We start from the raw sequence: 1,153,433 nt of genomic DNA, 5'->3' as shown, positions 1-1,153,433 counted from the left end.
ATGGTACTGCATGAAGAGGTGGGCATGCGTACAAGCGCATATGAAGCCTCCCAAGCCATTCTGATTTTATTTTTACGTGTTGCATCGGTATGTTTAACATCTTTGCTGGTAAGCTTTGCCATTTCCTGGCCTTTCTTTGTGTCCCTGTGATTTGGGCTCCATTTTCCCTTGGTGCACCCAGCACCTATCCCAGACCCTCCTCTCCCCATTCCCCCACACCCCCTTCCCACCCATAGTGCTCCCCATTGGCCCGTGCCCAGCATACATGACCATGACAAGCCAGGAGGATCGGAGACCTGCGCTCCGTGCACTTTGCCATCCATTTTACACTTTGCATCAGACAATGTAACATATTTGCTAGTTAGCTTTGCCATTTCCTGGCCTTTCTTTGCGTCCCCATGATTTGGCCTCCATTTTCCCTCGGTGCACCCAGCATCTATCGCAGACCTACCTACCTCTCCCCACTTCCCCACACCTGCTGCCCACCCATAGTGCTCCCTATTGGCCCTTGCTCGGCACACAAGACCGGAATAGCTACACTTCAGAGGCCACCCAAGGCAGCCTTGCTGGGGCAACTGGCTAAGGTCTAAAGGCAAAGTGCACCTACCTAGGGCACCTCCATCGCCTGTTTGCCTGTTCAACCTGAGTGCCTCAGCCTCGTTGCAGTAGATTTCGCTGAATACAATTTCACCTGAGAAGTGACCACATTTATTTGACTGAAAATGGCAGGCAGCGTGGCATATGTATAGTGCTTAGTAGGTGAGGTGTGGAGTAAGGGTATAAGTTAGGGTAGGGAGGGAAAGTAAAACGTGATTTTCATTTTTAGGTTAAATACATTCGGTCACTTCTCTATTAGGTGAAATATTTTTACAAAAATCACGCATAACCCCCCAGCCTGGCCAAAGCTGTCTGCAGCAACTTCCAAGTAAGAGACGGCTATTTGGTTGCACAGCCAGTGCTGTATTTTGCTTTCTCCTGACACTGTCTTGCATCTACCTGAACTATGGTCTTTTCAGTGTATCCACTGTGTTAAATTTAACTGACTTTTGAGCATATCCATTATACTGCATTTATCTGCATTTTGAATATATCCACTGTCAATTTTCAGCGAAATATTTTAGTACAGCCACTGTGTAGAATTAAGCCTTGCTTAGAACTCGCCACCTTTAACTCTTGCTGCCTTTTGAGTATAACCACTGTGTCACTTTTAGTAGTGTTTGAAGTTTGCCACTGCGTTAAATTCTGCTGCCTTATGAGTATAGCCATGGTGTAGAATTTAACTGCATTTTTTAGTATAGGCACTGTGTAGAATCTAGCATCACTTAGTACTCACTCGCATTTAAACCTAGCTGCATTTTTAAGCCTCTGTGCTGAACTCACCTGCATTTTGAATATGGATAAAGTGTTATATTTAGCTGCATTTTTAGTATAGCCACTGTGTTATATTGGCAGCATTTTAAGTATAGCCTCTTAGTCAAATTCAGCAGCATTTTTGAGTATAGCCACTGCATTATATTTAGCAGCATTCTGAATATAGCCACTGTTATATTTAGTTGCATTTTTTAGTATAGCCACTGTTATATCTAGCAGCATTTTTGAGTATAGACACTGTGTTATATTTAGCTGTGTGTTTGAGCATACCCACTGAATTTAACTGTGGTTTGAATTTTGCCACATCTAAATCTAACTGCATTAAGATTATATCCACTGTTTTAAACATAGCAGTTAATTTTTTTATATAGCCGCTGAGCAGAATATAGCCGCACTTGAAATGTGCCCCATCTAAATTCAGCTGCATTTTGAGTATAGAGACTACGTTATATTGAGCTGCATTTTGAGTGTAGCTACTGAGTTAAATTCAGCTGGATTTTGAGTATAGCCACTGAGTTAAATTCAGCCACATCCTGAAAATAGCCACTGTGTAGAATCTAACGGCGCTTTGAATTTGCATCCCTTCAAAACGTAGCTGCATCTATGAAACTAAGAAACTAGTAAGGACACACGGGTACGTATCACACTCCATGTTCAAGGAAGCTAGCCAAAGGCACGGCCACCGACCTGCATGCTTCTTCAATCATACACTACTTTTAAGACACATCGCAGAACACCTTTGCCAAAAGAATGCAGCTATACCCCCCAACAAACATTCTGTCTAGCAGCAGACATAATGAGGGTTTGCATCGGGATGCTAATGACAATAATGCTTTTGGTGGTGAGCTTTAGAGCCCTTTTGGCAACACGCATGCAATGAATGGGTTGCAGAATAACTCTGACACCAAATAATCAAACCAACTCAGGAAGATGGCAGCTTTCTATTTTAATATCAATTATCTAAAACAGGGAGTTACAATGACGTTCGCTCGAGCTCTCATACATTTAATTTAGAACCAGTTATATAGTAAAAATGTGTCATATGTGATGTCGTACTACATGACAAAATGCAAGAAACCTACGAGGGATTGTGATACGCTCAAGGGGAACATCTATGTATACTTTCTATAAGGGGTTGGGTTGTGTTTGCGTCTCTACTATCAGGTGGACATCTTGTGCCTACCTCTAGTGCAAGTCATCCCCAACTTTATTAAGTACACAGTTTATCATTGGCTCTCAAACTATAAGGCCCTTCGTTATATGGCCTTCTACAATTGGTTGGTACACTCGTGCCATGTCAGGGACATTTGGTTCCACTTAGCAGCATGTAAGCTCATAGCCAGGTGCCAGGAGGTGGACTGGAATTTACCTCCCCACCCAATTAGCCAACGTCTCGCATCACCCATTCCTTCTGTCAGCGTCTCGTATCACCCATTCCTTCTGTCATGACGATTGTCTTTGAACTTGGCCTTGCAGCGTATTCTTTTCTCTGGGAATATAAAGGAGTGCGGGCACGCACTATTGCTTGTTCTAGAACTTCAAGCCCAACTCTATTTGCATCCTTGGCTCACGTGAGAGGAGACCACAGTTTGGACCATTGTGCTGCATTTAATTGTCTTGAATGAATAAAACTTGGCACACCAGATGTTCTTTCTTTGCACCTTAACAAGGAACGATTCAGATTTGCACGCTTGCCGTCTTCAAGTGTTGATAACCAGTCTTGGCTACCTTGAGCCTTTACACCAGGCCAGACAGCTTTGCCATTCATTTTTGTGATGTCAGCTAATTCTTACTGTGACACAGCCCTCAGTCCTTCTTGCCCATGGTCCGAACTTACTAAATTCATGAAACCGATGTCCAGCTTCTATACAACGGCTGCTCCGCCTGCAGTCTATTTACAACGTATAGCCAGCTTCTATGATCACTTAGTCTACTTGCGTTGCTGCATCTCTACAGTTATTAAACAGCTTGCATTTTCTGCAGGGCTCTTCACACGTGCAATCTTCTTTTCACATATGAAAGTTTACTTGATTCTTTATTTCATCATCACTTTCTATAAGGGTCATGCATCTTCTTCAACCACTCTTCTCTGTGCGTCACGCTTGCTTCTTGTGGCGTCACCAGCTCCTTTTCATATTCCTTCTGGGATTTCCTCCATTAGATTGTCATCTCTTCGGGAGTACATCTGATAGGGTTTTCTCAGAGGGTATCTTCTTTCGAATATTCTCTGTGGAATGGTCACAACTGCTGGTGGTGCATGGCACAATTTCAGGTGAGAGTGGGGCGGGACTTCTGGCAGAGGCATTCGGCTGCTCCTCTACACTCCCCCCCTCTGGTCGAGTCATCAACCACACCCTCACTGGTCTCCTCATCTTGATACCTTCCCTTGAAAAAGCGTTTCATCGGAATCCAGATCTTGATCACCCCCTTCAAGGTGCTGGCTAATTTTACATGTTCATCCACACTCCAGGTCATGTAGCTTCACTGTGCATTTGTATTGCAATAGACCCATCGTCCCAAGTACTTCTTATGATTCTTTGGATACAGGAAGTTGGTTCTCTCAGGTGCTAAGATGCTGGCCTGTATGTATTTCCTGACATCATCATCAGTCAATTCTTTGGATCCAAACCCTGTTTCGACATCGATCATGATCTTCATTCTAACTGTCTTCTTTGCTGTCTTCTTACACTGTTTAATTATTATCCTGGGCACACAGAATCATCCAAAAATCACCATCACTAATACTGCTCCAAGAAACTTGAAGATGTTCGCCATCCACTGTGGAATCCATGAGAACATGGACGCAAACCAACTGTCATCTGCAATGTCCTCTGTCTCATCTTCCATTTTGTTATGCAGATTTGTTAGCAACGGTATGGCCTCAGCCAAGGTCCCATTCTCATCATCGTGAGAAGGTATGAATGTTCAACATGATGGCCCAATTTTGGCGCAAACTCCTCCTTCCGTTGGAGTGATCATGTCAAGGACATATCTGTTCTGCACGGACATTATTTATATGCCTCTTACCTTCCTTGATAGCATATAATCCCTTTATGGTGATGTTGATTGTTTGCAAAAGCTCCCATCTGGTAATCTGCAGCTATTTGGCATTGGCCATTTTCTGGATCCCATGCATGAAGATAGTCGTGATGATCGAAGCAGTCTTGCTGAACAACCTGTATTCATACGGAATAGAGTTGTATGCCTCTATTGAGTTATCTGAGAAGTAGTTCTCTCTCTTTGTTTCATTGAGAAAATCAAGTGATCTTCTCCTTCTCAAACGGGCATCCATCTTTGGAAATTCTTCGATGTTCAAGTCACTCTGAGAAATCACTAACGCTGGAAAATGGAGGAGCACCACGGAACAAGTTCCTCCCCATTCCTTGGGCAGCTTCATGTAGGCCCTAGGCCCACAAGCCCAATATCGATCCATCAGAACAGCTGTCTCTGTTTCCATTCTGGAAATGTCAACTGTAGTTTGTGCAGCCTTTATATCTCCCACATGATTTTTTACCTGTCTCCGGAAGCACAATGTCGCATTCACCAATGGAATCACAACCATAGGACCTGATTCATTTTCTACCCATGTCAGTAATTTGGCATGTTTGGCCCATGACTTCAAACACCCATTGTTCACTCTCTGCACCTCCTCTTACAGATATTTTGCCTTCAGTAGATGAGCTGTGCAGGACATCAGTCCTTCTTCCCATCCCTTCTTGGATTTCACTTGTCCATAGATTAAGGGCTTCATTACAACCCTGGCAGTAGCCGTGCTGGTAAAAACGGCACAGCTGCCGCCAGTGTAATTTCTTTCTGGCGTCTGGCAATGGGGAATTACCAGGGCATTCCCGGTAATTCCCCATAGCCAGGTGCCAGGAAAAATTACTCCCTATTCCCATTCGAGTCCCACAGGACTCAATGGGAATGGGGAGGACAGATGCACCACCACTGTGTGCAATAGTGCTGTTGTATCCGTGAAAGTCTGCGAGCGGGTGCCTTTTCACCCACCAGGTCAGACCTGGTGGGCGGAAAGGCACCCACCCGCAGAACTCAGAGTGTTACCGGACCGGCATACTCATAATGAGGCCCTAAGACTTGAGTTTTTTCCCAACATCCAGGCCATCCAGCTACTTCCACTTTATCAGGGCCGTTCAGTCTCTTCATCTCTGCAACGACTACCTATTCCTGTCCTGACGTAGGATATGTACGCAACTTGCTCTTCCATGCAGGTTCCACTTCCATCTGTGTAGTCTTGATATAACCGTCCTCTGGTCATACATGCTGCAAGATGAACAAGGCATCTGGCATTGTGTTCTGGAACCTCTCTGGAGATGAAAGTTTGTACTGTATTCATGGCATAGGGTATGAGAGTGCAGGCATAGCAACTCTCTTTAGATGTTCTCTCTCCCACATTTTTCATGTGCTGATACCACATGCTATTACCCAAATGTGCTGCATTGTCTAGATAGGTATTTATCCCCTCATTATCTTCCTCTGCATTTCTCGTATATCTCACCACAAGGTCAGAGTTTGTATAGTACTCATGAAGTAAATCAAAACGTGTTCTCACAATGGAGAGAGCCATAGGAGTCTCTACCTTAGTGGAAGTAAGCAGGATCAAAAGCAGTTACTGTAGTGGCGGGAACCATAGTGGCCTCTACCTTGGTGGGAGCACTAGTATGATAGAGACTGTGAATGAAGAGTGATAGAAAGAGAAAGAGTGTAATTGGGCAGGCATATATCATGCACCAAAATGTTGCCATCCACCTCTTTGACATCCTGGTACTTGTTCTTTCTCTAGAACTGTGGCAGTTTCAAAATTTCTCATTTTTAATACGCTTTACCAATTTATTTTGCACTTGCGGTTGCAGTATCTATTCAATGATCGCAATTAGCAGCCTTCTACACACGGCCATTTTTAGCATCCTGTAAAAAAGTGTGAATATCAACGTCTCTTCTGATAAGAGAACGATAAGCGTGAAGGATAAACACATAAATAGCAAGCACAAGCCTATGCACATCACTGTCTGTGAGGACAATAGAGGTTAGCTATTTAGAACAAGTATGCACCAAGAAATTAATCTGGATATTGAGCTTGTTTCCAATTTCTGATCAAGAACTGACATTTGGGCCTAACTTTGATACGTCATTGTAATTCTAAAGTTCATTTTTCCAAATTCCTGAGACTCTCAGCAAGGGGTTGCACTCCTGCTACAATATCTATAAGGAGTGCCCGTTTCAGTCTTAGTCCAAAATGCAAAATCTGCATTTATCAACTGGTCGCCTTATCGTCCTTCTTCTTTGCCATCGATCGAGTCTGCACATGCGAAATTCTTCTTCTTGCCTTGCTTCTGGCAATGGTGGGAGGGAAGGTCTCACCTTTATATGCTTTCACATCACCTAAGTGAAGCCAAGCTGGTGAAGGGGCTATATTTTCAAAGCACAAAGGGCCATGAAAACGTGGCTCATGGCACTTTCTGATGAATTTTTTCACTAAGACAGAATCGCCAACAAACAACTTGGGTGTTGATAAAAGTTCACATGATCCGGTTGCTGAATTGTCTTCATCTGTGTTCTGAGACCGACCCCTCCTGGAGCTTGAGTTGATCTGAAATGAGATAGATGCTAGAGGTCATACAGGTCAAGTAATCATGCAGTTGATCACCTAAAGGCTTAGCTACACTCTGCAAAACAAAAGAGGTGATGGCTGGAAGTCCAGCCCGAACTGCTAGGTCACATCCCTTCTGCACGAGACCACAAGCATCCCCAGACATGTTTCAGCCTTGTTGGGCGTCATCAGTGAGGAGTAGCTTGGGTCTCTAGGCCCAGCAGGCACGGGACCCACGTCTGGGCATACCCGTCCCACTCGGGGTGACAATAGCAAACAAAAGAGGTTTTGGCTGGAAGGTTTAGAATGAATCTTAACCTCTGGCATCACTCTGGGCTTGGCAGGCGAAGAACGATGGTCTGGAGGGTTGTATCACCATACTCTTAAGATCAATAGTGCCTAGATCCATCTGTAAGACTCTGTTAAATATTGTTGGGGACTCTCAGTACCCCTGGGGCAAATGAATATGTTTCAGTCGAGTTTGACAGAACATAAAGGAAGTCAAGTCTTGTGAGGCTTTCTGCAATGGTATCAAGAAAATGCATTTTTCAAAACGATCACTGTGAAATATCGAGCTTCCACTGGGGTACTGCATAGTATCGTTACCGGGGTTGGAACTAAAGGAAACTCTGCTTCTACAATCTGGTTAATCTGTCTCATATCCTATATAAATATCTACGACCCTCCCTTTGATTTGATACGCTGCAGTATTACACAAAGATTCTGATGGCACCAAAATACCTTTTTTTATCAGTGCTGAAATAGTATGAAATATACACTCCTCAGCCTCTCGAGACATGGGGTACTGTCTTGCTTGCGGTAAAATTACCCCTGGCTTCACTTTCATTTTGTCTTCCCCTATTCCCTTCAATAGGCCTACGTCATAAGGACCTGTAGTCCAAAGGACACCTGGCACCTTCTCCAAGTCGTCCTGAAAAAATGCTGGACGCTGCAGCATTATCGCTTATCGCTGTGGGACTTCCCTTTTCTCTATTCTTATGCAGTATGTCATGCTCATAAAGAACACTACCTCATCTGTTTTATCTTCCCTAAACATATCATCATCAGTGATGTCAGTCAATCTGTACCCTTCTGCGAGAGCTATTACTGTTGTCCATGGTCTACCTTCATCGTCCATTCCTTCGAGCATTGTCATTTCTCTTCGTACTATGGCTGCTTCTAATTCTCTAGGATTCTCTGGGGATACTCTGTCCCCCCTCTTCGTCCATAGTTATCTGTGGCCTAAACAAGAACCCATCAGGTATACTCACAGTTTTCCCTACTAAGCCAGGCAGCCATGTCAGTAGAATGCTCACTCCATACAGAAAAACTTCTGGATCCAATAGAATGCCTCACAGAGCCACTTGCCCTGTGAATTCCAGAATAAATTCACCCACGTTTAAATTGTTTATTCCTGCAGTGGAGCACACTAGCCCTTGATCAGTAAATGACATTTTCATGTTAAGTTTTGTCATTAAATGTCTTCCCAAAATGTTAACTGGTGTCTGTCGTGAATATAACAAAGGAACAGACATGTCACACTCTCCTATAGAGACTGGTAATTCATTAGTAAAAGGAACTCAACTTGTAGCTCCAGAGAACTTTTGAGCATTCATGGCAATTTCCGACATTGGATATTTTCCCTCTCGCATACATGAACGAATAGCGCCAGTGTCTACTAGAAAAAAAAAAGATTCGCCTCCTATCGTCACATCGACCCTTGGTTCCTCTTGGAGGTCTGGTGTCACAGTACTGAACACATCAAGTCACCTTGTGAGCTGTCCTATTGTGGGTGCAGGCATACTCCCGTCCCTGTGAACGGATTTCCTCCTACCACAGTGGCACCTCCTAGTCTGGGTGTCAGCACTTGTCCTGTGTTTGCGTACTGCTGTGTCTGCAAAGGGGCTTGTTGTGACTGTCCTTGTGGTGCATTAATTTGCACTCACTCTGGTTGCTGTACCTACTGTACTCGTAGCACTGGTGTCTGATACAATGCCTGATCTTGGGCATACCCTTCCCTAAGTTGTGTGCTATATGGTGGAGGATAAGCTGTCCCACCTCTTGAGAATTGATCATTCTCTACATTCCCTTGGCTCCCACATATGCGTGCAATGTGCCCCGTCATCCCACAAGTCCAACATATTGGGGGTGCTTGTCTAACAAGTCCCCGTGATTAAACCCTCCCTGGGTGCTCTGGTTCTCATTCTGTGCATTCTGAAACCCACCTTGATTATTTTGGAATCCCTCTCTTCCTCTATAGCCCATACCTCTGCCTCCAGGCACAAACCCATACCTACCTTGGTCCATCAGGAGCAGATTATTGGCCTGTGATACACCCATTGCTTCCTGCATTCCCATTCCTCCTCTGCTTGTCAATACTGCCGCTTCTATGGCATATTTTGACCAGTTCTTCTTGACTAACTTGGCTTCCTTGATTTTCCTAGTCTCATTTTTCTTTCTATTTTTCCCTTGCAATAGCCGACAGTGATGCACTATCGTTAATTGTATCTCAGCCCATGGTTTTGCTTCCATCCCCACTTGTTTTTTCACCTGCCTCTCTACTGGCTCAGGTAACCCCTGATATAAAATGTGGTAAAATAATGCCACCGTTTTTTCCCAAGACTCGCACGTTTCAAGCTGCCATTTCTCTTGAATATCCTGAATGTAAGCAATAGGGTCTTCATCTTCCTTCATGTTACGTGTCATAATTGCACCCATGTCTGATGTATTGGAATAATGTACCCTGAGATCCCTCCACACATCTGCTCTACAATTATAAAAAGACTCTCTGTCGTGCTCTGTGTTTGGTGCTGTCACACTTGAGTAGCCTGCTCTCCTCCATATGTCATCAGCCCTTTCTCCAAGGATAGCTGCCAGGAGACCTTTAAAGTCCCTTTTCACCAATTAATTTCCTCCTGTCATTTTTTATAACTCGTATATCCATTTCCCAGCGCCCGAAGTCAACCTCGGGAGCTTGCACCTTACGTTATCCTTGTCCATCTGCAGCCATGCAATATACTGTGGTCTTGCTCCCTCTTTTTTCCAATAAGGGAAACTGTGCAAACCCTCCCCCGCAGTCGGCTCCCATCGCCAGCGTATCCATGGCTGGGACAATAGTCCCTGTTCATCTCCTTGATGGTAGTGATCTTAGTCTGCTCACATATGGCGGTGATTCTCCCTTCTCACTATACGATCGTCCTCTGGGACACTCTGGATCTGGTGCCTTATCCTTGGGTTGTTCTAAGTGTGACCAATTTCACTTCTTTATCTAGCTGCAGGCTTCCTTCAGGGGCGCAAGCGCTTCCCCTTCCTGCCTCGAGGATGGAGTTTCTGTCCTCGTCTGACATATCTTGTCCCCAAGAAGTGTGACTATCCTCCCCTTCACCCTGGTCTAAGTTCAGTCTGCTTGAGGACAATGCTCTATGCTCGTGACTGAATGGAATTTCTTCTTCGCTTGGTGATTAAAATTCTAGGGATTGATCCCTCCTCCCTCGATTTTCATAGTTGTTACCTTCCTTTAATTCCTGATAGGCCTTATCGATCCTATCTCTGATGCTTCCTATATCAAAGTTTTCTTTTTCCAATACTATTCTAAAGGCCCTGACATTGCTTCCTTTATCGGAAGGAACTCTTTGCTCTATCCCATTGTATTGCTGAGCTTGGCCCTACTGGCTCCTTACGAATAAGGCTAGTATCAAGATTCCGCTGTCTCCTTCTTCATTGTAGCTATTCATCTTATTCTCTTCGTTTTCTTGCCTCCCTTCTAATTCTGTCTTCCTCTTGCCTTTGTTCTTCTCTTCTTACTCCTGCCCTCCTTTCCTCTTCCTCTCTTAGCATCTGTATTCTTTTTTCCCTTATTTTCTGTGCTTCCTCCTCTTCTCTCTTCCTTTCTTTTCTAACCAGTCTTCCATCGCTCTTTGTCTATTGTCATACTTCCTTTGCTCTTCTGCCCGTTCTTCTTTCTTTTCTTGCTCCTCCTGATACATCTGTTCTCGCCGCTCCCTGTTCTTCCTTTTCTGCTCATCCTCTTTCAATCTCTTGTCCCATTGTCTGTCCTTTTTATCTTGTTCTTCCTTTTCTTCTCTTTGCCTAACTTCCTCAATGGTTTTCCCCATCTAGCTTGAGTAATATCTGTCCACCCATCCATTCGTTCTGCACAACCGTTACCTCATCAGCTTTAATCTTCTCTCCTTTCCATCTCTCAATTTCCCTTTCTATTTCTGTCGATATGTTCTCTTCTCTTCTTTGTCTTGCAGGATCTTACAGATCTCTTCTTTTTTCTTATTTTCCTCTGGAGTATCCTCACTGCTATAAGCGGCCGGTTCGAATATTGGATTACTGTACCCTGTCAATGCTTTCAATTCCTATAAAGGATACAACCCTGCTTCTTCTTTGCTATCGCCTTTTACTTCAGGTGAGGTAAGGGCATCTGAAGGCTCAACATCTTCCTATTTTCGCTGACTAAGCATCCACTCCTCAGGTGGTGGATGCTGTGAGGACGGGAGCATTTCTGAAACCGCTGGGCGCCATCCTGGGGGTGTACAGGGATACCACAGCGATACGTTTCCATCGCTGCCAAAGAGACCATCGGTGTCCTTGTCCCATGACAGCATGCCCCCTCTGAAGGGGAGAATCCACTGGCTTGCCAGGATGAAACATGTGGAAATGCCTGACCAGACGAGGGGCATGTACAGCAGAGGCTGGCTCCCAAGACTTCTCTGCTGGAGAGTACCCCTTCCAATCAATCAAATACTGGAGGGTACCCCTGCAATACCGGTAATCACAAATCGCTCAAACCTCAAACTCCGGGCCAGAGGCAGTAGATACCAGGGGGGCGCCCCTTGCCACACTGGCGGAAATGATCCAGAACATCCCGCTTGAGTTGTGATACATGAAAAACGGGGTGAATCCTTGACCAAGAGGGGGGAAGCCGCAACTGAAATGCCGCCGACCCCGGTGTTTGCAGGCGATCAAAGCGTCGACATCCGGGAAGGGAGTGATGGGATTGAAGCCAAAAGTGCAGTAGAAGGGACTTGTCTTCACTATTCATTTTACCCTCAACTTCTAGCTATATGGCAGATTTTTGATCAAGCTTGGTTGATGAAAGCTAAGTCGATGAAGTAAGTTGTTACAGTCTGTCTCTTTCCTAAATATACTGGTTTGGTATCTTTCTTCATGCACATGAATGGAAACATCCAGAAAATGTATATCTGAGGTCGAATGTTCAATCGGTGTATTAGATTTGTTGATCAATAGTGTTAAGATATATAAAGAAATCTTCCAGGGATTCTGATGTACCAGTCCAAATACCAAAGATATCGTCTATATATCTGGTCCACAGTGAGATATAGTTTCTCCAAACTGCATGCTCCAAAATGTGTTCTTTTTCAAATTGGTACATAAAGCAGTTTGCGTAAGTTTGGGCCATGGTGGTCCCGATTGACGTGCCTGAGGTCTGCAGGAAGAATTGGTCCGCGTATTAAAAGTATGAATTCTCCGAGATAAAATGGAGGAGTGTCAGAATGAATTATTTTATTGCTTTCATATCTCCTTCATTCAGTAGAAACCATTCTATCACATCCAATCCCATGTTCTGAGGGCTCCTCACATGGATGGTAAATAGGATAGAATCTTTAATGTACCTCGTTGCGTGTAAACGTTCTAGGAAATTGGTGGTGTCCTTTATGTATGTTTCTGTTTTCTGTATCAGAGGCAGCAGAAATTGGTTGTTTTATTGTCCCAAGGGTTGTAATAGGCTGTCTACTCCAGACACAATAGGCCTGCCAGGTGGTTGTGTGGAGTGTTTGTGCACCTTCGGTAAGGTGTAAAGGTTAGGGATACAAGGATGTTTATTCGTGAGGAATGCTTTGGTCTTCTCACTATTCCACCCCAAATCTTCCGCTCTGTCCAGCATTGTTCCAATGTTTCGCAGAATCTCCACAGTGGGGTCTCCATCTAATCGGGCATATCTATTCATGTCATTCAGCTGTCTCTCACATTCATCATGGTAGGCTGTGCTATTCATAATCACCAAAGAGCCTCCCTTATCCGCTGGTCGTATTGTGATGCTATCGTCTCCAAATAAATCTGCCTTGGATGTTTGAATGAAATCTTCTTAAGATCATTGGTGGTTTGCCTATGGAAAATATCGATGGATGGAACACTTATATGTGGCATGAAATTGCTTCTTCTTTTAAATTCCTGTAGATCTTCTACTTCTCGATCCTTGTCTATCGCGACATCTAATTCTTTAAAAAACACCTTCAGTTTTAACTTCGTGATAAGCTTGAAAAGATCAACTTTTGTTTCAAAAAGAGGTGTGCTGTGTGTTTGGTACGAAACTCAAACCCTTCTGAAAGAGATCTGTCTCTCCTCGATTGAGTATTCTTGATGACAAATTGATAACTAGATTTTCTTTTTTTGGAGTCTCGTTACCCTGGGTTCCACCCTTGTGTTCCCTATTCCCCGTCTCGTCCTCTCTCTTCTCCGGGACATCCTAAAAAAGGTGCCGGCATCATGGGTCCTCTGCCGGAGGTCGATGGTGCCTTTTTCCGTTGGTTGTCTTGGTGGTGTTCTCTATCTGGCTGGTCTCTGTTTATCTCTGGAGCTGTCTGAGTCTGTGCTTGAGGTAGTGTCAGTGGTATCTTGATTAGGTCTTTTCTGAAAAGGAACTTTATATTTGTCCATCCAGGTATAAACCTCTCCATTGAGATAATCATAAGTATCTCTTCGGAACTTTCTCACTTTTTTAGCTTCAATCTCCATTCTGTATGTTTCAATTTTTTGGTTGATATCAGTGAGAATCACGTCCAACTCTTCTTTACCTAGTGAGGTGCATAATTCCTTCTCTATTTTTTCTATCTCTATGTTGGGAGTTGCTAAATTTTTAGTCAGTTCCTGTATTGTTAGTAGTATGAGGTCCAAGGAACCTTTATTGACTATTGCTTCCCACTTTTGGACAAAATCATTGTTTTCTTTACACAAAGTTGGTCTTAAATTGATCCTCAAACCCCTTGGTATCTTCTGGTTCTTGTAGTATCGACCTAATGTAACGGCATGTAGTTTGTGGTTTATCTCCTTGCGGATATGGTTTTCTAAATGCTTCACTCTTTTGCTGGATCCAAAGTGCTGTCCTTTCTTTGTTGACCATGTGGAATCAATGATTTTAGTCGGGATTGCTTCGGCCTCAGCCATCGTGAAACCTAACGTTTCAGCTCTTACATCTGTGAGTTGTTCTATGTCTTCGAACAACATTCTTATTGCGTGCCTCCACCCTGAGTGTGTGCCACAGAGTACATTACAGAAGATTGAGGGTGGGTGCAGCTGTGTTATTTCAAATTCGAAATGGCAATAAAGCAAAATTATTGGCACACACCCATGGAACAACAAACAGATGCAAGAGCTGAAACTTTAGGTTTCACGACGGTGAAGAGAAAAAAGAGGAACTGACAGTGCGCATGCGCAGATGAACAGCGTCGCGACAAGCAACAATACGATTATACACACCGTATTTGTTTTACTTTTCATATTTTTCCGATTGCTCAGAACGGACTGCTATACATTAATCTACATGCAGCCACGGTTTGCATTCAGACGGATTGTTAATTTCATTTAACTTGCACACTGTCATGTCTACCATCACAAACGTGAATGCATTTGTTGCTTAGATACCAGTATAACAGTACTCATTTGGTCGAACGCCGGCTCCTTGGAGCAGCGCATTTAACCTGCGAGAGGAGGAATTCGGTTAAGCTGACATTATTGCTACATACGCAGGAACAAACGTAACAATCAAGATACATCCACATTGTAAATGGACATATTAGTGATTCCAGCAATTGCATATTTTGTGTTTTACAGAGTTTGAGCTCTTGCTCTTACAAGTTTCCACATGCCTCGCAGGTAGGCACCAACTTGGTATATGAACATGCATAGATGATTGGGGATATATATATATATTCAGTGAAAAAAACTTTGTTAAAGGGACGTTATGGTTAAGTTGCGCTACTAAAAACCTATGAAATTCAGTGAAAAAACTTTGTTAAAGGGACGTTATGGTTCCAAGTAAAACCGAAAAACCCTTGAAATTCGCCAGTTATGGTAAGCTAAGCAACCATAACTCGCGCCACCACCGTGCACTGCTAAGACTAACACCCAGGACATCAAAGATGACATCACAAATGTGCTTATCGCTGTGGGACTTCCCTTTTCTCTATTCTTATGCAGTATGTCATGCTCATAAAGAACACTACATCATCATCTGTTTTATCTTCCCTAAACATATCATCATCAGTGATGTCAGTCAATCTGTACCCTTCTGCGAGAGCTATTACTGTTCTCCATGGTCTACCTTCATCGTCCATTCCTTCGAGCATTGCCATTTCTCTTCGTACTATGGCTGCTTCTAATTCTCTAGGATTCTCTAGGGATAGTCTGTCCCCCCTCTTCGTCCATAGTTATCTGTGGCCTAAACAAGAACCCATCAGGTATACTCACAGTTTTCCCTACTAAGCCAGGCAGCCATGTCAGTAGAATGCTCACTCCATACAGAAAAACTTCTGGATCCAATAGAATGCCTCACAGAGCCACTTGCCCTGTGAATGCCAGAATAAATTTGCCCATGTTTAAATTGTTTATTCCTGCAGTGGAGCACACTAGCCCTTGATCAGTAAATGACATTTTCATGTTAAGTTTTTTTGTCATTAAATGTCTTCCCAAAATGTTAATTCGTGTCTGTCGTGAATATAGCAAAGGAACAGACATGGCACACGCTCCTATAGAGACTGGTAATTCATTAGTAAAAGGAACTCAACTTGTAGCTCCAGAGAACTTTTGAGCATTCATGGCAATTTCCGACATTGGATATTTTCCCTCTCGCATACATGAACGAATAGCGCCAGTGTCTACTAGAAAAGAAAAAGATTTGCCTCCTATCGTCACATCGACCCTTGGTTCCTCTTGGAGGTCTGGTGTCACAGTACTGAACACATCAAGTCACCTTGTGAGCTGTCCTATTGTGGGTGCAGGCATACTCCCGTCCCTGTGAACGGATATCCTCCTACCACAGTGGCACCTCCTATTCTGGGTGTCAGCACTTGTCCTGTGTTTGCGTACTGCTGTGTCTGCAAAAGGGCTTGTTGTGACTGTCCTTGTGGTGCATTAATTTGCACTCACTCTGGTTGCTGTACCTACTGTACTCGTAGCGCTGGTGTCTGATACAATGCCTGATCTTGGGCATACCCTTCCCTAAGTTGTGTGCTATATGGTGGAGGATAAGCTGTCCCACCTCTTGAGAATTGACCATTCTCTACATTCCCTTGGCTCCCACATACGCGTGCAATGTGCCCCGTCATCCCACAAGTCCAACATATTGGGGGTGCTTGTCTGACAAGTCCCCATGATTAAATCCTCCCTGGGTGCTCTGGTTCTCATTCTGTGCATTCTGAAACCCACCTTGATTATTTTGGAATCCCTCTCTTCCTCTATAGCCCATACCTCTGCCTCCAGGCACAAACCCATACCTACCTTGGTCCATCAGGCACAGATTATTGGCCTGTGATACACCCATTGCTTCCTGCATTCCCAGTCCTCCTCTGCTTGTCAATACCGCCCCTCTATGGCATATTTTGACCAGTTCTTCTTGACTAACTTGGCTTCCTTAATTTTCCTAGTCTCATTTTTCTTTCTATTTTTCCCTTGCAATAGCCGACATTGATGCACTATCGTTAATTGTATCTCAGCCCATGGTTTTGCTTCCATCCCCACTTGTTTTTTCACCTGCCTCTGTACTGGCTCAGGTAACCCCTGATATAAAATGTGGTAAAATAATGCCACCGTTTCTTCCCAAGACTCGCACGTTTCAAGCTGCCATTTCTCTTGAATATCCTGAATGTAAGCAATAGGGTCTTCATCTTCCTTCATCTTACGTGTCATAATTGCACCCATGTCTGATGTATTGGAATAATGTACCCTGAGATCCCTCCACACATCTGCTCTACAATTATAAAAAGACTCTCTGTCGTGCTCTGTGTTTGGTGCTGTCACACTTGAGTAGCCTGCTCTCCTCCATATGTCATCAGCCCTTTCTCCAAGGATAGCTGCCAGGAGACCTTTAAAGTCCCTTTTCACCAATTAATTTCCTCCTATCATTTTTTATAACTCATATATCCATTTCCCAGCGCCCGAAGTCAACCTCGGGAGCTTGCACCTTACGTTATCCTTGTCCATCTGCAGCCATGCAATATACTGTGGTCTTGCTCCCTCTTTTTTCCAATAAGGGAAACTGTGCAAACCCTCCCCCGCAGTCGGCTCCCATCGTCAGCCTATCCATGGCTGGGACAATAGTCCCTGTTCATCTCGTTGATGGTAGTGATCTTAGTCTGCTCAGATATGGCGGTGATTCTCCCTTCTCACTATACGATCATCCTCTGGGACACTCTGGATCTGGTGCCTTATCCTTGGGTTGTTCTAAGTGTGACCAATTTCACTTCTTTATCTAGCTGCAGGCTTCCTTCAGGGGCGCAAGCGCTTCCCCTTCCTGCCTCGAGGATGGAGTTTCTGTCCTCGTCTGACATATCTTGTCCCCAAGAGGTGTGACTATCCTCCCCTTCACCCTGGTCTAAGTTCAGTCTGCTTGAGGACAATGCTCTATGCTCGTGACTGAATGGAATTTCTTCTTCGCTTGGTGATTAAAATTCTAGGGATTGATCCCTCCTCCCTCGATTTTCATAGTTGTTACCTTCCTTTAATTCCTGATAGGCCTTATCGATCCTATTTCTGATGCTTCCTATATCAAAGTTTTCTTTTTCCAAAACTATTCTAAAGGCCCTGACATTGCTTCCTTTATCGGAAGGAACTCTTTGCTCTATCCCATTGTATTGCTGAGCTTGGCCCTACTGGCTCCTTACGAATAAGGCTAGTATCAAGATTCCGCTGTCTCCTTCTTCGTTGTAGCTATTCATCTTATTCTCTTCATTTTCTTGCCTCCCCTCTAATTCTGTCTTCCTCTTGCCTTTGTTCTTCTCTTCTTACTCCTGCCCTCCTTTCCTCTTCCTCTCTTAGCATCTGTATTCTTTTTTCCCTTATTTTCTGTGCTTCCTCCTCTTCTCTCTTCCTTTCTTTTCTAACCAGTCTTCCATCGCTCTTTGTCTATTGTCATACTTCCTTTGCTCTTCTGCCCGTTCTTCTTTCTTTTCTTGCTCCTCCTGATACATCTGTTCTCGCCGCTCCCTGTTCTTTCTTTTCTGCTCATCCTCTTTCAATCTCTTGTCCCATTCTCTGTCCTTTTTATCTTGTTCTTCCTTTTCTTCTCTTTGCCTAACTTCCTCAATGGTTTTCCCCATCTAGCTTGAGTAATATCTGTCCACCCATCCATTCGTTCTGCACGACCGTTACCTCATCAGCTTTATCCTTCTCTCCTTTCCATCTCTCAATTTCCCTTTCTATTTCTGTCGATATGTTCTCTTCTCTTCTTTGTCTTGCAGGATCTTACAGATGTCTTCTTTTTTCTTATTTTCCTCTGGAGTATCCTCACTGCTATAAGCGGCCGGTTCGTATATTGGATTACTGTACCCTGTCAATGCTTTCAATTCCTATAAAGGATACAACCCTGCTTCTTCTTTGCTATCGCCTTTTACTTCAGGTGAGGTAAGGGCATCTGAAGGCTCAACATCTTCCTATTTTCGCTGACTAAGCATCCACTCCTCAGGTGGTGGATCCTGTGAGGACCGGAGCATTACTGAAACCGCTGGGCGCCATCCTGGGGGTGTACAGGGATACCACAGCGATACGTTTCCATCGCTGCCAAAGAGACCATCGGTGTCCTTGTCCCATGACAGCATGCCCCCTCTGAAGGGGAGAATCCACCGGCTTGCCAGGATGAAACATGTGGAAATGCCTGACCAGACGAGGGGCATGTAAAGCAGAGGCTGGCTCCCAAGACTTCTCCGCTGGAGAGTACCCCTTCCAATCAACCAACTACTGGAGGGTACCCCTGCGATACCGGGAATCACAAATCGCTCAAACCTCAAACTCTGGGCCAGAGGCAGTAGATACCAGGGGGGCGCCCCATGCCACACCGGCGGAAATGATCCAGAACATCCCGCTTGAGTTGTGATACATGAAAAACGGGGTGAATCCTAGACCAAGAGGGGGGAAGCCGCAACTGAAAAGCCGCCGTCCCTCGCTGATCCAACACCAGAAACGGACCAAAATACCAGGGGGAAAGCTTTGAAGGAACCAGGTGGCGAGGGAGGAACTGGGAAGCCAGCCAGACGCTGTCACCGATGTTGATCTCGGACATGTGGGTCCGGTGTCGATCAGCAAAGAACCTGACACAGTCTTGAGAGACCTGCAGCGCTGCCTTAGCTGCTTTGTGACCCCGGTGTTTGCAGGCGATCAAAGCGTCGACATCCGGGAAGGGAGTGATGGGATGGAAGCCAAAAGTGCAGTAGAAGGGACTAGTCTTCACTATTCATTTTACCCTCAACATCTAGCTATATGGCAGATTTTTGATCAAGCTTGGTTGATGAAAGCTAAGTCGATGAAGTAAGTTGTTACAGTCTGTCTCTTTCCTAAATATACTGGTTTGGTATCTTTCTTCATGCACATGAATGGAAACATCCAGAAAATGTATATCTGAGGTCGAATGTTCATGGGTGAATTAGATTTGTTGATCAATAGTGTTAAGATATATAAAGAAATCTTCCAGGGATTCTGATGTACCAGTCCAAATACCAAAGATATCGTCTATATATCTGGTCCACAGTGAGATATAGTTTCTCCAAACTGCATGCTCCAAAATGTGTTCTTTTTCAAATTGGTACATAAAGCAGTTTGCGTAAGTTTGGGCCATGGTGGCCCCGATTGACGTGCCTGAGGTCTGCAGGAAGAATTGGTCCGCGTATTAAAAGTATGTATTCTCCGAGATGAAATGGAGGAGTGTCAGAATGAATTATTTTATTGCTTTCATATCTCCTTCATTCAGTAGAAACCATTCTATCACATCCAATCCCATGTTCTGAGGGCTCCTCACATGGATGATAAATAGGATAGAATCTTTAATGTACCTCGTTGCGTGTAAACTGTCTAGGAAATTGGTGGTGTCCTTTATGTATGTTTCTGTTTTCTGTATCAGAGGCAGCAGACATTGGTTGTTGTATTGTCCCAAGGGTTGTAATAGGCTGTCTACTCCAGACACAATAGGCCTGCCAGGTGGTTGTGTGGAGTGTTTGTGCACCTTCGGTAAGGTGTAAAGGTTAGGGATACAAGGATGTTTATTCGTGAGGAATGCTTTGGTCTTCTCACTATTCCACCCCAAATCTTCCGCTCTGTCCAGCATTGTTCCAATGTTTCGCAGAATCTCCACGGTGGGGTCTCCATCTAATCGGGCATATCTATCCGTGTCATTCAGCTGTCTCTCACATTCATCATGGTAGGCTGTGCTATTCATAATCACCAAAGAGCCTCCCTTATCCGCTGGTCGTATTGTGATGCTATCGTCTCCAAATAAATCTGCCTTGGATGTTTGAATGAAATCTTCTTAAGATCATTGGTGGTTTGCCTATGGAAAATATCGATGGATGGAACACTTATATGTGGCATGAAATTGCTTCTTCTTTTAAATTCCTGTAGATCTTCTACTTCTCGATCCTTGTCTATCGCGACATCTAATTCTTTAAAAAACACCTTCAGTTTTAACTTCCTGATAAGCTTGAAAAGATTTTTTGTTTCAAAAAGAGGTGTGCTGTGTGTTGGTACGAAACTCAAACCCTTCTGAAAGAGATCTGTCTCTCCTCGATTGAGTATTCTTGATGATAAATTGATAACTAGATTTTCTTTTTTTGGAGTCTCGTTACCCTGGGTTCCACCCTTGTGTTTCCTATTCCCCGTCTCGTCCTCTTTCTTCTCCGGGACATCCTAAAAAAGGTGCCGGCATCATGGGTCCTCTGCCGGAGGTCGATGGTGCCTTTTTCCGTTGGTTGTCTTGGTGGTGTTTTCTATCTGGCTGGTCTCTGTTTATCTCTGGAGCTGTCTGAGTCTGTGCTTGAGGTAGTGTCAGTGGTATCTTGATTAGGTCTTTTCTGAAAAGGAACTGTATATTTGTCCATCCAGGTATAAACCTCTCCATTGAGATAATCATAAGTATCTCTTCGGAACTTTCTCACTTTTTTAGCTTCAATCTCCATTCTGTATGTTTCCACTTTTTGGTTGATATCAGTGAGAATCACGTCCAACTCTTCTTTACCTAGTGAGGTGCATAATTCCTTCTCTATTTTTTCTATCTCTATGTTGGGAGTTGCTAAATTTTTAGTCAGTTCCTGTATTGTTAGTAGTATGAGGTCCAAGGAACCTTTATTGACTATTGCTTCCCACTTTTGGACAAAATCATTGTTTTCTTTACACAAAGTTGGTCCTCAAACCCCTTGGTATCTTCTGGTTCTTGTAGTATCGACCTAATGTAACGGCATGTAGTTTGTGGTTTATCTCCTTGCGGATATGGTTTTCTAAATGCTTCACTCTTTTGCTGGATCCAAAGTGCTGTCCTTTCTTTGTTGACCATGTGGAATCAATGATTTTAGTCAGGATTGCTTCGGCCTCAGCCATCGTGAAACCTAACGTTTCAGCTCTTACATCTGTGAGTTATTCTATGTCTTCGAACAACATTCTTATTGCGTGCCTCCACCCTGAGTGTGTGCCACAGAGTACAATACAGAAGATTGAGGGTGGGTGCAGCTGTGTTATTCCAAATTCGAAATGGCAATAAAGCAAAATTATTGGCACACACCCATGGAACAACAAACAGATGCAAGAGCTGAAACTTTAGGTTTCACGACGGTGAAGAGAAAAAAGAGGAACTGACAGTGCGCATGCGCAGATGAACAGCGTCGCGACAAGCAACAATGCGATTATACACACCGTATTTGTTTTACTTTTCATATTTTTCCGATTGCTCAGAACGGACTGCTATACATTAATCTACATGCAGTCACGGTTTGCATTCAGACGGATTGTTATATTCATTTAACTTGCACACTGTCATGTCTACCATCACAAACGTGAATGCATTTGTTGCTTGGATACCAGTATAACAGTACTCATTTGGTCGAACGCCGGATCCTTGGAGCAGCGCATTTAACCTGCGAGAGGAGGAATTCGGTTAAGCTGACATTATTGCTACATACGCAGGAACAAACGTAACAATCAAGATACATCCACATTGTAAATGGACATATTAGTGATTCCAGCAATTGCATATTTTGTGTTTTACAGAGTTTGAGCTCTTGCTCTTACAAGTTTCCACATGCCTCGCAGGTAGGCACCAACTTGGTATATGAACATGCATAGATGATTGGGGATATATATATATATTCAGTGAAAAAAACTTTGTTAAAGGGACGTTATGGTTAAGTTGCGCTACTAAAAACCTATGAAATTCAGTGAAAAAACTTTGTTAAAGGGACGTTATGGTTCCAAGTAAAACCGAAAAACCCTTGAAATTCGCCAGTTATGGTAAGCTAAGCAACCATAACTCGCGCCACCACCGTGCACTGCTAAGACTAACACCCAGGACATCAAAGATGACATCACAAATGTGCTTATCGCTGTGGGACTTCCCTTTTCTCTATTCTTATGCAGTATGTCATGCTCATAAAGAACACTACCTCATCATCTGTTTTATCTTCCCTAAACATATCATCATCAGTGATGTCAGTCAATCTGTACCCTTCTGCGAGAGCTATTACTGTTCTCCATGGTCTACCTTCATCGTCCATTCCTTCGAGCATTGCCATTTCTCTTCGTACTATGGCTGCTTCTAATTCTCTAGGATTCTCTAGGGATAGTCTGTCCCCCCTCTTCGTCCATAGTTATCTGTGGCCTAAACAAGAACCCATCAGGTATACTCACAGTTTTCCCTACTAAGCCAGGCAGCCATGTCAGTAGAATGCTCACTCCATACAGAAAAACTTCTGGATCCAATAGAATGCCTCACAGAGCCACTTGCCCTGTGAATGCCAGAATAAATTTGCCCATGTTTAAATTGTTTATTCCTGCAGTGGAGCACACTAGCCCTTGATCAGTAAATGACATTTTCATGTTAAGTTTTTTTGTCATTAAATGTCTTCCCAAAATGTTAATTCGTGTCTGTCGTGAATATAGCAAAGGAACAGACATGGCACACGCTCCTATAGAGACTGGTAATTCATTAGTAAAAGGAACTCAACTTGTAGCTCCAGAGAACTTTTGAGCATTCATGGCAATTTCCGACATTGGATATTTTCCCTCTCGCATACATGAACGAATAGCGCCAGTGTCTACTAGAAAAGAAAAAGATTTGCCTCCTATCGTCACATCGACCCTTGGTTCCTCTTGGAGGTCTGGTGTCACAGTACTGAACACATCAAGTCACCTTGTGAGCTGTCCTATTGTGGGTGCAGGCATACTCCCGTCCCTGTGAACGGATTTCCTCCTACCACAGTGGCACCTCCTATTCTGGGTGTCAGCACTTGTCCTGTGTTTGCGTACTGCTGTGTCTGCAAAAGGGCTTGTTGTGACTGTCCTTGTGGTGCATTAATTTGCACTCACTCTGGTTGCTGTACCTACTGTACTCGTAGCGCTGGTGTCTGATACAATGCCTGATCTTGGGCATACCCTTCCCTAAGTTGTGTGCTATATGGTGGAGGATAAGCTGTCCCACCTCTTGAGAATTGACCATTCTCTACATTCCCTTGGCTCCCACATACGCGTGCAATGTGCCCCGTCATCCCACAAGTCCAACATATTGGGGGTGCTTGTCTGACAAGTCCCCATGATTAAATCCTCCCTGGGTGCTCTGGTTCTCATTCTGTGCATTCTGAAACCCACCTTGATTATTTTGGAATCCCTCTCTTCCTCTATAGCCCATACCTCTGCCTCCAGGCACAAACCCATACCTACCTTGGTCCATCAGGCACAGATTATTGGCCTGTGATACACCCATTGCTTCCTGCATTCCCAGTCCTCCTCTGCTTGTCAATACCGCCCCTCTATGGCATATTTTGACCAGTTCTTCTTGACTAACTTGGCTTCCTTAATTTTCCTAGTCTCATTTTTCTTTCTATTTTTCCCTTGCAATAGCCGACATTGATGCACTATCGTTAATTGTATCTCAGCCCATAGTTTTGCTTCCATCCCCACTTGTTTTTTCACCTGCCTCTGTACTGGCTCAGGTAACCCCTGATATAAAATGTGGTAAAATAATGCCACCGTTTCTTCCCAAGACTCGCACGTTTCAAGCTGCCATTTCTCTTGAATATCCTGAATGTAAGCAATAGGGTCTTCATCTTCCTTCATCTTACGTGTCATAATTGCACCCATGTCTGATGTATTGGAATAATGTACCCTGAGATCCCTCCACACATCTGCTCTACAATTATAAAAAGACTCTCTGTCGTGCTCTGTGTTTGGTGCTGTCACACTTGAGTAGCCTGCTCTCCTCCATATGTCATCAGCCCTTTCTCCAAGGATAGCTGCCAGGAGACCTTTAAAGTCCCTTTTCACCAATTAATTTCCTCCTATCATTTTTTATAACTCATATATCCATTTCCCAGCGCCCGAAGTCAACCTCGGGAGCTTGCACCTTACGTTATCCTTGTCCATCTGCAGCCATGCAATATACTGTGGTCTTGCTCCCTCTTTTTTCCAATAAGGGAAACTGTGCAAACCCTCCCCCGCAGTCGGCTCCCATCGTCAGCCTATCCATGGCTGGGACAATAGTCCCTGTTCATCTCGTTGATGGTAGTGATCTTAGTCTGCTCAGATATGGCGGTGATTCTCCCTTCTCACTATACGATCATCCTCTGGGACACTCTGGATCTGGTGCCTTATCCTTGGGTTGTTCTAAGTGTGACCAATTTCACTTCTTTATCTAGCTGCAGGCTTCCTTCAGGGGCGCAAGCGCTTCCCCTTCCTGCCTCGAGGATGGAGTTTCTGTCCTCGTCTGACATATCTTGTCCCCAAGAGGTGTGACTATCCTCCCCTTCACTCTGGTCTAAGTTCAGTCTGCTTGAGGACAATGCTCTATGCTCGTGACTGAATGGAATTTCTTCTTCGCTTGGTGATTAAAATTCTAGGGATTGATCCCTCCTCCCTCGATTTTCATAGTTGTTACCTTCCTTTAATTCCTGATAGGCCTTATCGATCCTATTTCTGATGCTTCCTATATCAAAGTTTTCTTTTTCCAAAACTATTCTAAAGGCCCTGACATTGCTTCCTTTATCGGAAGGAACTCTTTGCTCTATCCCATTGTATTGCTGAGCTTGGCCCTACTGGCTCCTTACGAATAAGGCTAGTATCAAGATTCCGCTGTCTCCTTCTTCGTTGTAGCTATTCATCTTATTCTCTTCATTTTCTTGCCTCCCCTCTAATTCTGTCTTCCTCTTGCCTTTGTTCTTCTCTTCTTACTCCTGCCCTCCTTTCCTCTTCCTCTCTTAGCATCTGTATTCTTTTTTCCCTTATTTTCTGTGCTTCCTCCTCTTCTCTCTTCCTTTCTTTTCTAACCAGTCTTCCATCGCTCTTTGTCTATTGTCATACTTCCTTTGCTCTTCTGCCCGTTCTTCTTTCTTTTCTTGCTCCTCCTGATACATCTGTTCTCGCCGCTCCCTGTTCTTCCTTTTCTGCTCATCCTCTTTCAATCTCTTGTCCCATTCTCTGTCCTTTTTATCTTGTTCTTCCTTTTCTTCTCTTTGCCTAACTTCCTCAATGGTTTTCCCCATCTAGCTTGAGTAATATCTGTCCACCCATCCATTCGTTCTGCACGACCGTTACCTCATCAGCTTTATCCTTCTCTCCTTTCCATCTCTCAATTTCCCTTTCTATTTCTGTCGATATGTTCTCTTCTCTTCTTTGTCTTGCAGGATCTTACAGATGTCTTCTTTTTTCTTATTTTCCTCTGGAGTATCCTCACTGCTATAAGCGGCCGGTTCGTATATTGGATTACTGTACCCTGTCAATGCTTTCAATTCCTATAAAGGATACAACCCTGCTTCTTCTTTGCTATCGCCTTTTACTTCAGGTGAGGTAAGGGCATCTGAAGGCTCAACATCTTCCTATTTTCGCTGACTAAGCATCCACTCCTCAGGTGGTGGATCCTGTGAGGACCGGAGCATTACTGAAACCGCTGGGCGCCATCCTGGGGGTGTACAGGGATACCACAGCGATACGTTTCCATCGCTGCCAAAGAGACCATCGGTGTCCTTGTCCCATGACAGCATGCCCCCTCTGAAGGGGAGAATCCACCGGCTTGCCAGGATGAAACATGTGGAAATGCCTGACCAGACGAGGGGCATGTAAAGCAGAGGCTGGCTCCCAAGACTTCTCCGCTGGAGAGTACCCCTTCCAATCAACCAAATACTGGAGGGTACCCCTGCGATACCGGGAATCACAAATCGCTCAAACCTCAAACTCTGGGCCAGAGGCAGTAGATACCAGGGGGGCGCCCCATGCCACACCGGCGGAAATGATCCAGAACATCCCGCTTGAGTTGTGATACATGAAAAACGGGGTGAATCCTAGACCAAGAGGGGGGAAGCCGCAACTGAAAAGCCGCCGTCCCTCGCTGATCCAACACCAGAAACGGACCAAAATACCAGGGGGAAAGCTTTGAAGGAACCAGGTGGCGAGGGAGGAACTGGGAAGCCAGCCAGATGCTGTCACCGATGTTGATCTCGGACATGTGGGTCCGGTGTCGATCAGCAAAGAACCTGACACAGTCTTGAGAGACCTGCAGCGCTGCCTTAGCTGCTTTGTGACCCCGGTGTTTGCAGGCGATCAAAGCGTCGACATCCGGGAAGGGAGTGATGGGATGGAAGCCAAAAGTGCAGTAGAAGGGACTAGTCTTCACTATTCATTTTACCCTCAACATCTAGCTATATGGCAGATTTTTGATCAAGCTTGGTTGATGAAAGCTAAGTCGATGAAGTAAGTTGTTACAGTCTGTCTCTTTCCTAAATATACTGGTTTGGTATCTTTCTTCATGCACATGAATGGAAACATCCAGAAAATGTATATCTGAGGTCGAATGTTCATGGGTGAATTAGATTTGTTGATCAATAGTGTTAAGATATATAAAGAAATCTTCCAGGGATTCTGATGTACCAGTCCAAATACCAAAGATATCGTCTATATATCTGGTCCACAGTGAGATATAGTTTCTCCAAACTGCATGCTCCAAAATGTGTTCTTTTTCAAATTGGTACATAAAGCAGTTTGCGTAAGTTTGGGCCATGGTGGCCCCGATTGACGTGCCTGAGGTCTGCAGGAAGAATTGGTCCGCGTATTAAAAGTATGTATTCTCCGAGATGAAATGGAGGAGTGTCAGAATGAATTATTTTATTGCTTTCATATCTCCTTCATTCAGTAGAAACCATTCTATCACATCCAATCCCATGTTCTGAGGGCTCCTCACATGGATGATAAATAGGATAGAATCTTTAATGTACCTCGTTGCGTGTAAACTGTCTAGGAAATTGGTGGTGTCCTTTATGTATGTTTCTGTTTTCTGTATCAGAGGCAGCAGACATTGGTTGTTGTATTGTCCCAAGGGTTGTAATAGGCTGTCTACTCCAGACACAATAGGCCTGCCAGGTGGTTGTGTGGAGTGTTTGTGCACCTTCGGTAAGGTGTAAAGGTTAGGGATACAAGGATGTTTATTCGTGAGGAATGCTTTGGTCTTCTCACTATTCCACCCCAAATCTTCCGCTCTGTCCAGCATTGTTCCAATGTTTCGCAGAATCTCCACGGTGGGGTCTCCATCTAATCGGGCATATCTATCCGTGTCATTCAGCTGTCTCTCACATTCATCATGGTAGGCTGTGCTATTCATAATCACCAAAGAGCCTCCCTTATCCGCTGGTCGTATTGTGATGCTATCGTCTCCAAATAAATCTGCCTTGGATGTTTGAATGAAATCTTCTTAAGATCATTGGTGGTTTGCCTATGGAAAATATCGATGAATGGAACACTTATATGTGGCATGAAATTGCTTCTTCTTTTAAATTCCTGTAGATCTTCTACTTCTCGATCCTTGTCTATCGCGACATCTAATTCTTTAAAAAACACCTTCAGTTTTAACTTCCTGATAAGCTTGAAAAGATCAACTTTTGTTTCAAAAAGAGGTGTGCTGTGTGTTGGTACGAAACTCAAACCCTTCTGAAAGAGATCTGTCTCTCCTCGATTGAGTATTCTTGATGATAAATTGATAACTAGATTTTATTTTTTTGGAGTCTCGTTACCCTGGGTTCCACCCTTGTGTTTCCTATTCCCCGTCTCGTCCTCTTTCTTCTCCGGGACATCCTAAAAAAGGTGCCGGCATCATGGGTCCTCTGCCGGAGGTCGATGGTGCCTTTTTCCGTTGGTTGTCTTGGTGGTGTTTTCTATCTGGCTGGTCTCTGTTTATCTCTGGAGCTGTCTGAGTCTGTGCTTGAGGTAGTGTCAGTGGTATCTTGATTAGGTCTTTTCTGAAAAGGAACTGTATATTTGTCCATCCAGGTATAAACCTCTCCATTGAGATAATCATAAGTATCTCTTCGGAACTTTCTCACTTTTTTAGCTTCAATCTCCATTCTGTATGTTTCCACTTTTTGGTTGATATCAGTGAGAATCACGTCCAACTCTTCTTTACCTAGTGAGGTGCATAATTCCTTCTCTATTTTTTCTATCTCTATGTTGGGAGTTGCTAAATTTTTAGTCAGTTCCTGTATTGTTAGTAGTATGAGGTCCAAGGAACCTTTATTGACTATTGCTTCCCACTTTTGGACAAAATCATTGTTTTCTTTACACAAAGTTGGTCCTCAAACCCCTTGGTATCTTCTGGTTCTTGTAGTATCGACCTAATGTAACGGCATGTAGTTTGTGGTTTATCTCCTTGCGGATATGGTTTTCTAAATGCTTCACTCTTTTGCTGGATCCAAAGTGCTGTCCTTTCTTTGTTGACCATGTGGAATCAATGATTTTAGTCAGGATTGCTTCGGCCTCAGCCATCGTGAAACCTAACGTTTCAGCTCTTACATCTGTGAGTTATTCTATGTCTTCGAACAACATTCTTATTGCGTGCCTCCACCCTGAGTGTGTGCCACAGAGTACAATACAGAAGATTGAGGGTGGGTGCAGCTGTGTTATTCCAAATTCGAAATGGCAATAAAGCAAAATTATTGGCACACACCCATGGAACAACAAACAGATGCAAGAGCTGAAACTTTAGGTTTCACGACGGTGAAGAGAAAAAAGAGGAACTGACAGTGCGCATGCGCAGATGAACAGCGTCGCGACAAGCAACAATGCGATTATACACACCGTATTTGTTTTACTTTTCATATTTTTCCGATTGCTCAGAACGGACTGCTATACATTAATCTACATGCAGTCACGGTTTGCATTCAGACGGATTGTTATATTCATTTAACTTGCACACTGTCATGTCTACCATCACAAACGTGAATGCATTTGTTGCTTGGATACCAGTATAACAGTACTCATTTGGTCGAACGCCGGATCCTTGGAGCAGCGCATTTAACCTGCGAGAGGAGGAATTCGGTTAAGCTGACATTATTGCTACATACGCAGGAACAAACGTAACAATCAAGATACATTCCACATTGTAAATGGACATATTAGTGATTCCAGCAATTGCATATTTTGTGTTTTACAGAGTTTGAGCTCTTGGCTCTTACAAGTTTCCACATGCCTCGCAGGTAGGCACCAACTTGGTATATGAACTTGCAAAGATGATTGGGGATATATATATATATATTCAGTGAAAAAAACTTTGTTAAAGGGACGTTATGGTTAAGTTGCGCTACTAAAAACCCATGAAATTCAGTGAAAAAACTTTGTTAAAGGGACGTTATGGTTCCAAGTAAAACCGAAAAACCCTTGAAATTCGCCATTTATGGTAAGCTAAGCAACCATAACTCGCGCCACCACCGTGCACTGCTAAGACTAACACCCAGGACATCAAAGATGACATCACAAATGTGCTTATCGCTGTGGGACTTCCCTTTTCTCTATTCTTATGCAGTATGTCATGCTCATAAAGAACACTACCTCATCATCTGTTTTATCTTCCCTAAACATATCATCATCAGTGATGTCAGTCAATCTGTACCCTTCTGCGAGAGCTATTACTGTTCTCCATGGTCTACCTTCATCATCCATTCCTTCGAGCATTGCCATTTCTCTTCGTACTATGGCTGCTTCTAATTCTCTAGGATTCTCTAGGGATAGTCTGTCCCCCCTCTTCGTCCATAGTTATCTGTGGCCTAAACAAGAACCCATCAGGTATACTCAGTTTTCCCTACTAAGCCAGGCAGCCATGTCAGTAGAATGCTCACTCCATACAGAAAAACTTCTGGATCCAATAGAATGCCTCACAGAGCCACTTGCCATGTGAATGCCAGAATAAATTTGCCCACGTTTAAATTGTTTATTCCTGCAGTGGAGCACACTAGCCCTTGATCAGTAAATGACATTTTCATGTTAAGTTTTGTCATTAAATGTCTTCCCAAAATGTTAACTGGTGTCTGTCGTGAATATAGCAAAGGAACAGACATGGCACACGCTCCTATAGAGACTGGTAATTCATTAGTAAAAGGAACTCAATTTGTAGCTCCAGAGAACTTTTGAGCATTCATGGCAATTTCCGACATTGGATATTTTCCCTCTCGCATACATGAACGAATAGCGCCAGTGTCTACTAGAAAAGAAAAAGATTTGCCTCCTATCGTCACATCGACCCTTGGTTCCTCTTGGAGGTCTGGTGTCACAGTACTGAACACATCAAGTCACCTTGTGAGCTGTCCTATTGTGGGTGCAGGCATACTCCCGTCCCTGTGAATGGATTTCCTCCTACCACAGTGGCACCTCCTATTCTGGGTGTCAGCACTTGTCCTGTGTTTGCGTACTGCTGTTTCTGCAAAAGGGCTTGTTGTGACTGTCCTTGTGGTGCATTAATTTGCACTCACTCTGGTTGCTGTACCTACTGTACTCGTAGCGCTGGTGTCTGATACAATGCCTGATCTTGGGCATACCCTTCCCTAAGTTGTGTGCTATATGGTGGAGGATAAGCTGTCCCACCTCTTGAGAATTGACCATTCTCTACATTCCCTTGGCTCCCACATACGCGTGCAATGTGCCCCGTCATCCCACAAGTCCAACATATTGGGGGTGCTCGTCTGACAAGTCCCCGTGATTAAATCCTCCCTGGGTGCTCTGGTTCTCATTCTGTGCATTCTGAAACCCACCTTGATTATTTTGGAATCCCTCTCTTCCTCTATAGCCCATACCTCTGCCTCCAGGCACAAACCCATACCTACCTTGGTCCATCAGGCGCAGATTATTGGCCTGTGATACACCCATTGCTTCCTGCATTCCCAGTCCTCCTCTGCTTGTCAATACCGCCCCTTCTATGGCATATTTTGACCAGTTCTTCTTGACTAACTTGGCTTCCTTGATTTTCCTAGTCTCATTTTTCTTTCTATTTTTCCCTTGCAATAGCCGACAATGATGCACTATCGTTAATTGTATCTCAGCCCATGGCTTTGCTTCCATCCCCACTTGTTTTTTCACCTGCCTCTGTACTGGCTCAGGTAACCCCTGATATAAAATGTGGTAAAATAATGCCACCGTTTTTTCCCAAGACTCGCACGTTTCAAGCTGCCATTTCTCTTGAATATCCTGAATGTAAGCAATAGGGTCTTCATCTTCCTTCATCTTACGTGTCATAATTGCACCCATGTCTGATGTATTGGAATAATGTACCCTGAGATCCCTCCACACATCTGCTCTACAATTATAAAAAGACTCTCTGTCGTGCTCTGTGTTTGGTGCTGTCACACTTGAGTAGCCTGCTCTCCTCCATATGTCATGAGCCCTTTCTCCAAGGATAGCTGCCAGGAGACCTTTAAAGTCCCTTTTCACCAATTAATTTCCTCCTGTCATTTTTTATAACTCGTATATCCATTTCCCAGCGCCCGAAGTCAACCTCGGGAGCTTGCACCTTACGTTATCCTTGTCCATCTGCAGCCATGCAATATACTGTGGTCTTGCTCCCTCTTTTTTCCAATAAGGGAAACTGTGCAAACCCTCCCCCGCAGTCGGCTCCCATCGTCAGCGTATCCATGGCTGGGACAATAGTCCCTGTTCATCTCCTTGATGGTAGTGATCTTAGTCTGCTCACATATGGCGGTGATTCTCCCTTCTCACTATACGATCGTCCTCTGGGACACACTGGATCTGGTGCCTTATCCTTGGGTTGTTCTAAGTGTGACCAATTTCACTTCTTTATCTAGCTGCAGGCTTCCTTCAGGGGCGCAAGCGCTTCCCCTTCCTGCCTCGAGGATGGAGTTTCTGTCCTCGTCTGACATATCTTGTCCCCAAGAAGTGTGACTATCCTCCCCTTCACCCTGGTCTAAGTTCAGTCTGCTTGAGGACAATGCTCTATGCTCGTGACTGAATGGAATTTCTTCTTCGCTTGGTGATTAAAATTCTAGGGATTGATCCCTCCTCCCTCGATTTTCATAGTTGTTACCTTCCTTTAATTCCTGATAGGCCTTATCGATCCTATCTCTGATGCTTCCTATATCAAAGTTTTCTTTTTCCAAAACTATTCTAAAGGCCCTGACATTGCTTCCTTTATCGGAAGGAACTCTTTGCTCTATCCCATTGTATTGCTGAGCTTGGCCCTACTGGCTCCTTACGAATAAGGCTAGTATCAAGATTCCGCTGTCTCCTTCTTCGTTGTAGCTATTCATCTTATTCTCTTCATTTTCTTGCCTCCCCTCTAATTCTGTCTTCCTCTTGCCTTTGTTCTTCTCTTCTTACTCCTGCCCTCCTTTCCTCTTCCTCTCTTAGCATCTGTATTCTTTTTTCCCTTATTTTCTGTGCTTCCTCCTCTTCTCTCTTCCTTTCTTTTCTAACCAGTCTTCCATCGCTCTTTGTCTATTGTCATACTTCCTTTGCTCTTCTGCCCGTTCTTCTTTCTTTTCTTGCTCCTCCTGATACATCTGTTCTCGCCGCTCCCTGTTCTTCCTTTTTTGCTCATCCTCTTTCAATCTCTTGTCCCATTCTCTGTCCTTTTTATCTTGTTCTTCCTTTTCTTCTCTTTGCCTAACTTCCTCAATGGTTTTCCCCATCTAGCTTGAGTAATATCTGTCCACCCATCCATTCGTTCTGCACGACCGTTACCTCATCAGCTTTATCCTTCTCTCCTTTCCATCTCTCAATTTCCCTTTCTATTTCTGTCGATATGTTCTCTTCTCTTCTTTGTCTTGCAGGATCTTACAGATGTCTTCTTTTTTCTTATTTTCCTCTGGAGTATCCTCACTGCTATAAGCGGCCGGTTCGTATATTGGATTACTGTACCCTGTCAATGCTTTCAATTCCTATAAAGGATACAACCCTGCTTCTTCTTTGCTATCGCCTTTTACTTCAGGTGAGGTAAGGGCATCTGAAGGCTCAACATCTTCCTATTTTCGCTGACTAAGCATCCACTCCTCAGGTGGTGGATCCTGTGAGGACCGGAGCATTACTGAAACCGCTGGGCGCCATCCTGGGGGTGTACAGGGATACCACAGCGATACGTTTCCATCGCTGCCAAAGAGACCATCGGTGTCCTTGTCCCATGACAGCATGCCCCCTCTGAAGGGGAGAATCCACCGGCTTGCCAGGATGAAACATGTGGAAATGCCTGACCAGACGAGGGGCATGTAAAGCAGAGGCTGGCTCCCAAGACTTCTCCGCTGGAGAGTACCCCTTCCAATCAACCAAATACTGGAGGGTACCCCTGCGATACCGGGAATCACAAATCGCTCAAACCTCAAACTCTGGGCCAGAGGCAGTAGATACCAGGGGGGCGCCCCTTGCCACACCGGCGGAAATGATCCAGAACATCCCGCTTGAGTTGTGATACATGAAAAACGGGGTGAATCCTAGACCAAGAGGGGGGAAGCCGCAACTGAAAAGCCGCCGTCCCTCGCTGATCCAACACCAGAAACGGACCAAAATACCAGGGGGAAAGCTTTGAAGGAACCAGGTGGCGAGGGAGGAACTGGGAAGCCAGCCAGACGCTGTCACCGATGTTGATCTCGGACATGTGGGTCCGGTGTCGATCAGCAAAGAACCTGACACAGTCTTGAGAGACCTGCAGCGCTGCCTTAGCTGCTTTGTGACCCCGGTGTTTGCAGGCGATCAAAGCGTCGACATCCGGGAAGGGAGTGATGGGATGGAAGCCAAAAGTGCAGTAGAACGGACTAGTCTTCACTATTCATTTTACCCTCAACATCTAGCTATATGGCAGATTTTTGATCAAGCTTGGTTGATGAAAGCTAAGTCGATGAAGTAAGTTGTTACAGTCTGTCTCTTTCCTAAATATACTGGTTTGGTATCTTTCTTCATGCACATGAATGGAAACATCCAGAAAATGTATATCTGAGGTCGAATGTTCATGGGTGAATTAGATTTGTTGATCAATAGTGTTAAGATATATAAAGAAATCTTCCAGGGATTCTGATGTACCAGTCCAAATACCAAAGATATCGTCTATATATCTGGTCCACAGTGAGATATAGTTTCTCCAAACTGCATGCTCCAAAATGTGTTCTTTTTCAAATTGGTACATAAAGCAGTTTGCGTAAGTTTGGGCCATGGTGGCCCCGATTGACGTGCCTGAGGTCTGCAGGAAGAATTGGTCCGCGTATTAAAAGTATGTATTCTCCGAGATGAAATGGAGGAGTGTCAGAATGAATTATTTTATTGCTTTCATATCTCCTTCATTCAGTAGAAACCATTCTATCACATCCAATCCCATGTTCTGAGGGCTCCTCACATGGATGATAAATAGGATAGAATCTTTAATGTACCTCGTTGCGTGTAAACTGTCTAGGAAATTGGTGGTGTCCTTTATGTATGTTTCTGTTTTCTGTATCAGAGGCAGCAGACATTGGTTGTTGTATTGTCCCAAGGGTTGTAATAGGCTGTCTACTCCAGACACAATAGGCCTGCCAGGTGGTTGTGTGGAGTGTTTGTGCACCTTCGGTAAGGTGTAAAGGTTAGGGATACAAGGATGTTTATTCGTGAGGAATGCTTTGGTCTTCTCACTATTCCACCCCAAATCTTCCGCTCTGTCCAGCATTGTTCCAATGTTTCGCAGAATCTCCACGGTGGGGTCTCCATCTAATCGGGCATATCTATCCGTGTCATTCAGCTGTCTCTCACATTCATCATGGTAGGCTGTGCTATTCATAATCACCAAAGAGCCTCCCTTATCCGCTGGTCGTATTGTGATGCTATCGTCTCCAAATAAATCTGCCTTGGATGTTTGAATGAAATCTTCTTAAGATCATTGGTGGTTTGCCTATGGAAAATATCGATGGATGGAACACTTATATGTGGCATGAAATTGCTTCTTCTTTTAAATTCCTGTAGATCTTCTACTTCTCGATCCTTGTCTATCGCGACATCTAATTCTTTAAAAAACACCTTCAGTTTTAACTTCCTGATAAGCTTGAAAAGATTTTTTGTTTCAAAAAGAGGTGTGCTGTGTGTTGGTACGAAACTCAAACCCTTCTGAAAGAGATCTGTCTCTCCTCGATTGAGTATTCTTGATGATAAATTGATAACTAGATTTTCTTTTTTTGGAGTCTCGTTACCCTGGGTTCCACCCTTGTGTTTCCTATTCCCCGTCTCGTCCTCTTTCTTCTCCGGGACATCCTAAAAAAGGTGCCGGCATCATGGGTCCTCTGCCGGAGGTCGATGGTGCCTTTTTCCGTTGGTTGTCTTGGTGGTGTTTTCTATCTGGCTGGTCTCTGTTTATCTCTGGAGCTGTCTGAGTCTGTGCTTGAGGTAGTGTCAGTGGTATCTTGATTAGGTCTTTTCTGAAAAGGAACTGTATATTTGTCCATCCAGGTATAAACCTCTCCATTGAGATAATCATAAGTATCTCTTCGGAACTTTCTCACTTTTTTAGCTTCAATCTCCATTCTGTATGTTTCCACTTTTTGGTTGATATCAGTGAGAATCACGTCCAACTCTTCTTTACCTAGTGAGGTGCATAATTCCTTCTCTATTTTTTCTATCTCTATGTTGGGAGTTGCTAAATTTTTAGTCAGTTCCTGTATTGTTAGTAGTATGAGGTCCAAGGAACCTTTATTGACTATTGCTTCCCACTTTTGGACAAAATCATTGTTTTCTTTACACAAAGTTGGTCTTAAATTGATCCTCAAACCCCTTGGTATCTTCTGGTTCTTGTAGTATCGACCTAATGTAACGGCATGTAGTTTGTGGTTTATCTCCTTGCGGATATGGTTTTCTAAATGCTTCACTCTTTTGCTGGATCCAAAGTGCTGTCCTTTCTTTGTTGACCATGTGGAATCAATGATTTTAGTCAGGATTGCTTCGGCCTCAGCCATCGTGAAACCTAACGTTTCAGCTCTTACATCTGTGAGTTATTCTATGTCTTCGAACAACATTCTTATTGCGTGCCTCCACCCTGAGTGTGTGCCACAGAGTACAATACAGAAGATTGAGGGTGGGTGCAGCTGTGTTATTCCAAATTCGAAATGGCAATAAAGCAAAATTATTGGCACACACCCATGGAACAACAAACAGATGCAAGAGCTGAAACTTTAGGTTTCACGACGGTGAAGAGAAAAAAGAGGAACTGACAGTGCGCATGCGCAGATCAACAGCGTCGCGACAAGCAACAATGCGATTATACACACCGTATTTGTTTTACTTTTCATATTTTTCCGATTGCTCAGAACGGACTGCTATACATTAATCTACATGCAGTCACGGTTTGCATTCAGACGGATTGTTATATTCATTTAACTTGCACACTGTCATGTCTACCATCACAAACGTGAATGCATTTGTTGCTTGGATACCAGTATAACAGTACTCATTTGGTCGAACGCCGGATCCTTGGAGCAGCGCATTTAACCTGCGAGAGGAGGAATTCGGTTAAGCTGACATTATTGCTACATACGCAGGAACAAACGTAACAATCAAGATACATTCCACATTGTAAATGGACATATTAGTGATTCCAGCAATTGCATATTTTGTGTTTTACAGAGTTTGAGCTCTTGGCTCTTACAAGTTTCCACATGCCTCGCAGGTAGGCACCAACTTGGTATATGAACTTGCAAAGATGATTGGGGATATATATATATATTCAGTGAAAAAAACTTTGTTAAAGGGACGTTATGGTTAAGTTGCGCTACTAAAAACCCATGAAATTCAGTGAAAAAACTTTGTTAAAGGGACGTTATGGTTCCAAGTAAAACCGAAAAACCCTTGAAATTCGCCATTTATGGTAAGCTAAGCAACCATAACTCGCGCCACCACCGTGCACTGCTAAGACTAACACCCAGGACATCAAAGATGACATCACAAATGTGCTTATCGCTGTGGGACTTCCCTTTTCTCTATTCTTATGCAGTATGTCATGCTCATAAAGAACACTACCTCATCATCTGTTTTATCTTCCCTAAACATATCATCATCAGTGATGTCAGTCAATCTGTACCCTTCTGCGAGAGCTATTACTGTTCTCCATGGTCTACCTTCATCATCCATTCCTTCGAGCATTGCCATTTCTCTTCGTACTATGGCTGCTTCTAATTCTCTAGGATTCTCTAGGGATAGTCTGTCCCCCCTCTTCGTCCATAGTTATCTGTGGCCTAAACAAGAACCCATCAGGTATACTCAGTTTTCCCTACTAAGCCAGGCAGCCATGTCAGTAGAATGCTCACTCCATACAGAAAAACTTCTGGATCCAATAGAATGCCTCACAGAGCCACTTGCCATGTGAATGCCAGAATAAATTTGCCCACGTTTAAATTGTTTATTCCTGCAGTGGAGCACACTAGCCCTTGATCAGTAAATGACATTTTCATGTTAAGTTTTGTCATTAAATGTCTTCCCAAAATGTTAACTGGTGTCTGTCGTGAATATAGCAAAGGAACAGACATGGCACACGCTCCTATAGAGACTGGTAATTCATTAGTAAAAGGAACTCAATTTGTAGCTCCAGAGAACTTTTGAGCATTCATGGCAATTTCCGACATTGGATATTTTCCCTCTCGCATACATGAACGAATAGCGCCAGTGTCTACTAGAAAAGAAAAAGATTTGCCTCCTATCGTCACATCGACCCTTGGTTCCTCTTGGAGGTCTGGTGTCACAGTACTGAACACATCAAGTCACCTTGTGAGCTGTCCTATTGTGGGTGCAGGCATACTCCCGTCCCTGTGAATGGATTTCCTCCTACCACAGTGGCACCTCCTATTCTGGGTGTCAGCACTTGTCCTGTGTTTGCGTACTGCTGTTTCTGCAAAAGGGCTTGTTGTGACTGTCCTTGTGGTGCATTAATTTGCACTCACTCTGGTTGCTGTACCTACTGTACTCGTAGCGCTGGTGTCTGATACAATGCCTGATCTTGGGCATACCCTTCCCTAAGTTGTGTGCTATATGGTGGAGGATAAGCTGTCCCACCTCTTGAGAATTGACCATTCTCTACATTCCCTTGGCTCCCACATACGCGTGCAATGTGCCCCGTCATCCCACAAGTCCAACATATTGGGGGTGCTCGTCTGACAAGTCCCCGTGATTAAATCCTCCCTGGGTGCTCTGGTTCTCATTCTGTGCATTCTGAAACCCACCTTGATTATTTTGGAATCCCTCTCTTCCTCTATAGCCCATACCTCTGCCTCCAGGCACAAACCCATACCTACCTTGGTCCATCAGGCGCAGATTATTGGCCTGTGATACACCCATTGCTTCCTGCATTCCCAGTCCTCCTCTGCTTGTCAATACCGCCCTTTCTATGGCATATTTTGACCAGTTCTTCTTGACTAACTTGGCTTCCTTGATTTTCCTAGTCTCATTTTTCTTTCTATTTTTCCCTTGCAATAGCCGACAATGATGCACTATCGTTAATTGTATCTCAGCCCATGGCTTTGCTTCCATCCCCACTTGTTTTTTCACCTGCCTCTGTACTGGCTCAGGTAACCCCTGATATAAAATGTGGTAAAATAATGCCACCGTTTTTTCCCAAGACTCGCACGTTTCAAGCTGCCATTTCTCTTGAATATCCTGAATGTAAGCAATAGGGTCTTCATCTTCCTTCATCTTACGTGTCATAATTGCACCCATGTCTGATGTATTGGAATAATGTACCCTGAGATCCCTCCACACATCTGCTCTACAATTATAAAAAGACTCTCTGTCGTGCTCTGTGTTTGGTGCTGTCACACTTGAGTAGCCTGCTCTCCTCCATATGTCATCAGCCCTTTCTCCAAGGATAGCTGCCAGGAGACCTTTAAAGTCCCTTTTCACCAATTAATTTCCTCCTGTCATTTTTTATAACTCGTATATCCATTTCCCAGCGCCCGAAGTCAACCTCGGGAGCTTGCACCTTACGTTATCCTTGTCCATCTGCAGCCATGCAATATACTGTGGTCTTGGTCCCTCTTTTTTCCAATAAGGGAAACTGTGCAAACCCTCCCCCGCAGTCGGCTCCCATCGTCAGCGTATCCATGGCTGGGACAATAGTCCCTGTTCATCTCCTTGATGGTAGTGATCTTAGTCTGCTCACATATGGCGGTGATTCTCCCTTCTCACTATACGATCGTCCTCTGGGACACTCTGGATCTGGTGCCTTATCCTTGGGTTGTTCTAAGTGTGACCAATTTCACTTCTTTATCTAGCTGCAGGCTTCCTTCAGGGGCGCAAGCGCTTCCCCTTCCTGCCTCGAGGATGGAGTTTCTGTCCTCGTCTGACATATCTTGTCCCCAAGAAGTGTGACTATCCTCCCCTTCACCCTGGTCTAAGTTCAGTCTGCTTGAGGACAATGCTCTATGCTCGTGACTGAATGGAATTTCTTCTTCGCTTGGTGATTAAAATTCTAGGGATTGATCCCTCCTCCCTCGATTTTCATAGTTGTTACCTTCCTTTAATTCCTGATAGGCCTTATCGATCCTATCTCTGATGCTTCCTATATCAAAGTTTTCTTTTTCCAAAACTATTCTAAAGGCCCTGACATTGCTTCCTTTATCGGAAGGAACTCTTTGCTCTATCCCATTGTATTGCTGAGCTTGGCCCTACTGGCTCCTTACGAATAAGGCTAGTATCAAGATTCCGCTGTCTCCTTCTTCGTTGTAGCTATTCATCTTATTCTCTTCATTTTCTTGCCTCCCCTCTAATTCTGTCTTCCTCTTGCCTTTGTTCTTCTCTTCTTACTCCTGCCCTCCTTTCCTCTTCCTCTCTTAGCATCTGTATTCTTTTTTCCCTTATTTTCTGTGCTTCCTCCTCTTCTCTCTTCCTTTCTTTTCTAACCAGTCTTCCATCGCTCTTTGTCTATTGTCATACTTCCTTTGCTCTTCTGCCCGTTCTTCTTTCTTTTCTTGCTCCTCCTGATACATCTGTTCTCGCCGCTCCCTGTTCTTCCTTTTTTGCTCATCCTCTTTCAATCTCTTGTCCCATTCTCTGTCCTTTTTATCTTGTTCTTCCTTTTCTTCTCTTTGCCTAACTTCCTCAATGGTTTTCCCCATCTAGCTTGAGTAATATCTGTCCACCCATCCATTCGTTCTGCACGACCGTTACCTCATCAGCTTTATCCTTCTCTCCTTTCCATCTCTCAATTTCCCTTTCTATTTCTGTCGATATGTTCTCTTCTCTTCTTTGTCTTGCAGGATCTTACAGATGTCTTCTTTTTTCTTATTTTCCTCTGGAGTATCCTCACTGCTATAAGCGGCCGGTTCGTATATTGGATTACTGTACCCTGTCAATGCTTTCAATTCCTATAAAGGATACAACCCTGCTTCTTCTTTGCTATCGCCTTTTACTTCAGGTGAGGTAAGGGCATCTGAAGGCTCAACATCTTCGTATTTTCGCTGACTAAGCATCCACTCCTCAGGTGGTGGATCCTGTGAGGACCGGAGCATTACTGAAACCGCTGGGCGCCATCCTGGGGGTGTACAGGGATACCACAGCGATACGTTTCCATCGCTGCCAAAGAGACCATCGGTGTCCTTGTCCCATGACAGCATGCCCCCTCTGAAGGGGAGAATCCACCGGCTTGCCAGGATGAAACATGTGGAAATGCCTGACCAGACGAGGGGCATGTAAAGCAGAGGCTGGCTCCCAAGACTTCTCCGCTGGAGAGTACCCCTTCCAATCAACCAAATACTGGAGGGTACCCCTGCGATACCGGGAATCACAAATCGCTCAAACCTCAAACTCTGGGCCAGAGGCAGTAGATACCAGGGGGGCGCCCCTTGCCACACCGGCGGAAATGATCCAGAACATCCCGCTTGAGTTGTGATACATGAAAAACGGGGTGAATCCTAGACCAAGAGGGGGGAAGCCGCAACTGAAAAGCCGCCGTCCCTCGCTGATCCAACACCAGAAACGGACCAAAATACCAGGGGGAAAGCTTTGAAGGAACCAGGTGGCGAGGGAGGAACTGGGAAGCCAGCCAGACGCTGTCACCGATGTTGATCTCGGACATGTGGGTCCGGTGTCGATCAGCAAAGAACCTGACACAGTCTTGAGAGACCTGCAGCGCTGCCTTAGCTGCTTTGTGACCCCGGTGTTTGCAGGCGATCAAAGCGTCGACATCCGGGAAGGGAGTGATGGGATGGAAGCCAAAAGTGCAGTAGAAGGGACTAGTCTTCACTATTCATTTTACCCTCAACATCTAGCTATATGGCAGATTTTTGATCAAGCTTGGTTGATGAAAGCTAAGTCGATGAAGTAAGTTGTTACAGTCTGTCTCTTTCCTAAATATACTGGTTTGGTATCTTTCTTCATGCACATGAATGGAAACATCCAGAAAATGTATATCTGAGGTCGAATGTTCATGGGTGAATTAGATTTGTTGATCAATAGTGTTAAGATATATAAAGAAATCTTCCAGGGATTCTGATGTACCAGTCCAAATACCAAAGATATCGTCTATATATCTGGTCCACAGTGAGATATAGTTTCTCCAAACTGCATGCTCCAAAATGTGTTCTTTTTCAAATTGGTACATAAAGCAGTTTGCGTAAGTTTGGGCCATGGTGGCCCCGATTGACGTGCCTGAGGTCTGCAGGAAGAATTGGTCCGCGTATTAAAAGTATGTATTCTCCGAGATGAAATGGAGGAGTGTCAGAATGAATTATTTTATTGCTTTCATATCTCCTTCATTCAGTAGAAACCATTCTATCACATCCAATCCCATGTTCTGAGGGCTCCTCACATGGATGATAAATAGGATAGAATCTTTAATGTACCTCGTTGCGTGTAAACTGTCTAGGAAATTGGTGGTGTCCTTTATGTATGTTTCTGTTTTCTGTATCAGAGGCAGCAGACATTGGTTGTTGTATTGTCCCAAGGGTTGTAATAGGCTGTCTACTCCAGACACAATAGGCCTGCCAGGTGGTTGTGTGGAGTGTTTGTGCACCTTCGGTAAGGTGTAAAGGTTAGGGATACAAGGATGTTTATTCGTGAGGAATGCTTTGGTCTTCTCACTATTCCACCCCAAATCTTCCGCTCTGTCCAGCATTGTTCCAATGTTTCGCAGAATCTCCACGGTGGGGTCTCCATCTAATCGGGCATATCTATCCGTGTCATTCAGCTGTCTCTCACATTCATCATGGTAGGCTGTGCTATTCATAATCACCAAAGAGCCTCCCTTATCCGCTGGTCGTATTGTGATGCTATCGTCTCCAAATAAATCTGCCTTGGATGTTTGAATGAAATCTTCTTAAGATCATTGGTGGTTTGCCTATGGAAAATATCGATGGATGGAACACTTATATGTGGCATGAAATTGCTTCTTCTTTTAAATTCATGTAGATCTTCTACTTCTCGATCCTTGTCTATCGCGACATCTAATTCTTTAAAAAACACCTTCAGTTTTAACTTCCTGATAAGCTTGAAAAGATTTTTTGTTTCAAAAAGAGGTGTGCTGTGTGTTGGTACGAAACTCAAACCCTTCTGAAAGAGATCTGTCTCTCCTCGATTGAGTATTCTTGATGATAAATTGATAACTAGATTTTCTTTTTTTGGAGTCTCGTTACCCTGGGTTCCACCCTTGTGTTTCCTATTCCCCGTCTCGTCCTCTTTCTTCTCCGGGACATCCTAAAAAAGGTGCCGGCATCATGGGTCCTCTGCCGGAGGTCGATGGTGCCTTTTTCCGTTGGTTGTCTTGGTGGTGTTTTCTATCTGGCTGGTCTCTGTTTATCTCTGGAGCTGTCTGAGTCTGTGCTTGAGGTAGTGTCAGTGGTATCTTGATTAGGTCTTTTCTGAAAAGGAACTGTATATTTGTCCATCCAGGTATAAACCTCTCCATTGAGATAATCATAAGTATCTCTTCGGAACTTTCTCACTTTTTTAGCTTCAATCTCCATTCTGTATGTTTCCACTTTTTGGTTGATATCAGTGAGAATCACGTCCAACTCTTCTTTACCTAGTGAGGTGCATAATTCCTTCTCTATTTTTTCTATCTCTATGTTGGGAGTTGCTAAATTTTTAGTCAGTTCCTGTATTGTTAGTAGTATGAGGTCCAAGGAACCTTTATTGACTATTGCTTCCCACTTTTGGACAAAATCATTGTTTTCTTTACACAAAGTTGGTCTTAAATTGATCCTCAAACCCCTTGGTATCTTCTGGTTCTTGTAGTATCGACCTAATGTAACGGCATGTAGTTTGTGGTTTATCTCCTTGCGGATATGGTTTTCTAAATGCTTCACTCTTTTGCTGGATCCAAAGTGCTGTCCTTTCTTTGTTGACCATGTGGAATCAATGATTTTAGTCAGGATTGCTTCGGCCTCAGCCATCGTGAAACCTAACGTTTCAGCTCTTACATCTGTGAGTTATTCTATGTCTTCGAACAACATTCTTATTGCGTGCCTCCACCCTGAGTGTGTGCCACAGAGTACAATACAGAAGATTGAGGGTGGGTGCAGCTGTGTTATTCCAAATTCGAAATGGCAATAAAGCAAAATTATTGGCACACACCCATGGAACAACAAACAGATGCAAGAGCTGAAACTTTAGGTTTCACGACGGTGAAGAGAAAAAAGAGGAACTGACAGTGCGCATGCGCAGATCAACAGCGTCGCGACAAGCAACAATGCGATTATACACACCGTATTTGTTTTACTTTTCATATTTTTCCGATTGCTCAGAACGGACTGCTATACATTAATCTACATGCAGTCACGGTTTGCATTCAGACGGATTGTTATATTCATTTAACTTGCACACTGTCATGTCTACCATCACAAACGTGAATGCATTTGTTGCTTGGATACCAGTATAACAGTACTCATTTGGTCGAACGCCGGATCCTTGGAGCAGCGCATTTAACCTGCGAGAGGAGGAATTCGGTTAAGCTGACATTATTGCTACATACGCAGGAACAAACGTAACAATCAAGATACATTCCACATTGTAAATGGACATATTAGTGATTCCTGCAATTGCATATTTTGTGTTTTACAGAGTTTGAGCTCTTGGCTCTTACAAGTTTCCACATGCCTCGCAGGTAGGCACCAACTTGGTATATGAACTTGCAAAGATGATTGGGGATATATATATATATTCAGTGAAAAAAACTTTGTTAAAGGGACGTTATGGTTAAGTTGCGCTACTAAAAACCCATGAAATTCAGTGAAAAAACTTTGTTAAAGGGACGTTATGGTTCCAAGTAAAACCGAAAAACCCTTGAAATTCGCCATTTATGGTAAGCTAAGCAACCATAACTCGCGCCACCACCGTGCACTGCTAAGACTAACACCCAGGACATCAAAGATGACATCACAAATGTGCTTATCGCTGTGGGACTTCCCTTTTCTCTATTCTTATGCAGTATGTCATGCTCATAAAGAACACTACCTCATCATCTGTTTTATCTTCCCTAAACATATCATCATCAGTGATGTCAGTCAATCTGTACCCTTCTGCGAGAGCTATTACTGTTCTCCATGGTCTACCTTCATCATCCATTCCTTCGAGCATTGCCATTTCTCTTCGTACTATGGCTGCTTCTAATTCTCTAGGATTCTCTAGGGATAGTCTGTCCCCCCTCTTCGTCCATAGTTATCTGTGGCCTAAACAAGAACCCATCAGGTATACTCAGTTTTCCCTACTAAGCCAGGCAGCCATGTCAGTAGAATGCTCACTCCATACAGAAAAACTTCTGGATCCAATAGAATGCCTCACAGAGCCACTTGCCATGTGAATGCCAGAATAAATTTGCCCACGTTTAAATTGTTTATTCCTGCAGTGGAGCACACTAGCCCTTGATCAGTAAATGACATTTTCATGTTAAGTTTTGTCATTAAATGTCTTCCCAAAATGTTAACTGGTGTCTGTCGTGAATATAGCAAAGGAACAGACATGGCACACGCTCCTATAGAGACTGGTAATTCATTAGTAAAAGGAACTCAATTTGTAGCTCCAGAGAACTTTTGAGCATTCATGGCAATTTCCGACATTGGATATTTTCCCTCTCGCATACATGAACGAATAGCGCCAGTGTCTACTAGAAAAGAAAAAGATTTGCCTCCTATCGTCACATCGACCCTTGGTTCCTCTTGGAGGTCTGGTGTCACAGTACTGAACACATCAAGTCACCTTGTGAGCTGTCCTATTGTGGGTGCAGGCATACTCCCGTCCCTGTGAATGGATTTCCTCCTACCACAGTGGCACCTCCTATTCTGGGTGTCAGCACTTGTCCTGTGTTTGCGTACTGCTGTTTCTGCAAAAGGGCTTGTTGTGACTGTCCTTGTGGTGCATTAATTTGCACTCACTCTGGTTGCTGTACCTACTGTACTCGTAGCGCTGGTGTCTGATACAATGCCTGATCTTGGGCATACCCTTCCCTAAGTTGTGTGCTATATGGTGGAGGATAAGCTGTCCCACCTCTTGAGAATTGACCATTCTCTACATTCCCTTGGCTCCCACATACGCGTGCAATGTGCCCCGTCATCCCACAAGTCCAACATATTGGGGGTGCTCGTCTGACAAGTCCCCGTGATTAAATCCTCCCTGGGTGCTCTGGTTCTCATTCTGTGCATTCTGAAACCCACCTTGATTATTTTGGAATCCCTCTCTTCCTCTATAGCCCATACCTCTGCCTCCAGGCACAAACCCATACCTACCTTGGTCCATCAGGCGCAGATTATTGGCCTGTGATACACCCATTGCTTCCTGCATTCCCAGTCCTCCTCTGCTTGTCAATACCGCCCTTTCTATGGCATATTTTGACCAGTTCTTCTTGACTAACTTGGCTTCCTTGATTTTCCTAGTCTCATTTTTCTTTCTATTTTTCCCTTGCAATAGCCGACAATGATGCACTATCGTTAATTGTATCTCAGCCCATGGCTTTGCTTCCATCCCCACTTGTTTTTTCACCTGCCTCTGTACTGGCTCAGGTAACCCCTGATATAAAATGTGGTAAAATAATGCCACCGTTTTTTCCCAAGACTCGCACGTTTCAAGCTGCCATTTCTCTTGAATATCCTGAATGTAAGCAATAGGGTCTTCATCTTCCTTCATCTTACGTGTCATAATTGCACCCATGTCTGATGTATTGGAATAATGTACCCTGAGATCCCTCCACACATCTGCTCTACAATTATAAAAAGACTCTCTGTCGTGCTCTGTGTTTGGTGCTGTCACACTTGAGTAGCCTGCTCTCCTCCATATGTCATCAGCCCTTTCTCCAAGGATAGCTGCCAGGAGACCTTTAAAGTCCCTTTTCACCAATTAATTTCCTCCTGTCATTTTTTATAACTCGTATATCCATTTCCCAGCGCCCGAAGTCAACCTCGGGAGCTTGCACCTTACGTTATCCTTGTCCATCTGCAGCCATGCAATATACTGTGGTCTTGGTCCCTCTTTTTTCCAATAAGGGAAACTGTGCAAACCCTCCCCCGCAGTCGGCTCCCATCGTCAGCGTATCCATGGCTGGGACAATAGTCCCTGTTCATCTCCTTGATGGTAGTGATCTTAGTCTGCTCACATATGGCGGTGATTCTCCCTTCTCACTATACGATCGTCCTCTGGGACACTCTGGATCTGGTGCCTTATCCTTGGGTTGTTCTAAGTGTGACCAATTTCACTTCTTTATCTAGCTGCAGGCTTCCTTCAGGGGCGCAAGCGCTTCCCCTTCCTGCCTCGAGGATGGAGTTTCTGTCCTCGTCTGACATATCTTGTCCCCAAGAAGTGTGACTATCCTCCCCTTCACCCTGGTCTAAGTACAGTCTGCTTGAGGACAATGCTCTATGCTCGTGACTGAATGGAATTTCTTCTTCGCTTGGTGATTAAAATTCTAGGGATTGATCCCTCCTCCCTCGATTTTCATAGTTGTTACCTTCCTTTAATTCCTGATAGGCCTTATCGATCCTATCTCTGATGCTTCCTATATCAAAGTTTTCTTTTTCCAAAACTATTCTAAAGGCCCTGACATTGCTTCCTTTATCGGAAGGAACTCTTTGCTCTATCCCATTGTATTGCTGAGCTTGGCCCTACTGGCTCCTTACGAATAAGGCTAGTATCAAGATTCCGCTGTCTCCTTCTTCGTTGTAGCTATTCATCTTATTCTCTTCATTTTCTTGCCTCCCCTCTAATTCTGTCTTCCTCTTGCCTTTGTTCTTCTCTTCTTACTCCTGCCCTCCTTTCCTCTTCCTCTCTTAGCATCTGTATTCTTTTTTCCCTTATTTTCTGTGCTTCCTCCTCTTCTCTCTTCCTTTCTTTTCTAACCAGTCTTCCATCGCTCTTTGTCTATTGTCATACTTCCTTTGCTCTTCTGCCCGTTCTTCTTTCTTTTCTTGCTCCTCCTGATACATCTGTTCTCGCCGCTCCCTGTTCTTCCTTTTTTGCTCATCCTCTTTCAATCTCTTGTCCCATTCTCTGTCCTTTTTATCTTGTTCTTCCTTTTCTTCTCTTTGCCTAACTTCCTCAATGGTTTTCCCCATCTAGCTTGAGTAATATCTGTCCACCCATCCATTCGATCTGCACGACCGTTACCTCATCAGCTTTATCCTTCTCTCCTTTCCATCTCTCAATTTCCCTTTCTATTTCTGTCGATATGTTCTCTTCTCTTCTTTGTCTTGCAGGATCTTACAGATGTCTTCTTTTTTCTTATTTTCCTCTGGAGTATCCTCACTGCTATAAGCGGCCGGTTCGTATATTGGATTACTGTACCCTGTCAATGCTTTCAATTCCTATAAAGGATACAACCCTGCTTCTTCTTTGCTATCGCCTTTTACTTCAGGTGAGGTAAGGGCATCTGAAGGCTCAACATCTTCCTATTTTCGCTGACTAAGCATCCACTCCTCAGGTGGTGGATCCTGTGAGGACCGGAGCATTACTGAAACCGCTGGGCGCCATCCTGGGGGTGTACAGGGATACCACAGCGATACGTTTCCATCGCTGCCAAAGAGACCATCGGTGTCCTTGTCCCATGACAGCATGCCCCCTCTGAAGGGGAGAATCCACCGGCTTGCCAGGATGAAACATGTGGAAATGCCTGACCAGACGAGGGGCATGTAAAGCAGAGGCTGGCTCCCAAGACTTCTCCGCTGGAGAGTACCCCTTCCAATCAACCAAATACTGGAGGGTACCCCTGCGATACCGGGAATCACAAATCGCTCAAACCTCAAACTCTGGGCCAGAGGCAGTAGATACCAGGGGGGCGCCCCTTGCCACACCGGCGGAAATGATCCAGAACATCCCGCTTGAGTTGTGATACATGAAAAACGGGGTGAATCCTAGACCAAGAGGGGGGAAGCCGCAACTGAAAAGCTGCCGTCCCTCGCTGATCCAACACCAGAAACGGACCAAAATACCAGGGAGAAAGCTTTGAAGGAACCAGGTGGCGAGGGAGGAACTGGGAAGCCAGCCAGACGCTGTCACCGATGTTGATCTCGGACATGTGGGTCCGGTGTCGATCAGCAAAGAACCTGACACAGTCTTGAGAGACCTGCAGCGCTGCCTTAGCTGCTTTGTGACCCCGGTGTTTGCAGGCGATCAAAGCGTCGACATCCGGGAAGGGAGTGATGGGATGGAAGCCAAAAGTGCAGTAGAAGGGACTAGTCTTCACTATTCATTTTACCCTCAACATCTAGCTATATGGCAGATTTTTGATCAAGCTTGGTTGATGAAAGCTAAGTCGATGAAGTAAGTTGTTACAGTCTGTCTCTTTCCTAAATATACTGGTTTGGTATCTTTCTTCATGCACATGAATGGAAACATCCAGAAAATGTATATCTGAGGTCGAATGTTCATGGGTGAATTAGATTTGTTGATCAATAGTGTTAAGATATATAAAGAAATCTTCCAGGGATTCTGATGTACCAGTCCAAATACCAAAGATATCGTCTATATATCTGGTCCACAGTGAGATATAGTTTCTCCAAACTGCATGCTCCAAAATGTGTTCTTTTTCAAATTGGTACATAAAGCAGTTTGCGTAAGTTTGGGCCATGGTGGCCCCGATTGACGTGCCTGAGGTCTGCAGGAAGAATTGGTCCGCGTATTAAAAGTATGTATTCTCCGAGATGAAATGGAGGAGTGTCAGAATGAATTATTTTATTGCTTTCATATCTCCTTCATTCAGTAGAAACCATTCTATCACATCCAATCCCATGTTCTGAGGGCTCCTCACATGGATGATAAATAGGATAGAATCTTTAATGTACCTCGTTGCGTGTAAACTGTCTAGGAAATTGGTGGTGTCCTTTATGTATGTTTCTGTTTTCTGTATCAGAGGCAGCAGACATTGGTTGTTGTATTGTCCCAAGGGTTGTAATAGGCTGTCTACTCCAGACACAATAGGCCTGCCAGGTGGTTGTGTGGAGTGTTTGTGCACCTTCGGTAAGGTGTAAAGGTTAGGGATACAAGGATGTTTATTCGTGAGGAATGCTTTGGTCTTCTCACTATTCCACCCCAAATCTTCCGCTCTGTCCAGCATTGTTCCAATGTTTCGCAGAATCTCCACGGTGGGGTCTCCATCTAATCGGGCATATCTATCCGTGTCATTCAGCTGTCTCTCACATTCATCATGGTAGGCTGTGCTATTCATAATCACCAAAGAGCCTCCCTTATCCGCTGGTCGTATTGTGATGCTATCGTCTCCAAATAAATCTGCCTTGGATGTTTGAATGAAATCTTCTTAAGATCATTGGTGGTTTGCCTATGGAAAATATCGATGGATGGAACACTTATATGTGGCATGAAATTGCTTCTTCTTTTAAATTCCTGTAGATCTTCTACTTCTCGATCCTTGTCTATCGCGACATCTAATTCTTTAAAAAACACCTTCAGTTTTAACTTCCTGATAAGCTTGAAAAGATTTTTTGTTTCAAAAAGAGGTGTGCTGTGTGTTGGTACGAAACTCAAACCCTTCTGAAAGAGATCTGTCTCTCCTCGATTGAGTATTCTTGATGATAAATTGATAACTAGATTTTCTTTTTTTGGAGTCTCGTTACCCTGGGTTCCACCCTTGTGTTTCCTATTCCCCGTCTCGTCCTCTTTCTTCTCCGGGACATCCTAAAAAAGGTGCCGGCATCATGGGTCCTCTGCCGGAGGTCGATGGTGCCTTTTTCCGTTGGTTGTCTTGGTGGTGTTTTCTATCTGGCTGGTCTCTGTTTATCTCTGGAGCTGTCTGAGTCTGTGCTTGAGGTAGTGTCAGTGGTATCTTGATTAGGTCTTTTCTGAAAAGGAACTGTATATTTGTCCATCCAGGTATAAACCTCTCCATTGAGATAATCATAAGTATCTCTTCGGAACTTTCTCACTTTTTTAGCTTCAATCTCCATTCTGTATGTTTCCACTTTTTGGTTGATATCAGTGAGAATCATGTCCAACTCTTCTTTACCTAGTGAGGTGCATAATTCCTTCTCTATTTTTTCTATCTCTATGTTGGGAGTTGCTAAATTTTTAGTCAGTTCCTGTATTGTTAGTAGTATGAGGTCCAAGGAACCTTTATTGACTATTGCTTCCCACTTTTGGACAAAATCATTGTTTTCTTTACACAAAGTTGGTCTTAAATTGATCCTCAAACCCCTTGGTATCTTCTGGTTCTTGTAGTATCGACCTAATGTAACGGCATGTAGTTTGTGGTTTATCTCCTTGCGGATATGGTTTTCTAAATGCTTCACTCTTTTGCTGGATCCAAAGTGCTGTCCTTTCTTTGTTGACCATGTGGAATCAATGATTTTAGTCAGGATTGCTTCGGCCTCAGCCATCGTGAAACCTAACGTTTCAGCTCTTACATCTGTGAGTTATTCTATGTCTTCGAACAACATTCTTATTGCGTGCCTCCACCCTGAGTGTGTGCCACAGAGTACAATACAGAAGATTGAGGGTGGGTGCAGCTGTGTTATTCCAAATTCGAAATGGCAATAAAGCAAAATTATTGGCACACACCCATGGAACAACAAACAGATGCAAGAGCTGAAACTTTAGGTTTCACGACGGTGAAGAGAAAAAAGAGGAACTGACAGTGCGCATGCGCAGATGAACAGCATCGCGACAAGCAACAATGCGATTATACACACCGTATTTGTTTTACTTTTCATATTTTTCCGATTGCTCAGAACGGACTGCTATACATTAATCTACATGCAGTCACGGTTTGCATTCAGACGGATTGTTATATTCATTTAACTTGCACACTGTCATGTCTACCATCACAAACGTGAATGCATTTGTTGCTTGGATACCAGTATAACAGTACTCATTTGGTCGAACGCCGGATCCTTGGAGCAGCGCATTTAACCTGCGAGAGGAGGAATTCGGTTAAGCTGACATTATTGCTACATACGCAGGAACAAACGTAACAATCAAGATACATTCCACATTGTAAATGGACATATTAGTGATTCCAGCAATTGCATATTTTGTGTTTTACAGAGTTTGAGCTCTTGGCTCTTACAAGTTTCCACATGCCTCGCAGGTAGGCACCAACTTGGTATATGAACTTGCAAAGATGATTGGGGATATATATATATATTCAGTGAAAAAAACTTTGTTAAAGGGACGTTATGGTTAAGTTGCGCTACTAAAAACCCATGAAATTCAGTGAAAAAACTTTGTTAAAGGGACGTTATGGTTCCAAGTAAAACCGAAAAACCCTTGAAATTCGCCATTTATGGTAAGCTAAGCAACCATAACTCGCGCCACCACCGTGCACTGCTAAGACTAACACCCAGGACATCAAAGATGACATCACAAATGTGCTTATCGCTGTGGGACTTCCCTTTTCTCTATTCTTATGCAGTATGTCATGCTCATAAAGAACACTACCTCATCATCTGTTTTATCTTCCCTAAACATATCATCATCAGTGATGTCAGTCAATCTGTACCCTTCTGCGAGAGCTATTACTGTTCTCCATGGTCTACCTTCATCATCCATTCCTTCGAGCATTGCCATTTCTCTTCGTACTATGGCTGCTTCTAATTCTCTAGGATTCTCTAGGGATAGTCTGTCCCCCCTCTTCGTCCATAGTTATCTGTGGCCTAAACAAGAACCCATCAGGTATACTCAGTTTTCCCTACTAAGCCAGGCAGCCATGTCATTAGAATGCTCACTCCATACAGAAAAACTTCTGGATCCAATAGAATGCCTCACAGAGCCACTTGCCATGTGAATGCCAGAATAAATTTGCCCACGTTTAAATTGTTTATTCCTGCAGTGGAGCACACTAGCCCTTGATCAGTAAATGACATTTTCATGGTAAGTTTTGTCATTAAATGTCTTCCCAAAATGTTAACTGGTGTCTGTCGTGAATATAGCAAAGGAACAGACATGGCACACGCTCCTATAGAGACTGGTAATTCATTAGTAAAAGAACTCAATTTGTAGCTCCAGAGAACTTTTGAGCATTCATGGCAATTTCCGACATTGGATATTTTCCCTCTCGCATACATGAACGAATAGCGCCAGTGTCTACTAGAAAAGAAAAAGATTTGCCTCCTATCGTCACATCGACCCTTGGTTCCTCTTGGAGGTCTGGTGTCACAGTACTGAACACATCAAGTCACCTTGTGAGCTGTCCTATTGTGGGTGCAGGCATACTCCCGTCCCTGTGAATGGATTTCCTCCTACCACAGTGGCACCTCCTATTCTGGGTGTCAGCACTTGTCCTGTGTTTGCGTACTGCTGTGTCTGCAAAAGGGCTTGTTGTGACTGTCCTTGTGGTGCATTAATTTGCACTCACTCTGGTTGCTGTACCTACTGTACTCGTAGCGCTGGTGTCTGATACAATGCCTGATCTTGGGCATACCCTTCCCTAAGTTGTGTGCTATATGGTGGAGGATAAGCTGTCCCACCTCTTGAGAATTGACCATTCTCTACATTCCCTTGGCTCCCACATACGCGTGCAATGTGCCCCGTCATCCCACAAGTCCAACATATTGGGGGTGCTCGTCTGACAAGTCCCCGTGATTAAATCCTCCCTGGGTGCTCTGGTTCTCATTCTGTGCATTCTGAAACCCACCTTGATTATTTTGGAATCCCTCTCTTCCTCTATAGCCCATACCTCTGCCTCCAGGCACAAACCCATACCTACCTTGGTCCATCAGGCACAGATTATTGGCCTGTGATACACCCATTGCTTCCTGCATTCCCAGTCCTCCTCTGCTTGTCAATACCGCCCCTTCTATGGCATATTTTGACCAGTTCTTCTTGACTAACTTGGCTTCCTTGATTTTCCTAGTCTCATTTTTCTTTCTATTTTTCCCTTGCAATAGCCGACAATGATGCACTATCGTTAATTGTATCTCAGCCCATGGCTTTGCTTCCATCCCCACTTGTTTTTTCACCTGCCTCTGTACTGGCTCAGGTAACCCCTGATATAAAATGTGGTAAAATAATGCCACCGTTTTTTCCCAAGACTCGCACGTTTCAAGCTGCCATTTCTCTTGAATATCCTGAATGTAAGCAATAGGGTCTTCATCTTCCTTCATCTTACGTGTCATAATTGCACCCATGTCTGATGTATTGGAATAATGTACCCTGAGATCCCTCCACACATCTGCTCTACAATTATAAAAAGACTCTCTGTCGTGCTCTGTGTTTGGTGCTGTCACACTTGAGTAGCCTGCTCTCCTCCATATGTCATCAGCCCTTTCTCCAAGGATAGCTGCCAGGAGACCTTTAAAGTCCCTTTTCACCAATTAATTTCCTCCTGTCATTTTTTATAACTCGTATATCCATTTCCCAGCGCCCGAAGTCAACCTCGGGAGCTTGCACCTTACGTTATCCTTGTCCATCTGCAGCCATGCAATATACTGTGGTCTTGCTCCCTCTTTTTTCCAATAAGGGAAACTGTGCAAACCCTCCCCCGCAGTCGGCTCCCATCGTCAGCGTATCCATGGCTGGGACAATAGTCCCTGTTCATCTCCTTGATGGTAGTGATCTTAGTCTGCTCACATATGGCGGTGATTCTCCCTTCTCACTATACGATCGTCCTCTGGGACACTCTGGATCTGGTGCCTTATCCTTGGGTTGTTCTAAGTGTGACCAATTTCACTTCTTTATCTATCTGCAGGCTTCCTTCACGGGCGCAAGCGCTTCCCCTTCCTGCCTCGAGGATGGAGTTTCTGTCCTCGTCTGACATATCTTGTCCCCAAGAAGTGTGACTATCCTCCCCTTCACCCTGGTCTAAGTTCAGTCTGCTTGAGGACAATGCTCTATGCTCGTGACTGAATGGAATTTCTTCTTCGCTTGGTGATTAAAATTCTAGGGATTGATCCCTCCTCCCTCGATTTTCATAGTTGTTACCTTCCTTTAATTCCTGATAGGCCTTATCGATCCTATCTCTGATGCTTCCTATATCAAAGTTTTCTTTTTCCAATACTATTCTAAAGGCCCTGACGTTGCTTCCTTTATCGGAAGGAACTCTTTGCTCTATCCCATTGTATTGCTGAGCTTGGCCCTACTGGCTCCTTACGAATAAGGCTAGTATCAAGATTCCGCTGTCTCCTTCTTCGTTGCAGCTATTCATCTTATTCTCTTCGTTTTCTTGCCTCCCTTCTAATTCTGTCTTCCTCTTGCCTTTGTTCTTCTCTTCTTACTCCTGCCCTCCTTTCCTCTTCCCCTCTTAGTATCTGTATTCTTTTTTCCCTTATTTTCTGTGCTTCCTCCTCTTCTCTCTTCCTTTCTTTTCTATCCAGTCTTCCATCGCTCTTTGTCTATTGTCATACTTCCTTTGCTCTTCTGCCCGTTCTTCTTTCTTTTCTTGCTCCTCCTGATACATCTGTTCTCGCCGCTCCCTGTTCTTCCTTTTCTGCTCATCCTCTTTCAATCTCTTGTCCCATTCTCTGTCCTTTTTATCTTGTTCTTCCTTTTCTTCTCTTTGCCTAACTTCCTCAATGGTTTTCCCCATCTAGCTTGAGTAATATCTGTCCACCCATCCATTCGTTCTGCACGACCGTTACCTCATCAGCTTTATCCTTCTCTCCTTTCCATCTCTCAATTTCCCTTTCTATTTCTGTCGATATGTTCTCTTCTCTTCTTTGTCTTGCAGGATCTTACAGATGTCTTCTTTTTTTTATTTTCCTCTGGAGTATCCTCACTGCTATAGGCGGCCGGTTCGTATATTGGATTACTGTACCCTGTCAATGCTTTCAATTCCTATAAAGGATACAACCCTGCTTCTTCTTTGCTATCGCCTTTTACTTCAGGTGAGGTAAGGGCATCTGAAGGCTCAACATCTTACTATTTTCGCTGACTAAGCATCCACTCCTCAGGTGGTGGATCCTGTGAGGACCGGAGCATTACTGAAACCGCTGGGTGCCATCCTGGGGGTGTACAGGGATACCACAGCGATACGTTTCCATCGCTGCCAAAGAGACCATCGGTGTCCTTGTCCCATGACAGCATGCCCCCTCTGAAGGGGAGAATCCACTGGCTTGCCAGGATGAAACATGTGGAAATGCATGACCAGACGAGGGGCATGTAAAGCAGAGGCTGGCTCCCAAGACTTCTCCGCTGGAGAGTACCCCTTCCAATCAACCAAATACTGGAGGGTACCCCTGCGATACCGGGAATCACAAATCGCTCAAACCTCAAACTCCGGGCCAGAGGCAGTAGATACCAGGGGGGCGCCCCTTGCCACACCGGCAGAAATGATCCAGAACATCCCGCTTGAGTTGTGATACATGAAAAACGGGGAGAATCCTAGACCAAGAGGGGGGGAAGCCGCAACTGAAAAGCCGCCGTCCCTCACTGATCCAACACCAGAAACGGACCAAAATACCAGGGGGAAAGCTTTGAAGGAACCAGGTGGCGAGGTGAGGAACTGGGAAGCCAGCCAGACGCTGTCACCGATGTTGATCTCGGACATGTGGGTCCGGTGTCGATCAGCAAAGAACTTGACACAGTCTTGAGAGACCTGCAGCGCTGCCTTAGCTGCTTTGTGACCCCGGTGTTTGCAGGCGATCAAAGTGTTGACATCCGGGAAGGGAGTGATGGGATGGAAGCCAAAAGTGCAGTAGAAGGGACTTGTCTTCACTATTCATTTTAACCTCAACATCTAGCTATATGGCAGATTTTTGATCAAGCTTGGTTGATGAAAGCTAAGTCGATGAAGTAAGTTGTTACAGTCTGTCTCTTTCCTAAATATACTGGTTTGGTATCTTTCTTCATGCACATGAATGGAAACATCCAGAAAATGTATATCTGAGGTCGAATGTTCATGGGTGAATTAGATTTGTTGATCAATAGTGTTAAGATATATAAAGAAATCTTCCAGGGATTCTGATGTACCAGTCCAAATACCAAAGATATCGTCTATATATCTGGTCCACAGTGAGATATAGTTTCTCCAAACTGCATGCTCCAAAATGTGATCTTTTTCAAATTGGTACATAAAGCAGTTTGCGTAAGTTTGGGCCATGGTGGCCCCGATTGACGTGCCTGAGGTCTGCAGGAAGAATTGGTCCGCGTATTAAAAGTATGAATTCTCCGAGATAAAATGGAGGAGTGTCAGAATGACTTATTTTATTGCTTTCATATCTTCTTCATTCAGTAGAAACCATTCTATCACATCCAATCCCATGTTCTGAGGGCTCCTCACATGGATGATAAATAGGATAGAATCTTTAATGTACCTCGTTGCGTGTAAACGTTCTAGGAAATTGGTGGTGTCCTTTATGTATGTTTCTGTTTTCTGTATCAGAGGCAGCAGAAATTGGTTGTTGTATTGTCCCAAGGGTTGTAATAGGCTGTCTACTCCAGACACAATAGGCCTGCCAGGTGGTTGTGTGGAGTGTTTGTGCACCTTCGGTAATGTGTAAAGGTTAGGGATACAAGGATGTTTATTCGTGAGGAATGCTTTGGTCTTCTCACTATTCCACCCCAAATCTTCCGCTCTGTCCAGCATTGTTCCAATGTTTCGCAGAATCTCCACAGTGGGGTCTCCATCTAATCGGGCATATCTATTCGTGTCATTCAGCTGTCTCTCACATTCATCATGGTAGGCTGTGCTATTCATAATCACCAAAGAGCCTCCCTTATCCACTGGTCGTATTGTGATGCTATCGTCTCCAAATAAATCTGCCTTGGATGTTTGAATGAAATCTTCTTAAGATCATTGGTGGTTTGTCTATGGAAAATATCGATGGATGGAACACTTATATGTGGCATGAAATTGCTTCTTCTTTTAAATTCCTGTAGATCTTCTACTTCTCGATCCTTGTCTATCGCGACATCTAATTCTTTAAAAAACACCTTCAGTTTTAACTTCCTGATAAGCATGAAAAGATCAACTTTTGTTTCAAAAAGAGGTGTGCTGTGTGTTGGTACGAAACTCAAACCCTTCTGAAAGAGATCTGTCTCTCCTCGATTGAGTATTCTTGATGACAAATTGATAACTAGATTTTCTTTTTTTGGAGTCTCGTTACCCTGGGTTCCACCCTTGTGTTTCCTATTCCCCGTCTCGTCCTCTTTCTTCTCCGGGACATCCTAAAAAAGGTGCCGGCATCATGGGTCCTCTGCCGGAGGTCGATGGTGCCTTTTTCCGTTGGTTGTCTTGGTGGTGTTCTCTATCTGGCTGGTCTCTGTTTATCTCTGGAGCTGTCTGAGTCTGTGCTTGAGGTAGTGTCAGTGATATCTTGATTAGGTCTTTTCTGAAAAGGAACTGTATATTTGTCCATCCAGGTATAAACCTCTCCATTGAGATAATCATAAGTATCTCTTCGGAACTTTCTCACTTTTTTAGCTTCAATCTCCATTCTGTATGTTTCAATTTTTTGGTTGATATCAGTGAGAATCACGTCCAACTCTTCTTTACCTAGTGAGGTGCATAATTCCTTCTCTATTTTTTCTATCTCTATGTTGGGAGTTGCTAAATTTTTAGTCAGTTCCTGTATTGTTAGTAGTATGAGGTCCAAGGAACCTTTATTGACTATTGCTTCCCACTTTTGGACAAAATCATTGTTTTCTTTACACAAAGTTGGTCTTAAATTGATCCTCAAACCCCTTGGTATCTTCTGGTTCTTGTAGTATCGACCTAATGTAACGGCATGTAGTTTGTGGTTTATCTCCTTGCGGATATGGTTTTCTAAATGCTTCACTCTTTTGCTGGATCCAAAGTGCTGTCCTTTCTTAGTTGACCATGTGCAATCAATGATTTTAGTCAGGATTTCTTCGGCCTCAGCCATCCTGAAACCTAACGTTTCAGCTCTTACATCTGTGAGTTGTTCTATGTCGTCGAACAACATTCTTATTGCGTGCCTCCACCCTGAGTGTGTGCCACAGAGTACAATACAGAAGACTGAGGGTGGGTGCAGCTGTGTTATTCCAAATTCGAAATGGCAATAAAGCAAAATTATTGGCACACACCCATGGAACAACAAACAGATGCAAGAGCTGAAACTTTAGGTTTCACGACGGTGAAGAGAAAAAAGAGGAACTGACAGTGCGCATGCACAGATGAACAGCGTCGCGACAAGCAACAATGCGATTATACACACCGTATTTGTTTTACTTTTCATATTTTTCCGATTGCTCAGAACCGACTGCTATACATTAATCTACATGCATTCACGGTTTGCATTCAGATGGATTGTTATATTCATTTAACTTGCACACTGTCATGTCTACCATCACAAACGTGAATGCATTTGTTGCTTAGATACCAGTATAACAGTACTCATTTGGTCGAACGCCGGCTCCTTAGAGCAGCGCATTTAACCTGCGAGAGGAGGAATTCGGTTAAGCTGACATTATTGCTACATACGCAGGAACAAACGTAACAATCAAGATACATTCCACATTGTAAATGGACATATTAGTGATTGCAGCAATTGCATATTTTGTGTTTTACAGAGTTTGAGCTCTTGCTCTTACAAGTTTCCACATGCCTCGCAGGTAGGCACCAACTTGGTATATGAACTTGCAAAGATGATTGGGGATATATATATATATTCAGTGAAAAAAACTTTGTTAAAAGGACGTTATGGTTAAGTTGCGCTACTAAAAACCTATGAAATTCAGTGAAAAAACTTTGTTAAAGGGACGTTATGGTTCAAAGTAAAACCGAAAAACCCTTGAAATTCGCCAGTTATGGTAAGCTAAGCAACCATAACTCGCGCCACCACCGTGCACTGCTAAGACTAACACCCAGGACATCAAAGATGACATCACAAATGTGCTTATCGCTGTGGGACTTCCCTTTTCTCTATTCTTATGCAGTATGTCATGCTCATAACGAACACTACCTCATCATCTGTTTTATCTTCCCTAAACATATCATCATCAGTGATGTCAGTCAATCTGTACCCTTCTGCGAGAGCTATTACTGTTCTCCATGGTCTACCTTCATCGTCCATTCCTTCGAGCATTGCCATTTCTCTTCGTACTATGGCTGCTTCTAATTCTCTAGGATTCTCTAGGGATAGTCTGTCCCCCCTCTTCGTCCATAGTTATCTGTGGCCTAAACAAGAACCCATCAGGTATACTCACAGTTTTCCCTACTAAGCCAGGCAGCCATGTCAGTAGAATGCTCACTCCATACAGAAAAACTTCTGGATCCAATAGAATGCCTCACAGAGCCACTTGCCCTGTGAATGCCAGAATAAATTTGCCCATGTTTAAATTGTTTATTCCTGCAGTGGAGCACACTAGCCCTTGATCAGTAAATGACATTTTCATGTTAAGTTTTGTCATTAAATGTCTTCCCAAAATGTTAATTGGTGTCTGTCGTGAATATAGCAAAGGAACAGACATGGCACACGCTCCTATAGAGACTGGTAATTCATTAGTAAAAGGAACTCAACTTGTAGCTCCAGAGAACTTTTGAGCATTCATGGCAATTTCCGACATTGGATATTTTCCCTCTCGCATACATGAACGAATAGCGCCAGTGTCTACTAGAAAAGAAAAAGATTTGCCTCCTATCGTCACATCGACCCTTGGTTCCTCTTGGAGGTCTGGTGTCACAGTACTGAACACATCAAGTCACCTTGTGAGCTGTCCTATTGTGGGTGCAGGCATACCCCCGTCCCTGTGAACGGATTTCCTCCTACCACAGTGGCACCTCCTATTCTGGGTGTCAGCACTTGTCCTGTGTTTGCGTACTGCTGTGTCTGCAAAAGGGCTTGTTGTGACTGTCCTTGTGGGGCATTAATTTGCACTCACTCTGGTTGCTGTACCTACTGTACTCGTAGCGCTGGTGTCTGATACAATGCGTGATCTTGGGCATACCCTTCCCTAAGTTGTGTGCTATATGGTGGAGGATAAGCTGTCCCACCTCTTGAGAATTGACCATTCTCTACATTCCCTTGGCTCCCACATACGCGTGCAATGTGCCCCGTCATCCCACAAGTCCAACATATTGGAGGTGCTCGTCTGACAAGTCCCCATGATTAAATCCTCCCTGGGTGCTCTGGTTCTCATTCTGTGCATTCTGAAACCCACCTTGATTATTTTGGAATCCCTCTCTTCCTCTATAGCCCATACCTCTGCCTCCAGGCACAAACCCATACCTACCTTGGTCCATCAGGCGCAGATTATTGGCCTGTGATACACCCATTGCTTCCTGCATTCCCAGTCCTCCTCTGCTTGTCAATACCGCCCCTTCTATGGCATATTTTGACCAGTTCTTCTTGACTAACTTGGCTTCCTTGATTTTCCTAGTCTCATTTTTCTATCTATTTTTCCCTTGCAATAGCCGACAGTGATGCACTATCGTTAATTGTATCTCAGCCCATGGTTTTGCTTCCATCCCCACTTGTTTTTTCACCTGCCTCTGTACTGGCTCAGGTAACCCCTGATATAAAATGTGGTAAAATAATGCCACCGTTTTTTCCCAAGACTGGCACGTTTCAAGCTGCCATTTCTCTTGACTATCCTGAATGTAAGCAATAGGGTCTTCATCTTACGTGTCATAATTGCACCCATGTCTGATGTATTGGAATAATGTACCCTGAGATCCCTCCACACAACTGCTCTACAATTATAAAAAGACTCTCTGTCGTGCTCTGTGTTTGGTGCTGTCACACTTGAGTAGCCTGCTCTCCTCCATATGTCATCAGCCCTTTCTCCAAGGATAGCTGCCAGGAGACCTTTAAAGTCCCTTTTCACCAATTAATTTCCTCCTGTCATTTTTTATAACTCGTATATCCATTTCCCAGCGCCCGAAGTCAACCTCGGGAGCTTGCACCTTACGTTATCCTTGTCCATCTGCAGCCATGCAATATACTGTGGTCTTGCTCCCTCTTTTTTCCAATAAGGGAAACTGTGCAAACCCTCCCCCGCAGTCGGCTCGCATCGTCAGCATATCCATGGCTGGGACAATAGTCCCTGTTCATCTCCTTGATGGTAGTGATCTTAGTCTGCTCACATATGGCGGTGATTCTCCCTTCTCACTATACGATCGTCCTCTGGGACACTCTGGATCTGGTGCCTTATCCTTGGGTTGTTCTAAGTGTGACCAATTTCACTTCTTTATCTAGCTTCAGGCTTCCTTCAGGGGCGCAAGCGCTTCCCCTTCCTACCTCGAGGATGGAGTTTCTGTCCTCGTCTGACATATCTTGTCCCCAAGAAGTGTGACTATCCTCCCCTTCACCCTGGTCTAAGTTCAGTCTGCTTGAGGACAATGCTCTATGCTCGTGACTTAATGGAATTTCTTCTTCGCTTGGTGATTAAAATTCTAGGGATTGATCCCTCCTCCCTCGATTTTCATAGTTGTTACCTTCCTTTAATTCCTGATAGGCCTTATCGATCCTATCTCTGATGCTTCCTATATCAAAGTTTTCTTTTTCCAATACTATTCTAAAGGCCCTGACGTTGCTTCCTTTATCGGAAGGAACTCTTTGCTCTATCCCATTGTATTGCTGAGCTTGGCCCTACTGGCTCCTTACGAATAAGGCTAGTATCAAGATTCCGCTGTCTCCTTCTTCGTTGTAGCTATTCATCTTATTCTCTTCGTTTTCTTGCCTCCCTTCTAATTCTGTCTTCCTCTTGCCTTTGTTCTTCTCTTCTTACTCCTGCCCTCCTTTCTTCCTTTTATTTTCTGTGCTTCCTCCTCTTCTCTCTTCCTTTCTTTTCTATCCAGTCTTCCATCGCTCTTTGTCTAGTGTCATACTTCCTTTGCTCTTCTGCCCGTTCTTCTTTCTTTTCTTGCTCCTCCTGATACATCTGTTCTCGCCGCTCCCTGTTCTTCCTTTTCTGCTCATCCTCTTTCAATCTCTTGTCCCATTCTCTGTCCTTTTTATCTTGTTCTTCCTTTTCTTCTCTTTGCCTAACTTCCTCAATGGTTTTCCCCATCTAGCTTGAGTAATATCTGTCCACCCATCCATTCGTTCTACACGACCGTTACCTCATCAGCTTTATCCTTCTCTCCTTTCCATCTCTCAATTTCCCTTTCTATTTCTGTCGATATGTTCTCTTCTCTTCTTTGTCTTGCAGGATCTTACAGATCTCTTCTTTTTTCTTATTTTCCTCTGGAGTATCCTCACTGCTATAAGCGGCCGGTTCGTATATTGGATTACTGTACCCTGTCAATGCTTTCAATTCCTATAAAGGATGCAACCCTGCTTCTTCTTTGCTATCGCCTTTTACTTCAGGTGAGGTAAGGGCATCTGAAGGCTCAACATCTTACTATTTTCGCTGACTAAGCATCCACTCCTCAGGTGGTGGATCCTGTGAGGACCGGAGCATTACTGAAACCGCTGGGTGCCATCCTGGGGGTGTACAGGGATACCACAGCGATACGTTTCCATCGCTGCCAAAGAGACCATCGGTGTCCTTGTCCCATGACAGCATGCCCCCTCTGAAGGGGAGAATCCACTGGCTTGCCAGGATGAAACATGTGGAAATGCCTGACCAGACGAGGGGCATGTACAGCAAAGGCTGGCTCCCAAGACTTCTCTGCTGGAGAGTACCCCTTCCAATCAACCAAATACTGGAGGGTACCCCTGCGATACCGGGAATCACAAATCGCTCAAACCTCAAACTCCGGGCCAGAGGCAGTAGATACCAGGGGGGCACCCCTTGCCACACCAGCAGAAATGATCCAGAACATCCCGCTTGAGTTGTGATACATGAAAAACGGGGTGAATCCTAGACCAAGAGGGGGGAAGCCGCAACTGAAAAGCCGCCGTCCCTTGCTGATCCAACACCAGAAACGGACCAAAATACCAGGGGGAAAGCTTTGAAGGAACCAGGTGGCGAGGGAGGAACTGGGAAGCCAGACAGACGCTGTCACCGATGTTGATCTCGGACATGTGGGTCCGGTGTCGATCAGCAAAGAACTTGACACAGTCTTGAGAGACCTGCAGCGCTGCCTTAGCCGCTTTGTGACCCCGGTGTTTGCAGGTGATCAAAGCGTCAACATCCGGGAAGGGAGTGATGGGATTGAAGCCAAAAGTGCAGTAGAAGGGACTTGTCTTCACTATTCATTTTACCCTCAACATCTAGCTATATGGCAGATTTTTGATCAAGCTTGGTTGATGAAAGCTAAGTCGATGAAGTACGTTGTTACAGTCTGTCTCTTTCCTAAATATACTGGTTTGGTATCTTTCTTCATGCACATGAATGGAAACATCTAGAAAATGTATATCTGAGGTCGAATGTTCATGGGTGAATTAGATTTGTTGATCAATAGTGTTAAGATATATAAAGAAATCTTCCAGGGATTCTGATGTACCAGTCCAAATACCAAAGATATTGTCTATACATCTGGTCCACAGTGAGATATAGTTTCTCCAAACTGCATGCTCCAAAATGTGTTCTTTTTCAAATTGGTACATAAAGCAGTTTGCATAAGTTTGGGCCATGGTGGCCCCGATTGACGTGCCTGAGGTCTGCAGGAAGAATTGGTCCGTGTATTAAAAGTATGAATTCTCTGAGATAAAATGGAGGAGTGTCAGAATGAATTATTTTATTGCTTTCATATCTCCTTCATTCAGTAGAAACCATTCTATCACATCCAATCCCATGTTCTGAGGGCTCCTCACATGGATGGTAAATAGGATAGAATCTTTAATGTACCTCGTTGCGTGTAAACGTTCTAGGAAATTGGTGGTGTCCTTTATGTATGTTTCTGTTTTCTGTATCAGAGGCAGCAGAAATTGGTTGTTTTATTGTCCCAAGGGTTGTAATAGGCTGTCTACTCCAGACACAATAGGCCTGCCAGGTGGTTGTGTGGAGTGTTTGTGCACCTTCCGTAAGGTGTAAAGGTTAGGGATACAAGGATGTTTATTTGTGAGGAATGCTTTGGTCTTCTCACTATTCCACCCCAAATCTTCTGCTCTGTCCAGCATTGTTCCAATGTTTCGCAGAATCTCCACAGTGGGGTCTCCATCTAATCGGGCATTTCTATTCGTGTCATTCAGCTGTCTCTCACATTCATCATGGTAGGCTGTGCTATTCATAATCACCAAAGAGCCTCCCTTATCCGCTGGTCGTATTGTGATGCTATCGTCTCCAAATAAATCTGCCTTGGATGTTTGAATGAAATCTTCTTAAGATCATTGGTGGTTTGCCTATGGAAAATATCGATGGATGGAACACTTATATGTAGCATGAAATTGCTTCTTCTTTTAAATTCCTGTAGATCTTCTACTTCTCGATCCTTGTCTATCGCGACATCTAATTCTTTAAAAAACACCTTCAGTTTTAACTGCCTGATAAGCTTAAAAAGATCAACTTTTGTTTCAAAAAGAGGTGTGCTGTGTGTTGGTACGAAACTCAAACCCTTCTGAAAGAGATCTGTCTCTCCTCGATTGAGTATTCTTGATGACAAATTGATAACTAGATTTTCTTTTTTTGGAGTCTGGTTACCCTGGGTTCCACCCTTGTGTTTCCTATTCCCCGTCTCGTCCTCTTTCTTCTCCGGGACATCCTAAAAAAGGTGCCGGCATCATGGGTCCTCTGCCGGAGGTCGATGGTGCCTTTTTCCGTTGGTTGTCTTGGTGGTGTTCTCTATCTGGCTGGTCTCTGTTTATCTCTGGAGCTGTCTGAGTCTGTGCTTGAGGTAGTGTCAGTGGTATCTTGATTAGGTCTTTTCTGAAAAGGAACTGTATATTTGTCCATCCAGGTATAAACCTCTCCATTGAGATAATCATAAGTATCTCTTCGGAACTTTCTCACTTTTTTAGCTTCAATCTCCATTCTGTATGTTTCAAGTTTTTGGTTGATATCAGTGAGAATCACGTCCAACTCTTCTTTACCTAGTGAGGTGCATAATTCCTTCTCTATTTTTTCTATCTCTATGTTGGGAGTTGCTAAATTTTTAGTCAGTTCCTGTATTGTTAGTAGTATGAGGTCCAAGGAACCTTTATTGACTATTGCTTCCCACTTTTGGACAAAATCATTGTTTTCTTTACACAAAGTTGGTCTTAAATTGATCCTCAAACCCCTTGGTATCTTCTGGTTCTTGTAGTATCGACCTAATGTAACGGCATGTAGTTTGTGGTTTATCTCCTTGCGGATATGGTTTTCTAAATGCTTCACTCTTTTGCTGGATCCAAAGTGCTGTCCTTTCTTTGTTGACCATGTGGAATCAATGATTTTAGTCAGGATTGCTTCGGCCTCAGCCATCGTGAAACCTAACGTTTCAGCTCTTACATCTGTGAGTTGTTCTATGTCTTCGAACAACATTCTTATTGCGTGCCTCCACCCTGAGTGTGTGCCACAGAGTACAATACAGAAGATTGAGGGTGGGTGCAGCTGTGTTATTCCAAATTCGAAATGGCAATAAAGCAAAATTATTGGCACACACCCATGGAACAACAAACAGATGCAAGAGCTGAAACTTTAGGTTTCACGACGGTGAAGAGAAAAAAGAGGAACTGACAGTGCGCATGCGCCGATGAACAGCGTCGCGACAAGCAACAATGCGATTATACACACCGTATTTGTTTTACTTTTCATATTTTTCCGATTGCTCAGAACGGACTGCTATACATTAATCTACATGCAGTCACGGTTTGCATTCAGACGGATTGTTATATTCATTTAACTTGCACACTGTCATGTCTACCATCACAAACGTGAATGCATTTGTTGCTTGGATACCAGTATAACAGTACTCATTTGGTCGAACGCCGGATCCTTGGAGCAGCGCATTTAACCTGCGAGAGGAGGAATTCGGTTAAGCTGACATTATTGCTACATACGCAGGAACAAACGTAACAATCAAGATACATTCCACATTGTAAATGGACATATTGGTGATTCCAGCAATTGCATATTTTGTGTTTTACAGAGTTTGAGCTCTTGGCTCTTACAAGTTTCCACATGCCTCGCAGGTAGGCACCAACTTGGTATATGAACTTGCAAAGATGATTGGGGATATATATATATATTCAGTGAAAAAAACTTTGTTAAAGGGACGTTATGGTTAAGTTGCGCTACTAAAAACCCATGAAATTCAGTGAAAAAACTTTGTTAAAGGGACGTTATGGTTCCAAGTAAAACCGAAAAACCCTTGAAATTCGCCATTTATGGTAAGCTAAGCAACCATAACTCGCGCCACCACCGTGCACTGCTAAGACTAACACCCAGGACATCAAAGATGACATCACAAATGTGCTTATCGCTGTGGGACTTCCCTTTTCTCTATTCTTATGCAGTATGTCGTGCTCATAAAGAACACTACCTCATCATCTGTTTTATCTTCCCTAAACATATCATCATCAGTGATGTCAGTCAATCTGTACCCTTCTGCGAGAGCTATTACTGTTCTCCATGGTCTACCTTCATCATCCATTCCTTCGAGCATTGCCATTTCTCTTCGTACTATGGCTGCTTCTAATTCTCTAGGATTCTCTAGGGATAGTCTGTCCCCCCTCTTCGTCCATAGTTATCTGTGGCCTAAACAAGAACCCATCAGGTATACTCAGTTTTCCCTACTAAGCCAGGCAGCCATGTCAGTAGAATGCTCACTCCATACAGAAAAACTTCTGGATCCAATAGAATGCCTCACAGAGCCACTTGCCATGTGAATGCCAGAATAAATTTGCCCACGTTTAAATTGTTTATTCCTGCAGTGGAGCACACTAGCCCTTGATCAGTAAATGACATTTTCATGTTAAGTTTTGTCATTAAATGTCTTCCCAAAATGTTAACTGGTGTCTGTCGTGAATATAGCAAAGGAACAGACATGGCACACGCTCCTATAGAGACTGGTAATTCATTAGTAAAAGGAACTCAATTTGTAGCTCCAGAGAACTTTTGAGCATTCATGGCAATTTCCGACATTGGATATTTTCCCTCTCGCATACATGAACGAATAGCGCCAGTGTCTACTAGAAAAGAAAAAGATTTGCCTCCTATCGTCACATCGACCCTTGGTTCCTCTTGGAGGTCTGGTGTCACAGTACTGAACACATCAAGTCACCTTGTGAGCTGTCCTATTGTGGGTGCAGGCATACTCCCGTCCCTGTGAATGGATTTCCTCCTACCACAGTGGCACCTCCTATTCTGGGTGTCAGCACTTGTCCTGTGTTTGCGTACTGCTGTGTCTGCAAAAGGGCTTGTTGTGACTGTCCTTGTGGTGCATTAATTTGCACTCATTCTGGTTGCTGTACCTACTGTACTCGTAGCGCTGGTGTCTGATACAATGCCTGATCTTGGGCATACCCTTCCCTAAGTTCTGTGCTATATGGTGGAGGATAAGCTGTCCCACCTCTTGAGAATTGACCATTCTCTACATTCCCTTGGCTCCCACATAAGCGTGCAATGTGCCCCGTCATCCCACAAGTCCAACATATTGGGGGTGCTCGTCTGACAAGTCCCCGTGATTAAATCCTCCCTGGGTGCTCTGGTTCTCATTCTGTGCATTCTGAAACCCACCTTGATTATTTTGGAATCCCTCTCTTCCTCTATAGCCCATACCTCTGCCTCCAGGCACAAACCCATACCTACCTTGGTCCATCAGGCGCAGATTATTGGCCTGTGATACACCCATTGCTTCCTGCATTCCCAGTCCTCCTCTGCTTGTCAATACCGCCCCTTCTATGGCATATTTTGACCAGTTCTTCTTGACTAACTTGGCTTCCTTGATTTTCCTAGTCTCATTTTTCTTTCTATTTTTCCCTTGCAATAGCCGACAGTGATGCACTATCGTTAATTGTATCTCAGCCCATGGCTTTGCTTCCATCCCCACTTGTTTTTTCACCTGCCTCTGTACTGGCTCAGGTAACCCCTGATATAAAATGTGGTAAAATAATGCCACCGTTTTTTCCCAAGACTCGCACGTTTCAAGCTGCCATTTCTCTTGAATATCCTGAATGTAAGCAATAGGGTCTTCATCTTCCTTCATCTTACATGTCATAATTGCACCCATGTCTGATGTATTGGAATAATGTACCCTGAGATCCCTCCACACATCTGCTCTACAATTATAAAAAGACTCTCTGTCGTGCACTGTGTTTGGTGCTGTCACACTTGAGTAGCCTGCTCTCCTCAATATGTCATCAGCCCTTTCTCCAAGGATAGCTGCCAGGAGACCTTTAAAGTCCCTTTTCACCAATTAATTTCCTCCTGTCATTTTTTATAACTCGTATATCCATTTCCCAGCGCCTGAAGTCAACCTCGGGAGCTTGCACCTTACGTTATCCTTGTCCATCTGCAGCCATGCAATATACTGTGGTCTTGCTCCCTCTTTTTTCCAATAAGGGAAACTGTGCAAACCCTCCCCCGCAGTCGGCTCCCATCGTCAGCGTATCCATGGCTGGGACAATAGTCCCTGTTCATCTCCTTGATGGTAGTGATCTTAGTCTGCTCACATATGGCGGTGATTCTCCCTTCTCACTATACGATCGTCCTCTGGGACACTCTGGATCTGGTGCCTTATCCTTGGGTTGTTCTAAGTGTGACCAATTTCACTTCTTTATCTAGCTGCAGGCTTCCTTCAGGGGCGCAAGCGCTTCCCCTTCCTGCCTCGAGGATGGAGTTTCTGTCCTCGTCTGACATATCTTGTCCCCAAGAAGTGTGACTATCCTCCCCTTCACCCTGGTCTAAGTTCAGTCTGCTTGAGGACAATGCTCTATGCTCGTGACTGAATGGAATTTCTTCTTCGCTTGGTGATTAAAATTCTAGGGATTGATCCCTCCTCCCTCGATGTTCATAGTTGTTACCTTCCTTTAATTCCTGATAGGCCTTATCGATCCTATCTCTGATGCTTCCTATATCAAAGTTTTCTTTTTCCAATACTATTCTAAAGGCCCTGACGTTGCTTCCTTTATCGGAAGGAACTCTTTGCTCTATCCCATTGTATTGCTGAGCTTGGCCCTACTGGCTCCTTACGAATAAGGCTAGTATCAAGATTCCGCTGTCTCCTTCTTCGTTGTAGCTATTCATCTTATTCTCTTCGTTTTCTTGCCTCCCTTCTAATTCTGTCTTCCTCTTGCCTTTGTTCTTCTCTTCTTACTCCTGCCCTCCTTTCCTCTTCCCCTCTTAGCATCTGTATTCTTTTTTCCCTTATTTTCTGTGCTTCCTCCTCTTCTCTCTTCCTTTCTTTTCTATCCAGTCTTCCATCGCTCTTTGTCTATTGTCATACTTCCTTTGCTCTTCTGCCCGTTCTTCTTTCTTTTCTTGCTCCTCCTGATACATCTGTTCTCGCCGCTCCCTGTTCTTCCTTTTCTGCTCATCCTCTTTCAATCTCTTGTCCCATTCTCTGTCCTTTTTATCTTGTTCTTCCTTTTCTTCTCTTTGCCTAACTTCCTCAATGGTTTTCCCCATCTAGCTTGAGTAATATCTGTCCATCCATCCATTCGTTCTGCACGACCGTTACCTCATCAGCTTTATCCTTCTCTCCTTTCCATCTCTCAATTTCCCTTTCTATTTCTGTCGATATGTTCTCTTCTCTTCTTTGTCTTGCAGGATCTTACAGATGTCTTCTTTTTTCTTATTTTCCTCTGGAGTATCCTCACTGCTATAAGCGGCCGGTTCGTATATTGGATTACTGTACCCTGTCAATGCTTTCAATTCCTATAAAGGATACAACCCTGCTTCTTCTTTGCTATCGCCTTTTACTTCAGGTGAGGTAAGGGCATCTGAAGGCTCAACATCTTACTATTTTCGCTGACTAAGCATCCACTCCTCAGGTGGTGGATCCTGTGAGGACCGGAGCATTACTGAAACCTTTGGGTGCCATCCTGGGGGTGTACAGGGATACCACAGCGATACGTTTCCATCGCTGCCAAAGAGACCATCGGTGTCCTTGTCCCATGACAGCATGCCCCCTCTGAAGGGGAGAATCCACTGGCTTGCCAGGATGAAACATGTGGAAATGCATGACCAGACGAGGGGCATGTAAAGCAGAGGCTGGCTCCCAAGACTTCTCCGCTGGAGAGTACCCCTTCCAATCAACCAAATACTGGAGGGTACCCCTGCGATACCAGGAATCACAAATCGCTCAAACCTCAAACTCCGGGCCAGAGGCAGTAGATACCAGGGGGGCGCCCCTTGCCACACCGGCGGAAATGATCCAGAACATCCCGCTTGAGTTGTGATACATGAAAAACGGGGTGAATCCTAGACCAAGAGGGGGGGAAGCCGCAACTGAAAAGCCGCCGTCCCTCGCTGATCCAACACCAGAAACGGACCAAAATACCAGGGGGAAAGCTTTGAAGGAACCAGGTGGCGAGGGAGGAACTGGGAAGCCAGCCAGACGCTGTCACCGATGTTGATCTCGGACATGTGGGTCCGGTGTCGATCAGCAAAGAACTTGACACAGTCTTGAGAGACCTGCAGCGCTGCCTTAGCTGCTTTGTGACCCCGGTGTTTGCAGGCGATCAAAGCGTTGACATCCGGGAAGGGAGTGATGGGATGGAAGCCAAAAGTGCAGTAGAAGGGACTTGTCTTCACTATTCATTTTACCCTCAACATCTAGCTATATGACAGATTTTTGATCAAGCTTGGTTGATGAAAGCTAAGTCGATGAAGTAAGTTGTTACAGTCTGTCTCTTTCCTAAATATACTGGTTTGGTATCTTTCTTCATGCACATGAATGGAAACATCCAGAAAATGTATATCTGAGGTCGAATGTTCATGGGTGAATTAGATTTGTTGATCAATAGTGTTAAGATATATAAAGAAATCTTCCAGGGATTCTGATGTACCAGTCCAAATACCAAAGATATCGTCTATATATCTGGTCCACAGTGAGATATAGTTTCTCCAAACTGCATGCTCCAAAATGTGTTCTTTTTCAAATTGGTACATAAAGCAGTTTGCGTAAGTTTGGGCCATGGTGGCCCCGATTGACGTGCCTGAGGTCTGCAGGAAGAATTGGTCCGCGTATTAAAAGTATGAATTCTCCGAGATAAAATGGAGGAGTGTCAGAATGAATTATTTTATTGCTTTCATATCTCCTTCATTCAGTAGAAACCATTCTATCACATCCAATCCCATGTTCTGAGGGCTCCTCACATGGATGATAAATAGGATAGAATCTTTAATGTACCTCGTTGCGTGTAAACGTTCTAGGAAATTGGTGGTGTCCTTTATGTATGTTTCTGTTTTCTGTATCAGAGGCAGCAGAAATTGGTTGTTGGATTGTCCCAAGGGTTGTAATAGGCTGTCTACTCCAGACACAATAGGCCTGACAGGTGGTTGTGTGGAGTGTTTGTGCACCTTCGGTAATGTGTAAAGGTTAGGGATACAAGGATGTTTATTCGTGAGGAATGCTTTGGTCTTCTCACTATTCCACCCCAAATCTTCCGCTCTGTCCAGCACTGTTCCAATGTTTCGCAGAATCTCCACAGTGGGGTCTCCATCTAATCGGGCATATCTATTCGTGTCATTCAGCTGTCTCTCACATTCATCATGGTAGGCTGTGCTATTCATAATCACCAAAGAGCCTCCCTTATCCGCTGGTCTTATTGTGATGCTATCGTCTCCAAATAAATCTGCCTTGGATGTTTGAATGAAATCTTCTTAAGATCATTGGTGGTTTGCCTATGGAAAATATCGATGGATGGAACACTTATATGTGGCATGAAATTGCTTCTTCTTTTAAATTCCTGTAGATCTTCTACTTCTCGATCCTTGTCTATCGCGACATCTAATTCTTTAAAAAACACCTTCAGTTTTAACTTCCTGATAAGCATGAAAAGATCAACTTTTGTTTCAAAAAGAGGTGTGCTGTGTGTTAGTACGAAACTCAAACCCTTCTGAAAGAGATCTGTCTCTCCTCGATTGAGTATTCTTGATGACAAATTGATAACTAGATTTTCTTTTTTTGGAGTCTCGTTACCCTGGGTTCCACCCTTGTGTTTCCTATTCCCCGTCTCGTCCTCTTTCTTCTCCGGGACATCCTAAAAAAGGTGCCGGCATCATGGGTCCTCTGCCGGAGGTCGATGGTGCCTTTTTCCGTTGGTTGTCTTGGTGGTGTTCTCTATCTGGCTGGTCTCTGTTTATCTCTGGAGCTGTCTGAGTCTGTGCTTGAGGTAGTGTCAGTGATATCTTGATTAGGTCTTTTCTGAAAAGGAACTGTATATTTGTCCATCCAGGTATAAACCTCTCCATTGAGATAATCATAAGTATCTCTTCGGAACTTTCTCACTTTTTTAGCTTCAATCTCCATTCTGTATGTTTCAATTTTTTGGTTGATATCAGTGAGAATCACGTCCAACTCTTCTTTACCTAGTGAGGTGCATAATTCCTTCTCTATTTTTTCTATCTCTATGTTGGGAGTTGCTAAATTTTTAGTCAGTTCCTGTATTGTTAGTAGTATGAGGTCCAAGGAACCTTTATTGACTATTGCTTCCCACTTTTGGACAAAATCATTGTTTTCTTTACACAAAGTTGGTCTTAAATTGATCCTCAAACCCCTTGGTATCTTCTGGTTCTTGTAGTATCGACCTAATGTAACGGCATGTAGTTTGTGGTTTATCTCCTTGCGGATATGGTTTTCTAAATGCTTCACTCTTTTGCTGGATCCAAAGTGCTGTCCTTTCTTAGTTGACCATGTGGAATCAATGATTTTAGTCAGGATTTCTTCGGCCTCAGCCATCCTGAAACCTAACGTTTCAGCTCTTACATCTGTGAGTTGTTCTATGTCTTCGAACAACATTCTTATTGCGTGCCTCCACCCTGAGTGTGTGCCACAGAGTACAATACAGAAGACTGAGGGTGGGTGCAGCTGTGTTATTCCAAATTCGAAATGGCAATAAAGCAAAATTATTGGCACACACCCATGGAACAGCAAACAGATGCAAGAGCTGAAACTTTAGGTTTCACGACGGTGAAGAGAAAAAAGAGGAACTGACAGTGCGCATGCACAGATGAACAGCGTCGCGACAAGCAACAATGCGATTATACACACCGTATTTGTTTTACTTTTCATATTTTTCCGATTGCTCAGAACCGACTGCTATACATTAATCTACATGCAGTCACGGTTTGCATTCAGATGGATTGTTATATTCATTTAACTTGCACACTGTCATGTCTACCATCACAAACGTGAATGTATTTGTTGCTTAGATACCAGTATAACAGTACTCATTTGGTCGAACGCCGGCTCCTTGGAGCAGCGCATTTAACCTGCGAGAGGAGGAATTCGGTTAAGCTGACATTATTGCTACATACGCAGGAACAAACGTAACAATCAAGATACATTCCACATTGTAAATGGACATATTAGTGATTGCAGCAATTGCATATTTTGTGTTTTACAGAGTTTGAGCTCTTGCTCTTACAAGTTTCCACATGCCTCGCAGGTAGGCACCAACTTGGTATATGAACTTGCAAAGATGATTGGGGATATATATATATATATTCAGTGAAAAAAACTTTGTTAAAGGGACGTTATGGTTAAGTTGCGCTACTAAAAACCTATGAAATTCAGTGAAAAAACTTTGTTAAAGGGACGTTATGGTTCCAAGTAAAACCGAAAAACCCTTGAAATTCGCCAGTTATGGTAAGCTAAGCAACCATAACTCGCGCCACCACCGTGCACTGCTAAGACTAACACCCAGGACATCAAAGATGACATCACAAATGTGCTTATCGCTGTGGGACTTCCCTTTTCTCTATTCTTATGCAGTATGTCATGCTCATAAAGAACACTACCTCATCATGTTTTATCTTCCCTAAACATATCATCATCAGTGATGTCAGTCAATCTGTACCATTCTGCTAGAGCTATTACTGTTCTCCATGGTCTACCTTCATCGTCCATTCCTTCGAGCATTGCCATTTCTCTTCGTACTATGGCTGCTTCTAATTCTCTAGGATTCTCTAGGGATAGTCTGTCCCCCCTCTTCGTCCATAGTTATCTGTGGCCTAAACAAGAACCCATCAGGTATACTCACAGTTTTCCCTACTAAGCCAGGCAGCCATGTCAGTAGAATGCTCACTCCATACAGAAAAACTTCTGGATCCAATAGAATGCCTCACAGAGCCACTTGCCCTGTGAATGCCAGAATAAATTTGCCCATGTTTAAATTGTTTATTCCTGCAGTGGAGCACACTAGCCCTTGATCAGTAAATGACATTTTCATGTTAAGTTTTGTCATTAAATGTCTTCCCAAAATGTTAATTGGTGTCTGTCGTGAATATAGCAAAGGAACAGACATGGCACACGCTCCTATAGAGACTGGTAATTCATTAGTAAAAGGAACTCAACTTGTAGCTCCAGAGAACTTTTGAGCATTCATGGCAATTTCCGACATTGGATATTTTCCCTCTCGCATACATGAACGAATAGCGCCAGTGTCTACTAGAAAAGAAAAAGATTTGCCTCCTATCGTCACATCGACCCTTGGTTCCTCTTGGAGGTCTGGTGTCACAGTACTGAACACATCAAGTCACCTTGTGAGCTGTCCTATTGTGGGTGCAGGCATACTCCCGTCCCTGTGAACAGATTTCCTCCTACCACAGTGGCACCTCCTATTCTGGGTGTCAGCACTTGTCCTGTGTTTGCGTACTGCTGTGTCTGCAAAAGGGCTTGTTGTGACTGTCCTTGTGGGGCATTAATTTGCACTCACTCTGGTTGCTGTACCTACTGTACTCGTAGCGCTGGTGTCTGATACAATGCGTGATCTTGGGCATACCCTTCCCTAAGTTGTGTGCTATATGGTGGAGGATAAGCTGTCCCACCTCTTGAGAATTGACCATTCTCTACATTCCCTTGGCTCCCACATACGCGTGCAATGTGCCCTGTCATCCCACAAGTCCAACATATTGGGGGTGCTCGTCTGACAAGTCCCCATGATTAAATCCTCCCTGGGTGCTCTGGTTCTCATTCTGTGCATTCTGAAACCCACCTTGATTATTTTGGAATCCCTCTCTTCCTCTATTGCCCATACCTCTGCCTCCAGGCACAAACCCATACCTACCTTGGTCCATCAGGCGCAGATTATTGGCCTGTGATACACCCATTGCTTACTGCATTCCCAGTCCTCCTCTGCTTGTCAATACCGCCCCTTCTATGGCATATTTTGACCAGTTCTTCTTGACTAACTTGGCTTCCTTGATTTTCCTAGTCTCATTTTTCTTTCTATTTTTCCCTTGCAATAGCCGACAGTGATGCACTATCGTCAATTGTATCTCAGCCCATGGTTTTGCTTCCATCCCCACTTGTTTTTTCACCTGCCTCTGTACTGGCTCAGGTAACCCCTGATATAAAATGTGGTAAAATAATGCCACCGTTTTTTCCCAAGACTCGCACGTTTCAAGCTGCCATTTCTCTTGACTATCCTGAATGTAAGCAATAGGGTCTTCATCTTACGTGTCATAATTGCACCCATGTCTGATGTATTGGAATAATGTACCCTGAGATCCCTCCACACATCTGCTCTACAATTATAAAAAGACTCTCTGTCGTGCTCTGTGTTTGGTGCTGTCACACTTGAGTAGCCTGCTCTCCTCCATATGTCATCAGCCCTTTCTCCAAGGATAGCTGCCAGGAGACCTTTAAAGTCCCTTTTCACCAATTAATTTCCTCCTGTCATTTTTTATAACTCGTATATCCATTTCCCAGCGCCCGAAGTCAACCTCGGGAGCTTGCACCTTACGTTATCCTTGTCCATCTGCAGCCATGCAATATACTGTGGTCTTGCTCCCTCTTTTTTCCAATAAGGGAAACTGTGCAAACCCTCCCCCGCAGTTGGCTCGCATCGTCAGCATATCCATGGCTGGGACAATAGTACCTGTTCATCTCCTTGATGGTAGTGATCTTAGTCTGCTCACATATGGCGGTGATTCTCCCTTCTCACTATACGATCGTCCTCTGGGACACTCTGGATCTGGTGCCTTATCCTTGGGTTGTTCTAAGTGTGACCAATTTCACTTCTTTATCTAGCTGCAGGCTTCCTTCAGGGGCGCAAGCGCTTCCCCTTCCTGCCTCGAGGATGGAGTTTCTGTCCTCGTCTGACATATCTTGTCCCCAAGAAGTGTGACTATCCTCCCCTTCACCCTGGTCTAAGTTCAGTCTGCTTGAGGACAATGCTCTATGCTCGTGACTGAATGGAATTTCTTCTTCGCTTGGTGATTAAAATTCTAGGGATTGATCCCTCCTCCCTCGATTTTCATAGTTGTTACCTTCCTTTAATTCCTGATAGGCCTTATCGATCCTATCTCTGATGCTTCCTATATCAAAGTTTTCTTTTTCCAATACTATTCTAAAGGCCCTGACGTTGCTTCCTTTATCGGAAGGAACTCTTTGCTCTATCCCATTGTATTGCTGAGCTTGGCCCTACTGGCTCCTTACGAATAAGGCTAGTATCAAGATTCCGCTGTCTCCTTCTTCGTTGTAGCTATTCATCTTATTCTCTTCGTTTTCTTGCCTCCCTTCTAATTCTGTCTTCCTCTTGCCTTTGTTCTTCTCTTCTTACTCCTGCCCTCCTTTCTTCCTTTTATTTTCTGTGCTTCCTCCTCTTCTCTCTTCCTTTCTTTTCTATCCAGTCTTCCATCGCTCTTTGTCTATTGTCATACTTCCTTTGCTCTTCTGCCCGTTCTTCTTTCTTTTCTTGCTCCTCCTGATACATCTGTTCTCGCCGCTCCCTGTTCTTCCTTTTCTGCTCATCCTCTTTCAATCTCTTGTCCCATTCTCTGTCCTTTTTATATTGATCTTCCTTTTCTTCTCTTTGCCTAACTTCCTCAATGGTTTTCCCCATCTAGCTTGAGTAATATCTGTCCACCCATCCATTCGTTCTGCACGACCGTTACCTCATCAGCTTTATCCTTCTCTCCTTTCCATCTCTCAATTTCCCTTTCTATTTCTGTCGATATGTTCTCTTCTCTTCTTTGTCTTGCAGGATCTTACAGATCTCTTCTTTTTTCTTATTTTCGTCTGGAGTATCCTCACTGCTATAAGCGGCCGGTTCGTATATTGGATTACTGTACCCTGTCAATGCTTTCAATTCCTATAAAGGATACAACCCTGCTTCTTTTTTGCTATCGCCTTTTACTTCAGGTGAGGTAAGGGCATCTGAAGGCTCAACAACTTCCTATTTTCGCTGACTAAGCATCCACTCCTCAGGTGGTGGATCCTGTGAGGACCGGAGCATTACTGAAACCGCTGGGCGCCATCCTGGGGGTGTACAGGGATACCACAGCGATACGTTTCCATCGCTGCCAAAGAGACCATCAGTGTCCTTGTCCCATGACAGCATGCCCCCTCTGAAGGGGAGAATCCACCGGCTTGCCAGGATGAAAAATGTGGAAAGGCCTGACCAGACGAGGGGCATGTAAAGCAGAGGCTGGCTCCCAAGACTTCTCCGCTGGAGAGTACCCCTTCCAATCAACCAAATACTGGAGGGTACCCCTGCGATACCGGGAATCACAAATCGCTCAAACCTCAAACTCCGGGCCAGAGGCAGTAGATACCAGGTGGCGCCCCTTGCCACACCGGCGGAAATGATCCAGAACATCCCGCTTGAGTTGTGATACATGAAAAACGGGGTGAATCCTAGACCAAGGGGGGGGGAGCCGCAACTGAAAAGCCGCCGTCCCTCGCTGATCCAACACCAGAAACGGACCAGAATACCAGGGGGAAAGCTTTGAAGGAACCAGGTGGCGAGGGAGGAACTGGGAAGCCAGCCAGACGCTGTTACTGATGTTGATCTCAGACATGTGGGTCCGGTGTCGATCAGCAAAGAACTTGACACAGTCTTGAGAGACCTGCAGCGCTGCCTTAGCTGCTTTGTGACCCCAGTGTTTGCAGGCGATCAAAGCGTCGACATCCGGGAAGGGAGTGATGGGATGGAAGCCAAAAGTGCAGTAGAAGGGACTAGTCTTCACTATTCATTTTACCCTCAACATCTAGCTATATGGCAGATTTTTGATCAAGCTTGGTTGATGAAAGCTAAGTCGATGAAGTAAGTTGTTACAGTCTGTCTCTTTCCTAAATATACTGGTTTGGTATCTTTCTTCATGCACATGAATGGAAACATCCAGAAAATGTATATCTGAGGTCGAATGTTCATGGGTGAATTAGATTTGTTGATCAATAGTGTTAAGATATATAAAGAAATCTTCCAGGGATTCTGATGTACCAGTCCAAATACCAAAAAAATCGTCTATATATCTGGTCCACAGTGAGATATAGTTTCTCCAAACTGCATGCTCCAAAATGTGTTCTTTTTCAAATTGGTACATAAAGCAGTTTGCGTAAGTTTGGGCCATGGTGGCCCCGATTGACGTGCCTGAGGTCTGCAGGAAGAATTGGTCCGCGTATTAAAAGTATGAATTCTCCGAGATAAAATGGAGGAGTGTCAGAATGAATTATTTTATTGCTTTCATATCTCCTTCATTCAGTAGAAACCATTCTATCACATCCAATCCCATGTTCTGAGGGCTCCTCACATGGATGATAAATAGGATAGAATCTTTAATGTACCTCGTTGCGTGTAAACGTTCTAGGAAATTGGTGGTGTCCTTTATGTATGTTTCTGTTTTCTGTATCAGAGGCAGCAGAAATTGGTTGTTGTATTGTCCCAAGGGATGCAATAGGCTGTCTATTCCAGACACAATAGGCCTGCCAGGTGGTTGTGTGGAGTGTTTGTGCACCTTCGGTAAGGTGTAAAGGTTAGGGATACAAGCATTTTTATTCATGAGGAATGCTTTGGTCTTCTCACTATTCCACCCCAAATCTTCCGCTCTGTCCAGCATTGTTCCAATGTTTCGCAGAATCTCCACAGTGGGGTCTCCATCTAATCGGGCATATCTATTCGTGTCATTCAGCTGTCTCTCACATTCATCATGGTAGGCTGTGCTATTCATAATCACCAAAGAGCCTCCCTTATCCGCTGGTCATATTGTGATGCTATCGTCTCCAAATAAATCTGCCTTGGATGTTTGAATGAAATCTTCTTAAGATCATTGGTGGTTTGCCTATGGAAAATGTTGATGGATGGAACACTTATATGTGGCATGAAATTGCTTCTTCTTTTAAATTCCTGTAGATCTTCTACTTCTCGATCCTTGTCTATCGCGACATCTAATTCTTTAAAAAACACCTTCAGTTTTAACTTCCTGATAAGCTTGAAAAGATCAACTTTTGTTTCAAAAAGAGGTGTGCCGTGTGTTGGTACGAAACTCAAACCCTTCTGAAAGAGATCTGTCTCTCCTCGATTGAGTATTCTTGATGACAAATTGATAACTAGATTTTCTTTTTTTGGAGTCTCGTTACCCTGGGTTCCACCCTTGTGTTTCCTATTCCCCGTCTCGTCCTCTTTCTTCTCCGGGACATCCTAAAAAAGGTGCCGGCATCATGGGTCCTCTGCCAGAGGTCGATGGTGCCTTTTTCCGTAGGTTGTCTTGGCGGTGTTCTCTATCTGGCTGGTCTCTATTTATCTCTGGAGCTGTCTGAGTCTGTGCTTGAGGTAGTGTCAGTGGTATCATGATTAGGTCTTTTCTGAAAAGGAACTGTTTATTTGTCCATCCAGGTATAAACCTCTCCATTGTGATAATCATAAGTATCTCTTTGGAACTTTCTCACTTTTTTAGCTTCAATCTCCATTCTGTATGTTTCAATTTCTTGGTTGATATCAGTGAGAATCACGTCCAACTCTTCTTTACCTAGTGAGGTGCATAATTCCTTCTCTATTTTTTCTATCTCTATATTGGGAGTTGCTAAACATTTAGTCAGTTCCTGTATTGTTAGTAGTATGAGGTCCAAGGAACCTTTATTGACTATTGCTTCCCACTTTTGGACAAAATCATTGTTTTCTTTACACAAAGTTGGTCTTAAATTGATCCTCAAACCCCTTGGTATCTTCTGGTTCTTGTAGTATCGACCTAATGTAACGGCATGTAGTTTGTGGTTTATCTCCTTGCGGATATGGTTTTCTAAATGCTTCACTCTTTTGCTGGATCCAAAGTGCTGTCCTTTCTTTGTTGACCATGTGGAATCAATGATTTTAGTCGGGATTGCTTCGGCCTCAGCCATCGTGAAACCTAACGTTTCAGCTCTTACATCTGTGAGTTGTTCTATGTCTTCGAACAACATTCTTATTGCGTGCCTCCACCCTGAGTTTGTGCCACAGAGTACAATACAGAAGATTGAGGGTGGGTGCAGCTGTGTTATTCCAAATTCGAAATGGCAATAAAGCAAAATTATTGGCACACACCCATGGAACAACAAACAGATGCAAGAGCTGAAACTTTAGGTTTCACGACGGTGAAGAGAAAAAAGAGGAACTGACAGTGCGCATGCGCAGATGAACAGCGTCGCGACAAGCAACAATGCGATTATACACACCATATTTGTTTTACTTTTCATATTTTTCCGATTGCTCAGAACGGACTGCTATACATTAATCTACATGCAGTCACGGTCTGCATTCAGACGGATTGTTATATGCATTTAACTTGCACACTGTCATGTCTACCATCACAAACGTGAATGCATTCGTTGCTTAGATACCAGTATAACAGTACTCATTTGGTCGAACGCCGGCTCCTTGGAGCAGCGCATTTAACCTGCGAGGGGAGGAATTTGGTTAAGCTGACATTGCTACATACGCAGGAACAAACGTAACAATCAAGATACATTCCACATTGTAAATGGACATATTAGTGATTACAGCAATTGCATATTTTGTGTTTTACAGAGTTTGAGCTCTTGCTCTTACAAGTTTCCACATGCCTCGCAGGTAGGCACCAACTTGGTATAGGAACTTGCAAAGATGATTGGGGATATATATATATATTCAGTGAAAAAAACTTTGTTAAAGGGACGTTATGGTTAAGTTGCGCTACTAAAAACCTATGAAATTCAGTGAAAAAACTTTGTTAAAGGGACGTTATGGTTCCAAGTAAAACCGAAAAACCCTTGAAATTCGCCAGTTATGGTAAGCTAAGCAACCATAACTCGCCCCACCACCGTGCACTGCTAAGACTAACACCCAGGACATCAAAGATGACATCACAAATGTGCTTATTGCTGTGGGACTTCCCTTTTCTCTATTCTTATGCAGTATGTCATGCTCATAAAGAACACTACCTCATCATCTGTTTTATCTTCCCTAAACATATCATCATCAGTGATGTCAGTCAATCTGTACCCTTCTGCGAGAGCTATTACTGTTCTCCATGGTCTACCTTCATCGTCCATTCCTTCGAGCATTGCCATTTCTCTTCGTACTATGGCTGCTTCTAATTCTCTAGGATTCTCTAGGGATAGTCTGTCCCCCCTCTTCGTCCATAGTTATCTGTGGCCTAAACAAGAACCCATCAGGTATACTCACAGTTTTCCCTACTAAGCCAGGCAGCCATGTCAGTAGAATGCTCACTCCATACAGAAAAACTTCTGGATCCAATAGAATGCCTCACAGAGCCACTTGCCCTGTGAATGCCAGAATAAATTTGCCCACGTTTAAATTGTTTATTCCTGCAGTGGAGCACACTAGCCCTTGATCAGTAAATGACATTTTCATGTTAAGTTTTGTCATTAAATGTCTTCGTAAAATGTTAACTGGTGTCTGTCGTGAATATAGCAAAGGAACAGACATGGCACACGCTCCTATAGAGACTGGTAATTCATTAGTAAAAGGAACTCAACTTGTAGCTCCAGAGAACTTTTGAGCATTCATGGCAATTTCCGACATTGGATATTTTCCCTCTCGCATACATGAACGAATACCGCCAGTCTACTAGAAAAGAAAAAGATTTGCCTCCTATCGTCACATCGAACCTTGGTTCCTCTTGGAGGTCTGGTGTCACAGTACTGAACACATCAAGTCACCTTGTGAGCTGTCCTATTGTGGGTGCAGGCATACTCCCGTCCCTGTGAACGGATTTCCTCCTACCACAGTGGCACCTCCTATTCTCGGTGTCAGCACTTGTCCTGTGTTTGCGTACTGCTGTGTCTGCAAAAGGGCTTGTTGTGACTGTCTTTGTGGTGCATTAATTTGCACTCACTCTGGTTGCTGTACCTACTGTACTCGTAGCGCTGGTGTCTGATACAATGCCTGATCTTGGGCATACCCTTCCCTAAGTTGTGTGCTATATGGTGGAGGATAAGCTGTCCCACCTCTTGAGAATTGACCATTCTCTACATTCCCTTGGCTCCCACATACGCGTGCAATGTGCCCCGTCATCCCACAAGTCCAACATATTGGGGGTGCTCATCTGACAAGTCCCCGTGATTAAATCCTCCCTGGGTGCTCTGGTTCTCATTCTGTGCATTCTGAAACCCACCTTGATTATTTTGGAATCCCTCTCTTCCTCTATAGCCCATACCTCTGCCTCCAGGCACAAACCCATACCTACCTTGGTCCATCAGGCGCAGATTATTGGCCTGTGATACACCCATTGCTTCCTGCATTCCCAGTCCTCCTCTGCTTGTCAATACCGCCCCTTCTATGGCATATTTTGACCAGTTCTTCTTGACTAACTTGGCTTCCTTGATTTTCCTAGTCTCATTTTTCTTTCTATTTTTCCCTTGCAATAGCCGACAGTGATGCACTATCGTTAATTGTATCTCAGCCCATGGCTTTGCTTCCATCCCCACTTGTTTTTTCACCTGCCTCTGTACTGGCTCAGGTAACCCCTGATATAAAATGTGGTAAAATAATGCCACCGTTTTTTCCCAAGACTCGCACGTTTCAAGCTGCCATTTCTCTTGAATATCCTGAATGTAAGCAATAGGGTCTTCATCTTCCTTCATCTTACGTGTCATAATTGCACCCATGTCTGATGTATTGGAATAATGTACCCTGAGATCCCTCCACACATCTGCTCTACAATTATAAAAAGACTCTCTGTCGTGCACTGTGTTTGGTGCTGTCACACTTGAGTCGTCTGCTCTCCTCAATATGTCATCAGCCCTTTCTCCAAGGATAGCTGCCAGGAGACCTTTAAAGTCCCTTTTCACCAATTAATTTCCTCCTGTCATTTTTTATAACTCGTATATCCATTTCCCAGCGCCTGAAGTCAACCTTGGGAGCTTGCACCTTACGTTATCCTTGTCCATCTGCAGCCATGCAATATACTGTGGTCTTGCTCCCTTTTTTTTCCAATAAGGGAAACTGTGCAAACCCTCCCCCGCAGTCGGCTCCCATCGTCAGCGTATCCATGGCTGGGACAATAGTCCCTGTTCATCTCCTTGATGGTAGTGATCTTAGTCTGCTCACATATGGCGGTGATTCTCCCTTCTCACTATACGATCGTCCTCTGGGACACTCTGGATCTGGTGCCTTATCCTTGGGTTGTTCTAAGTGTGACCAATTTCACTTCTTTATCTAGCTGCAGGCTTCCTTCAGGGGCGCAAGCGCTTCCCCTTCCTGCCTCGAGGATGGAGTTTCTGTCCTCGTCTGACATATCTTGTCCCCAAGAAGTGTGACTATCCTCCCCTTCACCCTGGTCTAAGTTCAGTCTGCTTGAGGACAATGCTCTATGCTCGTGACTGAATGGAATTTCTTCTTCGCTTGGTGATTAAAATTCTAGGGATTGATCCCTCCTCCCTCGATTTTCATAGTTGTTACCTTCCTTTAATTCCTGATAGGCCTTATCGATCCTATCTCTGAAGCTTCCTATATCAAAGTTTTCTTTTTCCAATACTATTCTAAAGGCCCTGACGTTGCTTCCTTTATCGGGAGGAACTCTTTGCTCTATCCCATTGTATTGCTGAGCTTGGCCCTACTGGCTCCTTACGAATAAGGCTAGTATCAAGATTCCGCTGTCTCCTTCTTCGTTGTAGCTATTCATCTTATTCTCTTCGTTTTCTTGCCTCCCTTCTAATTCTGTCTTCCTCTTGCCTTTGTTCTTCTCTTCTTACTCCTGCCCTCCTTTCCTCTTCCCCTCTTAGCATCTGTATTCTTTTTTCCCTTATTTTCTGTGCTTCCTCCTCTTCTCTCTTCCTTTCTTTTCTATCCAGTCTTCCATCGCTCTTTGTCTATTGTCAAACTTCCTTTGCTCTTCTGCCCGTTCTTCTTTCTTTTCTTGCTCCTCCTGATACATCTGTTCTCGCCGCTCCCTGTTCTTCCTTTTCTGCTCATCCTCTTTCAATCTCTTGTCCCATTCTCTGTCCTTTTTATCTTGTTCTTCCTTTTCTTCTCTTTGCCTAACTTCCTCAATGGTTTTCCCCATCTAGCTTGAGTAATATCTGTCCATCCATCCATTCGTTCTGCACGACCGTTACCTCATCAGCTTTATCCTTCTCTCCTTTCCATCTCTCAATTTCCCTTTCTATTTCTGTCGATATGTTCTCTTCTCTTCTTTGTCTTGCAGGATCTTACAGATGTCTTCTTTTTTCTTATTTTCCTCTGGAGTATCCTCACTGCTATAAGCGGCCGGTTCGTATATTGGATTACTGTACCCTGTCAATGCTTTCAATTCCTATAAAGGATACAACCCTGCTTCTTCTTTGCTATCGCCTTTTACTTCAGGTGAGGTAAGGGCATCTGAAGGCTCAACATCTTACTATTTTCGCTGACTAAGCATCCACTCCTCAGGTGGTGGATCCTGTGAGGACCGGAGCATTACTGAAACCTTTGGGTGCCATCCTGGGGGTGTACAGGGATACCACAGCGATACGTTTCCATCGCTGCCAAAGAGACCATCGGTGTCCTTGTCCCATGACAGCATGCCCCCTCTGAAGGGGAGAATCCACTGGCTTGCCAGGATGAAACATGTGGAAATGCATGACCAGACGAGGGGCATGTAAAGCAGAGGCTGGCTCCCAAGACTTCTCCGCTGGAGAGTACCCCTTCCAATCAACCAAATACTGGAGGGTACCCCTGCGATACCGGGAATCACAAATCGCTCAAACCTCAAACTCCGGGCCAGAGGCAGTAGATACCAGGGGGGCGCCCCTTGCCACACCGGCGGAAATGATCCAGAACATCCCGCTTGAGTTGTGATACATGAAAAACGGGGTGAATCCTAGACCAAGAGGGGGGAAGCCGCAACTGAAAAGCCGCCGTCCCTCGCTGATCCAACACCAGAAACGGACCAAAATACCAGGGGGAAAGCTTTGAAGGAACCAGGTGGCGAGGGAGGAACTGGGAAGCCAGCCAGACGCTGTCACCGATGTTGATCTCGGACATGTGGGTCCGGTGTCGATCAGCAAAGAACTTGACACAGTCTTGAGAGACCTGCAGCGCTGCCTTAGCTGCTTTGTGACCCCGGTGTTTGCAGGCGATCAAAGCGTTGACATCCGGGAAGGGAGTGATGGGATGGAAGCCAAAAGTGAAGTAGAAGGGACTTGTCTTCACTATTCATTTTACCCTCAACATCTAGCTATATGACAGATTTTTGATCAAGCTTGGTTGATGAAAGCTAAGTCGATGAAGTAAGTTGTTACAGTCTGTCTCTTTCCTAAATATACTGGTTTGGTATCTTTCTTCATGCACATGAATGGAAACATCCAGAAAATGTATATCTGAGGTCGAATGTTCATGGGTGAATTAGATTTGTTGATCAATAGTGTTAAGATATATAAAGAAATCTTCCAGGGATTCTGATGTACCAGTCCAAATACCAAAGATATCGTCTATATATCTGGTCCACAGTGAGATATAGTTTCTCCAAACTGCATGCTCCAAAATGTGTTCTTTTTCAAATTGGTACATAAAGCAGTTTGCGTAAGTTTGGGCCATGGTGGCCCCGATTGACATGCCTGAGGTCTGCAGGAAGAATTGGTCCGCGTATTAAAAGTATGAATTCTCCGAGATAAAATGGAGGAGTGTCAGAATGAATTATTTTATTGCTTTCATATCTCCTTCATTCAGTAGAAACCATTCTATCACATCCAATCCCATGTTCTGAGGGCTCCTCACATGGATGATAAATAGGATAGAATCTTTAATGTACCTCGTTGCGTGTAAACGTTCTAGGAAATTGGTGGTGTCCTTTATGTATGTTTCTGTTTTCTGTATCAGAGGCAGCAGAAATTGGTTGTTGGATTGTCCCAAGGGTTGTAATAGGCTGTCTACTCCAGACACAATAGGCCTGCCAGGTGGTTGTGTGGAGTGTTTGTGCACCTTCGGTAATGTGTAAAGGTTAGGGATACAAGGATGTTTATTCGTGAGGAATGCTTTGGTCTTCTCACTATTCCACCCCAAATCTTCCGCTCTGTCCAGCATTGTTCCAATGTTTCGCAGAATCTCCACAGTGGGGTCTCCATCTAATCGGGCATATCTATTCGTGTCATTCAGCTGTCTCTCACATTCATCATGGTAGGCTGTGCTATTCATAATCACCAAAGAGCCTCCCTTATCCGCTGGTCTTATTGTGATGCTATCGTCTCCAAATAAATCTGCCTTGGATGTTTGAATGAAATCTTCTTAAGATCATTGGTGGTTTGCCTATGGAAAATATCGATGGATGGAACACTTATATGTGGCATGAAATTGCTTCTTCTTTTAAATTCCTGTAGATCTTCTACTTCTCGATCCTTGTCTATCGCGACATCTAATTCTTTAAAAAACACCTTCAGTTTTAACTTCCTGATAAGCATGAAAAGATCAACTTTTGTTTCAAAAAGAGGTGTGCTGTGTGTTAGTACGAAACTCAAACCCTTCTGAAAGAGATCTGTCTCTCCTCGATTGAGTATTCTTGATGACAAATTGATAACTAGATTTTCTTTTTTTGGAGTCTCGTTACCCTGGGTTCCACCCTTGTGTTTCCTATTCCCCGTCTCGTCCTCTTTCTTCTCCGGGACATCCTAAAAAAGGTGCCGGCATCATGGGTCCTCTGCCGGAGGTCGATGGTGCCTTTTTCCGTTGGTTGTCTTGGTGGTGTTCTCTATCTGGCTGGTCTCTGTTTATCTCTGGAGCTGTCTGAGTCTGTGCTTGAGGTAGTGTCAGTGATATCTTGATTAGGTCTTTTCTGAAAAGGAACTGTATATTTGTCCATCCAGGTATAAACCTCTCCATTGAGATAATCATAAGTATCTCTTCGGAACTTTCTCACTTTTTTAGCTTCAATCTCCATTCTGTATGTTTCAATTTTTTGGTTGATATCAGTGAGAATCACGTCCAACTCTTCTTTACCTAGTGAGGTGCATAATTCCTTCTCTATTTTTTCTATCTCTATGTTGGGAGTTGCTAAATTTTTAGTCAGTTCCTGTATTGTTAGTAGTATGAGGTCCAAGGAACCTTTATTGACTATTGCTTCCCACTTTTGGACAAAATCATTGTTTTCTTTACACAAAGTTGGTCTTAAATTGATCCTCAAACCCCTTGGTATCTTCTGGTTCTTGTAGTATCGACCTAATGTAACGGCATGTAGTTTGTGGTTTATCTCCTTGCGGATATGGTTTTCTAAATGCTTCACTCTTTTGCTGGATCCAAAGTGCTGTCCTTTCTTAGTTGACCATGTGGAATCAATGATTTTAGTCAGGATTTCTTCGGCCTCAGCCATCCTGAAACCTAACGTTTCAGCTCTTACATCTGTGAGTTGTTCTATGTCTTCGAACAACATTCTTATTGCGTGCCTCCACCCTGAGTGTGTGCCACAGAGTACAATACAGAAGACTGAGGGTGGGTGCAGCTGTGTTATTCCAAATTCGAAATGGCAATAAAGCAAAATTATTGGCACACACCCATGGAACAGCAAACAGATGCAAGAGCTGAAACTTTAGGTTTCACGACGGTGAAGAGAAAAAAGAGGAACTGACAGTGCGCATGCACAGATGAACAGCGTCGCGACAAGCAACAATGCGATTATACACACCGTATTTGTTTTACTTTTCATATTTTTCCGATTGCTCAGAACCGACTGCTATACATTAATCTACATGCAGTCACGGTTTGCATTCAGATGGATTGTTATATTCATTTAACTTGCACACTGTCATGTCTACCATCACAAACGTGAATGTATTTGTTGCTTAGATACCAGTATAACAGTACTCATTTGGTCGAACGCCGGCTCCTTGGAGCAGCGCATTTAACCTGCGAGAGGAGGAATTCGGTTAAGCTGACATTATTGCTACATACGCAGGAACAAACGTAACAATCAAGATACATTCCACATTGTAAATGGACATATTAGTGATTGCAGCAATTGCATATTTTGTGTTTTACAGAGTTTGAGCTCTTGCTCTTACAAGTTTCCACATGCCTCGCAGGTAGGCACCAACTTGGTATATGAACTTGCAAAGATGATTGGGGATATATATATATATATTCAGTGAAAAAAACTTTGTTAAAGGGACGTTATGGTTAAGTTGCGCTACTAAAAACCTATGAAATTCAGTGAAAAAACTTTGTTAAAGGGACGTTATGGTTCCAAGTAAAACCGAAAAACCCTTGAAATTCGCCAGTTATGGTAAGCTAAGCAACCATAACTCGCGCCACCACCGTGCACTGCTAAGACTAACACCCAGGACATCAAAGATGACATCACAAATGTGCTTATCGCTGTGGGACTTCCCTTTTCTCTATTCTTATGCAGTATGTCATGCTCATAAAGAACACTACCTCATCATGTTTTATCTTCCCTAAACATATCATCATCAGTGATGTCAGTCAATCTGTACCATTCTGCGAGAGCTATTACTGTTCTCCATGGTCTACCTTCATCGTCCATTCCTTCGAGCATTGCCATTTCTCTTCGTACTATGGCTGCTTCTAATTCTCTAGGATTCTCTAGGGATAGTCTGTCCCCCCTCTTCGTCCATAGTTATCTGTGGCCTAAACAAGAACCCATCAGGTATACTCACAGTTTTCCCTACTAAGCCAGGCAGCCATGTCAGTAGAATGCTCACTCCATACAGAAAAACTTCTGGATCCAATAGAATGCCTCACAGAGCCACTTGCCCTGTGAATGCCAGAATAAATTTGCCCATGTTTAAATTGTTTATTCCTGCAGTGGAGCACACTAGCCCTTGATCAGTAAATGACATTTTCATGTTAAGTTTTGTCATTAAATGTCTTCCCAAAATGTTAATTGGTGTCTGTCGTGAATATAGCAAAGGAACAGACATGGCACACGCTCCTATAGAGACTGGTAATTCATTAGTAAAAGGAACTCAACTTGTAGCTCCAGAGAACTTTTGAGCATTCATGGCAATTTCCGACATTGGATATTTTCCCTCTCGCATACATGAACGAATAGCGCCAGTGTCTACTAGAAAAGAAAAAGATTTGCCTCCTATCATCACATCGACCCTTGGTTCCTCTTGGAGGTCTGGTGTCACAGTACTGAACACATCAAGTCACCTTGTGAGCTGTCCTATTGTGGGTGCAGGCATACTCCCGTCCCTGTGAACAGATTTCCTCCTACCACAGTGGCACCTCCTATTCTGGGTGTCAGCACTTGTCCTGTGTTTGCGTACTGCTGTGTCTGCAAAAGGGCTTGTTGTGACTGTCCTTGTGGGGCATTAATTTGCACTCACTCTGGTTGCTGTACCTACTGTACTCGTAGCGCTGGTGTCTGATACAATGCGTGATCTTGGGCATACCCTTCCCTAAGTTGTGTGCTATATGGTGGAGGATAAGCTGTCCCACCTCTTGAGAATTGACCATTCTCTACATTCCCTTGGCTCCCACATACGCGTGCAATGTGCCCCGTCATCCCACAAGTCCAACATATTGGGGGTGCTCGTCTGACAAGTCCCCATGATTAAATCCTCCCTGGGTGCTCTGGTTCTCATTCTGTGCATTCTGAAACCCACCTTGATTATTTTGGAATCCCTCTCTTCCTCTATTGCCCATACCTCTGCCTCCAGGCACAAACCCATACCTACCTTGGTCCATCAGGCGCAGATTATTGGCCTGTGAGACACCCATTGCTTACTGCATTCCCAGTCCTCCTCTGCTTGTCAATACCGCCCCTTCTATGGCATATTTTGACCAGTTCTTCTTGACTAACTTGGCTTCCTTGATTTTCCTAGTCTCATTTTTCTTTCTATTTTTCCCTTGCAATAGCCGACAGTGATGCACTATCGTCAATTGTATCTCAGCCCATGGTTTTGCTTCCATCCCCACTTGTTTTTTCACCTGCCTCTGTACTGGCTCAGGTAACCCCTGATATAAAATGTGGTAAAATAATGCCACCGTTTTTTCCCAAGACTCGCACGTTTCAAGCTGCCATTTCTCTTGACTATCCTGAATGTAAGCAATAGGGTCTTCATCTTACGTGTCATAATTGCACCCATGTCTGATGTATTGGAATAATGTACCCTGAGATCCCTCCACACATCTGCTCTACAATTATAAAAAGACTCTCTGTCGTGCTCTGTGTTTGGTGCTGTCACACTTGAGTAGCCTGCTCTCCTCCATATGTCATCAGCCCTTTCTCCAAGGATAGCTGCCAGGAGACCTTTAAAGTCCCTTTTCACCAATTAATTTCCTCCTGTCATTTTTTATAACTCGTATATCCATTTCCCAGCGCCCGAAGTCAACCTCAGGAGCTTGCACCTTACGTTATCCTTGTCCATCTGCAGCCATGCAATATACTGTGGTCTTGCTCCCTCTTTTTTCCAATAAGGGAAACTGTGCAAACCCTCCCCCGCAGTTGGCTCACATCGTCAGCATATCCATGGCTGGGACAATAGTACCTGTTCATCTCCTTGATGGTAGTGATCTTAGTCTGCTCACATATGGCGGTGATTCTCCCTTCTCACTATACGATCGTCCTCTGGGACACTCTGGATCTGGTGCCTTATCCTTGGGTTGTTCTAAGTGTGACCAATTTCACTTCTTTATCTAGCTGCAGGCTTCCTTCAGGGGCGCAAGCGCTTCCCCTTCCTGCCTCGAGGATGGAGTTTCTGTCCTCGTCTGACATATCTTGTCCCCAAGAAGTGTGACTATCCTCCCCTTCACCCTGGTCTAAGTTCAGTCTGCTTGAGGACAATGCTCTATGCTCGTGACTTAATGGAATTTCTTCTTCGCTTGGTGATTAAAATTCTAGGGATTGATCCCTCCTCCCTCGATTTTCATAGTTGTTACCTTCCTTTAATTCCTGATAGGCCTTATCGATCCTATCTCTGATGCTTCCTATATCAAAGTTTTCTTTTTCCAATACTATTCTATAGGCCCTGACGTTGCTTCCTTTATCGGAAGGAACTCTTTGCTCTATCCCATTGTATTGCTGAGCTTGGCCCTACTGGCTCCTTACGAATAAGGCTAGTATCAAGATTCCGCTGTCTCCTTCTTCGTTGTAGCTATTCATCTTATTCTCTTCGTTTTCTTGCCTCCCTTCTAATTCTGTCTTCCTCTTGCCTTTGTTCTTCTCTTCTTACTCCTGCCCTCCTTTCTTCCTTTTATTTTCTGTGCTTCCTCCTCTTCTCTCTTCCTTTCTTTTCTATCCAGTCTTCCATCGCTCTTTGTCTATTGTCATACTTCCTTTGCTCTTCTGCCCGTTCTTCTTTCTTTTCTTGCTCCTCCTGATACATCTGTTCTCGCCGCTCCCTGTTCTTCCTTTTCTGCTCATCCTCTTTCAATCTCTTGTCCCATTCTCTGTCCTTTTTATATTGATCTTCCTTTTCTTCTCTTTGCCTAACTTCCTCAATGGTTTTCCCCATCTAGCTTGAGTAATATCTGTCCACCCATCCATTCGTTCTGCACGACCGTTACCTCATCAGCTTTATCCTTCTCTCCTTTCCATCTCTCAATTTCCCTTTCTATTTCTGTCGATATGTTCTCTTCTCTTCTTTGTCTTGCAGGATCTTACAGATCTCTTCTTTTTTCTTATTTTCGTCTGGAGTATCCTCACTGCTATAAGCGGCCGGTTCGTATATTGGATTATTGTACCCTGTCAATGCTTTCAATTCCTATAAAGGATACAACCCTGCTTCTTTTTTGCTATCGCCTTTTACTTCAGGTGAGGTAAGGGCATCTGAAGGCTCAACAACTTCCTATTTTCGCTGACTAAGCATCCACTCCTCAGGTAGTGGATCCTGTGAGGACCGGAGCATTACTGAAACCGCTGGGCGCCATCCTGGGGGTGTACAGGGATACCACAGCGATACGTTTCCATCGCTGCCAAAGAGACCATCAGTGTCCTTGTCCCATGACAGCATGCCCCCTCTGAAGGGGAGAATCCACCGGCTTGCCAGGATGAAACATGTGGAAAGGCCTGACCAGACGAGGGGCATGTAAAGCAGAGGCTGGCTCCCAAGACTTCTCCGCTGGAGAGTACCCCTTCCAATCAACCAAATACTGGAGGGTACCCCTGCGATACCGGGAATCACAAATCGCTCAAACCTCAAACTCCGGGCCAGAGGCAGTAGATACCAGGTGGCGCCCCTTGCCACACCGGCGGAAATGATCCAGAACATCCCGCTTGAGTTGTGATACATGAAAAACGGGGTGAATCCTAGACCAAGGGGGGGGGAGCCGCAACTGAAAAGCCGCCGTCCCTCGCTGATCCAACACCAGAAACGGACCAGAATACCAGGGGGAAAGCTTTGAAGGAACCAGGTGGCGAGGGAGGAACTGGGAAGCCAGCCAGACGCTGTTACTGATGTTGATCTCAGACATGTGGGTCCGGTGTCGATCAGCAAAGAACTTGACACAGTCTTGAGAGACCTGCAGCGCTGCCTTAGCTGCTTTGTGACCCCAGTGTTTGCAGGCGATCAAAGCGTCGACATCCGGGAAGGGAGTGATGGGATGGAAGCCAAAAGTGCAGTAGAAGGGACTAGTCTTCACTATTCATTTTACCCTCAACATCTAGCTATATGGCAGATTTTTGATCAAGCTTGGTTGATGAAAGCTAAGTCGATGAAGTAAGTTGTTACAGTCTGTCTCTTTCCTAAATATACTGGTTTGGTATCTTTCTTCATGCACATGAATGGAAACATCCAGAAAATGTATATCTGAGGTCGAATGTTCATGGGTGAATTAGATTTGTTGATCAATAGTGTTAAGATATATAAAGAAATCTTCCAGGGATTCTGATGTACCAGTCCAAATACCAAAAAAATCGTCTATATATCTGGTCCACAGTGAGATATAGTTTCTCCAAACTGCATGCTCCAAAATGTGTTCTTTTTCAAATTGGTACATAAAGCAGTTTGCGTAAGTTTGGGCCATGGTGGCCCCGATTGACGTGCCTGAGGTCTGCAGGAAGAATTGGTCCGCGTATTAAAAGTATGAATTCTCCGAGATAAAATGGAGGAGTGTCAGAATGAATTATTTTATTGCTTTCATATCTCCTTCATTCAGTAGAAACCATTCTATCACATCCAATCCCATGTTCTGAGGGCTCCTCACATGGATGATAAATAGGATAGAATCTTTAATGTACCTCGTTGCGTGTAAACGTTCTAGGAAATTGGTGGTGTCCTTTATGTATGTTTCTGTTTTCTGTATCAGAGGCAGCAGAAATTGGTTGTTGTATTGTCCCAAGGGATGCAATAGGCTGTCTACTCCAGACACAATAGGCCTGCCAGGTGGTTGTGTGGAGTGTTTGTGCACCTTCGGTAAGGTGTAAAGGTTAGGGATACAAGCATTTTTATTCATGAGGAATGCTTTGGTCTTCTCACTATTCCACCCCAAATCTTCCGCTCTGTCCAGCATTGTTCCAATGTTTCGCAGAATCTCCACAGTGGGGTCTCCATCTAATCGGGCATATCTATTCGTGTCATTCAGCTGTCTCTCACATTCATCATGGTAGGCTGTGCTATTCATAATCACCAAAGAGCCTCCCTTATCCGCTGGTCATATTGTGATGATATCGTCTCCAAATAAATCTGCCTTGGATGTTTGAATGAAATCTTCTTAAGATCATTGGTGGTTTGCCTATGGAAAATGTTGATGGATGGAACACTTATATGTGGCATGAAATTGCTTCTTCTTTTAAATTCCTGTAGATCTTCTACTTCTCGATCCTTGTCTATCGCGACATCTAATTCTTTAAAAAACACCTTCAGTTTTAACTTCCTGATAAGCTTGAAAAGATCAACTTTTGTTTCAAAAAGAGGTGTGCCGTGTGTTGGTACGAAACTCAAACCCTTCTGAAAGAGATCTGTCTCTCCTCGATTGAGTATTCTTGATGACAAATTGATAACTAGATTTTCTTTTTTTGGAGTCTCGTTACCCTGGGTTCCACCCTTGTGTTTCCTATTCCCCGTCTCGTCCTCTTTCTTCTCCGGGACATCCTAAAAAAGGTGCCGGCATCATGGGTCCTCTGCCAGAGGTCGATGGTGCCTTTTTCCGTAGGTTGTCTTGGCGGTGTTCTCTATCTGGCTGGTCTCTATTTATCTCTGGAGCTGTCTGAGTCTGTGCTTGAGGTAGTGTCAGTGGTATCATGATTAGGTCTTTTCTGAAAAGGAACTGTATATTTGTCCATCCAGGTATAAACCTCTCCATTGTGATAATCATAAGTATCTCTTTGGAACTTTCTCACTTTTTTAGCTTCAATCTCCATTCTGTATGTTTCAATTTTTTGGTTGATATCAGTGAGAATCACGTCCAACTCTTCTTTACCTAGTGAGGTGCATAATTCCTTCTCTATTTTTTCTATCTCTATATTGGGAGTTGCTAAACATTTAGTCAGTTCCTGTATTGTTAGTAGTATGAGGTCCAAGGAACCTTTATTGACTATTGCTTCCCACTTTTGGACAAAATCATTGTTTTCTTTACACAAAGTTGGTCTTAAATTGATCCTCAAACCCCTTGGTATCTTCTGGTTCTTGTAGTATCGACCTAATGTAACGGCATGTAGTTTGTGGTTTATCTCCTTGCGGATATGGTTTTCTAAATGCTTCACTCTTTTGCTGGATCCAAAGTGCTGTCCTTTCTTTGTTGACCATGTGGAATCAATGATTTTAGTCGGGATTGCTTCGGCCTCAGCCATCGTGAAACCTAACGTTTCAGCTCTTACATCTGTGAGTTGTTCTATGTCTTCGAACAACATTCTTATTGCGTGCCTCCACCCTGAGTTTGTGCCACAGAGTACAATACAGAAGATTGAGGGTGGGTGCAGCTGTGTTATTCCAAATTCGAAATGGCAATAAAGCAAAATTATTGGCACACACCCATGGAACAACAAACAGATGCAAGAGCTGAAACTTTAGGTTTCACGACGGTGAAGAGAAAAAAGAGGAACTGACAGTGCGCATGCGCAGATGAACAGCGTCGCGACAAGCAACAATGCGATTATACACACCATATTTGTTTTACTTTTCATATTTTTCCGATTGCTCAGAACGGACTGCTATACATTAATCTACATGCAGTCACGGTCTGCATTCAGACGGATTGTTATATGCATTTAACTTGCACACTGTCATGTCTACCATCACAAACGTGAATGCATTCGTTGCTTAGATACCAGTATAACAGTACTCATTTGGTCGAACGCCGGCTCCTTGGAGCAGCGCATTTAACCTGCGAGGGGAGGAATTTGGTTAAGCTGACATTGCTACATACGCAGGAACAAACGTAACAATCAAGATACATTCCACATTGTAAATGGACATATTAGTGATTGCAGCAATTGCATATTTTGTGTTTTACAGAGTTTGAGCTCTTGCTCTTACAAGTTTCCACATGCCTCGCAGGTAGGCACCAACTTGGTATAGGAACTTGCAAAGATGATTGGGGATATATATATATATTCAGTGAAAAAAACTTTGTTAAAGGGACGTTATGGTTAAGTTGCGCTACTAAAACCCTATGAAATTCAGTGAAAAAACTTTGTTAAAGGGACGTTATGGTTCCAAGTAAAACCGAAAAACCCTTGAAATTCGCCAGTTATGGTAAGCTAAGCAACCATAACTCGCCCCACCACCGTGCACTGCTAAGACTAACACCCAGGACATCAAAGATGACATCACAAATGTGCTTATTGCTGTGGGACTTCCCTTTTCTCTATTCTTATGCAGTATGTCATGCTCATAAAGAACACTACCTCATCATCTGTTTTATCTTCCCTAAACATATCATCATCAGTGATGTCAGTCAATCTGTACCATTCTGCGAGAGCTATTACTGTTCTCCATGGTCTACCTTCATCGTCCATTCCTTCGAGCATTGCCATTTCTCTTCGTACTATGGCTGCTTCTAATTCTCTAGGATTCTCTAGGGATAGTCTGTCCCCCCTCTTCGTCCATAGTTATCTGTGGCCTAAACAAGAACCCATCAGGTATACTCACAGTTTTCCCTACTAAGCCAGGCAGCCATGTCAGTAGAATGCTCACTCCATACAGAAAAACTTCTGGATCCAATAGAATGCCTCACAGAGCCACTTGCCCTGTGAATGCCAGAATAAATTTGCCCATGTTTAAATTGTTTATTCCTGCAGTGGAGCACACTAGCCCTTGATCAGTAAATGACATTTTCATGTTAAGTTTTGTCATTAAATGTCTTCCCAAAATGTTAATTGGTGTCTGTCGTGAATATAGCAAAGGAACAGACATGGCACACGCTCCTATAGAGACTGGTAATTCATTAGTAAAAGGAACTCAACTTGTAGCTCCAGAGAACTTTTGAGCATTCATGGCAATTTCCGACATTGGATATTTTCCCTCTCGCATACATGAACGAATAGCGCCAGTGTCTACTAGAAAAGAAAAAGATTTGCCTCCTATCATCACATCGACCCTTGGTTCCTCTTGGAGGTCTGGTGTCACAGTACTGAACACATCAAGTCACCTTGTGAGCTGTCCTATTGTGGGTGCAGGCATACTCCCGTCCCTGTGAACAGATTTCCTCCTACCACAGTGGCACCTCCTATTCTGGGTGTCAGCACTTGTCCTGTGTTTGCGTACTGCTGTGTCTGCAAAAGGGCTTGTTGTGACTGTCCTTGTGGGGCATTAATTTGCACTCACTCTGGTTGCTGTACCTACTGTACTCGTAGCGCTGGTGTCTGATACAATGCGTGATCTTGGGCATACCCTTCCCTAAGTTGTGTGCTATATGGTGGAGGATAAGCTGTCCCACCTCTTGAGAATTGACCATTCTCTACATTCCCTTGGCTCCCACATACGCGTGCAATGTGCCCCGTCATCCCACAAGTCCAACATATTGGGGGTGCTCGTCTGACAAGTCCCCATGATTAAATCCTCCCTGGGTGCTCTGGTTCTCATTCTGTGCATTCTGAAACCCACCTTGATTATTTTGGAATCCCTCTCTTCCTCTATTGCCCATACCTCTGCCTCCAGGCACAAACCCATACCTACCTTGGTCCATCAGGCGCAGATTATTGGCCTGTGAGACACCCATTGCTTACTGCATTCCCAGTCCTCCTCTGCTTGTCAATACCGCCCCTTCTATGGCATATTTTGACCAGTTCTTCTTGACTAACTTGGCTTCCTTGATTTTCCTAGTCTCATTTTTCTTTCTATTTTTCCCTTGCAATAGCCGACAGTGATGCACTATCGTCAATTGTATCTCAGCCCATGGTTTTGCTTCCATCCCCACTTGTTTTTTCACCTGCCTCTGTACTGGCTCAGGTAACCCCTGATATAAAATGTGGTAAAATAATGCCACCGTTTTTTCCCAAGACTCGCACGTTTCAAGCTGCCATTTCTCTTGACTATCCTGAATGTAAGCAATAGGGTCTTCATCTTACGTGTCATAATTGCACCCATGTCTGATGTATTGGAATAATGTACCCTGAGATCCCTCCACACATCTGCTCTACAATTATAAAAAGACTCTCTGTCGTGCTCTGTGTTTGGTGCTGTCACACTTGAGTAGCCTGCTCTCCTCCATATGTCATCAGCCCTTTCTCCAAGGATAGCTGCCAGGAGACCTTTAAAGTCCCTTTTCACCAATTAATTTCCTCCTGTCATTTTTTATAACTCGTATATCCATTTCCCAGCGCCCGAAGTCAACCTCGGGAGCTTGCACCTTACGTTATCCTTGTCCATCTGCAGCCATGCAATATACTGTGGTCTTGCTCCCTCTTTTTTCCAATAAGGGAAACTGTGCAAACCCTCCCCCGCAGTTGGCTCACATCGTCAGCATATCCATGGCTGGGACAATAGTACCTGTTCATCTCCTTGATGGTAGTGATCTTAGTCTGCTCACATATGGCGGTGATTCTCCCTTCTCACTATACGATCGTCCTCTGGGACACTCTGGATCTGGTGCCTTATCCTTGGGTTGTTCTAAGTGTGACCAATTTCACTTCTTTATCTAGCTGCAGGCTTCCTTCAGGGGCGCAAGCGCTTCCCCTTCCTGCCTCGAGGATGGAGTTTCTGTCCTCGTCTGACATATCTTGTCCCCAAGAAGTGTGACTATCCTCCCCTTCACCCTGGTCTAAGTTCAGTCTGCTTGAGGACAATGCTCTATGCTCGTGACTTAATGGAATTTCTTCTTCGCTTGGTGATTAAAATTCTAGGGATTGATCCCTCCTCCCTCGATTTTCATAGTTGTTACCTTCCTTTAATTCCTGATAGGCCTTATCGATCCTATCTCTGATGCTTCCTATATCAAAGTTTTCTTTTTCCAATACTATTCTATAGGCCCTGACGTTGCTTCCTTTATCGGAAGGAACTCTTTGCTCTATCCCATTGTATTGCTGAGCTTGGCCCTACTGGCTCCTTACGAATAAGGCTAGTATCAAGATTCCGCTGTCTCCTTCTTCGTTGTAGCTATTCATCTTATTCTCTTCGTTTTCTTGCCTCCCTTCTAATTCTGTCTTCCTCTTGCCTTTGTTCTTCTCTTCTTACTCCTGCCCTCCTTTCTTCCTTTTATTTTCTGTGCTTCCTCCTCTTCTCTCTTCCTTTCTTTTCTATCCAGTCTTCCATCGCTCTTTGTCTATTGTCATACTTCCTTTGCTCTTCTGCCCGTTCTTCTTTCTTTTCTTGCTCCTCCTGATACATCTGTTCTCGCCGCTCCCTGTTCTTCCTTTTCTGCTCATCCTCTTTCAATCTCTTGTCCCATTCTCTGTCCTTTTTATATTGATCTTCCTTTTCTTCTCTTTGCCTAACTTCCTCAATGGTTTTCCCCATCTAGCTTGAGTAATATCTGTCCACCCATCCATTCGTTCTGCACGACCGTTACCTCATCAGCTTTATCCTTCTCTCCTTTCCATCTCTCAATTTCCCTTTCTATTTCTGTCGATATGTTCTCTTCTCTTCTTTGTCTTGCAGGATCTTACAGATCTCTTCTTTTTTCTTATTTTCGTCTGGAGTATCCTCACTGCTATAAGCGGCCGGTTCGTATATTGGATTATTGTACCCTGTCAATGCTTTCAATTCCTATAAAGGATACAACCCTGCTTCTTTTTTGCTATCGCCTTTTACTTCAGGTGAGGTAAGGGCATCTGAAGGCTCAACAACTTCCTATTTTCGCTGACTAAGCATCCACTCCTCAGGTAGTGGATCCTGTGAGGACCGGAGCATTACTGAAACCGCTGGGCGCCATCCTGGGGGTGTACAGGGATACCACAGCGATACGTTTCCATCGCTGCCAAAGAGACCATCAGTGTCCTTGTCCCATGACAGCATGCCCCCTCTGAAGGGGAGAATCCACCGGCTTGCCAGGATGAAACATGTGGAAAGGCCTGACCAGACGAGGGGCATGTAAAGCAGAGGCTGGCTCCCAAGACTTCTCCGCTGGAGAGTACCCCTTCCAATCAACCAAATACTGGAGGGTACCCCTGCGATACCGGGAATCACAAATCGCTCAAACCTCAAACTCCGGGCCAGAGGCAGTAGATACCAGGTGGCGCCCCTTGCCACACCGGCGGAAATGATCCAGAACATCCCGCTTGAGTTGTGATACATGAAAAACGGGGTGAATCCTAGACCAAGGGGGGGGGAGCCGCAACTGAAAAGCCGCCGTCCCTCGCTGATCCAACACCAGAAACGGACCAGAATACCAGGGGGAAAGCTTTGAAGGAACCAGGTGGCGAGGGAGGAACTGGGAAGCCAGCCAGACGCTGTTACTGATGTTGATCTCAGACATGTGGGTCCGGTGTCGATCAGCAAAGAACTTGACACAGTCTTGAGAGACCTGCAGCGCTGCCTTAGCTGCTTTGTGACCCCAGTGTTTGCAGGCGATCAAAGCGTCGACATCCGGGAAGGGAGTGATGGGATGGAAGCCAAAAGTGCAGTAGAAGGGACTAGTCTTCACTATTCATTTTACCCTCAACATCTAGCTATATGGCAGATTTTTGATCAAGCTTGGTTGATGAAAGCTAAGTCGATGAAGTAAGTTGTTACAGTCTGTCTCTTTCCTAAATATACTGGTTTGGTATCTTTCTTCATGCACATGAATGGAAACATCCAGAAAATGTATATCTGAGGTCGAATGTTCATGGGTGAATTAGATTTGTTGATCAATAGTGTTAAGATATATAAAGAAATCTTCCAGGGATTCTGATGTACCAGTCCAAATACCAAAAAAATCGTCTATATATCTGGTCCACAGTGAGATATAGTTTCTCCAAACTGCATGCTCCAAAATGTGTTCTTTTTCAAATTGGTACATAAAGCAGTTTGCGTAAGTTTGGGCCATGGTGGCCCCGATTGACGTGCCTGAGGTCTGCAGGAAGAATTGGTCCGCGTATTAAAAGTATGAATTCTCCGAGATAAAATGGAGGAGTGTCAGAATGAATTATTTTATTGCTTTCATATCTCCTTCATTCAGTAGAAACCATTCTATCACATCCAATCCCATGTTCTGAGGGCTCCTCACATGGATGATAAATAGGATAGAATCTTTAATGTACCTCGTTGCGTGTAAACGTTCTAGGAAATTGGTGGTGTCCTTTATGTATGTTTCTGTTTTCTGTATCAGAGGCAGCAGAAATTGGTTGTTGTATTGTCCCAAGGGATGCAATAGGCTGTCTACTCCAGACACAATAGGCCTGCCAGGTGGTTGTGTGGAGTGTTTGTGCACCTTCGGTAAGGTGTAAAGGTTAGGGATACAAGCATTTTTATTCATGAGGAATGCTTTGGTCTTCTCACTATTCCACCCCAAATCTTCCGCTCTGTCCAGCATTGTTCCAATGTTTCGCAGAATCTCCACAGTGGGGTCTCCATCTAATCGGGCATATCTATTCGTGTCATTCAGCTGTCTCTCACATTCATCATGGTAGGCTGTGCTATTCATAATCACCAAAGAGCCTCCCTTATCCGCTGGTCATATTGTGATGATATCGTCTCCAAATAAATCTGCCTTGGATGTTTGAATGAAATCTTCTTAAGATCATTGGTGGTTTGCCTATGGAAAATGTTGATGGATGGAACACTTATATGTGGCATGAAATTGCTTCTTCTTTTAAATTCCTGTAGATCTTCTACTTCTCGATCCTTGTCTATCGCGACATCTAATTCTTTAAAAAACACCTTCAGTTTTAACTTCCTGATAAGCTTGAAAAGATCAACTTTTGTTTCAAAAAGAGGTGTGCCGTGTGTTGGTACGAAACTCAAACCCTTCTGAAAGAGATCTGTCTCTCCTCGATTGAGTATTCTTGATGACAAATTGATAACTAGATTTTCTTTTTTTGGAGTCTCGTTACCCTGGGTTCCACCCTTGTGTTTCCTATTCCCCGTCTCGTCCTCTTTCTTCTCCGGGACATCCTAAAAAAGGTGCCGGCATCATGGGTCCTCTGCCAGAGGTCGATGGTGCCTTTTTCCGTAGGTTGTCTTGGCGGTGTTCTCTATCTGGCTGGTCTCTATTTATCTCTGGAGCTGTCTGAGTCTGTGCTTGAGGTAGTGTCAGTGGTATCATGATTAGGTCTTTTCTGAAAAGGAACTGTATATTTGTCCATCCAGGTATAAACCTCTCCATTGTGATAATCATAAGTATCTCTTTGGAACTTTCTCACTTTTTTAGCTTCAATCTCCATTCTGTATGTTTCAATTTTTTGGTTGATATCAGTGAGAATCACGTCCAACTCTTCTTTACCTAGTGAGGTGCATAATTCCTTCTCTATTTTTTCTATCTCTATATTGGGAGTTGCTAAACATTTAGTCAGTTCCTGTATTGTTAGTAGTATGAGGTCCAAGGAACCTTTATTGACTATTGCTTCCCACTTTTGGACAAAATCATTGTTTTCTTTACACAAAGTTGGTCTTAAATTGATCCTCAAACCCCTTGGTATCTTCTGGTTCTTGTAGTATCGACCTAATGTAACGGCATGTAGTTTGTGGTTTATCTCCTTGCGGATATGGTTTTCTAAATGCTTCACTCTTTTGCTGGATCCAAAGTGCTGTCCTTTCTTTGTTGACCATGTGGAATCAATGATTTTAGTCGGGATTGCTTCGGCCTCAGCCATCGTGAAACCTAACGTTTCAGCTCTTACATCTGTGAGTTGTTCTATGTCTTCGAACAACATTCTTATTGCGTGCCTCCACCCTGAGTTTGTGCCACAGAGTACAATACAGAAGATTGAGGGTGGGTGCAGCTGTGTTATTCCAAATTCGAAATGGCAATAAAGCAAAATTATTGGCACACACCCATGGAACAACAAACAGATGCAAGAGCTGAAACTTTAGGTTTCACGACGGTGAAGAGAAAAAAGAGGAACTGACAGTGCGCATGCGCAGATGAACAGCGTCGCGACAAGCAACAATGCGATTATACACACCATATTTGTTTTACTTTTCATATTTTTCCGATTGCTCAGAACGGACTGCTATACATTAATCTACATGCAGTCACGGTCTGCATTCAGACGGATTGTTATATGCATTTAACTTGCACACTGTCATGTCTACCATCACAAACGTGAATGCATTCGTTGCTTAGATACCAGTATAACAGTACTCATTTGGTCGAACGCCGGCTCCTTGGAGCAGCGCATTTAACCTGCGAGGGGAGGAATTTGGTTAAGCTGACATTGCTACATACGCAGGAACAAACGTAACAATCAAGATACATTCCACATTGTAAATGGACATATTAGTGATTGCAGCAATTGCATATTTTGTGTTTTACAGAGTTTGAGCTCTTGCTCTTACAAGTTTCCACATGCCTCGCAGGTAGGCACCAACTTGGTATAGGAACTTGCAAAGATGATTGGGGATATATATATATATTCAGTGAAAAAAACTTTGTTAAAGGGACGTTATGGTTAAGTTGCGCTACTAAAACCCTATGAAATTCAGTGAAAAAACTTTGTTAAAGGGACGTTATGGTTCCAAGTAAAACCGAAAAACCCTTGAAATTCGCCAGTTATGGTAAGCTAAGCAACCATAACTCGCCCCACCACCGTGCACTGCTAAGACTAACACCCAGGACATCAAAGATGACATCACAAATGTGCTTATTGCTGTGGGACTTCCCTTTTCTCTATTCTTATGCAGTATGTCATGCTCATAAAGAACACTACCTCATCATCTGTTTTATCTTCCCTAAACATATCATCATCAGTGATGTCAGTCAATCTGTACCCTTCTGCGAGAGCTATTACTGTTCTCCATGGTCTACCTTCATCGTCCATTCCTTCGAGCATTGCCATTTCTCTTCGTACTATGGCTGCTTCTAATTCTCTAGGATTCTCTAGGGATAGTCTGTCCCCCCTCTTCGTCCATAGTTATCTGTGGCCTAAACAAGAACCCATCAGGTATACTCACAGTTTTCCCTACTAAGCCAGGCAGCCATGTCAGTAGAATGCTCACTCCATACAGAAAAACTTCTGGATCCAATAGAATGCCTCACAGAGCCACTTGCCCTGTGAATGCCAGAATAAATTTGCCCACGTTTAAATTGTTTATTCCTGCAGTGGAGCACACTAGCCCTTGATCAGTAAATGACATTTTCATGTTAAGTTTTGTCATTAAATGTCTTCCCAAAATGTTTACTGGTGTCTGTCGTGAATATAGCAAAGGAACAGACATGGCACACGCTCCTATAGAGACTGGTAATTCATTAGTAAAAAGGAACTCAACTTGTAGCTCCAGAGAACTTTTGAGCATTCATGGCAATTTCCGACATTGGATATTTTCCCTCTCGCATACATGAACGAATAGCGCCAGTGTCTACTAGAAAAGAAAAAGATTTGCCTCCTATCGTCACATCGACCCTTGGTTCCTCTTGGAGGTCTGGTGTCACAGTACTGAACACATCAAGTCACCTTGTGAGCTGTCCTATTGTGGGTGCAGGCATACTCCCGTCCCTGTGAACGGATTTCCTCCTACCACAGTGGCACCTCCTATTCTGGGTGTCAGCACTTGTCCTGTGTTTGCGTACTGCTGTGTCTGCAAAAGGGCTTGTTGTGACTGTCTTTGTGGTGCATTAATTTGCACTCACTCTGGTTGCTGTACCTACTGTACTCGTAGCGCTGGTGTCTGATACAATGCCTGATCTTGGGCATACCCTTCCCTAAGTTGTGTGCTATATGGTGGAGGATAAGCTGTCCCACCTCTTGAGAATTGACCATTCTCTACATTCCCTTGGCTCCCACATACGCGTGCAATGTGCCCCCTCATCCCACAAGTCCAACATATTGGGGGTGCTCATCTGACAAGTCCCCGTGATTAAATCCTCCCTGGGTGCTCTGGTTCTCATTCTGTGCATTCTGAAACCCACCTTGATTATTTTGGAATCCCTCTCTTCCTCTATAGCCCATACCTCTGCCTCCAGGCACAAACCCATACGTACCTTGGTCCATCAGGCGCAGATTATTGGCCTGTGATACACCCATTGCTTCCTGCATTCCCAGTCCTCCTCTGCTTGTCAATACCGCCCCTTCTATGGCATATTTTGACCAGTTCTTCTTGACTAACTTGGCTTCCTTGATTTTCCTAGTCTCATTTTTCTTTCTATTTTTCCCTTGCAATAGCAACAGTGATGCACTATCGTTAATTGTATCTCAGCCCATGGTTTTGCTTCCATCCCCACTTGTTTTTTCACCTGCCTCTGTACTGGCTCAGGTAACCCCTGATATAAAATGTGGTAAAATAATGCCACCGTTTCTTCCCAAGACTCGCACGTTTCAAGCTGCCATTTCTCTTGAATATCCTGAATGTAAGCAATAGGGTCTTCATCTTCCTTCATCTTACGTGTCATAATTGCACCCATGTCTGATGTATTGGAATAATGTACCCTGAGATCCCTCCACACATCTGCTCTACAATTATAAAAAGACTCTCTGTCGTGCTCTGTGTTTGGTGCTGTCACACTTGAGTAGCCTGCTCTCCTCCATATGTCATCAGCCCTTTCTCCAAGGATAGCTGCCAGGAGACCTTTAAAGTCCCTTTTCACCAATTAATTTCCTCCTGTCATTTTTTATAACTCGTATATCCATTTCCCAGCGCCCGAAGTCAACCTCAGGAGCTTGCACCTTACGTTATCCTTGTTCATCTGCAGCCATGCAATATACTGTGGTCTTGCTCCCTCTTTTTTCCAATAAGGGAAACTGTGCAAACCCTCCCCCGCAGTCAGCTCCCATCGTCAGCGTATCCATGGCTGGGACAATAGTCCCTGTTCATCTCCTTGATGGTAGTGATCTTAGTCTGCTCACATATGGCGGTGATTCTCCCTTCTCACTATACAATCGTCCTCTGGGACACTCTGGATCTGGTGCCTTATCCTTGGGTTGTTCTAAGTGTGACCAATTTCACTTCTTTATCTAGCTGCAGGCTTCCTTCAGGGGCACAAGCGCTTCCCCTTCCTGCCTCGAGGATGGAGTTTCTGTCCTCGTCTTACATATCTTGTCCCCAAGAAGTGTGACTATCCTCCCCTTCACCCTGGTCTAAGTTCAGTCTGCTTGAGGACAATGCTGTATGCTCGTGACTGAATGGAATTTCTTCTTCGCTTGGTGATTAAAATTCTAGGGATTGATCCCTCCTCCCTCGATTTTCATAGTTGTTAACTTCCTTTAATTCCTGATAGGCCTTATCGATCCTATCTCTGATGCTTCCTATATCAAAGTTTTCTTTTTCCAATACTATTCTAAAGGCCCTGACGTTGCTTCCTTGATCGGAAGGAACTCTTTGCTCTATCCCATTGTATTGCTGAGATTGGCCCTACTGGCTCCTTACGAATAAGGCTAGTATCAAGGTTCCGCTGTCTCCTTCTTCGTTGTAGCTATTCATCTTATTCTCTTCGTTTTCTTGCCTCCCTTCTAATTCTGTCTTCCTCTTGCCTTTGTTCTTCTCTTCTTACTCCTGCCCTCCTTTCCTCTTCCTCTCTTAGCATCTGTAGTCTTTTATCCCTTATTTTCTGTGCTTCCTCCTCTTCTCTCTTCCTTTCTTTTCTATCCAGTCTTCCATCGCTCTTTGTCTATTGTCATACTTCCTTTGCTCTTCTGCCCGTTCTTCTTTCTTTTCTTGCTCCTCCTGATACATCTGTTCTCGCCGCTCCCTGTTCTTCCTTTTCTGCTCATCCTCTTTCAATCTCTTGTCCCATTCTCTGTCCTTTTTATCTTGTTCTTCCTTTTCTTCTCTTTGCCTAACTTCCTCAATGGTTTTCCCCATCTAGCTTGAGTAATATCTGTCCACCCATCCATTCGTTCTGCACGACCGTTACCTCATCAGCTTTATCCTTCTCTCCTTTCCATCTCTCAATTTCCCTTTCTATTTCTGTCGATATGTTCTCTTCTCTTCTTTGTCTTGCAGGATCTTACAGATCTCTTCTTTTTTCTTATTTTCCTCTGGAGTATCCTCACTGCTATAAGCGGCCGGTTCGTAAATTGGATTACTGTACCCTGTCAATGCTTTCAATTCCTATAAAGGATACAACCCTGCTTCTTCTTTGCTATCGCCTTTTACTTCAGGTGAGGTAAGGGCATCTGAAGGCTCAACATCTTCCTATTTTCGCTGACTAAGCATCCACTCCTCAGGTGGTGGATCCTGTGAGGACCGGAGCATTACTGAAACCGCTGGGTGCCATCCTGGGGGTGTACAGGGATACCACAGCGATACGTTTCCATCGCTGCCAAAGAGACCATCGGTGTCCTTGTCCCATGACAGCATGCCCCCTCTGAAGGGGAGAATCCACCGGCTTGCCAGGATGAAACATGTGGAAATGCCTGACCAGACGAGGGGCATGTAAAGCAGAGGCTGGCTCCCAAGACTTCTCGGCTGGAGAGTACCCCTTCCAATCAACCAAATACTGGAGGGTACCCCTGCGATACCGGGAATCACAAATCGCTCAAACCTCAAACTCCGGGCCAGAGGCAGTAGATACCAGGTGGCGCCCCTTGCCACACCGGCGGAAATGATCCAGAACATCCCGCTTGAGTTGTGATACATGAAAAACGGGGTGAATCCTAGACCAAGAGGGGGGAAGCCGCAACTGAAAAGCCGCCGTCCCTCGCTGATCCAACACCAGAAACGGACCAAAATACCAGGGGGAAAGCTTTGAAGGAACCAGGTGGCGAGGGAGGAACTGGGAAGCCAGCCAGACGCTGTCACCGATGTTGATCTCGGACATGTGGGTCCGGTGTCGATCAGCAAAGAACTTGACACAGTCTTGAGAGACCTGCAGCGCTGCCTTAGCTGCTTTGTGACCCCGGTGTTTGCAGGCGATCAAAGCGTTGACATCCGGGAAGGGAGTGATGGGATGGAAGCCAAAAGTGAAGTAGAAGGGACTTGTCTTCACTATTCATTTTACCCTCAACATCTAGCTATATGACAGATTTTTGATCAAGCTTGGTTGATGAAAGCTAAGTCGATGAAGTAAGTTGTTACAGTCTGTCTCTTTCCTAAATATACTGGTTTGGTATCTTTCTTCATGCACATGAATGGAAACATCCAGAAAATGTATATCTGAGGTCGAATGTTCATGGGTGAATTAGATTTGTTGATCAATAGTGTTAAGATATATAAAGAAATCTTCCAGGGATTCTGATGTACCAGTCCAAATACCAAAGATATCGTCTATATATCTGGTCCACAGTGAGATATAGTTTCTCCAAACTGCATGCTCCAAAATGTGTTCTTTTTCAAATTGGTACATAAAGCAGTTTGCGTAAGTTTGGGCCATGGTGGCCCCGTTTGACGTGCCTGAGGTCTGCAGGAAGAATTGGTCCGCGTATTAAAAGTATGAATTCTCTGAGATAAAATGGAGGAGTGTCAGAATGAATTATTTTATTGCTTTCATATCTCCTTCATTCAGTAGAAACCATTCTATCACATCCAATCCCATGTTCTGAGGGCTCCTCACATGGATGATAAATAGGATAGAATCTTTAATGTACCTCGTTGCGTGTAAACGTTCTAGGAAATTGGTGGTGTCCTTTATGTATGTTTCTGTTTTCTGTATCAGAGGCAGCAGAAATTGGTTGTTGTATTGTCCCAAGGGTTGTAATAGGCTGTCTACTCCAGACACAATAGGCCTGCCAGGTGGTTGTGTGGAGTGTTTGTGCACCTTCGGTAAGGTGTAAAGGTTAGGGATACAAGGATGTTTATTCGTGAGGAATGCTTTGGTCTTCTCACTATTCCACCCCAAATCTTCCACTCTGTCCAGCATTGTTCCAATGTGTCGCAGAATCTCCACAGTGGGGTCTCCATCTAATCGGGCATATCTATTCGTGTCATTCAGCTGTCTCTCACATTCATCATGGTAGGCTGTGCTATTCATAATCACCAAAGAGCCTCCCTTATCCGCTGGTCGTATTGTGATGCTATCGTCTCCAAATAAATCTGCCTTGGATGTTTGAATGAAATCTTCTTAAGATCATTGGTGGTTTGCCTATGGAAAATATCGATGGATGGAACACTTATATGTGGCATGAAATTGCTTCTTCTTTTAAATTCCTGTAGATCTTCTACTTCTCGATCCTTGTCTATCGCGACATCTAATTCTTTAAAAAACACCTTCAGTTTTAACTTCCTGATAAGCTGGAAAAGATCAACTTTTGTTTCAAAAAGAGGTGTGATGTGTGTTGGTACGAAACTCAAACCCTTCTGAAAGAGATCTGTCTCTCCTCGATTGAGTATTCTTGATGACAAATTGATAACTAGATTTTCTTTTTTTGGAGTCTCGTTACCCTGGGTTCCACCCTTGTGTTTCCTATTCCCCGTCTCGTCCTCTTTCTTCTCCGGGACATCCTAAAAAAGGTGCCGGCATCATGGGTCCTCTGCCGGAGGTCGATGGTGCCTTTTTCCGTTGGTTGTCTTGGTGGTGTTCTCTCTCTGGCTGGTCTCTGTTTATCTCTCGAGCTGTCTGAGTCTGTGTTTGAGGTAGTGTCAGTGGTATCTTGATTAGGTCTTTTCTGAAAAGGAACTGTATATTTGTCCATCCAGGTATAAACCTCTCCATTGAGATAATCATAAGTATCTCTTCGGAACTTTCTCACTTTTTTAGCTTCAATCTCCATTCTGTATGTTTCAATTTTTTGGTTGATATCAGTGAGAATCACGTCCAACTCTTCTTTACCTAGTGAGGTGCATAAATCCTTCTCTATTTTTTCTATCTCTATGTTGGGAGTTGCTACATTTTTAGTCAGTTCCTGTATTGTTAGTAGTATGAGGTCCAAGGAACCTTTATTGACTATTGCTTCACACTTTTGGACAAAATCATTGTTTTCTTTACACAAAGTTGGTCTTAAATTGATCCTCAAACCCCTTGGTATCTTCTGGTTCTTGTAGTTTCGACCTAATGTAACAGCATGTAGTTTGTGGTTTATCTCCTTGCGGATATGGTTTTCTAAATGCTTCACTCTTTTGCTGGATCAAAAGTGCTGTCCTTTCTTTGTTGACCATGTGGAATCAATGATTTTAGTCAGGATTGCCTCAGCCATCGTGAAACCTAACGTTTCAGCTCTTACATCTGTGAGTTGTTCTATGTCTTCGAACAACATTCTTATTGCGTGCCTCCACCCTGAGTGTGTGCCACAGAGTACAATACAGAAGATTGAGGGTGGGTGCAGCTGTGTTATTCCAAATTCGAAATGGCAATAAAGCAAAATTATTGGCACACACCCATGGAACAACAAACAGATGCAAGAGCTGAAACTTTAGGTTTCACGACGGTGAAGAGAAAAAAGAGGAACTGACAGTGCGCATGCGCAGATGAACAGCGTTGCGACAAGCAACAATGCGATTATACACACCGTATTTGTTTTACTTTTCATATTTTTCCGATTGCTCAGAATGGACTGCTATACATTAATCTACATGCAGTCACGGTGTGCACTCAGACGGATTGTTATATTCATTTAACTTGCACACTGTCATGTCTACCATCACAAACGTGAATGCATTCGTTGCTTAGATACCAGTATAGCAGTACTCATTTGGTCGAACGCCGGCTCCTTGGAGCAGCGCATTTAACCTGCGAGAGGAGGAATTCGGTTAAGCTGACATTATTGCTACATACGCAGGGACAAACGTTACAATCAAGATACATTCCACATTGTAAATGGACATATTAGTGATTCCAGCAATTGCATATTTTGTGTTTTACAGAGTTTGAGCTCTTGCTCTTACAAGTTTCCACATGCCTCGCAGGTAGGCACCAACCTGGTATATGAACTTGCAAAGATGATTGGGGATATATATATATATTCAGTGATAAAAACTTTGTTAAAGGGACGTTATGATTCCAAGTAAAACCGAAAAACCCTTGAAATTCGCCAGTTATGGTAAGCTAGGCAACCATAACTCGCGCCACCACCGTGCACTGCTAAGACTAACACCCAGGACATCAAAGATGACATCACAAATGTCATTGAGGACATCACTGATGACATCACATGTCTGGCGCCCACTTTTTTCCTTTACTGACATATCTAGGCCACATGGTTTTCTTCAGTAACAGTCAGGAATTAAAAGTGGAAAAGGTAAAATTTTTGTAGACTTATCCTTCAAGTATGTTCTTACAATAATTCCCTTAGGGTCCAGTCATATCATATGAAAGATATACATAGGGGAAGACACAAGCTTGAAAGACAGCAATCCTTTCTGTGCATTAAAATAATCAGTAGAGTTGTCAGCACTTTCTGATAGTTCTGTTGTTTTTATTACTGTACTTTCCCTGTATATGTTCCTATTTTGATATCTTGTATTCACACTACTTTCCTTAGAGTCCAGGCACATCATGTGATATATATATATATACATAGGGTAAGTAGCAGGTTTGAAACAGAGCAATAATGTCTCTGCATAAAGGTAATCAGTTAGGTTATGAACCTTTTTTGCTACTACTGCTGTTTTTTTTCTTACTTCAATTTCCTTGTATATACTCATATTTGTATGTGGTGTTGTCTCTTTGTGTTTTGTCTATAATAATGCATTTATGTAGTAAGTGGGTTTTATTATCTACTTATCACATGTTTCACAGTATGCAAAAGTCTAATAAGAAAACAGTTATCATTTCACTATTCAACATGGCAAGTTTATGAATATTGCACCTCCATCATGTATGCTGCACACAATGCCTATGTTTCTACATGAACACCTTAGTATACTGGATGGACGAATTAGCACTTGATATTTATTCCAATGATCCTTGACACTTTTTTTATTAACATTACAATAAGAAACCCTTGTACAGACTTTCCATGAAAGATAAATGCACATGTGATGTCATCAATGACATTTGTGATGTCATCTTTGATGTCCTGGGTGTTAGTCTTAGCAGTGCATGGTGGTGGCGTGAGTTATGGTTGCTTAGCTTACCATAACTGGCGAATTTCAAGGGTTTTTCGGTTTTACTTGGAACCATAACGTCCCTTTAACAATGTTTTTTCACTGAATTTCATAGGTTTTTAGTAGCGCAACTTAACCATAACATCCCTTTAAAAAGTTTTTTTCACTGAATTTCATAGGTTTTTAGTAGCACAACTTAACCATAACGTCCCTTTAACAAAGTGTTTTCACTGAATTTCATAGGTTTTTAGTAGCAAAGCTTAACAATAGTAACTTTGACTGTATGTACATGTAATATGGAACATACTGAACCACTTCTACTGAATGTGATGTCCGCAAACTTTTTTGATGTCCGCGGACATGTTCGGACAACAGTACCACTACCTAAAAAGTCTGGTGGGGTATGTTTAATTGTTATATTACAACATGATAACATTTAAAAAATTCACAAAGTAGTACACATACATATTATATGTAGCAATACGTAAGAAATGTAACCCATATATGTACCACACTAACCATTCATTTAAATACAATATGTTCTAAAATGGAATATACCAAGAGAAGATAAATTGGCTTCCAACATAATTACCTCACAGACACTCCACAACTAAGACCAAGACCAGACCTACAGAGTACTCAGAACATATCTTACCTGAAATATTAAGTGTACATCATTTTACTCATATCTTTATAAAGTTTCTGTATTAGATTAAAAAAAATTATTATCTATTTTTTTTTCTCACAAAGTGTCTAGTACTCTGGAATGGCTAGAGGAGCACTTCCCACATGACGAAATGTCAGAAAATAGTGAAGCTAATGGTACACACTTTACAATATAAACCATTTAATTGTTATTATTGTATATATATTTAACATATATATTTCTTTTTGTACAGAGCATACCAAAATAGAAAATATCTCTGAAGAAACTGTTATGGAAAACACGCTTGACAGCTTAAAAGAAAAAATTGATTTATTATTGAGCAATTTTAATAATTTGAAAACTTTTGTTGAGGATCATTTTAAAACAAAAACCTCATACCATTGTCCCACATGTACTTGTCCCCCCTGACCATATCCCAGTCAATTATCCCCAAACCCTCTCCATAATCCAAAATGTTTTGATGAGACTTCATCCCTTCTTCACCTGATACCAATCATGTTGAAACCCCTAATTCTCCTGTTTTTATTTCTGTTTCTGCCTCACCTTCTCTGTCATAAGTTATTAATATATGTGAAATAAAGTTACATTTTTATATTGTGTTGTAATTAGTTCCCATTTTTTATTCTTTTTAAAACAATGTATATGTCTGCGGACAGCGCGGGTGTTCTAAAATGTTCGTAAATAAACGAAAATGGAGGTGTCCTGAAGAACATTATACCTGTCCGTACTGTTCGCTAGCAAGTTGAAACTGTTCTAAGAACACAAGCAGTGTCCTGAAATGTTCGTAATTAAACGAAAATGGAGGTGTCCTAAAGAACACTATACCTGTCCGTACTGTTCGCCAGCAAGTTGAAACTGTTCTAAGAACCCAATTGGTGTCCTGAAATGTTCGTAATTAAACGAAAATGGAGGTGTCCTAAAGAACACTATACCTATCCGTACTGTTCGCTAGCAAGTTAAAACTGTTCTAAGAACACAATTGATGTCCTGAAAAGTTTGTAATCAAACGAAAATGGAAGTGTCCTAAAGAACACTATATCTGTCCGTAGTGTTCGCTAGCAAGTTTAAACTGTTCTAGAACACACGCGATGTCCAGAAATGTTCGTTTGATGTGTAACACACTTTTAATTAATTCAGGACCCGAACACTGTCCGTAGAACATCAACGCGCATGCGCAAACCAATGTCCGTGCAGTTGGTGTCCTGCGGACAGGAGCTTCCTTCGCAGACATGTTCGCGAAGGGATCATGTGACCGCACCAACGCTCATCGCGTGTTCTGAATGCGGACACTGTTTGTGTCCCCTGTAAGAGGATTCAATTCAACACTACAGCTAAATCAATGCCTAGTCTGGGATACTGAATGGAAACCCTTATTGATATATCTTTATGTCCAGTCATGCGTTCTGGATGACTACCCCTATATAACACCCCTCTCTTGGAATCCCCCTGACCCCACTGAGCCAAGAAGTAGTTCTGTTATGCAAGTTAAAAGGTTTATTTGAAAATTTAAACAATATATATATATATATATATCACACTTTATGATAAATTAATAATTGGATATCACACTTAATCTGAGCAGTAATCAATAATGGATAGTCTGGCACTAGCACACTTCTTTATAATCAATGATGAGTGGTTATAGGATGGATACGATAGCAACAATACTTTTATGGTTTCAAATGGATGCAATGTGGAATGAAAATGCAATACAGAAAATACTCAATATGATTTCAACAAAACAATGTAATCACTTTTCTCTGGCAATCCACTCCCCCCCTTTATGCAATGCAAGGAAATGGAAGGGAAGCACACAGTTCTCAGGAATGCAATCAATACAATACGAAATTCCGTTCCCCCCCAGCAAGCTTAGAGGAAAACAGGTCGGAGTTTTAAACACAGGCCCAAAATACTTTGAATATGGTGACAATGCAGTGAGAAATATGCTGAAAATGCTTTTAATTCCCTTCAGGAGGTTCAGGGTGAGTGAAATATACTTGGGATGAGTTCAGGCTCACTTTAGCAGGGATCTAGGAGTAACTAGCAGGTTAAACGAATTGTTGGCAAAGGAAAGCAATGAAGCTGCTGTTTTCACACGTGGCTGGATTTTTAACCAAATTGCAAATCGCGGTAAAATTCGCGAGTGCGAGAATCGGGATTACGGCAGAAGTATGAGGAGTAGGAAGTAGGCTTGTTGAAAACCTGAGATTCTAAGCTTTCAGAGGAAAGTTAAACCAAGTTCCTAGCCCAAACGGTTCCAGAGATACGGACGATTAAATAAAGGTAGTTTTTCGGATTTGAAATTTTAAAAGTTCAAAGCGACAGGTTACAGCTTGCAGCTAGAAAATGACAAGTGACAGCTTTGCAAATGACAGGTGACAGTTAGGAGGCAGTTCTGGTTAGATTAAAATAGATTGAATTATATTATTTTAACTAAGAGATTGGTTCTGCACAGTTCTGCTAGGTACTCACAATATAATTTTAAAAGGAATGGGCCTCGACACGGATCTGGTCAACAGGTTTTCTCCACTCGCCACGGACGGTTTCTGCGCACAACGTCTGGGTCAGCTCTACTCTGCTGGTCTGGTCTGGGTCTCTGGTTCTGATCAGGTCTGTGGGTCCGGATACAGCGGTCTCCGGTTCAGCTGGTCTCTCTCTGGATACAACACTGCTCTCTGGCAAATGGCAAGAGTTCTTGCAAAGAATTCAAACAGCTCGCCTGGCTGTGAATAGTGGCAATGATTTGAGGCCTGCTAAAGAGGGATTTAGCTTGTAGTTGACCTCTCTGCTACAAATTCTGAAGTAAAGTCTTGGTCTCTGAAGGTGGATAGATTGAAGTCTCTATGTTGGCTCTCTGGAGGTTGATGGAGGTAAAGTATGGATTTTCCCGGCAGAGCGTCCCGCAGCAGATGGAATAGAATCTCCCTATCTGTCCTGACTGTCTGCTTTTATGTGTTTTGAAAGTGGGTGGAGAGGCTAGCTTTCTAGGCCCTACCCCTCTCCACTTGTCATTGGCCACTTCCTCCTCTTCCCCTTGATTGGGGGAATGAAATGAAGTGTCATCATGATGAGGTCTGTTTATGATACAGAGAACCCACCCCTGTCAACTTTACACACAATCTATATTTGACCTAAAGACATATTTCATAGATACACAGTGGTTTGAAATTACATGCACCCATCACATTTACTGATGGTAGCCCCTGTTCCAATTCTGTCGTTTCTGGGAGCTTGGGTTCAAAAATGGCAACATATTTCACTTTTTGGTCGGGTTACCAATATTGGATGTGTCCCCGCATTTACACAAATGTTCGCAAAGCATGTGGGCATTAGGTGGTGGAGTGTCAGATTTTTAACATACATACATTTAGAGTAATATCCTCTTTTCCGCTAAAAACCCCCCTGAACATACCACCGGGTCCTAACACGTCTTCAAATGTGCACAGAAAAATCACCAGAATAATGATATCACTTATAAAATTTTCACAAGTCCGCTCTATGAATGATCCATCTTTTTAGATTTATGTTCTGGCCCCAAAGGGGTGTGGTTTCCCAGGTCACATGGTGTAGAAACCAGTTTATTCAGTTTCTGCCAAGCTCAGAGACCCTGCCCCTCCCAGCTTCTGCCAAGAGGAAGCTATTTTACGGTCCCCCTAAAAAACCATCTGCCTGGGCCCTGGAAGGCCCATTGTTCAAGAGGAAGCCATTTATGGTCTCCCCCCAATAAACCCTCTGCCTGGGCCCAGGACAGGCCTTTGTTCAACTCCCTGTAGCTGCTCCACCCCTAATCTAATCAGAGAGGTGACAACTCCTTTTGGCAAGGGGAAGAGTGGCTGAGCAGGTTTTAACTCCTGTGGGGGTAGATGTCAGGCAGAATTCATTTCCTTAAGCCAGGCCCCAGCTAATGTCACTTCTAGTTACCCAGTTTTCTGCATTCAAATAAACTAACAATTTTTACACATGCAGCTAGAATGCTGATTCTAAGTTCAAAACTATGACATTTTAACAGTTACAAACTATGTGACACTCAAAAGTAGGTCACTCAGTTAATTTAAACATTTCGATTTTGGTGGTTTTAATCCAGTTTCAGTTAGGCTGCTGACATGCATAGCTCAGCCAGTTTTGTTATGAACATTGTTTTGGGCTCTTCATCTTCCCAGATTTAGTATGCACACATACTTCATTCTGCCAGATGTCCGCTGGTGTTCAGTGAGATTTTTGGATGTGTTGCAATGTTTGAAAATAGGCATTTTGAGCTGGCATTCAGAGAAACAAAAGGTGATTTTTAAAGTGCTTTCTAGCGAACAGGCACTGCTGTTTTTCTCTTTGGCACCCCATTTCACTCATGGCTCTTCTGACCCAGCACACCCGCACCGGGGGGTGGAAAGTCAGGCGACCATTTTGGTGTGCGCACAAACTGCGCGGTTTTCATAGATTCTGGCGCACATGTGGGCTTTTTCGGCCATCTTGGATTTCCAAAGCCCACAGCAGCAAATGTTGTAGCATAATAGCTCAAACGTGGGTCAGAACACCCAACAAACCCCCCCGCCCGACTGCACTTGGATTGAGTCGAGTGGATGTCGGGTGCTAAGGATGTTGACCCACGTGCTGGGAGGTCCGCATCAGCTTCTTCCCATTCCGCAGATGACAAAGTTCAGCATCCTTTCCTCCATCAGGGGTGGATCAGTCGGTTCTCCTCGCCGGTCCTGATGGGAGTATTGGGCGGTACACTGGGCCCCTTGCGTCTCTGCTCCCGGTCTCCGGATCGTCCTCCTTGGCCAGTCTCCAGGTTTTCTTTCTCCTAGGACGACAAAGGAAGAGCGGCAATACCTATTCATGGACATTTCTCCCCCACCATTGATATAGTGGGGTGGCATATATATTTTAGAACTCAACAGATATGAACATGCACATTTTTTTTAAATTAAGCGACAGGAGCACACAAACTTGAGAAACACAGAATTTGATAGGCTATAGGTAGGATCTTTTAGGGTTGGAATTGAATTACTCTGGAGCGGTACCCTCTGGGATTACCGAGGACTCCTACAGTTGCTGCAAAGTGTGCCTGGGATGGCAACACTTCAACTGGTTTATGTGGACCCACTTGTCTTCCCCCTCTGCCAAACTGCCTTTGGGGATGCGGATCTTGTAGGCCACAGGGGAGATCTTGTCTATAATCTCAAAGGGTCCTTTCCATGTAGGCAAAAATGTCCTCTGTTTGGCCTGGTTCCTTTGGAAATTGTATAAATAGACCCGGTCCCCCACCTGATATTCCTTCCTGGAAGTTTTCAGGTCATAGTGGGTCTTCATACTCTCGGCTGATCTTTCTAGATTCCGGTGAGCATAGGCAAAAGCATGCTGAAAGTGTTTCCTTAAATTCTCCACATACTCATGAGTTGTGGAGGCATTTATTAGTGTCTGCTCTTGGGTCCTGTAGAGCAAATGCTGCGGAAGCACCATCTTGCGTCCAGTCATCAACTCAAATGGTGACATTTTGGTTGCAGATGAAGGGGTAGATCTGATAGCCATTAGGACCAGAGGTAATCTGATATCCCAACTTGGCCCAGAATCTGCCACAAACTTTTTTAGGATGCTCACAATGGTCCGGTTGTAGCGTTCCACTGCTCCAGAAGAAGCTGGCCTGTAAGAAATGTGTAGCTTTCTCTTGACCCCCAGTATCTCCCACATCTTTGTCATTACTTCACTGGTGAAGTGGCTACCTCTGTCTGACTCAATCCTTTGAGGTAGACCAAAACGGGAAAAGATGTGGTTAATCATCAGGGCAGCTGCTGTTTCTGCCTTGCAATTTGGGGCTGGGAGACATTCCACCCACTTGGTAAACAAGCATGTAACGGTCAACATGTACTTGTTTCCTCTAGTCGAGCGAATCACAGGGCCTACAAAGTCGATTTGCAAATCTGACCATGGCAGTGTCATCCCCCTCTTTTGGAGGGGTGCACGGTGCGTGAGGGATGATGGCTGAAATTGTGCACACACAAGACACCCCTTCAAGTATTGGTCAAGGTCCTGCCCCATGTGTGGCCAGTATGCAACGTCTCTTAAGATTTCCAGTGTTGTGTGAAACCCCCTATGACCGGCGGTGGCCGCATCATGGGCGTGACTTAACATCAGGCTTCGGAATGAGGTAGGAACCACCCACTGATCATGGCCAGCTTGGGATTTCCTGACCAGCAAACCGTCTTGGATCCGGAACATTTTTGGACATTTCATCAGCACTCTTAGGTCCTCTTTCCCAATGTAATCGGTATCCGTCAGGGGAAAGTTCTCAGTGTCCTCAATGTGCTGGTAAAACTTACCAATTATTGGATCCCCCTTCTGAGCTGTAATTAAATCAGCATCAGGGGTCTCCTTACTCCATTGTGCAGTGGAAAGATCATTGTGAGCATTTGTCTGGGACCTAGTGATAACAGTGACCTGGAGTTCCCCCAACAGGGACTCTGTTTCTATTAGATCCCCTTGGATGGCCCCGGTGTTGGCCAGCTGATCAGCTAAGTCATTCCCAGTTTTGTCTGGTCCCTCTACTTTGGAATGACCCTTGATCTTTTTCCAATAGATGGTCATCCCATTCAAGGTGACCAGCTCATCAATGTTTTGGATTAACTTCCCATGTTTCAAGGGTTTGTTATTAGCACATAACATGCCTCTGGTTTTCCAATTAACCAGGTGCTCCACGAACCCGTTCCGGACATAATCCGAATCTGTGATTATGACCAGTTCGTGGAGTTGATGTTGGACAGCGGTGAGGATGGCCTGATGCACAGCCATCAATTCTGCCACCTGACTACTTCGGGGACCAATTTTGTATCCAGCGGAGGGTTCTGGGGACTCATTCACCCATGCATTCCCTACGCCGGCCACAAGTTCTTTCTCCCCGTTGTTGTCAACATGGTAAGAGCATCCATCCACATAGACAGTGGGCATTCCCTCACACTTGTCTTCTTCAAAGACTTTGTGTGGGGAATTAAGGTATGCCTCCGTGTTGTCCTTGATTTTTAGACTTTCGTCCTTGAGACAGTTTTCTCTGGCACAATCATGCAAGTCAGCCAGACCTTGCGCGAGGGAACTCTTCTTGTTTTGGCCATATCTGACCTCCACAGGAAAGCCTTGCATTGACAGAATCCAGGAAGTAATTCGGGAATTACTCACATTTCCGGCCCGGATTCTGTCACTTTGGAGATATTGCAGAGGCTGGTGTGGGGTCTCCACTATGATGTGTTCCCCCTGGATAAACGGGCAGTAATTCTTCAATGCCCACACCGTTGCCAGGAGTGCCTTCTCACAATCGTTGAATTTTTCCTCCACAGAGGATAAAGTTTTGCTCGTATAGGAGATTACTTTATTGACCTCGTCATGCTTCTGGTATAATACTGCCGTTAAGCACGTATTAGAGAACCCCGTCTCCAGGAAGAACTCCTTGTTTCTGACAGGGTAAGCTAGGCAAGGCGCTTGTGAGAGGCTTCTTTTGAGTTGTTTTACCGCCTCGGCTTGTTCTGGACCCCATTCCCACTTGACCCCCCCCTTCAGGAGATGAATCAGGGGTCTGGTGATCTCTGCGTAGCCCTCAATGAACTTTCTGCTGTAATTAGTCAGTCCAAGGAGGCTCCTTAGTTCCCGCAGAGTTGCGGGGTCTTTCAGTTTCTGAAGTGCTTCCACTTTCTTTTCCTGGGGACAGAGACCCTGAGGAGTAATCTCATGCCCCAAGAAATTAACACGGGTTCTACACCACTGGGCTTTCTGAAAGGAAAGTTTTGCTCCGGCGGCCCTCAACTGGGTCAGAACATAACGGATCTCTGCTATGTGTTCCTCCACAGATGAACTTTTGATGAGGACATCATCTACATAAGCCAGGTTACCCCTTGCACCCAGGTCGGGCATGGCCTTGTGTAGGAAAATGTTGAATTCATTGCCGGAGTTGAGGTATCCAAAGGGAGTCCGGGTCCATGTGTACTGCTGGCCCCCAAAGGTAAAAGCCAGTTTGTGTTGGTCCTCCCTACTGGCAGGCACGGTCCAGTATCCATTGGTCAGGTCTATTGCAGTGAATACCTGTGACCCCTGGATCTGGGCCAGCCCTTGGTCAATGTAGGGCAGAGGCCATCAGGAAGTATGGACCCGTTTGTTGAGCTCCCTAAGGTCGGCGCAGAGTCTACACTGGCCGTTTGCCTTCAATATTCCCAGCACCGGATTATTGAAGGTGCTGTGTATTGGACGGATTAGTCCCCGGGACTCAAGGTTCTTAATTATTTCAGTAAGGGACTCCATTGATGCGAGAGGCAAGCGATATTGCTTCACAAACACTGGAGTCATGCCAGGGTCCGTGGGGATTGTTGTCGTGTGGATGTCGGTGCGACCACAGTCATATGAGTCTACCGCAAAGAGATCTTGGAAATCAAGAAAACTTGTTTCAACTTTTGCTTTTGTTCCAGAGTCACACAGGCATCAGCTAGGTTGACTCTCTCTTCCACCATCTGCCTGAAGCCTGGAAAGACTTCTGGTTTGGCTATCTCAGCGGCCTCCTCCAGCTGGGTGGAGAAGTCCCTGGTCAGAGTGCTGATTTGGACTGGAGGCCTCAGGTGGGAAAGGCAACCCTCATGGACCTGGAAAACCACCTCATCCCTCCTGAAGTCACAAGTCACATCTTCCTTACCATAGGGGCAGGAAGTGTACACCAGGAAGTTCCCCCCATGCCGGGTAAAAATCCTGTCTGGTGTTGTATTGTCCTCACTGTCACTGTCAAAACAGTCCTTGGGGATTGGTCCTAACAGTTCATTTCCTAGATCAATGGAAAAATGTCGGTCATCAACCGCCATTCCAATAATGGTGCCTGCGGCTAGAGTAATACTCTTTAAGTCGCTGTTATCCACCTCTATTAGAATGGTGTCATGTTCTATGTTGACTAGTGGAGTTGGGTTTACCCCCAACCCTTGCTGTTGGAGAGAAGCATTTAGATGTATATTAGCATCAGGGTTTTTCAAATGTTGTCCTCTTTTAACTTTCACTTCCAGGGAGAATTGTCGGGTCCTTTCTTGGATGGTGACTTCCTCTTTGATCTGAATTTCAACTGCATAAAGTAGCAATTGAGCTGACCTAAATGCTTTTTCTGGATCATCAAAGCCCATGGGATTATCCGCTAATCGGGACCAAGCTTTGAAGTTTATTAGGTCCAAACTAATGGCAAAGCGATTGAGAATGTCACTGCCTAAGTAAAAGGCGGCAGAGACGTCTCGCACGACCCAACAATTATGGACTATGCTCTTGTTGCCAATGGAGATTTTGAGCATACACCTGCTTGGCAGGAGCTGTTTGCAATTGGGTGCTTCCAGGTCCATTTCCCATTTGTCTATCAGTTTGATTGTGGGAATGGCTGGATCTTTTGGGAGTTGGCGGAACATGGCTTCGCTGATGAAGCTTTTACCGTTGTTCACACACACTCGAGCGAGAACAGAGTCCTTCCCATCATTTAACTGAACAGGGATGAACAACTGCTCTCCAATTTGCTGAATATCAGCCAGGCTCTGAGCTGATTTCACATCTTTCTGGACTATAGGAGTGGGAGTTTCTGATTGTGGATTAGTAAAGAATTTCAGGGTGTTTCCTTCCAGTGTGGAATACCACCTTAAACTGGAAGGGAGGTTGATTTTCAGAAATAGAGAGGACCCCCCATCACCAGTCTGTTGTCCTACTGCTATTACTGTCACGTCTGGAGTTTGGTTATTCTGGAAGTGAAATTCTACTTGGTCAGATTTTTGTTCAACCATGTGGCAGGTGCCGTTTAAACTAACATGGTTGACACTCTGTTTTAATTTTATTGGTCGGCTAGTCTGGGTCCAGAGGACCTTGTTTACACAATCTATTGGGGGTGACAACCTTCTCAGGAGGTCATTCCCTAGTAAACAAGGGGTGCCCTCTGGAGTCACTACTATGACCGGGTGTTTCACCTTGTGTCGCCCAATTTTAATGTCCAAGTCTGCAGTCCCCTCAACGGGAATTTCCTTCCCATCAAAGTTCTGCAGTTGTCCAGGAAGAGAGGTGAGAGGAATACGGTAATTCTCCCCCTTCCGGCATTTAGTTCCTCAAAGGCCCTTTTGGACAGGAGGGTAGCTTGGGATCCAGTGTCCACCAGTGCCAAAATTGTACCCTGCCCCTGTACTTGTACCGGGGCATAGTATCTTCCCTCCTTCTCCTCAAGGGGGCACAGATAATGCACATTTTTGGACAACTGGTGGGCTAACTTTCTGGTTTTGGACATTGCTAGAGAAGAGATTTGGGCAGAATTCTGTGGAGAGCCTTGGGAATCTGAAAGAAAAAGTTGGCAACTGGAGATCAGAGCCATTGTGGGTTCCCCTGGTTCCGGTTCTGGGCCGCCCCCCCCTTTTTGGAGGCAGTCACCAGGATGGGTTTGAACCAGGGGATTTCGGTATTGTGGGTTCTGGGATGAGATGATAGGCGGCGGTAGCTCAGTCTCCATATCTCCCCAGTCTGAATTGACATCCCTTGGGACCCATTTTTCCTTGGGAGGAGTTCCCCCATCTCTGAAGGAGAAGATCCTTTTCCCAGGATCTTCTGAGGATCCCTCTCCCTCAAATTGGAAGACCTGTACCTCCTCCACAAAGTGGGTCTGTTTGGGTCCTTTGTTTCTCCTACCCCCCTTCTGCTCCTTGGGAGGCAGGCTTTCAGGGGCAGGAGATTTTGTTTCCGGTTCCTGGTTTTCCAGGGGCTGTTTACAAGTTGGGAAGGAAGCTTACTCCAAGGCTTCACACCCCCCTTCCCCTTGTGCCTCCTCCCTGGCAACCGGTGGGTTGTCGGGGTGCTGCCCCCGTCATTGCTCTGGAGCACCAGGCCCAGAGTTTGGTGCATTCTGTGCCGGCATGCCCATCTGAGGGTTCTGCTGAGCCCTTAGCACGCGACCCAGCTCCTGTGCCATGTTCTGAACCTGGCGCTCTAACTGGGAAACCCGCTCAGGCTGATACAGGGCCTGTTTTCTCCCCTGGGCTGATCCCGGGAAGGGTAGCTATCCCTTCTCTGGTAATATCCCGGATTGGGAAGATTTGGGTACCCCTCCACCCTTAGCCTCCCATCTCCCGGATTAGGTTGTCTGGGCTCAGGGAATTGGGGAAAGAAGGGTGGAGGATTTTGGGGCTGGAAATTGGGCGGATACCTGGGGAAAAAGTTCTGGCCAGGATTTGGAGAATTTCTGCCCTCCTGGGGGAAGTTAGGAGGGAAGTTCCCCGGGTCAGGTGCTTGGCTGGATCCCCCCCTTGGGCTGGAGGAGTCCACACATAACCCAGGATTGGTCAGTTTCCCTTATAGCGGGGACTTACATAGTCAGGGGAGCGGGGGACCCCATTTGTGGGACTACCTCCTCGACTCCCTGTCTGTGACTGGCCCAAGGGCCTTCTGAGCTGTGAATTATTAGGAGCAGGTAGGTTTTTAGGCCCCCCCATCTCCAAATCCAAAACAGGGGTGACCTTTACCTCTGCCACCTTGGCAGCAGCAGGGGTGCTGTTGGTTTTGGGGTTTTTGGGCGCATTATTTTCATTTTCTATGGGCTTCTGCACCTCATAGATCCGGGTAGCCTGTTCAATAACCCAGTCTAAAGATCTTTTCTCATGAAAATCTCTCACGAGCTGGGTCATTATATATTTGGGCAAGGCATGGAAAAATGTATTGACAAATTCTCTGCTGTCTGTGCGCACCCTTCTGGTGGTCTGCGCAAAGGCACGTTTCAGTTCTTGCACGAATTCTTGTGGGGCCTGATCCTCCCCACATTGCAAATTGTAGGCTGCCTTGCGAGCCTCTTGAGGATTTCTGTGAACAGAAAAATGTTTCAAGATGGCCGCCTTATAGGTGGACCATCTTAAATGATTTTGGTCCTCCAGCCCCGCAAAGAAACTGGAGTATTCTGGTGAGAAGGTCCACTTTACATATTGAATACAGCTTTGGCTGTCCTTCAAATGAAAAGTCTCCATCATTTGCTCATAGAGCTCCAAGTTTTCCCAAACAGAGTACTTGGCGTTCTTATGATAAGGCGTGATGACACTCCTGATTGCCTTAATCTGTTTCAATGGGTCCTTAAGCAAGGCCCTTTTTGCCTTATTGGCCTTTTTGGTTCGGGTAACCCTGGTCCATTCATCCTCTGACTCAGAGGCACTGCTCCCAGAGGTTCCTGTCTGATTTTCCAGGTTTTCCCGGATTCTGCGAGCCTGGGAATGGCTGGCAGAATGTGGGGACCTGGTCTCCTGTGTCCTGCGCCGTTCAGAGGAGTCTTCAGATTCCTCCTTGCTGCCAGGATTTGATGGGTAACCCCCCCACTGACCTAACTGGGCAGAAGTTTTCAGGATGCCCTTAATGGGCTTATTCTCCTGGGGTTCCCCACTAAATTGCACTGTGCTTGGGAGCCCATACCCGGATGCCCGCCCATCCATTCCTGGGAGGTACTGGCCTATGAGCCCCATGCTTCTGGCTGGATAGTAATCTGCCATCCCTGTGGCCCGGTGCTCATGTGCGCCAGGGGACAGGGGGGTGGCAGAGTCCAGGGACTGAGAGAGATAAAGGCCTCTGGTACTAGGGCTCCTGAGGTTATGCTCAGGAGTTTCCCTTTCCCAGCGAACCTGGTCTCTATCCGCCCCTGCTCCCGGTTGCAATGCAAGAGCCTGCTCCTTCAGTTCCTCAGTTAAGGCCTTACTAGACTCTATCAGTCTCTCCTGCATCGCTACCTGTTGTTGGAGCCTATCATTGTGCTGGCAGAGAGCCTCATTCTCTCTCTGCGTTTCCTGATTGGTCCTGGAGCACTGGGCCAGTCTTTGCTGCAGGAGGGTTACCTCCTGAGCTGTTTCCCTATTGGCCTGCTCCTTTCTTGCCAGAGCATCCTCCACCTTCCTGGTGTGCTCTAACAAGTTATGGTGTTCTTTTTGGAGGTCACCCAGTCCCTGGAGGGCCAGGTGATTTTCTTCCATTTTCCTTTTTAAGTGGCAGACTTCCTGGCCTAAGGTATCCCTTTCCTGACTAAGAGCCTGCATCTGTGCCGCCAGGTCGTCCCTTTGCCTTTGGAAGGCACCAGCTTTCTGGCGCTCCTGGTCAAACTCTGCCTGGGTATCCAGGTCTTTCAAAATCAGTTTATTGCTCTCTGCCTTCTCCCTATCTCGGTGGCTTTGCAGGGTGACTACCTGCTCAGCACATGCCCTATTGAAGTCTAACTGTTGCTCCAGCTTTTTCTGGCTCTGCAGTAGGGAGTCCAAACCTTCTTGGTACTCCTTCTGCAAGGCCAGAAATCTGGTATCCTGGTCCGCCTTTTCCTGTTGCAGCACATCCATATCCTCTTTTATTTTAGTGATGTACCGTCTGCTGTCATTTTCTGACTCCTGGCTCCTGAGCAGCCTCTGCTCAGAAGAGTCCAGATCAGATTGGGCCTTCTGTAATGCCAGCAGTTGCCTACTCGCCAGATATTGGCCTTCAGCACATTTGTCCTGCATGGCTCCCATATGTAAATATAAATATGCCGCTACCCTGGCAATCTTGTGGTGCTCATCCTTGGCCTTCGGGGCCATGTATAGTTCACTCAGGGCCACATGTAGGGGACCCTGATCTCCCCATATATCTGACCCTGTTTCAGTGACCTGTTGCACGATTGCCTGCAACCAGACCGTTTGGTCCTGATGAGTCCACTCACCTCTCACAAATAGCTTATGTAAGAAGTGTTCTCTGGCTATTTTCATATCTACCAAGGTCGTCATTCTAGAGATTGGTCTCTGTCCTGACTTACAGAAGTTTGTATTTTATTTTTGCAAAACAGACCTTTTCCTTAGAGCGTTCCTTTGAGGAGTGCTTTACAGCGTAACACAGCGTGGTGATCCGACCGGATATGTGTATCTGGTCAGCTGGCACGCTGTATTAATCTGCACAAGTGATAGATCTAACCCAAACGTCCGGCTCGAGCCCCCAATTTGTAAGAGGATTCAATTCAACACTACAGCTAAATCAATGCCTAGTCTGGGATACTGAATGGAAACCCTTATTGATATATCTTTATGTCCAGTTCATGCGTTATGGATGACTACCCCTATATAACACCCCTCTCTTGGAATCCCCCTGACCCCACTGAGCCAAGAAGTAGTTATGTTTTGCAAGTTAAAAGGTTTATTTGAGAATTTAAACACTATATATATATATATATATATATCACACTTTATGATAAATTAATAATTGGATATCACACTTAATCTGAGCAGTAATCAATAATTGATACTCTGGCACTAGCACACTTCTTTATAATCAATGATGAGTGGTTATAGGATGGATACGATAGCAACAATACTTTTATGGTTTCACATGGATGCAATGTGGAATGAAAATGCAATACAGAAAATACTCAATATGATTTCAACAAAACAATGTAATCACTTTTCTCTGGCAATCCACTTTCCCCCCTTTATGCAATGCAAGGAAATGGAAGAAAAGCACACAGTTCTCAGGAATGCAATCAATACAATACGAAATTCCGTTCCCCCCCAGCAAGCTTAGAGGAAAACAGGTCGGAGTTTTAAACACAGGCCCAAAATGCTTTGAATATGGTGACAATGCAGTGAGAAATATGCTGAAAATGCTTTTAATTCCCTTCAGGAGGTTCAGGGTGAGTGAAATATACTTGGGATGAATTCAGGCTCACTTTAGCAAGGATCTAGGAGTAACTAGCAGGTTAAACAAATTTTTGGCAAAGGAAAGCAATGAAGCTGCTGTTTTCACACGTGGCTGGATTTTTAACCAAATTGCAAATCGCGGTAAAATTCGCGAGTGCGAGAATCGTGATTACGGCAAAAGTATGAGGAGTAGGAAGTCGGTTCTAAGCTTGTTGAAAAGCTGAGATTCTAAGCTTTCAGAGGAAAGTTAAACCTTTTGGCAAGGGGAAGAGTGGCTGAGCAGGTTTTAACTCCTGTGGGGGTAGATGTCAGGCAGAATTAATTTCCTTAAGCCAGGATCCAGCTAATGTCACTTCTAGTTACCCAGTTTTCTGCATTAAAATAAACTAACAATTTTTACACATGCAGCTAGAATGCTGATTCTAAGTTCAAAATTATTACATTTTAACAGTTACAAACTATGTGACACTCAAAAGTAGGTCACTCAGTTAATTTAAACATTTCGATTTTGGTGGTTTTAATCCAGTTTCAGTTAGGCTGCTGACATGCATAGCTCAGCCAGTTTTGTTATGAACATTGTTTTGGGCTCTTCATCTTCCCAGATTTAGTATGCACACATACTTCATTCTGCCAGATGTCCGCTGGTGTTCAGTGAGATTTTTGGATGTGTTGCAATGTTTGAAAATAGGCATTTTGAGCTGGCATTCAGAGAAACAAAAGGTGATTTTTAAAGTGCTTTCTAGCGAACAGGCACTGCTGTTTTTCTCTTTGGCACCCCATTTCACTCATGGCTCTTCTGACCCAGCACACCCGCACCGGGGGGTGGAAAGTCAGGCGACCATTTTGGTGTGCGCACAAACTGCGCGGTTTTCATAGATTCTGGCGCACATGTGGGCTTTTTCGGCCATCTTGGATTTCCAAAGCCCACAGCACCAAATGTTGTAGCATAATAGCTCAAACGTGGGTCAGAACACCCAACAAACCCCCCCCGCCCGACTGCACTTGGATTGAGTCGAGGGGATTTCGGGTGCTAAGGATGTTGACCCACGTGCTGGGAGGTCCGCATCAGCTTCTTCCCATTCCGCAGATGACAAAGTTCAGCATCCTTTCCTCCATCAGGGGTGGATCAGTCGGTTCTCCTCGCCGGTCCTGATGGGAGTATTGGGCGGTACACTGGGCCCCTTGCGTCTCTGCTCCCGGTCTCCGGATCGTCCTCCTTGGCCAGTCTCCAGGTTTTCTTTCTCCTAGGACGACAAAGGAAGAGCGGCAATACCTAATCATGGACATTTCTCCCCCACCATTGATATAGTGGGGTGGCATATATATTTTAGAACTCAACAGATATGAACATGCACATTTTTTTTAAATTAAGCGACAGGAGCACACAAACTTGAGAAACACAGAATTTGATAGGCTATAGGTAGCATCTTTTAGGGTTGGAATTGAATTACTCTGGAGCGCTACCCTCTGGGATTACCGAGGACTCCTACAGTTGCTGCAAATTGTGCCTGGGATAGCAACACTTCAACTGGTTTATGTGGACCCACTTGTCTTCCCCCTCTGCCAAACTGCCTTTGGGGATGCGGATCTTGTAGGCCACAGGGGAGATCTTGTCTATAATCTCAAAGGGTCCTTTCCATGTAGGCAAAAATGTCCTCTGTTTGGCCTGGTTCCTTTGGAAATTGTATAAATAGACCCGGTCCCCCACCTGATATTCCTTCCTGGAAGTTTTCAGGTCATAGTGGGTCTTCATACTCTCGGCTGATCTTTCTAGATTCCGGTGAGCATAGGCAAAAGCATGCTGAAAGTGTTTCCTTAAATTCTCCACATACTCATGAGTTGTGGAGGCATTTATTAGTGTCTGCTCTTGGGTCCTGTAGAGCAAATGCTGCGGAAGCACCATCTTGCGTCCAGTCATCAACTCAAATGGTGACATTTTGGTTGCAGATGAAGGGGTAGATCTGATGGCCATTAGGACCAGAGGTAATCTGATACCCCAACTTGGCCCAGAATCTGCCACAAACTTTTTTAGGATGCTCACAATGGTCCGGTTGTAGCATTCCACTGCTCCAGAAGAAGCTGGCCTGTAAGCAATGTGTAGCTTTCTCTTGACCCCCAGTATCTCCCACATCTTTGTCATTACTTCACTGGTGAAGTGGCTACCTCTGTCTGACTCAATCCTTTCAGGTAGACCAAAACGGGAAAAGATGTGGTTAATCATCAGGGCAGCTGCTGTTTCTGCCTTGCAATTTGGGGCTGGGAGACATTCCACCCACTTGGTAAACAAGCATGTAACGGTCAACATGTACTTGTTTCCTCTAGTCGCGCGAATCACAGGGCCTACAAAGTCGATTTGCAAATCTGACCATGGCAGTGTCATCCCCCTCTTTTGGAGGGGTGCACGGTGCGTGAGGGATGATGGCTGAAATTGTGCACACACAAGACACCCCTTCAAGTATTGGTCAAGGTCCTGCCCCATGTGTGGCCAGTATGCAACGTCTCTTAAGATTTCCAGTGTTGTGTGAAACCCCCTATGACCGGCGGTGGCCGCATCATGGGCGTGACTTAACATCAGGCTTCGGAATGAGGTAGGAACCACCCACTGATCATGGCCAGCTTGGGATTTCCTGACCAGCAAACCGTCTTGGATCCGGAACATTTTTGGACATTTCATCAGCACTCTTAGGTCCTCTTTCCCAATGTAATCGGTATCCGTCAGGGGAAAGTTCTCAGGGTCCTCAATGTGCTGGTAAAACTTACCAATTATTGGATCCCCCTTCTGAGCTGTAATTAAATCAGCATCAGGGGTCTCCTTACTCCATTGTGCAGTGGAAAGATCATTGTGAGCATTTGTCTGGGACCTAGTGATAACAGTGACCTGGAGTTCCCCCAACAGGGACTCTGTTTCTATTAGATCCCCTTGGATGGCCCCGGTTTTGGCCAGCTGATCAGCTAAGTCATTCCCAGTTTTGTCTGGTCCCTCTACTTTGGAATGACCCTTGATCTTTTTCCAATAGATGGTCATCCCATTCAAGGTGACCAGCTCATCAATGTTTTGGATTAACTTCCCATGTTTCAAGGGTTTGTTATTAGCACATAACATGCCTCTGGTTTTCCAATTAACCAGGTGCTCCACGAACCCGTTCCGGACATAATCCGAATCTGTGATTATGACCAGTTCGTGGAGTTGATGTTGGACAGCGGTGAGGATGGCGTGATGCACAGCCATCAATTCTGCCACCTGACTACTTCGGGGACCAATTTTGTATCCAGCGGAGGGTTCTGGGGACTCATTCACCCATGCATTCCCTACGCCGGCCACAAGTTCTTTCTCCCCGTTGTTGTCAACATGGTAAGAGCATCCATCCACATAGACAGTGGGCATTCCCTCACACTTGTCTTCTTCAAAGACTTTGTGTGGGGAATTAAGGTATGCCTCCGTGTTGTCCTTGATTTTTAGACTTTCGTCCTCGAGACAGTTTTCTCTGGCACAATCATGCAAGTCAGCCAGACCTTGCGCGAGGGGACTCTTCTTGTTTTGGCCATATCTGACCTCCACAGGAAAGCCTTGCATTGACAGAATCCAGGAAGTAATTCGGGAATTACTCACATTTCCGGCCCGGATTCTGTCACTTTGGAGATATTGCAGAGGCTGGTGTGGGGTCTCCACTATGATGTGTTCCCCCTGGATAAACGGGCAGTAATTCTTCAATGCCCACACCGTTGCCAGGAGTGCCTTCTCACAATCGTTGAATTTTTCCTCCACAGAGGATAAAGTTTTGCTCGTATAGGAGATTACTTTATTGACCTTGTCATGCTTCTGGTATAATACTGCCGTTAAGCACGTATTAGAGAACCCCGTCTCCAGGAAGAACTCCTTGTTTCTGACAGGGTAAGCTAGGCAAGGCGCTTGTGAGAGGCTTCTTTTGAGTTGTTTTACCGCCTCGGCTTGTTCTGGACCCCATTCCCACTTGACCCCCCCCTTCAGGAGATGAATCAGGGGTCTGGTGATCTCTGCGTAGCCCTCAATGAACTTTCTGCTGTAATTAGTCAGTCCAAGGAGGCTCCTTAGTTCCCGCAGAGTTGCGGGGTCTTTCAGTTTCTGAAGTGCTTCCACTTTCTTTTCCTGGGGACAGAGACCCTGAGGAGTAATCTCATGCCCCAAGAAATTAACACGGGTTCTACACCACTGGGCTTTCTGAAAGGAAAGTTTTGCTCCGGCGGCCCTCAACTGGGTCAGAACATAACGGATCTCTGCTATGTGTTCCTCCACAGATGAACTTTTGATGAGGACATCATCTACATAAGCCAGGTTACCCCTTGCACCCAGGTCGGGCATGGCCTTGTGTAGGAAAATGTTGAATTAATTGCCGGAGTTGAGGTATCCAAAGGGAGTCCGGGTCCATGTGTACTGCTGGCCCCCAAAGGTAAAAGCCAGTTTGTGTTGGTCCTCCCTACTGACAGGCACGGTCCAGTATCCATTGGTCAGGTCTATTGCAGTGAATACCTGTGACCCCTGGATCTGGGCCAGCCCTTGGTCAATGTAGGGCAGAGGCCATCGGGAAGTATGGACCCGTTTGTTGAGCTCCCTAAGGTCGGCGCAGAGTCTACACTGGCCGTTTGCCTTCAATATTCCCAGCACCGGATTATTGAAGGTGCTGTGTATTGGACGGATTATTCCCCGGGACTCAAGGTTCTTAATTATTTCAGTAAGGGACTCCATTGATGCGAGAGGCAAGCGATATTGCTTCACAAACACTGGAGTCATGCCAGGGTCCGTGGGGATTGTTGTCGTGTGGATGTCGGTGCGACCACAGTCATATGAGTCTACCGCAAAGAGATCTTGGAAATCAAGAAAACTTGTTTCAACTTTTGCTTTTGTTCCAGAGTCACACAGGCATCAGCTAGGTTGACTCTCTCTTCCACCATCTGCCTGAAGCCTGGAAAGACTTCTGGTTTGGCTATCTCAGCTGCCTCCTCCAGCTGGGTGGAGAAGTCCCTGGTCAGAGTGCTGATTTGGACTGGAGGCCTCAGGTGGGAAAGGCAACCCTCATGGACCTGGAAAACCACCTCATCCCTCCTGAAGTCACAAGTCAGTCACATCTTCCTTACCATAGGGGCAGGAAGTGTACACCAGGAAGTTCCCCTCATGCCGGGTAAAAATCCTGTCTGGTGTTGTATTGTCCTCACTGTCACTGTCAAAACAGTCCTTGGGGATTGGTCCTAACAGTTCATTTCCTAGATCAATGGAAAAATGTCGGTCATCAACCGCCATTCCAATAATGGTGCCTGCGGCTAGAGTAATACTCTTTAAGTCGCTGTTATCCACCTCTATTAGAATGGTGTCATGTTCTATGTTGACTAGTGGAGTTGGGTTTACCCCCAACCCTTGCTGTTGGAGAGAAGCATTTAGATGTATATTAGCATCAGGGTTTTTCAAATGTTGTCCTCTTTTAACTTTCACTTCCAGGGAGAATTGTCGGGTCCTTTCTGGGATGGTGACTTCCTCTTTGATCTGAATTTCAACTGCATAAGGTAGCAATTGAGCTGACCTAAATGCTTTTTCTGGATCATCAAAGCCCATGGGATTATCCGCTAATCGGGACCAAGCTTTGAAGTTTATTAGGTCCAAACTAATGGCAAAGCGATTGAGAATGTCACTGCCTAAGTAAAAGGTGGCAGAGACTTCTCGCACGACCCAACAATTATGGACTATGCTCTTGTTGCCAATGGAGATTTTGAGCATACACCTGCTTGGCAGGAGCTGTTTGGAATTGGGTGCTTCCAGGTCCATTTCCCATTTGTCTATCAGTTTGATTGTGGGAATGGCTGGATCTTTTGGGAGTTGGCGGAACATGGCTTCGCTGATGAAGCTCTTACCGTTGTTCACACACACTCGAGCGAGAACAGAGTCCTTCCCATCATTTAACTGAACAGGGATGAACAACTGCTCTCCAATTTGCTGAATATCAGCCAGGCTCTGAGCTGATTTCACATCTTTCTGGACTATAGGAGTGGGAGTTTCTGATTGTGGATTAGTAAAGAATTTCAGGGTGTTTCCTTCCAGTGTGGAATACCACCTTAAACTGGAAGGGAGGTTGATTTTCAGAAATAGAGAGGACCCCCCATCACCAGTCTGTTGTCCTACTGCTATTACTGTCACGTCTGGAGTTTGGTTGTTCTGGAAGTGAAATTCTACTTGGTCAGATTTTTGTTCAACCATGTGGCAGGTGCCGTTTAAACTAACATGGTTGACACTCTGTTTTAATTTTATTGGTCGGCTAGTCTGGGTCCAGAGGACCTTGTTTACACAATCTATTAGGGGTGACAACCTTCTCAGGAGGTCATTCCCTAGTAAACAAGGGGTGCCCTCTGGAGTCACTACTATGACCGGGTGTTTCACCTTGTGTCGCCCAATTTTAATGTCCAAGTCTGCAGTCCCCTCAACGGGAATTTCCTTCCCATCAAAGTTCTGCAGTTGTCCAGGAAGAGAGGTGAGAGGAATACGGTAATTCTCCCCCCTTCCGGCATTTAGTTACTCAAAGGCCCTTTTGGACAGGAGGGTAGCTTGGGATCCAGTGTCCACCAGTGCCAAAATTGTACCCTGCCCCTGTACTTGTACCGGGGCATAGTATCTTCCCTCCTTCTCCTCAAGGGGGCACAGATAATGCACATTTTTGGACAACTGGTGGGCTAACTTTCTGGTTTTGGACATTGCTAGAGAAGAGATTTGGGCAGAATTCTGTGGAGAGCCTTGGGAATCTGAAAGAAAAAGTTGGCAACTGGAGATCAGAGCCATTGTGGGTTCCCCTGGTTCCGGTTCTGGGCCGCCCCCCCTTTTTGGAGGCAGTCACCAGGATGGGTTTGAACCAGGGGATTTCGGTATTGTGGGTTCTGGGATGAGATGATAGGCGGCGGTAGCTCAGTCTCCATATCTCCCCAGTCTGAATTGACATCCCTTGGGACCCATTTTTCCTTGGGAGGAGTTCCCCCATCTCTGAAGGAGAAGATCCTTTTCCCAGGATCTTCTGAGGATCCCTCTCCCTCAAATTGGAAGACCTGTACCTCCTCCACAAAGTGGGTCTGTTTGGGTCCTTTGTTTCTCCTACCCCCCTTCTGCTCCTTGGGAGGCAGGCTTTCAGGGGCAGGAGATTTTGTTTCCGGTTCCTGGTTTTCCAGGGGCTGTTTACAAGTTGGGAAGGAAGCTTCCTCCAAGGCTTTACACCCCCTTTCCCCTTGTGCCTCCTCCCTGGGAACCGGTGGGTTGTCGGGGTGCTGCCCCCGTCATTGCTCTGGAGCACCAGGCCCAGAGTTTGGTGCATTCTGTGCCGGCATGCCCATCTGAGGGTTCTGCTGAGCCCTTAGCACGCGACCCAGCTCCTGTGCCATGTTCTGAACCTGGCGCTCTAACTGGGAAACCCGCTCAGGCTGATACAGGGCCCTGTTTTCTCCCCTGGGCTGATCCCGGGAAGGGTAGCTATCCCTTCTCTGGTAATATCCCGGATTGGGAAGATTTGGGTACCCCTCCACCCTTGGCCTCCCATCTCCCGGATTAGGTTGTCTGGGCTCAGGGAATTGGGGAAAGAAGGGTGGAGGATTTTGGGGCTGGAAATTGGGCGGATACCTGGGGAAAAAGTTCTGGCCAGGATTTTGAGAATTTCTGCCCTCCTGGGGGAAGTTAGGAGGGAAGTTCCCCGGGTCAGGTGCTTGGTTGGATCCCCCCCCTTGGGCTGGAGGAGTCCACACATAACCCAGGATTGGTCGGTTTCCCTTATAGCGGGGACTTACATAGTCAGGGGAGCGGGGGACCCCATTTGTGGGACTACCTCCTCGACTCCCTGTCTGTGACTGGCCCAAGGGCCTTCTGAGCTGTGAATTACTAGGAGCAGGTAGGTTTTTAGGCCCCCCCCTCTCCAAATCCAAAACAGGGGTGACCTTTACCTCTGCCACCTTGGCAGCAGCAGGGGTGCTGTTGGTTTTGGGGTTTTTGGGCGCATTATTTTCATTTTCTATGGGCTTCTGCACCTCATAGATCCGGGTAGCCTGTTCAATGACCCAGTCTAAAGATCTTTTCTCATGAAAATCTCTCACGAGCTGGGTCATTATATATTTGGGCAAGGCATGGTAAAATGTATTGACAAATTCTCTGCTGTCTGTGCGCACCCTTCTGGTGGTCTGCGCAAAGGCACGTTTCAGTTCTTGCACAAATTCTTGTGGGGCCTGATCCTCCCCACATTGCAAATTGTAGGCTGCCTTGCGAGCCTCTTGAGGATTTCTGTGAACAGAAAAATGTTTCAAGATGGCCGCCTTATAGGTGGACCATCTTAAATGATTTTGGTCCTCCAGCCCCGCAAAGAAACTGGAGTATTCTGGTGAGAAGGTCCACTTTACATATTGGATACAGCTTTGGCTGTCCTTCAAATGAAAAGTCTCCATCATTTGCTCATAGAGCTCCAAGTTTTCCCAAACAGAGTACTTGGCGTTCTTATGATAAGGCGTGATGACACTCCTGATTGCCTTAATCTGTTTCAATGGGTCCTTAAGCAAGGCCCTTTTGCCTTATTGGCCTTTTTGGTTCGGGTAATCCTGGTCCATTCATCCTCTGACTCAGAGGCACTGCTCCCAGAGGTTCCTGTCTGATTTTCCAGGTTTTCCCGGATTCTGCGAGCCTGGGAATGGCTGGCAGAATGTGGGGACCTGGTCTCCTGTGTCCTGCGCCGTTCAGAGGAGTCTTCAGATTCCTCCTTGCTGCCAGGATTTGATGGGTAACCCCCCCACTGACCTAACTGGGCAGAAGTTTTCAGGATGCCCTTAATGGGCCTATTCTCCTGGGGTTCCCCACTAAATTGCACTGTGCTTGGGTGCCCATACCCGGATGCCCGCCCATCCATTCCTGGGAGGTACTGGCCTATGAGCCCCATGCTTCTGGCTGGATAGTAATCTGCCATCCCTGTGGCCCGGTGCTCATGTGCGCCAGGGGGCAGGGGGGTGGCAGAGTCCAGGGACTGAGAGAGATAAAGGCCTCTGGTACTAGGGCTCCTGAGGTTATGCTCAGGAGTTTCCCTTTCCCAGCGAACCTGGTCTCTATCCGCCCCTGCTCCCTGTTGCAATGCAAGAGCCTGCTCCTTCAGTTCCTCAGTTAAGGCCTTACTAGACTCTATCAGTCTCTCCTGCATCGCTACCTGTTGTTGGAGCCTATCATTGTGCTGGCAGAGAGCCTCATTCTCTCTCTGCGTTTCCTGATTGGTCCTGGAGCACTGGGCCAGTCTTTGCTGCAGGAGGGTTACCTCCTGAGCTGTTTCCCTATTGGCCTGCTCCTTTCTTGCCAGAGCATCCTCCACCTTCCTGGTGTGCTCTAACAAGTTATGGTGTTCTTTTTGGAGGTCACCCAGTCCCTGGAGGGCCAGGTGATTTTCTTCCATTTTCCTTTTTAAGTGGCAGACTTCCTGGCCTAAGGTATCCCTTTCCTGACTAAGAGCCTGCATCTGTGCCGCCAGGTCGTCCCTTTGCCTTTGGAAGGCACCAGCTTTCTGGCGCTCCTGGTCAAACTCTGCCTGGGTATCCAGGTCTTTCAAAATCAGTTTATTGCTCTCTGCCTTCTCCCTATCTCGGTGGCTTTGCAGGGTGACTACCTGCTCAGCACATGCCCTATTGAAGTCTAACTGTTGCTCCAGCTTTTTCTGGCTCTGCAGTAGGGAGTCCAAACCTTCTTGGTACTCCTTCTGCAAGGCCAGAAATCTGGTATCCTGGTCCGCCTTTTCCTGTTGCAGCACATCCATATCCTCTTTTATTTTAGTGATGTACCGTCTGCTGTCATTTTCTGACTCCTGGCTCCTGAGCAGCCTCTGCTCAGAAGAGTCCAGATCAGATTGGGCCTTCTGTAATGCCAGCAGTTGCCTACTCGCCAGATATTGGCCTTCAGCACATTTGTCCTGCATGGCTCCCATATGTAAATATAAATATGCCGCTACCCTGGCAATCTTGTGGTGCTCATCCTTGGCCTTCGGGGCCATGTATAGTTCACTCAGGGCCACATGTAGGGGACCCTGATCTCCCCATATATCTGACCCTGTTTCAGTGACCTGTTGCACGATTGCCTGCAACCAGACCGTTTGGTCCTGATGAGTCCACTCACCTCTCACAAATAGCTTATGTAAGAAGTGTTCTCTGGCTATTTTCATATCTACCAAGGTCGTCATTCTAGAGATTGGTCTCTGTCCTGACTTACAGAAGTTTGTATTTTATTTTTGCAAAACAGACCTTTTCCTTAGAGCGTTCCTTTGAGGAGTGCTTTACAGCGTAACACAGCGTGGTGATCCGACCGGATATGTGTATCTGGTCAGCTGGCACGCTGTATTAATCTGCACAAGTGATAGATCTAACCCAAACGTCCGGCTCGAGCCCCCAATTTGTAAGAGGATTCAATTCAACACTACAGCTAAATCAATGCCTAGTCTGGGATACTGAATGGAAACCCTTATTGATATATCTTTATGTCCAGTTCATGCATTCTGGATGACTACCCCTATATAACACCCCTCTCTTGGAATCCCCCTGACCCCACTGAGCCAAGAAGTAGTTCTGTTTTGCAAGTTAAAAGGTTTATTTGAGAATTTAAACACTATATATATATATATATATCACACTTTATGATAGATTAATAATTGGATATCACACTTAATCTGAGCAGTAATCAATAATTGATACTCTGGCACTAGCACACTTCTTTATAATCAATGATGAGTGGTTATAGGATGGATACGATAGCAACAATACTTTTATGGTTTCACATGGATGCAATGTGGAATGAAAATGAAATACAGAAAATACTCAATATGATTTCAACAAAACAATGTAATCACTTTTCTCTGGCAATCCACCCCCCCTTTATGCAATGCAAGGAAATGGAAGAAAAGCACACAGTTCTCAGGAATGCAATCAATACAATACGAAATTCCGTTCCCCCCCAGCAAGCTTAGAGGAAAACAGGTCGGAGTTTTAAACACAGGCCCAAAATGCTTTGAATATGGTGACAATGCAGTGAGAAATATACTGAAAATGCTTTTAATTCCCTTCAGGAGGTTCAGGGTGAGTGAAATATACTTGGGATGAATTCAGGCTCACTTTAGCAAGGATCTAGGAGTAACTAGCAGGTTAAACGAATTTTTGGCAAAGGAAAGCAATGAAGCTGCTGTTTTCACACGTGGCTGGATTTTTAACCAAATTGCAAATCGCGGAAAAATTCGCGAGTGCGAGAATCGTGATTACGGCAAAAGTATGAGTCGGTTCTAAGCTTGTTGGAAAGCTGAGATTCTAAGCTTTCAGAGGAAAGTTAAACCAAGTTCCTAGCCCAAACGGTTCCAGAGATACGGACCATTAAATAAAGGTAGTTTTTCGGATTTGAAATTTTAAAAGTTCAAAGCGACAGGTTACAGCTTGCAGCTAGAAAATGACAAGTAACAGCTTTGCAAATGACAGGTGACAGTTAGGAGGCAGTTCTGGTTAGATTAAAATAGATTGAATTATATTATTTTAACTAAGAGATTGGTTCTGCACAGTTCTGCTAGGTACTCACAATATAATTTTAAAAGGAATGGGCCTCGCCACGGATCTGGTCAACAGGTTTTCTTCACTCGCCATGGACGGTTTCTGCGCACAACGTCTGGGTCAGCTCTACTCTGCTGGTCTGGGTCTCTGGTTCTGATCAGGTCTGTGGGTCCGGATACAGTGGTCTCCGGTTCAGCTGGTCTCTCTCTGGATACAACACTGCTCTCTGGCAAATGGCAAGAGTTCTTGCAAAGAATTCAAACAGCTCGCCTGGCTGTGAATAGTGGCAATGATTTGAGGCCTGCTAAAGAGGGATTTAGCTTGTAGTTGACCTCTCTGCTACAAATTCTGAAGTAAAGTCTTGGTCTCTGAAGGTGGATAGATTGAAGTCTCTATGTTGGCTCTCTGGAGGTTGATGGAGGTAAAGTATGGATTTTCCCGGCAGAGCGTCCCGCAGCAGATGGAATAGAATCTCCCTATCTGTCCTGACTGTCTGCTTTTATGTGTTTTGAAAGTGGGTGGAGAGGCTAGCTTTCTAGGCCCTACCCCTCTCCACTTGTCATTGGCCACTTCCTCCTCTTCCCCTTGATTGGGGGAATGAAATGAAGTGTCATCATGATGAGGTCTGTTTATGATACAGAGAACCCACCCCTGTCAACTTTACACACAATCTATATTTGACCTAAAGACATATTTCATAGATACACAGTGGTTTGAAATTACAGGCACCCATCACATTTACTGATGGTAGCCCCTGTTCCAATTCTGTCGTTTCTAGGAGCTTGGGTTAAAAAATGGCAACATATTTCACTTTTTGGTCGGGTTACCAATATTGGATTTGTCCCCGCATTTACACAAATGTTCGCAAAGCATGTGGGCATTAGGTGGTGGAGTGTCAGATTTTTAACATACATACATTTAGAGTAATATCCTCTTTTCTGCTAAAAACCCCCCTGAACATACCACCGGGTCCTAACACGTCTTCAAATGTGCACAGAAAAATCACAAGAATAATGATATCACTTATAAAATTTTCACAAGTCCGCTCTATGAATGATCCATCTTTTTAGATTTATGTTCTGGCCCCAAAGGGGTGTGGTTTCCCAGGTCACATGGTGTAGAAACCAGTTTATCCAGTTTCTGCCAAGCTCAGAGACCCTGCCCCTCCCAGCTTCTTCCAAGAGGAAGCTATTTTACGGTCCCCCTAATAAACCATCTGCCTGGGCCCTGGAAGGCCCATTGTTCAAGAGGAAGCCATTTATGGCCTCCCCCAATAAACCCTCTGCCTGGGCCCAGGACAGGCCTTTGTTCAACTCCCTGTAGCTGCTCCACCCCTAATCTAATCAGAGAGGTGACAACTCCTTTTGGCAAGGGGAAGAGTGGCTGAGCAGGTTTTAACTCCTGTGGGGGTAGATGTCAGGCAGAATTCAGTTCCTTAAGCCAGGCCCCAGCTAATGTCACTTCTAGTTACCCAGTTTTCTGCATTCAAATAAACTAACAATTTTTACACATGCAGCTAGAATGCTGATTCTAAGTTCAAAACTATGACATTTTAACAGTTACAAACTATGTGACACTCAAAAGTAGGTAGGTCACTCAGTTAATTTAAACATTTCGATTTTGGTGGTTTTAATCCAGTTTCAGTTAGGCTGCTGACATGCATAGCTCAGCCAGTTTTGTTATGAACATTGTTTTGGGCTCTTCATCTTCCCAGATTTAGTATGCACACATACTTCATTCTGCCAGATGTCCGCTGGTGTTCAGTGAGATTTTTGGATGTGTTGCAATGTTTGAAAATAGGCATTTTGAGCTGGCATTCAGAGAAACAAAAGGTGATTTTTAAAGTGCTTTCTAGCGAACAGGCACTGCTGTTTTTCTCTTTGGCACCCCATTTCACTCATGGCTCTTCTGACCCAGCACACCCGCACCGGGGGGGTGGCAAGTCAGGCGACCATTTTGGTGTGCGCACAAACTGCGCGGTTTTCATAGATTCTGGCGCACATGTGGGCTTTTTCGGCCATCTTGGATTTCCTAAGCCCACAGCACCAAATGTTGTAGCATAATAGCTCAAACGTGGGTCAGAACACCCAACACCCCGAACAAATTAAAAGTACATTTTCGAGTAATCCACAATATTTTTCCTTAAAAACTCATCATGGCACAAGTGCCACATAGTAATCCTGAGTGTCTACACATCTTTTGAAATTTTTTGAATCCTTTTTTGCATTCGATCTGTCTGCGGACAGCGCTCATGTCTGCGAACCGCGTACAAGCACCCCTATAAAAGACCACACCCTAGAGCTTATTCTCATTGTGTTTCTGGCTATTCTTCAGAGCACAGATATTTCTCCTGCAACTTGCTGATTACACCATCGAGATGGCATCCCTGGCTGCAGAACTGCCACCTGGTGCTGCACCTGCTTCAGCACCACCCCCACCCCCTCCACCACCACCACCTTCCCAAGGGCCTGAAGAGGGGAACAGGAGTGAGGATGCAGAGGAGGAAGAAGAGGATGACGAGAATGAGGTAGAGGAAATCCCTACAACCCACACTAGACGTGACTGTTGGGTGTGGCGGTTATTTTCCATTTATGGGAATGGTCCTAAGGCTTGTTGCGAACCGTGTTATCTGCAATGAGTGCAAAATGATACTCAGTCGCGGGAAGCACGGTTCGTACAGCTTTGGGACCACGACCATGAAGCGACACCTGAGGTAATTTCACTCTGGGGCTATTCGCAAGGTTGTACCTTGCGAAGAACGTAGTAGGTTGATTTCCTCTACTTCATCCTCCGTTTCTGATCCTGTCACCACAAGGACCACCCCTGTGGGACAGCATCTTCCTCAAGCTGCCTCACAGGCCATACGGAATTCTGATGACCCTTACCTTTCGAGGGTCACAGTTGTATGTATGTACTGTGACACAGTACTCTGCAGGGGGGAGCGACTTCGGAGTGCTTTTGAGACTATCGTCTCAGAGCACGAGAAGACCTGCTCACTACCCAAATGAAACCCACTCTACATCTTCCTCTCTCAGCTCGCCCTTTCTTATCCCTGTGGTTGGTATTGCCCCCTTTACCCTCCTTTCCCCTCCTCTCCTAGTGTGTCATGTCTAAAAAAAAACAAAAATAATACAAAATTACAATAATCAAAAAAATAAGGCTCTTTTCATAGCCGCCTTTCACAGTTTAATAATATAAGTGAAAATAAATGAAGCTGGGCCCTTTGTATTTTTGAGAAGTCCGCGGACAGTTCCCAGACATCAAAAAAATTGGGTTGGTACCCTATCATAACCATTGCAATTTTCTCTGGTAGGAAGTGGTGGCTTTTAAAAGAGCCTTTGGGAGGTGTTTGTATGTCAAAAATTATAAATACTTAACACCAACTTCAAAATAGATGCTGTAAATCTAAAAAAGGTCGTAATACATTTTGTATATTTGTCAAAAAAATCTGATTGCCAGCATAAGTAAAATGGACTCCATCTCTGCGAAAAATGTATTTACCACGAAACATAATATTTTCATTATGAAAATAGGACATGCCAAAATCTCTTAGAAAGGCACAAACAGCCTTATTAACATTGCGCCTTGCTTTTTCCATTCGTGGACCAAATGAAGAAGGACGAAGCCACATTTGTCTCTGTGCAATCCGTAAAATATTACTTGAGAATTAGGAAACATGTCCATGACCTTCCCAAGTCCTTCCTTCATAGAAAATTGCAAAGAAATTCCAGACACATGTCCTAAACTGTTCCCTCCACAATGAATTACAATTATGTCTGGATGTTGCTCTGTCTCCAAAGTAGCACAAAGAGGTAGCAAGTCCAACCCCTTCATTCCACGTACTCCATGCCAGTGTACTTCCACATGTGGAAATCCAAGATCTACAGCTACTCCACAGCTTTCTGCATGCACCTTCAACCAATGTATCCATGAATCTCCCAAAATCCAAACAATCTGTTTTCTGAAGCACACAGCCATAGCTATCTGTTGTTCTCTCAACAAAAAGAGTATCTGAGAAACTCTCTCCTGGCATAACAAAAAAAGGATAGGACGCTCAACAGCTCGATTGCTTCTCTTCAAAGACATGTGACACAAGAAGAAATCCCCAATGAACGCTCGTATATATATCAATACCTAATTGTGAATCCATTCCATTTCAGCAACTTGTACAAAATGCAAACCATGGTAGATTATGTTCTACCTGCAATTCAGATAATCGCTCCACATTAGTAATACAAACACATAGTAAATACGTAATACTAATGTTTCTATGTTACAATGCAGATGGTACCAAAAACAACTGCAAGCTGACTGGATTCACACATTGTCAAATATCACTTGGCAAGAAAACCTTCACAACAATAGGTATAATCTACCACGCAGAAGCCAAAACCAATGCAGGTCACTACACTGCATATATAAAAAAGAAATGTGGATGGTTTGAATGTAATGATAGTACCATTACTCTCAAGCAGAGATTGCCAGCAAATCTTACAAACGCTTATTTAATGTTCTTCAAACCAAAATTTGATAAATAAATTGTTCTTAAACCTTAACTAAACTTGTAGTAAAAAAGTATAAACTGTTAGAATATTCCAAAAGCTATATAACTGCCCAAAGATTCTACAACAACTAATCAGATAAATGAATACCACTAAATTAGAGCAAAAAATAACAGTTAGAATACGCCAATTGGTATCTAACTGTCCCAAAATTTAAAAATATCCAAACAAGTAAATAATATGTTACTGCTCCATAAAAATGCAACAACCCAATGTATAAACCATTAGCCAGAAGCAACAAGTGAACACTAAAAACAAACAAACATATAAACTGTAGCATAACAGAAAAAAGGTTTTTTTTAATCCAACATGGATTTTTTTTTTCTCCCACAGACCCAATGATTTTAGCAACGAACACAGAAACTGAGCAAATTGCACAGTACTCTGGTTTGTAATCTACTAAATATGAGGGTCCAAAAAAAAATAAATGTTGATTATACAATGTAATAAGTCATTACAAAATACTAATACTAAAATGCTATTTTCTTTTATCACAGAAATCAACAAGTAATACATGTACTCCAGTTACTAAACCAAACAGTAAGTATATTATACACTCTATGCCATAGCCACAACCATTGCAGCATATCACACCCATAATATCTTATAACTTTGTTCCTTATAAATTTGTTTTTGACCCAAAGTTATAATCAACTATAACTGTGATATGCTGCAGTGGTTGTGGCCAGGGCATAGAGTGTTGGGTGCATGACCAAATGGTGTGCATGACCTCACCAAATGGTCATGCACCCAACACTCTATGCCCTGGCCACAATCACCGCAGCATATCACACCCATACACTCAAACATTTCAACTATGGCCTATGGAAACTTTTAATGTCCGCGGACATTACCAGTGTTCTTAGAACACTTTCAATTTACCAGCGAACAATACGGACAGAGTCTTCAGGACACCCCCTACGAACATTTCAGAACACCGCAAGAGTTCTTAGAACACTTTAAATTTGACAGCGAACAATATGGATAGTGTCCTCAGAACACCCCAATTTTGTATATTTGCGAACATTTAAGGACACTGCGAGAGTTCTTAGAACACTTTTAGCTTGCCATAGAATAATACGAACATTTCAGGACACCGCGTGAGTTCTTAGAACATACCCCCATTTTGTTTATTTGCGAACATTTCAGGACACCGCAAGAGTTCTTAGAACACATTCAGCTTGCCACAGAACAATACGGACAGTGTCTTCAGGACACCCCCTACGAACATTTGAAGACACCGCGTGAGTTCTTAGAACACACCCCCATTTTGTTTATTTGCGAACATTTCAGGACACCGCGAGAGTTCTTAGAACACATTCAGCTTGCCACAGAACAATACGGACAGCGTCTTCAGGACACCCCTTACGAACATTTGAGGACACCGCGTGAGTTCTTAGAACACACCCCCATTTTGTTAATTTGCAAACATTTCAGGACACCGCAAGAGTTCTTAGAACACTTTCAACTTGACAATGAACAATACGGACAGCGTCCTCAGAACACCCCCATTTTGTTTATTTGCAAACATTTCAGAACAACGCAAGAGTTCTTAGAACACATTTAGCTTGCCACAGAACAATACGGACAGCGTCTTCAGGACACCCCATACGAACATTTCAGGACACCGCGAGAGTTCTTGGAACACGTTCACACCGATTCAGTTTAGTTAGAACATTTCAGAACACCTTTATGCCCTGGCCACAACCACCGCAGCATATCACAATTATAGTTGCTTATAACTTTGGGTCAAAAACAAATTTATAAGGAACAAAGTTATAAGATATTATGGGTGTGATATGCTGCAATGGTTGTGGCTATGGCATAGAGTGTATAATATACTTACTGTTTGGTTTAGTAACTGGAGTACATGTATTACTTGTTGATTTCTGTGATAAAAGAAAATAGCATGTTAGTATTAGTATTTTGTAATGACTTATTACATTGTGTAATCAACATTCTTTTTTTTTTGGACCCTCATATTTAGTAGATTACAAACCAGAGTACTGTGCAATTTGCTCAGTTTCTGTGTTCGTTGCTAAAATCATTGGGTCTGTGGGAGAAAAAAAAATCCATGTTGGATTAAAAAAAAAACTTTTTCTGTTATGCTACAGTTTATTTATTTGTTTGGTTCAGTGTTCACTTGTTGCTTCTGGCTAATGGTTTATACATTGGGTTGTTGCATTTTCTTGGAGCAGTAACATATTATTTATTTGTTTGGATATTTTTAAATTTTGGGACAGTTAGATATCAATTGGCATATTCTAACTGTTATTTTTTGCTCTAATTTAGTGGTATTCATTTATCTGATTAGTTGCAGAATCTTTGGGCTTTTGGAATATTCTAACAGTTTATATTTTTTTACTACAAGTTTAGTTAAGGTTTAAGAACAATTTATTTATCAAATTTTGGTTTTAAGAACATTAAATAAGCGTTTGTAAGATTTTCTGGTAATCTCTGCTTGAGAGTAATGGTACTATCATTACATTCAAACCATCCACATTTCTTTTTTATATATGCAGTGTATTGACCTGCATTGGTTGTGGCTCCTGCGTGGTATATTATACCTATTGTTGTGAAGGTTTTCTTGCCAAGTGACATTTGACATTGTGTGAATCCAGTCAGCTTGCAGTTGTTTTTGGTACCATCTGCATTGTAACGTAGAAACATTAGTATTACGTATTTACTATGTGTTTGTATTACTAATGTGGAGCAATTATCTGAATTTCAGGTAGAACATAATCTACCATGGTTTGCATTTTGTACAAGTTGCTGAAATGGAATGGATTCACAATTAGGTATTGATATATATACGAAGCATTCATTGGGGATTTCTTCTTGTGTCACATGTCTTTGAAGAGAAGGAATCGAGCTGTTGAGCGTCCTATCCTTTTTTTGTTGTGCCAGGAGAGAGTTTCTCAGATACTCTTTTTGTTGAGAGAACAACAGATAGCTATGGCTGTGTGTTTGTTTCAGAAAACAGATGGATTTTGGGAGATTCATGGATACATTGGTTGAAGGTGCATGCAGAAAGCTGTGGAGTAGCTATAGATCTTGGATTTCCACATGTGGAAGTACACTGGCATGGAGTACGTGGAATGAAGTGGTTGGACTTGCTACCTCTTTGTGCTACTTTGGAGACAGAGCAACATCCAGACATAATTGTAATTCATTGTGGAGGGAACAGTTTAGGACATGTGTCTGGAATTTCTTTTCAATTTTCTATGAAGGAAGGACTTGGGAAGGTCATGGACATGTTTCCTAATTCTCAAGTAATATTTTACAGATTGCACAGAGACAAATGTGGCTTCGTCCTTATTCATTTGGTCCACGAATGGAAAAAGCAAAGCGCAATGTTAATAAGGCTGTTTGTGCCTTTCTAAGAGATTTTGGCATGTCCTATTTTCATAATGAAAATATTATGTTTCATAGGACACTTCCATTTTCGTTTGATTACGAACTTTTCAGGACATCAATTGTGTTCTTAGAACAATTTAACTTGCTAGCGAACATTACGGACAGGTATAGTGTTCTTTAGGACACCTCCATTTTTGTTTAATTACGAACATTTCAGGACACAAATTGGGTTCTTAGAACAGTTTCAACTTGCTAGCGAACAGTACGGACATGTATAGTGTTCTTCAGGACACCTCCATTTTTGTTTATTTCCGAACATTTCAGAACGCCCGCGCTGTCCGCGGACATCTACATTGTTTTTTAAAAAATAAAAATGGGAACTAATTACAGCACAATATAAAAATTTAACTTTATTTCACATATATTAATAATTTATGACAGAGAAGGTGAGGCAGAAACAGAAACAAAAATTGGAGAATTAGGGGTTTCAACATGATTTGTATCAGGTGAAGAAGGGATGGAAGTCTCATCAAAACGTTTTGGATTATGGATAGGGTTTGGGGATAATTGACTGGGATATGGTGAGGGGGGACAAGTACATGTGGGACAATGGTATGAGGTTTTTGTTTTAAAATGATCCTCAACAAAAGTTTTCAAATTATTAAAATTGCTCAATAATAAATACATTTTTTCTTTTAAGCTGTCAAGTGTGTTTTTCATAACAGTTTCTTCAGAGATATTTTCTTTTTTGGTATGCTCTGTACAAAAAGAAATATATATGTTAAATATATATAAAATAATAACAATTAAATAGTTTATATTGTAAAGTGTGTACCATTAGCTTCACTATTTTCTGACATTTCGTCATGTGGGAAGTGCTCCTCTAGCCATTCCAGAGTACTAGACATTTCTGTGAGAGAAATAAAAATATATAATTTTTTTTTTAATCTAATACAGAAAGTTTATAAAGATATGAGTAAAATGATGTACACTTATTATTTCAGGTAAGATATGTTCTGAGTACTCTGTAGTTCTGGTCTTGGTCTTAGTTGTGGAGTGTCTGTGAGGTAATTATGTTGGAAGCCAATTTATCTTCTCTTGGTATATTCCATTTTAGAACATATTGTATTTAAATGAATGGTTAGTGTGGTACATATATGGGTTACATTTCTTATGTATTACTACTTATAATATGTATGTGTACTACTTTGTGAATTTTTTTAATGTTATCATGTTGTAATATAACAATTTAACATACCCCCCTAGACTTTTTAGGTAGTGGTACTGTTGTCCGAACATGTCCGCGGACATCAAAAAAGTTTGCGGACATCACATTCAGTAGAAGTGGTTCAGTATGTTCCATATTACATGTACATAAAGTCAAAGTTACTATTGTTAAGCTTTGCTACTAAAAACCTATGAAGTTCAGTGAAAAAACTTTGTTAAAGGGACGTTATGGTTAAGTTGTGCTACTAAAAACCTATGAAATTCAGTGAAAAAAACTTTGTTAAAGGGACGTTATGGTTAAGTTGCGCTACTAAAAACCTATGAAATTCAGTGCAAAAACATTGTTAAAGGGACGTTATGGTTCCAAGTAAAACCGAAAAACCCTTGAAATTTGCCAGTTATGGTAAGCTAAGCAATCATAACTCGCGCCACCACCGTGCACTGCTAAGACTAACACCCAGGACATCAAAGATGACATCACAAATGTCATTGATGACATCACTGATGACATCACATGTGCATTTATCTTTCATGAAAAGTCTGTACAAGGGTTTCTTATTGTAATGTTAATTTAAAAAAGTGTCAAGGATCATTGGAATAAATGTCAAGTGCTAATTCGTCCATCCAGTGTACTAAGGTGCTCATGTAGAAACATAGGCATTGTGTGCAGCATACGTGATGGAGGTGCAATGTTCATAAACTTGCCATGTTGAATAGTGAAATGATAACTGTTTTCTTATTAGACTTCTGCATACTGTGAAACATGTGATAAGTAGATAATAAAACCCACTTACTACATAATTGCATTATTATAGACAAAACACAAAGAGACAACACCACATACAAATATGAGTATATGCAAGGAAATTGAAGTAAGAAAAAAACAGCAGTAGTAGCAAAAAGTGTTCATAACCTAACTGATTACCTTTATGCAGAGAAATGATTGCTCTGTTTCAAACCTGCTACTTACCCTATGTGTATATATATATATATATATATATATATATATCACATGATGTGCCTGAACTCTAAGGAAAGTAGTGTGAATACAAGGTATAAAAATAGGAACATATACAGGGAAAGTACAGTAATAAAAACAACAGAACTATCAGAAAGTGCTGACAACTCTTCTGATTATTTTAATGCACAGAAAATATTGCTGTCTTTCAAGCTTGTGTCTTCCCCTATGTATATGTTTCATATGATATGACTGGACCCTAAGGGAATTATTGTAAGAACATGCTTGAAGGATAAGTCTACAAATATACTACCTTTTCCATTTTTAATTCCTAACTGTTACTGAAGAAAACCATGTGGCCTAGATATGTCAGTAAAGGAAAAAAGGGGGAGCCGGACATGTGATGTCATCAGTTATGTCATCAATGACATTTGTGATGTCATCTTTGATGTCCTGGGTGTTAGTTTTAGCAATGCACAGTGGTGGCGCGAGTTATGGTTGCTTAGCTTACCAAAACTGGCGAATTTCAAGGATTTTTCGGTTTTACTTGGAACCCTAACGACCCTTTAACAAAGTTTTTTCACTGAATTTCATAGGTTTTTAGTAGCGCAACTTAACCATAACGTCCCTTTAACAAAGTTTTTTTCACTGAATATATATACATATATATATATATATATATATATATAGATAGATAGATATATTCACACATGTAACACACCCTATTTTTGATAAACTCAGGTACATGATGCTCCAAGGATGAAGCACCATAGTCACACATTGTGACAAACAATTCAGGTACTGCTTTTAAGACTATTATCTATAACGACTTAGAATGAATATTACGAGATTGGAATCACAAGATATTATTTTGCTCATTTTGTTCTGTTTCATTATTTTTATTTTCAGTTTTGGCTATCTTCATGACCAATGGACCAACGGTATATGCAATTGTTTCTAATTCATTATACGTATTGTGATCCAATTACACATGTAAATTGGCTGTGCAATGGTTGGTTGGTTAATTACTTTATATTACTGTGACAATATGTATGAACTTGTGGATGATGTTGATTTTTGATGATTGTTAAATAGTGCCTTAAAGCCCTGACAAAGGAGACAGTCCGAAATGCATTGGCATTCTAAATGTTGGCACTGAACAGTCAGACACAGTTCATGCCTCATTAATTAAAGTTAAGAAAGTGGGCTTACCACAATACAGTTTGAATTGAAGACTACTCGTTTATTTACGATCCTCTAACTATTGATCTGAACTGATAAGTAACTCCAGAAGGAGAGCAGGGAGTGAGCACACTCAGAAGCAGATTGAGTTCTGTTTCCTCCTTTGATACAGTGGTACGAGGTTAGCCATCTTAGTCAGAGTATCCATGGTCACCACGATCGTAGTATATCCTAGAAAGGGTGGCAGATCCATGATGAAATCCGTGAAGATGATCTGTCACGGTCGATCGGCCAGCAGCATTCTGACCAATGCCCCCGGAGGAGGAATGCATGGATTTTTTGTCTGAAGACAAACAACACATGACGAGACGTAATCCTTGACATCTGTAAGTAGTGAAGGACACCAAATGTTCATCTGGATCAACTTGGTCGTATTGGCAATTCCCCTGTGACCTGTCGCTAGGGAGACATGGCACAGCCTAAGTACTTCCTTTTGAAGGGACTCACTAGGGACAAAAACTTTTTGACCCCGAAAGTAACATCCTTGATACTTCACCAGACCGTATTCAGTGATAGTTCCGGGCTCTGGGTATCAAGGCGCTTGGATTCAAATTCAATGCTCCTCAGGAAGTCTTGAATGACATGTACGAACCTTGCCTTGGGGAAGATAGGTTCAGAATTGAACCGAGATAATGATGCCTGGTCCTTTCATGATGGTGCATCCGCTCTAAGGTTATTCCTGCTGGAAATTAACTGAAAGACAATATTGTAGGGCGAAAATAAATGGGCCCAGCGTGCATGGGTCTGTTACACGTCTGAGCATACTGCAAGGCCTTAAGGTTATGGTGGTCCGTCCTTACCTCTATCAGGAATTTGGCTCCCAGCAATAGATGCCTCCACTCCTCGGATGCCCTCTTTATGGCGAGTAGTTCTTTCTCTAGCACTGTGTAGTTAATATGGGAGGAAGTTAAGGTTTTAGATAGGTAGGCGATGGGGCATTCAAGACCCTGGGCATTTTCTTGCAGGAAGATAGCTCCTAAAGTATAGTGTGAAGCATCGGATTCCAGAATGAATCGTTTGTTCTGGTCTGGGGAAAGCAATATGGGCGCTGTGGTAAAGACTGACTTTTATCTGTCAAAGGCCTGTTGGGTGTCAACCGACCATTGAAACAGAATCCCTTTCCTGAGTAGGCGGGTTAGAGAGCGGATAATTGACGAGAATTTGAGGATGAAGCGTCTATAGAAATTATCGAATCCCAAAAACCCCTGTAGGTCCTTGACTGAGGTTGGGGGAGGCCAGTCTAACACGGCTGCCACCTTTGATGGATCCATAGAGATGCCGTCTTTCGACAGAATATAACCTAGGTAGAAGACCTAATCCAGTTGAATTCACACTTTTCTATTTTGCAGAATAGGTGTATAATTTTCAACGATTCAAAACTTCCAGAACGTGAAGGGCATGGCTCTCCAGATTGGGTGAAAACACCAGAATATCGTCAATATACACTATGACGTAAAGTCGTAGAATGTCAGAGAAAATGTGGTCCATGAATCTGACACTGCAGGGGCATTGGAAAGGCCGAAGGGCATCACTCTGTATTGTAAGTGCCCAAATGGTGTACGGAACGCGGTTTTCATCTCATCGCCTGCTTTTATTCTGATGAGGTGGTACGCCCCTCGCCGATCCAGTTTTGTATAGATCATGGAACCCTTGACTGCCTCCAGAATGTTGAGTATAAGCGGCATGGGGTACCTATCCGGGATCGTGATTTTGTTGAGGCCGCGAAAATCGATGCAAGGATGTAATTCTGTCCTGCTCTTCTTGGGGATAAAAAACAGGGAAGCCCCAGCCGGTGGCATGGATTCGGTTATCAATCCATTTCTGAGATTGGTTTTCTTTCAAGACTTCTTTCTCTTTGGCAGACAATATATACATCCTGCCAAAAGATAAGGGTTGGTCAGGTATGAGATCTATAGCATAGCCGTGTCTGCGGTGTGGCGGCAGCTCGGAATATTCCGAAACGGAGAATACCTCTTGATGTTGTAAGTATTGTGTGGCTATCTCTTCTACTTGATCATGTACCCTGGTATCGGACTCCCGAGGATCAAGGGTGGAAAGGATATGATACCCTACAGCTGTCACGCTATCCTCTCATTCCGTCCCTATTTCACAAGCATCTAGGACAGGCAATACTCACACTGTATCTAGGATAGGTAACACTCACAATGCATCTAGGACAGGCAACACTCACAATGCCTCAGTTATCCCAGCCAGGTTCCCATTTCCTGTCACTCACAGTGGACGGGTGTCACGTGAGTGGGTTTACCCCAAGGGCCACATACGCAAATTCGGGGGTTCCCCGTTCCTTCACTGGCGTCTGCAGGAGGCAGCTCGCAGGCGCCGGCTGCAGGACTCCGCGCTCACAAAGTCATTTCCCGCGATCATTGAGATCTAAACAACGCTCACGTGTCGCGCTTGCGGATCACGTGACGCATTTATCAGTCTCACTCGCGAATCATGTGACGTGGAAGCACCCACTACTCAAGCGCTGAACTTCTGCGCTTCACAGCTGTTCTTTGGAGGACTCTGTACGGCGTTCGGATACTTTGTGTTTCACGGCTTTTGACTCTTGGACTGTTATTCGGCTTTTTGCTTTGCTCACGTCCTTTTGCTCTGTTTGCTGGATCATTGAACTCGGAACGCCTTTTGGACTGTCTTGGATTACCCTGAATGGACCTGGCATTTTTCCTCTTCGCTGCATTACGTTACCCAAGTACTTTGGATTTTGGTCCTTTCGTTTCATCAGTTACAGGAGGGCAGGTTGGGTCTATACCCAGTCTACAGTTCTTCTCCCTATTGTCATCGGGGAAACCAGCTCACGTGCCCCTCCACGGAATTATCACCCATCATAGGATTCTGGGCTCCATCACCCATCAGCTTAGGTAAGCACTGCTCTTTATCCTGCTTGTTTGCTTGTACTGTACTCATTTGATTGCTAATAAAGGTTTTCCTTTACAGCTGCCTTGGGTTTCGACATTCCGTGGTTCCGGGCTTCAAGAACTACCCACCTGTGGCCTCAATGATCGCATACGGAGTAATCTTGTATTCTCTCTCTGTGGTACTTGGGGACGGAGGTATCATACTCTTCATGACAATCAAGCAACCTGACAACAGCTCCTTGAGAAAGGCAATGGGTTAGACAATGTTTGGAACCCAAAAAGAATGTGCCGGCAGTCGAGTTTATGAAAGGGTTGTGTACCCTCAGCCTAGAATGACCTGGTAATGAGCTGACTTTATGATATCTAATTTGATCTCTTCCTTGTGGGATAACATAGTCATGCGGAGGGGTTGTATGTGTTCGCAGATAGGACCCTAAGTCAGAGGACTCCCGTCAACACTTTCCACAAGGATCAATATGCTTTTTGAGGAACGACGGATACCATGAGTGAGTGCCACCTGTCGTCGAAAAAGTTACTGGCTGACCCACTGTCTACGGGTGCCAGTACTTCTGTAATGTTTCAGTTTCCCCATGAAGAAGTGTCGAATATCACCACCATGAGTGTTTCTGGTAGGTCAGTGCTATGAAAAGCCATCTTGATGGGTAGGGAACCGTCTAAACCAGCCCAAACCGTGGCTCCCTCTACAGTCGGGCCCTGTCATTACCCGCTTTTCTTGGGGGAGCCACGGGACAATCGCGGACCAGATGATCACTGGCCCTGCATTACATACATAGTCCTAATGTTCTTCTTCATGTGCGTTCTTTGAGAGGACCTCGTGCCACCCCTAACTGCATAGGTTCTTTGGGCGGAAGGGTTAGATGTGGGTTTCGATAAGGGTCTGCTGGATCTATACTTCCTTCTTTCTGCAAGTCTTTCATGCAACTGATAATCCAGTTGCATGACCAATGCAATCATCTCAGCGAGGTTGGAAAGTCTGGGAACCCGAGAGACTTCGACTTTCAATTCCTCATTGAGCCCTCTGCGAAAACAATGTCACTAAAGCATCATCGGCCAGGAGGTGTGGGATGCCATTTTGTTTAAATCGGGTGATGTATTTTAACACATCCTGAGACCCCTATCTGAAGTCTAGCAGGTGCTTTTGAGAAGCCACTGTTATTTCCTGCCTGCCGAACATTGTCTTGAGGCGGTTCACAGAAGCAGGGTATGAGTCTAATATTGGGTTATTTGTTGTGACTAGGGGTGTAGCCCAGGCCAAAGCTGGGCCTGTGAGGTATGTGATCATGTGCCCAACTCTATCCCTATCGGTATGAAAAAGGCGGCTTTGAAAGTGAACTGGATAGTACAGGCTTGGATAAATTCTTTTAATTTATGGGGGTTCCCATCGCACCTACCGCTTGGCAAGGGCCCAGGAGGTATCTCCGCGCTTGCAGATATTGGACCATCTGTTGCCGCAATACCGTGTTTTCCTGTTTTAGGGTTTGTACTTCTGTGGTAAGGGACTGGACGGCGGCCATTAACTGCTGCATCTGATCCATGATTCAGTCTGTACTCCTTTGTAACGGGCGTAGCTAACTGTGATGCCTGCTTAACTCTTGATCATTAATTGTAAATGGTTACATCTCTGACCTGGATAAGATGAGGAGTCAGTAGATAGGAGAATCCTCCTGGTTGCCCTGCCCCTTCCTGCCAAGTATTAGCTAAGAAAGGACAGGGTTTCCAGGGAAAACCTCTGGGGAGTAAAACCCTGCGGCTCCTCACTCTGATGTGTTTCGGTGTCTTGAGCTGATTTGGTCTGCGGTTACCAGAGGGCAATGCCACTCATTGTACCGTCTTCAGTGTTTTGCTGGAGCTGTGAAACTATAATAAAGCTACAGTAGTCAAGACAGAACCCCGCAATTTGTAAATGCTGCAGAGGTGATTTACCCTGGATTCTTTCTATCAAGAGAATAATCTGTGGTTCCAGAATCGATGGGTACTGGCGAGTGAGGGCCGGGTTCTATACGGAGCGTAGAGTCTGCTTTCTGAAAGGATGGGAAAAAGCGGAATAGCCGTGAATCCAAAGGAGGAAGCGGGGAAAGAGAAAGGCGTAATAGCTGAGAAAGGAGAAAAGCCTTCCACCTACCAGTCACCACGGACTGCGGTGTGGACTGCGAGATTGCCGAACATTGGCCATAGGGCTTGATAGGAGGAGATGAACTGTGTCAGGGCTCTAGACATTCAGAGCACAGTTTTGGAGAAACCCGGTACATAGCTGCTATAGGGGGAGAAGGGAAGGAGAGATTAGTGAATGTTGATGCCGCACGGGTTGCCTAGGTAACACTAACGCAGAACTCCTATCCGGAACGGCAGTGTCCGTGTAAGCTGGCGGGGGAGACCGGGAGATATGAGTGGAAACTGACAAGTCCTAGGTAAGGAAATACAAGTGTTAGGAAAGGACAAAACAATACTATGAGAGAGTTTAGTCAGGATTCAATGTACGAATTTACGATGCGCATGCCATGCAGAGTAGCAACGCAAAGTCCCTCTGTTCGGAAATCCATATGAACCTTTGTTGCTCTACGGGGTGGAGCACACTGCATGCATGGAATCGGGAGGACTGGATCGTTACTGAAAAACACTGGGCGCCATATTGGGGGTGTGCAGGGATACCACAGCGATACGTTTCCATCGCTGCCATCTGTGACCATCTGTGTCCTTGTCCCATGACAGATCCTCTCTCCTCTCTCTCTTCCTGGTGCATCTTCCAAAGCTCTAGAATAGCTAAGCTTTTCTCAAATATCTTCCCCGTGTACGCAGCGTGCAAGTATGTGGTCATGTGTTGCAATACCACTTTTGGCAGTAATCTCCCTTGTGGCCATGGCATGAACATCTTATTATGTGCCTTTCACCCATTCTGCACTATACTGTTTGAGCTTTGGCATGTGCTTTGGCAGTGTCTTACATAAATGCATAAGAGGAGTGCCTCCCATAATGACAAATCTCAATCAACTGTCAATACTTACCAGACTTATAAAATTAACCTTGAAATCAACTTCTTTTTAATGCCTTAAAACAACGAATATGAGCGTGCACCAACAATCGCCGCTGATGCCTCTAATTTCTCAATTAGATATTTCTACCTCTGGATTGGTACCAACCACTTCACTATGTAGTTACTTATAGCTCCTTAATTATTTCTCAATTACTTCTTAATTTCTATTGATCTTCAATAATCTTTCTCAATAAACAGACAAACTAGTCGACTTTACACATTAAATAAACACTGTGATCACACTTTTTCCTTTCTCTCTGCTTTTCTTATATGCTGTACAGGGTTTGAGACATCACCTTACACGGACCTGTCCGTGTGTTATATATTTCACGCTACTCCCACTGGAGTTTGTGATGTCTCCTTCTGAAACTTTTTGAGTTTAGGACTCTAGGCGCTATCTCTTCTTCACACAATATTTCCTGTTTACTAAAATACTAAAAAATTATCACAATCCCATCCTCTTAATTTGCCATTCCCCTTAGTCTACTCACCATTCGTTCGTTAATCGACTCAAGGCTTTCGGTATCGTCTTCTCCTCCAACCTACCACTTCGCCTTCCGTCCGCAGAGCGCCCATGGAAACCGGGCATGTATTTTGTCAAAAGGGGACCTGCCCACCACCTCGGTTCTTCTTGCAAGTTTATTTCTATTTGTCCGCTCTCCACAGGAAACCCAGCGATCATCCGGTTAGATGGCAGAGGATGTCCGATCACCCGAACTACTGGAGCAGAACAAGTTTGGATCTTTTGAAACAATCCCCAGTGCTACCACGTGAGCTTTAGAGCCCTTTTGGGAACATGAATGCAATGGATGGGATGCAGAATAACTCTGACACTAAATAATCGAACCAACTCAGGAAAATGGCAAGGTTTTCTGTTTTAATATCATTTGTCCAAAACAGGGAGTTACAACAGACATCAACAGACATTGTAATTGTAACTGTAATTGGTTATTTATAACACGCTTAATACCCAGAGATTTTTAAGCACAGACCCGGGGGTTGAACATGGGTTGCTCCACTTCGTCTTGCTTCCAAGGCGAGCACATTGCCCCTGAGCTATCCTCCCAAGTTCGCTCAAGCACTCATACATTTCATAAAAAATCACAGTTATATAGTAAAAATGTGTCACACATGACATCATTCTACGTGGCAAATCCAAGAAACGTACGAGGGATTGTGATACACTCAAGGGAAACATGTAAGTATACTTTCTATAAGAGGTTGGGTTGTGATTGGGTCTCTACTGTCAGGTGGACATCTTGTGCCTACCTCTAGTGCAAGTCATCCTCCACTTTGTTAAGTACACTCTATAGCATTGGCTCTCAAACTATAAAGCCCTTCGTTATATGGCCTTCTAGAATTGGTTGGCACGCTCGTGCCATGTCTGGAACATTCGTTTCACTTAGCATCACGTAAGCTCGTACACAGATGCCAGGAGGTGGACTCGACTTTACCTCTCCACCCAATTAGCCCAAAGTCTCATCACCCATGCCTTCTACCATGAAGATTGTCTTTGAACTTGGCATTGCAGTGTATTCTTGTCTCTGGGAATATAAGGGAGTGCAGGCATGCACTATCGCTTGTTCTAGAACTCCAATCCCAACTCGATTTCCATCCTTGTCTCACTTGACAGGAGACTACAATTTGGACCATTTTGCTGCATTTAATTGTCTTCAATTAATAAAACTTGACACACATGGTGTTCTTTCTTTGCACCTCAACAAGGAATGATTCATCTTCGCACGTTTGCCGCCTTCAAGAGTAGATAACCAGTCTTGGCTGCCTTCAGCCTTGACACCAGGCCAGACAGTATCGCCATTCATTTTCACATCTCAGCTAATTCTTACTGTGACACAGCCCTCAGTCCTTCTTGCCCATGGGTCAGAACTTACTAAATTCATGAAACGGATTTCCAGCTTCTATACAATGGCGGCTCCGCCTGCAGTCTATTTACTACGTATAGCCAGCTTCTATGATCACTTAGTCAACGTGCGTTGCTGCATCTCTACAGTTATTAAACGGCTTGCATTTTCTGCAGTGTTCTTCACATGTGCAATCTTCTCTTCGCATATGAAAGTTTACTTGATTCTTTATTTCTTCATCAGTTTCTATAAGGGTCATGCATCTTCTTCAACCAGTCTTCTCTGTGCATCACATTCGCTTCTTGTGATGTCACCAGCTCCTTTTCTTGCTCTTTTTCATATTCCTTCAGGGTTTTCCTCCATTAGATTATCATCTCTTCGGGAGTACATCTGGGTTTTCTTTGAGGGTATCTTCCTTCGAATATTCTCTGCGGAATGGTCACAACTGCTGGTGTCAAGCATGGCACAATCTCAGGCCTACAACATACAGGTGGGAGGGGGCGGGTCTTCCTGCAGAGGCATTCGGCTGCTACTCTACAGTGGCCTTCATCGGCAGGGTAACGTCACTGGTGCCTGATGTTAAGGACCTTGTTTCACTCGGGCCTATAACTTTGGCCTATGCCGTTATCGGCCGGTGAAACCCACCGAATATGTTATTATTGCCATAAGAATGTCCTCAGGTGATTCCTTCGGTAGGTACCCCTTGGATGACCGGGTATAAGCGGTTATAACCTATGTTATGCTTGGGCGCCTGCAAGTTGGAGCACTCTGTTTCTAGTGTTCTGACTTGCTCCTGTAGCTTCTCCTGGGTATCTTTGAGGACTGCCTCTGTGTTGCCTCGGAGAACCAGTCTAAATAGCTATCCCATTGTTGCTGGTGCACGTGCACCCCCCTCTTCTCTAATCCTTTCTGCACTGCTGTAATCTTACTTACCTCAAATGTGCCTCTTAAATTATGCTCCCTCAGCTTCAAAACAAATACCATTATTAACCCCCGATGATGAGAAAGCATTTCATTATGTCTCATGCGATTTCCTTAGGGGAGTCCTCATTTCGCATAATAAAGGTCCTTGCTTTAGTTCCCCTGTTGAGGTTCTTTATTTACTTCCTTTGGTTACATTAAATATTAATAGTCTTTCGGATCCATTCAATACCTTCAACTCTCTTTCCCTAAACACCTTCCCTCTGGAGCTCTTCGCTCATCTACCTCAAACTCCCTCAGTGTCAGTCGCTTCTCCAAGGAATTAGTTGGCGGTAGATGTCTTTCTTCGGCTGGCGACTCCCTCTGGAATAGCCTCCCTGAAACTTGAGAAGAATCATCTTCGCTTCCGGAAGCACCTCAAAACCTTTCTCCTTGCTTCTGCTTTTTCTCCTTCTCTCCCTTGCTGACTTCCTGGCTGACACTGAATTTGCACTGGTTACCTGGTCACCCTCTGATCTCGGGCCCAGGTCCCTTCGCCTGCCAGTCGCACTCCTGCACTGCCTTCCCGTCTACCCGAGCACTTGGGGACTGGTTCTGTATCCCTAACAGTGGTGGACTGGCCTATAGGGAACTCTGGAGATTTCCCGGTGGGCCTCTGCACCCTGGGCCTCTTTTGTGTAGTATTTCCAAATTTTCTCACAAGAAAAGCATTTGGCTTGCTGAAAAAGTGTCATATGGGACCACTTTGAAAAAAATGTCCAGGGCCTCTTTTGGTCCCCAGTAATTATTTCCACCCCTGATCCCTACAGTCCCACCACCAGCACTTGACACCTGATGTCTGCACTTATCGTTGCACTTGACACCTGTGGGCCGTACTTTACTTACTATTTATTTTTTATTTATTTATTTTTTGTTCGGTTCTTATCCCATGTACTGCACTTTCCTCTCCCCCTTCTCCCTCTCACTTCTCCTCCTTCCCCTTCCCATGCACTTGCGCGATCTGAATGACACCTGCCCTAGTAGGATCGTTGTCTGTCCTCCCTTGTTCCCTCTCCATTGCCTCGTCGCGCCTTGAAACACTTGTGTATAAGCGGGTTATAAATGCCATATCATAACATATCATTTATCGTGTGGTAGTCGTCAGGGTTGTCCTCTTCTCTAGCAATAAACTGTGTCTGTTTTACCTTTTAGGATTGTGCCACCACCAACCAGTCTTCTTTCCATGCAACGTCCGCCAGGGCCCTTGCACCTCTCCAGGCCCTTGCGCCCAGGCTTTCTTCCCAACAAGTACAGTTACTTCCAACCTAAATAGTACAGCAATTAATTGCTTACCCATAGATGCCAAAACTCTGAAGCCCCTGGGAGGGAGATTTTGACGCGGAAAACAGGAGAAATTAATTTTCCCGTAGGCTTACATTGAGGTTAGAAATATTTTAGGCAGGAGAAAGGGAAAAATAGCAAAAAATGTCATTGAAATATTGAGAGTCTCCCGCCTAAATGAGGGTTGGTATGCATGCATACCTCTCAACCTAGCGACTGTCCAAGGTGGATGGAATCGGGTGGGTGGTGTGTTTGATGCGTGTGGGCCCGGTGATCCCTTTCAAGTCAATGAGAGTTGACTGCTTTTTTTTGTTAAAGGTTTTAATCCGTTTAAGTCTGTGGCAGACAAGCGGTGTGTTCGGACGGTAAAAGTGTGTCGAGGGTGGGTGAAACCCTCCAAGTAAGGGCGAACAGATAGGTATGTCCTGTACACAAATATGCAGTTTGTCAGTGTGGTGGGGCTGGAGTGTGGAGTGTGGGGTTTGGGGAGCTCCGCGGGCAGGGAAGGCTGGCCTCAGACACAGGAGCTGTCGCAACCGGTTCCGTGGGATCCAGCCGGCCACTGAAGGGTGTGGCCTGGGCTGGGGATGGTTTGCGCTTCGGGCTCATTGCTGGCATGTTCTCGTGCCTGGAGTCTGCAAGGGGCGGGGGTACTTCTCGAGACTGCACCCTTGCCGTTTCTGCTCGTCTCGATAAATAGCAGCTAAGCCCGCGCCCCTCGCTGACTTTCCCCTGCTCCTCTCCACAGTCGACCGTCGAAGGGCTTCCTCCGTCCCAACATGTCGCACCCACCCAAGAAGCAGAAGTTCCTCATCGACGTGGACTGCGGCACGGACGACGCCCAGGCCATCATGATGGCTCTGGCGGCTCCCAGCGTGAAAGTCCTGGCCATCACCTGCGTGGGGGGCAACACCCCCCTTGACAACGTCTGCAAGAACGTGCTGCGAGTGCTCAAAATCTGCAACCGACCTGAAGTGAGTGCGCGGCGCTTCATCTCTAGCTCTCAGTAACAGGATGGAGTTTTTTGGAGCGTGCTATGCTCCTCCATTCAATTTCACTAAACCTTCCCTTCTTTTAAACGTGGGCCCGATGGCATGGTGGGTTAACGCACCTGTTACACTGTGTGTGCAATCCCACACGCTCATGTGCACGAATCGCTCGATTGCAAACTCATCCTTTCAAACTTATGAATGCGTGCCGTTAAAATAGTGAGCATTGATGTTTACAGCACTGCGAGATCACATTAGTATGAGATACAGCGCTATACAACAAAAGGCAGCGCTTTACAATAAAAGGCAGCCCTATAACTAATGTTGCTACCATGTGATCCTGAAAGGTAATACATTGAACTGAATGGCTTCTTTGCTCCTCGGGTGAAAATACAATAATGCAACACATATAAGGTGTTATGGTCCGAGTGGGAATTGAGGGGTAACACGATGAGCTTTTCTACACCCCAGAATATTTCATATCACCACCCAGAGCTCAATCATTTCCAAATATATTTTGGTTAAACGAAAAAGTAAAAGTCGCATTCACAAAATGAAAAATCATTGTGTGACTGAAGATTTTCCACACAACAAATCCCGAAAAAGCGAACTTTTCAGAACAAAAGATAAGGGAAAAGAAATCCTAACATATCAATCTCACTCTCTGTGAGACTTTTAGTATTTCGTAAATCCAGACTGTACAGAAGAACATTTACTTGGAAGCCGACTGGCTATTTAGGTTTATTACGCGTAAATATCACAGTGGAAAAGTACCTTTTTTAGGAAAGAGTTAAGGTCAGTGATTATGCAAACGCAATGTCTGCAAATGTCGGGAACTGAAATGGTAAAGTTACTACAGACAGAAATGGATTAGGAGCCTGTCTCGTGGCTGAGCGCCTCCTTTTAGGAGACAGAGCACAGCATTCCTCTTCTGCACCTCTTACATCAAGGCACCCACACGAGACTCGGCTTTTAAATGTAGCTCTATGGATATCTTAGCTAAACACTTAATAGTAATTCTTGATGGGAAATGTTTACGTTCTGTTTTGGAAATTGATTTTGTGGATGTGTACATTAACATGTTTTATGCAGCGTTAGTTAAATCATTATAAAGGTGTTTTTTTTTTAGCAAAATACAATAACAAGTAACTCCAAACAACAAAAAATTAAAGTCTTGAAATGATAGGTGTGCCAACATATGCCTAATGAAAAATTATATTTCTCAAAGATAAACCTAATTCCTCACACTACAAATTAAATCTTAACTCAGAATGCAACACTACTTCGCAAGACGCAGATGAACGGAAGTAATGATTTAATACACCTAATATTTAAATTGGGTGTTGTGAAGTACCTTTTTTTCATGTTTCCACCTCTGCCTGACTCTCACGCCACCCCCTCACATCTTAGTCTCCTTGCCTGTCTCGCACTGTACCCCGCCCTCTGCTTGACTCTCGCTCTTCTTCTCACTTCTCAGTCTTTTAAACCTGTCCCGCACTTTCAGCCTGCTCTCGGCCTGCCTCTCGCTCTACCTCCTCGCTTCCCAGTCTCCTAGCTTGTCTCGCACTTTCAGCCCATCCTCTGCCTGACTCTCGCTGGACCTTCTCGCTTCTGTCTCCTAATCGGTCTCACACCTTCACCCCCCACCCCCCCTGTGCCTGACTCGCGCTCCTCCTTCTCGCTTCTTAGTCTCCTGGCCTGTCTCGCACTTTCACCCCGCCCTCTGCCTGACTCTCGCTCCTCCTTCTCCCTTCTCAGTCTCCTGGCCTGTCTCACACGTTCACCCCCTTGCTTGACTCTCACTCCACCTTCTCGCTTCTGTCTCCTAATCTGTCTCACATTCTCACCCCGCCCTCTGCCTGACTCTCGCTACTCATTCTTCTAAACCTGTCCCGCACATTAACCCCGCTCTGTGCCTTGCTCTCGCTCTCCCTCCTCGCTTCTCAGTCTTCTAGCCTGTCTCGCACTTTCACCTCATCCTCTGCCTGACACTTGCTCTCCCTCCTCGCTTCTCAGTCTTCTAGCCTGTCTCGCACTTTCAGCCCATCCTCTGCCTGACTCTCGCTGGGCCTTCTCGCTTCTGTCTCCTAATCTGTCTCACACTTTCACCCCGCCCTCTGCCTGACTCTCGCTTCTCAGTCTTTTAAACCTGTCACGCCCTTTCACCCCGCTCTCTGCCTGCCTCTCACTCTCTCTAAGTGCACTCATTTTGCTCCTACTTCGGAGCTTGCACAACTCCCCAGTAACAGCAGCAGGCCAGCCGACGTGAGCGAGAGGGTCAAGGTCCACCTAGTGCTTCGGTCATTTCATAGTCCAGCATCAGCAAGTTGCCATGCCAACGCCATACACTGCTCCCGAACTCCCCTTTCTTTACATTTACAGTACCAATGTTTTAACAATTAGGTGGCTTATGCCACCAAAGTGCCAAAACCAAAAAGAATGATAACAGATTTACAAGAAAATATACCATAAAATCAATAAAGAATATACTGACGATTACAAATCCTTTAAAAAAAATGACCAAGAACTTTTATCAATTGTAATGTAAAGTGGTCTTGTATAGTGCACCGCCGCCCTTTTGGCAGCCTCGTGGTGAGTTGTGCTGCAAGAAAAGAGGAAGGGTAAGGTTGTTAGTGGTATAGAGGGGAAGGCATGTGCAAGATCTGAGGGTGTTGATGAGTGCAAACTGAAAGTACCCCAGCCCTTATTGCCAATATTGCTCCATGTGGTATGATGGTGGCACTTAGGTATGTTGTTTATCCAGAAGGGGTTGCCCAAGCTCTGATAAACCGCACACTGAGAGACCGGTTAGCCGCCATCTTGTGGCTAGTGGTATGCTGGAGTTTAAGATGTGAGCTTTTACATCGTTCTGTCATGGTCAATGTGACATTGGCAAGCATTTGACATTGCCATGTGCAAGGTGGCCTCTGTGTGTAGTGTCAGGGGGTAGGAGATTTGCAGGTGAGTGATTATGGAGGCAGAAGGGGTTTGGTATTAATGAGAGCTCTTGTTATGGAGTTTTAATGCAGGACTGAACCGCTGGAGTTTGAGTAAGTGGGGTTCTTTAGTTCTGTTTTTCTATATTAGGAAAGGAGAGTTGTTACCATTCCAGGTTCTTATTAACCCTAATGTTACGGAGCGTACTGCTCAGTAGTACGCATGTGCGAGCCTCGTTCTGGCTCGCGCATGCAAGTTGAATAAAGGGGAGGTACCCGAAGGCATTCGCCGCCCGGACCCTGAACTACATAGACGTATTTGTGTATTCTTATGCAGGTGCGTGTGTGATGTGAAGGGCGGCCTGGGGCAATCACCAGAATCCAACATTGGCGACGAGGATGGGATACTGATCACCCCAATGCTTTGATTGTGGATGTGTGTGCAGGTGAAGTCGTGCTATGGCGTCACTCACTCCAAAATGCCCCGTCTCGTTTGCATCAGACGTTTCCAGGATTGTTGGTCCCATCTCTGCCTAGGGTAGTTCTGGGGCTCGTCTCTGCTGCAGGATGTCCAACACAGTTCACCTTGGGTTGACGGGTTAGTCAGATGTTTCCGGGGGACATCGTGCTAAAATAAAACACATCGCATTTAATATACTCTATTCAAAAACATTTCACATATTAAAATACGGAAGAACCTCCACTGCAAATTAAACGGGCTCTTTATACATTTGTCTTTATAGCGGACAGGCATGAATGCAAAATCTCGCACAGAAGAAATGCTGCATTTTACAATTTAAGATAGTGTTAGCTTGTGATCAATTAATTATAATATATATTTATTTAAACTGTAACACTCAAACCCTCTTCTCCTCCAACCTCTACTGAAGTTTAGTGCCTTGACAGCCACTTTCAAGTGTTAGTCCTACCTTTATGTTAGTTGCCCTGTCCCGGTGTTTTACTTTTTAAAATCTGGCCATCCTATTCTCTGAGTACTTGTGCAGTTTCAACTAAAAGGAGGGCATAGCACTAGATGACACGCGCTTGGGACTCTTGTGACTTATTACATGAGAGCCCTGTGTGGTAAGGGTAGCACAGTATGCCTTGCCCGTAGTACGAATGGGTTAAATCAGGGTCATGCGTTCTGCCCCACTAAAGAAAAAAACCCATAGCATCTTCTTTAGTTTGCTGGCCCGTTCCACATAGTCTACAGACCCTGCTCGGCTAGGAACAGTAGACCATGCGCTAAAAATCTAAAAACCTTTCCACTAGGGCAAACACCAACCACTGTTTTTTGTCCTATGTTTGCTGCATAACATACAAATAATTGTTTACCAAATGTATTTTCATGTTACACAGTAGACATCCTAAATAATATTCTGTACCATTTTTGCCTTAGTAAAACAGATTTTTAGAAAAATGTTATTGAGGATAAACCGGTTTGCCCCATTCCGTATCATCTAAGCAACACAGTTGCCCGGATCTGTAGCTGACATGCACGTGTGGGTCTGCTATAGCCTTTTGTATGTTATATTGTGTCCTAACTTCCTATTTTCGCAAAAACGTCAAACTCCCGAAATCGCCTCCCCAACCCCGAGCGGTCCTCCGGGTCTGAGGCAGGCTGGTATCATACAATGGCGACGAGGAGTCCCATAAAGGACTCGCACATCAGCTGACGCGCAGTGGCGTAAGCGTAGCAAGTCACTCGTCTGCAGAAGTCCAAGTCGGAGCACTGGTGACAGTGGGGACAGGAGGGTGCCATCGGGCACCACCTACGTGTGTCGGCACGCCTCCCCTCTACAGGTGCCACCCCAAAAACATGGCGCGAGAGAGCGTCCATGAAGAACGGCGGGCGAGGGGCACGTAGCAGCTCCTGTGAGGTACCCACGAAGAGCGAAGTGCATAGGAAAGAGGACACTAACCCAGGCCCTACATAACAAGTAAAATAGCGGGGGGGCGGATACAGGGTACACAGACCCCTCTCACAGATTGGAAAATAAAGAAAGGGGAAGAGAGGGCTGTGCACGCTCGAGCCAAGAGGGAGCAGTTGTACACAGGATTCTTAGGGAGCAGCACAGGGACTACAGTGCAGCAAAAGCAACCCCCCCATGTTGCAACAGAAGAAGCTAACCAACGGGCACATCATGTCAGGAAATGAAGTTGCCTCCACATCAGGAGGAGGCGCCTCAGGACCCGTTCTCCTTTCTGGTGGCGGAACACAGATATTACAGCTACCGCATGCATTTGATATATGATATGATAAGGCATTTATAGCGCGCCTATACACAAGTGTTTCAAGGATCTGCGGGACACGAGCAATCTCGCCCCACAGTGGGCAATTTGGCTGCGGGACTTCAAATTCTACATTGGAGCCATAAGGCTCACAGACGACGAAAGATTAAAAAACACATTAGCACACTATCCATGGCTATTGGACCAGGGACATTGCGGGTGAACTACTCAACCTTGACACTGCATCATTCCAGGACCTCACAAAAAATTGTCAGAATACTTCGCACCCCACATCAGCGTTGATTATGAAAGGTACATCTTTCACACAATGCGTCAAGACAAAGAAGAGTCCCTAGACAACTTCATCACGAGACTGCGAATGAAGCTAAAACACTGTGAATTTCATCAGTACTCTAACAAGGAATATTTGAGATCCCAGGTCATCGCTGGATGTGACTCTCAAGCGTTCAGGAGGAAGCAGCTACAAAAACAGAGATTCTAGCATTGGCACGCATTGAAGCAGCGGTAGAATCACAGCTGGATAACCTGGGCAAGTTCACAATGCAGCCCAAAGCAACCGAGACTGACACAGTCAACAGATTACACACCGTCCAAAATGTACCGGCCCGACGCTCAGACGCCATGTGTTTTAGATGCGGCTATGAGTACCCTCATACTGGGGAATGTCCGGTGCTGGGACAGAAATGTGCCACAAGTGGAGGCGATAACCACTTCCGGACAGTCTGCAAAAACGCACCCATGCCCCCAACCAGCAGAAGATCACTCAGAGAGCGCCAGAGGACGACACAGGCGAGCCCACAAGAAGCCGGCCCAGACAGTGAATTCGGAAGACACAGGCGGGACGAGCGTGAATACGGCCGACCTTGCACACAAGAAGACCACAAGCAACGCAAAGGCTCCAGACAAAGGGGCCACCAACGGTATGTCTGATATATCGAGATGAGGTCACCATCAAGCAGCGAGTCACAATCATCAGGTGATGACCAATGCAAGAAAGGATATGTCTGGACACTGTACAACAACATGGCGAAACAACACAGCCCAGTTCTCATGCTCCACGCAAATGACAACCCCCTGGAATTTCTCATAGATACAGGGGCGACGCACAACATCACAAGTGAAGAGGCATACAAGTCGCTCCACCAGCCCCCTAAACTCAAACAAACCACTGTCAATGTCTACCCCTACAGTTTGACCTCGCCGCTGCCGTGCAAAGGAGTGATCACCACCAAGTGCACCCACAAATCTCACACAGCGAAGATCCCGTTACACGTTCTTAAAACCGAAGTAAACAGGGAATGCATCCTCAGTTTTAAAACAGCTGTGGAGATGGCCTTGTGCACATTTTGTACCAACTATTGGCCCACAAATCCTTTTGCAAGACCGGAAGACCTCGAGACAGCATTCCCAAACTTGTTTAGAGGTCGGGGAAAACTCAAGAACAGGAAAATTCAACTAGACATTAACCCAGAGGTCAAGCCAGTTGCCCAACATTACAGGGGCATACCCGTGAATATACAACGGCAGGTGAAAGAGGATATCAACAAGCTGCTGAAACAGCACGTCATTGAACCGGCAACCTGACCCACCCCCTGGGTATCACACATTCTGGTATCCTACAGTGAGCAACATGTCTTCTTTTTACACATGCGACAGCCTGCGTGGTTGTGCAGACTTGGCACCACTGGTAGTCATTCCCTGTGTCATTCCACAGGGTAGATGCTATGCACTGAACCTAGATGCTCCCCAATATTGAAGATGTGCCTCCCAAAGTGCTGCCGCCTCTGTATCATGAGCTGCCCCTCTTCGGCCATGGGAGGCAGATGGAAGGCAGGAGTTTGAACCACTGCAAGACTGCAGCAGTGCGCGGGATGCAGAGGTTGGTTGGTCGGTCGGACCCCATGTGTGGCTGACATTAATGTCATCCAAGCTGGAAAATGCCTTGGCAGTAGACTGTTCCTCTTTTACAAGTCACACCTCCACGCTCAGAAGGTGTACCAAAACTCTGCTACTCAGTCACCAAATGTACATCCATTGGTAATCCAAAAATCATGTTGCCATCCTCTAACTTTAAATGAACTCACGGGTCACTAACGTTGGTGTAGGCTCGATGAAACTGGTGCACTGCAGGGTTCACTGACTACGCATTCCAGGAGGGAGGAAGCACAGACTGCCCGCAGTGGTACCACCATATCTGAAGTGGATGCCAAGTGCTCTACCAGTGCGCCATGAGGTGACCGTCTTCCGTAAGGGGATCCCTGGACTTGGAGAAGGAAGGCACAGGTGGGGTAGACATGACTTAGCTGCAACAGCAGGTTATGTTTTGGAGGAGCAGGTTATGTTTTGGAGGCGGCTACTTTAACTCCCTTCTGTGACTGGGATCCTTCACTCACTGGTGCAAGGTGTCTTGGCCACTGACTGCTCCTCTCTTGCCAGGCCAAACTCCACTTGAGCAGCACAACTGGTGGCGCTCTTCGGGCGTCCAATGCGCCTTGACAATGAGCTGTCAACCATTTTGCGCTTTGCCCATTGTCCCCCACTTATCAAATGTCAACGCATATAATTAAATCCTTCCACTGTCTCTGTGACAAATCAACTTCCGGGGACCAGTAGTCCAAGGATGAATATCGATTTCTAAACCATCAATCAGCCCCACACCTCTAGTACACCAGACGGGATCTGAACAGACTGGAAACACAAGCAAATTATAAACCTCCTTGTGCAATTCTGGTAACGTGGATGGAATGGCAGGCTTATCTCTGCAAGGTCGTGAATCGTTGGTTAGTTCCAACACAGCAAAAATACAATATTATTATTATCACAACAAACAGTTCAAGCACGCTACAAAATACAACCCACCCTGTAAAGGAATGTAGAGGATAGACAGTTTCAAAGAAGAAGGGATGCACTCTGGATACTGACAGGAGGGTAGTCAGTAAAGTAATTAATCTCAATAGTTCAAAGATACTTGGTTTCAACACAAAGAGAGTAATGGGTCATAAAATGTCACTAGGGGCCTTTGGAGAAGGACTAGGGGGGACAGAACCACAATGTACCTTGTGTTTGTAACATTTCTTGGTGCTCGACAGCGTCGAGTCGGTTTTAGGGCAATTTGCAGCTTCTGTGACAGAGTTCAAGGCTGGAGACAGCTGTGGGTATCAGGCAGCAGGCAGCTCGGTGAGCGATGCTGGACTGATGGCTGCAGGCTGGCCTACACAGCGGCTCGGGCTCCGGAATATTTGTCTCAGTGCTGGTCGGCGTTTCTGATGCACTGGTCGAGGCATTTCAGACAGCTTTAGCGACTGCGGCATAACAATAGTCAGCGGCCCAGTCGGTTGAAGCTCAAGGGGCTTGACTGGCTTGAAAATGTCCTTTAATGTGGATGTCGGTAGATGCTTGTCGATGCACTCCTCCTAGCTTCTTCACTGGGTTTTTGTCATCTTTCAAGGGGGACGGCCCAAAGCTGAGGAGAGTGTTGCAGGTAGCTGCCTTGTCCTTGGTTAGATTCAGAGACTCTCTGGCACTTCCCACCTAGGAAGCTTGCAGCTGAGCCTAGCAGGGCACAGTGTGTGCTTGCTGGGTACCGGTTGTGGCGCTGTTGGTAGGTCCTCCGAATTCGGTATCTCCCTCTGTTCCTTGGGAGATGTTTTGGGGAGGGATATTGCTTCCCTCTTGGAGGTCCTGGCCTTCCTTCTCTGGTGGAAGATGTAAGGCAGACTGTGCCTTCAGCCAGGGTCCAATGCTGAGTTCTACACATTACTCCTTGCAAAGTCTTCAGATCTGCTAAAAGAGGGACTCAGCCCTCTTTTAAAGGCACATGGGCCACAGTGATGTGTGTAGGCTATGCCTACCTTAATGAACCAATTTTAGGCCCCCACCAACAATCTCCTGTATGTGTGAGATCATAACCAGAGTGCTTTGCAAAAGAAAAAGTAAAGGGGTGAATACATGTAATACTAAGTCTTACCCCTCTTCCTGTCTTTTGTGGATCAAAAGGTTTCTCTGGTTAAAGGAGTTCTCTGTGATTCCTGATTAAAGCAGCAGGTCTCCCTTGAAGATGCGGTGAGACCAGACTTTCTGGTGTCATCAATCCGCATACTCGTACTTTCTGAATGGGCTCCAGTGGCGGCTGGTGAGTTTGAAAGCTGGTGGGGCGTAAATTTCCCAGGGCGAATATAGTCGCGAGCGCGCGCAGCGCGCAAGCCCACCCCCCCCAAGGGGGGTGCAGGGGGGTTCTCCCCCCGTGAAAATTTTGGAAAAATGGCCTACAAAATGTGCAATTTACTGTCCAAAAAACCCACCGAAATATGAAAAAAGCATTCGGTTTTACATATTAATGGTGGTACACTATTCTTACGTGTGCAAGTGTGATGGTGTATTTTACAGCAGCTGGAAACAGTGAAAAGAACAAAAGGAAAGCATGGAATGGAGGTGTCTACTTGTGGTTACAGCCTACATTCCACGTTTTCTGATTGTCTAAACACAATATAAATTTGTTATTACTATAATTGCTCAACTTTTCCTAATTTCGAATATTGTATTTTTAAAATTGTATGGTGAACATTTTTCGCCTAATAAAGAGATAAACTTGGGTAAGCTGATTAACAACTGAGGCCGCCAGATCTGGATGAATGCAGCACAAAAATTATTCAACAGTACCAGTTTCCACTGTTCCGACATTAAAACATGACTTTCACAATATTGGAAAGCACTCGTTCACTCATGGGATTCGGAACACGACTAGTATTACATTACAGCGCCATTCCTCCAAAACCCATCTCAGAGGTTCTGTGCCAACACCACGCTGCTGCCACCTTTCCACATACAAGCAATAAATAGGCAGCTCCGAACCCTTCTCACAAAGGCTTGGGGTTAGATACAGTGTCTTGAGAGGAACACACGTCTACAACCCATTTGCACTACCAGGAATCGGGGGAGCATTACTAGTTTCCTGCCCTAAAAAAAACTCTCATTGGTGCACACCCACCGCCTACTGGGAAGTGACACGCTTAGGAAACCAGGGCGCAAACCTTAAAAAAAAAAAGATCACCACCCTCTCTGGCAGAGGAGAACCAGTAAGTGCGTATACCAAAACAAGTGTCCTTAATCTACTTGCTAATGAAATTAGAAGAAGCCTATAATTGCAACTGTAGTTACTGACAAGAGTCAGACACTGTGAGGTGCTGCTTTAAATTTGCTTCCCAGCATTGCGGCAATTGTGCAGTAAAGGATGCATTTAGTAGCAGCAGTAAAACAGGCACACAGACAGACTCGTACAACACACACCCCTTTACAGACTTTCGTTGCGTCGCGATAACAGGCTCAAAAATGGCAGAAGATGGGCAGGGACAGGAAGTGGGTGGGAATAGCCATATGGAATCACATGGCCATGGTCATTGAATAGGTGGGTAAAAACCAAATAACACCTACAAGCTTTGTGTCCTTCCTTGTGTGACATTTCTACTCTAGCTGTACTCCAATGCAATCGTCGAGGCTTATAGGTGACGCCAAAAACTGAACTGACCTGAAACTCATCACTGTCACACTTGTGACAGCCATTATTTCCTTCAACCCTAAACTCTGTCTCTATGTCCTTCCCACCCCGGACTCTCTGACAATCTTCCCCGCGGGACCCTCAATCGGCCACTGCCGTCGCTGTCTCATTGTGACAGGTGCAGCTGTGCAGCAGCGCAGCATATTAGCCTCACATTGTGAGGCTAATATGCTGCGCTGCTGCACAGCTGCACCTGTCCTTATTTGTCTTGCACTGCGGCTCCCCAGCCTGTGTGCTCTGCGCAGTGGGTGTCATTTCACATCACTGAGGTATGAGGAGAAGAACATTTCTTCTCCTCATACCTCAGTGATGATGGTGGAAACGAACACGCTCCTGTCGTAGTCCCAGCCGTCGGCGCAGGGCTGCTTGGCAATGGCAGTCACGTTGTCGGCGGTGGCATTCTGAGTCAGCACTCAGCAGCCACCACTGCTAGCAAGGCTCTGTCTGGTTTTCAGCCATCAATATGACCTCTGATTTGATCCATTTTGCTAATGAAGAAGCTGTTTCCTCTGTCAAATCTCTCTCATGAAGCCAGCACCCTGGGAGAGGTGAGCGCTTGGAGCAGTTCTTGACTACGTCAAATAAGGCCTTGCAGGAGCAAGGTAGCCTGTTAGAGGCTACCTCAATGCTGAAACTGTAGTAAGCTAACTTAGCCTGCGAGATCATTTTCCAAGTGTTTGTGATTAATCTACTGAGAAGCAAGCACGTTACCCTCAACTGCTACCCGCCCGCCATTGCAGGAGGGATCCCGCAGTAATGTATTTCCATTTCCAGCACGGTTAGTATAATGAGAGCTCTTTCGCCACAGTAGCTCTGTGCACATAATACCCCATGGGGGTCCCAGCAGAGTGAAGTTTTCTGTACCCTATTAGGGGTAACACACTATGATATAGGGATCATAGTATTTTCTACAGTGAGAGCCCTGCCCTGTAATTAGGGGCCGGACACATTGACACAGGTGGCATCTTTCAAGCACTGCAGTTAGACATGCTCTTACACCACTGGGTGCTCCACATCTCACTGCTCGCCACTGCATGTATTCTGCATTGAAATAATTATACTCCTGTCGCAGACCGTTCACAATTTTACAAAATGCATCTACATGATTAGAGAAACTCATCACGGAAAACCGTGACGGTGGCAGACAGCTTAGAGGCAACCCTGGGAAATGAGACAAGAAATTAATAATAATAAAAAAAAGTATTGCTTCGAGGCAGCAGACGGGAACGCTCAGATTCCATTACGTCTGTCTGCTGAAATTATTTCGCATCTGTGGCCCTGCGTGGGCTGGCTTTAAAGGATTAGATTCCGCCACTGCCAGCCATGCGAGCTGCCGAGGGACAGTGATGCAGCTAGCAGTCAGTTCCTTAATAAGGTGTAATGCCCAGCACCCCTCCCCCAGGCCTCCCTACCTCACACGCAAACACATCTTGCAAAGGTATCACGGTCCTCCTCAATACACGTGTTATAATGTGCAAAATAAATAATTAAATGCAAAGCAGAACTAGATAAGCTACTAGAAAAAATCAGCAATGGACCGTGAACTGCAGGCACTTCTCCGGCCTCTGGTTCCGGTCCAGCTGCGGCCCGCGACCACTCGCGGCGCATCTGCTAATTGTGCCGTTTTATATTTTCGGCATTTTTTCGACAAAAAAAATAATGCCGAAAATATAAAACGGCACAAGTCAGGGAGAGCCTGGCTTGCAGGGAGAGGCCGTTTTATATTTTCGGCATTCTTCTTTTTGTCGAAAAATGCAGAAAATATAAAACGGCGTCGGCACTAACAGATGCGGGAGTGGTCGCGGCGGGCCGCAGAAGCAGCACCCGCCTGCTGCCTGCCTGCCCTGGGCCTGGCCCTTGCGTACCGGTCCGGCGTGGCCCAAGGCAAGGCCCTTGGGCCACGCACGGACCGGGGGTTAAACAAAGCAAGGCTAGGCCCCGGCGGCCCCCGCTGAGCAGACTGCCGTCAACTTGGCCCGCTACGACCAAGGCTCGCCCAAGTTGACGGCAGTCAGCTCGGCAGCAACACTGAACGACGTGTAGGCCTTGGCCTACACGTTGTTCAGTGTTGACCTGGGCCCTGGGCCGTGGACAGTGGACCACATAGTTTGGGCCCGGGGAGGGGAGTCTAGTAAGTAACACTGAGCACTCCCAGTCCCCGGGCCCAGAGAGAAGAAAACACTGGGGTACTTACCACGGCGCCGCTGGTCTGTGCCACACACTCGAGTCCTGACTCCTAGGTCGGGCTGGAAAGAAAGAGAAAAACGGCAGGGTGTGAAGGCGGCGCAGGCGCACGCACACACCCTGCGCCATAGATACAGTAATGTCATTGGCTGTTTGCCAGCCAATGACATTACTGTATCCATGGCAGGGGAGGGAGGGAATAAGTGCAGTGCGCTGTTTGCGCACATTTCAATACTGGCGGGGCCACCCCTGAAGCGCCCCGCCAGGCTTATAATGAAAGGGGCTACGTAGAGTGCGTGGAGCTAGGAGCTCCACGCACTCTGCTATAGAAAAAAAATATACTAAATTGGGACGCGCCCCGGCACCAGGCCGACCTATACACTGTAGGTCGGCCTGGTGCCGGGGCGCACACTATTGTTTCCTTGCCACAGCGCCCCCGCGCTGTTGGCAAAGGAACTGCAGCAGTACTAAGCTAAAAGAGATTCAATCAGAGAAGTTCTCTGACTGAATCTCTTTTAGTTTCTCTCTTTTTTTGGGGGGGGCGGTGCCCGGCCGCCCTAGCATAGCAGCCGCCACTGATGGGCTCCCTCTGTGCGGATGACTACTGAAATGCATGCAGTCCCAGACATGGCATTTCACTGCCAAAGCGATACTAACAGTGGGTGCTAGGTTCAGGTTGACACGGTGCATCTGAAAGGTTGGTGGGGTTGCCTGTCTCCTTTGTTAGCCTCTGGAGCCACACCCCATGTGGACCTGTTTGGAGTATACTCTATAAGTATATTAATTGCTACCACCGCCCACAGAGCTAAAAAAAAAAAAAAGGACAGGGCAGATCCATGGAGCCTTTGTTAGTTAAATAGACTGGCCATAGCAGGAGGAAGGTTTTGCCCTCCCCCTAATGAGATGACATGGTGTACTCTTGGCTGTCATATCCCAACTAAATATGACGGGGGACTGCACCTGTAGGCTGTGTCCACCCAGAATAGACTGGCCTGTATGTTCTGCAGTGAGCATAGGAAAATGTGTGTGGATTAGCCTCACACATTTTCCAGAGGTTGATCTACCATCATTCAATTTCATTTAAAATTTCAAAAAAGCGCAGGCGAGCGCACACCCACCATGCAAATGGTAGAATTCCTCAGTCTTCCCCCTCTCCATTCACCTGATGCACTCTCTTTTGCTTGTGGTTCCACACATTGTGCATTGTCTATACTGCAGTGAGAAAGCCAAGAAGCAATTGACCAATCATGGAGCAATGCCAAGATGCAATGACCCAATCAGGAGCATGTACGATTGTTCTGCAATAGGACGGCGAGGGAGCTAAAGATTTGAATATGCAGAGCGAATGGGAGGAAATTATTATTTTATTTATTGTTGATTTTATAACGCAGCTTCTGCAATACAGTTACTTTGAGGCCCCAAGTGAGGGAGCGGAAATGACAGAGGGTCTGGACAGATAACACACAGCCTTGGCAGGTTCAGATTAGTAAGGGCAATATGAGAGGACAAGAAATTCGAGGCAACACAAATGACTAACCATAGGGACAATAGAGTGCAGGTAGCAGTTGAGCCCACAGAACCACTACTTTGAAGTAAGTGCTGGTTATCCAGATTTGCTAGAGGGCTAGCACATTATAAGTGTGTCTGAAAACAATCACACGTCATAATGTTCTACAGTGTGGAATATCTTGCCAGGGTCAAGGCTAGATGGCATCTCCACGTGAAGTGGTATGTTAAATTGGAAGTCTACTTGGAGATTCCCTAGTGTGGGCATCCTCTGAGCACAGGGGCAAGAGCCAGGTGTTAAAGGCATTTTTGAAGAGATGGGATTTGAGTTTTTGCCAACATTGTAGGTGAAATTCTTCTGTCTGAGGGTGATGGGGAGATTGTTTCACTGGGCAGATCCTGCTGCTGTGAATGTTCTGCATCCACACTTCTCTTTCTTGACTGTGGTCAGCTTGAAGGTAATGAAGTTGGAAGACCTGATTTGACTCTGCCGACAGGGGGGTCCAGCATCCCGGGATGCACGGTGGAAGAAGCAGAGCATTTTGAACTCTATTTTTGCCTTGACAGGTGGCCGAAAGAGAGATTTTAATGCTAGGGTAAGGTGGTCTCTAGGTTTAAGTCCTAGAATGAGCCCTGCTGCCTTGTTCTGTCTTAGGTCAATTTGATGATTCGGGTCGCTGAATATTATGTATTATGATCTCACACGTTGATTTGCAATATTTATTTAAAATATATAATTCTTAACTACAAAAGTTGTTAGTAACACAGTAGTGTAAATTGGAAGACCTGGTAATGTCAGATCAAAGATATAGCAGGCCTTTTAAGAAGTGCTGATGCTGTCACACTGAAAGGAAACCAGTCCCAGGCAATTCTGGTGGTGGCAAGTCAAAGGTGAAGGAGGGTTTCTGAAAAGTACTTGAACCACCTCATTAATATGATAGCACACCTGCTGAGAAGTGCGGGTACTGTAACATTGCATGTACAACATTTAATATCCAGCATCCCCTGCTGAAAATGAATGCAGCTGATATTTTAAATGTATAGCAGCTCCTCGGACAAGTGTTAGTACTGAAGCAATAAGCCCCGCACCAGAGTGCATTATTTATTTATTTGAGCAGGTAATCCGTTACAGGGCATAGATCAAGGCTGTTATCTTTCTTAAATCGGGTGGGAGAGTGTTCCAAACTAAGGGGGCCTGGACATTGAACGTAGTGCCTCCGAACCCTTTGAGCTTGAATTTGGGTTGTTGGAGACTCAACTGGTCAGAGGCCTGTGAGTGCGGCTCAGTTGATAGACTTTAGTGCGATCAATGAGATATCAGGGGGGCCACGTTATGAAGACATTTGTGACTGAGCATTAAGACCTTGTGAGGAACGGGATGTGTCACCGGGAGTCAATGGAACTCCCGCCTAGCGTTGGTTATGTGAACTTGTCTTGCAAAACCCTTAGTGGCACGCACTGCACCATTTGAATCACCTGTAGTGCTCTGAAATGTGCTTGCAGGCTGCCTTGGTACAGACTATTACAGTAGTATAGACGCAACTTTACCAATGCTGAAGTAAGTAGACAGATATTCTTGGGTGGCACAAAAGGGGGAATGTTGCCAAGGAGTTTATTAATATAGCCACAGGAGGCCCGAAGGAGAGCGACATGAGGTTTTATAGTGAGTTCAGCATCAAACATGACCCCAAGAGTCTTCACATTCTTTGCCACTGGGATGTTCGAACCAACAATGTCAAAACTGTGATAGTCTGCAGGTAGTTTTTTTTAGCCGAGGCCCAGAAGCAACAATTGGAAGTTCTGTGTTATCAGTTTTCAGGGCCAGGGCATTGACTGCCAGCCAGGCCTGAATGGTGCCATAGATCTCATTAATGGTTGCCGCATTCTGTGCATAAGTTCATAGCAACCAGGGTATCATCGGCCTAATTAGCAGACGGAACACCCAGGTCGCCCAGAAGCATCAAGAAAGGAAGAATGTAGATTTTGAAAAGAGTCAGTGTGATACAGGATCCCTGTGGTACCCCACAGGTGATGGCATCAGAATTGGATCCTGCATCATTGACAGCAAACCTTGCATTACAGGGCCATAGGAATGGATCAACCCACTGGGCAGCAGCTCCTGAACAGCCTGCCACATCCCGCAACCTGGTGATCAAGAGTAATTTATCCACCAGGTCAAAGGCCGCCGAGAGGTCCAGCAGCATTAGGAGGGCGGGTGACCTTTATCCATGATATAATTAAATTAGATTTTAAATCGAAGGGCAGTCTCTGTTCCATGTCTAGCTCTAAAGCCTGACTGTCAAGGACCAAGAATATTATTGCTCTCAATATAACTTTGAAGTTCGAGATAGGCCACTCGATCCAGTATTTTAAGCAAAAAGGGACGCTCGTAATGGGGTGATAGTTTGTTGCCTTTTTCAGAAGTGTGGTGATCATGCTTCTTTCAGGAACTGGGGCACATGTCCTTTGGCGAAGGAAAGGTTCACCAGTTTTGTCATCCAGGGAACCAGAATGTCCAGACAGTTTTTAAAGAAACTAGAGGGGCACATGTCACAATTATGATTTTAGACAGTTCATCCTCGGAGCACGGGGTGAAAAAGAACTCATCCTCTTTAGGAGAAGTAGAAGGTCTGGAACTAAACCCAGTGGCAGTAGTATCTCCCACTGTGGGAGGACTGGCCTTTATTTGGTCACAGATAGAGCCCTGATGTTTGATAATTTTGCGTTTGAACTCATTGTGGATTTCCTGACACCAGCTTGAGTCCTTGATAGGTACTTGCCCCATGGCAGACTTGCCTTCAAATTCCCTCAAAATCATAAAGAGCTCTTTGAACTAGCCTGAGGGATCCTGTTGTTAAAGGTAGCAGCAGTCTTAGCGGCAATGATACCTGCATTTAAGTTTTGCCCTGTTTGTCTGTAATGGGCGAGAATCATAGGAGAGGAGGAGTTTTGCCAGTTTATTTCCTCTGCCCTTTTAGTGTGCCTCAGATCAAGGATATCCTCATCAAACCACAAGTTCTTGATGGAAACTGGTTTAATTATTCTAGTTTGGAGGGGGGTGAGGGGATTAACAGCTTCAATTCAGTGTATCCACGAGAAAGATGGCCAGGTCGGTCGCATTGTAACATTTTTCAAGACCATTCAATTTAGATTTGAGGATGGGCGATAAGTTGTCAGGAACAACTTTTTTCAGATTTCTCAATTCTTTTGGGCACAACTTGGGCCGTCATTAATCCGCAGAGGGGGGGGGGGGGGGCTGGAAGCAGGAAGACACTGGATAGTGGTCTGGCCATGAGCACACAAGGACCAAGACATCAGACACGGTCAGGCAATGTGAGAGAATCCAATTGAGATTGCACCTGGCATTGGTCCAGTCACCAACTGGAGGTACCCTATGGTGTCTAGGGCTGTCAGTAATGCGGTGGTTGGTATATCAGATGGGTCATCGGGCCAGAGTTTGAAGTTACCAAGGACAATGACAAGAGTATTGGCTTTAGTCAACTTGTTTAAAAGGCTAATAACTGGGCAGTCTGTAGATGACAAGGATAGTAGATACTTTATGAGTAATATTAAGTTTTACAGCAAGACTTTCACAATCATCAGGTGACTCACAGGAGGTCAAATGGCAATTGAGACGTATTACATAAGATAGCAGGCCTCCCCCCGACAGTATTTCCCCTATCGATTACTCAGAAACTAGTGGTAGTTTTCTGGAGTGGCCAAAGTGGCCTCAGAAGGGATGGAATCATTTAGCCAGGATTCTGTAAATGCCAGAAAATCTGGTGCAGATTTGCTTAAGAGGTCCTCGATTTCAGACCAATGTTGCAGAAGGGATCTGGTGTTAAGTAGGAAAAAACGTAGGGGTACACCCCGGGGTATTCGACCCTGCTCATCAGTGATAACAGAAGGACTAGTGTCTAGGCTGATGGTAGTGGAAGGAGTTATGGATGTTATGAGAGATGAAGTGAAATAAGTTCCAGATAGCAGCGGGATGGCCATATCGTGCATGTTCAATGAGCAGGGTGCTGTTAGAGGGTCGACATTGGTCGGGAAATGGCGCTTCTTCGTGACAGAGTGAGTGCATTGCATGGTGGATTGACAATCGCAAGAAACAAAGTACATGTACACCCACGAGAGTAACCACCAGAGCTCACTGGATGCTGACTGGCGCCAACCGGCCTCTTCAATCACGCCAGAGCTAACGCGCTGCCGATGTGTTGAAGAGGACTGGTGTTGCCGGGCTAGGTAGTTTATAGGATCTACATCAGACATCTGCAGCTTGTAACTGGGAGAAGAGCTGCAGGCGGATTTGCAAGTGTGGGAAGAGCAGAATAATTCTGTTAAGGCTATGCGAGGAACAAGGTACTCGCTAGATGTGCTGGAAGCGCACAAAGTGCACTGAAAAGCACGGCTGGGAGCAAATTCAAATCTAGAAGATATGTTAAAGCAATATGTTCAGCTTTTGTGCAGTCCTTACTACTTGGCTACATAAACAGATACATGCAAATTAATCAGATCCCAAACTACGATCAAGGGTAGCATCCCAATTAAATCCAGAAAATAATGAATCGAGACACACCACACAGCACTCTCTCAAAACCTTGTAATGCCCCGGGTCAATATTTACATGTCTGAGGGAATGGGAGGGCCTTAACAAAGGTACTGGGGCATTATCTGAGGTGGTAATTCCCCCCCCCAGCGAAGGGCTTACTGCTATTAGTACCCCACCCCTTCAGACCCGGGTACTAAAAGCAACTTTTTCCAGTTGTGAGACGCTCCGGCGTTTCGCAAATGAAAAAAAGGAGAACAGAATGTGAAACTAGTTTAAAAAAAGTAAACAAACAAAATGACCGCCATGGAACGGGAGAAGGGACTGCACTTAGTCCCTTCTCCCTTTCCATGCTGGCCATTAAAAAAATAGGGAAAAAAGTTTAAAAAAAATTGGACTACACATAGTCCCTTCTTCCTTTCTATGCCGGCGTGTCGCAGATCGGGAGCAGACGCTCTGGGGACAGAAGTGTTCCCAGCGCATCAGCTCCCAACAAGATTTTAAAAAACTGTTTAGTGGGGGTTGGGGCAGGGGGGGGGATATCTGTAGATGAGGTACGGGGGGAATTTACCTCGTACCCCGGCAGGGGAAGATGGCAGCCTCCAGCCCTAAGGGGGCTCCGAGCTGCGGGATTACCATGTGGTAATGCCCCCATTCCAAGCCTTCTCATTGGCAGAGGGGCTGCCCACCCCCCACCGGGAACTCATGACTATTAACAATAAAGCAACCCTGCTGAGAAGTTCTGGTATTGCCCCAGAAGAAGTAAAGCAGACCTGTTTGGAAGTGCCATTATTAATGTGGTTGTGACAGGACTAGTTTCTGAAATACATTTCAGCCTAGCAACTGCATGACACCATGATCCCCTTAACCCCACCCATCCCTGTCCTGTCCCAATTATCTGTAATACACACTGAATAAACTTACTTCTTGGAGTAGGAGACTTAAATGTGTTGTAAGTGAATTGCAAGGGCACACTGTTTGGAACCCACAATATTATTGTGTGGGAAGAGGTAGAACCAGTCTTAACTGGTACTCCATCCTCAATATTTATAAATTGAGTCTTGACAAATAGTTCACCATTCAATCTCACCCCTCTTCTCCTTCCCTTGTTTCCACTCGTTCCCTCCTTTTCTCCCTGCTTTTCCATCTTTGTCTCTCTAAAGCCTTTCCATATGCATCTTTATCAACACCCCCCTCCCAGTGAGACCAGCGATACCATAATCTTAATCATTGCAGCTCATTACACTAGATTACAAATAAAAAAAATACCTAGGGTTAAAATTACTGTACTGGAAAAGATATCGTTTTTTTCTCTTCTGAATAAACATTTTCTGTTCTCTTTATTTTGTTGTTGTTTAGAGATAGGTGGTGCTTTAGCATCATTTATGAGCCAAATCTGATGTCATAGAGTGTGGAACGGGGAAGATGGCATTTGTAGTCGAACACACATTCCATAAACAAAATAAAAAACACCGATTGTCAAATACACTCATCGTTGACCACTGGACTTTCACCGCCAAACCCACAAATATCCAGAAGCAACTCATTCAGAAATCAACATACATTATACCTTTCATCACCACAAAACAGTGCGCTACGACCAATCCTCACTGATCCCATGATGGCCAATCAGACCCCAAAAAAGAACCTGCTTATCATGTTCAAACATGAAGACAACAAAACGCAAGTCCACTCCCCCAAGGAATGAACAACCTGAAAAATGTCAGCGTGAAGACATCTCAAAGAAAAGGGCAGAACCAGATGACTCCTAATTAATGCCTCATCCATGCCCAAACTCTTCACTGTGAGAACACACTAGACCTTCTATTCATCACTGAAACCTTTCAGTCAAAGGATTGCCCATCAGTAATACAAATTCACCAGCAGAACAGCCAAAACAGGAGGGGGAATTGCACTGGTTCATAAAGACTGTATCAACATTAAAATTCCACTTTCTGACAACATAATGAACTGCAAATCAATTCTACCAATCCTCTTCACCTCGTACACGTCCACACTAAACCTCCTTCAAATCTACAGACCAGCCTTCTAAAACCCATCTTTCACAGACATGTTGGCTGATAAAGTCACTAAACCTTGGGTAGACGTCCAACACCTCCTCCTATTTTAAGATTTCAATCTCTCTAGAAAAGAAGAGCAAGGCAGCTGCAGAGACACTCTCTGACAACCTTGGTGCCACAGACCTCAAAAAACTGTTTAAAGGACCCACCCACGTAACCCATCACACATTGATATCTTTAGCAGCGAGAATGTCACTACTGTCTCTTCCCCATTCCTCTTGCCTTTGTCAGACCACCTCTCCACTGTGTTCAGAATATTCAGTGACGAACCACCACTTCCAAAATCAACCAAAGCTCCCTCAACGTAAACCTGGCCCTGGAAAGAGATCCAGCTAGACGTCCTCCTGGGAAAACCTGAAGCTTCCAAATTCTGGCCCACAATCGAAAACCAGGAGATCATTCCAGACAATTTACTTAAAAGCATCCTTAATTGGATAACCAATACCCTTCGTGGCATGCTTGACGGCAGGGGCTTCAAAATGTCCTTACATTCTCACAAAGGAAACTGAGGCTAAAAGATTTACCCCCAAACCTAATCTCCTGAAAAAAGAAAAACAAAGGCTCTAAAATATGGAGAGGACATTACTGTCCAACAGATTACTACACACAATGTCCATAAACCTATAAGAGCAATCCCAACTAGAACCCTCCTTCCTAGTCCTCTTAAAGGCCTCCATTGAGCAAGAGTTCGCCCCTCATCTCTTCAAAACCCACGGCACCCCCAAATGACCTGTCTAACTACTAGCCAGTCTCCAATATACTGTTCTCCACCAAACTACTTGAGAAATCTAACTTCCAACAGCTACAGGAATACATTGAAATCAGCCTCCCCAGGAGTCAGAAACCACGCGAGACGCATTATAGGGCATTTGGCCTCATCACGTATTTGGCAGTAATTCGGCAGTAAATCTACCAAATTACTTCCAAAATTGGTTACTGCCACTCGGTCCCATGAAGGGGATTGAGAAGGGAAAAAGCCCCAGAACACACAGAGACTGAGCAAGCCCCCGAGTGGGGAGTGGAAGTAAAAATTTGCCCCAGTGTGGGAATATCTTAAGAACACCCCAGAGTGGGGAGTGAGAAGAAGAACACCCCAGAGTGGAGTTGTGAAGTAGTAGAAGTGGTAGTAGTGGCAAGAGTAGAGGAATAGTAGCAGGTGGAGTAGGAGGGCAGTAGAAGGAGGTAATCGTACTAGTGAGTGGAGGAGTTCAGAAAAGAGGAAAGTAAGAGGAGGAATAACATCTACGGGTGGCGGTAGGGAGGCTGCCTGTAACATCAGAGGGACAAAAGCATGGTGGGAAGAAGAATATAAGAGGAACTAGAGTAGAAGGGCAAGGCGAGACTGTGCCTCTGTGGTGAGTAACTCCATCTGGGCGAGAGAAAGGCACCATTTCCTAGCTCCCATGAGAAAACTATGGGGGGCTAGGAAAGGGACCGTTAGGACGCCCGATGGAGTCAGCTAGCCAATACCTCAGGGTAACCACCACAGTTTTAGCCTCAGCACCAGACAGTAGGGGTTACCATACCCTAGTACTAACCTCCTTTAGGGACCCCCGGGTTAGGGTGGCAGTAGTACAAGAGAGACTAGAGAGTGAGGCACAGCCCTAGTACCCAAATCCCCAAAAGCTTTTTTCTACCCCTCAGCTTTGGCAATTCCACTTTGGAAATTGACAAATAAACACCCTTGAAGTGCATTTTCCTTGTCAGAATGGTCTTTCTAACAGACGCCCTGTCACACACCCTTAGTACTTGGACCTATTTTTACACCAAATAAGATTTATCATTGTCTTTGCAGCATGTGTATTACTGCCCTAAGGCTGTCTGGAGGTGCAAGCATTGCAGTTCTGACTACACAAGGCAGATGCTGCAAAAATGTTACATTGTTTTTTGGCAAAAAAGTATATTGGTTCTCAAGGGGCATTTTTCTGAAGGTCTATGGAAGTGCCATATTAACAGATGCCACTGTCAAGTAACAGTGCACTACTTTAGTATAGTCCTGAATCCTGACAGCATTGACTGCTTCCACTTCAGGATGTTCCACTTCTTTGTTCTGCTGTGCTTAAGAACATACTCAGACTGCTCATCTACCAATTATGACCTTGACAAAGCACTAGTTGTGCGAAACAAGTGTTGATCAATGAAAATTAAATTTTAATCTCTTCCACTACTACTTTTGACACACTTTTATGCAACATTGCAGTTGGCTACTCTCTAGTTGCGATTGAGCACAGGAACACCTTTTTCATGTTCATGTTATTTTCTTAACCAGTTGTCTGTCCAGCTGGGTCCGCTGTAGAGCAGCATTTATTAAAGTGTCTCTACTGTACAGAGTGAGATCTGTGTACAGGCGCCTTATACATGGCATATCATATCATTATCATATCCCTATTTTGCTATGCTTGTTAATGAAGTCACACGTAACTGCGCTGTGATTTCCCTCAAACTTTTTTTATACGTTTTTGGTTGTGAAATATTGGGGGCCCGGGGAGTATGTAACCTTCTTGTAGAAACAGTGATGTGATGTCAAGACGTGCGTAACATTGTCCTTAGATACCTCGCTCATAAATTGGTCAGGCTGCCAGAGAGAAGGGCTCTGGGATCAAACAACTCAAATCTTCTGCTCATTCCCAAGGCAAGACCGGCCACGGTTGCACAGAATTCCTTTGTCCACACAACCCCGAGGCTATGGAATGATCTTCCGCCTGACCTGAGAGCTTGTAGCAGCTTTCTGAAATTCAAACAGGTTCTTAAAACACTCCTTTTCTGCTAGATTCTTTAGCCTACACCTGCCCTGCCTTCCCGACCTAATCTGTTTTGCCTTATCTGTGTGTCTTTGCGCTCTTATGCCTACGGGCCTTGTCGATGCACACTACAAATAAAATAAATAAATATGTAACATTTTGCTGACTGTCTTTTTTTATAGATCCCTGTGTATCGAGGAATGGACACACCAATACTTGGAGAACACGTTCACGCTTCGGATTTCCACGGAAAGGATGGTCTGGGTGACGTTCCCGATGCAAGTGCTCCGGGTATTGAAAACATACAGAAAGAGCATGCAGTAGATATGATGATCAAAATAGCCACTAAACACGCTGGACAGGTAAGGTCGAAGGAGGGTTGGCATTTGGGGAGCATAGATTCTGTACCTGAGGAAATAGCACTCAGATTCAAGCAGGTGTCCAATTCTTCTCCAATGATCATAGATCTCAGAAAGCTCATTTGTCATTTCTCATCCATTTATGGACTCATTGTTTCCTTTTTATTCAAGGTTTTGCTGAATTTATTTATTGGCATTGGACAGGGGGAGTTATATAGAAACAATATGAAACATATTTACCGTTACCGCCACTTGGTCCAGCGAAATTACTGTTGGATTATAAGTGGTGGGTGTGAGTCCCCATTTATTGAAGTCCATAGGAATCCATGGGGATTTTGGCGTAGTCACCGGAGGTGGCAGTTCTGCCGATTTGGCTGCTTGTTGGGTGTCCAGTGAAAAAGTTGCTGCCAAAAAGGCTGTTTTCACAAATAATTGCGACAAAAAGGCTGTGCATTGACCCGGTAAACGTGTCTCCATTTATACCACACAAGGGCTGCTGGGATTGTAGGGGGGTCCCCCTCTCCCTTTGAATGGTATAATGGTTGCGGGGGTGTACCCCACATCCATTACATGGATTGCAGGGGCCACACCAGTGCCTTTTTGCCGCAATTTCTTTGTGAAAACTGCCTATTTGGCCTGGAGCTTTACACAAGGAACTGTTTTTTTGGCGGTAAGGTGGAGGACTTACATCCAGCATTCTGCTGGCAGTTTTTCCTCCGCTTATCTCCCCACCCTTAGTTCCGCAGTGCGGTAATGCAGCAGTAATGCAGTGTTAACTCTGTTAACACTGCATTACTGCCGTTTCTGTCCATACTGCCGAACGCTTAATGAGGCCCTTTGTTCTGTGTTTTGTCATACTATTTTAATTCAGGGACTGCCTTGCGTACCTAGGATGCCAACTTGCTATTTTATCCTGGCAAATTGCAATGCTTGCTCACAAGCAACCTTCATTCTCGTGATGCAGTGAACAGATATTAGCCATTAAATTCCATTCAGGAGGTGTAATTGTCTACACAAAATATATGTATAAATGATCTTTTATAGGTGGCGTGCTTATTAACGAAAACAGACTGCCCTTTGTGTAATATTTCAAGGTCCCAGTGCCTCTTTAATTAATATATAGAAAATATTCATGTATCCTCTACGCCCTGATACTCTTGGGTCTGGCGCGCATTATAAATAAATAAACAAACAGACAAACAAACAAATAGACCGCCAAATAACACGCCCTTATTTAAAAAACAACTCCTGGATCTTCTAAATGAAATCACCATACCCCACTCACATATGGTTGTACTAGGTGACTTTAATCTCTGGGCAGAATAGAAGGAGGACCCTCCGGTTTCCTCTCTACTGGCTTCCCTAGAAGCAGTCAGTTATATGCAATCAGTCAAATGGCCTACTCGTGGAGACCTACTTTAGACTGGGTCCTGACACAACTCCTCCATCTCCTCCGTCACTGTGCATCCCTGCCTATGGTCCGATCGTGCAATAGCAACCTTTTTTCTGTTGCTGCTCTCTAAACCTCAGAGACCGGATAAACAGCCCAGGTCAGTTAAAAAAGTTGGAATTTAAAACGAGCTACACCCCTTGCCTTTTCCTTGTCTTTGGACCCCAAAGTCGCTAACCTTGAATCTTTAGATCATTCCACTGATCTAGTCCCCCTTCTTTTGCCGTCCATTAATCATACTATAAACCACCTGCCGCTGAAATGGAATAGAATGATCAAGCCTGAGACAATAAAGAACACATGGTTCAATGAGGATATCATATGTGCTAGGAAGCAAGAGGGCTTCCAAATCTTTGTCCTGTCACACTCTCAGCCCATAAGGAATCCGTCTCAACCTTTAAACGAGAAATCATTCAGACTAAATGTGCCAACTTCAACACAAGAATCAACAATGCAAAGTCTAGATCTAGAGAGCTTTTCAAAATTCTTAAAGAACTTGAGGGAAAATCCACTCAGAACACTTCTGTAAAGAGGAACTCATTATGGTGCCAGAAAATACAGGACACATACATTTTCCAGGAAAATGTTCGTCATCAACAAGCGATCAACTCTCGACAGTCCCACTTAAAAGCCTCAGTTGGCAGCACCTGTGCTTCTGCCAGGAGCTTTAACTCTAAGACCAATATACCCAAATTTGCCTTTAGGCAAAGTTCTGAGACTGAAGCCTCTAAGATTGTCACAAACTTAAAACCTACCTCCGGCATTGGGAATTCCTGCCCAGCCAGTAAGAATCGTTTGATCTCTTGGTCCCATGTATCACTAAGATTGCCAACGCCTTCTCCAGGGACTGTCAAGTCCCAACCTGTCTCAAGGAGGCATGGATCACCTCCTTCTAAAGATAAGCAGCCTTGACCCTACAATAGCCAACAACTATCGCCCGATCACAAATGTTCCATTCCTCCTGATGATCCTTGATCGCATTGCATACCATCAGTTTCAAGAATTTGTGGAAGCGAATGACATCCTTGGCACTCGTCAATCAATTTTTAGGTCATGGCATGGAAACCGCTCTGCTGGATTTAAAATCCAATATTTCCAGTATTGTGGAGAAGGGTCATCCAGCGCTGCTGATGCTTCTGGATTTATCAGCAGCATTCAACCTCGTGGACAATGCACTTCTGGTCAGCAGGCTGGTTCTACGAGCGCTGCTTGGTGAATTCAGTACTTTCTTGGCCCACAAAAGTAGAGCATAGCAGTGGACAGTGCTCAAGCACGCCTCATCATTACTACCCGTGGAGTGCCCCACGGCTCCTGTTTATTCCCACACTCTCCAGTATTTATATCAGACCATTGTTCGATCTTTTGGATAGCCTGAACATGCGGCACACCAACCACACCGACAACACTCAGATTCTCTTCAAGTTATCAGGCAATCACACACAAGACACTGAAGCTGTGAAAAGAGTCTTTGCCATGATTCAATGATGGATGGCCTTGAACTCCTTGTCCCTCAATGACAATAAAACAGAGCTCCTTGTGATCGCATCTGGCCCAAGACTGAAAAAACTTGGCACTCAATAGTCCATTTTCCATCATGGCCTGTATGATACCCGTGGCAAAACGGTTAACGACATTGGGAGTGATTTTCGATGCAGAGCTTTTCATGAAACCTCTCGTCGCCCCCCACCTTTCATCCTGCTCCTACGTTACAAGGCGGCTTAACCAAATGAAGCCATATCTGTCATTGGAAAGTGGGGCTTTTCTTGCTGCTGCTTTAGTTAACATAAGACTAGACTACTGTAACAGCTTCCTGATCGGAACCTCCCGGGCTAACATTCAAGCCCTACAGACCATGCAACACAGGGCAGTGAGGTCAGTCCATGGCTTAGCCAAACATGATCATGTGGCATCTTTTAAATGCACCCTGCCTTGGCTACCGGTCGAACATAGGATTTCTCACAAATTGCTTTCACTGACATATAAATGCCACTCTCCCAAAGCACCACAATACTTAATGAATCGTACGTCTGTAGCCCAACCTATAAAACGTTTGCGTTCCAATGACGGCCAAAAACCTTAGCAGCCCTACTTTAAGTTCGCAAAATTTGCCTTGGAACGCCCTTCCTCTTTCCCTACGAATGCTTCCCCGTTTGCTTTCTTTTAAGAGAGTCATTAAAACACTGCTCTTTAACATGAGTCTGGGTTAATGACATCTCCCCCATCTTCTTCACTCACTCTGGCTTTTACTGTATGTGTGTCCGTCTTCTGTTATGCGCGCGCCCTGAGGCCCATGGGCATGCGGCTCGCTAGAAGAAATAAATAATAATAATAATCGGTTCCCACGAGATAATGTCTACACATCAACTACCATTGTGTGTCTCTGCGTGCATGTTCTCTGTAGCATCACACAGAGCTATGTCTTTCGCCTGCATCCACTCATCCTCTGCTCACATCTCGGATTCATACTGCAAAATGCAGAGAATGAAATTAAATGCATACAGAGAGAGAAAGAGAGAGAGAGAGACAGAGAGAGAGAGAGAGAGATACATATATGATGTCATTTCGAACAGAAGTGGCATACAAAGTACTCAATAACAGAGAGCAGAGACAGTCCTGGGAAAAGGTTCCTTTACATAAAAGCATTGTTAGCCGGGTGATGAAGGGGTAAGAATAGGTAAATAAACTAGGGACATGTACTGGATGGCATTACAACATATTTAACATTGAGAGCCTGAGTCCAGTACTTACATATTTACAGATTCCATAGAGCAGACTGAGGGCAGAATGCAGGAGTGGTGGGTTGAGTGGTTAGTTTGGATAAGAGGTTGGAAGGGGTTGGGGTGCTCCTTCCATTGCTAGAAGGTGGGAGTTTAAGGCTTGCTTTTAGGATGTCCACGGAAGAGATGAGTTTGATGTCTGGCAGAGAGCATTCAGTGGAGAGGGCAAGTGGGGAAAAGGAGCAAAAGCAGGGAGTGGCAGGGGATGGTGGACTGATAGGTTGTGAAGAATTGAGGAGCGAAGAGTGTGAGAGAGTACAGTGAGATGCATTCAGTGAGGCACTTTGGGGCAAGATCATGAATGGATTTATAGATGAGTAGCAGAAATTAAAAAAGTGATTTTGCATGGATATCCTTCCAGTGTGGTGTGGTGATGGTGGGTATATGTGCAGGGTGTGAGGTTGAAAAGGGTGCTTTGCACAAAGTTGGTAACTTTGTTGAGGGGATCAAAAGTGTAGAGGGGAGAAGACCAAGAAGTAGGCTTGTACAGTAGTCCAGTTCTTTCTAAGCATAAACGTATGAATAAGATTTTTAGTTTGGTGGTTTATTGGTAGATTTCCAGGTCACTGTCAAAGAGAACCCCGACTTTGGCAGCAATGGATTAGGGGATGCAGAGGTTGGGGGTGGAGGGGGGGATTGAAGGGTGGGGTGGTATTCAAGGTGGGGAGAAAGATCATGAAGCAGCATGGAGCCATCCATTGGCAGATGGCAGTTAGGCAGATGGAGATGGAAATTAACCAATATAATGTTAGAAATGTTAGTTTGTTAAACAGATGTATTGTACATTAATATGTACATCCATTGTACAGAAAATATGCTACAACTAGCTACATTTCTGGTAGAATGTATTATTTGTGGGCATAATTTGATTTGTGTGATAAGAGAAGTTGTATACAATGAGGACATTAACCTAAGCACTTATTGTATACTTTAGGCAAAATAATACCAATATTTTACGCCAAATACAACCTAACAAAACATTCATGGCAAGACAGCTTCAGCTATTCGTTTTCAATGAAGCAAAATGCGAATTTGTGTTGAATGCATAAAGTTAACAATATGAATTTTATATTATAGCTATCTCTTATTGCTACTGGACCCTTAACTAACCTGGCGATGGCTGTGCGGATGGATCCAACCTTTCCAAAGAAGTTGAAAGATTTATACATTATGGGTGGAAACATGGAATGTAAGTAGCACAGGTACAGCGGGAAGTCCGAGGGTGAGTTTTTAAAAACTGATGGAACTGCAGATGCTTAAAGGCAGAAACCCTATGCAATTGAAACAGTTACCTTGAGATGTAATTGGAAAGGGCGGCCATCTTCGTTATGAGTCAAGGCATCTCCTCCGGCATGAACTGGTTGTGGACATTGGGTGCAGATGCTTCTCTCCCACACGGTCCATACAACACATTCCCCAAGCGTTCGTTGCCCTTTTGCTCCTCCATTTACGCTGCCCAGAAGTATTTGATTAAACTAAACCAGATTTTGAGGCTGTTTTTAATAAAAGAATTTTGGCAAATAGATTGTCAATACTTCTTTGGAGCAACCTGAGATGGAAGAAGGAACTGTCTTGCAACCTACGGTTGGCACTGATCTCTAAATGTTACAGCATAAAACGAAAATACTGATCCACATTAGCTGCCATTTTTCCATAGTGGTAAATTTGTTGTGATCGGTAAACATGCACAGTTGTTGTCGGGTGTTTAATCTTCAGAAACATTGTAGCGTTCCGTTTTTTTTTTAATAACCTGCCTTGGGCAAGCATATCCTTCTAAATTTCTACCACTCACCTCCTAATTCTGACCAAAGCATCGATTGGGCATCAGTTGAATAGCTTTCCACCTTCATGAAGGTATCTTAAGGTCTGGCCCGTCTTCATATTGGCTTACGACTCTCCAGATGCAGGTAATCTGTGCTTGTATCACTCTTCATTGACCATAATAGCGTGGTCAGTGGTGGTGATATTGTCAACAATCTTGGTGAGGCCTGAATTCAGGGATCTACCAAGGATCTACCAGGGAGGCCCAAATGCCTCTGGGTTTGGTGCGCTTCATAACTATCCAAATAAATACATGGATGCCCTCCTTTGTTCCAGACCACTGCCAAGCTGCTTCTATTGCCCCTTTCACCTACATTTTCCACCCACCTTTCCTTTGGTGTTTTACACATTTACTCCCAGTTGCTGCTGCCCTTTATTCTTAACACTAACCCTGGCTGTACTAAGGGCCCGATTCACTGCCAAAATACACTTTGCACTGATCCGTGAATTTGGGTTTGTGTTGGCAGTGCAAAGTTACTTTTCAGCAGTGCAAAGTCACTTTGAACCATGCAAAACATTCCATGAATCGGCCCCTTAGTCTTTCACTTGGCTTTGATTTCTATATTTATGTTGATGGCACCCAGATCCTGTGCTACATGGACAATAATGTGGGTGGCACAGTGTTCTCTAGGCTGCCTGTGGAGGATAGGTACTGTTCCCAAAATGGGCACACAGGTCTCAGAAAGCTGCCCTTTGCACGGCTATATGTAGTCATAGTTGTGCAGCCAGTTCGATTTGGAGCAGTATATGCTAATACTTTACTCTATTCAATAAATGCACAGACCAGGCAGAACGTTTGATTTATTGACTTTATGGCTCTCAAATGAAGGCAGATTTATTGTACAGGTATAAAAGCATTGTTCGTTTGGGGAAATCCCCAAGTCCGTAGGTAAAAGTATTGAAAACCACCTATCTGCTTGAGTTGGGGGGTCATCTCCCAGTGTGGGTGGTCACTGGGACATAACCAATTCCATACAAGGTTAGAGGAGTACACCTGCATCACGACATACCTTCTGTGGTCTAATCAGGATGTTGAACTAGCTTGGATTTCATGTAGTAAGCATGGATTCATCGTTTTTTGTTTTTTTTTACATTTTTAAGTAGGGCACTACATGCCCGGAGGCCTCAGAGCGCAGCAAGCGAGAGGACAGCAGGCACCAAATGTACAGTGAGATCAATCAGCAGAAAGAAGTTAGTCAACCAGATTAAAAAGAAGAGTTTTTGTTCTTTTCTTAAAGATTGTTATAGAGTCAGAGGCTTTAACAGCTTAATTATCGGGAAATGGTTCTCTTGTTGAACTTCGTAACAATGGAATCAGTGGCAATGTACTTGTTTCAGATTCTTAGGTACCATATGGATCTGAGGTTGCATGGTGCCCCGCCAACCGGTCGTTCCTCCCCTCTGGTTAGAACAGGGCCCATGCGTCAGAATTGTGCCATAAAATGTTTTGGTTAAAAACGGCACAACAATGCACCCAGGTCCTATGGGCTAGATTGGGCCCAAGTAGATCTATACCTCGCAGACAAGGTTCTTCATATGTACTGAACTGTGTGGCCACAAGAAACTCAAGCCAAAAAAAATTACAAAATGGTGATCTGCCTGGCAAGAGGATCGCCTCGCAGAACAATTCAAGACCTAGGAATCCCAATGGACAGCAAACTAACTTAGGACACTTAGGTCCATGTCATGGTCAAAACAATAGCTCCATCACCTGCACAGGGTCAGATGTGATGCCCTACCTCACCTTCCTACAGAAGGCCCACACAGTCCTACCCCAGATCCTATCAATAATCGATTGTTAGCAGCATTTACCTTGGCATTTACTTGGCATTCATGAAAATGGTTTTGAACTCGTGTTGTCTTTTCTAATGCATATGGGCTCGAAAACCAGAGTTGGAAAAGCTTAATTCAGACGAAAATGCTACTGAATGTCTGTAGTAAATACATTGCTATCCAGCATCCTTGAGGAGTCCATACTGCTGGGCCGCTACTAGAATGCCCACCTTGCGGCTCGTAGAGAGCCAGGAAACCGAAAAAGTCCAGATCACAAACAAAGCACCTTGGTGGACCTATGCTTCATTTACCGGCGAAGTAAACGCTGCTGGCCATATACACAGAGTTTACAATGGCGTGGGGGTGGCTTACAATGGCGCTAAAAGCTGGTAGACACCGTTGGGATCTGCAGCATTTGTGCCGGCATTAAAATGCATGCCCGCGCAAATGCTGGGGCATTTGTATGGCGGAAACGCAAGTTGCATGCCGCCCCTCCTGTATGCCATACAAATGGACAAAAAGGAGCGTGACGTTAATGCACAGCGTAAAAAAAAAGCCTTGTGCAAGGATTTTACGCCATCCATTTACGTTACCCTCAGAAGAAAATGGCCTCAAACCTCTTTATTTTACTGTTGGGTTTAAGAGCGCAGTTGCGAGAAAAGATTGAAAATGGTGTAAAAGTCTTGCAATATTCTACCAAACACAAGAGACTACGCCAAATACAAATGGTGCCTTCCTGGTGTATTGAACAGTTTAGAATGATGTTTGTGTGTGTTGTTTTCTTTATTTATTTTTTTAGCAAGAGGAAACACAACAGCTTGTGGAGAGTTCAACTTCGTGGCTGACCCTGAAGCGGCGTACATGGTGCTGAACGATTTCACCTGCCCCACGTACATTGCAACATGGGAGCACTCCTGCCGGAGTAAATTGTCATGGGTAAGTGCGGCCTATGACACAGTCCCCAGCAAACGTCTGAATAGCGGCGGAGTCGCTTTGATCTTGAGGAACTGAAGTACCTTGGGTAGGCCACTAAGAAGAGACTTATGGAGTAGGAATTTCCAGAAGGGACTGCGCCAAACTGAACAACCCACCCGTTTCACATAATTATGGTCAACCACTTATTTTTATCCAAAATGCCACAATCGTTCCCTAGCGTCGGATGCCATCACTCCAGCATTTGGGGTTCCACATGGCAAATGATGGTTGCATCTGGAGATCTGAGCCTGTGCATTATACCTGGCGACTGGCATTAACTGGCTCGGCACATGATGGCAGTCCTGGATGGGTGGGACTGCACATGCGCTGCCTATGCAATGCACGTGATGCCTTAACTGGTGATCGATAGCATCACTGAGGAATTTGAGACTGCTCTTAGAATAGGAGGGCAGCAACTGGAGATGTTATGTTTTGTGTTGTGTAATTTGGCATTTATATAGCGCCCTATATATCATTGGTATGACCTCAAAGAGCTGGTAGGTTGAACGCGGGACCGTAATCCAAGTCAGTTGAGAGAGTGAGGTGTCATAGGGTGCTTGGGTGCCCCAGTTATGTGTGCAGCTGATGCAATTGCCTGATGGTAGCTGCAGCCTAGAAGTAGGTGTGGTGGTATTGATATCGGTTGAATGTGTGCAGTCTGGAGGATGGACATCAAGACTGGGTTCTGGCTGCGTTAGGCCTGTGTAGGACGCTTATGTGTGCAGCTAGGCCGGTTGTCATGGGATGTAGCTGCGTTGTATTCAAATGATGAGGCGTTCATGGAGTAATGTTCATATGTGAGCAGCTAGGCTGAAATTGATTATCGAGGGGTGTAGCTGCATTCTAATTATGTGGTGGTGTCGAGAGTAAACGTAGTGTAAGCATAGTGATATGGGAGGTGATTGTTTGGGTGGAGAAATGATTTAAGGAGTTCGCTATTCCAGATTTCAAGCGTTTGTTTGCTTAATAGTGACTTATTAAGCGTATCAATGGCATCATTGCTCAGGATCTCATTGAGCTTTTGTCATCGGGTTGCAAGGACTCAGTCGCCTCAGATGGTCATAGTGGGTATTACGGAAAGAGCCACGTTTTTAGAGCATTGTGGAATTGGGTGTGTCGAATATGTGGGGGGGGGGTGCATTCCACAGTGTTGAGGGCAGGGTTGAGAAAGCAGATCCTCCGATCCTGACCGAGTTAGAGGTTGGAATCACTAGGCTGGACACTATAAATGAAGACTGACATGCCTAGGAAGAATCAACTTTATCGGAAACAGGGGGCTGCCCTCGGCATATGATATCAGCAACTGTGTATGTCAGGCTGTACCTTCGGTATTATGCCTATACCTGGCATGTGGGGCTACAACAGGAATAAGATGGCAGTGTTTATATATGGGAGGCTGCACTTGACATATTATGGCAGCAGCTGGTAATGTGAGACTGCATCTTGCGCGTGCTGAGTACGCTGGCTTCCTTTGCTATACCTGCCTTAAGACATCAGCATACATGCCAACATTCCGAAGCACCTAGGAGGGAGATTTTGTCAGAGAAATTGAGAGGAATTAATTTTCCCATAGGAATGCATTGGAGTTCGAATTATTTTTTTATTATTATTATTATTATTATTATTATTAAATGAATTTGTTTATTACAAACTTTTTCATTGATCCAATTTACATCAAAAGGGACTACAAATTAGAGTTATATGTGCTAAAGGTTAAATCAAAAATAATTATTTTAGGTGGGAGAAAGTAAAAAACATCAATATTTTCCATTGAAAAATCTGGAGCCTCCCACCTAAATCAGTAGGGTTGGCATGTATGCATCTGGAACTGCCCTTATGAATCTGTACTGTCAAATGAAGACAGTGTCCTCAGGCTATGCTGATTCTTGGTGCATTAAAATGTGGATGACAAGTAAAATAAAACTTTGTCTGCTTTAGTAACTATTAGTTAATTCATTCATATTAAATGGATTTCAAAAAATAATCTTTTCACACCCTCCATTGCACAGGTCTATTGCGCAACTCGACTTTTGAAAATGATTAATTTTCATGGGATGTCCCACATGAGGACACCCCTGGAACGGCTGGCACTCCCCTACCCCGCCCATGCCCCACCCACTTCCGGCCCCTACTCCAAATTCTGCTCACCCCCTTCCCAATCCGCTCCTCCTGATTTACCTTAACTTCTCCTCTGTGGCCAGGCCCGTCCGGTCCCCTTTTGCTCTCCATGTATTCCGGAGAGGACGATTCGCACTGGATCAAATGTGAAATGTCCTCTCTGGAATACATGGTGCAGGGCCACTTTTAGAAAGTCTTTACATTCTTTACTCACTTCCTGTTATGCCACTAGAGTAAAAGTCAAGTGACATCACTTTGTGGCATATCCTCAAGACCAAGTGTCATGTGATGCCACTTCTTGTGATGTCATTGGACGTGTGATATATGCAGCCTGCTTTACCTCAGTGATATTAATGGGAAAACCAAGTGTACAGCACGAGTCCTCTCTTATTTATTTATTGGACATTTGTATGGCGCCTCTAGACAAGTGTTTCCAGGCACTACAAGACAAGTTGGGGGAATGGAGAGGGGGACATGGGAAAGAAGTAGGTCAAGCAACGGTTATATTGACCTTGTGACAATCCTGTCGTGCAACACAAGGATGGAAGTGCAAGGGGAGGGGGTCGAGGGGGAAGTGCAGGAGTGGGGTGCCCAAGGGAGGGGGGTGGGCAAGTGCTGGGGGGTCAAGGAGGCAAGTGCCTGGGGAAAGAGAGGATGAGTGCAGTGGACAGGGAGGACCAGGTTAGGGCTACTCCGGGGAAGGGAGCCCGCTGGCCCCTTTGGACAGGGGTGTGCTGTATGCCCTATAGGGTATTCCACCTGGACGTGTGGATGTTTGAGGTGACAGCAACAGTGCCTCTACATAGAGTGAATGGGCAGACACCAGGATCCCCTTAATCATATGCAAACAATAATATATGTAAATAACAACGGAAGCAAGGAGACATGAAAAATATTAGTGTTCAGGATATTGTATTTGACTTTCATATGTTCAAGAGAGTATATGCATACACTTCCACCCCCAACTCCTTAACACGGATTCAGGATGAAAGGAAATCCGATTGTGCAGCTGCTGTGTAGTCAAAATGGCAGTGTGGCGGGAAACTGTCAAATCTGTCAGTTAATGGGCTAGGAAACTCCAGACTGCGTCAGAGCCAACAAACAATCTCAATGCACTCTAAACCGGTTTGCCTACAAATATTAAGCTTTTCCCCACCACAAATATAGAATGGCTTCACTTCAACCAGGCGCCTCCCTTTGTTTGTTGGGCCACATAGTGGACACAAACAGTGTGGGCGTAAAGACTGCTTTCTCTTTTTTTACTACTGCGCTCTCTTGGGGGTATGTGGTCTTCCGGGAGTTTGGATTTCGCCAGCGAAATGGTCACCTTTCTGTCAAGAAGCCTGTGATTGTATGCAAGTGTGTGCCTCAAGGCTTGGGCTGGGCATGCTCCACCTCTGCGAGGTGAAGACTACGACGGTTTGGCTGTTCTTGGACATCCAGAGGCTGGCACTGTTGACATGTACCTGCAGATGCAAAGAACACACGCTGCCCCAGACACGGCCTCGGGGGCAGGGAGGAGGAAGTCATTTGGATTCAGAATTGCCTGATGGAAAAGGCCTTATCTCTGGGCCTGGTAGCAATGAGAGGTTCTCTGGCCGGTCTTCCCCATTCAGCAGAAGGTCAAAAAGCAAGAGCGTTGCCTGCAAAATGTGGGTTGTGGGAGTGTCCATTTTGTAGCAATGTTACAGCGGTATCCCTACAAAATATCCCCACCAAAAATATTGCTGTACATATGGCCGTTTATCTCGCCACAGTGGATATTTTTGGGGGGGATATTTCGAGGGAGCGGGGGTTGCAGGGGTGTCCCCCGCACATTTTAAAATAATGCGAGGGTTGCGGGGGTGTCCCCTGCAGGGTCCATGGGTCAATATTGCCACAAAAATATGGCGATATTTTTGTATCGCAATATTTTTGCGGGGATATTAACACATGGAACAGTTACAGCCGAGTCCATAAATCATGTAATTTCCCCCTGAAAAGGAATAGTCAATTTCTTACATAATTGAATAAAGCCAAGTTATGATTATAACACCAAGTTCACATTATATTGAACTATGTTCATCTTCTGAATAAGATGAGCAGCCACTCAAGAATTGTGCCACACTTGTCTGGTATAAACCTCAAAAGAAAGCCCTTTATTACTTGTTTACACGTGTTTCAGCTACTCAAGAGCCTTCCTCAAAACAAAATAGGGCATTGACAGGGTACACATCATATTCCGTCTTTTTCCATAAGTCCCGGGTAAATCCCTTGAGCTTGTTATCATTCAGTCTCCTCGCGTCGGCCTCGCACAGTAATGTTCATCTTCTGTGTTGATGCAGCTCTATTCCAGTAGGAGACACAACAGTTTCCCTTGTGTTTTTACTTTCTGACTCGCACTGTGGACAGAAGGCTGCTACCTTGCTTCATTTCTCACACGTTAACTTCTTGCTTCTTGTGATCGTTTTAGTAATAAGGAGATTACCTGCACCCTCCGCTAGCGCTGGCATTTTGGTAAATGGACATCATTGGAAGGGAGAGTCCGAAAGCCCAGTAGCACAGAACAGGATGGGACCCAAAGCTCCACCAGCAGAGCGGCTCCACCTAGGAACACATGGAAGAGGGTTTTATCACTCAGGACATAGTCCTGCAGAGTTGCTCTGGTGAAGAAATCATTTCACTCTAGGAGCAGCCGGGGTGCTCCCCTCTGATCCTCTGGTGCTACTAATTGCCAGGACTGGAGGCTTTGAGCGAAGTCACACTCATTTCGATGCAGAGTACGTAACTCCATCTGGAAATGAATCTTCTATATAAGCATGTTGCATACACAAAAAACGCATCATTGTCAGTGGTTTTTCCAGTCTGGGGATGTGCACCACTGACTGCCCCAAATCATAAAGACCTATTGCAGTGCATATGATTTGCAACAGGAAACGGAGAGCAACGAGTTGCTACGCGAGGTCTTATGTCTGCCTGTGGGGTATTTTGAGCGTGCCTTTGGGAAAAAACGACCCTATTTCTTGAAATCGTTATATGAAAACTCCTAAGTTAGGACCCTGTTTCATTGTGAATACAGCCAACTCGCTAATGCAAAAATGTGTCAAATGTTTAGCCTAGTATGATCACCAGGACAAAATAAAAGCATTTTTGTTTCACTTATTTGACCTGAAAATGTAAGAATGTTGAAAGACAGGTCACAACGGTTTGGAGAAAGGGACCCAAAAAGAGCACAATGTGAGGGCAAAAACCTTCACAGAGCTACTTTTGGACTTGTGACCACTTTATTGTATGCCTGCAATGTAAGTTCAAATTGTTCTGCTGAACATGGTACCAGCAAAAAGAAACATGCTCTTGTTTCTCAAAAGTATTTCATGAAGATTAAGCAAGGCATTTCTTTTACTGTTCTACGTAATCGCAAAACGTGAACTAAAATTAATTAAATAGCAACGGTACAGAGGCTTAAAGGAAGCTTGCGGAACATATGATACCTAACTGATCATTATCATGTGGTGAAATTCTAAACTATGCGGGCATCCAATGCCAAATGATGCATCAGAACCATGCCATGCACACAAAAACACCTGCTCCCTCTTTCTTGTCTATCGTGTAAGTACTGGGACGAGGAAGAGAAGTTGAAGTAGTGAAAATGACTAGCAGATAATGCAGACATTATCTTCTCTATCTTTCCCATAGCAGCCTTACGTAAGGAGCTGAGTAATGAGATGAATCATAATGGAGAAGGGTCAAATAATGAGAGCTAGATGTCTAAGGCTGACAGGCGTGGCCTTGCCTTACTCCTCTTGGCTTGAGGAGAGCTAAGGAGACCCCTGTCTGTAGAACCGTGTTACCCAATAGTTCATGATCTATTTGGTCGAAGGGTGGCCACCAAGATGTCACCCCGATGAGGGAAAACCCCAATGTAGCAGTGAAAATCCATGCACAAGACATGTGGCTACAGGCCCCAAGAGGAGGCTGGGACAGGCAGGGGATGAGAGACATGAATAGCTCCAGAGTCAGCATCACGGATAGTGACTCTTGAGGAGAAGGATCAGGAATGCCAGTAGAAGCCCAGGGCCGGAGTAGGGCTGACTGAAGCACAGAAGGCAGCCCAGAGGGGGCCAGGAATCGAAGGGAGCAAACGGATAACAGAAAAACAAAGGAAAAAACAGGAGGCAACGGCAGAGCATGACAAAAAACACAACCGAGCTCCATCATGCCAGAGAAAGCAGGGCTCGCCCGCTGTGTTGCGACGTACAGCTTCACGGTTCACAGTCACTATGTAGAATCCAGGAATCAACCGGAAGTCAGCCAGTAGAAAGACTAGACCACAACAAAGCATTGCGTCTAGCGCCTAATGCACTGATGGCGGGTGTGAGGACGTTGCACAGCAGCATAACATCTCTAGTCGAGATGAGATGCCGCCGGCTCCACAGAGATGCATCCCTGACATTGGCATACAATACACCAACCTCGAAGATCCAGCACTGTCTGTTTATACTTTCCGTTCCTTTAGTATCTATACCTTAAATTACACAGCCATCCAATGTTGAAAGCGTGTGCTGGCAGACATATCCCATAGACATCCTTAGCCGTTTATGTATCGTGATGATAACTGAATATTGATGACATAAGAAACTAAGTATATATGTGGCAGAAGGATAAGCAAGAAAGATAACCAAGAAAAGTGTTCTAAATTTCTTTCAGATAAGTCAATGTGTGTGACGTGTTTGTCGATAACTCTAATAGTATTTTTGCTCTTACAGGAATGGTACGATCAGTGGGTTAACATGGGCACTGAAAAAGCTGAGTTCATTAAGAAGATCTACGCTCACAGTATGCAGTACTCCAGAAGTGAAAAGGAGGTTAAGGAAATGGTGTCTGGAGCTGGATTTGTGTCCTGCGATGCATACGCCATGGCGGCGGCCATTGATAAGAGCACGGTCACCTCGTCCCTGGAAACTGCGTTGACGGTGGAGCTGAATGGCAAATTTACACGAGGGATGATGGTTTTGGATCTCATCGATGAGCTTAAGAAACCAAACAAAGCTTTTGTCATGAATGGGTGTGACATGGAAAAGTTTAAGGTCCTCATGGAGAATTCTGTCAAATAAGACTATGAACAGGTTTTTGAAGATGGCTGTATCCTGATATGCAAGACTACATCAAATAAATAATGTTTATAATTTTGGTGCAGGCTGTTTTCTTAAATTTAAGATTGACTTTTGCAATGATGACTAGTTGAAAGGAATGTTTACTCTTAGCTCTTGAAATATTGAATACAGTAGGTAGAATGACTTTGCCTTGTACTATTTCACACTCACAATCTATTCAGAGTTAGGCCTCCATAGCGTTCCCTTATTTATAAACTACTAAATGTAGATGTAGTTTCTAAATGTTTGCATTTGAGTTGAATTCTGGAAAAATTATTTGAGGACATCACATTTGAACATGGTTCCCATATCTCTGCACTTGTGACTGCATTGTTAACACAGACAAAAGTTAACTGTCTGCTTCAACAAAATGGTGGTTATGTCATGTTTCTTGGGATTTGTAGAGCACATCGCTGCTGTGTAAATGACTGCTTGGTGATGGACATCTCGGTAAACGATGAAGCAGATGGTGGTAAGTGATCGCACAATGAATGCTCCTTTTTACATGAGTAAAACACGCATTTACCTCTGTAGAAGAGCCATGGTGTGAGCACAGCACAATTGGGCTGAAACTGGATAGAGAATAGTTTAATAGCTCAATAAGACAGAGAATAGTCAGGTCACAGACGCCTGGGAGAAGCCTTAAATCCTAACGCGTTCTCGGCAAATTCTTCACCTCTAAATCATGAATGGGACTTGGGGTGTGTGTGTGTGTGTCCCAGGCATCACATCTCATCCAGAGGGAAGCTCTGTTTATAACGCTGGACCGCCTGAAGGGAAAGGTAGTTGTTGTCCTTTCCAATGACTCTGGGTCTCCAGCAGAAGAGGGTGGAATGGAGAGGATCCCGTTCTCATCAGGTGCCATTGATCTACTATGAATAGCACCATGTATTGCCTTTTGGGAGAGTGGCCAAAAAAAGGAAGTCAGGGCATAGATTCAGGCATAACGTCTATAACAAGCGCCAAAAAGGAGGGTACATGGGAATTGACTCGCTCTCGAAACAGAGACTTGTAGCAGAAACATAAAAATAACAACATGGTGCAGAGACTAAAGAGACTCTTTTAAGGTCTCACTCTCAAGTGTGCTTTTTCTAAGTGGGGACTGGTGAGGAAGTTTGGCACCAAAACATTGTCATTGATGTAAGAAAAAAGCTTTGACACTCTTCTTTCATCAGTTACAGATTCTCAAAAAGTAGCGCAAATGAAAGGAGAGCAAAGAATGTGCTAATTTCATTTATGCTAATTTTAGAAAAGAGCAGGTCAGGTTTGTCAATGTCGAATTTCAGACATTTTTAGAGGATAAGAGCTGTCGCTCATGGGTTAAAAAGAGACAGGTGGCGTGGAAGAAGTTTGTTTTCAGTCTTATAGAGCTTTCAGAGCGGCTTGATCATGACCTGATAACTGTGACATACATACATACATTCTCACTGCATAAAGGAGCCAGCAGGTATGATAACATAGAGCCAGGACAGCCCGGGTCGAAACATAGAGCTTCCTGCACATATTTATTGTGACACTGGCGCCACCTAAATACTATATCATCACCACTCCCTCCCAGGCCCACCCAATTTAAATCTTTACAGTTAACCAGCTTCACCGTGCTTTTTTAACAGTGACACACTGGGCCTCATTACGAGGTTGGAGGTAAGGGATTACCGGTAAAGGTGCCGGTGCCGGTAATCCCTTACCTCCATATTCTGAGGTCCCTTAGCGGGACCCGCTATGGGCACCTGGTTTTACCAGGTGCCCTTAGCGGGAGCCGCTAACGGACCAAGGAGCTAATAACGGGCCCGCTGTTAGTGGGCCCATTATTAGCTCCATCCCCATTCCCATTGAGGCCTATGGTGGCTCGAATGGGGAATGGTTCTTCGAATGGGGACTTACCGGGTCCTCCAAGGTTGGAATGACCCGGTAAGTCCCTATTTCGAGAACCCGGACCCGGAATGCGGTAAGCGGGTAGCCATGGTGCTAATAGCACGATGGCTACCTCCAACCTCGTAATGAGGCCCACTGATTAGCATCAAGTGCCTTTACCACTGGGCAGCACTGAGTGTTTTCACCACAAAACACAATCACATTCACATGCCTTTAACACAAAGCAGCACTGACAGGAGCGTAGCACCTTCGACAGCAGTGTAAACATCTCTTTCGCTGAGTAGCATCACAGAGCAGCATTAATGTGTTATACATTAGACTGCACATTTGGTAACTCTGTCCTGACTTTGCTGCAGCAAATAACCACGTCTGAACCAGTCCCGCCTGATTCACCTAAACTGTAGTCGGACCGCCTCCATTTGTGGAGCCCTCCCACCGAGTAGCACCCGAAAGAAGTGAGGGCCTGTGCCCGGCCCTGGCTATCTTATAATGCATAGACGAGCACAGACTGTCTTGGACTTGCGATCAGAAATCCAGTGCCCACTAGCGAGCATAAGTGGGGCTGCCTCCAACAAACCAACTGAGCTGCACCATAAACGCCTTATGCACAGACAAGCAACATGGACAGCCAGGTCTGTAACACCTCCTGGGCCCACATTATGAGAAATCGGATTCCATTGAATACATTTGGGCCAGGCTTAAGAGAATATGGAGGGTGGAGACAGAAAGATAAAGGTAAAAGGTGAATGGGAATCAGAGCAGGTCGACGCTTCAATTAGTAGAATGAAAGACTGCACAATAATACTATTTCTGAAAACTTCACATCAACAAGGATACCTAGGCCCTGCATGCGCCACCAGGACAGGATCTTTCACCTTTCCCTGCACCCGGTCTGTCCAGGTAAGCTCTTCCATGTGGGCCGAGTGCACACTATTTTAAGTGTGTTGTTCTGGCATTCATTCAAATTGGCAAACCTGCACGCGCACATTTATGTACACACAAATGGGTTGTTTAAGGATTCAGTGTTCCCCTCTGCCGTGGTGCACTTTTGTAAGGACTAGGACTACTACAAAGGCTGGCCCTCCACCGCTGTCAAGCCCACACTGAGCCAGGTGTTGCAATCAAGGACCCACGCAGTCCACGACACGGCTCCCTTCCGCACCAGCTCCGGATACAGTGCCAAGAACACCATCAAGTTAAAGTCATCTCATGCTCCCATCATCATATGCCATGGATCGGAGGGAACCCATCCATGGCAGCAGCCAATAACGGGTGTTAGATAAAACCTGATCTCCACTCAAAAGACACTCATTTAGTCTGATTGGAAATGTGATTTATTTTTCATATTTGTTTTTGTCTGTGCTCAAACATCCAATTGTAGTTTGAGTTGCATGTGTTAGTCATGCTGACACGATGATTGCACGGCCGTGACACACACTGACTGAGTGGCAGTGCTCCGGCCCTTTCTTGACTAACAGAGATAGTAACAATTACAAACACTTCACTTGACTGTTCTCATCCAGAGTGACTGTCTCTTCTCCGACTCCAGACCCCCGCTGGCCCATTTAATGTTATGTTTTTATTACTTACTGTGTGTAACACATGTGCACATAATATGTCTCCAACGACTCTTCATTGCAGTTCACGGCTGGGCTAGGCAGCTCGAATAGGCCCCTCGTCATTGTCGCGTGTGCTTTGCTTGAGGCCTGTTCCCTCCTCTGTCATCAACACTTATTTTCGAATATCTGCCCATTGAGCTGGGTGTGGCACCCAGCAACACACCAATGTGCATGACGGCCTACGCATCTTAAGCATGAGTCACTGCCAGCTTGCTACATATCAACAGGCCCCCTGACCCTACCCTGAGAGAGCGAGGCTCAAGAGTAATCACCAGGTCAGCCCCGCCCTGCCCCCCACCCAAGGCAGGCAAAAGCAAACTCAATGTAGAGCCCACCCTCGTGGCAGGAATTGTTGTTGTTCTCGAAGAGAACGTGAATCTGCCTGCCTGGCGCCAAGCCAGTGGATGCGCTGGGGCACTGGCAGCCCCACGACTCATGCTATTAATGCAAAATCAAAGCCAAAGCAAAATTGACTTACTAAGTGTTAACTTCTCTTTGATGATGTTCTCAGACTGACACTGTGTGCATTCTAATCATAAATACATCAGTTTGCCGCTGTGCAGTGAGCTGGTGGCAGGCTGTTTGAGGCTTTGTGAGGCAACGTAACAAGTACAATTTCAGTTACAAAAATCCAGCCCAGCTCCATGGATATTAATGTGGCTCATAAAACCGGCCCCAGAGTGGCTTATAAAATCGGCCCTAGGGCAATCCTAAGTCCATTTTTTCGCCCCTGCTTTTGACTGACCTGCATACATTCTAAATCAGCCTGACAACCTCTGTGTAATTCACCCCACTGTTCAGCTATTGTAAAACCACCCAGTCTCACTGTGACGGGATGCCATCTGTGAGTGAGTGAACGCATTTGCTTTTTTTATTTGTATCCATACAATGATGCAGGTAATTCTATCTTTGAAAGAAAGCTCCCCTAATCAGACTTACTTTCAAAGCTCCATGTATGTCAAAAAGCATAGTGTGCAATGTACCTGGCCATGGCTGTCTACTGACATCTCCCAGTAGCTGCCCTGCAGTAGACACAGTGCAGCTTCAAAAGGTCAAAGGTACATTTGTGAATTCAGCTGCTGGAACAAAAAGTTTGAACAGGGACATGTGGGTCAATAAAGACATGCACCTCTGATCTCAAATATAATAATTGTGTACCCCAGCTGCTTAGTGGTACTTTAAACTATAAATATAAGCCATGTTTGATTATGACATGGTAGATACTGGGATCATAAAATTATAAAGCTACACGCATGTGTATGTCATATTGGTGTCATCATGGTGAAGTGACTCATTCATGACAGGGCTGGCATGTATTTGCTGCATGGCCAGGGTGTACCCACAATCCTCTCAGATCTACTTCTTCTCACCCTTCCTTGGGTTCTCATTTCTCTCACCCCGGCTTGAGGTGTCATTTCTCTCACCCTGCCTTGGGTCTCGTTTCTCTGACCCTGCCGTGGGGTCTTGTTTCTCTGACCCCGCCTTTTGGGTCTGAGGTTTTGTTCCTCTCACCCCACATTGGGGGTGTTGTTTCTCTTACCCGACCTTGGGGTCTTGTTTCTCTCACCCTCCCTTGGAGTTTCGTTTCTCTCACCTGCCTTGGGGACTCCTTTCTCTCACCCCGGCTTCGGGTCTTGTTTCTCTGACCCCCAACTTGGGGTCTTGTTGGACCTCGCTGTGCTCCTCCAGTTCCCCAGAGTCACTGTGTACCTCTAGTTTCCAGGCTGTGCTCCTTGGGAGCGTCTAATAGTGGGAATGGTGCAGCGCAGCTACTTTGGCTTTCCCATGGTGTTCCCCATCTGGTGTAGCTTGCCCTCTCCTCCCGCTGGCTTCCGGCGGGGCTTCGGTGATGGTTTCTTAGTTTGCTGGTTGTTGGCTTTCACTCTTCGCCACTCTTCTGGGCCGGGTGCTTCCGGCTCTTGGCACGGCAGGGGTTTTGAGTGTTCCATGGGCTCTGCCACGGCTAGGTCCACCCCACTTTGCATACACTCTCTCTGTCATGACACACCTCTCCCGAGGAGGTCCCCGGGCTTCTCCAGCTCCTCTGGTCTCTCTTCTCTGCCTTTCCAGATTTTATTGCTTCTTTACCTCCCACTCTGCTCGGGTGGGACTATCCCCTGTTTTTTAATCCTAGGTATGGACGGTGAATACAGAGAGTCAGAAACCATATCAGCCATTTGCAAAGGATGTTTCAAAGTATTATACAGTTTAACTCCCAAATAGCCAACAAATATATTAAGATCTTGAGTTGAGGGTGCCTAAATGACATGCCTTTCTAGCGATTTCGTTTCCTCTAAGGGGGGACCCCCCCACTGGGATCATGCTTGCCCTGTCCCCCTAGGGGGTGTTAAGCTTAATGGGCTCACCTTACTAAGTCCCAAAGGGGGTGGCTCCCTCTTTGGAAGAGGGAACAAATACCCTGAATTCATCACATCTTCCTCCAAGAGACTGGAACCCTCCCCAAGGGATCCCCTGGAACCCGATGATGGCCTCCTCACACCAGAGTGCTGATTATTGGAGGTTTCTGGAGTAGGTAGACAGAGGAAGGGGTGGAGTTAGAGCAGCACAGAGGAGAGGATTAGAGCAGAGAATGGTTCTATCACCTTGAACTTTGCAAGGGCTCTCTAACTTCCTGTCCCCTTCCACTTCCTGCAGACAATGCCCTCTGGGTATGATATCAGAATCGGGGACTCTTGTTACAGCAGCCTCAATTAAACCCTGGACCAATCAGCTGTAGCATTTTGCCTATATGGGGGGAAGGATTCATCTTTGTAATCCAAGACAAGAAGACTTCTCCATGAAGTCTGTTGAGGATACAGACTATTTCAAATTCCATTGCCATAGAGGCAAAGGCAGAAGGCTCAAAGGAGGAGGAAAGCTCATCTTCCTATGCATTCCAACAGTGCATTTGGAGTGGCACTGCAGTGTATACAATGCCTATTGCAACTGAGGCACTGACACCCAGAGCCCTACCACTGGTGGTGACATAAACCCTGCAAGTGCCCTCTACAAACCTTCCTGGTAGGGCAGGGCAGAAGAAGGGACTCTCCTTGCTTCTGAGACCCTGGGCTGGGTCTCCCAGCAACAACAGAACCAAGGAAGCAACCCCTGGCTCGCCTTGCATCTCAGAACCTCCTCAACGCCAGTTTGGGCAGCTTTAACCCCATTTCACCTGCTTCACGGGAACCTCCAGAGTCCATTTCGATCACAGCGCTCTACCCCTTGGCAATTTCCGAGTTTCACTCAAGGCCAATGCTGAAGGTCCACCATCTCTGCATCCGAGGCCCACAGAGTCTTCTAATGACAGCAACTCAAGACCACCACCTGGTCACCCACTTCTTTGTGCTACAAGCCATTGCTGCTGCAATACTTTGATGCTGTGCTTAGCCAGCCACTGGCCCGACATCGCTTGCGGTGCCCAGTGTCTTTTACCCACAAGCTGTCACAGTAGCCGAATCAGCACTGCAATGACGTAGCCTGCTGTCACAACTCCTCAACTTGACTTTGGTCTGACGTGAGAAGTCTCCAGACTTCTGGTTCAATGCTGCAAAGCCTGGCTCAATTCTATGGTGCTCCGAAGATGGGAACATAAGGTATTTGAAGTGGGCCTGTCTGCCTGGTCTGCCTTAAAGGACCGTAGTAACCTTTAAACCCCTTTCTCTAACTTTTAAGTCTTGAACTTGACATTTTGCTGCTGAAACCTTTGCTTCAGCACCCCACCCTCCAATCAAGAGTGTCCTTTACTTTAAAATCTGCTTTCTCTGTGTTTTCCGTTACAGGGATGGGCCAGTAGTATTTCTATTGGTGTTGTACATTCTTTATAGTTTTATTAACCTTAATAGAACCTCGGTTTGACCTTCGTTTATCTTGGTTACCACTGTTCTATTGTTATTTGTGTTGCATTTGAATGACACCACGTTGCTCTTCAAGAATATATATAGCATGCCCTTGCCTGCATTACCAAAAGAGACAAAGAAGGTATACCTGTCGACTTGTGCATGTTTCACCGTCATGATTTGGATCACTGCTGGTTTGGTATTAGTATTGGGTAGAGTAGGCACTTCATCCACTACTCATCCCTGAACTCCTGCAGAGCATTAGTCATTTCAACACACTCACAAAAGGATACCACAACTTTTCTACAGCCTTGAGAAAGAAAAATGGGGAAGGTGGGACTGGAAATCTCTGCTAGGTAACCCTCAGTAGGTAAAGAAAGCACCCACACAACCGCTCATCCATGTTATTCCCCGTCGCCCTGATATGGAAGCTATCTGCCTCCATAGTTCACCTTCTACCTACCCCATCTCTGATTGCCTGGATGCATGCATTTTCCTGACTGACTGAGAGACAGTGTTGTGTAATATAATTTGGATACCGGGCTCATCGCGCTTACATAATTCTTACCAGACATGACCCTTTACAGACACCATGTTCATTTACAGACCCACGTTACAGAGAATCTGAACTTGCACCTTTGTTAAAATACTGCTCCCCGTGCAGCTTCCACAAATCACCACTTATGGTCAGCCTTCTCTCAACCAACCCTCTGGAGCTTTAAGTGACTCCTGACCTTTAATTTGCAGGGGTTCGCGACACGTTAAGTCTCCAAGCTGACGGTGTCCCCTTGGAATGACGACAGGTTTGGGTCATGGCACCAGATTGTTGACAAAGACAGGGTCACGTAATATATTTTAGTAGCGTAGACAGAGACAGTTTATTGCACTGCAATGCAATAAAGATAGACAGCATAACCCATATATCTTCTAACAGCAACCTACCCCTCAGTGACCCTAACGTTTACAGAAAATCAAGCAGTGACAAATTATACCTGAAGCATTGATAAAGGAAATAGTAGTTAGCAGCCTTGCTGGCTTGAACCAGCCTTCGAACCAGTTCTTTTCTTGTATCCATTTATCCATAACCCACTAAAAAGGGCCCCATTTGGTCTGGGGGTTCCACACTAATCCCTTCCGGGAACATTCCGCCCCGTGAATGTACTGGCCAGGTGCCACAGGGCTCTTATTTGATGTGCCTATACCCTGCGGCCCCATTATCAGCAAGCACTGTCACGGAGGAAAGGAAGGGGCTCATAAAGCACTATCAATGATATTGGCACTGCCACAGAGGAAAAAGAAACAGGGCTGCCAAAGCCCATTGAAAAGAAAGGGTTCAACAGGCCCCGTTATTTTCCACAGTGCCACAGAAGAATAGAAAAGGGCTTCTAAAGCCCCATGGAAAGAAAAGGGCTCAGCAGACCCCGCTGTTATCAACAAGGGCACAGAGGATAAAACAGCAGGCAGCAGGGTCTCAGAAGACCACTCTACATACCTGTGGCAGAGCGGGGGTTTGGTTCCATTGGTGCACCACAGCAGTGAGGGGGCAACTTGCAGGTACTGTACTTTGAAGACTTTATAGAGGACTGACAAGTGGGGATTGGGACAGGAAATAAGTAAGGGCATTCTGCCAATGTTATTTAAATAAATGCAAACAGAAATGTATATTGGGGAAATGGGAGGCTGTGATGTAAAGGATGCAAAGCCCAGAGTGGGGAGATTGGAAACCTGCTCATGGTTCACATGAAGAGGGGTCTGTGCAAAGAGTATCTTGTACTCTGATAAATGTATCAGCAAATAGTGTATGGAGAATATGAAAGGGGCAAACTGGATGAAACTGATTTTAATTTCTCCATACTGGTCTATCTTAGTTTAACTGGTTTGAGCAGGTTAAAAGTTACTGAATGACTTGTGGGTTTTGGGGAGTTGACTAGGCCCAGTTTAACGATGTAGTCCCGTTTTTCATATCAGGCAGGGAGTGACAAGAGCCGAACAGCTGAGTTCAGGAAACAGATCCTTAAGCCAGAAGGAGTTTAAAGAGTCCACTAAGGCTTATTGTAATAGAACTTGTTTGTTGGTTTGTATCGTAAACTATTCACAAGAGCAGTGTCTCTTTTGAAGCTTGACTTCAGATAAGCAAAGGGAAAATCAAATAACTACTGTATTAGTAAGGAATGAGGTGCCTTCCATTTTTTACAAGCCACATGCTGCCAAGGGTTTGCATCATACATTCAGCGATTCTTTACTTATTTTCAATCCATATGGCTTTGGGACATGCACATTGTGTCGGCACTACCCATTTGCTGGAAAATGTGAGGAGGTTGAGAATTTCCAATGCACCTGGAATCTGCATCGTTAATTAATGATACCAAAACAGCTGAAATGTTACCATGTGATCTTCTTTATTTGCCATCTTTGTGCCTGATATCCTTTGAATTTTTATAAGAGATCGTTAATCAAAGCAGTAACTGAGACTTTGGGGGTTACTGGCCTATCGTTTCAGATTTTTACGGTAGCAAGAGTTCTCTCAGACTGCATGTATTGCGGTGGCTGCAACGTGAGATTTGGAATGGGAAACCAGTTATTGCGGTCAGCCATATTGAATTGCACAGATTCCATAGCATTGAGAAGTGTGGAAGACCACCTAGACAAACCGTACGTTGTATGCCATCTACATGACACATGGCACGCTTCACTTTGTGAAACCACAGCGATCTATAAGAAGAATGGTGCGAATACATGTGGCTGCGCACAATCAAAGTTTAATGGCCTTCTGGTTCCTGTAACTACAAGGACCATGATGGACATGAACCAAGCCGCTCTGGAGGGCGTCTTGGTTAGGTCTTCTTTGCCCACCCTTATGAGAACCACGAAGGACACTGTTTATGGCTGCATTACCCATATCCCCCCGTCCAGTTCATAATGATGACACTATTGCTTCAACCTTACGTCGCCGGCCAGTACGCTAGACTTAACGACCCCGATTGTATGGCATTTTTGGGGAATGCAGACATTCTGCTATTGCATGAAATTTGGTACATTGATGAGATCCATATGGGTCACTTTGAGGCATATGCCGAACGGAGTATCCTTCCTCAAAAGGGAGGAACCGTGGTGGCCTTGCTACATATGTATGCAGGTCGCAGAGGGTTAAAAAGTCTGGCCTGTTTTTATCTTCTTTGACACTGCTGATTGTAGATGTACAGCTGTGCGATGGTTCCTCATGGCGCATAGCCAATTTTTATAATGCATTAAGTGAAAGAGGCAATGGTGTGCCATTGATGAGCCTACTGGAAGAGTTATATGCTGCCAGAAATTGTATAGGTTCCGCACTGGGACGTACATTAATATTAGGTGGTGATTTTAATTTAAAATTCGGCGACTACATTGGCACTGTTGAAGGCATAGCAGAAGAAGATATAGCATTTGGTATCCGTCCACCTGTACCAACAGAACCGAAGACGGATTGCCGGGCCAAGATACTTATGGACGGCTTTATTGAGACAGGGATTAGGCAAGTGAATGGTAGATTCCCATCTGACATCGCGGGGAAGTATACTTTTACAAACGCAGGGTACCATTCAACTATTGATTTTTTATATTGGGTATAAAAAAATGGTCCTGGATCAGATAGAGAGGGCTGCCGTGTCAGGCAATTCAAGGGAATACTGGAGAGCTATTTCAGATGGACTGCACCCTAATGGCAATCCCTCACAAAATCATATAGGCCTAGTGGGGAAAGACAAGTGGATTAAAACATTTTCATCCCTAAATGATAGCTCTAGTGACTGGAACGATAAGAGTAATATCATTTTAGCTACCTGAAATAGTCATACTTGTAACACCATGCATGCAACGGCTTCTAGCCCAGCAATATTGATGAGCAAAGTTGCCAAAGCTCTTGCAGAGATGGCCAATGGGAAATCGGCCGGAACAGCATCAATTCCAATTGAGTTCTTTAAGGACGTGATTGGGGTCTGGATTCCGGTACATACCCTAATCTTTAATAGGATCCTGCACTTGAAGGCAGTGCCACATTCATGGAGTGATGCGATTATCATGCCCATATTTAAAAAGGCAATCAAAATGACCTGTCATGTTATCGTTCGATCTCCTTAATGGATACCCCACCAAATGGTTCAGGCGAGTGCTGTATGGCAAGATTCTGGACTGGGGCGAAGAAAATCAGATCCTCTTTGAGTACCAATATGGTTTTCGCGAGGGAAATGGCACGGTCGATCAGATACTGAACCTGAGTTTGATTCTGAATAAATATGTCCGAGGCCAGAAGGGAACTATGTCTTTGGTTTTATGGACCTTTCCACTGCATTTGACATTGTAGCCCATGATAAACTCTGGGAAGTTCTGTGTGATCTTGGCATGCCAGACGATATGCAACAAATCTTATTCCAGCTAAATACAAACTTGTCAGCGAGAGTGCCCGGGGGGGGGGGGGGAGTGACAGAGTTAAAACAACTCAGGCATTCTCTGTAGCTAAAGGAGTGAGGCAGGGGTGCATAATTGCCCCCCTCCTTTTTAACCATTGCATAAACTCACTTGCAAGAGAACTGTCTGGCTTGACGAGCAATGTTCCCAGGGTAAATGGACAAAAGATATACATACTGCTGTATGCGGATGACACACTCCTAATTGCAAGGACAAAATCATCACCACTGCAAACATTGGTTTCAGCAACTATATGGGCAAGAAAGATTTGAAAATCAATATAGGGAAATCCAAGGTCATGTGAGTGGGAAACAGCAGACCTCGGGACAATGCAATAGTAGCAGAAGACAGGAAGCTGGAATGGGTCGCTTCCTTAAGTTACTTAGGCGTCACTATTACACGCGACCTAAATTGGTCCACTCACGTCAGGGAAGAAGCCCTGAAAGCCTCACAAATGAATGGCTCAATCTTGAAGTTTGGCTCAAGAATGGGCGGGCTGTCAATAGAGTATACTTTCCGTATCTATTCAGCAAAAAAGGCACTGTTACTGACCTACAGCGCTGCCGTTTGGGGCCATCAACAGTAAAAGTCTGCCCAGGTCTGCAAAAATCAATTTCTGAGGTTTTCCCAGGGTACTTACTGCACGAAGAGCATGAGCAAGCTCCCATGCAGGACCTCATATCTTTGTAACCTCTTATTTATTGGTTGCGCTTATGGGGAAACCCCAATTTATTGTTAACTTGAACCTTGGTGAGAGAAGCAATGGCTTTAAATGGTGGTGGCTCCACCCCTTGGTTAACCCACATTAAGACCTCTTTTCGCAAACTTGGCCACGCATGCCTCCTACATGAAGAAGCAGCGAACAGTAAGGTCGCTGAAAGGGAGCTTGCACGCAACTTCATCTCTCTGCGAGTAAACACCAGGAGATATATCCAGTTGCAAAAACAGAGTGTGCAATTTTACCATAAAAATGTTATTCCCATAGCTCCCCGGACAAGTTACGCTTATTGTCTCTATAACCTGAGAAAAGGGGAACATATTCTCCGCCTCAGGACAAACTTGCTTTTTGCGCATGTGCCAGCATTTTTTTCGTTGAATGATAGTATCACTGGATGGAAATGTGCATGCTCTGGGTATAATGTACACGATTTACAACATTTTTTTTTTTTGCCCTACATTTCTTACCCTGAGAAAGAGATCTGTTTTCCCTTTGCTGAGGGTGCGGGGTCTCAGGCACGTTCAATCAGCCTTAAGGCATATGTTGTCTGTCCTGGATTTATCTGTGGCACACTCTATTTACTCTTATGTAGAAAACACCTTCTCATTACGTGCCCGAAACAGAAACATTTTAGATCATTACATGTTTAATTCCCAACGGCTTGCAGCAGCGATTGTATATTCATTTTTCTTACTTTTTTTAATGCATTTTTTTTTATATTTGACCTGTTGTATGTATATTGTTGATTTTAACATTGTGTGTTTGATGGGATTATAAATTCCGAATAAACTTCCATTAACTGAATTCATGCAAATTCCCTTGTGCTGACACATGCTTTGCGCTAATGAGGTACTTTTTCAAGTCTACATTGGAGTGTACATTTCAGTGCTCCAAACAAAACACTTACCAGAATGGCAACTAGAATGAGGAGCATTGTAGTGTCGCTGTGCATGTTTCAGACTCCAAAACTCCTTCGAAAGTAAACTCTTAAACTAGCAAAGCCTTGAAAAAGCACCCAGTTAATGCGAAACACGTGTCAGCATAAGGCCTTTATACATTAGGATACTGGCATAAGGAAAGCTAGCATAAACATAGCAAATAGGGAGTACATTGAAGGAAATGTTTTCTTCTGTCCCGTGTTCATGGTTTTGACACATCCACACACACATTGACAATGAGGTGTTGCAGGAGGCCTCAAAGCCTGACCACTCATCAGTCAAAGAGAAACTCAAATCATAAACAAGAGTATAGGGGATGTAGCACAGCTGGAACTCTCCCCCTGGGTTTGTCGAAAACCCATAGTCAATGTACAGCACTGGCACAAAAAGCACCCCACACCATTCTGTTGCAAACTGTATGCACATTTGGCCCTGTGTGTTTAGCCCATTTGAACTGTGGTTGATCCCCTGTGATCACCCAACCTCAAAATATCGAGATTCAAAAGACAGAAGTCTGAATCACTGAGTTTAAATGGGGTGTGTGCCAGAAGGACACACCCATGCCATACACCTACCTTCATATCACAGGAATTAATCTGTTCTCTGTTCTTGCCATACTTGCATACATTTATGAGATTGCAATAATCTGATGATAACAGTGCGAGTCAGGCCCACTCAGCCCTCTGTAATGAGGGATGGACAGAGCATGTGTCAGTTAATCCAGTCACAAGCACATTCAAGGTCAACGAATATCAGTTAATGATCCATTGTTTGACACATTTGTCAGGATCAGGAATAAAGGAAGCTCTGCCTAACTGATTCAATATTTTCTCTAAATGATCCTAACCATTACAAAATACTCCCTTCTTCACAAACTAATCATAGATATTTTCCAAAATGACAATTCGGAAAACGTGTCAGTTGCCATCTACCAATGACAGTTGATCATTACATATTGCACTGCTGTGATGTCATGGCAACTGATAATTATTTTCATAACCCTCTTACATGACATGTAGGAAGGTCGAGCATCGATACGTGTGACAGAAGAAGTTTGTGATTTAGCAAAAGTATCTTTATTTTGCAGTTTGTCAGAAAATGGGTTGGCTCAAACACATTTGGAACTAGGGAAAGCTCTAAAGTGATAAGAGAGATCACAATAAAAACAGTGTCAGGGATGGAACAACAGTAAATGGAAAGTTTCCTTTTCTCAGTACTTAGGATTCTCAGGCTTCAGCCTCTGGTCTTCCAGCTTGCTTTTTGAAATCTGTTGGATTTCTCCCAAAGTTTGGTACATCACAATAGCAGGTAGGTCTCCTCCCAACCTCTCCATCTGTGACATTCAGGAAGGCTTCCTCTGGGACCTCTGTTTTCTCAGTGTTCGTTTATTCAGGTCTCTCATACATCTCTTATTTCTACTTGTTCTTTGTGTTTAAGCCTTCACTGGTGCAGTCCTCGCACAGCCCTCTGAACACTTGCCAACTGTACAGATTTAGGCAGGAAGTTACTGCTTTTGGAGTTGCCCTACTGCATACAGATTTTAGTGACATGTCCTGAAGTGTTTACAGTATACATAATGATCCCTTAGAAGTGGTACATTTGTACTCCAACCTCTTCTTTGCACAGTCAGTGGAGTGTATGTTTGAAATAATGAGTTGTAGGAAAAGTTGATACAGGAATTATATATTACCTGATAATTTATTTACGCAATGTTCTTCTCTCCCTGTCCTGCGTGACCTGATAGCAATTATCTTGTTTTTCAAAGTACATTAATCTATTTGCCGGTTTTAATACAGACTTTGTTTCAGTTACTTGCATTAATAAAACAATGTTCTATTTCAAAGTATATTTCCTGATTCTTGTCAAATAGAATACATAGTGTTATGTTGTGTTATTTCTTCCTGGGCATTGATTTACGTCTGGTCAAAAATAGTCCTGCAGGGACAGCCAGAATTGGAAGCATCTTCTGTGATGAAAATGCTCTCATTGGGTCAGAGCGCATGTGATGTCATTCACTGTGACGCCATTACCCTGGCAATTATTATTTATCGAAGCCTGCAAAAGCCTACCTCTTTTTGGGCAAGGAAAGTTGGCAAGTATGTCTCTGATTTCTTAGCATCTACTTGTTCAGGCCTTTCATAACCGTCTGATTTGACAGCATTGTTCAGGTGTCTCATAGATCTCTGGTTTCCCAGCATTCACTTGTTTAGGTGTTCCCCAGACCTCTGGTCCCGTCCCTCAACATTCCACACTGAAGATTTTCCAAGACTTCTGGCAGGATTCACAGCCTTGTGTCATGGTCCAGCTAGCAAATAACCTCTCCAGCAAAGTGGCCACCTTGTACCAAGTGGCTGTCTACCTGTGCCTGAAGGGAACGGAAAGCAGCCTGCTCTTCTGCTCCCAGTCTGCTGCTGCTCTTCCCGGGCTCACCCAGGCTTTTTTACAGTACTTGGATTGCGTCCCTGTGAGTTGGAACTGGAAGGAGCTGCTAGAGTGTTGTCAGGTTTTGGGTTTGGGCTTTTCACCTTGTTCCCGTTCATTTATTAAAACTTGAAATGAGCAACTTCACAACATTGGTTGATGGTAGGATTGCTCTCGCGTGGCTGTATAGCTGCTAGGTGGTGTTGGTGACGTCTTAGATTCTTACTCAAGGCAATTTCTTGCTCTGTGGCATCCCATGTCCTCCCAAGGTCAGGGAGTGTACTGTGGCAGCATCTCTACACAATCGCTCGGCTTGCATTCATGCTGCGTCTTGTTTCTACTTTGCAGGAAAGTCTGGAACTCGTTCCTATTGTATTTTGGGAATGCCACGGATCGGCAAGTGTATGCCGCACCCTTGATTGTGTTCATCTCTTTCCTTCGATCAGGTGAAACTGCATGGCCTGAAGGGTTCTGTAAAACACATTTGCATTTGAGAGTTGAAGCCCAGGATATTCCTGTTTGGTTCATAATGCATTTCGGCCGGGGTAGACAAGACTGTGGGATTCTGCACCATCTGGGAGGCACATCGGGTAGCAGCCAGACCATCCCAGTCCCTTCCTGCTCACTCCCTCACACTAAAGGAATGTCACTTCCTTCAGTTCACCACAGACATCAGAGCAGGAGGATACAACATCCAGTAAGGGACATCATTGCTAATGGCTTACTATGAAAGCCATTCAAAATAACATTCCCTGGGAGTTAAACCAGTGTGGAGCGTCCTGGCTGTTCCTCTCACTGCAATGTAGATGAAGTCTACCATTGGAATAGCGTTTGTTTTACATGTGAAAGGCTCCTCCCTAAGACCGAGGTCCACACACCCTCCACTCCCCACCCTACCCACGACTGGCGGATCTGCACCCCACTCTATCCCCCACCTGGTTGCTTCTAGATCCCTGGCTACTAAATGTCTGACCCTTCTCCTCCCCTATAGTTAGCACCCGGCTCCCTTGTTTCTCTGCTTCCCTCACTGTGTTCTTCCCCCTATGATTGTAAACTGCTCTGCTGCTTCCCGAAACAAGGTCCGTGCTCAATAAATACGCTAATAATAATAATTATTCCTACCACAGGTTTTGCAGCATGCTGATACCCTTACATGAAAGGTGCCACTAATAAATGGCATGAATAATTGGAAAATAATTTAAAAAAATCAATGGGCCTCATTATAGGTTTCCCTGTATCCTGGCATAATATCCACTAGGAAACGGGCAAACATACCTACGTTTCCACCGCCTGATATCCCAGTTTTACCAAGATATTACAGGTGGAGGAAAGGGCGATAAATCCCCATCCCATGGAGTCCGAAAATACTGTCTGTTTTATGCTGATGGGGGCCTGGGTTACCTCCAGCTCTTGGCTGGAGGTAAATCTGGTTACTTGTATTCTGCCGGTCCAGTAAAGTGCTGGTATATCTCAATACCGGCACTTTATTACCAGACCGGTAGGTTTATAATGAGGCCCAATGTCTCTACATATTCATGTGCACTCATATCTATTAGTCTATGTCGCCCACTTTAAACATTTCGCACAGCGAGGCCATGAATAGTGGCACTGGCAGCAGTGTACTATAGAAGACCACTTACATTACAACTGCATCTTCCTATCGCACAAATAATGCACAAGATGTGTGACTGGCCTTAAGTCCCTCTAATATAAACAAGGGAATGAAGAGGGGAAAGCAAGTAGAAAGGAAAAAAGAAAGATAGACAATGTAATAGAAAAAATCAACTGTTCATTATTACGACACTAAAAATAACTTGAATGTGCAGATGCCTAAACATCTCATCACCTGCATAAATGCTTCACACCCTCCCAGGTTTTAATCATATGTTTGCAGCTCAGGACAATATTTGCTCTTCCCATCATCTGTTCTATGAAATGCGTCTGTTGTTCAAGCTCTCCACTTCCTAGAAAGTTCAAGCTCTCCACTTCCTAGAAAGTCGGAACACACAATCTATTTTTCCTTTAACTATCTTTGCACATGTAAAAATAACTTGAACTCAAGTTTTTTCAAGCAGTTTTAGTCTTCCTAATCTCGCATGTTACTACAAAGGTAATATGTACTCTGATGTCCTTTACAATGGCTCTGCAAATATATTTCACCAATTATGTACACAATATATGACGTGTGACGAATCCAGGGAATTTGCCCTTTCTACCTAAGGGGGAGGCTCCCCTTTTGGGTTTAGGGAGGTGATCCTGCTCCAACCTTTTAAGTGCCAAGGACGAGTATAGACTTCAATAATAGCCTGGCACTTAAGGGGTTAAAACCCCTAGGGGACTTGGCAAGCGAGATCTCACTGGGAGTGACCCCCCCTTTAGGGGACAAGGAATCCCCATGCAGAGTTGTTACCAGACCTCCCTCTAACTCAGAGTAGTCACAAGTGTTTGTTGTATATATAGGAAGTGTGACGATTCACCAGGTCCCGTCACTTCTCCACAGGGGAAAGCCCTTTCCTTTGAGGCTAGGGAAGTGAGGCCGCTACCCAAAAGTCCCCCCAGGATGGTAATATGCAGGAGGACCTCATAGGGAGATGAGGATGTCCACTTGTGGGAAAAGCCTCCCCAACACCTGTCAGATAACCCGCTACTCTCATGGTCACCCTTTTCTCTCACCATTACTGTAACGTGCCAAGTACTGTAACGAGGTGGCTCACTGGAGGCGTGAAGAGTGGCAAAGAGACTTGCCAAGATGATGTTGACGTTACACCAGGGCGGAGTCAACAGTGTAAAGTAGAAAGCAAGAATGGCCAAAGCAGATCTCACAGCAGAAGCCAGGAGTAGGCGAAGGAAGCCCGGAAAGTTCAAACTTGGAACAATCCAGCAGAAGCAGGTACGCTTCTCCAGGTGGGAGAGAAGAAGCACAGGATGCTGGTGAAGTGTCATAGGAGCCAGCAAGGCACCGACTCACATGACTGCTGGAAGGTGGACCGTCAGGTCGAGAAATTACAGAGACTACCAGCCTGCCGCAGAGCTGCGCAGGAAGCAAGAAGGAGGAGGAGAGGCCCCCACGACCCTGTGAAGAACCAGAGCCATCTTCCCAAGGTACTGCAGGTAAGGCGGAGGGCCAGGAAGAGGCCCAATGCAACCACAAAGCTTCAGGAATCCTCTCCCTCGTCGCTGTGGTCAGTCCAGTACCAGTGCCCAAGCATAGGTCATCGAGAGTCCTCTCCCTCATCGCAGTGGTCAGCCCAATACCACTGACCAAGCAGAGAGCATCGGAAGTCATCTCCCTGGTCGCAGTGGTCAGCCCAATACCACTGTCCAAACAGAGAGTGTTGGGAGCCATCTTCCTTAGCGCAGCAGCGCCACAAATATCATTGGAAAACATGAGAGCTTCGGGAAACATATTCCTCATCACGACAAAGAAACCCACAGAGAGACCGACAAGAAAGACTTAGAGAACTCTGGGAAAGATGTCCCTCATAAAAATGTTAAAAGGAAGCCAAATAAGGCTGTGAGCTTCTACACTTACTGGGAGGAGTTAAAGAGACCAATTCAAGTTATCTGCAAGAGTGTTAAAAGAATACTGTTTGGAACCTTGACAGAAGGACCAGGGGAAGGGAATCATTTGCCTGGTCCCCTGTGGTAGGACATTGAAAGAGTTGCTTCAGTTGTAAGACTGGAATGTTGAACCAGGAGAAAGGAGTCATTCTTCTGGGAAAGGAAACATGAACATTACTTTAGTTAAAAGCCTATGTTTCTAGTGTTAGGGTTAGATTAGATGGTTTCTGATGGAGGACGGGAAGAACATTTATTTTGATGGACATTCTGACACATCACAAAAGATTTCTTAGGTTGAGGCAGGGCAAGCCCCTTAGAAGTAGGGAGAGATAGGTGGCTTAATTTAACAAAGGTTTATAGCCCACAACATGATCCCTCCTTGTCAGTCTACTCCTTCTAAACCCTCACATAAGTGAGCAGCATCATAAGGTGCAGGGCCATCTAAAGGTGACTGGCTTGGTTTAATGGCACCACTGGTGTCAACTCTCATTCCAGGATGACCCAAGATGTTACGCTCACCTGGCTCCCACAGAGGCGTCGATCTGAACTGGACAGCTGTGGTCTCCACCAATGTGACGCATAGGGCCGAGATGACGGACTGGACTGGCCCACCTAGCTTCGTTTGCTTGGCCTGTAGGAATATTCTTCTGCAAATGGAGAAAGGGGATTAACCACCCGTGGAGTTGAGCGTAAATCCCCCACCCCCGCTGTCTCCCCACAGATCACCTTTGGTGTCCCCTCTTATAGTCTCACCTGATGGTTTGAAAAGATGAGCTCTTCATCCTGCATTGAGCGTCGGGGCGCGTTGATAACCAGTTGATTCACTGGCTCGAAGGAATTGGTGTGTTCCAGAACAATATTGACTCCGAAAAGTATGCAGTTCGTAAGAGTTCACATGTCTGACTTTCACTCTTGTCCGATTCCTTGCAGTTTGCAGCTTGACCCCAGCGAAGAGTTCCTTGTGGTAGCTGACGAAGTTCAGGTAAGGATTTGGCTTATCCTACACAGTTCAATAAAATAAGGCCAGAATGTAACCTGTTGCTTGCTCCCTTATTCAGTTGTGGAGAGAAAATATGAAGTTCGGGGAATAATGCCTCCGGCGGTAAAATTAGGTAAGTCTATTGTGGTGAGAAGAGTTCCCATTGTTTGTCCCTTTGTCTCACCTTGTTGTCCTTTTGTTCCCCTTAGGGGCCGGGGTACGGTGTGGATGCAATGGAGACTGCGCCGACCAGTGAAGAGGAATAGTACCCCCGGCGGTAATCAGGTAAGTCTATGGGGGTAGTTACTATTGCCTCTGTTTATTCCCTTGGCTCACCTTTGCTGTTCTTGTGTTCCCCTTAAGTGCCAGAGTGCGGCGGGAACGTGCAGAAGGATGCGGTGGATCGTGAGGATGCTGCGAAGGCCGGTGAGTTCAGCGCGGCGCTGCAGCAGACGAGGCGGCGTGTGTAAAATGCTTCTTTATTCCAGCTCGAAGGCGCGATGGATCCGGAATTCAGGTAAGGATCGAAAGTTTTGCTCTTATTCTAACCTCTTCTCCTTCTGTTCCTCCCTTTTTCTAGGAGCTGCAGACTCGAGGCGGCCGTGGCAGAAGACTGGATGCAGGCTTGCAGACACGGTGAGCGTTACGCTGCTGCAAACAGAATAACGCGAAGCGTGTGCTGCTTTTCGGGCGTGGTTTAAATAGCCTCCAAAGTAGTCCCAGGTAAGTATTCCTCCCCAGCCCCACCCGAGTAAAAAAAATAGTCCCAAGGTAAAATAGTCCCTTCCAAGCCTCATTTGGCTTGGGGTTTTGCAGCATGGTCTGCATCAGGTAAGTTGTACTCTATGAGCCTGGCGCCTATGGCACCAGGACTGACTCTCTATATGAGCCTGGCGCCATAGGCGCCAGGACCGCACCCAAACAGCCCCTAGCAGGGGCTTTTGGGCTTGCTCAAAATAACTTGATGCCTGCTTCTGGGGTTGCTGGACCTGGTCTGGTGCCCCGGGGTAGGCATCATGACAGCACTCCCCGCAAGGCCCCTCCTAAAGTCGTTCTTCCCCATGGTTTTGGTTTGTCTGGGAAATTTTGGTGGAATCTTTTCACCAATCGAGGTGCATGCACGTGGTCACTGGGTTCCCAAGACCTTTCCTGTGGTCCGTAACCTTTCCAGTCGATTAAATAAAAAAGTTTTGACTTCACCATCTTGGAGTCCAGGATGTTCTTAACTTCAAATTCGGGTTCCCCGTCTATAAGAACGGGGTCTGGTGGCTTGGTTAGTCTTGTCCCTGGTTGCACTGGCTTCAAAAGTGACACATGAAAGACTGGATGAATTTGCAAATTAGCAGGTAAATCCAACTTGACGGCCACCGTGTTGATAATGACCTTAATAGAGTAAGGTCCCAAATATCTAGGGTTAAAGGTTCACGTTCCCTTGAGAGGTATGTGTTTTGTGGCCAACCATACTTGGTCCCCTATCTGGTACTGTGGAGTATCACTTCTATGCCGATCAGCAGTGCTTAAAGTGGGCCGGGGCCTGCCGGGGCCCCCGTCCAACCGCAACATTGGCGGAATGCATTATCCCGTCGCAGCCGCGACGGGAGATGCGCCTGCCATGAAGTCAGGCGAGCCGACAGAAGTGGCAGCCAGCCACAGCGACGCTGTGACTGGCTGCCACTTCTGTCAGTCATAGTAACTGCCTTTGGTGACCCCTCGCGCGAGAGGTCACCAGAGGCAGTTACTGTCCCTTTGTTTCCCCAGGTCGCCGAGGCGTCTTTAACCCTCGACGAACCTGGGGATTCCTCGACGTTTATAAAAGATGGCTTTGAAAGTACACATTTCAAGCCATCTTTTATAAAGCTTTGTCGCCGGACAATTTTGTCCGTAGTCAAAGCTTTATAAAAGATGGCTTGAATTGTGTACTTTCAAAGCCATCTTTTATAAACCCGAAATCTTTTAAAAAAAAGAAAAATGGCCTGAAAACTGGGCAAACCGTAGGGTATGCACACAAATATATTTTAATGTTATATATTTGTGTGCGTACCTTACTATGGTTTGTGTACTTTGCAAGCCATCTTTTATAAACGCAGAAATATGTTACATATCTCTATGTTTAGAAAAGGTGGCTTACACAAACCATAGTAAGGTACGCACACAAATATATAACATTTATATATATTTGTGTGTATACCCTACTATTTTTGCCTACTTTTTAGGCCACGCCCCTCCCACAAGCCACGCCCCCAAATGAGAGCCCCCCTCGATTTCTTACCCCACTTAAAGCCCTGCCGATCAGCATCTTTCTTATATTTCTCCTTTGCCTGTTTTAAATGTGCAGTTGCCTCCTTAAAGGCTTGTGTAATCGTAGCGTGTAGATGGTCCACTGCGGGCATTTCTAAGTGTTGGGCTGAGTTAACGTCTGAGGTTCGAGGGTGGTGCCCATATAGGGTATAAAAGGGGCTTTGTCCAGTTCCAGAATGTACTGAATTATTGTATGCATATTCGGCGATCCAAAGAATGTCCTTCCAATTACTCTCAGTCTGATGTAACATACAACGCAGGTATTGTTCAAGAGTCTGGTTGGTCCTCTCCGTTTGACCATCGGTCTGGGGGTGGTGACTGGTCGATAATCTCACGTCGATTTGCGCCAATTGACAACATTTCTTCCAAAAATGTGAAATGAATTGACTGCCCCGGTCAGAGACCAACACGGACGGAAATCCATGTATGCGAACAATGTTTTTGAGGAATTCTTTGGCCAGGATTGAGGCTGAAGGTAGTCCTTTTAAAGGAATAAAGTGGGCCATCTTGGAAAAAAGATCCACAATAACTAGAATGGTGTTAAACCCATTACAAAGAGGTAGATCAGTAATAAAGTCTGGCGATAATGTGTGCCACGGTGTAGGCGGAATGTCTAAACGTTGTAAGAGTCCCGCTGGTTTTTTCTTTTGACTTTTGTTTTGGACGCAAATGCCACAAGACATCACAAATGATTTAATATCCTTTCGCCAGGTGGGCCACCAGAATTGTCTTTTAATTTTAGCTTCAGTTTTTGCAATACCTGGGTGCCCCTCCATTAGGGTATCATGATAACGGGAAATGACTAGCTCTTGTAGTTCCTTGTGTGGCAGAAATAGCCGCCCTTGGTAATAAGGCAGATCATTGGTGACAGAGTAGTCCGGGCCTTTCTTTACCCAGTCCTACAGGGCTGTAGGATCAAGGAGTTGCTGGATCTTTACCTGAATGTCCTCTAGTGTCTGTAGAGTAGTCATGCCAAGAATCCTTTGTTTAGAAATTATAGGTACTGGTTCTGGGTTCACTCCTGCCTCTCCCATCCCTATTCGGGATAAGGCGTCTGCTTTACCATTCTTACAACCTGGTCGATAGGTTATCACGAAATCGAACTCGGCAAAGAACAATGCCCATCGGAGTTGACGTGACGATTGGGCCTTGGCCGTTTTTAAATACTGTAAGTTCCGGTGATCGGTGATCACAGTAATGGTATGCCTGGCACCGAGAAGATAGTGCCGCCAAGCCTTGAAGGCGGATTTAATGGCTAATAACCCCTTGTCGGTAACCGCATAGTTTAACTCGGGTGCCGAGAACTTTCTGGACCAAAATGCTACTGGGTGAAGCTGGCCAGTTTCAGGGTCCTTTTGAGACAGGACAGCTCCCATGGCTAGACTGGATGCATCAGTTTCCACTATGTATGGAAGTTCAGGGCGCGGGTGCTTTAACACAGGTGCAGAAGGGAATTTCACTTTCAGCACTTGGAAGGCTTTTTCAGCTTCTTCAGTCCACATAAAGCATTTATTTTTTCGCAAGAGTGCTGTGATGGGATGTACGACATGTGAAAAATCTGGGATGAATCTGAGGTAGAATTTGGCAAAGCCGAGCATGCTTTGTACTCCTTTAACTGAACTTGGTGATGGCCACTTAAGGATTGTGTCCACCTTTCGTGAGTCCATTCAGACTCCTTTTGGGGTCAGGATAAACCCAAGGAATTCAACTTCTGTGGCAGGAAAAACACATTTTTCTAGTTTTGCATATAGTTTGTGCTGGCACAATTTCTCAAGGACTGCTCGGACGTGCTTCACATGGTCAGATTCTGAAGAGGAGTATACTAGAATATCATCGATAAACACGACAACACAAATGTCAATGAGTTCACGAAGGACATTGTTCATGAAGTATTGGAAGCTGCCGGTGCATTGCACAACCCGAAAGGCATCACCTGGTATTCGTATAACCCATACTTAGTGCGGAAAGCAGTCTTCCATTTGTCACCCTCTTTTACACGTACCAGATGATATGCCCCCCCGGAGATCTAATTTAGTGTATGTACAAGCGTCCTTCACTTGGTCTAGTAGTTCAGGGATCAGAGGCAATGGGTATCGGTTCTTAACAGTTATCTGGTACAATGCGTGGTAGTCTATGCGCGTTCTGAGGTCACCGTCCTTTTTGGGCACGAAGAACAAAGCTGAAGATGCAGGGGAATTGGATGGGCGAATAAAGCCATTGGCAAGGTACTGGTCTAAGTATTGTCGTAGGTGAAGGTTCTCAGGTTCTGTAAGGGCATAGATCCTGCTACAAGGGGGTTGTGCACCGGGTATGAGATCGATTTGACAATCATACGATCTGTGAGGAGGTAAGGTGTTTGCCTGTTCCTTTTGGAAGACATCCTGGAATTCTTGGTATTCTGGAGGTAGTTGCATGACTGCTGTGGTTACTGTGGCCAGGCCTGCGTTCTGATTTTTCTTTGGGTAACAGGTTTGTGCACAATCCGGGAAGGTTATTCTCTTCTCTCGCCAATCAATACAAAGATTGCGTGTTTCCAACCAAGGTATCCCCAGTATTATTTGGAACTGTGGGGCTTTGATTAGATCAAACACAATAGTCTCTGGATTCCCATCCTGACCCAATAGTGTCATCTCTGCGGTGGAATGAGTTACAGGCCCAGAGGCAATTTCAGTTCCATCGACTGTGGTGATGACATCTGAGGTGGTTTTTCGGCAGAGAGGTAGATTCATCCTGGAAGCCAATTCATAGTCCACATAGTTTCCTATGGCCTCGCTATCAATGTTCGCCCTTACTGCGTGCATACGCGATGGCTGCCCTGGATCTACGAGGACCATTGTTATGATGAAATGCGAGCTCTGAGTATCCTTCTTTAAGCTCGGCAAGCGGACCTCTATGCTTGTCGGGCGTGGTCGTTTCCCGAGTCTGACTCCATATGGCTTTTATCAGCAGCTCCTACCACCTTCTTGGGTGGTTTTACAGGGCAATCCGGTAGAAAATGCCCAGAAGTTCCACAATATAGACACAATTGCATTTGCCGTCTCCTTTCTCTTTCCTTCTGGGTTAAGGGTCCTTTAACCCCTCCGATTTGCATGGGTTCTGAAGCATCTGCTCCTTTTGGGTTAGTGTGGGTTTTGACCAACACCCGATTCTCAAACTTGGCTCGATCAGCCTTTCTGTTCTGAAGTCTGTGATCTAACTGGACCCCTAAGTCTATATATTCAGCCCAGTCTTGAGGTGGGTTCACGACTTGAGCCAAGACATCCTTGAGTTCTCCTCGAAGCCCTCGATGAAATAACGTGATTCGTTTTACCTCAGGCCATCCTGTTTCCACTATCAACCTATTAAAGGTCGCAATCTAGGATAGAAGGTCCTGGTTACCCTGTCGTAGGGACAAAAGTTCGTTATCCAGGGCCTGTCCTTGGGAGTGCCGGGCAAATAGTCTTTCCATGCTAGTTTGAAAGCCCTGAAAATCCCGAAGAATTGGGTCATCCTGAGTAACTAGTGGAATTGACCAATCAGCTGCACTGCCGCTGAGATATGACAATACAAAGGCTACCTTGGCTTGATTGTTTGGGAAGGCTCCAGGTCTGCATAAAAAGTGCAAGCGGCATTGGTTCATAAACACGGCAAACCTTTTGGGATCGCCGGCAAAGCGTTCGGGTGGAGCTAATGGAATATTTCCTGGTAGGTTTATTTGCACAGGGTTACTCGATAACACAGGAGCTGGATTTCCCCCGGAACCAGGTAGGGGTGCTTGTCCAGCCTGGCTTTGCAATAGTTGCCTAGCAAGGTCATCAGTTCGCTCCTTTGACAAAATCAGTTCTCTTCTAAGAGCATTGGTTTCTTGACGGGCGGAATGCACTTCAGCCCTCAGTTCCCCTAGTAATTGGGCCAATTGGTCAGTCTCTGAGGTATCCATAACGCCCGGGTGGGAATTTGTGGGTAGTCTTCGCGTTCTGTTACGCTCACATGGCTCCCACAGAGGCGTCGATCTGAACTGGACAGCTGCGGTCTCCACCAATGTGACGCATAGGGCCGAGATGACGGACTGGACTGGCCCACCTAGCTTTGTTTGCTTGGCCCATAGGAATATTCTTCTGCAAATGGAGAAAGGGGATTAACCACCCGTGGAGTTGAGCGTAAATCCCCCACACCCGCTGTCTCCCCACAGATCACCTTTGGTGTCCCCTCTTATAGTCTCACCTGATGGTTTGAAAAGATGAGCTCTCCATCCTGCATTGAGCGCAGGGGCGCGTTGATAACCAGTTGCTTCACTGGCTGGAAGGAATTGGTGAGTTCCAGAACAATATTGACTCCGAAAAGTATGTAGTTCGTAAGAGTTCACATGTCTGACTTTCACTCTTGTCCGATTCCTTGCAGTTTGCAGCTTGACCCCAACGAAGAGTTCCTCGTGGTAGCTGACGAAGTTCAGGTAAGGATTTGGCTTATCCTACACAGTTCAATAAAATAAGGCCAGAATGTAACCTGTTGCTTGCTCCCTTATTCAGGTGTGGAGAGAAAATATGAAGTTCGGGGAATAATGTCTCCGGCAGTAAAATTAGGTAAGTCCATTGTGGTGAGAAGAGTTCCCCTTGTTTGTCCCTTTGTCTCACCTTGTTGTCCTTTTGTTCCCCTTAGGGGCCGGGGTATGGCGTGGATGCAATGGAGACTGCGCCGACCCTTGAAGAGGAATAGTACCCCCGGCGGTAATCAGGTAAGTATATGGGGGTAGTTACTATTGCCTCTGTTTATTCCCTTGGCTCACCTTTGCTGTTCTTGTGTTCCCCTTAGGTGCCAGAGTGCGGCGGGAACGTGCAGAAGGATGCGGTGGATCGTGAGGATGCTGCGAAGGCCGGTGAGTTCAGCGCGGCGCTGCAGCAGCAGGCGAGGCGGCGCGCGTAAAATGCTTCTTTCTTCCAGCTCGAAGGCACGGTGGATCCGGAATTCAGGTAAGGATCGAAGGTTTTGCTCTTATTCTAACCTCTTCTCCTTCTGTTCCGACCTTTTTCTAGGAGCTGCAGACTCGAGGCAGGCGTGGCAGAAGACTGGATGCAGGCTTGCAGACACGGTGAGCATTACGCTGCTGGATGCAGAATAATGCAAAGCGTGTGCTGCTTTTCGGGCGTGGTTTAAATAGCCTCCAAAGTAGTCCCAGGTAAGTATTCCTCCCAGCCCCACCCAAGTAAAAAAATAGTCCCAAGGTAAAATAATCCCTTCCAAGCCTCATGGTCTGCATCAGGTAAGTTCTACTCTATGAGCCTGGCCCCTATGGCACCAGGACTGACTCTCCATATGAGCCTGGCGCCATAGCCGCCTGGACCGCACCCAAACAGCCCCTAGCAGGGGTTGCTTTGGGGTTGCTGGACCTGGTCTGGTGCCCCGGGGGTAGGCATCATGACACAAGACCCTGCAGAAGCAGAGAAAGACCGAAGCCTGTGCTGGAGTGCAGAGAAAGGGATCCTAGAGGCAGGACCACACAGAGAATGTGGTAAGCAAAGGAAACCGTGAGCATGCAGAATGCTGCCGAGTCCAGAAAGGCGGAGAGCTAGAGAAGTGCTGAGCCGCAGAACCAAGGGAGAAGCAAGTCGTAGTCGGAGTAGCACATACCCCAAAAAGGAGTCTATGCAAACAGAGAAACGGGTAGCCTGACAGGCCAGACAGCCCCCAAGGGGCTAACCCTGAGAATACCCATGAGGGGTTGAATGCAGCAGGAGAATCCAATGGCCTGAGAAGCTAGACATCCCGCAAGGGGCTGACCCTGGAAATACCCCACTAGGGGTTAAAAGCCAAACGTTAACCAGATGACCTTCAAGGTCGGATAGCCCACAAGGGTGTGCCACATAATACTTTGCAAGGAGATGAACGCCATACTGTATACAGTTGATGTGAAGGGTCAGATAGTCCACACCGGGCTAGAAGACGTAAGAAGCCTGAGAAGATTTAAAGACCCGTAGGGGTGAACAAGAGACTGAACACCAACCCCGAACAAGCAGAACTCATCCATATTGTTGTTGCAACCAACAATCAGGTTCAGAGAACCAGCTACTCCAATGTGCAGATTAACTTTTTTAACTGATAAGAATGCTTGCATGGGGGTCCCGAGCAAACTTTTCTAAGAGGAGGAGAAGACTTAAAGTGCTTATCCTTGAACTGAAACGGCAGGCTGAAGCCTGAGAGAGAACCAAAGACACAATTGGGTGGTGGGTCAGAAAACCAGCCATCACAAGCCAAATTGAGCGCGGACAAAGTTACTTATTCTAAGATTATATTGTTTTGTTTATTAGTGGTAGGGATAGAGCATAGGATAAAACAGGTTTGGACGGAGGACTTTTTTGTGAGAGCACCAGTTTGTTGTTTTCTTTGGATTTAGGGAAGCCCATCATCGTAGCTAGAGGGATAGCTAAGGCCTTCTTTTCTTTAATAAAACTAGCTGAACCGTGTCTTCTTGTCCATCTCCTATGTCTGACTTACCACACATGCCTTACTTCCAGGGCTTTAAGTGGGGTAAGAAATCGAGGGGGGGCCCTCATTTGGGGGCGTGGCTTGTGGGAGGGGCGTGGCCTAAAAGTAGGCAAATCGTAGGGTATACACACAAATATATATAAATGTTATATATTTGTGTGCGTACCTTACTATGGTTTGTGTACTATGCAAGCCATCTTTTCTAAACATAGAGATATGTAACATATTTCTACGTTTATAAAAGATGGCTTGCAAAGTACACAAACCATAGTAAGGTACGCACACAAATATATAACGTTTATATATATTTGTGTGCATACCCTACGGTTTGCCTAGTTTTCAGGCCATCTTTTTTTTTTTAAAGATTTCGGGTTTATAAAAGATGGCTTTGAAAGTACACAATTCAAGCCGTCTTTTATAAAGCTTTGACTACGGACAAAATTGTCCGTCGACAAAGCTTTATAAAAGATGGCTTGAAATGTGTACTTTCAAAGCCATCTTTTATAAACGTCGAGGAATCCCCAGGTTCGCCGAGGGTTAAAAAAGCCTCGGCGACCTGGGGAAACAAAGGGACAGTAACTGCCTCTGGTGACCTCTCGCGCGAGGGGTCACCAAAGGCAGTTACTATGACTGACAGAAGTGGCAGCCAGTCACAGCGTCGCTGTGGCTGGCTGCCACTTCTGTCGGCTCGCCTGATTTCATGGCAGGCGCATCTCCCGTTGCGGCTGCGGCCGCGACAATGCATTCCGCCAATGTTGCGGTTGGACGGGGGCCCCGGCAGGGCCCCGGCTCAGTCCCACTTTTTGGAGACTGCCGGGGCCCAGCCCCAGCAGGCCCCGGCCCACTTTAAGCACTGCTTACTCCCCTTAGGGAAAACTTTGCTGCCACCCTTTTCACTTCTGTTCTACATTTACAATATGCTCGCAAGAGTCATACACATCATGTATGCATGTGTTCATTTAACTCACACACCCGTTTGCCACCTTTGCTGAACTGGTCTTACTTGCATTGATCACTTTTGCTCTGTTACTCTCCTCAGCATGCATACAATGACCTTTAATGAGGTATAGGCAAGTGACACATTTGTGCAAATGTCTGTATATCCCGTTGTTTGCTTAGATGCTCCAGGTTTGCCCAGGCTTCATAGATAAGCATGGACGTTTCTATTGGAGTTAAACCAGTGCTTTAAATGGAGCAAAAGAAGTGCAAACACTCACTAATCTAGGCTTTAAATCGTCTGGGGTTCAGTACCGAAAGGACTAAAAATTGCTCTCATGTGGGCCCTGCTGGGGCTCCCGACGAATTTCTATTGAATTTAAACTGTCTCCCTGTCCAGTCACATACTTCTCTATGTGTCTCTCTTTTCATGTGTGTCTTGCTCTTTGTGTTTGTCTCTCTCCCCACTCACCTCTGCTCCAATCATATTTTCACCCTCTCTTTCACTGTGTGAATCCCTTTTCTTGAGCTAGGCGTTGAGACCCTGGCACATTGGAACATTGCAATCAGTGATTCCAACCAAAGCTCGGTAGAACGGTTTACCTTTAAGTCATTCAATTGAAATTTGATTCTGACAGCCTAATGCAGTCATCTCTCAAAGATGCCTGTCAATGACAGACTGATTTTGCCATGTTTTGGGAACAATATTGTGAGGTATCAAAGTTGGAAGGCTATGAAGGAAAGGAGGGCCATTAAGGTAACTAATACTATATGAATACCTATGATGTATGGAAAAAGTAGACTGCTTAAAGAAAAAAGTCACTGATAAACTCTCACAATCCCCACTGAAACCTGCAAAGAGACGCAGGGTGGTTGCATGAATGAACATGAGCAGTCGAACTTCACTTCAAACCTGATCATCTGAGTTGCTCTGCAGATTCTACTGAGGGTCTACTCTTTGGCTGCAAGGGGGTCATTGCCTTCCCTTTGCTAATTGCAGAGAGAGGCCGGCTCTCCCCAACACTGGCATGTTTGCAATTCTGGATGTAGGATTGGGGTGGGCACCACTCTTTTAAATAGATAAAGTAAAGAATTCTTAATCGGTAATTACATTTGTTAATTAAGTTTAAAGAGCACCTTAGTCAATAGTCCTCTGGCACAAGGGTATCAATAATACAAAGCAAAGGGTTCAGAGTTCCCTCTGAGCCCACCGAAGTGCTCTCTTTATCATCCCCTGACAACTGGTTTCAAATGCAACTCTGTAATTTACGAAGCTTTCAGCTTCATTTAAATGTAATTTCTCAAAGTCATTGCTATGTCTTGACTCAGTCTTTTTATTGCTCCATAAAAGGCAGTGCACAAATAGACCCAGTCTTTTTCAGCCAATGCATGTCGGATACAGATCCGTCTTCAGGGCTAAACACAGAGCCTGTTGAGCACACCTGTTGTAGGTGATTTGAAACACTCAGTTAAATGTACATCATTCAACTTATTAAGGATAGTGTTTCGCGCAGGATCAAGATTGTGGCGGATCAGAAACTCTTGACAGTACCCACTTTCCAAGTGAGCGGCAGAGTCTGATTGGCTGCTAAATACTTACCGTGCCATTTGGGCCTTCTAAGTTGGAATCAAAGTATGTGGGTGCATTTTTCATTGACAAGGTCGTCAATCCTGTGGCTTTCAAACCCTGCTTTCCCGCTACCGCTACCTGTAACTGTATCCATCCTATTTTTCATGCTTGTTTTCTTAAAGCCTATGTCCACAGCCCTCGAATGTGAGGTGCGTGACATTTGTGATTCTCTATACAGGAGAGGATGTTTGCAATTTTTGGTGTACTGGAAGGGTTACGGCCCTTGTGACAGGACCTGGGAACACGCTCGCAGATCCATGCGCCCCGTCAGGTCAGGTGATTTTTTTCCTTCTCCTTCCTGGTAAACCTGATGCTCCCGGCCTTGGCTGGGGGTATATTGTCATGACAAGGCTTCTATCGCCGCTGGTACCGCCGGTCCATGCATTCGATGTCTTTTGCCCATCCCAAGATGGCAGCCTGGCCTGGTCACTATTCCCATTACAAGATGGCAGCCGTTGTTGTTGGAGACATACTTGCGGTTCCGGTGCAATCGACCCGGGAGCCTTGCGATGCTGTTTAATGTGATGGTGGATGGGTTGATTCGGGCTTTGGCGGGTATCGGGTGTCAGGTGGATTTCTTCGCAGATGATGGTGTGGTATGGGTAAGAGGGCGGAGTTTGTTGTTGGTGCAGAGTCGGCTGCAAGCTGCGATAGTGCGTATGGAGGAGTGGTGTGGGAAATGGGGCTTTTCGGTGTCTGGATAAAAGTGTGAGTATGGTTTTCTCGAGGAGAAGAGTGCAGCGGGAGTTGGACTTGGTTTTGAAAGGTGTGAGGGTGAAGAGCATGGAAGAGTTTCGGTACTTGAGGGTGATTTTGGATAGGAAGTTGAACTGGAATTTGCAGGTGGATGGTATGGTGGATAAGTGTAAACGTAGGTTGAATTTGTTGCGGGCGGTGACTGGGAAAGAGTGGGGTGCGGGGCAGAAGTGTTTACGAATGTTGTATAAGGTGTTGATTTTGAGTGTGATGGATTTTGGATGTCAGGTGGCAGTGGGTTTCACGGCGAGTCAGAAGCTGCGGTTGGATAGGGTGCATTCGAGGGCATTGAGGGTGTGTTCGGGTGTGATGAGGTCCTCTCCAGTGAATGCGGTGCAGGGGCTTGTGGGGGAGATGCCGTTGGGGTTGAGGAGGGATGAGTTGAATATGAGGTGGTGGGTGAAGTGCAGTGCAAAGAGTGTGGCTCACCCGGTGCGTGAATGTTTGCTGTATAATTAGAGGTTTGACTATTATAGGGACCGGTGGAGGAGGAAGGGGGGCACTTTGGGGTTTCACATGTGGGAGAAGGGGGTGCAGTGGGGTGTGGGCAAGTTGTTGGCTGTGACGGGTACGGATTTGGTGAGATGGCCGATGTGGATGATGGGGTCTCCAAAGGTGTGTTTGTAGTTGGTGAGTGTGGTGTCAAAGAAGTGGGGTTTGCGGGGTGAGATCAAGGCTTTGGGTCAGGTGTATGTGGCAGGGAAGGAAGGGTGTAAGGTGTTCACGGATGGTTCGAAGGATCCTGTGTCTGGGAGAGTGGGTATGGCGTATTATCTGGAAAGCACTGGGGAGTATAAAGTGGGGCGACTGACGAATGACGTGTCGATTTGTACGGCTGAGTTGGTGGCAATTGCAATTGATAGGGTGTGTGAGTTGGGGTTTGAGAAGGTGGTGGTGTTCTCGGATTCATTGAGTGAGTTGCAGGCGATTGTGGCAGGGGATGGTGAGAGGAAGGATGTGATTTTGGACATCAGGAGTAAGATTGATCGGTGTGCGTGTGAGGATAGGGCATGTGGGGCTGAATGACAGTCTGTTTCGAGTGGGGAAGCGTGAGTCGAGGGAGTGTGTGGTGTGTGGGGTGCCTGAGACTGTGGGACATTTTCTGCTTGCGTGTGAGAGGCATGTCGAGGAGAGAGAGTTGATGAGGGTTCGGATGTCTGCACTGGGAGTGGCTGAACTGAGTGGGAATGCTTTGCTGGGAGGAGTCGGGGTGAGAGGCAGAGAGAGGAGCAGTGTGCTGCTAGATTTTGTGGGGCAGACGGGGCGGTGGGAGGAGTTATGAGAATGTGAGGGCTTTGTGTAAGATTGGTGGGGTAGGTGCACATCATCCTTTTGGATGGGGAAGCGCCTGCATGGGTCCGCCCACGCTGTCGATAATTTGAAGAAGAAGAAGAAGACCCGGGAGCCTTATCTTCATGCTGCTTGCAGACTCTGGTGCGCTTTAAGTAAGTCCATGTTTTTTTCTTCCTTGTTCTGAAGATTATTCTCTGTTCGGAAAAATCCTGCCTTGCTGCTTGTAAGTTTCCTTCTCGCTCCTGCTCTCCTTCCTGTCCCTGTTTGGTCCTTTGTTGTTTTTGAACAGTCCTTGTTGGCTGTTATCTTCCTGGACAATTTCCATTGGTATTTTCTCCTGCACAACCTTCTGCAGCAGCTTAGTGAGAACCTCCTGCTCGCCCAGACTTTTCAGCTGCTTGCTACGCATCTAGGGTTTTACCCTTCAGGATTTTCCCTACGACTTGGCCCCTGTCTTTGGGGGCCATCCTGTCTGGTCTCTACAGCAGACAGAGTGGCTTCCTCAGACGGACAGATGCAATTCTCCAAAACCAAGCGCCTCACCACCAGGGTAAGACCTGCTATTGTCAACATGAAACTGACTTTTAGTGGTTGAACAAAAATGTTTTTTTCAGTCGCTTCAAGGTTTGCAGGGCTGGGCAAACACCTATAGGTTCTAGAGGAAGTATAGTCCGAAAGTTGCATAAAAACACAAAGTGGGCTTTCTCAAAGGAGCCTTAGTTGGTTATGATTCCAAATGATAGCGTGTCTTTACCTACTCTTGAAAGTCCTTGTCTCTCTGTGTACATCCAAGGCTACAAAGTAAAGTCTCAAAACGGATGACCAATATAAAGGGCCAATATAAAGTCCCAATACCTAACCTTAACAAGTGTTTTAGCCTCCAGGTGTCAGCCTCAAGGGGTTCGTCACTCACATCAGACAAGGCTTCTTCTTCCTTACCTGTTTCACTGGAGCTGGTCTGAAACTCCTTCCATCTTCCTCTTCTCCTGGTGTTCTTTTTCAGGTGGTAGAGGAATGATCTTCCTCCGAGGGAAGCCACTATGCCTGCTTCATTGAACTGGCGGGCTAGTGGCCCCTTCCCCGAAGAAGCCACAAAGGGGAAAAAGCTTCTTGAGGCACAAAAAAAACCCTGGTTGTTAACGTGGTCTGGGGTGGTCTTGCAGGTTGCTTGATTGGTCATGGAGGTCCGTTTGACCGGTAACAACAAACCGGTGCAGGAGAGACAAGTCTGTTTCCTAGGCTGGGATAGTATCCAAGGCTTTGTTCTAATGGTCAGACCCTCAAATGAGGAAGACTGCCCAGAGATGACAACAGAAGAGTAATGCTCAGACTGATCGATGGCGAGTCCTTGAGGGAAGAGAAAGAGCAAAAGGAGAGCCCACGGTAAGAAAGGGAGAAGAGGCTGTGGTGTGCAATTGGGAACTGGAGACAGCGTTGTACCAGGAAACAGGAGGCAGCGCTGCCGAGCACACAAAGGGAGAGCCTGGAAAGACCCCAGAACGGAAAAACAGGAGAGACCGCCGCCCAAGGCACCCAGAGAAACCAGGGGGAAAGTGAGACAGTGAGAGAGAAAAGAATGCGGCCGAGACCGCAGAGACCGAGGTATAACGGCGAAGCACTTTATGAGAATGGCAGGGATGAGGAAAGTGGAGGGACAGAAAGAAAGGGAAATGCTGCTTGTGTGTCGAGAGAAAAACAAGACCACTAGCGTCTTACACAAAGTCGAGGTAGCTAAAGTGTTGCAACACGCCGACCGCCGGGTGTGGAATGACTAAATGCAACCCAGCGGCGGCCATGTTGGAATACACTAGAACGGCAAGCACGTTGGAGAAACTTTCATAATGTGCCAATTCAATGGCGGTACATCCTCCACCTATTCCTCAAGCGCCACCGGAGGGGACGTGTGACACCAGGTTACCCTTAGCTAATAGCACACAGGTTCTAAGATTTTGGCCCAAAACCAAAGGTTCACAAACCTAGTCTTCAAAAGTCTGACCCTATTCTAATAAAACAAATGTTTTCCTATGGAGAGGTTCTGGTAACAATTACGCACAGTCTGGTCCCTTCTTCAGGCCTCTCTGCTTCAACCTTGCATCTCAAGGCCTCCCCCAGGTTTCAGGCTGCACGTTTCCTGGCTTGTTCAGGTTCTCTGGCTGCAAGACATCCCCTCAGGCTGACAACATTCACTCAGAGGCTATCTCACCCAATGGACATCTTAGGGTTTTACAGCAGATCCCTCCTGGATTGTAGGTGTCTCAGGATGCACAATAGGTCCCTTCTGGAGCTTGGGTTTCTCATGATTCACAACAGGTCCTCATACACCTTCGGTTTCTCAGGTTTAACAATAGATCCCTCCTGGATCTTGTGTTTATCAGGATTCCCAACAAGTTGTTCTTCTAGACCTTGTATTTCTAGGGTTTAATCAGTATCCACCCCCTCTTTCAGAGGCCTTTTCGGACAGCTGATATTCTCTTGTGCTTCTGCCATAGGTCTGTGTCCTCTACCCTCCTCCTTCAGGGGTCGCTGGTGGAAAGCTTCAGGCTCTGGATCGCCTGTTCCCCCAAGGATTTACATCCCTTCTGGTCTGACTTTTATTCCAGGGCTTCCAGGGACCAGCATCACCCCTCTTTCCTTCCAGCATCTCATGGCTTGCATCGAGGGAGCCTCAGTAGAAATGTCTGCTTCCTCTGGGTTGAAGACACTAAATATACTTTCCCAGCCCCGTTTTACACATGAAGCTTGTGGAGTACTTTCTACGTCTGGCTCCGATTGGTTATTCCTCCCCGGAATCCCAATCGTAGTGGTCCAGGTGTTTTTACTGCAGACAATTCACAACAGAATATTTACTGAACTTTTTTAACCGATTTTTCACTTTTTTTGCCACAAAATGCACCAAACCCGTGTTTGCTTCAGCCCATATTGCCTCACCCAAACATCCCCTTAGCCTTTTTCAGCAATCATTCAGTAAAACAAGTGCAGTAATAAAAAGTCTTCTGTGGCTCTTCTGCAGTAAAAGGATTGGATAGCAATTTCCCTTGTTATACGATTATTAATCAAGTTCGAGGAGTGTTTATTGCCTAAGGGCTCCTATTAAGTTTGATTAGGAACTACAAGGTTTCATAAGTGCCTGCATAATGCTGCGCCATCTTGGAATTCCTTTAATCGTTTTTAGCACCTATGTGGCATTCCTTTGCCTCCTTTATCTGGTGCAGGTCTGCTACTGCAGGGGGTGGGGGGGTGAAACTGCATGTTTGTCCAGTGCTCTACTGCCTGCTTTTGTTTGGGTTACTGAACCCAATGGTGTTCGCAAATTCCTCAAGTCCATGAGACAAGTTCAGCTGACTGTTGCTTGCTCTGTGCTCCGGTACAGGGAAAGGTATGCTTCCTTGTGGTGCATTTTAGTAGATGTACTTGCCAGGGCTGCTCACAGGGGCAAGTTACTGTGTTTTTGTGGGGACAGCGAGTCTGCGGGATCCCTCCTCATGCATGTTCTAGGAAGTACATTGGGTAGTGGATGGACCATTACAGCCCCTGGTGGCTTGCTACTGGCATGGTAAGATGGTAAGTTTGGGCATAGCTCTCAACTCACACGCTTTTGGCGGGTGTCACCCGCCTTGTAAAAGGCTGACTCACCCGCCAAGCCTCCTGCACGCCCATTCATTGCAATGGGCGTCTCACCCGCCAAAAACAAAATCGGGTGATTTCACCCGCCTTTGCAACAGAAATGGTTGAGAGCTATGGTTTGGGTATCTCACCAGATGGACATACCTGACAATGCTATTGTTAGATTTGTGTTAGCTCTGTGATAATAGCTCTATTTAGTTTGCATGTTCCTTGTGTGTGTCAACATTCAGCTGCAGCTTCTAATGATACATTATAGTGATTGAAACATGCCTTCTGATATAGGAGAACATTTTCAATATGTGTCTTTTAACTTTGAGCTGGGACATGTAATGTAGACACGCGGTATGGTAATGCATATCTGCATTATACTGTAGGAGAACATGTTTGGTTACTGATTGTTTTTGTAAGACAATGCAATTCAGTGGTGCAGAACATACAACATATGGACCTGATGTAGCCATTCAGGGCAAGATGCATGGCTCTCCAATGCACAGGATTGACACTATGAATTGTAGTTAATTGGCTCTCCAATGCACAGGAATGACACTGTGAATTCTAGTTAGCTGGGCAGAGCAAACCAGGTAAAATGGGAATTAAAACAGGCTGACCTGTCATCATTCTCTGCATATTTATTTTCATATGTGGTAGAGGGAAACGATCACTACATGAAAAAATACAAAATATTTCCGTCAACAGGCCTCATTTTAACTATTTTTTTTTATTGGTTTATTACAAAAAGTTACAGAAAAAGAAGCAATATGACAAGAGCCGGAGAAGAAAAAGAAAGAAAAACATAGCAGTTAAAACTCAGGCCAAAATATTCCACTTCGATTATCAGGAAATAAAATAGGAAATAAGATAGGTTAAAATAAGAAAAAGAAAGGAAGCTAGAACATACGAAAAGATAAACAGATTAGCTGTTCATCAAATTTCCTTATTTGCTTCATGTAGCGTGAACAGTCTTAAAGCCTAGGTTTTGAGCTCAGCTTCTGCCTTCGACAGTTTTTCCATCATTGGGGGTCATTCCGAGCTTGGAGGTAAGCTAAAAACGATGCCGGAAAAGGATTACCGGCATCGCTTACCACTACGGGCCATTCCGACCTGTCAGACCGCTATTTACGGCACCGTAAACTACGATGCTGTAAATATTGGTCTTGGGTCGCGCGCGCGCCCCACCATGCCGTAATTAGCGACATGGCGTAAACCGGAGCTGATCACAAGCATGGAGCACACGTAAATAACGGCCTCATCAAGGCCGTAAAGTATCTTACCGGCATGGAGTACACACAGGCATCTCAGAGAAGGAGTAAAGAACCCCGAGCAGTGGTCCACAGAGCCACAGGTGCACACAATCAGCACAGGTGGAGGCAATGGAGTGTGCCACAGCAGAAAAGGATCACACCCACACACCACACCCCCTCCCACGCCAAGAAAATAGTGGTAGCAGCACATGAGGCAGGAGGCCCTGCCAGCAAGGTCAGAACCACTAGAACTACACCAGGAGACACAGGGGGAGACGGAGGGGGAGACAGGCCCAGCATGCAGCACCAGTGCAGCCTCTGCCACCACCCCAGCAGCCCCCATTCCCACGCAGCAGGTCATGTCCCTCATGGAAACCCCTGAGCAGACACCCCCCCTACCCGCTAGAATGTGACAGCCTCACCACCATAATTTGTTGGCGAAATTACCAGATAAGTGAGCAGCATACAAATACACACCGCTCTCCCAGCACAATTGAAGGTGGTGCCTGTGCCCCACACCCATGTCATAGGCACCTATCAGCACACAGTTGGGCCCATGCATGGCATGTCACAACCGTCCAGTACACGGATGCAGAACGAAGTGCTGGAGCACCTCCTTAGGAACACAAGGGGCTACAAATCCCTAACAAGGACAACCCAGGAGATATACAACACAAAAGTTGCCCCCCATGCATTGGCAGGCATGCCAAATGATATGGGTGCCCCTGACAGCACCCACGTGGATTAGGTTGACCTGCATGGCATGCATGTGGCGGATCACAACCGCAAGCAATACCATTCCCCCAACGTGCAGACGCAAAGCAAGGCAAGATAGAACATCACACAGGGGTGGTCCCGACATCCCGGAACAACTCATGACTCAATTGGCCAGCTGACCTCCACGCTACCGTGTCGCATGTGCCGACATGCAGGATGATGTTCATGGCTGCTAGGTGAGTCGTCTGACTGTGCCATGCCAGTGCATTTGTGCCATGAGGTGGGTGCCTGCATGAACAAACTTGGTTGAAACGATGAAGCCACTGCACAAAGTGCACCCCACCAAACACCATGCCACAGAACTAGTGTAACGGCACATTAGTACAGATGCCCAGATTGACGGTGTAAGCCACACCACAATCACAACATTAACAAAATCTGACAAGGCCAAATCCCACAGCACATGCACCACTCATTTGCAGAACCCACTACCATAAGGCCATATAAGAAGACGCACTGCATATGCAGAATATGCCTGCCTCCAGCATTTCACCACAACGGAGAGTCATCCCTGGGAGTGGATTGAACTGAGGGCAGCAGGGATAGCACACCACATCACCGTTTTGGCACACCCATAGGAGTGGTGGAAATCACCATAGCATAGATCAGAGCAGTATGATGAATATGAGCCACTGACTAGAGCCAACACACCCAACAACGGATTCACACAGTACACAGCACTTCATGTAGCTACCATCTAGACTGCTGCATGCATCTATGAAGTGCCTACCACGAGATGTGTGTGACTATGTTCATGGACCATCTCGTAGACGCTGCCCCCTGCAGCATTCCATTGCACTGGAGACATATTGGGGCCATGAATGAGCTAAATGCATCCATCGACATGTGCGTATGGGCATCAATGACCTGCTGCCATGTCATAGTAGTGCAGTTCTCCTACATGACAGTCCAGAGACTTACCTAAATTGGCTGCACATGCAGGTGTTGGCGGCTGTCCCTTGACACCATGGTACCGGAACCCTTTCAGAAACCCACAGACCAGGCCCAGGGAGCCCCATAAGAATGGCCATACCCGTGCATGCGTGGAGATGAAGCAGCCACCTGGCTTGTATAAGGCACATATGAGTTGCCGAAGCTGGACTGGTGGGGGACCCATCTACTGCAATGTGGTGTCCAAGATCCCCATGTCATGTGTACAGATGAACAAATTGTGCATCCCTTGGAATGTGGCTCTGTCCCCTGACATGGGACTGCTAGCACCAGATGAAGATTGAGTGGAGGAGGAGGAAGGGGCAAGACAGCATCATGGAGTCGGTGCATGGGAGGGACATGTTGTGTGGCTAACACCGTTTGGACATAACAATCAAAACACAAGACAGCAGGGCCCGGCATCATATGGGCACACAGGGCCCTGGGTGTGTGCATACTTGTAGACCATGCACTGTCCGACGTCATGAAAAACATGCTGAATGATGAATGCCCACACAGGTTAAACTTTGCAACTCCAAGGGTGTATTTGAATTTTAAATGGATGAGTGTAAACACCCCTACACCCGCCCATCCCCCTCCCCCCATCCCCCTCCACAACAAACCCTCACCAGCCTCCCCACTCCCCCCAACTCCACAACAAACCCTCACCCCCTCTCTCCTCCCCCCAACTCCACAACAGTACTCCAATGAAGTACATTAAGGGCACATGTGGCAGCAATGATGATTATTCCATGCTCCCGGGGGCCAGGGGAGGCATGTTCCTGCGCCGCATAGAACGCCGAATGCGTCGTGGAGGACTTGCCGGTGTGTCACGACTGGATGTGGCCGTGTCCTCCTGCTGATGCTGCGGATTTGAATGTGCAGCCTCAAGGGCATCAGCTATGCGTCCTAGGACGTCACACAACCTGTTAGTGCTCTCAGTGACTGTCTGACGCATTTCACGGAGTTCATTTAGCCATTCCACCCTGGCCTGGCGGTTGTCCTCCATGAACTCAGTGATTAGGTCAGTGAGCTGAGTTGCACGACGTGTGCCAAATGATGGGAATTCATCACTGAAGTGACTTGGCCCTACGTGCTCTGGCATGGACTCAACAGGTGAACTTGGCCCACGATCATCGTATCCCTGTGTGTCTGTTGGAGCACTACGGCCAGGTGTTGCACGATCCCCAGAGTCACTGCATGATGCCAGGTGGACATTGCTGGGCTCCGTGGTGTGGACTGTGGGATGGAACTCCTCGGACGCCCCACAGATGGATGAAGGGCTGTCCACAATCTCCTTGGGGCCCGTAGCTGCCACATCCCCAGCAATGCTGGACTCTGCCGACGCTGGGGTGGCCATTGTGGCAGGCGCCAATGCAGGGAGGAATTGGGGTGGTGCAGCCTCCACTGACCTTTCTGGAGCCGGGGTGGATGTTTTTTTCGGTGCTGGAATGCGCCGGACCCTGCCACTGCCCATGGATGCGATTCGACGGCTCGTCTGGGGCTCACCGCTGTCATGATCAGTGCCTGTGGGGGTAGAAGAGAGGGCCAACATGAGTGATTCTATGATGCCCTAATAGCATACAAGGCTGCATTCACATTTCAGTCATTTGGGGTTTGTGGCCTTTTGGGTGTAGCAACAGCAGTGGTACATGTGCATGAGTATGATATGTACGCAGGTTTCGGAGTGACTCATCCTGCACTGGTAATGTGCAGTCTGGCTCACACACTGCCGAACCTGCAGCACAGTTTGTATGATGGTATGTGCAAATCAGAGCACTACGATTGATGTGCATTATGTTCTTGCACTTGGGCCTTGAGGCAGTTGGCTCAGCATTATTTGGATTGGGGGGAGGCAGCATGAGAGGGTGCCTTAGACGGGCCTTGGGGGAATATACATCATGTAAATGCCTTTGGCAGTGTTGACTTTGGACACTCACCTCCATCGGCAGACGACGTAGCCCTGCACTCCATATCGCCGACGCCCTCGATTGATTCCGATCAGTGAAGCACGTCTCCTCCCATGGCTCCAGTCTCAATGGGGAACTTGGGCCCCCTCCGGTCTGCATTGCCTTACTCCGGTTGGTGGAGAGGAGGCTCTGCACCCGCACCCGCAGATCATCCCACCACTTGCGGCAGTCCCTGAGGGTGCGGGGGGTGGTGCCTACTGCACTCACCCTTTGGGCGGTTTGTGCCCAGATGTTTTTTTTTCATATGATTGACTCTCGCCGCATATTTGTGCTGAAAACAACATTGGCGTGCTCCGCAAGGTGGTCTACCATTGCCTGCAGCTCTTCCGGGCTGAATCTCCTCTTGCGGAGCCGCTCCTCGGACTTCTTTGGGGCTTTCGGCATTGGTCCAGGGTGTGTGGTCCTTTCAGGTACTTCGGATTGCTCCAAAGGGTGCTACCTGGAGAGGATGGCAATGGATTGTGTTTTTAAAGATGGCCGCCTTGCTCCTTCCCGTTCCTGTGAGATGACGTAATTTCCGGATCCGTTATTTTACGGTGACCGTAAATTACGGTCACCGTTAATTACAGACGATGCTGCATCCGTGGCGGTGTTGAAAAGTATGTCTCAGAGCATGCCGGTAGGGGGTTTTATGGATCATTTAGCACCATGCCGCTAGGTACTTTTCCGGGATGGCGAAAAGCTTGTGCCCGCGAGGTCGTAATGGGCTGCAAATAGCCTGTTACGAGGTCGGTATCGTACTTTCCTCCATGCCGGAAAGTACCTGTACTTACCTCCAACCTCGGAATGAAGGCCATTGTCTCTAAAAAGAAAGTCAATTCCATAGTTAGTTTACGGTCCTGGTCTTAGAATAACTCACACCACCAGTCTTCGACACTCAACGAAGGTCTTGCTAGAATAAATCTCCCTAGGTGATTGGTCTGTTCTTGTCTTAAATTGGGGCATTTTAGGGGCTAAATGTTTCAGAGTTTCATTATTTCTCTTTCAGAGACGGCACGTTGATAATGCAGAACCGTCTTTTGTCCAAATGTTTAAGTTTTCTCTTGTTTGCAGTTCATGGATAGAGCCCTGCGAACATTTCCTGGGAATTGTTCTAGATATGGCTGAATCTTATTCAGTTTCCTGACTTCAGCGGGGGCTAGTTTCATGACTCTGTGTTTAGCGCGTATGTCACCAGTGTCTATCCAATCCTGAGCCCATATCATGGATTTGACTTTATTTGGATTGTTTTGCAGCAGATTTCTGTTAGCACCAATGTCAGCCAAGATCTTTTCACAACGTAGGGCCCACTGTGTTAACACACTATCACAGTTGCCACTAGATGGATCTTTGAGAATTGCATATTGTGGACCTACCTTTTGTGCAGTCATTTTGCGATATTCATTAAAGGAGTTCCAAGTTATCCTTACATTGATAGATAGGAGACTAAACTCATATCTTATTCATGCATTGGGAACACCCTTCGGGAGCCACAAAACTCTTGACCAGAATGATGGTTCCATTGAGGACCAGAATTCTGCTGGACATCAAAGAGCACAGTCTGCACCATGTATCTGTTTATAAAAGTTCAATACTGGGTTCAGTGGGAATTTACCTAATTTTTTATTCAAGATGCAAGCTTGCGCTGTCAGTTATTTGCATTTGGCCTTGGTTTTTTGTATCCAGGGGGCATCATTGAGGCTCGAGCTGATGCACATACCTAGATAGATGCTTTGTTTTACCAATTCAATGGTTTTGTTGCCCATCTTCCAAACCCTTTTTTTTCCCTGATGTTTCTCTGTTTTTTTGCAAGTTTTGTAAGATTAATATTTCAGATTTTCTTGCATTCACGCGCAGGCCATTTTGTTGGATGCATTGCTCTAGGATTTTTAACTTATTCTGGAGGCCGATGGGTGTCAAGTTCAACAGGACTAGATCATCCGCGTACAGTAGTCAGTTAAATTTGGGTCCGTTCATCTTTGGTGGAAATACATTTGCTCCTGCATAAGCTTTGCCCAAGTCCGAGATAAAAAGATTGAATATTATCGAGGCCAATGGGCAGCCCTGTTTTACTCCCCGAAGAGTTTTGATAGGGAGCCGTTTTGGTCTAATCTCACCCATATCTCAGTATCAGAGTGTAGTGCTTTGCTGGCCAATAACAAACGTATCGAGCAATTCCATGCAAGCATTTTTTTCCATAGTAGCTCTCTATCGATACTATCAAATGCTTGTGATAGGTCCAAGAATACAGGTCCAAGAATACAGGATAGATTTTTTTATCCATTCTAATTGCTTCCATTTTGAGCATGTTTATGACCATCAAATTTAGTCCACACCCCACACCTTTTACAAAGCCAGTCTGCCGACAATCCAGGTGTTCAGTTGTTTTGATCCAATTCAGCAGTTGTTTCTGCAGTTGGGAGGCGAAGATTTTGCCAAGGACATCCAATAAAGCGATAGGTCTATAATTTGAGGGTTCGGCTCTATTGCCCTTTTTAAATATCGGAATTATTATCACGGTTTTCCAACTTATCAGAATTTTCCCTTCTTTTGCAATAGTTGCAAACAACTTCATTTAGAATGCGACCCAGGCTTCTGGATTTTGTTTGATGATAAAGTTTGTTAATCCATCAGGTCCCTGTGCCCGTGAGGAGGAACTCTGTTGGATACTCTGTAGTATGTCCTCTATCTCAAATTCGAGGTCCCATTTGGTCTTGTCCAGTAGATTTGTGACAGACGGTATTCCTTTCTTCGCATACACTGCTTCGAAGTGTGTGACCCACTGCTTTTCACTCACCATGTTCGCTTGAATTGCTTGTTGTTGGCAGTCGATGTTGTTTATTGATTTCCAAAAGTCAGAGGACTTTTTATTGTGAAGACTAGCTAATATTGCTTCAGCATCCTGTTGTTGTAAAATGGACCTGTGCGAGATCAGCCAGTTTTTGTATTTTTGTTTACTGGCTTTTTTTGCCGGATGTTGCAGGTCCCTTTTTAGCTTGGGATGTTGTTGAAGTTCTTTTCGTAGTTGTTGTTTTCTTTTGACAAGTTCTTCATCATATTGATGCATAGGTTTGAACGAGCATCTTTTGGAGCATTTATCTACGAATTGCTGTAGCAGGTGAGTTGATTCTGCTTTGTTCTCTATTGGACCGTTTAGGCTCTTACAGTATAATTCTGTAATTGCCTTGATGTCATCTGATTTTATTTGAGTTATATTCGGTTCCACTATCACCTGGTGGGCCCAGTTCGGATTGATTTTAATATCCAAAGAATGCATGGACATCTTGAGTTGACTGTTGTCGCTGTTTACTGAGTTGGTGATTTGCAGCGACACCACCCTACAAATTAAGTTTTCCGAGATGAAGAAATAGTCTATAGTTGAGGCTTGGTTCCTGGATCTCCAGGTTTTTTTAGCAGGAATATCTCCTGTGAAATTACCATTCACCATCGTCATATTTCTCTCTTCCAAGGCAGAGCAGCATTTTGACGCCAGATTTTGGCGGCGCTTTGAGGACTTTGAACATCTTTGATTCCTTTCAAGCAGCTTAAATTGAAATAACCACAGCATATTATATTGGCAGACTCCTGTACGCTGTTAATGTCGTCAATCAGGTCATGCACAATCTTCATGAATGTATTCGTACCTGCCATTTTATGGTGCCAATCTAAATATGATCTCATTTATATTGCTTTTTGCTTCCACCACAGTATGTTGTACAAAAGACGTGTATTTTATGGAACTTATGATTTTCCATCCCGAGTTCGCCCTGACCAAGGTAAACAGGCCTGCGGAAGGACATCCCTTCTTTCTTGTTATAGCTGGGTTTATGGCCACTTGAAAATCAACAGATGTGGGACAGCAGGCCAACCACGTTTCCTGTAAGCAAATGATGGAAAGATCATTTGTCCAGTTTATGGATTCCTTAAACAAGTGAGTAAATTCTTTTGTGTTCCAGGATAAGATGTTGAATTTTGGGCTTTCCATCCCAGAATGGCATAAGCTAGATTGGCCTCCCAATACTCCTGCTAGCCAATTCCAGTTTGTGGGATTATCTCTCTCAAAGGATTGATCCTTTGCAACATTTTGAGTTTCCCTTGGGTTTACATTCCCTTGAATCGTGATTTTAATTTGTTCTCAAGGGAAATATTGTCTTGGGACTCAGCGTTTTTGGTTACTTCTTTTCGGTCTTTGCATACCTCATGTACTTCCACCTCTCTAGCATTCTGGTCAACAATTGAGGCAGTGTTGAAGGTGATCTTAACTTTCTTCTGCCTGTCACTTTCGGTCTGACTAGGGGTTACGTTGGACACTTGGCTTACTCATAACTCTGCAAATTCTTCATGTATGTCAAACCCCAATGATAGTATAAATGATACTGCATTTAATAGAAGATCGCAGATTAGTCTGGAGTTTATGTGAAGCCGTACTTTGTCGTTGTGTTGGTCGTTAAAAATTCAACAGTTTGTATATCATTAGATTCTATGGATCTTAGTCCCGGGACATGATATAATAGCTGCCACAGGTTATTTCTGTTCAGTGTCAGGCTGTCTTTTGTGTCCAAAGTTCGTTCTAGAATTAAATGATAATTTGCCGATTTTGTGTGATTTTCAGTTCGAAGAGTTTTTTTTGGTTGGACGTCCCTCGGTTTCTGTCCTCAATGGCAGATAATGTTTTATATGATTGCTCACCTTTATTTATATGGATCATAGATTGACTGCAGGGCACATTTCTAACCCATTTTGGCGAAACAGAGTTTGATGTCCCTCTTTTTTAATCCATCATCTCTGGGATTCTGACAGTATGAGTTTCGGAAGGCCCCCTTAAGGCAATCAATCGCTTTCTCTTGTCGTCCATGGTCAAGAAATTAGACTTCTGATCTCCTAGCATTGTATATTCAAGGTCATTGGGGGTAAAATCAATTGACAGACTCTCCCAAGTCCTATATGGGCTCCAGTTGTTGTAGGTATTTGGAACTCCTCAAGTGGTACTTCAACCGGTTTGTCTATATTTACAGTATCAGTATCGTCATCACTTCCATCAGAGCCAGCCTCATCCATATATGTTGAAAGGTTCATTAATTTGCTCACTGCAATCTCTACACTTTCATCCAAGACGATTGGGCTATTAGTGTTTACCTTATTAGCAGATTTTGATGACTGAGAAACCTTCTTGATGTCTGTACTGGATTGTTCTGTATTTACAAACACATTGACTGATTTTAGATTTCTTAGGAATTTCCTGGAACCAATGTTATTCAGTTTTCTTTTGCATTTTTGATTTTTTTTTTCTTGAGGTAATATAGAGTCTATGTTCTAAGTTTTTGGGAATATCGAGTAGGTTTTGTCTTTAGCACCCAATTCTGAATGTTCTCTGATCTCAGGAGCACCAATGAGGACCTCCCCATTTGCCGATGTTGATGGAAGAGATTTCGTCACCTCGGGCTCAGAGCCATTACTTAATTCAACATCATCGTCAATGGAAGCGGTATGAATTATCTGATTCAACACTTGCGGATTTGTGAGGGCGGTGTCCAATTTTTTGTTAGGACAGAGGCATCTGAGCTTTCAGGTGGAGCATGGATAGCATTATCCCTATCCCGCTGCACTGAAGCCAAGATTGAGCATGTAGGCATCGGCTTGACCATTGGGGGCTGCATGCAGCACGCAGTCTGTATGTTATGAGGCTCAGTAGCTGAACATGAGCTCTCGTTGAACAGAGTTTTCATAGGGGCCAGTATTTTGGTACAGTCCAAGTGAGGCAGTGATGCAGAGGGATTCATTTGAACTTCTTTCCTTAGGTTTTGGTTGTGTTTTAGCAGACACAAGGCTTCTCTGGCCACTTCAACCAGTAATCTTTTGTCCTCACTGTTGTTACATATTTGGTCCACTAAATCCTTTAATGAGCTGTCAATTCTTCTTAGGCTTTCCCATATTGTGGACTTTGCGGGATCATTTTCATGTTGAACACTTACCAATTTGGAGTTCATAAGTGCGGACAAAGTCGACAAGTCTTTCATGTTTACATTGATTTGCTCATACATTTTGAGCATTGGGGCCATGGCTATTGTTAGCAAGATCATTATAAACGGTCTAGGATTGTTTAGAGCCTCCTTAATCAGAAACTGTAAAATTTGTTGCACATATCTAGAATTCTAGGAATTATAAGCACCCACTAAACATGCACCCACTGACCTATTCCGGCGACCTGGACACGTTGCATATGAGTAGCCCCCTGGGGAACCTCTTCCTCTCCCACGACAAAAAGAAGTCAGGAGGGAATGAGCTCTCAAGGGAAACCCTCTGGGGCAGAAAACTCTGACCGCTCTCTGTAGATGTCTGCCTTCTATGTTGCACAGGATGGAGTGAGGTTCCAGTGCAGTTCCAGGTGACTGAATGCAAATACAAAAAGGAATAAAGAAAAGGAAAGATTAGAAGTACGTAAGTATGAGGTCGGAAAGAATGGAATAAACAGAAATAGCTGTTAAAGAGATAATTACCCTTTAGAAGGTGAAATGAGCATTAGAATGTTCATGAGTGCAAAAGTACGGTTTCCGTCTGAAATATAGATATTACAGAATTAAAGGTCTTTTATTCTTGAGTCCCTAAAGATGGTAACTTCATTCAATCTGCTGAGAAAAGTCTTTAAGATACCTGACAGATAAAATCTGATCGAGAAATAAAGGCGTGTGAATACCGCGGTGAGATTTCTAGGTATGGAATCTGCTGTGATAAGGAATAGAAAGAGAGGATATGTGATTTGAATAATCTATCTAACCCTGAGCGCCGGAGAAGGAATGAAAGTAAAAAAAGATACCCGATAAGCAGGTTTCAATCGCGAAGCAAGTGGAAATTGCTTTTGTGATGCACAATCGGGGAACATAAACAATAGCTGAGCCGGATAAGTAAACACAGACCGTTCCGGCCAGTCTTGCTGGACGTGATCACTGGTGGAGAGCAGAGGATCACGTCTGAGCAGTCTTTGAACTCGGAGTGAACAGGCAATACGAGGCGAAACAACAATCAACGGAATACGAGTGGGAAACTCCTGTAATGCAGAAACAGTGATGTAATATTGAACAACACAAAGAAATACAGCAAAGGAGACAAAGCATGGGGCGAACTTACAAAGCGCTGGCTGATAGGAGTAGCAACGCACTCGGGCATTGTGAATGCCGATAGATATCCTGATCCTTGCAGAGTGGGCGGAGCCATGATTGCAAGTACACACTGCAAGGCTGGAATGCTACAGTTTCTCCGTGCTGCCATTTTGGTAGAAACAATAGCTGCAATTCATGACTGGGACCAACGGTGCCACAAAGACCATCTCCTTCTGTGAGATATGACAGAAACTGTACTTGGGTGTCCTTCCTATTTTGATTTATGATAGTTTTATGATTGAGGCGTCTTATTTTCGGATGATCACGTTCCATGAATGAGGAATCCTGTGAAGTTTCGTCCGTTGAAGAAGAGCCAACATCCTCATCCTCCCTCAGAGCTTGTGAAAAGTTTTTATTGGAAGTACTTGTCACGGTATGTAAAGCATTTGTGTTAGGGTTAATACATTCTTTGGACAAAAAGGATCTATTCTGAGAACAGTTTATTGAGGGAGACGGGCTAGTTTCAACCCGTCTTCTTTTCCTGGCGCCAGTTAGCCATTGGTGTTGTGAGGTGATTTCCTTTACAGGAGCCGTTGGTGTCTCCTTACTTGCCAAGTGGTCTTTTGAGAGATCCTCCTTTCCAGTTCTAAGGATAGGGCTAGCAGATTTAGAGAGTAAAGAACCATTCAAGTCAGTCAGGTCTTGCAAAAGTTTGTTTACTACAGCCATGGAGTTGCGTCTTTTGGCTGGGCTTGAATTGATTTCACTCTGCATGGGGTTCTGTAAGTTCTCATTTTGTTCCTTGTTTCCAAGTGCCACGCAGCAGACCACCTCATCTAACTCCACGGGCAGTATATTTTGAAAATGTTCATCCTTGCAGTCACTATTTGAGATCTCATTTATTGGGACTCTTTTTTGAGCAGTTGGACAGTTGGCATCGCCCCTCATTATTGCAGTATTAAGTGCAGGAGACTTTTCACATGCTGTTGCAGTTTGCATCACTTGACCAAGCAATGGACTTTAATTGGACAAACCGTATATTCAAGTCAAGCACCTGTACTTTCAGATGTAAGGCGTGGAGTTATACGATCCGGGTTATTGTGCAACGACATCATGGGTGGTTTAGTCTGTTGGATTGCTACCCAGGCCAGAATATGCAACGTTGGAAAGGCCCCGGTTGCTTTTAAAGGCTCCAAATCTCCGGTTGCTTTTAAAGGCTCCAAATCTTTCACACTGGAGACTCCCATGTCTCTCAGTGTACAGTCGCCATGCCTTGCATTAGATATAGGAAACGCATCGGCGAAGAATGAGCTCACCTCGCCACTCTAATCCGTCAGCGTAGCATGAGCAGGAGGCTCGGTCGTAGCTACGATGGTGGTTTCGAGATGCGAGCTTTCGCTAACACTCGATTCGCCTACAATTAAAATGTCATTTTGGCTGTGTAAGACACTTACTTTCTCATTGGATTTTTCACTTGCACTCAAATTGTGCATATAATCATGCAAAGCTTTTAGAGTGCTTACAACAGGGGCCAAAGAGGCAACTGAATTTCTTACTTGGCATCTTCCATTCGTGACTTCTGGCCGACTTGACGGTGCGGTTGTATTGCAGGCTCCTCCTTCCTCGCGGTGCCGTAATTGCAGCCGTGTAAGCGGTTGGTGTGGCTTCCACATTGAAAGCCTTTTGCGTTCCATGAAGTCTAATACAGTGTCAATTGAGCCTTGAGAGCCTCCAGAGACTCTGCGCCGCTCCACCAACTGAATGGAGTTTTTAAGCCCCACACTCCAAACTCCACTGTGTGTCCAAGGGCATAGAAAGAGGACTGTATGCCTCAAAAGTTCAGGAGTTCAGGAGCAGAAACAACAGCAACTTAGGGTGCCATTTTAATTATGATAGTAATACTAGAAACAGGTAGGTATTTGCAAATACTCCCTGTTTTACCATGATAATCTACTTCGGGTGACTGAGAGTTCTGCATTCAGTCAATACATATATGAACGATTGTGTATGTATAAGGAGAGAGAGCAGCATAGGTAATTATCAGTAATGGAAAGGTTCTCAGAAAGCCAAAGCAACCTGTGATAGTTTAGATTTGGGGATTTACGATGCCCTAAAAACACATTATTGATTACATTAAGGTGTTGTCACAAAGGTTCTGAGGATCTGGGATATGCAAAATAACAGTCCTTTGCCTTGACATCCACTGCATTTACATCTCTATGTATTTGCATCTACTGCATTTGTATTTGGAAATGTCCATATATATATTTTTTTAATAAACCGGGGGAAGGACCTACCCGCCCCTGAATCTCCCTACCTTTTTATTTTTATATTATGTTATTTGATTTTTTCAACACGCACCACTGCCATTTCCATGGTCTCTAGGCTCTCTCCTGCATCTGTAGAAAGAAGAGGTGGGGGTGGTTATGGGTTAGCGGGAAAAGACAACGTGTTCTGCTCCACTGTTGCTGCACGTAGAGCCAGGAGCATCTGGCTTCAGTGCTGGTGTGTTATCTAATGGGTTTGTGGTGCTTTCACTGTAGGTCTATGATTTCTTATGGAAGGCCTGAGGTGTGCGGGGGCATCTGTACGTTGTGGTTTGATTTTAGCAGTTGGTTTGAGAGGTGTAGGGTGTTGACTAAGTTGTGATTGTTTGGCTGTATTTCCGTGGCAGTGAGTTAGCGAGAGTGTGTTGAGTAGGGTGTGTGATATGGATGTGGAACGGATGAGTGCACATGGTTTACTTTGACAACCATGAACTTGCTTTCTATTTTGGGGACGCCCACAAACTTGGGCCCTTTTTTCGTTAACTTGTTAAGTGGCCTCGGGATGGTGGCAAGTTACACTCAAATTTTAAATAATCACATAGACCTATGTATGACCTAAACTGATCCTTTTAAATAGGATCAGGTGCAGCCTGCAAGCCACGCCAGATGCTCTCCTTGGGTTTAACCTCTTTGAGAGAGATGTTGTGGCCCAGATATTCCACCTTCCTCCCGAACAGGCTGCAATTCCCTTCCACATTTGCTAGTTTATGGGGAGTTGTCAAGCAAAGATAGTGTATGCCACTAGTGAGACTGCTTCACTACAACAGGAAGCTTCATGGACCAGGAAGGTGAATAAGTGATTTAAGAAAATGAAGATTGCTATTAATACTGAGCTACAAGAAATGGTTGTTTCATCTATCACTACAACTAAGAAATACCAAAACAGAAAAAACCCTTCAAATGGGAATAGGTGATCAACCTCTCCTGATGATCCATTTAGGAATTTGAATGGTGAAACACGTGTTGAGAGTGAAGCAACAGAAAATCTGACAATAAATATATTCGTTTGAATCAAGACCAGCACAGGTAGATAATTTCAGCATCAATAAACTGGCATTATCCTTTTGATGAATGTAGTTGGCGCAAAATACGATGATATCCTCTCTTTAAATATTGCAATTCTTTCAGTGAAGGGTAAATCCATTCTCCTGTTAAATAGTATTTGGCATGCATGAACAATACCACTTTTGCCACCCCTTTGAATATCTTGGGCATGATGTGCTGAAAAGTGCAGCGGTCAATACTAAGCCAAACAGCATGGGGGCAAAGCAACTTATGCCTTCTGGGGTGACGAATTTGATTAGGTTCGTACACTTGTCATAAAGCGTAACCTGGTGGAAGGCAGAGAGTAAGTCAAGCGTTAAGTACTAGGCTGCCCCACACCCCACGGCTAGTATTTCCATGATGTTGGGGAGTCCAGGTACACGAACAAGGCTCTTGTGCGTCATTGACCAGTAAAATGGGGTAGTCCCATTCTGCTGCTTCCATTTCTTCTAGGTTGTGGGCCCCTAATAATTCTCTGATGATGTGTTTCATGGTCTCTCTTTTGAGTACAGGAACAGGATGAACTCGGTTTTTAACAAGGATGGCTCCATTCTTGAGCCTTATGAGATGTTTGAAGTTGTTGAGGAAACCTAGCTTATCTGTAAATACCCAAGGAAACATGCTCGCTATATCTCCTGGGGGGATCCTGCTTGGTCATTTGAATTTGCCTGATTTTGTTCACTCCAGCGAGATCCCTTTTGGGGCTGTGTAACCTTATGCAAAATGTCATTGATTCCTGAATTGCAACTCGGCAATGAAATATCCTAAAAGCGCAATTCTGTCTCTGGTGTATCCGCCCGGTCATATGTCTGACGGCTGCAGGTGGGCCGCTCAACCTTTGAGTTCACTAGCACACAAATCTTTTTCCAAAACGGTGAACGGTGATCCTGTATGGAACTGTCTACATCAATGGTGAATGTACACCATTGATGCGGATAGTCCCTTTTGGTAATTCACACACCAGTACATCATCGCTGATGGTGAAGATCATACTGATGCTTGCTGCCATTGCTTATCATTCCTTCTTCGTCCACTAGGGCCACTTTGGGATTCCTTCCCTATGTCATGGGCCCTTCCTTGCCTGGCACACTTTGGCGAAACGTCCATTCTCCCATACGTGGCACCAAATTTGAGGGTTGCTGGGAAGAGCTTGGAATGGACTACATGGCTTGAACTGCCGCATGAGAAACATTCTTGTTTTCGATACAGTTCCCCTTTGTCGCTGTAACCTTTGCACCTGTGCAACCTAACCTAAGAACACTGCTGATCCCTTTTTCTCATGTGTTGCCCGATACAGACATTTTGATAAATGTCAGACTCTGCCAATTATTTACTACTTAATCCCTTCAACTGTATTATTTATTTGTATACACTGCTAATCCCTTCAGCATTATTCAAGTATTCCTGTACGGTGAAGAGTGCAACAGTTAGGTGTTTGTCATTTGCTTTCCATTGATGTATTTATATTGTTTATTTAAAATATCAATCTGGATTTCTTTCTAAAAACGGAATAGCAGGTCTTAGCGCCCCATGCTGCCGATCATGCCTGGTTAGCCAGTGAGTGCGGGGTCTGGCAGCATGCAGAGCATAAAAAGGTTGATGAGGTAGTTCTATGAGGTAGTTGTGTGTTATTCATGTGGCGTTGATGGTACGGCTAAGATACGCAGTCGTGAAAAGCAGCAGAAATGAACTTGGGTTGATGTGCAAGAAGCATGTTTCATTTAACCATGACATAAATAAATGAGGTAAAACAAAACATGTGAGTTATTTTTGCTCACTTTTCTGGGATTTCTTTTATACAACCCCTGGCAAATGTTGTTTTGGGTCTACGGAGTAGTAGTAACAGTAAGGAGAAGGACGTTGCCACCTGTGTTTTTTTGGGCATGTCTTCAACATGCCCCATCTCACCATGCAGTAAGTACATTCAAGACATAGCCCCTGGCACAGCGAACACTTCTTCTCCAGTTTACTCTCCTTTCGGTGCTGCAGCCCCATAGAATACAGTTGAGTTGCATGATAAATTCAGTCCAACTGTACCCATAGCTCTTTGACCTTTTCCTTCTCATGCCTTCCTGGGAATCTTATCTATCTCTCGCTCTCATCACAACTATCTACCCGACCTTGCTCCTCCCTACCACTACTGAATGCTCTATCATACTCCTTCTATGCCTCTCTGACAGGCAAAAGCACCTCAACGCCATGAACTATGGCAGTAGGCGCTGTACAAATGCAAGATAACATAACATTTGAGGTGCGAGGGAGTGTGTGAAGGTGGGGCTGTATACATGCGTGTACGAGTGTGTATGTGTGTGTGCACAATGACCATCTATTTGATCTGTGTCCTCGTCCATTTGAAATGAATACAGAAAACCTTTGAAAATGCTGTCATTTATTTATTTATTTGGATTTGTAAAGCGCACTACAGCCCACAGGCATCGAGGCGCTGTTTCGTGAAAATTTCTTAGTTACAGGTATGGGCCTTGCTCATGGTTACAGGGAGCGAAGGCCTGATCTGGTGCAGCAACAACATGAACATAGGTTATTGAGATTACAAACATCAGCTTAGTCTAGTCATGGAAGAATTTGGCATACAAGCGTGCAAGCAACAGAGCGGATGGTAACAGGTTTAGACAAACAGAAGTGTTTTGATCGCTTTCCTGAATGCCGTGTGCGATTCCATGTTTCTCAAATGGGGCGGTAAAGAGTTCCAGTTGGTAGCTGAAATGATTGGGAAACTGGATCCTCCTGCTCGAGCCCTGAGCGTTTTAGGGATGGTAATGCGGTTCAAGTAGGCGGTTCCTTGTGGGTCTGTCTGTGGCTGGCATGGTGATTCGCTGAGTGAGGTAAAGGGTGGGGTGTGGTGGAGACATTTGTGGGTGAGGACAAGTGTCTTGAAAATAATACGTTCCCTAATGGGGAGCCATTGGACCAGTTTCCTAGTTGCTGAAATGTGGTGCCTCTTGGAAATGCCTGTAGCCACCCTGAGGGCATTGTTTTGTATGGTCTGAAGTTTCCTGATGTTTTTTGCAGAGGTGCCTGCCAGGAGAGCATTGCAGTAATCAAGCCGAGAGCCGCTTATTGCTCTGGCTAAGGTCAGGCAGTCCCATGATCAATTTGGTGTGGCAGGCCGAGGCCGACGCAATGGCATTAACATGTCTAACCATTGACATATTTGTGTCCAAGTAGACCCCAGGGGTTTTTACCGCCTGAGACACAGGGATGGCAGTGTTGTCAATCAAGAATGAACTGCACTTAACATCACGTTTTTTGAGGGTTGCTGGGGAGCCAATAAGTTCTGTTTTTTCACTGTTGAGGCACAGCCAGTTTTCAGCCATCCATGTTTGTATTGTGGCGTAGATGGAATTAAGTGACTCCTTGTCGACTTCGTAGGCACCAGTTAGGGGGCTGAGGATCTGTGTATCATCAGCATAATTAGTGTATGTGATACCTAGTCCGTCCAGGAAGTTGAGAAGGTTGTAAAGGATGAAGATATGTGCATGATGCCTCAGTTGAATTGCAATTTCCATGCTGAAATGTGTCCAGTATACTGTTTTTAAATTAATAATACCCCATTTGTATCAAAGGTGCACACACCTACCGCTCCCTAACACCTAGGTACATACCCTCCACTCCCCGCCATACCTGAAATTGGATGCTCAGATCCTCACTGTTTCCTCCCCTGGTTGCTTGTATATCCTTGCTGACAAATTGCCCACCTCACCCCTTCCCTGTTGTTAGCTTCCCACTCCCACCACAAAATTGCCCGAACAATTCTAACAGGAGAGAGAGAGAGGGAATGAGGGATCTGGACTGAGAATATCTGGTTGGCATAGCAACAGGCAATGCCATGACATGAATCTACCAAATCACGAAAATCTCTTTTTCCGAACTCCTCTGCCGTACTATGCAATAAAAAGTTCCTTAACAATATTTTCTCCAATCAGCAGCTTTGTAAGAAGCCGGTCAGGCGCTGGGCTTCCCATTTCTAAGCTGCGTAGTGATTCCATATTGGGCTATTTTCATGGACAATTTGGTTCTGTTTGGGCTACTTTTGGCAGCAGATCAATTTTCTCATACTCTTGAGGCTGCCTTTCCACGACACCCATTCTCTCTACCCATAAACCCACTCTCTTTCCCCTGACCCAACCCAATCCCACTGTCTACCCCCACCCACCCCAATTACATGTGCTGGTTGGGTTTAGTTTGAGCTATTTTGGGCTACTTTTGACAAGTCCTCACAAGGCTGCTTTGTCATCCATGTTGTTTGCCCCCAGCCAACTACAGTCACCCACCCACACCTCACTCTCTCTAACATCAGCCACCCTACCCCCACACACTCACCCTACCCCCTGCCTCTCTATGCTTGCCCAACCAGTCCCCTCTCTCTAGCTTCACCCACCTACCTTACCCCACTCTCTCAACCATAACCTACGCACCCTACCCCCACTCTCTCTACCCCACCCACCATACGCCACTCTCTCTATCCCACCCACCCAACTCTCTCTACAAATAGCCAAACTCTCTACCCTCTCATCCTTCCTCTCACACTCTCACTTTATTTCTTACCCTCTCACTCTCAACTCTGGACATCCTTGCCCCTGTCACGAGAATAGCAACTCTTACTATGACTCCGTCTTCGCCACCCGGAAACACAAGTGCAGGGTGGCTGAGAGGAAGTGGAGGGCTTCAAGAACATCCCCTGACAAACTGGCCTGCCGCCTGCTCCAAAGACAATGCAGACTCGCTGTCCCATCCAAAAAGAGAATCCACATCCAAGCCCGCATCTCTGCTGCCTCTAACAACACAGCCAAACTCTTTAAAATCGGCAAGGAGCTGGCCTATCCTGCTGCAGTCTCCACCTCTCCTCTTCCCTCCCAGGCTCTCTGCATGACTCTGGCCGCTCACTTTACCACTAAAACTCAGGCCATCTTGTCCTCTTCCTCTCCTTCTACATCTCTTGGCCCCCTTCGGGCCACCTCTCCTTGTCCTCCTCCTTTCTGCTTTTTCTCCTTTTCTCCCTGACAACAACTGACATCGATTCTAGCCAAGTTCTATCTATGAAAGTGTGGTCCAAACAGGTGCTCCCCTGTTCCTCTAAAACCATCAGTGACCACATTTACCCCCTTGCTCCAGCCTTGGCTGATTTCTGCAATCACTCTTTTGCCACTCGATCTTTCCCCTCTCTCCTCAAGCACTCCTTTGTGCACCCCTTCCTCAAAAAGCCTTCAGTCGATCCTTCCTGTCTGGCAAACTATCGCCCGATCTCTATCACTCCTTTCCTGGGCAAACTCCTGGAAAAGCAGGCCATCTCCCAGCTTACTCTCCATACTGAATCTGTTGGTTGTCTTCATGACCATCAGTCTGGATTCAGAGCAGCCAGAGGCACAGAACCTCCTCTCGTGAACTCCCATGAAGACCTGCTCTCTAATCTTGACTCCAGTCTGCCTTCTGCTCTCGTCCTCCTTGACCTTTCCTCTGCCTTTGACACTGTCAACCAAGCCATCCTGATCAATCAACTCCCAGAGAACCTGGGCATCATGGATCAGGCCTTGGAGTGGTTGACCTGCTTCCTCTCGAACCGCGCCTCCACGGTCCAACTTGGGTCCTTTCTCTCCACCACCTTCCTCTCCACATATGGTGTCCCCCAGGGCTCTAACCTCTCTTCCTGGCTCCTAAATGTCCACTTGGCCCCTTTGGTCTACTTTCTCCTCCAACTTCCAGTATTACGTAGATTACAGAGCTCTCTTTCAGGCTCCCCTCAGCCTCCTCCTCTCTCTCTCGCTCATTCCGGACTGTATATCCATGATTCAGGATTGGTGCGCCTCCAATGATCTCTGCCTTAATGCCAGTAAAATGGAGATCCTTCTCATTGACATGCCTTCTCACCCTTTCCCCCTCTCACTCTGGCTGCCCTCCTTGGGCCTCCTTCCTTTGCCTTCCTGTGAAGCAAAAAAGTTAAGTTAAACTGAAATATAAAACAATCTTTAAAAATTTCACAGCTGATGTGCACAAATTAAAAATCTATTTGGTATAGCAATTAAACAAATATCATGACAGGCATTACAAAGACATGATGTCTGAGAGCTATTTCTTACTTGCAGCATCATATGTTCACAAACCTGCCATTCATGAGAAGGAAAGGGAAGCAATAAGCACTTAGCGGGGGAATTCTTTGTAATGCAGTGTAAGGGTGCATAAGGAACAGACTGGCACACAGGTAGCATGCTTGTGGGCAGAAACTTTAATCAAAATAAAGAGGAAACCTATCTCTCCCTAACTCTAAGAGGTGTTTCCCTGCCTCAACTAATGAACTAAGGTTTCAGTCAGAATGTTCAAGTAAATGAAAAGAGTCCATTGTCGTGTCTCAATATGCCTACTTCTGTCCATCACACTTTGAACTAAACTAAAGAAGTAACTAAAGAAGTAGTGGATCTTCTTGGTCCAGAAGAATGGCTCCCTTCTTGTTGACAATGGATCATAGTTCAAATTGGTAGGTGGGAACTTCGCCTGAGAGAATGACTCCATTCCCTAGGTCTCAGTTCCTTTAGTCGCAGCTTGTGGTGCTGTAAAGTTCTCAGTTCAAACGTAAAAGGTGAAGTTCCAAATCAAAAACCATTCCTTATTTTTAGTTAGTTATTTATTTATTTATTTTGATGTGCAATTTTTACAAAAATGTTAAAATCCTCCAAAAGATTATTTTTCTTTTAAAGCTAGTTCAGAATTAGATAGAGGTGGATCGGAGCAGCTTCAATCGCGAGCCTTCCCATTTTCACAGTTTCAGAGTTATTTTATATCCAGAGATTTCAGGAATAATGTCACTCCGATCACACCTCGTCTGTTGTTTCCGCTCGTCAAAACCGACCAAAAGTTGTCTGAGTCGAATGTTCCAAAGTTTTTCAATGGTTCCGCAAGGAACAGGATTCTTTCTGTTTTGAGCCCTTCGCATTCTAGCAGTAAGTGCCTGCTGGTTTCCACTTGGGGGTTTTCTTTGGAAAAGCGGCACTTATTCGATTGCACCTGGTATCGTATGGCTAAGATTTCGTTAGTTTTCACCTGGTTTAACGGGAATCTTAAAAATGTTCTACTTAGCTTTTGTCCGGGAATTGCTTTAAGTACCCTCTCAACTCATTGAGCTTCATTGGTGTTGTCGGAAAATTTGAAGTCAGAGAGCACCTGTTGGCCACTTCCGAAGTATTGATCCATTCGGCCTCAGAAGGTTTTTTTGAGACTTTGTTTGGGTTCTGCACCAGCGTTTCTACAGACAGGTTGTCATGACTTCTGCCCCTCATGTGCCCAGCCCTCCAAGATGTCAGGCTGGAGCCAGGCCACGATCACCTGCATGGCCCTCAAGGGCCTCTCCACCCCTCCAAAGACCCACTTGGAGTCAGACTTGGCGCTTGTGGCACCAGACTCACTCACTCCCATAGGATAACATTGGGGATTGGACTTGTAGTGCATTGATGGGGACAAGATGGATGCCCCCACATATTTCGGTTCCCAGAACTGCATGTGCGGTCTAGTCCTTTGGGTGTGGTTCAGCCCAGAGGAACCTGGGATACCCAGAGACTATTTAAGCCACACCCAGGCTGAGAAACATGCTTTGCGTTTTCTGCACCTGCAGCGTGACACTCACCGTGTTCGGATCGGTCTCCAGTAGGCCTACATCTTTCTTCTGAACTCAGCTCCTGCAAGAACAAGAACACCGTTAGGAACAGCCTTACCTTGCGGCGCTTCTGCCCATCAGTCATCACTCCTTCTGTTCTGCAGGCATCTTCGGCGGTGTCATTCCCATCCCGGCACGCCGCTTCCTAAGGAAAAGGGAAAAGAACAAATAAAAGGCATTAGTAAGCATTCTGCAAACCTTCGCTTATTTTTAAATACTGTACGAACTTCAAACGCTTACCTGAATCCCAGCCGCTCTGGGGGAATTGTGTCTCCGGAACTTCTCACCCATCTGCAAGAGGGAAAAGACACTCCAGGTTAGCGTGAAAACATCTAGAGGGGCTGCATAACGCGCTTACCCACCGCATTTGTTCTACATAACCGGCATGCATGCTGAAAACGTCGCGGCACCTAAAAGACACAGAAAAAGAACTCAGTTCAATGCAAATACGAAAGGGGTGCATCGCGCATCGCGCTCTCACTCACCTTTAGCGCTACTCATCTCAGCAGCACGCCGCCATCCCCGGATGCCGGCCATCATCTAAGGAAGGAAAGGAACGCAGTTAGAGAACTGTTCAAAAGACTCATTATAATTACCTGTCGGACTCTTGCCAGTGAAGTAACTAGGCAGCAACGAGCCCACATCAATCAACGCGCCCCTGCGCTGAAGGCAGGACGGAGAGCACACTATCCAAGAAAACAAGGTGAGCTGTGGATCAAAGGGAAGGGTTGGACACCGGGGAAGAAGGGGTTCAAGCACACAGAGACAATAGGGAGTTAAACTCTACCAATCCTGTGTTTCAGGCCCAGTCTCCAGTCGAATAGCCTCCAGGGAATGGTTTGAGGTCGTAAGAGGTCAGAACAGGCTGAGTGACGTCTCTGTGGATACCAGGAGAGCGTTACACAGGTCTAGTTCTTTTAATATATTCAAATTGAACTGTTCCCATTTGTCCAACATCTGGTTCGTCCCACCTTCTATCTCCTTTTTTATCAAGTCCAGCACTTTAGATTCAGGAGCATTTATTACTTTTCTATATAGCATTAGGGTTGGTCTCATTTTGATTGCCAGCAAAGATGACAGACAGTGTTCTCTTCTAATAAGCACCATAGGTGTCGATTTAGACAGCCCTAGAACACCTCTCCAGAAAAAGCTTTCCAAGTTTCAACCAGATCGAGTTCGGAGCTAACGGCATTGCGTCCATACCATACGTCAGAGCAGTAGCAACCTTCATCTTGAAGAATCTTCAAATAGGGATGAGGGAAAATCTGCCGTATTTCCTGTCGACGGCCTTCGCTTGTGCTGTTAGATTTTTTTAGTTTGCTCCACAGAAAGTCTTGCATGGTTGCTTCCTGTGTGTCATTACTGATCATTATTCTCAAGTATTTAAAGGTAATCACTTTTTCTAAGAGAAGACCTTTGTACTACCATGAGAGCTTTGATGTCTTTTTTGGAGTTCTTCCCATTATCAGAATTTTAGTTTTTTTTGTTTAGTTGTAGGTTGTTCTTTTTTAAGTAGGTCACTAGGTTGTCTAGTTGATGTTGCAGACCAATAGGGGTTAGATCCATCAATATTATGTCATCGGTATAGAGGAGTCTAGATATCTTTGATCCTCCCAACGATGGTGGAAAATGCCTGACTTCAAATGATGAATCTCCATAATCTGCTATATAAGTGTTGGATAGCGTAGGGGCAAGGGGGCAGCCCTGCTTAACTCCTCTAGCGGTCTGGATTTCTTCAGACAAACGGCCCTCTGCGCTTAGACATACCCTTACAGATGTGTCTTGATGTAAGGCTTGGATCGGGTCCAGAATAGAAGATGGACATTTCTTTGTTTCCAATTTGGTCCATAGGCGTTGCCTATTGACCTGTTTAAAGCTTGGACCAGGTCAATGAAGGCCATATATACTGGGGGACCTCCCTGTAAGACTTTAGCTTTCATAGAACTCAACAGTGAAATGTTTGTTGTGGTTCCTGAATTTTTTACAAAACTATTCTGGAAAGGGTCTGCATATTCAGTGTACAGAAGCCAAGTTTGGAAAGCGTCTACGGTCAATGAGGCAAACACCTTCCCCATAACATCCAGAAGTGTGATTGGTCTGTATTGATTTGGATCATCCGTTGCTCCTCTTTTAAAAATGGGAACAATGGTTGCTTTTCTCCAAGAATGAGGGACCGCCTGGGTGATGTTACAATTTGAGAAGATCTTACTCATTATGTTTGCCCACAGCTCTGGATGTTTTTTCAATTCCAAATTGCACCCAGCAAGTGCCCTGAAGTTCCGCTTTGCCGCGGGAGACTCTGCTGCCGTTTTTGCTGTTTGGACAATTGTTTGGACAACTTTGGAATACTTTCACTACAACCTCCAGAAGGCTTTGCTCCAAATCAGAGGCGGGCTTACTTAAGGAAGTTTGCGCGTGCACCCAGCAAGTCCCCTGAAGTCCCGCTTTGCCGCTGGAGACTCTGCTGCCATTTTTGCTGTTTGGACAATTGTTTGGACAACTTTGGAATACTTTCACTACAACCTCCAGAAGGTGAATACTACCATGGACATTGACCTTAGCACTTTTAGTGCTAACAAATTATCGACCTTTCTAACACGATTTTCCATCTTTTGTTTAGGCTTTGCTCCAAATCAGAGGCGGGCTTACTTAAGGGAGTTTGCGCGCGCACCCAGCAAGTCCCCTGAAGTCCCGCTTTGCCGCTTCGCCGCGCTCGTCGCGGTGAGTGGTGAGGGTCATATATTGTGGGCTTATTAGCCTATAAGATAAAAAAATTAACTCTTATTTCACTCTTTACTTAGTTGTCTGTCTCTGAGGTTACTGTCTCATTCCCAATTTGAAATGAGGCATTACCTCTTTAAAATCGGGGATGCCCTCTGTAACAGCTTTTCATTGCACTAATGGTGACCCTAAATCCCCATCCTCTCTAACTTAAAAACCTCGACTTAGCTCTACCCCTCGCATGAGCATCATGAAACCTAAATTAAAAAGTAAAGCTGAGCTTTTGCTGGGGATGGACATTCGCCCTTTTTGTTGTGAACCAAATCATATCGACTCTTTTGATACCAATAATGGAATCACTTCAGCAGTACTACCTGGTTGCATGGACAAAACACCTGCAGTCTCAAAAAAGGACTTATCACATGGACAATCTACCAGGATCAACACAGCGGAGGTCACATTAACCGGTGAGACATTAAAATCCGTGCCTCAGACCGTATCCACGGTCACCTTTGCAAAAGAAAATGTGTCTCTTACAGACAGTATTATGCTAAACAATGTGTTAACTGGTGCTGCAGTCCCTCCTGCTAAAACCTCTATTAACTCTGCTTTGTCTGTAAATGATAACTCTAGTTCCAAATTGTCCGCCATATCGGACACTGGAGATATGGCTGTAATTGATCTTGATACAAATTCTTCTGCTTTCTCAGCGCATACCCTCTCTGAAAATGTATCTAAATCGCCAATTCTATTTACAAACATCAGCGCTGCCAATTCTGTGGCAAATTTGTCATTCATTGCTCCAACACCATGAAAAATGGGCGATAAGGGTACTTCTGATCTTGGTTCAGTTGAAATGCAAAGCGTAAATATTGGTATTGCTCTGACTTCCATGAACACTGCTATTCTTGCCTTGGCTAAACATTTTGAAGTTTTAGCTAACAAAGCTGATGTCCATTCTAACCAGCTAAATCAGCTACTATCCGAGCAACTTACGACATCCAACAAGCTTGAAAGTCTGAGACAACCTGCAATCCTACCTATTATCAAAAGGTCAGTAGTTTCTCAGACTTCCTTCCAATCTGATGGTCCTCTACAAAGCTATTAGACCATTCCATGCATACCAAATCCTATAATTGATCTGATGAATGTTGTAAATGAAACATCAGTTGATCAGCAAAAAAAACAATGTACTCACTTTTTGGTCCTAATATAAATCCCTTTGACATAGTGAAGTCGATGCCGAAAAAGGCTGCCTTGCTAAAAAAAAATCTAAAAACATCAAATCCGTGGGCAAAAGTACAACTCAAACTAAATACTTTGTCAAGAACCTCTCAATTCCAGTTACAACTACTGCAATCGCTTCCAAGGCTATAGCAAAAAAATACTTTCAACAATTACAGGCAAATAAGGCAAAGATTCTGCCAGCTCCAGCTGCCCCTGTTATGGCCTATAGTCCTTTGAATGGTCTGTTAAGTGCTGCCACTGACTTGTCCAAAAACATCGCCAAAAAAACAAACATCTAATGGTTTCTGTTTCAAATCTCCCGTGGCCATGGGGGTTTCGAACATGGAAAAGCGTTGTAAGGAAATAAGGCAAGCAGTTGATGAATACATTTCCTCCAAATCTGTTTCTAACAACTTGTCCTTTGTGCCGTGTGAAATGGCTGGTATGCATGAGCCTTCTGCTCCAGTTGCTCAGAAGGCGCAAATAACATGTTCATTAGTCTCTGACAAGAATGAGCTAGGACAAACCGTGTCCCAGGTGCCGAATCAGAATAAGACTAATGTTTCTGCTTCTGGTCTTGTTGCCTCTGGTGACCTGGAAAGACTGATTCAATCTACACTGACAACATTTTTTGAGGCTTCTGCCACTTCTCAAACCAAAGTTTGTAGTGTAAACCAGCCTCCCACCAATGCTTCACCCCCTCCAGCTAAGCAAAAACCTGTGTCTGCGTGTCCTAAACGACCAGCAGTTCATTCATTGACACTCAGTTGCAAGCCTTTGCCAGCCAAACAATATAATCTTAATCGGGCCTCTGTGCTGTCAATATTTAGTGAAATTCCAGAGCTCGACGATATTGGCACCATCGACGTTGAGCTAGTGGAGTTCATTGATCATTCCAAACGGTCCTCTGTAAATCTCTGGATCAATTCGAGGGTCGTAGTTAATGCAATCTGGGCTGTGAAGTCTCAACTCTTTGATCTTGGATTCATCCTTTTGCCAACTTCTAATCCCCCAGATTGTGTATCAACACGACAACAGCATACACACACAAAGCAAAACATAAAAAAGTCAAGGTCTCTCCTCCCATACATGTAATTGTGATTCCAAAAGTAACAAATGTTAGCATTCTAAAACTTTAGAATTTGCTTTGTCTTTGATCAGTTGGAATTCCAGAGGGCATAGGCATTTATTGAATAATCGGATTTTGCAGTTGTTAGACCATGATGTAATTTTGTTACAAGAATCCTGGCTGACTGGCGTTCCATCATGGAATAATTATGATGTTCTTTTGATACCTGCAGTTATAGGTTGTTTAGGGCGTCCCACTTCTGGTTTGCTAACTGCTGTCAAGCAGTCCTCCACCTTAAAAGTCGAAACCTGGTTTTCCCCGAATGCTTTTTTACAAATGACTACAATTTTTGGAATTTTTTTTTCATGTGCTGCAATTAATGTTTACTGGAACCCTTTGGGCATTTCTGATGACTGTTTTCTAGAATCTGTAAACAAAGCTATTGATATTGTCACTCTCGATGGGCAAACAGATCACATCTTCTTAGCTGGCAACTTAAACATTCACTGCTTGGGCCCGATTTGTAAATCTGAAACGCATCTTATTGTTAAGTGGACACGCTTTATCGATTCCCGAAACCTGTTTATGTTAAATGGGGCATTCGCACGAGACATCCCACCCAAACCCACCTGGCATCATTCTTGAAGCCAGGGAATTATTGACTTTATCTATGTCAATGCTCGCATGCTAAATAATGTAACATCATTTCAAATAATTGACACAGACGTGAGCGATCATAATGTCCTACATACAACCTGGTTTTCAAACTCCATCATAGCACAAGCAAAATCCACTTATCTTATGGGTTCCTACAAGGTAAACCCAGCCAGGAATCGATTAACGTGGACTGAGGCATCTTTAGAAGCCTTCAGGTCACGTTATGACGCTGATTTGAAGAGTAAAGCTGTGTGCAAATTTCCCTCAGATGTAGTGTATTATGATTTTAATGCAGCTATTTCAACCGGGCTCAATCATACAGAAACAAAAACAAACACCGCATCTGCACATTTTCGATCATGAAATCAGAATTAGGAAATCTAAGGTTCGGGCTGAAAAGAGGGAAGCCCTTAAGCTCCCCGTAGATACACGATTAGCTGCTCTCACCCGCATTAAAACCAGGTATTGGAATTGGGTGTAACGCTCACCTGATTCCCGTAGAGGCGCCGGTCTTGACTGGGCGTATACCGTATCTTCAAAGGTGATGTGTAACACACGGCTGGCTCTTTGGGCTGGACCTCTGTGCACTGTATGTTTGACTCGAAGGGTAAGATGTCTTAGGTAAGTGAACGCCGTGCTCTCCATCTGCCTCGGGGCAGGGTGCTGTAACCAGTTTCTTCACTGGATAAGGGGAGCAGGCCTCTTGACTTCAGAGGACTGCTGTCCGTCGTTTACTGCACGAACGGTAAGTTTCGAGTAATTCTAATGTCTTTAAAGTCTTTAGTAATGATGTCTCTTGTTTTGCAGGGTTCCGGCGATGGTGGATGACGGGCTGAAGTGAGTTGAAGATGGAGCCCGTGTGATGAATAGAAGCGCCTAGAAGCACGTAAGTAAGCGCTTGTTGCCTGCTTCACGATGCGCTCTAACTGTCTTTTATTTTGCAGGTACAAGTTCGGAGCGGCTGCAGGGTGCCGGAATACCCACTGGGTTAGATGTGGAAAGGAGTAATGGCACGTGAGTATTAAAGTTCCCCAATGTCTTTAAACGCACCTTGTTTTGTCTTTCAGATGCGGGATGCAGCGCCGAAGGCCTCCGGAGCGTGCGAAGAGTTGGTAAGCTTTTGTCTTTCAGATGCCGGAATGCAGTGTGAAGACCTCCGGAGCGCACGAAGAGTAGGTAAGCCTTTGTCTTTCAGAATGCAGCGCGAGGCGTTGGTGACAGCCGATGGCCCAGGTAAGTGAAGAGCTGTCACTGAAGACCGTAATGCTAACCTGTTCTTTCTTGTCTTTATAGGTGTTGCTGAAGACTGGATTCAGGATGGTAAGCCTTTTTCCTTAGGCCCAGGATCAGATGCAGAAGACACGATGAGCGTTCTGCTGCAGAGGATGCAGAATAACGCAAAGCAAGATTCATCCATCGGGTGTGGTTTAAATAGCCTCCTGTAGTGCTTAGGTGTCTCCTTCCACAGCCACGCCTAGGTAAGAAAAGAGTTCCTGCTTTCCAGAAGAGTTCCAGTGTTCTGAACCTAGGGAGTGGCTCCTGCCCCACCCAACAGGAAAAGTAGTTCCAAACAGAAGAGGATCAGAGGCTCAACTGGCAGGCAAGTAAGCAGCATGGTCTGCTGCAGGTAGGTCCACCCAAGCATTATGAGCCCGGCGCTTCCAGCGCTGGGACTGGGCATATTTATGAGCCTGGTGCCACTGGCGCCAGGACTGGGTCCAAAAGGTCCCAATTGGGACTGGTTGGCACTCGGAACCTGGGTTATGAATCTGCTTCCAAGGGAGTTGGGAAAACCCTGACCTTTTGGAAGCAGAGATCATGACAGTACCCCCCCTCAAGGCCCCTTCCAAACCGGGCTTCTGCGGGGGTTTTGGCTTGTCAGGAAATGTTCGGTGAAATCTTTTGATTAGGCGAGGAGCGTGGACATATTCAGCAGGTTCCCAGGATCTCTCTTGGGGGCTGTAGCCTTTCCAGTCAATTAGGTAAAATAGTTTAGATTTGGAGATCTTGGAGTCCAGAATGCTTTTGACTTCAAACTCGAGTTCCCCATCAACTAGGATAGGTTTTGGAGATTTAGTTAGTCGGGTTTGAGGTTGCACGGGTTTTAATAGAGAGACGTGGAAGACCGGATGTATCTTCATGTGCGGGGGCAAGTCCAACTTGACCGCTACTGGGTTTACTATGGTAGTGATGGAATAGGGACCAAGGTATCTTGGGTTGAATGTGCGTGGCCCTTTTAGAGGTAGATATTTGGTGGATAACCAGACTTGATCCCCTACTCGATATTGAGGGGCTTCCTTCCGATGTTGATCTGCTCCTTTCTTGTATTGTTCTTTAGCCCTTTGAAGGTGAGAAACAGCTTCCTTAAAGGCTTGGGTGATTGTAGAATGCAGGTAGTCTACTGCTGGTGTTTCAAGATCTTGGAGGGGATCCAACTCCGAGGTTCGAGGGTGACTGCCGTACAAAAGAAAAAACGGGGTTTTCCCAGTTCCCGAATGGACAGAGTTATTGTAGGCATATTCGGCTATCCAAAGGATGTCTTTCTAAGTTTTTTCAGTTTGTTGCAGCATGCAGCGTAAATACTGTTCCAGAGTTTGATTGGTCCTCTCGGTTTGTCCGTCGGTCTGAGGGTGGTGACTGGTCGATAGTCTCACATCAATTTGAGCCGACCGACAGCAACTTCGCCAAAAATGAGAAATAAATTGACTACCTCGATCCGAAATTAGAACCGAAGGAAAACCGTGCAGTCGGACGATGTTTTCGAGAAATTCTCGGGCCAGAGTTGCTGCTGTTGGCAAGCCTTTGAGCGGAATGAAATGCGCCATCTTGGAGAACAAGTCCACGATTACTAGAATCGTATTGTATCCGGAGCATGGAGGTAGATCGGTGATGAAGTCCATAGAAAGCGTATGCCAAGGGCGAGGTGGGATGTCAATAGGGCGTAAGAGGCCTGCTGGTCTTTCCTTTTGACTCTTGTTTTGGGCGCATACTCCACAGGACATTATAAAGTCTCTGATATCTTTTTTCCAAGACGGCCACCAGAAGTAGCGCTTGATCTTTTCTGAGGTCTTGGCTATACCGGGATGTCCTTCCATTAAAGAATCGTGATAACAAGAGATTACTTCTTTCTCTAAATCTGTGCTGGGTAGGTATAATCGTTCTTGGAAATACAATAAGTTGTCCTTTACTGCAAAGTCCTTTCCTTGCAGATGCCAATTCTGTATGTCTGCTGGAGTTACAAGTTGCCTGGCTTTATCCTTAACTTCCTCTATGGATTGTGTGGCGATTACACCCAGAATTCTTTGTTCGGGAATGATTGGTACAGGTTTAGGGTTGATCAAGTGTTCTTCCACTCCCATCCGAGAAAGGGCATCAGCTTTACCGTTTTTTGTACCAGGTCGATAGGTAATTATGAAGTCAAACTCGGCAAAGAATAATGCCCAACGGAGTTGTCTAGAGGATTGGGCTTTTGCGGTTTTCAAATATTGCAGGTTTCGGTGATCCGTAATCACAGTAACGGTGTGTCGGGCCCCCAGCAGATAATGCCGCCAAGCCTTAAAGGCAGACTTGATAGCCAGAAGTTCCTTGTCAGTAATCGTGTAATTGATTTCAGGAGGCGAGAATTTGCGGGACCAAAATGCCACGGGATGCAACTGATTGGTTACCGGGTCCTTTTGTGATAGAACTGCCCCCATGGCAAGGCTTGAAGCATCAGTTTCCACGATGTAGGGGAGTTCGGGGCGAGGGTGTTTTAAGATTGGTGCAGAGATAAATTTAGTCTTCAAATCCTGGAAAGCTTGTTCCGCCTCGGTAGACCATTCAAAACGTTTGTTTTTCTTTAACAAGGCAGTGATGGGCTGGACTATTCGAGAGAATTCGGGGATAAACCTGCGGTAAAAGTTAGCGAAGCCTAACATGCTTTGCACACCTTTTACGGAGGATGGTGATGGCCATTTGAGAACTGCATCGACCTTCTTTGAATCCATACGCACTCCGCCAGGTGATAATATGAATCCCAAGAATTCAACTTCAGTCACGTTGAAAACACATTTTTCCAACTTAGCGAAAAGTTTGTGTTGACGCAATCTTTCGAGGACCATTTTCACGTGTTTCCGATGTTCAGATTCCGATGATGAATAAACGAGGATGTCGTCAATGTAAACAACAACACACACATCTATGAGCTCTCTGAGGACATCGTTCATAAAATATTGAAAGGCGGCCGGGGCATTGCAAAGTCCGAAGGGCATGACCTGATATTCAAATAGCCCATACTTGGTGCGGAAGGCCGTCTTCCATTCATCGCCCTCTTTTACTCGTACCAAGTGGTAAGCTCCTCTAAGATCCAGCTTTGTATATATGCATGCTTTTCTGACTTGGTCCAGGAGTTCAGGGATCACAGGTAACGGATATCTATTCTTAACGGTGATCTGGTTCAGGGAGCGATAATCTATACAAGTTCTAAGGTCTCCTTCCTTTTTTGGAACGAAGAACAAAGCTGAAGAAGCAGGGGACTTGGAAGGACGAATAAACCCATTTGCCAGGTATTGATCCAGGTATTGTCGAAGGTGAAGGTTCTCAGGCTCGGTGAGGGCATAAATTCTACTACAAGGAGGAGTAGATCCAGGTATCAGGTCTATCTGGCAGTCATAAGACCTATGAGGAGGTAGAGAGTTAGCCTGATCCTTCCAGAAAACATCTTGGTATTCTAGGTATTCGGGAGGTAACTGGGGAGTCTCTGAAGAAATTGCTGCCAGTGCAACACCAGGTGGAGGGTGACAAGTAGAGACACATTCTGGAAACTGGACCGTTCTTGCTCGCCAATCGATCAGAGGATTGTGTTTCTCTAACCAAGGTATTCCTAGAATAATCTGAAACTGAGGGGCCTTGATCACATCGAACACGATCTTCTCATGGTGTCCATCTTGACTTATTAGCGTCACTTCTTGAGTGGTATGCATTACTGGCCCGGAGGCTATCTCCGTACCATCCACCGTAGTAATGACGTCCTTTACAGCCTTGGGACAAAGAGTTAGATTCATCCTCAAAACCATTTCATGATCCACATAATTGCCGATGGCACCGCTGTCGACGTAAGCTTCAATTGCATGTAATCGATCCGGATTATCAGGGCTAATGAGGACCATAGGTATCACGAAATGCGAGGTCACGGAACTGGTTTTCACGCTCGGCAAGAGGACCTCTATTCTTGTCGGGCGAGGTTGTTTCCCTGCTCAGAGTTTGTAACTTTGGTAACTGCAGCTCCTACTGCCTTCTTAGCAGGTTTCACCGGACAGTCTCGAAGAAAGTGCCCTGAGTTTACGCAATAGAGGCATAATTGCAACTGTTTTCTCCTTTCCCGCTCCTTTTGTGTTAGAGGACCTTTCAGACCCCCTATTTGCATGGGTTCCCCGGAGTCTACTCCTTTGGAAGGAGTTGGCGGTTTGGAAAATACTCGAGCATCAAACTTGGAACAATCGGCCTTCCTGTTCTGCAGTCTGTGATCTATTTGAACGACTAAGTCTATATAGTCCGAACAATCTTGTGGGGGATTCACTACTTGGGCTAACACATCTTTGAGCTCTCCACGTAGACCTCTATAAAACAGCGTAATCCTTTTGTCCTCAGGCCATTGAGTTTCCACTATCAGTCTGTTGAAGGACGCAATATAAGCCAAAAGGTCTTGATTACCTTGTCGCAACGAAAGAAGCTCATTGTCCAAGGCCTGCCCCTGTGAATGTCTTGCGAGCAGTTTTTCCATACTGAGCTGAAAAGCTTGAAAATCATGGAGGACCGGATCATCTTGATTTACTAGAGGGATCGACCAGTCTGCCGCATTGCCACTAAGGTACGAAAGCACGAAAGCTACTTTAGCTTGATCAGTTGGAAAGGCTGCTGGCGGGCATAAGAAATGCAACCGGCACTGATTGATAAATACTGCAAACCTCTTTGGGTCACCAGAAAATCGTTCGGGCGGAGCCAGAGGTACATTCCCAGGTAGGTTGATCTGCACTGGATTCATAGAGGATGTAGAAGGAAGATTTCCCCCAGATGCGGGTAACGGGGTCTGTCCGGCTTGTGACTGTAGCAATTGTCTAGCGAGATCATCTGTTCGCTCCTTGGAAATAATCAGTTCCCTTCTTAGAGCGTTCGTTTCCTGACGGGCTGCATGCACTTCTGCCCTTAGTTCCCCAAGTAACTGGGCTAGTTGGTCGGTATCCGAGGTTTCCATAGCGCCTGGACGGGAGTTTTGTGGTTGGCTTTGCGTTCTGTAACGCTCACCTGATTCCCGTAGAGGCGCCGGTCTTGACTGGGCGTATACCGTATCTTCAAAGGTGATGTGTAACACACGGCTGGCTCTTTGGGCTGGACCTCTGTGCACTGTATGTTTGACTCGAAGGGTAAGATGTCTTAGGTAAGTGAACGCCGTGCTCTCCATCTGCCTCGGGGCAGGGTGCTGTAACCAGTTTCTTCACTGGATAAGGGGAGCAGGCCTCTTGACTTCAGAGGACTGCTGTCCGTCGTTTACTGCACGAACGGTAAGTTTCGAGTAATTCTAATGTCTTTAAAGTCTTTAGTAATGATGTCTCTTGTTTTGCAGGGTTCCGGCGATGGTGGATGACGGGCTGAAGTGAGTTGAAGATGGAGCCCGTGTGATGAATAGAAGCGCCTGGAAGCACGTAAGTAAGCGCTTGTTGCCTGCTTCACGATGCGCTCTAACTGTCTTTTATTTTGCAGGTACAAGTTCGGAGCGGCTGCAGGGTGCCGGAATACCCACTGGGTTAGATGTGGAAAGGAGTAATGGCACGTGAGTATTAAAGTTCCCCAATGTCTTTAAACGCACCTTGTTTTGTCTTTCAGATGCGGGATGCAGCACTGAAGGCCTCCGGAGCGTGCGAAGAGTTGGTAAGCTTTTGTCTTTCAGATGCCGGAATGCAGTGTGAAGACCTCCGGAGCGCACGAAGAGTAGGTAAGCCTTTGTCTTTCAGAATGCAGCGCAAGGCGTTGGTGACAGCCGATGGCCCAGGTAAGTGAAGAGCTGTCACTGAAGACCGTAATGCTAACCTGTTCTTTCTTGTCTTTATAGGTGTTGCTGAAGACTGGATTCAGGATGGTAAGCCTTTTTCCTTAGGCCCAGGATCAGATGCAGAAGACACGATGAGCGTTCTGCTGCAGAGGATGCAGAATAACGCAAAGCAAGATTCATCCATCGGGTGTGGTTTAAATAGCCTCCTGTAGTGCTTAGGTGTCTCCTTCCACAGCCACGCCTAGGTAAGAAAAGAGTTCCTGCTTTCCAGAAGAGTTCCAGTGTTCTGAACCTAGGGAGTGGCTCCTGCCCCACCCAACAGGAAAAGTAGTTCCAAACAGAAGAGGATCAGAGGCTCAACTGGCAGGCAAGTAAGCAGCATGGTCTGCTGCAGGTAAGTCCACCCAAGCATTATGAGCCCGGCGCTTCCAGCGCTGGGACTGGGCATATTTATGAGCCTGGTGCCACTGGCGCCAGGACTGGGTCCAAAAGGTCCCAATTGGGACTGGTTGGCACTCGGAACCTGGGTTATGAATCTGCTTCCAAGGGAGTTGGGAAAACCCTGACCTTTTGGAAGCAGAGATCATGACAGTGGGTAAGAGGCATGAAGTCTAAACTCTATCAAACCGATGGAAGCAATATGTTGAAACTTTTGGCATCTAAAAACTCTGCTCAGTCATGGAACATCATAAATCAAGTAACGGCAGGTCACCAGGTTGCTGTTCAAACTAACGATGTGACTGAGGAGATGTGGATTCATTACTATTCTGAACTATTTGCTGCCCTTCCGGCACATCCAAGCACATCTATGTCAGAGTTTCAGACTTCTTTCCACCTATCTTTTGACAAAGACGATATCCTGTACTTCATCAAACAAGCAAGTAATTCTAGAACACCTGGCCCGGATGGATTATCGAATGCACAATTGAAGCAATTCCCGGACATCTGGACAGATATATTATATCTTACATTTGAGTCTATTAACGTTTCCCAGAAAGTCCGGATGTCCTGGAAACAATCCATCATCATCCCTATCTATAAGAAGGGTGATCGGGCCAACCCGGCTAGCTATAGGCCCATTTCCTTGCTTGATGTGCCTGGGAAGATCTTTTGTCATCTAATCCCGAGAGAGTTGAACACGTGGACCAAGAACTTCTGTAAGAGAGATCCTCTTCAAACAGGTTTCGTCTGTGGCCTTGGCACGCTTCCAAATATTATCACCATTAACATGCTTAAGTCTCAATATGCGTCTAGGAAACAATCTTTATATTTTGCATTTATTGATTTCCGATCAGCTTTTGATTCCATAAATCGTGATCTCTTATTCCACAAGTTAAAATCCCTTGGCTGTCCATCCTCTCTTTTGGCTTTAATCATTCAGCTACACACGGAGACCTCCATGCGAGTAAGGCTATCTTTTGAAGGTCTTCTGTCTTCCTCCTTTCCCACATTCGTGGGTCTAAAATAGGGTTGCATTTTGGCGTCAATACTGTTTAATCTGTTTATTTTTGATATGGGCCTTTCTTTCCTGGGAATCTTGTCGGATGCTCCCGAAATGGGTGGTCAGCGTATACCGTGGTTGCTCTATGCTGACAACCTAGTTTTAATATCCCAAACTCCCAGGGGACTCCAGAATTTGCTTTCTGCCCTCTCTGATTATGTCGAGAGGAATCACCTTATAGTAAATTTGACCAAATCTCAGATTTTGGTTTGTAGACCTTAAGGGAAATCCAAAAATTATAATGGAATTTGGCGCTTGCGACAGGAACCCATGGAAATAGTTCTGGAATACAAATATTTGGGCCTTTTCATACAAAATAGTGCAGCAAATATTTGATTACCTTACAGTCAAAATTATTTACTTTGATGTCACAGGCTAAAATACTTCTCTATAAGTTTGGGAAATTCTCTTTAAAGCATCTTCTAATGTTTTACGAGCAAAAAGTCATTCCTGTTCTCCTTCATGGTGTTGAATCAAAGTTGTACTCAAATGATGATACATGGAACAAATTGGAGGCGGCGTTTTGGAAAAGGGGTTTACATTTACCGAATTGCTTTCCCATGCCCATATTACGTTTTGAACTAGGTCTGAATTCACTATATAGCAGGGTTAAGTGGAGAATGTGCTCCTTTTTTCGTAAATGTTTGCTTGTGTGGCTAACAATAATATACTGAGTACGGTTGCCCGCTACTTGTCTTCTTCTACTCTCAATTTTCCTTTAAAATGGCGAAATCTAGTATTGACCACCCTGGTAGAAGCCGATATCCCATTACAGCTCCTAATTGAGAATCCAGTTCGTGCAAAAACAAAGTATTAGCAATGGGATTGGATCTAAAACTATGACCTTTGCATAAAATACAAAGATTTCAATAATAATCACTTTCGAATTAAGCGTCTGGGTTAAATGGCTGGTTATTTGTTGAAATGCCCCTCGGCGAATGTACGGAACAAATTTCTGTGTTTGAGACTCAATTTATGGACTACTAGGTAAGTGTTGGTGAGGCGTAAGATTATTTCTGCTGATCTAAATTTCTGTCGGTTTTGTGAATCCCATTCTGTGAGGGGAACCCTACAACATGTGATAATTTCTTGCCCTAAGCTGAAGGATATGCGAGTTAAACATTTCACTAATCTGTTGAATTTACATGAGGAACTGAGTGAGGACGAGATATGGAGCATTTTAGTTAATAGTGCAAGATTTTCAGTCATAAAGGCCTTGGTGCACTTTTTGGAAGGTATTTTACCTCGTGAAATCTATTTACAAACTTAATTTGATTTATGAATACCATCTGTATATACTCAAAGTTATTGGGCCTCATTACAACTCAGGCGGTAAGGGTTTTACGGCGCCGTAAACAGCGCCGACCCTTACCGCCTGAGTACGAGGTCCCTTAGCGCCATGGCGGATTTAACACCTGCTTTTAGCAGGTGTTAAAATCCATGGCGCTAAGGGACCATGGAGTTAATTACGCCACCGTAATTTACGGTGGCGTAATTAACGCCTTCCCCACTCCCATTATGCCCTATGGGGCAAAAATGGGAATGGGGAAGGGTAAATGGGGATTGGGGACTTACCGCCCCGCCAAACTCGGAATGGGGCGGTAAGTCCGCCAACCACCATGGCGTAAACATATTAACATAGTTTACGCCATGGTGGTAAAGTCACGGCCCAGGCGGTAACTTACCGCCTGGGTCGTAATGAGGCCCATTGTGTGTACTCGTGAAATCAATTGAAATGTACTAGATTTCAAGTTTAAAATTTTTATATTAATTGCTCTCATTCTGCTTCTGCTTCATTTGTCATGTTCCGTAGTGTAACCTTTTATCACTGTCAAAAGTTTTTGTTTGTTATTAATTATGTTGAATGAAATGGGAATGTACATCTGTCTGATGATTTTGAAAAGTTGATTAATTCAGCTGTATCAAAATTAAAATAAATAAAAAAAATAAAAAAATTCCGAATTACAGATCCCGTCAGGACCGGGAGCCCGTGAGTTGTTTAATTTAGTAATTGTATTTACAATCATCTCTTTGTCGGAGGGGATGTTCCAAATTGTTTGTCCCTTACTTTGACAACGTTAAAGTTCTTTTTCTGTGTCGTGTCAGCCGGTATCGGGGCGTTAAGGGAGGCAAGGTGAGTTATCCAACGAGTCTCTCCCACGTTGTTTTGTATGTGATCATTCACTGAATTTGATGTCCCCTTGATCATGTTCTAAAATTCTTTAGCTTTATTTCTGCAAATTGCATGCAACATTAGCTCAGCGTCTTGATGGTATAATTTATGCCGATGGTGCGTGAGCCAGCTTCTGTAATCACAAAGGGCCTTTAGCCACCTAACCTTATTTTCTACTGATTGTACTTTCTTAAAGATTTTCTTAAGTCTCCGATGTAATTGCCTTTTTTCAACTAAATCCGGGCTGTAATAATGAGGGTGATTTGCTATTACTTTGGTAGTTCTTTTGGCGTTTGTAGTGTACCTTTTCAGTAATGGTGTGTAATCCAAATGGTCCTTGATAATTTCTGCTGGCTTGAAACAGTCTGCGGATATTTGCTTGTACTTGCTAGCTATTTGGTGGAGTCCTTTTTCTGACATCTTGACACGCTTGCCTCCCGTAGCCGCTGATATTGCCGGAATAATAGAGAATTGTTGGGCCCTCGGCGCTAGGCATTCTGTAATAATTAAATTGTGATCACTAAACATTGTGCTCTCTATCTTAAAGTTAGTGATCTCCGACAGCAAGTCCTTTGAGACGTATACATGGTCTATCATACCTTGCTGGGTTCCTCTCTGCCAGGATGGGATCTTTAAGTTTGTTTTGGATCGCATCCAGTGCAGGTTGTGCATGTTGCATGCTGTCATAAACTCTTCCAACAGTTGCCCTGGCTTTCTGACCGGCATGTGTTGATCTTGGTATTCAGCCTGCACTCCCACGCCCTCACAAGAAGCGTTGAAGTCACCATTAATTATTGTGTAATGGCCCAAATTTTTGGCGACCACCTCGTCCCAGATTTTCCCCATCTCATTAATGAATTCATCGTTTGATGTTGTTTCTGGGTTCCAGTACGTGTTTATTAGTAAGATTTTCTCCAGTTTCTGTTTCTGGGAACCAACCCTTGTATGCTTCCAATTTAATAAAATTGCCTGGATCCAGTGTGGCGAAATTAACGCTTTGTGCAAATCAATGCCAGAAATCGCTCTAATTGTAGTTAACAGTCCTGCTGTGAGCCGTCCGATTGCTCCTTTTCTTGCTGCATTAAATACTAGGTCAAAGCCGTCTAGTTGGGGTTTAGAAGTCAGCCATGTCTCTTGTAGACACAATATATCAAATTAGCCTAGATTTACATCTGTTATCCTTGTCAGGTGCTCAAAGCCCGGAGTGTTCCAGCAGCCAAATTTGATGTTCTTTCTTTGTTCACTCAACTCCTTTGGGACTTGATCGCTTCTTCTCTTCACCGATGGTGGCTAATTTTTGTGTTGAGATTCAGTGGGAGTCTTTGACCATGCCCACTGTCCTGGTTTTTTATCTGACACTCCTTTAGGTCTCAGTAGTGGTGTGTCTTTTTTGATTGGGGTTGGAGATCTAGCGACTTGGGCCTTGCGACCGTCTGAGCTTTCATCCTTACGTCTTTGCCCATACTCTCCCTTCAGATTTCGTTGGTTGGTTTCTTCTTCACGTCGACTCCCTCATCCTTGGTCTTTACGAGTCGTCCGGAGAAGTTCCGTCCTACTTATATAATGTATGTGCGTGTGGTCTGTAGTTCTGGCAGTTGGTTTTGGCCCATCTAGCTCTGTGTCACCTCGTCTCTTTGTTTCAACAACATCCTTTGTCGGGCAAACGACTTCTGTTAAATCATAGCCCAAAATCGATAAACTTTCTCTCTCTTTAATCAGATGGTGTTTGATGATTTTGGAATTCAGATGCAGATATCAGGAATCTCTTCTCCCTGAATGACAGGGTTCCACTATCCACAAGTCCATGTTCTGCATATGTCTAAGGCTTGGTATTTGTGTGAGTACTTTTAAGATGGTAGCTCTATTCAAAGTCAGTCCGTCTGCTCGATGGTGTATGCGTTTCATTTTGAGAATACACGGACTTTCAATTCGCTTCTGATCGTTTTTTTGCTCTCTTACTTCATTTGGCGTTGGCAAATTCCTTCATGTACTACTTTTGATCTTCAATGGCGAGCACCTTTTCCAATTTTCTGTACCTTATGCGTCAGCAGGTTTGGCTTTTTTAAGCCCACCTTTCAGGTCATGCCTCATGTCTCGACTTCTTTCGGCAGATGGATCGTACCTTCTCCTAATCTTTTTGCATGTATTTTCCACTTTGCCCTGATCTTCTTTTCCCCGCTTTCTCATCACCGCTAAAAGTCTTATTCGTTTTAGTTTGCGGTGTAGTTTTCACCGGAGAAGATGGGTCATAGATTTGAACTTTCTTCGCTGGCTCTAAACTTGAGATTCTATCATCCATTGTTTCAGCTTTCCTTTTAAGGTTCCCTTCGTGCTGATTTCTGAATCCGATTCCTCAATAGTTTGTGTGCTCCAGGCCAGTTGTTCGTCCAGAATCAACACCTGAGGATTCAGAGCTTCTTGACCTGTATTCTTTACTATGTCTTTATTTTTCTCAGACCTTTGGTTCCCCTCTAACGAGTGTTTGGTTTTTGCAGCTGTTAGTTTACCCCTATGTTTGCAGGTTGCCTTAGGAGTGTTTAGTCTCCTATTTGTAGCTGCTTGGTTGGATCCTGTTTTGATGGGGATAGAAACAAGTGGCCTCTGTTGATTAAATATGCCATAGGAAAAGACATTTGTATTTTGGTCAGTTGGGGAGATCTTAGTTCTATTGTAATCTAGAGCCTTTTTGATCAAGAACGGATTCGCTCCTGAACTGCTACTTCAGTGATTTTGCAGCTGTTCTAAGGATCCTTCTTTTTTGCCTCTTCTTTGTCAATTATAGCAATTATTTCTGCCATAGTGTCAGGACTGCACCTGGTCCATAGACGTGTTTGTCAGGTTTTGTTGGACTATCCTCATAGGTGGTTCTTTGGACTTTAGATTTGTTGCTTCATAGGTCGTTTGTGAGGCCTTCGACAGCCTCTGAATGCGATCTCCAGGATCTTCGTTGGTGGCATTTTGTCTACTCAAAGATCTTGCTTGATCCTGCCTAAATGACTGCTCAATCCTAGATGCCAGACTCCCCTCCGTCCCTACCATGAAACCTTCCAGATAGTTCAGTTTTGTGTGCATCAAAGCTATGAGAGAGGTCTGGTCACGCAAGGTGTTGTTGATGCCCTCGTATAACTTGCTAAAGGGGGAAAGCGCGATCGTAACATAGACATGATGTAAAGTAGGTCGATTTTTTTGGCAGGGAATCTTGAAGAGGAGGCTGTTGGAGTTCACTCAATCTTCTCATCGGGATTGGGGTATGCGTCATCTCTGGAACGTTATTGCGGCCCCATTTCGTTGACCCGGCCTGATTTTCTCAGGGTCTGCCCACTTATTTCAGCATTGACCGCAGCCTGCGTTCCCACTGAGTTCATTGATTTTTCTCGCTGCAAATGAGACCCCAGATCTATTGGTCTTTCTATCCTTGATCCATTGCCCGCCAATGGTGCCTTTGGCGATTTCAAAAGAGAGCTCGAACATGGTATTGGTTGCTCTTCATTGACACCCCAGGTGAGTTTTCTGCCTCGGAATTGTCCCTGGGCATAAGCGAGGGCTCCCAAAGATCTCCCTGTGGTGGCTCAGCTGGGATGTCACTTGCCGTTTTATTACCGCAATGCCATCTGAGAACTGGGGAGCTCCCGTTATTCTTCAAGGACTCTTTCTTTTCTTTTTCTTTTGTTGTCATGAAGTGCATTTATCGCTTTCAAGATTTTCAACATCTGATATTTCTTTCGCTAAACTCTCTGCAGGTTAATTTCTCTTCTTTAAAAATTAATTTAGGGACTCCGCGTCGAAAGGCTCATTGAGTCTTTTCCTTGGACCAATTTTTTTTGGTGCCTTAGATCTCAAGGTCAGTCTTCTTGTTATTTTACTTACGTTGAAGTGGTTAGCTTTGGGTTGCTGACTCGATCTTGCTCTATGATTTCCCAAGGGTTTATCTCCTGTTTTCAAGTCTTTGGGTTGATCGTCATGCTCCTAATTTCCCTCTTCTTCCAGCTCACTGGTGAAGATTGGCAGTGTGTGTTTTGAGGAATCCAGCCTTTTAAGGCATAATATTTGTTCGGAGGCCTCTGTCCCAGAAGGATTCCCAAAAGGATTCTCCTCGATAGGTGATGTCCTGGGGAATGGGATCTGCTCTTTGCGTTGTACATGGCTCTTTTCAGTATTAATTTCATTGGGAATTGGCACGACAACGGCAGCATCTAACTCTGGGTTCTTTAAGTCCTCCCGTAATGGTATCACATGTATGTCAATTGCACATACTGTTATGGTATTTACTTTTACTGTTTTCCCAGTATTTGTGCTCATTTCGCCGGCATCATCTGTGAATGGTTGCAGCTCTTACTGTTTTCTAAAAGTATCTAACTCAGAGGTGGCAATGGTATACTGCTGAATAATACTAATAGCCCCCTTGATAGGGCCATGCTTCTTGCCCGTTGAGGCGGGCATCCGCTCTGGCAGTGAAGATGGGGGCAGCGTCCATTTGTCAGCCGAAGCGGCGCCAGCCTGAGCCAAGGCTAACGCAATAGTTGTTGGTGGCATGGTCCACGAGGTACTTTCCTCGCACGCAACGTCAGATCCGCAGCTGTGGCCAGTAGATATGGGTGTGTCCAGGAAAACAATGGAAGCTGTAGAAAGACTCTGGGCTGCCAAGGATGCACACTCTGCTGCTCACTCCGCTATTCCTTATAGCCCATAGCTATTTTCACTATTGGGTTCCGGGAGAATGCCTCCCTTCTCTGGATATCTTGATCTCAGTACTTTCACAGTGCCAGGTCAATGACTCCCTTCCCCGGGTCTTCCTTGGCTTTGCTTCACCGAGCACAACACCAATGGGTATAGCTTCCTTTCCCTGATCTTTGTTGGCTTGCAGTTTCACTTTAATATGGGGAATATCTCCCTTCCCCTGACCCTTCTCAGACTTTTTACCACAGTTCACGAAGGCTGGGGAAATGATTCCCTTCCCTGGGCCCTTCTTTCTGAGGCAGTTCACAATGCCAGGGGAAATTACTCCCACTGGCTTTGGTGTACCAACATAATATCTCCCTTATCTTAGTACTGTATTGGTACCAGCGGGAAATGCTTCTCTTCCCCATGTCTTCCTTTCACCTTGTTTTACTGGCCTTTGTGGAAGTACTATTTGCCCAAGATCCCAATGCTGCACTATAAGAAATCCTTCCAACCCCAGTGGCCACTACTTTGCTGGTTAATTCCTTCCCCATGACTGAAACACAAGACCTCAGATTAGACCATTTACCAAATATAACAAGACTCATGCGTAAAAGAGGCCCTTGGTGCCAGGGGCAACCGGTTAGTGTTGTAAGTACTCACCGTCCCAGGCGCATTTGAACCCAAACTTCTCCCGTTCAATCCACTCGGGTTGCAGGTTTGAATGCAGCAAAAAGGACGTTTCTGTGGCGTTCAGTTCCTGAGATACAGCAATGATTCCCAAACGGGACAGTGACGATTTCTCTGCTCCGGGTGGATGAATCGACCCAGTTACACTGCAGCAGGCTTCAGGGGCAAGAGGGTCACAAATGCAGCATACTTGCAAAAGACTTTGCCGCGGCAGGGCAACACGGTGACTGTGATTACTCTTGTCCTGGCGCACTCATCTCACTTCAAACCTGGGAATGCCAAGTGTACGAAATGCAGTTTGAGGGTGCCGTGGACACAGAGCTAGCAGTATACCAAGTTTCGAGTTTTGAGGGCCTCCTCAAAACGGCGGCGGTGACAAAGCAAAGCAACTGGGTATGCTGGTTGGCCCACTGGATGGCCCAGGGACACTTCCGAGAAAGCTTACTTGCAGGTTTTGATGAAGGTGCCGAGAATAGTTGGTCCCACTATTCCAATGGGTCGAAGCGTCTTCGCATACCTTCTAGGATGACCAGACGCAGAGGGGTCCCACGGGACGACAGCTGGCTCAGGGGGCCAAACCTTCCAGTGGGTCACCAGCGGTTCCTCAACTCGGCTTCGTAGTTGCAGGATACTTGAATCCTATCCTTCGTTCAGTGAGAACTCAGGAGATCGACATGGTAGGCGTGTTTTTGGCCTCCTCTTATCCAAATTTCCCTTCATGCCAAAACGGACAGGACCCAATGGGAGATCTGCTCACAAACACACACTCCATACATGGAGCAATCACAGACCATGGTGGTCCCAGTCATTCATGGCACTCCAGACTCTCTGGCACCAAGGATGTGTATTGGACTCAGACATTCCATCCTACATCCTGGAAGCACACACACCAGGCATGCAGAAGCCTGCAAAAGCATTGGGTTTTGCGGGAAAGTGCATGACCAAATAAGGACTGACCCGGGTCGACTCGACCTGGGGGAGGTGAAGGGGCAAGATGGCCAAAGGACAGGACAAAGAACCTGGTGGCATGGCCATTTTGGAGCCAGGCCACCAATAATGCCAAACACGGTTAACATGGCAGTACAGGGTTAAAAAGAATGCGAAAAGATAGCTGCCACCAGTCCTGTCCATGATACATCTGCACAGTTCATAAAAAGTCCAACAAGAGTATCTATGGCTTTGGAAAATGACTAGAGACCCAAGTGTGTTGCATGGTAAGATACATTGCACCCTTGTTACATGTTGCACAAGAGTTGCAACATTGGAAAAGGACTAAGGGAAACCAAGTCTCCCAGTACTGACTGTCTTAAGGGCATTTTAACAAGGAGGGGGGGGTCTGTGAAAGATAGTGAGCTAAAGACTCTGCGTAAGTCTCTCGTAACCAGGACTAATGTCTGGCAGATGGACTCCCAGGACCCCCCTTGTTAATTTGCATATTTAAGTAATTTTGGGTCTCACCCTAAGTTACTAGGGGAATCCAGACGTGGACCCCTTGCTCACTATTCTTAGAGAGGCACAGCTCCACCCTACTGGTGAGGTCCAACCAGAACGAAACATGTGTCTGGGGTTGCTGTTGATACTCTTGTTCAGAGGAGAATTGCCTAGCATTTCGGTGCTGGACTGCCCCAGGGCAGGACAAAGACTGATATGTTTGGGATATTTCTGCTCTGTGCAAGATAGTGAGCTAAAGACTCTGGGTACGTTTCTCGTAACCAGGACTAATGTCTGGCAGAGGGACTCCCAGGACCCTCCTTGTTAATTTGCATATTTAAGTAATTTTGGGTCTCACCCTAAGTTACTAGGGCAATCCAGACGTGGACCCCTTGCTCACTGTTCTTAGAGAGGCACAGCTCCACCCTACTGATGAGGTCCAACCAGACCGAAACATGTGTCTGGGGTTGTTGTTGGTACTCTTGTTCAGAGGAGAAATGCCTAGCATTTCGGGGCTGGACTGCCCCAGGGCAGGACAAAGACTGATATGTTTGGGATATTTCTGCTCTGTGAAAGATAGTGAGCTAAAAACTCTGGGTAAGTCTCTCCTAACCAGGACTAATGTCTGGCAGAAGGACTCCCAGGACCCCCCTTGTTAATTTGCATATTTAAGTAATTTTGGGTCTCGCCCTAAGTTACTAGGGGAATCCAGATGTGGACCACTTGCTCACTATTCTTAGAGAGGCACAGCTCCACCCTACTGATGAGGTACAACCACATCGAAACACGTGTCTGGGGTTGCTGTTGGTACTCTTGTTCAGAGGAGAATTTCCTAGCATTTCGGTGCTGGATTGCCCCAGGGCAGGACAAAGACTGATATGTTTGGGATATTTCTACTCTGTGAAAGGTAGTGAGCTAAAGACTCTGGATAAGTCTCTCGTAACCAGGACTAATGTCTGGCAGAGGGATTCCCAGGACCCCCCTTGTTAATTTGCATATTTAAGTAATTTTGGGTCTCACCCTAAATTAATAAGGGAATCCAGACGTGGATGTCACAAGTCTAGGCAAAGAGTACAGGGCAGAGGCTATCTCTCACTTTATGCAAGTAGATTAAGGGAGATTCTGAAGACAATGTTAGCATATAACAGATTAAAGGTACATACCAAGCTGTTAGTTCAAACAGGTATTCAAAGGAACTGCAGGAGCAGGCTGTAAACAAAGAGACAGAGAAAAGGCAAAGACAAGCAAGTACACTGGGCAACAGGGATTGATCAGAAATAAGGGTGTACTGGAATATGATAAGGGGTCTCCAGGGATTAAGGAAAGCCCTTGGGATAGGTACCAGCAGATTACTCTTAACAAAAGTCATACAGCAACTTCATGATTTAGGCGTGCCGAGGAAACTGTTGTACTCAGTGAAAGGGTAAAACTGAAAGACTATATACTGAGGCAGGTGCGACTTCAACGGACTAGGTGAAGGCAACAGAAGTCTTCCCTTATCTGATCTGAACGGAGACCAACCCAGGGTCACACTGTAAAACGGATTCAAGTGGAGACACCACAGTGGACCAAGATGTATACAAGTAGAAAGCAACGTTGAAAGAAATAGCAAGGTACAGGACAGGATAGGATAGGATAGGATATCAGATGTTAGAACAGGCAGGTTGCAAGGCAAAGAGCCCAGAGGAACAGGGTAGAAGGCAGAGGAGTGTGGCAAGGCTGCCAGGCAGGGAAGCCAGAGGAGCAGGGCGGAAGGCAGCAGAGTGTGGCAGAGCCACCAAGTGGGAGCCCAGGGGAGCAGGGCGGAAGACAGCGGAGTGCGGCAGAGCCGTCAGGTGGGAGCCCTGAGGAGCAGGGCGGAAGACAGCGGAGTGTGGTTGAGCCGTCAGGTGGGAGCCCAGAGGAGCAGGGCGGAAGGCAGCAGAGTGTGGCAGAGCCACCAGGTCGGAGCCCAGAGGAGCTGGGTAGAAGGCTGCAGCAGACTGGAGAGGGAGCTGCAAGCCTCAACAGCAACAGGAATCAAAAGGCAAAAAGAGGATTTCCAGGAAAGGTCAAAAACTGGTAACAGGAGCACCAGCACAAACTCCCAGTGGAAGCAGTTGACTGACAACTACTTCTGTTCAAAGTGAGCTTATAAAGGCCCTCCCAGACAGCAGGCCAGCAGGGTGAAACTGATTGCATACTCTGGCAGCTGTGTTCAGTTAAGTCCAGCCCTAGCTTCAGTAGCCTGCAGCAGGCAGTAGCAGCAGTCGTTTCTAATCAAGTGCTCTCCAGCTCTCTGCAGCCTAGCCTGCAGTAGCTTGGAACAGGTGAATGCAATCAGGCCCTCTGCAGCTCTTAGTAGCTTGCTGCAAACAAATTTATTTAATATGCCTCCTCCAGCCCTCTGCCTTTTTGACAGCATACATGTCCCAGAATGCATCTGCTGGTTTAACCCAAAAGCCGGAATGGAACATGCAATTAGATTAGTCCAAACCTGCAGTGATAAAACAAGGAAATAAAGGAAAAAGCGCATGTAGCGGTGCTGGGTGGCAGGCGAGCAGGATCGTGACAATATGCCCCCCTCACAGGACCCCTCCTGGTGCCCCAAAAGAAGGCATAGTTCATTGTGTCTTTCAAGCAGTAGAAAGAGTAAGGGTTGAAGCACTAAAGTCGAAATCAATGCGCAGGTAAAGGTTTTATACTCCTTCAGTGAAGTACTTCGATCAGAAAATGCAAAGGGATGATTGTTCTTCACAACCCTACCAAACGACTCGCAAGGTACATTAGTACGTAAGGTGGGTGTGCAGGAAAACAGAATTGTAGACTGAAGCTCTTTAGAGGATAGAGCAATAGAGGCTGGCACAGACACAGGAATTGCTGGTTTCAGGTTATTTTTGGATGCAGCGGTTGTGAATGTGACTCAGAATGCAAAGAAAATGTTTTGCCTTCAGATGGCTGTGGCATAACTGAACTATCTTGGTGATTTTCAGAAAGGGTAAGTTTATTCTTTGTCACAGAGAGTTGGTTTTTTGATGGCATTACTATTCCAATAGGTAGACTTTGGCATCGAGCCGTGGATTCCACACTCATGTAATTGGTTACAGGCTCTGAGTGTTCAAGTACTTGGGAAGGAGATACTGCTGAGTGCAAGGCTAGCGGAGGCTTGATCAAAAATCCTTTCACTGACAGGGAGTGCAGGTATCTTGTTCAACTGGTTTAAATGTTCAAGCAGCATAACACTAACAATGGTACTGATCATAAGGTCTTGAAACACTAAATCCATTACTGAATCTTCTTTTTCACTGAAGGATATGCTTTTGCATTCAAGGTAATCCTCATTCATTTCTGGTGGTTTCATTTCAGTTATGGGCATTTGGATTACTTCAGGTGATCAAGTGGACACCGGGATAAGAATGGATGCACAGTCTTGATTCAGGTCGCAGGCATGAGCAAGCGTTGAAACACAGTCTTTGAAAAAGAGGGTTGTTGGACTGGCAATTATTTCGGATACTGCAGTAATTGTGGGGTTGTAAACACTAGAAAGGTCAATTGCATTGCTGTCTGTGTGCAAGGCAGTGCTGGATACTGGTGTTGGAAACAAGGAAGGAGTTTGGGCAGAGGACAACATTGGAGCTAGACTAGGGTTAGGCTCCTGAAAAAGGTCTTGTACCGAGACTGCAGAAGTGTCAGAAAAGATAGCAGAGGTAGACTCAGCAGGAGACAGAAGAGGCCTTTCAAAGGAGTCACCCAGTGAGGTACAGGAGGACAGGTCTTCACCAAATAGATCGTATTTTGGGAAAACCTGGCTGGCATCTTAAACAGAAAGAGAAAAGCACTCCAAGTTAACCTGCAACTGGTAAGCATATTCCTGCTTCAATCTTTCTATTTGCTCCAACGTTCTTTCTTTTAACTTACGCAACTCATTAGGAACCCAAATGTCATCAATAATTAGAGAGAGAATGTCGGCTTCAGGGTGACATGGGTTATCTCAAGATGAAATGTATCCCTCTCTTACGTTTAGCTCATACAGTATGGCATAGTCGTCATTTAAATCCTTAGATTGCCTATTTAGAGCAAATAGCTGTTTCTGGATATTTTCCAAATCAAAGACGTCCTCAGGGGACTTAGCTGGTCTTTCTTTAACGTAATGTTTATTGGTAGAAGGCTCAGGATCTGCTGTTATCTTAGCATAAGACTCTGAGGTTTCAGAGTAGATCTGTGGAACAGAACCAACGCTAGAGGCATGAATGGCATTGTTGCGACTACAGGCTTGTTTGTCAGGATAATGTATAGAACCAACATAAAGCGTCTTGGAATCTTGCTTCATGATGTCAGTCCTAACACACTGAATAGTGACAGGGCAATACTTTACAGGTTCACTGGAACGGTACACAGTAGGAAGACTTTTCACAGAGGTATACGTTGAAGCCTTCCATCCAGCCCTTGTCTTGGAGGGGCATGCCAAGGACTGAGTCAAACACCTATTTTCTTCCTGTAACTGTTCTGTGGTCATCAAGTCGGGATTAGCAGAAAACACAGAGTCCCATCCCGGAGTACTTGGTTAGGCAGAAATATGTGAAAAAAAATTGCCACAGAGATACCCATTCTCTCTGAGGACAGTAGCTTCATTATGGGTAAAAGTCTCAAGTAACTGGGTGCTGGCAGTTTGCTTGGAGGATGTAGGGGTACACCAAGGGTTTTTCAGAGGCATCTTGGATCGAGCAAACATTGGCCCAAGAATCAAAATGTTCTTTTTGGTCAGTGAATCTGTCACAGGTCTAGGCGGAGAGCACAGGGCAGAGGCTATCTCTCACTGTATGCAAGTAGATCAAGGGAGATTCCGGAGACAATGTTAGCGTATAACAGATTAAAGGTACATACCAAGTTGTTAGTTGAAACAGGTATTCACAGGAACTGCAGGAGCAGGCTGTAAACAAAGAGACAGAGAAAAGGCAAAGGCAAGCAAGTACACCTGGCAACAGGGATTAATCAGAAATAAGGGTGTACTGGAATATGATAAGGGGTCTCCAGGGATTAAGGAAAGCCCTTGGGATAGGTACCAGCAGATTACTCTTAACAACAGTCATACAGCAACGTCATGACTTAGGCGTGCCGAGGAAACTGTTGTACTCAGTGCAAGGGTAAAGCTGAAAGACCATATACTGAGGCAGGTATGACTTCAACCGACTAGGTGAAGGCAACAGAAGTCTTCCCTTATCTGATCTGAATGGAGTCCAACCCAAGCTCACACTGTAAAATGGTTTCAAGTAGAGACACCACAGTGGACCAAGATGTATACAAGTAGAAAGCAGCGTTGAAAGAAATACCCAGGTACAGGAGAGGATATCAGAATATAGAACAGGCAGGTTGCAAGGCAAAGACCCCAGAGGAGCAGGGTAGAAGGGAGAGGAGTGTGGCAAGGCTGCCAGGCAGGGAAGCCCAGAGGAGAAGGGCAGAAGATAGCAGAGTGTGGCAGAGCCACCAAGTGGAAGCCCAGAGGAGCACAGCGGAAGGCAACGGAGTGCAGCAGCGCCGTCAGGTGAGAGCCCACAGGAGCAGGGCAGAAGGTGCAGGTGGGAGCCCAGAGGAGCAGGGCGTAAGGCAACAGAGTGTGGCAGTGCCGCCAGGTGGGAGCCCAGAGGAGCAGGGTGGAAGGCAGCGGAGTGCAGCAGAGCCGTCAGGTGGGAGACCAGAGGAGCAGGGCGGAAGGCAGCAGAGTGTGGCAGAGCTGCCAGGTGGGAGTCCAGAGGAGCAGGGTGGAAGGCAGCAGAGTGTGGCAGAGCCGCCAAGTGGGAGCCCAGGGGAGCAGGGCGGAGGACAACGGAGTGCGGCAGAGCCATCAGGTGGGAGCCCAGAGGAGCAGGGCGGAAGACAGCGGAGTGCAGCAGAGCCGTTAGGTGGGAGCTCAGAGGAGCAGGGCAGAAGGCTGCAGCAGATTGGAGAGGGAGCTGCAAGCATCAACAGCAACAGGAATCAAAAGGCAAAAAGAGGATTTCCAGGAAAGGTCAAAAACTGGTAACAGGAGCACCAGCACGAACTCCCAGTGGAAGCAATTCACTGACAACTGCTTCTGTTCAAAGTGAGCTTATAAAGGCCCTCCCAGCCAGCAGGCCAGCAGGGTGGAGCTGATTGCAGACTCTGGCAGCTGTGTTCAATTAAGTCCAGCCCTGGCTTCAGTAGCCTGCAGCAGTAGAAGCAGTGGTTTCTAATCAAGTGCTCTCCAGCTCTCTGCAGCCTAGACTGCAGTAGCTTGGAACAGGTGAATGCAATCAGGCACTCTGCAGCTCTTAGTAGCTTGCTGCAAACAAATGTATTTAGTATGCCTCCTCCAGCCCTCTGCCTTTTGGACAGCATACATGTCCCAGAATGCATCTGCTGGTTTAACCCAAAAGCCGGAATGGAACATGCAATTAGATTAGTCCAAATCTGCAGTGGTACAACAAGGAAATAAAGGAAGAGGCGCATGTAGCGGTGCTGGGTGGCAGGCGAGCAGGATCGTGACAGTGGACCCCTTGCTCACTATTCTTAGAGAGGCACATCTCCACCCTACTGATGAGGTCCAACCAGACCGAAACACATGTCTTGGGTTGCTGTTGGTACTCTTGTTCCGAGGATAAATGCCTAGTATTGTGATGAGTGGTGAAATTCAAACTCTTTCTCCCCGCAAGCACTCTCCTCACCTGAGCTGTCTGAGTTGTCGGTCTCTTGTAGACGCCATCGTGCAAGGTAGTCTCTTCCCTTCTTATGATGAATGTGCTTGTCACGGAGGGAAGCCACAGTGACCGCTGGATAAACAGCTAGCTGTCCCGTGACTCCCTTTCTGGAACCAAGCCAGAAATCAGGGAAAAACCCAAAAGGGAAAAAACCCAAAAGGGAAAAAACCCTGCGGAGTAGTGTAGACTCTTCTAATCCGGATGACGGGATAATCGCTGATGAGAGCAATGGAGCGAGGCGGATAGCAGAGTAGAAGATGTCCAACAGTCTAAACCATGGAGTAGTAGAGTCAGGGAAGATGGAGGCTCCTTGTGGCAGTTTGAAGATATGGCACTGGTTCCAGGAAAAGGAGAAAAGGTATGCAGCAAGCACAGCTCAGAGGAGTGCAGCAGAAAGAGAGTACAGGAAGGATTCCCGAAATCAGAAGAGAGAGAGAGAAACGGAATAAAGCACACCGGAGTACCACCCGGAGCAGCGGTAGGAAATTGAAGCGAGGAGTAGCGTTCCGAGGAAAGAAAAAGGAACACAGGCGAAACAGGAAAACCCTCTGGCAGATCCGAAAGGTGGACGGCAGAGGATCGGAGCGAGGAAACCCGGAAACAGGAAGTGTCCAAAGTGGGTTGCAACGCAGCGTCTACCAGGAGGCAGGGAGTTTAAATACTTCCAGCGGCGCTGCGTCACGTAACTGGAGCTGGTAGCAAGAACACAGAGAAAGGACTAAAACACCATACCTCTGTGTCTCCAGCTCCAACACGGAAACATCCGCCAATTACGGCTATGGCCGTAACGGCGGATGACAGTATGCCCCTCCTTAGACCACAAGCACCCCGGCTTCCCCGGGTGCAAGCAGTGGAATCTGGCAAGCAACCGGGGGGCATGTACCTGAGAAGCCGGTTCCCAGGAGTCCTCCGACTCCGGGTAACCCTTCCATGACAAGAGGTATTCCAACCTACCACGGTAAAACCTAGAATCTCTAACCGCAGAAACCTCATACTCATCCTGGGTGGATGTAGGTACAGGAATTTGCCAGAAGAGAGACCTGTGGTGGGGATCTGGATAGTAAGTTTTGAGGAGAGAGGAATGAAAAACAGGGTGAATGCGTTTAACAGAAGGGGTGAGTTGAAGACGATAGGTCACAGGATTGATCTTGGAGAAAATGGAAAAAGGCCCCAGGAAGCGTGGAGACAGTTTGGAAGGTACTTTGTAGACAATCACACCTTGTCTCCTGACCTCCATGAAGGGCATTCTCTACTGTGCTTGTCAGCTCCAACCTTATTCCTTCGTCTGCTATCTTCCAATCCTTGCAATGCGCTGGTCTGTGCCTCTTGGATATTTCTCAAAACCTCTTCATCGGCTGGTGAGTTGGAAAATCTGAGTACCTCTGGTATTAGAAATCTTGGGTGGACTCTGTAAGTACAAAAAAATGGATAAAGGCCTGTGGCGGAGTGTTTGGAATTATTGTAGGAGAACTCTGCCGTGGGAAGTAGAGAGACCCAATTGTCTTGATGTTGAGAAATGAAACATCTCAGATATTGTTCTAGAGTGGCGTTGAGATGCTCGGTTTGGCCATTTGATTGCGGATGGGAACCCGGAAGAAAGGGCTCTTTCTACCCCTAATCGGTTACACAAGGCTGTCCATAATTTTGAAATGTACTGACTTCCCCGATCAGAAATTATCTTGTCAGGGAGACCATGTAATTTGAAAATGTCTCGGGCAAAGGTCTCCGCCATCTTGGTTGCGGTAGGTAATCTCGGAAGGGGCGAGAAATGTGCCAATTTGGAAAAAGCATCCACCGTCACCATGATACAAGTACATGATTCGGACTCCGGAAGATCCACTATAAAGTCAGTGGAGATGAGTCCCATGGGCGAGTCGGCTTTTCCACCTGAGTGAGGAGTCCTAGAGGTTTGCCCGAGGCATACTTGGCCTTGGCACAAATTGGACAAGATTTCACGTATTCAAACACCTCCTTTCTTATGTTGGGCCAGAGAAACAACCTTGAGATGAGTTCTAAGGTGCCGGCTACACTTCTGTGTCCCACCATATGTGAGTCATGACAGCATCTCAGGATCTTCCTGCGTAGCGGTCCTTTTTGGGATATACCACTTCTTCTTATAAAACACCCATCCATCCTTTACTTGAAAGGGGGAATCGGAAACGAAGGAGATTTGAGGGAATTCTTGCTTGACAGCAGCCTTCACCTCTTGAAGAAAAGAACCCACCATAGCTAGGATCTGGTTTCGGTGAAACATGGGCTCGGTCTTGACAGACACTGTTTCAGTATGGGAGTCCTTACGAGATAAAGCGGCAGCTAATCGATTAAGCGACCCCGGAATGTATGTGATCTGGAAGTCGTACTGTGAAAACAGATAAGCCCATCTTGCCTGTCTAGAGTTTGAACATTCCATCTCCTGTAAGGCCTTCAGATTCTTGTGATCTGTGCGGATGAGGAACTGGTGGCGGGCACCCATGAGGAGGTGCCGCCATTCTTCACAAGCCAATTTCATCGCCAGTAACTCCTTTTCAAGAACAGAATAATTGAGTTGGCTGGGAGAGAGAGTCTTAGATAGGTAGGCGACCGGGTGTTCTACATCCTGAAAGGTCTGAAGTAACACGGCCCCAACAGCATTGGCAGAAGCATCCGTCTCAAGAATAAATGGTAGAGTTTGATCCGGATGTTGTAGAATCGGGGCTGAGCAGACAAGGCTTTTCAGATGACAAAAACTCTCCTGCGCCTCAGTGGACCAGGAAAACGGGTAGGCCTCCTTCTTGAGCAATCGGGTAATGGGATACACCACTTATGAAAAGTTCAGAATAAATCTCCTATAATAATTCGAAAGCCCCAAGAAGCGCTGCACCTCCCGAACAGAAGTAGGGGCAGACCAGTCGAGAATGTCGTGTACCTTGTCTGGGTCCATGGCGATCCCTTCCTCAGACAGTACATATCCCAAATATTGCACCGAAGGTACAGCGAATTTGCATTTTTCTGCCTTGACCAGTAGATTGTTCTTTTGCAGGCGATTAAGAACTTGCTTGACTTGTTCGATGTGATCCTCCATGTTAGATGAAAAAATCAAGCTATCATCCAGATAAATGATGACTGATATCGAAAGCATGTCGGAAAAAATCTCGTCCATAAATCTCTGGAATACCGCTGGTGCATTCACCAATCCAAATGGCATTACCTTATATTCAAACAAGCCCAGAGGGGTACGGAATGCTGTCTTCCATTCGTCTCCTTGGGCAATCAGTAGCAGATGGTATGCATTTTGAAGATCAAGCTTGGTAAATACTCCAGCCCCTTGTACAGCTTCAATGATGTCAGTGATAAGGGGCATCTGATACCTATCGCGAATGGTAACCTTATTTAGACCCCGGTAGTCTATACAGGGTCTAAGATCGGTGGAGTCTCTCTTCTTAATGAAAAATAAAGGGGCTCCTGCAGGGGATTTTGATGGTTGTATAAGGCCATTCTTCAAATTGGTATCTAAGTATTTCCGAAGAACCTGTTTCTCCGTCTGCGTGAGAGAACATCCGACCAAACGTAACCAGGGCATTGGGTTCCAAGTCGATGGTACAGTCCTCTGGCCGATGAGGTGGCAATTTGGCATGAAGGCACTCTTGAAACACTTCGGAAAATCCTGAGCAAAAACTGGGTAATGCATGGACTCCCACGTGATTGTTGGAAAAAATCTTGACCGGCTGTAGATCTCCCCTACACTCCAACCGAAAATAGTTGGTAGTGCAATACGGAGAATTGAAGCTCAGCTGATTCTCGAACCAGTTTATCAATGGATTATGTCTACGGAGCCATGTGATGCCCAATATAATGGGAAAATGGGCGGCCCTGATGATGTCAAAACATAAGATTTCCTTGTGTTGGTCTATCGTCAAAGAAAGTTCTTCCGTGGTATGGGTAATAGGACCAGAAGACAATGGTGTCCCATCCACTCCTTTAACCTTCTGACCTTCCTTCCGTGGTATCCGGCGGAGACCCACCTTGTCTGCCCACAGGGTGTCAACAAAGTTACCCGCCGCTCCACAGTCCAGTAGGGCTAGGGTCTTAACTTGTCTGTTCTCTAGGTCAAGATGTACAGGTATCACCATGAGTCTGGAGTCCTCTTTAGGCTCGGAAGATGCAACTGAAAGAGAGACATAGGGACGGTGAGAAATGTTGGGAGACCCCCGGTCGTTTGTCCCTATTGACGCCGAGGGTATTCGTTTCCCGATCTCTTGTTTGGTAATTCTGTGCAGTCTTTGAGAAGATGTTGGTCTGAACCACAGTAGGCACATAATCCTTTTTCTCTTCTGCGACGTCTTTCAGCAGCTGATAACGGTGCTCTGGTGGCGCCGATCTGCATTGGTTATTCGGAAGAAGCAGAAGTAGAGCGCCCAGGGAGTGAGTGTGCTGAGGGTTCTGAAGGATAACCAGGGCTTCTTTGTTTGCGACGCTCCGCCCTTCTTTCCTGTTGTTAGGCGATCCTCTGCACACCAGGCCACGACACATCAGAACACTGCTCACATTCCCCCAACATCTCCTCCCAAGCTTCGAGGCTCAAGTGATTCGGTGAACCCACAGAACCGAAGACTCCGTACCAGTGTACGGGCTCGATTGCAACCCTTTCTGCATTGGCAACTGCCTTGGAGAACGTATAGCAGAAAGGGCGGCCTTACGTCTTCACGCCGGTCACGTGATACACTATGGCGTTCCCCATGTGATCTTGGTGGACGTCACATGATCCAGAGAAGTCACATGACCCAGGGGCGATCAGTATAAAGGTCTGAGAGACAGAACGCTCATTGCTTCTCAGCTGGCTTCGGACACTGTTTGGCGTTACAACTTGCTCCTTGTTACCTTGATCACGGAACCCTATCTCGGACTCCCTCGGACACCCCTTGGTACTTTTGCTTGGAACTGTTTACCTGTTGCCGGATATTTGGACTGCACCTCGACTTGTCTTTGGATCATCCCTTGGTACCTTGCTGATCTTCTACGCCTTTTTCCCTACTGGGGATTCAAGTCAAGCCCTGACTCCCACAGGTGGCTACTCTTCATCCACGCTAACTGGCGGTTCTACCATTCCAGGGACCGCCGCATCTAATGAGCCTCGAACCTCCCTACTAGGTTACCTGGGTCTCCCTTACACCAGATAGGTAAGACACTTTAGTTACTTTCGTTTACCTCATTGTATTGTGCTTGCCTGGTACTTAACCTCATTCCCTCTTGACAGCAGCATCGGTGTTCCAAGAGGCTCCGTGGATCCGAGAAGACATCTCTCACCTGTGGCCTCAAGGGTCGTACAGCGGGTTTCTATTAGTTCCCCTGTGCGTCACTTGGGGACGGAGGTCTCATCGGTCTACACGACACTCAAGTCAGAACAGACTGAGAAGCCGTAAAGTCGTGTTAGACGATGCAGGGATCCACGGATGAACCCATAGCTGCTTTGGTTCAGGCAATTACAGTATTAAGGGCAGATATGGCCGCTGCAAACACAGTGATCCATCAAAGGTTGGATTCCATACAAAGTGTTATGTCAGATCTTGTGCGGTATGTGCTCAGGCTAAACATCAAAGGGGTCGACCGGTTGGGTTGTTGCTTCCGCTTCCGGTACCTCCCAGGCCCTGGCATACATTGACAATGGATTTCGTTACCGATCTCCCCAAGTCGAAAGGCTTCGATACCATCTGGGTAGTGGTGGACACGTTCACAAAAATGGCCCGTTTTGTTCCTTGTAAAGGTATCCCTTCGGCCCCTGTCTTGGCGGACTTGTTTTTTGTACATGTGTTTATGCTATTCGGCCTCCCTTCGGTCATTGTTTCCGATCGAGGTTCACAGTTCACCTCTCGGTTTTGGAGATCCTTGACGAAACTATTGGGCATTGATACGAGGTATTCTTCGGCCTATCATCCGGAGACCGATGGTCAGACCGAAAGGACGAATCAATCGATGGAACAGTACCTTCGTTGCCTCATATTGCAACATCAGTCCTCTTGGTTGGCCGTTTTGCGGCTTGCGGAGTTCGCGTATAACAATGCGGCTCATTCAGCTACTGGTTATTCTCCTTTTTACGCCCTCTATGGTCAACATCCCAAGGTTTTGCCGGTCCCTGATGCCTCTGGTTCTTCGAATCCTGCGGCCACGGCATGTCTTAGGGATCTTTCTGCTCTTCATGCGAGTACAGTGGTTCATCTCACTGAAGCAAAGGCCTCTATGAAGGCCCGTGCGGATGGCAAACGTCGTGCTGCTCCCCCTCTGGTGGTGGGTTCTAGGGTCTGGTTATCTTCCCGACATCTTCGCCTAGTGGGTTGCCGGAAGTTGCTGCCTCGCTTTGTCGGGCCGTATGTGATCTCACAGGTTGTTAATCCGGTGGCTTTCCGTCTAGTACTCCCCAGCTCTTGGCGTATCCATCCTGTGTTTCATGTCTCCCTCCTCAAACCCTGTCCTGACTCAGTCCGTCTTCGTACCCCTGTTGCGCCGGTGTCCTTGACCTCTCCTGATGTTTTTGAGGTGTCGGCCATTTTGGGTTCTAGATGGTCTAGGGGTAGGCTCCAGTATCTGGTGGATTGGACGGGTTACGGCCCGGAGGAGCGTTCGTGGGTTTCCGCATCTGATTTGAACGCCCCGCGGTTGGTAGCCCGCTTCCATAGGGATCATCCGTCCTGCCCACGGGGTCGTGGGCCGTTGGGGGGGGCTATGTTAGGCGATCCTCTGCACACCAGGCCACGACACATCAGAACACTGCTCACATTCCCCCAACATCTCCTCCCAAGCTTCGAGGCTCAAGTGATTCGGTGAACCCACAGAACCGAAGACTCCGTACCAGTGTACGGGCTCGATTGCAACCCTTTCTGCATTGGCAACTGCCTTGGAGAACGTATAGCAGAAAGGGCGGCCTTACGTCTTCACGCCGGTCACGTGATACACTATGGCGTTCCCCATGTGATCTTGGTGGACGTCACATGATCCAGAGAAGTCACATGACCCAGGGGCGATCAGTATAAAGGTCTGAGAGACAGAACGCTCATTGCTTCTCAGCTGGCTTCGGACACTGTTTGGCGTTACAACTTGCTCCTTGTTACCTTGATCACGGAACCCTATCTCGGACTCCCTCGGACACCCCTTGGTACTTTTGCTTGGAACTGTTTACCTGTTGCCGGATATTTGGACTGCACCTCGACTTGTCTTTGGATCATCCCTTGGTACCTTGCTGATCTTCTACGCCTTTTTCCCTACTGGGGATTCAAGTCAAGCCCTGACTCCCACAGGTGGCTACTCTTCATCCACGCTAACTGGCGGTTCTACCATTCCAGGGACCGCCACATCTAATGAGCCTCGAACCTCCCTACTAGGTTACCTGGGTCTCCCTTACACCAGATAGGTAAGACACTTTAGTTACTTTCGTTTACCTCATTGTATTGTGCTTGCCTGGTACTTAACCTCATTCCCTCTTGACAGCAGCATCGGTGTTCCAAGAGGCTCCGTGGATCCGAGAAGACATCTCTCACCTGTGGCCTCAAGGGTCGTACAGCGGGTTTCTATTAGTTCCCCTGTGCGTCACTTGGGGACGGAGGTCTCATCGGTCTACACGACACTCAAGTCAGAACACCTGTAGACGATACTCTATGTGAAGAGCAGCCGCTAACAGGTCTGAAAAAGTGGAGACCTGGCCAGTTCATCTTTGATTTCTTCCTTCAATCCTCTCCTGAATATGGCATATTGTGCTGTCTCAGGCCACCCCGCTCCAGCTGCCAAGGTTTTGAAAGAGGAGATGTAAGACAATACATCTAGAGAGCCTTGTTTGACATCCAGTAAATCTTCACAGGCGGTAAAGGACAGCTCTGGTCATTCAAAAGTCTGCTTCAGTAAATTCTGAAACCCTGGAAAATCCTGCAAAATGGGGTTTCGACTAGTCACCAATGGTGTAGCAAAGGACAGTGCGTTTCCTGTCATATTTGAAATTAGGAAACCCACCCGGGCTTGATCTGTCGCGAAGGTACGAGGCCTAAAGGCGAAATAAACCATGCATGCTTCTAGAAACTCCTTCACCTTTTTGGGAGATCCATCGAATTTCCCAGAGGACAGCGCCATGGGTGGTAATTCCGGGGGGCAGGTTCTCTAGCTGATACCATCTGTTTAAGCAGAGCATTTTCAGTCTTTACTCCTTGTAGCTCCTGAGACATTGCTTGAAAAGCCTTCCACAGTTCTTGAACCTGATCCTCAGCAGACATCTTTGAAGCTTTTGGCGTTGCAATCTGTGATGAGTGGTGCAATTCAAACTCTTTCTCCCCCGCAAGCACACTCTCCTCACCTGAGCTTTCTGAGTTGTCGGCCTCTTGTAGACGCCGTCGTGCAAGGTAGTCTCTTCCCTTCTTATGATGAATGTGCTTGTCACGGAGGGAAGCCACAGTGACTGCTGGATAAACAGCTGTCCCGTGACTCCCTTTCCAGAACCAAGCCAGAAATCAGGGAAAAACCCAAAAGGAAAAATCCCTGCGGAGTAGTGTAGACTCTTCTAATCCGGATGACAGGATAATTGCTGATGAGAGCAATGGAGCAAGGCGGATAGCAGAGTAGAAGATGTCCAACAGTCTAAACCATGGAGTAGTAGAGTCAGTGGAGACGGAGGATCCTTGTGGCAGTTTGAAGATATGGCACTGGTTCCAGGAAGAGGAGTAAAGGTATGCAGCAAGCACAGCTCAGAGTAGCCCAGCAGAAAGAGTGTACGGGAAGGATTCCCGAAATCAGAAGAGAGAGAGAGAAACGGAATAAAGCACACCGGAGTACCGCCCGGAGCAGCGGTAGGAAATTGAAGCGAGGAGTAGCGTTCCGAGGAAAGAAACAGGAACACAGGTGAAACAGGAAAACCCTCTGGCAGATCCGTAAGGTGGACGGCAGAGGATCGGAGCGAGGAAACCCGGAGACAGGAAGCCTCCAAAGTGGGTTGCAATGCAGCGTCTACCAGGAGGCGCGGAGTTTAAATACTTCCAGCGGCGCTGCGTCACGTAACTGGAGCTGGTAGCAAGAACACCGGGAAAGGACTAAAACACCCTACCTCTGTGTCTCCAGCTCCAATGCGGAAACATCCGCCAATTACGGCTATGGCCGTGACGGCGGATGACAAGTATGTCGGTGCTGGACTGCCCCAGGGCAGGACAAAGACTGATACCTTTGGGATATTTCTGCTCTGTGAAAGATAGTGAGCTAAAGACTCTGGGTAAGTCTCTCGTAACCAGAACTAATGTCTGGCAGAGGGACTCCCAGGACCCCCCTTGTTAATTTGCATATTTAAGTAATGTTGGGTCTCACCCTAAGTTACTAGGGGAATCCAGACATTGACCCGTTGCTCACTATTCTTAGAGAGGCACAGCTCCACCATACTGATGAGGTCCAACCAGACCGAAACATGTGTCTGGGGTTGCTGTTGGTACGCTTGTTCAGAGGAGAATTGCCTAGCATTTCGGGGCTGGACTGCCCCAGGGCAGGACAAAGACTGATATGTTTGGGATATTTCTGCTCTGTGAAAGATAGTGAGCTAAAGACTCTGGGTAAGTTTCTCGTAACCAGGACTAATGCCTGGCAGAGGGACTCCCGGGACCCTCCTTGTTAATTTGTCTTAAGGGCATGTCAGTTTCCCCATAAAAAGTGAGTGAAAGCCCAGAGGAGTGCAGCTGAGGGGTGTGCTTCTCTGGCAAAGTCAGTCAATGTTGTCTTAAACAGCTGCAAAAAGTTTGGGGGTGTACACATGGAGGGAAAATGACATACAATTATGAAATCTTTCCTAATAGACATCAATAAAAATGAATGTTTTGCTAAAATTATTATATTACTTCCACGCATTGCCTATAAGAGCTCCAAAGATTTTTTTTTAATTCCCTTAATAAGGTAATTTCACCATAGATTTGTAAAAAAAAAAAGACCCTTCAGAGTAGCAATGACAACACTAACAGCCCCAAAAAACAAGGGGGGGCATGGCCCTTCCACCCTTCCATTAATACTACGAGGCAGCACAGCTACAGGTCTTGTAGAGGCACTCCCCTAACGTTTTGTATTGTTAATAAGATGTGTAAGGTTATTCAATATTCTTTTGAGGTACGGGGGAGGAAACGTGAACCTGGCACAGGACCACTATTACCTATATGTAGAGAAAAGAAAGAGGATCCAAAATAGGAGCCCTCCCGTCCCCTGCACACTATTAATATTCCATCATCTGATGGTTAAGAAAAATCTTTTTAGAACATATAAATGAATACTCTTTAGTAAAGTGAGTATAAGAGCAAACAATAATTTAGGCATTCAATTGGTTAAAACCCAATAGTTTAATCAGTATAACAAATTGTTTGTCATTGGTTCATTTGATGCAGAAAACAAATCAAATGTCAAGCAGTAGATGCTGTTTTGATGAGTATCAAACATGTACATATACAGTTCAGGTAGAAAGGCTGACGCGTTTTGGGATCAACGTCCCTTCTTCTTGAGCCAAAAAGTATGAACTGAAAAACAGTAAAGTAAATGAAGAATATGTCAGACTACTGCCAATTGGATGGATATAGGTTTTATGTTCAAGAGTAATGAATTCAAGAGTAAGCATTAGCACCGGACCATGGTGAATCAACTTAGTCACAATGGATAAACTTGGTCCTTATGTGAAAACATTCTGAGGAGAGTCTCTAGTTTTTTCAAAGAAGCTCATTTTAGCTCAAAACCCCAATGAGCTGCCCGAAGTGACCAATATGTAATTTAGCATTATGTATGCCTATGATGTAGGAATGCATGTCTGGTAACAATGTTCTCCATATTTAGACAGTGCTTATATATATGCATTAAATTAGGTGAGGACGGAAGTAAGCATACCTTATACGAACTGGGTTAAGAAGCCTGTGCTGGAAAAAATAGTGTATTAGAGTATTCTGAATCCTCAGACCACTCTGGAATTGAGGACTCTCCTGTTTTCAGGTTGAGGAACCTAAATGCAGACAGAGCACATATGTATAAAAGGAGGTTTCTATTTTTGACTGAAACATGATGTATTATAGGCTTTTCAAGTGATCTTTATCAGTGGCCAATGCTATGCTAATAATAGCCTGGTTCTACTCAAGTAAAAGCACATGTAACATCAAGTAGTTACCAAGGGTGCCATATAGCATTCAATAGATGTTAATAGATTAGTTATAAAAGAAAAACATTTGAATAGAATACGATTAGAATATTGGACATTGTGGGATCCTGAGACCAAGAAAATCATGCAGAATGAGAAACTTCACTTCTGGTAGGGGGATAAGGTGGGAGGGGTTGATTGTTATAATGTCATAATTATGTACCACAAAACAAAAAGCAATAAAAACATTTTTTTTGTAAAAAAGCGCAAGAGGAGAAGGTACAGAGTCAAAGGTGCAGGAGCAGAAATAGTTGCGCAATGAGTTAGAGGTGTGGGGAGGAGCAGAGATAAAGGAAGGGTTTGGCGGAGGTCAACATCAAGAAGTAGGCAGACAGAGAGATTAAGCTGGAGATGAGAAAACAGAAGGGGTTGGAGGAGGTGAAGGAGTAGAAAGTGAAAGAGTTAAACCATCAAAAGAGGGGAAGCTTGGGAAGTGGCAAGGAGGAAGGATAGAGTGCCCCTGTGCCCTATTGCATCAGGATCCTGATTTCCAGAACCTGTTCTAAAGTGTAAAAGAGCAGCTTCAGAGGTCACAGGGGCCCTGTGTGGCAGCTGTGACAGCCAAGTCACTACAGTGCAGACATTGCATTTAAGTCTACACCTATGTTCCAAAACCTTCATAAGTATGATAAACTACCCAACTGGCGGCAGGATAATATGAAATATAAGCCCTACCGTTTGGTGGTTGGTAGTTCACATAATTATTAAAGCCACATCTGATTTTTACCAGTGTCATCCCTGTAAGCTCAGACAGCCATGGGCACCTTTGTGGATTTATGGCACGTGCCTGTCTACATTCCAGTGAGTGAAACAAAAGGGCAGGATACAGGCCTTTAATGGCTGCAGGCGCTCAGGGTCTGGCTTCATAAAACCAATTCCATAACAAAGAACAACCTCACACTAGGGGCCTGCACACCAGAGAACCTTTGATGCGGCAGGCTGAAAAAGGGGCAGGGTTGGGACAGCCAGGATAGCGCAAATATGTGTGAGGAAGATGTCCACCATCTTACTTATTTGTTAGCTTTTTGTTCGCTTTTTTCTCCTTTCTGATCCCTCCACTTCCTGTGGAGAAAAAGCACACAGGGTGCAAAATCAGAAGGCAATGGTCACTTGTAACAAGGACAGGAATTGGACTCTTTAAAACATGCTTGCTTTCCTCCAATCCGATGTGGCATTTTGCCTATAAAAGAGGGGATGTCCCACCACTTCTTTGATTCACTTTTAACCTTCAAGGACTTAAGGAAGAGTTCATTTTGACCTTTCTTGGGAGACATGATCTTTCCAAAGCTCTAAGCCACGGGGTGATAAAGGAGGGCTCTAAAGCAGAGGTAGGCTCTCCTCCCTAAGCAGCACCAGGGCATATTTAGGGTGACACTTGCAGAGGACAAAGGATGATTGACACTCAGCTTGCAAACCTCTCAAATCTGGGTGAGCAGAGATTGAAAAGGACTTCCCTTGAGTTGAAGCCCCCTCACAGCACCCTAAGAGCCAGAGCAGTCATGATTCCAGTTTCCATTTCCTCAAACCGATCAAACCACATTCAAACCGTGTTCGCCACCTTAGAACCAGCTGGACCCATCAGCGCTGCCTTTGGCATTTACTCAAACTCAAATTCAAAACACTGCTGCTCTTATCATTGAACCAGCTCACAGCCGCTTCGCCCCAGCAAAGCCCCATCACCTGATCTGGCTCGAGCACCAGCGCACCGTGCAAATGCCTTTCAAACTCTGCATTGAAACACCAGAAATTTGCATCGGAGCTCGGCTCAGACCACTAGACCATTGACTCACTTGTCTATCCGACCCAGTGATAATCATCTTTTTGAACCACGCTCGATCGTCAATCTGCTTCTGGTGATCCATTCGAGCTGCATAACTTAGCACCTGCTTCTAAATGCACTGAGCACCCACTCGAATCCGGCTCAATGCCATTTCACCGCCTGAGACCAACACGACTTGACACCTCTGAACGCAATTCCATCTGCAAGCCCAACAGTCCGAAGCCTGGTTAGACACTGTTAAACCAGCTAACATTGGAGCCAGTTAATTTCAAGTAACACCGACCCGACCCCCCTGCTCCACATTTTGTGGACCTAGAGACTAAGCCTGTTTTGCTGTTTTTCTTCCCTGACAAGGCATCCAGAGTGCTCATACATTTCTGTTCTGCATCTTCGGTCTTCTTTTGCCAGGGTTGGTTTTTGATAGCGTTTTTAATAGTGAGTTGTATGATTGATTTGTTTAATGAAAGCATATATTTGTATAGAACCTTGATTGGGCATCTATTTATTTTGGAACCATTGTACTATTGCTGTTTGGGTGTCTCACATTCAAACCCTTCTGAGAGTATAGTCTTCCCTCAGCCCACTTTAACACAAAAGGTGGAGGAGGTACACCTCTTAGCTGTACCTATGTTACCTTTATGATTGGGTTAGCATCATCCTTGTACTCCTGCAGAGCAGAAGTAATTTCATCACAGCATCCAACCCATAGCTAGGGAGCATGGGAGGAGGGACAAGACTCAAGGAGGTTAGATATCAGTCAGCGCAAGGGCTGGTAGAAAGACCCACTGACATGCCCTCAGGTATGAGTGATCATCGGACTACTAAGGAGACAAGTAAAATGGGTTTGGGCAGTAGTTTCAGTTCCCAAAGAGGGAGGTGGGCCAAACCCCAGTCATGCACCTCGATCCCCTTCTAGCCTACTTCACCTCTGAAAGCAGCAGTGCACCTTACCGCAACGACACCTGGAGCATCAACACAAATAGCTACAATTCATGGGAAACCTCCTCACTTGGCAGAGCACCTTGTATATTGTATTTCAAGTGACCTGGGAAATTACCCAGCAAGGACTGTGGTATTCCCAAGATGTTACCGGGTGGAGAGGGAGAGAGAGAAATGTCCTGGAAATTGGCTTCACCTTTTTATACTTGCTCTGTAGCACTTGTCCTGACTGATGTAAATGACTAGTCCTAAGAAGGGACACGAGCGACTTTGGTCACAGAGCAAAAAGTAGCCAAGCGGCAGATAAACCTCACAGGGATGTAATGAACACACTAAGAACTAACCAGGAGCAGGACATCCTGACCAGACTCATTTGCCCACAAAGAAACATTGGGCCTGTCGTTGAGTCATCTATTGGGGAACGGGGAACAGGTAGGGAGATATATCTCATTGATTGTTTTAGTTTGTCTATCAAGCTGCCAATAGATATTACTTCATCCTATGTTGTTCCCATTCCTGGATACTGTGAACTACTAATAAAGCCCAAGTCTGTTCAAAAGCATTTCTCACGTTAGTAGTGATTTTCCCATGTCTTCATCAGACCCCTCAAACTGCTACCAGGCCCCAGACCACATAGCGGGTGAGCTGTCAGCCACCTGAGATACCCCACACACACCATAAGGTCCAATACCCAATAACACATGCTGAGGATAAGGTTATTCATTGACTTTGTCAGGATGGTTATTAGTAACCCGGGACTTGTAAGAGGGTCCCCACACTATGAACAAGTCTCCATTCATCTTGTGGCCTGTTAGTGCTGGGCTCACTATGTCTTCTCTATACTGAGCACATCTTCTCTTCCTATGACTCCTCTTAATGTCTTTCTTCCTTTTCTTCCCAGTGACTATGGTGCTGTTCACCTTCTTCTATTTCTGGGATCAAGGGGTTCTCTCCCACCTCTCCTCCTTGATACTCTCCTCCATCCTCCAGTCCATGGATGTTCTCTTTCCCTCCACTTTCCTTCACTCCCCGGGATATCTCTTCACTCACCAACCTACATGAGTAAATGTAATTCTAGTTTTCCTTTGGCATAGTAGTTACTTTGTTAACAGCAGTTTTATTGTAGGGCTGCCAACGTGTTACATAGCTATGGTTTCTTAGTGTGTAATGTCTACCTCCCAGCCATATCTGTAAGTAGGATGCGAGTGTTGGATGCTGTTGTGTGCTTTTTGATATACTGTTAACCTTTCACGATGGCAGTTTTCTTCCTGTGGGACTTTAACGTGTCTCTTTTGAAGTTGCACATGAGCTAACATGAGCAGGATATTTTGGAATGTTTTTGATACACTGTTAGTGTATTTTAAAATGGTTTGTGTGTGATGTTTTGTCGAGTTTTTTAATGCATGCAAGTGTGACGTAGGTCCTTTAAAACTGTACATTAGTCAATCAAATGTGATCACAATGTGTTGTGCATGCTTTGTGAGGGTTGTGGTGTGTGATTTATGAAAGTTTTCCTAACAGCTGTATCTGTTTATAGGTATGCTGTGTGGAATGTTGCATTGTGGTTTCCTTAAACACTGTTAACCTGTGAGGTATGGCAGTGTCTTAAAATTGCACACTTCCTGCTTAAATATGGTTAGTGTTTGTGAGGTTTGGGAGTATTTTTAGTTTTGGCTATAAGGTGGTGCTTTAGCACCACCTATCAACTGAAACAAACGCATTAGAGTACAGCTAGGGAGAGATGGCATATGAGGAGCGACACAATGCTTGTAGGCGCTGTTTGGTTATTTACCCACCAATTTCCTGCCCCTCCCTGCCCAAAACACAGCCTCCTGGGCTCTCTTTGAGCTAACGTTATCAAGCCTTAAAATCAAACTTTTCACACAAAGTGCCCATCAGGGTTTTTTCAAAGCAGTATTCTGAGAGCTAATGGTTTAATTGGTGCTGTAAGCACACTACTGGTGTAATAAAACTGTCTTAACCAGGTCTGCCTTCAGCCACTTAATTTATAAGCAATATGCGTGTCCTTCACTGAAGCCCTGTTAAAAACAAGCATTAGCAAAGCCAACAGTTTCGGCTTGTGTATAGGTATTAGATAGGCATTTGCCAGGCACTGCTATCACCAGTCCCGGTATGTGCTATGATATACACAAGTGTTTCTAGGCACGACAAGGGAGGGAAGACAGATGGAGGACAAGACAAACAATCTTACTAGGCCTTGTGTCATTCAGATGGTGCAAGTGCAAGAACGAGAAGTGCAAGGGCAAAGAGAGGGGGGAAGTGCAAGGGAGAGGAGAGGGGAAAACAGGGCAGCAATGCTCTGAGTAAGTGCAACCAGGGCAGCGCGGCTATGTGTAGTGCAAGGAGAACAGGGGACTGTACGGTTACAGTTACAGCCCCTAAGTGTGGGGTCGACCCGGAGGCAGTGCAAGGGTGACTGATCAAGAAAGAGCCTGGTATCCAGTGAGACTCTGAGGGTAGCCAAGCAACCAGTCGGTACAGCAGACAGGTAGGTCAGCAGGGTAGGGAGAGAGAGAAAGCAGAGAAGTGGAAGATTTTGAGCTGCTTCCGGAACTTCAGGTGGTCCAGCTCAAGTTTGAGAGGGGCAGGGAGGTCATTCCAGAGGTAGGCACCTGCAGAGGAGAGATATCTACCCCCCACTCTCTGCCTGAAGAAACGTCTAACCCTTAGAGAGCTGGAGGTAGCTGAGAGAAGGGTTCGAGAAGGAAGTTATTTTGGAAGCGACCATTGGATGTACATGTCCAGCCCCAGAAAGCCTTGTGGAAAATGCAAAGGGTCTTGAACCTGATCCTTGCAGCCACCAGGAGTCCGTGGAGAGATTTCAGGGCTGGAGAGATACGGTCTGTGGGCTTGAGGCCAAGGATAAGTTTTGCAGTCCTGTTCTGGATTAGTTGCATAGGGAGGAGAGAAGAGGAAGACAGATTGAGACCGGTTAGTTGATTAAACTTAAGATAATGTTATTACACCATGCATACCTCTCATTCCATCTGATACAAATATGCCCTTCAAATTCAAAAGAAAACAGTTTCCTATACGTTTATCCTTTGCAATGACAATTAATAAGTCACAGGGACCTACGCTCCCTTCCTGGAAGCGATCAGTGGTAATTCCGATATTTAAGAAGGGGGACAGAAGTGACCATATGAGTTACTGACCGCTATTGACCTTTAACATAAGCTAGAATGGCGTTCTTACGCCGGGTACAGCTAGTTTTCAAAACCTTTGTAGCATGCACTACTTTGGCTTAAGCCTGAGGTGTGTGCCAAAAGTCTTGAGAATTAAAGATGACAATTTTCAGATATCATGGGCCAATCAGGGCATTTTAAAGCCTCAATTGAAATCAGCATGCAAAAGCGATTTTTTTTCAGCAATCATTTTAGGTATAATCAAGTTTTATTTAGTTAGTTTCAATTTATTGATTGGTGATTTGTATGGTGTGAACCATAGCCGCGTGACAGCGATTCCAAAGCAAATATGGGGGAGGGAGGTGGATGTGTATCTTTCGCAAGCTTTGTAGACCTATTCAAATAAGATAAGTTCAGGAAGAAAGGCTGAGGGAGAAGGGTAGAGATTGAAATAACATTAACAATACCCCCGTTATCAATCCTTAGTAAAAGGCAAAATATGTATTTGGTTTGAAGAGAAACCAGAGTATATACTCTACCCCTGCTATCATAGCTGTACACTAAACGGCGCCGACCCTTAACGCCTGATTACAAGGTTCCCTTTGCGGGATGGCTGTTTAACGCCTGCTTTTTGCAGGCGCTAAAAGCCATGCCGCAAAGGGACCTTGGCGATAATTACGGCACCGTAATTTACGGTGCCGTAATTATCGCCTTTCCCCATTCCCATTATGCCCTATGGGGCAAAAATGGGAATGGGGAAGGGGCCATTGGTGAATGGGGAATTACCGCCCCACTCACCTTGGAATGGGGCGGTAATTCCGACATCCACCATGGCGGAAATGCAACCTTAGCGGCATGGACCATGGTGCTAATAGCACCATGGTCCTCCGCCAAGGTTGTAATAAGGGCAACTGTTTCTGAAAAAGGGCAACGTTAAAGTGACCCTTTAAATTCTCACACTATTGCTTAGCCACGGAACTCTTTACGCTCAAATGTTTGTAGATGAGAATATAACATGACAGTGCTTTGTCCATACAGGGGTTCATGGGTATTCAAATGAAAACCTGGCTGGTTTCTGTATGATGCATGATAGGTGCCTGTCAGAGAAATTAAAACACAAATAAGGATGTAGCGGAAACAGGGAGCTCAACAATATGGTAGACATTACGACGAGGGTGCATTAGAAGTTCTCTTGAACTGCAAATGTACAATAATGAGCAGTGGAAACGCCAATAGCTGGTCTGGATTTTAAAATGAAAAGGGTAAACATGTTTGCCCTCTGGGATATTCATGGAAACATCTTTCCCTCTACGTTTACAAACCAGAGTCATCGGCTTACGCCATACTGCTTTCTAGATAACAAAGGCACATCATGCAATGTCCTTATTAACTTCTGGTCTGAGGCCTATCTCTTTACACCATTGTCTTCTTGTTTTCATCCTGATTAATGCATATCTCAAGACTCACATCATGTGGAATTCCGCTCAACAGCAGGCACAAAATCTCCTCGGTCTATCACAAAATAGCCCTCATTAAGTGACCTCTCGCCCTAACACTCCGTACCATGTGATTATGGTCGTGCACAACCAACAGCCTTCGCGGGCACGTCTAGCACAATGCTAGCATATTACGAATTAAAAAAAAAACGATTACATCTATGTGTAGGACGTTATTCTGCTGTCACACAGTGAGGCCCCTTGTTGTTTTGCTGTTTGTTATCACTTTCTCACTCAATAATTGGTTGTCTATACAGCATAATGCAGGCAGTATCGCAACTGAGCATTATAAACCTTTAAGTGAGAGGTTGTTTCATAAAGACACTGGCCCTCATTACGACCCTGGCGGAAATCGAAAAACGATGGCGGAAATGCAATACCGCCATCGAATAGCGCTCGGTGCGACTATGACCCGTCACCGCAAAGTACGAAGCCATTAGCGACACCGTAGTGAACGCCAACGCTAACTGCACCAAGCACGCGCGCGCGCCATGCCAAACCGCAAACACCACCATGGCGCAAGGGTACGCCAATTCCGACCCTAGCGGACATGTACCTAACACCATCAGGCATGGCGTAATGTACCATTCCGCCATGGCGAGAAGTACGGCATCGCGAATCAACCGTAAACGGCCCCACTGAGTGCCTGTACACCGCTCCCTGCCCACAAAGTACAACTCCCCGTAGGTGCAATGAAGTCACAATGCAACCATTGAAATGTACAAGTCACCCATGCATGCCAACGAACAAAAGAAACACAAGAGGGGCCAATGGGAGCTGCAGGGCACAGATGGCACGAATACAGAAGCCATCCCAATGGACATGACCACAGTCCCCCACCAAGAAACGCACGCAAACACAGGCACCTGTGACCAGCAATATTCCGAAAATCACATCATTCCACCAGTCCACCTGGCTGACCGGCATCTGTTACACAAAACCCAATCCCCCGCCCCTGAGCATGACAACATTCAAACTGTCATATAGGCAGCCCCCATCCCTGACCTCACGGGCTTAGTAGGCAAACGCGCCCAGTACAGTACCACGCAACTAAACCCCGAAGCTGGAACCCAATGCAGATCTCCTCACAATACATCGCCCCCCAAATAGGCATATGCCACATCACTTGCAAAGAAAAACGCTACACGGGCCAAATCAGAATAGAAATTTATGCACATCAAAGTCACCAAGCCCATACAGACATCAGGCCATGAACTCCAAAACACTAATCACCATTGTGGGCTGCATCCGCAAGAAATGACCAGCCACTACTTGTGTGTCGCCCTGTTCCCCCATGGTACACAGAGCCACATTCACGTACGAAAAGGCAACATGGAAGCGCACAGAACCGCAGGGCCGTCCCAATGGGGAGGCACTAGTCCAGCTGAAAGGCCGAAATGTTGCTCCGAGCCACCAGTACTGCGTAAGGGCATGTGGGCCATTGGCGATCGTCCCATAAGATCGTAATGCTGCTCCACTGATTAACACGAAGCAGCAGGTGTCGGGAGTAAAATCCATCTGCAGGAGTGGCATACAGATGGCAGTGGCAAAAGGGGAGGAGATACCTGTCAACCAAAAGAAAAGAAAAAGAACAGAATGGCCATCAGAACTACATTCGAACAACTCACTTCAATGATCACACGAAATCCACAGCCATATGCATGCTAGCCCACTCAAAAGGATCATCACCACCCCAAAACCACTTGCGACTCATAACCATCTATATCGAGGTGCAAACACCATCACAAACGAGTGTACCTGTGCATGCGTCTGTCAAAACAGAATCCATCAGATGGGAATGTTAACGTGCATGGACACAAGTGTCTGAGGGCGCCTCGAGACAGGGAGGGCTCAACAAGGCCAGATAGACGATGGTCCCACTATGGCAGCCCTGCATCACATAGCGTAGGGGAGGCGGATAGATCCCAAGAAGCCCTGTACATGGCAAACTCTGTATCAAATCACCTGCCCATGCATCCATTCATCATTCCCTCATCCCGGGATCAAAACGCCTGAATAATTACTCACATAACATTAGAAACATCCATTGAGCCTGTGCGTTATGCAGCCTGCAAAATCCACAGTGCCCCAGCCCGTAATTCCAGTGTTGTGAAGTAACATGTATTTGGGAACGGCCGGCCTCATCGCCCACGTAGCTATTGCGCATCCCAAACTATTCATATCAATCATTGCTCCCTCGCCATGGGCCCTGTCTCAAGGACATTGAACAATAGAACGTTATATTTGCAGTCAGACCTGTGGGCATCTCCTCGCCGCTAGCTGGAAACCGAAAGCGCCGCCCTTCGAATTCCTCATTTGCAACACCACGTCGGAAAGGCATCTGTGGCCGTTTGAAATCACTAATTATTCCATCGAGTGCGGCTGTGTGTGAAAATGGCAACTGCCTTCACCCACGAATGGGACGCCCCGCCCGTCGTTGCAACTCGGTACAGTGATGCATGAGGGCCCACCGTTACTCGAGTACTACGTTCCACTGACCCTTCACAAGTCTGTTCGCGACTGCACAGATAGTATGGGAAACAATGGGACCACAGCAGAATGAACATATCAACCAATCTCACACGGCCATCGGGTACAAATACATGATAGCAATAGCAAGATACCATTCCCCGAATTGCAGCGTTGTGCGCGTGACGTGCTCGGCCAAAGGGGAGAGCAGTTTGCACAGGTGGAATGAATCACCACAGGTGGAGGCCATACAGCCTGAAAACACATAAATTGCACAGCCAGTCTCCTCCCACAACCACACCGAAATGCTACCGGCAGGACTCGCGATGTTGGCCCTGGGGGACCTGATAGCACTGCAAGTGCTCCAACTCCAAGAAGAAGACGAACACCAACTACAACCAGCCGCACGGAGGAGACGCAGGAGGAGGAGGAGGCCAAGGCAGGGCCAGCAAGGCCCACCAGCACAGCCACTACCACCACGCAGGCAGCCCGCAATACCACGCCTCCGAGCACATCCGTTCAACCTCACTGATGAGCAGATCCACACCCTCTACCGTCTGGACCGGGACACCATAGCCGCCATTGTGGACATGACACAGGCTGACCTTGTCAGCATGATAGATAGCCCAACCGCCATCCCACCCCTACTGAAGGTGGTGTCTGTACTCCACTTCCTGGCCACAGGCACCTACCAGCACACAGTCGGACAGTTGCATGGCATTTCTCAGCCACTGTTCTCACGGACACTATTGCAAGTGCTCGATGCCCTCCTGCAGCACGCAGACGACTACATCTCCCTACCACGCTCGGAGCAGGAAATTACAAACACGAAAGTGGGATTCCATGCACTTGCCGGCATACCGGGTTGCATTGGTGCCATCGACTGCACCCATGTTGAATTGGTCGTCCCACATGCCATGGAGGCCCAGTACCGCAACCGAAAACAATTTCATTCCCTGAATGTACAAATGGTGTGTGACTCCAACAGGATCATTACACATTGTTGTGCCCGATTCCCTGGATCAACCCATGATTCTATGGTCTTGAGGAACTCTACAATACCACGCTACATGGAGCGACACGCAGGGAACAGATCCTGGCTACTCGGTGAGTCTCATTACATGCATGATGATGTGGGGTATGTGAATTGGCAATGACCTGGCAGGAAGGGGGGGGGGTGTGCGTACGTATCAATGGCATTCCACATCATACGTTTCTCGTCCACATACAGGTGATGCTGGATATCCACTGAAGAGATGGCTCCTCACACCAGTCCGGAACCCACGGGACCAGCATGAGGAGGACTACAACCATGCCCACTCACGTACCCGTGTAGTCATAGAACAGGCATTCGGCCTACTGAAGGGCCGTTTCCGCTGCCTCAGCAGGTCTGGCGGGGCACTCCTGTACCGCCATGAGAAGGTTGCAAAGATGGTGATGGCATGTGTCATGCTCCACAACATGTGCGTACGTAGAAATGTGCCCATGCCCCCTGACGCAGAACTGCAAGCACCTGATGATGGTCATGATGAGGGTGGGGATGTGGCAGCACCTCATGGAGTCTGCGAGGCACCGGAGGCCCGTGACATTCGTCAGCATCTCATTGATGTATGCTTCTAGCACTCACGCCTGGTGGCTGATACATGGACACGGGACTCGTGGCACTGCGTGTGTCTGGGACATGCACAATATGGACTGTACGCCTATGATGGCCTAGTACACAAAGATCAATGTCCACACATCTCATTGGTTGATCGTGCACTTTTTATGGCATATGTGATGTCATGTTGAACACCCTATCGACCCGCCACCCAAGTGAGCCCAACACACCCCCTCCACCCTCCTACCTCCCCCCCGAACACCAGTGTCCAAAGATGCTCATTGTCAGTGGGCTGTCGCTATTGCATGCCCCCTCTGCGGGTATCAGGGGCACCCCTGCCTGTGGAGCGCAGGTTCCTTCCAGATCTACGTTGGGGGCTGCCCTGGACGGAACTTGCAACGGATGATGTGTCTGCCTGCTCACGTCCATGCATGTCCCTAAGGGTTTGCGAGAGCTCAGTGAGCACACGGCGCACTGCGGCAAGTTCGGCACATACGTCCTTGGCCGTCGCATGCAGTTCCCCCCTGAGGCTCTCGGTGCTTCTCTCCATTTGGACTCTCAGGCTCTCGGTGCTACTCTCCATTTGGACTCTCAGGCTCTCGGTGCTACTCTCGATTTGTGCCCTAAGTGTCTCAGTTGATGTTTCTATGTCTGCCTTAGTGCCCCCACATTCATCAGCATGGTCCTTGAGGAGCGTGGCCAGTTGCTGCTGTTGTTCGATCAACTGGTCGAGGGACTGTTGCCTCTGCTGGGCCATGGCCATTTGCGGGGGTGTCACAGAGGGGCTGTTGTCCTCATGTTGCCTTGCCACAGGGCTTGTGGGGGATGGCCAGTCGTCGTCTTGTGGGTGCCCCTGCGTGGTATCCTCATGTTGTACGGGATGGGACAGACAGGGGGATTGGGACAGGTCATGGATGGATCTGACTTCGGCATCCCCGTTTTCTGTGTCCGAGCATGCTGCCATCAATGGGGTGTCACCTATGGTGCTGCTGCCACCAGAGGCAGTGCCTTCTGTGGCATCCATTGGGGGGACCTGTGGTGGTGGTGTTGTGGGCATGCTGGCTGCTGGGGTGCCTGTTGATGTTCCCTCCTCTGTGCTGCCACCTGATTTGTGCTGCTGCCGTGTCTTGATGCGTGCAGCTGAGGTGGAGGGTCTCTGGCCGTTGGTCTTGGCCCTCTTTGCAGGTGTGCTGGTAGGGGTGTCCTGTAGCTCGTCGTTTGGATCGGACCCTGTGGTGGAGTAAAGGAGGGCGAGGGTTATTGATGGGTCTGTGGGAATTGGAATGGCATTGTATCACATGCATTGGGGTGGTACCTGTGGCGTTGCCCCTTTAAGGGTACGCACGCGACGGAGTGACGTCAACTCCGTCGCGTGCCAGTTTAAATAAACGGGGCGGCTCCTGGTGACGTCAGTTCACCGGGGAGCCCACACCGACAACATCTCCGTCTCTGTGTCTGATTACCACAGGGGGTGGGGGGCTCACGGAGGCGGCCCATCGGAGACCGCCAACAGTGGCGACGAGACCGGGATCGCTTCCTGGGACACGCGGGGGAGTTTCGCCGCAGCGCAGATGATCGTGTGTGAGCGCGCGACGAACTCCGACCGCAGAGAAGGGAGCGACGCACGCGGCTGGCGGCCATTTTGATGAACAGGCCTCGGAGTCTCACGGCTTCATAACGAAGCGTCGGTGAGCCATCCGGGCTTAATTTTTGGAAACTTCAGCAGCGGATGGTCGCTAAACACAGCACATGTCAATTTCATGAGGAAACTTTGACAATTTCCACCATTATCGTCGAGCAGAGGCAGGGGAACTCCATGGGGAGCCTGCTGTTGCACTAGGAGTCTGTCCCTTCCTCTACTCAATTTTTGGACACATCATTGTCTGCATGCTGGCTGGAGTGACACCTTCACGAAGATCACGGCTAGTGGTGAGTTGCGGCCCCTTTCTTGCCAATCTTGTGGGGTGCCTGTGCGCTCTCCACCATGAACCAGGATGCTGCTGCTGCTGCTCCTGCTGCTGTGGGTCCAGTACCGCCTGTGCTTCCACCTGCCCCTCCGCCGAAACCACCGGGGTCCCTACAGCCAATGCCTGAGTTTGATATCTCGGGTGCTCCATCGGGCCTGGGACAGAGGTGGAAGATGTGGATGGATAGGCTGGAGATGTATTTCAGGGCCACAATGGAAACAACGGACGACGGCAAGCTGGCCACCCTCCTGTACTCGGCTGGTCCGGCGGTGCATGAGGTATTTATGTCCCTGCAGCCGGTGGACGGATCGTTTGCTGCGGCAAAGGAGGCACTCCATAACCATTTTCTGCCAATGGCCAATGCGGACTATGAACGTTTTCTTATGGGAACGGCTCGCCAAAAAGATGATGAGACTCTGGATGTATTCGTTGGGCGGTTGCGGCGTCTGGCTGCACCGTGTGCTTGGAATGACCCCGAGGTCATGATTAGGAACCAACTCATTCAGGGGTGCAGCTCTGGGAAACTGAGACGCCAGATCCTGCGGGAGCCGGGCATCACCCTCCCTCGCATCCTAGAACTGGGGAGATGCCACGAGGTCGCTGAACTGCGCGCGACCAGGATGGAAGCGGGTGTTCGCCCAGCCAAGGTGGAGGAGATCTGTGCGGTCGGAAGAGGCCGCGGGTTAAGGCGCCCTATGAACAATCAGAGCCAGCGCGCGCAGGGGTCGAATACCTCCTGCCCGAAGTGTGGCTATGATCTCCCGCACCCCGCGGAGTGCCCGGCAACGGGTGTCAAGTGTGGCAGATGCGGAGGCCCTGACCACTTCGCCAGAATGTGTAAGTCTGCCGCCCCCAAAATTGTGCCGAGGGGACCAGTTCGAGCCGGCTTCTTCCGGCCCCAGAGGGCCTCCAACGTTGCCCAGGTGGACCAGGGTGACGAAGGAGCCCCTCAGGAGGAGGAGGAGGAGGACGAGGATGAGGAGAACGTGTTTTTCGTGTCCAGTGTGAGCGTGCTCAAGTCCCGCTCCAAAAAACAACCCAGGTGTAACGTGCTGGTTAATGGAAACTCTGTGCCGATGCTAGTGGACACTGGCGCTTCTGTAAATGTAATGGCCCGCCAGCATTACAAGACCATGCTGGCCCCGCCCGTGCTGGCTGCGCCGAGGGCACGCATATTCACCTTCGGCGGGGACCGGCCTTTGCCTCTAGACGGTGTGTTCGTGGCCGATGTGCAGTATGGGGACTCACACATACGGGCTCGATTCTACGTTACACCGGTGAGCGACAACACCCTGCTCTGCTGTGCCGCGGCGGAGGCACTGGGCATCGTCACGTTCGCATACGCAGTATACTTAGAGGACATCCAGGTCCTCCTGGCCAAACATGGATCCCTGTTTGAGGGCATTGGACAGCTGGTGGGTGAGCCAGTCCGGCTCCATATCGATGAATCCATACAACCAGTGGCGCTGAAGCACCGACGGGTCCCTTTCCATCTCAGGGATCTGGTGGATCGTGAACTTGACAACCTCGTGGGGTTGGACATAATTGAAAAGGTTGAAGGACCCACCCCCTGGGTGTCACCCATTGTCATCGCCCGCAAGCCCAAGCAACCCGATGCGGTGAGAATTTGTGTGGACATGCGGCTGCCTAATAAGGCCCTAAAGAGGGAGCGACACCTCACCCCCACCATCGATGACATTATTGCGGAGCTGCAGGGTGCAAGGTTTTTCTCTAAGCTCGATCTGAGATCGGGCTATCATCAGGTGGTCTTGCACCCCGAGTCCAGGTACATTACTACCTTTACCACACATCGGGGTCTTTATCGATATAAAAGACTAAGCTTTGGGGTGTCCTCGGCAGCGGAGGTTTTTCAAAACATAATAAGAGGTGCACTGGCGGATCTGGAGGGCGTCCTTAATATCAGCGACGATATCCTGGTGTACGCCAAATCGGAAACGGAGCATCTGTCACGCCTGTCCAAGACTTTTGAACGGCTACGTCTGCTGGGCCTCACGTTACACAAGGACAAATGCGAATTTCTGAAGACGGAGATCGAATTCTTTGGGTTCGTATTCAAGGCGGATGGGGTGTCACCAGATCCCCGCAAAGTGAGAGACATCAAGGAGGCGCGCCCGCCCGAAAATGTCGCGGAGGTGAGGAGTTTTCTGGGGATGGTCACTTACTGCGGCCGTTTCATCAGAAATCTCGCATCCCGCTCTGAGCCCCTGAGGTCGCTCACCAAGAAGGACACCACCTGGCAGTGGGGCCCTCTGGAACAGGCGGCATTTGACGATATTCGAGGGGCGTTGGCGGCGCATGATACCATGGCATTCTTTGACCCGAGCCTGCAGACGGAGATCGTGGTGGACGCCAGCCCATATGGGCTAGGGGCAGTGCTCACGCAAGTGGGAAAAGATCAGGAGGTCCGGCCAATAGCATATGCCAGCAAGGCCCTGTCTGACACTGAGCAACGTTACTCTCAAATCGAGAGGGAGGCCCTGGCGGTGCTGTGGGGCTGTCGGCACTTCCGCCTCTACATTCTGGGGCGTCCTGTGACCGTGGTCACTGACCACAAGCCGCTGTTGCCGATCATGGCGGGCTCGTCATCTCGCCCGCCAGTGAGGATTGAGCGTTGGATGCTCGCCCTGCTGGAGTATGGGGTGTCATTGACCTATCGTCCCGGTGCCAACAATGCGGCGGACTACCTATCGCGACACCCCAGGAACGACTCGCAGGTGTCGGCGTCGGCGGAGGAAGCCGACGAACACGTCTGCCAGGTCATAGAGACTGCAACACCGAACTCCATGCAGGTGGAGGAACTGGAGGCGGCTTCGAAAGGCGACGAGTGTTTCTCCATCCTGAAGGAGGCCATGCAGAAGGGTGCCTGGAAGACAGTGCTGGAGGCGGTGGAGCGAAGAACATGTGAGGCCAGGGTCACTCTCGAGCAGTTGTGGAGAGTGAGAGAGGAACTAACGTTCTCCGAGTCGGGGCTACTGCTAAGAGGGGAAAGGATCGTAGTGCCCCAGGCCAAAGTGGCACAGGTCATCGCGCTGGCGCATCAAGGGCATCAAGGGGCCCCCAAAACCAAAGCTCGCCTCCGTCAGAAGGTGTGGTTTCCTGAGTTGGAGCGGAAGGTGGAGGCGTTCGTGGCCTCTTGTGTGTGGTGTCAGGCGGCGGCCCCGGCCCAGAAAGAACCATCCATTGAAGCAATGCCCCGCGGGACTCGACCATGGGAAGTGGTGCACGCCGACTCCGGGTCCACATCCAGAGGCACGCATTTTCTAGTGGTGGTAGACGAGTGGTCGAGGTACCCGGAAGTTGAGTTTATAGACTCAGTGGCGTTTGAGAACGTGGTGGTGGCGCTAGAGAAGATCTTTGCCACTCATGGCCTCCCCTCGGTGCTGTGCTCGGACAACGGAGCCCCATTCCAGGGGGAGAGTTTCGCAGAACTCATGAAAGAGTATGGAATTCAACACCGGCGGGTCACCCCACTGTGGCCCCGCGCCAACGGGGAGGCCGAGCGAATGATGCGCACCCTCAACAAGGTGTTCCGCATTGCCCATGGAAGAGGGGAGTGTTTGCAGAGGGCTCTGTACGTATTCCTACGAGGGTACCGCACCACCCCTCACTCGTCTACGGGGGTGGCTCCGGCAGAAGCACTATTCCAGCGGTGCCCGAGAGATGTCATACCGGAGGTGGGGGACAGAGACCCCGCCGTCATCGACAATGAGCAGGTGGAAGAGGACAGACAGGTCAGGACACAGATGGAGAACATCCGGAGGGGGCTCAGACCCCCACACATCGCGCTGGGGGATGAGGTGCTGGTAAGAAATCGTCACCCTCATGGAAAACTGTCTCTCACGTATGAACCCGCCCCCCTGGACGTGGTGGCCGTAAAAGGGTCAATGGTGACTGCATCGGATGGAACTTCATCTGTAACCAGGAATGCGTCGTTCTTCAGGAAGATTGGTGACCCCAGAGTGGACAACCCGGACAACCGAGAAGGGGAAGGCGCTCTGGATGAAGGTGGGGGAGAACACGCCGTAGTGGAATCACCCGCTCGAGGCGGACCCGGTCCAGGAACACCAGCCAGGGACGGTGGCAGGAGGTACCCCCTGAGATCAGGGCGTGGGAAACCTGCCCGTCTCGGTGACTATGTTACGGACTGAGCTGGGAGGCTGACCGGGGACTAATGGTCAGGCCATGACAGGTACACACGGGGGATCCGGGGTGGCTGTCAATAAATGGGGGTTTTGTTGAAACTTATAGAGTGATATGTGTCATAGATGTGTGCTAGTTAAGTACTCCTATTTCCAATTTGTTGTTATGGAAAAGGAGGAGTGTGGCGTTGCCCCTTTAAGGGTACGCACGCGACGGAGTGACGTCAACTCCGTCGCGTGCCAGTTTAAATAAACGGGGCGGCTCCTGGTGACGTCAGTTCACCGGGGAGCCCACACCGACAACATCTCCGTCTCTGTGTCTGATTACCACAGGGGGTGGGGGGCTCACGGAGGCGGCCCATCGGAGACCGCCAACAGTACCTGAGGGTGATTTGGGTCGGGGCCTTGGAGGTGCTTTGATTTGTGTGTGGAGTGAGGGTGCAGTTGTTTGGCAGCCTGCAGTTAGGGTGTGCCTGCTGCACGTGTAGTGCGTGTATTAGGGGTTTTTAATTATTTATGTATTTATTGTGGGTTTTAACGTGCGCTATCAGGCCGATGTGTGTGGACGTTCTCCTGGACATGTGTTTCTGTTGCACTATGTGGACGCATGGTACTTCACATGGATGGACTGTGTGGATTTGGCATTGTTTTATCTGGCCCACCTACCTGAATCTTCGGATGTCTGCACTCCTTTCTCCATCCCTCCGACTCCCTCTATGCTCTCCATTCCGATGGTGGAGGCACAGATTTCTTCCCAGGGGGTCAACTTGATGGGTGATTCAGGACCTCCCCCGGTGGCTGTGGCAATGTTGCGGTTGGCAGAGAGTATGCTGCGGACGCGTATCCGCAGGTCGTCCCATCGCTTGCGGCATTGCTGTGGGGTGCGGGGTGCGGTCCCCACCGCACTTACCCGCTGTGCCACCAGAGCCCATATGGCCTTCTTGTTTGCAAGTGCCGTCCTGGTCATTTGCGTGCAGAAGACGACGGCAGCATTCTCCTGGAGGGTCTCTGTTAGCACGGTGAGTTCCTCACGGGAGAAGTGGACCTGCCGCTTGCGGTCGCACGCTTTCTTCGCTACTTTTCCCATTTTTCTTGGTTTCGCTAGGGTGGTTGACGGGTTGGGGTGTGTTTCAGGGTAGTGATTTTAGTGGTTGTGTGGTTTTAGTGTATTTATAGGTGTACGCCGGGATGTTTCCCGTTCCGGGCCCATGTTTTAACTTCCGTTTCCGTATATTTCCGGGCACCGTACTTTCCGGTAGGCGCACACTGCGGTGACCGCTAAGAGGGGTGGCGGTATTGCACCTAGGGCGCCATACGGCGGCGGTGTGGGCCGTTTTGGGGTCATTTCCGCCATCGCGGACTTTGCACTTCCGCCATGCCGTGGTGCTCGTGCCCGATGGGTCGGAATGGGCCGCACTTTGCTCCTTCGTGCAATGGCGGAAACGCTATTTACGCTGTGGCGCTCCGGTCAGTCGCTTTCCGCCAGGGTCGTAATGAGGGCCACTGAGTGTAATACAAATTTGAGGGAGGTGATTGGGTTCTCAACTCTCCTGACCCCAACTGAGGCCGAAAATATGTGCTCAGTTTCTTCCAGTTCTCGGAAATTCCTCATTCAGTGTCACACTTGCGTGACACGCTCACCCTCCCCGCCCCTGCCATAAATTGTCCTTTGCATGAGAAGGGTAGGCCTACTCCAGCCTCATGCTGACTCTTCCCCAGACATATCTGTAAAACTTTACTGGTTGAACGGTAAACAAGACATTTTTTTCACCCGCCTCCCCCACTCCCACATCATATTAAGCTGAGATGTTATGTTATTAATCAGCGGAGCCTCCTGTCTGATTACATCATCAGCTATTGCGGCAGTCCATTGTGGAAGAGGGTGGTCAGCAGATGTGTGCTTTGTGCATTCATTCGGGTTGCTTATGGCTCAAGAAGGAAACAGAAATCTCACCTACGACGCTGCGGGTGTCGAGAACCTCCTGTGGTGCTGAGGGATGAGGAAACTGCGCATGCTCTTGCAGCTTTGCATTCACAGCAATGTTCTGCCCTCCAGCAGCGAGAGGTGAGTAGAGTTACAGTCACCTTTTCTTCCTAGCTTCCACGGGAGGGTCCTGAGGTAAAACGTCAGACCCTACAATGGAGGACTGTTTACTTTTTTCTAAACTCCGTTCAACAGCAAACAGCACAACAACACTTTCTATTTTACTTCCGGGCGCAATTTCAGCCAGGCTTTAAACCACACCGGAAACTCCTTTCATCTGAAATCTGCAGGATGACAGAAGAAAAACATTTTAAACAATACATCAATTTTAATGATAATATTAAGTGTGACTCAGGACTGTTGCATAGGCTTTCCCGGAACAAAGAAGGTGTGGGGCCTAATGCGAAACATTCCGTTCTTAGAAGTTAAAGTTGGTATAACTCCCATATTGCACAAGAGGTACCAGAGAATATATGTTGCTATACCTGCGAGGTAAAGTACAGGAGGGAGCAGACTTGTATTGTAAATTATACATTTAACATCATACCACACGTTCTCAGTGGCTGTGGCAAAAGTACCGAATACATATCTATATTATTGCGGTGCAACTGCACATACAAGTGTGAAATAACAACAATGTGAAAATAATTGTTTGATTTAATTCCTATTAATTTATGTTACATGTGGGGCATGCATGATCCATGCAGGGTAGACAGAATGTTCTAGAACATGCTACCCCCGAGGGTAGCAACGTGGTGGACTGTGACCCACACACAACCTCCAGAACCAGGCCGCAACGTAGCTAGCCAGAAAAGCAGGCGCCCTCATCTAGAGCCATTGCAGAAAGCGAAGAGTGCGAAAGAGGCTACATACTGTCTGGCTTTGGCCCAGTCTAGTAGAGAAGCGAGGAGACAGTGCATTGAGGCCTCACACTGTAGGATCCATGTCAGCTGTGCAGGCAAGCCCTATTCCACGAACTGAGGTGCTTAGATGAGATAGAGGGAAAGAGCAACCAAAAGGTTCTCCCACCTCCCGGCAGCACGCACTAAGGCAGGGGCCCAGGCAGCTGGTACAGGGGCCCAATGAGCTTGCTGGTAAAGCATTGTGCAATCTGAGGCCAAGAATGAGGTATTTGTACACATAACCATTTTTGCGGTGTCCTCTTCCTTCCTGCAGAACACGGCAGCATATATATTTGATCTTGGGGATGCTCTGCCTCGTTGGCAGGACCCACCATTTTCCCACTTGTAATTCTGACGAAATTACTACTGATCTGCAGGAGTACAAGGATGAGTAGTAGTGAAAACACATAATCAGCCCCACACTACTACTAAAAAAACAGTAATCCCGATCATAAAGGTAAAACGGACACAGCCAGGTTGGTATGCCAACTTCTCCTTTTATACTAACGTGGGCCGAGGGCCGGCTATACTCTCCAGAGGGACGTGACGTGATCATGGTAGCAACAATGCAAACAGCAATGTCCAAAGATTGCAAAATAAAAGAATGTGCACTCAAGGTTCTGTAACAATATAGACTCCTAAATAAAAAATACAAATGCAAATAACTAACTATAAAAACAAAAGCAAAAAAACACCCCTGTAATGGAACACAGAAAATGCAGAACTTGCAGAATAGCCCTCCGAGTACTTGAGCAGTGGTGATCTGGTAGCAATTGCAGCAATGTCATTTTAAATACAACAAAGGGTGCAAAAGTGGATTCACAAGTCACTATGGTGCCAGAAAGCGCACTAGTGGCAATGGGCCTTTCAACAGTGGCTTGTTTATGTTTGTGCTTGGGCAGTTCGACAGCATCGTGCCAGGCTTCTCTGCATTGACCTTGTGATCAAACCAGGTTCGAGATGCAGAGATTCGCATTGATACAGGCCACACGCTACCTAGAGTTGGCTTCAAGACAGGGCTCTGTTCGGTTTGATCAGCAATCGCGCTGTGCCATTCCAAAAAACCAACAGGTTTGGATCGGCAGTGGAGTCGGTTCGATGGAGTTACTGCAGTGTGGAGTCTGTGCATTGTGCAATAGATTGCAGTGGTTCAACTCAATGTTTGAATTAGGTCCATAAAAGGTCCTGTTGGTCCAATACGGTGCTCCAAGGTGCGGCTAGTCGTAGGTGTCTACAGCAGTGAGATGGTGTTCTATCCGAGGCAGCGACGAGTGCTGCTGATAGGTGTAGAATTGAACCGATTCGAAGGATGCAGGCAGCAGTTCAAGGAATGCATGAGTGCCAGAAGCAGCACCCTGGGTCCTGTTGTCTCAAAAGGTTCTCAAACGCAGTTTGGTGATTCTAAGCTGGGCAAAGAGGATTACAGCTACTGTTGGACTTCTGGTGTTGGAGTCCCAAACCAGGGGTTCAGGACAGTGAAAAGTCCTTTGGTTATGCACACCCACTGCAAGGAGCTTAGTTGGCACCATCAATAGATCTTTCACATCCAGTGAGGAACCTGGTTCCAGTGGAGCTGTCACCCCCCCACTGTTCCATTTGGATGGTATGGTTCGTGGACTGAGATTTCCTCTTCCTTGGATACCTTCTATCTTTACCTCACTGTTGGAGGACTTTGGAATGGACTGCACACACAGTAGAGGTCTGACAGAACCTTCTTGTGTTCTTGAAAGTCTAAAATAAATCAAGGAAGGAGTAGGAGACACCTTCCTTATAAAGGCAAATTGTCACTGAGATTGGACAAAAGCATGCCTTCAGTTAAGGGGCCCAATACCTGCGTTAACAAGTGAGCTGTGTATTCTTGCATCACACCCAGAGTGTCTTGTTCCTCTGGAAATGGAGAAGCAGGAAGGAAAAAGCACCACAGAAAAGCAAGATGGTGGACTCCTTTCGCAGACCAATTTCTCACTCTCTGGCTATCCCAATCGCGCCACCTTCCCAAACCTGCACTTCAAAGGCCCTTTGGTGCTGCAGAACCCTGTTGTGAGGCTGACCTTTTTTTATGCGAGTGCCTCTTTGAAGCAGGGTTCCCAAGAGAACCCCTGGTGAGTGCTCCTGTGGGGAGGTGCTTCCTAGGGAATCATAGAGGACCAACAGTTTGGCTATTGTCTCACTTCCAGCAGTGAAGACAACTAGTCTCACCATAAATAGACATTGCCCTCACATAGCTGGGCTAGGCTCACAGGGTTGTCACTGGTATAGTATCACATTTTTTGTGGTTTTAATAATTGAGTGATCTTAAGTCACCATATCATAGCCATTTATTCCTAGGGTTACCATGCCACCAGATGTATGAGGCAACAATGTTTACATTTTGGATCAGAGGGTCAGTAGTTGAACAGCAGCCTCTGCCTGCAGATATTTGGGTCACAGCAGCTGTCAGGAATGCACATGTGATCTTTGAACCTGCCCTGTGTCACTGAAGACCAGGTGCTGCAGGTGTCAGGGGATTGGTACAACAAGGGCACATGTACGCAACATGCTTTTGACATGGAGCTTTATGAAAGGGGTTTCTGATTATCAAACCCCCTTTCAGAAACAGAATTAACTGCATCATTTTATTATTTAAATAAATATTTTTTTTAAAGCCAGGGCTTTCACACCCTCGCCAGATTGCAATCTGCAATTGTAATCACGTGCCCAGATGAGATAGGAGTCAGGTAGGGGAAAGGCAGGGGAAACTGGTGGACCCTGCAAGGAGGAAATAAGTATATATACGGTTACTGTGTTCATCTAACGTACCCATACAACTTATTCAAAGAAATGTCTCCAGACCATGTTACTATTTGATGGTGTATATGTTAATAGATTTCACCATGCATTGAGGGTTTCCTGTTGTATCCCTCAACAATGCATGTGGAGGCATGTTATATGTAGCTAACATCAACTCACCTGAGATTCTCATGTGGTATTCATTTGTAGCTAGACTAACCAGCTCATGTCCCATACAGGGTTACTAACAGCAAAAAGGAAACCAAAAATGGGCTACACTGTATTCCACTGCTGGGATTTGTTTATGTTTTGCACATAGTACAGTTTATGGTATTTGCTAAGTATATTTTAGACAGTTTGCTCTCAAAAGTTGACTTTTTACAGGTGCTCATGTTGAAAAAGAACACTCTGGTGTCTCAATAATGCAAAATAATGTGGTATATGTTTGACATTGCATTCAGAAGGTGGCTCTAGTGCCTGTATTACAAAATGCAATTAGTCATCTAATAGTAATATAAAATAACACTCTTCTGAGACCAAGTGAGACGTGGCATTGATAAGTGTATTCAAAATAATGTGATTTGACATCAAAGCATCCTATCAATCTTCACTGACAAAGTCCTCATAAAGTATTCAACAAGCGTGAAAAATAAGGACAGGCCAATGCTCATGTAAAGTGTTCATGAATTGATCCACTCCAAGCAAATAGGAAGGTGTCATAGTTCCATCCTGCTTAGTGCATATATCAAATGAAAACAGCTTCCACCAAACAGCAGAAGCCCAATGTGTTTTGGCCTTTGACCATCATCAGGGTTAATGATCTAATAACAAGCATAAATGGATATAGGTACAACCTTACACTAGATCATCAGTACCGAGTCTGATTACAGAAGGCATCTATGTAGAGTTATCTAAGTAACAGGTAAGTATTATTCAGTAACTGACAAAGAGCCTCATTACGACCCTGGCGCTAATGGTTTAACGGCGCCGTAAAGAGCGTCGGCGCCGTTAAACCATTAGCGCCTGATTACAAGGTCCCTTAGCGGGTTGGAGGCTTTAACACCTGCTTTTTGCAGGCGTTAAAATCCAACCTGCTAAGGGACCTTGGAGCTAATTACGGCAACCATAATTTACGGTGCCGTAATTAGCGCCTTCCCCATCCCCATTATGCCCTATGGGGCAAAATGGGAATGGTGAATGGGGAATTATCGCCCCCGCCAACCTTGTGATGGGGGCGGTAATTCCGCCATCCACCATGCCGGAGACCGGCATGGACCATGGTGCTAATAGCACCATGGTCCAGCGCCTGGGTCGTAATGGGGCCCAAAATCGCTGTTATGATGAAGCCTGAGTAACAAGTATAGCACAACAGAAGGTGCATCAATGAGCTCTTCATGGTTAGGAAAAGTATTGAAACCTTGTTTTTTTGTTTCCTGTACACTAGCGCCCATCACCTTCTGTTCTGTTTAAATCTGTGTACCTCTAGTTGAGCACTTGGGTGCCTTCGGGCCGCAGTGCCAAACAAACAGCAAGTAGCATTCCAGGATAGCTCAATGCTGCTTTGCTTTGCATGCCCCCATCTAAATGCTCTTTGCCCAGTCCCCCGCACACCTCTCCCTGCTTACTACCCCTACTTATCTCTCCAGCGGACCTATACTTCTGGACTAGCCCCCAAACTCTTTTCATGTCACCATGGCAGCCTCTTTGAGTCAGCATGATCTACGCTTTGATGGAAGGAAGCACCACGTACGTACCCATCCAAAGAAAACACCATCTATAACCAAGAAAAAGAAATACAGCACCCGATGAAACGAGTGGGGTGCTAATATAGCATTGGAGCCAGCCAATCAAGTGGCTAGGAAAGTGGACATGAACAGCCAGTGAAAGCCCGCGTTCCATCCCACCTGACTGCCGGCAACCCCCACCACCAACTTCCCCCCACCCTCAATCCCATTATTTCTTTATATTTTTGTCCTTTCCCACCCCCTACTTACCTTTTTTCTGCAGCGGCGGCAGCACTCGCCACCGCCACCCCTCCTTCCTCTATGCCCCTGCAGGCCGCCATGGAAAGGGAAGAGGTTCTCCATGCACAAATACCGGAATGTAAGGGATAGAAACAATCCACGGAATTATAGATCAAAACGGCAGTGCAAACAAGCTGGCCATAGAGTCTGTTGAATCCATATTGTCGCCTCTTCACACGGGATGTGAAAATGAACAGAACAGTGCACATGACATAATGTAAGACATTACAACATGCGTGGCTCTGTAAAAAAAGAGGAAAAAGAGGAAAAAGAGCTTGCGGTCTGTCTCCCAGACCAAGGGATAGCAACGTAAGACTGAAAAGGAGAATACATTATTAAAAGAAGTACAGGAACTGTTACTCACCGTAGTGACTAATGTGTTCCTTATCCATGCTCCCTTTCCCTCCATGCTCATGCGACTTGCCTTCCCACTGGGGCAGGACTGGTGTGTTTTTTTCATAGCACTAAAAAAAATCAAAAACAAGTCTTCTTTTACGTTTATGTGAAGCTGGGACCAAGCACAAGCTCGCCCCGCCTCCCTCGCACCCCCTGATTTTGCGCCTCGCTTCTTTCTCGTCTGCCATGGGGTAACCTGACTGATGGTTAAGTTTAGAGGGCAAGGAGGACAGGCATATGGAGAAAAGGGTATTATTGACTAGGAGAACATTTATCATTATGAGTACGTTTTCCTTACTCCAACCTCCTCGTGCCCCTTTACTCCATACTTAGGGGAGAGTCCATAGCACTGAACACTAATGGGAGGTTGGACTTAGTTGATTTAGCCAAAGAAACCTTTCAGAAAAGCCTAACCAAACTGCACAGCTCTCTGGAGTTTTGTATCTAGGCAGTAATGCCTGCAGGAATCAGATGGATAGGCCCAAGTGACCGTCCTGGCAGTGGCCTCCCATGAGACATGTCACTGAAATTCTATAGACAATGCTTTAGAGTGTAACAAGTGAGCATGAAGTCCCTTGGGGTGGAATCTCCTGGGCAGAATAACTTCCCAAGATGCAGGATGCCAGCCATATGGCAGTAGATGCCTTGAAGCTTTGTCCGCCTTTGTTAGGACCTCTGAATGTAGCAAACAGCCTTTCTCATGCTATGAAGTCTTAAGTTCTATCCACGTAAAACTTAAATGCCCTGCAAACCTCCAAGCAGTGAAGAGCCCTTTCTGTATCAGTAGCTGGGTAGGAATAAATGTTGGCAATGGCATTTCTTGATTTAAATGGAACTCCGATATCACTTTAGGAATGATGGATTGGTTTGCAGCACCACCATCTCCTTATGGGAGACAGTAAATGTTCTTTAGCACAAAGAGCCTGCAGTTAATTTACTTGTTGATCTGAAGTAACTGCAACCAAAAGGCAGTTTTCCAAAGTCGCAATTTTTACATTCACCGTTCCCATTGGTTCAAATGGTTTATGTCACAAGGCAGCGAGGACCACATTATGGTCCCACCGAAGATGCTGCCATTTCCTGGGAGCATGGTTGAAAATATCAAGTTACAAGCTACCAGCCAGACATAAAAATGTGCTCACCCCTTCACCTACCCACATGCACGTAGCACACCATCCCTTATTAGCCAAGAATCAGTTATCACTATCCAATGTCTAGTGACAAGTTCAAATTTGAGATAAGTTGAGATAAGCTCCAATAGCTGATAAGTATGTTCTACATGACTCTTTGGAAGCGCCGACGATTTCAGACGGGACACAAACAATAGGATGTCAACTAGAGAGCATTTTGTTGTATTCTTCCCTTTTTGAGTGCCACTTGCTCCTGTACTGGTTGCAGGATTCATCTTTCCTTGCAGCATTATTCATTCTCAATGTCATCCTGTGACAACCCAGGATGTCTTAATGTGAACTCCTTATGGACTAGGCTAAGGATAGACATCGATTGAGGGGAAGGGTAAAGAATCAAGCCCTCTATCTGGGTCAGAAGAGGCCTCCTTGCTAGAAAAAGGACTTGCCTCTACACTGTCAAGATCAGGCCAGAGAACTAGAACCTGGCCAGCCACCACAGTGTTATGAGGATGATGTTGCAGAAGTGGGTTTGGCAGAGCCTCTGAATTAAGCAAGGAATCACAGGTAGAGAACAAATGCATATGCTGAAAATCCCTCCCACAATGACAAAGCATACCTCAGAGACCCCACCCCCCCGTTACCTCTGGCGTGCAACTGGGTGGGCAGGGACCTGGGCCTGAATCAGACAGTAGCCAGGTTACCAGTGCAGTATCAGAGAGGAGATCAGCAGGGGAGAGGTAGAGAAAAGGCAGAAGCAAAGAGGAAGGTCTTGAAGTGCTTCTAGAACCGGAGATGGTTCTGCTCAAGTTTCAGAGAGGCAGGGAGGCTGTTCCAGAGGGAGGCACCAGCCAAAGAAAGAGTCTACCCCCAATTCGTTGCTTGGAGAAGCGACTGACCCTGTGGGAGTTGGAGGTTGAGGAGCGAAGAGCTCGACTAGGAAGATATTTCCGAAGAGAGAGTTGGAGGTATTGTGGTCCCAGTCCCCAGAAGGCTTTGTGGAGAATGCAGAGGGTCTTGAACTTGATCCTTGCAGCCACTGGGAGCAAATGGAGAGTTTTCAGGGCTGGAGAGATACAATCCCTGGGCTTGAGGCCAAAGACAAGTCTTGCAGTCCTGTTCTCGAAGGTGAAGAAAGGAAGAATACCTCTGAGGAGGTGCAATTAGTAGTTCACAAGAATGATGGTCCTATAAGTCCAATCCCTATGTTGAATGGGACCTTATGCCCAAAGGTCCCAAAGTTCCTGATAAGAGAGGGGACAAAGGTAAGAGGAGTTCTTGTGGTGGTGAAAAATGTTCCAGAAGACTTCTAAGGATTTTACAGGTAAGATGCTTTTTCTATCTCTTAGAACAACTTTTAAAACAAACTTTTAAAAGTGAGGCAATAGGTTGTTCACAAAGTTTATTATAGGTGTAGCTGCAACTATTCGGTTACCCTGATTTCGGTTACCCTGATTTCCCAAATAACTTGGTAGGTCGACTGGAAGGCACAGGTGGTAGGGTTTCCCTCTGTTGCATCCAGTAGATGATGCCCAGGAACTGCAGGTGAAAGGAAGATTCCGGTTGGGTCCAGGAGCAGAGTGCAACCCTTTCTGCAGCAAGCAGAGAGGCAGGCTTCTAAGGACACTCAACCAGACGGAAGGAAACCAGTTCCATTGACAGTCACCGCACATGGGCGACAGCAGGTGTCTCTCTAGTCTCGAATGAAGAGAGTGCTACAAGACAGGATCCCTTGATGCTCGGAAGCCTAAACTTGGCACGGAGGTTACTTGCAGGGCGAGCTGGCGACCACTGAAGATCCAGACGAACATGCAGAATGGCAATGATTCTGGCATGGTGGCCTAATTGAGAGCTGGTTGGTCCACATCACTGTACTGTTAAAAGCCTAAAAAAGCTAGGACTTTGCCAGCAGTGCCAGATGGCATTTTGTCACAGGGTGCTGCAAGATTCACCTTGGTTGTAATATACTTCGCCTGAGTACCTTTCAAAGACTAGTTGGATAGAGGGGGCTATAGACACCCCACAAGATGTTAGCCTGAGTCTGTTACTCGCTGTCGGGACACCGGGTGGTCCAGAGACGATTTTGAAGGCTCAAAGCTGCAGGAACGTGAGAAGATGTCAAGACTGGTTGATCCCACCAGTCCAACGGTTGAAGCATTGCAGAGGGCCTTTGCAAATCAAGTAGTCCAGCAAGGCTTCACTGGGACAGTTGCAGGAAACGTCGCCAGGCCTCTTCAGGAATCGTCCACGGGTCTTTCAGTTGGCTGCACAGCTACAAAGAATAGTTGCAACTTCACAGAGTGAAGTGATCAGTGGAGCGGATAGCTAATAAGCCCAAGTTTGCATTGAATCAGCTAATTAGCTCAATCACCTTCTAATGTGCAAGCACAGTACTGATCACCAAACACCCTTTGTGAGACACTGAAGCCATTGGTTCAATTTTACCCTTTATGACAAGAGGCTGAGGGAGATATGTCCTATCTCTTTCGGATGCGGCCAGTACTTTTCTCCTGAAGATCCTGGGATGCATTTTGATCTTTTTAAGAGCTTGGCTACCTTCACTGTGCCTCAGATTAAAGTGAATCTTCCTAACTAGAGTACAACTGGGATATTTAGGTATTTAGCTTACTAACAGATGCTTGTTGTTTTTTGTCTGTCCAATTTTATTAATGAAACCAATAAATATGTCTTATATAATTTCTGCATGATTAGAAATTAATATTGTGCATAAATAGTTGTTATATCTGTGCAGTTTTAAGGTAATTAACTATCCCCTCTATGGCTTCAGGTATGAGTTTTTTCTCAAAGATCAGCATGGCGAATTTTACACAGGATGTTACTGCCGCTTTGACTAACAATGGGCCTCATTATGGGTTTGCCAGTGCGTGAAAATTGGCAACAAAATTGCCGGTAATTCTGGCACAGCACTTTTCTCACACTGGCAAAACACAGGTTTATCGGTGGGGGTCACTGATGTACCTCCAGCCAAGTTGGTGCTGGTGATTCTAGCAATCCCCTGCATGGAATGGGGATTTACCGCCCTTTCTGCCATCTGAAATATCCTGGTAATATCGGGATATCAGGCGGCGGAAACGGTAGAGCAGTTTGCAAAGTTGTAACGAGAGACTATGACTTGAAAAATATTCTTCATAAGCTCTCTAGTAAAACATGTTCTATGTCTAACATAGATGCTAAATGTTTTATTATGTTCAGGAAGCTTAAAGAAGGTGGCATTTTCCTTGATGAATATTTGAAATATTTTCCTGGAAGGTTAGTGGATGCAGAAACTAGCATTTTCTCAGGGAAGGACAGACTTGTAGGGTAGGAACATACATGCAAGTTAGATTTGTGCTTACAGATCTGAAAGATCTAATAAAAGACCAACATTGGATTCCCAGAAAAGCATGAGGTTCAAGAGTCAGTATTTTACATGTAGATTTGTATCCCTAAGGTATTAGGCATTTCTCATGCGTCCTTGGAACCACAAAGAGCTCACCACATTCATGCAAGAGAGCATTCTACTTCTCATTCCCCTCGATCATTTATTGTGCGTTGTCTAAGACACAAATAAATTAAACACATTTTTTTTGTAAGCAAAGGATAAATACCATCATTGTGAAGGGAAAAGAATTTTCATCTTGCCCCATTTTTCCAAGGAAATGATTATCAAATAGAAAAAAATCTGTATTCAAGACCACTTCTCAAAAATTTGAATTTTATTAATGCATTAATAAATCCTGCAAAACTGCTAGTCACGCCACTGGGTGGTTCCACCAAAGGATTTCTGGACCTGGATGATCTTGCACATTTTCTTTACAACTGTGACCCTTTTCATATGCATATTACTGGTCCATCTGCATCAAAGCCATCCTCAGATCCACGTCATCAAATTTGACTCTACTTCTACACAGTCAGAAGGCTCTTAATCACCATTTCATACATTTACTTCAACATACAGATTGTGCTTGATTAGAAAAAGACCCTCAGCCTAAAGCTAAGGTTCAGGACCAGTCCAGATCCCCTATTAAATCATGTGATGACCATATATCCAATTTTAAGGAGATTAAAACATGTCTTGGAAAACAGATTAATTTTTCAGATTTGTTTACTGTCAGGCATTCTTTGTTTTCCTTTGATTTATTTTTAAACAATAGATCTCTAGTTATACTGATTCCATAATTTCACAAGAAAAGATCTCTAGACTGGGTCATCGAACAAGCCATGTGCATTTATGAGGTGTAAAAGCCAGTTGAAAACAAAAATAATCCAAAAAGCCCCAAAACAACCAACACCCCTGCTACTGCTAAGGTGGCGGAGGTGAAGGTTGCCCCCATTTTAGATTTAGGGATGGGGGGGCCTAAAAACCTGCCTGCACAGAAACAGAACAACCCCAAACCCAGAAGGCCCTCGGGCCAATCACAAACAGGGAGCCAGGGAGGTAGTCCTACAAATGGGACCCCTAACTGCCCTGACTACATCAGCCTACGCTACAAGGGCAATAGACCCATCCTGGGATATGTGTGGACTCCTCCAGCCCAAGGGGGGGATCCAACCAGACAGCGGCTAACCCAGGGAACTTCCCTCCTCACTTCCCCCAGGAGGGCAGTAATCCCCCAAATACTGGACAGAATTTCTTCCCAAGGTACCCGCAAAATGTTAACCCCCAAAACAATCCATCCTTCTTTCCCCACTTTCCTGAGCCCAGACAGCCCAATCCGGGAGAGGGGAGGCCAAGGGTGGAGGGGTACCCAAATTTTCCGAACCCAGGGTATTTTGGGAGAAGGGATTGCTACCCTTCCCGGGATCAGTCCAAGGGAGACATGAGGGCCCCGTACCAGCCTGAGCGGGTGTCACAACTAGAGCGCCGGGTCCAAAACATGGCACAGGATCTGGATCGCATGCAGAGGACTCAACAGAACCCTCAGATGAGCATGGCAGCTCAGAATGCCTCAAATCCAGGACCTGGTGCTCCAGAGCAATGATGGGGAAAGAACCTCGACAACCCACCGGTTCCCAGGGAGGAGGCACAAGGGGGAGGGGGTGTAAAGCCTTGGAGGAAGCTTCCTTCCCCACTTGTAAAAAGCCCCTGGAAACCCAGGAACCGTAACCAAATTCTCCTGCCCGTGAAAGTCTGCAACCCAAGGAGCAGAGGGGGTAGGAGAAATAAAGAGCCCAAAAAGACCCATTTTGAGGAGAAGGTACAAATCCTCCAGTTTGAAGGAGAGGGATCCTTAGATGATCCTGGGAAAAGGGTCTTCTCCTTCAGAGATGGGGGAACTCCTCCCAAAGAAAAATGGGTCCCAAAGGAATCAAATCCAGACTGGGTAGATGTGGGGACTGAGTTAGCACCGCCCATCATCCATCCCCAGAATCACCAGCATGAAAATCCCCGGGTTCAAGCCCATCCCGGTGACTGCCTCCAAAAGGGGGGGGGCAGCTCAGAACCACAACCAGGGGAACCCAAAACTTCTCCCATATCTAGCTGTCACCTTTTTTTTCAGATTCCCAAGACTCCAAACAGAATTCTGCCCAAATCACCTACCTGTCAATGTCCAAAACCAAGAAACTAACCCACCAGTTGTCCAAAAATGTACATTATCTGTGCCCCCTTGAGGAGAAGGAGGGAAGATTCTATGCCCCGGTCCAAATACAGGGGCATTGTACAATTTTGGCACTGGTAGACACTGGATCCCAAGCTACCCTTCTGTCAAAAGGGCCTTTGATCAACTGAATTCGGGAAGGGGGGAGAAATACCAAATTCCTCTCACCCCTCTTCCTGGACAACTTCAGAACTTCGACAGGAAGGAAATTCCCGTCGAGGGGACTGCGGATTTGGACATTAAAATTGGGTGACACAAGGTGAAACACCTGGTCATAGTTGTAACTCCAGAGGGCACCCCTTGTTTACTAGGGAATGACATCCTGCGTAGGTTGTCACACATAATAGATTGTGTAAACAAGGTCCTCTGGACCCAGACTAGCAGACCAATAAAATTGAAACAAAGTGTCAACCATGTTAGTTTAAACAGCACATGCCACATGGTTGAACAAAAATCTGAAAGAGTAGAATTTCACTTCCAGAACAACCAAATCCCAGAAGTGACAGTAATAGCAGTAGGACAACTGTTACTCGCTGCCTGTAGGACTGGCCGGGGCGTTGAGAGGAAGGAACACCAAATGGACCGCAACCTCTATCACTGCTGAGTATAGTCCAGAAAAGGACCCCTCAGACCGGACTGCCTCTCTTGAGGCGGCTCTTTAGATAATGAGCCCCCTTGACTGTTTAATAATAGAACAGGCAGGTTGGTGTATTACCCAAAAGAGCGGGGAGAAACCACACCGCCACACCAAGCTGCAAAAAACACAAGGTACAGGTTAGAGGCAATATATCAGAACATAAAAGGATTGATGGAAATCTGGGATGTGAGCAAGTACCTGAAAGAGGTTTGGCAGCTAGTGGTTTAGGAAGAATTCTAAAGGAAAGAAAGAAAAGAAAAGGCTCAAAGTTGGAAGTTCTATTTAGATGGGTAATATTGATAGAAAACTAAGGAGAATGTCTTACCCCTCTTATGGATGAAAGGAGGTCCAAAGAGAACACAACGGAGGTATAAAATAATAAACAGGGAAGGTTAGTAGAGGGTAGCTTCCCGAACGGCACGAGGGTCGCAACTAGGTTCGGGATCGTGCAAAAAATCAGCAGAGCATCCAGCTTGCACAATGAGGTATCCACAAAGTCTATCAAAATAATCCTTCACAGAAGACTGGAGTATGTAAAGAAGACAAGTCACAATGGCTGAAATATCTTACCAAAGTAAGTAAGAAGAGTAATCAGGAAACAGAGGAAGCAGCCGGCAATTCCAAGGGCAGACAAGGGGCGCGCGAGATTCAAGACCGATAACAAATCCGGGGTCAGGCACAGGAATCACCCAAATGAGCACACACGAGCGATGGCGATATTAGAAACGCTAATTAGAAGCACCATGTCCTGCATGACGTGTGTTTTTATGTGGCCGAAGGAGCGTCAGAGTCAGCTGATTATGAGAGTCCACTTACTCCTCCGGCGTGGTTTCCCTGACACACGCCATCGTCTCCAGAACGGGGAAGCAAGGAAGGACACCCGACCTCTTTGAAGTCGGGAACGCCGTGAACCGAGCAAAGCCGCTCGGTGCCCATGTGTAACAACAACAAACTGGTGATGGGGGGGTCCTCTCTATTTCTGAAAATCAACCTTCCTTCCAGTCTAAGGTGGCATTCCACACTGGAAGCAAACACTCTGAAATTCTTTACAAATTCACAATCAGAAAATCCCACTCCAAAGCCTGGCTCATATTCAGAAAATTGAAGAGAAGTTGTTCACCCCTATTCAGTTAAATGAAGGGAAGGACTCGTTCTCGCCCGAGTGTGTGTGAACAACGGTAAGAGCTTCATCAGCGAAGCCATGTTCCGCAAACTCCCAAAAGATCCAGCCATTCCAACATTTAAACTGGTAGACAAATGGGAAATGGACCGGGAAACACCCAATTCCAAACATCTCCTGCCTAGCAGGTGTATGCTCAATATTTCCACAGGCAACAAGAGCATAGTCCATAATTGTTGGGTCGTGCGATATGTCCCTGCTGCATTTTATTTAGGCAGTGACATTCCCAATCGCTTTGCCATTAGTTTGGACTTAATAAACTTCAAAGCATGGTCCCGATTAGCAGGTAATCCCATGGGCTTTGATGACCCAGAGAAAGCATTTAGGTCAGCTCAACTGCTGCCTTATGCAGTTGAAATTCAGATTGGAGAGGAAGTCACTATCCCAGAAAGGACCCAACAATTCTCACTGGAAGTGAAAGTTAAAAGAGGACAGAAACTGAAAAACCCTGACGCCTATGTTCATCTTAATGCTTATTTCCAACAGCAAGGGTTGGAGGTAAACCCAACACCACTAGTCAACATAGAACATGATACCATTCCAATCGAGGTGGATAACAGCGACTTAAAGAGTATCACTTTTGCCGCAGCCACCACTATTGGAATGGCGGTTGATGACCGACATATTTCCATAGATCTAGGTAATGAACTGTTAGGACCAATCCCCAAGGACTGTTTTGACAGTGATAATGACGATGACACAACACCAGACAGGATCTTCACCCGGCATGGGGGGAATTTCCTGGTGTACACTTCCTGCCCTTATGGTAAGGAAGATGTGACCTGTGACTTCAGGAGGGATGAGGTGATTTTCCAGGTCCGCGAGGACTGCCTTCCCCACCTGAAGCCACCAGTCCAAATCAGCACTTTGGCCAGTGACTTCTCCACCCAGCTGGAGGAGGCCGCTGAGATAGCAAAACCGGAAGTCTTTCCAGGCTTCAGGGAGATGGTTGAAGAGAGAGTCAACCTAGCTGATGCCTGTGAGACTCTGGAGCAAAGGCAAAAATTGAAACAAGTTTTCTTAGATTTTCAAGATCTCTTTGCGGTGGACTCATATGACTGTGGTCGCACCGACATCCACAGAACAACAATTCCCACGGACCCTGGCATGACTCCAGTGTTTGTGAAGCAATATCGCTTGCCTCTCGCATCAATGGAGTCCCTTACTGAAATAATTAAGAACCTTGAGTCCCGTGGGATAATCCGTCCAGTCCACAGCACCTTCAATAATCCGGTTCTGGGGATTTTGAAGCCAAACGGCCAGTGCCGACCTAAGGAAGCTCAACAAATGGGTCCATACTTCCTGATGGCCTCTTCCCTACATAGACCAGGGACTGGCCCAGATCCAGGGGTCACAGGTATTCACTGCAATAGACCTGACCAATGGGTATTGGACTGTACCTGTCAGTAGGGAGGACCAATACAAGCTGTCTTTTACCTTCAGGGGGCAGCAGTACACATGGACCCGGACTCCCTTCGGATACATCAACTCCGGCAATGAATTTAATTTTTTTCTACATAAGGCCATGCCCGACCTGGGTGAAAGGGGTAACCTGGCCTATGTAGATGATATTTTAGTCAAAAGCTCAACTGTGGAGGAACACATAGCGGAGATCCGTTATGTTCTGACACAGTTGAGGGCTGCTGGAGCAAAACTCTCCTTTCAAAAGGCACAGTGGTGCAGAACCCCTGTCAATTTCTTGGGGCATGAGATTACTCCTCAGGGTCTCTGTCCCCAGGAAAAGAAAGTGGAAGCATTCCAGAAATTAAAAGACCCCACAACTCTGCGGTAACTAAGGAGCCTCCTTGGACTAACTAATTATAGCAGAAAGTTCATTGAGGACTACGCAGAGATCACAAGACCCCTGATCCATCTGTTGAAGGGGGGGTCAAGTGGGAGTGGGGTCCAGAACAAGCCGAGGCAGTAAGACAACTCAAAAGAAGCCTCTCACAAGCGCCTTGCCTAGCTTACCCTGTCAAAAAAGGAGTTCTTCTTGGAGACAGGGTTCTCAAATACATGCTTGACTGCAATATTATATCAAAAGCATGACAAGGTCAATAAAGTAATCTCCTTTGCGAGTATAACTTTATCCTCTGTGGAGGAAAACTTCAACGTTTGTGAGAAGGCACTCCTGGCAACGGTGTGGGCATTGAAGAATTACTGCCCGTTTATCCAGGGGGAACACATCATAGTGGAGACTCCACACCAGCCTCTGCTATATCTCCAAAGTGACAGAATCTGGGCCGGAAATGTGAGTAATTCCCAAATTAGTTCCTGGATTCTGTCAATGCAAGGCTTTCCTGTGGAGGTTAGATATGCCCAAAACAAGAAGAGTCCCCTCGCGCAAGGTCTGGCTGACTTGCATGATTGTGCCAGAGAAAACTGTCTCGAGGATGAAAGTCTTAAAATCAAGGACAACATGGAGGCATACCTTAATTCCCCACACAAAGTCTTTGAAGAAGACAAGTGTGAGGGAATGCCCACTGTCTATGTGGATGGATGCTCCTACCATGTTGACAACAACGGGGAAAAAGAACTTGTGGCCGGCGTGGGGAATGCATGGGTGAATGATGCCCCAGAACCCTCCACTGGGTACAAAATTGGTCACCAAAGTAGTCAAGTGACAGAGTTGATGGCTGTGCATCAAGCCACCCTCACTGCTGTCCAACACCAACTCCATGAACTGGTCACAATCACTGATTCGGATTATGTACGGAACGGGTTCGTGGGGCACCTGGTTAACTGGAAAACCAGAGGCATGCTTTGTGCTAATAACAAAGCATTGAAACATGGGAAACTAATCCAAAATATTGATGATCTGGTCACCTCGAATGAGATGACCATCTACTGGAAAAAGATAAAGGGTCATTCTAAAGTAGAGGGACCAGATAAAACTGGAAATGACCTAGATTGTCAGCTGGCCAAAACCGGAGCCATCGAAGGGGATCTACTGGAGATTGAGTCCCTGTTGGGGGAAATCCAGGTCGCTGCTATCACTAGGTCCCAGACAAATGCGCACAATGAACTCTAAACTGCACAGTGGAGTAAGGAGACCCCAAATGCTGATTTGATTACGGCTCTCAAAAAGGGGATCCAATAATTGGTAAGTTTCATCAACACATTGAGGACCCTGCAGACTTTCCCCTGACGGATACCGATTACATAGGGAAAGAGGACCTCAGAGTGTTGATGAAATGTCCAAAAATCTTCCGAATCCAAGACGGTTTGTTGGTAAGGAGATCCCTAGCTGGCCATGATCAGTGGGTGGTCCCTACCTCATTCCGAAGCCTGATGTTAAGTCACGCCCATGATGCGGCCACAGCCGGTCATAGGGGGTTTCATACAACACTTGAAATCTTAAGAGAGGTTGCATACTGGCCACACATGGGGCAGGACCTCGACCAATACTTTAAGGGGTATCTTGTGTGTGCACAATTTCAGCCAACGTCCCTCACGCATTGTGCGCCTCTCCAAAAGAGGGGGATGACACTGCCTTGGTCAGATTTACAAGTCAATTTTATCAGGCCCGTGATTCGCTCCTCTAGGGGGAACAAGTACATGTTGATCGTGACATGCTTGTTCACTAAATGGGTGGAATGTCTCCCAGCACCAAATTGCAAGGCAGAAACAGCAGCTGCCCTGATGATCAACCACATATTCTCGCGATTTGGACTACCCCAAAGGATTGAGTCAGTCCGAGGAAGCCACTTCACCATCGAAGTAATGACAAAGATGTGGGTGATACTTGGGGTCAAAAGGAAACTACACATTGCCTACCGGTGAGCATATTAAAAATGTGGCAGATTCTGGGCCAAGTTGGGATATTCAATTACCTCGTGTCCTGATGGCCATCAGATCTACCCCTTCATCTGCAACTAAAATGTCACCGTTTGAGCTGATGACTGGACGCAGGATGGTGCTTCCCCAGCATTTGCTCTACAGAACCCAAGAGCAGACATTGATAAATGCCTCCACAACTCATGAGTATGTTGAAAATCTGAGAAAACACCTACAACATGCTTTTGCCTATGCTCAGCGAAATCTAGAAAGATCTGCAGACAGTATGAAGTCCCACTATGACCTCAAGACAACTAGAAAAGAATACCAAATAGGAGACCGGGTCTATTTATACAATTTCCAAAGGAACCAGGCCAAACAGCGCAAATATTTGCCTAGCTGGAGGGGTCCTCTTGAAATTGTAGACAAAATCTCACCAGTCACCTACAAAATCCGTATCCCCTAGGGCAATTTGGCAGAGGGGGAAGATAAGTGGGTCCACATCAACCAACTGAAGTGTTGCCATCCTAGGCACACTCTGCAGCATCTAGAGGATTCACCTGGAAACCCAGAGAGGGTCATTCCGGACCCCTAGAATTCCAACTAGAAAACTAGCCCGCCTGTTGAAAATGAGTAATACATTTCAAACATAAAAGATATGTCCTTATATGTCAAAATGTATGTGTCTGCCCCACTACATAAATATTGGTGGGGAAATGTCTACAAATATGCTCTGTTTTGTCATCCTAGGACTGAAACCATGGATACTAAAACCAAGGAGGACCACTCGGGGACCGGAAGGAAACACCCAAGGGGCCCGGGGTATCGCTCCATGCACTTCCACCTGGAACCAGCGAGGAGAACCTGTCGATCCACCACTGATGGGAGAAGCAGACACCTTTTTCCACTTGGACCAAAACAAAAAGAAAAAAATTGAACATCCCAATCTCGCGACTTCCCCTTGATGGCCGGTCAAGAGTCAACTCGCAAGGGGGGGGCTTGTGGGATGTATTGACCCATTAGGCTTTGCCCTGCGACATCCCTGTGTGCTGGTGGCACCAGAATCAGCAAAATGGCTGCAAAAGCCCTATGTGCGCCAAAACCTAAGGAAATTGCGCTCCACCAAGCACAAAAAGATGGCTACCAAACCTACCATGCATGTTATCAGTGGTGGAATGGGGACCGCACTCTGAAACATGCCATTGGGCTGTCCAACATGTAAAAATGGAGCACAGATGAAAAGCAGTGCTTGCTGAAAGAAATCTGAAATCTGCTTTTAAATCTTTTCTTGGTTGCGAGAAAATACAGGATGCTGGTCCCAAAAACCCACAAACATCCAATCTTCTTGCAGGGTGTCCCATGCTATGGAATACAAGGAATTATTGTGCATTTGCAATAACCAGGAAAGTTGAATTGGTCACCAAAACATCCACAGCCAGTTTGCCTGCCTGGGAAAGCTGTCAAAATCTGGTCGCAGTACCAGCGGCTGCATGTGACTGTTTCAAAAGCCTGTTTAAAACTGTAAACGTTGTACCAGTAAGATCTAATGTCTCAAATCTAAGTGACTTGTTATCAAGAGCAAACTAGGTTGTCACTATTTAAACTTCATGATTTAGAGCCTAGAATCAGGTTGTAGGTGTTTGTGTTAAAATTGTAAGTTTATTTGCAACAAGAAAAATATAACAATTTACTTTTAAAATAAGCCTGATTCAGCAAAACTACAAACAAGTTTTCCCCAACATAAGGCCCCTCCCTTCTGCTTCCCACCAAAAGGCCCGGAAATCACATTCAGGTGTTGATCAAGAGGGCATGAGATTTGGGCTGCTGCTTCTGGTAAGAGACAAAGGACCTTCCCGGGCTGAAAGGATATGCAGATTCAAGTGTCAACAGTGCTCTCTGCCAGAAGCAAGAAGGCAGGGATTGCTCTTGAGCTACAAGAAACCAAGGCGGCAGAGAGAGACAGTTTTGTTGATTCAAAAATGGACAAAAATCAGATTTCTAATAAGACTGATAATTTATTGTGGACAATTGTTAAAAATATGGAAACCTTATGAATCTAAATTTTGGGGGCACATTTTAAGAGGTGTCAGAACTCTGTTCTATGTCCTGGGACATAACTGTAGAACTTGTGGTTTTATAGCAAATGCACTGATGTCAGAAATATGAAACTTCCTACACTTATGCCCCTATGTAATGCGCACATGTGTACCAGGTTTGGACAAAATAGATATTGTATCCCGGACAAAAAAGTGTGAATATTTGTCAAATCCAGACCCAAGATCCTACAGAGACGGGGCTTGGATGAATACTTGCTCCACAAAATATGTGATCTAGATATGCTATTGCTATCAAGCTTGTAAAATTGTAAATATGTATTATATGAAAAGTAGATTTCATGTGCAAAAACAAAGGGGAGGTTTCCCCTGCCTCATAAACCATTTCATCATGATGACACTCTGTTTTCTCCTCCAATCAAGGGAGAGAGCAGATTTCAGCCAATGGTCTACCTAGGGGGTGCGCCTGGGATAATTCAGCTTACCCACCCCTTTAGTAAATACATAAATAAAGACAGCTGAGGGATCATCAGAGAGACACATTCACTGACCAACCGATTTCTGGCGGAGCACTTTGCAAAAGAAATCAATATTCCACACTCCAGACTCCAGAAACTTTGAAAGCAGAAAGACCCATTTTCAAAGCTGAACCATTCTTAGCTTGGCTGCTAAGAATTATTGACAGAATCCAAAGAGCCAACCCAAAGAGCCGTGCTGTGACCAGATAGCTGTGAACCAGAACCAGAGCCCGTGAGATCCAGTCCAGTCCACTGCGCGGTGTCCAGAGCGCCTTGCTGATTGCAGAACAGAGCACCTTGCAGTCCAGTCCGGTGTGCCCTGCAGAATTGCTGTCCAGAAATCTTGAGTGACCTGAATCCCTGACGGTTCTGTCCAAACCAATGTAGTGAGTATCCTTAGCTTAGGACTGTTTCTAGAATATGTACTGTCCATAGTCGTCCATATCCAAATCAAATCTCTCTCATATCCAGAACTGTATTGTTAGAAATCCTCTTTCTCTTACATGAACTCTCTCTTATCCTATAGTCCTTTTGTAATAGTAGTGTTAAAATCATCTTTGTGCTGATATATTATCTGAAGAAAGGCGAGCGTCTCGGCAGGCTAAACCATCCAGAGATATCCTGCACTGGTGACTGTGCTATCGTGTAGTTTGCATCTTCATAGTCTACCCCTAGTGTAAAGAAACGTTGTTTGTATTTTAAAAGCACATCCTTGTTTTGTAATTTTGCCTCTCTCTGAAAAAAAGACCTCCACGAAAACATCCATAACTTCTTCACCGTTTATGCTAGAAACAAAATGTAAGTGTCTACTTGAAGCTAACATCCTAAGTTTTTCAATGAACACAAACCCGCATCTGAACTTATAGTTTTTCCATAATCGCGCTTACCGCGCGCGGAAAAGTTTGCCACAACTCTTTCGTTTGGCTTAAATCTATAACGTGTGAAATAGCTTTTCCTTGCACCCGACCTCAAAATTAAGTTTTCAAATTGCTTCTTACTCTCTAATCATTGCTAGTGTTTGTCTGAAACCATACAAAGTGGCTCCCATTAGTATTTCAACCATTGTAGTGAATTAAACCATTTTCAGTGTTTTCACCATTTCATTCAAGCCAACTTTAAAACCATTTGGACAAGTTTGCAATCATTCCTGTTTCTCTGTGTTTGCTGGGGGAAATTGGGATTGATATCTTTGTTGAATTCTGCATTCCTGAAACCTGTTCTCTCTCCTTCTATCCCTCTATAATGCATATTGGGGGGGATTGAAGAGTGTGCAGAGGGGGAAATAATAATCACATAGCCATTGGAGTGAACACACACAAAAGTATTATTTCTGTGCTGATTATTTTTCCCATCATTGCTCCTTGTGATTAAAGAGATTGTTGAGTGTGACATAACCCCATTGGTGGTCATTGTTTAACCATTAAAAATAGTGTGATATATATTGTGCAATCCATAAATAAATATGTTAACTTTGCAAACCAGCCTGATTCCTGGTTCAGTGTGACGGGGGGGGGTTAAAAGAGAGGGGTGTGATATAAGTGGTTCATCGTTCAGAAATAAAAGAACTTATAGGCACAAATAAATAATTAAGGGTTTCAGATGTGCATCACACGCTAGGCATTGACTTAGGTGAAGTGCCGGGTTGAAATCACTTACACGATATAAAAGTACTTCCCAAATAGATGCCTAATACAAACACAGACATGGCAAACAGTCCAGAAATGTAATGCATAGTACATATTTGTGAATAAGAAAACCTTGTCATGGTACCACACAAATTACTTTTCCTATTGTAAATGGAATTTTTAGAACCAATTAAGTCAATCACTGAAATCATGTGAAAAGGAATATGTTAAAATTGAGAGAGGAAGAGAGAGACAGAGAGAGAGAGACAGGGCGAGAGAGAGAGAGAGGGAGAGAGAGAGAGAGAGAGAGAGAGAGAGAGAGAGAGAGAGAGAGAGAGAATAGAAAAAGATTATGGGAGAGTGCGCGAGTGCTAATCACCAGGGAACAAAGTGATGTTGCTGGCATGTCTGTTATTGCGCCGGATGCAATCTGTTGGGAGACAAATTGTATGGCCTTCGTTAGGGAAGACAAAAGTTTCTAAATTCCTCCCCCAAGGTGGATGCTGCCCTGTCAGCGTCTGACGCTCTTCTGACAGGAGAGAGCGGTGTATGCATGTGGGGCCCTGTTACTACCTCGTGGGGCGATAAGTGGTGGTCTTTGCAGGTGATGGTGCAAATGGTTGAATGCGACAAGTAAAAACTCATGTGGCATAACTGCTTTCCCCTTTTCACACAAAGTTCTTTTTCCTCTTGTGGTGCTCGTCCCTGTAACTCAATTAGCTGTGCAATTGGTAATGCATTGTACAGTGTTTGGAACTGTTCGGTGGTGCGTGCCAATACAGGGTACTCAGAGACCTGTGGCACTGGAAGGTATGCTGCCATTTTCGCGGCTGCATCCACGGCAGCATTACAGAGTGAGACCTCATCTGTGTTGTTAGTGTGGGTGGTGCATTTTACGACTGCCACTACAGATGGTTGGGATAGTATGTGAATGATGTGGCGTGGTGAACTGGAGATCCGTCAGCTCTCCTGAATCCTCTCCTCTTCCACTGTGCAAGGCCTGTATGCACTGTGGTGGTAACATATGCTGAGTCCGAATAAATGGTCACGTGGCACCCCTCGAGGTTTGTAGCGCTTCAATAAGTGCTATGAGTTCAGCTACTTGAGCTGATAAATGCATTGGTAACCTCTTCTGTACTAATACCTCATACTCCTCATTCACCAGGCAGACCACTACCGCTCCAGTATGCTGTAGGCCTGTGTCCTGGTCAATTATAGATGAACCATCAACGAAGAGGACCTCGCCCCTCAAGTGGGTTATCATGGGCCTTTAGAATATCATCTTCTTCTCCCTTAAAAGTCACACAGTCATGGTTGGCCAAGTCTTCGTCAGAGCACATTTCTGTCAAAAAGGTAGCAGGGTTGACAAGTTTTGCATTGCACAATGTAAATATTTGGGCTTGATAGGATAACCTTGCATGCAGATACTCACTGCGTAGAGAGGTTAGATTTTGAATGCTCTAAAATTGCAGAAACTGCATGCTCAACGTACAATGTTAAGGAGCATCCCATAATGAGCTCTTTTCAATGGCAAATGCTGCAGCATGAAGTGCCTGTTAACATTCAAATTGGCCCTGCATTACTCAGTCTAGCATACCGTGTAATAGGCCAATGGCTTATGGCCCATTTTGCTCTTTTGTGTCAGCACCGCAGATATCAGTTGCCTGTTGGAATGGGACAAAAAATAGCACTCTTGTGTGTAATCTGGGGTTGTTAGCACTGGTTCTGTGGATATGACCTCCTTGAGGTCCTCTGTCCATACTATTTTATTGTCATTTTTCTGTGCTTCCTTGAGCCTTGTAAAAGTGGTCTTGTGTACACTGCATAATCAAGGATCCATGCCCTACAGTAATTGCATAGCCCCAAGAATTTCTGCATTTCCTTCACTGTTTTGGGCTGCAGGGTGGCGCACAGAGAGACGGTACGATCAGAAATTATTCTTTTGCGGTTTACAGAGATTAATTGACCCAAGTAGAGTAACTCCTGGAGGCAGTACTGTAATTTAGCCTTATCAACATTGTATCACTTGCGGGCCAAGAGCTGTAGGAATGTTATGGAGTCCTTCCTGCACTGGTACCCACTGCCACTGCACACTGGTAAATCATCAACATACTGAATAATTGTACTAGGCACCTGAATATTGTCTAAAACAGCATGTGATATCCTGTTGAAAATGTTGGGGGAATCACAATACCCTTGAGGCAAGCTTACATGTTCGAATTGCATAACCCATGCGTAAATGCAGTGAGGCATTGTGAGTCGGGGTGCAAAGGGACAGAAAAGAAGGCATTTTTAAAGCAGGTCGCCTCTTTAGGGATATTACAAAGGATTGTTGAAGGGTTCGGGACCATTGGAATCTCTGCCTGTACAATGTCATTAAGAGGGTGCAAATCCTGAATCATTCTCCAGCTCCCTCCTTTTGCCTTTTTTTATCATATATATAGCCGTGTTGCATTGGGAGGTACAATAATCGCCTGATTTAGTAGGCTAACGATAGTGTACCGTATCCCCTCTTCTGCCTCTCTTGATAAAGGATACTGCTTCACACGGGGAAACATGGCACCTGGCTTGAAGGTTATTAGAACTGGGTTGACGCTTTGTAAAAACCCCACATCCTGGGCATTTGATGTCCAGAGCCTTTCAGGGACCTGCTCCAAATCTGTCTCAGTGAAGCAGGCGGTGCTACAAGAGCCATCACAGAACATTGCACTTTCTGATACTGCACCATAATGTCACAAGGGATATAAATCACTAGCACAATCTCACCATCATCTAGTCGATCCTCAAACAAATCTGTATCAGTCACTTCTCTAAGAAGCACTGTAGGGTCAATAAACAACACTGTGCGCCACTCGCACCCTTCCGAGTCAGTTCCAATTAACACAAACGTCTTAACTGACAACACCAGATCCTGAAAGTCCTGGGACAGTATTGTCCCTGCAACCAATTCAGAGGTTACCACAGGATGGAAAATGAAGTCTGGTGGCACTCGCCAACAAGCCTTGGCAATTTGGGCACAGCCTTGAGAAGCACTGTTATGTCATACACAAACATGTCAGAGTCCACGGGAATACTGCAACCTACTGCCGCTCCTCCCCATGCATGTATGATGATCAATGCTTTTATGGCACACATACCCGGGGTGGCACACACTAATCCTTGGCCTGGGAATGAGAGGGTCATATTCAATTTGCATACAGGTCTCACCCCAACAGATTTATTGGGGAGCTCTCAAAATATAATAGAGGTGCACATATCAACTTTCCTACTAATTTGATATCCACTTCTTTTGTGTAAGGAACCGTGGTGACAGACCAAGAGAAGTCCTGCGTGTCGAGAGTTTCACCTGATAGTGGGAAGTTTCCCTTACTGATGCATGATTTAGTGGACCTTGTGTCAACCATGAAAATGAATTGCTTGTTAACTATCTCAGCATCCACCAAGGGTTCCTCGTCAGGGTGGACGGTCATGAGCAGGAATGGGCATGCAAGAGTTCTTCGTGGGCTGTCCTAGTCAGGGTATGTGTTGGAGCCAGGGAACATAAAAGGGTTGTTCCCCACTACACTCCTGCCTCGGTAGGGTATGAAAGTGCATGGTGTTCTGTTGGGGCATTAGTGGTTCTGTCATCTGAGGTTCTGCCCTTGCACGCCTGGGTTCATGGTGGTAGTTGAGAGTAGGCCTGATATATTTCATAGGGTATGGAGGTTGACCTCTGGGTCTGTACTGGTGGTTGGGGCTGGGGCTGTGGGCAGTAGTTGATATATGGATTGGATCCCGCCGACTGCCTGCGCTTACATTCTCTTGCAAAGTGTCCCCACTTCCCACAGCTCCAGCATTGCATGTGATTCATATCTGCTGCCCGAGGTCCCATAACTCCAAATCCACCTCTTAACCCTCTGAACCCACCCCTCCAGCATTGCTGACCTCCTTGCAGCTACTCCGGTTAGGGGTACTGAGGACCACCTCCCCACTGTCCTTGTCCTGCTCCTGGCCAAAACACTGCTATCCGCACATCTGGAGGGGCAGAGGTCTGCTCTGCCACCTCCGTTTGCACATTTGATGATACTGCTCCTTCAACTGCTATTTTTGCTAGCTTTTGCTGTACTAGTTTCGCTTCCACAGCCTGCAGCCTTTGGGCCATTTCCTTTTCTCGCTCCTTTATTCTCTTACAATGGTGTATGATTATGGTTTGAGTCTCAGTCCACCCTTTCACATTAATGCCCATTATTCTGTCCAGCGCCTTCTGAACATCCTTCGGCAAACCCCTTTTGACAACGAAATAAAAAAGAGGAACTGGACGGTCCCACTTGTCCCCTGTCTCCGCACGCCACATCTCCTAAACCTTAATAATGTATTGTGCAGTGTCTTCATCACCCCCATGGAATATTGCATGGTAGACTGCAGGTCTGGGGTGTCGGGGTACGTTCACAGCAGCGCGCCCTACACCTGTGCCCTGACATTGTTAATGGGCGTGCCATCATGTGCGTCATCATCTAACTTTACTCCTGGATACCCTGCTTTAACCGGATCTGCGTGATCCGACCGCGGCTGATTTGCCCGTGGCCAGAGATTTCGCATGAGAAAGGTGCGAACCACCAAAAGTTTGCACCTTTCTCATTCGAACACACGTACATACCCACACCCCCACCCACAACACACCCATGACACCCCCCCACCCACACCCCCAACATAAACAAACCCCACTTACTTTTTTCTTCACGCTAAGTCCCTGCAGCGCCAGCTCCCTTTCACTTCCGTGATCGTGAACCGGTGCTGCAGGGTCCTTTTCTTTTTTTTTCTTTTTCTATTACGAGGGCTGCAAGGGTTTCCCCCACAACCCCTGCTAAGTATAGTGAGCGAGGTGTTGCGGGGGACACCCCTGCAGCTCCGTTTTATTTTTTATTTTTTTTCCACGGGTGTGCTGCAGGGGTGTCCCCCGCAACACCGCGCTCACTATACCAAACAGCATAGTGAGCAGGGTGTTGCAGGGGACACTCCCGCAGCCCCTGTTTTTTTGTTTTCACGGGTGGGCTGCAGGGGTGTCCCCCACAACACCCCGCTCACTATACCACACAGTATAGTGAGCAGGGTGTTGCGGGGGACAACCCTGCAGCACCCGCAGTCTTTTTTTTAATTTTTATTTTTACTTACCTGCAATGCTACTACCAAAGGTTTGAACTTTTGGTGTTCGAACCTTTGGTGGTAGCATTTTTAGACCTTTTTGTATGTGCAACCATTTAGATATGGTCAAAACATAGAACACCCTTTAACCCACACATCTCCAGCCTGATCCCCCACAATTGCAACAAATAAGATTTTCATATCCCGCACAGCTAAGGGAAACCCAGCTGTCTGTTTTTCAAAGGCATAATCTGCTTGCCAGCCCGGCAGTAAGGGGCGGGAGCAACTTAATCAAATTATTCTTATCCATTTGCGCCCATGGCACATAGAGCGCCCTGCCTAGATCTTTATGCAACAACGGCATCTGGGTACTTGTACTCCTCCCTTCTCTCCGTCCAGCACTTCCCTTTTTCCTTGACACCCGACCAAACCTATTCCTTAATCGTGGTCCCCACAAACTTTCCAACTGCGACCTAACCTCTGGCGCCTACTGCACATCGCATTCATCATCCTCAATCTCATCCACTGTGTCCTATTTGTCTTCTCTCAGCTCTTGATCTGAGTACCTATCAGACTTCACTGTCCCGTATCCCATACTTCCTGCTTGCCCGTCACTATGTGCACATGTCCCTCCTTCTCAATTTGCATATCCCTTATGGCCGTACTATCTAACCTAAACAAAATGTCTTCTGCCCTCCATTCATCCAACCCATCCCCTTTATTGCTCCCCCTCCTTTGTCACGCTCAATAGAGCCAATTTTACCAGCATAGCTTCCAATGCCTCTTCTCACTTCTTCTTTCCTTACTATCCTGGGCCAGGATAGCACTCTGTTTTGATATGGGGCAGTAGCCGGGGTAGGCACGTATATCTGGTTTGTATATCCCGTGGCTGGGCGAGTGCTGAGTAGATAAAGCCCTGTATGTGAGAGTGCAGCTTTGTTCTCCTGTGTTGTTATGGACTGTGCATCGAGGGCCACTCCTTCAGGGTTTTGTGTCCCCCGTCCATCAGGGTCCTCCACATACTCGATCATCTTCCACAGGTCGAATATCTCCTTTCTCTTCTGAAGTTGTTGACCTTTATATTTAGCAGCTAAAAACATGCTCCTGTGTTGTAATACCCCTCTGTTGTGGGTGCCCTGCTCTGGCCAGGAGCGGGACGGGCCCCATTGTATCTCTACCAACCATAGTTTTTGGTACTTCTCTATCTTGTCTTTGTACAAGGGAGGCGTATTATGCATATACTCCAATGGCGTCCCCTCTCCCATCTGCACAATTTGCAAGCTCAAAACTCCAACCTTTACAATTACGTGCTGCGCACACTTTTAGCACCAAAGTCACTACCAGTCCACCGTCTCGTCTCCCTCTCAACACCTCCGCCTCCCACCCCTATCCACACATACACACACACACACCCGCACATCACTCTACACACTCCTAAAACAAGCTACCAGCACCTGCTCTGCTCTGGCCTCTACCTGCTGCACAAAAAACATAATACACTAAAATAACAAACTAAAATAACAAGCTAAAACAACAACCATTACTTTGTATGAGCCCACTAATTATACCGAGCACCTATTTTTCCTTTATCTACTTATCCCATTTCCTTTATCTCCTTATCACAAAACAAATGGTGCCAACATCTTCCCTCACTCGGAAAGGCTCCCACACTCCTGTTTTCCTCTGTAAAATCCTCTTAAATTGCCAAAAAATAAAAATAAAAATAAATCTCACCATTTGGGTTTACCACACTCCTCCTTCCCTCATACATCCAACACCCCTCCATACACCATACCCCTCGCTGTTATCCTTTCCAAGGAGGGTACTCACGTCTGCGTGTTCACCCGAGATCCTCCGTCACGGGTCCCAATAATGGCCTGCACTTTGCCGGGAGCCGCGCTCCCCTCCAAAGAGTAGACAGGAATTCTGTGAAAATGGCTCTTGCACAACTCTGCGAGTTGCACGTTTGGGACTGGGCGCTGCAGGGGGACCGAGTGCCGGTAAAGGCAAGTACCCAATGCCAGTATGCTGGTGGCTCTACCATCAGGATACCAGCATACTCAGAATGTGGCCCATAGTTCCTACTTGGCGTTTGTGACCCTGTACTCTTCTCCAATTGGATACACACAATTATAATGATATGGAGTGCCCATGTAAAAGGTGGATCAGTGAAGGGGTACAGTATTTGCCACACCTTGCTTATGGCACAAAGGAAAAGTCTCGTTTGTGCTAATATGAAAAGGTTGAAACCAGTCTTTTTGAATGAGGATGCTCGGCCAAGACAAAAGCCATGCTGGAACATAATAACTGGTTAAAAACACTATAAGACAAAATGTGATTAAACCTTAAAGGCCAAGGAATTGCGAGGGCTATATATCAAAAGAAATCTATAGTGTTTTGGTCTGTAGGTAACAACAATGAAAGTATATAATTAAAGAATCAAGTTCATCTTTATTGATCAAGGTGTATGGTCAATGTTCTTAGAAGAAACAAAAAAGGTTATTACCAATTGGGAGAACTTTGCTATTTCAAATAAATCACAATGGCTGAGCCTCTGCAGTGAAGATAAAATGAAGGTCTGCTTGAAAAAGCGAAGTCATCTCGAGCAGCATGCCCTGATGGATTAGCAATGACCGTTCGACAGGGGGGTATATTGATCTTTGGGCTCTCACACTTGTACCATTATTCCAGGCTATCATTGAAATTGGCAGACTACCTCTGTCGTGGCACAAGAGTGTTTCATTCCCGATCTACATGAAAGGGATCATTTAAAACCAGAAAATGATCGGTTGATTGCCTCACTTGATGCTAGTAGTAAAATCTTTGCATATAACCTGTTGAGAGAACTTAAGGCATGGAGAGAACACGGAAACATTATTTCACAAAGCCAAATGGGTTTTCAAAAAGGAATGTCGACTTAACAGGAGCTCTGTGCTTGCATCAGCCCTGATTAATGTGTATCTCTATAACATTTAAGAGGTTTTTAGTAGAGTTAATTCTATTCATCCAAAAATTGGTGACTTTCATTTACAGTGGATGACCCATTAGATAGTGCACAAATTGGTCTTCAGCAAACATTGAATGTTTTCCGTGATTAAGCTAAAATTAAAGATTTAGTGATCAACATAGATAAATCGAACATAATGTTCCAGTTCTGTAAAAATAAGGGACATATTCATGGAAACTTTTTTGGATACGACAGTTTGTCTCGGTATGTAAATATACATGTAGAAACTAGGATTCATGTCAAAAAGAACATATGTGTTTTAGGTACAGTGCAGATTGACACAACGAAGCCTACTTGTGTGGCTTTAAAACATTTCCACAATAGCTATGGAGGCTTTTATCTAAAGCCGTTGAAGATAACATACAATCAGAAAATTGTGCCAATGGCCCATTACGGGATGGATACTGAGTTGGGAGATTTACCTAAGAGGGCTGATTTGATTAACTCAACATTTGGGCATTATTTCCTGAATGTCTCGACCTGCTGTCCAATTTGTTTGATACGTACTGAATTGGGCCTCTTATCACTGTGTACAATGACAAGGTAGTAGGAAATGAGGACAAGTAGCCATTTAATTAAATATGCTGAGCATGTGATGACGTTTTAATTGAAGATTTGTGTTGTCATATATCCTACAATACATTTTACAGAGACCAACAGGAGCTTGTGCATTAAAGAGGTAAAAGAGCATGCCAAATTGTGAGAATGGAATGAAAATATAAGTATTCTGGGGCATAAAAAGTAGTTTAGAGAATTTCTATTGTTTATGCCTCTGTTTTTTACTCCCGCCCCATATACTTGTTTGTATCCTAATAAGGTGTTAAGGACAATCTTTATGAGATTTTGTTTTATTTATTACCGAGCATGCAAATATTTGGTTTGAGATTGGAAATATCATTTGAATAACATATGTGTAGATTATGTCTGAAGGAGAACCAAGACGAAACTGTTAAACATTGGTTGACATCTTGTGTTTTTTTTAATGACATTACAATTTTGTATTTTAAGAGATGTGCTCATAACACATGTATACTGTGCAAGCCATCTTTTCTAAACATGGAAATATGTTACATATTGTATATGTAACATATTTCTATGTTTAGAAAAGATGGCTTGCAGAGTACACACACCATAGTAAGGTACGCACACAAATATATAACATTTATATATATTTGTGTGCATACCCTACGGTTTGCCTAGTTTTCAGGCCATCTTTCTTAAACATTTCGGGTTTATAAAAGATGGCTTTGAAAGTACACAATTCAAGCCGTCTTTTATAAAGCTTTGACTACGGACAAAATTGTCCGTCAGCAAAGCTTTATAAAAGATGGCTTGAAATGTGTACTTTCAAAGCCATCTTTTATAAACCTCGAAATATGTCGAGGAATCCCCAGGTTCGCCGAGGGTTAAAGACGCCTCGGCGACCTGGGGAAACAAAGGGACAGTAACCGCCTCTGGTGACCTCTCGCGTGAGGGGTCACCAGAGGCGGTTACTATGACTGACAGAAGTGGCAGCCAGTCACAGCGTCGCTGTGGTTGGCTGCCACTTTTGTCAGATCGCCTGACTTCATGGCAGGCGCATGCATCTCACGTCGCGGCTGCGGCCGCGACGGGATAATGCATCCTGCCAATGTTGCGGGCGGTGGGACGGGGCCCCAGCAGGGCCCCGGCTCAGCCCCACTTTTTGGAGACTGCCGGGGCCCAGCCCCGGCAGGCCCTGGCCCACTTTAAGCACTGGAGTTTCATTGGAAGCCAAGGGCCTGTTTAGGGCCACAGAACAAGCAGGGTTATCAGCTCGGGTGTTGCCGAAAACGCTGAAGGACTGCGAGGGATGGTGTCCTCTGCACTTGACTTTGGCGAGGGCCACCGGGACTAGTAGGACATGTAGAAGGGCAGACACATACGTTCCATCTGAGATGGGGGGCACCTGTGAAGGTTAGATAGCCACGTTGTCACCTCGAGTCATTGAAATCATGCACCACTCCATGAGCATAGCGGATGTTGGTGAAAATGGTAGCCAATGTATCCATCGCAAGGATACACGCCTGAGTGAGATCCATGAGTTCAGCTACCTGGGCAGTGTGAAAGGTCCTTCTCTCAGGCCTTGTCAAATGGGGGGGGGTGCACAAGACCACACTGACCGGTGAGTGAAGGCAAACCCCCTACCATCCCTCCTTACCTGAAGGATGACTGCAGTATGGCCAAGAAGGACCAGGGAGCATCCAAGCCAGTGAGAGCAGAACCAAAGAAGGAGGTGCAGCAGAACACAGCATACAGAGTGGCAGGTTGAGCCTCACTGTGGAATGCGAGCACAACCACACCGGACACCCCCACAAGCACGCGGCTCAGCTGGAACCCTGCTAAGTCACCAGTGATTTGTAATTAGAAATGAGGTCCCCAGGAGTGCCCTGCAACTCCCACTACACCACCAGGGATTTAATTAGTCAAATGCCTCCATGAAGGCCAGATTGGAAAATATCACACTAGTCCACCAGGGATTGTCATTTTGGGATTACAGTTAGGCCAGATAAGGAGGGAACAGCAGTTCCTTAAGGACCCTTGCAGTGTCCATGGTAGTGCATGAAGAAGGGGGTGGGGCTTAGAAGCCCTTATGAAGCCTGCCAAGCCTCTCCCATGTCACACCCCCTGGAGACACGTAAGCTGTTAGATAAGGTAAGTGGACCAATCCTGGGGAGGTGTGGGGTATGTATGTAGGGGCATGCAAATGGTTGAGTGTGGGTTAGTTGGATGAGGACAGAAAGTGGTGGAGGATATCCGAGAGGCAAGAGGAGGTGAGAGAGACAAGAGTGCAGAGGATATTGCAGAGAAGGGGGGTCTGTGGAGTGGTCTGAGTGTGAAAAGCATAAAGAGTAGAGGTAGAGTAGGAGTAGTAGGGTGGTAATGGTAGTAGTGGCAGATATAGTAGTAGCTGGTAGCTTGTAGGTAGTGGGAACAGTGGAATAGCGAGTAAGAGGAAAAGGTATAAAAGTGGTAAATCAGTAGTAGTGGGCAGTAGCGAGTGAAAATCAGAGTAGAATGACAACAGTAGCAGTGTGTGGAAGGAATAGCAGAGTAGGGACAGCAGTAGAGAGAGTAGGACAAGCAACAAGGAGTGGGAGAATAGGAGTGGTGGTACGAGGGGAGAGGGGTTATAACAGAAAACCTGCAAGAGGCAAGGAAGTAGATTGGGAGGAAGGAGGAAAGGATAACAACTGAGGTAGCAGGGGGTATCAACAGTGAGAAGTGAAGGAGTAGAGAATTCAGAGAAGTCAGATCAAAGGGTGGATAGGGAAAGGAAGAGTAAGAGATCAGAGGGACAGTAATATGACAGGAGAATACCTTAAAGCCAGTGACATGAAGGGACAGGTAAGAACATGTGTAAGATAAGAGATTACCACTTGGTGAAAGAAGGCACCAACCCTAACTCCCTAGAGTGTTAAACAGGCTGGGTCTAGGAACGATTAGAAGGCCCCTTGGAAGTCTATTAGCCATTGCTTTAGGGAAACCACTAATGGAACATCAAACAGATAGGTGTCCCCACAGGCGAGATACTAACATCCCTGTTAGGGACACCTAGGATCGGGAGGGTGAAATCGGTAGGAATCAAGTAGATGCGGACGGCTCCAGCACCAACTTCCTTTAAGACCTTGCTAGGCTGTAACATGTTTCCAGAGAACCCCTGGCCCAAACTATCTGTAAAGTACCAATAAACTGTTACGCTCACCTGGTTCCACGGGGACGCCACCCAGCAGTTGGGACTCAGGTATCCTTCTCTGCGGTTCCCAGGTGTGAACAGCGGGAGGGTTCTGCCTGGAATACAGGTGGGCAATGCTCAAGACTGGGCAACTGGGGTAAACAGCCCCCACCACCCCGTATACCCACGGCCTCTCTGGACCTCTCCTCACTATGTTTTTAATGCGGGTGTGCTCTCCGTCCAGCCTTCTTGGCAGGGGCGCGTTGTGCTTGGTGGGCGATTGCGATCAAGTTACTTCACTGATGCCGGCCCGCTGTGAGTCTTTCAGGTAGGTCTTATTGCTGTGGTATGTTGTTGTCCTTGCATGCCTTTTTGGTTTAACTAATGTCTTTTCTCTTCCTTAGGTGCGCAGAAGTCTAATATGTGGCATAGACTGAATTGGGGCTCGCCGGTAAGTAATGGCGTTTAAGAGCACCTTGATGCAGTGAGTAGGCACTAAGCGCAGCGCTATGATGCCTTGCCTTATGCTAACCTGTTGTCTTGTCTTCCCCACAGGTCGTGGTGCTCACCCGATGCATGGAATTCCTGAGGCGATGCTGGTCGAGGAGCGGCTTGCAAGATAAGCTTTTCGGCACCGTTCGTTAAATTGTAAAAATGTCTAATGCCTTGTTTCTTCCTTTTTTGCAGATCCGTCGATCCAGGAGGAGCGCCGGTTCCGGGATGCTGATGGACAGCTAACGATGAAATTACAGGTAAGCTGCTGCTGCTAATGATGTCCTTTCCTTCTTAACAGATGCTGTTCTTCCGAGGTTCGCGGGTGCAGCTGAACACGGTGAGCGTCACATTGCAGAATTGCAAAGTAACGCGACTCGTGTTATCCCAGTCGGGTGTGGTTTAAATAGCTTCAAGAAAGTAGTCCAGGTAAAATAGTTCCTATGGTACCACACCCAAAAATACTATACCGCATAGCTTGGTTCCAAGGAGCCAAGCTAAGTGGATGCCTCCATGATGTTGACTGGCACTGAAATAAAGTAGTTCCCAACACAAGTCCTTTATCAAGTATGAGCCTGGCGCCAAAGGCGCCAGGACTGGCCCCAAGAAGGCCTAGGCCAAGGATGCCTGGGTTTAGTGGAGACCCGAGTCAAGACCCTTCCTGGCCCATGGGCTTGCCACGGGGTCTTCTGGATGTGGGTCGTGAAAGCACTCCCCCCTAATGCCCCTCTAAGGTGTTCCTTCTGTCCGGCCCAGGTTTAGTTGGGAAGTTTTGATGATAGTTTTTGATCAGACGTGGTGCATGAACGTTTTCAAAGGGTTCCCAGGATCTATCTTGGGGTCCAAATCCTTTCCAATCAATTAGATAGTATAGCTTCCCCCTTGAGTACTTAGAATCCAGTATGCTTTTAACTTCAAATTCTGGTTCTCTGTCAACAAGTATGGGTTTCGGTTGGGTTCCAATCCGTGTACCAAGCTGCATTGGTTTTACAAGGGACACATGAAATACCAGGTTGATGTGTAGATTGGATGGTAAATCTAATTTGGCGGCCGCTGGATTAATGATCGTCTTGATGGTGTAGGGCCCTAAGTACCTTGGTTGAAAGGTCCGGGTTCCTTTGATGGGTATAGACCTGGCTGCCAGCCAAACCTTGTCCCCTACTTGATAGTCTGGGGCCTTTTTCCTGTGTTGTTCGGCAAATTGTTTTTGCTTGTCTTTGGCGCAAATTAGATGTTCTTTGGCCTTTTTGAAAGCCTGAGTGATGTTGGTGTGAAGGGTTTTTACTGCTGGCATTTCCAAGCTGGTTGGGAGATCCAGTTCTGAGGTACGTGGGTGTCTACCATATAGGGTGTAAAAGTGTGTTTGTTGAGTACTGGAATGCAAGGAATTGTTATATGCGTACTCGGCTATCCATAGTAAGTCCTTCCAGTCTCTTAGTTCATGGTGCAACATGCATCCTAGGTATTGCTCAAGGGTCTGGTTGGTCCTCTCGGTCTGACCATCCGTTTGGGGGTGATGGCTAGTGGATAGCCAGACGTCAATTTGCGCCATTGCACAACACCTTCTCCAAAAGTTAGAGACAAACTGGCTACCTCGATCGGAGATCAGGACTGATGGGAAGCCATGTAGTTTAACAATACCGTCCAGAAATACCTTGGCGAGAGTGGATGCGTCAGAGAGGCCTTTGAGTGGAATAAAGTGTGCCATCTTTGAGAATAGGTCTACAACTACAAGAATGGTGTTAAACCCTTGACTGGGAGGTAGGTCAGTGATGAAGTCGAGGGAAACAGTGTGCCATGGTGCAGGAGGAATGTCCAAAGGTTTCAGAAGGCCAGATGGCTTTTGTTTTTGCGACTTATTTTGTGCGCAGACTCCACAAGACTGAATGTATTGGATGACATCTCTACGCCAGGTAGGCCACCAGAAGTTCTGTTTTACCTTGGCTAAGGTCTTGGTAATTCCAGGGTGCCCTTCGATTAAAGAATCGTGATAACCTGAAATAATTTGTTGTTGTAAATCCTTGGTGGATATGTACAAGTGATCTTTGATGGAATATTGTTCCCCCTGCGCTTGCCATGCAAGGAGGGTATCCGGATTCATGATTTGTTGAATTTCTTTTCCCAGTTCCATTTGGGTTAAGGCCATAGTGAGGCCTAAGAGTTTGTCTTCGGGTATAATGGGGAGTGGGTCTGGGGCCGTATAAACTATGTCATCAGTGCCAGTACGAGAGAGTGCATCAGCTTTTCCATTCTTCACCCCTGGTCGAAATGTAATGACATAATCATATTCGTCGAAGAAAAGAGCCCACCGCAACTGGCATGAAGACTGGGCTTTAGCTGTTTTAAGATATTGCAGGTTTCGGTGATCCGTGATAACTGTAATGGTGTGTCTGGCCCCCAGAAGGTAGTGTCGCCAGGCTTTAAAGGCGGATTTGATTGCCAAGAGTTCTTTGTCCATGATGGCGTAATTTACTTCTGGAGGTGAGAACTTCTTCGACCAGAAAGCCACTGGATGTAGCTGGCCGGTTTCAGGATCTCTTTGTGAGAGGACAGCTCCCATCGCTATACTGGAAGCGTCCTTTTCCACGATATAAGAAAGATCTGGACGTGGATATCGCAGGATTGGCGCTGAGGTGAACCTTTTCTTAAGTTCCTGAAAAGCTTTTTCTGCTTCTTCGGTCCAGGCAAATTTTTTGTTATTTTTTCGTAGCAAAACGGTGATCGGGTGTACAACTTGGGAGAAGTCTGGTATGAACCGGCGATAGAAGTTCGCAAAGCCCAACATACTTTGCACTCCTTTTACTGACATTGGTGATGGCCCCTTCAGAACGGCGTCAACTTTGTGCAGGTCCATCCTGATGCCTCCGAGAGTAAGGATAAAGCCCAGAAACTCTACTTCGGTTACGTGAAAGAAACACTTTTCAAGCTTTGCATATAAACGGTGTTCACAGAGCTTGGCGAGGACTGCACGGACGTGCTTGATATGATCCTGTTTTGAGGTTGAGTACACTAGGATATCATCTATGTACACTAGGGCGCAGACATCAATTAACTCTCTCAAGACGTCATTCATGAAATATTGGAATGCTGCCGGAGCGTTGCATAACCCAAAGGGCATGACTTGATATTCGAATAAACCATATTTGGTACGGAAAGCAGTTTTCCATTCGTCTCCGCTTCTGACCCGGACCAGGTGGTACGCTCCCCGAAGATCCAATTTGGTGTAAATCTGAGCATCGTTGACCTGGTCCAGCATTTCCGGGATAAGTGGCAAGGTGTCATGATTCCTGCCCCTCATGTCCCAGCCCTCCAAGATGTCAGGCTGGAGCCAGGCCATGATCACCTACATGGCCCTCAAGGGCCTCTCAATCTCTTCAAAGACCCACTTGGAGTCAGACTTGGCGCTTGTGGAACCAGACTCACTCACTCCCATAGGATAACATTGGGGATTGGACTTGTAGTGCATTGATGGGGACAAGATGGATGCCCCACATATTTCAGTTTACAGAACTACATGTGCAGTCTAGTCTTTTGGGTGTGGTTCAACCCAGAGACACCTGGGATACCCAGAGACTATTTAAGCCACACCCAGGCTGAGAAACATGCTTTGCGTTTTCTGCACCTGCAGCGTGACACTCACCGTGTTCGGATCGGTCTCCAGTTGGCCTGCATCTTTCTTCTGCGCTCAGCTCCTGCAAGAACAAGAACACCTGCGCTAAGTTCCTGCAAGAACAAGAACACCGTTTGGAACAGCCTTACCTTGCGGCGCTTCTGCCCATCAGTCATCGCTCCTTCTGTTCTGCGGGCATCTTCGGCCGTGTCATTCCCATCCCGGCACGCCGCTTCCTAAGGAAAAGGAAAAAGAACAGAAAAAAGGCATCAGTAAGCATTCTGCAAATCTTCGCTTATTTTTAAATACTGTATGAGCTTGAAACGCTTACCTGAATCCCAGCCACTCTGGGGGAACTCTGTCTCTGGAACTTCTCATCCATCTGCAAGAGGGAAAAGACACTCCAGGTTAGCGTGGAAACATCTAGAGGTGCCTCATACAGCGCTTTCCCACCGCATTTGTTCTTCATAACCGGCATCCATGCTGAAAACGTCGCAGCACCTAAAAGACACAGAAAAAGAACTCAGCTCAATGAAAATAAAAAAGGGGTGTATCGCCTTCAGTGCTACTCATCTCAGCAGCACGCCGCCATCCCCGGACGCCGGCCCTCATCTAAGAAAGGAAAGGAATGAAGTTAGAGAACTGTTCAAAAGACTCATTATACTTACCTGTCGGACTCTTACCAGTGAAGTAACTAGGCAGCAACGAGCCCGCATCAATCCTGAAGGCAGGACGGAGAGCACACTATCCAAGAAAACAAGGTGAGTTGTGGATCAAAGAGAAGGGTTGGACCCCGGGGAAGAAGGGGTTCAAGCACACAGAGACAATAGGGAGTTAAACTCTACCAATCCTGTGTTTCAGGCCCAGTCTCCTGTCGAATAGCCTCCAGTGAAGGGTTTGAGGTCGTAAGAGGTCAGAACAGGCTGAGTGACGTCCCTGTGGATACCAGGAGAGCGTTACACAAGGGGTAAAGGTTCTTTACAGTGATCTGGTTTAATGCGCGGTAGTCAATACAGGTCCTTAAGTCCCCTTCTTTTTTCGGCACGAAGAACAAAGGACTGGCTGCAGGGGACTTCGATGGACGGATTAATCCGTTTGCAAGGTATTGGTCTAAATAAGACTTCAGATGAAGATTTTCAGGTTCCGTAAGAGCATAGAGTCTACCACAAGGGACTTGAGCACCAGGAACAAGGTCGATTTGTGTCAAGTTCAGAGTCCACCTCCCCTTTCTCCTCACCTGACTCCTCCGAGGTACACACACAAGGATCAGTCTCAACCTTGCCTGGCTTCTCCTTAGTCCTTGGAACCTTGCCTTTCTGTGTTCTGGTCTTCTTTTCGTGAAGATAAGGTCTGGCCCCTCCGGAGGCCACCTTGACAGAAGAGTGGACCTATCACCGGGGAAGCCCAGGGGGCCAGCCTCAGCTCTAGGGAAAAAGCCCAAAGGCAGAAAAAACCCTAGTCCATAGATGGTTCAGAAGGCAGGTTCTTTAGATGGTACAGATCTATAATTTACATTTCCAAGATGCCAGGGGTGATGACGTAGTCAGTGTAGCTGAAGGCAGGAATCCAAGAGGCAAAGCCAAGATATGGAATAAAGGGGTAGCAGACCCTGTGATAGGGGTAGGAAAGGGAAGGTATAGAAAAGAAAAGGAATACAGATGTTTGAAGCAACAGGAAAGGGACTACCGTACCAGTTCAGGGAGAAGGCAACAGAAATGCCTCAAGTAGTCTGAAGCAGCGCTAAACCACCGCGGCGAAATGGAAAGGAACAACTCGCCAGAAGGTATTGCGCTGAGAAGGTAGAAAAAGGTAGAAAGGCAACAACGGCTCAAGAAACGCCGAGGCGACCTGCACAGCGCTTCCGCGCCTGTTAAGAAAGAAATTACCAGTCAGAAAGGCTGAGAGAACAGCCGATAGCAAGTCCAGTAAGGAAGCTCCTGTTCCCGGACGCAGAACACAGTGCGAGAAGCACCCTCGCAGCCGGAGTACCAGGTAGAAGAAAGGTAGATTGAAAGTTAAGAGCAAAGGAAGAAATAGGGAAGCGGAGAGGTACCGCAGCAGATATAACAGCGGCACTCGTGAACACAGAGCAGAACTGTAGCGAGCACGAAGACAATAGCAAGGTGAAGGATAAGGGATAAAAGGAAGGACCAAGGAGAAATGAAGACTATGAGGGTAATTCACAGGATGGCGATAATCCAAAGACGGAGCGTTGAGAGAGTGAAACAACAGATACAACGCGCCGAAAAGTGGGCGGAGCCAGATTATATAAGCTCCAGCGTCATGTTGGGCGCCATGTTGGGTGAGGACTAGACCGCTCACCGTCGGAACCGCCAGCGATACCAATGTTTCCAATCTTGGGTCCTGACAGTATACCCCTTTCCTCTCGGGGTACCTCTGGCTTGCCCGGGTGAAGGCGATGAAACTTTCTCAAGAGCCTAGGGGCATGAACATGGCTTACTGGTTCCCAAGACCTCTCTTCCACGGCATAGCCTTTCCAGTGAACCAGGTATTGGAGCCGACCTCTGTGGTATCTGGAGTCCACTAGGTATGCTACCTCGTATTCTTCTGGAATGGAATGTACCTGAGCTCGACTCTTGCGGATGGGTCTAAGGAACGGGTCTACCTTGTACTCCTTGAGCAAAGAGACGTGAAACACCGGGTGAACCCTTTTGAGATAGTCAGGAAGTTTGAGTCGAAAGGCAACCGGGTTGACCTGTTGGAGAATGGAAAAAGGTCCAAGATAACGGGGGGAGAACTTTCCAGCATGAATCCATCTAGGAAGAAATCTAGTAGATAACCAGACTAGTTGTCCTGGTCCCCATGTAGGATTGGAAGCTCTGCACCTATCTGCCCATCTCTTCTGTGATTGTTGACTGAGTTGGTGTGCCATCTTGGCGAGATTATGAACCTCCTGAAGATCCTGTAACACGCCGTCCAAATCTGGAATCTTAGTGACTAGGGAGCCAAACCCTGGTAGGTGTTTGGGATGAAACCCGTTAGTGCACAAAAAAGGGCTCATTTGGATAGTGGTATGCAGGGTATTATTATAGGCGAACTCAGCTTGAGAAAGGAAACAATGCCATCTCTCTTGTTATGTGCTGCAGAAACACCATAAGTACTGCTCCAGGTTTGCGTTTAACCTCTCGGTTTGTCCGTTACTCTGGGGGTGGTATCCCGAAGAAAGGGCTCTGTTGATACCCAGGGCCTGACAAAGCGACGCCCAGAATTTGGATGTAAACTGAGGTCCCCGGTCAGATACAATGGTCTGGGGTAGACCGTGTAGACGGACTATATCTCAGAGGAAGATATCAGCTGTCTCAGAAGCAGAAGGAATTCGTTTAAAAGCTGAAAAATGGGCCAGTTTGCTGAATGAATCTATTGTGACCATAATCACCGTCATACCCTCAGAAGGGGGAAGATCAACGATGAAATCTGTAGAGATATGTTCCCATGGTCGTGACGGTAAGGTATGTTGTTGTAGGAGTCCGAGCGGTTTACCGGTTCGGTATTTGTTAGAGGCACAGATTGAGCAAGAGGTAACATACTGATGTACATCAGTCTTTAATTTTGGCCACCAAAAGCCTCTTTGCAAGAGTTCATAGGTCTTTCTGATGCCCGGGTGACCCGACAGGGGGGTATCATGGCACCACGAAAGGACGATCTTCTGGAGATCCTTGGTAGGAATGAAAAGGGCGTGATCATGATAGTACAGTCCATCCTTGCCTTGGATGACTGTGGCGGGTAGTGTTGCACCGGACTGATAACGAGGTATCAGATCTCGGAAAAAGGAGACAGTGGAGGGTAAGACTTTGAGATTTGGAAAAAGGCAGACATGTTCATTGTAGGTTCCTGAACTGTCCCCGATACTTCGTGATAAGGCGTCTACCTTCTTGTTTTCTGTGCCTGGGATATAGGTTATTATGAAGTCGAACTGTAGGAAGAAATATGCCCACCGAGCATGTCGGGCATTGGTGCACTCCATTTGTTGTAGAACTCGGAGATTACGGTGGTCAGTTCTGATCACGAAGGGATGGGTTGCGCCTTGTAAGAGATGCCGCCATTCTTGGCAGGCTAACTTGATGGCTAAGAGTTCTCTCTCTAAGACGGAGTAGTTCCGTTCACTACTGGTGAGGGTCTTCGAGAAATATGCCACCGGGTGTTCATAGCCATCAGCTGTCTTCTGTAATAGGATGGCACCTACTGCTCCTATCGAAGCATCCGACTCAAGGATGTATGGTATGGTCTGATCCCGCTGTATCAAAATGGGAGCGGAGGAGAAACATTCCTTAAGAGTCTGAATAGCTCTCCTTTGTTCATCTCCCAAGGCAAACTTGACTCCTTTCTTGAGCAGGGATGTGAGAGGAAGCACTAGGTTGGAGAAGGTAGGTATAAATCTTCTATAAAAGTTGGCTAACCCTAAGAAGCTTTGTAGCTCTTTGATAGTGCTGGGTTCTCTCCACTCCATGATAGCCTTGACCTTGGCTGGGTCCATCTCTATGCCTTCACCTGATAAAACGAATCCCAGGTAGGATACGGAAGTGGCCTCGAACTTGCATTTTTCCGGTTTCACCAAAAGCTGGTGTTCAAGAAGACGTTGGAGTACCTTTCTCACCAGTGACCTGTGTTCGGTTAACGACCGAGAGTATACCAGGATATCGTCCAGATACACCACCACCGAGACAAACAACATGTCTGCGAACACCTTATCCATGTACCTCTGAAAGACAACGGGGGCGTTGACCAGGCCGAATGGCATCACCCGGTATTCGAATAACCCGAAAGGAGTGCGAAACGCGGTCTTCCACTCGTCACCTTTTCTTATTCTTAGGAGATGGTAGGCGCCTCTTAGATCCAGTTTGGTAAAATATACGGCTCCTTGCACCGCCTCCAGGATGTCTCGGATCAATGGCATAGGATACCGGTCTCTGATCGTCACCTTATTAAGCCCTCTATAGTCAATACATGGATGCAGTTCGGCGCTGTCTTTCTTTGGTATAAAGAATAAGGAGGCTCCACAGGCTGATCTCGACTCTTGAATGAGCCCATTTTGGAGATTAGAGTCCAGATATTCTCGTAGGACCTTCCTTTCTGGGAGTGACAAAGGGTACATCCGCCCGAAAGGAATCACTGCTTCAGGTACTAGGTCAATGCCACAATCTTCTGGTCTGTGAGGGGGAAGATCACGGGGTTGGATGTCTATGAATACCTCAGAGAATTCGAGATATTGAGGTGGAACTGAGGCTATGATTTTCGAACTCTGTGTAGGAAGTGGTTCTGCTTCAGGATGAGTGGAGGAAACCATGCTGCTCATACAAGTTGACTTACAAAAGAGTGAGTTGAAGCTCACTCTATTAGCCTTCCAGTCAATGTGGGGATTGTGTTTCCTTAGCCATGGAATACCGATGACCAGAGGGAAATGGGCTGCTCTGATCTGATCGAAGACCAGATATTCCGAGTGATGGCTCATCTCCATTCTTAGTGGTATTGTTTCTGTGGTGATAGGACCGGATGACAGAGGTCGACCGTCTACGCCCTCTACCGGAATGGGAGTCATCTTAAGTTTGGTAGCTATGTGATGTTCTATAGCCCAGTTCGCATCCATGAAGTTACCTGCCGCTCAACAGTCCAGCATAGCAAGTACCTCAATGGAACTCGAAGGAGATAACCATAACCTGACTTGGAACACCATCAGGCTGTTTTCCTCAGGGTTGTTCATGGTTCTTGAGTGGTTGCAAGGGTACTTGGCACTTCCCCCGAGACTTCCCTTTCTGTAGATCGGGGGTTGAAGTTTTCCTTCCTCCGGGGTGGCACTTCCGGACAGTTTCTCAATAAGTGTTTAGCGGAACCACAATACATACATAACCCAGTCTCTCTTCTTCGTTTACGCTCTCCCGGTGTAAGGGGTCCCCGGGTAGTTCCGACTTGCATGGGTTCTTCAGAAGGGGCGTTGGTCCGGGTTGCAGGAGAAGGGTTCGGTAGACTGATAGACTGAGGATTGCTCCTGAACCGTCTTCTTTCTTGCCATCTTTCTGTTAACCGGAACTCAATCTGTAATGCCAATGTCATCAGTTCTTGACAAGATACTGGTCGGGCTACACGAGCTAACTCGTCCTTGAGCTCGTCGTGGAGTCCTCTCCGGAATATAGTTTGTTGAGCTGAATCAGGCCAGTCTGCCTTAGCCGCTAGTCTCTGGAAGCGGGCAATGTAAGTCTGGACGTCTGTGTTCCCTTGTTCGACATCCAGGATTGCTTCTAAGGAGGAGTAGAATACCTCTGGTCTGTCGAATCGTTCCTTGAAGCCCTCTATAAAACGATCATAATCAATCAAAGAAGGGTCGTTTCTGGCAACAAGAGGAGTAGCCCAAGCCAGGGCATTTCCCGTGAGATTGGCAATGATGAATCCAACCCTAGATCTTGCCGATTCATAGGCATGGGTACGGAAGGCAAAATACACACCACAGGCATCAAGGAATTCCTTCATTCCTCCCGGGTAACCGTTGTACTTGCCGAAGGAAAGGGGCATCGCAGGTAGATCTCCACGGTCGTCTCTATGTAGGACTACCTGCTGTCAGAGAGCTATGTTCTCTGTCCTCAGAGCTTGGACTTCAACTGTGAGGTTCTGCATTGCCGCCACCAGCTCTTGATATTGTTCCAAGGAAGCCATGTTAGGGTTCGGGCGTTGTATTCTGTCAAGTTCAGAGTCCACCTCCCCTTTCTCCTCACCTGACTCCTCCGAGGTACGTACACAAGGATCAGTCTCAACCTTGCCTGGCTTCTCCTTAGTCCTTGGAACCTTGCCTTTCTGTGTTCTGGTCTTCTTTTTGTGAAGATAAGGTCTGGCCCCTCCGTAGGCCACCTTGACAGAAGAGTGGACCTATCACCGGGGAAGCCCAGGGGGCCAGCCTCAGCTCTACGGAAAAAGCCCAAAGGCAGAAAAAACCCTAGTCCATAGATGGGCTCAGAAGGCAGGTTCTTTAGATGGTACAGATCTATAATTTGCAGTTCCAAGATGCCAGGGGTGATGACGTAGTCAGTGTAGCTGAAGGCAGGAATCCAAGAGGCAAAGCCAAGATACAGAATAAAGGGGTAGCAGACCCTGTGATAGGGGTAGGAAAGGGAAGGTATAGAAAAGAAAAGGAATACAGAAGTTTCAAGCAACAGGAAAGGGACTACCGTACCAGTTCAGGGAGAAGGCAACAGAAATGCCTCAAGTAGTCTGAAGCAGCGCTAAACCACCGCGGCGAAACGGAAAGGAACAACTCACCAGAAGGTATTGCGCCGAGAAGGTAGAAAAAGGTAGAAAGGCAACAAGGGCTCAAGAAACGCTGAGGCGACCTGCACAGCGCTTCCGCGCCTGTTAAGAAAGAAATTACCAGTCAGAAAGGCTGAGAGAACAGCCGATAGCAAGTCCAGTAAGGAAGCTCCTGTTCCCGGACGCGGAACACAGTGCGAGAAGCACCCTCGCGGCCGGAGTACCAGGTAGAAGAAAGGTAGATTGAAAGTTAAGAGCAAAGGAAGAAATAGGGAAGCAGAGAGGTACCGCACCAGATGTAACAGCGGCACTCGTGAACACAGAGCAGAACTGTAGCGAGCACGAAGACAATAGCAAGGTGAAGGATAAGGGATAAAAGGAAGGACCAAGGAGAAATGAAGACTATGAGGGTAATTCACAGGATGGCGATAATCCAAAGACGGAGCGTTGAGAAAGTGAAACAACAGATACAACGCGCCGAAAAGTGGGCGGAGCCGGATTATATAAGCTCCAGCGTCATGTTGGGCGCCATGTTGGGTGAGGACTAGACCGCTCACCGTCGGAACCGCCAGTGATACCAATGTTTCCAATCTTGGGTCCTGACAATTTGACAGTCATAAGGCCTGTGCGACGGCAGGGTGTTTGCTTGGTCCTTCTGGAATACATCCTGGAAATCGCGGTATTCCTCTGGCAAGTTATTAGTTACACCCAGGGTTGATGTTGTCGCTCAGGGAGTTGTAGAAATACTGAAAGCTTGTTTCTGTTCTTGATAATAACAGGCTGGCGAACAGTCACCGGGGAAGGTTAATTTCTTGGCCCGCCAGTCGATCTAAGTTTTGTGAGCGACTAACCATGGCATCCCTAGTATAAGCCGGAATTGAGGTGCCTTGATGAGATCGAACTAAATGAGTTCCCGATGCCCGTCCTGGCACAGCAAGGTTATCTCGGCTGTGCATTGGGTTACGGGTCCGGAAGCGATTTCTGTCCCATCTACCGTAGTCACCTTGTCTGAAGTCGGCTTAGAACGTAAGGGAAGCCCCATCTCTGCAGCCAGGTCTTGATCTATATAATTCCCGACTGCCCCGCTGTCGATGTATGCCTCAACGGCATGCATTCTTGACGACCGTTGGTTATTGATTAAGATCCCTGGTATTGCAAAATGTGAGGTCGGTGGCTCTTTCCTCTCACTCGACAAACTGACCTCTACGTTTGCCAAGCTGGGTAGTTTTCTGATTTAGATTCCTTCTCTTCATCTTTTTCCGTGGCCCCGACGATCTTCCTTGGGGGTTTCACCGGGCAGTCCTTCAGGAAATGCCCAGGTTTTCCGCAATACAGACATAGCTGTTGTTGCCTTCTTTTATCTCGCTCTTGTTTTGTTAATGGAGGTCGCACCCCCCACCAATTTGCATGGGCTCCACAGTTCTTTCTTGTTCTCGAGTTACATTGTCTCTAGACCGAACATACACAGCCCGAGGATCCATTTTGGAACGATCTGCTTTTCGGTCTTGCAACCGGTAGTCTAGTTGTACGACCAGATTTATGAACTCAGAACAGTCTCAAGGAGGATCAACTACTTGAGCTAGAACGTCTTTTAATTTGCCTCGTAAGCCCTGATGAAACAACGTGGTTCTTTTGTTTTCAGGCCACCTAGCTTCAGCAACCAATCTGTTGAAAGTAGCAATGTACGTTAACAAGTCCTGATTCCCCTGTCGGAGGGAAAGGAGTTCATTGTCCACTGCTTGCTCTCGGGTATGGCGAACTAAAAGTCTCTCCATTTCCCTCTGAAATCCCCCAAAGTCGTGTAATAAAGGATCATCATGGGTCACCAATGGTACAGACCAATCTGCTGCGCTACCGCTCAGATATGATAAAACAAAGGCTACCCGAGCATGGTCATTTGGGAATGCTCCTGGCCGGCAAAGAAAGTGAAGGCGACACTGATTCATGAAAGCTGCGTATTTCCATGGATCGCCTGTAAACCGCTCCGGCGGTGCCAAAGGAACTGTTCCTGGTAGCATAATTTCTACCGGAGTAGAGGAAGTGGATAGCAGGGTAGGATTCTGCATCGTTGAGTTGCTTCCAGGTAGAGGTGTCTGTCCTGCTTGTGATTGCAAGTATTGTCTGCTAATGTCTTCAGTGCGCTCCTTAGTCACTATTAAATCTCTTCGGAGAGCGTTAGTCTCCTGTCGGGCAGAATGAACTCCTATTAATTGGGCCAATTGGTCTAATTCTGAGGTCTCCATGGCGCCCAGGTGGATTGGTTTGGCAGGCTTCGCATTCTGTTAGGCTCACCTGGTTCCACGGAGACGCCACCCAGCAGTTGGGACTCAGGTATCCTTCTCTGCTGTTCCCAGGTGTGACCAGCGGGAGGGTTCTGCCTGGAATAAAGGTGGGCAATGTTCAAGACTGGGCAACTGGGGTAAACAGCCCCCACCACCCTGTATACCCGCGGCCTCTCTGGACCTCTCCTCACCTTTTTTTTAATGCGGGTGTGCGCTCCATCCTGCCTTCTTGACAGGGACGCATTGGGCTTGGTGGGCGATTGCGATCAAGTTACTTCACTGATGCCGGCCCGCTGTGAGTCTTTCAGGTAGGTCTTATTGCTGTGGTATGTTGTTGTCCTTGCATGCCTTTTTGGTTTAAAGGATAGTTCTGGGACTTTTTTTATTATTGTCCCTACGGTTCGGCCATGTATTTTTAAGCATAACTCGGTAGATCGTAGAAAACTTTCCTATGGACCTTACCCGTCTTTTCGTCCATTAACGCACTCGAAATCAGCCGCCATTTTCTGATAATCCTATCATTTCCCCCCATCGCCCTGGCTCACCTGCTTTTGCGGCACTAAATCAAATCCCCCGCCCCTGAGCCTGACATCAGCAGACGCGTACCGCCCATTTCCCAATGCCAAAGCACGTTTCGTGTCAACAATCGCTGCGCCTCAGCTAATGAAGTGTCGCCATGGAAATGGCAGGACGCCTCTTTCCTCAATAAGTATAAACACACCGTTTCACAACACACAGCAGCAGATTTTCGATTCCATTACTCTCTCTGTGTTACTTTGAGTATTTGGTGACTCGTTTCTGTGCTCTGGTCAGCTACCTTTGCCGATTCTAGGCCTTGTGAACACCTGTACCATCTCTGTAAATTATTTTACTTTCTTTACCACACAATGGCTACAATAATGCCGTATATGTACGAGCCCGAGTACACCGAGGAAGAACTACTGGAAAGGCAAGCACGCGAAAACGATGGGGATTCGGACGGCAGTTGGGAGGACCAGTCAACGGATGAAGAGCCTGGACCATGTCGCATGGACGGCGTCTCCACCTGGTGCACGTGCAATCGGTGCGAGCTAATGCCAACTGAGGAGGAGAACTGCTGCTGCCGTGAAAATTCCGGGTGCTTGGCCTACATTTCGGAAGGCGAGACAAGTCTGCAATGCATCACCGAGCTGCCAGAGTTCAGGGAAGCCTGCCTCTCACGGACCGTGTTGAGGATGATGATGGTGCTTATGCACGAACTTCGCGGCACTGTTCATCCGCGTAATCCGAGTAACGAGTAAGTATACTCTGGTTGTGATGTCAGTGATGCCACTACTATTTCATGGTCATCTCCCACATATAAAATTACATCTACATATCATTCGAATGCATGTAAATTGGTTCCATATTGTGCATTTTCTAGATAGAATTTTTTTCAAAGCAGAAAGACATTTTTTACCTGAATCGACAGTGATAAGAAAGTTTTGTCATTTTAATACAGTTTGCATCTTTCATTTTCACAGGTGGTACAGGCTGGTGGCCTATCGTTGCTTCACTTGGTGGCTTCACGGGAGGCTCGGACACCGCGTTCGGAGAGTAATACCTGCCTGTGCGGTACTTGCCATTAGACAACATTTCCCCAGCGACAGTGGACAATACAGCGGATTTTCCCTGGATCTGCTGCAACCGGAACTTTACAATGTGTAATGTTTATTATTTATGTTCAATTGAAATTAAGATCTAAAATAAAACCCAACATATATTTTAACTATGGTTGTTTTGATTTTTTAAATGAATCTAGTGTGTCTCCACTTTGTTCAAGCGTTGGCAATAAAAGGAAGGCTGTTGGATTTTATTGATACAAAACATGGTTATAGGTAAATAATCAATATGGTTGATCATAATAAATCATCCTTTTGGGCACCGGGTACAGAGATGACCCCCTCTGGCCCGTGCAGCCTTGCCACCACAGGCCAGCCTGCTGCTGACTAACTGCCTAGGCATCCAGGGTCTCCAGGGTGAACTGCACCCATATATTCTCCTGGGAGGCTGAGGTATTTATAAACTCACCCCCCTGCCTTCCATGTACTAGATCCTTCAGCCTGCCTCTTACATGCAGTTAGATGGCCTCTCCTTGGTGAGGCCCTGCGGCAAACAAGTCTTGTCTGCACGTCCAGCGCCCTAATCCACACCCCCCCCCGCCCTATCAAAGGCAGTTCGCACCAGGGTACTTGCGCTGCCAAGTGGAGCTGTCAGGGAGTGATAAAGGCCAAGAGGTGCCAAAGACCATGTACACTTCAAAGTGGTCTATAGAGCATGGGTTGTTGTTCCCATGTCTACCTCCAGACCCCGTGTCTCCTGCCAAGCATCCCCCCTCACGCTGGACGGCCCCCTGCAATCCACATAAGTGTGTCTCCATTCACGAGTCTTCCTGTGTCTTGTCTGCATGACCACCGCCCCAATCCACCCCCCGCCCTATCAAAGGCAGTTCGCACCAGGGTACTTGCGCTGCTGGCAAGTGGAGCTGTCAGGGAGCGATAAAGGCCAAGAGGTGCCAAAGACCATGTACACTTCAAAGTGGTCTATAGAGCATGGGTTGTTGTTCCCATGTCTACCTCCAGACCCCGTGTATCCTGCCAAGCATCCCCCCTCACGCTGGACGGCCCCCTGCAAACCGCATAATGCCACGACATATACACGTCATTCATTCACAAACACACCCCTGTTTCGAATTCTTTATAACCCACTTCATATTTCTAATGAGCACTTCTTTGCGCTTTGCTAGTCAAACCGTGAAGGTGCTGGTTATCTGCTCTTCGTCTCTGTGAACTTCCGTGACCACTTCGAGGAAACTCCTCAGTTTGCAACCTGTGAACTGCTCCCTGTTCTACGACAAGAAACTACTCTGATCCCTGCATCCAACTGTTTGTTCGTCAAGGTAAGGCCATGTACCATAATCATTTTGCGTCCAATTTCTTTTCGTTCAAGACAGTACATGCAAGGAACTAGTCACATGTTCCGAGTTTACATTGGTATTCATAGAGAATTGTTGATCTTTACTTTTCAGAACTTTCCACAATGCCTGCCTGTTCCATTGGCGGTTGCCCTTCGAAGACCCATAATAAATCTGAAGGTACTATAATGCATGTTTTCCCTAAGACAATAGATCAGATAAGAGAATGGGTCCGATATTGCGGATATCCACCGTCTGAGCTTGAAAGTAGAGTCCTAGAAGTCTTTGCGGACAAGAGGGGTGATCGATACCGCATCTGCAGCAGGCACTTTACCTCGGACATGTACTCCACATCATTGCTAATAAAGAAGAACACACCGCGAGCGAGGCGAAAATTGCTCTCAACCGCTATTCCCACTCTATTCGTCCACATCCCTCCACTGGTGAGTCAAGTTTACGTATTTGTCTCTCGGCCTTGCGGTAGTGTGTAGCATTAGCTAACAATAATTTCCCCATTTATGTATCCACTCAATATGAAGGCGGAAGATTCTCCATCCGTGTCGTTATTGCAGTCATCAGCCACTTCAAGCGCCTATCGGGTAATCTTACTTGGCTATTCTGCCACTGACTTGTTTTAGGCATGTAAATCAATAGTTTTAATTTATCGTGTAATTATTTTACCTAATGGTACACCCTTGTACTCGTCCTCTAGTCTTTCTTTTTAGTTATAATTATTGTTATCCAAAATAATGCAAGTACTGTCTTTCAGGGAGATGCGGAGGAGTCCAACGTATTGACGACTACCGTTGATGTCACTCAGATGCTCGAGGTACGTTTCCGGACAGTTCCATCGATGGAGATCATCAGATCTTGCATTCTTGTAGCGTGATTGTTACACACAATGTTTCTTTTGTTTTTAGCCATTGATATGTCCTTCTGTCGTCGCCCTCCTATGTGTCTTCTTTTTTCAATATTGTGTTCATTACTAATGAAAGTCCTATGTTTCAGGGAGTCGATGGAGCATTAGTCCAAGAAGAAGGGGGAGCATGCAGTTATGGGTCGGCGCAACAGCTTGCAGAAGTGTGCACCGCAGTTACATCGTCCCTTGATGTTCTTATGCATTTCGAGGTATGGATACTGACAGTTCGATCAAGCGAAATCATATGACGTGATTACATCCGCTATACTTCCTTCTTTATTAACGCAAGTACTATGTTTCAGGGAGATGACGGAGCTTCTTCTACAAGAACATCACCCCTAGTAGTTGATGCAGATCTCTGGGTGGTGACACTTCCAACGATCGAGCAAATCGAATCATATTTAGATATCCATTATTTATTTTAGACAACTGATCATTTGTGCAGGTCTATTTAGATGAGCAGTTGACGCCTGCACAAAGTTTCTGTTCTTTTTATCAAAATAGAAAACCATACTAATGCAATTACTGTGTTTCAGGGAGTTACTGAAGCATCATCTTCAATAATATCATCAATGGAAGTCTATGAGGAGCCCGAGGTATGGATCTTGACAGTTCCATCTAACTAGATCAACTATGCGTGAATAATTGTCGTTTGAATGTTCTACACAAAGCGTTCATTCGTGTTTTGCTATTGAGATGTACGTGGGTATTGGTCCCCAAGTACATTTTGTGTTTTCGATATTATTATAGATACTAATGAAAGTTCTATGTTTCAGGGAGTCGATGGAGCGTCAGTACGTGATGGATGTGCTTATCATGAAAATATAGTCGTTGCAGCGCAAGAGGAAGTGGAGACATGCACACACGAGTCGGAGCAACAGCGTCCTGATGTTGAAGTTCGAGGCAAGAAAGTTTCAAAGAAAAGAAAGCAAAAGAAGGTTAGTGTCCTGGTCACTATATTATGTTGTTTTTCACTGTTAATAGTTCAATACTGTAAGTTGTGTTTAAACTGAACATCCCTTTTCCAATCTGTCCTCTAGTTGCGAGTGGGTGTACGAACTAGATCTACACAGACAGTGAAGCGAACGAGAGATGTTGCTTGTCAAACCTTTTGGCTGGGACTTGAGACTGGAGATGCATCGTGCCAATGGGAAGAATATGAAGTGATTGACAACGGAGCTATACCACATCCAGCCATTGATAGTGAATGTCCTCCTGGTAGTTCGGATGCAGTCGGAGATCAATTCACAGAATCCACACCCGCAAAAACTAAGACCGCGAGAAAGTTGAAGAAATTGTCTTCTTCACCCATCGCCGGAGAAGGAACAGATGTTGCAATGGAAGAGAATGAAGTGGACAACAATGAAACACCATCAATATCACTGAACATAGCGGAAGACTATATCAGAGATTCTACCTTTCATGTGAGTGACATGTCCTCAACGTTACAGGCCGAACCAGCTGGGATGCAGAGTGACAGTGTAAGGAAAGAGGCCAAATTCATTGTATTCGATAGTTGTTTGATTGATATTATTATTCGGATGAAATGTGGGCATTCGGTTGGTGGGGAAGTATGTGGGGAGCCATTGATTAATGTGACTCGTGCAATTCGAGGCACTAACCTTAAAATACATGCCACCTGTACAAAATATCATCCTTTCTCATGGTCTGCACAACCCATGCTGGGGCAACTGCCAGCAGGCAATCTACTTTGTGCAGCGGCTGCACTTTTTAGTGGTTCAAGTTTTTAAAAGTTAGAGTCTTTCTTTCAGTTTGTGGGAATCCATTTCATTGCGAAAACTCAGTTCTACAAATACCAAACCGATTATCTATTTCCAGCCATTAGCGAAGCTTGGAGAATGGAAAAAATGTCTATTGATAGTACATTCGCGGGCAAATGGTTCAGGCTAGCCGGTGATGGACAGTGCGACAGCCCAGGATTTTCAGCCAAGTACTGCACCTACCACTTTCAGGACATGGAAAGTAAGAAAATTGTGAGTTCGGTGGTCGTGCAGGTGTCACAAAGTACATCCTCAGTGGCCATGGAGAAAGTTGGCTTTGTAGCATCATTGCAAGAACTACAATCGCGGGGAATGGTGATCGACCTGATAGCCACGGACAGACACGTTTCAATTGCCAAGACAATGAGAGAAGAGTACAAAAATATAAATCACCAATTTGACGTTTGGCATCTTGCAAAAACAATCAATAAAAAAATGTCAGCTGCAGGTAAAAAAAAAGATATGCAAGGTATTTCACAGTGGTCCAAGTCAATCAGCAACCATCTTTGGTGGAGATCAAAAACATGTGGAGGGTCGTTGGAAATTCTACTGGAAAAATGGCGGTCAGTAATGCTACACTGTACCAACGTTCACCGTTGGAACACAAACCAACATTTCCACAATTGTGAACATGGCCATTTGTCCACAGAGGAGGCACGGAAGAAGAAGTGGTTGATTCCTTCATCACCCACTCACAAAGCCATTGAAAAGATTGTATTTGATAAAACTATAACAAGAGATTTGAGGGGACTCACGGAATTCTGCCACACAGGAGATTTGGAGGTGTTCCACAATATGTGTCTAAAGTACAGGCCAAAACGATTGCATTTTGGCATGGAGGGCATGATAAATCGGACTCTTCTAGCGGTCTTGGCACATAACCATAATGTTGGCCGTCAACAAAGTAGGACGACCGGAACTTTAGGGACGCTTCGCTACAATAAGGCCTTCACTAAAAGAAGTAAACAATGGGTGATCAAACCAGTGTTTGAGGATATGCAATATGAGTTTATTGAGAGACTTATTGTTGACGTCCTAGATAGGCACATAAATGGAGTTGTGAACGAACCTGTGCAGGGGACAACTGCATTGCCACCCAACATTGCCTCTGTTCCATGTCCACCTAAAGAAGAGCTCATTGAGAAATACACATCACGGTTTAAATGATTGTAATTTGATTGTCTGTTCTCTCGAGTCTCCTCATGTCGCAGGCCCATTGAATATGTGTATCTATGTAATGTGTAAATAAAAGTGATTGCTCAGTGTACATGCAATGTGTCTATCCAACCTTGTTCATTTGCGCATTAAATTAAACCAAACAGTAATATAAATCATTTTTCAAAAAATATAGAATGTCTCCGTATTTATGGTTCTCTGGGGCTGCAAAGCACGCAGACAAAATGCAAAGATGGAGTGTAAATTTCAAGTCCTGTGAGATGGCCTTACACTGAATGTAGCTAACTAGGAATGTGTGCTCGTTCAAAGTGAAGGTCAGCTGCTTTGATTTTTTGCTCGGGTGCCGGAATGGCCCACGACTCAGTATAAGGTTCTATTGTTATTTGACCTTGACAGGCCGGGACCATCCCGAAAGACTTCTTTTTGGGGGTGTGGGGCAATAACGTAAGAAATGATAATGAATATAATTTCAGAAACGAAAGCCATTTAATGTTCGTTCATTAGAAGAAATAACGTCGGCATAGAAGGAGTGGTATTTCGGGGCTGCCCTACGCACAGACACAATGGAAAATGCAAATATAATGTAAGTAACTCTTTAGATGAGTTTATACCGCAATTTCATTACTATACAGTAGCTTTAAAGACGGGTTAAGTTGTACTTGTTCGTTTTATGTGGCATATTGTTTTGTACCGCGCACTATCTTGAGGAGAACCATCTCCTTTTACGGAAGCACCTCAAAACCTTCCTCTTTGCTTCTGCTTTCTCTCTCCCTCTCCCCTGCTACAACTGGTCCACTGTCTGCGACCTCGGTCCTGGGCCCTTCCACTCTCCACCTGCACTGCCTCCCTGTCAACCCCTGCACTGGGGGACTGTCTCAGTATCCTACAGCCCCCCCTTGACGTATAATACCCAGTTGCACTGCCCTAGCTATGAAATAATTTCCCGACCTAATATATAAAATGAATAATTTTAATAAAGATCTGATGGTGAGACTAATTTCATTTTTTATGTTTTTCAAACAGGTACATCATCCATTATTGCATGTGTCACGAGTACCAGACACCGGCGGATGGGTTTTTTAACCGCCAGTTGCTTCTCCGCGTGAACAACGTTACCACCCTGACCATTTTATGGGATGATCGCCAAGTACAAGTATGCCCTTACGCGGTACTAACGGCTAGATGCAACATACAGACCGTTGTGGTGGCCTAGTGCCTCGTTGTTGGAACAGCCATGCGATTATCAGTGCGACCGAAGAGCTTATTTTGACCCTGTGTACAGCAAAGGAACATTGCGTGCCTCAAAATGAACTTTTTGGAACGTGAGCAAATAAAAATGCAAATCGCTGAATATTCTCAAAACATTTGATGTCAAATAAATGTACTTTACCAAATTTACAATCTTGCGGTTTAATTTAAAAGTACAGTTTCATATTCCCAATTGTGGCACGCTGTGTTGTGTGAGCTCATCTGTGTTGATTTCCTGGTTCTGTGTGGAGTCGCGTAGAAGACGCCTGGGCGCGTTTGCCTACGCAGCTCAGTCACGTCACGGATAGAGGCGGGGAATATGAATGTTTTGATAAAGTCTGTTTCAGGGGCGGGGGATTTGATTTAGTGCCGCAAAAGCAGGTGAGCCAGGGCGATGGGGGGAAATGATAGGATTATCAGAAAATGGCGGCTGATTTCGAGTGCGTTAATGGACGAAAAGTCGGGTAAGGTCCATAGGAAAGTTTTCTACGATCTACCGAGTTATGCTTAAAAACACATGGCCGAACCGTAGGGACAATAAAAAAAAAGTCCCGGAACTATCCTTTAACTAATGTCTTTTCTCTTCCTTAGGTGCGCGGAAGTCCAGTATGTGGCATAGACTGAATTGGGTCTCGCCAGTAAGTAGTGGCGTTTTAGAGCGCCTTGATGCAGTGAGTAGGTGCTAAGCGCAGTGCTATGATGCCTTGCCTTATGCTAACCTGTTGTCTTGTCTTCCCCACAGGTCGCGGTGCTCACCCAGTGCATGGAATTCCTGAGGCGATGCTGGTCGAGGAGCGGCTTGTGAGGTAAGCTTTTCGGCATCGTTCGTTAAATTGTAAAAATGTCTAATGCCTTGTTTCTTCCTTTTTTGCAGATCCGTCGGTCCAGGAGGAGCGCTGGTTCAGGATGCTGATCGCAAGAACTGTGGACAGCTAACAATGAAATTACAGGTAAGCTGCTGCTGCTAACGATATCCTTTTCCTTCTTAACAGATGCTGTTCTTCCGAGGTTCGCGGGTTCAGCTAAACACGGTGAGCGTCACGTTGAAGAATTGCAAAGTAACGCGAAGCGTGTTATCCCAGTCGGGTGTGGTTTAAGTAGCTTCAAGAAAGTAGTCCAGGTAAAATAGTTCCTATGGTACCACACCCAAAAATACTATACCGCATAGCTTGGTTCCAAGGAGCCAAGCTATGTGGATGCCTCCATGTTGACTGGCACTGAAATAAAGTAGTTCCCAACACAAGTCCTTTATCAAGTATGAGCCTGGTGCCAAAGGTGCCAGGACTGGCCCCAAGAAGGCCTAGGCCAAGGATGCCTGGGTTTAGTGGAGACCCGAGTCTAGACCCTTCCTGACCCATGGGCTTGCCAGGGGGTCTTCTGGATGTGGGTCATGACATAAACACTGTTAGAACTACTTTGGGAGTCAGCATGGTTATTGGTGGCGGGCCACTGCATCAGAGGGGACTTGGCACATGGCAAACAAATGTCTTCAAAGACAGCATAGGGGTGCCTACAGAATACCCAGAAACAAGGTCTCCCACATCCCTCCCCCACGAGCTACGGAGACAGGAGCAGTCCACGAAGACAAAGAGTACCAATTCAGGGTTATGCAATGGGATGACCCGAAATTCTGCACAGGGCCTAATGAGGGTTTCACCAAAAGGCAACAGGAATGCAGGGTTCAGAACAGGGCAGCAACTAAGTATAACATTAGCAGAAGAAATTAGCAATTTCTCATACCTAGTTAACCTAGAATTCGATACATGCTGCATTTTAGCCTTGAGCAGAAGAGCCAACCCTGTGTGGGACAAGGAGATAGTGACAGAGTGGCATTGTACCAATGAATCTGTTTTTTTTTCTACCAGAAGTGCTGCTGCAGTGACAGCATGTAAACATGCATCTAATGCAACGCTATGATATGATATAAGGGTCGATGCTTATCGCCATGTAGTTGTGCCAACACTCCTCGAGCAAACCCAACAAGTTCCATACAAAATAGTACAAACTGTTTTTTATAGTACGGCAGTCCTAGGGCAGATGTAGTGAGCTCTTGCTTTATGGTAGCAAAAGCGTCTTCAGGTGTCATGTGCCCAGGGCATTGGTGCTTATGGCACCGGTGGAAGCTAATCCGCCATTGATTAGTTACATCACGTTGCTTTTGCGTTCCTTGGGTAACGGTCTAGTCTTTTCAGTCATGGCCGCTGCCTGGAGCTTCTTAGCATCCGAACTCCCAGCAGTCGGCACGTTGCAACCGCTTGGTTAGTGTTCCTTTGTGGTTATATGCTGATTTGTTTTCCCCTTTTGTTCCTCTCATGGACTAGCTTTCCTGTTCTCTGCTTTGCCGCCTCGATTCCGGCTTTGTTATTCAGCGGGTTCCGTACCCCGCTGCTTCCACTTGTCACTCTCCCTTTTGGGTTGCGCCTTCTCCAGGTTACTTCCTTTCTGTCTTTCATGTCTCTTTCTCTGCCTCTTCAAGCCACCTTCGTTACGGTCCTTCCCGGAGCTTTTCTCTCTCTCGCCCGTTGTCTTGGGCTCTCTCTCTCTCCCTCTCTCTCTCTCTGTCTCTCTCTCTCTCTCTCTCTCTCTCTCTCTTTCTCTGTCTCTCTCTCTCTCTCTCTCTCTCTCTCCTCTCTTTCTCTCTTTCTCTCTCTCTCTCTCTCTCCTCTCTTTCTCACTTTCTTTCTCTCTCTCTCTCTCTCTCTCTCTCTCTCTGCTGTTTTTCTCCATTCCTATCTCTTACCTGTTTTGCTACGGGCCCGGCCCCTGCGGTGCTGCTTCCATTCTTTCCTTACCTGTACCGTGGGCCGTTCCTATCCTTTCTCACCGCCTGGTACCTACCTTCTCGCTATGCATTATTCTGGACTTGCTCATCTCTTGGAAACAGGACATCTTTTGATCTGTCAGCGGATTGGTGGTTCCGGATCTCTATCCATCGGCACTACGGATAATACTAGCACTACAACAAGGCGGACGACACCTTCAAGTCCTCAGATTCTTCAGGGATTTTTGTGCCGCTCAGTCTTTTCAATCGCTTCCAGCCTTCCTCAGGAGAGGGGCCACAGTGCCGCAGGTCACAGGAGGCCACTGTAGCATCCTCTTGGGGTAGGACCGTTCTACATAAAATAGAAAAGGACTACCGCTCCAGACGACGTCTCACAAAGAGCATCTCAGATTCAAGTCCTTCAGGTGAGGAGGGAGTGGAAAGCTTCGGGTCGGGGGAGGACGAGAAGGAAATTTACATCAGGTTGCCGGCCCATGATAGGGGTTCTGGGGTTGAATCATGCATGAGGATTTGAAGGACTTAATGGTGGTGTACCCTGGTATCCAGTACTTACAGTAACTGACCATTCCAAAAAACCCTCTCATCTGTTTTCTGGTCCAGAGCTTGGGACCTTCTGATTCACCTTAATAAGATCATGGGATATGTGTTTTTGCTCACTGGAAATCTCATGGAACAAGTATCGCACATGGGTACAGTTGTACATTTTCTTTGGACACCTTGTGACCCTAATTAGCAACAGCTGTCAACAGGGCAATCGTATCTTGCTCACAGGTTTCCAAGGAGGTCAAAGCCAATAGAACATTGTCCACATACTCTACCAGAACAGACCATTCTGTGAATTCTAGTGAGTCTAGATCTATCTTTAGAATTTGGGAGAACAAGGTGGGGCTCTCTACATACCCCATAGGAAGTTGTGTAAATTTGTACTGTGCAGATTTATAAGTAAATGCAAACAAATACTGACTTTCATGATGAATAGATAAGAGAAGAACGTAGAACACAAATCAACAAAAGTAAAGTAAGTGGCTGATGCTAGGATGCAAGACAAGGTGGTACCTGGGTACGTGGGGATGATACTACCCCATTCGAGCAGAGATTGTTTAACTGTGCGGAAACCTTCCTCAGCCTGCCTAGAAATGAGGACTGAGGTACACAGGGCAGGGGTTTGGCTGGATTCCATGTAATTTTGACCAGCTCAGCATTGAGCATATAGCCTGCATCAATTGCATGGGTGATATGATATTATATGATAGGTTATTTGTATAGTGCCTATACACATGTGTTTCAAAGCGCTTCAAGGCAGGGGAGGGAGCAAGGGAAAATACAATAATATTCTTACAAGGCCTTGAGACATTAAGAATGGGTAATTAACTATCATACTAGGCCTGACGACATTTCAGATAGTGCAAGAGCTTTGACAATGATTGAGCGAAGGGGGGGAGAGGAACAGACAATAACTATCGTACTAGGCCTGACAATATTTCAGATAGTGCAAGAGAATTGACAATAAGTGAGGGAAGGGAGAGAAGAGGGAGGAAGGAGAGGAAAGGACAGCGACTATCATACTAGGCCTGACAACATTTCTGATAGTGCAAGGGCATAGACAATAGGGGAGGGAAGGGGGGAACAGACAGTGACTATCGTACTAGGCCTGACAACATTTCTGATAGTGCAAGGGCATAGACAATAGGTGAGGGAAAGGAGGGGTGGAGGAAGGAGAGGAACAGACAGCGACTATTGTACCAGTCCTGATGACATTTCTGATAGTGCAAGGGCATAGACAATAGGGCAGGGAAGGGAGGGAAGGGGGTGGGGGGGCAGCAGTGACTATTGTATAAGGCCTGACGACATTTCTGATAGTGCAAGGGCATAGACAATAGGTGAGGGAAAGGTGGGGTGGAGGAAGGAGAGGAACAGACAGCGACTATCGCACTAGGCCTGATGACATTTCTGATAGTGCAAGGGAATTGACAATAGATGGGGAACGGAGGGGGGAGAGGAGCAGAGAATGACTATCGTACTAGGGTGGACCATCATTTGGCAGGATCTCGATCCAACAATCCCTGTTGCAACGAGGGAGAGGTGGTACAGTCTCCTTGGATTTAATGGAAGTCCTCCTGTAACACAGCTAAAACCTTGAGTTCCCTATGGGCTGAGATATCAATACAAATACCATGAGGGGAACAATAGATGGAGCAACTCAGTTTACACAATAGTTCTAATCCAAACAGATTAACAGGGCAACCCAGACTCAATAAGAAGGCATGTTAGTCAGATCTAGGACCCAAAGTAACAGTAAGAGGTGGCGTCAAAGGATGAGGTATGGGGCATACCTCCAATACCTACAGCATTGATGATTTCATCAGAATACATAACATGTGGAAATTCAGAGACTTTCAAAGCTGAGCATGATGCTCCATTGTCAACCAGACATGAGACCTTTTGACCAGCAATAGTACAATCAACAAAAGGAGCAGCAGGATTAAGTGGAATGAGTGGTGCAACAAGTTCAGGGACCCCTTGGCAATACTAATGAGCATTCTGTGGTGATACAGCCAGACGGATAGGTGCGTTTGGCTGACTGCCTCATTCTTCATACTGTGGTCTATTTGGACTCTTGGCTTTTCAATGCCCAAACTCCTGGAAGTAGGTGAACTAATCATAATATGCATTCATGTTATATTTTTCATTACCATATCCCTGTACACCTTTCTTATAAAGGGCCTCTTCCCTTGTGTTAGTCCTAAAACAAATCCTAACCACGGTCTTGCCTCCCCTGGGCAACCATGCACCGGTCTTAGACAATCTTAGACAATCTCCTAGGGGGGTGTTGATCACTCTACGCCCCTTGATTTCGTATCTCAGGGCCTATGTGCACTGTGTTACTCCTATCTTACGCCTGACAACATACTCTTATCATACTCCTATGGACACAATAACATAAGACACAAAGAAAACTCCTGAATCGATTCAATTATAATAATAGAATACATTTATTCACACATAACAATGCATGATGATGATGCAAGCATTCCATTAACTATGCGAATCTCGAATTTGCACCTTTATACTCTTGGTGCAAATCTACCATGCAATAACTATAAGCCTTACAGGTTTCTAAAGCAAGCCTGTGATGCAAGCTTGTGATTCTAATGCAGACTAAGGCAAGCGTCAGCATCCAGAAATTCTCTCCTTCATGCAGGATCAATCTTCTCCAATCCACCGATACTTCACACTCTCTACCTAAAACAATCCCTATCTGATTTCCCCTTTCCCAATCCCAAAGTTCTTTGTGTGAGTGTCTGTTCTAATCAATCAGTTTAGGCCATAAATCATACTTCCCATTTGCTTCCCTTGGTCTCTAGCTCTGTCTTTGTCAAGTCTCTCCTCTCCCGCTACTCTGCAATCAGTCAGTCAGTGGTAGGCCCCTCAAGATCTGGTCACTTGAACTGCCTCTGCCAAGCTCTGCCAAGCTCTCCGATCTCTCCCAAAGCCATTGGATTCTGCTGCACCAAGACACCTCTCCCTCAATTTCAGAACTGCATCCAAACGTCTCTCGATCTATCTCTCAGAGAGCAGCTCCATCCAAAACTCCATCTATCACCATCTAGCACCATCTCCAACAGCAACTACAACTAACTCTATCAACCCCCCTCTCTCTTCACCTTTGGTTATACCATTCCATGACGCACTCATTCCCCATGGTTACTTTCATTCTCTACTAAGAATTTCTCTTTCGCTGTCAGCATATTCTAAATATGAAGGTGCCTGAAAGTCTGTGTTCTTGTCATGTTCTGTGTCAATGTGACATTTCAAAGCATATCTACTAGCTCATGGCCTTCTGTCTGCGGTGCCTGCAATACACCATCGTACCTATATTCCTTATTCATTGTTATTCACTAATCCTGCTGGCTTCACGAAATCCTCTTTCCGTGCCTGTGTGCAAAGTCTCTCCTTGCAAAATAAAAGCACCTCTCCCATCTACCCATGTGGCGCTGCCCCCCTTTCCTCTCTATGCGAAGCACAGAGCTCGAGCTGATAAGCCAGGACCCCCCTACTCGGACAAAGGCGACCACTCACCAACCAAACTGTTTACGAATTCCTTCTCACAGTGTACCATAACATTTCGCACTGCCGCGGCGCTCCACTGTCTCCATCAGAAATGGCTTTATAATGCCAGCTGAATGCTTTCTAACGTTTACACTTTCTTCTCGCAAACCCAAGCGCTATCTACCTAATGCAAACATATTCTAAGTGCACACTCTACGTGCATGGTATCTCTACAATGTATACATGTGTACATGTAACTACAAAACATACCAATGTGTCATTCTAAATGGTTCTACGTGTCATTTCATGGCATTTCGGGCCTCATTCATTCTCTATAGTGCCTAGCACGTTTCTCTCTCAATGGCAAGCGCTATCTAATGCATAATACATCATTCTAAAAGCATCTCTGTCAACATATATGGCAATAACATAACTAAGCAAACCCTTCATATAACAGGTGAGAATTGTTATAGTTTCCACTCATTCGGCGCGTGTGCTGTTTATTATGCTGGGATTTTTACATTGCTTTTTTGGTGCCTGAAAAATGTAGTTCCACAAAGCTTATGATTTCCATTTTGATCTTTTATTCTCTTCAATTCATCAATTGATGCTATAGCAGGTGGTGCTGACACGTGTTTCGACCTAACAGGACTTTTTCTAGGCTACCATTTATAGTTTTGAATACATAAGGATTGAATACATATTTGGTGACAATGTGGTCCCCAGATCGGGCATTCACCATTCGTGATTGTGTTGATATTGTGTGACATTTGTGTTTGAACACATTACGTGTGGGTGAGTCAATTCCCAGTGATAGTGATATGTATACAGTTACATAATAGTTTGCAGATTGGTTCATACATTTTGAAGCAAAACAATTTTTAATTGACAGTATTAAGTACATGTTTTACGGAGAGAAAAGAAAAGATTTCCGAATGTTTGGTTGGAAATGGTCTTAAACAGTTTTAAGTATTTGGTCATGGTTGAGTCAGTTGCAAATGGTCTCACCTCGTGGGTACTATAGCGGGATTGTCCTGGGTCCTGCTGGTGTAGGTCAGTCAGTTAGGTACTCAGTAGTTTGGCGAGGGCTGGGTCCACCCAGTTATATGGTTGACAGAGGTCAATACCTAGGAATAAGAAGATGGTGTAAACTGTTGAGGAGGTTCGTGCGAAATGGCTGCGCTAATATGCATAGTAAACAGTAAAAAGTGGGGTTCCGTGGTTCAGTGCACATTTGGTATGGAGAGTTACTCATTTGCGGTGCTCACTGGTAGTTGGGTTGCCGAGGTGATTGGCATGATAAGGGCACCAGTGCCCGGGGACCCTTCCCCCAACGGCCCTGAGCGACTGTTGTCGGAAGGGCCCGTGTGCTAGTGGTGCAGAGCGTGCATTTAGAGTAAATAGTCCAGATCCACGTGGTAATTGTTGGGATCTAAGTGCACGTTGGGTTGTGTTGGTTGTGCCCGTGTTAGTTCTGAACATGGGGGCGCTGGTGCCTAAGTGCGGTTGTTAATACGCATAAGGCGTTTTACATACTGCATGCGCCTGGTGATTGTGCGATCCTGTTTAACTGCGGGTTGGCCGTGGTTTGTAGGCGGCAGTGAAGTGGGTGTTTGTTTATAAGGGTGCTGGTGCCCGGTGACCGATGGTGCTAATCACAAATTGTGCGAGCGTCTGAAATTGGATTGTGCAAATAGCGGTGTAGGTTGTGCCCTCGTGTTTATTCTGCATCATACTGCGGTCCAATAGTTGAACAATAGGTCTGGGATCGGGGGGAGAGGTGCCGTGAGCATCTGGGCCCCTGCCCACCCACTACCCCTTGGTTGACTGAAGTATAGCCACTGTGGTGTGCCGGGCCTCCCAAGCAGTTGCCTGCGAGAGCGGAGATCCAAATAGTAGGGGACTGAGTTTAAGCAAAACCCCTGCGTATTCATTAAGGCAAAGCAAGGTTGGCAAAAGGTGCTGTGCGAGAACTCGAGGAGCGTCTTACCTCTCGTGTAGTGTGTGGTTATGCCTCCGGGTTCAGCTACAAATGAGAAGTGAAACCCCTTGGCATTATATCGTTTTGATAATCCTGTGTCTATTGGTCAAAAAACGGCTCCCTAGTGGATGTTGGACTGTGGTTTCGGATTGATTGCTGGCGGTGCTGAATACGGCTGTGGCGTCTCAGTGCGCATTGAGCAGACATGGGTTAGTGGAGCCTGACTGCTGGGAGGAGTTGCTGCAAGAATTTGTATGCATGGCTGCATTGAAGTGGCTGGCGGTAATGTGCCAGTGATCCCTGCATAGTAATCAAGGTAATGCGATATGGACATGGGTCCCTGGTTCATCCAGTGTGAATGGGGATTAGAACTGTTGTTATCTGGTGCGCATTGGCTGGGCATGTGCAAGCAGAGTTTCAGTTTTGGCAGTGGATTCTGCAGTGGACTGTGTGCTGTGCTATGGTATATGGGCTGGTGCAAGAATGTCAGTGATCCCTGTAACTAAATCAAGGTGAGGGGGTGCAAATCCCAGACATATGGTCCAGGTTCATAAAGCTGGTGTCATGGTGCCAGACTTGTGCCTGGGTGTCAGTTGGGTCACAAAGTTAATACTAGTTCGTCCATGGTAGGGTCCATTAGGTATTGTCATGTGTTGAAGGTCCTGAGAACCAGTGCCCGGTTGTGACCAAGGTCTAGGTTGATAGTTTCATTCAGGTGGCATAGTGGGGTTGGTATAAATTAGTTAACAAATACATTTTACAAGAACACATTAAGCTCATGCTCGGTATTGAGACCGAGCTCCGTATTTCTCGTTCTACAAATGAATCTTGCTTCATTTTGCCGGAGTCTCAGGTCTCGATTTCTTCCTCTGGAGTCGAGCTTGATGGTCTCCAGACCAACAAATCTGATATCATTCTGGTTGTCCATTTGGTGTTTTTCTTGCCAGTGGGTGGCCAGTGGATATCTTGCTTCTGTGGTTTTCAGGGAATTAAGGTGTTCCTTTACCCTTGTCCTTAGTTCCCGTATAGTGCTGCCTATATATTTCAAAGCACATATGCATATTATTACATATATAACAAATTTGGTGCAACAGTTGATGAATTGTTCAATCTTTTTTTCATAAACATTGTCAAAGTGCACTCTATTGGTTGTGGTGGCTTGAGGACACATTGTGCAGGTTCCGCATTTATGGAACCCAGACCCAGTGCGTTGGGTCAACCAGTTCTCACCTGGGCCTGCCAGAGGTTCTATGAATGAGGGACTGAGCATGCTCTTAAGTGTTGGTGCCCGGCAGTAGGTGATCTTGGGTTTCTCTGATACCCAATCCTTTATATCTTGATCTACTCCTAGAATGTGCCAATGTCTAGTGAGTATCCTGTGGATCTGTGAGCTATCTCTGTTGCATTTTGTTATAAAACGGATGTCATTCATTTGTTCTGTGGTGTTCCCTCTTTGTTTTGCCTGCAACATTTAATTCCTCGGGATCGTTGATACTTGATCAATAGCCTGTGAGACATTGGATAGTTTGTATCCTCTTTGAAGGAATCTGTCGCTGAGTAGTTCACACTCTTCCTTGTAGGAGTGGCTTGTGCTGCAGTTTCTTCTAGCCCTTATTATTTCTCCTTTTGGTATGTTCTCAATCACATTTCTTTTGTGGCAGCTAGTGGAGTAGAGGACTGAGTTAACCTCTGTAGACTTTCTGAAAGTTCTGGTTTCAAGTCCAATAGCTGTGGTGGTGATCCTGATACCTAGAGAGTCAATGGTGTGGTCATTTTCTGTCCCAATCAGCTCTATTCCAAAGTTGTTGCAATTCAGATAAGCCTTGTATTCTTCCAAGAGTTCTTTTCCACCAGTCCAAATTAGTAGGATATCATCAATAAATCGATGCCATTTTAGGGTGTGCTTCCTGAATCTTTCTTCCCTGAAAGCGTGAATCTGTTGGTATTTGTGCATGAACAGATTTGAAATGGCTGGTGCATAGGTTGCACCCATGGTGATGCCTTTCTTTTGTTTGTAGTATGTTCCATTGAAGAAAAAAAAGCTGTTTGCTAAGGAAAATTCCAGAAATTCCTTGACCATGGTGGGATGTTGGTAGTGAGATGCAGAGATTTGTGCAAATGCATAGTCAATTGCATCCAACGCATGTTGGTGTTCAATTTCCGTTTAGAGTGCTTTGACATCCAGGGTAACCAATAGATAATTTGGTTCCCATATGATTCCTTGTAGGACAGACAGAGTGTGCATAGTATCCCGTAAATAGGTAGAGATTTTAGGCACTTCTTTTTCAATAACTTTGTTGATGTATCTGGCTAAGGGCTCATTGATTGAACCTATCGCACTCATTATTGGTCTGCCTTCTGGTATGCTGCCAAAGGTTTATGCACTTTTGTCAGGAAATATATTGTCGGGATCCTAGCGTGATCAGTTCTTAGAAATGTTTCTTCATCATCCATTAATAATCCTCCTGTGTGCCATTTCTATCAGTTGGATGGACTGCTCCTTAATGTTGTTGATGGGATTGCTGGGTAATGTCTGATAGCACCCCGGTGTTTCCAGGTGGGTTTGGGCCATCATGATTTAATCCTTCCTATTCATAACAACAATGTTCCCCCCTTTGTCCGGATTCATGCGAAGTTTATTCATTGCATGAATTTCCTGGCTGTTCAGGTTTGCTCTCCTTCTTGGTTTGGCTTTGTGCATTCTGTCTTCCGTTTTGTGCAGATCTCTAGTCACTGCTTTGGAGAATATCTCAATTGCATTAACCCCTTGTAGGTTAGGTGTGAAGGTTGATTTCCTCTTGAGTTCTTTGGGTTTGATGTTACACTCCTCAATATCCAAATCATTCATCACTGATTCCTTCGTTAATTCTTCTTCTTCTGTACAGGTTAGATTTACTAGAAGATGTGTATCTTCCAATGTGTCCATGGTAATGTCACTAATTAGTGGTTTGGGTTTAGATTTGGTTTTCCATTCCACCTTAGTCGAATAGAATTTTTTCAGTTTGAGTTTTCTAGGGAATTTGAAAAGGTCCACATGTAGATCTGTGAAATGTAGTCGGTTTGTAGGTGCAAAGGACAGTCCCCTGTTGAGCATGGTTATCTCTGCTTTCGATAGTGTTTCATCAGACAAGTTCATTACCAAATTAATTTCCTCTGGCTTGGTTGCTGCAATTGCGTCCTGGATCTTGTTAATTTTAGGATGCCTTGTTTCTCGGCGGTGCAGCTTTTTGATCCCGCCCCTGCTTCCTCTGTATTTGGTCTTGCATTCCCATATTTGATTCTAGAGGATCCTTGAACCTCACCTGTTTGGCATTTGCGGGTTTGTTTCCTTTCCCTTTCTGTATTTCCTTATTTGGTCTAAAAAAAAACGTATCCGCGTTGAATCTTCTCCAAAGCAGTGACTAGAGATCTGCACAAAATGGAAGACAGAATGCGCAAAGCCAAACCAAGAAGGAGAGCAAACCTGAATAGCCAGGAAATTCATGCAAGGAATAAACTTCGCATGAATCCCGACCTGATCATCAAGGAAGCGGCCAAAGGGGGGAACATTGTTGTTATGAATAGGAAGGATTACATTATGTGGCCCAAACCCACCTGGAAAAACCGGGGTGCTATCTGGCCTTACCCAGCAATCCCATCAACAACATTAAGGAGCAGTCCATCCAACTGATGAAGAAATGGCACACAAGAGGATTATTAACGGATGATGAAGAAACATTTCTAAGAACTGATCACCCTAGGATCCCGACAATATATTTCCTCCCAAAAGTGCATAAACCTTTTGACAGCATACCAGAAGGCAGATCAATAATGAGTGCGATAGGTTCAATCAACGAGCCCTTAGCCAGATGCATAAACAACATTATTGAAAAAGAAGTGCCTAAAATCTCTACCTATTTACGGGATACTATGCACACTCTGTCTGTCCTACAAGGAATCATATGGGAACCAAATTATCTATTGGTTACCCTGGATGTCAAAGCACTCTACACGGCAATTGAACACCAACATGCGTTGGATGCAATTGACTATGCATTTGCACAAATCTCTGCATCTCACTACTAACATCTCACCATGGTCAAGGAATTTCTGGAATTTACCTTAGCAAACAGCTTCTTTTTGTTCAATGGAACATACTACAAACAAAATAAAGGCATCGGCATGGGTGCGACCTATGCACCAGCCATTGCAAATCTGTTCATGCACAAATACGAACAGATTCACGCTTTCAGGGAAGAAAGATTCAAGAAGCACATCCTAAAATGGCATTGATTTATTGATGATATCCTGCTAATTTGGACCGGTAGAAAAGAACTCTTGGAAGAATGCAAGGCTTATCTGAATTGCAACAACTTCGGAATAGAGCAGATTGGGACAGAAAATGACCACACCATTGACTTTCTAGATATCAGGATCACCACCACAGCTACTGGACTTGAAACCAGAACTTTCAGAAAGACTACGGAGGTTAACTCAGTCCTCTACTCCACCAGCTGCCACAAAAGAAATGTGATTGAGAACATACCAAAAGGAGAAATAATAAGGGCTAGAAGAAACTGCAGCACAAGCGACTCCTACAAGGAAGAGTGTGAACTACTCCGCGACAGTTTCCTTCAAAGAGGATACAAACTATCCAACGTCTCACAGGCTATTGATCAAGTATCAACAATCCCCAGGAATTAACTGTTGCAGGCAAAACAAAGAGGGAACAACATAGAACAAATGAATGACATCCGTTTTATAACAAAATACAACAGAGATAGCTCACAGATCCAGAGGATACTCACTAGACATTGGCACATTCTAGGAGTAGATCAAGATATAAAGGATTGGATATCAGGGAAACCCAAGATCACCTACTGCAGGGCACCAACACTTAAGAGCATGCTCAGTCCCTCATTCATGGAACCTCTGGCTGGCCCAGGTGAGAACTGGTTGACACCAACGCACTGGGTCTGGGTTCCATAAATGCGGAACCTGCACAATGTGTCCTCAAGCCACCACAAACAATAGAGTGCACTTTGACAATCTTTATGTAAAAAAGATTGAACAATTCATCAACTGTCGCACCAAATTTGTTATATATGTAATAATATGCATATGTGGTTTGAAATATATAGGCAGCACTATACGGGAACTAAGGACAAGGATAAGGGAACACCTTCATTCTCTGAAAACCACAGAAACAAGATATCCACTGGCCACCCACTGGCAAGAAAAACACCAAATGGACAACCAGAAAGATATCAGATTTGTTGGTCTGGAGACCTTCAAGCCCGACTGCAGAGGAGGAAATCGAGCCCTGAGACTCCGGCAAAATGAAGCAAGAATCATTTGTAGAACGAGAAATACAGAGCTCGGTCTCAATACCGAGCATGAGCTTAATGTGTTCTTGTAAAATGTATTTGTTACCTAATTTATACCAACCCCACTATGCCACCTGAACGAAACTATCAACCTAGACCTTGGTCACTCCCGGGCACTAGTTCTCAGGACCTTCATCACCTGACAATACCTAATGGACCCCACCATGGACGAACTAGTATTAACTTGGTGGCCCAACTGACACCCAGGCGCAAGTCTGGCACCATGACACCAGCTTTACGAACCAGGACCATATGTCTGGGATTTGCACCCCCTCACCTTAATTTAGTTACAGGGATCACTGATATTCTTGCACCAGCCCATATACCATGGCACAGCACACAGTCCACTGCAGAATCCATTGCCAACACTGAAACTCTGCTTGCACATGCCCTGCCAATGCGCACCAGATAACAACAATTCTAATCCCCATTCACACTGGATGAACCAGGGACCCATGTCCATATCGCATTACCTTGATTACTATGCAGGGATCACTGGCACATTACCACCAGCCACTTCAACGCAGCCATGCATACAAAATCTTGCAGCAACTCCTCCCAGCAGTCAGGCTCCACTAACCCATGTCTGCTCAATGCCCACTGAGGAACCACAGCCGTATTCAGCACCGCCAGCAACCAATCAGAAACCAAAGTCGAACATCCTATAGGGATGCCGTTTTTTGACCAATAGACGCGGGACTATCAAAACGATATAATGCCAAGGGGTTTCACTTCTCATTTGTAGCTGAACCCGGAGGCATAAACACAGACTATACGAGAGGTAAGACGCTCCTCGAGTTCACGCACGGCACCTTTTGCCAACCTAGCTTTGCCTTAATGACTACGTAGGGGTTTTGTTTAAACTCAGTCCCCTGCTATTTGGATCTCCACTCTCGCAGGCAACTGCTTGGGAGGTCCGGCACGCCATAGAGGCTATACTTCAGTCAACCAAGGGGCAGTGGGTGGGCAGGGGCCCAGACGCTCACGGCACCTCTCCCCCCGATCCCGGACCTATTGTTCAACTATTGGACCGCACCATGATGCAGAATAAACACTAGCGCACAACCTACGCCGCTATTTGCACAATCCAATTTCAGACGCTCGCACAATTTGTGATTAGCACCATGGACCCGTCCCACATTTGTCCCCTCCTGTGGCACATTGAGGGAAGGGTCACCGGGCACCAGTGCCCTTATAAACAAACACCCACTTCACTGCCACCTACAAACCACGGCCAACCAGCAGTTAAACAGGATCGCACAATCACCAGGAGCATGCAGTATGTAAAACGCCTTATGCGTTTTAACAACCGCACTTAGGCACCAGCGCACCCATGTTCACAACCAACACGGGCACAGCCAACACAACCCAACGTGCACTTAGATCCCAACATTTACCACATGGATCTGGACTATTTACACTAAATGCACGCTCTGCACCACTAGCACTTGGGCCCTTCCGACAACAGCCGCTCAAGGCCGTTGGGGGAAGGGTCCCCGGGCACCGGTGCCCTTATCATGCCAACCACCTCGGCAACCCAACTCCCAGTGAGCACCTTATCACTCTCGGGAACACAAATGAGTAACTCTCATACCAAATGTGCACCGAACCACGGAACCCCACTTTTTACTGTTTACCATGCTTATTAGCGCAGTCATTGGGCACTAACCTCCTCAACAGTTTACATCATCTCCTTATTCCTAGTTATTGATCTCTGTCAACCATATAACTGGGCGGACCCAGCCCTCGCCAAACTAACTACTCAGTAACTAACTGACTGGCCTACCCCAGCAGGACCCAGGACAATCCTGCTATAGTACCCACCAGGTGAGACCCTTTGCAACTGACTCAACCATGACCAAATACTTAAAACTGTTTAGGACCATTTCCAACCAAACTTACGGAAATCTTTTCTTTTTTCTCCCTAAAACATGTACTTAATACTGTAAATTAAAAATTATTTTGCTTCAAAATGTATGAACCAATCTGCAAACTATTATGTAACTGTATACATATCACTATCACTGGGAATTGACTCACCCACACGTAATGTGTTCAAACACAAATGTCACACAATATCAACACAATCAAGAATGGTGAATGCCCGATCTGGGGACCACATTGTCACCAAATATGTATTCAATCCTTATGTATTCAAAACTATAAATGGTAGCCTAGAAAAAGTCCTGTTAGGTCGAAACACGTGTCAGCACCACCTGCTATAGCATCAATTGATGAATTTAAGAGAATAAAAGATCAAAATGGAAATCATAAGCTTTGTGGAACTACATTTTTCAGGCACCAAAAAAGCAATGTAAAAATCCCAGCATAATAAACAGCACACGCGCCGAATGAGTGGAAACTATTATGTAACTGTATACATATCACTTTCACTGGGAATTGACTCACCCACACGTAATGTGTTCAAACACAAATGTCACACAATATCAACACAATCACGAATGGTGAATGCCCGATCTGGGGACCAAATTGTCACCAAATATGTATTCAAAACTATAAATGGCAGTCTAGAAAAAGACCTGTTAGGTCGAAACACGTGTCGGCACCACCTGCTATAGCATCAATTGATGAATTCAAGAGAATAAAAGATCAAACTGGAAATCATAAGCTTTGTGGAACTGCATTTTTCAGGCGCCAAAAAAGCAATGGGGTAAATCCCAGCATAATAAACAGCACACGCGCCGAATGAGTGGAAACTATAACAATTCTCACTGGATACACACAATAGGCACCACAAGCACGGGCCTTTTTACAAGTTTCCACCAACTGGCTGCTTAGGCACCGATAACAGAGATGGAGGGCGCGGCAACCCATGGTCCCTGGTGCTCTTAACACAACCTTCATATAACAGGGCCTATTTCTCTCTTCAAATGCATAGTTGTTACTAGTCAATACTAATCAGAACTAAACAGAATATATGATGGATAACTAAACATGATGCAATGATTCCTAAAGGGTTAATACTAAATAATGGTTCTGTAACAAAGAGTAATGATTCTCTAATAGTGAGTATAATGATTCTCTAATAATAACAAATCCAGATTCCTCATTTTATCAGGTTCTACACGTTCCCCCTCCTCGTCCCGACCCCGAGACATCGATCTGAAGCCTCCTCTGCCTTGGCAAGGCTGCAACTTCTGAATTCGTAATGCCCTAGGCTGAGCTTCAGTACTTTCCCTTTGTCTCTCCACATTCTCATCAAAGTAATACAAAGGTGTCAATAGGGAGAGCAGCTCTCAGCAATTGGTTTAAGTCGACACATGGGGGCTGTAGCAATCGATGATGACCTACAGCACCCTTTAACAGGATCCTCTCAAATCTAGGGGAATCTTTGGCCAATATTGAAGAGATTGGTTGCACTCCATGTAGCATGCACTGTGGCTATAGTATTCCCTCCTCCTGGGAGCTGCCTAAGAGGTAATGCACCGGAGTTGCTATGCATAGGAAAATCAAGAAAACCTTCCAAGATGCGAAAGGCATTTGAAGATGGAGATCTAAAAAGGCTAGAGATCTGGGTTTGCAGGGCATTTGAGACTGAGGGCAGCTGAGTTAGGGTGACCGGTGAATGGACTGGGATGGACTGAGCATAGGAAGGCGGCTCATGCAGGGTGGAGTCAGGGCTAGCTACCTGACCGGGACTACGCTGAAGCAGGGCAGCTGCAAGATCCAACATAGCAGGGTTATAAGTGTCAAGAATGTCCTCAGTGAATACTTTGGAGAGGTACCCCTTGGATGGACGGGGCAATTGGTTATAGCCTTTTTTATGTTTGAGTGCCTGCAAGTTGGAGTACTCAGTTTTTAGTGTTCTGACTTGCTTCTGTAGCTTCTCCTGGGTATCTTTGAATGCTCTAGTTTTCTATTCTGCCTGTCTCTCTGTTGCCTCGGGAACCAGTCTAAATAGCTATCGCATTGTTCCTGGTGCACGTGCACCCCCTTCTTCTCTAGTGCTTTCCTCAATGCTGTAATCTTATCTAGGTCAAATGTGCCTCTTAAATTAAGCTTCCTCAGTTTCAAAACAGATACTGTTATTAACCCTCAATGCTGAGAAAGCATTTGATTGTGTCTCATGGGATTTCCTTAGCAAAGTTCTCATTTGGCATAGTATAGGTCCTCGCATTAGTTCCCTTGTTGAGGTTCTCTATTTGCTTCCTTTGTCTACATTACATTGTAATAGATGTCTTTCTGATCTATTCTATCTATCATGTGGTAGTGACCAGGGTTGTCCGCCTCTCTAGCTCTTAACTGTGCCCGTTTTACTTTTATGATTGTGTTGGCTCTTGGCCGGTAGATGTGTGAGGGCTGAATTTTAGCGTCTAGTCATCCATGTACTCCTGCAGGGTCAGTGATCAATTTGTCACAATAGTGGAACACTAAACATGTCAGTAAACTGAATTGCTAATTCCTGAAGCCCATTACCCTCCTTGTTGAATTTAGGCCTGTCGAGTACAGACCAAGATAACTCAGGGGAGTCAATTGGTATTTTTATGAGCCCTTCTGCTCTGCCTCTGTCTGCAAATTCCTGGATCGTATGTTGCAGGAATTTAGCTAAATTATGTTAATTCTCTGGACACTCCCACATAGCTGTCCTCCTAGTTCGGTCCCTTTGTAGAGCTATCCGAAGTGAAATAATTTAAGTTTCTGAGAAAAATGTTTACTTTGGTGAGCATGATCCTGAACATTTCAGTGTATAACAACTTATAACTTCGTAAACCACTAGAATCCATTATGCATGGATATCATGTGCCATAGAAATTACAGGTAGGAGCAGTGCTGGTCATTGGCCCAGATTTTACCGGATCCGAAAACAGTTTCTCCATGGATCTCAGACCAGAGAAATCTATTTGCACCCTTTCATGTAATTCATCTCCTTTAATTGCCAGAGATGGGACCTGAACTCAAGTAGCTAGGACCACAGTTGATAGACTTACCCACTAGAACATCTGATTAGAACCTTGTGAATATGCCTCTTAAAAAACCTACTCTGCAGAAAATATTTAAGTACAGTCTTGTATATTTAAAGGGTGCACTTTTTACAGTTTGCTGGGCAACATTGTAGGAAATGCTCCTGCTTTCTTTGGTTGGTTTCCTGTGGTCAATAATGTATAAATGAATGTTCTGAAATGGATATGTTTATTTATGGGGAGGTGAGAAAAATCTCCTGAGTCAATTCTCCCAAACCCCGCTCCTGCCAGTGGCTAGTGAGTTCCCACAGTTCATCATTTCCATTTCCAGCACTGGGTCGGAGACAACACACCAGAGGCTACAGTTATGTCCTGAGAAAGGCTTGACTTGAACTACAGGGCATTCATAGGAACATTTAAATATGTGTCTATTTTTTGAGGCATGTCGCAGACTACAAAATATCTATTTGTCCTTTCAAAGCAGCCTGTACAGGTTTCTTGGAGAAACACTTGTAGGGCTTGTCACATGTATCAATGCTCTCTGGTTTTCACTTGGTGGTGGCACTTAAACTGCTTAGTCGTATGCATCCTTATCCATGAACACGCAGAAAATTGTGCTTTTTTGAAACGTAATACACAAAGGTCTAAATGGTGAGTGAGAATGTCCCTCCTTCTCTGTGAAGTCACAGCTTCCTGGAAAGGGGCCATTAGCATCCCAATGCTCCTTGTCCTGTTTATACTTCACAGTGAATACCTCCGCCACATAAACCTGTTTTTTTCTAATTTACCATTAATGACTAGTTTCTGATAGGTCGGATTTATTGGCATGTAAAATGTGTGTTAACAATGCATTGCTTGAACATTTTATTCACAAGATGCTTTTCTGAATAAGTGACTTCTGTGTTGTGAATACAATAAAGTAGTATACAGATATGTCTGGTTGTGCCTTGCAAGGTATGACCTTTTTAAGCATACGGGTGATATAATTGTTTTACCGGCTCCTTGATTTCAAGAATAAGTGGTGTGTACATTTAATGTTGAAAACAAGGAACAAGGGTGTTTTTTAAGAAATGGAGATACGCATGGGTACAACTTTAGAATGACAGTGCCACCATTGGGGGTTTTCACCGCCGACCTTCTTCCTTTCCGTGCAACGTCCTCGCCAGGGCCCTTGCACCTCTCCAAGACCCTTGCTTTCAGGCTTTCTTCCCAACAAGTAATTTCCAACCCAGGCCCTGAATAATAGAGCAATTAATTGCATGCTGATATATGCTAACATTCTGAAACACCTGGAAGGGAAATGTCATGGAAAGCAGGAGAAATTAATGTTCCCATAGGCTTGCATTGGGGATAGAAATATTTTAGGTGGGAGAAAGGGAAAAATAGCAATATTTTAAAATAGAAAACTCATGAGTCTCCAACCTAAATCAGGAGGCTTGCTATGCATGCATACATCTCACCCTAGTGACTGTCCAAGGTGGGTGGAATCAGGTGTTTGGTGGATTTGGGCCTGGAGATCCCTTTCAAGTCAATAGGAGTTAACTGTGTTTTTTTGACTTGAAGGTTTTAATCCGTTGAAGTCTATGGAAGACAAGTGATGTGCTTCAATGGTAAAAATGTGTCCGCGGTGGGTGAAACCCTCCAGGAGAGGGTGAATATAGAGGTATGTCATGTACACAGGTATGCAGTTTGTCGGTGTGATGGGACTGGAGTAGGGGGGTTGCGGTGCTGTGCGGGCCGGTAAGGCTGCCCTTCGACACATGAGCTTTCGCAACTGGTTCGGTGGGATCCCATCAGGGTGGGGCCTGGGGATGGTCTGCACTTCGGGCTCATTGCTGGTGAAGTATGTCATCACTATCACACAGAAAATTCTGTAATTCTTCTTCAGTTTACAGGAGGGCTAACCACAACTAGTACGGTTGACAATATAGACCACAATCCAAGCTCTACCACAACTTATGACTCTTTTCATGGTACAGGAAAATCAATATTTCAACATCCAGATGATAAGTTTACAGGGACTGATCGGACTATGACTAAAAATCCATGTGCCGAGAAAGTGACTAAACGTGTTCCTGAGTCCTACACCAGCATGCCCCCCTGTTGCTGCTATGAGAAATGATTGTCCTCTGCCAACAGAAGAAGAGAACTTAGTTGACTACCAAGTTACACTGCAAGCTATGGTGAAAGAATACACCTGGTTGAAGCATGTAACAGGCTTATTAATCAAACAAAACGTATCGCCGATCCTGTTAAGCAGAATAACCTCCAACTCTTCAGCCATCCTCCAGTTTGTGAAAAGGCAAGTAACAGTTACAACTGATATCGCTGAGGAATGACTGCTCACTATTTTCTAGACTCTACATTGCATCGCCGATGCAACGTAATGGTGATCTGGATGATTGTTTTAGACACAAAAACCAAGCCTATCCTCCAACGCTGTCGAAGTTTGGGAGTCTAAGACCCGGAACAAAGTCTGATTTATTGATTTTCCTACAAGAACTCACACTAGGAAAAAGCACTACTTCCAAAATAACAGTCCAAATGACCATCTTTGTTGGCACTTTGAATGTTTTAGCAAATGCTGATCGCAGCATGTTGACAATTAAAGATTATGCCAGTACTGTGTTCATGCCCTACATCAAATCTACGCTTCAATATGTTACAAGGATAGATATCATCTGGGATGTGTACAGGCCTGACAGCTTGAAGAGTGGCACATGCAGTAAAAGGGGGAAAAGGTGTTCGGAAACATGCTGAACCAAGAAATGCACTTGCTAATAATTGGCAGAATTTTCTCTGGGCTGATAAAAATAAAACTGAATCGTACTGTTTCTTGGCAAAAACCTTAACAGCTATCGGCATGAACAAGCAGGTAATTACCACAAACAGTACCAATGTTCTTTCTATACATCGTCAAGATATCTTGGGACTGGCTCCATGCTCACAAGACGAAGCAGACACTCGCATTCCACTCTGTTTATGTGATGCTGTGCAGCAAGGATATAACAAAGCCGAAATACACACTGTGGACAACAACATTGTAGTTCTCGGCACAACGTCTGAACATTGAGGATCTATCGTTTGCATTTGGAGTTGGGAATAACTTCTGGTTATTTGCCACTCATGAGTTAGCAAGAGCTTTGGGTGCTGATCATTGTACTGCCTTATCTATGTTTCACGCAATAACTGAGTGTGGCACTGTGTCCTGTTTTGAAGGAAGGGGCTAGAGGACTGCATGGCACACCTGGAATGCATACAGTGACGTCACCTCTGCTTTCTGGATCGGATGATAGGCCTAGTCAGCAGGTTGTAGAAGAAATGATGAAGCCATTGGAGATTTGTAATTTTGCTGTATGACCGTACTAGCAGTGACGAACATGTTAAGGAGAAAGCACCTATTTACTCAGAAATCTACCTCCCACGCAAGTTGTGCTCATTCAGCATACAAAAAGAGCTGTCCACCAGGCTGGTTACTGCTGGGCCCAAAGGATGGTCACAAGGCCACAGCTTCCATCGCCAAATCATCGGGGGTGAAAGAAGGAGGATGAAGACGGATGGGAAATATCCTCGGCAACCCTGCCAGACGCTACGCAAGCTTGCAGGGAACGCTTACGATGTGGCTGCAAGAAACGCTCCACACTACAGTGCAAGTGTAGGAAGGCTGCCCTACAGTGTACTGCTCTTTGTACTTGTGGCACTCTTTGTACTGACTGAAATAAGGTGGGGAGGGTTATTACCAATAATCTGAGGAATGGTATCAAAATGCATTCAATAATGAATAACAATATGTACTATACGACTGTGTTTGCATTACATAAATATCAATCTATAATTGTTAATGGTTTTGTTTTTCTTCCTTTGAGACTAAATTAAGGAATGTATATATTCTGCTATAAATTATGAAAACAACCATTATTTTCTAGTAGGTTCCCTTAATATTTCTAAAGTGTACAATTGTTTCACTTATCTGCAGTGCTAGGTATGTTCTCCGGCCTGAAGCCTGCAAGGGACTGGGGTGTCACCAGTGCTTAATTCCTGTGGGTGTTTGACAGGTTTCAGCCCTAATTTTTCTGCCCCTGGACTTATTGCCTCAGACTCAATTTAAATATGAAGTGGTGATAGTGCATCCATCAACCACAATGAGCAGGTGCGAGCTGTAGTATAACCCCAAATATGTCGACACTGTGGGGAGCAGCAAAGGGTGGTGACGGCAGTAGCAGGAACTGCCCACCCGCACTGTCACAGGAGTACTAGGAAATATTTGGGCACTGGCACTTATTTTTGTACAAATTAAGCACTGCTTGAAGAGAAAAGTCACTGAATAACTCTTACAATCCCCACTGAAACCTGCAAAGGGCGCACGTCGGCTGCACAAATGAAAACATGAGTAGCCAAACTTCACTTCAAATTTGATCATCCCAGAGTTGCTCTGCAGATGTTACTGAGGGTAACATGGCAGGCCTACTCTTTCACTGGAAGGAAGTCATTTGCTTCCCTCTGCTGCTTGCAGAGAAGGACCAGCTCTCCCTAACACTGGCGTGTTTCCAATTCTCCCATACAGTTTTGATTGCTTGCACCACAAATCACAAATGCATGGAATGTATGGTGAATTGGAGTTTCAGTGCATTCTTTGCACTTCATAGTGCATCGTAAATGCCTCCTGCCAAGTACATACATGGTGTGCGGCATTTACATGAATTCCTATGGAATCGGACAGCTTTTACTAGTTGCTAAACGTTGGCGGATTCCATAGTTATCAATGCATATCTGCCAGCATCAGAATCAGATGCTGGAGGATATGCATTCGATTCTAAAAGGTAGACGGGGTGGGTTGATGGCACATAAAAATCATTCTGGGGCCCCAACCGAGCCGGTCAAAACCTTGAGAATCATCTGCAGTTGCAAATGAGGTCAAAAACCATGCGTTGACGTTTTACACCTGGTTTTTACACTTTATTTATGGCTGTGGGAGATTGGAAAATGATCCCCTATATCTGGCCTATCGTCAGGGGGGATTTTTTTTCTCAGAACTCCACATTTTTGCAGATAACGATCAATTGATCTGTCCAGGATCACACACTTTGTTGGGTACGTGGTGAAATCGGGATTTGGGACCATTTCGCGATTTAAGCACTTGACGACATAGCTTTCGATCTACGCTTATTATAACGTGTTACAGATTGGGTTTGAAACAATTAAATATCAGTTTATAGCAATGCATTGAAAAGTACACACATTTCATAAGGCACTAATCTGACTTTATATAAATCGTACGAGAAACATGTCGAGCAAAGATAGAATTATAGCTTTATTTTACCAATCCTGTCCAATAATCACAGTGAAAGCCTACAAAAGTGTTTGTTTTTAGAACTAGGTTGTCGGTTAAAGATAACGCATAAACTATATTCACAGTCAACGGAAACGGAACCTCCTCGTGAAATGTCATCTGCTAGTCGCTAGTGTCTTTATTTCCCACAGCATGCAACGTTATGCTCCCCTCCCATTTATGGTCAATCCCCAGCAAAAACCTCTGAATGGCCAATAATCCTTCCCCTGGCACTCGTGTGCCTGGGCCATCAACCTCTGGTCTTCTTTACTGCAATGCTTTGTTGACACTAAGAGAAGCTTCCGGGTAGCGGCTCTGCTCCCCTACGCTTTGGAACGCAGAGCTAGGAAGGCTTTGGACAGCTCGAGCTAAGATGTAGCCTGATATTAATCGAAATTGAAACAGTATTGTCTTTTTCAATAAGCGCCTAACAAGCAAACAATACATACATAAAATAAATAAATCGAAGCAACCCCTGGGGTGGCCAGGTAGCGGTGGATATAGAGTAAGCGACAATGTGGGATATGAAAGGGTGTGATGCGAGGTCTGCTTATTCCACAAGGAGGCAGTACAGGCTCATTTTAGAGTCTTCATTCCGATTTCGTTTAATTGGATTAAAGCAATGTGAAACAGCAGCTGGGAAAACGAGTGGAATGGGTTTTGCTGTCAGCAAAGAGAGGCACAATATTATGCATTGGGAAGTGATCGAGGTGAGTGGGAGCGCTCGGCGGTGGTATTCCACTACTTTGATTTTTTTCTGTTTAGCATTCCTGTACTTTTTATGACCATATTCACCGTTCTATACAGAGGATCTGTCCATCGTCCATGTCCCTGTGCAAGTGTAAAGTTGTAATAGGAGCCTTAGTTACTAGTCCCTTAAACTATTGGAATTCCCCAGCTGCAACACCTTGTCACTTGTTGCACTATGCTTCCTCCTACCCTCTCCTGCTGAGACAATTCCACTACTTTTTTTGGTACACTTCTACCACTGGGCACAGTACAGCATAAAACTAGAATAACATGAGTGACATCTGGGTAGAGGAGAAGCATATAATCGAGAGATGTATGGCCATCAGAACATGGTGTAACTTCGCCTGTACATCGCCGGCGGTTATTGTATGTATTCTGTGGGAAATGAGCTGACTACAGGCGAAAAAAGTAAACCCCAAAAAAAGCTAGTATTTTCATCTCCACCAGATGGCAGTATGTGATTAGAAAGGAAGATCGAGAGCCATTATAATGAAAAAATGAGGGAGTGTTATGTGTATGAGAATAATGAATTCCTTATGGGATTAACTCTCACGTGTTCTCTATTAATAGCTGTTTTTAAACACTACTGTGTGTTGGTATATACATGTTTGTTCATCGCCTTTGGTAGAACATTGAATGCATTCATTTTTATTTTTGCAGTCTCTGTGCATCTGGCTTTTCTGCTGAGAGGTTTGAAATCATGCATCGAGCGTCTGGACGAGACAAGCAGGCTGCCGAGGTTAAAGTGGGCAAGAAGACCAGGGGCCTCATTAGACGTTGTGCGGTAAAAATCGACGTTTACCGGCATGGCGCTATTAACGTGTCCGCCTTGGCAAGAGGCCGCTAATAGCGTACCATTACGAGTACGCGGACACGAGCATAGCGCCATGCCGGTAATGACCCCAAAAAAGACCCTTATAGCACTTCCGACCTCGCGCAACATGCAAACAGCGATCACCGCTAATAGCGGCCATCGCAATTAGCGGTCACCGCAATTAGCGGTCACCGTTAAGCGGAACCGGAAATAGCTTCATCGCACAGGAACGGGAAAGAGCACGGCGGCCATCTTTAAAAACACAATCCATTGCCATCCTCTGCCCCCTGGACCTGTTTCGAGAACTGTGCCATTCCAAAGCCACAAGGATTCCCTCGCCATGCCTAAGGCTATAAAAAAAAACAACCGACTGCCAGCGCAAGGAGAAGTTCACCAATGAGGAGCTAACAATGCTCACTGAGACCCTTGCAGCAAATGCTGACGTGGTATTTTCAAACGACTTGCAGCGGGAGACCCTGATCCGGAAGAAGGCTATCTGGGCAGAGGTTGCCCTGAAAGTGAGTGCGGTGGGCACCACCACCCGCACTGTCCGTGAGTGCAGAAAGCGGTGGGACGATCTCCGCCTCCGGGTCAGCAGCATCCTGTCTGCGAACCGCAACATGGCCATGGCCATAGGAGGTGGAGCCGATTCGCCAATAAAATTGAAGGAGTGGGAGGAGACCTGCGCCAACACGATTGGTGTTGAATTAATCGAGGGAGTCGGGAGCATGGAGCATGGTGTGACCACTACATCAGATGGAGGTGAGTGTACACATGAAACTATGCACTGTGAATGTTGAGGTCCCCCCCAAATGTGAGCCCAGATTCACCTCATGGATGCGCCAACATCCATACATACATACAACCCTGGCCATGTCAGTGTCAAACCCAAACACACACACATGCACGCATCACCACAGACAAGTGCCACACAGAACCATGCATGGATGACCCACTCAACAGACCCATCACCTGCATCCCTACCAATGAAGTCCCAATGCACACAACAGCATGATTAACGTATACTGAATGAAGTACATTGAACCATCCCCCTCTTTGTCCCCCACAGGCTCACATACAGACAGTGAAGAACCTGGCACTGCGACTCAGGCACCCCCTGCCAAGAAAAAACCAAGGCCACAGGACACAGGGGATACCCCAACTACATCAAGGGGCAAAGGGAGAAGTGTTCCCATGCAGAGTGCCAAACATCGTCGGAGCGCCACTGCTACCATACCACAGTTCACACCAGCAACAACTGCCACACCTTCAGATGTGAACCCCCCACCACAGATTCCAGCCATGGAGGGCCCACCCTCCGCTGCCACAAGTTCCACAGGTAAGGCAGCAGCCACAGCGCCGCTCTCAGATGTGGAGGACCCGATAGAGTTCTCCATGGAAATGCACACCCCAACCCCACCAGGAACCCCAGAGGCAACTCCACAGCAAACACCAGGGTCCAGTGTCCATGGCCAGTCTGGCGAGGACAACACGGGAGGGTGCAGTAGCCCACCGGTGGCTTCAACAGATGTCCTGGTTGCAGAGGAAGGCGCAGCAGCCACACCACGAGCACGCCACAGTGCCCTTGACCTGGCCAGCATCAGGCAGCACCAAGAGGACATTACTGTGTTGGTTGGGCAGCATGTGGAAGAGGCTGCCCGTCTCAGGGGGGAGATAACAGAGAATGCCAAGCACTCAAGGGAGGCGATTGAAGCCTGTACCAACAGGCTGTGTGTGGAGATTGGCCAACTCAGGCAGGTCCTCACGCGTATAGCGGACGCGATGGACCGCCAGTTCCCACCACCACCACAGGGACAGACAGCCACATCATCATCTGCTAGTTCGAGGCAGACAAGCCCCCTCCGCCGCTCCACACGCACCACGAGGCGCATGTCAACCCGGCGCATGTCAACCCAGTCTCCTAATGCTGGTGGTGGCAATGGGGAATAGGGACTGCAGGGTCAACCTTCCACGTGTGCAGCAGGACAACAACATTGTGCCAGACACATAAGGGGTTGTTGTCAGGGGGAGGGGGTAAAGGGTGTTTTGGGACTGTTGTGGGGGGAAGGGTGTTTCCGGACTGTTGTGGGGGGAGGGGTGGAAGGGTGTTTCGGGACTGTTGTGGGGGAGGGGCAAGGGTGGTGGGATAGTTGGGGACATGCACTTTTACATCTTAATATTCCTTAAAACACTGGTGATTAATCAAAACACAGGCTTGGACTTCTTCATTGTGTATGTGTACTTTATTGGTGACAGGGTCCATTGTGCACTTCAACACAGACACCAGTGCATTACTACCCATATCCATCCTACAGAGTGAAACCATGTTACTCAAAATATTTGGTTGATCAGATGCTGTCTCACATCACGTCCCTCCTGGCCATCGCCTCTTGCACAACCTGCATCCCCGTCACCTCCATCCTCATCACCATCATCATCCTCATCAGGTGCTTGTATTTCAACATCAGGGTGCAGTGGCACATTCCGTCTGATACACATATTGTGCAGCATGACACATGCCATGGTGATCTTGGCCACCTTCTCATGGCCATACAGGAGAGCGCCACCAGACCTGCTAATGCACCTAAACCGTGTCTTCAAAAGGCCAAAAGTCTGCTCATTCACGACGCGGGTACGGGTATGTGCACGATTGTAGTCTTCTTCGTGCCTGTTCTGTGGGTTCCATACAAGGGTAAGGAGCCACCTCTTCAGGCGACTGCCGGCATCACCTGTATGGGGGGAAGAATGGGGACCTGTTACTGTTCACCTCAAGAGCGGCCTGTACATATCACATAAATCGACTTTGCATTGTGATTGAAATCCACGATTACCAGCATGCATGCAGACGATCTGTGTGACTGCAATGTGCAAAGGTGAGCTCGACCGTGCAAGTGGACATGCCCCATTCATGCTTCCGACAGTAATTGACATGTCCTGGGAGAGGCCAGGTCTTAGGTGTCCCTGAGCCCAGGCAAAATTGGTACCACAATGCTAGTGTACTGTCATTCCGACATCGATGTTGCCATGCTGTGAAGCATCACTTCAGTGTTGCTATAGGTGCGTGCCTCAATGCTATGGCTAGGGGTGATCCCTTTGCATGCATTCAAGGGCACATTGCTTCATTGATGTTGTGCTGCGCTAATTCTGTATAACTATCTTGACCCCATGTTGCAGATTTGTGTATTATTTGGTGTGGCATGATGTGCAATGTGGATGTGGATGGATGTGTGATATTTGGAAACCTGGATTGTTCTCAATGTTGTGCAGCTTCAAATTGCATGTGGGTTCTTCTCAAGTACAATGTGGACTTCCCTGATGGACATTGGCGTACATCTGTATGTCCATTTGTCCTACGGACGGCTGTCTACACCCAGTTGGAGTACAAATCTCTCCCCCCCAATCACACCCAGTTGGAGTATGTATCTCCCCGCCAATCACACCCAGTTGGAGAATATATCTCTACCCCCCCCAATCACACCCAGTTGGAGTATGTATCTCTCCCCCCCAATCACACCCAGTTGGAGTATGTATCTCTCCCCCCTCCCAAATCACACTGCCATGTGCTTGCCCTGCTACTCACCAAGTAGCCACGAACGTTGTCCGGCTTGTCACTCCATGTAGCGTGGTATGGTTGAGTTCCGTAGGACCATTGAATCATGGGTTGATCCGGGAAATCGGGCACAACAATGTGTGATTATCTTTTTTGCGTCTGTTTCGGTAGACTACTTCATTGTGATTTGGGACCACCAATTCCACATGTGTACAGTTGATGGCCCCGATGCAACTTGGGATGCCTGCCAGTGAATAGAAGCCAACTTTGGTGTTTGCGATCTCCTGGGCAGTCTGTGGCAGGAATATGTGTTCACGTGCATGCTTCAGGAGGGCATCTAGTACCTGGTTTCAGCGTGCGTGAGAATACTGGTGTGAGATGCCATGCATCTGCCACACTGTATGCTGGTAGGTGCCTGTGACCAGTAAGCGGAGCACGGTCACCACCTTCAGTAGAGGGGGGATGGCAGTTCTGATGTCTATGAGGCTCACAATGTCGTCATGTATCATGTCCACGATGCTGGTGATGGTATCCCGGTCCAGATGGTACAGGGTGTGTATCTGCTCAGGGGTTAGGTTAAATGGACTGGCTCGGATCCCGGGGTTTGGTGGCTGCCTCTGTAGTATTACTAGGTGCCCTGGTGGTGCTTGCTGCACCTGTCTTGCCCTCCTCCTCCTCCTCCTGCGTCTCCTCTGTGCTGCCTGTTGTTGTTGCTGCTGCACTGCAATCATATCCTCCAGCCCATGTAATGCTGCTAGTATTGGAACCATCTTGGTGTGGGAAGGGGTGTGTGAAGGGGTGTGGTGTGCTCCTTTTGTGCTGGCACAGTCTCCATTGTCTCCACCTGTGCTGATTGTGTCCACCTGTGGCAGGTGGGAACACTGCTCCGTTCTCTTAACGGGTGGTTCGCGATGCCGGTATTAGCACCATGCCAGTAAGGGGTTTTTGGGGCTTTACCATGCCGCTATTTGCATGCCCACATGGCTTGTGATGGTGTGCTATTGGCGACATGCCGCTATTTACAGGATTGTATACCCTGGTTTTTAACACTTCCTGAAATGTCAGATGGTCTTCTGTTGGCTGAAATTATTTCAGGATTGAGTTCCACAGTTTTGCTATAAGCATAGAGAAGGAAGTGCCTTGGTACTTGTTTTTCTCATGGTGCCCTGATTCTATAAACATGCTGATGCTTGATCTCAATGTCTTTTGTGGGTGGTAAGGAGTGATTTTTGATGGGAGGAATTGCGCTCCCCGTCCGTGCAGAGCTCAGTGTAATACAGCAGCTACAAGAGGCCCTCGTGGCCAATGTAGTGGGGGTTTATCAACATAGTGGAAGGTGGGCTTGAAGAGCATGATTTTTATTCAGCCAATTGACAACCCAGATATTCTATGTTTGAGATTTAATTTCAATGATTTAACACCTTTTTTTCTGTGCAACATATACTTGAGATTAGTTAAAGGAAGAATTGATTTAATGCCCTTAAGAATTTAATCTTCCATTCATTCTCTATTTTCTGAGCACTGATGTCAACATTGTGGTAGTCTGCGATTTTAGCTTCCAATATGAATCCGTGTCGTCATGAGAAGGCTTGTCAGAAGAAGATGACATGGTCTGCTGCATTCTGGACTTGTTTGCCGAACCAATTCCAAAACGCTGTCATCTGGATGCCTTGATTTTGGACTTGGTTTCTTTGCTTTTAGGTCTAAAATCTTAAAACGGATCGCCTCCCGGCAAATACTGACTATATCCCAATCGTTCATGCCCGTTGCTACTGGGTCAAGTACTTAAAAGTGGTACCCAGAGGCCACCAGGGGGTATGCAGATGGAGGCAGCATCGCGTACCTCTCCCCTTCCAGGGCCTGGCAAAAGTGGATTGAGCCCCCACTTTGAGCCCCCCCATCCAGCAAACTACCCCCCCCCCACCGCACCTCCAGGAGGATAAGCATCGGAGGCATGTGGGGGCGAAAAAGCAGGTGAAGACTCCATGCCAGGATGCAGATACGACGGAATACTCAGCATCCCAAAACGAAAGCGCTACTCGCCGGGAACCTGGCACAGCGGGTGGAGGCCCACGCAGCAGGGAGCAGCCGGCACATAAGGGACGGAGAAGCGGAGCATAACGGGAGGAGAGACCAGGCCATGCTCGCACTGCAGCGAACCAGCCCAGAAGTGAAGAAGGTAAGGACTCCCCCATCCCCATCCATCAGCTGGGTGGCCAGCGAGCCCAGGAGAGCTGGTCTGCCTGTTGGAGGGGATCCTCCCACTGAGAGTGGCATTGGAGCGTAGACTAGCTCCACGCTGCAGAAGGACCCAGTGGAAGGCCAAGAAGGCGGTGAAGAGTGACCCCCCTCCCTCCCATCTGACATCTGGGTGGCCGGCGTGTCCAGGAGAGCCGGTCAGCCTGGGGGAGGGGATCCTCCCACTGAGAGTGGCATTGGAGCGTAGACTAGCTCCACGCCGCGAAGGACCCAGTGGAAGGCCAAGAAGGCGGTGAAGAGTGACCCCCTCCCTCCCATCTGACATCTGGGTGGCCGGCGTGTCAAGGAGAGCCGGTCAGCCTGGGGGAGGGGTTTCTGCCATTGGATAGTAGCGCTGGAGCGAAGTTCTGCTCCATGCTGCAGGTGTCACTAACCACAGAGGCGCAGGTATACAGAGCGAGGTAGGGAGAAACAGGGCTGGAGCCACAGAACCCACGCAAGGCCCCTCCACTCCCCACGGCCCAGTTATACTGGCGGGAGGCCCTCAAAGTATCCTGGAGGCGAGGGATTTCCCCAGGGGGACCCCGGAAAAGGAGAGCGGGCCCCAGGAGAAGAACAAGGGGGCACATCCCCCCTCCCCAAGGGAAGCACAACCTGCAGCAAGCAGGCACCAACGCAGGCAAACACAAGGCATTGCAACAAGGAGGAAGGGGACAGCCAATAAGGCCAGAAAGACTGAGAGTTCCCCTCCAGAGGAGAAGTAGACACTAGCTAACAAAGAGGAAGAACCCTATAGACAGGTCACAGGGGAGGTACCAAACCCCTTATGGTGAGAAGGGACCCGCAAGAGGAGCCAGCTACACCCATCCAGCCAGCGTCCAGACTGGGCGGCCCAGGGGACACCACCACCCCACCCCACAAGGTGACACAGAAGAAGGCCTGGGAGGAGAAGGAGGAAGCCCATAGTAAGCACACAAACACTGGAAATAAAACCCAAGCCAAGATAAGAAGTGGGGAGCAACTGGAGCCCAATCCATCTAGGGGGCCTGGCAGAGATGTGGGCCCCCAGACTTGCCCCTGAGGCATGTGCCCGCCTCGAGGAAGGCCCACAGCCCGGATCAGACCCACTGAGAGAATCGCCACGCTGGAGGAGACAAAGAGGACGCCACAAGGAGAGAGGACCAGAGTGGTATATAATCCCCCCCTCCGTACGACCAGGGGGTTTTGGGGAAGGTTAAGTGGAACCGGTTGGGGGGAGAGCCCCCGGGTCCCATTCCTAGGGCATGTGCCCGCCCTGCTGAGACACCAACAACCGGGGGTCCTGGATCTAGGGGGAGAGCACAGGAATCAGCGATAACCAGCCTCATTTAAAACTGAGGAAGGGAAGAGGGGACAACAGCGCACAATCCCCCTTATGCACCACAAACACCCAGTGGACCCGGGTGGTAACCCTGAAAGACAGCAAAGGAGGATAGTGAGGGAGTTTGGGCCCCCAGAACGGGGGGAATTGGGCCCCAGCAATAACAAGTGGGATAAATCGAGAGGGAACAGACACTGTGTCCCCACCACCCCCTCACACATCACAGACTCCTGTCCTGCTCATGCACTGGAGGGCAAAGGGGGGGTACCCTACCCACGATCCCCGTTAAGTGAGGGCACTACACTCACAGTGCAAGACAGAAATAAAGGACAGTACTGAGGAGAAGAGTCGGAGTGCAACCCCCTGGCGCCACGGGGCCCTAAAAGCATCAAGTGAACCCAGCTAACATGAGGGCCCCCAGAAATCACTTCTGGGGTGTGTCCGCCTTAATAGGAGCCAAGCACTGTGGTACTTTACATTCAGAGGGGAGAGCGGAGAGGGACAAGAACTTTCCCGTCTGAGAGAGGGGTGGGAAGGAACACCCCGCCGAGCTGGCCCTTACACAAGAAAGGCACCAACAACTGGGGGGGGCAAAGTTGAATGAGTTGGAGGGAGGCTCTTCAAGAATTCGCTATCAGGCGTTCACGGGGAGCCGAGGCAGACCAGACACAGACAGAATGAGGTATCGGACAGTGGAACAGGCAGAAGACTCTATGTCTGCGAACAGAGCTATTGCAACTAAACTGCAGGAAATAAGAGACATGCAAGCGGACATTGGGCATAGGCTTGAGAAAATGGACCAGAGAGTGGATAAAGTAGAAGATCAGCTACAGGAATTGGAGGCCAACCAAACATCGGTCAACATCTTGGAAATACAGATCAGCACCAGACTGTCCGTCCTGGAAAAGAAGAATGAGGAGAGGGCCCTGCAAATGGAGGATTTTGAGAACAGGGAAAAGACAAATAACCTGCGGTTCTTCGGCCTTCTGGAAGCGGAAGGGGAAACAGAGAGGGAAATATGTCGAACAGTCAAATATGTGATCCGCCTCCTGTTCGGGAATGAGGCAACGTAGGGCGGGGGGGTGAGCTGGGCGGGGGGGTGAGCTGGAGGCCCTCCCTCCATCCTCGTCCGCTTCCACTATTACGCTGAAAAGGTGAATATCTTGGAGGAAGCCAGGAAAGACAATACCATCACATGTTACAATGCGAGAATAACTATCTTTCCATACCTTTCTGCATTTACCCTGGCCAGACGACGAATGTGCAGCCCACTGACAAAATGCCTACGGAAGAAGGGAATCCGATACCGATTGGGTTACCCCTTCTCGCTTTCATTCGACTACATGGGCCAATGATCACGACTGGTCACTGAAGATGACATCAAAGGGGCAATCCGAGAGTATGGGACACCGCAGAGGATCAGAGACAGCCCACCGGGGAAGCAGCGAAAGCGAAAAGCGGGAGAAGGAGCATGATGGACAGGAGACAGATTCCGGGATTGAGAAAGTTTAAGAAACTGAAAACTCCCTGACCTCCCCACAATGGTGGCCCAGGAAGTTCCAATGAGTGAAGAAGGACACAGGCTGGGCAAAGGAAAAAGTGCCAGCATATGAGCCAAGATCTGGTTCGCACCCCTTGCTAACAGCAAGTATGGGGGATGGGGGGTGAACTGTAGAGTGATATGTTAGCAAAGTGACAATCAACATGGGGCAACAGGGGCCGTGGGGGAAGAAGGAATTTTGGACGGGATGGGGGAAAATTGGGGGGCTCTACTCACGTGGTGTTCATAAGGAAGGGCCCAGAGGAAGTGGGCAAACTGGAGTACCAGTCAAGCACCAGGAATGGTCGAACATTTTGGCTGGGTGCTGGTGGAGGGGGTAAACGGGGGGAAGGGGATAGGGGTTTGGTAGTTGGGAATGGCCTGGGCTTCAAGATAGAGGCTTTGATTAAGGACCCGGAGGGCCAATATCTGTTCATAAGAGGGGAATTACAGGGAACACCCGTCCCCCCACACTGGGAGTGATCTATTGCCCGAACGAGGGTCAGGTGCCTTTCTGGGAGGGGGTTAGGGACAAATTGAGACTGTTTATTTATTTATTTATTTTTGCATTTGTTTTCAGCGCGCATAACCCGTAGGTATCTAGGCGCTAGTTTAATTGTGGAAGGGTAGGTTATTTATAACGCGCGTGTGTGTTTTTTTTCTTTTTCTTCCTGAGCGTGGTTCCGGGATTCGAACCTGTGTTTGCTTAGCGTGATCCTGCTTCCAAAGTCATTTGTGGAAGGTACCCTTATAGTGGCAGGGGATTTCAACATGGTAGTAGACCCTGCTAGAGACAGGAAAAGAATGTCATCACAGACAACCACAGTGGCAGACAACTCCACATCACAGAGTTTCCGCAGAATTAACCTCGACTTGGGCCTAGTAGACACACTCCCTAGCTCGGCCATGGGGGATCCCCCTTACACATATTACTCAAAAATCTATGAAACATTCGGAAGGATCGACTATATCCTGGTGGAATGTGCCCTACTCGCCCCCATACACAAAACCCAAGGGTGGATCTGGTTGTTAGGGAGAATTCTCTGTAAAGGCTAATTTCCCAAACCTAGTGAGTCCCCCAGCAGCTTTGCTGGATTTTGGGGGTTTTATTTTTTCTCCTGCTAAGAGTGAGACACTTTTTCTCCCACTCTTAGACATGATTTGAGGTGTTCCTTTGACTTTGTATGTGTTTTATGGGCAATGAGGTCCTTTACCCCATAGGGTTTCATGTGTTTTTGGTATGTCGGCTACACAGCACCCTCCGTGCAGTAACCCAGGGGTGTCGTAGCGACCCCCACACATAGACTCCATACCCTGGGACTGACTACTGTCTCCCAGGGCATGTAAAGTCACAATTGGCTTTACTAGACTTAAATTGTGAACAGAACCAGTACAAACCATCATATTGTGGACGCACTGGTCGGGGCAATTCGATTGCCCCGCGGTCCGTTGTTCGAGGGGGCACTGTCCAGTCCCCGCCGACCGAGTTTTGGCTGGTGTCAGTGGATACTACTTTTTATATTCGACCACAAATATATTCCTATGGGATTTTTCCATTGTTCGAGGCTACTACTTTTTAATATAGGCTCGAACATACCGCCAGTTTATTAAATTAATATAAATTCACTGGTTAGTATTTTTTGCCGAAACTCGTTTCCAAAATGGCGTTTGTGTTCGCTTCTGTGGCAACTCAAGTCGCACTCTGGTGTGATTGGCCCAGTGGTGAGCCGCTCGGCTCACCACTTAGCATGTTTGAGAGACAGCTAGGACTGATGAATGGGGGTTTTCTGCATAAAAGCAGGGCTTTGGGGACTGGAACTTTAGAAATTGCCACAGGACCTAAAGAATCCGAGGAGGGAGAAGCCGAGCCGACCTGCAACGACGACACCACCGGTGGAGCCCTGCTGAACCGTCTCACCACTTTTCCCGACGACAGAGGAAATCTCCAGTCCGGAGAGTCTTCTTCCTTTGACTGGTGGGGATAACCAGTTTGCCCGTCTTTTCACCTTCCTGGACCATCTTGTGGCCACCTTGCCTGTGCCAAGCACCCCGGCAACCGGAATACCACGGTTTACCACTACCGCGAAGAAAAGGGTAGTACCTTGTAACTGGAAAACTCTGCGGCTGGTTTCTTCCGTGGCAGTGCAACAACCTTCATCTTTCTTCCACGTCGAGACCTCCTCTTCCTCTGGACGATATACACCGACTTGCACCCGCTGCCAGGAACAACTGCCCCCGCTGGAGCTTCCTTCCCATTTCATGTACTGTGTCCCGCCTAGCTTCCCTTGCGACAGATCGTTCGGGGTGACAGTAAATCCTCGACTTTCTAACCTGGGTTAGCCTGGGGCCTGTTACCTAACTTTTCCTGACTTGATCTCAATCTCTTGTGAACTGTCTACAACGACTCTTTGGGCATAACCCCACTGTGTGATCCTGGACACATTTCGCTTGCTCTCTCTAAGAGTGGGCCTGGCATTTGAACTTCCTTGCTCTCCAGTAGACTTTGCCTAACCTGCCTCACTGTGGTTCTTTTAAAAGTATTGAAATTGTGTGCTTTCATAACTCTGCCTTTTCCCTCCCTTTTTTTATAACTTATTAGAGTGCCATCTTAGGTTAAGCGCTCACCTCTGTCTGAAAATAAGTGGTGTTTCTCACTAAGACTTGTCAAATAAGTAATCAGGGTTGTATATATATATAGTGACTGTGTGTTGAATTTACTTACCTCTTTTTGTGCTAGTGTAATTTGCAATTGTGTCTTTAAATAAATAATTATATACTTTTACAACAAAGCTCTGGTCAGTGTTTGCTTGTGCTATTGTATCTCTGTACCTATTGTGTATACTCTATATACTGCCTAACTCATCTTGAGAGAAGTCTGACTGCTCAGCCACAGCTACCAGGTAAATCTGGATGGTACAGACTGCTACCAATTGGGTTTACTGCCAACCACCTGTAGTCCTAAATCTTTTGCAGTGGTCCCTAAGGGAACTGCACAGGTTTCTGCCTAACATTGGTCCCTTGGTCTGATTATGACCTAGTACAGGTCACACTGAGGGGGGATTGGGGTCGCCGGCGAATGGGGAGGTGGAAATACAACAACGCCCTTTTGAAGGACAAAGTAACAGGTCAAACGGTGTTGGAAAAAATAGTAGAATACTTTGGGTTGAACGATAACGGGGAGGTCAGCCCACATGTCCTATCGGACGCATTTAAAGCAACCATCCGCGGTGTCCTAATAAAAAAAGGGGCACAAAAAAAGGGAAACGGAAAACCAGGAAAAGTCCCTACGAGAATAAATAGCGCAAATACAACCAGGACGGGTATCCGGTAGTTCCATCACCCCGCCGCAGGCTGCAGCCCTAAACCAGTACAAGACCCTATTTAGGGATTTATTGTTGAACAAGACCGAAAATAACTACTATTCCTCAAACAAAAATATTCTGAAAAAGGGGATAGGTCGTATAGGATACTGGCGTGGAACTGAGGGAGGCCCAGAAAAGTAAAATGGTTAAAGCCATGAAAACCGACGAGGGAACACTGAGTTATGACAACCTGGGTATAGGGTGGAGGGGCTTTAAGCAGTACTATTAATGACTGTACAAATCAGAATTTAATGGAGATGAGGCCCTTATAGAGGACTTTCTTACAAAGCTACCCATACCGGGTCTAATGCGGGGCAGTGCCGAAAGACTTGAGGCCCCGGTATCGGAAGAAGAAATTGTCCATGCAATAAAGGCGATCAAGGGAGGTACGACACCAGCGGTGGACGGGTTCTCGGTGAAGTTTTTCAAGCTGTATCGGCCCACCCTGGCCACACACCTAGCTAAGGTTTTCAATGAAGTTCACGAGGGGGACAACCGGCCCGAAACAATGATGGGGGCCATTATAGCGTTATTGCCAAAAGAGGGTAAAGACTCAACAGAGTGCTCCTCCTACCATCCAATATCCCTATTGAACACGATTGTCAAAATCTTAGCGAAGGTGCTCGGTAAGAGGATGAGGAGCTCATGCCTACCCTGGTCCACAGAGACCAGGTCAGCTTCATTAAAGGGCGTCAGGGTCGGATAATATCCCGAAGACCATTGACCTAATGCGCTATGCGCAGGAGTCTGAACTCATTGTCAGCTTGCTTTCCCTTGACCCAGAGAAAGCCTTCGACAGAGTGAAATGGAGGCATATGGCTGTTCTCCCACAGAAAATGGGATTCGGGGAACGCATGAGAAAGTGGGTGGGAGCACTGTATAGGGCTACTACGGCGAGAGTGCAAGTGAATGGGGAGCTTTCAGCCCCCTTCAGCCTTACAAGGGGTATGAGACAGCGGTACCCTTTACCCACTTTAATATATGCCCTCACGGTGGAACCCCTGGCAATAACCATGAGGAACCACCCAAGAATGCAGGGGATTCAAAAGGGACAGGTCGAATTCAAACCCTCTCTGTTCGCGGACAATATCTTGGGGTACCTTGTTGATGCCCCATCGACACTCCCGGTCCTGCTTTCATTAATTGACACTTTTGAAGCCTTCTCTAGCTTAAAAATGAATAAATCCAAATCTATGCTGCTGCCACTTTGAGCAGCCGATCCGGTCCTAGATCCAGTGAATGGCTTCTTAGCATTCAAGGTCAAAAAATGTGCAATCCAATACCTGGGAGTACAAGTGACCAGAAACCTGGCGGCGCTGGCAACAGCTAATTTTGACCCGTTGCTGTCCACCATTAAAGCAGATTTGATTTGGTGGGGAAACATGATCTTATCATGGTATGGTGGTATGACGGCAGTAAAGATGAATGTTCTGCCGAGACACTTATACCTGTTTACAGCCCTCCCCACAAAGGTACCAGAATCAACCTTTAAAGAGCTGCAGATAGCAGTGGGATAATGTATGTGGCAGGGCAATGCCCCAAGGACCAAGCAATCCACTCTTACCCTCCCCAGGGAGGAGAGGGGCTTTGACCTTCCAGATTTCTGACTATGCCATAAAGCAACCCAGCTCAGGGTGCTATTGGAACACATGTGGGACGAGCTGGGTATGTACTGGACCTACCTAGAGGATATGAATACGCACCCGGTCAAAGTGAGGGATCTGTTATGGGCCCCCCAAGACATTCCAAGCAGACTGCTCGATCATCCCACCCTAGGAGTCCTGTGGTCCCTGTGGAGTGGGGTACACATACAGAGAAACTATCAACATGGCCCCAATGGTCTCACTCTGTGGTCCTGTTATAGGACTGGGAGACAGGGGTTTACGTAACGCAAAAGACTGGTTGGAGAAAGGACTGGAAAGGGTGGGACAGCTGCTCTAAGATGGAGAATTCCAACTGTATGAGGCAGTAGTAGAGGTCCTGGGAGTTGATAAAGTCACAGTATTTTAGTACCTCCAGTTGAAAGGACTCCTGAATGATCAAAAGTGGGGAGTGAAAATGAGGAGACCGCTAACCCTGTTTGAGAAAGTATTAGACTCGGCAAACACACGGAAAGGGATGGTGGCCAAGCTGTACAAGGTCATGAACATCAGCGACAAGAAAGATAGGCAAGGGTTTCAACAATACTGGAACAAGCTATTGGGGAGGAATTTACAGAGTATGTGTGGGGTAAGATACACAAGATAGCATTTCATGGGAACCTCTTCAAGACCAATATGGAACATAATTTCAAAGTACTCCAGGGATGGCATAGAGGCCCTCTCAAGATATCTAAGATGTTTGCTGGGGCGTCCCCACTGTGCCAGAAGGGGTGTGGCCAGATTGGTTCGAGAGGACATATATGGTGGTGCTGTCCAAGGGTATAGGCTTATTGGGAGAACCTACAGGGGGGGTTAGCAGAGGTCATATGGGAATCACTCCCGCAAGAACCTGTGCAAATGTTACTGGGGATACCACCAAGAGACTCAGAGACGTATAGGTACCCCAGAATGTGAGAGACAATGCTACGGACGGGGAGGGCTCAGAAGTGTAAAAGTGCAACAATCCCAAACAAGAACGATTGGTTGAACAAATTGAAAAATATGTTTCTGATGGACAAGCTGACGGCACTGGTGAATGATGAGTTGGGCGCGTTCAGGACAGCCTGGGATAGGGTCAGATAGAAATGGGCATGGGATTTGCATTAGAGGTGGGGTGATCCCATCCCTTCAAGGAAGGGGGGTGTGATGGTGCAAAAGGTGGCAAGAAAGAGGAAGGAAGGGGCAGGGTTGAGCAGTCGAATAGGGGTAGGTGGCCCTGGACGGGCCCAATGCTATAACAGACCATGGCCCCGAAGGGCGATATACCAAGTATGAATCCAAGGACTGGGAATATTGCCCCTGGATGGGAAGTCTAACTCACAGTGAAAAATCACCCAACTGTTTGATTTAAGTTGTACAAGAAACCACGATTGCTTGTGTGATAAGGAGAGGGAGGGGGGACGAGGGAAGGGAAATTTATTGTTTATGAGGACTGGCAAAGCTTCAGAGTGGTATGTAAACATGGTCCTTGTTTTGAATGTTAAAATGCCAATAAAAATTAAAGTAAAAAAAATAGTGGTACCCTGTCTAGAAAGTGATCACAGCCAAGTTATTTTAAATATCAGTTTTTCTCTGGCTGGCTAGAAACTTCTGGACGTAACTACAACTGATTTAGTGGTTAGTAAAAGAAGTTGTAGGATCAAATGGACTGATCTTGATTTTAAGAAAAAACAAGCTCTTATTTGTACACATTTGACACCAGTATGTACAGATTTTGAGGCGAACTTGATTATAACAGGGTTGACGTGAATGAAACACAAAGAATCCTGCAAGGCAGTTGCCCCTTCTGTTACTTACAGATAATGCAATTTTGAATTCACATCTTATAATATGAAATATATGGTCTGGCGCAGGTTGTAAGGTAGCAAAAAAGTCTTGAAAGCTGAAATACCGGGGCCATATCAGCTATTGTCCCTCTCTCTCTCTCTCGCCATCTGGCCGGAATTCTTCATATTGTTATTGTTAGGGAGAATTCTCAGAAATGTGCTAATTCCTTCTACCTTAGAGACCCCCAGCTCTTTTTGCTGGACTTTAGGACTTGTAATTTCTATCCTGGAAGAGAGTGAGACCTTTTTCCCACTCTCTCATGTATTTTTCTGTAATTTGAATACTCTGTATCTTTTGGTTTTGGAGTCTGACAAACTCCATAGGCATCATCTTTTTACATTACCTTCAGTGAAGTGGCACAGGGAAGTCTCTCAGATTTCCCAAAAGCTTAAACACCTTCTCTTTGTTAAACTACTGTTTCCAAGAGCAGTGAAGTGAAATTGACTTTACTCACATTTGTAACTTTCTAGATCCAGCACACGCTATCTTACAATAGGGTGCTGGAGAGGTTACTTAGTATCCTTAGTATCCACTTTGTCTAGTTTCTCATGTAACATTTTTATGTTAACCTTTCTACAATTAATGGCTGGTGGCAGTGGTTTAGGTTTACCTTTTTCGTACCATTGTGTGTTTTTACCGCGGGCTGCAATTGCAGCTGCAGTAAAGCACCCATGGGTGCCCATTTTGTCAAAATTGCCCCGGTCTACTTTTTTCGCCATTTCTTGTTGAAAAGGTCCTTCTTGAGATTTACTCTGGGCGCCAAACCAGGTTTGGTCCCTTTGTTCATTTTGTCATTGGCAGGGTTCACTGCTGAAGCCCTCCCCTGGCTCCAGGGTATATGGCCGGGCAGGAAGTGACGGAGGCACCCGAAACTCCCTGTGCTTAATCCCCTTGATTACAGGAATACACCCAAAGGTGATTGGCTGGCTGGCTGTCCTTGGAGGACAGCCACCCTGCTGTGTGAGTGACAACTAGGCTGTGAATGAATGGGAGAAAACTGAGTAAAAGCTGAGGTATTTTGCTTGGAAGGCAGAGTCGACCACTGGAAAAAGGATTCCCAAGAAGAACTTCAAAGAGACACCTGCTGCATCTCCTAGACCATTGGTTTGCCCGGTGAAGCACTGCTGCAGTGCCGAAGTCCGAATTCGCCTCGACTAGAGAAGCCCTGCAAAGGATGACTTCTCCCCTTGGGTTGGTGGGACCAATGGACACCAAGACGAACTCAAGACTGTGTTCAACTAAAACCTTCACAAGACTAAGCTGCATTAGAACAACATTTGTAGCATGCCTTATATGGATAACTTCAAGCAGGATGCCCTGCTCATTCTAACAGTAGATCAACTGAAATAAATGTGTAAAGTCAGGAATCTTACTGTCAAAGGAAAGAAAAATGAATTGATGACAAGGGTGTTGAATCACCAAAGTTTGGATAGTAGGCCTGTAACTCCTACTAATCCAGAAAATGTGGAAATTGTTAATGAGGATGATAATTCAGAGTCTAACTCTAATGTTTAGAAGAATCAGAGGAGGGAGAGGAGTCTCAGGATAGGAGCCCATCTTTGCCCCAGCCTGCCCTTTTGCCGCAAACCATGTCGACAGGGACCCCACAAGGTCCATCATTGAGTCCAGAATATGTGTCTCTTGAGAAAATGAGATTTGAATTGGAATTTAAAAGGTTGCAAGCAGAAGCTGAAGCCAAACATCAAGACATCAAGCTCAGGGTATTGGAAATGCAACATGCTCTTGAAATGAAAAGATTGTCTCTTGAAAATGTATCCCTCCCAGAGTCCTCTAGGTCTTCCAGTCCCAGGAGGCCTCGCCTGCCTAAAGAAGCAGTAAGTATGTATGATGTGAAACTTAATAATTTGGATTGGTTGGATAGCTTTGAGTACAATCATGGGTTTCAAGGTCTCACAGGGAATCAGCTGATTCCTTGGCTTTTGTCTAGGCTTCTCCAGGTTGCAAATAATACTGTAATGGAGGTGGGTGAACCTGAAAGACAGTGGTATGAGAATGTGAAGCTGGCTTTGATATCAAGGATTTGGGGAAACTCCTTCCCAGTACCTTAAGAGGTTTAGGGCCCTGATGGTAACTTTGTGCTACCTGGGTGTGTGAATGTTTGTAAAACTTAAATGGTTGGGTTAAGGGTTACAGAGTGAACTCCTTTGAAGAAATTAGAAATCTGTTTTCATTGGAAACTATTTTTGATGCCTGCTCTCCTGCGCTGAGACAGCACTTGGCTGACTCAAAAGAGATTGATCCCAAGAAGTTAGCAAAGGCTGCTGACTTGTGGGTTGCCAACAGAGCCACTCGCAAGGATTCTGGGGCCACTTACAAAAAGGATAAGGGGAAGCAGCACAAGAAAGATGGAAAAGAGAATTCAAATTCCAACCACCCAAAAGAAGACCACAAACAGAAAAAGGGTAAACCCCATGGGAAAGGAAACCAGGCCAGTCTAGTGAAACCTCTGGTGCTAAACCAGAGGGAGGTCAGCAGAAGCCTCCATTCCACAAAGCATTTGTTAAATGTTTTGCTTGTGGGTCAACTGATCATGTGAAAGGGGATCCCAGATGCAAGGGTAAACCTGCAGGGGTCCACACTGCCTCCTTAGTCTTCATCCCTGAGGATGAAGTTCATATGGGAAGTGGTGACTTTCAAGTATTGGCTGAAGACCTCACTGGTGTTGCAGCCAGTGTTTCTTTAGTGGCCCTGGGTCTGTGGGAACAGAGAATGTAGATGTGCATACCTCTATTCCAGACAACACCAAAGACTACTGCAAGGACAGTGTACGTGTTAATGGATAGGAGACCCCTGCCATTAGAGACACCGGGGCCAGAATTACAGTTGTGGATGAAACTTCTTTCAAGCCAGAGGATGTTGCTAAGGCACCTAAGGCTCCCACTAAACTTGCTGGAGGCCCACTCCAGATAATTCCTTGACTACCACCTCTCATCCAGTGCTCCAATATGACTGTAAGAATACCGGTATGGGTACAAAGTGAGGTGCCTGGGAGAGTCATGTTGGGGAATGACTTAAAGACTCTTGGAGTTGTATCAAGCACCCCCAGGCCTCCCAGAAAAAGGAAGCAGGAGCAGACGAGATTCGCCAGAGAGGCAACTTTAGGTGACTCTCAAGGGGGAGTTACAAAGGATCTTATAACTTGAGTCCATAGGAAGGAAAACCTTCTACTTCTAGGACAAAGAAGGAGACAAAGGGGAAACCCAAGGTCTCAGGAAAGAAGAAAGGTGTCACACCTGCCAAAAGGACAAGGACATCCCCGAGAGGACATCCAAGGTCACACCTGTGACCCCTCCACCAGCTGAGGCTGAGTGTGAGGAACAAGCAGAGAATGGTAAATCAGCTACTGGTGAAAGCTTGAAGAAGCCCTTCCCTATGTTGGAAATCTGGATCCTAGATACCTGCCTGAGCTGCAGACTTTGCTTGCAGAAGGTGGACCTTCTAGGGGCAGACTTCAGCAGAGGTCAAAGAGAGTGTCCTACTCTTGAAAGACTTCGCCAACTGTCACGCTCACCTGATTCCCACGGAGGCGCAGGTCTGGCTTCGAGTGCTGATGCTTCTTCAATGGTGAAGTGCAGGACTCTGAAGATGGACTCTCTGGCTCGCAGGAATATTCCCCTGTGCGTGAAAAGGGAGTATTACCCACTGACGGAATAATGCTCAAGCCTCCCACTCCCTTCCAACCCTCCACGATACCCTTCCTCGATTCCCCGTGAAGTCTCACCTTAGGGTCTGGAAGGATGAGTTCTCCATCCTGCTTCTGATGCAGGGGCGCATTGAAACCCAGTTACTTCACTGGATTGAGGTTTTATGGGAGTTCAAATAAGCTTGACTATTCAGGTAAGGCGCTGTAAGAGTTCTGTAGCAAGTTCAAAAGTTCAAGCTTAATAATAATGTTCATTGTCTTATTGCAGCAAGCGCTAACGCTTATGTCTTTTTCCCCTTAGGGGCCGGGGTTCGGAATGCCGGAGATATGGCGCCGACTCGAAGTGAAACGTGCAGTTCCAGTAAATGACGGGTAAGTTCTGGATGAGCGTTCGGGTAATGTCTTTGCATTCGCTCATTCAATGTCTTTGTCTTTTTTCCCCATAGGGGCCGGGGTCCGGAATGCCAGGAAGCGGCAGGACCCGAAATGAAATGGGATTGAACCAACAGGTAAGTCTTAGAAGGAAACTGAGCTTTTCCTATGCCCTTCCTTCTCTCACCTTGTGTTCTTGTCTTTTTCTCTCTAGGCTCTGGGAAGTGGCTGCGGATCCGGATGATCGCTGCTGAAGATGGAGGTGCCCAGGAAAGTTGAGTGAAATGTAGCGCTGCAGCGATCGAAGCAAAATGCTTTTAAAATGATGTCTTCCCTTTCAGGATTATCGGTGTGATGTCTCCGTGATGCAGCTTTAGCAGGTAAGGTCTTCTTTCTCTCCAATTCTCTCTAGCAGGTGACCCAGGATGCTGACAGGCGTGGCTGAAGTCCAGATGCAGGAGCTGACACGGTGAGCGTCCAGCTGCGAGGAGCAGAACAACGCGAAGTGTGAGTTGCTGATCGGGCGTGGTTTAAATAGCTTTGGAAGAAGTTCCAGATGTATCCTTCCACCGATCAGGTATGTATCCTTCCACGACCACACCCAGGGGAAAGTAGTCCCACAGGTAAAGTAGTTCCATTTAGGCCTCAAGAGGGCCTGGATGTAGCAGCATGGTCTGCATCAGGTAAGTGCACATTAAAACACTTGAACACTTGTCTAGCTTTATGAGCCTGGCGCCTAAGGCGCCAGGACAGGGGTCCAACATGAGCCTGGCGCCTAAGGCGCCAGGACTGTGTCCAAAGGGCCCCAGCTTGGGCCCGCTGGCACTTCCCTGGGGGGAATGATGCCTGCCTCTGGGGTTGCTGGGTCGGACCTGGCTCCTTGGAGGTAGGCATCATGACAGTACCCCCCTCAAGGCCCCTCCCAAGGTTGTTCCCTCCGGGGGTTTTGGCTTGTTCGGAAATTTCCGGTAGAACCTTTGTATTAATCGAGGTGCGTGAACATGGTTACTAGGCTCCCACGATCTCTCCTGAGGTCCATATCCCTTCCAGTCAACAAGATAGAAGAGTTTGGACTTTAACACCTTTGAGTCTAAAATGTCTTTAACCTCGAATTCTAATTCCCCATCAATTTGAACTGGGTCTGGAGGCTTGGACAGTCGGGTCCCTGGTTGTACTGGCTTCAAAAGTGATGCATGAAAAACTGGATGAATACGCATGTTAGACGGTAAATCCAGTTTAAAGGCCATGGGATTGATTATAGCCTTGATAGGATAAGGTCCTATGAATCTAGGATTGAAGGTTCGCGGGCCCTTGAGGGATAAATGTTTCGTTGCTAGCCATACCTGGTCTCCTACTTGGTAAGGAGGAGTTTTACTTTGGCGCAAATCAGCGTTTTCTTTATACTTTTTCTTTGCTTGCTGTAGATGAGTTGCAGCTTCTTTGAAGGCTCGGGTTATTGTGGAATGCAGATGATTTACTGCGGGCATTTCCAGGGTCAGAGGTGGATCTAGATCAGAGGTCCGAGGATGGTGACCATACAAAGTATAAAAAGGAGTTTGTCCGGTTCCAGAATGCACTGAATTGTTGTATGCATATTCTGCGATCCAAAGGATGTCTTTCCAATTTAACTTGGATTGGTGTAACATGCACCGAAGATATTGCTCGAGAGCCTGATTGGTTCTCTCGGTTTGTCCGTCGGTCTGGGGATGGTGGCTGGTGGATAACCGCACATCTATTTGTGCTAGTTGGCAACACTTCTTCCAAAAATGGGAGATAAATTGATTTCCACAATCCGAGATTAATATGGAAGGGAAACCATGTATGCAAACTATATTCTCCAGAAATTCCTTGGCCAAGGTGGAAGCTGAAGGCAAACCTTTTAAAGGGATAAAGTGGGCCATTTTGGAGAATAGATCCACAATTACAAGGATAGTGTTGTAACCAGCACAAGGAGGCAGGTCTGTTATAAAGTCCATTGACAAGGTGTGCCATGGTTCCGGTGGAATATCCAAGGGTTGAAGTAGGCCGGCTGGCCTTTTCTTCTGACCCTTGTTTTGGGCGCAAATTCCGCAAGACAATACAAAAGACTTTATGTCTTTTTTCCAAGAAGGCCACCAGAAGTGGCGTTTGATTTTGTCCTCCGTTTTAGCGATACCAGGGTGTCCTTCCATTAATGATTCATGATGATGGGCAATAACAAGTTCTTGCAATTCTTTACTAGGCAGAAACAACTGCTCCTGGAAGTAGGGTAAATCCTCCTTAACGGTGTAATGAGGACCCTTTTGACTCCAAACCAGTAAGGCTGAAGAGTCTAGAAGTTGTTTTACTTGCGTTTGGATGTCCTCAATAGTTTGCAATGAAGTTAGGCCTAAGATTCTTTGTTCAGGTATGATTGGCACAGGTTCTAAACTCGAATTGGGTTCTTCCATGCCAATCCGGGATAAGGCGTCCGCTTTACCATTCTTGCAGCCAGGGCGATAGGTAATTACAAAATCAAATCCCGCAAAGAATAGAGCCCATCGGAGTTGTCGTGAAGATTGAGCTTTGGCCGTCTTTAAAAACTGTAAATTTCTGTGGTCCGTAATTACGGTGATGGTATGTCTTGCCCCGAGAAGGTAGTGACGCCAAGCCTTGAAAGCAGATTTAATAGCCAGTAACTCTTTGTCGGTAATTGCGTAGTTGATTTCAGGAGGAGAACATTTCCTGGACCAAAAGGCCACAGGGTGTAGTTGGTTAGTGTCTGGGTCTCTTTGCGACAGGACAGCTCCCATGGCCGAACTGGATGCGTCGGTTTCCACAATGTAAGGGAGATCTGGGTGCGGGTGCTTCAATATAGGTGCAGAGGTGAATTTGGTTTTCAGGTCCTGAAAGGCTTGTTCGGCCTCAAGAGTCCATTCAAAGCGTTTGTTTTTCTTTAGGAGAGCTGTGATGGGTTTGACTGTTCGGGAAAATTCCGGGATGAATCTTCGATAGAAATTGGCGAAGCCGAGCATGCTCTGAACTCCCTTCACCGAGCTAGGAGATGGCCATTTGAGGATGGCGTCCACCTTTCGCGAGTCCATTCGGACTCCTTGAGGTGACAGGATGAATCCGAGAAACTCCACTTCTGTGGTATGAAAAACGCATTTTTCGAGCTTTGCAAATAGTCTGTGCTGGCGCAATTTCTCAAGAACTGCCCTAACATGTTTTCTGTGATCGGATTCTGAAGAAGAGTACACCAGGATGTCGTCAATATAAACAATGACAAAGACATCGATAAGTTCCCGAAGAACATCATTCATAAAGTACTGAAAGGCGGCAGGTGCATTGCACAAACCGAAGGGCATCACCTGATATTCGAAGAGCCCACATTTGGTGCGGAATGCAGTCTTCCATTCGTCGCCTTCTTTTATACGCACCAGGTGATAAGCTCCTCGGAGATCTAACTTGGTGTACACACAAGCGTCTTTCACCTGGTCGATAAGCTCAGGGATCAAGGGCAGGGGATAACGATTCTTAATCGTCATTTGATTTAGGGCGCGATAGTCTATACATGTTCTAAGGTCGCCCTCTTTTTTCGGCACGAAGAACAGAGCTGAGGAGACAGGAGACTTGGACGGGCGAATAAAACCATTGGCTAGGTACTGATCTAAATACTGACGCAAATGTAGGTTCTCAGGTTCTGTAAGAGCATAAATCCTACTACAAGGTAGTTGAGCATTGGGTACCAGATCGATTTGGCAATCATAAGACCAATGGGGAGGTAACGTGTTAGCCTGTTCTTTCTGAAAAACATCTTGGAATTATTGGTATTCTGACGGTAGCTGTACAGGGGTGGAAGTTGCTGAGGCTAGACCCATAACTGGATTTCTTGGGTAACAAGTTGGTTCACAATCAGGAAAACTTATCTTCTTTGCTCGCCAGTCAATTCTGGGATTATGTGTTTCTAACCAAGGAATTCCAAGAATTACTTGAAATTGTGGGGCCTTGATCACATCAAACACGATTGCTTCCCAATGTCCATCCTGACCCACCAGTGTCATTTCAACAGTGGAATGTGTTACAGGCCCTGAGGCTATTTCGGTTCCATCTACTGTAGTAATGACATCTTGGGTTACTTTCGGGCGGAGAGGGAGCTTAATCCTGGAAGCCAATTCACGGTCTATGTAATTTCCAATAGCTCCACTGTCGATGTATGCTTTTATAGCATGCAACAGCTGAGGCTGTTTTGGGTCCACGAGTACCATTGGCATGACAAAATGCGAGGTCAAAGAGTTTGTTTTCAAGCTCGGCAAGCGGACTCCTACGCTTGTCGGGCTAGGTCGTTTCCCGAATCAGGTGTCAAAAAATCATTATCAGTGGCTCCAACCACCTTCTTAGGTGGTTTAACCGGACAATTTCGAAGAAAGTGACCGGAAGTCCCGCAATAAAGACAAAGTTGCATTTGCCGCCTTCTCTCTCGTTCCTTCTGCGTTAATGGTCCTTTAACACCGCCGATTTGCATAGGTTCGGATACGTCGGTACTCTTGGAGTTACCGTGGGTTTTGATCGGTACTCGGGTTTTGTACTTGAACCGATCTGCTTTTCTATTTTGAAGTCTGTGATCAAGTTGAACCACCAAGTCTATGTAGTCTGTGCAGACCTGGGGTGGATCTACTATCTGAGCTAGAATATCCTTAAGCTCTCCGCGCAGGCCTCGATGAAACAATATGATCCTTTTGTTTTCTGGCCATCCAGTTTCCACAACCAGTCTATTAAAGGTGGCAACGTAGGACAGGAGATCCTGATTGCCTTGTCGTAAGGATAGCAGTTCGTTATCAAGGGCCTGTCCTTGAGAGTGTCGTGCAAACAATCTTTCCATGCTGGCCTGGAAACCCTGAAAATTCTGGAGAATGGGATCATCCTGATTTACCAATGGAATAGACCAATCGGCAGCACTGCCACTGAGGTAAGATAGTATAAAGGCTACCTTGGTCTGGTCGTTAGGGAAGGCCCCGGGTCTGCATAGAAAGTGTAAACGACATTGGTTCATAAAGACGGTATATTTCTTGGGATCCCCCGCAAAACGTTCAGGCGGGGCCAAAGGCATGTGTCCAGGTAGATTGATTTGTACCGGGTTATTCAAACCCATTGATGTGGAAGTACCTCCGGAATTAGGTAAAGGAGTGTGCCCTGCCTGGGCCTGCAATAACCTTTTGGCCAGGTCATCTGTTCTTTCCTTGGATAGGATCAGTTCTCTTTTGAGAGCGTTAGTCTCCTGGCGGGCTGAGTGCACTTCTGCTCGTAATTCCCCCAATAGCTGGGCCAGCTGATCTGTCTCGGAAGTCTCCATAGCGCCCGGGTGGGAAATTTTGGGTAGGCTTCGCGTTCTGTCACGCTCACCTGATTCCCACGGAGGCGCAGGTCTGGCTTCGAGTGCTGATGCTTCTTCAATGGTGAAGTGCAGGACTCTGAAGATGGACTCTCTGGCTCGCAGGAATATTCCCCTGTGCGTGAAAAGGGAGTATTACCCACTGACGGAATAATGCTCAAGCCTCCCACTCCCTTCCAACCCTCCACAATACCCTTCCTCGATTCCCCGTGAAGTCTCACCTTAGGGTCTGGAAGGATGAGTTCTCCATCCTGCTTCTGATGCAGGGGCGCATTGAAACCCAGTTACTTCACTGGATTGAGGTTTTATGGGAGTTCAAATAAGCTTGACTATTCAGGTAAGGCGCTGTAAGAGTTCTGTAGCAAGTTCAAAAGTTCAAGCTTAATAATAATGTTCATTGTCTTATTGCAGCAAGCGCTAACGCTTATGTCTTTTTCCCCTTAGGGGCCGGGGTTCGGAATGCCGGAGATATGGCGCCGACCCGAAGTGAAACGTGCAGTTCCAGTAAATGACGGGTAAGTTCTGGATGAGCGTTCGGGTAATGTCTTTGCATTCGCTCATTCAATGTCTTTGTCTTTTTTCCCCATAGGGGCCGGGGTCCGGAATGCCAGGAAGCGGCAGGACCCGAAATGAAATGGGAATGAACCAACAGGTAAGTCTTAGAAGGAAACTGAGCTTTTCCTATTCCCTTCCTTCTCTCACCTTGTGCTCTTGTCTTTTTCTCTCTAGGCTCTGGGAAGTGGCTGCGGATCCGGATGATCGCTGCTGAAGATGGAGGTGCCCAGGAAAGGTGAGTGAAATGCAGCGCTGCAGCGATCGAAGCGAAATGCTTTTAAAATGATGTCTTCCCTTTCAGGATTATCGGTGTGATGTCTCCGTGATGCAGCTTTAGCAGGTAAGGTCTTCTTTCTCTCCAATTCTCTCTAGCAGGTGACCCAGGATGCTGACAGGCGTGGCTGAAGTCCAGATGCAGGAGCTGACATGGTGAGCGTCCAGCTGCGAGGAGCAGAACAACGCGAAGTGTGAGTTGCTGATCGGGCGTGGTTTAAATAGCTTTGGAAGAAGTTCCAGATGTATCCTTCCACCGATCAGGTATGTATCCTTCCACCACCACACCCAGGGGAAAGTAGTCCCACAGGTAAAGTAGTTCCATTCAGGCCTCAAGAGGGCCTGGATGTAGCAGCATGGACAGGGGTCCAACATGAGCCTGGCGCCAAAGGCGCCAGGACTGTGTCCAAAGGGCCCCAGCTTGGGCCCGCTGGCACTTCCCTGGGGGGAATGATGCCTGCCTCTGGGGTTGCTGGGTCGGACCTGGCTCCTTGGAGGTAGGCATCATGACACCAACAGGCAGCTTCCTAGCTGGATGGGCAAGAGCCAGGGAAGAACATGCTGTACTGGGAGGATGGCCTCCTTTACAGTGAGCTTATTGAGTCTACCCCAGGGGACATAAGGAGACTTGTAGTGCCTCAGGTGGTGCGACCCCAGTTTCTACAGTTAGCCCATGAGATTCCTTTAGCTGGTCACTTAAGTTTCAAGAAGACCAAGGAAAGGATTTTTCTATATTCCTATTGGGCCAAGGTGGGGTCTCTTGTAGGTATGTTCTGTAGAAGCTGTCACACCTGTCAGACTTCTGGCAATAGAGCCAAGAAGGTGGCACCCTTGGCGCCCCTCCCAGTGGTGGGAGTTCCTTTTGAGAGGGTATGAATTGGCATTGTTGGTCCCCTAGACCCTACCACATCTTCAGGCAACCGATTTATATTGCTTGTGGCAGACCATGCTTCCAGGTATCCTGAAGCCAGACCTATGAGAACTGTTAATGCTCAGGAAGTGGCTAAGCCCCTTCTTGGTATTTTTACCCGGGTTGGTTTTCCTAAGGAGGTTATCTCAGACAGGAGGACCAATGTTATGTCCCACAACATACAAGCCATGTGGAAAAACTTTGGAGTGACCTACAAGTTCTCAACAGCCTACCATCGCCAAATCAATGGGTTGGTAGAGAGGTTTAATAGAACTATGAAGAGCCTGATTTGTGCTTTAGAGGAAACCCTTAGAAGAAAGTGGGACCTTCTACTGCCATGCCTTCTCTTTGCTTATAGAGAAGTCCCTCAGGAAGGGGTTGGTTTCAGCCCCTTTGAGCTCCTCAATGGTCATCCGGTTAGAGGTCAATTAGCCCTAATGAAGGAAAGGTTGGAGAGTGCTCCATCCCCCAAGCCTGTGAGAGTCACTGACTATTTGTTAGGTCTCCGAAGGAGAATGACACAAATGATGACAGAAGCGTCTGATAACTTGAAAGCAGGGCAGGCTATCGTTAAACATTAGCATGACCAGAAGGGCAACATGGTGTTACGCTCACCTCGTCTCTGTGGAGGCATTGGGGCATGGTTGCAGCCCTCCCTGAACTTGAATCACCCCCTTCAGGCCTCTCCCTCAGTAGAAAAGCTGTGAGCGGTGGTACGTGGTGATACTGCTCCTGCGTGGAGATAAGAGTGTGTGAGTGCGCCAATCTGTGATTGTTGTACCTCTCGAACCCTTCACCCCAAAGTATGGTTTCTGTGAGCATACGCCGGCCCATAAAGCTCACCTGTGAATTATGGAAGATAAGCTCTCCGTCCTGCTTCTTCTGGCAGGGGTGCATCGAATGGGATCTAGTTCCTTACTGAACCCTGATAAGGATTAGTCCAGTCCAGCTGTGACTGTGCTTCTCCTTATGATTGGTAAGTCTTTCTTGAGCTCTTGTGATGCTGTTCGTTCTGTTTAATGTCTTTATATGTTGCTCCTATTTATGCCTGCAAAAATGTCTCTCTTCTGTTTTCTTCCTTAGATGGAAATGCGGCCTCAATGCAGCTGTGAGACGCGAGACGCGACCAAATGGAAGATGGATGCTACCGCAATGCTCAACAGCAGGTAAGTGATGGTTTAAGGAAAAGCTCAAAGTATGGCGAAGCGCACCCTTACACTGTGAAAGCGAGAGACCCCCAAAACTGCTGGCAAATCACCTAACAGAGTCAATAAAGGTACATCCCAGGAGGGAAGAAGACCAAGACCAAGTGAAAGTGTGATTAAAGGCTTTATCTAAATTATTGCAAACAGAATCTACTCTATTCACGCCGAGAGCGCTCTGCAGAAACCACGTTACAAATCATTTTTATACAGTTCTCATTATTCAAGAGGGGGAGGCCTAAGGGGCACAAAGTCAATCGGAATTGGACACTAAGAACAGGCACCTATAGGTTCTATAGGGACGGTGATAGCTGATTGGTCCGCAGGCACGTGGTAAGGTGACATGGAACTTGGGGTCGAATGTTCAGCTGTGCACATCAGCCTGGCATCTTGTGTTGATTCTTTGACATCCTTTCCTGGCAACATTTTGCCCTTGTGGCCACACATTCTCATCCATTCAAAACTTTGACCTGTTCATCCGGTGGCAAGGCCGGTATCTTAACATTTTGTGAAAACAGGATTCCAAGCAGGCTTATTTACTGCTGGTCATGAATCATTCACCTTTACAAAAGGTATTACTCTCCTGTCTGACTGCATTCGGAATATACTAGACAAGGGGTGAAGATCGAGGGGTCAATGCATGTTCGGAGGTGCCTATTCAGCGTCAATAAGGAGAATTTCAGAATATATAGCCAGGAGGACTAGGTTAAAAAACGCACATATCATGTTGTGCATGCACTTCATTATGGGGGCTCATGTTCAAATGTCCAAACAACACTAACTCTTTGTTGCCCTTGAGGTGAACTGAGGCGCTTGAGGCCCCCCTTTCGGTCTGGATCTATAATATGCAGTGACTCGAGGCTTTTCAGAATACATTTAACATAAACGGGCTGCTTGCACTGGAATCACATAAACTCAAAACATACTTTTATCTTTTCATAACTAACCAGTTTTACTACAAAAAAGAAATAAAGGATTGTCACTGAAATAGCCAACTAATAAAACATTTAATTGACTCAAGATTCACTTGTCCTTAGGCACACAGGTTATGGTTAAAGATCTATGAGAGTACCATCTAGGAGTGACTACCTTATGTATCATAATTATCCAACATTATACTTGAAACTACATTCAGCTTTGTCAAAAAATGAGTTAGCATTGTGCGAATACGTACAGATCTATATTTCGTTAACCATTGTAATTAGTGTTATGAATATCTCAGAGTTATAGGTTGACATGTTTTATGCTTTCAACATGGCGAGGTAGCATAGGAAGTTTCGATTATACACACATATGTATTTACATAGTTTTACTCATAGGCCTTCTTAGTCTATCAGCAGGTTTATAATGTTGCACAGAATGAAAAAGCATGCTTGCTTTTATCTGTATCAAAGGACAAAATAGGTTCGCTGGTTTTAAGAGTCTTTTCCAACTATTGACTTTGCCCTAGATTGCACAGGGATTATGTTTTTTATGGCCGGGGTCTGTGGGGCGCGGGGCAGGTTTACAGAGACGGATGGTTTTTTGCTCTGGCCTTTGCGATGGATTGTATCTTGATTCAGTGAAGGGAGTTGGAAGGCAAATGATACAATGTGGATTTTGTTGCGTTCTCGCAGCCAGCCTTCTCATGTGAACCAAGCAGTTACGCGGACGGCAGAGGGGAGGAGGTGGGGGGAGGATCTTGCTTGCTGTGTGCAGTTGGCGCAGATGGCTGCAAGCTGGAGTGAAGCCGTAATAGCTATTTATTAAAATGGAGTCAGTAATTTACAAAATGAGTCATATTCACCCCTGGATCTTGTCATACCTGGGTGGACATAAGGGTATCGCAGCAACTAGAGGTATTCATGTAAGAAAGGGTCCCGGTTCCTAAAGGTGTTCCCGCACGAGTGCCCCGGGACCGGGGCCCTGGACCCAAAGCAGCCATGACTGGGCCTACCCAGGAAGCATAGGAATAAGGGACGGGGGTCTCAAGTAATCCCTCCTTCCACTCATTCCTCCCTTTCGTTACTTAAGTAACGAATATTGTAACTCTCTCAATCTCTTCCGTTCTTCCTCTTCTGCCACCGCTTCATCCATGGAGGTGTCCCTTTTATTGGCATCCAAGCCCTGCATACTGCCCTGAGGCTGTGTCCTTTTCTAGCGTATTCATCCGGGGTACAGCTCATATATATACACCCTCCATCACCCTCCAGATCTACCCATGTTTCTTTATACCATTGTAACTCTCTGGGCTCTTTTATGGTTGTGTGATATAAGCTATCCACTATGTGTCCTGTGCTGTATGCGGCAGTCATCTTGTATTTGGGCTCTGTGCCTTCCCCATTCTGTACTTCACCTCATGTTTTATTTGTGCCACACCATTTGCACGTCCCATTGTTACTATCATTAGTGCACCATTTGGTGCTGCGTTTGCGCAGCATCGGTGTCCTAATTGAAACACACAAAAAATGAGAAGTAAAAAGACGATGAGCTTTACTGACATTCCAAGCCAGGAGGGCACCCATGAACATATATTGTCAAACCAGGTGCTGGGCTGTGCCCCTCCTTCATTCTTCATCCGCTCGCCAAGGTCGTGTACTGTTGCTATCACATGTGAGAGGGACCCATTCTCAGCATCTGCAGAAGGCACAAACGTGCAACATGCACTCCCGATTCTTCCGCAAACACCTCCATCGATAGCTGTTAACAAGTCCAACACGTATCGATTCTGCTTTGTCATTAGCTGTAAGGCTCTTAGTTCCACTTTTATGACGTTAAACCCTTCTTCTGTGTCGTTGGCCAATTGGATAAGCTCCCATCTAGTGATCTGGAGCCACTTGGCATTTGCTCTTGCCTGGATGCTGGGGATGAAGGATGAGAAAAATGTCTCCACCGAGCTGAATAGTGGAAACCTGTCTGGTATTTGGGCCAGGAGGTCAGAGAACTTGGCTGAGATGTAGTTGGATGATCGTTTCTTCCTACGATGTGGATATTGGGCACCTTCTTCATCTATGGCATATGCCGGTCCCGTCTCGAGCGGCGTTGGGGATGGTTTACCTTGGATTGCTGCATGCTTACTTCCTCCGTTGATGTTGCTCTCAGGAATTACTGACAATGCAGAGTGTAAGGTTGCCAAGGAGCATGTTCCTTTCCACGATTGCGGAAGGTGCAGGTATGCCATGCTGCCACAAACCCAATATGTGTCCATTAATGCTGCTGTTCCCTTCTTCATGTCCGGTATTATGAGAGTCTTGCTGCAGTTTTCGTTTCGTCCCATGTCCCTCTTCCCTTCCCCATGGAAGCATAATTCATACGAAATGTTCTTCTGCAACACAAAAGGTCTCTTGATGGCGGTGACCCACGTGATTTTGCTTATGTGTTCAGTCCATATGGGGGCGCATGTTCTCTAGACCCAGGATAGCTTTTCCTCTGACAATCCTCGCAGTGCTTCTGCTTTGCACAGTATTTCTTCCTTCTGCCATTTATTGTCCACGTGCAATGTTCCCTTAATTACCAAGAAAGGATCTTTTACGCAGATTACTCTTTGCGGCCGGGAGTAACAGGTTTGTTCATTTTGCAAAAGTTCAAGAGTAACTGTGTGTGCTTGAAAAGTATTTTTAATTCTGCACAGCGCAAGATGTAGGAGACACTGGGCCTCTGCAAATGGAATTACTTGTGGCAATAGTACCTTGGGAGTCCCTGAGCATGGGGGATGAGTGAGCAGACATAGCAGCTCTCATTAGTTGTTTGTTCTGCTGTTTGGCTCATGTCTGCATACCACTTATTTGTTTGGTGGGGGTGTTGTGGATCATCAACTGTATCCAGGTCAAATCTATAATGTTCTTCCCATTTATCCTGTACAGTTTCCCTCCTTTTTCTCCTGGGCTCCTCCCCTTCAGGCCCCTGGCCCCTCTTGTCGTCCCACTCTGTATATAAGTTGTAATAAGTGCTTGTCATGGGTTCACACCTATTATCCCCTTCACTGGTGGTTGGGCCATTAGACATTGCTCCTTCTGGTATTAGTACCGTTGTTAGATATGGATGATTTTGCACCCAGGTTAGTTCTGATGTGGTTTGGTCATTCATCGTGTACAAACTTAACTCGGAATTATTCACCTGTAAATGGGTTTGCATGGCTGTGGGGTGAGAAACACTTGTGGTGTTGTCACTAGCATCTTCTTCGGGAACCTCGTGACCCCATATTAGCTTAGCTCCATCCCAAATTAAATGGGTCCCTTTCCTGATTGTTTCAATGCCCACCCTCCCCTGGCCAGCATCAATTGAGATAAAAATGATCACCCAATAGAGGAACAGGCCAAACAATGTCGAAAAGAACACTACTGCACACACAAACAACACGCATTCATATGAGTAACTAGGATAGGTATCTCTCCGCCGTCTACTCCTATCTACGCTATTGCTTGTTGCTGCTGGGGGCTCATCCATGCCCATTGAAGCTCCTAATAAATGAAATATAAACATTTGTTAATCTGGCATATATGTTCCATGTATTGTTTACAACCAGTATTTTACACATTCTAACTCTGCCATTTCTGGGTTATCTTTTCAGCATAATTAGTTTTGTGGCCGCAGTTATAGTTACACCTTCTCTGCGCTACTGCATCCTTCTGTTTCCCTCCTCCACATCTTAACTCTGGGGGAGGAGAACCGAGGGAGACAAGGTACGGCTATACCATTTCATTGGTAGAAAAGGAAAAAAAATGTTGTTTTCAACTGGCACTTCGGACACTGAAAAATAAAACCATGGGAATGAATAGGGAGGGAACAGGACAGAAAAATGAACGAAATAATAAACAATTCACCCTCAATTTGTTTCTCTGAGCATGCATCAAAGACATACTTTACTATACAGTTATGTACACATTTTCTCATTCCTGAGGTGTTTTCATATTAGTTTGGCACTTGTTCTCAGGTACTCTTATCTACTCTGGTTGTGCACTGGCCTCATCCTCAACTTCTTGAATACCTGAATCATTTATGTTCCCATGGGCTCTGTGCACATCGGTCAGGTGTACCCAGTATCGCAGTCCCTGTACCTTAACTGCTGTGGGCGTACAAAAGATCACCTTGTAGCGGCCATGAAATCTTGGCCCATTCCATCTCCGCACAAAACCTCTTACATATACCATGTCGCCTGTCATCAGCTGGCAGTCTGTATTTTCTGTGGTAGGGGATACTGTGTCAGTGGAGGTATCTTGTGTGAAGGGAGGTGCTATTTGCTTTGCTATTGCTTGTGCTGCTTTTGTCAAATTTCTGAGACATTCATGGAATTCTTCACCTAAGACAGTGGCGTTTTGATGAGCATCTGATTGTCTGCGCACGGGTGAATGGGTTGTATGCATTCTCCGACCTGTCACTATTTCATGCAGTGACAGGTGGTAGTCCTTGCTGGGTTGGTTTCTCATTTCAAAAAGCGGCAGGGGTAAGCAATACTTCCAGTTCTTTTTGAGTGTGTGGCACAGTTTGGACAATCTACTCTTGAGCAAACGTTCATTTTTTCCACAACGCCATCCGATTGTGGATGATAAATCATGCAGAGTTTATGAGTGATACTTAGCATTGCAGTAATGTGCTTAAACATGTCATTTACAAAGTGTGTCCCGTTGTCAGAATGGATGAAATCTCAGATGCTGCAGCGGGGAAACACCTCTCTCACTAGGAACCTGGCGGCATGCCGCGTGTCTGGATGAGCACAGGGCTCTGCTTCTACCCACCGGGAGAATGGGCACACAACAATCAAGTACCTAGCCCCATTACACCACTCTCCCATGTCTGTATAATCTATATGCAGCTCTCTAAAAGGTCCTTCTGGTTTTGGCAATGTCCCCCTGAGGGTCCGTAATGTCATACCAGAATTGTACGTTTGGCAGGTGACACATTCTACTATTAACTTTGTGACATGTTCCTGGATTCCGGCGGCAAACCAATTTTCCTGTATCATTAAATAGAAAAAGAAAGTCAGGCGCGCACTCTAGTTCCCAGTCATTTAATCCTGATGTGAGTAATAACAGGGTTAAATCCCAACAAAGTTAAAAAAATAACAGGGTTGAATCGCAGATGCAAATAGTCCCAACAATGTTATAAAATTACCAGGGTTAAATCCCAACTTCTGCAGTTCAAATGTGCAATAGTTCCACTCCTCCAAGTACTTTGAAGTCTCAAACTCTCATCAGGGAGGCTGTGTTGGCTGTGTTCCTTTTCAGGTGTTGCTAATTACTTTTTCAATTTCAGTCCCAGGGGATTCTGGTTATTGTAGTGACGGCACAAGAGTTTCATTCAGGAGACCAGGAACCAACTCCCCTCCACACACACAAATCTTACCCAAAATTGGGGGAGGTGGGAAAACCATGACTATGGCTCTCCAAAGTGGGGGCATTTATTTATTTATTGTGCATCTGAACTGGCAGTTGGGATTTAACCCTGGCATATTTCTTTTTGAAGATTTTGTGGCAGTTGCGATTTAACCCTGTTATTTTTTAACATTGCTGGGATAAATCCCTGTTATTACTAGTTTGAGGATTAAAACACTGGGAACTAGAGTGCGCGCCTGACCTTTTCTTTTTTACTTAATGTTGCAGGAAGCCTAGGTCCTGGAGGCAGCAGCACCGGGGGTTATCATGCCCTCACTTTGAAGAGCCATAATCGTGGTTTTTTCCCCCTCCCCCAATTTTGGGTAAGATGTTTGTGTTTGGAGGGGAGATAGTTCCTGGTCTCCTGAACAAAACATTGTGGCATCACTACAAAGACCAGAATTCCTTGAGACTGTAATTAAACAAGCAATTGGCAACAGCTGAATATAAACACAGCCTCCCTGAAGAGAGTTGGATACTCGAAAGTACTTGGAGGAGCAGAACTATTGTGCATTTGAACAGGCAGTTGGGATTTAACCCTGGTATATTTCTTTTTAACATTTTGTGGCAGTTGGGATTTAACCTTGTTATTGTTTAACATTGCTGGGATCAAACCCTGTTATTACTAGTTTGAGGATTAAAAAGACTGGTAACTAGAGTGCGCGCCTGACCTTTTCTTTTTTACTTAATGTTCCATGAAGCCCGGGTCCTAGAGGCAGCAGCACCGGGGGTTATCATGCCCTCACTTTGAAGAGCCATAATCATGGTTTTTCCCCCTCCCCCAATTTTGGGTAGGATGTGTGTTTTTGGAGGGGAGATAGTTCCTGGTCTCCTGAAATAAACATTGTGGCATCACTACAAAGACCAGAATTCCTTGAGACTGTACTTAAATAAGCAATTGGCAATAGCTGAATATAAACACAGCCTCCCTGAAGAGAGTTGGAGACTCGAAAGTACTTGGAGGAGCAGAACTATTGTGCATTTGAACTGGCAGTTGGGATTTAACCCTGGTATATTTCATTTTGAACATTTTGTGGCAGTTGGGATTTAACCCTGTTATTTTTTAACATTGCTAGGATCAAACCCTGTTATTACTAGTTTGAGGATTAAAAAGACTGAGAACTAGAGTGCGCGCCTGACCTTTTCTTTTTTACGCAATTTTCCCGTATGCCTGCAAAAATGTGCTGTTTTGCATTGTGAGCTGGAAAATGTAACTGTTTGAATGCTACCTCTAGCAGTTTTGTTGCCATCACTACCTTGCCGGTGTTGTTTTGTCTCCATAATAAATCCGTGGGTGATTGACTACACCCCCTTTTCACCCACATCTCTTTCTCTTTGTTAGGTGCATCGTGCTGGAGATCTATTATCTGAGAAACTGGTAGGGAGTTAATGCCCTCAGGTTGTACCTCTTCTACTATTTTTTGCAGTATGTACTCGCCTGCTGGGACTTTTGGTAAATAGGATGCTTCCTTGGGGGCAGCGTCCCCTGCCGCGTTCCCTAATGAGATGACGTCATCACCTCGGGTATGGGCTTGGCACTTTACCACTGCGACAAGTATATGTTCTTTCAAGGCATCACTCAACTCCACTAGTAATGCTGCATGTTGCACCAGGGACCCATCTGCCCTTCGAAACCCTCTCATCCCCCACCGCGCTAATCCCCATGTACCGGTGATGCCATATATGCAGAGTCTGTGCAAATGGTAACAATACATCCTTTTGCTGCATGAAGCGCTTCTTTGAGTGCTACTATCTCTGCTGCTTGGGCTGAGAAATGTGGGGGTAATCTCTTCTGCACAATCACTTCAAATTCCCCATCCTCTACCCGCACTACTGCTGCTCCTAAATGCTTCTCTCCAGTTTCACAATCTATGGAGGCAGACCCATCTACGAAATAAACTGCCCCTTCTGACAATGCATTTTCTTTTGCTTTGGACGTGTCATCATCATCTCCTGTGTACGTGGCGCAGTCATGCTGTTGCATGTCTTCCACAGTGTATGCTTCTGTGATAAATGTGGCTGGGTTTACACTCTTACATCGGACGATAAGAATGTTAGCACTGGAAATGATTAGTTCATATACTGTGGCTCTTTGAGTAGTCAATGTGCTTTTTGACCTCTCGAGTATTGTAAACAAAGAGTGTTCCACGTATAACGTGACAGAGCATCCCATCACGATTGGGGAGCTCTTTTCAATCGCGAATGCGGCGGATGCGAGGGCCTGTTCACACACGAAATGTCCCTGCATCACTGCATCGAGCGTTCCCGCTGTAGAACGCCAAAGGCTTATGGCCCAAAGACGTTTGTTGTGTCAGTACAGCTGTCAAGAGTGTGCCATTGCAGTGTGAGAATAAGTAAAACTTCTGCTAATAATTGGGGTAGTGAGGACTGGGGCAGTAGATATTAGCTCTTTGAGTGTGTTAAAGGCTGTGTGCATCTCCTGTGTCCATTGCAATTTTGTGTTTTCTCCCTGTGCTTCCTTAAGTGCTTGGATTAGAGGCCTTGTGTATGCTGCATAATCCAGTATCCAAGCACGGCAGTAGTTACACATGCCGAGAAATGTTTGCATTTCTTTTACAGTATTGGGTTCCTTCACTGCTTTTATTGCCACTGCCCTGTCTGGTATGATTCACTTCCGATCTTTCAAAATTAACTGTCCGAGATACAGTACTTCTGTTGGGCAATACTGCAGCTTCTGCCTGTCTACTTTGTACCCCTTCTGTGCCAAATGTGTCAATAGGATGATCGAGTCTTCTTTGCACTCATCTTCGTTTTTTCCTTAGACCAATAGATGGTCTACGTACTGAATTATGGGACTCGTTGTTTCTATGTTCCCAATACTCTGCAATACTCTGTTAAAAATGCTGGGGCTTTCACAGTACCCCTGGGGCAACCTGCAATGTTCGTACCTTTTCCCCCCTAGCGTGAATGTTGTCAAGTACCAGGAACCTCGGTCGAGTGGGATTGAAAAGAACGCATTCTTTAGGTCCACCACTGTGAAATGTGTGGCTTCGGTGGGAATACTGCACAAAATTGAGGCAGGATTTTGGACAAGAGGGAATTCCTTCTGTACCACGTCATTAAGGGGGGCATGCCCGTGTTGCAGAGTGAGTTAGATGGTACTATTATGCCCTGTACCATTAATGCATATATTGTGTCTTTTATATCTTCCTCGGCCTCTTTCGATATGGGGTATTGCTTTACTCGTGGCAAAATGGCTCCGGGTTTGAGCTTGATCTTTACTGGAGTCACTTCATGCAATAGCCCTACGTCATGTGGGCCTGTAGTCCAGAGCTGATGCGGCACTCGGGACATATCTTCTTCAAAATATGCTGGTGGTGCTTTGATCATTGCCATGAGGGGTGACAGCACCTCCCTCCTTTGGATCATGACGTCACAAGGGATTGTAACTTCCATCACTATCTCCCCATCGTCTTCTGAATCTCAAAAAAGCTCTTCATCAGTTAAATCTTGCAGGGCCTTATTGGCATCGATGCACAGCACTGTCCTCCACTGGCTTCCCTGAATGTCCATTGCTATTACTGCTATTCTCTGGGCTGACACTTGCACCGCGTATATATCCAGGGACACAATGCATCCTGGCACTATTTCTGGGTCTGCTACTGGGCGAAAGATGAACTCTGAGGGGACTCTCCACTTTTGGTTCTTCAATTCTGGCACTACTCGCGCTAGTATTCTCAGCCCTTGTATAAACATGTTGGGATTTACGGGTATTCCTCATGTTTGTGGAAAGTCTGCCTGCGGGTGTATCACTAACATGGCATGAATTGTACATATGCCTGGCATGGAGCACACTATTCCTCTCTCTGTAAACAAGATGGTCATGTTAAGCTTGCTGAGAAGGTCCCTTCCCAGCAAGTTGACGGGCGATTCCTCATAGTATAATTAGGGGGCTCGTACAGTTTTCCCTCCCACCATTGTGTCTAGCTCTTCAGTGTCTGGAACCTCGACCACCGCCCCAGAGAACCCCTGCGTTTCCAAAGTCTGATTAGAAAGCGGGAACCTGCCTTCACTGAGGCATGATTTTTCTGCTCCCGAACCCACCATGAAAATAAATTGTTTCCTATCGCCGCCCCAATGAGTGGTTCCTCTGCTGCGTCGCAGGTTATCGATAGTACTGGACACGCAAGTGCTCTCTGTGGGCTGTCCTATGCTGAATGCCACGGGAGTTCCTCTACATCAAAAACATTTCCCGTTATCATTGCCGTCCCTCTACACGGCGCAGTTGGTGCCCCGTTTGCTGTGGTGGCATAAGCGTTATTGCGCATGGGTACAGTATTGTTATGACAATGGGGGTGTGAGGACGTATCTTGCGGAGGTAATGGGCGCTCATTCATGTATCTCTGGTCGGCCTGGCTATCCCGCCTGACTCCACCCATGGGTAGCCCGTAAGGGCTTCCCGGGCGGGGGTGTCCTGTCTGATGTTCGTTTGGGTACGAATTATTAGGTCTGCTTCGACACTCCCTCATAAAGGCCCCACTTCCCACAGTTCCAACATTGGCCTTGCATACCCCATCTGGGCCCTCCATACCCCACACCCCCTCCTCTTGATCCTCTGAATCCTCCTCTGTTACCTCGCCCCCCTCTCGTTGGCCACTGCGGTCCCTCATATTGGCTTTCCCCTCCCCACTGGTCCTGGCCATTACCTGTCCAATTTGCCACCATCTGCATCAGTATGCCCAGCTGCCCGTCTTCCTCCTCCTGACCCCTTCCTGCCGCACCAGTTGCCGCCACTGCACTGACCTTAAATAGTTTACTTTGCACTAATTTAGCTTTGTCTGCCAACTGCCGCTGGGCTATCTCCTTTTCTTTCTCTTTGATCCTCTTGCAGTGGTGTACTATGATGCTTTGAATTTCAGGCCACCCTTTGGCTTCTATCCCAGCTATTTTGTCAAGGGCCTTCTGCACTTCCTTTGGGAGCCCCCTCTTGACTATGAAATAAAACAGGGACGTTGATTGGTCCCAGGCCATACCCGTTTCCGCTCTCCACATGTCCTGCACCCGGAGAATGAAGGACATTGCATCTTCCTCATCATTCATCGTGCATAGCAACACTGACTGTAAGTCGGGAGTGTCTGGGAATGTTTCCCTCAATGCGTCCCACCCGCGCGCTTCTACTGTATTAAACGAGGCCCCATTGTGGCGGTCACAATGTAATGTTATTTCTGGGAACCCTGCCTTTGCCGAGACCCTGTTAGCTTGGTCTCCCACTGCTGATACGAGTAGGCTTTTGACATCCCCCACTGCCAAAGGCACTCCCGCCGTGTGTTTTTGAAAGGCATATATCCATTTACTGGCGATTCCGGATAGTGGGGGTAGCTGTTTGAGTAAGTTGGCCTTGTCCATTTGAGCCCATGGTATATAGTTTGGCCTTCCCGCCCCCTGTCTATTAGCGGCAACTGCAAATTCTTTCCTCCCTTCTTATTACTCACCTTCCTCCCTTTCTTCCCAATCACAGTCATACGCCCTGTTCTGTTTCTCAACCCCCCCTCCATTCTTCCATGGGAGATAACCCCTCCCCAATTGAGGCCCCACCAGTGGCTAATCCCAACCTTCTCCCTTCTTCCTCCTGCTCCTCTATATCGCTCCAATATTCTTCCTCTCGATCTGACACTACGCCTCCTTCTTCTACCTCCCGTTCACTGTCTGCTGCATGTATTTCTATAATCCGCGTGGGGGTGTCATTTATCCGAAAAAGTATCTCACCTTTTTGCCACCCATCTTCCTCTGCCCTTACGCTTGTTTGAGGTGTTTCAGTTCGTTCTGCTTGGGGGGTGGGTGACCCTCCTTGTTCTCCCATAGCTCTTACGCGAGATAACTCGGCCCGAGCTATCGTTAACCGTGAATCTAGATACTGGTGAGTTTGTTTATATCAATTGCGGGGGTACTTACTTGCCCTTGGCTCTCGTATGGAGGTGGCGCTGCTCTAGATGGCTTAAATGCAGGGGGCACTGTGGGCTGCGGTACATATTCGGGATCGCTATATCCTTCTGCAGGTATTGGCTTCGACAATAAGGGGTAAACACGTGTGACCTCTACTGCTTTCTCATCTTGTGGGGGTGGCCCTGTGCTGCCAGCTACTGTCAGGGGAGATGTACTGTGTTCACTATTCTTCCTTGGGGCACCTCCTCAAATAGGCGCCACAGGTCCAATATCTCCCTCCTATTCTGCAACTGTTTTCCCTTGTACTTAATAAACAAGCAAGTGGCAACCATGTCTAACACCTCCTTGTCAAAAGAGCCCCCTTCAGGCCATACCTGGGGTAACCCCTCCCCTTTCAACTCCACAACCCACTGGCCGTGGTATTTATTTATTCTGTCTGCATGCCCTGGTAACATTTTACAAATATGGGCAAGGAGTGTTTCTGCACCCATTATACCTTTACTCGTGATGCACCTTACCTGATGTTTTTGTTTTATACCTATTTTTGTCTTATATAACCAATTTAATACACTCTCCGCTCCCTCCCACTCAAAATTAAATGTCCACTTCTTTTTCAATATCTTAAACCATACTTGTCATGCATGCAGCTTTTTCATATGTTCAATTTGCTTCCCACTGTTATGCATACAAAATATGCTATTCACACAAAAGACAGACGTTCAACAATTTACGCTGATACCAAAAAACATAAACAACACAGATTATTTCCCACCGCCCCTAATACTCCCTCTACTTTTTCCCAGTCCCCTGTCCTTCTCTTAGTTTAATGTCTCCCTCCACTTTACTCCAGTTTGTTCGCTTGAGAGAGAGAAAGAGAGAGAGAGAGAGAGAGAGTAGATGAGATAAAGTTGGAAAAAGTGTTTCTAAAAACTACTCCGGGTCTCCCCTTGGACCTCTACATTATCTTCTTTTACCTCAATTTCTCATACCCATATATCCTGTACTAGTCGAGATAGCACTATGCGGCGCCGCCTTCCACCCCCCCAACGGAGATAGGAGTCCCGTCAACCTCTTTTCACCTTATACTTCGTCACTTGTCCTAATGGCCATATGCGATAGAATGAGAAAAGTGTGGAATATAGAAAAAGACCCAGATCCCCAGAGCCCCTTTTACCCCCTGTGGGTACAACCCTCTGCACCTGATTCCCCTTATTAACAGTAAGGCCATTTTTCTCCCAAGACCTCCCAATCTGACTCCCACCCGTGCCTTTAATATCACTCGCACTTAATATTCAGGTGTCCGTCTTGATCCGAGACCCTCTGGACCCGATCGGTCAGTGTGCCGCTCCTCGCTCTAAGACCATGCCCGGCTCCGGCGAGTGGTACATTAGGTTTTGTTAAGAGGGATCCCGTACCCGCCCGCCGTACTGCGTGCACACGTCTAAGTGTACCGGTTACCGTTGGTGGGTAGCTCTTGAGGGAGCGCGCTCTGGGTCAAAGCCGTGGGGCGTCTCGTGCCAGAAGGACGGGAAAGAACGCTATTGCGTCAGGGTCGCCAAATGAAAGCGAGAGACCCCCAAAACTGCTGGCAAATCACCTAACAGAGTCAATAAAAGGTATATCCCAGGATAGAATAAGACCAAGACCAAGTGAGAGTGTGATTAAAGGCTTTATCTAAATTAGGGCAAACAGAATCTACTCTGCTCACGCCGAGAGCGCTTTGCAGAAACCACGTTACAACTCATTTTTATACAGTTTTCATTATTCAAAAGGGGGAGGCCTAAGGGCTAAGGGGCACAAAGTCAATTGGGATTGGACACTAAGAACAGGCACCTATAGGTGCTATAGGGACGGCGATAGCTGATTGGTCCGCAGGCACGTGGTAAGGTGACATGGAACTTGGGGTCAAACGTTTAGCTGGGCTCATCAGCCTGGCATCTTGTGTTGATTCTTTGACATCCTATCCTGGCAACATTTTGCCCTTTTGGCCGCACATTCTCATCCATTCAAAACTTTGACCTGTTCGTCCGGCGGCAAGGCCGGTATTTTAACATTTTGTGAAAACAGGATTCCAAGCAGGCTTATTTACTGCTGGTCATGAATCATTCACCTTTATCAAAGGTATTACTCTCCTGTCTGACTACATTCGTAATATACCAGACAAGGGGTGAAGGTCGAAGGGTCAATGCATGGTCAGAGGTGCCTATTCAGCCTCAATAAAGAGAATTTCAGAATATATAGCCAGGAGGACCAGGTTAAAAAAGGCACATATCATGGTGTGCATGAACTTCATTGTGGGGCCTCGTGTTCAAATGTCCAAACAACACTAACTCTTTGTTGCCCTCGAGGTGAACTGAGGCACCTGAGGCCCCCCTTTCGGTCTGGATCTATAATATGCAGTGACGTTTCAGCTTTTCAGAATACATTTAACGTAATCTGGCTGCTTGCACTGGAATCACATAAACTCAAAACATACTTTTATCTTTTCATAACTAACCAGCTTTACTACAAAAAGGAAATAAAGGATTTGTCACTGAACAGCCAACAAATAAAGCATTTCATTGACTCAAGATTCACTTGTCCATAGGCACACAGGTTATGGTTAAATATCTATGAGAGTACCATCTAGGAGTGACTAACTTATGTATTATACTTATCCAACATTATACTTGCAACTACATTCAGCTTTGTCAAAAAATGAGGTAGCATTGTGCGAATACATACAGATCTATATTTCGTTAACCATTGTAATTAGTGTTATGAATATCTCAGAGTTATAGGTTGACATGTTTTATGATATGATATGATATGATATGACATTTATAACGCGCCTATACACAAGTGTTTCAACATCGGGAGGTAGCATAGAAAGTTTCGATTATACACACATATGTATTTACATTGTTTTACTCATAGACCTTCTTAGTCTATCAGCAGGTTCATAATGTTGCACAGAACGAGAAAGCATGCTTGCTTTTATCTGTATCAAAGGACAAAATAGGTTTGCTGGTTTTAAGGGTCTTTTCCAACTGTTGACTTTGCCCTAGATTGCACGGGATTATGTTTTTTATGACCGGGATCTGTGGGGCGCAGGGCATGTTTACAGAGACGGATGTTTTTTTCTCTGGCCTTTGCAATGTATTGTATCTTGAGTCAGTGAAGGGAGTCGGAAGGCAAATGATACAGTGTGGATTTTGTTGCGTTCTCACAGCCAGCCTTCTCATGGGAACCAAGCAGTTACGCAGATGGCATAGGGGAGGAGGCGGGGGGAGGATCTTGCTTGCTGTGTGCGGTTGGCGCAGATGGCTGCAAGCTGGAGTGAAGCCTTAATAGCTATTTATTAAAATGGAGTCAGTAATTTACAAAATGGAGTGGTATTCATCCCTGGATCTTGACATACCTGGGTGGACATAAGGGTATCGCAGCAACTAGAGGTATTCATGTACAAAAATGTAAACGTAATGTCTCTAGACCTTGGATGCTGCTTTAATCGCTAGTAATTCCTTATCTGTGATTGCGTAGTTCAACTCGGGGGCTGACAATTTGTGGGACCAGAATGCGACGGGGTGTAGTTGTCCTGTTTCAGGGTCTCGTTGTGACAATACTGCTCCCATGGCTATTTTTGAAGCATCTCTCTCAACTATGTAAGGTAGGTTTGGTCGTGGGTGTCGAAGGACTGGTTCTTTAGTGAATGCTAGTTTCAACTTCTGGAAGGCTTCTTCAGCTTCTGTCGACCAATGGAACTTTTGATTTTTCTTTAACAAGGAGGTAATTGGATGGACAATTTGTGAAAACCCAGGTATAAACCGACGGTAAAAGTTGGCGAATCTGAGCACGCTTTGCACTCCTTTCGTGGATGTTGGTGAGGGCCATTGGAGGATTGCATCCACCTTTCGTGTATCCATATGTACACCATGTGGTGTGAGCATGAAACCGAGAAACTAGTCCTCGGTTATGTGGAAAAAACATTTTTCAAACTTGGCATACAATTGGTGTTGTCGAAGTTTCACTAAGACTGCCCGGACATGGCCTACATGTTCTTCCATGGAATTTGAGTAGATAAAAATGTCGTCAATGTAAACAAGAGCACAAACGTCCAGTAGTTCACGGAGTACATCATTCATAAAGAATTGCAACACTGCGGGGGCATTGCATAGCCCGAAGGGCATGACCTGGTATTCAAAGAGGCCGTACTTCGTGCGGAAGGCCGTTTTCCACTCATATCCTCTTTTACTCTTACAAGAAGGTATGCTCCTCTTAAATCCAGTTTTGTGTCGATTTGAGCATGTTTCACTTGGTCCAGGAGCTCTGGTATAAGTGGTAAAGGATATCGATTTTTTTACTGTGATCTGATTGATGGCTCTATAGTCGATGTACGTTCTTAAGTCCCCCTCCTTTTAAGCCACTAACAAAAAGGGCATGGAGGCAGGTGACTTGGACGGACGAATGAAACCGTTCGCCAGGTACTGATCCTGGTAAGTTCTAAGATGCTAATTTTCCTGTTCTGTCAGAGTGTAAATTCAGCTGCAAAGGATCTGGGCTCCGGGTACAAGATCTATTTGACAATCGTAGGGTCTGTGCGGGGGCAGAACATTGGCTTGCTCTTTTTTGAAGACATCCTGCTAATCTTGGTATTCAAGCGGTAAGGAGCTGATGAAGCCCAACACAATTCCTTTCTTCGGTTTCAGATTAGTGTCATCATTTTTGTAACATGTGTTGGCACAATCATGAGGAAATGTCAGAACTCGTATTCGCCAGTCGATTCTAGTATTGTGGGTCTCCAGCCAGGGCATTCCCAATATCATCTGGAACTGAGGAGCACCGATGAGATTGAAAGTAATGTCCTCTTGATGCCCGTCCTGACACAGAAGCTTGACTTTCTCAGTGTAATGTGTCACCGGGCCGGATGATAACTGAGAACCATCCACAGCAGAGACGTTTTCCAATTTCTGCTTCTGTCAGAGAAGAAGGCCTTTTCGGAGAGCCAAATCTTGGTCAATGTAGTTACCCACAGCTCCACAATCAATATATGCCTCCAAGGCATATATTATTAATGGTTGTATCACAATCCCTGCCCCAAGCCTGGATAGCCAGGCCAGGGGGGCTACTTCTACCCCCATCAGGCCCTCAAGGGCCTTGACATTTGTGTGGCAGGCCCAGTGATACCTGGGATGCCTGCAGGCTATATAAACCACAACCGAACTCCAGTACACGCTTCGCGTAACTTTGCATTCTAGCAACGTGACGCTCATCGTGTTCTGCAGCATCTTCGAACCTCGAAAAGTCTGCACCTGCAAAACAAAGGGACATCGTTATTTTCAGCAGTTTACCTGAGATTCCACCGCAGACTGCAATCAGCACCCAAGGAACAGCAAGCTTCTTGGATCTTCGAACCTGCAAAAAGAGAGAAAAGAGACATTAGACATTTACATCAGAGCCAGCAACTTACCTCTCAAGTCGCCCATCGACCAGCACCGCTTAGGAGCCTCTTGCTACGGTGAACGCAGCGGCCAACGGGAATAAAAGACAACAGGTTAGCAGAAGCACGGCACCATAGCGCTGCGTATAGCGCCCACTTACCGCATCGAGGCGCTCCCAAAACACCATCACTCGCCGGTGAGCCCAAATCCAGCCAACGGCCCACAGCGGACTCTCGCGCACCTACTGGGAGAGAAAAGACATCATTAGTTCAAAGAAAGGCTTACAGAATAACAGTAATAAGACCTCCCTGAGAGACTCAAAAGGGCAGCATCAGTGAAGTAACTCGATTGCAATCGCCCACAGAGGACAACGCGCCCCTGCCAAGAAGGCAGGATGGAGAGCTCGCCAAAGCCCAAAACAAGGTGAGGAAAGGCCCGGGGAGGCGCTGCAGGCATACCGGGTGTTGGGTGGTTATTTCCCCAGTTGCTCTATCTTGAACATTGCCCACCTGTTTTCCAGAAAGAACTCCCTGCTGATAATACCCGGGAGCGACCAAGAAGGGCACCAGGGTTCCGGCAGCTGGGTGGCATCCCCGTGGATACCAGGTGAGCGTAACAGAACGCAAAGCCTACCAAATCTATCCACCTGGGCACCATGGAAACATCAGAATTAGACCAATTGGCCCACTTATTGGGAGAACTTCGTGCAGAGGTTCACTCTGCCTGACAGGAGACTAATGCTCTTCGGAGAGACTTGGTGACTAAAGAGCGTACCGAAGACATTAGCAGGCAAGTCTTACAATCCCATGCAGGTCAGACACCTCAACCTGGAAACAACCCACCGATGCAAAATCCTAGTATGTCATCCACAGTCTCTACTTCGGTACAAGTCGTGTTACCAGGTACAGTTCCTTTGGCACCCCCGGAGAGGTTTTCTGGAGATTCACGTAAATAGGCAGCCTTCATAAATCAGTGTTGCCTTCATTTTCTTTGCAGGCCTGGAGCATTCCCAAATGACCAAGCCCGGGTAGCCTTTGTTTTATCATACTTAAGTGGCAGTGCCACGGATTGGTCGGTACCGTTGGTGTCCCAGGATGACCCTTTATTACATCATTTTGGAGACTTTCAGAGGGAAATGGATAAACTCTTTGCTCGCCATTCCCGTGAACAAGCTGTGGACAACAAACTCCTTTCCCTCTGACAGGGAAATCGGGATTTGTTAACATACATTGCTACTTTCAACCGACTGGTTGCTGAAGCTAGGTGGCCTGAGAACAAAAGAACCACATTGTTTCATCGGGGCTTACGAGGTGAATTAAAGGACGTTCTAGCTCAAGTGGTTGACCCTCCCAGAGATTGTTCTGAATTCATAGACCTGGTTGTGCAACTGGATCACCAGTTGCAAGACCGAAAAGCAGACCGTTCAAAGATGGACCCTCGGCCAGGGTGCGCTCGGCCTAGAGACAATGTACCTCGACTACAAGAGAATACTGTGGAACCCATGCAAATTGGAGGGGTACGACCGGAAGCGGAGACAAGTGGAAGACTGCTTTCCGCACCAAGTATGGTTTGTTCGAATACCTAGTCATGCCCTTTGGGTTATGCAACGACCCTGCAGCGTTTCAGTATTTTATGAATGACGTTTTGAGAGAGTTAATAGATATCTGCGCCCTAGTATACATAGATGATATCTTAGTGTACTCAACTTCAAAACAGGATCACATCAAGCATGACCGTTCAGTTCTCTCCAAGCTCCGGGAACATCGTTTATATGCAAAAATGGAAAAGTGTTTTTTTCACGTCACCGAAGTTGAATTTCTGGGTTTCGTTCTTACTCCAGGAGGCATCAGAATGGACTTGAATAAGGTGGACGGCGTTTTGAAATGGCCATCTCCAACATCAATAAAAGGGGTACAGAGCATGTTGGGTTTTGCAAACTTCTACCGCCGGTTCATACCAGACTTCTCACAGGTTGTACACCCGATCACCACATTGTTAAGAAAAAATAATAAGAAATTCGCCTGGACCGAAGATGCGGAAAAGGCTTTTCAGGAACTAAAGAGAAGATTCACCTCAGCACCGATCCTGCGACATCCACGTCCAGACCTCCCGTATATTGTGGAAACAGACGCTTCCAGTATAGCTATGGGAGCTGTCCTCTCACAAAGGGATCCCGAAACTGGCCAGCTACATCCAGTGGCCTTCTGGTCGAAGAAATGTTCACCTCCAGAAATTAATTACGCCATCACTGACAAAGAACTCTTAGCAATCAAATCCGTCTTCAAGGCCTGGCGACACTATCTTCTGGGAGCCAGACCCACCATTACAGTTATTACTGATCACCAAAATCTGCAATATCTTAAAAGAGCAAAGGCCCAATCTTCACGCTAACTGCAATGGGCTCCCTTTTTCGCCGAATATGATTTTGTCATAACATTTCGACCAGGCGTCAAGAACGGAAAAGCTGACACACTTTCTCGTACTGACACTGATGACTTGGTCTATACGGTGCCAGATCCAGTCCCCATCATACCTGAAGACAAACTCTTAGGCCTTGCTACAGCCTTAACCCACATGGAACTGAAAAAGGAAATCCAACAAACTATGAATCCGGATACCCTCCTTGCATGGCAAGCACAGGGAGAACAATATTCCATCCAAGACCGTTTACCCTTCTTTAGGGCCGCCTATACATCCCCACCAAGAACTTACAACAACAAGTAAATTTCTGGTTACCACGATTCCCTGATCGAAGGGCACCCCGGGATTACCAAGTCCTTAGCCAAGGTGAAACAGAACTTCTGGTGGCCTACTTGGCGAAGAGATATCATCCAATACATCCAATCTTGTGGAGTCTGCGCACAAAATAAATTGCAAAAACACAAACCATCTGGGCTTCTGAAACCTTTGGACATTCTTCCAGCGCCATGGCACACCCTTTCCCTAGACTTCATCACTGATCTACCTACCAGTCAGGGATTTAACACCATCCTTGTAGTTGTAGCCCTATTCTCAAAGATGGCCCATTTTATTCCACTCAAAGGCCTTCCAGATGCCTCCACTCTAGCCAAGGTGTTTCTGGACAATATTGTTAAATTACACGGCTTCCCATCAATCCTGATCTCCGATCGAGGTAGTCAGTTTTTTTCCAACTTTTGGAGAAAGTGTTGTGCAATGGCACAAATTGATGTCCGGCTATCCACTAGCCACCACCCCCAAACGGACGGCCAGACCGAAAGGACCAACAAGACCCTTGAGCAATACCTGCGGTGTATGTTACATCACAAGTTAAGAGACTGGAAGGACTTACTTTGGATAGCCAAGTACGCTTATAACAACTCCTTACATTCCAGTACTGGACAAACACCCTTTTATACTCTATATGGCAGACACCCACGTACCTCAGAATTGGATCTTCCAACCAACTTAGAAATGCCAGCGGTAAAAACCCTTCACACCAACATCACTCACGCTTTCAAAAAGGCCAAAGAACAACTAATTCATGCCAAAGACAAGCAAAACAATTTGCCGACCAACACAGGACTATGGCCCCTGATTATCGAGTAGGAGACAAGGTTTGGCTAGCCACCAGGTTCATACCCATCAAAGGAACCCGGACCTTCCAACCCAGGTATTTGGGACCCTACACCATCAAGGCGGTTATCAATCCGACGGCCGTCAAATTAGATTTACCATCCAATCTACGCATCCATCCGGTATTTCATGTGCCCCTTCTAAAACCACTGCAGGCAGGTACACAGATTAAGGCAGCACCAAACCCCATTCTTTTCGACGGAGAAACAGAATTCGAAGTTAAAGGCATACTGGATTCTAAATACTCAAGAGGGAAGCTATACTATCTAATCGATTGGAAAGGTTTTGGACCCCAAGATAGATCCTGGGAACCCTGCGAAAATGTTCACGCACCACGTCTGATTTAAAGCTACCATCGAAACTTCCCAACTAAACCTGGGCCAGACAGAAGAAACACTTTGAGAGGGGCCTAGGAGGGAGTGCTGTCACGATCCCTGCCCTAAGCCTGGATAGCCAGGCCAGGGGGGCTACTTATACCCCATCATTCCCTCAAGTGCCTTGACATTTGCCCCCAGACTCTCTTGGAGTCAGTCCTGGCGCATTTGGCGCCAGGCTCATATGCTAGAGCAGTAATCAGGGCCCATAAGGGCATTGCGCAACAACATGGATGCCTCCACATGGCTCAGTTCCTAAACTGAACCATGCGGTCTAGCATTTTGGGTGTGGCAGGCCCAGTGATACCTGGGATGCCTGCAGGCTATATAAACCACACCAGAACTCCAGTACACGCTTCGCGTTACTTTGCATTCCAACAACGTGACGCTCATCGTGTTCTGCAGCATCTTCGAACCTCGAAAAGTCTGCACCTGCAAAACAAAGGGACATCGTTGTTTTCAGCAGCTTACCTGAGATTCCACCGCAGACTGCAATCAGCACCCAAAGAACAGCAAGCTTCTTGGATATTCGAACCTGCAAAAAGAGTGAAAAGAGACATTAGACATTTACATCAGAGTCGGCAACTTACCTCTCAAGTCGCCCATCGACCAGCACCGCTTAGGAGCCTCTTGCTTCGGTGAACGCAGCGGCCAACGGGAAGAAAAGACAACAGGTTAGCAGAAGCACGGCACCATAGCGCTACGTATAGCGCCCACTTACCGCATCGAGGCGCTCCCGAAATACAATCACTCGCCGGTGAGCCCAAATCCAGCCAACGGCCCACAGCGGACTCTCGCGCACCTACTGGGAGAGAAAAGACATCATTAGTTCAAAGAAAGGCTTACAGAATAACAGTAATAAGACCTACCTGAGAGACTCAAAAGGGCAGCATCAGTGAAGTAACTCGATTGCAATTGCCCACACAGGACAACGCGCCCCTGCCAAGAAGGCAGGACGGAGAGCTCGCCAAAGCCCAAAACAAGGTGAGGAAAGGCCCGGGGAGGCGCTGCGGGCATACCGGGTGTTGGGTGGTTATTTCCCCAGTTGCTCTATCTTGAACATTGCACAACTGTTTTCCAGAAAGAACTCCCCCCTGATAATACCCGGGAGCGACCGAGAAGGGCAGCTGGGTGGCGTCCACGTGGATACCAGGTGAGCGTAACAGGTTGCTTGTGATTCACCAAAAGCACTGGAAGGACTAGATGTGAGGTCTGTACGGATTCCTTTTTCATGCTCGACAAGCGGACCCCTACACTTGCCGGGCATTGGCGTTTCCCAAGTTCCGTTCTTCTTCTTCATCAGTTTTATCTGTTGCCCCAAACGTTTTCTTGGGTGGTTTTACCGGACAGTCACGGAGGAAGAGACCTGCTTGTACACAATATAAGCAAAGCTGTTGTTGTCTTCTTTTTTCCCTTTCTGCTTTGGTAAGGGGACTTCATAATCCACCAATTTGCATTGGCTCAGACTGTTCACGTGGTTTAGTCTGATTCTCACAACGTCGTACGTAAACTGACTGTCCATTTGATCTAGCTCGATCCATTTTCCGATTCTGCAACCTATGATCAAATTTCACCGTCAGGTCTATGTAGTGCGCACACCTCTCACGGGGATTCACCACTTGCGCCAACACATCCTTAAGTTCTCCACATAACCCTCGGTAAAAGAGTATAGTCCTCTTCTCTTCTGGCCAGTTGGTCTGGGCTATGAGATGATTGAAGGATGCAATATAGGTTAATAGATCTTGATTCCCTTGTCTGAGTGACAACAACTCGTTGCCCAGAGCTTGTCCTTGAGTATGACGGGCAAACAATTTCTCCATCTCATGTTGGAAATTCCCAAAGTTCTGGGGTAAAGGAACATCTTGATTTACCAAAGGTATAGACCCGTCCGCCGCGCAACCTCCTAAATACGAGAGTACAAATGCCACTTTGGCTTGGTTATTAGGAAAGGCTCCTGGTCTGCACAAGAAATGAAGGCGACATTGGTTCATAAATACAGCAAACCTCTTTGGGTCGCCGCCGATGAAGCATTCGGGAAGGGGTAGAGGCACTGCTCCTGGAAGAACCACCTGAACCGGCGTTGATTGTTGTGGTGTGGAAGAATGAGAAGAATGGGTCACTCCAGGCAGTGGAACCTGTCCTGCTTGTGCTTGTAGCATTTGTCTTGCCAATTTGTCAGTTCTTTCTCGAGTTACACTAAGATCCCTCTGTAATGCACTGGTTTCCTGTCTTGAAGCATATACTTCAGCCCGTAATTCCCCTAGTAAGAGGGCTAACTGATCTGTTTCTGAAGTTTCCAATACGCCCAGGCAGAGAGCATTAGAGGCTTTGCGTACTATTATGCTCACCTGGTCTCTGCGGAAGCGTTGGGGCACGGTTGCAGCCCTCCCTAAATTTGAATCACCCCCTCAGGCCTCTCCCTCAGTAGAAAAGCTGTGAGCGGTGGTACGTAGTGATACTGCTCCTGCGTGGAAATATGAGTGTGCCAATCTGTGATTGTTGTACCTCTCAAACCCTTCACCCCAAAGTACGGTTTCTGTGAGCATACGCAGGCCCATAAAGCTTACCTGTGAATTATGGAAGATAAGCTCTCCGTCGTGCTAATTCTGGCAGGAGTGTATCGAATGGGATCTAGTTCCTTCACTGATCCCTGATAAGGATTAGTCCAGTCCAGCTGCAACTATGCTTCTCCTTATGATTGGTAAGTCTTTCTTGAGCTCTTGTGATGCTGTTCGTTCTGTTTAATGTCTTTATATGTTGCTCCTATTTATGCCTGCAAAAATGTCTCTCTTCTGTTTTCTTCCCTTTGATGGAAATGGAAATGCGGCCGCAATGCAGCTGTGAGACGCGAGACCCGGCCGGATGTAAGATGGATGATACCGCAATATTCGACAGCAGGTAAGTGATGGTTTAAGTAAAAGCACGAAATATGGCGAAGCGCAACCTTAAACTGACTGTTTTTTCGATGTCTAACCTTGTCTTCTGTTTTTTCCTTGCAGGCGCTGCTGTCGACGATGGAGTGTGTTGTGCTGCGGTGCCAAGATGAAGATTTCAGCGTTCCGGAAAGTTTAAAGATGAATACTTGGTTCGCCGAAGAGATGTACAGGTAAGAACAGCTTCCCCCAGTTGGTAAGTATGCTTGCAGGAAGCAGGATGTCCAGGAAGCAGGATCTTCAAAAGTAAGTCTGACCTCAGGCGACGGTGAGCGTTACGCTGCTTGCAAGTGCAGAATAACGTGAAGCATCTGTTTTGAGTTTTGGGGCAGCTTATATAGCTGAGATCGTGGGTACGCCCATTAGGGCCGGCTTACCAGCCACACCCTGCCACTCCTCGAGAGTGAGCATGTGCAATGGCAATCCATTAGCAGCAACACCCAAGAATACACTTGGGGCTGCTTAATGGATGGAATGTTCAAGGTTAATGCATCTGAAGTGCTATGTCCATAATAAAAGCTTTTTGGTGTTAAATGGATGTTCTTGTTTACTTTTGTTCATGAGCCTGGCGCCAAAGGCGCCAGGACAGTGTCCACTCAGGTCTCCTGTGCATGCACACCTGCATGCCTGTGCCCCTGACTTCATGACCATGACACATGGTGAAGTTTACTCCAGACCAGCTAGTTCTAGTTAAGGTGCCTACAAGGCAGAGGGCTTTACAGGAGAAATGGATTGGACCCTTCAAGGTTGTGGGCAAACTTGGAGAAGTCAATTACTTAGTGGACTTGGGCAATCCCAAGAAGGCCCCTAGGGTCCTTCACATTAACCACCTAAAGACATATGTATCCAGACCAAAACTGGGAGCTTTGTTCTTAGCATCTGATCAAGAGGAGGAGAGTGAACCTCTACCTGACCTTTTCAGGGGAGAGCCTTTAGATGGAATAACAGGAGTTAATCTCTCTTCTGATCTGACTCTGCAACAACAGGAGGAGTGCAAAGTTCTGTTGAATCAGTTTGCCTCCCTGTTTTAACTGACACCAGGCTTGACCCCTTGGGGCCAGCATGATATACTCAGTGTTGACTGTCTCCCTGCCAAAAGCAGGGTTTACAGGATGTCAGACCACGTAAGAACCCACATAAAGGAAGAGGTCAAGAAGATGCTTGATCTCAGGGTAATAAAGCCATCTACAAGTCCATGGGCTAGTCCAGATGTAAAGAACAAAGTTATGGCAGAAAAAGTCACGAGTCCACAGCGCTTATACAGTGATTAAGAAAATAAACATCAAGGCTGCGGGTATCTGGGCGGTGTGGGTGTACTGCCAATACACATCCACAGGACTAGTTGAAGAAAAACAAAGAAGTTTGTTTTTCCTCTAGTCCAGCTGTACTAGTGCCAAAGGCAGAATACACAGAGTTGAGATTCTGTGTGGATTATAGAGCTCTTCATGCAGTCACCACGACTGATGCCCATCCTTTACCTAGGACAGATGAGCTGGTGGACAAACTTGGTTCAGCCAAGTTCCTCAGTATATTTGACCTAACATCAAGCTATTGGCAAATAGCTCTGACAGACCATGCCAAGGTGAAAACTGCATTTTCCACCCCAGGAGGCCCCTACCAGTTTAAGGTTATGACTTGTGGACTAAAACATACACCTGCTACATGCCAAAGGATGGCGATGGAGGACGTCTGCATGGCATACTTGGATGATATTGCAGTGTTTAGCCCCACTTGGGAAGAGCATCTTGACCACCTTTGATATGTTTTGCAGGCTCTTGAGCCGGCCCATCCGACCATAAAGGCAAGAAAATGTCAAATTGGTCAGAGTTAAGTGGTCTACCTTGGACATGAGGTGGGAGGAGGTGAAATAGGTCCATTGCCTAGCAAGGTACAAGCTGTTCAAGACTGCTCCACCCCTACTACTCAAACCCAAGTGAGAGCCTTTCTATGTCTCACTGGTTACTATAGGAACTTCATTGAGAACTATGGGACCATAGCTTCTCCCTTCTCCTCACCCAAATTCCCCAAGAAAGTCAGGTGGAATGAGAAGTGTACAAAGGCATTTGAAGGACTTAAGAAAGCCCTTTGTCGAGCTCCAGTGTTGAGAGCTCCTGACTACAACCAATCCTTTATTGTACAAACTGATTCATCAAATACAGGAATAGGTGCAGTTCTGAGTCAGCTGGATGAGAAAGGCTGGGAGCACCCTATCTGCTTATCAGTAGGAAACGGAAGGACAGTGAAACAAGGTGTGCACCAAATGAAAGAGAATGTTTTGCAATTGTGTGGTCTTTGAAGACGTTTAGACCATACTTGTATGTATCTACTTTTGTAATTCAATCAGACCACCAACCCTTGAGATGGTTAATACAGATGAAAGGGGGAATCCTAAATTGTTAAGATGGTCAATCAGCCTCCAGGGGTTTGATTTCACGATAGAATACAGGTCAGGGTGTAATCACCAAAATGCTCATGGTCTCTCTAGAAAGTGTGACTGACTGGAATAAGGAGATTCATCCAGGAGTGGATTGAATCCTCCTGTCCCTTAGTCTGGGGGGACAAGTGTTAGGGAGAGTTCTCAGAATTGTGCTAATTCCCTTCTACCTTAGACACCCCCAGCACTTTTACTAGACTTTAGGACTTTTCATTTCTATCCTGGAGAGAGTGAGACCTTTTTTCCACTCTCTCATGTATTTTTCTGTCATTTGAACACTATATTTATTTTGGTTTTGGAGTCTGACAAACTCAATAGGCATCATTTTATGACATTGTGACACACAGCACCTTCAGTGAAGTGGCACAGGGAAGTCTCTCAGATTTCCCAAAGGTTTAAATACCTTTTCTTGGATAAACTACTGTTTCCAAGAGCAGTGAAGTGAAATTGACTTTACTTACATTTGTAACTTTCTAGACCCAGCACACACTATCTTACAATAGGGTGCTGGAGGGGTTACTTAGTATCCCCTTTGTCTAGTTTCTCATGTAACATTTTTATGTTACCCTTTCCACAATTAATGGCTGGTGGCAGTGGTTTACTTTTTCCTAGCATTTTGTGTTTTTACCGCGGGCTGCAATTGCAGCTGCAGTAAAGCATCCATGAGTGCCCATTTTGTCAAAATGGCCCTAGTCTTCTTTTGTCGACATTTCTTGTTGGAAAGGTCCTTCTTGAGCTTTCCTCTGCGTGCCAAACCAAGTTTGGTCCCTTTGTTAAATTTGTCTTAGGCAGGGTTCACTGCTGAAGCCCGCCTCTGGCTCCAGCATGTCTGGCCGGGCAGGAAGTGAGACAGGTGCCCGAAACACCCTGTGTTTAATCCCCTTGCTTACAGGAATGTACCCAAAGGTGATTGGTTGGCTGGCTGTCCTTGGCGGACAGCCACCCTGCTGTGTGAGTGACAGCTAGGCTGCGAATGAATGGGAAAAACCAGCATAAAAGGTGAAGTCTTTTGCTTGGAAGGCAGAGTCGACCACTTGACGAAGGAATCCGAAGAACTTGGAAGAGACACTTGCTGCAACTCCTGGACCATTGGTTTGCCCGGTGAAGCCCTGCTGCAGTGCCAAAGCTTCGAATTCACCTCGACTAGAGAAGCCCTGCAAAGGACAACTTCTCCCCTTTGGTTAGTGCGACCAATCGACCCCAAGACAAACTCATCTGGAAATCCTCTCTGAGCTGGCAGTACTTCGATTGCTGCTGCAGGAACTGATTAAGGAACACCAGAGTTGAATCTCTCATCATTAAGTCAGACCCGAGCTACAGGAACATCCTCCGCACTCCCATGAAGCAGGACTGGCCAAGCCTAAGCCACCTCAACAGAGTGCTGGACCCCAGATGCGAGGAAAGCCATAAGGTATCTGAGAACCGTGGTGGTGCTATTCACGAGAAGCTAAAACTGTGAAGTGCTGCTGATCTGAAGTTTGCCCATTGCTGCCGCCGACCTTCAAACCGTAGTGCAGGAGCCCCCAGACATCCTCCCTCTTGTCCCCACGACTGAGGCCCAGGAACAACAGGATCTAACATACTACAACTGGAACAGAAGCCAGCTGAAACAAATTTCATCAAACCTAAGGTACTGAAAGCTAAGGGGTACTTACCTCTTGTCATGTAGCCTTGCTAGCTCTCAGTTGAGACTTGCCATGGTTGCCTGCAGAGTTGCTTGCAGCTTTGCCCCTCACAAGCCTCCCAGTGTGTGGCCCAACAATGATTTCATTTTCTACAAAATTTTGCAAGACTTTTTACTTACCTACAAGTAGTGCTTCAGCTCCTCTAGAATTTACTCAATTGACATTGGCTGTCCTGGCTTCCTGAAAGACTCTTCCAACCTTTAAGTCACCTCAGGGTGAAGGAAGTGTCTGTGTGTCATCCCAAATGGGTATCTACTGATTTATTGAAACCGAGATTCTGTATTTATTGAAGTATATTTTTGTGTTACATAATTTCTCCCTTCTAAAGAAGGCTTATTCAACTGACTGTTAAATTAATAAATAATTGTTTAATCAAGAAACCTTGAGTGTAAGAGTTTATTTGGATACTTGTCACCGTGGATTTCTGTGTTACAATGTTACAATCCTACAGGTCACATTGACCCCTCTTGAGATAAGCCTAGCTGCTCAGTCACTATAACAACTTGTGTAGTACATGCTTATACCAAAGGTTGGGTTAAATATCGCCAAGAGGACAAGTCTGGTGTAGTCTCCCACAGGGTACTGCATACAATCTTGCCTAACAGTCATGGGTGGGGCATATGCTGTGCCCTTTCGATGCTCCCCCAGGCAGGAGTTTGCACAGGTAGCGTGTCTGCGCCGCACCACATGCTCTCTCCCCCAGGCAGGACTTACTCTCCTTGATGTGTCTGCGCTGCATCCTTTCCTCATGAGAGACATTGATGTTTATGGGCAAGGGTGCCGGAGAGTCAGCGGTCTGGGCAGCACCACGTGTAGGGTTCACCATACAGAAGCCTCTCTGACGCTGTGTCGGGCGGTGCCATCTGCTCTCTCCCCAGGTGGGAAGTACTACAGTCAATGTGGCAGAAGAGGCCGCTCCTTTTCTCTCCCAGGCGGGAAGACACAAAATGGATGTAGCAGCATAGGCTGTGCCTTCTCTCCCCCATTCGGGAGCATTTCAAGTTTAGTCATCGGGGAGACCAGCTTCTGGGAGGGCTCAATGGTCCAGAGTGCTGCTCTAGCTTCGGGGATGCCGGCACCATGGCAGGGGGCAAGGCTGCGTCCCTTTTGGCCGCTGGTCACGTGACAGAGCTGCCTGAGTCCTTTCATGCTCGGGAGCAACGGGGCGCCATATCCCATCCTCATAGCCAGTTGTTATGGGGCCGGTCAGTGGCCCCCACTGTGATGAGGGTGACCTGGAAGGCAGGACAGCCTGTCTTGGTCATTGTACACGCTGCCGTGCAATGCTACGATGAAACACCCTTAGACAGGGAGTTGGCAGGCAACTGGAGGGTGGGAAGCCGTCCAATGGTATTTAGTGTACATACACACGTGACACAGCACGCACCCTTGTGGTGACATGCTGTAGTCACAACACTTGTGAGATGTGTGCTTGTTCAGCCTGCTTAATTCTTCCCAATAACCATAATGTTGTAAGCTTGTGTCTAGTATGCGGCTTGCCATTTCCGCAAGAACCTTTGCCAGAAGCTCTAGAAGAAGGGTGCATGTGCAGTAAGTAGGGTGTACCTACATTAGGAGTGCCACTCTGTGCCTTATTTAGGTGTGCAAACAAGGGGGATAGCCTAGCGGCTAATGGTCCTAACTCTTCTACTTTAACCAGCCAACAAACGAAGACAGGCCCCGCTCCAGCATCCATGTCAATCCCATATAAGTGTTACAGGAGCACCTTGTAAGCCAGGCCTAAATGGGACCTACCAGTAAACGATTTGGAAATATCTTTCATGCCTGTGAGGGAGACAGCAATGAAAATGCTGCTACTCAACTTGGCAGGTGGAAGTGCCCAAAAGATTTTCAAACCACTTAACCTTACGGATGGATCTTGAGCCACCACTACTATGGCCCTCATATAATATTTTATCCAGATGGTGAATGTAGACTCTGAACAATTTCAGCTGTGACAGGCATGCCAACTATTGCACTAATCTCTGGATGTGTATCATGCTTTGCCCATATCCCATGGCCATGTGTACGCTAATTGATGAGGAAGGTGAAGTGTGCGACCAGTTGATAGAGGACTGTCAGGATTTCTCAGGTGACACATATTGTGGGAGCCAGGAAAATATTACAGTGTATACTAGGAGCTAGGCCGCTATCATAAACTGAGGGAGTTCAGAGCCACCCAGGTGTAGGAAGCACTACATAGCCTCAAGGCAGAGGATGTTAACGCTCACAGAGAAATCTCTAAACCCTGTATGTAAAATCCTTAGTGTCTCAAAATTGAACCACCTTCATCTTCAGTGACTACTGCAGAGGACATCGCCAACACTAAGATCAATGCCTGGTAAGGGGTCAGATGCGCAGACGTTGTTGGAAGCTCAACCACTATGCCAAAGTTTGCATAGCTCAGAATCAAAGTCGTAGCTTGGCAGCATTTAAACCCTGAGTGGCTCAAGTGGAACACAAAGCATACCACACAGGCACACCCAGGTGGACAGCGATGAGGGCCAAAAAAAAACAGGTTGAAGAAGCCATTTTCATCAGGTAGAAAAGACATCAGTTGAAACCGAGACTGCACATTAGAGGGAAAGGGGTGGCATTCCCCATTGATGCTGATGTGTAAGCTTGATAGTAAATAAACAATTACTCATCATTATCGTTCATCCAGTGCCCATAAAAACTGAAGGTGCGATTCTTTTTGCTTGGTGGATCAACACTGTTGCCACAAAAAGGGGGATTTTGTGTCTACCTTATGTTATGAACACAAACAGGGAAAAGTATCTGCCAGGTTTTATGTCAAAAAGGCTGCCAGAGACGCGCTGCTGGGCTGTGGTACATTTTGTGTTCAGGGTCTACAAAGAGAAGATTGACACTCTGTTATAAAAGTATAAAGACCTATTCAGATATTCCTGGGAGTGGGCTTCTGAAGAATCAGCAGGTTCTCCATCACACTGATCGCACAGTATAGCCTGTGGTCCCACGGCATCACAGGGTGCCGTTTCATCTACATCAAAAGGGCAATAGGAGTTAAGTAAGCTGGAGCATGACATTATTGAGGAGTGACAGACCCCACCCTACGGGCTTCGACAACAGAAGTGGTGGTGAAACCCAAGCCACCGGACTCTGTGCGCATATGCATCGACATGTGCCTTCCTAACAAAGCAATAAACATCATGCAACCACATTTGTTGACATTGTGGCTGACCTCCATGGCGTGAAAATATTTTTAAAACTTGATTGCAATGCAAGACACTTTAAATAACACAAAAAAATAAATTGCTGCTACTCACAAAACACGTACGCGCATGTACCTCAACAAATTGTTCTCCCAAAAATTAAAATGACGCAACTATACCAATTGCTTGCACTACACGCAACTCTTGTCTAACAAGGTCTGTCACTTACTATGCATCCCTCTGCTCTAACACAGATGTGCCACCGTCCACCTGCTCCCTATTGGATCGGCAGCCCTAAAATCTAAGGCTACTATGGCCAATTTCCCTCCACCACACTGAGGGTTTGTCGCTATAAACCAAAAAATAGTCCCTCCCACCCCTTGCGCTTTCATGCATGAGTACATTCACGTATCCTTTTAAGAGATTATTCACTTCTCTCGACCTCAGAATCTCCCTTTAAAGGCCTGTTCTTCAGTCGGAGAGAAGGCAGCGCCGGACCAGGCGTACCTTTGGGAAATCGGCATCTGCAGACTTCCTCTGGCTTGAGCTCTTAGAACAGGCCAACGGACGCTGTCCCGCCTCCTCCGGGAGAATGGCTGAAATCCCCACGCCTCGGTCGAAAGGGTGAGATATCTCGCTGGGGCTTCCAAATATGTGTTGGGGTCACCTCGGGACTCACCAATAAAAATTACAAAAGTAGTCAAAAAAGGAGTGCATGCAGGCAAGAAGTAACACAAGTTTATTCAGGGCCCAGATGCAGCTTTGACAGCTATATTCAAACAAATTGCGGAACAGAACTTCCTGAAAAGGCTCTGTCATAGAAACACCCTGAAATCTTAAGACTTTTATAACAATTGAGCCAATTAACATTAGTAACTTGGTAACATGAAAAAATATCCCCACACCGAGCTGATTGGTGCTCGCACATCATACCCTTATAGAAAAACATACATTATGGTTTATAATTGGGTCCACAAACCTTCCTACACCACCCATAATTATGTTGTGACGTCACAATCCAACCCCCACTTCCCACATTGTAATGACAATTCATTGAAACATTTGAGATGACCACGGTAACTTTATTCATCTGTCCCGGTCATCTCATCTACTTTCTCATGAGAAACGCTCTCTACCATGGCACTGTCAGAGCCTTGAACCACCTACATACTTCTATACAAATGTTTCATATTAAGAACTCTTCGACTTTCTTCCCAGGAGAAATGTATTAAGGGGCAATTTGAAACTGCTGTAGTTCTTTTGACTCCATCTAAAAATCATGCTTTGCAAATCATTTTGAATTATTAAAGGGTTATGCTCTCCTTGCCTGTCGGTGGGACACATGGGTTCTAATCTGTGACCTCGATAAAATAATAACTATTGTTTGCTTCTTAACAGACCAGCCTGGGATCGTGGGACCTGGGATGTGTTGTCAGCTTCTACGGCTTTGTTGCAGATTAATAAAAAGTGAACACATGTTTGCTGCAAAAGCATACTGTAAGGCCTATTTACCGTGTTTTAGCCTACCCCTAAATTTGGTTATACTCACCAGTGAACCTGCATTTCTTTTATATGAATGGTACATATTTTTTTGCCTTGACTTGTATAAAGATGAAAAGGAGCCCCCTCCCCTTTCACAGTGCTACTCTCGCAATTGATAAGTGCGCACCTTTTCACTGAGCAAAACTTGCATTTGTACTATATTATTCCTCCCTTGTATTGATCTATCAATAACTAACTCTTTTTGTGCCTCCTGTTCCCTTTCTGCTACTTCATCTTTGTGAATCCCAATTGTTTCCAATCTTGTCATGTCTCCCCCAATCTCCTCCCAAGCATCCAGAGCTTCCCCCAGCGATATACACTGTGTTCCATCCTTTAGGCATGAAATCTAAAGTCGTTGATCATTTTCTAAATCTGCTGGTTGTGTAAAGACCCACCCATCAGGACCCCCTTCCTCATTTTCCTCAATTACTTCATTGCCAGCCTTCTTTTCAAAAGCCTTTTTATCAACACATAAGGGTAACATCAACTGTCCTTTTTTCTTGTTAGAATATAATCTAAAAAATGTTCTTAATGATACAGAAGGTGACGAGAATGAGCACCAATGCGGGGACAGTCACTCAAAACAGTCTGGAAAGCCAGATTGGTACCCATGCGAAAATACTGTCCAACCAACTACTTGATTGCACTCCACTAACTTCGCTGGCCATCTTTTCATGGAGTGTCAGTATCTCTGTTATGGCTGCTTTCAATGTTCAATTTGAAGCCTCTGCATTGGGTATCATTGTGCAGCAGCTTCTCCCTAGCTTTGCACATACCCCTCCCTCGACAGCGGTTAACAGCTCCAGCAGTTACTTGTTTTGGAGGACCAGCAAGTGTAGCACCCTCATCTCCTTAATTGCATTTAAACCATTTGCTGTTGAATTTTCCAACTGTAGCAGCTCATATCGATTGAGCTGCAGCCACTTTGCATTAGTAGCTGCCTGGACACCTGGGAACAGTAATGAGGCAAAAAACATTGCCGCCATGGAGAATAGTCTGAATTCATCAGGGATAGCAGCCAGGTTTTTTTTCACTTTTCTCTGAAAAGTAATTGTCTGCCCTCTTCTTCCTCCTTATTGATTTGTGTTCTTCCTCTTGCTGTGCCATTTTTTCCTACAGTGCAGTCTTAATGGTAGTGCACAGGACTATGCAGAGTGACAAGAGCACAAACGCCACTCAAGTCAGGTGGAAGCTGGGCATAAGCCTTTGATTCACAAGCCCAACATACGTCCATCACCACGACTATCCCCAGTGTCAGCGCTGCATTCCGCATCACCTTGGTGCATCCAGAGTTAGTGCCCAAGTACATAGACCCACTCGACCTGAAACAAAAAAGGAATTGTGTAAAGCTCTTGATGTCAACTGTTTGATGCTTTTCATGCAGCCAAGTTAATGCATGTACATATTTTCCCCCGATTGCCCTGCAACTATTATTCACAATGGCAGCCACGTTTTGTTCGAAACCAACCAATCCTTCAGCACGACATTGCATTATTCCCCCTCCCATTTGTCCCTGTACCACACTTCTGTCTGTATCCTCATCAATGGCCTTGTATGACACCAGGGTATGCTTTGCCTTTCCTCATTTGTGCACCATAATCTCTTGTGGTCTCCTATTTGTAATTCCATTTGTTTAGGACCTTCTGTCACATATTCCACTACCTTATACCGGGTTTCCTCATTTTCAAGCACTTTTGTTAATTTCACGAAATTGTCTTCATAGGCGTTTCCCCCTTCGTCTACCCACTGAACCGTCAACTTTTTTCTATGGAATAAACTTCTAGTTTTGCAGAGTGACAAGTGCATAAGGTGTCCTTCTTCCTCATAAAACACAACTTGGGGTAGAAAATGTTTGGGCGTTCCTATCACGTATGGGATGAGAGAGCAGACATAACAAGTGCCATTCTCTATTTCTCTCCTCCCATGTAACATCTCGTTGTACCAAACATTTCCAGTTGACGAATCTAGCTCTCCTGCAATGCCATGATGAAAACACGCCTCATTCATTGAACTCCTTTTTTCCCTATTTATTTTTTCATTCAATTGTATTCCACTGGTTTCTCTTAAAACCAAATAGATCAAAAGCAATAATCCTATAATAAAACATATTAATATTGCCACATTCCAAAACACTGAAAACGTCAATTTCTTCTTCATGAAAACATTTTCTTTAAAGCATTTTCATCATTTTCTTTTGCTGGTTTTCGATATAGTCTAAAAGCAGAGAAAAAGCTCAAAGAAATCTCCCATATACTCCCCAACATGTTGTGCTTGGGGATATGGAGCACTTGTCTTTGCGCACGTCGGTGATATGGACCCATCCTCACCATGCTTCGATCTTCACTGCTGTGGGTGTTGAATAGATCATGTTATGTGGGCCGGTGTAGCACTCCTCCTTCCATTTGCGAAATGGATTCTTGATGAATATCTTCTCCCACAGGTTCTGATTGTACCGTTTGTACTGTTGGCCTTGTCTGCAAGGATATGTATCAAAGGGATTTTGTAAGTTCTTTGAGATATGTATCAAATTCCTCCCCCAAAATGCCAGAAGAAGAATGTTCATCAGAGATTGTATGTGATGGCGCAATAGGCACATGCATTCACCGCCCTGTAACAATCTCATGTGGAGTCAAGTGATGATCTCCTCCAGGCATATTGCGCAGTGCAAACAAAGCAAGAGGCAAGCAGTGCACCCAGAATTTTCCAAGCGTTTGTGTAAGCTTTGCCAAGTGCATTTTAAGAAGTCTATTAATCTTTTCTACCAAACCATTGGCTTGTGGATGATAAACCGTGCATTGTTTATGCTTTATCCACAGGAGTGTTGTTATCTCCTTAATTAAATCATTTCGCAAAATGTTGAACATTGTCAGAACAAATTTCATCTTGAATTCCCCATTTTGGGAACACCTCCCTCACAAGAAATTTGGCTGCAGAGCGGGAGTATTGATGGGCCCATGTTCCAGCCTCAAGCCAAAGTGAAAATGGGCACACCACTACAAAAATGTACCTGTAAGAGGTACATCTCTCTTGCATATCAACATGTCAATATGCAAGTGCCAGAAAGGGCCTTCCAGTCACAGCAAGGTTCCCTGCACAACTCTCAATATGTGTCCTGGCAAATACATTTCAGGTGGGAGGAGGAGTTCAGTAACTACACTCATGCCATAGAGTCCAAGGAGCTCCCGGATTGGATGGGGGACAGGGAAGGCAATGATAAAAACAGGGGTTCGGTGATCTATGGTTGTTCTTTTTTCTCAATTTGCAGGCGGAGGAGGACACAGCGAGCTGGAGCGAAGCTGACAAGGGTTTTCACTGGGCTTATTGAGCACGGAAGACAAATTCATGTTGTGCCTGAATACATGGACTTCATTGTTTAAGGCACAACAACTCCTGCCTGATTACTTTACAGTACCCCATGTCTGAGCCATACCACTGCAAAACCCGAATTTCTTTGTCCTGTCGTCTGATCAATACTGGAGCCTCTGTTAATGAAAATCATGCCCCCCCCCCTTCAATCACCTCTTCCTTAACCAGATAGATACCTTAGCTCCTGTCTATCCATGCTATGCAGTCATGTATGTAATCTCCCCCCTCAATTTTTTCTGCAATGATCTATGCTGGTTGTATAGTCCTACATCTCACCACTTTTATTGCTGGGTTTGCCAGTATTACCTCATACCCTGAAGATCTCTGAGCTGTCAATGTTGATTTTGTTTTTTACAGTATTGCGAATAATGCATGCTCCACATATAAAATGACAGGGCACCCCATAGTTATTGTGGAAGCTTTCTCAATTGCAAATGCAGCAGCAGCAAGTGCCTGCTCACATGGGAAGTGTCCCTGCATCACTGCATCTAGGGATCCACTGTGTCCCTGTCCTTTTTTCTGTGTCAGCACAGCTGTCATTACTTTTCCATCTGAGTGGAAAAACAGGTGAAACATCTCTTTGTAATTGGTTGTAGCCAGTACTGGTGCATGTGCTAACTCATGTTTTTAGTTCATCAAAGGTCTTGCCCATTTCAGCTGTCCATTTATGTTTGTTTTATGTTTTTGAGCTTCTTTTGATGCTTGCAGCAATGGCCTGGTGTAAGTGGAGCAATCTAAAACCAATGCCCTGCAGTAGTTGCATAGGCTTAAAAACTGCTGCATCTCTTTCACTGTTTTTGGTCATGGAGTTTTATTTATGACCGCTACTCTTTCTGGAATTATTTTTCTCCCGTGTGCTGAGGCAATATGACCCAGGTACACCACTTCTATTTGACAGTACTTCAATTTCTCTTTGTCCACTTTGTATCCTTCATCAGCTAGCAACTTCAGTAGTGTCACTGAGTCCATTCTATACTCCTTTTCTGTCAGGCTGCACGCCAATAAGTCGTCAATGTACTGTATCACTGTGCTGGCATCCTGTAAATTGCTCAAATCCATTTGTATAACTCTGTTAAAGATGCTAGGTGGCTCACAGTACACTTCTGTAACGCTCACCTGGTATCCACGGGGACGTCACTCAGCCTGTTCTGACCTCTTACGACCTCGAACCCTTCCCTGGAGTCTACTCGACTGGAGACTGGGCCTGAAACACAGGATTGGTAGAGTTTAACCCCTATTGTCTCTGTGTGCTTGAACCCCTTCTTCCCCGGGGTCCAACCCTTCCCTTTGATCCACAGGTCACCTTGTTTTCTTGGAAAGTGTGTTCTCCGTCCTGCTTTCAGCGCAGGGGTGCATTGATTGATGCAGGCTCATTGCTGCATAGTTACTTCGTTGGCAAGAGTCCGACAGGTAAGTATAATGAGTCTTTAGAACATTTCTCTAACTTCGTTCCTTTCCTTCCTTCGATGATGGCCGGCGTCCGGGGATGGCGACGTGCTGCTGAGATGAGTAGCGCTGAAGGTGAGTGAGAGTGTGATGAGCAATGCGACCCTTTCATATTTGTATTGAACTGAGTTCTTTTTCTGTGTCTTTTAGGTGCTTCAAGTTTTCAGCGTGGATGCTGGTTATGAAGAAGAAATGCGGTGAGTAAGCGCGGTATGCGGCGCCTCTAGGTGTTTCCACGCTAACCTGGAGTGTCTTTTCTCTCTTGCAGATGGATGAGAAGTTCCGGAGACAGAGTTCTCCCAGAGTGGCTGGGATTCAGGTAAGCGCTTGAAGCTCGTACAGTCTTTAAAAAATAAGTGAAGATTTGCTGGATGCTTACTAATGCCTTTTTTCTGTTCTTTTCCCTTTTCCTTAGGAAGCGGCGTGCCGGGATGGGAATGACACTGCCGAAGATGCCCGCTGAACAGAAGGAGCGATGAACGATGGGCAGAAGCACTGCAAAGTAAGGCTGTTCCTACGGTGTTCTTGCAGGAGCGGAGCGCAGAAGAAATATGCAGGTCTACCGGAGACCGATACGAACACGGTGAGTGTCACGCTGCAAGTACAGAAAACGCAAAGCATGCTTCTCAGCCTGGGCATGGCTTAAATAGTCTCTGGGTATCCCAGGTGTCTCTGGGCTGAACCACACCCAAAAGACTAAACTGCACATGCAGTTCTGGGAAACGAAATATGTGGGGGCATCTATCTTTTCCCCATCAATGCACTACAAGTCCAATCCCCAATGTTATCCTATGCGAGTGAGTGAGTCTGGTGCCACAAGCGCCAAGTCTGACTCCAAGTGGGTCTTTGGAGGGATTGAGAGGCCCTTGAGGGCCATGTAGGTAATCGTGGCCTGGCTCTAGCCCGACATCTTGGAGGGCTGGGGACATGAGGGGCAGAAATCATGACAACTTCAGGCATTCTAGTGTGTTCGAACCTGGTCCTGCGATACATAAACGCAGTGAGATACCTGGAGTCCTGCTGTAGTGCAATGGAGAGAAATGCGTTCTTCAAATCTACCATGGTAAAACAATGTGCCTCCGCTGGAATGCTGCAAAAAATCGTCACAGGATTTGGGAATAATGGATACTCTGCATCAATAATATTGTTAAGAGGGTGTACATCCTGTATAAAATGCCACGCACCTCCTTTTGCTTTCTTGATTGGATAGATAGCTGTGTTGCAAGGTGATGTGCTGTCCTGTATTATGGCTTACTGCCATAGGTCATGCAGTGGCTCATAAATTCCTTCCTCTGCTTCTCAAGAAAGGGGGTCCTGTTTACTCGTGGCAATAGTGCTCCTTCTTTTAATATGATATGTACTGTCCCAGACCCTTTTAGTATCCCTACATTATTTTTTTTTGAAAAGCACACCAAACCTGTAGGCATCAGGGCACTGATTACTGGAAGTGCGGTAATGTAGAGCATAATACAAGTGCAAGTACAATTTCATGTTGTAGTATCAGCGCTGCAGGTAGGACACATACAAAGGTGATATACATCTTGTGAGAAAAGCCAGGTTTTGAGATTTTTGGGAAGGACCAGAGGGAGGTTTTGGCACTAAGCTGAGGGGGTAGGGCATTCCACCATTTTGCTGAGACTAGAGGGAAGCTGCGTCCACCAGCTTTTTGCAGTTTAAATTTAGTTGTTGCAAGCAGGTTATCTTGCGAAGCTCTCGTTGGTCTGTTAGATTTATTTTTTATGATTTTATTGACAAAGTATTTAGGGGCTGTGTTTGCTAGGCATTTCTGTGTTAGTGTGAGGGTTTTGAAGTGGATTTGCTTGCGGATGGGGACCCAGTGAACCTTTCTTCTTGCCGCGGAGATGTGTTCTTTTTTCGGGATATTCAATGCTGCTCCCAGTCCATTATTTTGAATTACTTGCAATTTTTTTAAGTTGCTTGAAGAAGTACCAGCAAAAAGGGCATTACAGTAGTCCAGTCTTGACAGAATGAGGGTTCTCGCTAGTGTGAGGTAACTGTCAGTTGTTAGGATGTACCTGCTTGCATTAATCAGTTTCGCATTCACCTGTCCAGATAGTGTGAGGGAGGCATCCAAGTAAACTCCTAATGTTTTTACTTCTTTGGCGACTGGGATAGAGTTGCCATCTATGTTGAAAGAAGCGTAGGACTTGGCTAGTTTGTTTAGGAGGATGTGGGATCCTACGCGTAATAACTCAGTTTTTTCATTGTTGAGCCCCAACCAGTGCACAGCCATCCAGGTCTGGATACTTTGGTAGATTGAGTTCAGGGAGCTTGTATCCGTATTGTAGTTGCCAGTGATAGGAATGAGGATTTGTGTATCGTCTGCATAATTGGTGTGGAGGATACCCAAGGAGTCAAGTAGATCAAAAAGAGGCTTTGTGAAAATGTTGTATAGCGTCAGTGAGCTGCAGGAGCCTTGGAGATGCCACAAGAGACTGGAGTCTCACATCATGGGGTCCTGTTGTCTAGATGTTTTTTGGCACCTTTTCCAAATATTCCTGAAAATATTGTGTATTCTTTTTTGTTATCTGAGTCATCTAGGAAACTGCCTTTTCTTTTATGTGTACTGGACATGGTATGCTCAATTCAAACACTACCTCCCCTTCCTCATTGTCTTTTATTGCAAACAACTCTGTGTCACTTACACCTTTTAATGTCAGTGTGGGCGCCATGCATACTATTGAACGCCATTCCATGTTGTCTTCACCAGTGGCAAACAATATGATCATGTCCTTATGTACCACTACTTCCTCTAGGTAGGGATGTGTGTGCCTGAACTAACAGAGGAGGAACACCGTGGCCTGAACAAAAACTTGTTGGCAGCCGAAACACCCTTCTTCCAATTCCTGGTAACCATTCCATCAACACCTGAACAGTGTACAAAAATAAATCCATGTGTGTGGGAGACCATGTATCAGTCTTAGACAACCTCCTAGGGGGGTGTGGGCCACTATGCCCCCCCTGCTCTTCTGTATCTCACGGCCTTTGTGCACTGTGTTAGTACTATGCTATGGACACACTAACATAAGCTATTATCATAGCCATAAGAATAAACATATACACAAAATAGCATGCACACCAAACACTAAGAAATGGCACAAGAAATACTCAAATGAAAACACACAAGACAGTTTCAATCATAATACAATGGAATACATTTATTTATGCACAGCAATGCATGATGCAAACACTACTATAATGCTAACTCGAATTTGAACCTTTTATGCTTTTGGTGCAAATCTACCATGCAGTGTAATTACTGTAAGCCTTCCACACTTCTAATGCACATGTCTAATAGCTGGATCTATCATGTCTAATGCAATATACATATGGCAAGTGTCAGCATTCAGCATTCCTCTCCAATCCACACCATTCCTCACTATCTCTCTCTAAGACAATCCCTGTCTTATTTCCCCTTGTCCAAACCCAAAGCTCTGTGTGAGTGCCTGCCCTAATCAATCAGTTTAGGCCATAAACCATGCTTGCCATTTGCATGTAGAATCTTCCCTTGGTCTCATCTCGAATGTGTCCCATCTCTCCCCTCTCCAGCTCCCTTTGCCAAGTCTGGTCACTCAAACTGCCTCAAGCCTCTGCCAAGCTCATCGATCTCTCCCAAGCTGGTCTGCCAAGGCTGCATCAATCCCACACCAAACACCTCTCTCTCAATGGCACCTTCCTTTCATTTGCCTCTCGATCTCATGCCAACCAGACGTCTCTCTCTACTTCAATTTCAGGCTGCCAGTTATAGTGTCAATTCACATCACACCCTTGTTTCTCTGTGTGTCAGCATTTCTAAATCCGAGCCAGTGCCTAAATGTCTGTGTTGCATGTACTTTACTTTGCAATCACAGTGTGTTCTTTGTCAATGTGACATTTCGGTATATATAAATCATGGCCTTCTTCTGCCTGTGGTACACCATCTTACCATCTATTCATATTTCTCCATTCATTCCCTTCAAATCCCTCTCTCCTCAGAGAACAGACATCTCTCCTCTCCATGCAAAATCACTCCCTGCTGCCTGCCCCCACCTTTTCTGTCTCTGCTGTCTGTGAACACAAGGTCTCCAAGATGCTGATAAGCCAGGCCGTCTTATTCGTTTCTCGGGCAAAGGTACGACCTTCCTGCTAAGAAATTGTTTACATTCCTTTCTTCACACTAACTCATAGCAACTTCCCGCACTCGGCGGTGCTTCTCTGTGTCTCATTCAGTGGAATGGCTTCATGCTTTCTCTATTCTCGAATGTAGTGCCTAACGCATTCACTCATTCCAAGCACTATACTGAAAGCTCAATGCATATTCTAAGTGCACACTCAATGCCTGTCTCTACATTGCATACATAATGCATAACAGTCTAAACATGTGTCTCTACAAATATAACATGTGTCTACGTGGCACTTCATGTCTCTAGCAAGGCACTTCAAATATAACAGGCCTCATTCTATTGCAAATACAAATGGCTGCATATATGTGGATAATGGATACTAATCAGGATGCAATGATGGATAACTAGATCCCTAAATGGGTAATGATGTGTGATGATTCCATAATGATAACAAACCAGGACTCTCCATACTATCAGGTTTCACAATCTCTCCTCTTATCATTACTAATGTGTGATAAATAGTAACGTTAGAAACGTGAATAACCACAATGAGACTGTAAGTAAGGGTCAACTTGCTTCCGAAGCAACTTTTATTAACACTCAAACTTTCTTTTCTTTCAGATCAAAGGATACGTGGTGACTCGTGAAGAAAGTTCTTGTAGCAAATGGAAACTTCCAGTGAGACTGATAATATCTCTGCAGGTAAGTTCTTATTCATCTTGTGTTCAACATTTCTTTGTAACTGGTATTTGGTTTCTTTGATAGTTTGTTACTCCTTGACAAAGTTCAATTATAAGTCTTTAAATCTATTTCTTTATATAGATATCTTAACTTCTTTCCTTCGAGACTCTTTCTTTAGTTATATTATAAGATAGCGTTCCTTGTCTCTCACCAGTATAAGTCTCATTCACACACACAGGATACGAGAACTTCTCCCGTTAAACTTCCTTCTCTTAAATAAATGTTTGTATATATATATATATATATCTTCAAATTCTCCCTCCTTCCATGCTTTATCTCCTGTCTTTCCTTTTCCCCCTTCTTTCTTTACTTTCAAGAGAACATACCTTCATTCTTTTCCGGTATTTCTCCTTTATACGGATTTCGGCTTTGCTCCGTACCTCTGAACAGCTGACGAGCCCAGCGAAGCTCCGCTGTTCTCTCCCTCCTGCTTCAGTAGATACCGTCACAGCTCTTACCTTCTGTTCAGTCCAACACGGCCCTTCCGCTTCTCCCTCTTTCTTCCGTCAGCGTCTCCGCAGCTCGGATCAGCTGTTCAATCGAGCGTAACACCTCGACTTCTCCCTCCTTCTTCCGTCAGCGTCTCCGCAGCTTGGATCAGCTGTTTAATCGATCGGGACACCTCGACTTCTCCCTCCTTCTTCCGTCAGCGTCTCCGCAGCTCGGATCAGCTGTTAGGATCAGATATAATACGCCATGCAGCCTCGGAGTGTTGTCATCTCCTACCTTCCTGCGTAGTAAGCGCCGCTGATTTCAGTCTTCTCACGAACCACGAACGAACTGTGTAGCGATTTATAACGATCGCTTATAACAACAACTTATCAATCAATGTTCATTTCAGTGCAACGGCACAACGCTATATTTTCCAACATCATGAAAGGCTTTCTTCACATTCCTCGTATATCTTCAGTAAGCCCACTCATAACTGTCAGTCTTCAAATCCTCCTCCTCTGTCTTCTGGCAACACAGTAAAAAAAACAAGACAATCATTTTTCACAAAAGCTCTTTCCTGATTGGTTCAGTGACTTGTCCATTACTCTTATTATTCTGACAGAATAATTAACCCTTCATATGTTCTTTCAGCCAGGTATTGACAGAGTCTGAGCCATCTGCTATCCGATTTGTCCACTTTACTCCATTTTTATCACATACCCCCTCTTCTAGTCCCTTACGCTCGGGAAGGGAATTGTTACGGGACAAAAAATCTGCCTGTGCCAATAATTTTCCTGGACGATGAATTGTCTTGAACGTAAACGGTTGTAGTGACAGAAACCACCTCAGCACTCGTGGATTGGTGTCTTTATTACGAGCCAACCATCTGTCATGATCTGTCACAAGTGTGAATTCTCTGCCTAATAAATAGTATCTTAATGCTTCTATCGCCCACTTCACAGCAAGACACTCCTTTTCGATTGTAGCATAGTGCATTTCATGCGGTAGTAGTTTCCTGCTTATGAAAAGCACTGGTCTCTCTGATTCACCTTGATTCTGGAATAACACGGCTCCAAGACCTGTTCCAGAGGCATCTGTGTGTAGGTAGAATGGAGCCGAGAAATCTGGACATTGTAAAACTGCTTTTTCTGAAAGAGCATTTTTCAAGTTATTAAACGCATTCTCCGTCTCAGCTGAATACCATTCTTTCTTGGTTCATGATGTTTTTTTAAGTAAATTGGTCAGGGGGTTTGCCAAAGTTGAAAAATGGGGGATGAACCTTCTATAATATCCAATAAAACCAAGAAAAGCTGTACTTGATGAATGTTTGTAGGGAATTGTAAATTTTTTATAGCTTTCAATTTATGTTCTTGTGGTTTAATCATACCCTGCCCTACAAAGTATCCCAAGTATCTAGTGTAGAAATTGGCTACAAAAGTTTTCTTAGGATTTATGTGGAGACCAGATTTCTTTAATAACTGAATTATAGTTTCCAAATGGGTTAAATGTTCTTGCCATGACTGACTGAAGACAATAATATCATCAAGGTATGCTCCTGCATAACCTTCGTGTCCTCTAAGAATTGAATTCATCAGCCTTTGAAATGTCGCTGGTGCCCCATGCAAACCAAAAGGCAATACAGTAAATTGAAATAACCCTGAGGGTGTAGCAAAAGCTGTTTTTTCTTTGTCATTTGGATGTAGAGGTATTTGCCAGTATCCTTTCGTTAAATCAATGGTTGTCAAACATTTTGCTTTACCTAGGTTGTCAAGTAGATCTTCTATCCGTGGCATGGGATAGGCATCGAATTTGGAGATCTCATTCAATTTTCTAAAATCCATGCAAAAATGAGTTGTTCCATCAGGTTTCGGCACCAATACTATGGGTGATGACCATTCACTATGTGACGGTTCTATCACCCCAATTTCCAACATTTCTTTAATCTCTTTGTTGATGGATTGTAGTCTTGCCTCTGGTATTCTATACGGTCTTATTCTTACTATTTCTCCAGGTTGTGTTACAATATGATGACATGTCCTGTCCGTTTTCCCTGGTAGTGACGAAAAGGTCTTTGAAAATCTGCTTACCAGATCTCTTAGTTCTTTCTTTTGTATTTCAGATATATCTTGATTTATGTTTAACGCTTCTGGCCCAAGTTGTTCTTTTAATTGTGGAAAGGGCTCGATAGGTATCTCCTTGGTATTGATCACTGCAACTGTAGGTATAGGCTCTATCCACTTTTTAAGTAGATTCACATGATAAGTTTGAGTTGGGAATCTTCTGTCGTTTTGCCTCACCTTGTATGTCAATGGACCTAGTACCTCTTCAACCTCATACGGACCTCTCCAAGCTGCTAGCATTTTATTTTCAGAGGTTGGTAGTAACACTAATACTTTATCTCCCTTATTGAATGTTCTCAATTGGGTATTTCGATTATAATAGTGTTCCTGTTTTCTTTGTGCTTGAAAGAGATTTTCCCTGGCAATAGCCTATAATTTTTCTACCCTTTCTCTGAGTTGACATGCATATTCAGTTAGAGATATCTCTTGACTAGGCTCTTCCTCCCAGTTTTCCTTCAAAACATCTAGTAGTGTCCTCACTGATCTTCCGAAGAGAAGTTCGAATGGTGAAAAGCCTATCGAGGATTGTGGAGTATTCCGTAGAGTGAGAAGTATCCAGGGTAACAATCTGTCCCAATTTCTTCCTGTCGGATCTTCTGTTTTGCGTAACATTTGTCTTATCGTTTGATTGTACCTCTCTACAAGGCCATCTGTTTGTGGGTGGTACACAGCGGCTTTTAAATGTTTCATTTGTAGGATCCCACAAACTTGTTCCATAACCGTTGACATAAAATTGGAACCACGATCAGTAACAATCTCCTTAGGAATTCCCACTCGGCTTATAAAGGGTATCAGGGCGTCACATATACTTTGGGCAGTGGTAGACTTCAGAGGGAGCGCTTCTGGGTATCTTGTGGCATAGTTGACAATCACCAATATGTATTTATGGCCTCTGGAGGAGGGCTCCAAGGGGCCTACAATATCTAGCCCTATTTGATTAAAAGGTTCCAATACGATTGGCATGGGTTGCAGAGGGGCTTTCTTCACCTTTGCTTTATTTTTCTTCTGACACTCGGTACATGCTTGGCAAAACCGAGCTACTTGAGAATATAGACCTGGCCAATAAAATCTGGCCAAATTTTTCTGCGTGGTCTTCGCGGTCCCCAAATGACCTTCGCCAATCTGCAGGTGTGCTACTTCCAACACCGTTTGATAATAGCGTCCCCATTCCCCACAGTCGAAGCATTGTATTCCTTTGGGCACTGTAGTAGAAGATCTGATACCTGCAGGACTCTCACTCAATGGTCTCACTCTGGATGTCTCCCACTCTGATTTTCATAACATTGAATTCGGCCATCTTGTAGTATTGGCTGGTCTGACAGAGGGGCTATTCGAGTGTGTGGTGGCATTTGGTTTGTTGTTTACCACATAGGACATGATCCTACCTTGCCCAGCCTTTTGATAGGCCGAAGCGATGTTAACAGCCTCGACCAGGCTGGGTCGGTGATGTTGACGGACCCAGCGTTGCATTGGTAATGGTAAAGCTTCAACATATTGTTCCATAACAATTTTTTCAGACATCTCATGGGCCGTACTAGAACTAGTCTGAAGCCATTTATCTCCTAGTTCTTTGACCCTATAGAACAGCTGACGTGGAGTTTCTTCAGTCTGTAATTTGATCTCTCGAAATGTTATTCTATATGCTTCTTCATCATGACCCAAGCATTCCAAAACGACTCATTTCATATCTAAATAAGGTGTCTCCCCAGTTGGATTTGCCGCCTGCAATGCACTCTGCATTTCACCTGTCATGAGAGGTGCTATGTAATGACACCAGCTTTCGTTTGCCCATTGGGCATTCCTTGCTACTCTTTCAAAGTTCACAAAAAAGTGAGCTGGGTCCTCTCCCACGGAGTATTTTTGTAAAACTGACGATGGAACTTGAGAATGTCTACGTACGTTGGTTGCTTCTATTAACTGAGCTTGTTGTAGTTGTATAGCCTGTTGAAAGGCTTGCCTATCTTCTTGGGCTTGTTGGTTCTGTAATTGTAACACTTGTTGAAGCAGTTGTTGCCCTTCACTTAACGTTTTAATTAGTTCCTCCATGGTGTTCAACTTCATCCCACTTCTGACACCAAATTGTGATAAATAGTAATGTTAGAAACGTAAATAACCACAATGAGACTGTAAGTAAGGGTCAACTTGCTTCCGAAGCAACTTTTATTAACACTCAAACTTTCTTTTCTTTCAGATCAAAGGATACGTGGTGACTCGTGAAGAAAGTTCTTGTAGCAAATGGAATCTTCCAGTGAGACTGATAATATCTCTGCAGGTAAGTTCTTATTCATCTTGTAACTGGTATTTGGTTTCTTTGATAGTTTGTTACTCCTTGACAAAGTTCAATTATAAGTCTTTAAATCTATTTCTTTATATAGATATCTTAACTTCTTTCCTTCGAGACTCTTTCTTTAGTTATATTATAAGATAGCGTTCCTTGTCTCTCACCAGTATAAGTCTCATTCACACACACAGGATACGAGAACTTCTCCCGTTAAACTTCCTTCTCTTAAATAAATGTTTGTATATATATATATATATATATATATATATCTTCAAATTCTCCCTCCTTCCGTGCTTTATCTCCTGTCTTTCCTTTTCCCCCTTCTTTCTTTACTTTCAAGAGAACATACCTTCATTCTTTTCCGGTATTTCTTCTTTATACGGATTTCGACTTTGCTCCGTACCTCTGAACAGCTGACGAGCCCAGCGCAGCTCTGCTGTTCTCTCCCTCCTGCTTCAGTAGATACCGTCACAGCTCTTACTCTCTGTTCAGTCCAACACGGCCCTTCCGCTTCTCCCTCTTTCTTCCGTCAGCGGCTCTGCAGCTCGGATCAGCTGTTCAATCGAGCGAAACACCTTGACTTTGCCCTCCTTCTTCCGTCAGCGTCTCTGCAGCTTGGATCAGCTGTTTAATCGATCGGGACACCTCGACTTCTCCCTCCTTCTTCCGTCAGCATCTCCGCAGCTCGGATCAGCTGTTCATCCGAGCGCAACACCTCGGCTTCTCCCTCCTCCTTCCGTCAGCGTCTCCGCAGCTCAGATCAGCTGTTAGGATCAGATATAATACGCCATGCGGCCTCGGAGCGTTTTCATCTCCTACCTCCCTGCGTAGTAAGCACCGCTGATTTCAGTCTTCTCACGAACCACGAACGAACTGTGTAGCGATTTATAACGATCGCTTATAACAACAACTTATCAATCAATGTTCATTTCAGTGCAACGGCACAACGCTATATTTTCCAACATCATGAAAGGCTTTCTTCACATTCCTCGTATATCTTCAGTAAGCCCACTCATAACTGTCAGTCTTCAAATCCTCCTCCTCTGTCTCCTGGCAACACAGTAAAAAAAACAAGACCATCATTTTTCACAAAAGCTCTTTCCTGATTGGTTCAGTGACTTGTCCATTACTCTTATTATTCTGACAGAATAATTAACCCTTCATATGGTCTTTCAGCCTGGTATTGACAGAGTCTAAGCCTTCTGCTATCCGATTCGTCCACTTTACTCCATTTTTATCACATAATGATTTGTCACAACATATCTCATTGTGGCATGCTAAAACCAAGCAAAATTGCAAAGAGAAAAAACATTCTATGTCATAATACAAAAAACCCTTAAAATGCAAGCATTTCACTCTATCAGTGGCAAGCTAAAATTCAAATGCATAGTTGCAAATGTGTCAAAATTCGGAATAGCATATTCTAATTTCTATTAATGACAAATCGTAGCAAAAATTCAAGTCAAAAGTCAAAAGCCAAAAGTGTGAAAGTGTGTCTACAAGCAGATTATTCAAAATGAAAATGCAATGCATAGAATCAATGCATGTGTACTGTTGATTCAGGTGTATTCAAATTTCAGTGTGTCAAGCACAAAATTACAATCTCACTTTCACAGGTGTCAAAGCTCATTTCAAATGTATGCATTTCTAGTGTATACATATCGGTGTATTGGTCGTACAGGCCAATTCATTTATATTTCCAGTCCAAGTTATTTCCAGGTTCTCTCATGTCAGTCTGTGATCTAATCAGTTGTAGCCCAACAGTAAGTATTTGTGTCCTCACATCTGTTCACAATCTCCAAGTCAGTACAAATCCAGTTCTAATTCCTTTCTCTGCCAAGGAATGTCAACAAAGCGTATGTTCAAAGTGAGTGCTCACAAATGGGTCACAAATGTGTCACAACGCGCATATGTATGTTCAGCAAACATGTGTATGGGCATCAAAGCATAACCCAAAGCAAAAAGTAGTGTTCCTGCTGCAAACGGAACTCAAGTGTGTGACCTGCAAATGGACAATTTCAGCAACAAATTCCAAAGCCTCACTGCTGCAAGCTCTTCCTTCGTTGATGCCAATCAATTCAGATTCTCAAGCATTTTCCTCTCTTTCCCTATCTCCAAAGCTTTCCCTAGTCTATCCACTTTTGATACCGATGTATCATTCACGTGGCACTCCTTCAGTGTTTCAAAACAATGCAGATGGCAACTCTCCTCTGGCAATTCCATGCACAGTAGCCCTTCACATAGGCCCAACTCCAGCAGATTCAAATTCTCTCCTTCCTTGCCAGGTCATGCTGTTGCCATGCCAGTATTTCAGTTCATGCCATGCTAGTCCCTGCTCTTCTCATGAGTGACCAGCCAATGTTGGATGCAAGTGCAGATTTCAAAGCACCATGGTGTCAGATCAATGCTCTCTCTCTTTCACTCAAGAGACAAAGCTTCACTGCTTTTCAAACGTGGTTAGCACCAGGAATTCAAATGCTTTCAGAGCTTGTCTTCCTGCTCATTCTCATTTCTCTCTGTCTCCTCAGGCCAAAACTTGTGTCTGGTTCTGGTTCACAAGGTAAGGCATTCCAAATTGATTCTCTTCTCACTGCAGATTACAAAACAGTGCACAAACAGATTCTCCTTTTGCTGAACATCTTTCACTGTCTTGGCACAGAATGCTGCAAGGTGTATTCTCTCTACAGTCAGTCACAATCTTCACTTTCCATGGCTTGTTGTCATACCAGGAAATCAGACAGCAAGCATGTCTTCTGGGTACATTCTCAGAGCACAGCCATAGACAAAGCTACACCCTAAGGCCTCAAATCGGTTGGTCGGCATTCCCCAAAAGTGCTGCTGCAAAACATCAGGTACCAATGTCTCATCACTGCTGCAAGCAAACAGCCATGATGCAAAGTCACATGGTTTCATCAAGGTCTGGTCAATAAGGTCTAGTCAATCTGCCATTCTGGTCATGCTGCTGCCAATCATGGTCTGGTCAATTCATGCGATGCAATCTGGTCTGTCATCAATGCGATCTGCAAGGTGTATCACGGTCTGCAAATCTTGGTCCAGTCAAGGTGTCTCTCCAGATGTCATGCAAAGAAAACAAAAGTGTAAGTATCAGTTTTCAAATCAGTTTCAGATGTATTTAAAGCCAAAACAGCATTTCTCTGTATGGTCTCATTTCACATAGCTAGTTCTAGACTCCCCATGTCTCTTAAAAGATATCAATGCTAGTTTCTCTCAGTGTCTGCAATTTCAGTTCTAGTGTATCAGTCTATCAGTCTAACCAGTGCCTGCATGATGCATTGCTCCATCCCTGTCTTTCTCAAAACAAAACAGAACAGCCCATTTCACGTAGCCCAAAATGCTGCACATTCAAATTCTGCACCCTCCATTCCTCTCATTCAACTGCACTCCATGTCCTGCAAAAGCATTGCTTCCTGTGTCATTTCCATCTCTTCTAGCCACACACTCTCCTTTCAACATGAAGTATTCACAATAAATCACTACATGTTGAAAAAACAAATCGATTCCATGTGCAATACAATTCAGATTCAAACAACATTCTTTCTTCTCACTGCTTACTTCTACTTCAAATAAACAGTCTGCTAATCCTGCACGATGTTTCTGCTGCATTGCTATCAAACCATAAACACCCTTTCTCTCCATGCACTCATTCAAACTCAAAAAATTCAAACAATCCTTTATTCCAGAACATACAACTTTCGCACGATTCATTCTATTCACGTTTTCCTTCAATGCTATCCAAGTTTCTATGTCAATAGACAAAATAATATTTTCACTCGATAACGTAGGCAAAATACTGCTGTTACTAATCCTGCCAAAAATGCCATCACAAATGCCATTTCTGTTAAAATCAAAGATTTTCACCATCTCGTTTCTTTCACAAACCTAGTTTGCAAACTGCCTCCATGCAAAGGTGTCTCCAATAATATAGTTTCATAATGCAAATCTTCATAGGAAAACCCTCTATGCATTCTAAACATATCTGTCAAAAATGCACTCTCCATTTCCTCTATTTAATTATTCTGAGGTAATTCTTTCTCTTCACGAACAATATTCAAATGTTCTCTATGCACTACTTCGTGCTGCACCCCTGTCAAATTTTCTCTAGGAACTCTGTTCCCACCCATCACTGCTGTTGACAAAGATTTCAATGGGTACAATTTCAAAGCTGCTCGGACATCTTCCCAATTTTCAATTACATGTCTGAGACGATATATTATTGCTCGCAAGTCACTAATATATGGTGTCATTTCTGTTCCTGCTTCTTCACTATTCACTTTCAATTCTTCTTTCATTATGGTTGGTGCCGGCGGAACTTCCCAGGCATCAAGCATATTTCTAAGCCAATTTCTTATTGCTTTCAAGTCATTAAAAAATGAGCTCATTCTGCAGTTTTCATTATTGACCCTCTGGATTTCTCTCCTTTCCCAAATCTCACAACACTTAAGTGAGTTTAAAAAAACAAGCTCCAAGAATCCTCTAAATATGCAGGTACAGTCGTCGACTTGCCAAAAATGTAAAAATGTGCACAAATTTCATCCAATAGGAATCTAAAACAAAGGTCAGATTTCCCCAAAAAAGTGTCAGCCTCCCAGTCTCTGCGGAGTTCCAAACAAACAAAATACCATAAGCGTCTTCAAGAAAAAAAACTGTTTCTCTAGATCGGCCAAATGGATGCACATTCATTCCCCCCAAAAAAATTGCCAGTCATGAAATACTGCTCTGGATCAATTCCAATTCATATTCTGGGTTCAAAGTCAGTCACACAATTCCGTTCTCCTTCCTACGGTGAACAAAATTGTGGACGAAGCATGCTCTAATTCATAACATCCCCAAGACAGACAAAACATAAAACATAAAATATCTATTCCCATGAACTAACAGAAAACACAGCTGCACACGATATTCAAACTTCTACTTCAGCAAATCGATAAGTGGATCAAAGCCAGCTGCAAAACTCTGCAGACTAAACCCTCTGTTCCATGTTATCAGTCAGCATTAATGAAGCCTAACGTTGGGCGCCATTTGTGAGACCGTACTATAAATCAGACAAACCTGCCTTTGGCCTACCGCTAGTGGGCGACCATGTATCAGTCTTAGACAACCTCCTAGGGGGTGTGGACCACTATGCCCCCCTGCTCTTTTTTATCTGAGGGCCTTTGTGCACTGTTAGTACTTTGCTATGGACACACTAACATAAGCTATTATCATAACAATAAGAATAAACACATACACAAAATAACATGCACACCAAACACTACGAAATGACACTAGAAATACTCAAATGAAAACACACAAGTCAGTTTTAATTATAATACAATGGAATACATGTATTTCTGCACAGCAATGCATGATGCAAACACTACTATAATGCTAACTCGAATTTGCACCTTTTATGCTTTTGGTGCAAATCTACCATGCAGTGTAATTACTGTAAGCCTTCCACACTTATAATACACATATCTAATAGCTGGATCTATCATGTCTAATGCAATATACATATGGCAAGTGTCAGCATTCAGCATTCCTCTGCAATCCGCACCATTCCTCACTCGCTCTCTGAGACAAACCCTGTCTTATTTCCCCTTCTCCAAACCCAAAGCTCTGTGTGAGTGCCTGCCCTAATCAATCAGTTTAGGCCATAAACCATACTTCCCATTTGCATGTGCAAGCTTCCCTTGGTCTCATCTCGAATGTGTCCCATCTCTCCCTTCTCCAGCTCCCTTTGCCAAGTCTGGTCACTCGAACTGCCTCAAGCCTCTGCCAAGCTCATCGATCTCTCCCAAGCTGGTCTGCAAAGGTTGCATCAATCCCACACCAAAGGCCTCTCTCTCAATGGCACCTTCCTTTCATTCGCCTCTCGATTTCATGCCAACCAGACGTCTCTCTCTCTACTTCAATTTCAGGCTTCCAGTTATAGTGTCCATTCACGTCACACTTTCTCCATGGTTACATTAAGCATTCCCTCTTTTCTCTGTGTATCAGCATTTCTAAATCCGAGCCAGTGCCTAAATGTCTGTGTTGCATGTACTTTACTTTGCAATCACTGCGTGTTCTTTGTCAATGTGACATTTCGGCTTATCTATATCATGGCCTTCTTCTGCCTGCATTACACCATCTTACCATCTATTCATATTTCTAAATTCATTCCCTTCAAATCCCTCTCTCCTCAGAGAACAGACCATCTCTCCTCTGCATGCAAAAGCACTCCCTGCTGCCTGCCCCCACCTTCTCTGTCTCTGCTGTCTGCGAACACAAGGCCTCCAAGATGCTGATAAACCAGGCCGTCTCATTTGTTTCTTGGGCAAAGTTATGACCTTCCTGCCAAGAATTGTTTACATTCCTTTCTTCACACTAACTCATAACAACTTCCCGCACTCCGCGGCGCTTCTCTGTGTCTCATTCAGTGGAATGGCTTCATGGTTTCTCTATTCTCGAATGTAGTGCCTAACGCATTCACTCATTCCAAGCACTATACTCAAAGCTCAATGCATATTCTAAGTGCACACTCAATGCGTGTCTCTACAATGTATACATAATACATAACAGTCTAAACATGTGTCTCTTATATATAACATGTGTCTACATGGCACTTCATATCTCTAGCAAGGCACTTCAAATATAACAGGCCTCATTCTATTGCAAATACAAATGGCTACATATATGTGTATAATGGATAACTAATCAGGATGCAATGATGGATAACTAGATCCCTAAATGGGTAATGATGGGTAATGATTCCATAATGATAACAAACTAGACCTCTCCATAGTATCAGGTTTCACAGCACTCTCGGGAGGGGGTTCTTTGCCCGTCCTTTCTAATCAGGCGGCAGAGTGGCTTCCACCCGTGGGAGGCCGTACCTCTTCAAAAAGAAGAAACTCAAAGACCGGAGGAAGAAGAACAGACCACAGGAATCCACTTCGGAAGGCACAGGTGAGGAGGGGGATCTGGTACTAAGAGATTTCTTCGAAGAGGCATCCAAGCTTGACAGTTTGTAACGCCAACACGCTCCCACCATGGCCACTGCAGAGCAAGTCCAAGAATTGCTCAGTGCTGTACAAGGCTTATCACAGGAGCTACAAGTCCTCAAGACAGAGAATGCTACCCTACAACAGATGGTCACAAACGGAGACCAACCTAGGACTAAATTACCTCCCATCTCATTAGCTTCTGGGAAGTACTATGGTTCACCCCACAAGTTCAAAGTGTTTATGGAGGCATGTATAATACACTTCACATTTCGACCCCAGACCTATGCTTCTGACCAAGCCCGCATAGGGTTCCTAATCTCAAACCTAACAGGGAACGCCTTTGCTTGGGCCACCCCGCTGGTGACCAGTGCTAGTCCTCTTCTCCAGGATTACAGTGGTTTCACGGCTCAATTCAAGGTGGCATTTGAGAGACAGGAGTCAGTGCAATTCGCCAGTGAAGAGCTGTTGGACATCCGACAGGGCACTTCAGACCTTCTGACATACATCTCCTTATTCAAGCGCATAGCCACGGAAACCGGATGGCCAGAGAATGCCCAATATACAATATTCCACAGAGGACTACGCAAGGAGCTGAAGGACGAGTTAGCACGGGTGCCACGACCCGCAACGCTTGTAGACCTGATATCCACAGTGTTCCAAATAGACTTCCGTCTGTTTGAGAGACACTCCGAGCAAAGGAAGGGCTGTAGCCCTCTATTCCATCCGGAACCACCGATTCCACCACCCTCCTCACCCAGACAGACCAAAGAAGAGCCCATGCAGATAGGGGCCACGTAAGGGCAAGAGGCGCAAGGACAATAACCTGTGTATTTTTTGCAGCCCTGATAGACATTTACTGAGGGACTGTCCCGAGGTACCGCCGCGTCGGTCGGGAAACGCTCGCCAACAGAATTAGCAGAGACAAGCTTCTGAGGGGGGCATCCTATTCCCTACGTTTTGATGTCGGTGGCCTCCACGGCTTCCTCCGATGATAACCGCCTGATGGTGGCGACAGTTCAGTTGAACATAAACCAAAGAAGCCTTGATGTGTTGGCCTTAGTTGATTGAGAAGCAGCGGGATGTTTCATGGACATCATTTGGGCCAACAAGATGGGCATCAACCGTCTAGAGAAGGAAGAAGAATAGAAAGTCAAAGGGGTGGATGGTAAACCCCTGAGCTCCGGCCTCATAACACACACCACAACCATACTAACCATGACAGTAATGCAGCACACTGAGGCTATACAGTTCAACCTCATCAGGGCAGCACACTTCCCCGTCATCCTCGGGATCTCATGGCTATGCAAGCACAACCGTGCAATAGAGTGGAAGAACAACCAGATGGCCTTCACCTCTGAAAACTGCCTTGAAGCCTGTCTTCCAGGAACCCACTATGTAACTATCAAGACCATAGCCGATCCTGCACCTCAACCTTTAACCACAGGGGTGCACACCCTCCCTACCAACCTAGGTGAATTCAGTGAAATCTTCCAGGAAAAGGACCCACAAGAACTCCCTCCTCACTGGCCCGAAGATTGTGCCGGATGCCCTTATCCCTTTTAGGCGCATGTTCTCGCTGTCTCTCAAAGAGAAGGAGGTTCTCAAGAAGTATTTGGATACCAACCTTCGCAATGGCCTTATCCAGCCGTCACGCTCCCCCGCGGGTGCCTATTTGTTCTTCGTTCCCAAAAGGGATACCACGTAGCTAAGGCCATGCATCGACTATCCCGGTCTCAACCGCGTCACCATCTGAGACAGATACCCTATGTCCCTCATAAAAGATGTTCTCGAGGCAGTCCGAGGTGCAGTGGTATTTTCCAAGCTGGACTTACTGCAAGCTTAACATCTGTTACGTGTCAGTTTGGGGGATGAGTGGAAAAACGCTTTCCGTACCCCATTCGGACACTATGAGTACCGCATGATGCCTTTCGGCCTTTCGGCATGGTGAATGCACCATCCATTTTTCAGCGGTTCATGGCCCGGTTGTTCTCCGATATTCTTTTCCACTGTACCATCGTCTATCTCATGAGGCCTTTTGCTGGCTGAAAGATCTGTTTTGTACCGCTCCCGTTCTGCGACAGCCCGATCAAGGGCGGCCGTTCATAGTAGAGACCAATGCCTCTGCAGCAGCCTTGGGAGCAGTCCTGTTGCAGGAATATGATGGGGTCGAGTACCCGGTGGCCTAACGTTTCCAGAACACTCCCTCCCAGTCAGGCCAACTACTCAGTCATTGAGAAAGAGTTACTGGCCATGAAAACCACCTGCGAAGAATGGCGTCATCTCCTACAAGGCGCTGAACACCCCTTTCTGCTACGAACCGACCACAAGAACCTCCAATTGATACAACAGATGGTGTGCATCAATTCACGCAAGGCCCGATGGGTGCATTTTTTTTCCCAGTACGACTTTGTCTTATCCTACTTACCTGGTATCAACGATGTGTTGGTGGATGCTCCCTCCAGGGTGCCCATCCCTGGTCTTTCTCTGGATCACCGGCCAGAGCTAATGTTACCTCAGAAAAGAATCATATGTCAGGTTTCCGCCTGCCTGAAAGGGGTAAGGGATGCCACAAGCTGTCTGCAGTCACCACCTAAGGGGAGGTCAAAGGACATCATGCGCAAACACACGACGGTTTGTGGTATGTGAACCACTGCCTGTATTTGCCGGATCACAGTTCCAGACATTCTGCCCTCAAATGGTGTCATGACGATCCGGTGGCCGGTCATCGAGGAGTCTTAAACACCACTGATCTACTCAGAAGACAGTTCTGGTGGCCCGGTCTACCCAACAACATCATCGAATATGTCTGTACCTGCACCATCTGTTGTCACGCAAAATACAGCACGCAACGGCCTGTTGGCCTGCTCCAGCAAGATCCACTGCCTATTAGGCCATGGAGCATGCTCACCTACAGACTTCATTGTGGAGCTTTCTCCATCAGAAGGCTGTTCCTGTATTATGGTGACGGTCGACACCTTCACTAAAATGGCTCACTTTTTTCCCTTAGCGGGGCTACCCACTGCGGCTGAAATGGCATCTGTATTCACCAGAGACGTCATCCGCCTCCATGGCCTGCCGGAAAAGATCATATCTGACCGAGGCAGTCAGTACACCTCACGTTTCTGGAAGGAACTCTGCAAAAGACTAGGCATAGAGACAGCAATGTCCTCGGGATACCATCCTCAAACTAACGGACAGACTGAACGCCTCAACGCTTCATTGGAACAGTACTTACGCTGTTTTGTTAACCATCAGCAGGACAACTGGGTCGTCTTATTGCCTACTGCTGAGTTTTCCTACAATAACTCTAGACACAGTGCAACCAAATGAAGCCCTTTCTTTTGTTCCTATGTCTTTCATCCACACTTCTTGGCTTCGCAGAACGCTCCGGCATCCCAGGGACCCTCAGTCAACGCCATACTTCCCAAAATTGCCGAAGCACACAGGATCGCCAAAGAAGGTTTGCTGGACACTCCACGCAGGTATTGTGCCCAGGCTAATCCACAACGTTTACCGTCTCCCTTGTGGACTAGGGGCACTAAGGTCTGGCTCTCTACTAAATACCTGCTGCGCTGGGTAAGACCCTCCAAGCTTTCACCAAGATACCTGGGTCCTTTTTCCGTTCTTGACCGTATCAATCCGGTGGCATATCGTCTACAGTTGCCCAACCACATGAGACAAATCCATCCGGTTTTCCATTCCTCATTGCTCAAGGAGTACCTGGAGGACCGATATCACCGCCCCTTGCCGAGGTTTCCAGCTGTGTCTGACACATCCCCGGAGGAGTACGAGGTGGCTACTGTCATGGATTCCAGATACACGAAGGGTCGCCTTGAGTACCTGGTGCACTGGAAGGGCTATTCTCATTCAGAGGACTCTTGGGAGCCCGTTTCGCACCTAAGAGCCCCCAGGTTGGTTCGCCAATTCCATCGCTGATTCTCAGAAAAACCCGGCGGTGCACTCTTGGGGAGGGGGCATACTGTCATGCGCTACCCTTGCATGCCCCCCTCGTGACTATAGAGCACCTGCCGTTTGCGCCGCCATTAGAATGTGCCATGTTGTGCTCCCTGCTTCCTGGTTGCTCGTTCTATTCTTTCCTGTCTTCTCCCTTTGTTTCCGTATTTAGCCACGCCCTTTTCTACACTCGGTGCGTTGCAACCCCTTAGCTTTTTCGCCTCTGGGTTAACACGCTAGTTCGAGCCTTTCCGTTTCCTATTTCTGCTTTGATTTTGCTTGGTTTCCCTCACGGGTCTCGCTCCCATGCTCTCCCTCTTGCTGTCTTGGACCCCTCTCTCTTTTTCCCCTTTTCTCTCCCGGTTTCATCCATGGCTACCTGGCTCTCCCTTTCGCTCCTGTTTTGTCTCTTTTCTCTCTTCCCCTCAGGTACCTCGCCCCCTCGACTTTCTCATCTGTTGCTGTTACTTTCTCGGCCACTCTCTGTGGTTCTCTGCAGCGCTGTACGCTGCGCCTTTTGGAAACTCCCCTCCGGCCAGCTGTTTCCACTTATCCCGCAGCCGCTGCCTGTGGCGAAAGTGAGCCTATGGTGATTGATCTTCATCCCAGCTGGATACTTGCAAACCGGACGATCAGCTCTCTGCAAGGACTGCACGCTGCACTCTTCCTCGGTCCTCAAGACTGGTATTCTAACTGGGCAAAAAACATCTCTGTGAAGGCGTCATTTCTGCCGGACCTATAGAGAGGTTTTTTCAGCCTTGGGCTTTTTCCTCTCCGAAGGGGGTCCTTTGCCCGTCCTGTCTAATCAGGCGGCAGAGTGGATCCCATGGGAGGCTGCACCTCTTCAAAAAGAAGAAACCCAAAGCCTGGAGTAAGAAGAACAGACCACAGGAATCCACTTCGGAAGGCACAGGTGAGGAGGAGGGGGATCTGGTACTAAGTGATTTCTTTGAAGAGGCATCCAAACTTGACAGGAGCACACCATCCCTTTCTCTGAAAATGAGATTTTGGTATTCAAGTAAGTCCCTTCCCAGAATGTTGATGGGAGTATCTTTTGATGGGAGCATCTTTTGAATAAAATAATGATGTACAATATTCTGTGACCCTATTGTCAAGGGTAAATCATTTGTCAGAGGGACTTTCAAAATTGTCCCCGAAATGTCTTATGTGTCCAAACGTGTGTAAGATAATGGAAATCATTCTTCCTTTATGCATGATCTGGTTGCTCCAGTATCTAAAAGAAAGGAAAATACACTCTGTCCTATCTGAACTGCTACCTCCGGTTCCTCTTCAGGGTCCTCAGGTACTGCTAGATCAGGACACACTTGCACTCCCCGTGGGCGCCCCTATTGGAAAAATGTATTGGTGGATGATGTAAACCAATTACTGCCCACCACTGACACTACAGTGTATTGGGGCACAGTGTTCTGTCCCAGTAATGAAACCCCTTCTTATACTTGTATCTGTACTGGTGCCTGGAGCATGCTTACTTTACCTGGGGTTCCTGCCATCGCCCCACCCTGCACTTCCACTTATCCCTGCGTGGATAAGCCCTGTGGTTGTGTGGGCTCCATCTGTAATTGCTGCTGTGGCATTACCTGTATTTGTAGAGGCACTGGTGTATAAGGTTGCTGTTGCTGCCCTGCTTGTGCTATTAGTGGGCATGTCTGTGCAAAGTGATCAAAATGTCCACATGCGAAACACTGTCCACCAAACCGTGGCCCCATGCCCCTGTACCCCATCCCCCTTCCTTGTGTATAATATCCTCTCTCTGTCTGATACAATCCCATGTAACCGCTTACACCCCCACAACCCCTGGCTGTTGCTGCACGTTTATAAATGCAGGTTGTTGCTGCATCTGCACCGTTCCCCACTGCTGATTGGGTGGTACTTGAGTGTACCGTCCTGGTTGCATCATCGTTGCCGCTGGGAACCCCCCTCGCTGTGCCTGTGGAACAACAACTGGTCATTTGAGCACTGCTCCTCCCATGTTTATTTGAGAGTTTTTTTCTGGACTAATTTGTTCTCAGTTTTTGTTGCATTGTCCGCTGTCTCCCTATCCTTCTCCTGCTTTCTTTTGCAATAATGTACGATTGTTGACTGTATCTCTGGCTACTCTTTTGCCTCAATTCCCACTATCTTCTCTAGGAATTTGTGCACATCTGCAGGGAGTCCCCTCAGTAAGATGTGGTAAAACAAAGGTATTTTGTCATGCCAAGACTGAGGGATGACTGAGGGATACCATGGAGGGAGGACTGCATCTTGGCTCAAATATTGGTTTCGGGGGACCCGCATGGGATTACTCTGGGATTCCAAGACGGTTCAGCTTCTGGAAGGAGAAACCTGGGGGCTAGAGGCCAACTGAGCCCGACCAGAATGGGGGTGGTGGGAAGAGACAGGGCTGGGGGGAGTGGCAGCTGGGTGGAAAAGGGAACTCGAGCCCAGAATCTTAAAGGTAGAATGGCCAGCTTTAACTTGATCACTCTCAGTGTAAGGGGCCTTAACTCACTGGTAAAGAGGAAAACAGTTGTGCAATTGCTGGGCAGGGAAAGGGCCAACTGGGTAGCACTCCAGTAGACACACATTCAGAAAACCGATAGGCATAAAATTTGTTTGAAAGGATTCGACCATATGATCCTGGCTAATAATAAGGATAAACGTAGTGGGGTCCTTATGGCCCTCCGCACGAGGCCAGATTTGGAGAATTACTGGGTCACAGAGGGATCCAGAGGGCAGGTATGTCATGGTAAATGTCATATGGGAAGGTGTGGGGTACACCTTGGCGACAGTTTATGCCCCCAATGCTGGGCAAGAAGGATTCCTGAGGACCGTTTTGGGAGAGCTCAAACGGTTTGCAAAAGGAAGAATAATCCTCACAGGGACTTTAACTTGGAATGGGATCCAGACAAAGACAGGAGCGTGAGGATACACCACAGTCCGAGGGCCCCATCCAAGAAAACGAAGGAGGAGATGGGGAGGCCAGGCCTGGTTGAAAGATTGGCGAGAGGTGAAGGGGCAGTGGCTATGCATTTTACTCTCAGGCCCACAAGTCCTTCTCAAGGATTGATTATGTATGGGTGTCCCGCACTCTCTTGGATCAGGTAGGCGGGATAGAGCTGGGGGCAATAGCGGTCTTGGACCACACACCTATTGGCCTCTCACTGCATAGAAGGGGGGTCTGGGTCTATGGAAATGGAGGCTCTTCGAAACACCTCCTACATGATCCGGTGGTGTGCCGTGAGCTGCAGGGGTGGATTAAAGACTTCTTTGAGACAAATGGCTCACAGGGGACTGCAGCACATGTTGTTTTGGGATGCGTTTAAGGCCACCATGAGTGGGGAGTTTATAGCTAGAAAGGCGCAGAGGGAGAGACAAAGAGACCAGTTGAAGGAGGATCTGGAAGGCCAGCTCAAGGGGGTAATGCCCAGTATGGAAAATGACGCTAGCAATGCAATTAGGAATGAATATAGGTTGATTGAAGGCCTGCTAGATGTTCTCCAAACTAAGAAGGCAGAGCAGTCCTTTCTGTACCTTCAGCAAAAATTCTACATTAAAGCCAATAAGGCTGACAGACTTCTGGCTAGGCAGATCAGGCAGAAGCAGGCGTCTAGGACCATAACAAAGATTCAGATTGAAAGGGGAGTCTACCTCGAACAAGGACATCCTGAAAGTCTCCAGGGAGTTTTATTCAAGTCTATATGCAACAGACTCTCCGGGGGAGGGGGCCCAAAGAGATTACCTGGCGAGATCACCCTTACTCAAGATTACTTGGGAGGAAAGGGAAGAATTGGAGGGGGAAATTACCTCTGAGGAGGCGAGGGACGTGCTTTTGTCGCTCCCTGCGGGGAAGTCCCTGGGGCTTGATGGGTACTTGGGTAGCTTCTACAAAACCGTTCTGGGAGTCTTGATTCCGATTTTGGTGCCCTTGTTCAACTCCTTTGGAAAGATGGGTCGTATCGTACATCTATGGAGGAGGCTGAGGTGGTCTTGCTCCCAAAGCTCAATAAAGACACTCCGCTGTGAGGGTCGTACCGGCCCCATAGTCATAATTAACTTGGAAGCAAAACTGTATATGAAGATCCTAGCGGCCGGCTGGTGAGGTTACTCCCTAAATTGATCGGGGAGGATCAACCAGAGTTCATTAAAAACAGGCAGGCCTCTGATGATACGCGCAGGGTATGCCCCCTAATAGATAAAGCTAACTTGACAAACACACTTGCAGTGGTTTTGGCCTTAGATGCGGAAAAGGCCTTTGACTGTGTGGAGTGGATGTTCCTTTTCCACACCATGGAAGCCATGGGCATGGGTGAGGGGTTAGTACGCACTGTGAGGGTTAATTATAGGGACCCGACTCTCTGTCTGGTCACAAATCACAGATGCTTAACCTGACTTTGTGATGGGATAAGCAGAGGGCCCTGAAGGGAGTACACCCCTATGCGTGGTGTAAGGAAGGCATGGTATCAACAGTAAGAAAGACACAAGTGACCACAGTTCAAGGGTTTTTATTGAACTTCAAAAAGGGTTAGAAAAATGCCTATATAAATCTAAATCTAAAGATGGGAGCAAGCTATGACCATCAAATAATAATAACGCGGTCCACATGATGTCTTGTCAGAATAAAAGGGGCCTATACTAATAAACATATTGCCAATCCTTACCTCTCAACGCAAATTGTGTGGGAAACAATGTTATATAAACGAAAAGTGTTCGAGAAATCATATGTCAGGATGTTCAGGCCGTTGGACTCCCTTATCCACGTTTTCAGCACGGGACAAGGCAGTACACTCGAACTTAGCACAATCTCTGGCTTCTCTGGCACGAGGGTGCAGTTAAAACTTTAGCATCAGGGCCTTCTGTGCCAAAGTCTCTTTGCATTTCAAAGTCTCTTTGTTCAGAGGGCCTGATGCGACAAATTGTTATTGTTATTTTGCATTTATATAGCGCCTTATATACCACTGGTATGGTCTGAAGGCGCTGGTAGGTTGAACGCCCTTGGGAACCGAAGTTCATATCAGTAGAGAGAGTAGAGAGAGTCATAAAGGGTGCATGTGAGCACCGGGTATGTGTGCAGCTCGTGCGGTATCCGTGTAATAGCTGCTTTCTAGCGGTAGGAGTGCTGGTTGAGAGGTCAGGAGTATGTGTTCGTTCTGGCAGGATTTATCCAGATCGGATGTGGCTGCGTTAGGCCTGAGGAGAACGCCTGCTGGGGGGTGTATTACCAGCAGTGATTACTTAGAATGATGTGGAGTGAGCGGCGAGTGTTGATATGAGAACAGTTATACCGAATGGTGACATAGCATCACTGTGTTCTAGTTGAGTGGTGATGTAAGGAGAGAGTAAGCGTGGTGGTGGGACAATATGGGTTATATGCCCTTTCAGACATTCTCTGCATTCCTAAATCATACTATATACGTCGCGAGCTCTCGTCCGTTCCATGCACTCCTATGCACTCCATGCATCTCAGTCTGCTCCATATATTTTGGTCATGCATTCATGCATTTCGGCCTCTATGCACTCACCCCCCCTACGCACTTGCTCCCTCTACGCACTCGCCCCCTTTACGCACTCGCCCCTCTACGCATTCGCCCCCTCTACACACTCGCCCCCTCTACGTGCTCCCCCCTCTACGCGCTCGCCCCCTCTACGCGCTCGCTCCCTCTATGCACTCACACCCTCTATGCACTCACACCCTCTATGCACTCACCCCCTCTACGCACTCACCCTCTACGCGCTCACCCCTCTACGCATTCACCCCCTCTACGCCCTTTCCTCCTCTATGCCTTCGCTCCCTCAATGCACTCACCCCCTCTACGCACTCACCCCCTATAAGTACTCACCCCCTACATGCACTCACACCCTCTATGCACTCATCTCTACGCACTCACCCCCTCTATGCACTCACACCCTCTATGCACTCACACCCTCTATGCACTCATCCCCTCTACGCACTCGCCCCTTCTACGCACTCGTCCCCTCTACGTACTTGCCCCCCCTCTATGTGCTCACCCCCCTCTACGCACTCGCCCCCTCTACACACTTCCCCATTTCTCTACGCACTCACGCTCAATACACACTCACGCTCTATACGCACTCACGTTCTATACGCACTCACGTTCTATACGCACTCATCCCTTCTACGCATTCATCCCTTCTCCGCACTCATCCCTTCTATGCACTCATCCCTTCTACGCACTCATCCCTTCTATGCACTCATCCCTTCTACTCACTCATCCCATCTGCGCACTCCTCTCCTCTACGCAGTCATCCTCTCTACACACTTATCCCCCTACGCAATTCTACCCCCTTTACGCACTCATCCCACTACGCGTTCATCCTTTCTACGCAGTTATCTGATCCCCACACTCATTTGCTCCCCGCACACATCTGCTCCCTGTACTCATCTGCTTTTAAGCACTCGTGCCTTTCACGCATTTAACATCAATAACCTGTCCTATATATTCATCTCTACACTCATCTGTTCTATACCTTCATCCGTTCAGTGCACTCATTCACTCTGTACATTTATCCACTCATACGCTCTATCTACTCATGCGCCTTATCCATTCATCCACTCAGTACACTTATCCATTCATGCGCTCTAATACTCATCCGGTTTATCCACACATCCACTCTATTCACTCATCTGTCCTATCCAGTCATCCGCCCTATCCACTCATTCTCTCATCCGCCCTATCCATTCGTCCGCCCTATCCACTCATTCTCTCATCTGTTCTATCCACTTGTCAGTCCTATCCGCTCATCCCGTCTATCCGCTCATCCCGTCTATCCGCTCATCCCCTCTACGCACTCAGCCCGTCTACGCACTCAGCCCCTCTACACACTCAGCCCCTCTACGCACTCGCCCCCTCTGCGCACTCGCCCCCTCTACGCACTCGCCCCCTCTACGCACTGGCCCCCTCTGCGCACTCGCCCCCTCTACGCACTCGCCCCCTCTACGCACTTGCCCCTTCTACGCACTCGCCCTTTCTACGCACTCTTCCCTCTTCCCCTCTACGCACTCTTCCCCTCTATGCACTCATCCCCTCTACGCATTAATCCCCTCTTCGCACTCATCCCCTCTATGCACTCATCCCCTCTATGCACTCATCCCCTCTACGCACTCATCCCTTCTACGCACTCATCCCCTCTACGCACTCATCCTTCCTACGTACCCAACCCCTCTACGCGATTCACCCCCTTTACGCACTCATCGCCACTATGCACCACTATACACTCCTGCGCTCTATACACTCCTGCGCTCTATACACTCCTGCGCTCTGTACGCTCGACATGCATTCAATCCATTTCGGGAGTTTAAATCTCTTTCTTGTTCCGGTGTGATTTACTCTTCTTAACCATTTCACTGCTTTGATCTACATTGTTAATTTAATTCTGTCTGCCCTTGTGGTTTACATTGGGGGTCGTTAGCTGTCAGTATATCGCATCAGGTGGATTGATGGATTGGTGTCATTGAGTTGCTGTTGGTCAGTTTGGGTTAGTTTGGTATGGGTTGGTTTTAGGGGAAGAGCCAGGTTTTCAGCAGTTTGCGGAAAGCCATTAAATCCTCAGTCTGGCGGATGTGGGGTGGGAGTGAGTTCCATAGCGAGGGGGCCAAGGCTGAGAATGATGATCCGCCTAACCTGATTGAGTTTGTCTTCGGAATGACTAGGAGGCCGGCTGAGCTTGATCTTAAGGTGCGTGGGGGGTTGTAGGGTTTTAGCTTGTCTTGAAGATATTGAGGTCCGGTTTTATGCGGTGCTCGATGGGAGATGCACAAGGTTTTGAAAGTCACCCTTCGGGCTATTGGAAGCCAGTGCAGCGTCTTAAGGGCTGGGGAGATGTGGTCTCTTGGGCCAAGCGCAAGAAGCAATTTGGCTGCCGCGTTTTGTGCCCTTTGGAGTTTATTCAGTTGGTACGCGTGGATTCCGAGGTATAGGGGGTTTGTGTAGTCCAGTCTTGATATAACGATTGATTGGACCGTGGAGAGTCTATTGGGAAAGGAGAGATAAGGAAAGATGCGCCTAAGGGTTTTAAGGTGGTAGTGGCATGACTTTGAGACGTTGTTGACTTGGCGCAAGAGTGTTAGGTCAGAGTCGAGGGTGCATCCAAGATTTTTCACTGAGTCGGAGGGGGTCGGAGACTTGCCCATGGCGGCTGGCCAGGGTAGTGGTTGTGGAAGAAGTTCTAAGTTCCCACATACCATGATTTCCGTTTTGGAGGGGTTTAACAGGAGGTGGCTTTGGGTCATCCAGAGTTCTATGTCAAGGAGGCAGGAGCGCAGGTCTGGTCGGCAGTTGGGATTTGAGTTTAGGAGTTTTAGAATTAGTTGAGTGTCGTTGGCGTAGTTGTTGCAAAGGATGTTGTGCGAACGAATAATTGGTGGGAGGGTGATCAAGTAGAGGTTGAACAGGAGGGCAGATAGGAACGCACCTTGGGGGACTCCCGTGTCGACTGGTCGGGCTTGGGAGGTATAGTTGGAGAGTATCGTTATTTGGTACCGATCCTTGAGGAATGAGGCTACCCATTTAAGAGCGGTTCCACAAATTCCTAGGGAGTGGAGGCGGTCTAGGAGGATTGAGTGATTGATTGTGTCGAAGGCGGCGGATAGGTCAAGAAGGATTAGTGCTGCGCATCCCGCGGAGTCTGCAGTCATTTTAAAGTCATCCCAAATTGAGGTTAGGGTGGTTTCAGTTCCGTGACGGGCTCTGAAACCTGATTGAGCGGGGTCTAGGAGATTGTTGACTTCGACAAAGGCATTTAGTTGGGAGTAGGCAGTTTGGTCAATGAGTTTGGCAAGGAATCTGGTGTTTGAGATGGGGCGGTAGTTTTTGGGCTCGAGAGGGTCGAGCAAAGGTTTTTTAATTAGAGGTTTGACATAGGCCGTTTTGAATGCGTCGGGAAAGATACCGGAGGAGAGGGAGGTATTTATGATGGATCTTGCGTATTCACCTGCGCAGGTCGAAGTGAAGATTTCTTTGAGGGTTGTGGCTGGGCAAGGGTCAAGTGGTGAGCCAGATGGTTTGCGGGCAGATAGAAGTTTGTGAAATTGCTCTGGTGACATTGGGCTAAAGGATTCAAACGTTGGTTGCGTGATGGTTGCATCTGGTGCGGTGGTCGGTACGGGTGGAGAATTGCTTGGAGGGTGTAAGAGAGCTAGTTTGGTGGCAAGAGTATTTGTTCTTTCGAGAGTCGTGGTGAAGAAGTGGAGGGAGTGTGAGTTGCACAGTGATTGTGAGGGAGTCGGGACGGTCGTGTTGCAAACCGGATGGGTGAATTCGGAGATGATCTTGTGGAGTTCTTTGCTTGGGTTTTTGCAGTTTTGGATTCTGGAGTTGTAGTGGGCTTTTTTTGCTTTCCGGATTTCGGCCTTGTACTGATAAAGGTGTCGGGCCAAGGTGGCCCTATTCACCTGGGTTTTGTTCTTCCGCCATTTGTAGTTTATATGTAGGTATTTATATAGTTGTTTAGTGATCTTCAACTCAGGAGTGAACCATCTGGGGAAGAGGCCGCGGCGGGTTGATGGTTTGCAAGGGGGTGTGAGCCGCGTCAGAGATGCATTGAGCCATGAGTCAAAGGCGTCAGGGGTTAGTTGGTTGCTGAGTAGGCAGGTAGGTGGTGGAGATTGGAGGAGTGCGTCGGCTAGGTCCAGGACGATTACTAGTTTTTTCCAGCATTTGCGTAGATTTGGAGGTTCAGATTCGAGTACAGGAAGGCGGTTGGGTGAGTGAATGGTGAACGAGAGAATGAAATGATCGGACCAGAGGATAGGGGTGGGGGGCTTTAAATGAATCAGGGTGTTGGAGCTAAAGATGGCATCAAGAGTGTGTCCTTTATAGTGCGTCGGGCCGTTTGTGTAGGGCTGGAGGTTAATTGCGTCCAGACCGTCCACCAGAGAGTGTGTCATAGGGTTGGTGGGGATGTCGAGCCATAACATAAACATAAACAATATGTTATTTTCCTCTCGGAATTTCACACATACTTAACTTCCCAGGTGATTCACTATTCACCTCTGATCCCCCTCAGTTGGGCTCAGATTCCCTTTAATACAAACTGTAGAATTTTCATGTGTCCAATTTCTCGGGTGATTCACTATTCACCTCAGATCCCCCTCAGCCGGCCTCCGATCCAGTTTAACACAATGTTCAATCAGTCTCCCTCCGCCAGGCTCAGACCAATTTAATTCTCTTTTAACCCAAAAAATATTTTATTCCAAAATCTGTCAATTAATCTCCCTTGTTCAGGCTTGGACCAATTTAATTCACTTTGTCATTACCTTGTTCAACTGATCTCCCTCGTTTGGGCTCGGACCAACTTAATTCACTTTTGACATCAATTTGTTTGGCAGCGTCAACATCGAAGACTTTCGATTATGCACAGGATTTTGCTTAACCTGTCACAGGACCACTTCGATGCACAGTTCTTTGCCACTCTTTCACCTTTTTCCACTCTTAGTTGGATACCTTACAGAGACCTTCAAATGAGCATGCACTCACTGCTGGACCACTCTATCAAAGGTATCATATCTTAGTTTCAAAGTTCAATCACGCATCTGTTGTTCAACTTCACTTGCGTTGCTTATCTCTTGCATTTTAACACACTGTCTGCTTCAACCTTGGCTTCAGCACATACTGGTCTGGTATCAGTCTCCCCAACACAACAGCTGTGTTGATTTCACTGGTACTGCTTTGTTGTAGGAGCCAAGGACAGTACCACGGCGGCAGGCGATTCTCCCTGCCTTGATTATCGACGCGGGAGGGCCCCAGTTACATCCAAAACACAATACAGGATTCTTCAGCCTCATTTACTGGACTTACGCTTTCTCTTCTCGAGGGTTTGTGAAAGTAACGGTTCCTCATCAAAATGGTCAAGGGCACTGCCCTCCTTACGATCCCCTTCTGTTTTGCCGTCTTTCTCCTTGTGTTAAACTGCCATCTTGGAATTGCTGCTTCCTTGTGTGTTTTGCCTTGCTCAGAGTCTGCTCTCATGCTCCGCCTTTTATCTTTGTGGGGAAATGTAATTGAAGTCAGGTGTGTGTGACGGTCAGTAATTGCCCTGCCTGACTATCATATTGGGACATGTCAGCTATACGGCTCGGGTGTTAGTCTGTTTTCTCTCATAGCAAGCTGTGAGCGAGAAAGTGTTTGTGTTGTGAATGGGGGTGGTACTGAGCTCCTAAGTATCCTACCTGGTAGGATGGGGTAAAGGTGTTACAGGGAAGAGGATACCGCATCTCGCCATCCGTTGTCCCACTCCGCGAAGTTCCCTCACCCAGGTGATCCTCCCGTACTGGTCCACCACCAGGAACTGGATACAAAAGCGATGGCCGTGTCTTGGCCACCTGGATGACAGATCCCTGGGGACTTGTGGATGAGACACCTTCAGGTTTCTCACATACCCTTCCCCTATGCGATGTAGCCTCATCTGTTTCACAAGGAAACCGAGAAAGGAAATCTATGTTTCGCTGGTCTTCGCCTTTTCGGTGTTCCACAGTTGCACTTCTATCAACCATCACATGACTTAAGGGTTAGAATCCTTTTGCTGGCTAATCCATTCTAATGGAGAATGATCCGTGACAAGTGTGAACTTCCTTCCTAGGTGGCAGTATTCAAGGTGGGTGATGGCCCACTTGATGGCAAGGTCCTCTAATTCCAGCACAGAAGAATTGTGTTCACGTGGGAAGAGTTTGCGACTAGTGAATATGATAGGGTGTTCCAATCCCTCGCAAATTTGTGACGACTGCTCCTAGCCCTGTAAGGGAGGCATCTGTTTGCAGCACACATTCCTTTGAGAAATCTGCTAAATTTAGGATGTTTTAAATTGTTGTAACATACATCATCCTCATCAGTCCAATTAATTTTCTGGGGTTCAGAGTTTTTTTATTTGTCTGTCAGCTTAGCTGTCCTGTCCAAGAAGTTAGGGATAAACCTATGGTAATAACCGATTAAACCTAAGAATGCTCCAAGATCTCTCTTAGTCTTTGTTTTCGGTGTGGGGTATCTAGTACGGCTTTCACTTTTTCGCGTTGAGGTTGGACACTACCATTCCCTAAAAAGAAGCTGAGGTATTTCACGGTTGATTGAGCCAGCTGGCATTTGGATGGATTGGCAGTCAGGCCGGCTTCTCTGAGGGCTCTCATAACAGTAAAGAGATGGATAAGATGGTCTTCCCATATCTTACTATAAAGACTATATAGTCAATATAGCCCCACAGAAATCGGAGAAGGGCTGTAATACTTTGCCAATAAGTCGGTGGAAAGTGGAGGGGGCCCTGTGTAACCCAAAAGGGAGGACCTTGAACTGCAATAGTCCCAGGGTCATCGAGAAAGCTGTCTTTTCCTTATCAGGTCCATTCACTGGGACCTGCCAGTACCCCTTGGTTAAATCTGGGGTTGATAGGAACGTGGCATTTCCGAGTTTATCGATCAATTCTTCGATGGTTAGCATGGGACAGGCATTGAAGTCAGAGATGTCGTTGACTTGGCGCAAGTCTATGCAAAACCTCCAGAAGTGGTCAGGTTTTGTGACCAATACTACAGGGGAGGACCATGGGCTTGAAGAGGGTTCGGTGATAATCGCCCCTAGAATTTTGTTCACTTCCTCAACCACTATCTGTCTATGGACTTCCGGGAGTCTGTATTGTTTCAGATGGACCACTATACCCATGGGAGTTCTAATATAGTGGTAAGTGCCTTGCACTCTTCCTGGTTTCTCAGAGAATACATCAGGGAATATTGTAACTAAATCTTTTAAATCTTGTTATTGACTAGATAGCACTTGGGGAATGAATTCAAAGTTATCTATTTCTTCGGGTACCAAACAAAATAATATTGTGGCATTGGTCAGCAGAAGGATTTTCCTTCCACTCTTTTAAGAGATTTACGTGGTAGAGATGGGTCTTTTGTTTCCTGTCAGGTTGACACCTATTCGATGTTAGGAGGGCAGCGTTGTTGTATTTGGAAAGAACTAAAGGAATTCACTTATCTTTATTTAAAACTTTATTTATTTGGGTGTGTGACATTACAACACGAGTAAGAGATAGCAGCATTGGCAGGAATAAGTACAGTACATCTTGATTGTTACGTTTTTGTTCAACAGTGGTTGAGTCAGGGTTGGGCAGTAATTTGCACATCAGGGGCACAGCATTTAGGATATAAAATGGAGGAGGGGTCATTACTCAGTTGCTGAGTTCTCGCTATCACTTTCATACATTTGGGTCGACAACAGGTAGTTGCGGAAGGGGTCCATATGTCAATGGGCTTGCAGTGCATGGGCTGTAATGAGGATCAGCGTTCCTCCATATCTGATGCCCACGTGACTGCCTGCAGCCACTATTGCGCCACGGTTGGGCGTAGCCATAACAGCAGCACATGTTGGATAGCTAATAACATAATGAGGCTTGCTAATTTGTGAAAGGTGTGTTGTAGTTGCTGGAATTGTGGAATAAGCAGCCAAACGGATGCGGTTGAATCATACAACCAAATATTTCCGACATGGCGTCGCAAACCCCGTTCCAGTACTCCCCCAGTTTTGGGCAGCTCCAAAGCATGTGAAGGTAACCCACCCCATCGGTGTGACATCTGGGGCACAGGGCAGAGCAGATGTGTGAGAAAAGGTGCAGTCTAGCTGGGGTGTAGTGAAATCTGTGTAATACCTTAAATTGTATCAATCAAATTCTGGAATTGAGGGATACTGCACCGGTTTGTAAGCACATTGATTCCCAGATGTCGTTGGTGATATTTGTGTCTAGATCTCTTGCCCAGGCCTCTCAAAGTCTCACTAAGGGTTTGCTGCCGCGGTCCTGCAACAGACCATAAAGTCTGGCTACTCCACCCATATCGAGGTCCCTTTCATAATAATGCCTAACATTGGCTCATCGGTCAGTTGCACTGGAAATTCATCCAAAGCTTTTTTAGTTTCTCTGCGAAGTCCAGCGTATTGTAGCCAGCACAGTGATTTTCTGCGTGAGGGGCCTGGCATATCCTGAAACGTAATAAAGAATTCCATATTATGCATGTTGCCTATAGTCATGTATCCATCTGCGGCCCATTGTCGTGCCGCCGTTTGGCCCACTTTAGGGAATGATGGGAAGAAGTTCCACAATGGCAGGTCTCCATGGTATGGACAAGGGTTGTCCACCATCCTCCATATCTTGGTCCAGGTCAATGCCGTTGTGGCCACTGGGTCGTTAACATCAAGATCCTTCGACTGTGGTGGAAGTATCAATGAGCGGATATCGCTTGAGCCAGCCGCATGTCACTCAATTTTCATGTGTGGTTGTCTTGAGTCTTCATCAAACCAGTAGGCTGCATAATATGCCTGCGCAGCAACCCAGTATTTTCCAAAGTCTGGAGTTGCCAGACTGCCATGTGTATAGGGTTTTGTTAGAGTATCCCATTTAAGCCGAACCGCGCCAGTGTGCCACATGAAGTAATTAATCGCTACTTTTAGTGCATCAAAGAATATTGTTCCTGGCCACAATGGTATATGAAGAAAATAATATAGTAGTTTGGGCCCGCCATTGTGAGGGGTAGTTTTGCCCAGGTTCACAGTTTGGCCGTTAGTTGAGGTAGATATACTTCATAGTGACGAGTATAAAGCGGGGGATTTGTGTCGCGTCACAATAACCCCATAATATTTAATTTCCAGTGGGGACAAGGTGAAGCCCATGAGGTCAAGTGGGGCGAGGTCACGTCGGTGAGCAGGAATCATTCGGATTTGGCACAATTGACACGTAGCCCAGATAGGATCCCTAAGGGAAGGACATCTTGCATGATCAGCGTCAGGAGTCGTTCTGGGTTCTGTACAAATAACGCATCGTCTGCATCCAGTGAGATCATTTCGGTTTCGCCTGTGATAGGGGGTCCCCCCAGGCAGGCTGAGCCGTGCTGGGAGCCCGCAGTTGCGAACTCGTGGAAGGCCTAACTCCTTCCCTTAGCTCAATCAAGAACGCCAGGTTCACACAAGAGGCAAGGTACCAATGAGGTTTATTATAGCCAGTAAACCACAGAGAACACATGCGTGAAGGAAAGTTCATGCATCTCTTCAAGAACTGTGGCTCGCAGGCCAGTTCTGATGACATGTGACATTACAATAGGTGTCAGTCTCTGGAACCTTCCCAAAACCCTACCTCCACTCGGGATAGGTCGCCGACTGGTAGGTCCCATATAGGAGCCTATAGAGACATGAAGTTACTGTACAAGACTGTGTCAGGTGTTATGCTATGACCATCCCCAAAAATTGTTACTTAGAAAATGTTACAGTGAGCAGGCCCCATGATGGGCTGGTGACCCCCGTCATCCACCCCTGTGGTGCTTGGTTTTGACTGGCTGACCCGCGGGCCCCAAGCATGCGACAACCGTTGATCCCAGCCCACAGGCCACCTGGGAATGGTACATGTGTAATTATGTCTGCAAGGTCCAACTATGTGTCAGAATCAGAACTGTGTGTAAGCCATAGCTGCCATGAGAGTGTTCCGTCTCCCAATGCAGAACTGTAAAGTGGAGGCAGCCACTTTGATGCAGCTATTGTCTGGCCAGTGAGGCAGGTTGCTTTTCTCAGACCCAAATCCTGGCAGCTCCTCAGTTTGGCCAGATCACGTGCTTGGACACCACATTTGTGAGCTTGGAGCTCTTAATTATTCTGTATTTTGTCGGAGAGCGCGCCTCTCCTGCAGCCGGTGTTACTTTGGTTCAGCGTAAGGAATGTAATTTGCAATATTTGGCAGTGGCTTCGTTCCTGCCACAGTAGTTCTGCTTGCACAGCATTCTGTCAGGCTTGGGGTCTCTCTGGGTTGGTCGTGGCCTACTAAATTTCTTAAGCCATGGTCTGGCTTCTGCTGCATTCATTTTCCATAGTGTCCATAGGTTAGTGTGTCATGGCTGTCAGGTCCCTTCAGTGATCCTGTCACACCATAGGCTTATTTGCATGTAAGCAAATTTTAACATTTCACTAGCTCTTCTTGCGTTACCGTGGTGCTGTAGCAAGCCTAATGGCAAAATAATAAACGTGCAGACAGTATGTATATGTCACTGTCCTCTAACTCATAGAGAGGTATACCTGTGTTCTTCGTGTAGTTAAGTGTGTGAATGTCCAGAGTGTGCGGGCAGCACGTGCGCTTCATGTCTAACGTAACTATGTTGTTGTGATGTCTCTAACGTCTTGCGGCATGACTTCTTGGTGCTTTAGTCAATTCTGTCCATGTAACTGTCCCCAGCTCCATCTTGCCTCACTTTGTCCACTCTGGGTAAGTGTTACACTCACCTGGCTCCCACAGAGGCGTCGATCTGACCTGGACAGCTGCGGTCTCCACCAATGTGACGCGTAGGGCCGAGATGACGGACTGGACTGGCCCACCTAGCTTCATTTGCTTGGCCCATAGGAATATTATTCTGCAAATGGAGAAAGGGAATTAACGACCCGTGGAGTTGAGCGTAAATCCCCCCACCCCCGCTGTTCTCCCCACAGATCACCTTTGATGTCCCCTCTTATAGTCTCACCTGATGGTTTGAAAAGATGAGCTCTGCATCCTGCATTGAGCGCAGGGGCGCGTTGATAACCAGTTGCTTCACTGGCTCGAAGGAATTGGTGAGTTCCAGAACAATATTGACTCCGAAAAGTATGTAGTTCGTAAGAGTTCACATGTCTGACTTTCACTCTTGTCCGATTCCTTGCAGTTTGCAGCTTGACCCCAGCGAAGAGTTCCTCGTGGTAGCTGACGAAGTTCAGGTAAGGATTTGGCTTATCCTACACAGTTCAATAAAATAAGGGCAGAATGTAACCTGTTACTTGCTCCCTTATTCAGGTGTGGAGAGAAAATATGAAGTTCGGGGAATAATGCCTCTGGCGGTAAAATTAGGTAAGTCTATTGTAGTGAGAAGAGTTCCCCTTGTTTGTCCCTTTGTCTCACCTTGTTGTCCTTTTGTTCCCCTTAGGGGCCGGGGTACGGCGAGGATGCAATGGAGACTGCGCCGACCCGTGAAGAGGAATAGTACCCCCGGCGGTAATCAGGTAAGTCTATGGGGGTAGTTACTATTGCCTCTGTTTATTCCCTTGGCTCACCTTTGCTGTTCTTGTGTTCCCCTTAGGGGCCAGAGTGCGGCGGGAGCGTGCAGAAGGATGCGGTGGATCGTGAGGATGATGCAAAGGCCGGTGAGTTCAGCGCGGCGCTGCAGCAGGCGAGGCGGCGCGCATAAAATTCTTCTTTCTTCCAGCTCGAAGGCGCGGCGGATCCGGAATTCAGGTAAGGATCGAAGGTTTTGCTCTTATTCTAACCTCTTCTCCTTCTGTTCCTCCCTTTTTCTAGGAGCTGCAGACTCGAGGCGGGCGTGGCAGAAGACTGGATGCAGGCTTGCAGACACGGTGAGCGTTACGCTGCTGGATGCAGAATAACGCAAAGCGTGTGCTGCTCTTCGGGCGTGGTTTAAATAGCCTCCAAAGTTGTCCCAGGTAAGTATTCCTCCCCAGCCCCACCCGAGTAAAAAATAGTCCCTAGGTAAAATAGTCCCTTCCAAGCCTCATTTGGCTTGGAGCTCTGCAGCATGATCTGCATCAGGTAAGCTTGCAGCATGGTCTGCATCAGGTAAGTTCTACTCTATGAGCCTGGTACCTATGGCGCCAGGACTGACTCTCCATATGAGCCTGGCGCCATAGGTGCCAGGACCGCACCCAAACAGCACCTAGCAGGGGTTTTTGGACTTGCTCAAAATAACTTGATGCCTGCTTCTGGGGTTGCTGGACCTGGTCTGGTTCCCCGGGGGTAGGCATCATGACAGCAAGGTCTATACTGCTGCGGGGTTGGAGGGTCTGCTGAGAGGATACTTCTCGTGATAGCTGCTCATCGTAGGAGCACTGGGGGTTGGTCTAAGTTCATATGAAAAGCGGCCATATTGTCTCTGGTGCTTCTTCCTGTTGGAGGTTCTGCCGGGGCTCGAGACATACTCTGACTTTCCCTCTTCAGTCCCCCCTCTGGTCGATTTGTCGACCACACCACCATTGTCAGTTCCATCGTCTACCAAACTCCACTCTTTTGTTATCCCAGCAAAGTGTCCATAGTAGTTGACATGATCTTCGAATGACCAGTACATGTTTACACATCCACCTTCGGGTTTGCAGTATACCCACTTCCCCACGTACTTCTTCGGGTTGCGCGGGTCCTCTACCTTCATTCCTGGCGGGAATATATCAGGCGCTTCTATCTGTTGTCACGGCCTCTCTCTTTCCTTGATAATGTCATCCATTTGCTCTGCCTTCTCCAGCTTCATAAGTAGTTGTATCCCCACAACCTCTTCAGCTGTCTTCTGACATCTTCCAATGCACATCTTTATCCCAAACAGCGATGCTGTTCCCAGTATCAATCCGCCAGCTAGTACTTTCAGGCCATCCACCAGCTAGGAGGGCATCCATTACCAGAGGTACACAAACCAGCTCTTGTACTTTCCTGTCCCTCTTGCTTCTTCTTTCATTTTTGCATGCATGTGTGCCAACTGTCCTACTGCATCTGACAGTGTCCCGTTATCTTTGTCGTTGGCAGGTTGAACGTGCAGCAAGAACTTCCGATTTTCACACACACTCCTCCTTCCATTGCTGTGGGGAGATCTAGGACAAATCTGTTCTGGAGTGCTACTAACCTGATTGCTCTGAGTTCTTCTAGTATTGCATTGAATCCATTTACTGTCAAATTTATGGTGACCATAACTTCCCAGTGGGTAATTTGCAGCCATTTGGCATTAGCATATGCCTGTACTCCAGGAAATAGTGAGGCAAAGAACATTTGTGTCCTGCTGAACAGTCTGTACAAGGCTGGTACTGCGTCCAATGCTGCTTCTGACCTCCCTGATAAGTAATTTCTCTCTCTTTTCACCCTGCTGAGTGTCTCGTCTTGGTTGACATTCTGTGGTTGGCCAGTTACGGGAGTGTTGAGCAATCTTTTCGTCCTTCGGATTGATTGCATTTTTGGGAATTCATCGAGCTGAATGTTTTTCTTTGGTACCACTAAGGAGGGCATGCTCACGTGTGCTAGAAGGCATATTCCTCCCCAGTTTGGTGGTAGTTTGTCGTATGCCTTAGTTCCACAGGCCCAATAGTGATCCATCAGCACAGCTGTTCCCTTTCCAATTTCCAGCATTATTTCTATTCTTTTGCATCAGACGTTTTCTCCTACCTCTTCTTCGCCATTGTGTTGGTAGCAGAGAGCTGGTTGGTGAGTGGAATTATTGGAATAGGTCCCGCTTTATCTACCCATGTCACAAATTTCGTCCTTCTGCTCCACTCCTTGAGGCATTTGTCATTTTCTTCTTGTACCCTATTTACTTTTGCTTTTGCTAATGTTACTGCATTGCTTCCCACTACTCCATCTACCCAGCAATCATCTGTATATACTTATCCATTGATCAATATTTGTGGTCTTTCCCAGCATCGTGGTTCTCCTCCTACTTCTCTTGCTCTCAACTTGGATGGTAGGTATTGCAAGTTTATGGTTTTAGTTTCTCCTTTCTCAGGTCCTTCGGTTATGTACTGCAATCCCTCAGCGAGTTGCCAATAGTTATTCATCATGGGTAATGTTTTAATATCATTGTCTTTATATGGGAAGGTTGTTTTAGACATCCATATTAAGGTCGCAGATTACCCTTGGAATCTTCCGCGTGTTTGCAACATTGTTAGATACATCAGGCATTGTGCTGTTAGTGCCGGGATTTCTGTTGCTACAAAAGTCCTGGAAGCACTCATGGCATAGGGGATCAACGAGCAGACATAGCAGCTCTCCCAGGTTGTGTCCCTACCAATTTTGTACATGTGCTTATACCAGATGTTGCTTGCTATGTGTGCTGTGTCTGTAAGATATGTTTCTACCCCCTTCATGTCTGTGCCAACACTGCGCTTACGTTGACTTACCTTTTCAGCAGTGTCGTCTGTACAACCTGACACATTAGTCCGTGCAGCTTGGGTTGGGGAAATGTTAGTGTGGGATACAGTGGAGACATGCAGAGCAAGATATAGCTGCCAAATGGCAGTGGCTAAGAGCCCAGTAGATAGCAGTAAAAACACAGTAGACATAATTATTTTTATTATATTAACCATTGTTTCTTACACTGCTATTGTGCAGCTAATGAGATGATAAAGTTGCCCGCCTGAAAATCGCGGCAAAAGGTGTTATTATGTTAGTATTTGTAAGTATTATCAAGCTCTGCGTACTAAATAATCATTAAGTGCCCAGATAAATATCTGTTCCCAAATTCTCTGTATAAAGGGGTGTCATAATTTGGGCAGGACAAGATACATGCTCTGCTCAAGTTGTGGGTATACTTGGGCTATGTATTCTATGAACCAGGGTAATACATTTCTGGCGACCGAGCTCTAAAATCCCTGGGCCTTCTTATAGCATGGACAAATTGGTTGGAGAGTGCTTTAGGGTGATCAACTGAGGGCAACATCAAGGGATTTCTACCACTTGCACTTTTCCTAACAATATACATCAACAGTCGCAGGACCCTGCATGTGCGAAGAAGGAAAAAATGTTAAGACAGTGTTACTTGTATTTGGTAGTATGAGCTGTGTGTGCAGTATGGCAAATTAAATCATATTGATACAATCCAGTTTTCTAGGATAAGAGAGGAGATTTGGGGCAGGGCAGGATAGGGGCAATTGTTTTTCACTGGTCCAGTTGCACCAGCATTGCTGTCGAAATTTCAGGGAATTGAGAGCGTCTGACAATAGGATGGCCAGTAGTCACTTGTGCATTGGGGTTTGGGACATTTGTGTTGCCTTGTTGATCGCTTGTGTGATGCAACGTTAGACCTGTTGATTTCTGCAGCCGCGTGTTGGGGTGAGGCCGATGCTTTATAGGGCTTGAGGTCCTGCTGATGATTCCAAACACACTTGCCTTGCAGCTCCACTGTTCAGTCAGTTACGGCATCTACAAGGTGAGGACCAGTGAAACGGGGCGCGTTCCAGCGTGAGTAAATTTGTTTAGTAACACATAGTCCCCTATTTGAATCAGGGTTTCCTTGTGTACATCCTGGTTGCTGGTGTCGTCTTGTGTGTTGTCTTCCAGCCTCTCCCTTGTTTGTTGTATCTGGCAAGAGATAAAAGAAGCACTAGAAACAAGTGAAGTTACGTAGTTATACATTTCCTGTCCTAACACATCTACTGCATTCTCGCAATTCCCCAGAGACCTTGTGGGTGGAGCCAATGCAAGGTGCATTCTTTGTCCTGTCACCACCTTGTGGGGTGTAAATTGGTGGTCAGACTAAGGTTTGTTGCGCAGTTCAAACAAGGCTAAGGGAGGCAGTGGAGCCAGTTCTTTTTTGTGTTTTGCTGAGTTTTGGCAATACAGTCTTTCAGGAGACCATTGAGGCGTTCACATACCCAGTTTGCTTGCGGGTGGTACGGCCAGGCAAATTTGTGTTTTCATTCCTAGCAGGGCAGTGATGTGCTCGAACATTTCATTGGCGAAGTGAGGTCCATTGTCAGACCACAGGACCTCACAAACACCCCATCTTGGGAATACTTCTCAGACCAGGAAATGTGCAGCTCAGTGGGCATCAGCATGGGAACATGGTCCAGCCTCTATCCATCTGGAGAAGGGGGATACTACTACAATCACGTATTGATAGCCTTGACATACTTGGATCAAGGCCACGTAGTCGATCTCGTAGTGTAGAAACGGGCCTTGAGGTCTTGGTATTGTCGCTGTCACTACTCTCAATGTGTGGCCAGCAGTAAACTGCTGGCACGTTAAGCAGCTGCTAATAAAGTAAGCTACATGGGCGTTCAGGTCGGGACAGAACCATGATTCTCCAATGCGTGCTGCAATGACCTCTTTCCCTGTGTGTGTGGGCTAATGCAATTCTTCTAGGGCTGTTTTCAGTAATGCAAGTGGCATGACCACTTTTCCTGTGTTGTTTTGCCGCCATAGGGCATCAGTAGGGGACATTAAACATCCTCTCTTTACCCAGAGTACCTTTTCATCTTTCGGTGAAGCTGCCTGCAGCTCCATTATCTGTGTTTCTGGTAGATGAGTGTAGGCATCCTTTAATAACATCTGTCTCACCCCTCCCTTTTGCTTTTTCTTCTCCTTCAAGTCCCACAATTTGATAATTTGCGGCTTCATTGCCCCTTGAGATTGGATCTTCTCTGTTTGTATGTGCTTGGTACTTCACCATTGCCAAGTCTTCTGGGTATGCCATTACTTCGATTAGTTCTCCTAGCAGCAGAGCATGCTGTACTGGGGTCCCGTCTGCCCTCTTAAATCCCCTTCTGAGCCATCTTGCCAACCCCGAATGTACTGTGGAGGTGACATAAGCACTAAGTAAATTGTCACCATCTTCCCTACACTATTTTGTAGTGCCAATATTAGTGCTACTAGCTCTGCAGCTTGTGCTGAACAATGAGTAGGTAAACAAGCACTCTGTACTACCTCACTTGTCCAATCTTCCTTCAACCTTACCACAGCTGCTCCATTTCTCCAAATCCCATCAGATTGATTGATAGTTGACGACCCGTCAATGTACAGTACCTCTCCCCCTCAAGTTCATCTTCCTCTACCTTGCGGGTTTCAGTGAAGAACTCCATGTTTTCTGTACAGTTGTGAGACCATTCTCTTGGTTGGTGAACATCTGCTATGAATTGTGCTTGGTTAACATGTTTACATCTTACTATCTTCAATTCTGGTCTGGATAATATAATCTAATACCCTGATGCTCTTTGTGTTGTCAGGGTGCTCTTTGGCTTATGCAGTATTGCAAAGAGGGCATGTTCCACATAAAGGGTGGTTGTGCACCCCATTGTTATAGATAAAGCCTTTTCTACTGCGAAGGCTGCAGCAGCCAAGTGTTGTTTGCATGGAAAGTGTCCTTTCATTACTGGGTCAAGTTGTCCACTATAGTAAGCTCTTGGTTTATGGTCCATGCCTGTCTTCTGGGTCAGTACTGCTTTCATAAACATGCCGTCCGCCTGTGAAGACAGGAATAATTCCTTTTTGTAGTCTGGGGTTTTTAACACTGAGGCTGTGCTTATTGCTTCCTTCAGCTCATTGAATGTCTCAGTCATTTCTCTCATCCAACCCAGTGGCTTTTCTCCCCTTGCTGCTTCTATGCAGTAATTACATAATCCAAGGAATTGATGCAGCTCCCTTACTGTTTTAGGCTATGGAGTTTTCTGTATTGTCTGTGTTCTCTTAGGGGCTATGTGTCTCCCTTCTTTTGATATTAACTGTCCAATATATAGCACTTCCTTTTGACAATACGGGAGTTTAGCTTTGTCTACCTAGTACCCCTTTTCTGCTAGCACTGTGAGCATGTGTACTGAATCTTTTCTGAAGTCTTTCTCTGTTTCACTACAGATGAGGATGTCATCTACATACTGCAAAATGGTGCTCTTTGTCTGGACATTCTGTTAAAAATGGATGGTGACTCGCAGTACCCTCGTGGTAATCTAGTGTGTTTCCATATCTGGTTACCGTACATAAAGCTGGTCAAATCCTGTGAGACTGGGTATAATGGGAGAAAAAGCCATTTTTGAGGATGATAACAGTGAAACAGGTGGCTTCTGGTGGGATACCACATAGGATTGTTGCAGGGTTTGCTGCTATCGAATATTCTGCTTCTACAATGTGATTAAGAGGGCGCAAATCTTGGATAAAACACTATGGGCCGCATTACGAGCTTGGAAGTAAAAATCTGTCATTACCGGCATGCCGGTATGAACATGTCCGAGTAGCCTTGATGCCGCAAACAGTGGCTGATTATGAGTCCTCGTGCACGTGCGTACCGGCATGCCGGTAACGTCCCACAAACCCCCTGATAGTGGCATCATGAAATTCGCTGATATCTCATCCTCCATCGACATCCCCTAAATAACGGTACCGCTAATACCATTAGCGTTATTACCGGGTCCGTCATTACCTGAACCGGAAGTAACATCATCGCGCAGGAACGGGAAATGCACTGGTGGCCATCTTCAAAAACACAATCCATTGCAATTCTCTACAGACAGCACCTGTGCAGGCAACATCCCAAACACTCCTGGAAGAAGATGACCAAAGCTACCCAGAAAGCCGCAGCTCGCTTGCGTAAACCGAGGTTTAGCGATGAGTAGCTAAATATGTTAGCCGACACACTAGCGGAGCAGGCCGACGTTGTATTTTGTGCTGACCTGAGGCGTCCAGCACAGCTAAGAAAAAAACTGATATGGGAGGATGTAGCGAGAAAACTGAGTGTGGTTGGCACCACCACACACACCGTCAAGGACTGCAAGAAGCAGTGGGATGACCTGCACCTGCGAGTACGCAACATTTTGTCGGCCAATCACAGCCAGGGGCTGGCAACAGGCGGCGGTGCACACTCCCCCAAAAAGTTAACAAGGTGGGAAGAGACCTGCAGCTCGACAATTGATATGGAGGTCATCGAAGGAGTAGGCGGACGGAATATGGAGTCCCATCATCGGCTGATGAAGGCGAGTGACCCTTTGCGCACAACACAAATCCCCACAAACACCTGACATCCAAAGTACAATGTTGTCCAACAAATGTGAATCTGATGAGCGCCACTGCATGGCCCATCATACACACATTCACATATCCCTGTCTAGATGCTAGCCCCACCACTGTCACATCAAAATGCAATCTGCATGCTGCTCCTATACCTAATACACACCCAATACACAGAATAACAGCACATGTCACACAGCACGCAAGCCACAACACACCTGTAGGCCACACAGCAGACACCATGCTAAACATGTCAACACCTGAGGGATGCCAATACTACCCCCCATTCTTGCATGCACCCTGTCCGTCACAATAACAAGTATGCAACGATCGACATGGCACAAACTGCACAAAAACCAATGCAATCATGATGCAAGTACTCCCATCACTGATGCCCTGCCTCTCTCTGTCCCCCACAGGCACGGATATGCAGACAGCGACGGGCATGATGCTGGTGCACAGCCTAGGACACCAGCCAAAACGTCCATGGGTCGGGACGATGGCACCAGGCCATCCACATCCAGGGGCTCAAGGTTGATCAAGTGCCACACAAGGCACACACCAGTGCCCAACCAGCTGCACAGCCCCCAACACATGACCAGCAAACACCTGCCCCTGCACCCCTGGAGACACATGTCTCAGGATGAGCCTACATCTATGGAGACGGAGCATGACAGCTAACACTCAGCAGCCACTTGTTCTGTTGGGGAGGCAGCTGCATCCGCACCACATAGTGCCGATGAGGACGATGGACATGTAGAGTACACCCATGAAGGAGGCATCTTGTTGGGGGATGTTGTATGAATGCCCAGCTCGCAGGACATCCCACAGGTCACCCCACAGGGCACCCCTCAGCACGAGCCTGAAGGCGAGGGCAGACATGAAGAGTGGGCTCCATCAGAGGACAGCCCCATTTTGGCAACAACAACACCAGCCAATGAACCATCCACCTCCACCGCAATACGGGACCTCGAGGGACAATTGTCAAGGATGGCGGGCCGCCAACAGGAAATGCACATACTCTTAAAACAATATGTTGTATATGGGGATGCAACACACCGTGCCATGAGGGACAACACTGTGGCCATCATCAAGGCCGTTAACAGAAACTCCAAGCGGGTCCATGAGGGCTTTGCTACTGTGGCCCAGATCCTTGCAAGAATGGCCAACACCATGGAGCAGCGGCGTCCAGCGGCATACAAGCCACAGCCATCAACCTTGTTCACTGCCATGCCTGCCAGCTCCAGGCAGACCAGCCCTGTGCGCAGGTCCCTGCGCAGCATGCAGCGCACTGATACACAACCCACTCCTCTGAAGAGGGGGCGGCAGTAGCAGGGGTACCCTGCACGTGTTCACTGGCAGTGCATCTGGACACTTGTTGTGCACTTAATGTGTGGGGGATTTAGGGGAGGGGGAGACTGTAGGTGGTTTGGGGGGTTTTGGAGGGAGGGTGGAGGTTGGAGGGGGTGTTGGGGGGGGTCGAGCGTTCATTCATGTTGTAAATACCATCTGCACAATACACCTGTTGTGTTAAAAAAAAATCACATGACTGGACATTGCTTCTTCAGCGTGTGTCAATTTATTGAATTGACAAGGGGGGTCCTGGGAGTCTCTCTGCCAGACATTAGTCCTGGTTACGAGAGACTTACCCAGAGTCTTTAGCTCACTATCTTTCACAGAGAAGAAATGTCCCAAACATATCAGTCTTTGTCCTGCCCTGGGGCAGTCCAGCACCGAAATGCTAGGCAATTCTCCTCTGAACAAGAGTACCAACAGCATCCCCGGACACGTGTTTCGGTCTGGTTGGACCTCATCAGTATGGAGGAGCTGTGCCTGTCTAAGAATAGTGAGCAAGGGGTCCACGTCTGGATTCCCCTAGTAATTTAGGGTGAGACCCAAAGTTACTTAAATATGCAAATTGACAAGGGGGGTCCTGGGAGTCTCTCTGCCAGACATTAGTCCTGGTTACGAGAGACTTACCCAGAGTCTTTAGCTCACTATCTTTCACAGAGAAGAAATATCCCAAACATATCAGTCTTTGTCCTGCCCTGGGGCAGTCCAGCACCAAAATGCTAGGCAATTCTCCTCTGAATAAGAGTAACAACAGCATCCCCAGACACGTGTTTCGGTCTGGTTGGACCTCATCAGTAGGGAGGAGCTGTGCCTCTCTAAGAATAGTGAGCAAGGGGTCCACGTCTGGATTCCCCTAGTAACTTAGGGTGAGACCCAAAGTTACTTAAATATGCAAATTGACAAGGGGAGTCCTGGGAGTCTCTCTGTCAGACATTAGTCCTGGTTACGAGAGAGTTACCCAGAGTGTTTAGCTCACTATCTTTCACAGAGAAGAAATATCCCAAACATATCAGTCTTTGTCCTGCCCTGGGGCAGTCCAGCACTGAAATGCTAGGCAATTCTCCTCTGAACAAGAGTACCAACAGCATCCCCAGACACGTGTTTCGGTCTGGTTGGACCTCAACAGTAGGGAGGAGCTGTGCCTTCCCTGGCAACCATGCAAAGGCCATGTCTGTCCCATACTGGAATAACTCAGGGTTAGTTGGCTTACAGTGAGCATGTATATTCCTGGTGTGGAGCATATTATACCCTTGTCTGTGAATGAGATGGTCAATGTCAGTCTGCTCATGTCGTGTCCCAATATGTTTACAGGTGCTTGTTTAGAGTAAAGTAGAGGTAAAGATGAGTTGTGATCAAGGAGATGTTATCAGTAAAGGGAACCACTTCTCGATCCCCAGAGAATCCTTGAGTGTTCATGGCATTGCCTGACAATGCAAACGTCCCTTCCCGGATGCAAGACCTAGTCGCTCCAGTGTCAACAAGAAAGGAAAGAGTTTTGTCACCTATTGCCACCCCTACGCAAGGTTCCTCCATAGGATTAGGAGTGACAGACAGTACCGGACACAGCAAGTTCGTTTGTGGGCTGTCCTATTGGGAAAACAGGGATAACCCATTCCCCATGTAAAGGTTGTTCCGCACTATGGTAACTCGTCCCATTGTTTGTACTGGTACCATTGCCGTCGTGTCCATTGGTTCTGAGGATTGAGCGTATATTTGTGTTAGCTGTTGTGCTGTTGGTGCATATTGGGGCAGTGATGCTGCCATCTGAGGCACTGTCATTGGGGGTAGTGCTGTCGTGGGCTGTGTTTGCTGGGGATTTGCCTGTGGGGGCAGTTGAATCTGTTGCTGGGTGTTTTGCACCTGTCAGTGTTGTTGCATGTTTGGAGAGTAGCAGTCGTTCTGCCCTCCCTGGTACGCCTGTTCCCCTCACCCATGTTGCGCCCCTGTAATGATTTTGCACTAACCTGTCTCGTGCAGCAATTTACGAGGCAATTCGGTGGTCCCCTGAGGACCCTAACACCTCCCTCCTCCCTAATTAGGGAACCGAAGGGGTGTGCAAGGGATCCCAGGGAAACCCTCCTGGGGGAAAAAACCCTGCTGGAACGGATGAGAAGCTGGATCGGTCGTGTCTCCGCTGGCTGCAGCTCCTCACGAATTGCGGGATTAACCGGGTCTGGTCACTGTACCTCGGTGAAGTCCTGATTGAAAATAAGTGAACGAGAGTTGAGAGAAGGAACTAGGTTCAAGAGGAATCAATATCTTGATTTGGGTAAGTACCTATGTTGTCTGGAAGATGGGGACTATCTGTGGGCGGCGGAACGGGAAGGCTAGGCAGAATGGTAAGGCTGTAGGAAAGAGTAGAAAAGAAAGGTAAGTATAGGTATGAGGTATAGAATAGTAACTCCCTAGTTGCGAACTCACGTAGCGTCTGTAGAGAGTAGCGACGCTCTGGGCTTCGGCTCTGCTGGACCATATCCGGAATCCATGAGAAAACGCGATGACGTCAGAGGACATCTGACTCGCGAACGTGAAAACGCTGCACCGTAACCCAGAGGAGGAGAGGCCATCTTGGAAGAGGGAAAAGCGGCGAGTGCCCGCAATCTCCAGCGCTGCCACAGGGAACGCCGGTGCCAGCTAGCCGTGACAGTATGCCCCCTTCCGAGGGCAACACCACCTGGTTTGCCCGGATGATACCTGTGAAAACGGCGAACCAGTAAGGGGGCGTGAACTGATGAAGCCGGTTCCCACGTACGGTCGGCCACCGAGTAACCCTTCCAGTGGATCAAATATTGAAGTCGACCGCGATGATAACGGGAATCGCAAATGCCCGAGACTTCGAACTCCGGACCTTCCGTAGTAGCCACTGGAGGCGGGTCGGACCTTGTAGATCGGCCAAAACGATCCGATATGTGAAGTTTGAGTTGCGAAACATGAAAAACTGGGTAAATCCGGGACCAAGAAGGTGGGAGCCGCAACTCGAAAGCCAAAGGGCCTTTAGCTCTTAATACTGTAAAAGGTCCAAAATATTTCAGAGACAATTTAGAGGGAACCAGATGTCTGGGCAGAAACTTTGCTGAGAGCCAGACCAAATTCCCCGGAACAATCACAGGAGCCGATGAACGATGCAAGTCAGCAAAACGTTTAGAATGCTCTTGAGCTTCTAGTAATGCAGTTCTGGCCAAAAGATGACCCTGTTGAATATCGCCCATTAGGGCGTCCACATCTGGAAAGGCCGAAGCCCTGAGAAGAGACGATGAATAGCAAGAAGGATCGTACCCATAGGTACAATGAAAGGGACTGGTCTTGATAGACGCATGAGGAGCATTATTGTAGGCAAACTCTGCCAAGGGTAACAAATCCTTCCAATTGTCCTGTGCCGCTGATACAAAACAGCGCAGATACGTCTCCAGAGTCTGATTTAAACGTTCTGTCTGCCCATTAGTTTGAGGATGGTATCCCGAACTCAAGGCTCTCTTTATGCCTAAAGCAGAGCAGACTTGTTGCCAATATCGTGAAATATATTGGGAACCTCGATCTGACACTATGCTGTCAGGAAGACCATGCCGGGAAAAGATGGAGTCTATGAACTGTCTTGCCATCTGTGGTGCTGTTGGTACTGAGGGTAGGGATTGGAAATGAGCCAATTTGGTGAAATAATCCACTGTCACCATAATGGTTGTATGACCTTTAGACACAGGTAAGTCAACTATAAAATCTGTGGAAATCAATTGCCAAGGACGAGTAGGTATTTGGACTAGAGCCAGCTTTCCCAATGGTTTACTGCGAGGAACCTTGACTTGCAAACAGACAACACAGGAAGAGACGTAATCAGACACGTCCCTTCTTAAGGTTTCCCACCAAAAATGTCTCAGTATGAGTTCTTGGGTACTGGCTATTCCACGATGTCCAGCCACCATAGAATCGTGGGACATGTGCATGACCTCCGTTCGGAGCTGGAGTGAGGGAATGTACACCAGATGACCCCGGTAGAAACATCCGTCTTCGAGACTTAGTCCCCATTTGTCTGCCTGACCTTTAATGGAGTCCATTAAGACTAGAGTTTGGGCTGCTACAGAGTGAAGGAAGTCCTGAACCATAGATATGAACGTAGCATGAGGAAACAATCTCTCGGTCTGAAAACCAGTTTTGCAATCAGGATCTCTACGTGATAGAGCATCAGCTTGAAGATTGATTTTACCAGGAATAATAGTGAAAGTGATATTGTAGGGAGAGAAAAAGTGGGCCCATCTTGCTTGCCGGCTGTTACGAGTCTCCGCGTACTGTAAACTCTTGAGATTCTGATGGTCGGTGCGGACCTCAATGGGATGTTGGGAACCCAACAGGAGATGTCTCCATTCCTGGAAGGCCCGTTTTATAGCCAGCAACTCTTTCTCTAACACCGTGTAATTGATCTCAGAGGGAGAAAAAGTCTTGGACAGAAAAGCCACAGGGTGTTCTGGTCCTTGAGTAAAAGCTTGTTTAAGCACCGCACCCAATGCAAAATGGGAGGCATCAGTTTCTACTATAAACGGTAAGTTTTGATCCGGGATTCGTAAGAGAGGAGCAGAAGTAAAGAGTGTCTTTAAAGTATCAAAGGCTGACTGGGCGTCCTCTGTCCAACAAAAGGGCTTTCCTTTCTTGAGTAGTCTTGTAAGGGGCAGAACGATTGATGAGAATCCAGCTATAAATTTCCTATAGAAATTCGAAAACCCCAGAAATCTCTGTAGTTCCTTGACAGAACTAGGGGAGGACCATTCCAGAATAGCGGTCACCTTACGAGGATCCATGGATATTCCAGTAGGGGACAAAATGAACCCCAGGTAAGTGACTGTAGTCTGATGGAAAATACACTTTTCAGGCTTGCAATAGAGGTGGTTACTCCGTAATCGGTGTAATACCTGACATACGTGTCGGTGATGTTCTTTTGGATTCCTGGAAAATACCAATATGTCGTCAAGGTACACCACTACCGTATGAAGAAGGAGGTCTGAGAATATATGATCAATGAACCTTTGAAACACTGCCGGGGCATTCGCGAGTCCGAAGGGCATTACTCGGTATTCGAAATGTCCAAAAGGGGTACGAAATGCGGTCTTCCACTCATCCCCTTCCTTAATTCTAATGAGGTGATATGCCCCTCTGAGGTCCAACTTTGTGTAAATAGTTGCCCCTTTTACTGCTTCTAGGATGTCCGGTATCAAAGGCATTGGGTATCGATCGGGAATCGTGATCTTGTTAAGTCCCCTATAATCAATGCACGGACGTAATTCATCTGTGTCCTTCTTAGCTATGAAGAATAACGACGCGCCTGCAGGGGAAGTCGATTCCGTAATCAAACCGTTTCTGAGGTGGGTATCCAAATACTGCCCTAGGACTAACTTTTCCTTCTCGGAAAGGATGTACATCTTTCCAAAGGGGAGTGGTTGAGAGGAGTCTAGCCGGATGCAACAATCATCACTCCGATGAGGCGGAAGTTCAGAAAATTGGGAAGAGGAGAAAATGTCCTGAAACTCTTCGTATTCAGGAGGAACAAGAGTAAGTAAGTCTACAATCCTTTGAGAGGCCACAGGGTTCGATGAAGGAGCACAAAATCCCACTGTCCCTTCAGTAAGACAGTGTCGGGTACAATATTCTGATCCCAAAAAAATTGAACCGGCTGCCCAATTTATGTATGGGTTATGTAGTTTTAACCAGGGCAAGCCCAGAATGACAGGGTAGTGAGCTGCTTTTATTATATCAAATACGGCTTCCTCCCTATGTGAACCAAGGAGCATCGTCAAAGTGTGAGTCTGTTCTCGGATAGGTCCCGATATTAGTGGGGTTCCGTCTACGCCCTCAACTGGTATCGCGATAGCTTTGGGAGTACGGGGAATATTCAGTTTCCTTGCCCAAAAATCGTCCATGAACAAACCAGCTGCTCCACAGTCGACCAAGGCGGGGACAGAAACAATGTTTTCATCTGGCAAAGAAAAAGATACGCGCAAGACTACCACGTCCAGCGAAGGAGACAACTTTGTAGGAGATTGGGAACCGGTATCAGTTACCCCGACCGTAGGTCCCCTTACGGTTGAGGTCTGGCGTTTCCCGAACGAAATGGTTTTCTGAGAGGAGCGACTGGGCACTCGTGCACAATATGGTCAGAAGAACCACAATACATACAGAGTCCTCGGGATCTTCTACGGGCGCGTTCCTCTTGAGTCAGAGGACCCCGGGTGGTGCCTAACTGTATAGGTTCGTCTGCAGTAACTGTTTTGGAGAAGGATACTAGTTCAGGCGCAGGGCGATGGCTTCTCCCTTTCCTCTTCTCTGCGTGCCTTTCTTGCAGTCTATAGTCCAGCTGCATAGTCAATGAGACAAGTTCAGCTAAGGTGTTTGGTCTCGGAACTCGAGCCAATTCATCCTTCAACTCCTCGTTAACCCCTCTCCTAAATAATGTAATAAGTGCATCATCAGCCCAGGATGTGCCTAGGGCCATCTGTTTAAAGCGGGTAACATATTCTAAGACTCCTAAAGATCCTTGCTTGAAATCTAGGAGTTTCTCTTGAGAGGAGACATTGTATTCTCTCCGTGAAAACATAGCTTTTAGACTTGCCGTAAAAGCAGGCACCGAATCCAATATGGCATTATTGGAAGTGACAATAGGGGTGGCCCATGCCAGCGCGGGGCCCGTGAGATGAGTAATCATGTATCCCACTCTATCTCTGTCTGAGGGAAAGAATGACGTCTTAAAGGCAAATTGCACCGTACAGGCATCCAAGAATTCCCTTAAAGAATGCGGGTTTCCGTCATATTTCCCGCCTGGCAGAGGACCAGGAGGAATTTCTGAACTAGTGGGAGCTTTATTTAGCATTTGCTGTTTAAGGATTGCATTTTCATGCTTTAAGGCTTGTACCTCGTGGGACAATCCTTGTACTGCGGTCGTCAACTGCTGCACTTGATCTAAGGCTGCTTGCAAAGTTGTCATGATGTACATATAGGTATTCCTCTTCAATTATTGTTTCTTTTTCTCTTTGGGCGTCGCTAGCTGTAATGATTTTGCACTAACCTGTCTCGTGCAGCAATTTACAAGGCAATTGGGTGGTCCCCTGAGGACCCTAACACCTCCCTCCTCCCTAATTAGGGAACCAAAGGGGTGTGCAAGGGATCCCAGGGAAACCCTCCTGGGGGAAAAAACCCTGCTGGAACGGATGAGAAGCTGGATCGGTCGTGTCTCCGCTGGCTGCAGCTCCTCACGAATTGCGGGATTAACCGGGTCTGGTCACTGTACCTCGGTGAAGTCCTGATTGAAAATAAGTGAACGAGAGTTGAGAGAAGGAACTAGGTTCAAGAGGAATCAATATCTTGATTTGGGTAAGTACCTATGTTGTCTGGAAGATGGGGACTATCTGTGGGCGGCGGAACGGGAAGGCTAGGCAGAATGGTAAGGCTGTAGGAAAGAGTAGAAAAGAAAGGTAAGTATAGGTATGAGGTATAGAATAGTAACTCCCTAGTTGCGAACTCACGTAGCGTCTGTAGAGAGTAGCGACGCTCTGGGCTTCGGCTCTGCTGGACCATATCCGGAATCCATGAGAAAACGCGATGACGTCAGAGGACATCTGACTCGCGAACGTGAAAACGCTGCACCGTAACCCAGAGGAGGAGAGGCCATCTTGGAAGAGGGAAAAGCGGCGAGTGCCCGCAATCTCCAGCGCTGCCACAGAGAACGCCGGTGCCAGCTAGCCGTGACAGCCCCCCTGTTCCTACAAGCACAGGAAATGTTTCCTAGTGCCCGCAGGTCCAGCACTGTGGTGGTTCCCTTGCTTGCCACCGGTATCCTCCTCCTCCCTCACCTGGTCCCTGTTGTATTGGCTGTGTGAATCCCCGAAATCCCCCTGTGTGTTGGTGCGATAGTGGCCCAAACCCCCATTCCCTTTGGAAGCCTACTGTTCCCCGGAATTTCTGCTGATAGCTGCCCCTCCCCATGTATCCTCCTCCCATGGGTGGCGCGTATGATGGCATGGTATTATATTGCTGTTGTGGCTGGACCTGAGGTTGTGTCACTGAGAAGTCACTGTCTGTGAGCCAGGGCTTTTTATTAGCGCTCCTTCTAGTGCGTACTTTGACAGTTTCTTTTGAACTAACTTTGCTTCGTCTGCCTTCCTCTCTTCTGCCTTTTGTTTCATCTTCTCTTGCCATAGCCTGCAATGAAGCACTATAGTGAGTTGTATTTCCCAGCCAGGCCTTTGCCTCCATCCCTACTAGTTTTTTCAAATGTTTCTGTACTGGCTCTGGTAGCCCATGTACCAGTATGTGATAGAATATTGCTATAGTTTTATCCCAAGGCTCTCGAGTTTCGAGGCACCAAAGCTGTTGAATGTCTTGGATGTAATTAACGGGATCCTCATCGTCACGCATCTTGCGTGATGTAATAGCTCTGATGTTTGATGTTGATGTGTCAGGATATTGTATTCGCAGTGTCTGCCATACAGCGGTTCTGCAATTTGTGAATGGTGAGCTATTGTGGGCTGAGTTTTGGGTAGTCACCCCTGGGAACCCCGCCCTCTTCCAGATGTCATCAGCTGCATTACCCAGAATGGAAGCCAGCAACCCTTTGACATCGCCCACTACCAGCCTGTGCCATGCAGTTAATTTTTCCATTTCATGAATCCATTTCCCCGCTCCTCCACTTAGTGAGGGTAATCTGCACTTAATGTTTTCCTTATCTGTGTGTTTCCAGGGAATGTACTGTGGTCTCGTCCCTCTCCTCCAGGGTCCTTCTGTACTGCATATCTGGATGGGCCCACTCTCGTCTTTGATGTCTGCACCTATGTCTATTGGCTCTATTGCATGTGTCTGTTGTGGTGTATTCTGTGCCCCCGACAGTCATTCCCTGGAACAGGAATGCTCCCTGGATTGTACAATCGTTGCCCCGTCCCTCCTGCGTCCTGAGAGGGCCCTAAGTCGGCTGTTGTATGGTGTCCGGGAGGCAACCCCATCTGCAGAGCTTTGTGTCAGGTTGTCTACATCGTACCCTCCCACCCTCTGTTCATGTGTCCTGTACTCCCAGGAGGTCCCTTCACCAGTCCTTGTTAGGTAGAGTTTGTTGGGCCCCTCCCTCTCCTCATCACTATTGTCATTGTCACGTTCAGAATCGTCACCCATATGGCTACAGAATCCATTTGAAAAGTTTAATTTCTGTGTGGTTAAGTTGGGATTGTGTGGTACATTAAGATAGATGTCCATTAAGTTGCATGCATTCTCTTCCTCCCGTACGCTCAGGCGTGCCGCGCCTTCTCCTCCCCTTCCGTGTACCTGTGCTTCCCTTTTCTCCTTTGCTCTCCTCATCTTGCCTTTTCATCTCCAATTCTACTTTAATTGCATCACTTACCCGTTCCAATGCCCTCGTGTCTTCACCCTCCGGACAGTGTTCCCTTCTCCATATTTCCAACCTCAACTTCTTCAGCAGCTTTTCTTCGTACTTACGTGATGCCTCCAATAATATTTTCTTTCTCCATAATGCCATTTCCATCACTCTTTCCTCTTCTCTCATCTTCTCTATTTCCTCCTTCCTCTTCTCCATCTACACCCGTTAGCTCTCCTCCTTCGTCTCTCTCTCTCTAAATGTTTGTTTGCTCTCTTTCTGATGTTGCCAAATGCTCTCTCCGTCCCTGCTCCCGCAACTCCAGTTCCCTCGCCAATTGTCGCTTCTGTTCCAGGTCCTCCCATTCTAGTCTTGCTCCCTAGTCCCCTTGAGGGTGCTCCTTCTCCTCCTCCCCTGCCTGCGCTGCCCTTCCACGACACCCGTGCCCTAGCTCCAAACTTTCAATGGCTTTCTTTGCACCTTCAGCTTCCCCCGTTGTGGCCCCTTTTAGTTTTTAATAATATCTCTGCAGCTAGCCATTCTTCTGGTCCTATTCCAGCAAATTCATTTTTCGCGCGCTGCAGCCCCGACTCATTGTCATGATGCCTACCCCCGGAGCACCAGGCCAGGCCCAGCACCCCCGGGAGCAGGCCTCATGCCCCCGGGTAAAAGCCCAGCGGCCCCTTAAAGCCCAGGCTCATGTTGGACATCAGTCCTGGCGCCATAGGCGCCAGGCTCATAAAGGAAAGTGTTTTGTGCACTTACCTGATGCAGACCATGCTGCAAGATTCAGGCCTCCCTGAGACCTAAAAGGGACTATTTTTTCATAGGGACTATTTTGCCACTCGGGCGTGGCCAGGGAAGGATACTTACCTGGAACTACTTTGGGGGCTATTTAAGCCACGCCCAGACAGTAGCTCACGCTTCGCGTTGTTCTGCATCCAAGCAGCTGAACGCTCACCGTGTCTGCTCCTGCATCTGGTCTCCAGCCACGCCCGCCTCGATCCTGGAACACCTGTAAGGAAAGAAGAGAAGAGAAAGGTGAAAACCAAGAATTTTATCAAACTTCTTACCTGCATCCGGAACCTTCACGCCAGCGTTCCTGAGAAAAGACTTTCATTTAATAGCACCGCGTTGCTCGCTGCAGCGCCGCGCTTCACTCACCTGTCCTCGGGAGTTCTTCTGGCTCCACCGCGACTGTCTGCACCGGTCGCCACATCTCTGCGCCTAGGGGAGAGAAGAAGAGACAAAAGGTGAGCAGAAGGAACATATGAGGAAAGCCTTATTTTCCGCCATAACACTTACCGGTCTTCTGTTGGTGGACCATTCCTCATTTCGGGTCGGCGCCGCTTCGTTGGCAGGTACCGCACCCCAGCCCCTATGGGGAAAGGACAAAAGACATTACTGGAGTAATATAAAGACATTAAGAGGGATCGCCCCCATCGCTAACTCACCTGAGTTTACCATCGGCAATTCAATCCCTCAACGCATCGCCTTCATTCTGCACCTGAAATAAAGGACAGATCACAGTTAGGAAGGCAACAGAAAAGGAGGCTCAACACTTGAACTTTTGTAATCTTCATACTTACGGCCTTCCGCTCGGAAAAGTCAAGTGGATTTTGCCAGCGCCATTCTGAAAACCAGTGAAGTAACTGGACTAACACGCGCCCCTGCACCAGAAGCAGGATGGAGAGTTCATCCTTTCAAACCATAAGGTGAGCTTCAACCGGGGATTTCGGAGGAAGTTAGAGAAGAACAAAGGGGGGGAGCAAGCACACTATTCTGCAGACTGTTAATCCCCTTTCTCATCTGCAGAAGGATATTCCTACGGGCCAGACAAGCAAGATTTGAGGGTCCTGTTCAGTCGGTGTTCCGAGTTCTGCGCATCACGCTCGAAGAGGGCACAGCAACCCAGACTAGACCAGCGCCTCCGTGGGAGTCAGGTGAGCGTTACACTCATCGAGCTTGGAGCTGCCGGCCGGCTGCCCTATTACTCGCTGTTGTTCACTTTGTGCGTATGGGGGTGGTTTGTATGTAGGGTTTGAGTACCCTTCAGGTGCCTTTAGTTCCCTTAATGGATATATGCCCTGTTCCTCATCCATGTCATCGGATATTACGGTAGGCAGTGCAGACGGTGGAGCAGAAGGAACCCAGCCCTCTTTCTTCACCTCCCGCATGCTCAGCATCCATGGCCACTCCTCCTGGAACATACGCCATAGTTAAAATATTTCCATGCTGTTTGCTCATTTCTTCCCCTTGTATGTGCTCTGTAAATGAGTCAATAGTGATTGCAGCACGTCTTTGGAGAAACTGCCATTAGGTGGCTATGGCCTTGCTACCTTCCCTTCCATACCTTTAGACCACTGTACACTATATATTTCACTATCTTGTCGTTATACGGGGGGCAGGGTTTTGCAAAGATGTTGTATGGGTGTTACTGCCCCGCTATACATGATCCCCGTCCCGCCGTATGAAAACATAACAACGTTTATCTGTGACCTGATTTCTATTCGAGGCTTTTGATATTCCGCTGTCAAGGAAGGAAAAAGGGGTTATGATACAATCTTTTGTCACTGTACTTTCGCTATGAGCCTATGCTGCTCTGCACCTTACACGGCGAGCTTGACACACAGTCCCGCCTTCACCAGCACTGCCGTTGTCTGGCACACCACCTCAACCATGCACAGGCGCCTTCCACGCACTGCCGCTTATTCACCTTGTCTCCAATTCCACCTCCACACTGCTAACTCCTCACCAATGCAACACACCGTCCTATGCACTAACCTATGGGTGATGTCACGATACTGAAGTTTGAATGAATGAATAGACAATTTTCAATCACAGAAAAATGACCTGTTGCTTCAATACCACACCAAACCCCATAAACCCAAAACCCCACAGCTGTCTTCCCACCTCTACAGGGTGGAGTAAACTCCTTATTCGTTGTGACTGCTCCCGCCGCGTTGCCTGGCGTGAGAAATGCCTCTCTCCAGGAGGCTTAACCAGCTAAACACCTTCGGTAATCTAGGATAGCTCCAGCTAGCTCTCTCAGGAATCTGTCATCTATACCGTGAACTAGAACGTTAAACTCATAGGAATACCATATATACGCATATTCTCACAGTCCGAGTCTATCGAGCATACGGTACCTGTTTATCACTGGAGCCCTTTGCCTTGCAACTCGAACACTTTCTAAACATACTACATCTGCTCCGGTCCCTGCCATAACCGCATGCGAACACCACTTTAATACCAACATCAATCCTAAATTACACATCCATACTCCCGCATACATGAAACCCTCCCACAAAACACATTGCCTGTTATGTGGACCGCAACTTACGTTCTTCTACGTTCTTCTACGTCCGTCAACGATGCTCGGCCGCTGGCTCCCCGTTAACCACTCATCTCGCCCCTCTGGACTGAATGGACACCTCGCCGACTATGGGCGGGATAGATTTCTCAAGACGGCTCCCGATGGCCTATCTCCGGTTGCGCTGTCCAGTTATCTCGCAATTCCCGCAAGGGTCCTGCAGCCTTCCGGGTCCGACGGCTAAGGAGGCAGCTTCTGGCCAGGCTGACGTCACAAACAACCTCAGCAGTGCCTCCAAATTGTTAGGGGGCCCCGCAGGGATGCCGAGCCCTGCTGGGAGCCCGCAGGTGCGAACTCGTGGAAAGCCTAACTCCTTCCCTTAACCCAATCAAGAACGCCAGGTCCACACAAGGCAAGGTACAACTGAGGTTTATTACAGCCAGTAAACCACAGAGAACACATGCGTGAAGGAAAGTTCATGCATCTCTTCGAGAACTGTGGCTCTCAGGCCAGTTTTGATGACATGTGACATCACATTTGGCGTCGGTCTCTGGAACCTTCCAAAAATCCTACCTCCACTTGGGATAGGTCGCTGAGTGGTAGGTCCCATATAGGAGCCTATAGAGACATGATGTTACTGGACAAGACTGTCAGGTGTTATGCTTGGACCATCTCCTAAAACTGGTACTTGGAAAATGTTACAGTGAGCAGGCCCCATGATTAGCTGGTGACCCACGCCATCCACCACTGGGATCCTTGGTTTCGATTGGCTGACCCACGGGCTCCCACGCCTGGGACAACCATTGTTCCTAGCCCGCAGGCCACCTGGGAACAGTACATGTGTAATTATGTTTCTGCAAGGTGCACCTATGTGTCAGCATCATAACCGTGTGTAAGCCATAGCTGCCATGAGAGCCTTCCGTTTCCCAACGCAGAACTGTAATGTGGAGGTAGCGACTTTGTTGCAGCCATTGTCTGGCTGGTGAGACAGGTTGCTTTTCTCAACCCCAAATCTTGGCAACTCCTCTGTTTGGCCAGATCATGTGCTTTGAGACCACATTTGTGAATTCAGAGCACTGAATTATTCTGTATTTTGTCGGAGAGCATGCCTCTGCTGCAGCTGGTGTTACCTTGGTTCAGCGTAAGGAATGTTGTTTGCAACATTGTGACCTTGGCAGTGGCTTAGTTCCTGCCACAGTGGTTCTGCTTGTACAGCATTCCATCAAGGTTGGGGTCTCTCTGGGTTGGTCGTGGCCTACTAAATTTCCTAAGCCATGGTCTGGCTTCTGCTGCATGCATTTTCCATAGTGTCCATAGGTTAGTGCGCCATGGCTCTCAGGTCCCTTCAGTGCTCCTGTCATACCATAGGGTTATTTGCATGTAAGCATCTGCAAACATTTACACTAGATCTTCTTGCTTGTTGCGTTACCGCGGTGCTGTAGCAAGCCTAATGGCAAAATAATAAACGTGCAGAGAGTATGTATATGTCACTGTCCTCTAACTCATAGAGCTGTATACCTGTGTTCTTCATGTAGTTAAGTGTGTGAATGTCCAGAGTGTGCAGGCAGCACGTGTGCTTCATGTCTAACATAACTATGTCGTTGTGATGTCTCTAAACATGCGGCATGACTTCTTGGTGCTTTAGTCAATTCTGTCCATGCACTTGTCTCGAGCTCCGTCTTGCCTCTCTTTGTCCACTCTGGGTAAGGTCCGTACTGCTGCAGGGTTGTAGGGCCTGCTGGGAGGATACTTCTCGTAATAGCTGTTCATCGTAGGAGCAGTGGGGGTTGGTCTAAGTTTATATGAAAAGCGGCCATATTGTCTCTGGTGCTTCTTCTTGTTGGAGGGTCTTCTGGGACTCGAGGCATATTCTGATTTTCCCATTTCAGTCTCTCATCTGGTCGACTTCTCGACCACACCTCTATTGTCAGTTCCATCATCTACCAAGTGCCACACTTTTGTTATCCCAGCCAGGTGTCCATAGTAGTTGACATGATCTTCGAATGACCAGTACATGTATACACATCCGCCTTCGGGTTTGCAGTACACCCACTTCCCTATGTACTTTTTTTGGGTTGCACGGGTCATCTACCTTCATTCCTGGCGGGAATATATAAGACACTGCTATCTGTTGTCTCAGCCTCTCTCTTTCCTTGATAATGTCATCCATTTGCTCTCCCTTCTCCAGCTCCATAAGTAGTTGTATCCCCACGACCTCTTCTGCTGTCTTCTGACATCTTCCGATGCACACCTTTATCCCAAACAGCAATATTGTTCCCAGTATCAATCCACCAGCCAGTACTTTCAAGCCATCTGCCAGCCAGTAGGGCATCCATGACCAGAGGTACACGAACCAGCTTTTGTCCTTTCCCGTCCCTCTTGCTTCTTCTTCCATTTTTGTGTGCATGTGTGCCAACAGTGCTACTGCATCTGACAGTGTCCCGTTATCTTCGTTGTTGGCAGGTTGAACGTGCAGCAAGAACTTCCAGTTTTCACACACACTCCTCCTTCCATTGCTGTGAGGGGATCTAGGACATATCTGTTCTGGAGTGCAACTAACCCGATGGCTCGGAGTTCTTCTATTATTGCATTGAATCCATTTACCGTCAAATTTATGGTGACCATCCCTTCCCAGCGGGTAATTTGCAGCCATTTGGCATTAGCATATGCCTGTACTCCAGAAAATAGTGAGGAAAAGAACATTTGTGTCCTGCTGAATAGTCTGTGCGAGGCTGGTACTTCGTCCAATGCTGCTTCTGACCTCCCCGATATAAAAACATAATTTGTCGTATGCCTTAGTTCCACAGGCCCAATAGTGATCCGTCAGCACAGCTGTTCCTGTTCCCATTTCCGGCATTATTTCTATTCTTTTGCATCTGACGTTTTCTCCTACTTCTTCTTCGCCATTGTGTTGGTAGCAGAGAGCTGGTGTGGTAAGTGGAATTATTGGCATAAATCCTGCTTCGTTATCTAACCATGTCACAAGTTTTGCACTTCTGTCCCACTCCTTGAGGCATCTGTCATTTTCTTCTTGCACCCTATTTACTGCTGCTTTTGCTAATGTTACTCCTTTGCTTCCCACTACTCCATCTACCCAGCAATCATCTGTATATACGTGTCCATAGATCAATATTTGTTGTCTGCATCCTGGTTCTCCTCCTACTTCTCGCGCTTTGCACTTGCATGGTAGGTATTGCAAGGTTATTGTTTTAGTTTCTCCTTTCTCAGGTTCTTCGGTTTCGTACTGCAATCCCTCAGCGAGTTGCCAATAGTTATTCATCATGGGTAATGTTTTTATATAATTGTCTTCATTCGGGAAGGTTGTTTTAGGCATCCATCTTAAGGTCGCAGATTTACCTTGGAATCTTCCCCGTGTTTGGAACATTGCTAGATACATCAGGCATTGTGCTGTTGCTGCAGGAATTTCTGTTGCTACGAAGGTCCTGGAAGCACTCATGGCATAGGGGATCAATGAGCAGACATAGCAGCTCTCCCCAGTTGTGTTCCTACCAATTTTGCACATGTGCTTATACCAGATGTTGCTTGTTATGTGTGCTGTGTCTGTAAAATATGTTTCTACCCCCTTCATGTCTGTGCCAACACTGCGCTTACGTCGTCTTACCTTTTCAGCAGTATCATCTGTACCACCTGACACATTAATCCGTACAGTTTGGGTCAGGGAAATGTTAGTGTGGGATTCAGCGGAGACATGCAGAGCAAGATATAGCTGCCAGAAGGCAGTGGATAAGAGCCCAGTAGATAGCAGTAACAACACAGTAGACATAATTATTTTTACTATATTAACCATTGTTTCTTACACTGCTATTGAGCAGTTAGTGAGATGATAATGTTGGCAGCCTGAAAATCACGACAAAAGGCGTTATTATGTTAGTATTATCAAGCTCTGTGTACTAAATAATCCTTAAGTGCCCAGATACATGTCTGTTCCCAAATTCGCTGTACAGAGGGATGTCGAAATGTGGCCAGGACAGGAGACGCGCTCTGCTCAAGTTGTGGGTATACTTGGGCTATGTATTCTATGAACCAGAGGTAATACATTTCTGGTGACCGAACTCTAAAATGCCTGGGTCTTCTTATAGGATGGACACATTGATTGGAGAGTGCTTCAGGGTGATCAACTGAGGGCAACATCAAGGGATTTCTACCACTTGCACTTTTCCTAACAATTTACATCAACAGCCACAGGACCCTGGATGTGTGAAGAAGGAAAACATTTTAAGACAGTGTTACTTGTATTCGATAGTACGAGCTGTGTGTGCGGTATGGCAAGTTAAATCATATTGCTACAATCCAGTTTTCTAGGACAAGAGAGGAGATTTGGGGCAGGGCAGGATAGGGGCAATTGTTTTTCACTGGTCCAGTTGCACCAGCGTGGTTTTTGGGAATTTCAGGGACTCGAGAGCGTCTGACAATAGGATGGCCAGTAGTCACTTGTGCATTGGGGTTTGGGACATTTGTGTTGTCTTGTTGATCGCTTGTTGATGCAACGTTGGCCCTGTAAATTTCTGCAGCCGCGTGTTGGGGTGAGGCCGATGCTTTATAGGGCTCGACGTCCTGCTGGTGATTCCAAACACACTTGCCTTGCAGCTTCATTGTTCGGTCAGTTACAGCCTCTACAAGGCGAGGGCCAGTAACACATAGTCCCCTATTTGAATCAGTGTTTCCTTGTGTGCCTCCTGGTTGCTGGTATCTTCTTGTGTGTTGTCTCCCGGCCACCCCTTTGTTTGTTGTATCTGGCGAGAGATAAAAGAAGCGCTAGAAACAAGTGAAGTTGCGTAGTCATACATCTCATGTCCTAACACATCTGCTGCGTTCTCGCAATCCCCCAGAGCCCTTATGGGTGGAGCCAATGGAAGGTGCATTCTTCGTCCTGTCACCACCTCCAGGGGTGTTAAATGGTGGTGGGACCCAGGTTTGTTGCGCAGCTGAAACAAGGCTAAGGGCAGGCAGTGGAGCCAGTTATTTTTGGTGCTCTGCTGAGTTTTGGCGATACACTCTTTCAGGAGACCATTGAGGCATTCACACACCCAGTTTGCTTGCGGGTGGTACGGCCAGGCAAATTTGTGTTTTATCCCCAACAGGGCAGTGCTGTGCTGGAACATTTCATTGGTGAAGTGAGGCCCATTGCCAGACCGCAGGACCTCACAAACGTCCCACCTTGGGAATACTTCTCGGACCAGGAATTTTGGCGCTCAGAGGGCATCAGCATGGGAACATGGTCCAGCCTCAATCCATTTGGAGAAGGAGCATTCCACTACAATCATGTAAACGTAGCCTTGACATACTTGGATCATGTCCAAGTAGTCGACATTGAGGTGTAGAAACGAGCCTTGAGGTCTTGGTACTGTTCCTGTCACTACTCTCAATGTGTGGCCAGCAGTAAACTGCTGGCACGTTAAGCAGCTGCTAATAAAGTAAGCAACATGGGCGTTCAGGTCGGGACAAAACCATGATTCTCCAATGCATGCTGCAATGACCTCTTTCCCTGTGTGTGTGGGGTAACGCAATTGTTGCACATCCTCTCTTTACCCAGAGTTCCTTTTCATCTTTTGGTGCAGCTGCATGCAGCTGCATTATCTGTATTTCTGGTAGATGAGTGTAGCCATCCTTTAATAACATCTGTCTCACCCCCTCCCTTTTGCTTCTCTTTCAAGTCCCACAATTTGCCAAAATATGATGCATATTTTGCCTGATAATTTTCAGCTTCATTGCCCCTTGAGATTGGATCTTCTCCATTTGTATGTGCTTGACACTTCACCAATGCTACGTCTTCTGGGTATGTTATTACTTCGATTAGTTCTACTAGCAGCAGAGCATGCTGTACTGGGGTCCCATCTGCGCTCCTAAATCCCCTTCTGAGCCATCTTGCCAACCCTGAATCTACTGTGGAGGTGACATAAGCACTATCTGAGTAACTTGTCACCCTCTTCCCTACACTGTTTTGTAGTGCCAATATTAGTGCTTCTAGCTCTGCAGCTTGTGCTGAATAATGTGGAGGTACACAAGCACTCTGTACTACCTCACTTGTCCAATTTTCCTTCAATCTTACCACAGCTGCTCCAGTTCTCCTAATCCCATCAGTTTGATCGATAATTGACGACCCGTCAATGTACAGTACCTCTCCCCCCTCAAGTGCATCTTCCTCTACCTTGCGGTTTTCAGTGAAGAACTCAGTGTTTTCTATACAGTTGTCAGCCCATTCTCCTGGTTGGTTAACATCTGCTATGAATTGTGCTGGGTTAACATTTGTACATCTTACTATCTTTAATTCTGGTCTGGATAATATCTCATACCCTGATGCTCATTGTGTTGTCAGTATGCTCTTTGGTTTATGCAGTATCACAAAGAGGGCATGTTCCACATAAAGGGTTGTTATGCACCCCATTGTTTTGGATGAAGCCCTTTCTACTGCAAAGGCTGCAGCAGACAAGTGTTGTTCGCATTGAAAGGTGTCCTTTCATTACTGGGTCAAGTTGTCCACTGTAGTAAGCTATTGGCTTATGGCCCATGCTGGCCTTCTGGGTCAGTAATGCTTTCATAACCACGCCGTTGGCATGTGAAGACAGGAAGAGATCATTTTTGTAGTCTGGGGTTGCTAACACTGGGGCTGTGCTAATTGCTTTCTTCAGCTCATTGAATGTCTCAGTCATTTCTCTCGTCCAACCCAGTGGCTTTACTCTCCTTTCGGCTTCTTTGAGAGCGGTTAGAAGTGGACATGTGTAAGAGCTGTAGTCAAAAACCCATGCTCTGCAGTAATTACATAATCTGAGGAATCGCTGCAGCTCCCTTACTGTTTTAGGCTGTGGAGTGTTCTGTATTGTCTGTGTTCTCTTTGGGGCTATGTGTCTCCCATCTTTTGATATTAACTGTCCAATATATAGAACTTCCTTTTGACAATACTGGAGTTTAGCTTTGTCTACCTTGTACCCCTTTTCTGCTAGCACTGTGGGCATGTGTACTGAATCTTTTCTGCAGTCTTCCTCTGTTTCACTACAGATGAGGATGCCATCTACATACTGCAAAATGGTGCTCTCTGTCCAGACATTCCCTAAGTCAATATGTATTACTCTGTTAAAAATGGCTGGTGACTCGCAGTACCCTTGTAGTAACCTAGTGTGTATCCATTTCTGGTTACGGTACATAAAGCTGGTCAAATCCTGAGAGACTGGGTGTAATGGCAATGGGAAAAAGGCATTTTTGAGGTTAATAACAGTGAAACAGGCGGCTTCTGCTGGGATACCACATATGATCCTTGCAGGGTTTGCTACAATGTGATTAAGAGGGTGCAAATCCTGGATAAAACGGCATGACCCCTCGTCCGCCTTGCGTACGGTGTACACTGCCTCTTTCAATGAGGGCGTGGATAGTCTTATAAATGCCCTCATCTGCCTCTTTCATCAGGGGATATTGTTTCACACGGGGTAGCATTGCTCCAGGTTGCAGTTTTATCTTTACTCCCCCTATTGTTTGTATGCACCCCACATCATAGGGGCTTGTAGTCCATAGGTTGTCAGGTACTTTGACCAGATCCTCCTCTCAGAATCACAGCGGCGCTTCTAGTGCCATTGCCATTTTCTGGACAACCTCCCTCTATGTGATGTGTAGCCAGAAGCGCACACTCATCTCCAACATCATTTCTGCCTCGCCTCTATCTTCTGAAAACAGTTTTCCTCATCTGTCACATGTGTTAACCTGCACCCTTCTGCTACTGCAATTACTGCTCTCCATGCTTTCCCTTGGTCATCTTTTGCATCTACTGCAATCCAATCCTGTCTTGCCACAACCACTTCGATATCTATGGATACAAATGTTACTTCTTCCTTGTCTGATGGTGTCTCTGGTCTGAATAAGTACTCACCTGGTCTCCTCCATACTTTCCATGCAATCCCTGGTAACCATGCAAGGGCCATGTCTGTCCCGTACTGGAAGAACTTGGGATTAGTTGGCTCCCCCCTCTGTACCATTTTCCCGCTATATGCCTGAACAATTTCTCTTACAGTGAGCATGTATATTCCTGGTGTGGAGCATATTATACCCTTGTCTGTGAATAAGATGGTCATGTTCAGTCTGCTCATGATGTCGTGTCCCAATATGTTTAGTTTACAGGTGTTTGTTTAGAGTAAAGTAGAGTTAAAGATAAGTCATAATCTTCTATAGATAAAGAGATGTTATCAGTAAAGGGAACCACTTCTCGAGCCCTAGAGAATACTAGTGTTCATGGCATTGCCTGACAACGCAAACGTCCCTTCCCGGATGCAAAACCTAGTCGCCCCAGTATCAACAAGAAAGGAAAGAGTTCTGTCACCTATCGCCACTCCTACGTGAGATTCATCCGCAGGATTAGGTGTGACCGACAGGATAGGACACAGCAAGTTCGTCTGTGCGCTGTCCTATTGTGGAAACAGGGATAACCCGTTCCCTGTGTAAAGGTTGTTCCCCACTATGGTAACTCGTCCCATTGTTTGTACTGGTACAGTTGCCATTGTGTCCATTTTTCCTGAGGACTGAGCATATATTTCTGTTACCTGTTGTGCTGTTGGTGCATATTGGGGCAATGATGCTGCCATCTGAGGGACTGTTGTTTGGGGGTGGTGCTGTCGTGGGCTGTGTTTGCTGGGGCTTTGCCTGTGGGAGCAGTTCAATCTATCTGTGTTGTTGTGTGTTTGGAGTGTAGCAGTCCATGGTACCCCTGTTCCCCCCACCCTTGTTGTGACCCCATGTTCATACAAGCACGGGAAATGTGTCCTCACTGCCCGTAGGTCCAGCACTGTGGTTGCTCCCTTGTTTGCCAGAGGTATCCTCCTCCTCCCTCACCTGGTCCCTGTGACATTTGCTGTGTGTATCCCCGAAATCCCCTGTGTGTTGGTGTGATAGTGGCCCAAATCCTCATCCCCTTTGGAAGCTTCCCCTTGCCCGGAATTTCTGCTGATAGCGCCCCTCCCCGTGTATCCTCCTCCCATGGGTGGCACGTATGATGGCATGGTATTGTATTGCTGTTGTGGTTGGACCTGAGGTTGTGGCTGAGAAGTCGCTGTCTGTGAGCCAGGGCTTGTTATAAGTGCTCCTTCTGGTGCGTACTTTGACAGTTTCTTTTGAACTAACTTTGCTTCATCTGACTTCCTCTCTTCTGCCTTTTGTTTCATCTCTCTTGCCATAGCCTGCAATGATGCACTATGGTGAGCTGTATTTCCGGCCAGGCCTTTGCCTCTATCCTTACTAGTTTTTTCAAATGTTTCTGTACTGGCTCTATGTAGTAGAATATTGCTATAGTTTTATCCCACGGCTCTCGAGTTTCGAGGCGCCAAAGCTGTTGAATGCCTTGGATGTAATTAACAGGATCCTCATCGTCACGCATCTTGCGTGATGTAATAGCTCTGATGTCTGATGTGTAAGGATATTGTGTCTGCAGTGCCTGCCATAAAGTGGCTCTGCAATTTGCGAATGGTGAGACATCGGGGGCTGAGTTTTGGATAGTCACCCCTGGGAACCCTACCCTCTTCCAGATGTCATCAGCTGCATCACCCAGAATGGAAACCAGCAACCCTTTCACGTCGCCCACTGCCAGTCTGTGCCCTGCAGTTAATTTTTCCATTTCATAAATCCATTTCCCTGCTCCTCCACTTAGTGATGGTAATCTGCACTTAATGTTTTCCTTATCTGTGAGTTTCCAGTGAATGTACTGTGGTCTCGTCCCTCCCCTTTCCAATAACGGCATCTGAGAATATGTAGCCCTTTTCTCCGGGGTCCATCTGTACAGCCTTATCTGGATGGGCCCGCTCTTGTCTTCGATGTCTGCACCTATGTCTATTGGCTCTATTGCGTGTGTCTGTTGTAGTGTATTCTGCTCCCCTGACAGTCATTCCCTGGAACAGGAATGCTCCCTGGATTGTGCAATCGTTGCCCCGTCCCTCCTGCGCCCTGGGAGGTCCCTAAGTCAGCTGTTGTATTGTGTCTGGGGGGCTACCCCCTCTGTTGAGCTTTGTGTTGGGTTGTCCCCGTTGTGCCTTCCCGCCCTCTGTTCATGCGGCCTGCACTCCCAGGAGGTCCCTTCACCAGTCCTTGTTAGGTAGAGTTTGTTGGGCCCCTCCCTCTCCTCATCACTATTGTCATCGTCATGTTCAGAATCGTCGCCCATATGGCTACAGAATCCATTTGAAAAGTTTAATTTATGTGTGGTACATTAAGATCGATGTCTGTTAATTTGCATGCATTCTCCTCCTCCGGCACCCTCAGGCGTGCCGCGCCTTGTCCTTCTCCCCTTCCCTTTTGTGTACCTCTGCTTCCCTTTTCTCCTTTGCTCTCCTTATCTTGCCTTTTCATCTCCAATTCTACTTTAATTTCATCACTTACCCGTTCCAATGCCCTCATGTCTTCACCCTCCCGATATTGTTCCCTTCTCCATTTTTCCAACCTCAACTGCTTCAGCCGCTTTTCTTAGTACTTAAGTGATGCCTCCAATAATATTTTCTTTCTCCATAATGCCATTTCCATCTCTCTTTCCTCTTCTTTCAACTTCTCTATTTCCTCCTTCCTCTTCTCCATCTCCACCCGTTGTCTCTCCTTCTTCGGCTCTCCATCTAAAAGTCAGTTTGCTCTCTTTCTAATGTTGCCAAATGCTCTCTCAGTCCCTGCTCCTGCAACTCCAGTTCCCTTGTTAATTCTCGCTTCTGTTCCTGGTCCTCCCGTTCTGGTCTTGCTCCCTCGTCCCCTTGAGGGTGCTCCTTCTCCTCCTCCCTGCCTGCGCTGCCCTTCCACGATACTCGTGCCCTAGCTCCAAACTTTCGATGGCTTTTGTTGCACCTTCAGCTTCCCCCGTTGTGGCCCCTTTTAGTTTTAATAGTATCTGTGCAGCTGGCCATTGTTTTGGTCCTATTCCAGCAAATTCATTTTTCATGTGCTGCACCCCCTCCTCATCGAGGTTGGAGCTGCTGGCCGGCTGCCCTATTACTCGCCGTTGTTCACTTTGTGCATATTGGGGTGGTTTGCATGTAGGGTTTGAGTACTCTTCGGCTGCCTTTAGTTCCCTTAATGGATATATGCCCTGTTCCTCATCCACGTCATCAGATATTATGCTAGGCGGTGCGGGGGTTGGAGCAGAAGGATCCGAGCCATCTTCCTTCAACTCCCGCATGCTCAGCATCCATAGCCTATCCTCCTGGAACATACGCCATAGTTCAAATATTGCAGCACGTCTTTGGAAAAACTGCCATTAGGTGGCCATGGCCGTGCTATCTTCCTTTCCGTACCTTTAGACCAATGTACGCTATATATTTCACTATCTTGTCCTTATACCGGGGGCAGGGTTTTGCAAAGATGTTGCATGGGTGTTACTGCTCCGCTATACATGATCCCCGCCCCGCCGTATGAATACATAACAACGTTTATCTGTTACCTGACCTCTAGTCGAGGCTTTTGATATTCCACTATCAAGGAAGAAAAAAGGGGTTATGATACAATCTTTTGTTACTGTACTTTCGCTATGAGCCTCCGTTGCTATGCACCTTACACAGTGGGCTTGGCACACAGCCCTGCCTTCACCAGTGCTGCTGTTGTCTGGCACACCACATCAACCTTAAGCAGGCGCCTTCCACGCACTGCCGCTTATTCACCTTGTCTCCAATTTCACCTCCACACTGCTAACTCCTCTCCAATGCAACACACCGTCCTATGCACCAACCTATGGGTGATGTCACCAAGCTAAAGTTCGAATGAATGGACAATTTGCATGCACAGAACAATGACCTGTTGCTTCAATACCACACCAAACCCCATAAACCCAAAACCTCACAGTTGTCTTCCCACCTCTAAAGGGTGGAGTAAACTCCTTATTATTTGTGATTGACTGCTCCCGCTACGTCGCCTGACGTGAGAAACACCTCTCTCCAGGAGGCTTAACCAGCTAAACACCTTCCGCAATCTAGGATAGCTGCAGCTAGCCCTCACAGGAATCCGTCACCTATGCCCCAAAATAGAACGTCCAACTCATAGGAATACCACATAAACACACATTCTCACAGTCCGAGTCTATCTATCCTACGGTACCTGTTTATCACTGGAGCCCTTTGCCTCGCAACTTGAACACTTTCTAAACATAGAAAAGGGACTTCTACCTCTGCTCTGGTCCCTGCCCCTACCGCGTGCTAACACTACTTCAATACCAATATCAATCCTAAATTACACCTCCCTCCCCCTGCATACATGAAACCCTCCCACAAAACACATTGGGGGTCATTCCGAGTTTGGAGGTAGCCATGGTGCGCTGCCTCCAAAGTTGGGTCCGGGTAGTCGGAATGGGGATTTACCGGGTCATTCCGACCTTGGAGGACCCGGTAAGTCCCCATTCTGAATACCATTCCCCATTCCCATTTGAGCCTTCATAGGGCTCAATGGGAATGGGGAAGGAGCTAATAACGGGCCCGCAAATAGTGGGCCCGTTATTAGCTGCATGGTCCCTTAACTTCTCCCGCTAAGGACAGCTGGTAAAACCAGCCGGCCTTAGTGGAACCCGCTAAGGGACCTCGGAATACGGAGGTAAGGGGTTACCGGCACCGGCATCCTTACCGGTGCCGGTAACCCCCTACCTCCAACCTCGTAATGAACCCCATTGCCTGTTATGTGGACTGCAACTTACATTCTTCTATGTCCGTCAATGATGCTCGGCCACTGGCTCTACGTTAACCGCTCGTCTCGCCCCTCTGGACTGCGTGGACACCTCGCCGACTGTGGGCGGGATAGATTTCTCAAGTTAGCTCCCGATGGCCTATCTCTGGTTGCGCTATCCGGTTATCTCGCAATTCCGGCAAGGGTCCTGCAGCCTTCCGGGTCCGACGGCTAAGGAGGCAGCTTCTGGCTGGGCTGACATCACAAACGATCTCAGCAGTGCCTCCAACTTGTTAGGGGGCCCCCCCAGGCAGCCCGAGCCATGCTGGGAGCCCGCAGGTGCGAAATCGTGGAAGGCCTAACTCCTTCCCTCAGCCCAATCAAGAACACCAGGTACACACAAGAGGCAAGGTACTACTGAGGTTTATTATAGCGAGTAAACCACAGAGAACACATGCATGAAGGAAAGTTCATGCATCTCTTCGAGAAGTGTGGCTCACGGGCCAGTTTTGATGAAATGTGATGTCACAGTTGGCGTCAGTCTCTAGAACCTTCCCAAAATCCTACCTCCACTTGGGATAGGTCACAGAGTGGTAGGTCCTATATAGGAGCCTATAGAGACATGATGTTACTGGACAAGACTGTGTCAGGTGTTATGCTTGGACCATCCCCGAAAATTGTTACTGGGAAAATGTTACAGTGAGCAGGCCCCATGATTGGCTGGTGACCCTGCGCCATCCACCCCTCGGGTCCTTGGTTTTGATTGGCTGACCCGCGGGGCACCAAGCCTGGGATAACCTGTTACGCTCACCTGGTATCCACAGGGGCGCCACATGATACTGGATGGAGGTGTAACCTTGGGGTTATTACTCACCCTAGGTTTTTGTGCGTTTAACTCTCCGTCCTGCGTCTCTGTGCAGGGGCGCGTGGTTGGTGCGGGCGTTCCGTGGACCTAGTTGCTTCACTGGTCCATGTGCCCTTATGTCGGGTCCAGAGCGGCTGTGACTCCGACTCTGCTTGCTGTCTTCCAGGTTAGTTATAATGTCTTTTCTGTCTTTATTCGGTCTCTTTCTTTCCCTCTGTTTTCTCTGTCTTCTCAGCATCTTGCTCCACTATGCTGTTCCCTAACAATGTCCCTTTTTGTTTTCATTGGGATGGTTGCGATCTTGGAGGGGCCAAGTCGATGGTCGAAGACCACAGTGAGTTATTGATGCGCGGAGCGCTGTGCTGTTTATTGGTGTTAATTGCTAACCTGTCTTCTCTTCTCTTCTTTGTACAGGTTGCAGAGATGTTCTGGAGTGATGAGCGATCGAAACGCTGCTTGCCCAGCTAAGTGCTTTGTTAATGCTGACCTTGTTCCTTCTCCATTGAAGGTTATTGTGAAACCCGGAGATGGGTGAGGTAAGAGAAGCGCAGGGTGCTGCCAGAACTCGCTGCTTGCCCAGGTAAGAATTGTTATTAATGCTGTCCTTGTTTCTTTACCTTTGCAGGTTGCGGTGAACTCCGGAGATAGGCAAGGTAAGTGAAGCGCAGGATGGATTCAAGGCCGGTTACTTCACAGTTAAGTGTTCTTGCTTGCTAATGCTGTTCTTGTTCTTCCAGGTTATTAATGGAATCCGGATCTAGGGCTTCAGGATCGGGCTGCCGGAGAAGCAGATGAGCAGGAGCTCGACACGGTCAGCGTTACGCTGCAGAAGCGTGTTCTGCTCTTTGGGTGTGGTTTAAATAGCCTAGGTAAAGTAGTTCCAGGCCAAGTAGTTCCAGGCCCAGCCACACCCAAAAGACTAGACTGCATCGCTTAGTTCTAAAGAACTGAGCTGTGTAATGGGCCTCCATGTTGGATTGAGGTCCAAAACTGGTATTGCTTTATTCCTGATAATGAGCCTGGCGCCAAAGGCGCCAGGACTGACTCTATGTAAAGGGCTTTAGCCCCATTGCTGCCAGGGGGCTGTTATACCTGAGGGGGTTAGGGCATGGATCATGACAGCACTCCCCCCTAAGACCCCTCTCAAGCTATTTCCTCCGTCTGGCCCTGGTTTGGTCAGATGGTTCCGATGAAATCATCTTACCAGGCATGGCGCATGGACGTGCTCGCTAGGCTCCCATGTCCTGTCCTGAGGGCCATATCCCTTCCAGTCTACTAAGTAATATATCTTGGACCTGGTGAGTTTAGAATCTAGGATGTCCTTGACTTCAAATTCGGGTTCTCCGTTAACCAGTACCGGATTTGGTGGTGTTTTGACCCGAGTTCCAAGCTGAACATGTTTTAAGAGTGACACGTGGAATATGGGATGGATCTGCATATTTGGTGGTAAGGCTAGTTTTACTGCCACAGGATTTATAATAGCCTTTATGGTATAGGGCCCTAGATATCTGGGATGAAATGTTAGAGTTCGTCTTATGGGCACGTGCCGAGACGCCAACCAGACTTCATCTCCGACTTGGTAGACGTGGGCCTTTTCTTCAGTGTTGATTAGAGAATCTTTTCTGTCTTTCTTTGGCTTGGATCAAGTGTTTTGCTGCCGTTTTGAAGGCTTGAGTGATGGTCGTATGTAAAGTCTTCACTGCGGGCATTTCCATGGCCATGAGGGTATCTAATTTTGAAGTACGTGGGTGCCTTCCATATATGGTATAAAATTGACTCTGTCCGGTACTGGTGTGTAGCGAGTTGTTGTAGGTATATTCGGCTATCCACAGCACATCCTTCCAGCTTTCTTCCGTTTGATGTAACATGCACCGTAGGTATTGCTCTAGTGTCTGATTCGTCCACTCCGTTTGGCCATCAGTTTGGGGATGGTGACTAGTGGACAAACGAATATCAATTTGGGCAATTGCACAACTCTTCCTCCAAAAGTTAGACACAAACTGACTCCTTCGGTCAGAAATCAGGATGGAGGGGAAACCATGTAATCGCACGATTTGCTCTAAAAACACCTTTGCCAGACTGGATGCGTTTGGTAGACCTTTAAGTGGAATGAAATGGGCCATTTTAGAGAATAGGTTAACAACCACTACGATAGTGTTGAACCCTTGACAGGGAGGCAGATCTGTGATGAAATCGAGGCAAAGTGTGTGCCAAGGTGCAGGGGGAATTTCCAGGGGTTGAAGAAGGCCCGCAGGTCTTTGTTTCTGGGATTTATTCTGTGCACAAATGCCACATGACAGAATAAACTGCGTAATGTCCTTCCGCCAGGTTGGCCACCAATAATTTCTTTTCACCTTGGCTAGGGTCTTGGCAATTCCTAGATGTCCTTCTATCAGGAGGTCATGATAACCAGAAATTACTTGTTCTTGTAGTGCCTTATTCAGTAGATATAAACACCCTCTGAAATACGGGAGTTGGTTCTTTGTTGTGTAATGTTCACCTTGAGTGGTCCAGTCTTGTAGAGCCTCAGTGTTCATTAGGAGCAGAATTTCCTTTTGGAGTTCGTCCAGTGATAATGTTGTTGTAAGCCCTAGTAGTTTGTCAACTGGAATAATGGCCACTTGGTCTGGGGTTGAATATGCGTTCTTATCAATACCCATGCAGGATAAGGCGTCGGCTTTTCCGTTCTGGACTCCAGGTCGGTATGTGATTATGTAATCATATTCTGCGAAGAATAAAGCCCATCGGAGTTGACGGGATGATTGAGCCTTTGCGGTCCTGAGGTATTGTAGGTTGCAATGGTCGGTGATTACTGTGATGGTATGTCTGGTGCCTAGGAGGTAATGCCACCAAGCCTTAAAGGCTGCCTTGATCGCTAGGAGTTCCTTGTCTGTTATTGCATAGTTAGGTCCAGGTGTAGTACATTTTCACAACCAAAAGGCCACGGGATGTAACTGGCCTGTTTCGGGATCCCATTGGGAAAGAACAGCCCCCATTGCCATGCTGGAGGTATCTGTTTCCACTACATATGGGAGATCTGGGCGGGGGTGCCGTAGCACCGGGGCTGAGGTAAATCTTTTCTTGAGTTCCTGGAAGGCCTTCTCCGCCTCTTCTGTCCAATAGGAACAGTTTGTTGTTTTTTCGTAATAAAGAAGTGATCGGGTGCACAATCTGGGAGAAACCCGGGATAAATCGGCAATAAAGGTTCGCAAAGCCAAGCATACTTTGGACACCTCTGACTGAAGACGGTGATGGCCAGCTAAGGGAGGATGGCGTCTACTTTGTGCATATCCATCCGGACGCCTCTGGGAGTGAGGACAAAACCAAGGAACTCGACTCGGTGACATGGAAGGAGCATTTTTCAAGTTTGGCGTATAGCTGGTGCTGTCAGAGTTTTGCAAGGACGGAGCGAACGTGCCTGACATGGTCCAGTTTAGACGAGGAGTACACCAAGATGTTGTCGATGTAAACTAGGGCACATACGTCGATCAATTCCCATAGTACATCGTTCATGAAGTACTGGAATGCGGCGGGAGCGTTGCAAAGCCCAAAGGGCATCACCTGATATTCGTACAGCCCATACTTAGTACGAAAGGCGGTCTTCCATTCATCTCCTTTCTTTACACGCACGAGATGGTATGCCCCCCTGAGGTCCAATTTGGTGTAAATTTGGGCGTCCTTGACTTGGTCCAGCTGTTCTGGGATAAGGGGTAGGGGATAACGGTTTTTAACTGTTACCTTGTTTAGTGTGCGGTAGTCGATACACGTTCTCAAGTCACCCTCCTTCTTGGGTATGAAGAATAGGGGCGAGGCTGCCAGGGATTTGGACGGGCAGATAAAACCGTTTGCCAGGTATTTGTCCAGATATGATTTCAAGTGGAGATTTTCAGGTTCAGTGAGTGCATAAATTCGACTACACAGGATTTGTGCACCAGGTACGAGGTCGATCTGACAGTCATATGGCCTGTGAGGGGGTAAGGTATTAGCCTGTTCTTTTTGGAAAACATCTTGGAAATCGTGGTATTCACTTAGTAGTGTACTTGTTACACCTAGTACCAACGCCTCTTTATCTTGGACAGGTACCTCTGGGTCAGACGATGGCATTTCCACTTGGTAGCACGCATGAGAACACTCATTAGAGAAGGCTAATTTCTTGGCTCGCCAGTCGATGTTAGGATTGTGAGCCACCAACCACGGCATCCCTAGAATCACCCGGAACTGAGGGGCCTTGATAAGGTCGAGGGCAATGGCTTCCCGGTGTCCTTCTTGGCACAGAAGGGTCAATTCTGCTGTGCGTTGAGTTACAAGACCAGAAGCTATCTCCGTGCCATCGACAGTGGTGACCTTCTCAGTTGTCGTTTTCTGACAGAGGGGAAGCCCCATCCTTGTTGCCAGGCCTTGGTCTATGTAGATACCAACGGCTCCGCTGTCTATGTATGCCTCCACAGCATGCATCCGAGTTGGTTGTTGGTGGCTGATCAAAATCACAGGCAGGCCAAGGTGTGAGGTCTGTGGCTCTTTTCCTTCGCTCGACAAATGGACCTCTACACTTGCCGGGCCTGGAAGTTTTCCGACTCTTGTTCTCCTCCTCCTTTCTCTGTAGCGCCAACTGTTCTCCTAGGGGGTTCTATGCGACATTATCTGAGGAAGTGACCTGATTTCCCGCAGTACAGGCATAATTGCTGTTGTCTCCTTTTGTCTCTTTCGGCCTTGGTTAATGGGTTCCGTACCCCCCCAATTTGCATGGGTTACAAAGTGTTTTCTGATGAACGTGGACTATTCTCCTTTGAGGGTACATACACAGTCTGATTCTCCGTTCCAGCTCGATCTGTCCTTCAATCTTGCAGCCTGTGGTCTAGCTGCACCACTAGGTTGATGAACTCTGCACAGTCTTTTGGTGGGTTTACCACCTGAGCTAGGACGTCTTTCAATTCCACCCGTAATCCCTGATGAAATAACGTTGTTCGTTTCTCCTCAGGCCACCCAGTTTCAATGACAAGTCTGTTAAAAGTGGCGATATACATTAACAAATCTTGGCTGCCTTGGCGGATGGACAGAAGTTTGTTATCCAGAGCTTGGCCCTGGGTATGTTGGGCGAACAGCTTCTCCATCTCCTGTTGAAACCCCCTGAAATCCTGCAGGAGTGAGCCATCCTGGCTTACTAACGGTATGGACCAATCTGCAGCACTGCCACTCAGATATGACAGAATAAAGGCAACCCGTGACTGATTGTTAGGAAAGGCTCCAGCTCTACAAAGAAAATGGAGGCGGCACTGGTTCATGAATACTGCATATTTTCTTGGGTCCCCCATAAAACGTTCTGGTGGGGCCAAAGGAACTGCCCCAGGGAGGACCACCTGCACTGGATTGACTGATGTGGCTGGAACCGACTGAATACTTCCTGGCAACAGAGCCTGCCCAGCCTGTGTTTGGAGCAATTGTCTGGCTAATTCATCAGTGCAGTCCTTGGTGACAATCAACTCCCTCCTAAGGGCCTTGGTTTCTTGCCAGGCAGAGTGCACCTCTGCCCGTAATTCTCCCAGCAACTGGGCTAGTTGGTCAGTCTCTGATGTTTCCATGACGTCCAGGTGGATGTTTTAATTAAGGCTTCGAGTTCTGTTAGGCTCACCTGGTATCCACGGGGGCGCCACACAATACTGGATGGAGGTCTAAGCGCTATCCCTGACCCCTCTCTGCTTGGTTATGTGCTGGGTGGACTCCCACCTCCCTCTGGTCCAAATCCCCTCCCCTGGGGTTATTGCTCACCGTAGGTTTTTGTGCATTGAACTCTCCGTCCTGCGTCTCTGTGCAGGGGTGCGTGGTTGGTGCGGGTGTTCGGTGGACCTAGTTGCTTCACTGGTCCGTGTGCCCTTATGTCGGGTCCAGGCCGGCTGTGACTCCGGCTCTGCTGTCTCCCAGGTGAGTTATAATGTCTTTTCTGTCTTTATTCTGTCTCTTTCTTTCCCTCTGTTTTCTCTGTCTTCTCAGCGTCTTGCTCCACTACGCTGTTCCCTAACAATGCCCCTTTTTGTTTTCACTGGGATGGTTGCGATCTTGGAGTGGCCTCGCCGATGGCGAAGACCGCAGTGAGTGATTAATGCGCTGCACGCTGTGCTGTTTATTGGTGTTAATTGCTAACCTGTGTTCTCTTCTCTTCTTTGTACAGGTTGCAGTGATGTTCTGGAGTGATGAGCGATCGAAGCGCTGCTTGCCCAGGTAAGTGCTTTGTTAATGCTGACCTTGTTCCTTCTCCCTTGCAGGTTGTGGTGTGACCCAGAGATGGGCGAGGTAAGAGAAGCGCAAGGTGCTGCCAGGACTCGCTACTTGCCCAGGTAAGAATTGTTATTAATGCTGTCCTTGTTTCTTTATCTTTGCAGGTTGCGGCGAACTCCAGAGATGGGCAAGGTAAGCGAAGCGCAGGATGGATTCAAGGCCGGTTACTTCACAGGTAAGTGTTCTTGCTTGCTAATGCTGTTCTTGTTCTTCCAGGTTATTGATGGAATCTGGATGTAGGGCTTCAGGATCGGGCCGCCGGAGAAGCAGATGAGCAGGAGCTGGACACAGTGAGCGTTACGCTGCAGGAGTGCAGAATAACTCGAAGCGTGTTCTGCTGTTTGGGTGTGGTTTGAATAGCCCAGGTAAAGTAGTTCCAGTGCCAGCCACACCCAAATCACTACACTGCATCGCTTGGCTCTAAAGAACTGAGCTGTGTAATGGGCCTCCATGTTGGATTAAGGTCCAAAACTGGTATTGCTTTATTCCTGATAATGAGCCTGGTGCCTTTTGACACCATGTACGTTTCTGATGGCGTTTTAAGGCCCTTGGGGCCAGTGTGAAGGGCTTTAGCCCCATTGCAGCCAGGGGGCTGTTATACCTGAGGGGGTCATGGGCATGGATCGTGACATAACCGTTGTTCCCAGCCCGCAGTCCCCCTGGGAATGGTACATGTGTAATTATGTGTCTGCAAGGTGCAACTATGGGTCAGCATCATAACCGTGTGTAAGCCATAGCTACCATGAGAGCGTTCCATTTCCCAATGCATAATTGTAACGTGGAGGTAAGGACTTTGTTGCAGCCATTCTCTGGCCAGTGAGACAGGTTGATTTTCTCAGCCCCAAATCTTGGCAGCTCCTCAGTTCGGCCAGGTCACGTGCTTGAAGGCCACGTTTGTGAGCTCGGAGCTATGAATTATTCTGTATTTTTTCGGAGAGCGTGCCTCTCCTGCAGCAGGTGTTACACTGGTTCAGTGTAAGGAATGTCGTTTGCAACATTGTGACCTTGGCAGTGGCTTCATTCCTGCCACAGTAGTTCTGCTTGCACAGCATTCTCTAAGGCTTGGGGTCTGTCTGGGTTGGTCGTTGCCTACTAAATTTCCTAAGCCATGGTCTGGCTTCTGCTGCATGCATTTTCCATAGTGCTCCTGTCATATCAAAGGGTTATTTGCATGTAAGCATCTGCAAGCATTTACACTAGCTCTTCTTGCTTCTTGTGTTACCCCGGTGCTGTAGCAAGCCAAATGGCAAAATAATAAACGTGCAGACAGTATGTATATGTCACTGTCCTCTAACTCATAGAGCGGTATACCTGTGTTCTTCGTGTAGTTAAGTGTGTGAATGTCCAGAGTGTGCGGGCAGCACGCGTGCTTCATGTCTAACGTAACTATGTTGCTGTGATGTCTCGAACGACTCGCGGCATGGCTCTTGGTTCTTTAGTCAATTCTGTCCATGTAACTGTCTTCAGCTCCGTTTTGCCTCTCTTCGTCAACTCTGGGTAAGGTCTGTACTGCTGCAGGGGTTTAGGGCATGCTGGGACGATACTTCTCGTGATAGCTGTCCATCATAGGAGCAGTGGGGGTTGGTCTAAGTTCATATGAACGACGCCCTTATTGTTTCTGGTGCTTCATCCTGTTGGAGGGTCTTCCGGGACTGGAGGCATATTCTGACTTTCCCTCTTCACCTGTTAATAGGATCCCTTTTTGTGCATGTTTACAGCGGATTGCGTCTGCTAGAGGTTCCATAGCTATGGCGAAGAGCAGGGGCTAGAGCCCTGCCGAGTTCTGCTGTGTATTTCGATAGGGTCAGAGAGAACTCCATTTAAATTCACTATAGCTGTGGGCAGTGTGGGCAGTGTGTATAGTAGTTGTACCCACAATATAAATCTGGGCCCAAAGTTGCATTTCCTTAGTGCTGCCCACGTGAATTGCCAGGACACTGAGTCAAAGGCCTTTTGTACGTCCAGGGCTGCAGCTACAGCCTGCGATTTTGGGTCGATCTGTGCCAAGATACGAAAGAGGCGTCTCAGATTGTGCGCCGTGGATTGGCCAGGGACGAATCCAGATTGGTCTGGGTGAATGATATGCTTCATGTAGGGGGCTAATCATAGTGCCAGTACTTTAGCAAATATTTTTGCATCAGAATTTATGAGTGAAAGGGGGCAGTAGGAGCTGCATTGTTCGGGAGGCTTATCGGGTTTAAGTAGTACAGTGATCACTGCTTCTCGTAGTGTGGGGTCTGGGGAGTGTACCCGAGATGCAGGCTTCTCTCCCAGAGAATGGTTAGTTTAAGCATAAGGCATGTCTCAAAGTGCTTAAAGAACTCCATTGTGAGGCCATCAGGGACGGGGGCTTTGCTGGATGGGAGGGTTTCAATAGCTTGGGATATTTCTTTAGGGGTAATAGGCCGGTCAATTTTTTCTTTCGCTGTGTCGGACAGTACCGATAATGGGAGGTTGTCTAGGAATGTCCCTATGTCTTGGACGGCTGCTGCTTTCGAGTTAGCGTATAACACAGAGTAGAATTAATGAAATACCTGGCTCAACTCTGTTGTGTTATCTTGTACTAACGGCATATGGTGTTTGCCCTTTGCCTGCTGCACCACCCTAGCTAGAAACCTGCCAGGGCGCTCGCCCTCGCCATATTTCCTCACCAGGCCTGGGTTATCTAGGAATTTCAATTCCCGGTCTGCGTGTGCCCGAAACTTGTTAAGTTCGACTTTGATGTCGGCCAGAATGGTCTTCCCGGGTGCAGTCGCATATGTCTGTTCTAGATAGTGTAGCTTGGTTTCACTAGTGTGTCTATCCCTTTGTATTGTTTTGAGTATCCCTGATTACGTGGCATTGCCCTAGCAACATATATACGCTTTAAAGGCCTCCCAAATGGTTGCATGCCCATCAATGGAGCCAGTGTTTATCTCAGAGTATTTGTCAATTTGGTCCCCATTTCAGTGGGAAATACTGTATCCAACAGTGATTGCGGCTTAAATCTCCACTGACTTCTTGCTTTCTGTGTTTCGCCAAGGGATAGTGTCAGTGTGATCGGGAGTGGTCTCAGAATGTTCTGGGCAGTATGTCGGTGTAAGGCAATAATTGATGTAGTAACCCTGTGGGAGACTACACAACCCTTGTCCTCTTGGTATTAGGTAACCCACCTATTGGTATAGGTCTGTACTACACAAGTTGGTAGTGTGACTGAGCAGCCAGACTTATCTCAAGAGGGGTAAATGTGAACTGTAGAGCTGCAGCAATGAAATCCACCAATTCAAGTACCCAAATAATACGTACACTCAAGGTTTCTAGTTAAAACAATTATTTATTTAACGTTCATTTTTAAATAAGCATTCTTTAAAAAAGGCAATATAGGTTGCAATCACACTTTAAAATACTTTCTCAGAATCAACACAAAGCAAGTAGATACTCTTTAGAGATGCTTCATACACACTTCCTACACCCTGAGGTGACTTCCCTAACTAGGATAGTAATGGCACTTATATGCACTTTGTAAATTCTGAGGGTTGTAGAAACGAAAGGTTAAAGGAAGGAAAAAGGTTAAACAGGTTCTCAGAGCATGTGAACACTTTAAATCTTCCAATGAATTCTAGATTAAAAAAAACGTTCCCAGCAATATTATTTTAAAACCAATGCATCACCTATGAGGGACAGTAAGAATCAAAGTCAAATGGAATAGAAGAGTCTGCAGGGAGCCAGGGCAGCCAAAGTCAGTTGGAGCAAAGTCTATGGAGCTGAGGTACTTCTTAGATAAAAAAGGTCTTGCACAAAGTGAGAGAGTTTGTTGAATAAAAATAACTGTAGGGTCATAAGCTATTATACTTATGAAAGTTAGAGCCGAGATCAACTCTAGAAAACGCAGCTACTGCAAGTCTCAACTGAGACTAGCAAGCTACAGACACTGAGGTAAGTACCCCAAGTCAGAACAGTACCTTTGGTTAGAAGAAGAGGGTCCAGCTGGCTTCTGTCTGGTTGCAGCGATGCAGATCCTGTGTTCCTGGGCCTCAATTGTGGGGACAAGAGGAAGGACGTGTGGTGTCTCCTGCAGCGTCAATTCGATGGTCGGCGGTAGCTACGGGCTCTTTTCGGATCAGCTGCATATCGCGGTTTCAAGGCTTGGTAAATAGCACCTCTGTGGATCTTGGGCACTGGTTGGGCTTCCTTCACTCCTTGAGTCCTGCACTCTAGTGAGGTGACTCGAGCTCTGGTCGTACTGCTTCTGGAGGGTCCTGGGGAGACTGCTGGAGCTTTTGTCTGACTACGGATGTCTCGACTCCTGGCACTCGGTTCCTGCAGCAGCAAAGAAGTACATCCATTTGGGGAAGCATAGGGAAGAAGTTGTCCTTTACGGAGCTTCTCTTCTCGATTAAAAAAAGGAGTTTCAGCACCGCAGCAGGGCTTCACCGGACAGTTCATCGGTCCAGGAGGATGCAGCAAGCTTTGTTCGCAGTTTCTTCATTGGGATGTCCTTCCCAGTGGTCGACTCTGTCTTCAGTCCCAAAACCCTTGCCTTTTAAGCAGGTTTCTCCCATTCATGCACAGCCTAGCTGTCACTCACACAGCAGGGTGGCTGTCCTGCAAGGACAGCCAGCAAGCCAATCAGGACTGGGTGCATTCTGGTTTCCCTGGAGACAAAGGACAGGGGAGTTTCGGGCACCTCCCTCACTTCTTGCCCTGCCAGACACACTGGAGCCAGAGGCGGGTTTCAGTACTGAAACCCGCCAAAGGCAAAATGAACAAAGGGGTCAAACCTGGTTTTGCGTGCAGATTAAAACCAAAGAAAGACCTCACAAACAGAAAATGGTGATAAAAGAAGACCAGGGCTATTTTAACACAATGGTCACACATGGGTGCTAAACTGCAGCTGAGGATTCAGCCTGCGATAGAAAAGAACAATGGTAGGAAAATTAAACCACTGCCACCAGTCATTTAAAGTAGTGAGGGTAATATAAAAAATGTTACATGAATAGGTAGGAAAAGGGGCTACTAAGTAACCCCCAAGTCACTCCACATAAGATGGGGTGTGCTGGACCTACAACGAGAAAAGGTAAGAAAAATCAATTTCACTTTACTATTCTTGGGAACAGTAGTTCTCACAAGAAAAGGTATTTACACCTGAAGACAAATCTAAAGGATTTCTCTGTGACACTGCACTGAAGGTGCTGTCTGTCACCATACAAAATGTAGACACCTATGGAGTTTGTCAGACTCCAAAAACAAAGGAAACATAACATCCAAATCAGATCAAAACACATGAGAGAGTGAGAAAAAGGGCTCACTCACTCGACAGTAAAAATGAAAAAGTCCTAAAGTCCAGCAAAAATCTGGGGTCTCTAAGGTTGAAGGGAATTGGCACAGAAATGAGAATTCTCCCTAACAGTAGGTTTCGTTCAGACATCTCACAAGTGTGTCAGACATCCACCACATAGCTATTTGGGAATGGGAATCGTGTACTGTAGAGTAGTAGGTGTACTGGCGTGCTGTAAGGTTGTGCAGCCGTCAAGCGTCCACCATCCCCATCTTGGACAAGCCTCTACATATCGCCAGGGTGGCTTTGGTCAGTTACTGGGTCTTGGATCCTGACTTGTCAAGATCCAAGTCAATTATAGTATTGAAATCCCCTCCCACAGGACGGGTACTAAAGGTTAGAGTGCCAGGAGGTCCATTATGTATATATAAAATTTGGTATCATCAATATTGGGCCTGTACACATTTAGCAGAATTATTTCCTGGCCCAAGAGTACACCGCACAACAGCATGTAGCGCCCCAATGTGTCTGAGTGCATTTTTATGTGTGTGTAGTGTATGGATTTATGAATGAGGATCATTACAACTCTGCATTGGGTTGAGTATGAAGTGTAGTAGCGTTGTGGGCCTCAGTTCCTCGCAAACCACTAATTGCCCATGACTAACGCATCGGTTTCCTGCAGGAAGAGGATACTTGCTTTGTGCCACTCATCGCATAGTTGAAGCCTGCGCATTTTCGTTGGATTTCCTAGCCCCCTTACATTCCAACTCGTAAAATCTATCGGCTTAGTTCCCATTAGATTGGTTTGTATCATAGTTACTGAATTCCATCGTGTTGGGTATTGGTATTGTCAACAGCGTCGCTGCCCAGTAACATTGCTTCCTATTATTAGAAACACAAGTCAAGCACATTTTCCTTAACTGTCCCACAACTTCCCTCCCCACCCCATCCCTCTGCCAATCAGAGGAATGACTAGCCCATCGCAAACATCCCAACAACATTTGCAACTTTGCATGTGCGCCGTTGTCGATTACAGCCTGGCATTGGCGCAGCTAATTTTACAACTTTTTAAAACTGGTTACGGGTGCATGTTTTCCAAGTGTATGGTACCAAGTCGATAGACAGTGTCAGACACCACAGAGCAGGCAGGCGCTGACTCGCCGGCGACTATCCTCTCCATCGGCACCTATTTACGATATGCAACAAAAAGGGTTCATGGGAGCTGGAGAGCGTCAGGCGAGGTCACCCAGGCAGAAGTGTTAGTCTATGAATCTCATGGCCTCCTCGGGCATGGTGAAGAAATACACCTTGTTGCAGTGTTCTATTCTCAGTTTGGCAGGGTAGAGCATGGCATATTTCACATTGTGGTCGTGGAGCCTCTTTTTAGTGGACATAAAGGATTTACGCTCTTGTTGTGCTGACGTTGAGAAATCCCGATATAGATCAATCCTATTAGAGCCCAGTAGTAGTTCGCCCTTGGGCCTTGCAGCACCTAGTAGTGGGTCCCTATCTCGGTAGTTCAGTACTCGTGCAGTTATCAGGCGAGGAGGGGCCTCAGGTTTGGGCTTAGGAGCCAGCGTGCAATTGGCGCGTTCTATTACTAAGTGCGGGGAATATTTGGGGGTGTCAATGAGTGATAAAAGGGTGTTCTCAACATATTCGTCCATGGGCCCTGCCTTCGTGAGTGAGGCAACATCTTCTCTCAGAGTGATGATCTCATCTTCGCTAGTACCCACTCTAGTTTCTACCTCTGTAATGCGAGCATCAGTTTTGTCCATGCAAGATTTAATTGAGCTGATCGTGCCGCTAATGTGTTCCAGCTTGGTATATATGGCAGTAAACCCTTCTCTCATGTATTCCATCATGCTTTGTAGCTCACTGGGTTCCTGTTGCTCAGCCACACTGGCTGAAGCTCCGCCGGTGTTGTCAGCTCCCTCCCCGGTTTTGCCCACAGGCTTAGCAAACAGGTTTATTGAGCTCTGCCTCTTACCAGCACCCTTGGTCATTGTGCATCTGCTGGTCTGTGGTAAAGGTATTATTAGCAGAGATATCATTGGTGTGTTTGCAGTAGGGAACCTGTGGCACTGAAGTTGATATCTTCTGGGTCGTACAGTAACCTCAGCCTGTGTAGATGCCACATGCCGATATGCGAATTGTCCAAAGTGGTACTGGCTCACTGATTGAATGGTGCGGTGCCTATACTGGCAGAGGGTGTTGCTGCCACCAGTTTAGTGTCTCTTGAATGTATGTTGTTTCTGAGGTATTGCATTTGTGGGCTGCTATTCGGCCCTGCTTTACTCCAATCCAATTAGGCGTTGATGGAGTTGTGGGAGCGAATAAGCGGAGCTGCAACAGTCATCAGCTTGGCAGAGTCATCTGCATACTGTGGTGGTCACAATATGGGGTAGATGGTACGTGGAGCCTCTGCGGTGGGTGTGCAGGCACAGGTATTGCAGTCCAGTCAGAACGGCAAGGGACTTCTTAGTGCCTTGGGGCTAGTACTGATATGTAGATATGGGGTCCCCAGTTGCAGCATGTTGTTGTGGGGGCCCAGGGTGATGGCTCCAGGTGGCGCTGGGGGGGCCTGGAACCGGGGCAGAGAGTTGACTAGGGGTGGCAAAGCCCAGTTCGCCACCACCCAAGGACTGCGGCATCTCTCACCCCATCCCTGTCAACCACAGGCAAGGCGGATCCGGGCGGGCCCCTCCCCCCAGCGCAGGCCCCACTCACCGCTGACTCCAGGGAAGGCTGCCTGCTCCGAGTACAAATGGAGCAGGTCCAGGCAGAAGCGCCAAATGCCTCAGGGGATCCAGCGAGATGTGGCGTAGTGTGGCTGTGATCAATCCAGTGCGCTTACTCCCACTTGGGCCGCTGGTGCGGCGCTGGGTCACGGCTCAGCCCACCGCAGCAGTCGGGTAGATCAGGTTGTTCCGTGGGGGCTCGTGTAGCACGTCCCTCAATCTAGCGGCAACAGGCGTGAAGGGAGGGTGGGGCATCAGGCCTCGCTCCTCCGAGCTCACAGTCCAAAGAGGTTTGGGGGCACCACAGTGCGTCGGGGGAACCAAGGAGGTTCACACCCGGTGGTCTCGCTGTATCCATATTCCCCAAACCTAGGCTCACGTCTGTGGTGTGCAGTGCACCCTGAAGACAGGACAGGATATATGCTGTGTCGCAATGCCGGGCTGCGGAGCTCCTCTAGAAGGCAGCTATCTTAATCAAGCGCAACAGTGCCCCCACCCAGGAATTCCCTTATCAAGACTGCGTGTTCATCAACATTGGTGGGGCTTCTCTGGGCAGGAAGGCCTTGGTGGCCTCAATCAGTAGATTAAATAGGGACACCACTGCTGAAGTTCATTAGATTGAAGAGGTTTTCTTGCCTGAAAGGGTTCAGGGAAGGACGACTAGAGGGATGTGGCTTCCTGAGAAGAGACCAGAGAGGTTGCTCCTTAATCCAAGACATATGTCGAGCGGCTACATTGTCTGACCCAAACATGGTTGATAGGTACTATCGTATAAACATTCATGCACGTTTCCACACAAGGAAGAAGGTTGGGGCGGTAATGTGGGGATTACATACCTGTAAACTTCATTGCTTATGTTCTTCCTTGTCACCTTAATTACGACGACCCACCAAGCCCACCTGCCATTGTCTGTAAGCAACTTTTGGTATGGAAATGGATGTACTAGGCTTGGTAGGGTATTCATACATGCTACCTTCTCGATTTAGGAGGGAGTCTCATGATTTCTTTAATGAAAAATATGGCTATTTTTCACTTTCTGCTGCATAAACTAATTCTAACCCCAATGCATTCCTATGGGAAAATTAATTTCTCCCGATTTCTCTGACAGTCTCCCTCCCAGGCAGGGCCCCAGCAGTCTCCAAAAAGGGCTCCCGAGCCGGGGCCCACCCCCAACTAGCCCCCCCCACGCTGACACCTCAGTCAGGCAGCCTGTGTAGCCGAAGTGTTGCAGTTACGCAGGCTGCCTTCAGGTGTCAGCACTTCGGAAGTACTGACACCTGCAAGCAGCCTGTGTAACCTGCAGCGCTTCGGCTACACAGGATGCTTGATGTCTCTGTACTCAGAAACAGGAGGATGGCTGGACTGCCCAGCTCTCCTTTTGTTTCCGAGTAAATAGCCGTCACGCATCATGAAGCCAAGGGGCTTCATGCTGCTTGATTACCTAACTCGAAAACAAAAGGAGAGGTGGGCAGTCCAACCCCCCTCTTGTTTGTGAGTACAGAGACATGAGCAGTAGGGTGACCTGTCATTCAAGGATCTGGTGATTAAAGCATTGCCTACCACCGGCTCCTTGGATGAAAGGACTGTGCCTGCTGTGTGTGAGCTGGGGCACACTGGTGTTACACCTTTGGTGCGCCCAGTCCCTTCTTTGTTTAAAGATGTTGATGGGCCGAGGTAGGTCGCTATGGGTGAGGGTTTTTTGGCTTTGCCAGCGTTTAAATAGTACCTGGTTTTGTTCTGGGGTTGGTTACTATGTGAGGGTTTTTCGGCTTTGCCAGTATTTACATAGTACCAGGTTTTGTTCTGGGGTTGGTTACTATGTTGCATCGGAGGTTGTGCAGTTTCCCTCTTGATTATTTGTTTAGTAAATGTTAAGTAGTCAGCTGGAGACAAACGAGGTTTTTCTTTCAAAGCGGTTTATTGCACAACAAATACTGGTCACAGATCAATAATTTCAGCCAATTGAAGACGGTTCCTTTCACCTCATAGGCACAGGCGTTGTGCCTTGCTTTACTTGCAACTTCCGCTGCTGGGTTTAATTAGTTCCAAGATAACAGCCAGGCGATTACAAGCTTTCACCCTTCAAACCTGTCCGCCGGCCACGAAAACGAAAAATAACAAATGGCAATAGTGCACACTTCACCCCTCCGAATCCTTCTTCTTCGGCGGCCGCGGTAGAACAGTTGCCTGGGGCTCTCTCCGGGTTTCAGTCTAGTTTCACGAAACTGGAGCCTATAGGACTCCTCATCCATCCCCAGCCTTTCCAGCACTGATTTCTTGATGTCCACATATGGGGTGACCCCTGTGGGATTGGCAGCCTGATAGGCTCCCTGCATTACTCCAGTAAGCAGGGGCGCCAAAAAGAAAGCCCATCTGTCTTCTGGCCATTGTGCCGCTCGGGCTATTCTTTCAAAGTTTACAAAGAAATAACTAGGGTCATCCCCTGCCTGGTATTTTTGAAGTACGGTAGGGGGAATGGCTGGATGTGCCCGTTGGTTAGCCATTGATTCACCCAGAATCCTCAATGCTTCTCTTCCCTGTTCTTGAGCTGCTGTTTGCACTTGTAGAGCCTGTTGTAGGGCCTGCCGGTCCGCCTGGGCTTGATGTCCTTGAACTTGCACCAACTGCTGCAGCTGCTGTTGGCCTTCAGCCAATGCTTTTAACACGGCTTACATGCTGCTGGAGATTTTGCGTTCCTCTGGGATCCCACCGCTGCCACCACTGTTAAGTAGTCAGCTGGAGACAAACGAGGTTTTTCTTTCACAGCGGTTTATTGCACAACAAATACTGGTCACAGATCAATAATTTCAGCCAACTGAAGACGGTTCCTTTCACCTCATAGGCACAGGCGTTGTGCCTTGCTTTACTTGCAACTTCCGCTGCTGGGCTTAATTAGTTCCAAGATAACAGCCAGGCGATTACAGGCTTTCACCCTTCAAACCTGTCCGCCGGCCACGAAAACAAAAAATAACAAATGGCAATAGTGCACACTTCACCCCTCCGAATCCTTCTTCTTCGGCGGCCGTTTCTCTCCACTGGAATGTCTTGAGCCTTGGACCAGGTACGGCGTCAATCTGTGGGCTTTCCGCTTACTACTAGTAAGCCCACTCGTATTCTTGGCTGGTCTCACTCCACTCGGGTGCGGCGTCTCTCGCCACGCGCTGCTCCTGCAAAATAAGACGCCTCCTGAGTCTCTTGGAGTTGCATTTAACCCCTGTCCGGCCCCTCCCCCCGTAATCAGCCCCATGTGTTCTCAGCAACGGTTTTAACACACCTGATTCAGATTCCCCACCTCCTCCCTGCTCCATCCACTGTGGGTTAACCCTGTACTTTGTTTGTGTTCGGGCGGTTTTAACATAAGGAAACCCGGTTCTCCCTTTCCTCTTTTTCCTTTCTTTACCCATCGGTGTGCCTCCCCCCTGAGGCAGTGTTTCGTGGGGCATTCTGGGATCTGTAGTCTGTCTCTTTTCATTGATGGCCAGCACTTGACGGGCCTCTTCCGCAAACCCCTCCTTTCTCCCAGTATCCAGGGTGGCTGCCACTGCTTCCACCTCACATACCCCCCCCCCATGTACCCATGCTGTTCGGGCAGGTCCATGGCACGTGACAAGTAATCAGCCACCATCTGATATTTTCCTGGTGTTTATGCACAGTCACGAACTGGTAAGGCTGTAGCGTCAAAAACCATCTCAGAACTCTATGGTTTGAGTCTTTTTGTGTAGCCAACCATTTTAGGGGTGCATGATCGGTAAAAATGGTAAACCGTCTACCCAGCAGGTAATATCAGAGAGACTCTACTGCCCATTTTATGGCCAGGCATTCCTTCTCCAGCGTGGAGTACGGAATCTCGTGTGGAAGTAACTTCCTACTGATGAAGGCTATTGGGCAAAGGTTTTGCTCTGTCCCCTGGGACAGCACTGCTCCTAAACCACATCCCGAGGCATTCGCCTGCAAATAGAATTCCTTTGAAAATTCAGGACAATGGAGAACAGGTTTTGTGGAAATCATCCGGATCAGCGCCTGAAATGCTTGCACTGCCTCCGAGGTGATCTGTAGGGGACGGTTGGTTTTCAGAGCATCTGTAAGCGGTGCAGCTATGATAGAGAAGTGTGGCAAGAATCTCCTATAATACCCCACAAACCCCAAGAAGGCTCAAATTTCTTTCCTAGTTTCGGGAGGCCTGAGCTTCTGTAGGGCTTGAATCTTGTCCAAAAGGGGGGGTTATCACCCCTCCCCCCACTGCACTGCATACCCCAAGTATTTGGTTGTGTGTGCTGCCAGTTTAGTCTTTTTTGGGTTAATGTGCAGACCAGCCTCTTTTAATGATTGTATCACTTGGGTCAAATGTGCCAGGTGTTCGTTCCACGTATGGCTAAAGATCACTATGTCATCCAAGTAAGCCGCGGCATATTCTTCGTGTGGCCTCAAGATTTTATCCATTATTGCCTGGAATGTGGCCGGTGCCCCATGCAAACCAAAAGGTAGGACAGTGAACTGAAAGAAGCCTTGAGGTGTCGAAAAGGCGGTTTTCTCCTGGTCTGCTTGGTTGAGGGGGATCTGCCAATACCCTTTGGTTAAATCTAGGGTGCTCAGGAATGAGGCTGAACCCAGTATTTCTATCAGTTCATCAATTATGGACATCGGGTAGGCTTCATAGTGGGATATTGCGTTCAACTGCCGAAAGTCCATACAGAACCTGGTAGTGCCATCAGGTTTGGGTACTAGGACCACTGGCGAGGACCATGCGCTTTTAGATGGCACAATGGTCCCCAATTCGAGCATGTTATCTATTTCCTTGGCCATTTCTCCACGTTTTGACTCCGGAATTCGGTAAGGTCTGAGCCTTACAATTTTCCCTTCTTCCGTGGGTATAGAGTGGGTAGCCATATGTGTTCTTCCTGGTATTCCTGAAAAAATCTCAGCCACCTGTTTCAAGGTATCCAATAATTTGGTCTTTTGGGATTCACTCAACTGTTCCCCCATTTCCACATCTTGAAGACTACTATGGCTATTAGGGACCATTTGATCTGAGACTGACATATCTGAGAGTGTTGCACATAATATGTCCGGTGTTCCTTCTTTCCACAGCTGGAGCAAGTTAATGTGATAATTCTGAAATCAATTTTTCCGTTCGGGTTGTTCCATCTCATAGTTTACAGGTCCCAATGTTTTTGTTATCTGATACGGGCCCTTCCATTGAGCCAACATTTTGTTCGTGTGGGTAGGCAGTAAAACCAATACCTTATCCCCTACCTTCAAAGTTCGAGGTCGGCTCCCTTGATCATAATACTTCTCTTGTCTGTCTTGGGCCCTCCCCAGGTTTTCCTGAGCTAAGTCTCTCAGTTTACCTAGATGTTCTTTTAGGTGATTAACATAGTCGGTGAGTGAGGTTTCCCCCTGTTGTTCCCAGGTGTCTTTTGGTAAACCCAGTATGGACTTGGGCTGTCTTCCGAATAACAATTCAAAAGGGGAATATCCGGTTGAGGATTGTGGGGTATCCCTTAGTACCATCAACACCCAAGGTAGAACCCAATCCCATCCCAACCCTGTGGGGCTGGTGGCTCTTCTTATCATCTGTTTAATAGTTTTGTTATATCGTTCCACCAACCCATCCGTTTGGGGATGGTACACTGAGGTTTTCAAGTGTTGAATTCCTAAGGTCTTACACACCTCCTTCATAACCACTGACATGAAGTTACTCCCCTGGTCTGTCACTATCTCAAGGGGAATTCCTACTCGAGCAAAGAACGGCATAAGCACATCGCATACCTGTCTTGCTGAGATTCCCCTTAAAGGGAAAGCTGCGGGATAGCGAGTGGCATAGTCCACAATCACTAAGAGGAACCGGAACCCTCTACTGGTGGGCTCCAATGGTCCTACAATGTCCATCCCTATTCTCTGGAAGGGTTCCCTAATCAGGGGCATTCTTTGTAGAGGTGCTCTAGCCGGTATATGATGACTAGTTTTTTGACATATGGCACACTCTTGACAATATCTGGCTATTTCCGCATACACTCCAGGCCAGTAGAAATTCTGCAACACCCTTTTCACCGTCATGTTTTCTGCTAAGTGCCCCCCTGTTGTGTGATCATGGGCCAGTTGGATCAGAGTTTTCCGGTATGACTGGGGAACCAGCAATTGCTCCCTCTCCTGGTTATCAGAACTTCTGGTCACCCTATATATTAGCCCTTGGTTTTCCTTGAAGTATGGAGTAGTAACTGGGGTCCCTCTCATTGCTTGGGCTTGCTCCCTGGCCCTTTTTAGGATTTCATCCAGTCCGGTTTCGGTCCGGAACGAGGGAAGATGGTCTCCCACTCGCCAGTCTATGAGGGCAATTTCCATTCCTTTTCCCCTGTTCTCTTCCATATTCTTTCTCTGGCTTTTTGTGAGTTTCCCCCTTCTTGCTGGTACCCCTATCTCTGTTTTGGCAAATGGAGCTTCCTTTAACCATTTATCGAATTCTGGAATATCTGTCCCTATTAGTACCGGGGCTGGTATGGCCGGAATAATGGCTACTTTAACTGGTATCTCTTGTCCCTGTAGCCCCAACACTGTGTTTCGTAGGATACCTTTTTACGTCCCCATGCACACATTTAATGTCAATGGTTCTCACCTTTCCTGGGTCTTGCTCACTCATATGCGGTTGTATGGCCGTCTGTCTGCTACCGCTGTCTATCATGGCTTGTTGGGGACATCCATCCACCGTTACCTCTATCACATAGGGCAGTTTGTTCCGATATCCTGGAGCTTGTAGCGTTCCAATGTCCATTGGTTCTGCCTTGGTTTTTCTGGCACAGAACCGGGCTATATGGCCCCATTCCCCACATTCGAAGCATTGGGGTGCATGTCCCTTTAAGACACTGGTTCCGTTGTTGGCCTTAGGGTCTGGCCTATTCCTTGGTTCTTGGATTGCTCCCCTGTAATTGCTGCGCATAATAGGAGTTTCATTGGGGGGCCTCGTTGGTAGTGTTGTGAAGGTACGGGGTGTTCCGGCTTTTTGATAGGCGGTGGCCACATCTATGGCTTCCGACAGAGTAAGGTGGTGATGTTGCCTTACCCACTTTTGGATGGGACTAGGCATGGCGTCAATGAATTGCTCCAACATTACCGTTTCCTTAATCTGTCCAATCGTGGCTGTGTTGGGTTGTAGCCATTTTTCCGCTAAATCCTGTACGCGGTAGAACAGTTGCCTGGGGCTCTCTCCGGGTTTCAGTCTAGTTTCACGAAACTGGAGCCTATAGGACTCCTCATCCATCCCCAGCCTTTCCAGCACTGATTTCTTGATGTCCACATATGGGGTGACCCCTGTGGGATTGGCAGCCTGATAGGCTCCCTGCATTACTCCAGTAAGCAGGGGCGCCAAAAAGAAAGCCCATCTGTCTTCTGGCCATTGTGCCGCTCGGGCTATTCTTTCAAAGTTTACAAAGAAATAACTAGGGTCATCCCCTGCCTGGTATTTTTGAAGTATGGTAGGGGGAATGGCTGGATGTGCCTGTTGGTTAGCCATTGATTCACCTGGAATCCTCAATGCTTCTCTTCCCTGTTCTTGAGCTGCTGTTTGCACTTGTAGAGCCTGTTGTAGGGCCTGCCGGTTCCAAGATAACAGCCAGGTGATTACAGGCTTTCACCCTTCAAACCTGTCCGCCGGCCACGAAAACGAAAAATAACAAATGGCAATGGTGCACACTTCACCCCTCCGAATCCTTCTTCTTCGGCGGCCGTTTCTCTCCACTGGAATGTCTTGAGCCTTGGACCAGGTACGGCGTCAATCTGTGGGCTTTCCGCTTACTACTAGTAAGCCCACTCGTATTCTTGGCTGGTCTCACTCCACTCAGGTGCGGCGTCTCTCGCCACGCGCTGCTCCTGCAAAATAAGACGCCTCCTGAGTCTCTTGGAGTTGCATTTAACCCCTGTCCGGCCCCTCCACCGTAATCAGCCCCATGTGTTCTCAGCAACGGTTTTAACACACCTGATTCAGATTCCCCACCTCCCTGCTCCGTCCACTGTGGGTTAACCCTGTACATTGTTTGTGTTCGGGCGGTTTTAACATAAGGAAACCCAGTTCTCCCTTTCCTCTTTTTCCTTTCTTTACCCATCGGTGTGCCTTCCCATGATGCAGTATTTCGTGGGGCATTCTGGGATATGTAGTCTGTCTCTTTTCATTGATGTTTTTTGACAAGGGGGGTCCTGGGAGTCTCTCTACCAGACATTAGTCCTGGTTACGAGAGACTTACCCAGAGTCTTTAGCTCACTATCTTTCACAGAGAAGAAATATCCCAAACATATCAGTCTTTGTCCTGCCCTGGGGCAGTCCAGCACCGAAATGCTAGGCAATTCTCCTCTGAACAAGAGTACCAACAGCATCCCCAGACACGTGTTAGACTAAAGACTCTGGGTAACTCTCTCGTAACCAGGACTAATGTCTGGCAGAGAGACTCCCAGGACCCCCCCTTGTCAATTTGCATATTTAAGTAACTTTGGGTCTCACCCTAAGTTACTAGGGGAATCCAGACGTGGACCCCTTGCTCACTATTCTTAGAGAGGCACAGCTCCTCCCTACTGATGAGGTCCAACCAGACCGAAACATTTGAAAAACATTTGGCCTCACCTAGGGTGAGAAGCAACTCATTAATGTGTGGCAAAGGATGGCAGTCAACCCCAATACTTGAATTAAGCTCCCGCAGATCTACACACATCCTGAGATTCCCATCCCCTTTCTTAACCAACACCACCAGGAACAACCACTCAGAGGACTCAATAGGTTCAATAACCCCTGCCGCCATGAGCTTATCCAATTCCAACTTTAGGCCATTCCTTGCTAAAACTGGGACACCCCTCACTTTGTGTACCTTGGGCACTGCAACCCTCTTTAGAATGATGCGATGAGAAAATCCTTTGAGTTTCCCCCATTGATCAGAAAACACTTCCGGAAACTCAACACCAAGTGATTCAGACGTCACATGCCCACACACATCTTCGGCCTCCTGAATGCTCAGCACAGGCACCTCCTTCCCCGGGTGAATTTCAATGCCCAAAACGGCTTGTTCGTCCCATCCCAATACACTGGTACCTTTGAGTGCAACATACAGTTTGCCCATGGTTTGTCGACCCCGAAATTCAATACAAGATCGATCATAGCCCAACACGACAATGGGATTCTGCCCATAAGCACTGGGACTGATGCCGGACGCCCACAAAGCTGAGATCTCTTTCCCGAGTGTCCCCACGTATATCTCCGGAGACACAATGGTGTAAGGCGAGCACGAATCTACCAGCATGTCTATAGGATGGCTATCCACCAGCACCGAGACCCACAGACCTTTCCTTGAAGCCACTTCCACATGTAAAATTACACTTTGTTCAACCTTGACAAGGGACTCAGCCTCCTGATCGGAAACACACCCATCCGATACCACACCAACCACACCATTGTATTTGCACACACGGGCGTAATGCCATTTACATTTGCATTTTCTACACACCACATTAACAGCAGGATACTCCTTGGAACCAGTCAAATGGCTTGGCCAGCCACATTTCCTGCTAGGCTCCTTGCCTTCAGGCAACCTCCCCCATCGACGGTCACTTTTATCAAACTTCTTTCTGTTGGCCCCACCGCCTCCTTTTCCACGTGGCAAAACAGCCTGAACATCATCTCTGGAACCCTCTCTCTCGGTGACAATTTGCACGCTCGCTCTGGAAGCTTCAATGGCCCTGGCGATCTCAACCACCTTCTCCAATGGCGGGTCGCTTTCTATCCAAAGTCTTTCCCTAATCGTCTGATTACTTGTTTTCATCATTATCTGATTCCTGGTGTACTCATCAACAATCCCCGAAAACATACAAGTGCCCATCAAAGTCCACAATGCTGTCACATAGGCATCTATGGATTCGCCTGACCCTTGTGCTCCTGAGAAGAATTTATAACGCTCCAATACCACATTTATCCTTCTACCAAAGCGAACCTCTAGTTTCTTCAATGCAGTTTCATATGCACTCACAACTCTTTCTCCTTCTCCACTGCCAGGCACAGTCACCTCCTCCCTGGTAAGTGACAGAAGACTCGTAGCCCTTCAGTACCTATGCAGTTCAGAAGCGCTGCTTCTTTCTCATCATCAGAGAATTTCGCACCCCCAGCAGCCCTTAAATATACTTTGAAGGAGTCAATCCAATGGTCCCATGGGGCTGCTGGCTTACCCGGAGTTGGCAAAAATGCGGGGGGGGTCTGGCAGCAGTGTGCAACATGTCCTATGCACAGACACTAGGCCAGTCAAGACGTAAAATATTCTCCGGATACGTTAAATTGCCCCAACAGGAGAAGCTGCACAGATGAGTAACAAGTGGAGTCCCCCAGCGGGCTCACACAATAGTCTTGCTACTTGCACAATGCCTCCTCACCTGGTAATTGTTCCCAAACAATGTGTGTGCCCGTCCCACACAGAACCGCTATCCAGTCAACACCCCCCTGGAAGACACAGACAGTACCTTGGGGCAGGGAATGCCCTGTTGCGCTGCAACGTAATCAGGCGTCACCCCTTCTCGAAACGTATATGCCTCAGCCCCTCCTTCCAGCCGTAGGCGTCGCGTGCTTGGGTTCGTTCCTGGGGCCACGCCTCCGGATCTGATGTCAAGAGACCGCAGGGAAGGCTGACCACTGGCAGACTCCCAATGCCTCCGGGATGTGGTGGCGGCAACCAGTGCCTCTGCGTGCCTGTGCCGCTGCCCCACACACACAGCCGCCCCCCTCCTGAGAGCAGCCGTGGTACAACGGTGCGGGACACAGCACTCAGCAGAAGCAGCGCCTCCTTCCAACTGTGACCACTGCAACGGGTATTGCACCCGCAGTCTAAAATGCAGCCACCCCCGCCTGGGGCAGCGCCACAGCCCGATTTAGGCAACGGAGATCAGAGGCCACCTGCAGCGCCGGCAAACAGCTCGGCGCACCTCGGCAGCAGCGTCACAGACCACTTGTGCCCAATGCGACGGGGACAGCAGCTGCAGCCTGAGGCGGTCAACCACGCCTGGGGGAAACTCCACAGCCCAAACTCGACCGAAGAAGGCCACAAACTGCCTGGAACACCGGCACCGAGCACCGGTCGGCAGCACCGCCGTCAGATGCAAAGGGACAGCGCCAGGCCCGGGGCGGACGCACTCCGTGGCTCCTGCTCCTCCGATCCCCAGCCAGATGACAACAACAGCTGTGCACGCGGGGGCGAAGGGGTCCAGACATCTTTGTCGCCAATGAGGTAAACCAGGGACACGAGGTAGGTGTTTACCAGTTTATTCTGGACCCCAGAGGAGGCAAGCCGCCACTGGGCAACCAACAACCAACTGGCCCGTGTGGAATGTTGACCCATGAACATGGAACAACATTCCACACGCGCCATGCATGATACAGGATACAACACCCCTCTCTTGTTTCTAAGTACAGAGACATCAGCAGTAGGGTGACCTGTCATTCAAGGAGCTGGTGATTAAAGCATTGTCTACCACCGGCTCCTTGGATGAAAGGACTGCCTGCTGTGTGTGAGCTGGGGCACACTGGTGTTACACCTTTGGTGCGCCCAATCCCTTCTTTTGTTTAAAAGGAGGGGCTTGGCGCATCAAAGGTAATAATGCCAGTGCGTGCCAGCTCTACTTCTCCAGCTCCTCACTCATCCGCCTCCAACTCCCTCAGGGTTAGTCGCTGTTCCAAGCAGCAAGTGGGTGGTAGATCTTTCTTCTACTGGGGCCACCCTCTGGAACAGCCTCCTGGCCTCTCTGAAACTTGAGGAGAACCATCTCCGGTTCCGGAAGCACCTCAAGACCTTCCTCTTTGCTTCTGCTTTGTCCTCCTCTCCCTTGCTGATCTCCTGACTGAACCTGAAACTGCACTGGTTACCCGGCTACCATCTGATCTTGTGCCCAGGCCCCCCTACCACCTCCCGCCTCAGCCCCTGCCAGCTGCACACCTGCACTGTCCCCCGGGCAACCCTTGCACTTGGGGGCTGTTTCTGTATCCCAACAGCCCCTACTAGCACTTGACACCTGACGTCTACACTTACCCTTGCCACCAGTATTTATTTTACTGTTATCCTATGTACTGCACAGCCCCCTCCCCTTTTCCCCCTCCCCTGCACTTGCGTGATCTGAATGTCACCTAGCCTTGTAGGATCATTGTCTCTGTCCTCCCTGTTTCCCCTCCTTGCTGTGTTGCGCCTTGAAAAACTGGTGCATAGGCGCGTTATAAATGCCATATCATCTAATACCAGCAGCCCCGAAATTTAGGCGAGGGGTGGCTTTCCTTGGGGCCACGCCCCCAAGATGAGCCCCCGCGCCCTCGATTTCTAATCCCACTTAATGCACTGTTCTCGGGTGCTTCCGAACGTTGGCATTCATGAAGTGGGCGTGGTCTAGATAGAAGGAAAGAGAAAATAAATAGTAAGTGTTCCTGTCACGGAGGCGAGATGGCTGAGAGGAAGTAATGTAACGAGGAAGAACTAGGAGTACTGTCGATTACTAGTAAGTAAATACATGCCTTCTGTTGCCTTGTCTGGGAAATTGGAGCTTAATGGGGTCTGAACAGAAACCTTCCAGCGTGACCATCTCATGAAACAAATCTTGCCTCTTCTTCACTCTTATTGTTTGCGAGCTCCGCTGTCACTCCACCAGCGCGGCGCCTAGTAGGTTCTATTGGCACAGCAAAGAAGCCTGTGCAGGGACGTCAGCGCCGCAGCGGTCACGCGCTCCCCATCTGGAGGCGTGCTTTCGCGTAGTGACAGAAGCGGAAGTGCGCATCATACAGGGTGGTTTCGGTCAATGCGGAAGTGGGCGCTGAAGTGACAGGCTAGGGTGAAGTTTGGAAAGAGCCACTGGTAGCGACCGGGACAGTTCGGGGAATACAGTAGCCCACCTTGACACGGGCCATGGCAGCCAACGGCACCAACCTTCAGGTAGACTCCGAGCTTAAGGGACCCTGGCAACTAGTACCGTCGCTACCTCCATCCACCATGCTGTACAGGAGCCTGCGCGGGCCCCCGTTTACTGGGAGGCACGAACCAAACCGGTGTTGCTGGTAGAGTTGTAGTAGTGTTACTACTGGTAGAGTGGGTGTATCCGCGATTCCGCTTATTTGTGTTGGAACCTCTTTTGACCGATGCATGGCGCTCTGTCAAAGTGTTAATGTGGGGTCTCACATTGTTTTGCTGGCTCAGATTCGCGATCTATTTGCATTTATCGCGCAGGGTGAATGCTTTGTAGTTCCTTTACTCATTGCCTTGACTCTTCGGGTGAGGATCACTTGAGTTGGCAAAGTAGGAGGCGCTTAGTGCATACTGACAATGTCAACATTGCAATTTGGCTTACCTCTAAGGGTCTAACACTTTGAGCTGTTCACCCTAAACAAAAAGGAAACACTGGCGTTATACAGATGCGTAATTTTTGTGACTTTTGCATGTCAGGTTTTTGCCATGTCTTTTTCGAACGGAGGTGGTGATATCTGTTTATGGTCTGTCTCTTGTTTCCTCCTAATCGACTTTCAGGCCTGCTTGTTCTTCGTTTCTATGAAGCGTTTCTCTTGTTACAGTATAATTCCCAAATTCACTGGGAAGAATGAGACGTGGGTGGGTTATTAATCGTTAATCCTAGCTCTTTTATATACTTGTTTATATAATGAATAAACTTTGTTGAAGGGTAATGAGTGAACTTTTTTTTAAAGTAGTTCCCCACGCTAGAAAAATGAAGCCAAAACGTTGGAATGTGATATGTGTTGTGTTCTCATTGTTTTTCATTATGTCTGACTGGCGCTCCCTTTGGTGTGCGGGTGCTTGGAATGGAAGGGAGAGTGCGTGAGAGACAGCTGGCGGTTGGAAGGTGATGGAGGGAGTGGTGGGTCGTCCTTAAATGAAGACTCCTTATCTGCCTTTAAGTCTTACTTCCTTACTGCCCAGATACCACACTATGATAGTCTATTTATATAGCGCCTATACACAATGGCCCTCATTACGACCCAGGCGGTAAGGGGTTTACGCCGGCGTAAACATCGCCGACCCTTACCGCCTGAGTACGAGTTCCCTTAGCGCCATGGCGGATTTAACACCTGCTTTTAGCAGGTGTTAAAATCCATGGCGCTAAGGGACCTTGTTGTTAATTACGCCACCGTAATTTACGGTGGCGTAATTAACGCCTTCCCCACTCCCATTATGCCCTATGGGGCAAAAATGGGAATGGGGAAGGGTAAATAGGGATTGGGGACTTACCGCCCCGCAAAGGTCGGAATGGGGCGGTAAGTCCGCCAACCACCATGGCGGAGTTGGCAACTTAGCGCCATGGACCATGGTGCTAATAGCGCCATGGTCCTCCGCCAAGGTCCTAATGAGGCCCAATGTGTTTCAAGGCAATGGCTGGAACAAGGGAAAACATAATGACATTCTTGCAGGCCATGAACAGTAAGGATGTGAAATTAACTATCTACTCGGCCTGACGATATTTCAGTGCAAGAGCTAAGACATAGATAAGGAAGGGAGGGGGAGAGTGGGAAGGAAATGGAAACAGAGAAGTGACACGTACACATTTCTGGTGGAGCCGGAGAAAAACAAAAGGTAAGGGAGAGGGGGGCAGAAGGGGAGGGGAGGAACAAACCAAGCGAGGCCTGATGACATTTCAGATAGTGCTGGGGGTAAACAAGTAAGGGAAGGGGGGAGGAGACAGACGAGGTTGCTATCATACTAGGTCCAGGGACAATTCTGTTAGAGTAAGTGCACAGAAGAAAGTAAGGGGAGGAGAGGAGGAGAGAACAGAGAGCAAGCAGTCAAAAAGAGAGGGGTAACAAGAGGGGAGAGTGAATATAATTGCGGAAGTCAGTAGTAACAACTAATGTTGCAAGCCAGGATACAAGACGAAGACGAGAACAGCATGATTCAGGGCCATCATGAGTACAAGATACAAAGGAAGTCCAGCATGAGAGTTGAGAAAGGGTGACACACCTTGAATCAATGAAGTCCATAAAAGTCAAGTCCAGCATTGGCCACTAGACGGTGATGGTGAAACCCAGAATGGATCAGGACAGAGTCCTCAAGAAGTAGGCTGGAGATGGGGGCGGGGGGAATATAACTTTATTCAATTGTTTATATTGCACACACTCGATAAAATAGGCCTTCACGTTCACTTCATTGCAGAACCTGGTATTTACAGCGGTGTTAGACAAATTCCAACTATAGTAAACGTCTAACTAAAATACATAGCCATTGTTGAATGCAATGTCTGTACTATTAAAAAAAGACTAGCACCCGGCGCACCTTGTAAAGGTATATCGGCTAGTAGCTCGCTTGTTTTTTTGTTCTTTGACACGATCCAAGTTTAAAACTAATATAACATGTTTACAAACTAGATAGCTGTATTCGTTTGTCTAGCAGAACTTTTGTTAATGTCTTGAAGGAAAATCTCATAAACCTTTGGACGTTATTATTCGTTTTTGCAAGTCAGAATACTTGCACGTTTAAAATGATGGTACTACTTGAATTTCTGTGAGTGGGACCAAATGGCGAGGCAAAAGGCAAGCACAGACTGTTGCAATTCTCATACCATTAAACACAGTGGAATCTATGGCAGTCTTGGACTTCCTGCCACCTACGATTGGACGTTTTGGGCATTTTCTGAGCTTAAAAAATGCAAGGAAAGGATTTGTCAGAAGCATTGCTAAGAGCGTTTCCCAATATCTTTGACCGCTTACCCGCAATATCCCCTTTATTGTCATTCTTGAAACCCATTCTAAAAGGTATATTAAGAACAAAACAATTACACACACGGGACAAACTATCTCTGGTATACATGCAATGTACTCTCTGGACGTGACTCTGTAGACCTTTTTGAAGTAGATAAATGGCATCCCAGATCTTTAAATTAGTTACAGCCGTGCAAGTATACGTCATTACAGAGATTATTTTTTGGTGACGCTTACTACTGGCATATGCTTTTGCAACTTTTTTTAGTTTTGTCTAAGGTGGAGTTGATGGAATAGAAAAAAGCACCTCCGAGAATGCCCATTCGTATTTATACGTGATAATGTGTGGGGCATTCGGCTCTGAGAAGGGTTTGTTTTTCTCTTTATTGTTAAGCCCACCATATTTGTATGGCTTCTGAACATTTACTTTTGTTGTTTGCAGGTGTTGGTTTTTATATTGCATGCTCAGTTGCTAATTGTATTTACTCTTCTCAAAATTAAACCTTTTATACATTTTTCATGAGCACATACTTCATTACGTGTTGCATTTTTTAGCAAGCCCTGACAGGCCAACAAGGTTGGGTTTGTTAGACTGACTAGATGTTTACTAGTGCAACTTGTGTTCAGTATATATGTTTTTGTAAGATATTGCCTGAAGATGTGACATGTGGTTATAGTCTCAGTAGCAAGTTCAAGATTTCAGTGGAAATTGAGTCCCAACTCCCTTTTTATCCAGTGCACTTCACAAGTTATTCAGTCATTAAAAATGCAGCATCCGTAATCAATCTGGGCGGAGGTATTGACTGTTTACTAGAGAACTGTCCTGATTGAAACTAAGCAGTTTCTTTATACTTCGCAGTAGCAGAAAGCATGGTTAAAAATGTCAAGTTGTGAGCTACTAGCCAGGCATGCAAAGTCACTTGCTCCCTTAGTACTCCAAATGCATATAGCAAACCTTTTCTTACTCTGCTAGCGTCAATTATCACTCGCCAATGTTAACTTAGAAACTGTAGTACTTTATTTTTTCCCCCTTTCCGTTCATCCCCTTTTCTCAGAATTCTCAATTCATCTCTCCTAACCCCGCGTGGATTAAGGACCCCATGCATTTTCCTTTGTTCTACATCAAGCCCCGTCCCCAACTTCATCTAACTGTTCATCCCAGAATACAGACTCCTCATGACTATAAACAAACCAGCCCCCCACCTTCCCATTAGTTCATATTGTTTACATCATGCCCTTAACGTCAAACTGGGCCGTAACGGGAAAGGAAAAGCGTCAGAAAAGAAGGGAATGAGATAAAGTAACGAAAAGGCTTACCATACCCTCTTCAGTCTGCCTAGCTGTCCAAAAAGTTTCACAAAGCCCTCTGAATAATGATCCACAGTCCTGTGTTGCATACATTGCTATTTCCATGTCTACCAGCTTCCTGATTTCGGTCAGTCCTCCACCCTGAAAAATACAAAAAAATAATAATGTCGGAATGAACTATAGATCAAAATAATACATTTAGGGAACTGGTCCAATTCTGAGCATTGATTGTCATTGTCCTCTTGGGGGCACCTGAAAGGGTAGACCACAGTAACTTTTTTGCTTGGCTTGCTTCAACTTGTGGGATACGGGACATGGTCTGGTGTTGGCTCCAATCCTTCTATCAATTAACATTCCTCGGGTCAAACTGGAGCTCTTCATTTCAAAGCTATTAAGCATGTTATGTTCCCTTATGTGTCATCAGTTGCTCCTTTTAATTGCCACTGTCTTTTGGTCCCAAATCGGAAGGTTATTGCGTAGCACAGCATTGAATGCTGCATTTAAACCTTTGACTCTGAGATCATATCAATGAAGGGAATGCTGTTTTGGAACAGAGAAGGTTGTGCTTAGAATGCTGCTTTCTGTTCCCTGCATGTAGTATGACCAAAACATTGTTGCACCTTTTTAGTTGAGGTTTCCCAAGGTTGTCTATGGAACCAAAATGAAACCTTCACTTTATTGGGTAAATATCTGCGTCCCCCAGTGCTTGAGAAATGGTGATGCTCGAATTGATAATGCCAGTTCACATGGTTCAATTTCCAATCCCTGTTTGATGTATGGTAAATTGATGCCATCAAACCTCGAGTTGAGTTTTTTTGGGAGAACAAAGCCCAAGTGGAGATTTACTTGAAAACACACTCATGATGATTGCTCCACAAGGATAGGGGTATTGAGTTAGCAGAAGTATAGCATGGTACACATTATCTTGACGTCAAAGCCAGCATTGGGGCAGAAGGATAGTAAGATACTATTCAATCTTTCACTACCAAACTATTGTATAATTAAATGCAGCCTTGGGATTGCGACCTTAGCTGCATATGCAATTGTAATAAAGGTTCTAAAAGAGACCAGGAGATGTCTAAAATGTTATGTTGGCTTGCCCTCACGGGGATGGGGCAAGGAGAAATTGACTTTGCCCATTGCAGGTAACATGCACCGTAAGATCTAAAAAGGAACCACTTTGCATCTTAATGTGATTTAGTAATTTTTGGGGTTGCAGAGTAATTGAAAAGTAACTGGTTCAGGCCTCAAAATGTATTGTCTCGTGATTATGACCTCTTGGTGGGTAAGAAGTGATGTGCTGTGTGCAGTCAGCGGACTGAGGGGGTGATTAACTTTGTATTGCTTAGCTTACAACCCCAATTTTTCTTATTTACCGCCCCTCCCCTGCCCCCCCCCAGTTAGATGTTTGTTTGTTAAAGCCTGCCAGCAGGGCACACAATCTGCACTTGCAGTTGGCTGGTGACAATTGACTCTCTAGGCATGTAAGACGTGTGTTGTATGTATTCATCTAGAATTGAGGTAGTGAGTGACTTTTTATGGCTGGATAATGGCTTGTGACTAGAAATTATTAACCCTGCCTGCTACTGTCATTTTATTGTATGCTATATGCTTGCTTAGAATTGTTTGGGTTTTGAAATCTTGACAGTAAATCATTTGATATTCGATCTTGGGTACAAAGAAATTGGTAATTGCTCTATTTTTACTTGGCAATTTCGCGTTTACTTATTTGTATTTATTGTACAATATGCCAGTGAATTGTAGGATAAGACCCCATAAGTAATCCAGATTAGTCCATAAAGTGCACCGGAGCAAGAAATACAAACATTTATTACATGCAACCACGGCTGGGAAACATTAAAAATAAATCATTTAGTGATTAGTACAAAATGGTGAAATTGTATAGTGAAGTGCAGCGTTTCAGCATTACCAATGTTTTAAAATATTTAGGCAATGTTATCCTCTGATTGGTTGCTCTATAGGTCAATCTATACAGTTCCTAGCCTTATTGGCTTATCCTAACCCTCGAGACACTGCTAATGATTTCATATTTATCTGTTACTTTCCCAGATTTGTTATTGGGCAACCAAGGTTCAATTTTGTTTCATTCAGTCCTTGGTGTCTGATTGGAGGTGCTCCTGTGGCCCTCGTGGGGTGGGCCACCTTTCTCATCACTAACCAAGGGCATTGTGAGGTGCGGACAGTGTGGCAACAGTTGTTTATTTTACATCCAGGTCTCATGGGAACTAAAATGCTGATACCATCTTACCGTTCTTGCCCTTCACGCTTCGTCATGCAGCAACATATTATTTCAATGTAGATTGGAAACTTGCAAAACGCTGTTCCATCCTTTCTCATGGCGGATGTGCATGACCTTGTGTGTTAAGCTTGTTGCTCTGGGCTGAGCACTTGTCAAGATTATGTGCGTGTGTTCTACTTCTATGTGAACTAGTGATAGAGCAACTAAAATCATTCCTATAATTTGTTAAGGTGCCCAACTCGATGCACAATCTCCAGGATTGAACTTTTTCCATCACAGCTAATAACTGCGCAGCCTTTTACTCCTTCCCCTTATGGCCCCTGTTTCCCTTAGCAACATTTGATTAGGTCATGCTTCCGTGTACCTTTTTGGCAGGGAAAGGGTTTCACCTCATACTTCTGACCAATGACTGTGCTCAAGGCTGCCAACCTTGCCACTGCATTCTTTCGTAATATCCTAAACTGATTGTCTTTGCTGTGTAAAACAGTTTTTAATGTTTGAAGGCCTTCTATCCCACTGGCGTATATGCCTACTCTTCAATCTTGAGGCATACTAAAGTTTTGGCACTTGGAGTGTGCTGATTAATGCATGTACTGATGAATGCATGTATTTATGTCTAACTAGATTGTGTGTTCTCTATTGCTTGTGTTGCGGTCGCACTCCTACCTACCTGGTGTGTTTCTCAGTTCATATTGTCTGTGCTATTGTGTGTACATGTGTTTCGGTTAGGGCCTAATGTCTATCCCTATGTTACTCTGTCTTTGCGATTACTTGTATGGCTTGGTCTTAGTTTATCTGCTGATGCTCCAGGTAAGATTTGGAAGCAGGAGTATTTTACTTCCTATTTTTTAAAGTTGGGAGTAAAATGTTTTTTTGGGAGAAAACATGTAAGTTCAATTCCAAAACGGAGTATTTTATAAGTGAGTAAAAACTAGAAAGCGTGAATGTTTTTGTAGTAATTATCTCTATGCACCTAGTTCTTCATACACATTTACTTCTTTAGATAAGGCAGTTACAACAGTAGTTTCTTCCAGTGGTACTATGTGCACTTCTGGTCCAAACAAATCCATAGATCTGTGTGAGTGAAAGCAGTGGCACATGGTTCTAGGTGTCTGGTTCCTATTTTTTTTGGGAGTATTTGCCTATTATTATGATGTAAAAGTAGCTGATACACCCCATATGTGTAGGGCTGCTATCTGCACAGGTTTCTCTGTTTGTTTGCTGGTTGCTATCCTTCTTGTGTGACAGCAAGATCTATCCCCACTACTAGCAATTGTCCATAGCCTAATTCTATCGCAGCACACTTGTCTACTAGATGGTTGCTCTAGCTCCTAACGCACTTCCTACCTCTACGGTCTACTTACTTGCCTCTACTCTTACATGCATGTCACAGTGACTTTTTCACACACTTGTTGGTTCATGATGTGTCTCATATTTTGGCACATCTATACCTACAGTGTAAGTGTGTATGTGTGCGCTGCTTTTCCATTTAATCGCTCAATGAAGGGATATGGTGGGAATGACAGGTTAATATGCTTACGACCGCTTCCTTTTGGCCTTTGATGTGTATCCTGACTCGTGCTTCATGGGTTTTCTCAGTTTGTATTTCCTCTCACATGTGGGATGTAGGACGTTCATCCCACCAGAATTCACTGTACATTTAGTAATTTAACATATATGCATTGTATAAGGACGCATGTTTAATGGAATAGTTGTCTGATAAACATTATGTATGATTGATAACTGCGACTGCCTGAATGAACCAAGCATGAAAGTCCTGTAAATGGTTGTCCTGGCTAAACAATCGCAGAACGAAAACGTGGGCATTCAGTATGAATATTGTTGGGATTTTTTCTGAATATCACTGGCATAGGGTTCAGAGAGACCAACTCCCAGTAGTATTGAATACTTACCTTCAAGTGACTTTAAGCCCCACGGATAAACGTTCTTGAACAATAAGGCTTCACTCTAAGGAGAGGGAGGATTTGTTTAGGTACATTTTGCACACACAGACACGACAATGTTGAAGCAGTAGTTATTGAAAATATATATATTTCTTCCAACCGACTCCCTCCCCCATAGCACTGTGCCTCCAACCTTATGCCTCCAGGCGTGGCCGGAGCTTGCCACACAATTCTATGGACAAAACTTGTTCAACGACTCGCTCCTTGCCTTTCATTCCAGGACGATATTCGTAACAAGAAAAAGCCTGAGTACTCGGTTCTGTTTAAAGCACATGTATTTATTTACGTTTAATGGAACATGGTTTTAAAAGAGAGCTAGTGTTCCTCTTCCTCTGGCTCACCAGTATTCAAACTGTGGGGCGCAAACCCTGCGCCCCATGTTCACAGCAACTCTGACAAAACGTTTTTTTATTTTTTGGTTTAGACTCCTTGGAGCTTGCCTTTCTGGGCCCTTGTGTATCTGGGTCTCTCGAGTCCTAGGCATTAGTCCTCACCTTCTTGCACTGGCATGGAGTTTGCAACTCCCTCTTGTGGAATTGGTGAAAGCGTAGAGCTCCTGCCACACAAGGATGGTTAGTGATGAAGCCCATTTCATTCACAGCTAGGCCCTTGCTCTACTTTCAAAGGTGCAATGCAATCTCTAGCTGCTACTGTCTTAGAACCATGGAGGCTCTTAAAATGGTGACAAATCAAAAACGCAAGGCCTGCCCATTTCCCACATTCTCTTGATACACAAACTCCCCATGGTCTTCAATTATATCATTGCATAACCAGTGTCCCGTATAAAGAGTAACACATTTAGGAATGTGTATTTGCCACATCCACTCTCTCCTTCGTTTACTCCAGTGTACACGTATACAAATAAAAAAAATGAAAGACAAAAACAATTAAAATGAATATAAGGTAAATGAGGATCATCAGTATCATCTTAAACGAGTACAAAAGCTTCGGGAGGAAAATCATCTTCATGGCATTAAGCTACCCAAGCCAAGAGAGAGTTAAATAACCCCATTTCTCTAGGTCCCCAAACGTTATCGACCCGAAAGGTCGTATCCAGAAGACCATACACATGGTTTTCCCGCATTAGGCATATATAAAATCACAAATCTGAAAATACCGAGGTATGTGTGCAGGGGTGCCCCCCCCCCGCACACATAAAAGTGAATGCGGGGGACATTTAAAAAAAATTAACGTCAAGATCGAATTGCAAAATACAGCACATTGGGCCTCTGCATTTTGCAATTCTATCTTTTCGTCCTACATTATTTTAATCTACATCCTCCCCAAAAAACCTTGAAACCGGGGGAGGGAAATCCACCTAATAGAGCCTCTGCATGTCCCTTGCAACAATTATTCCCGAATATCACACCTTATTCACACTGATCCTCATTCCCAGTGGGTCCTTGTCTGGACAGTCCCCTCCCCCATTTGACCCAAGGGAAATAGAGTGGACTTTTCCTCATTGATTTTGAACCCCAAAAGATTTCCGTATTGTTCAATCAGTTCCACTGCATCTGGGACTGAGGTTACAGGGCTTTCCATATGTGCAACAACATATCGTCGAAACCCAGTTTATATTCTGCCCTGCCCACAACTATTCCTTCCACTCACTGGTCATCCCTCAACTTTTGGGCTAAAGGCCCCAATGAGAGAGCTAATACATTTTGGCGAAAGGGTGGCAGCCTTGCCTAATCCCCCGACCTTGTCCAAACCAACAGGTAAAGCCCCCATTTGCAGGCACACGAGTAAACTGCCATGATTCCCTGTACGAATTTGTCCCCAAAACCAAACTTGAGGACTGCCCTAAGAAAACCCCATTCGATTCTGTCAACGGCTTTTTCTGCATCCACTGACAGGAGAGTGGGTTCTCCTCCCTCGTCTCGAGCATCATTGATCAAATGCAATGATTTACTCGTGTATGCTCCTTGATGTCCCCTTATAAAGCCCATCTGGACCGTGTGGACCAGCCATGGCATGTACACCTCCAGCTTCGAGGCCAGGACACAGGAAAATATCTTTGCATCAACATTGAGAAGCGAAATCGGGTGATACGAGCCGCAAACCCAGGGGTATCAACCCTCTTTAGGTATTACAGAAATAAGTGCACAAACAAACGATTTGGGGCCCTGACTGGTCTCCAGGATGTTGTTAAACAATTCAACCAGGAACGGAAGTAGCGCAATTGCAAACCCATTTATAAAAACACGAAGTGAATCCATCTTCCCCCAGCACTTTACCCAGCTGCAGCTTTCCAATCACACCCAGAATCATCTCCTCCCAAGGGATAGCTGCATCCAACCCCCTAGCCTCCTCAGCAGTCAGTGTTGGTAATTGGACCTCGCTCAAATAACTTTCATTTCCTCCACACCGGGCCATCCCCCCTTGATATAAACCCTCGTAAAAGGCGGCAATGGTCTCCAGAATCCCTTCAGATGTCACTTCTATCACGTAATATTTCTTCTTCAGAAACTGGAGCTTACGACTATCCTGCTTTCCTCCACAAGCCTCAATTCTTCCCTCTTACCCCTCACCTCTTCTTCTATCCATTCTCCCACAAGTCCCTCTGATGCCTGAATCCGCCCCTCCAGGGCCCCAATCTCGTATGAAATCTATTTTCCAGCCGTGTCCTCTTCTTTTTCCTGACCCCCCTCTCTAATCAATAAACCCTTCCAAGTTGCGGTAGCATCCCACACTGTACCTCCCCTGTATTGTTAAGAAGAAAAAATTCCCTAACTGCCCCCTCAAACTCCTTCCTAAACACCAGGTCCTCCATAATCTGTTTCTCTGCGCCATCGCTGCCAGGAGCTCTGTCAGCCCACAGCCATCTTTTTTGGGCTCTCTAGCACCCCCTAAGCCCCCTGCCAAAATATCCATTTTGAACTTCTTCCTACCAGACTTAGTGAGAAGGGAAGGATAGTCGATGGAGAAACAGTTAGAGAAGATGGGAGAAACAGAAAGCGGCATGGGTGAGGTGGAGAGAGACGGAGGAGAAGGGGGAGGGAGAGCAGGGCAGAGTAGGACGGTGCAGTCACTGGGCCAGCAGGTTACAGGAAAAGCACGCAGTACAAGCAAGGGCGCCGCACATTTGTAAAACGCAGCTACATTTGATATTAAGCGAAATGCAAAAACGCAGCTACATTTGATTTTAAGCTAAATTCAAAACACAGCTAGATTTGATTTTAAGCTAAATGCAAAAACGCAGCTAGATTTGATATTAAGCTAAATGCAAAAACACAGCTAGATCTGAAATGCAGCTTGCTTCAGAATGCTAGCAATGGGTGAAAACGCAGTGCATTCAAGGCTGTAAGCGTGGAAGACAAGCTGAGAAGGAAACGGGTAGGAGTGTGTCCAGAAGGAGGTAACTAACCCATAGTTCTATCTAGGAGGGGAGGGAGTGTCCTTCCACACTAGGGATCAGCATCATAAGTATAAGGTGATCTGGAGTGCATGGTCTCTATGCTTAGCTATTCCACCCCTCCCCTGTTTTATCAGACCCTGGTTTTTTTTCTCTTCCTTCCCTTCTTTCCTTTCACAAACATGATCGCTGAGATTTAATTCTTGTATGTTTTGCACTTACGTATTAAAATGCAAATGCTCTTTTATTGCTTCTTTGTGTTCTCTTTAAAACAATAAATACTATTATTAAAAAAGGAAAAAAATGTGTATAAAAGGTTGGAACATAATATCCTTTTTACAACATCGATTATCATGTCGCTACTGAATGGTGCAACAATGTATAATTATTTTTTGTAACTAAAGTAAATATGGTTCTCCCAAATATAAATTATTTTCTAATTCAGTCTTCGAGTCAGGATATATTATTATGCCCTGATCTCTTGATGCACAATTCTTCCACGTACAACCAGAAATCCTGGACCACTCAATTTGTATTCAAGGATTTACCCCTGCTAGACACACAAAAATAATATTGAATCCAAAACATACCAATTGTCTGAGTAATCCACATACGTCTCAAGTGGTTCATCATAGTCTTTGTTAAGCTGAGCCTCGCATTGCGTTGCTTACATCGCTTGGTTACCCGGGTGTCGGGTCTTCTGGAGCCTTCCACGCTGCCCGCCTACTGGACTAGTGATGCATAGCGGGACAACATGGACAAGCCCCTTTCCCGACAGCCTGGATCGGAAATAACAACCGCCCAGATGAGGTCCCTCCTAGCACCACATAATGCATCCATTGCTCGGTGAGTGGCGCTAGGACAGTGCGTACACTCTGAGTGGGCGACGGGTAATGAACCCCAAAAAAAAGGAAAGGATACTGGGAGAAGCTGGAGGTAAGGAGCCAACAGAGCAAGGAGAGACGGGGAGCTAGGAGGGCAGAAGAACCAGGTAATGGGGTGTAAGCAGAGGGAGAAGCAACAATGAGAGCCAGGATTCGGAAGGCTAGGCAGGTTGCCAGGAACGGAGCATTTCCTCATGGAACAGAAGAGGATTGCGAAGTGCGGTGTCTGGCTTTCACAATGCTTTTTAAATGCACCGGCACTGAAAAGAGGCTCAGCCTTGCGGTCCCTGTTGCTGGGGGCAATGCACTACATGCAGGGAGCCAGCATGATGGTCCCTTGCGCATGCAGCTTTTCAGATCATTGCAGCACCTAGCCGACTGTTGGGTGTTCTTGTGGGGGCCGCCACTTTGGATGGACTGCAATGCTGCTGCCCAAGCGCCATATGGGATGGCTCTGCTAGCCGATGCGACACCCACGGTAGGTGGGGGCCGGAACAGTGTCCTGTATTATCATTATCCTTAAGATAAGCCATCATTCCTAAATTCCTAAAGCAACGTTCCTTTTCTTTTGGAAGTCCTAGATAAGGCTGCAAACATACACTTCACGAACATCTGTGCCACCAGGTCATGCATTTCTTCTCTTATATATAATGTATTTCAAACCTCTGCACGACCCACTGGTGGATTTAGGTTTGCATTTTCAAGATGGTATTTCACCTAAATGGATACACCAACACAGTTTAGTGTTCTTCACCTTTCAGAGGATTTTTAGCTTGGTGGCTTTTAATTGGCTAAGGCTAAAATCAACCTCATGATTTCTCCCAAGTCCTCTGGAATTATCTCGAATTGGTCCATCAAGATCTTGGATAAAGTGAAACTGCTCTGTATGATTTTGGATGCAGTCTAGTCTATGACCTGTCAAATCAGTAGTGTTATTAGTTCCACCAACTAGCACCCAATGGTCCTTAGACGATGCCAATATTGTCTGACAATATTGTGCCAATCTAGCTAGGCCCATAATGGGGTCTAAGATTGACTATTGAAAAACTTGTATCTTAGCTCAACGAAACAAAGAGATCCAACGATTACAGGTTAAAACTAGCCGGCTTGTATGGTCACAAAGAGTCCCTAATGGGACCATTATTTCCCCAGTTTTGAAGTTCTCTTTTAGCGCTAGGATTGGGTTTAAACTCCTTGTGCTCATTCATGAAACATTTTATGTCAAGTGCAGGGTTCGGGATTGAGGGGAGCTGGGAGATAATTGGCTCAAAAGCCTGGTTAGCTTGATTGGAATAGCTTCCGGTAGCTACTTTTGGCGCCCCAAGCCAACGGGTGCCACACAAGAATAACTATGTGCTTGGTAAATTACATAGAAGGTGCATTGGATGCAAAAACCTAAAATATATTTTATACACAATGGCTCATGTGTGCTGGGCACACAGTTATAGTTTGCATTGCATGTGGAATTTAGATTTGTGGTATTCTTTTTGTATTCACTCCTTATTTTACAGCAGAGAGAAAGTGAGTGAGGTGCCATCATAAGAGGTGGCAGAGATGAAAATGAGGCGGTAAAGGGACAGCAACAGTGACTGATGCAGTAACAAATAGAGGTAGTAACAGAGTTATGGCTGTTGTAGCAAACATAGGTAATGACTTAAGTGAAAGGTAGCAGCAATACAGCAGAATTGACCGTAAGTTAATTCTTATATTCCAAAGAGTTAAATCTTTTGCAAGGTCAAGCACTTTTGGGTGCTAGACTTCAGTACAACCTTTTTCTTTTGATCTGAGAAACACCTGATCTTTTACCCTTTTGATGAGCAGTTCTAATGTGCTTATCTTGAATCCCTGTTACTGCTCTTGGAATCTTTGATGGTCACCAGAACGCTGAGAGACTACTGCTTACCAACTTGTATACAGAGCAGAATAAAAATGTGATGTTACTTCTGCATGACGCACGCGATGAAGTGGCATATCTCTGTATACCAGACATTTAGGCTGCTTTCCTTCTGCTTTTAACAATCAAAAGAACCTGTCCTCCTACCCACTTTTCAACAAATGTTTTCCCTGGCCATGCTGCTGACCGCAATGGCTTCGGTTGGTCTAGCAAGTGCACACTTGACAACAGCCTCTATCCTACAACGAGTGAGGGAGACCGAGCACTAGATCACAGTATGATATGCTAGGTACAGTTACTTAATTATAAAATACTTTGCGCATACAGTTTAATTTATAGTAGGTTAGCATCAAGTATAGCTAATAGTAAGTATTGTAAAGAAAAGGTACCCAAAAAGTTAGGTTTATTCCCATAGGACTCAAGGGGTCATAGACCTATAGTTAAGCTACTGTAATGGTTAAACCATAGGTAAGTGTACACTGACCGCTTTCTGTGTCAAGAAGAAGGCAGGCACGCAACTGGGGAGTCCGGAGAAGCCCACAGAAAGCTCAGTCCAGGATCCACCACTAAAGATTGAAGGGGATGGCTGCAGCACAAGGCATCAAGCTCCATGGAAAAATTCTGTAGTCAGAGGGGTTGACAAAAGGGGTATGCAAACTTGCCTCAGAGACACAACAACTGATAGGTAACGATGTGTAGGAGACCCAAGGACGTGCACTCACAGAAGGCTACTATGATGGATGCCTAAGGGCCACAGTAGCTTAGGATGGTTAGGGTGTAATGCATAAGGTAAGCAGTATCTAATCACATTTTGCCATGCAAATCTGTAGGTTTGGTAATCACTTCAACACTTGTGTAGCACAGCTCTTTTAAATTACACTCTTCTAAGAAAAACAGAGGCCGCCCTAAGGTCTTCTCTTGCCCCCAGACCTCTCTGAATCATCCTTCCTTTGTTCACAGCCTCTTTAAAGGGGATAATGGAGAGGGCAACAGTAATGGTCTGTGTGGAGAGAGAGGGAGAGGGAGAGGGAGAGAGAGGGAGGGAGAGGGAGAGAGGAAGAGGGAGAGAGAGGGAGACCGACCTACCTTACAATGGGCAGTTTACAGTTCTCTACCTACTTTACCCATTTCCCTGCCTACTATGCTTTCCAATACAACACTGTTGCCTTTGCCCTTATATCATTTATCTATGTTCATGCAGATCTGAAGTTTCTTCAGCAGGACCCTCCCTCTGGAATGGCCTTCCTGCCCCTCTGAGATGAGCCGGATCTTCTTAAGTTCCGTAAACTTCTCAAGACTTTGCTTTTCTGCTCCTCCTTCCCTCTCCCCGGCCCTCGCTAATTTCCCTGTGTTGCTGAGATTGGGGCCTGGCCCTTATGTGCCCAAAGGGGCCTGGCTCTCCTTCACCCAGTCTACCCTAGCATCCCTCAACCAGCACTTCCCTTCGGGCACGCTTCCCTGACTAGCCTGAACCTGGTCCTCCCCGTCCTTGCAATGGCTGAACCGTCCCCTGTTTCCCCTCGCACTTGCCCTCCTGGTCTCCCCTCAGCACTTGCTCAGCCCCTGAGGCCCCAGCCTTCCTGCACGTCTCCCCTCCACCTTCCCTATGCCCTGCCTTTGCCTCCTGACCTACCCTCACCCCCTGTACTTATTGTCATTGAACTTGCATGGTCTGAATGTCACAAGACCTAGTAGGACCATTTTATTGTTGTTTTTCTCCCTTGTTCCGCCCCCTCCCCCTGTTTTATCTTGTGGTGCCTTGAAGAAACATGTGTATAAGGGCCTTATGACTGTCCAATAAATAAAAGTAACGGTCAAAATTTCCAGTACATCTACAGGTGTGCTGCAACACTATTTAGTCCAGATATCTTTGATTACTTCATATATTCGCACACCAGGAAGATGCACTAGTCAATCGGGAAGCTGTCCATGCAGGTGGAAACTGCATGTAATCGTCCAGGTTCTACTCTGGCGACCTTCATATCTCCCCTGGCTGCCACCTTGGTACTGGTGCACAGATCATGTATCCTCATGGCCTCTACTGGATGCAGTCTCTCGCCCTGTTCCCCCTCCACCAGAGTCAGTCATCCCGCCACCGCTCATTCACCTGTGCACCACCCAGCCCACTTCCATCTCCTGGATATAGCTATGTTAAATGATGGACATATGTGTAGTTTGTTTTTAACAAAAGTAAGCGTGCGTGAATCAAAAATGGTAAAAAGCATCAGCACCCTCGTTTGGAGGCCTGTAGAAATGATGATGATGATAAATACTGCTTTTGGGGGCAGCACGGCTGATAACGTTCGTGCTCAGGTGTACCTGGCTCATGCTGGCAGGCTATCCTGACCGAACCCACCCCAGAAAGTGCTATTTATCCCTATATTGAATCCAGTTAACCTCCATTACAGACAAAGGGCCATCTTGTCCAATGAAAGTAAAACATACACAAAAATGCTGTATTGTTGCTCATCGTATGTCTTGGGTACAAATATCTTTTGGTGACTAAAAGCAATGTTACAAAATTGGTAATCCAAATCGGTTTGTTTGCTAATTAAGAATCTTTTAATTGGCAAACTAAACTCTACTAATCCATATTTGAAAACTAGTTTATGCCTTGTGGTGTCTGGATTAGGTCTGGCTGGTGTCGGTTGTGTTCTCGAACGCATAGTACATGGAGGTAGCAGGACTTTAAGTACTATGAGGAACAACCTCTTCCAGCCAACCCTCAACAAAGGGACACAGCGGATGCAACAGCAAAGGAGTAGTCCTAGGGAGACCCATGCGGTTGGTCATAGGTGACCCGGCAGCAGATGTCTCGGCACAATCCGCCAGCTTGGTCAGGATGATGGGAGCTTTGCCAAGAGTCTGGCTGTTTCTCAGCAGAATTGGTACAAAGGGAAGATGCAACTACACCAAGCATAAAAATCCAGATGGACTCCCCAACATCCCCAGAGGTCCTCTCTGCTTCCTTGGATTAGAAGTTTGAGTGGTTGGACTATAATGCTTCCAGATCCTCCCAAGAGTTCCACAACCACATAGCACAGATGGACTAGCAAACTGTGTTCTTAAAATGGAACTTCAGTGCTGGACATCAATATTACAGGGTGTTTTCCTCTCCCAAGTCTAAGTGCTCAGATGTATATATTTTGCTTACAAGTTTACCCAATGCACAAACGGGAAGGCAGTGTGCTTTTTGGAACACAAGAACTCGTCTTCTCAATTAGATTATAAAACTGGCGCTTATCTGGCTGTTTACCAACTCCGATAAATGTTACAGAATAAAAGAAAGAATAACATCACCATTGGCCTTTGTTGCACCACTTGTTCTTTTGCCAAGAACTTCACTGGACAGTTTTCCAAACCCCAGGTTGTCAAAGAGGCACTCGCCAGGGGAACGGACTGGCTAAGATATCTCTACCTTCTTTCAATACAGTAGAAGCAAAAATTGCTTTCTTTTTCCAGCCTTGTCTGATATTTCCCACTCTAATGTAAACAATTACAACTCGGTACTTTTCCAGAGAGGTTGACTGCCAATACAATTCTACAACTACCCGACCGGTGTATGCTGCGGAATTCCACTGACACGTGAACACCCCACGTTTCGCATGGGAGCCGAGAGAACGTGCTCTCGGCTTCTTGCAGAATGCAAAACAAATCTTGTCTGAACACCAAACAAACTGTTTTTCTACTGCTTCAGCAAATGCAACGGTGTAGAAATAAGATTTCACTGAGGGTTAGAGTCAAATGTTAAACGTGTGCACCCAGTATGCATTTCACCGGGACTCCAAAGTCAAAGATATTACATTTTTAAATGCAATACATTCCACCCCTGGACATTTAACTCCTATAGCCCAGTGGCCCTAACTTGGTTTTCTGAAATCTACGAAACATCATAGCAAAACTAGAAATACATTGCAAACTACATCAAAACAAAATCAAAATAATAAAAATGCAAGCTAGAGCATGAAGTCGGGTTTCACCAATATTTGGGATCCATGAAAATAGCCAATCCAACCAGCTCTCAGAATGATAGGAAGTAACCTCCTTTGTCAGATCTTTAAATTTCTGAATATGGTTTTGCACAGACTGGGAATTTTCACTTAGATTAAAGCAACACATTCCTTCAAAAGCATTCCAAAATTATGCTTCAATAATAAGTAATAAATAGCGGCTCTATTTTGCAAAACCTTTCTCATAACTTTGATATCTAAAAGCTATTTTTCCAAGGCTTGAGGGGTCTGATTCAACCCTTTCACTATCAAGCATGAGAACTTTTTTAGGGATTTATAGCCCCCCGCAGCTAATCCCCAGACTCCCACCAAAGAGTAAGCAAGAGCTTAAGACTTCAGATTCAGACAATAACTTTACACTGGAATCACAATTCGAGTGTAGCCCTACAGATTCAACAATCGATCTCTTTACCAGGGATCGAAATTAAGATTTGAAAAGCCGGAGCTAAAATCAGCTCCTGGGTATCCAGCATTAACCAGTGACCAGCCGCTACCACTGGAGAACCAGGAGCTAGTACACAGCGTTCGGCAAATCTAACTTCCATATAAGATGTAAACCTATGACTTTGCCCATTATTTCACCCATTATGCTTTAAATGTTGTATAGATGTGTGTAAATATTTATATATACACTGTCCCAAACACACCCTTTTAAATTCACATAGGTATTTTTGATCAGCATTAGCGTAGCTCCTGGTAGGTGTTGGTGTCAATCTAACCAGGCTCTTCTATGCCACAAACGGGAGCTAAATGGCTCCCAGCTCCCCTCATTTTCAAACCCTGTCTTTACTTTAGGTAACGCTGGCTGCAAGGGAAATGAGGTTAGTGCTAATCGTGTAACTGCACATGGACCTCCAGAGATTATGACAGGAATGTAGATAAAGGTCAAAGGAAACCAGGTTAGTGCTAATCGTGTAACTGCTCATGGACATCCAGAGATGCTAGCCGGAATGTACGTAAAGGTAGTGTTCCCACACAAAAATAACCATCCTACTGGAAGTTTAACATGTTGCATATGACTAGCAGTCACAATTGTGTGATTATAATTATAATTGGATTCTGGGCTGTGGCTAGTAATGGGTGGACAAAAATTGGAGGGATTGTGAAGGCCAGTATTCGTTTGTTTCCTCTCAAATGGATTATCCTTGAAGTATTGTTTCAGATGAATTTTCCTAAAAAGACTATGTACTTCAAGGCGTGAATTAAAACGGTCATAAGTGGCAGTAGGGACAAACCCAAGTCTTTTTTCAAGCACTACTTTCTCAACCTCAGTAGGTGTATAGGAGGATAGATTTATTAGTAGGCTATGTTGCTCCTGGTCACCCGGGGTTCGTAATCCAATGTTAGCATGTGCCGGTTCAAAAAACCAAAGAAGAACCACGCCCATGTTGTGTTGGACGGAAGTTCTGGGCTCTCTGTTACCATTGCCTCGGCCTCTCCCAGAACCACGGCTCAGAAATCTATAATTGGGATCTTGTTGGATACCGTCATCATCTAAGCTCTGAGGGCTATAAGAAGTGTTGGTGAAACGTACTTTCTTATTTGTTCTCTGAGCTCCATCATATTGTTGATCTGGAACAGAACCTTCTTGCGCGTAGCGGAAAGCTTTTTCATGTTTGTAATCGGCTATGTCCTTTTTCAACCTTCTAATCCTATCCCTCACCGTAGATTCTTTAAAAACGTTAATCTTTGATGATTTCATCAAGTCTCTTGGTGAAGGCTTCTAATGGAACCAATTTTTTTTATCTCGTCTTCTAATTCATTTCCCAGCCTTCCCTTTTCAATCCCTCAATGATTGCTTCCAATTGATTTTTGCACACTGCGTTCATCTTTGCCCTGAATCAGAATATCATCAATGTAATGTGAGATCTGGATGCCAGGTTTACATGTTATCTTGTCTAAAATTTCTGCCACCAGCCGGTAACGGAGAGTGGGACTATGCAAGTACCTCATAGGCAATCTTGTGATGGTATACTGACGCCCACCCCAAGAAAATGAGAACTGCTCCTGGCACTCTTCTGCAATTGGCACTGTGACAAATGAATTTGCCAAACTGAACACTGCATACCAAGTTCCCTCAAACATCTGGATGTTCTCAATCAAGGCAACATTATCTGGCACTGCAGGAATTAAAAGGGGTGTGTTTATTCAACTCTCTATATTCTACAGTCACCCTCCAGCTTCCATCCCCTTTTTAAGAGGCCAGATGGGATTATTCCAAGCAGTAGAGGCTGTCCTCAATACTCCTGCCTTTCCGTTTTCTTAAATGGTGTCTGTGATTTCCTTATTCCACCCCAGGAATATGTTTCTTTGACACATGCTTGACACATGCTTCATGGCCAATGGAACGTGCACCAGAGGGATCTTCAATTTGCCCACAATAACTGGTGTAGACATGAATGCATTTACTCCAAATTGATATGTTTTACCTCCTAACCCTAAAGTCAACCCTTCCAAAATGTAAGATCCAATAATGAACTCTGGTATCGGGACAATCAATATTTCAGTTATTTCAAATTGCCCATCTTAATTTCCACTCCTGTATGGATGGAGGCACCACTTCCATGTGCCCTGGCTCATCTACATGCACTGCTTCTTTCATAGCATGTTCCCTAATCTTTTGAATCACTTCCTTCAAAGAATACTATATTTTCTCCTCAGAGGGCCAATCAGTGGTAATTGGATACTTTCTATTACATCCCTGTGCTGCAAGGTGAAATGACACCTGAGAGGCCTGCCCATTCTCATCTGGCGGCAGGCCAGCTCTCAGCACTTCTGAATATTAATATCCATAAAGGTAAGAAGTGTGTAGAATCAGTTGATATTCTTCCTGCACCGCCATCATACACCCTCAACATCCAAGCCAATAAAGTCTCAGTGACTTCTGCCTTAATCTAGTGATTATTTCACCCACATCTTGCTGAGTGGAATCCTCTAGTGTAGTTAAATCAACAATGTCGCCCCCAGCATTGTGTGGATGAGGCCCTGCTCTGCGCCTGGTTACCAGATGCACAGTAAAAGTCTTCACATCTTGTTTCAATGCAGATTCACCATTCACTTCAGGGTCAGTACTCTAAGTGAAACCCCAAATCTTCACATCCCAAGAGCCTATATCCCAATTTGCATCAACAGTTGAAATAAGAGCAGCAACTCAGTGTTTTGTCAATCAGTTCTATATTTAAATTGGGCCTCCCTAACTGCCACTGTTTTGACTATTTGTTGATATTTGGAGGCCTTGTCACTCCAAATTTTTAATTGCAGCTGTTGCATCAAAGAAGCTTGTTTTTCATTTGCCAATTCTCTTTCTAATCGCAACATGTCTGCTTCTAGCTGCACATTATTTTCATGCATCCCTGGTAAGCATGAAGTAAAACCCATTCTTTTCTCCCCAAAGCAGCTTACTCACTCTCTTTCAAAACGGGGATCTTTTGTAAACAAAAAACCGCGTCTGAAGGCTCTGGCTTAGGGCACACAAACCTGATCTGCCCGCAAATTCTTTTGCTAATCAATCATAAGGGGTAACATTTCATCCTGGAATAATTAAATCACTCCAGTCCCTTCCAGCAGGAAGACATTTATCACGCCTTTTTAAACAAGAAATGCATTTTACAAAAAACTCTGCACTTGTTTCAGTACATTTAATAAATCACTGCTGTCACTTTAACAAGCTAATAAAACAATTACACAACGCAGTGCTCAACACACAACAAAGATTTTTACTTGCAAAAAGAGAACAAAACACTGAGCCAAACCAATTTAAACAATGTAACATACACACACGTCTACCTTCTTTCGCAGCTTGCTCTCGGCTCCTTGCGGAATGCAAAACAAACCTTGTCTGAACACCAAAGAAAAATGCAAACAGTGTTCAAAAATAAGCTTTTACTGAGGCTTGGAGTCAAATGTTCACTTGTGCACCCAGAATGTATTTACCCATACTCCATTTTTGTGTCCAAGACATTACATTTTTAAATGCACTACATGGGGGCTATTCATAAAGATTTCACAGGATGGGAAAATCCCTAATTCTTGTTTAAAAGCTTATTGTCCCATTTCACAAAACGGGTGCACCGATTGACTTGGCTAACTATCTCCTTTTGGCAATGTTAGATATACCAAGTAAAGTTTTATCAAATCTATTATTAAAGAAATTTAGAAATTGGGTGGAGTAAAAGCAGCTCCTCTTACTCCTATGTCCCGTCCCCTTTCCTCCATACTTGTGGGACATTCAGTCCTTCGTGACGGGACCGACCGGAGCACTTTTGCAAAAAAGCATAAACCTTTTTTATCTTTTTATTTTTATGCGGGGTACCGCACGTGGCCGTAACCCTGCCCTCCTGAGCTCCGCCTGCATATCGCCCATCAGTCCTTTTCTCCGCGCGGTTGGGGCTGGACTCGCTAGCATCACAGGGAATTTTTTTTCCTGTATTCCCTTTGTCCTTCCTTCCTGCGCCGGTTACACGGTCATCTAGTGCTCAGTCTATGCCGGAGCTTCTGGGATTCGTGCCCTGTTCTTCATGTGAACGTTCCCCACTCTTTGCTTATTGTCTAGGCCCGGAACATCGCTGGGACTCGTGCTTTTATTGCGATTCCCTCTCCGTTCGGTCACTCCAGCATCTTCTTCAGTGGGAGGAGGTGTTTCAATGCGTTCCTCCACCGCATTTTCAACTGTTCATCGACGAAAAGAAGAAACATCCGGTAAGTTTCTTTACCTTTTAGGGTGCCCCGACCAGGAGACTACTTCCCGGGGTCTTCCAGGACTGGGAGGCGCTCAAGTAGCTCGGTTGCCATGGGCATCCATGAGGAGCCCAACAAGGGGCCTAATAGCCACACCGGAGGTTCCTCCGAGGGTTCCAGCAGTGGGCCTGCCAAAACCGGATGTTGTTCCTAGGTTCCCTGTTTGGGGGCTAAAGTTCAGCCCAGTTCTTCTGTGGCTCTGGATACTGGGGTTTGCCCTGAGGTCTCAATTTCTGGAACTTTGCACACCAATACCGGGGTACGCTCTGAGGTCTCTGTTTCTGGAGCTTTCCACACCGAGTCACGGCTCGAGGGGCCTCTTGAGGGAGCTATACGTCCCGGGTTAAATCCTGAGGTCCCTCTTCTTGGGGCAAAATCCAGTACCAACAGAGTCGAGGGATCCTCTTTGAGAGTCCTGTCAGTGAGGTGCATTCCTCAACCTTCTCACACTCGGGGTCGTGGTGGTACCGGTTCTGTAGTGGGGGGCAAAGAAGGTGGGCATGAACCCACAGGCCTTAGAGTACCGGCTCTGCCGAGGTTCCTCCACTGGGGGCTAATTCTGGGACAGTACATAAGATGTCCAGTAAACATCCCAGATCTGCCAGCACCGGCTTGGCCGAGGATCCTTGCTTCAAGGCTAAAGTGACACTTAAGACCCCGGACTCCCCTAGTGAGACAATTGTCTCACTTTCTCCTGTGACGCAGTTCACCTGAGGTGTCGACAAAATGGTGGCTAAACCTCTGTGGTCCACAGCAGCCGTTTTGGATACCTCTCTTAAACCAACGTTCACGACGGCTGGTGCTGGGAGCATTCCTTTTGGGGGCCTAGCAGTTTTTGGGGGTATACCCCTCCAGAGCGGCCTCTACCAACTCCAGCACCTAGCTATTCGTCTGAGGCTGTGTTTTCTTTTTTTTTAGGAGATTTCAGATGCTCATGCACTCTGATCCCATGAGGGCATACTTACTGGGCCTTTTTAGGGAAATGTATCTTGGTCCTCCTGTACCGTCTTGGCACCAGCTGATCCTACGCAGGTACCAGTGGTGCCTCCTTCTCCACACCTACCTGCCGGTCCTCCTCCACCACTTCCTCCTCTGCTACTGCTTTCCCCGATAGAAAAAAACATTGGGTGTGCCGGATAACACTTTAAAACCTGATGCGCCACGTGTAGTGTATTAGTCTTCTGTTCCTGCTTTACTGGATGAGAACCAAGCGGACCAGGACAGCGATAACAGCCCGCTCTATTAGAGCATTTCATGACCGGGTGCTGGATATGATGGCCTTGCTTGATATTCCAGTGCCCAAGGCGCCCACTCCACAGAAGGGGGTGCTTTCTGGAGCCTTGGGAGCGCACCATCCTGTTCCTCCAGAAGGACGTCTTGGCTGAGGCTCATAAAGTCTGGGACAAACCCCATACCGGGCTGCATCTCAACAAGAGGATTGACGCTCGATACAAGCTTCATGCCTTGGAAGATATAGCCTTGTCGGCTTGTCCGCTCCCATCATCAATGGTGGTGGCTGCAGCCACTCTCCAGTCCAAGCCAGCCTCTGCATCCTCCATTGCAGCTGACCAAATCCTCTCAAGAGATGAGCTTCTTGACACCATTGGTAAGAAAGTATTTTCCAATTCAGCGCTCCAACTTCGTCAAGCTAACACTGAGCTCTTCCTGGCAGCTGCCAATCGTAGGCTGTGGAAGGAGTTAGCCGATTTCCAGGAATGTACTCTTGCGGCTAGGGTAGATGACTTCAAAGCCGTTTTTTCAGATGCCAAAGTGTTGCCACATGATTTACTGGAAGCTGCAGCACACCACGTAGAAATCAGCTTGAGGCGCTATGGTCAGGGTCGACATCTCCCACCAAGCGTGGCTCCATGCGACTAAGTTCTCAAAGGAAGTGCAGGATAAGGTACTAGACCTTCCTTTTGGTGGCAAGGAATTGTTCCATTCCTCCACAGACAAGGAACTCACCAAGACTAAGGCAGGTACTCAAAACGCCAAATCTTTATCGTTCCTGGCGAAAGCTCCAGCTAAGGCCCCTTATAGACAGACGTCAGGGTCCCAAACTCTGTTCTTCTCTGGGTTCAGGGTGTTTCAGGATCGCTGTGCGCGCCAGTCTGAAGCTCCTGTTGGTGGGCCCCGCCGAAAGCAACAACAGCAAGGTGGTTGGTTTTTCTCTCGGCCATCAGCCTCCTCTCTAGGGACAGGTAGTCTCCCTGCTGACAAATCGTCCAAATGATATTTTTTTTGTCAGTTGCACGAGACTCCGGTGGGAGGACAAATCTCGTCTCATCTGGAGGTGTGGCAAACCATCACCGAAGACCGCTGTGTTTTATTAAATTTTTTTTTTTTTTTTGTCCATCGCTCGGGCAGGCTTTCGCTTGCCCCTCCCCCATACCCTACCCTTCAACCCTCCCTTCCAGCAGACTGGGTCGCCCCCACCTCAGAGCCGAGGTGCAGAAACTTCTAGACCTCAGAGCGGTGGTGCCTTTTGCCCCTCAGGGAGCAAGGAGAGGGCTTCTACTCCCGTCTGTTCAGTGCCCAAACCCAACCAGGCTGGCCTGCGCACTATCCTCGATCTTTCCCAGTTCAATCTTTATCTTCCCCCATGAGAAATTCAAAATGATCACGCCTTGCCAAATAAAGTCCTCTCTTCGGAAGGGCGACTCAGCGTAGTAGACCTTCAGGACGCATAGATGCACGTTCTGATATAGAGCGCGCATCAGAAAGATCGGCGGTTCTCCATGGGAGAGGAACACTTGCAGTTCCGTGTTCTCCCTTTTGGTCTCAGCTCAGTGCTTCGCGTCTTTACGAAGATATTGTCGGTTATCGCATCGTTCCTCAGACTGCAGGGGATTCATGTATATCCATATTTAGATGATAGGCTCCTGCACAGTCTTTGCCCACAGACGGCCTTGACCAATCTACAGTACCTCCTTCAGCTCCTGTTCCACCATGGGCTGTCGGTGAACTGGAGGAAATCGTCCACAACAGTCTCTCAGGACCTGATTCTCCTGAGTTTCCATTGGAATACAGTCAGTACCAAGGTGTTCCCAACGGCGGACAGGATTGTAGGCCCATCAACCACGTGTCGACTCTTCCTTTAGTCCTCGCACATGACGGCCTGGTGGCTCCAAAGACTTCTGGGCCTCGTGGCCTCATGGCCTCTTGGGTGCTAGCTCTACCTCTTCCACGTCTGAAGATGAGGCGTACTCAGCTGGCTCTACGGAGCTGTTGGTATCAGGCTTCGGACCCGGATTCCAAGATAATCCCAGTTCCATCCTGCATGATCGCGGATCTGCAATGGTGGTCTTCGACCAACAACCTTTCAGTGGGGGCTTCCTTCCAGGAGCCCTGCCCGCAAGTGACAGTTGCCACAGACCTCACCCTTCTGTGGTCGGGAGCGACGATGGGTCACCTTGAAGTATTCGACCCATGGACGTTTCAGGACAGGCAGTTGCATATCAATTTTATGTTCGATGTATTCTTATCAGTTTCATGTGCAATGTATTCTTGTTGTTAAACTGTAAAGCGCTTTGGATTAAAGCGCTATATAAAAACAATGAATACAAATTATCTGGAGCTCCTGGCTGTTTCCCTAGTGCTCAAAGCTTTTCAACCGTTTATCACCGACAAGGTAGTCCGTGTTCACACAGACCATTCTGTGACGATGCTTTACATCAATAAGCAGGGTGGCACCAAGTCACCCCTCCTTGTGGACCTAGTCATACAATTTTGGGACTGGACCATCCAACACAAGCTCTGGCTTCAGGCTGTACACATCCCGGGTCACATCAGTGTGACTGCAGACTCGCTCAGCTGACAGCCAGTTATGAGTGGGAAATGAACAGTGAGGTTCTCTCCAACATTATTTGCCTATGGGGCACTCCAGAAGTGGACCTCTTTGCAACGTTTACAAACGGCCTTGGGCGTCATTCCTGGGATACGCCTAGAGATCCCGTGGCACAACATGAAGGCTTATGCTTTTCCTCCATTGCCTCCTGATTCATCGGTCCCTCTGCAAGCTCAGGAGTGCATCGAATTGCACTCTCCTCTCCATAGATCCTTGGTGGCCAGCCAGATTCTGGTTTTCGGAGCTTTAGCATATGTTGATTCTTCAATCGATCAGATTGCTGCTGATTCACGACCACCTTCACAAGAGCGATCACCCGCTGTGGCACCCCTCCCACAATCGTTCAGCTTGGCGGCCTGGTGTCTGAATTCAGATCTTTAGCGCAGTTTAATCTGTCCGAGGACAATATGCGCATTAATCAATCCAAACGGCCAGAAAACCACCTACGAGGGCTCCATATAGGAGCAAATGGCTCCACATTTGCCACTGGTGGTTAGCTAAACAGCTCGACCCCCCCCCCCCCAAACCCCCCCCCCCCCACTACCCCCATTCACGCTACGGTTGACACTATTCTATCATTTGTGTTTCACCTCCCAGCTTCAGGCATTCATGTTTGTTTTGCAGAACTTACTTATTTGCCATTGCGGCCTACCTGTCCACGGACAGTTCTTTTTCATTGACTAATCCAGTCATTAAAAGACACTTTGCGGTTCTTCATCTCTTCCCGCCGGTGTGCACCCCTCATCTCAAATGGGATTTGAATGTGGTCCTCACCGCGTTAGGTCATAAGCCATTTGAACTCATGGCCACTAAAAATCTTAAGTACCTTTCTTGGAAGGTCGCTTTTCTGATCGCAGTAAAATTGGCGAGGCGAGTAAGTGAGCTTCAAGCTCTTTCCGTGGCACTCACTTTCCATAAGGAAAAGGTTGTGCGTCGCACTCATCCTTCCTTCCTGCCTAAGGTGGTTACCGATTTTCATTTGAACCAATCGTTCTCCTTGCCTGTCTTTTTTCCTAATCCGGCATCGGATGCTGAGTCTTACCCAACTTGGACGTCGGGCGAGCCCTGAAGTTTTATCTTGATAGAACGAGTGAACTCAGAAGCTCCTCACAACTCTTTCACGGTCAGAGACCTGAAAGGGAAACCGGCTTCCAAAGCAACTATCTCCATATGGATTGCCTCATTGATTTCAGAAGCCTATACCATTCAAGGCTTTCAACCCCCGAAAAGGCACCCATGCTCATCTTGTACGTGGCAAAGCAGCTGCCGTTGCCTTCCAAAAGTATGTACCTTGGGAGTCCATCGCCAAGGTGGCTGCGTGGGCTTCCCCATCAGCTTTTTGTAAGCATTACTGCTTAGACCTGAGCTCCAGGGCTGATGCCCATTTGGCCAGGCTGTTCGAAGGACGGAATGTCCTACAAGTATGGAGGGTAGCCCCTATGGTGAGTAACTTTGTTAGTTTCAAGTGCCCTTTAGACCAGGGTTTGGCACCTCCTATAACTAGGAAAAAGGATCACACTGATGTTGCTCACCTTGGTTAGTTATGTGTAAGCTAAGATGAATTGGTGATTAGATGTTCTTGGGGTGCAGGAGAGAGTAATACCACCTTGGCACAAGGCAGCAAATAACAAGGGGGGGGGAAAAGGGAAAGGTTACAAAGAGACAAGGACACTCATGTCCCCTGCACACCACTATACTGCAATGCAGTCCCTATTCAATCAAATCTGTAAATGTCCTAATTACAACAAAATCAAAGGAAACACCTTTTTTTTTTTAAATAAATGTAATCAAACAATGTATGGACACGGAGCTCTATGTGTTTCAGGATTCCCCCTTCGTCAGGAGAAACTTTATTTCATGATTCCAGTACATTGCAATCTTCCTGTTGTACAAGGTAAATGCAACAAATTTCAAAAAGAGATTTCATCATATCGATCACTAAAAAATATATCTATCCAATTTTCAAATTATGTAATCTCTGTGTTCTCCCATGAGCAAGAGAAATTATTCACCTGGATTGTGGAGCGAGTCAACTCGTTTTGTGCATCGGATTCATCGGAGGAGATAACACTCATCAAAGTCGGATGTCCACCATGATTATATACAACTAGATTGATCTGGGCCCTGCAGCAAAGGCTGTGTTGACACATGTAACTAATCTTTTTAACTCGAGCTCCAACCTTAAGGATGGACCTTGCCTCTAATATTGATATAAGTATAAATGTGCTGAGATCAAACGGAATTCATCATACGGTGGATCACACATGGATTGTCAGTTATAAGAATCTAGAGACCTAAAGATAAAGATAGAAAAGGATAAAGAGGGGGCATATGGAGTCTCAAATGGTAGTCATATGTTGGTGCCTTGCCAACTGGTTCACAAAGGTATGGACAGGCTTACCTCTGGTCAAAATGTCCACTGTTTCAGGAAATTCTGATCGATGTGTGTAGAATAACCACCTGTTGCATACTGAATGGTGCAGTACAACTCAATCCACCATAGCTATTGCCTCCCTTGAGTGGCTTGCCCATGCTCTTGGCAGAATATTGCATCGATCAGCTGCTTGTAGCATGGACTTTGTGTTTATACTGTAGTCTATTTTTGACAAAGTCTCATGTACGGATGAATAATATGTGCAGTTCCTTCGTCCGGATGTAGGCATCACCATATGCATTTCCCTGCGCCTACACTATTCATGTCATGGCAGATTTGGGCCTCCCTTTCACGTAAGACCTTTCCAGTTCAAGAAATACAAAGTCCCAAAAAGTCAGGATGGTCATGTTGCAGCACGTGCTCAGCCAATTGGATAAAGGAGACTTCTTGACGTCGTTGGACCTTGAGGACGCCTATTTACTTGTCCCCATTCTCATCAGAAATCTACTTTTGTAGGGCATGGCCAGCACTACCAGTTCAAACCATTCGGCTTGATGTCGGCCCCAAGAGTCTTCACAAAGTACCTGGCACCAGTGGCGGCCCATCTACGTCTACAGGGCATATACGTATAGCCGTATCTCGACGACTGGCTGATTCGCGCCTACTCTCGGGAGCTGGCCGACGAGCACACGAAGGCGACTGTCTGACTGTTGACAGATCTGGGATTCTCCGGCAACTATCCAAAGTCCTGCTTAAGGCAATTGCAGAACGCTCTGTTCCTGGGCACCAGACTCAACACAGTGTCTTGCCTGGCGTCCCCCGAGAAGCTAGAGGCCAGAGGCCATTCAAGGAAAAGTGCAATGGCTATCGTCCACGAAGACTGCCACGGTGCGGGCCATCAAGTCGTTACTGGGCATGATGTCGTCCTGCATTTACCTCGTCAAACTGTGTAGGCTGCAGATGCAGCCTCTACAGGAATTCCTGGGTGCCAAGTGGATGCAGGTGTCTGGAAGTTTATGGACAAGATCTCTCTCAACGAGGAGTTCCGACGGGCGATACTGGTGGGGGTATGCTCTGACGTCGCCCAGGGCACGAGATTTCAGAAACCCCGATACCAGGGGATGGTCACCATGGACACCTCCTTGGAAGGTTGGGGAGCGCACACCGAAGTCTGCATGCCAGAGGCCTGTGGCTGCCGAGGAGTAGGACCTGCATATCAACATCCTGGAGCTATGGGCAGTGCTCTGGGCCCTGAAGTCGTTCCTGCCATCTCTGAAACGCAGGGTGGTGAGGATCTTCACAGACAACACCACTGCCATTTGTTACATCAGAAAGCAGGGGGGCACTCGATCCCTGGCGCTCTCCAAGGAAGCTCAGGACTTGTGGCACTGGACTGTCGGACAGGGGATGTTCCTCGTCCCTCTTCACCTGGCGGGAGTCCAGAACACCATTGCAGACTCCCTCAGAAGGGAACTGTGCTTCTGCCACGATTGGGAGCTTAATCAGGATCCGGTGGGCCGCCTGTTCGTCAAATGTGGCAGACCCGAGATCGATTTGTTTGCGACGGCATGGAACTCCAAATGCCAGAGGTTTGCCAGCAGATTCTACCAGCCGCAGAGACTGGGGGATGCATTCTCCTTCTGTGGGAAGGGCTGTTCTACACGCGTTCCCTCTGTTGCCTCTCCTACTACGAGTCCTCAACCCACTCAGACAGTGTCATTGCAGGATGATGCTCATCGCCCTGGCGTGGCAGGTTTTGGTATCCAGACCTTCTCAGCATATCGGCGTTGCCTCCAGTCAAGTTGCCAGTGGTTCCAGATATTCTCACCAGAGAGGGAGGCGCAATCCTTCATCACCAACCGGGATCGCTGAACCTGAAGGCTTGGCTCCTGCAGCTTTAAAGTTTGGAGGTTATGAGTTGCCGGCAGACTGCAGGGTGGTGCTCGCCAAGGCTAGGGCATCGTCGACTTTGAAGTGCTAGGGCCATAAGTGGAAGTGTTTTGCTACATGGTGCTGGTCGCAGAAGATAACTTCTCTGAGGGTCACTGCTCCACAGATCCTTCCATAACTGCTATCTTTGGCAAAAGCTGGACTGGCTCACGCATCCATCCTGGTACATCCGTTGGCTATCTCCCGCTACATCAGGTCCCCGGAGAGATCTTCGCTGTGGTCCCACAGACTTGTCAAGGAGTTTCTCAAAGACTCTTCTGATCCTTCCCGCCGGTGAAGGCACCTGCCCCAGCATGGGACCTCAACGTGGTTATGACAAGGGTCATAGGGGGGGGGGGGGGCTTAGAGCCGATGCACCAGGCTCCACACAAGTTTCTCTCGTTTAAGGCTGCTTTCCTGGTGGCCATCACCTCTGCCAGATGTGTGGGTGAGATCCAGGCCCTATTCTGCACGCAATGGTAGCTGACTTTCCACGAATCGAGGGTGGTATTGTGTACACACCCCTCTTTCATGCCGAAAGTTCAGTTGGAATTCCACCTCAACTAGCCTTTGATGTTACCTCTTTTCTTCCCGAAGCCTTTGTCACTGGCGGAGAGGGCCTTGCACTCGCTGGACATTGCTTGTGCCCTTAAGTTCTAAGTGACACGAACAAATAGTTTTTGGAAAACTTTTCAACTGTTTGTGAACTTTGGTCCTGGGAACCATGGGAAGGCCTTCTCCAAGGCTTCCATTTCAAAGTGGCTCTCTGGCTGCATCATGCACGGTCATCGGTTGGTGAACCGACCGCTGCCTGGCGTCCAAGAGCCCACTCCACCAGAGCGATTGCTGCAACGACGGCATTCCTTTCTGGTGTGCCCCTGCGGAACATCTGCAGGGCTGCTACATGGAGGTCTGTGCACACTTTCACAAATTTCTACTGTGTCGACAGGAATTACAGAGAGGAGTCCAGAGTGGGCCAAGCAGTGGCGCGCAACTTGTTTGCTTGAGATGAGTCTGTTCCACAGGTAAGATTTCATTGCTTCTGTTGAGCCTTGCAACCTCCCGTGGTTGCGTGATGTTGTACTGCTGTGTATTTGTTATTCATGAGCATGTGAACCCATGCCAGACCCCGTATCGGAGAAGGTTACCTGTAACTCTTGTTCTCCAGCATGGGTCTGGCATGGATTCACATGCAAACCCTCCCTCTGCGGCTCTTCTTGGTCTGGTCATACTGCCACTTTACGTGCTACCAAATCTCAAGATGGTTGGCAGAGGAGGGGCTTGGGTAGAGGGCTGTTATTGGATGGGGCCAGTATGACTCAAAGGACAATGATTGATTTAGAAGAGAAATACAGTTTTAAAGTGAAACTGTTTTTTTCTTTTACTGAGGTTTCCCAGCCCGACAACGTGGCATATTCATGAGCCTGTGAATCCATTCCAGACCCATACTGGAGAACAATAGTAACAGGTAAGTAACTTTAAACTTTCCTCAACCGAATCCCACATCATCTACCATTCATGCCAAGATCTTATCTTGTTTTTGTCTGCATGCAACCAAAAAATCAAAGAAGCCACGTTCGACACCATCGGCATATTGAACTTCCAACAGATTATTATGAACTCAATCGCAGGGGCAATATAAACCCATGGTAATCACTGCATCCTCTGCCCTCAAGTGCTTTCCACCTTTATCACTGGGATGGCGAGATCATGCCGCTATACCAATCGTATTGCATCACACAATTCCCTCCCTCCATGGCCAAAGGATACCGCTGAAGACACCCCATTGCTCCATGAAGAACCTCCCGACAAAAGCATTGGAAGAGAACCTCCCCTCCCTAGCAGCCTCTTTCCCAATAAATAAATAAATAAAATAAATAATATTGAAGTTTGACAAGCACATGTAAGGCATGACATCTTTAAGTGTTACTGCACATTTATGTCATATCGTTACTTTACATGCTCCATACACTGGGTAGCGTTCATTCTACAGCATGGACACAACGAATTGTACCTCTGTGTGTTTGGCAAGCAACGTCTGAAATTCGCACTATATATACCTACGGCACAACGCAATGACAGTGGCTGCATTGCAATATATGTGCGATCACTCATTAACCCGTGTTAACTCTTGCAACCATTTTCACTTATTTGGAGGCAGTTGGTCTTTCCAGCTCATAAGAATGCAACGTTTAGAGAACAGACACCCTACGTTTAGAAAAGCCCTCAAGCGCTTCTCCGGGATCCCCTCCCATACCCCGAACAATGCACTCATGAGTGACCTCTCGAGTGGCCTATCCACCACCTCATACAAAATGTCATCGATATGTTCCCAAAAACTCCAAGTCTAGGGCAGTTCCATAGCATGTGAATGTATCCTGCGTTATCATAGCCACATCTTGGACAGCAACCTGCATGATCAGGAAATATTTTCTTCAGTGCACGTGGTGTATAGTGTAACACATGTAGGATCTTGTACCGTATTAACTTAAACCTCATATTCATTGAGACCGATCCAGTAAATAAACGCATATTCTTCCACTGCTTATCTGATGGGTCTAGCTCCAGTTGTGATGCTAATGTTTCACAAACCTTTTATTTTTTCTCATGGGTCTTATCCAGTATATATGCTTATAAGGAGGCCAAAATTCTCTGGCAGCCATATGAATTGGATATAGAGTCCAACAGGCCATTCTCGGGCCTTTCGCATGGTTTCCTAGTTTACTCCAGTGTGTCATCAGTGATGTATCTCGGTGTGGGAGAGGTTGGGGAAATTCCCAAGCAGCATCCTTCTATAATACAGGGTTCTCATTCCTATTCTCCTGAAAATGGCTCTCCAGGTGAACGACGTAGTCTGCACAGGGTCAAATGGGCAGTCATTTGTTTAATCATTACCTAAAACCAATGTTTTAATATCTGAATTCACCACAGCCGCCCGCTCCAACTTAACATACCGCGGGAGCCCTTCGGTCCCATACCAATAAATCACAAATTGCACCTGAGAAGCCAGCCAGTATACCTCCATGTGTGGATTGGTGAACCCCTGCCCCCCTGTGGTGAGGCTGAGCCATATTCTCCCATTTCTTCCGAACGTCCCCAGAATACCACATAAGTGGGAGAGCTATTATTATGTATTGGCAAAGAGATACAACCGTTTAGGCAGCACTAGATAAGGGATGTATCAACCACTTTTACTCCTCAAAAATAGGCAGATACTACCAAAAAATAGAGATGGTGAGTACAAATACTCCCAACAAAAAATAGGAAACGGACACATAGGACCTTGTTCTCCAGCTTTCAACCACGCAGCTCCATGGATATGTTTGGATAGTAGTGCACATATCACCACAGGAAGAAACAACTATCATTACTGCTTGATTGGAAGAGGTAAACATGCATCTTTTAATATGTATGAATAACTAGGTGCAAAGGAATAATTATTGCAAAACATTCTTTTTTCCAGGTAAAACATGTTTACTCGCTTATAAAATAATCCCATTGGGAATTTAACTTATATTTTGACTTTTTTTTACACTTTTCTTTATTGATTGATTGCCATCTCAAGACATTCTAAAAAATTACAATATCGTGCTGAGGTATAACCAGGTTCAATACAGATAAGGTATCAGAAGGTGGGCAGGCAGGCCCCTTCAAATAAAATATAATCTCGAGGAGCAGGCTTGTCCATGGGTTACATTCTAGCCTGTTGATGCATACAAAAAGCATGGTTAGGTGCAGTCTTTAGTCTATGGGTCAGGTGTTGTCTCCCCTACTTCCAAAACCGGGCCTGAGACAAAAGATAGGATACAAAGGGGCCCCAAATGTTCTTGAGCCTAGTCTGCGAGCCAAATAGTAATCCATATTCCTTGTCGATATCACTTAGCCAAATCAAGCCCCTGAGCCAGGTCCTCAACCGAGGTCGTGCGGGGGGGTAGCACCAGTCCATCTCATCAAGATGCACACCTTGCCATTATCATACATATCACCAGAAATGTCCAGATTTATTTTGAAATCCCGGGAGACCAGCCAAGCATGCAGCACATTAACACACACAGCACCGCCCTCTCTAGCATAACCGAGACCGTTTCCACCACCCCCTCCCAGAACTCCCTCAGTTTGGGGCACATCCACAGCATGTGAATGAAGTCAGCTGGTTCGGTTCCTGCATCACGCTCCCATTGATGTCTGCACTTAAGGGCTTCCCGGGGTGTATTGTGCTGAATACGCCCATAGATTGTAGAGACCACCCACCTCGCGGTAGGGGAGCCCACTAGGTATTGCAGCAGTGTTGGTGGAATGTCAGGGAACTGTGGGGACCATGCTCTGAACGACGCCCAGATTCTGAAGTATTGGAATGTGTGGTGAAGTCCTCTTCCCATTTTAGCAGAGAATTGTTTGAGTGATACAAATATCCCCCTAGGATACACATCCGCCAAACAGTCAATCCCCGCCCCTTTTCACTCTTAGATTACAGCCTCATCACAATTTGGTGGGAGACACTCAATTTTCCAAATCTGAAGGCCCGGGTCAAATGGGATATCTATCCGAACCCATTTCAAAGCCCTATTCATTGCTTGGATCGTGCAAGCCGCAGGGTCAAATTTTGCATTTATTTGCCACCTTCCCTGATGGCAAAACTCCGTGCAGTGTGAGAGGGTGCACCAAGCCTCTCTCAATCCGTGCGGGGGTGGGGGCCCTAGCATCTAATAGGATGCAAAGTGTAGCTGCGCAGAGAGAAAATACAACTCGGTCAGGTGCCGCCATGCCACTGTGCTCCCAGGGGAGAGCTAGGGTTTCCCAACTTACTCTAGGGGCTCGCAGGTGCCATGCCAGCCTGAACAGCTGGTCCCTCAATTCTGCAAAGTAGCTAACTCCTGGCCACACAGGGATAGTCTGAAAAATATAGAGTAGTTTAGGGACTGCCACCATTTTGATAATCTCCATCCTACCGAGCAGCGAGAGTGGAAGTCTGCACCACCCATGACCTCAGAATATTCATATACCTAATGTGATTGTTATCAAGCAGCGTCCGGGCATCACGGCTCACCCGAGGCACGTGACCGCCTTCTCCATCTGTGCCCGCGCGTTTGGTCGTGCCCTCGTTCAATGGGAACTGGATTGATTTAGTCCAGTTTATTCGAAGACCAGATGCTCTCCCAAATTTATCTCTTGCGAGAGCGGGCCCAGGTTAGTCACGCACGGGGTCTCTAAAATATAAAATAGCATCATCTGCATATAACACCAGTTCCCTAGTGCCACCCAGTGCCAGTCCCCTTGCCAGGTGTAGTTTACGTAGCCGGGCCTCCATTGGCTATATCGCCAATGCAAAGAGCAGGTGCGACAGTGGTCATCCTTGCCTAGTTCCGGGACCTAGCGGAAAGGCCCTGGACCGTTTGCCGTCTATACCGATTTGTGCATTTGCCCCTGTGTACAGTAGGTGCACTGCCGTCAAGAAATATTCCAGTATGCCTACCAGCCAAAGGACCTCGAATAGGTAGCACCACTCAACAGAGTCAATGCCTTCTCCATTTCAAGAATCGCCACAACCGCCTGAGCCTTTTTTGGTCTATTTGGGCTAGGATAGCAAAGCGTCTGCGCAGATTCAACAAAGTCGATCTTCCCGTTATAAAGCCTGACTGGTCTGCTTGGATTATGGTTGTCACATACGGGAGCAACAGGTCCCCCAGCACTTTGGCAAAGATTTTTGTGTCCAGATTTAGCAGGGAGGGTATCACATAATATTATCCCCACCAATAATATCGCCATCTATAAAGTCGTCGGGAAACGGCATAGCCGATATTATTGAGTGTGGTTAATATTGGGTTTTAATGGGAGCGGGGGTTGTGGGGGTGTCCCCCCGCAGGTTCCATGGGTTAATATTGCTGCAATAAACAGTGGCATTCTTGTATGGCGATATTTTTGCGGGGATATTAACACATGCAACCGCAGAGAGATTGGGCGATACGAAGAACACTCCATGCGCTCCTTCTCAAGCTTGAGTATCGGGGTGACCACTGCCTCTCGCATAGTCGGGGGCAGCTGACCCACCGTCATTGCCTCCTCCCACACTGACAGCAAGTGCAGGAGTCATTGTCACTCTTTGCCGCCGTTCACTGTGCTGGGCGAAGGGGCAGGGTCCCGGTTAGGAGTGAGGATATAAGAGTATTCTTCAGTTCCCAGTGCAAGATCTCTATGCGCGCTCTGGCTTTGCCGTTGGGTTGACTTTCCAGTTGGCGGATATATCCATGACCAGTCCTAATAATGTAACTAACAATGTCCTGGGTGCAGAGTTGTTTGGGATCCTGCACTTGGGTTCCAACTTTGTGTAATTCCGCTCCTTATGTCTGTAGCGTTGGACTATACCGTTTCGAAGGTGGAGTTGCGGGGGTTGGGGTGAGGGGTGTAGCAGCCCCGGGGTACAATGACACTGCGTTGGTTTCGTTTTTGGTGTGATGTATATTGACCGGCCAGCATAGCGCCCAGTCGTGCGCACCTTGACTGGGGGCAGAGCCCTGTCCGCCTTCGTGACTCCTTGTTCCTTGTGGCTGTTGACTTTCAATCCTGGTGTATCCTCTTCTCTCTTACTAGTATTTACTTGGGCTGGAATGTTGAGGGGTGTCCTGTGTCAGCCGCCAAGTCACGCTTTGCACAGCAGTGTCCTGCACCTAAAGTTTGGCTGGTATGCGTGGCAGATTGGTATGTTGTGGGGAGCCGTTGTCGTGTCGCCCGAGCGCCTGCTCTCCCCATTGTCGCCTATGCAATAGGCTCTGCTGCAGCTTCTACCAGCCTCCCACCTGCCTGATGCTATCAGGTGTTGAATGTGGTGCCCATCCTCTGGTGCCTCACCTAGAAGCTTGTGCAAAGTGTTGTGGTGTGCACAGAGCCGGCTTCTCATACCATATACCTACGTTGTTCACAGGACTGTGAATGTCTGCAGTAAATCTGGGAGTTCTGTGTTGTACGGTCGCCTGTGGGCATGCAAGGGTTTGCTGGGTCGGGGGTGGGAGGGGGTCTCCCTTTCCAGGGCTTCCCGTGTGGGCAGCCCTGTCGTCCCTCGTCCTGTGGCTCTTCTCCCCGTCTATGGCCCTTGCATTGTTGTCTCTGATGCAGAGTGCCGTGTCTAATTTGGGACGTTCTGTGCCGCATAGTGTAGGTAAGGTTCAAACTGCTGCTTCTCACTGTTCGTGCTCGGCCATGTATTTTAGCAGGCAAGTCGGTGCTCCTGCATGGCGTGGGTTATGATCTGGGCGCCCCCATGTTAGGGAGTCGTATAAGGGCTGCACGGTGTCCACAAAATCATTATCAGAATTTGCACAATAGCGGGTGAACATGTCGGGCCTCCCGTGTGTAACGCTCACCTGGTATCCACGGGGACGTCGCTCAGCTTGTTCTGACCTCTTACAACCTCAAACCCTTCCCTGGAGTCTACTCGACTGGAGACTGGGCCTGAAACACAGGATTGGTAGAGTTTAACTCCCTATTGTCTCTGTGTGCTTGAACCCCTTCTTTCCCGGGGTCCAACCCTTCCCTTTGATCCACAGCTCACCTTGTTTTCTTGGAAAGTGTGCTCTCCGTCCTGCTTTCAGCGCAGGGGCGTGTTGATTGATGCGGGCTCATTGCTGCCTAGTTACTTCACTGGAAAGAGTCCGACGGGTAAGAATGAGTCTTTTGAACAGTTCTCTAACTTCGTTCCTTTCCTTCCTTAGATGATGGCCGGCGTCCGGGGATGGCGACGTGCTGCTGAGATGAGTAGCGCTGAAGGTGAGTGAGAGCGCGATGCGCGATGCAACCCTTTCATATTTGTATTGAGTTCTTTTTCTGTGTCTTTTAGGTGCCGCGACGTTTTCGGCGTGGATGCCGGTTATGAAGAAGAAATGCAGTGAGTAAGCGCGGTATGCAGCGCCTCTAGATGTTTCCACACTAATCTGGAGTGTCTTTTCCCTCTTGCAGATGGATGAGAAGTTCCGGAGACAGAGTTCCCCCAGAGCAGCTTGGATTCAGGTAAGCGTTTGAAGCGCGTACAGTCTTTAAAAATAAGCGAAGATTTGCTGAATGCTTACTAAGGCCTTTTTTCTGTTCTTTTCCCTTTTCCTTAGGAAGCGGCGTGCCGGGATCGGAATGACACCGCCCAAGATGCCCGCAGAACAGTAGAAACGATGAATGATGGGCGGAAGCACTGCAAGGTAAGGCTGTTCCTAACGGTGTTCTTGTTCTTGCCGGAGCTGAGTGCAGAAGAAAGATGCAGGCCTACTGGAGACCGATCCGAACACGGTGAATGTCACGCTGCAGGTGAAGAAAACGCAAAGCATGTTTCTCAGCCTGGACGTGGCTTAAATAGTCTCAGGGTATCCCAGGTGTCTCTGGGCTGAACCACACCCAAAAGACTAGACTGCACATGCAGTTCTGGGAAACGAAATATGTGGGGGCATCCATCTTGTCCCCATCTATGCACTACAAGTCCAATCCCCAATGTTATCCTATGGGAGTGAGTGAGTCTGGTGCCACAAGCGCCAAATCTGACTCCAAGTGAGTCTTTGGAGTGACGGAGAGGCCCTTGAGGGCCATGTAGGTGAACGTGGCCTGGCTCCAGCCTGACATCTTGGAGGGCTGAGGACATGAGGGGCAGGAATCATGACACATGCTCGTGCCCCTCTTACTGTGTATTCAATGCAGTACCTCGGGCTGCAATACTGCCTGGAGTCGATGCCCTTGTCCGCCGGTGCTCGATGGGTGTACCCGGAGCGCCAGGCGTCACTTGCTTGGAGGGTGTCCTCGATACCTCTGGTTTCACGTTGGGCTCAGTAGTTTGTCTGTGTCGGGTACAGCTACTGCGGGGAGTCCAACACGCGTGTTTCCCGACGGCGCTTCCCCAGGGGTCCTCGACTTCACACAGTGTACCTTCGGATCCTTACCCCCAAGTGCTGCGATTTTTGGCATAAATGTGGGGAGTCCCTTCAGACATCTTCGTGTCTAATTTCAGAACGAATCAGGCTATTTTGATCTAATTGTAGCTCTTCAGGCCCCGGCTTGCCACGGAGCTCACACGGAATGCAACATTACCTGTGTGCACAACAATAGTACAGAAATTAGAAAGAAGAGGGCCCCGATTAGGTTTTTTTTAAAAGCGGAATCACCAACCTGTGTTTTTAAGAGAAGTAGGTATATGGCCATGCACAAGAGACAAGTTCACTGCTGACAACACTGAGGCAGCAATAGAGGGCATAATCTCTTTCAAAGTTCCAAGTGGAATAGGATCCACCAGGGAAATAGCTGCCAGCTTCCCTCAATTTCGAACCCTGCCAGTTTCATGTATGAGTGTCCGTCTGGCAAATGTAATAATTTAGTGCTACCCAAGGAGAAGGAAACCAGGTAATCCCTACCTCTATAACCCAACTAACAGCCATACTCTCGTATGGAACCTCTCGCTACCCCACCCCTGCAGGTTCACGGGCCTAGGCGGTGACACAGATCTTTACCTGTTCGTGACTCTGGTTTACCAAGAGAGTGAACAGGTAATTAGCAAGTGCAGTTGTGCAAGGGCTTGCAAGGACAGAGGAAGAATGTCCTGGCATGTCTGGCTGTATCTATTCCTCCTATAGTAATGTGGGAAAGGCGGCCAATAAGTGATGATTTGTATGCCTTGAACTGTGAGGGGAGGGTATCTTGGCGTAAACTCATTGTCTCCCTGAAGGGCCTGCCCACCTAGCCGGACAGGCTGTGCAATCTGGCACTGTGCAGTAGTGACGAACAAGGACCTTGCAGCTATGGCAATGGGTATTGGGTCAAAAAGTATTTTTCATTTACCTGAAAATGAGAGACCGATTTAGAAACACCGCTCTGAGAAGGCTCTGAGCGGTCTTTTTAAATCTTAACTGTCACACCCCTGCTGCACACCAGTGCGCGCAGGGGTTGACAGACTGACCGAGATGGGCAGGGGAAGAATGGTTACAGTAAGTGTGTGTTTGCGTGCATGTGTGTATGAAGGGGGGCAGTGTTTGTGGTGGAGAGGGGGCTTGCGGGTAGGAGTGTCTGCGTGTGTGTCTGAGTGTTTTTTATATGTAAGGGGGTGCTAGGGAAAGGTGTCTGAGTATGTGGCGGGGTTGGGGACAGGTTGAAGGTTGGTTCGGGGATGGATCCCTTGATTTTAAAGGGTGGAGGGGGAGGAATTCCAGTATCTCTAATATTGAAGGGCGCCCAAAATCGGGCAAAGAAAATTTATTTTTTTGGTGTGGCTTTTAATGTTCAAGAATAATCACATAGAACCATGGCAGTGATGGGTAATTTTGTTTTAAGAGTTTAACATTTTATGGCAGTGTACATTCCCATATAGTGTACTTAGTTATCATAGTGAAATGTATATTAACTGTGCATATTGTGAGTTTTGCTGCGTCTTCTGAAGGTTGTGTGCCTACTGTTCTCCTCTCCGTCCCATCTTCTCCAAGCTGGCAGCATTTGCCAGAAGGGGCGATCCTTGGGGTCTGCTGGAACCAGAGCTGTTCTAGTGTGTGCACCAATGCATTTGGCACAATCCCAGTAACCTTCACTTAATGACCATCTCTTTAACACATTTCTTTGTTGGGAAGTATTGGGTAATACATCATGTGGAGCTGACCTAATATATTTTGCATGTAGGGCTGCGCAAGTGCTATCTTCAGTGAGAACATGATGTGTGTGATGTTTGCAAGGAAATTTCAAAACAACATCATCACTTGCATCGCTACTATCTACTTATACCTGTTAGTGTATGCAAGTGCCAGTGATTCCCTCTATTGTGCTGCTAACAATACTTGATGGGGTGATGGATGGATGAATAGTCAAGATTTATCACATATGTTATTAGAGACACAGAGTAGCACTGTCAGGTTTGAGATCGCTGTGGTCTTTCGTCTGAAGAGGATTTTTTTGGAGAACAGCTACACAAATAAAAAAGTGGGGAACAATGTGTGCTTGAGATTAGACAAAAGTCAACCAATGGAGAGGAACGTCTGGCAACTTAAGGGGAAGCCACAGTCCATGTCTCCCCGGGGGACAAACTGCAAAATACAGTTGACCTCAACTAACCCTCCTGCCACAGCCGCTACTGCCACTAGTATAATAAGTATGTGACCAGTGCCCGACCTATGTGTATTACAAGACCACTGATGGCTTAATAGCCAGCAGCCTTTCAGCCTGAATAGTGCTGCCATCTGTTTATTTTCTAAAGCACAATTGGCGGTGTCCTCTTCAAGAGACTGCACTTCCTGGGCTCTCACGCTCAAAGGGCTTTCGTCACCACCATTGGACACCACCTACAGTGCGTCCTAGCGTTTGGTGCGGTAAAGTATTACAACCTTGGCCCCCTGGTACCACTGTGGCACTTTACATTCACAAGGCCATAGATATAGCTCAATATCTGATATTGTTGAATATAACTAGCTGCTGGGCTCGGCTTCGCTGCCAAACCACATACAAATATAGCAAACTCTCTTTCCATACAACGTCTAGTTCCGTGATCATGCCTGTTATGCATCAGAGAACAGCTCGCTCATGCCCCCGCTTCGCTGTGTGAGCAGGAAGCACGTTTTGTTGCTTGATGGCCAGGCTCTAGCTCGCAGCCCTTCTTCTAGTCTGATGTCCGGTATTGGATGTAAAACAGCAGGAACAGCCCGCTCTGTAATGTCTTGTTTATATACTTTCGAGGCTCAGAGGGCCTCCATTATATCGTAAGTGTAAGTGGGTAGGCCACAACAAAGGGAGGGGCACTGAAGTTGAAGGGGCCTATATGTCTCTCAATGAATTTAAAGCATTGGTGAACTGCTCCATTACTGAAAATAAATATGCCTTGAGATATATTTATTGATATAAATTCGTTCAAAAATTGATTTTACAGAGTTTGCTAATTAAAGTTTTCTTGATGGGCAAACCCTTTGATTAGCAATGTTCTACTAATGATTTATTTTTTATTTTTAAACCTTTTATCTTGCTTGACATTATAACAAGGACAGGGTGAACAATACATTGCGAAATACCTTCTCAAAAGTACGACCACACATGGTCTGGTTCCGATATCGTGCACATTGTATATACATGAAATTTGGGATAGGGGCCAGATAATAGCTTGCGGGGTGCAGGGGAGTCGACGTCTCCAGCATTGTTCGCGTTCATTTTACCCAGACTGCACCAGAGTGCCACAGAAAGCTGTTGATCGTTGAAGTAAGCTTTTCAAACAATTCAGCCCCCGGCCAGAGCGGGACATTCAGGATTCGGTATAGTAGCTGCGGGAGCAGCACCATTTTTTAGAATGCTACGTGTCCAGCCACTGTGATTGGTAGCTTTGCCCAACCGGTTAGCTTCTGCACAAGCGTTGACAGATAGTCCCCGTAGTTCAGGTCATACAGCGTCTGGTGGCGCGTCACGACACCACCCAGGAGTTTTATCTCTGGGGACCAGATGGACCCGAGGTGGTCTTGCGGAGCATCCGTGGCGTGAGTCTGTAGGAACAGCTCGGACTTGGTACAGTTGACTCTGAGCCCGGAAAGGGTGCCAAAGAGGAGGACATTGTGCATAATTGGTGCAAGGTTTACTTCAGGGTTGCGCACATGAAGCAATGAGTCATCTGCATAAAGTGAAATGATCTCGGATTCTCCAGCAAGTCTCACGCCTCTGGCGAATACTTTCAGCCATGGGTTTGATGGCCACTGCAAATACCAGGGGTGAAAAGAAAAAAAAAAGGGCCCTGGCTAGTCCCCCTGGCAATGTGGAACTGAGCAGAGTGAAGGCTGTTGGTGCATACTCTGGCCACTGTGGGTATATAGCAGCTTCACCCAAGAGCTGAAATGGGGGCCAAAGTTGCTTTTATCCAGCGCGGCCCACAGGAACCGCCAGGACATCGAATCGAAAGCCTTTTGCATGTCCAGTGCCATTGCCACTGCTTGCGCCTCAGGGTCTATCCGGGCCAGGAGGAAATGCCTGAAATGACTGATTTTAAATGACCGAATGCGTGATTTGGGCGAATTTCAGCCGTTCGAAAATTCCGAACCAAAGTTCAAGCAGATCCCGCATTCGGTGCTGCGGCGGTCTCCCCCGCACCCTTGCTCACTGTATTTTGAGCAGGGTTATCCCCCGCAGCCACCAACCCCCCCCCTCCCAAGAAAAAAAAAGGGACCCTGCGGTGCCGGTTCCCGATCACGGAAGTGAAAGGGAACAGCCGTTGCAGGGACACTGCGAGTCAGTGGCCGCAAGGCAAGTGTGGGGGTAGGGGTGTGGGGTGGTTTGGGGGTGTGAGTGGAGGCTGGGAGCCAAGTTGGAAATGTTCAGGGGAGAATTGACCGAAGGTTATTTCGGAAAAATAATCTTCTGTCTTTTCTCCTCCGAACATTTGGATCTCTGGCTTTCAACCCAGATCCAGGCGAGGATGTTGAAGAGACACCCGAGGTTAAGTGCAGTGGAGCGCCCGGTTATAAACCCAGCTTGATCAGGATGAATAATGAACGTCATGTATGGGGCGAGCCAAAGGACCAGTACCTTGGCAAAGATCTTTACGTTGCTGTTTATGAGTGAGGGGGTGTCCAGTAGGAACTGCATTGTGTGGCTAGTTTAGCATGCTTAAGTAACACTGAGATAACCGCTTCTCGCAACGTGGAGGGGCAGCTTCCTGGGTTGCACACGACTCTTCCCATACAGCGGACAGTCGAGGTGCCAGGCGAACCCTGTGGATTTTTAAAAAATCAATGGTTGGGCTGTTGAAGCCGGGGGCCTTTTCTGCTGCAAGCGAGTCAGTGGCTCTCCGTATCTACTCACAGGTCAATGGGCGGTCCAGCGCCTCTCTGGCTTTGCCAGAAAACATTGAGTGGGAGATCATCAAGAAATGCCTCTATAAATTTAGGTGCTACATCGTTGTTCGCATATAGTAATTAGGAGCGCAATTCCTCGTTAACTTCAGAACCAGTATGGACCAGAACCCTGTCTGCTCTTTCGATCAGGGGGATATGTTGAGTGCCATTCTCCTGTCGTGGTAGCCTGGCAAATGGTCTGACGGGGCGCTCCCCCTCTCGTATTTTCTCGCAGTTCGAGGATTGTCAAGGAACTTGCGCTCCTGGTCTGCACGGTCCCTAAAGGTGTCAAGGGCGGCCCGATCTCGCTGAGCGTGACAGTGGAGGGAGAGAAAGCGTATTGAGCTTCTAGATGAGCAAGCAGGGTCTTACGAATGGTCTGGCGGATTGCTTTGAGGATCCCAGATTCTTTTGCTAGGGCCACACTGCGGATGTAGGCTTTTAAGGCCTCCCACAGGGTAGCATGAGAATCTACAGTTCCATGTGTTAATCTCAAAGTATTCGTCGATACAAGATCCAAGCTGTGTCTCAGACGGGATCTCGCAGTACATTCAGTTTAAGTCCCCATTATCGCCCGTCCCGTGCTTTTCACACCATGTCAGTGACGCACTCACTGGGGAGAGAAGGTCCTGGGCAGGACTTCCACCCCTATATATGCCCAGTGAGGGTATCTGTTGATCCACAAATGCGAGTCGTGCACTGTATAGTAAAAAGGAAGCTCGCGGGATAGCGGGTGCAACAGTCTGAGCATCTGACACCCAGTGAGGCCTGTTCCTTCAAAATGGTCTTGGCCGTCCTAGTCAGTTGCTGGGTCTTGGTACCGTATCTATCAAGATCAGTCTTGACTATGGTGTTAAAGTTGCCGCCCCACAGTATGGGAACTAGGGGGCATTAGGCTAGTAGGGCAGTCAGCTCGGAGTAAAATTCAGGGTTATCAACATTGGGACCATATATATTCAGGAGAACCACCTCTCGCTCCATCAATATGCAATGTAATGGGGGGGGTCTATATGTGCCACCTTGTGAGTATATCTAATAGACTTATGCAGTAGGGTCATGACCCCCGGCTCTGGGTGGAGTAGGTAGTATAGTAGCTGTGTGCCACCCAGGATTTATCAAACCTGTCGCAACCCCCTGCCAGCATATGCGTCTCCTGTAAAAATAGGACTTTGTGGCGTTCTGCATACAGTTGCAGTTTGCACATCTTCAGAGGGTTGCCTAACCCTCTGACATTCCGCTCATAAATAAAAGCCCCTCATCCGCCAATCAGTTGATAAACGTATGCCACCTTAAGCCTGGCCTGGCCTGGGCCAGGCGAAGGTACCTCTTTGTACAAGCAAACCAGAAATGTGGTTCGTCCCGCCTCCCAAATCGAGCTATTTTTTGAACTTTTGTCCCATCCCGCTCACCCCCACCTCCACGGCCCCTCCCAACCAGAGGAGTGCATCTGCAACTCCCATTCAAACCACAACAGTTGCAACTCGGCATGGGGGCTGCGCGCCGACCGTAGCCGGTTTCAGCACAGACGTGAAGCATAAGGGGCACATTTTAAACTACTAATGAACATTGCAAGAACCATGGATGTTGCATGTGGGAGACCCCACAGTGCGAGCAGGAATGCCCATTTGCAAAGGGCGCCAAGCAAAGTCACGGCAGTGTGTTGGGCCCATAGTGACTAACCAGGGAAGAGCTTTTCTAGGAACTTTGAGGCTTACTCTGGAATGGTAAAGAAGTAAAACTGTTCAGCGTGTTCGAAGTTTGGACGGATATAACATAGATTACTTGACTTCCAGTTCGCGGAGCCGCTTTTTTGGCAGCCAGAAACGTTTTCTGTTCTTGTTGTACAGCAACTGAGAAATTGGGGTAAATGTGTATCCTGGCAGAGCCCAGCAGCAGTTCTCCCTTAGATCTGGCTGCTTGCAGTAGTGCATCCCTATTACGGTAGTTAAGAACTCGGACTATTATAGGCTAGGGAGGAGGCCCGGATCTAGGTTTTGCAGATAGGGATTGATGGGCACGTTCGATCACAATAAACTTCGGGGACAGCTTGGGGCCATCCAGTAGGGACAGAAGGAAGTGTTCAACGAAATCCTCCATGGACCCCTCAGTGTTGTCTGCCAGGACTCCAATTATGCGCAAGTTATCGCACCCCGATCGGGATTTCAAATCCTCGTTCTTTTTACTGACAGCCTGAACCTGCCTAGACAGCAAAGTGACCTCAGATCTGAGCGCCATGATATTGTCTTCAGCAGAGGCCACTCTAGTTTCCACTTCCGTGACATGGGAATTGGTCTTTTTCGTGCAGGCCTTGATAGAGCTGATCGTACCGCCCATATCGAGTTTGGTGTGCCGTGTCGTGAACCCTTCATGCACGTATTCCATCATCTTCTGGAGTACTGCAAGCTCTCCTGAGGTCGTGGGGTGCCGCATCAGCCTCGCAATGGGCTTCGGGGGCTTTGGTGCTGCCTTGGCAAACCAGTTGATTGAGCTTTGTTTTCTGGCCGTCCCCTTAGTCATGGCAGCACTGAGTTGTGTGTGGCTCAGCAGGGCCTGTCGGAAGCGTGCCGGCAATGATCGGTAGGATGGATAGTGCGGCAAGTCCAGGTCTCGGAGCATGGAGTGAGTCCAGACCTGGAGGAAGTCCCGTACAGGCCCCACTCCTGGGTGAGATGGCCTGTATTAAACATGTAGAGGGTCAAATAGCAAAAGTACGGGTGTGCAGACCACCCTCTGTGATACTCGCCCAGCGCCTCTGCCCCAGCCCACATGGGATCTGACCAATGACTGACGGGCACCAGGCCCAGCAGCGCTGTCCGTGCTCCAGGGGCCAGCGCAGCACTGCTGTGGGCTCAATAGGAGCAATGGACTAGCCAATAGCAGGTTTGGAGTAATAGTTCAGGTCCCTCACACCGGGGGGGTTGGGGGGGACAGAGGTCTAGGGCAAGCGGTTCATTCACCGCCAGCACCATGATGGGTGCTCGGGAGGTGCAAGGTCCTGGGCACGCGGCTATGCACACCGCCGACCCTGTGTTGGATATTTCAATGACCAAGACCCTGTGGGGTGCTCTAATTTCAGGGCAGCTCCCGTCTGAGCCAGATTGTGCCCCAGTCTGCAGGGGTCAGGCACGGCTTGGACACCGTGGACGATCGCGGGCAGCAGCTCAGGCCCAACTGTCTATATAGCCTCGGTCGCTTCCTCAGGGCTTGGTGGTTCACGACAGTCCACGGTGCACACCGTCTGGCACAGGACTTAGCCGCAGCAACCAAAAGCGTAGGCTGGCGAAACAAGGGTCATTCACGCCCCAGATTGGAACAGTGGTAAGTTGGAGGCATCGGTGGTCTGCAGCTTGAGGTTTGCAGTGTTTTTGTGCACCACAGGATAGCGTTCGCGCCATGTGAAAATGCATAGCTGCCGAAGCTCAAGACTCGCGTGTCCATCTTGGTTTGTGCGCAACAGTGCCCCGCCGTACTAATATTTTTAATGTCACCAGAATTTATTTGTATACAAGACATATAAAATGAGAATCAATACAATATGTGTGTACTGCTGAGGTATGACATTAGTGAAATGATTCAGGCTTGCAAATTCTTTAAAATTCTGTTAGACCTGCAGGTTGAGTAACTTAGTTTACCTACTCGACCTTAGAGAAATGCACTTGTCCCATGGCAACGGATATCAAAAATGTAAATGTGCGTTCTGTAAAATGGTGCATCTCACCACATACCCACTTTGTTTGGCACTCTGCTGCCACCCAGAGGTCAGCTATGCACAATGTAACTTTTATTTGACATTTACTGCAAAGTAAACATCCCCTGCAAATGATGTTCATCCTGTTTAAAATCTACTAGACTATGCAAGTGGACTTTACGAGTTCTGGATCAGTGTCTGTAAAATGTAAAAGGTTCGCTAAATGAATGGACACATATATAAATAGATAGGATAAAAGGCTCTGAAAACAGTTTGGCCAGCTCTAATCCAGCAGATGTTAATATATAATGCAATCATAGAGAAAAGCAAGCTCTGGAGGACAACTGCAGTGTATAGTATTGCAGTAGATCTGTAGATGTAAAGACTGAATGAAACTACTGATCGCTACTTAGTGTAAACATCTAATTAGCTTTGTGTATTCGTTATGCAAGAGGGAACGGACTAAGCTGAATCAATGAAGTAGCAGGAAGAGAACTGGGAAAATTAGGTGGAATATTGTAGTTTGCAGTCAGCTCACTTTCAGGGTATGCTGGTATAAAGCAACAGTGATTTAGTATGGGATCAGTTTATGGGTTGAGCATTAGTTGTACAGATGAATGCAACCAGGCGGTCACAGAGCTAGGCTTGCCATTAAAAGCTCGGTTGTGTTTCAAAAATGTTTACTCGTCAATGTGATGCATCTTCCCCAACAAAAGTGAATCTGGTTGACACGGCGCGGGGTTAAGTTTCCACTATAGCCAAGGACACTCGGACACAATTTTTTTAATTTAAATGTATTGCAGCGCATTGCCGCGCTTGTTTCCCAGTCCCTGCAGTCCACTTCCTTACCCGAGTGCCTGTCTGCCTCACACCCTGCCGGCGGTCCATCCCATTGGGCCTTTGAGCCTGACCATAATCAACACGGCTTTAGGCTGCTCTCCGCTCTTGCAGTAGCCATTCCTGGCGCAGCAGAGCTTGGGGTACGTTTCCACTATATGCAGGGACACTCCAACCCCATTTTTTAGAATTAAATGTGTCCCAGCGTATTGCCACGGTCGATTCCCAGAATCTGCAAATGTAGGTGTGATCAGGAAAGGGTCCTCATGATTACGACGGGTTCCTGTTGCAGGCACCGTGTTGATGAAAGGGGTGGAGGCTAGCTGGGCGCCATGTTGCAATTTCATAGGTATCAAAGTGTATTTAATTATGGATGGGGATGTGTTACTTTAGTGTTCCTGTTGGTCTAGAAATGTATGCATATTAGCTTGCGTGCAGAAAGATAAAGTATAGCACCAAATGTAAAAACATGCATACACATTAATATAAATACATGGGGAATTCATGAATCTCAATATAGTGGCCTTTTCACAATTAATCAAAGCACAGTAGTTGGGTCTTTCTTGCAAAATGCGCCTTTGACTTTTGAAACTGACTTTGTCAGGTTTTCAGACGGCAGAGGACAGGTGAATAAGACACTTCACAACCTTCGCAGTTAGCAGCTGCAGAAATAGTACGATGCAGCACTGTATTCTCTGGAAAGTGGCTGGACGGTAGACCTGCTTGCCAATACTTTAAGGGTTGATGCTGGGATTCCTTTGCCTGGAATATGGGCTCATGACTGATGGCTGCCAAGGGGAGGGGGTAACTTCTGCCATAGCAGAGCTTTTTTATTTACAGAGGTGCCCGGTGGGATGGAACATCTGGTGTGCTAGTGGCAACAGCCCGCTACCAACTTGTTTTAATTAGGTTCAAGTTAGGAGGGAGACCGGTCATGGGAGGAGGAAGATAGTTACTGTGAATGTAGTGACTGGCAATAATCCACAATCCGCTTTCTGTTGTGATTGTAGTAAGATTGTTTACATCGTTTGATGTTGGTTCTGGTGCCTCTAGTGCCTTCTTCCTGGGCTTGTTTCTCAAGCAGCTGCACCCCGCACAGGGAGCTATCCGCACATGTTGTCTGGATCATCCCAGTGTGAGTGCAGGTAAATGGCTGGGGAGGCTAATCTTTTGTAACACGCATAATACCGGAGACCAGTCTCTAAGCGCGGAACTGGGATTCAAACCTGTGTTGCTCTGCATTCTTTCTTTCAAGACCAATGCATTGCCCCAGAGCTATCCTCGAGGCCTATGACCTTTAGCTGCCCCTCACCGCCCCAACCACTTGTCAAAAATTAAATGGAATTCTAAAAAAACATTGTTTTGTGCTTTGCTTACAGCTTGTCCCTGGCTGCAATCTGTACAGCATTTTTCGGTAGTTAAAAATATTCATTCTATGCAGAATTTTAATGTCATAGTTTCTGTGCCTTCATTCCTATGTAAAATCTCCATCAGGGGGTGGAGGGGCGTGGAGGAAGCATTTTAATAGGGTCTTCATCTCTTAATCTCTGCAAATCTGTAAAATGGAAGTTCTTGTCTATTGTTTTTTCTCTCTCAATATGTTCAGCCCATCACTTTGACGAGCCAAAACCAGGTTAAGAGATCTGTGGTTGCTGAATATCACGGGGGTGGGCCATTTCCATTTCCAACACTGTTACTCTTAAAAGAAAACCATTTTTAGACTTTGACCATATGACCTTATTTTGAGTTTGTAGGGAGATTTCTAGAATTAAAAAGTGGGCTTCACACTATTACAGTATGCATTCTACAGGGGTTGAAATTGTAAGTCAAAGAGCTGGAAGTAGCTCCTTGGTGTCAGGATTTCCCCCTCATCAGGACTCAATCATTGAAGCTATTGCAGTCCAGTCTTACGAGTGAAAGACGCTGGAACTTGTTTTTGTCTTCCAACTGGCTTGCATCCAAAAATGCATATTCATTGCACCCCTTTTCCATTGCTATGTTTCTCTGTTTTGCACTTGCTATTTCTGTTGAATTCGCTGTCTCTTGCCATGTTGCTTTACATAGCCTCACTTTTAAGTTCTCTTTAAGTTGGTTTCCCTTTTATTTCTTTTTATTTGTGTCCGTCAGTTCTTCCATGTTGTCGTTATCTCGCGTTTACCCATCTTTGCTGCAACAGAATGACTCTGCCTTTACATCTGTTACTGCATTAATCTGTTACTGTCTCTTCACTACCACAACATTCTTCTCTGCTGACTTCTCTGTGTGATGCAACCTTGCTCACTCATTTGTTCTCTGATGTTGCTGCAGAATGAAACGCTAATACCATAGCATGCAACAAAAACAAGCTGCCAAAGTTGATACAGAAATAACTTGGTGGCCAGTACATAAAACCACTGATGCTTCTAGAGGTTTTCTAATGCAAATTCCCAGATATATAGTTAATGTCAGATAGGAATATTTGTGTGGCACCAGTTGGCTGGGGGAACCAAAAGTAGCTTGTGGTAGGTGTTGGTGTCCTGCTAACCATGCTAATCTATCCCTTATCTAGGAGCTAAATAGCTCCCAGCAGTTTCAAACCCTGATTATTACAACTTCTCCAATGCTTGGATTCTGGGATACAATGTGGGTGTTCCATAGATGTTTTAACAAATGCGTGTCTTTCTACTTGGGTCCGTTGTGGATTTTTATTTGCCTGCCAGATCGTTGATGTGTGTGATTGATACAGTGGTTGTAACAATTTGCTGATCTCATTCGGACCATGGATTTCCACCTGTTTTGTTTGTGCTATTCCGCTGTTTACTGAGTGATGAAATGTTTTTGGGAGCGATTTATCCTCGTCTGTCCCTCTCTCCACCACAACCACCACACATGTGGCTGCCCCCCCTCCTATCCCCCAACACACATGGTCCTCCCTGTCCTCACCCAACCACTGGTTTGTCTGCACTCCCTCAACAGGTGGTTGTCCCACCCCCCAACCTTTTACCCTCCACATGCCTCCCACGCCATTACCTTCTTCCCCCGTAGTTATTGCCTTCCTCTCACTAGTCCCCTTCCTTCCCCTCGCAGTTATCACCTCACCCTCTCTGAGGTTTGACTTCTTATCATTGGAGCAAGGTGGCATCGGTTGTATTATCCTTAAATATTGTGCGCTGATAAAGGTAATGGCACATTTAAAAATATTGCTCCTAAAACATAGTTGGAAAAATATGCTGGAGATGGTGGCAATCAAATATTCGTTCTTGTTTTAAGCCAGTCTCGGGTGAAAAGAAATAAATGTCATACAGTGATTAACCAAGCAGTGCAGCTGCAAACCATGTGGAAATGTGTAACTGCTTATACAAGCGAGATAAGAATCACACACTTCAGCTTGAGATATGTCTTCTCTAAGAAGAGAGATTCATGATCATAGAAGCCCGCTGCTTTACAGACATATTTCCAAAGGTAAGAGGTTGTTGGTTTACATGAAATGCAGAGTTTCGGGCCAGTGAAATAGAGTGCAGCATCGCTTCGAAACGGCAAAGTAATTATTTAATATGGTTTATTGATTTCATGGCAGAAGAAACAGAATGGAATGGAATACAAACACTCACAGAAAGAAAGGAATGCAGTTGGTCTACTAACGCCTTTCAGGGGGTCATCCACTGAACCCCCTCCCCACCACCCTTTGGCCATGATATTCTTAAACAGAATGTTGAATGACAGTATGTGCCGTAGAACACCATTATGTGCCACTATTAAATTCCTGCATTATTATTTTTGCCTATTTCTGTGAACAATGTTTTGGGGAACGATTAGATCACTGGCCTACTGGCAGCATCTTCTCCAACGTTACCCCGCTTGAGTACATCTATACTGTCATGATTTACAAATGTAACGAACGAGCTAAAACAGCTGTGCCACAGAATACAAAGTACACGATTGCACAAGGGCTAGTTTCAGAAGATAAAGTTAGACATTTACTGTAGACAATATATTGTCATTGATGAACAACGCTTGTGGGCTTTAGCAAAGGAGATTAAAAAGACATGATAGATTCCTCTTCCTAACCACAGAATAGCAGCCTCTTGTCTTCAACGGTTTAATGCCTTGAAAATACACATGGTTCTGACACTATCATAGTAATAAGCTATGGATGGTGATAACCTGGGTATCACTGGTCAGGCTCTGGCATGGGTGACCTCTTTCCTCTCTGACCGACCCTCCCAGGTCCAACTTGGGTCCTTCCTCTCCGATATCTTTTTCTCTACCTGTGGTGTCACCAGGGATCTAACCTCTCTCCCTGGCTGTTCAACCAATACCTGGCACTCCTAGCCCACCGCATCGCCGCTCTCTGCCCCAATTTTCAGTGCTATGCTGATGATACCCAGCTCATTTTCAGGCTACCCTCGGCCTCCTCCTCCTTCCCTCATCTCTGACTGTCTGTCTGCTATCCAGGAGTGGTGTGCCGCCAAATACCTCTGCCTTAATGCCAGTAAGACTGGGATTTTACTTATCGGCACACCCACTCCCTCCTTCCCTGCAGCTCTCTGGCCGGCCTCTCTTGGCCCTCTTCCTGCTCTCACCTGCAAGGCTAAAAACCTTGGTCACCTTCGACTCCACACTCTCCTTCTCTCCTCACATCTCCGACATCTCTAAGTCATCACACTACCAGCTACACCTCCTCAGAGGTATTCTTCATTTCCACTCCTTCCCCCCAGAAGCTGACCGTCTCCAGAGCCCTGGTTCTCTCAAGACGGGACTATTGTAACAGCCTCTATCTATATCTGCCTGCCTCTACTCTCCGCCCTCTGCAACTTCTCCAGAATAGGACTGCAAGACTTGTCCTTGGCCTCAAGCCCAGGGATCGTATCTCTCCAGGACTGAAATCTCTGCACTGGCTCCCAGTGGCTGCGAGAATTAAGTTCAAAATCTTCTGCATTGTCCACAAGGCCTTCTGGGGCCTGGGGCTGCAATACCTTCAACTCTCTCTTCCTAAATATGTTCCTTCTCGAGCTCTTCGCTCATCCGCCTCCAACTCCCTCAGGGTCAGTCGCTTCTCCAAGCAATGAGTTGGTGGTAGATCTCTCTCTTCGGCAGGGGCCTCCCTCTGGAACAGCCTTCCTGCCTCCCTTAAACTTGAGGAGAACCATCTCCGGTTCCGGAAGCGCCTCAACACCTTCCTCTTTACTTCTACTTTCTCTCCCCCCTCTCCCCTGCTGAATTCCTGGCTGATACTGCACTGGTTACATGGCCACCCTTCTGATCTTGGGCCCAGGCCCCGCCAGTTGCAAACCTGCACTGCCTCCATGTCAACCCCTGCACCTGGGGACTGTTTTCTGTATCCCTACGTCCCCCTACCAGCACTTATGTCTGCATTTACCTTGCACTTGCCACCATCTGGCCGTTTTACTATCTTATTTATTCTACTATCCTATGTACTGCACTTCCCCCCTCTCCATTCCCCCTTGCACTTTTCCTTTTCCCCTTCCCATGCACTTGCGCGATCTGAATGACACTTGGCCTAGTTGGATCGTTGTCTGTCTTCCCTTGTTCCCCCTCCCTTGCCTTATCGCGCCTGCAATAACTTGTGTATAGGCGCGTTATGATATGGCATTTATATCATGTCCGTTGGCAAATAGCACACATTGACACACAATGCGAGTTTGGCTTCCAAAGAACAAAAGCAGACACGAACTGTAGACTCAAACACGTGCCGTTAGGGTCAGCTAAAGGCAAACATTTTCCCCTGTTGCAACAGAAAAAAGCCAACCACAAGTGACAGCTTCCTGTTGTAGATGAGCTTGTAGCAGAGCAAAGAGATTCTTCTGCACTGATAAGCACCTTTGAACAGGAAGCATGATATGCGGTTAAAGTGTCCAATGCAATTGTCATGCCTAAACCCCTTCAGAAAATGCATCCAATATAATGGATTTGAAATAGGCCAGAAAAGAACATTGCTCCTTGCATGGTCGTCAAGCGGAAGCCCATGCATTCTAATGGAAATAATCAAGAATCAAAGACAGTGCCCGCCACAAGTTTTCACATGGGTAAATCATGTGTGCAATGCAAAGCTAAGCTCAAGAGCAGGGCCAGACTGTAGACGTTCTGTCCAGGCCAAGGAAATGACGCACATAGTACATGTAGACTAAGTCACGCGTGTTAATATAAAAAGCACAACAGACTAAGGCTAAAGAAGAATTCCGCAGCAGGCAGCCGAGAGCAGACCACGAGATCGTGGGGGGCTGGGAAGAGCATTCGATAGCAGGTCAGAGCAGCAGGCCCCCGTGGTCACTTTGCATGCAGAACAGCAAGCCCTGGAAATCGTGAGTTTTAAGTGTTGGTTGAACTTTTTTGCATATGTTAGACTGAAGGCGTGCTTTATTATGTCACTCCACTCCTGATCATACCATAGCATAGCTCAGACAACATAACATGAACCCCATGATTGCTCAAGCGGGTGTGTTTAAAAATGATGAATTGTACTTAATCTTTGTTAGACGCCAATTATGTTTTTAGCTTATGCAATAACTCTTTCCATATATATGATAGTATGCTATGTTATTATTGCTATCATTATAGCAGGTATAATGATGATCACAGCTGGTAGAGAACAGAAGTGATAGTAAATATATTTACTTGCTACCTTCCAAGTGTCAGCTTCATATTTTTTGAGTAATGCTTCATAATAAGGTCTCTTTGAGTCACAACGAACTACACAATATTTTCTGGCTGTATTTTTGTCAAGTATGACAAGGGGTGCAGAACTCGTGGAATGGTCAAAAGCGCTAGGCCGAACCTCTGAGGCGCCTCTCATCATAACTCAAGACTTGTGATTCTGTGCCCACCCCACACAGCCTTACTTAGGGGTCGAGGGGGGGGCGGGCAGGGAATCGCGCCGTAATGGGCAATCTGGTCAGATGGCACCCCAAAATGATGCTATGTCTTAAAGATGACCAGAGCATTACTAATATTTAAATAACATCATGTCCCAGTCACTGGAGAAGGACAGGGCAGAATATTTAATTATTTTTCTCTAAAAAGCTTTTTTTTATTTTTTATGTAGAGGTTAGAGTGCATACAGGAGATGGTGCACTATGAAATCAATATTTCCATCCATTGCAGAATGGCTGTATATGATGGCTGAGAGCTGTGCAGTGTCATGCAGTAAACACAAATTTTACTGTAGCAGTGGCACAACTTGGTGCACTACCAGCAGAATCGCTCTTTACTTACTTAAAGACCCTAGGTAACCGGACAAATAATGTATAATCAACTCTCCTAGTGAGCGGAGACTTGGACATCATTCATTATCGCCCATATCAGTATCCTGAATTATTGGCTCTTACACATACAAATCATGTCAACTGGTTTGTGGGTAATCTAGTTTACCCACAAACGGGTGCAAGGCATGGCCCACTAGCTACACCCAGTCTGTCACTAGAATTCTTAGCTCGGTTTCATCCAAACCGTGGAGGTCCGTTCTTGCAGGCTGACTACCAGTTGTTAGCCACCCACTTTGACACAGTGCGAAACATCGTGCTGCAATATGCAGCTCAGCAGGGTATAGCGCCTGCGCAGCAACCTCAAGGACAGATGGATGCAGGTGGGGTACAACTACAGACATTGAGAATAATATTTGGATCCTGTCCATCTAAGAATGAAGACATTCCCAAGTGGTATTCAGAAAAATTAGGAGAATTGCAAGCTGCATATCCACAAGTAACACCCCAGCAGAGACGCAGGGCCCTAGCTAGGTTTCTTCCATCTGACTGTACACCACCTCTAGCGAGCTGTGACAGCTTGATCTAAATCTATAGCTGGCTTTATTTACAGCTGATGGGCACGCCGTCCATCACATCACTGGCACTGATATTAGCTGACGACATGTGAACACAAGGTGCGGCGCAGCCATGAATCTAGGCCTGTCAATAGCATCTAACAGTAATCAAATGGTTGAGAGCATAATCCTACCCTTATTAAAAGGAGAGCCTGCAAGGTTAGAAGTCCATAGAAAATTGTCCCAATTAAATGAGCAAGAAAAAAGGGAGCGATTTGGAGACATAGTGACATCCACCTATCAATCAATGGGCAGGGATCACTTGGGCAGAAGACCAGCAGACGCACATAAAAAGGGTAACGAGGATCTTAAGCCTGATAAGGACACACACGATGAAGGGAGATCCTTGAAAGGACGGGGCTCATTCCTGGGTAAAAAGGGCAATAAGCCACAGAGGTAGCAATTGTCACTCATAGAGGAAGAAAGATATCCAGAGCATGGGAAGGGGGCGTGGCTAACTGGCCATGTAGCAAGACGTGCTTGCTGAGAGCTGCTCCGGAGATCCGACATTGATCCGAAATTGCACATACTCGAAATGGACAATCTATTCCAATAATGAAAACACGGGTGTGTGAATGGAGGCCCTGCCGCTACTGAAAATATTGAGCAGATCGCGCAAGCAGTAACGGTGAAACTGACATTGGAACTTTCGGCAGCCCTGAGACAAAGTATCTAAAATGGCGGACAACAATAGGTGAGCTGCCGCGGGGGGGCGTGGCCTGAAGGTCATGGTGGTAGGAGGCTAAGGCGCCGAGCTCCGCCCGAGACGCCGCGTTTCGATCCTTGTCTGACCGCATGCAGCTCGCCTCCGGGCCACAAACTCAGACACAGAAAGGCGGAAATCGCCGTCGAGCGGTGACAACAATCCCGAGAAGAAACGGAGCCGGGAAAGCATAATTCTGCCCTGCACGAACCCTCCCCCTCTCCACCCTCGCCTGCGCTCAAGATGGCGGCCCCCGCGATGCTCTAACGCGGCGGAAGTTGCTGCGGCGTGCCGCCGCCGAGAAGTCCGGCACACGGAGGAGCGGGACATTGGCGGATGCGACCCTGGGGAACATACTCCCACACAGCCCCGAAGCCACGCACTGGGTGCCTGCGGCCCCTCCGACACGCAGGACGCCGCGAGCTGCAGCCAACAGGTTCTGGAACTGCTCCCGCTGAACGGGCGACGACATCGCCCCCCCAGGAACACCCTGGTCGCCGCTGGGAGCAACGCCGACGTGCCTGCAGTAGGGACCAACACCCATGAGGTGAGGAGATAGGGGGGGCCCCGCTAAACTCCACAGCGGCACCAGCATCCGTCGCTCTGAGCCCTGAGCACAACACCGCTCTGCCTCCCTCGATCCCACAGGATTACTAATACTATCAACCCACCCCACGCTGCCTGGGAGGAACGAAATACCCCTGCAAAACCTGAGGGCCACCACTACCCAACATATCATTAAGGCAGCATCACCCAACCAACGTCCCCTGAGACCCGCCATGTCTGCCAGAGGCAAACCAAAACCTGCTACGATGGACAGCTATGTCTCCACAAAAGCCAAAACCACGGCTGACCAACACCCTCCCAGCCCTGATCCTACAAAATCAAAAAACGCAGACCCCGCCGAGAGCCAAGCACAAGTGCTGGAGGCCCTAGCATCCCTGCGCACTTTCATCGACACCAAAATTGACGAATTTAGGTCAGACATTCAGCTTGTGAGACAGGATGCCAGGAATTTAACGGACAGGGTCGCCACCTCCGAGGCGACCATTAAAGAGACCACAGAAAGCACTGTGGAGCTGAAGGCTAAGGTGACGGACCTCGAAAGGAAGGTGGCTTTTCTCGAGGCGAGAGCTGAGGAGGCCGAGGGGCGTGCCAGAAGGGGTAACATCAGGATACTCGGAATCCCCGAAGGCGATGAGGGCCCGAACCCCACTGCATATATAGAAACTCTACTACAACAAGAGGTGGGAGCAAGTAAACTCACACAAGGTTTCGCTGTTGAGAGGGCACACAGGTCCCTCCAAAAGAAACCCCCTCCGGGCTCGCACCCTCGCCCAATAATAGCCAAAATACTCAACTTCCAGGACAGAGAAGTCATTCTCAGACACTCCAGGGAGACTGGCCCAATCGAACGCGGCAACTCAAAAATATCCGTCTACCCAGACTACACCCCAAAAGTGCAAAGAGAGAGAAACTCATTTGTTCCAATCAAAGCCAGGTTGCGGCAACTAAATTTAAAATATATGCTGCTCTATCCATCCAGACTAAGTCATCTTCAAGGGCCGCTCGATTTTCCCGGAGACCCCAGCGGCCGCCAACATGTGGACGGAGGACAACAACTTAGCTCAAGGCGCAGACACCCACCCCAGAGACAAATGATTGAAGCTATGCAGCAGGTCACATACATGACCGCCGACGCAAGATCCCGCCATAAACACATGCACTCTGCAGTGCGGAAGCAATCTACACTACAGTTCGCTAGATAAATGCGGCTCTCACTTGGCCCCACACTAGACTCAGGACTTCGCCCCCGCGAACAGACCAGGACAGGCCAGTTGCCTGACCGACCCCGCTCGAACCCGACGCCCGGATGGGTCCCGACGGTGCGAGAGCGCCTGAGCACAGCAAAGTGAATGCAGTCGCTAGGCGCACCAGTTACAGTTACATTATCTGTTATGTTAGATGCACAGTCTCCACATCACACTCGAGCGTACAACAGAAGAAACTGACACAGTACTTAAATTTAGGCAAGAATGAGGGCCAAACGCTGAATCTCCTCATCAGGAAACCAAACCTTCTGGGCAGACCCTCTGGGGAGGGGATAAAAAAGAGCACCCACACATCCAAATGACATCACAACTAAAGATATTGACGTGGAACGTGCGCGGGATGAACTCCTACCTGAGAAGAAATCGTATTCAATCCTACCTCCGCAGAAAGAAGATTTCTATAGCAATGCTCCAGGAAACCCACCTAACGGCGGAAAGCTCCTCCAAACTGGCAGAGAGATGGGGAGGCATTGGAAAGGGAGCATCATACTCCAAATATGCGCGTGGAGTCTTCACATGGGTGAACCCAAGCGTTCCGTTTCGCCTACAGGGATCGGAAGCTGACAAAGAGGGCAGATACCTGATACTATGGGGGACCATTGAACACACCGCAATTTGCCTGGTCAACTCCTACTTCCCGCAACACGGGATACCATCGCATATCACAATGTTATGCTCTAAAATAGCTCACCATAGAGAGGGCACCTTCATTTGGGGAGGCGACTTCAACTGCGCCAGCAATGGCGAGATGGACAGGTCGGCGCCCCTGCAACAACCACGTAACACCGCCGCCACGGCTCTCAACAACGCCCTGGAACACTTAGACCTGGTGGACATATGGAGAGCGCAACACCCAGAAGAAAGGAGCTACTCGTATTACTCTGCCGCGCACAAGATCCACACAAGGATCGACTACCTTTTCATCGACAGGGAACAAGCTGCATTGGTGGATGACACCACATACCTAGGCAGATCGATATCTGACCACTCACCGCTGGTTATGCAGTGGAGGTTGAACGGCCCCAGGCCCCTGATCCCGACATGGAGACTGTCCCCCATGGCACTCACTGATCAAGAGTTCAAGGAAGATCTTGGCACTAAGCTCGAAGACTACATTGACAACAACAAAGGGTCCGTATCGAGCTGGAGCACGCTATGGGAGGCGATGAAAGTGGTAACACGGGGCGAAGCCATTTCTGGAGCGGGAGGTATTCGGAGACGCCTGAAGGAGACACTGGAAGAACACGAAGCTGAGATAACACGCCTCGAGTCCCACTTAGACACCGCAGCTGAAAAGGAGGAGACCCTGAGGGGGCTCAGAGACGACTGCCGAATGGCATGGGACAGACTGGCAAAATTCGACTTTGCAGCCAACACCACCAAAGCACACAAAGAGGCCGATAAACCAGGTAGACTACTAGCATGGTTGTGCAAATGAGAACACCCAAGGCACTCCCTCACCGAGATCCAGGATGAACGTGGAGTTACACATAAATCACAACTTGACATTAATACCGCTTTCGCAAAATTCTACTCTGAGCTCTACTCCCACGATAAGCAAGTACCCAGAGAAGACATCAGAGCCACCCTAGACGAGATCGGACTCCCAAGACTGACCGAAGAACAGCGCGCAGCACTAGACACTGAGATCACCGCCGATGACATCAAATACGCGATCAGATCTCTAGCCACCAGCAAGTCCCCGGGGAGCGATGGACTCCCGCCCGAGTTCTACAAAACCTACGAAGCCACCATCACTCCAATACTACTGGGGGTCTACACGGAGGCATATGAAGATGGAATTCTCCCCTGCACCATGAAGGAAACCATCATAATCCCTATGCTCAAACCAAACAAGCCACCCGAACGCTGCGATTCCTATCGCCCGCTAGCAATGCTGAACTATGACGCCAAGATTTTGACCACCATTCTGGCTAAGAGGCTCGCGAGGGTGATTGGGACCATTATACATGAAGACCAAAACGGGTTCATCCCGGGACGCAACACCACGGCCAACCTAAGGAGACTACAACACGTCATAGCTGAAACCCATGAAAGCGTTGAGGATCTGGCGGTGCTCTCGCTAGATGCCGTCAAGGCCTTCGACTCAATCTTCTGGGAGTGGTTAATCGAGGTGTTGAGCGAGTTTGGGTTTGGAGAAGGCTTTGTGAGATGGGTCAGGGTCCTTTATAGCTCACCCAGGGCCAGAGTGAAGACCGGACGAATAATATCTGAAGCCTGGGCGATACAAAGAGGCACCAGGCAGGGCTGTCCGCTATCACCCATGTTGTACGTCTTGGGACTGGAGCCGATTGCCATCTACTGCAGGAAACAGTTCTTTGATGCAGGCATAAAGCTAGGCAACAGGCACTTCATAATTTCCTTATACGCGGACGACGTACTCTTATACCTGAAGAACCCACAAATAAACGTGCAGGTACTGCTCGATGTCCTGGACAATTATGCCCGGTATTCCGGAATCAAATTTAGCAGATCAAAATCTTGTGCATTCCCGCTAGCCAAACTCAACAAGACAAGTATGGAAGATTTGCCGGAGGTGGGGATAAAATGGCAACCAGGAATGTTCCGCTACCTGGGAATCAACATAACGCATACCCCAGAACTTACCCACGACCACAACACTGAAAGAGCAGCAAAAGCACTCCGCAACTCCATGAAGTTCTGGTCAAAGTTGCCACTTGCCATGATGGGCAGAGCAGCAATTGTGAAAATGATTATCCTACCGAGATTCCTCTACTACTTTACAAATGTCTGCTACTACATCCCTCTATCCTTCTTCAGAAAGCTGGATTTGCTAATCAGAGACTTCCTATGGGGCCCAGCTAGACACAAGCTACCCCTAAAGATCCTCACGTTGCGACACAAGGAGGGGGGGGGTGCAGCTCCCGGATCTACACATGTATTACTTAGCAGCTCAACTCAGCCATGTCACAAAGTGGCTCCGCGACGAACCAAATGCGGAATCAGGACTACTAAGGCTAACACCTTCCAATCTGTTTCCCAAGGAATCGCTCTGGAACCCACTGAAACAAACACGAGAAGTCCCTATGATTGTGCAGCTGGGTAGACAAATTTGGACTAGAACCTGCTCCATCCTTCAAATGACTCACCCGTATTCTCCTGACACCCCCATCCTTGTGGACACATGCCAAACCATAACAGACCTCAGGGTGGCAAGAAACTGGGAGCGCGCTGGGATTTACACTTGGGGCGATATGTACGAAGACGCCAAATTCAGAGAATTCGAAGCGATCCTAGAGTCAGAGGAACTAAGCAGAGGCCAATTCCTGTGGTGGTATCGTCTCAGACAGGTTGCAAAAACAAAATGGCCAGAATGGCCAGAAGAACCCAACCCCAACCCCCTGCTCAACGAGATGCATGAACTTTCAGACGGCTGGAAACCAATAACCCGTCTCTACGGCCGACTAATAGACAGACCCAACCCTAAAAGTGCAGCACTAAAAGAAAGATGGGAACTTGACCTCCAGGTCACGCTCACGGACACTGAATGGGAGAGAGTATTACTTTACCCCAAGGAGGTCTCCAGGAACACCAGATTCCGACAAATCCAACTCAATGTTCTCTACAGAACATGCATGACCCCGAAGAGAGTCGCCAGCTTTAACAAAAAGACATCATCAAACTGCCCTTGGTGCGGCACCAACGCAGCAGACCTACTGCACATGTTCTGGTCCTGTAACAAGGTGTTGCAATTCTGGTCCAAAATAAAGCAAACTTGCATGGAAGCTGGCATTACCAGATACAACTGGGACCCCAAGGAATGCCTGCTTGGAGCATACCCCAGACTGAGCAAGATCAAACACGTGGTTAAGCTAATGGACGTTTCCTGCATCCTAGCCAAAAGAACCATAGCTATGGCTTGGAAGTCAAAATCAGGCCCGAGATACGAACACTGGCTCAGAGAACTGGAGCGTTGGACCACAGCCGAGACCAGAGCCTGGCAAGATGGAGCTAACACTGGAACAGCCGACGTAAACAACACCCTTGAAGCGTGGAAGGCCCTCCACCGCGACATATCCTTCTCCGCAGACTACAAGCCCCCCTGAGGTATCTGCCAACCCTAACATTAAGCAAGTATGGAACCACCCAGAACCTGAACCTCGATCATTCGTAAGCCCTGGAACTCTGCCTTCACACTCCTTTCCTCCGGAATACGAGCTGAACAAGGACACCCACACAAAGAGACTGTGCACTTTTTTTTTTGTTTTTTTTTTTTTGTTACCTGTTATTTTCTCATTCTATATGGCTAACAAGTACCTTCACTAAATGCAGTTTTGAAATGAAAATTTACCCAAATGCCAATAAAAAGTGTTTAAAAAAAAAATAGGTGAGCGGCCGCGAATCCAGGTTCAACAAAATACACTGAAGTGCGGTGTGTATGAGAATACAGTGTTTCCTGGAGTTCGATTGGAACCCCTGCCGATGGAACGGGGAGCGGCGACTTGATACGAGGTCGCACTGCCGTGAGAAGACTGAAGGTGCGGGTTGGCCCAGGCTGTGGCCATGGTGGCCGTACACGGAGATGACGGGGGGGGGGGCGGTGACTGAAGAGTGCATGCCCCCCCCCCCCCAACAGCATGGATTGTTGTGCGATCGGCTTCCTGCCGCCCGCGAGGGCTTACAAATTGCATGTGTGGGTGCTGCGCAGTGGGAGCGGAGGTGCATCCGATTGCCTGGGCGGCGAACAGCTGCCCAGCGTTTTGAGTGGCAGAAGCAGAGGTCTCGTGTGTGGGCGTCGGGCGCTTCATAACACATATAAGATACCCGCGTGTGCAGGACTACGGTGCCGGGACTCGCAGAGTCCATTGAGTCTCTGAGCACCGGAATACCAGAAATGAAGGAACTGCGCGGCTCCTCGAATGACATTTCCTTTGTCTAATATGCACGGCGGATGAAAGGCGTCCCGAGACGAAGTGCCACCATTACACAGTGAAGGCACCCGCGCCCGTGAGAGTGAGGTGCAGGGGCTTGCTACCTTTTTAATAATCAGCAGAATTTGGACTGAATGGAAAGTGGGACCGGCATTGCCTGACCCTCATGACAAGCAAGCTGAAAGTGAGACACATGGAACGAGGCGCTGCTGACCATAAAGGGAAATTATCCTTGCCATAGACACGGTGGGGACCTGGAGTCTGGGGTCGGACATTATCTACAGCAGCCACTGGACATGAGAGGTGCCCAGTGGAGCGCCTGATATAGGTGGATTGCGCCACTGTGCTCGCTGGATGAAAGTGTGGGAAGCAGAGGAAGAGAGGGGGCCTTCCTGCACCGTCTGGGGCACGACTGCGTGGCTTCCGCGCCACACGAGCCCCGAGATGCCGGGGGGAGGCAGATAGTCCGCAAACTACAAGGGCTGTGCCTCGAGAGTGGATGCTGGATAGCACAAAGTACGGAATTGTGCTGTGCAGTGGATGGTTCAACTGGAACGTGGGAGGACACAACCCACTCGAGCGCATTGCTTAGCGCGCAGGAATCCATATGAGCACCCGCAATAAAAACCAGAACCAGTAGTAACACGCAGACAACACAGCGAAATAGAGCAACAGAATTGCTATGCCGCGGACGGAGCGGTGTGGGACACTTGCCTTGGATTACAAGATGACTGGGAGAGTGATCAAAGGCAAGAGCAAGCAACCTACGATGGAGGCGTTTGCCAAGACACAGCAGTCTCCAGCTGCGCCGACGCTGGCGGGTGCAAGTGGGTCCACGGGAAGCTCCTCTGGGACTGAAAACCACCAGATATTGGCAGCCATAATGGAACTAAGATTCTTGGGGGATAGCAATGGCGGACTTAAGGACTTCCTTGGAGGCTAAGATCGACGCGGTGGGGATAGATGTCAACTTGCTGCGACAAGATGTCAGGGCGCTGGCAGACAGAACGAGCAGCTTGGAAAGTGCGGTCAAACGAACACGACCACCAGCACCGACAATGCAAAGGAAGTCCACATACTGAAACAGCAAGTGGTTAACCTGGAGAACCGTGCGGAAGAGGCAGAAGGGAGAGCGAGAAGGAACAACATTCGAGTGGTTGGTCTGCCGGAAGGAGATGATAGCCAGGATCCTACAGACTATGTGGAGAATATGATCCTGCAGGAAATAGGAGCTGACAAACTCTCACAAGGATTCAGAGTGGAGCAAGCACATCGAGCCCTCACGAGGAAACCGAAGCCCGGAGCTCCTCCCCGCGCAATAATTGCCAAGATTTTGAATTATAAAGATCGTGAGAAGATTTTGGAGTATTTCAGGAAAGGGGGAACGATAGATAGAGCCTCGGCTACCATCACAGCTTATCCTGATTATACAATGCTGGTCCAGAGGCAGAGGTATAGCTATGTAGCGGTGAAGAGAAGGCTGCGCACAGCTGGCATCAAATATATGCTTCTGTACCCTGCAAGATTGAAAGTGTTACACAAGAGTCGAATGTTCTTCTTTGATACCCCAGAGGAGGCTGCTGCTTGGCTGGACCTACAGGGCTGCCCGGAACAAGATGCTGAACGGGCCCAAGGAGATCAAGATAAGTGACAAAGACAATTCATGCATACCGGTATATCGTACTGTGAGGTATCCTATAGAGACTTGATAAAAACATTAATTGATGAGCAGGGATGGGTGGTGCAGAAGCCAGGTTAGGATATCCTTGATTTCATTGAGGTACATTGGACTGCAATATAGAGCTTTGATTACATAAGTAAATTGGATACTAGTATGTGGCTGAATTGTGGCAAATGGGAGCGGCAGAACACAGGCACCTTACCCCCAAGTAGTAGTAGAAGTAGCAGGATAGCCACTAGGGCTACCTCACCCTGCTGAGCTTCAAGTACAGACTATTGTCAGAAACTGCTAGACGCGGGGGTGCCTGAGATCCAGGGATGGAGCTTGGCAACTGTTGGGGGGAGGGGAGGGGCGGTTGGGGGTCAAGTTGGGGAAGGGAAGAGTGGCGGGAGGGAGAGGGGGAGGGGTGTTTGGGGTGTTTGTAGTTAAGGGAAGTTTGAACTGGGGAACAAGCCTATATAGATTGAAATGGGGATGGAAACTGGACTGCACCGATGGGGGGAGAGTGGCTTGGGGGGTGGGGAATGGGGACTCTAAGCCATGGGGGACCTTAAAATAATTACATGGAATGTCAGGGGGCTCAATAGTTATCTAAAGAGGAACAAGGTTATGTTGTACCTGCGCAGACAAAAGATAGATATTGCACTGCTGCAGGAGACTCACCTGACACAGGAAAAGTTAGGAACGGTTGTGAAAAAATGGAAAGGGATTTTGGCGGGCTCGACATACTCTGCCTATGCCAGAGGAGTGCTCATCTGGGTGGCGCTGCATGTCCCATTTCACTTGTTGCAGGAAACTGCGAAAGCAGATGGGAGGTTGGTCATATTGAGGGGACTGGTGGAGAATAGGGAGATGAGTATTGTAAACACATACGCCCCCAATCAGAATACGGCAGCATATTTCAGAACCCTGACTACTAATCTTAGCATGTGTATGGGGAGTGCGGTTATCTGGGGTGGGGATTTTAACTGTGTACTAAACCCTAGGGTGGACAGATTGGATCAGAAGATTGATAGACCCACCCCAGCGGCTAAAACGCTGCAGACACTGCTGGACAATTTTGGTCTGGCGGATGTGTGGAGAATGAGACACCCCCAAGAAAGGCAGTACTCGCACTACTCCGCCCCGCAGCAGTTGCATACGAGGCGGGACTATGTCTTTGCCACGTAAGAAATAATGATGGGGACGATGCAGGCAGAATATAAGGCGAGGGTCCTTTCAGACCACTCGCCCCTGGTTATTGGCTGGCAATATTGCCCCCCGAGAGCAAGGACTCCGACATGGTGCCTCCGGACGGGGGCGCTTAAAGATCCCTTTTTTAGGGAAGACATAAGAGAGGAGATTATAAACTACTTTGAGGTGAATACGGGTAGTGTGGACTCGGCGAGCACGCTATGGGAAGCTTTCAAGGTGGTGATGCGGGGCGTAGCCATAGCAAAATCTAAAGGCCTGCAAGGCGTAATTCTAGCCGATCTACATGAAACAGAAAGGGAATTGGAAAAGGCACTGAGGGGGAGAGATGACACAAGAGACATGGAGCTGATACTTAAACTGCAGCAGACATGTGCGGAGCATTGGGACAGACTGTGTAACCTTAACTATAAAAAATATATATAGAGAGACCGCATGCGGGAGGAGATAAAACTGGAAGGCTTTTGGCATGGTTATACAAGTGTGAGATCCCCAGATCCACCATTAGGACAATAACGAGAGAAGATGGCAGTATAGCTGACACCCAGGAGGGAGTTAATCAGGAGTTTGCAGAATACTACAGAGAACTATACGGGGATGAGGAGGGAAGTAGTTATGAAGAAATAAAAGAAACACTAGAAGATATAGGTCTGCCTACAATAAGTGCTGAAGAAAGAGATGAACTGGATGCACCGATTACTTTAGAGGAGTTAGAAGAAGTGGTGAGGCAGCTACCTACTAGTAAGACCCCTGGGGCAGACGGGTTTCCAAGTGAATTTTATAAAGTGTACAAAGCAGAAGTGCTCCCCCCATTGTTGGATATGTTAAATGAAGCGTTTGAGATGGGACGGCTTCCAGAGTCACTCAGAGAAGCAATCATAATACCGCTTCCCAAACATAACAAGCCTGGGCATAGCTGTGGCTCCTATAGACCATTGTCAATGCTGAACCAGGACAGCAAGATATTGACGGCTGTCTTGGCAAGCAGATTGCAGAGAATCATTGGCAAACTAATACACCCGGACCAGATGGGCTATGTCCCGAATAGGAACATCACTTGTAATCATAGACGACTCCATCGGGTTGTTGAATGGGGGAGCAGGGATGAGAGCGAAATGGCAATTGTGTCCTTGACGCTGTGAAGGCCTTTGATTCTGTCAAGTGGCCATGGCTGCTGGCAGCCTTGGCGGGCTATGGTATGGGGCCTGGATACATGAGATGGGCAAAGATGCTATATAGTGAACCGTTGGCCAGAGTCAAGACAGGATCAGTGATATCCGAAAGGTGGCAACTAGGCAGAGGCACCAGACGGGGGTGCCTATGGTCCCCTATGCTGTACATATTAGCTTTAGAGCCTTTGGCGATATACCTCAGACAACAGTATTATAATATAGGCATCGAGGTGGGAGAGGAGCGACACCTGATCTCCTTGTATGCGGATGATTTGCTGTTGTACCTGAGGCACCCGGAGGAGAACCTCCAGTACATCCTGGAGGTCATGGAAAGATATGAGGGGCTGTCTGGCATAGCGGTGAATCCTCAGAAATCTAGTATTTTCCCGCTAGGTAGTTCTAAGGGAATCCCTGTTAAATGGTTGCCGGTGCTGCAAACTGCTTGGGCTGTTAGTACTTTTCAGTACCTTGGGATAGATGTGTACCACATGGTGGAAGAAGAACACAGGTGCAATACCGAGGTAGCCATAGAGAAAATTGAGAAGTGTATGAAATTCTGGGTGAAGTTGCCTCTAGCGATGATGGGACAAGGGGCAAAGCTCAAGATGGTGGTCTTACCCAGGCTCCTGCATTATTTTGGGAACATACCGTACCTGATACCTATGAAGTTTTTCACTAAACTGCGCGGCTTGTGCAGGGATTTCCTGTGGCATGGCACCAGGAATAGGGTGGCACTATGGAAGCTACAGAACTTTTATGAAAAGGGGGGGAATAAAACTGCCTAATTATGAGGTCTATTACGTAGCGAGCCAACTGCAGTATATCGCTAAGTGGCTCTCAGATGAAGCGACCCCTGAGTTCAGGTTGTTTAGACAAGATTGTGCCCCATTCTGTTTAAAAGAGATGATCTGGCTGCCCAAGACAGAAATGAAAGGGCGACCTAAGATGATGATGCTTCGGTGGAAGATGTGGAGTCGGGCATGCCAGAGGTTGGAAAACCCAGTTCCATGCTCCCCGCAGATACCGTTGGTGGCATTGGCAGGGGGAGATGTGCAGCTACGGATGACAATCTGGAACCACTGGGAATCGGTGGGGTTGGTAACGATGGGAGATGTCTGGCGGGAGGGGACTATTATACATTTTAAAGAGCTGGGAGAGGAGATGGGGTTACACGTGGGCCAGTATAACACATATCATAGAATGGGGCAGATAATTAAGAAAACATGGCCTGAAACAGTACTAGAAGAAGAACCAGACGCTATCATAGATACTGTCATGATACCTACCCCCAGGCATCCGGACCAAGCCCATCAGCCCCGGGAGCAGGCATATAGACATTTAGTAAAACCTCAGCAGCCTGGTTACCTCAGGCAGACCATGCTGCAAATGACTCCAATCCAACATGAAGCCTGAAAGGGACTATTTTTTACTTGGGTGTGGTTCTAGGGACTTCTTACCTTGGACTACTTTTGAGGCTATTTAAACCACGCCCGACCAGCAACACAAGCTTTGCGTTATTCTGCATCCAGCAGCGTAACGCTCACCGTGCCTGCAGCCTGCATCCAGTCTTCTGCCATGCTCGCCTCGAATCCAGAGCTCCTAAAACAAAGAGGAAAGAAAGGGACAAGGTTAGAAAACAAACTTTTATTTCTATTCCACACCTGATTCCGGATCCATCTCGTCTCCGGACCTGTAAAGAACATCATTTCTGCACGCGCCGCACCTCCAGCTGCAGCGCCGCGCCATACTCACCAGTTTTCACAGCATCCTTCGGGTTGGCGCTGCCTGCATCATTTCTCCGCCGAACTTCGGCACCTAGGAGACAAAAGAAAACCACAAGGTGAGCCGAGGGAACCAACAAATATAATTTTTAACACCATAGACTTACCTGATTTACCACCGGAGGCATCCTTTTGTGACTCTCCATATTTTCACGTGCCGCATCTGTAAAGTAAGACAAAACAACACGTTTTCCACATGCAACATTTACCGGACAGCGCCGGGTAATACAGACTCTTACCTGAGCGCCACCAGCTGCCACAAGAGCATCTTTTCACGAGCCAGCTGCAAGACAAGAAAGGAAGGGGGGGGGGACAAGAGTGAACATCGGACATATTGAACTCTATGAACTTAATACTTACTGCTCCTCACCAGGAACCTCAGAGTCAATACTCTCTGGAACTCTCCCGAGCCTTCAAACCAGTGAAGTAACTGGAATCGATGCGCCCCTGCAAATCCACGCAAGATGGATATCTAATTTTACAAGAATATAAGGAGAATATTTCTACGAGTTAAGCAGACAAGATTAGGAGGGCAGATCCAGTCAGTCATCGCTGCACTACGCATCACGTGGGTGGAGACCGCAGCTGTCCGGGTCCGACCGACGCCCCTGTGGGAGCCAGGTGAGCGTAACAGATACGATATATGATATAACGGAGGGAGGGCATGAGATCTCTAGATTGTACGAGATTATGATGTCTAAAGTCGGGAAAGAATTAACACAATTGAGACTAGACTGTGAAGTGGAAGTGGGAGCCCCGATAGAAGGTGGGATGTGGGAACGTGCCCTGGGGTACCATAAGAAGATGTCAAGGAACGCAAGACTAAAACAGATGCAACTATATATTACGCACAGGGCATACATGACACCTCTGAGGATATCGAGGTTTGAAAATGCCGGACGACAAACATGTCCCAAATGCGACAAACAGGCTGACATGGTACACATGTTCTGGTCATGCCCGGTGATTGAGCGCTTTTGGAGTGAAGTGGCGTGGAAACTAGCGGAGAGAGGGGTCACGTTCATTATAGATTCAGCCTGGGCCTGCTTGCTGGGAGGGTTCCCCAGATCACAGAAGTTTAAGCATGTCAATAAATTGAAAGATCTAGCATATATGCTCGCAAAAAGGATTGCCATGGGATGGAAGACATGTCATAGACCACGGGTGGAGGTGTGGTGGAAAGAGTTGCAGAAGTGGGCGAAGGCGGAGACTATGGTAGGGCAAGAGGCAAGTAACATAGGGGGAGAGGAAGAGGCAGGAACCCTGATGGCATGGAAATCATTGATAGCTGAATTGTTTGGAACGATACAAGATCTGACAGAATCCACGGAAAATGAGACCCCACCACACATGGCAGATACAGATTGCGTGGAACAAATAGGCTCGCAAGGGGGGGTGGGATAAGGGGAGCAGTGACCGGAATTATGCAATGAACAATGTGAACAATTGTACTGCTGATAACTGCACTGCGTGTTTGGTTTGTATTGGTTTTGTTTGTTGAATATGTAATAAAAAAAATTGTTTAAAAAAAAAATGTATATCCAGAGCATGCCCATAAAAATGAGAAATCTGCAGGAGCTAGGCAGAGCCCGCAGTGGCAAGGTAACCACAGGGGTAGACGGTCCTGGGGTAAGATCTTGGGCCAGTCCCATTTTAGACCTACTGACTATGATTTTAGAAACGGGAAACGCATGAAAAGTCCCCAGAAGTACGGCATTGATGAGAGCCCATCTCCTTCCCAAGAGGCACGAACACCAGACCGTTCTAAGGCTGAGGGGAAGGAAGTGAAAGTTGAGAAAAAACACACGGCAGCACTACAAGTTTCACAGAATGCAGTGTCCACGCACTCATCGCATCGTCCCCAAAACTAAGCCCAGTTTTAAAACCTGATGGTACCTACCGTTTTATTGTAGATATTAGAATTTTGAATGCATATTGTAAGACGGAGGCCGTCCAGAACCAACATAGTTCTGGATTGCTAGCCAACTTGCACAGATGCAAATATAAAACAAACCTTGATCTAGGCAATGGGTATTTCACACAACCTTTAAGTTTAGAAAGCCAGAAATACACTGCATTCACGTTTAAGGGAACTCATTTCCAGTTCACTAGAATAATGCAGGGGTATAAAAATTCACCTAGCACATTCTCAAGCAGAATACAGAGCTTACTTGCAGACATTCCTAATTGTTGGCAGTATGTAGATGATATTTACATCACCCATGAGAATCTCGGTGAACACTTGCAAGAGACAGAATCATTAACGCGCTGGCTGCAAAAGGATACCCGATTAATTTTAAAAAAATCAAGAATAGCTCATCGTGAGTTTACCTTTCTGGGATTCACTCTTTTGGATGAGGGCAGAGGGTTCTCTGCAGATTTTCTTGAAGTGTGCCAATATAAGACCACCCACTACGCTTACGCAGTTACAGGCCATTCTAGGGCTGTTGAATTTTGGCAGATCGTATGTTTCTAATTTTGCTGAGCTAGTGAAACCATTGTATGCTTTGATAAAACCAGATTTCAAGGCAGCTCACTGGCTGCCAGAACACACTCGTATTCTGCACCAGATATATTCATTAATGACTCACAATGGTCCTTTGCAGGACAGGAATACAGATAAATACTTGGAGATAAACCTTGTGCTGGGAGACAATGCTTTGACATACACATTGTGCAATCTAGGGGAGACTAAACTAATTGCATATAAGTCACATGTATATTCCACAACTGAGTTAAAATTTACACCTGAGGAGAAAATTCTGGTTTCATTTCAGATGATTATTCAGAAAGAGAGACCTCTGGTAGCAATAGAACCATACACATAAACGCACCTTTAGCTCAACTAGAAGCTGCCACAAAAGCTAGCGTCCCAAATGCAAAAGTATTACACACTAGATGGATTCAATGGTCAGCATCTCAACATGCTCCAGATGTAAAGTACCATTATAAGGCAGAACTGCAAAGACCGAGTGGATTGTTGGACAATGGACACAGAGCCAGACATCTCACGGCCTGACATACCATTGTTTGATTTTTTTTCTCCAGGTGATTTACTCAGATGGGTCAGCTATCCCAGCAGTGGGGACAAGGTCTAAGTACGCTGCCGCTTGCGCAGCGGTCATAGGATACTTCACACATGAAGAAGAGTTTATACATACTGATATTGCAACCAAGCACCTTAGAGCTTCCCAGACTGCTGAATTGCATGGGTTACTACTTGCATTGCGCCAAGCAGATTCAGGGAAGCCCTCTCTAGTAGTCTCAGATTCAGATTACATTGTCAGGGCTTATAACACTGACTTACATTGGTGGATGCAAAATGACTTCAAAAACATATGGCATAAAACTATTGCTTCCAGGCCGCTCTGGAAGCAGGTTTGGGATCTTAAACAGACTTGCCCTTTACTATGGGTAATGCACACAAGAGCACATACCAAAGAGCACATTCATAGCACTGGGAATGCATTGGCAGATATGCCAAAGAGCACACAGTGAGAAAAACAATAGCAGCCATAACTCGCTCAGCAACTGCATTGGATGAGGACATAAGAGGCTTGTTTAGGTATTGTACCTAGGCCAAAAGGTTTCCCCAGTAATTATATGTATGACATTGAAGATAATGGAGCAATAGTCACAATCCCTATGAAAAAAGGGGATCCTATTCAAAGATTAATACCAAATGGAGCAGACATGGAAAAGCTGATTGCAGCCACACACGCTGGACTTGCATTTACCCATTTCGGGTGAGTGCAACTGCACAGCTACGCCTTGATCGCTTCTGGTGGCCAGGGCTTCGACAGCGGGTGAAAATATATATTGCAAACTGTGGCACATGTTTACAGACCACTGTGGACCACAGCAAAAAACCTAAGGAGGTTCCTTTGAGAAAGGCAGCCTCGCCCTTTGAGATCCAATGTATGGATCATATAGGCCCACTGCCAGCAGTAAACAAATACAAGTACATTCTAGCAATAGTAGAATCTTGCACTAGGTTTACCTGGATGATTCCTCAAAAGTAACCAGACTGCAAATCAGTCATACAGGCACTTAGGACTGTAGTAGCCATGACAGCAACGCAAACGTTCCATGCTGACAGTGGTCCTGCTTTTTTCGGGGCGGGCCATGAAAAAGGCATTAGAGGCATGGGGAACAGAGATGCATTTCTCGCACCCTTTCTCGCTGAAATCGAACGGAATTGTGGAGAGGGCAAACCAGCCTGTAAAAATGGCCTTCACTAAAAGCATTCTGTCATTGGGGGGGCAGGAGGGGACTGGCTAGACCACGGTAAGACCCCATTTGAACTCTTGTTTGGGAGAAAGATGTATATGCCTGACCTGCATGCTCTTCCCAGCCCCATACCCAGGAGTGAGCAACTGCTGGCGACAATGCTGCTGAGGGAATCCCTCCAGATGAAAGCTGCTGAGGCCAGTCCTGAGAACACACTCAAAGCAGGAGATTGGGTCCTGGAAAATATCCATGACAAGACTCCATTTGGCCCGTCTTACAGACCAGCAGTGCAAGTAATCCGAGTGAAAGTTTCCAGAACTGCCATCCTACCCGCAATGCCACCTAAGAGAGGTACTAGCCAAGTTTCTGTGGACCACCTAAAACCTGTGCCAGATGGTTTCTGCGATGTTTCCACAGAACCTCCCTCTTCCAAGTGAGGAGCCCATGGAAGAGAAAGAAATGGAGATCCGGCAAATGATGATGTGGAAGAATATGCCAATCTTGATTACACGTCCACAATTCAGGAAAGTACTGCAAGTCTGCCAATTTGGAAACAGAAAACCTTCCAAGTTGCTAAACTGATCAAAGAATTCTTTTGGACAGACTTCCTAAAACGGTGTTATAAATTGATGGCAGTGTATTTCTTCCTACTGTGGTTCAGCCTCATTTTATTCTTCATCTCACTGATTTATGGGCATTTTCTGAGCAAGGTTTCCACTCCACCTGTAAGCAAAGAAGTTGTTCTAAAGCCTTTAAGTTCTTCACACATGTTGGAGAAAAGAGAGCTCCCAGAGCCAGGAACTCCCATCTCAATACAGATGTTTCCTCTAACTATGGGTCACTTGTGGATGCCATCATACAAAACATATAATGGCCCAGAACCACAGCTACAAGTCCACACCTTTTCTGTGATTGCGGAATCCAGACTGTTTGCACCCAGTAATCTAGTGTCTAGAACATACAGAGAACTGTTAAGAACTAGGCTACAGACATTTGCACAAAATGCATTATTTGATGTGTTTGATGATGTGGAGGACCTCCATGAAATGGGGCCCCATGTGTGTTATGTGCAATATTACAATGCCTTTTTACTTGTCAAACGTGAGCCATTTCTGTGGCCTAAATACACATTCTGGGAACACGATGCAATGTCTTTCCAAACTGATAGTCCTGAATTCAAAGCACAGTTCCCATATATTTCACCGAGACCATATCAAGCAGGGGATTACATATTTGCAAATCGGTACAAATTCCCTCCTGAGCCACATGATGCACAAAATATGTATGTTGCAGATTCAGTCATCTTTGACCGATAATACTTTGCAAACATGACTGAACAAACATGGCAGGGTACTGTCCCACTATGATCTACTTGGGGTCAACAGATATGGCAAATTAAAGGGATTCACACGTTAGATATGGCTTGTAGGTTCCCACATTTAATGTATTTCTTAAATCATACGCAGTTCCAGACCACTTGCAGCAATAGGGACCTGAGTTTCTACCCTGAATGGGAGAAACAGAAGGTGAGTTCTGGAGTGCGTCCTATAGAGAAGCAAAAGAATGCGATGGCACCAAGCATATTACTTATGCATCAGGGGGACCCGTGTTATGGGCCGTTCAAGCAAATTAATGCAATTAAAGAAAAGCAGGACTCAGTGTGGGCCCATATAGGGCTTGGAACTCCCATAAGACCTCCCTGTCACAAGCTATATCAATGGGTAAGCTGTGCCAAGGAATGCTTTCACAATATCACCTGAGTGAGGTGATATAATCTTTAGATAACCTCATAAAAGAAGAGAATTGGACAGCTATCATGCAGTCAGCTGCTAGTCTGAGGTGCACCCAAAGTAGGCGTGTCGGGAGAGCAGCTACCTCCACCACCTCAGACCCTGGTGTACCTTGTGAGGTGGGACAAGCATCCATAACAGGAAAAACGTACACTTGGTCACAAGCAATAAAGCGAATCCTGCAAACTGAAAGTGAGGCAGTACAGCGAGGATTTCATGTTTCAGATGCTAATGATCAAGCGCTAAAACAAGGCGTCTATGCGCTAAGAGATGCCATAATAGAAGTTGTGGGTTTGATTCAAAATGACTTATCTATCATTAGAAAAGACCAAGAGGCCTCGGTGAGTATTTCTGTAGTAACTGATTGTCTGGACACTCTCAGCAGAGGAGTCCCAGATTGGAATGTGATTTCATGGCCTGAACAAATACTGGCACTTAACTTGTCCAAAGTGGCAACACGCCAGGCAATGTCCAGCTCCACTTTCTTATTGCTTAGTGTGTTAGCAAAGAGTGTAGCGGCAGCATCTGCTTGGACGTCAGGCTCCACAAATTGGATAGTGCACAGGGTACTAGACATTCCCATTCAAACGGCACCCTCTATCATATGTCAAGAATTGCACTCTTGGGGTAATGTACATTGGGTGAATGATACGTGGATCATAGAAGATTATGTGGTACCATATTCACATGCATGTCTCATCAGCTATGCCTGACCTGACACTGTACTCATTACGTGATTGCAAAGGTTCTACTAGAATAATGTGTGAACATGCTGAGCGAGTGAATTCCTGTGACAGTAACTCGAAATCCACACTGCATATTGCACTAATTGTCTCATTCTACTGTAAAGCACATAGATTGAAAAATGGTTCATATTTGGTGCATTTCAACCAATCTTGCTGTCATGTCCCAATAGGAATACCAACTCTGAACACCGTAGGCACACAAGTGAAATGCTGTGAGTTCATTTTGGATCCACCTAGCAATCACTAATGTAGCTTTGAGTCTCCTACATAAAGGGCTTATTGCTTTGGACAAAGTCATTAGAACATTGACTTCGTTGAGTGCTTGGTACAGTTGGCTGGTGATAATACCTGGACCCTTTTCTCATATTTTGCTGTAGACACTGAAAATTATGACAAGCCACAGAATTACTGTCCTGGAAACAACCCGTCGCCGCTACAGAACAGAGCTCTGCAGACGTATGGGATATGAGCAGTGTTCACTGTTTCAAAAGCATTTTATTTTGTCATTAACCAGGAGGAAAGCTACTATATCAGCCAGTGATAAGTGCCGAGTCTGTCACCAAGAATCATTGCTTTTAAAGAACGTGGGAGTTGCAGCATCGCCTTCTAGACTGCCACTGTGGCGCAATAGAATCTCCAGGACATTGGCTGTGCATAGACATTTGTGGGATTCAGAGGTACTTCCCACAAGTATTCTATTGTGTGTTTATTGAGAGTCCCTCTGACACTGCGCCTGATAATGGGGTCATGCCAGAGCAAGAGAAATTGTGCAGAGGACGAAAGCGATTATTGCCCAATGCATCCAGCACTCCCAACGGCATTACCAAGGAAGCACCTGGTCCCTCTGCATCACAGCCGGACCCAAGTAAGCCACAGAATGATCGATGCATGCTCTCAAACCCAGACCACAAGGCAGCTGGGGAAGCAAGCGATGCAAATGACGGATTCCTCTGGTTCCAAGAATACATGTCAGAAGGGATAAATGCTTAAAACAGTGCAGAGCGATGACGTGAGCATTCTGTTCTCTTCTCTGCAATGCTTCTTAACCTACCTCAGAAAGAGACTGGCTTTTAATTCAGTGTTCAGAACCCGACATTCTACTCAGGTCATGTAAGCAATTTGCTCAGTCAGACAGCACTGAACTGAAGAATTATCACATTCTACCTCAAGATGCAAGTATGAATGCAAAGCAAACATATGAACTGGATGACCGCCACGTGCTGATCGCTGTGAGTGACAGACACTCACACATTTATTTCCAAGGACACTGATTAAGACTAACTGGTTATGCATGTGAAAATGTGCTCAAGATCACAAGCTTGACGGCACATTGGATCAAAAAACCAGGACGCAAGCTCTGTTGGGTGCTAATTACTAATGGATTCTCAAAAGATACTGTAGCGTATTTTGAAGCCATCGCCTGTAATGATTTTGCAATCAACCTAAATACCTCCTTGTGACTACATGCATGATTAGCTAGATCCAGTAACAATATAAAGTACTCCTGCTGAATACCTCAATGTTGGATATATGTATTCATTCATGCTAATCTTAGCAAGTAGTGCTAACCCTTTCTAGATTTGATGCAGCTGTTGATGTTTTATTTTCGTGTATAGCACACATTACAGGCTCATGGGCGCTCTGCAAATATATCAAGCGGCTTAGTTTACTTCTTGCATGCAACAGCGTTGTGCTGAAATATGGTGTATACATGATGTTTCCTTGTGCCACTAATATAGGCAATCTCTATGTAATTATACCTCCCAGTAAGCGTATTCATGACTTCAGAGCTACAGTACTTTGATCTATGTCAAACTGCCTTGAGGGGGGTATGTCATGATTTACAAATGTTAAGAACGAGCTAAGACAGCTATGCCACAGAATATAAAGTACACGATTTCACAAGGGCTAGTGTGAGAAGACAAAGTTAGACATTTACTGTAGACAATATATTGTCATTGATGAACAACGCTTGCGGGTTCAGCAAAAAGCAAGCGCATAGCTTGTTCCATGGCTTTAGCAAAAGCGATTAACAAGACATGATAGATTCCTCTTCCTAACCACAGAATAGCAGCCTCTTGTCTTCAACGGTTTAATGCCTTGAAAATACACATGGTGCTGACACCGTCATAGTAATAAGCTATGGATGTCCGTTGGCAAATAGCATGCATTCACATACAATGCGAGCTTGGCTTCCAAAGAACAAAAGCAGACACTAACTGTAGACTCAAACACGTGCCGTTAGGGTCAGCTAAAGGTGAACATTTTCCCCTGTTCCAACAGAAAAAAGCCAACCACAAGTAACAGCTTCCTGTTGTAGATGAGCTCGTAGCAGAGCAAAGAGATGCTTCTGCACTGATAAGCACCTTTGAACAGGAAGCATGATATGCGGTTAAAGTCTCAAAAGCAATTGCAGTGCCTAAACCCCATCAGAAAATACATCCCTTATAATGGCATTAGAAATGGGCCAGAAAAGAACGCGCCTTGCATGGTCGTCAAGCGGAAGCCCATGCATTCTAATAGAAATGATCAAGAAGCAAAGACAGTGCCCGCCACTTGAGTTTTCACATAGGTAAATCATGTGTGCAATGCAAAGCTAAGCTCAAGAGCAGGGCCAGACTGTAGACGTTCTGTCCAGGCCAAGGAAATGACGCACATAGTACATGTAAACGAAGTCACTGTGTTAATATAAAAGGCACAACCGACTAAGGCTAAAGAAGAAGAATTCTGCAGTAGGCAGCCGCAAGCAGACCACGTGATCGCGGGGGGCTGGGAAGAGCATTCGATGGCAGGTCAGAGCAGCAGGCCCCCGTAGTCACTTTGCATGCAGAACAGCAAGGCCTGAAAATCGTGAATTTTAAGTGTGTTGGTTGAACTTTTTTGCATATGTTGGACTGAAGGCGTGCTTTATTATGTAACTTCACTCCTGATCATACCATAGCATAGCTCAGACAACATAACATGAACCCCATGATTAAAACTGATGAATTGTACTTAATCTTTGTTTGACGCCAATTATGTTTTAGCTTATGCAATAACGCTTTCCATGTATATGATAGAATGCTATGTTATTATTGCTATCATTATAGCAGGCATAATGATGATCACAGCTGGTAGAGAACAGAAGTGATAGTAAATATATTGACTTGCTACCTTCAAGTGTCAGCTTCATATTTTTGGAGTAATGCTTCATAATAAGGTCTCTTTGAGTCGCAACAAACTTCACAATATTTTCTGGCTGTATTTTTGTTAAGTATGACGAGGGTTGCAGAACTCGGGGAACTGTCAAAAGCAATAGGCCAAACCCTGAGGGCGCCTCTCATCATAACTCAAGACTTGCGATTCTGTGCCCACCCCACACAGCCCTACCTAGGGGACGAGGGGGGCGGGTAGGGAAACATGCCCTAAGGGGCAATCAGGTCAACACTCCTGGTCTACCTTTAGTTTTGACTATTAGATGTTGCTTTGGTGCCACCTATAACGCCAAACTATTGACATGGCAGTGCCTGTATGAGGGAAATTGGATGTGAGAATGCGGGTGTGGCTTGGCTTTTGAACCACCCATTGACCTACCATGCACATGGAAATCCCCATGTTCATTTCCTCCCACTAACTGCCTAAAACACCACCTCCTGTGATCTGTGAGCTAGCTCTATCACACAATAACATGAAGCTATGTGCTTTATGGAGCTGCCATTGTTTCAAAATAATCTTCTGAATGGTAATGGCTTAATGACAGCTGAAAATTAGCTCCTACTGTAATAAAAAGTCTTACTCGTGCATTCCTCCAGCCACTTGATTTTTTTCAAGCAATATGTGCGTCCTTGAATCTGTTATTTGCACTGAAGGCAAGTTTAAAACGATCACTGGCTCTTTTTAAAGGTGTTAACTAACCACTGCCAACATACCCAGATAGTATAATTTAGTTGACTTGGCAAATGCTATCCCTTTTGTTTGCCAATGCTTGTTTAAGCGTAGTAATGCACGTTGAATTTTGCCTTCATGCGGTAAGTCTAGTGTCTTCAGAAGCCAAAGAAAGCCTTGTGCTTTTCAAGTCTTTAGATTATTTTTGTAGATTGTCTTGCATGTAGGGCTAAGGAATTATAATATGGACTCTCACAAAGGCTTTATATGAGAGCATGTGCATTGGTGTAATACAATTCTTCAGCGCAGCATTGGGACTCAAACGCTCAGATCACATCTCACAGGCTAGACGTGATGCTCGCATCAAAGTGCACATCGACTTCAAAATCCCTTCTTATCACGCACTGATGCATTTATAACACTGCACCTACCTACCTACCTTAACCACCGTATTTCCAAAAAGATAGCCTCTCAAGTCTCGACCATTATGCTCCTCAGCTGACCTTGATCTCCTCATGCCCAGATAAAAAAAATTAGCAAGCTGCCGGTTCTAGCTTCGCTGTCACTGCACCTCCTTATTGAACTCATTCCCCATCACCATCAAAAACGAACCTTCCTACCGGTTGCTTTAAATTAAATATGAGTGTTCCTTCTGATCGCTGACTTTATGGCAATTCTTTTCATTTTCTGTCTCACCAACTTGGTACAAGCGTTGTGATACCCTTGGGTTTGGGCACTACACCAATGCAACAAATAAATAAACCTGTCCGCAGAATTCAAAAGCCTGCATTGTTCACCATTTGTCCTTTATAGATTTGTATATCTGATCGTTCCGACTTTGTTTTTGCAATACATTTTATTATTGCAGAGTTTTCTTAAGGTACTCCATGTTCACTAAACTTAAGAACTATTTAGCTTTATCTTAATGTAGCACGGCAACATTTTATTGAAAGAAAACCAGTAAATATTTGTGGTTACATTGCTAAGTACGTTTTTCTATGTTTATTTTCAACTCTGCAGAAAGCGATAGACCTTGCTAACAAGGCAGCACAAGAAGATAAGGCAAAAAACTATGAAGAAGCCCTTCGACTGTACCAACATGCTGTGCAGTATTTTCTACATGTGGTCAAATGTAAGCAATATTGCCGCCATCCTAGTAGCTTTTTTGTTGTACCTATCTTGGTCTTGCATCCAACTGTTTTCTGAATATACTAGCAACCTCTTAATTTTTATTGAACAGTTCTTTAGAGAGCTGGACAAACATATCGTGCCTCAAACTCCTTCTTATGTCTTTTTTATATCGGTGTCCTGCAAGATTTGTGTTGGTGTGCTGTAAAAGCTCCACTTGCTGCAGTGTTTGTCCAAATGCTAGAGGTGCACTGACCAATGATGTCCTCCTTATTGGAAAACCTGCAAAACTTCTGGTTCTGCCCATTAACAGAAGGGCATACGTTCTTTTGAGTGATGGCCCCTTTCATGCTTTCCCCAAACCCACCACAAGTATTGTCAAACTGTTCTGGTAAAGGGGTTATTTTTCAAGGAACTGTTTTAAATATTTAAAGGGGAGGTTTGTATTGTCAGTTTTCATTTTGTCACTTGTTACATTTGCATTTTAAATTCAAGTAAGGAAAACCAAGATAAACTGCTTTTAGAAAGTGCCCCCTATTTATAACCTTGACATCATGAACAGTCCACAGACTGCATATACCTATTGTATTGTTGTTAATGTCATTCGAGGGCCCGCCCAATGTTTTTGTTAGGAGCGACAAGAAGGCTGAGCGAGCTGGAGAGCGCAGTTACTCAATTGAAGAATTGAGTAGAAGGGGTATTAATTCGAGAATGACACAGCCTGTATAGAGCTGCTGCTCAAAGTGGATAAAGGAGACCTTGAAGCCAGAGGCCTTTCAGATGTATTCATAGTTGAGTGAAGAAATGGTGGTGCCATATATAAGAACTCAGTTTGTGGTCTCTCCCAGCAACCAAGCTCCTGAAGGATGCCGTTCTGCGAGTCGCAGGGATTAATGGCCCCTTGCAGTATGTCAGCACAGATATTTTATATATATTTGACTATTTTCCATACTATACATAGATGGTGCAGGGGTACTTTAATGTCCTCAGCGGATGGTTTAGGGGAATAACAATTAGTTTATCATTGTTGCTCTGAGTCAAGTTCAGAACTAGTGATAATGGCAAGACTTTTTCTTTAGTAAACCGCAGCAGCACTTAAGAGGTCTCTGGTGACTCAATCCTGAGCAAAACACGATCTGTGATCCCCCACTCCGAGCGAGATGACTAATAAAGGGACGCAGTTGGATTTGAAGAAATGCTGGAGGAAAGGGGTTGCAGACGCGAAGAATTGGTGGTTTTGGCCCGTATAAATTCTATTTCTCCTAAATTACCAAAAAAGGAAGTAAAATACTCCCAGGTAAAATTCTTATGCAGATCTCTGGCCACAGCTGCTCGGACTCGGAAGCAATCAAGCAGTGATCTCCCTAGATCTCCCATTGTAAGATACCTTTTGAAGAAGATACAAGATACAAGAATTTATTTATATAAAGAAATTAAAGGTGAAATCAAAGCAAAGGTGGTCTTCAGCTTTATGCAGGGCAAGTCACCCCAATGCTACAACGATTGACAGCTGGTCTGCAAAAAACGAAAATGACCTGTTTGTATGAATCCCACTATTTCCCTCGCGCGCGCGCACACACACACAGGCATCCATTCCCATGATTAATTCTATATTCATCTTCTAAATAACACTGGCCATTTATTATATTTCCAACGCCTTGTCCTTCAGTATCTCAAAATCCTTGGCTTCATTAAAACCGATCCAAATTACATATACAAAATCACATTTACAAGTTAATCGAGGACAATTTCAGAATGGCATCAATTCATGCTAGAATCAAATAACTGTTTCAGGTTTCCTACTTCTCATGTAAATGTGGTAATATGGGCTACTAATGTGTCTGTAATTTACATATGCTTCTTTTAACTTGGCTCTGCAGGAAGTATTGTTTTCAATTTGGAATCCACAGACTATTTTGCCTCACCCAACCTGAGAAACGTAAATTCCCCTCCCTGTTCAACTCGCATATGAATCTCAGTTCACAATTTCAGAATGAGGGGTTGCTTGTAAGTTAAATTTGCAGGTAGAGACACTGGAAGTGGAGTGTGCTTCACTGAGCTGAGCCCATGACTCTTGCGCATGGTAGTTCGCTCTGCCCAGCGCTCGTTTTTCACCCATACCCCAGAGTGTCATTGTGTCATTGGGCGTTTTGCCCTTGTCTACATCGCTTGGTTATTTTTTGTGCTTATTTGTGCTCATCTTCGCAGAGGAGGTTTTTGGGGATATCTCAGTGGCTGATAGTCCGAGGAGCCCAGAGGCTGGTCTTTTATGGTGCTAAAACAGGCCGGGCACGTTTATAGGATATGCCTGGATTTAAGACTGTTGACGTGGAGGAGACCTCCAATAGGAATCGGCTAACTGAGGTGTTGGCCTTTATTGCACGTAGAATAAGGCAACTCCAGGAGAGAAGAACATGCTCCTTTAATGATGAGGACATTATGAAAGGGGACCAAGCTAAACAAGGGGACCATAGTTACGCACAGAATGGAGATGTTGATTTACAGACTGGTAGCCTGGATTATCTGGCCCCATCCCTGCCATGTCCCTACAGTCTTGTGGGGTACAAGAAGCGGAAACCTTCCTGAAATCCCCTTCACAATCAGCGATTGATCCAGTGGGGCCAAATAATAAAAAAATCAATAATATTGAACCCATGTGGCATATAGTTAAGCATAGAATAATTGCTGATTTTCAGAAATGCAGAAACTTTCATGATTATGTGGCTAGATATTTTAGATAATCTGCACACTATGTACTCCCTGTTTAAAATAAATAAATTCATGTCAATCTGACTTGTATTTGAATGCCGAAATGGATAAGAGCTACCAAACCTTTCAGTTGTATTGTGGTGAATTGGCATGTACACCTAATACTGAAGTCCAAATACTGGACCTAATTAAGCACTGTACAGATGCGAAGGATAACACTTGTCGGACTGAGCTGGATGCCGTTAATATAGTTAATCTCTTAAAAGTGGAAAATGATAATCAGAAGCACATTTGAAGGGCAAGCTCAATCATTTACAGTTGGGCTCCACACTGCAGATGAGGACCCACGATTGACCTTGTTATTGGGTGCTCACTGTTATGACAGCAAGACTAAAATTAGGCCCATTATGAGTCAATGAATTTCCAAAACAAAGATGTCGCTTATCAAGTAGAAGTCCCTAAGAGATTGGGTTTTATACAAGATAAATTATATTATTTGCAATGTTCCGACATCAGTAGGGTTTGAACCCAAGGAATCCCTCGGGAACGAGGTTAGGGCCTGGCTCGGGGAAAGGATTGGTCCAGCGGTCATAAGCACTTTGGACTTTTAGGTCCTACTGAGAATTAAGATTGACCAATGGTGCTCACATGTGAATAGAGATTGCATACTGGTCAGCTGTTGTCGTAGTAACGTTCCACTGTTTTTAGTTTACGGTAATAACTTCATTAATGTGGCATCTGATTTGAAGTTGGTTTTAAATTCCACTATACGAGGCCCTGTATTGGAGGTTATAACTACAGAGAGTAGCCGCCTACATTTGTATCTGTCCTGGCTTTTAGTTTATTTTGCGCATGGATGACTGTATCTGTCATGGCTTTTAGTTACGTTATCTTGCACATGGACGATTGCATCCTTTTTTATTTTGGGCAGACATTGATTTGCAGTGAAGGCTCATCTGTATTTTATTCTATGTTTGTCTATATATTTTTGTTATGTTGCTACTAAGTCTCTTTGTCTGTTGTTGGTGTTATTCTTGTAAGCACTCCTGTGCTCACGGGCCAATACGCTGCTATATAAATAAATAAACATAAACATTTGCACAATTTATGGGAATATAAATGATTTACTTTTAAACTTGCTCTCGTTTTAGTTAAAATGCCTACATCCTTCACCGAACATATATTATCAAGCTGATCCTCATTAGGCCATGGTATGACACGCTTCCAACCACTGTGCATTGTCCGTTTATACGAGATCAGCGCTTTGTGTTCAATTTCCTGAGATTATGATTTTTAAAGAGTGGCTCGCTGAATGCACAGAAGTGCTATCTGTATTATTGTGCACACAACTCGGAAAGGTATTTTAAGTTGGATTGAGTTAACATCTCACTTAATTTTACATGCAGTGGGTTTGCACTGTTTATTTCCCAATTAAATAATCAAGGTGATAACACCTACCCAAACCACCCATTTTTCAGGACTTTGCAGGAAAATAGTTAGGAGCATATATCACTTAATTTGGTGGAAGTACTCACAATTCTATAGGCATGAAGCCAGGAGAAATTGTCATGTGTTCCCAGGGGTCTGTCATCATCGGGTTCCCCTTCTGCAGGTCACCTTTATGAACAGGAGTTATCCCATGGAACAGTAACATTCCATTCTGTTGTCCTTCAGTTGATCTCCTCTTTAATCCACCCTGGTGGTGGTCTTTCCCAGTGTCCGAATCTCACTCCCCTGTACTCGCAGTTTTAAAGTCTCCATAATTCCAACCGTATGACATAATTATCTGATTGGCCACATTCTTTCATTGGGCTACCTCATAGTTACTCCTATTGACTATGCATCCCCCATCTTCATTGGGTGATTACAATTTCTAGATTTGTAGTCCGAAAAGGTGGGATCCAAAACATATTACAAATACTGTTGACAGCAATTTCATTTTTATACCATAATTTATAACCATAAAATTCAAACACAATGAAACAAAGACTTCAGAAATCAGTGTTTGGAAACACTTGTCTACACGCGGCATGTCTGTTTGGCATATTGCTTCATTAAATTATGCATTTTTCTGATTTGATCATTTAGTAAAAATCTTACACAGGTTGAACAAATCCTCTTCGTTCGACTTGTGTATAATATTTGTCTTTGTTCTTTAAAGCGCACTTGGTTAATGTTTCTATGTCTTGCGATTCAAAGGTTATGAGTACTATTCACTTTCTGGATGTAAAATAAATGGTAATTGCGTGCTGCTTTAAAATCAAGGAAATGTACATGCCTAAACTTGCCTTGTATTCCCCCTGGGAGTGCATTGATCAGCACATGGGTCCACGTCACTAGTTCAGAGAGGCTTTGATTAACGAAAGACGGATTAGTCCCACACGCTTGCCGGCTTTTATGGTGATTGATGCTTCAGTTTATCATATTAAGGGCAATTAAACTGTTTGAAGTCGGCTTGTTAACAGATAATAATCTCTGCATACACTGAAAATTCTGTTTTGCTGAAATGGTTGAGTATTTTTTTTTTTTTAACACTGCTCTGGAAAGCTTCTAAAGGTATGAGGGATTTTGCTCCGAGTTAAAATGCCAGTATACTTACAATATGCACAATGTCGGCTGAATTGATATCCAAACCAACAGACAGGTTGCTCCTTTCTTTTCTTCATAATTGTATAATTTTTACATTCAACATTATTTCACATAATTTAAATGAAATACATTGCAGGATGTAATCAAATTATCAATTAGATGTGCTCCATTTAAAAGCAGATAACAAGTTGATTTAGAAAGTCACAGATGAAGACATTGGCTGCTCCAGATAGGATTTTGAGGCTGGAGCATGTTACTCCCTATTTTTAAACTTTGAGAGCAAATGTGATTTCAAGGGAGTCAAAATGAGTTTTCTCCTTCACCAAGGAATAAAAAGTGTGACATCCAGCCGACATGTGCAAAAGGTTAAAACTTATGCGACAGCAGGTCCATATTGTGACAGAAAAACAGGTTTCTCTCACCCTTAACAGATAAAGCACAGGGTGGGGGGGCATTGAAATAATCTCACAAATGGAACAGATGAACGCTAGCACCATGAGCTTCCCCTACATGCAAAGAATAACTGCAGCATACGCTTTTTAACACTTTGCTCGCACAGAACTGGTCATTTTGTGTAGAAGCTTTGTAGTCTTCCCTCACACAAACAGAAAGGCCAACGGTGAAACCCCAATGCAAGCTTTCATCATATAGAACAGGTGTAGTTGATCAGTGCAAGCTGTAAACAAAGGGTAGAAGATTCCTATACAGAGAACAGATGGAATGTGGCTATGCAGTAGAAGCTCCCTCACATAATACAGATGCAGCATATGTTTCAAGAGTGCTCACTCCCCTCCTAATATAGAATAAAGTATGCTATGACCTGTTTAGATCATTCTTTCTTCACATGGAGCAAGAATGTTGTGGGTCTCAATTGTACAAGATCACCACAGAATTTCTGCTTGCATAGAGAAGGAGGTGCCATGGTATGGAGCAGTGCAACCCTCACTCACATGGAACAGGAACATCATAAGCCTCAGCAGCCCAAATACCGGTCACAAAGAACATGCCAAGCATGTGCCTCTGCAATCCAAGTTCCCCTAAAATAGAATGGGTGCAGAAAACCACAGCAGTGGGAGCCCCATCCATGTAGAACATGCTCAGCAGTGCAAGCTCCTCAGAGATGGAACTAATATATCATTGAGAACGACTAGTCCAAATATGAATACGAATCAGTAAAGCCCTACTTAGTAGGAATTCAGTAATCCATACTTCGAGGAAATTCAACTCTGGAACAACAAATGATTTTATGTACCAATTCCCAGCCACTCTACATGTGGTCCACTTACTAAAGCAAAAGCATCTTGCAGAAATGAATGTTGATATTATACAGGGGGATACTTCTTGCAATACGCCATTCATTATTCCTCTACGAAGGTCTGGACATTTGCTCTAGTCAGTCTATGGTTTAATTTTTAAAACGCAAACAATCCTGGCCAATTACACAGCAAAGCAAACATGACTTGCATTGTGTGTTTTGAGGTTTGATAGCAGAATTGTCTTTTGATGATTAATGAAAGTCTAAAAAATAAAAAGAACTATTACTACTTAATGGTATGCCAAAGTTTGATACAATAGTGCAAAGAGGTAAGGGCTTGATGCTAAATTCTAGAACTAATCTCATGATCAAAGGTTGGCTGAAGGATTGCTTTACATCCTACAGAGGTCTGTAAACTATCGACTAATTGTAATGATAACCAAAGTCCTTGGAAGTTGGAGGACCCTGCATGAAGTGCTACATATAAAAGTTAAATACCTATCTGGATTCACACTACAAGGGAATAGTTTGTTGGGTTTCTGTTTCAATTACAATTGTAACAATTCTGTTTTGTATTCGAACATCGCTTACACTGACTGTAGAGTCCTGTTTTTTAATGTTTAAGGTGGAGTAGCAGCAGAGTTGCAGTCTCTGCTACTTTCTACCAGTTCCCTAACTGTGTTCTGCTTCCTGTGTCTATCAGTGCTGCGGGAGGAGCACTGCCTAAAAACCCCATGAAGCCGTGGAGCGGCAGAGTAGCAGTCTCGGAAGTCTATGGACGCTGCTTCTCTCTGCCCTACCATGGAGGATGAAGGTCAGCGCCTTCGTAGTTTGCGTGACGTGATGAGAAAATGGGCAAAATCGATCTGGGCTCTAAGCGCCCCTTCCTGCAAAACTTGTAAACACAGACAGGGGTTTCTCCCCTTTATACATCGTCTGTTACCGCCACTTTGCCTCTCCAACTCGAGACCTGATCCTCGGAGGAAAAAGTTTCCTCTCACCCTCCCCCCAATCCCCAACGCACCATAGATCACCCGCGGCTTTTCCAGGAAGATAGCCGTGAGATCTCAGTCAGCCGAAAACGGATTGTGGAAAGTCTTTCGCCGAACAAAACTGGAAGTTGTCTGAACCTGCTTATGACTCCTACTAAATCTACGAAACATACTAACCACACCAAAGTGACCCTCCCGAAAACTCCATCGGACCTTTTAGTGGTGACCCACTGTAACTCATTACCTGAAAACAGCGAGTCTGTTCCGTCTGCCGAAACGTAGAGGGAGTCAATCGCTGTGGGCTAGGTGGGGGCACCACTAATCTTGGAGGAGTCGTCGTCTGTGGTTGCAATCCACCCCTTAGCTGGCTCTGTCGAATGTCCTTCCAATTGTCTGGTGCTTTCGGCAAAGCTCCTGAAGCTGGCGGAGAGCGAGTCCACCACCGCTCACCCCCCGGACCGACGGGCAGCAAACAGAAAGGTTGAAACTTGCGAGGTGGCTGAAATCCTAATTGCAGCACAAAAGGAAGGATCCTTGAAGCCTTTGCTTTCTGGAAAGACGTTCAAATTCAAGTACACGCCCAACCTTCTAAAACCAACTTGCAACTGAACTTTGACTGTGACGACGACCCCACCTTGGCGCACTTAAGTCGCACAAAAAGTGCCCAAGAAGACTGATGCTTTCAGTAGTTGCTCTGATTATTCCCCCTCTAAAGACAGCAAAGCGAAAACCAAAGGGCCACTAAACAAAACACTTGTGGCAAAGGTCTTCGTCAAAAACGGCTTTCGAAAGCCACCGATTCTTCCCATTCACAAACGAAGCGTTTCAAAGAACAAAGCTGCATTTTAGGCTCTCACTGCAAAATTGAACCTAGGTGTTCCACTATCTGTGTATTAAATGGCTGCATTTTAGGCTCTCACTGCAAAATTGGACCTAGGTGTTCCACTATCTGTGTATTGAATTGCTGCATGTTAGGCTCTCACTGCAAAATTGAACCTAGGTGTTCCACTTTCTGTGCATTGAATTGCTGCATTTTAGGCTTACGCTGCAAAATTGAACCTAGGTGTTCCACTATCTGTGTATTGAATTGCTGCATTTTAGGCTCTCACTGCAAAATTGAGCCTAGGTGTTCCACTATCTGTGTATTGAATTGCTGCATTTTAGGCTCTCGCTGCAAAATTGAGCCTAGGTGTTCCACTATCTGTGCATTGAATTGCTGCATTTTAGGCCCGCACTGCAAAATTGAACCTAGGTGTTCCACTATCTCTGTATTGAATTGCTGCATTTTAGGCTCGCTGCAAAATTGAACCTAGGTGTTCCACTATATTGTGCCGCTCTGGTCACTGATACCACAGTCCTATCTATTGAGACCTAATCTTGACACCGTGTGAACAATTTCGTAGGTATCTTACCCAGGTACCTAGTACTACCATGATGCACGTCAGCGTGCACCCTCTACTATACTACATTCTAGCCCTACCGGCTGCCCCAGTCGCTCAGTTACCTACTGCTACAACCTTCCCCCCTTTTGGCTAAACCTGTTCAGCTACCTAATAGTCTGGCCTGCCCGCAACTACACCACCAGGCATTGCCCACTATGACTATGACTCCTATAATGAGCCCTGCAGCAACCACCGTAGGTTTACACTGCCTAAGTAACCATATTAACCAATACCTCAATGACCCAGCTTTGTGGCTGGAACACTTCGCCGGGAAACCTGCACCTAACCAACCGTGCCCCCTCTTTCTCAGAAACAAGAGATTAGGCACTAGACTCCGATTACGACACTCCCGCAACAACGCTACCAAGCAAACCTCACATGCTCCACCCTCACCCCCCGCTACATGCAAATCCACTACCCCAGGGGTTACACTGCCTGTGTTTAAGGGCGCCCTTATCAACACTAGATCTCTCCCAGCTCACGCTTTAGACATTGCTGACCTCATCACCACATCTGACCAAGACTTCATCGCTATATCTGAAACTTGGCTACATGCCGCATCTGGCCCTTCACTATCCTTGGCCTTACCACCTGACTACGGCATCACGCGATGTGACCGTACCACTGCCCAATCCAGAGGCGGTGGCGTGGCCTTTATCCATAAAAACTCTCTTGATCTAAGAGTGGTATCTGACTTCAAACTTGAATCAGCTGAGTCGTTGTCAGTCAAGCTATCACTCACGCCTAACCAAACGGCCACCCTCCATCTCAGCTATAGGCCCCCAGGTCCAGCACCGACCTTTGTCGGTGAAATATCCACTCTCCTCCTTCACAAAACTAAAACTAATTCACAAACAATCATCCTAGGCGACCTTAACTTAGGTCTTGGTGAGCCAAAAGATCCTGTGGCACTAGATCTGCAGAATGTTCTAACTGACCTCGGCCTCACCGTGTACATCCAAGAACCCACCCATATCAAAGGCAGGACCCTTGACTGGTTAGCCGGCTCTAACTGCAATATCAAGGTTCTTGACAATACCCCTTGCTTATGGTCTGACCATCACATCATAACTTTCAATATTGAAGCAACTCCGCAAGCCTCGACTCCGATAGCCCCAGCACTGCCTATTAGGAGTAAAAAGGACATAACTAAGGAGAAACTCCTCCCACTGTTACTCCCACCCCTCAATGCGGCCACCAATACCTGCTCTGATCCCACCTCCCTAGCAGACATTTACAACCAAACTACGCTTACGGCTATTGACTCTATAGCTCCCATCAAACTGAGGAAGGCCAAACCACGAGCACATCTTAATTCATGGTTTAACCCACAGTTAAGAATACTCCGCAAAGTTAACCGCTCTGCTGAAAATCGTTGGAAAAGCCACCCTTCTGACGAGCATAAAGATGGCTTCCTTCTTGCTTCACTCGCCTACAAAGATGCTATTATCACTGCAAAAAAGAGTCTCTTAATAACCGTATTCTGCAAGCTGATTCGAATACAAAGGAACTCTTCAGAATCTTAAGAGCTAGAAAGTCCAACACCCCCCCCCAGACACATGCACGAAAGACCGTAAATGGTGCGCCAACATTTAAGCAGCCTTACTCGATAAAATCTCCACACTACAATCTAAAATCAAAAATAAGCAGGATAGTCTAAAGCTCGACAACCGCTCACTCTCCCCTGATAGGGCCCCCGCCTCTAGCCACTGCCAACTCCAATCCATTTGCTAACACCAAACTATTTGCCTTCTCACCACTCACCATTACGGAGGTAGACAATATCATCCTGAGAATTAAACTATCCAACTGCCAAGGTGACCCTTGCCCAGCTCCTATCCTTAAGGACTCTGCACATGATTTGGCCCCATTCATTACGGCCTTCATCAACTCCTCCTTTAAAACAGGTATTGTCCCGGACAACCTTAAGGACGCTTGGGTGATCCTATTGCTCAAAAAACCATCCCTAGACCCAAGCATACCTACTAACTTCGGACCTATTACCACAGTACAGTTTTTGCTTAAGATTCTAGACCACACAGCATACCTTCAGATCCAAGATTACTTGGAATCTAATAATCTGCTAGGTCTACGACAATCTGTATTTCGTCCTAGACACGGGACGGAAACTGCCTTAATAGACTTAAAAACACAAATTGAGGTATTGAAGGATAAGGGTAAACTAGCAATGCTACTACTCCTCGACCTCTCTGCCGCGTTTGATCTGGTCAACCACCAGATGCTATGCCGGCACCTCCACTCTGCTGCCAACTTCTCGTCCTCTGCTGCAGCCTGGATCAAATCCTTTTTGAGCAATAGATCCATGAGGGTCTTTGCCCCATCCGCAGCCGCGGACCGTCCCCAATTCACTGCGGCGTACCTCAGGGCTCTTGCGTGTCACCCACACTTTATAACATTTTCACTAAACCACTCTTTGATGTGCTTGACTATCTGGGTGTCTCTTACACTAACTATCCAGACGACACCCAGATACTCATTCCCATCACAGGTGATTATCTAGCTGACACGAAGGCCCTTAACGACGTCTACCTGGTCATCCAAGCCTGGATGGCCCAACACCAGTTATGTCTAAATGACGACAAGACGGAGCTCCTTATCCTGGGCAGCTTGCAACGCCTGAGTAAACTAGAGCCGTCCTATCAGTCATTCATCATAGACGGTAATACTATACGGGTCTCGAAAGACACCAAAACGTTAGGTTTTTACCTTGATGCCACCCTATCTTTATCTCGACAAATAAATGCAGTCAGATCTGCCTCTGCATACACGTGCAAACTTATTGCAGATTGCAGACCGTTTCTTACCACCCCTAACAGTGTCACACTAGCTAGAACTGTCATTATGGCCAAAATTGACTATTGTAGTGCTCTTTACTTGGGTACCAGCCAAGAGAACCTGAAAAAACTTCAAACAACCCAGAACAATGCCATTGGAGCTGCCCTAAACATTCCACACAACCACCACATCTCAGAATCCAGAACTAACCTAAAGTGGCTACCTGTCAAGCAGAGAAGTTCTCTAAAAACACTCGCCCTCACGCACAAATGTTTGGCTAACAAGGCCCCTCTCTACCTCTGTAGTCGGCTGTCTCGCCACTGGACCTCCCGACCTCTTAGAACGGCCCAGACCCACTGTCTATCGATCCCGAGGTTCAAACTGCTAAAAGCGGGAGGCACTAGCTTCCCTGTCCTAGCTTCTAAGCTATGGAACTCCCTCCCCCGTTACAATTAGAGCCGAAGACTCATTCAATACCTTCAAGTCCAAAACCAAATCCTGGCTATTCGACCAGCACTAAGACATGCTCTACGCCTATGTCTTACATACGCTAGCCCGCTGACCTCCGTTACCATTTTATGTACACCCTATGGGTATATCCACTGCTAAGCCTAGCGGCACTGTAATCTCTGTAATATATGTAGATAGAAACACTGCTTAGTATTCTGTTAATATAATTTTTATTGTCTGTATATATACATTATTGTAACTTTGTACAAATTGCGCCCTGATGCCTCCGGACTTGATGGTTTGCGCGTTATAAATAAATAAACAAACAAAGCAGACATGCATACTTCATTAATTAAAAGTGCAAAGCAGAATAGCACTCTGACTAAAAAGAAAGAAGACAAAACTTAAGAACCAACACCCTCAGGTCTTGATAACATCTTGTCTGCATACGTCCTAAAGGATTTCTTCAATAAACGGTGCAAAAGAAAGTTTGACAGGATAACTGAGATTTCGGACACTGAAATGTTAGAACCTGTTCAAGAATCCCAGGCATGTACAAAATCCCGGAAAACTGATAAAAAATAAGTTGGCGCAAACAATGTGTTAACAGAAGCAAGAAGGCATTTTGGAAAGGCTGAAAAGTCCCCCAAGGCTCAAACTAAAAACATGGTGGCGGCAACTGAGTTTCTCAGATGACATTGACAAACACAGTGGAGGAGGGCGACTCTTCAGAGTAAAAGGGTCTTTCAGAAATCTGGGCCTTCAGAAGCCCAAATTCATACACCTCAGCAAGATCTTTTCAGTAGCCTAGAAAAGGTAAAAAGTCCTCCCTCTGCAAATGGACAAATTGCATGCCTTATTCACACACTCCTGTTCGAAAATCTGACTTGTAAAAAATGTCAACACCCATTCTAGGCGAACCGGCTGCAGACAATGCAAAGGGGCCAAATGTAGGCCACTTAAAGAGAGACCAAGCTACTCAAATTCAAACCAAGGTCTTAATTGCATTAAAAGAAACAAAACCCTTAGAGACTTTGCCTCTAAGAAGGGACTCGCTTGCATCTCTGCCTTCATCGCCTCTTAGAAGCAGAAGACTTGGTGAACTTCCTCAAACCTCATCAAAAGATACACCATAAATAAACGGACATATTCTGATTAATATTTGCCGTGACAATAGCGCTCGCACCCTTTAGCAAACTCTGAGTCGATGAACGACACTCTGAAAGAACACAGTACTATCTCAGCCATGATGCACTCAAAACTACTATACCTCAAAGGGTATATTACTGCAATGGAACAAAGGCACAAAGAACAAGGCAGCCTAAACCCAGGCCGTACAAACTCCAAACCTACTGAGGAAAGAAATGTAATACAAGTGTTGACGTCAAAAATCTTACTCGAGACGGGCTCCCAAACCCGAATGGTTTCCTCTGATGAGCCTCAGGAAGAACACACAAAGGCTTCAAAACAAAAGTAAAGTACTGCCACAGCGCGAAGCCCTAAACAAAGTCAAGAGAAGGAAGCATGTAAAACAACAAAAATTAAAACCAAAGTAAAAGAAAATAGACCATCCGCACTAAATAAAGAAAGACCTGTCTTGAGCAATTGTGCAATCGAAGACGACATGATTCTACTCTCCGTAGAGACTGTGAGAAACACTATTATGGAAACCCCTCCTAGAGTCACTTTTAACAAAGTCTTTGCTATTTTTGAACAGCTTAAGCCTAAACAAAAGGAAAACTCGACAAACAAAAAACAACTTGTTTTTCGATTACATCCCTCTGTGGGGCCAGACTCCGATCTAGCTGGTGGCCTTAAACCCTGGAAACTGACACCAGCCCCCAGAACAATCTGCAAACCAGGGCCCAAATAGGGATAGAAGGTGCCATACTTAGCTCCCAAAACAACCTAAACAAGTCGTCACAGCCCTCCATTTCTCCAAAAACAGTGCAGGAATGTATGGCAGTCGACGACTTAATGGATCTAAGTGAGCACCTTCATGAAGACCATGTACATTTTACGGCAGATAACATGTTGGTCCAAAAATCTACCGCCCCAATGAAGGAAATAACTCTAACACACGTACCTCGGACCGGGAGGATTTAACAAATGTTCTCACGCTGGAAGACCGTTGTAAAAAACAAACTATTGAAACAAATTGGGGCCTAAAAACAGAAACACGACTTTACCCAAGAAAGGAAAAGACAGCCAATCTCAAGTATCACCATATTAGGGCAAGAGGTTCGCCAACCCAAAGTGCATCACTGAAAGGAGAAGTAAGAGTGCAACAAATGCGAAGAATGCCTCGCACATGACACCAAAGAAACTTCCTGCCATTCCAGAAACTCCAGTCCCCGCAAAGTACAGCTACTTGAGGGGGACCAATTGGAGAGAAACGCTAAACAAAAAGTCTAGGCGGACTGTCATAGAGAAAAGCAAACCATCCGTCAAATTGAAACAACTCCTAGATTGTAGAGAATAAGTCGTTCTAAAGAGAAGAACAGTTCTAAACTTATTCTACTGCGTTCCAAACCTGCGCTCATTGAGAACAGAAGACTTTAAAATCGTAGTGCCGGGCCACGAGGGGAAAAACAGCTATAACCCACTTCTATATAGCCTCTTCAAATGTGGAAAACATAAGAGACTCATCTGATCATCTCTTAAAGTTGGGATATGATTTACTGAAAGTAACAGAAAACACACATGCCTTCTCCTCTTATGGGAAACACAAAGGCCATTCTCAACTTTTAAGATCCCCTAAATGCAAAATAAGTTAAAGGGGAAAAAAGAGGATTACTATAAAACATGCGAACGTAATGATCACACCCAGGCCAACTTCTGTCTGGAAAAAATTGACTTGCAACTAAAATCTAGGAAAATGGAAAGAAACAAAACTGAATTTAGTCACCTCTAGAATTCCAGATGGCTCTCAACCAAGTCCTGAGCATACAGCCATGCCAATTTCTTTTTTTTTTCATATACATTTTTATTGGCATTTGTAAACAACTGAACAAACCAACCCGTACCCCCCCCCCAGCTCCCTCCACCCACTCCCACACAACCCCTGTCCCCCTAGCCCCCAGGTCATGGTGCATCTCTCTTAGGTTCTATCCTTTGATAGTCATTTCTTCGCTCGGCCCACGCCGCCCCTTTCCCACGCTGCTGGGCAATCCAAGTTCCACCATCTGGGGCCCTCCGGGACCCCCTTCTGTCCTTCCAACTATTCCCTCCCCACCCTAGGCCTGTCCCCCGGCCCCATATTACACTAAGCCCAGAAGCTTCATGCTGCACCGGCACCAGGCCACCCTATAGTCTCTTAAGAAATTGCAGCAGCAGGTCCCAGTCCAAAAGAAACTGCTGGTGTTCTCCCCTCAGTGAGTACGTCACTTTCTCCAGCGCTGCCAACATCCAAACCCTTCATACCCATTCATGTTCCGTGGGTGCTTCTTTCGCTTTCTACTTTTGGCTACTAACAGTGCCCCTGCCATTACCAGGATCAGCTATACCTTCTTTTGGGCCTTCTTCCGCAGCTCGTCCAGAGGACCATCCAGACCCAAGATGAACAGCTCTGTGTTTGTGCCTCCTGCGATGTCTGCGCCCATTATGTCATGAACCGCTTTGCGAACCTTGTCCCAGAACTGGGCTACCAGACATATCCCCAGGTACCCTCCCTTCCACATCCCCTCCAACAGAGGGCGGTCTTGGACTGATACATTTTAGCTATCCTGCAGGGGCTAAGGTGCCATTGGTACATCATCTTCATCCAGATTTCTTGAATTTGTAAGGAGTTTGTCAACTTGGGAATATGTAGTACCCTCATCTGAGCTGCCCGGTAGTAGTTTACCATGTCCGGCTCCCCCATGCCTCCTCTGTGTCTGGGCAATTGCATCAGTTTACGGGAAACTCTAGGCTTCTTGTTCCCCCATATGTAGGCCTGAGTGAGCTTGCTCAACTTTCTAAAGGGAGCTGGCACCTTAACTGGTAGCGCCATAAACAGATACAATAATTTTGGATGGATAACCATCTTTAAGGCATTGATCCTACCTATTCAAGACACAGCCAGCGGTCCCCAGCCCAGGAGCAGCCCCTTGATTTTCCCCAGTAACGGGAGATAATTTGCCTCGTACAGATGTTCTATTGCCCCCGTAATAATAGTCCCCAGATACTTAATCCTGCCCGACGCCCAGGCAAAATCAAAGCTCTTCTTTAACTCCCTTTCTACCCCAGTGGATATATGCAGTCGCAGCACCTCTGACACTTACTTTTATTAATCCGTAGCCCAGCAATTCGGCCAAACTCTGCAAAAACCCTCTCAACCACTTCCAGGGATTCTCAGGGGAGTGAGGGGGGAAGTTCGTCAGGGTCAACATGTCATCTGCAAAGGCCACCACCTTATGTTCTCTTCCCCCGAACATCACCCCCTTAATCGCATGGTGAGATCTGATTTTATACAGAAGCGGCTCTAGATAAATCGCAAAGAGTAGTGGCGACAGCGGGCAGCCCTGTTCGTGCCTCTAGAAACCGCCACCGTATCTGATGCCTCCCCATTAATCATCAGGTGCAGCGTGGGATTACAATAATTTGCCTCTATTTTATCCATGAATTTTTTTTCCCCAAATCCCATCTTACGCATGGTGGTGAAAAGAAAGCCCCATTCTACCCTATCGAACGCTTTCTCAGCGTCGAGGGCCACTACAAAAGCCTCCATCCTAGATTTGTTTACTTTCTCTATAATATGTGCAATCCTCCTGGTGTTATCATGAGTTTGCCTCCCCATACAAAACCAGACTGGTCAGACTCCACCAGGGATGGGAGGAGGGGTTCGAGCCTGGCCGCCAGAATCTTAGTAAAGATCTTCGCGTCCAGATTGATTAGAGCAATCGGTCTGTAGGCACCGCAAGTTGTCGGATCTTTCCCCTGCTTAGGGAGTAGTACCACTTTCGCCTCCTCCATAGATGTGGTTATCTCCTTCCCTCCACCAAATGCAATATAAAGAGCAACCATTTGCGGGGCCAGAACGTCCCTAAATGTTTTATAAAAGTCTGCTGTGAAGCCATCAGGCCCTGGAGCTTTAAGAGGGACAGCCGCAATGACCTTGTGAACCTCCTCTATAGTTAAATCCTTCTCAAGCTCCTCCCTATCCACTAACTTAATTCCAGTGAGGTGGCACCCTTCCAGATACTTCCCCTGGTCCCCTTCCGCTGGGATGTCCGACCTATAAACCTCCCCATAGTACCTCGCAAACTCCCTTTTTGATTTCTTGAATCTCTGTGACTTCTCTCCCCGCCGCCGGCTTAATTTTCAGTACCGTTCTGTCTTTCTCCTCACTCCTCAACTTTCTCGCCAATAACCTATCTGCCCTGTTGGCCTTCACATAATACTTCTGCTTGAGATGCAACAGTGCCCTCTCCGCCTTGGCTGAGAGTATCGTGTCCAATTGGCCCTTGATCGCCCTATATCTCCTCCTAGTCTCTGCGGAGGGTCTAAAGCCCAACTCCTTCATGACTGCCTTCAACTTAGCCTCCAAGACTTCTTCTAGCTTCCTAAATTCCCTGTCCCTCCTAGCCTCGATCCCAATAATCGCCCCCCTAATGGTGGCTTTAAAGGCATCCCAGACTATCGCTGGGTCCATGCCCTCTGTATCATTCCTCTGAAAATATTGGCCAATTTCCTGTCGCAGCTCCTCTCGTAAAACCTCATCCTTAAATATGTGAGAAGGGTATTTCTATTTCCACAGTCCCGCCGCCTGCGATGGAAAAGCGAGGTCTATCACAATTGGAGCATGGTCTGAGATCTAGATCGCACCTACTTCAATCTCCCTAAGCCTACCAACCAGGGAACGTGGCAACCAGACATAATCTATCCTAGAAGCCGACCTATGCACATGAGAATAAAATGTGTACCCGCTATCCTTACCTCTCTTTTCCCGCCATGCGTCCACCATTGATGGGTTCTCCATTTTGTTCTGCAGCTCTTTGGATGGTTTAGTCTGGGCTAAGAAAATTCTCGCACTCCTATCTCTCGCCGGGTCCCAAGCTACATTTAAGTTCCCTGTGAGTATTATGTTACCCTTAGCAGCCCTCTCCAATTTATACAACATTGCTTGTATGAAGAGGTCCTGCCCTGTGTTCAGAGAATAAAGGGTTGCCACTGACCACACCTCCCTACCTCTTTGAAGATTCAACACCAGGAATCTACCCGCAGTGTCCCGGGAAAAGCCAGTGACAGCTATGTCTAAACCGCTTTTCAGGGCAATGAGGACGCCCCCCCTTCTTCCCCCTGACCGTTTGATGAAGACGGCTAAACCCCTTCAGCCTCAGCCTCTTCCTATCCTTCTCTTGTATGTGAGTTTCTTGAAAGCTAATGATGTCAGGGTTCTCTTTCGCCAGGCCAATTTTTAAGGACTCCCTTGAAATCAAAAGATTCCCTACTGGCCCAATGACTGCTATAAAAAGGCCAATTGTACAGTATTTCCTCACAGTATCTTCAGATAGCAAGGCAAAAGAAAAGACTGCTTCCTTGCAACAACTGTGGGCATGGATCCCGAAGGCCCTTTCGATCCAGCGAAGAAAATAGCAAGTCGTAAGCCCAAAGCACCAAATTCCAACGCTATGGGCGCCATGCCCCTTCTCTTACGGCGCTGCTATTGGGCTCTTGGAACATGCAAGGCTTCCAACACTTGACAGTCCCGGGAGACGTTGACCTGGGAACGTTTGATATACAATGTCTTCAGGAAACCTGGCTGGTGGAAAAAACAAGTTTAGACAGTTTTACCCTAGCGCTTGCACCGGCTAAAAAAGGGGACAAAGGACTCCCCTCTTCAGGCTTATTTTTGGCAGTTCGATCCGGCAGTGGGCTACACCTGGAACAAATCCTGACAGCTAATCTCTTCCTACTTGCAGTTCTGGTTACCTGGGAACACCATAAAAAGGAAACTGGGGAAAAAATCTGCGATTGCAGTAATAATTATGAACACATATTGGAATCCTCAAGCAATATCGAATAACAACTTCCTGATGATGATGGAAAAGGCTATTGACAATGCACAAATTGAAGACGAAGCACCACATTTACTCATTTGCGCTGATTTAAACACTTTATGCAGAAACCGAGATAAGGAAGACGTGGGAAGCCCACAGGTTCCCAGCAGCAGAGAGAGGCACTGCTTGGACAAACCTATCGGCCTCGAGAGAACTCTTCAACATGGACACTGTATATAACTGCCCTGATCGTACTCCTACTTGGGAAAGAGGAAATTCCTCTGCAACGATCGACTACATTTTTGTCTCACGTTCAATGATCCCAGTGATAACATCTTGACGTCATAAAAACAAATTCGAGTGACCATAACCTTTTGACCACCGTTTGGACCTCGACTTGTATAGAAAGACAGAAAACGTCTACTGAAATGGAGACAAATATGCAGGCAAACCGCTTCAAGTTGAGTGCCAGAAATATTGCAGTTCTAACTGAATCTTACAATGGACCTGAAGGAGCAAGAATCCCAAACTGCAAAGTGTCACAAATTGACTATTGACCATTATTGGTCCCTTACAGGACAAATACGAACAAATCGGGGCCGTCACTAAAACCAAAAATCCACAAATTTGACCAAACCCTTGTGACAAAAAGAAGAGCCTTGCGTCGAATAAAAAGAATGGCTACTCGAAATAACACTCAACTAAACAGAGATGCCGCATTCACATCTATAAAGAAATAAAAGGCATGGCTGAAAGGCTATCGACTTGCTTTATACAAACAAGACTCGGGACATGCCGAGACTGGTGTGTGGCCACAACCCGTGAGAATTTTGGTCCTTGATAAAGTCCACAGAGCGATCGACTAACGACACACTCTCAAACAGCATTGGAGAAGACACCTGGGTGAATCATTATAAAAATCTATTCCACTTACCACCTACTGCTATGCCTCCAAGACAGAATGGAGACAATACACACTGGGCCGAGCTACATGACAGAGAGTCCACCGTAGATGCAATCTGCAAGTGTAACTCATGAGCACCCGGCCCCGACGGGATTACTAACATTCATCTGAACAATCATCAAGAGGAATGGGCTACTTTCATCAGCCTGCTCTTCAAAAGATACACATAAGCCAAAGAAATACCAGCATCCTGGACCTCCGCAATAGTAGTCCCGATTTTTAAAATGGGCTGCAAAGACGACCCACGAATTTCCGACCCATTGCATTATTAGATGTCATTGGAAAGGTCTATGGTTCTCTTCTACTAAGTCGTTTCCAAACCTGGGCAAGTCAAGACCCTTGTGCAGACCCTTTTGAGAAGGGTTTCAAGAAGAACATTGGAACCAGTGTAAATATCATGCTATTGAGCATTCTCAAGAGCAAGATCTTGGACGGAGCCCCTTGTGTCTTTCTTGCGTTCATTGTCCTAACTCAAGCATTCGATCAGGTCAACGGAGCGAAACTGTGGAAAAAAACTTTCATGGAAATGCTCCGAAGAGGTCTTAGCCCCGATAATGGCTTTGCATACAAACACCAGAATGAAAGTTTGGCTAAGTCAACGCGGCCTACTATCGGAAGAAATTCCAACAACACAAGGGGTAAAGCAAGGTTGCCCCTTAGTCCCTGCACTTTTCCTTGCTTATTTGCGAGACTACAAAAATGTATAGGGAAGGGTAAGATCATTCCCACCAACAATTGACCAAGAAAAGATGTCTCGATTACTCTATGCAGATGATGTGATCCTACTAGACCATACAGCTATTGGGCTCCAAAGACAGCTTCCCAACTTATCGAATTACATCGGCTCCAACGATTTAGAAATCAACAAAGGGAAGACCAAAATCATGGCATTTGAAAAATCTAGTAGGAAAGCAGGAAAACTAAAATGGTATCTTGGAGGCGCCTGAATTGACAAAGTGACAGAATTTAAATATCTTGGAGTGATGCTGGACAGCTCAACATCTGAAACATCTATGCAGCACATTTTAAACAAAAAAAATTAGAAAATTAACATCGCAAGCACAAGCTGTTGATAAAAAGTTCAGTCAATTTTTTTCATTACTCCCTGTCATCAACTTACAGAGCAAAAGTTGTTCCATCCATATTTTATGGAGCGGAAGCCATGCCGTACCTACCAAAGTAAATGTGGGCAGCATTGGAAAGCCACTTCTGGAGATCGGTTCTAAACCTCCCTAAATCGACCCTGATGGTCTTGATCAGACGTGAACTAAGTCAACTATCTCTGCAGTCAATTATTGAGCGGAATGGCATGATGCTGTATAGGAAAACGCTCTTACAAAATTGCCCCTGCCTATTCACCTTGATAAACGTCGAATTAACAGGAGGACGTTGCAAAATGTTGAACCAGTGGGAAAATTAGTGAAAAGAAAAACTGTTGGAGATCTCGAGTTCCAAAGAGGAGCTGATTCAGAATCCAACAAAGGTCCAAAGAAAATGAATGAACTTGATTGGATCCATACCCTAGACACAGCGCTAAAATTATAAACTGGCATCCCACTTACTGCCTCAGACGAGGAAATTCAAAGTGATAAAAGAATTCTTGAAAAAATACCCAAATAGAGCACTAAGGAACATTTTCATAAAAGCACTTTTGAACCTCCTTCCGACAAACGAAATTCTGGCGATCAGAGGCTCATCTATTTCGAACAAGTGCATATTTTGTGAAAACCAAGATCCGATAGAAACCGTGAAACACCTTTGCTGTCATGTCCAGGAACTCAAACCATCTGAGCGCCGTATTTGAAAAGCCTCCTCTCCTCATACATTTTTGAAGAAGACCTTTTGTGGGCTAGTCTGATTAGTGGGGAAAAGACTTCCTCAGTGACAGCAACAGCAAAAATCATGGAACTGACTTTACTAAAAAAAGGAAGAGGGGAAAAACCGAAATCTGAAAACCAGAAACAAGCTGCTAATCATTTTATTAGACGGAAGAGACTCAAACATTTGAAAGAAGGAACAGAAAGCAAATTTTATGATACCAAATTTTTCTTTCTTTTACTACTACGTCAGAAAATAAAGTACCACCTTGTAAAAATCTCAAATCGCGATTCAATCAAGTAAATCAAATAAAATACTACATTTTTAAAAATGTAGTCTAGAAGATTTTAACCCTTTAAGTGCCATGGGTATTTCTCCCCAGTGCCAGGGCCTTTTTTGGTGATTTCGGTATGTGGCCATTCAATGGCTTGTAACTTTTTTGTTGCATGAGATATCTCGGCCAAATTTGGCTCCTTTCTTTCCCCACATGTAGCCGGTCGTAACGCCACCCAGGAATCCTAGGTTGCTGCAGGGGGGTGAGAGAAACTAACCAAAAAGGTGTGAAATTTGGGTTTTTTTCAAAAAATGCCAATAAACTGATGTACAAAGTAGTCTGTGGTTTGGAACGAATGGTTTGCTGTGCTGAATTCCCCAATTTCCTGGCTTTCAAGAACAGGTTGAGTGGAAACGGCAAAAAATTATTTTGATGTGGTTATCAACTGTTTTGTGAGAGGTAGGTGATTTTGGCCATTTTTGCCAATTGGACATGCATGGACGGAATGGAAGAAAAGGGTAGGAAAGCAGATTTGGAGGACGGAAAGGCATACATTTCTGAAAAGTAGACAAAATTCCAAGTTTAGAAAGGGGTGATTTGCGTAGGTCAGGCAACTACTAGGTAGGGGAAACTGCCATAGATTGGGGGAAAAGCTGGAAAATGACCAAAAAAAAAGGTATGTGTTGGACATGGTTGGCTTCGTACGGCAATGGCTTCTATGAATTTTAAGAAAAGCAATGCTTCGCTACATTTCCCCCGACTCTTGCAATTAGGAGAGCACTCATTTTTCGTAGTGTTTTACAAAACAAGCAATACCTCAAGTCAAAACACTGAGCCATGGTACACAGGAGTTTTACGCTCACGGCCTGAACAGACGCACTTAGCATGTGTAAATCGGGAAAACCAATGTGATGAGGAACAGCAAGCATACAGACCTCTGCGCATTCCCACAGGTGTCCTCTTTTGGGAAATGCATGGGGTTCCTGGTTTTCCTTGCTGGCTTCAACACCCTAGGCCCAAATCTGTAGGTTGCCCACATGAACAAATTGTGCTACGCCGAAAGGCTTAGGGTTACCAGCGGGTTACCCTTTTCCTTTTGCGCCCCCGCTAGGCACACCCACACATGTGAGGTACCTTTTTCGTCGGGACACCTGTGGGAGCGCGAGAAGGTATGACATCTGTTGTTGGCGATGTGTTTCGGTGAGTGGACACAGGGAAATGTCTCTGAAATTGGCTGGAAATGCAGACAATATTTTGCTCTGTCCACCCATCGAAACACACCAGCAACAACACGTGGCCTACCTTCCCGCGTCCCCACACGTGTCCCGATGAAAACGGTACCTCACATGTGTGGGTGCACCTACCGGGGGCGCAAAAGGAAAAGGGTAACCCACTGGTAACCCCAAGCCTTTCGCCATTGCCCATTTTGTTCATGTGGGCAACCTACAGATTTGGGCTTAGGGTGTCGAAGCCAGCAAGGAAAACAGGGAACCCCACCCATTTTCCAAAAGAGGAGACCCGTGGGAACCCACACATGGCCAAATTGGAGGGGCGGCCCATCTCGTGTAGCCCTCCCCAGGGGCAGATAATGCGGGGGCAGGGGGCTGTCCTGCACTCCTCCCTGGGCTCAGGCGTCCGTTCCTGGGAGCAGATATCTGGTCCCAGGGAGGGCTGCATGACATGGCACCCACTCCATTGTGGCTAGGGGGGGGGGGTCAATGCCCCATCCCATTAGAAACTTCCCAGACCCTTTGGGGTGTCCCACAGCACCCCCTAAAAAGCGTTCCACCATTTTCCATGTTTTTCTTTGTTTACGAAACTTGCCTTGGTGCAGAGGGGCACATTGGTGTGCCAATCTGGCCCCGGGGTGCCCAAACCTTACTGCCCCACCCACTGGGGGGCCTGTCCCACCATTTTTGGGGGCCCTCTCCCCCCTTGCCCCAAATGGGTGGCAGGGGCACCTCATGCAGGCCTCCCTGGGCCTCCTACAAACGGCTGCGTGAGGTACACCCCCCTCCATTTGGGGTGGGGAGGAGAGGGCCCCCAAAAATGGTGGGACAGGGCATGGGGCAGTAGCGTTTGGGCACCCTGGGGGCAGATTGGCACACTAATGTGACCATCTGCGCCAAGCGAAGTTGGGTAAGCAAAGAAAACAATACAAAATCGTAGGCTGCTTTTTAGGGGGGGCTAAGGGCCACCCTAAATTGGCAGCGAATGTTATACTGCAACGGGGGGTGGCACTCACCCCCCCACCGCAAATGGAGGGCCCCACCTAATGCAACCCTCCCCTCCCTGGGGCAGATATCTGCTCCTAGGAAGGGGCATCTGACCCCAGGGAGGGATGCATGAGGTGGGGCCCCCCCTGTCTGACGCCAGGGAGGGATGCATGAGGTGGGGCCCTCCATTTGGGGTGGGGGGGAGAGGGCCACCCCCCCCGTTACAGTAGAACATTCGCCGGCAATGTAGGGTGCCCCTCAGCCCCACCTAAAAAGCAGCCCACGATTCTATATTTTCTTTGTTTACCCAACTTCGCTTGGTGCAGATGGCCACATTAGTGTGTCAATCTGCCCCCAGGGTGCCCAAATCCTACTGCCCCATCTATTGGGGGGCCTGTGCCACCATTTGTGGTGGCCCTCTCCTCACCCACCCCGAACGGGGGGGGCACATCATGCAGCCCTTCCTAGGAGGCTCAGGGAGGGCTGCATGAGGTGTCCCCGCCTCCCCCCAGCCATTTGGGGAGGGGGGAAGAGGGCCACCACAAAAGGTAGGGCAGGACCCCCAATGCATGGGGCAGTAGGGTTTAGGCACCCTGGAGGCAGATTGGCACACTAATGTGCCCATCTGCTCCAAGCGAAGTTGGGTAAACAAAGAAAATAATACAAAATCGTAGGCTGCTTTTTAGGGGAGGCTGAGGGCCACCCTAAATTGGCAGCGAATGATGTACTGCAACAGGGGGTGGCCCTCACCCCCCGCACCCCAAATGGAGGGCCCCACCTCATGCATCCCTCCCTGGTGTCAGATAGGGGAGGCCCCACATAATGCATCCCTCCCAGGGGTCAGATGCTCCTTCCTAGGAGCAGATATCTGCCCTCAGGGAGGGTTGCATGAGGTGGGGCCCTCCATTTGGGGTGGAGGGGTGAGGGCCACCCCCCGTTGCAGTACATCAATGTCTCATGTAGATGGTGTCCTTGGAAAGGGGAGAACCTCCCCTTTCCAAGGACACCACTTTTTGCCATATACCTGGTGGTCTAGTGGGCCCCAGGGCCCCAAACCCCCGCCCACCTCCCCCCTTCCCTCGAATTTTTTTTTTCACCCCTGGGGGCAGTGATCCTCTGCCCCCAGGGGTCTCTGGCGCTGTGGCCCCATGCTTTGGACCCACGGGAGGGAAGGGGTCCGCTTACCTAGTAAGCAGCCCCCCTACCCCCGCTTCACAAACAAATCTGTATTGATCCGGTGGCATTGCTGCCCGCGGATCGCGCGCCCTGCGCCCGATCCGCAGGCAGCAATGCCACACAATGGGTATCGTTGTAAAGGGGAGAATCTCCCCTTTCCAACGATACCCGCCTCGATCTCCGGCTTGAAATACAGCCGGAGATCGAGGCGGAGCAAGAAGGTCTCTTACCTTCTCTCTTCACCGCAACAGCTGAAAATGGCTGCTGCGGTGATGTTACTTACAGTTTCATGCCTATGTGCTTTACGCATGCCGACGTGAAACTGAAGGTAATCCAGCCCCCTGGCAGTGAGGGGGGACCTCCCCCTCACATAGCCCGGGGGTTGGATTACAGCGAGCAAATCAGAGTGCCAAAACCGACGAGCCGGCTTGTCGGTGGCACTTAAGGGGTTAAAGTAATTGGTGTAAAATAGTTCACCGTTGAGCAAATGCCCTCCTGCCACTGGCCATTTGGAGTGCCATTTACCACAATGATTGCAAGTTAAGGTTGCATTGATTTTTAAACTACACATCACATACTCATCTGTGCCGCAGATGAAGGTTTGAGGCGGGATAACATTTTCACACCGTTTTCATAAGTATAGTATACATTATATTTTAAGAGTAAAAATGATTTGCCTCTGCAAGAATGTTAAAAGTATGCGACAGGGAACCAAACCTGATTAAACTTGAAGATGAATAGGACCCATTAGAAGTAAGAGTTGTGTAGCAACAACGTCTAGCTTCAAACAAATTAAGTTTGTGGGAAACCTTCTCTTACACAATAATATGTATCAATACAGCACATGTATGCATTTTGGTGGCAAATTCACACAGTGCAGGAACTCCAATATATGTTTTAGCCAATAAGCCCCTCGACTGTGAACCATTACCGCCTAAGGTAATTCCGCAAAGGCCCATAGTTACAAGCCTGAGCGTAGTGAGAGCCTTAACAAAGGCCCTGGGGGCTTTACCTTATTAGGTAATGGCCCGCAGTCGAGGGGCTTATTGCCATTAGTACTCCGGCCTGTTAGACCGGGATACTAATGGAGTTGTTTTTTCTTCCGGCTGCCAGATGCATTGCTTTTCATAGTCTGAGAAAAAAAAGGTTAAAAGAATGGCTGCCGCAGACAGAAAAAGTAGTCCGTTTTCTTTTTCTGTGGCGGCCATAGCAAACAAAGAAAATTGCTGCCATGGAAGGGGCGGAAGGGACTACTTGTAGTCCCTACTCCCCTTCCATGGCAGCCATTCAAATCGCAAAAAAGTTTACACATAAATGGCCGCGGTTGGAACAGGGTGAAGCGTTCCTTCTCCCTTTCCATGGTGGCCTGAAAAACACATCAGTTGAGGCATGCAAACGAAACAATCGGTTTGTTTGTAAGGGAATGAGAAACCCACCCCGGGTACTAGTGTGCAATACAGGCCTGCTTGCACTGGGGGGGAAAAGCATAATTTGTTACCAAGGATTCTTCCCAATTGTAACTCTGTTTTCCGTTTTATTAATATTTTCCAAAACTGCTAGGAAAATAAATGTGCATAATGCATCTAGACACAAAAAAAACAGAAGGTGAACAGAAACTATTCCTTATCGCTGTTTATTTCTTAAAGTCTGTGTATAGCTTAGCAAACCAAATGTCTTCAGAGGCTTCTCTATGGCCTTCAATTTCATCCTTGCAGATAAAAATCAAAGGAATTGTTCTGCTGCCTGTCAATTCATCTGCCCTCTGATCTCAACTAGTGCGTAAATGAGGAGCATGGAAAGATAAAACTGTTGTATTTACAAGAATTTAATGTGTAAAAAGGTCTGCTATTTGGAGACCGGGGTATAGTCATTAAACTAGATATTTCAGTATTACAAATAAGTCTCTCCTTATTTTCCAGGCAGCACAACATAGGTCACAATTCTTTGGCTTCCTTGCGCTTCAGCATATGCTGTTCCATAAATGTTCACATTTCGTGTTGAAACCTGCATCGTAAGTTGCTGGTGCGCAGATGACATCCTGCTGCTGCAACCGTGTCAGGTTAGCGAGGAAGAGACTGATATCTTCGCTAAAGTGATGGGTGTTTATGGTGCCTCTCAGTGAAACTTGAAAGTCTCAATTTCTTGTGTTGGGTGCTGTTCGTAATGTGTAGGGAAGAAGCATGGTTAATTGGACTGTTCACTGAATGTCTAATGGCATTGACTACTCAATCCCAAACCTATAGCAATGTGCTCATGCACTCATTGGAAGGCAATTGAATAGACAGGCCTAGTTTAAGGAAGTGGGAGGACCAGTGGTTCAAGAGGTATACATCCTAAAGGTATGTCTGCTAAATTCAGTAGGTAGAAGTGTTCCTTTTAGAAGTTAAGTTTGAGGCATTGGCACTGTGTATTCATGCAGTATGTCCTAGAGTCCAATAAGGAGCCCGAAGATAGAAGTGAATAAAGGCCTGAAGTAAGTGTGGCATGTGCGTCATTGTGCCAGTCCCAATACCCTGGTGCTGCGGTTTTATAGATCTGTGCTGCTCAGGGTGTTGTGTGATAAATCACGTGGAGGCATTACTGATCCCACATATCTCCTTTCTCTGACGTTGTATTAGGTAAAGATCCCAAACAAAATCTCATTGGAAGTCCTGTTAATCCTATGGACTCCAACTTCCATAGTGCCTTTGGTACTGAGACGAGGATAAGGACGAGGGAGTTAATGTGGATTGAAAGAAAACCTTAGCATACCTTGCAGACTAGTTGTTGCAAGTTGAAACAGCTGCACAGGATATTTAAAGATGGTTTTTACTGGCAATCAGAAATTGGAGAGAGGAGGTGCAGCTTGGGCAAAGCGAGAAGCAGAAATGCCAGTGAAGGCAGACGCCGGGAGCCGACAGGCCAGAAGCAGGCAGGTGCTCCCAAGCTGCCGCTTATCAGCAGTCCTCACCAGAGTGGTGTGAGACCCAGAGGAGCATGCAGGCTCAAAGGTGAAGCTGTGAGGGGACCAGCAGCAGAGGTGAAGTTGTGCAGGACGCGGTCTAACGGAAAAGCAGCCACTTTACCGACAAGTGGAAACGAGACTGAGGGAAGAGCTAAAAGCGGGTCTGTCAAGTGGGGGACGCCATCCCTCATTGTGACTTCTCTGCAGGGAACGCCATGAATCCACTGTGTTGGCCCGGAGAGAGTGGGAACCCCTGGGCGTACCAAAAGGTACACAGACAATTAAGAGCATTTTGAATACCGACCAATTAAATTGAAAAGACTGAATATGCAGATATCCTTATGCCTGAAATGTCAGTATGGGTAAATCTGGAGCAAATGGGATTATAAGCAGATGAATGTTAATGAAGATGCTGAAAGAAGAGATTTGCCCATGTCTCCATGGTTCTGTAAAGTGACCTTTTTTTAAAGGTCTCAAGAGGAAAAACCAGTTACTTGGCTGATTTTTTTTTTGATCGGAAAACCATCATTGTAAAGGTGTTTTTCTCTTTCGACCTTTAAAATGCGGTTTTCCCTTCTTTCAAAAAAATAAATTTCGGGGGATGGGAGGGGGGTTTTACCCCACCCCCTGAACCTCCCATTGTTCTTTTAATATGGGGAAAAGTTGGAGCAAGCATTGACATAAGCAAATAAGTTCTGGTGAAGAAGTACAGAAACAGAACTTGAGCAAGTCTTCATATGTGAGAGGTTCATATGGCGAAGCTTGTGATAAGGTCAATCCAGAATCAATGAAATATAGACAGTACAGGACTACAGCTGTGCCATACTAGGAAATAAGGTTCCATGTGATAATGTTGCTGTGAATACGTCGCCAGGTAGGTGACTTTTTTTTTTTTTTCCTGACCCCTAAAATTATTTCCCCAAATATTCTTGTCGGGGTATAATTATATATGGTTACCTCCAATCCTAGAATATTTGGGGAATATGTTGGATTGTCTGGAGGTGGATTTTTAGGGACATGTTGCCACCTGGTGGCCATTTTCACAGCGACCTTATCACTGTATGAACACAGAAAGATCATCTGATAAATGGGATATATATGGCAGTGAGCCTTTTGGGGAGTAAGATACCTGGCAGGAGAGTACACCATGGGATCTATAGAACCCAGAAGAGGATACCTGGCATGAGAGTATACCAGGGAGTCCCCTCAAAGTGTATGAAAGAAAAAGATGTACAAAGATACCTGGCAGGAGAGTATACCAGGGATCTGAGGAAACTATTGAAGAATTCCTGGTTAGGGATTATGCCAGGAAATCTATAAAGCAGTTGGGTAAAAGACTGCCATCCTTGATGCAGTCGTGAAAAAGACACATTTTCATCTGTGAAGCAGTTGTATAAAAGAGAGATTTTCCTAGCTTTGAGAACTGTTACTTGGAAGAGGCATTCTTGCCCTCCTTAAGGCAACATTATTTGGGAACAGATATACCCATTGTCATAGTAATTTGTCGGGTTTTAGACACCTGTTAGCATACCTTCTTTTTGTAGAATATATATCTTATCCGTGTGGTAAGAAGTGTATGATCCCCCAATACATGGTTTATGCCGTTTGACAAAAGTGCCTCTTTCAATTGGATGATAACATTAAAACCCCTTTGTGACAGTGCTGTGTTGGCACCACTAATGAGATTATATCCATATATCCAAGCAGCTAAATGTGAAGTAGCAGGGAACAGGGTCCTATGCGTTCAAGGTTTCCTATTTTTCGTTTTATTTTTAATCACTTTTTTTGTAGGGGGTAGGCCGAGAGTGGCTGGTGCACTGCTTATCTGTAGGGCAGCCTGTACCCTTTCCATTTCTTTTAACAAAATTATTCATAGATTTGTAGGAAATTGGAGGAGGGGCTGGATGTATAACCCACATAACATGTTCCCATTGCCTGGTCCCAACTCAGCAGTACTGCATAACTACACCCAGCCCCTGGATGTTATTTTTTAAATTGTATTTGGAATTTTGTAGCACAGACCTAGCTAGGAAACCGAGTGCTGTAAATGTCGTTGAAGGTAGCAACTGAGGTAACTTTGGATCTTTCTATCTTTTTCTTTCAATGTTTTGAATAGTTGTGGACTAAACAACAAAGTTCCATTATATGAAAAAGCATGGTTTGTGCTGACTAATGATAATGTTCCCCTCTTTCCTGCGTGTTGACTTTTTGGTTAGATGAAGCACAAGGTGATAAAGCAAAGCAAAGCATCAGAAGCAAGTGTACAGAATATCTTGATCGAGCTGAAAAACTAAAAGAATATCTAAAGAAACAAGAAAAGAACCACTCCAAGCCTATTAAAGAAGGGCCACCAAGTTCAACAGATGACAAAGGGTATGTTTTTCTTTCTGTTCTATTTACAATGTGGCTTCATTTTCTCTGTCTTCAAATTGCATCTTTTTGTGAATGTTGCTGAGGTGCCATGGGACTAGATCGAAGCTGATAATAGTCCTGTGGATCAAGCCGTCCTAATATCCATCTCATTTAAGTGTCAGGAAAGATTTTAATTTTTCTGCTTTCCTCCCACAGCATCCAGAATAATTGCATTCCAGCTTTTATCAAATACAAACAAAATTAGAACCAAACATGTAACCATTGCTTGTCATCTACAGAAACGGGTGTTATTAAGTCATACAATACATTTTCTCAAGCAATCCGCAATTACTATTATCAATCTGTAATTCCATAGCCCCTGACCACCACCACCCCCTTCTTAATGTTTGTTTCCAAAAACAGTACCCCTCAGCCTTCCTATAGAACACTTTCATGATAATCAGCCATGATAAAGAGTTTTCCTGGTGGTCTTTCATCTGGGGGATTAAACAGAACCTTTAGGCCCCTATATTATCATTAACCTCATGAGTCACCCTGTATATATCCCTTTTCCCAGACTTTTGGTCTCTGCCATGGATGTCATTTAGGGGTCGCAAATGCGACCCCTGAGGTCTCCCTTGCTACCCCTGTGGTCTCCCTTGCCTCCCCAAAAAAACATTTTTTAAAAAAAATAATTATTTTCTTCTTTTAAATGCAAGCTCCTGGGCTGTGGCCAGTGCCATGAGACTACTCTTGGCTTCTGGAGTGGCTGGCTGTCATGTTCAGGCCTCTGGGGGGAAAAAAAGAAAAAATAGAAACAGCGGCTTCCACAAGTATAACAATTTCAGCAGTGACCCTAAATAAGAAAGAATAGGAATAACAAATAATTTGTCTTTCTGGAATTCTATACAATATTGCTAGTCTCATCAAAGGTTTATTTCAGTTACACTTCAGGGGGTAGTGAGTCCCTGATTTAGTCTGTTCTTTAACACCTCAACTCAGCCTTTCATCCTTCTGAGGTTGATAAATGAGTACCAACACAGGCTGGGTGATATTGTATGCATGTTTGTTCTATATAAAGTGCTTAAGTGTAAGTGCTATATAAGACATCATTAACATTTGGCCATGTACGTCTGCTGCATTCCCAGTATTCTGGTAATAGGGGCATATACACACTGATCTTAACAATACATATGGCGATCCATTCTTGTATGAAATGTAGATCGCATTATAATATCGTAACCATATTTCGTAGTGTACTTAGGAACAATGCTATGTGATGCCTCTTCTGTTTTGTCAAGGGGTTAAAGGTCGTGTTCCATCGCTTCCCGTGATATCACTTCGGGATAGGGGTCAAATGACATCACTTCCTGTGATGTCATCAGAGGCCACAGGCCGTGTAATGTTACCTCTGCTACCCCTGGCATTTTGGTGAAATGACATCCCTGGTTTCCGCCGTAGAGTACCTCTTCATATCATCCCACCACCCAGCTAATATCCAGCTTGATGCTTCCTTCCATGACCTGATTATTCTTCGTTTTGCCAATATACATGCAAAGTGCTCCAGTTTAGTCAGATATCTTGTGCTCCTCGGGCGGAAGTATATGCCTAAAAAAAAAAAAAACACCATGAGTCATCTAGGTCCTAAGGAGGACATTCAGTTGGATAAGTTTGTGCCAGGCCTTCCTAGAAACCTCCTTTTGTATATATCCGAGCTCCCAATCCTCTCTGGAAATCTCTGATCCCAAAACCTTCTCCCAAACACTTTTCATCTTTAGCAACTCTCCCCCAAGGCTCCCTCAAACCAGATAGTAACCTCACATATATCCTCAACACTAGTCTCCTACCATCTCCAGCTTGTAGAATAGCCCAGCGCCAAGGCCCGAGACTAAGGCCCTGTTTGTTTCCTGTTCGTTGCATGTTTGTAAAGGTAAGCCCCCATGACCCGCGTTGTTCCCCGATTTTCCCCCTCCCCACCCATGAACCACGTTGTTTGGGTGTCTGCCCACACCTCCTCCATTGACCTTTGTGGCTCTCCCTTGCCTTCCCCTCCTCCTCAGTTTCCTCTGCTCTTACCCACCCTTGATATCCCCTCACCCTGTCCTGTCTGTTTTCCCTCTTCTCTTGTGGTGATTCCTGCCGCTTGTCTCTGTCCTCCCCTTTTATCTACCTTTGTCCATCCCCCCTATTCTACCCGCCCCTCCTTTGCTCCCTTCTTCCTTAGCACTTATGTTTTTTAAAATGTGGCATTTCCTGTCCTATTCTGAAAGACACTTGTCCTGACTTCCTTTCCCCCTCGTCCTTCCCCCTTCCCCTTCTCCTCCCACCCCCCCCCCCCAGCAAGTCGCCTCGTTCTGGTCTCCTCCTTCTCCCTCTTTCCAATCCCCCTGGCCCACCCCCCTCCTGTTTACTTTCCGGCACTACCGCAATTGCTGTTAGGCATAGTAATGTAGCCGCTTGTCTGTCTCCCTCTCCTGACCACCCCTCGTCCCAATCACTGTTTAGTTTACTCTTACTCTTCAGATATGTCCGCCAGACGGTTTATGGTCATTTCATCTAAAACCAATTCATCGAAATGTTTCCATCTAAAAAAATGTCCATCTAATGCATTTTTTTTCTTTTTTCTTTTCTTTTTTTGGGAGGGAGTCCCCCCACCCCAAACACCCGTCCTTTACCCTTTAAAATGCACCTGAACAAGAATTAACCCTTTATCCCCCAAACACATGGGTTAGATGGACATTTTTTAGATGGAAACATTTCGATGGAATGGGTTTAGATGAATAGGCTAGATACCCCGCCGGACCCATCTGTTGCAGCTTGTTTTGTTCTCCCCTCCCTTTATGTTCCCTCCTCACTCCCCCTCCTCCTCCCCGCACCATCTGAATTTTCGTCATATTAAATTGTCGCTTGTTCTGTTACTCTCCCTCTCCTTCTTTCCAATCCCCCCGCCCCACCCTCCTCCTGTTTACTTTCCGGCACTACCTCAATTGCCGTCAGGCATAGTAATGTAGCCGCTTGTGTGTTTTAGGCTACCTCCCCCACCCCCATCCCCTTAGCACTTGCACTATCTGAAATGTGTCATTCTGATTATGATAATTGATCTTTGTTCTTTTTACATTCTGACTGTTTCAAGGACTGAAAGAATGTTAATTGTATTTGTTCCCTTCCCTCCTTGAAGCGCTTTGAAACACATTGTGTATAGGCGCTATACAAATAAACAAACAATCGAGCAAAAGCATCTCGTCCATCTTCGGCCCCTCAGGCAACCCAGCCCATGATTTCCCAACCGATTTTGTCAAGCTCTTATGCCAGGAAATGTCCAGCATGTAAACTGTATTTCTCAATCACCTCTAAAAACTCTCAAATTTCCATCTCTAAATACAACCCGCCCCCAGGTAGCCAGCCCCATAGTTTCCTAGCTCCTCATGAGTCTAAGGTCTACATTTTTGCAAAAGGCAGCCGTCAATGGGATATTCGGAGAGCATGGATTCCTTGTGTCCGTCAGTCTCAATGGGCAGCGCCATAGTGTCCTACCAAGCAAAAAGGTCGACATCTATCCACAGGGCCTCCTTTAAAAAAAAATACAAATTAACTTTTTTAAATTTTAATTTGCATTTTTATATTAATAAAACCACCACCATTTCAATACAAAACTCAAGGGTATTACATACCCCACTGCGTAGGGACGGTGCTTGTCCAAATACTTTTATTTAAATAATGATGGGGTTTGGAACAATGACCCACTAGCCCTAAATCTGAGGGGGGGGAGGGGTTCCCTGCCACAACACAACTAACTAATGAAAGTCTTTGTCAGGATGTCCAAAATAAAGTTCTCCGTCCTGTGTCCAATACCTAATCTGACCCTCACACTCAGAGTTCTACAAAAGGTGCTACAGAGTTGCGACTGGCATGATACTCTAGTAGGTAAGTAGGACGCAGACTCTTATAAGACATTTTTAAACTAGTTTTCTCTACTTTGATGGGGTGTTCCCTACCTAATAAACTGGCTAAGGTGCTCATCGGTCATCTGAGTTAGTTTGGACAGTGGACAGGTTCTTGTAAGACAATTCACCTACTGAGCCTACCACTATCAGAACAACTAAGGACAGGAGAATGACTCCCTTCTCCTGGCTTTGTCTTATTGCCAACTTTGGTTCAATAGCTGATTATCATATAGTCTCTTGTGACTTCTTTGATCAAGTGATAATGTTTTCTCAATACGTGTTTATGTTGTGGTTTTTCCTTTGTATAGAGTTTCTCTGATTCTTGACTTTCTTCTTACGAGTGATTTTATCACTCTCTACTACTAGGGCTGTACTTTCCTTGCTAAGGCTTTCTTCATTTTGATTGTGACAAGTAGGATTACTCATAACGGTTATCCTTCACTTTCATTGGGTTTACTGTTATTGGCCCTCATTACGACCCAGGCGGTAAATTACCGCCTGGGTCGTACCCTTACCACCATGGCGTAAACTATGTTTACGCCATGGTGGTTGGCGGATTTACCGCCCCATTCCAAGGTGAGTGGGGCGGTAAATACCCATTTCCCATTTTACCCTTCCCCATTCCCATTTTCGCCCCATAGGGCATAATGGGAATGGGGAAAGGCGATAATTACGGCACTGTAAATTACGGTGCCGTAATTATTGCCAAAGTCCCTTTGAGGCATGGATTTTAACGGCTGCAAAAAAGCAGCCGTTAAAAGCCATCCCGCAAAGGGAACCTTGTAATCAGGCGTTAAGGGTCGGCGCCGTTTACGGCGCCGTAAACCCCTTAACGCCTGAGTCAGAATGAGGGCCATTGTCTCTTTGTCGTCTCTAAGACGGATCTGAGGTTTCTCACAATGATTCACATTCACTTCTCTGGTTTACTAGGTTATTGTCTTGACGGAGGCAAGTATCATTCCTGTAATGATCCTCACCCATTTCTCTTGCTATCTCGATTATCTTCTTTTTTTTGACTGAGGCGAGTATGAACATTTTGATAGTGATTCTCCTTTACTTAGCTGTTATCATTTGTTATTGTCTCTGTATCTTGACTTGAGACAATATGAATACTTTTGGGGGAACAGGGGGAGTGACCTCCCAACCACAAACACCCCAAAGCTATACAGAATTCACAAAGGCTTAAGGTAGGTAAAATACCCCAGCAAAACGCAGTACCTCAGCACAGAAGAAGAGTTGCAGCAGGAAGACTTCAGGATATGCAGCCAAAAAAACAGTTGATGGATTCCTTTGTCAAGGCCCAGCACTGTGGTGAGGGGACTTTTCGAACCTGAATAGTACCTCTGGAGATCCTGCAGGATGCCCACGAAGTTTCAGCGAGATTCGGAATTCAGAATACCGTGCACCGCACAATGACTCGATATCCCAGGCTATTGCAGCCCCGCAAGGTTGCAGCACGGCGTGGGATGGCTCATAATGCAGGTCTTCTTGAGTCTAGTGGGTCTCACCAGACTCTGGTTTGGGGTCCTTGTTTTTGGAGTCCCCAGGTCGATTGGATGGACGGGCTACAGCAGGCTCTGGTTACACAGGCTCTCCGGTCGCTGGAAATTGTCTCAGCTGCAGTTTCTTCGTCTTTCTTTTCGGTTTTAGTTCTAGTGGTCGACTAGCTCTTCAGGGATCCGACTTTATGCAGGAACCCAGCCAATCAAATAGCCTTGCAACATTCAAACTTGAGTGGGTAGGGGGCGGTTGGCAGTCCCTTCAGGACAGCCAGCCTTCCAGTTTGAACTGGATTCTCACGGTCAGGCTGGAAGACAAAGGGCTGCAGAGTTTTGGACTCCTCACTCACTTCCTGTCTTCACAGACACTCTGGAGCCTGGACGGGGAATCCTGTGGATTCCCACTAAAGATAAAGTTAACACAAAGGAATTTCATGTCAGGAGAAAAAACAAGAAAGGACAAGAAATGCTAAAATGGCAAAAAAAGAAGACGGTGGGCCAGTTTGGTAAAATGAGCACCCACGGGGCCCTTTACCGAGGCTGCGCAAATAGCCTGCGGTAAAGGTGCACCGAATTAATAAAAAGGTTCACTGCCACCAGCCATTAAAGGTCAGTTTGTCCTTGTAACATAAAAGTTAAACTTAAAATGAGAAACTCCACATAAGGTGGGAGTGCTGGTCTCCCCTAATAAAATGTAAAAGGATCGAAAGATCCTTTCTACCCCTGGGAACTGTAGTTCTCAGTTAAAAGGGAGCCACTAGGTCAACCCAGCAACAATAGGCACTTATTGCCAGAAAGACGATACCTTTTAAGACCCTATGGAGGGTCTTATGAGTAAAAGACTCTGCGAGTATGGACAAAGATTCCCACTCATTGAGGTATAGGGAAAAATAATCTACCAGTCCAGCAAAAAAGTTCTGGGGTTGACACCCATGGGTGCAATACGGCTGCTGAGGATTCAGCCTGTGGTAAAAATGCACAATGGTAGGAAAATTAAACCACTGCCACCAGCCATTAAAAGTAGTGAGGGTAACATAAATAATGTTACATGAGTGAGTTGGAAAAGGGGCTACTGAGTAACCCCCCCAGCACTACACATAAGATGGGGTGTGCTGGGCCTACATAGGAAAAAGGCAAGTAAAGTCAATTTCCACTTGACTACTCTTAGGAACTGTAGTTTACCCAAGAGACGTTATTTAAACATTATGAGAAATCCAAAGGACTTCTGTGACCCTGCACTGAAGGTGCTGTGTGTCACAATACAAAAGGTAGATGCCTATGGAGTTTGTCAGACTCCAAAAACAAAGGGAAACACTCCAGGATAAAAAATTAAAAGTCCTAAAGTCCGGCAAAAGAGCTGGGGTTATCCAAGGTTGAAGGGAATTCGCACAGAAATTAGAATTCTCCCTAATAGTCCTCCCTTGAGACTGTTGCTGAGAGACACCGTCAATTGTACTGCCTTTTAAAAACCAGACCAAGGAATCCGGAGGTTGGGTCCAGAGCTGTCACATTGCAGAGGAATCGACACGAACACTTTCTTCAAACCAAGGGTACTGTGGTGAAAAAGGTATTGCTTACCTGATTCTAAGAAGTAACTCCAGAGCGTTGGAATGCACATAGAGGTGTCTGGGGCAACCTCCTCTTACCTCTGACCCAAGCTGCTGCTTGTGTCCCCTTCTCAAGTCCGTTGTTAGGTCTCCTTTGTTAGTTGCTTACTTGCTGCTTCAGTAACTTTAGACACTGGAAGAAATCTGCAGGAACTCTTCATTATTTGCTGTTTGTCAAGACTTAAAGCCCTCTCAGAACTGCCTTTAGCTAGGGTTGTGTTTTTGGACTTCAAAGATTTGCCAGGCGAAGAAACCGTCTCTAGAACCATGAACTAAGCTTGTGTTGCACTAACAATTTATTTTCCTTTCTACATGTGTTTGCAGAGTAAATGCATTACTGCATGACCTGTTGAAAACCGCATGAGTGCGCAGTTAGCGATAATACAATAACCTTGTCTTTTCCCTTTCTAACGTTGCTACAAATGTAACTGTTGGTTAAGAATTGGTGCAGTCACACTGTGTGAGACTACACAACACTTATCTGCTCGGGATTAGGTAACCCACCTGTTGGTATAGGTCTGTACTACACAAGTTGGTAATGTGAATGAGCAGCCAGGCCTAGCTCAAGGGGGCTAAATGTGAGCTGTAGAGCTGTACACATGAAATCCGTAAATGCAAGTAGCCAAGTAACACTTGCACTCAGGGTTTCAGTTATTAATATTATTTAATTAATATCAATTTTTGTCTTTCAAAAGGAAATTTGTTGTAACAATGTAAATATACTTAATAATTACTTTTCAGAATCAAAACCAGTTAGTGGATTATCTTTAGATATGCGTCTTACACAATTCCTACACTTCAATCACAAGTACTGTAATGGCATTTATATATCTCCCTCGTTTACTTAGCAGATTCTGAGGTTGCAGAAAGGAAAGGTTAGGGAAGGAAAATGATTGGACAGTTTCTCGGTATATGTGAGGACAACTAAATCTTCCAATGAAATATAGATAACATCTAGATAGGCCTTTCCCAGCAGTAACAGTATACAACAAGCTACCACCTATGAGAGACAAATGGTATCAAAGTCAATGGACTAGAAGAGTCTTCAGGAGCCAGGACAGCCAAAGTGATGAGATGATGATCTTTGGCTCAATCCAAGTTCGAGCTAAACTCAGTTGAGAATAAGTCTTTCCCCATTAAATACTCCTCCATTATTGTCACTGAGAAAGTGAAAGCACTTGGCCTATTTCTAGAAGCCTCAATGGGTGCCGAAGCACTGGTCACGTATTTGCACAAAAACTGCTGGTACGATCTCCGTCTCCTCGAGTCCATCCAACCCTACTTAAGCGAGGAAAACGGTGCCACCATTGCGAGAGCAGCAATCCTGTTGAGGCTGGACTACGGGAATGCACTTATGTTAGGTGCCAGCAAGGGATGCCTAACTAAATGCCAGATTATTCTTAATAACGCCGTGAGGATAATTGAGAGGACAACAAGGAGAGAACACATCACCAAGGATAGAACAAATCTCCATTGGCTCACAGTTGAAGACTGGTTACTTTTCAAAAGCATGGCATTAGCACACAGATGCGTGTTTGGGCATGGCCCAGCTTATCTCAAAGAAAGGTTCACTCAATATATACCAACAAGATGTGTAAGATCAAAGGCCTTGGGTCTAATCAAGTGCCCGACCTTCAAACGGCCCAACAGCCTTAGTGGAGCATTTCCGGTGAGAGCAGCCCAAAACTGGAACAGATTCCCAATCGAACTAAGGCTTGTAAGTATCGGAACAGCTTTAGGAAAATGCTAAAAACGCACCCTTTTAAGTGAATAGTACTGATTTAGTCCCCCCGCCCAGTTGAGCTGACCCCTATCCTGTTTTATATGTATATCATTTGTCTTTTTGGTGTGCCCTGATGCCTGCTGGCTTCAGCGCGGTACATCATATAAATAAGTCATTTGGGACACAGTCTATGGATCTGATGTACTTCTTAGATCAAAGTCTTGCACAAAGTTAGAGTCGTTACAACAATCACTTGGAGGTTCACAAGCTGTTAAGCCTGTGAAAAGAGAGTTGATTTCAACTCTAAAAGCTAGGCCAATGCAAATCCCAACTGTGAAGAGCGCGGCTAAAAAGTCAATAAAGTAAGTACCCCAAGCCTAAACAATACCTCTGGTTCGGAGAAGCGTGGTCCAGCCTGATTTTCTTGCTACAGCGGTGTAGACCCTTGTTTCTGAGCCTCAGTTGTGGGGACAAGAGGGAGGACGTTCATAGGGCTCCTGCGCGGTACTTAAGAGGCTGTTGGCATCTACAGGCTCTTTTCAGTTCAGCAGCACTTTGCGGTTACAGCACTTGGTAAACGGCACCGTCGCGGATCTCGGATACTGGTTGGGCTTCCTTCACTCCTTGGGTCCTGCACTCTGGTGAGGGGACTCAACCTCTGGTTGTCCTGCTTCTCGAGGGTCCCTTGGAGACTCCTGGAGCTTCTAGCCAGATTTCAGACATTGCACTCTACTACGGATTTCTCGACCCCTGGCACTCTGTTCCGCAAATACAGCCAGTCCGTGAAGATGGTCCAGTGGAGTTCATCCCGGGGTTAGTTGGTCCCACTAATCCAAGGGAAGAAGTATTTTCTGGGGCATCTCTAGTCGATTTGAAGTTGGAGCTTCAGCACTGCAGCAGGGCTTCACCGGGCAGTTCAACGGTCCAGGAGGGTGCAGCAAACTTCTTTCTCTTCCAGTTTCCTTTGTTGGATGTTTCGTCCAGTGGTCAACTCATTGTTTCAAGAAGCCTCTCCTTTTATGCAGGATCCTCCCCTTCATGCACAACCTAGCTGTCACTCACACAGCAGGGTGGCTGTCCTGCAAGGACAGCCAGCCAGCTAATCGGCACTGGGTGCATTCAGGTTACCAAGGAGACTAAGGACAGGGAGTTTTGGGCACCACCCTCACTTCCTGCCCTGCCAGACACACTGGAGCCAGAGACAGTTTTCAGCACTGAAGCCTGCCAAAGGCTAACTGAACAAAAAGGTTAAACCTGGTTTGGCGCACAGAGTAAAATCCAAGAAAGACCTCACAAGCAAGAAATGGCAAAAAGAGACCAAGGCCGTTTTGACAAAATGGGCACCTATGGGTGCACTACTTCAGTTGAGGATTCAGCCTGCGGTAGCAACGCACAATGGTAGGAAAATTAAACCACTGCCACCAGCCATTTAAAGTAGTGAGGGTAACATTAGAAATGTTACATGAGTAAGTAGGAACATGGGTTACTGAGTAACAACTCAGCACTTCCACATAAAATGGGGTGTGCTGGACCTACATAGGAAAAACAGGTAAGTAAAGTCAATTTCACTTTACTATCCTTGGAAACAGTAGTTCACCCAAGAGAAGGTATGTAAATCTTATGAGAAATCCAATGGACTTCTCTGTGACACTGCACTGAAGGTGTTGTGTGTCGCAATACAAAAGAAGATGCCTATGGAGTTTGTCAGACTCCAAAAACAAAGGAAACGCAGAGTCTAAATCAGAAATACATGAGGGTGAGAAAAAGGTCTTGCTCACTCCAGGATAAAAATTATCCTCAAGTCCAGCAAAAGAGCTGGGGGTCTCTAAGGTTGAAGGGAATTGGCACAGAAATTAGAATTCTCCCTTACTACCAGGAACCTTAAACTCCAGGCCATCCAGAGCAATGCTCCTGGGGCTACCCTGAATATCCCCAGACGGGAGCATATCTCCATGGCTAGAAGAGAAGCACACTGGCTCCCTATTGGACAACAGATTATTTGCAAAATCCTGCCGATCGCACACAAACGCCTAGCCAGAACCGCCCAAGGTACCTTTTGCAGTAATTCCAAAAGTTCAGTTTGACTAGACCCACTCGGTCAATTCACATGGACAAGTTGGTGACCCCAAGATTCAGGCATAAAAGATCTTGGGGTGTGAGCTTTCCGGTCCTTGCTTTTGAGAATTGGAATGCCCTTCCCACTCCACCTCAGATTGGAACCATCGTACTGGGCATTCCGTAAGCACCTTAAAACTTTGTTGTTCATACAGGAGTTGCCTGCCTCTGGCCCCACACACCACTGTGGACTTGACTAACTCATTATTTTTCACTGTATGCACTGTTACCTGCAGAATAATGCGTCTTTTCATTGTGTCCTATTTGTATTGATTGCTGTCAACTACACCTATGTAACTAACGCCCTGATGCCGGAGTGTTGGTGCGCTGCTATAATGTTAAAATAAATACATGTTATAACTTGTCTCCCCTTTTAATTAGAAATGAAAGTGATGGAGAAGGAGAGTCTGGTGACCCTGAAAAGAAGAAATTAAAGAACCAACTTCAAGGTAGCCACCTTTTCATTGTATCTCTGGAAATTACTACAACGAAAGTTCTACCCCATCTATGTATTTGGACCTAGTGTTTTAAAATGATGTATGCTTTGTAATTAGACCTCTACACCAATACAAACTTGGCATGGGAGTTGTCTGGATCGGTGCCGAGATCAATGGATCAGGCACACACCAAACATGTAGTTAAACTTCTTATGGCTATTAACAAGGTATGTGCAAAATAAATGAACATGTCCCGAAAGAATATGCTAACAAGTGCCCTCTGACCTTTTGGAGGCAAGCAACAAAATATTCCAATAGGTGGGAGTGCTGTATCCAAAAAAGTTCTATGACTCAATAAAATTGTAATCCAAAGAAAGGTGTGTGTGTTTCGGTCTGTATAAATGTGCTTTTAGGGGGTCCTTCACTCGATTAATAGTTACCAGGTTTTGGAGATATTGCGTCACACTTCTAATCGGGACACTGCCTGGCCTAATTGTCTTTTCTCAAAAAAGTCTTTACTCTGGTCCTGATATCCATGTGATATTCCTGGGTGTGGTCCAGAGGCCAGGTGGCTGGAGGGACTTCGCTGACCTACGCTAGCCTTCACCTGACTAATAAGTCCTTCCCTGAACCCCTCCTTTTTCACCCCGCAGCTTCTCATCCCTCGTCTGGAACCCTTCTTTCCGTCTCCTTGTCTTTGGAGTTTTCGTCCTTCCTGTTTTCCCTTCTTTGCCCCTCTGAGCTTTAAATAACTTACTTCATAATATTCTTTGTCCCTTTTTGTAAACCTCCCTTTTTTTACTACCCTCTTAGCTTGCTTTCTCTAAATCGGAGGTGCCTGGAGTTTTCTACCTTGTGTTCTCAGGACTTCACCTCCTCCTGAGTGTCACCGATGGGCCCCCTTTTTAGGACAGTTTTTCTGATGTCCAACTAAGATCTTAGTAAAACCATTCAACTGAGACAGTACACGCCTCCACTCTTGCTATAAGGATGTAGCACCTAAGTATATGGTAGTGTAGACAGTGCAACCAGGCTTACCTTGGGAGGGAGAGGGGGCTGTAGCTAGGTACAAAGAAATTGTAACCTACATATGGTCCAAAGAAACATTGAGACACTATGTATTGATGTATTGTATGAATAAAGACTTTATTTAAATCCAAGTAGGCAAAGATGAATTTTGGGTAAATAAGTACGATCACATTATATATAAACATAATTATAAAAACAGAACACTATGCTTTAAAGTACAGACCAAAGCATAGATCTTGTTCAGATAACCTAACAGTAATTCTAGGGAAGTCAGACCTTATGCACATTTAGTATAGGCCTCACCTATTCATGGGGAGCTAAACCATACAAAAATGCAAAAAAGTTAGCAGGCGCCCCTCTCTATATAGAACATGGCATGATAACCTACCTGTTCAGTGTTTTTGTACCCACTGTGAGAATCTGCAGCCATTGCTTTTAGCTCACTGTACTTTTTGAAAAGGAGGAATACCCATTTGCATATCAGTATTTGTCACGCCTACAAGGGGTAAAAAGCAATGGCTGCGGACCCTCTTCTGTTTTGCTCCAGTTTTCGACTTGTCAGCAGCTTGCAGGTTCAGAGTTTTTATCAGGAACTACAACACAACCTCTGCATTCTCTCCCTGCATTTTACTGCAAGGGGCGGTTTGGTTGTCCAATCAGGACAGCCAACCCCCCCACCCCCCACTGGTAGTTGTTTACTTTCAGGCAAGGTGGAAGACACAGCGCTGCATAGTTTTGGGCTCCTCTCTTGCTTCCTGCCTTTCCAGACACTCTGGAGCCTGGACGGTGAATCCACAGGATTCCAGCCGAAGACAAAACAGCCACTGAGGTCGTTCCCGCCTAGAATGGCAGGGTGTTTGGTAAGGTTTTCATAGCAATGATGAATCTTCCTGACGTGTCAACCATAGAACATTTTGCTTTTACTGGTGGATTATTTTTCCTTATACCTTGGTGAGTGGGAACCTTTTCACACACTCACAGAATCTTTTACTCTTTTTAATGGTGTAATTTTTAAGACTCTCCATACTGTCTTTTAAAAGTTATCCTTTTTTGTTTTGGCAATGAGTGCCTATTGTTGCTGGGTTGGCAGAGGGGCTCCCCTTTTAACTTTCTCCAGCTAACTTTGAGAGAACTACAGTTCCCAAAGGTAGAAAGGATCTTTGGATCCCTTTTACATTATATTAAGTGAGGCCAGCACCCCCACCTTATGTGGAGTGCGGAGGAGATACTGAGTATCCCCTTTAATTTTCAATGTAACCTTGTTAGAAGGACAAACCTAACTTTAATGGCTGGTGGCAGTCAACCTTTTTATTAATTCAGTGCACCTTTACAGCAGGCTGTTTGCACAGCCCCATTAAATGCACCCATGGGTGCTCATTTTACCAAATTGTCCCCCGTCTTGTTTTTTCGCCATTTTGGTGTACCTTGTCATTTCTTGTTCCTTCCCCTGACATCCAGGGTGGGAAATTCCTTTGTGTAATTTTTATCTTTGGCAGGAGTCCTCTGGATTCCCCGCCTAGGCTCCAGAGTGTCTGTGAAGGCAGGAAGCTAGGGAGGAATCCAAAAGTCTGCAGCCCTTTGTCTTCCAGACTGAGTGCAATATTCCAGTTCAAACTGGGAAGCTGGCTGTCCTGAAAGGATTGCCAACCCCCCAAGTTTGAAGGTTGAAAGTCTGTTTGATTGGCTGGATTCCTGCATGAAAGTCCGAACCTGGAAGCTGAAGAGGTCCTCCAATCGCTGGAACCAAAACCGAAGAGGAAGATGAAGAAACCTTGGTTAAGGTGATTTACAGCGACAGGAGAGCCTGCTGTGTAACCGGAGCATGCTGTAGCCCTTTTTTTTCCAATCGACCTGGGGACTCTGAAAATGATGACCCATAGCCTGGTGCGACCCACTAGACACAAGAAGACCTGCATTTTGAGCCATCCCACTTCGTGCTGCGACCTTGCGGGGCTGCAATACCCTGGGACCTTGGTCCATTGTGCGGTGCACGGTCTTCCGAATTCCGAATCTCGCAGAAAATTCGTGGGTATCCTGCTGGTTTGCCAGAGGTACGAATCAAGTCTGAAAAGTCCCCTCACCTGAGTGCTGGAACTTTATATTTCTTTTTATTTATTTATTTTAGTATTTGTAGAGCGCACTACAGCCCAGAGGCAAAGAGGCGCTATAAGGAGATTTAAAGAAGGCTTGCTTGAGGGTTACAATAAGCGGCCCCATATGGTATACTTGAGTAGATTCAGTTACAGGGTTACAGACGATATACAGTCCTATTACATAGTTACAGCGGGTATACAGTGAAAGTTACAGTTAGTTACTCATATACTTTTCTAGGTAGCACGAGGCATAACAGAGCGTGTGCTAGGTGATATAGGGAGGTGCAGACCTAGACTGACAGGCTCTTTTATACAAAGAGCTGGGTTTTTAAGGCCTTGCGGAAGGCTGTGTGAGACTCAATTGATCTAATCTGAGCTGGGAGGTTGTTCCATAGGGTCGCCGCCATAGAGGGGAAGTTAGTGCCTCCTGCTCGCACTCTGCACGTGTGCGGGACAGTGATGCGATTAGCATAGGCTACTCTAGACGGTCTGGTGACTGTTTGTCTGGTAATCCTCTGTGTCAGATAAGGGGTGGCCTGATCGTGCAGACATTTATGTGTAAGGGCCAGGGTTTTGAAGACCACCCTTTCCTTGATGGGGAGCCAGTGTACCTGCCTCCTGATCCCTGAGATGTGTTCCTTTCGAGAGGTGCCAGTAGCAGCTCTTAAGGCATTATTTTGTGCAATCTGGAGTTTGGTGAGGTTTTTTTGGGAGGTTCCAATGAACAGCGCATTACAGAAGTCTGGAGCCGATAATGGCTCTGGCAATTGAGATGCAGTTTTGCTGAGATAGGAAGGGCCTGATGGCATTGATGAGTTTGGAGTGATATGCTGCGGAGGAGGCGATGGCATTGACCTGTCTGTCCATGGTGAGGCTGGGTTCTAGATATACACCCAGTGTTTTGATGGTTTGGGAGACTCTGATGGGAATATTATCCACGGTGAAAGATTGATAGTTGGCGTCAGGTTTGCCTAGTGTAGATGGGGAGCCGACAAGCAGTAGTTCGGTCTTATCACTGTTTAGACAGAGCCAGTTCTCCGCCATCCACGATTGGATGGTGGCATAGATCCTGTTGAGTGTGTCCAGGTCTGTGGTGTAGTCACCTGACAGGGGGATGAGGACCTGTGTGTCATCTGCATAGTTTGTATATGAGATGCCCAAGGAGTCCAGAATCCTGAAGAGAAGCCTCGTGAAGAGATTGTAGAGTGTGGGGGCTATGCGGGAGCCCTGTAGAACTCCGCATTTGATGGAGCTGGGCTTAGCGTTAGCGGAGTCAGAGAAGACCTTCATTACCCTCTCTTGAAGGAACGAGGAGATCCAATCGCATGCTTTGGTAGAGAAGTGGGCTGAGTTTGTGAGATGGTGGCATAGCGGTTTGTGTTCGACCAGATCGAAGGCCGCAGAGAGGTCAAGGAGCAGGAGGAGAGCTGGGTTGCCTGCATCTCTTAGGTCGTCTATTTGATTTTTTAGGTCAAGTAGTGCCGTCTCGGTACCATGTCGAGGGCGGAAGCCCGACTGGCGTAGGCCAAGGAGGTGGTTGTCTTCAATAAACTTTTGAATCTGCAGGTAGGCTGCTTTGTCCAAGATCTTTAACAGAAAAGGGACGGTTGTGATGGGACGGTAGTTCCCTGGGATGGAGGGGTCGAGAGAGGTTTTTTTAGGAGAGATTTGGCCCAAGCTTCTTTTAGAGAAGTCGGTACATGGGATGATTGGAAAGAGGCGTTGATGAAGGCAGTGATGAACGGAACCAGGGCTGGAGCGCAGTCTTTGATAATGTGGGAGGGGCAAGTATCGCCCTTGCAGTTTGAGGGCGTAATGTATTTAATGAGTGCAATGACCTCAGGTTCAGTCATGTTCGAAAATTCAAATTAAGGTATTTGACTGGGAACGTCTGGCGATTGGGCTGGAGGAGCTTTAGTGCGATCAAGTAGAGCGGATAGTGCTTTTTGGTGCGCTAGGATTTTGGAGTGTAGGGTATCTAGCTTGTGTAGCATGGCTGCTTGAATTTGGTTGCACCAGGTCTCATCTTTGGTGATGGTGGAGGGTGGTACGGATGGGGATTCCAATTCCCTGAATATAGCGAAGATTTCCTTAGTATCAGAATTGGCGTTGCTAATCCTAGTCTTATAGGAGTCTGCCTTAGCTCGTGTAGTGGCTATTTTGTAGTCTCTGGAAATGGACTTGAAGGCAGTTTTGTTTGTCTCGGAGGGGTGCTTTTTCCAAATGATATTACCCTCTAACAGGGAAGATTGTGGGACGGTAACAACATTAGAAACAGCAGGTACTTTTGTACAGTTAGAACCGGAGACATTCAACTTTGGAACAGACCAGGACATCTTTGAATGTGAAGAAATAGGAGTCAGATGGGTAGCATTCAACATTTCATTATTAGATGCATCAAAATAGTGACCCGCCCTAATAAAGCTACCCCCATCGTCCAAATGCATAGCTAAAGTAGCTGCTAAACGTTCTTCCTGAGCATCAATGGAAATACCATGAATTCCATTGAAAATACAACTATTGTCACACATAATACGTGGGATGATGCCCATTGCATTAAAAACCTCACTCCTATCCCGAGAATGAATTTGAGCATGAACAGTACTTTTCAGTACAGTAGAGTCCAAGGGGTCGAGAACTTGAGTGGTAGGGGGCTTACCCAGAGAAGCAGAGGAGATATTCAAAGGGAGAATGAGTTCTTTCGAAATTGGAGAATGAGCCTCCTCAGCAGATTTCAAAGAATCTAGAGTAGCCTCCATGGCTGACTGACTCCTGAGACCCCTACGTGTCATCCAAGAGGAAGTCTACACCGGGGACTGAGGGGCCAGTAGAACAGAAGATATCAATATAGGAAGCAGTTCTAGAGTGAACAGGGTCAAAGTGGTGACAAAGTAAACGCATTATTAATATCACAAACAAGATAAAATACTTAGTAAAAATTCACTGAATGGAAGTGGTAGCTTAGTTGAATCAAAGGATAAAAATAAACATATACTACCACTCTCATAAGATGACGTTTTAGCAAGGTTCTAAACCCAGTAGTCACGTAAATCTAGGTCCAAGGGGATGGCCACTGACGATTCGAGGGGCGACTCTCGGCGTCGGAAGGAGTACCGGGGGTCTCGAACCCAGACTGGTTCCCGTCATTTTTCCTCGTCTCAGTATTCTAGGAAGCGTTGTCACTGGTCGCCTTCCCCGTCCTCCTCGGAGGATGGAGCCGTGAGGGAAGTGGCTTGTCCGACCAAGTGCTCGGCTGCCTTCAGGGAGCGGATGTTAGCGATTTTTTCAATCGCAGGGCACAGTTCGGACTGCGCCTTCTGATGAAGCCAGCAAGGAACGGTCAAAGCACACCTTCGGGCTCGGGTCCTCGACGCGACTCATCGGGCACCTTCGATGTCCCGTTCGGACAAGACTCGGGATAGTCGCAAGAGACGTGCTTCAAGGTCTCGGTCCTCGCCTCCAGCGAGACCGCAGAAACCTGGTAAGGGCTCAATCGGGGTTGACTCAGTCAGCGAAATGTGTCCATCGGATACCGACATCGAAGCTTTGACTCCTTCCCCTCCCACCCCCCCAGCCTTCGGCACCCTCTACGCCTTTGTGGCTTTTTGCTTGAATTTTACAGATGGACATCACTGCTACTGGGAAGGCTACTTGCAAGTCTGTGAGGCCTGTGGTGGACTCCAGGCCCACTTCTTGCCCAAGGCAGGACTTTTAACTCCCTCTGGATGACATCTATGAGGAGGAGAGGTCAGATTTCGATGTTGACCCCGTTGGGCCTGATGTGGCTCCTGTATTTTCTGGAGACAGTCAATTGGAAGAGTTGAGGCAATCTCTTAATGTAGCCAGTGGTTTGGACACTTGTCTGGAGGTGGAATCTGGCAGGCCTGAGCCTGGGGCTTATGCTGATTCATCCTACAGGAGGCTCATGGCTGGGGTCACGGAGTATCTGGGCTACTCCAGTCCTCCTGAAGCTTTTGTACAAGATGATCGAACGGACATTTTGGATCAAGGTCCGTCCTCTGACCCGGTGTTACCTTTTCATCTGCCATTACAGAAAAGGGTGGCGGCTGCTTGGCAGTCCCCGGAATCTCTTCCGGGAGTTAATAAATCGTTAACCAAAAAATACTGCCCTTCCGGTAGCGACCCCAGTACCTTTCCTCTCACCCCACTCCCGAGAGTTTGGTGGTTCAGGCGGCTACGGCCACCACGAGGCAGGTAGCGTACCCTACCATCCCTCCTGATGCAGACGACAAACGCTTCGATGGTTTGGCACGCAAGGTGTTTTCTGCAGGGAGTATGGCACTGAAATCAGCCAACTCCACTTGTGCCTTGGCAAGATTTTCACACAGTCGATGGAGCTGTGTTTCTCTTGCAGCTGAGCATATTCCCGAAAGGGATGGGTTCCTTGCTCTCGTGCAAGAAGGCAAGGGTGCCATGTGTGAATCCATTCAGTCGGGTTTGGACACGGCCGACAGTGTTAACCGGTGCATGGCTGCAAGCACCGTTATACGCAGATTTGCGTGGTTGCGGAAGTCGGGTTTTGCTCCGGATGTGTAAGCCAGTCTTTTGAACATGCCCCTTGATGGCGTGCATTTGTTTGGCAGCCAGGCTTACGAGAGCCTTGAGAGTTTGCAGACCTCAAAAGCTGTGGCGAAACCTTTAAGCGCAGCTGTGCGTCAACCTCTGCCCTAGGGGACAGCAGTGGAGGGGAGATTCTTTGTGTTACTACTCTTCATTTGGTAGAACGAGAGGAGCCGCCATTCAAAGGGGTCAGCCTAAAAGTACCTGTGGTGGTCGGGGAAATAGAGGTGACAAAGCAGCTCATGCAGCTGCCTCTTTGCCTTCAGGCGCTGCCGCAGCCGCTCCTAAACAGTCATGAGGCATTGTCCCATGGTTCGCCAGTTGGGGGCAGACTGTCTCAGCATCTGGAAGAATGGCGAGCCATTACTTCAGATGCGTGGGTTCTGGATACCATAGCCCACGGCTACTGCCTTCCCGTCCTACAGCGGCCTCATGACAATCCACCAGGGAATCTCTTTGAAGCTTCCATATCTGCTCCTTGTGCAGGAAATCTTGCCCCGGCTAGAGAAAGGCGCTATTGAAATGGTGCCTGTAGCGGAGAGGAACAAGGGATGGTATTCACCATATTTTTTGATTCCAAAGAAAGACTGGGGATTGAGACCCATCCTGGACTTGCCTTGGTTGAACAAACTTCTCAGGAAGGACAAGTTCGAGATGGTCACTCTTTCTCAAGTCCTGCAGACCCTTCAACTTCAGGATTGGGTGGTGTCTCTGGACCTACAGGATGCTTACTTTTATGTGCCGATCCATCCCAAGCATAAAGTACCTGAGGTTTGCGGCTGGCGACTTGCACTTTGTTTCCGGTCCTGCCATTCAGATTGACCTCCGCCCGAGGGCCTTCACCAAGCTCATGGTGGTGGTGGCATTGTGTCTCAGGTGAGGGGGGGATTCACGTCTACCCCTCCCTGGACGACTGGCTGATCCGTGCATGTTCTCCAGAGCAAGCATTGGATCACCTCGGTCTCACCTGCCGCTCCCTCCACAAGCTGGGCTTCTCCCTCAATTTCAAGAAGTCTCATCTGACACCTTCCCAACAGCTCCAGTACATGGGGGCTGTGTTGGACACGTCCTTGGGGAAGTGCTCACCTCCCAACGTGAGGGCTCATCACATTGTGCAGATGGTGGACAAGTTTCAACATGCCCAGAGTCTCCCAGCTTTCGAATTCTTAAGGTTGCTCTGCCTCATGGCATCCTGCATTTCTCTGGTGCCAGAGGCGAGGCTGAGGATGAAATCCCTTCAATGGGTCCTCAAGATGCAGTGGTCGCAGTTCTCGGGCAAGATGTCGGATCCTGTTCAGATTCCAATCTCGGTCTCCCAGGTTCTTCTGTGGTGGTCCAACGAGGGGGAACCATCAGGTTCATCAGAAGGGGGAGCCGTTTTGGCAACCGTGACCGGAGGTGACTGTAGTGAAGGACACATCCCTCACAGTATGGGGAGCTCATGCCGAAGACTTGACTGCCAGCGGTCGATGGTCTCAGTCGGAGTCAAAACTTCAAATCAACCTGTTGGAGCTGACGGCCATCAGGCTGGCCCTGAAGGCTTTTCTGCCGTCTGTGCGGGGGAAGAGTGTCCTGATCATGATGGACAACACAGTGGCCGTGCATTACCTGAACAAAAAAGGGTGGGTAGGGTCACTCCCGTTGTGCAGAGAGGCAATGAAGCTCTGGTTCTGGGCAATCCAGCAAGGAATTTCGCTCTTGGCAGTTCATCTGGCCAGAGAGGACAATGCGGCAGCGGACGCTCTGAGCAGGCAGAGCACGATTGCTCATGAGTGGGAGTTGGCTCAGTGGGAAGATCTTCACCCTTTGGGGAACCCCAAAGTGGATCTCTTCACCACCAGTGCCAACCGGAAGTGCGAGAGATTCTGCTCAAGGGAATTTCCTCCAAGAGGTGCCTTAGGAGACACATTCGTAATGGATTGGTCATTCCCACTGCTGTATGCATTTCCTCCAGCCCCTGTCAATCCTCAAGTGTTAAGGAGGTTACGGAGGTTCGGATCCCACATGATCCTCATTGCTCCGGATTGGGCCAGGAGAGCATGGTACCCGGACCTTCTAGAAATGGGAGCCTGGGGGTCGGGGGTCAGTCAGGTTCTCCATCCAGAGGTCAGAACTCTCAACCTTCACGCTTGGTTTCTGAAAGGTTGAGGTATAAGGATTGGGATCTCCCGGATGATGTGATGGAGGTGTTGCTTTCGACCTGGAGGTCAGCAACAAAATCCCTTTGCCGTTGGCGTAAGTTTTGCGACTGGTGCAGAGGACAAAATGTTGATCGTTTTCAGTGTTCAATTCTTGTGGTTTTGTCTTTCTTACTTTCTTTGGCCCACAGGGACCTTCAAGTGGGTACCATTAAAGGTTACCTGGCGGCACTGTCTATCTTCAAGCGCTCATCTCAAGAATGTTCTTACTGTAAGATTCCTTTGATTTCCCAATTTCTTAAAGGGCTCACTAATGTGTTCCCACTGTTCCCTTTCCAGGTGCCGGTTTGGGATCTGAATTTGGTTTTGAAATTCCTGGGTGCTCCGTTTAACAGCTCGTACACTGCGTTTCGCGTGCGGCAGTGCTCCAGATAAGATTTTGAGGTGGGAGTATTTTACGCATGATTTTCCAAATTGGAGCGTAAATGCAATTTCAAGAGAGTAAAAATTAGTTTTCTCCTCTGCAAGAGAGCAAAACTTATCCAACACATACGTTATGGGTATGAACACATTTGAAAAGGATGCGTGCTTTATTGTGTTGCTCGCTTAGCTGTCACAGATTTGGTCTTTCAGTTGGAAATTCACCATCATGCATAAGAAGGCTATGCTGCTGACAAAAGAAATGCTACATTGCCATCTAGTGGTGGAAAGTATGTTTTTTTTAATGAATAAATCAAAGCGTACACGGTACGCAGTACAAAATTAAATAGTCCGTATTTGCCATATTTACATGCATAAAAGGGCAAGATACGCACGTTAACTGGTAGGCTGGCGTGCGGGTAGCCTAAGCTATTAATAGCCGCCTATGCCGCCCATGGATTTACTTTAATCATACCAGGAAATCCATTGCTGACACGACTTACTCCGCTGCACCTACCAGGAGGTAACCCCACTATATCTATCACTGTAGGGGGCCAGCAAGAGGAGCGTTCTTTTAATTGCAGCTGCAGTTCCTTTTGCGATCAGATTCCAGCTCATTGTCCCTTCTTTTTCATCCTGTATCCGAATGGCAATGCATACAAGCTTTTTGCTTTGTTTCTCCTGATGAAGACGTTATTCAATATACATTCTACGTCGAAACCGCTTGAGTCTACCCCTGAGGGATGTGATCTAGAAAACAATTTTCTTCCCAGATCCACCCTTTCGATAGATTGTTTGTTTTTAATTGGTTCTATTGCTGTATGTTAATCAATTTCTAAATATTAAAATAACCAGACGGGTTGTGAGGAATGGTTATCCCACCCCTGATTGTTAATCAATTATGTCATTTTTTAAACTATTGTTGGTCGGTTGAATGTCACTGTGTATGATGTATGGTCTGAATGCTGCACTATGAATGGTTGTTGTGATGGACTAATTTTAGCCATGTGTTATGTTTACCCATTCTGTCGTGTTATGTGATATAATGTTGTTTTCGAGGGGATTGGGTCCTCCCGACATATTCCATATCTATGACAGGTAATGTGCACAGCTGTGCTGCTTCGGAAAATCTTTGACGTCTGCATCCTGCATCGATGACGTCGATGCGCCGTCCCAGAGGACCTCCTCCGACGGCCGACGTCACCCGATGTGATAAGTAGGATGCACGACGCCCATAGCCTCAGTTCCGTTTTTTCCGCGAACGTGTTCGCTTCGTGAATCTCGGTACGCCTCGACTCGTTGGAGTTTGCTGTTTTCTATTCTCGGTTCGTTGAACCTGTTTGGTTTGTTGTGAAGACCTGCTCGTGGCGATGTCTTGCTCATCATCAACCCCGCGTCCGGGCTTCAAGAACTGCGGGGACTGTGGGTCCAAGATGTCGGTCACGGACTCGCACGATGCCTGCCTCTGGTGCCTCTGGGAGGCCCACGATACGGACGACTGTCGACTGCCAGTCGCTCATGGCAAAGGCCTTGCGGGAACGCAAGAAGAAGCTGTCGGTAGGCCGGGTGTCTAAGCCCCGGAAGTCGAGGTCTTCGGGGCTTTCGACAGATGACTCGAGGGGCGACTCTCTGCATCATCATCGGAAGTCCAGTGGGTCTCCTTCCAGGAGTCGGTCTCGCCACTCCTCCACCTCTTCGAGGCATTCCCGGAAGCGCCGGCATAGGTCGCCTTCCCCGTCCTCTTCCGAGGACTCCGCCCGTCGGCGGGTCGCTTATCCCTCCATGCAAGCGACACCGGAGGAATGGGCTTCCTTCGGGAAGCAGATGCTAGCGATTCTTGAATCGCAGGGCACTGGTCCGTCCGCACCTCCGAGTAGGTTCGGTCGGCACCAGTCGAGAGACACCGCTCGTACGCCTTTGGGCTCGGGTGGTCGGCACGGCTCGCGGGAGAGGTCCCGCTCGGACAAGGGTAGCCGTTCTCACCATGCCCATGCCAGTTCCCGGTTCTCGACGCGCTCGAGACCGTGTGATCCTGTGCCATCTTCGAAAAAGGCGTCGACGCCTGTGGCGCCGAGGTCGTCGACGATTTCTCTCGAGGCTCCGCCTCTGAGGGGGTTGTCAACACCGTCAGCGCCTAGGTTGTCGAGAGACACGCTCGGAGCTCCGGCTTCGAGGACTGTGTCGACACCGCCGATGCTGGCGGCGCTGCAGCTGACGTCGACGCCGATTCGCTCGGCGCCGACTCGTTCGGCGCCCTCGATGCCTTTCGAGGCGGTGGTGTCGGAGGGGCCCCGTGGCACGTGGTTTGCCCCTAGAAAGGCTATGGCTAAGGTCCGGCACTGCTTTGGTCCACAGAGGTCTTCCTCTCCCCGCCTGGATAACATTTCAGAGGGTGATGAAGGCTCTGATGGCAGCCTGGTTCCGATTACGTTTCCAGATGACCTTATCTCGGGTCATAGCCAATTTGATGACCTGCGGCAGTCGCTGCATGATGCCAGTGGACTGGACACCTCTCCGGAGGTGGAATTTTGCAGGCCGGAGCCTGGCTCCCATGCTGATTCTTCATATCGGCGCCTTATGTCTCGGGTTACCGAGTACTTGGGTTGGTCAGCTCCCCCAGGGGAATTCGTTCAGGATGATCTCACGGACATCCTTGATCTCGGTCCACCCACTGACCCGGTTTTGCCTTTTCATATGGCTCTGCAGAGAAGGGTGGCGGCGGCTTGGACTGCTCCGGAGAGTCTCCCGGCAGAGGGCAACTCTTTGTCGCGAATATACCATCCAGCCGGTAGCGACCCCTGCTACTTGTCTAGGCATCCCACTCCGGAGAGTTTGGTGGTGCAGGCGGCTATGGCCCCGGCAAAGCAGGCGTTGTATCCTACCATCCCTCTGGATAGGGACGACAAACGTTTTGACGGCTGGGCGAAGAAAGTGTTTTCTTCAGGGGGTATGGCGCTTCAGGCGGCCAACTCCATATGTGCCTTGTCTCGTTTCACTCACACTCTGTGGAACTGTGTTGCATTAGCGGCTGAACATATTCCCGAAGGGGGCGAACGGGATGGCTTCCTTGCTATGGTTCAGGATGGCAAGGATGCTATGTGTGAGGCCGTTCAGTTGGGTTTGGACTTGGCGGATTGTGTCAGCCGGTCCATGGCAGCGAGCACCGTAATGCGCAGGTTTGCGTGGTTGCGGAAGTCTGGGTTCGCTCCTGATGTGCAGTCCCGGCTCCTCAACATGCCCTTTGACGGTGAACACCTTTTTGGCAGCAAGGCTGACGAGAGCCTTGAGAGGTTGCAGACCTCCTAAGCTGCAGCGAAGTCGTTGGGCGCTGCAGTTCGCCAACCTCCGCCTTTTTGTCCTAGGGGACAGCAATGGAGGGGAGGTTCCTTTCGCTATTACTCGTCCTTCAGTAAAGCGAGGGGAGCTAGCAGTCAAAGAGGCCATCATAAGAGTGCCAGAGGTGGAAACAAAGGTACTCGAGGTGCCAAGGCCGCTCGGGCAGTTGCCTCTTTGCCCTCAGGCAACGCCGCAGCCGCTACCACTCAGTCATGAGGCCAGGTCCCATGGTTCGTCGGTTGGGGGAAGGCTGGCGCAGCTTCTTGTAGAGTGGCAAGTTATTACTTCGGATGTGTGGGTTCTGGAGATCATAACCCACGGCTACTGTCTTCCTTTTCGGCAGAGGCCTCACGACAATCCACCAGGGAACCTCTCTTTGAAGAGTCCGGATCTGCTCCTTGCGCAGGAAATTCAAGCCCTGCTGGAGAAAGGCGCTGTAGAACAGGTGCCTGTAGCGGAGAGGAACAAGGGATGGTATTCCCCTTATTTTTTGATTTCGAAGAAAGACGGAGGATTGAGACCCATCATGGACTTGCGTGGTTTGAACCAGCTCCTCAGGAAGGACAAGTTCAAGATGGTGACTCTTTCTCAAGTCCCCCAGGCCCTTCAACTTCAGGACTGGTTGGTGTCTCTCGACCTCAAGGATGCTTACTTCCATGTGACGATCCATCCCAAGCACAAGAAGTACCTGAGGTTCATGGTTGGCGACTCGTACTTTCAGTTTCGGGTCCTGCCGTTCGGATTGACCTCCGCCCCGAGGGTTTTCACCAAGCTCACGGTGGTGGTGGCAGCGCATCCCAGGAAAGGGGGGATTCACGTCTACCCCTACCTGGACGATTGGTTGATCAGGGGGAGCTCTCCCGAGCAAGTCCTGGATCATCTGTCCGTCACCTGCCACTCCCTTCACAGGCTGGGCTTCTCCCTCAATTTAAAGAAGTCCCATTTGACACCAACGCAGCGGCTCCAGTACATCGGAGCAGTGCTCAACACGTCCATGGGGCAGTGTTTTCCTCCTCAGGTGAGGGCTCTTCACATTCAGCAGATGGTGCACAAGTTTCAGCTTGCCCAGAAGCTCCCAGCGTCCAAGTTCTTGAGACTGCTCGGCCTCATGGCATCCTGCATTCTTCTGGTGCCAGAGGCTCGTCTGCGGATGAGATCTTTGCAGTGGGCACTCAAGCTCCAGTGGTCTCAGTCCTCAGGCAGGCTGTCGGACCCTGTTCAGGTGCCGTCCTCGGTGGCCCGGGACCTTCTGTGGTGGGCCGTCGAGGGCAATCTGATGAAGGGGGGCCCCATTTTGGCTGCCCTGGCCGGAGGTGACGATCGTGATGGACGCATCCCTCACGGGATGGGGAGCTCATGCCAACGAGTTGACAGTCAGCGGTCGTTGGTCTCTGTCGGAGTCCAGACTCCATATCAATCTGTTGGAGCTGAGGGCCGTCAGGCTAGCCCTGAAGGCTTTTCTGCTGACTCTGCGCGGAAAGAGTGTCCTGATTCTAACGGACAACACGGTGGCCATGCACTACCTCAACAAAAGGGGGGGGGGGCAGGGTCACTTCCGCTGTGCAGGGAGGCGATGCAGCTCGAGTTCTGGGCCATCCAGCAGGAAGTTTCGATCTCGGCTGTTCATCTGGCCGGAGACGACAACGAGGCGGACGCTCTGAGCAGGGAGAGCTCGATCCCTCACGTGGGAGCTGGCTCAGGAGATTCTCCTGGAGATCTTCGCCCTTTGGGGGACCCCTCAAGTGGATCTCTTCGCCTCCAGTGGATCTCTTCGCCTCCAGTGTCAACCGGAAGTGCGAAAGGTTTTGCTCGTGGGAATTTCCTCCAAAAGGAGCCTTAGGAGACGCGTTCGTGGTGGAGTGGTCATTCCCACTGCTGTACGCGTTTTCCTCCAGTCCCCGTCATCCCGCAAGTGCTGCGGAGGTTACGGAGGTTCGGTTCCCGAATGATCCTCATTGCGCGGGCGTGGGCCCGGAGGACGTGGTACCCGGACCTTCTAGACTTGTCCCTCTGCCCTCCACGTCGTCTTCCCTACCGAGACGATCTGCTCTCACGGGAGGGGGGTCAGGTTCTCCATCCAGAGGTCAGATCCCTCATCCAGAGGTCAGATCCCTCAATCTTCACGCTTGGCTTCTGAAAGGTTGAGGTATAAGGATTGGGACCTTCCTGAAGACGTGATGGAGGTGTTGCTATCGGCCAGGCGGCCGGCAACAAAGTCTCTGTACCGTTGCTGTTGGAGCAAGTTCTGCGACTGGTGCAGAGTTCAGAATGTGGATCCTTTTGAATGTGACATTCCCATGGTTCTGTCTTTTTTGCTTTCTTTGGCCCACAGGGGCTTGCAAGTGGGGACCATTAAAGGTTATCTGGCGATGCTGTCCATATTTAAGCGCTCGTCTGAAGAGTGTTCCTATTTTAAAATTACTTTAATTTCAGTTTCTGAAAGGGCTCACTAATGTGTTCCCTCCGTCACCTTTTCTGGTGCCCGGTTGGGATCTGAACCTTGTTCTTAAGTTTCTTATGGGTGCTCCGTTTGAACCTTTACATTCTTGCCCTTTGAGGCTGTTGACTCTGAAAACTGTGTTTTTGGTTGTGGTTACTTCCGCTCACAAAGTGAATGATTTACAGGCACTTTCAGTTAAGCCACCCTTCACTGTGTTTCAGAACGACAGGGTTGTCCTTAGAGTTCGTCCTTCTTTTCTTCCGAAGGTGGTTTCGGACTTTCATTTGAGCCAGAAGGTTGTTCTTCCGGCGTTCTATCCTCCTCCACATCCTGGTAAGGAAGGGGAGAGGCTCCATAGGCTTGATCCTAGGAGAGCGTTGAGCTTTTATATTTCGCGCATGTCCCGGGTCAGAGTGGACGATCAACTTTTCATTGGTTACGCTGGAAAGCGTTTGGGACAAGCTGTGACGAAACAGACTTTGTCTCATTGGATTATTTTAGCTATCTCCGAGTGTTACCGCTTGGCGGATAAGGACCCTCCGGCTGGCTTGCGGGCCCATTCTACCAGGGGAGTGGCTGCGTCTACTGCCCTGCAGAGGGGAGTTCCTATTCGTCACATCTGTGATGCAGCCACCTGGGCTTCAGTACATACTTTTGTACGTCACTACTCCCTCGATTCCATCAGAGGGCAAGATCTGGCCTTTGGCAAGGCAGCTCTCTATTCTGCAATTTGACTGGGCATGCTAAATTTGTATTCTAATTCTTTCCCACCTCCTTGCTTGGTACTGCTTTGGGAGTCTGTCATAGATATGGAATACGTCGGAGGACCCAATCCCCTCGAAGAACAAGTTACTTTCTTACCTGGTAACGTTCTTTCGATGGGATGGTCCGACGACGTATTCCATATCGCTCCCTCCCTGCCTTCCCCGCTGCAGAATTTCTTTTGCGATTGCAGCTTGCGTTCCGCAAGGCCTTGTGTGTCTGACTGGCAGAAAACTAGTGGCACACGTTCTGGGAATAAACTATAACTGAGGCTATGGGCGTTGTGCGTCCTACTTATCACATCGGGTGACGTCGGCCGTCGGAAGAGGTCCTCGAGGACGGCGCATCAACGTCATCGACGCAGGACGCAGACGCCAAAGATTTTCCAAAGCAGCACAGCTGTGGACATTACCTGTCATAGATATGGAATACATCGTCGGACCATCCCATCGAAAGAACGTTACCAGGTAAGAAAGTAACTTGTTCTTCTTAAGTAATAGGTCATTAATTGACTTTTTTTGAATATTCTCTGTATCATGGCGAATACAATTTGATACACTTTTGCAAGCAACCCAGTTTTGCTCTCTGGACATTTTTTTAGATTCTTGGGTGCTCCGTTTGAACCTTTGCACTCTAGCCCTTTGAGATTGTCTTTCAAGACTGTGTTCTTGATTGCGGCTACTTCCGCTCGCTGAGTGAGTAAATTGCAGGCACTTTCATCTAAGCCACCCTTTACTGTGTTTCACAAGGATAGGGTTGAAAGAGGGTACATCCTTCCTTTCTACCTGGTAGTGTCTTTAATTTAAGCTAAAATGTGGTTCTTCCGTCTTTCTATCCCCCTTAACCTGGTAAGGAAAAGGAGCAACTCCATAGGTTGGACCCTAGGAGAGCTCTGAGCTTTTATATTTCTAGGATCTCCAGGGTCAGAGTGGACGGTCAACTCTTTGTGGGATATGCTGGACACTGATTGGGCCAGGCTGTTAACAGACTTTGTCCAGGTGGATTATCCTCACCATTACTGAATGTTACCGATTGGCTGTTAGGACCCTCTTGAAGGGTTGCGAGCTCATTCCACTAGCGGCGTGGCTACTTCCACAGCCCTACAACGGGGTGTTCCTATTAGGAATGTTTTTGATGCAGCCACATGGGCTTCTATCCACACCTTTGTTAAACATTATTCCCTGAATACGATCCATGGTCAAGATATGGCCTTTGGTAAGGTGGTTCTTTATTCCGCCATCTGATTGGGTACTCTAAATTCTTTTCCCTCCTCCATTTTCTGGTACTGCTTTGGGAGTCTGTCAAAGATGTGGAATACGTTGGAGGACACAATCCATTCGAAGAACATGTTACTTACCAACTGGTAACGTTCTTTCGATTGGATGTTCCTCCAACGTATTCCACATTGCCCTACCAGCATGCCCCTCTGGAGCAGTTGGTTTAACTGTAGCTTAGCCTTCTACAATGATTGGAAGTAAAGGTTTGAGATGCTTTGGGAAGAGGACTTGAATGCAAATGTTGAAGGCTTCCCTCCATCATTAAAAGCATTAGGCAAATGCATAACCAGCTTCAATTTCGAAACTTACTTTCCCCAAAAGATGGCTATAACTCTCCTTTTTTCTTTTATCTATTTTGGACAGAAGTGTTGCTTGTTTTGCTAAGCTTTCCGTTTATTTTACTCCGTAGGTGCCATTGTTATGGAGAAGCCCAATATCAAGTGGAATGATGTTGCAGGTCTTGAGGGAGCCAAAGAAGCACTTAAAGAGGCTGTGATTTTGCCTATTAAATTTCCACATTTGTTTACTGGTAAGATTACACTGTATCTTTTTTGCCATAATTTTACTATGGATCTATAAGGAATGCTTTTTTTTTTTTTATAGCAGTAAATCCATGTATAAATTGATTTATGTTCAAGTAATTAACCTCCAGACCAGTCTCACCGCACTTAATTAGACCGTCTTGGTGCATTTGAGAGTCACTTCCCGGCAGGTGCTGAAATAATGCTGGAGATATAAAGTTATAGTGATCAAGAAATCTTGATTTGGAAAAACCAGAAGCAGAAGGTGGCTGTAGCAAGGTGATGGTCGGCCCAGGGGATTTGAAATGTTACGCTCAAAAGGCCATACCCACTGCGAAAGCAATATGGAGCAGATGTGTGGCATTTTAAAAATGTAATTCATACAGAACTGTACAATTTACTTTTTGGTGTTCCAAACTCAAGAAATCGTATTTATTTGTGAATTGCTCATATCCGTTTGATTGGTTCACAGCAGGGAAGCTCCTAGTATGGCTATGATTGTGGACTTGCATCTGCTTTATGGGTAAACCTGGTTGTTATGTTATGTTAGTTGAATATATAGAGCGCACGGTCGCCGAGGCATCATGGCGCTGGGGAGAGAGAGGTAATCCCACAAAAGGTGGCCAGGAAGAAAAATTAGAACAGGATGGTCTTAAGAGCTCTTCTGAACCCGAGATGACTTTGGGCGCTCCTTAATGTCGGGGGGAGGTTGTTCCAAAGTCTAGCCGCAGCAATAGAGAAGGATTATAATAGACAAATGATCAATCTTTGGTTGAAATTAGTTTGTATTGTTGGTTTTATTAGTATGGAAGGTGCCGACATGCGTTTCAACCCAACAAGGGTCTTTATCAAGGCAGTTTATATAATCGAGATAATTGGTAGTCGGTGTGCCCGGTTGAGGGCTTTTGAGTGTTGGTCAGTTGAATAGTGAGCTTAAAGGCCAGGATGGCCTTCGCAGTAAGGATGTGCGGTCACAGAGGCTACCAATCGTGGTGCAGCATGCTTGAACAGTACTCCTTAATTCCAATGCTAAAATGCTCTTTCAACAATTTCGATTGACGTGGAATTGCTCAAAATACTAAATTGTGCCAACCGTCATATAAGGCATGGCATAGGAAGGTGTTATACTGGAGTGGCGAAAGTCCCTTCGAGGGAACGGTCTGGTTGCTACCATTTCACTGCTTTGCAAAATTGTTTATATATGCACACACACCAGAAACCATGAAGCATGGTGGACATGAATCATGCTTTCTGTTCAATTACTATTTGTTTAAAAATGCTTTTTAGTGACGGCTGAACAGGAATAATGCTCATTTGAACAGAACCCTTTAGTGTGCAAATTAAAATGATTACAGTTTACGTATCGCCACCTTTTTCCACCAATGCCCTGCCGTGCCCTGGCCTTATATATCCCCTACACACTTAACACCCATTAACCTTCGCATGATGAAGGTGGTGAAACAGTTCTTTTTGAATTCCTTTACATAAACTTCACTTTTAGTAAGGGGCTTCCACATCTGATAAGACTTCCTTGGGGGAGGGAGTCCGAATGAGAATCTCCAAACCATTCTGGGTAAGGGTTTGGCTCTCTGTGTTAACTTGGTTGCATGATCCTATTGAAGGAGGTACGGAATGTATTCCCATGTAGTGAATATTTGGCATCTTTGTAGAAATAAAATCTTCAAGAGCCTGTGAACGTGTCTCTAAGGTAAGATTGAGCCAGCCCAAAGGTGACCACCGTACAGTCCTTGTTGGGGTCAGGTTTAAAAAGAATGACTCCAACTTTACATTTCTGCTCTATCTCCTGGTAGACAGCACAATTGAGAGAGAACTCCTTTTAAATTCTACTCTAAATGGTAATGGTAGTTCAGGTGGCCGCGAGTTAATCCAGTGACCATTCCACACCTAGGAAATGCAGGTTTAGGACTTGGATGTAAGGAGACTTTTGCTCCTTTGAGAAAATTGTGTGCATTCGAGGCCTCTACAATTTCTTTACCTTAAGAGTGGGATGTATGCACAGTGAATATTCCAGAATCGTGCCACGGATGGGTGTAAAAGCACCATTTCCTTGCCGCATACTAGTTGACATATCAAAAAGCGTGGAAAATATTCCTTGTACCTCCTCCAGAACAGGAGGAAGTTTTGGGGTGATATTCCCAATGAAAAGGAAATCTCCTTCACAACCATTTGTGGTGTATTTTAGACTGTGGATACTCACTTTTCCACCAGTCTATAAGGGTCCGCATCATTGTATGTATGTGGAAGATAAGTGAAAATAGAGAAGATTTATCACCAGTATAAACACAAGGAAAACTATACCACTGATGAATGTCCTACGTTTGTCTGTGTTCTAAGGACATAAACTTGTGCAAGTTGGGTTTCAGAGAACAGTAACGATCTCTTAAAATAATAAAAATAATTCCAGTGTGAAGAATAACACGGAGTTTTGATTTTTGATAGTAGAAACGTCAACCCACATTTCTGTATTCCTTGTTTTCTGTTGTACATATTTTTATTTTTTATCTATTTTTATGTAATGTGATCATTTTATGAATGCAAAAATGTCTACATATTTAATAGAAATTGTAATTTTTTATGTATTAGAATTGTATATTAGATATATCACTTTTTGTGTGCCATTTTACCCTTGGTTTCAGATATTGTTTAGTACATCTTCTTTTTGTAGAAAATATATCTTATCCGTGTGGTGAGAAGTGTACGATCACCACAGCATGGTGCATTCCGTTTGAGAATAGTGCAGCACCAATAAGACCTGCTGTCCGGGAATACCCAGGGAGCAAGCAAAATATGCCATGTAGACAGGTAATGCCTTATTTCGGGACTGATTTTCTATACTCTGGCCTAGTGGACAGATGTATAGATGGCCAACCTATATTGTGACAGGGACAACTCTGGGAGCTGTAGCCAAACCAGTTCAAGGTAGCAGTGACAAGTGGTCTAGGCTAAGTCTCTAGTGGTGGTGAGCGTGTAAGGGGTCCACAAGGAGTACACACAATCGGAGTTCCAAATTACACTTAAGACAATATGTGTAAAAATTGTTATTTATTTAAAGCCAAACACTGAAAAATGTGTACTATCAGGTAGAGGTATCACACAACACTAAAAATAGGATACATCTATACAGTCACTAGAGTAGGGCATAATACAGATGAAACCCCTGTAAACGAAAGTACAGATTTGTTTATGCACTACAGGTCCACAGAGAATTAGCCCTAGCTTCAAAAGTCTTTCCCTAAGTTGTCTGGGGCCTTGGGCTCCAAAGTTCAGGGAAAGTTCTGACCCAGTTTGTAACGCTAGAAAGGTAGGCTCTCTGGGTACCAGTGAACGATTCCAAGGGTTAGAAGACAAGTTATGCTAGTCAACTAATGTGTCACTAACTTTCAGAAGGCTTGTGCAAGCAATGGTAAAGTGCTAGAAAGGTTTGTAAAAGTTAGCAAAAAGGGAGAGGGTAGATAATAACCACAGTAACTCACCCCAAATCACCCCCGTTACTCTGATTCTACATAGGACCTGCCAGGTCGATGAAGAAGGTTTGAGATCGGCCTCAGCCTTTGATTCATAGGAGTTGCAGGTTCGAGCAGATCTCTGGTCGTTGTCTTTGGCTGGTGCAAGGACTCTCTGTGGAAGAATGCAGCAAAACATGATGCAGGACCCCTGTCAGGATTTGACTCAACTCGGCTGAGCTGTTTCGGGCGGCAGTCAACGCAGCACAGCGATGCAAAGGGCCTCGCTTGTTGCCGTCAGACTTTCCCTCTGATCTCGGGTCCCCTTGACGCTAGGACTCCGAAATGTCACAGAGGTAAGTCTTGTAGGACAGGCCTCATCTCAGAACGGCAGCATCTGCAGCACTGGATAGTCCACTGGCACTTCCGAAGGCTCTTCACAGGGTACCAAGCAGATGTGAGGAATGGCTGGTACTTCCACTCCAAGGTTCGCAGCTCCCTTGCAGGACTACTGGAGATCAGCAAGACGGGACTCTTTTAGGACAGCAGCAGAAGTAGGTCACCAGGGCTCCTACAGATGCGTCACCGGTCTCTTCACGGCTCTCACATCTGGACAGAAGTCTTGGCTGCTTCAGGTTTCTCCAGGATCTCTCCAGAGTGGGTGCAGGGGTTCTCTTCTTATCCCCAAAGCCAGGTAAGAGCATAAACTCCTACTAGCCAATAGTAGCACTAGCCCCCTCCCACACACCCCAGCAGTGGTCCAATCCCTATCACTGGCGGGAACACATATGCATATCACTCAGTGTTAGGGAGAATTCTCAGAAATGTGCTAATTCCCTCCACCTTAGAGACCCACAGCAACTTTGCTGGATTTTGAGGACATTATTATTTTTACCTGGAGAGAGTGTGACCCCTTTTCCCACTCTCTTATGTATTTTAATGCAATTTTGTACACGGTATTTCTTTTGGTTGTGGAGGCTGACAAACTCCATAGGCATAATCCTTTACATTGGGTCACACAGCACCTTCAGTGCAGTGACACAGGGAAGGCTTTCAGATTTTCCAAACGTTTAAATAACTTCTCTTGGTTAAACTACTGTTTCCAAGAGCAGTAAAGTGAAATTGACTTTACTTACATTTGTAACTTTCTAGACCCAGCACACACTATCTTACAAGAGGATGCTGCAGGGGTTACCTAGTATCCCCTTTGTCTAGCTTCTCATGTTACCCTTTTCTCACTGAATGGCTAGTGGCAGTGGTTTACTTTTTAATTACCAAGGGGTGCATTTACCGTGGGCTGCGTTTGCAACTTCAGTAAAGCACCCAAGGGTGCCATTTTTGTCAAAATGGCCCTGGTCTTCTTTTTTTTGCCATTTCTTTGTGGCAAGGTCCTTCTTGAGATTTACTCTGCGCGCCAAACCAGGTTTGGTCCCATTGTTCGCTTTTTCTTTGCAGGATTCACAAGTAAAACCCGCCTCTGGCTCCAAGTTGTCTGGGGTAGGCAGGAAGTGAGGGAAGTGCCCGAAACTCCCTGCGCTTAGTCTCCTAGGAGACCCAAATGCACTGTGTGATGATTGGCCAGCTGACTGTCCGGCAAGGACAGCCGCCCTGCTAGGTGACTGACAGCTAGGCTGGAATGAATGGGAGTGAACTGAATAAAAGGCAAGGCTTTTGGCTTCGAAGGGAGAGTCGACCACTGGACGAAGGAACTGACGAACTTGAAGAGGACGCCTGCTGCAACTCCTGGTCCGTTGGTTTTCCCGGTAAATCCCAGCTGCATTGCAGAAATGCCACGTTTGCATCAACAGAGAAGCCCCTGCAATGACGACTTCTCCCCTAGAGTTGGTGGGACCAATCAACTCCAAAGTAAGCCATCCATCTTGGAGCTGGTTGAATTTCCACAGAGTTGCTGCTGGAAACCGTATAGCCAGGGAGAGGAATGCCAGATTGTGTGCGTTGCTTTTAAGCTGGCCAAGAGCTCCAGGAAGATCCTCCGGACTCCCAGGAAGCAGGACTGACCGAGTCTGAGCCCCCTCAACAGAGTGCCGTACCCCAGGCCCTTAACAATTCAGTTCAAACAACTAATATGTCATATACAAATGTCCCCAACCGTCGGGTTTCTGGAGAGACCAGTCTTCTGGCATTCCAGAATCAAATGTTTCCACTACTCTTAATCGGCCTTACACAGGTGACAACTTCTATTCTGGTGCACCAACCCTTGTCGAGGGCCCAGCACGCCCACGGTATTCAAGATGTTAGACCTAATCGGAGGTATGTCATTCTAATGCTGCGGTCAGGAAATGAAGACAAATAAGCCTGGCAATTCACCAATCCTCTTATTTGCATGTTTGTACGGATTTATATACTTTGTATGCTCATATTCTTTCACATTTGTCACATCAATCCCACAAGTTTACTTTTGTTTTGATCAAGTTGGGGTTGGTTATCAGATCATCACATGTGCCTATGTTGTGCAGATTTCTTATACATTCAGAATGCAATTTGTTCAAGATTTCAGAAGATCCAGATAAACAAATGTTCCTCAAATCCTCATATAAGGATTGTTTAATAGGATTTAAAACCTTGTAAAATTGCATTAGTTTCTTACAAACAACTATCCAGTCTAGTGATTGTAATCTTAGCTCAATCCTTACAAGCACCATGGATAGAGATTTAGGGATCCTCAAGCATCGCTTATACATGAATCCCTCTAACCTATCTAGGGAATATTTACTTGGTAGGTTCAGTGCCTCAAGGTCATATAGTCACACTGATAATCTTTCCCTTGCAATAATTTGAGGGGACATAATGTAAAGGCACAATACTTAACGTATATCTTTCTCATGGGCTAGCTGGTCATTCAGTCTTGCAATAATCTACTTCGGCTTCTTAGATGAATAAAATGGAAAGCCTAGGTAGACAATATGATCTACTATGCCCTCTCGAGATGTTACTCAGATACATTTGTATTTACATCTTTTTTCCCCCTTCCTACCTGCCATAACTGATGATTTAGCCACATTTACTTTTAAACCACTGTTTATATAATGTTCTAGTGTGGCTAAAGACCTAAATCGCCCAATGGGGGTCCTATCAAATATCATGTCATCAACGAATGCTAGCACTCTTACTGTTAGATTACACATTTTTGGCAGTGATGCAATTACTCCAAATGATGCGAACAAATCCGACAGTTCTAGGTTAAACAGGCGGGGTGCTAGAACGCACCCCTGCCTTAGCCCCAATGTAGTTCCTATCTCCTTAGTAACATTGAAGCGATATTTAGTCTCTCCTAGATCGTGTTGTCCTTATGAAGGGTTATGCTAGGTAATAATTGATGTAGTCACACTGTGTGAGACTACACAACACTTATCTGCTTGTTATTAGGTAGCCGACCTTTTTGTATAGGTCTATACTACTCAAGTTGGTAATGTGCAAGCCCCATCTCAAGAGGGGTAAATGTGAGTTGTACAAATGAAATCCGTAAATGCAAGTAGCCAAGTAACACTTACACTCGAGGTTTTAGTTAAGAATATTTATTTAACAACAATTTTTAAATAAGCGTTCTTTAAAAGGCAATTCATGTAACAATGTAAGTATACTTTGAAATTACTTTTCAGAATCAGAACAAGTTAGTGGATAATCTTTGGTTATGCTTCTTACACAATTCATACGCCCTGAGGTGACTTCAATCACAAGGACAGTGATGGCATTTATACATCACACTAGTTATACTTGGTTGCAGAAAGGAAAGGTTACGGAAGGAAAAAGGTTCAACAGTTTCTCAGTATATGTGAGGACAATTAACTTTTCCAATAAAATCTAGATGAGCCTTTTCCAGCTGTAACAGTCTACCACCTATGAGGGACAAACAGTATAAAAGTGAGTGGACCAGATGAGTCTTCAGGGAGCCAGGACAGCCAAAGTCCATAGGCACACAGTCTATGAATCTGATGCACTTCTTAAATCAAAGTCTTGTACAAAGTTGCAGAGTTTGTAGAAAAGGCACATGTAGGGTCACAAGCTCTTAAGCCTTCGAAAAAAGAGAGTTGGAATCAACTCTAAAAGGTAAGCCGTTGGTATTCCCAACTGAGAAAAAGCAATAAGGTAAGTACACCAAGCCTAAACAGTACCTCTGGTTTGAAGAAAAGTGGTCTATCCGGATTCTGTCTTGCTACAGTGGCGCAGACCCTTGTTTCTGAGCCTCAGTTGTGGGGACAAGAGGGAAGACGTCTGGAGGGCTCCTGCGGCGGTACTAGGGAGGCCGTCCGCAGCTACAGGCTCTTTTTGGTTAAGCAGCACTACACGGTTTCAGCGCTTAGCAAACCGCACCGCCGTGGATCTCTGTTACCGGTTGGGCTTCCTTCACTCCTTGGGTCCTGCACTCTGGTGAGGGGACTCGGGGATCTGGTCGTCCTGCTTCAGGAGGGTTCTTGGGAGAGTCCTGGAGCTTCTAGTCGGATTTGTTACCACTTCAGACGTTTCACTCGACTACGGATACTTGACCCCTGGCATTGGGCTTTCGAAGCAATGGAGAGGTACGCAGCAAGTCTGGGGTGATGGTCCAGTGGAGTTCGTCTCGGGGTTAGTTGGTCCCACTAACCCAAGGGGAGAAGTTGTTCCGTCCGGAGCTTCTCTGTTGAGTTGAAAAAAGAGTACAGCACAGCAGCAGGGCTTCACCGGGAAATTCAAAGGTCCAGGAGGATGCAGCAAGCTCCGTTCAGTTTCTTCGTCGGGCGTTTCTCCCAGTGATCGACTCTGCCTCTAGTCCCAAAATGCTTGCCTTTTTAAGCAGGTTTCTCCCATTCATACACAGCCTAGCCTGACAATCACACAGCAGGGTGGCTGTCCTAAAAGGACAGCCAGCCAGCCAATCGGGACTGGTTGCATTCATAGAGACAAAGGACAGGAGAGCATCAGGACCCTCTCTAACATCCTGTCCTTGCAGACACACTGGAGCCAGAGGCAGGCTTCAGGGCTAAAGCCCGCCAAAGGTAAGACAAACCAAGGGCTCAAAACGGTCTCAACGCACAGAGTAAAACCCAAGAAAGACTTCACAAATCGAAAATGGCGAAAAAAGAAGACTGGGACCATTTTGACAAAATGGTCACCCGTGGGTGCTGTACTGAAGCTGAAGGTTCAGCCTGCGGTAGAAAAGCACAATGGTAGGAAAAATTAAACCACTGCCACCATCCATTTAAAGTAGTGAGGGTGACATAAACAATGTTACATGAGAATATAGGACAAGGGGCTACTAGGTAACCCCAGCACTCCACATAAGAGGGTGTGTGCTGGACCTACAAAGATAAAAGGTAAGTAAAGTTAATTTTACTTTACTATTCTTGGGAACTGTGGTTCACACAAGAAAATGTATTTAAACCTTGTGAGAAATCTAAAAGGATTTCTCTGTGGCACTTCCCTGAAGGTGCTGTGGGTCACCGTACAAAAAGTAGATGCCTATGGCGTTTGTCAGACTCCAAAAACAGTGGAAACACATCATCCAAATCAGGTCAAAACGCATGAGAGCGTGAGAAAAAGGTCTCACTCACTCCAGGGTTAAAATTAAAAAGGCCTGCCACGGTCTACAAGGCATTCCAGATGACACTAGTCCTGTTAATGACATCCATGTTCACTCCTTTTATGACGCGGGCCGCATCTCCCAGTCCATGGAAGAAGCCAAGGTAGCCTTCTTCCCTAAGCCTAATAAGAAAGCTACTCTCTGCAGCTCCTATCGCCCTAATAAACCTTGATGCCAAAATCTTTACAAAAATCTTAACTAGATTGGACAAAGTAATCCCGGACCTGATCCACCCGGACCAGGCAGGCTTTGTCAAAGGGAGACAAACGTTTGACAACATCAGCCGAATATCCCACCTAATAGAGAAATCAAACCGGCGGGCCTGAGGCCAGGGGTCTTAGCACTCGACGCCGAAAATGCCTTCTCCCGGGTCGAATGATCATTCGTGTTTGCTACTATGGAAGATATGCGGTTTGGCCCGGGCTTCCTTCGCCTAGTCAAAGCCAACTTCAGAACACCGCAGATCAGGTTAGCTATCAAAGGGTACCTTTCTAAAGCGATGGGGATCTTTAGGGGAACTAAACAGGGTTGACCCATGTCACCAGTCCTGTATATGATCTTCCTCAAGCCATTCCTGGCTAGAATCCGGCAGGAGAGGGGAATAAAAGGGATTGCTTTTAGAGGGATGGACCACAAGGTAATGGCGTTTGCTGACGACCTGTTGGTCGTACTTATGGACATGAACCCCTCCCTCACGAATCTAAGTGCACTTCTGACAGACTTTGGCAGAGTGGCGGGTCTGAAGAACAATACTCAACAATCTGAAATAATGATGCTGCATGGATACAAGTCCCCAGAATCACTAGTCACAGGGCAGTTCACACGAGCAGCGGGATCCCTCCGATACCTGGGGTGGCAATAACCTCTTGCCTATAGGATATGTACCAAGCAAATGATCCCCAGCTGCTGGAAACAATCAAGAAATGACTGGGGGAAAGGAGGCTCCTTAACATATCTTGGCTGGGCCGCATCAGTGTCATAAAAATTATAATTCTCCCCAGAGCACTTTATTACTTCCAGGCTCTCCCTCTGGCGGTCCCTCAAAATGTCTTCAAATCTCTGAAGAAACTGGTACGGAACTACATTTGGCAAGGGAAAAGACAGGGTGGCATGGAAAGTCATGACCACCCCCACGGGAGGGGGCGCAGGGGGGAATGGGTACCCCGATCTTTATGATGTAATACCGGGCACCCCAACTGAGGGTAATCCGAGACAGGTTTATTGGGAATCCCGACAGCATCTAGCATAGGATGGGCAGGGCAGTTGTGGGAAGGCCCCTGGACAAGGCCCTGTGTTATCCCAGAGCAGATGGGCCCCCTAACATGTACAGAAGCAGAATAACAACTCTGGTGGGAAATAAATGGAAGGCTACGGTTAAAGAGCTGAAGATGACGTCCATCCATCACTGTTCACCCCCCTATTTTGGAATCCCCAGTTCACCCCAGGGTTGGAGAAAGGAGCATTTGCTAGGTGGGAAGAGACGGGATGCACTCGAACAAGGGACATGATGGAGGGGAAAGAGGTTAAATCATTTCAACTATGCAAACAAACCATGGGGTTGAGGGAGGAAGACCGGTTCCATTACGCTCAACTAAGACACTGTCTCTCATCTGAAGACATGAAAAAATCCACTGCCAGAGACTTTACCCTGCTAGAAAGGTATTTACTAATGACCTCCGGTGACAGGCAAATGATTAGCAAAATGTACAGGGTATTCACCACACCAACCACTCAGCCCCACTGGCCCTAAATGAGACAGTGGGCTGACATGCTACCCCTCCCGATCTACGAAGAACAAGGGTGGGAAGTGTGGCAGCAAATCCCCCAATTAATTAGAGGGATGCAGATCAGGGAAATGTGGACCAGGATTCTTGTGCAGTGGCACTTAACCCCAGAGAAGCTACAGAAAATATACCCCTCAGCTGCTCAGAGTTGCTGGCGGGGATGCAAAAAGGTAGGCACATGGCTCCACTTATGGTGGTCCTGTCCCATTTTAAAGCCATTCTGGGAAGTGGTCAATAAAGAAATGAAAGACATCTTTGGTCCCCAAGTACAGAGAGACTATGGAGAAGATATGCTGGGCCTGAGACCCTTTCTGGACACATTACTGACCAAATCACAGAGGAAAGCGTATATGGTCATAAGTATGGCGGCCCTCTCCCTAATTGTGCCAAAGTGGAAGCAACCCACAATCCTTAACGAACAGGAATGGATAGGTAAAATATGGCACTACAACTCACTTGAATGGGTAACCTACACTATTCAAGGAGACTATGCGAAATTCAAAACCGAGTGGGACTTGGTCCTAAATTTCCTTCATAAAGATTATCGCGAACAATGGTGCCCTCAAGGACTAAGGCTGCTGTACATACTATAAACTGCGACTCTTTATACCCAGAACATTTCCCTCAGAAGACATCCTTTACAGCGATCTAGGGATGGGGAGGGGGGGGGGGAATGAGGGAGGGAGGGAGGTAGGTCGGTCGGTCGGTTGGGAAGGGGATAGTTATTGTTCAAAATGCCAATAAAAACAATGTTAAAAAAATGTAAGTCCCAAGTCCAGCAAAAGAGCTGGCGATCTCTAAGGTTGAAGCGAATTAGCACAGAAATGAGAATTCTCCCTAAGACTCTTCACCTTTCCTCCCCCCATACTAAGGGACAGGAGGATTTAATCCACTCCTGGATGAATCTCCTATTCCAGTCGGTCATACTTTCTGGAGAGACCATCATTTTGGTGATTACACCCTGACCTGTGTTCTATGGTAAAATCGAACCATTGGAGGCTGATTGACCATCGCAACAATTTTGGATTCTCCCCCTTCATCTGCATTAACCATCTCACGGGTTGGTGGGCTGTCTGAATAATGAAAGTAGAACCATACAAGTGTGGCCTAAACTTCTTCAGAGAACACACAATGGCAAAACATTCACGTTCTATAGTTGCCCACCTTTTCTCGCGGTCCTTCAGCTTTCTGCTGATGAAGTGGATAGGGCATTCCCAGCCTTTCTCATGCAGTTTGCTCAAATCTGCACCTATCCCTGTATCAGAGGTATCTGTCTGTACAATGAAGGATTGGTTATAATCAGGAGTGCTTGACAAAGGGCTTTCTTGAGTCCTTCAAAGGCCTTAGTGTACTCCTCATTCTACCTGACCTTCTTTGGGAATTTGGGTGAGAAGATCACATTTAAGGGAGAATCTATGGTCCCATATTTCTCTAGAAAGTTCCTGTAATACGCAGTGAGACCTAGGAAGGCGCTCGCTTGTGGGGTGGCCCAGTCTTGTACAGCTTGTACTTGGCTAGGCAATGGGCTAATGTCACCTCCTCCTACCTCATGATCAAGGTAGACCACTTTACTCTGACCAATTTGACATTTACTAGCCTTTATGGTCAGATGGGCCTATTCCAGAGCCTGCAATATATATTCAAGGTGATGGAGATGGTCTTCCCAAGTGGGGCTGAACACTGCAATGTCATCCAAGTATGCCATGCAGAAGCCGTCCAACTCATCCAGAACTTGATTCACCATCCTCTGAAATGTAGCAGGTGCATTCTGAAGTCCAAAAGGCATAACCTTAAACTGGTATAGACCTCCTGGGGTGGAGAATGCCGTTTTCTGCTTGGCGTGGTCTGTCAGAGCTATTTGCCAATGGCCTGAGGTCAAATCCAATGCACCGAAGAACTTGGCTGAGCCATGTTTGTCCACTAGTTCATCTGTCCGGGGTAAATGATGGGCATCAGGTTGGTGACTGCATTAAGAGCTCTATAGTCTATGCAGAATCTCAACTCTTTGGTTCCTGCCTTTGGTGCTACTAGAACTGGACTATCCCATGGACTGATAGATGGCTCAGTAACCATCAAGCATCTTCTTGACCTCCTCCTTTCTATGAGTTCTTACAAGATTTGACCTTCTGTAACCCCTGCTCTTGATGGGGAGACAGTCACCAGTGAGAATATCATGCTGGCCCCAAGGTGTCAAGCCTGGTGTCAGTTAAAACAGTGAGGCAAGCTGATTCAACAGAGCCTTGCACTCCTCCTGTTGTTGCAGAGTCAAATCTGAAGAGTTGTACTCCTTCAATTGTCTCATCTGAGGGTTGTCCCCTGAGGAGATCTGGGAGAGACTCACTCTCCTCCTCCTCCTCTTGATCAGGAGCTAGAAGCAAAGCTCATTGTTCTGGTCCGGAAACATAAGCCTTCAGACGGTTAGTGGGATGGACCCCTAGGGGCCTCCTTGGGGTTCCCCAAGTCCACTAAATAGTTGATATCTCCAAGCTTGCCTACAATCATGAAGGGTCTTATCGACTTGTCCTGTAATGCCCTGTGCCTTGTAGGTACCATAACCAATATAAGCTGTTCTGGAGTAAACTCCACCGTTTTGGACCTTCTCGTTGTGCCAATGCTTGACTAGGTTCTGACATGCTTTCAGGCTTTCTTAAGCTTCTGTTATCCCTGCCATCCTCTTCCTAAGGCCCAGCACATAGTCGATGACTCTCACCGGCTGTAGGGCAGGAGCACTCCCCAACCCTTCTTTGATCAGGGCCAAAGGGCCTCTGCCTGGATGACCATAAAGAAGTTCAAAGGGGCCCACCCCTGCTTGAGGGACTTATCTGTAAGGAAAGAGGAGGCATGGCAGTAGAAGGTCCAAATTTCTTCTAATGGGTTCCTCTAAAGCACTTATCATGCGCTTCATAGTGCGGTTAAACTTCTCCAACAACCCATTGGTTTGGGGATGGTAGGCTATTGAGAACTTGTAGGTCACTCCACAGTTTTCCCACATGGCCTGTGTGTAGTGGGACATAAAGTTTGATCCCCTGTCAGAGATGACTTGGGGGGGGGGGGGGGGGGGGGGAAACCCAACCCTGGTAAAAAATACCAAGGAAGGCCTTAGCCACTGCCTGAGCAGTAACCGTTGTAATAGGTATGGCCACAGGATACCTAGTAGCATGGTCTACCTGTGGGATGTATTAACCCACTTATGCTCTGCCCTGCGGCATCACTGTGTCTTGGTGGTACCAGAATCATCAAAATGGCTGCAAAACCCCTATGCGCGCCAAAACCCTCGGAAATTGTGCTCTACAGAGCACAAAAAGATGGCTTTCAAATCTACCATGCATGTTTTAGTGGTGAAACGGAGATCGCACTCCTGAAACAAATCACTGGGCTTCACAACAAGGAAAAATGGAGCCTGCTTGAAAAGCAGTGCTTGCGGAATGAAATCCGGAATCTTGTTTTTAAATCTTTTCTTGGTTGCTGAAAATACAGAATGCTGGCCAAAACACCCACAAACATCCAATCTTGCTGGGTGTCACATTTTACTGAATTCAAGAAATCATTGTGAAATTGCAATATCCTGGAAAGCTGAATTGGTTATCAAAACACCCACAGCACAAGTTTGCCTGCCTGTGAAATCTGTCAAAATCTGGGCGCAGTATCAGCGGCCGCCTGAATGACAGTTTTCAAAAGCCTGCATCAAAACTGTAAACTTGTACCATTAAGATCTAATGTCTGAAATTTAAGTGACCTGTTATCAAGAGTCACCTAGGTTGTAACTATTTAAACTTCATGGTTTAGAGTCTGGACTCGGTGTTCCAGCTGCTTGTTTTAAAATTACAAGTTTATTTGAACAAAGAAAAATGTAGCAACATTTAAATTAAGCCTGACTCCAAGCCAAAACCACAAACAACTGCCCCCACAGGGCCATGCACCTCCCTTCTGTTCTCTAGACGAGGAACTCACATTCATGTGATGATTAAGAGGGGATGAGCACTTGGGCTGCTCTGGGAAGAGCACAATGGACTTCTCGCAAGCAAGGAGATGCTAATCAGGAAGGATCGTAAATGGCCTCTGCCAGAAGGAAGGGGGCGGCGATTGCTCCTGAGCTGCAAGAAGGACGAGGCGGGGACAGACAACCTTTTGTTGATTCACAATGGACAAAAAGCATATTTCTAAAAAGACTGATAATTTACGGTGTACAATTGTAAAAAATAGGTAAACCCCGGACTTCTGAACCTAATTTTTGGCTGCACATTTTAAGAGGAGCCAGCCCTCTGTGCTATGTTCTGGGAAGTATCTGTGAAAATTATGGTTTTGCAGCAAATATAATTATGTCAAAAGTATGAAACTTCACACGCTTATGCCCAGATACAATGCGCACAGTTGTACACATTTTTGGATAAACTAGATATTGTGTTCCGGCCCAAAAGGGCAGAATTCTGTCAAAAGCCGACACAAGATCCTACAATGACGGGGCTTGGAAGAGCATTTGCTCCACAAAATATGTGATCTAGATATGTTATTGTTATAAAGTTTGTAACATTGTTAATATGTATTATACTAAAAGCAGATTTCATGTTCAAAAGCCAAGTGGAGGATTCTCTGACTCATAAACCCACATCATCATGGTGACACCCTGTTTTCTCCTCCAATCAAGGGAGAGGGGAGATTCTAACCTATAGCCAACCAAGGGGGCGCGCTTAGGATAATCCAGCATACACACCCCTTTACCAAATGCATAAAAAGAGACAGCTGAAGACTTAGAGACACACAGATTCACCCACTAACCGATTGCTGGCGGAGCACTCTGTGAGAGGACCAGACATCTTCCTTGTTCCAGACTCCAGAAACTTGACAAGCAGAAAGGCCCATTTCTATAGCTGAACCATTCTCAGCTAGGCCTTAAAATTCCAGAAACCAGAATTTATCCCAGACATCTAAGGGGAACCAAAGAACAGCCAGGCTGCAACGTAACTGCTTTCCTGCTAAGAATTATTACCAGAATCCAAAGACCCATCCCAGTAGTGCCGTGCTTTTCCATTCTGTGACCAGATAGCGGTGAACCAGAGCCATTGCCGTCCCAGTCCAGTCCGGTGTGCCCAGCAGCCTGTCCCAGTCCAGTGTGCAGAATTTCTGACCAGAATTCCTGATGGTTCTGTTCAAACCTATATAGTGACTATCCATAGTATAGGACTGTCACTAGCCTATGTACTGTCCATAGCAATCCCTATCCAAATCCATTCTGTCTTGTCTTCAGAATGGCATTGTTAGAAATATTTTGGAATTGCCTGAACTCTCTCTCTTATCCCTACTATCTCTGTCTGTACTAGTAGTGTTAACCCTATCTTTGCGCTGATATATTTCATCTGAAGAAGGCAAGCTCCTCGGCAGGAAAAACCTGATCCAGAGGCACCCTGGTCTCGTGGCTGTGCTCCCGTGTAGTATTTGCTTCTTCATAGTCTCCCCTAGTGTTAAGAAATCCTGTTTGTCTTTTGAAAGCGCATCCTTGTTTTCCATTTTCGCGTCTCAGAAAAACAACCTCCACGAAAACATCCATAACTTCTACAAATGTTATGCTAGAAACTAATTTAAATGTCTGCTTGTAGCTAACATTCACAGCTTTCCATAGAACCAAAAACCGCATCTCAAATCCCTATAGTTATCCCGCAAATGCCATTACCGCGCACAGAAACGTTTGCCGCAAATTTTGTTTTAGGAAATTTCTATAACGTGTAAAGCAGCTTTCAATTGCACCAGACCTCAATTTTCAGCTTGAACATTGCTTCTTAGTATCGAATCATTGCTAGTGTTTGTCTGCCACCAGATAAAGCGGCTCCCATTAGAATTTAAACAATTTCAGTGATTTAAGCCATATTTAGTGTTTTACCTATCCCATTCAAAGACAACTTTAAAGCCATTTTGACAGTTTGCCAATCAATTCTGTTGCTCTCTTGTGTCTGCTGGGGGAAATTGGGATTGACCTTCTTTTTGAATTCTGCATTCCTGAAACCTGTTCTCTCTCCTCCTATCTCTCTACATTCCATATTGGGGCGTTGAGGGGTGTGCAGGGGGAAATAGTAACCACATTGCCATTGAACAAACCCACAAAAGTATTCTTTCTGTGCTGCATTGTTTTTGCTCATTATTATTCCTTATGATTAAAGAGATTGCCATTGGAGATCATTGTATTCCCATTAAAAATAGTGTGACTATATTGTGCATATATAAATAAATATTTTTACTTTGCAAACCAGCCTGATTCCTGGTTCAGTGTGACCGGGTGGTGGGGGGGGGGGGGGTTCCAAGAGAGTGGCGTGATATAAGTGGTACATCGTTCAGAATAAAAGGAACTTTTAGACACAAATAAGTATTTCAATTGTGCATTACACGCTGGGCGTTGACTTAGGTGAAGTGCCAGATTGAAATCACTTACATACCACAACTAATATAAATTGGTTGCCTGAGGAGGTTACAGGGTCTATAGGACCAACAGTGTCAATCCCCACCCTCTCAAAAGGGACTCCTACCACAGGGAGGGGCACTAAAGTTGCCACATTCTTTGGTCCTCTTTTGCCAGAATTCTGACAAGTGTGGCAGCTCCTACAGAATTTAGCTTCATTAGACCCCATATTGGGCCAGTAGAGGTACAGAGAGCCTCTCTTTGGTCCTCTTGAAACTCAAGCGACGAGCCAGAGAGATATCATGGGCCAACTGTAGGAACTTTTGTCTCACCTCCTGGGGCACTACTAGTCTCCTGTAGTCCCCTGGGGTAGAGTCAGTAGGTTCACTGTAGAGGAGGCCATCCTCGCAGTAAAGCCTATGCTTCCCTGGCTCTTGCCCTTCCAGCTGGTAAGCTGTCTGCTGGTGCTGACGTTCTAGAGAGGGGCACTCTTTGTCCTCTGCTAAAGTCTGCCATAGAGGGTCCACCTTCTGCAAGTAAAGTCTTCAGCTCAGGATGGTCTCTAGGATCCAGATCTTCAACGCAGGGAAGGTTTTCTTCCAGCTGTCACCAGTAGCTGTTTCCACAGAGTTTGGTTGGTCCTCCCACTTAGCATCAGCTTGGGAAGGTGTCACTGGGGTGACCTGGGACAGTCCTCTCAGGGATGCCCTTGTCCTATGTACAGGTTTAGGTTTCAGACCTTTCTTTTCCCAGAGATCTTGGATTTCTCCTTGGTTTCTTTTCTTGGAAGTTGAAGGGTAGCCTTCCCGTGGAATGGAGGTATTGGAAATCCCCTTAACCTCAAACTGAGAGTCTCTTAAGTTTGCATCTCGCCAAACATGTTTGCGCCTGCTTCTTTTTTCTGGGAGGCCTCCCTTGGAGATGAAGACTAAGGAGGCAGTGTGGACCCCTGAAGGTGTACCCTTACATCTGGGATCCCCTTGCACATGGTCTACAGACACATACAAAAATGTTTCCAAATGTTCTTTGGAATGGGGGTTTCTGTTGACCTCCCTCTGATTTGACACCACAGGGTTCCCTAGACCTACCAGGTTTCCTATTGAATGTACCCTTGTTATGTTTGTGGTCCTCTTTTAGATGGCTGGAATTAGAATTCTCTTTACCGTCTTTCTTGTGCTGCTTCCCCTCTTCCTTCTTGTGAGAAGCCCCGGAGTCTTTGTGGCCCTGTTGGCTACCCATAACTCAGCAGCTTGTGCTATCCTTTTAGGATCAATTTCTATTGAGTCAGCCAAGTGCTGTCTCAACTCGGGAGACCAGGCATCAAAAATAGATTCTTGCAAAAAAAGATTTCGAATGGATTGTGTCCTCCAACGTATTCCACATCTTTGACCTGTAATGTCCACAGCTATGCACTTCGGAAACTTTTTCAGCAGATCCTGCGTTGATGACGTCGGGTCGATGTCCCTCAAAGGCCTCAGTCGAGGGCGACGTCACCGGATGTTATAAATGGGACACGCAGCGCCTGTAGCCCCAGTTCCGTTTTTTCCGCAAATGTGTTTGCTTCGAGAACTCGGCGTGCCATGGGTGTTTCTTCGTAGTGATGTCTTCGTCGACGCCTCCGACTCTGTGGTCTGGCATCAAGACTTGCCGGGACTGCAAGTCTAAAATGTCGATTACCGACCCGCATCGCATTTATTTGTGGTGCTTGGGCGAGAGTCACGACACTAACGACTATTCAAAATGCCAGTCGCTGATTGCCAAGGCCTTGCGGGGGCGTAAGGGGAAGCTTCAGGTGGTAGGGGTTCTAAACCCAGTAAGTCCCGAAAATCTAAATCGTCCAAGGGGGTTTCCACCAACGACTCGAGAGGTGATTCTCCGTGTCGGGAGGAGGCCCGGGGATCTCGGTCCCGGAGTGGTTCCCACCATTCTTTTTCCTCATCCCGGCATTCTAGGAAGCACTGTCACCGGTCACCTTCCCCGTCATCCTCGGAGGATGGTGCTGCAAGAAAAGTGGCATGCCCGACCAAGTCCTCGACTCCGCAGGAATGGGCTGCCTTTAAGGAACAGATGTTGGCGATTTTCCAATCGCAGGGCACGGTTCCGATCGCGCCTTCTAATGAAGCCGGCAAGGAACGGTCTCGTACTGTGGCTCGCACGCCTTCGGGCTTGGGTCCTCGACCCGACTTGCATTGGGAACCTTCGAGATCCCATTTGGACAAGGCTCAGGATAGTCGCAAGAGACGTGCTTCCAGGTCTTGGTCCTCGTCCCCAGCGAGACCGCAGAAACCTACGAAGGGTTCGAAGCCTGCTTTGACTCCGTCGGCGCTGTGTCCGTCGGACTCGGACATCGTGGCTTTGCCTTCTTATCAGCCCTCGGCGCATCTGCACCATTGTCGACGCCAAAGCCTTCTGCCTCTCAATGCCAAACCAGTCGACGCTCTCGGCGTCGAAGCCTTCGGCGATTTTTGCACAAAATTTACCGTTGGAGGTCCCTGATACGGTGGATCCTCCAAGGAAGGCTACTGCTAAGTCTGTGAGGCCAGTGGTGGACTCCAGACGCTCTTCTGTCCCGAGGCAGGGTTTTTACCTCCCTCTGGACAACAGATATGAGGAGTAGGAAAGGTCAGACTTTGAGGACCCTGTTGAGCCTGATGTGGCTCATGTCTTTTCTGGAGACAGTCAATTGGAGGAGTTGAGGCAAACCCTTCATGATGCGAGTGGGCTGGACACTTCTCCGGAAGTGGAATTTGGCAGGCCTGAGCCTGGGGCTCATGCTGAGTCGTATTACAGGAGGCTCATGGCTAGGGTCAGAGAGTATCTGAGCCAGTCCTCTTGACGATTTTGTACAAAATGATCTAACAGACATTTTAGATCAAGGTCCGTCCTCTGACCCAGTGTTACCTTTTCATCTCCCTTTACAGAAAAGGGTGGCGGCTGCTTGGCAGTCACCGGAATCTCTTCCGGCTGTGAACAAATCATTGACAAAGAAGTACCGCCCTTCCGTTAGTGACCCCAGCTACTGATCTACTCACCCCACTCCCGAGAGTTAGGTGGTTCAGCGGCTACGGCCACCTCGAAGCAGGCGGTGTACCCTAGCATCCCTCCTGATAGGGACGACAAACGCTTCGACGGTTGGGCTCGCAAGGTACCTTCTGCAGGGAGTATGGCATTGAAATCAGCCAACTACACTCTGTGGAACTGTTTCTCTAGCGGCTGAGCATATTCCCGACGGGGGAAGAAAGGGGATGGTTTCCTTGCTCTTGTGCAAGATGGCAAGTTTGCCATGTGTGAATCCCTTCAGTCGGGTTTGGACACGGCCGACAATGTTAGCCGGTCCATGGCTGCGAGCACCGTTATACGCAGATTTGCGTGGTTGCAGAAGTTAGGTTTTGCCCCGTATGTGCAAGCCCGTCTTTTGAAAATGCCCTTTGATGGTGCGCATTTGTTTGGCAGCAAGGCTGACGAGAGCCTTCAGAGGTTGCAGACCTCCAAAGCTGCAGTGAAATCTTTAAGCTCAGCCGTGCATCAACCTCCGCCTTTTCATCCTAGGGGACAGCAGTGGAGGGAGGTTTCTTTTCGTTACTACTCCTCCTTTATTAGAACGAGAGGAGCTGCCAGTCAAAGGGGAAAGCGAAAAAGTACGCCTGGTGGTCGGGGAAATATAGGTGCAGAAGCCACTCAGGCAGCTGCCTCGTTGCCTTCAGGCGCTGCCGCAGCTGCTCCAAAATAGTCGTGAGACCATGTCCCATGGTTCGCTGGTTGGGGGCAGACTGTCGCAACATATCGAAGAGTGCCGAGCCATTACTTCGGATGCGTGGGTTCTAGAGACTTATCGCCCATGGCTACTGTCCTCCCTTCCTAAAGCGGCCTCACGACAGTCCACCGGGAATCCGTCTTTGAAGCTTCCAGATTCGCTCTTTGTGCAGGAAATCTTGACCCTGCTAGAGAAAGGCGCTGTAGAACTGGTGCCTGTAGCGGAGAGGAACAATGGATGGTATGCCCCTTATTTTTTTATTCCAAAGACAGATGGGGAATTGAGACCCATCCTGGACTTGCGTTGGTTGAACAAACTTCTCAGGAAGGACAAGTTCAAGATGGTCACTCTTTCGCAAGTCCTCCAGGCCCTTCAACTTCAGGATTGGTTGGTGTCTCTGGACCCAGAGGATGCTTACTTTTATGTGCTGATCCATCCCAAGCACAGAAAGTACCTGAGGTTTGCGGCTGACGACTCGCACTTTCAGTTTCAGGTCCTGCCCTTAGGATTCACCTCCGCCCGAGGGTGTCCACCAAGCTAATGGGTGGTGGTGGCAGCGTATCTCAGGCAAGGGCGGATTCACATCTACCCCTACCTGGACGACTGGCTGATCCATGTGCGTTCTCCCGAGCAGGCATTGGATCATCTCGGTGTCACCTGCTGCTTCCTTCACAGGCTGGGCTTCTCCCTCAATTTCAAGAAGTCGCATCTGATACCTTCCCAACAGCTCCAATTCATTGGGGCTGTGTAGGACACGTCCTTGGGGAAGTGCTCGCCTGACAAGGTGAGGGCTCATCACATTGTGCAGATGGTGGACAAGTTTCAACATGCCCAGAGTCTCCCGGCTTTCAAATTCTTAAGGTTGCTCGGCCTCATGGGGTCCTGCATTTTTCTGGTGCCAGAGGCCAGACTGCGGATGAGATCCCTGTAATGGGTCCTCAAGATGCAGTGGTCGCAGTTCGCAGGCAAGATGTCAGATCCCGTTCAGATTCCAATCTCGGTCTCCCACGATCTTCTGTGGTGGGTGAACAAAGGGAACCTGATAAAGGAGGAGCCGGTTTGGCATCTGTGGTCGGAGGTCACTCCAGTGACTGATGATTCCCTCACAGGATGGGGCGCTCATGCCAACGACTTGACCGCCAGCGGTCGTTGGTCTCCGTCGAGTCCAAACTCCACATCAACCTGTTAGAGCTGAGGGTCATCAGGCTAGCCCTGAAGGCTTTTCTGCCGTCTGTGCGGGGGAAGAGTCTCATGATCATGACGGACAACACATTGGCCATGCATTACCTCAACAAAAAAAGGGGGGTAGGGTCACTCCCGTTGTGTAGAGAGGCAATGCAGCTCTGGTTCTGGGCCATCCAGCATGGAATTTGGATCTCGGCAGTTCATCTGGCCGGAGACGAAAATGCGGCGGCGGATGCTCTGAGCAGGCAGAGCACGATCTCTCATGAGTGGGAGTTGGCTCAGGAAGTCCTTCTGGAGATCTTCGCCCTTTGGGGAACCCCACAAGTGGATCTCCTTGCCACCAGTGGCAACCAGAAGTGCAAGAGATTCTGCTCAAAGGAATTTCCTGAGAGGAGCCTTAGGAGACGCATTCGTAGTGGATTGGTCATTCCCACTGCTGTACGCGTTTCCTCCAGTCCCCGTCAATCCTCAAGTGTTACGGAGGTTTGGTTCCCACATGATCCTCATTGCTCCGGAGTGGGCCAGGAGAGCGTGGTACCCGGACCTTCTAGAAATTACATCTAGCCTCCACGCCGTCTTCACTACCGAGAGGATCTGCTCCCGCGAAAGGGGAGTCAGGTTCTCCATCCAGAGGGTCAGAACTCTCAACCTACACGCTTGGTATCTGAAAGGTTGAGATATAAGGATTGGGACCTCCCAGATGATGTGATGGAGGTGTTGCTTTCGGCGAGGAGGCCAGCAACAAAATCCTTGTACCATTGGCGTAAGTTTTGCGACCGGTGCAGAGGACAAAATGTTGATCCTTTTCAGTTTTCCATTCCTGTGGTTTTGACTTTTTGCTTTCTTTGGCCCACATGGGCTTTCAAGAAGGTACCATTAAAGGTTACCTGGCAGCGCTGTCTATATTTAAGCGCTCGTCTGAAGAATGCTCTTTAAGATTCCTTGGATTTCTCAATTTCTTAAAGGACTGACTAATGTGTTCCTGCGTCCCCCTTTCCAGGTGCCGGTTTGGGATTTGAATTTGGTTTTGAAGTTTCTAATGGGTGCTCGGTTTCAACCTTTCACTCTTGTCCCTTGCGATTATTGTCCTTCAAGACAGTGTTCTTGGTTGCGGTTACTTTTGCTCGCCGAGTGAGTGAATTGCAGGCACTTTCCTCTAAGCCGCCCTTTACTTTGTTCCACAAGGACAGGGTTGTGCTAAGGGTCCGTCCTTTCTACCGAAGGTAGTATCTGAATTTCATTTGAGCCAGAAAGTGGTTCTTCCTTCTTTCTATCCTCCTCCTCATCCTGGTAAGGAAGAGGAGCGACTCATAGGTTGGATCCTAGCAGAGCTCTGAGCTTTTATATTTCTAGGATGTCCAGGGTCAGAGTGGACGATCAACTCTTTGTGGGATATGCTGGACACTGATTGGGCCAGGCTGTTACCAAACAGACCCTGTCCAGGTGGATAATACTCCCCATTACCAAGTGTTAATGATTGGCGGGACCCTCCTGAAGGGTTGACAGCTCATACCACTAGGGGCGTGGCTACTTCCACAGCCCTCCAACGGGGAGTTCCCATTAGAAATATTTGTGATGCACCCACATGGGCTTCTATCCACACCTTTGTTAAACATTACTCCTTGGATACGATTGATGGTCAGGATATGGCCTTTGGTAAGGCAGTTCTTTATTCCGCCATCTGATTCGAGGACGCAATCCATTTGAAGATCAAGTTACTTACCAACTGGTAACGTTCTTTCGACTGGATGTTCCTCCCAACGTATTCCACATTGCCCTCCCAGGCTGCCCCTCTGGAGAATTTCCTATGCGATTGCAGCTTACATTTCAGTAAGGCTATGTGCAGTCAAGCAGGCATTGGATTGGTGCCACACATTCTGGGGGTAAAAAACATAAACTGAGGATACGGGCGCTGTGCGTCCTATTTATATCATCCAGTGACGTCGCCCTCGACGGAGGCCTTTGAGCAACATCGACCCGACGTCATCGACGCAGGACGCCTTCTGCCGAAAATGTTTCCGAAGTGCACAGCTGTGGACATTACATGTCAAAGATGTGGAGTACGTTGGAGGAGCATCCAGTCGAAAGAACGTTACCAGTTGGTAAGTAACTTGTTCTTCTCATTCCTTCAAATGAGGTTACTCTGTACTTAACCAACCATCTTTTTTTTTTTTTTTCAAACATTCACATACCCAGGTAACCCAAGGGGGTACCATCAGTCTTTTCGAGGGTCCTAAACCTCTTAAGGTACTGGGGAGGAGTCTTCCCAAATCTGGCTATTAATGCCAGCTTAACTGACTTATAATCCTTTCTATCACTGACTCCCAACTCCATAACAGCATCACAGCCATTCAGGGGGAGCCTAGACATGAGCCATGGAATCAAGTCATTCCAACTTATTCCTTGCAGACTTTAGGTGTATTCAAACATACTCAGCCAATCCAACACATCAAGTTTAGGTTCATACATACTCACTGCTTCTTTAGGCAGGCGAGGCCTCTGGGGACCTGAGACTAATAGACCTAGGATAGCCACCCTGCTGTGCGATTGACAGCTAGGCTGGAATGAATGGGAGAAACCTGAATAAAAGGCAAGGATTTTTGACTTGGAAGGCAGAGTTGACCACTGGAAGAAGGAATCTGAAGAACCTGGAAGAGGCGCCTGCTACAACTCCTGCACCATTGATTTGCTTGGTGAAGCCCTGCTGCTGTGCTGAAGCTTTGAATTCGCCTTGACTAGAGTAGCCCTGCAAGGACGACTTCTCCCCTTAGGTTGGTGGGACCAATCAATCCCAAAGTGAACTGGTCTGGACATCCTCTCGAAGCCGGCTGTACTTCCACTGCTGCTGGAACCAGAGAGCCAGGGAGAGGAACATATCAAGTCCATCTCTTTTAAATCGGACCTGAGCCCCAGGAAAATCCTCCGGACTCCCCTGAAGCAGGACTGACCAAGCCTGAGCCACCTCAACGAGAGCTGGACCCCAGATGTGAGGAAAGTCTGAAGTGGTATCCGAGAATCGCGGTGTTACTATTTGCTGTAGACTGGAGGAGCTGAAACCGCAAAGTGGGGCTGAATTGAAGTTTGACCTTTGCTGCCGCCGCCCTTCCAATTGTGTTGAAGGTGTCCCCAGAAGTCCTCCCTCTTGTCCCCACGACTTAGTCCCAGGAACAGCAGGATCTGCAGAGCCACACAGGAACAGAAGCCAGCTGGAACGATTTCTTCGAATCCCAGGTACTGTAACCCTAAAAGGACTTACCCCTTGTTGTGTACTCTTACTTGTTCTCAGTTGAGACTTGTCTTGGTTGCCGTTGCAGAGTTGCTTGCAGCTTTGCCCCTCACAAGCCTCCCAGCTTGTGGCCCTTCAAGTGAATCTTATTTCTACAACCTTTTCTAAAAAGTGTGCAAGACTTTTACTTCCAGAGAAGATCTTCAGCTCCCCTAGACTTTGTTCAACTAACATTGACTGTCCTGGCTCCCTGAGAGACTTGTATGCCTCTGACGTTGTGCTTTTGCCTTTCCCCCAGGAAAGGATTAATTTACTTACATTGGAAGGTTTTAAAAAGTACTTACTAGTTCATTATTTGTTAACCTTTTGTTTTTCTATTATTTGTGCACCCCAAACTCAGTATTGCTCTAAATGTACCAGTGATAAATCAATGTCCAGAGTCCTGGCTATTTAAGTAGGAAGTGTCAGTGTGCCATCCCCAATGGGTATCGTCTGATTTAGAGAAACAGTGTGTTTTGAAGTGTATTATAATTGTTAGATGTTTTTGCTCCCTTCTGAAGAAGGAATTAGAAATGACTGTTAAAAAATGTTTAATTGAGAAACCAAGTATAAGTGTTTATTTGAATAACTGTCACTATGAAACTCTGTTTTTTAACATTACTGCTCACATTGACCCCTCTTGAGATACGCCTGGCTGCTCAGCCACCCTACCAACCTGTGTAGTACAGACTTATACCAAAGGTTGGGTTCCTATTGCCAAGAGGTCCAGGTTGCTGAAGTCTCACAACGGGTACTGCACACAATCTTGACTAACAACAATCAAATCACATTTTATACCTTTCAGAGTCGCACACCTCGTTTTACACATCATTCAGTTGTACTACTGTCAGGCCAGCCCGTCCTGAAAGATCAGCCAGCCAGCCAGCCAATCAGGACTGGTTGCATTCAGGCATTCCTAGAGACAAAGGACAGGGGAGTTTTGGGACCCTCCCCCACCTCCTGTCCTTCCAGACACACTCGAGCAAGAGGCGGCTTCAGGGCTGAAGCCCGCCAAAGGCAAGTCAAACAAAGGGCTCAAGCCTGTCTCAATGCACAGATTAAAACCCAACAAAGACCTCACCAATCGAAAATGACAAAGAAAGACAGGGGCCATTTTGACAAATTGGTCACCATGGGTGCCGTACTTCAGCTGAGGGTTCAGCATGCGGTAGAAAAGCACAATGGTAGGAAAAGTTAAACCACTGCCACCAGCCATTTGAAGTAGTGAGGGTAACATCAAAATGTTACACGAGAATGTAAGACAGGGGGCTACTAGGTAACCCCCAAGCACTCCCCATAAGATGGGGTGTGCTGGACCTACAAAGGGAAAAGGTAAGTCAAGTCAATTTCACTCTACTATTCTTGGGAACTATAGTTTACACAAGAAAAGGTATTTAAACCTTGTGAGAAATCTAAAAGGATTTCTCTGTGACGCTGCACTGAATGTGCTGTGGGTCACCATACAAAAAGTAGATGCCTATGTAGTTTTTCAGACTCCAAAAACAGAGAAAACACAATCCAAATAAGGTCAAAACGCATGAGAGAGTGAGAAAAATGTCTGTCAGGCACGATTGTGTGTAGTAACCCTGCGGGAGACTACATCAGCCTTGTCCTCTTGGCAATAGGTAACCCAACCTTTGGTATAGGTCTGTACTACACAAGGTGGTAGAGTGACTGAGCAGCCAGGCCTATCTCAAGAGGGGTCAATGTGAGCTGTAGAGTTGTAACATAGAGATTCACAGTGACATGTATTCAAGTAACATTTATGCTCAAGGTTTCTTAATTAAAATAATGATTTATTATTTTAACAGTCAGTTTTAAAATAAGCCTTCTTTTGAAGGGAGCAATTTGCAGCAGTTAAATACACTTAATAAATACACTCCTTCAGTTAAGTAGATACCCTTTTGGGATGACACACAGATACTTCCTACACGCTCGGGTGACTTCAATAGTTGGGGCACTGTGGACATTAATATATCACTTGTCACGCTTAAATGATAATACTGAAGTTATGGTAAAAAGGAAACGGTTGGGGAAGGAAACCATGATTAACAAGTTGCTCAAACAGGTAAGCCCTTTAGAATCCCCCAATGAAATATTGGTTAACCCTTTCCTAGCTATTCAATTAAGGTATGTATGACTTTTTGAAGGGACAGTTGAAGACAAGGTCAGAGGGTAAGAAGAGTCTGCAAGGAGCCAGGACAGCCAAAGTCAATTGAGCAAAGTCTAGGGGAGCCGAGGCACTTCTTGAAGATAGCACAAAAGTCTTGCACAGTGTTAGAGTTCTGTTGTAAAAAGAATCACTGTTGGGTCACAAGCTGGGAGGCGTGTACAGGGCAAAGCTGCAAGCAACTCTGCAAAGGGCAGCAAAAGCAAGTCTTCAGTGAGAGCAAGCAAGCAAGCTGCACACAACAAGAGGCAAGTACCCCTAGTTACACAGTACCTTGAGTCTGAAGAACTGGTTGCAGCTGGCTTCTGTAGTCCTGTTGTTTCTGGGCTTCAGTCGTGGGGACAGGATGGAGGATGTCTGGGGACCCCTGCGTTACGGTTTGAAGGTCGGCGGCTGCAATGGGCACAGACCTTTAGCTTCACTTCTCTACAAAATACAATAGCTGCTTGATACCATTCAATCAATTATCCCAGGTGTTCAATTGCCCATCTGAGCCTAGTAAGTTCACAATTCTCCAGCATGGGGTCTGGCATGGATTCACATGCTCATGAATATTCCCCGTCGTCAGGCTGGGAATCCTTGGTAAAGAAAAAACCAGTATCAGTTTTGTTTCTGATCTGTCTTTCGTAGTAGTAACCAATCACTGGTCTCTGCGTCATACTGACCACAGCCAATGACTTCCCTCTACCTAAGCCCCGCCTCTGGCAGCCATCTTCAGATTTTTACCGCACGTTCATGTGTTGGGATCCTCGTGCTATTGCTCTCGAGCGTTAGTGCTATTTTTTCACGTTTTTTCTCAAAAACTTCGATTTTTTTCGGTCAAAAGAGCCTCAAGCTCCACCGACTTTCCATCCGATCAACGGGGACCCGTGTCGGATTCGTCTACGCCCCTCAAGGGTGAAGATTTCGTCGAGCTATGCTTTTGGAGGATTCCAGAAGTTTCTCAGGCCCATCTCGGTCATGGCCCAGGAGAAGGGAAGCTCGACGCCCGGAAAGCTGTTCAGGGTCTGCCCTGGATGCCAGCTGCAGAATGTCTTTAAGGAAGACGAACACTCCTTTTGTCTTTACTGCCTACATGAGGACAAGACGCACGTGGAGAAGGACTGTGCGTTTTGCGGCAACATGTCGGAGCGGACCATGAAGGACCGCCATCAACGTCTCGCCAACTGGCTGGAAGGGAAGATCCCGTCCGGCGAGAAGAAGAGGAAGAAATCCGAGCGGTCTTCTAAGACCTTTGAGGACGCCCCAGCGACGGGGGTCCAACACAAGGCCAAGCACCGCGAGTCTGCTGGCACCGGGAGCGCCGAACGGTCGTGCTCTACGGGCGCCAGGCAGGGCGCACCCTCCCCGGCACCATCAACCACGAGCCAACGCTCTGGGTCGGGTAAGAGGAAGGCCGAGCACCCGGCGAAGCTCCTGGAGAGGCCCCGGTCGAGCTCGAAGGCGGAGGGGGAGCGAGGCAGTGTCCCCCCCCCCTCAAGGAGAAGGCGGTGAGCGCACCTAAGGTGGTGAAAGCCTTAATACATCCGGCCAAGGCCTCTATCGAGACAGTCGCGGCGGCCCTGGCTCAGCCTGTGGAGGCTACACCAGTGGTGGCGACCTCGGGGCTCAGAGTCTCCCTGCCACCGCGGGGGGAGTCCTCTTTTATGCCCATCGACAGAACCCCCGTGAAACCTCCGACGGAGAAGAAAAAGGGGGGGCAGGAGGTCGTCGTGGATTTGGCCTCAACCTCTGAGGAAGAACTGATCGAGGTCTTAAGCCACGGCGTTGGCGTGGAAGACGACCAGCCTGTCGGGAGGGATCCCGACGCAGGAGACGACGACATCGTCAAGGGTACCGAGGGGGCCCCTGACCGCCCGTCAGACTCCCCTCTACCAGCGCCGCAAGACAACTCGGCGGCCATTTTGTTGGCTATACAGTCCTTATGCTCAGAGATAAGGACGAGACTGCCGTTACCAGTGGAGGAGCCACTCCCGTCGGGGGACCCGGAACCAGGCCCTTCGGGCAGCCTCCCTCCTAAGAAGAGAAGGATTCGCCCTCCACCTCCTTTTCAGCCGTCGCGCCCCGTTCAGCCCTCCTCCCCGTCCACGACTCGAGGGGATGACACAGGGACTGACACGGCCGCGACGGGTACGGACGATGAGGTGTAGGACGAGGATCTGCCGTCGTCACCTCCCACCCGGGCTTCCCCGCCCGACGAGATTGGATCTTTTCACTCCATGATCGCCAGGGCATCCGAGCTCTTCCAGCTCTGCCCTGAGGAGAAGAAGAAGGAAGGTTTCCTTTATCAGCGGCGCGAGGCCAAGAGGAAGACGGTCCTTGCGGTACCTCTGCTGGACGATATTTGGGATGAGGGCCTTGCCCTCCTCAAGAACCCATCCACGACGCCGGCTAGAAGAGACCGGTACGAGAAGAAGTACCGGGTCCCGGACGCGGCCCCCTTGTGCCTCCGGGCACAGCCTACCCCGGACTCCGTCGTCTCCGCGGCGGCCAGGAAGAAAGCGGGGGGGGTGCGGCCTCCACGTCGACTTCCCCGCCGGACGGCGAGGGAAAGAAATTGGACACGATGGGGCGCAGGGTCATCTCGTCTGCAGCGACGACGATTAAGGCGGCCAACGCCTTAGCTATCGTAGCCCGCTACGACAGGGAGCTGCGGTACAAACTGACTCCCCTGCCGGACTTCCTACCGGACGACAAGAGGGCGGATGCCCTGGAGATCTTGCAGGAAGGTGAGGTGGCGTCGGACCACGCCATCACGATTGCGACGGACATCGCCCACACTGGATTTCGCCAGTTGGGCAACGGCGTGTGCCTTAGGCGGCGTGGATGGCTCAAGGCTACTGACTTCCGTCAAGACGTACAGACCAGTGTCCTGGACATGCCGTTCGATGGGAACAACCTGTTTGGGAAAACAGTGGACGATTCCCTTCAAGCCATTAAAGCGGACACGGAGACGGCCCGGGCTCTCGGGGTTCTCCAGCAACGGCGGCCGCCCTTTCGGAGCAGCGGAGGCAAGGGCGCCTCCAAAGGTTCCGGCGGCGGATTTTCCACCTACCGTCAAGCGGCCCGTTCGTCGTGTCAGGAAGCTTACAGGGGACGAGGCAAGTCAGGCGGACCCTGCCGTCGTCGCCAAGGAGGTCAAGGCGGCAAAGCCTCGTCTAAGCAGGATTGAACCGGCAGTGGGGTCGGGCCCCCACCAAAGCACCCCGGTGGGAGGCCGGCTGGCGAGCTTAGTCAGCGTGTGGGAGTCCATCTCCACCGACCGTTGGGTGCTGGACGCCCTAGCCCAGGGTCACGCGCTCGAGTTTCAAAGAAGGTGCCCGCGCGTCCCCCCTGTGGCCAGGAAAGAGCTTCACATCCCTCAGCTTCTCCTGGAGGTAAGGGCGATGCTCAGGAAGGGCGCCATCAAACTCGTCCCAAAGAGGCTTCGGGGTTCCGGAGTTTACTCAAGATACTTCCTCGTGAAGAAGAAGACGGGAGGATGGCGCCCCATCCTAGACCTACGACGGCTGAACAAGTTCATCAAGGCGCAGAAGTTCCTGATGGTCACCCTCCTGCACGTCCTGGGTCAGCTGGAGGAGGGCGACTTCCTGTCGTCGTTGGATTTGGAGGATGCCTACTTCCATATTCCCATCCTAAAGGGGCACCGAAAATTTCTCAGGTTCGTGGTCCAAGGGCGTCACTATCAGTTCAGAGCCCTTCCCTTCGGTCTACGGTCGGCACCCAGGGTATTCACCAAGTGCCTTGCACCAGTGGCGGCGCAGCTGGGCCGAGAGGGGATCCACGTCTACCCCTACCTGGACGACTGGCTCATCCGAGCCAAGACGAGGGAGCTCGCCGTGGAGCACATGGCAAGGACCGTCCAACTTCTCACGGACCTGGGATTCTCCGTGAACTACGCCAAGTCCCACCTGGTACCCGCGCAAGTCGCACTGTTTCTGGGAGCAAAGCTAGACACAGTGTCCCTTCTGGCCTCCCTGTCGGAGGAAAGGACCAGGGCCATCCTGGGCAAGGTACAGCGGATGTTGGTTGCTGACGCGGCCAAGGTGAGGTCCATCAAGTCCCTCCTCGGAATGATGTCTTCTTGCATCTACCTCATTCCCATGTGCAGGCTCCGGATGCGCCCATTGCAGGAGTTCCTGGACGCGCGCTGGATCCAAACGACGGGCAACTTCGAGGAGAGGATCACACTCGACGAGAGTTTACGACGAGCGATCCGGTGGTGGGGCACCCGCGCGCATCTGACGGCGGGCATGGACTTCCAGACCCCAGGCCACCAGGAGACAGTGACCACGGATGCCTCCCTGGAAGGGTGGGGAGCGCACACCGGAAATCTGCACGCGAGAGGCCTTTGGCTCCCGACGGAGAAGTCCCTCCATATCAACGTCCTGGAGCTCCGTGCAGTGTTTTGGGCCCTCAGGTCCTTCCTTCCGTCCCTCAAGGGCAAGGTGGTGAGGATCTTCACCGACAACACCACCACCATGTTTTACATCCGGAAACAGGGCGGAACCAGGTCCCCAGCACTGTCCAAGGAGGCGCAGGACCTGTGGCATTGGGCCGTCGCCCAAAGGATGTTTCTGGTGCCGTTTCATCTGGCAGGGATAAAAAACACCATCGCCGACTCACTCAGCAGGGAGCTGCGCTCGTGCCACGAGTGGGAACTACGGCAGGATCTAGTGGATCGCCTCTTCCGACGGTGGGACACACCCCAGATCGACCTGTTCGCGACGGCGACGAACTCCAAGTGCCGGAGGTTCGCCAGCAGGTTTCCCCAGCCGAGGAGCATGGGCGATGCTTTCTCGTTCCCCTGGGAAGGCCTGTTCCTGTACGCGTTCCCTCCTCTGCCACTGCTGATCCGGCTCATCAACCAGCTCAAGAGGTCCCGGTGCAGGATGATCCTCGTCGCACCTGCATGGCCGAGGCAGATATGGTTCCCGGACCTTCTGGACTTGTCAGCGTCCCCGTCAATCAAGCTGCCAGTGGACGCGGATCTGCTCTCCAGGGAAGGAGGCGCCATCCTCCACCACGACCTGAAGTCGCTGAACTTGCAGGCCTGGCTCCTGCAGCGCTAGAGTTTGGAGGATACGACATACCGGCCGACTGCAGAGAGCTTCTTGCAAAGGCCAGGGCGTCCTCGACTCTTAAATGCTACAGACACAAATGGAAGAGGTTCTCTGTCTGGTGCCACGCACAGAAGATTAACCTTCTAAGGATTACGCCTCCCCAAGTGCTGCCGTACCTGTTGACGCTGGCCAAGGCTGGACTGGCACACGCGTCCATCAAGATTCATCTTGCTGCGATCTCCCGATACACCAGAACCACGGGGCGGACGTCATTGTGGTCTCATCGTCTGGTGAAAGAGTTCATGAAGGGACTGTTCAGAACGTTCCCGCCGGTGAAGGCTCCAGCCCCGGCGAGGGAGCTCAACGTGGTGCTGACCAAGCTCATGGGACCTCCGTTCGAGCCTCTGCACTCGGCCCCGTTGAAGTTCCTGTCGTGGAAAACAGCGTTTCTTGTGGCCATCACCTCCGCACGACGAGTGGGAGAGATCCAGGCCCTATCTTGCAAGCCACCATACTTGACTTTTCACGACACGAGGGTGGTGCTCAGGACGCACCCCTCCTTCATGCCCAAGGTGCCATCGGACTTCCACCTCAACGAACCCTTGGTGTTGCCTGTGTTTTTCCCGTCGCCTTCGTCGCTGGCTGAGAGGACTTTGCACTCGCTTGATGTGGCTAGAGCGCTGAAGTTCTATGTTGACCGCACAAAGTGTTTTCGGAAGACGTCACAACTCTTTGTGAACTTTGGACCTGTCAATCAGGGGAAGGCTCTCTCGAAGGCTTCCATTTCCAGATGGCTCTCCGGCTGTATCATGTACTGTCATCTGTTGGCAAACCGACCGCTGCCTGGCCGTCCGAGAGCCCATTCTACCAGAGCGATCGCAGCTACCACGGCGTTCCTTTCTGGTGTGCCCCTGCTGGACATATGCAGGGCTGCTACGTGGAGGTCGACGCACACCTTCACGAAATTCTACTGCGTCGATCGGGATTCCAGGGAGGAGTCCAGGGTCGGCCAAGCAGTGCTGCGCAACCTGTTCGCCTGAGGTGAGCCTGGTGAGGAGGTAAGATTGCTTGATGTTGAGTTTGATGTAATGCTTAACGTTGAGCCTTTGCCACCTCCCGTGGTTGTGCATGTGTGTACTGCTATGTATTCTTTATTCATGAGCATGTGAATCCATGCCAGACCCCATGCTGGAGAAGGAACAAGTTACTTACCTGTAACTGTTGTTCTCCAGCATGGGTCTGGCATGGATTCACATGCGAACCCTCCCGCCTACCCCTCTGCGGCTCTTCACTTGGTCATACTGCCACTTCACGTGCTTCCAAATCTGAAGATGGCTGCCAGAGGCGGGGCTTAGGTAGAGGGCAGTCATTGGCTGTGGTCAGTATGACGCAGAGACCAGTGATTGGTTACTACTACGAAAGACAGATCAGAAACGAAACTGATACTGGTTTTTTCTTTACCGAGGATTCCCAGCCTGACGACGGGGAATATTCATGAGCATGTGAATCCATGCCAGAGCCATGCTGGAGAACAACAGTTACAGGTAAGTAACTTGTTCCTTTTGCCAACTGTGTGCTTTTCAAAACAGGCATTTCTTGTGACGATTCCACGGCAGGTGGTTCAACTTGTGTGTTTTTTCTTTTTGTTTTTTTTTTTTAATCAAAAGAATTATGAAAAATGTCAGTAGTACTACCATATGTGGTGGAATGAGTAATTGTAAAGTTTGATTTATTTTTAGTAATCCAGCTTTACTTTGTCATTTCTATATGCTTTTAGGGAAAAGAACACCTTGGAGAGGAATTCTTCTATTTGGTCCACCAGGAACTGGAAAATCGTACTTGGCCAAGGCTGTAGCCACTGAAGCCAACAACTCTACTTTTTTCTCAATATCCTCTTCAGACCTTGTGTCAAAGTGGCTAGGTGAAAGTGAAAAGTAAGGAGTTTGGCTTTTCTCTAATCTTTCTCTGTAAACACCTTGGGTTCAATTTAATGAGATTATGTTTTGGGATGGATTGATGTACTCTGTCGGCTTACACACGTCTCAGTATGTGACATGAAAGTATGGCATATTCATTCATAATTGTATACATGTAAATGTTTTACTCTGGAAGGCAAATGTGTTCATCTGATTAAAGACTCTTCGCTTTGAAACACAAACTGTCCCATGTGTGTAGCTGTTATGGTTTCAAAGGTATGAGCAAACATGTATACTGTAATATTTGAATCATGCCCTACATTTTAATTGTAGGCTAAGGCCTCGTGCTCATCACATGCATTATGTAAACCGCTCTTTTAATGCCTTCAGTCAAAGATTGATTTTCAATGAGATGACTCCTTGGTCCTTATTGCATTAGGCCAACCATCTGGCTGGCTTTATGGAGGCAGTGCTGAAAGGTGAACACACTAAGCGCAATAATGCATTCTTTGAATTATGACTAGGGCCCTGACTCTCTGGTCACTTCAGATCTCAATCTCTGTGTGAACACCATTAATTTCATTTCTGTTGGTATTTCAGTGTGCATTTCAAAGCCGATATTGTCCTTAAATGTACTTGCAAACGTAGGGGCTGCTTATTACCTCCAAAGGCTTTTTCACAAGGCCTTTTGTCCCGTGGATTTAATGGGCTTTTCAAGACAACAGGCCACAAGTCTTGTTTTCTCCATATGGAGTGAACATCTTAAACTTCCCCCTTTGAAACCATGTTATTCAAATACACCTTTGACCCATGGCTAGTTCGAATTATGGATTTCGTTTGAAAAGGTACAGCCAACACTATTTTTTCAATGCACATTACACAGGTGTGACATATCTACCTGTGTGTGACATTGTCTGCCACCACCAGAAATGGGCCCCAAATTATTTCTCAAGCTTTCCTTGCAAACATCTTTACTCCCAGAAACATAGACTTCTTTTCACATAATGCACTTGCAAGACATCTGGAAATCCAGCAGTTAACTACAGAAATCCTTGTGGACTCAGTTGCATGCACACTGGTTTCATTATAACTGGAAGGAGACACTTGTTTCAATGGACCGCAAGACACAAAACGCCATGGCAGTTATTTTGCATTGGTTTGTATACAAAAAACACCAGAGGTTTTTCAGCGCCAGATCTTCTCCCAAATTTCATACCAGAGATTTCCATTCACCACACTTTGACTGGCTTGTGTGCTGCCCAATCATGCAGCTCTACTGTGGTTTTCCTGCCAGTTAGCAATGCTTACAAGCTGCCACTTCCGCAAGCTGCTTGTTCGTGCATTAAATCCTGAACCTCATACAGCTGCCAACCATTTGGAATCTCTCTGCCTTGCTGATTAGTCTGCCTTATGCTTTGCCTGTGACTCTTCCCTGCACCAATGCTGCCTTGCTCCAGTTCCTTTGGCCATGCCTTTCAGGCTCTGTCCTACCCCCTCTACCTGCTGCCAGTGTGCTTCTCTCTTGTTTTTGTGCGGTTTCCATTCATCCATTTACCCCCGTTTCCTATGTTTATTTGCTGCAGCTCCCATCCCCTCTTCAGCACACCCCCATAAGCATAGAGCAGTTCCAGGCAAGGCCGGCCCCACTGGCAAAACGGAGGGGTGCCCCTGATTTGCATATGCAGTGATGTCATCGTACGAGCCTTAATAATCGCAGGGATCATGGGAAGTTACATGAAAGGAAGTTGCCAAGAGGCAAACTGTGTTGTATATGTGACCACTTATCATTACATAAGTGGCAGTACCAGGAGTGAGGTTTGATTTAGTAGCAAACAGTGTTCCCTTGATCAAATGATCCTGAAAATGTCCCAATTAGTCCTGAAGACAGATTCTGATGAACAGAAAAAACACTAATGTCTAGGCAAACTCTTAACTGGGTAATGTGGATAAACATCAAGGCTTAGACTTGGGAGGGCGTGAGAGTGGTGGAGGGTTCAGTTAAGCACTCTTTATAGTACAAGTTAGACAAAATGTACAACAATAATTTAGGCCTTAGAACAAATTCTAATAAATGAAAAATCACGGGTAAGTACATTTAAAACATTCACTACTGTTATATACACATTTCACCTTTGTGTACTCAGCTAAGAGCATGAACACTTAATTTTCAAATAGAGATGGTTTTCTAAATACTGTGAGTGTAGCAAAGCAAGCGAGTAAAGAAAAAGAACCATTTAAGTAATCAATTATTTAAGAACTAATAGGCTGTGGATAACGGGATATTCAATAACCATACAAAAGCATATAAATAAGGTACAAACCTTAAACAGTCCTTCCATAGCTAGAAAAGCAGTGGATTAGAGTCCTTAGAGTCACAGTTCTCAACAAGAATTTCCAGGAGGCTAGGAGTCTCTTTAATTAGTTGAACAAGTGTTAGCTTGAGCCAACAAAGTTTGTAAGTGTTCCAAAGTTTAGTGAAAACAAGAGGAACATCTTTAATATACCCTCCCGTGATCCAACCACCTTAGGGAAAACACCGGGGAGGGTACCAGGCCAGAGCAACATGGCTCAAGGCTAGTCAGGAGAAGGGGCTAGGACTTTATGCCCATGCCACACTATGGGGGACAGGCTGGGCACATAAATGAGTAGGTTTACTCAGTCCCTATACTCGGATTAGTTCAGGAACCATCGTAGGTATAAGCTTGTACTACACAGTTTTGGTAGCATGTTGAGCATCCAGGCTTATCTCAAGAAGGGTCAATGTGAGCTATAGGGGAGTAGCACAGAGATTCACAGTGACAAGTATTCAAATAAACTCTTACACACAAGGTTTCTTGAATAAATCATTAATTTATCAGTCAGTTAAAATAAGCCTTCAGAAGGGAGCAATATAAAAAGTAACACACAAATTCACTTCAATACTGTACACTCTTAGTTTCTCAATCAGTAAAGACCCTTTTGGGATGGCCTACAGACACAACCTACACCCTGAGGTGACTTCAATAGCTAGGTTGCTGGGGGCATGGTTGACAACCCGAGCCACGGTCCTGGCCATGGGATCGGTGGCATGCGAGAGGGATGGGGCAGGACACGGGCCCTGTCCCGGCTTCCCTCAAGCATGGGCTTAGATTGCGCAGGACTGGGCCCTAGTTTGGGGGTCCCAGTGTTATTCTGGTTATACATGTTGGGGTGGCTTGGGGGGTGGGGGGGAGGTGGAGGAAGGGGAGAGAATGTCGCTGTTGGGGGAAAAGTCCTCACCTTATCTTTTAACTGGCTTATGAGGTGGGACCGAATTGCAGGGGCACTATACAAGACTGCAGCACACGGTCTCCATCCCTGAGGTGAAAACACTTCCCCTCACACCGATATCTCGCAATATACAGGGGCTGGGGCACCTGATAAAAAGAAAGCAGATGCTTATTCTTATGCGTGATGATATTAAAGGCGATATCTTCTTACAGGAGACCCACCTAAACACACTAGAGTCGGATAGGTTGGGGCGCTGCAGTACACTCCACCTATCAGTGCAAGAGAGGGGTGTCTATTTTAATACACTGATGGATCCAATTTCAGGTGGATCAAGTGGTGGTAGACACAGGGGCAGATATGTTTTGTTACAGGGCAGGATTGCCCAGCAAAGTATTACCCTCCTTAATATATAGGCACCCACAACTGACACGCCAGCCTTTTTCACCCATACATTCGCTAGATGTGCCCAATACATGGTGGCGGGGGGCTCCTAATTTCGCCTGAAGTGCAATACTTGGGACACATCTTAATGCCTGTTCATCGGGGCTTAGATCTGTCCAGAGTAAATAAATCTAATAAAGACCATGCCTCCACCAAATACAAAAACTGAATTAAGATCGTTTTTAGGAGTAGTAGGGTATTGCTAGCCATGGATTACGCTATTTTTGCACTGAATTTGTGCATGTAAGAGGTAAGCCCCAAATGATATTGTCCAGAGTCCAGTGTTCCCTCTAAGCTGTGCGCATGTGCACTTGCCCAGCTTCCTTCTGGGTGCCGCTCAGAAGTTTTTTTTAGCTGTGCACACAGACCATTCTCACATATTCAAAAAGATTTAATAAGGCACAAGTCACAGCAATTACCTGACATTTGCTTTCTCTTAAAATAACAAACTAATCTTGATATTCTGGTCTTGCTCGTTTGCTTTACTCTACTATCCCCAACAGAATACATTCACAAAAGGTTCAAACCTAATATTAACAAGTGGCTCCATGAAGAAAAGAATCTAACCAAGATATTCCTGCAGACCGTTAAGGAAATGTATCAGTTTTATGCTGAGACACCCAGAACTTTTTGCTGGACTTCTGGACCTTTTTCTTGTTCTCCATAATGAGGGGAGCCTTTTTCCCCCCTTATTCATTCTTACTCTAACCATGGGAACTATGTTTTACCTTATTTTATGGAGTCTTGCTTTCCTCCATTTCTCTAAAAGGCATCTGTGTTACACGTTTTCAACACATAGTAGCCTATATGCAGTTTTGCTCTCCTTTAATATTCTTTTGTTTCTTCTAAGAACTACTGTTCTTAAGGAAAGAGTGATACTTTGTATCCTTCCTAAAACTTCATCTTATGAGAGATTCACACACTTCACCTTATGTGGAGTATTATGCAAAATTTGAATGCAGTACCCTCTGGGAACACTACAAACAACTATGACTACAGGTATAGGCAACCCAACTTTTGGTATAAGCTTGTACTACACAGTTTTAGTAGCGTGTTGAGAAGCCAGGCTTATCTCAAGAGGGGAAATGTGAGCTGTAGTGGAGTTGCACAAAGATTCACAGTGACAGGTATTCAAATAAACTTACACTCAAGGTTTCTTGCATAAACAATTATTAATTTATTCGTCAGTCAGTTATAAAGCCTTCTTCGGATCGGAAGCGGCCTCTACTGTGTGACGAGTCAGAAGAGTAACGAGGTGCGGCTTGATCCGGCAATTCTCTACTGTTGACGATCGGATGTCTGTTACGCCTAGAGGTGCTCTCCTCTAACTATTCCAGTCCGCAGTACTCGCTGTCGGAGGGGGAGGACGCGACCCTGGTGGCACGGTCCGTGTCAGCTGACTGGACCACAGTGGAGAGCAGGCTGAGGAGGACCTATTGAAGGGTGAAGTGAGTACATCGGGAAGGCTTACTTCTGAGCAGCACGGGCTGTGGGCTGCGTGTAGACCCGCTACCGACAACAGAGAGCCTCAGAAATCTGAGACTTCCCCATTGATGAGTGTTTTATCAGAGATTGGCGGTGAGCCTGCAACGCTGGGCAACACTGTCCTGGAGACCTGGACACATATTGTAAGCCACGAGCAAGATAGCAAGGATCAGTTACCTTTTTGTGCCCTGGCCCCTGTGGCTAGTGTTACTTTTTTTTATTTTTAGAATGTTTATTTTAAACCAAGGCAGGACAGTTTATAGTGCATTGCATAAAGCTATTACACCAATATTCATTCTTCTTCGCTCATGTTCACCCCCCTGTCTCCCGCACCCTCTTTTGGAACCCCTTGCTCCCCCCTCCTCCTCTGACCCCAGATGGCTGGCCCTCTATAGGCCCCCTCCCTTAAGTAGGCCCTTGGTCTCTCAGATTCCATCGCGCGCAGAGGGGTTTAAATGTTAAGGCGGGGAAACGCTGATCAAATTCCAGCACTGAGGCCCATAGATTCTGGAAGCGGTGCAGGACACCCTCCCTTGCCGCGGTCACCTTTTCCGCAATCAAGTTTCCCCCACCAATGGGCCTCGCACGGACCGTCCGGGGACTTTCAGAAGCGGGCAAGGACGGTTTTGCCAGCCAGGAGGCAATGTGTCACTAGTTTTGCTCTATTCCCAGAGCGCGGATAGACCCCAGGGGTCGGGACCCCCAGTAGGACTGTCTCGGGCTCCAAGGGGAGGGAAGCCCCCGTGATTTGGTTGATAGTTGCCAGGCACCGCTCCCAGAATCGCCGGATCTTGGGGCAAGTCCACAACATGTGAAAAAAGGAGCCCGGTTGGGAGCATCCCCTCCAGCAGGAAGGGTCCACCTGGGGGTTCATATGGTGTAATCTGAGGGGGGAGTAGTACCAACGAAGCAATAGCTTAAATGCGCATTCCCTATTGGTCACACAAGTGGAGGAGGAGTGGGTGCGGGTCCAAACGTCCACCCATGTCTGGTCCTCGAGCGGGTGACCCAGGTCGGCCTCCCATTGGGCCATGGCTCGTGTCCGTACATTCAGGAAGCGTCTATACAGGGATGAAATCCCTGCCCGGGGTGGCAGATCTTTCAGTGTTAGCTCCAGAGCGGTGAGAGGGCAGACCACCGCTTGAGTCTGGGGGTGAGAGCACCAGTGACGGAGTTGGCAGTATGTGAATCTGTCCCTTTCCTGGAGTTGAAACATCGTCTTGCTTTGTTCGAAGGTGCGTGGCACGTTCCCGGCGTATAGTTGCTCCAGGGTCTCTAGGCCTCCATCGATCCAGTTTTGAAAGTTCCGGGGGGATTGACCCTGGGGAGAAGTTCGGATTGTGGAAAATAGGGGAGAGAGGACCCTGTCCTCTCGGGATGCCTTTTTGTTTCAGGGCCCAATCCCATGAGATCAGCGTATGTTTAGTGGCTAGGAGGAGTGTCTTCCAGTGATCTCTCAGGGGGGCCTGGATGTGTGGGAGGAATCGCAGGGGGAGCGGCAGTTGGGCTTGCTCTAGGTCTACCCATCTAGGGCGGTCCGAGAGGATTTGCCAGGCGTGAATGTGTGCTAGCTTTGCTGCCGCCCCATAAGCCTGTAGATCAGGATCCCCCAGGCCCCCCAACCTCGAACTTCCCAGCAGGGTTTTCAGGGGGATCCTGGCTTTCCTGCCTGCCTAGGGATGGCTACCGCCAGGACGGAGCAGGCATAGAGAAACTGCGGAAGCAGGTTCATTTTTGCCACCGTGATCCGCCCCATTAAAGAGATTTCCTGGGTGGACCAGCGCCTCGGGTCCCCCTCCAACTCGCTGAATAATCTGGGGAAGTTCGCCAGGTATGTGTCCTTTGGTTTAGCTGGTATATGGACTCCCAAGTAGGGGATAGCTTGTTTCTCCCATCTGATCGGGCATAGCCTGGACACTGCCTCCTGCTCCTCCTGGCGTTAGTGCGAAAAGGAGGGGGGATAAAGGGCAGCCCTGCCTTGTCCCGCAGGACATGGGGATTGGGGCTGATAGAGAGGCGTTGACTCTCAAGAGGGTTTTGGGAGATGCGTAGTTGGCCATCACCATAGCTTGGAAGGTTGGGCCAAAGGCATTCAGGGTGAGTTTCATGAATGTCCAGTCCACTCTATCGAACGCCTTTGTGGCATCCAAGGCCATCAATGCGATACCTTGGGCGGTCCGGTGGGTGATTTCAACCAAGTTCAGGGTCCTTCTGATATTGTCTCCGGCTGCTCTGTTCCGAATGAAGCTCGTCTGGTCGGGATGGATTAGGGTCGGAAGGATGTGTGAAAGCCGGTTGGCCAGGATCTTGGAATAGAGGCTCGCGTCTATGTTCAGCAGGGCAATTGGCCTGTACGAGGCCGGGTCCTTGGGGTCCCTCCCGGGCTTGGGGAGGAGGATAGTTGTGGACTCCTGGATCGATGGGGTCACTGACCCAGACTCCTTGAAAGAGTTGAAGAGTGTTACCAAAGGGGGGGATTAGCTGGGGCTTGAATATTTTGTAGAATCTGGATGTGAAGCCGCCTGGGCCCGAGTTTTAAGAGCTTTAATGGCTTCATCGACCTCCTTGTCCATTATTGGGGCTTCAAGAATGTCCCTCGTTGCCGTGGGCAAGCACGGCAGGGGCGCCGCTCGAAGGTATTCCTCTTGTCGGGCCTGGTCCCGCGGTGGTGCAGTCATTACTTGAGTCAGGTGGTCCACTGCCAACCGCTGTTTCTCTAGTTCGCCATAGTGTGTCCTGCCCAGCGGATCTCGAAGCCCCACGATGGTATTAGCACCCCTTGTTTTGGCCAGTTTGGCTACTAGGTGCTTATTGGCTTTATTGCTTTTGGCGTAGTAGAATTGCCTGGTCTTCGCCATCAACTGTGCAGTATGATCAGCGTAGTGGGCCTCCAAGTTCTTTCTGGCTATGCGGACGGCTCGATGAGATTTGGGAGACCGTCCCTTCTTTTTCCGGGCCTCCTCCGCTAATTGCAGGTCTTTTTCGAGGGTTTGCCGGGTCTGTCGGCACTGGTGGTGTAAAGCAGCCGCCCCTTGGGCTATCGGGGCTCCCCTGATCACTGCTTTCATTGCATCCCAGTTATTTGCGAGTGAAGTGTCCTAGGCGGGATTGTCTTCAAGGAAGTTTTAATCGTGGTTGCGATCCTATCCCTGGCCAGCATATCGTTAAGGATGGGGTCATAGAGTGACCATCTGCGCGTAGGGTTGGATCCGGGGTCCTGGGTTTGGAGCTCCATGATTATTGGGGCGTGGTCTGACAGAATGATAGGGCCGATTGAGATATCCTTAGCTGAGGAGAGGGTTTGGGGCGAAGTCAGGAGTAGATCTATCCTCGAGAAGGTTCGGTGGACATGGGAGAAGAAGGAAAAGTCCCTCTCGGCGGGGTGAAGCACCCGCCACGCATCCACCACATCCAGAGTTCTAAATAAGCGTAGGAGGCTGAGGGCTATGGCGAAATCACCAAGGGCTGGAGGGTGAGATTTGTCCTTGGTGGGGTCCGGCACTCCGTTAAAGTCCCCCCCCCCCCCAGAATCGTCTGGCCTTCCGTGAAGCCCGTGAGGGCGGAGCCCAGGGAATCCTAGAAGCTTGCTTGTCCCGAATTGGGCGCATAGGCGGAGACAAAAGTATATAGATCCCCCAACAGGAGGCATTTTACTGCCACGAAGTGGCCCTCTGGGCACGATATTGAGTCCAAGATCTGAGGGTTAAGGCCTTTCTTGAAGAGGATCGCTGTGCCCCCCTTCTTGGATGCCCCGGAGGCAAGGAACTGCAGTGGGTATAGCCGTGATCAGAGACGCCCAAAGTCCGCCGGGAGAAGGTGAGTCTCTTGCAACATTGCCACTCCGGCGTCCTTATCCTATAGTTTTTGGAGGATCGATTTCATCTTAGTGGGGGAGTTCAGCCCATTGACTTTCAGCGAGAGGCATTGTAATGTCTGAGCTTCTTGGGTCGGGAACCCAGCCATGTTGAGTTTTGATGCGAGGGGGCTGGGGGGTAGGTCGTCAGATGCCATCTTTGGTGTTGGATACGCTTGAGAAGTCCTGCTCTTGGGGTTTTAACAAGAGCCCCCAACGGGGGGCTAACCTTTTAACTGGCGGGGAGGTCGATATTGTGAGTGCGGCCTTTCCCCTGGGCAACGGGGCCAGTTGTAACATTAAAATGACTTGAATTTCCAAGGACATAAAGGTGGAACGAACCTTGGAATGGGCATGAGCCGTAAGTGAAGCCCGCCGGGTCAAGCTGCGGGAACCCACGGTTGCCTCGGAGTAGGCAAGTAACTGTCTTAGTTGTGTAGGGTACCAAGGCCCTCAGCTTGACCGAGTGGGGTTGATTCCCGTTATCTGCCTCTGTGACTTTCACCTTCTTCTGTTGTTCCGGGCGGTCCTAGACCATGCGGGTCGCTTGGGCTGCGGGACGGGGAGTGCTCCTGGTTATCTGTCGCCTCTGAAGATGATGGGGCAGCCCCTGCGGGGGAGGAGGGGTTCATGATTTTGTTGGCGTCTTCCAGATCAGATGGGCAATTCTCTGTAGGGTGCCGTTGAATGAGAGTTGCAGGGCTGTCGGAAAGCGCCATCTGTATCGGACCTGGCGTTCTTGAAGGAAGAGGGCTAGGGGTCGCGGCGCTTTCCTCTTCTGAAGGGTTAGGAGAGAGAGAGATCCTGGTAGATCTGGAGGTGCGAGCCCAGGAAGGTGAGCTCGTCCTTCGAGCGGCTGATGTCAGATATGGCCTCTTTAGTTGAATAGAAGTGGACCCTAGTGATGACATCTGGGGGTGGGTCTGCTCCCACCCCAAGGCGAGGGCGGAACCTGTGGGTGCGGTCCAGCAATAGCAGGTGCTTGTCTAGATCCGGGCGGAGAGCCTGGAAGAAATCCCCCACGTATTCTGCCAGTTGCTTATCTGAGACCGAGGAGGGGATTCCCCGGATTCGGAGGTTATTGCGTCGGGCCCTGTTCTCCAAGTCCTCCTGTTGGAACTCCAAAATTTCACATCTATCCTGAAGAGCTCTAACTGCCTGCTGGACTTCGCCCAGTGCTGTTGTGTGGTCCTGCGTGTGGTCCTCGACCTCTCCCAGTCTCTGTTCCACCTCAGCGACTCTGTTGTTGGTTTGTTCCAGGTTGTTGAATAGCTCTGTCATGCAAGCTCTGAATTCGGCTTTGATGTCCGCCATAAATGCTAGTAGGTCGCCCCTGGTGGCCGGGGGATAGCCCTCCTTTTGCTGGTCTTGCATGGAGGGTCCGGTGGTATCGGGCCTCCTACCCTTGTCTGGCGCTGTCAGCATGGTGGCAATGTCCGCATTTTTGGTGATTTTCACTTGTTTGGACATAGTGCCAGGAGAGAAGTGGGAGTTGGGCTTAGGTAGTAAGGATATGTTCTTGCTTATGTGCAGCTTGACCAGTCCAGGGTCTTGTCCTGAAGGTGTTGTCCCAAGGCGAGGAGCACCGGGACCGGAGCCCGTTCACCAGGGTCGCCCAGGAGGCAGCCAGCAGCGACGAGTGGAGCGAGATGGGCCGGGGCGCCCCAGGAAGATGAGTCTTCAGGGGCCGACCACGGAGCGCCCTCCGCCCGGAGTCCTGAATGCGGGCCTCAAGGAGGGCCTGGGGCCTACCCCCAATAGGGCCGTATATGTGATGATGCAGGCTTGGGCCCCCGGGCGGGGCAACGCCAGGGGGGATGGTTAGGGTCCACGGAAGTGGAGCCGAAGTGAAGATGGGCCGGGGCGCCCCTGGAGTTAGGCCCGCAGGGCCGCAGCTGCTGGTGTCGGCAGTCGGGGGTAGACCATGGGAGGAGGAGATCAAAGAGTCAACGACCACGGCGGCCCCCAGGTAAGAAGGGCCGCGGCCCCCACCCCCAGCTCGATCCCCCCGAGCGGGCACCCACCTCTGGGCCGGGGATCTCGCCGTGGGCAGTCCTCTGCTATTGCGGCGGTGGTGGAGAGCAGGCTCCACAGGAGCGAAGCTGAAGATAGGATGGGCCAGGGTTCCCCCGGAGTCAGGCCCGCAGGTCTGAGGCTGCTGGTGTCGGCAGCGGCCTCCAGCGTGGAGTAAGGCAGTCGGGGGAAGACCGCCGGAGGAGCAGAGCAAGGAGCTGGCCCTCACCTCCGCGGGCAGTACTCTGTTGTTGCGGCGGCAGTGGCAAAGAGTGGGCTCCGCACCGGAGCGAAGGGCGGACGTCTTTCCCACTGCGCCGGTGTCGGGCGCCTCCGTGGTGGCTGGGCGAGTGGGGGGGGGGGCCGTCATGCACCGGGCCCCCTCCGCAGGTCTCCACGTCCTCTTCGCGTCCGCGGGTCGAGAGCGCCCGCCATCTTGGATGTGCGGAGTCCCACGCCGCGGGGAGATGATGTTCCTGCCGGGTCTCTGGGGAGCGTTATGCTCCGAATTTTGGGGTGTCACAGCTCCATACACTCCGACGGCCCCCGATGTCACTGGGGTCTCGGTAGGACCTTGGGAAGCCGCATTATTGGGCTAACCCAGCGGGCTTCACACGGGAGGCTTCAACGAAGCAGCCACATCGATGGCGCTCCAAGCCACGCCCCCGGCTAGTGTTACTTTAAAGACAATTATCCCCGCCATTAGCGGATAGGGGGGGCCTATGGTTTACTGCTGATGGATTGTTGGCCTTTTTTATGACTGCAGTGGGAGTATGCACGCACCCCCTCTCCCCCCCAACTAGGGGAATAGCTTTAGGCACTTATAGATCAAAGCCTAGAGCCAGTGAAAGTGTGGGAGTTGGTTCCTCCTTAGGGCTTGTACCACAAATCCAAATTGGATTACCTCTTCACTCTAGAGGATACACAATAAAAGATTGAACTCGTATACCTGCTGAAATTGTGTATAACATAATAGCATCAGGAGACTGCGGGCCGAGTGCCTTTGATCCTGCTGTTTAGAATAAAGTGGGCCCTGCTAAATTGAGTCCAGCTGACAGAATTTAGCTAGTAAGGTCCACAAGTGGATTGCGGGTCATTTGACTAGGATATACAACTTGCCCATTGAAGGAGGGACACTGTTCAGTCAGCTGCACAGTTAGTTTAAATGCAATCGGGGAGAGGGCTGATTCAGTCTAAATATAATCTAATAAGAACTAAGGTGACGGCGAAAACCTGCAATTCAACAAATAAGGAGGGTGAGATGGAAACAAAAATTAAAAAGAAATCTAAAAATACCATTACCATCTCAGCAAATCAAGGCGTGATCACCGAATTTTTCCCACAAGATCAGCCCCTAGAAATAAACTCTACCACCATCGAGGAAAGAATTGGTCCGGATAGTTGCGGAAACAGGCCACTGAGTACATCAAATTTTGAAAATATTGATAATAACTTATTAGAGCTATGACTTAACATTCAAGGAAGCATGACACCTCACCCTGAAGTAATAACAATTACTAACAGTGGAACACAGGTGGACAGATGGATGACCACCCCCTCGGGGACATTGGCTACATCCTCCACCTTGAAAAATGATTCATCCACCACAGTTATGCTGGCTCCAGTGTCTCTGATGGCAGGGGTGTCCTGACCATTCACAAGAACACTACCTTTATAAAACTCTTTAGTATTATCTGGGATGGAATTATAGACATCTAAATTCTGTTGTTCACACAAGCCCAGGGACACTAAAGAAACACTGGCTGAGACTCTCATGGGTTCTTCAGCCAGTAGGTGAAAGTTTCCACTTGCCATAGGTACTTCTTTCTCTGGGGAGAAGGCCGAGGAGACTGTGTGGACCCCTGAAGGATTACTCTTACATCTGGGATCCCCTTTCACATGGTCAGTTGACCCACAAACATCACATTTCCCAAATGTCTTGATGAATGGGGGGTTGTTCTGACCTCCATCTGGTTTGGGTCCAGATGGTGCACTAACCTGATTTGCTTTCCCTTGGGGTTTACCCTTATGTTGCTGTTTGTGGCCCTCTTTTGGATTGGAGGCATTAGAATTCTCTTTGTTGTCTTTCTTTGGCTGTTCCCCTCATCCTTTTTCTGAGTAGCCCCAGCATCCTTGAGTAGCCCTGTTGGTAATCAACAAGTCAGCAGGCTGAACTAGCTTATTTGGATCTATCAGATAAGTGCCGCCTGAGCTCAGGAAGCAGACATCAAAAATAGACTCCAACATAACAACATTTCTCATTCCTTCAGGAGTGTTTACTCTGTAACCCTTTATCCAACCATCTAGGTTTTTCAAACATTCACATACCCAGGTAGCCCAAGGGGTACCATCATGCTTTTTGAGGGTCCTAAATATCTTAAGGTACTGGGAAGGGGTCTTACCAAATCTAGCAATTAAGGTTGGCTTCACACACTCATAATCCATTCTATCCACCTCCCCCAACTCCATCACAACATCAGATGCAACAGTGGGTAGCCTAGAGAAGTCAGGGAAGCAATTGATTCCCTTTGAGACCTTGTATACCATGGTTATATTCAAACATTGCCAACCAATCTAAAATATCAAGATTAACCTCATACATACCCACAATTTCTTCAGGCATACAGGGTCTCTTAGGACTGGAAGACTTAGAAGACTCTGGGAGAGAAGCATTTAAGCATTTTAAAGAGACAATCTTTTCATTTCAAGTTCATGATTCAACTCCATTTCTCTGAGTTTCAGTTCTTGATTTTTGTGTTCCGTTTGAGCATTTAACTGTTTGAATTCCAGTTCAAGCCTCATTTTCTCTAGAGCAATGAATTCAGGACTGAGTGTAGGACCTGTGGGGGTCCCAGTGGACAAGGGTTGAGGTTGCTGAACAGGCAAGGGAGTAGAGAGACCTACATTTGGAGACACATCTTCTTCCTCTAACTCATTAACAGACATAGCATCATCCTCAATACTTTCCACATGTGCTAGAGAGTCAGGCATTTCAGACCCACTCCCTAGACTTTGGTTCTTTAACAACTTTTCAACTAATTCAGTCTTTCTGCCTTTGGCAGAGTTTCCTTTCTTTACACGTGTTTCTTAAATAATCAGCATTGTAACTCAGGAGGGTCTCCTGACTGTGGCTTTCCATATCAGACATAATTAATATTGCTTTTTAGTGATGTTAGCCTTGTGGTTAGTTCATCCAAGGTAATAGCAGAACTCTAAGTGTAATGACTATACTTTCATCCTCACCGTGTACACAAGTGTTAGGCAGAATCATATGCAGTACCCTTTGGGAACACTACACACAATTATGACTACAAGTGACAGTACAATTTCACCTTTGGTACAAGCCTATACTACACTGTTATAGTGGTAGCAGTAGCGGAGCAGCCAGAATTCTCTCAAGAGTAAGTGAGCAGTACAAATAGTTACACAAAGGACAGCAATTACTATGATTCAGGCAAACACTGACTCAAGGTTTCTAAGTAAAAAAATTTCTGATGTTTGTTAATCTGCTTAGAATCACATGCTGTGCATAGGTCCGACATCCAGTGGTCACTGCAGAGTATTGCATTTTGTTTTTCGTAGTCGAAAAGGGGACGTCGACAAGGCGTGTCTGTAACACTATCCCTATAGTGACGTGCGTTGTACCCACAATCCCTCACGCGTCGAGGTCCCTCAGATTGTTTTTTTCCGCCCAGCTTATGGTCGCCTTACGCGGAGCTCCTAGAGAGACATTGCTAAACAATTACTACGGACCTCGGTCCTTAATATATACTTATTGTTAAAGATCCCTCCCCTCGACGTTAGCTGTGAAGCTGTTTCTCCGCCGAGCAAGTTTTCGACGGAGGAGAAGAGACGGAGGAGATCCTTCGGCGCTGCCGAACACGTGGCCAGGCCTCGCCGGCCAACATACAGTAGGGAGAGTGGGGGTTTCAAACTTTTACCTTCTCGTCGAGAATGTCTTTCTTTCTCCCCTATCTTTCCCTTGGGGTTGTTATCACCAGTTTTTATTGCCTCAGCTATGGAGAGGACACCTTTTAAGTTTTGCCCACGCTGTAGGGGCAAATACACTTGGAAGGACAAACACAAGCTCTGTAATCGTTGCTTGCCACTCGATCATAAAGAGGACAGCTGCGCGGCCTGTAAGCTCTTGAAACCAAGAACTCTTAAAGAACGGAAAGTTAAGAGGTGGGCGGACTACGCTATGTCGAAGTCAGTTTCCTCACCCGCCGCCGCTGTTACAGAAAGTGACGAGGAGGGTGATAACTCGACGTCCGTTACGGAAGTCATTAACCCCCAGAAGGAGCGCTCGCGCTCCTCGACGTCCGTCCCCGACGGGCTCGGCTCACGCCCTGCTTATGGGGATGAACACCCCGGCGACAAGGACGCACACAGACCCCATAGGCCTAAGCACACAACCCACGGCTCTTCTTCGTCCAGGACGAAGGATCCACCAGCGCCGAAGGGGACGCAGGGCACTCCGGCGTCGACCTCAGACCGCAAGGGTCTCAAGCCCCACCCGCAAACGCAGCCGCGACCAGCGATTGGGCTTTCATCTAATACGGGCGCTACCTCAAAAACCTCCGACGTAACGCTCCATAGAGCGGCCGTCGAAAAACAACGCGCAACGCCGACTCCAGAACCCTCGACTGACGAACTCGTCGTCGAGAGTCTGGCGAGAATTGTTTCCGAGGACAAACGTAAGCGGACGACGAAACAGACGTCGAATACCGCACCCAAGGAAATAGAAACGCCGAAAAAGCACAAGAGTAGCCAGGAACTGCCCCATCCATCTAAAGGCACTTCTGAACTACCGGAGGGCTTTTCTGAGGGCGACGGAAACCTTTCGTCGACGTTGTGGGAGCGTTTGAAGCGTTCTGAAGGTGAAAACACTGATTTCCACCCTCTAGACTATTCAGGGGTTCCCCATGAGACCCTGGAAAGACTCCATTCTTGTATGGAAAAGATGGAGAGGTTTTTGGGTAGCCAAAACCCACCCACACCCAAAAGACCAAGAGAATGGACCCAGGATGACCCTAGGGTCAAGATTCCTAGGCTGTTTCCCCCTTCTACAGATGCATATGACCTCACTGAAGAGGAGCATTACCTCCAGGAAGATGAGGAATGTTTAGGTGGAGAGGAAGAACTTGAGGAGGAGAGGTTTGAGGAAGACCCTTACACTAGCGCAGGAGCTTTTGAAGAAGATACAGCTACCTCACAGCCCTGGCACTCCCCATCAGTGCAGCCTTGGCAATCCCCATCAGTGCACTCAGACCCTGATGTCTTTCATCCTTCTCCTCCCAAGGACTCACCTATTGGGAACACCTCCCCCATAGATGACCAGCCTTCACTTAATGCACTATTGCGCAAGGCAGCAGCGCATTTTGAAATAGACACAGGGGAGACTCTTCCGGACATAGACTTTGTAGAAAAAGTTATTAAAGAAAAAGCCCCGGTCAGCCAGTCCATTCCGCTCCTGGCTTCTATAAAGAGAAGAATAACTCCTTCCCTTTCCAATCCGGCCTTAGTCAGAGGGGTCAACCCTCGGATAGAAAAGCTCTTCAGCCCTTCGTCTTCTGACCCTTTGTACATCAGGGGACATTCTATTCCGGACTCTCTGGTAGTGACTAACACAAGAAAGAGAGCGGGGGTACCACTATCTACTAGTGAGACACCACCTGACAAAGAGGGCAAAAAGCTCTATGCACTTGGGAAGAGAATCACGACCTCCGCCGCCTTCTCAACCAGGATCGCGAATAACAATTCCCTACTAGCTAGCTACGCAGATGCACAGTGGAGCAAGCTGCGCAGCGAAGCAGAGGATGCACCAGAACCCCTGCGTTCACGCCTGTTGGCTACTATATCAGAGGGAACTCTTGTAAACCAGGGCATCGTAAAGAACTCCTTAGATGCCGCAGAGACAGCTGGCCGCTCCCTGGTTCAGGGAATACTTCTCAAACGCCATGTCTGGCTGCGCAATTCGGGATTTAAGCCAGAAACTCAGGCTTCCCTAATAAATAAGCCCATAGAGCAAACACATCTGTTTGGGAAAGCAGTTGATGAGGCCCTAGAACATGCAAAGAAGGAGTTTGATACCATCAAGACTCTTGACCAAATTTCTAGGCCACCTAACAGACGCAGCTATGGCAATAGACGCTCCTTTCGTGGCCAACGCCAGCAGCAAAGCCAACAACAATTTTACTCTGCTACCAACTGGCCCTCTAACCAAAGCACCCAGTTCAGTCAAAGAGGCCAACGTCGTGGCAAAGGAAGAGGGCGCGGCTCCAGTCCAAAAGGCCCCACGCCCAATACCAACAAATGACCCAAAGATTCGGGTCCCCTCCCATGCATCACCGGTCGGGGGCCGGCTAACATCGTTCCTTTCAGCATGGGAGGGAATAACGTCAGACCGCTGGGTATTATCCACCATAGCCCACGGATACTGCATCGAATTCAACGGTTCCCCGAAATACAGACCCCCACGGAACCGACGCATGACACCGGAACACCTCACTATTCTTCTTCAAGAAGTAGAAGAGCTACTGAAAAAAGAAGCTATAGAGGCTGTCCCCCTATCTCAGGTAACAGAAGGTATTTATTCAGTGTACTTCCTTGTACCCAAAAAGGACTTAACCATGCGCCCTGTATTAGATCTGCGCCCAGCGAACAACTTTGTCAAAACCCAAAAGTTTCGTATGGTGACCTTGCAGGAAGTAATCCCACTGTTATCACAGGGGGATTACATGACAACACTAGACATGAAAGATGCATACTTTCATATTTTAATGTTGCCAGCGCACAGAAAATACCTCAGGTTCAAGATAGAGAACAAACACTATCAGTTCAGAGTACTACCCTTCGGGATAGCATCTGCACCAAGGGTATTTACGAAAGTACTGGCAGTGGCAGCGGCCCACCTGCGCAGATTATCCATCCCGGTTTACCCGTACCTCGACGACTGGCTCATAACAGGGGTTTCTTACGAAACATGCTTCTCCAATACCCAAAGGACCGTAGACCTTTTGTCCCAACTGGGCTTCTCCATCAACGAAAAGAAGTCCAGCTTAGACCCCAGCCAAATCAAACAATTCCTAGGGGCTCTAATTCGAACAAAGGACGGCCTCGTCTTCCCCTCCAACGAGAGGGTCCAAAACATGCTGTTTCAGATCCCCCAATATGTGGCAGGTCGAGAGGTGACGGTACGCAAAGCAATGCGCTTGCTAGGGATGATGGCGTCATGTATTTATTTGGTACCTCACGCGCGCCTGCGCATGCGCCCAATGCAAGAGTGGCTCTACAGCCAGTGGTGTCAGGCCAGCGGACAATGGGACGATCTGGTGGTGGTCTCGCAGGCCTTGGTTCTCTCACTACGGTGGTGGACAAAGGAAAACCTGTTATTAGGGAAAACTTTTGCCACACCCGCAGTGGAAGCCACTCTAACCACAGACGCATCTCTTACAGGATGGGGGGCTCACCTATCCCATCAGACTGCTCACGGAGTGTGGACTCCGAGCTTAGCATCCAAGCATATAAACCTGCTGGAACTATTAGCAGTGTTCAAAGCACTGAAAGCCTTTCAGGAACACTTACAAGGAAAGACAGTGATGGTCCTCACAGACAGCACCACAGCCATGCACTATCTCAACAAGCAAGGGGGCACTCACTCTCCAGGACTGTCCAAGCTGTCCCAGAATATATAGAAGTGGGCTCTCAAACACAACATGTTCCTACTATCACAACATGTACCAGGGGAACTCAATCTGCTAGCAGGCAAACTCAGCAGAGACTTCCCCCTACCCAAAGAGTACGAAAGGCAATTACACGAAAACATCGTCTCAGACGTCTTCACGCAATGGGGTTTCCCGGAAATAGACCTGTTCGCAACCCTGGAGAACTCGCAATGCCAAAGTTACGCCTCCAGGTACCCCCAGAACCAGTCCAAGGGGAACGGTCTGTTGATTCAATGGTCAGGGAAATTTGTTTACGCCTTTCCCCCCGACTCCCCTCCTCAACAAAGTGGTGCACAAGATGCACCAAGAGCAGGTTACCATGATACTAGTAGCCCCAATGTGGGCCCGGCAGCCATGGTTCGCTCACTTGATGGAGATGTCCCTATCTCCCCCAATGAAACTTCCCTGCCCGTACAACATGCTGTCACAAGACAAGGGCAGGACACTGCATCCATGCCCTCAGACCATGAACTTAGCAGCCTGGCTCCTGAGATCATAGAATTTGGACATTTACATCTCCCTCAGAGATGTATGGACATCCTCAGGGAAGCCAGAAAACCTAATACTCGCCACTGCTATTCTAGCAAGTGGAAAAGATTTGTCATCTGGTGTAGAAGTAAGAACATCAACCCGGTTGACTGCTCTGCCACTAACATTATTCTGTACTTGACCCATTTACTGGATTCAGGTCTAGTATTTAATTCCATTAAAGTCCACCTAGCGGCACTTTCTGCATACACCACTTCCCAACTTAAAGTGTCGTGGTGGAAGATACCAGTTATCAAGGCCTTTATGGAAGGGGTAAAGAGAATACACCCCCCGATAGCTAACCCAGCTCCCGGATGGGACTTAAACGTGGTACTTTCTAGACTCATGGTCACTCCTTTCGAACCCATGCACAAGGCAACTCTTAAATACCTCACTCTTAAGACTGCTTTCCTAATAGCTATCACCTCCATTAGGAGAGTAAGTGAACTACAGGCTCTTTCTGTACTAGACCCCTTCGTATCAGTTCACAAGGATAAGGTGGTTCTTCGCACACACCCAAGGTTTGCACCAAAATTAATCTCGAAATTTCATGTAAACCAATCTATAGAACTACCAACGTTCTTTCAAAACCCTTCCAGCTTGGGAGAAAAAAGTCTGCATACACTAGATGTACGCAGAGCTGTCATGTTCTACATGGAAAGAACCAGATCACTGAGGAAAACTAATCAGTTCTTTGTCTCGGTGGCAGCAGGAAGAGAAGGAGATGCCGTCTCTAAGTCCACTATATCTAGATGGATTGTACAATGCATCACTCTCTGTTACACTCTTGCTAAGAGAGAACTACCCTTCAAGCCAAGAGCACATTCCACTCGAGGCACGGGGGCTTCCATAGCATTCATTGCAAATGTTCCCCTTGAGTCCATCTGCAAAGCGGCTACCTGGAGTTCTGTGCACACCTTTACAAAACACTACTGTCTAGATGCACACTCTAGATCTGACTCCCAGGTGGGGCAGGCAGTATTAAGACATCTTTTCTCTACTGTTCCTTCTCATAACCCACCGCCAACTCCGGGTACTGCTCGCTAGTCTATGCACAGCATGTGATTCTAAGCAGATTAACAAACATCAGAAGACAATGCATTACTTACCATAAAAGCATTTCTGATGGTTGTATCTGCTTAGATTCACATGCGCCCGCCCTTCCTCCCCGCTCGGATGGAAGGAACATAGACATCCTCTACTATATTTCTCTCTTTTCTGTACTCACTCACGTCTAGAAGGCTCCCTCAGGGCAGAAAAATACAAACAGAGGCACCTCGACGCGTGAGGGATTGTGGGTACAACGCACGTCACTATAGGGATAGTGTTACAGACACGCCTTGTCGACGTCCCCTTTTCGACTACGAAAAACAAAATGCAATACTCCGCAGTGACCACTGGATGTCGGACCTATGCACAGCATGTGAATCTAAGCAGATACAACCATCAGAAATGCTTTTACGGTAAGTAATGCATTGTCATATATTTATTTACTCAACAGTTGTGTAACATTTCACTATTGTAAGCAAGTTTAAAAATCACAATCATAAATTCACCACACCACTTCCCTTAAATTCCAGACAAGTTAAGCTCACAAAAAGACAGTTATTAGAAATTAGGCAACACCAACAGGTAAGTACACTAAGCTATTTGAACAAGAGAGACTACAGTGAGATCATCAGCTAGAAAAGGCTTAGGGTCAAAGTCAATGGGATAAATGTATTTTGCTCAAGATCACACAGTTCAGGGTAGTTTGTGGTAAAGTTCGTGGCACAGATTCCGGACGGGGTTGGTTGGTAGAAAAGTTAGTTCAAAGAGAAGGACAAGCTTTCGGGTTGGAGAAAGATTTCACACTTTCACCGCGGTTGAACGAAATGAACAACCGGATTTGCACAGTACCTTTAAAACGGAGAGGGAGCTGAGGCGGACTTTCCTGGCGGTTCCTGCAGGCTCACGGTTCCTGAAGCGACTGTCGGACTGATCAGAAGTAGGAAGACTGGAGGGTCCTGCGCCACCCAAGGAAGAAGCAAGCAGCAGAGCAAAACAACGGATAAAAGGTGCGCTCCTTAAAACCCAAGCAGGGTCTGACCTTCCTGGCTATCCGGCCCACTGTAGCTCTGTAAAGCGAATTTTACCAGAGGAGGTGTCCTGGCTTGTTGTTTGGGGCGAACTGTTTGGTCCCACCATATCAAGGGAAGGGATTTCCGGGAGGATCTTCTCCGTCGTTGGATTCGGAGATTCGGACCTGCAGCAGGGCTTCACCGGGCGGTTCAGTCATGGTAGGGGTCCTCTTCTTCCAGTTCCTCGTTGGTTCTTTCGTTCCAGTAGCGACTGTCTTTCCAGTCCCAGAGACCTGCTTTTTATGCTTTTTTCCCCCATTCATACTGCCTGGCTGTCAATCACACAGCAGGGTGGCTGGCCTGGCAAGGCCAGTCCCTTTAGCCAATCGGTGCAACTTGGGTTACTAAGGCAACCCATGGCAGCGGTCCGAAGATCCCTCCCTCACATCCAGCCTACCTAGATTATCAGGTGCCTTAAGGAGGGCAGAAGCCCGCGAAAAGACAGCGAACAAAGGAGTCATCCCTGGTTTGGCGCGCAGAGTAAAACACGAGAAAGACTTTAACAAAAAGAAATGGCGAATAAACCCAGCCAGAACCAAGCGGGTTTATGTTCAAGGCTAATATAATAGCCTAAAACATGACCATGTTTATATAAGATAATCGCGGTAGAAAAGTTAGGGTAGATACCACTGACACCAGCCAAGTCTTAATGTTAAGGGAGCGAAACAAGGCTTCAAGAGGTACAGACAAAAAGGATAAATACTCCATGTAAGATGGGGTGTACTGGGTCTGTGGTTTAAAGTGACTATATAAAGTTAATGACAACTTTACCTGTTTCTGGGGGACAGTAGTCAGCCCCAGAAAAATGGAGTCAGGGGGAAGTCTCAAAGACAACCCTGTGTTACTGCACTGAAGGTGCTGTGTAACACACACAAAAAGTGGTGCACATGGAGTAGGTGAGGCTCCAGTGTCCAAGATCATACAGACAGTGAAAATACACACAGCAAAACACATGTAAGAGTGGGAAAAAAGGCTCACACTCTTACCAGGTGAAAAAATAAATCCTAGAAATCCAGTAAAGCTGCTGGGGGACTCTTTAGGTAAGGGAAATCAGCCATTTATGAGAATTCTCCCTAACAGGGTATACTGCATCTTACTATGCGGTGTCCCACACCCCAAAAAACCCTCACCCAGGTGATCCTCCCACACTGGTCCACCCCCAGGAACTGGATCCAAAAAGCGATGGCCTTGTCCTAGCCACCTGGATGACAGAGGCCCGGGGACCAGCGGGTAAGACACCTTCAGGTTTCTCAAACCACCCATTTGCGCTAGTTGCCGTCCCTTCCTTGTACCTCTCTGCTAGCTTCGCCTGCAATTCACAGCGCTCTTTACATTAATTGTGCATATAGCATGGCTTACTTTATTGTGTCTTCATTACTGTACACAGGGGGCGCATGTTACAGGGTTGGTATAGCCTTCCGCAACTTTTCAGTGGGCAAAATCCCTGTCCTTCAGTTGGTGGGTCGGTGCTTGGAGGAGGAGCAGCAGCCATAGGTGCTTCACCCTTTACATCATGCTGATTGGGCATCCACCTAATCTCCTGACATCTTTCATAGCTCTAGAATTGCTAACCTATTATGTAACTTCTTTTCCTTATGTAAATGTAAATATTTGGTCATTTGTTGCAGCACAGATTCAATACTGCCCTCCTGGGACCTAGGATTTTACCATCTTCCCGCTGTTTCGCAAGCCCATTCCACATTATATTTGCACATTTTAGTCTTATACTGCAGGAGGGGAGTGTCTCCCATGATGGCACATCACGCTGATGACTGCCGATACTTACCTGACCGTTAAAGTGTTTTTACAGAAAATTCTTCAACAATACGTTTTACAATTTCTTAATAGGTATATAAATCTTCTCAACACTCTTCAACCCCTCTTCCGACCCTTTCTGGCTTCACCAACACCAATTGGGGCACGCAACACAACTGCCACCCATATCCGAACCTCCGCCCTTTAAGGCCAAACCAAAACTCCATGTGTTCCTAAAACGTGAACCACCGTCAACGCAACCTAATTTCTACAGTTCCAAACCCACTTCTCACACTTCTATTACCTCACACTATTTAAAAATCGAACCTTCCCTGTCACTTCACCACAATCTCTTTACCCCTGACCACTGGCAAACAAACTCCTCCCACCAATCCTCCAAATCCTATTCACAACCTACTTCTGGCGAAACACTTTCCTGCCAATTTTCCTCACAACCTCTTATTGGTGGACAAACTTCTCCCGTCAGCCTAGTACTGGCGGACCAATATCTCCCGTCAGCCTAGTACTGGCTCCAGTAACCCCAACACATATAAGACCTATGAGTGCACTCTCAAAACACAATAACCAAAAGCCCACGGCTGTCTTCTTGCCCTACTTCTCACAAGGGATCAGTCTTCCCTTAACTGCCCCTCAGGGCGAGATTCCTTCCTCTATGCCCTCGGCACAGGATAACTAGATTACGTCTTTTAAAAAAAAAAAATGTTTATACCTTTTTCTTTTTTCTTTTCTCAGAACTCATAACCCCTGCTCGGAGTGTAAGCCGGCTCCTTCTGTAATTTTGCCCACAGGTAAACTCCCATAAATAAACACTTTCTCTTCCCCTGATATTCACACACACATTCTCAAAAATATTCAAATAGCTCCCTCCCACCTCCTTGTTTGTCAAATCAATGTTCTCATACCTGCATCTGTGGATCAGCCGAAGCCCTCTAAACCGCTACTCCCACAATCGGCCGCTCTGCCTTCCAGCGTGGGGTTTGTCCTGCAGGGAGTGGGCAGGAATTTCTCCAAAGGGGCTCCCAACTGTCTCAGTTCACGTGTGATTGGTTATCGGGTCCTCGCGGGGTACTCTGTAGTCCATTAAGCTCGGGGTGGGGAAAAAGCAGCAAAAACTCATTGACCGACCATCCTCTGCTATCACATGCAAAAGTGGGGTGGAAACCCCCCCTGTGGGTAAGCGAAAAGGACAGGCCAGGGGAAATTCCACACCCAAAAAAAACAGAGGAGAGCAAACATTTGACAAAATACCTGTTTTATTTAACAAAACCCATATATAACAGTAACAGCCAAGACAATCGCCTAACTCTCTAGTGACTCCAGGCTTGACAGCACCTTAAAAAGGAGTATGACATCTCAATTGATGTTTCATCTTAGACAACCTAAGGTGGGAAGGGATTGGTTAGGGGAATCGACTAGTTATAGATTTCATAGGGGTTAATACTTTCATTGGTTAAACTTTGTCCGGTCTCTCCGCCTGAGACCACCTACTAAAATGATAATGTGAAGACATGTCATCACAATGCAGTGTAATTGGCTGTAGCAACATTGATAAACAAGCGTTAAAGGTGGGTAGGGATGGGTCAGTAGTATCTTTCTCAGCCTTGGCACTTTGAAAGTTTACCAGCACATGAGCAACAATTTGGGGTGGTGAGAACGCACAAAGGTGCTACTTGTCCCACTAAGGTTACCATTTCTGATTCTCTAGGCCACACACACGTTAAAGACGTTTAACTTTCAACATTGCACTACCTTGTATCTTTTGTCCCATGAATTGGATGGGAATGAAGGTCTCAGCCTGCCTGTCCCTGAATCTAATGAGTGGGCATTATCCTGCAACTGTAGAGTAGGTCACGTGTGTGGAGACCACATTTTGGATTATTCTGCTCAGCATTTATGAGGATTTTAGCCTTTTTTTGTACTGTGGGTGTCATTGCCTTCCTTGGCTTCTGGAGACTTGTGCGATCAACCACCAGCTGGGTGTTCTCTCAGAGAGCCCTTTAAGATGAGTAGCAATGCCCTGGAGATGGATGGGGATGCAGATTTTATTCATACATCAATAATCCAGACGACACAAGTAGCATGGCAAAGTTCGTCTGTTTTAATGTCCAGTATCTAAAACAGGGAGTACACCGAACATCAGCAATCGCTCGATAGTCTGACTCTACTTACTTCGTAAAAAACCTGGGCTTTTGTACCCAAAATAGGTCATTGACATTTTGACCTGCGTCGTTGCCAACGTCATCCTATGTGGCAAACAAACCAGCCTACCGGAGGGTGTGATTGGGTCTAAGTGAAGTTTTAAGTATAGGCTCTATATCTGTATGGAGTAACGAAAGAAGATGTTAGGATAATTAACATCAGGTGGGGCAACTAAGTCCTACCCTTAAAATGGCCACTAAGAATGTCACTAAATGTACGACGTCCCATTGGCTACACAAGCTATAGGACCCCCAACTACGTGGTCCCCTACAATTGGTTAGCTCCTAATCCCCACCCTGTCAGTACTTTTCCACCTACGTCTAGCAGCACACAGACTGAACAACCAGGTGCGGGTGAGCTTGTTTTAGCACCAGCTTCCCACCAATTAGCATATCATCGATCATCACCTCAATGGTCCAGTGTCAATTAGTGCTTTGAAGTTGGCCTTGAGTTTGTACTGTTCTCTGAGCATATTTTAAGGAGTATGGGCACCAGCCGGTCTTCGTGCACAGGTGTGATCATTCGTCCAACTTCCCTTTACAACGTGACTGGACACCATGAAATCAAGCTTTTCGTGTATTTGATTTTATCCTTCGATAGTGCTCTGACATCTTTTGTTTTTGCTTGACCTCTCTGAACAGGAGCCTCTGTTCTTTCACGTTAATTGTATCTGTCAGCCAATTCCAGTTTGATAAGACCTTTGCTTTCTTGGCCCAGTCAATTCCTTAGCTGAACTTTTATTCTGTTTAATTCAATTGCTTTTCTTAACTGCAACACTGAAATGAGGCTTTCTTGCTTTGTTCAGTACTGCTTATATGCATAGTGGAAACATCCATCCTTTATTTGTCGATATGTTTCTATATATGTATATGTTGGCGCTTGCCGCGGTCTAACTATTCAGAAACATGTGGCTAGCTTCATGATTGCTTTGCTGCTTGCGTTTTCTTGCATCTGTACTAGGGGTGTCACGGTATTCGTTTTATGACGGTACGATAACCACCTTGCCAAATGACGGTATATCATGGTTATCGCGGTATAGCAGGTGGAGTTAACTGATCTTAACAAATATTTTCTAAAAGGTCATAAATTGACAGATGTATCATCACAAACAAAACCAGGCACCCAGGGCCAGAATTGGGCTTTTCAACATACTTTCCACTGAAATGCCTTGCTTCCACCAAACACAAACACACGTGTGGAGTGGAGGGGGTGGAGTGGAGGCCTGCTGCAACTGCCAAAGCAAACTGAATAGCTTTTCTTAAGTGGTCATTTAGGCGTTTTGCTTCCCCACTGGCTACTGGTGAAGATGAACATGTTGCCATCTTGATAACCTGCATGCCACAGATCAATGGAGGCTGATGGTAGTATATGCTTGTACACACACACTTTTTCATGGTGTATGAACCTGGCGCCATAGGCGCCAGGACTGGCACCTTGAGGGCTTTTGAAGAGGATGCCAGACTCTAGAGGCCCGAGTCCTGACTCCACCTGGCCAATGGGTTTGCCAGAGGGGGTTTTGGGCAAGGGTCGTGACAGCACTCCCCCCTAAGGCCCCTCCCATGGTGTCCCTTCTGTCTGGCCCAGGTTTGGTTTGGAAGTTCTGATGGAATGTCCTGATTACACAGACACACAGACACACAGACACACAGACACACAGACACACAGACACACACACACACAGACACACACACACACAGACACACACACACACACACACACACACACACACACACACACACACACACACACACACACACACACACACACACACACACACACACACACACACACACACACACACACACACACACACACACACACACACACACACACACACACACACACACACACACACACACACACACACACACACACACACACACACACACACACACACACACACACACACACACACACACACACACACACACACACACACACACACACACACACACACACACACACACACACACACACACACACACACACACACACACACACGTTTTACCTACCTTGTGGGGACTATGTGTGGAAACCAGCCTTGTGGGGACTAACCTTTCCCAATGTTTTAAAAATATGCTAACAGCAGAAATATATTCAGAAAAAAATGCTAATATAGGATCCAGCTTCAAATGTGCAAAAATGCTAATTTTTAATCGCGTGTCCGGTACCATCTCTGTGGGGACCTGAACGCGTGTTACCATCCTTGTGAGGACTTAATTATTCTTATTTGGAATTGAATGTATCCCTATGCAAAAGCTAAATGTTTGTTTCATAGGCATCTTTGTAAATTGCACAATTCTATTTCTACATATGTGTACCTACCCACACCGTAGGTATACACAATAGATGGATTGTAATGGTGGTGTATTTTCCATAAGAACCTCACTAAACATTTCCTAAATCTGGCATGCGACCATATTACAAAAAACTCAGTGTGTCAGAAAGGAGAACTGGGGAACTGAAATATTAGGTGAATGGCTCAGCATCACACAATGTGGTCAGGTGGAGAAGCAGAGATTTGAATACAGGTTTCATTGTTTCACAGTCACCATCTTGTCCACTGAAACATCTCTCTATGATTGGTCTGATGACGAATATGTTACAGTCCCCATTAAAATGGTGTTTGATGTTGGTGATGTTGAAGTCTGAATAGAGATTGTCTGTCATGATACTGATTTCAGATCCTCACAGAGATGGTTTGTACGAATAATCGTGTTTAAGACAGCATTCCTATGTTGTTTTATAATACTGTTGTTAAAGACCACACAGAGTTGGTGTGTGATTAACATGATGATAAAGTACTAATACGCATGGTGTTTGATGTTGATGATGGTGAAGTCCCAGCAGAGATTGTATTTTGTGATACTGATATCCAGGTCCTCACAAAGATGGTATGTGATATTTATGTTAAAGTCCCCACAGAACTGGTGTGTGTTTATAATAACTTTAAAGGCCCCACAGTGATGGTATGTGATAATAATGATATTAAAGTCCCCACAGAGATGGTGTGTGATTAGCTTGATGCTAAAGTCCCCACAGAGATGGTGTGTGATTATCTTGATGTTAAAGTCCCCACAACGATGGTGTCTGATTATCTTGATGTTAAAGTCTCTATGGATGTGGTATTTGATGTTGGTGATGTTGAAGTCCCAATATATATTGTATGTCATGATACTGATAACCAGGTCCTCACAAAGACAGTTTGTGATATTTATGTTAAAGTCCCCACAGAACTGGTGTGTGTTTATAATAACTTTAAAGTCCCCACAGTGATGGTATGTGATAATAATGATATTAAAGTCCCCACAGAGATGGTGTGTGATTATCTTGATGCTAAGTCCCCACAGAGATGGTGTGTGATTATCTTGATGTTAAAGTCTCCAGATATGTTGTGTTTGATGTTGGTGATGTTGAAGTACCAATATATATTGTATGTCATGATACTGATCTCCAGGTGCTCACAGAGATGGTGTGTGATATTTATGTTAACGTCCCCACAGAGATGGTGTGTGATTATCTTGATGCTAAAGTCCCCACAGAGATGGAATGTGATAATAATGATATTAATGTCCCCACAGAGATGGTGTGTGATTATCTTGATGTTAAAGTCTCCAGATATGTTGTGTTTGATGTTGGTGATGTTAAAGTATCAATATATATTGTATGCCATGATTCTGATCTCCAGGTGCTCACAGAGATGGTGTGTTATTTACGTTAAAGTCCCCACAGAGCTGGTGTGTGTTTATAATAACTTTAAAGTCCCCACAGTGATGGTATGTAGTAATAATGATATTAAAGTCCCCACTCAAATGATGTCTGATTTTCTTGATGTTAAAGTCCCCACAGAGATGGTGTGTGATTATCTTGATGTTAAAGTCTCCATAGATGTGGTGTTTGATGTTGGTGATGTTGAAGTACCAATATATATTGTATGTCATGATACTGATGTCCAGGTCCTCACATAGATGGTGTGTGAGGTTTATGTTAAAGTTCCCACAAAGGTGTGTGTGATAATGATGTTAGTTTCCTCACATAGACAGTGTGTTATTTTCATGATGTTAAGGTTCCCATAGACATTGTGTGAAGTTGGGGATGTTAAAGTCCCAATAGAGATTCTGTGTCCTTATACTGATATTCAGGTCCCCACAGAGATGGTGTGTGATAATGGTGATTCTAAAGTCTCCCTTAAAGGTAGTGTGTTAAAAATAGGACATACAAGTCTCCATAGAATTGTTTGGGTTTGGAAAAGGGGTGATGATGACATTGATGATGTTACAGCCTAGACAAAAAATGTTTTCTCTTGGTTATGTTGCAGTCCCAACCGAGATTGTGTTTGTTAATAAGGATGTTGAAATCCCCACAGTAATTCTTTGTGATGAAAATGGTGTTACAGTCCACGTTGGGATGGTATGTGGTTATGATGATGTTAAGGAACCCACAGAGAGGGTGTATCGGCCCTCACAGAGCCAGTGTGATTGAAAATGGCAATGTTGATATCCCCCCAGATACCTTGAATGTGATAATAATATTGTTAAAATTCCCTCTGAGATGGTGTGTGATAGTAATGGTGATCAGGTCCTCAAATGAATAGTGTGTGATAATGGTAATGTCAAAATCATTGCAAACATGGTGTTTTAAGTTTTGATTTCTCTGCATTGATAGCTTGTGATTATCTTGATGTTAAACTTTCAACAGAGATTTTGAGCGAGTTGAGGAGTTCTGTGTCACAAGAGGTATGGAGCGTAATAACAGGAAAGAAGAGAACAATGTAGTATAAGTCAAGATTCAGTGATCCACTATCATCAAATGAGCAAATAAACCATATCTACTACAGAAAGTAGACCACATATTTGTAGCACTTGTTTGATGTTAGTTACATTTCAAAATAGATATACTATGTCATATTAGTGATGTGAAAGGATTATGCACAAAGAGAAAGCACCAACACCTTGAGTTAAACTAAGTTTATTTACACAGCCAAAATATAAGGAAAATAACAACATATAAGTTAAGTCTCTTGAATCACAGTCTCGGGCTTAAGAGTTTCCAAGCACACTTCTTCACCTACCACAGGGTCAATGCCAAGGTTTATTCATCTGGCTTTAATGGGGTTCCCACATTCTGCCAGTAGGCAATTTTGTTCTCTGATCTTCTGTCTGTAATTGTTGCCCAAGTAAACAGGTACATGTGGAGTGTCTCAGATCAGATGTGGTCAAGAAACATGGGGTTGGAGCACCTCTCGGATGGCAAGCCTTATTCTCCTGCCCCTCATCGTTACTCCTCTGCTTAACCATTACCTCCTGATTACTATGCAATGGTCTCATTCCCCCTTTCACCATGGGTTTAACCCCTTCAGACTGGGATTTGCCCCTACCTCCTGCCTTGGGCCAAGATCTCCCACTCTGTCCTTCATAGGCTGTATAACTATGCCCTTTGTTACCTCCTCCAATGTTTCACTTCTACCTCCTCCTGATCACCAACTTCTTCCTCCATCTCCTGTTGTACACCTCCAACCACTTCTTGCTCTTCATCTTCAACCGCTTTCTTTTGTTCATCTCCAGCCATCTCATGCCATACACCTCCAGCCAACTCCTGCTGTTCACCTCAAACCACACATGCTGTTATTTCTCCTCCTCTAGTGGCTCTCCCTCCTCCAATTTTTCCAAACACTATCCAATGGGTAATTGGCTGAAGTCCTGTGATTGGGTGTTAAATGATTGACCTGAGTCAAATGTGGACCTGGGAGATTGGGTAAAGTTTGAATATTACACAATACCCATCTTCAAAACCCTTTCGCTTTGTGTGCCACACTGCAGACATCCTGGATGTGGCTGTTCTCCAGAGACCAGGTTTATGAGCAGTGAACAGGCATATCAATGGCAAACAATGACTAAAAAAAACATTGGAGCATGGCACTGGTTTCCTGTCAGCTTGTGGCAACTTTGTGTTGCAGGAAACCATGTGTGGAGCCTCTTGAGTGAACAAGCTTTCTGGACAGATGTCAATGAGAACTGCAATATTGTAATGTTTACATTATTGGTCTGTGAACTGAGTGCATAGTGTCAAGACCTTGTGGTCCTTCATGTGTTATTTCCTGTCACACTATGTCAGAGCCTACAAAGTACTCTGGCGCTTGAGGCAAACATCTAAGAGCCCTTTCCGATCTGGATATCACCACACATGAACATGAGAGAAGTTCCTCTCTGGAAAGGGGATGCCATTGTCCGTTATTAATGGCATGAGGTCCTTTCCTTGAATAGAAGGATGCTTGTCTCATGCAGAAGGGTTGTGACCAAGCAGTTCAGGCTGGACTGACCCTTTTGGTGTGGGGCCAAGCCTGATTTTGCATTTGGCATTCCCTTTTTGTAATGGCTTGGCAGGCGAAGAACGATGTTCTGGAGGGTTGCCCAGAGAAATGCCAGATGTTAAGATTAACTCTAAACCTTCCATCACCCCTTTTGTTCTGCTATAGTTACCGTGAGTGGGACAGGTACGCCCAGACATGGGTCTCGTGCCTGTTGGGCCTAGAGACCCAAACAACTCCTCGCTGATGAGACCCAACACGGCTGAAACATGTTTGCAGATGCTCGTGGTCTCGTGCAGAAGGGATGTGACCAAGCCGTTAAGGCTGGACTGCCCCCTTTGGGGTGGCACCAACCCCGATTTTTCATATGGTCTTTCCCCTTCTGTAATGGCTTGGCAGGCGAAGAAAGATGGTCTGGGGGGTTGCTCAGAGCAATGCCAGAGGTGAAGGTTAGTTCTAAACCTTCCAGCCATCACCCCTTTTATTTTGCCATGATGGGTGTGGGGCATGATTCATTACAACATACTTCAGACCAAGAGCAAGTGTTTGCTTCATCCTCAATCAGATCTTGCTGTTTAAAATGTTATAGTTATGAGACAGTTAAGTTGTTCGTCTTTATTCCAATGGTGTTGTTATGCTACATCTCACTCGGCCTGTGGTATTAAGACACCATGGCCCATTGGCCATGGAATGTGGCCACTTTGCAGCAATTAGTGATTGGGACTAATGTGTATGCTCCTCTGGCTGTGTTCTAGCAGACATTTAGAAAAGGGTTCCTTGTGTCCCGCTTTTTTATTCTGACAAGATTTACTCATGGAATTTAACCACAAGTAAATATCTCAAGATTATAATTGTGTTTTCCGATTGCTATGAGAATTGCCACAACCTGGCTTAATTATACATTTTTACAAGACTCCTCAAACTTTACATGTGCACACATCCTCTTTTATTGTCTACCCAGATCCATCCTGAAGGCAAAGTGCCACCAGGCTATCTGCCAATATCATTTTAAGAATGTTTAATCTTGTGATGCACATCCAATTCCTGTGAGAACCCTGCAGTTTTTGTGAAGTGGCAGTGGAAACAGTACATACAAAGCAACAAAAAAGTTAGGAACTAAACATATTTCATAATCCTCCTTAATTTCCTAACTCACCAATTAGACCGGTTTCACCCTCTCCTCATCCACCCTGAAAGAATACATTCCTTTACTTCATTCCTAGTAACATTGTAAGCACATTTCTTTTTCTGTCTTTGCAGGAATTCTTGCGAAAATTTCTCACACTGAAGGAACAAATGTGTGACTTTTCATTTCTGGAAAGTCTTTCTTGCTTCAACACACCACGGGAGATATTCTGTTATGTTATGTTATTTTGCATTTATATAGCGCCTTATATACCATTGATATGGTCTGAAGGCGCTGGTAGGTTGAACGCCCTTGGGAACCGAAGTTCAGATCAGTAGAGAGAGAGAGAGTCAACGGTGCGTGTGAGCACCGGGTATGTGTGCAGCTGGTGCGGTATTCGTGTAGTAGCTGCTTCTTAGCGGTAGGTGCGGTGGTTGAGAGATCAGGAATATGTGATCGTTCTGGCAGGATTTATCCAGACCGAGTGTGGCTGCGTTACGCCTGAGGAGAACGCCTGGCTGGGGGGTGCGTAACCAGCAGTGTTTACTTAGAATGATGTGTAGTAAGCGGCGGATGTTGGTATGAGAACAGTTATACCAAATGGTGTCATAGTATCTCTGTGTTCTAGTTGAGTGGTGGTGTAAAGAAGAGAGTAAGCATGGTGGTGAGATATGATGGGTTATATGTTTTTTCAAAACGATCTCTGCATTCCAAACCATACTATATACGTCACGCAATTCTATGTGCTCCAGTCTGTTCCATGCACTCCTATCCACTCCATGCATCCTAATCTGCTCCAGGAACTCTGGTTCGCTCGACGCACTCATGCACTCCAGTCCGCCCGCGCGCTCCAGTCCGCCCCGCGCGCTCCAGTCCGCCCCACGCATGCACTCTTGTCTGCTCCACGCATGCACTCCTGTCTGCCCCACGCATGCATTCTTGTCTGCCACATGCACTCCACTTCACTCGTTCCATCCGCTCTATGCATTCGGCTGCTCTATGTACTCATCCGCTCAATGCAACTCTTCCGCACTATCCGACACGTCCGTTCCACTCTAGTCACTCGTTCGCTCTAGGCATCCGTTCGCTCCAGGCACTCGTCCTCTTTATGCCGTCACACGCACTAAGCTTTCACCTGTTTTGCTCACTCACCCGCTCTACGCACTCGTCCTCTCTATGTACTCGTCCCTTCTACGCACTCGCCCCCTCTACGCACTCAGCCCCCTCTACGCTCTTAGCCCTCTCTACGCTCTCAGCCCTCTCTACGCACTCTGCCCCTCTGCGCACTCTGCCCCTCTGCGCACTCTGCCCCTCTGCGCACTCTGCCCCTCTGCGCACTCTGCCCCTCTGCGCCCTCTGCCCCTCTGCGCCCTCTGCCCCTCTGCGCACTCTGCCCCTCTGCGCACTCTGCCCCTCTGCGCACTCCGCCCCTCTGCGCATTCATCTGCTCTACGCACTCATCTCCTTCTACGCACCCCTTTTTCATATGCACTCTTTCGATCATATGCACTCGTCTGCTCTATATACTTGTCAGCCCTACATACTAGTCTGTTCTATGGAGTCCTCCACTCTATACGTTCTTCCGCTCAGCTCATCCATCCCGCTACGCTCATCCATCAGTTCCCGGCACTCATCTGTTCTATATACTCATCTACTATGCATGCATTCCGCACTCATCGGTTCTACATGCTTATCCGTTCTGCGCACTCACATGGTCTATGTAACTCCTCCGCTCTAGGCATTTGTTCGCTTTATCCCCTCGTATGCACCATACCTTCATCTGCTCTATGCATTCATCCACCCGACGCAATCACGTTCTCCTCGCACTCGCTCGCTCCCGGAACTCACCAGCTCTCCACGCACATTTGCGCTCCACGCGCGTCCGCCCTCGACACTCATCCGCTCCCCGCACTCATCCACTCCCTGCGGTCATCCGCTCCCCGCGGTCATCCGCTCCTCGCACTCATCCGCTCCTCGCACTCATCCGCTCCCCGCACTCATCCGGTCTCCACGCATTCAATAGCAATATGCACCCATCTGCCTTATACAGTCATTCGCTAGTACGCAGTAATCCTGTTCTATCTATTTGTTTGCCCTCTACACTCATCTGCTCTATACTTCATCCGCCCTGTACATTCATTAGCTCTGTACACTCATCCGCTCTGTACACTCATCCGCTCTGTACACTCATCCGCTCTGTAACACTCATCCGCTATCCGCTCCCCGCACTCATCCACTCCCCGGCACTCATCCACTCCCCGGCACTCACCCCCCCCCAGCACTCATCCGCTCCCCGTCGCTCATCCGCTCCCCGGCGCTCATCCGCTCCCTGGCGCTCATCCGCTCCCCGCGCATTCAACAGCAACATGCACTCATCGGCCTTATAAAGTCATTCGCTAGTAGGCAGTAATCCTGTTCTATCTATTCGTCTGGCCTCTACACTCATCCGCTCTATACCTTCATTTGTTTTTTATACTCATCCGCTCTGTACAGCCATCCGCTCTGTACACTCATCCGCTTTGTACACCCATGCGCTCTGTACATCCATCCGCTCTGTACACCCATCCGCTCTGTACACTCAGGCGCTCTGTACACTCAGGCGCTCTATACAGATATGAACAGATACAGGAGCACCCCAATATCCATATTTAAACAAAATACTGGATGGATTTGTACCAAACTACCACGAGGTACAACTGCATTGCTTCCTGCCCAACCTGTTTTGTATTTTAAGCAAATCCATGGAGCTCTTTGGGTTCTGAGACTGTTTAATGCAAAAGAGGAAAAGCACCCCTTTCTTCAATGCTTTACATCTTTTAAACCGTTAGATGAATTTGTAAACAACTTTAGGGGGATGGTGGTAGGAAACATATTTGGAAAATTTCACACAGATACATCAAAAGAGACAAGCGTTATTAGCAATCTAAGCCGATGGATCTTAGGGTTCACCCTTATCTTAGGGTGACAAACATTGCTGTATAAAATATATACAGTTATGGTGAACCCTAAGATCCATCCACTTTGCAAAAATAATATTGCTAATAACTTTTAACTCCTATATAGTATTTGTGCACTTGTAGTTCCAGAGAGAGAGAGAATTTTTTAAAAAGCATTTAAATTAAATATACCATTACTCGCATACTTTTGTATGACTTCTTTCTCGAAGATGTCCATAATTATTTATATACATATGTATAATGATGGGAGAATTGTGTGCATACCGTGATATTTCCTGCGTGTCCCGTGTCCACCCTGAAACACAAGAGAAGGTACTAATGCTGGAATAAGATCAAACATTGTTTGTTGGTAATATTCAGGGTTGTGAGTGACAGAAATAACCTCTTGTGGACTGTGCACCACACTGCCTCCTTGTTCCTTGTGCAGCTAGCATCACATGGGGTAAAATGTATTACAAAAGTATCTCCAAAGATGGTTTGTGACGGTACTGATTGGCATGCTGATTCAAATCTCTATATCTAGATATTAGAATCAATCAATGGGATTGGTTTCTCACATTTATCCACAGATATTGGCAGATACTTAAGTCCAAATTTAAAACATCTCTCACAACATAGAAATAGTAACTATTCTTGTGCCAGGTACTTATTTAACATATTCTGAAAGATGATAATATCAGAGCATGGGAGGTTTGATCCAAAGAAAGTGATCACATTTTCTGTCCCTATGTTTCAATAATTTAATTTTGAAATAGCACCTCCAACCATGTTAATCCAGCATCTGAGTGCTGCCCAACAGATGATATTATTTTACCCCAATCCCATTGGGCTCAATTTATCAACAGCAGTAATATGAAAGGTTAAATCTGTCCTGGTGGGATTCAAGCCAGTGACTGCACATTTTAAACAGATTTCAAAGACGAGTGCTTAATTCACTGAGCTTTATTCCCAGCTTACATAATAAATCAAAGTTTGTGAATATAATATGGAGGCTTCTAAGAAGTGTTTTTAGCAGCAGAATGAGACTAGGATTTGGATATACATATCAATGACCTTTGTTCTTTGAATACAGTTGCTCACGTATATCTATTACCCCAATGTTCTTTGTGAAGTGGTTTTAGGAGGTTTCTCATAAACCCATTCTTTTCACATGTGTCCATTCCCAAATGGACCTTTCTGGAAAAAAAGATGTCCTTTGTAATAAACTGACAATTGTCTTATTTTGACCGCTTAATTTAGTACATTTAAATGCTTGCTTCCTAATTCAGTCCTTTTGGCTATTGCGTCTGAAGCAATAGCCAAAAGGACTGAATTAGGAAGCAAGCATTTAAATGTACTAAATTAAGCTGCCTGCTCTATTTATCATTAATATGCTATATTTATGCCTTACCTGCTGCTCTATTTATCATTAAGAGTCATTGAATATATGCATTATTGATGTTTATAAAGCACTAGGTACCAAATACCTCAGAAAGAATCAAAGAGGGGAAGATGAAAAGTAAATAATGAGAGCTCTTATCATAGTTAGAGGTCTACACTGAAAGAGGATGAATGTCATTTTGTGAGCTGAGTATATTGAGTTCCTTCCAAAAGATAGAAGAGTCTTGCTTATACAAAGTAGCTATCAATTTAGTAAGGCTGTAGGTGACATCGAGGAGAGCTGTTTCTGTGCTTCGTCCTGGACGTAAACCTGTCTGGCAATCTCCAGGCTAGTTTAACTGCGCTAAATGCTTTCTTAACTGAAGGGAGGCAATCTTGTTCATCATTTCCACAAGAAATTAATAGTTGAAGATAGGTCTGTAGCTCGCACAGTCAGTAGGAACTAAACTGTTTTTTTAGAAGGTTATACCAAGTCAAGGGTACTTTTTTTATTAGCCTTAGAAAAATTATAAACTGTCATTCTTTCCTTATCTGGACCTGTATGTATGTATGTAGGTCATTAATATAGTGTGTACCTATTTTAGGGAGTGGAGCATAGTGGAGTAGGATCATCTTGTCAGTCTATGGCACTCATTGGTTGGTTAAGTGTTCCTTGAAGAATAGGATTTTTAGATTTATCCAGGAATGCAGGAGAGAGGGAGCCAGACTTATGTTAGCAAGAAAGTTGTTCCAGACTGTGGTAGCATTGCACGAGAATTCTTCTTATCTGGTCTTCTCGTTCCTACACCTCTTGTATTCCAGTCTGCTGATATCTTGGCTTCTGGTTTAACATTGACACCCTGAGAGGGGGATCTTTGTAGCGAAGTATAATGTTGTTTTGGAGGTTATAGCTTTGTAAGTGATGTAGGCTGTCTTGCAGGTGATGCAGGCTTCAAGGTAGACCAGTGTAGTTCCTTTAGAGTGGGGTAAATGTGGCTGAATTTCTTCAGTCCTGCAATGAGTCAAGCAGCAGCATGCTGGACAGCTTTCTGGAGCCAGAATAGCGGTTGGGACACGGGTGGGGGTGGGGCCTGGCAACCATCCAGGTTGGTGAGCACTAGGGCCTGGAATTTGTAGCTGATGTCTGAAGCAGAGATGAAGGAGCTGATTTAATGCGAGCAATGCGGGATACATGACACACCCTTAATGTGACAGATTAGGTTCTTTGTAGATGTGTTTTTTACACTTGACTCCTTTCCTGAATATGACCTACCGTGGTCTGTGGGCCTTGATAGTTGGATTTTTCCATTGTGTTTGTGATTGCCAGCCGTATTCTACAGGAAAACAGGCAGTGTAACATTCATTGTGGGATGTCCAACCTGCAAATGAACAATCATGTACTCATAAGCATGAACGTTGCTGCCAACCTACAGTAGTCAGATTCTTCACCCCGCATGTAAGCCGTATTAAGGATACTGCTGAACGTCTCCTCCCAGTAAGTCACTTTAGTGGTCTCCTTGTGGTGGAGTGCCAAGAGATCACAGACCATGGCCTTAAGATAAATTCACTGTTTCTTGATCTCCTCTGTGTTAGGGAGAATTCTCCAGAACGGCTAATTTCCTTTACCTGTTGAGTGCCTCAGCAGCTTTGCTGGATTTCTAGGATACATTTTTTCACCTGGTCAGAGTGTGAGCCTTTTTCCCACTCATACATTTGTTTTGCTGTGTGTTTTACATTTTTGTTTTTTGTGTTCATAGACTCTGGAGTCTCCCCTACTCCATAGGCATCATCTTTTTACTGTGTGTCACACAGCACCTTTAGTGCAGTGACACAGGGTTGTCTTTTTCAGACTTCCCACTCTAAACTCCATTTTCTGGGACTGACTACTGTCTCCCAGAACATGTAAAGTTGCCATTGACTTTATTAGTCTTTTTATATTCACAGACCCAGTACAAACTATCTTACCTAGAGTACTGGAAAGGGTTAATAGTTATCCCTTTTTGTCTGTTTCTCAGGGAACGTTATTTCGTTCCCCTTTCTTTAAGATTTGGCTGGTGGCAGTGGAATCTACCCTATTTTTCTATGTAAATAGCCTTGGTACTGTTTTAGGCTAAGTTAGTAGCCTCAAACTTAAATCCGCTGGACCCCTTTTATTTTATTTTGGTTCCAGCTGGGTTTATTCACCATTTCTTTTTGTAAAGGTCATTTACTCTGCGCGCCAAACCAGGTTTGGTTCCTTTGTTCGCAGTCCTTTGGTGGGCTTCAGCACAGAAGCCCTCCTTAGGCTTCTGAATGTCTGAGGGGGACAGGATGTGAGGGAGGGGTTTGCGACTCCCTGCACAGGGTCTCCTTGGAAACCCATGTCGCACTCTGTATGATTGGCTGTGGTGACTGTCCCACCAGGAAACCAACCGTGCTGTGTGATTGACAGCCAGGCTGTGTGAATGGGGGAAAACTGCATAAAAACCAGGTCCCTGGGACTGAAAGGCAGAGTCGCCACTTGATCGAGAGAACCGAAGAGAAGCTGAAGGAAGAGGACCACTACCATGACTGAACCTCCAGGTGAAGCCCTGCTGCGGTTCCGAATCGTCAAACTTCGACGACAGAGAAGATCTGCAATGAATCTTCTTCTCTTGTCTTCTTCCCTTGAGCTGGTGGGACCAACCAGTTCACCAAACTCCAAGCCAGGCCTCCTTCCTCAGGTCGAATTTTCTGTGCACAGCTACAGTGAACCGGATAGCCAGGAGGACCGGACCCTGCTTGGGTTTTAAAGAGCGCACCTTTTATTTGTTGCTTTGCCCTGCTGCTGGTTTCTTCCCTGGGCAGTGCAGGACCCTCCATTCTTCCTTCTTCGTGTCAGTCCGATAGTCGCTTCAGGAACCGTGAGCCTGCAGGATCTGCCAGGAACTTCTGCCTCAGCTACAACGTTTCATCCGACCGCGGTGAAAGTGTCTAAAATCTTTTGCCAATTCGAGGGCTTGTCCTTCTCTACTCTTTCAAGTAACTTTTCTTCTGACCAACTTCGTTTCGAACTTTTGGCAAAGACTTAACCGCAAACTACTCTGAACTGTGTGATCCTCTGCAAAGATCCTGAACCACAGACATTGGCCCAGGCCTATTGATTTGAATCCTCATTGTAGTAAGCCTTTTCAAGATTGCCCTGCCTACTCACTTGTTGGTGCTGCTTAATTGTGAATAACCTTGTCTTTCCCTCCCTTTTTAAATTACTGGAGTGCCATTTTGCTCACACTTCGTTTTGAGCTTAACTTGTCCAGCATTCATTGAGTGTGGTGTAGTGTATTAAGATTGTGATTTTCTACTACTTTACTTTAGTGAGCTGTTTTACAAATGAGGTGTACATAAATGTATATTCTTTTACTCAGAAACCTTGAGTCAGTATTTGCTTGAACCATAGTAACTGCTGTCCTTTGTGTAACTTCTGATACTGCTCACTTTCCTCTTGAGATAAGTCTGGCTGCTCAGCCATCGCTACCACTTTACTGTGTAGTACAGGCTTGTACCAAAGGTGAATTTGTACTGTCACTTGTAGTCTTAATTGTGTGTGGTGTTCCCAAAGGGTACTGCATATGATTCTGCCTAACACTCTGCACCCCTTGGCACCGTCCCAACTGCCACCACCTTTTCATGCAGCCATATTCAGATGGCAGACTTCCTCTGGTGTGTGCTTTTCCACCTTGTGCCACAAATACCTCTAGCACATGAGCCACATCTTCCTAAGTCATTACAGTGAGCTCTCATTCAGTAAACTTTGGCTTCCTCAGCCCAATTTCTGAGATTTTGGATTTGGTCTTGTCCCCTGACATGTTTGCTGTGGATTTCTCCCATAGATGGCATCAGAAAATGGGTGGTTATTCAATGGATTCTATTTTTAAAGATGTTTGCTGCTCAGCTTCCCGTTTCCAATGGAGGAATACCAAGGGTTAATGTTGAAAGTTCTTGGAGGAATTACCACTCAGTAATTCCTCGTTGTACAGCTAGTGCTAATGGTAAATCTTCCAATTGATACTTATTCCTCAAGAAGTAATTAAAGTTACTGCCAGGCCGATTGTTGCATGCCCATGGGCCTGTAAAACAATGGTAATTCCATTGGACACTTAGGTGGGTGGTAACAATAATTACATTTGGAAGAATTAACACCATAATTACTGCTAATATTGTAATTAAGTCCTATGTAACAATTTGCAGTCATTTGTACATTCCAAGTATCTAAGTAGATTGGGGGGAAGGGTACAAAATACTGGGACCAAAGACAAGTAAAGTGTGGCAATAATAGCGAAAGTGCACAACAGATTCTGGGAGAACAAAACAGGGAGAGGCAATTGGAGAATAGAAAAGATATTATGAAGCAATACGTTTGTCATGCATCTATAGATTTTATGTGTGAAATTACTAGTAAATAGGAGGACATAAGATGCCTGGCGATCAGGACACAAAAATCTTTATAAAAAGGTCTGTAGTTTTTACCTGATAAACAGGTAGTTTTCCACATCTCCGGGTGCCATGGGTAAATCTTTCACGGCGCTGGCAGCTCTACTGGCACCGTTAACCCCCTACCGCCTTCCTCGTAATGAGGCCTATAGGCTTGACCGTGCAGTGGCATAATGAGCCCCCACCAGGGGTATCCAGACCTTATTCTCCTGGAGGAATGGAAATTAGAGCGGGCAAGGAAAAGACGATGGGAACGTGTGAAGTAGATCTTTCACTTTGACAAAGTCGAATCAAGATACAAATCATGTTGTGTGCACTATTTAAATAGGCGTCTCTCCACATTATGCCCCTCCGTGGCCTCACTCGACCTCCATCCCCCACTGGCACCTACCAGCATTCGAGCGCTGCATCTACCATCCAGCAACCCGCTCCCACCACTGACCACAACACTAAGTTTTGATCAGGGTGGCCGCCACAGGACTGCATCGCCAAGCCTCCCCTGCTGGAATGTTCCAGAAAGCTGCTTCTGCCTCCCAGTATTGCCGTTGGCCGCATCATCAACGTAAAACCAGCTTCCCAGTGGCCACATTGTTGCTGTGACCCCACCAACTACCCCAGCCCCGACATGAGGCTCTCCCCTTTCTGCCCCTCAATGGCCTCACTCGACCTCCATCCCCCACTGGCACCTGCCAGCACATGGGTACTGCATCTTCCATCCAGTAGCCCGCAACCACCACCGACAGCAACCTTGTGAGCTTTGAGCAGGGCGGCCACCACAACAATCCATCTCCCTGCCTCCCCTGCTCTATCACACCAGACTGCTGCTCCTGACTCCCAGCACCGCCATTGGCCGCATCATAGCTGGAACCCCAGCACCACCATTGGCTACATTGTCACCGGCAAACCCAGCTCCCTGTTGGCTGCATTGTTGCTCTGACCCCCCCCCCAACTACAACCAGCCCTGTGGTGAGGCTCTCCCCATTCTACCCCTCTGTGACCTCGCTCAACCTCCATCCCCCGCTGGCACTGCACATAGAGCAACCCACTCCCACCACCAACTGCAACACAATTAGTTTGAGCAGGGGAGCCGCCATAGGACTCCATAGGACCCCATCTCCCAGTCTCACCTGCACTGTCACTCCAGACTGATGCTTCTGCCTTCCAGCACCGCCAGGGTCGCATTATTGCTGGAAACCCAGATCCCCATTGGCGGCTCCCCATCACTCCTACCATTTTACCTCCTACCTTTGGGGCAACCCTAGCCCTGGGGTGTTCCAGCAAAGGTCCAACATCTAAGGGACATTATTCCAGTCTTCCTGCAGCCTCTTTGCTTACGAGCTATTGCTATACTCTACCCTCCAACTGTTCTATAGGTTATACCTGCACCTCTCCCCTAACCCTACCATCACCATGTTCTGCTCTTCCTACCCATTCCTCTGCTTCCTACTTCTCTCCTCTGCCCATTACCAGTTTACCTCCCACCGGATTCCCATCGCCACATTTGCTCGACATCACCCCCTCCTCTCTCTCCTCTGCTCTCCCTATCCACCACTCATCTCCTCCCTAATCCCAAGTACCCTCCCCTTCCCCATCTACCGGCATCATCTCTTCACCTCCCAATCTCAACATCTCTATGGTTCTATGTCTCACTCTCTTTCTATTCCTCTCTGAAATGCTCAATGTGTCTGCAACAAAACCTCCTTTAGCGCTGATTTCCTTCGTTCTCAATCCCACTCTCTTGACCTTATTACCCATCATTGAAACCTGGATCTCTCCCTCTGACTCTGCTACACTTTCTGCCCTTCATGACGCTGCATACACCGTCACCAATTCTCCTCGCCTTACTGGTAGGGTGGTGGCAAAGGACTTTTCTCTTCCTACAAACTACCCATCTCCACCACTCCTCCATTGTCTGCTGTCTCTCCCTCTCTTGAATTCACATTATCCACTACCCCTATGGAATTCATGTTATCTCCCTTTTTTGGCCACCTGGCCCACCTGGTCTATTCTTTGATCACATCTCCTAGCTAATTGATTCCCTCCGCCTAACCACCACCTCAAACATTGGTGACTTCAACCTATCCTCTCTCTCCACTACTCTGTCCATGAAATTCAGCCTTGGCCTCTCCAGCCATGCACTAGTGTCTCCCCACAGCTTTCCTGCACTAGTGGCAACTCCCTCAACCTTATTCTCATCTCCTCCCAACTCTCTGCCTCCAATATCTCTGACCACTATCGTCTTTGCCTCTGTCTTCACTACCACCTTCTCCTCTCTCTCCCAACCCACTGTTATGATTACCAAGCACAGGTTCCCCTCCTCCAAACTCTCATCATACCTATCCAGCCTACAACACTCTCTCTCCTCTTTTAAGGACACCGACCACTGACAAAGCCTTCAATCATTTTAACGTGGCCCTCCATGCTCCCTTCTCCTCTCACTTCCCTCTATCAACAATTACTCCTAAAGCCTCCCTTCCTCGTCCTTGCATTACACCTTTCATTTGCATCTTGAAAACAACAATGAGAAAAAAACCCTTACACTTGGCAAAAGACTAGCATCCCATTTGATCTCCAACTCTATCTCATCTCTCTCCAAAGCTTCACCTCTACTCTCATCACGGTCAAACTTGATTTCATCCCAATCTGCTCAACCTAAGCTGCCCCAGAGATCACTAACATCTATTCTCTCTCCTCCCAAGCCCTGCTTCATCCTATCTACTCTATCTGCTACTGATCTTGCGACCTACTTTGCCTAGACAATTTCCACCATTCAAACTACCTAACTACGTATCTGGCCTCCTCCCCCACATGTACTTCTCTTCTACTCCCCTACCCTCCTCTCCCGCCATCATGTTGTTCTTCACCCCCACAAATGCAGAAGAAATTCCTACCCTCCTCTTCAGGTCTAATCCATTTGTTTTTTGTAGCTGTTAGTGAGCCCAGTGAGAAGGTCTTTGTTATGGGGAGAGGGGTTTTTTCTCCAACAGGCTTCTGCATGTCGTTTCTCTTTGCGTAAGGCTTTTAGGGCTGGGGTGAACCAGGTGTTCAGATGGGCAATAGGTTTTGATTTAGTGGGTTTCAGCGGCGCAATGGCGTCGATCGCCGAGTTGATGGTGTTGTTGTACAGGTCGACTAGATCGTTAGGGTAAGAGGACTGGCTAGAGTGATTAGTGATGGGTTGGAGCAGGGGGAGAAGATTAGTGAGTGTTATATTTTTTTTGCAGCGGGTGAGGGCCGGTGCAGTATGAGGGTGCGCGTACAGCACTAAATGTGTAATCGTAGCTTCAGGAGGAAGGGTTCGGAACACGGTAGTGTACTCACAGATTTTTTGCCAGTGATATTGGTCGACGGGCCGGAGCATGGTTATGTGAGTCCATCATGGCAGCGGGCAGGGACCTTGCAGCAAACTTCAGGGAGCAGGCCACGCCGCGCCTCCCATGCGCCGAACAGGGCGCTAAACAGGGCCTTTGTATGGCCTTCGGGCTGGCCGCCGGCGACTGCGCCTGCCGGCAGATGTTTTCGGATCAAAACGAGGTTCAGCCTCGTTGTGGTGCCGCTCAGCACCCGGCATGAGCAAGTCAGGCACAGTATGGGGACAGCGTCAGGCAGGCCCTACTCGTCGAGGCAGCAACTTGCCTTGCAGCACGCTCGGTGCACGGATCCTCTTCTGGGCTGGGGGGGCTCCTGCCCTCACCCCTCTATGAGGATGGCTGAAGTGGGGGACCTGCGGCGCAAACAGGGCCTTTGTATGGCCTTCGGGCTGGCCGCCTGCGACTCCGCCTGCCGGCGGATGTTTTCGGATCAAAACAAGGTTTAGCCTCGTTGTGGTGTCGCTCAGCACCCGGCATGAGCCTTACCCTTGCACTATGGGCCTCATTATGACCCAGACGCTAAGTGTTTAACGGCGCCGTAAAAGGCTGAGGCGCCGTTAAACACTTAGCGCCTAATTACGAGGTCCCTTTGCGGGACCCGACCTTAACGGCTGGTTTTACCAGCCGTTAAAGTAGGGTGCCGCAAAGGGACCTTGGTGCTAAGTATGGTGCCGCAATTTGCGGCACCGTACTTAGCGCCTTCCCCATTCCCATTGAGCCCTATGGGGCAAAAATGGGAATGGGGAAGGGCCCATGGTGAATGGGGAATTACCGCCCCGCCAACCTTGGAATGAGGCGGTAATTCCGCCATTCACCATGGCGGACCCCGGCATGGACCATGGTGCTAATAGCACCATGGTTTAGCGCCGGGGTCGTAATGAGGCCCTATGTGTCCAATCGTCACAAGGCAAAGTAACCAAAGCAGTCAACAAATGCACACACCAATGTAACAATGTAGCTCTGTTCTGACAGGCAGCACTCATGTATTCCATTGCTTGGACCACACACATCTCTTTCAATACACCTCAACCTTGAAAAGCTTTGCCATCTAATTCTCTGAAAACATATCTTTTCTACTTGTCCTGTTTGTTACCTACAGCATCTGTACATTTTGACACTGAGAGCACACACAAACACAGCTCTAACAACACACGCTGCTCGTCATACAGTGTTCCCCTTCCTGATATCCCACGCATGCTGAAAGGAGTCTATGCCAGATACATTTGTATAATGTTTTCAAATAGACAAACAAAAATGACAACTAAAGAGTTGTGTGTGATTACTCCCTGCAACTAAAAGCGTGTCATTACGATTCAGCGCTTTTCCTTTGAAGCAGGTCAGATTTCAGAAATGCTGTTCTGAAACTTCGGAAAACCTAATGAAAACATCGGCCGTTTTCAAACAAAAGCAAGATGCCTCAAGTCTAGTAAAATCTGCAAGTACTGAAACTGGCAGGCCACTTCAGAGTGACCCTTCCTGCCCTTGATTGATCTGCTGGGTGTGCCTCCTTGGCAGCAGACAAACTCAAATTGTCATGGTTACCAGGCAGAGAGGTGCGAATGGTAGCCGGTCAAGTTCTACATGACAAAGGCTTTGAGCTTTGCGCATATCACGGCCCCATCACCCACCCTCAGCTTCTCCTGATTCTGCAAGCCAGAAAGCGCCATGAATGAACTTCATGAAAAGGATGTAAAACGATTGCGATGTACGGCATGAGTTTAAAAACAATGATTTCATTAAAAGTCAAGTACAGTATTTAAAGTGTTCAAAACAAAACCACATTTCACATAACATACATTATGGTACGCAAAAGAAATTGATCTTTTTGCATCTTTTCAGAGATAATCATCTCCCAGCAGCAGCATTAAAGTTGTAATCCAATCCAGTGGTGAAATGATAAATAAATAACTAGGCATAAACATCATGAGTTGGGGGTAGCCCTTAAATGCTGCGGTAATGCTATTACCGCTGCATTTAAGGGTCCACCCAAACATGAGTCTGGCAGCTTTTACCCCCAGCTATAAGCTGGGGGTAAAAGCTGCCAGGTAAAAGCGCAGGTAAATGCGCCCAAAAAATTCCTATTTCAGGCACATTTAGCGCTGCGCTATTTGCGCGGAAAATTGGGAATTACAGTTACCGCCCAACCCGTGATCCGGGAGTATTACAGACAGAGGGTTGGGCGGTAACACAAATACAGTTGGGCGGTATTCCATTTGGGATACCGCCCAGCTCGTGATGAGGCCCACACTCTGAATTTGCAATCCCACACTTCACATGTTCCTTAAGAAAGGCATGTTTTTTTTAAACGAAAGCCATAGCTCTCAAGCTTTTTAGTATCCTTGGCAGGTGAAAACACTTATGATATGACATTTATAACGCGCCTACACACAAGTGTTTTTGGTGCCTGAGAGTCCATTGAAGTGGCTTGGCAGGTAAGTGAACTGATTGAATGGTGGGTGACACCCGTCAAAAGCATGTGAGTTGAAAGCTATGTTAAAACATACCTTGCAACAGCATGTTTGTTTAGTAAGTGGCAGTCTGAAATACACGTACCCAGCCCATTTGCGTGTGTGACTTCCCGCGCACCCCAGTAATGCACGTACCCAGCCCATTCACGTGTGAAACTTCCCGCACACCCCTGAAATACACGTACCCAGCCCATTCGCGTGTGAAACTTCCCGCGCACCCCAGTAATACACGTACCCAGGCCATTCACGTGTAAAACTTCCCGCGCACCCCTGAAATAACCATACCCAGCCCATTCGCGTGTGAAACTTCCCGCGCACCCCTGAAATACACGTACCCAGCCCATTCGTGTGTGAAACTTCACGCGCACCCCTGAAATACACCTACCCCACTCGCCCATGGCCTAACGCGTGTGAAACTTCACGCGAACCCCAGGAATACACGTACCCCACTCGCCCCGGCCCTTTCGCGTGTAAAACTTCACGCAAACCCCAGGAATACACGTACCCCATTCGCCCAGGCCCTTTTCACGTGTAAAACTTCCCGCGCACCCCTGAAATACACGTACCCAGCCCATTTGCGTGTGTGACTTCCCGCGCACCCCATTAATACACATACCCAGCCCATTTGCGTGTGAAACTTCCCGCGCACCCCTGAAATACACGTACCCAGCCCATTTGCGTGTGAAACTTCACACGCACCCCTGAAATACACGTACCCCACTTGCCCATGGCCTATCGCGTGTGAAACTTCATGCGAACCCCAGGAATACACGTACCCCACTCGCCCAGGCCCTTTCGCGTGTGTAACTTCCTGCGCACCCCTGAAATACACGTACCCAGCCCATTCGCGTGTGAAACTTCCCGCGCACTCCTGAAATACACGTACCCAGGCCATTCGCGTGTGAAACTTCCCGCACACCCCTGAAATACACGTACCCAGCCCATTCGCGTGTGAAACTTCCCGCCCACCCCTGTAATACACGTACCCAGGCCATTCGCGTGTGAACTTCCTGCGCACCCCTGAAATACATGTACCCAGCCCATTCGCATGTGAAACTTCCCGCACACCCCTGAAATACACGTACCCAGCCCATTCGCGTGTGAAACTTCCCGTGCACCCCAGTAATACACGTACCCAGGCCATTTGCGTGTGTAACTTCCCGCGCACCCCTGAAATACATGTACCCAGCCCATTCGCGTGTGAGACTTCCCGCGCACCCCTGAAATACACGTACCCAGCCCATTCGCGTGTGAGACTTCCCGCGCACCCCTGAAATACACGTACCCCACTCGCCCATGGCCTATCGCGTGTGAAACTTCACGCGAACCCCAGGAATACACGTACCCCACTCGCCCAGGCCCTTTCGCGTGTGTAACTTCCCGCGCACCCCTGAAATACACATACCCAGCCCATTCGTGTGTGAAACTTCCCGCGCACCCCTGAAATACACGTACCCAGGCCATTCGCGTGTGAAACTTCCCGCCCACCCCTGAAATACACGTACCCAGCCCATTCGCGTGTGAAACTTCCCGCGCACCCCTGTAATACACGTACCGAGGCCATTCGCGTGTAGAACTTCCCGGCGCACCCCTGAAATACACGTACCCAGCCCATTCACGTGTGAAACTTTACGCGCACCCCTGAAATACACGTACTCCACTCGCCCATGGCCAATCGCGTGTGAAACTTCACGCGAACCCCAGGAATACACGTACCCCACTCGCCCAGGCCCTTTCGAGTGTGTAACTTGCCGCGCACCCCTGAAATACACATATCCAGCCCATTCGCGTGTGAAACTTCCCGCGCACCCCTGAAAAACACGTACCCAGACCATTCGCGTGTGAAACTTCCCGCGCACCCCTGAAATACATGTACCCAGCCCATTCGCGTGTGAAACTTCCCGCACACCCCTGTAATACACGTACCCAGGCCATTCGCGTGTAGAACTTCCCGCGCACCCATGAAATACACGTACCCAGCCCATTCGCATGTGAAACTTCCCGCGCACCCCTGAAATACACGTACCCAGCCCATTCGCGTGTGAAACTTCCCGCACACCCCAGGAGACAGATGGGATGTGAAGTGGGACAGACATGCTGTGGGTATTGTTTGGATTTTTATCCACATAATGACCACCTATACCCATGCTAGTTCGTATCACCATTCTCACCTACTACATTACCCTCCCCATCTAAAACACTCTTCACACAGGATCTCATTCCACTAGCTTTGTGATTTTATGGCGAAGCCTATGTTATTATTTAGCCAACTTTTGTAAGGTAAATGCATATTGGCAAATGAAAATCAGCTCATGATATCATTAAAAATGTCTTAAACTAGTGTGCCTTCATAATCAATATGTGTGTCCTTGCATCTGTTCCTTACACTGAAGTCCTGTTGATGGCCAGCATTGGTGAAGCCAAACGTTTTGGCTCTTGTATGGGCATTAAATAGACATTTACCAGGCACTGTCATAATATGTTAAAGGATATTTATACCGCGCACTATCACCACCCGAGTGGTCCTCTGGCACTCTGGAGGATCTAAAAGATAAAAGGGGGTCAGTTGAGGTACGTTAGTAGGACAAAGTTAGGAGAAAGAGCAGGGAGCTTTGATGTGCTGTTGGCAGATTCAGTTCGGTTAACACTGTTCGCTGAGCTTTTTGGTGTGGTATCGCGTCGGTATCCGTTGTGTGCTGTTGTGTAGCTATGTGTGGTTTGTTTGTTGTTGTAGTGAAGTGCGTGTGGGATGCTGTTGTTTAAGAGGTATGGTTGTGTGTAGTTAGAGTTTGAGATGTGTATGCAGAGGGGTGAGGTTTTAGTAGGGTTGGTTATTAGCATTGTCTGAAAAGAGGCACACTCGTTTTGTGTGTCTTCCAAGGTTTAGATAAATGTCTTCCTTACAGTGATCTTGTTTCGGGATGACACAAAGCTGTCCCAAGCCTCTCTGTCCATATGTCATGCTAGTCTGTCTCTACAATTCTATAGCCGTTGTTACTCAGGCCAGCCCTACCATACCAAATTGCCAACACCACAGAAGCCACATGAAAATGTCTGTAAAATTGCCAACCCTCTCAGACAGAGTTTAAATAAAAGCACCAATATTCAAGGAATTCCGTATCATTCAAATAACCCCTGTGTGGACTTCAAAATCATCAGACATTGACATCATCAGTCATTAGTGTTTTGAAGACACCAATATCATCACCGCTCCCCAGCCCCTAGGTGACTTTGATATCTTCAAACCTCATCCTTATTTTAATAAATTATGTTTATTTACCTACATGCTGTGGTGGTTATAAAAGGAAATTTAGCAGCATAGATAAATTATAAAATTTTCAGTAAATTCTGCAGCACTCCATTAATATGCAATCCATTCTTCCATTAACCTACAAACTTTCAAACAGTTCCTTCTCATGCAGTTTCAAACCTATAAGTCCTATAAATTATACATTACACCTCAGGTAGTGCCTCACATTTTCTTTCTTCCACACTCCTTAGACGACAGTATGGTGAAACTGACTACACAACGTTTTCATTCCAATGTGGGCGTAATGTCTGGGGGGGGGCATTTCCTGCGTTAGTGAATTTCATTATGCTAACACCTCACTGGCCTCTTTCAAAACGCTATACACTGCTCTTTGCAAAACTTCAGTCTCAGCTAACTTCCATCTCTGTAAGTCCCCCCAACATGCCTCAATATTAGGGCCATCGGCCAACTTCCAAGTCATCACAATCCTGCACTTAGCTAGCACACAGATTAGGTATTGCATTATTTTAAGATGTGCTGTCCCTCGCCTGCACAGAAATAAACCCAATAAACGGGCCTCCGGGAGCCATGCATGCATGTCTATTCCACCTGTGGTCACCCTATCCGCAATCCCCAACCAATATTCCCTGATTACCGGGCAAGTCCAGAACATATGGAGTATGTCTGCATTTTCTTCTGCACATCAGGGGCAGTGCTGCCTGTCTGCTCCTTTAAACCGGGATATCTTGTGAGGGGTCATGTATGCTCTGTGTGTGACATATAGTTGCTTGAGTTTTAATCTGGCATTTCTTGAAATCTTTTTTATATAAAGCAATATCCGCACCCATTCAGCATCAGAGAATATCCTGTCCAAGTCTGGTTCCCACCTAGTCCGCACCCCAAGATCAGGTGCAAGGTTCTTGTTCAGGAATGGGTCATGAAGTCTCAAAACTATGGGCCGCTGTCTGACATGTCATACATCATCTCCAACACAGTGTCGCCCTCTATACCACTGCGAAATCTAGGCCATCTACTCTCTCAATCTTCTGAGTTAAACTCAAGTGTAAAAGGAATTGGCCCCTGTATATGCCGAACCTTTCAACAAGTACGGCAAACTCAGTCAGCTTTCCCATCTGAAGCAAGCCTTCAAGTGTAGCCACCCCATTGGTCTCCCAGTACTTCCTGATGTCCTGCATACGGTTGTATACTAATTGACCTTTTCACAATGGACCTCTGGAGAATTGACCTCGGGAGAATTGACCTAATTTAGAAGGTCAATTAGGACATATATGCAGGTGGAATCCCCCCGCAACACCTACACCCAATCCAAAACCCCCTGCAACCCCCCACTCAATCCCCTTATATTATTTATAATCCAAAACCAACCCAATACATATATAAAATAACTAAAATGATATAAAGGTCAATTGTGCAGAAGGTCAATTAGGACCACTATAATTAGGTCAACTGTGCAAAAGGTCAATTGTAAAAGGTCAATTTGGGCAATACCCTGCATACTACTTGGTAGCACAGCAACCAGAGAGAAGTGCAGGGATTATGGGTCTGTCAACCCCCAAGAGTCCCCAGATCCTATGCCACAGCCATTTGGCCAGTGTCAGAATGTGGGGTGCTCGAGTGAGGTAGGTCTTGTGTATCCACAGCATCTCTATCAGATAATATTGCCAAACCGAGGGCTGCAAAAATATTGTCTCATGGTGGAACGTCCACCAGCCCACCCGCCTCAAACAGCAGCTGCCCAGCAAGGAAGTACAGTTCAAAATAAGATATTCTGATCCTGCAAGCTACAAAGGGTCTCTGAAGCATGACCAATGCCATTCTGTTTCTACCCACTCTCCATATAAATCCCCTAATTATGGAAAATAATCTGTTAAAGAACCTCCTAGGTACATCATAGGGAACTTTTACAATATCTTCAAATATCATGCTTGTGGGGACTTCTACAACACCACCACACCAAGCCTAGCCAGACTTCAATATTTTCGTACAACTTCACTGTGAAGATAAACCATATTATCACAAACTATGCCTGTAAGGTACTTCAACATTATCAAACACCGGCAACTTAAATATCCTCACACACCATCACTGCATTGACCTTGGTATCGCCATGCACAATCCCTGTGGGAACTTCAATATCATGACACAGCAAACTTGCAGATAATTCATTAGATTTACACATCATTTTGGGACAACACTCATTATAATCCCAATTCATGCAGTATGTAATTCAGTATCATAACACCCAATTCATGTGAAGCATATAAAGACATTAATATCCCCACAAACTCTGGGGGGACTTTAGAATCATCACACAACAGTACTGTAAAAACATCAACACACACCACTCCTGTGGGGACTTCAACCTTATTACACACCATCCATGTGGGGACTTAAATATCACAGCACACCATCTCTGTGGGGACTAGAATATCAATATACTGAATACTGTAGCATAATTGCATACATTTTGCCATACAGTTGCCAGGCTTACTTGGAAAGTTTCTGAGTTGAGGAACAAGTCTAGATGTCACTTTCCAAGTATGATAAAAAAAAAACTCTTGGCACAGTGGTATGGGTCCTTACTTAATCACAGATAATTTAAGTAATCTGAACTATTGTGTCCAAAAGACAGACTTCCCAACTCTGTGATGTCAACTGGCTTAAAACCTGGTAGAACCCGCAAGTATACCCCCTGATGGTGGCATAAACATTGGGATTAGCGTACTTGATCGTGTCCCAATGGACCTTTTCTGAACTGACCAAATTTGTGTGTTCTAATTCTTTAGGAATTTCAGCCAATTTTAATTAAATATAGATGTGGGGTGGGGTAAGGGAATAGGTTAAGTTGGGGGTGTGTGGGGGGTGGTGGGCGAAGAGGGGTCTCCCACCTGCATTTCGTTCAAACAAAAAACGAACAAAAACAATTTGGTTAAATCGGAAAAACGTATTTTTTTTTTTAGTCAAATAGACCTAAACCTGAACATTTACTTAGACTTAGATTTCACCACTCGTCTGAGGTAGATTATTTCAAAGAAGCTGAAGTATTACCATGTAAATGACTTAACCACTTCAAAGATGTGTTTGTGGACAAGCTGGGAAGAGTCAGTAAATTCATACAAAATATTGAGACCCCACCCATAGGTCTTTGAATGTTTAACCCACCAGGTTGCTAGAATACAGGCACCCAGACTGAAGTGGAACAGATGCTTGAACACAAGTCATTGAGACTTTGCAGAGTCAGTGGCCATCACCCATTGTCTTAGTCTCTAACCCGGAGGGCCCTGGAGATTATGGATACAGATTTCTGAAAAATCAAAATAATCTCTAAACTCTAAACTAACTTGATGCATAATTGATGCCTTGTCTCAAGGAAATTATCACAAAGACCAGCCACATACATCCCTATACTGGATCTAATATAATGATACTAGCAGGTACCAATTGTGACTGAAAACCATGGGTAGCTGTCTTCGCCACTGTAGGTCAGCTTCGTTCTTTTCACAGCACTGTCCTTTGGGCCACACAGAACCCCAGCGACATTTCAGAGAGTGAAGGATCATATTTTACAGCCTGATCAGACATATTCTGATGCATATGCGTGATATTTCTGTATAGATCACAATCTGGGCTGCACGCAGGCATCATTTTCACATGGTCACCCATAGTTAAGAAATATGCGTCTAAGAATGAACCTCAATGTGAGTCATGTGGCTTTACCATAAGTAAAATATAAGGGTTTAAGTTGTGCAAAGAGACAGTTCAACCCCAAGAAGTAATTGTACAGTCCTTCCAGAAATGTCCGCTATCAACAATGAAGAGAGAACTTTGGGCATTTATGTGCCTTGTTTGCTATTACCAGTGCTTTACCTCACATGTTTCAGCCCTGGAAGGCCCCCCTCAGAGACCTACCAAAAGTATCAAAGAATTACACGGTTCCTTGGACTGATGCTTTGGAGGAGGTCTTCAAGATGTTATATGTCTGCTATCCACACCCTTAATGATGCCAGGTTTTGCATCTATGTTTCTCCTCCAATTAAACACAGCTCATATTAGGCTAGGGGCCATTCTGTCCCAAGCAAATTCCATACTTTGTGTCGGTTGTGTCGGTTGCAAGGTCCCAATTATGCTGCCTTGTCTTGTGTCTGGAGTGCCTAGAAATCAAGTGGGCCACAAAAGTAAAATATATTTGTTCAGGTCCTACATTTGTATGTGACTTTCCCGACGGAGATTCCCATTCCTCATAGAAGTCAGGTTGCTCTCTGCAGTGTCCTAAACCAGCTCCATCTTTTCTCTGCACTGCCTGTACTGTACCACAATTTGGGGGCATTCAACCTTGGCAATAAGGGTTGCAGGAGTCCTGTCACCAATCCAGACATGGGAAGGATTCTGTACTGGTGTTGGGATCAGAATGTGCAAACGCTCATCACTAATCCAAGCATGCTTTTGTCCATCTTGTCTTCTGCTCACTGAGGCTATCTAGGTTTGAGCAGCCAAGGCATACCTCTTAGAGGATGTGTGGTGTGAGGAAGAAGTTTAACACATTATTACTTTGATTAAAAAGAATGTGCAGTGTTTCAAGTATACAAATATTGTATCTGCGGTTGCAGATGAGAATGGATTGGATATGGGCAAACACCCCGACGAGAAGATCACTATTAGAACACAATAAAAGATAATCAGAGGCAGTCTGATTTGTTATATGTTTCATGTAGAAAACCCATATAACAGACAGGCTAGGGGAGCCTCTGGATGTTGCTACAATTAAAATCAAATCTCTAGATCAAAGAATATTCCTGTGTTCAGACGCTAACTTTGTCATTCCTCAATATACATCTATGCTTTGCTGTTCAATTATAGCACTTTACTTTACTTTAATAAATGTGTTATGCACAGCCATGGACCCTAGGGCTTAAGGGCGCAACAAGACAAAACAGACAATAGAAAGTGCTCTGTAGAAATATATGGCTAACAGATTCATACGTGGTCGTGGGTGGGCAGTCATAATTTCGAAAAAAAAATGGCGACAGACAAAAATGTCGAAAAAAAAAATGTCGACTTTCGTTTTTTTTAATTATATATTTATTTTAGGGGTTCGGGAGTAAAAAAAAAGGGAAAAATAAAAAAATAAATAAAAAAAGGGGGGTTGGGGGGAACCCCCCATTTCGAAAAAAAATGCATTGAAAAAAAAGTCGACATTTTTTTTTCGACATTTTTTCTTCGAAATTTTGACTTTCGACATTTTTGTTGTCGAAATTATCACTATAAACCGTGGTCGTGACCCTTAGATCATAGTCAAACAGATGGGTCTTCAGTGTCCTTTTAAATGTATCTATTGATTCAATGCCTCTTAGCTCCAGTGGAAGGTCATTCCAAGCCTTGGGGGCAATTGCAAAAAAGGCTCCATTAGAGACCTTCACGGTTCTACATCTGGGGATGGTTACATAATTCTGATTACTATATCTCAGTAATCTGCCATAGGTTTTGGTAACCAGAGGTTCTTCCAGATATGCCGTTATTTTTCCTTGTCTGCATTTCTGTGTAATAACTAAGAGTCTAAAAAGAATTCTAGACTCGACCGGCAGCCAATGAAGAGCACGTCTTGCCGCAGTGGTGTGGTCTCTGCGAGCGAGCCCCATCATCACCCTTACGGCTCCGTTCTGAGAGACCTGTAGCCAATTGCAAACAGTTTTGTCAATACCAATTGGTAAACTGGAGCAGTAATACATTTTTGCCCCTATAATCACTCTCACAATAATTTCCGCATTGGCCTGAGAAATAAAATGTCTTAAGTGAGCTAGCAGCTTGATTTAGTAGGTGCAAGATGCCACCAGACTACTTACATGCGGTTTCCTGGTGAGGTGTTGATCGAAAATTGCCCCCATCGTTTTAACTTTCTTAAGCAGAATAATGTTTGCACCTCCTAAATAGAAACTTTCATAGGTGGAGCCCAGTTTCTGTAACATGTAGGGTGAACCAATCACCAGCAGTTCTGTTTTTTCTTTGTTTAATGCCAGCTTGTTAAGAATCATCCAAGTCTCAATCAAGGCATATGTCTTATTAATCACTGCTTCATCCAGATCATAATTACCGGACAAAGGGATAACGCACTGCGTATCGTCAGCATAGTTTGTAAATATCACGCCCTCATGAGCTAACATAGCAAATAGAGGGGCAGTGAAAATGTTGCACACACAGGGCGAAGTGCATGCTCCCTGTGGTATACCGAACCCAATGTTGACCGCTGCAGCTTCAGCATCCTTGAGAAAGACCCTACTTTCCTGATTAACGAGGAACAAAGCAATCCATTGGGCTACTAAGGGTGAAAAATTAGCAACCTCCCCCAACCTGGTGGACATGATGGAATGGTCCACCAAGTCGAAAGCCGCCGAAGGATCAAGCAGCATCAACATAGAAGCTTCATTCTTCTCCATACAGGCTAATAATTTAGACTTTAGCTCTAAAAGAGCCGCTCCCTCTCTCTCGAAAGCACCCACCCGCCCCCAGTGGTCGAAGTGTACGAAAAGAAGTAGTGGAACTATGTTCCCTACTGGCCTGCACCCGCTCCCCACAGACCCCAGCGCCGCGCCCCTCCCATGCACAATAAAAACCCCAAAACACAAGTGCCTGCTCTTTAAGGAAAGGTCCTGTACAGTGCACTGAAAGTGCAAGTTTCAACTTCTTCCTACACTTTTATTTTAAAACGAAACCGTTCCGGAATGGTTTCTTTTTAAAATAAAAGTATAGGAACGTTAACACTGAATTAAAAGAAGTAGAGGAGCACCGCTCCTGACCGCTCCCGCCCACTTCGACCACTGCCCACCCCATTCTCTCTATCCCATCCCCTACTCTCTTTACCCCATCCACCCAATTCCCCACTTTCTAACCTCACTCAAGTCAGCCCCTGCTCTCTCTACCCCAAAGCAGCACACAGTCCACTTTTTCTACCCCACCACACCCACACTCTCTCTGCTCCCACCTATCCCACCCCCTCTTTCTGCTATCCCACTCCACTCCTTCTACGCTCACGCACCCACCCCTACTCTCTCTACCCCACCTGCCCACCCTACCCACACTCTCTCTACCCACACCTGCCCACCCTATCCCCACTCTCTCTACCTTTACCTGTCCAGCCTAAACGCACTCTCCACGCCCACCTGCCCTACACCCACTTTATCTACCTCCACTTACCCCCTCACTCACTCCACTCAAACCAATCCGCCATATCCCCTATCTAACCATCCCACCCTACCCGCTCTCTCTATCCCACTCACTCTACCCCCGCTCATCCTTCCCCGCAAACTTTTGTTTGATTTCTTAACCAATCACTTTCACCCTTTCTTGCTCATATTTCCGCTTGCCCATCATCAATTGCACCTTCTATCAATGGTTACCTCCCTTGCTCTATTCCCCTTCTCATTCACTTGCACACCTGCATCCCTTCTCGCATTCTCCTTGGGAACTTTGCACTCTTCTCCATGCACCCTGGTGCCTATAATTGTAAAATGCCAATGGCAGTAAACAGCAAAACCTATTGGCTTTGCCAATACTTGTGTTTTATTCTTGCCTCTTATTTGAAACAGGTTCCAGCAATCACACTATTGTTGCTTTTCATTATTAATTTGGAGCTTTTAATTTCAGAGTTAACATGCTCACAATATATAGGGAATTCATTTATATAGAGTGTTTCATTTCTGTTTTAACTTATAAGTGATATATTACATTTGACATATTTTGTAGCATTTGGCGGAATGAAATACAATGCTATTTAACCATGCATTTAAGTTGGAACTATCAGCCACCAAGATTTTACAGTCTATGTTTCAAATTATTCATCTGTAAAAACATCAGTGCAAACAGAGGAAAGAAGAAAATGCATTAGATTTTGTGACTGGTAGAACTAACATGTTTGTTAACAAGAAGCATTTTCAAAAACGTGGTTAGTAGCTCAGACCTGAGCTTCCCCCTCCTCCACCTAGCTCTCAGCTCAAGTCCATCAAGGAGGTGTGAAATTCCAATGCGCACAGAGTTTAAGCATGACAATGGCTCTGACCTGGTGTAATCTGATCCCCAATCAAAGCCACGGCAAGCATTGGGAGACAAACAGAATGAACGCCTCCTATCTCGGCTGTTTTAGCAATGTGAATGAAGTAGGAAAGAACACAGAAACATTTAAACGCACAGTACTGGCATATTTTCCTTTAGTTTAATTAAACATGTTCTAGTTTCTTTTTAAATCAATACAATACCGAAGAATCGGACCGCTGTAGAACTCACTTTGAAAATCATTTCAACAATTTACATCAGGGCTCACTGCTGCCGTGTATGGCACAGCACGAAGGGAAGAGAATTAGGAAACCAATTCAGTGCAGGTGAAAACCTGCAGATTTAAAAGAAGGCATGAAATATATATTTTACCCTGCCAAACATTTCTAATAAGCCTATGCCTAGCATAAGACGCACGGCTTGATTTTTTTTTTTTTTTTGCTACAGCCTCAAACAACCGCAATCCTAAATTGTGTTGTGGGATGACATGCACAGTTACAAACATTTGGGAAATCTGACAGTGATTACCTGCAACAGAAACTTGCTGTTTACATGCCTCTCTCAATTCAGATACGGGTCCCAAAACTCTGATATTAAGTATTAACATAGATTGGGATGGTCCTGCATGTAGCTTCCACTCTAGCTGAAATTCAGAATGCTTGTGCTAGTTTGTCACATAGCTGTTAACCTTACAAGTTTTGAAGTTTGAAGTTTTGTTTATTTATAAAGTGCAAACCAGGCCCAAGGGCAACCGGGCGCATAATCTTGCAAGCAGGTACAGTAAACAGTGCAAACACAGTAAAATTACACAAACAAATATATACAATAAAATGTACAGCAAGAATTACATTGGCAGATTAAGATACAAATACAAGGAAGGTATCTGGCCCATAACTTATATTACAAATGTCAGGCAGGTCTGAACGGTGAGCCTTATAGATCATGAGAGAAGAGCCACATTTTGGCATTGTTCTTGAAGGTTTGGAACGACGGTTCAGCTCTGATAGGAGTAGGCAGAGTGTTCCAGAGTTTGGAAGCTAAGACTGGGAGACTCACGCCACCCGCTTTTTGGAGTTTGAATCTGGGCAGGGTGAGGCTGTGAGTTTGGGCTGATCTCGTGGGTCGAGCGGAGGTGTGAGGTGTAAGGCGGGAGGAGAGGTAGGGAGGAGCCATGTTATTCAGGCATTTGTGGGTCAAGGCTAGGGTTTTCAAGGCAATTCTTTGTTTTACCGGGAGCCAGCGTAAGTCAGCTCTGACAGAGATGTGGGAGCGTCTCGGGATGTTTAAGGCTGCCCTTAAGGCATTATTTTGTACGGTGTGCAGTTTATTGAGGTTGGACTGACTGGTCCCAAGGTAGAGAGCGCTGCAGTAGTCAATTTTGGCCATAATGAGTGTTCTGGCGAGGGTGATGCAATTGATGAGTTTAGAAAGGGTCTGCAGGCGGTGATAAGTTTAAAGGTATAGGCTGATGCCGACCTTACTGCAATTGTTTGTCTGTTCAGTGAGAGCGTGGAGTCAAGGTAGACACCTAACGTTTTAGTATCTTTGGAGACCTTGATATCGTTGCCGTCAATGGTGAAGGACTTGTAGGTTTGATCTAATTTGTTAAGACGATAGCTTGATCCAAGTAATAAGAGCTCGGTCTTATCATCATTAAGGCAAAGTTTGTGATGTGCCATCCAGGCCTGGATGACCAGGTAGACATCATTCACGGCTTTGGTGTCTACGGTGTAGTCGTCCGTGATGGGAATGAGTATCTGGGTGTCGTCTGCATAGTTTGTGTAGGAGACACCCAGATAGTCAAGCACATCGAAGAGGGGCTTCGTGAATACGTTGTACAACATAGGGGACACACAAGTGCCTTGGGGAACGCCACAGTGAATGGGGGAAGGGTCTGCTGATGCTGTGGGTGAGAAGACCCTCATACATCTATTGCTCAGGAATGAGTGGATCCAGGCATTGGCAGAATCAGCGAAGTGGGCCGCAGTTTTAAGATGTTTGCACAGTATTTGGTGGTTGACCAAATCAAAGGCCGCGGAAAGGTCAAGAAGAAGGAGGAGCGCTGACTTCCCGTTGTCCTTTAGTGTCTCCATCTGAGTTTTCAGATCAATCAGGGCTGATTCAGTGCTGTGTTTAGGACAGAAGCCTGATTGTCTTAACCCCAGGAGATTGTTAGATTCAGGTAGTCTTGAATCTGCAGGTAGCCTGCGCGGTCCAGGATCTTAAGCAAGAACTGGACTGTAGTGATTGGTCTAAAATTAGTTGGGATGTTAGGGTTCAAGGAGGGTCTTTTGAGAAGTATGATGACCCACGCATCCTTTAGGTTATCCGGGACTATACCTGACTTAAATGAGGCTTTTATGAATGCTGTGACGAACGGGGCTAGGTCGTGGGATGCTTCATTGATGATAGGTGCCGGGCAGGGGTCACCTTGGCAGTTGGACGGTTTGAGGTTATTTATGATTTTTTCTACTTCCGAGGTAGTGAGTGGGGAAAAGGAGAAAGGTTTATGAGAAGGATTGGCTAGAGGCGTATTAAGTAAAGGTGTAGTTGGTGGTTGGTCAGACTGTAGGGATTTTTGTTACAAATAAATAATTTGAGTTCTTCGATGGGGGAATTCTTGTGCCAGGGCTGCCCTTGCAAGATCTTGAAGTTTCATAAGGCTGCAAAAGTATTTTGTGGGTGCAGCAAGAATTCAAGAAGTTTACATGATTCAGATATTTATCAGACAATGCATGCGTGTTTCTGTAATGTATGGATGGATATGTGCGGGTGCTCTTGCAAATGCACTTGCGCGTTCTCAATGTCACTGGGCCTAGTAAGATCGTTGTTTTGTTCTCCCCTGTTCCCATCCCTTGCCTTGTTGCGCTCTGAAACACTTGTGTATGAGCGCAATATAAATAAAATATCCTATCATATGTGGTATGCTTTGTAAAATACTGCAATAAGCTACTTTTGGGGCATTTTGTAGGGATGTAAACTTGTTCATATGCTCACTGTTTATTTGGCATTGGTTTATTATTGGACATTTTAGGAGTGGGATGAGGCAAGGAGGAATGCTGATATAATTCTGCACAATAACCTCACCCATCATCCAGCCAGTGTTGGGATTTTTGTTTTGTTTTACCTTTACTGAAGAGCCGCAAGCAAATTTGGGCAGAGTATCAACTGGCATCACTTGACAAATATCAGAATTTTTGATATTCAAATGTAGGCAGGTCTGGATGTCCTTGGAGCCTCTTGTCAAAGTTGCCATCTATAAATACTACCTTCTAGCGCTCTCCGTTTTCCCCAAGAACATTCAAATCATGAGTGGGACCCAGTTTACTTTGCACTGTTTGGCACAACAGCTACCTATTGGACGAACCACTGCACAAAGGGGATGTACAGAGCCCACCTTCGGAAAATCTGGAGAATACCATTTCCTTCGATACACATTTCTGCAAAGCAAAAGCTGCCTCCCACTCCTCCACCCACCAGACCTGCCTAGTCTTTGGGTTTTTATGCTCTTCTCCAGGTCTCCGGGGAAGAGCTTGGAGTCTACAGGTTTTCTGTGGCAGGCCCAGAGTTGCTGCGGCACCACCCATGCCTCCATCCAACTGGCTACAAAAGACCAACTAATGGCGCACATATAGGGTCTTGCGACAGGCCAAGCTGAGTAAGTTAAAGCTATCGGACGTGTCACAGTGACTAACTTTGCTACTGCAGCATCTCTTGTTCGAGACAGTTCCTGGCATGTCTGTGCCCATGGCACCGCCGGCTCTAGCTGCCCTCTGGCCATAGCTGAGCCTCCCGAGCCGAGATCCATTCATCATCATCTGTCTCCAGGCCGCTGCAGCTGATCTTCTTGTTGTCCGACTCGTGCTGTGTGCGTGGGCCTGTGAAAGAAGTTTGTCTGACTCTGGTCTCGAGATGACTCGTACATGCACAGTCAGTGTCATACTATTATATAATTGCATCTGTTATGCATCTCTGGGATGCTTAGACAGAACTGTTTCTAAGGATAGTCCAGGTGATGGTTTGATTGTACTAGCGCTCTTGTCAGTGCTTCAGCCTCTGATCTGGGGATATGAGCTTTAGCACACAACAAGATAGGCTATTCTATAATGCAAGTCAACAGTCGATTTAATTTAAAGCCAATGGCCTCGTTGTTCAGATGATAAAAGCGGCTCTCCTTTTAGTGTTTCTTTCTTAAACTCTTACTTTATGGCCAGGTGCCAATATTATTTTGGCTCTATCTCTACTCAGTGCGGATACTGTGTACCTACCAAATCATGCCACTTCCTGCTGATTCACTCGATTGGCCAGGACAGGAGGAGTCACACAAAATAGTGAATATGTTGTACTCTATTTATTTATTTATTATTTGTAAAGGGCTGAAACCAACGGCCTGGTGGCATAAGAGTGCCAACAGGACAAACATGACAAAAAACAGAAAAGATACCAAACAGATTGGTAGCATATTAGGAAAGGGGCAGCATGAAGAGTCAAGACAAGAGCACAATCTTTAAGCCACGTTCAAAGCAGCCAAGAGAGACACATGCCTTAAATTTGACGGGGAAGGGCATTCCAGCATTTGGGAGTGATATACTGAAATTCTCCCTGATTGACCATGGTCAATTTAGCTCTGGGCATGCACAGAAGGTGGGTGCAGTAAAATCGCAATGCTCTGCGAGCCAGAAACTAGGTCAGCCTGTTTGACAGATATGTTGGGCTAAGGCTCTTCAAGCATTTATGTGTTGAGGAGAGCAGACAAAAGGTGATCCTGGCATCAACTGGAAGCCAATGAAGCGCTCTCCTAGTTCAGAGATGTGAGCTCTTTTACCTAGACCTTCTACTGGCCAAACATCGATGTTTTGAACGGTCTGAGGTTTGGTCGGTGCTCCTTTCCTGATGCCCTTCAACATACTGGCATAGTAGTCTATTTTTGAGCAAAAAATGGCTCTAGTAATAGTCATGCTGTTGTCATGGGTCATCAAAGGTCTAAGTTGAGTCAACAACCTAATATAATAAGATGAGGAAGAGTCAAGACTGTTAACATGCACCTTCATATTAAGTTCTTGATCAAAGACAACACCCAGTGTCCTTACTTTGGGAAGCATAGTAATAGAGCAGCCAGCTGTAAGGAACTCCCAGTATTTGGGGTCTAACTTCTTGAGCCGGGCTGCGGTACCTGTTCTCATCAACTCTATCTGGAGGCACTAAGAGCAAGATTATTGTCCATTATCCATGATTGAATCATGATCAATGGGGTAAATGCTGGAGACCTCGAGGTGAACAGTCAATTAATGTAGATCCTATTTTCTAGTAGTTCAACAGAGGGTTTGGCGTTGCTAAAAAAATTATCTTTAACAAGCACAACCATCAGGTGGCTTGTGATGCTTCAGTGCCCAAGAATAGAAAGTGTGCTGAAGGTTAGGTACAATGCAGATGTCAGTTTATTTGGAGTCGTGGCCCAGCACCTAAAGTACACACATGACAGGCTGCCTCCTTACTTGTGTGGTTAGTCATAGTTTTCTAGGAACTGTAGTGGATGCTGTCACCCGCCCGTGGTGGTAACGCTCATCAGCTCCATCAATCAGGGGGTCCAGAAGCAGATATTCTCCTGTGTGTGGCCCCAGCACACAAGCACATCAAAGCTCCGCCAGCATCGATCAACAATGCTTACCAGTGCAGCTGCAATCTTGCTCAAGGCAATTCCTCATTCAGGCAGCAGTCTCTCTTGCATGGGAGGGGGAAATGGCCTGGGGTAGTCAAATCCAGTGACCCACCACTATAGTATACATGAGTAACACTGCATCTACTAAACTACTCCACAATGTCTCTCTGGCATTCCAACCATATACCCCAGAACTTGAAGCTGTTTATCTCACCCACCAGGCTACTAAAACCAGCTCAGATCAGAATGGGGACCTGCATGGAGAATGTTCACTCAGGCCCCTGTCATGAATATGCCCCCTTTTCTCTATTTCTATGAAGCCACAAAATAATAGTCATGTCCCCATGCTGTGGTTAAAGGCTTTGTATGAATTTGAAGGGGATTGGATGCAGTATGTTTTAGGACACAGACAATAACAATGTAAAGAAAGGCTCCAAATTACCCACCGGATTAGCAGGACTAACATTGACCAAATTCCCAAGTCCAGGGAGCTTGAAAAACTTTTTATTTATTTTATTTATTTATTTGGATTTGTATAGCGCACATCTGCCCATGGGCATCGTGGCGCTGAAAGCAAACTTACTTGTTACAGGCGTACATGGAGTAAATACAGATACAGTGCAGAGCATTCATGCATATATACTTACAGTTGTGCTTAATTAAGTACAGTAGGATAGGATGGAGTTAGTTAAACAGCGTGGTTTTAAGTACTTTACGGAAGGCGTGGTATGAGTTTTCGTTCCTTAGCGCGGTAGGGAGTGCGTTCCAATTTTTAGGTGCTAGGTGTTGAAAGCTAGACCCACTGGCTTTGCTTCTTTTGAATGTGGGTACATATATCTGGTTCGTCAAATGTGACCTGGTGGGTCTGATGGATGAGTTAAGAGTGATTCTTTCAGAAAGATAGGGGGGAGCCTTGGCGGAGAGGCATCTGTGGGTGATGGCCATGGATTTGAATAGTATCCTTTCTTTTATGGGTAGCCAGTGAGCTTCTTTCCTGGCTTGAGAGATGTGTTCCCTTTTTGGGATGCTTAGGGCTGCTCTTAGGGCATTGTTTTGTGTTACTTGCATTTTTTTTAGGTTTTGTGCAGACGTACCTAGGAAGAGAGCGTTGCAGTAATCCAATTTGGTGCCTACTGTGGCTCTGGCTATGGCCAGGCAGTTTTTAGTGGATAGGAAGAGTTTGACAGCGTTGATTACTTTAGTGGTAAGTGCAGCAGAGGAGGATATGGCATTGACTTGTCGTGTCATGGAAAGAGTGGAGTCAAGGTGTTGCAGTGGAGACTGTGATGGTGGAGTTGTCTATGTTGAAGGATTTGTACCGCGGTGGGAGTTTGTTTAGAGTTTCTTTGGTGCCAACTAGTAGGATCTCTGTTTTGTCCCCATTTAGGCAGAGGCCGTTGGCTGCCATCCAGGTTTGGATGGCTGTATAGATCTTGGTTAATGCTGCTGCGTCATGTTCATAGATCCCTGTGAAAGGGAGCAGGACTTGCGTGTCGTCAGCATAATTTGTGTAAGCTATGTGACGACGGTCCAAGTCATTGAACAGTGGGAGGGTGAAGATGTTGTATAAGGTAGGGGCGGTGCAGGACCCTTGTGGGACGCCACAATGGATAGTGGTAGGGTTAGCGCTGGCCGAGTTAGAAAAGACCTTCATGAGTCGACCCTCGAGGAATGATTTGACCCATGAGATGGCTTCTGGTGAGAAGTGGGCTTCATTTTTGAGTTGCGTGCCTAGAATATCGTGATTGACCAAGTCAAAGGCGGCAGATAGGTCTAGCAGGAGCAGGAGTGCAGGTTTGCCTTTGTCCATGATGTCATTTAGTTGGATTTTGAGATCTAGTAGGGCCGATTCGGTCCCATGTCCCGGGCGGAAACCCGATTGCCTTTTTCATAATATGCGATTTTCTTCCAGGTATTGCTGTATTTGTGTGTACGCAATTTTGTCGAGGATCTTAAGCAGGAAGGGAACGGTTGTGATGGGTCTATAGTTGTTGGCGTTTTCAGGATCTAGAGTGGGTTTTTTGAGAAGAGGGCGCACCCAGGCTTCTTTTAGGCTGGTCAGGACTGAGTTTGTATTGAAGGATGCATTGATGAAGGTTTTGAGAAATGGGGCTAATGTTTCTACGCAGTCTTTAATTAGTTTAGCGGGGCAGGCGTCGCCTTTGCAATTAGAGGGTTTGATTCTGTTAACAATATTGACTACCTCGTTTTCTGAGACTTCTCTAAATTTGAATGGAGTAATGGGATTTGTCTTTTTATTCTCAGTCATAGTTTCCGTATGGGAAGCTAATAAGATATGCTGAGTGAGATTTGTGTGATGGTCTAGGATTTTTTCTTGGAGGAGTTCAATTTTGTTTACGAGGGCGCACTGTATGGTGTTACACCAGGCTTGGTCCTTAACAATCTCTTGAGACTTGGTGGCCGGCGTGGATAGTTCCTTGAAGATGGCGAAACGTTGTGGATTTGGCTGCTATAATACTTTTTTTGTATTGGGTGTCCAGTGATTTGTAGGCGGATAGTGATGCTGCGTTAGGCGCACTTTGCCATAAGTTTAGGGCTTTGCGTTTTTTGGTTCGTAATTCTTTTAGTTCTGCTGAGAACCAAGTATTTGAGTGTTTGGTATTTTTTGATTTTTTCTTTTGTAGAGGGGCAATGATGTCTAAGGCAGTGCTAATGGTGGATTTGTACTTATCCGCCAGAGCAGCAGGGTCTGGTGTGGCCAGGAGGTTGGTAGTGAGGGCCTCTAAGTAAGGAGCAATGTTTTCTTTGGTGAGGTTCTTGGCGCTTCTGGCTAAGGCTGGTGGTGCAGGCTTGAGTTTTTTTATCGAGTTGTTGGGTGTGGGGATGAGGAAATGAATGAGAAAGTGGTCGGACCAGGGGGTGGGTGTGACGGAGCTGATGTCGATGCCACAGTTATGGTCGGCTATCCAGTCAAGAGTACGTCCTTTGTTGTGGGTAGGATGGAGTACTTCTGTTCAAAGCCCATTTCTTGGAGAGCTTGTGCTAATGTAGTGGATGGTCTATCTTTCAGGTCGTGGAGTCCCAAATTAAGGTCTCCTAAAAGAATAGTCTTTGTAGTAGTTTTAAGGTTTTCCCCCAGCAGATGTGAGAGGTTATCCTGGAAGTCCAGTATAGGGCATGGCGGGCGATATACTAGATTAAAGGTGATGGTGGTATTGGGAGAGAGTGCGATCTTGGCCGATAGAGCGTCTACGTTCTCCCCTAGTTTGGGGGAGAGTTGTCTTACTTCTAGGTGATCTTTGACTATGAGGGCTACCCCCCCACCTATGGACAGTGTTCTGTCCTGTCTAAGGATGGAATATCCTGATGGGATCGCTAGGGAGATAGCTGGCCCTGCGGCATTGTGTAGCCAAGTTTCGGTGATGGCGAGAATGTCGAGGTTGGTAAGAAGGTCATGAATTTCTGTGGCGTGGGCAGGGAGGGATCTGGCATTAATTAGCGCACATTGTAGGTCTGGGCGTGGCGGTGGGGTGGTAATCCGCCCTTTGGCTGTCTTCTTGGTATTGTTCATTTTGTGGTGTTTGGAGGTAGGTTTGTTTTCAGTCTTTGCTGGTGGGGTTTGTGGTGCGGTTCTGGAGCGGAGGCCTAGTATTTGATTTCTGGAGTTAGTGGCTCTAGGGTGCGTCGTGCGAGGGCTAGGCTTGAGATAAGTGGGTTTGGTGAAGAAGGATGGAAGGAAAGGCGTGGGGGGGGATGAGTGTGGAGGGTGGGGGTGTGGTGTTGGCCATGGTGAGAGGGCACCGGGCAGCAGTCAGCTATCAGTTTAGGGTAGGGCACCAATCATTTGGCTGGGCATGTGCGATACAGTGGCTATGAATGGGAAACACAGACAGTGGCTAGGCATGGGCAACACAGTGGCTAGGCATGGGCAACACAGTGGCTAGGTATAGGCAACAAAGGCTAGGCATGGGCAACACAGTGGCTAGGCATGGGCAACACAGTGGCTAGGTATAGGCAACAAAGGCTAGGCATGGGCAACACAGTGGCTAGGTATAGGCAACAATGGCTAGGCATGGGCAACATAGTGGCTAGGCATGGGCAACACAGTGGCTAGGTATAGGCAACAGTGGCTAGGCATGGGCAACAATGGCTAGGCATGGGCAACACAGTGGCTAGGCATGGGCAACACAGTGGCTAGGCATGGGCAACACAGTGGCTAGGCATGGGCAACACAGTGGCTAGGCATGGGCAACACAGTGGCTAGGTATAGGCAACAAAGGCTAGGCATGGGCAACACAGTGGCTAGGCATGGGCAACACAGTGGCTAGGTATAGGAAACAAAGGCTAGGCATGGGCAACACAGTGGCTAGGTATAGGCAACAAAGGCTAGGCATGGGCAACACAGTGGCTAGGCATGGGCAACACAGTGGCTAGGCATGGGCAAAACAGTGGCTAGGTATAGGCAACAAAGGCTAGGCATGGGCAACACAGTGGCTAGGCATGGGAAGCACAGTGGCTAGGTATAGGCAACAAAGGCTAGGCATGGGCAACACAGTGGCTAGGCATGGGCAGCACAGTCGCTAGGTATAGGCAACAATGGCTAGGCATGGGCAACACTGTTGAGTGATTAGCAGTGGCTAGGTGTAGTTTTTAAGTAATTATCAAGCATTGGTTTCCAGAGTGCACTCCAATCAGTTAACAGTGGAATAGCAGTCTATGCTGGTGTAGTTAATAGGGCAGTTATAGAGAAACTACCAGGGGTACCTCATTTTCTATGAATCCTTATGTTTGAGCATGTCAGGTTCACCAGTGGCACGTAGAGTGGCTCAGCAGTCTTTCTCCTGATTGACGGTGTGCATTTTACTTACAGTTCACGTCAAGGACTTCCTGGGGCTGGCGGTGAAATATGGTATGTTGCCTTCCAAAGTTTATTGCGGTTCCCTTGCGGGACCGCCGCGGACAGTCGCAGACAGGCCCTTAATGTTGCGGCCCTTGCTGGAGCGGCCGGCTTCCGCCTCCGGTTCGGGTCTGCAACAAAAATAATGGCGCGTGGCCAATCAGCTGTGCTGGGCGGGGAGTGGAGGGATCAGCTGTTCTCCGATGAGAACATGGCGGCCATCTTTGTATGGCTGCTGCAGGCCTCTTATCCGGGTGCTGGGGCCGTTGTGCACGGGATCGGGTCGAGGGAGAGTAGCTTTCCTGGATGAAGGGAAGGCTTCTTCCCGTGCTTGTTTTGAGGTGCACCGCTGCGAGGCTTCGTGCGCGGCGATGAGCGCACGTTGTTCCAGGTGGTGCCCCGGATGGGGGGGCTCCTGCCCTGCCCTGGGTGGCTGCCTGAGTGACTGGGACAGGCGCAGACAGGCCCTTAATGTTGCGGCCCTTGCTGGAGCGGCCGGCTTAAAGGTGTCTTGTGCATGATACGTTACATTGTATATCCTATATTTAAAAGCATCCTAAATAGTTATTTAATTTCAGACTCGTGTAAAGGGAATGCAATGACTTCAATCCATAAAACATGCTGCTCACATGGATGATCTTTTTAGACCCTTTTATGAAACCTATCCTGGCAGAGTTGTAAGTGTGAAAAAGTAAGAATCTTATCCAAGTATAAAAGGCATGTTTACAGAAGCGCTTTTCCACCATTAATTTTATTTTATTTTATTGTTTAAAGCACAGACCTAGCTCGAGAGCAGCACAAGGCTTCAGGACAGATTGCCCCGGAGCAGACAATGCAGGCTCATAGGGGTCTTCTAAACTGGTTTGCCAATGTATCATCAGAAATTCATAAAGTGGAGAGAGCCACTCCCTGGGCCAAGTTAGAATCTTGAAGTATCTTAAGGGATCGCTTTATAGCATAACTTTATCTCGCCACTTAAATAATTGCACCCAAATTAAAAATACAAAGCATGGATTTTTAAACATTTGTTTATCTGTCAGGTGACCCTAATGAATTGGGTCAGGACTATATTTTGCCCCACATCGTGTCCTCTTTTCCTGGCAGGTTTGACAAAATATGTGCTACAGAAACATGCAATTAACTATAGTTTATGAAGGCTTATTATATGCGGATGCACCTATAGTCAATGTATACCTATTATCTTGCAGAGGCAACTATGAATATAGGTAGAAAGCATTCTAGAATATTGGGATCAGATGCTGCTCATTTAAGAACGTACCCTCAGATACCCTAGAACACAGTTTTGTAATACCAGCAGACTACAATGTTGACGCCTTATTATCAAACTTCAACCAAACCATGAAGGAATTGATAGACATAAGACACAGAAAAATGCTGCTGAAAAACACATAAACCCAAGGACCGCCTCCCTTTAATGGCATGATGTAGTGCATGCTGGGCATTCACCAATGAAGCTAAAACTCTGTTTGCCATGGCTATCATGGAAGCTGCTAACAGGAATCAAGCCCTTTTTGTGCCAGTCAAACACTGTTCCAAGACATTGGGCCTCATTAGGACCCTGGCGGAGAGGGTTTTACGCCAGCGTAGTGCATGGCGTACCTCTCAGCCATACTACGAGTTCCCGTAGCGCCATGGCGGCCTTTTCCGCCTGGTTTTACCAGGCGGAGAAAACCATGGCGCTACGGGACCTCGTTGTTAATTACGCCACCGTATTTTACGGTGGCGTAATTAACTCCTTCCCCACTCCCATTATACCCTATGGGGCAAAAATGGGAATGGGGAAGGGCAGAATGGGGATTGGGGATTTACCGCCCCGCCAAGGTCGGAATGGGGCGGTAAATCCGCCAACCCCCATGGCGCTATCGGCGGCTTTCCGCCATGCTTCGCGGTGCATTTAGCACCGCGAAATCCGCCTGGGTCGTAATGAGGCCCATTGACTTACACAGTAATTGCAGTTTCCACAAAAAAATGTAACAAAATTAACAGATTTTCCATCACCAACATATATAAAATCAGGTAACATACCGCTCACGGTCAGCCTCATGCAACACAACCCCAGACATCCTTCACAACCCTTAATCACAAGGACTATACTGATACTCTTCCATCATCAATATTGGCCTCATACAAGGACCATCCTTACCACTTCCATCATGAACTAGTTCTCAAAATCTGCCCTTACCCCAGACTCCAAAAACACAATGCCTCACTTGAACTAGCCAATTTCCAGAGCACCTTAAACATAGGGTTAATGTGCCCAATCCTCAGAAACCCCACTCTAAACTCAGACAACCTTACTAAATACTGACCAATCAATATCCTTTGTGTCATTGGTAAAATCATAGAGCAGGCAGTTTCCAATCAACTCTCTAATTGGATTAACCAATATGGCCACGTACATGATTACCTATGTGGTTGTAGACCTAGTCGCAGCATGTAAACTGAGACATCCAGGTCATACAAGATGCTTCTCCAAATCATAAATAAATATGACTCCTGCCTCTTCGTTTTCCCTAACCTCTCTGCCACGTTGAACATGGTTGACTATTGCAAACGTACAAGCCTACTCTTAGATAGAATGTGGTTCATAGGTACAGTCCTCAACTGGTATGTCTCCTAGCTCTTGGAGAGATACATAGCAGTTCAGATGTGTAACTTCAGTCCAACCATCACCCAGTCACCTGAGGAGTTAGGAGGGCCTTAGTCGCAACCACTCATATATATGTCTTGTTGCATCTGGAAGGTATGACTGTCAATCATCTAATGCCTGCTGTACCCTACTCTGGCCAGAATTCTATTATTTTTTCCAGGGTTATTTGACTAATTGCAGGTATTCGTCCCTTTGCCCCAAGGGGGAGCCCCCCTGTGAGGCTAGGGAGATGTTCCCACACTGCAAGACCCCCTAGGGGGTCGAGGCAAGTGCCCCCTTTGGGGACAAGGACTCTCATTCCTTTGAGGAACTCCCTAGGCCATCTAGCATGGCTGCATACATGTTAGATCAAATTGTGTGGCATCTTTACTGTTGGCTGAAGGCAATGCAAAAAAGAAACCCATTTGTAAGAGAAAAGGAAGATGTCTCTTTAACAAGAGACATATATTACCTGGACAAGTAGGAGAGAAGGAGGAGAGCCTTGTGCTCAGGGAAAGCCCCCTGACATCATTACGCCTTGTAGAGGTCAAGCAAAGGCATGTCGCGGAGCCTGCAACTTTCAACTTGGCAGATAACGCCAATACAAGACGCCAGAGGCATGGCGTCTGCAGATGCAAGGAAAACATTGTGAAGAAGGAAGAGGAACAATCCAGTTTAATCCTTACTTAGAAAGAATTTTACAGAAACTGGTGGAATCCATTGGGCAAAATTGGGATACAATGATACCCAGGGCCCTATTCCCAGTCCAGAAGACCCGTCAGACTTCCCTGGGGTGTTTTCCCTTTGAGCTACTCTATTGAAGGGAACCCAGGATGTTTTGGAAATGTTGAAGAAACCTGGGAGGAGAGCGAGGAGGCCATCTTACCCATTTCCCAAATGGCCCAGAAATTAAAAGCGCATATGGCGTCAGTAAGGGAAATTGTAAAAAGACACTTCGGTCAAGCTCAAGAACAGCAAAAGGCAGTATATAATAAACATGATGTAACCCGATCCTTTTCTATCAGGCAATCAGTTTTAGTTCTCCTTCTGACAGTGGATAATAAGATAATTTCCTATGAAGTCCTAGAAAAAAAAGTCCCCTGTACTATCAAATCTCCCAAGCTGGTAGGCGTCAGAAAACTCAAGTCTATCGTGTTAATCTCTTGAAAGAATGGAAAGTAGATCCCAGTGAGAAAGCTACAGTCACTATGGCACCCCTCCTTACTGATCCAGAAATTGAGACCCAATTGATTTGACCTCAGTTGCCATTATCCCATGAAGAGGACCTAGGCGACTTACTGGCTCAATTCCCTTAAGTGTTTTCAGAACAACCAGGGAGGGTCGATAATTTGTTCCATTTCTTCCTCACACCAGCAGGGAAAACTATCAACCTAAAGCCTTACAGGATCCCTGAGGCCAGAAGAAACATTATTGAACAGGAGATAGAGGAGATGCACAAGGCTGATATCACCGAGCCCTCTGAGAGTCCTTAGTCCTCCCCTATTTTCCTAGTTGCCAAACCTGATAACTTGTGGCAATTCTGTATGGATTTTAGGAAGCTGAAATAAATCTCCATCTTTGACGATTATCAAATTTCATGCATTGACGATTTAATCGAGAAGTTATGGACAACCAAGTACATTTCTATTTTCGATTAAACAAAAGGATACTGTCTGGTCACCATAAATTTAGCACACATGGAAAAGACAGCATTTTCAACACCACAAGGCCTCTTCCAGTTCAAAGTCTTACCCTTTGGATTACACAGAGCTCCTGCCACCTTTCAACAGCTCATAGATAACATACTGAACCTATGCACTGCTTTCTGTGGGGGGTCTCCACTGTAAAATATCTCAGATACTTTGTGGGGAATATTCTAATCCAACCTCAAACTGAGAAAGTAAGTGGTGCAAAAAAACACCAACCCCTAAAACCAACCAGGATCTCTGATGGGTCTATCCAGATATAACAGAAGGTTTATCCCCAACTACTCCACCCTAGCTGCTAAACTGACAGACAAACTAATAAACTCACGCCCACAGAAATTGGATTGGAGTATGCAAGACCAAGCAAGACAGACAAACTAATAAACTCACGCCCACAGAAATTGGATTGGAGTATGCAAGACCAAGCAAGTTTCGGAGGGCTGAAGACAATTCTATATCAGGAGGCTGTCCTTAAGACGCCATACTTTAATAAAGAATGTATTCTGCAATCAGATGCATAGAAAGTAGGCTTGGGTGCAGTGTTCTCTCAAGGGTATGAAATAGTTGAACCTCTGGTCTTATATACCAGCCAAAAACTCTTTTCCAGAGAGCAGTCCTGTGCCACCGTGGAGCTCAAAACACTAGCTATAAATTGGGCCATCGCACATCTGAGGTACTACCTCAAAGGAAGGAATTTCAGGTTGCTTACTGACCACCCACCATTAACCTGGATGAGCCTGAGAAAAGACACTAACCCAAGAGTAATGAGATGGTTCCTGGAACTCCAAACATTTTGCTTCACCACAGAACATCGGAAGGGGAAAGAACAGTGGAATATGTATTTTCTAAATTGATTCTCTCAAGAGATGGGGGATCCACCACTGTAAGGGGAAGGGTATGTGACAAATCACAGGTATTCATCCCTTTTCCCCAAGTGGGAGACCCCCCCACTCTGAGGCTAGTGATGTGAGCACACACTGCAAGGCCCTCCCTAGGGGTTGAGGCAAGTGGGAACTCAGTGTGAGAGACTTCTACAACACCACCAAACCAAGCCCATAGAGACTTCAATATTTTCGCACAACTTCACTGTGAAGATAATCCATATTATCACAAACTATCCCTGTAAGGTACTTCAAAATTACAAAATATTGGCAATTTAAATATCCTCACACACCATCACTACATTGACCTCTGTATCACCATTGCACCATCCCTGTGGGGACTTTAATATCATGACACAGCAAACCTGCAGGGACTTCATTAGAATTGCACATAATGTTGGGACTATTCTCATTATAATCCCAACTCATTCAGTACGTAAATCAGTATCACACCCAATTCATGTGAAGTATATTAGGACATTAATATGACCACACACTCTGTGGAGACTTATCACACAACAGTGATGTGAAAACACACACCATCCATGTGGGGCCTTACATATCACAGCACACCATCTCTGTCGGGACTTCAATGTCATTCTGATTCCTACTGAATACTGTAGCATAACTGCATATGTTTGGTGGTTAAAGGGGGCATTTTCCCATCAAGGAAAGCACCTTTTGATTTACAAACAAGATACTATTTTCAATGTAAGGAAAATAAATCCACATAACACCAATTGCCTATTTGGGAGTGGCTCACCCTATTGAATTGTGGTTGTTTCAAATGAGTTGCTCTGTATCAATGGGGATAATTCAATATGTGCATCTGGCTGGCTGTGTGCCCGAGGCTTAAAAAGGCTGGGTGGCCATTTGGGCTCAGGAGAAAATTCTGCTTCCTCTCTGTGACTTTGTCTATGTCCCATTTGGCTCTGGTGGCTCTAGTAGCTCAATTGGTCAAGCGGTTCTCAGTCAATGATTCTGTCTACCTCTTCTGTGGTGAAACAGTGAGATGGCTTACTCAGGGAATTCCAGGTTTGGGTCTATGTCTAACCTAAGCAGGAAGTGTCTCATGTGGAGCCTGAGTTTGATTGTGGTGAGATCAGTTGAAGCAGTTGTCCCTATTGTGCCTTTCTCACCATACGTTGTTGTTACTGCCCTCATAAAACGTTTGGGAACCATACAAGGAGAGAATGAGGAAGCAGCTTTGCAAGGGTATTGTCCCTAATGAATTTAGAAGGTGGTAGGTGGGTATGGGGAAGAGACCACTGACAAACCCTACTCAGTCTTCCTGCAGGTAACTAAAGCCACTGGCCTAAGGGTCCTGGTAAGCTGGACTTCCTGGTCTCCATGCAGGTGTGGCTCAGATAATGAGCAGCATGGAACTGGCCCACCACAAATTATGGAGGATCAAAGCTAGCCCTGTGATAAGACTGAGTGCTTTCTCAGCTGCGGCAAGCCGCTCAGTAAGTAAACCAGGTCTGGATTTAACTGTCAAAGGGAAGCATAGTTTCCCTTTGACAGCTTTCAGTACCCTAGTAGGCATGCCCAATGGGCAAAACTGATAAGTGTTATTGTGTGGCTAGACTGGCCTGCATTGGTGCAGCCCACCTGAACATCTTTTCTTATTGTGGTATGGCATTTTGTGCCAGGCACCAAAGTTAAAGGATCATGATCAGTGTTATTATATGGCTAGATTTCCCTACATTCGTGCAACCAGTCTGCAAATAGAAATGCTGTGGCATGGCATTTCTTAGTGGCATAAGGAGGTAAGCCAACATGAGTGTTCTTAAGTTGACATAATAGCGTACATTGGTGAAGGCAGGCTGGATATAGTCTCTTATTGTGGCATTGCATTTTTTACTGTCACAGCTAACAGGAGTATGTTTTTTATCTGGTAATACTGGCATATATTTGTTCAGTCTGCATGGACTTGTATGGGCACAGCCAGCATGAACATTTTTTTAAACTTGCAAATATTGTGCACAATGGCATCATGGAAACGAATTGGAAAATGCTTCTGTTCATTGTTGGTGACTTGCAGTCATTGGAAGTGTTTGTGTGTTACTATACAACATCTATTGCAAACTGAGTGTCTTTTTACCCTATTTGTTACAGAAAGTGTGCTGTAAAATGCACTATTTTAGCCTATTATATAAAAAATGTTTTCAGGGAAGGAACTCACACGAGTCCCCCTTTGTTAGTTCATGCTCCATCGCTATACTCAGTCACTCCACCATATTCCAACATACACCTGTCCAATAAAAAATTCTTACAAGCCACCACTGTCCCTAGTGTACCCACTAGCTCAAGGAACAGGGTCAGGACCCAGACTTTTTCACAGTATGAAGAAAACTGTTGACAAGCACCAATCTGAATAGTATTGTATTAGTTTATTACAAAAACATGATCACTGAGGATAGAATCAAAATATTTCATTGCAAAATCTAAAACGTAGATAACGCTGACATTTACTTGCAGCTTTCCCATCCCTTTATTTTACCTGTGCTCATATTCTTTCTTCCAGCAGATTAAGGTCTGCATACATTTGATAGGTACATGGTACGCCACCCCATGGGCAAGCCTTTGTGTTCTACTGTGCATACCACTGTGCTGGCAATTTGGCACAGTATAAACCATGATAACATAACATAGCATATAATGCCAAAACCTTGCATATTACAGTACATACCCATTCTGATGTGCACCCACCCGTGCCATCCAGTGCATCCTTCCCTTCAGTGCTAGGATTCCCAAAGCTCTGTCATTGAGTGGATCCCCCATTTCTATAGTGGGGGGATAGTCTTACCACGCTGAATGGAAGACAGTTGTAGACTGGCTCAGCAATATACGTTTATGACACAACTTTTAACTTTAAAAATGTAACTCACCTCTTACCTGTCTACAGCAGCCCCCACTTGCCTAAGATCTGCCAACCAATTCTAGAAGGGGCCAGTTATCTTTTAATAGAATGGACAACTGTTTTGGTCAGAGTGGGCCAGTTTCATTACTACACTAGTCTTAACCAATGTTACTAAGCAAATATGATTTCAAACATGTTAGTTGCAGCATTTCTTACCAAAAGGACCACCTTGGTTAATACACAAACAGTCTGTTCTGGATAGTGATGAATTGTAATGTGTGATTGTGGCTGACTTTTTCATTGGTGCCTGGACTAATTGTATGCCCCAGTTTGAACCTGCCTTGGTGCACCATGGTGGGAAGTGGACTTGAGATAATAATGCAAAGGTTAGGATGGGATTCCCCAAAAACCTATTGGTAAGAAATACAGGGATATGACTTTTAGCAGACAGAAAAGGAAACGCAGACAGCAAAATGCTGGTGTACGGTTTGTTTAGTTGATCTTAAGCTTTTTCCCTTCTCCCAGTACACCAGCGGATTTTTACATTTGTATATACAAAGGGGTAATCACACAATACCATTTACATTATTAACCTACCTAAACAGCTGAATTACTAAAAACAGTACAGAAAAGAGTCCTTTTAAAATATAAACAGTTCTTCCAAAATATAAAAATCCTTAAGGATATATGTAAAAGTCTCCATACAGTGTGCTGTAACTATGTTTAAAACAACATTACTTGGGAGCCAGCTAGGCTAGGGCTGTCACAAGGTATTTTCTGCTGTGCGTATTTCTCTTCCTCTGTGGCTTATGCCAGGTGCAGCCCGGCATTGATGGCAGCCTGGGGGCGGGGGCCCAAACCAATGCTCCACCCAGGCTGCGTCTGCCAGATGCAGCCCCAGGAGTCTCAGAGGCCTGTCTTGGCAGGGAGCAGGCCTTAAATCATTACACAGCGCTCCCCTCTCTACCAGAGAGTGCCACGCCTGACAGAGGAGGGTGAGTGGGGGGCAATGACTGGGGGTGCTCCCCGCTCACAGAGCCATGTGGAGCCAGGCCACGGCAGTGACAGGAGTGCCAGGAGGCAGTGGTGGGTTCTGGCACTCCCCTAACTGTCTGGGGAGAATCACCCTTTCAGGTCGGGCCCGCAGAGGTGAAAAAGAACTATCAAAGGTGCAGGGAGGAGTGCTGCTCAACCCTCCTCAGTGAAGGTTGAGACCAACTGTCCCCAAGGCGCTCTGCTCACGCCGCACACCTATTCCTTTTTTAAAGAATCCCTGTGTGGCAACACATGTGGATGTCTTTTACTCTACTTTGTTGCATGCTTCCCCCCCATTAAAATATCCTCAACCTTGAGGATAGTCTTGACCTGAATTATGAATCTATCTAGCTAACAACTAGCTCCACACACCCTCCACTCTGCATCCAACCTGAGACTGGGTGATCTGCTCCTCACTGTTTCCTCCCCTGATAGTTTGGAGTTCCCTTTCCTACCCTCCCCCTCCGAATACCCTAACAATAATAATAATAATAATAATAATATAAAAATAATTGAGCCATGATTTATATCTACAGTCCACCTGCCACAGTACCCCTGAACGCGTAGACGCCTGCACTAAAGAAGGAAGAATGGAAAACTGAGGATCAGGCAATGGGAAACTCACATTGGACCCCTGGTGAATCCTAAGTTAGTTTCATGACAGTCCTGCTCTCCCTGGTGGCAGGACAAAGATCAGCCGGGGCCTCATCTAGGGTTTGTCCATGGCCTGGCGATCAACCCTGTACCAACTCAGGGTCCCTATATTCCAGTGGAGGAATGGGTAAGGGATCCCTACTGCATCCAACTTAGCAGGAGCGCAATGTGATCAGGAATAGTCTCAAATGAACACTCTCAGATTCAGGTTCACGTCCTCTCCTCTCACTGCTGGTGTCAGCTAAAACTCATCCTGGACTTGGAGCAGAAAACTCATCCTGGACTTGGAGCAGATGGTTCCGGTGCAAGGTCTTGATGTTTCTTGGCTGTCCTCCTAACCACAGTCAGTAGACAGGCAGCACTCCCAATTGATGCTCAATGATGAATGGTTGAGACTCCCACGTGTAACTCATCTTCTTCTGTCCACTCTTTCCCAGGCTGTGGATCAACACACAATCACTAGGCAGAACACTTGCATCAATGTGCAAGATGAAAGGCAACTGAGGATCCGTGTAGCCCAGAATTGGTTTGAGGATTCGAGGAGCTCAAGTAGTGAGGGGCCGCTTCTCCTTGAATGCCTCCTGGCATTAGTCGGTCCACCTATCATCAAAGGGCTCATGTGGATTGTGTAAATGGTCTGCAGAGTTGATGGTAATCCTGCAGCTCATCTGGTTAGGCAGGTATCCTTTGATGAGGACAACAAGTGGTCGTGCGATGTTGGCAAATCCCACAGCAACTCTACATAGCAGTTAAAGAATTCAAGGAAACTCTGTGACTCCTTCAAGTTCTGAGGTCTTGACCAGGTGAGGAGGGCTTCCGTCTTTGAGGGATCTACAGGAATGCTGTCTACAGCGATAATGTTTCCGCTGCATTTGATGCTTGTCCAGCAACACTGGCATTTGTTCACACTGACCTTTAGCCTTTGCTCCCTTAGGCGATCAACACCTTCATGAGCCCCTTGTTGTGTTCCTCCAGGGTCCTTCTGAACAAAATAAAATCATTCATGTAAACCATTACCTTCAGGTGGTTCATGTGACTGACAGTCTTTTACATGAGGTGTTTCCTGAGGAATTTGTACAATCCAAGCAAGCAGGAGAATGCTGTTTTCTCAACATCCACTGGATGCATTGGGATTTGGTAGTACCCACTCCGCAGGTCCATGACCAAAATCGGTTTTCCCATCCTGATGTCCACCTAGAACGTCACATAGGACTACCATTTTAATACCAATATAGCTCAACATACGAAATATTTTCCATAGCCTTTATTGATGGAACTAATGACAAATGTTGCCAGTACTTGTAACACAACCATATGTGTTTATAGCTTGCTTGCCACTTCTTTGATATATGAAAATACATGCAAATATCAATCTAATATTGCAGCCGCGTTGAGCATAGAACTGGTATTTACTGCTTACTGTTATTTCTACGCCTTCCCACAATTGCTGATTCTTGTGCATGTGAATGTATACTTGCATGATCAATATTTAGGGAGTCTACTTTACTCAATTCTCATTAGGACACCCAATATCCAGCCATATGTATTGAGTGATCTTAGACTTGGTCTCCACTTGCTAGGATTCTTTGCCAAGAAGGACCCTTTTTGGAATATTGACTTCTTTGCGCCTAATGGTTGCATTCACCATACTATAGCCAACCTCTTGATACCTATCCACCATGATCCTGATTGATCCTGATTGAGCCTTGCTTTTTGCCTACTGTACTGCTGTAATCCTGGGCGAGCCCCACATTTGCCTTTTGTATTACTGTATCCCTGGGAGAGCCCTGCATTTCCTTATTGCACTATTGTATTCCTTGGTATTCCTTGGTGAGCCCCGCATTTGCCCATTGCATTGCTGTATTCCATAGGGTGCCTCGGACTGAGCCACTGTATTATTGTACTATTTGGTGGGCCCCACATTTGCTTACTGTACTGCTGTATTCCTGGGTGAGCCCCACATTTGCCTATTGTATTATTGTACTAATGGGCGAACCCAGCATTCACCGAGTGTATTGCTATATGCCTGGCAGAGCCCCACAGCTGCCTATTGTATTATTGTATTCCCTAGTGAGCCTCGCATTTTGAGCCCTACATTCCTGTATTCTATGGTGAGCCCCGCATTCGTCCATTGCATTGCTGTATTCTATAGTTGCTTCGCATCGAGACACTGCATTGTGATACTCTATTGTGTGCCCAGCATCTACCTATTGTATTGCTGTATTCTATGTCTATTTCTAAAGGTTTTATACTGCCATTTGAACCGTGCCCCTGATTGTGGGACAGCTCTACTGGCACAGTAGCATACCAGATAGCATGTCATACACATCTGCTTCTGTATCGCTTTGAATTACACCTCAAATGCTGCGCTACTGCTTCTGCAAACTTTACTGAGCTGTATCTCACCTGCGTACTGTATACCCCATGTTATCACCCCATGGGGAACATCCCCCCCTCTTATATCTCCCAACCACAACATGCATGTTGCCTGCCTCCTCCTAGCCACCTTACTGTTCAGTCTAGCTCAGGCTCGCCATCACCTCACGCTGACCCATCATTCGACCTCAGAGCTTCCCAAAGTCACAACCATTATGACCCTGCCCCCTTCACTAGGGATCAAACCTTAGAAATTCCTACCTTCCCTTAACACCAACTCATGTCACCTCAACATCAGACCCACAACATTCTTACCTGAACTGTCCAAAACCCCCAACGCCTCTAAGGTCAACACCAAACCGGATACAGTAGCAACCCTAACTCCAGCACAATGAATTAATCTATATGCCAGGAAATGCACTCCTAACCAACCTTGCTCTACTATGGTCAGAAATGACAGGCTCTGCTAGACTTAACAATAACATTGCCCAACAGTCTAACCTGCAAGACAAACCTTACACTCCTAACTTGATACATTTCACAACCTCAAAGACACCCAAGAAAAATAGAGAGTCTCTAGAAAAAATTTAAAACAACCCCCCCGCCCATGACTATCCCCCAGCTAAAAGGAGGTCTAATCAATACCATGCCACAGGCATAGTCTATCTAATCACCACAGGTGACCTAGACTTCCTAGCTGTATCCAAGTCCTGGCTACATGAAACAGCAGGCCCCTCCCTCGTGTTGGCCGTACCAGTCAACTTCACCATTGTGAGAGTCTCGTTGCAAAGGGGGTGGCATCGCCTTTATCACCAAATCTAGCCTACGGCTCAGAGCAACCCCCTCGCCCACTCTTAAGTCCTCTGAACTACTTACAGTTAAACTTCCCACGTCCAAGACTAGCACCCTTACGATTCACTTAATATACAGACACACTGGCCCTATTGGTACCTTCGAAAAAGACGTCATGACATTACTTTCAGACAACATCAAGCCCTCATCCCGAATCTTGCTGCTAGATGATTTCAATTTGGGTTCTTCATGACCCTAACCATACATGAACCAAGGCACTACACAACGTCTTAACTGAACTGGGCCTTACTCAAAGAGTCAATCAACCTACTCACGAGAAAGATAGAACTCTTGACTGGGTAGCGAACATAAATACATAGACCCCCATATCATCTATCCTACCCTTAACTTGGACAGATCACCTTCTCATCTCCTTCACCACTCAGACCAAACTGATAGTGCCTCCCCTCCCTACAAGGAGCAAACAAAATATAACTACCGACAGGCTCTTGCCTCTCCTACTACCAACCTTGAACACCGCTTCAGAATCAGCAGACCCAGCCGAACTAGTTGAAATGTACAACGCCACCATGACCTCTGCGCTAGACGCCATCGCGCCTCTCAAACTGCGTAAAGGCAAACCCAAAGCCCCTCTCAACACCTGATTCACCCCACAGTTAGAAATCATGCACGCAGAAAAAAGAAAACTCGAAGTTTATGGAGAAACCTCCCATGAAAAGAAAATAAACTCCATTTAACCGAATCAGCAAGTAAATACAAAGCTGAAATCCTTTCAGCTAAAAGAGAAACTTACAACAACCGGATCAGCAAAGCCAGTTCCAAAGCCAAGGAAATCTTAACGATCCTAAGGGAACTGGAATCCCTCATAACCCCTGAAGATCCCTGTATCAAGGATAAAATATGGTGCAGAGACATACAAAATGCTCTGTAAAAAAAAGACACCCTCCAAAAAAAGATTGTAGCCAAAAGTCTCAATTTTGCCAAACCTGACTCAGACCCAGAACCGGCAAAACCCCAAGTGAAATGCACTCCTGAATTCAAATTCTCACAAGTTACAATCATAGAGGTAGAAAAAATCATCACATCTCTCAAGCCTTCCAGATGCCAAGGTGACTTCTGCCCCCCATCAAATAATTAAAGAAGCTGCCAGAGACCTTGCCCCATTTATCACAAAATCAATAGACGCTTCATTTCGTACCTGCAAATTCCCAACCAACCTGAAGGACGTCTGGGTCATACCCTTGCTAAAGAAAGCCTCCCTACACCCAACCATCCCCACAAATTACAAGCCAATTACCACGGTCCCATTCCTCATTAAAATTTTAGATAAGGCGGCCTACCTTCAGATCCAGCACTTTCTGAAAACAAATAACCTCCTAGGACTCAGACAATCAGGCTTCAGACCACTTCATGGTACTGAAACCGCCCTGATCAACCTAAAAATGCAAATTGACTTACTCAAGGACAAAAGGCAATATGCCCTGCTCCTCCTACTTGATGGCCGCCTTCGACTTGGTGGACCACACTATTGTCTGCAAGCACCTTTCCACTGTGGCTAACGTCTCGCACAAAGCCACTGATTGGATCCAACCCTTCCTTAACAGGTCGATGAGGGTCTTCTCTCAGGCAGCTGCCGCTGACACCTCCCCGATCACATGCAGTGTGCCTCAGAGATCTTGTGTGTCCCCCATGTATAATATATTCACTAAACCGCTATTCGACAAACTGGACCGTCTACGGATCATCTACACCAACAATGCAGATGATACCCAGATACTACTCCCCCTATCAGGTGACTATGACCGAGATCTAGCCTTCCTAAACAACACCTACCAAGTCATGGATGGCGGTCCATGGATTATGCCTGAATGATGAAAAGACAGAAATCCTAATCCTAGGTGCTCCAGCCCAACTCAATAAACTCGATGCACAATACTCTGCATTTATTATTGATGGCATCACCATCAAAGCGGCTAAAGAGACTAAAACCCTAGGCTTCTACTTAGACTCCACACTGAACATGGGAAAACAAGCCAACGCCACTTCATCCACCACAGCGTACACTTGAAAGCCTATACATGCCTGCAAACCTTACTTATCCACTAAGAGCAGCAGCACCCTAGCGATAGCCCTAGTTATGTCGAAACTCGATTACTGCAATGCCCTCAATGCCCGATATTCCTCTTCACATCTCGGGTCGGTTTCTCACCTGAGAAGGGTCTCAGGCAGATATAGGGTCCATGTTCTGCTGGTCTCATGATACCCTCATTCAACATATGCTTGAAAGCATTTGCCATGGAGGAAGAGTTCAGTATGGTGCCTCTATGCTCTGGTGTAGAACTGGTGCATGCTACACCCAGGTGAACTAGGGTTGCTTGTTGGTGCAGCTATGATGGCACCTACAGTGGTCACTGCAGGGTGAATGCATGCAGTGTTGGTCAAGGAAGGGCAGGGCAGGGCTTGAGCTAGGCATAGGTGGTGTGGATGGTAGGCTAGCCTTTAACACTGGCCAGATGTTTAATGCCCAAAGAGGATAGGACAATATTGAGTCACACCTGTGGATGGTAAGGGGCAATGTCTCAGCATCGACTTTCTTAGGGCCATGGCAGACCAGGATACTGGTCCTTGCTGGGCCAAGGTCTTTACCCAGGCACTTGACCTAGCCTCTGAGGGACTCTAGGGACACCGGCATTTTGAGCACCTGTTGTAGGGGTGTGCTCCATGCAACATCACCTATAATTTATTAATGGTCAGTCTTAAACCTCTCACGCTCAGCCCAGCTAGCTACTGGAACCCGATTTATGAAGATGGTGCCTGTCTATCTGCTGTGGTGGCAAATCACAATTATTACAAGAATATAATCAAATCCTTTTCCACAAATGTGCACACCTGGTGCCTTCCTGGTTGCCGCTCTTTTTCACCACTTAGCAAGCCCTGCCCACCTGGTGCCTTCCTGCTTGCCGCTCTTTTCCCTACTTAAGGAGCCCTCCAGCCTCTTTTCCTTTGCAGCTGGGGAGCAGGTGTAAGTGGATCTAGGTCACCTGCCCTAAACCCCGCCCACTTGGTGCCTTCCTGGTTGCCGCTCTTTTTCACAACATAGCAAGCCCCGCCCACCTGGTGCCTTCCTGCTTGCTGCTCTTTTCCCTACTTAAGGAGCCCTCCAGCCTCTTTTCCTTTGCAGCTGGGGAGCAGGTGTAAGTGGATCTAGGTCACCGGGCCTAAGACCCACCCACCTGGTGCCTTCCTGGTTGCCGCTCTTTTTCACAATTTAGCAAGCCCCGCCCACCTGGTGCCTTCCTGCTTGGTGCTCTTTTCCCTACTTAAGGAGCCCTCCAGCCTCTTTTTCTTTGCAGCTGGGGAGCAGGTGTAAGTGGATCTAGGTTACCGGGCCTAAGCCCCGTCCACCTGGTGTTCCTGGTTGCCACTTGTTTTCACCACTTAGCAAGCCCCGCCCACCTGGTGCCTTCCCGCTTGCCACTCTTTCACCACTTAGCAAGCCCCGCCCACCTGGTGCCTTCCTGCTTGCTGCTTTTTTCCCTACTTAAGGAGCCCTCCAGCCTCTTTTCCTTTGTAGCTGGGGAGCAGGTGTAAGTGAACCTAGGTCATCTGCCCTAAGCCCCGCCCACCTGGTGCCTTCCTGCTTGCTGCTTTTTTCCCTACTTAAGGAGCCCTCCAGCCTCTTTTCCTTTGCAGCTGGGGAGCAGGTGTAAGTGGATCTAGGTCACCTGGCCTAAGTCCCGCCCACCTGGTGCCTTCCTGGTTGCCGCTCTTTTTCACCACTTATCAAGCCCCGCCCACCTGGTGCCTTCCTGCTTGCCACTCTTTTCCCTACTTAAGGAGCCCTCCAGCCTCTTTTCCTTTGCAGCTGGGGAGCAGGTGTAAGTGGATGTAGGTCACCTGCCCTAAGCCCCGCCCATCTGGTGCCTTCCTGGTTGCCGCTCTTTTTCACCACTAAGCAAGCCCTGCCCACCTGGTGCCTTCCTGCTTGCCGCTCTTTTCCCTACTTAAGGAGCCCTCCAACCTCTTTTCCTTTGTAGCTGGGGAGCAGGTGTAAGTGAACCTAGGTCACCTGCCCTAAGCCCCGCCCACCTGGTGCCTTCCTGCTTGCTGCTTTTTTCCCTACTTAAGGAGCCTCCAGCCTCTTTTCCTTTGCAGCTGGGGAGCAGGTGTAAGTGGATCTAGGTCACCTGGCCTAAGTCCCGCCCACCTGGTGCCTTTCTGTTTGCCACTCTTTTTCACCACTTATCAAGCCCTGCCCACCTGGTGCCTTCCTGCTTGCCGCTCTTTTCCCTACTTAAGGAGCCCTCCAGCCTCTTTTCCTTTGCAGCTGGGGAGCAGGTGTAAGTGGATCTAGGTCACCTGCCCTAAGCCCCGCCCACCTGGTGCCTTCCTGGTTGCCGCTCTTTTTCACCACTTAGCAAGCCCTGCCCACCTGGTGCCTTCCTGCTTGCCGCTCTTTTCCCTACTTAAGGAGCCCACCAGCCTCTTTTCCTTTGCAGTTGGGGAGCAGGTGTAAGTGGATCTAGGTCACCGGGCCTAAGACCCGCCCACCTGGTGCCTTCCTGGCTGCCGCTCTTTCACAATTTAGCAAGCCCCGCCCACCTGGTGCCTTCCTGCTTGCCGCTCTTTTCCCTACTTAAGGAGCCCTCCAGCCTCTTTGCCTTTGCAGCTGGGGAGCAGGTGTAAGTGGATCTAGGTCACCTGGCCTAAGCACCACCCACCTTTTAAGCCCTGCCTCTTCTTTCCTGCTCTTAACTCTTGGATCAAGGGCATCTCTCGCCCGGGCGTCCAAAGTGAAGGGCAGTCAAAGAAAAGGTCAGTTCCTGTTTGGACCTGTTCGGACAAGGGGGATCCAGGGTCCGACCCCCTGCTAAGACAGCAGGTAAGCATGCACCAACATGTGTTTACACCCTCTGTCCCCATTTGCCATCCCCACCCTCTCTGGTCCCCCCGTGTTGTTCCCTTGTGCCCCCCCTTCCTGCACACAGGAGTCTGTCCTGATACATTCTAGTTACACCATCACCTTCTTGTGGCCAATGCTGGATTTGACTTTTATGGCCTTCATTGATTCATGGTGTGTCACCCTTTCTCAGCTCTCATGCTGGACTTACTTTGCATCTTGTATTCATGGTGCCCCTGAATCATGCTGTTCCGTTCTTCATCTTGTATCCTGGCTTGCAACATTATGTGTTACTACTGACTTCTGCAATTGTATTCGCTCTCCCCTCTTGCTTCTCCACTCTTTTTGACTGCTTACTCTCTGTTCTCTCCTCCCCTCCCCTCTCCCTTTTCCTATCTCCTCCCCTTGTCCCCTTACTTTCTTCTATGCACTTACTCTATCAGAATTGTCCCTGGACCTAGTATGATAGCAAACTCGCCTATCGCTCTCCCATCCCCTTACTGTCCCACCCCCTCCAGCACTATCTGAAACGTTGTTAGGCCTAGTATGATAGTCGCTTGTTTTGTTCCTCCCCTCCCTTCTGCACCCCTCTCCCTCACCTTTTGTTTTCCTCCGACTCTACCAGAAATGCTGTCAGGCCTAGTACGGTAGTCGCCTGTCTGTTTCCCTTTCCTTCCCACTCCCCCCTCCCTTCCTTATTTATGTCTTAGCACTATCTGAAATGTTGTCAGGCCGAGTACGATAGTTAATTTCACATCCTTACTTTTCATGGCCTGCAAGAATGTCGTCGTATTTTCCCTTGTTCACTCCCTTGCCTTGAAGCGCTTTGAAACACATTGTGTATAGGCACTATATAAATAAACTATCATATCATATCAAAAGAAAAATTTAAACTTACACTATAAATATGTACACTAACCCAGAGAAGAGAAAGAGTAGGTATGCCTAGGTTGGTAGGTAGGGTAGGATAGGTATAGGCACACGAGAGGTGAGCTCTGCAGTGCCTCCAAGAAATGTAAGGGGGGTGATCTTGCCGTGATCCACCCATGCATCCGCATAAGATTTGGTGGTGAAGGTCATGATGGCTAGCTTCCAAACCACATTTTCCCCCTTTTGTCTCCTGACAGGGGGAGCAAGGGACTGGATGCTTAGGGGCACAAGATATTAACTACGGGCATCCTTGCCCTGAACGCACTAAATGCACCCTGCACCTTGGCCAAGTTATCTTTTGAATTTTGGGCCGTGGTCTCTGAAGCAACAACAAATCTCCTAAATGGAGTTGAGGGGCAGCTTCAACATGCCGGTAAATAAAGACAGTCGTGAATTTCATGTTAAATAAATGGGCACAGTGAAGTAGGTGAAATGTGGCAGACGTTTGGCAGAAATGTAAAGGATTCACCTCCAGCTATGAACTGGAGCTAAATCTGCTGACTTTCTACCCATTTTCAGTGAAATTACTGAGGCAGAATTACTGCTGCCAAAAATGCCCCATAGAGTCCAATGTGAAAAAATGGGAACATACTCCGCCACCACCACGTGTAATCCAGCGGTAAATCTTCCAGACCAAGTGAAAGTAACCGAAAGTCCAGTGGATTTACTGACAGAATACCGCCCAACTCGTAATGACCCCCATTGTCAGGTGAGATTTTATTCGATTGGTCATGTACTAAGCAGAGTTTGATGTAACGTTACCATTACATGAGTTCAAATTAACATAAAACACACTCAGGCCTATGAATACTTTCTTAAATTATTACAACATCTTCACAAAACCTCTCTTTTACTTCCTTGAAGCATTATATATCTGTAAGGCATGTAATGTCAAAGAGCCCACATGAAAACTTTAATATCATTATACATCTTCATTAAGGAGACTTCAACATCATCACACACTATCCATGTGAGGACTTCAATATCATCACATATCAACCCTGTGGGGACCTCACCATCAGCACACACCATCCATGTGAGGACTTAAATATCATCACAGATCATCCTTGTGGGGACCTCACCATCAGCACACACCATCCATGTGAGGACTTAAATATCATCACATATCAACCCTGTGGGGACCTCAACATTAGCACACACCATCCATTTGAGGACTTAAATATGATCACATATCAACCCTGTGGGGACCTCAACATCAGCACACACCATCCAGTTGGAGGATTCAATATCATTGCATTCCATCTCTATGGGACCTTGAGCATAATTACACACTATTCTTATGGGGCCTAATATGCCATGACACACCATCCCTGTGAGGACCTCTTTGTCATCAAACAACATCCCAGTGGGGACCTGAACATGACCACGCACCATCCTTTTGGTGGACACAGTACCATCATATCAGCTCTATGGGGAGTTCAGCATCATTACATACTATTCGTATTCACATACCTTTGTATGGCCAATTGGGTGCATCTGTGGCTTCATTTGCATCACCTGAATGCATTTTCCTTCGCCTTTTGCGTATTTTTGGTTAAATCGGCCACTATTTTTGGCAGTGTTTCGTTCAGTATTTTAACCTGAAGATAGGATGGAATTAGCATTTTTATTTCCAGCTCTAATTTCACTGGAGGATTTAGCCCCGGGGGAATTATCACTGGTTTTCATTGCTTATTCCTCCAGTGCTAATTTCTTCAGGGTTAATTCCACCAGAGGAATTAGCGTCCATTTTCAATAACCCGTATATCAGCAGATTGATCAAAGTGGCGGCAATTCCACTACTGCCACTTTGACTCTTAGAGATGAACTTGTAATGAAACCAAATTAGTATCAATTAAACATTAACCCTGTGAATTGTTTGTATAATCAGATAAATTGTGATGCCATATTCAATTAATTCACATATCAGACTATAGACAAGATGACATCAGTGCACATAATGCCTTGTCTTCACAGTGTAGAATTCAATATCATCACACACCACCCCTATGGGGACTTCAACAAAATCACAGAAAAATAAGGAAGTAAAGTAAGTCACATTGTGATTGGTTTGTTACAAAGTAGCCAATGCTTAAAATTAATCTGGAAGTGTGTTGTGCAATGAGGGAAGACTTATGTTGCGTATCAATTATATTCAATTCTGTAAACATACAAAATACACAAAAAATAGCTTAATTTCGTTATTTTACATTTAAACGCAGAGTTCAGGCCATTTAAAACATAATTGTATTTGTGTATAAATGGTTCCCATGAATCTGCTGTCTGCTGCCTAAGCATGTAGGGCATCTGATTTATCAAGTGTGTTTAAATTCCTGTCCGTGTGTTGATGACTGCAATACCACACCCAGCCTGCGGGGGCAGAGCTGAGTAAAAAATCAACACACCAAAATAAACACAGGTCCCCACAAAGCCATTTTTTTAAAAGTTCTAAAAATTGGCACAGATGTCTTTTAAGTTGTTTTAAGTCATTTGGAAGGCATTACCATGTGGGGACTTGGGTTTAGGTCCCCACAGTGAAATGAAGTCCCCACAGCGTGTGCATGTTTACACACCCAAGTCCCCACAAGGATAGTCACACACACACACACACACACACACACACACACACACACACACACACACACACACACACACACACACACACACACACACACACACACACACACACACACACACACACACACACACACACACACACACACACACACACACACACACACACACACACACACACACACACACACACACACACACACACACACACACACACACACACACACACACACACACACACACACACACACACACACACACACACACACACACACACACACACACACACACACACACACACACACACACACACACACACACACACACACACACACACACACACACACACACACACACACACACACACACACACACACACACACACACACACACACACACACACACACACACACACACACACACACACACACACACACACACACACACACACACACACACACCCCCCTTTTTTAGTTTACTTGCGGGCCAAAAGGTGTTCAGTAATCACTGACATGTTACCCTTTGGTATGGCAGCAGGGAATACCCACAGAGATGAGTGAATATCGCAGTGTGACTTATTATATGTAAATTCAATGATAGAACCAGGGAAATCCCCCATCGCCATATTTTTAGAGAACATTATCCATTATAAATATATAAACCCCAAAGCCGCCACCCCAAAGTAAACCCTTTTCCTTCTTGGCACTGGATCTATTCTTCCTATTGCTAACATATTGATTTTGTGTAAGGCACGTGTGGTTTATGGAATGGCATTAAAAACTGCTCCAACTGAAACTACTTGGCAGAGGCACATCCAACAGTGCAAAACCAAGACTACGCAGCAATTGCTTACTGCAGCCTTTCCAAATCGGATTGAAAAGCACACTTAACGGTATAAACAATGTGACGGTTATTATTGTTCAATTAAGTGGTTCACGGTATCTTTAACGGTATACTGTTATACCGTTACATCCCTAATCTGTACATGTTTAAACTAAGTATCTTCATCAGGTCTGTGGCCTAAGTCTCTTCATCTTGATCCAAAGATGTCACTTATCCTTGGTACTACTTTGTGTTTTATAAATCGTCTGCCTCTCTGGTCTGGTTATCTTTCTATATGGGTGTCGATTCAACTTTGTATGACATCGCCATTCATCTTTGCCATTTAGTTTCTCTGCTTCTTCAGGAATCTTGTTCAAATGGCCATCATATTGTCTTGTATGCAGGTATGGTTTCCTCAATGGGTATATTACCTCCCATATTCTCTTAGGTTTAGGAATTCTTATGGGTACTGCACTCTTCTCTTTGCTGGTGTAATTGTTCAGTATACGTCACATTCTTTGGTTCATATTTTTCAGGTTATGTAGGCGGGGCAGTTGGACTGGGGGTGCTTGGCTCCTCCTCTACAACCCTTTTCTCAATATTGAGCTTGAGCTGGTGAAAATCTGGCCTTCCAGCATTATTTGTTTCTTTGTTAACCTAAGAAAACTGTATCTCACGTTTGGGGAACTGGTGTAGTCTGCTTTCTTGGGTGTCTATTCAAACCTTTCTTTCCCTAGTAACCTTGGCAGGTCTTAGGCACTTGTTGTCTGTGCTGTTCAGGTTTGGCTTTTCTGCTAACTCAGCAAACCAGGTACTCCTGCAACCTCGAGGCTTCTTCAATGTCTCCCCTTCACACACATTGGGCTCAGCCGTCCATCCTCTTTTACATGGTCACTCATTTTGGTTGCGTTATGCATAAAGCATTATATGTATTCTAGTTCGTCTCGCGTTTCAGCGTCTATAGAGGACATGGTTTCTAACCTACTGGATGCAGGCATATTCTTCATGTCCAAGTGCAATTTGACCTATTGTTAGTGTATCTTCGTGGCGGATGTGTATGTGCTTTGTGTCAAATCACCTACGAGTGTCGGTGTTCAGTAGTGACGCCATTTGCTTTGACCACCTTTGTTGCAGCATGTTCATATTCTCCATAGCTTGCATTTAGCTCTTCTGCGATCCCTGCGGGGTGGGGTTTATCTCGGCGAGTACAGCCTCACACCTGCGCTATAGTGGTGGGGAGGAGTCTGATTCAGTAAGTGATGTGCACCTGCCGTTCCTGTAGCATTGAAACGGGGACGGGGCTGACATAATGAATGGCTCATTCATTTGTTTCTCTTTAGAGTCAACCTCAGACCGCACCCCAAGTTTCTCCCCCCTACCCCATAGTGGTGTCGGATATGACTAGGTCTGAACGCATCATACTTCTAACTGTCTGCCTTCATAGCGGGATGCGCCTTGCACTTGTTAGATCTATCGCAAGTACTCAAATTCTACACAGCGCACTAGCACTTTGAGAGGGTCTCCTAGATAGTTTTTCACTTGCGGTGCTGTGTAAGAGCCAAAGCATTTCCGAACTAGGCATTGCCAAATGTGTGGTAAATTGCATTACCCATTGCCACAAAATCAAAGGCAACCTGCTTACCCATCCAGCTACTGCCCTTTCAACCAGAGAGAGCATCTACAACGGCTTTCCAGGCTGGAGAGGACATGAAGGACATATGCAGGGTGGCTACCTGCAGCACGCTCCATTATGTTCTCCAAGCATGCTGTTTCTTTTTTTAAAAAGCTGAAAAGGAGCCATCTGTGGGAAAATCGGTCCTACATAGGGTTGCGTGAGTTAGGAGCAGCCATGGTTCATTCCCTCTGTTAGGTAAGATTTTAACTTTAGTGATACATCTACCTCACTTGTGAGAACCCCAGGCCTTTTTGCTGGCCTGGTAGATTATTTTTCCCTGTACATCAGTGAGTGGGAACCTTTTTCCACACTCGCAGATCCTTTTACTGGTTTTATGGGTATCATTTTTAAGACTCTCCATAATGTCCTTTTAATTTCATCCCTTTGACAACTTTTGGTATATACCTTTTTATTGGGCTCCCCTTTTACTTTCTCTGGCTAACCTTGTGAGAACTACATTGCCAAGGAGAGAGAGGATATTTCAAATGGATTGTGTCCTCCAATGTATTCTACATATTTGACATGTAACGTCCACAGCTGTGCTACTTCGGAAAGTTTTCGGCAGAGGGTGTCCTGCGTCGATGGCGTCGGGTCCATGTCCCTCGAAGGCCTCCGTCGAACGTGACGTCACTGGATGTTATAAATAAGACTCACGCGCCCGTAGCCTCAGTTACGTTTTTTCCACAAACGTGTTTGCTTCGAGAACTCTACGCGCCTCGTGTTATCTACTGCGAGAAAATGTCTTTGTCTTCTACTCCACCGACTCTACGGTCTAGTTTTAAGACATGCCGGGACTGTAAGTCCAAAATGTCCATCACGGACCAACACCGTATCTGCTTGTGGTATCTGGGTGAAAGCCATGATACCGACGACTGCTCGAAGTGGCAGTCGTTTACTGCCAAGGCCTTGTGGGAGCTAAAGGGGAAGTTGGAGGTAGGTCGGGTTTCCAAACCTCGTAAAACGAAAAAGTCTACGGGTATTTCCACCGACGACTCGAGGAGTGACTCTCCCCGTTGGAAGGGATCCAGGGGATCTCGGTCCCGGAGTGGTTCCTGCCAATCGTCCTCCTCGTCGAGGCACTCTTGGAAGCAGCGTCACTGTTCACCTTCCCCGGCCTCGTCGGATGATGGCTCCGCGAGGAAGATGGCTTGTCCCACTAAATCCTCCACTACAGAGGAATGGGAGGCATTCAGGGAAGCAAATGCTGCCGATTTTTCAATCCCAGGGCACAGATTCGTCCGCGCCTTCGATGGAAGCCGGCAGGGAACGGTCTCGGTCCGATGTGCGCACTCGGCGAGATAAACACCGGGAACCGTTGAGGTCCCGCTCGGACAAGGCTCGGCGGATCTAGATCGCGGTCTTCGTCCCCAACGAAACCGCCAAATTCTGGTGTCGACGCCGTGTCCATCGAGTGAGGCTATTGGGGCTTTGCCTTCGGGCTGGCCCTCTGAGCCTTCAGCGCCCTTGTCGATGACTAAGCCGCCAGCGACATCGGGGCTAAATGGCCGGAATCTGCCGTTGGAGGCCTCTGTGGATCCTCTAAGAAAGGCTCTATCTAAGACTGTGAGGCCTGTTCCTGACTCCAGGTCTGCTCCTGTACCTAGGAAGGAGTTCTCTCATTCTCTGCAGGACATTTGAGGATGTGGAAAGGTCTGATGTGGAGTTGGAGCCCTTTGATAATCCTGGTGTAACACCTGAGACTCCTGACATGGTCTTTTCTGAGGACAGTCAGTTGGAGGATCTGCGTCAGTCTCTACATGATGCCAGTGACCTTGACACATCTCCTGAGATGGAGTTTGGTAGGGCCTCATGCTGAATCCTCCTATAGGAGGTTGATGTCAAGAGTTAGAGTACCTAGTGTGGTCCGGCCCTCCAGTTGAATTCGATCAGGAAGACCTGACTGACATTTTAGATCCATGTCCGTCCACTGACCCAGTGTTGCCTTTTCATTTGGCATTACAGAAAAGGGTGGCGGATACTTGGCAGACCCTAGAGTCTCTTCCGACGGTAAACAAGTCGTTCACTAAGAAATACCGCCCATCCAGTAGCGACCCCGGCTACCTATCCACTCACCCCACTCCTGAGAGTTTGCTGGTTCAGGCGGCCACAGCCACCTCGAGGCAGACGGTGTACCCTACCATCCCTCCTGATGGGGACGACAAGCGCTTCGATGGTTGGGCATGCAAGGTATTTTCAGCTGGGAGTATGGCACTGAAATCTGCCAACTCCACCTGTGCTTTGTCAAGTTTTCACTCACTCTGTGGAATTGTCTCACTAGCAGCTGAGCATATTCCTGAAAGGGATGGTTTTCTTGCTATTGTGCAGGATGGCAAGTATGCCATGTGTGAATCCTTTCAGTCTGGGTTGGACACGGCGGATAGTGTTAGCCGGTCCATGGCTGCGAGCACCGTGATGGGCAACCTGCGTAAGTCAGGTTTTGCTCCAGATGTGCAAGCCCGCCTTCACAACATGCCCTTTGATGGTTTGCATTTGTTTGGCAGCAAGGCTGACGAGAGCCTTGAGAGGCTGCAGACCTCCAAAGCATCTGCCAAATCTTTGGGCGCAGCTGTGCGTCAACCTCTGCCTTTTCGTCATAGTGGACCCTAGTGGGGGGGGGGGTTCCTTTCGTTACTACTCCTCTTTTGGTAGAGCGAGAGGAGCCACTAGTCAAAGGGTCAACCGTAAAAGTACCTGTGGTGGACGGGGAAGAGGTGCCAAAACCACTCGGGCAGCTGCCTCATTGCCTTCAGTCACTACTGCAGCCTCTCCAAAACCGCTATGAGGCCAGGTCCCATTGTTCGCCGGTTAGGGACAGATTGTCTCCGCATCTAGAAGAATGCGAGCCATTACTTCAGATGCGTGGGTTCTGGAAACAATAGCCCACAGCTAATGCCTTTCCTTCCTAAAGCGGCCTCACGACAATCCACTAGGGAATCTCTCTTTGAAGTTTCTGGATCTGCTCTTTGTGCAGGAAATCTTGACCCTGCGGGAAAAAGGCGCTATAGAACTAGTGCCTGTGGTGGAGAGGAACAAGGGCTGGTATTCCCCATATTTTCGGATTCCCAAGAAAGACTCAGGACTGAGACCCATCTTGGACTTGCGTTGCTTGAACAAGTTTCACAGGAAGGATAAGTTCAAGATGGCCACTCTTTCTCAGGTCCTGCAGGCCCTTGGACTTTAGGATTGGTTGGTGTCTATGGACCTACAGGATGCTTATTTTCATGTGCCGATCCATCCAAAGCACAGAAAATACCTGAGGTTTGCGGCTGGCAACTCGCACTTTCAGTTTCGGGACCTCCCATTCGGATTGACATGGTCTTCACCAAGCTCATGGTGGTGGTGGTGGCAGCGTATCTCAGGAGAGGGGAGGTTCACGATTACCCCTACCTGGACGACTGGCTGATCCGGGCACGTTCTCCCCCGAACAAGCTTTGGATCATCTCAGCCTCACCTGCTGCTCCCTTCACAAGCTGGGCTTCTCCCTCAATTTCAAGAAGTCACATATAACACCTTCCCAGCAGCTCCAGTACATCGGGGCTGTGTTGAAGACGTCCTTAGGGAAGTGCTTGCCTCCCAAGGTGAGGGCTCATCACATTGTACAGATGATCAACAAATTTCAACATGCCCAGAGTCTTTCGGCTTTCAAATTCTTAAGGTTGCTCGGCCTCATGGCATCCTGCATTTTTCTGGTGCCAGAGGCCAGACTTCAATGGTCTCTCAAGATGCGGTGGTCGCAATTCTCAGGCAAGATGTGGTGTCGTCTTCAGATTCCACTCTGTCTCGCAGGATCTTCTGTGGTGGGCCAGTGAAGGGAATCTGATGAAGGGGGAGCGTTTATGGCAACCGTGGCCAGAGGTGACTGTGGTGACGGACGCTTCCCTCACAGGATGGGGAGCTCACGCCAACGAGCTGACCACCAGCAGTCATTGGTCTCCGTCGGAGTCCAAACTCCACATCAACCTTTTGGAGCTGAGGGCCATCAGGCTAGCCCCGAAGGCTTTTCTGCCATCTGTGTGGGGGGAGAGTCTCCTGATCATCAAGGACAACACAGTGGCCATGCATTACCTCAACAAAAAAAGGGGAGGGGTGTTAGGGTCACTCCCCCTGTGCAGAGAAGCGATGCAGCTCTGGTTCTGGGCGATAAAGCAAAGAATCTCACTCTCAGCAGTTCATCTCGCCACAGAGGAGAAAGCAGCAGCGGACGATCTGAGCAGGCAGAGCACGGTCTCCCACGAGTGGGAGTTGGCACAGAAGTCTTTCAGGAGATAGTTGCCCTTTGGGGAACCTCTCGTGGATTTGTTCGTGACCTGTGCCAACCAGAAGTGCAAGAGATTTTGCTCAAGAGAATTTTCTCTGAGAGGAGCCTTAGGGGACGCGTTCGTCATGGATTGGACATTCCCACTTATGTACTAGTTTCCTCCGGTCCCCGTCATTCCTCACGTTCTAAGGAGGTTGCAGAGGTTTGGGTCCCACATGCTCTTCATTGCTCCGGATTGGGCCAGGAGAGCGTGGTAACCGGACCTTCTAGAAATGTCCATCTGTCCTCCACGCCGTCTTCGCCACCGAAAGGACATGCTCTGGAGGGGATGGGGCGGTGGAGGGAACGAGGAGGAGATGGGTTCTCCATCCAGAGGTCAAGACTCTCAACCTTCGTGCTTGGTTTCTGAAAGGTTGAGATATAAGGATTGGTACCTCCCGGATGACGTGATGGAGGTGTTGCTTTCGGCCAGGCGGCCGGCAACCAAATCCCTGTACCGTTGGGGTATGTTTTGCGACTGGTGCAGAGGAAACAATGTCGATCCTTTTCAGTGTTCCATTCCGATGGTTCTTTCTTGCTTTCTTTGGCCCACAGGGATCTTCAAGTGGGTACCATTTAAAGGTTACCTGGTGGTGCTGTCTATTTTCAAGCGCTCGTCTGAAGAATGTTCTTATTTTAAGATTCCTTTGATTTCCCAATTCCTAAAAGGGCTCACGAATGTGTTCCCACCGTCCCCTTTTCAGGTGCTGGTTTGGGATCTGAATTTATTCTTGCAATTCCTCATGGGTGCTCCGTTTGAACCACTGCACTCTTGTCCTTTGAGACTTGTCTTTCAAGACAGTTTTCTTGGTTGCAGTTACATCTGCTCGCAGAGGGAGTGAATTGCAGGCACTTTCATCTAAGCCACCCTTTACTGTGTTCAACAAGGATAGGGTTGTACTGAGGGTAGGTCTGTCCTTCATACCTAAGGTAGTGTCTAAGTTTCATTTGAGCCAGAAAGTGGTACTTTCTGCTTTCTATCTTCCCCCCTCATCCTCGCAAGGAAGAGGAGAGACTACATAGGTTGGACTCTAGGAGAGCTTTGAGTTTTTATATTTCTAGGATGTCCAGGGTCAGAGTGGACGACCATCTTTTTGTGGGGGTACACTGGACACCGATTGGGCCAGGCTGTTATCAAACAGACCTTGTCCAGGTGGATTATCCTCACCATTACTGAATGTTACAGATTGGCAGGCAAGGACCCTCCTGAGGGTTTGCTCCCTCCCTCTACCAGGGGCGTGGCTACATACACAGCCATGCAGCAGGGATTTCCTATTAAGAACATTTGTGATGCTGCAGTGTGGTCTTACATCAACACCTTTGTCAAGCATTACTCCTTGGATACTTTCCATGGTCACGACATGGCCTTTGGTAAAGCAGTGCTTTATTCTGCCATCTCATTGAGTATTCTAAATTCTTCTCCCTCCTCCAATCAGTAATACTGCTTTGGGAGTCTGTCAAAGATGTGGAATGCGTTGGGAGGACACAATCCATTAGAAGAACAAGTTACCAACTGGTAATGTTCTTTCGACTGATGTTCCTCCAACGTATTCCACATCGCCCTCCCAGCCTGCCCCTCTGAAGAATTTCCTATGATGTTGAAGCTTGCGTTCCCTCAAGGCTATGTGCAGTCAAGCAGGCATTGTGTACATGCACGTCACACGTTGTGGAGGAAAAAAACATGAACTTAGGCTACGGGTGCCGTGCGTCCTATTTATAACATCTGGTGACGTCACCCTCGGCGGAGGCCTTCGAGGGACATCGACCCGACGCCATCGACTCAGGACGCCCTCTTCTGAAAAATGTCCAAAGCAGCACAGCTGTGGACATTACATGACAAAGATGTGGAATACGTTGGAGGAACATCCAGTCGAAAGAACGTTACCAGTTGGTAATTAACTTGTTCTTCTATCCCTTATACTTTTTGTTAGGTGAACCAGCACACCACACCTTATTTGGAGTGCTGGGGAGTTGCAATGCATCCCCTTTCTCACTAGCACTGTAACTATTCTGTTAGAGGGACAAGCTTATTTTAAATGGCTGGTGGCAGTGAACCTTTTTACTAATTCATTGCACCATTAATGTGGGCTGTTTGTACACCTGTAGTAAAGGCACACATGGATGACCATTTTACCAAAACGGCCCCCAGATTCTTTTTTTTTTTTTTTCTTTTTTTTTTTGGCATGTTCGTATTTCTTGCCCCTTCTTGGTCTTTCCCTTGCCCTCCAGAGCGGAATATCCTTTGTGGGATTTTTTTTAATCTCTGGTGGGAGGCTTCAGTCAAGCCTGGCCAGGCTCCAGAGTATCTGTGAAGGCAGGAAGCGAGGGAGGAGTCCAAAACTCTGCAGCCCCTTGTCTTCCAGCCTGCCTGCGAGAATCCAGTTCAAAATGGGAGGCAGGCTGTCCTGAAAGGACTGCCAACCCCCTAAGTTTGTATGTTGCATGTCTGTTTGAGTGGCTGGGTTCCTGCATAAAAGTCTGATCCACAAAGCTGAAGAGGTAGTTGACCGCTGGACCTGAATCCAAAGAGGAAGATGAAGAAACCGCAACAAAGATAATTTTCAGCGACCCGGAAGCCTGCTGTGTAACTGGAGCCTGCTGTTACCCTTCCTTCCAAGCAACCTGGGGACTCTGAAAACCATGTCTCGGACCCTAACCCACAGCCTAGCGAGATCCACTAGACTCAACAAGACCTGCATTTTGAGCCATCTCATGTCATGCTGTGACCTTGCGGGCTGCAATACCCTGGAACCTCGAGCCATCATTGCAGTGCATTGTCTTCCGAAATTCCAAATCAAGCTAAAACCTTGGTGGCATCATGCAGGATCTCCAGAGACGCGATTCTAGTCCTTGAAGTGCCCTCACCAGAGTGCCGGACCAGATTAGTGACGCGGATCCAATCAGTAATATTCTGTCTTCTTCTGGCTCCTGAAAAGGGTGCCAAAACCACAGAGCCGCATCCAGCCGCGAAGAAACTCTTGCCTGGAGCCTTCCCCCATTGATCCTTGCTGCAAAATCCCTTCCAAAGTCCTGCCTTTCGTCTTCATGACAAAGAAATCCATCAACTAGGTTTTTGGCTGCAGATCCTGAAGTCTCCATTGCTGCAACTCTTCTTCCGTGCTGAGGTACTGTGTTGGCTGGGTATTTACCCAATTAATTTTTATTTTTGTATTTTCTTTGAGGCTTTATTTGGTTTAGAATATAGACAAACCTTTAGCCACAATTATTCATAAAATGGCATATTATCCACATGACGACAGCAAAATTCACATTATTTGGTAAGCTCTTACTTCAGTAACAGTAGTTTTGCCAGAGCTAAAGAGAGCGAGATTCAATTTCCTCTGAAGAGTTGTAACCACCAGTCATCAGTAGTTCTCCAACTCTGCTTCTTGATGAATTTTTCCATGAGATTATTTCTCTCATCCTTCATAGTTGTACAAAATAGAACAGAGTGCTTTAGTGACTTGACAGAGGACTCTTCCTTACATAATCTACAGTAAACTGGAATCAGGTTTTTTATTGGCGGCTAAGTAGCTCACCTGTTGGGAACAAATTCTATCTGAATTTCATCAGATTATCCCTGAAGTACCATGGTAGCGAATTTAGTTTTCTTGCTTCTGGAAACGGTTTCCCACATGCTTTAAAGCCCAGTCTTTTGTCTTGTGTCGCAACCCAATCTTGTGTATATACAGTTTACGTTTGATTTTTATCTAGATTTTCTCTTCGAGATTTGTCATCTCCCAAATCCTCAAGAATGGCCTGACCTATTTGTTTCCAATCCGTCAAAGTCACATCACTGTTTTGAGTTATGGCTGTTTTGAGCGCTGCAAAACCACCTTTGTCAGGTGCTTTTAGGCATTTTCTGTAGAGTGCTAGTGACTTCCAAACTACTACGGTTTTCATGGACGTCAGGCCCAGCTCCATTCGGAGTGCTTGCATAGGTGTGCTCCTCGGCATCTGAAGGACTCTTTTCCAAAATATTCCCTCAATGAGGTTCCAATTTTCTGCACGAAAAGAGAATACACATTCTGCCCCGTAGGTCAGGATTGGTAATACTTTCTATAAAATGCAATGAGCAGCCACAGTATCTCTTCAGAAGCAAACTGCCCTGGCTTGCCAAGTTTTTTGCTTTTCATTTCAGCAGGGCTAGTCTAGGGGTGTCTGCTCCGCTCATATTGAGACACACCCCTAGATATATGAACGAAGAGACTGGTGGTATCTTCTGTTCTCTTAGCTGCCAACAGTTTGTTTTTTTACGTTTAACACCTGTTTGATCTTTGATTTTGAAGGATTGATCTTTAAACCTTTCCGATCAACATAATTCTGTAAAGCCTCCAATTGGCGTTGCAGTCCTACTAGGGTTTGGTCCAGCAGGACCACATGATCAGCATAAAATAGGGGACTTATTTTTGTTCCTCCAATATTCGGTGGAAAACATCTGATGTTAATGTGTCTGCAACACCCGAAGTGAACAGGTTGAATAGATCTGGTGCTAATGGGCAGCCTTGTTTTAGCCCTGTGTTTTTATTTCTTTTGAAAGTAAGCCTGATCTGTCCAGCCTCATTCATATAGAGGTGTGTAAGTATAGGTCTTGGATGATTTCTCGAGTGGTAGTTGGACAGCCCCACTGTTGCATTTTGGGACCACAATCGAGACCTGTTCTCTGTCGAAGGCTTCAGTGAGATCGATGAATGCCATGTAGATTTTCTTTCCTTTCGATCGATCCACCTGAGCCTTAAAGGTGTTGATCAGGAAAATGTTTAAGGTGGTTCCAACACCCTTGATGAATCTGCTTTGCCACTCGTCTCGATGGTTGGTTTCCTGATGTTCTCAAAGTAAAAGAGGCAAACACCTTTCCCACAACATCCAGCAAAGCTATGGGGCGGTAATTACTTGGGTTCGATCTCTGCCCCTTTTTGAAGATTGGGATGATCACTGCGGTCTTCCAGGACGCTGGGATCGCACAATTTAGTCGGATTTTCTTTTAACATGGCGTTCGTCAGGCCATCCGGGCCCGGAGTTCTTGATTCATTCGAATTTGTTTATTGCTTCTTCAAATGTCTCATTTGAGATATTTAAATGATGCTAGGTTCCTTGTCTATCTTTCATTACATGGCTCAGACTTCTGGGTCAAAGAATTTAGTAAAGTGGGAGGTCCAACTTGTGGCTGTGATGGAGTTAGCTGCAAGTGCCTCCTGCGGAGCATCTATATTTTTAATCGTCCACATTTCAGTTGTATTGTTTGATCTGATGTTAGATAACATTCGTTCTGCGTCTTGGTGTAAAATCGTTTTTTCCGAAGTTTTTGCCAATTTTATATTTTTGCTTTAGCTTATTTATTTTAATAGCTCTTTGCACTGGTGGTTCATTCTTTAGTATCCGAATCTGTGCTCTCATAAGTTTATGTTCCCTTGTGGCCAAATCGAAAATATGTCGATGCGTGAATCCAGGTTTATTTCTGCCACCCTTCTTAATTTCGAAGACATTTAGGAGCGCCATAAAGTCAACTATATTGCTCAAACTTTGGTCTGATCCTAACCTTATTTCAGACTTACGACTGTTCTCTAAGTTTTTTAATTGTCCCGGTCTAATTCTCAACCTATTTCGTCCCGGGGTCACCTCAGGATCTGTTGAGTACTTCTGAGTTAATTGCAGCAGTTGGCATGCCCAGCTCATACTTAATAGGTTGTGGTCGCTTTGGGTTTTCTCTTCAACAGTCATTGTGGTGGGATCATTTAGGACGTTCTGTGATGCACACATTTCTTTTATTGATTTCAACAAACCACCAAAAAGAACCAGTCAACAACCATTATACATTCCAAGTCTCATGTACAGTGTCTTAATGCGTCCACTGTCTCCCCATTAACCCTTCGCCCCTGTCGAGCTTACCCTACGTCATCGCCGTCTACTACTTTGAGGACATCGCTCCCTCCGCCCCCTCCAAGGAACCATCATCTTCTGGGCCAGTCTGGGCAGATCCAGACAATGTAGCTACTAGGTGTCTCCAGGCCATCAATGTCTCTTTCGTCTTCTGCCCCCCTATTAGCTGCCTCGCTCCACACCACCGTCTCTGCCCCTTTCTGTAGGTTGTGCCACCAAACTTCTACTTTCGGTATATTACTTGCTTTCCAGCTCATAGCAATTCTATGCTTGGCAAGTATATAGGCCAGGTCTTTGAGTTTGGTCACATGTTTCAACTTCCGCGGTCTAGGGCCCCCCCCCCCTACCATACATGCCCATACCGATTCCACCTCTAGACTAATCTCCTTCTCGGTCAAACGGTGGGCCACCTCCCTCCAGAATCTCCTTATTTCTGGGCACGCCCAGAATATATGCACCATCCCTGCATTTTCCTCCCCACATTTAGGACATGTTTGTGTACCTGCATTTTTAAACTTCACTATTTTCTGAGGGGTCATGTACCCTCTGTGGGTGATGTACAGCTGGATTTGTTGTAACTTCGCGGTCTTGGACACTTTTTTGTGGTATCGCTGTACCCTTCCCGATAGCCCATCGCTCATCGGTTCCCCGGCTTCTTCTTTCCAGTCCCATCTAAGCTGGATCACCTCCTTCCCCACCCTTGACGTCAGCAGTTCATAGATCCGGGAGACCTCATGGCCCCCATCTGACACGTCATAAATTGTTTCTCTGACCATGTCGGGCTGCCTTTCCAGTGCTAGTTCCAACCATGTGCCTTTAATGTTCCGTACTAGCCTAGTATACGTAATGCACTGTCCCCGGTGTAACCCAGTATCTTCCACTAGTGTGTCAAACTCCACCACTTTTCCATACTGCCATATATCCCCCAGTGTTTCTATACCAATCGATTCCCAATGCTTCGTGACTATCTTCCGCAATTGTTCATCCACTCCATTTAGTGCCACTAGCGGCATCTGGAGGGAACACGGAAATGGGTTCTCTATGGCCTTGCAAGCCCGTCCCCATATCTGCCATCCCAAGTCTAACATTCTTGTCCCCCCATCCTGTTGTGATTTCGGTAACCATATCCGTTCTTCCAGGAGAAACGGGACACATTCCGCTCTCAACAGTCTGGACTCCGATATGGAGTCTTCCGATAAACATCTTGCTACATATTGTAATTGGTTGGCTAGATGGTAGATCTCAAAGTTGGGCAAATTGATGCCTCCTTGGCCCTGCGTGTTTTGCAATTTCCATAATGCTATCCTGTTCCTAGTATTGTGCCATATGAACCCCCTACATCCTACACATGCTCTGCAGTTTGACAAATAACCGCTTGGGTATCATATACAGGATATTTACAAAGTAGTGTAATAGCCTTGGCAGCACCACCATCTTCAACAGTGCCACTCTCCCCATCATGGTCAATGGTAGTTTGGCCCAGAACTTCATGTTGTTTTCAATGTTAGCCATCTCCTTCTTTGTGTTAAGTCTATGTTTGTCTTCTGTACTGTGATGTACATCAATACCTAGTTATCTAAAGGTTTTGATTTCCCATTGTATTTCTAATATCGGCAATTTTTCTCGTGGTACTTCTTTATATCTACCCAGGGGGGATATACATGATTTCTTGGGGATCACCGTGATGACAGATAGCACTGCGTATCGCCCCATTACTTACAATCACCAGGAATTTACAGTCTATACATAATGTATATACCAGGTATTTGCTCAGCCCTACTGAGCATAATTCTGCATCTAATCCACTCAACTAGCTATCTTAGCCCACTCCTCACCCCTGCCTTAGCAGATACCCCTCCATCTAACACCAATACTCACACCTTTCCACCCACACATCTACATTATCCAACATGTCCATCCCTTGCAGTCCCACTGTCAGAAACCTCAGACCATGTGCTAGGTTACCCAAATTATTTTAACCTCGAGCCAGAGACCTCCTTTACACTACACCTAGCAACCGGACTATCCTTGAGTACAGAGGCACACCCACCACTTCACCCTCAGACAGAGCCTTACACAACCTTAGTAACACCCACGCCAAACCCAATCCAGACATCCCAGCCTCCCTACCAACCCCCACTAAAACCATTACACCCGCCCCATTAGAGGCGCCCTAATAAACACACGCTCCATAGTAGCACACGCTACTGACATAGCAGACCTTATACTATTAGAAAGATTGGACTTCTTAGCCATTACTGAGTCCTGGCTCCACGCAGCAGCAGGCCCAGGCCTTGTGTTAGCTATCCCAGAATACTACACCATCCTCAGAACCGATAGAACCAAATCCAGAGGCGGAGGCCTTGCCATAATCTTTAAAACCCACCTCAACATGAGACTTGTCCCGTCAGACATCCCCAACCCCTGCGAATCACAAATAGCTAAACTGCCCACTGCCAATTCCCAAACCCTTTCCATCCACCTACTCTACAGACCCCCCCCGACACTCTAGGCACCTTCGAGGAGGACCTAACAGCCATCCTCACTAAAGATTTAAAAAACACTACTCAGAGTCTTCTCCTAGGCGACTTTAACCTCAGCTTTAAGGACCCCAAAGACCCGCAAGCCACACCTATTGCCAACACCCTATCTGAGCTAGGATTTGTCCAAAGAGTTACCCTCCCCACCCACAAGGGGAGGACCCTGAACTGGGTGGTGGACTGTAATTGCCTGGCCTCCATCACCGCCATCTCCCCCCAGCCTTGGTCCGACCATCATCTTCTTACCTTCTCCCTCGAGGCCTCAACCCCGACAACCACCCCCAACAATTCACTAGCCCCGGCCATCCCTACGAGAAACAAAAAGAAAATCACAGCTGAAAAACTCATTCCCCTTATTCTCCTGACATTGAACTCACTCACAGAATCTTCTAATCCCCACACCCTGGTAGACGAATACAATAACATCATGAGGTCAGCCCTTGACTCCATCGCTCCGCTGAAACTTAGAAAAAGTAAACCCAAAAGACATCTGAACTCATGGTTCTCCCCACACTTGAAATGTCTCAGACTCGAAAAACGCAAATGCGAACAGGCATGGAGACAATCCCTCTCAGATAACAATAAAACAAACGTAAACAAAATAACTACCCTCTACAAGAAAGAAATAATAATGGCCAAGCAAGAGTCCTACAACTCGAGAATCTCGCAAGCCAATTCCAGCATAAAAGAACTGTTCACCATCCTCAAAGAGTTGTAATCACCCACCTCAGTCCCAGACATGTGTGAAAAACAAACAATGGTGTACTAGTATCCAAAATGCCCTTACCAACAAAGTTGCAGGCCTACAAACTAAAATAAACAACAAGAAAGATTCCCTCGTCAGAACTGCCCGTGTAGCCAACTGTTAGGCTCACCTGGTATCCACGGGGACGCCACCCAGCTAGTTGGTCGCCTGTATCCTCTCAATGATCCCCTGGGATGATTCTCGTGGAAGTTCTGCCTGGAAATACAGGAGGACTGTGTTTAGGGCTGGCCGACCGAGGTAAGTTTTCCCCCCACCTGCCGTGTGACTTCAGCCCCCCACTGGGCCCTCTTCTCACCTTGTTGTAGAAGTTGGCTTGCTCTCCGTCCTGCTTTCTGGCAGGGGCGAGTTGACTTTCGTGGGCGTGTGCGGTCCAGTTACTTCACTGACAGCGGCCCAAGTAATGTCTTTCAGGTAGGTCTTATTGCTGTTTGAGTTGTTATTCTTGCATGCCTTTCTCTGTTTGATAATGTCTCTTTTATCTCCTTTAGGTGTGTGGAGAGTCCGCGTGGCGAACTGGCTAGCTAGGCCTCGCTGGCCAAAGATGGCGCTCAAAAAGCGCTATGATGTGGTAAGTAAGCTCTTTGCGCAGCAATGTTTTGTCTTCGCTGACCTGTGTTTCTCCTTTTTTCGTAGGTCGCAGTGTGCTCCCAGCGCGTGTGGGTTTCCGGAGCAATGCCGGCCGAAAGCAGATCAGCCAGGTAAGTCTTTTAAGCAATTCGTGGTTGTAATGTCTCTGATACTTCATCTAGTGATGTCTTTTCCTCCTTTTTCAGGTCCTTTGGTCCGGGCGAAGCGCAGATCCAACGGAGCTACCCGGAGCTGCGAGCAGTGAAGGATGGAGATCGCAGGTAAGATGCTGCTAACAATGTTCTTTTGTCTTTCTGCAGATTCTAATTTCCAGGGCTCTTGAGTAGGCTGGACACGGTGAGCGTAACGTTGCTAGCTGCAAAGTAACGCGAAGCGTGTTGTCTTGCTCGGGTGTGGTTTAAATAGCCCCTACAAAATAGTCCAGGTAAAGTAGTCCGTAGGCTACCACACCCAAAACACTAGACAGCATAGCTTGGTTCCTAGGAACCCAGATATCTGGATGCCTCCATGTTGACTGACAACACAATAAAGTAGTTCCCAAGCACATTGTTTTTCATGGTGTATGAGCCTGGCGCCATAGGCACCAGGACTGGCCCCAGGAGGGATTTTGAAGAGGATGCCAGGCTCTAGAGGCCAGAGTCCTTACTCCACCTTGCCAATGGGTTTGCCAGAGGGGGTTTTGGGCGAGGGTTGTGACACCAACATCACCCCTCCCTCACCCCCACCCAAAAACCTACTCCGAAACCCCCCCCTTCGCTTCAGCTTCTCCCAAGTAACCACACTACAGGTTGAAAAAATAATTTTCACCCTTAAACCCTCGAACTGCCAGGGTGACCCCTGCCCCTCACAAATCATCAAAGATGCTCCCAGGGACCTCTCGCCTTTCATCACCAAGCTCATCAACTCCTCATTCTCCTCAGGCACCATTCCCAGAATTCTCCCTCTACTCAAAAAACCCTCCTTAGACCCCTCAATACCCACGAATTACAGACCCATAACCACGCCCCCTTACTGCTTAAAATATTAGATAAGGTAGCCTATCTTCAAATACAACAATACGTGTAAAAAAAAAATCTCTTGGGAATCCACCAGTCTGTCTTCAGACCGCAACATGGGACTGCGACAGCTCTCATAGACCTCAAGGCACAAATTGACACTCTCGGATACAATGGGAAAGCTGCTCTACTACTTCTACTTGAACTTTCAGCGGCATTTGATTTAGTAGACCACAAAATACTTTGCAACCACCTAGACTCAGCAGCTCACTTCTGACAAGAGGCAATCTGCTGGATTCAATCCTTCCTTAACAACAGGTCTATGCGTGTCTTCCCTACTCCGCTGACCCCATCCCCATCACCTGTGGGGTCCCCCAGGGCTGATGTGTCTCCCCCACTCTGTACAATGTGTTCACAAAGCCCCTGCTCGATGATCTCGATGGTCTTGGTATCACCAACACCAACAATGCCGATGATACCCAGATCCTCATCCCGCTGACGGGAGATTACGACAAGGATTTGGCCTTGGTGAACAAAGTGTACCTCCTCATCCAGGCATGGATGGCCTCTCATAGCCTATGCCTAAATGATGGCAAGACTGACTCCTCATCCTTTGCAGTTAAACAAATTTGATCACAAATACTCTAGCTTCATCATAGACGGTAACTCTATTAATGTAGCCAAAGAAGTTAAAACACTAGGATTCTACCTTGATACCACACTCTCCTTCTGTAAACAGGTCAGCTCCATGGCCTCCTCCACAGCCTACACTTGTAAATTAGTTAGAGTAGCTAAGCCTTTCCTCTCAACTCATAGCTGCACTACCCTAGCCAGAGCCCTAATTCTGTCAAAATTGGATTATTGTAATGCCATATATGTGGGAGCCAACAAATATGTTGCTTACAAATCCAGATTTTGCAAAATAATGCTCAAAGCAGTGAGCATCTTCAAAAAAAGAACATATTTCCAACACTAGAAGAGCCAATAACTGTCTCACCACAACCGACAAAATCCTGCTGAAGGTTGCCTTACTTACTCACAAATGCCTCACTAATGCAGCCCCCCGTTACCTCGTAGACAGATTCCAGAGATACACCCCCAACAGACCTACTAGAACAGCAAATTCCAACCTCCTCACAGTGCCCAGATTTAAACAATCTAAGATTGGAGGTAATAGCTTCCAGGTGAAAGCGGCCCAACATTGGAACTCCCTACCCACCCACCTTAAGGACCGCCCAAACCTATCCTCACTTCAGGCGCAATTACATTCTTTTGTTAAAGGAAAACTACTGCTAACTCTACCCCTTGCCTCCCTTATGTACATTTTGTAAATTACCGTTAGTGCATCTGCCTGTACTTGTACCTGTACCTGTATCACTCATGTTTATACTTGTAAATTCTTGTACAGCGTTGTAACCAAGCTGAAAATATACTTGTTGCTCCTGCGCCCTGATACCCTCGGGTCTGGTGCGCTTTACAAATGTTTAAAACAAAGACAAACTTCCGGAATATATTGTAGATTTTATTCAGGGAATCTCAATTATAACAGCATATCATCGGCCTACATTGATATCAGCTGCTGCCCTCCCTTCGTGTGCTAATCCCCACTTCTCCATATTGCTGCCTCAAGTATATTGCCTGGGGTTCCAGTGCCAAAATGAACAGCATCGGGGACCATGGGCATCCCTGTCTAGTACGCCTGCTGAGTTGCCATCGATCTGAGATGGTAGCTCCCGTCTTAACTTGGGCCTGCGCCTTACTGTATAGCAAATGTACCCATCTCAAGTACATGGGTCCAATCCCGTATTCCTTCAAGGCCGACAACAGCCAAGGCCACTTGACAGAGTCAAAGGCCTTCACTGCGTCTAATGAGATTACACACATATAATCCAAGATGTAGCTCCCCTTATTCCCCCCCTCTAAGTGGGTACTCCTGGGGTGTTTCCCCCATTATCGTCTATCAAAATGTGTATGCTTCTTGATCAACCGCACTTCTCCATTGCTTGCCCCGTGTTCTTGGTGCTGTTGCTTTAACAGGATCGTCATCCGTACCATATCCCATCATTATTCTCACAGTAAGCATTCAGGACTCCACACAGAATTAAATGCAGGTCACCCCATTTTCTCTCTGATCGTCCACCCATTCCATAACCTTGTCTAGTAAATTGTTCAATGACTTGATTGCCGGCAACACTTTTTGACTCTTTATTTGGCCCCTTCGAGATCCTACCAACCACTGATTGCATGAAGTTGTGGATTGATATATTCAAGAAGTTCAAAACCCAAACAATTCTTGATTGCCATTAGTAGACCCGACATGGGTCTTCTTTTGCACCTTGAGTGCCGGATTCAGGTGCACGTTCTATCCCTCTATAATTGGCGGGCTCCTCAACCAAGTCTCCTGTAAGCAGATGACGTCATGTTTCTTGATTGATAAGTCTTTGCAGAGCAAAAGGTGGGAGAACCCCTGTGTGTTCTAGCTTGCCAACGTTTGGATTGTTACAAATCGACAATCTATGCTTGGTTCAATTTTGTTGCTAATAATCCAGCTAGCCACTTCCAATTTTCATCAGTTCCAGTTTTATTGATCCTTGCGGGTACCGTACTATTCGAGGGTGCTGGAAGCCTCACATCCTCTTCTTGGGCCCCCCCTACTTGGTCTCGATCTTAACTGGTCTCATTTTGTCATTGCTCCCTCTCTTCAGATCTACTGATTCTGACTTACTTTTATCTACTTCTCGCGTTTTTAAGTTTAACTTTTATCAGGCGTTATGTCAAAGCCCATAGGTCTCAATTGTTGAGCTTCATCGGGTAATAAATGTTTAATGAGGAAACTAGATAAGTGAATGATCACCCTGTCGGTTCTATCATCTTCAGGGAATTCGACAGTGACCAAGTCTTCCGTCGTCAATCTCAGGGCCGGTAAATGATGGAACAGCTTGCGTGATTACATTTGCCCTGTTGAGAATCAGACCATCCTCTGATGAAATCACTTGCTCCAGAACTACTCTGCCATTCTGAATTTGAGTGTGCTAGTTACCTGAGGGTTATGCTGAATGAGTAACAGAATGTTTTAGATGTTTGAAGACAGAAGCTATTTTAACTGTTAGCGAGTTTGTGAAACTACGTATTTTATCTGGGTTCGAAATTCATATGTAAATTGATTTGAAAATCACTCTTATTTTAATATACACTTATTGTGTGGCAGGAATTCGTCCGCTCTCCCTCTGCATGTGAAATACTGCGAGGTGAGGTAAGGGGACTACATTCCCCAGAAGCACTGCAGCGCGGCGCATTAGTTCTGCGTCATTACCAGCACCGGCAGGGCTTAACTGGATCGCGTTGGCGCAAAACGCTGACGCAAAGCCTGTTTAGGCCTGTTGCGGCCTGAGAGCCAGCGGCCGGCGAGAACCGCTGCTCTTAAGAATTCTGACTGTTTAACAGATTGAAGTGGCCAGGATGCCCCCCTGAAGGTACAGCCTCAGCTGGTTATAGGTATACTGGATTACAACTGATACATTTGGATAATGGGCACGGTTGTCTAAACCTTAGAACTCTGAATAAGTTAGTTTATTTGGCCTGCATAATGGAACAGAACAGAGAAGGACGGGAGTTGCAAGAGAGGAGGATGTCATTGTAATAAAAGCAGCATCAGTAAATGCACGCTCAGCAGTAGCACATGTGGTGGAGGTGGGGGAATTAATTTGGGAGCATGATTTAGAGCTCCTTTTCCTGTCGGAGACCTGGTTTACAGAGGGCTTCCAGTCCATTTTTCAGAGGCTGGTGCCGGAAGATTACATAATTCAATTAATTAATAGAATTGGGAGGAGGCATGGCCATAATATACAAATCATCCCTCAAGAGAAATTGGATTGGGGCAATGACATTCAATTTGGAGAATGTTTGATTTTGCTCTCCCATACAAGGACAGTAAAGGTTGTGGCAGGCTACTGACCCCCAGGTCCGGTGGTTGATTTTCTGGAGAAACTGGATATATACCCAACTCTGAATCGGGAGCAAGCACAAGGAATTGTTGTGTGTGAGGGATTGGAACGTTTGGCTAGAAGACGAGGTACATCCTAACTCAGTGGCCCTGGCCGAACTTTTAGACAATCACGGCCTGGAAATCATGACAAAAAATTCATCACATAACAAAGGACACTGTTTAGACCTGATAGCAGCAAGAAGTAGGGGTGTGCATTTTGGAGACAATCCCCCTCCTTTGGTCAGATCAGTGTTCAAATATTTGGACTAGTGGGAACCTCGACACCGATATGTGGTGGGCGAGAAAGTATCCCAATCTGGTCAAGGAGGATGGTGGACTTATCCAAAATCCCAGGTGAGGAACTTCAAGATAGCCTTCCAAATATAGATGTCACGCTCCCTCTTAAATTGAACCCTTTAAAAAAAATCCAAATCCTGGTTCGGACCGGCTCTGAGCCTAATGAGGAAACAGGTACGACAGGCGAATACATTTTGGAGAGCCTCTAAAATAGCTAATTACATAGTAAAGGCGAAAGCAGTATTAAAAGCATATAAAATGGCACTCTTCGAGGCAAAAAAAGATTTTCTTCATAAAGAGATTGAACAGGCCAGGAACCAGCCAAGGGCATGGTTTAATATACTGGCTAGATTTAGAAACCCTACATGTATGGCAGTGCCCACCGTCTACACACAGGCAGAAGCCAATAAATGTAGCAACTTCTTTGAAAAAAAGATTGGGATATCCAAGAAACCATAGCTAGAGAAAGGGCACTGGAGGAAGTGGGGGAGCCCACAGTAGTAAGTGAAACGGAGGGAATGAAGAATGGGAAAGAGGGCTTCCACTTTCAGTTGGTAAATGAGGAATTGGTCCATGCCCTGATACTCCAATTTAAGCCAACCAATGACCGCACATTTCCGATGCCGGCGGGCTTGACCAAAGGCCTGTTGACTAACATTACCCCCTTTGTGACTACTTTTGTCAATAAATCTTTGCAAGAAGGCCCGGTCCTGCTGCCTCTAAAGAGGGCAATGGTGAAACCTCTCTTTAAAAAAAAAAAAAAAAAAACAACAAAAAAAACCACCCTAGATCCTACATTACATAAAAACTATCGGCCAGTGGCCAATTTATGCTGGCCTACTAAAATATTGGAGATGGTGGTATGCAGCCAGTTCCAGGTATTTGTCGATAGTGAAAGTCTCCTGCACGACCTCCAGTCCGGTTTCCATCCCAGGTATGGGTCAGAGACGGCACTGTTGACCGTCCAGGATGATTTGTTGGAGGCTGCGGACAGAAGGAAGTCCACTGCATTGTTAATGCTGGATCTGTCCGCAGTGTTCGACACGGTAGACCACCGGATTGCACTCCAATGCATATGCAAAGTTGGGAGAGCTTCCGAACAGGTGACAGTTCAGTTCCTTTTGAAAGGATAGGACACAACAGGTTTCTCTGGGAGGGTTTCTCTTAGAAATAATGTGGCTGAAATGTGGAGTCCCTCAGGGATCATCATTGACCCCCCCCCCCTAATTTGTAACCTGTACTTCCGCCCAGTATCTGACATTTTAAGGAGACATGGTCTGCGTTTCTACTCCTACGCAGACGATACCCAAATTTACATTGAGACAACTTTGAAGATGCATTTGAAAAAATGTAGCACTGCATGAGAGAAATTATGAGGTGGATGACAAGCAATCAACTGCAGTTGAATGCATCAAAAACCGAAGTAATATTATTTGGACTGGAAGGCAAAATGAGTCAAGAGAAACAATTGCCCCCTCCTCGAATATTAGGGGAAGAACTGCACTACTCAAAGAAAGTAAGAAATATTGGATGTCTGTGGCAGGAGAACTTGGGTGGTGAAGCACAAGTGGGTGCAAAGGTGAAAGCAGTATACCATTCACTGCAGGTGCTGAGAAATGTGCTCCCATTTGTTCCAAAGGCAAATCGGGCTATAGTGGTAGGAGCATTAACAAACTCTCATTTAGACTATTGCAATAGCCTGCTGGCAGGGCTCCCAGGTAATCAGATTAGTAGACTGCAGAGAGCCCAGAATGCAGCAGTTGGCCGTATTGGTCATGGGACCATGTCTCTGCCTTACGTAGATCACTGTATCACGTTTAAGGTGGCATGTCTTATGTTCAGGTGCATTAATGGTCTTGCACCTGGATATCTTGCAATCAAAGTATGCGCCTACCAGCCTACAAGAGACCTGCAATCGGGAGACAAATCGCTGATGTGTATACTCCTGATCTAAACAGGTATATAAAGGAGATGCGAGGTGCATTGTTTTCAGTCCTAAAATTTGGAACCAGTTACCACCGTATATCCGAGCCTGTCCATCCATAACACTCTTCAGGAAGAGACTAAAAACCTTCCTATTTAAATAAGTTGTCTAGTGCATATCCCTTCTGTAATCTATACACACTCTGTCTGTTAGATAGTTGTCATCTGCGCCTGAATGCAGTTAAGTCTCCCTGGTGCGCTTAAATATCAAATTAAACTATTTGTAGTTCCTGGTTGTGGTGATCTCTCACACCGCCCTGGAGGGTGTGATCTTGATTACCCATTGATGAATTCTCCTCTTATCATCTTTTGTCCTCGTCACTTCTTTGCGTTTAACAATTCTTAGTGGCGATGTTACAAAACAGTCGTTTGAGGGTGATAGTTACTCTACTCATTTTCTGCCATTTAGTCACTGACCCAGTGTATGACTGGTTATGGTTTGGCACAACGCTTGTACTCTTGTTCTCCTGTATGCTCTTCCTTGGTTCCCTTTTTCAGATGTCGTTTCTCTTTCCTCCTGGACTGCTATCTCCTCTAATGACTTGTAGCATTTTAGCCAAGGCCTTCTCAAATTCCTGGATTACAGTCCTCTGCTTCAATCTAGGTTGCTCTTCGAGCCAGTCCTTCCCGGCCTCTGTATGAATAATTTCCAGAGCGTTCTCATGAGGATTACCCATATTCGCCCCTCCTACTCCAGTGATGGGCGATGGGTGGTCATTCAGTTTTTCCTTTAAGGCCCTTGGACCAACCGGCCTTTTTGACCATTCAAGGGTCCCAGCCTCGTATATCTCATGTTCACTTTCCGATGATGGCGGATCACAGGTGGACTCTTTGTTTCCCGAGCTACTTTCATTATTGTCTTCGGACTCTGAGATTGTGTAAGGAGTATAAGTTGACAAGTTCATCAAATTAGAAGTAATCTCTTCTTTTTCCTCTTCTTGCGCACTATTTCCAACTACCAGAGGCGTTGCAATCACCTCTTGGCATTTGTTTGTCGTTTCTGTTTTTGTTGGTATTTTTCTTTGGAGTGTCCGAGGACAGTCTACCTTTGGCAGAGTAATATTCTTAATGAAACTCTTATTGTTGTTTGATTTTGCAGACATTTGCTGAGGTTTTTTGTTTTTTATAGTTTGTTACCTTGGCCCCAGGCCCATTATGTTTGCTTATTATCTTTTTGTCATTCACACATTCTGGTAGGTGAATTGATGTCTTTGTAGTACTCTTGTTTGTTTTTTGGAATATCTTGCAGATCTTTTTATTTGGCTCATTTATTTGTAGATCAGAAATTTCTCTCGGACCAGGTAAGGACTGCAACTTCACATCGGTTGCCTCTGCACATTTTGTTATAGTTCTGGGCTTTCCTATTGGCCCGTTATTTTCTACGGGTCGCCCCGGTTTTCCTTCCTTTTCAATTATTAAATGAGGCTTGCATGGTTTAGATGATTCATTGGCTGAGATCACTTCGGGTGGGTATAGGGGCACCAACGATCCACCCTCCTCAATTATCTTTTGTTCCTCCACATTCTCAATATTCAGGATTTGTTCTTGGAATTCTGTTTGTGATGCCACTGTTGTTAAAGTTATGGAGATGGATATAGTTGGCTGCTTTAATTCACTCTTCTCAAAGGTTCTGGATAATCTGCGAGCCTGCTTTTCTTTAATAATTGGGTCTTGAATCGTATGTAGTAGAGAAGATACTTTGGACGTACTAGTATCTAAGTCGTGTTGTATACCTGAAACAAAACCTTCCATGTAGACCATCTTTGAGTGTAACATGGCAAGGACAGTGGTCTGCTCTTTTAGCTGGTCCCCCATCTGTTGGTAGAGTTTCATAAATGGTGCCATTGTTGTCGTCAGGGTTGAAACTACTACAAAGTCTGCGTGTTTGGGTTGTCCTCCTAACAAATTGTTATTTTGGTTGTCTTGTTTAATTCCACCCGTCTGTATGGCTTTTGAAGCATTTGCGACATTAATGTGTTGTCGTTTCACTGTTTCCAAATGTTTTTGTTGTTGTAGTGGGTCTCATTTCGGAGTGTGCTTCTAGATGTCCAGATCTTTAATTCCCTATAATGGACCCTTGTTTCTTTTTGTTTTAATTTTTTATTTTTTTATTTTATTTTTTCAAGCGCTCTCATCGGGCTAGCTCCTGTGGTCCGCATCAACTTCTAGGCCAGGCTCTCACTTCCTGTTTCATTCCCGATGGTTGTAACGGGCTGGAAGGTAGCAGCTCAGTGCTCTGGGCTGCGCTGCGGTCTCCATGGTGAGAGATGAGAGGCGCTTGCTACCTTTTTTTTTAAAAGAATATTTTAAAACTGACTGTTAAATAATTATTTGATCAAGAAACCGAGTATAAGTGTTAATTGAATACTTGTCACTGTGAAACTCTGTTGCAACCCTACAGCTCACCCCTCTTGGAATAAGCCTGGCCGCTCAGTCACTCTACCAACTTGTGTAGTACAGATGTATACCAAAGGTTGGGTTACCTATTGCCAAGAGGACAAGGCTGGCGTAGTCTCCCACAGGGCTAATACATACAATCTTGCCTAACACCTACCTTAGTCTGTGTCCCACTAATCTGAACAGCCACTGTAATAATATATTACAACAGTAGGTTTTACCTGACTAGAATAGCTGGGTGCCATTCTTAGTGTTCTATAGGTGTAGCTGAGCTTGGTCTGCCTGGTACAATCCTAAATTAGTGTAGAGAGTTCTTTCTTACCTATGTCTGTGTTCCACTGAGCTGAAAAGCAACTGTAATTGTATATTACACCAAAAGGTCTTTCTCAACTAGTAGAACTGTGTGTTATTCTGAATGTGGTTATAGGTGTCTACTGTTGCTTGAATGTCCACTATTCAGAAAAGTATGCTTTCAGGTTGGTTTACAAGTGATTCCTTAACTGAGTGTCACTGCACAACTGCTAGGGTCTACTACCCTTGTATTAATAAAAGTAATCCGAGTAACATATGGTTTTACTCCCGATTAATAGGTGTGTCCTGTACTAAATGTGTTTGATAAGGTCTGACTTGCCTAGAAATACTGTTCGTATTCTGAACCAGGTTTATGCTCGTTTCTGTGTAACTTCAAGCATTGTTTTGTGTTTTTATAATGTTTGATTCTATAAACCAAGAACTTCCCCCCCCCCCCCCCTAAGATTTATCTTGGCCTAACTTGTATTTATAATCTTTATTTTTTATAATAATTCTGGTTGTCAGTGTTTCTGTTGAACCCTCTCACCCTCCTAAGATGAGCCTGGCTGAGTTGTCCATGAATTAACCGCATTTTTTAAAAAACAAATGGAGAAATGACTGAACTTTTTGGGTTGAGAAAACGAAAATCCTACTTGCTTATTGTACTTCCTTTTATTAATAATGTGGAGGGAGAACCCCCCCACCCCAAGACCACCCTACCTTAACTAATACCCTTACCTCACCCCACACCTATATTTTAATAAAAATGTACCAACATTTTCGGAAAAAATCGGCAAGTTATTAGGTAATTTCTTCCTAATTTTTTTGGATTCAGTAATTTCTACATATAACGCCTGGCTGCTCTGTCTACGCTACCATATACTCTGGTTGTACATCCTTATACTAATAGTGGAGTCTTGTACTGTCTCATTTGAATGGTTTTGCTAAGCCCTTAGTTGAATTTCAGAAAAGCTGTCCTAACACCCTCAATGTTTCAAGTATGCTTAATGTGTTTGGGGTACTCTGTGGGTACTATTATTGACTTATGTGTGCTTCAGTGAAGTAGGTGGCATGCGTCCACTGCTTGGTATTCTATTCAAACATGTGAATCTATGAAATAATTTCCAATGCTGCAGTAGTCTTAGTTACTTACCTCTAACTGTATTTCTCCAGCATTGGTATCTTTTATAGATTCACATCCGCCCTCCTGCCTCCCCGTTGAGGATGCTCCTTAGGTAGGCCGTCATTGTAGCAGTCGCTACCAGGGCTCAAAATCTGAAGAGGGCTGCCTGAGTTGGAGTTTAAGCCCTGCCACCTAATTGGTTTGGGTGGTCAAAAGGGATCAAAATGAGGCAGTGGGATTAGGTAAGGCAGTGATTGTACAGGCATAGTGGGCAAACAGTATTGCTTTATCCTATGGGAAAGGTTTGTTTATTTTTAAATTACAGATAATAATTAAATTTCCAGTCTGACGGGGAATATGAAAAATACTACTGCTAGAGAAATACAGTTGCAGGAAAGTAACTGACATATCACTCTATAATCAGAAAAGTTATACAAAATCCAGCTCCATCTAAAAAACTGCTATGCGAGTCTATCTAAAATGGCAAATATCTGGGAGGACATAATCCATTAGAAGAAAAAATAACTTGCCCATGGTAATGTTCTTTTTGACAAAGCAAAGGATCCCAGGGTAGACCCTTGTTGCAAGCGTTCAGACTTTTCCAAGTGATGGGCAACTCGGCCAAATTCAGCTTTTCCCGTGGGTGCTCAAGTAGGGAACCCTCATGAGGATTCAATGTGGTAGAGGTAAGGGAATGAGTTGATTAACTTAACTGGCCTTTGGGTCTTTAGCTTAATCAAATTCTGTATTTTTATAGTGAATTAATAGGTTTGTTATGACAAGAAATTAAAGAAGTTCGGTATACTATGAACTATGTTCAAGGTTTTTGGATATCTTTTGCAGTATGCCACATACATGCAGACTGTGTATTCATTGCTGAGTCTTTGACCTCTTTCAGTGTTGTGCATTTTCTTTCCTTTCAGATTGGTAAAAAACTTATTCCAGCTTGCCAGAGAGGAGAAGCCATCCATTATCTTCATTGACGAGATTGATTCTCTGTGTGGCTCAAGAAGTGAAAATGAGAGTGAGGCAGCTAGAAGGATTAAGACAGAATTTCTAGTGCAAATGCAGGGTAAGATGTCTGAATAGAAGTTGAAATTAAACAAACATAATTTCATGAGTTCATGTATTGCGTTGCTCTGATCCAAGTACTTATGCACACAGTGAAGGTTCAAATGCACATTTGGAATCGGATTCTCACATTTTTGCACAAGTGCCCAGATTGTGCTATGTGCTACCTAATTTTAGCCACCAAGTGAAACCTTGAACTAGAAGAAAGGTAAATTCTGCAACTATCAAGTCAGGGGTGTGGTGTGGCAGTGGTGCAGAAATGTTTGATTGAATAGACTGGCGGTTTGCAAACCCCCATTGCAGGTGTAAGGAACTGTCTGGTGAAGGCTGTGTAATCATTCAAACTAATGGTAGAACCCTATTTACATTTGGTTTACCCTGAGTGCACATTCTCCATGCGTTAAATTGTGAATGAGGATTCAGGACAAAGCTTTCATTATATAGAAAACTAATTTAAACCGCAACATCTCTGCTAAATCTCTCAGCCTTCTTTTAACAGGTATGTCAGTGTTTCAAACAGCACTTTCAAAAACTAAATTTGAAGATGGACTGCTTGACCTTCCTGCGAGTAAATCGCTTGCAAAAAGAAAAATGTGTATGTCTTCTAGATTTCCTTCCATAGTATTTTTTTTTCAAAGCTTTATTTTCATTTTCACGAACAAACATTAAGGTATCACATAATCAGTTTTAGACCGTTGTTACTACTATTCCAACAAAACCTTGTAATTGTGTGTAAATTCTTAAAATGCAATCTTAATAGTAACATTTACAACATTTTTATTCCCTCCCATCCCCCCTTTGCAATTCCTCCCCCCCCCCCCTAACTGGAATGGTTCCGACTTCCATGTCGATGGTTGTTGTTGGCTGTGACTTGTTCATTCGTTAGATTACATTGATCTTGCCTATATGGCCGTTCTATCTCTTACTCGTCTGAGGAGCTTCAGTTTAGAATTGTTCTCATTAGCCTTGGCCTGAAATAGTATGCTTCTCTCTCCTTGACAAAGTGTATGAATGGGTCCCATGTTGCCAATCATTTTTTATGTCCTCCCTCTTTTAGGGCTCCCACTTTTCCCATTGCTAATATGTTCCATATTTTGACCCGCCAGCATGCTATCACCGGGCCCTCTGAGTTTTTCCAGCCTTGGGCCAGGGTCATCCTCGCCGCCATTAATAGTTGAGTGATGAGGGTGGCGTTGTTACCTGTCGCTGCATATATTCCTTCTACTTCGGTTCCCAATAGTACCACCCTTGGATCCTGTGGGAGTTGTCTCCCAGTGATTTATTTTATATATCCTAAAACCTCCTTCCAATACATCACGGCTTTGGGACAGGTCCACCACATGTGATAAAGGTCCCCTCTATTGCCACATTGCCTCCAGCAATCGGGGGGGTACGCAGGGTTCATTTTGTGGAACCTGTGTGGGGTTGGGTACCATCTGGAGCATATTTTGTATGCCGTCTCCTTAATGGCAGTGTACTTGGATGTTTTTTGAGCCCTCCTCCAGATTTGTCCCCATTCCTCCTCTGTGATGGGGGCACCCAAGTCCCTTTGCCAATTGTCTTTGTATGAGATTTTGTCCCCCATTTGTGCGTTATCTAGTAATTTGTATGTTCTTGCTAATGCCTTTGGTGTCAGACCCTCTTGTAGGGTGATTTCTAGTCCTATCGGGGTTCTGGTAGCTGCCTACTTAACCTCTTTGAGAGATCCAGTGCCTTATTTGTATGTATGCATACCTTTCTTTTTCCCCTATTCCAAATTTCTGCTTGCAGTCCTCGAATAGTAAGGGGGATCCCTCCTGAAAGAAGTCTCAGATAAATCGTCCGTGCTTGTCCCCAGTTCTCCCAGAACTTACTTTGCCTGCCTGGGGTAAAATCCAGGTTATGCGCCATTGGGGTAAAGGGTCCTAGGCCCGGCGCAATGTGACGTTTCCTAAGCGCTTTATCCCATCCCTTCAGTGATACTCTAGTAGCTACTAGTAGGTGTCCTTCTGCCCCGCTGGCCTCCTTCCGCAGCGCCTGTCGTGTTCCTAAGGGGAGGTTGGTCACCCTTTGTTCTATTCCTATCCATCCCTTTTGCGCATTCCCTCCCATCCATTTCAGCATTGGTGCTATTTGGGCAGCTAGTATGTATCTCTCGAAGTCTGGGATCCCAAGTCCTCCTAGTAGTGGTGGTCTGGTCAGTACACTCTTTTGCATTCTGTTTTTTTTGTGCCATGCTACACGAAGGTTGTCATTTCTTTTTGTAGGGCCCTGCTCATCTTGTGGGGTATTTCTACCGGGAGTGAACGTACCACATACTAGAGACTAGATAGTAGCGTCATCTTAAGTACGGCGATGCGTGCAAACCAGGACAATTCTTGGGTGTCCCATTTATTTAGGTCCTCCTTTAATTGTTTCCATAGCGGCGTTATATTTTCCCTGTATAGTTGTTTGTATTCTTTTGTTAGTTGGATGCCTAGGTATTCTATAGCCTTGGATTCCCATGTTAGTTGGAATTGTGCTTTTACTTCTTCAATTGCCCTCTCTTCAGTAATATTCAAAGCCTGTGATTTAGAGTAGTTAATGGTGAACCCCGATATCGTGGAAAATTCCCTTAGCCTCTCTAATGCTTTGGGTAGCGAGGTAGTGGTATCTTTAAAGAACAATAAAATATCGTCGCTGTATAATGCGATTTTATGCGTGGTCCCCCCAGCCACTACTCCCTTTACTTCTGGGTCCTGCCTTATAATTTCCACTACAGGCTTCATTGCCATTGCAAAAATCAAGGGAGATAACGAGCAGCCCTGTCGTGTACCTCTTTGTATTTGTATTCTTGTTGTCAGTATTCCATTGACCATGAAGGTCGTGGAAGGGAGCTGAAAATTCACCATCACCATTTTAAGAAAGGTGGGGTCACAACCATATTTCATCAGGACCAGGTTTAGATATGGCCAGTCCAGGCTATCGAATGCCTGCCGTGCATCTAGGGCGGCTATAGAAAATGTCTGCCCCGTCCTAGTTCCCAGATCTATTATGTCCACTGCCCTCTGAATGTTCTCTTGCGTGTGCCTCCCTGCAATGAATCCTGCCTGGTCCTCGTGGATAATTTTGGGTAGTACTTTTGCTAGTCTGGTTGCCAGGATTTTTCTGTAAGGTTTGGCATCGCTGTTAAGCAATGATACCTCCCATGGCTGGATGGATAGATGGCCTCCCATAGTGTATGCCTGAAAGATGACAAAACCGAGCTCATAATTCTTGCTTCCACCCCAACTTAAAAAAACTGGATCACAAATACGCCAGCTTTAACATAGATGGCAATCCTATTAATGTAGCCAAAGAAGTTAAAACGCTAGGGTTCTATCTAGACGCCACCATATCCTTACGTAAACAGGTTAGCTCCATGGCCTCCTCTACAGCTTACACCTGTAAATTAATGAGAGCAGCTAAATACTTCCTTTCGACCCAGAGCTGCACTACCTTAGCCCTAATACTGTCAAAAATGGATTATTGTAATGCCCTATACGTAGGTGCCAATAAATGTTACAAACAAAATCCAGATTTTGCAAAATAATGCTCTCAGAGCAGCTTTGAATAGCTCCAAAAAAGAACACATCCCCAACATTAGGAGAGCACACAACTGGCTCACCACCACTGACAAAATCTTGCTTAAGGTAGCTTCTCTGACGCACAAATGCCTCAACAATGCAGCCCCTTGCTACCTTATCGACAGAATCAAGAGATACTCCCCTCCCCCAACCGATCTACCAGAACTGCCAACGCAAATTTACTCGCAGTCCCTAGATTTAAACAAATCAAAACTGGCGGTAACAGCTTCCAGGTGAAAGCAGCCCAACATTGGAACTCCCTTCCACCTACCTTAAGGACACCTCAAACCTACCCCCACTTTAGGCGCAACTACATCCAGTGGATAAAGGAAAATGACCTCTAAACTCACCATGCTTGCCCTCCTTATGTACATTTGGAAATTGCTTTTTAATGTCTCTGTCCGTACCTGTACATGCACTTAACCATGTATACACCTGTAAATTACTGTACAGCACTGTAACCAAGCTGAGAATAACCTTGTTAGTCCTGTGCCCTGATACCCTCGAATCTGGCGCGCACTACAAATGAATAAAACAAACCAACATTACCAGTCTGTAGCTTGTGCACTCTGTGGGATCCTTACCCGGTTTGAGAATCAGAACTGTGGTTGAGTTTCCCATGTCGGGTGTAACTGCTCTGCTTTCCCTTATGTGATTGAAAAGATTTGTTAAAGGACCCAGTAGCTGGTTTCGGAATGCTTTGTAATACCCATTCCCCAGCCCATCCAGTCCCGGGGTCTTGTTAGGAGGAAGGTGTGTTATGGCATCACTTATCTCTTGTGCCGTTATGGGGGCTTGTAGGTTAAGGTTATCTTGATCAGTTATTTGAGGCAAGACGACTTTCGACATACAGTCTAACTGTGCGTGTGGGGGGGAGATTCTCCCTTTCGAGAAGGCCTTAATGAAACTTCTCCATTATATCGAATTTTCCTTTCTCCGATGTTTCCCCTTTAGAATTTTTAAGCTGCAGTATGTAGTTGCGGGACCTCTGTTTATTAAGTTTGTCTGCTAAGAATCTATTTGCTTCCCCCCCCCCCCCCCCCCCCGAGCACATAGTATGACTGCTTGGTATGTAACAGTGCTTGAGCGGTAAGGTCTGCCACATGGGTATCAAGCTGGGCTCTCGCCCTATGGAGGGTCCTTAATGTTTTGGGTGTTTGTCTGGCTTTGTGCTGCCCTTCCGCCTCCTGCAGTTCTGTCTCGAGTTTCTGCTTAATAATCCCCCTCTCTCCTGTGTATGCTGTAGTCCGAATGACTGCCTTCCCCGCATCCCAGATTGTTCCCCAGTTTGTTTCCCTGTTATTGCTGTCTTGGAAATAGTTATCCAGTACTTTCTCCACGTGTGATCTAAGGGCGATATCTCTGTGTATCATTTCATTTAAATTCCAGTTTCTACTGACTCAGGGCTTCTCCTCTATGGGAGCTATTTGCAGTAGGCCTGGGGCATGATCAGAGAGATACTGAGCTCCTATTTGTACATTGTCGACCTGTGGAATCAATGTGGTTGAGATCAGAATCATATCTATTCTTGAATACCCTCTATGGACCGCTGAGTAATGAGTAAATTCTTTTTCTTCCTCGTGGAAGAACTTCCACGTTTAAACAACTTCTAAGTCCCTGAATAATTCACCCAGAGCCTGCCTGTTCCTTCCGTTGGCAGCAGTAGGGGGAAGGGTTTTGTCCAGGGCTGGATCCATTACACAATTGAAATATGCTCCAATTATAATTTGCCCCTCGCACCAACTCCCCAACTTTTGCAATATTTCACCCAGGAACAGGTGCTGTCTTTCGTTTGGGACGTATATCGCAATTAATGTGTATCTTTGTTCGTGGAGCTTCTCCTTGAGGAGCAAGAATCTGCCCTCTGTATCTCTACATATGGATGTTTTTTTAAATGCTACTCTAGCACTTAACGAGATCGCCACCCCTTTAGTTTTCTTTCCCCCTGAGGCAAATTATTTTCCAGGAAATGCTCTGTGGGCCATTCTTCTTTCATCTATCGGGAGCATATGTGGTTCCTGTAAGAAAACGATTGCTGCCTGAAGCTCAACTAATAGCATTAAGATGGAACGCCACTTCTTGGGCGAGTTAAGACTCTGCACATTTAGGGTCACAACCTTCATCTCAGCCATAACCCTGGTATCTGTTACTTCTCATTGAGTGCTCTGTCCTTTCCCACAGCAAGTGTTACACATACTGCTTTGTTGCGAACCATTCCCCAAGCATTTCCACGCTTAACTGAACATCAATAGTTAGTACCCCCCTAGTCTTTTCCCTCCCACCCACTCCCCTCACCCCTCCCTTCTATTGGGACCAAGGATTTGTTGATCCTTCTCCGAGTTCCCCTCGGAGCGTTGGAGCCCATATTTTCCCAAGCGTCACCCTCGACCGAACAGGTCCGTGTCCTGAAAATAGGTTCCAAGGTGTCCCCCTCTCCCCTACCCGCCCGGGCTTACTTCATCCTTATTTCCATCCTTTCTTTCGTTATCTCTCCCGTGTGAACTCCAGCCTCCCTGTCAGATCTGGACAAAGGTTTGTAGTCTCCCCGTCCTTGTTAGGATGCGTATGTTCCTATCTTTGAGCCTCATTTTGGCCTTGGTCCTTTTTAAAGTGGGTACTTTGCCTCATCTTCTATTGTCTGTTGACCATTCCCATTTTCTGGGTCCTACCTCTTTGTCTTTGATTCTCTCCTGTACGCATGCAGGGTTCTTCTTCAATCTGGAGTAGGGCCATCCCCTCTTCGCAGGTGGAGATCCGCTGAGGTTTACCTTCCCACATAAATTGAAGGCCGAAGGGGTATGCCCATCTGTAAGTGATTCCCTTAGCTTTCAGTGCCCTTGTGGCCGGCTGCATCAGTCTCCTTTTATGTAATGTGGAAGGTTCTAGGCACTGAAACAGTTGGATCTGCTTTCCGTTGATGGAGACAGTTTGTTGTTTTCATGCTGCTTGTAGTATCTCCTCTTTCACTGAGTAAGAGGACATTGCCAATAGAACATCTCTGACTAGTCCCGGGTTCGCTTTTCTTGGGCCCCACTCCATGTATTCTGTCTGAGTATGTCTTCTGGTGATGTGCCATTGAGCATGCTACTAAAGCATTGTTGCATTGTATCTGAGGTCTTTGTCCCCTATTGTTTCGTCCAGGCCTTTAACCCGTATGTTAGACCTCCGCGATCTATTCTCGAGATCTCTGCTTGCAGTTCTAGATTGTGTGTTGCTCTGGCAATTTGTTCGAGGAGGATACTATTCTGTCTTGAATCTTCGGCTGTCTCTGAGAGACCCAGTTCTTTGGCGTCCACTCTTGCCCCCAGATCTGCGATGTCCCTTTTCACCTCTTGTAAGGAGGATCTTAGTTCCTCTCTTATTGAGCTTAGTTGATTTTGAAGCAACTCCATCATCCTGCTTTCCAAGCTCTTTAAACATTCCTGCATGTCCTCCTCATTTAGCGCCATTTCTTCCGTGACTCCTTTGGAACTTGGTTCTTCTGTGTTGCCCCTGTGCTGAGTTCCTTCTCAATGTTGTCTCCAGCAGTGTCGCAGTTATCCACTCTGTGTCTTGGTGGTCTTCTTGGGTCTTGCTGAGGTGTTCTTGGCTTTGGTCCCTGGCATTTGTGTGTTACGCCTGCTCAACGGGACAATTGCTGTTCTCACTGGGTGCCCCTGGGTGCCTGTGTGTCGGCCGTGGCCCTCACCAGCTGTCCCCTGACAGCGCTGGGTTGTTAGGATTGAATTAATTTTCACTTTGGTTTTGGGAGCCTTTGTTTACTTTATGCGCTGCGTACTTCAGTCGCTGTTGCTTTCAGGTGTGAGAGGCGGGTGTGAATCTCTTTTGGGAATGCGTTCCAAGGAGATATGTAGGTGTTACAGTGGTGTGGGGCAATCTGGTCATCCCCTTTTGGGGTCTTTGTCGCTCGCAGTGCGCTTGAGGAACGTCCACAGGCCAGTTGTCCCCAACCCGGTATGTTTCCGTTCCAAATGTGTGTATGCTTCGGGTATTGACCTCTTACGTGTGTGCCTTTGTGGGCTTTTGTGCAGCCCATTCCACCCTCTGTTAGGGTATTGAAGTCCCGGGCCCGGTGGTGTGCGAGTGATCCTGGGTCTCAGGGTCTGCTGACCCCATCCGAAATACCACTGAATTCGATCCGAGAGCTTGAGCACCCACACTCCCAGCTTCTGGGGCAGGCCCTTTTGGAGTTTGTTGTTGCTAGGCTCCTCTGTGCTTCTGTGGGGGGCCTATGGCCCGCGCTTAATGTATTCTCAGTGGGGGGGCGTGCCTACCCCTAACCACCGATGGGTTACAAAAGTTTTGTTGATTGTGCCCCTGTACCTCCAGTTTAGTTGTTCCCGTTCTTTTCTCGGCAGCCGTGTTGTGACGGCGGTTCCATCTGTAACGCACTAGCTCCCCTTTCCAATGCCGATTGGGTGGAGAAAGGCGGCCCGTTATTTTTATTTTCTTCCCCTTTTCTTCTCCTCGTAACACGTGTGTTTTGGGGGTTCAGCCCTGAGGCTTAACACCGGCCGTATCTCAGCCTGCGTGAGTGGTGTGTGATGCACCTCTTGAGCGCCGTCTCATCCGCGGATCGGGCCGCCGTGTCTGCTGGTGGGAGGCTTCTGCTTCGGAGCGCAGTGTCCTGTGTGGCGCTGCAGCGTCCCGTCTCTTCCCCTCGAGGCACTGTTCTGGGCACTGCTGGAATTTCTTCCCTGGATGTCCGCTCACCTTGTGGCCGCCCTCCGGAGGCAATGCTGTTCTGTTCTTGTCCTATTTTACTGATTCTCCATCTCGAACTTTGCACCTTAAGGTCCTGAAGTTCACTGCTGCAACTTTGAGGCTGTTCCCTGTATTTTTCGAAGCTTAACCACTTCTTAATTCGCCTTTCGTTTTCCTGGGCGGAGCGCAGAGTTGCGTGACTTCACCAGGTGGCGGCCATCTTGGAAACCTCCTTAGTATTTCTATGCATGTGAAAAGTGCACATTTGTCATTTTTCAATGGGCATTTTAAAGTGGGAAGACCGGCTGCCATCTAAAAACCCTTCCCTTTTTTCATTAAGTTGTCAGTGCTAGTATCAGGACCCGGCTCAGTTTTATAACTAGGGAATCACTTCAATTACATTTATTTTCTAGGCATGTGCAAAGTGACATATTATATTATATGGCTCCCAGTTTGTACGTGGCCATTACACAGCAGAGGATTCCGAGATCTCCCAATATACACACCATTTGGTTCTATTTAATCAAATCCAACGTTTCCAGAAGCACAAATTTCTGAAATAGCGTTGTATAAAAAAAAAAAGAAATTCTGAAATTGTTATACATTTTCCAGGATGTACAGCCACTTGCTATACTCTTAAACCCTTCAGTTCTTTCACACATAAGAGTGGCTAGGATTGAGCCTATTCCCCTTTAGAGCATACCCCCTGATATATTTCCCCTTGGCATTATTCATGCAGGAATTTCTTTTTGGCTGTCTCCCAGACAGGTGGGTTCCCTCTCGATGAGTGTCTACATCCTCCCCCTTTTAGTAACTGGTGGACAAGATGGGTCAGCTTCCAACCACTGCCTGATCCCCTCCTTCTGTATTGGGCCTGTCTGCTTTCTTTCCCACAGATAGAGCCCTGGGGTTGTATTCCATATATGCCTCTCACAATGATCTGCCAGCAATTCAAGTTGTGTTCAAATTAAAACAAGTTGTTTTTTTCTCCTTCCTGTTGTGAGTCTTCTTTATTTATCTCCTTCTTCCAATCAGTCTGCCAGTCAATCCATCAGTTAGAGTCCCTTCAATCTATGGGTTTTGACTTTTCTAAATTAGAAACCACTCCCTTTAGAGGTGTGTATAATTTCTCGGTTTTGATTGGTATTCTAAAAGTGACATCACTGTAAACCATCCCCCTTGTTCCCATTGGGCATATTAATGAAGAGGGCAGTCTAATGGGAGTAACTTCTAAACCCAGTTAACCTCCCATTTCATGGAATGTAATCATCGCGAGTTCTACATTAAACAACTGTGATATTATAATACATTATGTTCCTCGCATGTGATTAAGTTAACTAATTAGTTTTCCAGATAGCTCTCACGGAGGTGAGTCAAATTTTGCTAGTCTCATCTCGGTATGACATGATGTGCGTGTGACAGATTTTTGCTTTTAATTCTGATACTGTCACATACATATTCTATTCCCATCTCAGACTATCGGCACAGACATTAGGATATATGAAATCCCTGACTAGTAACGTTTCTGTGCTGAAATATCTACATTTGTATAATTTGCATAACTATCAAAAAACAATAATTTTGCAACCTGAGATTTATTTTTTACATTTGCCACAACCTTCCTATCAAGATATTCAAGAAAATGTGAACCCATATGTAAAACTTAAAAATGCAATTATTTTACTTTTTCATCTCTCGTTTATGCTGCATCTCCTTTTCCCTGTGTTGCAGTTCCGTCATTTCTTTGTCTCTCATCTCAGACTGAAGTTCCAGTTTCCTGAATTCAAGCTGCATTTTCATTGTTTCTATTTCTAGTCAGCTCATTTGACATGTTAGGTACAGGTAGGGGTACGGTCAGAGGTTTGGCAGGTAGATTCAAATTTAAATTTTCATCCACATCTTCTCCCTCATTATCTGCAAGTTGAGGGCTAATAGTTCAACTTTGACCATCGTTGTCTTCTAGATCTATTCTGGAAGTAGGGATTATAGGCCTACTTACAGTTTGGTAATCCAACAAGTTTTGGATGAATGCAGTTTTTTTCCTTTTGTACGGAGACATTTATCTTTACACATGTCTTTCAGTTTTTCAACACTAAGAGACATAAAAGCTTCTGCCTTATAGTTTTCCCGAGTGGACACAGTTTTAGTACTTTACAGTATAGTGACCTGGAGGATGGATTCTTTGTGCAATACACCAGAAATTAGTGTAATCCAACCTACACAAATCCCACTAGCTGTAACAACAGTGTTTTTTTTTCCTAAAGTTCTACTGGCAGTAGGATTTTAGAAAGCCATCCCTGTGGTTTGTAGAGCCCCAACTCTTTGTGTCAGCCTGTACTAGCTGAGGACCTTGGTAGAGTGGCAGAGCAGTCAGGCTTATTTTAAAAGGAAGATGTGAGCTGTTGGTAAGTACACTGAATCTTAGCTAGACAGGCATAACAAAGATGCACTTGCACATATTATAAAAAGTATATATTGTATTTATACCAGAATCACTTTAAATACTTCAGACGTTTAAACTAGAACACTAAGGATTACTTGATAATAGACTTCAAAGGTTACGTTCACTTTTGTGTGTGTTCGCAGTTACATTTGCAGCAACGTTAGAAAGAGAAAAGACAATGCTATCGTATTATCGTTTATTCCGCACTTTTGACGTTTTGAACGGTTTATACAGTAATACATTTACTCTCCAAACACATACAGTAGTCGCTTCAAGGGAGGACAATGGTTAGTTAGTGCAACATGAGCTTAGTTGAAGGTTCTAGAGATTTTCTTTTCGCCTATTAAGTGTTTTAAGTCCCAAAATGCAACACTATCTAAAGGCAGTTCGGAGAGAGCTTGAAGTCTTGACAAGCAGCGAATTACAAAGTTCCTGTGGATTTCTTACAGTGTCTACAGTTATTGAAGCAGCAAGTTAACAACTAACATGGGAGACCTTTAAAGGGACGCGAGAAAGGATTTGAAGTAACAGGGGGTTGCTTCGACACCTCCACATGCACTCCAACGCTCTGAAGCGACTTCTTGGAATCAGGTAAGCAATATCTTTTTCCCCACAGTAGCTTAGGTTAGAAGAAAATGTTCGTGCTGGATGCTCTGTGATGGTGCATCTCTGGACCCAACCTCTGGATTCCTTGGTCTGGTGACTGAAGACAGGACAATGAACAGGATATCTCAGCAGCAGTCTCGAGGGAGGTCTTGTAGCACGACTTTCAGCAGCTTCTTGTTTCACTCTGCGGTTTTGGCACCTTTTCTGCAGCACCAACAAAGGACATGGATCGCCCGGTCAATCTTCTTCACTTCCTGAAGTCACACACTGGTCAGGGGGTCTGAGCAAGTTGAATCAAATCTCTTGAGTGTCCTGATCAGATGTTTGACCATTTGCTATACGATTTGAAAGTTGGCCAGTACCATCTTGGTGAATTCCGGTCCACATCCAAACCCCTCCAGGACTAGTTTTAGATATTCCCAATCCAGACTGTCAAAGGCCTGTCTAGCATCTAGAGCGGCTGTTGAAAATCATTGTTTTGTTATCGTTCCAATATGGATGATGTCTATGGCTCGTCTCACATTGTCTTGTGTGTGTCTCTGCCCGTTACGAAACCTGCCTGGTCCTCGTGTATGATTTCTGGGAGGACTCATCAGTCTGTTTGCTAATATCTTAGCGTAAATCTTAGTATAAGTGTTTAAGAGTGCAATGGGACGGTAGCTCGCACACTCTTCTGGGTCTTTACCTGGTTTCAGAGGTAATATCGTCATAGACCTCCCCATATCTGCCGTGATCGATCCCCTCTCCCTAATGACGTTGAGTGCCAGCACCACACCTGTGTGAGTGGGGCTAGCAGCTGTGAGCGTAATGTTTTATAGTAGCCGTTTTCCAGGCTGTCCGGGCCCAGAGTTTTGTTCACTGGTAACTGAGATAGCGTTGTTGACCTCTTGGGCCGTAATCGGGCCCCCTAGTGTATTCCTGTCCTGTTCTGTGATTTTGGGTTAGGGGCGTTGCCAACATGTAGGATCTCTGGTTTTCAGGATCGAGACTAGCACTATGTAACAGTTCTTCATGGAACTGTACTATTATTTCGAAGGGATTGTGTCCTCCGACGTATTCCTTATCTTTGATAATTCGTCTCCAGCTTGCTGGTCTCAGAAATGTTTTCTCTGTAGAGGGCGCTGCGCGTCGACGTCTGCCGAGTCGATGTCCCTCGACAGCCACCGTATCGGCGCTGATGTCACCATGCCCATAAATAGCCACGCGCGGCGTCTGTTGCTCAGTTCCGTTTTTCCGCACTTCGTGGGGCCTCGGAATATCGTTGCTCAGTTCAGTCAGATAAAACCCCTTATATTTACTCGAATACCAACTTGTTCTCAATGGCTTCTTCATCGGAACCGACGACTCCGCGGTCCGGCTTCAAAAAATGTCGTGACTGCGGTAAGAAAATGTCAATAACAGATCCACACAGGATCTGCTTGTGGTGCTTGGGAGTCGAGCACCATTGTTCGGAGTGCGAGGACTGCATGTCCATGACGGCGAAAGATTTGAAGGAGCGCAAGGGGAAGCTCGAGAGAGTTAAGTCAGTCAAAACCTCCTCGAAAGTTTCTTCGGTCGAGGCTTTCGTCAACTCGCCGTCAAAAGCATTCCCATTCCAGGTCTCGAAGTAGCTCCCACCATTCGTCGAGATCTAGACACTCAAAGAAGAGACGTCGAAGATACCCTTCCTCGTCTTCTGCTTCCCCAGAAAGGGTCTCCTGCCCCACAAAACACAGCTCTCAGGCTGAGTGGGAGGAATTCAGGAAGAAAATGCTAAGCGTCTTCGAGAAAGCGGCCTCGACCCCCTCGAAGACAGCTGAGGGTGATACCCCGGGTGAAAAACCCAAAAAATCGAAACGCCGCGAGTCGCTGCACCCGGCGAAAGAGTCCACCCGAGAGCGCCACGGGCCATCGGGTAAGAAGGCACCATCTTAGACGCTGTTGTCGAAGATCCCTTCGACGCATGGATCGGCGACATCGACGCCGTTGTCAAAGGGTTCTTCGACGCATCGGTCGATCGAATCGACGCCATAGTTGCCGCCAACATTGATGCCGATGAAAGAGAAAACCACAGCTACTTCACAGCCAACAGTGATACCAAGAGCCTCTGGCACGACATCGACACCGTCGTCGACATCCTCGAGTAGGATCCCGATCCTCTCGAGTTCTTCGAGGACTCTTCAGTTTTCTCAGTGCCTTCGAAGCCTGTCACATCAGCGTTAACGACATTGACGTTTTCTAGCCCAATAACGACGAGTTTGGCTCCTTCTGCCTTAGAAATGGGTTTTACACCATTTCCGAGGTCAGAGTACCCCGGATTATCTTCAATCTATGAAGATGGGGAGGATTTTGACCAGGAAACCTTTGGGTTGCAGAGGGCCACACTACCTGTTTCAGAGGATTTTACCTCTGAGGAAAGAAGGTTGAAAGACCTACAGGAATCATTACATGAGGCAAGTGGGCTGGACACTTCCCCAGAAGTGGAATTTGTCAAACCAGACCCAGGGGAACATGCCGAAACACCCTATAGAACCCTGATGGCAAGGATTATTGAATTTATGGGTTGGTCTGCGACTTCACCTGTTTTTCAACAGGATGACCTGACAGACATACTAGACAAAGGTCCACAGGAGGATCCTGTAGTCCCCTTCCATGCAGCCTTGCAAAGGAAGATTTCATCTAATTGGGAAACTCCTGAGGTTATCCCTGCAGTCAATAAAAGATTGTCAGCCAAGTATAGGGTAGCTGCTGCTGACCCTGAATACTTATCAAAACACCCGACTCCAGAGAGCCTGGTGGTTCAAGCGGCAACCTCACCAAGCAGCAGATCTGCTTCCCTGTAATGATGCCTACCCCTGGGCATCCAGACCAAGTCCAGCAACCCTGGAAGCAGGCAGGCATGTTACCCAGAGAAAGCCCAGCAACCCTTGTTAGGGGCTATATGGGTACAGTCCTGGCTTCTATGGCGCCAGGCTCATGTGGGGGAACAGTCCTGGCGCCATAGGTGTCAGGCTCATATGTGAACTTACCTGACCATGCTGCAAGAGATCCAAGCCCATGTGAGGCTTGGAAGGGACTACTTTACCTAAGAGGCTATTTTGTTACTCGGGTGTGGTTGTGGAGGAATACTTACCTGGGACTACTTTGGAGGCTATTTAAACCACGCCCGAAGGGCAGCACACGCTTTGCGTTATTCTGCATCCAGCAGCGTAACGCTCACCCTGCCTGCAGTCAGCATCCAGCCTCGTGCCACACCGCCTCGAGTCCAGAGCGCCTAGAAAGAAGAAGAAAGATTAGAACAAGAACATTATTGGGTTTCTTACCTGATTCTGTATTCATCGCATCTTTGAACGAGAAAAAGACTTTATTTTAAACATGGCGCATCGCTAGCAGCAGCGCCGCGCCATACTCAGCGTTCCTCGCAGCAGCTCTACGATCCGGCGCTGTCCCCATCATTAAGTTGCCGCATTCCAGCACCTAAGGGGGACAAGAAAACAACAAGGTGAGCCGAGGGGAAACAAATAAGGACAATCTCTTGCCACCATATACTTACCTGATTTTACCGCCGGAGGTATTATTCACCAGCACGCCGAATCTTCTTACGCAGCACCTGTAAGAAAAGAGACCGCAGCGAGTTAAGCTTTGGCATCATTTAACGGACAGTGTGGGATAGCACAGACTCTTACCAGAACGCTTTCAGCTGCCACAGAACTATCTTCATTTGGGTCTAAGCTGCAAGATAAACAAAGGAATTGGACAAGAGTGATTATTCAGACATTTTTGAGCTCTTTAGAACTATATACTTACGGCCCTTCGCCAGGAGTTTTGGAGCCAAGATTTGTCTAGAACTCTTCCAATATCCTCAAGCCAGTAAAGTAACTGGCCTTCAAGGCGCCCCTGCGTTCCTCGCAGGATGGAGAGCTCATCATTCAAAACTATAAGGTGAGCTTTGTGAAAGGGAATATCAGAGGTGATAAATGGGGACGCAGTGAGGGGCTATTACTCAACTCCACGGGTGGCTAATTCCTTTTCTCTGCCTTTAGGAGACTACTTCTACGGGACAAGCAGACGAAGCTAGGTGGGCCAGTCCAGTCAGTCATCTCTGCACTACGCATCGCGTTGGTGGAGACCGCGGCTGTCCAGTTCCGCCCGACACCCCTGTGGGAACCAGGTGAGCGTAACATTACCCTACTGTCCCAGAGGATAGAGATGACAAAAGGTACGATGCTATGGCAAAAAAAGTCTTTTCTGCTTGTAGTATTGCGTTGAAGTCCATCAACGCCACCTGCACGCTCGCCAGGTTCAGTCACACACTGTGGGAGTGTGCTTCATCAGCGGCTGACTGCATACCGGAAGGAGAGGAGAGGAAAGGGAAGCCTTCCTTTAACATCATCAAAGATGACAAAGATGCCATGTGCGAGGCACTTCAAACTGGCATCGATTCCGCTGACAGTATCAGCAGGGCCATGGCGGCAAGTACGACAATCCGCAGGCATGCGTGGTTGCGAAAGTCTGGCTTTGCTCCAGATGTACAGGCCAGACTTTTGAATATGCCCTTTGACAGCTTTTCTTTATTCGGTAAAAAGGCTGATGACAGTCTGGAAAAGTTGCAGACATCTAAAGCAGCTGCAAAATCTTTAGGAGCTGCAATCCGCCAAACTCCTTTTCGCCCCTCAGGAACCTCTGGGAGAGGAAAGTCCTTTTGCTATTATTCCGCATTCGGGAAAGGCAGAGAACAGCCGGCTCAAAGAGGCCAAAGGAGATCCACCCGAGGTGGACGGGTCAAAAGTACTAAAGCCGCAGCAGCAGCAGGTGCCTCTTTACCCTCGGCATCTGCATCAGCCGCCCCCAAACCACTCTGAGGTCTTTCCACACAAAACACCTGTAGGGGGCAGGTTAACTCACCATCTGACGGAATGGCAGGCTATTACGTGAGATGCTTGGGCATTGGAGACAGTTGCCCAGGGTTACTGCCTACCCTTTCTACACATCCCTCGGAGTCATCCACCGGGGCACAGCTCTCTAAAAGTTCCAGATCCGCTCCTCTTGCAGGAAATTATAGACCTGCTAGAGAAAGGTGCCATAGAACTGGTACCTGTAGCGGACAGGAACAAGGGCTGGTACTCCCCCATACTTTCTCATTCCAAAGAAGGACAGAGGACTGAGACCCATCCTGGACTTAAGAGAATGGAACAAGTTCCTCAGAAAGGACAAGTTCAAGATGGTAACTCTCTCTCAGATCCTTCAGGCCCTCCAGCTCCAGGACTGGCTGGTATCTCTGGATCTTTAGGATGCTTATTTCCATGTGCCAATCCATCTCAAACACAGGAAATACCTGAGGTTCGCAATTGGCGACTCTCATTATCAATTTCGAGTTCTGCCATTTGGGCTGACCTCCGCCCCGAGGGTCTTCACTAAGCTAATGTCGGTAGTGGCTGCGAGTCTAAGGAGGGAAGGGATCCATGTCTACCCCTACCTGGACGATTGGCTGATCAGAGCTGTATCTTCGGAACAAGCTCATATCCAGCTAGATTATGTCTGCCACTTCCATCACACACTGGGCTTCTCCCTCAATTTAAAGAAGTCACAGATGATACCATCACAGAGACTCCAGTTCATTGGAGCGGTACTGGACACTTCTCTGGGAAAAGCCTCGCCACCAGAGGTGAGGGCTCAAGATATTTGCAGATTGTCAACAAGTTTCAAAATGCCCAACGTCTCCCAGCCTTCGACTTTTTGAGGTTGCTAGGCCTCATGGCATCCTGCATCTTCCTTGTGCCAGAGGCTCACCTGAGAATGAGATCTCTTCAGTGGGCACTGAACTCGGTGGTTGCAATTCTCAGGGAAAATGACAGATCTCCTCCGGATTCCGGACAAGGTAGCCCACGACCTTCAATGGTGGGCCTATCCAGAGAACATCTTGAAAGGAGAACTGTTTTGGCAACCATGGCCAGAGATAACAGTAGTCAGATGCCTCACTCACGGGGTGGGGAGCCCATGACAACGACATGACCATCAGCGGTCGTTGGTCTCCATCGGAGTCCAGACTACACATCAACCTATTAGAGCTAAGAGCAATCAGACTAGCGCTGAAAGCTTTCCTGCCATCAGTACAGGGGAGAAATGTCCTGATAATGACGGACAACACGGTGGCCATGCACTGCTTCAACAAAAGAGGAGGCGTAGGGTCACTGCCACTGTGCAGAGAGGCAATGCAGCTCTGGTTTTGGGCAATTCAGGAAGGAATCTCTCTATCGGCAGTCCACCTAGCCGGAGAGAAGAACTTGACAGCGGACGCTCTGAGCAGGCAGAGCACAGTCTCCCACGAGTGGGAGCTAGCTCAGGAAGTCCTTCAAGAGATCTTCGCCCTTTGGGGAACCCCTTGGGTGGATCTGTTTGCCACCAGCACCAACAGGAAGTGCGATCTGTTCTGTTCAAGGGAATTTCCCTCGAGAGGAGCTCTAGTGGACGCGTTCGTAGTGGACTGGCAGTTCCCACTCCTTTACGCGTTTCCACCAGTCCCTGTTATTCCTCAAATGATCAGGAGGTTGAGAAGATTCCGGAAAACCATGATCCTAATTGCCCCGGACTGGGCCAGGAGAACGTGGTACCCGGACCTTCTAGATATGTCCATCTGTCCTCCAATCCGTCTTCCACTCAAAGAGAATCTTCTCTCACAGAAGGGAGGTCAGGTTCTCCATCCAGACATCAGAACCCTCAACCTTCACACTTGGCTTCTGAAAGGGTGAGGTACAAGGATTGGGACCTCCCTGATAACGTTATGGAGGTGTGCTTTAGGCCAGAAGGCCAGCAACAAAGTCTTTATACTGCTGCCGTTGGAACAAATTTTGCAGCTGGTGTAGAGAAGGGAATATCGACCCTTTTTCATGTGGTACACCAACGGTGTTATTGTTTCTACTCTACTTGGAAAACTCAGGCCTTCAAGTTGGCACTGTAAAAGGCTATCTCGCAGCGCTTTCAATCTTCAAGCGCACTGCGGAGGAACCATCATATTTCAAACTACCTCTAGTAATACAATTTCTCAAGTGATTAACTAATGTTTATCCTCCAAGACCATTCAAAGTTCCCTTATGGGACTTAAATTTAGTCTTAAATTTCCTAATGGGTACTCCATTCGAACCACTCCACTCTTGTTCGCTGAGATTTCTCACTCTTAAAACTATCCTATTGGTAGCACTAACATCTGCTAGGAGGGTGAACGAATTACAAGCTCTCTTGTAAACCCCCCCCCCCATACAATTTTCCATAAGGACAAAGTTGTCCTACAGGTGAAGCCTAATTTCCTCCCAAAGGTGGTTTCTGAATTTCATATCACTCAGAAAATTACCTTACCTTTGTTCTACCCTTCTCCCCATCCGGGGAAAGAGGAAGAAAGGATACATAGGCTGGACCCAAGGCGAGCTCTGAGCTTTTACATCAGCAGACTGGCTAGGATTAGGCAAGCAGACCAACTGTTTGTAGGATACTCGGGTCACAAGTTGGGACTACCTATAACAAAACAGACCATTTCCAGATGGATTATTTTGGCCATTCTGGAATGTTACAAACTGGCAGGGAAAGAGCCACCCCAAAATCTTAGGGCTCATTCAACCAGGGGTATCGCAGCCTCTTCGGCCCTCCAAAGAGGGGTACCGGTCCGAGACATATGTGCGGCAGCCACATGGTTGTCCGCACTTACATTCACAAACTTTTACAACCTCGATTCCTCCACTAGTCAAGAGACCAGATTTGGCAAAGCCGTATAACATTCGGTTCATTCCTAAGGGATACATGACATTATTACTCCCACCTCCAATTACATGCCACTGCTACGGGAGTCTATCAAAGATAAGGAATAGGTCGGAGGACACAATCCCTTCGAAGAACAAGTTACTTCTTACCTTGTAACGTTCTTTCGATGTGATGTTCCTCCGACGTATTCCTTATCGCCCCTCTCATCCATCCCCACAGTAATACTTCCCTTGTGGTTGCAGCTTACGCTCCTTCAAGGTCAATAACCAATTAAGGCATGGCTTATCTTATGCTACAAAACGGAACTGAGCAACGGACGCAGCGCGTGGCTATTTATGGCATGGTGACGTCGGCGCCAATACGGTGGCTGTCGAGGGACATCGACTCGGCGGACGTCGACGCGCAGCACCCTCTACAGAGAAAAAATTTCTGAGGCCAGCAAGCTGGAGACGAATTATCAAAGATAAGGAATACGTCGGAGGAACATCCCATCGAAAGAACGTTACAAGGTAAGAAGTAACTTATTCTTCTAGTTTCTTTCTCTGCTTTATTGTTGTGCAATATAATTACGTGCTTTGTTTTTCATCTTTGCTGCTAGAAATGTGTTCGCCTTCCCACTGTGTATGTAGCATGACCGTTTGGTGCTCAGTAGTGTCTGTGCTACCCGTTCTGCTGTGCGATTTTTCTAGCTGGATTCTGATCAACCTTAGATCTCGGAGTGATTTATGTGTTTGTCAGATGTTGTGCTGTCTCTCAGCCTCTTTGAGGTCCCTTTCAAGTTTTTGTGTTCTGAGAGTGCTTTCTCTGTTTTACGCAGCTGCCTGTGAGATAAATTCACTGCATACTACCGCTTTCCCTGCATCCCAAACTATCCTGCAGTCGTCTCACCATTATCGTTTATCGTTTTCCTTAAAGTAATTATTTATCGTCTGCTCGATATGTGCCCCGAGTGCAATATCCCTTAGTATCACCTCATTCAATCTCTAGTTTGTGTGTTTTCTTTTCTCCACTCCGCCTACTTCAAGCAGGACCACTACCGGTGCGTGATCTGAGAGGTATTTCACCCCTATTGCCTCTTTCATTACCTGGAGGGGGGGGGGTGGGAAATCAGGGTTGCTGACAACAGGACCATGTCTATCCTGGAGTACCCTTGCCAAGAAATGCATGTATTCCCTGTTTTCTTCCTGGGAGAACCGCTCCGTTTCCACCACCCCCAGGTCTCTGAAGAGTTTCCCCAAGGCTTGTCTGTTTTTCTAGTCAGCTGCTGTAGGTGGGAGAGTTTTGCCAAGTGTGTGGTCCATCACACAATTAAAATCCCTGCCTATGATTTGCTGTCCCTTGCATCAACCACTCCATTTTGGCACAATTCCAATAATGTATGCATCCTGTTTCTCGTTGGGAACGTATAGTGCTATTATCGTGTATATTTGACCCTTGATAGAGCCGTTGAGCCCCAGGTATCTCCCTTCTGTGTCTCTGATTATGTGTAGTTTCTTGAACCCTAGATCCCGGCTTATTAGTATAGCTACTCATCTTGGCTTTTTGCCAGTAGAGACATGGAATTGATGAGGGAATGATTTATTGGTCATCCGCTTTTCATCTTCTGGGAGGAGGTGGGTTTCCCGCAATATACCTATCGCTGCCTGCATCCCCACCAGCCGTCCCAGAATTGCACAGCGTTTCATAGGCAAGTTCCGCCCTTGCACATTAAGGGACACAATATTTACTTCCGCCATTTTATGTGGTCCAGGTCTGGTGCCCTCACTCTGTGCTCAGCTTCTTACTTAGGTCTGGTCTCCCATTACCTCCAGTTTGCTTCTCCTACCCGCTCTTTGGCCTATGGACCGATTCTTCTCTTCTTACATACCATTTCCCCAACCCCTCTCTGCCCCAATCCCTTCCCACCTCCCCACCTTCCCCTTCGTCCCCTTGTGACCAGGATTCCTAGGAATCCCCCCCAGGTATAGGGCCACGTATTCTCCAGTGTTTTCGTTATGCCAGGATATTTTCATACCCTGCTTTAGATTCCAAGTTGTGACGTTCTCCTACCTCCGTACGAGTGCTCCAATGATGCATCCTGCAGTTTTCTTCTCTTCTGTCTGGTCTTTTGCTGTTTAATTTCGTGTGTACTACAGTTCATGTTCTGTCTCTGCACGACTCCGTCTTGACTTTTGTTGGGGCCGGTCAGTTTCGGGGCCCTTCCGGGTCTCTTCTGTCTCTCAGTTGACCATTCCCATGGGTTGTGCATGCCTTTCGAGGTGTTCTGTTTCGGTCTGAGTTCCGTCTGGTCCTGGGCCACTTCCAATTGTAGCAGTGATATCCCCTCTTCACATGTGTTAATTCTCCTTTGTTTTCCTTCCCAGGTGAAGGTTAGCCCAAATGGGAAAACCCATTTATAGGTTATGCGTTTTGCTTGTAGGGCTTCCGGCTGCATTGATCTTTTGTGGAGTGTCGAGAGTGCCAAGTCTTGATAGTTGAATACGTCCGTTGATCGTTAGGTCAGTGTGCGATCTAGCGGCTCTCAGGCTGTCCTCCTTCAGGCTATAAGAGGACAGGGCGATCAAGACATCTCTGGGTCTCACTCCAGATTCATTTCTCTTGAGGCCAACTCGGTGTATCCTGTCAAATGCAATATTTTCCGGTTGGGTGTCATTTAGAAGGCTGCTAAAACATTGATGCATGGTGTCTGTCAGATCTCTGTCCATCACTGTTTCTGCCAGATCTTTGACCCTGATGTTAGACCTTTGTGATCTATTTTCTAGATCTTCAGCCTGTAGTTCCAGATTGATCATTGCTCTGTCCACCTGGTCCAGTAGAATGCTGCATTGATTCGTTTCCTCCGCCATACTTGACAGTCCATTCTCAACAATGTCTACCCTTTTCCCCCCACTTCATTCATCTCTTTTCTGACCTCTTGAAGGGTGGTTTTCAGTTCCTCCTTCATTTGCTTCTGGAAAGAGTTTGTGAACCTAGCCTCCATGCCTTTTTCATCAATTCCTCCTTATGCGTAGTCCTCTTGGCCGGTGATTTATTGGGGTCTGCCGCTTTCGGTTCTTGGGGTGGTATGGGTGTTGGGTTTCCTGGTTGCTGTCTCTGCCTTCAACACTACTCCAGCTGTCCCTCTCGGCACTTTGTTGAACTTTTGACTCTCAACTAGGCGCTTCTCGGTTTAGCCCCTGGCATCAGGGTTCCTTTGAGCGCAGCCGTGTGGGGCGCACAACAGTGTTTTCCACGAGGCGTTGGTGGGTTGCAGTGTATTATGTCAGTGCTGGCCCACCGGTCACTCCCCCTATTCTCACCTCTTGCACCTACATAGTTTGTGTTTTATCCTTTAATTCTTTACTTTCCCCTGCTTCTTTCCAGGGTCGTATGAACACAGAAGATACTCCTCTCAGTGTTGCTAGGGCGTATGGGGCACCGGTTTCCCTGACAGTGCAGCTTTGTGTTTGTTACTTCTTTTCCGAGGTTACTTTCGTGGTTAGGGCTCAAAGATTTGGGTTTTATTTCCAGACTCCCCCACTCCCCCACGCCCCAAGGTCTACTCCGGCCTCAGGGCCCATAGGGGATGCAGCCTGTTTAACGTTACTGTTCCGTGGGAGGGGTAGTCAGGTTTGACTGGGTCCATGTGACTCCTCAGGGCCCGCTTCGGGACATTTGTAGAGGTGGCTTGGCTATATGGCGGTTCGGGTGTGTATCCACCACGTGGACGTGGCCAGGACAAGCTTGGTGTTGCTCCCGTTGTTTGTGGAGTTCACCCCAGGTCAGTCCTTTTAGCTGACACACGGCTTACCTGATTCGCTGATATCTTGTATTCGGGCGGCACCTACTCGCCCGGTCCAGGCACTTCCAAGGACTCTGCCCGCTCTTGCAGTGGCTGCTGTTGTGATGTAGACCGATGCAGTCTTTTTCAGACCTTCTCCTATGGGGCCTGACCTCCAGGAGCAATAGTGGCAATGGAGGGCTCCCTGGGTCCAGCTCACTATGGCTTCTGCATTGAGAGTGGTACTCCTCCGTCCTACCTGTTCATGTGTTGTAGATTTACCTAGTTCCGCCTGGGGTGGACGCTTTGCCCCAAGGGGTTGGTACCGTGTTTGAAGTTTTGGCGTGGGGTGCTAGTTGTCTTTTAATACCCCAAGTGTGGTCCGTTGCGTAGGGACACTGCCGGCTTATGCTTTGTTTGCTTCCTCTGAGCACTCTCGCCTCAGTGTTTGCCTATTTCTCTATTCGGCTTCCACTTGCTTTCTGTGGAATTGCCTGGCATCTTTATGATGTGGCTTTGAGGATGTGGTAACAGGCATTGGGTGCACGTTACAAGGTCCCACGGTGTTCGCTTTCTGTGCTGACTGATGTTGAGCCTGTGCGAAACCCCGCAAATCCCTACTGGCCAGGCGTCAATGTCTTCCTTCTTCTATGTGTCAACTTAGGGCAGGGAGGGCGTTTAGGTACGATCCACGTTAACCCAGCTCTTTCAGAGCCACCCTGGCCCGTGTGTGATCACCTATTGGATGGCTTCTGTGGGGGGGGGGGGGTGAGAAGTTGCCTCCCTTCCTTATGTGCGCTTTGTCCCCCAATGCGTTTCGCCTCTGATTTTGTGTACCCCGTGTTAGCCCACGCTCGCTGTGTCGTACAGTAGTGATCAGTTTCTCCTTACCGTTGCAACCCGTTAGACTATAGGTCTGGTGGAAATCGTAGAGGCCAGGACTTCCCCGGGCTGACGTGCTTATCTTGGTCGTGGGAGCTCCGCTGTGGGCCAGCCCGCGCACTCTCCAGGGGTGGCCGACGTCTGGCAGGGGTTATGATCCTCCACGAAATCCATCCGGCGCCAGGCTTCTAGATCGCCGGCGAGCTTCTCAGCTCGGGTTCCATGGGTTACCACGTTGCGGTCCAAATGCCCCGCTCTATAGCAGTCCCTCAGCCCCTAGCGAGTTCTTCTTTGCTTGGGGCGAGCGCTCACTTCCCGATGCAATTGTAGCTTTTGGGGGTTCCGGGTCGGGCACTTTCCCTGCCACTCTGTGCGGTAGTTTCCAGCGGGAGCGAGCCACCGAATCCTCCCTCGCTCCTGGTTGCTGCTGTGCGCCCGGCTCCACTCAGTGCGTTTGCCGCACAACAAACTTTGCCCACCTGTTGCCCTTCTGGGGACGGCACGTGTGCTGATCTGACCGCTTTCACTGTTTCACAGAAGAGTAGTCTAACGAAATGTGTCTTTTAGCACGGTCTTCGTGACTGTAAACTGCAAATTTTCACCTTTCGTTTCCCGCTCTAACGGAGGAGCAGAGATATGCATCCTCATGGGCTGGCGGCCATCTTGGAATTCCTCTTGGGAGTGTCCTTATGGATTCAGCAAAGATTTGGATGGATTCGGCCTTTCCACAATGATGCACTCGAAATGGGTAGCAGGTCTTCTGGTATTGGGGTTCCACAGCTCTGAAAACTCCTAGGACCTCTGGAGATTGCTAGTTTCAAAGTTTGTCTTGGGACTGGCTGTTCCCACCAGCCAAAGGGAAGGAGTCGTTCTCTTCAGAGCTCCTCTTTTGCAGTGGTCGCTTCAGTGTTGCAAAGGGTCTGCAGGCATCTCTGGTAGTCCTCTTCTTTGGTTACTTCAGCTTCCAGTGGTCAACTTGCTTTTCACTCCAGAAGCCTCACCTTTTATACAGTTCCAGCACACAGTCCTCTTCAATCTCTATCAGCATTTTATAGAAAGGGGTGTTTGGCTGTCCAATCGGGACAGCCAGAACCCCTGTGAGCTGGACCTATTCATGCACTGTGACAAAGGACAGTGTGGTGGAAAACTCCTCCCCTGCTTCCAGCCTGTCCAGACATTCTGGAGCCTAGGCAGGGATACCTACTGGTTCCTGCCAAAGGCAAAATGCACACACTGACTTCCCCCTCTAAGAATCATAGAAGGGCTAACTAAAAACCATGCTAGTAATGGCAAAAAAAGAAAGGAGGCCTCAGGTTGGTACTTGGGTGCCCCTTTTGTACACTACCGAGGCTATGGACATAGCCAGCGGTATAAAATGCATAGTTGGTAGAACACATCCTCTGCAACCAGCCATAACTAGGTGATTGTCTATTTGGTTAAAGGTCACAGAAGCAGAGAGAAGGGGGTTACTTGGTATCCCTTTGGTACGCCACTGAAGGTGGGGTGTGCCAATCTGAGTTTTGGGAGCGATGCCAAGTACAAGAACTGTAGTTACTTGAGGATACAGAAAAAGCATCTTAAAGGAGGACCCTAAGGGTCCCTAGCACTACTGCCCATAAGAAGCTGTGTACTGCAGTAGTAAAAACAGATGCCTTTTAAGAGCTGTGGAGCAGACAGACTCCATAGTACAGGTTGAATACAAAGAATAGAGTTCCAAAAAGACAGAGCCCACAGAATGAATGAGAGGAAAAAGGCTCCACTCATTCAGGATTGAAAAAAGGTCCGGAAATCCAGCGAAAAGTGCTGGAGGTCTTACTAGGAGAAGGGATGAAGCATAACCATGATAAATCTCCCTACAGGTGTGTGTATAGCTGTTGTCAAGTGCCTGACTCTGCCTGACCTCATTAGAGGGACATGTTGGTTGTGTGGTGTAGTAGGCTGTTGGGGAGAATTATCAGAATGTGCCAATTCCCTCCACCGTAGAAACCCCCAGCAACTTTGCTGGATTTTGAGGACTTGATTTTTTTTTTTACCTGGAGAGAGTGAGACTTTTTCCCCACTCATGTATTTTAATGTGATTTTTAACTCTTGTTTCTTTTGGTTATGGAGTCTAACAAACTCCATAGGCAACATCTTTTACATTGTCACACAGCACCTTCAGTGCAGTGGCACAGGGAAGTCTTTCAGATTTCCCCAAGGTTAAAATACCTTCTCTGGGATAAACTGTTTCCCAGAGCAGTAAAGTGAAATTGACTTTACTTACATTTGTAACTTTCTAGACCCAGCACACCCTATCTTACAACAGGGTGCTGGAGGGGTTACCTAGTATCCCCTTTTGTCTAACTTCCCATGTAACATTTTTATGTTACCCTTTCCGCACTGAATGACTGGTGGCAGTAGTTTTGTTTTAACTACCGGAGTGTGCATTTACCACGGGCTGCGTTCGCAGCTGCAGTAAAGCACCCAGGGTGCCATTTTTGTCAAAATGGCCCTAGTCGTCTTTTTTCGCCATTTCTTTGTGGAAAGGTCCTTCTTGAGATTTTCTCTGCGCGCGAAATCAGGTTTGGTCCCATTGTTCGGCTTGCCTTTGGTGGGATTCATGAGTGAAGCCCGCCTCTGGCTCCAGGGTGTCTGGGGTAGGCATGAAGTGAGGGGGGTGCCTGAAACTCCCTGTGCTTCGTCTCCTAGGAGACCCTAAATGCACTCTGTAGTGATTGGCTGGCTGACTGTCCGGCAGGGACAGCCACCCTGCTGGGGGATTGACAGCTAGGCTGAAATGAATGGGAGAGAACTGAAAAAAGGCAAGGCTTTTGGCTTGAAAGGCAGAGTCGACCACTGGAAAAACCTGAAGAGGACGCCTGCTGCAACTCCTGGACCGTTGGTTTGCCCGGTGAAGCCCTGCTGCTGTGCCGAAACTCCAAATTTGTATAGACAGAGAAGCCCCTACAAGGACGACTTCTCCCCTTGAGTTGGTGGGTGCAATCAACTCCAAAGTAAGCCATCTGGACATCCTTCTCAGAGCTGGTTGAATTTCCAGAGTTGCTGCTGGAAACCGTATAGCCAGGGAGAGGAACACCAGATTGTGTGCATTGCTGTTAAGCTGGCCAAGAGCTACAGGAAGATCCTCCGGACTACCAGGAAGCAGGACTGACCGAGCCTGAGCCCTCTCAACAGAGTGTGGGACCCCAGAAGCAAGGAAAGTCCATCTCGACAGCCAGGAACCGCAGTGTTGCTATTTGTGGTTGTCGCGAGGAGCTGAAACACTGAAGTGCCACTTGTTGGAAAGATTGCTGGTTGTGAGCGGTAACTGTCCCATTGCAGTGCTGGAGTCCCCAGAAGTCCTCCCTCTTGTCCCCAAGACTGAGGCTCAGGAACAGAAGTCATCTGCTGCACTTTTTCTTCAATACAAAGGTACTGTAAAGTCTGACAGAACTTACCTATCATTGTAGAGTTGCTTACATCTTTTACCACTCACAAGTCTAAACAGCTTGTGGCCCTACATTTGATTCTTCTTTTCTTCAAAGACTTCTAAAACATTGTGCAAAGACTTTCCTACTTACCAGAAGTGCTTCATCCTACATACAACTTTTGCCCATTGACTTTGGCCTAGCCTATTGTACTGGATGGCTCTGCTTAGGGGATCAAAAATGATTTGCCTGCTTAAGAATATTTGTGTTCTCTTGTTCTAGAAAAAAAAAATCATGTTCCTTTTACCAGCTTTAACAGTATTCTAAATGCAAACAGTAAGATATTAAAGTCCCCAGCACCCTAGCTATTGAAGTCACCTGAGGGTGTAGTTTGTGGCTGTGAGCCATCCCAAAAGGGTCTTTACTGATTTAGAAACTAAGAGTGTGTGTTGTGAAGTGTATTTGAGTGTTACTGTTATATTGCTCCCTTCTGAAGAAGGCTTACTCTAACTGACTGATGAATTAATAATTGTTTATTCAAGAAACCTTGTGTTTTTTTGTATGTGTCACTGTGAATCTGTGTAACTCCCCTACAGCTCACATTGACGCCTCTTGAGATAAGCCTGGCTGCTCAACACGCTACCAAAACTGTGTAGTACAAGCTTATACCAAAGGTTGGGTTTCCTATACCTGTAGTCAGAGTTGTGTGTAGTGCACTCAAAGAGTACTGCACACAAGCGTTGCCTAACATAGGCCTTTCCATTCATCTTTCTCGTCCCAGTACTGTAGGGATAGGGACTTTTCCCATAGGTAATCTTTCTTATTCTCGGACACCTCTTCCTCGTCTCTGTGTTGTATTTGGGTAGGGGGGTAACAGAATAGGACTTATAATAGCCCCTTTAGGCTGAGGGCGAGTGTGGTGATAGATAATTGGGAAATAGGGCATAGTGTGTCTTACCCTCAGGCTTCCTCTTCCCACTCCCCAAGCAACCCCTACTCTGGTGATCCTCCCTTGCTTGTGCGCCCCCAAGTTCGGGATCCTCACCCACTGCATTGACATGTTTTGCTCAAATTTCTAGTGTTAAGCTGACAACCCTCAACTAATTTTCAGGTTGCCCTCTGCCACCTCCTCTCCCTCTCTCCTCTCCGATTGCTTAACTGCCATTCAAGATTGGTGTGCCGCCAATGATCTTTGTCTGAATGCCAGCAAGATGGAGATCCTCCTCATCGGCACACCTTCACCATCCTTTCCCCTCACTCTCTGGCCAGCCTCCCTTGGACCTCCTTCTCCCCCCACCTGCAAGGCTAAGAACCTGAGGGTAATCTTTGACTCCACACTTTCCTTCTCCGCCCACATCTCTTAGGTCTCTAAAAAGTCAAACTTCCTACTGCACCTCCTCAGAGGTCCTCTGCCTTTCCTCTCCTTCCCCCAGAAGTTCACTGTCTCCCAAGCTCTGGTTCTCTCTAGGTTGGACTAGTGTAACAGCCTCTTTCTAAATATACTGCCTCAACTCTCCACCCCCTGCAACTAATCCAGAACAGGACTGCAAGACTTGTACTTGGCCTCAAGCTCTGGAATCGTACCTCTCCAGCTCTGAAATCTCCCCATTGGCTCCCTGTGGATGCAAGGATTACATTCAAAACCCTCTGCATTGTCCACAAGGCTTTCTGGGGCCTGGTCCAAAACGCTTTCAGCTATCCCTCCGCAAATACCTCCTCTCTCAAGCTCTTCGCTCCTCTACCTCTAACTCCCTCAGGGTCAGTCGTTTTTCAAAGAAACGAGCTGGGGTAGATCTATCTTCGGCTGGGGCCTCCCTCTGGAACAGCCTCCCTGCCACTCTTAAACTTGAGGAGAAACATCTCCAGATCTGGAAACACCTAAAGACCTTCCTCTTTGCTTCTGCCTTCGCTCCCCCTCTCCCTTGCTGATCTGCTCTCTCTTGGAACTGTGCACCTGGTCACCCTCTGTCCCCTGGGCCCAGGTACCTGCTCACCCTTCCACCCTCCTGTACTGCCTCCTGGCCACCCCTTGCACTGAGAACTGTATCTGTACCCACTTCAGTCCCTCACCCCCCATTTTCTTCCTTTTCTGCACTTATCAGACTTACCCAGCCTGCTGCCGTAAACACAGCACTTGCCACCTGCTGGCTGCACTACCACTGTTTATTGCCTCCATCTATTTATTTTTTATTTATTATGATTTATCTGTTCTCCTCTGCACTTTCCACTCTCCCCCTTCCACGCAATTTTCCCCTTTCCCATGCACTTGCGCCTTCTCAATTTCACTCGGCTAGTAAGATCGTTGTTGTGTCCCCCTCCCTTGCCTTGTTGCGCTCTGTAACACTTGTGTACGAGCGCGATACAAATAAAATATATCCTATCATATCCAACAACAATGGCCCTTCCCTGGCCACTGGAGCAAAGGATCCGAGGGGGCGGGGGTGGGGGGAAATGTGAGGACACCCTAGGGTTTCTCACAGTGGCCAGTTAAGGCCTCACTCCTTAACCTAAAATGTAGGCCCATAGCAAGAGATAGTCACTATACATATGTTTTCACATACAAGTTAAGAAAATGCCCCCTAGACAATATTACAGTAATGATTACCAGTCCGGATCTATGGGCACCATTCAGAACTTAGCACAAGTTTCCTCCTACAACCTAAACACAATATTCTACCATAATACACAGGCACATACATTATTGTACTTCAATGTAGTCAGCAGAGGAGCACAATGTCCAGCACAGCCAGGAGGGTAACCAAAGTTGAGGGAGAAAGTACCTCGGCCAAGGGAACATTTTGAAAGGTTCAAGGTTTGGTGACAAGCTCCATATACCCAAGGGATTCGGGGGGGCTGGGGAGACCTAGAAAAATGCAATAGTCCAGGTAAATACCTTCCAATTTAACTTGTACGAAGTTGATGTTATTTCCTATGGGACACCTTCAGGACCAGGTTTGTAGGTTGGCCTGTGGGTGTGCGGAAAAATCGGGTAAGTCCTAGTTCCTCCCCATAGGTACCCAGAAGAAATTCATCCTCCTGGGACACAAGAATAGATCCAATGGAGTGTTCAAGACGCGGCAGTCCTAGGAGCGGATAAGCAGGGCGGGATTCAGCCCCCAATGATAACAATGGAGAAATGCGGTAGAAGGGGACCAGCAGAATCCAACGACCACAGAGACCGCTAAGGGTGAGTATCATGAATAACCCACCAACCCAGAGTTGAGTTCTTATTGTTGGTTTCTGAAAGCCTCATTCCAGGAAATCAGAACAAACCTGTAACTAAAGACTTATTTTTGAAGTGCAAATTGAAGGATCCGCTCACTGTGTACTTGCACCCTGAGCCAAGAATGACCTAGAGGGGCCACAAGGAGACCAAATGCCCTTCACATGATTGGTGCTCAAAATCAAGAATTGAAATCTGCGAAGGAGATGGCTGCAGGGCGACGGAGGAACCTGCACATGACAGACCCCAGAAGCACAGGCAAACGTATATGGCACACCAGCAAAAACAGCCCCTGCAGCAGGTCCCCCTGGTATTGGAGGCCAGAGACGGTCCAGACAATCAGACTTTGCAGAGTGTTGGAACAACTTTCCAGGTTGAGGCAGCTTCCAAAACCAAGGTGGTAGAATGGATGGTCTGGCCCCAACAGCTGAAGAGGACCAGTAGTGGATGAGGAAAACGTGCGAAGGATGCTCAGCAGCCAAAGTCCCAAATCAGAGATATACCTAAAACCACTGCTTTCAGCAAATATGGCCAGAAGAATGCAGCAAAAGTGCGAAATCCTCAAGTATGTAAACGAACCTGTTCACCTTCCAAAAATCCTGCAGCACCTAGTTTAGGATACCTGGTTTCCCCTACATATCCCTGCACTCACATGGGTATAATTTCGTTTCAACAACAGTCATTTTTACGACTGCCTTTTAAACAAGTACAAAAAAGGTAATCTAATTTCTAAAATGACTGAAGATGAAAGAACATAGAACCCTCACATGGGACCCTGTGGTTTCCCTGAACAAAGGCAACCCCTAAAAGAATGGTTTAGAGCAGGACTTAAAACAAAAATACATTGGTACCCCAATGACTACCACAAAGGTACATTGGGCTACTAATGCAGTAAATCAGCTTGAACCCATGAAGAAGCCAAAAATAATTATTAGCTGCCACCAGCCTACCTCAATGTAGAGTGATAAAATAACCCTAGGGCAAAAATAGTCAAGTCCCTCTAACCACCCAAGTAAATTAGAAAGCCCAAAGAACAAAGGCAGCAAAAAAATAAGAATGCAGAACCCTTGAAAATGTAATTCTGCCCGAACAGCAGCAGGTGGTTAGTCGGCACTGTTAACCTTTTTTTTACCCAAATCTGAAAATACATTTGTATTGTGCCTTTTTGATCTTTAAGGCAATTAGAATTTGAACTCTAATGGGAAAGCAGATTAATGAACGGTGTGCCTTTTTGTAGCAGTTGTATTTGTGAACTTCCCAACACGCAATTTGTGAAATTATGCCCAAAATATTCTGAACTATCAAGAAAAAATCGGCAAATGTAAGCTACTAAACACACACATGAAATGTGCTGTAAAGTCGATGGGGGGAGGGAGACAGCGGGGATATTTTTCCTGAGCATTTTGAAAATTCATGGAAGTATGGTGTTTATAAATAAGTGGTAAACTCAATCACGGACTTTTCATTTATTTTGCCACCGAGAAGGGAGGGGGGGGGGGGCGACTTTCAAAAAATATTTGCACAAAGGTTGTGCAACTTGTTTTATAATAACATTCAGTTGGAGCTTTTCTTTCTTCTGCATTGGCTTTTTCTTAACTTCACACATGCTTCACTCCTGAGGTTAGAACCCCTCATAAAATTAAAATGCTTTTGGCCTTTTCCTCCACTAATTCAAAATCTGATGCATACACTTTGAGCTTTATTTTGGTCCCAGAGTCCTCTCTACCATTGGCTTGATTATGCACTGTGTGACTGACTTAAGTTCAGGATCACCTTTCCACCAATAGGTTCACCAGGGCCTGTCAAATCGACTGTCACCAGTGCTTGATCTTGCGTGTCCTCAAGACCTTCGCATTATTAAGCCCATCACCATAATACGTGTTTGGGACATCGTACCAAGCAAACAGGCGCCCAAATCAGACAGAAAAGGAGACTAAGCAAAGTTCACGTGCATCTTAAAGGTCATTACAGATTACTGTAAATCATCTACTTTTAACAGACTTTCTGGAAAAGACAAATCATATGTCTACTTTTCATAAAACAACCTGTGTTTACCTTTTCAAGACCACTTAGCTGGGCAATCTTAGCTTGGCAAACTAGAGCAAAGACTAGCAATCATAATTCGACAGTTGAAAAAATCTAGTCTCCAAAGTTGTTTTGCTTACATAAAAAATAATGCAGGCTTTTTTCTTGCCCTTTAAGAGGATACAGAACCCTCCAAAACGAAACTCCTATTTTGCTCAGGTCACGTAGAATTACCAAGTCTTAGGAACCTGGGTGAGAGTGTATAACAGTCCAGAGGACAGAAGCTGTTAAATCCCCCCAAAAAGGAAGGCAGCCGACACGGATGGCATGCCAGGCGAATTATGACAGTTGCATGTGATTTTACTGAATAGAAGAAAAAACGAAAAAATATGTAACTAAACATTTTTAACTAAAAAATACAATTAATATTTTTTTTTATTTGGGGAAGGGGTCCCCCAATCCCCTGTTTCCCATTGTTTATAATCCTGCCCCATATATATATTTTTAATTATATTCTTTTCATTAAAAATGTTTAGTTAATGTGGTGTTTTTCATTCTGTAAAATCACTGCATACCTATTATGACATCTTGACATATTTGTGTACACAATATATTTATTAAAAGGATTCATACTGTAAAAGCTCCTGAAAGTTAGAAGGAACAGTTATTCCTTGTATTTTAAAGCCAGTGTGGGGTGTGGGTGCGTTCTGCATGTCCTCTGGGGAAGACTTGGGAAGGGCAGCATATAGTAGGCTGAGTTTTCCTCAAGTTATTCCTCACGCCAGCATTGGTAATTGGCAGAGCAGCTAAGACTTTACGCTTGGGAGGGAAGTGGGAAGAATGTCTGTCGGCTGTACCTTACTAAGCACACAAATAATTGTTCACGCAGTATATTAATGAACAGTGTAGTCTTTTATATGATGTTGTGCATAAAATAAATATCTAAACCAACAGGTAAGAACGGACACTAGAAATAAGCATTACAAACATGAAACTAGCAGATGAGGTACATAATGGAACAATCTAAACCAGTTTTATTTACGGAGATTGTTCTTGGGCCTTATTCCTAGGGCCTAGAAAAATCAACCTATATTGGTCTACAGGTTCTTTCCTCTGAATTATCCTGACTCTCCATTAGGATTTGTGGCAGAACAACGCTTCAAAAAGTCTATGGTAGTTTAAAGCTACAGAAATTGCTTTTGGTAAGCAGACAATAAGGGAATGTCCACCTTATTTGTGAAAATACATTCTTTACAATGAAGTTGTGGTAAGTGTCATGTTTGGGGTCTCGGAGTGCACGTAGGGTTGTCAACATCTCCTGCCAGGCTGCCATGCACATACGGCATGTAGTAATGGACACACTCACTGTAGGGGTGGGTCTGCTGGTGGCTCCACACACACACACACACTTGCACATGTCCATCATAGGTAGCTTTAATCTTTGGTGCGGAACCGGAGGGGAAGACCCACTGGTGGCTTACTAGACCGCCAGCATAGCACAGCATGGAAGAAAAAACATGTGGCGAAATCCCACGAGAGCATAAGGGCATGTGAGAACTGGAAATTGTGTCGGCCATGTTGCGGACCAAGAATATTTAAACCCCACATTCCCAGGCCCCGTGTGTCAGGAGGGGCCTGAGGGTAGAGGCGTGCCCACTAAGCCAAAGGGAGAAAGGCACACAAGAAGCTGGATCACAAGGAGTCCTGCAGACCAGAAAGGATAGGCAACAGAGGATGTGAACAAAAAGGGGCAGGGAATACAAAGATAACAAACATGTTGGGTTCCCTCTTGGGGTGTAGGCAGAATGGGGAAAGAAAGAGTGTTCCATGGATTTTGGGAAACTCCAGCCTTCTGAACAGATTGCTATTACAGGGGCTCACTCTGAATGCTCATGGCTCGGAGCAACAGCAGTGGGTGTCTATATCTGAACCCTAAGGCACGAACAAGGTAGCAGTACTCACAAGACTGAAGCCTGTACAGGTCCAGCAGGAACCGAACAATGACTGCTTCCTGAAACAGGAACCAGTACACTGTAAACAATGACACGAAGTACAACACTGAAACGCGACAAGGGAAGGGACAGAGATTGCCTGCTGGAATCCAGCAGTCAAACCCTGTGCATAGGATTTACATAAAACACAAGTGAAGACAAGAACAGAAATATCCAGGGAAAAGGAAGTCAAAGAGAGCAAGGTTCAGGGCAGAAACCTAATATCTAAATGCAGGGAATGGCGACCGGAAACTGTACAAGGGAATCAAGAACAGTAACAAAGGGCTGGAAAGACAAGAGAAAGCTAGCAGAAGGAAATTAAGGAAACAGTATAACTGAAGTGGATAACCAAAGGGGAGGACTGAGGACTCAAGAAAGTCAAGGACAGGAATCATGAACAGAAGGCTGCAGGCAAGGAAGAGAGCCAGGGAGCAGTAGCCAGGAAACGGAGGGCTTTAAACAAGGAAGCAGGGCTGCCGTATGGAAAGCACAGAGGTGCAGGCAAAAGGCAAGGGAGAGAGGGCTGAGAAGCAGGGCTGCAAGGCGGGAAGCACAGGGCTCTGTAACAAGAGCAGGAACTGGAAGCCACAGGACACAGCAAATATCCAAGGAACAGGGCAACAAAAGGCTGGTAGAAAGCTCAATGCAAGAGGCCTGTGCTCCTGCAGGCAGCTGCTTAAATACTGAGCTGACTTGTGCTGAAGTAGGCTAATTAGCAGCACCTGGAGCAGCACACCTGAATGTAATTGGCCTCCGCCCTCTCTAATCCTGGGAAAGCGAAAGCTGCACTGTTCTCTAAGGCTTCTGGGGATTGTAGTGCTAGAACTGCTGCATAGGAATAACCAGGAAATGGTAACTGCAACAAGGTGCATTATGGGACATGTAGTTTGTAAAAAATAAAGTTTCAAAGCCTTGCAAAACGGAAAGTAAAGATAATATGAATAGGTGTTGTCCAGGGAGTATTACGGAAACAATTGAGTCCCAAATAGTCCACGATGGGTGCCAATTGGTGCGCCAGTGGCACAATCGTGACACAGTGCTTGGCATTATCAATTGTAAAGCAGTCACCAACGTCTGCACCGGCCTACCCCTCTACTGCACTACAAATCACTGCTGGCTCTGCAAATCTTTCTAGCTTGACAAACAGACACTAGCACTTACCTGTTATTCTCCAACCTGCGGTGCACTAAGCTTTGTGATTCCATGGACTCCTTTTTTTCCGCCACGCTTCTGTGTAACTCGGTATCCGTCCTCAGCCGCACCGCCTGACGCAAAGAAGACGGGGAGCTAAGGGTTAAGCAAACCCACACTGAGGATTGAGCATAAAACACAAGCAATGAACTTTTGTACTGTACAGAAAAAAATTGTGTTTCAGGACATTTACCCGAACACGCCAGGAGAAGCAATCGCAAACCAGACTACACTATTGAACAGCCACATGAATAGCCCAAGAAGATTAATCTGCTCCTCCATACTAAGGAACTGCATCAACACCAATTCCACAACAGGAATGCCCCAGTGAACTGGGCAGGGATGGAATGCAGATTACTATACAGAAAACATTGCATCGTATTTAGCCTACCTTCCAGTTACAGGTATCTGTACAACCAGCAAGAACCCATACACACAACAGTCCCTACGGGGACGTGTCAGGCAAAATACTCATCCTGTCCTTTAGTAATCGCACCACACTCTGGGAATCCTGGAGGAGGTGGTGAGGACTCCACACTGTCCCCACAAGGCGTCAAAACAGGTGAGTGTTACATTAATAACTACATATTTTACAAGGAAAAACAGAATTTGGGACCACAATAGATCATTGAAATGTTCAAAAAGATTGCAACGTCCAAGTGGAATTTTAGTGGAGCTCACAGGCTTCCGGAATCACACTAACCCCCAACTCACTGTTATTCAGTAACCCAATGTAAGTCAACAGAGGGCAATACAAGGTCTGCACATGGGTGCTGCAAGGTTTTGAAGACTACAAAGAACGCATGAAGGGACCCTAATAAAGCAATCCTCACCCAAGACGCCTCACCCGTACACTGATCTGGAGATTGCAGAGACGAGCTCTGACACCATCAGCTAGAGATTCTGGGCTTCGTGTATGGAAGGCCTAGGCTAGCAACTGAATATCCAGTACCCACCCCCCAAAATGGTTAAAAACCCTCTAGGCGAGTTTATGGACCCCGAGGAAGAGATCCAGCGTAAGAAATCACCCCAGAGTAGCGCAGACTCTGTGGTTGCAGAGAGCCGTGAGGTTGAACTTGCAGACTGCACCTCTGAGGCCCTGGTTATTTTTTCTTTGTCATTGCACAGCTAACTCAACTTTTCCCTGCTGAGACCTAACAAGAGGACTCGCAGGAAAACTGATCTGTAAATCCCAGAGAGACCCTTGTCCTCCAAGGGGGGTGGGTACCCATTGTACCCTGGTTTTGTCCTGGGTAACTGTCACACTACTGTATGCAAACTACCGGACTGCTTGGTGGTAGTTACCAGATTTAATACATGCTGTAGGTATCTAGTGTTTCCATCGAAAAGGTTTCCAACTAAACGTTTTCCATCAAAACCTATCCATCGAAAATATATGCATCTAATGCATAAATGTGATCGGTAAAGGGTTAATTTTCGTTGGGGTGCGTTTTTAAAGGTAAAAAACAGGGGGTTGGGCGGGGGGGCCCAAAAAAAATGCATTCCATGCAAATATTTTCGATGGTTACATTTTTGATGCAAAAACCTTCGTTGGGAAGTTTTAGATGGAAAGACCATAAACCCATGCTGTACCCTGTGGTTGGCTCCATAGAGCATCCCAATGAAATCTAGTTGTGTGTACCTGTTGAGATGGATTCCAAAATCAAGCCTGGGGGTGGATTTTGGGAGACCAACCTATCATGGTGAACACAGACACTAAGTCTAGCTTAACCCAATTAAGGTAAGGTAGCATAGCAGCAAGGCTTGGATTCAGGAGGTGGTGTGAGAGTGGCCAGGGACTATGAGTCCACACAGAAAAGCCACATCGTTCCAGTTAGAAAGGAAAGTACAAAGATAAACAATGATTTATTAGGCCTTTAAAAAATGCACACTAAGCAAATTAAACCTCTAGGCAAATATTGTCACACACTATAACAATTATAAATGGATTCAACGGTAGGAGAAGAAAGCATTTGATTCAATAACCAGTGTTAAAAATGTAGTTGGATGCAGAAAGTTCAGTAGAGACACTTAAGAATAACCATGAAACCGTTCCCTGCCACTTAGTAAATCCAGCCCTAAAATTGTTTGGGGCCTTGTTACCTGAAGTCATCAGTTCCAAAGTTATATTTTTCAAGAAGGTTTGCTGTGTGAGCGGACAATGCCAGTGGGGATGAGACAAAGTTTAAAAAAAGAGAAGTATCTAACTCAATGCTGTACACTAGGCTAGGCCTTCAAGGGATCCTTGACTAGGCCTCCACTGAACAAAGTCAGTTAAGAGTGAGATAAGGAGAGGACCTATGCCCGTGTCACCCTATGGAATACAGCGGGGGGAAAGGAACAGGTATGTTAGCTTACCCCCCCGCCTGCCCCCCAACTCAGATTGCTGCAGAGACTATTGCTGAGGTTCCAGATTCTGTTGGGGGCACAATGTTCAGTACTTTGTCCCGTTGATGGAGGCCCAGGGGTCATGGGTGCAGAGGTCCTTTTCAGCATCTGGCTTCAGTTTTGGTTGGTTGCAGTGCTTCAATCTCTGTTGCTGGTGCCCTCCAGCTGAACACTCTTATGAAGAAAAGATCACTTCTGCAGAGCAGGTGACCTCAGGACACCTCCAGGGAGCGAAGATGAATTGCAACGGGAGTTACCATGGTCAGGTGATAGGTGATGTTCAATGGTTGAACAAAGGAGCAGGCCTTGCATGGCTTCGGTTGATGAAAGAACGCTAAGAATGCAGGAGCAAGCTTCTTGTAGTACAAGCTAATGGTTCTCCAAGTTCCAAGGATGTACTCTGAACGGTGGTTGCTGCAGCAAAGTAGTTCAGAAGGGGAGCATGTCGTTGCACTGCTTGTTCCAGCGGCACCTACAAAAAGCATGAATCCTCGAGAGGCGATCGAGACCGGTTGTTCCCACCGATCTAGAGATGAATCACTGACGAGGGCCGCCTTGAGAATCAGGACAGGGGAGCAGGGCTTCACCGGTACCTCACTGGAGTTGGTGCTGTTCAGCTCCAGGCAACGCAGCACTTCTTCGAAGGGGTCTTCGCTCCAGCGATCTGTCAAATGGCTGCAGGAGTATTCCTTTTGTTCCAGAGTTGGGCTGGGAAGATCCCCCAAGTCCACCAATGGTAAGGATCTGCACCATTCAAACTGGCAGTGGGTATCCAATCATGGAGAGCCACTACCCACATCTGCCCAGCAACAGATATTCAGGCACCACGATGTGTACTGGAACCAGTCAGTTCCAGCCCCCACATCGAGGCTCACATACAAACTGCCTCTTTGCCCGGGAAGGCAGCAGCTTTCCCCAGGAAAGGGCTTCCACCAATAAATGGCAATTCCAGGCCAGAGAGGCCAGAAAGAAGGCAAAAGACATGTTAGGCAAGATTGTGTGCAGTATCCTTTGGAACACTACAGCATCCTTTACCTCCTGCCAATAGGAACCCAACCTTTTGGTATAAGTCAATGTGAGCAGTAGGGTTTTTACACAGAGATTCACAGAGATACACACTTTTAGTTTCTCTACATAAGAAAGTACCCATTTGGGATGGCACACGCATGGTCCCTACACCCTGAGGTGACTTAATTAATAGATCACTGGTAGAGCAATACTGAGTTGATGTGAAAGAAAAGGGTTTGGGAATAAAACAAAGCTTACACAAATATTCTGAAGCAGGTAAGTACTTTTTAACCCCAATGCCAAGTAAATTAACCCTTTCCTGGAGGAAAGGTAAAACACAAAGTCCAAGGTGAGAAGAGTCTTTCAGGGAGCCAGGCCAGCCAATGTCAATTGAACACAAGTCTAGTTTAGCTGAAGCACTTCTTACAGGTAAGTAAAGGCCTTGCACAATGTTTTAGAAGTCTTTGTAGAAATAATGAATCACAGAAGGGCCACAAGCTGGGAGGCTTGTGAAGGACAAAGCTGCATGCAACTCTGCAAAAGCAACCAAAACAAGTATCAACTGAGAACAAGTAAGGCTACATAACAAGAGGTAAGTCCCCTTAGTGTTACAGTACCTTTGGTTAGAAGAAATGGTTCCAGTTGGGTTCTGTTCCCGTACAGCTCTGCAGATCCTGTTGTTCCTGTGCCTCAGTCATGAGGACAATAGGGAGGACGTCTGGGGACTCCTGCACTGCATTGGGAAGGTCAGCGGCAGCAATGGGCAAACTTCAATGCAGCGGCTCCTCGCGTCTATAGCAAATAGCAACACTGCGCTTCTCGGACACCACTTCAGACTTTCCTCACATCTGGGATCCAGCACTTTGTTGAGGTGGCTCAGGCTTGGTCAGTCCTGCTTCCTGGAAGTCCGGGTGATCTTCCTGGAGCTCGGGTCCAACTTAGACACTCACTCGATTCTGGTGTTCCTCTCCCTGGCACTTGGGCTCCTGCAGCAGCAATGGAAGTACAGCCCACCCTGAGAGGATTTCCAGATGAGCTCGTCTTGGGGTTGATTGGTCCCACCAATCCAAGGGGAGAAGTCGTCCTTTGCAGGTCATCTGTAGTCTAGGTGAATTCGGAGCTTCAGCACAGCAGCAGGGCTTCACCGGGCAAACCAACAGTCCAAGAGTTGCAGTAGGCGTCTCTTCCAGGTTCTTCTTTGGATTTCTTCGTCCAGTGGTCGACTCTGCTTTCCAAGCCAAAAAGCCTTGGCTTTTTTTTTTGCAGGTTTCTCTCATTCATTTGCAGCCTAGCTGTCACTCACACAGCAGGGTGGCTGTCCTCCAAGGACAGCCCTCCAGCCAATCACCCTTGGGTGCATTCCTGTAACCAAGGAGACTAAGCACAGGGAGTTTAGGGCACTTCACTCGTGCATCCTGCCAAAGACAAAATGAACAAAGGGACCAAACCTAATTTGGCGTGCAGAGTAAATCTCAAGCAGGACCTTTCCAACAAGAAATGGCAGAAAAAGAAGACCGGGGCCATTTTGACAAAATGGGCAACCTTGGGTGCCTTACTGCAGCTGCGATTGCAGCCCATGGTAAAAACACACAATGGTAGTTAAAAGTAAACCACTGCCACAAGCCATTAATTGTAGAAAGGGTAACATAAAAATGTTACATGAGAAACTAGACAAAGGGGATACTAATTTACCCCTCCAGCACCCTATTGTAAGATAGTGTGTGCTGGTTCTAGAATTTATAAGTTACTCACTGTAGTGACTAACATACTATTAGTCCTTAGACACCTTTCCTCCATACTGCATGGGCGTCCCTTCCAAGGGATGGGACACAGAACCTTTTTCCCCAAAAAAACCTTCTTCCCCTTTAAATTTAGAGGTGTGCGGGGGTGCGACCCTGGGAGCATGCGCTGCACTGACTCTGCGTTACCGGCACCACACCTCAGTCCTCATAGACGCATCGACAATAGATTAACATTGCCTAATGACACCAGTTTTATTAGGGGGAGGATGGTGGAACGGATGGAGGAAATGGGACTAAGAGTATGTTAGTCACTACGGTGAGTAACTTATAATTACTCTTACGTCCCGTCCCCTTTACTCCATACTGCATGGATGATTACAACTGAGTGTAGCCCCAGGGTGGAGAGGAGACCCTCCTTAAGCAAACCTGTTTCTAAGAACCGCCTGTCCGAACGCTGTGTCTGATCCAGAGCCGGCATTCAAATATTAGCGTTTGTAGAAAGCCAAAGGAGTGGCCCATGTTGCCGCCCTGCTTATGACTTGCCAGGGGACATGTGGCTGGAATGCGATGGCAGTTGCCTTGGCTCTGACGGTGTGGGCATGCATGTTGGCCAGCAGTGGCTTATACTGTCGCTTGTAAGCTTCATATATGGCCGTGACCCTCCAATTGGCTATGGAGGCCTTGGAAGCCTGATAGCCCGGCCTTGATCCGCCGAAGGTGACAAAAAGTGCGTCCGACTTGCGAAAGCCCTTGGTCCTGTATAAGTAGAATTTCAGGGCATATCTGACATCCAGGCAGCCTCGTGCCTTGTCCTTGGGCTCAGCTAAAAACATAGACAGCACTATTTCCTTGTTCAGATGGAATGCGGAAGGCACCTTAGGTAGGAATGCTGGGTGTGTCCGCAGGACTACTTTATCCCAGTTAAACGTAGTATAGGGCTCTGAGGCGACCAGCGCCTGGATTTCACTTATCCTGCGAGCCAAGGTGAGGCCGACTAGCATGGTTGTCTTAATGGTGACCAGCTGATGTCCACGGACGCCATTGGCTCAAATGGTTTGTGGGCCAGGGTCCCCCACACTATATTGAGGTCCCACACAGGGTGTGGCCTCTTGATGGGTGGGTAGAGTCTGGCGAGACCCGTTAGATGCTTCTTGACAAGCTGGTTGGAAGAGAAGACCTCTTCCTCTGAATTTCTGTAGGCCCCGATGGCTGCCAAGTAAGTGCGGCAAGTGTCTGTCCTGCAGGTAGAGTTTGCGAGGTGAGTCAAGAAGGAGAGCACGTTGTCCAAAGTACTTCCAAGAGGGTTGATGTCCTTAGGGTCTGCCCAGTGGCAGAACCTGGTCCACTTGCTCTTATACTGGGCCATGGTAGCTTTGCTCCTAGCTCCCTGTATGATCTCTAGATTAGCCTGAGACAGGCTGACGTGTCCTAGCGTGACCTGCTCAGGAACCACGCTGTGAGGGCGAATTTCTGTGGCACGGGGTGAATGACCCTCCCCCACCCCCCCCCCTGCTGCGCCAGAAGATATGCTGGGCCCATCGGAAGGCGAATGGGAGGTCTCTCTGAGAGACTAAGCAGCTCTGAGAACCATGGCCTGGCTGGCCACCATGGAGCTATTAAAATGACGCTGAGTTGGCAAGACTCATTGATCTTGCACATCACCCTGTGTATCAGTGGCGTGGCTGGGAAGGTGTATGCTGTCATGCCCTTCCACTGAATCTGAAATGTGTCTCCCAGGAAGCCGGGGCCATACCCTGCCAGGAGGCGAACTGTTGACAATGAGGTCCACATGGGGGTGTCCCCATCTGCTGAAGATCTCCTGCAGTACGAGGTCATTTAGCTGCCACTCGTAATTGTCCGCTCACAGTCTGCTGAGCCTGTCCGCCTCCAGGTTGGATTCCCCCGGAAGGTGGACAGCCCTGAGGTAGATGATGTTGTTCTCCAGGGCACTATAACTCACAGAGACTGAAGGTACTTTTTTACCGACCACTTATAAACAGCCCTCCAATAGACTTTGATTCAAACAATACATCATTTTAAAGGGTCACTTGCTTCCCCACTATCCCTACTTGGTTATTCCTCTTATATGTTTTATGATCATTATATTGTCATATATCACACCAGCTTTTTATCAAAAATAGCAATTTATTTATTTTTCTTAAAACACATCATGTAAAACACTTTTCAACACTCTTCTTTTTTCTTCTTTGTTCAATTGTGAGAAAAATCAATAGAATTGGTTGGCAAACAAACATATATATCAATACTTTTCAATTAAATTATGCACATCCAAAAATTTGTAGTAATGCATTTTTTGACAATTTATTCAAGATAAAAATATCATAAGGATCTGTTGTTTGCTCCCCTCTGTCATAGAGGGGTGCCTGCCAGTCCCAAAACCACTTTACTCTGCATCACTATCACCCATGCTTACTTTCAAACCATACCCAACATGTTTAATTCCTTACACTCTTTCATACCACTAACAAGAAAATTCTTCAGGGGTAAAAACTTCTTTCTACCACATTTCATTCAGATGTGCAATTTTGTTTGTCTTCTTTTTTTAGAGTTCTTTCTATGGATCCACTATAAATGAGGTTCCATTTGCCATTCACTGAGGTCCAACCATCAAACGGATATCTCTTCTATGAGGTTGTTGATTTCCGGGGCTGCCTTGTTAGCCTGCTTTTTCAGCTTCCGCTTTGCTCTGGTAACATCTTTTTCAACTCTTTTCCAATCAATTTGTACATAACCACTGTGACTTGCAATCTGAAGCAGAAGGAAACCACCACCTACTGCTGTGCTGCAAGTTTTCCAACTTTCTGGAATAGAAATCCTGCACACCTCTCGTTCTGCGAGGGATCCATGTTGCGATGAGCACTGCGGTCCCGCCCAGCAGGCGGCCTGGATATGTAGTGTGCTCTGTGCTGGGTCTGCATAGACAGACAAGACAAGTGATCAAACTCTGCAGCAACTGGTATTCAGTAGCCCCGCCCCATTAGCACCTCTGTCCTCCAGGGCACACTCCCACATGCTGACTGCCAGTCTGCACAGTGGGAGAGACCTGGTACCTACCTGCTTGTTGACATAGGACAAGCTGGCCAAGTTGTCTGTCTGAATGAGGACTACCTTGCCTTCGATAATCAGAAGGAAGGTTCTGACCGCTATCAATGTGGCCTTCGGTTCAAGCCAATTGATGTGGTACTCCTGCCGGGTCCAGGTGCCATGGATGCAGTGGTTGTCCATGGTGGCCCCCCAGCCATCGAGAGAGAGAGGAGTCCATGGTGATGGTGACCTGTGGGACAGGTTGCCGGTAGGACTTGCCCGTCCTCAGGTTGCAGTCCCTGGACCACCATGTGAAGTCCGGGTGAAGAGAAACATTGATCATTTCTGACTGGGAGCCTTGCTCCTGGTACCAAGATGCCGCAAAGTGCAGCTGTATCCTCCTCATCCTGAGTCTTGTGTGGGGGATGGCCAAAAGGACTGCTGCCATAAGACCCAGTAGGTGTTGGTACCACCAGGCCAAGGTCACTTCTCTGCTGAGGAAGTGCGCCGTGGTCCTCTTGATGGCCGTGATCTTGTCCTCCGAAGGAAAAACCTTCTCAGATCACGTGTTGCATATGAGCCCCAATAAGGTCAGTCTCTGCGTAGGCTGCAGCTGCGACTTCTTGAGGTTGAGTAAAAAGCCCAGCTCATGCAGTGTGTTCATAAGATTGTGGGAAGTGTGGTGCACTGCTCTCGAAGATGTCTCCCTGACGAGCCAGTCGTCGAGATACAGGTAAATGTGGTGGCCCTGCGACCGGAGCAGGGCTGCCACGGTATGCATCAGCCTGGTAAAGATCCTGGGGACCGAGTTGAGGCCGATGGGAAGCACCTTGTATTGGAAATGGTGCCCATGATCCTTAATCGTAGAAAAGAACGATAAGACTGCCAGATCTGGGCTTGCAAGTACGCGTCCTTCAGATCCAGGGAGCACATCCAGTCTCCCTTGCCCAATGTCTCAGCTATCAAAGCTGGCGTAACCATATTGAATTTTTTTTTAGAGTTACGGAGAGGTTGAGGGTGGAAAGATCCAGCACAACTCTCAGGCCCACCTGGTTCTTTTTCTGAATGGCAAAAATCCTGGTGTAAAAGCCCAAGCCTCTATGGGAGGCTGGGTCTAAAAGAGTTGCTGTCCCAACCTGTGGGAGTGGAGGGGGAGAGGCTGGGATAGGGAGACGGTACCCTGTGGATACTACAGAGAGGATCCAGGGGCCTGCAAAACTTCGGCATCAAAAATGTGCATGGAGAGCAAGCCTGCCCCCCCACTAGAGACATGTGGACCCAAAGGGGCGTGTCATGCCTCCTTTCCCTCTGAGGCTGTTGCATAGGAGGGGCACTGGAAAAGCCCTTACTTTACCTCCATCCCCACTTTTTGTTGCTTGCGCCAATGATATGTCAGCGAACGGTCAGGCTGCCTGGACCTCCGCTCTTGGAAGCCACAGAACCCTCCGTATGTATGCCCCGTGTCTGAGCCCTGCTGTGACTGGGTGTATGTTTTGGGCATGGTCTTTGTAAGGATGGATAAAGACTTGCCTGTTTGTGAGCTGTATTTCTTTTTGTCCAGCTCCTCGTCTGTGGTTGAGTGGAAGAGGTCACCCCCTTTGGACTTTCCAGGTTGAATTTCGTAGCACGGAGCCAGGCTTTTCTTCTCATATCCGTAGCAATGCGGCCCGGCCAGAGGTGTCGATGTGGGCCACAGTGGACTCCATGATTTCTTGAGCCACCATCTTGGCCTCTGCCAGTCCCACCTTGAATCGTGATTGTCTCTTCGCCAGAAGTTCTGGAACGAAATCTGCAATTTCTTGCCAAAGTCTCTGGTTAACGGCTGCCAGCATGGCATCCGTGTTGGCTTGACGAAGATGCAGGGACGCGTTGGTATACAGCTTCTTCCCATATGCTTCCAAGAGCTTCGCCTTCTTCCCTAACAGCACTGCTGAGGAAGAGGCAGAGGACTGCGGCTTGGAGTATAGTGATGGCGCAACAATCACTGAAGAGTGCGGCTGAGTGTGGGCCGATAGCAAGAGTGTATCCCCCTCCATCTGCCTGTACTTGACGTCCAGGCGTCGATTGACCGGCTAGACCGAGTGGGGCTTGAGCGGCCCTTTTTGGCCAAGGCTACCATGTCCTTCTGCATCGGGATGCCCATTCTTGCTGTGGGACGCAGCGTGAGGACTTCTGCGAGGACCCCCTCTGCTGGTTGCTCAACCTCGGGCTGAAGCAGGTCCAAGTACTCTGCCAGCCAAACAAGACGTTTGTGGATGGCCTTGGCTGACGACGGTGTGTTTGGGTCCTCCTCATCCGGTTGATCCGGTTGAGGGGTGCTGGGGAGTGGAGACCGGAGCCGGAGGCTGCAGCAGAGGCTGGTACGGAACCGCTTGCATGATCGTTTGGGGGGCAGGACCGGGCGGCTGAGGCTGCATAGGGGCCTGCGGCGCCGGGACCATTGGCGGGAGCAAGTCCGTGAGGATGTCCCCCATCCGAGAAGATTTCATGATCCCGAGGAACCTTTTGAAAAATCTGTCCTTGCAGGCCGGAGTGGTAAGCGATATTGATGGGGTCGCGTGCGGCTGCTGGAGCCGTTGCATGCCCTGCCCAGTGCAAATGAAGGGTAGGCTATAGGCCACATACTTGGTTGACACCAGTCCCACCTAGACACACGTTCCTCCACCTGCTCCCTGCCATGGTGCGGTATCGGGCGAATGTCAGGAATGTCTGGCATTTATTTTAAAATTTGTTTATTGGCATTTTTAGGTAGAAACATTTCACAGTGTTACTGGTCAGGTACTTTGTTCAGGGTATCTTACATATTCACTGCGATTATACCTTACTTTTAAAGTAAAATAACAACATACATGCAACAAATTAACATTAACTGTCTCCTTACAAGTGGTGGGTGATGGTTGGCAAATTTTCGGGGGGGGGGCGGTGGTCTGTCTTCGGGGGAGTGGGAGGAATCGTTCCTGTTGTAGTCCGAGGTTATAGGGGTCTAGTATCTAGTGATCTGTCCTCTTATGTGGTTCGAGAGGACAATCGGGTGTGTTGTTCAAGGGGGTTTATCATCGGAGGATCGGAACAGTTTAGACATGGTGTCCTTCTATGCCGCTAGGGCCATGCTCGAGTCTTCAGTGGATCTAGTTACACTGTCCTCCCATGCTCTCGTTTCGCCGTTTGCCCATCTTTCCAATTCTTTACGCCATACTTTATAGTTCAGTCCTGCGGGCTTTTTCCAGGCCATGGCGATGGTCCTCTTGGCAGTTATGCACAGCAAGCCCATTAATTTTACAGCATGTTTGAGTTTGGCCAGCCTGGGATACCAGCCTAGGAGGCATTCAGCTGGAGTCCATTTGTATCTCGTAACTTCCACTTCTTCGCAGGTCTGTTTCACTTTAGACCAGAGGTTCTGTGCCCTGTTACAGTTCCATAACACGTGGATCAGGTCTGCCCCATCCGCCCCGCACCAGGTGCACTGTGCCTGAGCGGTTTTGTTAAACATTGCCATTTTTCTTGGGGTTAAGTAGGTGCGGTATAGTACGTTTATCTGTATTAGTCGAAACCTCTGGTTCCTAGAGACCTCCTTTGGGAACGACAGTGCTCTAAGCCATTCAATTTCGGACATCTCTTGTCCAGGTCCTTAGTGCGGCACTACGAGGGTTGGGGATGTCTCTTAGGAGATTATATATTTGAGACACTGCCTTCCCCCCTTCGTTCAGGTTATATAATAATTTCATGAAGGGGTCCGTCTCAGGTTCTTCTGGCCAGGTGGTCCATCTCGTGCGAGCTATGTTGCGGATCCTTTGGTACCACAGGAATTGGCCGGCGTGAATGTCTTCCTCCTGCAACTCAGTGAACTCCCTTAATATGCCATCTGTGTATAGATCACCCCAAGTATATAACCCTTTCTTTTCCCAGAGCCTGATGTTGTGTAGGTTGGTGTCTGATTTACCAAGCCCAGAAATTATTGGCACTTCTTGGGAGTATGGCTGTTTCAAGCGCAAGACCGTTGTGGTTCTGTGCCATATCTTCCTGCCTGGGGTTGCCAGAAATGGTGGTCTGTGCAGCAGTGTCTGAGGGGCCCAGATTAATTCTTTCAATCGAAATGGGGCAATCATGGCTTGTAGTAGGGGGGTCTCTGAGGTGGTTTCATCCGCTAGCCACTTGGACACATAGCTCATCTGGGCTGCAAGATAATACTTTTCTAGACTTGGTAGTTGGATCCCACCTTGATTGTATGGTAGGACTAAGGCGGACAGGGCTACACGGTGTCTGCCTCTTCCCCATAGGAATTCTTTAATTATTGTATCAAGAAGTTGGAAAAAGGGTTTTGTGATGTAGAAGTGCACATTTTGGAATCCGTACAGGAATCTAGGGAGAATAATCATCTTAACTAGCGAGGCCCTTCCTAGCATTGATAATGGAAGCTTTGCCCAGAATCTTATGGATTTACATGATGTAGGTACTGCAGCCTTCGTGTTGTGCTCATGCATCAGCTCCGGGTTTTGCATTATCTGGATCCCAAGATAACGAAAAGAGGCCGTCTGCCACTTGACACCCACCGGGGGGGGAGTTCTTCAGCATCTTTGTTTTTTAGGCCTGCCAGAGGAAACGAGCAGGATTTAGTTTTGCTAAATTTTATGCCGGAGACTTTGGCATAGTTGTCGGACTTCCAGTATTGTCGGCACATTAAGATGGGGGTTGTTAACATATATCAAAACATCATCTGCGTATAGTGAGATGATATGATCGATTCCTGCTAGTCTGCATCAAAAAACTGTTGCCTAAAATAAATCGCTATGGGTTCCAATCCTAGGACATAGAGCATAGGGGAGAGTGGGCAGCCCTGCCTAGTACCCCTCTGAATGTCCCATGCCTCGGACACATATTTCCCAGATTTCAGCCTAGCCCTTGGTTTATTGTAAAGAATCTTGACCCATCTAATGAATCTCTGGCCGACCACGAATCCCTCCAGAACCGCTACCAGCCATTCCCAATATATGGAGTCAAATGCCTTAATGGCGTCTAAGGATAGTAGTGCCAGTCGTTCATCACATGTGTTGGTTTGGGCTATGATGTGCTGAAGCCTGCGCAAATTTAAGGAGGTGTTGCGGCCAGGTATAAAACCGTTCTGGTCCGCATGTACTATGTCTCCTATCACTTTGGATAACCGCTGTGCTAGGATTGTCAACAGTATTTTAACGTCATAGTTAAGCATAGCAAGCGGGTGATAGGAGTCACATCTGTCTGGGGGTTTATTGGGCTTGAGCATCGGGATCACTAGGGTTTCTCTCATGCTATCTGGTAGAATACCCCTTTCATATGTTTCCGAGAAAACTTGGTGTAGTAGGGGCGTCAGGGAGGGTTCGAATGCTTTGTAAAACTCGGGGGTGGGGGGGGGCCCATCACATCCCGGTGTTTTACATGTGGCTAGGGATCGGATAGCTTCTGTCATGTCTTCCGAAGTGATGTCAGAGTCCAATGCCTCAGACTTTTCAGGCGACAGTTTGGGTAGACCTATTTCCTCTATGGTGTCTGTAATTTGTTCTTGTGGGATTTTGTCTGTATGGGAGTATATTGTGCATAATAACGTTTAAAGGTGTCTTTGATGCTCTGCTGGGTTTTGTGTTCCGTACCGTGTTCGTCTCGTAGTATTGTGGTCACATGTCTGGGGTGTTCTCTTTTGCAGAGCCAGGCCAGCAGCCGGCCAGGTTTATCGTCTTCCGCATGTTTTCTATCGGTTATAGCGCTAAAATCAAATTTGGCCAATCTGTTCCACGCCCCAGTACAGTCCTCCCTGAGAGTTTTAAGATCCTCCTCCCTCTTCGGGGTGTCTACTGGGGTGGCCTCTAGTCTCAGGATCTCCCGTTCTTTCTGGGCAAGTTCACCTCGTAGTATTTTCCTGATGCCCCCTGCTTTTGCAATGACCTCTCCCCGCGTAACTACCTTTAAGGCATCCCAAAGCATGCTAATGTGTTCAACACTACCAGAGTTTTCTGTTATATAATTCTCTATGGATTCTTGTAACTCCTCCCTGAAGATCGGGTCTTTCAAGGCCTCAGCAGGCATCCTCCACATGGGGATGGGTGGTCTGGGACTGTTGTGGTGCCAGTCCAACAGAAGTGGGGAATGGTCAGAGATAGTCCTCCCTAAATATTGCGTGCCCCCTATTTGAGGCAGATGTTCCTTACTCACGAAGAAATAATCTAGCCTCGTATGGAGTTTATGGGGGGATGAGTAGTACGAATAGGCTCTCTCGTCCGGGTGTAGTTCCCACCATGCGTCTGTCAGGTCTAGTTCCCTGACCAGGGTGGCTAGGGACATGGTGGCAGCGGAGGGGCCTTTCACTGGAGGCCAGGATCTATCCAACTCTGCGTCATGGACGCAGTTAAAGTCACCACCCCATAGAAAAAAGCCATCTCTAAATTGCACCATCTTGGCACCCAGTGCTTTTAGGTGAGCTGGGATATTGTTGTTAGGGAAATATGAATTCACTATGCAAATCTCACTTTGTTCGAAAGTGCCCCATATTATTAGGTATCTTCCTTCTGGGTCCTTTTCCATTCTTTTCAGGTGGAATGGTACTTGGGGGCTGAACCAGGTGTATACCCCTCTGGCGTATTTGGAGTAGGGGGCTCCAAAGCCCTGTCCCCCCCAGTGTTCCCCGAGTTTTGCATTCGTTTCGCTGGTGCAGTGAGTCTCCTGTAGTAAGGCAATGTCCACTCTTTTCCTGCGTAAGTAGGATTTGATCCTATTCCTACAGAGATATATGCCCAGGCCTCTCACATTCCAAGTTAGTACCTTAATGTGCATAGCCATCTTGGTTTCGGGGGAGATTCGGGAGACTTTCGCTTCTCCCAGAAGTGTTTGTGGTCGTGTTTAGGGCTCCAATGTCACTTTTAAATCGGGGATTCCAACCCGTCCAGACCACCGTTCCGGCCCACCAGCCCTTCGGTTGCATTCTGCGGTTTGGAGACTTACTAACTTTTTTAACTACCATTCCGTGGAATGGATCGATTAAAAAAAAAAAAAAAAAAAAAAAAAAAAAAAATAACAAGAAGAAACTACCCCCAGCAGTCGTTTCAAACTCACGACGCTCGGGGGGCTCCTGAGCCTTCCAGGTCTTTCGGTTCAGGCGGTGTGTAGGTGTTTGCCTATACAGTTTCGGTTGGGGGGGTCATTGGCAGTCTTACGATTGGGCCTCCGGTTTCCTGCCCAATTGTGGTGTTCCTTTGATGCGGCATTGGGTTTGATCACGATATTTAGCAGCTTGTGCGGTTCCAGTTCACAGATTCAGCGTTTGGTGCTTTTCATTAGTTCCTCGGTGTCTTCCGCGAGGTTATTGTATTCGAGCCATAGGTTTGCTGCAGCTGGGGTCTCTAGGAAAATGGCCTTTCCCTTGTAAAGTATTTTGAGTCTTGCTGGGTACAGCAGCATATATTTAAGGTTGTTTCCGCAGCCTGGCCTTTATTGGTATGAAAGAGTTTCTTGTTCGTTGCACCACGGGGGTGTAATCGGGATACATGATTATTGACGCGCCGTTTCTTTTGATCTCGCCTCCCTCCCTCTCGAGAACCTCAGTATTGTTTCCCGGTCTCTAAAGTTCAATATTTTCGCAATAATTGGTCTAGGGTAAGACCCAGGGGGGTGGTCGCTTCTGGAGGGATCTATGGGCCCGCTCCACGGAGAACCCTTGGGTGAAATTGCCTGCCCCGATTTCCTGCAACAGCAGTGATTCTATAAACTCTGTGGGGTCCGAGCCCTCCATGTCTTCCGGAATCCCCAGTATTCGGACGTTATTACGTCAGCCTCGGCCTTCTGCATCTTCGGAGCGTGCCTCTAATCGAGCCACTGTTGTTTCCAGCTCTTTAACTTTCGCCTTTAGCTCCTGTGTGGTCTCTGAAGTTTCCTGTAGGGTGGCTTCTGTGTTGGTGACTCTTTCGGCCAGGTTGCGGGCATCTTGCCTCATAAGTTGCATGTCCGATTTTATTTCTCCTCTCATATCCTCAACGGATGTTCTCAGTTCTGCAATTGCCTGGAGGATCTGAGAGTCACGAGGGTCAACCGCCGGGGATAGTGACTCTGCTGTGATGTTTTCCTCCTGTGGTGTCTGTTGCTTTGGTCGGGTTGTGGTGAAAGAGTCCATCGTTACAGTTCTGGACCTATTCTTGGGGGGAGACATTGCACCGCACAAGGGTTCCAGTTCCGTGCAGCGTGATGCTCGCTTTAGCTTGTGGTCAGCGGCCTTATTCTGTTTAGGGGAGCCCCCGTCTAGGGGTCTCCGCAGCTGTAAGGTTGGATCTTGCTCTGATCCACCTTCTCCCCAACTGATCATATATAGTGACTAGGCAGAGCAATGGCGAAGTTTTTAGCCGTGTCCAAGGTGATTCAGGGCCCCACTGTGGCGCAATGCCCAGGCTGCTGTTCGTGGGCTACACAAGGCGGGTAGTTGCCGCCAGCCAACGGATGGTGAGGTGGGGCGGTGAGCTCTTGTGTAGGGGGTAGCCACTTACTACTTTACGGGTTCTGGGGGCTCACAGGTGTTGCCTGGTCCGAGTTCCTGGATCCGTGTGCTTCGTGATTGGTATTTCGTCCGCTATGTGGACTCTCAGCCACTCGGAGCAGTCTACATGTCTAGATCCTCCATTTTGGTCCCCAGGCTGGTATCAAGCGTAACGTGTGTTGGGGAACACCTTCCGCGGTCAGACCACAGCGGGGCTCGCGGGTCACGAGCGTGGTCTCTCCACTGTGCGGGGCCCTGTGGAGGGTTGCTCCAGGGAGCCGGCGCTCCCCTTGGAAGGGCTGGCGGGGCCGGCGGTCAGCGGCTCAATCGTGTTACGCGGCCTCTTTGTCCGGGGCCCCCAGGGTCCCGCTGCCTTCCGCTGCTCCGAAGTCACCGCAGGAGCTTTGTTTCCCTCCCGCTATGGGTCGGTATCACGGGAGCCTGGAGGAAGTGTCTTCTTCACTCGTGGCCGAGGCAAGTTGTAACGGCAGTCCGCAAAGGTTTGTAGTCTTCGCTCGAGCCCCGCGACTCCAGTCAGGTCTCCCCGCTACGGGCTGCTAAGTGTGGCCGCCATCTTGGGTGCCACGGGGGGGTCTCTCGGGACGTTCCGATTCTGCTGTTGCCTTTGCCGGTTTTCCCCGCCGACTTGGTCGAGTGTGGATAAAGGGTTCTTCTGTGGCTCAGTCTAATTTCAGCTCCGGAACCTTTAATTTTTATGCCGCAATTACACAAGTTTCAGGATCATGGGTAGGAGCTCCCAGGAGAGTCGGCTTCACTCCATGCGCGCTGGCCATGCCCCCGGAATGTCTGGCATGGTGGCCATTTTGTCGAGCTGCCCACATTCCTGCGTCATGCTGCTTGGCTCACTGGGCCCCGCCCAGGATTCTTGTATGAATCATAGGGCCTATCCTGTTCCTCAGGCCGAGGCCTGTTAGGCGATTTGCCCTCTGTGGATTTGACACTAGAACTGTGTATAGGCACCCCCTCGGACATGTTGCCGTTACTAGGGCATGGCCCCTCGGATGAAGACCCGGTAAAAGAACCTTCCAGTCCCTTAGCACTGTCACTGGGAGGATCTACTGACCCCTTGGCCTGTCGGCCGGTAGCTGATGTAGCCTCGGTGCTCGTATGAGGACCTGAGCGGTCCCTCCCGCGCGGGTCCTTGCGAAGGAGTCTCCCTTGTGAGGTGCGCTGGAAAAGAGCGGCCCTACCTTGGATCGATGATAGACTAAGTCCTTTAGGTCCTTTGGAGGCGATCTCTGGAAGAGCTCTCTCCACCTGGCTAGCCTGTTCTTCAGAGACCTCGAGGAAAGGGCGTTCCACGCGGTACAAGCTTGCCAGCCGTGGTCTGGACCAAGGCAACGTAAGCAGTGGGTGTGGGAGTCTTTAGTTGGCAAGAGCCCGTTGCAGGATGGACACCTGCTGATCCCTGCAGAAGTCGAAGTGCGCCAGGGAGGAGCGTGACGCCTGAGGACGGAGTACCTGGATGATAAAAAGATAGAAGTATCCACGCGTGGAATTACATGGCCGAAGCCAAACGCAGGTGCGCTGGTGAATTCGGCCTGTTCCCGTCGACACGGAAATGGGGACCGAGGTGTGGCACCAGAGGGCGGAGTCAGGGCAGCGCATGCTCCCGGGGCCGCACCCCCGCGCGTAAGTTAGATAATGTAAGTAAAGTCATTTTCACTTCACTGCTCTTGGAAACAGTAGTTTTACCAAGAGAAGGTATTTAAACCTTTGGGAAATCCAAGACTTCCCTGTGCCACTGCACTGAAGGTGCTGTGGGTCACAATGCAAGATGATGCCTATGGAGTTTGTCAGACTCCAAAGTCCAAATCACAGAAGAATATATGAGAGAGTGGGAAAAAGGTCTCATTCTCTCCCGGTTAGAAATTAAAAGTCCTAAAGTCCAGCAAAAAGAGCTGGGGGTCTCTAAGGTAGAAGGGAATTAGTACATTTCTGAGAATTCTCCCTAACAGGATATGTCTATCTTAGGGTGCTAGCCACCATCAGTGGCAAATTGCTGTAAATGTAAAAGTACATGAGTAAAAAGCATAAAACACAGTAGAAAAATATCCACTGCCGCCAGCCCATCCTAGGCACGGTTTCCATTGTAGCCCACTTAACTCCCTGTCCTTAAGCTGATGGTTGATAAAAATATATAGGGTGTTCCCTGACTTTGGATTAGGAGCCGTCCTCGCTCAGATGAGTCAGGCATCATTTTTTGACAATGAGGTGTCTCTGGTAGTCAAGCACCCTGAGAGCAGGGAGCTGGCAAAAGTCATTTTTTAAGCCCTGAAAGGACTTCTCTCACGCCAATAAGCAAGCAACTCTTTTGGCTTCTTTGGATGGGTGACTACAGTCAAAAGGGCAGCTATGGTGCCATTGTCTGCCATAAAGTTCCTGTAAAACCAAGTGAGGCCTAGAAAGGATATCAACTTGGTTGTGGGGTTTCCCCAGGGAGCTTTTACTGGGTAGAGCCTGAATCCCAAACCCACCAACCCCATGCCCAATGTAGTCACTGAACAGGGGGCCTGCAGAATAACCTGCAACACAATTCCCAGGTGGTTGATCCGGTCTTTCCAAGTAAGGTTGAAAACTGCACTATCATTCAGAAATGCCATACATAAATCATATTCTAACCCATTCAGGGCATGATTTACCAACCTTAGGAATGTGACAGGTGTATTCTTTAAGCGAAAGAGCATTGCCCTATACTAGTGAAGTCCCTCAGGTGTTGAATGTGTTCTTTGCCTTGGCATTTTCTGTCTGGGATATTTGCCAATAGTAAGGTCTAAAGTATAGAGCTACTTGGCAGCACCCAGTTTATTGACGGACTCAGTTCGTGGAAGGGGTGAGCATCTGTATTGGTGACAGCATTAAGCGCTCTATAGTCAAAACAGGACCTCAAAATGGTGGTTCCTGCTTTTGATACCAGAATCACTGGGCTGGACCATGGACCCTTGGGAGGCTCTATCACCTCCAGATCAACATCTTAGTGAACTCAGACTTGATGTGTGATCTCACCTTGTCTGACATTCTGTAACTACTATTGTTTGGTAGGCACACTGTCCCCAGTGTCTTTAATCCTGACACCAAAGTGTCAGGCTGGGATTTTGAGAGAACAAGGGGGCAATTTTCCTAAGCAATGTTTGCACAACACTGTTACAGATTCTGTTGAGGGGACAATTTGACACCCTCAATGGAGCTGCCTGAAAGGCTGCCTTGGAAACGGATCATGGAAATGTGAAGATTCTTCTTCTTCCCTATTTGAAGCCAGAGGCAGGGCTCACATTTCAAATCTTGGGATAAAAGCCTCAATATATTTATGTGGAACACCTGGTTAGGCCTTCCAAGGTCCACCAAATAGTTCATCTTACTAAATCTTTCAACTATATTGCAAGGACGTGTCCATTTATGTGAAACTAGGCCTGGGGTCTATAACCTTTGGCTCTGCAGATGTTTTGGACTACAACTCCCATCAGCCAAGCCAGAGGTCAATGGTGGGTATCACTGGAGTTGGAGTCAAAAACGTCTGGGGAGCCAACGTCTGCATACTCGTGCTCTAGGATAACGACAGGGTTCATGATCACGATTTCTTGGCCTAGTGGGAAATTAACAAGAGAAGCGTTCTGGTCATACCAGTGATTGACCAGTTGTCAACTTATTGGCCTGAGCTGTGAGAAGGGCCAACCTCTTTCTTGGTCCCACCCCTCCTTCACTATGGCTAAGAGTCCCCTGACCAGGTAACTAAAGTTCACTGGGGCTAAAACCAACCCCTTCTTGAGGCACCTTTATAGCAAGCATGGTAGGAGAATGTCCCAATTAATCCTCTGGGGTTCCTCAAGAGCTCCATTCATGCTTTTGAGAGTTATATTAAATCGCTCTACTGGACCATTGGTTTGTGGATGGTAGGCGGATGAAGATTTGACACCCCAGACTCCTTTCACATGGCCTACATATTGTTAGGCATAAAGTTGCTGCCTCTGTCAGACACAGCTTATTTAGTGAAGCCAACCCTAGTAAAGATCTGTAACAATATTATAGCAATTTACTTGGCGATCACTGTTTTGAGTGGGATGGCTTACGGTTATCTGGTGACCTAAAACCACTAGGATAAACCTATTGCCAAAGGATGTTGAAAATCAAGGGGACCAACCATGTAAATCCCTAACCTTGGTTTTTGCCGGATTCATTCCGCAAAAGGTTCCATCGACAGGGTGAATACTAAGGGTGATAGCAGGCAGCCCTGACGTATGCCTCTGGTGATATGTATTTTAGCCGATCTGATGCAATTGAGTGAGCGGGTTTTAGTAGTTGGCCATTGGCCAAGTTACAAAGTTAGGGCTGAATCCCTGGTGTGTGTGTTTTTCTAATATACCCCCAATGCAATAGATCGAATGCTTTATGGGCGTCCAATGAGATGACCAATAATGTCTCCCCGATCTGTCGGCACTTTCTATGTTATGTATCCCCCGCCCTGGGATAAATTCTGTCTGGAGTTGGGCTATTATTTCTGGGAGAAACCTTCTCAATGTAAATGCCAGAACCTTAGAAAATATCTTCCCATCGTTATTCATCAATGTGATCGGTCTGTAGGAGGCGCTTTGCTCAGGATCTTTCTCTGGCTTGTGGGGGGAATTCTAAAGTGCTTACCTGTTTGAGAAACTTGTTAACCATTGTTTCCTTCCCTAACCTTTTCCTTTATGGCATACTTTCAGTATTACAATTGAAGTGTGAAAGTGACATATTAATGTCCACAGTGTCCTAACTAATGAAGTCACCTCAGGGTATAGGAAGCATCTGTGTGCCATCCCAAAAGGGTATCTACTTACTTTATTGAACTGAAGTGGTGTATTGTCGAAGTGTATTTTAAGTGTTGCATATTGCTCCCTTCTAAAGAAGGCCTATTTTAGAACTGACTGTTAAATTAATAAATAATTGTTTTATCAAGACACAGAGTATAAGTGGTATTTGAATAAATGTCACTATGAATCTGTTACAACCCTACAGCTCACATTGACCCCTCTTGAGATAAGCCTGCCTGCTCAGTCACTCTACCAACTTGTGTAGTACAGGCCTGTACCAGAGGTTGGGTTACCTATTGCCAAGAGTACAAGGCTGATGTAGTCTCCCACAGGGTTACGGCATACAATCTTGCCTAACAGCAGCATGATAATGTTTTCTTAAAGCGTCAATCCTGCTATCCATGGGCAAACGGCAACATAAGTTACATGTGTTTGTACTTGGTGGAAATAGTGGGATTGCGGTTCTATGTTCATTGGTTGCTTTTTTTTTTGCATTTATTTGCCGAATATTTTTGCCGGAAAAAAAAACAATTGAATATTTTTATTTCGGAGGTCGCCCCAAACTTTCCCTTATTATGTATCCCACCCTACCCCTTGTATGCCCTTAACTCCGCCCACCGCCATATTTTCCAAAGATTTTTTCTGGCAAAATATTTCAGCAAAAAATACTGCGGAAAGAAATACGGGCGATGAGTGAACGTCGTACCAGTATTACTGTTGGTGACCTGGCATCTGTGGGAAATTTTGTTGTTATCCTACATAACATCATGGACATTTTATGTTTTTTTAGAAAGGGTTTCACAGATTGTCCTGTCAAAGGCACCATTTTAATCCATTATATTAAAAGGTTTCCAGGGGGATGGGGGGCGGGGGTTTCTCTCACCTTTCACCTCCCTCCTTAAGCCTCCCTAGGTTCATCAGTGCTCCCTCACTACGCTTAGTCACTCACGCTCATTAGTGGGGAATGTTAATGCCCTTCTATTGTAACAATCCTCCAGCTGCCACTGACCGTCCTCCACCGGTCTTCCTCAAATGGCCCTGCCTCTTCCACACTCCTCTTGGATTGTAGTAAAGAGTATAACCTGCCATGCTTGCCATCTGCCTTCTAAACTGATACCAGTGACTAGATTATTATTATGGTATTCATTGAGCATGGACCTGGCTTTGAGAATCCACAGAGCGCTTTACAGGTATACAACAGTACAGATACATAACTGAGCGCTTTCCAGAGGTAACAACTGTACAAAGATACAGCAGGGGGTGGGATACAGAGGGATACAGATGTACCGGGTGGGAGAGAGTTGAGGGGCGGGTGGTGTCTAGCGAGTCAGGTGGCGTGAAGGGCAAGGGATGGCTGAAGTTTTGAGGCGGATAGATTCCTTGAAGAGGTGGGTCTTGAGTTATTTTCTGAATTGTTGAAGTGGTGGAGGAGAGTTTGATGCTGACAGGGATAAGGTTCCATAGTCTTGGGGCGTAGGCAGAGAAGGCTTGTTTTCTGGTCCTTTTCTTTTTGCAGCAGATTTCTGCATGTGTCTGATCTTCTGGTGGTGCGCTGTCCCCTGGAGATGCAGATTTTCTCTGCAAAGTAGCTGGGTGACGTGAGGGCGACTACCTTATAGAGGATGCAGCAAGACTTGAAGGTGATTTGTGCATGCAGTGGAAGCAGTGAAGGTCAATGCGGGCTGGTGTGATGTGGTGGTATCTGTGTAAACCCTTGAGGCATGTGGCCGCGTGTAGGACACTTCTCGAGGGCACGGGAGGCCTTGGAGGAGTGCATTGTGCCCATCCTGGTGGGATAGGACCAGTGCTTGAACAGTGGTTCTAAAGCTGTCGGGAGGGAAGGAGGGAGGGAAGGAGGGAGGGAGGGAGGGAGGAAGTGAGGGAGGGAGGAAGGGACAGAGAGAGGGAGGGCGGGATGGAGGAAGGGAAAGCGGGACGGAGGAAGGGAGGGCCGGACGGAGGAAGAGAGGGCAGGCAGGACGGAGGGAGGGAGGGAGGAAGGGCTTGATTTTCCACAGGAGGGAGAGCGGATACCAAGTTGTATGAATTTTCTTAGCTATGTGTGTCTTGAAGGAGAGGTGTTTGTCAATGTGTTACCAGAGGGACTTGGCGCAGGAGGTGAGTTTAGGTGTGAATCCCAGAGTTCATGGTTGAGAGCCAGGTCTGTAAGGCTGGGTGTTGGGTGGTGTTGGTGAGGAGTAGGAATTCGGTCCTGGAGGGGCTGAGCTTCAAGTATGTACTAGACATCCAAGGCTGGAATCTGTGAGGGGCAGATTTTGTGCCTATGGATGTCCTTGATGGAGTCAATCTTGAGGTATAGCTGTGCATCGTCAGCATATTGGTGGATGTTGTGTGTGGCTAGGAGGGCTCCCAGCGGCTCCATATATAGATTGTAGATCACTGAGAGGATGGAACCCTGCGAGACTCCACAGGTGATGGATACCAATGGTGATCTAGAGGAGTCCATTTAGTCCTTCCGGACTAGATATTTCATGACCCTGACTCCTATGCTGCAGCACTCATATTTTTTTTAGAGCATTACTGTCCTATTCTATTAGACATCAGATGTAGGTAGCAGACTCTCAGCCTTAATTTGGCTTTCCTAGTGAAGGCATTGCTTAGTTATGAAGTGGTAGCATTTCATTGTACAGTGATTTCTCCACCAAAAAAATATATATATAACACATGAGTGGAACTTGGAGAATGAATAGAAGAGTATTAACTATCAGTAGCCCATGTAAAATATATTTGCTTCACCCACAAAATAGCGCTGTACGCGGACGACATTATGCTCTTCATGGGAGACCCAAAAAATACGTTGCCCAGAGCGATGGCTCAACTGGAGGAATTCAGACAGGTCTCGAGGTTCTCTATAAACTACTCCAAACTCTATAAACTTCTCCAAATCAAAAGCCATGAACATAACAGCAAGGAGAGAATAGACTAAGACATTGGTGAGGACATTCCCGATGAGCTGGATGGAGGGAAAACTGGAATACTTAGGGATCTACCTTACCAGAGAACCACACAAGCTATATCAGGCAAACATAATCCCGCAGTGGAAACAACTACAGGAAGACATGCTCAGATGGGACTCTCAGGAGCTGTCATGGTTTGCCCGCATCACAGCTGTCAAAATGACCATTCTCCCTCGTCCCTTTTATGTAATTTCACTACCGGTACCCATACCGCCAGCCAAGGTCCGAGAGTTGCAAAACGCGATATTCAAACTTATATGGCACAGTAAGAAACCCAGGATCCAGAAACTAATCCTAATGCGCTCCCCCTCCTGGGCAGCCTGGGAGCTCCAGAAATGGACAGATAAATTTTGGCAGCACAACTAGCACCAATGCTGAGGTGGGCAAAACCAGAGAACCATAAAGGATGGTGTAGAATCGAACAAACAGCCCCATCAGCTCCCCTAATAACCCTGTTGAGCCTGAGAAAAGTAAACCGAGAGAGTAGAGGTGCGCTATTAGAAGTTAGGAAATGCAAAGCTGGGATAAAGCCCGGAAAGAGAAACGCATTCCGAGCAGAATGGGCCCATATATGTCGCTGATGCACAACTCGGATTTCACACTGGGTCTTCAACGAATGTATTGGGCGGGTTGGTCAGGGGCTGAAAAGATGTACCTGAAATACATGTACAAAGACGCCTCTCCATTGCTCTTCACAGACTGTCAACAGAAATTCAATATAGGAGAAAATGAGCGCTATAGATGTGCACAAATAAGGCACTGGATAACCCACCCAACGGTGAAGAGAGCGGGCACGAGAACGCCATCAGGCCTAGAACTGTCACTGCAGGAAGGCTACACGGCAAAGGGGGGTCACCAGATTCTACAGACTGCTCCCCAACGTCCAGCCGACCGACAATCTCACGCACAAAATGAACTGGGAAAGAGACATGCAAGAGCCACTAACAGAGGAGGAATGGAACCAAATATGGGCACGTGCACACGGCGCCTCCAGATGCACCACGATAAAGGAATCCGCTTACAAACTATGCCTCAGATGGTATATGTCTCCGAACCGCATTCATAAAATCAGTCATATTCACCAAACTGCTGGAGGAACTGCGGTGAGAAGGGAGACCTATTCCATATGTGGTGGACATGCCCCAAAGCCGTCGCCTGTTGGAAGGAAATACTAAGCCACATAAAGGACATTTCAGGGGTTAAACCGCCGAGATCTCCGAAAACAATTCTCTTAGGAGTCCCCATTGAAGGTAAATATGCTATGTCAGGAACGACAGCCAAGCTCATTACTCCACTATTATTAGCAGCAAGAATGACCCTTGCACAAAACTGGAAAAACAAAGAGGGCCCAATCTCAGCATGGTGGTGAATCAAGATCTGGGGAGTAATGGCGATGGAGAAGATATGCGCTATCAGTACCGGAAAATAACTAAGATTCTTAACTACCTGGAACCCATTCCATGAACATGTGCGGGACAGACATTTCTTCAAACCCCGCCTACTCCGGAATACGCACGTCATCTGAATGCTTCCAGACATAAAGACGTTGAGACACTAACGTCAGGAAAAGATCATAAACACTCTGAACTCTAAAGTGTGAAATAGTGATTAAAGTTGGGGGGGTGAGGGATTTATAGGGGAAGGGGAGATGGAGGGAAGGGGCGAGCGTGGGACGGGGGTAGGGATTTGAAAACTGAAAATCCTTGAAGGCAACGCGAACTCCTACGAACTGTAAGTTATGAACACAAGTAAAAAGCAAACCCTAAATAATTATTGTTGACAAATGTTATGTTGAAATTACCTGTATGCCTTCGACCCAAAAATAAACATGGTTTAAAAAAATATATATATTTTCTTCAGGCTTTGCACAGTGAAAATTGTAAAATGTACCCGAAATGAATCACTACAAAGCCTCTAAAGCTAATATTGAGTGCAAGCTTAAGTCCAAATCTGGGATATATGGTATTTAATGTAATTTTCTTAACATTTGCAAGATAATCCATTTGTCTGTTACAGGTGTTGGAGTGGATAATGAAGGCATTTTAGTCTTGGGAGCAACAAACATTCCTTGGGTTCTTGATTCTGCCATTCGAAGAAGGTAGGAAGCCTCAGAAAACAATGAAAGTGTTTAGTCCGTTTTCTTCATAAATTTACTGTGTTTATGTTCATGCAAAATGTTTGTTCCACATCGGAAATGTATAGAAGCATCAAATAGTATGGCTATTTTAAACGAAATGCATTCCCATCCTCCCTTTCCTTCAGAGACATTTGACATTCTCCTTTGTAGATGGAAATGAACATGGCTGCACAAAAGAGGCCGAAAGACATTTGCGGCCCCAACTCTACTGTCCCGCATCTCATCCTTTTTACAAATGAGCCCCACACACCAGCATCACATAGTTACTCCTGACTTCTAGATATACATTGCTTGTGTGGATGAAAAAAATCGCCTAAGCCATTTCCATATAAGTACCGACGTTACCATTTTGTGACACTATATTCAGCTTACCAGTACGCCATGTTTGACCCATTAGCTCTAGCCTGTATAGGGGTACATGATTCATTGCACTGTGCAGGTCACACTTGGAGCAGCGCTTTTGCATAGCTAAGCATGCTCTCGCCTTTCTAGTGAAAGGCGACTTTTGCTAGAGTATGTCATCATATTACTAGACCTGTCGCGTATTAGATTAGATTTTCATTTATATGCCAAATACCTTCACATGTGCGACCCCCCCGCAATTTATGCTGTACTTGGGGATTTTTTTTTATGCTCCTGTGAATGGGAACCTTCTTCCCCACTCACCCTTCCTTTTTACTTTTTTTTTTTTAATGGGTGTCATTTTCTGACTCTCCAAAGTTTATTTTTGAATCTATACTTGCCTATAACTTTTTGGGCATCTACATTTTATTACTACAGCACACAGTGCTTTCTGTGCAGTGTTGCTGGGGTACCCCTTGGGCTTCCCTTTTTATTTTCTCTTGACTTCCCTAGCAAAACACATGTTCTAAAGGGTAGAGAGGGATTTGTATCCCCTCTACATTTTACATTGAACCATCAACACCCCACCTTACGTGGAGGCTGGAGAGATGCATGGTATCCCCTTTCTCAGTACTCCTGTAAAATTTGTTACAGCGACAAGCTTACTATGTTGGCTGGTGGCAGTGGACATACTTTACTGAATTTTGTGTAATTTTTACTCACTGGCTGTCATTACAGCTGCTGACTATTTCTAGTAAGCTTGTCCCTTTTTGGTCCTTCTGCCATCTTGGGTTGGGAAGGTTCTGGTTGCACTTTTCTCTTTGGTGGGAACCCTTTGTGCAGCCCGCCGGCGCGCCCGGGTGTCTGTGAAGGCAGAAAGTGAGGGAGGGGTCTTCAACTCTGCTTGTCTTGGTCTTCTGATGTGCCTGAGAGAATCTAATCCCCACTGGGGTGTTGGCTGTCATAATTGGACAGCCACACGCTCCTTTCTGTAAACTGCAGGAAGAGTTTGCAGAGGATGTGTACGTGTCCCTGAATCAGCTGGTCTGGATCTGGAAGCTGAAAACAAATCGACCACTGGAGCTGAATCCGATTAAGAAGAAAAGACTGCTGTAGCTACTTCCAGCGACCAGCGATGTCTGCTGTATAACTGATGCTTGTGCTGCCCCTTTATTTGATGCAACAGGAGTCCTGAAGACGACAACTCTGACCCCAAGACTGGTGGGACCATTCAGTTTTAAGAAGATCTTTTGAGCCGTCAAAGGACGAGCTGTGGCCTTCCAGTACTGGAAACCGCCAATACCCTGGGACCTTGAGCCTGAGTGCAGTGCACCATCTTCCGAAGAATAAATCTTGATGAAACTTTGGTGGACTCCTGCTGGCTGTCCAGAGAAACGATTCCACTCCTTGAAGTCCCCTCACGATTAGGCAGAATTGCATGCAGTACCCTCTGGGAACACCACATACAATTAGGACTACAGGTGTAAGCAAAACCAACCTTTGATGTAAGTCTGTACTACACAGTTTGTGGTAGCGAGCTGAGCAGCCAGGCTTATCGCAAGAGGGAATGTGAGCAGTAAAAGAGGTTACACAGAGATCTTACAATCACAGTGGTTCAAGCAGACACTTACACTCAAGGTTTCTTGGTAAAACGCTTATTAATTTATTAGTCATTTAGAAAGCATTCACTAGAACGAGGCAACTTAATATCATACACAAATACACTTCAGTACCAAACCAATACGTTTCTAAGTAAATTAGGCTCTCCTGAAATAGGAGCAAAATGGCATTTCAGTCACTTTAAATGGGAGGACAAAGGTACAAGCTAATAGAATAGATCACAAATACTTTCTTAGGCAGTGCAAATAGTTTCAGTTCACTAGAGGACTCGATTCAGTTCAATAGGCCTAGGCCAAAGTCAATGGGCTAGTGTCTTGGATAGGAAAGAGCAGTTCTTGTAGTAAACGGTAAAGTCTTTGCCAAAGTTCTCAGAAGTAGTTTGTACAAAAAAGAATCATATGTTGGGTCACAAGCTGATTAGGCCTGCAAGTTGGGAAGGTTCCACGAATTTCACCGCAAGAGTTAAGTTCTGTCAATCGGGTTGGCACATACCTTAGTATGAAGAAAAAGATGCAGCTGAAGACGTTGGTTCCTGGCAGTTCCTGCAGATCTCGCTGTTTGTGATCCTCAGTCATGGGGACAAGAGCGAGGATGTCAGTGGGACTCCTGCACTGCACGGGGATGGTTCAAACAAGCTGGCAAAATGGAATATCTTCAGTTCGAGTAGCTGTCGTCAAGCACACAAGCTGGTGTCCTTCCCCCTAGTTAATCCTAACCAGCTCCGAGAATGGTATCCAGGTGGCTTACAAGTTGATTGGTCCCACCAACTCAAAGTAAGAGGCTTCCCTGTCGAGATGAACTTGGCAATTCGGACTTGCAGCAGGGCTTCACCGGGCAAACCAACGGTCCAGGAGTTGCAGCAGCCGTCCTCTTCCAGCTCGTCTTCGGTTCTTTCTTTCCAGTGGTCGACTCTGCTTTCCAGTCCAAGAGACTGGCCTTTTAAACAGTTTTGTCCCTTTCATTCCAGCCTAGCTGCCACTCACCCAGCAGAGTGGCTGTCCTTGCCAGATAGTCAGTCAGCCAATCACGCCAGAATGCATTTGGGTCTCCTAGGAGACTAAGCACAGGGAGTTTTTGGGCACCTCCCTCACATCCTGGCCACCCCAGACACTCAGGCACCAGAGGCAGTCTTCAATCCTGAAGCCCGCCAAAGGCATAGAAACAAAAGGACCAAACCTAGTGTTTTTTTTGGGGGTTTTTTTGGGTTTTAATTTATTTTTTTACAATATATACAGAAAAGATAACATATCAACAAGCAAAACTACAGAAGAGAATGCATGAAAACTAAAAGAAATCATTAAACACATTCCAGATCTTCTCATATGAAGACAATTTACATTTCAATTTGTAAATCAACTTTTCTGTCCTTGACAGGCAATGCATTTCCTGGATCCATTCCTCGAAGGAAGGAGGGACCCGACCTTTCCACCCTCGGAGAATCAGCCGTTTGGCCACAATGAATGCCCTAAAAATACACTTTTTAAGGGCGGAGCTAACATCAGCCAACCCAGAATAGTCACCCAGGACTACCGTCCTAAAATCCAGGACAGACCCTCCACCTGAAATCTCGCCACACACATCACAGACCTTACTCCAAAAATCTCTGACCCGCACAGAGCTCCACAGCATGTGTAGCCAGCGATCCAACTTCCTGAACGTAACCCCAACAATCTTCACTGTCAGTCATGCCTCTTTTATGAAGTGTTTCAGGACACCAATACACGCGATTCAGAATCTTAATTTGTCGAGACCTCTCACTCAGATTCAGCGAACACAAGGAGACATTGCCACACATATTCTGCCAGGCATTGATATCAATCTCAGACCCAATTCTCTCACTCCAAACTCGCCGTAAATTGTCATTACTCCAATAATGTGACACGATTAGCTTGTACAGCCTACTGGCCAGACCACCTCCCTTCCCATTGGAATCAGTCAGAAAAGCATTCACATCCAAATAATCAGACCAGTCCACCTCACCTACAGCCCTCTTCAGGCGTCTATAAGCAGAGTCTGATAATCCATCAAAATTCCATCTCTCTCTCAGCTTAGCAGCAGTCAACCACCGATCATCATTCACCAAATCAGAGACCTGTTTAATATCCATTAAAAACCATACAGTCCAAAAAGCTGTCCTTGAATTATCCCTAATCCCAGGATTCAGCCAGATAGAGGCACTCCTGCACTTAAATGCGTCACAACCTAGCAATGATAAGACTTCAATCCATGAGTTGCGCAAAAATGACGTTGCCAACATACTACCACCAGGAATCTTTGTATTAGTGGTCAACAAGGCTTCCGGGCCCAGCGGTCCATAGGCACTCGACTCCGCCACTGCCCAGCTGTCCAATTCACCTTTCAAAAACGGAACAAAAGAATGAGCAGAAAAGGCCAAATGGTATGCCCTAAAATTCAGAACCTCTAAACCACCTAAATGGACTGGAAGCTGCAACTTCCATAGAATAAGTCTTGGTGGTTTTTTGTCCCATAAGGATTCCTGAACAAGACGGTCCAAATCACTCCAATAACAACTCTTGATTTTCAATGGAAGCATGCTAGATTCAAAGTTAATCCTGGGTGTCATATTCATTTTCAGGGCATTGACTTTACACCACAGGGAATGATTAAGCAACGACCACCTTTCCAAATCCAATTTACAATCTCGAATAACCACACTGATGTTTTCATCAACCATAAGGTAGACAGGATACGTTAACCATACCCCCAAATAACGCAAGCGCACATCACACCAAGTAAACCCCAGCCCCGTAACCAGAATCTTATCACACCTATTCGACAGAGGCAACACTTCTGACTTCAAGCGGTTAATTTTGTAGCCTGAACAATCATGATAATCAGACAAAATCCTCATCAGACAGGGCAAGAACACTTCCAAATTCTGCAACACCAACAAGAGATCTGCACAAAGCCAAGCCTTTTGTACAACACCCCAACAATCAACACCTTGTAAATTCGGTTAATTTTTGATGCAAATTGCAAGAGGCTCAATCGCTAAAATGAATAACGGAGGATAAAAAGGACAACCTTGACGCGTGCCCCGCTCCAAACAAAAAGGTTCTGATACCACCCCATTACTCTTAACGTCAGCCGTTGGTCTGGCATATAGAAGAGCAACCCAAGAAATGAAATCCTCACCCAGATTCATCCTCCTCAGTATCGAGTACAAGTAATCCCAACTAACCCTGTCAAAAGCTTTCTCCGCATCAAGGGAAAGGACAGCGGCATCACAGCCCTTTCTATCCGCAATTTCTATGGTCAGTAACAATCTCCTGATATTACTAGATGTACGTTGATTTTTCATGAATCCGGATTGTTCTTCATCAATCAAAGCAGGTAAGAAGTGCACCAGACGCATCACAAGGACCTTGGCAAAAATCTTATCGGTATTGATAAGACTGATCGGACGATAACTTGCAGGGAGATTACAGTCCTTTCCTTTTTTCAAAAAAACTGAGATAGAAGCATGGTTAGTACTCTTAGGCAATACCCCATCCAGTTTGCTAGAAACAAACCTATCTCTCAAGAGCTCTAATGCCGAGTTCGGAAGGACCCTATAAAACTCACAAGGGAGGCCCTATGGGCCCGGGGATTTACCCACATTCAGCCCTGAAATCGCACTTTTAATCTCATCAACCGTTATCATACCACCAAGAAGATCACGCTCAGCATCCTGAATCTTAGGCAGGTTGAAATTGCCAAAGAAGTCCTCACCCCTACCAGTGACACCAGCCTCATTGCTATACAGATTCTCGTCAAAGTCACGAAAAATTGTGTTAAAATTCTACCCTCCCGGTCAACCGTAGAAGCAATTGCTGACTCAGACATCCTTTTCGTCAACCGGTATGCCAGCCATCTGTCGCAACGTTCACCCTTTTCGAAATAAGTACACTTAGAATAGAACAAGCCACGCTTTGCCCTCAGCGACAAAAGGTCTTCCATTTCTTTTTTAAGTCGTTTCAAATTTGCCAATTTCACTGAGTCAGTTGGATCAAGCATCAGATCACGAGAAATCTCACCAATACATAGATCAAGATCTAGCCTTTTCCTCTCCTCTCTCTTCCGTTTACCACTAGACGGCCCTAAACAAACTCCACGCATTCAGCATTTAAAGGCTTCCCACGTGTTCACCACACTGACCTCATCTGAGCGTTTCTCCATAAAAAAATAGGTTGCTTCCGAAACAAACCGCTCCAATATATCATCCAGTAAGGTGGAGGTGTTCAGTTTCCAAGAGAAAGCCCTCTCACACCGAAATCTAAGGCTCAAATGCATCACAATAGGGGCATGATCACTCAATAAAATATTACCAATATCACGTGAGACAATGCTTTCCGACACATTCCCACCAGTAAAAATCATGTCTAGTCTAAAAAACACACCATGAGCACTAGAAAAGAAACTGTATTGACGTTTGTCCAGGTGTTCCAGACGCCAAGTATCTTTCAAATTGTGTTCCTCCAAGAGCAAACCAAGTGCCTGATGATGATCACACCGTGCCACCCGCCTGACTAGACTTCTATCAAGCAATGGATCAACCACCGTATTAAAGTCTCCTCCCAGTAGAATATTAGAATTATTCAAGTCTAAAAGGGTCTGTGCAACCATTCTAAAAAAGGAGCCATCGTCCACTGTAGGAGCATACACATTGCAGAGAGTTAACAATTCCCCCTGAATCTCAACCAACAAGGCGACCATCGTACCATCCTTATCCACACACTCCCTTAAAATTTTAACAGGTAGCTTCTTCCGAAATAAAATGGCAACGCCTCTCGACCTTGAAGAAAAGGAAGAGCCTTAAGCCGAACCAACCCACTCCTTCTCCAACCTAGAAATTTCATCCGCCAAAATATGAGTCTCCTGTAAGAAACAGATGTCAGCATGCATGTCCTGTAACATGTGAAACACTTTCTTTTTCTTCAGCAAATTATTAACCCCATTCACATGGCGCGCAGATGCATACACTATAAGGACCTTTCCAAAATGAAATGGCGAAAAAAGAAGACTGAGACCTGTTTAAACAAAGGGGCTTAAGGCGCCATCAATTAAACTTAACATTCTCTGGGAAACAGTAGTTAATCCCATAGAAGGTATTTAACCCTTTTGAAAGTCTAAAAGACATCCCTGTGTCACTGCACTGAGGGTGATATGTGACGCAAATAAAAAAGATGATGCCTATGGAGTTGTCTTAAACTCCATAACTAAGAGAAATAAACACAGAAAACAAACAGAATAAAAAAGCTCAAAGCCCCAAAGTTTAGCAAAAGAGCTGGGGGTCTCTAAGGTAGAGAGGAATTAGCACATTTTGAGAATTCTCCCTAACACTCACCAGAGTGCTCGATCGAGATAGCGAGGCGAGTTAAATCAGTGACAACTGTCCTTCATCTAGTATCTTGAAAAAGGTGCCAAAATCAGACGCGAGAAGGACTGAAGACCGAAGAATCCTTTGGGAGCTTTTTCTGTCGACTGCTACTGCAAGTTCTCATCCAGTGTCCAGTCTTTCGTCACTATGACCAAGAATCCACAGACCTGGTCCTGTGCTACTGCATCATCAAGACATCCATTTGAAAGCTCTTCTTCACTGTTGAGGTACTGTGTGGCTTGGAGTAAATACTTAACTAAAGTCTTGTCGCTCCTGTGTGTCTAGGGTGGCGATTTGTGGTGTTGGCAGTTGGCCCATACCGTTTGCCCCGGATCTTATCTAGGGACCCCTCTACGAAGTCTCTGAACACTTTTACTAACCCTAAAGTCTGATAGAAATCCTAGAACTCTGACTTTCCTACAGTTCTGCCGTATCCTGACCTGCCTGCAACTTGCTCCTGGACCACCAGTATCCCCCTTCTTCCTCTGAGAACACTCATTCCCTAAAGGCCTCTGCAGAGAAATTATACGAAGTTCTTACTTGCTATGTGTTGGTGTGTAACTTTGATTCTGGTGGTTGTTAATCTGCTTAAAATCACATGCTGCGCATATAGTCCAACATCTAGTGGTAATTGCGGATTATTGCATCTTTCCTTCGCGGATCGAAAGGGGACGTCGACATGGGCTTGACTGGTACACTCTCCCTAACGTGATGTGTAGTGTACCCAAAATCCCTCGTACGTCAAGGTCCCTCAGATTGTTTTTTTTCCGCCCAACTAGTTGGTAGCCTTATGTGGAGCTCGCAAGAGTTGATTTGCAAAAGTTATTTCGTTGTCCCACAAACGATGGTCATCTAGTCTTCGGCTTCTCTTCGGCTACTTCGTGGACCCCGACGCCGAAGAGATCCACTGCTGTTCGGCGACTGGTTCATCGATCGACATCTGTTGATCGCGTTGCTTCTGCCCTCTGACCAGGCTTGTACAGTATGGAGAGTTGGGCCCCTGGGTTGATTCTTTCTGAAAATGCATTTCCTTTTCCCCTCTCTTCCCGTTTCTGGTCTGGCTGCCCTTTACATCTACTATAGAGAGGACTCTATTTATATGTACGTCATGCAACAGAAAAATACCCTTGTAAAGACACCCATCGCGAGCTTTCCTGTAAGTCCTGCAAACATTTTTGTCCAATGAATTTAAAATATAGGCGGACAAAGCGGGGGGCGGCCTACGCAATGCAGACCGAGAGTTGTTCCCCGTGGGCACTGTCACTTCGGATGACGAGGACTCTAGCGGCAGCCATGGCTCCGACCTGGAGGCCATGCTCAAGGCCAGCGCTGATAGAGCACCGGTACTGTTATGGGGCGTTTACACCCCAGCGACAGGGACACCCACGCAGCATCCAATGAAAATCGCACAAACCACACAAGCACCAGACGGCAACAGGCCCGCCGAAAACTTCAATGTTACCTACCGAACCTTTGGGTCAAGCGCCCACCCTGCAACTGTCTTCTCGGCATGCGGCTGGGCATTCTACTCATAAGGGCCTCTCCACTACAAGGCACATAAGTGCTGACATGCCCTCCAAGAGCACGTCGGCTCCTAAGGCTTCGATGAAGTCGACTACCGCGATGATGCCTACAGGCACGTCGAAATCCATCATACAGCCTCTGACATTGCACAAGAGTCTTGCGGCCATGGTTCGGCAGCGGAACGGCCCAGAAGCTCACCCTCTCGCCAAGAGGGATACTCTGAGAGTCCCCAGCCCCTCTCCAGCACTTTGACTGGTAAATCCTCCCCCTCCGAAAAGCCTTTCCCTCCTCCAGACCCCTCTGCTTCATCCCTGTGGACTAGGCCGAGGTTTCAAAATTACATGGATAATATGTTAAAATTCATAGATTTTTCAGAAAGATTCATTACTCCAAAGAAACCTAGGGAGGAAGATTCCTGCCCCATTCTACAAAAGCTGCAGAAGCTCCCAGTTCAGACACAAACTCATCAGGCTGAAGTATTTGAATATTCTGAGCCAGAAGAAAACTATGAAGATCCTCTTAGTCATGAGGACAATCCTTTTGGTCTGGACATAACTGACCAGTGTCCAGACTGGGGGACAAATCAACCAGCAGATGAAGGCCCTTGGCTCTCACCCACTCCTACTCCAGACACAGATATTATTTAGCTGGATCCGCCCTTCTCGCCTAAACGGAGGCAGTCATCGCCAATAGATGACCAACTGTTTTTTAATGCCATCCTGTAGAGAGAAAAAGGGCTGGGGTGCCACTGTTGACGGCAGAGACTCCCCCCGATAAGGACTGCAAAAAGCTCTATGCTCTTGGCAAGTGTTATGCCCTTGGCAAGTGTATCACCCCGTTTGCAGCTTACTCTACCAGAATTGTGACTAATAACACCCTTCTCGCTAGTTATAGTGACGTGCAAAGGGGCCTGCTTCAGGGAGGCTTCCAAGAGGTCTCTGAACCCACGCGCTCACACCTGCTGGCGGTCGTCTCTGAGGGTAGTCGGGTGACCCACAACATTCTCTGCTGAAATGGTAGGGACACACTCTGGCTCAGGGAACTCTCCTCGAGAGACATGCCTAGCTAAAAAATTCAGGTTTCAAGCTGAAGACTCAGGCCCCCTTTATAATAAATAAGCCAGTGGAAGATTAACTTGTTTGGTAAGGCTGTGGATGACGCCTTGGAAACGGCGAAATAAAAACATGAGACGCTGAAATCCCTCAACCAGATTACAGCCAAGCCTTTCCAGCAGCGAAGTGATGCAAACTCACGCCAGTCCTTTCGAGGTCAGTCCTTCTCTTGATCTCCACACGGGCAATCTGGTGCAGGTACCCCATGATCCTCCGGACAAGGTTTAGCTGGCAACAGCCAATATCAGCAAAGGAGACGGCAGAGGCAAGGATAGAGGCAGAAACTCCACCCCAAGAGGCTCCCCGGCCTCTGCATCAAAATGACTCGCCAGTCCAGGTCCCCTCCCACACCTCCCCGGTCGGGGGAAGGTTGTCATCATTCATTCACGCATGGGAGGGGATCACATCAGACCAGCGGGTGCTCAAGACTGTCGCCCACGATTATTGCATTGAGTTCCATCGGTCACCTCGATACCATCCACCAAAGAGCAGACACCTATCACAAGAACACCTGCAAATCCTGCAGGAAAAGGGCGCCCTAGAAGTTGTCCCAATTCACCAGGTAAAGAATGGGATTTATTCAGTGTACTTCCTTGTACCCAAAAAGGATCTCTCCATGCACCCTGTTAACCTGCGCCCAGCTAACAAATCTGTCAAACCACAAAGGTTCAGAATGACAACATTGCACGAAGTAATTCCTCTGCTGGTGCAGGGGGATTACATGGCAACATTGGACATGGAAGATGCATACTTTCATATTTCAATGTTGATAGCGCACAGAAAGTACCTAAGGTTCATGATAGAGGACACAGCACTATCAGTTGAAGGTTCTTCCCTTCGGCATTGCATCAGCTCCACGGGTGTTTACGAAGGTACTGGCGGTAGTAGCTGCTCACCTGCGCAGGCAGTCTATCCCAGTCTACCCTTCTCTAGACGACTGGCTAATAACAGGAGATTCGTATGGAACATGCCTAACAAATACCCAGAAGACGTAGACCTCCTCTTCAGGCGAGAGAAAAAATCCAGCCAAGTCGGACAGTTTCTGGGGGCTCTAATTCGGACCAAAGACTGCCTCGTCTTTCCCTCCAACGAGAGGGTTAAAAACATGCTGTTCCAGATCCCTCACTATGTAGCCAGTCATGAGGCGACCGTACACAAAGCCATGTGACGGTTGGGGATGATGGCCTCCTGCATTTACTTAGTTCCACATGCACGTCTGCACATGTGCCCCATGCAAGACTGGCTCTCGAGCCAATGGTGTCAGGCCAGCGGACAATGAGATGATCTAGTGGTTATTTCGGCAGCCCTCGTTCAGTCTCTGCAGTGGTGGTCAAGGGAAAAACTTCTGCAGGGGAAAACCTTCACCACCCCAGTATTAGAAGCCACTCTTACCACAGACGCATCTCTGACGTTGTGGGGGGCTCACCTGCATCAGACGATGTGTGGTCCCGAGCGGTAGCAACCAACCACATCAACCTGTTGGAACTGCTAGCTGTGTTCAAGGACCTGAAGGCATTTCAACCACACCTCCAGGGGAAGACAGTCCTGGTCCTCACAGACAGTAGTACGGCCACGAATTACCTAAACAAGCAAGAGGGGACTCGCTCTCCAGGGCTAGCCAAACTGTCACAGAACATATGGAAATGGGCTCTCAAACACATGCTCCTCCTTTCACAACACGTTCCGTGGGCGCTCAATCTTCTGGCGGACGTACTCAGCAGAGACTTCCCACTACCCATAGAGTACGAGTGGCAGTTACACAAAGACATTGTTCTCAACGTCTTCGCAGACTGGGGCTTCCCAGAGATCGACTTGTCCGCAACTCTGGAGGACGCACAATGCCCAGATTATGCCTCCAGGTACCCGCAGAACCGCTACAAGTGGAACGGTCCCTGGATAGCATGGTCAGGTTAATGTGTCTATGCTCTGACCTCCCCTCCACCCACAACTCCAACAACCCCTCTCCCTGCCACCCCCCCAAGGCTCCACCTGCTCAACAGGATAGTGCGCAAGTTGCACTAGGAACCAGTCACAATGATTCAGGTGGCCCCAATATGGGCCCGCCAAACTTGGTTCGCCCATCTAATGGCAATGTCAGTCTCCCTTCCCAAGAATCTGCCATGCCCTTACAACATGCTGTCGCAAGACAAGGGGAGGACACTACATCCATACCCTAAGACTCTCAATTTAGCAGCCTGGCTCCTGAGGTCATAAAGTTCGGACACCTCCAACTCACTCAAAGATGTATGGACATACTAAGGGAAGCACAGAAACTGAACACCAGACATTGCTACTCCAGCAAATGGAGACGATTTGTCAACTGGTGTAATGGCAAGAGCATCAATCCAATTGAATGCACACCAACACATATTGTCCTGTACCGAACTAGCCTGCTAGATTCAGGTCTGGTTTTCAATTCCTTAAAGGTCCACTTACCTGCATTTTCAGCATACACGACATCTCAAAAAAAGCTTTTCACATTTTAAAGGAAATGGATGAATGTTTTGTGTATTGATAATAATATAATGTAAAGGTTTGTAAACCCAAACTAACACGTTATTTAAAAAAAAAAAAGGTTTTGTGGTGGGAAATTCCAGTATTAAGGCATTTATGGAAGGGGTAAAAAGAATTCATGCCTCTATTTCCAACCCAGCTCCCGGATGGGACATGAGCGTGGTTCTTACTAGACTAATGGGGCCTCCCTTTGAACCTATGCATACGGCTAGTCGTAAAGCACTCACCTACAAGACCATCTTCTTGGTGGCGATCACATCAATAAGGAGAGTTGGTGAACTGCAAGCCATTTCAGTTCAAGACCCATTTGTCACAATTCACCTTTTTCCAGAACCCCACTAACGTGGCAGAAAGAAGCCTCCACTCACTGGATGTAAGGAGAGCAGTTATCTATTACCTGGAAAAGACAAGACCACTAAGAAGGACAAACCATTTTTTTTTGTTTCCGTTGGCAGCTGGTAGAGAAGGAGACTCTGTCTCTAAATCAGCTATTTCAAAGTGGATCGTAAACTGCATCGCACTGTCCTACGCTCTTGCCAAGAGAGATCTGCTCTTCACGCCTAGAGCACACTAGTTTAGTTTAGTTTAGTTTATTTATTTGTACCGCGCACCGAACCCTGGGGTAGCTGGGCGCCGGAGACTTAAAAACAGTTACAGCATGGCAAAAATATACAGTACAGATTGTGAAAAAACAACGGCTTAGTAGACCGGGTTACAGGTGGTCAACAAAGGCAAGCAGAGAGAAAGTGCATTAAACGGCATTTTTGTTGGAAAGCCATGTTTTTGTTTTGGCTCTAAAAGTCCAAAATGAGGGTTCTGCTCTAAGGTATGGTGGCAAAGCATTCCATAGTTTGGCAGCTAGGACCGGGAAGCTGGCGCCGCCTGCTTTTTTTAGGGAGAATTTGGGAACAGAGAGGCAGTGTGCGTATGGAGTTCTAGTTGGTCTAGTTGAGGTGTGATTGTGGAACTTGTCTGCCAGGTATTTGGGTGCGTCGTTAGAGCGGCATTTATGGACGATGACGAGGGATCTGAGGGAGATTCTGTCTCGTACTGGGAGCCAGTGAGCATCTTGTCTGAAGCTGGAGATGTGGGCGTTTCGTGGGATACTGAGGGCTGCTCTGATGGCATTATTTTGAAGTACCTGTAGTTTGTTCAGGTTGTGTTCTGATGAGCCAAGAAAGAGGGTGTTGCAGTAGTCAATTTTTGAGAGCACTAACGCTCTGGCTAGTGTAATGCAGCTAGAAGGTGATAGGAAAGGTTTGCAGGCGTTGATGAGCTTATTGGTGTAAGCGGTTGAAGAGGCAGTTGCGTTCACCTGTCTTTTGAGCGAGAGAGTAGAGTCTAGATAAACCCCAAGGGTTTTAATTTCTTTGGCTACTGTGATTAGGTTACCGTCTATGTTGAAGGACGCGTAACGGGGGTCTAGTTTGTTTAGCCGGGGTTGGGAGCCGACAATGAGGAGCTCAGTTTTCTCATCGTTGAGGCATAGGCCGTGCTCTGCCATCCAGGCTTGGATCTCTAAATAAAGGTTGTTGATTTTGGTGGAGTCCTCGTCGTAGCACCCTGATAGGGTGATGAGAACCTGGGTATCGTCAGCATAGTTTGTGTAAGTGACACCTAGATTATCTAGGCGGTCAAACAATAGCTTTGTGAAGATATTGTATAGGGTCGGCGAGACGCACGAGCCTTGAGGAACGCCACAGGTGATGGGGACAGGGAGTGCTGATGCCCCTGGGGAGAAGACTCGGGTGGTTCGGTTGGTTAGGAAGGACTGGATCCAGGCAGTCGCCTGGTTAGAGAAGGCCGCTGAGGTCATCAGATGTTCTGTGAGGATCTGATGGTTGACGAGGTCGAAGGCAGCTGATAGATCTAGCAGTAGGAGAATGGCTAGATTACCCTTGTCCTTTGCCTCGTCCATCTGGATTTTTAGGTCCAGTAGGGCTGACTCTGTTCCATGCCTTGGCCTGAAGCCGGATTGTCTGAGACCCAGGAGGTTGTTGTCTTCCAGGTGCTTCTGTATTTGCAGGTAGGCCACTCTGTCTAGGATCTTTAGGATGTAGGGAACGGTGGTGATTGGCCTGTAATTAGTTGGGTTATTGGGGTCTAGATTAGGTTTTTTTAGAATTGGCATGACCCAGGCCTCCTTGAGGCTACTGGGCACTGAGCTTGATTTGAAGGATGCATTGATGAGGGCTGTTATGAAGGGGGCCAGAGTGTTGGCGCCTTCTTGGATGATGGGAGCTGGGCATGAGTCCCCTTGGCATCTAGAGGGCTTGAGGCCCTTAATGATGCTTTCCACTTCTTTAGTGGAAACTGGTGAGAAGGAGAAGGGGGGGCAAGTAGGTGTTTTGGGGGTGGTGGGCGGAGGGTGGTTTGTTTTTTTGGATAGGCTGAGCTTTTTCTGTTCGATTTTGGATTGTAACATGGTGATTTTGTCTGCAAGGGCTTTTTGAATCCTCTCACACCAGTCTGCATCTTTCACGCAGGTTTCAGCCAGAGTGGGGGGGGATTCGAGTTCCCTAAGGATATTGAAGAGCTCTTTTGTTTTGGATTTGGCGTTCTCAATTCTGTTATCATATGTCTCTTTTTTGGCCTTAAGGATAGCAGTTTTGTAGGTGGTGGCTGCTATCGAGAGTTGAGTTTTGTTGGAGAGGTTGGGCATTTTTCTCCAGGTGGCTTCTGCGGCTCGTTTGGAGTTTCGGAGGATTTTTAGCTCTGGTGTGAACCATTTGTTCATATGAGCTGCCGGTTTGGCTTTGGTGAGTTTGAGTGGGGCGATGGTGTCTATTGCTGATTCTAACGTTTTGTTGTAGAGGTCAGCGAGTTTCTCTGCATCTAGGTTGGCGTAGTTTGTAGGGGTACAGATATTGTCTATAAGTGGGCAGAGGTTTTGTAAAGTAATGTTGCGGTTGTTTCTGGTGAGGGTTTGGGGGATGGTAGGGGTTGGAGAGTTTGGTTGTGAATTCCCTTGTATGGAGAAGGAGATGGCGTGGTGGTCAGACCAAGAAGTTTGCTCGTTTTTTGTAATGGTCGTAGAGCAGTTGAGATCCGCTAGCCAGTCCAGGGTCCTGCCTTTGTTGTGGGTAGGGTCTGTGATTCTGAGCTTGAACCCTAGTTGGGAGATGGTGCTTTCCAGGGAGAGTGCATTGGTATCGTTTGGGTCGCCGAGACCGAGGTTGAGGTCGCCAAGAAGGATAATTTGAGATCCTGTTTTGGTGTTGGTGGTCAAGAGGTCAGATATCTCTTCCTCAAATGTGGTGATGGGGCCTGGAGGTCTGTAAAGGAGGTGTAATAGTATGGTTTGTGTGGCAGAGAGTTGGAGCTTAGCTGACAGAAGTTCTGCAGATCGGAAGCTAGGCGGCGGGATTAATCTAAGTCCAAGGGATGTTTTAGCGATGAAGGCTACTCCTCCTCCTTTGCCTGTGTCCCGGTCTTTCCTTAGTATTGAATAACCTTCTGGGATGGCGAGGGATAAGGCTGGGCCTGCTGCTTGGTGCAGCCAAGTTTCCGTGATAGCCAGGAAGTGTAGATTGTTGACAGAGATGAAGTCTGCGATATCTAGCGCATGGGCGACTACTCTGGGCACAGCGGCTACCGTAGCATTCGTTGCAAATGTTCCTCTTGAGTCCATTTGCAAAGCAGCAACCTGGAGTTCTGTTCACACCTTTACACAACACTATTGCCTAGATGCACACTGTAGGTCTGATTTTCAGGTGGGGCAAGCAATGCTGAGACATCTCATTGCTACTGTTCCTTCACATATCCCACCACCATTTCTGGGTACTGCTTGCTAGTATATGCACAGCATGTGATTTCTAAGCAGATTAACAACCATCAGAAGACCTACATTACTCACGAAAATAGCATAGATTCACATGTGCCCACCCTTTCTCCTCTCATGGAGTAGAAGGAGCAGAGACATTTTACACCTTCTCTCTTCTGTACTCGCTCACGCTGACCATAAGGCTCCCTCACAGCAGAAAAAAAACAATCTAGGGACCTTGACACATGAGTGATTTTGGGTACACTACACGTCCCGTTAGGGAAATTGTTAGTCACGCATATGTGAATAACAATTTCGAAAGAAAGATGCAATACTCTGCGATTACCACTAGATGTCAGACTATATGCACAGCATGTGAATCTAAGCAGATACAATCATCAGAAATGCTATTACAGTGAGTAATGCATGTCTTACTGAAACAGAATAAGTTACAAAGTGTTAATAAGTTATTACTTATCTTTCAGTTGCTGACTGTCCCTCTTAAAAGTATACGTTATTTACTTATCTTTGAATTGTGTTCCACTCTTCTAAATATTGACATTGGTGTGCCTGCGTGTTCCTGAAATAGAATACATGTAAGGGTTTACTACCAATAGGATTTTACTCCCCTTTCGGGAAGAAGGAAGGCAGACCAGGGAGCCGAGCAAGCTGGTCTGGAGGAACAGCCTGGTGAGTAGCAAGGAAGATGCTCATGGCATCCCCAAAGGTCGGCAGCTGTGGAGGAGTTGTTCTTGGACGAGAAGGAGGAGACAGCACTGGGGAGCAGCCGGTCGACTGAGGAGATGAGAAAGATGCAGGGAAAGCCCCACAGCGGACGGCAGGCGCAGGGCACATCCACAGATAATCGCAGACCACTAAATAAGGTAGGCTGATAAACAGAGGGTTTCTGGGGACCCTGTAGAGTAGCGGAGACAGTGGGAACAGGCAAACAAGCCTAAAGAGCCACATGAAAGGGTCTGGCCCCTATTATGAAGCCCAAAGAAATTCACAGAACCTATGCCACTAAATAATACTTTGCAATTCTATGAGCCAAGTTTGGTGGGATGCTGCTGGAGACCAACACAAGTCAATTAGAACTTACGTACAGAGACTACATTTTGGGGAGAAGCATTGTGGCTCATGTTACTGTTGGGGAGAATTCTCAGAAATGTGCTAATTCCCTTCTATCTTAGAGACCCCCAGTTATTTTTGCTGGACTTTAGGACTTTTAATTTCTAACCTGGAGAGAGTGAGACCTTTTTTTTTTTTTGCAATAGTGACTCTGTTTCTTTTGCCTTTTGGAGTTTGTCAAACTCCATAGGCATCATCTTTACACTGTGACACACATCACCTTCAGTGCAGTGGCACAGGGAAGTCTATTAGATTTACCCAAGGTTTAAATACCTTCTCTTGGTGAAACTACTGTTTCCAAGAGCAGTGAAGTGAAATTGACTTTACTTACATTGTGTAACCTTTCTAGACCCAGCACACACCTATCTTACAATAAGGTGCTGGAGGGGTTACTTAGTATCCCCTTTGTCTAGTTTCTCATGTAACATTTTTTTAATGTTATCCTTTCTACAATTAATGGCTGGTGGCAGTGGTTTACTTTTTCCTACCATTGTGTCTCTCTACTGAGGGCTGCAATTGCACCCATGGGTGCCTATTTTGTCAAAATGGCCCGGTCTTCTTTTTTCGCATTTCTTGTTGGAAAAGTCCTTCTTGAGATTTACTCTGCAAGCCAAACCAGGTGTGGTCCCTATGTTCATTTTGTCTTTGGCAAGATTCACTTGTGAAGCCCGCCTCTGGCTCCAGCGTGTGTGGTGGGGTAGGAAGTGAGGGAGGTGCCCGAAACTCTCTGTTCTTAGTCTCCTTGGTTACAGGAATGCACCCAATGGTGATTGGCTGGAGGGCAGTCCTTGGACGACAGCCACCCTGCTGTGTGATTGACAGCTAGTCTGCGGATGAATGGGAGAAACCTGCATAAAAGGTGAGGCTTTTTGGTTGGAAGGCAGTCGACCACTGGACGAAGGAATCCGAAGAAGAACTTGGAAGAGACACCTGCTTCAAGTCCTGGACCATTGGTTTGCCCAGTGAAGCCCTCTGCAGTGCTGAAGCTCTGAATTTGCCTCGACTATGCAAAGGACGACTTCTCCTCTTGGGTTGGTGGGACCAATCAACCCCAAGACAAGCTCATCTGGAAATCCTCTCGAAGCTGGATGTACTTCCATTGCTGCTTCAGAAACCGATTGCCAGGGAGTGGAACACCAGACTCGAGTGAGTGTCTTTAAGTCGGACCCGAGCTCCAGGAAGATCCTCCAGACTCCCAGGAAGCAGGACTGACCAAGCCTGAGCCGCTTCAACAGAGTGCTGGACCCCAGATGCGAGGAAATTCCATAGTGGTATCCGAGAACCGCGGTGGTGCTGTTTGCGAGAATTGCGAGGAGCGTAAACCACAAAGTGCCGCTGATTGAAGTTTGCCCATTGCTGCCGCTAACCTTCTATTCGTGGTGTAGGAGTGCCCAGACGTCTTCCCTCTTGTCCCCACGACAGGCCCAGGAACAGGATCTGCAGAACTACAAAGTAACAACTAAAGGTTCTGTAAAACGAAGAGGCCTTGCCTCTCGTGTAGCCTTGCTAGTTCTCAGTTGAGACTTGCCCTAGTTGCATTTGCAGAGTTGCTTACACTTTGACCCTCACAAGCCTCCCAGTGTAACGCTCACCTGATTCCCACGGAGACGCAGGTCTGGCTTCGAGTGCTGATGCTTCTTCAATGGTGAAGATGGACAGGAAGGGCCCCTCTACTCTGGCTTCTCCGGCTCGCAGGAATATTCCCCTGTGCGTGAAAAGGGAGTATTACCTACTGACTGAGTTATGCTCAAGCCTCCCACTCTCTTCCAACCCTCCACGATACCCTTCCACGATTCCCCGTGAAGTCTCACCTTAGGGTCAGGAAGGATGAGCTCTCCATCCTGCTTCTGATGCAGGGGCGCGTTGAAACCCAGGTACTTCACTGGATTGAGGATTATGGGAGTTCAGGTAAGCTTGACTATTCAGGTAAGGCTCTGTAAAAGTTCTGTTGCAAGTTCAAAAGTCCAAGCTTAATAATAATGTTCATGGTCTTTTTTCCCCTTAGGGGCCGGGGTTCGGAATGCCGGAGATATGGCGCCGACCCGAAGTGAAACGTGCAGTTCCAGTAAATGACAGGTAAGTTCTGGATGAGCGCTCGGGTAAAGTCTTTGCATTCGCTCATTCAATGTCTTTGTCTTTTTTCCCCATAGGGGCCGGGGTCCGGATGCCTGGAAGCGGCAAGACCCGAAATGAAATGGGAATGACCCAACAGGTAAGACTTAGAAGGAAACTGAGCTTTTCCTATTCCCTTCCTTCTCTCACCTTGTTCTTGTCTTTCTCTCTAGGTTCTGGGAAGTGGCTGTGGATCCGGATGATCGCTGCTGAAGATGGTGGCGTCCAGGAAAGGTGAGTGAAATGCAGCGCTGCAGCGATCGTAGCGAAATGCTTTTAAAATGATGTCTTCCTTTTCAGGATCGTCGGTGTGATGTCTCTGTGGTGCTGATTTAGCAGGTAAGGTCTTTTGTCTCCCTTTGCAGGTGACCCAGGATACTGACAGGCGTGGCTGAGGTCCAGATGCAGGAGCTGACACGGTGAGCGTCCAGCTGCGAGGAGCAGAACAACGCGAAGCGTGAGTTGCTGATCGGGTGTGGTTTAAATAGCTTTGGAAGAAGTTCCAAGTGTGTATCCTTCCTCTGATCAGGTATGTATCCTTCCCCGACCACACCCGGGTGGAAAGTAATCCCACAGGTAAAGTAGTTCCATTCAGGCCTCAAGAGGGCCTGGATGTGGCAGCATGGTCTGCATCAGGTAAGTGCACATTAAAACACTTGAACACATGTCTAGCTTTATGAGCCTGGCGCCTAAGGCGCCAGGACAGGGGTCCAACATGAGCATGGCGCCTAAGGCGCCAGGACTGCGTCCAAAGGGCCCCAGCTTGGGCCCGCTGGCACTCCCCTGGGGGAAATGATGCCTGCCTCTGGGGTTGCTGGGTCGGACCTGGCTCCTTGGAGGTAGGCATCATGACACCCAGCATGTGGCCCTACACTGATTTCATTTTAGAGACACACTTCTAAAAAACAGTCTGCACGACTTTTTACCTACTTGCAAGAAGTGCTTCAGCTCACCTAGACTTTTGCTCAACTAGCATTGGCTGTCCTGGCTCCCTGAAAGACTTTTTACCTCGGACTGTGCTTTGCCTTTCCCCCAGGAAAGGGTTAATTACTTTGCTTTGGAGGGTACAAAAAGTACTTACCTGCTTAAGAATATTTGTTAATAATTGTTTTATTCCCTTATCTTCTCCTTATTTAACACAACCTCAGTCTTGATCTAAATGTCCACAGTGTCCTAGGTATGTCACCTCAGGGTGTAGGAAGAATCTGTGCGCCATCCTAAATGGGTATTTGCTGATTTAAGAAACTGAGTGTAATTTTGAAGTATATTTTTGTTACTTCTATATTGCTCCCTTCTGAGGAAGGCTTATTCAACCGACTGTTAACTTAATTAATAATTTTTAAACAAGAAACCTTGAGAGTAAGTGTTTATTTGGATACTTGTCAATGACTGTGAATCTCTGTGTAACAACCTTACTGCTTACATTGACCCCTCTTGAGATGAGACTGGCTTCTCAGTCACTTTACCAACTTGTGTAGTACATGCCTATACCAAAGGTTGGGTTAACTATTGCCAAGAGGTCAAGGCTGACGCAGTCTCCCACGGGGTACTGCATACAATCTTGCCTAACAGTGACCATTGGGCACAAGTCCCTATTTGTCTTAGAGATTGGACTGCTGAAGTAAGGGGAATTCACTTGTGACTTGGTTCCTACTTTACCGCATTAATTTACTTACCTCCTTTGTTGATTGGCATTTGAATTAATTTTAAGATCCATGGCCTGGAATAAATATTGTATTTCTATACATGCCTGTCTAAATTGAATTCTTGTGTACTCCTTGAGGACTCCTGACCCCACTCACATTCTCCTGAGAATAACCTTGATTGCACTCCACTTCACGTTTACCTTGATTGGATTTTGGCTAACCTCTCAGAGATCCCTGTTTACTATAACTAGGGTGACCTCCCACAATCTGTCCACCAGGCAAGAGTCTAGAAATTGTGACCATGCCCATCTTCCTTCGAGGGGTAAAGGCTCATAACTGTATATGTTATATATGTTGCGCCCTGATGCTTGCGGGCTCCGGCGCGTAATAAATAAATACTCAATATGATGTTCGATGGTCAGGACCATTTTAGTAAGAAAATAGACTACCACCTCATAGACATGAAGACCAACACTGAAAGGGCTACAACTATTAGCTTCCTGAAGTACTGAGACCAAAGACGTTTAGCTCCTTTCGAGGGAGCTCAAGTAAATTTCGTACTTCCATGAGCAGAATTTACCCCATACATCACTCTCCTTCCACATTCGCTGTTGGGGGAGTTTTCCTAAAGTCCTATTTGGAGGTAAGAGTTTAGTAAGCTATCCCAGTGGTTTGTAGATCCCCCAACTCTTGGTATCAGTTTGTATTACTCGGAGACCTTGGTAGAGTGGCAGAGCAGTCAGGCTTATCATAAAAGGAAGATGTGAGCTGTAGGTAAGTACACTGAACCCAGTTAGTAATGCACGTCAAAGAAACACTTACACATACATTTAAATTAAAACATGAGATATTTATAACGTGCCTGTACACACGTTTTTCTAGATGCCACAAAACAAGGGAGGGGGAGACGAGACAAACAATCCTACTCTGCCTTGTGACATTGGGATTGTGCATGTGCGACGATGAGAAGTGCAGGAGGGAGGGGGGCTGCAGGGAAAGGCAGGGGGGGTGTGATCAGGACAGCATAGCTCTGAGTAAATGCAGCATGGCTCTGGGTAAGTGCAAGGAGGCAGTGGGGCTGAAGGGCTTACAGTTACAGCCCCCAAGTGTGCGATAGTCCAGGTGGCAGTGCAAGCAATACTGGTCATGGAGAAGCATGTGCCCATTGAGACTCTGAGGGTACCAAGCAACCAGTCAGCCATGCAGACTGGTAAGTTAGCAAGGAAGCGAGAGAGAGAAGGCAGAGGAGAATGGTAAGGTCTTGACCCGCTTCTGGAACTTCAGGTGGTCCGGCTCAAGTTTGAGGGGGGCAGGGAAGCCGTTCCAGAGGGAGGTACCTGCTGAGGAGAGAGATCTGCGGCCCCTCTGCTTGGAGAAGCGCCTGATCCTGAGAGCTGGAGGTAGCTGAGCAAAAAGCTCTAGACAGAAGGTATCTGGGGAGAAAGAGTTGGATATAGTGACCCCAGAAAGCCTTTTGGACGATGCAGAGGGTCTTGAACTTGATCCTTGTCGCCACTGGGATCCAATGGAGAGAGTTCAGGGCAGGAGAGATGCGGGCCCTGGGCCTGAGGCCAAGGATAAGTCTTCAGTCCTGTTCTGGATAAGTTGGAGGGGGCGAAGAGTAGGAAGATTGAGAAAGAGGCTGTTGCAGTAGTCCAGCCTGGAGAGATCCTGGGCTCTTGAGACAGTGAGCTTATGGGGGAAGGTGAGAAAGGGTAGAATACCATTAAGGTGTTGCAGCATGAAGTGGGCCTTCTTGGCAAGTTCCATGATATGAGGAGAGAGTGGAGTCGAAGATGACACCAAGGTATTTGCCTCACAGGAAGGTGAGCATAGAGGGCCCCAAGGAGGGCAGCCAGAGAGAGAGGGAAAGCAGGAGCAGGGTCCCAATGAGAATGATCGCCGTTTTACTGGCATTAAGGCAGAGATCATTTGAGGTGTACTAATCCTGAATCGCGGATGAACAATCGGGAACGAGCGAGGAAGGAGTGGAGGCTGAGGGAAGCCTGAAGGAGATCTGACCGTCATCCGCATAACAGTTAGAAGAGAAGATGATCAGGTGGGCCAAAGGGGCCAAATAGACCAGCCACAGTGCGAGGATAGAGCCCTGGGGAACACCACATGAGGAGAGAGGTGGAAGAGAGAAAGGACCCAAGTTGGACCTTGGAGGGTCGGCCAAGGAGGTAATCTACACCAGGGCTTGATCCATGATTCACAGGTGCCACTCGAAATATCAGGGTGATGTGATTGACCGTATCAAAAGCAGAGAAAGGTCAAGCAGGATGAGGCCAGAGGCGGAGAGCTGGAATCAAGATTAGAGGGCAGATCTTCATGGGTGTTCAGGAGAGCAGTTTCCGTGCTTCTGGCTGCTCTGAAGCCAAACTGATGGTTGTGGTAACTACCAACAGATTCAGTTTGTAGAGTAAGCCGGGAGATGGACAGCTTTTCCAGGAGTTTGTCCCGGAAAAAGGAGCAATAGAAATCAGGTGATAGTTTGCCAGACAGTTGGGATCGGCTGAAGGCTTTTTTAGGAGGGGGTGCACAAGGGAGTGCTCGAGGAGAGGGGAAAGTTCCAGCGGTGAAAGAATGATTACAGAAATCGACCAGGGCTGGTGCAAGCGTGGAAAGGTGGTCCTTAATAGTTCTGGAGGAGCAGGGGAGCACCTGTTTGAATGACACTTTCATAGATCGAACTTGTCTGAAAACATCATTGGGTGTTGTCAGAGAGAAAAAAAAGAGAAAGGAAGAGGAGATGTCCTGAGTTTTAGTGGTGAAATGAGATGCAAAGGCAGTACAGAGGGCCTGGGAGGGAGCAGAAGGGGTGGAGACTGCAGCAGGATTGGCCCGCTCCTTGCAGATTTAAACATTTTCAGCCGTGTTGTTCTAAGCCGCAGAGACGTGGGCTTGAAAATTGACCCTCTTCTTGGAGAACAGAGAATCTGTATTGCCAGTTTATCAGAGGATGCGCCTGAAGCCATCCACTTCCTCTCGGATTTATATTATTTACTCAAGAGCCACTGTTAATTACTTAGCGCAATAAATCAACACACAGATATACATTTCAATACTTTCAAAGGGCCACTTCTTAGTTGGTAGTTGCTGAATGCGCACAATTGTTACAGGAGTTTGACAGGTCTAACGTACTATCGGTAAGGCGGACTCACAAAGTAATACAGTAATTGCATTTAATCAGCATACACATATAAGATAGTGATTTTTGGGAAGGGAAAAAGTTGGTTAGTGTTATCCTAATAGAGCTTCTGGTTCTAGAGGTAATTACTCTGCACAGCAAGTCTTTTAAAATCCTAAACTCAACCCTAGCTAATAGGCAGTTTGGCCAGGCTTAATGTCTTGAAAAGCCGCAGAAGTCAAAGGTTCCTGTAGATACTTTCTAGTCCCTAGGAAGGAAGGTACAAGAAGGCTTAACCAACGTTGAAGACCCCGTTAAAGGACTCGCTAAAAGGACACAAGCAGCGGCTTCAGTGGGGCTAAACTGGGGATGCCCTGGACCCCTCTTCGTGCAATCTAATGCTCTGGAGCGACTTTTTTAATAGGGCAAGCGGTACCTTTTTCCCCACAGTACCTTAGGTTTGAAGAAACCCTTTGTGCTGGATTCGCTGCGATGTTCCAGCTCGGAACCCAACCTGCAGATTTCTTGGTCTGTTAACGAAAGGTAGGACAATGGACAGGATTTCTCAACTGTAGTCTCGTGGGAGGACCTCTGGCACGGTTTTGATCAACTTTTCGGGTCACTGCGGTTTTGGTGCCTTTTCTGCAGCACCAACAAAGGATGTGATTCGCCTGGTCAATCTTCTTCGGTTCCTGCAGTCTCACACTCTGCTGAGGGGTCGGGACAAGTTGGATTGTGTCTCTGAATTGTCTGTTTGCTGAGCCATCGTTGAGGGCTCAGCAAAGGCTTGGATGAATTTGGCCTTTCCACGACGATGCACTCGAAATGGGCTGCAGGTCTCCTGGTATTGGGCTTCTGCGGCTCTGGAAACTCACAGGACTTCAGGAGATGGCTCAAATCAAAGTTTGTTGTGGGACTGGTTGTTCTTACCAGTCAAAGGGAAGGAGTCGTCCTCTTCAGGGTGTCGCACAGAAAATTGGGTCAGGACAGCAGTGTTCGCTTCACTGTATTACAAAGGGTCTGCAGGCGTCTCTGGTAGTCTTCTTCAGTTACTTCAGCTTCCAGTGATCAACTTGCTTTTCACTCCAGGAGCCTCGCCCTTTATCCAGTTCCAGCACTCAATCCTCTGCATCTTTCTCAGTAGCTTACAGAAAGGGGTGTTTGGCTGTCCAATCAGGACAGCCAGACCCCCAGTGGGAGCTGGTTCCATTCAGGCACTCTGACAAAGGACAGTGGGGGTGGAAAACTCCGCCCCCACTTCCTACCTGCACAGACACTCGGGAGCATAGGCGGGTTCACCCAAGTGTTCCTGCCAAAGGCAAAATACACACAGGCCTCCCTCTCCCACAATGGTAGACAAAGGGCTGACTAAGGACAACCATGCTAGTAATGGCAAAAAAAGAAGGGAGTACTTGGGTGCCCCTATTGTGCACTAAAGAGGCTATGGACATAGCCTGCAATAGAAAAATCACTCAACGGGTAACATGTCCACTGCCACCAACCATAACTAGGAGTCACAGGAGCAGAGAGAAGGGGCATACTAGGTATTCCTTTTGTACTCCACATAAGATGGTCTGTGAGCCAATCCCTCAGACTATACAGTTTGTTCTATCCTTAAGAACTGTAGTTATTCTAGGATAAAAGAAATATTCTCATGGGAGGACCCTAAGGATACTCAGCAACACTGCCCATAAGGAGCTGTGTGCTGCAATAGTAAAATACAGATGCCTTTAAGAGTTACGAAGGAAAATAGACTCCCATAGGACAGGTAAATTACGAAGAATAGATCAGAATGAATGAGTGGGAAAAGGCTCCATTCATTCAGGATTTCAGAAAAGGGTCCAGAAGTCAAGCAAAAAGTGCTGGGGGGGGGGTCTCCCTAGGAGAGGGGATAAAGCATAATAATTATAAAATCTCCCTAACATTTTCCAACATCGTGTTACAAATGGTCCTCCACCAAATACACCGCCCAGATGGGTAGACAAGGATTGGGTCATTCCTGCCCTCAGACATTGTTAGGCAAGATTGTATGCAGTAACCTGTGGGAGGCTGCACCAGCCATGTCCTCCTTGGCAATAGTTAACCAACCTTTGGTATAAGCATGTACTGCACAAGTTGGTAGAGTGACTGAGAAGCCAGGCTTATCTCAAGAGGGGTCAATGTGAGCTGTAGGGTTGTAACATAGAGATTCAGTGACAAGTATCCAAATAAACACACTCAAGGTTTCTTGATTAAACAATTATTTATTAATTTAACATTGAATAAGCCTTCTTTCGAAGGGAGCAAATATATGTAACACAACAATATACTTCAAAAATACACACTCTGTTTCTTTAAATCAATAGATACCCATTTTGGATGGCACACAGGCACTTAGTACACCCTGAGTTGACTTAAATAACTAGGACACTGTGGACATTGATATGTCACTGGCACATTTAGAGCAATACTGAGTTTGGTGTCAAAAGGAGAAGATGAGGGAATAAAACAATGGTTAACAAATATTCTTAAGCAGATAAGTACTTTTGAACCCCCCCCCCCCCCCAATTCAAAGTAAATTAACCCTTTCCCACCAACACAAGTTATGGAATGTGTGACTTGTGTTGAGGGATAGTTAAAGCACAGTTAAAACACAAAGTCAGAGGATAGAAGTCTTTCAGGGAGCCAGTGTCAATTGAGCAAAAGTCTAGGTGAGCTGAAGCACTTCTTGAAGGTAAGTAAAACATCTTGCACAATGTTTTAGATGTCTTTGTAGAAAATGAAATCCCTTTTGGGCCACAAGTCTCAATTGAGAGCAATCAAGCTACACAACAAGAGGTAAGTACCCCTTAGTTTTACAGTACCTTAGGTCTGAGGAAATTGGTTCCAGCTGGCTTCTGTTCCAGTTGTAGGTCTGCAGATGCTGTTGTTCCTGGGCCTCAGTCGCGGGAACAAGAGGGAGGACGTCTGGGGACTCCTGCACTACGATTCAAAGGTGAGCGGCAGCAATGGGCAAAGTTCAGATCACTGGCACTTCGCGGTTTCAGCTTCTCACAAATAGCACCACTGCGGTTATTGGACAACTCGTAGGCTTTCCTGGCTTCTGGGGTCCAGCACTCTGTCGAGGTGACTCAGGATTGATCAGCCTTGCTTCGAGGGAGTCCGGAGGATCTTCCTGAAACTCTGGTCCGGCTTAAAAATGATGCACTCGATTCTGGTGTTCTTGTCCCCTGGCACTTGGTTCCTGCAGCAGCAATGGAAGTACAGCCAGCCGAGAGAGGGGTTTCCAGTCGAGTTTATCTTGGGATCGATTGAACCCACCAACCCAAGGGGAGAAGTCGTCCTTTGCAGGGCTTCTCTAGTCGAGGCAAATTCAGAGCTTTGGCACTGCAGCAGGGCTTTGCAGCAAGCTTCTCTTCCAAGTTCTTCACATTCCAACAAGAAACTGCGAAAAAAGACGACAGCTGCGAATTTGACAAAATGGGCACCCATGGGTGCTATACTACAGCTGCAATTGCAGCCCGCGGTAAAAACACACAATGGTAGGAAACAGTAAACCACTGCCACCAGCCATTAATTGTAGAAAGGGCAATATAAAAATGTTACATGAGAAAGTAGACAAAGGGGACTAAGAAACCCTTCCAGCACTCTATGAAAGATAGGGTGTGCTGGGTGTACAAAGTTACAAAAGGTAAGTAAAGTCAATTTCACTTTACTACTCTTGGAAACGGTAGTTTATCCAAGATAATGTATTTAAACCTTTGGGGAAATCAAAAGGACTACTGTGCCAGTGCACTGAAGGTGCTGTGTGTCACAATGTAAAAAGATTATGCCTATGGAGTTTGTCAGACTCCGAAACCCATGAAGTGCAGACTCCGAAATCTTACATGAAGTGCAGAATAGGCTGGTAGCTGTTGCAGGACAGCCACCCTGTTGTGGGAGTGACAGCTAGGATGTACATGAAGGGGAGAATCCTGCTTTAAAGGCGAGGGTTTTGGGACTGAATGACAGTTGACCACTGGGAAGAACACCCCACCGAAGATACCGTGAACTAAACTTGCTGCATCCTCATGGACCGTTGAACTGCCCGGTGAAGCCTTTCCGCTGTGCTGAAACGCCTTTTTCTGATTGACAAGAGAAGCTCTGGAAAGGACGACTTCTTCCCTTGGTTTAGTGGGTCCAACTAACCCAGAGACGAACTTTGCTGGAATACCATCCCCAACTGGCTGTACTTCTTTACTACTGCAGGAACCGAGTGCCAGGGGTCGAGAAATCTGTAGTCTAGTCGAACGTCTGTAAGTCGTCCAAAATCGACATGAGTCGCCTGAGGACCCTCGCGAAGCAGTACAACCCAAGCTTGAGTCACCTCACCAGAGTGCAGCACTCGAGTGAAGGAAGCCCAACCGATGTCCAAGATCCGCGGAGTTGCTGTTTACGAACGATGAAACCGCAAAGTGCCGCTGATCTGAAAAGAGCCTGTTGCTGCTGGTGACATTCGAATTTCTGTGCAGGAGGAGTCCTGCCATCCTCGCTCTTGACCCCACGAGTGAGACCCAGGAACACAGGATCTGCAACACTGCAACCAAACAGAAGCCAGCTGAACCACTCTTCTGGAACCTTCTGTTCTGGCTTCGGGTGCTTACTTCTTCGTCTCTAGCTTTGCTCTTCTCAGTTGAGACTTGCAGTAGCTTCTTTACTAGAGTTAATTTCAGCTCCAACTTTCTCAAGTGTAACAGCTTGTGACCCTACAAGTGATTTTTCTTCAAAAAACTCTCAAACTTTGTGCAAGACTTTTACTATCTAAGAAGAGCCTCAGCTCCATAGACTGGGCTCCAATTGACTTTGACTGGCCTGGCTCCCTGCAGACTCTTCTATTCCACCTGACCTTGATTCTTACTGTTACTCATAGGCGATGCATTGGTTTTAAATTAATATTACTGGGAAATGGTTTTATCTAGACTTCATTGGAAGATTTAAAGTGCTAACATGCTCTGATAACCTGTTTAACCTTTTTCCTTCCTTTAACCTTTCCTTTCTACCAACTTAATTTACAAAGTGCACAAGTGATATATTAAAGCCATTACTGTCCTAGTTAGTGAAGTCACGTCCGGGTGTAGGAAGTGTGTATGAAGCATCTCTAAAGACAGTCCACTTGTGTTGTTGATTCTGAGAAAGTATTTTAAAGTGTATTTGATTGGTACAGATATTGCCTTTTTTAACGAATGCTTAATTAAAAACTATTGGTAAATAATTATTTTAACTATAAACCTTGAGTAGAAGTGTTGCTTGGCTACTGGTATTGGTGCATTTCATTGCTACAGCTCTACAGCTCACATGTACCCCTCTTGAGAGAGGCCTGGCTGCTCACTCACACTACCAACTTGTGTAGTACAGACCTATACCAGGTGGGTTGCCTAATACCAAGAGAACAAGGGTTGTTCCCTCAGGGTTACTACATACATTCTTGCCTAATTCTGTTGGCAGGCGGTGGGATAGACATAGAGTGGTTACATTGAGTATTTGCTGTACTTGTGCCCAACTAAACCAGCCACAAGACTACGCTCCATCAAAAAGTGAAGCAATTGTAACATGCCAAATATAGATAACTTTAATGAGACAGCCCTGATTGTTTGACTCTGAAAGGGAAAAAAATGTGAATTGATTAAAAGGTTGTTGAATCACCATAGGTAGTAGGCCTGTAAAACCTACTCAACCAAGTAATGTGGAAAATGATGAGGATGATAGTTTATAGTCAAGCTCCAATCTGCAATAGGAGTTAGAGGAGGCAGAAGAGTTTCACGAAGGGAGACTTTCTCTCTGACCAGCCTGCCCTTATGCCTCAGCCTATTTTCAATAGGACCGGTTTCTCTTGAGAGAATGAGATTAGAGTTAGAGTTCAAAAAGTTAAATGGCCAAGTTGAAGCCAAACATCAAAAGGTGAAACTAAGAGCAAGAGAGATGCAACATGAAATGGATTTGAAAAGAATGTCCTTTGATTCTGCTTCCCTTTCCGGGTCCTCTAGGTCTGTTAGTCCCAAGACTCCTCACCTGCCCAAAGAAGCACTGACTATGTAGGAACCTAAACTTGATGTGTTGGACTGGCTGGGTACGTTTGAATACACCCATGGCCTTCAAGGAATCAGTGCAAATGATTTAATCCCTTGCCTCATGTCTATGCTCCCCTTGAATGGCTGTGATGTTGAAATGGAGTTAGGTGCCTTTGAGAGAGAGGATTACGAATCATTAAATCTGGCATTAAAGGCCAGATTTGGGGAAAACACCTTCCCACTACCTTTAGAGGTTTAGGACCCTCAAAAAGACTGATGGTATTTGTTAGGTAAGACTTTCATAGAACTGGTAAATCTTCCTGACCCGGATCAACTCCAGAACTTTTTTTTTATTACTAGTGGGATATTTTCCCTTCATACCTCTGTCAGTGGGAACCTTTTTCCACACTCACAGAATCTTTAACTCTTTTTATGGGTGTCATTTATTTGACTCTCCAGTGTTTTTTTTTTAAAGTCATCCTCTTTAACAACGTTTTGGCAATAAGTGGCTGTTGTTGCAGGGTTTCCCTTGGGGCTCCCCTTTTATCTTTCTTTTGCTAACCTTGAGAGAACTACAGTTCCCAAGGGTGGAAAGGATCTTTGGATCCCTTTTACGTTTTAGTCTGTGAAGCCAGCACACCCCACCTTATGTGGAGTGTTGGAGGGGGTGGGGGGTGATGCAATGTATCCCCTTTCACATTAAAACTGTAACAATTCTGTTACAGGGACAAGCTTGCCTTCAATGGCTGGTGGCAGTGATACCTTGTATTAATTTGGTACACCTTTACCATGGGCTTTTTTCACAGCTGCACTACTGGCACCTAAAGGTGCTCATTTTACCAAAAATGGTCCCGGTCTTCTTATTTCAGCATTTTGATGTTTCTTATCCTTTCTTGTTCCTTCCCCTGACATCTAGGGCTGAAAATTACTTTGTGTGATTTTTATCTTCGGCAGGAGTCCCCTGGACTCCCCGCCCAGGCTCCAGTCTGTCTATGAGGGCAGGAAGCGAGGGAGGAGTCCAAAATTCCACAGACCCTTTGTCTTCTCCCTTGCTTGAATGGGGACAAATCCCAGTGGGGGGCTGGCTGTCCTGATTGGATAACCAGACCCGCCCCTTGTTGTAAAATGCGGGGAGAGAATGCAGAGGTTGTATTGCAATTCCTGTTAAATACTGCGAACCTGGGAGCTGAAGAGAAGTCGACCAGTGGAACCAAAACCAAAGAGGATGATGAAGGAAAAGCAGCTGAAACGATTTCCAGCGACCGGAGAGCATGCTGTGTAATCGGAGCTGTTAGGCAAAGTTTGCATGCAGTACCCTCTGGGACCACTAGACACAACTATGACTACAGGTGTAGGCAAAACCAACCTTTTTTTTTTAATTTTTTTTTTTTATTTGTTTATGGTTCAATTACAAAAAATGTAGAAGCTTTACAAAACAGAATATAAAAGACAATAAAATATTTACATTTACAACATATAAACTTTACATCATATTTATAACACAGTTTAAGATGGAGGATATCGCAACTAACACTTTATATCCTCTAATTCTTAAAACTACGCAGCTCTTTTTCAATGTGCTTACACAGGCTAACCAATTCAAATATCAGAGGTTTGTGCGTGCCTTGCATCATTCGTACCCAAAGAAATTGCAGACAATCTTCAAAATCAATGTTCACAAATTTCAAGAGTCGGTTGGTCCTCATTAGTTTAAAGTGTGGGCATTCAAGAATGAGATGTTTCATGGTCTCAATCGTCTCTTTACAAGATGGAAAGCAACATTTTGTTAAATTGGGCTCGCCGTTACTGATCCTTTGGTATCAGTCTGTACCATACAGTTTTTGGTAGCGAGCTGAGCAGCCAGGCTCATCTCAAGAGGGAATGTGAGCTTGTAATGAGGTTAGAGGTCTACAATCACAAGTATTCAAATAGACTCTTATATTCAAGGTTTCTTGGTAAAACACTATTAATTTATTACACAGTCAGTTAGAAAACATTCACTAAAAGTAGGCAATCAATATCACACAAAAATATACTACATTACTTCACACTATCAGGTTCTGAGGCATTTAAACTACTTTGAATCAGGAGCAAAATCGCATTCAGAGCATTTGAAGTTGGAGCAAAAAGGCAGAAGTTAATAAACCGAATGCTAGAGTTGCTCTTAAACAGTGCAAATAGTTTGAGTTCACCAGAGGAGTGTACCAAAGTAAATGGGCTAGAGTCTTGTATAAGTAAAAACAGTTTTGGTAGTTAAACGGAAAAGTCTTTGCCACAGTTCTCAGAAGTAGTTAATTGAAGAAAGCTTTATTTGTCTGGACACAAGTTGACTAAGCCCGCAAGTTGCCAAAGTTTCACGCACTTTCGCAGTGAGAGGTAAGTTCTCCGTCGGGTTTTCACAGTACCTTAGATTGAAGAAAAAGATGCAGCTGAGGACTTCTGTTCCTGGCAGTTCCTGCAGATCTCACTGTTCCTGAGCCTCAGTCGTGGGGACAAGAGGGAGGATGTGGGGGGCTCCGGCACTGCACGGGGACTGGTCACAAAGCTGGCAAACTAGCAAATCTTCTATTCCGGTTGCTGTAGTCAAGCACACAAACTGGTGTCCTTCTCCCTGGCTATTTGGTTTCCTGCAGCACTCTGAGGAAAATACAACCAGCTCCGAGAATGGTATCCAGGCACTTATGAGTTGATTGGTCCCACCAACTCAAAGGAAGAAGTCTTCTTTGAAGGGCTTCTCTGTCGAGATGAACTTGGCGATTCGGACCTGCAGCAGGGCTTCACCAGGCAAACCAACGGTCCAGGAGTTGCAGCAGCTGTCCTCTTCCAGCTTGTCTTCGGTTCTTTCGTCCCAGTCGCCAACTCTGCCTTCCAAGCCAAGAGACTCGCCTTTTAAACAGTTTTCTCCCATTCATTCCAGCCTAGCTGCACTCACCCAGCAGAGTGGCTGTCCTTGCCGGACAGTCAGCCAGCCAATCACGCCAGAGTGCATTTGGGTCTCCTAGGAGACCAAGCACAGGGAGTTTCGGGCACCTCCCTCACTTCCTGCCCACCCCAGACACTCAGGCACCAGAGGCAGTCTTCAGTCCTGAAGCACGCCAAAGGCGTAGGAACAAAGAGACCAAACCTAGTTTGGCGCGCAGAAACAAACTCTAGAAGGGCCTTTCCAAAAGGAAATGCTGAAAAAAGAAGACCTGGACTTGTTTAAACAAAGGGGGCTCAGACACCATTGAAAAACATGGCTCCCGCGATTTAAGGCTACTGGTGTTCGCGGTCGGGAAAAATCATGGTAGTTCTTTGTAAAACCTCTGCCACCAGCCATTTCGAGAGGGAAGGGTAGCATTTGACTGCTACATGAGTTTCTAGACATAGGGGATACTAGGTAACCCCTACAGCACTCTATTGTAAGAGGGGGTGTGCTGGGTCTAGGAATTTAAAAAGACTAGTAAAGTTAATTTAACTTCACTTTCTCTGGGAAACAGTAGTTTATCCCAGAGAAGGTATCTAAACCTTGGGGCATCCTAGAAGGCTTCCCTGTGTCACTGCACTGAGGTTTGACACACATGAAAAGATGCCTATGGAATTGTCTAAAACTCCATAATCAAAATACATGAGATAGTGGGGGGAAAAAAGGGTCACTCTCTCTCCAGGTAAAGAAATAAAGTCCTCAAAATCCAGAAAGGTTGCTGGGGGTCTCTAAGGTGAAGGGAAATGGCACATTTATGAGAATTCTCCCTAACGGGAGCCTGCTGTAGCCCTTCCTTCCAATCGAACTGGGGAACCACAAAAACTACGACCCAGTGCCTGGCGAGACCCACTACACACAAGAAGACTTGCATTTTAAGCCATCCCATGCGTTGCTGCGACCTTGTGTTGCTGCAATACCCCAATATCCTGGGACCTAGAGCCACTGTGCGGTGCAGTCTTTCGAATTCCGAATCTCGCTGAAACTTTGTGGGCATCCTGGTGGATCTCCAGAGACGCCAATAGTCCGAAAAGTCCCCTTAACAGAGTGCTGGAACTTTGTAACGACGAGAATTCAACCGCGATTTTCTGTCTTCTGTGCTCCTTTAAAAAGGCTACAAATCCGCAGAACGTCATTCAGCCGTGAGGTAAACCTTGCCTAGAGTCTTCTTCATCGTTCCCTACTGCAAAGTTCCTTCCAAGGTCCTGTTTTCAGTCACGACAAAAAGGAATCCACTGACCAGGTTTTTGGCTGCATATCCTGAAGTAGTCCTGCTGCAAAATCTTCTTCAATGCTGAGGTACTGTGTTGGCTTGGGTATGTACTTACCTTAAGTCTCTTAGGATTTCTGTGTAGCTGTGGGGTGTTTTCTGTGATGGGGAGGGCTCTCATCCAGTGTGCCCAGTCCCACTGCTAGAATCCTACTACGGTGTCTTTTGCGAAGCCCCTGGACCCTCTTCAAACTCTAAAGTGGAGTACTCACCTGTTTGCCCAGTCTTCCTAAGGAACTCTGACTTTTGCTACTAAAGAACCTATCCTGACACTGCCTGTTTGTCACTAGTCCTAGTGACACCCTTTCTGGCACTGAGAACACTCATGCTCCAAGAATAAGGGAAAGACTTTTAAGGGATTGGGCCTTTTTGCCTAGAAAAGAAATGAAGTGTTTAAAAGTGACTTACTTGTAAAGAGTTGGTTGGTAACTGTAACTCGAAGAGTGAACAGTTACAAATGTTCTTACTTACCTTGGATGCGTGATGCACTATTCTTAAAAGTATGTTTAACATCTTTTCTTCCTTAACTGTTTTGCCAGTCTTATAGAAAGCAGGTGTGAAGGTATGTTACACTCCTGTGATTAAGTTGTGCCTCTTCCCAAAAGTAAAGTGTTGGTTTCACCAGATTATTCCTGCAGGGTAATTGTATGAGTGTCGCCCATCTGGGTCTTGCTTCACCTGACTTGCTGTTAGCCTGTCCAGAATAAGTCTGTATTAGGTTGTTGCCTACCTAGAATAACTTTGAGTCATTCAGTAAAGTGTAACATTGGGTTTTACTTTCCCTGTGCTATCTACCCTAGAGTCTGTGGTTCGAACTGTCCCCGATAAGTCATACTTAAGTTATCCTTATAGCTGGGAAATCTCACCTGGACTGCTTGTGAAATATAAAAAGTATATGGGTTTTACTTACCTTGAGTTAGCTGTGGGCCTTCCCAAAAATAAGATACAGGAGTTACTGCTCTAGCTTTGGTTCATTGATCACAAAAGCACCTGTAATTAAATATTACATCCTTAGGTTTTACTCAACTAGTATAACTGTGTGTTATCACAAAAATAGTTATAGGTTTTTACTGCACCTGGAATAAGTGTTCCACTATTCCCAAAAAAGTATATTGTCCAGTTGACTGTGATTTGTACTGAGAGTCACTGTACAACTGGTAGGGTCTACTGCCCTTGAGTTACTGAATGTAATTGTGAAAGTAACCATTGGTTTTTACTCCCCAAGAATAGGTGCAACTTGTGTGTGACTGTGTATGAAAAGGTTTTGACTTCCATAGAACTACTGTTAGGTATTTCAAATAAGGTTTATACTTGAGTCTGTGTACCTTCAAGTATAGTGTGGTGTTTTTATAATTGTGATTTCTTATAATGTGTTAGTACTTATTTACCCCTAGATTTATCTGGGCCTACCTGTATTCAAATAAATCATCTATTTCTCCAGTATTGGATCTTTCATAGATTCAGATGCTTGAATATTCCCCGTCATCAGACTGGGAATCCTCGGTGATAAAAATAATTATACATTTTTTTTTAATATACACACATTGCTACATAGCAATGCATGTACATAGCCCATTGTGGCCTATGAGCCATTCTATTGTGCAGTCCCTCCACCTCACTTTGGTCCTCTATGGCCCCAACCAATGAGGTGGCAGGGCTTAAGCTCCGCCCCGGCAGTCATCTTCAGATTTTTCACCGCAGTCTAATTGACACAGGCAATCCTCAAGCTCTCTGAGCTTTTTCGAATTTACTTCAAATTTCACAGTAGTGTATATTTTTATATACTCTACCACATTCCCCTGGCTAGGGGCTATCACTGCTGCTTTTTGGGGTGTTAAACTGTTTTGACCCAGAATTTGTCGAGTGAACTTTCTCTTCAGATGGCTAACCATCAGACTACCAAGAAGAAGTCCCTCTTCAGGGATTGCACGAGGTGCAAGAGAAAGGTGGTTTACATGAAAGATCCCCATGATCATTGTATATACTGTCTTTATCCTCATGACATCCAAAAATGCCATATTTGCAAGTCTTTTTCAACTAAAACCCTACAAGACAGGCCTAGAAGACTTCTCCTTCATTTGGAAGCTAAGTAACGTTCTTCTGACGAGGAATCTGCGAGGACAGCCCCCGTTTACTCCAGCAAGTTGGCTGAGAAGCAAACTTCTAAAAGAAGGGCTTCTTCAGTGGAAAGGAGCTCCTCTCCCATTTCCAAGAGGAAGCTGGAAATTATACCTTACCTTCCTCCCCTGGACTCTACAAGCCATAAGATTAAGCATTCTACGGCAAAAACTACCTCCAAAGGTACGGAGGAGTTTGCAAAAAAAACGGGGGGGGGGGCCTACAAGCGTCAGTAAAAGGTAGAGGGCCGTCGTCCACCAAGCCGTCGACGGCATCCTCCTCATCGACGACCACCACGCAAACCGCATTGTCCACAACTAAGTCTTCATCAACGAGTTTATCGTCCACGAAGGAGGCTCATCACTTGTCCACGAAGCATTCGTCCACGAGACATTCGTCCACGAAGTACTCGTTGATGGAGACGTTGCCGTCCACGAAATCTTCTTCCTTGCACTCATCGACGGATAAGGGCAAGCCAACGTCCACGGAATCCTCGTCAACGAAAACCTTAGCCACGGCTCCATCGACGGCACCGCGAGTTCCGTTACCGACAGAGGAATTAGGGCCCAAAACACCCCTCGCTGACGCCACTGATACGCCAACCAATGAAGACAGTCTCCCCGAGTCTTTAGAAGCACCGCCTCAGTTTGTGGACGCTCTTGAACCACAGAGAACGCAATTATCTCCCTTAGGAAAAATGCCAGAGCTGCCTGACGTCATCCTGCAAGAGAAATTTTCAGACACTGAGTTTGTTGAAGAACAACACTTTCTTACACCCAAGGAACACAGTCCTCCTTGGCAACCTACTACAGAGATGCCTGCTGATCCTTATGATCCTGTGCTAATGTTATCAATGCAAAGGATCATTGAAGAGTTCAACAGACGACAAAATGAAAAAAGCAAGACAACTGTACCGAGAGAGTCTAACCTTCCGCAGAGGGAGTTGTCACCTCGACAAAGCACGCCAAGACATTCGCCTTCCAGGAGTAGGCCACAGAAAAGGGTGCGTTCACCCGAGCCACCGAGCAGGTCACTCAGTGCTTCATCGACAAGGGTCCCTTCTCCAGCATCGTTGCACAGGACAAAGTCTCCAGCTAGAGATCCAACGGTTGTACCATCCTCTGTCTCGGTCGCAGACTGGCAAGAAGATCCTTTCAGAGAGTTTTCTGAACCGGAAGAAGGTGAGATCACGCAAGAACCAGACAAGAGTGAATGGGACGATTACATTGTCGAAAACCCCAGAAAGAAAGATTCTCCGGGTGGTTCTTCACCACCGGATGATCTAGTCTTTTTTCATACTATCATAGGCAAAGCCGCAGAATTGTTCGAATTACAGGTCACATCGGAGGAGAAGAAGTCGGTGCTCTATAAGCACAGGGACAAACGTAGGAGAACTGTTACTACCATTCCTCTCCTCGACACCATTTGGGAGTTCAGTTGCAAGATATTGGCCACACCCTTATCCACTCCGGCTCTAGTTTCCAGGCCAGAGAAAAAGTACAAGGCTCCGGACTCTGATCCTCTTTGTCTTCAAGGTCATACAAAACCAGATTCGGTCATCACAGTAGCAGCTAGGGAAAAGTTGGCCAATCCAGCATCACCTCTATCAGCCCCACCGGACAAGGACAGTCGCAAACTAGAGGCTATGGGCAGGAAAGTGTCTGCATCAGCATCGCTTACCATCAGGGCGGGCAACGCGCTGGCCATGACGGCGAGATTTGACCGCGAGCTTTGGCTCTGTATGTCCAAGCGAGCCAAACAGCTACCAGGAGGAAGTCAAGTCGATTATCGCCGTTGGGGAAGCAGCTTCGGATCACATGATTGACGCTGCAGTCGATGTGGCGGAGTCAGGGTTCCGGCAGATGGCCCACGATACAGTGGTGAGAAGACAGGCCTGGGTGAAGGCTACCAATTTCAGACCCGAGGTCCAAGCGCAGATTTTGGATATGCCCTTTGATGGTCAAGAACTCTTTGGGGAAAAAGATCGATGACCACCTCAAAGGAATCAAAACGGCTATGGATATGAACATGGCACGTGCCATCGGCTCCCTGAAAGAGAGACAAGGATCACCGGTCGTTTCGTCCTTTTCGAGGTTCATCCTCGAAGTACAGAGGTTTCAGCTGCCCTCCCACGGCCAGAAGTCGCAAGGTAGTTCATACCAGGACTCCAAATACCAACCTTCCAATAAGTACGCCCAGAGAGGAAGGCGGGGCGCCACTCAAGGGAAGTCGCAGAGCAAGCAAAACTGACAGTCTAGCTCCTCCCCCTCAATGTCACACCCCGGTGGGGGCAAGGGGGAGCCAGTTTTACCAACACTGGCAGTCAATAACATCAGGCAAATGGCTGTTATAGGTGGTGCGCGAGGGACACACCTTGGAATTTCTAGACCAGCCCCCTTCCTTACACCTGGCTCCGCGCGGGTACATATGTTCTCCAGCATGGGGTCTGGCATGATTCACATGCTCATGAATATTCCCCGTCGTCAGGCTGGGAATCCTCGGTAAAGAAAAAACCAGTATCAGTTTCGTTTCTGATCTGTCTTTCGTAGTAATAACCAATCACTGGTCTCTGCGTCATACTGACCACAGCAAATGACTGCCCTCTACCTAAGCACCGCCTCTGGCAGCCATCTTCAGATTTTTACCGCACGTTCATGTGTTGGGATCCTCGTGCTATTGCTCTCGAGCGTTAGTGCTATTTTTTCACGTTTTTTCTCAAAAACTTTGTTTTTTTCGGTCAAAAGAGCCTCAAGCTCCACCGACTCTCCATCCGATCAACGGGGACCCGTGTCGGATTCGTCTGCGCCCCTCAAGGGTGAAGATTTCGTCGAGCTACGCTTTTGGAGGACTCCAGAAGTTTCTCAGGCCCGGACATGGCCCAGGAGAAGGGAAGCTCGACGCCCGGAAAGCTGTTCAGGATCTGCCCTGGATGCCAGCTGCAGAACGTCTTTAAGGAGGACGAACACTCCTTTTGTCTCTACTGCTTACATGAGGACAAGACGCACGTGGAGAAGGACTGTGCGTTTTGCGGCAACATGTCGGAGCGGACCATGAAGGACCGCCATCAACGTCTCGCCAACTGGCTGGAAGGGAAGAGCCCGTCAGGCGAGAAGAAGAGGAAGAAATCCGAGCGGTCTTCTAAGACCTTTGAGGACGCCCCGGCGACGGGGGTCCAACACAAGGCCAAGCACCGCGAGTCCGCTGGCACCGGGAGCGCCGAACGGTCGGGGTCTATGGGCGCCGGGCAGGGCGCACCCTCCCCGGCACCTTCAGCCACGAGCCAACGCTCTGGGTCGGGTAAGAGGAAGGGCGAGCACCCGGCGAAGCTCCTGGAGAGGCCCCGGTCGAGCTCGAAGGCCCCATCGGAGGGGGAGCGAGTCAGTGTCCCCCCCTCAAGGATAAGGCGGTGAGCGCACCTAAGGTGGTGAAGGCCTTAATCCATCCGGCCAAGCCCTCTTATCGATACGGTCGCGGCGGCCCTGGCTCAGCCTGTGGAGGCTACACCAGTGGTGGCGACCTCGGGGCTCAGAGTTTCCCTGCCTCCTCGGAGGGAGTCCTCTTTTGTGCCCATCGATAGGACCCCCGTGAAATCCCCGGCGGGGAAGAAAAAGGGGGTGCAGGGCGTTGTCGTAGATTCGGCCTCAACCTCGGAGGAGGAGCTGATTGAGGTCTTAAGCCACGGCCTTGGCGTGGAAGAAGACCGGCCCGTCGGGATGGATCCCGACGCAGGCGACGACGACATCGTCGAGGGTGCCGACGGGGCCCCTGATCGCCCGTTGGATTCCCCTCTGCCAGCGCCGCAAGACAACTCGGCGGCCATTTTGTTGGCTATACAGTCCTTATGTTCAGAGATAAGGACGAGACTACCGTTGCCGACGGAGGAACCTCTCCCGTCGGGGGATCCGGGACCTTCTGGTGTTCCCCCGCCCAAGAAAAGAAGGATTCACCCTCCACCTCCTTTTCAGCCGTCGCGCCCCGTCCAGCCCTCCTCCCCGTCCACCCGAGGGGATGATACGGGGACTGACACGGCAGCGACGGGTACGGACGACGAGGTATACGACGAGGATCTACCGTCATCACCTCCCACCAGGGCTTCTCCGCCCGACGAGATCGGATCGTTCCACTCCATGATCGCTAGGGCATCCGAGCTTTTCCAACTCTGCCCTGAGGAGAAGAAAAAGGAAGGATTCCTTTATCAACGGCGCGAGGCCAAGAGGAAGACTGTCCTCGCGGTGCCTCTACTGGACGACATTTGGGATGAGGGCCTCGCCCTCCTCAAGAACCCTTCCACGACGCCAGCCAGAAGAGACCGGTACGAGAAGAAGTACCGGGTCCCGGACGCGGCCCCCCTGTGCCTCCGGGCGGGTGCAGCCTACCCCGGACTCCGTCGTCTCCACGGCGGCCAGGAAGAAAGCGGGGGGGGGGGTGCGGCCTCCACATCGACTTCCCCACCGGACGGCGAGGGAAAGAAATTGGACGCTATGGGACGCAGGGTCATCTCGTCTGCAGCGACGACGATTAAAGCGGCCAACGCCTTGGCTATCGTGGCCCGCTACGACAGGGAGCTATGGTACAAACTGGCTCCCCTGCTGGACTTCCTACCGGACGACAAGAGGGCGGATGCCCTGGAGATCCTACAGGAAGGTGAGGTGGCGTCGGACCACGCCATCACTATTGCGACGGACATCGCCGACACTGGGTTTCGCCAGTTGGGCAACGGCGTGTGCCTTAGGCGGCGTGGATGGCTCAAGGCTACGGACTTCCGTCAAGACGTACAGACCAGAGTCCTGGACATGCCGTTCGATGGGAACAACCTGTTTGGGAAAACAGTGGACGATTCCCTTCAGGCCATTAAAGCGGACACCGAGACGGCCCGGGCCCTTGGGGTTCTGCAGCAACGACGGACGCCCTTTCGGAGCAGCGGAGGCAAGGGCGCCTCCAAAGGTTCCGGCGGCGGTTTCTCCACCTACCGTCAAGCGGCCCGCTCGTCGTCTCAGGAGGCCTACAGAGGACGAGGCAAGTCTGGCGGAACCCGCCGTCGTCGCCAAGGAGGTCAAGGCGGCAAAGCCTCGTCGAAACAGGATTGAACCGGCCGTGGGGTCGGGCCCCCACCGAAGCACCCCGGTGGGAGGCCGGCTGGCGAGCTTCGTCAGCGTGTGGGAGTCCATCTCCACCGACCGTTGGGTGCTGGACGCCTTAGCCCGGGGCCACGCGCTCGAGTTTCAAAGAAGGTGCCCGCGCGTCCCCCCGTGGCCAGGAAAGAGCTTCACGTCCCTCAGCTTCTCCTGGAGGTAAAGGCGATGCTCAGGAAGGGCGCCATCGAACTCGTCCCAAAGAGGCTTCGGGGCTCCGGAGTTTACTCGAGATACTTCCTCGTGAAGAAGAAGACGGGAGGATGGCGCCCCATCCTAGACCTGCGACGTCTGAACAAGTTCATCAAGGCGCAGAAGTTCCGGATGGTCACACTCCAGCACGTCCTGGATCAGCTGGAGGAAGGAGACTTCCTGTCGTCGTTGGATTTGGAGGATGCCTACTTCCATATTCCCATCCTAAAGGGGCACCGAAAATTCCTCAGGTTTGTGGTCCAAGGGCGTCACTACCAGTTCAAAGCCCTCCCCTTCGGACTACGGTCGGCACCCAGGGTATTCACCAAGTGCCTTGCACCGGTGGCGGCGCAGCTGCGCCGCAAGGGGATCCACGTCTACCCCTACCTGGACAACTGCCTCATCCGAGCCAGGACGAAGGAGCTCGCCGTGGAGCACACGGCAAGGACCGTCCAACTTCTCACGGACCTGGGATTCTCCGTGAACTACGCCAAGTCCCACCTGGTACCCGCGCAAAACGCACTGTTTCTGGGAGCGAAGCTCGACACAGTGTCCCTTCTGGCCTCCCCGTCGGAGGAAAGGACCAGGTCCATCCTGGGCAAGGTACAGCGGATGTTGGTTTCCGACGCGGCCAAGGTGAGGTCCATCAAGTCCCTCCTCGGAATGATGTCTTCCTGCATCTACCTCATTCCCATGTGCAGGCTCCGGATGCGCCCGTTGCAGGAGTTCCTGGACGCGCGCTGGATCCAAACGACGGGCAGCTTCGAGGAGAGGATCACACTCGACGAGAGTTTCCGCCGAGCGGTCCGGTGTTGGGGCAACCGCGCGCATCTGACGGCGGGCATGGACTTCCAGACCCCAGACCACCAGGAGACAGTGACCACGGATGCCTCCCTGGAAGGGTGGGGGGCGCACACCGAAAATCTGCACGCGAGAGGCCTTTGGCTCCCGACGGAAAAGTCACTCCATATCAACGTCCTGGAGCTCCGTGCAGTGTTCTGGGCCCTCAGGTCCTTCCTTCCGTCCCTCAAGGGCAAGGTGGTGAGGATCTTCACCGACAACACCACCACCATGTTTTACATCAGGAAACAGGGCGGAACCACGTCCCCAGCGCTGTCCAAGGAGGCGCAGGACCTGTGGCATTGGGCCGTCGCCCAAAGGATGTTTCTGGTGCCGTTTCATCTGGCAGGGATAAATAACACCATCGCCGACTCACTCAGCAGGGAGCTGCGCTCGTGCCACGAGTGGGAAATACGGCAGGATCTAGTGGATCGCCTCTTCCGACGGTGGGGCACACCCCAGATCGACCTGTTCGCGACGGCGACGAACTCCAAGTGCCGGAGGTTCGCCAGCAGGTTTCCCCAGGCGAGGAGCATGGGCGATGCTTTCTCGTTCCCCTGGAAGGGCCTGTTCCTCTACGCGTTCCCTCCTTTGCCACTGTAATCCGGCTCGTCAACCAGCTCAAGAGGTCACGGTGCAGGATGATCCTCGTCGCACCTGCGTGGCTGAGGCAGATATGGTTCCCAGACCTTCTGGACTTGTCAGCGTCCCCGCCACTCAAGCTGCCGGTGGACGCGGATCTACTCTCCAGGGAAGGAGGCGCCATCCTCCACCACGACCCGAAATCGCTGAACTTGCAGGCCTGGCTCCTGCAGCGCTAGAGTTTGGAGGATACGACATACCGGCCGACTGCAGAGAGGTTCTTGCAAAGGCCAGGGCGTCCTCGACTCTTAAATGCTACGGACACAAATGGAAGAGGTTCTCTGTCTGGTGCCACGCACAGAAGATTAACCCTCTACGGATTACGGCTCCCCAGGTACTGCCGTACCTGCTGACGCTGGCCAAAGCTGGACTGGCACACGCGTCCATCAAGATTCATCTTGCTGCGATCTCCCGATACATCAGAACCACGGGCCGGACGTCCTTGTGGTCTCATCGTCTGGTGAAAGAGTTCATGAAGGGACTGTTCAGATCGTTCCCGCCGGTGAAGGCTCCGGCCCCGGCGTGGGAGCTCAACGTGGTGCTGATCAAGCTCATGGGACCTCCGTTCGAGCCTCTGCACTCGGCCCCGTTGAAGTTTCTGTCGTGGAAAACGGCGTTTCTTGTGGCCATCACCTCCGCACGACGGGTGGGAGAGATCCAGGCCCTTTCATGCAAGGCCCCGTACTTGACTTTTCACGACACGAGGGTAGTGCTCAGGACGCACCCCTCCTTCATGCCCAAGGTACCGTCGGACTTCCATCTCAACGAACCCTTGGTGTTGCCTGTGTTCTTCCCGTCTTCTTCGTCGCCGGCTGAGAGGACTTTGCACTCGCTGGATGTGGCTAGAGCGCTGAAGTTCTACGTGGACCGCACGAAGTGTTTTCGGAAGACGTCACAACTCTTTGTGAACTTTGGACCTGTCAATCAGGGGAAGGCTCTCTCGAAGGCTTCCATTTCCAGATGGCTCTCCGGCTGTATCATGTACTGTCATCGGTTGGCAAACCGACCGCTGCCTGGCCGTCCGAGAGCCCATTCCACCAGAGCGATCGCAGCTACCACGGCGTTCCTTTCTGGTGTGCCCCTGCTGGACATATGCAGGGCTGCTACGTGGAGGTCGACGCACACCTTCACGAAATTCTACTGCGTCGATCGGGATTCCAGGGAGGAGTCCAGGGTCGGCCAAGCAGTGCTGCGCAACCTGTTCGCCTGAGGTGAGCCTGGTGAGGAGGTAAGATGCTTAATGTTGAGTTTGATGTACTGCTTAATGTTGAGACTTTGCCACCTCCCGTGGTTGTGCATGTGTGTACTGCTATGTATTCTTTATTCATGAGCATGTGAATCCATGCCAGACCCCATGCTGGAGAAGGAACAAGTTACTTACCTGGAACTGTTGTTCTCCAGCATGGGTCTGGCATGGATTCACATGCGAACCCTCCCGCCTACCCCTCTGCGGCTCTTCACTTGGTCATACTGCCACTTCACGTGCTTCCAAATCTGAAGATGGCTGCCAGAGGGCGGTGCTTAGGTAGAGGGCAGTCATTGGCTGTGGTCAGTATGACGCAGAGACCAGTGATTGGTTATTACTACGAAAGACAGATCAGAAACGAAACTGATACTGGTTTTTTCTTTACCGAGGATTCCCAGCCTGACGACGGGGAATATTCATGAGCATGTGAATCCATGCCAGACCCATGCTGGAGAACAACAGTTACAGGTAAGTAACTTGTTCCTTAAAGCAAGTCATGTCCAAAACCCAGAAACTGCTGCACAAATCAGCGATAGAGCCAGTACTGTACTCTCTGAGGGGAAGAATTTCTACTCCCGTTTCTTCCTCGTCAAAAAGAATGGTCAATGGCGACCCATCTTGGACCTTAGAGTGCTAAACAAATATATCAAGCGCATCAAATTCTGACAACTCTGCAAGGAATGCTCCCCTGGCAAAACATGCACGATTTCTTGGCCACTCTAGACTTGGAGGACACATACTTCCACATACCGATCCATCCAGCACACAGAAAATTCCTCAGGTTCACGGTGGGTGATCTTCATTTTCAGTTCTGAGTGATCCAGTTCGGTCTGAGATCAGCACAGAGGGTGTTTACAAAATGCCCAACACCAGTGGCTGCAAAACTCAGGAAGACAGGAACATAAGTCTTTCCATATCTGGACGACTGGTTGATGAGAGCGAGTTCTGCCTCAAGCACGCGCTTGGTGGTTTCAAGGACAACAAATCTCTTAAGAGTTAGGTTTCACCATAAACGAAGTGAAGTCCTGTCCAGTTCCCAGCAAGACAGTTTCTTTCCTGGGAGCCGATCCCGACACCAACATTCCCAGAGTGAGACCGTCGGCAGAAAGAGCATCAGCAATTCTCCACTTGACTTCTTGTTTCTTAAAGAGAGAAATGACATTGGTGCGCTCTTACAAGTCCCTCCTGGGCATGATGTCCTCATGTATATTCCTCATACCAAATTGCAGGCTTCGCATGAGGCCTGTTCAGGAGGCACTGGACCACCAATGGAAACAAACTCTGTTTGTGGGAGGACATCGTCCAGATTCCTACGTCTCTGCACAGGGCTCTTCGATGGTGGAACACTCTGCAGAACCTTTTACAGGGAATGCCGTTTCAGGCACCAACGTCGACCCTTCTCTTGAGGACGGACGCGTCTCTTTCGGGTTGGGGCGCTCATCTTGCGGATCTACAAATCAAGGGCTCCTGGTCACCACAAGAGTCACAACTCCACATCAACGTGCTGGAACTCGGGGCTATTCGGTGGGCACTGAAAGCTTTCCTCCGGTAGTCGCGGGGCAGGTACTTACGGTACAGACAGACAACACGACCTCCATGCACTACACAAACAAGCAAGAAAGCACGAGGTCAGATCTTGTCTCAAGAAGCTCATCTACTATGGGCCTTGAGCCCTGCACCAGAGAGTCCAAATCAAATCGGAACATCTTCCGGGAGTGGACAATGTCCTAGCGGACAAGCTGAGCAGGGACTACACGTCTTCTCACGAATGGGAGCTGGACGAGAAGGAAGCCCGACGGATTTTCGCCTTATGGGGCCATCCACATCTCTACCTTTTTGCCAACAAGAAATGCAAAAGGTTTGCCTCCAGGTGCCCAGCGAGTCAGTAGGAGATGCGTTCTCAGTGGATTGGACGGGGAAAACCCTATGTGCTTTTTCCCCCTTTCCCCTCATCTCCAAGATACTACGATGACTGAGAGAACAGAAATGTTCTGTGATCCTAATTGCACCGGACTGGGCACGGCAGGTCTGGTACTCAACCCTATGGCAACTTTCCCGATGGCCCCCAATTCGCCTCAAGGCGCATCAGTATCTGTTGACGCAGCAGAACCGCAAAGTCCTCCACCATGATCCAGCGAGCCTGTCTCTCAAGGCCTGGTTCCTGAGCAGCGCAAACTGATGAATCTCAATCTGCCTGCGGAGTGCTGGGATATAATCAGGGCCTCAAGGGTGCCTTCTACACGCATCAGTTACACTAGGACATTGACTCGTTTTTCCAAGTGGTGTGAGACATATGCTATTGATCGTCTCATAGCTTTGGTTGATCAAGTACTTCCCTACTTATTACACTTAGCCAAAGCAGGTCTTTCGCCGTCTTCAATCAAGGTCCACCTGTCGGCCATTACGGCATACACGACGGCCCCGGAGACAGTGCCTTACTCTCCCTTCCGGCTGTTAATGTCTTCCTTAAAGGACTTCTGCGAACATACCTGCCTAAGCCCACGCGGTCCCAACCTAGAGCTTGAACACGGTGCTAACAGCCCTCATGGAGTCTCCTCACAGGTGTGACATAAAGTTCTTGTCATGGAAAATGGCTCTCTTAATAGCCATTACTTCGGCCAGGAGGATCAGTGAGTTACCAGCCTTATCTTCTGAACCTCCCTTCACCTTGTTCCATAAGTACCATGTCATTTTAAGACCACACCCTAAGTTCCTTCCGAAGGTAGTATGGAAATGACGCTCACAGAACGCATAGTCTTACCAACTTTCTTCCAGAATCATTCTTCGGAAGCAGAACGAACTTTGCATTCTTTGGACATAGCAAGAGTTTTAAAGTTTTATTTGCAAAGGACTAGAGAGTTCCGTTCTTCAAATAGGCTGTTCATCGCCTTCTCGGGCCATACAAAGAGCCAGCATATTTCCAAACAAGGTCTGGCGCGCTGGGTCTCCTCTTGCATCACTTGCTACCATCAGACGAAAGGCGACCCCTCCCACCCCCTTTCCAAACCACCGTCGGCGCACTCCACCAGAGGGAGAGCGGTGTCAACAGCATTCCACGCATAGGTGGCCCTGAAGGTCATATGAAGAGCCGCCACGTGGAGCACTCTGCATACGTTCGCTAAAGACTACTGCCTGGCTGAAGACATCAACAAAGAAACTGCAGTTGAACGGGCAGTGCTCCGCCATCTCTTTGCATAGGGTAGGACCATCCTCCTTTTCCCACCTTTCCCAGAGTATGTAACCGTTGTGTTGCTGCATGGTAAAGGTTTGATCAGAAATGTTTTTTCTGTATTTATGCATATATGTATATGATTGCATGTTTTAACTGCTTGGTATTCTATTCAAGCATCTGAATCTATGAAAGATCCAATGCTGGAGAAGTCTAAGTTACTTACCTGGAACTGTATTTCTCCATCATTGGTATCTTTCATAGATTCACATGCGCCCACCCGCCTCCCCTGAGAGGCTGCTCCTACGCTCAGCATCCATCATACTGTAGTGTCTATGGTTCAAAATCTGAAGATGGCTGCCGGGGGTGGATCTTAAGCCCTGCCACCTCATTGGTTGGGGCCATAAAGGACCAAAGTGAGGTGGAGGGACTACACAATAGAATGGTTCATAGGCCATAATGGGCTATGTTCATGCATTTCTATGTAGCAATGTGTGTATATTAAAAAAAATTACAATCATTTTTAGCACAGAGGATTCCCAGTCTGACGGGGAATATTCAAGCATCTGAATCTATGAAAGATACCAATGCTGGAGAAATACAGTTACAGGTAAGTAACTAAGACTTTTACATACATACTGTTTGTGTTTCCTTGGACCATTTGTATTACAATTTCATTTGTACTGATTCTACAGCCCTCTCTCCCTCCTAAGATGAGCGTGGCTGCTCTGTCCACGCTACCACGTACAGCCTTATACTAAGAGTGGAGTCTTTTACTGCCTCAGTTGGATGGTTTTGACGAAGTTGGTAGCACTTAACAAAAACTGTTCTAACAGTACCCCCTGGGCTACCTTGGTACGTGAGTGTTTAAAGAACTTAGATAGTTAGGTTAAGGGTTACAGAGTGAACACCTTTGGAGGACTTCTTTTTTTTTTAAGAATCTATTTTTGACACATGCTCGCCTGAGCTGAGACAGCACTTGGCTGACTCAAAAGAGATTGATCCCAAAAAGCTAGCACAGGCTGCTAACTTGTGGGTAGCCAACAGGGCTACTCACAAGGACCATTGGCCAACTCAAAAGCAGGAAGACGGGAAGCAGCACAAGAAAGAGGGAAAAGAGAATTCTAATTCCAACCATCAAAAAGAGGACCACAAACATAGCAAGGGTAAAGTCCATGGGAAACCTGGAAGGTCTAGTGAAACCTCTGGTGCCAAACCAGAGGGAAGTCGACAGAAACCACCATTCCAGAAAACATTTGGTTAATGTTTTGTATGTGGGTCTGGAAAAAGAATATTCCAATGACAGTGTACTTTTAAATGGTCAGGATATCCTTGCCATTAGAGACACTGGGGCAAGTATTAAAGTGGTAGATGAAAGTTTTTCCAAACCTGAGGATGTGGCTTACTCGCCTAAAGGTCCCACTAAACTTAGAGGAGGCCAGTGCAATAATATGACTTAGAATTCCTGTTAGTGTACAGAATGAAGTGCCAGGGATAGTCCTGTTGAGAAATGATTTGAAATATCTTGGAGTTGTTTCTAGTTACCCCTAGGCCTCCCAGAAAAACGAAGCAGGAGCAAACAAGATTGGCCAGAGAGGCAACCTTGAGAGACTCTCAGTGGGAGGTTGAGGAGATTTCCAATTCCCCCAGTCCACAGGAAGGTCACCCTTCTATTCCCAAGAAGAAGAAAGAGACCAAGGAAAAATCAAAGGTCTCTGGGAGAAAGAAAGGTCTGAAACATAAACGGTTTCACAGGACAAGGACATCCCTGCAAGGCTGTCCCATGTCACCCCAGTAACCCCTTCCCCAGCTGAGGCTGAGTGGGAGGATCAACCAAACTCTGAAGAGACCGCTACTGGGTAACAGAGTTGTAAGAAAACCTTCCCTGCGTTTGAGATTTGGATCCTAAATACCATCCTGAGCTGCAGACTTTACTTGCAGAAGGTGGTCCCTCTAGGGCTGGCTTCTAGAGAGGTCAAAGAGAGTGTCCCTCTCTTGAAGGTCTGCGCAAGCAGGTGGCTTCCCAGCTGTAAGGGCAAGAGCCAGGGAAGCATAGGCTTTACTGGGAGGATGGCTGTTAGGGAGAATTCTCAAACATTTGCTAATTCCCTTCACCTTAGAGACCCCCAGCAACTTTGCTGGATTTTGAGGACTTGATTCTTTTACCTGGAGAGAGTGAGACCTTTTTTTCCCACTCTCTCATGTATTTTGATGTGTTTTACTAGTGTGTTTTCTTTGTTTATGGAGTCTAACCAACTCCATAGGCATCATCTTTTCATTTGTCACACAGCACCCTCAGTGCAGTGGCACCTTTCAGGCTGTCCCAAGGCTTAAATACCTTCTCTGGGATGAACTACTGTTTCCCAGAGTAAGTAAAGTGAAATTGACTTTACTAGTCTTTTAAATTTCTGTAACGCTGACCTGAAATCCACGGGGACGTCACTCATCCTGTTCTGACCTCTTACGACCTCGAACCCTTCCCTGGAGGCTATTCGACTGGAGACTTGGCCTGAAACACAGGATTGGTAGAGTTTAACTCCCTATTGTCTGTGTGCTTGAACCCCTTCTTCCCCGGGGTCCAACCCTTCCCTTTGATCCACAGCTCACCTTGTTTTCTTGGATAGTGTGCTCTCCGTCCTGCTTTCAGCGCAGGGGCGCATTGATTGATTGATGCAAGCTCATTGCTGCCTCGTTACTTCACTGGCAAGAGTCCGACAGGTAAGTATGAGTCTTTTGAACAGTTCTCCAACTTCGTTCCTTTCCTTCCTTAGATGATGGCCGGTGTCCGGGGTTGGTGGCGTGCTGCTGAGATGAGTAGCGCTGAAGGTGAGTGATTTGCATTGAACTGAGTTCCTTTTCTGTGTCTTTTAGGTGCAGCGACGTTTTCAGCGTGCATGCCGGTTATGAAGAACAAATGCGGTGGGTAAGCGTGGTATGCGGCACCTCTAGATGTTTCCACGCTAACCTGGAGTGTCTTTTCCCTCTTGCAGATGGATGAGAAGTTCCAGAGACGGAGTTCCCCCAGAGCGGCTAGGATTTAGGTAAGCGTTTGAAGCTCGTACAGTATGTAAAAATAAGCGAAGATTTGCCGAATGCTTACTAATGCCTTTTTTCTGTTTTTTTCCCTTTTCCTTAGGAAGCGGCGTGCCGGGATGGGAATGGCGCCGCCAAAGATGCCCGCAGAACAGAAGGAGCGATGAATGATGGGCAGAAGCGCCGCAAGGTAAAGCTGTTCCTAACGGTGTTCTTGTTCTTGCAGGAGCTGAGCGCAGAAGAAAGATGCAGGCCTACTGGAGACCGATCCGAACACGGTGAGTGTCATGCTGCAGGTGCAGAAAACACAAAGCATGTTTCTCAGCCTGGGTGTGGCTTAAATAGTCTCTGGGTATCCCAGGTGTCTCTGGGCTGAACCAAACCCAAAAGACTAGACCGCACATGCAGTTCTGGGTACCGAAATTTGTGGGGACATCCATCTTGTCCCCATCAATGCACTACAAGTCCAATCCCCAATGTTATCCTATGGGAGTGAGTGAGTCTGGTGCCACAAGCGCCGAGTCTGACTCCAAGTGGGTCTTTGGAGGGATGGAGAGGCCCTTGAGGGCCATGTAGGTGATCGTGGCCTGGCTCCAGCCTGACATCTTGGAGGGTTGGCAGACATGAGGGGCAGGAATCGTGACAATTTCTAGAGCCAGCACACCCTATCTTACAATAGAAGTGCTGGAGGGGTTACTTAGTATCCCCTGTGTCTATATACTCATGTAGCAATCAAATGCTACCCTTTCCTCTCAGAATGGCAGGTGGCAGTGGTTTTACAGCAAACTACCATGATTTTTCCCGACCGCGAACTATTCGTAGCTCCGGTACCGTTAAATCGCGGTAGCCATGTTTTTCAAGATGACGTCTGAGCCCCCTTTGTTTAAGCAGGTCCCGGTCTTCTTTTTCGCCATTTCTTTTTGGAAAGGTCCTTCTAGTGTTTGTATCTGCATGCCAAACTAGGTTTGTTCCCTTTGTTTCTATGCCTTTGGCAGGCTTCAGGACTGAAGACCGCCTCTGGTGCCTGAGTGTCTGGGGTGGGCAGGAAGTGAGGGAGGTGCCCGAAAATCCCTGTGCTTAGTCTCCTAGGAGACCCAAATGCACTCTGGCGTGATTGGCTGGCTGACTGTCCGGCAAGGACAGCCACCCTGCTGGGTGAGTGACAGTTAGGCTGGAATGAATGGGAGGGAACTGAATAAAAGGCGAGTCTCTTGGCTTGGAAGGCAGAGTCGACCACTGGAACGAAAGAACCAAAGACGAGCTTGAAGAGGATGGCTGCTGCAACTCCTGGACTGTTGGTTTGCCTGGTGAAGCCCTGCTGCAGGTCTGAATCGCCAGGTTCACCTCGACAAAGAAGCCCCTGCAAGGACGACTTCTCCCTTTTGAGTTGGTGGGACCAATCGACTCAAAAGTAAGCCACCTGGATACTCATCTCAGAGCTGGTTGTATTTTCCTCAGAGTGCTCCAGGAGACCGTATAGCCAGGGAGAGAGACACCAGTTTGTGTGCTTGACTTACAGCTACCGGAATTGAAGTTTTGTCAAGCTTTTTGACTGCTAAAGTGCAGTGCAGGAGTCCCCCGACGTCCTCCCTCTTGACCCCACGACTGAGGCTCAGGAACAGCGAGAGCTGCAGGAACTGCCAGGAACAGAAGTCGTCAGCTGCCTCTTTTTCTTAATTTGTAAGGTACTGTAAAACAAGACTGAGAGTACTTGCCTCTCGCAGTGAAAGTGCTTGAAACTTTCGCAACTCACAGGCCTAATCAGCTTGTGACCCAACATATGATTCTTCTTGCTAAAAACTACATGTAAGAACTTTTGCAGAGACTTTTCCGCAGAACTGCTTTATCATATCCAAGACTTTAGCCCATTGACTTTGGCCTAACCTATTGAATTGAATGGACTCTTTTGGTGAACTCTAAATATTTGCAATGTCTAAAGAATAATTGTAACCTTTTATGTTCTAATAACCTTGCCTTTTACTCCTCTTCAAAAGTATTCTGAATGCTAAGATATTCATGTCCGAGGTACTCTTGTTACTAAAGTTATCTGTGGTTGTATGTTGTATCTGTGGACCATCCCAAAAGGGTCTTATCTAATTCAGAAACTTAGAGTGTACAGTATAGAAGTATATTTGTGTGTTATATATACTTGCTGCCTCCTATTGAATGTTTTATAACTGACTGGTTTATAAATTAATAAGTGTTTAACTAAGAAACCTGGAGTATGAGTTTATTTGAAAACCTGTGATTGTAGACCTTTGTGTAACATCATTAAAGCTCTCATTCCCTCTTGAGATAAGCCTGGCAGCTCAGCAACACTACCCAAACTGTGTAGTATAGACGTGTACCAAAGGTTGGTTTTGCTTACACCTGTAGTCATAGTCGCTTGTAGTGTTCCCAGAGGGTACTGCACTGCAACTTTGCCTAACAATGGCCTCCTCTACAGTGAACCAACTGAGTCTACCCTAGTGGACTACAAGAAACTGGTAATGCCCCAGGATGTGAGACAGAAGTTCTTAGCACATGAGATTCCATTGGCTGGCCACTTGAGTTTCAAGAGGATCAAAGAGAGGTTATCTCTGTACTTCTACTGGCCCAAGATGGGGGCTGATGTACTGAAATTCTGTAAGATCTGCCACACTTGTCAGACTTCTGGCAAGAGTGGGTCCAATAAGGAATGTGGCACCTTTAGTGCCCCTGCCTGTGGTGGGAGTTCCTTTTCAGAGGGTGGGGATTGACATTGTTGGTGTCCTAGACCCTCCAACTTCTTCAGGCAACCAATTTATATTAGTTTGGTAGACCATGCTATCAGGTATCCTGAAGCCATACCTATGAGAACTTAGTGCTCAGTCAGTGGCTAAGGCCCTCCTTGGTATCTTTACCAGGGTAGATTTTTCTAAGGCAGTAATCTCTGACAAGGGATCAAATGTTATGTCCCACTACATGCAGACCATGTGGAAAAGCTGTGGAGTGACCTACAAGTTCTCAGCAGCCTATCATCCCCAAACTAATGGGTTGGTGGAGTGGTTTAACAGAACTATGAAGGGCATGATGGGTGCTTAGAGGAATCCCTTAGAAGAAAGTGGGAACTTCTACTGCCATGCCTTCTCTTTGCTTATAGAGAAGACCATCAGGAATGGGCTGGGTACATCCCCTTTGAACCTCTATATGGCCATCCAGTCAGAGGCCCTTTGTGCCTGATCAAGGAAGGGTTGGAGAGTGCTTGTTCCCTACAGCCAGTGGGAGTCACCATGTGCTAGGCCTCAGGAAGAGGATGGCACTCATGATGACAGATGGTTCAGAAAACCTGAAAGCAGGTCAGGCTCTGGTCAAGCATTGGCATGACCAGAAGGCCAACATGGTGGCGTTTACTCCAGACCAGCTTGTTTTGGTTATGGTACCTACAGGGCCGAGGGCCTTACACAACAAATGGATTAGACCCTTCAAGGTTATTGGTAAACTTGGAGAGGTCAATTATTTAGTGTACTTGGGCAACCACAAGGAGGCCCCTAGGGTCTATCACACTAACCATCTGAAGACTTGTTTCCAGACCAGCACTAGGAGCTTTGCTTCTAGCCTCTGATCAAGAGGAGGAGGAGGAGGTGGAGGAGAGTGAGCCTCTCCCCGATCTCCTCAGGGGACAACCCTCGGATGAGATAATTGAAGGAGTACAGCTCTCTTCAGATTTGACTCTGCAACATCAGGAGGAGTGCAAGTCTCTGTTATGTCAGTTTGCCTCCCTGTTCTCACTGACACCAGGCTTGACCCCTTGGGGCGAGCATGATATTCTCACTGGTGAGTCTAATTGTCAAAAGCAGAGTTTACAGAATGTCAGATGATGTAAGATCCCACATAAAGGAAGAGGTCAAGAAGATACTAGATCTTGAGGTTATTGAGCCTTCTACAAGTCCATGGGCTAGTCCAGATGTACTAATGCCCAAAGCAGGAACCAAGTAGTTAAGATTCTGTATGGACTATATAGCTCTTAATGCAGTCAGCACGACTGATGCCCATCCTTTACCCCAGACAGATGAGCTGGTGGACAAACGTGGTTCAGCCAAGTTCATCAGTACATTTGACCTGACCTGTCCTCAGCTATTGGCAATTAGATCCAACAGACCATGCCAAGGAGAAAACTGCATTTTCTACCCCATTAGGCCTCTACCAGTTTAAGGTTATGCCTTTTGGACTCCGAAATGCACCTGCTATATTTAGGAGGATGGTCAATCATGTTCTCAATGGGTTAGGACTTCTGCATGGCATACTTGGGTGACATTGCAGTGTTCAGCCCCACTTGGGAAGAGCATCCTAACCACCTAGTATGTTTTGCAGGCTCTTGAACAGGACCACCGGACCATAAAGGCTACTTAATGTGAAATTGGTCAGAGTAAAGTGGTCTATCTTGGACATGAGGTAGGAGGAGGTTAAATAGGCCATTGCCTAGCAAAGTACAAGCTGTACAAGACTGGACCTCCCCTACTACTCAGACCCAAGTGAGAGCCTTTCTACATCTCACTTGGTACTACAGGAACTTCATAGAGAACTAAGGGACCATAGCTTCTCCCTTGAATGTGATCTCCTCACCCAAATTCCCCCAGGTCAGGTGGAATGAGGAGTGCACTAAGGCATTTGAATGACTGAAGAAAGCCCTTTGTCAAGCTCCAGTCTTGAGAGCTCCTGACTAAAACCAATCCTTCATTGTACAGACAGATGCTTCTAACACAGGCATAGGTGCAGTTGTGGGTCAAGTGGATGAGAAAGGCAGGGAACCACCCTATCTGCTTCATCAGTAGGAACCTAAAGAACCATGAGACAAGGTGGGCAACTACTGAACGTGAATATTTTGCCATTGTGTGGTCTCTGAAGAAGTTTAGGCCATACTTGTATGTTTCTACTTTTGTTATTCAGACAGACCACCGACCCTTGAGATGGTTAATGAAGATGAAGGGGGAAATCCAGAATTGTTAAGGTGGTCAATCAGCCTCCAAGGGTTTGATTTTACTATAGGACACAGGTCAGGGTGTAATCCCCAAAATGCTGATGGTCTCTTCAGAAAGTATGACCGACTGGATTAGAAGATTCATCCAGGCGTGGATTAAGTCCTCCTATCACTTAGTCTGGGGGGGGAGGGGGTACGAGTTTTAGGGAGAATTCTTATTTCTAATTCCCTTCAACCTTAGAGACCCCCCAGCTCTTTTGCTGGACTTCAGGACTTTTTAATTTTTACCCTGGAGTGAGTGAGCCCTTTTTCTCACTCTCTCAAGTGTTTCGATCTGTTTTAGATTGTTTTTCCTTTTGGTTTTGGAGTCTGACAAACTCCATAGGCATCTACTCTTTGTATGGTGACACACTGCACCTTCAGTGCAGTGTCAGAGAAATCTTTAGACTTCTCTTAAGTTTTAAATACCTTATGTTACCCTCGCTACTTTAAATGGCTGGTGGCAGTGGTTTAATTTTCCTACAATTGTGCTTTTCTACCACAGGCTGAATCCTCGGCTGCAGTATAGCACCCAGGGGTTACCATTGTGTCAAAATGGCCCTGGTATTCTTTTTTCGCAATTTCTTGTTTGTGAGGTCTTTCTTTGGTTTTATTCTGCGTGGAAAACCAGGTTTGACCCCTCTTTGTTTTGCCTTTGGCTGGCTTCAGTACTGAAACCCGCCTCTGGCTCCAGTGTGTCTGCAAGGGCAGGAAGTGGGGGAGTTGCCCGAAACTTTGTCTCCAGGGAAACCTGAATGCACCTAGTCCTTTGTCTCCAGAGAAACCTGAATTCACCAAGTCCTGATTGCCAGAAGTTCTGATTGCCTGAAGTTCTGCCACATCCATCATTAACGGGCCCGTTGTTAGCATGCTCCCCATTCCCATTGAGCCCTATGGGGGCTCAAATGGGAATGGGGATGCACAGGGTCTGGGTTCCCGGAATGGGGAAATACCGGCCCCTCCAAGGTCAGAATGGCCCGGTATTTCCCCATTCAGGGAACCCGGTACCCGGTATGGGGGTAGCCATGCCGCTTAAAGCGGCATGGCTACCTCCATACTCTGAATGACCCCCTAAGTGTTTAAAAGTTACTTACTTGTAAAAGAGTTGGTTGGTAACTGTAACTCTAAGAGTGAACAGTTACAAAAGTTCTTACTTGCCTTGAATGTGTGTTGCATTATTCTGATAAGTATATGTAACCTCTTTCTTTCGTTACTGTTTCGCCCTTCTAACAGAAAGTAGATGTATGGGTGTATTGCTCACCTGTGATTTGGTTGTGCCTCTTCCAAAAAGTAATGTTGGTGTCACTTCACTATCCCTGTTACGATATATGTATGCGTGTTCCCCAACTGGGTCTTTCTTCCCCTGACCTACTATTAGCCTGTCCAGAATAAGTCTGCATTCGGTTTTTACCTACTTGGAATAACTGAGTTATTTATTAAGTGTAACATTGGGTTTTGCTTTCCCTGGTCTGTTTTAGACCCACACAAACAGTCTTAGGTTTATACCTGCACCATGTTGCTGATAGCTCCTTGACAAAGTATATGGGTTTTACTTGCCTTGAGTTAGCTGTGCGCCATCCTAAAATTAGTTGAAAGTGTTACTGCTTATCTCTCTGTGTTTCACTGATATCAAAAGCACCTGTAATTGAATATTAAATCCTTAGGTTTTACCCACCTAGTATAACTGTGTTATCACAAAAGTAGTTATAGGTTTTTACTGTACCTAGAATAAGTGTTCCACTATTCACAAAACTTATATTGTCCAGTTGACTGGTTATGTCATGTGTTACTGAGCGTCACGGTACAACTGGTGGGGTCTACTACCGTTGAATTACTGAATGTAATCTGAAAGTAACCATCGATTTCTTTATTTTTTTTACTCCTCCCCAAGGATGTGTGACCTATACTGAATGTGTATGAAAAGGATTGACTTCCATAGAACTAAGAACTACTATTGGGTGTTCCAAATAAGGTTATAGGCTTTGGTCTGTAACTTCAAGCACAGTGTTGGGTTTTCATAATTGTGGTTATATATAATGTGATAGTACTTATTTCCCCCAAGATTTATCTGGGCATACTTGTATTTAAATAAACCATTTATTTTTTACAATACATAGTGTTTCAGTGTTTCTTGGGACCATTTGTATTACAATTTCATTTGTACTGATTCTACAGCCCTCTTCTCTTACCCCCCCTCCCCCCCGGATAAGCCTGGTTGCTCTGTCTATGCTACCCTGAACTCGGGTGGTACAGCCTTATACTAAGAGTGGAGTCTTGTACTGCCTTAGTTGCATTGTTTTACTAAGCCCTTAGTTGGACTTCAGAAATATTGTCCTAACACCTCCTAACAAACTTCCATCAGATCACCCTCCACCTTTTAAGTACTATTAACTAGTCTATGCAAAGCATGCCAATCAAATCGGATTCACAAGCTTTGGAAGGCAAGCATTACTTCCCAGTAATAGCCATTTTTTGGCTTGTATGTGCTTAGTTGTTAGGACAGTTTTTCTAAAGTCCACAAAGGGGACTTTAGAAAACTGTACTTTAGGAAATACAGTAAACTCCAACTCTTTGTATAGACATACACTACATAATTTGGTAGCGTGGACAGAGCAGTCAGGCTTTGCTTAGGAGGGAGATAGGACTGTGGGAAGGTACAAAGAACTTGTAGCATACATATGGGCCGAAGATGCACTGATGTATTGTAAAACTAGAGGTTTATTTTATATACACAGGTAAAGAGAATTCTTCAGAAAGTTAAGTACTATTATAAATCATAAACACAATATAACAACCAAAACAATGCTTATGTTCTGTTGACATTTATATAGCGCTCTATATATCATTGGTATGACCTCAAAGCACTGGTAGGGTGAACGCCCTCAGGAACCGCAGTTCTGGTCAGTAGAGATAGATGGTGTTTTAGCGTGCGTGGGTGCACCAGTGCTGTGTGCAGCTGGTGTAGTTGTCGCATGGTAGCTGCATCCTAGCGTTGTGTGGTGTTGAAGATAATAGTTGTATGTATTTGCAGTCTGGTGGTTGGACATCCAGACTGCAGTCTCCGTTCTCCTCTGCGAGTCTCTTCATTTTGCTTTCTCTTCGCTCCCTCTGACCCCAAACACACAGGTACCTTCTTTCCAGGGTTCTTGAGGACCTCCTCATTGCCAGTTTATGTTGTGACTCTAAGTGGGGTCTGCATGGAAAGGATACGCTAGAGGCCAGGAATCTTCATTTCGTTGCTTTAATTAGATGACATCAGGAGTACATAAGATGATTCAGGATCAGAGCTGAGCCCTCTGGCTCCCACCACCCAGGCTACATAATCTCAACTGTCCCTTGTTAGAACACTCTCCACACAGCATTCCACACAATCATACCCAAACACTCCATTCATGACATCACCACTCGGGCACTCATCATACATGCAAGCAAGTGGACAGAAAGGAGAGAGTATCATCCTTAACAACTCGGTTTGGCTGTGTTAGGCCTGAAGGACGCTTATGTGAGCAGCTAGGCCAGAGTGTCATGGGATAGCTGTGTTTTATTGGTGTGATGGGGTGTTCATGGGGTAGTGTTCGTATGTGAACAGCTAGGCCGAATTAATCAGGGGTATAGCTGTGTTCTAGATGTGTGAGGGCGAATAGAAGAGAGTAGGCGTAGTGATGTGATAAGAGTGGTGGTTCATTTTTAAATCGCCTGAGACCAGGCACGTGAACAGGATGGCAAGGAGTAAATCGACACACAGTGACAGTGGGTTGGTCTTCTGGTGACAAGAGGGGGCATACAGATATAAAGCAGCGTGGGGACATATGGGGACGAGAGGGTTGGGTGATACATTGGCATACATAGCGACATCACGGGAACAGGATGGCAGGGAGTACAGCGACAAAGGGGGACACGGTGACAGGGGGCTGGGCTTCCAGCGATAGCGTAGGACATAGGGATGTACAACAACCGCATGGGAGTAGGAAAGCAGGGTACACAGACATGTGCGTGGGTACACAGAGACAAGAGCATACAAGGAGCTATAGGGTTGGTTAGTTTAAACCATTGCATACCTCAATTCCATCACTGCTTCCGTCTATTTCTTCATCAATTCATTCCAGCTACTATCTGTTCCCTTGATGCATTAATCCATTTCTTTTTTTGTTTTCCTTCAGTTTATCCGTTCAGTCAGTGCATCCATCCGTTTCTAAAATTTCTTCATCCACTCATTCCATCCATTCGTTCCCTCTATCCGATGCTTTCTATCACTTGAATCACTTCTCTCTCTTCCATTCCATCCGTCTCGTGCATCTATTCCATCCATTCTGTTCACCCCCTCCATTCCATCCGTCAGCTCCATATTCATACATTCCAATCATTCCATCAATCAATTTTTTATATACATACATTCCGTTAATTCTGCATGCATCTATTCCCTCCAGTCCACCCATTTATTCCACATGCGTCCATCCATGCCATCGCTATCATCCATTTCATCCATCTACCTCGTCCGTCCGTCTGTCCATCCATACCTTCCATCCACACCATCTCATCCACCTCAGCCGATTTTTCCATTATGCCTATTTCTATCATTCTATATATCTCTTCCATTCTGTCCATTTCTTCAGCTCTTGCTGTTCCATTCATTTCATCCATTCCAACCACTCGATCTGGTCTTTCCATCTGTTCCATCCATCTTTTCCATCCTCCCTTCCATCCATCTACTCCACCCACTCCATCCATTCCACCCTCTCCACCCACTCCTCCCTCTCCACCCACTCCACCCACTCCAATCCTCCACCGATTCCATCCATTCCATCCACCACTCCATCCATTTCATCCACTCCTTCCATTCCATCCACTCTATCCCATCCACTGCATCCCTCCACACCATCCATCGATTCCATCCGTCTCATCTATCCACTTCATCCATCCATTTCCTCCATTCTATCCATTTCATCCATTTCATACACTGTCCATTTCATCAATTATTTCTATTACATCCGTTCCATCCACCCACCCCTTCCATTCCATCCACTCTATTTATTCCATCCACTCTGTCCATTTAATCTATTCTACCAGTTCCATCCTTTTCATCCATTCCACCAGTTCCATCCACTCCATCAGTTCCATCCACTCCATCCACTCCATCCATACCATCATCCCTCGACTGCATCCATCCACTCATCCATCCGCTTCATCCATTCCGTCCACTCCATCCATCTACTCCATCCATTTCATCCACTCTATACATCTCATCCACTCCATCCGCTCTAGCCATCTCATCTGCTTAATCTACTCCACCCATTCCATCCACTCCTTCCACCTCATCCACTCCACCTCTTCCATTCATTCCGTCTATTTTATCCATTTCATCCATCTGCCCCATCTATCCATTCCATCAATCGATCCCAAATCCATTATACTCTGTCCATTCCATCCACCGCATCCGTTTCATTCATCAGTTCAATCCAATCCATCTGCTTCGTCTGTTTCATCCATCCAATCTACTCCGTCTACTCCATCCGTCGCTCATTTCCGCTTCATCTGTTCCATCCGCTCTGTTCCATCAGTTTCATCCGTCCGTTTTATTCATCCATATCCATCCACCCTTTCGATCCAATTCCACACACCATCCAATTCCATCCATTCCATCTATAAATTCTGTATACACATATTCCGACCATTCCATCCATTGCATTCATCAGTTCTCTATGCATATGTTCCAATCATTCCATATGCATCCACGCCATTCATTCCATCCAAACGACCCACATGCGCTCATCCACTCCATCCATCCCTTTCATCCGTCTTGTCTTTTTTATCTATTCTGTCCATTCCATCCACCTTCCTTTCCATGAATCCCCTCCATCCGTCCACTCAATTCACTCATTCCCCTCCATTCAATCCATCCATCCATTTCATCCACCGTTCCATTCGTACCCATCCACTCCGTCCATCCGTTCTATCATTTTTGTCTATTCTCTCTACTTTATCCATTCTATCCACTCTATATTCATACCCTCCATTCATTCTACCTGCACCCGTGCCATACATTCAATCCTTTCATTTCACAATCTGTTCCAATTCATTTCATCCCCTCCGTCCACTCCATCCGTCACTCCATACATGCATCCCCTCATCCATCCATACCATCCCTTCCATCCACCCATTTCGTCAATCCATTCCCTCCATAATTCCATCCATCTGTTCCCTCAGTCCATTCCGTTCATCCACTCCATCCATCCTCTCCTGTAGGTAGGATCAGAGGTCATTGAACACATGATAGATAGTCCCATTGTGTATTTAGTCATTGGGTTGTTGGGAGTTCAGACATATCTTTTAGGGTTTTCGTTGGTTTTATGGAAAGAGCCATGTTTTTAGTAATTTGCGGAATGTCATATGGTCTTGGGTGTGTCGGATGTGAGCTGGGAGCGAGTTCCACAGTCGGGCCAATGCTGAGAAAGAGGATCCTCCAATCCTGACAGAGTTGGTGGTTGGGATCACTAAGAGGAGGGCAGAACTTGATCTTAGGGTGCGGGGTGGAAGGTAAGGTTTTAGCTCATCTTGCACTGCCTTGTGCACTGCCCGATGAGTGATGCACAGGGTCTTGAAAGTGGCCCTTCGTCCGACTGGGAGCAAGTGGAGGGTTCTGAGAGCTTGAGAGGTGTGGTCTCTTGGACCCAGGGCTAGTAGCATTTTTGCAGCAGCATTTTGCACTCTTTGGAGTTTGAGATGGTATGCCTGGACTCCTAGGTAAATGGAGTTGGCATAGTCCAGTCTCGACATTACAATAGACATAACGGCGGCAAGTCTGTTCCGGAAGGAGAGGTAGGGACAAATGTGCTTGAGAATTTTGAGATGGTAGTGCCAAGATTTAGATAGGTTGTTGATCTGTCGGGAGAGGGTTAGGCCAGAGTCCATAGTGCATCCAAGTTTTTTTTTTACTGTGACAGAGGGTGTGGGCGGTTGGCCCATGGCAATGGACGAGGGAGAACTCTGTGTTGCTGCACACCATGATTTCGGTTTTAGTAGGGGTTAGGAGGAGGTGGTTTGTAGTCATCCAACGTCGATATCTAGGAGGAAGGCTGTGAGGTCGGGCTGAGAGTTGGAGTCTGAGTTGTGGAGTTTAAGGATAATTGGGGTATAGTCAGCGTAGTTGTAGCACAGTATATTGTGCAGGCGTAGGATTCCAGGGAGGGTGAACATATAGAGGTTGAATAGGAGAGCTGATAGACATGTGCCTTGCGGTACTCCAGTATTAACTGGGCGAACAGCTGAGACAAAAGGGGAGAGGAGGGTTATTTGTTTCCTGTTGTTGAGGAAGGAGGCGATTCATTTGAGAGCGGTTCCACAGATTCCTAGGGAGTGGAGGCGGTCAAGGAGAATTGAGTGGTTAATTGTGTCGAAGGCTGCAAACAGGTCGAGGAGAATTTGTGCAGCGCATCCTGCAGAGTCTACAGTGATCTTAAGATCGTACCAGATTGAGGCAAGAATGGTTTCGGTTCCATGTCGCAGTCTGAACCCTTATTGGGCGGGGTCAAGGAGGTTGTTGGATTAGACATAGATGTTTAGTTAAGAAGAGGCTTGACATGTGCAATTTTGAAGGCATCGGGAAAGATTCCAGAGCTGAGGGAGTCATTTAGGATAGTTCTTGCATGCTCTCTTGTGCAGGTGGACGAGAATATTTCTTTGAGGGCTGTGGCGGGACAGGGGTCTAGGAGGAACCAGAGGGTTTGCGAGCAGATAGGTCAAGAAATTCTTCTCTGGAGATGGGTTTGAAGGAGTCAAAGGTGGGTAAGGTGGGGGTTGCTGCGGCGTGGGTGGTTGTTGGATTGGGCAGTATTTGGGACGGGGAGAGCAGGGACAGTTTGTTGTTAAGGGAAGTTGTTCTATCGAGAGCAGTGGTGGAGAAATGGAAGGAGAGAGAGAGTTGCAGAGCGATTGTGATGGGGTAGATTGGGCAGAGGTGCAGGTGGGTTTGCCGAATTCAGAGATGATTGTGTGGAATTCTTTGCTGCAGTTTCCGCATTTGAGAATCTGATTGTTTTAGTGGGCTTTTTTGGCTTTCTGGATTTCTGCTTTGTAGTTGCGATGGTGCAAGGCGAAAGTGGATCTACTAAGACTGTTTTTTTCTGCTCGCCATTTGCATTCCAAGGAATTTAGTTTTTTGGCATTCCTCAGTTCAGGTCTAAACCATTTGGCAAATGGTCTGAGGCGTGAGGAAGAGGGGCGCGAGGGGGTGAGCGGAATTAGTGAGTCAAGAGTCGAAGGAGTCGATGGTTAAAGATCTATCGGGGGATGCTGTAGGGGATAGGGGGGAGTCTGAGAAGCAGGGCTTCGGCTAGGTCAGAGAAGATCTTTAGTTTGTTCCAGCATTTACGGTGAAGGGGGAAGGTGGGTTGGGGGGAGAGGATGGAGAAAGGGACAAAGTGGTCGGACCATATGAGTGGTAAGGGGTGGGGTAGATGTATCAGGTCATGGGAGCTGAAGATGGCATCTAGGGTGTTGCTTTAAGAATGGGTTGGACCATTCATGTGAAAGGAGAGGTTGAGCGCATCAAGACTGTCGACCAGTGAATGGGTCATGGGGTTGGTGGGGATGTCTAACCAGATGTTGTGAAATGTCTGTCGTATACATGGGGTCTGCAAATGATTAGAAAGCTGTGGGAGAAAGTCAGAAGTAGTGAGAGTTTAACAAGAAGGGATTCTCATGAATGCATGTCTGAGAATAAACGAGTGAGACGGAGAAGTGATATTTGAAAAGGACTTCCACGCTGCCTGCTCTTGAGGGTCTGTTGAGTGGGATGAGGGAGTAGCCGGGGATGAATGCCTCATGTGCAACAGGGGCAAAGTCGTCTGAGAACCAGGTTTCAGTGATCAAGACTAGGTCAGGTTTGTCAGAGGAGAGGAGGTTGAAAATGCTGTCTGTTTTTGGCTACAGAGCGGGCATTAAAAAGCATGCACTTGACTTCGGAGTGGGGTGTGGTCATGGAGGTTGTTTGGGTGTGTGTAAGAGGTGCGAAGGGGCTGGCAGGGGAGGAAGGAAGTGGTGGGGGTGATCAAGGTCCGTGAGGCAGGGGGCTGGGGGTGGTGGGGAGGAAGGGTGTCAGTGGGTTCCCAGTGACCAGGGGTGGAGGCAAGTCTGTGGCGGCTGGGAAGAGTAGGCGGGCGGAGGAGGATGTATGAGGGTAGTGGGTAGAGGTTAGGGGGCGCGAGCGAGTGGACGGGTGGTCATTGGGCGAGGGGACATTTAGGGGTGGGGGAGTCTTGGGTGAGTCTCGAAAGATTGTGGGGGTCCGGTGTGCAGGGCGAGAAGTCAAGAGAGGGGGTGGAAGCAGGGCGAGGACAGGGGTGAGTGTAGCTGGGATGGGGAGGGAGAGATTGGGAGGCTGAGTAGAAGTGATGAGGAGTAGATGGTCATGGAGGCGGACCAGGGCCGTTTTCTACTTTTCAAGGGTTTCTGTGCAGTAGGGGTGTGAGAGGGTGGGGGGTTGGAGGGTGAAGGAGATGCAGCTACTGTTCTTGCAAGGGCGAGATGTGCTGCTTTTAGAGAGGGAAAGAGATGAGGGGGTTATTGGCAGGTGTCAAGGATCAGGGGATAGTGACTCTGAGGTATGGGGGAAAGGAGGGGAGGGGTGATAGCTGTTTGGTGGGAGGTTGAAGAGGGTGAAGGCTTGAGGTGTTTGGAGCGTCAGCATGCTCCTCTGGCTTGGGAGTTTGATAGGGGGCGGGGTGTCATGGTGAGGGATATTGGGGAATTCTCAATAGCGGTCAGAGGGAGGGTGGGGAGTGATGAGTTTGGTTGGGATTAGAGGGGCTGGTTGGCGCGCCAGTGTGTGGCTCTGATTTTCGAGTTTGATAGGGGGCGGGGTGTTGTGTCATGACTGGGAGTTCTCCGAAACAGTCCGAGGGAGGGTTGGGAGCGATGAGTCTGGGCAGGAAGGGGAGGGGGGGGACCCTCTTCTGGCCCAAGGCAGGACGTTTACCTCCCTCTGGATGACATCTATGAGGAGGATGAGAGGTCAGACTTCGATGTTGAACCTATTGAGCCTGATGTGGCTCCTGTATTTTCTGGAGACAGTCAATTGGAAGACTTGAGGCGATCTCTTCATGATGCCAGTGGTTTGGACACTTCTCTGGAGGTGGAATTTGGCAGGCCTGAGCATGCCGAGTCGTCCTACAGGAGGCTCATGGCTAGTCCTCCTGAAGCTTTTGAACAAGATGATCGAACGGACATTTTGGATCAAGGTCCGTCCTCTGACCTGGTGTTAACTTTTCATCTGACATTACAGAAAAGGGTGGCAGCTGCTTGGCAGTACGCAGAATCTCTTCCAGCAGTTAACAAATCGTTAACTAAAAAATACTGCCCTTCCGGTAGCGACCCCAGCTACCTTTCATCTCACCCCACTCCCGAGAGTTTGGTGGTTCAGGTGGCTACGCCCACCTCGAGGCAGGCGGCGTACCCTACCATCCCTCCTGATAGGGACGACAAGCGCTTCAATGGTTGGGCATGCAAGGTATTTTCAGCTGGGAGTACGGTGCTAAAATCGGCCAACTCCACTTGTGCTGTGGCAAGATTTTCACACACTCTGTGGAATTGTTTCACTTGCAGCTGAGCATATTCCCGAATGGGAAGAAAGGGATGGGTTCCTTGCTCTCATGCAAGATGGCAAGGATGCCATGTGTGAATCCCTTCAGTCGGGTTTGGACATGGGCGACAGTGTTAGCCGGTCCATGGCTGCGAGCACCGTTATACGCAGATTTGCGTGGTTGCGGAAGTCAGGTTTTGCTCCGGATGTGCAAGCCCGTCTTTTGAACATGCCCTTCGATGGCGCGCATTTGTTTGGCAGCAAGGCTGACTAGAGCCTTGAGAGGTTGCAGACCTCAAAAGCTGTGGTGAAATCCTTAAGCGCAGCTGTGCGTTAACCTCTGCCTTTTTGTCCTAGGGGACAGCAGTGGAGGGCAGGTTCTTTTCATTACTTCTCTTCCTTTGGTAGAACGAGAGGAGCCGCCAGTCAAAGGGGTCAGCGTGAAAGTACCCATGGTGGTCGGGGAAATAGAGGTGCCAAAGTCGCTCAGGCAGCTGCCTCTTTGCCTTCACACTCTGCCGCAGCCTCTCCTAAAGAGTCATGAGGCCATGTCCCATGGTTCGCCGTTTGGTGGCAGACTGTCTCAGCACCTCGAAGAATGGCGAGCCATTACTTCAGATGCATGGCTTCTGGATACCATAGCCCACGGCTACTGCCTTCCCTTCCTACAGCGGCCTCACGACAATCCACCGGGGAATAGCTCTTTGAAGCTTCCAGATCCGCCCCTTGTGCAGGGACTCTTGACCCTGCTAAAGAAAGGCGCTATTGAATTGGTGCCTGTAGCGGAGAGGAACAAGGGATGGTATTCCCCATATTTTTTGATGCCAAAGAAAGGCGGGGGATTGAGACCCATCCTGGACTTGCGTTGTTTGAACAAACTTCTCAGGAAGGACAAGTTCAAGATGGTCACTCTTTCTCAAGTCCTGCAGGCCCTTCAACTTCAGGATTGGTTGGTGTCTCTGGCCCTACAGGGTGCTTACTTTCATGTGCCGATCCATCCCAAGCACATAAAGTACCTGAGGTTTGCGGCTGGCGACTCGCACTTTGTTTCCGGTCGTGCCATTCAAATTGATCTACGCCCTGAGGGTCTTCACCAAACTCATGGTGGTGGTGGCGGCATCATGTCTCATGTGAGGGGGGATTCACGTCTACCCCTACCTGGACGACTGGCTGATCCGTGCATGTTCTCCCGAGCAAGCATTGGATCACCTTGGTCTCACCTGCCGCTCCCTCCACAAGCTGGGCTTCTCCCTCAATTTCAAGAAGTCTCATCTGACACCTTCCCAACAGCTCCGGTACATCGGGGCTGTGTTGGACACGTCCTTGGGGGAAGTGCTCGCCTCCCAAGGTGAGGGCTCATCACATTGTGCAGATGGTGGAAAAGTTTCAACATGCCCAGAGTCTCCTGGCTTTCAAATTCTTAAGGTTGCTCGGCCTCATGCCATCCTGCATTTTTCTAGTGCCAGAGGCCAGGCTGAGGATGAGATCCCTTCAATGGGTCCTCAAGATGCAGTGGTCGTAGTTCTCAGGCAAGATGTCGAATCCTGTTCAGATTCCAATCTTGGTCTCCCAGGATCTTCTGTGGTGGGCCAGCGAGGGGAACCTGATGAAGGGGGAGCCGTTTTGGCAACCGTGGCTGGAGGTGACTGTAGTGACGGACGCTTCCTCCACAGGATGGGGAGCTAATGCCGAAGACTTGACCACCAGCAGTCAGTGGTCTCTGTCGGGAGTCCAAATTCCACATCAACCTGTTAGAGCTGAGGGCCGTCAGGCTGGCCCTGAAGGTTTTTCTGCTGTCTGTGCGGGGGAAGAGTGTCCTGATCATGACGGACAACACAGTGGCCATGCATTACCTCGACAAAAAAGGGGGGGTAGAGTCACTCCCGTTTTGCAGAGAGGCAATGCAGCTCTGGTTCTGGGCAATCCAGCAAGGAATTTCGCTCTTGGCAGTTCATCTGGCCAGAGAGGACAATGCGGCGGCGGACGCTCTGAGCAGACAGAGCACGATCTCTCACGAGTGAGAGTTGGCTCAGGAAGTGCTTCTGGAGATCTTCGCCCTTTGGGGAACCCCACAAGTGAATCTCTTCACCACCAGTGCCAACCGGAAGTGCGAGAGATTCTGCTCAAGGGAATTTCCTCTGAGAGGAGCCTTAGGAGACGCATTCTTAGTGGATTGGTCATTCCCACTGCTGTATGCGTTTCCTCCAGTCCTCCCCCCCAGGAGGTTACGGAGGTTCGGATCCAACATGATCCTCATTCGTCTGGATTGGGCCAGGAGAGCGTGGTACCCGGACCTTCTAGAAATGTCCATCTGCCCTCCACGCCGTCTTCCCTACCGAGAGGATCCGCTCTCATGCGCGCGAGGGGACATGGGACATGGGAGGGAGGGGGGGGGGATTCAGGTTCTCCATCCAGAGGTCAGGACTTTCAACCTTCACGCTTGGCATCTGAAAGGTGGAGGTATAAGGAATGGGACCTCCCGGATGATGTGATGGAGGTGTTGCTTTTGGCCAGGAGGCCAGCAACAAAATCCATGTGCCGTTGGTGTAAGTTTTGCGACTGGTGCAGAGGACAAAATGTTGATCCTTTTCAGTGTTCCATTCCTGTGGTTTTGTCTTTCTTACTTTCTTTGGCCCACAGTTGCCTTCAAGTGGGTGCCATTAAAGGTTACCTGGCGGCGCTGTCTATCTTCAAGCGCTCGTCTCAAGAATGTTCTTACTTTAAGATTCCTTTGATTTCCCAGTTTCTGAAAGGGCTCACTTATGTGTTCCCACCGTCCCCTTTCCAGGTGCCGGTTTGGGATCTGAATTTGGTTTTGAAATTCCTGATGGGTGCTCCGTTTCAACCTTTGCACTCTTGCCCTTTGAGATTATTGTCTTTCATGAAGGTGTTCTTGGTTGCTTTACTTCCGCTCGCAGAGTGAGTAAATTGCAGTCCCTTTCATCTAAGCCACCCTTTACTGTGTTTCACAAGGATAGTGTTGTACTGAGGGAATGTCCTTCCTTTCTAACTAAGGTAGTGTCTGCATTTCATTTAAGCCGGAAAGTGTTTCTTCAGTCTTTCTATCCTCCTCATCCTGGTAAGGAAGAGGAGCGACTCCTTAGGTTGGACCATAGGAGAGTGCTGAGCTTTTATATTTCTGGGATGTCCAGAGTCAGAGTGGACGATAAACTGTGTGGGATATGCTGGACATTGATTGGGCCAGGCCAAACAGACATTGTTCAGGTGGACTATCCTCGCCACTACTTAATGGTACCGATTGGTGGGTAAGGACCCTCCTGAAGGGTTACGAGCTCATTCCACTAGGGGTGTGGCTACTTCCACAGCCCTACAACGGGGTGTTCCTATTAGGTATATTTGTGATGCAGCCACATGGACTTCTATCCACACCTTTGTTAAACATTATTCCCTGGATATGATCCATGGTCAAGATATGGCCTTTGGTAAGGCGGTTCTTTATTCCGCCATCTGATTGGGTACTCTAAATTATTTTCCCTCCTCCATTTTCTGGTACTGCTTTTGGAGTCTGTCAAAGATGTGGAATACGTTGGAGGACACAATCCATTCGAAGAAAAAGTTACTTACCAACTGGTAAAGTTCTTTTGATTGGATGTTCCTCCAACGTATTCCAATTTCCTACGCGATTGCAGCTTACGTTTCCGCAAGGCTATGTGCAGTCAAGCAGGCATTGGATATGTGCAGGTCACACGCTATGAAGGAAAACACATAAACTCAGGCTATGGGCGAAGTGTGTCCTATATATAACATCCGGTGACATCGCCCTCGATGGAAGCCTTCAAGGGACATCGACCCGACGCAGGACACCCTCTGCCAAAAATGTTTCCGAACTACTCAGCTGTGGACATTACATGTCAAAGATGTGGAATACGTTGGAGGAACATCCAATCGAAAGAACGTTACCAGTTGGTAAGTAACTTGTTCTTCTAAAGTAAGTAAATAACTTGGTTTGGATGCTTGTGAATCTGCTTAGAATCACATATAGTGCATATCTATATAGTGCATATGTATAGAGCTTCCTGTGCATGCTCTGACAAACTGGCCTGCCACCTGCTCCAAAGGCAATACCGGCTCCTTGTCCGCACCGAGATCCCATATCCAAGCCTGCGTCTCTGCGGCATCAAACAACTCGGCTGAACTCTTTAAAATCTGCAAGGAGCTGGCCAACCCTGCTGCAGTCTCTACCTCTCCTGTTGCCTCCATGGCCCTCTGCACGGCCCCTGCCTCTCATTTCATCTCAAAACCCAGGACATCCTGTCCACCCTCTCGTCTTCCCCTTTTCCTCCCCCTTTTCTCTCTGATACCTCTTGCCTCCATGCAGCTGTCTCGCCTCCCTCTTTACCATATTTTCCTCTGTTCTCCCCTGACAAGATTTCCAGACAAGTCTGATCTACAGACAAGTTTGATCTATGAAAGTCTTGTCAAAACAAGTTCTTCCCTGTTCGTCCAAAACCATCAAGGACCACATTGATACCCTTGCTCGTGCTCTGGCTGACTTACGCAACCATTCCTTCGCCTCTGGAGCCTTCCCCTCCCCTCTGAAGCACTCTCTTGTGCAGGTCCTTCTCAGAAAACCCACAGCTGATCCTTCTTGCCCGACGAACTATCACCCGATCTTAATCACTCCTTTCCTGGGCAAACTCCTGGAAAAGCTGGCCATCTCCCAGCTTTAATCTTCACACTGATTGTGTTGGTTGTCTCCATAACCATCAGTTTGGCTTCAGAGCTGCCAGAAGCACGGAAACTGCTCTCCTGAACATCCGTGAAGACCTGCTCTCCAACCTTAATTCTAATTTACCATCTGATCTGGCCTCATCCTACTTGATCTTTCTTCTGGCTTTGACACGGTCAATCATGTCACCCTGCTCAATCGCCTCTGTGATATTCTGAGTGTCACTGATCAGGCCATAGCCTGGCTGAACTCCTTCCTCTCCAACCAACCCTCCCAGGTCCAACTTGGGTCCTTCCTTTCCTTTATCTCACTTTCTACCTGTGGTGTACACCAGGGGTCTAACCTCTCTCCCTGGTTTTTCAATGAATACCTGGCACCGCTCGCCCACTGCATTGCTGCTCTCTGCTAAAACTTTCAATGCTATGCGGATGACACCCAACATGTTTTCAGGCTCCCCTCTGCCACCACTTATTCCTCTGTCTACAATCCAGTAGTGGTGCGTCCCCAACAACCTCTGTCTTAATACCAGTAAGAAAGAGATCCTCCTCATTGGCTAACCTGCACCTTTCTTTCCTGTCACTCTGGCTGACCTCCCTTGGCCTTTTCCCTGCTCCCACTTGCGAGGCTAAGAACCTTGGTCATCTTTGACTCCACACTTTCCTTTTCTCCTCACATCTCTGACGTCTCAAAAAAGTCTAACTACCAACTGCACCCCCTCAGAGGAATTCTTCCTTTTCTCTCCCTCCCCCAGAAGCTCACTGTCTCGAGAGCTGTGGTCCTCTCTAGGCTGGACTATTGCAACAGCCTCTTACTAAATCTACCTTTAACCACTCTCCGTCCTCTACAGCTCATCCAGAAAAGGACAGCGAGACTTGTCCTTGGCCTCAAGCCCTGGGATCGTATCTCTCCAGCCCTGAAATCTCTTCATTGGCTCCCAGTGGCTGCAAGGATTACGTTCAAGACCCTTTGCATTGTCCACAACGCTTTCTGGGGCCTGGGTCCAAAATACCTTCAACTCTCCCTCCATAAATACATTCCTACTCAAGCTCTTCGCTCCTTCACCTTCAACTCCCTCAGGGTCAGTCGCTTCTCCAAGCAACGAGTTGGGGGTAGATCCCTTTCCTCGGCTGGGGCCTTTCTCTGGAACAGCCTCCCTGCCTCTCTGAAACTTAAGGAGAACCATCCTCAGTTCCGTAAGCACCTCAAGACCTTCCTCTTTGCTTCTGCATTCACTCTTCCTCACCCCTGCTAATCTGTCTGCTTTGGCACCTAGTTACCCTCTGATTTTGGGCCCAGAACCCTGCCCTCCCTACCTCACACCCGCACTGCCTCATGGCAACGCCTTGCACTTGGGTCTGTATCTGTAACCCTACATTCCCCTTCCAGCATTTATCAGACACCTGGTGTCTACACCTTATTCTTGCACTTAATACCTGCTGGTCGCACTACCTGTTGTTGTTGTATCATGTGTTCAGCACTTTCCACTGCCCCACGCACTCTCCCCCTTCCCTCTCCCCTGCAGTTGCACATTTTCAATGTCACTGGGCCCAGTAAGATCGTTTTTTTTTGTATCCCTTGTTCCCCCTCCCTTGCCTCATCGAGCTCTGAAACACCTGTGTATGAGCGCAATACAAATAAAATATCAATATAGTCCGACATTTAGTGGTAATCATGGAGTATTGCATCTTTTTTCACAAGATCAAAAAGAGAAGTCGACATGGGCATGACTGTAACACTATCCCTAAATTGCCATGTAGTGTACACAAAATCTTTCGCGCATCGAGGTCCCACAGATAGTTTCTTTCCGCCTACCTAGTTGGTCGCACATAATGCCGAGCTCGGAAGAGTTTATATTGCTGTTTTCCATTTATCGACAATTCCAATGCTTGTTGGTGGTTCGATTGCCTTCAACGGCTGTTGACGCTTGGTTCTGTCTACCCATATTCCATTCCGGGCTGCTCGGCGACTGTTGACCGCGTGGCCTTTGCCCTCCGACCCGGCCTCCCCCGTTGGAGTGGGGCCCTATTTTTTCATTCTGCTTTGAGAATGCCTTCCTTTTAGCCCTTCTCCTTTTCTTTTGGTCTGGCTGCCACTTCCCTCCGCTATTCTATTTATTTTATTTATTTCTATAGCGCCGAAAACCCACTGGCATCGGGGCACTGACATGAACACAATATAGACAAACATAGCAACAGGACAAACAAGCAAATTAGTATGACCTAGATGAAAAGGTATATGCAGTATAGTCTTCAATACATTTCTGAAATGGCTCAAGTTGGAAGTCCCTCTAATGGACAGTGGAAGGGAGTTCCAGAAAGAGGGAGTCAAAGCCCGCAAGGATCGTTTGATTCAGATTCCCTGCAATAGGGTGAGGGCAGAGGATTGCAAGTCTCTGACTGGCTTGTAGGGCATAATCATGGTTTTGAGGTACTCTGGGGCTTTTCCATAAACGGAGCGATGGATTAGTGAGCCCATTTTTAACTTAATGCGTTGCTGCACTGGTAACCAGTGCAACTCTCTATGAGCTCTTCTTGGAATGGTCAAATGGTCATTGCTATGTGGACTGCATCATTCTGAATGATTTGGCAAATCCTGAGGTTAGATTTTGATGCTCCACACAACAAGATGTTGCAGTAGTCTAATCTTGATAGAATCCTGGCACGGGCGATAGTCACAGAATTCATTGTGTTGATGAAAATCTGTATTGTTTGGAGAAGCATCAGTTGGTAGTTGCATGGCTTATGAAGATTTTGTACCTGAGCTCCTGAATTCAGGGAGGCCTCCAGGACCACCCCTAAGGATTTTCACTTTAGATTGAGTTATGATCTTGTTCCCTTGCAACATAAAGTGAGCATAGGACGGATCTAATTTGGCACAAGCCTGGGGTGAGCCAGATATCAGTAGCTCAGTCTTATTGCCATTCAGGCAAAGCCAGTTTGAGGACATCATCTCTCAATGGCATCATAGAGGTTCTTTAATGTTAATGAGTCCTGATGGTAATCGCCACTTAGCTTGATGAATAACTGCAGGCATAGTTGGTAAAAAAAAAAAAACCTAGATCTTTTAACAGCATGCATATATAGATTATGATATATTTTATTTGTATTGCTCTCGTACACAAGTGTTTCAGAGCGCAATAGATTGAAAAGGAGAGGTGATATTGATGCTCCTTGGGGAATGCCATATTTTATTGGACAAACAGGGGATGTGGCTGCACCCCATTGTATATGGGATTCGCGATTGGATAATATTGACTTGATCCATTTGACCACCTTTGGCGAACATGTCCCCTGCTGGCGTAAGCACTCCAAAAGACATTCATGATCGACGTCGAATGTTGCCGAAAGATCCAACAGGATCAACATTGCCGCTTTGCCACCGTCGACAATATTGAGCATGTGAGTTTGGAGATCCAGAGGTGAAGTCTCTGTGCTATAGGCAGGGTGAAAATCAGACTACAGGCTGTGTACATTATTATTTTCTGTAAAAGTCGGTAGTTGGGAAGTGACGGCCTTGTCCAATACTTTTAGGAGGAACTGGCTGTTTAGTTTGCTTCGGTTAGTGTGGTCCAAATTCAATTTCTTTGAATAGGCTTTATGGTGACTTTTTTAATGCCTAGAGGGACTTGTTGTTCTCGGAAAGAGGCATTAAAAAAGGTACAAACAAGTTTCTGTGTTCCAGTATGAGTTTGAATGGTAAAAGGTTTAAAGGGCAGGAGGTAGGGTTCATGGAAGCCAACAACAAAGTCATCTCTGTCGATGAAATGGGTGAAAACAAGAATCCCGGATCAAGAATAGAATCCTCTGACCCCTTATGCGATGGTAGGGCTCTGAGTGGCTAGAATTTTATCCCTTGCTTTGGTGATTTTCCCTTCAAAGGCTAGCGATATTTGAGCACAACCTTGGTCCCTGATTGATACAGGGAGCTTGGAGGTTTTGGGTTTTTCTAGTGATTTTAAAATGCTGAAAAGCTTTCTTGTAGAATCAGAAGATTGCTCAATCTCGGTTTTGTAGAAATCTTTCTTAGTCTACAATTAATATTCTGTAACATTTTTCCAATTTCTTTCATTCTTTCCGGGTGATACCGGAGGGGTGTTTAATCCAAATTAATTCTAGTGCTCCTTTTTTCTTTTTCGTCTCAACCAATTCTGGTGTAAACCAATTTTGGTGTCTGAGATTCTCTCGGACTATTTTAGTTTGTGTTTGGGCTTTATTGTAGAGCATTTTTGTTAACTTTTAGGGAGAATTCTCAGAAATGTGCTAATTCCTCTCTACCTTAGAGACCCCCAGCTCTTTTGCTCGACTTTAGGACTTTTAATTTCTAACCTGGAGAGAGTGAGACCTTTTTCCCCACTCTCTCATGTCATTTTTCTGTGATTTGGACTCTGTGTTTCTTTTGACTATGGAGTCTGACAAACTCCATAGGTATCATCTTTGCATTGTGACACATATCACCTTCAGTGCAGTGGCACAGGGAAGTCTCTCAGATTTCCCAAAGGTTTGAATACCTTCTATTGGTGAACCTACTGTTTCCAAGAGCAGTAAAGTGAAATTGACTTTACTTACATTTTATAACTTTCTACACCCAGCACACACTTAACATAGGGTGCTGGAGGGGTTATTTACTATCCCCTTTGTCTAGTTTCTCATGTAACAACTTTGTTACCCTTTCTACATTTAATGGCCGGTGGCAGTAGTTTACTTTTTACTACCATTGTGTATTTTATCGCGGGCTCCATTCGCAGCTGCAGTAAGGCAGCCATTCGTGCCCATTTTGTCAAAGTGGTCTGTCTGTCTTTTTTGTCAGAGAGGTCCTTCTTGAGATTTACTCTACGCGCCAAAAGAGGTTTGGTCACTTTGTTCGTTTTGCCTTTGGCAGGATTCACAAGTGAAGCCCGCCTCTGGCTCCAGTATGTCTGGCAAGGGCAGGAAGTGATGGAGATGCCCGAAACTCCCTGTGCTTCATGCACCCAAAGGTGATTGGCCGGCTGGCTGTCCGGCAAGGACAGCCATCTGCTGTGTGATTGAAAGCTAGGCTGGAATGAATGGGAGAAACCTGCATAAAAGGTGAGGCTTTTTGGCTTGGGAGGCAGAGTCGACCACTGAACGAAGGACCCCGTAGAACAACTTGGAAGAGATGCCTGCTGCAACTCCTGGACCGTTGGTTTGCCCGGTGAAGCCCTGCTGCTGTGCTGAAGCTCTGAATTCGTTTCGACTAGAGAATCCCTACAAGGACAACTTCTCCCTTTGAGGAGGTGGGACCAATCAACTCCCAAGTAAACTCGTTTGGACATCCTCTCGGAGCTGGCTGTACTTCCACTACTACTTACTGCTGCTGCTACTGGAACCAAAGTGCCCGGGAGAGGAACACCAAATCGAGTGGATCACTTTTAAGTCGGGCCCAAGCACCAGGAAGATCCTCTGTACTTCCCTGAAGCAGGACTGACCCAGCCTGAGCCACCTCAACAGATTGTTGGACACCAGATGCGAGGAGAGTCCAAAGTGGTATCAGAGAACCGTGGTGTTGCTATTTGCTGTCGGACGCTAGGACCTGAAACCGCGAAGTGCCGCTGAATTGAAGTTTGCCCATTGTTGCCACTGACCTTCCCATTGCAGTGCAGGAGTCCCCAGACGTCCTCCCTCTTGTCCCCATGACTGAGGCCCAGGAACAGGATCTGCAGAGCTGTACCGGAACATAAGCCAGCTGGAACCATTTCTTCTAACCAAAGGTACTGTAAGGTCTAAAAGAACTTGCCTCTTGTTGTGTAGCCTTACTTGTTCTCAGTTGAGACTTGTCTTGGTTGCCCTTGTAGAGTTGCTTACAGCTTTGCCCCTCACAAGCCTCCCAGCCTGTGGCCCTTCAAGTGAATCTTATTTCTACAATCATTTCTAAAAACATTGTGCAAGACTTTTACTTGCCTGCAAAGAAGATCCACTGGACTGTTGTCGCCAAGGAGAAGTGCGTGCTTGAGTGGAAACACTGTGGACTCTGCTGGTTTACGTTCAAAGTAATTATCTGGAGTCTCTTGCTTGTTTTTGCCTAAGGGCTTACCATCAATGGGACTCTATTGAGACTGCATGGGAACTGAGCCTCTTGTTTCACCATACTTATTTATCTGCTTTTTTCTTTTTTTTTTGTACACTCTACTCCACCTACTGGCCCCGCCCGCATCCCCCTTGCAGCCTACAAAGAGCTGCGGGCACGCGCACGGAAGGGCACCGCAAGTGTGCTGCGGTTTGGCTTTGCGGTGGTGCCGGTGGGTGCTCTAACTTTTTTAATAATTACTTGTCGTTGTACTCTTTGAATTTGAAAGTTCTTTTCTTTAACCACCCTTTATCCATAGTTTGACTTATGCTTATTTGAGCGGCCCTTTTTAGCGAAACGTAATTCAGTGACCAGGTAATTTTGTACGTGTTACATCAAGGTAATCCCCTCAGTGCGACCCTGTATATAAACTACAACGCTTTGCAGTTGTACACTGTCTTGTTGTGTGACCGTGCAAGCTTACATAAATATGGTGGGTAGTTTGCGTAGTGGGAAGTGTATCTCAGAGGGAATGGCACAAACCAGACTGAATACTACAGCACCCATACAATTTCACAATTCTAGTGATGATACGGGAGCCCAATTCTTTCAGCATCTTAAGCTGAATGAACGTGCTATGGATTCTAATACTACTCCATACAGCCAACAATCTATTGCAGTTGAACCCAATGATCGAATCTGTACACAGAGTAACCCTATACTGGTATAGACTCATGTCCAACTTTCTGGACCGTTTGGCACTCTCAAGCAACTTACCCAGCACCAACCATCCAATGGTGCTAGAGCTGGGAATGGAGTGGCAAGCTCAACTTCAGACTTTTGCCCGGATGAGCCATTCAATAATTGTGTATCAGACGTCTCTATTTTGGCACCCACAATTCAAGCAGAATGGAGCAAACGTCTCAGAATATCATTGGGGCCATCTCCTGCTTCGATGCTACCTTCTGAAGTTGAGGAAATTTGCCTGTATAACACTCGTGGGGAAAACGTTGAGGATCACAATACTCGTCATGGTAGGTCATATGCAACCATGACGGACCGTCCCTCGACAAGTTCACCTACTCTGCCCAGTAATGTTCCCACTTCCAGGAATGGTTTTCATTTACATGAACAAACATATGGGCTACACAAAGGTGCAGGTATGGGTTCTTAGTTTAATAGCAATGAAAAAAATGTATCATTACGGCATACTAGTAGCCCCGGTTCTTGTGTGACAACTGACCCTGATACCCTTGCCTTTCCTGAGATAACCTGGATTCTCAATCTCCTCGACAAAGGCCACGAAAAAACACATCTCGGTTTAGACAATATCAAATCTATTGGACCTTACAAGTAAATTGAGTAAACTGGAGGGTTTCATGTTGGCACAAGCAAACTTTCAGGTTGAGAAAATTATCACCTTAGACACCGTTATTGAAAAATCCAGGTGCCCACTGCTTTTACATCTACTAGCAAATCCACTCAAACCTCTCCTTATGTTGTGCCAGGCGCACACCTCTTGAGAACTTACGCTGATGTAGTCTCTGCTGGTGCTGCAAATGACACCTTAGAAAGTGATCTATCCTCTTCTATGCTGCTTGCAGCGGTTAAATTAAATGCTGTCAAATTGGACGATGTATTTAGGTACTTAATTTCCCATAGACCAACTCTGCACGGTGTCTGTAGGGAACCGAATCCACCTACTGATGACCTTGGAGTGCCACTAGAGGCACAGGCAGACGCGCCTTATAACCCTTCGCCTCTTATTGATCAACTAGAAAGACAGTCGATGAATTCGCTTTAAACGAGTCTCTCCCTGTTAATGACTCCTCTGATTCTACGGTGCATTTACACTCGCGCAAGCTGAAGCAAGCTCATACGAGAGCTCTTAAATGTAAGAATAACGGAAAAAAAAAAATTACAAGAAAAAAAAACTTAAAATTAAGCAACATTTAAGGTTCAAGGTCATAACTCTTAACACAAAAAATCTGTTTAATATATCAAAGGATGATGACTTTATAAACCTCAATCAATTAAATGAAGAAACCAAAACATTACTGAATATAGATAAACAGAATGTTAAGAAAAAGGAAAAAAAAGTAAGTTGTCAACTAATGTTGCAACTTCTATTTGTCCATCTCAATCTGACAATGGTCACACTTCTGTGCCTCCCCCTTGTTCAGGGCAATCTGTTTCTACCCTTGTTGTGAACTCAGCTCAATTCATCTCGCCTCCGAATCTCAAATAATGCCAATCGTCCCAGTTTTATATGACTGCTTGTAACAAACTAGGGCCACCGCAACAGGTAGCTCAAATGTTGCAAGGCCAACCAATTTGACATTGCATAGTTCTGTAGGTCAATTAATGCCCCAAGTAAGTTCAAGAGTAGGCCCTCCGTCTAATGCTTATGGCCACTCTAGGCTTGGAAGCTGATCTAGTTACGTCCAAGGTTATGAACCTTCAGATGAATTGACCTCAATCTACGACGCTGCAAGCAGTAGCTTATCCTAATACTTTAGAGACTGGCAATTTGCAGTCGATGCCAATTGTAAATATACATGCTGTCACTAATTCCGTTCTTACTTCTGACAGTAAACCAGTTGAAGTCCACTTGTGTTCTGATTCTAATGTCACTCTCACCCAAATAGACAGCACAATGTACACTCCTTTTATTCTGGGGTGGATTAGCTATTCTGAGAAAAATGGTTGCCAAAGACTTAATCGTACATTTATATTTAATACATTTAGAAACAGTCCTAAACTTTGCACATTGCATTCAGATGATATTGAGTGGATTAGATTGGCAAATCATAACAACTATCGCATGATCTGCGGCCCTCACTCACTTATTATTGCCAAACGATTGTGGGAATATAGAGTGGATTTCGGATTGTGAGGGCCATCGCTTGGTTTGCTTCAATCTATTGAAGAGGCAAATGCATTTTTAGAGGAACAACTCCCCATGATGGCCACTGGTAATACAAGCACGTCTATTAAACAAGACTGCTCACACCATAACATTGATGTAATTACCCAGTTATCTTTGGTGGGGACTGCTACTAACATCACATGGCTTGCGCCTTCATGGCTTGCGCCTTTGTTGTCTACGATTGCAGAATTGACAAAAGCCAACAACCGACCGTAGCCATCTACCTTTTAAGAATCGTGTTGTGGGGGGGCCTGGCTAGGCAGTGCACAATGAAGACGTGCCTGCTGTGAGCTCTGCCAACAGGCGCCCTAAACAATGCAATTTCAGCACTTTTGCACCCATGTTTCGAGCACTGGCGGACAGGAACACTGGCTGAATCTGGGTCGGTCCTCCAGATCGCAGTCCTGACGGAAATCGGTGTGTAGTCGGGGTAGAAATTACCCAAACATGTTTGATCCCTCCGGGACCCTTATGACCAACATGGGGGCGTGCGCCGTTTCGCCTGATGACCATCTGGGACCTTTATTAAGCTTGAATTGTGGCGTGGGCTTCGGCCCCGTGACCAAGAGGAAGCAGACCTGTGGGCGGAGGACCCCCCCTGTCCCGCGGGGAAAGGAACGGCTGAGGCGAAACTGCGGCGGTGGAGGTGAGCGCTGCTGGAGCGGGAGGACCGGCGCTCCGAGGGCTTGGGAGTGCGCCGTCCGCCTGAGTGGCCCTGAAGTCGGACCCCCCTCTCCCCCCGACCGACAGGGAAGGGAGAGGTGGAGGCAAACCTGTGGTGGAGTGGGCGAGCGCTGCCGGTGCGGGACGGCTGGCGGCCCGGGGGACCCCGGAGTGTGCTGCCTGCCTTCACTGGGGGGGGAGGGGTGAGCCGCCTCGGACGCGGCTGCCTTGGGACTCCTATCCCGGCTGGCGGATTATGGCTGAGGAGCGCCCGCTGGGGACCGGAGGCGGGGGTGACCCCATACGAGTACGGGGCCTGCTGTGTTCACCCTGCTGTGGAAGACCGGGGTCGCTGCGGTCCCGCCCCTCGCTTGACTGCTCGCCGACGGGTGCTGGGGGCAACTCTACCCCCACGCATTAGAAAGCAGTGCTCTGGCCCCTCTGTGGACCTCTGCATCCGCCCTGGCATACCACCTGCAAGCCACCGCTGCTAATACATACCCCTATGAACTCACCCTGATCCTAAGCAAGCAACACCATTAGCAGCTACTGATCCTCCTGGAGTCTCCAGGACATTTGCTCAGCCCCATTAGATGACCCCAGCAGCCTCCTGCACCACGCACCCTACAATCTCTGTCACTTTTGGGATTCTGCAGCCCAGTATCTTGCTCCCCCGGCGATGCCCAAAGTAGGAGCTAAGAAGAAAGAAAAGACACAGGACATAAAGGCCTTCCTAATGCCCCAGGCGCCACCCGCTCCCCGGAGCCATATAGTGTCAGTGGACATCCATCCAACCCCTGCCATAGACCCTATCTCAGACATGGCATTTTCTAGGTCTGACTTTGAGGACCTGCTAAAAGCCTTTAAGCAGGAGATCACCTGCGAGATCAAAGTGGAAATAAATACCTCTAAGGACTCATTGGCCAGATCACTGGCTGAGCTAACCACCAATCTGGGTGGCCTCGAAGCTAGAGTGAATGATCTGGAGAATGTAACATGCAAGCAAACGCACGATACCGAAGTGCTCATGGAGCGGGTGCAGACGATCGAAGACCGCCTGGAAGATATTTGGGCTAAACAAGCAGACCTTGAAAATAGGTCTAGGCGCAACAATGTGCGCCTTCGTGGTATTCCCCGACAAGTTTCGGACCAAGAGTTGGCCAATTATGTAAGTGAACTGTTCCGAAGCTTATTGAGCCTTCCTCCTTCTGAAGCTTTGATCCTGGATAGGACGCATCGCGTATACTTATCAATTCAGCGGAGGAGAAATCTTCTTCCAGATGTCCTTACCAGGGTCCACTTTTTCCACCAGAAGGAGGAAATTATGACTGCTGCCAGGTAATCAGAAGCAGTACAATTTCGTGGAGCGTCCATTCGGCTATTTCAGGATCTCTCTCCATACATCTTAGCTTGCCGACGCCGGCTACAAAAGGTGACTGCATGGCTCCAGACCCGGAAGATCCACTATCGTTGGGGGTTCCCCTGTAAACTGATTTTTGACTTTCACAATCAACATTATGCGGTCTCTTCAGAGGCAGAAGTGAGAGATCTAATGGGTGAGGGAACTACTTTCTCCACGCCAGACCGAGACTCCCAGCTAGGAGCGGACCACGGTCTTCAGCCTACTCCAAAAGACAAAAGAAGAAAATCTAGGGGTTGGCGGCGTGTAGGCGGCCCCGCCCATCGTGAGGAGGTGGTTACTGATGGCGGATACGCTTGCCACTCGCCAAACGACCCAAATGACCGCCAGAAGCCAGCCGGCACCCTACTGATTAGTGATACACCTGCCTAAAAATAAAGGGAGGAAAATAAGTAAATAAGAAAACAAAAGGGAAAAAGGAGAAGGGGACAAAAAAATAAAAGAAAAAAAAGAACATGTTCTGGTACTCATGTGAACTGAGTCCCCTGAGATGTGACAATCAAGACCCACGGCAGAACATCACCGAATAGTTTGAAAGCTACGCAGGGGAAGAAAACATTGATGGACCTACCTTTCGGTGGACGGGTCACTCCCCTGAAAGGGGCTCTGTGTCACCGGCTACACAGATTCAAGAATGTCTGTTGGGCTATCCTGTGGCATTATCTTGTCATGGGATAGGTCTTTTATACAAGACTTACATGGATTGCAAAAGTTAAATAAGATTTCGGATTGGGGCGCCCGAGTCGGATTGCGCCCATTACTGTTGAAGGTTTGTTGATGTTGAAATTGAAGTTGGGGCTCATGAAAGCCTCTCGTATCTTGATTTTAACATTTTGCAAGATTTCATACCTCATTACTCAATAGGGTTAATCTTTCGTTTTATCATTTTGTATTGCTTTCATTACTTTTTCCCCGATATGGGATTCTAGTATTGGGTTTGGCTTGAAAGAAGGTTGGCGTCAGAAGATTTACTCAGTGTCTGTCATTGCTGAAATATCAATTTATTTCATGATTTGGGTCATCTGAAATGAGTTAAGTGCTCCATTGGAGGTTAAGTTGCGAACCCTTAATGCTTGGGGCGGGATTGTGGTGGCTTTTGGACGGAACACACATGTATTGTCAACTAGGTCAAGCTTGTGAAGAATTTAAGCATATTTTGGAAAGGCTGCTCCGAGTGTAATTTGCCTCACCCTTAAAGTCCGGGGCCTCAATTCCCCATTAATTAAACGGAAAGCGTTATTTCAGCGATTTGCGACATAAAACCCCACAATATTATTTTTACAGGAAACTCATCTATTGTCATCTGATGAATTTCGTTTGAATGATAAACTCTACACAGTCAAATTGTGTGCCTCCTCAGGGGTGAAAAGATGTGGTGTGGCCATCTTAGTCCAAAAAGGGACACCACTGAAGGTTAATAGGACCCTGCTGGATGTGGGGGGAGGTACGGTCTAGTAGTGGCCATGTTATATGGGAAGAAGGTGACCCTGCTATCGTTCTATGCACCTAATATTCATCAGGACTTGTTTTTTGCCTCTATCCAAAACATTAAATGAGCAGGCTGAGGGAGACCTTCTAATCGGTGGAGATTTTAATGCAGTGATTAACCAGCTGGAAGATAAATCCCTCCCCAAACCCCAGCTGACAAGAAAAATGTTGTGGCGCTCACTTCCCTCCTTCGGTAACACTCGCTGATAGAGGCTTGGCGCTTTTTCCTCCAAGGGGAACAGGATTACACTTTTTACTCCGCAGTGTACAAGGGGTTTGCTAGGTTAGATATGTTCTTTATCTCGGACACTTTTATTCCCCCACACCATAGATATAGCGATCCTCCCGAAAGCCTTGTCTGACCATGCCCCATTACTGATGACCATGTCTCCATTTAACGAATCCCCAGAGCCCCCTGTGCCTAGTGCCTGAATAAGTTCATCCTGATGGACCCTCAGGCCCGCTACTGCATTTCAAATTGTATAAATCAATACTTCATAGATAATGACACCGGGGAGTTGGAATACGCTGTGGTTTGGGATGCGGCGAAGGCTGTCATTAGGGGTCAAGTTATAACCCAGGCAATATAGCGGAGGAAAGTACAAAGGCAAGTTCAAGCTCAACTGGAATTGAGACTTCACGTGGCAGAGGAGGCGCATAGAAAGAAGGCTTCTAGGCGCGCCCTTAGGGAGGTTTGCATAGCACAAAAAGCGCTCGAAGCTCACCACATGGGCCGGGCAGCCTACGGAATAATGCGCACTAAACAGTACTGCTATTCTAAGGGGAATAAAGCGAATCGGCTGCTTGCAGCTAAGCTTAAGCAACAGGCAAAGCGTAACCACGTACATTCTCTAAAAGAGGCAGATGGGAGGCAAGTTTTTACTGAATCTGGGAAACTCCGGATTATGGAAAGGTTTTTTAGAAGCCATTCGTCCCCTCATATGTCAGATCCACAGTTGGCCAGGGACTTTTTTCAGAGAGCAGATCTCCCGTAGGTATCTGTTGAACTCCGTGAGCGTCTGGAGGTCCCTATAACTGTGGAGGAGACAGAGGCAGCAATTCGCTCCCTCCCGTTAGGTAAAGCTCCGGGGCCGGATGGCTTCACTAACAAATTCTATAAAACCATCCAGGCAGAGCTAACCCCTCATCTAACGAAACTTTTCAATTCTGTGTGGAGGGCGGGAGTAGTGACTAAATCAATGGCGGAGTCAGCCACAACATTGGTGTTGAAACCTGGGAAGGACCCTACGGATTGCTCCTCTTATAGGCCAATTGCCCTATTAAATACGGATGCTAAATTGCTGGGGAAAATAATAGCAGGTCGCCTGGGTACAATTCTCCCGTCTCTGATAACTAACAATCAAACAGGGTTCATATATAACTGGTCCAAATATGACAATGTTCGTCGTGCTATTAACTTAATTGCTCTTGCCCCGAAGATCCCAGGGAAGTTATCCTTGCTGTCCCTAGACACCCATAGGGCGTTTGACAGTATGTCTTGGAGATATCTGGAAATGGTATTGGAGGGGTTCGGCTTCGGCCTGGGGTTTTCTAAATTAATACTCTCAAATGTTCAAAGTCCCTCGACCAAAGTCAATATAAATAAAAATTGGACCCCGCTAATCATGTTAGCCGAAGGCACTAGGCAAGGCTGCCCTCTGTCAATCTTAGTTTTTGCTCTGGCAATGGAGCCTTTGGCCCAGCACGTCAGGCTACATCCAGATATCCTGGGCTTTGAGTTAATGGGACAATGCCATAAAGTAGCGCTATATGCGGATGACCTGCTTTGCTTTTTGAACGAAGCCCCTCACTCGCTTCCTCCCCTCCTGGACCTCCTAGACAGGTTTGCCTTGATTTCTGCCTTCAAGGTGAACCCAGCTAAGTCAGTAGGAATGACCCTAACTGAAAACCCCAGAAGACTAGAAGGAATACAAGCGATATCTCACATTCCTTGGTCCTCAACAGAGATTCCATATCTGGGAATAAAACTGACTCCAACATATGCAGGCCTTTACAGGGCGAATATTACCCCCCTTGTTCAAAGAGGCAAGAGAGTGGTTGCAGCGGTGGGACTCTCTGGAGATTTCATGGTTAGGCCGTATTAATGCGATTAAGATGACGCTTCTCCCGAGGTTGCTGTATGCATTCCATTCCTTGCCAATTTCCATCCCCGAATTTGAACTCATAAATATTCAAAAAGAGATATATCGGTTCATTTGGAAGAAGAAAAAAACGGAAATTTCTGGTAAGCTTTTAACAAGGGGAAGAATGTTATCCCTCGATACCACGCTATTATAGGGCTGCTCAAGTGGCCATAATGCTCTCTTGGGGAGATCCTCCAGATCCCCCTAAATGGCTAGGGATTGAACAAGCTGTAGCTCCATTCCCTCTAGCTCACCTTCCATTTCCTCTGAAAGAGGCTCGTAATTACGGAGGGGGGATACGGCCAACCGCCCTGTCCACACTTCAGAGTTGGGACAAAGCACGTTCCACTCCAGGGCTTGCGGCCACAGCATATCGGGTTTGGAGTCAAGACAGACCCTTGTGATTGAGAGATATATATGTTAATCAGGACCCCCTAACTTTCCAGGAATATAAAAATAAATTTGTACTCCCAGAGACAGAACGTTTCCGATATATACAGTTGCGGCATTGGCTTATTAATAGAGGTACCTGTCAGGTGGCCGGGAGGGCTCCAGTGGGCATAGAACTTAAAATCCTTGAGGGCCAGCAATCACATAGAATACCCCTATGCTACCAGCTGTTAGAGAAAGCCTCAGTAGAGGAGAAACTCCCTTACATGAAAGCTTGGGAGAGGGAATTGGGGCTGGAAATTTCAGATGAATCTTGGCAACGGATCTGGCATAGAACTCAGACCAGTTCCCGTTGCGCACTCGTAAAAAAAGAAAGCGCCATTAAAGTCCGTTTTAGGTGGTACTTCCCTCCAACTAGATTCCACTCAATTAATCCAGAGTACCCAGATACGTGTTGGCACGGGTGTGGGGAGCGAGGAGATATGGCTCACATGTGGTGGCATTGTCCGGTCATCCAAACATATTGGCTGGAGGTGAGGTCCAGAATTAAAGAAATCACGGGATCTCTGCTCCCTATGGACCCGAGAGTGCTCTTGCTGGGGGATGTATCGGAAAACCGAGCCTTCCCCATGTTGGGACACAAGGCAGTCCTGATCTCGCACTTACTTGCTGCTGCCCGCATCACTAGAGCCCGATTCTGGAAAACGATAGAAGGCCCACAGAAAGCCTATTGGTGGATATAAATATGGGAACTGTTGGGCCTGGAAAAACTTACAGCCATATTTCAAGGAAAGCTCTCGAGGTTCCAGAAAACCTGGCGCCCTTTTCTAGATTGTTTCTGACAGAGAGCATATGTTCTTCCAACCGCAGCTTTTGAAGCACTTTATGAACTCTTAATATGGTCGTTGTCCTGATGGACTTACATTTATGAACTCTTACTATGTGACGTTGATCTAATGAACTCATGTTTATGAACTCTGGATATGAGACACTGATTTAACAAACTTATGTTTATGAACTCTTAACGCGAGAAGCTGACCCAATGAACGTAACTTTTCAAACCCCTTTTTTTTTCTTTTTTTTTCTTCTCTTCTCTCCCTCCCCTATTACCCTCTGTTAACCAACTGAAGACATATATTGAATTCAACAGTTTGAACTAATTATTGTTACTTAAAGCCAATATGTGTTAAAATATTGTTGAATTTTTGGGGACGGGCGGCTAAAGATTTAAGTATAATGAAAAGTCAATTGTATCATCGTTAGTTATGCATCTACACAATGAAAATCAATAAAAAGACTTTGGAAAAAAAAAGAATCGTGTTGTGGAACTTTTGTGGTTTTATACATTTTAACTCTTGGTTTAGATCTTTACCTAGTGATGAGAAACCTACTTTACTGATTGTTCAAGAAACCATGAACACCAAACCTTTTGGTGTAAATGGCTTTACTACCCACTGCTTTCTGGCTGCTCAACGGGTATCCGGAAGACCTTAGGTGGCTTGACCATTTTAGTAAATAATAGTTTCAATCATTATTCCTCATTGATTTCGTGTAGCAACAAAATACTGACAATTGAATACTTCCACTCTAGCAGACCTTTGTTCACTGTTGTAATTATCTGCATTTACTTTAATCCGGCCAAATCAGCCCTTGATGAATTCTTGAATTGTTTCGATGTAGTCTTAGAAGATGCCTCCATTAAGAATGACCATATCATAATTGGTGGAGACTAACTCCATGTGTCTTATGTCAACTTCTTTTCTCCAACCCTCAACCTCGAGAGTTTACGCTCAATGCTATCCCTAAGAGGCAAATGATGGGTACAATACTTAGATGATTGGAAATTACATATAGTACATTTTAAGAGCGGTCACCATTTTGGTACCTGTACAAGGGGGTACTGCATCTTATTACATTGATTATTTTTTTTGTTTCATCCATCATACTAGGGATGGTTGACTTGGTATGTATTTTGGATAATAATTCAAGTGATCATTTCCCCATCCCACTACAGGTGCACTTGAAGATTGAATCACTTGTTATTGATTCAACCTTGGCTCTAGTCCAGAATGATCGATTGAAGACATTGATGCATTAGCACCCCAGATAATGCAGAGAACTTGCCTACCTTGTTAATGGGACTCCTGGTGCGTTTATGAACACAAGCAACTGCTATATAACCCCTCTCAACGAGAGAGTTGGAATAACTCCGTTATTAAAATCCATCTACACAAACTTATGGGTAGAACCAAGAGTTTAGCTAAGACTCGCTGCTATTCTTATAATGCAACAATAGCACAGAATAAATGTGTAAAGAATCGAAGTCTTAGCTCATTACTGTATTTGAACTTGAGTTACTTAAAGAATCAAAAACTCAAACATCATATTTGTCAGAGGTATAGAAACCATCTGAAATGTATCAAATATCAGCTCGATCTTCATGACAACCAGAGGATGATGTATTTACTATGTAAAAGGGACACCCGAAGTATATGGTCGATACTAAGGGGAAACTCCTATACTGAGCAGTGTAACTTATCCTCTTCTATTTCTTCTAATGGTTGGCAAACTTACATTGCTGATAAATTCCACTTACCTCTTCATTATCAATCTTGTGACTCGGGGATATTGAACTTAAAAATCACAGAGCACATTACATTTCCTGTGGATGACATCCTTTGGGCTATTGAGAAGTTAAAAACCTCAAAAGTGGAAGGACCGGACGGAATTCCCTCCTGTATCCTAAAATCGGACCCAACAATTTTGGGCTGAAATTCTATTTACTAAATGTGATTATATTCTTCGATCTAATAATATCCCTGTCTTGGCGTAACACCATAATTATTCCCATTCACAAGAAGGGGGATCCGCATGTTCCTTCTAACTTTCGACCAATAGCCCTCATGGATGCGGCAGCTAAGGTTTTTTCAATTTTTCTGCTGAAACATCTAGAAAGCTTTATTTCTAATCATGACATCTATTCAAAGTATCAAAATGGGCTTTCGCAAAGAAATGGGAACATCACTCAATGCTATCATTGTTGCCCATGTTCTGTCAAAATCAACCAACTCGGGCCCCATATATTGACTTGTCTTCCGCTTTTGATTCTGTAATCTGGGAAATAATATGGCAAAAGATGTTGAAGTTGGGTTTTCCACATCGTCTTGTGCAGCTAGTAGCTATGCTCGATACCAACACTACATTTCAAATTTGTGTTATTCAAGATGGTGCTCTCACTCCTCCTATTCAATCTATGACAGGGGTAAAGCAGGGGTGCAAGCTCGCTGCTACATTATTTAACCTTTATAAATGCAACATGGATGATCTGTGGACAGATCCTTTAATGTATCCAGTGAGTTTACGCAAATGTAATATACACTGGATGTGTTTTGCAGACATTATCCTTTTTTTATAGGACCCCTTATGGTCTTCAGATTAAGTTAAATTAATTTCATACATACGCTGATTGACTTAACTTACAGGCCAATTTTTTTAAATCTAAGATCATTATTTTTACCAACAAAAAGAGGATAGTCGTACCAATGGAACATAGCTGGATCCACACTTCAAAGTGTGAAGTCCTTACGATACTTAGGCTACTCTCTGCCTGACCTAAATTCAGTTAAAGCTTGGTCCATTCCATTAAAAACTAAAGCTTGCCCTCTGATCTCACAGATGAGAATTGTGTTTAAAAAAACGTAAGTTTCCTTGCTGCCTATTATTGATTTTTACCTAAGGTTTGGTTTGGATACATGCCTTTTGGACTTGGACTCAGTCTTGAACAGTATCCAAGGCCAAATTCGGAAACCAACATTGGGACTGGCATCTGCCGTTCCTAATTCAGTTATACGGCACAAATTTTGACTTATCTCTTTCTTCGAGATTTGCATGGCAGAGATTATCTAGATATGCCAAGATGCGTATCCCTCCTCGTAACCCCCTTTATCAAGACCTTAATGGTCTCTTGTTAGATGGTAGTCCACCGTCAATCGTATTGTTTGAAGATCAAATGAAACAAATTCTTGCGAAAATAAATGCTACACTTGAAGACCATATCCAAGGTTTACCTAGTGTTAAACATAAACTCTACGAATGGGATTGGATTAAAACTATCGACATAAACACTTATAAAGCTTATATTGATTATGCATCATTCCCCAGGAAGAGTAGCACGTTCACCCTATATAGTAAAGCTTCCTTGTGAAAAAGCTAGAAGAACCTATATACAGTTCAAATTAAATCAATTCCCTACGTTCGAACGTTGCCAACATTGATATACATTTTCGATACCCACTGATAAGAACAGTTGTCGTTTTTGTGTAATCGGGGATCAGCATGAAACGCTTAAACATCTTGTATTATTCTGTTCTCATTTTGAACAGGACAGATCCAATCAATTGGGTACCTGCTATCCGGAGGCTACTAAATTAGCGTGACATTCTTTTTGGGAAAGATGCATAAGGGGAGATAATACCCGACTGCTATTGGCACTAACCAAATTATTGTATAAAGTCGAAGATTCACTGACCCAGGTGAACAGCATGATAAATTAAAGATTGGTTTTCTATCTTGATTGGTCGGGCTAAAAATTGAATGATCATAGTGATGGCCTTATTTAACAGTGCAATAATTAAAAATTGTCCACTTAATTGATTTGTTGGGTAAAAGCTGAATGTATGTGCAGACGCAAGATATTGGATACTTTATTAAGTAGCTTGAGTTTGGTAAGAAATCTAAAGGCTGAACTTCATTGTAAATGAGATACACATTTTTCTGTAGATCTAAATGTATTGCTTTGATGTTACTGTAATCTAAGAGATGATCTGTTTGTATCCATGAAGAAGTGGTTTTCATGGTTTCCTTATTTTATTTCCATGACAAGTGAATTCGATAGTTTCTTTGATGTCAATGCTACTTGAATTGCCTTTCTGCCTAAAATATGACACTCTTATTTGTTTTTGTATACTGATGGTATGCTAAACCTTTATGCAATGTTTAGTATTTTTGAATGGTCAATTCTATGTAACTCTTAATCTTGCTTTTATATTTTGATATAGTTTTATTAATGATTATTTGCTAATGCATTGCATTTTAATGTTATTTTTATGAAGAATTTGTAAAGGTTTTGTGTGTATAATAAAAATCTTCAGCGCCCCTAGACTTTGTTCAACTAACATTGGCTGTCCTGGCTCCCTGAGAGACTCTTCTTACCTTTGACTTTGTGCCTTTACTTTTCCCCCAGGAAAGGGTTAAATTTACTTGACATAGAAATGTTCAAAAGTAATTACCTGTTTATGAATTATTTGTTTTATTCCTATATCTAACATTTTGCACTAAACTCAGCTCTAAATGTACCAGTGATCAATGTTCAGTGTCCTGGCTATTTAAGTCACCTGAGGGTGTAGGAAGTGTCTGTGTGCCATCCCCAGCGGGTATCATCTGATTTAGAGAAACTAAGAGTGTGTTTTGAAGTATATTATAAGTGTTAAATGTTTTACTCCTTCTGAAGGAGGCTTATATAACTGACAGTTAAAGAAACCTTGAGTGTAAGTGTTTATTTGAATAATGGTCACTGAGAAACGCTGTTACAACCCTACTGCTCACATTAACCCCTCTTTAGATAAGCCTGGCTGCTCAGCCACACTACCAACCTGTGTAGTACAGACTTATACCAAAGGTTGGGTTCCTATTACCAGGAGGTCAAGGTTGTTGTAGTCTTCCAAAGGATACTGCACACAATCTTGTCTAACATGAACGTTTTAGTGAAAACATTAATCGGGCATTTAACATGATCAGTCGGCTGAGAATTAACCATGATGGCTTCAAGTACGTCCTGAGGCTAACCTTCTTAAAGTTACGACCTATAACAGATTTCAGTGTGTTTGTGGGAGGTGCAGGGTAAAACTGATCATGGAATGATCCGACCATATACAGGGTGAATGGTTTATCTTTTTCGTTAAGATTCTTGCTATAGAGCGACTCCCTTTAAGTTTTGCCTGTCGTGCAACAGCAAATTTCCCTGGAAGGACACCCATTGCTGATGCAATAGGTGTCTCCCTCATGACCACGATGAGTGCTTGTTTAAAACCTGTAAGCTCTTTCAGCCCAAGGCCCTGAAAGACTGGCGTTGGAAACAGTGGGCATCATACGCCATACAGACCGAGAGTCACTGCCCCAATCGCACCGTCGCCTCAGATGAATCCGTCGGCAGCCTCGGCTCCGATTCGAAGGATGTTGACCTTCCTGTGGAGCGTTCGCAATCCCACGTGCCCGTCCCCGACAGGCATGCCACTGGCAATGCTATGGGCGAGTCACACCGTGGCAACAGGGACGCTCACGCACCAGATGCATCTAAGCACACAACCCCCAAACTATCCCCGGAAGATCCGTCACGGAAAGTTTCAACGCCTGCATGCCGTTCAAGTATTCGACTGGGCCTTCCGAACCTTGCGGTTCGGTGCCCTCTGCGTAACCATCTTCGCAGCCTACGCACGGGACTAAACCTCCTTCCATATCGGGTACTCCCTCAAAACCTTCCACTTCGACACGGTACTGCCGAAAGGCACAGTAACGCGGAAAGACACGGTAGCGCCGACCACTGTGGCAGCTCTGAAAGACGGGCCGAAACACATCCATTCGGCGAAAACATTCCCAAATCTTTGGGAGAAGCTTTCTAAGGCTGATATGCCCGTATACGCCCGTAGGTCCCCTCCTCACCTAAGGCCTATCCTGCGGGCTCCCCTCATCCTTTTAGGGCCTTACTTTATGGCTCAGCTCCTCCTCCACGGCCCTTTTCCCCCCCCTCCTGACCCTTCAGACTCCCCTGAATAGACCAGGGATAGGTTTGAGGCTTGTATGAGCAAGATGGCCAATTTGAGGACATTTTGAAGAGGCATAGGGATTTGGACCCGTGCCCCATCCCTCCTAAGTCCCAGAGGCTCCACTCTCCCAGTGCCCAATTTCCCTCCTTGGAGGAATCCAATCAGGATCCCCAAGTCGATGTTTGGGGATGATCCTAGACAGGATATTGCCTAGGCCCAGGACCATGGCCAGGATCCTAATTACCAGGACCCATACTAGTTCCCTGCGGATGGCCATGGCACACCCTGCCACATGACACTTACATCTTTCTGGATGCGCCTACAGCTTCCCAGCCTAGAGGCTTGTCACCTATAGATGACCAGATGATGTCCAAAACCTTCCTAGAGAAGGCTGCTGGCCACTTCAAGATTATCACACACGAAGCTGCCCCTGATCCGGTCTTTGTGGGTGATGTTCTTAAGGAAAAGACTCTGGTCCGCCAAGCCATCCCTTTGCTGAACTCCATCAAGAAGCGTCTGGCCCCTTCTTTACTCATACCATCACTCACACATGTGCAATAAACCCCCGTGTGGAGAACATGTTTCGCCCGGCTCCTTCAGACCTGCTCTACATTAGGGGCCACGCTATCCCAGACTCCTTGGTTGTCACCAATACTTTCAAGAAGGCGGGACTACCACTGTACTAACACCATGCTCCTTGCAAGCTATAGTGACATTCAATGGGGCCTTGTTCAGGACGGCTTTCAGGATGTCCTGGAACCTACTCTCACCCGCCTGTTGGCGATGGTCGCAGAGGGTAGACGGGTCAACCAGAATATCCTCAAGAACACTCTGGATTCTGACGAAACTGCGGGGCGTATTCTTGCCCAGGGAACCCTGCTGAAATGCCACGCCTGGTTAAAAGAAACTCCGGGTTCAAGCCAGACTTAGACTTCCTTGGTCAACAAGCCAGTGTAGGAGGCCAACCTCTTCAGGAAAGCAGTTGATGAAGCCCTGGAGACGGCTAAATAGAGCACAAGACCCTCAAGTTGATCAGTCCGATCTCAGCTAAGGCCTATGTCCAATGCTGAACTCCAACGCCCACCGGTTCCTTCGTGGGCAGTCAACTCTCCCCACGCGCAATATGGCTCGGGAAGATCCAACTGGGCATCTGGACAGGGCTCTTCCAGCAACTTCCAATCCCAACAGAGAGGGTTTTGTTGGGGAAAGGGCAGGAGTAGAAATTCTGCTTCCAGAGGCTCCCTGGACTCCGCATCCAAATGGTTCATCGGTATAGGTCCCCTCCCATACTTCCCCAGTCGTGGGATGTCTAACATCATTTGCCCATGCATGGGAGGGGATCCCATCAGATCAGTGGGTACTCAAGACTATAGCCCACGGGTACTGCATCGAGTTCCTCCGGCCACCCCGCTACCATCCTCCCATAAGCAGACTATCTGCGCATCGTGTTGAGAGGTTCAGGTCCTACTGAAAAAGGGCGCCATGGAAGTCGTCCCTAATCTCCAGGTAAACCAGGGTATCTATTCCATGAAAGTATGTCAAACCACAAAGTTCAGGATGACAACTCTTCAGGAAGTAATCCTGTTACTGCGGCAGGGGCATTACAATGCCACATTGGACATGAAAGATGCACACTTTCATATTTCAATGTTGCCAGCGCAGACAAAAGTACCTCCAGTTCATGATGGAGGACACGCACTGTCAGTTCAAAGTTCTCCCCTTCGGCATTGCCTCAACCCCAAGGGTGTTTACAAGGGTACTGGCGGTAGTAGCGGCTCAACTGCGCAGGCAGTCCATCCCTGTGTATCCCTACCTCGACGACTGGCTCTTAACAGGGAACTAATACGGATCATGCCTGGATAACACCCGGAGTACAGTAGATCTCCTATTAAACCTGGGATTCTTGATCAACGAGATAAAATCAAGTCTAGTCCCCAGCCAAGTCAAACTGTTTCTGGGGCCCTGATTTGGACAGAGGACCGGCTCGTCTTCCATCCAACAAGATGGTTCAAAACATGCTGTTACAGATCCCTCACTATGTAGCCAGTCACCGGGTGACCGTTTGCAAGGCCATGCCTTTGCTGGCGGATAATGGCTTCCTGCATCTTCCTAGCTCCTCACGCTAGTCTGCGCATGTGCCCCCATGCATGAGTGGCTTTCGAGCCAGTGGTGTCAGGCCAGCAGCCAATGGAACAATCTAGTGGTGGTCTCTGCAGCGATGGTCAAGAGAGAACCTTTACCACCCCCACAGTAGAGACCACTCTCACCACAGACGCATCCCGGTCGGGCTCACCTCCTTCAACAGACGGCGCACAGCGTGTGGTCCCCATCAGTAGTGTCCAGTCACATCAACCTGTTGGAACTGCTTGCAGTTTTCAAAGCCCTGAAAGCATTCCAGGCACTCATTCAGGGGAAAACAGTCCTGGTCCTTACAAACAGTACCACGGCAATGTACTACCTGAACAAACGGGGGGCACTCACTCTCTAGGGCTATCCAGACTGTACCAGAACATCTTTAAGTGGGCACTCAAACAGGACATGTTCCTCCTCCCATGTTCCATGGGAACTCATTCTTCTGGCAGACGTGCTCAGTAGAGACTTCCCCCTACCCCTAGAGCACGAGTGGCAGTTAAAAGAAAACTTTCTATTCAACGTCATTGCAGAATTGTGGTTCCCAGAGATCGACTTGTTTGCAACTCTGGAGAGCGTCTATTGCCCAGATTATGCCTCCAGGTACCCACAGAATCGATCCGAAGGGAACAGTCCTTGGACAACATGGTCAGGGAGATTTGCTTATGCCCCCCCCCCCCTCCCAATTCCACTTCTCAACAGGGTATTGCACAACATACACCAGGAACAAGTCACGATGATCCTGGTGGCGCCAATGTGGGCCTGATGTTGGGCAAGAATTGATGTAGTATCCCTGTGGGAGACAACACAACACTTGTCCTCTTGGTATTAGGTAACCTGCCTTTTGGTATAGGCCTGTACTACACAAGTGTGCAGTTGGTAGTGTGCCTGAGCAGCCAGGCTTATCTCAAGAGGGGTAAATGTGAGCTGTAGCAATGAAATCCACCAATACAAGTAGCCAAATTACACTTACATGCAAGGTTTTTGTTATTCATTTATTTAATAGTAGTTTTTAAATGAGCATTCTTTAAGAAGGGCAATACGTGTAACAATCAAATCTACTTTAAAATATATTTTCAGAATCAACACAAAGCTAGTAGATACTCTTTAGAGATGCTTCTTACACACTTCCTATACCCTGAGGTGACTTCACTTACTAGGGCAGTAATGGTATTTATACATCACTAGTACACTTTTTAGATTCTGAGGTTTTGCAGAAAGGAAAGGCTAAACAGGTTCTCAGAGCATGTGAACACTTGCATCTTCCAACGAAGTCTAGATAAAAAAAAACTTTCCCAGCAATAATAGTTAGTACCAAGTGATCACATATGAGGGACACTAAGTATCAAAGTCAAATGGACTAGAAGAGTCTGCAGGGAGCCAGGACATCCAAAGTCAATTGGCGCTGAGGCACTTCTTTGATATCAAAGTCTTGCACAAAGTACGAGTTTGTTGAAGAAAAATCACTGTAGGGTTACAAGCTGTTACACTTGTAAAGGGTAGAGCGGAAATCAACTCTAGCAATGTAGCTACTGCAAGTCTCAACTGAGAAGAGCAAAGCTAAAGACACTGAGGTAAGTACCCCAAGTCAGAACAGTACCTTTGGTTAAGAGTGGTCCATCTGGCTTCTGTCTGGTTGCAGTGATACAGATCCTTGGTCCCTGGGCCTCAGTCATGGGGACAAGAGAGGACGTATGGAGGACTCCTGCGGCAGCAATTCTGGAGGTCGGCTGCAGCTATTGGCTCTTTTCAGGTCAGCAGCACTTTGCGGTTTCAGCCCTCTGTAAACAGCACTAACGCAGATCTTGGATACCCGTTGGGCTTCCTTCACTCCTTGAGTCCTGCACTCTGGTGAGGACTCGAGCTCTGGTCGTCCTGCTTCTGGAGGGTGCTGGGGAGACTCCTGGAGCTTCTGGCTGGGTAACAAACATTGCATTCGACTGCAGATTTGTTTTACCCTTGGCACTTGGTTCCTGCAGGAGCAAATAAGTACAGCCAGTCGGGGGAAGATGGCCCAGTGCAGTTCGTTTCGGGGTTAGTTGGTCCCACTAATCGAAGGGAAGAAGTCGTCCCTTCTGTAGCTTCTCTTATTGATCAGAAAAAGGAGTTTTAGCACAGCAGCAGGGCTTCACCGGGCAATTCAAAGGTCCAGGAGGATGCAGCAAGCTTTGTTCACTGTTTCTTCGTAATGTTGCTCTTCCCAGTGGTCAAATCTGTCTTCAGTCCCAAAACCCTCACCTTTTAAGCAGGTTTCTCCCATTCATGCACAGCCTAGCTGTCACTCCAACAGCAGGGTGGCCGGCCTGAAAGGACAGCCAGGTAGCTAATCCAGACTGAGTGTATTCAGTCATTCCTAAAGACACCACTCCTGGGAGTTTCCAGAACCTCCCTCACTTCCTACCCTTGCAGACACACTGGAGCCTGACAAAGGCAAAATGAACAAAGGGCTCAAACCTGGCTTGGTGCGCATATTAAAACCCAAAAAAGACCTCACAGAAAATGGTGAAAAAAAGACTGGGGCCATTTTGACAGACTGGTCACCCATGGGTGCTATACTGCAGCTAAGGATTCAGCCTGCGGTAGAGAAGCACAATGGTAGGAAAATTAAACCATTGCCACCAGCCATTTAAAGTAGTGAGGGTAACATAATAAATGTTACATGAGTATGTAGCATAAGGGGCTACTAAGTAACCCCTAGCACGCCCCATAACATGGGGTGTGCTGGACCTGCAAAGAGAAAAGATAAGTAAAGTCAGTTTCCCTTTACTGTTCTTGGGAACGGTAGTTCACACAAGAAAAGGTTTTTAAACCGTATGATAAATCTAAAGGATTTCTCTTACACTGCACCGAAGGTGCTGTGTGTCACAATACAAAAAGTAGATGCCTATGGAGTTTGTCAGACTCCAAAAACAAAGGAAAAACAGAATCTAAATCAGGTAAAAACACATGAGAGAGTGAGCAAAATGGCTCACTCACTCAAGGGTTAAAATTAAAAAGTCCTAATGTCCAGCAAAGGATATGGGGTTCTCTAAGGTGGAAGGAATTGAGCACTAAAATGAAAATTCTCCCTAACAGCCTTGGTTCTCCCATCTCATGGACATGTCAGTATCCCCTCCCAGGAAGCTGCCATGCCCATACAACATGATGTCGCAAGACCAGGGAGAGAGACTGCATCCATGCCCCCAAACACTCAATTTAGCAGCTTGGCTCTTGAAGTCATAGAGTTTGGGCACCTTCTTCTCCCTCAGAGATGCATGGACATACTCAGGGAAGCACGAAAACCCAACACCAGACATTGCTACTCCAGCAAGTGGAAGCACTTCATCTGGTGCAATACAAAAAAATGTCAATCCCATTGACTGCTCCCCTAAAGACATTGGACCTTATCATGAGTTGGGCTGTATTCTGGCAGTATTACCGCCGGGTTACCGCCTGTACTGTAATTCCCCATTCCTATTGGGGCATTTTCGGCTCAATTAGCACGCGCTAATTGCGCCCGAAAATGGAAATTCTTCTGGCACGTTTACCCCCAGCTCTGAACTGGGGGTGAACAGGCTAGACCCATGTTTGGGCAGACCCTTAAATGCGGCGGTTATAGCGTTACTGCCACATTTTAGGGCTACCGCCCAACTCGTGATAAGGCCGATTGACCTACAACATAGCTGTTCGAATAGAGACTGGTTTTCAATTCCCTATATGTCCACCTGGCTACTCTCTGCGTACACCACGTCCCAGAGAAATATTTCAAGGTGGAAAATTCTTGTCATTAAGGCCTTCATGCAAGGGGTTAAGAGACGTTATCCCCCTATTTCCAACCCAACTACTGGATGGGACTTGAACCTTGTCCTTACCAGATTAATGGGTCCTCCTTTTGAACCCATGAACAAAGCTAGCCTTAAGGTCCTCACCTATAAGACTGCCTTCCTAGTGGCCATTACTTGAATAAGAAGTGTTGGTGAACTGCAGGCCTTTCAGTTCAAGATCCCTTTGTGACTATGCACAAAGACAAGGTGGTTTTGCGCCCACAGAGCCATGCTTTGCTCCTAAACTCATCTCTAAGTTCCATGTGAATCAGTCAATCTAACTTCCCACTTTCTTCCAAAACCCCACTAACTTGGCAGAAAGAAGCCTCCACACACTGGATATGAGGAGGGCAGTAATTTACTACCTTGAAAAGACAAAACCACTGAGAAAGACTAACCAATTCTTTATCTCTGTGGCAGCTGGTAGAGAAGGTGGCCCTATCTCCTAAATCAGCGATTTCCAAGTGGATTGTAAATTGCATCGCACTGTTTCTCTCTTGCCTAGAGAGATCTACCCCTTAGGCCTAGAGCTCTCTACTCTGGGCACAGTGGCTATCATAGCATTCATTGCAAATGTTCCTCTAGATTCCATTTGCAAAGCAGCAACCTTCAGTTCTGTTCACACTTTCACCCAACACTACTGCTTAGACACACACTCGAAGTCTGATTCTCATGTGGGACAAGCGTTGCTAAGACATCTACTGTTCTTCACACATTCCGCCACCATCTCTGGGTACTGCTCTCTAGTCTATGCGCAGCATGTGATGCTAAGCAGATTCACAAGCATCAGAAGACCTACATTAGTCACCGTAATCGTATTTCTGATGGTTGTATCTGCTTAGATTCATATACACCACCTTCCTCCCCTCTTGGAGTAGAAGGAACATAGACATCTTACCTTCTCTCTTCTGTACTCACTCAAACATTCTGCAAAGCTCCCTCACGGCAGAAGAGAAACAACCGGTGGGACCTCAACGCGTAAGGGATTTTGGGTATACTACATGTCACGTTAGGGATAGTGTTGGTCACGCCCATGTCGACGTCCCTCTTTGATCTTCGAAAAAAAGAAGCGATACTCTGCGGTTACCACTAGATATTGGACTACATGCAAAGCATGTAACTCTAAGGAGATACTGTGATGCTGGAAATGCATCGGAGGGACAGGGCCTCCGTATCCTTGTCCTTTACTGCTTTTTATCATGTGTTCTGTCATGTTTTCCGCACAGGAGTTCATGTGGGACTCCAGGCGGTGCAGCTCTCTCCTTTGGTTTGATGTACAGGCCCATGGGATACCCTTATGGCACCCATGGGTGGGGGTACAACCCTGTGCCCCTAGTGTATGTTTTTGGGCACATGTGTGTGGCCCACAGAGCAGGGTATGGGCTGGTGGCAGCTCTGTGCTAAATTGACGGGTGCCCTGAGCGTCCTCCATTTTGGGATGCCCAGGCCCTGTCATTGGAATCAGTAGATTCCTGATGGAAACAAGATGGCCCCGTGGCCTTTTGCCTTCCATCACATGTTACCTTGTTTTCCCAAAGTCCTGGGAAGCCCAGACTCTGTCCCTTTCCCCTGACTGACTGTTGGGTGGAAGTTCCATATATGGTGTTGTGAAGTCCAGGCCAGACTGGCTGGAGCCTTCCCAGTGACTGTATGTTGTGGGTACAACCGGTGGGTGGGACCTCGGTGAATGGAGTGTGTGACCAATATGCACTTCTTGTTGTGGATGTCTGGTTTCTGGTGTTTGACACAATGACTGAGACAGCCCTGCCTGAAACTGGTATGAATGCAGTTTTGAGTGTTGAATGGCTGGGTACTTGTCCCAATACACAACTTGTTGTGAGTGTCTGGAGAGAAGTGAATGGCCTGAATGCACTATGCACCTGATTGGCTGCCTGCCTGCATGAATGCCCTTCTGGCCGATTGGTTGCCTGAGTGTGACCCAGCAGAATGAATGGGAGATCAACTAGTATATCTGGGGGACTCACTGCTAGAATTCGTGTTCAGAAGCTGAAGTCCAAACTATGAAGAGTAACTGTAGTGAAACTGAAGCTTGACCTTGAAGCCCTGCTGGAAGAGAAGAATTGCTGTTGCCCTTCTTCATCAATCTGAAAACTGCTGTGTCTCCAAGGACTGACCCAGAGAAGACCTGTTAAGGCGCCTTCTTCCCGAGCTATGAGGGACCATCGTGCACCAGCTAATCTTTGCCAAAGCTCCCTGGTAGACAGACCTACGACAGGCTGCCGACCGGAGACTGGGATTGCTGCGGAATCCCAAAGAGAAGCGCCCGGACAGTTGTCCGCCGGCGCCGACCGGAGTTGCCGTGCTCCCGTTGCCTAAGAACTTTCGATTCATGGATGCGCTCGTCCGCACCGCTGCCCGCCTTATCCCGCCAGAGAAGGCCAGGCTGTCGACGCGCTGATTAGCATCCGCCGGTGGGTTTCCCGCCACCCAAAGACCACAGAGACGCTGACGACTCGATGCCCTTGCTGGGCCACAGTTCTTCAAACTCTTTGCGGTCCACAACTAACGACATCGAGGTGCCCCGCACGCCACTTCCTTGCAGGACTTTTACGCTTCCCTGTCAACGAGCACCACTACGAACGAAGCTGCCACTTCACCGCCGTAGTTTACCCTGTTCATCGCCGGACGTTCGACCCGTGGCTCCTGCCTTAAAGGGAGTGCACTCAAGAAGTGCCATCGATTTTTCAACGAGGAACTCTACAACACCAGGTACTTTGTGGTTGCTAAACTATTGTGAACAATATATGGACTGGGCTTGTAATATATCTTTAATTTACAGGTTGCCCAGGTGGGGAGGGGGGGGGATCTCCACACAGAGCTGTGACTAGGTAGCAGGGCCAGTAGTCTGCCTATTGTTCTAACCAACTGCTTTCCTCTGCTATCTATTGTTGGTTTCCTTTACAAACTGATTTGTGACATTTAACTGTACAGTTGATGCACTTTAATGAGATCTAATAGTAATAGTGGTACTACGTAGAACTGTATATTTCCCATTGTAGATAACCGAGTACAAAGTGAGTTATCGTGATATTGTATATAACCTTGAACATTAATTATATAAAGACTAATAGTGTGTGGACATTCCTTTGTGGGGGTTTGGGGACTACACTGTACTTAAGAACCAGCCTGCATCACCTCCTGAGAAGCTAGGCCTTGATTGCTCGACCAGGATACCAATAATAGAGAATCTTGGCTGGGGTCCTCTGTGCCTCTCCTCTGCGATATCGGAAGCAGAAGTACAGACCCCCCTTCCGGTCTTTACTGATACAACCATCAGAAATAAGATTACAGTGAGTAATGTATGTCCTACCTTTCAGAGGGGGGCAATAATCACTTCTAGGATAAGAAAGAGCTCGGGAATACACATTTGGAATGGCAGTAAGCTATTCAAGCGCAGTAAATCCCTATTGGTAATAAACTCTTACTTATTCTATTTCAGGTATAGGTAGTTATAGCAATGTTACCTATCAGAAGAGTGGGACACAATTCTAAGATAAGGAAGAACTCTAAGACTTTTTCAGAAAGACAGTAAGCAGTTCCAGGTCAGCAAAACCTAATGTTACATGTTTAGAATGCCAGTAAGCTGTTCAAGGTGAGTAAAACCCTATCGGTAGTAAATGCTTACACTTATTCAATTTCAGGTATTTTCAAGCACACCAGTGTTACTTTTTAGAAGAGGGGCCACACTTCAAAGGCAAGTAAACAACTTTGTATACTTTTCAGAGGGGCAGTAAGCAACTCAATGGTAAGTAATAACTTTGTAACAATTTGTAACTTATTCTGTTTCAGGAATTAAAGTAACATCACTAACACATAGCAAGTAAGTACTTTGCAACAGTAAGTATCGGACTTTAGAATGAGTATAAGTGTTTGGTGACTCTGTAGAAAGCTCCCTAGATGTGTTCCAGTATGGGTGAACTCTCAACTACACAAATCGCCACCTTAGCCACACAGGAGTGACCCAAGACTTTAGGTAAGTATTACCCTAAGTCACACAGTACCTCAGCAGTGAAGGAGAACTTGCAGATGGTCGCCTTCAGGATGCAGCAGCACCAGACCCGAACTCTGGATTCTTGTTTGTGTTGACGAAAGAACAGACACTGGATGGGAACTTGGAGCAGCAGTTCACAGAAAAGGCCCCCAACAAAGGAATCGTCCGTGCTTCTCGCGGCTTTGTGATTTTGGCACCCTTTTCAAGGTACCAGATAAAGGAAGTTTGTTGCTGATCGTATTTGTCTCTGTATCTGTCGTCTAGGACTCAGGTGAGGGGACGTCAAGGAGTGGACTCGTGTCTTTGGAGGTCCAGCGAGATTTGTTCTTGGGAAGATGTTGCACAGCACTCACGCTAGAGGTCCCAGGGTATTGGCGGTTTGTAGCCCAGGAAGGTCACAGCTCATCGTGGGATGGCTCGACATGCAGGTATTCTTAGGACTGATTAGTCCCACCAGTCTATGGGTTGGAGTCTTAGTCTTCGGGACTCCTCTGTCGCATCAAAGAAGGGGTCAGCACAGGCAGCAGTTACACAGCAGGCATCTCCGGTCTCGAAGTAGCTACGGCGGTGTTCTCTTCATCGGATTCAGCTCCAGTGGTTGACTTGACTTCAGCTTTCAGATCCAGGCCATTTATGCAGGAACCCACACACATCCTCTTCACACCCCCTGCCGTTTACAGAAAGGGGCCAGTGAATGTCCAATTAGGACGGCCAACACCCCATTGGGGACTGGATTCTCTCAGAATCCAGAAGACAAAGGAGAGCAGAGTTTCGTACGCCTCCGTCACTCCCTGCCATCAGACACTCTGGAGCCTTAGGGCTGGTGGCGGGGGCTACACAAAGGGTTCCCATCAAAGACAAAATGTGCCACCAGGACCTCCCTCATTCAGGTCGGCTGAAGGACCAAAAAAGGACAAGCCAGCTAAAAATCATAAAAAAAGAAACAAGCCACCATTCTAGCAGAATGCTGATCCTTCTGTGCATTACCGCAGCAGTAATGACAGCCTGTGAGTAAAAATCACACAAGTCAGTAATGTCCACCGCCACCAGCCATCCTAGTAAGTGTGTCACTGTAACATAAATGTTACAGGAGCAATGAGAAAGGAGCTACCAGATATCTCCCCAGCACTCCACATAAGGTGGGGTGTGCTGGTCTCACAATATAAAATGTAGAGGGGATAAACATCCCTCTCTGCCCTTGAGAACATGTGTTCTGCAAGGTAAGTCAAGAGCAAAGGGAATGCCTATGGGGCACCGCAGCAACATTGCACAGAAAGTGCTTTGTGCTGCAATAATAAAGTGTAGCTGCCCAAAAAGTTAAACGAAAGTATAGATTCAAAAATAAATTATGGAGAGTCCGAAGAATAAAAGAAAGGGTGAGTGGGGAAAAAGGTTCCCACTCACTCAGGAGCATAGAAAAAGAATCCACAAGTCCAGTCAAAATTGCGGGGGGTCTCGCATGTGAAGGTGATTTGGCATATAAATGAAAACCTAGCATTAAATATATGCGCCCACCCAACCTCCCCTTGTGGAAGCTGTACCGCAGTCTCTCGTGCTTGCTTACACCAACCAGCACCTTCTGCCTGAAAAACAATTGTAAAGTCATCTGCGCATGAGGGATCATGGGTACAGGTAGTGTCGGAATACCATTACAATAATGCCCGGGTCAGGGCCCTTTTTCAATTTCAGAGAAGAAAACTTGCAATACTCCACATGGGCCACTAGATGGTAGCCTCTTCAAAACATGTGATTGTTAATGGATAAAAGCCAGAAAAAGATGATTACTGGTAATTATCTTTCTTTGCATAATATAGCTAACCAGTATTACATTTTGTTTTTTTTGGAATCTCAAAGATACTGATGAGTGACATGATCACTCTATCTTAAGTGTGCAGGTACCCATGATCCTAAACCCGTTGACCTCTTCAGGTTGTCCCCCCCCCTCTCACCCCACTCGCTATCGGTTGGCCGTATGTTAACGTAGTACTGGATGAAAAGTGCAATTCCACTAGAACTTTCGAATTCAAACCGCAGTCTCCTTTAAACATCGAAGAGGTGAAAGGATGAGTTGCTGATTTTCAACGCCAACTAGGCATACAATAGGGAGTGTGTTGGGGGGAGGGGAGGGAACACTGTCGCTTTTCCCTACAATGCCCACATACCCATATTTTCCAGGCTTTGCTTAAATCCTGGACTACCCATGAACACACTCTGCTTAAATTCTGCCCAGACGGCAATTCGAAGTTCCCTTGAAAGGACACACAGGCTTTGTAATAACTGCCTTCCAGAGGACCATGTTGAGAACTGGTGTTGGGCCTGCAAGCACTTCTAGCGCGAAACCCTTAGGGAGCACAGAAGTAAGCTCTGGCCAGTCTACATCATGCAAGCAGAGTAAGCACAGGATGATCTTGCCACCTCGACAGAGGTTATTTAGGAAAAATAATTGAATATGTTGGTCAGTGTCGACATTTAAAAGTCACAGAAAGAGGTGCAAAGGCTAAATTTTTGCGATCTACAAATCTCCGGCAAAGGACCGGCATCGTGCCTATTAAAGGAGAAGTCCCTTGACCCTGTAACTGCCCAAAAACAGGTAAAAGGCATCTGCTCGAAGGGGGGCGCAGAACATTTGGGGTCAACTCTGAAAAATACAGATACTGACCTTCGTAAGACGTTGAGCGTTTTCATAGTGCCGGTACCGAAAAACTCAAACATCATACACAAAGATTAATAGGACAACCTTTCGAAACCATGCATAAATCCCTTTTACCCCTTAACTGCCGATGGTATTTTCTCCCAGTGCCGAGCCCTTTTTTGGTGGTTTCGGTATGTTGCCATTGAAACCCTTGTAACTTTTTTGTTACATATGATATCTGGGCCCAATTTGGCCCCTTTTCTTCCCACATGTAGGTGGTCATAACGCCACCAAAAATCCTAGTTCGCTGTAGGTGGGTGTTAGGCAGAAACCTGTGCAGTTCCATCTGGGACCACTGCAAAAAGTTTAAGTCTACAGGAGTTAGCAGTAAACCCAATTGGTAGCAGTCTGCACCACCCAGATTTACCTGGTAGCTGTGGCTGAGCAGTCACACTTCCCTCAAGAAGAGTTAGGCATTATACAGAGTATTCACAATAGGTCAAAAGAACACAGTTGAACAAGCAAACACGGACCAGAGCTTGGTGTAAAAAGAGACATAATTATTTATTTAAGCACATCTAGATAAACACACTGGCACTTTGTTTAAGCAGTTCAGAAACACGATCACTAAAAGATATACACTCCCTTCAATGAATGATAGACCAGTCTTAGGAAAGGCAACACTTATTTCCAGACAGCGGTTAGCGCTTAACTAAGATGACACTGTACTCAAACAGGTTAAAAAGGGAGAGAAAAGGCACGGTAAAGATACAGCAGATCCCAACACTTTCGACAGACCACAGTAAGAGAGAAAAGGCAGGTTAAAACCGTAAAGTCAAAGTTCAAAGGGCCGGACCCACTTTAAGAGGCTCAGGTCGAAATGTGTGCAAGGTCACACGGTTCAAAAGTGCACAAAAGTCTCGTAACAGGTTCATAAAAGAGTTGGACCAAAGAAAGGGACCATTTAGATGGTCAAGGCGGCCAGCCCAGTCCAGGAGGTTAAGGGATTATTATTACCTTGTAGCAATCTTTAGAAAGGGAGGCCTGGCGGACACGGTACCTTGAAATGGTGAGAATGCACCAGCGGGGGCAGTTGTTCCTGGTAGTGGATGCAAGGCGGTGCTTCGTCCAGAGGAAGAGAGGATCTCGACGTAGAGGGAAACAGGAGTCTGTTGCACTACAAGGGCAGAGACCAGCCTCAGAGTTCTCAATTAAAAGGAGCGGTCCTTTTATTTGCGGTCCGGGTGCAAGTGGCTATCCGGCTGCCGTGGTGCAGAGCACGGGCAATTCGACCACGAGTCGTCCGGGGATGCGAAGAAGAAAGCAAACTGTTTGTGCCCACCAGTCAAGGGAAGAAGACTCTCCAGCAGGGAGATCTCCTCTGTCGTTGGGAAGTGGTGAGTCGATTCAGCAGGGCTCCACCAGTGGCGTCGTCGTAGCAGGTCGGCTCAGCTTCTCCCTCTTCGGATTTTCAGGTCCTGTGGCGACTTCTGAAGTTCCAGTCCCCAAAGCCCTGCTTTTATGCAGAAAACCCCCATTCACTCAGCCTAGCTGTCACTCAAACATGCTAAGTGGTGAGCCGGCCGGCTCACCACTTGGGCCAATCACACGAGAGTGCGACCTGAGTTACCAAGGTAACTCTGTCCAGGGTGCCTAAGCCCCCTCCCACACACCCTGTGGTACCCAGACAGAGTGGCACCACTTTTGGAGGCTTCTGTGGAGAAGCCCCCCAAAAAGTGGAACAAAGGGCTAGACCTTTGGGTTGGAGTTACAGAGGCGAACACAAACGCCATTTTAAAACCGAGCTTTGGCAGAAAATACCAACCGGTGAATTAATATTAAATAAATAAACCGGCGGTATGTTAGAGACTAATGTGAAAAGGTATTAGCCTCGAACAATGGGAAAATCCCATAGAGAAATATTTGCGGTCGTATATTACAAGTAGTATCCACTGCCACCAGCCAAAACTCGACGAGGGGGGACGGGACAGTGCCTCCCTCGAACAACAGACCCAGGGACAATCGAATTGCCCCCTACCAGTACGTCCACAATATGATGGTTGGTACTGGTTCTGTTAGTTAATTTGGGACTAGTAAAGCCAATGGTGACTTTACATGCCCTGGGAGACAGTAGTCAGTCCCAGGGTATGGAGTCTAGGGTGGGGGTCACCTAGGACACCCCTATGTTGCTGCACACAGGGTGCTGTGTAACACACATAGTAAAAACACATGAGACCCTATGGAGTAAAAGGTTGCCAGTCAATTCGTCGAAAAAAATTGGTCGACCAGACAAATGGTCGAAGCAAATTGGTCGAAAACCATTTCGTCGAAATTTTTTTTTTTCTATTTTAACCCTTTATTTATTTATTTTTTTGGGGGGGGTCCCCCCCAACCCCCCTTTTTTGCCTTAAAAAACCTTTTTTTTGCCTAAACGAACACCCAAAAAAATATATATAATTTAAAAAAAAAATTCGACGAAATGGTTTTCGACGAAATTGCGTCGACCAAATGTCATTCGACCAATTTGAGGTCGACGAATTGACTGGACACCGAGTAAAAGACCCCATAACCCATAAAACACATAACATTCAAAGGAACACCACAAATTATGTCCAAGAGTGGGAGGAAAAGAGTCTCACTCTTGGCAGGAGAAAAAAACAAACTCCAGAAATCCAGCAAAGCTGCTGGGGGACTCACTAGGTTAGGAAATTCAGCCTAAACAGAGACAGTGGGTGAGAGGAAATAAAGAAAGAGAGCACATTTTGTGGTTTTTATTTCAGAAAATGCCAATAAAATGATGTACAAAGAAGCCTGTGATTATTCCCTTGTAAGAGCTAGGAACAAATGGTTTGCTGTTCTGGATTCACCATTTTCAAGGCTTTCAGGAACGGGTTTAGTGGAAACAAAAGAAAACATATTTTTATAAGGTTACCATCGGTTTTGTGAGGTAGGGGATTTTGCCATTTATTTTCCAATAGGACATGTGTGGACGGAATGGGCAGGGAGGGTAGGAACGCTGAATGGGAAGACAGAAAGACATATGTTTCTGAAAAGTAGACAAAATTCCAAGTTTAACAAGGGGTCATTTGCGCAGGTCAGACAACTATGTAGGTAAAATTCCCATAGTTTGGGGAAAAATAGCAAAAATGGCAGGAAAAAAGGTATGTGCTGGACATGGTAGGGCCTGTAAGGTAATGGCTTTTGTGAATATTGAGAAAAGCAATGCACCGCTACATTCCCCCGACTCTTCTAGTTAGGAAATCACACATTCTTCATAATGTTTCACAAAACAAGCAATGCCATAAGCCAAAATCTGAGCCATGGTACACAGGATTTGTATGCTGACGTCCTGAACAGACATACTTAACATGTGTAAATAAGGGAAACAAATGTGGTGACGAATGGCAAGTATACATTTTTTGAAAGAGCACAGGCAGACCTTTTGAATGGTAGGTGACTTGCGCAGGTTAGAAAAGCGTACAATGTCAAAGCAGCAACTAAATGTAGGTTACATTTGGGAAATTAAAGAAGGGTTGTATAACAAAGTGCAGTAGCAAATGTATGAAAATGTTTTCCAAATCGAGAGAAAACCAATGTCCTACCTTCCCACATTTCCGCAGGTGTCCCGACGAAACAAGTACCTCACATGTGTAGGTGCACCTCCCTAGGCACAAAGGGAGCAGGCCAAACCACTGGTACACCAAGAGCCCTGGAGAAGACTGAATTTGGCTTTGTGGACAACCCACAGATTTGGGCTTGGGGTGTCGCAACCACCAAGGAAAACTGGGAACCCCATGCATTTCTGAAAAGACACCTGTGGGAATCCACAGAGGTCTGACTTGTGCAAATCGCCCTAGAATGTATTTCGCACTCTTAGGGAGAATTCTCAGAAATGTGCTAATTGCCTTCTACCTTAGAGACCCCCACCTTGTTTGTTAGACTATAGGACTTTTAATTTTTATCCTGGAGAGATTGAGACCTCTTTCCCACTCATGCATTTTTGTTTAATTTGAACTCTGTGTATCTTTTGGTTTTGGAGTCTGACAAACTCCATAGGTATCATCTTTTTACATTGTGACACACTGCACCTTCAGTTGAGTGGCACAACGAAGTATTTCAGATTTCCCAAAGGTTTAAATACCTTCTCATGTTTAAACCACTGTTTCCAAGATCAGTATAGTGAAATCGACTTTACTTACATTTTGTAACTTTCAAGACCTAGCACACACTATCTTACAGTAGGGTGCTGGAGGGTTTACTTAGTATCCCCTTGACTAGTTTCTCATGTAACATTTTTATGTTACCCTTTCTACAATTAATGGCTGGTGGCAGTGATTTACTTTTTACTAGCATTGAGTGTTTCTACTGCGGGCTGCAATAGCAGCTGCAGTAAAGCACCCATGGGTACCCATTTGGTCAAAATGGCCAGTCTTTTTTCGCCATTTCTTGTTGGAAAGATCCTTCTTGAGATTTACTCTGCGCATCAAACCAGGTTTGGTCCCTTTCTTCGTTTTGTAGGATTCACCGGTGAAGCCGGCCTCTGGCTCCAGCATGTCTGGCAGGGCAGGAAGCAAGGGGGTGCCCAAAACTCCCTGTGCTTAGTCTCCTTGGTTAGAGGAATGCATTGAAAGGTGATTGGCCGGCTAACTGTCCTCAGAGGATAGTCACCCTGCTGTGTGATTGACAGCTAGGCTGAGAATAAATGGGAAAAACATGCATCAAGGCGAGATATTTTGCTTGGAAGGCAGAGTCGACTACTGGATAAAGGAATCCGAAGAAGAACTTGGAAAGACGCCTGGTGCAACTCCTGGACCGTTTTGCCCGGTGAAGCCTTGCTGCAGTGCTGAAGGTCCGAATTCGCCACGACTGGAGAAGCCCTGCAAAGCACTACTTCTCCCCTTGGGTTGGTGGGACCAATCACCCCAAGACAAACTCATCTGGAAATCCTCTTGCCAGAGAGAGGAACGCCAGAATCGAGTGTGTCGTCTTTAAGTCCGAGCCGAGCTCCAGGAAGATCCTCCGGACTCCCATGAAGCAGGACTGACCAAGCCTGAGCCAGCTCAACAGAGTGCTGGACCCCAGATGTAAGGAAAGTCCATAAGGTATCCGAGAACCACAGTGGTGCTATTCAATTCGTAGTGCAGGAGTCCCCAGACATCCTCCATCTTGTCCCCACGACTGAGGCCCAGGAACTTGATCTGCAGACCTACAACAGGAGCAGAAGCCCACTGGAACCAATTTCTTCAGACCTAAGGTACTGTAAAACTAAGGGGTACTTTTCTCTTGGCTTGGTCGCTTTTGCTGAGTTGCTTGCAGCTTTGCCCCTCACAAGCCTCCCAGCTTGTGGCCCTACAGTAATTTCATTTTGTACAAAGACTTCTAAAACATTGTGCAAGACTTTTTGCTTACCTTCAAGAAGTGCTTCAGCTCCCCTAGACTTTGCTCAATTAACATTGGCTGGCTCCCCGAAAGACTCTTGGTTCATCTGACTTTGTGCTTTAACTATCCCTCCAACAAAAGTGTCACATTCTATAACTTGTATAGCTAGGAAAGGGTTAATTTCTCCAGCATTGGATCTTTCATGGATTCACATGCTTTGAATATTCCCCGTCGTCAGGCTGGGAATCCCCGGTACATTATATAGACCCTTTCCCGTAGGAAAACTTTTTCGACGCTTATGCGTCCTATCCACCTCGTTTTGTATCATGCGTGCCCGTGCCGTCAGGACGTCATGATATAAATACAGGCCCCGCCCCCGCGCTCCCTCAGATTTCAACCGTCTTTCAAAGCAGTGGGATCTTCGTGTTACTACTAGTGATAACTAGATTGTTTTTTTGTCTGTTTCGCGTAAGCGAAGTTCAAATCTGGAGAATTATGTCTGGAAAGGCGTTATTTCGCCCATGTGCAACCTGTGGCCTCAAAAAGGTTTATGAAGGAGACGGCCACATGGACTGTATCTACTGTCTCCACCCGCACCACACGGCGGATACATGTGAGATATGCCAGGGTTTCTCCCAAAAAACCCTTAAGGACCGTAAAAGAAGGCTGGTCGACTGGCTTAATGACGGAGCGGGTGCCTACCCGGCTTCGGAAGTTGGCTCCACGGCCTCCAGGAGCAAGTCGGAGCCTCCATCGAAGAAGGTACGGCCAGCAGAAATTCGCCCTGAGGACAAGCATAAGGGGAAACATGCTGGATCCTCCTCATCTCATAAAAAGCCCTCCTCCTCCTCATCATCTAAGACGGAGAGGCTGGCGCTGTCTAAATCCTCCTCAGGGGACCGTCCCAGGTCTTCCGTGAGTCGAGAAGCTTCAGCCGGGAAGTCGGCATCAAAATCGACAACGAAGTCTAAAGGCTCGACGACGACGACTTCCTCGTCGACCTCGGTGTCATTGACGATGCCTATTACCGTTCAAGCAGCAGCGGTTGGGATTCCTTCGTCGACGGAAACTCAGTCTATGGCTTGGCTGCCTGAGGTCTATGACCCGATCCCCCCCTGAGGTCTTACTGCAGCCAGACACGGCCTGCTCGGCGGAAGGGGAAGGTGACATGGTTCTGCAGCCATTGGATTTAGGCTTACGGCCTTCCACGTCGACGACGACGGCGACGAGTGCGAGCGGGGGTATGGTACCTATATCATCCACGTTGCTGAACCCCCAGACAGTTTTGTCTCTGGATGTGCTTAATACTCTTCAGAAGCTACTACAGCGGCTGGATACCCAGTTCCCTCAACCTGGGACGTCATCGTCACTTCTGTCTGTACCTTCCGTCGACGAGCAAACTTGTACGGCTCGCTCGTCGACGAATCACCCATCGGCTCCCCAGGCGGTAAAAGATCGTCCTCGAGCTCAGGAGGAGGGTGAGTTGTCGGAGTCCGACTCTATACATGATGACTCTGGGTCAGACATCTCCCTGTCACCGTCGAGGGACCCGACATGGAATTCGGATGTAGAATTGGAGTCTACGAGGAGCCAGACACAGCCATCTCCCCCTGATGATGTGGGAGCCTTCCATGCAATGATGGGGAAAGCGTGTTCCGAATTCGGCTTGATTCCTGAGGAGCAGAGGAAAGACTGTTTCCTTTTTGACCATATGGGTCAAAGGAGAAAATCGGTATTTGCCATCCCAATCCTTGACCACGTGTGGCAAGAAGGTCTCAAAACGATGCGCCATCCGTTCTCGGAACCAGCCATAAAGGGACGGATCGAGAAAAAGTTTAAAGCTCCGGAGTCCACTCCAAAATGTCTAACATCACAGCCTTTGTCTGACTCGGTGGTGTCGGCGGCAGCAGCTAGGAAGGCCAGGGTCCAGCAAAAATGTTCAACGCCACCGGAAAGCGAGGCTAGGAGGCAGGACGCATTTGGAAAGAAGGTGCTCTCGGTCGGAGCGACGACAGTAAGAGCAGCCAATTCCTTAGCGATCGTGTCACGATATGATAGGGAAATGTGGCACAAATTAGCCCCTATCCTAGAACACCTGCCAGACGAACACCGAAAAGCAGCTATGTTACTGGTGCGGGACGGCGAGGAGGCCTCGAACCACGCTATTAATATCGCAGTGGACCTAGCAGAGTCTGGTTTCAAACAAATCAACCATGGAGTAGTGCTTCGTCGACAAGCGTGGCTCAAATGTACTACTTTCCGTCCTGAAGTACAGTACAAAGTCCTGGACATGCCATGCGAAGGGGAGCACCTGTTTGGCGAAAAGGTTGATGAAGCGCTGAAAGGGATGAAAGAAGACACGGATACTGCTAGGTCCCTCGGCGCCCTTCAAACGGGTAGAAATTTTCGCTCTTTTCGCCCTTTCAGAGGTGCTTCTGGAAACTCCCGCTTTGGAGCCTCGAGGGACCGTGGATTTAACAGGCCCTCGTACTCTTCACAAGGGTTCAGACGAGCGTCCCAGTCGGCACGTGGAAGCAGGGACTATCAAGCCTCCAGGCGGCGAGGCTCAGGTCCGTCGTCAACGAAGAACAAGCAAACCAGCAACCAATGACGGCCTTCGGAACGTCCTGGGGGGTCGAGTCTCTCATCACTTCGACCGATGGAAATGCATCACCAAAGATCGATGGGTCCTAGACACGATTCGCATGGGTCATGCGCTGCAATTCAAAGACAAGCCTCCGCGTCTTCCTCCTTTATTCTCGACACAGCCCCACCTCCAAATCCTACGACAAGAGGCGGAGCTTATGTTGCGAAAAGGGGCGGTAGAGAGAGTTCCTGTGGCACAGGAAGGCCAAGGAGTTTATTCCAGGTTCTTTGTTGTCAAAAAGCCAAACGGCAAATGGAGGCCCATTCTCGACCTGAGGGTACTCAACAAGTGGCTAAAGAGCCAAAAATTCAAAATGCTAAAACTCCAAGAGGTTATCAGATCGGTGCAACCCATGGACTATCTCTCTTCACTAGACCTTCAGGATGCTTATTTTCACATCCCAATACGCCCACGACACAGGAGATATTTAAGATTCGTCGTCGGGAGAAAGCATTTTCAGTTCAAGGTCCTCCCGTTCGGGCTCAAGTCCTCCCCCAGGACGTTCACCAAGTGCTTGGCCCCTATAGCGGCCCATTTAAGGAAGGATGGTCATCATGTCTATCCATATCTAGACGACTGGCTAATCAGAGGGTCATCCAAGGAACAAACACGAGACAGTCTACGAGCCACAATGTCCATCTTACAGGAACTGGGCTTCGCAATAAACTTCAACAAGTCCTCAGTAGAGCCTTCGAGGACCTTGGTCTTTCTAGGAGCGGAGTTTCATACGCACACAAGCCTGGTGAAACCATCCAGCGAAAGAATTCAGAAACTTCAAAACAAGGCGTCGGAATGGAGCGGCGGTACCAGAGTCTCTGTGCGCAAGTACATGTCCCTGCTAGGGACCATGTCGTCCTGCATTCCGTTAATAAACAACTGCCGTCTGTTTATGAGGCCTTGCCAGGAATTTCTAGCGGACCGTTGGGCACAGAGCAGAGGTCGCTGGTCCGACAGACTGGTCGTCGACGAACAACTAGTTCAAGCACTCGGCTGGTGGAAAGTGTCTACTCACCTAACGAGAGGGATGCCTCTACTGGAACCAGAGTTCCAAAAGACGGTGGTGACGGATGCATCGCTGAGCGGATGGGGAGCTCATCTGGATATGTTACAGGTACAAGGCCAGTGGTCTTTGCAGGAGTCCTCCCTGCATATCAACCTGCTAGAACTGAGAGCAGTGCGATGGGCTCTGAAGTCTTTTCTTCCGCAACTGAGGGACTCGGTGGTGCGTGTCATGACGGACAACACCACTACGATGTTCTACTTGAGGAAACAAGGAGGGACACGTTCCAGGTCCCTATCGACAGAGGCACAGAAAATCTGGCATTGGGCCCTTCAACACAACATACAAATCTTAGCATTTCACCTACCAGGAGTGAAAAACGTGGAAGCCGATGCCCTCAGCAGAGAAATGAACGAAGTTCACGAATGGGTGCTGAACGACCAACAACTTCAACAAGTATTCAAGGAATGGGGACACCCTTCCATAGACCTGTTTGCAACGAAGAACAACAAGAAATGCCATCAGTACGCAAGCAGATGGCCTCAGCAGGGCTCACTGGGGGATGCGTTCTCATTCCCATGGACGAACAAATTCCTGTACGCATTTCCTCCTTTTCCCCTTGTCAGGAGGACGTTGCAATGGATCCTCAGGTACCCATGTCGGGTAATTCTGGTGGCCCCATACTGGGCCAGACAAGTGTGGTTTTCAGACCTACTACACTTAGCGGCGGCGGAACCGATGAGATTCCAGAAGACCCCCGACCTTCTGTCTCGACAGGAGGGTGTCGTTTGGCATCACGACCCGGACAGCCTCAAGTTGACGGCCTGGCTCCTGACTTCGCCGAATTTGGTCGGCTAACGATTCCGGAGGACTGTCGACGTATCCTGCAAGCGGCAAGAGCACCTTCCACAAACGCCTCATACGCGTACAAATGGAAAAGGTTCTGTCAATGGTGTGAGGATCAACCAGGTTTGGCCCCGCAATCGATTAGGCCGGAACAGCTCCTTCCATACTTGCTGTTATTAGCTCAAATGGGCCTGTCGGTGTCGTCAATAAAAGTACACCTAGCAGCCATTTCCAGGTTTACTCGTCGACGGCACTCGGCACCATTGTTCAGCGACCGCCTGATTAAGCACTTCCTTAAAGGCCTCTTTCGGAGTTTCCCTCCAGAGAAGAAATTTCCACCGGAGTGGAGCCTCAATCTGATCTTAACGTCTCTTATGAAACCTCCGTTTGAGACAATGTCATCATCGTCTCTGAAGTTTCTGTCGTGGAAATTGGCCTTCCTGGTGGCCATCACTTCAGCCCGACGTATCTCAGAAGTTCAGGCTCTAATGGTGGACCCACCATACTTACGATTTTTCAAGACCAAGGTAGTCCTAGCCACTAACCCACAGTTCATACCAAAAGCTCCTTCGGTGTTTCATAAACACTCTTCTATCGTGTTGCCTACGTTTTTTCCGGAGCCATGCTCGGGAGCGGAGCGCATGCTACACACATTGGATGTAAAAAGGGCTCTCAAGTTTTATCTTCATCGTACGCAACCGTTCAGAGAAACGAGACAGCTGTTTGTGGCCTATGGGTTGGGTGCTAGAGGAAAAGCCATTTCAAAGCAAGGACTTTCAAGATGGGTGTCATCTACCATCTCGTACTGCCATTCCAAGGCAGGGAAGCCTCTTCTACGACGGCCAAGAGCTCATTCAACTAGAGCAGCGGCATCGTCGACGGCACTGTGGGCCGGAGTCCCTCTAGGGGACATCTGCATGGCGGCTACCTGGGCGACTACACACACCTTTACCCGCCATTACTGCCTGTCGCAGCAACATGCCGAAGACACCCGGATGGGACAGGCGGTGCTTCGACACCTATTCCAGTAAGGTAAGCCCCGGCTGCGGGGTGGCATCCTGTGGAATTTATGACTGTATGTGGTCCGTTTTTTCCCTATGTAAACTATTACTGATGTATACATAATCTTAGGGAACGGCCTTTTGCGAAGAATGTATAGGGGTTTGCATGCACACCTCCTCTTGGGGGTAGTACTGCTATGTAATCTATTCAAAGCATGTGAATCCATGAAAGATCCAATGCTGGAGAAGGGAATAGTTTCTTACCTGTAACTCCATTTCTCCAGCATTGGTATCTTTCATGGATTCACATGCGCCCACCTGCCTCCCCTGATCATGCAAACCGGTTCCCCCACTACTTTGGGGGCCGAAATCTGAGGGAGCGCGGGGGCGGGGCCTGTATTTATATCATGACGTCCTGACGGCACGGGCACGCATGATACAAAACGAGGTGGATAGGACGCATAAGCGTCGAAAAAGTTTTCCTACGGGAAAGGGTCTATATAATGTACCGGGGATTCCCAGCCTGACGACGGGGAATATTCAAAGCATGTGAATCCATGAAAGATACCAATGCTGGAGAAATGGAGTTACAGGTAAGAAACTATTCCCTTACTTTGCATTGGGGGATTCAAAAGTACTTACCTGCTTAAGAAATATTTGTTAAGCATTGTTTTATTCTCTTACTATTTTCCTTTTGACACCAAACTCTGTATTGCTCTAAATGTGCCAGTGATATATCAATGTCCACAGTGTCCTAGTTATTTAAGTCGCCTCAGGGTGTAGGAAGTGTCTGATGCCATCCCAAATGGGTATCTACGGATTTACTGAAACTGACGGTGTGTATTTTTTAGGTTTATTTTGTGTTACATATATTGCTCCCTGCTAAAGAAGGCTTATTCAAACTGACTGTAAATAACCTTGAGTATAAGAGTTTACTTGGATACTTGTCACTGTGAAAGTGTGTTACAGACCTACAGCTCACATTGACCCCTTTTGAGAGTAGCCTGGCTGCTCAGTCACTCTACCAACTTGTGTAGTACATGCTTATACCAAAGGTTGGTTAACTATTGCCAAGGAGGACAAGGCTGGTGCAGTTTCCCACAGGGTACTGCATACAATCTTGCCTAACACCCACAAGTATGTAGGAATAAAGGGGGGGGCGTGGCTAACCGCCATGTAGAGTGGACGCATCTTCGGTGAGCTCCGCTCGACGAGCATCAATAAGCTGCCATACGGGACACCGAAGCCTCATCCGAGCCCGCCGGGGCATCACGAGTATAGCTGAAGCCTGGAGGAGGCTCCGGGACCCCCCACACACGAAGGTTGCAGTCCGTGAGACCTGAACGCGGCTGCGAAAAAACCGCGTAACACGAAGCCAAGATGGCGGCCTCCCCTTGCTGAGCCCAGAGAGGCCTGCGCTGGCCCGGCGGCCCGCGGGGGCGGTGAGCCTTCACAGCGCCTGAAGCGGAGGAGTATCGAAGAGCGGTTGGAGAGCCCCGCGGGAAGCGGATGCAGCGGAGGCACTGCCTGCGCCGCTGGGGCGCACCGACGGCTGCAGAGGCCCGCAGCGGAGACCGGTGGAGGTTCGTCGGCGCCGCTTGCCCTGCCGGGCCCGCACCATCGGCCGGAGCAGCTGGGTGCATCCGCTGACCCCGCAGCGGTGACCGGCGAGATTGGAGACCGGACTGGCCCCGCCCGCTGAGGAGAGGGAAGAGAGTGGGGGACCGGTCTGGGTGCAGACGCCTGCTCCTGGACTTGTCCCATCGAAGGACCCACTGGGGCCGTCTGCCCTCCGAGCTGAGGACCCGCCCGGGGGTGGAGGCGGAGGCGAGCGGGCCCGACCGGAGACCGGGAGCGGTCTGGCCAAAGGGAGATCCCCCCCCCCTTTTTCTGGGGGCCTGGCCCCTCCACCTGCCTGGGGACCCGAGTGAGACCGCGGCCGCTGACCAGAGAGGAGGGGGTCGACTGGGACATATCCGCATCGCCAGATATTAGGAAAGAAGCCCCCCCACACGTGGCAGAGTGCTGCCCTGGGCCGGACCAAACACCGCACCCCTCCCCGCGCAATACATCTAGCATTGAGGCGGATTGGAAGTGCCCCGAGGAGACTGGGGGAGCTGGCGACTGTCCCCCCGCGGTGCAGAACCGCACAACAACCGGGAACTGGGCGCACCCATCGCCCTCACATATTGAGGCCGAGACCACACCCAGGGCCACGTCCTGAGGCCTCTACCGTGGAACCCGCCCCGGAGCCTGAAGCCCACAAACCACAGGAATGTCTGGCCAGGATAGATCATCGGGAAGAGGAGCTAAGTCCAAGCAGCGACAGACCACCCTGGACGCTTATACAGCCAACGAATCCCCTGACCCCGGGTGCCCGGGCACGGCGGCGGCTGGTGGGGGGACAGACCCTACTGGAGCACCAACCGAACCCAGCAACACCCAACTCCTGGAGGCTATCACGTTATTCCAGGCGACAATGGTAAACAAAATTGATGCGGTGGCCATAGACCTGGGCCTCCTACGCCAGGACGTCCGCTCCCTGGCGGGCAGGACCGAGGCACTTGAGACCCAGGTACGAGAAAACACCGAAGCGAAAACCCAGCTCCTGCACGACGTGGATGGCCTGCGGCAGAGGGTCAAGAACCTGGAGGACAGGGCTGAGGAGGCGGAAGGGAGGGCTCGCCGGAATAACATCCGACTGCTTGGCGTACCTGAGGGCATCGAGGGCCCAGACCCCACCAACTACGTAGAGAACCTCCTGCTACAGGAGATTGGAGCAGAGAAGCTATCACAGGGTTTCTCCATCGAAAGGGCGCACAGATCTCTCGCTAAGAAACCCCCACCAGGCGGCCCACCTAGGCCTATGATAGCTAAAGTATTAAACTACAGAGACCGAGAGATCATTCTAGCATTTTCGCGCTCTGGGGGCCAAATCCTGAGGAACTCTGCCAAGATAGCGATCTACCCTGATTATACCTTCCAGGTACAGATGGACAGAGCTAAGTTCATACACACCAAGGCTAGATTGAAAGCTGCCGGAGTGAAGTACATGCTTCTGTACCCCTCTAGGCTGAAGGTGATATATAAAAATAGAACCCTGCTATTTGACACCCCGGCGCTGGCTCGGGACTGGATGGACGAGCAGCAATTACCGGACATCGAAGATAAAAGACGCAAGCCGCACTGAACCACTCTCCACGACTACAGAGGAATGGCTTTTACCCCAAGCGCGCAGCAACATAAATCGAGCCCTTTGAGCAGCTAAATTGATCTTAATACGCGGAACACCGAAGCAACAGCTCCCTCAACCCCCAGGAGTCTTCCTTTCTCTTCTCAGGGTACAATTACCCGCCCGTAGGGCACCCGAAGACAATGCTTGGTCCCAAGGAGCGGAAACGGGACAGTCATGACGGGGATCCCCCCGTTGGACCAGTTCTATGTTGGGGAAGTTTATCAGGGGGAGGGAGATACTGGGGAGTTACACCCACGTTGGGACTTTTGAACAAGAAATACCGAGACCTCAGAATGACCTCACTACAGATGCACCTTTAATAGGACCCCGATTGAGCCAGTGGGGGAACATTGGGCACGACCACGCTCATGGCTGAAACGATAAAAATAATGACGTGGAACGTCCGAGGCATGAACAGTTACGTAAAACAACGCCGGATCCACACATACCTGCGTCGCTGCAAGGTCGGAATCGCTATGCTCCAAGAGACACACCTAATGGAGGAGAAACTGAAGGCGCTAGCCAAAACGTGGCGAGGGACCATGATCGGATCCGCCTATTCCTCATACGCAAGAGGGGTCCTGATTTGGATCGACCCGGCTGTCCCCTTCAGGATAACGAGCACCAAGACGGATGACGAGGGCAGGATGGCAGTTGTGCAAGGTACGATAGAGGGGAAAGACCTGTGCCTGGTTAGCACTTATGCACCCAATCACGATGCCACTCCCTTCTTCCACTCCCTTTATCCTAGACTAGGCCCATATGTAAATTGTGCTGTGATTTGGGGCGGCGACCACAACTGCACCCTTGACCCTCTCAAAGACAGATCCGATGCCAGACACTCCCGCCCATCCCCCCCAGCCAAGATATTGTCCAAACTAATGACCCAACTATCACTCTGTGATCTGTGGAGGGAACTAGATCCAGAGCGACGAGAATACTCCTTCTTCTCCCCACCGCATAAAGTCCACACCAGGCTGGACTACATGCTGGTCAGTCAAGAGCAGCAAGCCACCTTTTGTGATGCACAGTATTTACCTAGAGTACTATCAGACCATTCCCCCTTGATAGTCACATGGGAGGTATATCCCCCCAGACCCCCGGTCCCCACGTGGAGACTGCGAGCCGAGGCCCTGCTAGATGCTGCCTTCCGGGATCACATCCAAGACAGCACAGACGAATACTGGCAAGACAATCTAGGCAGTGTAGATTGTATTGGCACCGCATGGGAGGCATATAAAGTGGTCATGAGAGGGGACATGATAGCATCGGGAGGAGGGGCCCTGAGATCCATTGTGAACTCCCTGGTGGACGCAGAAAAGATGCTGGGGGAGCGGGAGAACAGGGTAGACGTGACCCCCGAGAGTCTACAGGAAATAATTAAACTGCGACAAGCCTGTCTATCCCACTGGGAGACGCTGGGGAAATTAAATTTCGCCAAACACAGAGAGAGATCACATGCCCTGGGAGATAAACCCGGCAAACTCTTAGCTTGGCTATATAAAAGGGAGACCCCTAGCACCCCCATCTGCCACATACGCAAACCCGACGGCACCACCGCGTACACGCAAGCAGAGATTAACCGAGTTTTTTCTGAGTTCTACCGTGACCTCTATTCCCAGACCCCTCCCTCATCCGACACTGGGATCGACGACGCCCTAGACTGCATTAAGTTACCCAGGTTAGACCCACAGCTGGCCGAAGCCCTCGACGAACCGATTACCCCTGATGACGTGAAGGCAACAATTAGATCACTTCCCTCCGGAAAGGTGCCGGGCATGGATGGCCTCCCTGGGGAATTCTATAAGACATATGAGGAGACCCTCGCCCCCCTGCTTGCACAAGTATATAACGAGGCTTTCGAGCGAGGCTCTCTCCCGAACTCCATGAGTGAAGCAATAATAATCCCCATACTAAAGCCTGGTAAAGATGGGACAGATTGCGGGTCGTATAGACCTCTCTCTATGTTAAACGTAGACAGCAAAAAGACTGTCAGCTCTTCTTGCCAATAGACTACGCAGAGTGATTCCCCTTCTAATTCATCAGGACCAAACGGGCTACGTGCCCGGGCGTTCTATCACCGAAAACCTACGTAGATTACACCACATCATATATAGTACCGAGGGGAAATCCCAGAAATACGCCGTAGCATCACTTGACGCCACCAAGGCCTTCGATTCGGTTAGATGGGAATGGTTGTATGCCACCATGACCAAGATGGGGATCGGACCCGTCTTCCTTAAATGGACTCAATTGATCTACACCAATCCCACTGCCAGGGTGCGCACCAACAGGACTTATTCCGACAAATGGCCCCTTCACAGAGGCACACGACAGGGATGCCCCCTATCCCCCATGCTCTATATCATAGCCGCAGAGCCGGTGGCCGCATATCTCCGACAGGAATATGGCGACGGAGGCATTGAGCTAGACGGGGTGTCACATCTCATCTCCATGTATGCAGACGACATGCTGCTCTACCTACATGACCCCGAGCTCCGTCTGCCCTACATCCTGGAGACATTGGATTGCTTCCACACACACACAGGCATACAGATTAATAGGGATAAGTCCTGCCTCTACCCCCTCGCTGCACTGCATAGCGGGGAGTACGGATCCCTGCCCCCACTAGACCTCCAGTGGCAAGCAACATCCTTTAAATACCTTGGCGTTACCATACACCGTAACCCGAGCACCGAACACATTCTTAACACGGTTAGGGCAAAGGACGCTCTCGCAAAATCCATGGAATTTTGGGGGAAGCTCCCTCTCTCTGTAGCTGGGCGGGCGGGACTCCTCAAAATGGTAGCGCTTCCACGCCTACTACACTGCTTCACTAACGTCCCCTTCAACATCCCCCCTGCTTTTTTTAGAGACCTAAACAAGCTCTGTAGAGGATTCCTGTGGCAGGGGGGCAGGCACAGAGTGGCACTAGACATTCTCCAAAGACCCTATGAGAAGGGGGGGATTGAAAGTCCCCAATTTCGAACTCTACTATCTGGCTAGTCAACTGAGGCACGTAACGCACTGGATGGCGGATGAAGCCACCACTGATACCCGACTCCTCCAACCGGCCCTGCCGCGATTGCTACTTCGAGACCTCCTTTGGGTCGAGAAAGGGGCTCTACAACAACACCCTTACCTAGCCAAACTTGGAACTCGGCTCTGGAGGCGAGCCTGCAAGGCAGTGGGGGTAACAGACCCATATTCCCCGCAGATCCCCATTGCGGCCGTCATGGTGAAAACTTCATGGGGTCATGTAGACACGCGCACTCAGTGGGAACCCTATGGGGTGGCGGTACTCGGAGACCTCACCCACGAACAGGAGCTCATGACGTTTACTGACCTCAGCGAGTCCACGGGCCTGCCCACGGGCCAGTTCTTGCTCCACAGAGCAGTAATGAAGGCCCTGATGGAGAGATGGCCGGAGGCCGTCAACCAACTCACGCAGAACGAAGCCATCGAATCATTACTGGACACTGCCGAAGGAGGCCATGAAACCTCCAGAATATATGAAGCCCTGCTGCAGAGCACGACAAAGGACACACTGAAATGCAAAAGCAGATGGGAGAGTGAAATGGGCCTCGAATTTGAGGACAAAGCATGGGAGGAAATAACCCATTACCATAAAAGAGTCTCCAGAAATGCTCGCCTCCAACTTATTCAATTGTACATCACCAACAGAGCCTACCTCACGCCCCAAGCCATATCAAAGTTCAAGGGAGCCACGATTCAGACTTGTCCCAAATGCCACGAGCCAGGGGCGGGTATGACCCACATGTTCTGGAGCTGCCCGATAGTCCAGAGGTTCTGGGCCCGAGTACAAGAAAAAGTAGCGACTGCTGAAATTGAGGTGATGATCCAAGAACCAGCAGCCTGCATATTGGGGAGTTACAAGCGAAACAGCAAGAATAAGCCCCTAAACAGACTCACTGACTTGATATACATAACAGCAAAAAGGCGCATAGCCATGGGTTGGAAGAGCGCAGGAGGGCCAAGCGAAGCCCTTTGGTGGGACGACCTCAAGAGATGGATAGCTGCCGAGACTGCGGCTTGGGAAACGGCGATCCAGACACAAAGGTTGGACTCCAGCGCAGACTTACTCCGATGGGTGGCGCTAACGGTGCCACTTCTCCACCCAGTAACGCAGGACGGCGCCTCGAACAGCACTGCCAGTCCCGGCCCGGCTCGTGCCTAAGGATATCTGAGGACTTCACTGCGGTCTCGGTGGGAGGGGGGTGGGGCGGGAAGGTTGGGTACGTTAAGACATGTTGTTTTTGATCCACACATGTTGCATTGTCTAACCACTGTTTATATGTGTTGAAAAACCAATAAAGAAATTTAAAAAAAAAAAAGTATGTAGGAATAAAAATACAATTTTCAGACATTTGCCACCAGGAAAGCACTGAAACACGCCGCAACACATGTCCTATCTTCCCGCGTTCCCACAGGTGTCCGATGAAAACGGTACCTCACATGTGTGGGTTCACCTACCTGGGCGCAAAAGGAAAAGGCTAAACCACTGGTATCCCCCAAAGGGTTTGGGGAGACAACTTACAGATTTGGGCCTGGGGTGTTGCAGCCACCAAGGTAAACCAGGAACCCCATGCTTTTCTGAAAAGAAGAACCCATGGAAATCCACAGAGGTCTGACATGCGCGATTCGCCCTAGAATTCATTACCTAAAAGGCCAGGCAAAAGTCCAGAATTTAGGGGAAAAAACAAAATGTTCAGACATTTGCCACCTGTTGAGCACTGGAAACACGCTGCCAACAACACATGTCCTACATTCCCCCAGGCGTCCTGACGAAAATGGTAGCTCACATGTGTGGGTACATACAATGCAACCTGTGGCTGCAATGCAACCTAGCCAGAACTCCAGGACGGTTGAAAGCGATGTCCCCAGCCTTGGGCATCAGTCTCCCATGTGGGTCTACCGTCCCCAAGCATAGTAGTAGTCCCAGGGAACCCCAACAGTGTCTCTGTCCTTTCCCAGAGGGAAAATCTTTAACGCATCCCAGCCAGAGGTGCTGCCTGGGATTGTGGCCGATTAACCCACATTTGAGACAGCCGCCCAAGGCCAGGGACATCACCCACGACAAATCCTGGAGAGCTGGCTGGGCTGCGTTACAGAATCTCCCTCCGGGAAGGGATGGCGACCCTGCTGGGCTTGGTCGACCCCCAGGGGAGACGGCCGCTCAAGGCCAGGGACACCACCTCGCCCATCCTGGAACTCTGGCTGGCCTGTGTTATAGCTTTTCCCCACCAGGGAGCCCGGGCAGTGTTCAATACCTCCATGAAGGGAAAAGTTGTAACACAGCCCAGCCAGAACTTCAGGACAGTTGGAGGTGATGTCCCAGCCTTGAGCATCCGTCTCCCATGTGGGTGTACAGTCCCCAAGCACAGCAGCAGTTCCAGGGAGCCCTGGCAAGGTCGCCATCCGTTCCTGGGGGAAATTCTGTAATGCAGCAGAGCCAGAGCTCCAGGATGGTCAGAGGTGACGTCCCTAGCCTTGAGTGGCTGTCCCTCATGTGGGCTGACCGTCCACAAGCCCAGCAGCGGTTCCAGGAAGCCTCGGCAGGCTCCCAGACTGTTAAGCTGGAAATCCTTTGGAGGGACAGGGCCTCATGTCCTTGTCCATTACTCCTTTTAGCATGTGTGTTCGGTGTCATATTCTGTGCAGGAGACCATGTGGGTCTCATGGCAGTGCAGCTCTTCCTCTTTTTTGGTATGTTGAAGGTATGTTGAACAGACACGTGGGATACCCTTATGGCACCCATGAGCGGGGGAACAACTCTGTACCCCTAGTGTATGTTTTTGTGCACCTGTGTGTGGCCCACAGAGCAGGATATGGGCTGGTGGCGGCTTCATGCTGAATTTGACAGGTGCACTGAGTATCCTCCATTTTGGGATACCCAGGTCCTGCCATTGGAATCAGTTGATTCCTGATAGGAGGCAAGATGGCCCCTGTGGCCTCTTGTTTTCGATTGCCTGTTACTTTGTTTTCCCAAAGTCATGGGGAAGCCCTGACTCTGTCCCTTCCGCTGACTGGCTGTTGGGTGGAAGTTCCATATATGGTATTGTGGGGGAAGTCCAGGCCAGACAGGCTGGAGCCTTCCCAATGACTGTACGTTGCCAGTACACCCTTGGGGTGGGACCTGGGTGAATGGAGTTTGTGACCAATATACATTTCATGTTATGGGTGTCTGGTTTCTGGTGTGTGACACAATGAATGAGACCGCCCTGCCCGAAACTGGTATGAATGCAGTGTGGAGTACTGAATGACTGGGCACTTGTCCCAATCCACATTCCTTGTTGTGAGTGTCTGGATGGAGAAGAACGGACTGAGTGCACTGTGAGCCTGATTGCCTGCCTGCTGAATGCCCTTCTGAATGATTGGCTGCCTGAGCCTGGCTCAGCAGTATGAATGAGAGACAGAACAGTATATCTGGGGAAACTCTCACTTACAGAAATTGTTCAGAAGCTGAAGTCGAAACTAGATGCTTAATCTCAAAGCCGAGCCGGAAGAAGAAGAACTGCTGCTGGTTTCCTTCAACGCAATCTGAAAGCTGTCATGCCTTCGAGGACTGTTCCAAGAGAGGATCTGGTTAGGAGACCTCTTCCCGAGCTACGAAGGAACATCGTGCACCAGCTAACCTTCACCAAGGCTCCCTGGAAGTCGCTCATCAAAAGGCTGCTGACTGTAGACGGGGACTGCCGAGGAATCTGAAGTGAAGCGCCTGGACGTCAAGGTCATCGGCGGCTGCCACCGTCGACCGAAGTACGGAAGACCGCTGTAGCCTTGTGGACCAGAGCCTCAACGATCCATTGCCTAAGACACTTTGAAATCAAGGACTCCCTTGCTCATCAGTGTCGAGCGCTTTGTCCTGCCGGAGAAAGTCAAGGTCACAGTCGAACCAAGGAGATGCCGCCAGTGGTCGAGTCTTGATCGCGGACTCCAACCGCCAACGACCTGACGCCCTTGCTGGGCCTACATTCTTCATTGACTCTTTACGGCAACAAACTAAAGTCATCGAGGTGCACCGCACGCCTCATCTTCGCAGGACGTCCACCGCAAAGGCCGAAGCTGCCATCTGGACAACATTGTGCACCTTTTCTTTGAGGGATCTCAACGATCCGTGGCTCCTGCCTTAAAGGGAGTTCACTCAAGAAGGATCCGTCAACCAACTTTGCTAAACCAGGTACATTGGGGTAGTAGAACATTTTTAGAAGGGAACAAGACTCTGCTTAAGAATATATGGACTGGGCTTGTCAATATACTTTATTTACAGGTTGTCCAGGTGGGGGACGGGGGGATCCTCACAGAGAGCTGTGTCTTGGGTAGGGACAAGTATTCTGCCATTGATTAACCCAACTTCGAGTGAATTGTGGTACCACATAGATATTCTACATATATATAATTTTAGTATTTGCTGAGCACAAAGTGTGTTTGTGTGTGTATATAACTTGAACCTTATTTATATAAAGAACTGTGTTATCACTAACATAGTGTGTGGACATTCCTTTCCGGGGACTTGGTGACTACTTAAGAACCAGCCTGCATCCCCTCCTGAGAGCTTAAGCCTTGATTGCTTGTCTATTGATACCAACAATAGAGAATCTTGGCTGGGGTGCTGTGCTTTTACTCTGCCATATAGAGGGCAGGAGTACATATAACCCCCCCCCTCTCCAGTCTTTACACCGTCCTTTCCCAGAGGGAGAAGGTGTAATGCAACCCACCCAAAGCTCTAAGCTGGTATGGGGGGGGGGTCATGTCCCTGGCCTTGGGCACCCACCTGGACCTCTGACTGAGCTGCATTACAGCTTTTCTTTCCGGGAAGAATGGGGACCCAGCCGGGGCTCCTTGCAACTGCTGCAGGGCTTTGGGATGGTCAATCCACATGGGAGACAGCCATCCAAGGCCAGGGATATCGCCCCCGACCATCCTGGAGCTCTGGCTGGCCTGCGTTATAGCTTCTCCCGTCGGGAACGGACGGGACCCTGCTGGGTCTCCCTGGGACTGTCGCTGTGCTTGGGGACTGTACACCTTCATGGGAGAAGGATGCCCAAGGCTGGGGACATCACCTCCAACCGTCCTGGAGTTCTGGGTGGACAGCGTTACAGCTTGTCCCTTCAGGGAGTATTGGCACACTGCAGAGGCTCCCTGGTGGGGAAAAGCTGTAACACAGCCCACCCAGAACTGCAGGACGGTTGGAGGTTATGTCCCCAGCCTTTGGCATCCGTCTCCCATGTGGGTGTACCATCCCCAAGCACAGCGGCAGTTGCACTAGCAATCTGCCCCCTAAGGACGGCTAAATGACATGCCTCATCCAATTGGGGTGGAGGGAGAGGGCCACTCCCTCCCCCCTTCCATAAAAACGATCCCTGGTGGTCTAGTGACCCCCACACCCAGTAAACACAAATGTACCCATTCCTAGGGCCCAGGGAGGGCTACATGAGATGCCCCCCATCCATGTGGGTTGGGGGGAGAGGGCCACCCCACTTTCCATTCCAAACTTCCATGGTGGTCTAGTGTGCCTCCCACCCCCCACAACAACCCCACCAAAATATGCATTTTTTTTTTTGGTTTATTTTGCCCCTTCCCTACGGGCAGATGGGCACATGCTTTAGGGGCCAGGGGGAGAAGGATGCTTACAAAATAAGCTGCCCTCTGCCCTCTCACCAGTCCATTCCCCTCGTACTTCAAAAACAGATTCCTGGTGGTCTAGTGGCATTGCTGTGCGTGGATCAAGCGATCCATGCCCAGCAAGGCTCCAAGGAAGGTATCTTTGGAAAGGGGAGTCTTACCTTTCCAGCAACACCTCCCTCGATCAAAACGGCATAGAAATGCTGGATATCAACGGAGGAACTTACCTTCCATGTCACTGCTGCAGCCAGAAATGGCTACAGCAGTGAAATTTACATTGTGTCACATTACGCACGTTGATGTGACACTGAAGGACATAGAACCTCTGGGCCATGAGGAGGAGAACCTCCTCCTCACAGAGCCTGGGGTTGGATTTAGAGTTTGTACAATCGCGGCTTTGCAGCAATCACACAAACAGAATTGCCAAAAAGGACAAGGGATCTCATCCTTGGCACTGCAAACGTGCTGAGTTTGAGATAAGGGGTTAAAGAAGGTAACTTATAAAGTAGCCTTCTTTGTTGCAGTCCCCACCATTAGAAGAATGATTGCACTTCAGGCTCTGTCAGCGAACACATTGTCATTATACAAAGGCATAAAGTGTTTTTTGAATACCGATATTTCTCTCCCAAATACACTTCAAAATTGTATGTCAATCAATAGAATCATCAGTCTTCCCCAACCCATAAAATAATGGGAAGAGAACACTGCGAACACTGCATACAATGTGTTCAAATTGCAGTAATTTTCTACCTTAGTAGAACCAAGGAACTGCGGGAAGCAAGCCAATACTTTAAATCCCTTGCAACAGGAAGGGAAGGTGATCCTTTAACTAAAGCCAACATCGGAAGATGGACTGTACTTGTATTCATCTATGCTACACTTTGGTGCTTAAACCTCTTTTGTTCACCCCCAGAGCAAACTCCACATGTAGTACCAGGGCGATGTTGGCTTTCATTAGAAATATGCCATTGGATGCATATTGAAAACCGGCCTCATGGAGTTCAGTACATACATTCACACAACGTTATTGTGTAGATGTGCAATAAAGAGCGGATTCTCAAGTGTACCAGGAAGCACTAAAACATTTGTTTTCAACTGTTTCTTCAGCCCACCCACCACCTTCTCCATGTGTACTGCTGGCAAGTCTATGCAAAGCATGCGACTCCTAAGCAGTTTCACAAGCCTCAGAAGGTAAACAATACTTGCCCAGTTCTTCTTTCTGTGGCTTGTATCAGCTTAGTAACATTGCCCACCGTGCTTCCCCTCATGGCAGCTGAGGCTCAGTATTAACAATTACACTCACGCAGCACACCGTCCTGTCAGATTTTAAAAAGAAAAAAATGAAATGCTCCCAGCCAACCACTAGATAGTGGTCTATGAAAAGCATGTGTCTAAGCAGTTGAAAGACACAGGGAGACTATTCCTAGGTAAGTCATATTTGCTATGTATACACAAACCTACACACACACACCCACAAACCCTGTGCATTTGTGTTTTTCAGAAAATCGTTTTATTGCAATTCATTTACTGGTGTTATTACTCACAGAAACAAAATGTTTTTCGCCTCTGTCTTTTCAAGAAAGATTTCAATGTGTATTCTTGTATTTCAGGTTTGAGAAGCGGATTTACATCCCTTTGCCTGAAGCCCATGCTCGGGCTGCTATGTTTAAACTTCACCTTGGGTCAACACCGAATAGCTTACAAGAACCAGACTATCAAACTCTTGGTCAGCTAACAGAGGGGTATTCTGGTGCTGACATAAGCATTATTGTGCGTGATGCTTTGATGCAACCGGTTAGGAAAGTCCAGTCTGCTACTCACTTTAAAAAGGTAAGTTACTGAATTCATCTTCAATATTTCCTATGTAAAAGGCAGTTCCTGAAAAGTGACAAATGCTTTACTTCTAAATCACAGAAGGAACAATGTTGGTAGACTGGGCATTTAAGTCATCACTTTAACTTGTGTTTTTAAAGATAACTATGGGCCTCATAAGTGTAAGGTAATTTGTTTGGTTTAAATCTGTGTTTGTAGTTTTATGTATACCAATCTACTTGACTATTAAAGAAGATCCCATCATAGCCCTTTGACTTCCCTCATTGCCTTTTAGAAATTTCAAGTTTGATGACTCAACGTTTCACAAACCTAAATACCAAAAATATTATATGTCAAATACATTGCAGTCAAAACTAGTGGAGTCCTAACATCACAAATCTCATGGGGTACATAATTTAGCATGAGATTTCTTTTGACTGGTTCTTTGAAGCCCCAAGGCCATTACGAATCAGTTAGACGATTAAGGTTTTTTGAATGGCAAAAATGTATATCTGTGGTTAACCATATGACCATATGTCTTGCCAACACAGTTTCCAGTTTTTAAATATTTAATTGATGTTCAAATATATCCCTTTAATAATCTGTGATTGGCCGTTTAGGTCGTATGTACGTCGTATGTACGTCATATGTACAAAACAAACTATTCGCCATTCCCTGCATTATTTTAACTGTTCCTCTTTACTGCTGTATGTATAAAGCAGATTCTCACAAATGCACTGTTTATTGGAATTGTGTGCAGTGAGAGGTTGGCATCATGGAAAGAGACACATACAACAGATTCAATGTAATAAAAATACCTTTGTTTACTTAAAAGTGAAGATGGTGTAAGGCCTAATTTGCCCTATGCTAAGATGGGATTTCCCTACTTAGAGCAACTAAGGACAGTCTGTGTCAGTACGTTCAACTTAAAGCTCTGTCTGTGTCCAAAACTATGCTTGCCTCACAACTAACATCAAAACAATATGTAGGGATGTCAACCATAAATTAAACAGTGTTACAAAAACAAAGTTCAGAGCAATTTCCAGCTCATGCTTATTATTCAGCATCTCCTTCCCAAATATTAACAAGTTCACCAGTGTTCCAATGATCTTCTCTTGATAATATAGTTCCACACCTTAAAAAAACAACAAAAGTGCCCTTCCCCAAGTTCAATAGTTTCATGGCACGAAGTCTTAGGGTTCCCCTCCCCAAGTTCAATATCAAAGGATGTCACAAAACAAATATCTTGAAGCTTTGTCTTTGAGCCAAGTTCCAACAGTTCTGCACAGCTCAGGGTACCCTTCCCAAAGCCTTATATGCCTCAGTAGTAGTTTTCCTTTTGGCACAATAGTTGTGTTTCTTGTTAGCATATAGTTTCTTGTTAGCATATAGGGGTTCTCTGGTCTAGGTGCAGTGTTGGACCACACAGTCCACCCATTACAGGTCACGCAACCAAGAATCTTTAATGCTCTCTGAGCAGTTCAGTATTCAATAAACAAGTGGTTTCAGAAAGGCATCTTCAATAGCCAAACAATTTCACAGACTTGACTACAACTCTGCAGTCAAGAGTTCTTCATTTGGTTTAGTTTCATTATTTTCTTTCAGTACATGAATAAACATCAGCAGGTTTGCTATTTCATTCAGTTCGTTATTCAAGATTAGCAGCTTTGCTGTTTTCATTTAATTCAGTATTCAATATTGGCATTTTTGCTAGCGGCTTTGCTGGTTTCATCCTTCGCAGCCCGCCTGTAGCGCCCCGGTGTCTGGGTAGCTTCCCCAGCACTCACCCATTGTAGCAGCCTTCCTCCAGCAGTCCTTGCTGGTTTATGCGAGCACCGCACGCGTAGAGACAGGACCTTGGTCGGCGTACGTGGCTTCAATGCTCTGCAAGGCCAGGCACAGCGTCGTTGATCGCTCTCCGCAGCGCCTTTTGCTCCCACGTCAAATGGGAGACTTGACTCTGCATACAGGAGGCGCCCCTTGGTTTGGGGATGTCGGCCAGCGCCCCGTCTTGTCCTCAGATTACACCATGGCTGCCTCTGGATTTTCTGGGTTGTACAATAATCTCTGTCCAAGTTCCCCAGGTCTCTCCCTTTCACTCATTCATGGCTCTGCCTTTTATACACCTGTGGTCCTTCAATGGGCTGCAGGTGTATTCCATCATTCAATGCTGCCTGACTCTGATTAAGAGGCCATGCCTGACCTTCATAAACTAGGGTGGCCTCCTAAAATATGACCACCAAGCCAAATTCTGGAACTCCATCTTGGGCTTTGTTGTTTCTCACCCCTTCTTGGCTGACATGGTTTCTCGCTGTGTTGTGGGCAGGGGCTCTCCACCCTCCTCCCGATTCCCTTGGTGCACTATGTACCATGCTTGCTGCGCCAGCGTTCCTCAGGGAGGCAGGTTTCTCTGCAGGTCTAGAACTCCGGCTTCCTTTCTTCCGTATGTGTCCATCCCATCTGGGCTCAACGGTGCTTCGGCGTCTGTTCCAATTAACGACAATTAGCGACAATTAACGTCCATATAAAGAAATAGATTTATAAAATATTTCTATTACGTAGTTAACAATTCTGATAGAAATTATTGAACCCCTGAGGGGGAGGCGCTGTTGCGCGGGGGCGAAGATGGTCGCCTGAAGGTGAAGCTCCGGGCACCCAGCAGACCTGCTTGGCTTCAAACTCTACTTTCCGGGCTGTAAAAGCGACTCAAAATGTACGCAGTTGCTGGCGAAATACACATGGCGAGGACTAGCTGATTGCTGCCCTGATTTATCCTCTCCCATGGCTGCAGCGGCCTTCGAACTTTCCTGCCTGTGCATAACAACCTTGTCGTGAAAAACACCGGGCCGCCTGCAGCGCAGCAGCCTCGGCCCGTCAGGTAACCGGAGCGGCGACCCCGGTGCCAATTGGAGCCCCCCCCCCCGCTATATGCCACGTGTGCCCAATCCTGGTGTGGCACGGGAAACATTCAGGATTAAGAGTTCTCCTCTGCGACGCCCCAGGCTGCTGGTGCTCCGGCTGCCTGGTAGCGGTCGGGACTGTGGGCCAGTTGAGACGGATCACAGGCAGTGGAAACCATCCAGCCCTGGATGGTGCAACGTCATGAACGCCGAGACATACTCGGAATTTGCCCCTCTGCTGTGGCGGTGATGCTCCCCTCTGGGTAGTCGGCCCAAGTTCCCCCAGCAGCAGGCAGAGAAATCACTGACCTGCCGACGTGGCCTATTGTAGGGCCCCTGCTGACCCCCCTTTATCCACCCCGGTCCCCCTGCCCCCTAGCACCACAACACTGTGGTTCAAGAAGCTCCCGACGAGGAATCCCGGAAGATCTGTGCGCCAGCGCTGCTGCAGTGACTGGAGGCTATAGGGTGAGTGGAAGGCGGGACTGAGTCGACGATTGCCTGCTGTCCTCGAATTAGCATGGTGTGATGTGCTCTGTCGGCAGCCCCCGCCTCGGAGGCTACCTGAGGCCAAGCTCTCCTAAGTATTAACACCAGGCCAGCACATAGCTCTCAACTCGCATGCTTTTGGCGGGTGTCACCCGCCTTGTAAATGGCTGACTCACCCGCCATGCCTCCTGCACGCCCTTTCATTCCAATGGGCTCTCCCCCACCAAAAATAAAATCGGGTGATTTCACCCGCCTTTGCAACACAAATGGTTGAGAGCTATGCCAGCAAACCACCTCCGCTGCTGCCGGCCCCAGTATACATCAGGAGACAGGCTCCGGTGGCTGCCTCTGGAGTTCCCAGACACGGGGGTATGACCCACTTTTTCGCCGCAGCACGGCAATTGCAGTTCTGCAAGATAACGATAAGGATACGTGGCATGGGGCCCCCATTGACGGCAACAGACAAATGACAGGCCCCTCCGATCCAGGGCATAAACATTACATTACATTCCCCCAGGCGGGCTGTGAGGCACGGACCCAATACGTTACGGTCCACCAGGCACGAAAGGCTGCCATTGAATAAAAGGTATCCCACCCCCCCCTCCCAGACTGTGCTCCTGGGAAACAGGCCCTCAAGTCACATGCTGGGGCAATAACCGCACCACTGCACAGCAGCAAAGGAATACAGCATATGCACACCTTGAAGACCCTTTACCTATGCCCCGGGCATAGGGGTACATTGCTGAGTGGAACCACAGTGTTGGAATGTCACCGTTGGAACCCAGGCCAATCACATCAACTACAATTGGGCTCCTAGCACTTTGTACAAACTAGGAAGGATCCTCCCCTTACCGATCATCAAGCAGCAAGGCACACAACCAAAGAGACAACACCCTCCCCTTATATACAGCCTACACAGCACTGGTGAGTGGAGGAAGAGGTGGCTGGCACAGCTTAACAGTGCTACCCCCTTGCTGCAACTAGTCATCACTGATCAGGGCATAATATTGTGGCTGTGTTAGACTCTCCCACCACCTTAATAGCACTCATCATAATTGTTAGTAGTAGAAACGCAATGACTAAAGGAGCCAGGAAAAAGCAAAGCTCCATGAATGTTTGCAAAGGCCGCCTCTAAGGCAGTGGAGGGGGCAGAAGGCACAAATGAAGGCCCCCACCCACCAAACCCCTGGGACCGACCACCGGGGCCCCAGCGAGCTCCAGCGCATTGTAAGGGTGTGCCTTGATTAAAAGGGTACCCCTAATTATAGGTGTGTCCCTTAGTTACCATACCAGAATAAATACACTCCTCTAGGGAAGTAAGGCCAAGAGTCTATCTTGCAAGGTTAATAAATGTAATCTTTACAGAAATGAGGATGGGGCCAAGAACTCTGCTCCCTGAAGAGTCTCTTCTGTCCCTCAACCTATCCTTTCTCATGCAAACTGGTGCCAGGCAGGAGCTTTCATACATATGACTTGCTGTAGTGGATCTGCTGGATATGGGCAGGACTTTATCCCAACTCTTCCTGCTTCCACAAAAGGGATGCTCCAGTCTTCCTTTCTTCATCAGCGATTTCTGTCAGGCCATACTACTTTACATATTGTCACCTTACATAGATGCACACTGCAGCCCTGCAGACTTTTACAAACCTTGAGGCCTAGCCCCTGGAAAAACTAAACATTTCCATAACAAATTTCCATTCATACTCCACTCATTCTACTCATATTTGTATCTGTTCTTATAATTTCTTTTAAACCTGGTTTTCATAATTCTGCATGTTGTGCATTGAGCATGTTAAAATACCCTTTTGGCATCCATGGGCTTTTGACAGACACACAGCTGCTGAGTTGTGCTGCTCTGCCAGCCTTTTGTGACGCAACACTGCATGAGCCCCTGCGATCCATTTTTAGCACAGGCTGCATTCTTCCCGGCAGAGAGCCTGCTTCTATTGTGCTTTGACATTTTTAGAACTGCATAGAATTTGACATCTACACATGTATTCAGCTAATAGTTATTTGCACCTTATATTTAAATAACTGCCTTCTTTCAATGCCCGCCCATGTCTGTGTGTGTGATTATATCTGCGTAAGAGAGCTTTTCCAGTGCCCCCATTTCCCCTGATGCCTTGTAATGCCTAGAAGTAGTCAAAAGAAGTCTTGCCTAATTCTAAAGTGCTTGGGGTTGAAGGAAGGCGCTAGCTCCTTCCCAACATCATGATGGAATACAAAGAGGGGTTCACTACGCTGCGCTCCAAACTAGATGTCATGAGTGGCACGATCTGCTCTATAAAAGCCCAGATGGAATGCTGAGACACGCATTACGGAAGCTGAGAACAGAGGGGGCATGACAGAGGATTGAGTGGCTACTCTTAGGGCAGACGTCAATGCGCTCTAGAAACAAGTCCAGACCATCAGCAAAAAGAATTAAGACCTAGAATTTAGGTCTTTCTGCAACAACCTTTGAATAATTGGTGTATCGGAAGATAATGTTGAGGGGCCAGTGGAGGACTTTGTGGAGCGAATGCTGATCACTACTGGACGCCCCAAAGATGTTACCACACTTTGCCATTGAGCGGGTCCACTGGCCCCTAAATCCAAACCGGGGGCCCCTCTACACGCTATAATGGCCTGTGTTCTAAATTATTTGTGACAGAGATGCGTTACTCCGTGCTGCAAGGGCCAAAGGTGAACTACTACTAGCTTCCAGCAGAATTCATCTGTACCCAGACTTCGCAGCATCAGTCCAACAAGTTCACAAGTCCTTCATGGAAACCAAAAAGATACTCCGTGAACACAATGTGAAGTGTGCCATGCTTTACCCTGCCAAACTGCGCATTGAGCATGACAATAAAGTGTATTTTTTTTCACTCTGCCTGAGGAAGCCATGCATTTTGTAGACAAACACTTTCCAGGGTGACCTGTATGACGGGCTATAGCCCCCTTAAAGTACACTCGCAGATCCTAACAGACACAATGATATGGGCGGCAGAGGTCTGTGTGAGGGCATCCCGCCTGCGCTATATTGAACGATAACTACTTGCTACCTAGAATGTTACCCAGCCAGAAATTATATACTTGTAATTGAAGAAGACAACGTTAGCTGTGCCGGTAGTAGTAGTCTCGCAGCCCCCCAGACCCTCCATGCTGTGTTGCAGAAGTAGTTTGGGTGTTTGCAATGGGGAAATCATTCCTCTGATTTGAGGGAGGGGTAAAGTTAAGCAAAATGTGTTTGACATGTTCATAATTATTGGTAGCAACTGTAACAACTGCACGGCGAACATACAGAAGTACTTAACAAGTGATACTAATAATGACATCAAGGAACGTACCAATGGGAACTAAACCGATACACTTCATGAGCTGGAATGTACAGGGATTTGGCAACCCTATTAAGAGGCGGCGCCTACAGCTATATATAGAATGGCATAAAGTGCAAATCCTGTTCCTGCAGGAGACTCATGCACTAGCAAAGTGCAGCAAGGCCTTTGCCAAAAGCTGGGCCCCGCAGCGTTACTATACCAAATACTCTACCCAATGCAGAGGGGTAATGACCCTTATTCATCAGTTCACACACATAAAGGCACACCTGGACCTGATGGGGCGGTATGTGCTGCTACATGGTAAGATGCAAGCTCAGGAGGTAGTTTTGCTTAGTACATATGGTACCAACATTGGCGATGCCCACTTTTATATAGGGATGTTTGAACTACTGGCACTATATCCCTTGGTGCCCGTCCTTTGGGGGGCGACTTTAATACAATAATGGACCCGAGTCTTGATAGATCTGGCTCCAAACCCCGGCAGCTGAACAAAGCTGCTCAGGTGTTATACAGTGGCTTCAAAGAGGTGGGCCTGGTGGATGTCTGGAGGGCACTCAACCCGGCGTCACAGCAATATTCATACTATTCAACAGTTCACGATTTCCATTCCCGAATAGACATGCGATATATATCCAACTCGTTGGTCAATTACTTAAATGGTGCTGATGTTCTGCCCAGAACATTCTCTGATCATTCACCAGTAACGATGCAGCTAACACTTGGAGAGGCATTAAATGTGATGAGGGGGTGGAGACTCAAGCCACAATCATTTTTAAAACCTGTATTCAAGACAGAAATGGCAAAATGTATTGATGAATACTTTCAATTGAACACTGGCACAGTATATACACAGGTCACCCTCTGGGAAGCCTTTAAGGCATATATACGATGGGTAGCCTTAGCAACAGAGATGGATATTCCTAAAGATATACAAAGGGATATTCAAGCGAGCGAGACCAATCTGCGTCGCCTAGAGCAGACATATGAGTCCAGGCCTAGAAGCCCCATCCTAGGAGACGTCAAAACAAAACTGGATCAGTTCCAGGAGCATGCGGATAGGGAACTGAGATTCGTAGATGGCCCCAACCTGGCAAGGAAGTACAGCAAAAGTAGTACTTTCATTTGCTTTTGTCTACACCTTTTGTTGGCACTTTCATTTGAGAACTGCAAAGCTGGGCTGCAGGACGGCAGCCAAGAGACATTCCCCCATCACCTTATATTCAGTTTAGCTTGAGGGACAGATTGGGATTTGGACTCAGGACGGCAAACTTTATTTTGTACATCCTGACTCTGACTGTTTCACTAGCTAGTTTTGTTGAGGCAGGGAACCCCCTCTTAGAGTTGGGGATAGCTATGATATCCTCCAATTCCCCCCCCCCCCACACTCCCTAATTTCTTTTGTGCATTCATGTTTTTGCCAATTAACATGGCATCCATTTGTGTCTGTTTCTTACTCCTAGACCCTCACAGTACACTTATGCAGGACATGCCTGGAATCAATCTGGCTTACCTAACTACTAGGCTGAAAACTATCTGTTGGCAAATCCAGTTGTGAAAGAGACCTTACTTGCCCAAAAGGGGGCCTTACAGTCCCAGGGGGCTTATCATGGAATGACCTGCACTCATGCAGAAACTCTTTGAACCTATGGCTTAGTGAAGCGCTTTAGTGGGTAACTCTAAAAGACAGCCTTTCTGTTTGCCATTACTTGCACTTGTAGGATCAAGTTGCCGTCATTAAGCATCAATGAACCTTATACTTTTTTCATGAGGGAGAAGGTGATTCTCAAGACCAAACCCAACTTCCTGCCAAAAATGGTCTCCCGTTTCCTTATCATTGAAGACCTCTCCGCCTGTTTTCTTTCCAGCTTCAAGCTTGAAATCGGGAAAGGGCCGACATGGCAAATGCCTTACAATTCTTTCTTGGAAGGATAAAGCATCTCAGGAAAGGAAAGGAGCTCAATTGTTCTTAGCCCTTGGGAGTGTGCTGCCAGGCTCAGCAGTTACGAATGCCAGTCTGACGCAATTGCTATCTACTTTTTTGGAGGCCTAGTAGTTGAAGGACAGTGCCATGCCTCGAGATCTGCATGCTCATCTTTTCATGGGAAAATCAACTTTGGTTGCCTTCCAGATGCATGTGCCCTTACAAGATAGATGCAAAGCTGCCGCCTGGGCCACTCCTCCTTCCTTTTCCAAGCTCTTTTCTCGCAACTAGTTGGTGAAACAATGCTACCTTTGAGCAAGCTGTTTTGAGGAATCTTTTCACACATTCACCATTTAGCCATCCTTTATGGTCCTCTAGAGATTCTTTAGAATCTCCCAAGAATATGGAGGAAGAGGGATGGGACGTAAGAGTATGAAAAGGTTACTCACCATAGTGACAATGGTTATTAGTCCATCGCCTCCTTTCTTCCATACACTCTCCTGCTTACCCTACTAAAAAGTCTTAAGTCCGATTTGATAGAGGGACTTGCAGTTGGATGAAGTGCACAGGGAGGATAAGGGGGTCTGGCTATGGTTTATTTTTGCTGATGCTTGCTAGAAAGTTAATTTAGATCCTGCTTTTAAACTGGATTTGGTTCCATCTTCTTCCGTGGAATGTACCAAGATAATGAAGAAAGGGGACTAGTGGTTTAGAATACCATTGTCACTATGGTGAGTAAACTTTTCAAACCTTTTTAATGGGTCAGGAGTGGTTTTATGCAAGAATGTGCATTTGTGGGACTGCCTGTAAAAATGACCAAAATTGTCACTTTGGCAGATGTATTTCTTTGTTACACAGCTATTACTGTGCCAAGTCATCACTGTATTGTTTTTGTCTCGGTGTGCATACATTAGTCCTTTTTTGCAAAAGGTTAAAGGACAACATGAGCATAGCTTTGGCTGTACAGTGACAGGTGTGGTCAGTTTAGGTACTTTGAAACCATGCACAAGAAAACAGGAGAGCCGAGCCCTTCTGTTTATTCCACATGCCAAGACCAGCCAGGTTCTATGGGGAGGAAAGCTGTGAAAAACTATCTAGCCCTTACAACCTACAGTGGGTTTTGAACCATGGCTCATCCGGGAGCACAGCTGTGGACCGGGCTTGCTGGAATTTCATCTTGTTAATTGAGCGCAGCATGCAGATCTTGGGTCCACACAGGGGTTAACCTGTGTATCAGCTTACTTTTGCAGTTCAACTTCAGGTATGCTGGCCCTTTTCAAAAACTCAGTGCAGTTTGTTTGGGTTGTTTTGGGGGTGCTACATGCCACCTTAGCACTGCTTTTGAAGTGCTTTGCATTAGGCATTAATGTGAAGCGACATGACCTCCAGCTCGTATACCAAAACGGGCATTATGCCCCCAAAAAATAAAAAGCTGTCAATTAAAAATTGTAAATTAAGAAAAACTCCCTGGAAACATAAACATATCCAACCTAAGAGCATAGCATTTCAGAGCAAATTGAAAATGGCATAGCAAAGCTGCATAGCAAACAAATAATAATGTATCACCGCATAACAGGAACTCAAAGGTAGCACATCCCAAAGCATCAGTCCTCCCAAACTAAAAGCTATGTCACATTAAATGCATATTTGCTGGCCAAACCTCAGCGTGCTTTGGTGTTCAATTATCACAGACTTGTTTTACCCGGCTTTGAGCTCCTTGGTGTTGCAGCAGTGAATATATTTGGGGTTTAATGACGTTCAAGATGGGGGACTCATGTTATGCAACCTCATTGATAAAACCAGGTAAATCTCCAACTGTAATTTGCTTTAGCAGGCATATCCTCTACTATATGATATAGGCCCCACAGAGTTGAATCCCTCACCCCCTTTGAAGTACTTTACTTTCCTGTACTGAATTATTTCTTGTATGGCATTCTGTATAAGCCAGATGGCTGGTATTAGCAGGGGAAACTAATAACCCATCACTAGGTCATCAATAAGAGAGTTCTAGGAGCAACAGTAGAAGTCAGTCGAAAGAGAGAGAGGAGAACCGATCGATGAATGACCCGTGTCTAATGTTACCAATCTACTGCTGTCTGTAACTTGTATATGACTACTGAACTATGCTGTATTGATAAACAGCCTTACATGGAAGCTGCTGCCGAGTCATCATTGTTTGCTATTTTTCGGATAATTAATCTTTCCATTTCTTAGAATATATTGATTGTGAGCCGGATCTGTGCTCCAGGGATACAGAACTGGACCAACTGAAGCTACATTTGCTCTAAAATCGTACTTGTAACTTTTCCCACTTACTGAAAGCTTTAAACTACACAAGCTGCACAGATCCTTGGAGGACAGGAGCCCATCCCTTCTCCACACACCAGCAGCTTCAGGAGAAGCGTGCCGCCTCGCCTGTGTGCCATAGCATCAGGGTAAGACTGCCCAGTCTTTACCATGTGCATGTAACTGCACTGCTCCACTCTACGAAACCATAATTATCTGATTGAATTCCTGCATTTCGAGCGAAGTGTGCAGCCTTCGTACCAATTTGCTGTGTACGACCACGGCATCCAAGATGGCCGTCCCCTTCTTTTGTTGAATTGGTTGCCTAGCAACCGAGCCCGAAGAGCGACTAGCTCCGATTGGTTCCAGCAACTCTCTTCTGGAGGCCGGCGCCACCAGAAGGCGTTAGCCGGCCTGTCCTCCGAAGGCCTGCCTCTTAAGGCCAGAGCCTGTTTTTGCCTGTCGTGGCCTGACAGAGCCGAGGGGCCAGCCACGCTGCCCGTCTCGCCACCTGCCTAAAAATAATTGTGTAAGGTTTCTCAAGTGTGATTTACTTTTCTGTGAACCTTTGCGAGTCCGGGACTCTAATGTTCAATACTGCACTGTGAGCATCACAGTATTACTGCCCGATGTGCCGCTCATATCTACCTGCCTAGAGAGGCCTGGACTTTCATGATCAAATAATGTATTGTGTGCTCTACGCTGCTGTTCCCGAGAGTGTCTTCCTCTGCCGCGTGCCCTAGGGGGCTGTGCCCATTATGTTGAATTACTTTACTACATGCATTACCCTGTTACGGCCTAGTGCGCCTTACATTGCCATGTGCCTAGCGAGGCCCTGACTCCTTTGGTTAAATAATGCACTGGGTGCTCTACACGGCTATTCCCGAGTGTGCCTAGTTTGGTCGTTTATATCAACATGCCTTACGAGGTTATGACTCTAATGTTAATTACTCTACCGTGCGCATCACAGTACTACTGCTGAGTGTGCCAATTACATCTACATGTCTAGCGAGGCCCTGTCTCATATGCTTACGGCCACACTGCACACTTGTATTGCTTCTGCCTAATATGCCCATATCACATCACTAATGTATTAGCTTTATGTTGACTTATATGCTTAAGGCCATACTGTGCGCTTACATTGCTACTGTCTAGCATGTCCATGATATCACTAATGAATTTAGCTTGATGTTGCTCAAACGCTCGGCCTGCGCCTATCCAGCACTTCCCTTTTATATAGTCTTAAACACCCTGAACCTCTACGCCCTAGTCGGTCATAGTGGCATACAGGTCAAAGTTGTACACTCTACACACCTAGACCATCAGTATCCAACCCTTTCCAATCTTACCCGATCTATACCTGGGACCAAACCCACAACTTTCTTGCCTTTACTTAAGTATGACTGCCAGCATACAACTATAAGCCCTACCAAGTTCCTACCCAAGTTGAAACTGGATACTAGGTCTTCCAACACAGAACACATTGGTCTTGGAAGCCCTTACCCTTTGCTAACCTCTAACCAATGGTTCATCCGTTCTCCTATCAAACCGGTACCCAACATACCTTGCCCCACTAGAGTCAGAAATAATAGACTCGGCTCTAGATTACTCAAACGTTATGAGCCATCGATCAATATCCCAGATAAAGTAAATCTACCATCTATTGGGAATAACCAGAGTTCCAAAATTAATGTCACAAACAAAAGTTGCACGCAGTAATCATAGGTCCAAAACTACAGACAACAATAATAAGAGTGAATCAGAGTAAATCCAATGCCAATTTCACGAACACTAATACACAAACCATCAAAGGTGCATTAATCAACGCCAGATTAATGGTCGTGCATGCTACAGACATAGCTGACCTGATCACGGATGAAAACCTTGACTTCCTAGCAATAACGGAGTCATGGCTACATGCAGCAACAGGCCCCTCACTCTTCCTTGCAGTACCAGACAACTAAACTATCATAAGCGCAGACAGAGCAGACTCTAGAGGTGGTGGCATTGCCATCATTGCTAAGTCGACCTTAGACCTGAGAGTAGCCCTCTCGCAAACTATCACGTCCTGCAAACTACTCACTGCCAAATACCTATTTCTAACTCCCGTACCTTAACTGTTCACTTAATTTATAGACCACCAGGGCCCATTGGCGCTTTTGAGGAAGATATTATGACAATATTATCTGATAATACCAAAGCATCCTCACAAACACTACTGCTAGGAGATTTTAACCTAGGTTTCAACTACCCTAAAGACCAGCAAGCATCAGCAGTTTCTAATGCCCTTACCGAACTTGGCCTCACACAAATAGTTACTCAGCCCACTCATGATAAAGGTAGAACCTTAGATTGGGTAGCTGATCTTAACTGTGAAACTGCAATACCTCAATCCTGGACAGATCACTGCCTACTGTCCTTCACTCTTTCAGCCAACATCCCCACAACTAAGGCTAACCTAACAGCGCCTCCACTCCTCACAAGGAACAAACTGAATATTACTGTGGACACAATCTTACCACCTTTTATTTATTTGTTTATTTTTACATTTGTATAGCGCTCAGGCAGCCCTTGGGCATTGCAGCGCTGTTACTTGTGCACAACTTAGTTACGTCATTTTACATAATTTGGGCATGGTTACATTTTCATATCATTATACATTGTTCATTTTATTACAGTGAAGTTACAGGCTAAAGGGGTGCAGTGAACAGTGATCAAGCGAAGATCCATGTTTTTACAGCTTTTCTGAAAGCTAGATGAGTTTTCATCTCGAACCGGTGGTGGAAGGACGGTCCAGTGCTGGGATGCTAAGTAGGGGAAGCATGGCGCCTCCTGCTCGGGCTCTCTTGATTTTGGGTAGCGTGAGCATGTTTGAATATGGCGTTTTAGTCGGTCTTGTGGATGTGGAGAGGTGTATTCTTGCAGAGAGGTAGGGAGGGGCAGTTTGGTGGATACACGTGTGTCAGAGCAAGGACCTTAAAAAGTACTCGCTCTTTGATTGGGAGCCAGTGAGCTAGCTTCCTGGCGGCCGTGATGTGCTCTCTTTTAGGAATCCTGATGGCTGCGCGCAGGGAGTTGTTCTGGATTACTTGTAGTTTTTCCATGTTTTTTGAAGACATGCCTAAAAAGAGGGCATTGCAGTAATCTAGTCTGTAATCCCTATCCTCAGTTCTTTGACGGACACCGCTGATCCAGATACACTAGTAGATGTCTACAATTCCACGATGACCAAAGCTCTAGACATTGCCACGCTCAAAAGGCACAAAGGCAAACCTAGAGCTCACCTCAATTCATGGTTCACACCTCAACTAAAAGCCTTGCTGGCTGAAAAAAGGAAATTGGAAGTCCTTTGGAAACATCTCCCCACTGTGAAGAATAAAACCAACCTGCTGAATATCTCAGCTAAATATAAAAAAAAAGAGATATTACTCACCAAATCCGAGACTTATAACAGCAGGATTAACAAAGCTAGTTCCAGTACCAAGGAACCATTTGTTATACTTGGAGAAATGGAAGCCCCTTTCCCCCCGACAGACACCTGTTTGAAGGATAAACTTTGATGTACTAACATCCAGAATGCTCTAACCAACAAGATTGCCACTCTCCAATACAAAATGGCGGACAAAATATTGAACCTACTGAATATAGGTCCTTACCATACAACTCAAGTGAATTCCACTAAACCTCCTCAATGCTTCCAATTCTTCCAAGTTTCTATCCTCAAGTTAGAAAACATGATTGCTTCTCTCAAACCTTCAAGTTGCCAAGGAGATAGCTGCCCTGCTCAGATAATCGAAGATGCCGCCAGAGACTTGGCGCCTTTTTATCTCAAAATGAATCAATGCCTCCTTCTCATCTGGCACGTTCCCTAGCAACCTCAAGGAGTCATGGGTCATACCCCTCCAAAAAAAAAAAAACTCCAATCCGTGGACCCTACTATCCCCACTAATTACAGGCCGATCACAACTGTCCTGTTCCTACTAAACAAGACAAGACAAGGTAGCATACATTCAGAACCAGGAATACCTAGAGACTAATCACCTCTTAGGGATTTGACAATCTGGCTTTAGGCCACAAGGTGGCACTGAAACGGCACTGGTTGATCTTAAGACACAGATTGATGAACTTAAAGACAAGGGGGAAAACTGCACTACTATTACTATTGCATATGTCTGCCGCTTTAGATTTGGTGGACCACAAAGTGTTATGTAATCACCTTGCCTCAGCAGCCCATTTCTCCCAGGACACGATAGCATGGATCCAATAATTTCTAAACAATAGGACCATGAGAGTCTTCTCTCCTTCGGCGGAAGCCGACCCTATCCCAATAACATGTGGACTACCTCAAGGCTCATGTGTTTCACCGACAATGTCTAACATTTTCACAAAGCCTCTGTTTGATGACCTTGATCATCTGGGTGTCACCTACACTAATTATGCAGATGACACCCAGATTCTCATACCTCCACTGGAAACTATGATACTGGCGTGGCCCTGGTGAATAACATTTCTCCAGCATTGGATCTTTCATAGATTCAGATGCTTGAATATTCCCTGTCATCAGACCGGAAATCCTCTGTGATTTTAAATAATTACTAAACATTTTAAATACATACATTATTTACAAGGAAATATGACTGTAGATTGCCCATTATGATATATGAGCCCTTCACTTGTGTAGTCCCTCCACCTCACTTTGGTCCTTTATGGCCACAACCAATGAGGTGGCAGGGCTTAAGCTCTGCACCAGAGAGCCATCTTCAGATTTTTCACAGCAGTCTGACAGAAGTAATCCTCCAGCTCTCTGAGCTTTTCGTATATTTTTTCCTGTTGGGTATATTTGTTTTTCACAAATTATACCTTTTTTGAGATCTCCTGTTGAAGAGCTTTCTGCTCTGTTTCTGGGCTCAGAAAACACTTTTTATCATAAAATCGTTGAGTGAAATCTTCAGAGGATGGCTGAACTTCCAACTGCCAAGAAACCTTCCCTATTCAGGGACTGCACGAGGTTCATGAATAAACTGGTCTACATGAAGGATCCTCATGATCAATGAATCTACTGTTTATATCCTCATGATATAAATAAATGTGACATTTGCAGGACGTTTTCCAACAAGACCCTGCAAGATAGACACAGAAGACTTCTCCATTTAGAAGCCAAAGGTCTATCCTCTGACGAATCTGCAAAAACAGCTCCTGTACATTCTTCCAAACCATCTGAGAGGCATACTTCTAAGAGAAGGGCCTCTTCAGTGGAAAGGAGTGTCTCACCTTCTCACAAGAGTAAAAAGAAGGTGGATATACCTCCTTTTAAATCTAGGGATCACAAAAAACGGACTCCCGAAGAAAAGAAAAAGCCTCCAGAGGTAAGGAGGTGTTTTCAAAAAACCCAGGGGGAGGGGGGGCAATAGTCAACGGATAAACCATCTACGAGCGGTCATGGTAATAGAGCTCCATCGATGACCAAACCGTAGACGAAACCTGTAGCATCCACGACAACGAAACTTCAAACCTCACCGTCAACGACCAAATCCTCGTCATCGAAATCAGCTTCCACAAAGCACTCGTCGACTGAGTCCCACCATTCGTCCACGACTCTCTCGTCCACGAAGATCCCGTCAATGGATAAATACACTCACCCGTCGACGAAGTTATCGTCTACGAAACCACCTTTGACAAAGCCCATTTTGGCGCTGTCGACGACAATCAACTCCAGCGGAGAAACCAAAACCCAAAACAGACGCCACTGTTACACCATCCAATGAAAAGACAGTACTCCCTTTATCGGATGAACCGATAGGATCACAACTTTCTCCATTGTGAGACATGGCGGAACTCCCAGACAACATTCTTCAGGAGGAGTTTTGAAACAGAAATTGTTGGCGGGCAACCTTGCCTCACCCCCAAGGAACATAGTCCTCCCTGCCAACCAACTGTGGAGGAACCTGCCGATTCAAGTGGAAAAGAATAAGTCATCCATACCAAAAGAGGTAACGCCTCCTCTGAGCATTTCACCTCGGCATAGCACACCTAGACAGTCTACTTCCAGGAGCAGACCACGTAAAAGGACACATTCACCTGAGCCTTCTCGCAGATCCAGGAGCAGAACGCTCAGTGCTTCACCGACAAGGGTCCCATCTCCTAGATTATCACCTAGGCCAAGGTCACCGGTTCGAGATCATACTATTGTGCCTTCAACCGCATCAGTCTCAGACTGGCAAGAGGATACTTTGAGAATTTTCTGACCCCGAAGAAAGGGAAATCACTCATGAACCTGACACTTAGAGCGAATGGGATGATTACATGGTTGAAAAACCCTGTAAGCAAGACTCTCCTGGAGATTCTTCACAACTAGACGATTTGGTATCTTTCCATACCATTATTGGCAAAGCTGCAGACTTGTTCAAGCTTCAAGTCACATCTGAAGAGAAAGTCAGTGCTTTATGAGCACAGGGATGAATGCAGAAGGACTGTCGCAACCATTCCTCTTCTTGATACCATATGGGAATCAGTGTCAAAGATATTGCTACACCTTTATCTAACCCCGCTCTGGTTTCAAGACCGGAAAAGAAATACAAAGCTCTGGACACAGTGCCGCTTTCTCTAAGGGGACACACCAAACCAGATTGTCATCACGGTGGCAGCGAGGAAAAAGTTGGCCAATCCTGCATCACTCTTATCAGCACCTCTTGACAAGGAGGCACGTAAGTTAGAGGCCATGGACAAGAAGGTATCTTCGTCAGCCTCTCTCACCATCAGGTTGGGCAACGCACTAGCCATGACAGCGCAATTTGACCGGGAACTGTGGTTGCGTATGTCTAAACTAGCCAGATATTTACCAACATATGTTCAGGAAGAAGCCAGATCAATCATAGCAGACGGGGAAGCTACCTCAGATCATATGATTGAGGCAGCAGCGGATGTGGCGGAATCAGGTTTCAGACAAATGGCTAACGGAACGGTACTGAGGAGACAGGCCTGGATGAAGGCTACACATTTCAGACCGGAAGTCCAAGCTCAAATTTTAGACATGCCTTTGATGGGCAAGACTTTTTTGTCAAAAAGATCTAGGACCACCTCAAAGGACTTAAGATGAACACGGATACGGCTCGAGCCATCAGTTCCCTTAAAGATAAGGACAAAGACCAGAGATCCTTTCGTTCCTTTCGAGGTTCTTCCTCCAAATTCAGAGGTCTCAATCGTCCTTCCTATGGCCAGAAAGCGCAGGGAAACACTTACCAGGACAACAAATACCACCAAACCTCTAACCGGTACTCCCAAAGGGGAAGACGTGGCTCTACCCAGGGCAAGTCCTAGGGTAAGCAAAATTGACAAATCTTACCTTTTCCCTCAACGTCACACCCCTGTGGGGGGGGAAGAGTAAGCCGATTTCTCCATCATTGGCAGTCAATAACATCGGAAAAATGGGTGTTACAGGTGATCCGAAAGGGTCACACTATAGAATTTCTAGATCAACCTCCATCCCTTGCTCCCACACCTCGCAAGGTACATCTTGTAAGACATGTCTTGTCCTAGATTCGAAAACTGCTCCTAAAAGCAGCCATCGAACCAGACCAAGACCAACAGAAGGGAAGAGGTTTTTACTTAAGTTTCTTCCTCATCAAGAAGCAAAACGGTCAGCGGGAACCTATTCTGGATCTCAGAGCGCTCAACAAGTTCATCAAGCACATCAAATTCAAGATGATATCCCTACAAAGTGTCTTAACTTGGCTAAACCAACACGACTTCCTGGCCACTCTAGATTTGGAAGAAGCATACTTCCACATCCCCATTCATCAGGCCCACAGACAGTTCCTCTGGTTTGCAGTAGGGGAGTTGCACTTCCAATTCCGTGTTCTCCAGTTCGGCCTAAAATCGGCTCCAAGAGTTTTTACCAAATGCCTTGCACCGGTAGCAGCAAAACTCAGAAGGACAGGAACAGAAGTCTTCCCATATTTGGATGACTGGTTGATAACGGTGAGCTTGTACGAACTTGCACGCTTGGCAGTCTCGAGAACAGTAAAACTCTTAAAAGGGTTAGGTTTCTCAATCAAAGAAACGAAATCCTGCCCAGTGCCCAGCAAAACAGTTCTCTTCCTGGGTGCGGACCTCAACACCTGCATCCCCAGGGTAAGATCCTCTGCGGACAGAATAACAGCTATTCTACACTTGACCTCATGGTTCCTAGACAGAACGGCAACCATGGTACGCTCTTACAAATCTCTCCTGGGCATGATGTCCTCCTGTATATTCCTCATACCAAACTGCAGGCTTCACATGAGACCGATCCAGGAGGCCCTGGACCACCAATGGAAACAGGCATGCGGCTTGTGTGAGGATACAGTCCAACTACCGCAGACATTACTCAAAGCGCTTTGATGGTGGAACTCACCTCAGAACCTGTCACAGGGAATGCCCTTTCAGGCACCAACATCTACCCTTCTCCTCAGGACATATGCATCTCTAGAGGACCTTCAAACCAAGGGCACTTGGTCCGCTCAAGAATCTCAACTGCACATCAATGTCTTAGAACTCAGGGCAATACTATGGGCACTGAAAGCATTACTTCCGGTATCAGCTGGCCAGGTGGTTACCATCCAGACAGACAATACGCCCTCCATGCATTACACGAACAAACAAGTCAGAAATCCTGTCACAAGAAGCTCAACTCCTATGGGCATAGGCACTGCACCACAGAGTACAAATCAAAGCGGAACATCTCCCCAGAGAGAACATTGTCCTAGCGGACAAACTAAGCAAGAGAGTTCATGACTTCTCATGAGTGGGAACTAGACGAGAAAGAAGTCAAACAAATATTTTCCAATGGGGTCATCCGCAGATGGACCTGTTCACCACCAAAGCCAAAAAAAAATGCCACAAATTTGCCTCCAGGAACCCAGAACATCGGTCAGTAGGACATGCGTTCACGGTGGGTTGGACAGGGAAATTCCTTTATGCCTTTCCCCCATCCCTCTCATATCGAGAGTGCTACGCAGAATGAAAGAACAGAATTGTTCAATGATCCTGATAGCTCCGGATTGGGCCCGGCAGATCTGGTGCTCAACTCTACAACACCTCTCCCGTTGGCCCCCGATTCACCTCAAAGCTCATCAGGAGCTTTTGACGCAGCAGAACCGCAAGGTCCTCCACCACGACCCAGCATGCCTGTCTCTCAAGGCCTGGTTCCTCAGCAGCGAAAATTAATGACTCTACACTTACCTGCAGATTGCTTGGATATGATCAAGGCATCTAGAGCTCCTTCAACTCGAATTCCCTCTACCCGAAAATTGACTCGTTTCTCCAAGTGGTGCGAAACATCCTTGGTGAACCCTCTTACAGCATCGGTCGAACAAGTGCTACCATACTTACTGCACTTGGCCAAAGCAGGATTATCTATATCCTCTATCAAGGGTCATCTAACAGCCATAGCGGCATATACAACAAACACTGATGAACAATCATTGCTCACTCTACCACCGGTTAAGATCTTCCTAAAAGGGCTAATGCGTACTTTCCCTCCTACGCCTACATCGTGCCATCCTGCAGCCTAAAGACAGTACTGACCGCTCAAATGGAACCCCCTTACAAGCCTATTCATAGATGCAACATAACATTCTTATCGTGGAAAACAGCATTGATAGCCATCGCATCTGCCAGGAGGATCAGTGAGTTACAAGCTTTATCATCAGAACCTCCTTTCACTTTGTTCCACAGAGACAAGTCATTCTGAGAACACATCCGAAATTCCTTCCCAACGTTTTGTCGGAAATGACTCTCACGGAGCGCATTGTCCTCCCTACTTTCTTCCAGAATCACACATCTGAGGCAGAAAGATCTCTACGCTCTTTAGATGTGGCAAGAGTCCTATAGTTTTACCTACAAAGAACTAAGGAGTTTCGCTCCTCCAACAGATTGTTCGTTGCTTTCTCTGGACGCACTAAAGGACAACATATATCTGCATATTAATGTATACATGATGTGGGCAAGTTTTAACTGCTTAGTATTCTATTCAGGCATCTGAATCTATGAAAGATCCAATGCTGGAGAAGTCTCAGTTACTTACCTGTGACTGTATTTCTCCAGCATTGGTATCTTTCATAGATTCACATGTGCCCACCCGCCTCCCCTAGAGGTTGCTCCTACGCTCAGCATCCATGCCACCTCATTGCCACCTCATTGGTTGGGGCCATAAAGGACCAAAGTGAGGTGGAGGGACTACACAAGTGAATGGCTCATATATCATATTGGGCAATTTACAGTCATATTTCCTTGGAAATAATGTGTATGTATTTAAAACATTTTATAATTATTTAAATCCCCGAGGATTCCCAGTCTGACTGGGAATATTCAAGCATCTGAATCTATGAAAGATACCAATGCTGGAGAAATAGTTACAGGTAAGTAACTAAGACTCTTCTAATTATCCATGCATGGATGGCCTCCCTTGGTCTCTGCCTGAATGATGATAAAACGGAGCTCCTGATACTAGGATCCTCAGCCAACCTCAACAACAAATATACCTCCTTCAACATTGACGGGATTAACATTAAAGTGGTAAAAGAAGTAAAAACGTTTGGCTTCTACCTAGATTCAGCTCTTAACCTATGTAAACAAGTCAATGCCACAGCCTCGGCAACAGCCTATACCTGCAAGCTGATATGGGCCTGCAAACCCTTCCTCTCTAACAAAAGTTTTCTTATTTTAGCCAGAGCCCTCATCCTGTCAAAATTGGATTATTGCAACACACTATACTTAGGGGCAAGTAAGTACATTGTCAATAAACTCCTAATTCTTCAAAATAATGCACTTAGAACTGCTCTGAGTATTTTGAGGAGAGAACATATCTCAGAGACGAGAAGACAGAATAAATGGCTCCCCATCAAAGAGAAAATTCAGCTTAAAACAGTGTAATTAACCCACAAATGACTTAAACATGCTGCCCCACTATACCCAACTGAGAAAATTGTCATAAAATCCTCATCACGCCTCACCAGGTCTGCAAACTCATCTTGCCTGGTAGTTCCCAGGCACAAACTAAAAAAGCAGGGAGGAGCAGCTTTCCGGTTATGGCGGCTCAGCTCTGGAACACACACCCACCCTCTCTAAGATCAGACCATATTCTAAGATATTCCCCAACTTTAGGAGAAATACCATAATCTGGCTGTCGGAAAAGGACCAGTGATGATCAGAGGATAGCCTCTTACTTATTGTCAATTGTTTTGCAATGTTCTTCTACGTCCAACTACAGTCAATGACTCACAAATGTGCTATTCTGCTTCATAGTGTAGTAGCTTATGTTTCCTTTGTACATATTGTATGCATTGCCTGTAACCTTGTTTTTGCCAATTTGAAACCACCTCCAATGCGCCCAGATACCCCTGGGTTTGGTGTGCTATATAAATCAATAAACAAACAGATCTATGAATTGTTAACCTATATAGGCAAAGAACACCCCAAACATTGCAGGATCTTTGGCATTTAAATTATGCATTCAATCGTTTCTGGAGATGAAAAAGCAATTGAACTCAGCCACAGTTGCCAGGTCGAGGGTACACATGGGTGCCATCCACTTGGGTGTTTTTTTAGGCCAGTCGTGTAGGGATGCAATGTCCCAAACGTAAAAGGAGGTTTAGACTGCGTAAATATTATTCGCATATAAGGAGAGACGTTTTTATGGGAGGGCAAAAGGGGCACTTGCCCAGGGCCCCCACCTTGGAGGAGGCCCCACAAGGCTAGCTGATCTGAAGAAGTTTCATTCCATTGTTCACCAGTCTTAAAAAGCGCACGTCAGGATATTTTCTGGGGTGCTGCTGAGGCTCTAAACCCATTGCCTTTCTGTTTCGATAAGTGCATTCTGCCTTCATCACATCACTTATTGCTTTCTGTGTTCACTGTGGTATACATAGCTTGTGTGTTCCTTATGGCACAACTCTGTAGCGTTCTTTCCTTCCTGTGGGAATTATGTTGATCATGTGCAATAGGCAATGGTGAAATGCATATTGATAAATTGAGTGTCACAATGGTTCAAAAGTTATCTCAGTGTGTGAAGCACCCATTGCAGAGATGTGGTCATATCCAAAACTAGGATATCACATTCCAGCAAGGCTGGCTGAGCCTTTCCTACGTCTGAAATGTATAAACCTGCCTGCATATGTACTTGGTTTCGCAGAACAACTGCTATTATCAGCAATGTACCTGCACCAGATAGGGGTTTCTATAAAAACTAACACATCATCCGTATGGTGAAGGTCTAGAAATTGGTTTGTTCAGATTGGGTGTTGTAAAACCTAGCCAATCACCTCCAGCGTTGGCATAAACTGTTAGTGCAAGAGGTGAATAAGTATCCAAATTGAAGACTATGGAACGACAGCGTTCATGTTTGTATCCTGGATTTGCCAGCAGATGATACAGTGATCCTGGTCAAATCATCCAATATATCTTACATTACTATGCTGTCTTCTATGAGGTTTGCCTTCTTGCATGCTGCTGGTACCTTTCTTCTTATGTAGGCCATTTGGATGGAAGGGTTGTTAGACAGAAGAGAGCGGACCAGATGTTGCAGGCCTCAGGCAAGCATATTTTAAGGTCACAAAAAACAGTTTGGTTTTTGGTAAATACAAAGGATTTTATGCAGGTTTATAAATGAAAATGTCACAAGCCATTGTTTTGGAAGTATTTAAAGCTTTAAAATACAAAAGACAAACCCAGATTAAATATGTTAAATCACATTGATTGGTATGCTACTTCTTACATACTTCCCTTGATGATGGAGCGGGTGAAGCTAGAATCATTCCCCTTTTGCATAACACCCTTCTATAATATTTTGTTTAAAAAGATTTCATGTTTGGTAATGTGATTTGTGTACTTTCCAAGTCCGTTTTTTAAATAAAATTAGATTCTTTTCCAGTTCTTACCATGAACTAAAACAAAGTGTTCAAATGCAGAAATTGCAGAGTTGGCACAAATCTCAGCTTCACCCCTTCACACCTTCACCCTTCAACCAATGTGTGATCCTGGGCATCTAATTTAATTTTGTATTGCCGAACCTCTCAATATTGCCAGTCCCTAAACCTTTCAAAATTGTCAGCCCTTTGAATGATTGCCTTCTCATGGTATGATCTTCATAAACACCTTAGTCATGGTTTCACTTTAATAGTGAGCATATTTATATTGCACACCACAGGCATTTGTTTCTTTGATATCTAATGGCAACACCATTTGAAAACCATATCCCTCTTCTAATCTGTCTGTCTGGATAAAGACACCTTCCTGGTAGCTTCTAATCTGCCTTCACTATACACGGTATGAGTAGCTTTCTCCTTCCTTCCAATTGGTGGTCTCTATCCATGCATGAGCACTTTTGCAGTCTGTGAGGCAGCTAATGTGAGTTCTCTGTCTATTATGGGTTACATGTACCTTTTACATACGGTCCTGCATTAATACTACATCTACCTTCCTGGATGTTTATGATCAAAAGTATCCTGTATGTACTAGAACAGTAACCCCTTTGTGGACTGCTAATGTTGGTCTTCAAATGCTACTTGTTTATCATTCTTATTAGAGCAAGAATGAAGAGGGCAAGGGGACTTAAAGGGATTAAATGTGCTTAATATGCTGCGAGACAGCATGTCAACCTATAGGTTGTGAGCGCGACAGGTGGGGGGCGAGACCAGTATTCGTGATCCCTTCATTCCTTTGGTTTAGTGGAGGGGGGCCCCAAAGATGTCCGTGCCCAGGGCCCCAAAAGTGCTTAAGATGGCCCTGCATATAAGAGCTTGTCATTTAGTGTCAGCATTTCTGCACACATGCTATTTGTAGTTAGCTTTAACAAACTTTAGAGAGCAGCACACAGTGGAAGGAGGAGCAGAAAAAAAAATATTGCTCATGATTAGATCTGTGATAAATTAAGGGCTTTGTAGCTAGCCTTCGTGGATGTGTTTTATTTGTAGTTAAGAGAACTCGGAATATGATGCTTTGGTAGTTGGTGAAAAGGGTGGCTAAGGTGCCACGTAGTGCAACATTTTGTAGAATAGTAAATGTGTATGTTTACTAACATGAGGGGGCTGTCTCCTGTGTCAGCAAGAGTTCTGCCATTTTGGATTAGGTCCTGTTAGAGGTTGCAGCTATGGTCAGTAAGAGTATGAGGCTGCATCTTGTAGCTTTTGTTTTGTTCATTTAATTGGAGTTTATTCATGCTTCCCCAGTCAGTGTTCAGGCAGCCAAGGTCCCTAGAGGGAGGGGAAAGCGCTCCACAGATAGAAATGAATGGTACTAGCCTGAGCGGTTCACCGTAGCTGTGAATTAAGTACATTATATCAGTTTTGTTCCTGGTGCGTACAGTAGCTGTCAAGGATGAATCTTACTCGGAACAAGGCCTAGGGTTCAGGCAAGGCAGGGAAAGGGGTTAGGGTTATACTGCCCCCATTGCGAAGAGGCAAGGCCATTGGAACTGCTGCATACACACCGGATAGTGCAAATAAATCGGAGAAATTAATCCCCAAGAACAGTGTCTCAGCTGCCCTTTTTTCTTTTTAATAAAGCCACCTGGTTCCCAAGAGCGAGCGAGAGAGAGAAGGATGCATGCTAGGAAAGCAACAGGTTTCAAAATGGGAGTCACAAGAAGTGTTGCCAAAAGATGCAACTGCAAAGTCGAAAGAGCCATTCAGGGTTGTCTGTTCTTCCGTCCCCTGCACACTATCAATAGCTAAAATAGCTATACAGTTATGAAAATGATAGTCTGTTTATGTGCGGGTCGTAGTTAATTGCTTGTTCAACTCATCTGTATAACATATCATAATTCGACATTAGTTTGTATCACAACTTCAACTCAATCATGAATCTTGAAATGTCCATTCATATTTTCTTCCTTTATTGTTGCCATGCCCAAAGCATTTTAAGCTGTGAAGCTCTTCATCAGGGGGTCAACAAAACATCATAAAGAAAATCTTAATGTATCTACAATGTAACACATAATGAGGTTCGATCAGTTCAAATATGTATGTCCTGTCAGTGATATTTCAATCCCATCAATGGTTAGCTGTTGCGAGTATAATAGAAATAGATACATTACCTCCATGCCTCAGGTATCTGCGCCATGTGGGTACTAGTGCCCTGGAATTTTCCATCCACAGACTCTCTGCAGTAATAAAGCGAAAGCACATATGTTGAGAAAAATGAATCAATTCAAATCACAAGAAATGATAGTTGCTCAACCTCTGAGTATGTGAAATGTGGAATCCACTCTATTCAGTGGTCACTGTGCATCTAATCCTTTTTATACCGTATGGATCTTCACACTAGAACAATCTGGAAAGAAGTCTGACTCAAAGTCCAACATGTCAGAATAGTTCAAAATACAGAATTTCTTAATATCAATGCTTACTGTGGAGCTATTTCCATATACTAGGTGCGTGTCTGCTGCAAAGGGCAAAAACCTGCGTGCGTTGCTATGTTGGTGTCAATGATAGTCTTGCGTGCCTCCTTCATTCGTCTGCAGTGAAGGGACTCTGTGTCAGGATGTGATATTAAACCATATACTGTCTTTATGAACGTATCACTACTTGTGTAAAAACAGAGGCAGGATCGATATGACTTACCAGATAATAAAAACGATCTGCAGTTCGTTCTCGCTGCATGCGACTGCTCCCGAACAGCAGTGGTAAGTTGTGGGTATATGTAAACTTAACTACCACGTTAAAGATATAAAGCGTGATGACAGCCACGTGCATCGTGTCGTGAAGCAGAATGTGTTACTACGTTGTTATGGCAACTGTTAACCATCTACAGTAATTACGCTACTGTGTCAAGGCTACCTCTAAAGGCCTGCATTAAAACATAATGCTGATTGCCACAGTCAACCTCTAAATGACTCTGAAGGTGAGGAAGTATCACTCAATCTATGATTAGATGAACCCTTTAAGCAAAGAGCTTATGTAATCCTAAACAAGACGTTTGTGTAGAATATGGAGTCTACCACATATCTGTCATTACATCATCTTCCAGAGTAACGTGGATACATATATTTCAAATGATACATCAAATCTAATTTTGCTGAAAATAATGAAGTCTACCTGCAAATCCTGCAATTCACAAATCACTGTATGTGCCCATTTGTACAGGCTGTTATTACACGAAAGTATTTAGTGTTCAACTTACATTCATACAATATTGTAGGCCATAAACCTGCATGCATTCATATACTTACTAGCTACACCTAATTGGAGCAGAATATAGTGTGACATGAACCTACATTAATTCATGTGCTGACTATCTAAATCTAATCGGAGCAACTGATCATATATTCTAAAGGCAGAAAAAACACATTAGACATAAACAGCATTACTTTCAATAACATGATGTGGAAAGAATTTTATATATATTGGACTAATCTCAAGAGATTCACAGATTATAATTTAATATAGATGCTCTCAGACAGAACTCTTCATTCATACCCAGGGGGCTAATAGAGTCCAACTGATAAATCCAAAATAATTCCCTCTGTGGAAGCCTTTTGGCGAGGTCGCCTCCCCTTGGAAGTGGGTGTACTACTTCCAGAATTGCGCATCTCATCAGGGCCTTCGAATCACTAGCTTCTTTAAATTGTCGGAACACTGCTGATTTCACGTTCTCCGTCCTAATGTTTGATTTTTTGCTTGGTCTTTCTGTCTTTAGAAGGTCTGCTGGTCTGGCCAATGTAGTATTTGCCACAGGGGCATCTTAAAGCATAGATGATGTTTCTCGTGTCGCAGGTGGCAAAGTCCTTCAATTACATTTTCTTACCCATATTTGGGTGTCGTATACTGTCACCTTTGATCGCATTCGAGCAGTGCTGGCAGTTTAGGCAGGGGTATGTTCCAGCTTTTTGTTGGCAAAGTACTTGTTGTAGAGGTTTTTGTATGTGTTCTGTTTTAACCAATGAATCCCTCAGATTCCTCCCTCTTTTGTACGCCATCACGGGCGGTTTGGGGAACAGTTTACTAAGATATGGGTCAAGTTTGATGAAATTCCATTTTATTTTTTTTGATGATCCTCACCACTTCATAGCTCTGGGCTGAAAATGTAAGTGTATGGATCAGCCTGTTACATTCGATTTTAGGTTTAGTTTGTAAGAGATCCTTCCATTGGTGTGCTCCCACCCTCTTTCTGGCTTCCTCAAGAGTGTTTTGTGAGTACCCTTTAGCTTCAAACCTCGCCGCCATAGTCCTATTCCTTAGCCAGTGTATCAGTGTCCGTAATTATCCTCCTGAGTCGGAGAAATGTACTGTATAGTGTTAGGAAAGATTTCTTAATTGTGGGTAATTTTCCTTCCATGTGGCAACCCCTAAACTTTTTGCTGTTGTTTTCACCATGATCTAGACTTTGCCAGAGAAGTGCAGCCTTCTGCCGCACTCCTCTGGGCTTTCGCTCCATTCTTACGGGGAAACTGACATGCCCTTAAGACAGTCAGTACCGGGAAACGTTGTTTTCCATAGTTTCTTTATCATGTTGCAGCTTTCGCGCAACATGGCACAAGAGGGCACTGTAAGCTAAGTTACTGCTCTCTTGGGTCTCTAGTCTTCTACAGGCCCTAGATACTCTCTTTGGATTGTAAATGAACGGTGCAAGTGAATCACGGACGGGATTGGTGGCAGCGATCGTTTCTTGTGTTTTTGAGCTCCTTGTGGCGTTTTAAGCGCGTTTTTCGCGCTTAGCCCAAAATGGTGGCATGGCTCCCAAAATGGCCAGACCACGAGGCTTTGTCCTGTCCGCTGACCGTCTTTCCCCCTTCACCTCCCCCAGGTCGAGCCGACCTGGGGCCTTCCTTATTTGGGCATGTACTTTCCTGCGAAACACAGATGCTTTCGTGGGCTTCTACAGGCCTGGTCTGTGCCTCCAGGATGGGGGCTGGGATGTCTGGTCCCAATACACATCCTGGGCGCCAGAGAGTCTAGGGTGGTGTGAATGCCTGGGACCCCCGTGGTCCGTGATAAGGTCCACAGATGGTGTGAGTGTTTTATGAGCGGATCTCCCATTGGGTCCCCTCTGTTTTGGCGTGAAGGGAACCTTGGATAAGAGGGGGCTGGAAACGCCACTACCAGGTCGATCTCCTGAGTTCTCACGAACAAAGGAATACAGGAGCCAAGCATCCTGCAACCACGAGGCTGAACCGAGGAATCGCTGGTGACCCGCTGAAGGACTGCTCCTCTGCACTGCTGTCGCTTTGTGAAACCCTTTCTACCTCTGATCGAACGAGAAGGCCTGTACTGGTACTTCGACCCTTGGAATAGTGGGAACAACTATTCTCGGCATCTTCACCATCTCCTGCACGTAAGCCTTCGGAAGTGTCTCTGGGCCATCCAGCAGACTGACCAGCCTACCCAGGAGTCTTGCTCTGTAACCGCCGTCGGGTTGTGTGGTATTACGAGTCCTTGTCACTCTCACGCGATTCGTACACTTGGCATTCCCAGGTCTGAAGTGAGTAGTGTACATTTGGCTGAAATACACACGGCCGCTCCGTTGCCCTGCTGTGGTAACAAACTGTGCGGGTTCACTGCGTTTGGGACGTCCTCAACTCAACTTCAGCTGCTGCGGAATCTACATCACGACGAGACGTCCCCTGCTCCTATCAGAACCTGCCAGCACTGAAACTGACGCGGAGAAGCCTGGGCCTGCTTGCATCGGGGACCGGTGAGTAGCATCGCTAGGAACTGGTCGCCCTCCTGCAGGAGCCCATAGATTTTCCCTGCTGTGTCTAACAGCACGCCTTTCCGTACTCGCACTCTGCTTCTGTCCACAGTGGAGGCTGCGCTGAACAGAGCTCCGCGACTTAATCTTCATTTGTTCACCGAACTAAGCCGCCTGATTCCCTCGAAGAGACACCCCTTTTTGCCCATTGGCACCAGCGTGTGCAGGTACTTTTGAGTACAAGGCTCCAATCTTCGTAGGGCTTGGACTTCCTTTTAGTTAGGTGCCTCTGAAGACAGACTGGGTCTAATTATTATTCGCACTGCCTGTTTTCCTCCCCATCAAGGTGGTCTACACATTTCGTGCGTCTAACTCGTTAGACTGGTTTGTATTTGTATATATATTGTATTGGTTTGGTATGTGTTGGTTTACTTGAGTTTTATTGTGATTTCTCGCTACGGTCAATGTTACAAAGGCCTTGTAATAAATGTGTATATATTTTTAATATAACACCTGCTTGGAGTAATTTGTAAGTGTCCTTGCTTTGTGTGCTCATTGCGGGCTTTCAGTCACCCACACCCCTCTTGAGACCTAGTCTTGACCGCCGCGATCGCTACCCTGATTGGTCTGGCTTGTCCAGAGGTTACCCTGTTCCAAGAAACTAGGCTGGCCTTCTGAACCTCTGCCACTCCGGGACAGAGTTCAGAAATCCGTCTTAACATATAGTAAGCTATCTTTAAGGTCCTTGGGGTGAAAATGAAGTGTAAGGAGTTGTTCAGATCAGTGGCTTTTCTATAGATGGTTTTGCTGAGGTTTTGTCCATTCAATGTCACCAGTACGTCGAAGTGTAGATCTCGAGGGTGAATTTAAGGTTCTCATTACAAATATTGAGGTATATGAAGATTTTGTTGGCGTTCTTCTCTTGTGCCCTTCCACATGGCAAAGATGTCGATATACCTTTTCCAGGTGATCAGATTTTCGCTTCAAATCTCAATATTAAGACTGTGGGTCTTTTCAAAGTAATATATAGATGTTGGCATATGTGGGTGCAACAGGAGAACCCATCGAGGTCCCTGAGATCTGTAAAAAGTATTTCCCTTCAAAGCAGAAATAGTTATATAATATAATGATCATGAGTTCCATGGCAAATATCTTGTGGATTTTGACCTCCTCATTATTCAGTAAAAACCATTCCAATGATTCGATGCCCTCTCCATGTGGTATTGATGTGTACAGACTAGCGACATCTAGCAAGAATAGGATCATATTGGGCTCCAATTGTTGTAGTTCGCCAAGCATTTGTAAGAAGTGGGTAGTGTCCTTGAGATAAGAGGATGTCTCTTGAATAAAAAGGTTCTAAGGCAATATCGAGATAACTGGCCAGTGGATTAAAGACGCCCTCAGTACCTGCTACTATTGGTCTGAAGGGGGGGATTGGTGGGGTTCTTATGGATTTTCGGAGAGCGTAAAACACTGGGTTAATGGGGTGTTTGTTGGTCAAAAAGTCACCAGTTTTGGGGGTAATCCATTTCCTCTCTATGGATTATGCCTTGGTATCCGAAATGACGATCGTGACTGCTCCAATCTGGTCTTGTTCTAATTCTAGGTAGGTTCTTGTGTCCCCTAGCAGTTCCATGCAGCTTTGGTTGTAGATGGAAGAATCCATAACCAGTGCTCCTCCTTTATCTGCCAGTTTCAGTGTAATAGATTGATCGTCTGCTCGGTCCTTGATAAGTCTGATTTAGTGTCTACGAAGATTGTGCATATGTCGGTTATATTTGATCCTCCTCAGGTCTTTAGTAGTTTGAACATTTTGATTATGGAATTATTCACTTGTGGATGGAAGGAACTTTTAGGTTTCAATTCCAAATATACATTGGATTCCAATTGTGGCATTACTAGTGGTAATAAGTCGAAAAAAACTTTCAGTTCTATCTTTCTCACTAGTTTAAAAAAAATGAATTTCTTCCTCAAAACAGGAACTGTTCCCAGTTGCGATATAGACTAATCCTAGATTTAATGTTGCAAGCTGCGTCGTGGCTTTGTGGCGATTGTTAACTACGATGGATTCCTTTTATTTGTTGGGTTCTCTGTTTTCATTTGCCTTCTTTGGGCTTCCTTCTAAAAAAGGTTCCGGAATTATTTTAGGTGTTAATGAACTCTGGCCTGGTTGGGTGCCGCTGAAGATTTGGTTATTAATATCCCGAGGTGCAGGATTGCTGGAGGGAATCTCCACTTCATCGCTATTAACTTCACTACTGTCAGTTGCTTCACTATTTGGATTTGCCAGGTGTTTGGGTCTTGTCCTTACGGCTGTTTGTCTAGATGAATTGTACAATTCCTGCCAAGTAAACACAATGTCACTGGCGTAGTCTAGTGTATCCCGCCTGAATTTTCTGATATTTCTCTGTTCAATGTCTTGTTTATAGCTCTCGAGCTTCCTATTCGCATCTTGCAGTGTCTTTTTCAATGTCTCCTCTGACTGTAGTGTGAGCAGTTGTTGTTTTATGTTGTCCATCTCTTGATGACATGTTGTGAGAGATTTAGAGAGTTCTTCAATTGTCAAAAGAATGAGATCAAGCGAACACTTGTTGCGTATCTGGTTCCAGCGTTTATGAATTCCTGATTTTCTTTACAAAGAGTGGGTTTTAAATCAACCCTGAGACTGTCATGATTCCTGCCCCTCATGGCCCCAGCCCTCCAAGATGTCAGGTTGGAACAAGGCCACGATCACCTACATGGCCCTCAAGGGCCTCTCCATCCCTCCAAAGTCCCACTTGGAGTCAGACTTGGCGCTTGTGGCACCAGACTCACTCACTCCCATAGGATAACATTGGGGATTGGATTTATAGTGCATTGATGGGGACAAGATGGATGCCCCCACATATTTCGGTTCCCAGAACTGCATGTGCGGTCTAGTCTTTTGGGTGTGGTTCAGCCCAGAGGCACCAGGGATACCCAGAGACTATTTAAGCCACACCAAGCCTGAGAAACATGCTTTGCGTTTTCTGTGCCTGCAGCGTGACACTCACCGTGTTCGGATCGGTCTCCAGTAGGCCTGCATCTTTCTTCTGCGCTCAGCACCTGCAAGAACACCGTTGGGAACAGCCTTACCTTGCGGCGCTTCTGCCCATCAGTCATCGCTCCTTCTGTTCTGCGGGCATCTTCGGCGGTGTCATTCCCATCACGGCACGCCGCTTCCTAAGGAAAAGGGGAAAGAACAGAAAAAAGGCATTAGTAAGCATTCTGCAAATCTTCGCTTATTTTTAAATACTGTACGAGCTTCAAACGCTTACCTGAATCTCAGCCGCTCTGGGGGAACTATGTCTCCGGAACTTCTCATCCATCTGCAAGAGGGAAAAGACACCCCAGGTTAGCGTGGAAACATCTAGAGGCACTGCATACCGCACTTACCCACCGCATTTGGTCTTCATAAATGTCGAGGCACCTAAAAGACACAGAAAAAGAACTCAGTTCAATGCAAATACGAAAGGGGTGCATCGCGCATCGCGCTCTCACTCCCCTTCAGCGCTACTCATCTCAGCAGCACGCCGCCATACCCGGACGCCGGCCATCATCTAAGGAAGGAAAGGAACAAAGGTAGAGAACTGTTCAAAAGACTCAGTATACTTACCTGTCAGACTCTTGCCAGTGAAGTAACTAGGCAGCAACGAGCCCACATCAATCAACGCGCCCCTGCGCTGAAGGCTGGACGGAGAGCACACTATCCAAGAAAACAAGGTGAGCTGTGGATCAAAGGGAAGGGTTGGACCCCAGGGGAAGAAGGGGTTCAAGCACACAGAGACAATAGGGAGTTAAACTCTACCAGTCCTGTGTTTCAGGCCCAGTCTCCAGTCGAATAGCCTCCAGGGAATGGTTCTAGGTCGTAAGAGGTCAGAACAGGCTGAGTGACGTCCCCGTGGATACCAGGTGAGCGTTACAGAGACCTCTCAGGATTCTCTTGGCTTTGAAATATTGGGCCAAAGTTGTTGTGTGGAGTTTTTGAGAGATTTTTTCCCAATTAGACATTCTAATTTGTTAATTTGATTCAGATGTTCTGAAGAAGTGGTATCTAAATCCACATCTGCTATTAGTGCTACAATCTGATTGGCTTCATCCTCACTGAATGCAAGTGTGGTTGCTGCTTTGTTAGTGAGTTAATCTTTGAAAATGACATATTAAGTCAAGAAGGCGCTGGTGATGGGAGTGTGCCACCCCACAGGGGGGAAGACTGCAATAGAACAACAGGTAAACTCTGCGCTCTTATTGGATAAACACTTCAAAAATTGTAGACAATAGTGTTAACTTTTAAAAAAAAATGTAAATCAAGAGAGAAAAAAATAAAATTGTAGACTATGATTTAAATGTGAGTGTACATAGTCTTAAGGTGCAGGGGAGAAACCGCGATCCTGGCATATGAATCCCACAACCTACAAAGGGCCAAATAAAGTTCCCACAATGGGGGAACTCCAGTCCCCTGCACATTATCATTAGCTAAGATAGCTAGACAGTTATGAACATTATAGGTTTATAGATCCTATGGAAAATTCAATGTTTGGGTTGTAGTTAATTGCTTGTTCAACTCATCTGTATAACCTATCATAATTCGACATTAGTTTGACAACTTCAACTCAATCATGAATCTTGGACTGCTGAATAGGCATACCTAAATAAAGAATACATTTGAGGGTCATGCAAACACTAATGATTTCCATTTGAATAGTTAAATTATATAAGCAACATGACGAACCTGTCTGTCATCCAGAGAATTTTCTGCAATTTGGGTAGAACTGCCTGCACCATGAGTTCTTCAGTTCTGTCCGGTTTGGTTTAAGAAAAAGAAAACGTTTCTGGAGCTTGTAGATCTGCTTAGATCCAGATGCTCTGCATAGTCTGACATCTAGTGGAAGTTTCGGAGTATTACATGATTTGTTTGCGAAACTCAAACGGACGTCAACAGGGCGTATTAGTAATGCTATCCCTAGTGTGACTTGAACTGTACCCATGGTCCTTCACACGTCGAGGTCCCTGTTTTTTCCCGCCATGGAAGTCTGTCGCAAATGCAGAGTTCTCTTTCAGGCTGATGCCTTTGATTAGCTAAAGTTGTAATTATAGACCTTCTTTCTTTTATTGTTCGCTTTGCCGCACAACCATTTGACTGCTTGACGGCTCTCAACGAACACCCTCCTCGTCGACGGCTGAAGGATCGACAGCGGCCTTCACAGGCCCCTTCAGCTTCTGCCCATTACAGTAAGGAGAGAGGGGGGACGTTCTTCATACTGACCTCTTTATAGAAGGCTTATTCTATTATCCGCCTTCTTTTCTCGCCAATCTTACCCTTGAAAATATAATGGACAAAACCCCTTTTAAATTTTGCCCCTCCTGCCACAGAAAATTCCTATGGAAGGAAACACACTGAGTGTGCAATCACTGTCTCCCTCGGGATCACACAGAAAAAGATTGTAAATCCTGTAATCTTTTTCTCGCCCAGAGACCTTAAAGGATCGGCAGACCAAACGCAGGCCCACTCACGCCATGCAGGCCGAGGACTCCAGCGACGTGACAGAAGACTCCAGCGAGGGCAGTATCTGGGTCATGAATGACACGGAAGGCGAGCAAGGTCCGTGGAAACCCCATGTGTGGGCCCCTGACTCCAAGAAGCAGGCCGGCGGCTCTGTGATGGAGAAGACACCAGACGGGCAGGACACACACCAAGACACTAAAAATATACCTCACGGCCGACTCGACAGTACCGTCGAGGCCCATGCAATGTACAGGGACAAAGCCTCAAGTTCTTCACTGTCCTCTGGGCCATCGCGTACGCTTTCGCCTCACGACAGTTCCCCGAAAGCGAAGGTTGGTCCGGACACCGAAAAACAGGCAGCGAAAGACATTTCGGCGTCTCCCAAGAAAACGCAGAAAATGCAGGAACTAATTAAGAAACACATCTGTGCTTCCCTGCTTAAAGCGAGGTTGCTGAAAAAGACACATTTTTCAGCGCCTTTGGCCCCAAAAGAGACACAGGGCTTTCCCCCCCTTAGACACTCTGTCAGGGCCCATGCATTCCCTCCCAGGCCACCCCTGTCATGTCAGGCTTCCCGGCTTCATGCGAATATACACCTGAACAGTTCAATAAAATTAGGAGAATGTCTAGTTTCGAAGACTTCATGGACCATCACCCTGACCAATTGCCCATCATTCTTAAAGATGCCTCACAGCCAGGGGCATCAGCACAGCTGCCCCCTTCCAAGAAGTCTTGTCTTGAGCCCCATCCTAGCACCCCTGCTCTAGGCACTCCGGCCTTGACATACTAAGACCCCTCTCAGGACTTGTATTATGATGACCAAGGAGACCCAGGGTCTCGGATCTCTATAGCCAAGACCAGTTTTATGACCACATTTACGTGATCCAGTCGCCAGACCACCAGGACCAGCTAGTAGCAGATTTGCCTGTTGACAATTAACTTAAGTACAATTAACTGCTACTAAAGGCGGCACAACGTTTTAATATCGGCACTCGGAAGGCACAGGTCGACAAGGACTTTGTGGAAGACATTCTGGGGAACAAAGTCTGCCACCCAGTTTATCCCATTCCTGAAGTCTGTTCAAAGACGCATCCAGCCATCCCTACTGGTGCCTAGTCTCACGAAGGCGGTCAACCCCAGAATAGATAGATTATTCAGACCTGCGCCCACCAAACCCCTGTATATTAGGGGACAGCGTAAACCAGATTCCCTAGTGGTCACCACTACCAGAAAAAGGGCAGGCTCTCCCCATGCGTCGGCAGAAGCCCCGCCGGACAAGGAAAGCAAAATGCTATATGCTTTCGGGAGAAAGGTCACCTCCTCTGCAGCATACCAGACCAGAATCGCTAACAACACTACACTGTTAGCTAGTTATGGCTGCCACAAATTGGATGACCTGGAATGCCAAGTTGAAGCTGTCCGAGAACCACTAAAGGTTCAATTACTGAAGACCAGCTCAGAAGGCAAGCAGATCTCAAACTGCATCCTAAAGAATAACCTTGATGCAGCAGATAATGCAGGACGCATCATAGCAGTGGAAACGCTCATCAAGCGCCACGCCTAGCTCAATCGGGGTTTATGTTAGAAACTCTGGCAACCCTCTTAAACATGCCCGTGGAGCCAAATGTGTTATTCGGGAAGGCCGTAGAAGACACCCTTAAGAGTGCCAAGGAGGAATACGACACTTTTAAATACCTTGGACAGTTGACGATCCCTATTCCCAACGGGGCTCCCCAAACTCTAGGAGATTTCAGGGCCAGGGATCTTGACATTCGTCAGGCTACACTCAGGGGGGCCGGTCGCAAGGCCAACGTTCCTCGTCCAATTTTCAAACCGGAAATAAAAGGGGTAGAAACTCACCTGGGAGATGCTCAAATCCTCCCAAACAATGACTGCCGTTTCAGGTCTCTTCCCATGCCACTCCAGTAGGAGGCCGAATTTCACACTTTACCCACTCATGGGAGGGGATAACGGACAAGTGGGTGTTGTCCACTGTTCTGACAAGACAGAAGAAAATCACAGCAGAAGAACAAAGCATACTGCTGGAGGAAATAAAGGCGCTGCTGGAAAAGAACACCATAGAGATCATCCCAGCGAATGAGGTGAAAAGGGATATTTATTCAACGTACGTACTTGTGCCAAAGGAAGACCTTAACATTCACCCAGTATTAGATCTGCATCTGTTAGGCAAGATTGTGTGCAGTACTCTTTGGGAGACTACAGCAACCTTGACCTCCTGGTTGTAGGAACCCAACCTTTGGTATAAATCTATACTACACAGGTTGGTAGTGTGGCTGAGCAGCCAGGCTCATCTCAAGCGACATTAATGTGAGCAGTAGGATTTTTACAGAGATTGACAGTGATAAGTATTCAAACACACTCTTACACTCAAGGTTTCTTGAGTAAACAATTATTAATTTAAGTCAGTTCAATAAGCCTTCAGAAGGGAGCAGAGTATATGCAACACACAAATACACTTCAAAATACACACTCTTAGTTTCTCTAAATTAGCAAGTACCCATTTGGGATGGCACACAGATGGTCCCTACACCCCGAGGTGACTTAAGGAATTAGGACACTGTGGACATTAATATATCCCTGGTACATTTAGAGCAATACTGAGTTGGTGTCAAAGAAAAGGGTTTGGTAATAAAACAGAAGGTTATTGAAATATTCTGCAGCAGGCAAGTACTTTTAAACTCCCAGTGCAAAGTAAATTAACCCTTTCCTGGAGGAAAGGTAAAACACAATGTCTGAGGTAAGAAGAGTCTTTCAGGTAGCCAGACCAGCCAATGTCAATTGAACAAAAGTCTAGGTGAACAAGCACTTCTTGTAGATAAGTAAATGTCTTGCACAATGTTTTAGAAGTCTTTGTAGAAATAAAGAATCACAGAAGGGCCACAGGCTGGGAGGCTTGTGAGGGTAAAGCTGCAAACAACTCTGCAAAAGCAACCAAGACAAGTCTCAACTGAGAACAAGCAAGGCTACACAACAAGAGGTAAGTCCCCTTAGTGTTACCGTACCTTTGGTTAGTAATGATTCCAGCTGGCTTCTGTTCCTGTACAGCTCTGCAGATCCTGTTCCTGGGCCTCAGTCGTGGGGACAAGAGGGAGGACGTCTGGGGACTCCTGCACTGCAATGGGAAGGTCGGCGGCAGCAATGGGCATACTTCAATTCAGCGGCACTTGCGGGTTCAGCTCCTCGCGTCTAGCAAATAGCAACACCGCGGTTCTCGGATACCACTTCAGACTTTCCTCGCATCTGGGGTCCAGCACTCGGTTGAGGTGGCTCAGGCTTGGTCGGTCCTGTTTCCTGGGAGTCCGGAGGATCTTCCTGGTGCTCGGGTCGACTAAAGACACTCCATTCTGGTGTTCCTCTCCATGGCAGTTCGGTTCCTGCAGCAGCAATGGAAGTACAGCCAGCTCCGAGAGGATTTCCAGATGAGCTTGCCTTGGGGTCAACTGGTCCCACCAACCCAAGGGGAGAAGTCATCCTTTGCAGGTCTTCTGTAATCGTGGCGAATTCGGAGCTTCAGCACAGCAGCAGGGCTTCACCAGGCAAAGCAACAGTCCAGGAGTTGCAGCAGGTGTTTCTTCGGATTCGAAGTTAATTTCACTTCACTGCTCCTGGCAACAGTAGTTTTAACAAAAGAAGGTATTTAAACCTTTGGGAAATCTAAGAGACTTCCCTGTGCCACTGCACTGAAGGTGCTGTGTGTCACAATGTAAAGATGATGCCTATGGAGTTTGTCAGGCTCCAAAGTCAAAAGAAACAGAGTCTAAATCACAAGAAAATACATGAGAGTGGGGAAAAGGTCTCAATCTCTCCAGGTTAGAAATCAAAAAGTCCTAAATTCCCGCAAAAGAGCTGGGGGTCTCTAAGGTAGAAGGGAATTAGCACATTTCTAAGATTTCGCCCTAACAGCGCCCTGCAAACAAATATGTCAAACCCCAAAGGTTTTGTATGACCACACTCCAAGAGGTGATTCTACTCCTAAAACGGGGAGACTAAATGCAACATTGGATATGAAAGATTTCACATTTCAATGCACCCTGCGCACAGAAAATACCTGCGTTTCAAGATGGCGGGAGTACACTGCTAGTTCAAAGTACTCCCATTCAGCATCAACTCTGCACCAAGGGTATTCACAAAGGTGTTTGCAGTAGTGGCAGCACACCTGTGCAGAAAGTCCTTCCCTAATCTGGACGACTGTCTAATCACTGGGGAATCTCCTCTAATTTGCAAATTAAACCCGCAGAAGACAATAGACTTTCTCTTCAATCTGGGTTTCTCCAACAAGAAGAAATCAAGTTTAGTCCCCAGCCAAATAAAACAATTTCTAGGGGCTATCCTAAACACAAAGGAGGAGCTGACTTTCCCCTCAAATGAGAGAGTACAAAATATGTTGTTGCAAGTACCTCACTACAAGGTCGGTCGCCAGATAACTGTACGCAAAGCAAATCGCTTGCTCGGGATGGTGGGCTCATGCATTCACTTGGTGCCACACACGCGCCTGCGCATGCATCCAATGCAGGAATGGCTAGCGAAACAGTTGTCTCAGGCAAGCAGACAGTGGGGCGATCCAGTAATTGTTTCACTAACTTTTAGCTAGTGGTCCAAGGACAACTTGTTAATAGGAAAACCTTTTCGTGCTCCACCAGCACAAGCAATCCTAACTATAGATGCTTCCCTCGCAAGATGGGGGCAGGGGCACTTCCTCCACCACAGACCACTGACAGTGGACACACACTACTGCCCAGACATATCAACTTGCTATAACAATTGGCAGTCCTCTAGACTCTTCAGGCCTTTCAGCAACATCTCAAGGGTCAAACATTACAGATCCTCACAGATGGCACCACAGCCATGTTCTATCGGAACAAGCTAGGAGGCACACACTTGCGAAGTCTGTCCAAGCTATCCCCAAAAATATGGAAGTGGACACTAAAGCGGAACATGTTCCTAATATCTCAACATGTTCAGGGGAACTCAATTCTCCGGCAGACACTCTAAGCAGACACCCTCTACCAGGAGAACATGAGTGGCAACTTGACAAAGCTATCCTAGACCGAATATTCTCACATTGGGGTCAGCCCCCACTAGGCTTGTATGCGACAATTCTAAACGCTCAGTGCCCAGACTTCGCGTCCAGGCTTCCCCAACCAGGGTCCAAGGGGGAACGCCCTGTGGATGAACCGGTCAGGGAGATTTGCTTACGCTCCTATGTGAGCGAGACAGCCTTGCTTTCCACACCTACTCAAATTGCCTATGTGCGACCCAATCCAGCTCCCGTGCCCATACAACATGCTGACACAACACAAGGGGGCATCCCTCCAGCTGCAGCCACAGTCTGTGAACTCGGCAGCTTGGCTCCTGAACTCAGAGTTTGGCCACTTAAATCTTCCACAAAGGTATATGGATATCCTTAGAGGCATGAAAACCCAACACCAGGCACTGCTTTTAATAAGTGGAAGAGATTTGTGATATGGTGCACATCAGAATCACTAAACCCGAAAGAATGTTCCCCAGCTAACATTCTACACTACATGCTTTACTTACTAGACTCCGGCCTAGTATTTAATTCCATAAAAGTGCATCTAGCGGCCCTGTCAGCTTACACCACTTCACAGAACAAGATGTCCTGGTGGAAAGTCCCTGTCATTAAGGCATTCATTGAAGGGGTAAAGAGGCTATACCCCCAATTTCCAACCCTCCTCTGAGTTGGGATCTCAATGTTATGCTCTCCAAGCTCATGGGTCCACCCTTTGAGCCTATGCACGAGGCCAGCCTAAAATATCTTGCTTGCAAGACTGTGTTCCTAGTAGCTATTGCCTCCATAATACGAGTCAGTGAGCTACAGGCTTTGTCCGTACAGGACCCCTTTTTCATTAAAGTGAGAACAAGAAAGTTGAGCCCAGGCTTTCCTGCCCATCTACACTCCACCAGGGTGGGTGATCACGGAAGTATCTGGCACATTGCTGAACAGAGACGAGTGAGTGAAAGCCCCTCCGGTACTGCTGAACTTAAAACTGAGGACTGCGGGTTCACAGAGTGTGTGGACCACACGCCTAACACTACGCTGCTGCAGAAGGCACCTGTTAAGACCCAGCTACAAATAACGATTTGCTGTCCCTGCTATAAATTTGCTACAGATAACTCTGACACACCAAATATCCAGGTGTGAACAATAAGTAGCCCGATACATCCGAAAAAGTAATAGAAGTGATTGTTAAAATCAAAACCCTCTAATGGGGTACCTGATTGTCACACACTATGCGATGTCGACGGTCCTGAGGAAAGCTCAGAGGGACAACCTTGAGTGGGGCCTGATGCAAGACACAGCTCACCCTCTGAGCTCGAAACCCCGTTGTGTCGACCTGTTTAGAGCAACTATTTAACATTTACCAATTTTAGAGCTCTGTTGGGGGGAAATGTTTTGATATCTTTCTGGATAAGTGTGATTATGTTGTCACTGCTACTAACCTCAGTCAGTTTACCAATTCACACTCCTACTGGACTACAATTCTACATCTCTGCTTGGGACATCATGTCCTCACAATACATTTGTGCCATGTTCGACACATTAATTCCACATGTGTTCGAATTTTTAAACATGTCTTTTGTTTTACAATTTGAATAAACGTTATATGACCCTTTCATATGTTTTTTGACCTTATGTTTGAATCACACAACTGAAATGTAGTTTTCACCCACCCTGGTGGAGTGTAGACTGGCGGAGAATCCTGGGCTCAAATTTCTTGTTATCACGTTATTGTCCTCATGAGACAGGCCCCACCATATACAATAAAAAGAGGTTTTTCAGCCCATTTAGTCTGACCCCGTATTCATTGTAGACATCGGCAAGGTTGTCCTCCGAACACATCCTAGGTTCTCACCTAAGTTCATTTCAAAGTTCCATGTAAATCAATTTATAGAATTACCTACCTTCTTTCAAAATCCATCAAACTCAGCAGAAAGAAGCCTCCATAAACTTGATGTACAAAGGGCGGTCTTGTACTATGTGAACAAACCAAAGCCTCTAAGGAAAACCGACCATAGTGTTTCCATAGTGCCTCGTAGAGAGGGCGATCACATATCAAAGAACACCTTCTCCAGATGGATAGTCAAGTGCATACAGCTCTACTATTCCCTATCCAAGAAATTCTTACCTTTCACCCCCAGGGCACACTACTAGAGATACAGGAGCTACTTTAGCTTTCATTGCAAACGTCCCTCTATATGCTATCTGCAAGGCTGCTACATGGAGTTCCATCCATACGTTCACACTGCATTATTGCATTGATACACACTCTAAAGCAGATTCACCGGTGGGATAAGCGATCCTGAAACATTTTTTGCTGCTGTACCTTCTAACTTTCCACCCCCTCCTCCAGATACTGCTCACTAATCTATGCAGAGCATGTGATCTAAGCAGATCCACAAGCTTCAGAAGGGATACATTACTCACCGTAATCATATCTCTGGTACTTGTATCTGCTTAGATTCACATGCGCCCACCCTTCCTACCCTTCTAGAGTAGAAGGTGCATAGATGTTTTCTAGGTTATCACTGTCTTTGCTTTATCATATCTGTACTCCCACTACACTTCATGCAACCTCATGTCAGAAACAATTTGAGGTACCTCGACGCGTGAAGGACCATGGGTACAGTACACGTCACACTAGGGATAGTATTACTAACACGCCCTGTCGACGTTAGTTTTCGAGTTTTGGAAACAAATCTTGTAATAATCTGCAACTTCCACTAGATTTAGGACTATGCAGAGAAGCAGATACAAGCACCAGAAATACAATTACGGTGAGTAATGCATCATATATTTTTAATGGCTTGATACACATTAATGGTTCCACTACAATTGTAAAGATTTGCAAATTGAAGTCTTTTTTGTTCTTCTCACAAAGCACTTTTCCACTGATTTACTGCTAGTTGAAGTGTCCTGATCAAACATGTGCTGTAAATATTTGTAAACCTTTACATAATGGTTTGTTTGATTGCAGTTAATTTATTACTGTGTCCAAATATGCTCAAATTAGTGTGGATCAATAGAATGGACTAACACTTTTTTTCACTTTAAGGCTCGAGGACCCTCCCCGGTTGATAAAAATGTTGTTCAAGATGACATGCTCACTCCGTGCTCGCCAGGTGATCCAAATGCCATAGAAATGACGTGGATGGATGTCCCCAGTGAAAAATTATTGGAACCAGTTGTTAGTCTGGTTAGTACATTTTTAACAGCTTTTTGTTTTAACTTTCTTTGTATGCACATTTTGTGCAAAGATGCCAATAAACATTGCATACACATACAATTCCAATAATTTATTTGAGTGCATTGTCGTATAACATATGCATTCGTTTTGATACCATTAAAAGTCTGAACATGATGTTAGGGCTGAACAATAATAGGCCCACAGAAGGCTTTGTTTTTCCCTTACCTGTTTCAAGAACAAAATTTGATTGCATGTATATTTTCTCTGCCATTGGATCTTTCATACATTTGTATGCTCTTTTGAATATTCAGTGTCATAAGGCTGGGGATCCACCAGAAATGAAATACAATTTTAAACTACAAATTGAGCACAGACCGGCCTTCTACCAGCAGCGCAACCACCTCCAGTTTAGCTTTTATTCTGTTGGCTTACAAGTGGATGTGAAACCTTGTGGTGTTGATGTGGAATTCCCTTCAAACATTTTTCACTTATTCAGTGTTTTGTTTGAGTTTGCCATGGTACTGGGATTTTTACCTTGCATCTATGCCATGTTAACAGTCTCACTAGAATCTAACAACTACACTTCCTAAATTACTATCAGTCAGGGTTCTGCCCCAAGTGTAGCATCGAGCCAGCCACCATTCAGGTGGTGGATGATGCCCTCTAAATCATTGATAAGGGCGACTAATCCCTCCTCGTCACGGAGGACCTCTCGGCTGCATTTGGCAGAGTCAACTCCTGCATCCTCCTCTCGCTCCTCGCCGATAGGAGGGGATTCTCTGGTATGGTCCTAAATTAGTTTACCTCCTGCCGCTCAGTCAGACACCAGGCCTTCCAGATGATCATGTTGCATGCGAAGAGACTGTCTCCTGCTGAGTCACCCAAGGCTTCATCCTCACTGATCCTTTTTAACCTTTGCATGGAGCCTCTGGGCACACTCATCAAACATAATGATGTAGCAATTCACCATGGCTGCCTACCTCAAGAACAACCCATCCAAGACTGAATTTATCCTCATCTGCCCAGCCCCCCCGCTAACCAACAATGGCTCAGTGATATGCGCCTAGAAGGATTTGATCCTTTTAATCTCAGATTCAACACAATCCTTAGGCTTTGCCATCGACAGCAGCCTGTCCTTCCAGAAACAAATAGCCAAGAAGGCCCAAACGGCCTAACTCAATATCTGCACCCTTCTCAAATTCAAGTACTTCATCCTGCTGCAGGACTTCCAGACCATAGTGCAGACCCTTGTGGTCTTGCACATCGATGGGGGAAATACCTCCTGACGGGACTGCCAGCTGCTCACTTGGCTCCCCTAAAAGCAGTCCACAATGCTGCAGCCTGTCTTATTACGGGTGGGTGCAAATTAGCCAAATCAACTGGTCCTGCGCAACCTACATTGACTTCCTCTTCACGCAAGGTTGCTGTTTAAAACAGCATGCATCCTCTACAAAGCAATCATGAGTGGCACTCTAGCCTACCTGGCGGCTAAGCTCCTCACGCAGCAAATTGACCAACTGGCTCAAATCACGACTCTACTGCAAAGAGAGGACCTGCAAACCATCCTTCTCTTGCAACACACCTACCCTCTGGAACTCGGTCCTGGTATTAACTCTGAATGTCCTCACAATTCTCCAATTTCAAAACATGGCTTTTTCCTACAATACCTGACCAAAGACTAATCAAAGACTAATCCCTGTGGATGCTCATACCAACGCACAGACTGCCATCCACAGTACTGTGGTAATATTAAAAGATGCCAGCCCAAACACGCTGGCTACCCCACACCCTGTAAAACGCTCTGCTGCTCTTGAACTAGGTCCGCACTTTAAACAATAACATTTTAAAAAAGGGACTGTGTGCCCATGGTGATGATGGTGCTGTGATATGCAAGTTACTTGTACAGTGTTCTGTTTGACATCTTTTGTATCAGTGTTATCAGTGTTAATGCAAATGGTCACTTTTTGCAACTGTCCCTCCATTATCTTCAATGGAGCCCCTAGCATTTCTGTTATGGACTTGGACCTCTGGCTTGTTTTGAGGTGAGTGAGGGCTTTAGTCATCTCGCTTAGGGTGCACTGGGTAGTTCCTATAGCTGTCAGTGCAGGGAGAGCTTTTCCCATTAATGTTTACCTTCGTTTGTTTTAATGTAGCACAGCCCACCTTAAGTGGATTGCTTCAGGGACACTTTTCCCCCCCTTTTCTTGTACTTTTAGTTCATTTTTGTGACAATTTTCTATGTGTACTGAAACCACTGGTGTCGGTGAACCTATTTTTAGTTTGTCAATAATGCCCTTTTGATACCATATACTTAAAACCACTCCCTTTCTTGAGCCAGCTTCCTTTTTGGCCATCTTCCCTCCCTTTGAGGCCCCAAATAGCCACATTTGGTCATGAACCTTTGTGTTGTGTATGGCCATGGACTCTGGTGCTGTGAGAGTCTAAACTGACTAGAACTGAGTCATGGAAGACACAATCAAAATTACACCTGGGGGTAGCTGTTCATGGACATATGTGGGGCAGGTGGCTGTCCATGATTGGACAGCCACTCTGAAAGGTGATGATCCCTACCATTTTAGGGCTGGCATTGCTCCGAGCCTGCATTTGGCATGTAAGGAGAGGGTGTGGAGCCCTTCTGGTTGTTGCCTTCTGAAATCATGAATCTGAAGACCCCATAGAGGAAAGCTGGAGGATTGCAGCTGCAGACAAGCATTCCCAAAGCCATCCACCCAAGAATCTCTGGACCATCTTCAAGTGGCAAGGTTAGATTCTCACCGGGGACATTCCTCCCTTATACTGTTGGTGGTAACCAGTCTGAAGTCCTGGACAGCCATGCTTCCCTCTATGGGCCTCAGAATCGTTCCTCATGGGACGTTAGGGAAAATGTTCAGTTTAATGCTAAATTCCTCCCACCCTAGAGACGTCGTCCCCCCCCCTAGGCTCTTTTGCTGAACTTTGGGACTCTGTACTTTTAATTCTATGTGTTTTCTGTTTCTTTTGATTTTGGACATATATTCTTCTGTGATTTGGACTTTGGAGTCTGACAAACTCCATAGGCGTCATCTTTACATTGTGACACACAGCACCTTCAGTGCAGTAACACAGGGAAGTCTCTTAGATTTCCCAAAGGTTTAAATACCTTCTCTTGGTAAAACTACTGTTTCCAAGAACAGTAAAGTGAAATTGACTTTACTTACATGTTGTAACTTTCTAGACCCAGCACCCACTATCTTACAATAAGGTGCTGGAGGGGTTACTTAGTATCCCCTTTGTCTAGTTTATCATGTAACATTTTTAGGTTACCCTTTACACGATTAATGGCTGGTGGCACTGGTTTACTTTTTCCTACCATTGTGTGTTTCTACTGCGGACTGCAATTGCAGCTGAAGTAAAGTACCCATGGGTGCCCATTTTGTCAAAATGGCCCCAGTCTCCTATTTTTGGCCATTCCTGGTTGGAAAGGTCCTTCTTGAGATTTACTCTGCACGCCAAAACAGGTTTGATCCTTTTGTTTGTTTTGTCTTTGGCGGGATTCAATGGTGAAGCCTGCCTCTGGCTCCAGCAGGTCTAGCAGGGCAGGAAGCGAAGGAGGTGCCCGAAACTCCCTGTGCTTAGTCTCCCTGGTTACAGGAATGCACCCAAGGGTGATTGACTGGAGGGATGTGCTCTGAGGACAGCCTCCCTGCTGTGTGAGTGACAGCTAGGCTATGAATGAATGGGAGAAACCTGCATAAAAGGCAAGGCTTTTTGCTTGGAAGGCAGAGTTGACCACTGGACGAAAGAATCCTTGGAAGAGATGCCGGACGCCAGCTGCAACTCCTGGACCGTTGGTTTGCCCGGTGAAGCCCTGCTGCAATGCTGAAGCTCCGAATTCGCCTCAACTAGAGAAGACCTGCAAAGGACTACATCTACCCTTGGGTTGGTGGGACCAATCGACCCCCAAGACGAGCTCATCTGGAAATCCTCTCGGAGCTGGCTGTACTTCCATTGCTGCGGCAGGAACCGAAGTGACAGGGAGAGGAACACCAGAATAGAGTGAGTGTCTTTGAGTCGGACCTGAGCTCCAGGAAGATCTTCTGGACTCCCAGGAAGCAGGACTGACCAAGCCTGAGATCCACCTCAACAAGAGTGCTGGACCCCAGATGCGAGGAAAGTCCATAGTCCTATCCGCGAACCGCTGTGTTGCTTTTTACAAGTGTTGCAAGGAGCTGAAACCGCGAAGTGCCGCTGAACTGAAGTTTGCCCATTGCTGCCGCCGACCTTCCATTCGTAGTCCAGGTGTTCCCAGGCGTCCTCCCTCTCGTCCCCACAACTTATACCCAGGAACAACAGGATCTGCAGACCTACACAGGAACAGAAGCCAGCTGGAACCAATTTCTTCTAACCACAGGTATTGTAAAACTAAGGGGACTTACCTCTTGTCGTGTAGCCTTGCTAGTTCTCAGTTGAGACTTGTCTTGGTTCTTTTTGCTGAGTTGCTTGCAGCTTTGCCCCTCACAAGCCTCCCAGCTTGTGGCCCTACAGTGATTCTAATTTTTTCCTACAAAGACTTCTAAAACATTGTGCAGGTCTTTTACTTACCTGCAAGAAGTGCTTCAGCTTACCTAGACTTTTGCTCAATTAATATTGGCTGGCCTGGCTCCCTGAAAGTCTCATCTTACCTCTGACTTTGTGCTTTACCTTTCCTCCAGGAAAGGGTCAATATACTTTACATTGGCAGGGGGGGTTCAAAAGTACTTACCTGCATCAGAATATTTGTATAACTTTGTTTTATTCCCAAACCCTTTTCTATGACACCAAACTCGGTATTGCTCCAAATGTACCAGTGATATATTAATGTCCATAGTGTCCTAGTTATGCAAGTCACCTCGGGGGTGTAGGAACCATTTGTGTGCCATCCCAAATGGGTACTTGCTGATTTAGAGAAACTAAGAGTGTGTTTTTGTTTTACTACTATATTGCTTCCTTCTGAAGAAGGCTTATTCAACTGACAAATTAATAATTGTTTAATCAAGAATCCTTGAGTACAAGAGTTTATTTGAATGCTTGTCACTGCAAATCTGTGTAATAGCCCTACTGCTCACATTGACCCCTTTTGAGATGAGCCTGGCTGCTCATCCACACTGCCAACCTGTGTAGTACAGACTGATACCAAAGGTTGGGTTACCTATTGCCAGCAGGACAAGGTTGGTGTAGTCTCCCATAGGGTACTGCATACAATCTTGCCTAGCAGGACTCAAACCTCACCTGCTGCTCTCCATGAGGTAGAGCCTGCATGGAGCCTGTTATACTGCGTGTGACCTGGAGCCTGCCTGATCATGTGCAACATCACAGAAGCAACTTGCTGCTCCTGAAATATCATGAACACCATTTACTGTAGAGAGGAATCTAGTGTGAAATATGCTCACAGCAATACATAGAAAGGGGACTGGATGGGCCATGCCAGGGAAGGTAAAGGTGTGGTAAGTGGGTGGATGGGATACAGACCGTGGTTTTGCAGGGGGATCAGAGGGTGACAGTGGCAGGCGTTCCAGAGGCGTCCCCAGGATAAACGTGAGCAGGGAGATGGGAGTTATGGTACAGGATGGGGTAATGGGCGGCAGCTTTGGTTGTGAACCCCAGATATGCAGGGGAAGAACAGGGAGGTGGGCAAGGAGTATAACCAACATTGTGGGAGTCGAAGTGGTCGACATTCTTAGTCTGTACCATCAGCTAGTGGTTCACTGGAACTGATCCTCCTGCTGGACTACCTAAACCCTGAAACAAAAATCTGCCTCTGCACATGTGACCGTCCTGCAACCAGTCGAGGTGTGAGTAGCTGTCGCCAATGGCCTCTACTTATCAGGGAGTTATTTTTCATCGATTTGGATCTGTGGGCTTAGATCAAATAATACTCCTGAAACCCCCTTGTTCCCGGTAGGGATTCAACGGAGCCTTAACCCTACCCCCACAACTATCGCTACCTGACCATGGGTGCTGGATTTCTGGTCTTGAATTCCTTAATTCCTGCAGACCTGTTGGTGCTTAAGAATTGGTAGCTGCACTGGCCCTTTTTGGGTAACCCTTTAATTATTATGTTATCATGTGGAGAACATGTGTTAGGGAGAATTCTCATAAATGTGCTAATTCCCTTCACCTTAGAGACCCCCAGCAACTTTGATGGATTTTGAGGACTTGATTTTTTTAACCTGGAGAGTGTGACCCCTTTTCCCACTCTCTCATATATTTTACTGTGAATTTTACCTCCGTTTCTTTTGGTTGTGGAGTCTGACAAACTGCATAGGCATCATCATCATTTACATTGCGTCACACAGCACCTTCAGTGCAGTGACCCAGGGACATCTTCCAGATTTCCCAACGGTTTCACTACCTTCTCTGAGATAAACTACTGTTTCCTCGGAGCAGTAAAGAGAAATTGATTTTACTTGCCATTGTAACTTGCTAGACCCAGCACACACTATCTTACAATAGAATGCTGGAGGGGTTACTTAGTATCCACTTTGTCTAGCTTCTCATGTAACATTTTTATGTTGCCCTTTTCTCATTGAATGGCTGGTGGCAGTGGTTTCATTTAAACTACCATGGTTTGCATTTACCGCAGGCTGTGTTCACAGCTGCTGTAAAGCAACCGCAGGAGATATCTTTGTCAAAATGGCGCCGGTCTTCTTTTTTCACCAATTCTTTGTGGAAAAGTCCTTCTAGAGATTTTTTCTGAGCACCAAACCAGGTTTGGGGTCTTTGTTAATTTCGCCTTTGGCGGGATTTAGGAGTGAAGCCCGCCTCTGGCTCCAGAGTGTCTGGGGTAGGCAGGAAGTGAGGAGGTGCCCGAAACCCCCTGTGCTTAGTCTCCTAGGAGACCCAAATGCACTCTGGGGTGATTGGCCGGCTGACTGTCCGTCAAGGACAGCCACCCTGCTGGGTGATTGACAGCTAGGCTGGAATGAATGGGAGAGAAATGAAGAAAAGGCGAGTCCTTTGGCTTGGAAGGCAGAGTCGACCAATGGACGAAGGAACCTAAGAAAAGCTTGAAGAGGACGCCTGCTGCAACTCCTGGACAGTTGGTTTGCCCGGTGAACCCCTGCTGCAACGCCGAAACACCAAGTTTGCATCGACGGAGAAGCCCCTGCAAGGACGACTTCTCCCTTTGAGTTTGTGGGACCAATCAACTCCAAAGTAAGCCGCCTGGATTTCCATCTCAGACCTGGTTGAATTTCCAGAGTTGCTGCTGGAAACCCCATAGCCAGGGAGACGAACACCAAATTGTGTGCGTTGCTTTTAAGCTGGCCTAAGCAGGACTGACCAAGCCTGAGCCCCCTCAACAGAGTGCGGGACCCCAGAAGCAAGTAAAGTCCATCTCGACAGCCAAGAAATGTGATGTTGCTATTTGCGGTAGACACAAGGAGCTGAAACACAGAACAGCCACTGAAAGCGAAGTTTGCCGGTTGCAGGTTTTGACCATCCCAGTGCATTGCAGGAGTCCCCTGACGTCCTCCCTCTTGTCCCCACAACTGAGGCCCAGGAACAGTGAGATCTGCAGAGCTGCACAGGAACAGAAGTCATCAGCTGCATCTTTTCTTCATTTCTAAGGTACTGTAAAACAAGTCTAAGAACTTACCTCTTAACGTAGAATTGCTTGAAACTTCTACAACTCACAAGTCTAATAAGCTTGTGGCCCTACATTTGATTCTTCTTTTCATCAAAGACTCCTAAGAACCTGTGCAAAGACTTTTCCATCTACTTACCGGAGGTGCTTCATCCTATACAAGACTTTTGCCCATTGACTTTGGCTTAGCCTATTGAATTGTATGGGGGAGCCAAAAGTATTTGCCTGCTTAAGAATATTTGTGGTCCCTTGGGTTCTAATAATCTTTGCCTTTTACCAATTTCTAAAAGTATTCTAAATGCCAACAGTAAGATATTAATGTCCCCAGCACCCTAGTTATTGAAGTCACCTGTGGGTGTAGGTTGCGTCTGTGGGCCATCCCAAAAGGGTCTTTACTGATTTAGAAACTAAGCGTGTACAGTATTGAAGTGTATTTGTGTGTTACTATTATATTGCTCCCTTCTGAAGAAGGCTTTATAACTGACTTATAAATTAATAATTGTTTTTGCAAGAAACCTTGAGTGTAAGTTTATTTGAATACCTGGAACGGTGAATCTTTGTGTACCTCCACTACAGCTCACATTTACCCCTCTTGAGATAAGCATGGCTCTCAACATGTTCAAAACGCTACCAAAACTGTGTAGTACAAGCTTATACCAAAGGTTGAGTTGCCTATACCTGTATTCAGAGTTGCGTGTAGTCGTCCCAGAGGGTACTGCATACAAACTTTGCCTAACAACATGGCTGTTACCTTTGTTCAAATCCTCCTTTGGGAGACTGTTTGGCTGCTTTTACCACCTTGCCAGGTGCTTACCTCTTGAACTGGTCCAGCTAGAACACTTGTTTCTGTATTCCTATGGTAGGGAAATAACTTAAGCTTTTAGGTATTACCTCCACATTCTGATGTTACTCTTCTTTCTCCCCTTACTTTCCTTCACCTCCTCTCACTACTATGAGTGCCTCCCTCTAACCCACTACTACTCCCCTCACCACTACGTTCCTCCGCTTCACCTCTACTTCCTCTTCTCGTCTTCACCACCACTACTTCTTTGCTATCAGTACTACTTTTCTCTTCCACTGCTGCTGCCTCAGCACCTCTAACATCTACTTATGCTACCTCTTACCACTACTTCCACTACCTCTCCTTACTGCATCTCTGCTAATTACATTACTATCACCACTCCTCGCTACTACCACTCCACTACCACCTCTTGCTGCTACCACTTCACGCTAGTACCACTTCTCAGCTACCACTACCCTGTCACTTTTACTACCTCTCCTCTACTGCCACTACTATATCTTACTCCTCCTCACTACTACCCCTACCCCTCTACCACTACTTCTCACTACCACTACTTAACTCTCTCCTCTCATGCATGCACAACCACTCCACATTACCCCTCTTTCCAACCACCTCCATACTCCTCTCTGGTCTTCCCCTTATCTTTTGGTCCGCCTCCTTCCACCTCTGACCTCACCCTCGTAACTCACTAACTCCTTCCTGATCCCTCCTTAAATTACCCTCCCATGTCTATGATGGACTGTTTTTACCTACCCAATCTACTTGCCCTAATTCCAGGGTGTGTAGGGAGGGCTTGGCAAAAACTTTAGAGGCCTTAAACCCCATCCATTTTCCCTACATGGCTTTCTGCATTCAGGGCATGGACAGAAAGTGTCTCCATTGGTGACTTCTGTCCCCTGCTAATACCGCCTTCCTGTAGGCATTTTTAAGTCCCTGGTTCGACATTTCTCCACCTAATGTCGAACCCCGCTGGTGCTACCCTCCAGTACCAAGCCCATTTCCCCAATGCCTCTCCTCTTTGCCACAGTGCCACCACCACTGCTGCTGTATCAGTGGCGCACTGCTGGTGTCTCGTTCCTCTCGGCGGTCCCGTCCAGACTTCCCAGCACCGGCTACTTTCTCTGCTACAATTCCCCAGTTCAGGGCTGGAACCTCAGGTAAGGAATAGTTGGGAGGGGGCCTTCTGCGATCCAGCACTGCGAGGTGGAAGTTTAAAGGGGTAGAGCACTCCTGTTGATCTGGGTCAGCGAACAGGATGAATTGGCAAATGGACAGTACACATTCTTTTGTCTGGCACCCTTGTAAGGCTACCCTGGGGACTTTTATTTTGTAGAGAGGAAGCAGTTTGCATGACCCACTGCGTGAGCCAATCTGCTGCCTGGTCACCTGGATGATGGGTGAGATGTATAGGGAGTTACATCAGGGTGGGGGTGCTGCTGGAGAGCAGGGATTGTGGTGAACAAAGAGGCTGATCCTGGTGGGGGCTGCTGAGTTGGTCATGCACTTAGCTCTGACCAAGTATATGGCTAAATGTGGGTAAGCTCCTTCTAAGAGCATTTAAGTGTTCCTGTTTGGGTTATGTGACCCTCATCCTGGGCCAATCTGTTGCATGGCCATCAGAAGGCTGAAATGGAGCCCTGAGTACGTGATATCAAGTCAGAAGATGCAGACAGGAGAACAGGGATTTGAAAAATTGGGTGCTCTTGGTGAGGCAGTTCCTGTGGTGCTACCAGGCTGCCCTCACCTCGGATGTGGCAAAGTCTGTAATGTAACCAGACATTAATATGATATGCAAAGTAGAAAAAATAGGGTTGAGGGCGGAGAGTGATTCGCACAAAATCGAACCCTTTTGGTCAAGCAGGGAATGTGAAGTTACGCGGATGGCAAACATTCCGGTTTCAAAGTATTGGCAAAACTAGGTATCCTCTTTCTCGCCTTAACAATACTTTTGACCTAACATAGCACTGCTTTCCTTTGTTTGGTGTGTTTAAAGGTTTTTCAGGTAAGAAAACTATAGCAAGGGGGAAAAGTATTTCTCCGGCATGGGGTCTGGCATGGATTCACATGCTCATGAATATTCCCCGTCGTCAGGCTGGGAATCCTTGGTAAAGAAAAAATCAGTATCAGTTTCGTTTCTGATCTGTCTTTCTTAGTAGTAACCAATCACTGATCTCTGGGTCATACTGCCCCCAGCCAATGACTGCCCTCTCCCTAAGCCCCACCTCTGGCAGCCATCCTCAGATTTTTACCGCACACTCAAGTGTTGGGAGTCCTCGTGTTTAGCTCTCGAGTTTTTTTTACTGCGCTTTCACGCTTTTCCAGGAGATTTTCTCATTTTTTCGGTTTAATTGAGCCTCAAGCTCCACCGTTTCTACTTCCGATAACGGGGACCCGTTACGGAATTCTTCTACGCCCCTCAAGGGTGAAGTTTTCGTCGAGTTTACACTTCTTGGAGGATTCCGGAAGATCTGCGGCCTACCTCAACGGACATGGCCCAGGACAAAGGGGGCTCGACGCCCGGATCCAAGCTGTTCAGGAACTGCCCTGGATGCGGATTATATAACGTTTTCAAGGAGGACGAGCATTCGCAATATCTCTACTGCCTCCATGGGGACAAGACGCACGTGGGGAGAAGGACTGTGCGTTCTGCAAGAACCTTTCGGAACGGACCAAACAAGGTCATCATTCCCGCCTCGCCACCTGGCTGGAGAAGGGCACAGCAAGTGAGAAGGCGAAGAAGAGGTCTGAGCGGGCTTCTGAGTCCTTTGAGGGCATTGCCGGCGTCCGGGGCCCAACAGAAGACAAAGCACCGCGAATCTGCAGGTTCCGGGAGTGCCGAAAGGTCGGGTTCTTCGGTAGCCAAGTAGGGTGCTAATTCCCCGGAACGTTCGACCACGAGCCAACGCTCTGGTTCGGGGAAGAGGAAGTCCGAGAACCCGGGTAGGCCACTGGAGCGGACCCGGTCGATCTCGAAGGGGGAGCGAGGCGTTGACCCTCCCCCAAAGGCGAAGGCCCAGGACGCACCTAAGGTGGTGAGGGCCTTGATCCACCCGGCTAAGGCCTCTACCGAAGTGGTCTCTGTGACCCTGGCGGAGCCGGCTGAGACTACGCCAATGGAAACGGCCTCTGGGCCCACAGCATCCCTGCCGCCGCGGAGGGAATCCTCTTTCCAGCCCACCGCTAAGACCCCCGTGAAGCCCCCGGCTGAAAAATAGGGTGGGGGCCGGTGGCCGTTACAGACTCGGAATCAGCCTCTGAGGACGAACTGGTGGAGACCGAGAAGGGGCCTCAAAGAAAGGTCCATAGGCCTCAACGAGAGGTTCATAAACCTCAACGGGAGGTTCGAGAAGGTTCGATCCCAGGGAGCGGTCCCAGCTGACGTGATTGAAGATGGCGACGAGGACGACGAACAGGGCCCAGTGGAGCGGCCATCCCGTCCATTGCAGCCATTGCCCGAGCCCCAGGATAGCTCGGCGGCCATTTTGTTGGCAATCCAATCCTTATGTACCGAGATAAGGACGAGATTACCACGGACCCCGACGGAGGATCCAGAACCAGACCCGTCGGGAAACCCTCCGACCAAGCAGAGGGGAGTCCACCCATCTCCGCCCTTCGTGCCCGCGAGGCCGGCAGACCCCTCATCCCCCTCGCCGGGAGAGGATACAGCGACGGATACGGCGATGGACGACGACGGCGGCGATGACACAGCAGACATCCCGTCGTTATACCCCCCCCCCTGGCGCGGGGGCCCCAGTCGACGAGGTTGGCTCTTTCCACGCCATGATAACCAGGGCATCCGAGCTCTTCCAGCTCTGCCGTGAAGAACAGAAAAAGAAGGGGTTTCTGTACCAACGACGAGAGGCTAAGAGGAAGACGGTCCTCGCGGTGCCTTTACTCGATGACATCTGGGACGAGGGGCTTGCTGTCCTCAAGAACCCTGCCACGACACCCGCCAAGAGGGACAGGTACGAGAAGAAGTACTGAGTCCCCGATGCCACCCCCTTGTGCCTCAGGGCCCAGCCCACGCCAGACTCGGTCGTCTCGGCAGCGGCTAAGAAGAAGGCAGCGGGCGCGGCGGCTTCAACTTCCACTTCCCCGCTGGACAGCGAGGGTAAGAAGTTGGACTCTATGGGACGACGAGTCATCTCATCGGCTGCGACGACGATTAAGGCGGCCAATGCCTTAGTGATCGTGGCCTGCTACGACAGGGAGCTCTGGTTCAAGATAGCTCCCCTGCTAGATTTCCTGCCTGATGACAAAAGGGCGGAGGCCCTAGAAATTTTGCAGGAGGGCGAGGTGGCGTCAGATCACGCCATTACGGTGGCAACGGACATTGCCGATACCGGATTTCGCCAACTGGGCAACAGAGTTTGCCTCCGACGACGAGGATGGCTCAAGGCGACAGACTTTCGCCAAGACGTCCAGGCCAGAGTGTTGGACATGCCGTTCGATGGTAACAACCTCTTTGGTAAGGCGGTGAATGAGTCTCTACAGGCCATCAAGACCGACTCGGAGACGGCCCGGGCCCTTGGGGTGCTTCAGGAGCGACGGCCCTTTCGGAGCTCTGGAGGCAGACAGGGTGCCTCCAAAGGATCCAGCGGTGGCTCCTCCACCTACCGCCAGGCGGCCCGCTCCTCTTCCCAGGAGGCCTACAGAGGTCGCGACAAGCAAGGGGGTTCCCGCCGTCGTCGCCAAGGAGGCAAGGCCGCTTCCAAGCAAGACTGACCTGGCCGGGTGGTCGGGCCCCCACCGAAGCACCCCAGTGGGAGGCCGACTGACTAAGTTCGTCAGGGTGTGGGACTCCATCTCCACCGATCGTTGGGTTTTGGACACCTTGGCCAACGGGCACTCGCTGGAATTCCTAAAGAAGTGCCCTTGCATTCCTCCCGTGGCCAGGAAGGAGAATCACGTCCCTCAACTGCTGTTGGAGGTAAAGGCGATGCTCAAGAAAGGTGCCATCGAGCTCGTCCCCAGGAGGCTCCGGGCCTCCGGAGTATACTCAAGTTACTTCCTCGTCGGGAAGAAGACAGGCGGTTGGCGCCCCATCCTAGACCTGCGTCGGTTAAACAAATACATCAAGGTGCAGAAATTCAGGATGGTCACCCTCCAGCACGTACTGGGACAGCTGTAGGAAGGCGACTTCCTATCGTCGCTGGACCTGGAGCATGCTTACTTCCACATCCCCATTCTAAAAAGGCACAGGAAGTTCCTCAGGTTCGTGGTTCAAGGACGCCACTACCAATTCAGAGCCCTACCGTTCGGATTAAAGTCAGCACCCAGGGTTTTCACCAAGTGCCTGGCACCAGTGGCGGCGCGGCTGCGCCTGCAGGGGATCCACGTCTACCCCTACATGGACGACTGGCTAATCTGAGCAAGGTCAAGGGAACTCGCCGTCGATCATACGGCGAGGACCGTCCGGTTGCTCACGGAGCTGGTGTTCTCCATCAACTACTCCAAATCCCACCTGGTTCCGTCGCAAGTAGCACTGTTTTTGGGGGCGAAGCTCGATACAGTGGATCAATTGGACTACACTTCAGAGGAGTGGACCAAAACCATCTTGGGCAAGATACGGCGACTGTTAGCCACGGACGTTGCCAGGGTGAGGTCCATCAAGTCCCTTCTCGGGATGATGTCCTCATGTTATCTACCTTGTACCCCTTTGCAGACTTCGGATGCGTCCGCTACAGGAGTTCCTCGACGCCCGCTGGTTTCAGGCGGGGGGCTGCTTCGAGGACAGGATCCCCCTCGACGAGGAGTTCAGTCGGGCGATCCTATGGTGGGGCACCAGGGCTCACCTAACGACGGGCACAGACTTTCAAACCCCGGCGTTTCAGGAGACAGTGACTACGGACGCCTCTCTGGAGGGTTGGGGGCCCATACTGGAGATCTCCACGCAAGAGGCCTTTGGCTCCCTTAGGAGAGATCTCTTCACATCAACATCTTGGAGCTCCGTGCAGTGTTCTGGGCGCTCAAGTCGTTCCTCCCATCCCTCAAGGACAAAGTGGTGAGGATCTTCACCGACAACACCACCACAGTGTTCTACATACGGAAGCAGGGAGGCACCAGATCCCCAGCCCTATCCAAGGAGGCCCAGGATCTGTGGCACTGGGCCGTCGCCCAGGGGATGTTTCTGGTTCCTTTCCACCTGGCAGGAATAGAAAACACCATCGCCGACTCACTCGGGGAGCTGCGCTCGTCCCACGAGTGGGAACTGCGCCAGGATCAAGTGGATCGACTCTTCCAACGATGGGGCAAACCCCAGATCGACCTGTTAATGACGGCGGCGAGCTCAAGTGCCAGAGGTTCGCCAGCAGGTTACCACAGCCGAGGAGCATGGGCGATGCTTTCTCGTTCCCTTGGGACGGCCTGTTTCTTTACGCGTTCCCTCCATTGCTGTTGCTGCTCCGCCTCATCAGCCAGCTCAAGAAGTCCAGGTGCAGGATGATCCTCGTCGCACCCGGACCTTCTGGACTTGTCAACGTCCCCGCCAGTCAGGCTGCCGGCGGACGCGGATCTTCTCTCCAGAGAAGGAGGCGCCATTCTACACCACGACCCACAGTCGCTGAACTTGCAGGCCTGGCTCCTGCAGCGCTAGAGTTTGGAGGGTACGATATCCCGGCTGATTGCAGAGAGGTTCTTGCAAAGGCCAGGGCGTCCTCAACTCTCAAGTGTTACGGTCATAAATGGAAGAGGTTCTCTGTCTGGTGCCGTGCACAGAAGATTAACCCTCTGCGGATTACGGCCCCTCAAGTGCTGCCGTACTTACTGTCGCTGGCCAAAGCTGGACTGGCCCACGCCTCCATAAAATTACATCTGGCTGCCATCTCCCGATATACCAGGACTACGGGACGGGCGTCCTTGTGGCCTCATCGCCTGGTAAAGGAATTTATGAAGGGACTATTCCATTCATTCCCACCGGTGAAGGCTCCTGCCCCGGCGTGGGAACTTAATGTGGTGCTGACCAGGCTCATGGGAGCCCCATTCGAGCCTGTGCATTCGGCGCCCTTGAAGTTCCTGTCATGGAAGACAGCGTTCCTCGTGGCCATCACTTCTTTCTGCACGACGAGTGGGAGAGATTCAGGCCCTATCTTGCAAGCCTCCATACTTGACTTTTCATGACACAAGGGTAGTGCTTAGGACGCACCCCTCCTTCATGCCCAAGGTGCCGTCTGACTTCCACCTCAACAAGCCCTTGGTGTTACCAGTTTTCTTCCCGTCACCTTCGACGCCGGCTGAGAGGACTTTGCACGCGCTGGATGTAGCTAGAGCGCTGAAGTTCTACGTGGACTGCACAAAGAGTTTTCGGAAGACGTCACAGCTATTTGGGAAATTTGGGTCTGTGAATCAAGGGAAGGCTCTCTCGAAGACTTCCATCTCCAGATGGCTCTCCGGCTGCATCATGCATTGTCACCGTTTGGCAAACCGACCGCTGCCCGGCCGTCCGAGAGCCCATTCGACCAGAGCGATCGCTGCTACCACTGCGTTCCTGTCTGGTGTGCCCCTGCTGGACATCTGCAGGGCTGCTACGTGGAGGTCGACGCACACCTTCACAAGATTCTACCGCGTCGATCGGGACTCCAGGGAGGAGTCCAGGGTCGGCCAAGCAGTGCTGCGCAACCTGTTCGCTTAAGGTGAGCCTGCTGAGGAGGTAAGAGATGCTTAATGTTGAGCCTGTTTCCACCGCCCGTGGTTGTGCATGTGTATACTGCTATGTATTCTTTTATTTATGAGCATGTGAATCCATGCCAGACCCCATGCTGGAGAAGGAACAAGTTACTTACCTGTAACTGTTGTTCTCCAGCATGGGTCTGGCATGGATTCACATGCGAACCCTCCCACCTACTCCTCTGCGGCTCTTCACTTGGTCATTCTGCCACTTGGCGTGCTACCAAATCTGAGGATGGCTGCCAGAGGCGGCGGGGTTTAGGGAGAGGGCAGTCATTGGCTCGGGGCAGTATGACCCAGAGATCAGTGATTGGTTACTACTAGGAAAGACAGATCAGAAACGAAACTGATACTGATTTTTTCTTTACCGAGGATTCCCAGCCTGACGACGGGGAATATTTATGAGCATGTGAATCCATGCCAGACCCATGCTGGAGAACAACAGTTACAGGTAAGTAACTTGTTCCTTCCCCCAAACGCGAATTTCAGTCAAATGCTGAATCCATGATTAGAATTGCAGGAGTTGTGGATGTGACATTGCTCTAACCTTATCCCCACATTCACAATCGGGGGACCTCAAAGGATCAATCCTAATGATGGGTACCGGCATGCTCTTGAATGTTTATTTGAAACCCAAGTCTGCTGCATGCTGATAAATGGATTTCTAATAGTTGTTAATCAGCTTAGAATCACATGCTGTGCATATAGTCCGACATCTAGTGGTAATCGCGGAGTATTAAATCTTTCTTTCGAGGATCAAAAGGGAATGTCAACATGGGTGTGACTGTAACACTATCGCTAAAGTGACGTGTAGTGTACCCAAAATCCCACACTCGTCGAGGTCCCTCCGTTGGTTTTTTTTTTTTTTTTTTTACACACAACTAGTTGGTCGTCTTATCCGGAGCTCGCAAGAGTTATTTTGCAAAATAGTTATTTTGTTGTCCCACGACCGATGGTCGTCTAGCCTTCGACTTTCTCTTCGGCTACTTCGTGGACCCCTACGCAAAAGACATCCACTGCTGATCAGCGAATGGTGCATCGATCGACGTCTGCTGACCGTGTGGCCTCGACCCTCTGGCCAGTCCTGTGCAGGAGGGAGAGTCGGGCTCCTGGTTGATTCTTTCTGAGAATGCATTTACTTTTCCCCCTCTCTTCCCCTTTCTAGTGTGGCAGCCCTTTACATCTACTATGAAGAGGACTCCATTTAAATTGTGTCCGTTGTGCAACGGTAAATGCCCTTAAAAAGACAACCATTGCAAATGCAATAGGTGCTTACCTCCTGACCACGACGAGCGTTCCTGTAAGTCCTGCATACTCTTTCGTCCAAAGACGTTAAGATAGGCCGACAAAGCGGTGGGCGGCCTACGCAATGTATGCAGAGAGTTGTTCCCCCGTGGGCGCGGTCGAGGACTCTAGCGGCAGCCATGGCTCTGACCTGGAGGCCATAGACCTTTCGGCAGAACCCTCCGGTGTCATGATTAGCAGGGTGTACCCCACAAACATGCATACTTGCACTCTCAACAAGCCTCATATGAACATAACAATCTGGGCTAAGAAGATCAAGGGGAGGGCAGGCTGGACTACACTGTGGCACAATTGGCGCTCCCACCGCTTTGCCATTATGCCAGTACAGGCAGAAGCGCTTCCAAGATTGCCCCCATAGTAAGACATTGACTCAACCAACAGGGTTGACAGTTGAGCCATTTAACATTCATTTGGGTAGCTGACTAGTTTGCATGGGTGGGCCCCTATATAAGCCACACCCACAAATGCAGCCTTGCTTCGCATTAAACTGCCTACAGCAGCGGAATGCTTACCGTCTGCTCCTGACTTTGTAGAGAGATCTGATCCCATCATGTACTTACCGCATGTTTCCTGAAAGCGAGTCCACCTCTACAGCTGTTGACCGGAGAAGACAGCATTCCGTTCCCATACGGCTCCGACTTTGAACCTGCAAAGAAGGAAAGAAAGAAAGAAATCAAGATTAGCTGATGCCTGCGACCTCGGGCAGCGAAAAATAAACATTTGAAAAGCACACGCGCTCGCTAGCACGTCGCAACTAGGTTCAAAAGACATTTGAAAGCGTGAATGTGCTTATTAACATCGCGCAACAGGAGGCAAATGGTGGTCACCAACACCCCTAACACTAATGCTCTTGCCCTAGGTGAGAATCCCTGCAGTATGTCGAGGTCCAGAGGTATCTGTGGGTCCAACTCAGCACTACACCACTCAGCAAAGTGCCACAGCCCAGGTGCGCCCGCAGAGTCCAAAGGCAAGCATCCTGTTTCCCATTGTTTCAGCAGCGGAACGGCCCAGAAGCACCCCCTCTCATCAAGAGGAATACTCTGAGAGTCCCCAGCCCCTCTCTAGGGCTTTAACTGGTAAATCCCCCTCCACACCCTTGCCTCCGAAGAGCCTTTCCCTCCTCCAGACCCCTCTGCTTCATCCCTGTGGACTAGGCAGAGGTTTGAAAATTACATGGATAAGATGTCACAATTCCTAGACTTTTTTAAAAGATTCATTACTCCCAAGAGATATAGGGAGGGAAGACTACTGCCCCATTCTACCAAAGCTGTAGAAGCTCCCAGTTCAGACACAAACTCATCAGGAGGAAGTATTTGAATATTCTGAGCCAGAAGTAACCTATGAAGATCCCTTTAGTCATGAGGGCAATACTTTAGGTCTGGACACAACTGACCAGTGCCCAGACTGGGGACAAGATCGACCAGCAGATGAAGGTCCTTGGCTCTCACCCACTCCTCCCCCAGACCCAGACATTATTTGTCTGGATCCGCCCTTCTCGCCTCAACAAAGGCAGTAATTGCCAGTAAATGACCAAATGGTTTTTAATGCCATCCTAAAGAGGGCCGGAGACCACTTTCAAATCTCCACACAGGAGGCTGTCCAGGACTCTGATTTTGTTGATGACATTCTTAAAGAAAAACCTCCCACAAATCAAGCTAGCCCTCTGCTGAACTCCATAAAGAAACGCCTTGCTCCTACCTTATTGTCTCCTTCCCTTGCAAGCGCGGTCAACCCTTGGGTTGAGAAACTGTTTCGCCCCTCTCCATCTGACCCTATGTACCTTCGAGGTCATGCCACACCAGGTTCTTTGGTTGTTAAAACTACCAGAATAAGGGCTGGGGTGCCACTGTCAACGGCAGAGGCTCCCCCCCGATACGGACTGCAAAATGCTCTATGCCCTTGGCAAGTATATCACCACGTCTGCAGCCTTCTCTACCAGAATTGCGAATAATACCACCCTTCATGCTAGTTACATCGACGTCCAATGGGGCCTGCTTCAGGAAGGCCTCCAAGAGGTCTCTGAACCCACACGATCACACCTGCTAGTGGTCGTCTCTGATGGTAGACGGGTGACCCACAACATTCTCAAGAACACACTAGATGCTGCTGAAACTGCGGGATACACTCTGGAACAGGGACCTCTCTTCAAGAGACACACCTGGCTAAAGAATTCAGGTTTCAAGCTGGAGACTCGGCCTCCTTAATTAATAAGCCTGTCGAAGAGTCCAACTTGTTTGGTAAGGCTGTGGATGACACCTTGGAAATGGCGAAACAAGAACATGAGATGCTGAAATCCCTCAACCAGATTACAGCCAAGCCTTTCCAACAGCGGGGAGGTGCAAATGCTTGCCAGTCCTTTCGATGTCAGTCCTTCTCTCGATCGCCACGCGGGCAATATGGCACAGGAAGTACCCCATGGTCCTCCGGACAAGGTTCAGCTGTCAACAGCCAATATCGGCAAAGGGGACAGCGCAGAGCAAGGGTAGAGGCAGAAACTCCACCCCAAGGGGCTCCCCGGCCTCCCCATCAAAATGACTCACCAGTCTGGGTCCCCTCCCATGCCTCTCTGGTCAGAGGAAGGCTGTCATTCATTCAAGTATGGGAGGGGATTACATCAGACCAGTGGGTGCTCAGGACCTTCGCCCATGGTTATTGCATAGAGTTCCACCGGCCACCTTGATACTATCCACCAAAGAGCAGACGCCTATCACCTGCACACCTGAAAATCTTGCTGGAAGAGGTACATATCCTTCAGGAAAAGGGCGCCATAGAAGTCATCCCAATTCACCAGATAAACAAGGGTATTTATTCAGTGTACCCAAAAAGGATTTCGCCACACGCCCTGTGCTAAACTTGCACCTAGTGAACAAATATGTCAAACCGCAAAAGTTCAGAATGATCACATTGCAGGAAGCAATTCCTCTGCTGGTGCAGGGGGATTACATGGCAAAATTGGACATGAAAGATGCATACTTTCATATTTCAATGTTACCAGCGCACAGAAAGTACCCAAGGTTCATGATTGAGGACATGCACTCTGTTCAAGGTTCTTCCCTTCGGCATTGCCTCAGATCCATGTGTTTTTACGAAGGTACTGGCGGTACTAGCTGCTCACCTGCACAGGCAGTCCATCCCAGTCTACCCTTACCTCGATGACTGGCTAATAACAGGGGATTTGTACAGAAAATACCTAACAAATACCCAGAAGACGATAGACCTCCTTTTCAGTCTAGGGTTCTCGATCAACGAGGTGACCATTCTCAAAAGCCATGTTGGGGATTATGGCCTCCTGCATTTACTTAGTTCCACACACACGTCTGCGCATCCGCCCCATGCAAGAGGGGCTCTCGAGCCAATGGTGTCATGCCAGCGGACAATGGGACTATCTAGTGGTTGTCTCAACAGCCCTCGTTTAGTCTCTGCAGTGGTGATCAAAGGGAAACCTTCTGCAGGGGAAAACTTTCACCACCCCGCAGTAGAAGCCACTCTTACCACAGATGCATCTCTGACGGAATGGGGGGGGCTCACCTCCTTCATCAGACGGCACACAGTGTGGTCCCCAGCGGTAGCAACAAACCACATAAACCTGTTGGAACTGCTTGCAGTGTTGGAAGGCCCTGAAGGCATTTCAAACCCATCTCCAGGGGAAGAAAGTCCTGGTCCTCACGGGCAGTACTCGGGCCATATATTACCTGAACAAGCAAGGGGGCACTCGCTCTCCAGGGTTACCCAAACTGACACAGAACATATGGAAATGGGCTCTCAAACACATGTTCCATCCGTCACAACACGTTTCAGGGAAACTCCATCTTCTGGCAGACGTACTCGGCAGAGACTTCCCCACTACCTTTAGAATGAGTGGCAATTACACTAAGACATTGTTCTCAACTTCTTCGCAACTCTGGAAAACGCACAATGCCCAGATTACGCCTCCAGGTACATGCAGAACCGCTCCAAGGGGAACGATCTCTGGATGACATGGTCAGGGAAATTTGTCTACGCTTTTCCCCCCCGACTCCCAGGCTCAACAGGATAGTGCACAAGTTGCACCAGGAACCAGTCACAATGATTCTGGTTGCCCTGATGTGGGTCCGCCAACCTTGGTTCTCCCCTCTCATAGCAATGTCCGTCTCACCTCACAAGAAGCTGCCATGCTTTTACAACAAGCCGTCGCAAGACAAGGGGAGGACACTACATCATGCCCTCAAACTCGCAACTTAGCAACCTGGCTCCTGAGGTCATAGAGTGCAGACACCTCCAACTCCCTCAAAGATGTATGGACATGCTTATGGAACCACGGAAACCTAACAGCAGCCATTGCTACCTCAGCAAATGTAGACGCTTTGTCATCTGGTGTAATGCTCAAGAACATCAATCTGATTTAATGCACACCAACACATATTGTCCTGTACCTAACTCACCTGCTGATTCAGGCTTGGTTTTCAATTCCTTAAAGGTCCACTTAGCTGCACTTTCAGCATACACCACGTCTCAAAAGGTTTTGTGGTGGAAAATTACAGTAATAAAGGCATTTATGGAAGGGGTCAAAATAATTAATCCTCCCATTTCCAACCCAGCTCCGAGATGGGACCTGAACGTGGTACTTACTAGACTAACGGGGCCTCCCTTTGAACCTATACATAAGGCTGGTCTTAAAGCATTCACCTACAAGACCGCCTTCTTAGTGGCAATCACATCAATAAGGAGAGTCGGTCAACTGCAAGCCCTTTCAGGTCAAGACCCATTTGTCACAATTCACAAGGATAAAGTGGTCCTGCGCACTCACCCACAATTTGCGCCTACATTTCTAAGTTCCATGTAAACCAATCCATAGAACTAACCACCTTTTTTCAGAGCTCCACTAAAATAGCAGAAAGAAGCCTCCACACACTGGATGCAAGGAGAGAGGTTATCCACTACCTGGAAAAGACCAGACCACTAAGAGACGAACCAGTTTTTCATTTCAGTGGCAGCTGGTAGAGAAAGAGACCCTGTTTCTAAATCAGCTGTTTCAAGGTGGATCGTAAACTGCATCACACTGTGCTACACTCTTGCCAAGAGATAGCTGCCCTTCACGCCTAGAGCACGCTCTACTCTGGGCATGGGGACTACCATAGCAGTCATTGCAAATGTTCCTCTTGAGTCCATTTGCAAAGCAGCAACCTGGAGTTCTGTTCACACCTTTACACAACACTATTGCCTAGATACACACTGTAGGTCTAATTCTCAGGTGGGACAAGCAATTCTAAGACATCTTTGCTACTGTTCCTTCACACATCCCACCACCATATCTAGTCCATGCACAGCATGTGATTCTAAGCAGATTAACAACATTCAGAAGACATACATTACTCGCCATAATAGCATTTCTGATTATTGTATTTGCTTAGATTCACATGCGCCCACCCTTCCTCCCCTCATGGAGTAGAAGGAACATAGACATCTTACACCTTCTCTCTTCTGTACTCACTCACACTGACCACAAGGCTCCCTCACGGCAGAAAAACCCCAATCGGAGGGACCTCGGCGCGTGAGGGATTTTGGGTAGACTACATGTCACGTTAGGGACAGTTCATGTCGACGTTCCCTTTCGATCCTTGAAAGAAAGATGCAATACTCTGCCATTAGCACTAGATGTCGGACTATATGCACAGCATGTGAATCTAAGCCGATAAAATCATCAGAAATGCTATTAACGTGAGTAATGCATGTCTTATAATGGGCACAAGCACCTCATTATAAACACTACTATTGCTAAAAGGCATGTTCACTTTTAACAAATCAGTCGTATGTTAAGTCACAAGGGCTGCAAAGCGCAAACATGGGTGTAGGGATTGCTACACAAAGTATAACAAAATCCAAAACAAAATCAAATGAAGTGGGCACAAACTTCTTTATATCAGTTCTGAACTTAATATGGCAATAACACCCAATCCTGTAAATTGAATCGGGTGGAAATTGTCTGGGGACCCAAGTTATAGGTGCGAACACTGCCAGGGTCCTAATGATGGGCCCCGGTGCTGTTACCACTCGACCCGACATGCTGGATCGGCGTTAGTACCATTAGCACCCTAGGTTTCCAGACCGGTAACCGGGGTGCTGATGGCAATGAATATTCGGTGAATGAACGGTATGCCTCTTGGCGTCCCGTTCATTGAAAGAAAATCCTTAAGATGGCCAGGGTAGTGACAGAAGGCAGGGCTCCATGCAGAGCCCCTCTTCCATTTCCACAGCAACCCAGGATGGATTATTGAGTAGTGGCAGCGGTTTGTCACCGCCAAAAGAATATAAGTGGGGTAGGGGTGTGTGGAGAGGAGGAAAAGATGACCGGAGCAGAGTGTGGCAGGCAGACAGCGGGGCGGAGGAAGCCGCCATCAGGCTGCTCAGAACATGGTCTGGAATCGTAGTAATCGGCCCGCTATCCGATCAACCTGATCGGTTGGCTACCTCGACACGGGTGCTAATGAATCAATAAGCCATTATTTGATACACATCAGCAACCCTGATTTGCAACCTGATTTGCATAGAGTGCAAAAATGAACCAGAGTGAGCAGTTCTTTTACCCAAGTGTTTCCTTGCAGCGAGTACTGCTGGACTTTAGCGACTTTAATAAATGTCTATCACAATTAAGAAAAGTTTTAAACTTCTGATGCTTTGTAATTCTTTAATATGCCGGGTCAGATTGTAGATGGAGATAGAAGTTATCCAATGCTTTTTCTGACCTTCAAGGTTCATCAAGGAAAACACCGGTCTTTGAGGCATAAACTTCACTTCGAGGGCATTGGGTCCTCCGACGTATTCCATATCTATGACATGTAATCACCACAGCTGTGCTGCTTCGGAAAATCTTCGGCGTCTGCGTCCTGCGTCGATGACATCGATACGCCGCCCGCAAGGACCTCCTCCGACGGCCGACGTCACTGGATGTTATAAGTAGGACGCACGATGCCCGTATCCTCAGTTCTGTTTTTTCTGCGAACGTGTTTGCTCCGGAGATCTCGGCACGCCTCGACTCTTTGGAGTTTCTGTTCTTTCTTGGTTCTTCGAACCTGTTCGTATTGTGAAGTATATTCTTCATGAAGAAGTCTACCTCGTCTTCCACCCTGCGTCCGGTTTTTAATAAGTGCGGGGACTTTGGGTCCAAAATGTCGGTGACGGACTTGCACGACGCCTGCCTCTGGTGCCTCGGGGAGGCCCATGACACGGATGACTGTCGACTGCCAGTCGCTCACGTCCAAAGCCTTGCGGGAGCGCAAGAAGAAGTTGTCGGTAGGTAAGGTGTCCAAGCCACAGAAGTCGAGGTCTGCGGGGCTTTCAACAGACGATTCGAGGGGCGACTCTCTGCATCGTCGTCAGAAGTCCAATGGGTCTCGGTCCCGGAGTCGGTCCCGCCACTCCTCTGCCTCTTCGAGGCACTCCCGGAAGCGCCTTCATCGGTCGCCTTCCCCGTCCTCATCCGAGGACTCCGCCCGTCGGCGGCTCGCTTATCCCACCAAGCATGCGACGCCGTAGGAATGAGCTTCCTTCGGGAAGAAAATGTTAGCAATTCTTGAATCGCAGGACACTGGTCCGTCTGCGCCTCCGAGTGGGGTCGGTCATGATCGGTCGAGAGACACTGCTAGCACGCCTTCGGGCTCGCGTGGTCGGCATGATTCGTGGGAGAGGTCCCGCTCGGACAAGGGGAATCGTTCTCTTCATGCCCGATCCAGGTCCCGGTCCTCGACGCGCTCGAGAATGTGTGGATATGTAGGGTCTTCAAGGAAGACGTCAACGCCGAGGTCGTCGACGGACTCTTTCGAGGCCCCGCCTCCGAAGAAGTCGTTGACGCCATCGGCGCCCAGGCTGTCGAGGGACAAGCTCGGGGCTCCGGCCTCGAGGCCTGTATCGACGCCATCGATGCTGTAGGCGCCGCTTTCGGCGTCAACGCCGATTCACTCGACGCCTTACGAGGCTGTTTCGATGGGGGTACCCCAGGGCTCGGTGGAACCCCCTAGAAAGGCTCTGGCCAAGGTCAAGCATGGCTTTGTTCCACATTCTGTGCCTTCTTACCACCATCTTGAGTTTATTTTAGAGGTGGATGAGGGCTCTGATGATGGCATGGTTCCTGATACGGTGCCAAACGAGATTCTCTCGGGCCATAGCCAGATTGAGGACCTGCGGCAGTCCCTGCACGATGCAAGTGGGCTGGACACCTCTCCGGAGGTGGAGTTCTATAGGCCTGAGCCTGGCACTCATGCCGACTCCTCGTACCGGCGCCTTATGTCTAGGGTCACCGAGTACTTGGGATGGTCTGCTCCCCCAAGGGATTTTCTTCAGGATGACCATACGGATATCCTCGACCAAGGTCCACCAACTGACCCGGTACTGCCATTCCATATGGCTCTACAGAGGAGGGTGACAGCGACTTGGACTGCTCCGAAGAGTCTCTCGGCAGTGGGCAAGTCTTTGCCGCGAAAATACCGCCCAGCCAGTAGCGACCCCTGCTACTTGACCAGGCACCCCACTCCGGAGAGTTTGGTGGTGCAGGCGGCTACGGCCCCGGCAAAGCAGGCGTCGTATCCTACCATCCCTCCTGATAGGGATGACAAGCGTTTTGACCGCTGGGCGAAGAAAGTGTTTCTTCAGGGGGTATGGTGCTTCAGGCGGCCAATTCCATATGTGCCTTGTCACGTTTCACGCACACTCTGTGGAACTGTTTCCTTAGCGGCCGATCATATTCCCGAATGGGGATGACCGGGATGGTTTCCTTGCCATGGTTCAGGATGGCAAGGATGCTATGTGTTAGGCTGTTCAGTCGGGTTTGGACATGGCAGATTGCGTCAGCCGGTGCATGGCGGTGAGCACCGTGATACGCAGGTTTATGTGGTTGCAGAAGTCGGGGTTTGCTCCTGATGTGCAGGCCCGGCTCCTCAACATGCCCTTTGACGGAGAACATCTTTTTGGCAGCAAGGCTGACCAGAGCCTTGAGAGGTTGCAGACCTCCAAAGCTGCAGCGAAGTCGTTGGGCGCTGCAGTTCGCCAACCTCCGCCTTTTCGTCCTAGGGGACAGCAAAGGAGGGGAGGTTCCTTTTGTTATTACTCATCCTTTGGTAAAGCAAGAGGAGCTGCCAGTCAAAGGGGCCACCGTAGGAGTGCCAGGGGTGGAAAACAAGATACTCGAGGTGCCAAGGCCATTCGGGCTGTTGCCTCTTTGCCCTCAGGCAATGCCACAGCCACTTCAGCTCAGTCATGAGGCCATGTCCCATGGTTCGCCGTTTGGGGGAAGGCTGGCGCAGCATCTTGCAGAGTGGCTCGCCATTACTTCAGATGTGTGGGTTCTGGAGATCATAACCCACGGCTACGGTCTTCCTTTCCGGCAGAGGCCTCAAGACAATCCACCGGGGAATCTCTTTGAAGAGTCCGGATCCGCTCCTTGCGCAGGAAATTCAATCCCTGCTGGAGAAAGGCGCCATAGAACTGGTGCCTGTAGCGGAGAGGAACAAGGGATGGTATTACCCTTATTTTTTGATTTCCAAGAAAGACGGGGTTTGAGACCCATCATGGACTTGCGCGGTTTGAACAAACTCCTCAGGAAGGACAAGTTCAAGATGGTTACTCTCTCTCAAGTCCTCCAGGCCCTTCAACTTCAGGACTGGTTGGTGTCTCTCGACCTCAAGGACGCTTATTTTCATGTGCCGATACATCCAAAGCACAAGAAGTAACTGAGGTTCGTGGTTGGCGACTTGCACTTTCAGTTTCGGGTCCTGCCGTTCGGATTGACATCCGCCCCGAGGGTCTTCACCAAGCTCATGGTAGTTGTGGCAGCGCACCTCAGGAAAGGGGGGATTCGTGTATACCCCTACCTGGACAATTGGTTGATCAGGGTGCGCTCTCCCGAGCAAGTCCTGGATCATCTGTCAGTCACCTGCAACTCCCTCCACAAGCTGGGCTTCTCCCTCAACTTAAGAAGTCCCATTTGCCGCCAACTCAGAGGCTCCAGTACATCAGAGCTGTGCTCGAAACGTCCCTGGGGCAGTGTTTTTCTCCCCAGGTGAGTGCTCATCACATTCAGCAGATGGTGCACAAGTTTCAGCTTGCCCAGAGTCTCCCAGCGTTCAAATTCTTGAGATTGCTCGGCCTCATGGCATCCTGCATTCTTCTGGTGCCAGAGGCCAGGTTGCGGATGAGATCCTTGCAATGGGCACTCAAGCTCCAGTCCTCTGGCAGGTTGTCGGACCCTGTTCAGGTGCCGTCCTCAGTCGCCCAGGACCTTCTGTGGTGGGCCGTCGAAGACAATCTGATGAAGGGTGCTCCAATTTGGCTACCCTGGCCGGAGGTGACGATCGTGACGGACGCATCCCTCACGGGATGTGGAGCTCATGCCAACGGGTTGACGGCGGTCGTTGGTCTCCGTCGGAGTCGAGACTCCATATTATGGAGCTGAGGGCCGTCAGGCTAGCCCTGAAGGCTTTTCTGCCGACTGCGAGAGAAGAATGTCCTGATCCTGACGGACAACACGGTGGCCATGCACTACCTCAACAAAAAGGGGGGGGCAGGGTCACTTTGTCTATGCAGGGAGGCAATGCAGCTCTGGTTCTGGGCAATCCAGCAGGAAGTTTCGATCTCGGCAGTTCATCTGGCCGGGGACGAAAAGGAGACGGCGGATGCTCTGAGCAGGCAGAGCGCGATCTCTCACGAGTGGGAGTTGGCTCGGGAGATTCTCCTGGAGATCTTCGCCCTTTGGGGGACCCCTCAAGTGGATCTCTTCGTCTCCAGTGTCAACCGGAAGTGCGAGAGGTTCTGCTTGCAGGAATTTCCTCCAAAAGGAGCCTTAGGAGACGCGTTTGTGGTGGAGTGGTCCTTCCCACTGCTGTACGCGTTTCCTCCAGTCCTTGTCATCCCGGAAGCACCGCAGAGGTTACAGAGGTTTGGTTCCCGGATGATCCTCATTGCTCTGGCATGGGCCCGGAGGACGTGGTACCCGGACCTTCTCCACTTGTCCATCTGCCCTCCACGTCGTCTTCCCTACCGAGACGATCTGCTCTCACCGGAGGGGGGTCAGGTTCTCCATCCAGAGGTCAGATCCCTCAACCTTCACGCTTGGTTTCTGAAAGGTTGAGGTATAAGGATTGTGACCTCCGTGAAGACGTGATGGAGGTGTTGCTCTCGGCCAGACGGCCCGCAACAAAGTCCCTGTACCGTTGGCATAGGTTCTGCAACTGGTGCAGGGTTGAGAATGTGGATCCTTTTGCATGTGACATTCCCATGGTTCTGTCTTTTTTGCTTTCTTTGGCCCACCGGGGCTTGCAAGTGGGTACCGTTAAAGGTTATCTGGCGGCGCTGTCCATATTTAAGCGCTCGTCTGAAGAGTGTTTCTATTTTAAAATTCCTTTAATTTCTCAGTTTCTGAAAGGGCTCACTAATGTGTTCCCTCCGTCACCTTTCCAGGTGCCCGGTTGGGATTTGAACCTTGTTCTCAAGTTTCTGACGGGTGCTCCGTTTGAGCCTTTGCATTCATGCCCTTTGAGACTGTTAACTCTTAAAACTGTATTTTTGGTTGCGGTCACTTCCGCTCGCAGAGTGAGTGAGTAACAGGCACTTTCAGTTAAGCCACCCTTCACTGTGTTTCGTAAGGACAGGGTTGTCCTTAGAGTTCGTCCTTCCTTTCTTCCGAAAGTGGTGTCGGAATTCAATTTAGGCCAGAAGGTTGTTCTTCCGCCGTTTTATCCTCCTCCACATCCTAGTAAGGAAGAGGAGAGGCTCCATAGTCTTGATCCTAGGAGAGCGTTAAGCTTTTATATTTCACGCATGTCCCGGGTCAGGGTGGACGATCAACCCTTCTTTGGTTATGCTGGAAAGCGTTTGGGACAAGCTGTGATGAAACAGACTTTGTCTAGCTGGATTGTTTTGGCAGTCTCTGAGTGTTACCGCTTGGCGGGTAAGGACCCACCGGTCGGCTTGCGGGCCCATTCTACCAGGGGTATGGCTGCCTCTACTGCCCTACAGAGGGGTGTTCCTATTCGTAACATCTGTGATGCAGCCACCTGGGCTTCGGTACATACTTTTGTACGTCGCTACTCCCTCGATTCCATCCGTGGGCAGGATCTGGCCTTTGGCAAGGCGGTCCTTTACTCCGCAATTTTGTTGGGCATTCTAAATTTCTGTTTTCTAAATTCTTTTCCCACCTTCTTGTATTGGTACTGCTTTGGGAGTCTGTCATAGATATGGAATACGTCGGAGGACCCAATCCCCTCAAAGAACAAGTTACTTTCTTACCTTGTAACGTTCTTTCGATGGGATGGTCTGACGACGTATTCCATATCGCTCCCTCCCTGCCTTCCCCGCTACAGAATATCTTATGCGATTGCAGCTTACATTTCCGCAAGGCTTTGTGTGTCAGACTGGCAGAAGACTGGTGCCACACGTTCTGGGGAAAAACTACAACTGAGGATACGGGCGTTGTGCGTCCTACTTATAACATCCGGTGACGTCGGCCATCGGAGGAGGTCCTCGAGGGCGGCGTATCAACGTCATCGACGCAGGACGCAGACGCCGAAGATTTTCCGAAGCAGCACAGCTGTGGTGATTACATGTCATAGATATGGAATACGTCGTCGGACCATCCCATCGAAAGAACGTTACCAGGTAAGAGAGTAACTTGTTCTTCTCCAGCATGTGGTCTGGCATGGATTCACATGCTCATGAATATTCCCCGTCATCAGGCCGGGAATCCTCAGTAAAGAAAAAAATCAGTATCCGTTTCGTTTCTGATCTCTTTCTTAGTAGTAACCAATCACTGATCTCTGGGTCATACTGCCCCCAGCCAATGACTTGCCCTCTCCCTAAGCCCCTCCCCTGGCAGCCATTCTCAGATTTTTACCGCACGTTCAAGTGTTGGGAGTCCTCATGCTATAGCTCTCGAGCTTTTACTGCGTTTTCCACTTTTTCAAGGAGATTTCTAATTTTTGCGGTTAAATCGAGCCTCAAGCTCCGTTTCTACTTCCGATCAACGGGGACCCGTTTTGGAATTTTCTACGCCCCTCAAGGGTGAAGTTTTCATCTAGCTATGCTTCTTGGAGGATTCCAGAAGTTTCTGAGGCCTACCTCATGGACTTGGCCTAGGAGAAAGGAAGCTCGACGCCCGGCAAGCTGTTCAGGAACTGCCCTGGATGCAAGCTACAGAATCTGTTCAAGGAGGACGAGCACTCGAGGTGCCTCTACCTCCTTCACGAAGACAAAACGCATGTGGAGAAGGACTGTGCGTTTTGCATGAACATCTCGGAACGGACCATGAGGGATCGTCGGACCCGTCTCGCCAACTGGCTCGAAGGCAAGAGCCCAGCAGGTGAGAAGAAGAAGTCCGAGCGGTCTTCGAAGTCCTGTGAGGGCGCCCCGACGACGGGGGCCCAACAGAAGGCTAAGCACCGCGAGTCCGCGGGCACTGGGAACGCCGAACGATCAGGCTCCTTGGCTGCCAGGCAGGGCGCACCTTCGCTGACGCCATCAACCACGAGCCAACGCTCTGTCTCGGGGAAGAGAAAATCCGAGAACCCGGCTAAGCTTCTGGAGAGGCCCTGGTCGATCTCGGAGGAACCGGCCGAGGGGGAGCGAGGCAGTGACCCTACCCTAAGGGGAAGACCTCAAGCGCGCTCAAGGTGGTGGAGGCCTTGATTCACCCGGCCAAGGCCTCTATTGAGCGAGTCGCTGCGGCCCTGGCGAAGCCTGCGGAGGCTACCCCAGTGGTGGCGGCCTCGAGGCCCAGAGTTTCCCTGCCTCCCCAGAGGGAATCCTCTTTTAAGCCCATCGAGAAGACCCCCGTGAAGACCCCGGTGGAAAAAGAGGGGGGGGGGGCGGTGGCCATTACACACACAGCCTCCGAGGAGGAGCTGGTAGAAGTCGAAGAGGGACTCGACAAGAATTTGGAAGAGGTCCGTTCCCACCAGAGGGATCCCAACGAGGGGGACGACGAGAGCCAGGGTGGCGACGACGAGGCTCCCGTGGAGGAGGAGCAGCCGTCGCGGCCCGAGCCACAGGACAACTCGGCGGCCATCTTGACAGCAATCCAGGCCTTATGCGCAGAGAGAAGGACCAGATTGCCTCTCCCCCCGACGGACGACCCATCTGTGCCGGGTCCGTCGGGCAGCACTCCAAGCAAGAGGAGGAGGATTCATCCAGCCCTGCCTTGTCAGCCCTCATGGCCCTCTCAGCCTTTGTCTCCTTCCCCGATCCAGAGGGATGACACGGGAACAGATACGACCACGACGGGGACAGATGACGACGATGGTGAAGACGGGACGGATCTCCCGTCGCCGATTCGTGGGGCTTCCCCGCCTGATGAAATTGGCTCGTTTCACGCCATGATTGCCATGGCGTCCGAGCTTTTCCAGCTCTGCTCGAAGAGAAGGAAGGCAGGCTTCCTCTACCAGCGGCGCGAGGCCAAGAGGAAGACGGTCCTCGCGGTGCCGTTGCTGGATGACATTTGGGACGAGGGACTTGCTCTCCTTAAGAACCCGTCCACGACGCCTGCCAAGAGGGACCGGTACGAGAAGAAGTACCGGGTCCCCGACACCGCCCCGTTGTGCCTTAGGGCGCAACCGACCCCGGATTCGGTCATCTCGGCAGCAGCCAAGAAGAAAGCGAGGGGGATGGGCATCGGCCTCGACTTCTACTTCCCTGCTGGACCGCGAGGGAAAGAAACTGGATGCAATGGGACGAGTCATCTCGTCGGCGCCGACGACGATTAAGGCGGCCAACGCCCTGGCAATCGTGGCCCGCTACGACAGGGAATTGTGGTACAAGATCGCCCCCATGTTAGACTTCCTACCGGACGACAAGAGGGCGGAGGCCCTGGCGATCTTGCAGGAATGCCATATCGGTGGCCACAGACATTGCAGACACCGGATTCCGCCAGTTGGGCAACAGCATTTGCCTTAGACGGCGGGGGTGGCTCAAGGCGACGGATTTGCACCAAGACGTGCAAGCCAAGGTTTTGGACATGCCCTTCGACGGGAACAATCTGTTTGGGAAGACAGTGGATGAGTCCCTCCAAGCCATCAAGACTGACACAGAGACGGCTCGGGCCCTAGGAGTATGTCAGCAGCAACGGCTGTCCTTTCGGAACTCCAGAGGCAAGCAAGGTGCCTCCAAGGGATTCAGCGGTGGCTCCTTTACGTACCGCCAGGTGGCCCGATCCTCGTCGCAAGAAGCCTAGAGGGGACGAGGCAAGTCTGGGCGATCTCGCCGTCATCGCCAGGGAGGGCAAGGCGGCCTCCAAGCAGGACTGAACTGGCCGTTGCGTCAGGCCCCCACCGAAGCACCCCGGTGGGAGGCCGGCTGGCGAAGTTAGTCAGCATGTGGGAGTCCATCTCCACCGACCGTTGGGTGCTGGATGCCCTGGCCCAGGGACACGCCCTCGAATTTCTAAAGAAGTGCCCCCCATTCCACCCTTGGCCAGGAAGGAAAATCACGTCCCTCAACTACTGTTGGAGGTAAGGGCGATGCTCAAGAAAGTTGCCATTGAGCTCGTCCCGAAGAGCCTCCGGGGCTCCGGAGTTTAGTCAAGATACTTCCTCGTAAAAAAGTAGACAGGAGGATGGCGTCCCATCCTGGACCTTTCTCGACTAAACAAGTACATCAAGGCACAGAAGTTCCGGATGGTTACCCTCCAGCACTTGCTGGGAAGTTGGATGAAGGCGACTTCCTGTCGTCGTTGGATTTGGAGGATGCGTACTTCCACATCCCCATTCTAAAAGGTCACCGAAAGTTACTCAGGTTCGTAGTCCAAGGATGGCACTACCAGTTCAAGGCCCTCCCGTTCGGACTGAAGTAGGCGCCCAGGGTATTCACCAAGTGCCTAGCACCGGGGGCGGCGCAGCTGCGCCTGCAGGAGAACCACGTCTACCCCTACCTGGATGATTGGCTCATCCGAGCAAGGACAAGGGAGCTTGCCGTAGAACGCACAGCGAAGACTGTCCAGCTGCTCACAGACCTGGGGTTCTCCAACTTCCCCAAATCCCACCTGGTCCCGTCACAGGTCGCACTGTTTCTGGTAACCAAACTCGATACAGTGGCGCGACTGGCCTTGCCGTCGTAGGAAAGGACAAAGGCCATCCTGGGCAAGGTGCAGCCTCTACTGGCCACAGACGTGGCCAGGGTGAGGTCCATCAAGTCCCTCCTCGGGATGATGTCCTCATGTATTTATCTTGTGCGCCTGTGCAGGCTTCGGATGCATCCTCTACAGGAGTTTCTTGACGTCTGCTGGATCCAAGCGGCGGGCAGCTTCGAGGACAGGATCCCTCAACGAGACTTTCCGACAAGCGATCCGGTGGTGGGGCACCCGCGCTCATCTGACGGCGGGCACAGACTTTCAGACCCCGACTCACCAGGTGACGGTGACTACGGATGCCTCCCTGGAGGGGTGGGGAGCGCACCCCGGAGATCTTCACGCGAGAGGCCTTTGGCTCCCGGAGGAGAAGCCGTTCCACATAAACATCCTGGAGCTCTGTGCAGTGTTCTGGGCCCTCAGGTCCTTTCTCCCATCCCTCAAGGGCAAGGTGGTGAGGATCTTCACCGACAACACCACCACAATGTTTTACATCCGAAAGCAGGGAGGAACCAAATACCCAGCTCTGTCCAAGGAAGCCCAGGACCTGTGGCATTGGGCCGTCGCCCAGGGGATGTTTCTGGTACCCTTTCATCTGGGAGGGATAAAGAACACCATCGCCAACTCACTCAGCAGGGAGCTGCGCTCGTGCCACGAGTGGGAACTGCATCAGGATCAAGTGGATCGACTCTTCCAGCGATGGGGCAAAGCCCAGATCGACCTGTTCGTGACGGCGACGAACTCCAAGTGCCAGAGGTTCGCCAGCAGGTTTCCCCAGCCGAGGAGCATGGGCGTTGCTTTCTCGTTCCCCTGGGACGGCCTGTTCCTATATGCGTTCTTGCCGTTGCTGCTCCAACTCATCAACCAGCTCAAGAGGTCCCGGTGCAGGATGATCCTCGTCGCACCGGCGTGGACGAGACTGATCTGGTTCCCGAACCTTCTGGACTTGTCAGCGTCCCCACCAGTCAAGATGGCGACGAAAGCAGATCTTCTCTCCAGAGAAGGAGGCGCCATCCTTCATCATGACCCTGAGTCGCTGAACTTGCAGGACTGGCTCCTGCAGCACTAGAGTTTGGAGGGTATAATATCCCGGCTGACTGCAGAGAGGTCCTTGCAAAAGCCAGGGCGTCCTCAACTCTCAAGTGCTACGAACACAAGTGGAAGAGGTTCTCTGTCTGGTGCCGTGCACAGAAGATTAACCCGGTACGGATTACGGCCCCTCAAGTGCTGCCGTACCTACTGTCCCTGGCCAAGGCTGGACTAGCTCATGCCTCCATCAAGATACATCTGGCTGCGATCTCCCGATGCACCAGAACTACAGGACGGGCGTCTTTGTGGTCTCGTCGTCTGGTGAAGGAATTTATGAAGGGACTGTTCAGATCGTTCCCGCCGGTGAAGGCCCCTGCCCCGGGGTGGGAGCTCAACGTGGTGCTGACCAGGCTCATGGGGACGCCATTCGAGCACTGCATTTGGCGCCGTTGAAGTTCCTGTCGTGGAAAACAGCATGTCTTGTGGCCATCACCTCTGCACGATGAGTGGGAGGGATCCAGGCCCTATCCTACAAGCCTCCATACTCGACTTTTCACGACACGAGGGTGGTGCTGAGGACGCACCCCTCCTTTATGCCCAAGGTGTCGTCGGACTTCCACCTCAACGAGCCCTTGGTGTTGCCAGTTTTCTTCCCGTCGCCTTAGTCGCCGGCCGAGAGGACTTTGCACTCGCTGGATGTAGCTAGAGCGCTAAAGTTCTACGTGGACCGCACAAAGAGTTTTCAGAAGAAGTCACAGCTGTTTGTAAACTTTGGACCTGTGAACCAAGGGAAGGCTCTCTCGAAAGCTTCCATTTCCAGATGGCTCTCCGGCTGCATCATGCACTGTCACCGGTTGGCAAACCGACTGATGCCCGGCCGTCCGAGAGCCCATTCTACCAGAGCGATCGCTGCTACCACAGCGTTTCTCTCTGGTGTGCCCCTGCTGGACATCTGCAGGGCTGCTACGTGGAGGTCAACGCACATCTTCACGAGATTCGCCTGAAGTTGGGCCTGGTGAGGAGGTAAGAGTTGCTTAAAGTTGAGTTATGTAATGCTTAATGTTGAGCCTTTGCCACCTCACGTGGTTGTGCATGTGTGTACTGCTATGTATTCTTATATTCATGAGTATGTGAATCCATGCCAGACCCCATGCTGGAGAAGGAACAAGTTACTTACATGTAACTGTTGTTCTCCAGCATGGGTCTGGCATGGATTCACATGCGAACCCTCCCTCCTTCCCCTCTGCGGCTCTTCACTTGGTCATACTGCCACTTCACGTGCTACCAAATCTGAGGATGGCTGCCAGGGGAGGGGCTTAGGGAGAGGGCAGTCATTGGCTGGGGGCAGTATGACCCAGAGATCAGTGATTGGTTACTACTAAGAAAGACAGATCAAAAACAAAACCGATACTGATTTTTTTCTTTACCGAGGATTCCCGGCCGTATGACGGGGAATATTCATGAGCATGTGAATCCATGCCAGACCCATGCTGGAGAACAACAGTTACAGGTAAGTAACTTGTTCCTTTCTCAGGAACCTGGCAAAATCAAAAGTTCCTTTGAAAGAGAAGGCTCCAATGAGAACACAAGGGGTGCCTCTGGCTTGTGGACAGCATAAAGTGTGAAGAGTGTGTTAAATTTACGGTCTAAATGTACATTTATGGATTTCCCATGCTTAGCCATTGATTCATTCATCACCAACTTCTCACATTGTCCGCATTGGTCTTAAAACTCACTTTCTCCCTCCCTGCAAAATTGAATCTATGGTGCCTTAGGGCTGAGACTACAGCTCCCCAATGAATCTAGCCGAAGTGCCACAAAAAATGCTCTCTTCCTTCTGTAAATCTGCAGAAGCAATCAGTACAAATGGTTTATGTATTAGTGCAACTAGAACCATATTGGATCCCGCTGGGGCCCATACTGACTCAGTGAAGTATATTTAGCCTTGTGTGGCCATTGTCCTACCGCTTGACAATGCTATATAATGTGTTCTGGGTGCAAAACATGGAGCTTCCTGAATTTAGATGTCCTTCAATGGCAGACCAGTATGACATGAGCTTAGGTTAATTCCAGAAGTGACCCAGCTGGAGTTTTGGAGCAAAGACAGTACATCATCCAAGGATGCTGAAATAGTTAGAATCCCTGTCCAACAATGAATGACACAATTTCAGCCATTTTCTGGCATATTGTCTTTTGTTGGACCCCTTGCATCCTGCCTACAGTATTGTCACGTTCTCTTCAGAGAGCCCAAGGTCTACATCGACTAGGTCCTGGGAGCCAAAGATCCAAGGTAAGAGTGAGGGGAGGGATGAAGAATCTGTCCTTCTGTTGACTGAGGACTTTCAGAGGAATCTGAGGTGGATGGACAGTGTACTCCAGGGATCTGAAAACCAAATTTTGGCCAGTATGAGGCTGTCTGGAGCATGCTGCAGTGCTGAGCCCTACTGAACTTGTGAATGATTGTTCACCAGAGGAATGGGGAGAAAGGTGTACAAATATTGATTCTTCCCAGGGTATCGGGAAGGCGTTCCTGAAGGAGACTTCTGACCCCCAAGACGCATAAAGGAGGCATTGGGCATTCAGCCGTGTGGTGAACCAATCTATCAATCCCCGAATGTGCAAGCAGAAAATCACTGCTATAATGTCCTTGATTTACTCCCATTCTTGAGACGAGTTGTCCAGCCTGCACAGAATGTCCACCTGAATATTGAGGGCTCCTGCTAAGTGGCTGGTCTGCAGAAAATAACTTCTAAATTGGCTGTTTCCGTAGCTGTAGGGCTAGCCTGCACAAGGATTGAGATCTGGTTCTCCCCCACTTATTGACGCAGCATACGGCCATCATACTGTCTTGAGGACCAACACATGGTGGCTGTGGAGAGGTCAGACTGGCTTGAAGAGCCAACCCGGTTGCTTTCGACTTGAGCATGGTCATGTGTAGTAACTTGTTCTGTGTTGGCCAAAGTTTGTGTAATTGCAGATGACCCAGAGTTGTGGCCCACCCCGATCTGTCATGATTGCACGAGAAGCGTCTAGGGAGTCCCAACCAAGAGGTTGGATTCCTGTGACCACCAATCAAGGTCCCCCCACCACATCTGAGATGGGCACTAGAGCGAACTGAAAGTCCTACTTTCAATGGCGCGCCAGTTGTAAATGTCTCGGGCTCATGGAGTCTGGTGAATGGGACCACAAGGACACATGAGGCCCCATGGCCTCTGGAACATCAGCGCCAGCTGGGATGTGGAATCCCTAAACCTGTTGCATATGTGGCTGATATCAATCAAATTGTTCTCTGTAGGCTCTGGAGTGGAAAGCCTTCCCAAGATGGATAGTCCACATGTAGCTGACGAGACAGGTATTGGGATGCTATGAGGCTAGTATTTTTCCAGTTGATGTACACGCTCAAGGAGTATCGCAGTTCCAGTACCCTTTCCATGAGCTCAGAGTGGGCCCTCACCAATCAGTCATCTTATAAGTGGTGTATGTGAATGTCCTTCCCTCCAAGCGTTGCCATTATGGCATCAGCCTTGAAAAAATTCCTGAAAGCTGTACGGAGGCCTAACAAAGGTATCCTTTCTCCCGCATGGGGTCTGGCATGGATTCACATGCTCATGAATATTACCTGTCGTCGGGCCGGGAATCCTTGGTAAAAGAAAACAGTTTCACTTTCACCTACAAACTTGTCTTTCTCCTATAAACCAATCCCTGAGCTCTGGGTCATACTGCCCCTAGCCAATGACTACCCCCTCCCTAAGCCCCTCCTCTGGCATCCATCTTCAGATTCTTACCACACGTTCAAGTGTTGAGTCCTTGTGTTTTGCTCCGAGAGCTTTCTACCTTTTTCGTGAAAAAGTTTCTATTTTTGTCAAATAGAGCCTGTGTGCTCTTTCGTTTCTTGACCGGCAAGCAGGGATCCGTTTGTGGGCGTCTTCATCACCCCTCAAGGGCAAGAATCATCGAGAGTTTCATCGAAGATTCCAGATGGCCATCGAGCCTACACCGCACACCGGACCATGTCGGAGGAGAAGGATGGAGGTTTCCCTCTTCAAGCTCTGCCCCAACTGCGGATTGAGGAATGTGTTTGTGGAGGACAAACACTCCCAGTGCCTCTGTCTCCATCCGGATCACAAGGAAGCGGATTGTGAGATCTGCCTTGGTTTTTTCAAGTGCACCATCGGGGATCGTCACAGTAGGTTGGCAGCGTGGCTCAACGCCAAGGCCTCTACCCATGTGGCAAACGGGGGCATGCCTCACCCATGATTGGCCGGTCCAGGGAGTGGGCTTCTACAGCCTTTGAGGGCACTCCATCCATGGGGGCCTAAGACAAGGCCCAGCACTGCAAGTCCATTTTCCGTCTAGGTCACCGTCTGTCTCCATCTCAAGTCATCGCTCCAGCTCCTCCTCGAAGAGGCAATGTGCTAACCCGGGGAAGCTGCGGGAGAAGGTGGAGAAGACCAAGGCACAGTGTCAGACCTGCCCTTGAAAGCCCCCCCCCCCAACAGCACCCAGTGTGCCCCCCCCCACCTCCAACACCCTGCCAGGCGGGAGGCTTCAGCCAAACCGGTGGAGAAAACGCCAGAGAAGAGGATGCCATCCCTGAGCCCGAGACAACCCTTCAGGATGCAAAAAAGGGTGTCGGGGGAGGGGAGGTGGGGGGGGCGGAATGGAGGCCTCTACCACTCTATCGTACTCCAGGGCATGGATATTTCTTCTTCGGACGAAGAGGACCTGGTGTCCGTTCACACGGTCCCGGAGGACATGGGGAACGATGACTACGATGACAATGCAGAGGCCGACAATGGGGGAAACTCTGTGGAGGGGGGGTGGCCGATGGTGGCGGGAATGCAGACTACAACGTGGGTGCTGGGCCCAGCAAGCCTACTCCCTGACACCTCCCAGGGATGTATCACTGGGCATCCTTTCAACTCGCCACACGCTGGTGTCGAGATCCAGAAGAGGATGCAGACGGGACCCCCGCACCGACCACTGTGGCACCGGTCGGCCCGCTGGCGAAGAAAGAAAACAGCAGCCTCAGCAATCGCGGCACATGTGGGTAGATAGGTGATCTACCCGGAGGCAAGGTCGAGGCGCTGGACATCCTCCAAGAGGGCGAGGTGGCATCGGACCATGCCATTACCGTGGCCCTGGACATCGCGGACACAGGATTCCGATTGATGGGGAGTGGTGTCTGCCTCTGTCGTCGTGGCTGGTTGAAAGCCATCCAATTTCGGCAGGAAGTTCAGCCATCAAGATCGAGTCGAAGACAGCCCGTGCCCTAGGCATGCTTCAGCAACATAGTCCTGCCTTTCGTGCCTCAGGAGGGAAATCTGGCAGGTCGTCGAAGGGTTTTGGCGGGTGATCCTCCTCTTACCGCCAGCCCTCCTGTTTCATGACCCAGGAGGCCTACAGGGGTCATTCCAAGGCCTTCGGAGGTGGCTGCCATCATCGCACCCAAGGCGGCACGCAGGCCCCTAAGCAGGATTGAACCGGCCAGGACATCGGGCCCCCACCCATGCACCCCAGTGGGAGGCCGGCTGGCGGGCTTTGTCAACGAGTGGGAAAAGATCTCCACCGACCGATGGGTGTTGGACACTCTTGCCCACAGACACACTCTAGAATTCCAGCAGAATTGTCTGCGGATACCACCGGTTGCCCGGCAGGAGCAGCACATCCCTCTGCTCCTACAGAAAGTACGGGTCATGTTAAGAAAAGGGACGATAGAGCTGGTTCCAAAGCGACTCCGGAGTCTACTCCAGATACTTCTTGGTAAAAAAGAGCAGGGGCTGGAGGCCCATTCTCGACCTGTGGCATCTCAACAAGTATCTTGAGTCCCAAAAATTCAAGATGCACGTGCTCGGCCAACTGGAGGAAGGGGACTTCATGACGTTGCTGGATCTGGAGGACGCTTACTTCCACGTCCCCATTCGCGAGAAGCATCGGAGGTTCCAGCGCTTCGTTGTACAGGGAAAGCACCACCAGTTCAAGGCCCTTCCCTTTGGACTGAAGTCGCACCCAGGGTGTTTACGAAGTGCCTGGCACCAGTGGCAGCCCATCTGCATCTACAAGGGATACATGTGTACCCAAACCTCGACTGGCACATACGGGCCAAGTCAAGGGAATTCGTCGTCGACCACATGGAAAGGCTGCTGACGATCTTGGGTTATCCGTGTACTATCCAAAGACCTACTGAAGATCGCCACGGTGAGGACCATCAAGTTGCTGCTCGTCATGATGTTGTTGTGTATCTACCTGATCATGCTCGCCAGGTTGCGGATGCGACCACTCCAGGAATTCCTGGACTCCCGTTGGATCCAGGTGTCCAGAAGCTTCAAAGACAGGATTCTGCTAGAGTTCCGTCGAGCGTTAAGGTGGTGGGGTGTGCGCTCCAACATCGCCAGAGGCACAGACCTCCATAGCTCCCCTTACCAGGAGACTGTCCCGATGGACTCTTCCCTGGAGGGCTTGGGAGCCCACACTGGACGTCTCCATGCCAGAGGTCTGTGGCTGCCGAAGGAGAAGGGGCTCCACATTATCGTCGTGGAGCTGCAGGCACTGTTTTGGGCCCTCAAGTAATTTCTTCTGTCCCTCAACGGCAAGGCCAATGTGGTGAGGGTCTTCGCGGACGATACCACCAGAGAAGCGCAGGAGCTGTGGCACTTGGCCGTCGCCCAGGGGATGTTTCTTGTTCCTTTTCACTACCATCGACTCGCAGCAGGGAGCTGTGCTCTTACCGCGAGTGGGAGCTTTGGCAGGATCAAGTGGACAGCTTCTTCCTCAGGTGGGGCAGTCCCTAGATCGATCTTTTTACGACGTCGACGAACACCAAGTGCCATAGGTTTGCCAGCAGGTTGCCCCAGCCGGAGAGCGGGAGTTTGGGGCATGCATTCTCTTTCCCGTGGGGTACGTGTTTCCCTTGTTGCCACTACTACGAGTCATCAGTCAACTCAGACTGTGTCAGTGCAGGATGAGCCTTGTTGCACCAGCATGGCCAAGGCATATCTGGTACCAGGGCCTTCTCAGCATGTCAGCGGCACCTCCAGGCAAGCTACCAGTGGTCACGGGCCTGCTCGCCAGTGAAGGACGTGCAATCCTGCACCACGACCTAGGATCTCTGAACCTGAAGGCCTGGCTCCTGCAGCATTAAGAGTTTGGTCCGAGCTGCCGGCGGACTGCAGGGAGGTCCTTGCCAGGGCCACGGTGTCGACTCAAGTGCTACGGGCACAAATGGAAACGTTTCGCAACGTGGTGCCGGACGCACAAGATCAACCCTCTGAGGTTCACGGCCCTGCAGATTCTTCCGTACTTGTTGCCCTTGGCAAAGGCGGGCTGGCTCGTGCCTCAATCAAGGTGCATCTAGCGTGCATCTCCCACTAAACCAGATCTCCGCGATGGTCTTCTCTTTGGTCCCACTGTCTCATCAAGGAGGTCCTCAAAGGATTATTTCAATCATTCCCACCGGTGAAGTCTTGTGCTCCAGTGTGGGAACTCAACGTGGTACTGACGCGGCTCATGGGGGGCCCCCCTTGGAGCCTATGCATTGGGCCCCTCTCCTGTTCCTATTGTGGAAAACGGCTTTCCTCGTGGCCATCGCCCCTACCAGGAGGGTAGGTGAGATCCAGGCCCTTGCAAACAGCCTTATTTGACTGTTCACGACACAAGGGTGGTGCTGCAGACACACTCCTCTTTCATGCTGAAGGTTCTGTCGGAATTCCACCTCAACGAGCCTTTGGTGTTGCCTGTGTTTTTTTCCAAAACCTTTGTCGCCAGCTGAAAGGACTTTGCACTCGCTGGATGTGGCCTGTGCGCTAATGTTCTGTGTGGCACACGCAGAGTTTCTGGAAGATATCTCAACTATTCATGAACTTTGGTCCTGTGGACCATGGGAAGGCCTTGTCCAAGGCTTCCATCTTCAGATATCTCTCCGGCTGCATCATGCACTGTCACCGGTTGCTAAACTGACTGCTGCCCGGCCGCCCGATAGCCCGTTCCACCAGACTGAACGCTGCGACGATTACATTCCTGTCTGGTGTGCTACTGCTGGACATCTCCAGGGCTTCTACGTGGAGGTCCACACGCACCCTCACAAGATTCTAATGCGTTGTCGGGGATTCCAAGGAGGAGTCCAGGGTCTGCCAAGCAGTGCTACACAACCTGTTCGCTTGAAGGTGAGCTTGTTCCGGAAGTAAGAGTATTTGCTTCAGTTGAGCCTTCCCACCTCCCGTGGTTGTGTAATGTACTGCTATGTATTCTTTATTCAGGAGCATGCAAATCCATGCCAGACCCCATGCTGGAGAAGGAACAAGTTACTTGCCAGTAACTATTGTTCTCCAGCCTGGGTCTGGCATGGATTCACATGCAAACCCTCCCGCCCCTCTGCAGCTCTTCTTTGTCATACTGCAACTTTATGTGCTACCAAATCTGAAGATGGCTGCCAAATGAGGGGCATAGGAAGAGGGCAGTCATTGGCTGGGGGCATTATGACCTAGAGCTCAGTGATTGGTTTATAGGAGAAAGACAGTTTGTAAGTGAAACTGATTTTTTTTCTTTTACAGAGGATTCCCGGGCTAACGACGAGGAATATTCATGAGCATGTGAATCCATGCTAGACCCATGCTGGAGAACAATAGTTACAGGTAAGTAACTTGTTCCTTATTGAAGGTGCAAGTAACCCATGGACAATCTCAGGAACTTGCGATGCAGTGGCCAAATGGGGATGTACATGTAGGTGTCTATTCACTTCTGCAGAGAAGACCGAATGTGCAGGGGTAACTTTCTTGAATTTCTTTGGTGGGGGCTGAGGTTGAATTGGAATAGATTTAGGATCAGTTTGCACTTGGCCTGGTCCTCCTCAATCCCAAAGACTAGAGTAAGAACCCAAGGCGTTCCATTGACCTGGGGATGCTCTCCAGTGCCCTGAAATGTAGCAGATTGCCAAACTCAAACGCTACAGAAAGTGATTGATTGGTATAGAAGGGGGAAAGTGGGAGGAAAAAGTGGAAGAGGGAGCCTGTATCCTCAAGGAATCACTGTGGGTGGGTCCAAGGATCCTGGGTGATCGTCTGTTGGTTCTGGTGCAGAATCACCTGACCTTGCACCAGAGTGAGGTGTCCACAATTGAGCATCATTGTTCCCCTTAAAGTCTGAAGTTACGAGGGAGGGGTAGAGTCCCTTTGTCCTTAGCCTGTTACAGAGCCTCCTGAAGAATGTTCCTGCTGCTCTTTCCTGTCCTGGGAGCGTTGCTAAAAACCAACAAAAAACTGGAAGGACCTACTTCCATCAGGCTTGGGAGCAGGGGTTGACGATTCATTTGAAGTTGGCTTCAAAATCTCAGTCAAGGATTTCCCCATTAGTTTTTCAGCCTTTTCTTTAGTGAGGGCTTCAGTTGTGGCGTGACACAGCTGGGTGTTGCCGAAGGGTAGGTTGAGTACCTTATCATGTGCAACTTTAATAAAAGTCTGCTCTTCAGCCAAACCAGATGCCCGGCATGTGCTCAGATGCACATGCTCCCTGAGGTTGCATTGATGCAATTAGCTGCTGCCTCCAGCATGCTGCTCAGACAGACTTGGAATCAACTATGCCTGCCTCTAATTCGTCCCGCTTATACTTTGGGAGTCATTCTGCAAAATCTACTACAGCTCAACATAACCTGCTAAATGCTGCAAGGATGTCATCTGTGTTGGCCTTTCGGAGATTTAGTGAAGCATTGAAATAGTTTCCTGTCCATAGCATTAATGAGCTTCTCCTCCTTACATGGGTGATTCAAGGTTGATGCAGATGAGGCATGTTTAGATTGTGCCAGAGCAGTCGCCGTGACTATGGACTGGGGAGGGGACTGGGGGGACTTGTGGAACCCACCGGTGCCACTGTCTGGGCTGGTGAACTTATCTGCAAGACCTGTGTAACCCCCCTGAGGTGCCTGCGGGCACGATGGCGGAACCTGGTAGGAGCTTGAGGGAAACCTGCTTTTGTTGCTGCTAATGAAGAAAGCGGGAGTGGTGTAACCTGTGGAGACTGCTGGATCCTGTGCTTACTCTGTCCCGGGAGACCTCCTTCGTGGTAGTAGTAGCCATGATTTGCAAAAATTTTGTGGCAAAGAACTGAATTGCCTTTCCAAGTTAATGGACCCATGAGAAGAGGGATGACATCAGGGGTGACCAGACTGACTCAAGCATCCTGGACAGAATAGGTGTGAAGACAATCAGCTAGAACATCTGTGGAATAGCTGGTAAAAAGAAAGGTCTTGATGTGTCTGTGGATGTGTGCTGCAGAGTGCTCCTTAACCTCTCTTGCTGAGAGAAGGACTGGTAATGGGAGGTGAGCATGCAAAGGAGTGGCTAACGTGGTGGCATGCCCACACATGCATGTATTTCAATTATCTGCTGTCCGGGGAACTCCGGTCCCATCGCTGAAGGGGTGACATCCAAAATGTATTGAGGAAAGGCCATGGGACGTAGATCTGCTCCACTTTTAAGAAAAGGAAGTTCAAACAAATCTTTGGGAGAAGGAAATCTGTGACCTTGTTGAATTATTTTTGCTCTGAGAATGGGGTTTTCCCCAGCTGTTAACTATATATATTCCCATACCCAAGGGTGAATGCATTATGGTCCCCACCCAGAAAGTCGACATTCTGTACTTAATTTAAACAATACCAAAATTGAGTTACCAAAATCATCCCATTATCCAAAAAGTGTCAACACTATTTTGTGAACAACCAGAGAGGTGATGTGTGTACATATACCTATGGGGAGTATATATATACAGTTACTCCCTGCCTCCTACCCATTCGTAGTGCTAATAAACGGAAAATTAAAAACCAAATGTGGTGAACCCCTTAGCCCCTCTCCACCCACTTCTGTACTGAAAGACAATATTCGTATAAATGGCAATAGCAAAGGATGTGTCTGAATGCAAATGGGTGTAATCGAAGTTTTTAACTGTGTGTAAGAGTGAGGAAAAAACAAGTGCGCAGAGAAAATGAGATGGAAGGAGGAATAGTCAGAGTGATTAAAATGAGTCTCAGCTTGAGTACATGGAAATGTGAAAGAAAGAGTCATTGAGTGGAGGGACCGAGACTGTAGAAGGAGACATGAATCTGAGAGAAGCAAAATAAGTGAGAAACTGATATATTAGGAAGAGAAGATGCTTAAAAAGGTATTGGTAATAATAGTGAGAACAAAGCAACCGTCAAACCCGTTGAAAAGAAAAAAGTGTCAGCAAAGTGGCTGTTGAAATTAAAGGCATGCTGACCTTTCGATGAAAGAAAGAAGTAGAGGCTTGTGTGACACTGATCAGACCGGCAGATTGGCATAAACTTTCACTAAGAATAAATGGGACAATAGTAAGTACTGAAAATAAGGATGGGAGTGTAGTGTTATTGTGGAATTGGAGAATGGTGCATGTAGTCTTCTAACCACTCAGGGGACATTTTTCAAGTATATAACAGTCTTTCATAATGTTGTCTGTAATGACAAACAAAATGCAATCTCTTAACGCTTTTGTCTGTCTTCATTAACTTTACAGAGATATATGCTCCATGATGGGGTTTACTGTCTCTTCTTGATGTCCTAATGTCATTAAACTTACATTGAGTTTTTTTTTGCCTCTTTATGTAGGGCAATAGAAATATATCCCACTTTCATAGAATAAAGCCTTCATCAGAAAAGCACTCTTAATTATACACAGACAATGTCTCCTCTATTTGGCTATGTATGTATGCGTTCCAATCTATTTACATGAGTACAAGCTCCAATCTATGGAAAACAAGAAAAAACCCAACTAAGTGTATGTACTTATCCCGTCTAACCATCCCATGCTAATTACACAGGTACTAACCTGTTTGCATGAATTCAATATGTAGACACAGATTGAACGGCGCTAACCATGTGTAACCTATTCTAAGGGCGTTCTTCCTGTAAATATGGATGATAACCATTAAAATGTTTTTTGGTGGTTTTCTAACATTTACTCTTTTTGTTCACCAGAAGTATCATCAGCCCCCCCACCCCTTAATAGTAATGGAATCACTTATTCTATTCATAAAATTTGCTCGCGAGTATCGCTCAAAACCAGTTGGCATTTAAAATGCATTTGTGTTTATTGTCTGTGTCGAATTATTATTCCTAACGCAAATATAGGTTCATTCTAGGTGGTGAATACCTGGAATAAATGCAGATTCCTTGCATTCTTCCAGTACCTGTAGGTGGTCCCAAACCTTTCACACACACCTCTATCAGCATTAACTCTGTAACACTGACACATAATTCATGAACCTCGGCATTCCATTATAAAAACACTCTGCATTCAAACAATCTAATAATTTAAGACAATCATTGGTGCTTAATTATTCAGCAAAGAGATACCTCTGTTAATTCATTATGGAGGCTATCGCCTCTCACTGGGCACTCCTGTGTTTGTGCATTTACACACATTTTGAAAGGCATCCACCTAAACACGGTTAATTGGAAGTTCCAAAAATTCTCGTACTGCAGGAGTCATTCATATATGGTATCAAATGTACCTGTAATCTGTTGTATATAAGAGCAACCATCGGAGAAATCAAACAACGTATTTGTCATGCATAAGTAATACATTTTTGGACAAACCCCTTGTGGAACACTACAATACAACACAACCATATTGCTAATTAACGTTTGTGGTTTGTCATACAAATCATTGAAGTGAATCCCTGAGCGGGTGATAAAGATACTGTCCTCCACAAAATAGAACAAAAATGGATCATACAATTGAATACAGTTGAGTGTGTCCTCAACACATAGAATGTTATCACTTAGTGATGAATAAATGCTGATGGCAGTATTTGTGGAAAAAACATTTATTTTGGCATGACGTAAGGTATACCACCATTATCAGAGAAATGATAAGTTATGATTAATATGTTATCCCAAGTTGTTACATTAGAAATGCAACCCATGGTCCACTGCACCAGTAGATCCAACAGGTGTATAATTGACTCATATAGAATTACTTGCACGTATTACCATAGTGGAGATCAACCAATGTGGTGCACTCAGAAGCAAAGCAGTCTGCAATATAAAAGCTCAATTTATTTTATTAAACTATTGACCTAATGTGCTTTACTTGAGTTGCGTCTTCTTTCTGATTTAATATTTAAGATGTTTCATGCTAAAGTGGAATGAGCAAAGTTTACTCAAGAGAATGTTACCGTATTAAATACTACAAAGATTGATATTGTCTTTTCCCCATGCAGCAAGACATGAGACGGTCTTTGGCCAGCACAAAACCAACAGTGAATGAGCAGGATCTAGAGAAACTGAAGAAATTCACAGAAGATTTTGGTCAAGAGGGCTAAACCAAAGACATTTGTCAAGCTCTCTTAAAGTACTTTCCATTCAATTTCCTAGGTATTCTTGCCTATGTTGATGGCATTTCAGATAATTGCCAATAAATAATATCTAGAGTTCCCATTCCCTCACCATCCACAACTGGTATATCCCTTGCGTAAGTGAAGATCTTCCTGCAAGTCCTTTGAGCTTTTGTATGATATTATGCAGTTGTCTATAAAGTGTCTTCTATGGAAAAGTTATTTACAAATATAAAAATCCAATATTGCAAGCATGTGTAAAAGCCTTCAATATTTGGGGACAATGTAGATATTTGGTCATTTTAGAATATAAAGTCTAGAAAAGTGATACGCACTGCATTTCACTACAACTTTCAACGTAGCCGTCAAGTAAATGTACAGCAGTTTTTCCTGTAAATATTTTATTTGACAGCAGCTTGCAACCTGGAAGCTATTTTGGATCCTCGCAAAACATTTACAAATGTACATCTTGAAGAAAACCTGTTCTGTTATTTGTGGAAACTTGCATAACTATCTTTTTCAGTTGAAAAACAAAACGCCCCATTTCTTCTTTTTTTTTTTTCTTGCTGGCGAATAGTTTCTCAGGTGTAGCAAAACTATTGAAAAATAAACCATTAATGGCATATAAATGGAGAAAATGTGTAAAGATTGTCCATAATGTCAATATGAAACACCTGATACAGACCTGCAATAGTGAGAGGTTTGTTTCACTGCTGTAATTTGTATTGCCTTAAAGTGCAGCAAGCATTTCCTTTAACTCGATCGACAAACACGTGCTACTCTTGGGGTTCACTTTTCTGAAGGAAGTTGTCTTTTTCAAATTGTACGTTGGGGGATTTTTACTCTGTTTCAAGAAGAAAAATCTATCTTGAGATGGATTCTTCTTTACTATGAACATTTGCAGGTGTACTTTTGCAAATACTACTTTTGCCATCTAAAAGAAAAGTCTACACTGTACTAAATAAAATATGTTTAAGACACACAAAATATAATTTATGGTAGAGGTAAAAGTCCACCCTACATATGAGACTAATTTCCTAAATTGAGTTTCACAGTAGCTTTTTATTTCTAAATGGCCACGGGTATTTCAGTCCAACTTAATAAAAAGAAACCTGGACATCTGGCAGAAAATTCAACCAATATTTTTTTTAAAAATGGTTATAGAAAAGTAGAGTTCAGGTTTGAGATTTTTAAACTAAACGCACACTGCAACAACCAGTGTATGGCCTTTCACACCTAATCAAGTTCATGTATCGCTGAGTATCTTTCAATCCTTCTGATGTCCACATCGAGTTTGTGCCTTGTAAGTTTGCATCGCAAAAGTAGCAGAGGCAACCCAGTGAAGCTCCAAAAATGCAATACATTCCACAACTACTTGATAAAACAAAATCTGGCAAAGCTTTTGGAAAATTAACTTTGTTTGAAAAGAAAACAGAACTATGAATAATCTGCGTACTGTACTATATGGTTTGTTAAATGGGTTTTTTGTGTGTATATATTTTATGTCCTTTCTATAAAATCAAAGAACTGATGAAAGTTGCTGTACTTCGGTTTAGTAAAATGTGTTGGTGCAACATAAAGTGTCTGGTGTTTTTTTTGTTGTTGTCCTTTAGATGTCTCCTGTTTTTCCCTTTAATTGAAATTTCAGGATTTGTATGGAACTCTTGACTGACTGAAAGGGTCATTGTTGAAGTATTAGTTGTGAAGCGACACTTGAATATAAGGTCCTTTGTGCTGTTATGTTTAAAAGGATTAAACACACTGAGTTTATTCTCTACTACCCGTCTGTCTCTTGTTGCCCAATACTGGCTAACTGCACTATCCATGCTTTGTATTTCTCCATCCCTAGTCTCCTCTGCTAACTCTTGGCTTTACAATAAATTCTTTACTTAATTTTCAATCTCCATCTTCTCAATCATCAAATGCAATCTCAATCTTGTGAGGAATATTCAACCATTTCGATCTAATTTGT

The 1,153,433-nt window shown here is 46.7% G+C and overlaps 2 protein-coding genes across 2 annotated transcripts; both read left to right on the top strand.

Annotated features, from left to right (window-relative positions):
* The first annotated feature begins 161,007 nt into the window (after nt 1-161,007).
* On the top strand, nt 161,008-201,793 carry LOC138481506 (pyrimidine-specific ribonucleoside hydrolase RihA-like). Its single transcript, XM_069613693.1, has 5 exons — nt 161,008-161,532; nt 185,534-185,713; nt 191,015-191,126; nt 194,331-194,467; nt 201,370-201,793. The coding sequence occupies exons 1-5, from the start codon at nt 161,338-161,340 to the stop codon at nt 201,715-201,717; spliced, it is 972 nt and encodes a 323-aa protein (XP_069469794.1). The 5' UTR covers nt 161,008-161,337; the 3' UTR covers nt 201,718-201,793.
* A 368,716-nt stretch (nt 201,794-570,509) lies between these two features.
* VPS4B (vacuolar protein sorting 4 homolog B) lies at nt 570,510-1,153,041 on the top strand. The gene is made up of 11 exons (XM_069613692.1): nt 570,510-570,685; nt 653,091-653,202; nt 684,020-684,176; nt 695,425-695,492; nt 713,966-714,085; nt 748,506-748,662; nt 867,848-867,996; nt 930,019-930,100; nt 1,060,108-1,060,327; nt 1,103,506-1,103,646; nt 1,151,348-1,153,041. Exons 1-11 carry the CDS (start codon nt 570,659-570,661, stop codon nt 1,151,447-1,151,449), a joined length of 1,335 nt encoding a protein of 444 aa, XP_069469793.1. The 5' UTR covers nt 570,510-570,658; the 3' UTR covers nt 1,151,450-1,153,041.
* The last annotated feature ends 392 nt before the right edge of the window (nt 1,153,042-1,153,433 follow it).

The sequence above is a fragment of the Ambystoma mexicanum genome, chromosome 5p (genome assembly GCF_040938575.1).
Source record: "Ambystoma mexicanum isolate Mex_15411 chromosome 5p, UKY_AmexF1_1, whole genome shotgun sequence".
In the NCBI taxonomy this organism is placed as follows: domain Eukaryota; kingdom Metazoa; phylum Chordata; class Amphibia; order Caudata; family Ambystomatidae; genus Ambystoma; species Ambystoma mexicanum.
The sequence above is the reverse complement of the archived record's forward strand: the minus strand, read 5'-3'. Positions and strand labels throughout refer to the sequence as shown.

Coding starts and splice junctions, on each gene's coding strand:
- LOC138481506 (XM_069613693.1), top strand. CDS start 161,338: ATGTCGCACCCACCCAAGAAGCAGAAGTTCCTCATCGACGTGGACTGC. Junction 161,533..185,533: donor AAATCTGCAACCGACCTGAA/GTGAGTGCGCGG, acceptor CTTTTTTTATAG/ATCCCTGTGTATCGAGGAAT. Junction 194,468..201,369: donor GCCGGAGTAAATTGTCATGG/GTAAGTGCGGCC, acceptor TTGCTCTTACAG/GAATGGTACGATCAGTGGGT.
- VPS4B (XM_069613692.1), top strand. CDS start 570,659: ATGGCAGCCAACGGCACCAACCTTCAG. Junction 684,177..695,424: donor AGTTCAACAGATGACAAAGG/GTATGTTTTTCT, acceptor CCTTTTAATTAG/AAATGAAAGTGATGGAGAAG. Junction 1,103,647..1,151,347: donor TGGAACCAGTTGTTAGTCTG/GTTAGTACATTT, acceptor TTCCCCATGCAG/CAAGACATGAGACGGTCTTT.